Source organism: Diabrotica virgifera, chromosome 5, assembly GCF_917563875.1.
Source record: "Diabrotica virgifera virgifera chromosome 5, PGI_DIABVI_V3a".
Lineage (NCBI taxonomy): Eukaryota > Metazoa > Arthropoda > Insecta > Coleoptera > Chrysomelidae > Diabrotica > Diabrotica virgifera.
The window spans coordinates 184,132,796-185,286,228 of record NC_065447.1 but is presented as its reverse complement, the minus strand read 5'-3'; the positions used below and the strand labels follow the sequence as shown (position 1 = coordinate 185,286,228).

The following is a 1,153,433-nucleotide window of genomic DNA, read 5'->3' as shown; positions in this document are numbered from 1 at the left end:
CCAACGAAACAGGGTGCATGGCACGAATAATCGGTCCTAGAGGCTCTCTATGAGTTCAGCTAAAAATAACTTTAGGGCATGCTTCGTAAAGAAAGCTCTTTTCGACTCACGTTCTTGATTAATATAATGTAAATCGATATAATTACAACTAGCATTTAATAAAGTTAAAAGTCGTTCATGAAATACATACGGAGATTCATTAGGTTTTTGTTTAATATTCACTAAGCCTTGATTCAAGCAATTTTCATCACGATGATCACCAAAATTCTGAATCGAAGCATTCTTTATATCTGGCCAAGTTTTAGCACCGCTTATAGCTACTATTTCCTTGGCTTTACCTTCTAATTGATTAAAAATTCCATTTAATAGCAAAGTATTTTGAAAACTAGCTAAATTATTTCTATCAAAATAATGATTCAGTATAAATTCCGTTGCATCAATAAAACGGTGAAGTTTGTTAAGATTACCATCAAAACTTGGAATTATTGAAAAAGTTTTAATATCTAAATTAGGTGTAGCCATTTTATCTTTCAATTATAATTTGCAAAAAAATATCAACTAAGCCCAACTCTTCGTCAGAATCAATGTCGCTAAAGGATTTGATTTGATTAGAAGAGGAATATCTGACATAAACAAAAATTACTTACCACATACAGTCGAACCCGCTTATTGGAATAGCCGTCGTGCCAAGAAAAAGTATTCCTATAACAGGGATATTCTAATAACCGATCATAAAAGCCTAGTAAAAACGTTTTGGGACCTCAAATTTCTATTCCTTAAACCGGGATATTCCTTTAACCGGTATTCTAATAAGCGGGTTCGACTGTATATCCGTCTGCACACTGTCTTCCTCAATGGAATTCACTGGCTAAACTGGGATACCGGTTCTTTATTTTCGTAAAGAGTTGAAACCCAAGAACTTTCCACGATAGATTTTCCCGAAAATCCTACTGACTGCGCCACTTATAAGTTTCCGACAGGAACACTTATTAAAAAAAAAGATTATTTACTTTGGAAAATACAAAATACGTAATTAAAAGTACAATTATGAATTTAAAGAGCAATGTTTCTACTACGAAGTCTATGAACAGAATGAATGTATGAATTAAACAAAACGTAATTATTGAAAATAAAACCTGCAATTACGAAAATGCAAACTAATTAATACCATAGTTCAATAAACCATAATGCAAAATCAGCACACTATAGATCTTTGCACATATACAGGGGCGGCTTCCATAACTCGCGTTAGCCTTTTTGTTTTTCGTTCACCGGGCTTTGGATTAAACTTGCATTCGTCACAGCGAAGTGATGTGCGGCCAACCGCTCATTCCGCTCGACTATTTAGTCGATCAGTTTATATTTGTAAGTTTGTATATATATTTTCAAGTCTCTCGCACAAGGGGTGTAACTTCAGGGGAGTTTTTATGTTTATTTAGTACTCATTATGCTTTTTATTTTTTTGTAAATCTTTATTGTTATTCCTAAATAAACATTATTATTATTATTTGTCATATGATTTGAAATACCATTTGAGAGTGAACACTGGAGAAAAACCTTAGAAGTGAAATTCGTTTTAAGCAATTTATTCAAGCGAGCAATCTAAAAACGCATTTGTGAGTACAGACTACTGAAGAAAAGCCTTAAATGTATGAAATTGGTTTCAAGCAATTTATTCGAGTAAGTAATTTGAAAACACATCTGATAATACACACTGAAGAACACATAAGTGTGAAATTTGTTTTAAGCAATTTAGTCGATCATATGATTTGAAAACACATCTGAGAATACACACTGGAGAAAAACCCCATAAATATGAAATTTGTTTTAAGTAATTCATTCAAGCAAGTTCTTTAAAAAAACATTTGAGAGTACACACTGAAGAAAACAAGTGTGAAATTTGTTTTAAGCAATTTAGTCAAAAGGAACATTTAAAATCACATTTGAGAATACACACTGGAGAAAAACCCCACAAGTGTGTTTGTTTTTTTATTTATTTATTATTCATGTACGGACCGAAGTCCATTAGTACATGATACAATTAAAATTTTTTACAATTAAAATGTCACACAAATTAGAAAAATAAGATCTAGTAGATACAAAATTGGTAAATACATAACAAACAATAATAAAGAATAAACTTACTTGCTCTCATTCAACAATTGAGAGCTAGAACATTTTGAAATTGACAAATACAACTTATCCTAGAACAAAGACAATAACAGTAGTTGACAAATCAGTCTTGAAATTAGAACATTAAGTTAAGTATAAATATAATTGTGTGGAAAACGCAGTAAAGTCGTTCACAAAGAAATCAATTTGCGGAGATAATGTGTTTGCTAATTTAAGAGTTTTAGAGAGATAGGAACTTGAACTATAATTTGTGCGGTTAATGACCTCGTGGAAGGTGGTCACAGAACGGGTGGTTCTTGAAGGTACATGTAGACCAATTTTATTTAAAAGTGGGATACAGAATTTATGACCATGAATTAAGTTATATAAGAAGCAAAGATCTTTATGTTGACGACGACTCTGTAATGAGTCAAGTCGAATAATTTGCAGTAAAGACTCATAACTTTGACCAGTGAGATGCATCTTATAAGCATAATAACGTAAGAATTTACGCTGAACTTGTTCGATTTTATTAATATGACAGTTATATTGAGGTGACCAAACACATGATGCATAATCTAAATGTGGTCTAACCAAAGAACAATAAAGAAATTTTAAAGAACGACCAGTCGTAAAGTCATAGCTGCATCTTTTAACAAAGCCAAGCATCTTTAATGACTTAGAAACCATGCTATTAATGTGTAGGTTGAAATTTAAGTTAGTATCAAGAATAACACCCAGATCTATAACTGAGTCAACTAATTGTAACCTAGTGTCCCGTATAAAGTAAGAATTATTCTCAAAGTGTCTTAGTCGAGTAAAAGTTATAGCATGGCATTTGTTTGCATTTAAGTCCATACCATTAAGTGAGCACCATTCCACAAGACCATTAAGATCTGATTGCAAATTGTAGTGATCCAAATCAGAGGTAATTATGTGAAATAATTTAAGGTCATCAGCAAATAGAAGAAATTGAGCAAAATTGAAGCTTTTATTTATGTCATTTATAAATAAATTAAAAAGGATAGGTCCTAAGTGGGAGCCTTGAGGTACACCCGATGTAACTATAATTTCATTAGAGAAATAATTCTTAATACGAACTATCTGCCTTCTATCTAATAGATAATTTCGAATCCAACTAAGCAGAGGATCAGAGAAACCCAACTGTTCGATCTTATGTAACAATAACGTATGGTTGACTCTATCGAATGCCTTGGAAAAATCTGTATAAATCGCATCTACCTGTTGTTTACTTTCCAATGCTTCATTTAAGAAGGAGGTATAATTTAACAAGTTCATTTCAGTTGATCTCCCCATAACAAAACCATACTGTTGTTCAATGATTACATTTTGTATAGTAGGCTTAATTTTGTCACATATTAAACTCTCGAATAGTTTAGGTATAGTATTAAGGATACTAATAGGTCTGTAGCTCTGTACCCCGCTTCTATCTCCATTCTTGAATATCGGTGATATAAAACTAACTTTCCAAACGGGAGGGAATTCACTCGTTTGTAATGATTTTTGAAAAATAAAGAATAAGGGACGAGCAAGATTAAAACTACAGTATTTCAGTAACTTAGGTGGGATTCCATCAGGCCCTGGACCCTTATGTATGTTTAGCTGGGATAATTTGGTATATACCTCTGAAATAGATAAGTCACAACCAGTAATGTTGAAACTAGTGTTAGCCCTTGCACTATTTGGAATAGGACATTCGTCCTCACTATATACTGCAGCAAAGTACTGAGCAAACATCTTGGCTATGGTAGGACCATCGGAACTGGTTTGGCCATTATGGTTTAAAGTGTTCGGAATGCTATTATTGTTCCTTTTAGAATTTACGAACCTCCAGAAGCTTTTAATGTTACTAGGAAGTGTATGTTCAACGTTTGCTACAAACTGATTGTATGCTTGACCTGATAAGGACTTGCATATCGACCTCAATCTAGAAAATTCATTATAGTCTTGAGGTAACCTGGTCACTTTAAATTTCTTATGAGCTTTCTTTTTAGCAATGATGCAGTTTCTTAACTCTCGGGTATACCATTTAGGAAAATTGCCGGTATAAAACTTTTTCATTGGTACATAAACATCGATAGCGCCATATAAGACATCATAAAGTATATTGACCATATCATCTAAACTTTTGTCTCTGAAAATTTCATCCCAGTATATTGTGTCTAAGTAATCAGAAATACCTTGAAAATTTGCTGATAAGTCGTAGAAAAAGCCTTCAGCTTTCATTTCATCAGTTAAAACATCTCCGCGGTTTAAATTAAAGCATAAAGGAGGGTGGAAACTATCGGGGTCAACTAATCCCTCATCAGCTTCTGCGACAATGCAATTTTCATCATGAACCAAAACTAGATCAAGTAATGAGTTTACATTATTATAGATGTTATTGCGTTGGAAAAGATTTTGATAGGAACATATATGATTCATAATATTTATAGCATCTTCTTCGATTAAAGGAATGTCTGGAGCAGAAATTGCCGTAGAACAAAAATTATCATGAGACCAAGTACAGTGTAGGTTGAAGTCCCCTGCAATACAGAAATGAGAGGTGGGAAATGTATTTGAAAGATTATCGATGCTGTTATTGAAAGAGTTTTAAGCAATTTATTGAAGCAAGTCATTTGAAAAGACATTTGAGAGTGCATACTGGGGAGAAACCATACAAATGTGAAATTTGTCTCAAACGATTTACTACATCAGGTTCTTTGAAAAGACATTAGTAATTTAAAAACACATTTGTGAGTACACACTGAAGAAAAACCTTACGTGTAGTATTTCAAATACTTATTGTATCTTAGATTTTAAGTTTCTTGTATATATATTTTTTAGTTATTAATCTGAAGACGGAACGAGGTCTCACGCATATGGACATAAGTCGGCCCAGATGGGTGGAACAAATTGGGATTACTACGGTAGCGCAGCCGGTGCGAGCTACTTTTAACTTGGAATCATTAAGACATAAGTAAAAATAACATTCGCCAGTGTCAATCAATTTTTATTGCTAATAGGGAGCGAAATTTACTGCAGTAGAGTTTTAAAAGTTTCGGATTTAAGCATGAAGAGGGGACAAATGAGACGGTTTTGGTTAGTGTGGCAATCAATACAGACAGGTAGTCGATTTTCAGATTAAGACGAGAAAGGTTGTGTCGTTTAGGATAATTGCAATGATGACGTGACGATGCCTTAAGACGTACGTATACAGAGAGAGTCTGTAAAGTGGAATAAATTCAATATCTCAAATACTAATTGTTTTTTTGGAAAATGCTCAGACCCGTCGATTAGTATTTCAAATTGTCCTTTTTGACATTCAATAATAATGTATACAGGGTGTCCCAATTTAGAGATATGACGTCATCGTCGATTTTCTTAAATGGCAACACTGTCATTTTGATAGCTAATTTGATAGGGTTTGTAAAGTTATACATAACTGCAAAATATCAAATTTTTATTCTCTACCATTTACAAGATAATAGAAAATAACAAAGTTATATCTGTAATTTGGAATATATTCAATAATTAAAATACTAACTGTTTTTTTGAAAAATGCTCAGACCCGTCGATTAGTATATCAAATTGTCCTTTTTGACATATAATAATAATGTATACAGGGTGTCCCAATTTAGAGATATGACGTCATCGTTGATTTTCTTAAATGGCAACACTGTCATTTTGATAGCTATTTTGATAGGGTGTGTAAAGTTATACACAACTGCAAAATTTCAAATTTGTATTCTCTACCATTTAGATGACAATAAAAAATAACAAAGTTATGAAAAAGAAGTAATCAACTAATAATTGAATTTAATTATTTCAATAAATTAAGCAAAAACTCATAATGTTGCCCTCAATTATTGTCAAATTGTCAATGGGCAACGTTATGAGCATTTGCCTAATTGAAATAAATAAATTCAATTATTATTTGATTACTTCTTGTTCTTCATAACTTTGTTATTTTTTATTATCTTGTAAATGGTAGGGAATAAAATTTTGAAATTTTTCAGATGTGTATAACTTTACACACGCTATCAAAATAGCTATCAAAATGATAGTGTTGCCATTTAAGAAAATCAACGATGACGTCATATCTCTAAATTGGGACACCCTGTATACATTATTATTATATGTCAAAAATGACAATTTGATATACTAATCGACGGGTCTGAGCATTTTTCAAAAAAACAGTTAGTACCTATTTTAATTATTGAATATATTCCAAATTACAGATATAACTTTGTTATTTTCTATTATCTTGTAAATGGTAGAGAATAAAAATTTGATATTTTGCAGTTATGTATAACTTTACAAACCCTATCAAATTAGCTATCAAAATGACAGTGTTGCCATTTAAGAAAATCGACGATGACGTCATATCTCTAAATTGGGACACCCTGTATACATTATTATTGAATGTCAAAAAGGACAATTTGAAATACTAATCGACGGGTCTGAGCATTTTCCAAAAAAACAATTAGTATTTGAGATATTGAATTTATTCCACTTTACAGACTCTCTCTGTATATTGACAAGCCGGTTATATAGGGCTTTTCATCGATTGTCATTTGTTTCGAGCTTCTGTCATGTGTCACATAATATTAATATATCTACATCATACGTCTTTGGTTTGTATCAGGTACATACCAATAACGTACGACGTAGATAAATTAATATTATGTGACACATGACAGAAGCTCGAAACAAATGACTGTGAATGAAAAGCCCTATTGAGTGAACGCGATTATTTCAAATACATTTCCTTTGAAAGAACGAGTGAACTGTGGCCGCTTTAATTTTGCATAATCACTTTTACATTTCGTCAACTTATCAGTAATCTATAAATTAGTTGTCTATTTTATTAATTAAAACTGTTAAGGATAATACAGGCTTTTATTACGAGTGTCTTTAACGAATCCCACATAAGTGTGAAATTTGTTTTAAGCAATTTAGCCGATCATATACAGGGTGTACTTTACCGACAAACGAAGACAAGAGATTCCTCAAGACAATTTAACCCAATTCATTTAGTCCGAAAATGCTTCCTAAAGGAACTAGAGCTATTTGAAGATGGCGTCTGGTAATTAGTTTTTCTTAAATATCTCCAGAATGCTCCTATTTAGAAAAACGAAAATTGGTACACGTATTTATTTTCCAGAGATAAATCGATTCCATTCATTGCAAATTTCTAGTACTAGTCATAGACGTCCGTTTTGGGTAGGGTAACAGTTATATTATCGCATAACTTTTTGTTTTTAATTTTTAAGCATTTTTGAGCGTGGATTATTAAAATGTAAGGTATTATAGTACTAAAAGGTACTCCTACCTTAATTCGATAGGATACACCGTTTTCTAGAAAAATCGATTTGAAAATTTTTCGTTTTTTGAATATTAAAAAAAACTGTTTAGAAAAAAGAAAACTGGTACGTTTATTTATATTCCAGAGATGAATTGATTTCATCAATTGTGAATTTCTAGTACTGGTCATATGCGTCCGTTTTGGGTAGGTAAACGGTTATTTTATCGCATAGATAACTTTTTTGTCTGTAATTTTTGAAGAATTTTTGACGCTAGATTATTAAATTATGAGCTATTCTAATACTAAAAGTTACTCTTGTTTTAATTTGGTCAAATACACCGTTTTTTTTAAATTTTTTTTCACTTTTTGAAGTTATACTTCTTTAGGCGCGATGAGGGTGAATTTTAATATTCGCGTATACATTAAAAACCTTCATACTGGGCGCAGGAGCGTTATTCCTTTGATCTGATTGGATGTTCAAATGACATTTCAAAAATGATCCGATATGGCGACTGTGGCGCAGCTGTGTTTATGGTTGTTGCGTTTTAAAATTTGTGAGAAGAGAAACAACTAACAAAAGTTAGTTAATAGTTATACTGCCTTTTTAAATAGTTTTCATATATATTTTTGGACTTATTAACATAGAAGAGATGCCTGTTACATGCCTTGTAGTACATTGTGGAAGCCCATCAAACTGTGACTGCGGTTTTCAATCGCAAAATTACTGATAAAAACCTATTAGCTCGAAGACGTAGAGAACTGTGGATAACATCAATCAACCAGGACGAACTCACTTATTCAAAACTAATGAATCAGAGAGTCTAGTACTTAAGTGTTTATTACTGGTAAGTGTTTTAAAAATAGCTGATCAAATTTTGTTATGCCATTTAAACATAGCCCTCATACATTCACATAATAATATTTTACATAAATCTATCAATTTTAGACGAACCTGCTTATTGAAGTTATACTTTTTTACAATCGAGAGTGAAATTTTATAATGCCTGGTGCATGCGCACACAGACAGTATGTACTTAGTTGCAATAAATTGTTCAGAATTAAAAAACGGCTCCGAACTCTTGGGAGGAAACAGATAAGAGGTAGAGCATTAGACTGGAGATCGAGAGGTCGCGGGTTCAAATCCCGGACGATTCTTTTTCAAATCCCGGACGATTAAAAACTTTTTTTTTAAGTGAAAACGTCATCGCTTATGCTATATATTATGTGTATGTATATATAAATTGTGTAGAGGTATTTAAATTTAAAATAAATGTAAAACCTATTTTAGGATGGGGAAAAGGATTGATTTCGCGACCGTCATCACTTCGGCGAAATAAATTTTGTACATATTTAGGTGTATTGTGTGTATGTATATATAAATTGTATAGAAGTATTTAAGTTTAAAACAAATGTAAAACCTATTTTAGGATGGGGAAAAAGGATTTATTTCGCGACCGTCATCGCGACCCTCATCTCCTCGGCGAAATAAATTTTCTCCGTAGGTATCTATATTTTGTGTATGCAGAGGTGTAACCAGGATGATACTAAGGGGGGGTTACATCTACTTGAAGGTCTCTAGGGGGTATGGAATAATAATGGTGTTAAGCGGACAGAGCTCAAAGTACATCCAAAAGGGGGGGTTATAACCCCCAAAACCACCCCTTGGTTACGCCTATGTGTGTATATATACATAAATTGTATTTAAATTTAAAATAAACGTAAAACCTATTTTTGGATGGGGAAAAAGGATTTATTTCGCGACCGTCAACTCTTCGGCGTAATAAATTTTGTACGTATATTTATTATGTGTATGTAGGTATATATTTATAAATTGTGTAGGAGTACTTCAATTTAAAATAAATGTAAAATCTAATTTGAAATTGGGAAAAAGGATTTATTTCGCTACCATCATCGCTACCGTCATCGCTTCGACGAAATAAATTTGTGAAGTGAACACTTCTTTAAGGACATTGTGCACTCTTTAGATGAGGAAAAGTATTGAATTAGCGACCGTCATCGCTTGGGCGAAATAAATTTTCGTCTGTAAATTTTGAAGAATTTTTGACGCTAGATTATTAAATTATGAGGTATTCTAATACTAAAAGTTACTCTTGTTTTAATTTGGTCAAATACACCGTTTTTTTAAACATTTTTTTTTAATTTTTGAAGTTATACTTCTTTAGGCGCGATGAGGGTGAATTTTAATATGCGCGAATACATTAAAAACCTTTATACTGGGCGCAGGACCGTTATGCCTTTGATCTGATTGGATGTTCAAATGACATTTCAAAAATGATCCGATATGGCGACTGTGGCGCAGCTGTGTTTATGGTTGTTGCGTTTTAAAATTTGTGAGAAGAGAAACAACTAACAAAAGTTACTGGAGACCAATATATTATCTTCTTATTTATAGTAGCATGTGTATGTATACATAAGTACCATAGAACGTACGAAACGCGTATATAATATAGGTATAGCACTTCTTTTTGGATAGGGAAAAAGCATTGAGCTCGTAATTTATATACTATAAGAAGTTTTCACTTCTGTCGGCACTCCCATGAGTGCTTTAATTTTTTTTAAATTTTTGGTAGTTTTAATAAAAAATTTTTGGAAGTGGTAGGTAAGAAAGTTAGTTTAATATTTAAATAAAATGCAAATATAAACAGTTAAGTATATTTATTTCGTTGAAATTATATAATAGAAGTATAACTTCTTACGTGCGTACAAAGTACACACACATTCTTTTTTTTTTTCAAATTCAGGGAACGAAAATTTTTCAAATCGATTTTTCTAAAAAACGGTGTGTCCTACCGACTTAAGCAATAGTACCTTTTAATACTAGAATACCTCACAATTTAACAATCTAGTATCAAGAATACTTAAAAGTTAAAGACAAAAAAGTTATGCGATAAAATAACCGTTGCCCCAACCAAAACGGACGCCTATGACTGGTACTAGAAATTTACAATGGATGGAATCGATTTATATCTGGAAGATAAATAGGTGTATCAATTTTAGTTTTTCTAACTAGAAGCGTTCTGGAGGTATTTAAGAAAAACTAATTACAAGACGCCATCTTCAAAGAGCTCTAGCTCCCTTAGGAAGCATTTTCGGACTAGGTGAATTTGGGTAAATTGTCTTAAAATTATTTGAGGAATCTCCTGTCTTCGTTTGTCGGTAGAGTTTCTGGACAACCTGTATATAGGGTGAGGCAGATAAAGGGCCTATTAGAAATATCTCGAGAACTAAAGGTAAAAGAATCATGAACATTGGAATACATAGGTTTTGAGGTATGAACTGTTTAACGAAAGTATTTTGGCCTCTTTGCTATTTCCGGTTATACAGGAAGGTGATTGTAACTTCGTTTTTTTTTAATGGGACACGGGACACCCTGTATATTTTTACATTTTTGGATTGTGATCGATGTCTTTTTTCTTAAAATATGAGGTTTTGTAATATTATATAGGGTAGTTTAAAAGATAATTACAGTTTTTATAAATTTTGTAGCAAACTTCACACCCTGTAGAATTGTACTGATTTGATATCAAAAACTCCGTTTATGTTCAAGTGATTTTTAATATAGTCTATTATTATTAAAAATTATTAGTATAGCGAAATTTTTAATTTTAGTATACAGGTTTGGTCGAAACGCGGAATGAGTATTTTAAGAGTTTTCTTAAATGGAACACCCTGTATTTTAGTATTGTAATGAAATGATATTTTATAGTACTTTTTTATTTCTTAAGCATTCCCTATACCTAACTGCTTTAATTTGTAAGTTATTCGTAGTTCTTTAAACTAAGAGATAAAGAACCTAATAAAGATATGTTTGAACCACTGTCCAGAAGTGCTAAACAAGATTGACCTAATAATTCGATAGGAAGATACGGACGATTATCGTTATGTTTCCTAAGCCAAGCCGCACACCAAAGAAACATGAAACGAAAAACATGAAACATGAAACGAAAAACATGTTTCATGAAAAGAAAACACTGCTAAACAAATCTCAAAGTCCGCCTACCAATGAAACGAGTATGATTCATGCTCATGACACATTTTTATTTTCGGAGAGTTTCATAAATGGCCGGATATATATTTGTTTAGCAGTGGTTTATTTCCATGAAACGTAATTTACGTTTCATGTTTCTTTGATGTGCCTTACTAACAGAGAATTTAAATCTAAGGTTGTTTTATCAATCACTATGGTGTTGACAGAAAATTGAGATATAGGTAGACAGGTATCTCCTTCCTTAATTTTTCTGGAAGAAGGTAAAGGTAACGGAATCAACGAAGAGTTTCTTGTACGGGACAAGGAGATGGGAGATTTGGTGAAGATACTGAGGAAGACACACTAATTATCTGATTCGATATTAAAAGATGACTGCTTCAGAGAAGTTAATCTTGAGATTGTTGTTGGAAGTTGTATTTTTGGACGAAATACCTTTTCCTTTTCGACTGGTAGAAGGTACGGGAGGGCTTGACGTGTTGAGTCTTGTATTGCTTATGGAAGTTACGGAATTCCCTGATGGAGAGACTGTCAGAGAAGGGCTCAGGGTACAATCCTCTAAACGACCGTTTCCCTGACAATTCCTACAACTGGGTTTAGTGGTATTTTCAAGGGTCCACGTTGGGCGCCACTTTGTAACCATTATACTAGGGTTATATATTTTTTCAATACTCAGATTTGATTGATGAAAAAAAAAAAAAGGAGAAGTGAGAAACTGACTGAACATTAAGACCAGAAGGAAGATAAAACTAATGAATTAGGAGGATGAGGATGAGACGTAAAAGCTCGGGAGGTAGAGATCGGCTTGATTTTCGTGCTGTTGTTTAGGGGAGACAGAGATAGCGATAATGGAAGAAACCAAAAAATAAATGAAAAGTAATGAAACACTGAAGAGAAAAGAACTGACCAATGATGGGCGCCAGAAGTAAATGCCTTTAAGAGCCTTTGCTTCGTTGATAGAAGAGTGTGGGAGAGAGAGAGAGAGAGAGAGAGAGAGAGAGAGAGAGAGAGAGAGAGAGAGAGAGAGAGAGAGAGAGAGAGAGAGAGAGAGAGAGAGAGAGAAACATACAAATAACTTAATTCTGAAATAAAATATTATATAATCACATATAATTATTATTACATGTACTTGCGCTGGGCAATTTTCTTAGTGACACGGTGACAGGAGAATACAGCGTGTTTTATATGTTCGTTCATGGGTATTCTTTCATTTTTCCGACTGTAGTTGAGAGATATCAGGTGCAAGTGAAATAGTGAAATGATACAAACCATACAAACCCACTCACACGACATGGCAAGTATACAGGTTTGTTCCAACACGACCGAGAACCGTCACGAAACGGTAACGCTTCTGCGCAGTAAACAAAATCCGTTCCAACAAAAATATGATCGTCATCGGATCGTCCTTCCCACTGTTCCAACAAGAATTGTGATCTTTCGGTGACGGTTTCGTGATGATCATTTCAGTAATCGGGCAAATGCATAATGTGCTGGTTGGACTGACTTGCGCACTAGGATTTAATTCTTTAAAGTTTTTGAGCCTTTGATCGACTAAAAGCACACAAGCTGTCACCAACAAAAATGACAAATATATGAGGTTTGTTCCAACACGACCGAGAACCGTCACGAAACGGTAACGCTTCTGCGCAGTAAACAAAATCCGTTCCAACAAAAATATGATCGTCATCGGATCGTCCTTCCCACTGTTCCAACAAGAATTGTGATCTTTCGGTGACAATTTCGTGATGATCATTTCAGTAATCGGGCAAATGCATAATGTGCTGGTTGGACTGACTTGCGCACTAGGATTTAATTCTTTTAAAGTTTTTGAGCCTTTGATCGACTAAAAGCACACAAGCTGTCACCAACAAAAATAACAAATATATGATTACCGTCATGGGACGATAACTGGGCGATACAATTACGAACATGCGCACAACAAACGGTACAAGTAGTTTCGTGACGGTTTCTGGACCGTCCAAAAGTTCATGTTGGAACAAACCTATGATTACCGTCATGGGACGATAACTGGGCGATACAATTACGAACATGCGCACAACAAACGGTACAAGTAGTTTCGTGACGGTTTCTGGACCGTCCAAAAGTTCATGTTGGAACGTGACGATTATTTGCCAAGTACACGAGACGTTTGAGTCCGGCTTTAAACAGTTGACAGAGTTGTTTGACTTAGACATGACACATGACAATTAATTGGAACTGTCAAAATAGTCAAAGTCAAAACAGAAAAATGTCTTCTGATAATAATATAATATAGAAGAATAATAAATAATATAGACGCTCTAAATTCGAAGGTCTACAGTCTACGGATCTTAGTTATGTAATTATAAAATTGTTCAAATTATAAATGGAGTGCAAAAGTTTTAAAGATTATGAAAACCAACCAGCATTAATATGCAGCAAAGATGACAAGGATTCCCTTAAAGAACATGTTAAAGTAGAAATACAGGAATGTACTTTTGAAAGCACACATACAAAAGAACCTGTATTGACGGAGTCTTGCTCAGAGAATGTTACATTAAAAAGCTGTTTGGTAAAAGATGAACCTAGTGAATCATACTATATTGATGAATTGCATGATGTTAAGGTTGAAATAAAGGAAGAACCAGAGGAATGGCAGCTAATAGTAAATCACAGCGAAAATCACTTTGAAATTTCGAATAGCAACAACTTAGACTCAAATAGTTCAAACGAAATTAGCAGAAACAGTAAGTTTTAGTTTATTTTGAATTACTAAAATTCAAAGTCTTATTAATACAGTAAAACCTCAATTAACTGAATCATTTTTAAATGAAATGGCTGAGTTTTAACAATTTCTTCAAAAAGTAAATTTTTATCACATAACAGAAACAATTCGATGTTATATTATAGAATAATTCATATTCAGAGAGCACCATAAACGCCCTAACGTATGTTTCACTCTCATTAGAGATCTTCAGAGGGGTATATAAGAATACAAAAAACAGTGTTATTTTTAATCGAAATTCTTATTATCTGAAACGGCATCTCCCCTATCAATTATTTTAGTTAACGGAAGTTTTACTGTATGTATAAGTAAATCTTTAGATGCCATATAAATATGTACCTATTGTTGATTATATAATTGAGAAAATACCTAGTAAATGTACATATGATTGACAACCAAAAACAGATATTGGAGATACAGTTGAACCCGCTTATTGGAATAGCCTTCTTGCCTAGCAAAAGTATTGCTATAACCGGGATTTTCTAAGAACCGATCACTGGTGGCTAGTAGAAACTTTTCCAGGCCTCCAATTTATATTTGTTAAACCGTGAAGTTCCTATAACTGGTATTCTAATAAGCTGATTCGACTATACATAACATTTCACCTTGGAATGAATACATGGATATTTAAATATCGCCTTCCGGCAAAGATACCAGGACGCATATTTACAAATGCTCCTATACCACGGCACCAGAGTGCCGAAATCGGTTAGCCTTTGAAATACACTATTACGCTACAAACCCTCATTGATTTCGGCACCTAGTAAATTATAATACTTCTATTAAATTTTGGTGTCTAAGTTTTTATTGCAAATAATATTATTGTAAGTATTGTATATTTATATTTCAATTTATTGCTTGAAAAATAGGAATAGAAATGTCTTTTCTTTTCTGAAAAATGTTAGACAGAGCCAATTAGCCAGACTTGTTTGTGATTGATTGCATATTCATAGTCATAAATTTCTTAATTCATACATAACTACTACAATGTTATTTTTATAGATACATAGGTACATTTTGTTGCTTTACTTTTATTTTTTTTTATAGAAATGTCTAAACTGCAATAAACCTAGCATATTTAAGAATGTGATTTTTAACCCTAACCCGAGAAACAAATAAAACAAAAATTATAAAAGAAATAAATAAATATTTTTTATTTTTATTTATTTATAGTTACAGATATAATTACTCGTATACAGTGCGTCCATAAAGTATCACATAAATTTATTATTAACTAAATAAACAACATTATTAGAAATTACCGAAATAGGTCGACTTTTGATTTTAATTTATGATATTTGGCATATATATCATACTAGTGACGTCATCCGTCTGGACGTGATAATGTAATCGATGATATTTAAAGGAGAATAGAGGTTGTGTGCTAGCTCATTTGAAAGGCAATTCAATTCTCTGTTCAATAATATAAACACGTGACCCGTCAAAATGGCCCAGTCAAAACAGCCCCGTCAAAAAAGCCACGTCAAAATAGCCCGCATACAAAATAGCCTCGACAAAATGGCCCGTAAACAAAATAGCCCCGACAAAATAGATCGCACACAAAATAGCCCCGGTCAAGACAGCCCCGGCTAAAACAGTCCCGGCTAAAACAGTCCCGGCTAAAACACCTCCAATAAAAAGTTTTACCTTTTAACAGAGTAGTATTTATTTTAAATTACTATTCTAATTGGAAAATAATCCATAATTTAACTTAAAAAAAATATTTTATTAACGTTTCGACTTCCACTTCGGACGTCGTTGTCAAAATACTAAGTATTAATAAATTATACAAAATGTTGTTGCTTGGTAAAAAAATTCTTCTAATAATTTAATTTAATCTGACTCATTCATATAGGCAATTCAGACATACAGTATGGTGCAAACGAAAGGAATAAATTCAATATTTTGTAAACCCCCGATGTTAAGGAAAAATCCTGAAACTGGTCGATTTTTATTTTTAAATTACGATATTTTGGTATACATATATGTCATACTAGTGACGTCATCCATTTGGGCGTGATGACGTAATCAATGATTTTTTTTAAATGAGAATAGGGGTCGTGTTCTAGCTCATTTGAAAAGTTATTTAATTCTCTATTCAGTAATATAAACATTTACATAATTATTTATACAAGGTGTATACATTTTTTTTTTAATTTAAATTATTTGACAAAAAAAGAAGAATGTATGTAATTTATTTAATTTAAAATACAGTTTACTGCTGTCAGAAATCAGACAAAAATGTTTATATCACAAATAAACATTGATTTTCGCTTAAATTAAAAGTTCAAATTTGCAAGTGTCAGGCGGCTGGCGGGAGCTGGCTAGATGAATTTAATCGAAAAGCAGAACACATTTAATTGCACCAGAAGACAGGGTTTGAGTTCCCTGAAAAGACCATTTTTATTTAATGTGGTTAAGATAAACATCTGAATAGAGGATAATTGCCATTTCTGAAAAAATGTATTTTTAATGGATTATTTCATGATGAATTCTGAAGGGAGCTTTTTTGTCGGGACTATTTTGTCGGGGGTATTTTGTGGGCACGCTATTATTCCGTGGCTATTTTGTCTGCAGGCTATTTTGTCGGAGCTATTTTGTGTGCGGGATATTATGTCGGAGCTATTTTGTCAGAACTTTTTTGACGGGGCTATTTTGACTGGGTACCGTATAGACATTAACATAATTTTTTATACAGGGTGTTCTATTTTTTATATTAAATTAATTGACATAAAAAGACGAATGTGCGTAATTTATTTAATTAAAAATATATTTTACTGCTGTCATAAAACAGAAATGATTTTTTTTATTTGGCAAATAAACATTGCCTTTTGCTTAAATTAAATGTTCAAATTGTCAAGAGGCAGGTGGGTGGCAGCTTAAACATTAAAATTAAGCAAAAAGTAATGTTTATATGTATTTGAAATAAACATTTTATTTCTGTTTTCTGACAGCAGTAAAATGTATTTTGAATTAAATAAACTACGCAAAGTCTTCTTTTTGTGTTAATCAATTTAATTAAAAAACATGTTTTTGAATACCCTGTATAAATAATTATGTTAATGTTTATATTACTGAATAGAGAATTGAATTGCCTTTCAAATGAGCTATCACACGATCCCTATTCTTATTGAAAAAATCATCGATTACGTCATCACGTCCGGACGGATGACGTCACTAGTATGATATATATGCCAAAAAATCATAAATTAGAATAAAAAATCTACCTGTTTTGGTAATTTTTAATAATCTTGTTTATTTAGTTAATAATGAATTTATGCGTTACTTTATAGACACACTTTATTCGAGTAACTATCTGTACTTATAAATAAATAAAAATAAAAAATATTTATTTGTTTTTTATTCATTGGCGTTTTTTTTTAATTTTTGTTTTATTTGTTTCTCAGGTTAGGGTGAAAAACACATTCTTAAGTATGCTAGGTTTATTGCAATTTTGACATTTCTATTTGAATACAATAAATTGAAATACACAATACTTACAATAATATTAATTGCAATAAAAACTTAGGCACCATAATTTAATAGATGTCTTATAATTTAATAGGTGCCTAAATCAATGGGGGTTTGTAGCGTAATAGTGTATTACAAAGGCTAACCGATTTCAGCACTCTGGTCCCGTAGTATAGGAGCATTTGTAAATATGCTACCGGGACAACTCAAAAAAACGTGTTTCGAGAAAATCGAGTTTTTAAGTTTTTGGAATTTTGCACAACCATTTTATGCTTTGAGTTATATGCGTTTTTAACTAAAACTATGTTCTTTCTTTCAGTTGATGTCAAAGATTGCTTTTCAGTTCATTTTAGCAATCTTGTGCTATCACTCGATTTAATAATTAGCAATTAATTGAAAAAATTTTGAGTTGTCCCAGTATTGTTCGAAGAATCATTTCATTATTATGAATATTTTTGTGATCATTGTGGCATGCACACTGAGACAATTTAAAAGGTTTACTACGGATTTTAGCGTTAGCCCACTACTCGCGCCGCATTTACCTCCTATCAGTCTGAATGTAATAGTGGATCTAGCGCCCTCACTCAGAGAGTATTGCACTTAAAAATGTCCCAGTCATCGCGGATTATAGAGCTTAAAATCCTCTATATTTTAGTGTAGACATCTCAAAAACGACCAATTTTGAATTGTCCCGGTATTGTTGCCGGAAGGCGATATGTGATTGTACCTGAAAGTTCTTTTCCTTGTTGGTTTCATGCTTTGATACATCGAATATTTCAGTTAGTTTTCATAAATCTCCTAGGAGTGGGGTTTATTACTGAATAGTGACATCAAATTTTTGTGAATTCTGTGAAAGATCAATAATAGTGGCACTTCTAAAAATATTTTAAATTTTGATTTTTAACCTCTTTGCTACCATGTATCCAACAGTGGATACATGAGAGTATGTAACAAAAATAAGAAAACTTCTGTTGGAGTGAAAGTAAAAAGAAAGATATACTCCAACAGAAGTAAGGAAAAAAAAAGAAGAAGAAAAGACTAAGGTAACTAGTTGGGGCCTCTTATGAAAATAAAATGAAGGGGCTTCAGCGGTTGAGCCGAAGTAGGAAAAATAAAAAATACTACTTTGCAGTAGTACTGAAGAAAGGGGAATTAGAAGGGATAGAAGTAGAAGTGGGAAGAGACAGAGGCAAACTGAATAGAGTTGGCTAGCTATAGATGCAAGAGAGCAACTTGACACTCAAGGATGGATACGGCTCGTTTGCATGCCTGTCGAAGAACAGTAGCTCTAAGTAGATAGTAATGATGACTAAAAGGTGAAATAATAAAATAAGAATAATATACTGAAAATGAATGGAGATGAATAATGACTAAAAACGAACAAAATAAATAAAACTAACTAATCATGGGCGCCATGAAAATGATCTTCGATCATTCTCCCAGGTATCTTACACTGCTGTCAAATATTAAATATATTAAACCTGTAATAATGAACATAAAGGAGTAATAAAAATAAATGATATACAAAATAAATAAACATTTATTAAAATGAACTACCAGATTTTTAACAATCTCTGAGTTAAACAAGTTCATATTATGCTGTGACTCTAAAATGACATAAGTTATACAAGAAGATATATATATTTTAAAGATAACAACAATAATGTTATCTGTTACAAACTTAAATATAAGTACCTCTTACTAACATATAGGGTACAAAATTACATAAGTCTTCTACCAAATGGTTATAGTACGCCTGCTACGTACAACTAAAGGAAACCGACGAAGATGAAAATAATACAAATAAATAGGCCCAAGCCTCACTAAGAGAAAATACAATACTGAATAAAGCAAAATTAAATATACAAATGAATAAACATTATAGAAGTGAAGTTAAGAAAAATACCGACAAAATGACCTAAATTAACCGAGCAAATGCAATGAAATAAAGTAACGACGAAGTAACCGAACAAACGAAATAAAGCGAATAAATACAATATTTGGGAAACAAGCAAGTAATGTTACAAAATAAATTTACCCGAATTACATAAACCAATATCAAAGCAATAATAAAGTATTAAAAACCTAATTTTCTCTAGGCTTATTCTTGTGCACAAGAAGTTACCGTAGATACAAAGTTTGGGAACCAAATAATCTAATATACAAATACATATGTCAAAAAAAAACAGAGGTAACCTAAATCTGAAAAAAAACATAGTGTATTTAACAGATAGTCTGAAATATAAAAAAAAACCAATAGTTACTAAAACTCCTCACTAAATGTTCCCAAACGAGGTTGCGGTTGCATCCTAGAAAATGAGCATCACTATGATGCACCTCCATGCACCCCCGTAGGCCCAGGTGGCAGGACGAAAAGGAGCTGGAATGTCCCCCAAAAAGCTTGTTCCCAAAACATACTCCCAGTTTGACTTGGCGGTAGCTGCAATAAGGTCAAGGTGGCTTCCCTAGGTAGTCAAGGTGGGTACGACATCACATGAGGGTTAGTTTTCTTCCAAACGGCGGTTAATTTTTTTATTCCTCTTCCACTGATGGTACTCCCATCCTTACTCCAGGAAACCCGTACTCCAGGAAACAAGTGGTGGTAACTTTTTACTATACTTCCAAACTTAGTTGAAATAAAAATTAATTTCGAAGAAATTAACCGCCATTTACGGTACTAACCACCAACACCAACCTGTCAACCTCGCAGCCACCGGCCAAGTGCCTCTCATTCCTCCCACAGTCAGCGAGGAAAACGTCAAACTCTCACGGAACACGAATTAAACGACAAGGAACGGTTCAACAACTATGTTCCGTACAGTGTGACGTCACATGAGAAGTCCTTTACGATAAATTAAAGAATTTAAATGGGAGGTCAAGAGAAAATAATTATTTTTTTAAAAATAATTACAGCGCTAAAAATGATAATATAACGGGTGGACCGTTACAATCCCCTCCTACTCGGGAAAAAAAAATTTTTTTAACCAAAAAAAATTTTTTTTTAAACTTCAAAATATTAACAACTAAATTTACAATAGTCTAACAATCCACGTTGATTCGCAAGATTACTTCTAAATATAAACTAATGGTCAAGGAAAAATAAATCAATACATGACTCAAACTCATACTAAAATGTTACTATGTTACTCTCTGCTACCAAATATTAACATATATTGCTCAAAAGTCAAAACAAAACTAAATATTGTACTTAAGTTCATAATAATAACTGAGTGTCGAATTGGGCACTAAAACCAAAATTGAACTATCCATGGACATCAGATTTATAAAGGGTATATCCAAGAACGGAACAACCAGGAAAAGGTGTGAGCCAATTCGAACCATATCAAAAGTAAATGTACCAAAGTGAATAAAAAAAATCAGTAACTAAAATAGGTAAAGAATTGAACACTTTATCCAAAACTGAACTAACAATGGACACCAGATTCATAATAGTATATCCAGAGAAGAACAATCAGGAAGATTTATGGAACAATTCTCACTAATGTCAAATAATACCAATAATAAACATACCAAAGGAATCCAAAACTCAATAACCAAAATAAATGTGGAATCGGACACTTAATCCAAAGTCGAACTATCAGTGGACACCAGATTCATAAAAGGAATATCCAAAGAAGAACGACCAGGCAAATTTATGGACCAATTCACACCAATACTAATCCACATAAACAGATCAGGTCTACGTACACCCACATCCGGTAATACGAACCTATCCAACCAAATACACAAAATAAATGAAGAATCGGACACTTATCCAGAATCGGACTATCAATGGACACCAGATTTATATAGGAGTATATCCAAAGAAGAACGATCAGGCAAATTTATGGACCAATTCTTACTAATACTAAATAAACTAAATTATTGGATCCAATGGTAACTAATACTGAACAAAATAAATAAATTAGGTCTACATACACCCTCATCCGGTAATATGAACCTATCTGAACTAAGTAATCCAAAATAAGTCAGAAAAAAATTACTAACAGACTAAGTAACAGAGATGTAACCAAACTAAATCAAAGGTAAGATAAATACCTAAAGTGTATTGACTAAAGTATTCTAGAAAATACATAACTTAATTCATGCTGGTATTCGCGAACTATAGCATGTTGCTACAACAGATGTATGAGAATAACCAGACACAGATAAAGTACTAAGAACGTAAGAATAAGTAAGAAAGAAAAAGAATACATGATGAACTCATAAGTTCTATGACACTATGATAGGTGATAGGAAAAAAAATAGGATAAGTGATAAGAAAAAAAATTGACGAGAACGAGCAACAAGTTTTAAATAAAACTGCAGATTCATGCGTTCTCACATACATGGAATTATTCAGGAAATATTCCAGAATCTGAATAGCAAGACTAATGCCTAAGGAAAGAAGTGGGAATATACTCAAATGAACAACTCATCTGTCTAAACACTCCAAATACTGACTTAACGAACCTACTATGTATAGGGATGGCCTAAGCATTGATTTATAAACAAGTGCGCAAGATATTTATCCATGTTTACTCATCAACTCAAAGTACAAACATACTATGAAGTAAAAGGCCTAATATGAACTAAATACTTCCCTATTAAATTGTAAAAAAAACTGGTATAAGTAAACTAATTACAGAAAAATGGTTAGGAAATGTAATGATGAAAAGACATCTGCCTACTCTACCATGAGGACATAGATTACGAAACCGGATAGCAGTGATCAGTTGCTGAATTTCGAACCCACGTACTCACTCACTAGCGTTAACAGAGTAACGACAGACTAGTCCACAAGAAGAAATCAATAAAAGACTTAAGAAACCATACATACTCACATCAACATTCCAAACTCATTCCAGAATCATAGTGTGTAGGATAGAAGGATATAAATTATTATGAAGTGTTTAACATATTTTAGACAAATGTTAATAGAGTAACCCAATAACAAATTAAAAACCACATCTTTCCAATATGGCAAATTCAATAACAAGATATCAAAAATAATAAAAAATTAGTAAGTAATCAAATATTCAAAATAATATAACACATAACCTGAGATATGGTAGTGTAACATAGTTCCATCATAATATCCATATTAAACAAGAGTACTTGCATGAGTTCACCTATCCAAATATATAAATATATAATAAGTTAACAACCCTATTAACTTAGGGGTTAGGTGTGCAAACCTAAACAAAAATACAAGTGAAGTTATTATTAATTGTGTAATCCTACTGACAGGATCAGCAATCAATAATATTGACTCATACTAATAATTAAAATGCATCATGTATAATACAAAAAAAAAAAATAAACTCATACATAAAGTACTACTAATAATTAAACCAATAAGTAATAAATTCATAAATAAAGTCATCAACAACAAAGCCAAAGATGAAATCAAGCAATGTATGTAGGTACCTGCATTATCAGATGGAAAAAAAAATTAGACTAAAATTTCTAACCATACTAAAGATTGAGCTAAGCTAAAGACAAACAGAAGAAGAGATTAGCTTGAACAACACTGTTAAGGTAATCTTCTTCTGAAGACTGTTCTATAACTTAGTAGGAAAATAGTATCAATGTTTCCTAACTAATAAAGAATTTATATTTAAATCTCAACCTAAAGTATCTGATTTCTATGAGCATTATATTATGGTACCCACATTGATATAATATTATTATCAACAATAATAAAACTAGAAACTGAGGTGGATAATGGAACTACTTTACTATACAATAATTATAATTGTTATGTTTAACACTACCAATTAAAGAAAAATAATTTGGATGACCATCTGTAATCATCCGAACCATGCGAATTCAACGTATCATGTGTAGAAGCTAATGTTGTGGACTGATTGTGCTTTGTGGTGTGTGCCTGTCTTACCAAACAACCCAAATATCAAAAATAACAAATATAAAATATAATCTAAAGTTTGTAAGACAAAGATACATATGGAGAAAATATTAGCGACACACCAACAAATCAAAATGCCAGCAAAATATATAAATAATCAAATCAATAAAGTAAATAAAATACCTAAATACTGAAAATAATTTCTAGTTAGGTGTAAAATATAACCACACTAGAAAAAAAAAATATATGCATATAGTCAATAATTAATTGTACGTGCAAACATACTACCATTGGTAGAAGGACTAAAAATCCATAATAATAGAACATAATGTCAGTCATGTATACTCATTCTAAATACACAAATAAGTTTCCAATAAAAATACAAAATTCAAACTAAAATATGAGCTGTACCACTAAAACTAAAAATGAGGTATCAAAAATAAACTAATCAAAACCAAGAGCAGTATAAGTCTACCTGTTTAGTATTCATAAAGTTTTAAAGACCAAAAATAAATCAGAAGTAACATGTATACAAAGATATCAAAAAGGTAAAAATACAGAAAATTCCAATAAAAGAAAAATGAACTAAAAGAACTACTGTCTTAGAACCATAAAACGGTTGGCACCACGCATTGGGCAGCCAGTGTAACAAAAAGAAGAAAACTTCTGTTGGAGTGAAAGTAAAAAGAAAGATATACTCCAACAGAAGTAAGGAAAAAAAAAGAAGAAGAAAAGACTAAGGTAACTAGTTGGGGCCTCTTATGAAAATAAAATGAAGGGGCTTCAGCGGTTGAGCCGAAGTAGGAAAAATAAAAAATACTACTTTGCAGTAGTACTGAAGAAAGGGGAATTAGAAGGGATAGAAGTAGAAGTGGGAAGAGACAGAGGCAAACTGAATAGAGTTGGCTAGCTATAGATGCAAGAGAGCAACTTGACACTCAAGGATGGATACGGCTCGTTTGCATGCCTGTCGAAGAACAGTAGCTCTAAGTAGATAGTAATGATGACTAAAAGGTGAAATAATAAAATAAGAATAATATACTGAAAATGAATGGAGATGAATAATGACTAAAAACGAACAAAATAAATAAAACTAACTAATCATGGGCGCCATGAAAATGATCTTCGATCATTCTCCCAGGTATCTTACACTGCTGTCAAATATTAAATATATTAAACCTGTAATAATGAACATAAAGGAGTAATAAAAATAAATGATATACAAAATAAATAAACATTTATTAAAATGAACTACCAGATTTTTAACAATCTCTGAGTTAAACAAGTTCATATTATGCTGTGACTCTAAAATGACATAAGTTATACAAGAAGATATATATATTTTAAAGATAACAACAATAATGTTATCTGTTACAAACTTAAATATAAGTACCTCTTACTAACATATAGGGTACAAAATTACATAAGTCTTCTACCAAATGGTTATAGTACGCCTGCTACGTACAACTAAAGGAAACCGACGAAGATGAAAATAATACAAATAAATAGGCCCAAGCCTCACTAAGAGAAAATACAATACTGAATAAAGCAAAATTAAATATACAAATGAATAAACGTTATAGAAGTGAAGTTAAGAAAAATACCGACAAAATGACCTAAATTAACCGAGCAAATGCAATGAAATAAAGTAACGACGAAGTAACCGAACAAACGAAATAAAGCGAATAAATACAATATTTGGGAAACAAGCAAGTAATGTTACAAAATAAATTTACCCGAATTACATAAACCAATATCAAAGCAATAATAAAGTATTAAAAACCTAATTTTCTCTAGGCTTATTCTTGTGCACAAGAAGTTACCGTAGATACAAAGTTTGGGAACCAAATAATCTAATATACAAATACATATGTCAAAAAAAAACAGAGGTAACCTAAATCTGAAAAAAAACATAGTGTATTTAACAGATAGTCTGAAATATAAAAAAAAACCAATAGTTACTAAAACTCCTCACTAAATGTTCCCAAACGAGGTTGCGGTTGCATCCTAGAAAATGAGCATCACTATGATGCACCTCCATGCACCCCCGTAGGCCCAGGTGGCAGGACGAAAAGGAGCTGGAATGTCCCCCAAAAAGCTTGTTCCCAAAACATACTCCCAGTTTGACTTGGCGGTAGCTGCAATAAGGTCAAGGTGGCTTCCCTAGGTAGTCAAGGTGGGTACGACATCACATGAGGGTTAGTTTTCTTCCAAACGGCGGTTAATTTTTTTATTCCTCTTCCACTGATGGTACTCCCATCCTTACTCCAGGAAACCCGTACTCCAGGAAACAAGTGGTGGTAACTTTTTACTATACTTCCAAACTTAGTTGAAATAAAAATTAATTTCGAAGAAATTAACCGCCATTTACGGTACTAACCACCAACACCAACCTGTCAACCTCGCAGCCACCGGCCAAGTGCCTCTCATTCCTCCCACAGTCAGCGAGGAAAACGTCAAACTCTCACGGAACACGAATTAAACGACAAGGAACGGTTCAACAACTATGTTCCGTACAGTGTGACGTCACATGAGAAGTCCTTTACGATAAATTAAAGAATTTAAATGGGAGGTCAAGAGAAAATAATTATTTTTTTAAAAATAATTACAGCGCTAAAAATGATAATATAACGGGTGGACCGTTACAAGTAGCTCTCCCACATATACCAGTGTATCCATAGGTGGATAAAAAATTCATTTTATGTTGGGAATCTGGTATTACGTTCTAACTGATATTTTATTATCTGGTAAGCATGGTTCAAAAAGTATGCAAAAGCTAACATAGTCCCCCCGCTTTCATAAATTTCTGGAGTCACCTAACAAACGATCGAAACAAGTGAAGCCAGTTCACGATCGAAAACAGTTTTAATGAAAGGCAGCCATTGTTTTATTTATTTATAAATTTTGTTTTTATATATGTTGACCTTTAGTGAGAAGCCTATGGCAAATTAACACTTTTCTTAATAATAAAACATGCTCTCCAAGGCACCAAAAATTCAAATAGACCATGAACAATGTTTCAAAAAACTTGTATTTTTCGATAAATCTGGTATAATAATATGGCGCAACTCATCTTTAAGCCTGGTAGCGAAGGGGTTAATCTACATTGGTTGCTAAGCGGATCTTACCTATTATTTTAAACAATATTCTTTTTGAGGTGTGTATTGTGGTTGAATTAAAAAACCTTTTTTTTGTTCAATAATGATATTTTTGTGATTGTGACAAGTCTAGACGAAAATATACTGCAACATTTACCCAGCAAGAAAGATGTTTTAAGGTTAGCTCAAATTCGTGATATTTTGTTTGTGTTTAAACTTATTTGGTAAGTTAAAATCTGATTTTAAAATTATTTTATAGGTACTTACTTACCTAATTTTTAGTTTTTACATGTATGTACAAAAACATAAAAAATATTAGATGCCTACTTCATATAGTTTCATACAAAAAATCATGTGTAATTTTAAACGAACGTAAAAAAAAATGCTCTGGGATCAAGAGAAAACAGTTTTACGACAGTTTGTGTTAAACCCCTGATGTTCTCAGCCTCCCGAGCCCCTAGGAATTAGTAGCCTTCATTTTACTATCAATTAATACAAATTTTCTTTGGCTAAACTAAGAAAACTTTTTAAGTACATCCATCACCCCTGTTGTGTTGTGCACTTGTACTTTATATAAATTTTAACATCAGCCAACTTTTCCAATAAATTCGATAACTAAGAAATTTACACCTAGATAAAATATTTTACAAGTCCCAGGTGTTGCCAAACACAGAAGCATTTATTATACCCTATTCCACGAATATACGACTATTTTGGATTATCTGAACAACGAAAATTTTACTGTGCAAAATATGAAGAACGAAAGTAAATTTCAAATTACATTGTTGCTTATTGGAATAATTATTAGAGCCATTTACTTTCGTACTTCTTATGTTGCACACTAAAATATTCGTTGTTAAAAACAGTCATATATTCGTGGAATGGCCTATATTATTTTTCTTACCTTATTGATTCTAAAATTCATAAGAACATTACTTTTTGCCACATAGTGGTGTAAGACGACTAGGCGACAATACATTACATTATGCTACATTATAATACAATACAAAAACAACTTAAACTACTAACTGCTATACATTTATAATATGTACAAATTTGACCCATTCCTTCTTATTTCTAGCCAGCGTCCTCGCTCCTTTCCACGTTGTTCCCCTTTTCTCGATTATTTTGCCTAGTGTTCTATCCCATGTTTGTCGTGGTCTTCCTTTCTTCTTTCTTCTTTGCGTTTTTGCCTGAAAAATTTCATTCACCGGTTTTGTCTGCTGCATTCTCTGAAGATGATCCCACCAACTGAGTTGCCTTCTCTCTATAAATTCTAACGTTGACTCGATTTCCAAATCTTCTCTTATTTGAGTGTTCCATAGTCTATCTCTTTTGGTAACTCCTCGAACTCATCTAAGGTATTTCATTTCTACTGCCTGTATTTTACTCTTTTGTCGTTCTGTTAGTACCCATGACTCGCAACCAAAGGTTAATACAGGTCTATATATTGACTTGACCACATTAATTTTTGTTTTTCGTGTTATTTCTTTTTTATTTATGAATTTATTGCTCATTGCATGGTGTAGGTTCATTGTTTTTTGAATTCTATTATTAATTTCTGTTTCCTGTCTTCCGTTGTCTTCTAATTCTACTCCTAAGAATTGGTACATCCTATGTTCGTGCTTGTTCTATATTTACTTCTTCTATTTTTATGTTTTCTTTTCTTCTTCTTCCTTTTCCCCCATGACCATAACTTTTGTTTTATTTTTTTAAATTGTCATTCCATATTCTTTTAGTGTTTCATTCCATATTTCTATATTTCTTTGTAGTTGTTTCTCATTTTCGGCCAACATGACGACGTCATCGGCGAATGTTCCTTCTGAAATGTCTACTCTTCTTAAGTTTCTATAAACTACATGCATTTTTTTCACTTTTAGTTTACATTCTTTAATTATCTCATCCATGTAAATTATAAACAGTGTTGGACTTAGGCCTCCTCCTTGTCTCAGTCCCTTGTTCGTAGTAAATGGTTTTGATGTTCTGTTTTGGCTGATGATATAATTCACATCATTGTTGTAAATGTTCTTAATTACCCTTATCATTTTGTTACTTATACCTCTCTTCTCTAATATTTCCCATAATTTTTGCCTTGGTACCGTGTCAAAAGCATTTTCAAGATCTATGTAAGCCATATACATTTTTTTCTCCTGTTGTGGGTGCTTCTGGGTGTCCTGGGTGCTTCTGCCTTTTCTGAAACTGCTTTGTGATTCATCTAGTGTGCTGTCAATTTTTCCGATTATTTTTTTGTTCAGTATTTTTTTGTATATTTTCATGGCAGTGCTTAACAGTGTTATTCCTCTGTAATTGTTGCAATCTGTTCTATCGCCCTTTTTATAAATCGGCACTATCTGTGCCTTCTGCCAGTCCATCGGTATCTGTTCTTCTCTCCAAACTGCAGGGTTGGCAAAAACCAAGGTTTTTTCCAAAAAACAAAAAACCAGGGTTTTTGGTTTAAACCAGGTTTATTTGGTTTAAACCAGATTTATTTGATACAAAATATAAGTAAATGAATAAATTATTTTATAAAATATTAGTAATAAACAATGAAAAAAAAAAAAAATGATTTTGACAACTTTTATTTTTATTTGCACACACATGCTCGAACTTAAAAATATGATCAAACAATTGGTAGAACAAATGAGCACAATGTTAAACCTCTTAACCGCTCTCATTGCTAAAAAACCCTAAGATGGAGGCGTTTCTAAAACTAGCTTCATGGAACGCCAATGGCTTATCACAACATACACAGGAAATCAAATACTTTCTACACCTTCATAAAATAGATATACTGCTAGTATTCGAAACTCACTTTACACAAAAAAGTTACCTTAAAATTCCAAACTATACTATACAGGGTGGTTCATCTTATTCGCCTCGGTCTCTGTACAGAAAACCACTTGATACTTTAAAAAAATTTCTTCACAGAAATATACAGGGCCTTTAATACTACAACCTAAAAATAATGTGAATTATACAGGGTGTTCCAAAAAAGAGTGGTATATCAAAGTTATATTTTTTCTTATGGAATGCCCTATATCTGATGACATTATTGAATTGACCTTAAAAAATAAGCTATACTTTCATAAGGGTTCCCTATACCTAAATACAGGGTGTTTTGATTTATTTCGATTTTTATAAAAATGTAAGGTTTTAGAAAAAAATAAATATCTGCGAATCTAAGGAGCAGTAACAAATTCTTTCTTGGATCTTAATAATAGACTATTTAGCATACTTAAACAGATGCTTATTGTAACAAAATTTCTTACAGGGTGGTCAAAATATGAGATGGTTCTATTAACAAATTCAAGCTGTAATAACTTACTTATTTTAAATGGAACACCCTGTATCTTACTAGTCTATCGCGTAGAAAATTTACTTAGCTTTCAATTTGTACTAGAGTTTCTTATACCTATCTTTTTACAGGGCGGTCAAAATATTAGATTTTTCTATTAACAAATTCAAGCTGTAATAACTTACTTATTTTAAATGGAACACCCTGTATCTTACTAGTCTATCGAGTAGAAAATTTACTTAGCTTTCAATTCTTATTAGGGTTTCCTATACCTATCTCCCTTCATTTCTTAAATATTTAAAGATTTCCTAATTTGTAAGCTTTAAAAATTAGAATTAAGTACCTATGTCGTGGTTATGTACAACACATCACCAACACCGGCAATATACTTAAATATCTTAGTCAAGATAGTTTCATTAAAAAAATTCACATTTTTATCATTTAATCACACAGAGTGTTCTTATTTTAAATGACATACTCGATATTCTATTCTTTATAATGGAAGATATTTAAAATCTCTTCAATTCCATGTTAACATTCTCAATACACATGTTATTCTGTAGATATAAATTCCCATGTTATTCTGTAAATACCCATTTTTACATATTTTTGTACAATAGGCTCGTTTTCGTCAAAGTAGCCATTGCATTTAATTGTTTGTAATTGCGATTTAAAGATTCAAACAAAAAGTGGCGTTCTTAAATTTACTTAATAACCGTTGGGTTAAGATATGGAAAATGCTTATACGGAATGAAATATAATTTAAATATCTTCCAGAATACGGCATCTAATATAGGGTATGCAGTTTAAAATAAACGTATTATTCAATTTCACATGCAGGCCAAAATCAACTAAAATAATACAACACTCTGTGTGACTACATGATAACACTGAAAATTTCATTAATGACAGTATCTTGTCTAAGTATATTGCCGGTGTTGGTGATGTGTTGTACATAAACACGACATAGGTACTTATGTAGTTCTAATTTTTAAAGCTTACAAATTAGGAAATCTTTAAATATTTAAAAAATGAAGGGAGATAGGTATAGGAAACCCTAATAAGAATTGAAAGCTAAGTAAATTTTCTACTCGATAGACTAGTAAGATACAGGGTGTTCCATTTAAAATAAGTAAGTTATTACAGCTTGAATTTGTTAATAGAACAATCTAATATTTTGACCGCCCTGTAAAAAGATAGGTATAGGAAACCCTAGTACAAATTGAAAGCTAAGTAAATTTTCTACGCAATAGACTAGTAAGATACAGGGTGTTCTATTTAAAATAAGTAAGTTATTACAGCTTGAATTTGTGAATAGAACAATCTCATATTTTGACCACCCTGTAAGAAATTTTGTTGCGATAAGCATCTGTTTAAGTATGCTAAATGGTCTTTTATTAAGATCCAAGAAAGAATTTGTTACTGCTTCTTAGATTGGTAGATATTTATTTTTTTCTAAAACCTTACATTTTTATAAAAATCGAAATAAATCAAAACACCCTGTATTTAGGTATAGGGAACCCTTATGAAAGTGTAGCTTATTTTTTAAGGTCAATTCAATAATGTCATCAGATATAGGGCATTCCATAAGAAAAAATATAACTTTGATATACCACTCTTTTTTGGAACACCCTGTATAATTCACATTATTTTTAGGTTGTAGTATTAAAGGCCCTGTATATTTCTGTGAAGAAATTTTTTTAAAATATCAAGTGGTTTTCCGTACAGAGACCGAGGCGAATAAGATGAACCACCCTGTATATACTACTAATTATCCAGATGGATCAGCACATGGAGGCTCTGCTATTATAGTTAGAAATACAATAAAACATCATAATGCTGGCGAGTACCAAACAAATCATATTCAAGCGACCAATATTGTGGTTGAAGACTGGGATGGACCACTTACAGTATCTGCGCTGTATTGCCCCCCACGACACTCTATCACAAACGAACAATTTAAAGATTATTACAATTCACTTGGGAGCCGCTTCATAGCAGCAGGGGACTATAATGCCAAACATACCAGGTGGGGATCAAGGCTAATCACTCCGAGAGGTAGAGTTCTCTTAAATATCAGAGAGTCAAATAATATGGATTATTCATCAACCGGCGAACCAACATACTGGCCCTCGGACAGAAATAAAATCCCCGATTTGGTTGATTTTGCTGTAGTTAAGAACATCCCTAGGTCTAATATAAAAGCTACATCATGCTACGAATTATCTTCTGATCACTCGCCTATACTATTCACAGTTGGAACCCAGGTACTTATTAAAGAAATATCCCCCTCACTTTATAACAGACGCACACACTGGCCAAAATTCAGATCTATCCTGGAGAACAAGGTGTCTCTAGACATTCCACTAAAAACCAAAGAGGACATTTTTCTTGCTGTGGAACAACTAACTACAAATATCCAATCAGCTGCCTGGCAAGCAACACCAACAATACAAAATAAATGCATAATAAATGACTGCCCACAAGTTGTCAAAGAAAAAATTTTGCTAAAGAGAAGACTGAGGAAAAGATGGCAACAGACCAGAGATCCTGCTGATAAGCGTAGATTCAATAGTGCATCAAGGGAATTAAAAAAGCTCTTCGAAGATCTCAAAAACAAATCACTTCAGTACTACTTGGAAAACTTAGATTCCACTAAAGATACCGATTATTCGCTATGGAAAGCCACGAGAAAACTGAAACAACCCCAGAAACCGTCACCTCCAATTAGAAAATCGGACAGAGAATGGGCTCGTAGTGCACAAGAGAAAGCAAGTTGTTTTGCAGAGTATTTTTCCGAAGTATTTACTCCCAATCAAGTGAATTCACCTGTGGAAGTAGACGTATTCTCATTTCTTCAAAGTCCATATCAAATGAGTTTGCCTATTCCGAAATTTAAATCGTCCGAAGTCATCTTGGCTATTAATAATTTAAACGATAAAAAATCTCCAGGGTACGATTTGATCAGTGGAAAAGTATTGAAAGAATTACCTATCAAATGCATAAAACTTATAACGTTTATATTCAATGCCATATTAAACTTAGGTTACTTTCCTGATCAATGGAAAGTGTCTCAGATAATAACCATTCTAAAACCAGAGAAACCTCAAGAAGAAACTACATCGTACAGGCCAATCAGCCTCTTGCCAATCACGTCTAAAGTTTTCGAAAAACTATTAGTAAAAAAACTCGAACCCTGGATCAAAAATCTAATTCCAGACCTCCATTTTGGATTTCGATCCCATCACTCAACAATCCAACAAGTTCACAGAGTGGTAAAACATATAAATGCTGATTTTGAGGCCAAAAGGTACTGTTCAGCGGCATAAAGACATTACCGCACAGCTTTTACATTCTTCTTGAGTCATATTTGTCAGGTAGGTGTTACTTTATTAAATACCAAGATGCAATTTCCAAACTCTATTCTATCAAAGCTGGCGTGCCACAGGGTAGCGTGCTGTGACCTACCTTGTATCTCTTGTTTACCGCAGATATACCTCCACCTCTTCAGGAACCACTAGAGGAGAGACCACTTACAGAAGAAATGATGCTAGGAACATTTGCCGATGATACTGCAATCCTAGCCTCACACACAGACCCTATTTATGCCTCGCATATCCTTCAAGCGTATCTAGACAGAGTACAAATTTGGTTTTTGGAATGGAAAATTAAAGTGAATGAAGGAAAATCTATTCAAGTTACATTTACAACACGAAGAGGAACTTGTTCTCCTGTAACTTTAAACAATCACCAATTACCATCAGCCAACGAGGTAAAATATCTTGGTATTCATTTGGACAGAAGTCTCACATGGAGGAAACATATCTGGACCAAGAGAAAGCAACTAGGTCTCCAATTCAGAAATATGTATTGGTTAATGGGCCGTTCATCAAGACTATCTCTGGATAATAAATTGCTGCTCTATAAGGCAACACTTATGCCAATCTAGACATATGGGTTGGAACTAAGGGGAACAGCCAGTCACTCCAACATCGAAATCATCCAACGCTTCCAATCAAAAACCCTCAGAACCATCACTAATGCACCTTGGTACATCAACAACAGAATTATTCATCGAGACCTTAAAACTGATACGGTACAAGAAGTCATCACAAAACGTAGCGCTGCTTACATTGCCAAGTTGGAGGATCATAAAAACCAGTTTGCACTTAACCTCCTAGACAATTCCCAAGAACAGCGTAGGTTAAAGAGGTTCAAACCATTGGACTTACCATTTAGAGTAAACTTTTAAACTAATGAGTTAGTAGTTATGAAATGTAATTATTTTGTACACAACTTTATAAAAATTGTACTTTGATTTTGCCAGTGGGTAAAATCTTTCTTGTCCTTAGTCAATGTAATTACTTTTGTTTATTGTTGACACTCAACAGATTGCAAAATAATTTTAAATAAAAAAAAAAATAAATTGCACACACAAAAAATTAATATAACAAAAAAAAACATCTTCAAACGTAATAATATTCAAAATAACTAAATTCGAAAGTAAAAAAAATTAATTAATTTATCTTAACCCATTAACGCCGAGAAAAAAAATTTGTTTTCAACAGAATTTATTAACAATCTTTAAATGTAACAGTACTCTGTACAAAACGTCAGAAGAAAATTGTTTGTAAATGAAATAATTATTGAAAAAAGAACTGCTCCCATATGGGATCACTAGGCGGGAACCCGATAGATGTTCGTTAAGAGTTACTTGGTATGAAAATTGCGAAAACAGTCAATACAAAGGACCACATCATATTTGCAGCACACTGTTCTCCCTCGGCTTAAAAATCTAATCCGTGCTCATTTTCTTCTTTTGTTTTCTGGTACAGAAACTACAAAATTATTTAATCCCTCGTACCAAAATATCTCCAATTCGAGAGTCATTTCTTGCAGCTGCGGACACTCTTCCTGGTGCTTTCGGTGGGATTTTATATCTTATTAAACACATTTGGATAATAGCCCGTGTAAATTCCAATTGGCTAATGTTACGGCCAGATTTTCTATACAACTTCCACGCATTTTTAATATTCGCGTCCACTATAGTTTATTTTTTAACCAGGAGGAGTAACCTAAAAAGACAGATTCACACCCAAGAAAGTCACTAGAATAATAACCAAATACATCTTCTTTTTTGGTTGATCTAGTCGGCCCTCAACGGTAATCCATAAATATTATATTAAATTAATACGACGCTAAAGAGTTCCAAAAACAACTGCTTTTTATATAAAAGCAGACTAACAATCTAAAAATTAAAGGAATCACACAGAAAACACAAAAACTGCCGATATAACTTATTTAACCTATGAAATGTCACTAGTGTCAAAATTTGATAAATGTCATTAGTGTCAAAATTTTATAGCAATGGAGTAAACTTGCCTGCGGTTGGACCAATTACAAACAAGCAATACAGCGCGGTAAATTTGAATCACTCCTCTTGGTTAAAAAACAAACCATAGGTATGTAAAAATAGGCCAATACCATTTTCTTGGGACGGATTCCAATTCGATAGCAGATAATCTAAAAAGTTATGAAGAGCTTGAACCAGCATACCAGCATACTTTGAGTAATCAGACTCTGGAAAATCATATACTACAGGAACCAAATCACTTTCTTCGCAAAAATCTGCATTTTGATGCTGTGTGAACATAATTAGGCCTCTATCAGTTGGCGCAGATGGAATTGCTCTGCTAGTACGAGGTGGATCTTTTTTTTTTTTGGACTGAGGGGAACGCTCATAGCAGACTAGGGAAGGTGTCCCTAGTACTGTTGGACTCGGACAGGAGAGGAGAACACGCTAGGATGCTTCAACCACACGTAGTCAATGCATCCCGCGTGCCCCCCATAACCAGCCGCCTACCAACTAAAACCACCCCTTCTTCCGACCCGGAATGTCCCTGGACGTGTTCTATAGAGAACGATACATGGGGACATTCCGCGCTGTCTAAGTAAAGTGTTCTTGAACATGGCCTATATCCTCCCCCCTACCTAGAAGCGGTAGGGGGCGAGTTGGAGTGTCTGTCCCTACAAGGAGGGGGATTCCTAGGCTCCTATCGGAAACGATAGGGCCGTAATTGAGGTACTTGATCCCTATGTGGGATCGAAAACACGATTGGGACAATTCATGGGACTGGGGGGCGGCCCTCAACGGGAGGGTCGTTCTACCTTTGTCTTTACTTACCTATCTACGTATATACCTACATACCTAAATTCAATAGAGTAATATAATGTACCGCCAAAAACGTAGAGTTTTTTTTATTTATTTATTTTTTTTTTCCTACATTTGTCCTTGCTTACCTGCATACCTAATTATACCAAAATTCAAAGAGTTGATGCAATTTTCTACCTTTGTCTACCTACCTACGCATATACCTACATACCTAAATTCAGTAGAGTAAGTATAATGTACCACCAAAAAACTTAGAATTTTTTATTTATTATTTTTTTTTATTTATTTATTTTTTTTTTATTATTATTTTTTTTTGTTTTTTAACCGGCCTGCTCTGCCCTTTCTCGCGCTGCTCTCTCTTTTATTATACCTGTGATTACATCGATGATGAATTCGAAATCGTCCCTGCTACCCAATGCTAGATTGATTATATTCTCGGGGCCGACGTCTCCGAAACGATTCCTGAGCCTGGTCTGCCCGCGAGCGAACACGCCACACCAGAACACGCAGTGTTCCGCGTCCTCCCTCACGTGGCAGGCCAGGCACAGGTCATCGTTTGTCTTACCGATGCCGTGCGTGAACGCCCGGAAAGAGCCGTGTCCCGTCAGGAACTGCGTGAAAAAGTAATTTGTTCTCCGGAACTTACAAGCGTACCACGCCCCTATGTTCGGGACCAGTCTCTTGGTCCACTGTACCTTGGTTGTCTCTGCCTCCGATTCCGCTTGCCAGTCAGCCAGAAGCCGTTCTCTAGCGGCCGCTCTAACCGCAGGTAGGTGACCGTTTTCTGACTCGTATAGTGTTGTGCGCTCTCTGGCAAGCAGGTGTATAGGAGGGGCACCCGCGATGACCTGTAGGGCCGTGGTTGATGCAGTACGATATGCACTGCATACGTTCGACAGAGGCTTCCTCTGCGCTTTAATCAAGACTTCCTTATACTTCTTGTGCCTTAGAACCTCGATCCAGACCGTGGCCCCGTAGAGAAGGGTAGACTGTACGGTATGTAGGTACAGTCTCCGTTTGGCGCTACCAGGCCCTCCGATATTTGGTGTTAGTCTTCGGAGGGCTGCGGTTTGCGCCTCGGCCTTCTCTACCACCCTTGCGAGGTGCTTGGAGAACCCCAGTCCCCGTTCGAGGTCTATGCCCAGGTATCTTGCGTAAGAGGACGATTTCACCTCGCTGGCTCCGAAGCGGAAAACCAGGTCAGGCCCCGCTCGCGGTGCCTTGAGGATCACCACCTCTGTCTTAGCGCTTGCAAGCTCCAGATCTTTTCCCGACATTCAGGCGTTCACGCGACGAAAACACCTCTCAGCCTTATGCACCACCTCCCAGTAGGAATCGTAGGTGATAAGGATCGCGAGATCGTCGGCGTACGCGACCGCGTTACACATGCGACCGAAATTTACACGTAGCAACCCGTCGTATAAGATATTCCATAGGGTCGGTCCGAGGACCGATCCCTGGGGGACGCCCGCAGAGAGTTTCACGTTCTCGCCCTTGTTTACCGTTAAGTGTCTCTCAGTCACATAGCTCTTAATTATATTAGTGAGATATGTGGGCAGTCTGAGGGCCTCCATCGTGTTGATGATATGCCCCCATCCCGCAGTGTTAAAGGCGTTCTTAACATCGAACATGACCAGCACTGCCCATTTTTTCCTGCAGTCCTTCACGCTCCTCGTGACGTACCTGACAGCGTCCACCGCCGATCTAGCCTTCCTAAAGCCGTATTGCCTATCGGAGATGGCGTTTGCGGCATCTAATCCCGCTTCCAAGCGGTTCTTAACTATATTTTCATATAGTTTGCCTAGGCAATCTAGGAGGCAGATGGGTCGGTAGGAGCTGGCCTCTTCCGGGTTCTTACCCGGTTTGAGTATCAACGTGAGGCGAGTACGAGGTGAGTACGAGGTGGATCTAAGTGATTTCTTCTATGATCGTATCGTCATCGGTGCCTTCGATTCTTATATTATTAGAAAATACAATTTCCGCTCCTGAAGATAGCTGGTTACAATTTCAATTATCAATAAAACTCACGTCATCTTCATCTGCTAAATTTTCGTCTGTGAAAATTTTAGTATATGAAGATTCTCTGTAAACGGTAGAAACGTCGTTATTAATTTCGTTTTCCTCCAAAGCTATATCGAGATATTCTTTCAAAGAAATTCCTCTAAAAATAAGAAAAGTAAAAAAGAATAGTGAAAACAACATATCCAGCAAACCGCCTAGCGGTTCCATTTGGGAACAACCATATTTTTGGCCTAATTACGAAAAAACCAAAAGACGGAATATTACGAAAATCCGTACAAGTTGTTTATTAAAGTTTTTAGAAAATCTTTTAAAAACAAAAACGGGGATCCTAGTACAAAATGTAATAAATGAAACACTTACACGAGATAAATGTCCATATTTTGGTACAAACAAAACCAACCGTAAATTTAAAAATTTATTACACTGGAAAATAGGAATTAAACTAAATTTGCGTTGTTCACTCAAGAAGAGGTAACCTTGAACTACAAATAGGCCAAATCTCTCTGCGAAATTTCACCTAATAATATGGTAAATAGACTAGGATGCACACACAATTTGTTGGCTCCATGTGGTACCCGTAGGCGTTAATGGGTTAATTGTCTTAGAGGCTCAATAAAAAAAACAATTTTTTTTTCTGAAAAAACCAGTTGGTTTAAACCTTGGTTTAAACCAAGGTTTTAAGCATGCTAGTTTAAACCTGCCAACCCTGCCAAACTGCATTAAATATTTTTAATAATAGCTCTGTTGCATTTTGTTCCATTTTTTTTTATCATTTTACTGGTTATTCTGTCATACCCAGGCGCTTTTCCGTTTTTCATTTCTGCAATAGCTTCTTGCAGTTCATTTATAGTTATAGGGTCTACATTGTCTACTTCTATTCTTTGGTTCGCTACATTGTTTTCTTCTTGATAGCAGTGAGTTTGTAGCATCTCTTGGAAATATTCTCTCCATCTGTTCATTACAAAATCTTACAACCTTTTAAGGTTCCACCTTTAATATTCAAGGGTAATTTTATTTTAAGTTTTTACCACAACATAGTGATGTTTGTCACTGATGTTTTAAGTTCATCAAGTCTCATATTGTTGGCTAGAGAAACAATAGGTTCACATTGGTACTTCCGGTTGCACTGGCAGTTGAGTCCTGACTTCTTTTAAAATGTTCATTAACATTCAGTTGTTATCGACCGTCTAATACAGTGACACTCAACCTGCGGCCCGCGGGCCACATGCGGCCCTCTTGCGTTTTTTATGAGGCCCGAAGGCTAACCGAAGGCTTAAAACTAAAAGGCGGTTTTTTCAAATTATTTGATAGTGTGCCGATGTGTTTGAGGCGTGTTTGGGAGTGAGGCAGACAATTTAATATTATAAATTTTAAATTATACTGAAATTTTTAAGAACTCTGATTAAAAAGCAAGGTATTATTAACTTTTAATAATAAATTAAAGTTAATGAATGGACAATTCGACGTAGATCTCAGGATCGAATTGCTTTGTGATGCCCCTTTTTCCGCTTCTTCTCGATCGACGATGGTAAATAAATGTTTGAGTGTGGAGTAAAAATATGGTTTTATTGACAGCTATGTAATTACACTATAGATGATGTTCAGGTAACTTTCTATGATAGACTGCCTTTAATGACAGCTACTGATAATAATTACACTCGGCGTAACTTCTAATAACGACTTACGCACTTGTTAACGAGGTAACTATTTCAATTAGACTGCAACCCAAAATAGTCCCCTTGGTAAATTTATAATCTCGTCAAAATATGCAATTCATCAATAAGTTGCATGACAACCGAACTACGGACCTTGCGTTTTGAAAGGTTGCAACTACAGTTTAAAGGAAGCTATTGCAAAACTTAAAGTTCAATTGGAAAATACATTATTTGGCAATTTACTAAGTTTGCAGGTTGAATGGACTCTAATTATTAAAATATTACTCGATGTTTCCCAATGTTTCAATTATACATGGTGAAACTATAAAAGTTTAGGAAGTTAAGAAAAAATGTGAGATTACAAATTAAGGGATTACTTTGAGATTGAACATATTGGCCACTTAAAAGAAAGAGACGACCAATAGAAAATGTTTAAACACATTATAATATAAAATAATAAGAATATAACAATAATCCTAACACTTATTCACTCGGTTTTTGAATTATTATCTCACCCGAGCAGTGCTACCTATAAATTAAATATTTAGAATTAGTTGATTCAGCTAAACTGTCTAATTCAAACCTAAGCTCATTAAGTGAAACTGATCTAGGTGAAACGGTTTTAAAGTGTTAATTAAATTTGGTTGTGATGCTGTGTTTTTTCAAACTCTCATCGAGGAACTCATCTCCCCGAATAGTTACATTATGATCGGATATGTTGATCGGCTTTTATGAAATCTGCTGCAAGCAGATTCCTTGGGACCAACAACGAGAAAGCAACGCCATCTTTTACCGACAATGGAAGAGCTGTGGCAAATTTTAAAAATTTTCTGACTATATGCATACTTATATGTACACTTTTTCCTCCTTTTCAGGTCTGCATTTGACCGTTTTTAAAATGTTAAAAATATTAAATATATTATACTTATAACGAATAATTTTTTCCCACCTAATACATGCTCTATTGTTTGTATTTTGTGCGTTTGGCTCTCTAACTATTTGTTTTAACTTGTATATCAGGCTTTTACTTATTTTTCCGTTTATATTTCGAAGTGTTTTTATGACTCCGCTAAACGATTCTATTACATTCAAAGTCTTAGAAAATATTCCTTCCTCAGCAAGTTCAACATCCATGGGTTTCATTTTTATAATTTTATTTTTAGATTCCGTAAAATCCTCAGCTGATTGTATATGAAACCTTCCTGATTTATGTAATGTAATGTATGACATAGGTAAAATATCTTCGGTTTTCTTTCGAATATTAGCACATTTATTAAAAAATGCATTTGGAATTATTGTATTTATTTGTTGTTCTGCCAATTTAACCGTGTTAGTTTTATGTTTCTCGGTAAATTCCGTATCCTTAACTGTTACAATAGTTATTCTCTGAAAAGTTTCAGTGTGTAAGACATTTTGTTGTGCACTAACAACTGTATTTAACTTTTCAAAATTTAAATTTTCCTCCATACCATTACTGGACATGTGGACATTTACTTTTATCTGTTTCACATCACTTTCTTCGATACTGTTTATATCAATTTTTCCATCTTCTATATTATTATTAACTTGTTCTAACTGTAATACATGATTCTTGGCATCTTTATTTTCAACAGCTCTCGCACACTCTGTATTTTCTATACTTTTATTAAGCTGTTCTATTTCTTTTGAGTCCATTTTAATACTTTCTGTCTCTTGTACAACCATTCTAGTTTTATTTTGGTCTGTACCCTCGATATCAGAAATTTTTTAAACATCTTTATGGGATTGAGTCATTAAATCATCAACCCTTTCATTTATTGTCTTGGGATTTTCTTCCTCAAGTATACACGGATCCATGGAATCCATAGGTCGCTGGTTCAGATCCGGCTCGAAGGACCACTGGACAATTCGACGTAGATCTCAGGATCGAATTGTTTTGTAATGCCCCTTTGTCCGCTTCTTCTCGATCGACGATGGTAAATAAATGTTTGAGTGTGGAGTAAAAATATGGTTTTATTGACAGCTACGTAATTACACTATAGATGATGTTCAGGTAACTTTCTATGATAGACTGCCTTTAATGACAGCTACTGATAATAATTACACTCGGCGTAACTTCTAATAACGACTTACGCACTTGTTAACGAGGTAACTATTTCAATTAGACTGCAACCCAAAATATTCCCTTTGGTTAATTTATAATCTCGTCAAAATATACAATTCATCAATAAGTTGCATGACAACCGAACTACGGACTTTGCATGTTGAAAGATTGCAACTATAGTTTAACGGAAGCTATTGCAAAACTTATAAAGTTCAATTGGAAAATATATTATTTGGCAATTTACTAAGTTTGCAGGTTTAATGGACTCTAATTATTAAAATATTACTCGATGTTTCCCAATGTTTCAATTATACATGGTGAAACTATAAAAGTTTAGGAAGTTAAGAAAAAATGTGAGATTACAAATTAAGGGACTAATTTGAGATTGAACAATGAACAAATACTCATTTTAAAAATAATTAATACTTATTTACTACATTGCAACGACCCATTTAGTAATCACAAGAAAAATTCAGGTCCGGATTAAAAAAAAAAAAAATTTAAAATAATTGTGACCTTGAAACAACACCCTGTATATTAAAATTTTCAAAATTCGTCTGCACATTTTGAAAAGTTTAATTGTTCGGTTCAATTTTTTGCGCAGACAATTTAATGACATTAATTTTGAAATTACTTAGGTACCTACATATATCGAAATTTTTGTTTTGAAAATTCGAGTTCTTAAAAATTTCAACATAATTTCAAAAGTCATTGAATTGTCTGCTCAAAAAATGGAAGCTCCCTTAAAGCTCTTTTCAAATGTGCAAACGGGTTTTGAAAATTTCAATATACAGGATGTTTCAAGGTCACAATGGATTTACAATTTTGTTTAATCCGGACCTAAATTTTTCTTCTGATTAGTAATTGGGTGGTTTGGGTTCTAAATGTGACATATGTGTACCAAATATCAAAAATATATACAAGGTGGTTCTAAAGTTATGGGCTCAGAAAGAAATGGGCAAAATCGATAAAAACACCCTGCAACTCGGTTATAATGGAGCAATAAATTTAGTATGTCTAGAACCGCCTCATTTACCTCTATTCACCATTCAAGTATTTCCGTTTCCCAATGAAACACACTGTATACTACTTCATCTTGATTGCGGCCCGCAAGCTGTGGCAATAGCTACTATGTGGCCCAGGAAAGAAAAAGGTTGAGTATCGCTGGTCTAATATGTGAGGACGCTGAACCTCAGAACGTGTCCAACTTAAGTATGTGATCAACTTTTTTGAATGGGAAATTAAGTATGTGAGGGGCCAAATGGTGCCCTGTGCTAAATCTAGTGATGTTAGAAGAGAATATTCTCAAGAGAATATTCTCGAGAACGAGAATATTGTCGAGAATATTCTCGGCCACAAAATTCTCTCGAGAATATTCTCGGCAAAAATTTTCTGTATTTTCAAAAACCGAAACAAAAATATAAACTAGATACGCCACAGTGGTCCAAAGGGACAAAAAAGCTGGCCAAAACTAAATAATTTTTTTTATTTTTTTAATTTTACCTTGTTTTATTTTAAAGGGGGATATTCTACGTATTATCCTGAAAGAATAGGCAGGTAGCTTTAAAACTCGATATTGTGTGTTAGTCAGAATCGGGCTCCGCCGGAGTGCATCTCGTATGCGCTTCATTTGTCTATCTTTCTTTACGCGACAGTGTCGGTGGGAGCAAAATTCAACGGTGTGTCGGATTGTAAATCCGTAAAATGGAGGGGAATTCTGAAGGTATGTTTAAAAATTTCAATCTTTAATAATCTGAAGAATATTTTTTTTTCATTTATGAAAGTAGCGTTAAAAAGCACCTGCAATAAATTGACATTTATTTATTTATCTTCACAAAATCATCAAAATAGTTATGAACCCGCGAGATCACACGCTGTAGTTATGTTTTTAGTAAAAGTAATGCTATTTGAAATCAAAATCATCCGAAATTTCTTGCTACTTTTTGCTACTTTGGCTGTAGCGTGAAATTGTTTCGCGCCGCACGCGTTTATCCAATCGTCGAGCGACGACCACCGCGACATTCAGGCGCGCCTGGGCGGCGCGGCGCCTGTACTTGTATACCTGGCGTTCTCTCAAAAAAAGGCGCTAGACATTCTAAAGGGTATTCTTTTTAACGCACTAAATTTCCATAATTGTGATTTTTAGGATAATATATAATGGGATTTTTCTTTTACTTTCCAGTACCCTGCTCTGTGACTTATACTCGCAGGGAAATTTTTGAAGTAGTGAAAAACGATCTGCCAAATGAATTAAACGAGCAGATAATACTTTCGGAAAAACATTTCAATAAAAAACTCCCCGCATCCTGCACGATACATTTGGATGCCATCAACGACGTAAAAAAGTTGCTGTCCAAATTCAAAGAGAAGTGGAAGAAATCGTGCAGAATAAAAGAAAAATATTTCTTTTAAAAACTATCTTGATATGTATGTAATACACAATAAAAACTTGTTAAGTATTAAGTAGCGACTGTAATATTATATATTAATTAATGAATAAATATTTTTTTTGCACAGTCATTTCGTTATTTGCAACTCTAAACATTGTGCTTTTCAAAATCCCACCAACCGAAATATGAAACTTATCAACTATTTTTATGGTTAAGACAACTATACATTCGGTTTTAAACTGTAACTTAGTTGAATTTTAATTGATAATACAATGAAAATTTCTGAAACCTAGTGAAACATGATATATTATCAAATTTCACAAACATAACCTCTAATTTTTTATCCGCCATTTTGTATTTCGAAAATTTGACTCTACTTTCGTGATGAGCGACCCTTCAAACCCTACTACCTAAAATTTCATCGAAATCAAACTACAACTTCATTTTTGGCCAACTTTTTCATCGTTTTGGACCACTGTCAAATTATTATAATTTAAAAACTATGTAAGTATATTGTTTTTGTCAATCCCATGAACCACTGCAAGGGTGTTTACAGTGTCAATATTTATTGTTTTGGTGCAATATTAACGTGCAAATATTTAGAATGGTGTTCATTTAAGCAGAGAAGAACAAGTTAAGGAAACTGAGTTTGTAGATAATTTAGCAACTTTAAAATATGGTGATGAGTCGGCTGAAATAATGGCAGATTTGGCACTTTATCGGTCTAAGGAGGGATTTTTGGAAAACCATAGGTTGTAAAATCAATTGAAAAACTAGACTTAATCATATGGTGAAAAGGTACATGTTTCGGAACAAAATTAACTAAAATAGTAGTTGATATATTAAGCATGCCTTCATCCAGTGCAGCAACTAAAAGAAGTTTCAGTACTTATGGTTTTTTATCCACTCGTCTAAAAGAAACCGGCTCATTGCTGAACGGGCTCGTAAGGTAACTTTTATTGCTCACAATTTAAAATTGTTAGACGTAGACCAATTCATGACTGAGCTGGCCACTAGTGAAAAACAAAATCCCACAACTCAGTACATTGAAATGCAGATTGTAGATGGCTAGGATGAGCTTATGATAGAAATAGATTCTGAATCTGAGGTCTCATCTTTTATCATACCACAACGATTATTTGCTGTTAAGAATAGAGTTGCACAAGTTTGACTTGAATGTTTGAACTTGACTTGAGTTTGACTTAATTTCAAGTCAAACTCAAGTCAATCCTTCTGACAAATATTTCAAGTCAAGTCAAACTGCTCAATCGTACAGGTTTGAAAATTCAAACTGTTTGTCAGACTAGTTTGAAAGAGTTTGAAAAATAATTTATTTAGTAGATATACTTTTTTGTCGAGATTGGCATGTTAGTTGCCAATTAAGATAAGAAAATTAATAATACAGTGAGTGCCACATAAAAGGAACTTAATACGGGAAGCGATTATAATCAAAATAGGGTCGTAAATTTAAATTTCTTGAAAATGATTCCTGAATGCTTAGAACTGCTTGCTGGCAAGTTTCGTTTTATCCATATAACTTTTTTATATCTTGAGTGTTACTAGATTAAAACAAAGAATTCGTTGGATAGTTTTTTTTATCATACAAAGTGTAATTTAATCTACTTTGGGAGCGTTCAGGTTCAAGTATTACGTAACGCAAGTTGGGGGGGGGGGGTCATGTAAAACGTTACGGCGCGTTACACGGGGAGGGCGTAGGATGGTTCGAACAGCGCATTACGTAATAGTGATGTAACGAATGTCATTTTTTGAACATTCGCGAATACGAATGCGAATATCTAATAACGACATTCGCGAATGCGGATGCGAATGCTCAGTTTTTTTTAAATTTGTTTTTATTTTTGAAATGTTTTCTAAATTTGTAATGAGAAGTTAATTGATATTTAGTGTAAATCAGTCTGAATCTTAAGCTTTATTACATTATGCCAAATAATAAAACAACATGAAGGCTGATAATCTGATTATAAGAGGTTAAGTTACCTTTTTTTAATAAAAAAGATGAGAAAGAGAATAAATTTTGATTTTATTAATCTAACTTTATTTTCAAATTATTATTTCTCTGATATTCATATTCGCAAAACATTCGCACAAATTTTGTGAATGCGAACGCGAATGCGAATATGCAAAAAGATGCGGATATTCCCGAATGCGAATACGAATATTCGTTACATCACTATTACGTAACATTGTTTTTTTAACTTAAATAAAAAAAAAAACTACCGAATCACAATCTTCCACCTTTTCAACTTTCGTTCATATTTTACATAGAAGCCCTTGATTGTATTATATTGCCCCCTCACCTCCGCTGGTGTTACAATAGGACAAAATAGTATTCAAGTGAAAAAATCTTAAAATTTGTATTTAGCAGATCAAGCACAGTAACATGTGTCTCAATGGACAGCTCAAAATAAAATGATTTGGAATTTTTATGACTTTCTTTTATTAAAAAAGGCATTTAAGGGCCAGTTAGAAAAAACATCTGGTACCAATCTGCTAGTTCACTCGAAAATACAATACAAACGTATTGCTGTATATTTGTTGGTATTTCTTTAAAATTCAAAACTAACCATTGGGTTATTAGACCTGGATCCTGCGTACCAAAAAAAGTTGATTAATAGCAAGCCGAAAATTTGTTAATAGCTTAACGGTGCCTAGTCGGACAAACTTAAATGTACGGGAACACTGGAACGGTGGAAGTTTTAATTGTGGAACAGTTTAAAAATTTGGAACGTCAGATTACGAAAACGTCCCATGTATTTTGTCGGACATAACATCCAATTGATTTGTTACCCTTTCATTAAACTCTCATGCAAAAATCAGACTGCTATTACTAACCAACATGATTCCTGTCATTTGACATGTTCTTCATGTTCCACTCATTAAAATGCCCAGTTGGTGATAAACACCAGTCTGATTTTTGCATGAGAGTTTAATGAAATAGTAACAAATCAATTGGAAGTTCTGTCCGACAAAATACATGGAACGGTTACGTAGTCTGACGTTCCAAATTTTTAACCTGTTCCACAATTGAAACTTCCCCTGTTCCAGTGTTCCCATACATCAAAGTTTGTCTGACTAGACACCGTTAAGCTTTAACAAATTTTCAGCTTACTATTAATCAACTTTTTTTTGGTACGCGGGATCCAGGTCTATATGGTTTTACCTACATTTATCTACAATTTAAATTTCTTTCGGATACAGGCTACAAATGTTTGGTTTAAATTTTTAAAAAATTAATGTATAAATATGCATTAATAGTATGGTATAACTAGACCCACACCCAGAGATCCAAAGTGAAAGTTATCCTCCAACACCAAATTGTTCTATATGGTCCACATAATGTTAAGAAAAAAGTCACACCATTTTGAGCGTCGGGTTTGGGGGGAGAGGGGGAAGAAATCGGTAAATTCGGAGATTTTTACGTTTTTCGTCAATATTTCTAAAACTATGCGGTTTCTAAAGGATTCTACATAAAATTTAAAACAAAAAGGTCCTATACATATTTGTTATAAAATCAACGGTTCCAGAGTTACGGAGGGTGAAAAGTGGAAGTTTTCGATACTTTTTATATTTTTTGGGAAATTTATAATATTATTACTGATAAAAGAAATTTTCTTTAACAGGATTGTGTTTTGTAAATAAAATTTGCTATTTCAGTGGCATGTTAGTGATAAGCCCTCTAAGAAACGTCAACCTCACCACCCAAAATCATCATCAATTGCCCAAAAAATATAAAAAATATCGAAAACCTCCACTTTTCACTCTCCGTAACTCTGGAAGCGTTGATTTTATAACAATTATATATAGGACCTTTTTTTGTTTTAAATTTTATGTAGAACAATTTTGTATAGAACATTGTTTACGCTAAAGTATAGTTTTAGAAATATTGACGAAAAACGTAAAAAAATACTAATTTATTCAAGTTCAAACATTCAAGTCAAACTTGTGCAACTCTATTCTTAACAGCAAATAATCGTTGTTGTATGATAAAAGATGAGACCTCAGATTCAGAATCTATTTCTATCGTAAGCTCATCCTAGCCATCTACAATCTGCATTTCAATGTACTGAGTTGTGAGAATGTGAGAGCGGAGAAATATTGAAACTTTCTTAAATAATTCATATTGTCAATTGAAATTGTCAAATTGACGTACATTTCATATCTACTGTCATTGGAGAAGAAAAATTATATGTTGCTCCACAATATTGATATGATATGCAATTATTATATAAAGGTAAAAATTAATTGTATTTTGCTTGCAGTACTGCATTTTAATAACTAATTTTATTTACTACATACAATAATTTACGATTTAATAACATAACCTGAATCTTATTTTTTCTTATTATTTTTTTGGGCTATGACCTTGACACTTATCCAGTAACCAGGACTAATATAATTGGCCAATATAATTAAAAATTCGGATAAAGTTGCAGAGCGTAGAAATAGGTGTCGCTTTGCCGACCTTGCACGGTCCCAATATTTATAATGAGGCAAGTTCAAGAGACATCGTTAGAATACAACAAACCGGCATATTTATGTTTCGTGGATTTTTAGAAGGCATTTGACAGCGTCAAATTAAAGGATGTTATCCATTAATTGTCTGCAAGAGAGGCACCTTTAGGAATAATTAAAACGATCGAAAATATCTACCAGAACAACACAATAAAAGTAAAAGTAGATGAAGAACTAACTGGCTAAATTGAAGCTGGCAATAGGATAAGAGAGGGGAATTCCCTAAGTCATCTATTGTTCAACTGCTTAACTAATTGTACGACAAAATTAAGAACTACAAAAAAAATACCAAATGGGAGAAAAACAATAGTCTGCTGTCTGCTATGCAGACGATGCAATACTAATCTCTCAAAGTGAAAATGATTTACAACGTATGCTGCACCAATTTATAATTACCCCAAAAAAAGACAAAATGCATGATTATAACAGCAACTCTAGTAAGATGTAAATTAGAGCTGGAGGGTCAGATAATACAACAAGTGATGGAGTTTACATATTTCGGCATCACACTATCTAGCTATGGAAAGCTTGAAACAGACTGGAAGATCAAGTGAATGAAACAATATGGAGAAATAACAATATCGGAAAAGAAATGAAAGGCAGAATTTACAAAACAGTCATCAGACCAATTACCAGAGAACGGCAGTTCTCGCCAGTGGCGCACAACACCCCTACATGCGACACTATATATATACACGAAATTTTTGATTTTCTAAACCTGACTGAATTGAAAATTGGGCCAAATCCCATCTTAAAGTTTAGGAAAAGACTCGTCCATCCATATGTTACCTCTCCATTTTAGTCCAAGGGTGTGGATTTTACTGCCCTTCCCATTTAGGGTCAGTTTTTCGTTCTCGTCCCCAAAACTCCCAAAAATTTCAAAAACATAAGTTCGACCTTTGCAGCTTCTGATAGTACAGATGGTACCTTTCCAACGCATGTTTAATTTTGAAAAATGGTTATACCATTCAAAAGTTACCGAGCTTAGAAATATAACTCAATTTTTATTTAAAAATTGGAAAATGTTTGTGGATATGTATGTATGTATGTATGTATGTATGTATGTATGTATGTATGTATGTATGTATGTGTGTGGAAAAGTTACACCGATCTGAATTTATTTTCTGTGTTTCAAGAGGGTGTGAGTGCCGATTCAGAACCGGTGTAATTTTTGGCTTCTGACTACCCGTAAGCCAGCTATAGGGCTAGGTAGATACAAAATGGCATCATTTTTGGGCGTATATATCTTAGGTTCAAGGAGAGACAAGAAAACCGAAAATACACCAAATCAATAGGACTGAGTTAAGCTTTCTAATGGTGCCTAAGCGATCAAGCTCAGACATACACACGGCTCAGTATAGCCAAAAAACTGAAAAACTAAACTTAAAAATTTTGGTTTTTCGACAGTTACTCAAAATTTCAACCTACGAAATGCGCCAATAACTGAGCGTTTGATGTTCGCCCAATACGAAATCTTGATAAAAAAATGCAGAATTAATTATAATGTATTACTTACCTATAAAATTAAATTGTATCATGATTCATAGCCCTCTGTTACTAGACGAGATGTTTGTGTTATTATTACCTGCATTGGTGTACATTTATTTACTTTTTATTATCCTATGATGTATATCCGATCGAAAGTATTGTTTTCTTTTCTCATTTACCCATTTCTCGTTTCCCATATGTGTATACCTCATATCCGGGAAAATTTTAATTTTTAAGTTATAGGCTTCATAAGTATGATCAAATCTATTTCCTATGGGAAAAACGGTTTTCAAGCTCAATAATTCCTGTAATAGCTTCAGTTACCATACTTGACCGTGGATGCATCAGATACTACTTGTGTGTGTGTGCTATCGGATTTCTTGACTGTGGACTTAATCCATTAGCCGAACCAAATTTGTTTACTAACTAAAATCTTATGAGATATCTGTTATACTCTCATTATATTTTTGAATATGAATGACCTATTTGATAATAATGATTTACAAATATAAGTACTTATTATTTTAATGATAGCTTCTTTCATTTTTTTTTATTTTATATATATACACACATATTTTTTTTTATTATTATTTTTTTTTCTTTTTTTTCTTTTTTTCTTTTTTTTATTTTAATTATTTTTTTTTATTTATTTATATATATTTTTTTATTTTTTTATTTATTTATTATGTGTTTTTTTTTTCTTTTTTTCCTAACCTAAGGATTATTAACTGGGATACATAAGTGCTCAGGGGTCTTTCAGAGCAAAATCAAACAAGACCAGACCACGGAAAGGAGGGTCAACAAATGGGGTAAACAAAGGTAACTTATATATATAATTTCACAATTTTAGTTTTATATTATTAATGTGTTTAATTAGGATCTCGTAGATACTTTTATCTTTTGTAGCAATCAGTGTTTGTAAACTAAAAGGTTTTCTTATGTGTTGTTTAGTATGAATTTGATTTATAAAATGTTCTACTTCTTTTTCTTTTAGTTTGCATTCTAATATCATATGTTCTGCGGATCCTAATTCTCCACATTCACAACAGTTTGTGTCAGACAATCCTATTTTATATTTATGTTCTGGAACTAAGGAGTGACCAAACCTAAGTCTACATATATATGATATGAGGACCTTGTTGCCTTGATAATCACTAAACCAGCCTTTAGATGGAATATCTGTTTGAATACTTTTATAATACAGTCCCTTTTTGGAGTTGGTATACCATTCTTTCCAGTTATTCATTTTGTTGTTATTAATATAAGCATATGCGTCATTTAGTGTTAGCTTATATTCACAGTTAGTTTCTAGTTCTGTAGCACTCTTTGCTAGTTTGTCTACAATTTCATTGTGTTTTAAATTGCAATGAGCTTTTATCCAGCAGAAAGATATTTCTTTGCCTTTGGCTTTGAGTTCAATAAAGTTTCTTATTATTTCTATAATAATATGATTGTTATGTCCTGTCCACTTTTCCAATTTACTTAGAGCACTTTTGCTATCTGACAGTATTACGAATCTATTGTTGTTATTGTTGATCGTGGCTATGTATTGCATTGCTTTCAATATTGCTATTAGTTCGCCTGTAAATACCGTCGTATCTTCATCCAGTCCTATTCCTTCTTTGTACTGTGTTTTAGGGTCCCATATGGCAGCAGCAACTTTAGAGTTAATCTTTGAGGCATATGTATAAATTTGGTAATACTGTGGGCATAGTGTTTCTATATCTGCATTAAACATAGAGTTCCTTAAATTCGCTGGAAAGTTCGAATAATCTTTCATGTAAATTGGCTGTATATTAGGAGTGCTATTTAGATATATTTGAAATGTGGGTGATATTTTTGATGTGTATAATTTATTTTTAAATTGGCGCAAGTTGTTATATGTTTCAGCAAGTAGTAAAGAAGGTTTTTTCTTCCAGTATTCACTCGTTAGGTCATGTATAAAAAGTTTTTGACACTTATCCCCTATTAAACTCTCTTTAGCAATACTTTTAAGTATAAACTTTTCGCATAGAGTTTTTCTTCTTAGGTATAGTGGTGGTTCATTACACTCTATACTTAAATTTGACAATGGGGTGCTTATGAGAGCTCCGATAGATAATCGAAGGCATTTATTTGATAACACGTCTACTTTTTTAAGATGAGTTTTGGCTGCCTGATTATAAAATATGCATCCATAATCTAAAATAGATCTTATGTATGATCTGTACATTATTAATGAAATATTGGCATCTGCTCCCCAAGTTATGTGACTTACTGCTCGTAATGCATTATAACCTTTTTCAGCTCTTGTCACAATGTATTCAATATGGTCTTTCCAGCTCAGTTTTCTATCTAATATCATCCCCAAATACTTAATTTTAGGTTGAACTTTGAACTGGACGTTTTGTATTTTTACTAGTTCGGGAAGTTTTTGCTTTCTGGAGAATATGTAAATTTGTGTTTTATTTAAAGATATTGTTAAATTTAAGTGATACAAGTCTTCAAGTAAACAACTGTATACTTCATTTATTATTTTGCAGCCCTTTTCTATCTCGTTTTGGTCTACGTAAATACATATGTCATCTGCAAACTGTAATATTTTACCTTGGGTACTATTTGATATGCTTTTACCTATATCCGAAGTATAAATAGCATATAATATTGGGCTTAGAATACTTCCTTGAGGTATCCCAATGTTTGATATTCTGGGACCTAATAGTTTATTCCCAATTTGGATATACAAGATTCTATTACTGTAAAGTTTATAAATTCTCCAGCATAGTATATCTGGGATTCCCATTTTCTTCATTTGGTGATACAGGCTTACCAGATTAACATTGTCATATGCATTTTCGACGTCTATAAATGTATCTACAACTGACTTATTAGTAGAAAATGAGTTGAACATCTAGTACCAAGTGTGATAAGTTTTCCATTGTTGAACATGATTTTCGGAATCCAAATTGTGTTGGAGAGAGTCGAGAATTTTTCTCCAGCCAAAATTCTAATCTTTGTTTAATCATTCTCTCCAATGTTTTCAAGATACGTGACGATAGCGAAATGCCTCTGTATGAATCAGGACAATTTGCGGGTTTGTATTGCTTGAGAATTGGGACTATAATATATTCTTTCCATGAGTTTGGAACTTCCATGCTGGTCTATATGCGGTTTATTATATTTAGTAGTTGTATTTTTCTTTGGATAGGCAAATTATATAGCATACTATAGTGAATACTGTCCTTTCCTGGAGCTGAGTTGTTATTGTTTTTTAAACAATTTTTAAGCTCTTCCAAATTAAATAATTCTGTTAGAAATTTACTGTCTTCAGTGATTGTACTGTTCGTTGTACATGTAATTTCTTCCTCTAGGACCCAAGGTCTGGCAATTTTGTTAAAGAATAGTTCGATCCATTCATTTTCAACTATTGGATTTTTAGGTGGATTATAGGCGTTTTTAATTTTCTAATCTCACTCCATATTTTACCTATCGGTGTATTTTTGTTCAAACTATTACATACATTTTTCCATGAGGCTCTTTTACTATTTAAAATAATTCTTTTTTTATATGCTTCTGCTTGCTGATATTTTAAGTAATTTTCGTGATTAGATATTCTTTTAAATTGTAAAAAGGCCTCTTTTTGTAGTCTAATAGCCTCCCTACATTCATTATTCCACCATGGTTTATTAAATTTTGCATTGGTCACTTTTCTCTTCTCTGGAATGCTAATTTTACTAGCATCATTTATAGAATCATAAAACATTTGATATTCTTGTTCTGTATTTTGTCCTATATTGTCTTTTTGTTTATTGCTTAACAAGTAAGAGAAAACTGTCCAATCCGATTTTTTAATATCCCATTTAATTCTATTTCTAATTATATCATTATTATCAAAACAGGTATTTACATTACTATCATGTGCAAATTTGATAACTACTGGATAGTGGTCTGAACCCAGACTCATATTTTCTGTGTGCCAAGAGCATTTATAATAGATATCTCCTGAGCAAATTGTTAGATCTATAGCTGACTTATTTTTATTCATGGACCTCCGAATTAATGTTTCCGAACCGTCATTTAAGAAATTAAGTCCACATTCTTCCATAGCTTCAAAAAGATTTATCCCTTCGCGATCAGTTTCATCACATCCCCATATTTTATTATGGCAATTGAAGTCTCCCCCCACTAAAAATGGTTTGTTTAAACTATTAAAGAACCTGACCCACTCATTTTTCGATATACCTAGTTTAGGTTTTGCATATAGAGAATATAGATTTAAAATATTTTGATTTAAAATGACTTGTACTGCAACACACATTACATTATTTATTTTATAAAAATCTAAGTTATTCTGAAAATTTATGTTTTTATTTAATAATATTGCTACCCCTCCAAAACCTTGCGGTCTATCTTCGCGAAATATATTATATCGAGAATAATTATATGTTTGTGTTTGGTTTCAACCAAGTTTCACTCAATAATATAGCCAAAAATTTATTTTCAAATATATATTTTTCGAAATGTCCCTTATTGTGTATTATCGATCGTGAATTCCACTGTAAGATTTTTTTACTTGTTAGATCCATTTAAAATTTTTTCTAGACTATCTTTAAATTCTTCCATTATTTGTTTATTTTCTGTCGGCAAAAGTTTTTTACCTAATATATTTTTAAATATTGTTAATATATTTTCACTAAGGTTTTTGTTTGTTGTTTGGTTATTTTGTGTTACCTGTTTGTGATACATTGGAATATTCTTAGGAATTGGTAGAGGCGGGTACGCAGAGGTGCTAGGATTGTTTAAAATATTTTCATGTTCTTCCGAATATGGGTAAACCGATTTATTTTGAGTGGCTTCGCTCCATTTTCTTTTTGTTGTTATTGTATATCTATTTCCTGCATTTGATGTTTTTAATGAAAGAAGTGAAAGAAGTATATTAAAGTGTGTAAATGTTTTTTAATTTCCTTAGCTAAGCGCTTTCGACATAAAAGTCATCTTCAGAGCTAATGGTCAATATATAAAAAGTACCGGCTACTTAGGAATGTATTTTCTTGCATCTCATTAAGAAATTTGTAATTCAGGTCCACCGTACAACTCCGGCTGATGAAAGCTAGTTTTAATTTTTAGTTTTTCTATGGTAAAACAATGAAATGATGTTTTTAAGGCTGAGGTATAACTATTACTGTATTTTAATTTTGCTTCTTCAAATGCCATATTTTCGTTTACCATAAGATATTTGATAGCCTTTTGTTTCTCAAACTCAGGACATTTTGCTCGGTCCAGTGCTGAGTGTTTTCCAAAACAGAATAAACAAGTAGGCTCTGTTAACTCACATGCTTCAGATTCATGCTCCTGTCCACATTGTCCGCATCTTTTTTCCCTCTACATTGACCCGTGACGTGGCCATACCTTAAACAATTTAGGCATTGTATTACTCTCGGTATATAGGTTTCGACTTGATATATCATTCTCTCAATGATAACTTCTTTTGGTATCATTTATCCTCTAAAAGTCACCACTATCGTACCCGTCTCTATCAGCTCGTTGTTTGATTTTCTTTTCATTCTTTTTACACTTAATACCTTAAAATTACCATATTTACAAACAATAATGTCCTTTAATTCGTTTTCTGAGATACCTTTATCGACCCCTTTAATTACTCCACTTTTTTGTACCATAAAATTAGGAATGTATATGTCATAATCTTTTTCTAATAAATTTTTACTATCAATTAAAATATTTGCGCTTTTATATGAATTACATTCAATTCTAACTTTATTTCTACCAATAACGCTGATGTGAACTATATTATCTCTTACCGTAGGTTCTGCAGAAAGCACAAGACGCGCGGTGGCGATTCGATGTAGACGGCCAATGTGCCCGTTTCGGTTTTGTAAATAGACAAAATACGGTCCTTGGTCTCCTTGTGTATATTTATTTTTAATAGGTTTAATTAACAACTGGTTTTCATTAGAATTATTGTTATCGCTTACCTGATAAACTGGAAAAAAGTTATTTGATTGTGTTTTTGCTACCTTTTGTACCTGTGAACTTGCATTTTGACTTATTTGTGTTTGTTTTTCCTCCTGATCCAGTTCCATATTATTAATATTTATCGTCCCTCCCCGATCGGGTGGATGTCCTTTGCCAATGGTATTGACTTCCATTTTATTAATTACCGACTCACCAAAACTAATTTTCACCGATCACACACGCAAAAACGAACTGTTCGCTTCGAATGCTAAATCGATACTGCAGATACTACTTGTGAATACGTTTTAAACTCATGTTTAGTGATCAAAATCGGTTAAGCCGTTTAGAAGTTATTAAGCTACAAAAGTATAACCAATTATCGGTTATTCCCGAAATGGTTTATGTAGTTGTAGTGGTTACGACGCTAAATTTGACCTGGCAACGGGCAATCTGAGTTCATTTACCGGCTATCCCAATATATTTTTTAATCTATTTCGAATAGAAAAAAAATCTAGTATACATTCAATGGACACTAGATCATTTGGGAGATAATGCGACAACGGCGACCATTTATAAAGCTTAACGTTTAATCGAGAAACATTACATTCAACTTCATACATTTAATTTATAAATAACTTTGAAAAACTCCTGATACAAGAATACAAAAACCGCTAAACGCCGTAAAAATGAGTGGCGCATACAATATTCCAGCTACAAAAGATCTGATATAAATATTACGTGGCGCTAAAATGTATTTTCATTTTGATGCAAAACAAAATGCTAGTTTTATTTTAAAATATTTTTCCATAGCATTTGCTAAATTTGAAGTAAACGCGCCACAAAAGAGTAACTTTGATGCAGTTTGAAATTTGAAACTCTTTTGTGGCGCGTTTACTTCAAATTTAGCAAATGTTATGGAAAAATATTTTAAAATAAAACTAGAATTTTGGATTGCATCAAAATGAAAATACATTTTAGCGCCACGTAATATTCATATCAGATCTTTTGTAGCTGGAATATTGTATGCGCCACTCATTTTTACGGCGTTAAGCGGTTTTTTATTATTGTAATGACATATACGGCAGAAACACAACCTGCTAGAGAAACGGTAAAAAAGTGCTAAAAACAGCAGAGATCAAAACCCTTCGAAAAATCAATGGTAAGAAACTATGGGACAGAGCTAGAAGTACAGATGTATGACGGAGATGTAAGATGAAAACATCAAGGATTGGGTAAGAAATAGAAAAGTATAATTGAACGATCATATAAGCCGCATGGGAACAAATGGAGTAGTAAAGACAGCGAGACACGGTTCCCCAATAGGAAGACGATCAGTGGGAAGACCACGAAAACGCTGGAACGACAACTTACTGGAGGGACATTGAAAAAATAGACACAAGACAGATGTCTACACAAAAAGAAGAATAAGAAGAACTTTTTATACAAAAATATTCTAATTGGGTTAAAACAGATAAATCAAGGTTCAATTCTCATTATTTCTTAAATAAACCGATTGTTTCATGCATTTTGTGACATATTGGGTTTGCTGGTTGAAGCTACTCATGTGAACAGAGTGGGGATTTCTCAAAAACGCGGGAGAACAACGCATTTGCATGCATGTAGATAAACTAGCTCAAACACCCAACGAATTTGCTGTTTTGCTTGTAAGGAAAAAAGGGCGAGCGTCAGTTGCACCATAATTCTAAAGGTTGCGTTTCGCAACATTATGAACAGACTACTCAAATCAAGGTCCAAAAAATCCATTGACTGTAATAGTGTGAATGATGTAAAAACTCGAATGTTTATGTTTATGTTTTTATTTTAGGTCTTTCTCAGACAGAGGATGAAATTCAGGAAACATTACCTGAAGATTTTTCTAATAATGAAAAACAAATCCATCAGGATTCTACAGAAAAACCACTGAAATGTGAGATTTGTTCTAAGTCTTTTTCCCATAAAAGTCGTTTAAAAAATCATTTGGCAATGCAGAGTTGTAACAAATCTTTTAAATGTGAAATTTGTTTGAAGCAATTTACTCAAAAAGGAAATTTGACAACCCATTTGAAAAGTCATACTGGTGAAAAGCCCTTTGAATGTAAACTTTGTTTTAAGCAATTTACTGTAAAATGTACTTTACAAAGTCATTTAAAAATTCATGCTGGTGAAAGGCCCTTTGAATGTGAAATTTGTTTAAAGCGATTTACCCAAAAAGGTCATTTGAAAACCCATTTGGAAATACATACTGGTAACAGACAGACAAGACCTACTGGTGAAGAGCTTTTTGAATGTGAAATTTGTTTGAAGCGATATGCAGGACGACATATTTTAAAACGTCATTTGAGAAGACATGCTATTGGAAAACCTTTTGAATGTGAAATTTGTTTCAAGCAGTTTCTTCTAGCAAATGGTTTGAAACATCATTTAAGAGTACATACTGGTGAAAAACCATTTGAATGTGAAATTTGTTTGAAGCAATTTACTCAAAAAGTTCATTTGAAATCCCATTCGAAAATACACACTGGTGAAAAGCCCTTTGAATGTGAAATTTGCTTCAAGAAATTTACTCATAACTGTAATTTGAAAAGCCACTTGAAAATGCATACTGGTAAAAAACCATTTGAATGTAAAATTTGTTTTAAGGACTTCTTTCGAGCAAGTGATTTGAAAAAACATTTGAGGACACACACTGCTGAAAAACCCTTTAAATGTGAAATTTGTTTTAAGCAATTTACTCAAAAAGGTCATTTGAAAGACCATTTGATATTACATACGGATGAAAAGCCCTTTGAATGTGAAATTTGTTTTAAAAAATTTAGTCGAAAATGTAATTTGAAAAGTCATTTGGAAATACATACTAGAGCCCGAAAGCCCATTTAGCCCATTTGTTCCCATGTTATATTTTTTTTCTAAATACATAATATTGATAGACTTTAGAAACTTGCATCAGACCTGTTATGACCCATAGTATCGAATCAAGAGAAGACACCAGTAAAACCAAAATCATGCTACGAACAGCCGAAATGAAGACACTAAGAGCAATTGCAGGGAAGACAAGAAGGGATAGAATACGAAACAACATCATCAGGGAACAATGTGGCGTGAAAGATGTAGTAAGATGGGGTAGGCAAAGACGAAGAGAATGAGAAGACCACCAAAAAATAAAGAGATAGCTGGCAGTCTATCTGTCAAGAAATGCTCAACTACGGAATTAACCGATTGACAGATCTACAACAAGTATAAGAAGAGAAGAAGACTTTAGAATGACTTTAGAATATGTACTCATATGGGTATGGGTACAACGGGAACATAATGACGTTTAAAAATTTGACACATCTTTTAACTAAATATTTATTTATTGTGTATATTACAATACAGCTTATTCAGTATGGTACTTTATAAAACACTCTCTTTGCAAACATAATGTGGGTTTGCATTTGATGCAAATCCAGCTTGCACGAAGATGATATATGCTTCATCATAGTTGTTTATCAATTTTCTGCGGATAATAACCACCTGTATCTTTACGAATATTAAATGGCACGGCTGCTAGATGTCTGGAATGCGGAGCTTTATCAAATACTCGCATATAACGTCTATAGAAGATGTTAACAAAATTTAGCATGTCGATTTTGTTAGCTGCAAGTAAATACAACCCCAGGTATTCACCACTAAAACATTGATCATATGTGTAAATAGAGACCAATTGTAATTTTACTTTCTCTTGATGAACTAAATATTCATCTTCCTCAGTCATTATAATATCAACTACTGTATCTATCCATTGTGTAGTAGGGCCTTCGATTTTGTCCTATTTTCGTTGAATTGCAATCTAGTAATTAAAGGAACATCATAAACTATTTTAAATGGGAAATAAGCCACGATTTTACAAAAAAAAAAAAAATTTATTAACGTTTCGACGCCCAAGTCGGGTGTCGTTGTCAAAATACAAAATAATACTAAATGAACAAAAATGTTGTTGCTTAATAAAAAATTCTTCTAATAATTTATTTAATCTGACTCATTCATATCGGCAATTCAGGCATGTATTATACATTTTAAAGTAGAAGACTTTAAAATGATATTGCCAATATTGATGAGTTGCGTTCCTGGGACGACTTTACTAAAAGATAGTTCATTCGATTACATGAAATCAACCCCAACTCAAGAATATTCGACACAAAAAAATCATAGCATGTGATCTGTCTTTAAAAAGACAACCAAATGCAACGATGGCAGTAAAATTCTCGCGCTAGAGATTCCATAGTAAATCACGAGGGAAAACCAGGAAAAAACCTCGTGATACTATCCCGACATCGTAAGTATTTGGGCTTACATTTAGTTTACTCTCAAAACTAATACCAAATTCTGACTTTAATGTATATATGCTATTTTAAATTATAAATAATATTAATAATACATAGATATTATATAAATAATACTAAAATATAAAATATGTACTAACTCGATATGTTAATGACTTACTAATCGTGGCATTTTCTTTCTATTGACTTCCTCTTTTAGTATGGGTAACCACATCCTACTGTATTCTACCGAGGAATTTGCGACACAATTGTTTTCATTTAGCATAATAATTATTAGAGCCGCTTCTTTGATTTTTCTCTTTTTACTATCTGTTTCTTTCAGGACTATACTTGAATCTCTCCACTGAACTCTATGTTCATTATCCCATGCGTGTTGACATACTTGAGATCTATCAAATTCTCTATTTTTAATATAAGACTGATGTTGTTCTGAAGCTATTTCCTTGTGGCATTTTTATAATTACGTATTTTTTATGGGAAATAAGCCACAATTTTACTAAAAAATGAATTTATTAACGTTTCGATCTATTCTATCTAAAACTAAACCTAACTATGAACAAGAAAGAACAAAGAATTGCATTTATAGAATACCTTGTGAATGCGAACAATTTTATTTAGGTGAAATATCAAGATCATTAAACGTTAGAATAAGTGAACATCAGTCTTATATTAAAAATAGAGAATTTGATAGATCTCAAATATGTCAACACGCATGGGATAATGAACATAGAGTTCAGTGGAGAGATTCAAGTATAGTCCTGAAAGAATCAGATAGTAAAAAGAGAAAAATCAAAGAAGCGGCTCTAATTATGCTAAATGAAACCAATTGTGTCGCAAATTCCTCGGTAGAATGCAGTAGGATGTGGTTACCCATACTGAAAGAGGAAGTCAATAGAAAGAAAATACCACGATTAGTAAGTCAATAACATATCGAGTTAGTACAAATTTTATATTTTAGTATTACTTATTGTATATCTATGTAATATTCATAATATTTATAATTTAAACATATTAAAGTCAGAATTTGGTATTAGTTTTTTGAAGGTATATTAAATGTAAGACCAAATACTTACGATGTCGGGATAGTATCACGAGGTTTTTTCCTGGTTTTCCCTCGTGATTTACTATGGAATCTCTAACGCGATAATTTTACTGTCATCGTTGCATTTGGTTGTCTTTTTAAAGACAGATCACATGCTATGATTTTTTTGCGACGGATATTCTTGAGTTGGGATTGATTTCATGTAATCGAATGAACTATCTTTTAGTAAAGTCGTCCCATGAACGCAACTCATAAATATTGGCGATATCATTTTAAAGTCTTCTACTTTAAAATGTATAATATACGTCTGAATTGCCAATATAAATGAGTCAGATTAAATAAATTATTAGAAGAATTTTTTTACTTAGCAACAACATGTTTGTTTATTCTAATAGTATTTTGTATTTTGACAACGAAACCCGATTTGGGCTTCGAAACGTTAATAAATTCATTTTTTAGTAAAATTGTGGCTTATTTCCCATAAAAAATACGTAATTATAAGACTGATGTTCACTTATTCTAACTTCTAATAGTCTTGATATTTCACCTAAATAAAATTGTTCGCATTCACAAGGTATTTTATAAATACTATTTTTTTTCTTTCTTGTTCATTGTTAGGTTTAGTTTTAGATAGAATAGATCTCAATGTGTTTGTTGTTTTGAATGTTGTTGAAATGTTGAATTTATTTCCTATTGTTTTAAGTTTCTCGGATAGTCCTTTTATATATGGTATTGATATTTTCCTCGTATTATTTCTTGTGGATGTTATAGGATCCCGTTCTACGTTGTTCGGTTCCATTCGATCCAATCTTGACAATTCCTTATTTATAAACGATAAAGGATAATTATTTTTTTTTAAATAAAACAGATGTTAACAAATGTTTTTCTTCTAAAAATGAATTTTCGTTAGGACAAGTAGTTTTGGCTCTATCATATAAGGATTTAATGATTCCTTTTTTAACGTTGATGTTGTGATTTGATTAGTAATTGAGTATCTGTTGGAGTGTGTTGGTTTCCTATACACTGGAGTCTCATATCCAGCATCCTTCTTTGAGACTAAAACATCGAGGAAAGGCAGAGTGTTATTATATTCCTTTTCAATCTATCCAACAATTCTGATCTATGAGGCCATATTGAAAACACATCATCTACATATCTCCACGATACTGTGGGTTTTAAATTTTGTTTAGAAATTATATTAGTTTCGAAATCCTCCATAAATATATTAGCCAATAATGGAGATAAAGAAGAGCCCATTGCTGGACCAAAATTTTGTTTATAGAATTCATTATTTAGTTGAAAATAGGTATTATTAGTACATAATGTCAATATCTCCATTATAGCTGATACATTTAGTCTTGTCCTAGTTGTCAATGTATTATCATTATCTAATTTAGTTTTGATTATGTTTAAAGTTTTATCTAATGGCACATTTGTAAATAAACTGTTTATGTCAAAACTTACTAAAATATTATTTGGATTAAATTCAATATTTGATAATTTGTTTAAAAAATGTGTATTTTTTTATAAATGTGTCATTATTATTTGCAAATGGTTTTATAATATTTAATAAAAATTTTGATAGTTCACTACAAGGAGAATTGATGGTACTACAAATGGGTCTAAGTGGAATATTCGCTTTATGAATTTTCGGTACTCCATAAAAATGTGGTGTCTTACTGTAATGAGGTGTCATTAATTTTCTTTGATAGTACGTTAGATCATTTTTAAATTTGAATAGAGTTCTATAGATTTTGTTTTCCAGTGTCTTCGTTGGATCCTTCGTTAATTTGGTATAAGGTCCATCTGTAATTAGATCTGTAATTTTGTCCTCATATTGCATTTTGTCCATTATTACAGTTGCATTTCCTTTATCCGCTGGTAGGATTGTTATGGAGTCATCATTTTTTAAAGTTTTTAAAGCTTTCATTTTCTCTCTGCTGATGTTCTGTTCAATTTTACTAGACTTTTCTAATTCAAGTTTACATAGTACCCTATATTGTTATTATTATTATATCGACTTGGGCGTCAAAACGTTAATAAATTCATTTTTTTGGTAAAATTGTGGCTTATGTCCCATTTAAAATAGTTCATTATAAAACTGCCACAAGGAAATAGCTTCAGAACAACATTAAGGAACATCATCATCTGAATCGCTGTCGATATCGAGACTATCTTGTAAAAATACTGCTAGTATTCCGGGTACATCTAACGGCAGTGTGTCACATTGAATGTCATCGTCATCGATGTCCTTTTTATCGGTTTGATAGTCCCTCACAGGCGGTATTATAATAATGTCAATATCATTGTCGTCATCATGAATGTCAGCCAATGCCTGTTTGCAGATTTTCTGTAACATGTTCCTGCACAAATAATCATTAAAAATGCTGCACTTTTAATTAATCCTGTACTAATAATAATTAGCAAATCCATATTGTAGCTATCGAAAAAAAATTTTGTAACACCTTGCAGATTTTCCGTAATATGTTCCTGCACAAATAATCATTAATAATACTGCATTTTTAATTAATCCTGCACTAATAATGATTAGCAAATCCATATTGCAGCTATCGAAAAATTTTTTGTAACACCTTGCAGATTTTCCGTAAAATGTTCCTGCACAAATAATCATTAATAATGCTGCACTTTTAATTATAATAATAATTTAACGTCGCCTTATTCCCAGTGTACTCATTTGAGTACATCAACATTTACTTGCCAAAAAATATTGATTTCGGATATTTGTCAGAAAACTTTTCATATTACTTGTAAAATGTACTTACTTTATAAAATAAATTCAACAGATTTATCAAATCAATGCATAAATTGCACACAAGAAGTCATAAAAATGTAATGCTCTACCACGGGTGTAAATATAACCAAAAATTTTAGATTAGGTTTCACGCAAACACATACAGTTATTTTCCCGGAAATTTACAGGGACACTCTTTGTTGTTCATTCTACCACATGTCATTTAAACAATATTTTATCCAACACCGACAGACAAAAAAAATGTTTTTGTGGTGTGTACCCAAATGAGTACACTGGGAACAAATGGGTTAATGTGAAATTTGTTTCTCCTTTTATATTAGGAAACTCTTCATACGTCTGACCTTTAGTTTTAGTGTCAGTTATCCGATTCTAGTACAAACCGGCTGTTAACCTAATGTCCCATCCATCCAGACCTATCTAAACTGTGTCGAATACTTTCTCATAGTCGACAAAGCAGAATTAACATTTACATTTCGATATCTCGGATGAGAACCGAGATACTAATTAACACCTCTCTTGTTTATATTTTCTGCACTTTATCAACTGTTTGAGCTTGGTACTTACTGGAACCATTTTCGAATTTTTTATCTGTCTTTGTATAAAATTCCTCTAAGTTTATTTTTATTATTTCCGAAAATTCGTTTAAGTTCCTCTCGGTGTTTTCAGAAATTTCTTTTAGTTTCATATCGGTGTTTCGAGAAACTTCTTCCACTTTTTACATACACTTTTCCAAGAAATTAACGTACCACCTTAAAAATGGGTAATTTTTGATGTCTCGAATTTTCTGATGTCTCGATTCTTTAATAATATCGCTGTAATAATATTGTTGCTAAACAGGTAAATTGTCATTGTATACCGGGTGTACCAATCAAACTGTGATTTTTTCTGTCGGCCATAATTGAATTCAGAAGAAAGTAATTATCTAAATATTTGTCTGTTATTTTCAGAACTTATATCAGTTACACATTTTAAAAAAATTAGACAAAAATTCTTCAATAATTACAGCTTTATGTACAGTACCTACAAACTTTGATTTGGAAAATTGCTCATCAAATACAATAATTATTGCAGCCAATTGATTATTGTTCATTTAGTTATGAAAATGTTAATATCATACAAAACAAACGACTAAGCCGTCTTTGCCAGAGTCATTAATTGCACGTTGTAAATGTGTGGCTTGTAAATTGTCGAACAATCTCGTGCACTTGTAAAAAATCACCATCATTTTTACGTATTAATAATGATTGTAAAAATAAAAATTAGTAACTATTTGTCTTGCTTAAACTATTGCTAGTTAAATCCTTTTTCTTCTATTGTGTATTTTATAATTAATAAAAACTGATCTTTATTATATATTTTTTTTTGTATTTTGAGACCATTAAGCAACCCAATCACTTTTATGATTAGAACAAACTATAAATTTTTACATAATCATCATAAAAATGACTTCATTCCGAATATACCATTGATTTTCTTAATAGGCTATTGATTATATTCAAAATAAGATAGCTAAAAGGAACTACAACGTTAACGGGGTTTTATTATTTCGTATGGTCAATGGACATCTATATATGTATGAAAAAACCGTGGAGTGCTACCATTTAAAGGGGTGCGTCTTTGAGAAATGGGTGAATTAGTCCCTGGGCACAGGTTACATTAGGGTGAGTTCTATGCCCTTTTGGTACAAACATATCTACATAAAAATTGTTCCTGGTTAAATTTCCTATCTAAATACCACTTTTTAAAGTCAATGATACTTTTTTTTACAAAAGTATATTCAAAAGAAAAAGCCCATGAAACCCAAAAGAAAAAAATTTTGATTTTTGTCCAATAACTTTTGTCCACGAGCATATAGGTATAGACATTGCTTTACAGAAAAAAAACCTACATATTTCTTCTTTAAAATTTTGTTTAGTAGAGGTAATTAGGATTTATAGTTTTCGAAATATGGTTTTTCAAATTTCGCCACTCAGAATTTTGGGCAATTTTCCTTGTGATTTCGCAAATATTGTTCTGTAACTTATGTAACTTTAGGTATATGCAATGGTACACGTAATAGGAATAGAAATCAATTACCTTTAAAATGGTCTACTGTATAACGTTGTACGACTTTCTTTTATAGAGATGATGGTTTTTCAAAGTTTTATACTTTTAACAATTTTTTATAATATAATATAAAAATAAAATAATAATATATAATATATTACATATTATATACTATTATATATAGTATATATAATATAATATTATATTATATCTTATATAATATCTAATATAAAAAAAATATTTTTTGTATTTTTTACGATTATTTTTGAAACTTCTCATTATAACTGTTTTTCTGCTACATTTAGGTATATATTTATTATAATAAAAAAGCTTATTTTGTTTACTTTAAAATGGTGTATTACAAAAAATTCTAGGATTATTTTTGAATAAGATTACATTTTTCAACATGTAATAAGTACTTGCAACGATTTTTGATTTTAGGATTATTTTTTAAATTTCTCATTATGATTTTTTTGTCTTGTACATGAATATACTATACAGTGCTAGTCAAAAGTCCGTACCCCCCCTAGTATCTTTTGAACGGTTATAGCTATAATAGTGAAATTTGGAAGGAGGAAATACACGGACGTAAGCTTCTTAACTAGTCATGACAGGTGACGTAACAGTGACAGATGACTTTACAGCGCCACTGTGACACATAATTTTAAATGGGACCTTATGGCAAGTGATACCTCGTTTGAAAGGTAATGAAAATACCTATTCAGTCATACTAATTTTGTTTGAGTTTAAGCTAATTTTGATGAATAAATGAAATAAATAAAAAATTGTAGTTTCGCATTTAATTAAAAAAATTCAAAATTCCGCCTATGATTACTTGTCAAAAAGGTTGACGTTGACGTAAAAACTACTAGAGAATTGAAAAACGTCATCTTTTTGACAAAAAAACTCATAGGCGGACATTTGAATTTTTATTAATTAAATGCGAAAGTACAATATTATATTTATTTAATTTTTTCACCAAAATCAAAATCAACTTAAACCCAAAAAAATAGTATAACTGAATAGGTATTTTGAATACCTTTCAAATGAGGTATCACTTGCCATAAAGTCCCATTTAAAATTATCGGTCACAGTGGCTCTGTAACGTCATTTGTCACTATTACGCCACCTGTCATGACTAGTTAAGAAGCTTACCTCCGTTTATTTCCTCCCTCCAAATTTCACTATTATAGGTATAACCGATCAAAAGATACGAGGGGGTGTACGGACTTTTGACTAGCACTGTATATTGCTCAATAAAGAGGGCTTACTCTCTGTTCTTTAAAATGGTGTATCATCTATATTTAAATAATGGAAACCGAGTGATTCTTTGATATTTTTTCACCTGTATTATTTAAAATTATTTCTTTTACAAAAATTACATAAACATTAGTCTTAGAAAACAGAATTCCTTTGCAGAATATTGAACAACTAATTCCTGTCTTCCTACAACACAGTTTTTTGTACTTCCTTTGGTACATTTACATGCTATTTTTTTCAAGCAAAGCTTGTGGTGCAGGAGCTTTGACAGTAAATATTGGAATTAATCCATATTTTGAAGTTTGCCCGGCCGCCGGCCGAGTTAAGTGGATCCAAACACACTATCACAAAAAAAGTTATGAGAAATTTAAAAAATTATCCTAAAATCAAAAATCGTTGCAAGTACTTATAGTATGGTATAGTTAGACCCAAACCCAGACATCCAAAGTGAAAGTTATCCTCCAACACCAAATTGTTCTATATGGTCCACATAATGTTCAGATAAAAGTCACACCATTTTGAGCGTCGGGTTTGGGGGGGGGGGGGAGAGGGGGGAGAATTCTGCAAATTCGTAGCTTTTAAGTTTTTCGTCAATATTTCTAAAACTAAGCGGTTTAGCATGAACAACCCTCTACACAAAATTGTTCTACATTAAATTTGAAATAAAAAAGGCCGTATGCATAACCCTTCTAAAATGAACGGTTCCAAAGTTACGGAGGTAGTATAGTATAATTGGTCCAAAAAAGGCCTAACCCAGACATCCACAGTAAAAGTTTTCCTTCAAAACCAAATTGTTCTATATGGTCCACATATTGTTCAGTAAAAAGTTACACCATTTTAAGCGTCCGGTTTGGGGGGGACATGGGGGAGAAGTCGGTAAATTAGTAGTTTTTTTTAAAGTTTTTCGTCAATATTTCTAAAACTATGCTTTAGCGTAAGGAATGTTCTATAGAAAAATGTTCTACATGAAATTTAAAACAAAAAAGGTTCTATCCATAATTGTTATAAAATCAACGGTTCCAAAGTTACGGAGGGTGAAAAGTGGAGGTTTTCGATACCTTTTTTATTTACCGATTTCTCCCCTCTTTACCCACCAAACCCGACGCTTAAAATGGTGTGACTTTTTTCTGAACATTATGTGGACCATATAGAACAATTTGGTGTTGGAGGATAACTTTCAGTTTGGATGTCTGGGTTTTTGGTATAGTTATATCATAAATATTGCCCAAAAAATATAAAAAGTATCGAAAACCTCGACATTTCACCCTCCGTAACTCTGGAACCGTTGATTTTATAGCAATTATGTATCGAACATTTTTTGTTTTAAATTTCATGTAGAACAGTTTTGTATATAACATTGTTTACGTTAAAGCATAGTTTTAGAAATATTGACGAAAAACGTAAAAAATCTACTTATTTACCGGCTTCTCTCCCATCTCCCTCCCAAACCGGACGCTCAAAATGGTGTAACTTTTTACTGAACAATATGTGGACCATATAGAACATTTTGGTGTTGGAGGAAAACTTTTACTTTGGATGTTTGGGTTAGGCCTTTTTTGGACCAGTTATACTATACTACCTCCGTAACTTTGGAAACATTCATTGTAGAAAAATTATGCATAGGGACTTTTTTATTTCAAATTTAATGTAGAACAATTTTGTATAAAAGGTTTTTTATGCTAAATTGCATAGTTTTAGAAATATTGTCGAAAAACTTAAAAAACTACGAATTTACCGATTTCTCCCCCCTCTTCCACCCAAACCCGACGCTCAAAATGGTGTGACTTTTTCTGGACATTTTGTGGACCATATAGAACAATTTGGTGTTGAAGGATAACTTTCACTTTGGATGTCTGGGTTATGCCATCTTTTGGATCAACTATACTATACTATTATTACATTTTGAGGAAGCATATCTTATTCAAAAATAATGCTAGAATTTTTTATAATACACCATTTTAAAGTAAACAGAACAAACTTTCTTTTTTATTATATAATATATACCTAAATGTAGAAAAAAAAGTTATAATGGGAAATTTAAAAAATAATCATAAAAAATATAAAAACTCATTAAAAGTACCTATAAAATCTTGAAAAAGATAGCATCTTTAAAGGAAGTCGTACAACAATATACAGTAGAAAATTTTAAAGGTAATTGATTTCTATTCCTCTTACATGTACCATTATATATGCCTAAAGTTGCGCAGAAAAAAGTTACAGAACAATATTTGCGAAATAACAAGGAAAATTACCCAAAATTGCTGTGAGTGGCGAACTTTGAAAAATCATATTTCGAAAACTGTAAATCCTAATGACCTCTACCAAACATCATTTTAAAGAGAAAATATGTAAGTTTTTTTACTGTAAAGCAATGGCTATACCTATATCCCCGCGGACAAAAGTTATGGGACAAAAAAGAAAATTTCTTTCTTTTGGGTTTCTTTGTGCTTTTTCTTTCGAATATATTTTTGCAAAAAAAAAGTATCTTTGACTTTAAAAAGTTATATTTAGATAGGAAATTTAACCAGGAACAATTTTTATGTAGACGTGTTTGTACCAAAAGTGCATAGAACTCACCCTAATGTAACCTGTGCCCAGGGACTAATTTACCCATTTCTCCAAATCGCACCCCTTTAAATGGTAGCACTCCGCAGTTTTTTCATCTATAGAGATTCATTGACCATATGAAATAATAAAACCCCATTAACGTTGTAGTTCCTTTCTATAGTACATAATCAATAGCCTATAATGAGTATGAGGAGACGGGATAAAAAAATTGTACAAAAAAATTATCCGGTAAGATTCGGATTCTTAATCTATAAGCGATCCTTAACTTAAATCCATTGGTGGAATGCGGTCCTCAGGTTTTACATACTCAAATACTTCCAGGGCCTACACTACATGTAAAAACTATTCAAATCAAGATCTAAAAGATCCATTGTAATATTGTGGACGATGTAAAACATTCGAATGTTTATGTTTGTGTTTTTATTTTAGGTCTTTCACGGAAAGAGGATGAAATTCAGAATACATTACCTAAAGATTTTTCTAATAATGACAAACATATCCTTCAGGACTCTTCAGAAAAACTAATCAAAAGTGAGATTTGCTCAAATTCTTTTTCCCAAACAAGTGATTTAAAAAATCATTTAACAATGAACAGTTGTGACCAAACTTTTAAATGTGAAATCTGTTGTAAAGGATTTGCACGTGCAAGTGCTTTGAAAACACATTTTAGAACACACACTGGTGAAAAACCTTTTAAATGTGAAATTTGTTTTAAGCAATTTAATCAAAAAGATCATTTGAAAAGCCATTTGAAAATACATACTGGTGAAAAGCCCTTTGAATGTGAAATTTGTTTTATGCAATTTGCACATGGACATACTTTAAAAAGTCATTTGAAAATGCATACTGGTGAAAAACCTTTTGAATGCGAAATTTGCTTTAAGCATTTTCTTCAAGCAAGTGATTTGAAAAAACACTTAAGGACACACACCGGTGATAAACCTTTTCATTGTGAAATTTGTTTTAAGCAATTTTCTCATAATTGTCAGTTGAAAACCCATTTGAAAATGCATACTGGTGAAAAACCTTTTGAATGCGAAATTTGTTTTAAGCACTTCCTTCAAGCGAGTGATTTGAAAAAACACTTAAGGACACACACCGGTGATAAACCTTTTCATTGTGAAATTTGTTTTAAGCAATTTGCTCAAAAATGTCATTTGAAAACCCATTTGAAATTACATACTGGTGAAAAGCCCTTTGAATGTGAAATTTGTTTTAAGCAATTTACTCAAAAATGTCATTTGAAAACCCATTTAAAAATACATACTGGTGAAAAGCCCTTTGAATGTGAAATTTGTTTTAAGCAATTTACTCAAAAATGTAATTTGAAAAGTCATTTGGAAATACACGCTGGTGCCCTAAAAGCTCCTTTAATGTGAAATTTGTTTTAAGCAATTTTACTCAAAAATCTTCTTCCTGCTTCCTTAATATAGGCTCGCGCCTGTTCCATCTTCGGATGCCTCCTCATCAGGTATCCAGGTTTTCACTCCATCTCTTCTTTGGCCTTTCTATAACCTTGGCCGTTTGGTAATCTGTCTTGTGCTATATTTACCAGTCCTCCTTGTCCCATTCTGCTTGTATGGCTATACCATTCTTTTTTTCTTTTCAGTGTTCAGTCATTTATATTCTCTATATTACAGCTTTGCCTGAGGTCTGTGCTACGTTGTCGGTCCCATAATGATTTTCCTGTGATATCTCGGACCAGGTCCGGATTTACGATTTTGCCGCCTACGGGCTATCTTGATTTTGCCGCCTTTTTAACGTAAACATAGAAAACGCTAAATAATGCAAAATTATACTCTCTTCATCCCGGAGGAATTGGACTTCCAGGAAGTCCTCATTCATGATTTTCTAGCATTAATACGTAGCGCAATATCAGCTTTATAATCCTGGAGTACATCTAAAAGTGTCAATATTGAATCTACCTATTTATTTTGATTCATAATGTAATGTACGGTATGATATACTTAATAGAAAATACGTTATTTTGCTAATTCATAATTCAATTAAAGTAATAACTTTAGGTATATGAGCATGTACAACAGAAACAGATGATGCATAATTTTAGTGAATCTCATAGCATAGTTCTTACTTACTTACAAAACAACAAAGTACCTATACATTTTAAAATTAAATTAAACAATTCATTTGGTTGAAAACATTCAGCTGCGTGCTTACCAACCAAATTCAGGGAATGAGCAGAACATGGTGTGTATATGGCCTCAGGCCAAACTTCTCTGATACGAGCCTGAAGACCACTGTATGCCCCAGATATATTCGAAGCGTTGTCGTAGGATTGACCTCTACAGTTCTGGATGTCTATCTCGTACTTTGATAGTACGTCCATGACTGCTTTGAAAAGTGCCTCTGACCCATATGCCCATGTCCAACATTAGAGATAAAGCACAGAAATCTCTCAATTGGAATTCCATTTTCTTTGACGTACCTTATGCTGATAGCCAACTCATCCACATGAGATATATCTGGTGTTGAATCTACTATGATTGAGTAGTATTTTGCAGTCTTGATCTCTTGGAGAATGGTATTTGTCACTTTATGTGCCATCAATTGTACAAACTGTTGATAAGTAGTAGAAGATAGATAAGACGTGCGCCCTTGTCCAGGATTCCCATACTTGGCAATATGTTCAGACAGGAAAGGGTCAAACTTTGCTAATAGCTCCAGACCCATTATAAAATTGCCACTGTTGTTCGATCCGAAATGCTCAACATCGCCCCTGAAAGATAATCCAGCGGACGTCAGTGATTGGATCACTGCAACAATTCTCTTTAACACGTTTCGCCAATATAGTTTTTCATCTTCTATTTGCGAAATCAGAAGTGAAGATACGTTTGCGAACGAGCTCGCTCTATTCTTCATTGCCAGCATACAAGATTTATGCTCTGCTGAGTGATCATGTTTTTTAGACTATCCATGCTTCCAGTCGTCAAATCCTTGAGTAGCTGTTTTTGTGGTTCCCCCAAAAAGTTGACAGGGAACACAAAAAGCTTTCCCGTACTTTCAGAGTACATCAAATAAGATCTTCTTATTTCTTTTCCATTGACCAATTGAGTTTTGAAAAAGCCAGTGGAAAGAAAACGAAATTGTTCCCCAATAAGCCGTTTTGAAGCCTCGAAATTAAGTTTATTCAAGTCTTGTTCAAAGCCATGCTTACAAACATAGTCTCGTGTTGAATCATCAATCTTCCACAAAGCAGGATCTTCAATAGTGTTAAAACTTTTTAATGTTGGATTGGCAATGTCGGTTTCATTAGATTCATTCAGATTAGGATTTGTTACGGTGACTTCTTCACAAGAAGGCCTATCTTCTGTAGTCCGCTTGGTGTCTTCAGATTCGGATTCGATTTCTATTTCAGTTTCGTTGGGGATTCATCTTCTACGTTGGATGTGCTAGTAGAAGTGGTAGTACTTAAAGTACAATTTGGATTAGGCTTTTTAAAAAACGATGAAAAATTGTGAGTCTGCTCTATGACCTTTTGTTCTCTTTTAGCTTTCAAATCCGCCAACATTTTGTACTCAGCTCCATTCAGCCGTTTTCTTCCATCGCTCATTGTTCTAAAATAAAAAAATTAAATTAAGTTGACACGAACACAGAGGGTTAAGAAAGTTGAAATCGTAAGATCGTTTGGTATTAAAAACAACCTACAATAAATGGTAGTAGACTATGCTATAATCACTTGAAAATAATATTTTATAAGTATAGACAAACTCAAGAGAATGTCCAGTGTCCTTACTCCTTAACACAACTGGTATAAATTAATAAAAGCGTTGTTCCGAAAACATTTCTGAGAACTGAAGATAACGATGAGCTCGGCCGGCGCGGTGCGACGTTGTTATTTCGAACAAAGCTAGATGAAAATGCAAACTATACACTTCATACAGTTCATAATCATACTAGCGTGTTATTTTGTTTGCTAATTCAGATCAAAATACGAGACAGATACCTAAACAAAGTCAAGTAAGACAGTGAAAAAGTAAATACATTTTGGACTTACCTTCTTACTTTTGAACGTTCTAATCTAATAAAATATATTCTGAACCTTTACTTTTCACAAGGGTACACTGCACTGGTACAGAATACAACAACAGTAAAAACAAAAACACACATAACCTCCTGTGAGTGTGAAGTGGGACTGTTCAGGTTCAGGTTTAGGTTCAGTTTAGTTTTGATTTGCCTGACAGTGACAGAAGCGCTAGTGGCAACACCCATACGCGATACGCATTGCATAGACATTCATGATTCATCTTTTAAACTCGAATTTTGCCGCGGACGGGACAGACGATGTACCCATTAAAGGAGGGAAATAAATGTTAGTAAATCTTTAAAATTCGCAATTTTTTGAGATCGCCGTCGCCGCCAAAAAGTTCGTGCTAAAAATTGCCGCCTTTTAAAATCTGCCGCTTCGGGCTATAGCCCCTCAAGCCCCCCTGTAAATACGGCCCTGTCTCGGACTATTTTCAGTTCACACGTTTCCATCAGTCTTTTTGTCCTTGTGACAGATAGTGTGTTTAAGACATCCTGCTGTCCTGTTGGCTTTGTTTATTTGTTGGGCAACTTCCGCTTCTGTATCTCCATAATTGTGCATTAGTACTCCCATGTATCTGATACTTCTTTCTTTCTGGATGATTTTGCTGTCCACTTCCAGCTTGCACCTTATCGGATCTTTAGATATTACCATACTTTTTGTTTTATTTGGTGATATTATCATGTTGAACTTTCTTGCTGTTACATTAAATTGATATTCGCGGTGTGCAAGTACTCCGAAGGGATACGCGAAACGATCGTGCGCGAATAGCGGAGAAATATTACAACTTTCTTAAATAATTCATATTGTCAATTGAAATTGTCGAATTGACGTACATTTCATACCTATTGTCATTTAAGAAGAAACATTATATATTCACAATATTGATATTATATATTATATAAAGGTAAATTTAATTAATTGTATTTTGCTTGCAGTACTGCATTTTAATAACTAATTTTATTTACTACATACAATTGTTTACGTTTTAAAAACAACCTAACTCTTATTTTTTCTTCTTATTATTTTTTTGGACTATAGCCTTGACAATTATCCAGTAACCAGGACCATATGATTGGCCAATATAATTAAAAGTGCGAATAAAAGTGCAGAGCGAAGAAACCAGGTGTCGCTTTTCCGAACTTGCACGGTCCCAATAAAAGTCTCTGAACGTCATCTTCACTCTCTGCACGGGGGCTTAGGATCACACAAACGTAACTACATTTTGTTTTATTTTCTTTATTTTTGTAAATAGACATATCGGGGGTTAAATGTTATATGGACGGTCAGAATACATGTGAACCAAGTCCACTTTAGCTAAATTTGATCTTCAGAGGCTGTAGAAAGCTTCGTCATAAAATCACTGGTTAACATTTTTAAAAGTATTTATATTTAACCCTGCTGTCCCGTTCGAGTCAACTATACCTCGTCCAATTTACTTACCGTTGCACGTCATCCGCGCCATAGCCTGTGACACGATACCAACACGAAATATCTAGGCGGTAGGTGTGTTCCCCTTTAGAATCATTTTGATTCTAAAAAAGAACACACCCACCGCCTAAATATTTCGTGTTGGTATCGTGTCACAGGCTATGGCGCGGATGACGTGCAACGGTAAGTAAATTGGACGAGGTATACACAAATGTACTGTTCGGGTCAATATGACCCAACTATGGTTTACGCTCCTTAATCGAAAATAAATCGCTCCTTAATCGAAATAAAATAAAGCTAATGGTGATAAATAAAACTTTATTAACAAGAAGTTATGGTTGATTAAACAAAAATTATGTTGTTAATGTAAATTAAACCTTATTAACAAAAATAAAAGGTATTTTTTCTTTAAAAAAAGCCTAGTAAAAAATATATACAACAATTTAATTCAGTTTACAACTGGGACAGTAATAAAAAGAATGGATTTTACAAATATGTATGTTTATGTTTATGATATATACAACATAATAATTAGTCTTGTTATTGTTTTCATTGCAAAAGCATGCAGAGTACTCATAAGAACAACATTTTTATTATTTTTAGGAATATTGTCAACAACATTGGTATTTTGCGTGAATCAAAAAAGACGAGCTATGAACTTCTTTATTCGCGATTTTTGCTGAAAGCTCCGGTTTATTAAACGCTTTTATTTAGTTCAATAGTTTGCGTCAAATCTTTAGACGTTAATTTGACTGCCTTTTCTTCAATGCAAATGAATTAAAATTTGCAGACATATGCATTCGCGGGAACAATACACGAATAGTCAATAAAACAATTTTTTTCATGTTTATTAATTGTTTAAATAAAAAAAAACGATTTTAATTGAAAACGCTTAAATTCTCTTGTTTTTTGCAATGTAAAAACTTGAAACTTTTACGGAGTGTTTAGCTAATGATATGAACAATACATAATTTCACTTTTTACGTTAATTGTTTACGTAATGCTTCATTAATAAACAATAAAGTTTCAAATTTTTTGCCGATTCCGACTACTTTTCATGTTAGTACATCATATGTTTTATACATATTTTAATAAACATGACGATATATTTTAATGTTTGAAAAGTGTAAGACTAAAAAGTAAAAAATAAAAAAATATGAAAAAAAAAATTTAAGAAACGCTTTTCTTTAGTTACGAGTGACTAAAATTAAAAATATTATAAAAAAATTAACTAAAAAGCAAAAAATTTAAAAAAATTGAAAAAATCTAACACATTCGTCAAAGAAAAGCGTGGGGCGAAAACCGTTTATTCGATGAACACGCGCCACGCTTTTCTTTGACGGATGTGTTAGATTTTTTCAATTTTTTTAAATTTTTTGCTTTTTTGTTAATTTTTTTATAATATTTTTAATTTTAGTCACTCGTAACTAAAGAAAAGCGTTTCTTAATTTTTTTTTTTCATATTTTTTATTTTACTTATAGTCTCCGGCATTGTATCTAATTTGTTTTAGAAGAAATTGTCCTAAATTTTACGATGTAAAAAAGTTATTACACGTAATATTGTGGCCTTCAAAATCACTACTCAAGTCACACATCACACGCATTCCTGTAGAGATCTGCAATTTTAGAGCATAAGAAGTTTTATTGTTTATTTTTTTTATAAAACCCAAACTTTTGTGCCATATTTCGCTGGCTTATTTGGAATGTACCATTTCAAGGGTGAGCGGCCTCTAAAGACAACTAGTTGCTTATCGACGCGACGGCAACATTTTCATCAAGGTTAAAAAATTTTGGTACATTTTTTACCTATGTTTCCTAAATTTTACGTATTGCAGCAAGTTTATCAATTTGTCTCCTATCCTGCCTAGTAGTTTTGTTATCAAAACGTATTACTTGCAAACTTTTTGTAAATATATCAAGGGACATTGTTGATTCAAATATACTACGACCCGTTTCTTCTTTCCACAAACTTTTAGTTGATTCACCATCGGACTTATAAACTCGAGCTAAAAATAAAAGACCAATATATGTATGCTTGGAAACCAACTTTTTATCCATGTCTTTCCAGTTGGTTCCAAAGACCGTCCGTCCATGTTGGCCATATTTATAATTTGGTTTGCAACATCGCCCAGCTATACTACAGTTTATTTTACAAGTTCTAGCTTGCAGAAACCTATTTATATTTACAGACGTATCCGGCTGACAAACACACAGGTAATGCCAATATAGAATACTGCCAATTAAACACACAGAGGTAAATTTTAACGGTTTAAATACGAGGGTCATATTGACCCGAACGTACCCTAGGTAACAATTTCATTTTTTCTAACAATAAAACACTGAAAACGTTTGTTTTCTATGTTTTATTGTTAGATAAAATGAACTTCCATCAAGTAACGGTCGAATCCATCAATTAATTTCATTTTTATCAAAAAAATCAGGAAGTTGATTGTTTATCTCATATTCAATTGAAAGACCTCATATTAGGTAATAAAGTCACGAAACACCAAATCGTTACGCCGCGTACTAATTTGTAAAATAAGAAATAAATTATTTTTTGGGTCAAATAGACCCGAACAGGACAGCAGGGTTAATTTAAGAAGATCAACGAGTAACTAAGACATTTATATTGCTTTTATTGTTGCATGTTACCTAGTTGGTGAAGGTTATAGTGTTATTTACTCGTAAATGACAACAATGGTCTTGGTTCACTTGTATTCTGACCCCTCGATATATTGATATGCATGTGCAAATCAGAACTAAAGTAGGTGGATATACGTTCATGTGAATCTTTAATCCGTTGAAGTTTGATATGTTTGTTCACAAAAATACCGAAAATATTAAAAATGTAGTTACTTTTGTGTGACCCTAAGAGCAATAATAAGTGCATTCATCTGCATAGCATTCTACAGGGTGATTGATTAATGGGGTAAAGCTCAATAGATCCGCTATAGTATACGCTCTGAGCTTCGCTGGTGTCGCTCCTAGCGGTTACTAATTCAACTTTTACCGGTAATTTTTAAATTTATTATTTAATTGTTATCGCTTAATATTTACAACGCAAAAAAGTAATTAAATTTTAATCGATTTTTTTAAGATTTTTCTAATCATTTTGACGTTCTATTGATAAAATATCAATTTCTTACTTCGGATACTTTGACAATAATCGTGTAGATGGCGCTAAGATTATAATAGATTATTTATAATTAGATATTACCGAACATTAAAAATAATTAAATTCAGTATTTAAAACGTAAATATATTTAAGGTAAAAATATATACCACAGCTTTGAGCAACTAATATTGTTTATAATTAATGTTTTTAATTTTAATTTTAAATTAATCACTTTGACATTTATGTCAAATTTCCGGTAAACGTTTACAAACTTGTCACTACTGGCGTTCGCGAATTTGTAAATATCCCCTCTACGTACGAGCTCACAGCGTATAGTCCTTTTCATGGTCATTTTTCAGTGCGTAACAAATGATAGGAAAATGGGTAAGTCCGTGATAATATACATTTATGACATTTATTCTAACATGACATTTTAGTTAAATCTGAGAGTTGTCACATTTTATTTTCAATTTGGAATAAAAACAAATCAAATGTGTTTCTTGCATTTATAAAATGGTATTTTCTTTGATTTGTATAGTCTTATAAATTATACAGATTATATTTGTAATATTATTATCTAATTAAAAAAAATATTTTTTTATTATGGCGCCATCTATCGACAACTAGAATAACTAGAATAAATGTTATAAAAATGTCACCGACGAAATGTAATCACCGACGTGCCTTTTTTTCTGTCACATACAATTTAATGCGTTAGAAAGAAATCGAAAAACTGTGACGCACTGAAAGATGATCATGATAAATACATTAACAGATAGCAATAAAAGTTAATAACAAAAATTTTAGCCACCTTTAAGCTTCACATTACAAAATTGGTTAGAATGTTACAGGGTGTTCGATAACACAGTGGCAGACCAAACTTATGTTTTTTTTTAAATTCGAAATTCTGTTAACTTATTCATAACAAAAATATAAAGGTTTGTTATGTTATACAAGGTATTTACAAAGTTATAACCAATTTTATATGAAAATCGTAACAAGTTCAACTCCCTGTATAAATAAAAATAAGCAAAACACCAATGGTTTATTCATGCCATATTTTTTTACGTATTGTCAAAATTTTCAAGAATTATTGATATTGCTAATTTTCTTTATATCAAATACAGGGTGAGTCAAAACGCAAGTTCATTATTTTCTCAGTAATTTTAAATGGAACACCCTGTATTTTATATCACTATTGAAAAGTACCATTACCGTACTTTAATTTTTAGATAACATCCCCTATGTCTAAATTTATTAGTTTTCGAGATATTTTCATTTTTCAATGGACCAGGAACATAGCCACCCAAATCACCAGAATTTAATAAATTGGACTGATTTTTTTGGGATTACGTTAATAATAAAGTTTATAAAATACCTCCAACAACAAGGAATGAGAAAAATAGAATATAAAGTGTATTTCGATGTGTTCATTTACAAATGCTTCGTAGAGTAAGTAGCTCATTCAATGATCGTTTTTAGGCGTGCATAAATGTGTTAGGAGGTAATTTTGAACACCTTATGTAATTAAATATTTTATTAAAGGTAGCTTCTAATTTTTTCAAACATGTTTTTTTGCAAAATGTATTACTGATAAATTATTTTTCGTTCTTTATTTGTTACATTGTTACATTTACATACAAAAGTAGTGTTTAATTGTCTTCACAAAATATTATATTTTGTGTTTGTGATTTTTTTTTGTAAAATTGATTACTAATTTTCTTTCTTTATTTGTTAAATTTACATAAAAAAGTAGTTTTTAATTGTTTCAAAAATGTTGCATGTTGTGGTTGTGTTTTTGTTTTGTAAATGTATTACTAATAAATTATTTGTATTTCTTTATTTGCTACATTGTTACATTGATTACCGGATTGATAATCAGTAATCGTCAATTGTCAATTCAGTCATGGCTTACTTAAAATTTAGATAAATTTAGACACCTGAAATAATTTTCTCTGAAAAATAAAAATATCTCGAATACTAATAAATTTGGACATAGGGAATGTTATATAAAAATTAAAGTACGGTAATGTTACTTTTCAATAATGATATAAAATATAGGGTGTTCCATTTAACATTACTGAGAAAATAATGTACTTGCGTTTTGACTCACCCTGTATTTGATATAAAGAAAATTAGCAATGTCAATAATTCTTGAAAATTTTAACAACAAATAAAAAAATATGGCATTAATAAACCATTGCTGTTGTGCTTATTTTTATTTATACAGGGAGTTGAACTTGTTACGATTTTCATACCAAATTGGTTATAACTTTGTAAATACCCTGTATAACATAACAAACCTTTATATTTTTGTGATGTTTTTGTGATGGAGAAGTTAACAGTATTTCGAATATAAAATCAAATATAGGGTGTTCCATTTAAAAAAAACATAAGTTTGGTCTGCCACTGTGCTATCGAACTCCCTGTAACATTCTAACTAATTTTGTAAAGTGAAGCTAAAAGTTGGCTACAATTTTTGTTATTAACTTTTATTGCTATCTATTAATATAGCGGATCTATTGAGCTTTACCCCATTAATCAATCGCCCTGTATAGAGATAATTTCTTCACCCATTCTCTACCCTATACTCAGGTTTTTGACTTTATGAATATTTTCATCCATGATGAGGTTAAACAGCAGCGGGCTCAATGAGTTTCCCTGACGTATGCCTCTTTCCACTGGTATCGGCTGTGGTATTTTGTTATTTATTTTTGGCCGGTATATTATTTCTGCTGTATATGTTTTCGATAGTCTGATAATATCTGATTGTATGTATCGTTTATATAATAGATGAATGAAGTCAATCATACTCAAAAATGTAACTTGCAAAGTCATTTGAAAATGCATACTGGTGAAAAGCCCTTTGAATGTGAAATTTGTTTTAAGCAATTTACTCAAAAATGTAATTTGATAGTCATTTGGAAATACACACTGCTGCCCTGAAAGCCCATATAATGTGATATTGCGTTTTATCTCATCAAACCAGACCTATGTAAACTGTGGCAAGTGCTTTCTCGTACTAGACAAAGCCGAATTATTATTTTCATCTCGACATCTCCAATGAGAACCGGGATACTATGAATTTAACGCCTCTTTTGTCTACATTTTTCGGTACTTTATCAACTGTTTGAGAAACCTCTTCGCACTACTGAAAACATTTTCTAATTTTTCATCGGTCTTTGTATTTACAAGACAGGGTTTCGCCACAATCAGGTCTATAGGGCTTTTCATTCACAGTCATTTGTTTCGAGCTTCTGTCATTTGCTTATTCTTTACGAACTCCTCTCACAATAGAAAAATCTTCGTATGTCTGACCTTTAGTTCTAATGTCAGCTATACTATTCCATAACAAACCGGCTATTAACTTAGACCTAATATCTCATCAATCCAGACCTATGTAAACTGTGGCAAGTGCTTTCTCGTACTAGACAAAGCCGAATTACCATTTGCATCTCGACATCTTCAATGAGAACCGGGATACTATGTAATTAACGCCTCTTTTGTCTACATTTTTCGGTACTTTATCAACTGTTTGAGAAACCTCTTCGCACTACTGCAAAAATTTTCTAATTTTTCATCGGTCTTTGTATAAACTTCGTCTAACTTTATAAGCTATTGATTATCTCAAAAAAAAAAGATGGCTTCAAAGAACTACAACGTGAAAGATGTTTTATGATTTCATATGTTCAATAAACTTCAAATATGAAACAGCCGCGGAATGCTACCATTTAAAAGGGTGCGGTTTTGAGAAAGGGTGAATTAGTCACTATGCACTAGAGTGCATTAGGGTGAATTCTATTCACTGTTCGTACATATAAAGCTATAAAAAAGTTGTTTAAAATTAAGTTTGGTATCGAAATGTCACTTTTTAAAGCCAAATTTTTTTATTTCAGATACGTGCATTTATTGTCAGCACATATTTATCCCTTCTTATTGCTACAATCCACTTTTTTCTCATCAGAATATCTTTGGGAAACCTGTGTCCTGATGTTCTCGATGAGCAAAAATGCACAGCACAACATTGAGGGATTTTATGATCTTTGTTTTAATTCACACAGCCAAACAAATATGCAATATTTACTTAGAAATAGATTGATTTGAAGTGTTGACGTAAGTTGAGGTGACCTCCAACTACACGAGCGCCACCTACGTTGAGCTTTCCAGATTAGCTGCCATTGCAACTGTAGAATGACGAATGCCTGAATGAATCGGTGCTAATAAGGTTCACTAGATGGGAAGCGGGAATGCAGGGGATTCAGCGGTGAATAATTTAAGATTTGACTGTAAATTGTCAAAATATATTCACAGTTGGCTTCACTGCTGTCGAGAATTCTTTAAACGCCCGCCAGTAGGTACAAGACAGGGTTTCGCCACAATCAGGTCATAGGGCTTTTCATTCACAGTCATTTGTTTCGAGCTTCTGTCATATGTCGTATAATCCGTGTATAATATTAACAAGAATAAAAAACCGCTAAATGCCGTAAAAATGAGTGGCGCATACAATATTCCAGCTACAAAAGATCTGATATGAATATTACGTGGCGCGAAAATGTATTTTCATTTTGATGCAAAACAAAATTCTAGTTTTATTTTAAAATATTTTTCCATAATGTTTACTAAATTTGAAGTACACGCGCCACAAAAGAGTTTCAAAATTCAAACTGTATCAAAGTTACTCTTTTGTGGCGCGTTTTACTTCAAATGTAGCAAATATTATGGAAAAATATTTTAAAATAAAACTAGAATTTTGTTTTGCATCAAAATGAAAATACATTTTCGCGCCACGTAATATTCATATCAGATAACTAACAAAATTCTAGTTTTATTTTAAAATATTTTTCCATAATATTTGCTCAATTTGAAGTAAAACGCACCACAAAAGAGTAACTTTGATACTGTTTGAATTTTGAAACTCTTTTGTGGCGCGTTTACTTCAAATTTAGCAAATATTATGGAAAAATCTTTTAAAATAAACTAGAATTTTTTTTTCCAAAATGAAATTACATTTTCGCGCCACGTTATATTCATATCAGATCTTTTGTAGCTGCAATATTGTATGCGCCACTCATTTTTACGGCATTTAGCGGTTTTTTTATTCTTGTATCAGGAGTTTTTCAAAGTTATTTATAAATTAAATGTATGAAGTTAAATGCAATGTTTCTCGATTACACGTTAAGCTTTATAAATAGTCGTCTTTTTCGCATTATTTCCCAAATGATCTAGTGTCCATCGAATGTACACTAGATTTTTTTTTCTATTCGAAATAGATTTAAAAAAATATTGGGATGGCCGGTAAACGAACTCGAATTGCCCGTTGCCAGATCAAATTTAGCGTCGTAACCACTACAACTACATAAACCATTTAGGGAATAATCGTTAATTGGATTATACTTTTGTAGCTTAATAACTTCTAAACGGCTTAACCGATTTTGATCTCTAAACATGAGTTTGAAACGTATTGACAAATAGTAGCTGATGAATCTAAGGTCAAGTATGATAAATGAAGCTATTACAGGAATTATTGAGCTTGAAAAACCGTTTTTCCCATAAGAAATAGATTTGATCATACTTATGAAGCCTATAACTGAAAAATTCGAATTTTCCCGGATATGAGGTATACACCGTTAGATTCGCCTAGAGTCCTTCTACAAACGCTTAGTTATTGGCGCAATTCGTAGGTTGAAATTTTGAGTAATTGTCGAAAAAACAAAATTTTCAAAGTTTAGTTTTTCAGTTTTTCAGCTATACTGAGCCGTGTGTATGTCTGATCTTAGCGGCTTAAACGCCATTTGAAAGCTTAACTCAATACTATTGATTTGGTGTATTTGCAGTTCTCCTGTCTCTTCTCGAACCGAAGATATATACCCCCAAAAAATATGCCGTTTTGTACTTACCAAGTCCTATAGCTGGCTTATGGGTAGTCAAAAGTCACAAACTACATCGGTTCTGAATCGGCCCTGAATATATAAAAATGAATCTTTGTCTGTAGTATGTCCCTTATAGAATCGTAAACTATGCATTTAATCATAATATCATAATATTATGATGACCTCAAGCAAAGTTGTTGTACATGAACCCGGGAAGTTTTCTGAGTTAATACGACCAACCTAAGTAATCATTATTTACGCAGACACCACAAAAACAATATTGTTTATTAGAAAAAAGTATACGCAATATTTTTGAGTATTTTTTGGCTTTCTGGTAATTTTTAGGTTTAAACATTATTTAGTTCTAAGGCTGTACGAAGTTTGCCTGGTCAGCTAGTTAATAATAAAAAAATATTCTTGGACTAGTTTGGCAAAGATTAAAAAGTATAAATCATTAATTTATGAATTTTAGATTGTAAGAAAAAAGCGTCAGCTGAATATTTTTTTACTATTAACTAGCTGACCCGGCAAACTTCGTACCGCCTTAGAACTAAATAATGTTTAAAAGTTAAATACCTAAAAATTACCAGAAAGCCAAATACTCAAAAATATTGCGTATACTTTTTTCTACCAAATGCATAGTTTACGATTCTATAAGGGACATAGGTACAGCCAAACATTCATTTTTATTTATTATAGAGAATAGGGAAATATTTAGATTGCTATTCAAAAATGGTGGTTGGTGATAGAAAAGTGAACTTTTCGCCTCCCTTTTCACTTAGATTGTTGTTCGTACCAACTCAGGAACCTTCAGGGGTCCTACAACAAATTGCTTATTAAGATCAATTATAATATATGATGAAATACATAGTTTGCGATTCTATAAAAGACATACAGATTTTTTTATATTGTCTCGTATAAATAATACAAATGTGGTATTATAAAAATAATTATTTTTAAAATAAAATGTCAATTTTAAAAACAAAAAAAAATATTCAACGCCAGGATTTGAACCCGGATTGCCTGAGTGAAAGCTAGGAGCGAAGTCAGCAATGCTATTAATAGTTGTGAGTCAGGTAGATAAATATTTGACATAAGTTGTAGCGTTTTTCCATCAAGTTTCATATTTTACCTTTTCTTGTCTAAAATCCCCGGTTTTGGGCCAGCTGACACATCATTTGTTAATAAGCTTTGGAACACCTAACTAAATAAAAAGAAAGCAGTTATGCTAAAATGCTCCGGTCAAGACACTACCTCCCTGGCTACACGTTTTTAGACGGTTTTTCGCAAATAACTCAAAACGGAAGCATTTTGTCGAAAAAAATATTCTTAGAAAAACTATAGCCTATAAAAAAGTGAAAAAAACAGTGTATATATTTGATCTCTATACCTAGCAAAAGCAGAGTTATAGCTAATGAAAAATAGGTTCATATTCGAAAAATTCCAAATAGAATAATTCAATGTGAAATATCTAAATAATGAAGCATTCTTGGGAAAAACACATTACAAATTTTTTAAAGTTTTTAAAAACAGCTTTATTTCTGTTTTAAAAAAAATTCTAGTATCAAATGTAAAGAAGTTACGCTCAAAATAAAGTTGGTCCCTTTTGTTTTGGCAAAAAAAAATCAGGTAGATCATCCCCCAATTAGCAACTTAAATGAAATTAATCGTTACCGCTTCACAAGTTACTTTACGTGTGTTGTGTTTACATGATCTGTAAGTATCATCGATTCAAAGTGCTTCTTTTTGAAAAAAAAATTGGTTTTAAAGTAAAATTTTTAAAAATTTTAATTTTGAAAAAATGCTTTTTTTCAAAATAACTTAAAATTGTTAGAGACACCAAAAATCTTAAACAATAAAAAAGTCGGCTTTACTTTTCTAAATATGTTTTATTTTTCTGTTTTTCTGTAAGACAAAAATTGGTCAAGATTCGGTGTTTCTAAATTAGCATACACTTGTGATAAGTGACTCGTTCAAGCCCTTTTAACTACAGCTCTTTCAAAACTAAGGACTTTGAACCGATGAAACTTACAGATCATATGATCAATACATACGCGAGTAAAAAACTTGTGAAGTGGTAACAATTAAGTTCATTTGAAATGCTAATTAGGGGGAGATTTTCCCGATTTCGTACCAAAAAAGGGACCAACTTTATTTTGAGCGTTACTTGTTTACTTTTGATGCTATTTTTTTTTAAACAAAAATAAGCATTTTTTAAACACTAAAAAAGGTAAAATGAGTTTTCCCAAAAAAAGTGCTTCGTTTCTTGGTTATGGCACGTTAAAATATTCGATTTGGAATTTGACGAACATGAACCTATTTTTCATTAGCTATAACTCTGCTTCTACTAGGTGTAGTGACCTAATATATACACCATTTTTTTCACTTTTTTACGTGCTATATTATTGATAAAAATTTTTTTTCGACCAAATACTTACTTTTTGAGTTATTTGCGAAAAACCGTCTGAAAACGTGGTTATTTTGTAGAAAAATTAACATATTCACTCGCAAAAAACTCGAAAAGTATTATTAACTTGGTGAAAAACTTTATAGAAGACAAGTTGTTTAGAATTCGTCATTTTATCCATTTCGAACATATATTTTTCACCCTAAAAAAGGGGGTGCAACTCACCCCTAGGGCAAAAGCACACATCGGCATAATATCACTTTTTTTCTTTGACTTGCTAGCTATGGGTATGCCAAATTTCATGTCAATTCAAGCGATTCTTTAAAATTTGAGGTTTTGCAATATTTTACCTTTAAAGAACGTACTATATCTCCCAAAAATTTTAGTACACATCTGGCCGTTGCGAGTAGTACAGCTTTCTGCATGGTCTGCATTTATATTATTATTGTTGTTTTGACGTTTATTTGTTAAATTAATTAGCGATTTTAGTCTGTGTTGTTATTTATTTAGATATGTAATTGTATATTTAATCATTATAGTGTAGCGGTTATTTACTGTAATAACTTATAATTACAAAGAAACAAGCAGCTCGTATTTATATAGGATTTTATTTATATAACTGTACAGACGAATTTATTTTTACACACTAACTACTCCTAAAAAAATCCATCCTTATTTATATTGAATACAAAAATACAAGTCATGTTCTTGAACGTTCCAGAAAAACGGAACCGCCCAACTTTAGTAGTGCGTAGGCGATCATTCTCGAGAAATCTTTTTCTCGCTCGTCTGATGAGTCATCCTTCCAGATGTCTGCTTACGTGACGCGCTGTCGAGACGGAACCTGTTATTTACGGTCGGTAATTCGTCACAATAGGTACAGCATCAATGTTAATAGAAATCATTAAACATTTTAATAATTGCTACTTTAATTAATTTACTGGTAGAATGTGTAGCCTTGAACGTATCTAGTGTGTTTCAAATGAAAATCAAAAAATTTTCTCAGGGAAAAAACTTTTTTACCATGGAATATTATTTTATTTTTAGAGATAAAGTCTACTATGTAATTTAAATGCTCATCAGATGTTTTTTCTTTGGTGTTCGTGTTCCCAATCGGTGTTCCACTTGCCATTTTTTATTCTTGTGTTGAATTTGTCAAACTTAATCAAAACAAACCAAAGTTCTTCTTTTTTTGACGAATTCTTCGCACAGAACACTCCTCCTCCGGAGATGTTGCCACCTCCTCCTGAGCGCGTCAAATAGAAGGGGGCGTTTTCGATTTACACTGATGACGATGTGATTTACCGAATGTCAATCCCAACACGAAAAAGATGCGATAGATATCCAACATTCCGATTTCGGGTAATTACGATTCGATCATCGATACGGTAATTTCTATTGGATTTGTTAAAAGTTACAGAATATAGCTGAATGTGTTAATACACAATCGTGAAAACATCTTACTTGAGCATGTTATAATATCCCCTTTGTAAGGAGAATTTTTGTTACTCTTAATTCTGTACATATTTTTAGAGATATAGAATTTTAAAATGAAATATAACCGTCATATATTTGATAATTAAAATCAAAATTGCTCTATATATTTTGACAGCTATATTCGATTATTGGATATAACTTTTTAAGTTTTAACAAAAAATCATTCTAAGTGTCCTAAAACAGATAAATTAAAGTTTAATTCTCAAAAAGCTGGCTTAAATTGTGGTGAGTACAAGTCAACAGTTTAAAATCCACACAAATAACATTTACTCTAAAAAAAGGTGTCGCGCCTCCGGTTTCTATAAATAACACTCCACTACCAGTCAATACCGCCGTAAAATACCTGGGAATTCATTTAGATAGTAAACTTAATTGGGGCACCCACATCTGGAAGAAACGTCTTCAACTCGGCTTAATCTACAGGAAAATGTATTGGTACATGAGTAGGAAATCAAATCTTAACCTGGAGAACAAAATTATGATTTATAAATGTATTTTAAAACCGGTGTGGCTATATGCAGCACAAATATGGGGAACAGCAAGTAATACCAACATTCAAAAACTTCAACGGTTCCAATCAAAAGTGTTGCGCCAGATCTGCAATGCCCCTTGGTATGTTACGAACCAGAGATTGCACCACGACCTACAGCTACCAACTGTTAGCGAAGCAATCTGCTGTAAATTCTAGATACAAGACCAGACTATCCTGCCATCCAAATCCGCTCGCCACGGACCTGCTCAACATTTCTCATGAAAGACGATTAAAAAGACCTGACCCTTTGGACCTCTAGTACATCTGGACATCAGAGCAACAACAGAGTGCAGTGTCATATATATATATATATATATATATATATATATATAGACCGGTCACTCTAGTATAGAGTATAGGTCGCTCAGGTTCATGAGCTCTTTTAATCCATTTCATGCGGTGGATTGGTCCGCATAATTCCTCTTCATTATCCTTTATAGATTTTCGTGCTTTTTTGCTTTTTCTGTAATCTGTTTCCATTCTTTCCTATTCTGTATTTTTTCTCTCCAGCCTGTAATTTCCATATTGGATATATCCTCTCGCAGTTGGTCTTCCCATCTTATTTTCGGTCTTCCTCTAGGTCTGTTTATTACTGGCGTCCAATTTGTTATCTGCCTAATTAGTGCATCTGCTTCTCTTCGTTGGATGTGGCCAAACCATTTTAACCTTTGTGCTTTAATGAATCTCACTATATCTTCTCCTTCCATTAGATTTCTTATTTCGTGATTCATCAGAATTCGTATTTCTCCTTGATCTGTTTTGATTGGGCCATGTATTCTTCTAATAATTTTTCTTTCTATTATTCTCAATTTTTCTTCATCTTTTTTTGTAAGGCACATTGCTTCTGCTCCATAAGTGATGACTGGTCTAATTGCCGCTCTATATATCTTTGTCTTTGTTTTCTTGCTTAGGTTTTTATCTTTAAGTAACTTGTGGTATTTCCAGAATGCCCTATTCCCTGCTTTAACTCTTTCATTTATCTCTATGCTTCTTCTGTTTTGACCATCTACTATCACTCCTAAGTATTTAAAGCAGTCAACCCTTTGGAATACATTATCACTTATTCTTATCTCTTTTATTCTATTTACTTGGTCTTGATTTCTCGTACTTATTAAGTATTTTGTTTTTTTCTGATTAATTATTAACCCCCTGATTTTTGCCTCTCTTGTCAATGTTAGCAGTGCATCTTCTAGACTTCTCTTGTCACGGGCTATCAACCCTAGGTCGTCTGCATACCCTATTATTTGTGTAGAACTTTGGATTATTGTCTTTTTTGTTAGTCCTGTGTTTCTAATTACTCCCTCCAAGGCTATATTAAAGAGCGTTGTCGATAGGCTGTCACCTTGTCTTACCCCGTGTTCTATGTTGATATTCTTCGTTTCACCATCCACTGTTTTGACCTTTGCTGTTGTGTCCATCATTGTCATTCTGGTCAATCTTATTAATTTTGCAGGTATATTCATATTTTTCATTTCTTTTAATAGCTGTTTTCTGTAGATGCTGTCGAAAGCCTGCTGGAAATCAATAAACAATATGTGCAATTCTATGCCATGTTCGTAACTTTTTTCGATTGTTTGCGTTAAAACGTGGATTGCATCAATTGTTGATCTCCCTTTTCTAAACCCCTGTTGATATGGTCCTAAGTTTTTTTCTGTGTATCTGGTTAGCCGATTTCTTATAATTGTTGTCATGATCTTATATGTTGTATTTAATAGCGTAATTGCTCTATAATTGCTGCAAAGCGTTGGGTCTCCTTTTTTAAAAACTGGTATAATGAGTCCTTTCTTCCATTCTTCAGGCATGTATTCCTTTTCCCATATACTGACCATTAATTTATATATACGGTTTAGAAGGTCATCTCCTCCATTTGCAATAAGTTCATTGTTAATCTCATCTGGTCCTGGAGTTTTTTCAGATTTTAGTTGTTTTACTACTTCTATAAATTCTTGGTAGGTAGGTGCATCTTCTTCTTCATCTCGGTTATCTGTTATATCTTCTTCTTCTGTGTCGATTGCTTGGTTGCTTGTATTTATATCTTTAAAGTGATTTTCCCAATCTTTTTTGCTTATTTTGCTGGTCACTTTGTTACCATTGTATTGTTGTTTTATATATTCAAACAATTTTTTGTTGTCTCTATTATTTGTTTCAATCTCTTGCATCTGATCTGAGATCCATGTCTCTTTCTTTCTTTTATAAAGTTTGGCCGCTTCTCTCTTTTCTTTCTGGTATTGTTCTCTTTCCTCTTGTCCGCTATTTTCAAGCCATTTGTTTCGTGCCAGCGTTTTCAGTTGACTTTGGTATCGACATTCTTCGTCAAACCATTCTTTAGTTTTTTTATTTTCTTGAGGTCCTATGGTTTGCTCCGCAGCCTCTATGATGCTCATTTTTATATTTTTCCATTCCTCTTCTACGTTCGTGCCATTGTACCTCTTTAGTTTTTGTACTAATTCCTCTGAATACTCTTGTTTTGTTTGTTGCACTTTTAATTTGGTTAAGTTCCACTTCCTTCTTTTTCCTACTTTATTATTAGCTTTGATAATTTTCATCTTCATTTTGGCTATTAAGAGTATGTGGTCAGTGTCAGCGTTTGCTCCTCTAAAGGATCTCACATCTTGTATTATCTTTGTCCATTTTTTCGAAATCAAAACATGATCTATTTGGTTGCCATCTGATCTCCCTGGTAACATCCAGGTTATCTTGTGTTCCCTTTTATGAATAAATTTCGTACTGACGATGTAGGTATTTGTTGCTGCTGCCAGATTGCAAACTTTTGCCCCGTTATCGTTTGTGACATTGTGGATCGTTTCTTTACCTGCTACATTTTGGTTGTAGCTCTCTTTTCCCACTTGCGCGTTAAAATCTCCCAGTATTATTAAGATATCGTTCCTAGGAATATTTTCGCAGGTTTCTTCTAAAAGTTCATAGAATTCCATTTTATCTTGTTGGTCTGCTTCCTCGGTAGGTGCGTAGCAGTTAACTAAAGATATATTGGCTTGTTTATTTTCGATTATGATGTAGGAGATTCTTCCATTAATAGCTTTGAAATGTATAACTTTTTCTCTCATTCTTTTGCTCACCATAAAAGCTGTTCCATTTTTCCCCTGTTTGTCTTCTCCTGAGTAATACATAGTAAAGTTTTTCTTCTTAACTGTTCCTTCATTTTTCCATCGTATCTCCTGTAGTGCTAGTATTTCTAGTTCGTATTTTTCCATTTCTAAAGCAATTTCCTGCATTTTCCCTACTTTTAGCATTGTCTGGATATTCCATGATCCAATTTTAATGGGTTTAGCTCTTTTATTCATGTTAATTTTATTCCTCTTTTTTTTGTACATTGTTTTATTATTATCATTATCCATTTCCTTAGCCGGGTCTGTTTCCACTATCCTTCGGTTTGATTCTTTCAGTTTTTTGGATTTTCTCTGTTGTTTCCAGTACACTTCAGTTTTAAGTCTTTTATAATGTTATTCCATTCCCAAAGTTGATCTTCTATCCATAATTTTTTGAAGCCCATCTTCACTTTCTTCCCTGCTTCCTTTTCCACCTCTGCTCTTTTCTTTACTTGCCTGTGTATTCTTCGTTCTTCATAGGTTCTTTGTTCGTCGATAAATATTTTTGTACCTTTGAGGATTTTCTTTTGTTCCATTATTTTCTTTTTATCTTGTATATTTTCCAATTTTGCTATTATGAACGGCTGTGAATTTCTTGGTCTAATTATCTCTGTTTGTTCTATTTTAGCTTCAACGTTGAGTTTTATTTTTAGTAAATTTTCTAGATCTTCTTTTACATTTTCTTCTCCTATTTTAATTCCCCTGACTATTACGTTTTTCTCAATTTTCTTTTTCTCCTCTCTTTCCGTTCTATCCTCTAGGTCGCTTAGTCTTTTTGGCACTGCCTCATTAAATTTTAGTTTGCTTAGCGTTTCCATTTCTTCTCGCACTTCTTTAATTTCAGCTTTCATTTGTTTATTTTCTGCTCTTATTTCACTCATTTCTTGCTTTAGTAGCATATTTTCTCTTTTCAGCTCCTGGTTTTGATTTCTTAATTCTTTAAGCTCTTCTTGGATTCCATCCAATTTTTGCTCTATCCTCGTATCTCTTGTTTCCATTCTGTCCAATTTTTCTCGCAAATCTTTTATGAATTCTTCCATGTTGTTACTATTCGATTGTTACTATTTGATTGTTACTATTTGATATACTAAATATATTTTTTACACACGTATAATTTGGCTGTCTGCGGTAAGTGCAAAAATCCGATTCAACCTCGCGGAGATTTTTGCCCTTCTTAGACTGGCCTATTTAAAAGGGTATTTATTTCTTTCTTCCCTATTTCTCAGTGCTTTTTTCAGATTTGGCAACACCGCCAAAAATTGTTTAGCAGTTACCTTCTTATGGAATGCAATAATTGATTGTTTTGTTTATTTATAGCTAACCTTGTTTTTTTGACCAGCACTGGCTCTGCAGGTTTTATTTACTTAAAAATGTTTGTTTCACTCCGAATTTTGATCGTACACTTCGCTGTTGTCCTTAGATACGAATTGGTGTGTTGTTTAAATTTTATTTTCACCTCAGTTTTAAGAATTTTCGCGATTTATTCACAGTTAATTTCCGAACTTGTTTATCTAGCCAAGCAACGTTGCCAACCCCTCAGTGGGTTGTCATAGTGCAGTGAAATAATCATGTTTTAGTTTTAGTGATTTTTTAAACTTCTTTCGTATTTTTATTCATGTTCCTTAGACTTTTAATAATCATATTTTTATTGTCTGAACTGTCCACTATACTAAATTTTATCTATGTATTATGTTCCAAGTAATTGTTATTTTAAAATTATAATGTTATATGTCTTACTGGGTGCTCGCCACTGGGCGGCTTCCATCTGTGTTATTTTTCAATAATTATATGTATTGCTTATTGTTTATGATCAGACAGATTGCAATAAACGTTGGATGTTATAAAAAAAATTCTCAAACTCAAAATGAAAAAAAGTTGTTCTTGCCAAATATATATGTACACATCGGTAATTAGGCTCCAACGCCCTTACGGTACGGATCTATGGAGTATCACTGAGCCGCAAGCCCTTATCCCTTGCCGTACTGCTCCCCCATAGGCCGATCAGACGCCCACATATTCCAGTCTAATCCTAAGATTTCTACGAATTTTAAACTGCTGCGTTGGCTTTTTCGTTCTCCGTTCACCGGGCCAGGAATTAAACTCGCATTCATCACAGCGAAGTGACGTGCGGGTCACCTGCCGTCCCTCTATCCTATTCGATCGACTCTCACCAAATTATTCCCTAAATAAACCGATTAGGGCATGAATTTTCTGAAATATTCGGTTTGCTTGTTAAAACTACTTAATAAGTATCGTCCTATTAGAGGCAAAACTCACTAAATCCACTTTTCAGAAAGTTGAGTAAAATCGACTTAAAGGAACACATTGTTTTTTTAAATTCACGTGATATGAATATAAGAATTTTTTTAATGCAAATTTAAAGAGTAAATAAAAACAGATATCAAAAATAAATAACCATTTTCAATTTCGTTGCAACACGAAACCACAGCCGCATCATTATTCCAGTGCAATCAGAGAGTACAGCAAGCACCTCTACCGGTTTCGAAACTTATTAGTCTCTCATCAGGAGGAACATATGCTGCTCTCTCTGACCCAACTAGGACAAACCCCGGCGTGCAGTCACAGATTGCAACGAATGAAATGGCATGGATAGCGGCAACTGCTATCAAAAAACTAAGTTTTCCATCTAATAGCACGTAAAACAAAATCCAAAAATGTTATTCCACATCCTACCAGACTGAAAACAGTGGGAACCTTCTCTGGTATCACCTCCGAGGCTTCTACAATTTGTAAGCCATAACGGATGCTGAGACTAAGGAAGATGAGGGAATTTTACAATTTATAATTCACGTCCCATCTGCTCAGCGCGGTAAAGTTCCAACGAGAATAGTTCCATTCGTACTCCAATCGGAGTAAATGTAAATAAAAAATGAATAAACATTTTCAATTTCGTTGCAACACGAAACCACAGCCGCATCATTATTCCAGTCCAATCAGAGAGTGCAGCAAGCACCTCTACCGGTCTCGAAACTTATTAGTCTCTCATCAGGAGGCACATATGCTACTCTCTCTGACCCAACTAGGACAAACCCCAGCGTGCAGTCACGGATTGCAACGAACGAAATGGCATGGATGCCCTAGCGGCAACTGATATCAAAAAACTAAGTTTTCAATCTATTAGCACGTAAAACAACATCCAAAAATGTTATTCCACATCCTACCAGACTGAAAACAATGGGAACCCTCTTCTGATAACACCTCCGAGGCTTCTACAATTTGCAAGCCATAACGGATGCTGAGACTAAGATGAGGGAATTTTACAATTTATAATTCACGTCCCATCTGCTCAGAGTTCCAACGAGAATGGTTCCCTTCGTACTCCAATCGGAGTAAATGTAAATCAAAAATGAATAACCATTTTCATTTTCGTTGCAACACGAAACCACAGCCGCATTATTATTCCAGTCCAATCAGAGAGTGCAGCAAGTACCTCTACCGGTTTCGAAACTTATTAGTCTCTCATCAGGAGGCACATATGCTGCTCTCTCTGACCCAACTAGGACAAACCCCAGCGTGCAGTCACGGATTGAAACGAACGAAATGGCATGGATGCCCTAGCAGCAACTGCTATCAAAAAACTAAGTTTTCCATCTAATAGCACGTAAAACAAAATCCAAAAATGTTATTCCACATCCTACCAGACTGAAAACAATGGGAACCTTCTCTGGTAACACCTCCGAGGCTTCTACAATTTGCAAGCCATAACGGATGCTGAGACTAAGGAAGATGAGGGAATTTTACAATTTATAATTCACGTCCCATCTGCTCAGCGCGGTAAAGTTATAACGAGAATGGTTCCCTTCGTACTCCAATCGGAGTAAATGTAAATAAAAAATGAATAACCATTTTCAATTTCAGTCTGGTAGGATGTGGAATAACATTTTTGGATGTTCTTTTACATGCTATTAGATTGAAAACTTAGTTTTTTGATAGCAGTTGGCGCTAGGGTATCCATGCCATTTCGTTCGTTGCAATCCGTGACTGCACGCCGGGGTTTGTCCTAGTGGGGTCAGAGAGAGCAGCATATGTGCCTCCTGATGAGAGACTAATAAGTTTCGAAACCGCTAGAGGTGCTTGCTGCACTCTCTGATTGGACTGGAATAATGATGCGGCTGTGGTTTCGTGTTGCAACGAAATCGAAAATGGTTATTCATGTTTGATTTACATTTACTCCGATTTGAGTACGAAGACGCATTTCCTGGCTTCAAAATTTACGTAAGTGATATAACACCACTACCACTGAACTGTTCCGCGCTGCGGTAAACAAAGTCAAGATAGTCATGATGATCGCCAACATCCGGAACGGATAGGCACTTTAAGAAGAAGAAGAGGAGTACGAAGGGAACCAGGGAACCATTCTCGTTGGAACTTTACCACGCTGATCAGATGGGACGTGAATTATAAATTCTAAATATTGAAAAGTAACCCTACCCTACATAAATAATAAATTGTAAAATTCCCTCATCTTCCTTAGTCTCAGCATCCGTTATGGCTTGCAAATTGTATAATCCTCGGAGGTGTTACCAGAGAAGGTTCCCATTGTTTTCAATCTGGTAGGAGATAGAGTAACATTTTTGGATGTTGTTTTACGTGCTATTAGATTGAAAACTTAGTTTTTTTTAACAGATATTTTATGCCATGTTTCGACACAGAAAATATGATTTAATAAATATTAGATTATTTTTTGTACTTAATGGGTTTTTCCATGAACACAATGCTTAATTGGATATTATGAAGTTAATGAATTTGTCTCCATAAAGTATCCAGATGTCGGGATTCAAAATAAAATAGATAAGTGACAGAAAATGCATTCTAGTACAAAATGTTAAAATTAAAACAGATTATCTAACTTCTAAGGGATTAAAACTGCGAATCTACACATTAAGTTGAAAAAAAATCTTCTAAATGCACTTTTAATTTCACTCATTTTCTTCGTTCTCGCTATCAGATATTGATAACTCTGTAACTCGATCTATGTTAATATTTACTAACGTACCTATTGTTTGAAAAATTACTAAGTACCGATTCGGCGCTCCAGATTGTAAAGAAGAATTCACTAAGTACAAGTTTTTTAATGAGTTTTACATTGCAATCAAAATTCACAATAATGCGCTTAGTGAATTATACCATAAATTATCGGGGGTAATTATCGATAGTGCATCAAAAGTGCATCAAAATTATCGATAATTTCTCTTGAAAGCGTATTGCCTAAAAACTATTCATTTTCATTTCCTTCGGAGTCAGGCTTTTTCACCAAAATGTGATAATTAGGGAGCGGATTTTATGCTAATTGCATATTGCATGCATATTTCGCATATTTGAGAACTTTACTAAATTTTGCATATTTTTAAAGAAACATGCATATTTTGTGTCTATTAAAAACATTTAAGTTCAAAAAAAATTTTAAATTTCTTAATTTGACACAAAATATTTCCCCGCACAGGCTGTCGTATCCATTAATTCGAGAACTACCTGAAGAGGACGGCTCATTCACTGCCTTTCATTTTTTCTTAGAAAATACCCGATCTTTACACAAAGTAATACCTACTTATAGTAACCCGTAATAAAATGATTGTAGGATGTTAAAGTGATGAAGGATGGTACCCGGAAATCCGAATTTTATTTACTTTTGTTATATTTAGTAGGTACCTATAATTCTGGTGATTCTTTTAAATCCTCTATTGTTAAGAGAATTTACACCTTTAACCATAATTTTACGATTTTCTAACGGAAATTAACAAGTTATTTTAAATACGCCCCAATTACTTCTATTGATGTTGAAAGGAGTTTTTCAAGTTATAAAAATATTTTATCTAATCAAAGAATATGTTTCCCCGTAAAGAATTTGGAAAAACACATTGTAGTGAATTATAATCGAAGATAGTAATATATTTATAGTGATATTGTTGTTTTATTTTAAATAGGTAACTATTGGTAGCCGTTTTTGTAAAAACTGTGAATAAATTGCATATATTATAAAAAAATGATTTTAGAACCCCCCCCCTATAAAAGAACCCCTTAGAATATAATAGAAGAGAAAATTTGTGGTATCTCGAAATGCGCATTTTTTGAATTTTTGTGCATATCTTGCGCATATTTCGTAATTTTTTACCGCATATATATGCGCATATTTCATCAAAATTAATCGCATATAAATCCGCTCCCTAGTGATAATGAACGAGAGTAGTGTTTAAGAGAATACACTTGAAAGCTAAATTACCTGATTATTTTGATGCATGAGTGTAATTTAGGAAGAAAATTACTCGAAGAAAGTGAAACTATCAAATAAAATGAAGAAATAATAATTTTCTAAACAGTTTATTTAACGATACAACAAAACCCAATCTTAAAAAAACTAATAATTATTAAAGACAGTTATAGTAATTGTTTAGATTATTTCCCGATTCCTTTGGATGTGGGTTTCACCAAGGTTGTTACCAATTTGGGTTTCTTCGTTAAAAGTGTAGTTTCTCTCAACACAAAACTAAGTAAATTGACGCCAAACGTACTGTTTGTTGACTCTACAGATTCAATGCCAAAACGAGACATTTTTATAGAAAAATGTTTGCAAATATATGAAATGCCAAACTGACACATTAAATAAACAAAGCTGTCGTTAGTATGCGGTTGCCAAGTTCAACAATTAAAAACATGATAGTGCAATAATTTTCGATTTCTACTATGCAATTATCAGTAGTAATTGCACAAGAGCTCTAAAATTCTATATTAATTTTAGAGATCGAGTGCAATTTGTTGCGATTATTTCATGAATAAAACTGTTCAAAACCAAAATTTTATTGTAATTTATTTATGTAAGTACAAATTAGTACAATTAAACACACAGTTGTTATAAATATGTGACGGTTGAAAATCATTACTTTTATATTTTTTTCCGTCGACCGTCCATTTATGATCAATTTTAACACCCTCAAAATCATTGATTAATGACCTTTATTAATGAATGATTTTCTATTAATGAACGATTTTATTATAGGCAACACAACATACATTGCTTGCATACATTTTTATTTACTTAACGGTAAACAACAATTTTTTCAGCTTTTATTAACTTTATTCAAAGTTTAATTTTCCTTAGTGGTAGTTTTATTATTGTAAACATTAATATTCGAAATAGTACAATTACTGAAATTAAAGGAAGTTATTGATAAATGATTATCTGCTGTATAGCATTTTGACAAATTTATTATTTAAGTCTTCTTAACACATTCTCTAATAACAGCGACTACTTGATTTTAAATTTTTTAGTGGGAATGTAAATAGGTATAGATATGTTTGGTTGCCTACACCACAGGTCACTGCCAATCACAGAGCGTTTAATTAATTTAAACTAAGATATATTTATTTCTCAAAAATTACGGTCGACGGAAAAGTTTTGTAACCAACTCGTGAATTAAAATGGCGATTAACAATCTCGAACATTAACGCGTTCGCTCCGCTCACGCGTTAAAATATCTCAATTGTTAATCGCCCTTATTAATACACTTGTTGGTTAAATAATTATTAAAACATTCATTGTCATTAATGTCACTGAATGTATTTTTTCATAGCAACGAAGGGCATCTGACGTAATATACTTGACGACGGGAAATTATCAAAAATTGTCAGTTTAATTTGTATTTCTGTAGCTTTCTATTGGTCAGAATCTCCTATGAATGAAATAATCTCAGCAATTAGAAGGCTTTAAGCACTTGACGACTTTTTCACGACTGGGCGGTACCGTATTGAGTACATGATGAAAATGTCAAAATCTCAAAAAAGCGCACTTAGTGAGCTTTATCTCTAATAGGACGTTATAGTCCGTCCGCTATAACTTTTCCCATGCGGTACGATTCATTTTCAATCAAATTAAGTCGAAACATAAATTGAAACGAACGTCGATGTGTACATACAGGGTGAGTCATGAGGAACTGTACATACTCCTACCTCGTATAGAGGCTCCTAAGGGGAGTAACAAATGACCATTTAAAAGTGGCTGCTACCATTGTTTAATAATATACAGGGCGAGTTTCGCATTTTGACAGAAATTTATATTCGTCATAATTTTTGAACGGTCAGATCGATGTGTTTCTTATTTTGGTCAATCGTTACACTATTACCACCTAATTAAACTGATTTATTCAAACTAGAAAAAAATCAGGTCCGGCTTTAAAAAATTAGTTCATTTGGGTCTTAGAAAAAATTTCACCATGTATACGCTTTTTGAAACTTCTAATATGAATTTTACAAATTAGACAAATAGGCAATTAAAACGGCATATTTATTTCTTTCCCCACACGATTACTTAATTTTTATAAAAAAATCAAATTTGACTATGAATTAAAAGTTTGGTAAAGTAAACCATAGATTTAAAAAAATTAACTTTTATTACAACAATTAATTTTTTTTAAACAAATATTTGATTTCTGTTACCACCCAATCAACTAATTTATTCAAACTAGAAAAAAATCAGGTCCGGCTTTAAAAAATTAGTTCGTTTGGGTCTTCGAAAAAATTTCACCCTGTATACCCTTTTTGAAAACTCTAATATGAATTTTACAAATTAGACAAATAGGTAATTAAAATGGCATATTTATTTTTTCCCCACATGATAACTTAATTTTTTATAAAAAAATCAAATTTGACTATGAATGATAATTAAAAGTTTATTAAAGTGAACCATAGATTTAAAAAATTTACTTTTATTAAAAAAAATAATTTTTTTTAACAAATATTTAATTTATGTTACCACCCAATCAACTGATTTATTCAAACTAGAAAAAAATCTGGCCCGGATTTAAAAAATTAGTTCGTTTTGGTCTTAGAAAAAATTTCACCCTGTATACGCTTTTTGAAAACTCTAATATGAATTTTACAAATAAGACAAATAGGCAATTAAAACGGCATATTTATTTTTTCCCCACACGATTACTTAATTTTTTATTAAAAAATCAAATTTGTCAAAATCGGAATTCTAACCTAAAAATGAAAAAAAAAAAATGAAATCATGGTTTAACTCGCTACAACGTTCCATTTTAATTTTTTTTTCTGAAATTTTTACAGCACATATCTTTTACCATTGTGAAGACTATGAAAATTGTTGTAGATTTTCAATCTTCTTCTCGTAAAAGTTATGAATTTTTAAAAATAAAAGGTGCAGATTCGTGAATTGCAAAGTTAAATCGCAAAAATTAAGTGAAAAAATTTTAAATTTATCTATTTCATTACGTCTATGTTAAACTATAGAGTCCAAAGAGAAGTGTTATGGGGAGTTTTAGATCTAGACGTGTTATAGAAAAAAAAATGGTGAAACTTTTAATTTTAAGAAAAACGTTGTTAGTTTTTTATATTTTATGGTAAAATTGCGATTTTGACAAATTAAATTTTTTAATAAAAAATTAAATAATCGTGTGGGGAAAAAATAAATATGCCATTTTAATTGCCTATTTGTCTAATTTGTAAAATTATTATTAGATTTTTCAAAAAGCGTATACAGGGTGAAATTTTTTCTAAGACCCAAACGAACTAATTTTTTAAAGCCGCACCTGATTTTTTTCTAGTTTGAATAAATCAGTTGATTAGGTGGTAATAGTGTAACGATTGACCAAAATAAGAGACACATCGATCCGAAATTACCGTTCAAAAATTATGACGAATACAAATTTCTGTCAAAATGCGAAACTCGCCCTGTATATTATTAAACATTGGGATCAGACACTTTTTAATGGTCATTTGTTATTCCCCATAGGAGCCTCTATACGAGGTAGGAGTATGTACAGTTCCTCATGACTCACCCTGTATATACATTTTGTATACTGTATACTATATACTACACACATCGGCGTACGTTTCACTTTCTCTTTTGACTTAATTTGATGGACAAAGAATCGTACCGCATGGGAAAAGTTATAGCGGACGGACTATATGTAAAAACTGTTCAAAAAATCCATTGACTGAAATATTTATGTTTACGTTTGTGTTTTTATTTTAGGTCTTTCACGGATAGGGGATGAAATTCAGAACACATTACCTGACGATTTTTCTAATAATGAAAAACATATCCATCAGGACTCTTCAGAACAACTAGGCAAATGTGAGATTTGCTCCAATTCTTTTTCCCAAACAAGTGATTTAGAAAATCATTTAACAAATCACAGTTGTGAAAAATCTTATAAATGTGAAATTTGCTCCAAATTGTTTTCACTCAAATGGCATTTAAATCAGCATATGAAAATCCACATAGGAGATAAACCTTTTGCATGCGAAATTTGCTCCAAAATGTTTTCACAAAAGTTCGATTTAAAAATAGATCTTAGAACACACACTGGCGAAAAACCTTTTAAATGTGAAATTTGTTTTAAGCAATTTAATCAAAAAAGTCATTTGAAAAGCCATTTGAAAATACATACTAGTGAAAAGCCCTTTGAATGTGAAATTTGCTTTAAGCAATTTACTCATAACTGTAATTTGAAAAATCATTTGAGGACGCACACAGGTGAAAAACCTTTTAAATGTGAAATTTGTTTTAAGCAATTTAATCAAAAAGGTCATTTGAAAAGCCATTTGAAAGTACATACCGGTGAAAAATCTTATAAATGTGAAATTTGTTCGAAGCACTTTTCTTATGCAAATGATTTGAAAAATCATTTGAGGACGCACACAGGTGAAAAACCTTTTAAATGTGAAATTTGTTTTAAGAAATTTACTCAAAAATGTAATTTTAAAAGCCATTTGAAAGTACATACCGGTGAAAAATCTTATAAATGTGAAATTTGCTATAAATTGTTTTCACTAAAATGGCATTTAAATCAACATATGAAAATCCACATAGGAGAGAAACCTTTTGCATGTGAAATTTGCTCCAAAATGTTTTCACAAAAGTTCGATTTAAAAATTCATCTTAGAACACACACTGGCGAAAAACCTTTTAAATGTGAAATTTGTTTTAAGCAATTTAATCAAAAAAGTCATTTGAAAAGCCATTTGAAAATACATACTAGTGAAAAGCCCTTTGAATGTGAAATTTGCTTTAAGCAATTTACTCATAACTGTAATTTGAAAAGTCATTCGAAATTGCATACTGGTGAAAAACCTTTTAAATGTGAAATTTGTTGTAAACAACTTTCAAGTGCAAGCAGTTTTAAAAGGCATTGGAATACACACATGGGTGAAAATCGTTTCGAATGTGAATTTTGTTCGAAGCACTTTTCTGATGCAAATAGTTTGAAAAATCATTTGAGGACGCACACCGGTGAAAAACCTTTTAAATGTGAAATTTGTTTTAAGCAATTTACTCAAAAATGTAATTGGAAAAGCCATTTGAAAGTACATACCGGTGAAAAACCCTTTGAATGTGAAATTTGTTTTAGGCAATTTGCACATGAAAATAATTTGAAAAGACATTTGAAAACCCACGCCGAAGAAAATTTTACGAGTTCAAATCGATCCTCGCAACAAAAACTATAAAAACTTATTTTTATTTTTCATTTTTTAGTGATTACTTTTAAAACATTTCATAATACCGAAATTTCGTCCAGAGAATGCTACTCATATCGTAATGTAGGCAATATAATGTGCATTAATGTAAATATAGCGGGAAACTGGCTACAAGCGGCCCAGTGTAGAGAACACTGAAAATAACTGAGGGAGGTCTATGTCCAGCAGTGTGGACGCAATTTGCTGATTGATGATCATGAATGTAAATATCGTATGTATCTCAATCTCCTCTGCACGTTGCCGCGAAGGAAGTAGACTTTTCTGATGCAAATGGCGTGAAAAATCATTAATTGAAAAATGTTGAAAAGCCTTTTCAATGTGGAATTTGTTTTAAGCAGTTTAATCAAAAATGTAATTTGAAAATTCATTTGGAATTACACATTGGCGCCCTGAAAGTCCCTTTAATGTGAAATTTGTTTTAAATAATGTACTTATTACTCACTAACTCCTCTCATAATAGGAAATTCTTCATACGTCTGACTTTTACTTCTAGTGTCAGAACAAACCGGCTATTAATCTAATATCTCGTCCATCTAGACATGTGTAAACTGTGTCAAATGCTTTCTCGTAGTCGACAAAGCAGAATTGACATTTACATCTCGACATCTCCGATGAGAACCGGGATACCAATTAACGCTTCTCTTGTCTACATTTTTCTGTACTTTATCAACTGTTTGAGAAACTTCTTCGCACTTACTGGAAACATTTTTCATCGGTCTTTGTATAAATTTGCTCTATCTTTATAAACTGTTGATTATTTCCAACATAAGGTGGTTAAAAGGAACTACAACGTTAATGTTTTATGGTTTCATATGTTCAATGGACCTCAAATTTAATATGAAACGCGGTTTTGAGTCGCTATGCACTATGGTGCATTAGGTATATCCAGTGGCGGCTCTAGCCAATGTAGCGCCCGTGTGCAGTCGATGCACTGGCGCCCTTTGGTCGACGCGCAGTCAAAATGGAATAGTCGAATAAGTACCTATAATACCTAGTACCTGTACTAATAGTACAGAGAGTATTAGAGGGTATTATGTACGCTTATAATGTAAACAAAAATCCAGATGGAAATAGTGCAATATTAAATTATGTGAGGAATGAATAGGTACTCACGGCGTCAGAAGAACCTACCCAAATCTGTTCAAAATATTTAATTAAAAATGAACTTTTCTATCTATGAGGTATAAAGGAAAGTTGGTTGAGGAAATTTGACAGGTGTGAGTACACGAGTAAATAGTACTTTTAGGAAGGAATTTTTTAGATGAATAAAAAAGAACAACTTTGTGATTATTTAAAAAAATAATAATTTATTAAAGAATTATTAACAGACGCACAGAGGCACTTACTACAATATATAATTATAAAAAAGATACTTTTCGTGCTTTTGCATTAGCAAAATCTTGAAATAATATCACTTACTTCAATTTTTATTTCATATTTAATACTTACTAGTGAGAAATTTGTCAATCGACTTTGCGACAATGTTGACCTTGGATAATTTTTAATTTTTCACTGTGCGCTACTGTCACTGGTAATTTGAGGTAAATTCTAAGAGCAGTAAACAAATTTGGGAACACTGAATGTAATTTATTTGTATACAAGTAATTCAAAATGAAGCTAGAACTTGAATGCTGCATCAATGAAAAACTAGAATCAGTCGAGCTGTGGGTGTATAGAAGAATTCTGAAAATATCGTGGACAGAACACGTTTCAAATAAAGAGGTTCTGAGAAAGATGAATAAAGAAATGGAAATCTTAAATACCATCAAAACAAGAAAATTGGAATATCTCGGACATATTACACGTGGAGAGGGATACAACTTGCTCCAATTGATTATGAAAGAAAAGATTCAAGGAAAAATAAGCATAGGGAAACTCAGAATATCGTGGCGGCGCAATATGAGAGAATGGTACGGATGTACATCAAATGGACTTTTCAGAGCAGCCGTCTCTAAAATCCGAATAGCTGTGACGCTTGCCGACCTCCGTCGCGGAGATGGCACTTAAAGAAGAATTTAAAATATCCAAAGGTGTAGTAGAATCATCGATAAATAATGGTAATAATTCTATTTCATTAAAGAGTTCAAACCTATCTACGTCTGAAGAGCCAACATGACACAATTTATTTTCTAAATTAGAACAATATGCTCTTTTTGTATCTAACTCTAAATCCTTCCAGTGTTTTAATTTTTGAAGGAACGAAAAAGTGTCATTATTTTGCTTTAAAAGTTCGAAGCGTTCGTCAAACTTAGTAATTGAGGTATCTAATAGGTAATAGTAAAAGTTTACTTTAAAATGTATTTTCGCGTCAGTTACTGATTCATCTTACGCCTCATAATAAAAAAAAATTATATTTTATGTTGAAACAAAGTAAAGGACCCGCTCTTTGGCGCTTGGCGCCCCCCGACATCCCGGCGCCCGTGTGCACCGCACACCCTGCACAATAGGTAAAGCCGCCTCTGGGTATATCCTATACATATACACATATAGAAAAGTTGTTCAAAATTAAATTTCCTATCGAAATGCCAGTTTCTAAAGTAAAAAATAATTTTTTGATAAAAATATATTTAAAAAACAAACCAAAAAGCACGAAAAAACGGGATTATTCTTTTGCCCCATAACTTTTTTCCAGGGGTGTATAAATATAAGTCTTGCTTAACAATATAAAGATTCAACACTTCTTCTTTAAAATGACGTTCGGTAGAAATCATTGGCATTCATAGTATCCTAGATACGATTTTTCGCAAACATTGTTCTGTAACTGTTTTCTACGTCGTTTTAATAGGTATATGCAATTGTACATATAATTTTCAACAAATGGTTGCCAGAGTGGCAGAAGTCAGCGAAGACAACTGACTGTCCCTAAAGACAAAAATACATAATATATAGTAATAACAAAATCCCAACAGCACCAGAAAAGCATAACAATACATGAAAAACAAATTAAAAAAGTTAAAAAATGTAAATATCTGGGTACAACAATTATTGAAAATAATGAACACACAGAAGATATTAAAACAAGAATAGGACAGGCAAGAAATGCTTTGAACAAACTGAAAAAAGTATTCTGTAGTAGGGATATTACAATTTGTTTAAAGATGACTTCTGAGATGCTACGTGTTCTCCGTATTATTTTATGGGTTGGAGGCTTGGACATTGAAGAAATATGTTTCGTACAGATTAGAAGCCTTCGAGTTATAGGCCTACAGAAGAATATTAAGAATAAGTTTGGTGGATAGAGTTACGACTGTCGAGATGTTGAGAAGAATGGGAACATAAAGAGAGGTTTTAAATACAGTAATTAAAGTTAGAAAACTGCAATATCTGGGACATGTCATGAGGGGCGAGCGTTATAACGCAGTGAATAATACAAGGAATATTACAGGGTAGAAGGAGTCGTGGAAGAAGACGTATCTCCTGGTTAAACAATTTGAAAGCTTGGTTTACCTGCACTTTTGATCTATTTAGAGCAGCGATATCGAAAGTACGAATAGCCATGATGATTGACGACCTTCTTAGAGGAGATGGCACATAAAGAAGAATGGTACATTTAATAGAAATAAAAATCAATTACCTTTAAAGTGGTCTATAGTAGTAGATTCTAGGACTACATAATTTTAAGCAAGATACGGTTCTTCAAAGTGTACGATTTTTAACGATTTTTGCTAAATTTTATGAAGCTATTCTTTAAATTTATCGTTTTAATTTCGTTTCTTGTACATCTAGGTATACACATTGCTAAATGAGAAAGGAAGCTTATTTTCTGTACTTTAAAATGATCTGCAAAAGATTCTAGGGCTGACGTTAACCAAGATATGGTTCATCAAAGAGTAATTTTAATTTTTGGTTAAACTGCTTTCCTAATATATTTAGGTATTTCCATTGCTGGTTAGTGACGTAACAAACTCCGTTGGGGCCCCCCGCAATATTGGAAATGAGGCCCCCTTTAAAAAATGAAAAATGTGACTTATGTAACACCCCTAACAACACAAAACATTCCAGGAATGTTCCTAGAAGGTACACACAGGACATTGAAAACATTCCTGGAATGTCCCCAAAAGCACACGAACGTCTCTGGAAAGTCCCAGGAAAGTGCTGTGTCAGCATTTTAAACATTCCTTGAATGTCTTGTTGGAACATTCCATGAATGTTTACGAATGTTCTTTGAACATTCACAGTATATTGTTTAGACTGAATGTCTTGTTGAAACATTCCATGAATGTTCTTAGGACATTCAAAGTATATTTTTTAGACATTCTCTGAAATATATCGTCAGTGATGTGACAATACCTCCTATATGTTTTTTCATGAGTTTTGCAGGAGACGAAAAACATTTTTTACGGTCACCTCCTGTTTTCATACGTAAGTTTTGACTTGTTTTGTAGTAAATAGATAGTTGAATTTACTACAAAACAAATCAAAAAATATATGAAAACACGAGGTGGCCCAAACAAGTTTTTCATCTCCTACAAAATTCATGAAAAAGCAGATAGGAGGTATTGTCACATCACCGACGATATACCAGAAGTACAGTAGGAAAAATGAAAGAATACCCATGAACGAACATATAAAACACGCTGTATTTTCCTGTCACCGTGTCACACAAAAAACTGGTCAGCACAAGTACATGTAATAATTATTGTTACTTGCACAGGATAATTTCCTTTGTGACACGGTGACAGGAAAATACAGCGTGTTTTATATGTTCATTCATGGGTATTCTTTCATTTTTCCGACTGTATATGTAGCCATACCAAATAATACATCCTTGATAAATATAAACATTTTTATTGCACAAAATCTTGTCATATATTTTTTTCCATAATCATCACTACGATGACGATTCATTGTATTGAATTGTTCATTAGAATTACAATCTGGTCATAACTCTGACCAATGAGCAATTTTAATTTAACCTAAATTACTACTGTTCCTTAAAATGAAGAGCTTACCCATAGCGTCTCTTATCTAATCTAACAGGCACACAAGCACTATGCTCTGCTTTTCTAACCGCACTATTCTAACATACACATGCACACAAGCATTATGCTCTGCTTTTCACTATCACTCAAACTAGTTCAAAAGGCTTTGTCCTCTTCAATCTTCTAGTTTGCCCAGTTGTATCCAGGAGCTGGATTTCCTCAATATTCTTGTAGGTACTTACGAAGTTGTTGCTTGTGACTTCCAACTTTACTCCAACTTTAAAAACAAATCCAGCTGTAAAATATTTATGTGCCTGAAGGCTTTTGTATGCTTTCATCTATAATATCTATAATAGTAATTTGGTGGAATGCACTTTATGGTAAAATCCAATTCTGACTGAATTGTATATGGATCTAAATCCCCAATTATTTTCAGCTTCAATAAATATCTAAAACAATAAAAGAAATCTAATAATAAAACACTGAAAACGTTTGTTTTCTATACTTCCACAGAATTTATTATAACTAAGTGACTACAGCTGTTTCGGCAGAGTGCCTTTCTCAAGTGATATGGTTTACAATGTGTTTGCCTTTTTTAAGTCTTCAACTGAAGAGGTTGAGGAGTGGGGAGCTGTTTGTCTCGAGTTGGTCATTCAGAATTATATCTGTATTTTTCAGTTTATTAATTTCCATAGATTCTAAAAAAGATAGCTTAAGGCCTTTATTTTGAATATGCAGAATTTGAAACTCTTCATTGAAAGAATGATTATGATCTAGAAGGTGAAGTGCGTATGTAGAAGTGTCTGTTTTTCTATTGTTGAATGCCCTTTTGTGTTCTGCTATCCGTTTGTCAAAAGTTCTGCCAGTTTGACCGATGTACGTTTTCGGACAGTCACCACACGTTAGTTTGTACACACCACTCTGTAGTTGCTTTCTCTTTCGGCTTTTATTGTTCTTAATAAAAGAACGAGAATATATTGTTCTTAATAAAAGAAAGAGAAAGCAACTACAGAGTGGTGTGTACAAACTAACGTGTGGTGACTGTCCGAAAACGTACATCGGTCAAACTGGCAGAACTTTTGACAAACGGATAGCAGAACACAAAAGGGCATTCAACAATAGAAAAACAGACACTTCTACATACGCACTTCACCTTCTAGATCATAATCATTCTTTCAATGAAGAGTTTCAAATTCTGCATATTCAAAATAAAGTCCTTAAGCTATCTTTTTTAGAATCTATGGAAATTAATAAACTGAAAAATACAGATATAATTCTGAATGACCAACTCGAGACAAACAGCTCCCCACTCCTCAACCTCTTCAGTTGAAGACTTAAAAAGGCAAACACATTGTAAACTATATCACTTGAGAAAGGCACTCTGCCGAAACAGCTGTAGTCACTTAGTTATAATAAATTCTGTGGAAGTATAGAAAACAAACGTTTTCAGTGTTTTATTATTAGATAAAATTAACTTCCATCAAGTGACGGTCGAATCCATCAATTATTTAATTAAAGAAATAATGTTATTGCTTGCAAAATTCATCAATATTGATAAATATCAGAGAAAAATGAACATTGCCCTACCTTTCTCCAAACATCTGGTGTCTCCAATAATAATTTCCTTAAATAATCACTTTGCAGTGTGGTAAAGTTTATAAAGTTCACAAAATACAGCAAACGAAATCCAAATGAATCCAAAATATGACGATAAACAGTGAAATGATGAAATGAAATGGTCACATTGATATTACAAACATAACCTCTGTAACCTGTATGCCATGCCAACCAGAACCAGAAGTCACGTGGTTTTGATTGCCTAAATACATATACACGCGCAGCAAATTTGAAAATGAATGCAAATTGAATAGTAAATGGCCTCTCTTAAAATATAGGACATTGGTAGTATGTTCATAGAATGTCTTGTGGTAACATTCCACGAATAACTTAATCAGATATTCACCGAATGTTCCTTGAATGTCCAGTACATTCAAACATTAATAGAACTTTGATAGTACATTCCTGGAATGTTTTGTGTTGTTAGGGACCAACTTATATGTATGCTTCTTTTCATGAGCATTTTTCAGTGCGTCACAAATGATAGAAAAAAGGTAAGTCCGTGATAATATACATTTGTAACATTTATTCTAACATGACATTCTAGTTAAATCTGACAGTTGTCAAATTTTATTTGCAGTTTGGCATAAAAACAAATCAATTTTGTCTATTGCATTTATAAAATGGTATTTTCTTTTATTTCTATAGTCTTATAAATTGTACAGATTATATTCGTAGATATATTATATAATTGGTAAATAATTTTTTTCGATTATAGCGCCATCTATTGAGAACTAGAATAAATGTTATAAATGTCACCGACGAAATGTAATCACCGACGTGCGTTTTTTTCTGTCACATACAATTTAATGCGTTAGAAAGAAATCGAAAAACTGTGACGCACTGAAAGAACCTCATGAGAAAAAGCATGTATGTCCAGTAAATGAACGTCAAATACAGCGATACCGTGTAATTTTCAGTGTAACCACCGAAGTGGTTAATACCTTTCGAGTTGTTTGCGAGTGAAAATATTTATTGTTCAACAAAAAAACCATGTTTTCCTGCGGGCTTTCGCAAACAACTCAAACAGTAAGTATTTGATCGAAAAAAATATTCTTAGCAAAAATGTAGTTTAAAAAAAATGAAAAAAATGAAGTCTATCGACCCAGAAAAGGCAAAGCTGTAGTTCATGAAAAATTGTTCCTATTCGTCAAATTCCAGATCGAATATTTCAACGTTAAATAACCAAAAAATTACGCACTTTTCGGGAAAAGCTTTTTTGTTAACATTAAAAAAAAGGTTTGAATTTAAGAGTTTAAGTTTTCTCCGAAAAGTGCTTCATTTTTTGGTTATTTCACGTTGAAATATTCGATTTGGAATTGGACGAATAACAATTTTTCATGAGCTATAACTTTGCTTTTACTGTGATGATAGACTTTATGTATTCACCATTTTTTTTGGTTTTCCTTTATAGCTACATTTTTGCTAAAAATATTTTTTCGATAAAATACTTATTTTTGAGTTATTTGTGAAAGCCAGCATGAAAACATGGTTTTTTTTGTTGAAAAATAAACGTTTTTACTCGCAAATAACTCATTGGCGTAGATAAAGCAACTCTATGGGACAACAGTTGCTTATAATTAGTCAATTTATCCATTTCCGGACTTATTTTAATCATATGTTTTTCACCCCCGAGAAGGGGTGACTTTCACCCCTAAACTAAAAGCAACGAACGGTATTAGTCCAACTTTGAAGAGGAGGGTAATTAGAACCGAAATCCAAATTGTCAAGCAAATCTGTTGTGCCGCTGATAATTACACTCCAAAACGGTTATTTACTGGGGCAAGTATTACTGTATTCATGCACTGTTTATGACAACTTTTTGCATCTTTATTGGTATACAATAAAATAGAACAAAAATTAATAAATGATAACATTATTATAGGTACATAGTATTATTCTGATGAGATGAACAACTTTTTTCGAGTACTACTATCAGCGAATAAATCTACAATAATTTTATTAATACATATGATCTATCTGATGGGCAACTTCATTTTCACTACTACACTGCTTAACAAACGTTGCGTATATTTGCGTAAAATAATACAACAATAACACATTTTTACATATATTAACGACAAGATTAGGCCCCCGCAAGCTTCAAGCTGCGGGGGCCTCTGTTACGCCTATGGCTTTAACACAAAAATATTCGTAAAAGTTAGTAAAAATCGTTGCAAGCATCACACTTTGATGAACCATATCTTGGTTGTCGTTAGTCCTAGAATCTCTTGCAGATCCTTTGAAAGTACAGAAAATAAAGCTTTCTTTTTATTTAGAAATGTATATACCTAAATGTACAAGAACGAAGTTAAACCGAGAAATTTAAAAATATAGGTGTAAAAGTTAGCAAAAATCATTAAAAATAGAACATTTTGAAGCATCTGGCTTAAAATTAGTCCTAGAACCTTTTACAATATCAATTTATAGGCAATTGATTTTTCTTTATTTTAAATGTACCGTTGTATTTACATAGGACTGTGTTTAATCTTAATCTCAAATATTCAATTTTCATATCCGAATGTATTTATATATATTTATCGCCCTGTATAGTATATGACGAAATCTTATTGCTGAATACTGCCATGTGCGGTCTACTAATTTAGTTGATTATTGCAAATTGTAAATAATATTTTGGTTATTATAAAGCAGTGCTGATGTTAATTAAAAACATTTCTTTGTTCTTTTATATTAATAATAAATGAAGACGTGTACGACTTGACCGAGAAACTCGTTTTATAAAACATATTGCCCCTAAGAAAGAGCATTAATTCATTCTTATTCATTCAACACGTAGCTTCACTATACAGTCTCATTATTATTATACAGCCAAGAGAGTAGGTTCTTTATAAACTACAGTCGGAAAAATGAAAGAATACCCATGAACGAACATATAAAACATGCTGTATGTTCCTGTCACAGGGTCACAAAGAAAATTGCTCAGCGCAAGTACATGTAGTAATAATTATTACATGTACTTGCGCTGGCCAATTTTTTATGTGACACGGTGACAGAAAAATACAGCGTGTTTTATATGTTCGTTCATGGGTATTCTTTCATTTTTCCTACTGTATATTGTATTGAATATGGAAACAAATGTACAAAAAGTGCATAGAATTCATCCTAATGCACCGTAGTTCAAAGGGATTAATTCTCCCCTTTCTCAAAAACGCAGCCAGTTAAATGGTAGCACTCTGCGGTTTTTTCTTATTTGGGTGTACGTTGACCATAATATGAAACAATAAAACATCTTTAAGGTTGTAGTTCCTTTCTAAAGTACATAATAGTCTATTGGTTTATCATTTTAGAAGTTTCGTTGAATTTACTTTCGTTTTTTTTTAGAAATTTCTTCTAGTTTTTCATTAGTCTTTCGAGAAACTTCTGAGCATCATCGCCTAATCAACACATATGAATTTGTTTAAATAAATAATGTTTGAATTTGCATTTTCAAAGTCCTTTAATAGTTTTTACTGAATACCGAACAATTAACGCGCTAATAATTGTTTGCAAATGTTTATACAGTCTGGAATAAACTTTAGAAGTACTATGCCTTTTTTTATTTATATTTTTGGGACTATTTATTATTGGCTTATAAATTATTATCTAAAAAAGATCACTTCACGCCTGAAACCACTCGTAACGGGAAATTAAGCTTTCGATTCTATTATTTATTGTATACATTACTCTTACTATATTAATTAATTCATTACTAAATCCTACTTAACATTCGATTGCAATATAAAATATATCAAACGATATCATTTATTACGATAAACAATATACAGACTGTTAGGCGTAGATATAGTCCAGTGAAGGAAGCGTTAAAATTGGCAACATTGCTTATGAGAATGAGTTGCATTGCTACTGTAGAATGACTGAATGAATCGGCACAGGGAATCATTAGATGGGACGCGGGGAAGCAGTGTTGCCACGTATAGGGTGTATATCTAATTTAAAACTAAACAGTCTGTATGAATGATTTCTAGAAAGATTAAATGCCACTGACTAAGCAAAATCATATTCTAGATGCTTATAGATTCAGCGGTGAATAATTGAAAATTTTGACTGTAAATTGTCAAAATACATTTACAGTTAGCGTCACTGCTGTCGAGAATTCTCCGAAAGCCATCACATGACAGGGTTTCACCACCTTATATATATACACTATCGTGAAACATCTTACTTGAGCATGTTATAATACCCATTTTGTGAGCAGAATTTGTTAACTATTATAATTTAGAGAGAGATCTAGAATTTTAAAATGAAATATAACAGTCATATATTTGATAATTGATATCAAATTTGCTCTATATATTTTGCCAGCTATATTGTTTCGATTATTGGTTATAACTTTTTATACAAAAATCGTTCTAATTGGGTTAAAAGAGATAAATCAAGCTTTAATTTTCAAATTCAAAATGAGAAAATATGTTCTTACCAAATATATTATACACCGGTACTTAGGCGCCAATGCCCTTCTGGTACCGATCTACGGAGGAGTATCACTGAGACGCAAGCCCTTACTCCTTGCCGTACTGTTGCCCCATAGGCCGATCAGACGCGCGCATATTCCAGTCTACTAAGCCTCAGATTTATATGAATTTTAAACTGCTGCGTTAGTCTTTTTGTTTTCCGTTCACCGGGCCAGGAATTGAACTTACATTTATCCCGACGAAGTGATGTGTCCCCTGTCGTCCCGCGAGGCTATCCGATCGACTCTCACCAAATTATTCCCTAAATAAACCGATTGTGGCAAGCATTTTCTGAAATATTTGGTTTGCTTGTTGAAACAACTTAATAAGTATCGTCCTATTAGAGGTAAAACTCACTAACTCCACTTTTCAAAAAGTTGAGTAAAATCGATTTAAAGGAACACATTGTTTTTTTTTTAAATTCACCTGATTTGAATATCAGAATTTCTTAATGCTTTAAAGAGTAATATTAAAAACAGATACTTTATGCTATGTTTTGTCACAGAAAATATGATTTAATAAATATTAGATTAATAGTCCAGGAACCGAAGCTTTTCACCTCGCAATTTTTACAGAATGGATCAATTTGCTTGAAAATTTGACAATAAGTAGTGGATAGGAGCTTTTACCATGGGGGTGGTTGCCACCCCATTTCAAGGGTGGAAATTTTTTATTATATTTTGACCGCAAAAGTTGGTAAAAACATTCATTCTTAGCAAAAAACGTTCTATACATTTTTTTTGATAAAATTAATAGCTTTCGACTTCTTCGCTATCGAAAGTGTTAGTTTTGTATCGAAAAAATCAATGTTTTTAATTATTTTTCTGCTAATAACTCCAAAAGTTTTCGTTTTATCAAAACAACTTTACTTAACAAAAATGTACCTTTTGAAAAAATAAACAAAACCGTTTTTCTTAATTTTCTTTAAGACCAATAGTAATCGAGCTATAGTTTATTATACGCTAGCTCTTCTTCGTCAACTGCTAAATATTGTAGAGTCAAAGTCAAAAGACGGGAAAACTATGCATTTTTCGAGGATAACTTATTCAAACTAATTTAAAGTATGTATTTAAAAATCTCTATCGCTAGAAATAAAACAAAGGTCTCTAGCTCAAAAATTAAGTGACATAATGAAAAGAATGTCAGTCCCTATTTTTTTCAGCGAAAAAGTGATCCGAAGCAACTCCCTAATCACCACCCTAATAATTCGTCATTGACCTTATTTGGTCTTCTTTATTTATGTATTATTAATAGGCTCTAGAAGTTTGACCGGCTTACAATGATTAGTTTTAAAATAAATGGAGTTAAAAGCGAATAACGAATTTTTGTAGTTTGGAAAAAATGGCTTTTTCTTCAGAATAGAAAAATTAGAATCAGAGATACAAAAAAAATGTTTAAATATAAAATTGTAGCTTATTTAATTCCCAAGAAAATGGTTTGCAAAAATTTTTTCTACGGCAAAAATTGAGTGAGCTATTGACAATTAAAACTTGTAACAACATGCAAAAACTACCTTTACCAACCCTTTCAAAGTCACCTCTTTTTGCGACTGAGGATTTTAGAAAGATTTAATATCAATAGGCTTAAAGACCATGCAAAAACCTACAAAATTTTTTTTACCAAACTTTCTAAGATAAAAAATAAAAAAGTTACGGTTAAAAAATCAATATATTTTTTTGAAAAAAAAAGGAGTTATCCAATTGGAAGCATAATAATGTCAGTTAACGGTGTTTTCAGTCATTGGCCTTATTTATCCTTCTTTGTTTATGTATTATTAATAGATCATAGAAGTTTGACTGGCTTAGAATGATTAGTTTTTATAAAACTGGAGTTAAAAGCGAATAACGAATTTTTGTAATTTGGTAAAAAATTCCATTTTCTTCAGAATAGAAAGATTAGCATCAGAGATACGAAAAAATGTTTAAATAATATGAAACTGTAGGTTATTTCATTTCCAAGAAGCTGGTTTAAATTTTTTTTTTGCGGCAAAAATTGAGTGCATTGTAAATGAGCCTATATCAAAAAACATTGATTTTTTCGATATAAAACTAACACTTTCGATAGCGAATAAATCGAAAACTATTAATTTTATCATAAAAATGTATAGAAAAATATTTGCTTAGAATGAATGTTTTTATGAACTTTTGCAGTCAAAATATAATATAAAATTTCCACCCCCCAGATGGGGTGGCAACCACCCCCATGGTAAAGGCGCCTTTCGGCATCATATAGATTATGATCCTTGTACTATCCACTACTTATTCTCAAATTTTCAAGCAAATCGATCCATTCTGTAAAAATTGCGAGGTTTTGTCCTATATTAAGCTTCATTATTTGGACTATAATTTTTATAATTTAATATTATGAAGTTAATGAATTTGTCTCCATAAAGTATCAAGACTTCGGGATTCAAAATGAAAGAAATAAGTGACAAAAAATGCATTCTAGTACAAAATGTTGAAATTAAAACAGATTATCTAAGGAATTAAAACTGCGAATCTACACAATAAGTTGAAAAAAAAAATTCTTGTGAATGCACTTTTTCAATTTGAATTCATAATTTCACTCGTCTTCTTTATTCCCCGTATCAGATATTGTAAACTCTGTAACTCGATTTATGTTTATATTTACTAACGTACCTATTGTTTGAAAAATCACTAAGTACCGATTCGTCGCTCCAGATTGTAAAGAAAAATTCACTAAGTATAAGTTTTTTAACGAGTTTTAACTTGAAAACAAAATTCACAATAATGCGCTTGGTGAATTGTATCATAAATTATCTCAGCAATTAGAAGGCTTTAAGCACTTGGCGACTTTTCCATGGCTGTGTGGTACCGTATTGAGTACAAATGGATCATCACTATCATCTCACTAGAACTCGTATGTGAGTCTTGGCCGTGTTTACTATTTCCCTCCATTGTTGTCGGTCCTGAGCAGCTATTTCCCATTGCTGTACTCCCATTTTACGTAGATCACTGGCTACTGCGTCGTTCCATCTCTTTCTTGGGCGACCAACTGACCTTTTGCCATCGGGCCTTTCCCAAAATGTGGCGTTCAGAAGTCTTTCGTTACTCGATCTTAGCACGTGGCCCGCCCATCTTATTCGGTTTGCTTTAATGTAGCGTACTATATTTTCATCTCCATATACTGTCCGGAATTCATCATTGTGTCTTCGTCTCCATTATCCTGTTGTCTCTTCTCTGCAAGGCTCATATATAGTCCGCAGTATCTTTCTTTCAAGTACCAGTAATTTTGTCGTTTCCCGCTGGTTCAGAGTCCATGTCTCGCTTCCATACACGTTATTGTGGGACGAATTATTGTCTTATATACTCTTATCTTTGCTGGTCTTGAGAGTATTTTTGATTTAAGTATGGTCATTAATGAGTAATATGCCCTGTTTCCTGCAATGATCCTGGCTGCAAGTACTTGAATTCTTTGACGATTTTAAAGTTGTATTCATTAATTGCTACGTTTTGTCTAACCCTTGGTCTTGGGTTCTTCGTAACCACCATGTACTTGGTCTTGTCCTCGTTAACCTTAAGACCAACTTCCTTGGTCCCGTTCTCGTATAGGGTGAAAACTTCTTTTGCATCTCTGGTGGACTGTGCAATTGTGTCCACGTCATCTGCAAAGGCCAATAGTATTTTTGATCCTTGGGTGGCAAATCCGTTTGTCAGTTGTGGCTCAGCTTTCCTTACTGCATGTTCCAGTGCTAAGTTAAACAGCAGGGGGCGAGAGGATTTCCTTGTCTAAGCCCGGTGTCAATGAGGAATTCCTCCGACGTGGTGCTGCCAATTCTGATCCGTGCGGAAGCGTTCTCCGTGCTCACCTGTGCTAATCGTACCAGCTTTCCAGGTATTCTCATTTCTACCTAGGTCTCTCACAATGATTCTCTGCTAACAGAATCGTAAGCTTGTTTAAAGTCCACGAAGATTTGGTGTATATCGCGGTTGAATTCCCAGTTTTTTTCCAACACCTAGCGTATGACGAAGATCTGGTCTACGGTCGACCTTCCCGGTCTGAATCCGCTTTGGTAGTCGCCTATCATTTCCTCTGCTTATGGAGTTAGTCTTCTAAACAGTATTATGGATATAATTTTGTATGTTATATTGACTAACGATACTCCTATATAGTTCCGACATATTTGTTTGTCTCCCTTCTTCTGGGTAGATACTATATGGCTTTCATGCCAGTGTTTCGGTATTTCTTCTCTTTCCCAGACTTCTCTTATGAGATGATATATCTCAAGGTGGAGTACAAATGGATGAAAATGTCAAAATCTCAAAAAAGCGCACTTAGTGAGTTTTATCTCTAATAGGACGTTATGTAAAAACTATTCAAAAAATTCATTGACTGTAATATTGTGGACGATATAAAAAATTCGAATGTTTATGTTTGTGTTTTTGTTCTAGGTCTTTCACAGAGAGAGGATGAAATACAGAACACATTACTAGAAGATTATTCTAATAATGACAAACATATCCATCAGGACTCTTCAGAAAAACTAGCCAAATGTGAGATTTGCTCCAATTCTTTTTCTCAAACAAGTGATTTAAAAAATCATTTAATAATGCACAATTGTGACCAAACTTTTAAATGTGAAATTTGTTGTAAGCCATTTGCACGTGCAACTGCTTTAAAAACACATTTTAGAACACACACTGGTGAAAAACCTTTTAAATGTGAAATTTGTCTTAAGCAATTTAGTCAGAAAGGTCATTTGAAAGCCCATTTGCAAATGCATACTGGTGAAAAGCCCTTTGAATGTGAAATTTGTTTGAGGCAATTTGCACAAGGACATCTTTTAAAAAGTCATTTGAGAATACATGGTATTGGAAAACCTTTTGAATGCGAAGTTTGTTTTAAAAAATTTACTCATAAATGCAATTTGAAAGGTCATTTGAAAATACATACTGGTGAAAAACCTTTTCAATGTAAAATTTGTTTTAAGCAATTTACTCATAACTGTAATTTGAAAAGTCATTTGAAAATGCATACTGGTGAAACGCCCTTTGAATGTGAAATTTGTTTTATGCGATTTGCTCATGGACATATTTTAAAAAGTCATTTGAGGGTACATAATATTGGAAAACCTTTTGAATGCGAAATTTGTTTTAAGCACTTCCCTCAAGCAAGTCATTTGAAAAAACATTTTAAGACACACACTGGTGAAAAACCTTTTAAATGTGAAATTTGTTTTAAGCATTTTGCTCAAAAATGTCATTTGAAAACCCATTTAAAAATACATACTGGTGAAAAGCCTTTTGAATGTGAAATTTGTTTTAGGCAGTTTGCACGTAGACATATTTTAAAGTGTCATTTGAAAACACATTCTACTGAAATTTATTTAAAAAAATAAATAAATGAAGTAAGAGACAGACGTACTCTTTATCATTTATCGTCTTCCGATGACCGGTTTCGCTCTTCACAGTATGCAGAGCATTTACAGGTCAACGGTTCTTCGTCTTCTTCTTCACGTGCTACTCCTACCGGAAATTGGAAATCATCATGGCAACTGCGACTTTGTTAGCAGCGCGCCTAAAAAGTTCAATAGAACTACACCCGAACCATCACGTAGATTGCGAAGTAGCGATATTTTTCGTCTTCCCACACTTCTTTGCCCTTAATTTTGCCCTGCATGATATTTCTTAAAAGTTCGCACTTTTCAACCCTCATAATGTGCACCAAGTATTCAACGGTCTACGGTTAAAAGTCACTAACTGCTACAAATAAAAACCAGACTTAAAACAATGTCTGGTTCTAAAAGATGCTAAAAAGATTCATAAGATCAAGCCAATATTGAATAACATACATAAAAGGTTATTAAGACAGCAGACAAATACATATGCACGTACACATAACGGCAGCAACAAACGCCCTCATGTCTACAAACACATGCAAATGTATGCAGTCTGTAATTATGCAATGATAATGTGTTGTACTTACATTCCGCTACAAGGGGCTCCTTCTTGAGTATTCAATAACATGATTTATTGCTCAAATTATGCCAATAGGATATGGTGGAATAGACGAAAATGTAAACGTTAACAAGTGTATGGCAAAGTTCTTGAGGGTGGTCAGATAAGTGGCGAGAGACAGGCAACAAATCTATGTTTGTTATTTTGTTTGCTAAGTAGATCAAAAGTAAATGTCATATATACAATTTTGATATATGTAACGGTTTTAAAATTTTTTATCTATATTTATTAAAAGATTTCTATTTAATTATGTGTTGGTGAAAGTAAGGCTGACAACGTTTGGATAAAAAAAAGGTTAATATCTAATATTGATGTTAGCTCTGGTTGTGCAATTGTAATCCAATTGTTAAGGTCAATGCTCCTTGATGTTCAAATGTCAGGAGCAGTGGTCGTACAAAGGAAGAAACAGTTGAAAAGGTCAGAATTGTAACTAAATAATTGTATTAGCAGTCATATGATAAAAATAATAAAATGTGACTTGGTAAACATTGTAGGTACCTGAAACTGAGATATAAAACAGAGGGGAGAGAAAAGATAGAAAACAAACGGTTGTTTGTTGTGGTTGGATAGCAGGCGCGGATCCAAGGGGGGGTCAATGGGGTCAATTGCCCCCTCCTTGAGACTTCGCGTGGTGTCGCCTTTTTTTAAGAAATATATAATTAGGATTGAAAATAAATAGTGAGCTTTGTGTCCTGTTGACAACTGAATAACGGAATAAAACATAAAACATAATTTCTTCTCCAAAGTACGTGTTCTCGGTCTTACTGCATGGTGTCGAGTCTTGGACTGTGAATAAAATCGATCTACTCGCCTAAATCGCCTTGAGGCTTTCGAAATGTGGTTCTATAGAAGAATTTTAAAAGTATCTTGGGTGAAGAAGATTCTAAACTCCACAATACTAGAACGTCTCAGCAAGACTACTGAGATTATAGAAGGCATCAAGAAGAGAAAAGTGGAGTATTTTGGACATGTAATAAGAAGTTTCAAATATAGGCTGCTACAAAATATTATGCAAGTAAAAATAAAAGGCAAACGCAGTCCAGGACGAAAAAGCACTTCGTGGTTAATTTATTGTGGCAGTGAATAAAATTAAGATAGCTATGATAGTAACCAACGTTCTGAAAGGACATGGTACATGAAGAAAAATAAAGTAACAGTCCATACCGAAAAAGAATCCTGAGTACGCGAGTGGCGAGAAAGTTTTATTTCATTGCCCCCTCCTTGCAAGGTTGCTGGATCCGCCGTTGTTGGATAGAGATAATCTAAATGTAATATTCAGTTGAAAGTTAATTGAAAGTAAAGTGAGAATATGTTTTATTGATTTAAGCAGAGAAGAAATTTTAATAAACTGTTGAATCAAATAAAAGAAAAAGAAAATAAATAGGGGTACCTACATTGTGTTATGTTAATAAAAAATAAATAAGTAAATAAATAATAATTCTGTTGTAAAACGAAAACTAACAGACGTCTTATTAGACGAGCGGCACACCAAAAAAAAACCGTTCTTTCTCGAAATACTGACCACTAAATTATTTATTATAAAAACTAAATATTAAACATTGATTTATTACAAAAACAGTGCTTTCACATGACACATGGCAGTAGTGTTTAGTATTCTGAAAACAAATTGGAATATTTGAAGTTTTCAGTAAAAGATGTCAAAAATTATAGTTTTTTCAGAAAAAACTATGATTTTTATTTATATTGGTATTTCAGCCCAGATTACAACATTACATACTATGAACAGAACTTGAAACTTTAATATTTTTTATGTATATGGAACTTTTAAGGTAGTTTTAAGTTATAGTATTACTGAATAAAACTTTGAATTGCCTTTCTGTTGTTTTGATTTCCTGTGAAATTTCATCAAAAATCACACAATATTTATAGTTTGAAATTCCCGCTTAACTATAATTTGTCAATTCAGTTCCCTTCCAATCAAGAGATGGCGTTAATTCGATCCGAAAGATTAGTATGGTTTGTGATTACACCCGTTGCGAAGAAATTATATTGCTTTTCGTATGTCTTTGATTTTTATGGCAACAAAAAAGTCAAAGTCATCGCTTTTGCAACACTTGATTTCAGGAGGTGTACTTGGGATATCACTATCACTATTTTCCATAATTTTCGTTAAGTATCTAACTGAATGCGCAAATCATGAAACTATTATTTCAATTTTAAGCAAACTTTTATATCTGTCAGTTTGAATGTTCAATTTGTTTGTATAAGTAGGGGAGGAAAGTATGCTAAATTCGCAGTTACTCGAGCGCTATGGGGACCTATTGGGTTGTGAAGATTAGGTCCTAAAACCAAAAAAGTTAAGGCTATGGGTACATAATTCGCAAATATTTTACGTGTATCCCTACTTTGTCTGTCTTTACACGGCAAATTACGTGTAGTAAAATTTACACTGGTATGGATATGTAAACATTACTAGAATGTCATTCTACTTGAAAATGTCATAATTAATTTAAAGAGATGGCTTTTGAATGTTCTTGGATAACTGTTATTTTTATAATTGCCAATTATTAATTCAGTTAATAAATGTGATAATTTTTTCACTAACTATGTTTTCAGTGATTGTAATAATTTATTTGTACAACAAAAACTAATAATCAATCGAGAAAAGAGGAAAAGTGTTAAAGTGATTTTTTAATAATATGTTGTTATTTTGGAACGCTTACAATTTTGAACATCTCTAACAACAAAATACTTGGATCACAGGATATATCTGATGTATTCTCTGCTTGGATCTTCCACAAATAATACACAATAAATAACTTTTTATTAAGTTCACGTCTTAAATCAATTATTTATCAAATACACTATATATCAATAATATTTAATCAATTTCTCAAAATATTCCCGATGCAATGTCAAATATTTAAAATTGTCACTGATTGTCAGTGTCTGACTGACAATATATGCTGACAATATTATATTCGGTTGAGTGCGTTGTAAGACAAAGACAGATTTGGAAAATATTACCACGGCATTGTGTTCATTTTTTTCAAATCCTGAAAAAACCAATAAATATTTTTGAAAAATTTAAACGCAGAATGAAAGACTAAATTATTACCGAGGGCCGAAAGTCCCTTAGAATAAATAAAAAGTTTATTTTGAATGAGATATTTGAAATTAAAAATCACACTAAATTTTCTCTTAGTTTTTTCACCCCTGTAACTTATTAAAATAAACATTATAGAAGTTCTCAGGGACTTTCGGCCCTCGCTAATAACGTAATCTTTCATTCTGCGTTTAAATTTTTCAAAAATACTTATTAGTTTTCTCAGGATTCGAAAAAAATGAATCCCCGTTTGAATAGCATTGCAGCCGAAAATACGTACCGATCCTCTTAAGTACAATTTTCCATTTAAGCGGGGACTTTCCATTTCCAACAATCGTTTTTTCAGATTATAGCCCATAGGTCTGGATCCCGGGTATGAAAAAAAAGTTGATTAATAGCAAGCTGAAAATTTGTTAATAGCTTAAGGGTGTCTAGTAGGATAAACTTTGATATATGGGAACACTGGAACAGGGGCAGTTTTAATTGTGGAACAGGTTAAAAATTTGGAACGGTCACACCACGAAAACGGCACATTTATTTTGTCCGACAGAACAGACTTAAACTCTCCGAACAGAGATTTAACTCTCATGCAAAAATCAGACTGCTATTTATCACCTGTCATAATTCCTGTCATTTGACATATTCTACATGTTCCACTCATTAAAACGCCCATTTGGTGATAAATAGCAGTCTGATTTTTGCATGAGAGTTTAATCTCTGTTCGAAGAGTTTAAGTCTGTTCTGTCGGACAAAATAAATATGCCGTTTTCGTGGTGTGACCGTTCCAAATTTTTAACCTGTTCCACAATTAAAACTGCCCCTGTTCCAGTGTTCCCATATATCAAAGTTTATCCGACTAGACACCCTTAAGGTATTAAAAAATTTTCAGCTTGCTATTAATCAACTTTTTTTTCATACGCGGGATCCGGACCTACCATCTATCCATAATTCGAAAAATTGTCTCAAATAAAAGTTACTTATTTTCACGCAAGAAATCCAAATCTGTAATAAAAATGGGGGCTCCCATTTAAGATTTTAAAGTAACCCCCCACCCCACCTCCGTGGGGGGTCGTGTTTGGTGTCATTCGATAGATTTTTCAAAAATATTGAATACGTGTATTTTGCAATTTTTTGATCTGATGTTCATTTCGCGAAATATCGCGGGGTTCTTATTTAAAATTTTAAATTGACCCGCACCCCTCTCCGTGGGGGCGGTGTTTGGTATCATTCGATAAATTTTTGAAAAATATTGAACACGTATTTTTTAGTTTTTCGATCTGATATTCATTTCGCGCAATATTCGCTTTTTTCTTGTGAAATTTTATGACTCGCCCATTTCCATACGCCCCGCTTAAATCGTCACATTTTTGAAATAAACACTGCTCCGTACAAACTTACGTTATCGTAATTTAAAGATTTCGACTTTTTCTAAGGATAATTTTTTTTGTCGATCAGATTAGCCAAGCGGACTGAGGCGCACGATTGACAAATCTATAGTGGATATGCGATCGAGGTTCGAGCCCCAGCCCGGTGAATAGAAAAAAAAAGGCTGACGTCGTAGTCTAAAATTCTAAAAATAATCTACGACTTAGTCTGGAATAAGCTGGTGTCTGATCGGCCTATGGAGGAGCGGTACGGCAAGGGATAAGGGCTTGCAGCTCGGTGACACTCCTCCATAGATCCCTATCGGAAGGGCGTTGACGCCGAAAAACGGTATATATATATATATATATATATATATATAAATTTTTTTCGGACCCCCCTTAACGAATTCCCCTGTATTAAGATCCAATATATGGTAGGAGTACATTTACAGGGTACAAGGTTTCTCCCCATGTGATAATCTGACGCGCTCGAGTAGCTGCAAAAATCCCCGCTTGGTTGTATGGTTGTTGCGGTTATCAAACTTTAACGCGCTAGTGCTATAAAGTGACGGTACTCAGTAAATGTCAACTTTTCGTTGCCATTGGGTGACGGTTCATATAAGTGCCATATCTTGGATTCAAGGAGAGACAGGAAAACCGCAAATACACCAAATCAATAGGGGTGAGTTAAGCTTTCAAATGGTGCCTAAGAGATCAAGCTTAGACATACACACGGATCACCATAGCCGAAAAACTGAAAAATTAAACTTTGAAAATTTTGGATTTTCGACAATTACTCAAAATTTCAACCTTCGAATTGTGCCAATAACTGAGCATTTGTAGGAGGACTCTAGACGCGTCTAACGGTGTATATCTTATATCTTAGATTCGAATTTTTAACTTATAGGCTTCATAAGTATGACCAAATCTATTTCTTATGGGAAAAACGGTTTTTCAAGCTCAATAATTCCTGTAATACGTTCAGTTATCATACTTGATCTTGGATGCATCAGATACTACTTGTTAATACGTTTCAAACTCGTGTTCTGTGATCAAGATCGGTTAAGCCGTTCAGAAGTTACAGAGCTCCAAAAGTATAATTAGTCCAGGAACCGAACCTTTTCACCTCGCAATTTTTACAGAATGGATCGATTTGCTTGAAAATTTGACAATAAGTAGTGGATAGTCCAAGGATCAAAATATATATGATGCCGAAAGACGCTTTTACCATGGGGTGGTTGCCACCCCATCTCGGGGGTGGACATTTTTTATTATATTTTGACCGCAAATGTTGGTAAAAACATTAATTGTGAGCAAAAACTGTTTTATACATTTTTTTGATAAAATTAATAGTTTTCGATTTATTCGTTATCTAGGTCTGGATCCCGCGTATGAAAAAAAAGTTGATTAATAGCAAGCTGAAAATTTGTTAATAGCTTAAGGGTGTCTAGTCGGATAAGCTTTGATATATGGGAACACTGTAACAGGGGCAGTTTTAATTGTGGAACAGGTTAAAAATTTGGAACGGTCAGACCACGAAAACGGCACATTTATTTTGTCCGACAGAACAGACTTAAACTCTCCGAACAGAGATTTAACTCTAATGCAAAAATCAGACTGCTATTAACCACCTGTCATAATTCCTGTCATATGACATATTCTACATGTTCCACTCATTAAAACGCCCATTTGGTGATAAATAGCAGTCTGATTTTTGCATGAGAGTTTTATCTCAGTTCGGAGAGGTTAAGTCTGTTCTGTCGGACAAAATACATGTGCCGTTTTCGTGGTCTGACCGTTCCAAATTTTTAACCTGTTCCACAATTAAGACTTCTCCTGTTCCAGTGTTCCCATATATCAAAGTTTGTCCGACTAGACACCCTTAAGCTTTTAACAAATTTTCAGCTTGCTATTAATCAACATTTTTTTCATACGCGGGATCCAGACCTATTAGTTTTATATATCTTTTAAAAAAGAAACAAAATGGATTTTTCTTTAATTTTCTTTAAGACCAATAGTAATCGAGCTGTACTTTAATATGTGTTAGCTCTTCTTCGTCTCTAAATATTATAGTTTCAAAGTCGAAAGACGGAAAAACTATGCATTTTTCGGGGATAACTTATAGAAACTAATTTTAAATGTTTAAAAAGATCTATCTTCAAAAATAAAAAATAAAGTCTGTAGGTCAAAAATTAAGTGACTTATAATGCAAAAAATGTCAGTGCCTATTTTTTTAGTCAAAAAGTTATCGGAAACAACCCCCTAATTACCACCCTAATTAAAATTAGTCATCGATCTTATTCCGTCTTCTTTATTTATGTATTTTTCTTTATGTATTTATCTCATTATGTATTTTTAATAGATTCCATAAGTTTGACCGGCTTAAAACAATCAGTTTTTAAAAAACTGGAAAAGCGCATAACGAATTTTTGTATTTTGGTAAAGCATGCCCTTTTCTTCAGAATAGAAAGATTAGCATCAGAGATACGAAAAAATGTTTCCATATGAAAACGTAGCTTGTTTAATTCTTAAAAACTTGGTTTACGAAAAGTTTTTCTACGACAAAAATTGAGCGAGCTACAGACAATTATTAGAACTTGTAATAACATGCAAAAACCACCTTTACCAACCCTTTCAAAGTCATTTTGTTTGCGACTGAGGATTTTAAAAGGATTTAATATTAATAGCCCTATAGATCTTATAAAAATCTACAAAAAAATTTTTTAACAAACTTTCTAAGATAAAAAAGAAAAAAGGTACGGTTAAAAAACTAATAAATTTTTTAGAAAAAAAAAAAAAATGAAAAATCCAATTGCAAGCATAATAATATAAGTTAGCGGTGCTTTTTTGTATGGTGTACGTTAAAAACTTATTACCAGAGAACGGCAGTTCTCGCCAGTGGCGCACAATATCGGATTTTACGGCCTTTCCCATTTAGGGTCTGTTTTTCGTTATCGTCCCCAAAACTCCCAAAAATTTAAAAAATAAGAGTCCGACCTTTGCGGTTTCTGATAGCACTAATCATTATCTTTCCAACGGATGTCTAATTTCGAAAATCGGTTATACCATTCAAAAGTTACCGAGCTCAGAAGCATGACTCAATTTTTATTTAAAAAGGGGAAAATATTTGTGGATATGTTTGTATGTATGTATGTATGTATGTATGTATGTATGTATGTATGTATGTATGTATGTATGTATGTATGTATGTATGTATGTATGTATGTATGTATGTATGTATGTATGTATGTATGTATGTATGTATGTATGTATGTATGTATGTATGTTATGTATGTATGTGTGTGGAAAAGTTAAACCGATCTGAATTTTTTTTCTGTATTTCAAGAGGGGGTCAGGGCCGATTCAGAACCGGTGTAGTTTGTGACATTTGACTACCCATAAGCCAGCTATAGGACTAGGTAGATACAAATTGGCATATTTGATATATATGACATTGATCTCGTTGGAGACTCCATCCCATCCACAAAAGCCATTTTCAACAAGGTGGAAGGAGCAACAAGCGAAGTAGGGCTGAGGATTAATGAAGAGAAGACGAAATATATGTGTATAAATAGAACGACACGAAGAGACAGGATAGGACAAAATGTGACGGTCAACACCTTCAATTTCGAAAGAGTACAACGTTTTAAGTATCTGGGGGCCGTAATCACAGGTGACAACGATGTTACTGAAGAAATAAAAGGCAGAATCCAATTACAAAATCGCTGTCTATTCGCACTGGATAAGCTTATAAAATCAAAAAATCTTACAAGAAGTTTCAAGATCAAAATTTATAAATCCATCATCAGACCAGTACGAACATATGGATGCGAAACGTGGACCATGACCAAATCAAACGAAGGAAAGCTCAGACGTTTTGAACGAAAAATACTTAGAAAAATTTTCGGACTTCACCACGACGTTAACACAAACCAGTATAGGATCAGAACCAACATCGAATTAAAAGCACTTTACAATGACACCGATATTGTCCAAGAAATTAAATCACAGCGACTAAGATGGGCAGGCCACGTGCACAGACTTCATAACGGAAGACTTGTAAAACTGGTATGGGAGAAGATTCATTCCTACAGACAAAAGACCACTTGGACGTCCCAGAATGCGATGGAGAGATAACATCCAAGCAGATCTCCGGAAAATGAACATTCCATTTGACCCTAGGTTGATGGAAGACCGAAGAAATTGGAAGAAAGTTGTACAGTCAGCCAGGACCCACCCAGGGTTTACACACATTTGTGGTTAAAACCACAAATACACCAAATTAAAAGCATTGAGTTAAGCTTTCAAATAGTGCCTAAGCGGTCAAGATCATACCTACACACGGCTCAGTATAGCCGAAAAACTGAAAAATCAAACTTTGCAAATTTTGGTTTTTCGACAATTACTCAAAATTTCCTCCTACGAATTGCGCCTATAACTGAGCGTTTGTAGGAGGACTCTAGACGCGTATAACGGTGTATATAGTCTAAGAGCTAGTGAACCCTCCGACTAACGGTCGTCCTGTAAGGCTAGAAATTTGTCTAGTGATAATTCATAGCACACCAAGGCTAAAAACCATGACCTGGCAGGCATCAGCCGTGCACGTGTATCTATCAGGTGAATCGAAAAGTGCATAGTTTAAGGGTAAAATAAACTTTCTCCTGTAAGGTTTAAATTTAAGTATGTGTTAGAGTAAGTCATTTAGAAGAAATGTGTACAATGACAGGCGATTCTGAAGAGCATAAGACCTTGCCAGGCGAGGGGAAAGATTAGGGGTTTTTCCTAAATTTTTTTTTTGCACCGAACAAATTTTTTTTAGGTTTTTTGAATCATTCCAAACAGAAAAGGTCTTTGGTGATTTTTCTCTTAAGTTAATAGTTTTTGTTATATAAGCGATTGACAATTTTGAAAATTGCGAAATCGCCCATTTTTAACCCTAAAACGGACATTTATCTAAAAATTTCAAAGTTGCCAAGGTAGGTAGATATTCTTTAAACATTGATTGATGAAATCCCAAAGAGTTTTTTGCAATACAATATCGGAAAATGTTTTTTAATTGCTAATCAATCGGGCGCGATACTAGTATAAGTGAGGACGTTTGAGTTGGCATAAATTCGTTATCTCGAGAATGGGCAAATTTCAAGAGAAATGCTCAGACAGGTCGATTTTTATTTTTAAATTAGGACTTTTTGGCATATATATATAATACTAGTGACGTCATCCATCTGAGCGTGATGACGTAATCGATGATTTTTTTAAATGAGAGTAGGGGTTGTGTGATAGTTCATTTGAAAGGTTATTTAATTCTCTATTCACTAATATAAACATTACCATAATTATTTATACAGGGTGTACAAAAATGTTTTTTTATTAAAATAACTTTGATTAAATTTGACAAATAGAAGAAAAATTTTTTTTGTACACCCTGTATAAATAATTATGTTAGTGTTTATATTACTGAATAGAGAATTAAATAACCTTTCAAGCGAGCTATCACACAACCCCTACTCTTATTTAAAAAATCATCGATTACGTCATCACGCCCAGATGGATGACGTCACTAGTATTATATATATACCAAAAAGTCCTAATTCAAAAATAAAAATCGACCTGTATGAGGATTTCTCTTGAAATTTGCCCATTCCCGAGATAATGAATTTATGCAAACTCAAACGTCCCCACTTATACTACAGTGTCGCGCCCGCTTGATTAGCAATTAAAAAAACAAAGGGGTTTTCGATATTTTATTGCAAAAACTCTTCGGGATTTCATCAATCAATGTTTAAAGAATATCTACGTACCTTGGCAACATTGAAATTTTTAGATAAATGTCCGATTCAGTGTTAAAAATGGCCGATTTCACAATTTTCAAAATTTTCAATCGCTTATAACAAAAACTATTAACTTAAGAGAAAAATCACTAAAGACCTTTTCTGTTTGGAATGATTCAAAAAACCTAAAAAAAGTTATTTGTTCGATGCAAAAAAAATAATTTTAGGAAAAACCCCTAATCTTTCCCCTCGCCTGGCAAGGTCTTATGCTCTTCAGAATCGCCTGTCATTGTACACATTTCTTCTAAATGACTTACTCAAACACATACTTAAATTTAAACTTTACAGGAGAAAGTTTATTTTACCCCCTAAATTTGCACTTTTCGATTCACCCGGTAGATACACGTGCACGGCTGATGCCTGCCAGGTCATGGTTTTTTGCCTTGGTGTGATATGAATTATCACTAGACAAATTTCTAGCCTTACAGGACGACCGTTAGTCGGAGGGTTCACTAGCTCTTAGACTAATAACACATATCTGTAAAAATTCGAATTTTTAAGTTACAAGCTTCATAAATATGACCAAATCTATTTCTTAGGGGAAAACGGTTTTTCAAGCTCAATAATTCCTGTAATACTTTTAGATATCATACCTGACCTTGGATGCATCAGGTATTACTTGTCAATACGTTTCAAACTCATGTTTAATGTTCAAAATCGGTTAAGCTGTTCAGAAGTTATCGAGCTCCAAAAGTATAATCCATTTAATCATTATCGGCAAATGGTTTTTGTAGTTTGTAGCCTCAAAATGCAAACTGTATCAAAGTTACTCTTTTGTGGCGCGTTTTAATTCAAATTTAGCAAATATTATGGAAAAAATCTTTCAAAATAAAACTAAAATTTTATTTTCCATCAAAATGAAAATACAATTTCGCGCCACGTAATATTCATATCCGCTATTTTGTAGCTGGAATATTGTATGCGCCGGTAAAATAGCGCAAAAGATGGAAAACATATTAAATTGTGAGGTAAAAAGAAATAAATCTAGTAGAGTTGTTAAATTTAACGATAGTAACATATAAATTGACATTATTATATTGATTGTTTCCCACCTTTAGACGTATCAGAGGAGTATGTCAACTAAAACTGTCACGGTGACAGTGGCATTTCTCAAATTCGTTCGATACGTCTAAAAGTGGGAAACAATGAATATAATGTCAATCTATAAGTTACTACCGCTAAATTTAACACCTCCACTAGGTTCATCTCTTTTTATCTCACAACTTAATATGTTTTCCATCTTTTGCGTTATTTTTCCGGTTATTAGTGCGCTCATCACTGTATACATACACATAATATATAGTATGAGCGATGACGATCGCAATAATGGTCGCGATGACGGTCGCGAATTCAATGATTTTTCCCCTATCCAAAAAGTGCACAACGTCCCTAAAGAAGTTTTCACTTCAAAAACGATGAAGATCAGCAAGCTCATGGAATGCAGATATTGGGAAGGCTTTCGCAAAAAGAAATAATTGAATGGAGCAGGACAGAGAGACTAGCTATATACTGACCGAAAGGCATGTAGACGTCTGTAAGGTATAAGAGGACGGCTTAAGGAAGTAAGTATTGTTTTAACTTCGACCTTCGACTTGAACTTTTTGATATCTTCTTCTTCTTCTTCCTGCTTCCTTAATAGACTCGCGTCTGTTCCATCTTCTGATGCCTCCTCATCAGATATCCAGGTTGGCACTCCATGTCTTCCTTGGCCTTCCTATACTTCTTCGGCCGTTTGGTGATCTGTCTCGTTTTATCTTTATCAGTCTTCCTTCTCCCATTCTGCCGCCTATATGGCTATACCATTCTTTCTTCTTTTCAGTGTCGTCATTTATATTCTCTATATTACAGCTTTGCCTGAGGCCTGTGCTACGTTGTCTATCCCAGGGGTGGGCAAACTTTTCTTAGTAAGGGCCACAAAATGTTTTTGGTCTATTACCGAGGGCCGCAATATTTTTTGTTAACTTAACATGTTCGAATTTTTAACTCTTTACTAATTTTGTTTAAAGGGGGGAGGGGGAGAGGATATGGTTTGAAATCAACATTTCAAGCACATTTTTGTGAATTTTGTTTGATACTATGGTAGAATTATTTTATTTTTAAATTAAAAAAAACATATTCGGTACAATTCAAAGAATATTCAAAAAAATTTCAAGACCAAATATTGAAAAATAAGTTAACGGTGGCAAATTTTTACAGACACCTCAAAAAAAAAGAATTTTGCAGTAGACATCAACAAAAAATTAAAAAATATTAGCTTATGAGTTTATTGAGGTAACGCTGTCAAGTTTTTTTAGTTTGAATGATTTTTGAGTTTTTGATATCACTCAGAAATCAAAATAAGAAATTTTTTTGTAAAAAAGGGGTGCAAAACAAACTTATTTATTATTGTTAAAGAAAAAATATCTTAACAGCATTACCTCACGAAATGTCTAAAGAAATCTATAAAAATTTCAGGTGGATCTATCAAGTAGCTATTGAGTTATAATGTCCACCGCCTTCGAAAAAAGCAGTTTTAACAAAATAAGAAAATCTACGGTTTCGTTTTGATTAGCAGTTGAAAAGCAGTTTTGAGAAAAACGCGTTTAAAGTTTTGACAATTTTTATTTTTAATTTCTTTTTTGTCTGTCAAATCGTAAAGTGATGAACACCTAAATATGTTTTTGAATCGTTTTGAAGGTTTTGTTTTTATAACGATTTCCGAAGTGAAAATCGAAACGTCAAATAAATTTAATTTCAAACTTAATTGTGGTTTATTTTCTGGTTGAATGTAGACTGGTACCGAATCAATTTGAATTGAAAAATGATTTCTTAGAAGTGGTAATGAAAAATATATCTTCAAAATCCTTGAAACAATTTTCAAATTCCGTCAGCAAATTAAAAAGCTTTTCTTCATAAATTTTAAACTTATTTTATGGTACATTATTTTTTAATGATTTTAATGAGGGAAATAATTGAACGAATTCTTGCGTTTTTGTATGATCAATGAATAGTTTGAGTTTCATTTTAAAAGTTTCATTTTGCGTTCAAAACTTATAAATTTAGCAAATTTGTCGTAGGTTTTCATTTATAAAAATAAAGCAATTTCTTCCCCTAATTCACAGCATATTTTAAGAACCTTTTCTAAACTTAAACGTCGAATATGATTGTAGTATATTACATCGGTATGTTCTGTTTCTATAACTCTTCCAAAATGCTACGAATGCACGATGATTTATTCCTCTTGAACGAACAAATCCAAAAATATTAGCTATAATTGAAATGACGATGTCTACTTGCAAAACATTTTTGCACAATACCTGCTGATGGATTTTGCAGTGACAAAATAATAAATCATGTTCTGAAGATTGTTCATTAACGTAATCTTTAAGTTTACAATATTTGCTTCTCTTTTTGGTGCTCAATCAGGTGTTACACTTACTAGGTGGTTACGAATTAGTTTAAAAATTTCCAAACAGTTTCGGACTACTTCAAAAATATCGTTTCTATTTGTTGAAATTTCATGGATTTCATTGAGAGAGCCGACAAAACTGTGCCGGAAACCCAAATAATTGCCGGCGTTATTTTGAAAATTTGCGCAAAAATCACCCGCTGCGAAAGTGTTAATAGCTGTATTATTATTAATAATAATTAAAAAAAAATATTTAAATGAAAATAATTTACTTTTTTTCGCGGGCCGCAAAAAAATGTCTAAAGGGCCGCACTTTGCCCACCTATGGTCTATCCCATTATGATTTTATAAGTAACTATTTAGATGAGAAATAAGCCACAATTAAATTGAAAAAAATAATTTTATTAATAATTGGCAATATCATTTTAAAGTCTTCTACTTTAAAATGTATAATTTATATGTCTGAATTGCCGATATAAAGTATATTGCTCTCCACTAGTTTCATCTCTTTTTGTTTCGCAATATATTATGTTTTCCATCTTTTGAGCTATTTTGCCGGTTATTAGCGTGCTCATCACTGTATACTGCTAGAGATTTACGCCCCTGGAAACGAAATCATCCACGTACCGGACACATCTCCATTTTGCAGCGGAGTAAACACAACCGCCTCTCTAATTAATAGCGGCGAGAGTCCGCCAAGAGTAAATTAAAATTTAATTCATTCTCATAAATTTAGCACCGCTCCAGGAATTAAGATTCACTGTATGGCATTGCTTCATCATCATCAATGGTGCTACAGCCCTATAAAAGAGCCTCGATCTTCCCAAGTCACCAGTCAGTCCTATCCATTTTTCTCCCATCCCATCTACACCATCCTTCCATCTGAGTTTTGGCCTACCCCTATTTCTACTTCCCACAGGTTGTGGCATAAGGATTCATCTAGGAGGGTTGTTCTGCTGTGATCTTGCTAGATGCCCTGCCCATCTTAGTTTTCCTATTCTTATAAGCCTTTACCACCAAATATATGTTTATATCTGTGGTATTTTTACCTCCTCCTCCAAACACCATTTTCACAGATGCCACCGAATATTCCTCTCAGGATCCTACTTTCAAATATAAGCAGAAGGTTTTCATCTGCCTTGGAGATGGTCCATGTCTCCGATCCATATGTCAACACTGGTTGTATACGGGTTTTGTACATGGTTATTTTTGTTTTTTGGCTTAAGTTGTCTCATATGTCTACTCAGTCCAAAATAGCATGTGTTTGCTAGGATTTCCTTCGCTTTATTTCTTCCGTCGTGATGTTCGCCTTGGTGATTAGGGAGCCTAAGTATGTGAATTTCTCCACCACTCCAAAGTAGAGTTATCAACCGTGAATTGGTGACCGATGTTTCTGGCTCTATTGTTGGATGTTGCGTCATCATCTTAGTTTTCTCTTCGTTTACTTGCAGGCTCATATTTTTTGAGGCATTTGAGAACATGGTATACATTTCTTCTAGCTTGCCTGTTATGCGGGCAACTAGGTCCTCGTCATCTGCATATGCCAAAATTTGGGATCATTTATTAAAAATATTTCCTCTGTTGTCTATTCGGGCATCTCTGACCGCCTTTTCCAGAGCTATGTTGAAGAGGAGAGACTCCAGCGCATCTCCCTGTCGAAGGGAATTTCGACTTTGCAAACAACTTTACGCAATGTAGCCTTAAGCAATCTTATCAGTTTATCATGGATGTGGAATTTATCCACGGCTTCATACAATTTATTTCTTAGGACACTGTCATAGGCCGATTTAAAATCTACGAAAAGATGGTATGTGTCAATATGGAATTCATTGGTTTTTTCCAGTATTTGCCTTAGCACAAAGATCTGGTCTGTTATTGATCGATCAGGCCTAAAACCACTTTGATATTCTCCAAGAAGCTCCTCTAAATGTGCACTTAGACGACCATATAATATACTTGAAAATATTTTGTAAGCTGTATTAAGGACGACTATTCCACTATAGTTTCTACATTCCAATTGATCACCCTTTTTGTGTAGCGGGGAAACGATTCCAATACACCATCCTTCCGGGATTTGTTCCTCATTCCAGGCTCTCAATATTATTTTATATATTGGATTATTCAAAGTACCACCTCCATATTTAATAACTTCCGCGGGTATACCATCACTTCTAGTATGGTATAGTTAGACCCAAACCCAGACATCCAAAGTGAAAGTTATCCTCCAACACCAAATTGTTCTATATTATGGTCCACATAATGTTCAGAAAAAAGTCACACCATTTTGAGCGTCGGGTTTGGGGGGGGGGGAGAGGGAGGAGAAATCTGCAAATTCGTAGTTTTTTAGGTTTTTCGTCAATATTTCTAAAACTAAGCGGTTTAGCATGAACAACCTTCTACACAAAATTGTTCTACATTAAATTTGAAATAAAAAAGGCCCTATGCATAACCCTTCTAAAATGAACGGTTCCAAAGTTACGGAGGTAGTATAGTATAATTGGTCCAAAAAAGGCCTAACCCAGACATCCAAAGCAAAAGTTTTCCTTAAACACCAAATTGTTCTACATGGTCCACATATTGTTCAGTAAAAAGTTACACCATTTTGAGCGTCCGGTTTGGGGGGGAGATGGGGGAGAAGTCGGTAAATTAGTATGTAGTTTTTTTACGTTTTTCGTCAATATTTCTAAAACTGTGCTTTAGCGTAAGGAATGTTCTATAGAAAAATGTTCTACATAAAATTTAAAATAAAAAAGGTTCTATATAGTCTAGGCGCCAAATAGAGGTCACCGTGTCATTTTCAATTCTGATGGACAAACTCAACGATTTCTTATGGATTTTTGGCTGCTGATTACGAATTTCGAGGGGGGATTTCGATCCGAGTGGTCAAAAAATTGTTATAAACAATTTAATTGTTTATAAATTGTTTATAAGGCTCTGGCTCATAAACTAAAAAAGATATAAAAAAATGTTTCAAATAAAATTTGTTTCTTAGTAAAAAACGAAGAAAAAACCGTTTACTAAACTTAAATCCGACAATTAGAACTCAAGATATTGTAAAATTAGTGCACAATGCAAATTGCAAATTGCAAAATAAGTATTTTTCGAAGCTTGATCCATCGTAACTCGACTTCTATGCATGCAAATGAGCCTTGTAAGGTGTCCTTTTAAAGCTTAATTAAGAGGCTTCCAAACAAAGTTTGTTAAATTATTTGATTTTCATTTGTTTTAAAGTTATACCCGTTTGAAGTTATAATTTTCTTAAAAATATTGTACATTCACTTGTTTCTAAGGGTTTCAAGCAAATTTGAGCTATAAACATTTATACTTTAATTAACAATAATGATAGAAAAACTCAAAAGGAACAATTTGAGCTTACGAAACTGTTCGTAAGTTTATTTTTGGCTAAGATGTCGATATTTTAATGGCGCGCTATGAGGCGCAAGATTGGCTCACAGCGTAAAGGTTCACGCGGTATTTTCTCGATGCAAATTATAATTTCTATGTATATATACGTTATCTTAATTTTTCATTTTTGAAGATCCTAATAAAATTTTATCATATACTTCTTATAATTAAATCATCATACTGTATCTCGTATCACCTTTCATTCTACTTAATTTGTCTTCTATTTTTTGTACTAAATGAGAAAAAAAACACATTAAAAATTAATATTTCAGAAATATAACTAAAAAGTGGGTTGATATTATTTATTATTACTATTTTTACAAACATTTTCTTTCATACATCTGCATCGAGATATACAGGGAATCTCAGCTTTTTTACATCTGCATAAATTCTTCGAGCAATTTTTACAGACACATGGTGGTACTAAATCTGATTTTGAAGGCATTAAAATTAAAACTTTTTGGGGGTTCAGAGTTTCATTATCTATAAGATATCCATATACAAGTGGATCAAGTTCTTTTGCAGAATCTTTGAGGCACGTTAATTGTGTGTACACCATATAAAATGCTCGTTTTATATATTAGTGGATTGAGTTTGATGTTGGTGGCATATCTTTAACAAGAGAAATGCCTCCTTCAACAAGAGAAATAAGAGAAAAATCTTTACGAATATTTGCTGTTTCAATTATACGTGCACAACCGTTCTCAGTAGAAGACATTTTGATGTTGATATTTTTTTGACATATAATACATAATTTATTATTAACTAAATTTTTATATCTGTGGCAAAAAGTTCATCTAATGCCATCCCCTCTTTGTGAACACACACACACAACTAAATTTTTCATTATTGCAACGAATCAATATCACATTACACTATTAAGAGACAATGACTTTGTTGTAACAAATAGACAGAATTGACAGTAGTAGGTATATTATATTATTGTAGACATTGATAGACATAATTAAGAATAGTCAAGGCTTCCTGAGCAAAATAGTGTAACACGAGAGCAGTCGATCGGTATATTTACCATGATATTTATTACTTGACTGTGAGTTGATCTTGAGCCTCACAGCGTGCTATTATATTATCAATATCTTGGCCAAAAATAAACCTACGAACACTTTCCTAAACTCAAAATACACCTTCTTAGTTTTTCTGTTATTAGTTTTAATTAAAGTACAAATGTTTATTGCTCAAATTTACTAAAAAGCCTTATACAAAAATTAATGTACAAATTATTTAAGAAAATTATAACTTCAAACGAGTATAACTTTAGAACAAATGAAGATAAAGTAATTTGACAACTTTGTTTGGAAGTATATTAATTAAGCTTTAAAATGAGACCATGAAAAGCTCATTTTACTGCGTAGAAGCCGAGTTACGATCGATAAAGCGTCGAAAAATACTTAATTAACTGTAAGCCGATCTTCCGCCTCATAGCGCGCCATTAAAATATCGACATCTTGGCCAAAAATAAACTTATGAACATTTTCATAACCTCAAATTGTTCCTTTTAAGTTTTTCTATCATTATTGTTCATTAAAGTATAAATGTTTATAGCTCAAATTTGCTTGAAACCCTTATAAACAAATGAATGTACAATATTTTTAAGAAAATTGTAAATTCAAACGGGTATAACTTTAAAACAAATGAAGATCAAGTAATTTAACAACCTTTGTTTGGAAGTCTGTTAATTAAGCTTTAAAACAACACCTTCTAAGGCTCATTTGCATGCGTAGAAGCCGAGTTACGATCGATAAAGCTTCGAAAAATACTTATTTTGCAATTTGCAATTTGCATTGTGCACTAATTTTACAATATCTTAAGTTCTAATTGTTAGATTTAAGTTTAGTAAACGGTTGCTTCTTCGTTTTTTATTAAGGAACAAATTTTATTTGAAACGTTTTTTTTATCTCTTTTAGTTTATGAGCCAGAGCCTTATAAACAATTAAATTGTTTATAACAATTTTTTGACCACTCGGATCGAAATCCCACCTCGAAATTCGTAATCAGCAGCCAAAAATACATAAGAAACCGTTGAGTTTGTCCATCAGAATTGAATATGACACGGTGACCCCTCTGGCGCCTAGACTAATACATAATTGTTATAAAATCAATGGTTCCAGAGTTACGGAGGGTGAAAAGTGGAGGTTTTCGATAGTTTTTATATTTATCGATTTCTCCCCCCTCTCCCCCCAAACCCGTCGCTCAAAATGGTGTGACTTTTTTCTGAACATTATGTGGACCATATAGAACAATTTGGTGTTGGAGGATAACTTTCACTTTGGATGTCTGGGTTTTTGGTATAGTTATATCATAAATATTGCCTACAAAATATAAAAAGTATCGAAAACCTCGACCTTTCACCCTCCGTAACTCTGGAACCGTTGATTTTATAACAATTATGTATAGAATATTTTTTGTTTTGAATTTCATGTAGAATATTTTTGTATATAACATTGTTTACGCTAAAGCATAGTTTTAGAAATATTGACGAAAAACTTAAAAAAACTACTAATTTACCGGCTTCTCTCCCATCTCCCTCCCAAACCGGACGCTCAAAATGGTGTAACTTTTTAGTGAACAATATGTGGACCATATAGAACATTTTGATGTTGGAGGAAAACTTTTACTTTTGATGTTTGGGTTAGGCCTTTTTTTGGACCAGTTATACTATACTACCTCCGTAACTTTGGAACCATTCATTTTAGAAAGATTATGCATAGAGCCTTTTTTATTTCAAATTTAATGTAGAACAATTTTGTATGAAGGGTTGTTCATGCTAAACCGCATAGTTTTAGAAATATTAGCGAAAAACTTAAAAAACTACGAATTTACCGATTTCTCCCCCCTCTCCCCTCAAACCCGACGCTCAAAATGGTGTGACTTTTTTCTGGACATTGTGTGGACCATATAGAACAATTTGGTGTTGAAGGATAACTTTCACTTTGGATGTCTGGGTTATGCCATCTTTTGGATCAACTATACTAAACTATTCCTGTAGATTTATTATTTTTTATGTGTTTTATTGCATACCGTACCACTTGAATTTATGAAGGCTCTAATAGTGTATTGTTGCTTGCTCCTGGGGGGAGGGGTTGATTTGGATGTTCTACTTTGATAGTAAGTTCTTTGGTGTCGCGAAAAAAGGTCGCCAACAATTGGTCGAGCGAAAAAATGTCGCGCACATTTGAGCGCGTATCAAAAGGTCGCCGGCGAAAAAACAGCGCCGACGAAATAAGGTCGCGTGCAATTGATCGCGCGAAAAAAGATCGCGTCATGTTTTACATTATTAAAACCATTCAATTGGTTTTCAAAAAGGTTCTAAAGAAATTCTATTTGCATACTTTAACTTTATGCATTATGAGCCGATTAGTCTTGGAATTCCATCTAATTACTTTTTAATGTATTTTGGATGTATAAGAAGATGGGAAAAATAACGTATATCTAAATACTTTTTAATGTATTTTGGATGTGTAGGAAGATGGGAAATATAGGAGAATGGGAAATTATTTCATATGGTATTTTCAGGTTATTCAAGTGAATATACTTGAAAATTGAACAATTTTTAACATGAAGAAAGTATTTTTTTTGTTCTACGTGAATAATTTTAATATATGGATCTAAATTCAGAAAGGTACTTTCCTTCACACTTTTTACAGGCTTAGGACTGTCAGCAAAAAACTGGCGTGTTTAAAAGTGTTTGCTCTTCCTAATCGGATATCGTTAAAAATGTACAGTAATAATAGTTCTATTTACAGTATATATTACATACAAACGAATACCAGGTACCAGTTTACCTATTTTTGGTATTTTCAGAGACCGGTAATTAGCATAATTGGTTCTTAGTAGAAAGTCGTTATGCAGATTAGTGAAGAATAAGTAGTTTAGATAAGGGCACCTTATTGTGTAGGTATTTATTAGGAATTCCATGAAGTCATTACGATAAGACATTATTGGAAATGCTAAAATAAATATTGTACAAAAGTTCTTTGTCTAATTGTGCGTTATTCACTAATGTGGTAATTATTATTCCATATTCGTGAAACGTACTTTTATTACTTTTTAATGTATTTTGGATGTATAAGAAGATGGGAAAAATATCGTATATCTCATTATTCATTAGCTTGTCGATTTGTCAAGATGGTCTTAACTTACGTAAAGAGTCAAAAAGGTGCCAATATGTTGGTGTATAATGGATATATCCATAGAAAGGAAAAAACGATTGATCAAAAGACAATTTGGAAGTGCGCTCAGTACAATAAGCATAAATGTACCGGGAGAGTTCACACAGTGGGAAATGAAGTAGTGAAAAGTACAAGTCACAACCACGTTGCCGATGCGTCAATATTAGAAGCAAAAAAGGCTTGTAACAGAATGAAAGAACTGGCTCATCAAGTTGAACTAACAACACAAGGAATCATAGCTACCGTTTCACAAGAAGTGTCTGTGGGTGCAACTGGGCAGCTACCTTCTATTTCATCCCTAAAGCGAACTATTCAGAACACACGCCAAAGAGTGGAAGCTATTCCGGCAAATCCAAGAAGCTTAACAGAGCTTATTATTCCGGAAGAATACACCAGAAACAATAACGGCGAACCGTTTCTTTTATTTGACAGTGGTCCAAACGAACAGAGAATTTTAATATTTTCCACTGAAAGAAATTTAACTTTGATGGCGAGCTGTGAACACTGGTATGCCGATGGAACATTCACATGTACTCCTCTATTGTTTGGTCAGCTGTATACAATACATGGCGTACAGTATAGCAACGTTATTCCAACTGTTTTTGCTCTACTTCCTAATAAAACTCAGGCAACATACACTCGACTCTTCCATGAATTAAAAACGTTACGACCAGGTTTACGTCCTACAACAATAATGGTGGATTATGAAAAAGCAGCAATTAATGCTTTACAACAAGAGTTTCCTGAAGTCAGAATCCGTGGATGTTTCTTTCATTTCACACAATGTTTGTGGAGAAACATGCAAGGTACAGGACTGCAACAAGTTTATACAGAAGACGCGAATTTTGCTCTACATCTGCGACAATTGGCAGCCCTAGCCTTCGTACCTGAAGTAGATGTTGTTGCAACATTCGGAGAGCTACTGGACAGCGAGTTTTACACTCAAAATGAAAATTTACTAACACCTTTAATAAACTACTTTGAGGATGTATGGATAGGCAGATTGGATCGACGACAACAAAGAAGACCGCCAATGTTTCCAAGGAATCTTTGGAATTGCTTCGAATTTATAGAGGAAGATCTACCGCGTACTAATAATGCTGTCGAAGGTTGGCACAACAGCTTCTCCTCGATATTAAATGCAGCACACCCAAATCTATGGAAGTTTATTACGGGGCTAAAGAAAGAAGAGAGTTTAAATCGATTAAAAGTGGAGCAATACATAGCTGGAAACCAACAACCTCAAAAAAAAATTTATAAAGATACAGCGCGGCGAATAAAAACGATTTGTTTGCAATACGGGAACCGGCCAAATCTAGAATATTTAAGAGGAATTGCCCAAAATTTTCAACTGCAAGTATAAAAAACTAAAAAACAATTAAAAAAAAAATTTTAAAAAAACAAAAAAAAATAAAAATTAAAAAAACACAAAAAAATAAAAATAAAAAAAAAAAATAAAAATTAGAAAAAAATAAAAAAATTAAAATTAAAAAAACTTTTAAACACGCCAGTTACTAACTGCCAGTCCTAAGCCTGGATAAAGTGTGAAGGAAAGTTAAAGTATGCAAATCTGTTATTAATATAAATGTATTCTTTAACTATGATATCTTCAATAAGTACTCACCAGTGACAATGTATTAATGAAATTGTGCCTGTTATATAATTTTTAACCACAATATCATTATTTTATTTGGGAAATTTTATTTTAATAAAGATGGTAGCCCTTAACCTACCCTATCTATATGTAGTATATACCCTGTAAAATATATTAAGCTTATATTAAAACTTACTCTTAAATAACCAAGGGTAAATTTTGCGACACTGCCAAGTCGTGAAATAATACCTCTAGGTACTTTCCCTACAACATTTACAGTTAAAATTACCTTAATTCGACCATTAAATTGGTCGAACATTTTACATGATCAATTTCAAATAGGATTATTTACTTCCAATTATTTTCCTATTATTTAAAGTGGAAAATAAAACTAAAGTCATTTAGAAGTCAATATTGGGTTGACGAAATATTTTTTACCAATATAGGTTAAAATGACTAATAAGAAAATATTTAACTGTTTGGGTCATTATTTAACAGCAATCCTTTAGTTCTATTGCATCATCTAAATCTGACCTAAGCCTGGATTAAGTGTGAAGGAAAGTTAAAGTATGCAAATGAAAACATATTTTCTGACGCGATCTTTTTTCGCGCGATCAATTGCACGCGACCTTATTTCGTCGGCGCTGTTTTTTCGCCGGCGACCTTTTGATACGCGCTCAAATGTGCGCGACATTTTTTCGCTCGACCAATTGTTGGCGACCTTTTTTCGTAGATCCAAGTTCTTTATCGTTGTTCCACCCACCTTTTCAACATTTCTTCTTTTGTATTGAGTATGTGCCCCTCCTTATCCTTATACAGGGTGTCCAGAAACTCTACCGACAAACGAAGACAGGAGATTCTTCAGATAATTTTAAGATAATTTAACCCAATTTACTTAGTCCGAAAATGCTTCCTAAGGGAGCTAGAGCTCTTTGAAGATGGCGTCTTGTAATTAGTTTTTCTTAAATACCCCCAGAACGCTTCTATTTAAAAAAACAAAAATTTGTACGCGTGTTTATCTTCAAGATATAAATCTAATCCATCCATTGCAAATTTTTAGTACCGATCATAGACGTCCGTTTTGGGTAGGGCAACGGTTATTTTATCTCATAACTTTTTTATCTTTAACTTTTATGCATTTCTCATACTGGAAGATAAAATTGGGAAGTATTTTAGTACTAAAAGGTACTCTTGTTTTAAATCGGTAGGACACACCGTTTTCTAGAAAAATCGATTTGAAAACTTTTCGCTTTTTGAATTAAAAAAAAAATTTCAAAAAAAAACTATTTAGAAAGACGAAAACTGGTACATTTATTTATATTCCAGAAATAAATCGATTTCATTATTTGCGAATTTCTAGTACTGGTCATAGGCGTCCGTTTTGGGTAGGTCAACAGTTATTTTATAGCATACCTTTTTTGTCTTGAATTTTTGAGCATTTTTGACATTAGATTATGAAATTATGAGGTATTCGAGTACTAAAAGTTACTCTTACTTTATGTTGGTAAAATACTTCGTTTTTTGTTGAAAAGTCCTTTCAATTTTTTTTCAAATTCCAAACACGAGAAACTTTCAAATCGATTTTTCTAGAAAACGATGTGTCCTACCGACTTAAATCAAGAGTACCTTTTAGTACTAAAATATCTCACGATTTAATAATCCGGTATGAAAAATGCATAAAAGTTAAGGACAAAAAAGTTATGCCATAAAATACCCGTTTCTCTACCCAAAACGCACGCTTATGACCGGTACTAGAAATTTTCAATGAATGGAATCGATTCGTCTCTGAAAAGTAAATACGTATACCAATTTTAGTTTTTCTAAATAGAAGCGTTCTGGAGGTATTTAAGAAAAACTAATTTCATGACGCCATTTTCAAAGAGCTCTAGCTCCCTTAAGAAGCATTTTCGGACTAGGTGAATTGGGTTAAATTGTCTTAAAATTATCTGAGGAATCACCTGTCTTCGTTTGTCGGTAGAGTTTCTGGACACCCTGTATAGTCTTAGCCTTAGTTTGAATTCCTTTCTTGCATTATTCAGAGTTTTATAGAATTTTCTTGTTTGGTTTTCCTTTTTTAATGCCTCAAGTCCTTCCAGTATTCTATTTTCATAAATTCGCTTTTTTTCCTTCTCTGAATGCACTTTTTTTTTCTTCTTGATTTTTTTTTTGTTTTTTTTTTGATTTTTTAATTTTCCTTCTTCCAAGGTCTTGATATATTTGTTGTTTTTCTCGGGTTCTTCTTTGCTGCATCAGTTTATATGCATCGTTCTTTCTTCTTGTAATACCTTCACCCTCAGCATCGAACCAGTCATTGCGTGATGGTGGTTTTGCCGAACCAGTCATTGCGCTTGAACTCTGTAAACGGTGACTCTTATCCTTCGATGGAAACCGTCAAAAATTGATTTAACAAGTTTCAACGTGGTGGCACGTCGGTTTTTGATAAGTCACTCCCAGGTACCCCGAAAACCGCTACCACTGCGGATAACGTGAAAGCAATTCACGATCTCGTATTGGTAGACCGCCCACTGAACGTGCGTGAGATAGCTCAGATATTAAATATCTCAGAAGATCTCATTGGCTATATCCTGCATGAAATTTTGGGCATAGAAAAGCTACAGGCGCGATGGCTGCCGCATTTTCTAACTGTGAACAATAGATGCAACCATGAGACCCCTTCAGAACAGTGTCTTGTGCTGTGTAAGCGTAATCTAAATGAGTTTCTTTGTTGTTTCATAACCGTCAACGAAACATGGTTTCACTGGTATACACCAGATACCAAGGAACATTCGATACAGTGGACGTTACCCCACGAACATGCTTCGAGGAGGGCGAAGACTGTCTAATCGGCCGGAAAGGTGATGACCACTATTTTCTGAGATACACAAGGTGTCATCTATATCCACTTACTGGAAAAGGGTAAAACGATCACAGGGCGTTACTATTTGGCCCGATTCGACGATAAACAGAAAAACCAGCCTCAACTGGGGAAGAGAAAAGTACTCTTCCACCATGACAACGGTCCGGCTTACACCTCCGTCATCGCCATAGCCAAATTGGTCGAACTGGAATACAAACTGTTGTTTCATCCAACGCATTCTGCAGATTTGGGCCTGCACGACTTCTTTTTAGAAACGGAAATCTACTTTGCAGACGTCCAGAAAAGGTATTTTTCAAATAGGTTAAAGAAGCGGTGGAAAATCGTTGTATCAAGTGTATCGAGCAAAAAGGAGACTACGTTCAAAAATAGATCGCCACTTTAACAAAATTTTCGTTTATCTTTTGAAGGCTAAGTACTTATCAGACTGCCCTAGTATTTATAATTCGGTCAACTTAGACATCAAAATAGTTGGCCAATAACAAAAATTGCCGGAGAGCCAAATTTTGGTGGAGAGCTAGAGTTTATCATAACAAATAAAGTTTTAGAAGTCCCCATCGATCCCATGTGTGCAACAAAAGTTATTCGGGGTCAAAGGTCAAAATTTGAGAATTTTTGGATTAATCTCGAAAACGGTAAGTTTTATCAAAAAAAAAAACATCAAACCAAAGTTGTAGATTTTAACATTCTCTACAAAAATAGTCCTTACAATTTTTTTCCTAAGAGTTACCATTCCTGAGATATCGCGATTTTAAAAGTTATTTTAAACATATATTATGTACATGCACATATGCGTAATGTGGCACTTAAGACAAGTATAAATGCCTATTTGTGTCTCTTTTATATAATATATTATACTATTCTGAAAATATTTCTTCAAAAGATAATCAGTCCCAAACTGAATTTCTTCTATCCACGTGGCCTTGACATTTGGCTATACCATTGTTTAAAAAAGAACAGATTGTCTATTGTAAACAATGTCTACAGTATTGTCCGTAGGTCTTGTTCATATTATCTGTTTCTTTTAGGGCTAAAGGTTCAGTTCAAGTGCATATAAGTACTTATTACAAGCGTCTACCATTTAGCAGGCATTACGGGCTTACGGCTTACAGTGACAGTGGTATTTGACGGCTACAGTGACTCGACAAAGAATATTAAAGCTGCAGTCGTCGAACTACAAATACATACATCATCGGGTTCCGAGATTATCTTTAATGAAAATATAACAGTTCCAGCGAATCAACAACAATTTTTCGCTAAGATTAATAATTTTAAAAATCTCGTTTCATTTCCACGTTAACTGACAAATTAACAGCTGCGAATATTGAAGCGAAACAAGCTAAAAATGACGCAGATGTCCGTATAATTGAGACAGCTCAGAGAGAAAACTCCTTAACACTATTTTTTGCAATTGCAAAAAGGTTGTAGTGTCAAATGTGGATGTAAAAAAGTCGGGTTACTGTGTTCTCTAGCGTGTACCAACAGGGCCGCCCAGAGCCAGGCCGGGCCCCGGGGATGAGACCCGGCCGCCCCCCCCAAACCCAGTTGAACGAAAATTCCCAAAAATCTGATAACTCATAAACTGGGATATGTAATAGTGAACACTCATGCTATTGACACAGGAAGGAAGAAAATTAAAACAGTTTCAACAATTAAACTTTGTTTTTAATTATTTACAATAGAACTGTTAGTTACAACATAACTTTTCTTGCTTTCATATCCGCAAAGTTTTGGATCACGTGGTCGAAATCAAGAGTTTTTGCAAGTTTTGACTCTATTCTTAACAGTCCCAAATCAGATAATCGTTGTTGATCCATAGTAGATCTTAAACAATTCTTAATTCGGCTCAAAACACTAAATGATCTCTCGGCCTGAGCAACGGATACCTACTGGTAGGCAACAGAATATGCGAAGAGCAATGCACACATTGGGGAAAAGATTTGTCACATTAAGGGACACGAGCTTGTTCAAAAGTTTTGCTGGTTTCAGCGACGTATCTGAGATGTTTGATTTACTAACAGTTTTCAAGTAAATCATTTCATCAACTAGATCCCTGCTTACATCTGAATTGTACTCTTCGGCGAATCTTACACAACTTTCAACACCAAAGCTGTGTTCAACGTCCTATTTAAACTCGAACTGCCGAAAATTGCAATTGAAACCTGTGACGAAGGGGGTATATGGGAATGGTAGTGAGTCAGGACGTAAACTCGTAAACAAACAGACGTCGCGCCAAGGTCAGCGCTTCTGCGAATCGTGTGGCAGTGGCCGATAGAGCGAGCTTCCGATCAGGGGCTCCCACGCGCAATGTATTCCCGATATATTTTTATTAATTGTAACTTATGCAAAGAAATAATTTCTTGCGTATTGCCATTTCCAAATGCATAATATTCCTTATAATAATTTCATAATTAAAACCGCAAGCAAATTCAATCTGTTGTAAAATATTTTAATAAAAGGAATTTTTTTAAATTTGCTAACGGCCGGGCCCGGGCCCCCTTGGGCCCCGGGCCCCGGGGATTTTGCCCCCCTGCCCCCCCTCTGGTCTGGCCTGTGTACCAACTGCCAAGGCCAGTCTTGCTCAAATGTCCAGTTTAGTACAACCGAGGAAGACTCCTGTGATTTTAATGAAGAGACCAATGACTCAGTCACATTTGAACAATTTTTGAACATCCAGCAAGATAAAGAGGAAGAAGATGAAATCGAAGAAGACTTGACTGTTGAAGTAGACTTTCAAGAATATGAATCTGATTAAAATATCTAAAGAAATCAAAACAATAGTTAACCTAATAATCAACAGCAATCTCATTAATCAATATCAATAATAAGGTAATATCTAGAACTTAACCGGTATTGTTTCCTTAAATTATCCTAAAATTGTCAAAACAGTTAGTGGAGTAGGCCTACAGGGGATACAACGGCAAAAAACGCGCCGAATACACTACCTCACTACCTCACAGGTGGTGTGGAAACGTGTGCATATCATGTACAGGGTGTAACAAAAATACAGGTCATAAATTAAACCACATATTCTGGAACCACAAATAGTTCGAATGAACCTAACTTACCTTAGTACAAATATGCACACAAAAGAAGTTACAGCCCTTTGAAGTTACAAAATGAAAATCGATTTTTTTGAATATATCGAAAACCATTAGAGATTTTTTGTTGAAAATGGACATGTGGCATTCTTATGGAAAGAACATGTTAAAGAAAAATTATAGTGAAATTTGTGCACCCCATAAAAATTTTATGGGGATTTTGTTCCCTTAAACCTCCCCAAACTTTTGTGTTCGTTCCAAATAAATTATTATTGTGGTGCTATTACTTAAATTCAATATTTTTAAAACTTTTTTGCCTCTTAGTATTTTTTCGATAAGGCAGTTTTTATGAGTTGCGGCTTTTTTTTTAATATGTTTACATAAAAATATTATAAGGGTTTTGTTCCTTTAAACCCCCCAAATGTTTGTGTACGTTCCAATTAAACTATTACTGCGGTACCATTATTTAAACACAGTGTTTTTAAAACTTTTTTGTCTCTTTGTATTTTTTTGATAAAGCATCTTTTATCAAGATGTGGCTTCTTTTTTAATATGGTTCAAAATATACTTAAAAATGTAAATCATAAATAAAATAAATTTTCATATTATTACCAAGTCTCCATAATCGTACTTTACAATATACAAATATGTGGTGTATTTGACAAATATTCAAATATCTCGATAAAAACTGACTTTTGGAAAAAGTACTAAGAGACAAAAAAGTTTTTAAAAACATGTGTTTAACTAATGGCGCTACAGTAATAATTAAATTAGAACGTACACAAAAGTTTGGGGGGGTTTAAAGGAACCAAACCCCCATAAAATTTTTATGGGGTGTCCAAATTTCATTATTATTTTTTCTTAAAATACTACTGCCATAAGAATGCCACATGTCCATTTTCAATAAAAAATCTCTAATAGTTTTCGATATATTGGAAAAAATCGATTTTCATTTTGTAACTTCAAAGGGCTGTAACTTTTTTCCGTGCACATTTGTACTAAGGTAAGTTAGGTTCAATCGAACTATTTTTGGTCCCAGAATATGCAATTAAATTTATGACCTGTATTTTTGTTACACCCTGTATAATGTGACTCTTAGAATCGCGATATCCCAGGAATGGCAACTCTTAGGAAAACAATAGTAAGGACTATTTTTGTAGAGAATTTTAAGATCTACAACTTTGGTTTAAGAGGAAACAGTAGCGATCAACAGGTAGCGAAAACGCGTTCCAAGATTGCGGCTGTAATTTTGAATATTTTTTCGAGATATTTGGCACACGTATTCGTAATATATTAAAGAATGGCGGTACAGAGCCCAATTTGAAAAATATATTAATATGTGGAAATTACTCTGTAATTAAATACAATATTAAAAAACGAGCCTGTACCGCCATTAAGAAGAACAAAAAAATACACTTTCTTCAAATAAACTTTTTTATCCGATGCCTAGATTTTGTGTCATTTTGGAACTACTAATGAAATAAAAAATTTTAGTAGTTTTTTATTCTTCTTAATGGCGGCACAGGCTCGTTTTTTAATATTGTATTTAATTACAGAGTAATTTCCACATATTAATATATTTTTCAAAGTGGGCTCTGTACCGCCATTCTTTATTATATTACGAATACGTGTGCCAAATATCTCGAAAAAATATTCAAAATTACAGCCGCAATCTTGGAACGCGTTTTTGCTACCTGTTGATCGCTACTGTATCACCTTAAGTTTAAGGTTATTTTTGATAAAACTTACGGTTTTCGAAAAAAATCCAAAAAATCTCAAATTTTGACCTTTGACCCCGAATAACTTTTGTTGCACACATGGGATCGATGGGGACTTTTAAAACTTTATTTGTTATGGTATACCCTTGCTCTCCACCAAAATTTGCCTCTCCGGCAATTTTTGTTATTTCAAATGTCTATATAGACCTGGTTATTAGTAGGAATCTCAGAATATTAGTGAATTTGTACTACATGTAGGTATCTATGTATTGCTAGAGATTTACGCCCCTGGAAATGAGATCATCCACGTATTGGACACATCTCTACTTTGCAGCGGAGTAAACACGACCGCCTCTCTAATAGCGGCGAGAGTCCGCCAAGAGTAGAAAATTAAAATTTAATTAATTCTCATAAATTTAGCACCGCTCCAGGAATTAAGATTCACTGTATGACATTGCTTGGACTTTTAAAATTAAGTGTTGCTCAGAATTAATTAGTAGTGAGAAAGTATATTTATTGCTTCTTTATTTTCAATTAGACCCCTGCAGGTAGAATTTTTAAGGACCAAGTTATGACCGTTTTCTTAAATGGAACTTTTGTGTTTCCTTTTATTTCATTACTTCCATTTTAATTTTTCTCTTATTTATTTTTAATTATTTAAATGAGGTATTTTGCAAGAGCGGTGCGTTATATTTAGAGAAAATATTTGGAAAATCAGTCATGGAAGGTAAATGGTAAATTCTACGCAGCCAAATCGAAATTTTACTTAAGTACATAATTTCACCTATTTGTGACTATTTTGAATTATGGATGAAGCTTTGATGCTACGCTGCGCTGAGCGAATTCTCCCAATATTTGAAATTGAAGCACTGTCGAAAAGAAAGCAGTGTGCCATCAACATCTAAGGTACAAGAACTATTTCCTTCCCTACCGAATAAGGGCAGGGAAGAGACAATGGAAACAAGCGAAATTGATAATATCCTAATGACTGAACAAAACAATGAAGAAAGCACTATAAAAAGGTCCAAACCAAAACCACCCGTCATAAAACTACAAACAGTAAACGAAACAGGAACAATATTGAAAATTGCTGAAACTCAAAAGATATACACAGACAATAAAATCTCCAAAAACGGAAGAGAAACACTCATTCAAACAAAATGCCCTGAAGATTATAGAAAATTTACCCATATCTTGGAAGATTATAACAAAGAAATCAAAATTCAGTGGATCGCCTTCCCATTAGACGAAGATATCAAGCCCAAAATGGTTATTAGAGGACTTCCCTCAAATACAAAACCTTTAGACATACAAACGGAACTAACAAATAAACATGAAATAAATACAATTAACGTAACAAACATGAAGTCTAGAAAGGCAGACACAAAATCTCTGCCAATGTTTATAATTACAGTGGAAAAAGAAGACGTACCCAAAGCCAAGAAAATTACCAACCTTATGTACATGAGAGTAGTAATAGAAGATCTAAGAAAGAGCAACGGACCAACTCAATGTTTTAATTGCCAGGGCTTCCACAACGCCCAAAATGCATGCTTCAAAGACGCTAGGTGCGTAAAGTGCGGAGAAAATCACAAAAGTAAATTCTGCCAAATTCCAGCAGAACAAAAAGCAAAATGTGCTAATTGCCAAGGACAACACCCGGCAAGTTCTAGAGGATGCCCAAAGATACCTGCCTGGGGAAGAGCCAGACAAATAACAACAGAAAACAGAACACAACAACCTAAAAGAAACAATGGTCAATCGTACGCCCAAATCACCAAACCAACACAAAACCCAACAACAGATTCGACCATATTAATTTCAAAAGAACAACAAAAGGGGTTGGCCACGATGATAGAAGAGCTAGTCATAAAAACGGTAAGTGAAGCGATTAAAAATGTAAAAATAGCACTGAACTAAGGCACGAAACTAGGGGATACCTGAAGATAGGCTCCTGGAATTCAGGCGGCATAAGAACTAATACAAACGTGCTGGACGAACTAATAAACAGATATGAAATGGATGTCGTAGCATTGCAAGAAACTAAACTAACTCATACCATCAATATCAAGTTTCCAGGATACGACATCTACAGGAACGACCATAGAGCAAATTCAGGAGGAACTGCTATCCTAGTGAGAAAAGGAATAAATCATACATTCCAACATACGCCACCACTAAACACTATGGAGGCAACAACAATAAAAGTCCAGATGAGACAAGGTGAAATAAGGATCACTTCAGCATATGTAAGGCCAACAGATCCTTTAAACGACGACGATCTGAATGCGTTCCTGAACGCCGAAGAACCGTCCATAATAATAGGAGACCTAAACGCCCGATCTCCTAACTGGAACGATAGAGCTACAAACAGAAACGGTAGAATACTGAATAATTATCTAGTGAACAACGAAGACACCATGGTGATTGGGCCCATCGAACCAACATACTTTCCTGGAAATGCTCTACCAACCCATTTAGATATAGTAGTGGCCAAAAGCCTAGGACTACAAACAGACATCCGAACCTTAAACGAAGGATCAGCAGACCACAACCCCATACTCATAGAAATAGGTACATGGGAAGAAGATAACAAAACAACAAAGAAAAGAAAGAAAACCAAGTGGTCTAACTTCAAACGCCTAGTGAGCATAGGAATTGGAAACATTCCTACAATTGACAATCCACAAGAAATAGAGGAAAAAGTCCTAGAGCTCGAAAACATCATAAAAGAAGCACTAAGAAATAGCACTACTGAAGAATAATATGAAATTCATATGGAAAGATTTAGAGACATAAATCAGGAAATAAAAGAAATGATAAGGGAAAAGAACAGAGCCAAAAAGAGAGCCAGAAGAACAAGAGACCAGGAAGATAAAAATAGGGCAAATCGACTGAATCGACAAGTCAAACAGGCACTAATAGACCATAGAAGCCAAAAGTGGGAAAACTACATAAAAGAAATGGAGGAAAGGAGCCAAAATATGCAAGAAATATGGAGGCTCCAAAGAACTTTAAGAAACGATAGAAAACCCATTCCCCCACTACATGGAGAAAACTGGATCGTCTACACAGAAGAAGATAAAGCCGAGGTGATGAGAAGGACACTTGAAAGAGAGTACACACTGAATTATCACCAAGACGAAGATATAGACTTTATCGAAGAAGTCGAAGAAACAGAACTAGAAACGCCCGAAGAACAAGAAGAAATAAATCCCATATCACCAAGAGAAATAAGTGAACTGATTCGAAAAAGTTCACCAAAGAAAGCATCTGGTCCAGACGAAATCACTAACAGAGCTCTGAAGTATCTTCCCTCGAAAGCAGTTGTGTATTTGACAAATATAACAAACGCAATACTAAGATACAGGCTCTTCCCAAATCGATGGAAGGAAGCCCATGTAATTATGATACCCAAGCCAGGAAAGAACCACATATTTCCGCAAAATTACAGGCCGATTAGCTTACTTCCAGCAGTCAGTAAGATAGTGGAGCGAGTCATCCAAACCAGGCTCCAATCAGAGACAGACAGGCTAGGCATAATCCCAGAAGCACAATTTGGATTCAGAGCTCAACATTCCAGCGAACATCAAATATTAAGACTTACCGAATATATAGTAGATGGATTCAATGACCAACAATATACGGGAGCAGCCTTTCTGGATGTAAGCAAAGCCTTTGATAGAGCGTGGCATGAAGGACTGACATACAAAATGAGAGATTATGGATACAGCGGGGCCATGACGAAACTCATCTCCTCGTACTTAAGCGACCGGAAGTTCAGGGTCCGGATAGGACCAGTTCTGGCAGAACACGGAATGCCGGAAGCTGGAGTACCACAGGGGGCAGTTTTATCACCCCTTCTGTATAGCATATATACAGCAGATGTTCCAAGAACACCCGGAACATTGATCAGCCTTTATGCAGACGACACTGCAATTGCTGCAAAACACATGAACCTAGATATAGCTGTAAGAAATCTACAGACGGCATTGGATACAATAGAAGAATGGAGTATCCAATGGAAAATAGCAATAAATCCAGATAAGACCCAAGCGGTTATCTTCAAAAAGAGAAGAGATAACCCAGAACAACAGCTAACATTGCAAGACAGACCCATCGAATGGCAAAACAAAGCTAAATATTTAGGAGTCACAATGGACCAAGGTCTAACATTCACATCACATGTCAACGCAACAGTCCAGAAAACAGCAGCGGCCAGAGCGGCAATAAGAGGACTCACAGGAAGAAGAAGCAAATTAGCTATGAAAACAAAATTAAGACTTATAAATAGCATTATACTGCCAATAATTACATACGCATCTCTTGCATGGGGTCACATGAGTCAAAGTAACAAAAAGAAGATACAAGCGGCACACAACAACTGCCTCAGAGAAGCTGCAAACGTGCCCAGATATGTCGCCAAACGGTTCTTATTTAGAGACGTAAAACAAATAAGAGTACTGGATATTATGGAGGAAAAAGCCAGAACAAAATTTGCTGAGCTAGAAGACCACCCAAACCGGATCCTGCGAGAGATATTAAGGTATGATGTGTACCATAGATGAAAACACAGGAGACCCAAACAGCAAATATTAGTTAATATATAATAAAGGCTAGATAATCGCAGCTCTATCAAAAGAAAACAACTTGCTCACCTTTGGCATCTCATTATATACAGGGTGTCCCGAAAAGAATGGTCATAAATTATACCACACATTCTGGGGTCAAAAATAGTTCGATTGAACCTAACTTACCTTAGTACAAATGTGCTCATAAAAAAAGTTACAGCCCTTTGAAGTTACAAAATGAAAATCGATTTTTTTCAATATATCGAAAACTCTCAAAGATTTTTTTATTGAAAACGGGCATGTATAATTCTTATGACAGGTCCACCTTAAAACCAAATTATAGTAAAATTTGTCCACCCCATAAAAAATTTATGGGGATTTTGTTCCCTTGAACCCCTCCAAACTTTTGTGTACGTTTCAATTAATTCATTATTGTGGTACCATTAGTTGAAAACAACGTTTTTAAAACTGTTTTGCCTCTTAGTATTTTTTCGATAAGCCAGTTTTTATCGAGATGCGGCTACTTTTTTACTATATTTACATAAAAAATTTATGGGGGTTTTGTTCCTTTAAACCCCCCAAATGTTTGTGTACGTTCCAATTAAACTATTATTGTGGTACCATTAGTTAAACACAGTGTTTTTAAAACTTTTTTGTCTCTTAGTCTTTTTTTGATAAGTCAACTGTTATCGAGATGTGGCTTCTTTTTCAAAATATACCAAAAAATTTAAGTTATAAATAAATTTTCAGATTATTAACAGGTGTCTATAATCATACTTAACCATATACAAATAGGTGGTGGATTCGAAAAATATTCAAAATATCTCGATAAAAACTGGCTTATCAAAAAAGTACTAAGAGGCAAAAAAGTTTTAAAAATATTGTGTTTAACTAATGGTGCCACAATAATAATTTAATTGGAACGTACATAAAAGTTTGGGGGGTTTAAAGGAACAAAACCCCCATAAAATTTTTATGGGGTACACAAATTTCACTATAATTTTTTTATAAGATGTTGCTACGATAAACATTCCTCATGTCCATTTTCAATAAAAAACCTCTAGGAGTTTTCGATATATTAAAAAAAATCGATTTTCATTTTGTAACTTCAAAGGGCTGTAACTTTTTTTGTGAGCGCTATTGTATATAGGTAAGTGAGGTTTAATCAACCTATTTTTGACCCCAGAATCTGTGGTATAATTTATGACCAAGCTTTTCGGGACACCCTGTATATTAATGTTGATTTTTATACGTTTCAGACATCCCTCAAAAAAATATACAAAAACCTCAAAACGGCTTCAGCCACTAAACAAATCAATAAAATATTAACAATAGGCGAAAGCCACAAAAAAATATTAGTAACAAAACCCAAAAAACGGGCATGAGAGGCCCACATCCTCGAGCGCCGAGTCACCGAACTGGACATAGCCCAGAGCGGGGACTCGGCGCCCGAGCAAGCAAAACAGATCGAAGATAAGTCACTAGAGATAGCGGGAATAGAGCGCCTCACGCTGGCCTGCATTGATCGGGGTAGGATTTCATATAGGAGTCCGTGTACCCAAGACTCCCAATGATAAGCACTTTGCTGATTGAGAGCCCCTATAGCGCATCAGAGTGCTATCGGGGGGTAAGTGGATGGTCTGGAGCATTGAAGCTGGGTGGAGTAATTCCTGCTTACGGGAGTTAATCCTCCTCGCCCCAATGAATTGTATCACCCGAATGTCATTCTCTAGGGGTGAGCAAGTCTCTCAGGCTGGGTTAAATCACTATGCTTGCTTGCTTGCACTGTCGAACACAAGCAAAAATATGGATTGACCTAATGGTAGGGGAGCAAAGTATGCTAAATGTGCAGTCACTCGAGCGCTTTGGGGACCTATTGGGTTGTGAAGAGTAGGTCCTAAAACCAAAAACTGTTAAGTAAAGTTTTCCATTTTAGTGGGGACTTTCCATTTTTAACTTAATTTTCATTCCCAATAATCGTTTTTTAGATTATAGCGCCATCTATCCATAATTCGAAAAAATGTCTCGAATAAAAGTAACTTATTTTACCCAAGGAATTCAAATCTACAATAAAAAATGGGGGATCCCATTTAAGATTTTAAAGTAACCCCCACCCCACCTCCGTGAGGGGTCGTGTTTGGTTCCATTCGATAGATTTTTTAAAAATATTGAATAAGTGTATTTTTCAGTTTTTCAATCTGATGTTCATTTCGCTTAATATCGCCGGATTCGTATTTAAAATATTAAATTTACTTTCCACTTATCTCCGTGAGAAGTCGGTCGTGTTTGGTATCATTCGATAGATTTTTGAAAAATGTTGAGTACGTATTTTTTAGTTTTTCGATGTCTCATTCATTTCGCGAAATATTCGCCTTTTGTTTGTGAAACTTTGGGACTCACCGATTTCCTTACGTCCCGCTCAAGTCGTTAGATTTTTGAAATATACACTGTTTTGCATGTACTTAACTTCATCATCATCATGGCATCCACACTCCTAGCGGAGTGATTGCCGCGCTCTTTGTTTGGGCTTTTCCGATTCGTTTGTTGCGGTGAATCAATCCGCATTAACATTTTGGTTTTACAATTGGTTGTGTGACTTGGCATCTTCTACAATTTTACTCCATTCGTTCCTGTTTTTGCTTATGGTTACCCATTCTCTGACTCCCATCTTGTTAAGGTCCTCGACTATCTGGTTCTCCCATCTAGTTTTGGGTCTTCCTCGTGGTCGGCCTGATACAGGTCTCCATTTGGAAATTTTCTTGATGACGGCTCCTGGATTTCTCCTTTCTATATGTTCCATCCATATGAGTCTCTGTGCCTTGATACACCTGACGATGTCTTCTCCTTTCAGAAGTCCTCTTACTTCGTGGTTCATGAGTTTTCTAAATTCATTATTACGTAAGTTTAGTGGGCCTGCTATCCTCCGAATTATTTTCCTTTCTAGGATCCTCAATCTTTCTTCCTCTTTCTGGGTCAGACACATTACTTCAGCACCATATGTGATTACTGGTCTAATTGCTGCATGTACTTAACTTACCTTATCTTAATCTGACGATTTCGAGTTTTTCTAAGAATATATTTTTTTTTCGGCCCCCCCAACGAACTCCCCTGCATTAAGAGTCAATATACGGTAGAGGTACATTTTCAAAGCACAAGGTTTCTCCCCATGTAATAATCTGACGCGCTCGAGTAACTTCAAAAATCCCAGCTTGGGCTCCCCTACCATAATATTGTATTTTATCATTTAGAGATAGAGGTATAGGTACAATAATTATTATTAGTCCATTCATTAACGGTAAAATATTGCAAAACCTTTAAATTTTAAAGAACCGCTTGGATTGACATGAAATTTGGCATACACACAGCTAACAAGTCAAAGAAAAAAAGTGATATTGTGCCGATATGTGCTTTTGCCCTGGGGGTGGTTTTTACCCCCTCTTGGGGGTTAAAAAATATTCGTCCAAACAAAGTCAGGAAATGGGTAAACTGGCTAATTTAAAGTAACTTTTGTTCTATAGAGTTTTTTCACTAAGTCAATACTTTTCGAGTTATTTGGCAGTGAATATGTTCATTTTTTCAACAAAATAACCACGCTTTTAGACGGTTTTTCGCAAATAACTCAAATTGTAAGTATTTTGTCGAAAAAGCATTCTTAGCAAAAATATAGCCTATATAAAATTTAAAAAAATAGTGAATATGTCACGTTTTTTTATTTAGTAGAAGCAGAGTTATAGCTAATGAAATATAGGTTCATATTCGTCAAATTCCAAGTGGAATACTTTAACGTGAAATAACCAAAAATAAAGCACATTTCGGGGAAAACTCATTTAAACTTATTCAAAGTGTTTAAAAAAAGTTTCATTTTTGTTTTATAAAAAAAATTTCTAGCATCAAAATTAAACAAGTTACGCTCAAAATAAAGTTAGTCCCTTTTGGTTTTGGTAAAAAAATCGAGAAAATCACCCCCTAATCAGTATCTTAAATGAACTTAATCGTAACGACTTCACAAGTTTCTTGACTCGTGTATACATTGTTTATATGATCTGTAAGTTTCATCGGTTCAAAGTCCTTATTATTGAAACGGCTGTAGTTAAAACGGGTTGAACGAGTCACTGATCACGGATGTATGCAAATTTAGAAACACCAAATCTTGATCAATTTTTGTCTAACAGAAAAACAAAAAAATACATGATATTCAGAAAAGCAAATCTGACTTTTTTTGTATTTCGAGACTTTTGATATCTCTAACAATTTTTAAGTTATTTTGAAAAAAAGCATATTTTTCAAAATTTAAATTTTTAAAAATTTTACTTTGAAACCAAATTTTTTCAAAAATAAACACTTTGAATCGATGAAACTTACAGATCATATAAACACAATAAACACAATATAAGTAAAATAATTTATGAAGCGGCAACGATTAATTTCATTTAAGTTGCTAATTAGGGGGTGGTCTTCCCGATTTTTTTTTGCAAAAACAAAAGGGACCAACTTTATTTTGAGCGTAACTTGCTTAAATTTAATGCTAGAAACTTTTCGTAAAAACAGAAATAAAGCTTTTTTTAAACACTTTAAAAAAGTTAAAATGGGTTTTCCCCAAAAAGTGCTTAATTTTTTGGATATTTCACGTCGAAATATTCTATTTAAAATTTGGTGAATATGAATCTATATTTCATTGGCTATAACTCTGGTTTTACGAGATCCAGAGACCTAACGCGTACACCATTTCTTTTACTTTTTTATAGGCTATATTTTTGCTAAGAACGGCTTTTTCGACAAAATACTTACTTTTTGAGTTATTTGCGAAAAACCGTCTAAAAATGTGGATATTTTGTTGAAAAATGAACATATTCACTCGCAAATAACTCGAAAAGTGTTGACTTGGCGAAAAAGCTCTATAGAACAAAAGTTACTTAAAATTAGTCAGTTTACCCGTTTCCGGAGTTGTTTTGGACATATATTTTTTCACCCCCAAGAGAGGGTGAAAGTCACCCCCAGGGCAAAAGCACACGTCGGCACAATATCACTTTTTTTCTTTGACATGTAAGCTATGCGTATGCCAAATTTCATGTCAATCCAAGCGGTTCTTTAAAATTTAGAGCAAAAACCGTGAAAGAATGGACTATATAATATGCAAAAATGAAAGAAACCTACAAAAACTATAATTAATTGTTTCTTAATTATTGTAGTGTAAGTATTTACTGATAAAATAATAACAATAATAGTACTCAAAAGTTTTCTTAATGAGAAAAAGAATAAATTACCTTAGAGTGTAAGCAAGTGATAACTGAATTAATTGCATCCAACATTCTTCCATTAAATTTTCACATTTAAGAAATACAGGCATAACTATGTTAGTATAAGAGCTGTGAGACATTTTTGAGTAGGTATTTTAGGCAACCTGAAAATTTTTCAGGTGACTCTACTATGATAGCCTAATACAAAAATGCCGGTCTGGCTGGAGGGTAGCGGTTATTTTCCCCAAAAATCCCCCCAAAGTTGAAAAAGGGTAAAAATTGTTATAACAAAAAATATCATTGATATGACTTGAAAGTAAATTTAAATATTCAAATATACAGAAAATAAACAAGCCAGGCAATTTGAGGGCGATTTTAACTCTGCAAGATACTTGCATGGGCGCCCCAGGATTATTTTCAGGGGGTGCATCTGAACTTCAGAAGATTTCATCTGAATCTGTACATACTATTAACGAGCATAAAATTTACAACTATACATGCATAGCTATGTACATTTCCTTCCTGACAGGGAGGTGCAATTGTTATTTTGACAGGGTATTTTTTAATTTTAAAAATAAATATTCTACAAAAGGCAGGTTTTTTTGTGAAATTTTCCAATTGCCATGTGATCAAACAAATTACGCGTGCATATAAATGAAAACCGCTATAAGTAAGCAGCAGTGTGAGAAAGAGCGTATGATAGCTATTTGCGTCCTCTGTTGTAGTTGAGTGAGTCCGTTCGCTCGAGAAAATCACGTGACCTGGCGATATCTATGTTGATGTGCCTCGAAACATTAGAGTAATTATTATATATATTATAGTTTTTTTTAAGTAATTTTTCTTAATTAAATGAAAATAACACGTACTATACAATAGATTTTGCAAATATGATAGAAAAAGACTTATTTATTATTATAAATATATAGGTAGAAAATATAAAACTATAAACTAAATTAATTCGGTGTCCGAATCTTGCACTTCTTCTTCAAACTCCTCATCTGAGCTTAAATGTTCATTCTGTTCTTCTTCGTCAGACTCCCCTCGAGACTCAGATTCCTCTTCTACATGATCTGTAAATAGTTGTAATATGTATTTAGAATTAATTAAAAATTAATCAGTGATTAATTAATTGAGTTGCTACGTATTCTCTGTCCTTTTATATGGAGTCGAAGCCTGGACAATCACGGGCGCATTTGAAGAAAGACTTACCATTGTAGAGATGTGGTGTTATCGAATAATGTAAAAAATATCATGGACACAACACTTAACAAACACGGAAACATTAAGAAAGATGAAAAATGCAAAAGAAATACTCAACACTATGAAGGAAAGAAAAATGAGCTAAAATAAATATTCATTCTCTTTTCCTTCGTCAGACTCCCTCGAGACTCAGATTCTTCTACCTGATCTGTAAATAGCTGTAATATGTATTTAGAATTAATGAAAAATTACCAATGCTTAATACTTTTCCTTATATAACTAATCAAATTAAGTTTTTTATTTCTTGTTGTAGGTATGACCAAAGTAGCTCATGTTTCTTTCCTTCATAGTGTTGAGTATTTCTTTTGCATTTTTCATCTTTATTAATGTTTCCGTGTTTGTTACGTGTGTCCATGATATATTTAACATTATTCGATAACTCCACATCTTAACAACGGCAAGTTTTTCTTCAGGTACGCCCGTGATTGTCCAGGCTTCGACTCCATATAAAAGGACGGAGAATACGTAGCAACTCAACTAGTTAATCACTAATTAATTTTTAATTAATTCTAAATACATATTACAACTATTTACAGATCATGTAGAAGAGGAATCTGAGTCTCGAAAGGAGTCTGACGAGGAAGAAGAGAATGAATATTTAAGCTCAGCTGAGGAGTTTGAAGAAGAAGTACAAGATTCGGACACAGAATTAATTTAGTTTATAGTTTTATACTTTTCTACCTATATATTTATAATAATAAATTTGTCTTTTTCTATCATATTTGCAAAATCTATTGTATAGTACGTAATATTTTTCTTTAATTAAGAAAAAGTTACTTAAAAAACTATAATATTGTGACGAATTTCTAACTGAGGCCGGCCCTGCCCCTAGTAGTCAACAAACAACAGCGACACGTCATCGACGAGTATTGTCTCCGCTAATCCAGAAGTTTCCCCGATGATAGGCGTGGACCCGCCTCAGGCCTTCCTGACTGTTCTCGAAGCAGAGCCGTATCTATATAAATGGATGATTTTTAAGCAGCAGGCAGTCAGTTAATATATTCGACGCGATATATTGTTTTATTGTTTGATCGGGTTGCTGAAATGTATGTATTTTTAAAGTAGATAAGTCGTATTTGTAAATAAATTAAATGTTAGAAAGTGTAAAATAAATTAGATATTGTTGTTAAATAAGTGTTAATTGTAAGTGTTATAAATAAACAATTTCAAGTAAGTCTTTTATTTATTTAATAATAATTAAAAGTCAATTCGCGTAATATTTCCTAAAAAAAAACGTAACAAAATGGTGCAGAAGTGAGGATACTTGAAATACATAAATTTAACGTAAATTTTCGGTTTAAATAGAGTGTGGAACTTTTAAAAATAAATAAAATATAAATCGTAATAAATAAAGTGTGTGACAATGTCTTCACAACAAAAGAAAATCACTGAATTGATCGTTAAGGAGCTCCGCAACCAGTTAGAAGAGAGAGACATGGACACTACTGGGAAAAAGGCTGATCTAGTCGAACGTCTAAAGAACGCTCTTCAGGAAGAGGGTAAAGATCCAGAAACCTATTTGTTTGAAGACAAGCATGCTGCTGTGATCTCGTCGATTTCGAGGGTTTCGACAGACATTACATCGTTACAGAGCAAAGTTTCTAGTGAAATCTCCCAAGTTTCCTCCGATGTTTCTAAAGTTTCGACAGACATTACATCGTTAGAGAACAAAGTTTCTAGTGAAATCTCCCAAGTTTCCTCGGATGTTTTGAAAGTATCGACAGACATTACATCGCTAGAGAACAAAGTCTCGACAGACATTACATCGTTAGAACATAGAGTTTCTAATGATATTTTGAAAGTTTCGGGTGATATTTCATCCCTTGAAAGCAAGATGACTGACAAGATCTCTAAAGTCACTTTGGATTTTGACGACAAGATATCGTCCATAAAATCTACTTTTGAGGAAAAGATCAAGGAATTAGAAAAGAAAATGGAGGAAACGGAAAAAGCAGACAAAGGGATGGAACCCATCTTAACAGACATTAAAGATGATGAAACCAAATACAAATTGGAGCCACGGTCGATAGTTGAAGGAAGTGTAGGTCATGCTCGTGTTAAGGTGCCAAATTTCGACGGAAAGTCATCATGGAACAACTACATGAAACAGTTCGAATCTGCGGCCAGAGCGAACGGATGGTCCGAAAAAGAAAAAGCTGTAAACCTCACTATTGCTCTTCGAAGCGACGCTTTGGATGTCCTCCAGACCATAGCCGTAGAGGAGACAGATGACTTCGAGCAGCTTAAAAAGAGACTGAATATGCGATACGGGCACGAACATTTAGAGCATGTCTATCAGTCGCAGTTTAAAAATCGAAGACAAAAGAAAGATGAAGCTCTTCAAGAATACGAGGTCGATATTGCCAGGTTGGTACGATATGCATATCCAACAGCTCCCGAAGACATGATGGAAAAGTTGGCTGTTCAAACATTTATTGATGGCCTTCGTGATCATGAAATGCAAAGAACACTGCGATTAGCTCGTCACAAGACGCTGGTCGATGTCTTGTCTGCCGCCCTCGAATACGAATCAGCTACCCAGGCCTCTGGTGGGTACAGTAAAGTGAGGACTGTGAAAGAGGAACAGGATGAGGACAAACTTGACCAGCTTGTTAATATGATGAAAGACATTGCATCCAGGAAAACGAAGACCATAAGGTGCTGGAACTGTGGTGAAATGGGACACGTACGGGGTTCATGTAAGTACCCTAGGTACAATAACAATCAAGAGACTCACCAGCAGGAAAACTAGAACGGGTCGGCCTTAGGGGGGCAGCTTCGACCCGCAACTTTTCCAAAGACCCTCTCATACTAATAGCTTCTTTGAAATGTCGTGAAGATAGTGTATATGTGGATGGAGAAATAAATGGTAAAAAGTATACATTGTTGGTGGATACCGGAGCGACCAGGACCATTATACGACCGTCAGTTTTAAACAGCCGTAAAAAACTCTTACCAACGAGGTTGCGACTGCGGACTGCCACAGGTGAAAACGCCAACACCCATGGAGAAATCCAGATACAATTAGGAATTGGAGCAGAAAAGTTCGTCCATACTGTCATAGTTGCAGACATCGAAGAAGATGTTATATTAGGAATGGACGTAATGAATTTGCATGGATTTCAATTGGATTTTAAGAACAGGGTAATCAAAGTTGGCAACGAGGAGGTATTTCTTCATCCACATGATGACAGCACTGTGCTAGCAGCTATTAAAGAAGATACAGTTGTGCCTGCGAGGAGTGAAACGATCATCGTAGCGCGGCTACAGGGAATTGTGGGAGAAGGAACACCTGTTATGATGGAGCCATGGAACCACGACGAGGAGGTTGGCCGAGGAATCATAATTGGAAAGGAATTGGTTACTTCTGCTAAAGAAATTCCCGTGAGATTGATTAATGTTAATGACTACCCAGTGACCATCAAGAAGGAGACAAAAGTAGGAACTTGTGTACCCGTGACGTCCATAATCCGTCAGACGACAACATCAGATAATTCCAACGACAAGTTCGACCAAATGGTTGCAGTTGCAGGCCAGTCTCTAAATCAAATGGAAAAAAGAAAATTAAGGGGATTTCTTAGGCAATATCGTGACATATTCGTACCGAAAGGAGGAAAGACAGGAAGAACGACAGTTGTCAAACATAAAATTGACACTGGTACCGCTAGGCCAATTCGTCAAACAGCTCGACGATTACCACAGGCAAAGAGAGAGGAAGCTGAAAGGATTGTTCAAGAAATGAAGAAAGACGGGGTGATAGAATCTTCTACGAGCCCATGGGTCTCTCCGGTGGTCCTGGTCAAGAAGAAAGATGGAACTACGAGGTTCTGTGTGGACTACCGTTTGTTGAACAATGTTACTAAGAAAGATAGTTATCCTCTGCCTCGGATCGACGACACGTTGGACACATTGGCTGGAAGTAAATTGTTTTCTACGTTGGACTTGAAGTCTGGATATTGGCAGGTAGAAATGGATCCAGTGGACAAGGAGAAGACGGCCTTTACGACAGGATCTGGATTATGGGAATTCAACGTTATGCCGTTCGGACTCTGTAATGCTCCTGCGACATTTGAGAGGCTTATGGAAAATGTGTTGAGAGGGTTATCTTGGAAGACGTGCCTGGTGTATTTAGACGACATAATCGTTTTGGGGGAGACGTTTGAAGACCACCTGAAGAATTTAGAAGACGTTTTTAATCGACTTAAAGCTGCCCAGTTAATGTTAAATCCCAAGAAATGCCAGCTATTTCAAGTCAATTATTTAGGCCATATAGTCAGCAAAGAAGGAGTGGCCGTGGAGAAAGGAAAAATCGATTCCATTAAGGAATGGCCTGAACCAACTGATAAACATCAAGTGAGAAGTTTTCTGGGACTATGTACTTACTACCGGAGGTTCATTAAGAAGTTTGCAGATATCGCTAAGCCATTAACGCGACTTACAGAGGAAGCAAGAGATTATTGCTGGGATGGAGACTGCCAAACGGCCTTTGAAACTTTGAAGAGGCATTTAATTACAGCGCCAATATTAGGGTATCCACTGCCAGAAGGAGAGTTCATCTTAGATACGGATGCAAGTAATGTGGGAATTGGAGGAGTGCTGTCGCAGATCCAAGGAGGACAGGAACGAGTCCTTGGATATTTTAGTAAAGTGCTTTCAAAACCTGAACGAAATTATTGCGTCACGAGAAGAGAACTTCTAGCAGTAGTAAAATCAGTGGAACACTTCTATCAATACCTCTACGGAAGGAAGTTTCTAATCCGAACCGACCATGCCGCCCTTAAATGGTTAATGCAGTTTAAGAATCCAGAGGGTCAGATAGCCAGATGGATTGAACGACTTCAAGAATATGATTTCAAGATCGAGCATCGGGCCGGAGTTAGCCACAGAAACGCTGATTCTCTATCTATAAGACCGTGTCCAGCAGAATGTTTCCATTGCAACAAAACAGAGTCGAAGGAAGCAGCAGTACTAAGAACAACAGTGGTCAACGACGAGTGGACGCCTACCAAGATCAAGGAAGAACAAGAAAAAGATCCAGTTTTACAGAAGATTCGAAAATGGAAAGAAGAAAATCGTCGACCATCTTGGCAAGAAATATCAAGCCTAGGCTCAGTAGTTAAGACGTATTGGGCCCAGTGGGACTCATTTATTTTGGAAGACAGTTTGCTTAAACGAGTAATAGAAAATGATGATGGTTCAGTGAGGAGAACACAGTTGGTGATTCCAAAGAGCAGAGTAGCCGAAGTACTTCGTCAGTTACACGACAGTCCATCAGGAGGGCATTTTGGTGTAAAGAAGACCCTTCAGAGAATTCGGGAACGATTTTATTGGATGAATAGTTCCGACGATGTGAAGGACTGGTGTAAGAAATGTACTACCTGTGCTACAAGTAACGGACCCTACCGGAAAAGAAAGGCTCCTATGAGACAATACAATGTTGGAAGTCCGTATGAAAGAATAGCTTTGGATATTGCCGGGCCATTTCCAGAAAGTGACAATGGATGCAAATACATGTTGGTGGTAATGGATTACTTCACGAAATGGGTTGAGATCTACGCAATTCCAGACCAGAAGGCCGCCACTATTGCAGATGTGCTAATCAGAGACTGTATCAGCCGATTCGGAGTACCTCTGGAGATCCATAGTGACCAAGGAAGAAACTTTGAGAGCGATCTATTTCAAGGAATCTGTGATAAACTAGGCATGAAGAAGACAAGAACCACGGCCTATCACCCGCAATCGGATGGAATGGTGGAGCGTATGAATAGGACAGTCGGCAAGTATTTGACAAAGATGGTGTCCAATCATCAACGAGACTGGGACCAGTACCTTCCGTTCTTCGCAATGGCCTATAGATCTGCTGTTAACGAATCAACTGGCCAAACACCAGCAAAAGTCCTATTTGGACGTGAGATGCGTCTACCCTGTGATCTAGAGTTTGGATGTCGACCTGGAGAAGATGTTGCTGGTGAGGATTACGTGAATGAATTACGAAGAAGAATGGACGATATACATGAGTTGGTCCGTTCTAATCTTCAGATCGCTAGCGACCGAATGAAGAAACGATACGATACCCAAGTTGAGAAGGGATGTTTCAAGGAGAACGACAAAGTCTGGCTTTATAATCCAAAGAAGCGAACAGGTTGTTCTCCCAAGTTGCAGCAGTTCTGGGAAGGTCCGTACCTCATTGTCAAGAAAATCAATGACGTTATCTACCGAATAAGCAAGATTCCTAGGGGAAAGCCGATGATAGTCCACCATAATCGGTTGGCGCCGTACGAGGGAGACCACGACGGAGATGAGGAAGTGGAAGTCAACCAAGTTCGAGAAATACCTGACCTTACCTTTGAAGAGTTCATGGGTGCCTACGGAGGTACCGGTAAAGCAAGACATGGTGTTACCACTGAAGAAAAGCGAGATCTTCTCGCACTTCCCGATGACTATTCGCTGGCCCATACCATCCCGGCCAGTATCAAAGACGCACGAGGGTTGGCATCCGCCTTCCGAAGGAAGTTTGGTCGAGTTGCAGAACTTCAATGCCAACTGCCAGCTCCTGGCAAAGCATTGAAACTCCAAGATGCATCACGTTACCTATTCTATCTGGTAACAAAAGACACTGTCCGTGACCAACCTACCTACCAAGATGTATGGGATGCATTAATTCAATTGAGAGAGCACGTGTTGGAGTCCGACGTGCAAAAGTTAGCCATACCAAAGTTAGAATGCAGCCAATTAGACTGGAGAGTTATCCGAAATATGGTAGAAGAAATTTTCCAAGACACCGAGGTCCAGGTGTTAGTCTGTTGCAATCCGCATAGTTACTGGTGCGGAAAGAAGACCGTCCCCTGTCACTTTTATACAACTGGGAGTTGTAAAAGAGGGTCCAGTTGCCGATACCAGCATCCAGTTCCAGTCCTGACAAGGTTCCAGGAGGAACCATCTTTTAAGGAGGGGGCAATGTGACGAATTTCTAACTGAGGCCGGCCCTGCCCCTAGTAGTCAACAAACAACAGCGACACGTCATCGACGAGTATTGTCTCCGCTAATCCAGAAGTTTCCCCGATGATAGGCGTGGACCCGCCTCAGGCCTTCCTGACTGTTCTCGAAGCAGAGCCGTATCTATATAAGCGGATGATTTTTAAGCAGCAGGCAGTCAGTTAATATATTCGACGCGATATATTGTTTTATTGTTTGATCGGGTTGCTGAAATGTATGTATTTTTAAAGTAGATAAGTCGTATTTGTAAATAAATTAAATGTTAGAAAGTGTAAAATAAATTAGATATTGTTGTTAAATAAGTGTTAATTGTAAGTGTTATAAATAAACAATTTCAAGTAAGTCTTTTATTTATTTAATAATAATTAAAAGTCAATTCGCGTAATATTTCCTAAAAAAAACGTAACAATATATTATAATAAACACTCTAACGTTTCGAGGAACAACAACATGGATATCGCTAGGTCACGTGGTTTTTCTGGAGCGAACGGACTCGCTCAGCTACAACAGAGGACGCAAACAGCTATCGGTATACGCTCTTTCTCACACTGCTGCTTACCTATAGCGCTTTTCATTTATACGCAAGCGTAATTTGTTTGATCACCTGGCAGTTGGAAAATTTCACCAAAAAAAAACTGTGTTTTTCAGAATCTGTTTATTTTTAATATTAAAAAATACCCTGTCAAAATAACAATTGCACCTCCCTGTCAGGAAGGAATGTACATAGTTATGCATGTATAGTTGTGTATTTCATACTCGTTAATAGTACGTACAGATTCAGATGAAATCTTCTGAAGTTCAGATGCACCCCCTGAAAATAATCCTGGGGCGCCCATGCAAGTATCTTGCAGAGTTAAAATCGCCCTCAAATCGCCTGGCCTGTTTATTTTCTTTATATTTGAATATTTCAATTTACTTTAAAGTCACGTCAATGATATTTTTTGTAATAACAATTTTTACCCTTTTGTTTAACTTTGGGGGGGATTTTTGGGGAAAATAACCGCTGCCCCCAGCCAGACCGGCATTTTTGTATTAGGCTATCATGGAAGAGTCACGTGTAAAATTTTCAGGTTGCCTAAAATACCTACTCAAAAATGTCTCACAGCTCTTGGACCATGTGGTTTCCCAAAATACCTGCCTAGCATTTACTTTTTCTGGAAATCAAATACGTTTTTCACGAAACGCATGAGGATTTGTGTCACTCCAATACCTCACATTCCCATTGAGGCAAAAAGTACTTTCGTCACTAAAACAAACTGTTTTTATGTTATCTGGCTGTTGGTTAATTTGATTGGATACATTTTCATAGAATTCTAGTTTTCGGTCGGGGTCATTATCTGAAAGTTGGTGCACAATTTTTAATTTATATGGGTAAAGTTTATTTTTAGCCACCAATCAGTGTAGTGTCCTTTGGCTGATTTCGCAGATAGACGCAACTTAAGCTGTAGAAGAAGCAGGGTTCACTATAATTTCTGCAATTATGTCCTTTTTTGTCATCACTAGTGTTGGTCGACCAGATCGTTTAATCTTGAACACTACCTGTTTCTTCCTTTTTTTGTTACACGGATGACCAAGAGGGGGAAAAATGACCCCAAGTCAAAAATGTCACAAATGACAATTAACAAAAAAATGAAGTTTTTTTTTTATTTTTTTATGGCATGGACTTTATGTCATTCAGCCAGTCACAACATGAGTATTAGTGTCATGTGTAGTATGTATGTTGAGTAAGTGTCTTGTTACTTTGCAAAGTCGACGTCATTAGCGTAAAACTACTTGGAATTACACATAATAGACGGTATTTTACTAAACATCAACTTCAGAATATATCTTTTATTCGTAAAATATAGGGAATTTTTTTTATTTCATAATATGAGGATATCTAGAATGATATTAAAGTCAAATAAAAAAATAATCAATTAAAAATTGAAAATAGTTTTGAATTTATTAAAGAAAAACCTACGCTGGGGTCACAATTTCCCCCGCTTGGTCATCCGAAGGTTAAACTTGCCAATAATCTCCTTCAAATAACTCCTCGATATAGGGCGATCCAGCTACCTCTCATCAAAAAAACGTTCCGCTGCATGGAAATTGTTTCTACATTCACCAATTCTAATTTACTTTGTATAACACAGCCCAACAAAAAAAAAATTTTGTCTTGCTGCCGAAAAAAAATCAACTGATTTTAGTTAATTCATCTGTGCTGATTCCAAAAATAAAAACCGTTTCTTTGTATCAGCTCTAGTTTTCGAGATAGGTATAACATACTTATCAAATACTTAAATATTCTTACATTTCTGTATATTCCACCACTATAATTGCAATATGTTTATAAACAAACTTAACAAATTCTAAGACAAATGGGCAAATGAACAAAAGGCCTATTTTGGTGGTAATTTAGAGATCAAGATAAATCCTGAGCTCCACATGTAGTGTGCAAAACTTGTATTGAAAACTTGCGACAGTGAGTGGACGAAAGGACAACGAAAATGTTTAAATTTGGTTTTCCAATGGTATGGAGGGAACCAAAAATCATTTTGACGATTGGTATTTCTGTCTTGTGAATATAAAGGGCATTAATCGTCACAATCGATATACGTGAACATATCCTAACCTGGATTCAGCAATAAGACCAATTCCACATCAGCTTGAGCAGATACCCATTTCAATATTTAGCAGCCTACCTATGTTACCAGAGGATAATGCCGAAACATTATTTGACAAACTTCTTCTTCTTCAGGTGCCATCTCCGCTACGGAGGTTGGCAATCATCATAGCTATTTTAATTTTTGAGGCAGTAGCTCTAAATAGTTGTTTCGAGCTGCATCCAAACCACTCTCTCAGGTTCTTCAACCATGAAATTCGTCTTCTTCCGATGCTTCTTCTGCCATCTATCTTTCCCTGCATTATGAGTCGTAGGATACCATACTTCTCGCCCCGCATCACATGTCCGAGATACTGTAGCTTCTTTTCTTTAATTGTAAGTTCAACTTCCTTTTCTTTACCTATTCTTCTCAGTACTTCATTGTTTGTAACTCTATCTACCCAGGAAACCCTCATAATTTTTCTATAGGTCCACATTTCAAAGGCGTTAAGTCGTCTCATTGTCTCTACATTTAACGTCCATGATTCCACTCCATAGTATAGAACACTGTAGACGTAACGACACGTAGACAAACTGCAGACTAATAGATTTGAGGAAGACGACAGTGATTTTGAAGGGGATTCAACACGTCCTGAGCGCTTTACTCAGGAAGAGCTAAGTGATCTTATCAGAAATTTGAGCCTTCCCAAGGATTCTTCCGAGTTGCTTACCTCCAGACTAAAAGAAAAGAATGTTCGTCACTCCGACACCAAAATTACATACTACGGTAATAGAGATAAAAAATCTTTTGCCTTTTTTTCTCAGCGGTTTTTTAAAGGACTGTTAGAAAAAATGGGTGTATCGGAGTATACACCAGATCACTGGTCTTTTTATCGACAGTTCCAAACGAAGTTTAAAGTGTGTCCTTCTACATAATGGCAACAAATATGGAAGTATACCAATTGAGCATTATTAAAGTGGAATAAATGCTCAACAATTTTAACAAACACGGTTGTCATATGAGTATTAAAATTCATTACTTCCACAGCCACTTAGACCGTTTCCCAGAAAATCTTCACCAAGATATCAAAACGATGAAAGAGAGATATCAGGAAGATGGGGCTATCACATGATGGCGGATTACTGCTGGAGTCTTCAAAGGGACCGTCCTTTTAAAGCCTTTGCAAGAAAATCATATAAAAGGAAGTTTTTAGGTGCCGCCGAATAACACATTTTTGATGCGACGCTGCCGGTTAGGTTAGAGTTAAAGTTAAGTTTTTTTGGCAGATATGTGTGATGATTTTTGTAAGTACATTATAGTACAATTAATATCTTACTTTTTATTCGTATTTGCTTTATTTCATGGGTAGTAGCACTACATATGTAGGTGGTGCTGCGTTAAATTACCCTATATGCTAGAAATGTGATCTGTTATCGTATTTTCTGAAAACGATCTGATGGAACAAATCTGGTGGCATTTTTGGATTCAGCAGACCCAAATTACCTAGAAACAGTAAAAAATTTCCGGCAGCAAACTGTGTGTTTACCAGTGTAATATGTATTGTATTTTATATTAATTTAGAGACATATAGGCGAGCGGCAGGCACTCCTAAAATGACCAGGTACTGACCACGGTGAGGTGAATGGCTAATTTTAGTTTTACTTTATGTTTTTGATGGTGTCATAAATAAGTGTGTTGTTAATGCCTTCTGGTTCAAATCAATTAAAACTCAGTTGTTCAGATAACATTATATTTAAATCGAACAATCAGTGATTCAACCATAAGTTGTTTACAATAATAACGCGACCTATCCTAAACGTGAATACTTCCTAATTACAATAATAATAATATCTTTCTTGCCCGAGTTAATGTTTATATATGTTACAATTCAAGTTGATTATCCAGTTGGAGTTGACTTTTCCTAGTTCGAGTCGACTTAAACGGCTGGTTTTAGTAAAAGTTGATTATAAATATAAAATGAAGAGTTTTATTCAACATTTACTAGTAAAAGTAGACTCCAACTAGTTAAAGTATACTCTTCCCAATGCCATTTAGTAAAAGTTGATTCACACAAACAACCGATTCTAGAAATTAAATGTTACTGTATATTATGTTCAAATCGTGATATTTATAGTCCAGGCTGTATCGTCGCCCCCGTTAGGTAAATTATTCCAGTTCAATTTTTTTGCACAAACTTACTCAAAAAGAGGTCCTTATAACGAATCCACAGGGTGTCAGGTGGTACCGTAATCGAAAAATTGTTTAAACAATTTTTTTTAACAAATTCACAAAAAAATTCACTTCGGACATTTTTTTTACATCATTAATTTGGGTCATTCGGAGCAAAAGAGGTCTTTTGTGATTTTTGTGTAAAATTTATTGTTCTCGAGTTATACGCCATTTAAAATTTGAAAAATGCGAAAATGACCATTTTCAAGGCTTAATAACTCAGTTAAAAATTATTATTATGAAAGCCAGAAAGCCACCAAATCAAATTTTAACGACCCCCCTACAAGGTACTGAAGAAATATTTGTCATTATTGTATTACTAAGCTGTTATTTTTAATTATTAACAATGAGCGCTAGGAGCGTATTGAGGCGGCTGTCAATGTGAGTACGACTGAGATGCACCATTGGACGGTCGGAATGAAGGATCTTACTCGCACTCACATTGACGGCCGCCTCAATACGCTTTTAGCGCTCATTGTTGATAATTAAAAATAACAGCTTAGTAATAAAATAATGACAAACATTTCTTCAGGGTTTTGTAGGGAGGCTTTAAACTTTGATTAGGTGACTTTCTGACTTTCATAATAATAGTTTTTAATCGAGCTATTAAGCCTTAAACATGGTCATTTCGCATTTTTTAAATTTTAAATCGCGTATAACTCGAAAACTATCAATTTTAGAGAAAAATCACAAGAAAAAATTTTTACTCCGAATGACCAAAATAATCGAAAAAAAATTTGTCCGGAGTGAAATAATTAGTTATTTATAAAACAGTTCGTGAAGTATGCTTTTTTGCGCACGCACGCGATGTTTAGAACACGAGCGGGCCGAGTGCTATACATCGCCTAAGTGCGCAAAAAGTACTTCACGCACAGTTTCATACAATATTTTATCTATGCTGAACAAATAAAAAACCTGTAACTTTTCGTCACTGGAATACATTACTATTTTACAATTTTTTAGAACTTTGACGTTTAAAAATTCAAACTTCTGTCAAACCACAAAACTGTCAAAACTTTTTTTGTAATTTATTGCTCACATGTGATCACCATGACAAGGCGAAAGTTAAGGATATTTGATTATATGAAAGTGTGCTAAAAAACAGTGCGAAAAAGTAAATCCCATTTAAAATACATTATTACTTCAGGCACACTTTAAACCCTTCATTTACTGCTATCTATATTTACAATTTTCACACAATAAAAACTTATACATAATATGAGGTAGAGTAGATAAGAATTATTTTTGTGAATTTGGTTAACAAAAATTGGTTAAACAATTTTTCGACCGCGGTACCGCCTGACACTGTGTATTTGTTATAAGGATGTATTTGTTTGAGTAAGTTTGTGTAAAAAAATCGAATCAGAATAATTTACCTAACGGGGGCGACGTTACAGCCTGGACTAATAAGTAGTTGAAACGGTCAAAGCAAAGAGACGCACACTCATCAAAAAAGCACGTGAGATTATACTCGTATAAATTGTATAATCTACTTTTACTAACAAGAGTTAGGAAGAGTCAACTTCAACTAGTAAAAGTAGATTTAAATTTTTCAAATCAACTTTTACTGCTCGTTTCAGTTGGAGTTGACTCGAACTAGGAAAAGTCAACTCTAACTGAGAATCAACTTGAACTGTAACATATACACCTTTAAATAATAACAAACATGACAATTCAATGTTACTCGCGGTTATTGAATCCAAGAACATACTACATCGATTAATGACTTTGAATGAGATTTAAACATATTTTATACAGAATGTCCTATTTATATTACAATGGTACTGAAAACGAAAGTAAGGTTCATTTTAAATTTTATATGGGGCACTATTGTCAAAATCACAGTTTTACCCTAAAAAAAATCACGTTTTTTGCGTTTACCTCGTTCCATTTTAATATGTTTTCATTTTACTATGTTCCATTTTAATATTTTTTTCTGAAATTTACAGTATATAGTTAACACCTTTCTGAAGACAATGGTACCTGCTTCAAGCTTTCAGTCTTATTCTAATAAAGGTTATGAATTTTTAAAGTAAAATGTGCAGATTTGTGAATTACAAAGTTTAATCGCAAAAGTTGAGTGACGAAGTTTAAAATTTAGCATTTTAATCACGTTTTTGTTAAAATATAAAATACAAAGAAGTTTTCTGGAAAGTTTTAGATCAAAATGTTTTATAGACAAAAAATGGTGCAACTTTTAATATCGACATTATAAATCCCCAAAATAACGCTTATTTTTTTAGATACTGACAATGGGTGGTGAATGGCTAATTTTTATCTTACTTTATGTTTTTGATGGTGCTGAAAACGAAAATGAAATTTATTTTTAATTTTAGGTGGGGGAATATTGCCAAAATCGCAATTTTACCATAAAAATAAAAAAAATGAAATCACTTTTTTTTGCGTTTAAGGGGGAAGTCTACTGTGACAAGGGAAAAACAGGCCGATTTTCCGGATTTTTTTGTAACAAAATATGACTCGTACATTAAATTAAATTAAACCGTCAGCTTTATTATATATTCAAGTATTTGTAAAAAAAATTTCAAGTCGAAATATTTAAAATTGCCGTCGTGGCACTCCTTCAAGCGCAGGTCCGTTTTTTTTAGGTGCCCAAACGGTGAACATGAAATCTCACGTCTGGGTGATCTGAAACAAAAAACAAAATATGGTTATTATCTACATAGTATTGACTCTCGTCTGACGGAGGATTTTTCCGATTAAAAATTTTGACGCCGAAAAAAAAAATTCTTGAAATTTTTTTCTATTTTTTTGCCCAAATTTTATGTTATTATTGTATATAACAATTAAACAAAAAACAATATCAAAAAAATTCTCCGTCAGACGAGAGTCAATACAATGTAGATGATAACCATATTTTGTTTATTATTTCAGATCACCCAGACGTGAGATTTCATGTACACCGTTTGGGCACCTAAAAAAACGGACCTGCGCTTGAAGGAGTGCCACGTCGGCAATTTAGAATATTTCGACTTGAAATTTTTTAATGTACGAGTCATATTTTGTTAGAAAAAAAACCCGGAAAATCGGCCTGTTTTTCCCTTGTCACAGTAGACTTCCCCCTTGCTACAACTCTGTTCCATTTTAATATCTTTTTCTAATAGTAGGGGAGCAAAGTATGCTAAATGTGCAGTCACTCGAGCGTTATGGGAACCTACTGGGTTGTGAAGAGTAGGTCCTAAAACCAAAAAATTTAAGTAAAGTTATCCATTTTAGTGGGTGCTTGCCATTTTTAATTTAACTTTCCATTTCCAATAATCGTTTTTTTCCGATTATAACGCCATCTATCCATAATTCGAAAAATTGTTTCAAATAAAAGTTACTTATTTTTACGTAAGGAATCGAAATTTGCAATAAAAATGGGGGCTCCTATTTAAGATTTTAAAGTATCCCTCCACCCCAACTTCATGGGGGGTCGTGTTTGGTGCCATTCGATAGATTTTTCAAAAATATTGAATAAGTGTATTTTACAGTTTTTCGATCTGATGTTCATTTCGCGAAATATCGTGGGATTCGTATTTAAAATATTAAATTTACCCCCCCAACCCTCTCCGTGGGAAGACGTGTTTGTTATCATTCGATAGATTTTAAAAAAATATTAAGCACGTATTTTTTAGTTTTTCGATCTGTTATTCATTTCTCGAAATATTCGCTTTTTTCTTGTGAAACTTTGGGACTCACCCATTTCCTTACGCCCGGCTCAAATCGTCAGATTTTCGAAATATACACTCTTTTGCATGTACTTAACTTACCTTATCTTAATCTGACAATTTCGAGTTTTTTTAAGGATAGATTTTTTTTCTGGCCCCCCTTAACAAAGTCCCCTGTGTTAAGAGCCAATATATGGTAGAGGTACATCTGCAGGGTACCAGGTTCCTCCCCATATGATAATATGACGCGCTCGAGTAACTGCAAAAATTCCCGCTTGGGCTCCCCTACCATAAAGTTTGTACAGTATATATTATATACCCTATTCCACGAATATACGACTGTGTTGGATTATTTCCACAACGAATATTTTATTGTGCAAAATATGAAGAATGAAAATGAATTGCAAAATACATTGCTGTTTATTGTAATAATTATTAGAGCCATTTACTTTCGTACTTCTTATGTTGCACAATGAAATATTTTGTTGTCGTGATAATCCAAAACAGTCGTATGTTGGTGGAATGAACCATAGTATAGTAAGATGATTATTTAATTCCTTTGGAACCAAATGTGTACTATGTTTTATACCAATAACGTCGTTTTTTTTTGTTTTCGGTCAGTAATAAAAGAGTTGCCACGATAGCAACGATCTCGTCATCATCACTTTCCTTTGTTGACTATACAAATTTTATTTTTGTTTTCTTGATTTATATGATAATATGAAACGGTTTCGTTTTTTACAATTTATTTGTTTCATGTTTCACGTTTCATGTTCCTTTGATGTGCGGCCTCCTTTTTTAGAAACGTGTTTCAGGAAATAGGCCGTGTTCTATTTTCGGTTTCAGTTTCATTGTTTTGGATAATTAATTACGTGGTGTAATTAATTTCGTTTTTCACAATTTGTTTGTTTTATGTTTTACGTTTCATGTTTCGTGTTTCATGTTTCATGTTTCGTGTTTCACGTTTCATGTTTCTTTGAAGTGCCTTAGGCAAGCCGCACACCAACGAAACATGAAACGAAAAACATGAAACATGAAACGTAAAACACGTTTCATGAAAATTAAATACGGCTAAACAAATCTCAAAGTCCGCCTACCAATGAAACGAGTGTGATTCATGCTCATAACACATTTTTATTTTCGGAAAGTTTCATAAATGGCCGGACGTCTATTTGTTTAGCAGTGTTTTATTTCCATGAAACGTGATTTATGTTTCATGTTTCTTTGATGTGCGGCCTGCCTTAGACAGCCATAAGAGAGTTGCCACTACAGCAACAACCTCGTCATCAATTTCCATTGTCGACTATACAAATTTTATTTTTGTTTCTTCAATTAGTATATCACAGAAAGGGTTACTTTTTTCACAATTTATTTGTTTCATGTTTAACGTTTCACGTTTCATGTATCACGTTTCATGTCTCATGTTTTACGTTTCATGTTTTTTTTATGTATCTAAGATACATACCCCCCAAAAATATGCAGTGTTGTACCTACTAGTCTTATAGCTGGCTTATGGGTGGTCAAAAGTCACAAACCCCTCTTGAAACATAAAAAAATTCAGATGGGTCTAATTTTTCCACACACATACAAACATAGGTACATACATACATTAGTTAAACAATGTCAATACTGTGAGAAGCCGCAGAGGCCGGACTAAAAGTTTTGAAATTTTTGGGAGTTTTGGGGTCGAGAACGAAAAACAGACCCCAAATGGGGAGGGCCGTAAAACCCATAACATTCTACCAAAATGGATGGTTGACATAGCGACTGGCTGGTCGAAACTTTAAGATGGGATTTGGCCAATTTTTCAATTCAGTCACGTTGACAGAATCGAAAACTTCGCGTATTTATAGTGTTGCATTTATGGGGGTGTCCGCTACTGGCGAGAACTACCGTTCTCTGCAGGGCCCCCGCAAGGCTGATTGGCACCCGCGTGCGCGACATATTTTACCGCCCTTTAAATCTACTATACAGGGTGAGTGGGGAGGAACGCACCAAACTTTAAGACTGTATAATATACGTAAAAATAATCAAAAATAACTCATATTATGTTATTCGATTTTCATTTGATTCCGAGATACGGGGTGTTAAAATTTTTCTTACAAACTGACGATTTATTTATTGCTCTAAAACCGGTTGAGGGTTTTAACATAGTTGGTGCACGTGTTTTGACACACAATTAAGAATTTTATATTCACCATTGGCGCGCGTACGGGTAATAGTCTAAAATTTTTGAAAAAAAATAGTATGCCACTGAGATATTTCAAATTAGAAATTATTTTTTAATTCCCTGTGCAATTTCTGACAAACAATCTATCTTCATGTTTGTTCATACATACTATATACTTCGTTTTCATGCAAACAATAAAATATCTTAACGCTTACAAAGTATTCGAAATAAGTGTCTACACATTCATATAGAAACTTCGTCGAAAACTTTGTAAGCGTTAAGATGTTTTATTTTTTGCATGAAAACGAAGCGCCGTATGAAAAAAGAGAAAATAGATTTTTTGTCACAAATTGAAGGAGGAATTCAAGAAAGATTTTTAATTTGAAATATATCAGTGGCGTACCATTTTTATCTTTAAAAAATTTCAGACTATTACCCGTACGCGCGCCAATGGTGAATATAAAATTCTTCAATGTATGTTAAAACATGCGCAATAACTATGTCTTAAAACCCACTAAATTTCATTTGCACAGCTCAACCCGTTTTAGAGCAATAAATAAATCGTCAGTTTGTAAGAAAAATTTTAACACCCCGTATCTCGGAAACAAATGAAAATCGAATAACAACATTTGAGTTATTTTTGATTATTTTTACGTATATTATATAGTCTTAAAGTTTGGTGCGTTCCTCCCCACTCACCCTGTATAAAACTAATAAATATTTTGAAAAATTTAAACCCAGAATGAAAGACTACATTAGTACTGATGCCGAAAGTCCCTGAAAACTTTTATAATGTTTATTTTAATAAGTTACAGAGGTGAAAATAAAAGAGAAAATTTAGTGTGATTTTTAATAATTGCAAACATTTAATTCAAAAGAAACTTTTTATTTATTTTAAGGGACTGTCGGCCCTCAGCAATAACGTTATCGTTCATTCTGCGTTTAAATTCTTTAAAAATACTTATTAGTTTTCTCAGGATTCGATAAAAATGAATACATTTAAAACACACTGAAAATTTTGACAGACGACATTTTGCGCCTTTCCCCTTAAATTTTTTGCAACATTAATGAAGCACCCTGCATATTAAATTAAAAATATACATTTAAGTAAATAAACAATAATATTTTGTCATTTCAAAGTTTTCAAACAAATTTTATACACGGTGTCTACATAACTAGGAACCATATGGGAAACTGTTTTATGATTAATTTTACGAGAAAAAGTTATTCTTCACAAAAAGTTCTGCATGGTCTAGAACTCAGAATGCAACCATCAAATACCAAATTTTATGAATCTTATACCAGGTATGTCAAAAAACATGAATTTCGGTCAAGAGAAAAGTACGTTTAGTTTTCACAATATTGAAAAGTCGTTCAGCATCAAAAACTATATTTCTATATGCAATTACATCTTCTAATTGAAATATATTGTGATCTAAAAGGCACTTTTCTTTTGATCGGAACTCATATTTTTTACATAATATATCTCATATAAAATTGAAAAAAATTGACAGGATTTGATGGTTGCATCTTAGATTTTAGACCATGCAAAACTTTTATAAAGAACATTTTATCGTACATTAATTGTACCTTTTAACAACGCCCTTTTCATTTATTAGAAATAATGTGATAACTCTTTTATTATTATTAATTAATTAATGTGTGTGTGTGTTTATGTTTTATTGGCACTGGTTTAAGCAACCAACTGGCCAGTCAATGTGTTTTGAATTCTCTCTTTTACACAATATATGCTTAGTATCTAAATTTAAAACTATTAGTATTACTGTTTTTTTTTACTGTTTTTTTTTTATTATTTTTTTTATTATATTTTTTAACATTTTTTTTATTACATTTTTTATTTTTTTTTTAGTTTTTTTTTTTTTTTTTTTTGTATATTTTTTTATCGCGCTAAGACCTAAACCCGATTCAACCTCGCGGAGGTTTAGATCTTAGTAACTTTTTTTTTTTTTTTTTTTTTTTTTTTATTTTTTTTTATTTTTTTTTATTTTTTTTTTCTTTTTTTCTCAGAGCTTTAATTTTAAACAATTAACATGGTTGTACAAAATTTTATAAACATCTAGATTGTTTGATTGTAAAAGGTATATAAGATTAAAAGGAAATTGTACATTAACTTGAACTAGATTGGCAAAAAAGTTTGATATTTCAATAAAATCTAAAGGACATTCTAACAGCATATGTTGTAGATCAGCTAGCTCTCCACATAAACATTCATCATTATCTACAAGTCCTATTTCTCTTTTGTAGACTGGAGTCAGACAGTGATTACTTCTTATTCGACAAATAGTTTTGATAAAGCCTTTGTTGGAAACTTGATTAAACCATGTCTTGATGGGAAGTGTAGGCTGTATTAATTAATTAATCAATAACAATAAAAGAGTTCGCATTATTCGTAATAAATGAAAAGGGCGTTGGGTATCTGTAATTTGAGAAAAAAAATTCAATGAAAAGGATGTAATTGCATATTAAAACATAGTTTTCAATTAATTCCAAACAACTTTTCATAATAATAATTTTCGATATTGTGAAATATAAGGTACTCTTTATCGAAATTCATATTTTTGATACACATAAGATTGACACAATTTTATATTTGGTTGCATTTTAGTTTTTAGACTATGCAAAGCATTTTATGAAGAACAATTTTTTTCCGTAAAATTAATAATAAAAATGTTTCCCATATGGTTCCAAGTTACGCAGACACAATATCTTAATTATTTTCTTTTTTTTTTCAAATAAATTGTAAATTGTGGATTTTATTAGAGGAATCCTGATTATAACTATTTAAAATGAATTATTATTATTCTATGCAATGATTATGATACTTACTATTTTCACAATTAATTTAATTTCCACACCACTTAAAATAACAACAAATGAAAAAGATTGTTCAATATTTTACACGAAAACAAAAGTTTAAAATCAGGGCAGAACAAACTCAACGGATATTGCAATAATAGTCGTAGGTAATTATTAACACCAATATAAAATAAAATTTTAAACCTTTCACTGCAGGAAACCACCAGTAACAGTAAAATTAATGTTTGTGCCTAATAAACGCATAGACGAGAAGGGAAAAGATACTCAAGTCATATACATAATCATAATTCATAGAGTATCTGTTTACTTAAGGATAATTATCATAAATTCGAGTAATGCGAGCTCCACACTCTCGCCGAAGTCAATCGAGGTTCAACAAGTACGAGAGTGTAGATGGCCACCTTGTGTAACTTTGCCTCACTTCGTTCTACTTACATTCTCTGTCGGTCTGGCGCGTCCGAGTCAAAGGGATCTTTGTCGGTATCGCACTTCCTCGCGAGGTAGAACGAGTGTGTAGAGAGAGTACTTCGGACTTCGGTCAACTTTGGCGAAGTAACTTCGCCGAGAGTGTGGACCCCGCTAAAAAGATTCACTTTATACGAGTAAAACTGCTTGATCTAGCAAGTTGTGTTTTTATTGGAGTAAAACTGCTAAGTTGCGTTTTATGGGTGTTAATTTATGTTTCTACTCGTCAAGGAGTGTGACTTGATCTTTAGTTCACTATTTTGAGTGTCGCTTTAGTTTACAACAAAAAATCGATTGAATGGTATGCCAAGCGTAATTCAATCTACATCAAAGAAAAAAATTAGAAAGGAACAACAAAATGTAATATATTTTTGACGGAGTAAGTTCAACATTTCAGGACGGGAATAATTATTTTTTCAGTAATAACACGATATTTGATTTTTGAGATTTCTCTAGCTGTTTATGAAATAATTAAAATTGTATATAAAAAAATTATTATCTCATTTAAAATAAATCTTTCTTGTTTACCAAACCTTCGGTTTGGCGCCCCTTTGGGGTAACGCCCGCGTGCGCCGCACGCGTTGCACGCCCGGTTACGGGGACCCTGGTTCTCTGGGACATGACAGTTATTTGCCTGTTTTGTTTTTATGTTGCCTATATGTTAAGATTTGTGCCTTTCTTAATAAAAATCATTGCCTACAAATTAATAAAAAATAATTTTTTTTGCCTGGAAATCCGGGCTCTGCTTCTCACTTATCAGAATTACTATTAGTTTAAATTCAAATGTTGGAGTATTCAAATGTTGGTATTTTAGTAATACTTTCCCAATTTATATTCCAACCTGTATACTCAGTTTATAATGACTGGATGTTAGCTGTAATTACAGTTCCTTTTTAAAATTGGCTAAAAAGAAACAATTTCCTCCATTCGTGATTATTTCATCGATAAGAAGGCGGACTGATGAGCACATTTTAAAACCTAAATACTTTTCCGATTAATTTCCAAGTAAATAAGGCCGAAATGTCGTTAATGTGCACAAATTTGGTTCAATAAGAGAGCCATTTGACTTTATTCGAATCAAATGAGTAGATATATACTGTGGGTTTATCTGCTTACAAAGTATTGAAAAATTAAAATTTTTAAACAGAGTAGTAAAATAATAGGTTATACATGGTGAGCCACACTCCCCGGAGCTTACCGGGGAAACGGCTAAAGATATTAAAAATTCCTTCCGTAGGAATATGTAGGTCAGTACCGGCTACAAATTAAAATTTGTGAAATATACACAGGGTGTCCCAATTTAGCGTAATGATATAAAGTTATATATTTTGAAATGGAACAATCTATATTTCACTTTATTTTGAGTTCTACTAAACAAAATAATGTTATTTTATTCAACATTCCCTATACCTATTTTTGACAGGTTTCGATTTATTTGGGTTTTCTGAAAATAATGATATTATTTTCAGAATGAATAATAATAAATTATATATGATATATAATAATAATAAATGATATTTATTCTGATGTAAAGCATGGATAGTTGACAATTAACTGACAAAAATACGTTAATAAAAATTCATGTGATAATGTGTAATTAATTAATTTCGCGAATAGTACATTTTCAGAAAAACCCAAATAAATCGAAACCTGTCAAAAATAGGTATAGGGAATGTTGAATAAAATAACATTATTTTGTTCAGTAGAATTCAAAATTAAAGTGAAATATAGGTTGTTCCATTTAAAAATATATAACTTTATATCATTACGCTAAATTGGGACACCCTGTATATATTTCACAAATTTTAATTTGTAGCCGGTACTGACTTACGTATTCCTACGGAAGGAATTTTTAATATCTTTAGCCGTTTCCCCGGTAGGCTCCGTCCCGTTGAGCGTGGCTCACCCTGTATATAGGGTGTCCTAAAAGTAACTGAAAATACGTTTTTAACAGTTTTGAAGAATCTATCGAATTAATTAGAATTAGAGTGAATCTCACCAGGGTCATGAATTTTTCGTTTATTATAAATTAATAAATGAAAATAGTTTCTGTCTTTGTGGGATCGGTACTCACCGGAGGGACCGCAGACGTTCGGATACAATTCTCGTCTCTTTGCAAAGAAAATGACGTCGAATTTGCAAAGTAACAAAACACTTACTCAACACACACACTACACATTACTCCCCTGAGTTAGTGATAAGTTATAGTATAAAAAATCATTATGAAATTGACTGGCCAGTTGACAAATAAAACACAACACACACACAATTAGAATTAGAATTAGAAATATGCTTTATTATATTGTCATGCAGAATTGTACAATTTTATCGACAAAGCTCATGAAAAGTAACGAAAACAAAATAATAACAATACAATTATTTTACTAAAATTACATAAATCGTCAATTAAATTAAAAAAATAATAATGAAGTAAACAGAAACAATCAATTGCAAAATTTAAAAATTTAAATAAATTGCAACGTATTGCATAGTCTACCTTAGTAACTAATAAGTTTAAGAGTTAGGCTGCTGCATATGACATCTAAATATAGATAAAAAACTAGTTGTAATTTCTTAATTGTTATTGATAAAGGAATTCTTCTACTGAATAATATGGTCTTTCAGATAAGTAGGCTTTTGTCATTTTACGGATTTTGGAGAAAGATGTTGCAGATGCTCCATGGCCTTGAGTCAGGCCATGGAGTTGGGGTGTTTACATTGTAAAATGGCGTGCACTCTATCCTCCATGCTATGGCATGCTGGACGAGCCATACAGCCTGTAGTCAACACCCCGAAGTATGAGCGGGGCGGACCCTAAACCTGGCGGATCATAAGGGCCTTCACATTTTACTCTTTTTCAACTAGTCTTGAGTGAAATGTTTTTAATCTTTCCTATCGGCCTCTCTTGGCTACCTCTTGTTCTTCCGATCCCGAATGGCTATTAGGTTTCCAAGGCAGGCGGGTCACTATATTTCTTTCTACTACATACCTACTCTTCACCGAATGATTGCCGGTATAAGCAATCCCCCACTTACTGACTAACGGCTTCGGGCGGATGAGTTGGTAAGTGGCAGGGCACTCTTTTGTCCTGAGACTGAGAAATCGGTCTCGAAGGCGGATGAACCCTACAGAATGGTCAACGATATAAGGATGCAGAAGGCAACGGGAAACCACTGCATTAAAGACTCATGGAGTATCCCTAGAAATCGTCATGGCTCACAGAAATGACAATCAACAACCTACTAATCATGGTTCTCGGATGCCAAGATTCGGCAGGGGAAGAAACAACAGTAACGACAGGGCTTCCCAGGCCGTTAGTCAGCGAAATCCCTGTTCACTAAATATATACAAATCCACCTACAAAATCGCTACATGGAATGTAAGAAGTATGTATAAACCTGGGAAACTGAAGAATATACAGCAAGAGATGATGCGACTAGATATCGATGTATTAGGAATAAGCGATAAAAGATGGGTCAGCTTAGGCGAACTCAATACAGACAATGGACGAATCTATTACTCTGGAAGCAGCGACACCCAACATAGATATGGAGTTGCTATGATCCTCAGCGAAAAAGTAACGAGATCAGTAACAGGCTTCGTTCCGATGTCCGAAAGAATAATAATGTTGCAGTTATTGACAACCCATGGAAAAATGAACCTAATCCAGATTTATGCGCCAACTGCTGACAAAAATGAAGAAGAAATAGAAAACTTTTATAGCGAACTTCAGAAAACATTACATCTCACAGCATCTAGAGACGTAACAGTGATCATGGGTGATTTCAACGCAAAAATTGGCGAAGGAAAATGCTACCCTAATGTAGGACTATATGGGCTTGGCGAACGAAACGACAGAGGGGATCTTATAATAGAATTTTGCCAGGAGCATAATGTTATAGCCGCAAATACATTCTTTAAATTACCTAAGCGACGCCTGTATACAGGGAAATCACCAGCTGACAAAGAGCACAAAATTGTCAGAAATCAAATTGACTACATCCTAATAAAGCACAGATATCGAAACACAATTCAGGCAGTAAAGACATATCCAGGAGCAGACGTATCTTCTGATCACAGTCTTATTATTACTAGGTTTCAACTTCAACTAAAAAAGACGCAAAAAAGCCGCAACAACAATAAACTTAACATACAGAAACTAAAGTCAGAAGAAACAAAAGAAAATCTGAAACACGAAATCAACACAAATCTAGACAGAAACCCAGAAAATAATTGCAACGTAGAACAGCAGTGGCAATTTTTCAAAACCTCTGTATTAGAACCAAGTGAGAAAGTACTTACTACAACCAAATGTAAGAAAGAAGAATGGATGACGGAGGAAATTCTAGAGTTGATGAATGAAAGAAGAAAAAACAAAACCATTAATAAGACCCGCTATAAACACCTTCAAAACCAAATAAGAAGAAAAAGTAGGGAGGCTAAAGAAACCTACTTCTCTGAAAAATGTAAAGAAATAAAACTGCAAAACACATAAATCTGACAACTTCAATCTACATAAAAAAAGTCAAAGAACTAGCCGGAATAGGAAATAGAAGAACCTCAAATATATTGCTCGACAAAAATGGAAATATTATAATGGAGACAAAACGAAAACTACGACGATGGAAAGAGTATATCGAGGAACTATTTCGTGACCAGAGAGAAGCTAGTACATCCGTAGATAGCCAAACGGGAGATGTAGGCCCAGAGATAACCAAATCAGAGGTTAGTCAGGCAATAAACCCTATGAAAACCAATAAATCTGCTGGTCCAGATGAATTGCCTAGCGAGCTGATAAAGTTGGTCAACGAGAAAAACCTGGACATAATAGTAGAACTGTTCAACGATATCTATACTACAGGAATCATCCCTAGAGAAATGTTGACATCAGCCTTTGTGTGTTTGCCAAAGAAGGTGAATGCAAAATAATGCAGTGACTACCGAACCATAAGCTTAATGTCACATACCTTGAAAATTCTATTGAAAATTATCCACGCCAGAATACACTCTAAACTGGAGCTGGATATTAGTGACACTCAGTCACTGGCGAAGCGTCCGTGTAACCACTGTTACCATTGGTAACAGTTAAAAATCTTGCAATAAATATTTTATGACTGTTATGAAATAATTCAATTTATATTTTTTACCAACAGAAATATTTGTTAATAGTACCTAATTCAGTAAATAGCCAACTAGACGCACGAAAATATTGGCGAGATAAATGAACCCATTGCACTTTATTATATGCTGTTACCAATACTGGCAGTGGTAACGCAGGAGAAACCTCGCTATCGCTCGGGACTAGCTCGTTTCTGAAAATTTTGAAGGAGCGACGCGACGGCTCTGTTCGAGCGACGAGAGACGGCGCGCGGGCACGCTGTGTATATCAGTATTGTCACCATTTTGAGGATTGGTAACATTAGTTTAGTACCTATTACAGATTACAGTGTGCGTGCATGCATTTAAACTTGGAAGAGTGTTGCTACGTATTGCGTAATTGATCAACTACTTGAAAAGTTATTCTCCTTGTATATTTTTTTTTATATATAATTTTGAAGAAAAAAATGATATTATTGAAAATGGAAGAATTAAAATATGAACAATAGTTTTCAAAATCTATTCTTTTTCCTACTTGTTAATTTTTTTATGTTAATTTTATGGTAGAATAATACAGCGTGTGTCAGCCAAATGGAATAAATTCAATAGTTCAAATACTAATTGTTTTTTTGAAAAATGCTCAGATCTGTCGATTAGTATTTTAAATCTAAATTTTTTACATACAATAATAATGTATACAGGGTGTCTCAATTTAGAAATATGACGTCATCGTTAATTTTCTTAAATGGCAACACTGTTATTTTAATGGCTATTTAGATAGAGCGTGTAAAGCTATACATAACTGCAAAATATCAAATTTTTATTTTTTAACATTTCCAAGATAATAAAAAATAAAGTTATGTCTGTACTGTGGAATAAACTTAATAGTTCAAATAATAATTGTTTTTTTTTTTGAAAAATGCTTAGACCTGTCGATTAGTATTTGAAATCGAAATTTTTTACATACAATAATAATGTATACAGGGTGTCCCAATTTAGAGATTTAATGTTATTTTTTATTATCTTGTAAATGGTAAGGAATAAAAATTTCATATTTTGTAGTTATGTATAACGTATAACTTTACACACCCTATCAAAATAGCTATCAAAATAACAGTATTGCCATTTAAGAAAATCAATGATGACGCCATATCTCTAAATTGGGACACCCTGTATACATTATTATTGTATGAAAAAATTTCCATTTGAAATACTAATCGACAGATTTAGTCATTTAAAAAAAAACAATTATTATTTAAACTATTGAATTTATTCCAAATTACAGACACGACTTTGTTATTTTTTATTATCTTGTAAATGGTAAGGAATAAAAATTTGATATTTTGCAGTTATGTATAACTTTACACACCCTATCCAAATAGCTATCAAAATGACAGTATTGCCATTTAAGAAAATCAATGATGACGCCATATATCTAAATTGGGACACCCTGTATACAAAATTGGAAAGAAATCCTTTGTAAAAGGTATAAAATTTTTTTATTAAAAATCCCTTAAAAGGGCTACATCACAACAAAACGTTTTCGATTTTTATAAAAAATCATCATCAGTGTTCGATAAACTGGATGCTAGCTGAGCCACAAAAGAAAAATATCTGGGTAAAAACCCTTTACATAAAATATAGATGCCTTAAAAGTGCATACTTCAAGAAAAAGGCCTGTGATGGTCACATGGCAAACAGGATAATGCCCTAAGGTAAGGTATACAGGTTTCCCAACACGTGGGATCCAAATTGAGTTGATCACATTGCAATGACTTAATGGCAACTGATGATTTTTTATAAAAATCGAAAACGTTTTGTTGTGATGTAGCCCTTTTAAGGGATTTTTAATAAAAAAATTTTATACCTTTTACAAAGGATTTCTTTCCAATTTTGTGATTGATGGTATACAGCCAACTACAGGAAAACTTTTTCTTTTCCTTGTGGACCCTGTATACATTATTATTGTATGAAAAAAATTTCCATTTGAAATACTAATCGACAGATTTAGTCATTTTTCAAAAAAACAATTAGTATTTTGAACTATTGAATTTATTCCATTTGGCTGACACACAGTGTATGTTTAGTTTGTTTATTATTTATTGTTATACCTGTTACATATACATAATTACATACATATAATTTGGGAATAGTGATTTGTTTAATTTTATCCCACAGGATTGAAAACAAAAACTTATATTTGGGAGGTTCAAAATAATTTTTTTTATATAAGATTTTTTTACATCTGGTTTGGTAACACTTTAGAAAAAGTCACGCGTCGCCACTGCACTCAATATGGATTCCGCAATGGTATGGGTACTAGAGAGGCATTATTCTCCTTCAACGTGCTGACACAGAGATGTTTGGATGTTAACCATCCTCTTTACGTCTGTTTTATAGACTACAATAAAGCGTTTGATAAAGTAAAACATTATCGACTCATGGAAATCCTAAAAAATAAAAACCTAGATAAAAGCGATTTAAGACTAATAACTAAATACAATCAGCGAGCAATAGTAAAAATTGAAAAAGAAACATCTATTCTTCTTCTTTAAGTACTGTGCCCAAATTTTTAGGCGTGGGTAGCCTCCATAACAATTTGCCGATATCGTTCTCGATCTTGTGCGGCATGTAACAATTGATCTGCTGATAAGCCAGTCCATTGACGAAGGTTTCGGAGCCATGAATATTTCTTTCGACCAATTCCTCTTTTTCCGTCGATCTTTCCATTGAGTATTAACTGCAGCATCCTGTATCTGCTACCTCTCATTATATGCCCCAGATATTCAAGTTTTCTCTTTTTTATCATCTTCATTAAGTCACCTTCGCCTTGACCTACTCTGTTTAATACTTCTCTGTTAGAAATGCGTTGAACCCAAGATATTCTGAGCATTCTACGATATGACCACATCTCAAAGGCTTCTAATTTGTTCATCATGTTAACCTTCATGATCCAGGTTTCACATCCATATAGTAATACAGGATACACATAACATTTTAGGAACTTGATTCTTAGTTGTAAGTTCAGCTGAGAGTTGCTCAGAATAGATCTAAGTTTCATAAATGCTCCTCTCGCAATTTCTATACGAGTTTTAATTTCTTCATCCGGATTTAGTGTCTCGTTTATCCAACATCCTAGGTATTTAAAATGGTTAACTTTTGTTATTGATTCATCACTGACAATTAGTTGCATAGGTTGCATCACCTCTATTATTGAACGCTTATTCTGAAGAGGTAATGCGAGAAACTCTGGAGGATGAAACAGTCGGAGTAAGAGTAAATGGAGTCTTAGTTAACAACATCAGATATGCAGATAATACAGTAATAATAGCCGATAGTTTACAAGATCTGCAAAGACTCATGAATAAAATAGTAAGGTGTAGTAGGGAGTACGGACTCTCTCTCAATATCAAAAAGACGAAGTTTATGAAAATTAGTAAAAACAACCATAATACTAACGAAATCTTGATAGTAGAGGGCCAGCAGATCGAAAGAGTAAAAAAGTACACTTACCTAGGAACACTTATAACAGAAAATAATAACTACACTGCAGAAATAAAAGTCAGAATCGAAAAAGCACGTTCTAATTTTATAAAAATGAAAAAGGTCCTATGTAGCAAAGATTTAACATTAGCTCTTAAAGTACGCCTAACAAAATGTTACGTCTACAGTGTTCTATATTATGGAGTGGAATCATGGACGTTAAATGTAGAGACAATGAGACGACTTAACGCCTTTGAAATGTGGACCCATAGAAGAATTATGAGGGTTTCCTGGGTAGATAGAGTTACAGACAATGAAGTACTGAGAAGAATAGGCAAAGAGAAGGAAGTTGAACTTACAATTAAAGAAAAGAAGGTACAGTATCTCGGACATGTGATGCGGGGCGAGAAGTATGGCATCCTACGACTCATAATGCAGGGAAAGATAGATGGCAGAAGAAGCATCGGAAGAAGACGAATTTCATGGTTGAAGAACCTGAGAGAATGGTTTGAATGCAGCTCAAAACAACTATTTAGAGCTACTGCCTCAAAAATTAAAATAGCTATGATGATTGCCAACCTCCGTAGCGGAGATGGCACCTGAAGAAGAAGAAGTTGCAGATTTAAGTTGTAGAGGGAGATGGTTGTACAGTTTTTTTGCGAAATATGATATAGATTTCTTTACTAATTCAGAGGACGGCGCGCGGCGTCGGTAAATAGACGTCAAAGGAAGAATTTCTCGTGAAATAATCGTTATTCGGTCTTGCTGGAAAGACATGTAGATGTTTACGAATTAAGCAAACACTTTCTAAAGTATATAAAGAAGGAAGTGATCTTTGAAGTAGCTTCTGCAATGTGTTATTCTTCTGAATCCAAACAGATATCGTATTGCTCTTTTTTGTAATTTGAAAATAACATCGGATTGGGCAACTGTACCAGAACCCCAAAAAGGAAGTATATTGAAGATGCGACTCGATCAAAAATATAACGATTAGGATACCTTGGCTCCTACATAACGGAAAATGGGACAGCAGATCCAGAAATTTCCCACAGGATACAGGCTGGTCGGAAGCCAAAAGCAAAATTGTGGTACGACTGGGAAAGAACGTAATAGGAAAAACATTGTTTGGTGGAATGATGAAGCGAACAGAAAGTTAAAGAGAAGAAAGAGGCTAGAAAAAGGTATGACAGGAATGGAACTGGAAGCGAATGAGCGGGGTACCCTGTAATCAAAAAATTAGGGAATGATTGAAAGGAAAGTAATACAACAGTGTTGAGACCTGCGGCGATACCCGGTGGTAAGCGGTGACCTATAAAGAAGATTCAGGAAAAAAGATGGAGGTAGCAGAAATTAAAATCTTACGGCGCATGCTGGGTATGACTAGAAGGAACAGTGTAGAAAGAGCCGGGGTGACTATCATCATCATTTTCTTTGCCTTATCCCTATGCGGGGTCGGCTTCCCTAATTGCATTTCTCCACACAATTCTATCTTGGGTCTTATCAATGTTAATCCCCTTTAGCAACATGTCCTGCCTTATCGTCTCCCTCCAGGTCTTCTTTGGTCTTTCTCTCCTACTCCTTACAGGAATCTGCACTTCAGCTATTCTTCGTATTGGGTGATTAACGTCTCGACGTTGAACATGACCAAACCATCTTAACCTATGCTATCTCATTTTGGCATCAATTGGTGCCACACCTAGACTTCCCCTAATATACTCATTCCTAATTTTATCCTTCTTTGTCACTCCACTCATTCATCTAAGCATTCTCATTTCCGTCACATGCATTCGTTGTTCCTCTATTTTTTCACTGCTTAACATTCAGTTCCGTACATCATAGCCGGTCTTATGGCTGTTTTATAGAATTTTCCCTTCAGCTTCATTGGAATTTTTCTGTCACACAACGCACCACTCGCTTCTTTTCTGTCACACAACGCACCACTCGCTTCTTTCCACTTCATCCATCCAGCCCTAATTCTACTGCATGCATCTCCATCTATTTCTCCATTACTCTGTAATACCGATCCTAGGTACTTAAAACTATTGCTTTTCACAATCATTTCACCATCCAAAGATACCATTTTATTTGTAGTAACTCCATCTTTAAATGAACATTCCAAATACTCTGTTTTTGTCCTACTAAATTTTAAACCTTTTTTCTCCAGAGCTTGTCTCCACTGTTCCAGCTTTTGTTCCAAGTCTCTTTAACTATTTCCTACTAACACTACATCATCAGCATACATTAGGCACCATGGAATGCTCTGTAGTTTCGCTGTTATCTGGTCCAAAATTAATGAGAATAAATAAGGACTAAGCACCGAGCCTTGGTGCAATCCTACTTTCATCTGAAATTTATCAGTCTCTCCCACACCTGTCCTGACACTAGTCGTTACTCCCTCATACATATCTCTCACAATCTTTACATATTCGCCAGGGACTCCTTTCTTATTGAGTGCCCACCACAGAATCTCTCGAGGAACTCTATCATATGCTTTCTCAAGATCAATGAATACCATATGAGCGTTGGTCTCTTTATTCCTGTGTTTTTCCATCAGTTGCCTTACAATGAAAATTGCATCTGTTGTTGATCTGCCCTGCATAAAGCCAAATTGATTATCGGATATTTCGGTTTCTTTACGTATCCGTCTATCAATTACTCCCTCCCATATTTTCATGGTGTGGCTAAGTAGTTTTATAGCCCTCTAGTTTGTACATTATTGTATGTCTCTCTTGTTTTTGTAGACAGGTACTAATATACTGCTTCTCCATTCGTCTGGCATTTGTCCAACTTCCATAATTCTATTAAATAGACCTGCTAGCCAACTTATTCCTGTCTCTCCCAATGCTCTCCATACTTCCCCAGGAATATCATCTAGTCCGACTGCTTTTCCTTTCTTTATTTTTTGAAGCGCTTGAGCCACTTCATCGTTTGTTATTCTGGTAACCATTGCTGTTACTGTCTCCGTTAACTCCACAGGCTGTCCGTCAAATTCTTCATTTAATAAACTGTCAAAATACTTTCTCCATCTCTTTTTGACATGCTTTTCGTGAATTAGTATTTTGTTATTTTCATCTCGGATACATCTAATCTGATTAAAATCTCTTGCTTTCTTTGCTCTCTGTTTGGCTATTTTATATATCTTTGCTTCTCCTTCCCTGGTATCAAGTTGGTCGTATAGGTTTGAATACGCTTCTGCTTTAGCTTTTGCTACTGCTACTTTCGCTTCCTTTTTGGCGACCTTATAGTTTTGAAGATCTATGTCCGATCTGGTTTCTTGACACTTTTTATATAATTTTCCCTTCTCTTTTATTTTTCCTTGTACTTCATTTGACCACCACCAAGTCTCTTTATCCTCAAACTTCTTTCCTGACGTTTTCTCAAGTATTTAAATAGCCGTCTCTCTTATAATATTGGTCATATTTCTCAAAATTGTATTAGGGCTTCCTTTCATGTTCCAACTTTTTTTTTCTACTATTCTTTCCCTAAGTAGACCTTCTTTCTAATATTTTAGCATCAACCACTTGATTTTTTGTGGTCCTCTCCGATATTTTTGTTTAGTTTCGCTTTTTACTTCGATGTCCAGAACACGCAGCTTATGTTGTTGGCTTACTGTCTCACTCACTAGTACCTTGCAGTCCTTGCATTCTTCTTTCCTTATCATGAAGTAGTCTATTTGGGATTGATGTTGTCCACTTTTGTAGGTAATAAGCTGAGTTTCTCTATTTTTAAAGAATGTGTTAACAATCGCCATATCCAATGCTGTTGCTAATTCAAGCATGTCATCTCCAGCTTCATTTCTAGTTCCAAAGCCTAATCCTCCATGTATTGTTTCATATCCTGTCTTGGCTTGGCCCACATGTGCGTTGAAATCACCTCCTATTATAACTTTCTCCTCTGCTGGAATATCACTCAGTACGTCTCCTAATTGGTCATATCATAGAAAGCACTTCTTTCATTCTCACCCAGACCTGTTTGAGGAGCATACACACACACACACACACACACACACACACACACACACACACACACACACACACACACACACACACACACACACACACACACACACACACACACACACACACACACACACACACACACACACACACACACACACACACACACACACACACACACACACACACACACACACACACACACACACACACACACACACACACACACACACACACACACACACACACACACACACACACACACACACACACACACACACACACACACACACACACACACACACACACACACACACACACACACACACACACACACACACACACACACACACACACACACACACACACACACACACACACACACACACACACACACACACACACACACACACACACACACACACACACACACACACACACACACACACACACACACACACACACACACACACACACACACACACACACACACACACACACACACACACACACACACACACACACACACACACACACACACACACACACACACACACACACACACACACACACACACACACACACACACACACACACACACACACACACACACACACACACACACACACACACACACACACACACACACACACACACACACACACACACACACACACACACACACACACACACACACACACACACACACACACACACACACACACACACACACACACACACACACACACACACACACACACACACACACACACACACACACACACACACACACACACACACACACACACACACACACACACACACACACACACACACACACACACACACACACACACACACACACACACACACACACACACACACACACACACACACACACACACACACACACACACACACACACACACACACACACACACACACACACACACACACACACACACACACACACACACACACACACACACACACACACACACACACACACACACACACACACACACACACACACACACACACACACACACACACACACACACACACACACACACACACACACACACACACACACACACACACACACACACACACACACACACACACACACACACACACACACACACACACACACACACACACACACACACACACACACACACACACACACACACACACACACACACACACACACACACACACACACACACACACACACACACACACACACACACACACACACACACACACACACACACACACACACACACACACACACACACACACACACACACACACACACACACACACACACACACACACACACACACACACACACACACACACACACACACACACACACACACACACACACACACACACACACACACACACACACACACACACACACACACACACACACACACACACACACTATATTCAATACCTCTTTATCAATTACTAATTTCACTGACATCATTCTATCACTCGTTCTTACAACTTCTACTACGTTACCTTTCATTTCACTATCAGCAATTATACCAACTCCATTTCTAGTGTTACTACTCCATACATACCACAATTTGTATCCTTCAACTAGTTCTTTCGCCCTTTGTCCTTTCCACCTAGTTTCTTGAATAGATAAGTTCTTTCGCCCTTTGTCCTTTCCACCTAGTTTCTTGAATAGATAAAGTTTTTTTTCTTTGAGGATATTGTCTCAAATACTATATTCTCAAAAAAAAAAAAATTAAGGAACACAGATTGCAATAGTTTTGGCACGGTAAACGTAGGAATAAAAACTATGTGAAACGAAGGATAGAACTTTTAGAAGTTAATGGAAGGAGACATAGAGGGAAACCTAGGAGAAGATGGAAGGACTGTGTGGCGGAAGACTTGAGAGAGGAAGGCTTAGGTGAAGAAGACACAATGGACAGAAATGGGAGATAATGGTAAGGACCTTTAATATAGTGATTTCTCAGTGTATGCTAAATATGAATGCTCTTGACTTATTTAGTTCTTCCGCTTTTGAAGCCAATTTTTTAACAAGTGAAGAATTATTTATTCCGGTAATCAGTTGTTTCATCATCATCATCACGTAGCGCTACATCTTGACTGTACAACTTTTTTCCAATTTGTTCGGTCTACCATTAGCCTAGGGTCAAATGCAATGTTGATTTTCCGGAGATCTGCTTCGATGTTATCTCTCCATCGCATTCTGGGACGTCCGAGTGGTATTTTTCTTGTAGGGATCTCCTCCCATACTAGTCTTACAAGTCTCTGTGCACGTGGGCTGCCCATCTTAGTCGCTGTGATTTAATTTATTGGACAATATCGGTGTCATTGTAGGGTACTTTTAATTCGATATTGGTTCTGATCCTATTCTGGAGTGTGTTTATCGTCGTGAGGTCCAAAAATGTTTCTAAGTATTTTTCGTTCAAAACATCTGAGCTTTTCTTCGTTTGCTTTGGTCATGGTCCACGTTTCGCATCCATATATTAGTACAGGTCTGACGATGGATTTATAGATTTTGATCTTGGAGCTTCTTGTAAGATTTTTTGATTTTATAAGCTTATCCAGTGCGAATAGACAGCGATTTGCCGATTGGATTCTGTCTTTTATTTCTTCAGTACCATCGTTGTCAGCTGTGATTACGGCCTCCAGATACTTAAAACGTTGTATTTTTTCGAAATTGAAGGTGCTGACCGTAACATTTTGTCCTATCCTGTCTTCTCGTGTCGTTCTACTTATACACATATATTTCGTCTTCTCTTCATTAATCTTCAGCCCTACTTCACTTGTTGCTTCTTCCACCTTGTTGAAAATGTCTTTTATGGATAGGATAGAGTGTCCAACGAGATCAATGTCATCTGCGTATGCTACTAACAGCTTGGGACCTTGAACCGATAGCAGTTTTGTTTTTATTTCGGCCGACCTCATGGCTTTCTCTAATACAAGGTTAAAAAGTAGTGGAGATAACCCATCACCTTGTTTGAGTCCACTGTGGATTTCAAAGCTGCCAGACAGTTTATTTTTTACACGTACTTTAGATATTCCACCCTCCATACAGACTTTAGTCATCCGAATGAGTTTCTTTGGTATTGGGAACTCCGCCATGGCATTCCATACTTGGCTTCTTTCTACGCTATCATATGCGTATCGAAAGTCTATAAAGAGATTGTGTATGGGCCTGTTATACTCCCAACCCTTTTTTAAAGTCTTTGCTTCATCAGTCGCTTGAAAGCAATCAGTTGCTTGAAAGTCGTGAAATGCGAAGAACCGCTGACTTACAAGTTTCTAGAAGGAGTAAGAAAAAAATTTAAGTGGGAACTCAAAAGACATGTTTGTGGATGGAACTAATATTAGTATGGCCTAGGACAAGAGTTCCCAACCTTCTAGCAATTGAGTACCACCTGAAATATTTTGAAGATTTTGGCGTACCATCAAACACACCGGGGGGAGGCATGGAATGGAAGGAAGCCCCCCAAGATCCTAATTTTTTTAAAACAATTAAAATAAAACAATTGTGCACATTACAGTTTATTAGTCATAGTCATAGCTATACAAAAACATAGTGCAATGTTATACCATTGGTATAAACGATCAACCGAAAAAAAGGTACAAATCAACAAAAATCAACATTAGCCATTGTGTATCGAGATTGATGCGAAGCTTGTTGCAATTTGTCTGTGATTAAAGTGTTAATTGCAGGAGTAATTAAACTTAATTTTATTCTTATGTCCTATTTAATACTTATTACTCTGTTTCTATATTTATGTTTTATATACAACAGTTCAGAAAAATCAGTCTCACATAAGTAACTAGTGACAAATGGCATCAAAAACAGCTTAGCTTGCCGAAAGAGCATTGGATAAGTACTCGGATTTACACCAGATCTAGACATCAATTAAAGATTTCTCTTTAACTGTCTTTCATAGAACTGTCTTCTGTTAGATCGATGAACGTTTTCTGTAATTCCAACTCATTATGGCGACGTTCCTGCAAAAGAATTTCTGATCCAGTCAAGTTTGGAATAATGTTTCGGAACAAGTAACACATTGAGGAATAATATTGTCACTATTTTCTGTGCCTATCCTCACTATAAAACCGTACTGTAAGTAGCTTTCGTGGTAATTCCGATTGGTCTGCGGTTTAGCTTTGAAGTCTCTATCCTTTGAAGTCTCAGGGTTCACCAAAAACCGTGACCCGTCAAAATGGCCCGGTCAAAACGGTTTACTGTAAAGAGACCGAAATCATTAGACCGAAAGCAGTAGACCGAACTCATTAGACCAAAAAGCACTTTACCGAAACCTCACTAGACCGAACAGAAGAAGACCGAAAAGCAGTTCTTTTTACTTGTCGCAGTAAAAGAGATAAGACTAATGTAATTACAACTAAATGTTATTTGGATGGTTATTATAAACAGTTAAAATGGTGTTAACGTCACTCTACCCTTAATTTATTTTTATCGTCACTAATTTGTTTAACGGATGAAAATTATTTCATATCAGAATTTACAGAGTAACAATTTACACAGTCTATATAAAAGGTGTCCCAAAAGCAGTGGAACGGTCGAATATTTCGCGAACTAAACATCGGATCGAAAAACTGAAAAATACGTTTTCAATCATTTTCAAAAATCTATCCAATGACGCCAAACACCTACCCCCACTACACCCCCAGGGGGTGGGGTGGGGGTAACTTTAAAATGTTAAATGGAAACCCCCAGTTTTTCTTGCAGATTGTAATTCGTTACGTAAAAGTAAATAGCTTTTATTCAAGACATTTTTTCGAACTGTGGATAGATGGCGCTATAATTGGGAAAAACGATTTATCCTGATACCATAGGTAAATTATAGAAACGATCTAGTATGTCACGAAATGCACTTCCAAATGAGAAACTAAAAAACAGATTTTTAATCTTTTTTGAAAACCTTTCGAATAACACCAAACGTGACCCTCCAACCCACCCCCTGGAGATGGGGTGGGGGTAATTTTAAAATTTTAAATAGCAACCCCCACTTTTTATCACAGATTCGGATCCGCCATGAAAAATTAAGCAACATTTATTCGAAACATTTTTTAGAATTGTTAATAGATGGCGCTTTAATTGGAAAAATACGATTTATTAGCGCCATCTATCAAAAATCCGAATCTGCAATAAAAAGTGGGGGTTGCTGTTTAATATTTTAAAGTTACCCCCCACCCCACCTCCAGGGGATGGGTTGGAGGGTCATGTTTGGTGTTATTCGATAGGTTTTCGAAAAAGATTAAAAATCTGTTTTTGGGTTTCTCATTTGGAAGTGTATTTCGTGAGATATTAGACCGTTTCTATAATTTACCTATGGTATCAGGATAAATCGTTTTTCCCAATTATAGCGCCATCTATCCACAGTTCGAAAAAATGTCTTAAATAAAAGTTGCCTACTTTTACGTAACGAATCCCAATTTGCAAGAAAAACTGGGGGTTTCTATTTGAGATTTTTTAAAGTTACCCCCCCCCCCCACTTCCAGGGGGTGTAGTGGGGATTGGTGTTTGGTGTCATTGGATAGATTTTTGAAAATGATTGAACACGTATTTTTCAGTTTTTTGATCCGATGTTTATTTCGGGAAATATTCGACCATTCCGCTACTTTTGGGACACCCTATATAAAATATTACAAAAAAAATACAATAAACAAAAAGACAGATATACAAAATCTTAACATACTTTACTGCAAACTTTTTAAATTTATTTACCATTTCGGTCTAATGCTGTTCGGTCTAGTGAGGTTTCGGCAAAGTGCTTTTCGGTCTAATGAGTTCGGTCTACTGCTTTCGGTCTAATGATTTCGGTCTAATTGTCGTGTACCGGTCAAAACAGCCCCGTCAAAAAAGCCCCGTCAAAACAGCCCGGATACAAAATAGCCTCGACAAAATAGCCCGCAAACAGAATAGCCCCGACAAAATAGATCGCACACAAAATAGCCCCAGTCAAAACAGCCCCGGCTAAATCAGCTCCTTAGAAAACACCTCCAATAAAAATTTTTACCTTTTAACGGAGTACCATTTATTTTAAATTACTATTCTAATTGGGAAATAAGCCACATTTTAACTTAAAAAAAAATATTTTATTAACGTTTCGACTCCCACTTCGGACGTCGTTGTCAAAATACAAAATATTAATAAATTAAACAAAAATGTTGTTGCTCAGTAAAAAAATTCTTCTAATAATTTAATTTAATCTGACTCATTCATATCGGCAATTCAGACGTACAGTATGGTGCACATGGAAGGAATAAATTCGTTATTTCGTAAACCCGCGACTTTAAGAAAAATCCTGAAATAGGTCGATTTTATTATTAAATTACGATATTCTGTTATATATGTCATACTAGTGGCGTCATCCATCTGGGCGTGATGACGTAATCGATGATTTTTTTAAATGAGAATAGGGGTCGTGTGCTAGCTCATTTGAAAGGATATTTAATTCTCTATTTAGTAATATAACCAATTACATAATTATTTATACAAGGTGTCCAAAAACGTTTTTTTAATTTAAATTATTTGACAAAAAAAAAAGAGAAGAATGTATGTAATTTATTTAATTTAAAATGCATTTTACTGTTACCCGAAAACAGAAAAAAATGTTTATATCACAAATACACATTGATTTTCGCTTAAATTAAATGTTTAAATTTCCAAGAGGCAGAGAAGGCAGGACTCGAGTTCTCTGAAAAGACCATTTTTATTTAATGTGGTTAAGATAAACATCTGAATAGAGGATAACTACCATTTCCAAAAAAATGTATTTTTAAGGGATTATTTCATGTTGAATTCTGAAGGGAGCTTTTTTGTCGGGACTATTTTGTCGGGGCTATTTTGTCGGCGGGCTATTATTCCGCGGCTATTTTGTCTGCAGGCTATTTTGTCGGAGCTATTTTGTGTGCGGGATATTATGTCGGGGCTATTTTGTCGGAGCTTTTTCGACGGGGCTATTTTGACGGAGAACCACCAAAAACGACCCGACAGACTGCACTGACACTTCCGCAGACAGAGGCCCAGCGTAATCGCTTGCTTCACCCACGCGACGCGTACCACCTGAAATCTTCCCGCGTACTACCAGTGCAGTGGTACGCGTACCACCGGTTGGGAACCCCTGGCCTAGGATATAAACCTATCAGCAAACAAAGTTAGGAACGCCGATTCCGCATAAATAAAGTCAAAGAGAATATTGGTAATGACTTTACTGAATAGTCCAATATTAGGAAATATGTGAAAATCAATATTTTTGCACCAACATCCATAATTTATTCTCTGTTCGCCGGTGTAAAATTAAAAATAACAGACTTTTTCAATTGGCTCTCGAAAAGGAGAGATTAGTTCCTAAAAAGTTAATTAAATCGCATATCAGCTACCTGTATCGCTTTAAAATTACGATGCCGTTGTGTGGAGAGAGAGCAGCCAGCCGGCGTTGGGACGCTCGACGTCGGTTTGTGCGCATCCGACGTCGACGGTCTAAAAGTTCTTCATTGGCGAAGTGACCGACGCACTGACAAGTCTTCGGCACCAAAGAACGAACAGTCAGTTTATCGCGAGCTTGTTCAGAGTGTAGTTGTGATACTGTGATTAATATTGAGAGGACAACGTGTTCGTTGGTCGCAGGAGAATGTTTAATTTCCTCTGTTAAAATGTGAATGGCCTTTCTCAAGGGTAAGTTTTTACACATTGGTATGAGATATTGTCACGTAATACTACTGAAACGAGTTTTACTGCCTTACTTGTTTGTAAATATAAGAAAGACCGTCTTGGCCAAAACATTGCCAACTTGTAACAACATAATTGAGTAAAAAATGCAATTTTCTTCTTTAAACATCACATTGACGTTTTTAAACAACAAAAAGCTTTTATTTTTAAGATAATACCGGAATTTTTTTATATAGTAAACATGTTTCAGTGAATTACTTGTAGAAGTAGTTTTTGACTTTTTCGAGTAAAACTTCTGAAAATGTAATTAATTTTTTCTGTAAAGGATTGTACGAATAGAATAGGAGATAATATCTCCTTATAAAGGAGATTTGTAAGAAATTGAAAAAGCACAAATAAAAAATTGATTGTATTTTTCATTGAAATCACTAAATACAATGTAGCATATGAAATAAAAGTTTCAAAGATATCTTGAGAAAAAAGAGTAAATAAAATTTAGTTTTTTGAGGGCAGGGGCGTCATTTGACAGGGTCAGGGGGCATTTGCTCCCCCCTGACCTGAACATGACTCAAATTTACAAAAAATACATTAATTTTATTATTATAATAATAATGCTTGTCCTCTCCCCAATCAAAATTTCAAATGACGCCCCTGTTTAGGGGGAATAAAGCACAAGTGTACTTCAATATTAAGTTTATTTGACGTCTCGATTTCCACTTCGGAAATGTTTTGAGAACGATTTCCAAAGTGGAAATCGAAACGTCAAAGTAAAAGTGCAGCTTATTCCCACCAAAACTACTAAATTGCATTAAAATGCCACAAGAAAATAGCTTCAGAGCGAGAGTAAATATAATAATTATTTTGATAAAAAATTTATAAGTTATGAATAAAATCTCAAATAGCACAACATAAGCAGAAACAAGATACCGAAAAATTGATTTTGAAAACTTAACTATTTTTTCTTCAGGTGCTATTTCCCAATCGGAGGTTGTTATCATCATCACTATGTTTACTCTATCTACCGCTGCTTTGAAGAGTTTTATTGAACTGCATTTAAACCAGCCCCTTAAATTTTTCAATCATTACATTCTCCTTCCTATACTCATTCATCCTATCTTTCCCTGTATTATCGATTTCAGCATTTCATATCTCTGTCGCCTCATTACGTGTCTCAAATATTCTAGCTCTCTTAATTTTATTGTGTTTATTATTTCGCATTCTTTGCCCATTTCTTGCAATGCTTCCGTGTTCGTTTTCCTCTGTGTCCATGCTTTCCTGTAACACCAAATTTCAAATGGCTGTAGCTTATTTATGTGTTCTGGCTTCAGTGGCCACCTTTCAAGTCCATGCCCGTAGTATCGAAAGCACGTAACATATCAGAGCTCGTTCATCATCATTCTCTTTGCCTTATCCCTATACGGGATCGGCTTCCCTAATTGCATTTCTCCACACAATTCTATCTTGAGTCATATCAATGTTAATCCCCTTTACCAACATGTCCTGCCTTATCGTCTCCCCCAGGTCTTCTTTGGTCTTCCTCTCCTACTCCTTTCAGGAATCTGCACTTCAGCTATTCTTCGTATTGGGTGATTAACGTATCGACGTTGAACATGACCAAACCATCTTAACCTATGCTCTCTCATTTTGGCATCAATTGGTGCCACACCTAGACTTCCCCTAATATACTCATTTCTAATTTTATCCTTCTTTGTCACTCCACTCATCCATCTAAGCATTCTCATTTCCGCCACATGCATTCGTTGTTCCTCTTTCTTTTTCACTGCCCAACATTCAGTTCCTTACATCATAGCCGGTCTTATGGCTGTTTTATAGAATTTTCCCTTCAGCTTCATTGGAATTTTTCTGTCACACAACACACCACTCGCTTCTTTCCACATCATCCATCTAGCCCTAATTCTACTGCATGCATCTCCATCTATTTCTCCAATACTCTGTAATACCGATGCTAGGTACTTAAAACTATTGCTTTTCACATTCATTTCACCTTCCAAAGATACCATTTTATTTGTAGTAACTCCATCTTTAAATGAACATTCCAAATACTCTGTTTTTGTCCTACTAAGTTTTAAACCTTTTTCCTCCAGAGTTTGTCTCCACTGTTCCAGTTTTTGTTCTAAGTCTCTTTTACTATTTCCTACTAACACGATATCAGCAGCATACATTAAGCACCATGGAATGTTACCCTGTAGTTTCGCTGTTATCTGGTCCAAAACTAATGAGAATAAATACGGACTAAGCAATTGCCTTGGTGCAATCCTACTTTCACATGAAATTTATCAGTCTCTCCCACACCTGTTCTAACACTAGTCGTTACTCCCTCGTACATATCCCTCACAATCTTTACATATTCACCAGGGACTCCTTTCTTATTGAGTGCCCACCACAGAATCTCTCGAGGAACTCTATCATATGCTTTCTCAAGATCAATGAATACCATATGAGCGCTTGTTTCTTTACTCCTGTATTTTTCCATCAACTGCCTTATAATGAAAATTGCATCTGTTGATCTACCCTGCATAAAGCCAAATTGTTTCTCGGATATTTCGGTCTCTTCACGTATCCGTCTATCAATTACTCTTTCCCATCTTTTCATGGTGTGGCTAAGCAGTTTTATAGCCCTGTAGTTTGTACATTGTTGTATATCTCCCTTGTTTTTGTAAACAGATACCAGTATACTGCTTCTCCATTCGTCTGGCATTTGTCCAACTTCCATAATTCGATTAAATAGACCTGCTAGCCACCTTGTTCCTGTCTCTCCCAATGTTCTCCATACTTCCCCAGGAATATCATCTGGTCCTACCGCTTTTCCTTTCTGTACTTTTTGAAGCGCTTGAGCCACTTCCTCGTTTGTTATTTTGGTGACTACTGTCTCCGTTGACTCTACAGGCTGTCTGTCAAATTCTTCATTTAATAAGCTGTCAAAGTATTTTCTCCATCTCTTTTTGACATCCTTTTCGTGAACTAGTATTTTATTATTTTCATCTCTGATACATCTAATCTGATTAAAATCTTTTGCTTTCTTTGCTCTCTGTTTGGCTATTTTATATATCTCCGTTTCGCCTTCCCTGGTATCAAGTTGATCGTATAGGTTTGAATACGCTTCTGCTTTGGCTTTTGCTACTGCTTTTGCTACTGCTACATATCAGAGCTCGTTCACTCTGTTCTAATATAAGACCTTTATTGCAGAAATTGGTTTTTATTTTTACAAAGGCATTCCTTGCTATTTCTATCTTGGACCCTTATTTCTGTTGTTTGATCATAACTTTTTGAAATACAGGTTCCCAGGTATTTGTATTTATCAACCGTTGGAGTTGTTCAACAGAGTTTGTCATAATCATTGTGTCATTTCTGTATACATATATATTATGTTTTTAATAGTTCTTTCGTCAATTATTATTCCTTCATTTCAGATAGTAATGATTCCTTAAAAATGGATTTACGATATAATAGTAAAGAAGACATAATACATCCCTGCCTAACTCCTCTCCTGATCTCAATATCAAACTGGGTTAGTTATCTATTACAATTTGTGCTCTTTGATTCCAGTAAAGGTTTGTTATTATTCGAAAGTCTCTTTTGTCTATGTTTTTTGTCTTTAGAATTTGGACTAATTTTTCATGTAAAAATCAACGTACCAAACACGCACATCCACATTCATATCCGTGCATCTTTGAGCTAACACATTAAAAAAAGCAAATATCGCTTCTCTGGTTCCCAGTCCGTTTCTGAATCCAAACTGACTATCATATATTCCTTCTTCCAGTTTTTTTATTTATACGATCATGTATTATTTTCAAGAATAATTTGAGAAGGTGACTTATTAATGATATTGTTTCGTATAAATTGTAGTCTTTATCGTTTATATTTCTAGAAATAGCGTCTTGTTTTGTATATTGCGTTAAAAAAGTCTACTATATTGTCTAAGGTTTCATCATTTATGAATTTTGAGCTTTCTCTTGGGATTTGGTTTGTACTGTTTGCCATTTTTACTGTTTTTAAATTCCTCTTTTAAAATTCTAAAACCACACCATTTTCCTCCTGTACTTTTATATGTTTTTTTCTATTGTCGTTGAACAGCTTATTGGGGTATGCTGTGCATCTCTTTAATCTCTTTTTTTTGTTTATCATGTGATTATCTCTTTGTTTTTATGTTGATGTCTTTCTTACTTTAAATCATTCATTTAAATCATAATTTACTGCGTCATTCATTGTTTCTTTTTCTATCTGGTTAGGTTAGTATCTGGTTTTCATTTGATTTTGATCTATTTATCTCTTTATTAATAATCACTTTGTATTCGTTTCAGTATTTTCCTAGCCCTATAATAGAAATTGCATCCATTGTTTATATGCCTTTCATAAATCCAAATACATTTTCAATAGGTATATATTCAGATATTTATGTAAGTAGGTACTATACATTGTTTTTCCATTTGTATATATTGTTTTTCCATTTATCTGACATTTGTCCCACTTCCATTATTCTAATAAATCAAATTGTTAACTACTTTATTCCTATATCTCCTAACGCGGTTCATACTCATTAAGGATATAGTCTGGTCTAACTACTTCATCTCTCTTTACTTTTCGCTTATTCTTTTGGTGACCATTGCTGTTACTATCGGCATTAATTTAACTGGGTTCTGTCAAATTCTTTGTTCAATAAATTTTAAAAGTATTTTTTTCATCTCTTTTTAAATCTCAAATTTTTTTTCTGAGGCTTTTACAAGTAATGCAATGATTTCAATATAACTTCAATTTCCAGAAGAAATGGTATCTCTGATAACACTAGCCATATTCGCCCAAATTGTATTAGAACTCCCTTTCATGCTCCAGTCCATTTTTTCTACTATTTTTGCCCTGAATTAACCTTTTTTCTCATCTTTTGATACCCATTATTTAATTTTTTGTGGTATTCTCCGATATATTTGCTCACAGAATCACTGACAGTAATATTGCAATCTTGCAAGAAATACTCATTCCAACTTTCGAACAAACCTGTATAACAAAATTAAATATTTCTATATGTAATAATAATAATTTTGGACAATAGCAGACGATATTGGAAATCGTTTAAATATGAATAGATTTTTGATGTCAAATCTCTACAATTTTACAGGGTGTTAATATTTCTCAGAACTTAATAAAAAAAAACGTAATTACCCTTACTACCTCGTATAACATTGCAAAACCTTATATTAGAAAACCAGAACACCGAGAAGAGTTCAAACATGTAAAAATATACAAGAGGTTCTATTAAAAAAAAGATAAGTGTGGTCCACCCTGTCAATATTGGTGACCCCGTATATTTGAAAATATGTTTAAAGTACGGCCCTAATGCCTAAACTTTTACCTTAACAATTTTTTTTGTATTTCTTACGACGAATGAGTAATTGGACTTTCCCGCAGTAATGCCGTACTCCATATATACAGGGTGTAAACCCCTTATGGAATAAAATTATTTCTGTCCCTGTTTTAAAAAATTATAAAAAACCCTGATACCCGTCGATTTTAATATACAGTGAGCACGTAAAGATTGGAATACATTCATTTTTTCATGAATGAGCAATTTTGGAAACAAATTCCGGAATAGGTCGTTTTTTTTAATTACGATTTTTTGTCATATATATCATACTAGTGACGTCATCCATTTGGGCGTGATGACGTAATCGATGATTTTTTAAATGAGAATAGGAGTCGTGCCATAGCTCGTTTAAAAGCTTATTAAATTCTCTATTCAGTAATATAAACATTAACACAAAATCCAAAAAAAGTTCTTGAAATAAATAATAATTGAAACAAGAGGAAGAATGTTTGTAATTTATTTAATTCAAAATACATTTTACTGCTGTCAGAAAACATAAAAAAATATGTGTATTTGACAAATAAATAGGTACTGTTCTACTCTTAAATTCAGTGTTAAAGTTGCCACCAACCTGACTATTGGCAGTTGAACATTTAATTGAAGTTGAATTGGCAGTTGAAGGGAAACGGGCAAAATGCAAAATTTTGACGCATGTCAAAATTTTCAATGTGATTTAAAGGTAGTCATTTTTTTCGAATCCTGAGAAAACTAATATAGTTATTTTCCTAACAAGTGCAGAAAATCATTCTTTTCCGCACGCGACTGCAGTTTGCCGAACGACGCGAAGCGGGAGTTCGGCAAGCAGTCGAGTGCGGAAAAGACACTTTCTGCAAGAGTTAGGAACAATATTTTTTCTAAGAGTCTTTAAAAAATTATCAAATCTTAATCAATTAATTTAATTACTATGAAAATTCCACACCTGTAATTTTGAACCAATCAAAATACGTTATTTTGACAGATCACCATGGCAACGGAGGTATTTTATCGGAAATTTTTTGCTCGTGGGGTACCCAACAGCGAATTATAGTGGACATTTTTTGACGTTTACAATAACAGAACATTTTTGACAGACTGGTTTTTATTTGTTTACATAATTTAGTTTTGATTCATTTTCTATCACTTGTAGTTACTCAAAACTTATGTAAAATTGAAGAATATACTATTTTCTATCTTAAAATGGTATTCCCATGCAACTACAATGAGTAGAAATTACGAATTTGAAAGCCTAAATAATTGCTGACAAAGCTATGGCGCGCTATTAATCTGTTCATGCAGCTTTGGATTTTCAAATGCAAATTTGGTGTGGAATTTTCTTACCGAATACCACGCGAAGTCAAATTAATATCCGGAAATTTTTTTTTGATCATGAATATTTTTAGAAAATTTCCCTCGTCTGCGACTCGGGAAATTTTCAAAATATTCATGATCTCAAAAAAATTTCCGGAAATAATTTGACCTCTTGTGGTATTACTAGTGAAAATACATACACAAATTAATTCTTTGACAAGGTTGTCAAAACCAAACTTTCAATATAATTAGTCAGCATGACGACGATCTTGGTTTCCATGACGATGATTCAAAACGACTGTTATTGTCTACCGATTTGACTTTCGAATGTTATGTCAAAATAATTTTATTTCATCGAATTGTCGCGTTAATTTCATTAAAACAGAAACACAATAAGATATATTTTAAATAAATTAGTAAATAATATCTAAATATTAGTTTATTGCATGTATTATAATTACTTTAAGGCCATACTAACATATCTAAATTAACACGCGTGCGGAAAAGTAAAAACCGCGTGCGGAAAAGTAACACGCGTGCGGAAAAGTGAAACTTTCTAAACTAAAATGCGTGCGCGAAAGTAAACATTTTTGCACGCTCGTATAAAAAGTATTTTTTAAAAATTTAAATGCAGAATGAAAGACTACTTTATTCCCGAGGGCCGAAAGTTCCTTATAATAAATAATAGTATATTACTTTATGAGGCGGAGAAGCATGACTTTTCTTGACGCGCCCGATATTACGCGCCGAACGAAATGAGGCGCGTAATAGAGGGCAAGTCAAGAAAAGTCGCTTCTTTGCCGAATAAAGTATACTATTTTTTCTTCAAACGTAGCAATTTTCAACCATAAATAGTACAATTCATACGCTATTTTTACTCGAAATTAACTGTGACAACTATCAAAGTCGTCTAGATGTTAGAAATTAAAATAATTAAGTCGTCGGTGGGATAAACCCTCATGATTCGCCAACATCGGGAATGATTGCTGAAAGTTGTGCTCGACCATCAGTATCATCAACAATTACCAATGCGTATCAAGAGTCGGGAACATTTTTGCACGGTTTCAATTTTGAAAATGCCTCATTAACTAATTGTACTTTTAATATTACTATAAATAAAAATGATGTTTAATTGTTGTTAATGACATTTGTATTGTTGCTTTGTGACATGTTTCATATTGTTGCCATGACAACATTTTTCCCTCCGCCGTAAAGAAATGGGAAAAAAAATTGCTGCCGGCGGAGACATCAAACTTTGACAGGATCAAGTTAGATAAGTAATGTCATCATTATTTGACGTTTGAAGAAAAAAAGTTTTTTTTGAATGAAATATTTGCAATTAAAAATCACACTAAATTTTATCTTTTATTTTCACCCCTGTAACTTATTAAAATAAACATTATAAAAGTTTTCAGGGACTTTTAACCCTCGGTAATAATGTAATCTTTCATTCTTCGTTTAAATTTTTCAAAAATATTTATTAGTTTTACCAGGATTCGAAAAAAAAAGAATACATTTAAAACACATTGAAAATTTTGACATGCGTCAAAATTTTGCATTTTGCTTCGTTCCCCTTAAGCGAAAAGCAATGTTTATTTTCCAAATAAACATTTTTTGCTGTTTTTTGATAGCACTAAAATGTTATTTAGAATTAAATAAATTACATACATTTTTCTTTTTTAATATTTAATTAATATTGAAATTAATATTAAATTTCAAATTAATATTTAATTCAAAATTTTTTTGAAGACCATATATAAATAAATATGTTATTGTTTATATTACTGAATAGAAAATTGAATAACCTTTCAAATGAGCTATCGCACGATCCCTATTCTCATTTAAAAATATCATCGATTACATCATTACGCCCAGACGGATGACATCACTATATGATATATATGCCAAAAAATTATAATTTAAAAATAAAAATCGACCTGTTTCGGGATGTATTTCCAAAATCGCCCATTCATGAAAAAATTAATTTATTTCAACCTTTACGTGCTCACTGTATAAAGTATTAACATTTATTTTTTAAAAAATACTAGATTTGTTGTAAATGGTATATTAAAAATACCCTAAATAAGGGTCACAATAAGACAACATGTTTTCGGATTAAGAAATCCATCATCAGTGTTCTAAAAGCCCTAAAATTAAGTATAACCTAATTAATTGAGAAAAAGTTAAAAAAATTGACAGAAGTTTTAAAAAACAAGAGGCCATACTTACAAAAAATAGCATGCCTGAGCCTTTTTTCTAAGTATGGCCTCTTGTTTGTTAAAACCTCTGTCAATTTTTTTTTAACTTTTTCTCAATTAATTAGGTTATATTTAATTTTAGGGCTTTTAGAACACTGATGATGAACTTCTTAATCCGAAAACGTTATGTCTTATTGTGACCCTTATTTAGTGTATTTTTAATATACCTTTTACAACAAATCTAGTATTTTTTTTTGATTTATGGTATACAGCCAGCTACAGGAAGTTTATTTTCCTCGTGAATTTATTTTTTAAATACATATTTAAATTTACAGGGTGATACATGCAAGCCTAGCTTAGTCCATAAGCTTTATTATTAATGGAACGCCCTGTATATTTTTATATTTTTAAAAACTGCTTAACAACCTGATCTCAATGAACTGTATCATGTATGGTCTATTATGAATAATACAGAGACTTTGAAATTATAAAATGTGGAAACTACGTTTGTGTCCTTGTTTTAGAAAATCATAAAAAACGCTGTGACACGTCAACTTTTAAAAGCAAATTTGCGCTTCTTAATCATAAATTTACATGTATAGGGTGATTCACGCAAAAATAATAACATTTTTAATAAGCTAAACACATACCTCAATTTTCTAAATTAATTGTCAATATATGGGTTTTTGTATTTAATTTCTTGACAATATTTATCCATAATATCAAAATTTCACCTTGCACAATATTATTGTATAATACCATTCATCCCACATAATACTTTTTGAGATAAGGTGTTCCATTAAAAATAAAGGTGATGACAAAAACAATTTTATTCCATACGTGTTTTTCACCAGTGATTTCCATACATGTTTATATTACTGAATTGAGTAACCTTTTAAATGAGCTATAACAAGACCCCTATTCTCATTTAAAAAAATTATCAATTACGTCATCACGCCCAGATGGATGACGTCACTGGTATGATATATACGCCAAAAAGTCACAATTTAAAAATAAAAATCGACATGTCTCGGGATTTTTCTCCAAAGCGGCATATTCTCGAAAAAATGAATTCATTCCATAATTTTTAACCTCTCTATATGTAAATGCTTATTGTTGAGACGATAAACAGAGACTCCTACGGCCTATATCCGTTTTGATAATCCCATTGATTTAAAAGATTATAAGGGTTCACTACATAATTTATTCCTTCATAAGTCGATTCAATTAGTGGTAACAAATAAGTTAATTACACAAATCTAATATTGCATAGACACCTTACTAGTGTAAGACTATAATTTTATTTAATTTATTTTTAAACCTGTTGTAATAATAGCCCGGGAGGTAGTGTCAAATTTGACCGGAGCATTTTAGCATGGCTGTTTTCTTTTTATTTAGTTAGGTGTCCCAAACCTTATTAACAAATGATGTGTCGGCTGGCCCAAAACCGGGGATTTTAGGCAAGAAAAGGTAAAATATGAAACTTGATGGAAAAACGCTACACTTATATGTCAAATATTTATCTCCGTGGCTTACATCTATTAAGGGCCTAGAATACTTGGCTCCTAGCTTTTACCCAGGCGACCTGGGTTCGATTCCTGGCGTTGGATTTTTTTTTGTTTTTAAAATTGACATTTTTATTTGAAAAATAATTATTTTTATAATACCACGTTTTTATTATTTATACGAGACAATATAAAAAAGACCTTAATAAGCAAATTTGTTGTACATGAACCCCTGAGTTCCTGACTTGGTACGACCAATCTAAGTGAAAAGGGGGGTTGCCTGAAAAGGGGGTTGCTCTCTCGACATTCTTTTTTTTTGGACAAACTGTTTTTTCTTAATCTTATTAAATTTATATACCTAGGTAATAAAAACGTGGTATTATCAAAAAATAATTATTTTTCAATTCCAACTGTCAATTTTAAAAACACAAAAAAATTCCAACGCTAGGAATCGACTCCGAGTCGCCTGGGTGAAAGTCAGTAGCTAGGTATTCTAGGCCATTATACACGTAAGTCATGGAGATAAATATTTGACATATAAGTGGTAGCGTTTTTCCATCAAGTTTCATATTTTACATTTTCTTGCCTAAAATCCCCGGTTTTGGGCCAGCTGACACATCATTAATTTGTTAATAAGCTTTGGAACACCTAACTAAATAAAAAGAAAACAGCCATGCTAAAATGCTCCGGTCAAATTTCACACTATCTCCCGAGCTATAAGAATCTTATAAAAATTTCATCGTGTATATTATTAAGTCATGTTTTATGAACCATATAAATTAATATTTTTAAATAGCTTGTTAACAGTTTATACCAAATATTATTCTTTAGTTGATTTTATGCACCATATTTTAGATTCGAAAGATTATAAATAAGTAAACTTATTACTATGTAGTTTAAAGAAAAATTGATAAAAAAGGTGGTAAATACAGTAGGCGGTACTGTAGAATAGGCATTTTTAAAATTTGAATAATATTTTTAAAATGGAGTACAGTAATTTTATTATTGATCTGAAGCTGTTTATTTGTGGCATCTTATGCAGTTTACTATTTTATTGGGATTTATGCCACAATTTAAGGTAAATATAAAATTTATTGACGTTTCGACTTCCACTTCGGAAGCCGTTATCGAAATGCAAAATAATAATAAATTAAACAAATTTCGTGTATGTTGTTTAGTAAAAAAAATCTTTTACTAATTTAATTTAATCTACCTTATTCATATCGGCAATTTAGATATATATTATACATTTTAAAGTAGACGACTTTAAAATGATATTGCCAATATCTATGAGTTGCGTTCCTAAGAATATCCGCCACAAAAATCATCTAATCGAATCAACTATCTTTCAAGTCGTCCCAGTAACTTATAAATATTGGCAATATCATTTTAAAGTCTTCTTCTTCTTTAGGTACCGTGTCTGTATTCAGACGTTGGCCGTCATCATGTTTACAATTTCATGAAACCTCTCTCTATCGGCTGCTGCGCGAAATAATTCTTCTACTGTGCAGCCACACAATTGTCTAATATTACGCAGCCATGAAAGTTTCTTTCGACCAATCCATCTCTTTCCCTCCGCTTTTCCTTGTATTATAAGGCGAAGCAGGTGGTATTTAGGTCCTCGAATTATATGGCCGAAGTATTCTGTTTTTCTCCTCTTTATGATGCTTATGAGTAGACGTTCTGAATTCATCATTTGAAGAACATCTTCATTGGAAGTGTGTGAAAGCCACGATATCTTTAGGATTCGTCGATAGTACCACAATTCGAATGCTTCTATTTTGTTTATCATTGTGGTTTTTAACGTCCATGTCTCACAACCATACAATAGGATAGACCACACATAACATTTCAGGACCTTCTTTCGAATATCCATCGGCAGGTTTCTGTTACATAAAACTGGTTTCCAGGTCATAAAAGCCTTCCGTGATATTTCGATCCTAGTTATTATCTCTTCATCAGTCACAATTTACATTTAACCAGCTGCCAAGGTAATTGAAATGATTCACCCGTTCTAACTCCTCTCCATCAAGAGAAAGCTGACCTTGATCTATATTAATCTTTCCAACTACCATCCACTTTGTGTTTGAAATGTTGATTTTAAGGCCTTTCCGATAACTTCCGTCACTGACTAGATTTAGTAGTGTCTGAAGATCTTGTAAATCTTCAGCAAGAATGGCTGTATCGGCAGCGTATCTAATATTGTTGATTACTTCTCCGTCTAGCCTTACTCCCTCTTGTCTGTCATCCAAAGGCTCCCTAAAGATTTCTTCAGAGTACAGATTAAAAAGGTTGGGTGATAAAACACAACCTTGTCGTACTCTACGTTTTATCGGTAGTTTTTCAGTACGACTGTCTCCAATTTGGATAGAGGCTACTTGGTTGTAGTATAAGCATTTCAGTGGTATTTCATTTTAAAGTGGTCTACTTTAAAATGTATAATATAATATCTTTGAATTGCCGATATGAATGAGTCGGATTAAATTAAATTATTAGAAAATTTTTTACCAAGCAACTAAAATAAAATTTAGTTAATTTATTAATATTTTGTATTTAGATAACGACTTCCAAGTGGAAGTCGAAACGTCAATAACTTTCATTTTTAACTTAAATTGTGGCTTTTTTACCAATAAAATAGTATCTATCTTGGCTAATTAGCAATGTCCGCAGATAGTGTGCTACTTTTTTTATAAACAAAATGGAGCCGACAAATCGTATTTTTTTCAATTATTGCTCTATAATTCCGAAGATTTTAAGTTTACAACAAAAACACCTAAATAAAAATTCACCGCAATTAAATTATGCATAGAGATATGTTTTCCCGATTTATTCCGACGAAAATTTTCCCCGGAAAATGCGGGTTTTCCCAACAAAATCTCTAATATTCAAATAAAGTTTTAGGTAAGTAATTATTAATCAATAATTAAATAACTTAGCGACACTTCACTTTTTAAAACTTCCACTTTATAAAAAATAAAATTTTCAAATACATATCAGTAAAGGTTTATCGCGATTACATTCTATTAAACATGCCATTTTGTCAAAATTCCAATTGTGACTAAAAATAAAATACTATAATTATTAATTAATTAATTTATTAATTATAATAGGTACCTACTGTAATTTTGTAGTAGGTAGATAAATAATTCCCTTGCATGCCTTTTAGTAAAATCTACCTGAAATAACCACTTCGATTTTGGTGAGGAAAATACCTGTGGGATTATGACATACCCTTCCAAATATAGGCAAAGGATTATTTAGCCGGGGAATAATGGCACATGACAGACAAAAGTGGAAGACAATAATAAATACGACCAAAAGTCAGGAAGAGTAGTTGTAAGTCCATTCATGATGTTGATGATGATGAACTGTTACTCTATAATCTATACAATATATAATACATATTTTGATTTAAATGCTACCAATATAAAAGTATCAAAGTTTTACGTTGAATGAGCAAATCTTTTTGTTGCATCCGGAAAATACAAAAAGGAGTAATTTTTCCATCATTTCGTTCTGATGCACAGTAAAGCACCCAGCTGTACTTGAATTTATAATATTCTTTACACACTGCACTGGTTGAGAGTGAATCCTTGAGTTAATCAAGTACTTGTTAACATTAACGAAGTGAGTATTGTCACGACTACGTCACTAAAAATGTCATTCATAGCGATAACGAACCTTTTCAGATAGCTTTGTGGCCCGTATTATTCAGCAATCAAGAGCTCTCTGCGTGCGTACGTATTCGGAAAACTTTTCCACCGCTCGCTCCTTGTTTGCCCGCTATTTCATGCTTGAATTTCGAACAATTTAGACTCATCAGTACCGGATTTGCAAAACGAGAAGCAGTCTGTATGAAATTTTTAAAGTTACTCTTTGCCTCACACATCTAATGTATTTTTAAAATGGAGATGGTGAAAATCTATAATATTCCATAGACCAGGGAACGAACGATTTTCTCATAACATCTGTTGACAACAATACGTAATAAACAAACTATGTGAAATATTAAACGTCATTTTTTAAACCGCCGCGCGTCCCTCTATATGGTGCGTCTCTGTCGCACTATATGATTGGCGTATTTAATTAGCACATTGGCAATAATTAATTGAATAAATAAACAAGAATAAAAAATCGCTAAACGCCGTAAAACTGAGTGGTTCACACAATATTTCAACTACAAAAGAGCTGTTATGAATATTAGGTACAAGGCGCAAAAATGTAATTTCATTTTGATGGAAAATAAAATTATAGTTTTATTGTGAAAAATTTTTCCATAGTATTTATTAAATTTGAAGTAAAACGCGTCACAGTTTTTTAAGTAATTCAATACTTTTTGAAATATTTTCGATTAATAATATGTATTTAATTTTCGCCAAAAAATACACATTTTCAGGCGGTTATTCGCAAATATGTAACTCAAAAAGTAAATATTTGATCGAAAAAAATATTTGTAGCAAAAATGTTGCTTATAAGAGAACGAAAAAATGGTGTAATAATTCTATAAACCCAGGAAAAGCAAAGTTGTAGGTTTATGAAAAGTACGTTCTTATTCGTCAAATTCCAAATCAAATGTTTTAACGTGAAATAACCAAAAAATTAAGCAATTTTCGGGAAAAACTTATTTTAAAATATTTTAGAATGTTTAAAAAAATCTTTATTTTAATTTTTTCTAAAAGTTTCTAGCATCAAAACTAAACGAGTTACGCTCAAAATAAAGTTGGCCCCTTTAATTTTGGTAAAAAAAATCATGAAAATCTCCCTCTATTTAGCACCCTAAAGAAAATTAATCGTTACCGTTTTACCATTTACTTTATATGTATGTGTATTGTTTATACAATCTTTTAGTTTGACCGCTTCGAAATCCTTATTTTTGAAAAAAAAATTGGTTTTAACCTAAAAAAATTTTTGTAAAAATTTTGGACAAGTACCATTTTTTAAAATAACTTAAAAAATATTCGTGATACGAAAAATGTCGACAGATTAAAACAAAGTAGGTATGTACTACATTTATAAATGCGCTAGTTTCATTTTATTCTTCTGTAATAAAAAAAAATGGTTAAGATATGGCTGTTCGTTTATATACAGTCGTGATTAGTGACTCGTTCAAGCCTTTTCAACTGTAACCCTCTCAAAAATAAGCACAAGAGCTCTCTGCGTGCGTACGTATTCGGAAAACTTTTCCACCGCTCGCTCCTTGTTTGCCCGCTATTTCATGCTTGAATTTCGAACAATTTAGACTCATCAGTACCGTATTTGCAAAACGAGAAGCAGTCTGTATGAAATTTTTAAAGTTAGTCTTTGCCTCACACATCTAATGTATTTTTAAAAAGGAGATGGTGGAAATCTATAATACTCCATAGACCTGGGCATGAACGATTTTCTCATGACATCTGTTGACAACAATACGTAATAAACAAACTATGTAAATTATTAAACGTCATTTTTTAAACCACCACGCGTCTCTCTATATGGTGCGTCTCTGTCGCACTATATGATTGGCGTATTTAATTAGCACATTGGCAATAATCAATTGAATAAATAAACAAGAATAAAAAACCGCTTAACGCCGTAAAACTGAGTGGCGCACACAATATTCCAGCTCAAAAGAGCTGTTATGAATATTACATGGCGCAAAAATGTATTTTTTCTACAACCGTGTTAAAAATGCAATTTTTATCACTCCACAGGAGCGTTAAAAATGCTACTTTAAAGCACTAGTGCTTTAAAAATTTTAAAGCACTGCAGTTAAAAGTGAATTGTCAAATTGTGAAACGTCAAAATATTTATATTTAATTTATTAACATTAATATTTTTTATTGACAGTATAGGCAGTTTTGATGTAATGTCAAGAAAAATATAAAAATGGAATGTCAATCAAGTTCAAGTAAAAGTTTTTGTAGATATTGTCCTCTAATTGAGAATGAATAAATTATAATTGTTGATATATAAGACGTTGGTAGAAAAAAATATTGTATGATATACGTGTTAAAAAGTACATTTTTAAGGCACTCATGTGAATTGCAGAATTCGCTTCGCTCATTCTGCAAACTTTCACATGCGTGTTTTAAACGTGTACTTTTAACACTTATATCATAAATAACTATTAATTTTGATGGAACATAAAATTATAGTTTTATTTTGAAAGATTTTTCTATAGATAGCATTTTTTATTAACTTTGAAGTAAAACGCGCCACAGGTTTTTAAGTAAGTCAATACTTTTTGAATTATTTTCGATTAATAATATCTAATTTTCGCCAAAAAAGAAAATACGTTTCAGGCGGTTATTCGCAAATATGTAACTCAAAAAGTAAATATTTGATCGACAAAAATACACACATCAAAATAATCTAGGGGACACCTATATTAACAGTTTTAAATCAATGTTAGCTGCAAATACAAAAATAAATTTATGATTTTAATATTTTTTGTGGTTTTTTTGATTAATGTACCAACTTGGACGGTAATGCTGACAAGAATGGCTATAAAAAACAAAACAAAACTATAAGATTAGAAGTAATACTTCTTTACTTGGTACTTGATTTTCGATGTCTATGTGGATTTTTATTTAGTTTTGCAATTGCCAATAATGAAGAGAGACCTTTTAAATCGCTAAATGAAGTGGCGTGCTATCGGGATGTTTAGACCTGGCAGAAGTCAAAGAGACGTTGCTGAGGTCGTCCATACGAACAGTAATGTCATTAATTTTTTGTGGTTAAGGTTTCATGAAACTGGTGACGTTGCTCAATGTCGTACAAGAATAACCATCCAGATTGAAGACCGTTTTCTTAGGTTGCAGTCTTAGCTAGATCTCACTATAACTGCATCACAATTACAAATGAGGCTGCAAGAGACCCATCAGGTGTTTGTAAGTTGCCAAACTATTAGAAATAAACTGCATGAAGTAGATTTAGATGCTAGTAGACGTGTGAGAGTGCCTGTGTTATCCAGAGGAAATCGCGCTCATCGACTTCAGTGGACACAAGAACATGCAAATTGGGTTAGACGTGAGTGGGCCTCTACTTTATTCACAGATGAGTCTCTGGATTTGCACCAGATACGAGATGGACAAGAATTTGGAAACGATCTGACAATGCTGAACGATTGGTCGCTGTGCAGGTGGTTCATATTCAGCAAGGCAACAGAATAATGGTATGGGGTGGCATCACTCTTGGTGGAATAACCAATCTAGTTTGTCTGGAACGGTTTATAAATGCAACAGACTACAGAGATATTATTCTCGAAAATATTGTTGTACCCTTTGCACAACAAGCTGGTTGCCAATTTCAATTATTGCACGACAATGCGCGTCCATATAATTCCAGGGTCTTGCAAACATTCCTCGAAGATAGCGAAATTGAGGTTTTATCATGGCCTGCAGAATCGCTAGATTTAAACCCAATTGAGCATGTATGGGACATATGGGGAAGATGCATTTTACAGAAAAATATTGCAGTAGATAGACAACGTTACTTCTGGACCAACCCCTAAATCGCAACCCTTAAATAGCAACCCCCGTTCGTAAATGCCAAACGGCTTAACGTAGGATGACGTGTGACGTATCGTTGGAAAGGGGATGAAAAATGGGGATGAACGCAGTATGTGGCGTGCGCATCGGAATATGCCAAAAGGGCATTACGTCATATCTTCGTTTCTATTGATCCGATCGTGGCGTAAGAGGGCTCGTTGGAACAGGGAGAGGGTAACGTACATGTTAACACAAAAAAAGATGGCGGCAGTGCCAAAACAGAATCACAGCATATCTTCGTTGCTATTGGTCCGATTTTGACGTATGGTGTGTCAAATGAAAGCGGTAGCGACACAGAAGCCAACTGTCAATTCTTCTTCTGCCAACGTTCAATATTAACTGTCAATTCTTCTTCTTTTCCGTATAGTGCCTAACAGAAGGTGACATTTGACGTATGGCGTGACATTCGACGTAGGACGTGAAAAGCGCTGACATTCGACGCAGAACGTGACATGTGACGTAGATATGTGACATTGTTCAGTTTTCCGTCCGACATTTGACGCGTAAGGTGATATTTACGTGATATTCGACGCAAAACGTGAATGACGTGACGTGAATGACGTTATATTCGACGCAGAACGTGACATTTGGCGTAGGACGTAAATGACGTGAAATTCGACGCAGAACGTGACATTTGGCGTGAAATATAACGTGAATGACGTGACATGCGACGCAGTTCGTGTCGGTTGACGCAGGACGTGACATTTGACGTGAAATATAACGTGACCTGTTATCGGTTCGATTGTGACGTATGAGGTGTCAAATACGCAAGCCCACCATCAACTGCTCGACACCATCCTACTTATTATTGTTCTTTCAAATAAACTAGTCAAATGTCACGTCCTGCGTCAACCGACACGTCCTGTGTCGCATGTCACGTCATTCACGTCACGTCATTCACGTCCTACGTCAAATGTCACGTTCTGCGTCTAATGTAACGTCATTCACGTCACGTCATTTACGTTTTGCGTCAAATATTACGTAAATGTCACGTTGCGCGTCAAATGTCGGACGGAAAACTGAACAATGTCACATATCTACGTTACATATCACGTTCTGCGACGAATGTCAGCGCTTTACACGTTCTACTCACGTCCTTGGCGAAACGAACGAACGAAACACGTTATTTATTCCCCGTTTAGGCTTAAGCCTCTTCAGAATAATTAAGTGAATAAATAAATCATTTAAAAAAAACTATTAGTCCTGTCGCCAGGGGGGGTACAACGGCCTCGTTAATTCAGATGGACTTACCCAAGTTTTTTTTATGTATTTTGACCCGTAGAACCCGAATTTTTTGGGTAACAGTTGATCCGGATGTCGATAAGATTGTTATAGACCAAGAACTTGAGGAATCAAATAACAGCGATTTTTGGCAAAACAAAACAATATTTTGTATTTTTTGGGTCATTTTAAGCAAAAAATATTTCTACAAGTTTTTTAGTAGGATGCACAGTTTTCGAGATAAACGCGGTTGAACTTTCAAAAAATCGAAAAACTGCAATTTTTAAACCCGAATAACTTTTGATTAAAAAATAAAATAGCAATTCTGCTTAGCGCCTTTGAAAGTTCAAGTCAAATTATGTCGGTTTTGATTATTTGCATTGCTAAAAATTTATTGTGTTATTGTTAAACAAAGCTACAAACAACTAGTGCGTGAGTGATGTTTCTATGATTTCTCATTTAAAATCGAACGAGTAGGTAGAATAGGTACTAGTGCAATCAAGACTATTTCTACGTTACATGCGTTAAAACGCATGTAAAAGCACGGGAAACCCTACGTGTTTATAGCTTTGTTAAACAATAAAAAAATAAATTTTTACCAACGCAAATAATCAAAACCGATATAATTTGACTTAAACTTTCAAATGCGGTAAGCAGACTTGCTATTTTATTTTTTAATCAAAAGTTATTCGGGTTCAAAAATTGCAATTTTTCGATTTTTTTAAAGTTCAACCGCGTTTATCTCGAAAACTGTGCATCCTACGAAAAAACTTGTAGAAATATTTTTTACTTAAAATGGCCCAAAAAATACAAAATATTGTTTTGTTTTGCCAAAAATCGCTGTTATTTGATTCCTCAAGTTCTTGGTCTATAACAATCTTATCGACATCCGGATCAACTGTTACCCAAAAAATTCGTGTTCTACGGGTCAAAATACATAAAAAAAACTTGAGTAAGTCCATCTGAATTAACGAGGCCGTTGTACCCCCCCTGGCGACAGGACTATATATTGATAACAAATTATAAAATTTTATTAAATGTCAAGTATTTGCTGGGAATTTTTCACATAAGTAGGTAAGTATATAATATAACATGTATAAGTACGATAGAGACATCATAATAGTACGCATGGTGGCTTAAAAGTCAAGAGGACACTCATCATTATTAACAATTACAAAACAACGATCTACACTGCCGAGAAAAGAAATTGGGTCACTCGATGAATTATACACGTTTGATGTCTCGAAGTTCCTAAACGTGTTGTCCGATTCGAGTGATTTTTTTAGTATGTTATAGCCTAATTATTTAAGAATATCAATGTAATAACATTGTTGCTTGACAGATAAATGTCATTTTATACCGGGTGTACCACCAGTCATACTGTGTTTTTTCCTTAAAGTTCGGAACACTCTGTGGAATATTATATCATAGATAAAATATTGAAAATAAAATTCAATTGTAGCCTTAGGCGTTTCTAACATTTTCGTTTTTGATTCATTTGCTTATGTTGGATAATAAAAAATAAAAAAGTTAAAGTATGTACCTACTTTAACAACTAGCCATGTTCTTCATCAATACAGGGTATTTCTAAATAAGTGCGACAAACTTTAAGAAGTAATTCTCCATGAAAAAATATTGACCGTTTGCTTTATACATATGTCCACAAATGCTTCGGTTCCGAGATACGGGATGTTGAATTTTTTTTGACAAAATTTTTTCTGACAATAAAACTGACGGTTCATTTGTTGCTCTAAAACCGGTTGAGATATGCAAATGAAATTTGGTAGGTTTTAAGAGGTATTTATTGCATATTTTTTGACGTACAATTAAGAATTTTATATATAAAAAAAGTCTCAGCATCCGTTATGGCTTGCAAATTGTACAGAGGTGTCAGAGGTGAATTGTATTGTCGGAGGTGTTACCAGAGAAGGTTCCCATTGTTTTCAATCTGGTAGGATATAGAGTAACATTTTTGGATGTTGTTTTATGTGCTATTAGATTGAAAGCTTAGTTTTTTGCTAGCATTTGCCGCTAGGGTATCCCTGCCATTTAGTTCGTTGCGATCCGTAGTTGGGTCAGAGAGAGCAGGATATGTGCCTCCTGATGAGAGACTAATAAGTTTCGAAACCGGTAGAGGTGCTTGCTGCACTCTCTGATTGAACTGGAATAATGATGCGGCTGTAGTTTCGTGTTGCAACGAAATTGAAAATGGTTATTCATTTTTGATAAGAATTTTATATTGACCATTGGCATGCATACGGGTCATATTACCCTGTCATACACTATAGAAAGTAAAGAACGTGGGGTAATTTTAACAATTTATAACAGATGAAACTAAATCGAGTTTGAACACAGGAATTTTATGTTTTTAAATCTTTTCTTTCCATTAGACCTTTCTGTACCTGTAATTACAGAAACGTAGATTCTATATCATTAAATGTGTGTGTATTTTAACTACTGATGTTTTCTTATATGTTCGTAAAATATGTCTTTGTAAAGTGTTATTTTTATATCTCAGATATTTTTATGTATCAGAAATGTATCGCAAAGGATTTTCATCAGTGGATGGATTTCCCCTATGTTAATGTGACAAACCTATTGATTATTGTTTTTTACTTGTAGAAACAGATTGTAATAAATAAAGGATGTTTTAAAAAAAATCTTTTCTGGAATTTTGTTGACTGTGAGCTGCTTTTTTTTAAGGTGCCGTCTTCTTTCGAAGGTTCGCGGTCATCATGACTATTTGTATTGTGTTTACAACTGCTCTAAAAAGCTGGTTAGATGAGCAATAGACAAGCAATAAACCACTCCCTGAGATACCACTCGCCTTGACATTTGTCAACTTCCAATCCTAAGATTTCCCAAAAAACTTGCCCTGCATGATATTCTGCAGAAGCTGGTATTTTGTTCCTCTCATCACGTGATCACAGTATTGCAGTTTTCGTATCTTTCATTCATTATTTAGTTCTGTTACTTTTGAAAGGCTTTGCACGACTTTTTAATTCGTAGACTCTGTCTACGTAAGATATTCTCAGGAATCTTCTGTAAAGCCACTTCCCGAAAACTTTTCTCATCATTGATTTTTGCTGTCGTCATTGCTGTCATCCAGTCTTTTTAACCTTTTCAGGACCTCGATTTTTGACCCTTCGCTTCGTTATCGATCATTAGCTATATGTACACTAAACAGATACGAAGCGAATACGTTCGATAACGAAGCGAAGGGCCAAAAATCGAGGACCTGGCACTTTGTATTTGTATTCAACTATTCTATAAGTTCAATTTCTTCTCATCAGTATCCGAGCTAAAATGTGTAGCTCTGTTTTCTGTTCTGTTTTCAGTAGAAGAAGGACGAGTTCTGACGCTCACATTTCTGGCGATTGTGGTGATTCATACTTCATGTTGCACCTATTTACCAGTACCCATGTAAAATTTTGGAACAAACCCTGGGAGGAATAATTACCGACGTGTTTCAAGTCATAGTACACTGAAGAATTCTGTGGTCCAGTTATGTTAGTTTTGTTTTTAATTTTTGCTTATTCCCTCCCTTATGAACTTTTGTGACATTACACTTTCGTCCGACAATCCTCTTTTGTCATTTTCGTAAGGATGAAAATTGGCTCCTAGGAATCTCCTTTTTGAAATTGTTGAAATAAAATTTATGTTTTGAATTTCAAAGCATTTCAAATCTCCTCAAATGGCCGATAAGTTGAAGACCATTATTGTCTAGTGATATTTACACATTTTTTTATCACAATAAATCTATCTAATACAGAAAATAAAAAGAGATAGTTTAGAGTAGTAAGGTGATGGCTGTTCAGTCTCTAGATTTTTCCCAGTACTCACCGAGCATGAAACAGACAACAAGGGCTCGGGCTGAGTGGTGTGGATTGGTGCGACTCACCCCATACTCATGTGAGCAAAAAAGGCGGACAAATGCTTTTTCGAATTGGATGGTCAAATGTGTTGGCTGCTTAATATTGCGATGAATGATGTTCATTATATTCAAACTTGTATATAACTGTCTATCTGAATCTCTAAAATAGTCTAAACAAATATCTATGAATAGACCAGGGCGGATCTGTAAAAATATTAGTACATTTGGACGTTGAGAGGTGACTCAAATTTTTTTCCAGAAATTGCTTGAAAATAACTCAAATAATAATATTTGAGTTATCCTCGCTCTCAAAAAGGTCCGGAACATTGTTTAAATAATCAAAATGTCAAAAAATGAAGGAAAAATTCAATTTTTTTCTTCGTTTTTTGATTATAACTTTAAAAGTATTCATTTTCGAGAAAAGTTGTATTGACATAAAAGTTGCATAATTAAATTTTCTACAATATAAAACTGGTTAAAAATTTAAAAAATAGTCACCCTTGTTGCAAAATAGCAATAATTGCGAAAAAACTATACAAAAACAAGTATTCGCATTTTACGTTTTTTCAACCATTTATGCTACACTTAGGACCTTCATATTTCACCCAAAAAAACTGTATGATACAGTAAAACAATACTGTAAATTTCATTAAGATATTTAGATCGGTTCAATAGATTTTGCAAAATAAATTTTGCAATCCAGCATTCTCAAAAAAAATTCGTTTTTTAAATTGTTACAGGACTGAAAATAAAGCAGATAGCAAGTTGAAATTTTTTTTGCATATAGAAGTGTACTGTACCTTTTATTTGCAATTTGCAAAATTAAAATCGATTAACTGCCACGGCGTCAGGAATTTTTTTAAATAAACATTAATTATTGGTGCTACGCGCAGGACAGCGGATAGTTGGCTCTGATTGGGCATTTCAATGACCTTTGATAATGATTGATACATTTTAATTTTTATTACATTTCGATATAAATAAATAAATTTGTTTATTGCAAAATAAGAACACATACTCTATCTTTTGAAATAACACTTTTTTTAGCAAAAACTTTCTTTGTTCATATATTTTAACTTAGAGAATAAAAGTTTATTATTTTTAAACATATGCAATTGTTTAAACAATATTTCACAAACAATAATAATTTTTGTGGAATTAAAATATTAAAATACAACAAAATATAGAGTAAGAAAATAATATATTAAATAAAGATTAGAAGAAATTTTGATGGAAATCAACTTGTGTGAATCGAACACCGCTGTCCTGCACGCAGCACCAAAAATTAATGTTTATTTAAAAAATTTCCTGACGCCGTGGTAATTATTCGATTTTAATTTTGCAAATTGCAAATGAAAGGTACAGTACACTTCTATAAGCAAAAAAAATTCAACTTACTAACTGCTTTATTTTCAGTCCTGCAACATTTTAAAAAAATGAATTTTTTTTGCGAAAGCTGGATTTCAAAATTTATTTTGCAAAATCTATTAAACCGATCTTAATGAAATTTACAGTATTGTTTTACTGTATCATACAGTTTTTCTGGGTGAAATATGAAGGTCCTAAGTGTAGCATAAATGGTTGAAAAACGTAAAATGCGAATACTTGTTTTTGTATGGTTTTTTTCGCAAGTATTGCTATTTTGCAACAAGGGTGACTATTTTTTAAATTTTTAATCAATCCTATATTATAGTAAATTTAATTACGCAACTTTTATGTCAGTAAAACTTTTCTCAGAAATTAACAGTTTTAAAGTTATATTCAAAAAACCAATAAAAAATCGATTTTTTCCTTCACATTTTGACATTTTGATTATTTAAACAATGTTCCGGACCATTTTGAGTGGGAGGATAACTCAAATATTATTATTTGAGTTATTTTTAAGCAATATCTGCAAAAAAATTTGAGTCACCTTTCAACGTCCATCTCAAAACAGATGAGCCCTGGACTAGAAGTTAACATGAAATTTATGTTAACAATTGCACAATTTTTCGACAAGAACTAGGTATAGTTTCAAAAGAAGGAATAATGTACAGTAAAACCTCCGTTAACCGAAATAATTGGGTAATTGAGGGAGGGGGGCGTTTCGGATAAGACGAATTTCTGTTAAAAATAACATTGATTTTTGTATTTTTCTTATATCAAATTACATAGTATTCTTGGGCACAGTTGGTATTATAAAATACTATGAGGTGATTTCGCAATGTGTTGTATATTTAATTTTCTTTATTAGTTGTATGGAAGCAATGTCGAAGATGTTGATAAATTACTTAACAACGAATTGTTTCCGTTTTGCGATAAAAATTTACTTTCTATTGACGAAATTCGCCGTTTCGGTTACCCGATGTTTCGGTTAAACCATGTTTCGGTTAACGGAGGTTTTACTGTACCTATTAAAAAAACAAAACACTCAAAAGAAATCAACTTAGCATTAGTAGGCGATTAAGTGACCGTAGGTATTTGATTTACTAATTGGTGTGAGTTTTTTATGTTATATTTTGACATAAAACTACAATAGTTCTTTTATAAAATCAAACCTGGAAAGTTTTACTGATGAGGTTGTGTCAAACGAAACTACTGGTCTAAGTGAATAATTGCCTTTGTGCAATTTAATTAAGCAATAAAGTTTTGGAGGAATTGGGTTCACCATTAAGTATTTAAATTTTTGGGATGGTTTAATTATATTTTCGTGATTATTAAGTGCTGATTTTATAGGCTAATTACATTTTTCTGTGTGATTTTTAGAATCTATTTTATATTCATGTGGTTTTAAAATATTAAGGGTTTTGTTTTTTTCATTTACTTGATTTAAAGCAATATTCTTGTCGTTTCTTATTTTTGTTGCATATATGTATAATGTTTTCATTGTTATATAGAATTTGCGCTTTTTAGAACTCGATATTAAAAAGTAGACTTTGGATATTAAAGAAACATAATTGCGACTGATATTATGTGGAATAAAATAAAAATGTATGTAATTAAACAAAATCGTAACTGACGAAATATTAGAAATCATGGAAGGTCGTAGAAAGCAGAGAAAGAAAGATAAAGACGTCACAAAGATATAAACATAAACATTCACAAATAGATCAAAGAAGCAAAAGAGTTAAGGCTTCAGGGCCAACACATTGAAATATATCTCTGAGACAGAAATAAAACACTTCTTAATCTAAATAAAAAATCAAGAGATCGTAACAGGAAGAAATAAGTTGGTAAACACAACAAACTGATTTGGGAAAATAGAAGAATACTTGAAAGATGGAGGGAGTATATGCAACAATTATTCGAAAAGTATCAATAGCCAAAACTATTTATGTTCTTGAATGCCAGGACAGAAATAACTTTCAGCGAGGTAACACATGCAATAAAACGACTTAAGGATAATAAAGTACCTACAGGTACCAGACAACATACCGAAATACTAAAAATATTTGAAGATGACCAACTCAATTAAAACTGGCCATGGGATAAGACAGACTGATTCCCTGAACACTCTATTTTCCAACCTGATCATGGATGAAGTAATAATAAAAGTATAGTAAGTAATAAGTAACTCAAAAGAGAAAAAGTTATACAAAATAGTGCTTGCTATGTTCTCCAATTTTATTAAGAAGGTTTTGGAGTTCTTCTATATTGTCCGCTATTAAGACGGAGTCATCCGCATATCGTATATTATTGACCCAGATACCATTTACTTTGATGCTTCTGTCGCATTCATCAAGAGCTTCCTAAAAGATACTTTTTGAATATAATTTGAACAATAGTGGGGAGAGTATACATCCCTGTCTCAAACCTCTGAGAATTTTTTGAGCATGTGTTGTTTCGTTATCCACCTTGACGACATCACTTTGATTCCAGTAAAGAGCTTCTATGCAACGAATGTCTTTTTGATCTATGTCGAGTTGTTTTAGTATATATGTACGAGTCTCGAACGCTTTTTTATAATTTATAAAGCACATCATTAATCTTTCCTTTGATCGTAGCAGTTCTGGACTAGCACCTGGGTTGCAACTACTGCTTCCCTCGTACCCAACCCTTTCCTAAATCCAAATTGTGAGCAACCAATAACCTTATCATATTTTGTGGAGATTCTGTAGAGAAGAACTTTGAGGAATAATTTTAAGGAATGGCTCATCAGACTTATCAGTTGGCGGTCTTTGCACTTTGTTGCGTTGTTCTTTTTTAGCAAACTGATAAAGGTAGATACAAGCCATCTACAGGGAATTTTCCTTTTTTATAGATCTGGTTGAAATTTGGTGAAAACGATGGTGCTCGAAAGAGTACCATCGTGTATTCAAGATAAGAAATTGAAATTATTATTGTTACGTTGTTTTATTTTTATGGTTTTATTGCTTCTATAATTCGAAATATTTTTATATTTTCATATGCATTTATAAAATTTGCGTACTGTGGCAATTAGTCTGCATAATTTTTAATGAATAAACAAATGCTGTCAAAAATGTCGTCATATAGAGAACGTACGTGATTTTTTTGTGTACGTAGTAGTTACATCAAACCGTAATATAAAAAATGAGAAAAGTTTTCGGTAAAGTACGTGACACACACAAATGCCCTGGAATTTAGCCGAATTAAAATTCAGCTGATAACAGCGGTTTTTAAATCCCCATAATAAATCACCTGATGTTTTTTAACAAGGATCATCCAACCCACTGCTTCCAAATTGTCATTATCTTCTCGTTACAGTGTATGTTGGATACATTTTTTGGACGTTTTACAAATGTAGGTAGCTAATGGTCCAGCTCTGAAAATTAGCATATATCTTCCCGACAAGATAAGCCAACTAATCTTTTAACGCCACCTATTCACTCCTGCTTCCAGTACAGCGTTAGTCGCTTTATCAACGAATGTTTTCATAACTCTTTCAACGTTGAAAATTATCCATGTATAGTTGGAGATAAAACTTTTACATTCATTTTTATGGAGAAATGGTTGAACGGAAAAACAGTGACAAGATTAGTGATAACTTCGTTCATAAAAAAAGTAAAGTGATTCAAAATAATTAAAAATGAAAGTAAGATATTTTAGGCAGTAGTAAATTCAATATTTGTGAAGAAACATTAAAGAATAACAATGGTAAAAAATAAATATTAATTACGAAAATTATTGACAATATAACACTTTATGAAAAAAAAAGTGCACACAAAGGATCAGAAGAACAAGAAAAAATACCAATATTAAGACCGGTAAAACAACTAAAACTGGAAGAGTAATCTAGTTGATAAAAACATCACCCTTCTTCTGCTTCTTATGGTGCTTATCCATTCTAGATGTTAGCGATCTGAATGGCTATCCTATTTTTGCTTGCTGCTATTCGGAATAATCCGGATAGATGTATTGAACCAGTTTATCAGATTTTAAAGCCAATATCTTCTCCTTGGTTCTCTCTTTCCAAAGACTGAAGGATAAGTTTCCCTGAAGAATAAGTTTCAAAAAGCTATATCTCTGTTTATTCCTCATAACATGGCCAAGATATGCTAGTTTGCACTCATTGATTCTGTTAACAATATCGCATTCCTTGCCAACTCTTGGTAGGACCTCAACATAGTCACACGATCCACCTATGAAATTCTAAAAATATGTCTGTAGTACATACTACATCTCGAAGGCCTCGGGAAGAAGCTCCAGAAGTGTCCACACCTCTACTCCGCATAATAACGTAGAAAATACATAACATCTGATGATAGATATTTTGATACCAAGAGGTAAATCGTAACTTCTGAAAAAATACCTCATTTTTAAGAACTCTGATCTTGTTTTTCCTACGCGTTTTTGTTTTACTTTAGTAGAAACTGCCAATTAGCAGTTCCTTTGATTTTTCTATTCTTAAACAAAAATACAGATTTTTTAAACAATTTAACCCTTAAGAGCAAACAGTAGCGCATCATCAGTATAACTTCGGGAGATAGTGTCATACCTTTTTTCTTAAGGTCTGCGAAACTTTGGCAACAGTGGTAATCGTTGACAAGATCAATATTTTGTCAGTTTAACTCATAGGCTTGCTAAATGGAAGTATTAGAAAACAATTTTGTTATTAGTAAATAAATATTTATAAAAATAAACCAAAATGGGTGAAAATTTTATGTTAACATAGGTATTTGCACGAAATAATAATAAATAATCATTTCGTTGTGAAGCGAAACAAGAGCTGCTTTATTTAGTTTATAATTTCCATGTTCGCATAATTTGGGCATGGTTTTTAATGGAGTTTTTCTTGGAAGGTTTCACTTTATTTTTCGTTTGATTAACTTTTCCCATTTTGTTAAACTATTGATAATATTTTTAGAATAAAAGATCGTCCTAAAACTTTATATAGTCTAGGCCTAGGCGCTAGAGGGGCCACCATGTCCTTTTTAATTCTGATGGACAAACTCAACGGTTTCTTATGCATTTTTGGCTGCTGATTACGGATTTCGAGGGTGGATTTCGATCCGAGTGGTCAAAAAATTGTTATAAATAATTTAATTGTTTATAAATTGTTTATATGGCTCTGGCTCATAAACTAAAAGAGATAAAATATAATGTTTCAAATAAAATTTGTTCGCTAATAAAAAACGAGGAAAAATACGTTTACTAAACTTAAATCCAACAGTTACAACTCAAGATATTGTAAAATTAGTGCAAAATGCAAATTTTTATCGATCGTAACTCAGCTTCTACGCAAGCAAATGAGCCCTAAAAGATATCATTTTAAAACTTTATTAATAGGCTTTCAAACAGAGTTTGCTAAATTACTTTATATTCATTTGTTTTCAAGTTACACTCGTTTGAAGTTATAATTTTCTTAAAATAATTGTACATTAATTTGTTTATAAGGGATTCAAGTAAATTTCATCTGTAAATATTTATACTTTAATGAACAATAATGATAGAAAAACTCAAAAGGAACATTTTGAGCTTTTTAAAATGTTCGTAAGTTTATTTTTGGTCAAGATATCGATATTTTAATGACGCGCTATGAGGCGCAAAATCGGCTCACAGTCAAGTATGTAAGTATTTTTCGACGCTTTATCGATCGTAACTCGGCTTCTACGCATGCAAATGAGCCAATATGTGATATCCATATAAAAATGAATCGAGTTCTTTTACAGCATCATCGTTGCATATACACAATTGACGTGCCTTGATGATGTTTGCAAAAGAACTATATCCACTTTATATGGATATCATATAGATAATTAGACTCTGAAGCCCCAGAAAGTTTTAGTTTTACTGCCTACAAGAACAGACTTAGTACCACCATGTAACTGTAAAAATTGCTTTAAGAACTTATGCAGATGTAAAAAAGCTGAGATTCTCTGTATATCTCGATGCAGATGCATGAAAGATAATGTTTGTAAAAATAGTATTAATAAATAATATCAACTTACTTTTTAGTTATATTTCTGAAATATTAGTTTTTAATGTTTTTTTCTCATTTAGTACAAAAAATAGAAGACAAAGCAAATAGAATGAAAGGTGATAAGAGGTACAGTATGATGATTTAATTATAAGAATTATATGATAAAATTTTATTAGGATCTTCAAAAATGAAAAATGAAGATAACGTATATAATATACATAGAAATTATAATTTGCATCGAGAAGTTAGCGCGTGAACCTTTACGCGGTGAGCCAATCTCGCGCCTCAGAGCGCGCTATTGAAATATTGATATCTTGGCCAAAAATAAACATTCGAACATTTTCCTAAGCTCAAAATGTTCCTTTTGAGTTTTTCTATCATTATTGTTAATTAAAGTATAAACGTTTATAGCTCAAATTTGCTTGAAACCCTTATAAACAAATTAATGTACATTTTTTTAAGAAAATTTTAACTTCAAACGGATATAACTTTAAAACAAATAAAGACAAAGTAATTTAGCAAACTTTGTTTGGAAGCATATTCATTAAGCTTTAAAATCAGATCTACTAAGGCTCAATTGCATGCGCAGAAGCTGAGTTACGATCGATAAAGCTTCGAAAAATACTTATTCTGCAATTTTCAATTTGCATTGTGCACTAATTTTACAATATCTTGAGTTATTATTGATGGATTTAAGTTTAGTAAACGATTTTTTCTTCGTCTTTTATTAACGAAAAATTTTATTTGAAACATTATTTTCTATCTCTTTTAGTTTATGAGCCAGAGCCTTATAAACAATTTATAAACAATTAAATTGTTTATAACAATTTTTGACCACTTGGATCGAATTTCACCCTCGAAATTCGTAATCAGCAGCCAAAAATCCATAAGAAACCGTTGAGTTTTGTCTATCAGAATTGAAAAGGACACGGTGACCTCTATTTGGCGCCTAGACTAATATACTCGCATTAGAATTCGAAATATTTTTACGTAAAATATACTTACCTGCCTACATATAACTAAATCTCACAGTAAACAATAATCTATTTTTTCAAATAGGCAAACAACTTAGTTCTATTTCACAAAAATATAATAAATTAACTATAAATAAACACTACTTTCCTATGAAACAACAATAACGAATTCTTAAAATAACACACTACTGCACTGAACAGATATCGACAAATATAACAGAACAGATAAGAGAAAATCTGATGCAGGCTTGTCAAAATGACAGTGACAATTTCTCTATGTTGCCTAATTAGTTATTAGTTATAATATGTTCGATTTCTTGTTAGAAATAAAAAATTTTAGTAGGTCCAAAATGACACAAAATCTAGCCATGGGATAAAAAAGTTTATTTGAAAAAAGTTTATTATTTTTTCTTCTTAATGAAGGTACAAGCTTGTTTTTTTAATATTGTATTTAATTACAGAGTAATTTCCACATACTAATATATTTCTCAAATTGGGCTCTGTACTGCCAGTTTTTATTATATTACGAATATGTGTGCCAAATATCTCGACAAAATATTTAAAATTACAGCTGCAATCTTGGACCGCGTTTGTTGCTACCTGTTGATCGCTACTGTAGCCTCTTAACTACTGCCATGGATGTTTCTGACATCCGGAATGCATACCGTTGCCCAGCCATTCTCCTGTGATTTTAATATAATTTTTTTTCATATCAATGTATTTTATTTTTTACATCAACTACGGAATGATTCTTCACACTGCTGTAAAATAAAATACTGCTCTAAATAAAATGATATGAACGCATGCATAATATTAAAAAAATGGCGGAGGTTCTTACAAAATTCTTCATATCCTGAATTACAAAATGCGTGAGTATTTTTGTAACTCAAAAATAATAAAATAGTGCTTTCCAATTAAAGGTAGAACAACTGGATGAACATGCTGCCATACTAATAGCGAAAGAATACTGAATGGACTGCTTTTAACTATAGAAACGTAAACACTGACATGGGGTATGTAATACCGCCAGAAAACTTTAAGTCAACGTAGCTCAAAGACTAAACCACACTAAAACTGCAGCAGTTGGGAGCAGATACAATTATACACCACTTGAATGTACACAGATGGTGTTCTAGAATTCTTTTATAAAACACGCTTTACAATACAATATATTTTCATGAAGGCATGACATACCGCATGTCAGTAGTTAAAGGTTAGAAAAGTTGTAATGAGTTTTCTCCAAAAAGTGCTCAATTGTTTGATTATTTTACTTTGAAATATTCGATTTAGAATTTGATGAATATGAACTCTTTTCATTAGTTACAACTCTGCTTCTACTGGGTCTAGAGACACATATATATATACCATCTTTTTCACTTTTTTATAAGCTGTATTTTTGCTAAAACGGTTTTTTTTTGATAAAATACTTACTTTTTAAGCTATTTGCGAAAATAAACGTATTGACTCGCAAATAACTCGAAAAGTAAATATTAACTTAGTGAAAAAACGCTATAGAACAAAAGTTGCTTAGAATTAGTCAGTTTATCCATTTCCGGACTTATTTTGAACGTATTTTTTTTATCCCGAGAAGGGGTGAAATTCACTCCAATTGTAAAAGCACACATCGGCACAATATCTCTTTTTTTCTTTGAAATGTTAGCTATGTGTATGCCAAATTTCATGTCAATCCAAGCGGTTCTTTAAAATTGGGAGGTTTTGAAGTACTTTACCCTGAGTGAATAGACTATTAGTGTAAATAAGGAGATACAGCGAAATCCTCAAATCGTCTAAAAAATAAATACCTACAAATTACTCGCAGTGGTAGGGGAGCCCAAGCGGGGATTTTTGCAGTTACTCGAGCGCGTCAAATTATCATATGGGGAGAAACCTGGTACACTGCAGATGTACCTCTACCATATATTGGCTCTTAACACAGGGGAGTTCGTTAAGGGGGGCCCGAAAAAAAATCTATCCTTAAAAAAACTTGAAATTCTCAGATTAAGATAAGGTAAGTTAAGTACATGCAAAAGAGTATATATTTCAAAAATCTGACGATTTGAGCCGGGCGTAAGGAAATGGGCGAGCCCCAAAATTTCACAAGAAAAAAGCGAATATTTCGCGCAATTAATGACAGATCGAAAAACTAAAAAATATATGCTCAATATTTTTTAAAGATCTATCGAATGATACCAAACACGACTCCCCACGGAGAGGGGTGGGGGGTAAATTTAATATTTTAAATACGAATCCCGCGATATTTCGCGAAATGAACATCAGATCGAAAAACTGTAAAATACACTTATTCAATATTTTTGAAAAATCTATCGGATGGTACCAAACACAACCCCCCACGGGATTGGGGTGGGGGGTTACTTTAAAATCTTAAATAGGAGCTCCCATTTTTTATTGCAGATTTAGATTCCTTACGTAAAAATAAGTAACTTTTATTCGAAACATTTTTTCGAATTACGGATAGATGGCGTTATAATCGGAAAAAACGATTGTTGGAAATGAAAAATTAAATTAAAAAATGGCAAGCGCCCACTAAAATGGAAAACTTAACTTTTTTTGGTTTTAGGACCTACTCTTCACAACCCAATAGGTCCCCAAAGCGCTCGAGTGACTGCACATTTAGCATACTTTGCTCTCCTATCACAGGGCATTGTTGCAATTATCCAGAATCCCTAAGTGAACCTTTTGAACCACAAAGTGCAAATTATAAAGCGGATCGAACCTTCAACAACTGACTAAGAAACGGCAGTGCAAAAAGAAAGAGCCAAAAGAAAATGCACTTATACAGTGGTGTAATCTTACATGTGGATTGACCCAAAACTTACATAAGTCAAATTGGTACAACCTTTAACAAACATATAGTAGAACACAAAAGGGCTTTCAATAATATAAAAACAGATTCTACGTACCCACTTCACCTTCTAGATAAGTGGTGGGCAAACTTTTTTAATGGGGGGCCACAAAGTTCAAGAAATTCTATAGGAGGGCCAGGATTATAGAAAAAATGAATTTTGTGTTAGTGCTATATGTATATCCTCTACTCATGTCGATGGACCCTCGGCGGGCAGGATTAAATGCTTTCGCGGGCCAGAGTTGGCCCGCGGGTCGTACTTTTCCCATCACTGTTCTAGATCATAATCATAAAATTTTTCGTTTTTTGAATTTGCAAAAAATTTTCAAAAAAAAACTATTTAGAAAAACCAAAATTGGTACGTTTATTTATCTGAGTCTGAGTTTATTTATCAGAGAATGAATCGATTTCATCAATTGCGAATTTCTAATACCGGTTATAGTCGTCCGGTTTGGGTAGAACAACGGTTATTTTATAGCATAACTTTTTTGTCTTTAACTCCTAAGCATTTTTGACACTAAATTAATAAATCATGGGGTATTATAATAGTACTAACAGTTACTCAGTTTTTTGAGTTAATCTAGAGTACTAGAATATCCCAAGAATTTAATAACCCACGATCAAAAATGCTTAAAAGTTAAATATAAAAGTTATGGGATAAAATAACCGTTGCCCTGCCCAAAACGGACGCCTATGACCGGTACTAGAAATTCGCAATTGATGGAATCGATTTATCTCTGGAAGATTAAAAGGCGTACCAGTTTTAGTTTTTTTAAATAGGAGCGCTCTGGAGGTATTTAAAAAAACTAATCATAAAACGCCATCTTCAAAGAGCTTTAGCTCCCTTAGGATTTTTGGACTAGTACCCCAGGCTGTGGGTGAAAAAACGTGATATAATTCAGGAATTTTTGAAACCTATCAGGTGTTGTGAAGGACGATGCCAGGAATAACTTCTACTAAAATGTAACCAAAAATATTGTGCGCTTTTTTTTATATGGCGATTTTCATTTGTTAAATTTGCAATTTTTAAAGATTTTTAATTTTGCAGCTTAGGATATTCATTTTAGAGAAAAACTTTTTAATAGAAAGTTGTAGTGAATTAAAAAACCTACAATTTGAGCTATGGTAAGTTTAATTTCGTTTATTGGTTATTGCAAAACAGCCTGCGAAAGGTCCAAAATGGCCGTTTTTACAATTGCATTATTTATTGTACAAATCATGTTTTTATATTTTTAAAGCTTTAAAATGAAGTTCTTTCAATTCCAAACATAAAAAAAGTTGTAAAACCAGATTAACGACTTTGTTGCTTAGATATTATAAATTGTTTATCCCAAGAGGTCAAATGTCGAAGGCTACAACTTTTTGAAAAAAAAATTGTAGAGAGTTGGTGAAACATTCAATCTCCTTCTAAAGAGATATATTTTCATATTCTGACGTAAATAAATGCGTAAAACATTTTTAAATCTCTAATTTTTGGGTTGGAAAATAAGGGGGCAAATTTCGTTATAAATATTTAGAGCTGAAGCGGCCCTGTACATCCTATGACTTTTTAACTTACAGATTATTGTTGCTGAAGACGAAACGCAGATTTATAAGAAAATAAAAAAATTCTACGACTAACTGAAGCCGAGATAATTTTTGGGTTTGGAAATAAGGGGGCATATTTCGTTATAAACATTTAGAGCTGAAGCGGCCCTGTACATCCTATGAGTTTCTAACTTACAGATTAAAGTTGCTGAAGACAAAACGAAGATTTATAAAAAAATAAAAATTTTCTACAACCAACCGAAGCCGAGATAATTGTTTTTTTTTCTTAAATCGTAGTGCCTTTATTTATAACAATTAAGAATTATTTTAAATTATTATATTATTATTATATATACTAAATTATTTTACAGTCATTGACTAAAGAAGGACTTATGTTATCTTAAAATAAAAATTATTATAAAATATAATTACATTTAATTATTAAAAATTATTTTTAAAATCGGTGCTTTTGCGAGCGGCCGAATTTTGCAAAGGAAAGTCCTCAGAATGATATTTGGTCCTCAAAGAGATGAATTGACAGGAGAGTGGAGAAGGCGCCGCAATTCTGAATTGGTGACTCTATATGGTACTGAAAACATCGTCAGATATATAAAAGCTAATCGGATAAGATGGGCAGGTCATGTAGTAAGATCAGAGGAAGACAGAGTGCTAAAGACAGTGTTCTTCGAGAGACCAGACGGTAGAAGATCAGTGGGCCGTCCCAGGAAAAGATGGAAGGATGATGTTGAAACCGATCTATCTAGGATTGGGGTACAACAATGGCAAATCGAAGCGCAAGATCGCAGACGATGGAGGGCCATAGTGGATGCGGCGAAGACTCACCCCGAGTTGTAAAGCCAGTCAAGAAGAAGAATTTTGCAAATCGCCCGGCTCGCTTCAAATCCGCGCGCTCAGAAAATTTTTACGTAACTTGTATTAAATTTTGACAGAAAACAATTTAATAATATTACCATTATAATATACAGTCTGTTTAACACTGTATTTATTTTTCTTGATAAACTTTTATATGTGAAATCTCATTTCTGAACAAATAATATTACAAAAATGATACATATTTATATATGAAATATATAACTATATTTTTAATTTTCTCATTGGTATATAAATATAAAAATAATAATGTTACTTCTTATTATACAATATAAAACTTTTTCTTCTTGTAGTGACTATCCGTTTTGGATGTTCGCCAATGGATAGTCACTACAAGAAGAAAAATTTTGTATTGTATAATATTCTTATTATACAATATAAAACTTTTTCTCCTTGTAGTGACTATCCGTTTTGGATGTTGGCGAACATCCAAAACGGATAGTCACTACAAGAAGAAAAAGTTTTATATTGTATAATAAGAAGTAACATTATTATTATATTTATATAACAATGAAAAAATTAAAAATATAGTTATATATTTCATATATTATTATATCTATCATTTTTGTAATATTATTTCTTCAGAAATGAGATTTCACATATAAAAGTTTATCAAGAAAAACAAATACAGTGGTAAACAGACTGTATATTATAATGGTAATATTATTAAATTGTTTTCTGTCAAAATTTAATAGAAGTTACTTAAAAATTTTACGAGCGCGCGGATTTGAAGCGAATTGGGCGATTTGCAAAATTCGGCCGTTCGCAAAAGCACCGATTTTAAAAATAATTTTTAATAATTAAATGTAATTATACTTTATAATAATTTTTACTTTAACTTAATATAAGTCTTTCTTTAGTCAATGACTGTAAAATAATTTCTTAATTGTTATAAATAAATGCAGTACGATTCAAGAAAAAAAAAAAAAAAACAATTATCTCGGCTTCAGTTGGTTGTAGAAAATTTTTATTTTTTTATAAATCTTCGTTTCGTCCTCAGCAACTTTAATCTGTAAGTTAGAAACTCATAGGATGTACAGGGCCGCCTCAGCTCTAAATGATTGTAACGAAATTTGCCCCCCTATTTTCAAACCCAAAAATTATCTCGGCTTCAGTTAGTCGTAGATTTTTTTTTATTTTTTTATAAATCTTCGTTTCGTCTTCAGCAACAATAATCTGTAAGTTAAAAACTCCTAGGATGTACAGGGCTGCTTCAGCTCTAAATGTTTATAACGAAATTTGCCCCCTTATTTTCAAACCCAAAAATTAGAGGTTTAAAAATGATTTACGCATTTATTTACATCCGAATATGAAAATATAACTCTTTAGAAGGAGATTGGATGTTTCACAACTCTCTAAGATTTTTTTTCAAAAAGTTATAGCCTTCGACATTTGACCTCTTGGGATAAACAATTTATAATATCTAAGCAACAAATTCGTTACTCTGGCTTTACAACTTTTTTTATGTTTGGAATTGAAAGATATTTATTTTAAAGCTTTAAAAATTTATTTTTACAATAAATAATGCAATTTTAAAAAACGACCATTTTGGACCTTTCGCAGGCTGTTTTGCAATAACCAATCAACGAAATTAAACTTACCATAGCTCAAATTGTAGGTTTTTTAATTTACTACAACTTTCTATTAAAAAGTTTTTCTCTAAAATCAATATCCTAAGCTGCAAAATTAAAAATCTTTAAAAATTGCAAATTTAACAAATGAAAATCGCAATATAAAAAAAAGCGCACAATATTTTTGGTTACATTTTAGTAGAAGTTATTCCTGGCATCGTCCTTTACAACACCTGATAGGTTTCAAAAATTCCTGAATTATATCCTGAAATCGACCTATTTTTCACCCACAGCCTGGGGTATAGGTGATTTGGGTTACACCTTAATATTTTGAGCTAAAATATTTCCAATTATTAATGAAACACCCTCTATATGCCTATTTGTCTAGTTTAAAAATTCTTATGAGTTTTCAAAAACCGTATACAGGGCGATATTTTTTCTATCGACCAAACGAACTAATTTTTAGACGTCTGGCCAAAATACGAGACACATCGCACTCACCGTTGAAAAGTTACGACTGATAGAAATTTCAGTCAAAATTCACAACTCACCCTGTCTATTATTAAACAATAGAAACATACAGTTTTTAAAGGTCATTTGTTATTTCCTATTTAGGCCCCATACGAGATAGGACTATGTACACTTCCTTATGACTCACCCTGTATTACGTTACGTGTTATGGTTTAGAAAGATATTGGGGAAGGCAGAGCATTGTTGCAATTATCCAGAATACCTAAGTGAACTTCCCCTTTGAACCACAAAGTGCAAATTATCAAGCGGACCGAACATTCAACAACTGACTAAGAAACGGCGAAGCAAATAATATATTAATTAACAACAGCAAGAGGCAAAAGAAAAATCATTTACACAGTGGTGTATACAAACTTACATGTGGACTAACCAAAACCTTTCATCAGTCAAATTGGTACAACCTTTAACAAACGTAAAGAAAAACACAAAAGGGCTTTCAATAACATAAAAACGGATTCTACCTACGCACTTCACCTTCTAGATCATAATCATAAAATTTTTCGTTTTTGGAATTTGAAAAAAATTTTCCAAAATGAAACTATTTAGAAAAACGAAAATTGGTACGGTTATCTATTTTCCAGAGATGAATTGATTTCATCAATTGCGAATTTCTAATACCGGTCATAGTCGTCCGTTTTGGGTACGTCGTCGGTTATTTTATCGCATAAAATTTTTGTCTTTAACTTATAAGCATTTTGACACTAAATTAATAAATCATGTAGTATTTTAGTACTAACAGTTACTGTTGCTTTAAGTCGGTAAATACACCGTTTTATTTTGAAAATTTTATTTCAAATTAAAAAAACGAAAAATTTTCAAATCGATTTTTCTAGAAAGCGATACATTCTACCGACTTAAAGCAAGAGTACCTTTTAGTACTGGAATACCTCATAATTAAATAATCTAGTGTCAAAGATGCTTAAAAAATTAAAGACAAAAAAGTTACGCGATAAAATAGCCGTTGCCCTACCCAAAAAGACCACCTATAACCGGTACTAGAAATTCGCAATTTATTGAATCGATTTTTCTCTGGAATATAAATAGGTGGACCAGTTTTCGTTTTTCTAAATAAAAGCGTTCTGGGGGTATTAAAAAAAAAACTAATTACAAAACGTCTTCAAAGAGCTCTAGCTCCGTTAGGATTTTCGGACTAGGTCATTTGGGTTAAACCTTAATATTTTGAGCTAAAACATTTCCAATTATTAATGAAACAACCTGTATATGCCTATTTGTATAGTTTAAAAATTCTTATACGGTTTTCAAAAACCGTATACAGGGTGAAATTTTTTCTATCAACCAAACTAACGAATTTTTAAACGTCTGACCAAAATACGAGACACATCGAACACGCCGTTGAAAAGTTATAACGAATAGAAATTTCAGTCAAACTTCACAACTCACCCTGTATATTATTAAACAACAGGAGCAGACACTTTTTAATGGTCATTTGTTATTCCCTATTCGCTCCGTGTATGACTGACGCGACACCTAACGTAGTCGCCTGAAATTTTTGGTGAATACAATTTGACGTTAAACATATGATACACATATGACATATTTGACATTAATGTAATAATGTATTTACCATTTTTGATAAAATTTATTGTACAAACAATAAGTTCGAGTGTCAAATAAACGTCAAATTAAAAAGCGGATATTGGAAAGTTCTCTGCAGAAAATATCAATTTTAAGGGGTTTTCTTCACTTTTCCGTCATAATTTAGATGTCAGTGTTAACATTAATTAAGTGTAGGTACATCTAAAGCAATTAGGCAGTGTGAATTATTAGTACCAGATTTTAATATTAGCTGGGTCTATTGAACTATTAATTTTGTGGTGTGTGTGTGTAACACAAAATGGAAATAGATGACGGTAGTAATATAGCACCAGATCGGGGAAGAAAAGAAATTCAGTATGAAAATATAAAAATAAATAATAAAAAATATAAAAAAAATTTAAGAAACGCTTTTCTTTAGAGTTATGAGTGACTAAAATTTAAAATATTATAAAAAAAAGAATGTGTGTGTACTTTGTACGCACGTAAGAAGTTATACTTCTATATAAGTATTATGTTTTCAGCAAAATCAATATACACTCTGGGCCAAAATTAACGGGCCACCTTAAAAATGGGTCATTTTTCATGTCTTATATCTCCTAAACCTGTTGTCCGATTTAAGTGATTTTTTTAATATGTTATAGCCTTGTTCCTTGACAATATCGTTATAATAATATTGTTGTTAAAGAGGTACATTTTCATTGTATACCGGGTGTACGAATCAAACTGTGTTTTTTTCTTAAAGTTTGCATCACCCTGTGGAATATTCTAGTATTTTTAGAACACTTAAACTAAAACCTAACTATAGCCTCACACTTTCTCAACATTTTGTTGTTTGATTGATTCTCTTATGTTGGATAATAAAAAAGTTAGGTGCTTTAACAACTAGACATGTTTTTTATCAATAGAGGGTGTTTTTAAAAATTTTTGGAAAAGTTTAAGGGGTAATTCTGCATGAAAAAATAATGACAGTTTACTTTATAAACTTATGTCCGCAAATGCTTCGTTTCCGAGATAGGGGGTGTTGAAATTTTTCTGACAAACTGATGATTTATTTATTGCTTTAAAACCGGTTGAGATACACAAATTAAATTTGGTTGGTTTTATGACGTAGTTATTGCATATTTTTTTATATACAATTAAGAATTTAATATTCACCATTGGCGCGCATGCGGGTAATATGAGACATCATATTACCGTTATGCGCGCCAATGGTGAATATTAAATGCTTAATTGTATGCCAAAAAATGTGCAATAACTAAGTACTAAAACCCACCAAATTTCATGTGCATGTCTCAATTGGTTTTAAAGTAATAAATAAATCGTCAGTTTGTCAGAAAAATTTCAAGACCCCCCATCTCGGAAACGAAGCATTTGCGGACATAAGTTTATAAAGCAAACTGTCATTATTTTTACATGCAGAATTACCCCTTAAACTTTGCCAAATTTATTATGTATCTACTTTAAACAGTTTTTTGTATTGTATTTAAATATTAAATTAATTTTAAAAAATTTAAAACCTCTTTTTTTAAAAGAAATAAAAGAATACCAAAAAAAATAATATGCATTGTCCGGGATTCGAACGTGGGACTTTTCGGTCTCTAGGCGAATGCTCTATCGACGAGCTATCGAGTTTACCCTTACGTACGATTATTTCTCGGTCATAATAATGACAATCGCGGTGACAAATAGATAATTGAATAAACATTTTCAATAATATTTATTACCTTACTCCCAAAGATACAACAATTATAATAAATATATTTACTAAAAACACTAATAAATTCTTTTCACGTACACCTTAGTTGCGCTACATAATTTAAAAGATTTAGCGACTAACACCATACTGTCGTTGTGCACATGCGCCGGGAATGTTAAAATTTCACCCTCAATCGCGGCTAAAGAAGTATAACTTCAAAAATTAAAATAAAAGGGAAAAAATAAAAAAATCAAACTCGAAGGATTATTCGAAAAAAAACGTTCGTTAAAAAATAAAAAAATCTAACACATTTGTTAAAGAAAAGCGTGGGGCGCTATCCTCAAACCGTTTATTCGATGAAGACGCGCCCCCCGCTTTTCTTTAGCGAATATGTTAGATTTTTTTATTTTCTTAACGAAAGTTTTTTTTCGAATAATCCTTCGAATTTGATTTTTTTCCCTTTTATTTTAATTTTTTTATAATATTTTAAATTTTAGTCACTCATAACTCTAAAGAAAAGCGTTTCTTAATTTTTTTTATATTTTTTTTACTTTTTAGTCTTACACTTTTCAAACATTAAAATATATCCTCATGTTTAGAAAAGGATGTAAGTATATGACAGATACATTTTTCGCATTTATTTCAACTTTTGATACATACATTGTACATTTTCTGTAATTTCTTCATACATTTCTTGAATAAAAATCATTACTTACACCTATTACAGTTTTCGCAGTCTTTCCATCTCTTCTAATACTTTACTATTGCACGGTGTAGACCAGGGGTGGGCAAATACTTTTAAGCCCGGGCCAAAAAGAAATTTTAAAAATATCTCCCTGACCGGAGGACTAAGAAATTTTTTTGACAAAAATACTATATGTAAGTGTAATTTTTAAGCATTTGGACAAAGAAATTTGACTGTTCATAATAAATAATAGTAATAATAAATGGCTTGCAGGATTTCTCAACGGGCCGGATAAAGTAACCAAAAGGGCTGGATCCGGCCCGCGGGCCGGCTTTTGCCCACCCCCTGGTGTAGACCCCGTTAATTTCTCGCAATGCAGTTCTTCGATGTGCAAGCCGTCTAAAGGTACGTATCCATACAAGGGTAAACCTCGCTCGGTGTAGTAGCTCCACATAGTGGATACATCGGTGATCGCAGGTCGGCGCTTACCCTCTTCGATTCAACCGGTTTGCGGTTTATATGTAGGGGAGCGCATGCCGTATTTATTTGAGCAGCTACACCGAGCGGGGTTCACTCTTGTATGGATACGTATCTTAATGATCGCACTCGTCTCAATGCAACGTAAGCTTTTCAGGCTCAATGTAGGCTTTTAAGCCTGTCCTTACGCAAACACTTTCGGGCGCAAGTTCACGACAGCGTAGTCAACAGTCGAACCTTGCGTTTTATGGACAGTTGAAGCCCACGACAATACTAAGGGCAGCATTCGTCTCTCTGCGGTGCCATAACTTTTTTTCGCTAAAAATTGGATAGAAATCGGACAGAACTGGATAAATTTTAAATTTTATTGTTTATGTATGAAGCATAACGTAAACAATTATCGTAAAAAGTGAAATTATGTAGAGTTCATACAATTAGCTACAATCTGTAAAAGTTTCAAGTTTCTGCATTGTAAAAAACACGAGAATTTAAGCTTTTTCCATTAAAATAGTTTTTTTTGCTTAAACAATTCATAAACACAAAAAATTTTTTGATCGACTATTCGTGTATTGTTCCCGCGAATGCATTTGTCTGCAAAATTTTATGCATTTGCATTGAAGAAAAGGCAGTCAAATTAACGTCTAAAGATTTGACGCAAACGATTGAACTAAATAAAAGCGTTTAACAATCAAAACAGCAATAGTAAGGTAAGCGAAATATCTATTGAAAAAAATATAATTCAATCATTATTCGTCAAAGTTGTCATATTTCGCCGGTACGGGCGCTGGCATAGTTTCGTGTATCCACATCATGGTCACGCACGAAGCGAATAGGTAGGAGTATGTACAGTTCCTCATGACTCACCCTGTATTAAGTTAAGTTTATAGTTCAGAAAAATATTGGGGAAGGCAGACTTTATTCAGGCACTGTATAATAAAATTTCATCAACTGTCATAGTAGACCAGTAAGGATCTGTTTTTAGGTGGATGTGAGAGGTGGCATTCAGATTTTTGCGGATCAAGTTAGGTGATAACTTCGTTATTAATAATTGATTTATGCTCTTTCTCAAATATACCCGGAAAATTAATAAAAAAAAATAAAATATTTAAAAATTTCAAAAAATTTCGTTTTTTTTTCTACTTTTTTTGCTTATAACTTAAACTATTCATTTCAGAACAAAGCCGTATAGGAATAAAACAAAGATAATTAAATTTTCTATCAGATGCGATTGGTTAAAAATGTCTTAATTTATCACCCTTGCTTCAAAATAGCAGTCAATATAAAATAAGGGGGCAAAACAAGCCTGTCCTTATTCAATGATTTTCCATCACTTAGGTTACACTTGGAACTTTCCTAATTCGCATAGAAAATTTTTGTAATGTGCTAAAACCGTACATCAAATTTCATTAAAATTGACTCACTAGATTTTGCATAATAATTTTGCAATTTAAACTTTTTTTAAAAAATCAAAATTTTTTAAAATCTTGCACAACAAAAACTAGATCATACAAAGATTTGTCTATTTTTTTACATATAAACAAGTACTCCACCTATCTAATGCATTTTACAGAATTGAAATCGGATTATTTAAGCAGCTCCAGCCATGTTTTAAATTTATAAACAATTGTTTTAAACAAATTAGTGCTGTGGCCAGGAGGGGGTGCTATGGGCTCCTTTATTTAGATGGACTTACCCAAGTTTTTTATGTATTTTGACCCGTAGAACACGAATTTTTTGGGTAACAGTTGATCCGGATGTCGATAAGATGGTTATAAACAAAGAACTTGAGGAATTACATAACATCGATTTTTCGCAAAATAATTTTTTTTGTATTTCTTAGGTAATTCTAAGCAAAAAATGTTTTTACAAGTTTTTTCGTAGGATGCATAGTTTTCGAGATAAACGCGGTGGAACTTTCAAAAAATCGAGAAATTGCAATTTTTGAACGTGAATAACGTTTGATTAAAAAATAAAATAGCAATTCTGCTGACAGCATTTGAAAGTTTAACTCAGATTATACCGGTTTTAATTATTTGCATTGCTAAAAATTATTTTTTTTTATTATTAAACAAAGCTATTTGTTTATAAGCCAAAAAATTGTTTAAAAATTTAAAACATTGCTGAGGTCCCTTAAATAATCCGATTTTAATTCTGTAAAGTGTATTAGATAGGTAGAGAACTTCTTTATATGAAAAAAAATTAGCCAACTTCTAAATGGTCTACTTTTTGTTCAGAAAGATTTTAAAAAATTTGAGTTTTTTTAAAAACATTTAGATTGCAAATTTATTATGCAAAATTTATTAAGTCGATTTTAATGAAATTTGGTACACGATTTAAGTATGTTACAAAGAATTTCCTAACCGAATTACTAAGGTTCTAAGTGCCACCAAAGTGGTTAAAAAAAATTGAATAACAAAAGACTTATTTTGCCCCCTTATTTTGTATTTATTGCTATATTGCAGAAAAGGTAATACCTTAAGACATTTTTGACCAGCCGTATATCATACAAAATTCAATTATCTTTATTTTATTTCTCTACGACTTTGTTCCAAAACGAATAGTTTTAAAGTTATAAGCAAAGAAAGCAGAAAAAAATCGATGTTTTTCGAAATTTTTAAATATTTTAATTTTTTATTAATGTTCCGGGCAAACTTGAGAAGGAGCATAAGTCAATTATTATTACTGAAGGTATCACCTAACTTTATCTGCAAAAATCCGAATGCCACCTCTCACATCCAAAAATAGACATTTTTTCGCAGATCCTTACTGGTCTATAGGGAGATACAGTGAATTATAATACCTCAGATATTATGAATACCTCAAATTTAAAAAAGTAAATACCTACAAATGAATTGCAGGGCATTGTTGCAATTATCCAGAATCCCTAAGTGAACTTCCCCTTTGAACCACAAAGTGCAAATTATCAAGCGGACCGAACCTTCAACAACTGACTAAGAAACAGCAGAGTGTGAGTGGCTAGTGTCCAGTGGAATGCTTGTTAGCGCTAATGAAATGGCATGCGGTTGCCTCTGTCTATGTCGGCTAACGAGCCAACTGGGCTGTTACCCTAATGAGAAAAGCCCGACGTGAAAAGCCTTTTACCTTTAAAATGTTGCCGACAGTCGATCAAAGATGGATAAAGTGCTGTAATAGGAAAGGCCTAGTGTTAGACCGGATGCTTCTGTTTGGTATGGGTCAATAACGGAAAGTTACGAGATCTTAATAAGGGCCTGCTACTTAAATCGACATACTTTCTTCTTGGAGCCTAACGATTATTAAAAATTAAATACTAACACAAAAATATTCACGTGCATTATTTTCTAGTAATTTTAGGAATTAACTTTACATTTTTAATATATACTATATACTCATAAAAATATATACAGTTTAAGAGGAAACAGTAGCGATCAACAGGTAGCCAAAACGCGTTCCAAGATTGCGGCTGTATTTTTGAATATTTTTTCGAGATATTTGGCACACGTATTCGTAATATAATAAAGAATGGCGGTACAGAGCCCAATTTGAAAAATATATTATTATGTAGAAATTACTCTGTAATTAAATACAATATTAAAAAAACGAGCCTGTACCGCCATTAAGAAGAACAAAAAAATACACTTTCTTCAAATAAACTTTTTTATCCGATGCCTAGATTTTGTGTCATTTTGGAACTACTAGAATTTTTTATTTCATTAGTAGTTCCAAAATGACACAAAATCTAGGCATCGGATAAAAAAGTTTATTTGAAGAAAGTGTATTTTTTTGTTCTTCTTAATGGCGGTACAGGCTCGTTTTTTTAATATTGTATTTAATTACAGAGTAATTTCTACATAATAATATATTTTTCAAATTGGGCTCTGTACCGCCATTCTTTATTATATTACGAATACGTGTGCCAAATATCTCGAAAAAATATTCAAAATTACAGCCGCAATCTTTGAACGCGTTTTTGCTACCTGTTGATCGCTACTGTATCACCTTAATATCTTGGAAAGGAGATTTTTGATATTATGCATAAATTATTGATAAACCCTTCGAGCAACATTCCACAGAATCGGATCTAGTGAAAATCGGCCAATAATATTAATAATTGCTTACGCTAAAGCAGGTAGATTACAAATTAGAATAAAACTTAGTTACTTATGGTAATAGTTATTCAGGGTAGCCCTACTTAAAGAAAAACCTGCAATATTATGGCAAAAGGTCCACCTCCGGCCATTTTCAGTGAATTGTGAGAAAGTTGTCATAATATCAATCATGGGTCAAAAGGAATTAACAATCCATGTTAATTTAAGCTACTTATAATAACTGTCTAATTGATGCTTATCACTCTTTCATATTGCTCTTTTTCCTCCACCCTTATTCTTCTTCTTTTAGTGCCTATCCGTTTCGAATATTGGCGATCATTCTGGCTATAATTATTTTATTAACTGATGCTTTAAATGGATTAGTTGTTGTTGTGAAGAACCATTTCCTCGGTTTCTTTAACCATGATATTCTTCTTCTCCCAATTCCTCGCTTTCCGAATACTTTACCTTGAAGGATTACCTTCAGTAATCTGTATTTAGTGCCGTTTCTCATGATGTGTCCGAGATATTCTAACTTTCTCCTTTTAATGGTATACATCACCTATCTTTCTTTGCCCACTCTTCGTAATACGGTCTCGTTGGTTATCTTGTCCGTCCATAATATCCTTAGGATTCGCCTGTATCGCCACATCTCAAAGGCTTCAAGTTTTTTCTCCATTACTTCAGTGAGTGTCCAGGATTCAACTCGGTAATACAATATTGAGAAGATATAACATCGTAGGAGCCTTAGTTTTATCTCCAGATTAAGGTTGTGGCTTTTAAAGAGTTTGGCCATGTTATTGAATGCACTCCTAGCCTTCTCTATTCTACATTTTATTTCTTGTGAGTGATCCCATTGTTCGTTTACTATTGTTCCAAGATAGTTATACTGTTTTACTCGGTCCACTGGTGTATTATTGATAAGTAGTTGGGCGTCTCTAATTTTATTTTTGCTGATGATCATAAATTTAGTTTTTGATATATTTACTTGAAGTCCAAATCTTTCACTTACTTCATTTACTTTATTTATTAGTTGCTGTAAACTGTTCAAACTGTCTGCAAAAATAACGGTGTCGTCTGCATAGCGTATGCTGTTTAGGCGTTCTCCATTTAGAAGTATTCCATGTTCGCAATTTTCCAAGGCTTCACTAAATATTTCCTCTGAATATAGGTTAAATAATATAGGTGAAAGTATACAACCTTGTCCAACTCCTCGTAGAATCTTGATCGCTTCCGTTGGTTCACCTCCAAGATTCGTTCTTATTGTGGCTGATTAGTTCCAGTATAAATTTTGTATTATACGTCGGTCTTTATCATCCATTTGGGCTTTTGTTAGAACATCCATCATTTTTCGGTGTTGAACTGTATCAAATGCTTTTTGGTAGTCCACAAAGCAGGTGTAAATATCGCAAGTCATATCTCTGCATCTTTGAAATAAATCCTGTAGACTAAACAGTGCATCTCTTGTATAGTCCGTCCGCTATAACTTTTCCCATGGGGTACGATTCATTTTCAATCAAATTAAGTCAAAACATAAATTGAAACGAACGTCGATGTGTATATACATTTTGTATACTGCATACTATATACTACACACATCGGTGTACGTTTAACTTTCTATTTTGACTTAATTTGATGGAAAATGAATCGTACCGCATGGAAAAAGTTATAGCGGACGGACTATACCTACGCCTTTCATGAATCCAAACTGTGTGTCTTGTATTCTCTCTTCGCATAGCTTGTATATTCTACGATGTATAATTTTAAGAAAAAATTTTAATGCATGGCTCATTAGACTTAGCCTATATTCTCCGCACTTTTTTGTTCCCTGTTTCTTTGGTAAGGTAATAAATTCTGAAACTAGCCAATCTTTTGGGATATTGCCTGTGTCATAGATATTATTGAAGATTTTACATAGTATTCGTAAAGATTTATCATCAAGAAGTTTAAGAAATTCAGATTGTACTCCGTCTGGTCCTGGAGTTCTACTTTCTTTTAGTGATATTATGGCTGCTCTTATTTCTGCCACTAGTATAGGTGGTCCTGTTTCCGTAGGTATTGGGGACTGGTTCTCTCTCTCATCAAAAAATAAATTTCGTATGTAATTTTTCCAGGTATTATTGATACTCTCTTTGTCCACGATTATCTCTCCATTGTCATTAACAAGTTTACTTATTCTTCTGTTTTTATATTTGCCTGTAATTTCTCTTACCTTCTTATTATGCACGTTGAAGTCGTCGTATATACTTTGCAGAATTTCGATTTCTTGTCATTTTTTCTCCAGTTCTTTCTGTTTGGCTTCTCTGATCTTTCTCTGTATCTCTGTTTTATACATGGACTTATCGTTCTTGTTTTTCCTTCTTTCTTCCATTAGTTGCAGAATCTCTGTCGTCATCCATGTCTTATTCTTACCTTCTTCGTTCTTCATAAAATTGTCTTTAATATCGTCTATCGTTTTATTAAGGGATTCTATCTTATCTTCTTTGCTTTTTCGTTTGTATTATTGATTTATTTGAATTTTCTATTCTATTTTCTATTTTCTATTATCTATTATCTATTACCCTTATTAGGTTGATACATTATGGACTATATGTTTAGTCTTCCTTTTCTTCTTCAAGTGCACTATCTGCTGACGCTGACGTTGGCCATTAACATGGCAATTTTGATCTTGTTTACAGTCTTCTGAATAGTCCGAAGGTTGTGTGCCCGATCTTCTGCAGATTGTGGAGCCACGAGTGTCTTTTTGTTTTTCCTTCTTTCTTCCATTAGTTGCAGAATCTCTGTCGTCATCCATGTCTTATTCTTACCTTCTTCGTTCTTCATAAAATTGTCTTTAATATCGTCTATCGTTTTATTAAGGGATTCTATCTTATCTTCTGTGCTTCTTCGTTTGTATTATTGATTTATTTGAATTTTCTATTCTATTTTCTATTTTCTGCTATTATCTATTACCCTTATTAGGTTGACACATTATGGACTATATTTTAGTCTTCCTTTTCTTCTTCAAGTGTACTATCTGCTGACGCTGAATTTGGCCATTAACATGGCAATTTTGATCTTGTTTACAGTCTTCTGAATAGTCCGAAGGTTGTGTGCCCGATCTTCTGCAGATTGTGGAGCCACGAGTGTCTTCTCCTGCCTGATTTCCACCTGCTGTCGATTTTTCCCTGGATAATCAATTGAAGTAGATGATACTTATCGTGGCTTAATATGTGGCCTAGATATTCAAGTTTTCTTTGTTGAATCGTGCTCACGATTTCTTTCTCTTTTCTAATTCTGTGGACTACCTCTATGTTGGCGACATATTCGGTCTAGGATATATGAAGAATTTGTCGGTCGACTCACATTTCGAAGGCTTCTAGTTTCTTCATCAGCATGTCTGTCAGCGTCCAGGCTTCCGTACTATATAGTAGGATCGAAAAAAATATAGCACTTAACTAGTCTTAGTTTTAAAGGAAGTGACAAATGCTTGCATGTAACTACCAATGGGGAAACCGGGGCAGTGCCAAGGGGGCCTCCGCAGGGGCCCCCGTTTGGTTGCCCGTGCATAGATTGTAACGAGGTCAAATAAACTTTTTAAAGTACTTTCAGTCAAGTTCTACTTCGAGTTGTCAGATTGTAATAGGTACATGGCATATTGATTCTAACAACTTCAATGGTCGATTTTAACCTGTTTCACCTGCACCATTACAAAAAATTTTTCCCAAAATCTCTCCATGAAGTCACCTCATTTGCTTTCCAACCACAAAGCAGCTCTGTCTTTTAGATGGCTTCTTATAATTTCTTTGCAGTCTTCGAAGTTCTGCATATATTGGAATTTGTTTTTTAAGATTTTAGCCAAATTAGGTTCTGCTCTCATTAGAGCTGTTTTCAATTACTTCTCGACGGTCGAATCCTTTTTGACATTTTCTTATTTCCTTCATCTTTTCTTTTACTTTTCCATATCGAATTTTAACGCATTATCGAATTTCTCTTACACCTTTTCAATTTTCTGTATCTTCTCAGCAATCTGGTTTACCTCTTTCTGCATTTTCTTTAAATAAACCTTCATATCATCATATTTTTTCAACTCCCAACAAACAGTATCGTTCGTTGGGAGGCACTGAAGTTCTCATACCAATCTGAAAGATGTTACTCGAAAGTGACTCTAAAACCTCTCCATCCAACACGCTGGGCTGGAAGATTTGATGCAGTCAATACATTGAAACACATATTTTGCGATGTTTTGAAGTGCCTTTCAAGTCTAGTTCTGACAAGTAACAAAAGAAATGAAAGAGGCGAAACAACACAACTGAAAAAAGAAACTAGAATCATTCAAATTAGTTTTGTTACCAGTTGTGCAAAATAAACTCCTTGAAATCCTCAACATAGTCTCGAAAACACTGCAATTAAAATCTTTGGACCTTGTTAACAGCTTACAGTTTACTTGAAGAGTAAACTCTTAAAACTAACTGAAATGAGAGGACAATTTGAAAACTTCTTTGAAGAGTTTTTAAATATGTGTCAACGTTGGGGAATACCAGTAGGGTTCGGTCCAAAAATAATGCAGAAGATGAAAAAACATTTCGATGAACTGTGCGAAGATGAAAGACTTCAAGATTCCAAGTCATGCTTTAGACTTTAGAGTAACCGTACTTTACTCCATGATCGACACATTATGTCATCAGCTAGACACTCGCTTTCAAGGAATGAAAGCAGTGTTAGATACGTACAGAATTGTTCAACCTTATTTTATTTTGAATGCAAACGATTGCTTCAAAACAAAGCAATCAACTTCGTAAAACGTTTTCCAGATGAATCCAGATGAGAGATGGGGTTTTTCCCCGTTCCGCTGGGGGTCAACTCCCCGGTAGGGGGCCCCCAGATCACGTTTGCTCCGGGGTCCCCATCATCGTACTTACGGCCCTGATATGAGGAGCTTTTTCATATTGTTAAATGCGGCTCTAGCTCGTTCTATTTTCGCCTAGTTTCTGTGGCCATTTCTGTAACTATTTTGCATTTACGTTGGTACCAAGGTACCTATACATAAGATTCTACATGGTCGATTAGTATGTTGTTTATCCATAACTGTCGAGCAGGTTGTTGTTTTTTTGCTAATCAGCATAAATTTTGTGTTCTTGAAGTTGAGGCTTAGGCCGTGGTTCTCACTGATTATTATTATATCTTATGTTATTCGTTAACTCACTGTTTAAGTTTATGCTTCTTGCTTTTTCCATACATTTTTTTCAGTATGTCCTCGGAATAAATATCGAAGGGGAGTGGGGATAAGATACATCCCTGTCGGACACCTCTTCTGATCTCCACACTTGTTGGACACCTCTTTTGATCTCCACACATTGGTTTAGTACAATATCCAGTTTTATCAGCCTGGTTTTCACTTGTATCCTTATTACTGTTGTTATTTATTGTTTTTTCTATTAATATATACTCTACTTTATTATTATTACTTTCTTCTTATGCTTTAAGTGCCATATCCTAATCGGGGGTTGGATAAAATTACCACTATATTTACTATATCTAGTGCTGCTTTGATAAGTTCTATTGAAAATTAAACCATTCTTTTGAATTATTAAATTATTGAAAATTATTTAAGTCTACATTAAACCAGTCCCTTAAATGTTTCAAGCATGACACTCTCCTTCTTCCTATACTCCTTGCTCCTCGTATCTTTTTCTATTAATCTTACTATTTCATATCGCAGTCCCCTCATTACGTATTCCGTGAAGAATAAAGGCATCCTAAGAAAATGTCGAAGGTAAAATGAAGAGGAAAGTTATGAAGAAGAAGAAGTGGAGTTTCTACTCGGGGGACGAGTGATTTACGTCTTCTAGAATACCCCAAAGGAAACGGACGATGCGCTACTCGCTGAAAAACTGATGTGTAAAGTCTAATATAGGCTTAAGAAACACATTTCCGAAACAAAGAAGCAAAAATAAATAACAAATTACTTTCAAAAAGTATAAAAAATGTAATAGTTGGAGAGAATGGGATGCTAAATTATCAGTTACTAAAGTGCCATTGGGACCAATTGGGTTGTGAAGATTAGGTCCTAAAACCAAAAGAAGTTAAGTTAAGTTTTCCTTTTTAGCGAGGGGGGTGTTTTTCCGATTATAGCGCCATATAATCAAAATTCGAAAAATGTCTCGAATAAAAGTTACTTATTTTTACGTCAGGAATCCAAATCTTCAATTAAAAATGGTGCTTCCTATTTAAGATTTCAAAGTTACCCCCACCAACCACGACACCCCCAGAGTGGGGGGGGGGTCGTGTTTGATGTCATTCGATAGATTTTTGAAAAATATTGATCACGTATTTTTCAGTTTTTCAGAGGACGTTTTTTTTACAATTTTGTGACTTACCCATTTCCTTACGTCCCAAACAAATCGTCAGATTCTTGAATAATTATCCTGTTTTTCATGTAGTTACGTATAGACTACAGGCCCATGTCAAAAATGGATGGGTCATATGAACCACGAGGAGACGTATATAGGACGATATAAGAGCATAAAATAATAATTAAGGGAAAATGAAAATGTAGTATGTCAAAGTGTGTAAATAATTTATTTACTTAGCTGAGCGCTTTCGACATAAACGTCATCATCGGAGCTAATGGTCAAATACTAAAAAAGTACCGCTACATAGAGGTGTAAACAAGTGCATCTTAGGAATCTAAATTTGATTTTTAAATTGTGAATGCTAACTTAGTCCTCCGTACAACAGCAAACAGCAAAAAAACAGAAAGAAACGGCCACATACACGTTGCACAAAAACATATAAACTTTTTTCATGGTCCGGGTGTCGATATCACCCGTCCATCCTTGGCCTAGTAACAACAGCTGACTGACCAAGTCAGTCTGTTTGCTGTTGTACGGAGGACTAAGTTAGCATTCACAATTTAAAAATCAAATTTACATTCCTAAGATGCACTTGTTTACACCTCTATGTAGCGGTACTTTTTTAGTATTTGACCATTAGCTCCGATGATGACGTTTATGTCGAAAGCGCTCAGCTAAGGAAATAAATTATTTACACACTTTGACATACTACATTTTCATTTTCCCTTATTCATTCAAGTGTGTACAAACTTATCAGTCTTTCAACTATATTTATAAAATAATAAGATTCAGCACTATGCCGTCACTTGTAAGCAGTCCAACTGAGTGCTGATGAGAATTCAAAAGTGCAGGTAGAGTGGGTACGTTTTGGTCATAATTTTTGTACGGCATTTTTACCATCGATAGATCCATGAAAAATATTAAGAAAGCGCCCAGTGCCGTAAAAAAATGGTGATCCACAAAGTTGGTAAATTTTTTTATTTCCTGAAAATTTCCAGGGTAAAGGACATCGCACACATCTTATGGAAAATATAATGTCACTCAAATTCAATAAAATGTATACGATTAGATTCGTTTTAATATAACGATCAATTCTTATCATTGCGCCAACTCTTAATTATGATTAATTACGGCGCAAATTGCAATTAAAGTTTATCGAAATCACATTTTTGGAGTCCATAAAATGTTAGTTTACAATCATTATTGCTCTGAGTGCTATTCATAACAGCTTAAATCCCGCTGGGTCTAAGCGGATTAGTGAAACTAATCCACTGATTTATGGAGTACCGAAAATCTGGGTATTTTAAAATATTTTTTCTCTCTCTAACTTATGTACCTACCCATTTGATTTCAGATTTATTTATATCAATTTCTGCTCTTATTTTTGAAAATAGAGAGTTGGCGCAATGATAAGATTTGATCGTTAATTTAAAACGAATCTATTGGTATAAATTTTATTGAATTTGAGTGACATTATATTTTCCAATAATATGTGTGCGATGTCCTTTGGTCATTTCATTCTGTACGGCATCAATTTCATACTGTTTCAATACAACTTCTAATCCGTTATTCCGCAACGCCGTAAAAAAATCATGCGACAAGGGGAAAAATCGAGGGTTGCAATCCCCTCTCTTTCCGTGGTCCGGGGGGTGATTTGAAAAAGTACGGCTTCGGTTCCAAAACATTATCTAGCACTCAAAAGTACTATTAAAAATAATGCCGTCAAAAAAGTATTATTCATTTGAATGTATATATTAATAATTATGTTAATTTCATGGTATACTTGATTTATAAAGCTTAAAAAATCATTTGACTCTGTACGGCAACTTTTTTTTAACATGATATTGTAAAATAAAATTGTTATATAGTATTGCCGTTTAAAAGAAACTGTTCTAAAAAAAATTATAGAGAAATAAAAAACAGAAATTTTTTAAATTATTGGAAAAGTTTAAATGTTCATAGATTAATAAAATATAGCAATTTTCTACATTTATCCTTTGTTTTAAATAGTATTAAGATAAATAAATTAGGAAAAAATGGTGCCGTACATTTTAATGCAGACCATATCTTTTAGGCTGATGAAAATGACGCTACCATTTTAAAGGTGTAGTACTTTAGGGTCATTTGATACTGTACGGTATTAACATATTTTTGAAGAGAACAATTATTGATAATATGATAAAATCATTATGACGTCTAACTGAAGTTAAAGGGTGTGTAGGTATATAATATCCAAGAATTGAAACTGTAAATCCCAGTATCAACAGTTTTGTAAACTTTTTGGTTTAATATATACTTCAAACATTATTGATACATGTATATAATTGATTTGTTTCATTGTAATGATGTGGAATAAATAAAAGAACTATTTTTTAGAAAAATTACTACTAGAAAACGACTACTTAGACTTAGCACACAGTACAGTACTATAGGCAGGTGTAGATAATATGCCTACAAATGCTAAACGTCGTAACAGAACGTTGCTCGTTAAGCGATATAAATATAATATAAATTATATTTATTTAATATTTTTATTACTTTTTATCAATATGAATTTTCAGAGTTGTACGGGGTTTTATAAATTATTGCATTAAGTACAAATGAACTATCTAAATGCCGTATAAAAAAATATCGTCATAATTTCATCTTACATTTCGTTATATGGATTTTTCTTACATTTCATTCTGTGGATTTTTCCTTGACCTTTTTGATCCCTACAAACCTTTGGACCAACGAAAATGTACGGCATGTAAAATAATGTTACCTGTGCATAAAATACTTTCAAAATAAATTAATTTTATGTTGTTCCAAATCACCCCCCGGACCAGGGAAAGAGAGGGGATTGCAACCCTCGATTTTTCCCCTTGTCGCATGATTTTTATACAGCGTTGCGGAATAATGGATTAGAAGTTGTATTGAAACAGTTTGAAACTGATGCCGTACAGAATGAAATGACCAGATTTACCCTGGAAATTGTCAGAAAATCAAAACAATTTACCAACTTTGTGGCTCACCATTTTTTTACGGCACTGCGCGCTTTCTTATTATTTTTCATGGATCTATCGATGGTAAAAATGCCGTACAAAAATATATGACCAAGATATACCCACTCTACCTGCACTTTTGAATTCTCACCAGCACTCAGTTGGACTGCTTACAAGCGGCGGCATAGTGCTGAATCTTATTATTTTATGCTCTTATATCGTCCTATATACGTCACCTGGTGGTTCATATGACCCATCCATTTTTGACATGGCCTGTAGTCTAGTACCTTCTCTTAATGTGACGCGCTCGACTTTTTCTGCGGATAGTTTTTTTTACGGATTGCCCTCAATGCACGCTCCTGTATTAAGATTTGATTTTTTGACGCGCTCGAGTAACGCTCTAAATCTCCGTTTGGCTCTCCTACCATAAGTATATATTGAACATTGTAAATTAAAGCTTTAGGTGAAACTAAAGTCTATAGCGGGATAAGATGATAAATCTGTATTTGGCTGGATTCTTATTTGAGATTGAATACATATGTACTTATATTATTTAGGTGTCTTTTATGGCAAAAATGTGTTTTTTCGAAGGTCATTTTTCCCAACTCTTATACAAATTATATCATCGTTTCTTCTTCTTCTTCTTCTTCTTCTTCTACTTCTTCTTCTTCTTCTTCTTCTTCTTCTTCTTCTTCTTCTTCTTCTTCTTCTTCTTCTTCTTCTTCTTCTTCTTCTTCTTCTTCTTCTTCTTCTTCATGCGACTAGGATTACTCCTGTTTGTCTGCGTCTTATTCTGTTCCAATTGTTGTTGACTGTACATTGTCTTTCCATCTTTTCGGCGGCCTTCCAACGGGTCTTCTGCTATACGGCATGTTGTTTTTACAGATGTTCGCTAATCTATCTGGTTCCATTCGGTTTACATGTTCGTTCCAGTTTTTCTTTCTTGTTTTTATCCACCTGTTAATATTTTGAATTTTGCATCGTTCTCGTATACTTCTGTTCCTTTGTCTGTCTCTTAGTGATATGCCCGCTATTGATTTTAATACATTCATTTTGATATTGTTGATTTGTTATTTCGTCTTTCTTGTATCGGTCCTCGTCTCCGCTGCATAGTTAGGATAGGTCTTACTGTTGTCTTGTATACTTTTATTTTGCTTGCTGTGGTCAGATATTTGTTTCTCCATATGGTTTTTTGGAGGCAACTACTTACTCTTGCCGCTTTTGTTGCTTCTGATGTGGTTTGTGTTCTTATATTCCTGTCACTAGTGATCTCTACTCCTAGGTAATTGAATTTCATTACTTGTTCTACAATTTTGCCGTCTATTTCTAACTTGCATCTACGCGGCTCTTTACTTATCACAATACATTTGGTTTTTTCTACTGATATTCTCATATTAAGTTTATTTGCTGTGATATTGAAAGTGTGGAGCTGCCTTTGTAGGTCATCTTCGTTATCAGCAATTAGTACTGCATCATCGACATAGCATAGTATCGTGATTTTATGCGCTCCCATGTGGTATCCATGTCGTTTTCTTACTTCGTGAATTATTTGATTCATGACCATATTGAATAACAATGGGCTGAGCGTCTTCTTGGCGGATTCCTCCTTTAGGTTCTATGCGTTCTGTTTCTCCTGTTGACATTATAACTCTGGTTTTGTTGTTCTTGTTAATTTCATTAATTAGCCTTATCATCTGGTGGTCTATTTGTTCAGCTTGTAATAAATTTAAGATGTCATTTCGCCTCACCCTGTCAAAAGCACTTTTTAAATCTACAAATCACATGTATGCTGGTTTTCCATATTCAATAAACTTTTCTACTATTTGTCTGATAATAAAAATTGCATCTATTGTGCTGCGGTTCTTTCGGAAGTCTTGTTGTTCATCTGCCATATTCGCTTTTTCCTCGATTTTATCGTTTATGACTTCCGTCAACAATTTTAATGTGCTGTTCATCAAACTAATGCCTCTATAATTTTCAGGATTTTTTGAGCCTCCCTTTTTGAGTATCGGTAGCAGGAGACTTTCCTTCTATTCCGCTGGTACTACCCCGATATTTATTATATCGACGAATAATTTTAGAAGCCATTTGAGTAGTGTTCCTCCTCCATATTTTAGCAGTTTATTATTTATCTTATCAGGACCAGGTACTTTTCTATTTTTTAATTTTTTTATTCGTTCTTGTAGTTCAGTTATTAAATTTAGTGATGAGACTGAGTAGTAAAAACAGAACTAGAACTTATTTTCTGATAGCCGTCAGTTATAAAGATGCGACTGTGAAAACGACGGAACAACATTCTGGAGGCGCATTAAAAATCAAATAGTGTTCTTATAAAATCAAAGAACAAGAACATATTGAGGAGCTGAGTATCAAAGACGGACTACTCAATTTTGTACTTTTTTCAGGAGAGCTGAAAAACTGCAGCGATTTATATTTTCTACATCCAGTTGTGATTTTATTTATGAACATACTTCTAGCCTTCCATAATACTTTTGAATAATGAAAATGTAAATATATTTATGTTTTATTCCCTAAAATCAATAAAGAAAATGGAGTTGGCCGATATTGCAACCAAGCTCTGGAGCTGTCCGCTTTTGAACCCAATGTCGACCATTTTTGTCGACTAATCTCTTCCTGGCTTTATTTTTAATTGCTGCAACTACGTCCCCTTCCATTTTTAGGGAAAATAACGCGAATAATATTAAAAAAAACATGAAGACGGTTTAAATAACCTCGTAAACTCTTGTAAACTTGAAACGCAATGGCCACTCTCAGGAGGTTTGTTCTAGTGCGCATGGCAACTTGTCGGAAATACTACCGTTCGATTGGCTGTAGTGGAGTAGTCCGATTCTGCTACAAAATCAAGTTGGAGCTGTCCGTTTCTGAAACTGATGCTCGTTTTAAAATGCAATTTCTTGCATGTTCTAGCCGCTTTTGAAACTAAACCAATTCAGATTTGAATTCCTTGTGAAAAATCCTATAAGACAGTAGCATTATCTTAATTTTGAAAAAAAAAATGGAGTTGTCCGTCTTTGATACCAAGCTTTGATATACGGTAATATTTTAATTGAGCCTAATTCTTTGTCACTCATCATTTATTGACAATCGAATTTTTTGCCTGGGCGCGAAAATAACTCCATATATGACGTATTAAAAGTTGAAATTTTTCGGATGGTTCAAATACAAAACTGAATTTTATTTGGAGATTGCATTCAATCAAGTCGATGCGTTTGTTCGACATTTTGAATTGCTTGGCGCTCGCCGAGACGGAGCCGATCTGTTCATTAATTTGTTGCAGTGACGTGCACAGAGGGTGGTTGTGGAACGCCGCCATGAATGATTGCACTGAAACCAGCACGTTACTACAAATGATATTCTTCTGGTCAAGAAATCACTTCTTTTCGTTAAATTTATGCGAATTATCAACTGACGATAGTGGATCGATCTGTATTCATACTGTTGGAAGCTGGAGTAACTAAAACTTTCGGAAAAATTTATTATATAAAGTCACGAGAGCTGTTTTAGTTGTAAGATATCGTCAATATAATGTCTTCTGTGTACAGGTTGCTAATGAAAATGTTTAGGAAGCAGATGAATGTACCTGAAATAAACTGCGCGCCAAAGAAAACGGGCCACCCATAAAATTCAAGAAATTTTTTATGGTTCTATTTTTTTCTTATTTATATCGACTTAAATCTATTGTGTATGACAAACAGGTCAAACATTATCATTAGTAACAAATGAAAAACAAGGAAAAATTTGAGCAAATTATAAATTTATTGAAAGTTTCGATGTACCATTACAGTTACAGTTATAACAATAATTGAATTATAGAGTTAAGAAAAGGCAAGTATTATATCACTCGTTCCAATAATGTTTGTTACCAGCACGGTTCTGAATGACACTCATCATTCGATTTGGCATATAAATGATCACCTTTTGGATGTTTCTTTGGGGAAAATTGGTCCATTTCTAAATAAGAGCCATTTGAAGCTCTTTACATATTGTAGAAGCAGGTATACAAGGTCTTACACATCCTTTGAAAAGACTTCATATATGCTCAATAGGATTAAGGTCTGGACTTTGAGAAGGTCAGTCCATTTTTGAATTTTGTTCAAAATATTCAAACAGGAGTAGGCCTCTTAATGCGCAATAAATATAGCAGCAGCATTCAAGAAATAAGATACATCAACGAACACAAGATGCTGGTTTGCCTTAAACTTCACCACACGACACTTAATATTATCCCTGTATATGCCCCAGATAACAACAAAAACAAGTAAGAAAAGATGCTTTTTATGGACAGCTCCAAGATCTACTGGACACCACAATAGCCGGTAGTAAAACAATAATTCTCGGCGACTTAAACGCCAGAGTCGGCAACATACCTGTGGCTGGAGTTACATAAAGATTTAACGAAGAAACGCTCAACGACAACGGAGAAAGACTCCTAGAACTTTGTTTATTGAATAACCTCCGAATTAACAACACATACTTTGACCATCCAATACAGCATAAAATCACCTGGTCAGATACAAGAGGACGTAACTCTATGATTGACTAGTAGAATGGTCCGAAGAGCAAAACACATACCTAGTTTTTTGATGCCAAAGACAGAGGAACATTTAAATCAGCTGCATGGAGAAAAGAATATAACCCAGACCTATGTTTTGTCTCAAAAGATACCAATGACAGACCACTAACAACTGCGAGAAGTGTCCTTGCAGACTTCCCACATACTCAACATCGTCCGGTGCTTATCACCATCGGAATATCAATTCCAATAATTAGATCATATCCTCGACCCAGGTGGAATCTTAGAAAAGCAAACTGGAAGAAGTTCTCTGAACAACTAGACCGGACCTTGAGCTGGGTCCCTCCAACCAGCAAACATTATGAGAGGTTTGTGGGCGCAGTAATAAGCACTGCCAAGAAAACCATCCCTAGGGGGTATCGCAAAGAATATGTGCCTGGATGGACTGAAACATGTGAAGACTTATACACGAAGTTTCTCGAAAGTGGTGACCGAGAAATAGCCGATGAGCTTTTACACAACATCGATACAGCTAGACGCCAAAAATGGATAAAGACTGTCGAAAACCTTGACTTCAAAAAATCAAGCCGGCAGGCATGGTCCTTGTTGCGGAAAATTGGAGGAGCTAACCAGCTGGAATCCAGAGAGTCTAAAATGTCTCCTAACAAGGTTGCCTCCCATATAGTATCTCTATCCAGAGCTCCACGAGATCGAACACATACTACCAACGTGAAAAGAGACTTAAGGGCATTAAAACAAATGAACAGAACGAACTCCGAATATTCAGCAAGAATACTTATTTCTGAAATCACACATGCGCTGAAAGAAATGAAATCAGGTAAAGCACCTGGGTTTGATGGTATCCATCCAGAGTTCTTGATACACAGTGGTGCATACACGAAACAGTGGCTTGCAATGTTCTTTAATGATATACTTCAGTCAGGTAACATTCCTTTCTCACTTAAGCGAACAAAGATAATTGCAATTCCGAAACCGGGCAAATCAAACGATAAGCCAGAAAACTACCGCCCCATAGCTCTACTCAGCATGGTATATAAACTATTAGAAAAGCTTCTCCTCAACAGAATTAGTCACAGGATACTAGAAAATGTCCCCATTGAACAAGCTGGCTTCCGCCCTCATCGAAGCTGTACGGACCAAGTGCTGTCATTAACAACTTTTACAGAAGCTAGTTTTCAAAAGAAACAAAAGACAGCAACAGTATTTATAGATCTAACAGCAGCATATGATACTGTTTGGAGACAGGGATTAATATATAAACTGGCCCGCATTATCCCCTGCAGAAAGATAATTAACCTCATTGACAACATGCTGACCAACAGAGCCTTCCAGGTTATAATGGGAAAGGAGACGAGTAGACAGATGAAACTTAACAATGGTCTTCCACAGGGTTCTGTCCTTGCCCCTTTACTTTTCAGCCTCTATATTGCTGACATGCCTGAAACCGAATCTCGGAAGTTTGGATATGCTGACGACTGGACCCTTGCAACAAGCCACCAATCTTTAGAAACTACAGAAATCACTCTCACGAATGACTTATCCATCCTCAGCGAATACCTTAAGAAATGGAGACTACAGCCAAGTACTACAAAAACTGAAGTATCAGCTTTTCATCTAAACAACAAGTTGGCAAACAGAGAATTGCGAGTGTATTTTAATAACAAGCTGTTAAAACACAATAAATACCCGAAATACCTTGGGGTTACTCTAGACAGAACGCTCACATTCAGAGAACACCTGACGAAAACAGCAGCAAAATTGAAAACACGCAACAATATAATACAGAAACTCTGCGGCACTACATGGGGGTCCACAGCATCAACATTAAGATCCTCTGCTCTTGGCCTGATATATCCGGTGGCAGAATACTGTGCTGCAGTGTGGCTAAATAGCAGGCATACCCACCTGGTCGACACCCAACTAAACCGTACTATGCGTATGATAACAGGCACAATTAAGCCCACCCCTACAATCTGGCTACCTACCCTTAGTAATATAGCACCACCCAACCTACGCCGCGAACATGCATTGGTTAAAGAATATAACAAAATAATGGACAGTCGCCAGCTTCTAGTCCACAACGACATCCCCGATATTCTTGGAAACCGTCTACGATCCAGGTTACCCCCTCTACAATCTGCTCAAGCGCTGCAGCAATCCAACTTTGACTTAAATACCCGATGGAGAGAAGATTGGGAAAGTAGGACAGATCCGCATTACCATAGTCTACCGGACATCATAGGGAAACCTGGCGAATTTGAACGTCCCCGTAAGATTTGGGCAGCCCTTAATCGAATTCGAACAAACTGTGGAAGATGCGCCGACTCCCTCCACAGATGGGGTAAACTCCCCTCGCCTTCTTGTGACTGCGGCGCTGCAAGACAGACGATCAGTCACATTGTTCAGGACTGCCCACGCAGAGCATACACAGGCGACCCTATAGACTTTGTAATGGCAACCGAAGGGTCAATCGAATATATAAAAAAATTGGACATCTGTTTGTGATGCATTGTATAATGCATAAATCTAAATATATTCTGTGATATACTTAAGCCATACGCTAAATAAAAAATCTATGATTGACTACATTATAACAAACAGACAAATACACCCCAGGGATATAATAGATGTGCGCACTCTATCGTTCCGCCAATAGAGGTTCCGACCATGGCCTGGTACTAGGGAAAATATATATAGAAATCAACACACAACGCAAGCGAAATACAAAAGTCGAAGAAAAGTTAAACATAGAAAGCTTAGAAGACGAAGGGACACAAAACTTGTATAGAAACAGACTAACAGAAAAGCTAAACAGCCATAACCTAGAGACTAAAAAGGATATAGAAGAAACCTGTAAAATTATTAGAAAAAGTATCCTGCAAGCAGCAGAAGAAGCTTTAGGTAAAAGAAAAGTCAACAGAAATAAACGGGAATACAAAACTCCATGGTACGACGAAAGGGTGAAAGCACTAGCAAATCAAAAGAAACAAGCTTTCCTAACATACAAAAGAGTGAAGACACCGGAGGCACGAGACGACTACGTGACAATCAGGAATAGAGTAAACCAAGAAATAGATAACATTAAAAAAGAACACTGGGAGAAATTTACCAAAGATATGGAATACGACCTCTATGGATCCCAGAAAAAGGTGTGGAAGATGATAAGGAGACAAAAAACAGAAATGAATGAATATGTACGGATAGATAACATTAAGGAGACACAATGGACTAAGCATTTCACGAAATTATATGGAGAAGAAAAGGACAGAGAAATAAACATTAATGAAAACCACGATAGAGTACTAATATCAGAAGAAGAGCTACAAGAACGAATAAAAAAATTAAAAAATAGAAAAGCACCTGGTCCTGATAAGATAAATAATGAACTGCTAAAATATGTAGGAGGAACACTGCTGAAATGGCTCCTAAAATTATTTGTCGATATAATAAATATCGGAGTAGTACCAGCGGAATGGAAGGAAAGTCTCCTGCTACCGATACTCAAAAAGAGAGACTCGAAAAATCCTGAAAATTATAGAGGCATTAGTCTGATAAATAGCACATTAAAATTGTTGACGGCAGTCATAAAAGATAAAATCGAGGAAAAATCGAACATGGCAGATGAACAACAAGGCTTCCGGAAAAACCGCAGCAAAATAGATGCAATTTTTATTATCAGACAAATAGTAGAACAGCCTATTGCATATGGAAAACCAGCATACATGTGCTTTGTAGATTTAAAAAGTGCTTTTGACAGGGTGAGGCGAAATGATATCTAAAATTTATTACATGCTGAACAAATAGACCACCAGATAATAAGGTTAATTAATGAAATTAACAAGAACAACAAGACCAAAGTTATAATGTCAACAGGAGAAACAGAACGCATAGAACTGAAAGGAGGAATCCGCCAAGGAGACTCGCTCAGTCCATTGTTATTCAATATGGTGATGAATCAAATAATTCACGAAGTAAGAAAACGACATGGATACCACATCACGATACTATGCTACATCACTGAAAATCACATCACGGAAAATCACGATACTATGCTATGCCGATGATGCACTGTTAATTGCTGATAACGAGGATGGCCTACAAAGGCAGCTGCACACTTTCAATATCACAGCAAATAAACTTAATATGAGAATATCAGTAGAAAAAAACGAAATGTATAGTGATGTGATAAGTAAAGAGCCTCGTAGATTCAAGTTAGAAATAGACGGCAAAATTGTAGAGCAAGTAATAAAATTCAATTACCTAGGAGTAGAGATCACTAGTGACAGGAATATAAGAACAGAGACTACAACACAAGCAACAAAAGCGGCAAGAGTAAGTGGTTGCCTCCGAGAAACCATATAGAGAAACAAATATTTGACCACGGAAAGCAAAATAAAAGTATACAAGACAACAGTAAGACATATCCTAACATATGCAGTGGAGACAAGGACCGATACAAGAAAGACGAAACAACAAATCAACAATATCGAAATGAAAGTATTAAGATCAATAGCGCGCATACCATTAAGAGACAGACAAAGCAACAGTAGTATACGAGAACGATGCAAAATTCAAAATATTAACAGGTGTATAAAAACAAGAAAGAAAAACTGGAACGAACATGTAAACCGAATGGAACCAGATAGATTAGCGAACATCTGTAAAAACAACAAGCCGTATAGCAGAAAACCCGTTGGAAGGCCGCCGAAAAGGTGGAAAGACAATGTACAGTCAACAACAACTGAAACAGAATAAGAGGCAGACAAACAGGAGTAATCTTAGTCGCGCGAAGAAGAGGAACAAGAAGATATTCAAACTATTGTGTTAAAATACTTACCGTGTGTTGTCTCGCATTATCTTGCATTAGCAGAATACCAATGCGAATAAATCTAGCATATGGCATCACACGATGTTGTAGGATCTCGGTTATGTATTTGTGTGCTGTTAATGGTCCCGTCTCAATGAAGACGAGTTATGTGTGTGCCTTAAAAAAATCCCTGCCCAAAACATTACTGAACCACCACCAAAAGCAACCCAGTATGACCGAGTGTAGGCAGTATAACGTTCTCCGTCCCTTGTGTAGACCTTGTGTTGACTATCTGTACCATTTTTTTTTTGAAAAATGGCTTTGGCAGAGCCAATTAGCCAGACTTGTTTGTGATTGATTGCAGATTCATAGTCATAAATTTCTTATAAACATAAGTACATTCTACAATATTATTTTTATAGATACATTGGTACATTGTGTAGCTTTTAAAACATTTTAAATCTTTTAATTCCTTATAAAGGTCGTTTATGTTATTTATGTTTAAATGACATTCTAATATGACATGTGTTAGATCTCCGATTTTGCCACAAGTACAATTGGGAGTATCTGACAAGCCGATTCTATGCATGTAATATGGCGTAAGAGCATGATTGGCTCTCAGCCGATTAATGGTCTTTATAAAATGTCTGTTATATTCTGTGTAATTATCTGTACCATAAATTGATATTCGATACTTATTCGTAAACAGTACATTTGCCCAATCGTCTATTGTCCAATTTATGTATTCACGGGCAAATGCAAGTCTGCGTCTTTTATGAGCTACTGTAAGTAATGGCCCCGTTGTTGGATTGCAAGCTATCAAACTCTGTTCTCTTAATATTCGCCGAATAGTAGAAACGCTAATTACTGGTCCTTGGGCTTGCTGAATATTGCTTTGGAGCATTAAATCAGTTTGCGTCTGGTCTCACAATGCAGCAATATTGAAAACGCGATCTTCCCTGATTGTTTTTTTCCTTTCGGCACCAGTACCGGGTCACTGTTGTTGAGATGGGATCTCAAGAAATTGTTGGTAAGTTCTCTGCACAGTTCAATGACTAACATTCAATTGTCTTGCCACATCCCTTTGGCTCGATCCATTTTTAAACAATGTAACAATCTGAGCAGACTTTGTATATTTTCCATCGTTATTAAGAAATACACTTCACTAAGATATCTCAGAAACTCTTTAGAACACTACAATAGTTCACAAAGTTCTCAAAACCATCATTTACGGAAAGCTTCGTTAATTCGTAAAAAATAGTTCTGAGAATTTTTTGGTTTAATAGGTTTATTTTCTTCACAGGCTCAGTCTAGCTTCTCAGTATACATGATAATTCACTTAATTAAATTAACAAAAAATGAATTAAAAGAAAGTGGAGAAATATCTAAAAAATATAAAATTTCATGAATTTTATGGGTGGTCGCCCATTTTTTCTGACGCGCAGTGTATAGTCCTAGATCCTGCGTACCAAAAAAAAGTTGATTAATAGCAAGCTGACAATTTGTTAATAGCTTAACGGTGTCTAGTCGCACAAACTTTGATGTACGGGAACACTGGAACAGTGGAAGTTTTAATTGTGGAACAGTTTAAAAATTTGGAACGTCATATTACGAAAACGTCCCATGTATTTTGTCGGACAGAACATCCAATTGATTTGTTACCCTTTCATATTACTCTCATGCCAAAATCAGACTGCTATTACTAACCAACATGATTCATATCATTTGACATATTCTTCGTGTTCCACTCATTAAAATACCCAGTTGGTGATAAACACCAGTCTGATTTTTGCATGAGAGTTTAATGAAATGGTAACAAATCAATTGGAAGTTCTGTCGGACAAAATACATGGAACGTTTTCGTAGTATTACGTTCCAAATTTTTAACCTGTTCCATAATTAAAACTTCCCCTGTTCCAGGGTTCCCGTACATCAAAGTTTGTCCGAATAAGACACCGTTAAGCTATAAACAAATTTTCAGCTTGCTATTAATCAATTTTTTTGGTACGCGGGATCCAGGTCTAGTAGTTTGTGAGTATAGACTAGGAGCCGGTATAGTTAAAATTTGTTAATAATTTTAAGCACGCACCTATTATCGAACCTAACCATCGAACCTAATTATGATATTGCCTCAGATCATACACCAATAATAGCTACAATTCATACAAATTTTCGAGAAAAACCAAAACCACTGATTCTCCATAATCAAGCTACCAACTGGAATCTATTTATAGAAATATTAGAAAATGAAGTAAACCTCAATATATCCTTAAAAACACACCAAGAATTGGAAAACAAAGTACAACAATTTACAGAATTAATACAGTATGCCTCGTGGGAATCAACTCCACCATTGGTCAGAACCCAAAACAGAAGTCAGTGTCCTCCTAGTATAAGGGAGAAGATTAAAGAAAAGCGCCACTTAAGAAATATCTGGCAAAACACAAGACATCCTGCAGATAAAACCAACTATAACAGGGCAGCGAAACGTTTAAAAGACTACCTATCACTAATTAAAAATGAGAGCTTCCAAAACTATGTCGAAAACCTAACGTCAACAAAAGATACAAATTACAGCTTATGGAAAGCAACTAAAAAATTAAAGCAACCCAAAGAACATATTCCACCGATAAGAAAACATGATGGAAGTTGGGCAAAAACAAATAAAGAGAAAGCAGAAATTTTCGCTACACATCTTGAAACAGTTTTCAAACCTCTCTCAACAAGAGAAGACACAGATGATGAAATTATAGCGTTTCTTGATGTACTTACAAATACCATCAGATGAGCCACTGCCAATACAACATATTACACCAAATGAGGTACGGTGCATTATAAAAACAGAGCTAGACCCTTAAAAAGCTCCAGGACACGACTTAATCACTGGAAAAATTATGAAAGAACTACCGCGAAAAGGAATACTTATGTTAACCTACCTTACTAATGCCGTCATAAGACTCAAATATTGTCCTGTACAATGGAAGGTAGCGCAAATAATACTAATCCCTAAACCTGGTAAATCACAACACGGAACAACTTCATACCGACCAATAAGTCTACTGCCTGTCATGTCGAAAATTATGGAAAAATTACTAGCTAAGAGACTAATGAAAATTATTGCAGAAAAACAACTTCTACCGATACACCAATTTGGATTTAGAGTCAAAAATTCAACAATTGAACAGATCCACCGACTGGTAAAATTATTCCAAGACTCTTTTGAAAGTAAGCAATATTGCTCAACTGCATTCATCGATGTGAGTCAAACTTTTGACAAGGTGTGGCATCAGGGACTACTATATAAACTAAAAAGGGACCTACACCAGAACATGTATGACATAGTATACTCATACCTAAAAGAAAGATATTTCCAGGTAAAATATGAAGACGATATAACCGGTCTACATCTCATAAAGGCAGGCGTTCCTCAAGGTAGTGTTCTTGGGCCGATCCTGTATCTACTATTTACCTCCGCTTTGCCTACGGACAATAAAGTACATACAGCCACATTTGCAGACGATACCGCAATAATGGCGGTACATTCAGATCCCGTTGTTGCAGCAAACCAACTCCAAGAAAACCTAAATAAAGTCCAGAAGTGGACTAAGAAATGGAAGATAAAACTTAACAAATCCAAATCAAGTCACATAGTATTCACTAAATGTCATAGCCATACTCAAGCCAATTTGGACGTACGGGATACACTGCTTCAAAATCCAATCTAGCAATCATGGACCGGTTTCAAAACAAGGTGTTACGAGCAATAACTGATGCGCCGTGGTTTGTAAGCAACAAAGACATCCTACAAGACCTTCAAGTGCCAACTGTGAGTGAAGTGGTAATGTTACACAGTGATAAATATTTATAGTCCAGAGAAATAAGATTTTTCTCGTGACACATCCCCCTCCAGGCCGAAACTAAATTTTTTGAGTAGTATGGACATCTATATTATTAACCTATATGTTTCCTGCAGCCGATTTTGATGATATACATAGTTATAAACAAATGAAGATCAAAAAACGCAAAATTTTCCCTTTTTTCGTCTGTTGCCAAGAAGTTAAGCACTTTAAACAAATTTGAGTGTAAGAAACTCATAAATCGTATAAAAAACTTCAATATGGCGTTCGCTGAATATGTCCATCCTTATTGGTTGCTTAGAAAATTGCAAAATAAACAATAAATTTTGAGTTTTTAAAAATATTCATAACTTATGTAAAAATTAACTTAGAACCTTCTTATTACACGGAATGCTGATAATTCTTATACTTAAATTATATTTTAAATTTCAAAGCAATTGATCAAATAGTTTAAAAGTTATTTAATTTGTTTATCCCAAATTCATTTTTTTGCAACACTACAAGTCAGAAAACTATGAGGCTACAATCATACTTCGGATAGTTTATGAAAGAAGAACATTTATACTATTACCATTATTAAAAATAAATGACAAAAAATAATTTTAAACAGTGTAAAATTATTTTGAAAAAACATGTCAATTTTTTGCTTACTTATAAACAATTAGAATAACTTTTTAACCGTTACCTTTAGAAAAATTATTTTTTCATATTTAGAAAGCCTGAATCTTTATACACATTTAGAAAGAAAAACAACTGGCCTAGGACAATTAGGGACAAAGTTAGCCCCCCCATTTATTTAATTCACATGTTTTTAAAAAATAATTTTGCAATATTTATAATTATTTTTTGTAATTTTTTTTAATTAAATTAATACTGTAAATTTCCTTCTTCCATAAACTATCCAAAGTATTACTGTAGCTTCATCATTTTCTGACTTACAGTGTTGCAAAAAAAAATAAATTTGGGATAAACAAATTAAATAACTTTTAAACTATTTGACCAATTTCTTCGAAATTTAGGGTATAAATTAAGCACCATAAGTCTCAGCATTCCGTGTAATAAGAAGGTTTGAAGTTAATTTTTACATTAGTTATAAATATTTATAAAAACTCAAAATTTATGACTTACTTTGCAATTTTCTAAGCAACCAATAAGGATAGACATATTAAGCAAACGCCATATTGAAGTTTTTTATACCGTTTATGAGTTTCTTACTCTCAAATTTGTTTAAAATGCTATTTTCTTAGTAATAGACGAAAAAAGCGAAAATTTACCGTTTTTCGATCTTCATTTGTTTATAACTATGTATATCATCAAAATCGGCTGCAGGAAATATATAGGTTATTATTACAGATGTCCATATTACTCAAAAAAATTGGTTTTGGCCTGGAGGGGATTGTGTCACCAACAGGCTATTTTTTTTCCTTATTTCTCTGAACTATTACAGCGACTAGAAAACCACCCAAATGTGTTAGCGCTAAATTTATTGGACAATAGTCAACAAATTAGACGCCTTAAGCAAAAATTTCCATTAGATTTACCATTCTTAATTTAAGAAACACTAATTGTAAACGTAATTGTAATACTCATGTAGAGTAAATATTTATTGAAATATTTCTCTTCGCGCCATTGTAAATTTCAACAAATGTGTTTATGGTCTGTTTTTTTTTTGACTGATTGCACAGTAAACAAACAATAAAAACAAAAAAAAAATTAAGCAAGATAAGAGCCTATAACTTAAATAGTAGAACCTAAAGGAAAACGTATGAACACTGTGTCATTACTTTTTAGTGGAACATGCATCGACAGAGGCGCATCAAACTTTCCACTTATAGACGGGATAAATAAATTAAAAGCTACCCTCCCTTACTTCCAGAATTCAATTTTTTTAATTTTTTTTAAGTTCTAAGCGATTAAAAAATAAGACTCAGCGTAATTTTAACCCACCACCCCTTTCCCCTTCCCCGCCATCAAAAACTTCATTTTTAGTTTCTATCTTTTTTAGGTGGGATGCAATCAATTTTAGAATTTCAAAAAATTCACAGGCCTAGTTGAGGTTTTACAAAACATGTCTTTTTTTTTATAGATACGTAGGTTGAGTGTACATAACTTAATTTTTTTAGTTTTGTGTATTTTATTAAACACTTTATTTCTAATTTTTTTCAGATTTCTCCGTGAAATTCGCCACTTTCAAAAATCCAAAAAAACTGTTTTTTTAGGGGGTTTTGGGGGTTGGAACGTGTTTCTCTTATTTTTAAATATTCTGAAGAACTCAGTTACTTTAATTTACATCTATCCTATAAAAAACATTGATTTGACCAATTTTGAAGTCTATAAACTAGGGAAAATTCCCAAAAACCCCATAAAAACAGTTTTTTGGATTTTTGAAGGTGGAGAACCTTACGGATAAATCTGAAAAAACATTAAAAATATAGTGTTTGATAAAAACACAACATGGAAAAAAAAATTAGACCTTCAGCCATCTCAAAAAAAAAGTTATACGCTTTTTTCCAAAAGTATTTTTTTAAGGTTATGTACACTCAACCTACAGATCTATAAATAGACATGTTTTGTAAAAGCCTCAACTATGCCTGTGAATTTTTTGGAATTAAAAAATTCATTGCATCCCACCTAAAAAAAGATTAAAACGAAAATACAGTTTTTAATTATGTAGGTGTAAGGGGTGGTGGCGAGTCTTATTTTTTAATAACATAGAACTTAAAAAAAATGAAAAAAATTGAATTCTGGGAGTGACGGAGGGTAGCTTTTAATTTATTTACCCCGTCTATAATTGGAAAGTTTGATGCGCCACTGTTGTCGCATATCCCACTCATACGTTTTCTTTTAGTTTCTACTATTTAAGTTATAGGCTCTTATCGTGCTTAAAATGGATGGCAAATTTCACCTATACCGGCTTCTTGTCTATAATATCTTACATAATGTTTAGGCAACGTCCTTTAATACAGTACCTATATTTCATGGAGAAAGAATCCAAGATGAACTACCTAATGTTGTTATCCAGTATTTAGTTAAAAAAAAATATATTTTACTGATCTATTTCTCTGTACTTAGCAATATTTAAGGCAGGTTAAGAATGTAAGAATGCAGTACTCTGCGAGTCCATCATGAAGTATCAAGCAGCTTAATGATTTATTAGGTATTATCTTTATTTGTCCACTTTTCAATCCGACGCCCTGAAGGGCACTAAGGATTATGAGAAAGAAGAAGAAGGGTCACTTTTTAGCTTTAAACATACAGCGATGTTAACTGGATGATCTGAAGCAGTGGTAACAGTATATATTAGTATGCATTGGAACACGATATGACGAGATGTGACCGAACTCCACACTATACAATGCCATGACTATAAAGCCACAATAGTTCAAGAAAGTTCACGACTCGGAATACGACGAGATCGAGCTATTCAGTAATTTGTAGAAAAAATTGAATTGTCTATTCAATGATGGTTAGCGGTAACACAAAATCGGTTATTGACCTGCGTTTAGTTGTGAAAAGTATTGGATTGGAGAAGAGGTAGGATCGGAAGGCCTGCTGGGTCACCAAATTTGTCTCCTCCGGATTTATTTTTGTGGGAACACAACACCTATAAAGTGAAACTTACAAAACACCACCCGCATCTTTACGTCAATGAATAATAATTGTTAATGAATGCTGACGAATCACTCTGAAAATGCTTCGAAGTGTGAGAGAAGTTTTCGAACAAAACCTTTATCATTGTATGGACGTCGGAGGTCACCAGTTTCAATATTTGGTCAACTAAGAAATAAGTAAACAGCTAAGACATAAGTAACCAGAAAACTGTGTCTCTCTTTAATCAAAAACCGGCGTGTCGCTGTGTTTTTCAAAAATATTGTAGCAATTCCTGATAATGCCTCTATTTCGTTTTCGTCCGACTACATATTTATTGACTTTAATAATAGTCAAGTGTGAAGAAACATTTATAAACAATAGGAAATATTAATGAGGCTTATATTGGAAGGTAAAAAAAAACAAATTTCTGTAAATAACCAATGAGAAATGGAATCGAAATGAATAGAAACGAGGTATTGAAAGCGTTTCTTCTCCTCCTCCTTATGGAAACATCCAATTGTGGAATAAAACCAAGCAGAAAAAATGGATTGGTCGTACGTTAAGGAAGGATCAAATACGTTAAGGAAGAATCAAAATAATGTAGCTAGACAGTCAATGGTGTATCAGCTAAAAAGAAGAAGGAAAGGGACAAGACCTGAAGTAAAAATACAACAGAGCATAAAGGGATAGCTTTGCGATGGGAGAAGTAAAGAAGAGAGAAGATTGGAAAGTAAAAGTAAAACGAATTACAGACGAATAAACAAAGGACGTGCTGACTCTTTATCCTTTATTGGGATGTGGTTACGTTATGGTATTCGACGTATGGTTGCTTTCCATTTTTCTCTCTAATGGGTGTGGTGTGTTGCCTCAGATAGAGTAAACCGATGGTGCTCAGATACGTGGAAACGTTAATATACCTGGAAAAACGCTGGACGGAAGGGCCGCCCGAGAACTTTATCGTACCGATCTATTATCGTTATCGTACTAGATACTGCCATTCTATAAAAATAACAAAGTTACTCGTTATTTTGATATTTTAGAAACACCTTGTATACTTGAAAATATTTTATGGTTCTACGCATCATTAATTCCCGCATTTGAGAAAATGTTCGGGGACACACTATAGATTATTGCATAAATCAATAGAATATTAGTCATACTTTCATTTCAAATTAGTCCATTTTTCTGAGAAATTAATAGTTTACAATATTTGCATTTTACTGCATGGATTGTAATGAAATTTTGGGAGTAGCACAAAGCCCAATCACCTAATTCAAAGTCTATCCTATATACTATGGCGCTTTTATCGTGGGGGCGGTTCTCACCACTTATCGGGGATAGAACATTTTTATTTGCGAATTGCATGGAGCAAAAGGAAGAATTTTAAGAAAATTTAAAAATGCGCCCTATAATTTGATCTTATTTTTTTCACCCGTCCAACTTTTTGAAAGTAGAAATAACACTATATTAAGAGGTATTGCAAAAGAAAAACAATGCATTTAAATTCTGGTGAATGAGGGGTTAAATGTATGTACTTCTCATTTTTCCTTAAAGTACATTAGTCATATATTTTTTTGCACCATATCTCGCTTAGTTTGAATGTAACCGACATTTAACAGTGCTCGTTTTAAAGGCCTTTTCAAACACTACAAAAGTATGAGCATTTTGAGCATGCACCAAAAACCAAACTCTTTTTACCTACCATATCTCTTTTTGTATTATATATAGAAAATTTACGAAGGAACGAATCTCTTTGTTATTTATAATTAAAAAAAAATTTATATAGTGTTTTTAGTTTGATGCATAGTTTTTAAGGTATTCACAAAAAACCGTCCTAAAACGTGTCATTTTTAAATGAAAATGGCCAATTTTCAACTGCGCATAACTCAAAAAGTATTGAGTTCTCAAAAAAAAGTATAGATCAGTTTTTGCTTAAAAACAGGTTCTCTAGCCACTTCCATGCTTATTTTGACCAATAAATTTTCCACCCCCTTGAAGGGGTGGGAATTGCCCCAAGATAAAAGCGCCATAGTATATAGGGTAGATTTTGTTTCTTGAGCTATTCCCTACTTACTGTGAAAATATCAAGTACATCGATGTAGTAGGATGGAATTCGGAGCCAAATACCCTCATTGACTGCCCTATAATAATGCTCTGCTATGATCGCGTGAGAGGACACACACAAGATTCTAGCAAAATTTCAATTTTCTGTAACTTTTCGAGTTTTTGAGTTACAGCAACGAGTTTTATGTCATTGGAAAGATAATTTTACATTCTTTCAAAATATGTAAAAATATACAGGGCGTATGTAAAAAATTAAGATTTATTTTTCATTTCCGGTTAAACCGGAAGCCATATTGTGGGTAAAATTTATTGTGCTAATAGATAATAAAGTACTATATATGTTTGCCAAATTTCAAATTTTAGTTTCTATTACAGAGGTAGTTACGGGCACTCGAATATTTTTTTATAAAAAATTCATAACTCCCCTCCTATGAGGAGTTAAGAAACCTGACTAATGTTATTCAATTTACCGATAGGATATCAAAAACATATCAAAAAATAAACAAATTCCTTGGAGTCATTTTTGAGAAAATTTAGTTCAAATTTATGTCAAATTTTGACCCCTTAAATATAGGCAACCCATAACTTTTTCTGAAAAACGATAATATTCTTGTTATAGCCCCATCTTTAGGCTATATAAATGTTTTTTCAAATTAAATTTATCTTAAACAAATTTTTAGATTGGTAGGGAAATGTGTCGGGTGGGCGGTCGGCCATGCTGGCCGCCATTTTGGATTTGGAAATGTCAAATTCCGTATTTCTATTTATCTATCGATGAGCTAACTTTAAGTTAAATTTCATTCGTTTCGGTCAAAATTTGCAAAAATGGGCCCCAAATAACCCCCCTATTTCGGCCCCCCTTTGAGAGGTTTTTTTCAAAAGCTTAGTTTCTCGACAAAATTCTCTTAAACTTACTCATACCGAATTTCATCGAAATCGGTCCAGTAGTTTTTGCTGGGCGGTGGCGACATACGTACGTACATACGTACGTACATACGTACGTACATACTTCCGACATGTTTTTTTTATTTGCTTTTTAGACTCAGGGGGACTCAAAACGTCGAAAAAAAGTGAAATCTGAAAAAAATTTTTTTGCACGATCCTATAACTTTATCTATTATACTCATACTGCGTATGTAGTACGATAAAGTAAAAAAATTGTGGTTTCACTGCTCTATGAAGTCGAAACGCGGAAAAATAACTTTACTATAAGAAAATTACAAATATTCATAAAAATATTTCCTAGAAAAAAATTAAGTACTTCCCAAAGAAAATATTAAACATCCAATTGTGGAATAAAACCAAGCAGAAAAAATGGATTGGTCGTAAGTTAAGGAAGGATCAAATACGTTAAGGAAGGATCAAAATAATGTAGCTAGACAGTCAATGGTGTATCAGCTAAAAAGAAGAAGGAAAGGGAAAAGACCTGAAAAAAAATACAACAGAGCGTAAAGGGATACCTTTGCGATGGGAGAAGTAAAGAACAAAGAAGATTGGAGAATAATAGTAAAACGAATTACAGACGAGTAAACAAAGGACGTGCTGACTCTTTATCCTTTATTGGGGTGTGGTTACGTTATGGTATTCGACGTATGGTTGCTATCCATTTTTCTCTCTAATGGGTGTGGTGTGTTGCCTCAGACAGAGTAAACCGATGGTGCTCAGATACGTGGAAACGTTAATATACCTGGAAAAAAAATTGTGGTTTCACTGCTCTATGAAGACGAAACACGGAAGAATAACTTTACTATAAGAAAATTACAAACCTTCATAAAAAAATTTTCTAGAAAAAAAATTAAGTACTTCCCAAAGAAAATATTAAACATCCAATTGTGGAATAAAACCAAGCAGAAAAATGGATTGGTCATACGTTCCGAAAGGATCAAATACGTTAAGGAAGGATCAAAATAATGTAGCTAGACAGTCAATGGTGTAATCAGCCAAAAAGAAGAAGGAAAGGGACAAGACCTGAAGAAAAAATACAACAGAGCGTAAAGGGATAGCTTTGCGATGGGAGAAGTAAAGAACAGAGAAGATTGGAAAGTAACAGTAAAACGAATTACAGACGAATAAACAAAGGTGCTGACTCCAACAATCAATAATCGCGAATTTATTGTTTGAGAAATGTTATGCGCCCCAATCCCCAAAATGAGGAAACAGTGAAGGAAGTATGGAGGAATTTTAAAAATGTTATGTTAAAAACTACAAACGAAACGATTGGGATGAAAAAAGAGAAAACAGAAAATTGATAACACGAGACACATTACAACTAATCATCATCATTCTCTTTGCCTTGTCCCTATGCGGGGTCGGCTTCCCTAATTGCATTTCTCCACATAATTCTATCTTGGGTCATATCAATGTTAATCCCCTTTAGCAACATGTCCTGCCTTATCGTCTCCCCCCAGGTCTTCTGGTGGTCTTCCTCTCCTACTCCTTCCAGGAATCTGCACTTCAGCTATTCTTCGTATTGAGTGATTAACGTCTCGACGTTGAACATGACCAAACCATCTTAACCTATGCTCTCTCATTTTGGCATCAATTGGTGCCACACCTAGACTTCTCCTAATATACTCATTCCTAATTTTATCCTTCTTTGCCACTTCACTCATCCATCTAAACATTCTCATTTCCGCCACATGTATTCGCTGTTCCTCTTTCTTTTTCACTGCCCAACATTCAGTTCCGTACATCATAGCCGGTCTTATGGCTGTTTTATACAATTTTCCCTTCAGCTTCATTGGAATTTTTCTGTCACACAACGCACCACTCGCTTCTTTCCACTTCATCCATCCAGCCCTAATTCTACTGCATGCATATCCATCTATTTATCCATTACTCTGTAATACCGATCCTAGGTACTTAAAACTATTGCTTTTCACAATCATTTCACCATCCAAAGATACCATTTTATTTTTGTAGTAACTCCATCTTTAAATGAACATTCCAAATACTCTGTTTTTGTCCTACTAAATTTTAAACCTTGTTCCTCCAGAGCTTGTCTCCACTGTTCCAGCTTTTGTTCTAAGTCTGTTTCACTATTTCCTACTAACACTACATCATCAGCATACATTAGGCACCATGGAATGCTACCCTGTAGTTTCGCTGTTATCTGGTCCAAAACTAATGAGAATAAATAAGGACGACTAAGCCTCGAGCCTTGGTGCAATCCTACCTTCACCTGAAATTTATCAGTCTCTCCCACACCTGTCCTAACACTAGTCGTTACTTCCTCATACATATCTCTCACAATCTTTACATATTCGCCAGGGACTTCTTTCTTATTGAATGCCCACCACAGAATCTCTCGAGGAACTCTATCATATGCTTTCTCAAGATCAATGAATACCATATGAGCGTTGGTCTCTTTATTCCTGTATTTTTCCATCAGTTGCCTTACAATGAAAATTGCATCTATTGTTGATCTGCCCTGCATAAAGCCAAATTGATTATCGGATATTTTGGTTTCTTCACGTATCCGTCTATCAATTACTCTTTCCCATATTTTCATGGTGTGGCTAAGTAGTTTTATAGCCCTGTCGTTTTTACATTGTTGTATGCCTCCTTTTTTTTTGTAGACAGATACTAATATACTGCTTCTCCATTCGTCTGGCATTTTTCCAACTTCCATAATTCTATTAAATAGACCTGCTAGCCAACTTATTCCTGTCTCTCCCAATGCTCTCCATACTTCCCCAGGAATATCATCTGGTCCGACTGCTTTTCCTTTCTTTATTTTTTGAAGCGCTTGAGCCACTTCCTCGTTTGTTATTCTGGTAACCATTGCTGTTACTTTCTCCGCAGGCTGTTAACTCCACAGGCTGTCTGTCAAATTCTTCATTTAATAAACTGTCAAAATACTTTCTCCATCTCTTTTTGACATCCTTTTCGTGAATTAGTATTTTGTTATTTTCATCTCGGATACATCTAATCTGATTAAAATCTCTTGCTTTCTTTGCTCTCTGTTTGGCTATTTTATATATCTCTGCTACGCCTTCCCTGGTATCAAGTTGATCGTATAGGTTTGAATACGCTTCTGCTTTAGCTTTTGCTACTGCTACTTTCGCTTCCTTTTTGGCGACCATATAGTTTTGAAGATGTATGTCCGACCTGGTTTCTTACCACTTTTTAAATAATTTTCCCTTCTCTTTTATTTTTTCTTGTTCTTCATTTGACCACCACCAAGTCTCTTTATCCTCAAACTTCTTTCCTGACGTTTTCCCAAGTATTTTAATAGCCGTCTCTCTAATAATATTGGCCATTTTTCTCCAAATTGTGTTAGGGCTTCCTTTCATGTTCCAACATATTTTTTCTACTATTCTTTCCCTGACACATTACAACTAATAGAAGAAAGAAAGAAAGTCAAAGAGAAAATGTTACAAAAAGTTGCAACCAAAACAGGAAAAGCTCTAGAAAAAAATACAAATAAAAAATACAGCAGTTAAAATGCAAGCAAGAAAAGACAAAAGGAATTACGTATTTGATATGCTGAAATTGCCAGAAAGAGTTACACCAGAAAACGAATTGAGAATATATTCACACGAAATTTGACAGGAAAAACACTGAAAAGTAGTAAGTAAATTAAATATAAATAAGAGAAAATAATTAAAGCAGAACTTGAAATAATACAAAGAGAGAAAGAACACTTCGTAAAAATATACTCCAAACAGGAGGAAATACCAGAAATATACTTCTTTAATTGTCTTCTTCTTCTTCTTCTTCTTATATTAGGCCTTTTGGCCTGTTCTTAACCGATTTTGAGCTTGTATTCGTAGCTGTGATGTTACAGAGATCTCTTTCTGAACGATAGAATAAGAGATCTCAGGAATAGACTAAGAAAATTAAATACATGAGTTAAACGTTAGCACAGATGAAAAAATGAAAGAAGAAATACAAAACACACTGAAACAACTAAAAAATAGTAAAGCCTCTGGAAGTGACAACCTACCGATAGATTTAATAAAGGCCGATGAAAACGAATCAATAGAAATGTTATACAAACTCTTTAATAAGGCTGAACGCCATATCCAAAGTAATAGCCAAGATCATATTCAGCAGACTGAACCCAGAGCTAGACAAGAAACTAAGAAGCATCCAAGCAGCCTTTGGCGCTACACGCTTCATTGTCGACCATATTTGTACTCTAAGAATTATTTTGGAAGAAGCTAGCGAACGGCAAAGAAATATAAACACAATCTTAATTGACTTTGAAAAGGTCTTTGATTGTATAAACAGAGAGCAAATATGGAAGATTCTGAAGCTATATGGACCGATGGTAGTTAATTAACATAGAGGTACATACAGCTGAAATAGAAAACCAATACCCGACATACGAAGAAGTAATACAGGCAATTAAAAACTTAGAAATAATAAGACACCAGGTAGCGATGGTATACCCGCAGAGTGCTTAAAACATGGAGGAGAAGCGTTGTACAGTTCTATATACAAGCTAATTCAAAACATTTGAATTCATAACACTCCTAAACACCACCTACAAAATCCTTGCAAACATCCTGCTAGAAAGAACCAAAACATACACCGAAGAAATCGTTGGAGATTATCAATGCGGATTTAGACCGGGGCGCTCTACTATTGACCAGATATTCCCAATAAAACAGATAATGGAAAAATGCTGGGAGTTTGATCGTGAGCTTCATCAAATGTTCATAGATTTTAAACAAGCATTTGATAGAGTATGCCGGGCTAGACTGTGGACAGCGATAGACAACTTGGCTTTCCCCAAAAACTAGTCAGGTTGATGCGGATGTGTATAGAACGGTTACGATGTAAGGTGAGAGTTGGACAACAATACTCGGAGACATTTGAAATAAACAATGGACTAAAATAGGGAGATGAACTTTCACCACAACTCTTCAACTTAGCTCTGGAGCACATAATCAGAAGTGCAAGAATCGAAAAACCGAATACAGTATTCCATCGAGAAGGACCAAACTTACTACTGGCATTTGCAGACGGTATCGATCTAATAGGAAACACACGATTAAGGATGAAGGAGACTTTCGTGAGGTTCGAGAAGGAAGCAGAGAAGATGGGGCTCCAAATCAACGAAAACAAGACGAAATATATGTATATGAGCCGCAATAACAAAGCAGAGACATAATCGGTCAGAATATCACCATCGATGACTTTAACTTTGAGCGCGTTAGAGAATTCAAGTATCTTGGAACAATAAATAACTGAAGACAATAACGGATCACAAGAAATAAACAACAGGATTCAGGCCGTCAACAGATGTATTTTTGCCCTCCAAAACCTTATAAAATCGAAACAACTAACAAGACGTACGAAGATACACGTCTATAAAACAATCATACGACCCGTTGTGATTTATGGAAGCGAAACGTGGACGATAACAAAGGCAAACGAAGAGAGACTATGTGTTTGGGAAAGAAAAATCCTAAGGAAGATCTTTGGTCCTGTGCTGGATAAAGCATCAGGACAATATAGGATAAGAACTAACAAAGAGCTCGAAGAACTTTACCCAGACGCCAACATCATGAAAGAAATAAAGTCCAGAAGACTCCAATGGGCAGGAAACCTCAGAAGACATTCTGACCAAAGAACAGTAAGACTGGTGTGGGAGGAAGTCCCAACTGGAAGGAGACCACGCGGACGCCCTCGACTACGGTGGCGAGATAATCTAGCAGGAGACCTAAGCACTATGAGCGTGGAGAATTGGATGGAGTCGGCTAATACCCACGAAGGTTTGTAACGCCACGGAGTAAGTAAGTAAGTAAGTAGTTAATTAAAATACATTAACCTGATCAGATTATTCTACAAGAAATACAGAGCCAGACTGCAACACGCGGGAAAAATAATAGAAGATATAGCTATACAAAGCAGAGTTAAACAAGGATGTGTTCTGTCCCTGACACCATTACTAATCATAACGGATAACTCCTTGAAGAATATCTGGAACACACGCGATAATCAGAATTAACAAAAATCAAAATATTTAACAGCTGTGTTAAGGAGGGGGTATGGTTTGAAATCAACATATCAAGCACATATTTGTGAATTTTTTTCGAAGCTATGGTAGAATTATTTTATTTTTAAATTAAATAAGCATATTAAGTACAATTCAAAGAATATGTTAGAAAAAAATTCACTCCAAAATATTGAAAAATAAGCCATTGGTGACAAATTTTGACAGGCAGCTCACAAAAAAATGGATTTTGCGGTGGACATCAGAACTCGACACTCGATCATACGAAACAACAAATTCAAAAAGATTTAATTAGCTTATAAGTTTCACGAGGTCACAACGTCGAGCTTTTTATTTTTAATGATTTTTGAATTTTTGGTATCAGTCAGAATTCAAAAAAATGAAATTTTTGGTAAACATTTTGTGAAAATTAACAGATTTATTATTGTTGAACAAAAAATAAGCTAAAAAAGAAAAATATTTCGACGTTGTTACCTCATGAAATGTCTAAAGAAAATGTGTGCAAAATATCAGGTAGATCGGCCTGGTAGTTTTTCAGTTACAATGTCCACCGCATTTGAAAAAGCAGTTTTGAGGAAAATGCGTTTAAAGTTTTAACAACTGCATCTTCATCTTCTTATTTGTCTGCCAAATCGTAAAGTGATGCACATTGGAATATGTTTTTTGAATCGATGAATAATCTACAAAAGAGAAGGCGAACAGTTGTTTAACGTTTCTCACTACGCTCAAGCGTGCTGGCGCGAAGTCGCGGCAAAGCGAGTCGAAGGTAGGGATATTCAACACCCTGTATCTCTGGTAATTTTACTCCGATTATTTTGAAATTTTCAGAGTGTATTCTTGAAAGTATGCACTTTTATTTGAAATAATAAAAAAAAATTAAATATTCCAAACCATACCCCCCCTTAAGAGTATATTAATGTATCATAGACCAGGACTAATCTGTAAAAAAATGTGTATTTTTCGATGTGAGAGGTGGCATTCGGATTTTTGCAGATAGAGTTAGGTGACACCTTCAGTAATAATAATTGACTTATGCTCCTTCTCAAATTTGCCCGGAACATTAATAAAAAAATTAAAATATTTAAAAATTTCGAATAACGTCGATTTTTTTCTGCTTTCTTTGCTTATAACTTTAAAACGGTTCGTTTTGGAACAAAGTCGTAGAAAAAATAAAATAAAGATAATTGAATTTTGTATGATATACGACTGGTCAAAAATGTCTTAAGTTATTACCTTTTCTGCAATATAGCAATAAATACAAAATAAGGGTGCAAAATACGCCTGTTGTTAATCAATGTTTCTTAACCACTTTGGTGGCACTTAGAACCTTAGTAATTCGCTTAGAAAATTTTTATAACACTTAAATGGTCTACCAAATTTCATTAAAATCGAACTAATAGATTTTGCGTAATAAATTTGCAATGTAAAGGTTTTTAAAAAAGTTCAAATTTTTTAAAATCTTTCTGAACAGAAAGTAGACCATTTAGAAATTGGCTAATTTTTTTCATAAAGAGGTGCTCTACCTATCTAATACACTTTACATAATTAAAATCGGATTTTTTAAGAGCCTCGGCAATGTTTTAAAATTATAAACAATTTTTTGGCTTATAAACAAATAGCTTTGTTTAAAAATAAAAAAATTAATTTTTAGCAATGCAAGTAATTAAAACCGGTATAATTCGACTTAAACTTTCAAATGCTGTCAGCAGAATTGCTATTTTATTTTTTAATCAAAAGTTATTCTCGTTCAAAAATGGCAATTTTTTGAATTTCTTGAATGTTCCACCGCGTTTATCTCGAAAACTGTGCATCCTACGAAAAAACTTGTATTTTTCGATGTGAGAGGTGGCACTCGGATTTTTGCAGATAAACTTAGGTGACACCTTCAGTAATAATAATTGACTTATGCTCCTCCTCAAATTTGCCCGAAACATTAATAAAAAAATTAAAATATTTAAAAATTTCGAATAACGTCGATTTTTTTCTGCTTTCTTTGCTGATAACTTTAAAACGGTTCGTTTTGGAACAAAGTCGTAGAAAAAATAAAATAAAGATAATTGAATTTTGTATGATATACGACTGGTCAAAAATGTCTTAAGGTATTACCTTTTCTGCAATATAGCAATAAATACAAAATAAGGGTGCAAAATACGCCTGTTGTTAATCAATGTTTCTTAACCACTTTGGTAGCACTTAGAACCTTAGTAATTCGCTTAGAAAATTTTTATAACACTTAAATGGTCTACCAAATTTCATTAAAATCGAACTAATAGATTTTGCGTAATAAATTTGCAATGTAAAGGTTTTTAAAAAAGTTCAAATTTTTTAAAATCTTTCTGAACAGAAAGTAGACCATTTAGAAATTGGCTAATTTTTTTCATATAAAGAGGTGCTCTACCTATCTAATACACTTTACATAATTAAAATCGGATTTTTTAAGAGCCTCGGCAATGTTTTAAAATTATAAACAATTTTTTGGCTTATAAACAAATAGCTTTGTTTAAAAATAAAAAAATTAATTTTTAGCAATGCAAGTAATTAAAACCGGTATAATTCGACTTAAACTTTCAAATGCTGTCAGCAGAATTGCTATTTTATTTTTTAGTCAAAAGTTATTCTCGTTCAAAAATTGCAATTTTTTGAATTTTTTGAATGTTCCACCGCGTTTATCTCGAAAACTGTGCATCCTACGAAAAAACTTGTATTTTTCGATGTGAGAGGTGGCACTCGGATTTTTGCAGATAAAGTTAGGTGACACCTTCAGTAATAATAATTAACTTATGCTCCTTCTCAAATTTGTCCGGAACATTAATAAAAAAATTAAAATATTTAAAAATTTCGAATAACATCGATTTTTTCTGCTTTCTTTGCTTATAACTTTAAAACGGTTCGTTTTGGAACAAAGTCGTAGAAAAAATAAAATAAAGATAATTGAATTTTGTATGATATACGACTGGTCAAAAATGTCTTAAGGTAATACCTTTTCTGCAATTTTTCGAATTTTTTGAATGTTCCACCGCGTTTATCTCGAAAACTGTGCATCCTACGAAAAAACTTGTAAGAACATTTTTTGCTTAGAATTACCCAAGAAATACAAAAAATGTTTTATTTTGCGAAAAATCAATGCTATGTAATTCCTCAAGTTTTTTGTTTATAACAATCTTATCGACATCCGGATCAACTGTTACACAAAAAATTCGTGTTCTACAGGTCAAAATACATAAAAAAAACTTGGGTAAGTCCATCTAAATAAAGGAGCCTAGCACCCCCTCCTGGACACAGCACTAATTTGTTTACAAGCCAAAAAATTGTTTATAACTTTAAAATATTGCTGAGGCTGTTAAAATAATCCAATTTCAATTCTGTAAATTGCATTAGATAGGTGGAGAACTTTTTTATATGTAAAAAAATTGACAAAGCTTTTTATGTTCTAGTTTTTGTTGTGGAAGATTTTAAAAAATTTTAATTGTTTAAAAAAAAGTTTAGATTGCAAAATTATTATGCAAAATCTAGTAAGTCAATTTTAATGAAATTTGGTGGACGGTTTTAGCACATTACAAAAATTTTCTTAGCGAATTAGGAAGGTTCCAAGTGTAACCTAAGTGATGGAAAAACATTGAATAAGGACAGGCTTGTTTTGCCCCCTTTTTTTATATTTATTGCTATTTTGCGGCAAGGGTGTTAAATTAAGACATTATTAACCAACCGTATCTGATATAAAATTTAATTATCTTTGTTTTATTCTTATACGACTTTGTTCCAAAATGAATCGTTTTAAAGTTATAAGCAAAGAAAGTAGAAAAAAAAAAACGAATTTTTTTGAAATTTTTAAATATTTTATTTTTTTTTTATTAATGTTCGGGGCATATTTGAGAAGGGGCATAAGTCAATTATTATTAACGAAGTTATAACCTAACTTTATCAGCAAAAATCCGAATGCCACCTCTCACATCCACCTAAAAACAGTTTCTTTCTGATATATGACGCGAAATCTTGGAGACAGGCCGAAACAACTACCAAAAAATAATAAACCGTTATGAATAAGTGTTTGAGAAATAGACTAAAAATATACAGACCTGATAAAATAACTAATGCAGAACTATGGAGAAGAACAAAACAAGAGGAACTAACGGTCACAATTAAAAAAAGGAAATAGAAATGGATGGGACATACATTAAGGAAAGACCAAAATAATAAAACCAGAGATGCACTCGAATATAAAACAGACGGAGAAAGAACGGATATTAGCAGGAGAAGAACGGTAACAAGAGATCATGAAAGAGTTGGACTGAAATGGAGAGAGATCAGAGAGCGAGAAATACAGAGGAATGGAAAAGACTTGTAGAGAAAATTTGGAAGGAAGAAAACAGAAGATGGTGCGCTGATTCAGCCAATCAGTCATCTTTCACTTTTGGCCAAGAAACGCAAAAGCGTCCAATATTCCATAAGGACGGAAGACAGAAGGCAGTAAAGAGAGATACCGCCCAATACATTTTTATTAAGAAGCATATACCTAAATAAAGAAACTTTATAAATTAATAAATTAAAAGAACAACTACGTAAATTACAAAAAATGTGTAATATCCAAAATATTATTTACATCCTAATTTCATAATCCAATATAAATTCTAATCCATTAAAAATGTCACACACAACGTTATTTACAGTTATGGTGTTTCGTTTATTTTTCCTCTGCAATTTATCTGTGACACTTCGAAGATAATAGTAGCGAACCGTGAAGCAGAAGTAAGTCTTGAAATCCCTTGGCTTCATGATAATTTGAAAATTAATCTCATAAAAATATAAAGTGAAGCCAATCGATATTTTTAATTTAGTTAAGATATTTAATCCCTTTTCTTGGGTAGACGACTAACATCCGTGAAATTACATTATAGGGTTATAGAGTTGGGGTGATGGGAGCTTTCGATATTTTATTTTGTTACGTAATTATTCCATTTTTTATTATTATAAAAAAGATTAAATTTTCTAATATGTATCAAAAAGTCATTATATAAATTGATGGGAATTTATCATTGTGGGATTTTTTTCTTCTTCTGGTTCATGCTGGATGGATTATGCGTAAAGATTCTTCTTCTGCTGTTATTTATTGTATTGATATTAGGTATGTCGCACCAGTTTCTTATGTATATTAACCATGAGTGTCGTTTTCAACCTGGTATTGTACGACCTTCTAGTTTGCCCATTAAAATGATATTTTCAAAAATTTTATTTGTCTCTTCTCAAAATACGACCTAGATATGACACCTTTCGATGTTTAACGATGTTTAGAAGCTATATTTGGGCATTAGTTCTTCTTAAGACTTGTTTATTTTTTTAATTATGGTACACTGGAATTTTATGCAAGCTTCTGTGACACCACTTTTGAAAGCTTCAATACTATTTCAGTCACCAGGTCTCGCTAAAGTACATTATAATTGGCCATAGGTAGCACTTAAGACACCAAGGAGTAGTTATAACTCACTCGCTAATGATAACTGATGATTAACTCGTCATATCTTACATTGCCAAAACTTTTTTGTTAATCGGTAAAGCAAACAAAGACATCCATCCTCAGGTCTTAACATTTTTTCACCAATACCTACGTTGAAACGAAACAAGCGAAGACGCGACAAGCGAAGAGTGAAACAAAAGACGATGAAGTACCCCAGCTAATTGAAATACCATTCGAAAATTATATTACAACCAACTAAGATAGCTATCGTTCACCCTGGCCTAGCTCAGTCTCTCAATGTGTGTTTGTCTTGTAGACCAGGGCGCATCTGTAAAAATATTAGTACATTTGGACGTTGAGAGGTGACTCAAATTTTTTTGCAGAAATTGCTTCAAAATAAATCAAATAATAATATTTGAGTTATCCTCCCTCTCAAAAAGGTCCGGAACATTGTTTAAATAATCAAAATGTCAAAAGATTAAGGAAAAATTCGATTTTTTTCTTGGTTTTTTGATTATAACTTTAAAAATATTCATTTCCGAGAAAAGTTTTACTGACATAAAAGTTGCATAATTAAATTTCCTATAATACAGAATTGGTTAAACATTTAAAAAATAGTCACCCTTGTTGCAAAATAGCAATAATTGTGAAAAAAACATACAAAAACAAGTATTCGCATTTTACGTTTTTCAACCATTTATGCTACACTTAGGACCTTCATATTTCACCCTGAAAAACTTTATGATACAGTAAAAGAACACTGTAAATTTCATTAAGATCGGTTTAATAGATTTTGCAAAATAAATTTTGCAATCCAGTTATCGTAAAAAAAATTCATTTTTTCAAAATGTTACAGGATTGAAAATAAAGCAGATAGCAAGTTGAAAATTTTTTTGCTTATAGAAGTGTACGGTACCTTTCATTTGCAATTTTGCAAAATTAAAATCGATTAACACCACGGCGTCAGAAATTTTTTTAAATAAACATTAATTATTGGTGCTACGCGCAGGACAGCGGATAGTTTGCTCTGATTAGGCATTCCAATGACCTTTGATAATGATTGATACATTTTAATTTTTATTATATTTCGATATAAATAAATAAATTTGTTTATTGCAAAATAAAAACACATACTCTATCCTTTGAAATAACACTTTTATTAGCAAAAACTTTCTTTGTTCATATATTTTAACTTAAATAATAAAAATTTATTATTTTTAAACATATGCAATTGTTTAAACAATATTTCACAAACAATAATAAAATTAGTTTGACTTTTGTGGAATTAAAATATTAAAATACAACAAAATATAGAGTAAGAAAATAATATATTAGATAAAGATTGGAAGAAATTTTGGTCGAAATCAACTTGTGTAAATCAAACACCGCTGTCCTGCGCGTAGCACCAAAAATTATTGTTTATTTCAAAAATTTTCTGACGCCGTGGTAATTACTCGATTTTAATTTTGAAAATTGCAAATGAAAGGTACAGTACACTTCTATAAGCAAAAAATTTCAACTTGTTATCTGCTTTATTTTCAGTCCTGTAACATTTTGAAAAAATGAATTTTTTTTGCGAAAGCTGGATTGCAAAATTTATTGTGCAAAATCTATTAAACCGATCTTAATGAAATTTACAGTATTGTTTTACTGTATCATATAGCTTTTCTGGGTGAAATATGAAGGTCCTAAGTGTAGCATAAATGGTTGAAAAACGTAAAATGCGAATACTTGTTTTTGTATGGTTTTTTCGCAATTATTGCTATTTTGCAACTAGTGTGACTATTTTTTAAATTTTTAACTAATTCTATATTGTCGTAAATTTAATTATGCAACTTTTATGTCAGTACAACTTTTCTAGAAAATGAATACTTTTAAAGTTATAATCAAAAAACGAAGAAAAAAATCGAATTTTTCCTTAAATTTTTGATATTTTGATTATTTAAACAATGTTCCGGACCTTTTTGAGAGGGAGGATAACTCAAATATTATTATTTGATTTATTTTCAAGCAATTTCTGCAAAAAAATTTGCGTCACCTCTCAACGTCCATCTCAAAACAGATGCGCCCTGGACTATTGTTCTAATCTTAGATATGAACTATGAAAATTCAGAATAGAAGCCAACAAAACAATATTTTAACCAATCATGTTTATTGTTCAATAAAGATATAATAAAAATGTGACTTATTAAATGCATCAACCAATTATATTCAAATTCTTGCCAAAAACTATCAATTTCTAGAATATACTTATGGCTTTTGGTATTCGATGGTGACTTCTTGATGTCGAATGGTACTGCTGTTGGTTCTGGCGACGTGGATGTTCTGGGCCACCAGGCCTACAGATGTTGGTTAGTTGCAGTCTAGATGAAAATTCATTGCAGTCTGGATGATTTTGTCCTTGTTGTTGTATCGCCGTCGACTGAAGACTCTGGTGGGAAATCCCTACATGAAGCTTTTCATCTGGCACAGTATCGCTGCCAATGGTGACAGCCAGCTAACAATGTTTAGGGTATCACAACGCCTTGAGAAGGGCTCAAGGAATGAGGGAGATAAATTACCATGAACTTACTTTGCTTCAGATCTACGCTCACGGACACGGACAAAAATATTGCATATTACAGTGAAGTGAAATTTGTTGTGTTGCAATCCTTAGTCCCCCCAGTGCATTAGAACGAATCTATCATATCCAATATGGCTGTTTTAATGTTTTAATGTAAATAGTCTGGGCAGATTATCAGAGGATAGGCCATTTTTGGGAAAAGTTATTTATCAGCAATTTTATTGTTGGAATCGAATCTTATAATTGTATATTACAGTAAAACCTGTCATATCCGGATCAATGTGGCGACAGACCGATCCGGATATGAAAAAATCCGGATATCAAGACCATTATTTCTTTTATAGTCTCTGAAATGTCTTCTCCTTCATACATTCCAGTAATCAACGCCGTCAATAACTTTCGTCGATAGACACGTTTTATAGATTCTATAATACATTATTTCGCCATCTTTTAGTCCTTTTGAGTCGGGATGAGAGGGTGCGTTGTCCAACAGTAGGACTGCCTTTCTCGGTAGATTTCGGTAGATTCAGACGGCGCAGAACCGTCCGGATATGGACAGGTCCGGATATGACAGGTCCGGATATGGCAGGTTGTACTGTATTAATATATGTATGCAAAGTCCGCAGACAGTGGGCTACTTTTTTTTTATAAACAAAATTGCGCCCGAAAATCGTGTTTTTTCAATATTTGCTCTATAACTCCAAAGATTTTAACTTTACACCAAAAACGCTCAAATAAATATTCACCGTAATTAAATTCTGCATAGAGACGTGTTTTTCCTGATTTACTTCGACGAACATTTTCCCCGAAGACTGCCGGTTTTTCCAACAAAATCTTTAATTTTCAACTAAAATTTTAGATAAGTAATTGTTTATCAATAATTAAATAACTTAATAATATTAAAGCTCTTTTTGTATAAATTATAATTCCAGAAGCCGATGGAAATTGAATGAACAGTTTAGCAACAATTGTATTGTTAATTAAAAATTTACTACCTTCACCATCACCTTTTTATTTCGGTACCCTTTCTCCATACCAATTTTCATATCTTTAAAATACTCATAATATATATTATTAAAATAAAAACTATCGATATTACGAGTAAAAATTGCCAAAAATATAAAAATTCCAATCAAAAATTAGGTTGGAGAAAATGTAATCTTAAAGTTCAAAGTCGGTATACGTTAAAAAAAATGCATTTTCTCGGCTTCCCATGGAGCAATTTTCTTCATTCTTTTTTTGTTCCCAAGTAACTCGAATAGAGCCATCTAACTAACGCATTATTAAATGTGAAACTTGCTTTTGTTTTGTTATAATACATTAATTTATTTATTATAATAAATTTTTTTTATTTGTTTAAATAAAGATTGGTTAAATAATTATACAGCTTTCAAATGAGAATATTTGTGTTTTTAACGTTAAAAGGTACACTTGAAGTAAGTTTATCTAAAAAAAGTATACAACTGGAAAAAATATGTAGTTTTATTTTCTTATAAATAAATTAATCTATTATAACAAAACAAAAGCAACTTTGACATTTAATAATGCGTTAGTTAGATGGCTCTACTCGAGTTACTTGGGAACAAAAAAAGAATGAAGAAAATTGCTCCATGGGAAGCCGAGTATACCGATTTTGAACTTTTAGATTATATTTTCTCCAACTTAATTTTTGATTTGAATTTTGCTATTTTTGGCAATTTTCACCCGTAATATCGATAGTTTTTATTATAATAATATAGGAAGGGTACAGGGAAAAAAGGAGGTATGTCATACGACTGGCGAAAATGAGATAATTAGACGATATAGTGGCACAAACTGGATACTATGTATTTCATGTAAAAAATTCACATTGATGAAAGAGGTTAGTCAGGATGTAACATATATTTTTATTTTGTTATAAAGAGTAAAAAAGGAGGCATATCCGAGCGCTACAGGGAAAAAAGGAGGGATGTCAATGTTACCGACGCAGACGAAGCGGTTAATTTCTGAAATAACATGCCTTTTTGTATCAACGTTGTTAATACTTTTCTTGACATACCTCCTTTTTTACTTTAATATTTTGAATTAATGTGTAAAATTTCTAAGTGTTTGGCAAAATAAAAAAAGTAGAATAATTAATGTTTTTGCAATTCAACTTATTCAACCTTATATTTAACATCTGGTAGGTAATACCGTGATCAATGTAAATGACAAGACTATAATCTTTGTGCCGTTTTGAAGTATTAAAATCGCCTTATTTCAGAATGTGTTATTTCTGACATACCTGTTTTTTTCCCTGTACCCTTCATATGTTATGAGTATTTTAAAGATATGAAAATTGGTGTGGAGAAAGAGGACAAAAATAAAAAGCTGATGGTTAGAAAATTATGATCCTATTGTTTATATCTTTGCCGTAAATGCCGGTCAACTTTGACCGGTTGTATCTCAGGAGCCACTCATCACAATTAAACGTTCTTTCTTTTAAAAGAAGCATCCTGCTGCTTTTTTTTAATACCGTTTTCATGATTTAATTTAATTTAATATTTCCTGAGATATTATATTTTTGTTTGTAAGCCAAAAAAATTGTTTATAATTTTAAAATATTACTGAGGCCACTTAAATAGTCCAATTTCAATTCTGTAAAGTACATAAGATATGTACCGGGTGTACCAATAAGAATGGCTCTCGGCCATATATCAGGAACAGTTTATAGTACAGCTTTGAGAAAAAAAATTTATAACAAAAGTTGTCTCGGGAAAAGCCTGGAAATTATTTTCATAATTGTAGGTCCACCGCTAGAGGGCGTCATTGAATATCAAAAATTAAAAAATCTAAATTTTACAAAATCTACCTAATGAAAGGGCACAATCAAATCATCGTATTCTTCATAAAATTCTGCGCATATTTGATTTCACAAGTTTAAGTCTACCTTTGCAAATAAGAGGTGGGGTGAGTGGGAATCTTCTTATGAAAAAATGGCTGTAAGTCCGGTTCTGCTAAATCGAATTTTGCATACTTGGTCTTGTTAAAAACAGCTCTTTTTCGTCAATGTAAGTGTCTTCTTTTCGAAACAGCCTAATATGTAATATGCAAGCTAGGAAGCACTATTTAATTATTTTCAGAAATCTAGTATTCTTTGGAAAATATTAAATACAAGTATGCACTTTTAATCATGTATTACAAAATTAGACCAAATTAGCAACATAATACCGAAAACCGCATGTCGATACCTTTTTTCTATCTCGAGATATCTTAATAAATGTGGAAATTTTAAACATAACTGTTACTGTCACCGGTAAACGAGGTTAAGGAAAAATAATGTGCTATCGAAAAAACAAATAAACATTTTTCAGATGTAAATGTATATAATTAATTAAAACGACAATAAGACAAACAACAGTATAAAATATAACAAAGAAATAAAAGCAACTACTTACTTAGTCTTAGTGACGGTCCAAATGTTCAAATTGTTGCCCATCATTTTCGATGCAAGCATTTACTCTTGCAAGAGTAGATTGAATAGCAACATATTTAACTATTTTAGACTTTTATTTATGAGGACGAATTAAATACCTTGTTTTAGCCGCTAGGCCCACTACTCTAGAAAACATGATCTAGAGTCTAGAGAATACGAAACGCCATTCAAAGCATTGAGAAAGCAGAAATTGAGACTGCTGTTCGACCTACTCTTGAAAGAGTAAATGCTTGCATCGAAAATAATGGGTAACAATTTGAAAATTTAGGTCGTCATTAAGTAAGTAGTTGTTTTTATTTCTTTGTTTTATTTTTAGTGTTGTTTGTCTTATTGTTGTTTTAATTAATTATATACGTTTACATCTGGAAAATGTTTCTTTGTTTTTTTCATAGCACACTACTTTTACTTAACTTGGTTTACCGGTGACATTAACAGTTGTTTAAAATTTACACGTTTCTTAAGATATCTCGAGATAGAAAAAAGGTTTAGACATGCGGTTTTCGGTATTATGTTGCTAATTTGGTCTTATTTTGTAATACAGGATTAAAAATGCATACTTGTATTTAATATTCTCCAAAGAAAACTAGACTTCCAAAAATAATTAAATAACGCCTCCTAGCTTGCATATTATTACTTATTAGGCTATTTCGAAAATAAGACACTTACATTGACGAAAAAGAACTGTTTTCAACAAGACCAAGTATGCAATATTCGATTTAGCAGAACCGGACTTACATCCATTTTTTCATAAGAAGGTTCCCACTCACACCCACCTCTTATTTGCAAAGGTAGACTTAAACTTGTGAAACCAAATATGCGCAGAATTTTATGAGGAATACGATGATTGATTTTCCAGTGCCCTTTCTATGGTAAATTTTGTTAAATTTTGACTTTTTAATTTTTGATATTCAATTACGCCCTCTAGCGGTGGACCCACAATTATGAAAATAATTTCCAGGCTTTTCTCGGGGCAACTTTTGTTATAAATATTTTTTTCTCAAAGCTGTACTATAAACGGTTCCTGAGATATGGTCAAGAGCCATTCTTATTGGGACACCCGGTACAGTGTATATTTATACAAAAATCATAGTTATTCTAATGTATCATAATTTTTGTGGTTATTATAGCGACCGTAATTTTTTAATTAACAACACAATTGTTGCTAAACTGTTCATTAAATTTCCATCGGCTTCTGGAATTATAATCTATACGAAAAGAGCTTTTATATTACCAAGTTATTTAATTATTAATTAACAATTACTTATCTAAAATTTTAGTTGAAAATTAAAGATTTTGTTTAAAAAACCCGCATTTTCCTTGGAAAATTTTCTAAAAGTAAATCGGGAAAAACAGGTCTCTATGCAGAATTTAATTACGGTGAATTTTTATTTGGGTGTTTTTGATGTAAAGTTAAAATTTTGGGTGTTATAGAGAAAAAATTGAAAAAAAAAACACGATTTTCGGGCGCCATTTTGTTTATAAAAAAAGTAGCACACTATCTGCGGACTTTCCACACCTATATTATTAATATATACAATCGTAAGATTCGATTCCAGCAATAAAATTGCTGGTAAATAACTTTTCCTTGTATTTTCCTAATTAGCTCAGAGTAAAATGTCAACTGACATTTACCCAATCACCTCCACAAGTTCGGTATGTCCTTTTCAAGAAATACCACTCCATAGCACTATGCCGCCACCAGCAAAACTATCGCTCTGTATGAGGTTACAACTGACATACCGTTGGCCAACACTTCTGTAGACGAAGATTTGCCAATCTCGCTTCCGTATGGTTAGTGGTATGGCAGATGTAATCTCGTACAGAGCGTTAATTTTGGTGGTGGCGGCGTAGTGCTATGGAGTGATATTTCTTGGAAAGGACATACCGAATTTGTGGAGTTGATTGAGTGAATGACAGCTGGCATGTACATTAAAAACATTTTAGAAGATCATGTTTAGGCATTCGCCAGCCATATTGGATATAATAGATTCGTTCTAATGCACGATAATACCCGTCTTCACGTCGCGCGTCGCTAGAATAGTAAGTACTTACCTTGATGAGGTTCCATTTAAAAATTATATGGCTACCATATAGTCAATATCAGAATTAAATCTGATAGAGGATTTATATGACACTATAAAACATCGCATTCGTCATATTCCTATGACAATGGGGGGGGGGTAAGAATAACACCACAAATAAATTTCACTTTACGTGTTATATGCAATATTTTTGTCCGTGAGTATATATAATTTAATCCATAATTGTTGCAACGTATATTGAGTTATTGTGCACGAGTATACACTATAATATTGACACATTATACTGACTTTGAATTAGCACAAAATCAATTACATACGATCAAGATAAAAATAATGAACTAAGGTTCAAATAATTAAACATGTTTTTTAAAAAATGTAAAAATATTATACAAAATAGTATGTTAAATGAAATTGTTTAATATGTCTTTATATTAAGCTCAGTTCGTTGAGTTTAATTTAATTTTGCTTGAAGGGGTACTGTCAATTAAGTACTTCAAAAGCCAAGTCATACAATTAAAAAAGCAGGAAATCAAAACAAGGGTTTTTAATTACATCATACCAACAATTAGAAGTTGGCAAAAAATAAAAAAGTACCAGTTTGAGGCTAGAGTGAATAAATTGAAACACAACCAGATTGATTAAAGTTTTTAATAACCAACTGCGCTTACAATATACGTAGAATATAAATAAATCGATTCGTTTGTATTACTGGATAATCGGGTTAATCCTTCCCAATACCGGACCAAACCAACTCAGAACCAACACTGATATTGAGGTTCGAAAATACACAATAACCTCGAAATATAATTTCCCAAACCAGTCCTTTATATTTTTAACCACACCTAACTTCCAATCATAACCCAATCAGCTTAGACTGGGAGACTTCACAGTCACAGACAGTCACAGTTTACTCTTGGACTGCGCAGATTCGGACGCAAACGGGGCCGCAATAGAAGCATGGGCTGTGTGGGGGCCTCTAAAAATCTACCCGATCTTAACAAACCCCCGAGATTCGAAATTAAATAAAAGACTTTGTACTTCTATTTTCTATAATCAGCTTCAATTAAAGAGTTAACAGCTTGCAAAATTATTAAACGGCGAAAAATAAACAGTGTATCTTTAAAATGAATAATTATGACACACCGCGTATAATTAAAATGTTTGTATAATGTTTTACTGTAAACCGGAATGGTCAAACGTACATTACAGTATCTCTTGTGAAAATATTACCACTACACGGTATCTTAAAAGGTTCTTTTTTACCGGCGACGCGAGAACCACACACATCCAACCGATATCCCACTCAGTAATATTCTGAATACAAAATCCATTTTCGCTATCTGGCCGAAATTCTCTTTAAAGCGAAACATTCCCAAGGTTTTGCCGACTCAACAAAACGATATGAGCTGATATGTCTCTGACGTAATTATTATCAAAACAAACGGATAAGTGGAAGAAGGTTGCTGTGCCTATACTACAAAAATATTCACTACCCAGCGCTTTTAACAATTCTCAATAACTAACGGTTTTGCATAAAGGGGCACACAAAACAAGCAACAATTAATATGATATTTAAAATGGCTCGAACAGACTGAATCGAGTGGTCTTACTTAAATCCATGATACAAAACTTCCACCATCCTTTCAGAGGAAAGTTAGGAAAAGAGAATATAATCTGGATATATGTTTCTTAAGTACTAACCTCGGAGATCGATATACCAAAGTGTATGTACGTCTCAACACGCAGAAATGTAGGCATATAGAGAAAACACCCATGAAGCCACCTAGCAGAGCACATAGAGAAAATTAAACAAGTCTCTCACGAGAAGCATGCTATATACACAGCTCAAACACCACGAGAGCGACTAAAATCCAGGAAAAACTTCCCTGGAAAAATGCAGGATGAACTACCTTAATATTTTTCTCTTCCCCAAGTTCAATGGACTGGCCAATCTCTAGGCCTTAAAACGTGGAAAACTATGAATAAAATAAGAACGGGGGTTGCTCCAGTAAAATCAAATATGGCAAAATGGGAGAAAATAGACCAAGATCAAGTAAACTGTGACTGTGAAGAAATACAAACAATGGAACATCTTACAAGCAGATACCGTCTTCATCGATGTAACCCCGAGGATTTGTGTCCTGCTAACAAAAATCGAACTGACCTAGCCCGACGCTGGGACGAAATTATACAGGGTGTCCAGAAACTCTACCAACAAACGAAGACAGGAGATTCCTCATATAATTTTAAGACATTTTAACCCAATTCATCTATTTCGAAAATGCTTCCTAAGGGAGCTAGAGCTCTTTGAAGATGGCATTTTGTAATAAGTTTTACTTAAATATCTCCAGAACGAGAAAAGAATTTCTATTTAGAAAAACGAAAATGAATACACATATTTATCTTTCAGAGATAAATCGATTCCATCCATTGCAAATTTCTAGTACCGGTCATAGGTATCCGTTTTAGGTAGAGCAACAGTTATTATATCATCGCATAACTTTTTTGTTTTTAATTTTTAAACATTTTTGAGTCTGGATTATTAAAATGTAAGGTTTTGTAGTACTAAAAGGTAGCCTTACTTTAAGTCGATAGGATTTTCTAGAAAAATCGATTTGAAAATTTGTCGTTTTTTGAATATCAAAAAAAAATTAAAAAAAAAACTAGTTAGAGAAACGAAAACTGGTACCTTTATTTATATTTCAGAGATGAATCGATTTCATTAATTGCGAATTTATAGTGCCGGTCATGTGCGCCCTTTTGGGTAGGTCAACGGTTATTTTATCGCATAACTTTTTTGTCTTATTTTTTAAGAATTTTAAGAATTTTAGTACTAAAAGTTACTCTTACTTTAAGTTGGTAAAATACACCGTTTTTTTTTAAATTGTTTTTCAATTTTTTTCAAATTCAGAAAACGAAAAATTTTCAAATCAATTTTTCTAGAAAACGGTGTGTCCAACCGACTTAAAGCAAGAGTACCTTTTAGTAATAAAATACCTCACAATTTAATAATCCAGTATCAAAAATGCTTAAAAGTTAAAGACAAAAAAGTTATGCGATAAAATAACCTTTGTCGTACTCAAAACGGACGCCTATGACTGGTACTAAAAATTCACAATGGATGGAATCGATTTATCTCTGGTAGATAAATATGTGTACCAATTTTCGTTTTTTTAACTAGAAGCTTTCTGGAGGTATTTAAGAGGAGTACGGTCCTGACAATGATAATATACATCACGTTGTAAACCGCTGCGAAATTTATCAATTTTTAAATGATAAAAACACAGTTTAAAATTATTTTGTTAGTTCCTCCACATTGTTATAGTGGAAACACCATGTAAACCTCGCAAACCTGACGTGAGTACCAAAAACCACATCATATTATATTTATATTAATAATAATATAACCTATAAAATATCCAAGAAATATAAATAGGACCAGTTTTGGGCCAAGATCCACACCGGTTTTTGAACCGGCGACAGGGCCGGCCTTGCAACGTCTCCAAAATTAATCTAACATGACTTCGAATAACACCATGAACACTACCCAAACTACATCTCACATCTCATATTCCAGTGTTGTTAACACGTTTAAACAACCAACAAAAGACGAAGCCATAGTTCTTTCTATTATTGAACGAACCAAAGTTCAAGAGTACATCATAGCCGTCGGTTCAATAGTTGGCCCACGTAACGTATCTTTCGCTTCCAGAATAGCCAATAATAGAATATGTATATATCTCTCTTCTAAAAATATGGTTGATTCATTGCTGCATTCCCACAAATACGTCAATATAAAAGAAACTCAAGTAGAAATAAGAAGACTTATCACTCCAGCTCAAAGACTGATAATATCAAACGCTGGTCCTTCTGTTCCAACCACGTTAATTGAACAAGAACTACGTAAAATGGGTATAAACGCCGTCTCTAAAATGACTTTTCTTAGGGTAGGAATGCCTGAAAGCGAATACAGCCATGTCTTGAGTTTTAGAAGGCAAACATTTATCACACCTTTAGAAAATATGTCCATTCCCGATTCTTTCATGATCTCTCATGATAATACCACTTACAGACTATACCTTTCTATAGAAGGATTCAACTGTTCAAAATGCAAGACTGTTGGTCACCAGGAAACAGAATGTCCTGACAATGCTAATACAATCACTTCTAATGCAACCACTTCTAATACAACAAATCCTGACCCAACCAATTCTAATCCAACCACTTCTAAAGCTCTTCCAGAAACCTCCCAAAACACACAATATATAACAAATCTACCTTATAACCAAACAGAACAAAAACCTTCTGACAGAGCCTTAATATCAACCTCTAACGATCACCCAGCATCTTCCCAAAACATATTAGATCAGATCCCAGACGTACAGGTCTCTAATAACCAATTAGAATCTACCATAGAAACTGACGACATGTCAAGACCTACAAATAATACAAATGAAACAAACACTTTAAAAATCCCAACATCATCAACTTCCAACAAGATCAGCAATCTTACTCCATTAGAAATAACACAACCTAAAATTATTCCAAACGTCACAAAACATCTAAAAAGGCTCATCTCATCGTCTCCAGAAATCAACGAAAATACCACACAGACCGATTCTCATATCTTCACTTCTCCAGTAATAAGGAAATCAAAGAAAAAAACAAAAACGTCTAAAAGAAATTCTCGAGATGAACTTTTACTTTCCCTAGAGACAATTAAAGACAAAATCGCAAACAGATCACCACCATTTGTCCTTAACTTCGACGAAATATGTGACTTTCTCGAAAACACATTAAACGCAAAACATCCCGAAATAACCTCAAAAAACTATTCGAACGAAACAGCCGAATTAATTCAGATCCTTAATTTTGTTCACGTTTATACCCACAATTCAAAATTAAAAAATAATATAACTCGATTAAGAAAAAAACTAAGCCCCAATAATTTCTCTTCCACAGAAGAGACCGATGAAACACATTCTCAGTCAGAACTCGAAAATGTCTAACCCCTATATATTACAGTGGAATATCAATGGGTTCTACACCCATTTAGAACAATTAAAACTTCTAATAAATGAAACATGCCCTAAGATCTTATGTCTTCAAGAAACTCATTTTAAGCAATCCAATATTAATCTTCAAAACTACCAATGTTTTCCAAAAAACAGAACAGCACAACAGGCAAGTGGCGGAGTAGCCATCTTTGTAAGAACAGACCTAGAAGCTAAGCCAATCACATTAAGAGTGTCCTCAATTTCAAAAAGAAAGAAGATCCCATAGAATCACAGACGATGACCTCAAGACAATCCTCACCAAAAAGTTTCATCAGTGTTAACATATTTAAAAGACATCAAATTGTATAACTCTACTTAATGTAATACTTTGTATTGTTATATCCACTAATAACCCTGCGCGGTTGATGTGGTTTTGTGTTTTAAATAAAAAAAAAGGTATTTAAGAAAAAATAATTACAAGACGCAATCTTCAAAAAGCTCTAGCTCCCTTAGGAAGCATTATTGGACTAGATGAATTTGATTAAATTGTCTTAAAATTATCGGTGGAATCTCCTGTCTTCGTTTGTCGGTAGAATTTCTGGACACCCTGTATACATGTCCGGACACAATAAAATAAAAGTAAGACATTATACTGAATTTGAATTAGCATAAAATCAATTAAAAACGATCATGGTAAAAATAATGAATTACTATTCATTATTAATAATTTACATGGCTTTCAAATAATGTAAAAATATTATACACAATAGTATATGAAATGAAGTTGTCTTTATATTAAGCCCAGTTGGTTGGGTTTAATTTAATTTTGCTTGAAGGGGTAACTGTCAATTAAGTATCTCAAAAGCCGGCACATACACCTAACGAAACGATGCCAATTAAAAAAGCAGGAAATCAAAACAAGGACTTTTTAATTTCATCATACCAACAATTGGAAGTTGGCAAAAATAAAAAAGTACGAGTTTGAGGCTAGAGTGAATACGTCATGGTGCTAAACCAATTGAAACACAACCAGATTAATTAAAGTTTTTAATAACCAACCGCGCTCACAATATACGTAGGATATAAACAAATCAATTCGTTTGTATTAATTTAATTAAAAGCAAAACTGCCGCTTTCATATTGACATTGGATATTCCTGTTCAATTTTTACATTGTAAGAATGCATCAAATAAAAACACTCGATTGAAATTTAAATATTGTTAATTAAAGCTGCATTTCAAATAAACAGCTCGTATCTATTATTCAGTAGGCGTCATAAAACAAACATTTCGATTGTTTTTTATGCGAGTTATTCAGAGAGTATTTGTTTTAATATGCATCAATGTTCACATTTCAATAGTATCTGTTCCAAAGCAAACATATGTAACTGATTTTTGATATTCATATATTTCGTTATAATTAAATTTTAATGTTCTAATAGCAAAAACATTATAGTTAAATTAATATAAGTATTTCATTATGTGATCAACAACGTTTATATTGTTTAATATTGTTTAATTCTGTTGAGACTTAAATCAAGTGCTGAACGAATATTAGGAGAATACCAGAACGAGTTCAGACTGGGGAGATCAAGAATTAATTCCATACATACAGCGGAGCAAATAATACAAAGTCGAGAGAATACAACAGAGATATCAAAAGTGTTTTTAAAAATGATGTAAGAGCTAGAGCATCTTGGCTTGGAATCCCAGAGAAGTTAAGACATATGCTAAGAGTGAGTCTAAAAAACTCCACAGCAATGTTCGATTTCATCGGAACAACTTCTGTAGGGGAGCAAAGTATGCTAAATGTGCAGTCACTCGAGCGTTATGGTGACCTATTGAGTTGTGAAGAGTAGGTCCTAAAACCAAAAAAAGTTAAGTAAAATTTTTCATTTTAGTGGGGACTTTCCATTTTTAATTTAATTTTCCATTTCCAACAATCGTTTTTTTTAGATTCTAGCGCCATCTATCCATAATTCGAAAAATGTTTCGAATAAAAGTTACTTATTTTTACATAAAGGATCCAAATCTGAAATAAAAATGGTGGCTCCCATTTAAGATTTTAAAGTAACCCCGCACCCCAGCTCCGTGGGGGGTCGTGTTTGGTGCCATTCGATAGATTTTTCAAAAATATTGAATACATGTATTTTTCAGTTTTTCGATCTGATGTTCATTTCGCGAAATATCGCGGGATTCGTATTTAACACATTCACGGACACGCTGTCATTGTATATTGTATACACGTATTCTTATGGAGTAGATGACTTCATATGCAGTCATGACCCAGAATGTGTTAAAATATTAAATTTACCCCCCACCCTCTCCGTGGGAAGTGGTGTTTGGTATCATTCGATAGATTTAAAAAAAATATTAATCACGTATTTTTTAGTTTTTCGATCTGTCATTCATTTTGTGAAATATTCGCTTTTTTCTTGTGAAACTTTAGGACTCACCCATTTTCTTACGCCTGCTTAAATCGTCAGATTTTTGAAATATACACTGTTTTGCATGTACTTACTTAACTTACCTTATCTTAATCTGACGATTTCGAGTTTTTCTAGGGATAAATTTTTTTTTTCGGTCTCCCTTAACGAACTCCCCTGCATTAAAAGCCAATATATGGTAGAGGTACATTTTCGGGGTACAAGGTTTCTTCCCATGTAATAATCTGACGCGCTCGAGTAACTGCAAAAATCCCCGCTTGGGCTCCCCTACCATAAGGAGATCAAAGTAAACAAAGGCGTGACACAAAGTGACTCCATATTGGAAGCAATAATAAGGAGGACAAACTTTGCAAACAAAACTTTATTACATGTCAACTTCAAGTAATAGCATAACCTCTTCAGCCCCAAGAAAAGAGTTTTTAAAAAGTTTAGAGGACCCCTAACGTGTTCAGTTGTAATTATTTTCAAATATATATTTACCACAAATACTTCCAAATATCAAGTAACATACATTAAAAACAATCAATAACTTTAAAGTACAGAGAAACACTACAACTTACTGTATTTTTGTGGAGCCACCATCATAACTTAAAAAGTTATGATAAATAGGAAGTCCAATATGTTGCAATATAGGACGCAGCGATGCCCAACCCGAATAGTCACCGTGTAATAAATTATTAAACATTGTCCAGCTAGTTGGACCTATGGATTTAGGAGGATAAACAGATGATCTAGTCATCATAGCGAAGACGAAGATGACACTTATCAAAACAGTTGAAAAATTAGATAAAGAAGCAAAGAGAATAGGGCTAGAGATAAATTAGTACAAAACAAAATACATGACGATAGGGAAGAAGGGCATAACAACTCAGAAATATCTAATAACACAGATCCATAAGTTTGAAACTGTATCCACCTCTAACTACTTGGAAGTAACAATATGAAAAAGAGAACAGAGGAAAGAATTCTGAAAGGCAAAAAAACATATGGAATCAATAAAAATTTGCTGAGAAGGAAGACTATAAGAACAAAGATGAACCTTTATAGGACCTTAATAAAATCTGTTGTTACATATGGGATGGGAACAACGACGAATAACAAGAAAAAGGAAGAGAGCCTTCTGAAATTTTAAAGAAAAATAATGAATGTAACAAGAGAGGAAGAAATGAGAATGAAAACAAATGCTGAAATTGAAGAAGAATTAAAGGAAGAAAATATAGTCAGATACACAAAATCTCTTCAGTTAGAATGTATAGGACATATGTATACAGAGATGCCCACACTAAGATATGATGAGAAGGATAAATAACTGGATAACACTAGGGTCCGGTTGTAGAGGAAGGCCTAGAAGAAGATGCCTGGATGATGTAGAAGAAGATATAAGAGAAATAAACGTTAAAGACTGGAAAATTCAGTGAAAGGACAGGAAGAAATGAGAAAGAGTCACGACAGCAGCAAAAACACACAACAGCCTATAAATGACAAAGAGGAGTAATCCACCTCCCCCCAAATTATGATTTTGAACGCCATGGCCTTAGCTATAATCCCTAGGGATTTTAATGTTTGATGATGATGATGATCTATTATTTAGTAGGCGCGATAAAACAAACATTTCCGTTGTTTTTTATGCTAAGTTATTCAGAGAGTATTTGTTTTAGTATGCATCAATGTTCACATTTCAATAGTATCTGTTCCAAAGCAAACATAATATGTAACTGATTTTTGATATTCATATATTTCGTTATAATTAAATTTTAATGTTCTAATAGCAAAAAACATTATAGCTGAATTAATATAAGTATTTCATTATGTGATCAACAACGTTCATTTTGTTTAATATTGTTTAATCCTGTTGATACTTAAATTAAGTGCTGAACGAATATTAGGAGAATACGAAAATGGGTTCAGACCGGGATGATCGACAATTAACTCCATACATACAGTGGAGCAAATAATTCAAAAATCGAGACAATACAACTAGGCTATTGATTATGTTCAAAATAAGAGAGCTAAAAGGAACTACAACGTTAACGGGATTTTATTGTCTCATATAGTCAATGGACCTTTAAATTTGAAAAAACCGCAGAGTGCTACCATTTAAATGGGTGCGTTTTTGAGAAATGGGTGAATTAGTTCCTAGGCACAGGGTGAGTGCTATGCAATTTTGATACAAAGACGTCTACAGGAAAATTGTTCCAGGTTAAATTTACTATCGAAATATTAAATTTTAAAGTCAAAAATATTTTTATTTACAAAAATATATTTAAAAGAAAAGCAAAAAAACAACACGAAAAAAAGCAATTTTGTTTTTGACCCCATAACTTTTTTCCAAGGGGATATAGGTATAGACATTGCTTCAACAGAAATTAACTTACATTCTTTCTCTTTAAAATGACGTTTAGTAGAAGTCTGTAGGATTGATATTTTCCAAAAAAAGATTTTTTAAAATTCGCCGCTCACAGCATTTTTGGACCATTTTCCCCATTGTTTCGCAAACATTGTTCTGTAACTTTTTTTTACGCATTTCTAGGTATATGCAATGGTACATTTTTTAGAAAGAGAAAAGTCAATTACCTTTAAAATGGTCTATTGTATCAGGTTGCTTGACTATTTTGAAGCAAGTTCTGCTTTTTCAAGTTTTCATACTTTTAATGATTTTTGATATTTTTTATGATTGTTTTTTAAATTTCACATTATGACTTTTTTTCTTGTACATTTAGGGATATAGATTGTATAATAGAAAACAGCATATTTTCTTTACTTTAAAATGGTGTCTTACAAAAAATCTAGGACTATTTTTAAACAATATATCCTTAGGATATCCCAGAGTATCCGTAATTTGAAAAAAATTTAAAATTTAAAATTTTTTATTATTTTGTATTTAGAAGAAAATAATTGCATATTATAATATAATTTTTAATTCCAAATAATTTTTCTTAATAACACTTTTCGATATTGTGAAATATAAAGGTACTTTACTCCTGAGCAAATTAATATTTTTTAACATACCTCGTACACTATTAATAAAATTTTATATCTGATGATTGAATTTTAGGTTTCACACTAGGCAGAGCATTTTATAAAGAATAACTTTTTTTCATAAAATTAATACTAAAAAAGTTTTCCATATGGTTCCAACTATTGCATGTGTATATGTCACACTTTGAAAAAGCATATATTGTTTAAAAATAGTCGTAGATTTTTTTACAGTACACCATTTTAAAGTAAAGAAAATGAGCTTTCTTTTTATTACACAATACTTATACCCAAATATACAATAAAAAAGTTATAATGAGAAATTTAAAAATATTCGTGAAATATATCAAAAGTCATTAAAAGTATACAATTTTGAAAAACCATATCTTGCTTAAATATAGCCATCCGGCCTTTCGCGATAGAATATTTTAAAGGTAATTGACTTATCTTTCTACCGTGAAAGAGTAATTGATGCGACTGTACCATTGCGTATACCTAGAAATGCGTAGAAAAAAGTTACAGAACAATGTTTTCTAAGTAACAAGGAAAATATCCTAAAATTGCTGTAAGTGGCGAAATTTGAAAAATCATATTTTGAAAATTGTAAATCATAGATACTTCTACTAAACCCCATTTTAAAGAGGAAGGATGGAAGTTTTTTTTCTGTGAAGCAATGCCTATACCTATATCCCCGTGGAAAAAAGTTATGGGGCAAAAAACAAAATTGCTATCTTGCATGTTTTTTTTGCTTTTCTTTCGTATATTTTTGTAAAAAAACATGTTTTTGACTTTAAAATGTGATATTTCGATAGTAAAGTTAACCTGGAATAATTTTCCTATAGACGTGTTTGCATTAAATGTGCATAGAACTCACCCTAATTCGCCTTGTGCCTAGGGACTAATTCACCCCTTTCTCAAAAACGCACCAATTTTAATGGTAGCACTCCGCGGTTTTTTCAAATATAGAGGTCCACTAACTATATGAAACAATAAAACCCTGTTAACGTTGTAGTTCCTTACTAAAATAATAATCAATAGCCTATGATACTATCTCCCAGACACTGTTTAACCTGATATTGGAAGCAATAACAAGGAGGATAAACTTTGCAAACAAAAACATTATAATTGATCAACTTCAAGTAATAGCATATGCAAATGGTCTAGTCATCATAGCGAAGACGAATATGACACTTATAAAAGCATTTGAAAAGTTTGCTAACGAAGCAAAGATAATAGGGCTAGAGATAAATCAACATAAACAAGATAGATAGCGATAGGGAAGGACGACATAACGACTCAGAAATACCTAATAACACAGAACCATAAATTTGAAACTGTATCCATCTTAAGCTACTTGGGAGTAACAATAGGGAATACGAGAAAAGAGAAAACAGAGGAAAGAATTCTGAAAGGCAAACAACCATATGGAATCAATAGAAATCTGCTGAGAAGCAAGACTCTAAGTAAGAGAACAAAGATAAGTCTATATAGGATTTTAGTAAGACCTGTTGTTACATATGAGATGGGAATAACGACGATTAACAAAATAGAGGAAGATAGCCTTCTGAAAGAAAGAAAAATAATTAGACCGATACTGGGTCACAATGTGGTGATACACGAGTACCCTCAAGGAATTGAGACAATTCGACAATTCCTTTGTCTTAATAATATTATAATTGCATTTGTACAACTAACTACGACAGTAACAAGTTCAAAGTACCAAAAGAATGCAATTAAAGCAAAGGCACTTTTACTAAACTTTGATTGTACTTCACTACCATATATGGTAATATATTTATATTACCATATAGTATACAGTTGTTTAAATAATATCTAGCTATCCTGGATAAACACACTGAATAATTCTTTGGTCCAAAAAAAACCAAATTATTTGGTCGATCTAGACCAAATAGACCAAGTAGAGTGTGGTATGTATGATCTTCTCAAATTTATCCATACATTTATATCAAAAAGCGATAATTGAAACTAACATAAACACAGTCGATTTAAGATTTAGTTTCGATACGGAGAACACCACCATTCGCTTATGTACATTTCATAATCTTGGACTCGTCAGAGCGACTCTTGGTGTGCTCTCCGAATCGAAATCAAGTCTTTCTGTCAGATAACAGACGCAACAGCGATATCTAGTATAAACAAAACGGGACAGCTTGTATATTAGTGCCTCCCATGCAACCTACATCTGAATCTTATGTTTGTGCGTCACAGTGTTGCCATACTTTTTTGGTTATTTCTTTCATAGTTTCAATCAATGTTAAATGTACTTAGAAGAATAATATAATAATTTTATAAGAACGTTTAAATTGAACCCAATTTTGAAAAAAATATGAAAACTTTGAATTATCCACGTCCGTCTGTCCGTCTGTCCGTCTGTCCGTCTGTCCGTCCGTCCGTCCGTCTGTCTGTCTGTCCGTAAACACAACTCCTCCGTCATTATACCAGGTAGAATGACAAATGAGGTGTCGAATGAAAGCTGATAATCCAAGGATGGTACTAAAGGTGATAAATTTGACTGTCTATCCGTCCGACCGCGAATATAACTCCTCCGTCATAACGTTAAATGAGGTGTCAAATGAAAGCTTATAATCCAAGGATGGTACTAAAGGTGATAAAGACCTAGGCTCTCTGTCCGTCTGTCAGTCCGTTCAGGCAGCATAGGTCAAATTTCTCACCTTTAGTACCATCTTTATATTTATTATAAGATTTCATTTGACACCTCAATTGTCATTCTACCTGGTATAGTGACGGAGGAGTTATATTCGCGGTCGGACGGACAGACAGCCTATGTCAAATTTCTCACCTTTAGTACCATCCTTGGATTATAAGCTTTCATTTGACATCTCATTTGTCATTCTACCCGGTATACCTAATGACGGAGGAGTTGAGTTTACAGACAGACAGACAGAAGGACGTGGACAATTCAACGTTTTCACATTTTTTCAAAATTGGTGAAAACAGCAACAAAAAAAACTTCACATAATTGATGTTTCAAAACTACTTTTAGAATAGTTCATATATTTCAAATTATATAAATCGTCAATATTTTTACAATAATAATAATAATGAAGTTAAACAGAAATAATCAATTACAAAATTTAAATAAATTGCAAATGCATAGTCTGCGTAGTAATTAATAAGTTTAAAAGTTAAGCTGCTGCATGTGACATCCAAATATAGACAAAAAAAAAAATAATAAAAATACTATTTGTGAAAAGGGTACTGTAATTTATTAATTATTGATTAAGAAAATGTTCTACTGAATACTGTCTTTCAGATAGGTAGGCTTTTGTCAGTTTACGGAATTTGGGGAAATATGCTGCAGATTTAATTTGTAGAGGGAGTTAGTTGTAAAGTTTGTTTACGGAATATAATATAGATTTCTTTACTAACTCAGAGGACGGGGTCGGCAAATAGACGTCAAACGTGGAATTTCTCGTGAAGTAGTCATGATTAGGTCTTGGTGGAAAGACATGTATATGTTTACGAGTTAAGCAAACAGTTTCTAAGATATACAAAGATGAAAGGGTTAAAATTCCGTGATCTTTGAAGTAACTTCTGCAATGGGTTATTCTTCTGAGGCCAATCAGATATCTTATTGCTCTTTTTTGTAATTTGAAAATAACATCGAATTGGGCAGCTGTACCAGAACCCCAAAAAGGAAGACCATAACGAAGATGTGACTCGAACAAAGAAAAATATGTTATTTTGGAAGATGCTAAATTGAGTTCATTCGAAATAGATCTTATAGCATAGCAAGCTGAGGATAGTTTCTTCCTTAACAAATCGATATGGTAGGACCATTTAAGGTTGCTGTCTAAAAAAATACCAAGAAATTTTACAGAATCAACGGTACTGATCTGGCTGTTATTGAAAGGTAAGAGTTGAAGAGCTCCTTTATAAGACAATGCTACTGTTTTATCTACGTTAAACGAGAGTAAATTAGAGTCAGACCAGGTTTTATTGTAAGTAGATCAGAAGTTATAGTAGCATGAAGAGTTGCAATATTTAAGTTTCTCCAAGTGATACTGGAAGATTTTTCCATCGATTTTTAAACTAGTGATGTCATTAATAAAGATAAGGAAAAGTAGAGGACCCATACTGAACCTTGAGGTACCTCTCATACAATGTTTTTGAGACTAGAGTCTGTATCATTTGCACTAACCAGTTGTTTCCTATCATCCAAGTAAGATTGGAACCAATCTAAAGAAATACCTCGAATTCCGTAGAAATTTAGTTTTTTTATCAAAATGTTGTGATTTACACAATCAAAAGCTTTGGCATAGTCACAAAAAACGGTGGCAGTGTAAAGATTATTGTTCAGTGCTTGATAAACCTCATGTAGTACAGAAAACATGGCATCAGTGATGCATTTATTATTTAAAAAGCCGAACTGATTTTGTGATAAAATGTTGTTTTCAACTAGAAAGGACATAAGTCGGGCTTTTATGAGTCTCTCAATAATTTTGGAGAGTACCGGTAGTAGTGCAATAGGTCTATAATTGCAGGTATTATATATTTCGCCACCCTTATGAAGAGGAATAATGATGGCTGTCTTCAGGCACTCTGGAAATTTACCTTTCTCAAAATAATCATTTTTAAATGCAACTTTATGTAATGAGATAGTATGAAAAAATAGAGGATATGGCAACGGTGTTACATGTCAAGCTCGAATCCAGTGCCAAAATACGCACATATTATATTAGTTTAATAATTAGCTTTTAGAAAATTTAATAATTATATTCATTTATCGTCCGTTTGCTTTGCAAAGTATAGAAAACTCGGATTTAAGCTGCGACCAGAATTTATTTTCCAACGTAAGAAATCTTAAGATCTACCGCTCTTTGGGTTTCGTTTTGTGGACAGCTTGTTTATTAGCAGCACCCTACGGCTCCACGGGCTAGAAATTGACGTTAGCAGTAGCCGTAAAACGAACTTAAGGTTCCACGGAACGGAATAGGAATAGCCGAACTGAACCGACTACGCACAAGTCCTGTAGTCGGTACAGTTCGGCTATTCCTATTCCGTTCCGCGGAACCTTAAGTTCGTTTTACGGCAACTGCTAGCGTCAATTTCTCGCCCGTGGAGCCGTAGTAATAAACAAGCTGTCCACAAAACGAAACCCAAAGTGCGGTAGATCTAAAGATTTCTTACGTTGGAAAATAAATTCTGGTCGCAGCTTAAATCCGAGTTTTCTATACTTTGCAAAGCAAACGGACGATAAATGAATATAATTATTAAATTTTCTAAAATCTAATTATTAAACTAATATAATTTTTAAATCTTCTAAAAATTTCATTAAAAGTATCTTAAAAGCGGAATAATTTTATTTAAAATGACACTTTTAGTATTTGTCCAAATGATGAGACTAGTAGAACGAAATTAGAAGCGAAATTAAACCCAAAGTAGATTAAAGTTTTAGTGACATAAGAAAGTCCCGTAATAAAACTATTTCCTTAAATTTGAAAACTTTACGTTGGTTTGCTTTAATTGAATGAGAGAAGTAGTCCTGTGTGTACCAAGAAAAGTTTTCAGTCCGTTATAAAAGAGTTTGGATGGAAAGCTTTTTGGTTGTAATAGGTATGATACTTGCTTCAAATACCTACAGGGCGAAAATAAGTGGATTTAATAAATATGAGGAAAATCAACGGAATCTTTTACTATTATTTTGGCTGTATTTTAAATGAGCACCATATAAAATAATTATTGAGCACCAACATTATGGCAGGGGAGCAAAATATGCTTAATGTGCAGTCACTCGAGCGCTTTGGAGACCTATTGGGTTGTGAAGAGTAGGTCCTAAAACCAAAAAAAGTTAAGTAAAGTTTTCCATTTTAAACTAAATAGGGGTAGTTCCCTGGATTGGCTGTATACTATATAGTTAAACAAACTGTAACATGAAGTAAAAACCACTTGTATGTAATAGGTATATTTACTAAAATTTTAAAAAATCCCAATGGATTGAATAAAATATGTCCAATTTAAAACGTTTTCGGACCTATCAGTCCATCATCAGTGAATTCAAATACTTGCTAAATAGCCCCTGAACCAAACAATGGTTGTCATTATAATTCAATCTACACTATGTTGTTGTATTAATCAAAAGGCTAAACGCCGATATTAATAGATGTAACATCCGGGAACATTGTGAAACTCTAATCGAGAAACTTAGTCAACCATCTTAGACCAACGTTGACTACCATACCAAGTCCACTTGTGTGACCGTAGTCTCCATTCAAGCAATTTTTTTGTCCACCTGTTGTCTTTCATTCTTGCAACATATCCTGCCCATCTCCATTTTTGTCTTGTAATAAGTTCGATTAGCTTGCCAACAGACTAGGAAGTAAGTTGGATTTCCGTCAGCCAAAAGAGCAAGCAGGTTTTAGAGCAGGATATGGCACGAATGATCATTTACAAGTAATTAAGAACTTAATAGAAAAGAGTGTTGAATATAACAAGCCATTAGTCCTGATATTTGTTGACTACGAAAAAGCTTTTGACACCATAAGTCATCAAAAAATGCTAAAAGCCTTAACAGAGTGTCGTATAGATCATCGCTATATACAGTCGGAAAAATGAAAGAATACCCATGAACGGTCACATCAATCACCTATTTTGTATTTGCTATCTTTTTCTATAACAAACGTTTGTTATTTATAGAAAAAGACAGCAAATACAAAATAAGTGATTGATGTGATTGTTTATGGGTATTCTTTCATTTTTCCGACTGTAAACATAATTAAATACATCTATCAAAATACGACAGCAAGCGTGAAACTGGCAGATGAAAAGACAAACGCATTTAAAATAAAACGGGGAGTGCGACAGGGAGACACAATAGGGATTTTACAACATTATTTGAGCATAATATGCTCTAATAATGTTGTAAACAATTTATTATGTTTAAGAACGCAAATCTGAGTGAAAAAAGAATTAATATCAACGGAGAAATACTTAGTCATTTGAGATACGCTGACGATATTGTTCTTTTTGCTGACAGCATCGATGATGCAGTATCGCAACTGGAGAAACTATACCTAGCCTCCTTACCATACAAAAACACAAATCATGACAAATCTTGTGTTAAGCGAAAATATTTCAGTAAATGACATGGCTATTAAAGAAACCACCTCTTATAAGTATTTAGGACATGAGATACGCATAAGAAGAGATAATCAAACGTGCGAACTAAGCCGCCGCATAGGACTCACTTGGGTGGCATTCGGCAAGCTGAGCTATGTCCTTAACTCAGAACTGCCTATGTGTCTCAAAAGAAAAGCCTTTGATCAGTGTGTGTTTCCAGTACTTACCTATGGTGCAGAAACTTTAACAATAACCAAGAAAGTAAGAAATAAAATTTGTGTTACCCAAAGAGCTATGGAACGCTCAATGTTAGGCATTTCTCGTCGGGATCGAATTACGAACACGGAGATAAAACGTTGAACAGGAGTGACGGATGCCATAGAAAGAATTATGACCCTAAAGTGGAACTGGACTGGACACATAGCTAGAATATCGGACAACAGATGGACATAGCGAATAATACACTGGAGACCAAGACAAGAAGCATATCGAAGTAGAGGTCGTCCGCCAACCAGATGGTCTGATGACATAAAACGGATCGATAAAAAATGGATGCAAACAGCACAAAACAAAAATGCATGGAAAATACTGAGGGAGACCTATATCCAGCAGTGGATAGATCCGGGTTGAATGATGATAATGACGTTCGATAATACCTTCCACTCCTATTCGTCTACGAACTTGCTCGTTTCTTAATGTACTTATTAAGCTTATTCCAAGCATTGATGTATCCATTTTATGTTGTGCCCTTCTCAATTTTTTCGCTGATGTTTTTGTGAGAGTTAAGATTTCTGCTCCGTATATGTGAGATCTGGTAGATCAAACTGGTTAAAAACTTTTCTTTTTAAATGTATTGGGTCATTTGTTTAAGCACATCTCTCATTTTCCCAAACTCAGGCCAACCTAAACTTATTGTTCTGAATAATTCACATGTTTAGTTATCTCGCTTTAATCTTATTTCGTGACCCAAATAATAGCTATTTGTATAACAAGGGAGGAAAGTGCTACTTTTCCTCCCGAGAATGAAGTTTACTGCCCGACGCGTAGCGGAGGGCAGTAATCATTCAAGGGAGGAAAAGGCACTTTACTCCCATGTTATACATATGGTTTTTCCACCTTCCTCAAATAACAAGTCATTTTTTCGTTTTTACTTAATTTATTTATGTAACTAACCAACAAAATTTATTAGAACTAAAACTAACAAGTATGTGGAATATAACTGTCAACTGTCAAATATAAGTCAAAAATATTAATGTAAACATTGTTAAATCAAAATAACAATTTACTGTTTTTTACCATTGTGCAAAATACAGGGTGTTTTATAAATAAACGTTAAAATGTATAGATACTTACGTAATAAAAATAGATATTGTACAGGGCGTCAATAAGTTGTATTTCATGAATGAAATATCATGACGTCACTTTTACTTTTCCTCCCTAGGGAGGAAAAATATTTTCCTCCCTAGGGAGGAAAAGTACAACTTTGCTCCCTACAATCAGGTCCGGAAAACTATACTTTCGGTAGAGGTAGGTGGAAAACATATTTTTCCACAAGCTCTGTGGCCAATTTCTTGATTACTATTAGCTCATTGAAGACGAGATTGGTGATCATTTTTGTTTTCCATAGTTGTCCATAGTTATCTTTAAATCGACTCTGTGTGTTACTTGTTATAGTTGTAGCATAACTCTGGTTTCTCCTAAGTCGTCTGTTATAAGAACAATGTAATGTTCTTTTCTTTTTAAATGTATTGGGGCATTTGTTTAAGCACATCTCTCATTTTCCCAAACTCAGGCCAACCTAAACTTATTCTTCTGAATAATTCACATGTTTAGTTATCTCGCTTTAATCTTATTTCGTGACCCAAATAAACATATTTTTCCACAAGCTCTGTGGCCAATTTCTTGATTACTATTAGCTCATTGAAGACGAGATTGGTGATCATTTTTGTTTTCCATAGTTGTCCATAGTTATATTTAAATCGACTATCTGTGTTACTTGTTATAGTTGTAGCATAACTCTGGTTTCTCCTAAATCGTCTGTTATAAGAAAAATGACATCGGCTTACCGGAGATGATTAATACCTATCTTTTCGTGATGTTAATACCCTTTAAAGCTTACTCTTACACTCACTGAAACAATGGAGAAAAAACTTGAAGCCTTCGAGATGTGGCTATACAGGCGAACCCTAAGGATATCATGGACGGACAAGATACGAGACCGTATTACGAAGAGTGGGCAAATAAAGAGAGGTGATGTATACCATTAAAAGGAGAAAGTTGAATTTCTCGGACACATAATGAGAAACGGAACTAAATACAGATTACTGAAGGTAATCCTTCAAGGTATAGTATTCGGAAAGCGAGGAATCGGGAGAAGAAGAATATCATGGTTAAAGAACCTGAGGAAATGGTTCTCCACAACAACAACTAATCTATTTAAAGTATCAGTTAATAAAATAATTATAGCCAGAATGATCGCCAATATTCGAAACGAATAGGCACTAAAAGAAGAAGAATACCCTTTGAGTCCCACTCTAATCGTTTAATTGCGTACTATATAACTGTTATGAATAGTATTGGCGACAAAGTATCTCATTGCCGCACCTCTTTGCCAATTTTTATGTCCTTAGTCATGCAATGAAGGTATACTGTAGTTGTCGCATTATCAGTAGTAATTGCACGAGAGCTCTAAAATTATAGATTTGTTTCCCGAGTGACACTTTGACAGTATTAATTTCACGACTCGAAGGGGAGTGAAATTATGTCAAAGTGGCACGAGGGCAACAAGTCGATAATAATTTTAGAGATCCAGGGTAATTCGTTGAGATTATTTCATGGATAAAACTGCCCTTTTAAATAATTTTAAATAATATTTTATTGATATCTTCACCTGAATATTTGCTAATCGTGTTTCTTGGAGTTCTCTGTGACAAGTTGTAAAATATTAATTGTCATTAATGTCACTGAATGTTCATTTTTGCGCAGTAACGAAGGGCATCTGATGTAATGCTTGAGGACGGGATATTATTAAAAATTATCACTTTAATTTTTATTTTTGTGTAGCTTTCTATTGGTCAGAATCTCCTATGAATAAAATAATCACTTTAATTTTTACTTCTGTAGCTTTCTATTGGTCAGAATCTCCTATAAATGAAATAATCGTATATATTTTGAGTAATATTCACATAACTGTGGTCTATTCTGCATTCTGACAGTACTTTTAAGCTCTAGCGACTGTTTCCACTATGTCAAATATTTTGTTAAAGTCAACAAAAATATGAACAAATGGTCTATATTATATTCGATAGACTTTCGATCTTCTTCATGTCTATCCTTTATGGATGTTCTTATAGAAGAAGCTATTTATTAAATATAAATTGTTTTCGAAGAGGATATTTATTAAGAGTATATCGCTCCTTTCGTTTCTATCCGTATTAGCCCAGTCGGGATAGCATTTGACCTTGCATTAGGAGCTGCCCCAAATTTTATTCTTCTAATCTTTAGGGAGGATTAATATTAGTATAAATTTAAAATATCGACTGGATTCCACCGTTGCGTTAGCCGCCATCTTGATTTTAAACGAGAACCGTTTTTGCTCAATATCTCCGCCATTTTCAATTTTTTGACAAAAAGTGTATAAACTGAAATTGTTGAAAATACGATTTTCTATAATTTCATTTATTATAATTTTTTTTGTGCGGTCGATATTTTCCGAGTTATGAGGGGAAAATAGTGACAGTTGTAGCATAATTATTTAATTATTGAATTGTCTCGTTTTTTATTAGTTTTACAACAAATATATACCTATACAGAAATGAAGAGAATTAAATTTTGTACAATTTTGATGCCATTCATTTTTTTCATAAAATCAATATTTAAGGTAGTGCGTATGTGGTAAAGGTGCGAGCGTAAGACCTGATTGATTTTGTAGCAATTGTTTTTGTTCAATATCTCCGCCATTTTCAACTTTTCGACTAAAAGTGTAAGAACTGAAATTGTTGCAATTACGATTTACTACAATTTTTCGAGAGAACCAGTGGCGGATCTACAAGGGGGGGGGGAAATGGGAAAATTCCCCCCAACAGGGTTTAAAATTAAAAAAAATGTTGAAACATCACGATATATTAGCTGACATAAAACTTAAAATATCGACCGACAAATTCAACCAATAAAACCCGCTAGTTAATAAAATTAAGTGAACTTAATGCATATAATCTCTTTTTATGTCTTTTATATACTTAGTTTGGTTGACGTTTCATTGGAAGTTTCAAAAATTGTATAAAATATAATTCTCTTTATTTTTGTTTATGTACAATTATGTCGTAAAGTTAATAATAAATGAGACAATTAAATAATTATGCTTCCCCTCCGCTTCCATTATTCTCCCCCTTAAATCGGAGAATATTGATCGTATAAAAAAAATTGTGCCAAAGAAATTATAGAAAATTGCATTTCCAACAATTTTCTTTCCCACCATTATGTCGAAAAGTTGAAAATGGCGGAGATATTAAGCAACAACAGTTCTCATTTAAAATCAATATGGCGGCTAATGCAACCGCGGAATTCAGTCGAGATTTTAAATTTACACTACTATTGATCTCTCCTAAAGGATATAATTATAAAATTTGGGGCAGCTCGGAAACAAAATTCAATTCACTAATTATGCTCCCCCACAACTTTTTACTATTTTCCCATGTAACTTGGAAAATATCAACCGCATGAAAAAAAAAAGAAATTGTAGGAAATTATATTTTGAACAATTTTAGTTGAAAATGGCGTAGATATTGAACAAAAACAATTGCTATAAAATCAATCCGGTCTTACGCTCGCGCCATTACCGCATACGTACTACCTTAAATATTAATTTTAGCAAAAAAATGAAACATCAAAATTGTGTAGAATTTAATTATCTTCATTTTTGTATAGGTGCATATTTGTTGTAGAACTAATAATAAACGAGATAATTCAATAATTCAATAATTATGCTCCAACTGTCACTATTTTCCCCTCATAACTCGGAAAATATCAACCGCACGGAAAAAATTATAATAAATGAAATTATAGAAAATCGCATTTTCAACAATTTCAGTTTGTACACTTTTTGCCAAAAAATTGAAAATGGCGGAGATATTGAGCAAAAACCGTTCTCGTTTAAAATCAAGATGGCGGCTAACGCAACGGTGGAATTCAGTCGAGATTTTAAATTTATACTAATATTAACCCTCCCTAAAGATTAGAAAAATAAAATTTGGGGCAGCTCCTAATGCAAGGTTAGGCCTGTTATTCGTCTAACCCGACTGGACTATATAGGGTGAGGCAGATAACTGGCCTATTAGAAATATCTCGAGAACTAAAGGCAACAGAATCATGAAAATTGGAATAAAGGTTTTTTGAAGGACGATCTATTAAATGAAAATATTTTCATCTCTTTGCAACTTCCGGTTATACCGGAAGTTGCTTATAACTTGGTTTTTTTAAATGGGACACCCTATATATTTTTACATTTTTGGATTCTCTTCGATGTCTTCTTTTTTAAAATATAAGGTTTTGTAATATTATACAGGGTATTTTAAAAGATAATTACGTTTTTTTATTAATTTCGTAGCAAAATTCACACCCTGTAGAATTGTAGTAGTTTGACATCTAAAACTCTACTTACGTTCAAATGATTTTTAATATACTCTACTATTGTTAAGAATCATTAGTATAGCTAAATTTTTAATTTTAGTATACAGGGTTGGTCGAAACTCGGAATGAGTATTTTCTGAGTTTTCTTAAATGGAACACCCTGTATTTTTGTATTGTAGTGAAATGATATTTTATAGTACTTTTTTATTTCTTAAGCATTCCCTATACCTAACTGCTTTAATTTGTGAGTTATTGGTGATTCAAGCTAAACATTAATTGCAACAAAAAATACGTAAAATTTTATTAGGTTGGCCGTGAAAATACTCAATCCCAAATAATTTTTCCGAAATAAATACATATTAATCCAGACTGGTCCTTAAAATTACCAATAATGGTTTAGCTATCGAAATACCTTCTTAGTTAAGATTGTTGGCGCGATTAACAATTAAGCACAAATTAAAGCAGTTAGGTATAGGGAATGCTTAAGAAATAAAAAATTACCATAAAATATCATTTCATTACAATACTAAAATACAGGGTGTTCCATTTAAGAAAACTCAGAAAATACTCATTCCGAGTTTCGACCAACCCTGTATACTAAAATTAAAAATTTAGCTATACTAATGATTCTTAACAATAGTAGAGTATATTAAAAATCATTTGAACGTAAGTAGAGTTTTAGATGTCAAACTACTACAATTCTACAGGGTGTGAATGTTGCTACGAAATTAATAAAAAAACGTAATTATCTTTTAAAATACCCTGTATAATATTACAAAACCTTATATTTTAAGAAAGAAGACATCGAAGAGAATCCAAAAATGTAAAAATATACAGGGTGTCCCATTTAAAAAAACGAAGTTATAAGCAACTTCCGGTATAACCGGAAGTTGCAAAGAGATGAAAATATTTTCATTTAATAGATCATCCTTCAAAACCCCCTAATTCCAATTTTCATGATTCTGTTGCCTTTAGTTCTCGAGATATTTCTAATAGGCCAGTTATCTGCCTCACCCTGTATATATTATTATCGTGAAATATTTGTGGTCTTTTGTAACAGCTGTCATCATCCAACCAATTTACGTCCACTGCTGGACATAGGTCTCCCCAATTGTTTCCACACTTCACGGTTTTGTGCTGATTGTTGCCAGTTTTTACTAATCCGCCTGATATCATCTGTCCATCGTGTAGGCGGCCTTCCTCTACTGCGTTTATCTTCTCTTGGTCTCCATTCCATCAGCTTTCGTGTCCATCTTGAATCTTTCAGCCTGGCGACGTGTCCTACCCAGTTCCATTTGAGCCTGGTGATACGTTCTATAACATCTGCGACACTGGTTCTTTGTCTGAGATCTTCATTTCTTATTTTATCCCGTAGGGTTACACCTAGCATGGATCTTTCCATACGCCTTTGAGCAACCCGCATTTTCGACGCTGTTGCCTTGGTTAGAGTCAGTGTCTGTGCTCCATATGTCATTACCGGCAGCATACATTGATCAAACACTTGTCTTTTTAAACCGATCGGTATACTTCTCCTAAATATGTTTCTCAGAGCTCCGTAGGCTGCCCAAGCAAGAGTTAGTCTTCTTTTTATTTCGCATGTTTGGTTATCTCTGCCAATTCTAATTTCATGACCCAAGTAAATGTACTTTTCCACTAGTTCTACTTCTGGTTCACGTATAATCATCTGTCCGCTAGGAATCAGATTAGTCATAATTTAGTTTTAGAAAAGTTCATTTTCAGCCATATTTTCCAGCAGATAGCGTCTAACTCATTTAGCATTTCCTTTACTTCTCCTAGGTCATCAGTTATAAGGACTATGTCACTGCAAAACGAAGAAATTAACTTTTCTCCATCTATTGTGATCCCTTTATTGTCCAAGTTGAGCATCTTAGAGGCATATTCCAGAACAGTTATGAATAGTTTTGGCGAGAGTGTGTCACCTTGTCTTACGCCACGTTCTATGCTTATTTGTTAGGTTTTATCACAGCTTTTAACAGCTGTGTATAAGTCATCATAAAACTGTTTTATTTCTTCCTCGATATGATCTGATGTTGTTACATATTAAGGATGTTATCTATATTTTGAGCTTAAGAATGAAAAACGTAGTTTATGACTAAAAAAGAGATTACCATGTTTAAAAATATTTTCTTTTATGACGTTCCACTTTGAGATGCCTATGAACTCCAATGCAACATGAGAGCCAGACCTCTAAGAAATTGATGCTTTGACCTGAATTTGTAAACTTACTGTAAACAACTATAGAAGCTTCGTTTCTCCAAAGTTTTCTATGGCGAGCGGTATGCACTTATGAACTTTATGTATAAATTAATCGACTAGGAAATTAACAAAGGGTGACATAAAAATGAGAAACTCTTGAATAAAATTGATGCTTCTCAAGAGTGAAAAAGAAAATTCATTCAACTTACCAGTATATTTATTAAGCTCCAAAGTTTATTACATTGCTAAATTATTATACATATACCTAATCCAGTGCTCAAAATTACCTCTGTTGTTAATTTGATGGTATCCTCAACAATGGTAGAATGCGTCTCTTATATTTCTTGATGTTTCTCTAGAAATTAGTATGGATTCATTGCTAATTCTTGGCCTTAGCTTTGCAACACTTGTTGGTTTAGCTTTATAAATTCTACTTTTCAAGTATCTTCATTAAAAATAATTATAAGGATTCAAATCGGGTGAACAAAGAGGTCATTCAATACTACCTAATTTATCAATCCATAGTCCGGGAAATGTCTAAGTAACGCCGATCATTTACACCAAAATGAGCTGGAGCTATGTATATTTGAATCTATATCTCATTAAAATTGGCCTCAAACAGTTTTAACATCAAACAAAGCATGAAAAAAGCTCAAAAATCTTAACTTTTTGGCGACAGTGTTTAGTTAAGAATATAATATGGTATTTCTTGTTACGCACAAAATATGGTAATCTGGTATTTCGTGTTAAGCACAAAATCATTATTGGCCACTTTTCATTTATAATATTTTTCTTTCCTTTTATCGAGTCCAGTTTTGGTGAACTATACCTCAATTATTTTTTAACCTAATAAACATTTGAAAAAATCAAAATACAGCATATTTTTCCTTTAAAATTCTCTTTAGAGGGAATAATTTACGGACATGTCCATATTAGTCCATATTAGGATAAACTAAACCAGTTCAGTGCAGTTCTTGTCAATCCGTATAACATAACATAATATACAGGGTGTAACAAAAATGCAGGTCATAAATTAAATCATATATTCTGGGACCAAAAACAGTTCAATTGAACCTAACTTACCTTAGTACAAATGTACACATAAAAAAAGTTACAGCCTTTGAAGTTATAAAATGAAAATCGATTTTTTTCAATATATCGAAAACTATTAGAGATTTTTTATCGAGAATGGACATGTGGAATTCTTAAGGCAGGAATATCTTAAAAAACGTTATAGTGAAATTTGTGCACCCCATGAAAATTTTTATGGTGGTTTTGTTCCCTTAAGCCCCCCCCCCCCAAACGGTTGTGTACGTTCCAATTAAATCATCATTGTACTACCATTAGTTAAACACATTATTTTTAAAAAAATGTTGCTTTTTAGTACTTTTTCGATAAGCCAGTGTTTATCGAGATATTTTGAATATTTGCCGAATCCACCACATATTTGTATATGGTAAAATACGATTAGTAGTATGGTATAGTTAGACCCAAACCCAGACATCCAAAGTGAAAGTTATCCTCCAACACCAAATTGTTCTATATGGTCCACATAATGTTCAGAAAAAAGTCACACCATTTTGAGCGTCGGGTTTGGGGGGAGAGGGGGGAGAAATATGTAATTTCGTAGTTTTTTAAGTTTTTCGTCAATATTTCTAAAACTATGCGGTTTAGCATGAAGAACCCTCTATACAAAATTGTTCTACATTAAATTTTAAATAAAAAAGGCCCGATGCATAACCCTTCTAAAATGAACGGTTCCAAAGTTACGGATGTAATATAGTATAATTGGTCCAAAAAAAGGCCTAACCCAGACATCCAAAGTAAAAGTTTTCCTTCAACACCAAATTGTTCTGTATGGTCCACATATTATTCAGTAAAAAGTTACACCATTTTGAGCGTCCCGTTTGGGGGGAAGATGGAGGAAAAATCGGTAAATTAGTTGTTTTTTTGCGTTTTTCGTCAATATTTCTAAAACTATGCTTTGGCGTAAAGAATGTTCTATAGAAGAATGTTCTACATAAAATTTAAAACAAAAAAGGTTTATACATAATTGTCATAAAATCAACGGTTCCAGAGTTACAGAGGGTGAAAAGTGGAGGTTTTCGATATTTTTTATATTTATCGATTTCTCCCCCTCTCCCCTCCAAACCCGGCGCTCAAAATGGTGTGACTTTTTTCTGAACATTATGGGGACCATATAGAACAAGTTGGTGTTGGAGGATAACTTTCACTTTGGATGTCTGGGTTTTTGGTATAGTTATACCATACATTGCCCAAAAAATATAAAAAGTATCAAAAACCTCGAATTTTCACCCTCCGTAACTCTGGAACCATTGATTTTATAACAATTATGTATACAACATTTTTTGTTTTAAATTTCATGTAGGACATTTTTTTATATAACATTGTTTACGCTAAAGCATAGTTTTAGAAATATTGACGAAAAACGTAAAAAAACTACTAATTTACCGACTTCTCCCCCGTCTGCCCTCCAAACCGGACGCTCAAAATGGTGTAACTTTTTACTGAACAATATGTGGACCATGCAGAACAATTTGGTGTTGGAGGAAAACTTTTACTTTGGATGTTTGGGTTAGGCCTTTTTTTGGACCAGTTATAATATACTACCTCCGTAACTTTGGAACCATTCATTTTAGAAAGATTATGAATAGTACCTTTTTTATTTCAAATTGAATGTAGAACAATTTTGTATAGAGGGTTGTTCATGCTAAACCTCATAGTTTTAGAAATATTGACGAAAAACGTAAAAAACTACGAATTTACTGACTTCTCCCCCCTCTCCACCCCAAACCCGACGCTCAAAATGGTGTGACTTTTTTCTGGACATTGTGTGGACCATATAGAACAATTTGGTGTTGAAGGATAACTTTCACTTTGGATGTCTGGGTTATGCCATCTTTTGGATCAACTATACTATACTATAGGGCTTTTCATCGACTGTCATTTGTTTCGAGCTTCTGTCATGTGTCACATAATATTAATATATCTACGCCATACGTCTTTGGTTTGTATCATTCCAGATACCAATAACGTATGACGTAGATATATTAATATTATGTGACACATGACAGAAGCTCGAAACAAATGACTGTGAATGAAAAGCCCTATTCGCGGTGTGCAAGTACTTGGAAGGGAAACGAGAAACGACCGTGCGCGAGTCGCGGAGAAATATTGCAACTATCTTAAATAATTTATATTGTCACTTGAAATTGTCAAATTGACGTATATTTCATACCTTCTGTCATTGAAGCAGAAAAATTATATATTACTCCACAATATTGATATGATATGCAAATATTATATAAAGGTAAATTTAATTAATTGTATTTTGCTTGCAGTACTGCATTTTAATAACTAATTTTATTTACTACATACAATTGTTTACGTTTTGATAACATAACCTAAATCTTATTTTTTCTTCTTATTATTTTTTTGGGCTATGGCCTTGACAATTATCCAGTAACCAGGACTAATATAATTGGACAATATAATTAAAAGTGCGAATAAAGTTGCAGAGCGTAGAAATAGGGGTCGCTTTGCCGAACTTTCACGGTCCCAATAGATAGAGAGACCTGTTAATATGTACCTATCTGAAAATTTATTTATAATTTACATTTTTAGGTACATTTTAAAACGTATTAAAAGAGAAGCCACATCTCGATAAAAGGTCGCTTATCTAAAAAATACTAAAAGTCAAAAAAGTTTTAAAAATAATGTGTTTAACTAATGGTACTACAATAATAGTTTAATGGTAACGCACACAAACATTTGGGGGGTTTAACGGAACAAAACCCCCATACAATTTGTATGTAAACATATTAAAAAGAAGCCGCATCTCGATAAAAACTGGCTTAACGAAAAAATACTAAGAGGCAAAAAAGTTTTAAAAACATTCTGTTTAACTAATTGTATCACAATAATAATTTAATTGGAACGTACACAAAAGTTTGGGGGGGTTTAAGGGAACAAAACCTAATAAAATTTTTATGGGGTTTACAAATTTCACTGGTATTTTTTTATAAGACGCTCCTGCCATAAGAATGCCACGTATGTTCAGTTTCAGTAAAAAATCTTTAATAGTTTTCGATATATTGAAAAACATCGTTTTTCATTTTGTAACTTCAAAGGGCTGTAACTTTTTTTAGGTGCACATTTGGACTAAGGTAAGTTGGGTTTAATCGAACTATTTTTAGTCCCAAAATATGTATTTTATTTTATTACCTGTATTTTTGTTACCACTGTATAATTAACGCAACTCCTATTTGGTTGGTCTTGTAGATAAATACCTATATAAATCGGCATTTACATACACAATTTGAAAATAATCCTCCCCTTCGTATGTTATTTACACAAACATATCTTTCAAAATCCTATTATTTCTGCAAAAAATACAGGACTAGTTAACAATGCACCATTGAAATTGATGTAAACTTAGGAGTGTTTGTATAGGTAGACAAACATACGTACATATATATCGGCAGACAGGGTTGTAATGGAATATAAAGCAATGATAAGACCTGTCACAACATATGCAGCGGAAACAGCAGGAGCATAAATGGAACAACACACTTGATAAGAGCACCAGAAATGAAAACTCTTAGAACAATGCTCGATAAAACAATAAGGGATGAAATTAGAACTTGCGATAAGAGATGTGTGTATTCGACTTCAAATTGAAATGGAACACAATTGACCAGTTTTGTAAGTTTTTAACAATTGTAAAAACGAATCAATTCAATAGGATTTTCTAGCTGTTATTCATTAAAATATTTCTATTGCTAGATTTGTTGATTTCGACAACTTGATTATTGATATCGGTTCAAATTTGTTAATAAGAGCTCCGATATATAGAATGTTTATTGGATTTGAGTGGCACTTGAAGAAAATTAATTTCATAACGTATTATGTAGCTCCAAAATGTTTTGTGAAGGAAATATATTTAATAAATACGGCAGGAATGCAATGCTGATGCATTATTTCGTTTTTAAGTGGATTGCAAATATGTAAATATCTGGTAAATTTTTATAAGTTTGGAGATTAAAAATGTATATTTAGTTTGAGTTTTAAATATCGTTAATTCATCTTTTTGTAACAGAGAAAGTTTGGACATCTTGGCTATTAGTGCATCCTATGTAACGCACAGCTGAATCTTATGTTTGTGCGTCACAGTGTTGCCATGCCATTTCTTTAATAATTTCAAACAATGTTAAATGTACCTACAAGAACAATAGATTAAGAACGTTTACTTCTCCGTCATTATACTAGGTAGAATGACAAATGAGGTGTCAAATGAAAGCTTATAATCCAAGGATAGTACTAAAGGTGAAAAATTAGACCTAGATTGTCTGTCCCTCAAAAAATAAGCGTTACATTGTGGATTTCTAATGTCGACATTAAAAGTTGCATTATTTTTTTTCTATAAAACGTTTTGATCTAAAACTTACCAGAAAACTTCTCTGTACTCTCTACTTTCAAATAAACGTAATTAAGAAGCTAAATTTTAAACTTCGTCACACAACTTTTGCGATTAAACTTTGCAATGCACAAATCCGCACCTTTTTCTTTGAAAAATTCATAACCTTTATCGTGGATAAGAATAAAAACTTGAAGCAAGTACCTTTGTCTTCAGAAATGTTAGAGCTATATACTGTAAAAATTTCAGAAAAAAATATTAAAATGGAACAGAGTTGCGGTGAGGTAAACGCAAAAAACGTGATTTCATTTTTTTTATATATAGGTTAAAATTGCGATTTTGACAATTTTCCCCCACATAAAATTCAAAATAAACCTCATTTTCGTTTTCAGCACCCTCGAAAATATAAAGTATGAATAAAATTAGCCATTCACCCCTCCGTGGTCAGTATCTAAAAAACTAAGCGCTTTTTTGAAGGTGTCCCGCTCGTGTATAATATCACAAAAAATTGTAACGTGATAGTATGAAAAAATAGAGGATACGGCAACGGTGTTACAAGTGATGGTCGGATTCAATGCCAAAATCTACACAGACATATTATGGTGCACTAATATCCAAGATGTCCGAAAGTTTGATGAAACAGTGTCTCATGTGCTATTATTCATCACATCTAATTACCGTGTAATAATAATAAGGAATCAGATGGCGTGTGTAATCAACACCTCGAGTGAAGATAACAATCTTCTTCTTCTTCTTCTTCTTCTTTCTTTCTTCTTCTTCTTTTTCTTCTTCTTCTTCTTCTTCGTCTTCTTTTCTTCTTCTTCTTCTTCTTGATGTGCCTATCCGTGACGAATGTTATAAAAATTATAAAAATGCCACAGGGAAATAGCTTCAGAACAACGTAGAGTTGACCTTCTGTTATCTTTTTCTTGCTAATAATAATAAGCTTTGTCTTCTTTACGCTTATATTGAGTCCATATTGTGGACCGTAATACATGATTTTGTTCATAAGTATTTGTAGCTCTTCTAGATTGGTCGCAAATAATATGGTATCATCTGCATATTATCTGATATTAAGCACCAGAAATGAAAACTCTTAGAACAATGCTCGATAAAACAATAAGGGATGAAATTAGAACTTGCGATAAAAGATGTGTGTATACGACTTCGAAATGAAATGGAACACAATTGACCAGTTTTGTAAGTTTTTAACAATTGCAAAATTTTAAACTACGAATCAATTTAATAGAATTTCCCAGCGGTTTTTCATTAAGATATTATTATTGTTTAGATTTATATGCTTCGACAACTTTTATTATTGATATCGGTTCAAATTTGTTTATAAGAGCTTCGATATACTATACGATGTTTATTGGATTTTATTGGCACTTGATGAAAATTATTATCAATGTAGCACCGAAAAATATATTGCTTTAAACGTGAATTAAATATATTAAAATAATTTTTTTCGTTTCTAAGTGCATGGCAAATAGATATAATATGGTATATTTTTATGAATTTGAATATTAAGTGTAAATATCCCATGAAATTAATGGGTATACATCAAAATCCCGACAGCCAAAATCCCGACGGTCAAAATACCGACACGCCAGAATCCCGACAAGCCAAAATCCCGACAGGCCAAAATCCCGACACGCCAGAATCCCGACGGGTTTGATAAGTTCCTTTTTAACATATAATTACATTTATTTTTGGTTTTTTGTTTATGGCTATCTGGTTTTTATTTTTTGTTACTACACAAAAGTATTTACCATTTAATATAAACTAATTTTCTAATGGGTATATGAATTAAATCATTATTTTTGCCATTATATATAGTCCAATAATATATGTATAATCAAATCCTGAATTCAAGTTTACTTTCATATAATAGATATTATCATGTCACTTACAACCTTCCATTTCAGTAAGTATAGCTTTTATATTATAAAATGAAGTGTTTAAAATTTTTTTCTTTTAAAATACTTAATAATTAATACCCGTACTTATTAGTAAGTAATTAATTTTTTAATTTCAATACTCTATAATATGATTATTGCATTTGAAAAGGACACAATAAATATTTAAAATGTAGTGGCCGGGATTTTTGCTTATGCGAGAATTGTTGCATGTCGGGATTTTGGTGTGTCGGGATTCTGGCGTGTCGGTGTTTTGGCCGTCGGGATTTTGGCTGTCGGGATTTTGGCTGTCGGGATTTTGGCTATCGGGATTTTGGGCGCCCCGGAAAGTTTGATGAACTTTCTGAAGAAATCAGGGGTAGTGTGTAATCAACACCTCGAGTGTAGCTAACTAATCTTCTTCTTGTTCTTAATTTGCCTATCCGTGACGAATGTTGGCGATCATCATGGAATCTTTATCTTATCTGCAGCAGCGCGAAAAAGTTGTATACATGTTGTTTCTGCGTTCTGAGATTCTTTAACCAGGATGTTCTTCTTGATGGACTTCGCTTTCCAAATATTTTTCCTTGCAGGATAGCATATCTAGATTCATTTCGTATGATGTGTCTGACGTATTGTAATTTTCTAGATTTGATAGTGGTTAGTACCTCTCGGTTCTCCTTCATCTTTCTGAGGACCTTATCATTTGTGACTTGGTCTGTCCACGGGATTTTAAGTATTCTCCGATATAGCCACATGTCAAATGCTTCTAATTTTATGCACATATCTGTGTTCAAGGTCCATAATTCAACACCATAAAAAATGACAGAGAGGGCGCAGCATCGTAGCATTCTTACTTTGATTCCGTGAGTGAGGTTGTTACTCTTGAACAAAGCCCTCATCCTGTTGAAGATAAATCTTATCTCTTGGTTGTTGGTCACTTATAGTGCACCACTCTTTCTATAGCATTTTAGTTGACGTAGAGTTGATCTTCTGTTATCTTTTTCTTGCTAATGATCATAAGCTTTGTCTGCTTTAAGTTTATATTGAGTACATATTGTTGACTGTCACACGTGATTTTGATCATAAGGACTTACAGCTCTTCTAGGTTGGCTGCAAATACTATGGTGTCATCTGCATATCTAATGCTGTTAAGCACCAGAAATGAAAACTCTTAAAACAGCGATAAAACAATAAGGGGTGAGATTACAACTTACGATCAGAGATGTGTGTATTCGACTTCAAATTGAAATGGAACACAATTGACCAGTTTTGTAATTTTTTAAACAATAATTGTAAAATTTAAAACCACAAATCAATTCAATAGGATTTTCATTATCTCTATTATTTTCCGGTTATTCATTAAAATATTATTTTATTATTATTCATTTATTTATTTCGAACATTTTGATTGTTAATATCAGTTCAAATTTGTTTATAAGATGTCCGATATATACGATGTTTATTGAATTCAATTGGCAATTGATGAAAATTAATATCATACATTTTTCTGCCTTCTTCTTCGTTCTTGAATGTAGGCTTTAAAGCCTGTTTCTTCTTCAATATTAGCCTCCTAAACTGTTTAAATTATCACACCACCTTTTTATTGGTCTGCCAAAACTTCTTAGTCCATTTGGTGACTTATGTCGTACTATTCGTACTATCCTATCCTCTGCCATTCTACTAATATAATGTGTTCGTTCCACTCCTGTTTCCGTTTATACAGTGCATTCGTAAAATGTGAATTGTCGGTCTATTATGTCATGACTTCATTATTTTCAGAGTTAATGCTCTGACAGGTTGATTTTTATTTTTAAATTATGATTTTTTGACGTATATTCCATAATAGTGACGTTATTGATTTGGGCGTGATGACGTCATCGATGATTTTTTTAAATGGGAATAGGGGTCGTGTAGTAGCTCATTTGAAAGATGATTCAATTATCTATTCAGTAATATAAACATTAACATCATTATTTATACCGGGTTATATTATTACGGGGTTAAAAAAATAATTTTTGAATTAAATTATTTGCCGCAAAAAAAGAATTCATCTAATTTATTTAACTCAAAATACATTTTACTGCTGTCAGAAACGAAAAGCAATGTTTATTTATGAAATAAACATTTTTTTATTATATGTGGCATCAGTAAAATATATTTTGAGTTAAATAAATTACATACATTCTTCGTTTTGCGTCAATTATTTTAATTCAAAAATTATTTTTTGGCCACCCTGTATAAATAATGATGTTAATGTTAATGAGCCTTAACTCTAAAAATAATTAAGTCATGAGATAATAGACCGTTTCCACACTTTACGAATGCACTGTATAATACAGTAGCACCAAAAATATATTTTTTTAAAATTAAATTAAATATATTTAATAAATTACTGCAGGAATGCAATGCTAATGCAATTTTGTTCGTTTCTACGTGGATGGCAATTATTAGATATGTATATTTTTTTGAGTTTGAATATTAAAAATGTATATTGTTTAGATTGATTTATTTCGAAAACTTTGATTGTTGATATCGGTTCAAATTTGTTTATAATAGCTCCGATTATACCATGTTTATTGGATTTGACTGGCACTTGATGAAAATTAATTTCATACATGTAGCACCAAAAATAGGAATGCAATGCTAATGAAATTTTTTTCATTTTTAAGTGGATGGCAAATATATATAGAATATATATGATATAATATGATATATTTTTATGCGTTTGGACATTAAAAGTGTATATTTAGTAGATAAGTTTAAAATAACATATGAAATTAATTCAGCTCAGAATCCGTTAAGAGGCTACAGTAGCGATCAACAGGTAGCAAAAAACGCGTTCCAAGATTGCGGCTCTAATTTTGAATATTTTGTCGAGATATTTGGCACACATATTCGTAATATAATAAAGAATGGCGGTACAGAGCCCAATTTCAGAAATATGTTAGTACGTGTAAATTACTCTATAACTAAATAAAATATTAAAAAAAGGAGCCGGTACCGCCATAAGAAAAAAAAAACTTTCTTCAAATAAACTTTTTTATCCCATGCCTAGATTTTGTGTAATCTTGGAAGTACTAAAACTTTTTATTTCTAACAAGAAATCGAATAACTAAATAACTAATTAGGCAACATAGAGAAATTATCACTGTCATTTTGACAAACCTGCGTCAGATTTTCTCTAATCTGTTCTGTCATATTTATCGATATCTGTTCAGTGCAGTAGTGTGTTAATTTAAGAATTCGTTTTTGTTGTTTCATAGGAAAGTAGTGTTTATTGATAGTTAATTTATTATATATTTGTTGTTGTTGTATAAGTTGTTGGCCTCTTGGAAAGAATATATTGTTATTAATTGTGAGTTTTAGTTATATGTAGGTAGGTAAGTATATTTTACTTAAAAATATTTCGAATTCTAATGCGAATATATAAAGTTTTAGGAGGATTTTTTATTCTAAAAATATTATCAATAGTTTAACAAAATGGAAAAAGTAAAACAAACGAAAAATAAAGTGAAACCTTCCAAGAAAAAGTCTATTAAAAACCGTGCCAAAATTATGCGAAAATCGAAATTTGTTTCGCTTCACAACATAAAATGATTATTTATTATTGTTTTATTATTAGATATTTCATGCAAATACCTTTCTGAATACCTAACTTAACATAAAATTTTCACCCATTTTGGTTTATTTTTATAAATATCTATTTATTAATAATAAAATCGTTTTCTATTACTTCCATTTAGCGCGACTATAATATTGTCAAAATATTAATCTTAGATAATGTCAAAGATTACCACTGTTGCCAAAGGTTATGATACTATCTCCAGAAGTTTTATTTTGTTGCTACCTGTTGATCGCTACTGTTTCCTCTTAATTATTTCCATATCGCAATATGCGGGAACTGTAACTAATAACTATCTGATTTTTAAACATTCCAGAATTAATGATTTTTTGGTTTTGCAGATAGCTCCATCCATTTGCCGCATTGACAAAAGTACTGGTATAATTGGGTAAGTAAGAATTTTTTGTATATCAGGATTTTCGAAAACATAGATGGCAAGTAGACATCCAAAAAGATCGTTTTGAAGTCGCACTTCTTGAACTTTATTAATTATTACAATTTTTTCCACCACACCAGTTTGGGTTTCGAGAAAGTCATCTAACTATCGACCAAGTCTATAGAGGGGTCACTAGAAGAAAAGAAAGTTTGCTCCGCTCTCTTCCTCGATGTGGCACAAGCTTTTGATAAAATATGGCACGAAGCTAAGCTGAAGATTCCATGTTAAAAAGAAAAGAGAACCGCTTAACATCATGTATAAAAAAATGTATGGGCCACTCTGTCAATATATGACAAAAATCTTTTGTTTAAACAGATTCTAAAACCTATATGAACAATGAACATACAGTCATTCAGCTATGGGGTTGTACTAGTAAGAGTAATTTAGACATCATCCAGCGATTCCAAAACAAAGTGCTAAGCAGCATTGTTTACTCTCCTTGGTACTACAGTAAGCAGTCCCAAGTAGCACCGTACGGGTTTATTAAGTCTTTTAAGGATGCTTTAAAACTGTAGAATAAAACTAAAATTAAAACCATTTGCTTTTTAAGTAAACCTTAAGGTTGCAATAAAACCTCTTTCAGCATAAAAGGGCCCACTCTGACAGAGGTCAATAAAACCAAAAATTAAAACCTTCTTAAAACTTTGTTTTCTTAAGCAACTGGTTGTAAACCTGCTGTGAAGGTGCTTTTAAAACCATGTTAAAAGAAACTTTAAGTGCAGGCAGTTTTATAGCAAACTTAAAAAGGTTTCTTAAATGCAGACTTTTAAAGACAATTTACCATATTAAATGATTATTTAAACCCTATACTCCATTTGGGCTAACAAATTTGTACGTGTTATGAGAGGTAGATAGGTATTTGTAACTATAAAATAATAAAAAGTACTTAGTTATTTCGAACTGTCAAGGTAGAAAAACACCTGCACACCCAACTTTATTGATAATGTTAACAAAAATAGGTGTAAATAACTCAGGCACCCTAAAATTTCTGACTTTTGGTGATTAAAAAATAAAAATAATAAAAAAAATTAAATCCGAAAAACATTAATTTGAAATAAAAATAATTTTATCTACAATTTTAATGCTTTAATGTTAAAATAAATCGAATTTATGTCTTTAGGATGGTTATTTATAGTTTTTGTGTAAGCCTTATATTGTAATCTATCATGGCTTTCAGCATATCCGGAAAGCAATATGGCAAAAACCCAAATAAAACTATTTGGTCTATCGACAGAGAATTGTTAAGATCAAATGGTTTTATTTTATACCTTTCCAAGGGCATATATCCCACATAAAAGCAAGGTTGCCTTGGAATTAAAACCATTTAGTGTTAATGCTGCTGTCAATAATGCCACTCGGTTTTAATGTGAATCTAACCTAAAATCGAGGCGTCGTAGTGCTGGTGTGTTGTATTTTTCTTTTAAAATGACCTGTTCGTTTATATTTTAAGTACTTGCTACTGATATCTTCCATACTATGGGCCATTCCACGAACATACGCCTGTTTTGGATTACTTCGACAACGAATATTTTACTGTGCAACATAAGAAGTACGAAAGTAAATGGCGCTAATAATTATTCCAATAAACAACAATGTAATTTGCAATTTACTTTCGTTCTTCTTATTTTGCACAGTAAAATATTCGTTGTCGAAGTAATCCAAAACAGGCGTATGCTCGTGGAATAGGGTATAACTGTACTTTTACTTTTACAACACACTACACCACTGTTTCGCTCTAAAACAAATGGCCGACCATTTTGGACATGAAAGAAGAGGGGATGAGTTTAGTTTTATTGTTTCTAACAAGAAAAATAGTTAGTCTTTACTATAACCAAATTGATTCAGTTAAGAGGCTTTGGTTTTAATATAGCCTACTAATTGCTTTTAAGAAAGCAACTTTAAAGAAAACTAAAACTACAACTAAAAAATAGTTTTAAGGCATATATTTTAATACTTACTTACTTTCCGTGTCCGGAACACCAACAACTTCAAATTTTGTATTTCCAATGGTTGGCCACATAGACGGCCCTGTCGTTTGCTATAATTAAGTCTTCTTCTGTGCAGGTCTCTCTCATCTCTGTGCATGATAGTAGATGTCGGTTGGTCTGAACCGCGCCACAGTCGCAGGTATCGTCCTCCTGGTATCCCCATTTTTTCAGGTTTCTAGCACAACGTGAAACGCCGGTTCTTCGTCTGTTTAGCGCTTTCCAAGTCGGATACGGTAAATTGTGTCCAGCAGCCATTTCCTCCGAGGGAGGAAAATGTGTCGCGGTAGCTGACGCTTGTCATAGGTGTATTCGGCGCGTCTCTGGCGCTTCAACACCGGTGCACTAACAACACAGATGCAATCAGAATCAAAACGGTCTTTATCAAGGCCATTTTTGATGACGACCTCAATTAATATATTTTAATAATAGGTCAAGTAGATTGAGGTCAAGTAGTTTTAATAATCGGTTTTATTAGTGTATTAGGAGAATCTTTAAAACTGCAATAAAATCAAAAGGTAACAACCTAGAATCTAATAAAACCAAAGAGTCCGGAAGTTCTTCATAAAACTGATTAGTTTTAAAGCGAACTGAGAATAAACCATTTAAAAACTACAATAAGACAAATTATCAAAAGATTAATTAGTCTTATTTGATACCCTTATTAGCTACTTTAACACTAGTGACAAATTCTTAACAGTTTTAAAGTTCTGGCAGTATATCTACAAGGTAACTTTAAACCCATTATCTTCTTATTTACCACAATAAAACCTTTATAAACCTTAAATAAAACTAAAATATTTTTATTGTGCTACTTGGGGTAACCTACACAGGGACCTAGAAATAGATAATGCTAACAAGACCATTGAAACGTTCGCCAGAGTCACGAACAACTACTTCTTCAGCACATCAATGCGCAACACAGATCTGGCTACACAACTCAAGAGAAAAAAAACACTTTGAATTAGTCAGCTAAAAGCAGAGTATGGTGCAAGTGATGGTATAGGTTAATATTTGTGCAATAAATTGACAAAACATAAGGGATACCAGTGAGTGTGTCCTTAGTTTTAAGTTTTTAGTAGTAATTTCTTAAACATCTTCTTGGTGTTTATTAAATAAACAAAATTACCATTTTTTTTAGTATTTATTCACACAAAGCTTAGGATTTTGTTTTGTTTAATAGGCCCTTCGAATTGAGTTTCTGATTGGGAAAACATGGGTTTACTTGTAGCTTTATTGTATAAATCTTTTTCTATTTTTTCATTATTTACAAAGGAATTCATACTTTGATTTATTATTATCGATGAAAGCTTTTATTAATTTGTTTTTTTATATGTCTATTTTGTTTTTTCTAAATCTGCTATTTTCTTAATTAAATCGTTGACCCAAATTGTGTTTGTAAAGTGAGTCACACCTATCAATTGACGAGTATTAACGGTTTGTTCCAAAATTATATCTATTGAAATTCTCGAAAATGGATTAGTTGTTCTTTTGATTCGAAACATCCATTCTTCAAATCCTTCAGCAAGCTGTGGACGAGCCTCACAAACTTTTAATAAATTACTATAATATCAACAAAGTCTTAATTAAATGTTGTGTTTATACGGTAGTATTTGAAAATGTGTTATGTGTTGAATAAGTGTATAACCGTCAATGTGTTGAGGAGGTTAGGTCTTTTCAAAATTGAGGTTGACATACTTGGCCATGGTGTTGTAGGCAACAGCCCTGCTTTGGTGGGAAATCTCTGGGTGGATTTTTTGTGCCCTATGGTATGGTCCTTTTCATAGGCATTTTTCATTGCGTCACAAATAATAATACACATTTATAACATTTATTCTAACATGACATTTTAGTTAAATCTGACAGTTGTCACATTTTATTTGCAATTTGGTATAAAATCAAATAAATTGTGTTTATTGCATTTATAAAATGGTATTTTCTTTGATTTGTATAGTCTTATAAATTGTGCAAATTATATTCGTAGATATATTATATAATTCGTAAATAATTTTTTTCGATTAGGTATAGCGCCATCTATCGACAACTAGAATAAATGTATAAATGTCTGTAATCACGGACGTGCCTTTTTTTTCTGTCTCATACAATTTAATGCGTTAGAAAGAAATTGAAAAACTGTGACGCACTGAAAGATACCTATGAGAAAAAGAATACATCAAATATTCATAATATAAGAATACATCAAATATCGGTGCACGAAAATATTCAAGGTAAAAATTTAGCAGACGCTCTAGAAAATCCCAATTTTATTGTTTTAAATGATGGTAGACCTACAAAAATTACTAGACCAAATGAAAATCCTTCTCCAGTAGATCTAACACTTATTTCACCAAGCTTGATCGGTTACATAGGATGGAATCCTGTAGATGATACGCTAGGCTCAGACCACTTTCCCATAAGTACAATCTTAACAAGGAGATATAATAACAGCATAATACAACCAAGTAGAAAATGGATAGAATCTTCGGCCAACTGGGAACACTATCAAAATATTTTAACACACAGCATGGTAAATGAAAGTTTCACTTCCGCTGAAGACAATTTTGAACAGTTAGTCTCTAATATTAATAAAGCAGCTGGTGAGGCAATGAAATGTCGCACAGCCTCTAGTAAGAAAACAAACCACAAAAGCAGTGTGGTGGGATAGAGATTGCGACGAGAAAGTGAGAGATAGAAAAGACGATTTAAAGAAGTATAATAGAGTATCAAATTTTCAAAATTATATAGATCTACGCAACATACAAGCACAGTGTAAACTACTATTTAAACAAAAACAAAAAAATGTTGGGTAGAATTTATCAATCAACTAAATAAAAACACACCTATATCAAAAATTTGGAATTTTATTTAAAACATATCAAATAAGAATAACACTTACAAAAACCTCCACTAACGCAATCAATTATTGAGGAATTATTAGATACATATGCACCCACTTATGCACCAAATATATTAAAGACAATAGATAATAACATGCATGTAATAGATTGCAATGAGTTTCAAACTCCATTTGATCTTGAAGATTTGGAGGTTGCAATGAAAACAACGAAGAATACTACTCCTGGCTATGATTTTATTACCTATGAATTAATTTATAATTTACCCATAATAGCTAAGGAGCAATTACTTAAAGTTTTCAATAGTTGGTGGGTAGGAGAGCAATACATAGATCACTTTAAAAAATATATCATACAACCATTATTAAAAGCTAATAAAGACAAAAATTTATCTAAGTCATATCGACCAATTTCATTAATGTCTTGTATAAGTAAAACCTTCGAAAGATTAAGGCGGGTTGACATTACTAGTGAACAACGAACGTGGCTCACGCTTACGTATTTTGCCCGTGCTATTGTTAGATATTTTATTATCTATTTTCAAACTCGAGCAGTACATTTGTATCTAGGCATTGCATAAATACAAATGTACTGCTCGAGTTTGAAAATAGATAATAAAGTATCTAACAATAGCACGGGCAAAATACGTAAGCGTGAGCCACGTTCGTTATTCACTAGTAATGTCAACTCGCCTTTAATCAAAGCTCGACTAGAATGGTTTTTAGAATCAAATTGTATTTTACCTAGTACACAGTATGGATTTCGCCGAGGCCTTGGATCATTGGATGTAGTAACGAAGCTAGGTTACAGATATACAAATTGCGCTGTCTAAAAATGAGTACCTGGTTTGTTTGTTTCTGGATATAAAAGGAGCTTATGATTCAGTAGATCTTAATATACTAAAATATAAAATGTGTTCACTTGGTTTCAATAATGAAATCTGTAATAATATATTAAATCTATATACTAATAGAACAGTATGGTTAAAAGATCATAGAAATATACTACACGGACCAAGAGTTGTAAATCAAGGTCTGCCACAGGGTTCAGTATTAAGTCCAACATTATTCAACTTATATTCTGCTAATTCATAGTTTGTTTGACGAAAACATTAAATGTTTACAATATGCAGATGATATTATGTATATACTCCACCCAAAAAACCTACGACGACTGTCTACGGTCATTGAGGCATATAGTTGAAATTATTATACAATGGACAAATGAAAATAATATGACAATGTCCACAGAAAAATCCAATATTATATTTTTCACCAGCCATAGGTTGCGCGCACCGGGAAACGTACCTAACCTCGAGTGGGCGTACTATACCAGTGGTGAATCAATATAAGTATCTAGGGATAGTACTAGATAATAAACTTCTGTGGACTAAACATATTCAATACATCAAAGGTAAGTGTGAAAAAAAATAAATATACTAAGGTGTATTACCAACAGAAAATGGGGTGCAGACCCCAAAACAGCTTTATTGTTCTACAATGCTTGTATTCGGTCAGTCGTGGACTATGGGTGTTGGATATATGGATCAGCAAGCAATACGAATTTAAAAATATTAGATCAAATACAATACAGATGCTTGAGAATATGTTTAAGTGCAATGGTATCCACTCCAACAAACGTTATGCTAGTAGAGTGTAATGAAATCCCATTAAATTTACGTAGACAATTTTTAGCTCAAAAATACTGCATAAAGCTAAGAAACACTGAGTCAGACCTTTTAACAAATCTGGCTTTATTAAACATGGAAAACTTAACTAGCAAATATTGAAGAATAAAAAATTCACCACCACTAACAGATGCATTCATTGAAACCAGGAATTATACAGATTTACACAACAGTAAATTATTACAAATTTATAAATTTCCGTATAAAACTTTGATTAAAAAGCCAAGAATCGTAATTCCTAGATATACAGAATCAAATCATTTAAATAATATTTTAGTAAAATCTATACTGAGCGACTTTGTGGATTACACAGTAATTTACACAGACGGTTCTAAAAATCAAACATGAGTAGGATGTGCTATGTATGTGCAAAATACCCATCATAATAATTACAAATTATCTAGTATTAGTAGTATTTTTACAGCTGAGATTATAGCCATCGAAAAAGCTCTAGAATGGATCAAAGAGACTAATATTGAAAAAGCTGTGATAATAACAGACTCCAGATCTGCAATATATGCAATTGAAAACACTGATTTTAGTTCATACAAGTCAAAAATTTTATGTAATATAAAAAATAATTTGTCTAAAGTGGAAGTAGTATTTATATGGGGAAAAGGGCATGCCGGTATACTGGGTAATGGGAAAGTGGATGAGTTGGCCAAAGAAGCAATAAAAAATGGTGAGATTCTAACTCAGATCTTATCGACAGATGCAATAAATGACGTCAAAGCTAGAATGAATAAAATATGGAAAAAACAATGGAAAAATATTTCAAGCATATCAAAAAATTTATATTTCTCTTTACATCAAGAACTTCCTCCGCCACCTGAATACATATTTAAGTATAACCTGCCAAAGCAAGATATTTCTACTATCGTCAGATTAAAAACTCGACACGGAAAATATGAGGCATATCTGCACAAATTAGGAATAGTTAATTCATCAGTCTGTTTTTGTGATAATGTTTCGATTAGAGATTTGAACCATATTTTCTTTGAATGCAAAATTAACGAGAGATATATAAATCAATTATATTACAATTTACGACAAATACAAGCTCATTTTCCAATTAGTATAGAATATCAAATAAGTTGTCATAAAATGGAAATATTTAAATTACTCATTAACTACTTGAGAGAAACAAATATAGTCATTTAAGTGAAATAGGTATAAATATAACAAAACTAATAAATTGAGGTAAAAATAAAATAAAAATCTGTGGCTAACGGACCCGCATCCAAGCCATTTTTTCTCTCTCTCACACACACACAATACATCAAATAATTTTATACATCAGTATTTACAAGTGCTTGTATCGTGTTTGTGTACGGGAGTCTTTGTATTGTGTTTGTGTATTGTGTGTTGCGATGTTTGTCGCACTTTTTCTTGCCCGTTATTGTTGGTATATTCTTGGTGTTCACTCCTTTGGCAACCATAGGTTGCTGCATTCTTCTGATTGGTTTGCTAGACATTTTTCTTCATTTAGTAGGATGAGGGCTGCTTTTTTGATTTTTTTCTTTTTTATGTATGTTTCGTTCATGATTGTTGATGCAAGTTTCCATTGTACTCTGTGTTCATTGTCCTAGACATGTTTGCATATCTGTGATTTTTCGAAATCCCTGTTTTTGATATCAGGGCCCCCGCAAGGCTGATTGGCGCCCGTGTGCGGGACATATTTTAGCGCCCTTTAAATCTATTATAAAAACTAATAAATATTTTTGAAAATTTTAAACCCGGAATAAAAGATTACATTATTACTGAGGCCGAAAGTCCCTGAAAACTTCTAAAATGTTTATTTTAATAAGTTACAGGGGTGAAAATATAAGAGAAAATTTAGTGTGATTTTTAATAATTGCAAATATTTAATTCAAAAGTAACTTTTTATTTATTTTAAGGGACTGTCGGCCCTCGGCAATAACGTTATTTTTCATTCTGCGTTTAAATTTTTTAAAAATACTTATTAGTTTTCTCAGGATTCGAAAAAAATGGATACATTTAAAACACATTGAAAATTTTGACAGGCGACATTTTGCGGCTTTCCCCTTAAGTTTTTTGCAACATTAATGAAGCTCCCTGCATATTAAATTAAAAATATACATTTAAGTAAATAAACAATAATATTTTGTCATTTCAATGTTTTCAAACAAATTTTATACAGGGTGTCTACATAACTAGGAACCATGTGGGAAACTGTTTTATTATTAATTTTACGATAAAAAGTTATTCTTCATAAAAAGTTCTGCATTGTCTAGAACTCAGAATGCAACCATCAAATCTGTGGTGTCAGGGTAAAAGTTCTTAAGTCAGAAATCATCGTATTGAGATTCGTTTCAAAAATCGCAAGATTTGACTTATATTATTATTTCCGCCGTATATTCTGTATGCTTTAATCGTTGTATATGACTTTTTTTTATACCCAAAAATTTTTTTTTAGGATTTTTGAAGATATTCTTCTTTAGCGGCGAATCGATTGAGGGTAAAATTTGATTGATCCGCGCGCATGCGCACACCGACAGTATGGTATTAGCCGTTATACGGGCTCTGATTGGGTGTTGAAATTTTGAAGTGATCTGTCAATAATTGTTCAATATGGAGGTTATCGGTAAACAAAAATATTGTATTATATTAGTTTTTATTGATGTGTGGACAGAAATAAAATCAAATTTATAATTATAGTGACTTTTTAAATAGTTTTGAAAAGCCGCAGGTACGTAATTCTAAATGTTTCAGTTGGAAATACCTAATAGTTTCAATACCTATCTATTTGGAAAATGTAAACAAAATAATGTAGTTACCTATTAGTAGGCAATGCTTTAATTTACATAATCTGATTACGAACAAACTTTCTACAAATCTTCATTTCATATATCGTTTTCTTACTGTATATTTTGTTGTATTTTATTTCGACAAAAATCAAACTAATAATTTTATTAAATTCATATAAATTTATGGTGTAAACGTTTATTTTGTTATATTCCCACATGACGTATACGCGAATGTGGTGCAGTTTGAAATGCCGTCAATTTTCGTACGGCGCGGTAGACGTGAAGTGGGTTCAAGCCCCAAGCAAGTTATTATTTTTTAATTTTTTTTTATAGATTTTATGATTGTAAGTATATTATTATATAATTTTTGATATTCTTCTTTTTTGAAAGTGGTAGATAAGAAAGTTAGTTTGATTTTTAAATAAAATAAGTACAGATAACCTTTTAAGTATATTTACTTCGTTTAAATTACCTATTATATAATAGAAGAATATCTTCTTACGTGCGTACAAAGTACACACACATTCTTTTTTTACCCACAAGTTTAGAACGTTATCTATCCGTTTGTCCACTTAACTCAAAATGACCAAAACTTGACTTAAGAATTTTTACCCTGACACCACAGAAATAACAAATTTTATTGTTAATGTGGTTAATTATACGAGGTATGTAAAAAAATATGAATTTCACAATATTGAAAAGTTATTATGAAAAGTTGTTTAGCATTAAAAATTATGTTTCTATATGCAATTACATCCTTAGTACGTTCTTTAAAGGTAAAATATTGCAAAACCTCTAAATTTTAAAGAACCGCTTGGATTGACATGAAAATTGGCAAACACATAGCTAACAAGTCAAAGAAAAAAAGTGATATTGTGCCGATGTGTGCTTTTGCCCCAGGGGTGACTTTCACCCCCTTTTGATGGTGAAAAATATATGTTCGAAATAAGTCCAGAAATGGATAAAACGACTAATTCTAAGCAACTTTTGTTCTATAAAGTTTTTTCACCAAGTTAATACTTTTCGAGTTATTTGCGAGTGAATATGTTAATTTTTCTATAAAATAACCACGTTTTCAGACGGTTTTTCGCAAATAACTCAATAATTAAGTATTTGGTCGAAAAAAAGTTTTTATCAAAAATGTAGCACGTAAAAAGTAGAAAACATGGTGTACATATTAGGTCACTATACCTAGTAGGAGCAGAGTTATAGCTAATGAAAAATAGGTTCATATTCGTCAAATTCCAAATCGAATATTTTAACGTGCCATAACCAAAAAACAAAGCACTTTTTTGGGAAAAACTCATTTTAACTTTTTTAAAGTTTTTAAAAAATGCTTATTTTTGTTTTCTAAAAAGTTTTTTAGCATCAAAAGTAAACAAGTTACGCTCAAAATAAAGTTGGTCCCTTTTTTTGGTAAGAAATCGGGAAAATCACCCCATAATTAGCATTTCAAATAAACTTAATTGTTACCACTTCACAAGTTTTTTACTCGCGTATGTATTGATCATATCATCTGTAACTCTCATCGGTTCAAAGTCCTTATTTTTGAAAGAGCTGTAGTTAAAAGGGCCTGAACGAGTCACGTATCACGAGTGTATGCAAAATTAGAAACACCGAATCTTAACCAAATTTTGTCTTACAGAAAAACAAAAAAATACAAAATATTCAGAAAAGTAAAGCCAACTTTTTTATTGTATAAGATTTTTGGTATCTCTAAGAATTTTTAAAGTATTTTGAAAAAAATATTTTTTTCAAAATTAAAATTTAAAAAAATTTTATTTAAAACCAATTTTTTTCAAAAATAAGCACTTTGAATCGATGAAACTTACAGATCATATAAACACAACATAAGCAAAGTAACTTGTGAAGCAGTAACGATTAAGTTCATTTAAGTTGCTAATTTGGGGGTGATCTTCCTGATTTTTTTTGCCAAAACAAAAGGGACCAACTTTATTTTGAGCGTAACTTGCTTACATTTGACGCTAGAAATTTTTTTTATAAAAACAGAAATAAAGCTTTTTTTAAACACTTTTAAAAAGTTGTAATGTGTTTTCCCCAAGAATTCTTCATTATTTGGATATTTCACATTGAATTATTCTATTTGGAATTTTTCGAATATGAACCTATTTTTCATTAGCTATAACTCTGCTTTTGCTAGGTATAGAAAAACAATATATACACCGTTTTTTTCATTTTTTTATAGACTATAGTTTTGCTAAGAATATTTTTCGACAAAATGCTTGCGTTTTGAGTTATTTGCGAAAAACCGTCTAAAAACGTGGTTATTTTGTTGAAAAAATGAACATATTCACTTGCAAATAACTCGAAAAGTGTTGATTTTGTGAAAAAACTCTATAGAACCAAAGTTGCTTAAAATTAGTCAGTTTATTCATTTCGGGACTTATCTCGGACATATATTTTTCACCCCCGAGATGGGGTGAAACTCACCCCCAGGGCAAAAGCACACATCGGCACCATATCACTTTTTTCTTTGACATGTTAGCTATTCGTATGCCAAATTTCATGTCAATCCAAGCGGTTCTTTAAAATTTACAGCAAAAACCGTGAAATAATGTACTACCTTCTAATTGAAATATATTGTGATCTAGAAACGCACTTTACTTTTGTATTGATCGAAACTTATATTTTTTACATATTTTATATCTCATTTAAAATTGAAAAAATTTGATATGATTTGATGGTTGCATCTTTTAGAAAGAACTTTTTATCGTACATTAATTGTACGTTTCAACAACGCCCTTTTCATTTATTAGAAATAATGTGATAAGAGTTATCGCATTTTTCATTTATTCGTAATAAATGAAAAAGGCGTTGGGTATCTGTAATTTGAGAAACAAAAATTTCAATTAAAAGGATGTAATTGCATATTAAAACATAGTTTTTAATTAATTCCAAACAACTTTTCATAATAATAATTTTCGATATTGTGAAATGTAAGGTACTCTTGATCGAAATTCATATTTTTGATACTCATATGGCGCTCCTTGGGGGTTACGCCCGCGTGCGCCGCACGCGTTTCACGCCCGGTTACGGGGGCCCTGTTTAATATATATTTAATATTGGTTTAACCGGGAGAAATTGTTGCATTTACAGAGTATTATGTAGATACAGTTCTTTGACCTCTCTTGCGTGTTGCTGGGTCTGAACGTGTTGGTTGATTTAAATATCGTGATCCTTTTTTTTCCTGAAAATTTTTCATTTTTACTCCTTATTGCTACTTTCTGTATCCACTTGGGTGTCAGCCTGCTCAGGATTATAATTATCAATGAACAATGAACGTATTATACATTACGGGACAAAATCCATATTACTGATGAAGATGATTTTTTCGGCCCCAGCTCCTGGACTATAAGATGTGAAATTTTTTCTGGCTTGTTTATGAAAATATCTTGTACTTGTCGACGAACATGTCCACGAGTGATTCTTCTAATACGTCTACAAAAGTGTTGTTTGGTAAATGAGCTTTTATTAAATTTTGAATAATTTTGATTATTTTAACATTAAAAAGTCTGAAAGTGATTAATATAAACTTGTATAAACATATTAAAAATAACCGATGTTGTACCTCTGCTTTGAATTCTCTTGCTTTAATATTAAAAGTGTATAGGGGATTTATAAGTGATTTATCTCCCCGTAACAAATATTGTTATAGGAACTATACGTTTTCAATTTTAGGATGTAAATTAGCAAAAATTAAATAAAAAATATGGATTCGTTTCATTCTGTTAGCGATCTAATTTAGATAAGACATGACGCTATAATAGAATTGGACGTCGAACCCTCACCCCATCAAGAAATTCGATATTTATTCGAATTATTTTCTTGATAGATTCGGCCCGAGCGTCGTGAAAAATTGCCCTGATTGAGCCACCGATAAAAAATATAAAGATGGAAAGAAAGGTGAATTGAAAATCAACCGGATATGAAAAACTGAAATCTCAGTGGAAAACGATATTTTTATGGATTGGCTTAACTTATACCAGGTATATCTAAACTCTATTTAAATGTAAATTATTATTTTTTTTTTCAAGTGAAAGCTCTAGGCTGTTACGCCAGGGTCAGATTTAGGCCAGGGTAATAAGACAAAAATTTATCCTGTTCGTGACACTTCAACAGCCAGGGTACTGAAGCGTTTTTTCGACAGGTAATACCTATAGGAACAAATTGTAACTATTTCTTGCTTAGGATCTGGCGGCCATTTTTATTTATAAACAATTTAGTGGCAAAAAACGGCATTTTTTTCCATTTTTTTTTCAAATCAATAGAAATCATTAAGACTTATGGTTTTCTTAGTACAAACATTTTCGAGAAAATGGAAAAGCTTTAAAATGGAGTATTACAAAGTTTGATATACTCATTTATTATGAGTATATATAATATATTTATTGTATATATAATATAATTGCAAAAGAAGGTCGCAATGGCAAAAAAATTAATTTCGCAATAACTATTGTAAAAATAAGTGTATAGCTTTGAAATTGTTGTCAAATAAGGGTTCTTTGGTCCTTAATATGTAATGAAAATTTCAAATCGATTCATTCAATTGTTTAACTTTTATTCAAATTGTTTATCCCAGAGAGCTTTTTTTTGCAATAACATAAGTCAGAAAAAAATGATTTTAGAACCATTCTACAGATGTCAAATGAAAGAGCATGAGTTAAAATTTCAAATTGGTTTAAAAAAAGTAAATAAAAAATGCTTTTATTAGTAATAAATAATTATGCAAAGTATCGTCAATTTTTCTTTATAAACTTTTTGAATAACGTTTTTCAAAAAAATCTAGTTTTTTACCGTGTTTTAAGTGCACAACTACCAAGTAATGTTATGTATATGATAATAGATGAACAATTGTAATAAATATATATAATTTATTATATATACAGGGTGATTGATTAGTAGGGTAAAGCTCAATAGCTCCGCTATAGTAATAGATAGCAATAAAAGTTAATAACAAAAATTTTAGCCACCCTTGAGCTTAACATTACAAAATTAGTTAGAATGTTACAGGGTGTTCGATAACACAGTGGCAGACCAAACTTATGTTTTTTTTAATGGAACACCCTATATTTTATTTTAAATTCGAAATCCTGTTAACTTCTCCATCACAAAAATATAAAGGTTTGTTATGTTATATAGGGTATTTACAAAGGTATAACCGATTTTATATGAAAATCGTAACAAGTTCAACTCCCTGTATAAATAAAAATAAGCAAAAGAACAATGGTTTATTAATGCCATATTTTTTAAAGTATTGTCGAAATTTTCAAGATTTATCGATATTGCTAATTTTTTTTATATCAAATACAGGGTGAGTCAAAACGCAAGTACATTATTTTCTCAGTAATTTTAAAAGGAACACCCTATATTTTATATCACTATTGAAAAGTACCATTACCGTAGTTTAATTTTTAGATAACATTCCCTATGTCTAAATTTATTAGTTTTCGAGATATTTTCATTTTTCAATGGACCATACTAGTAGCGTGGCCACCCAAATCACCAGAATTTAATAAACTGGACTGATTTTTTTGGGGTTACGTTAATAATGAAGTTTATAAAATACCTCCAACAACAAGGGATGAGATGAAAAAGAGAATACAAAGTGTATTTCGAAATGCTCCGTAGAGTAAGTAACTCATTCAATGATCGTTTTTAGGCGTACATAAATGTGTTAGGAGGTAATTTTGAACACCTTATGTAATTAAATATTAAAAATATTTTATTAAAAGTAGCTTCTAATTTTTTCAAACATGTTTTTTTTGCAAAATGTATTACTGATAAATCATGTTTCGTTCTTTATTTGTTACATAGTTACATTTACATACAAAAGTAGTGTTTAATTGTCTTCACAAAATGTTGTATTTTGTGTTTGTGTGTTTTTTTTTTAAATTTATTACTAATTTTCTTTGTTTATTTGTTGCATTTACATAAAAAGATAGTTTTTAATTGTTTCAAAAATGTTGCATGTAGTGGTTGTGTTTTTGTTTGTAAAATGTATTACTAATAAATTATTTTTATTTCTTTATTTGCTACAGTGTTACATTGATTACCGGATTGATAATCGGTAATATTCAATTGTCAATTCAGTCATGGATTACTTAAAATTAAATAATATATAATATAATAATAAAAACTAAAATAATTTGCTCTGAAAAATGAAAATATCTCGAAAACTAATAAATTTGGGCATAGGAAATGTTATATAAAAATTAAAGTACGTTAATGTTACTTTTCAATAGTGATATAAAATACAGGGTGTATCATTTAACATTACTGAGAAAATAATGTACTTGCGTTTTGACTCAACCTGTATTTGATATAAAGAAAATTAGCAATATCAATAATTCTTAAAAATTTTGATAATAAATAAAAAATATGGCATTAATAAACCATTGCTGTTGTGCTTATTTTTATTTATACAGGGCGTTGAACTTGTTACGATTTTCATACAAAATTGGTTATAAGTTTGTAAATACCCTGTATAACATTACAAACCTTTATATTTTTGTGATGGAGAAGTTAACAGAATTTCGAATATAAAATAAAATATAGGGTGCTCCATTAAAAAAAACATAAGTTAGGTCTGCCACTGTGTTATAGAACACCCTGTAACATTCTTACTAATTTTGTAATGTGGAGCTCAAAGGTGGCTAAAATTTTTGTTATTAACTTTTATTGCTATCTATTACTATAGCGGAGCTATTGAGCTTTAACCTACTAATCTATCACCCTGTATATAAATAAAAAGTTTATAAGGAAAAATTGATCATACTTTTACATAATTATTTATTACTAATAAATGCATTTTTTATTCACTTTTTTTAAACCAATTTGAAAGTTTAACTTATGCTCTCTCATTTGACACCTGTAGAATGGTTCTAAAATCATTTTTTTCTGACTTATGTTATTGCAAAAAAAAGCTCTCTTTGATAAACAATTTGAATAAAATTGAAACAATTGAATGAATCGCTTTGAAATTTTTGTCACATATTAAGCACCAAAGAATCCTTATTTGACAAAAATTTCAAAGCTGTACACTTATTTTTAAAATAGTTATTGCAAAATTATTTTTTTTGGAATTTAGATTTTTTTGCAATTATATTAACAAAAAATGAGTATATTAAACTTTGTAATACGCCATTTTAAAGCTTTTTCAATTCTCTCGAAGATGTTTGAAGTAAGAAAACCACAAATCTTTCTGTTTTCTATTAATTTAAAAGAAAAAGAAAAAGGCCGTTTTTTGACACTAAATTGTTTATAAATAAAAATTGCCGCCAGATCCTACGCAGGAAATAGTTACAATCTATTCTTATAGGTACTACCTGTCGAAAAAACGCTTCTGTACCCTGGCCGTTGAAGTGTCATGGAAAAAACCTTATTACCCTGAACGTAATTTTTCTTTTTCTTCTTCCTCTTTATAAGCAATTCTGCTTGTTCATTGGTGGATTTATACCTCTGTGGAAGGTTGCCACTCCATCTTTTATGCTGTCGTCTTTTATTTTGTTAATGCTGCGCATACGTTGGACAGTTCATCGGACAAACGTTTCCATTATTAACGAATTAGACATATCTCCGCTGCCGTCATTTAGATCTTGGAGGGACTTCGGCTCCACGTAGCCTCTGCTGGTTGGAGATGTTCAGATGCAGGCCCTTAGGCTACGACTCCACGGGCTGGAAATTGACGCTAGCAGTAGCCGCAAAACGAACTTAAGGTTCCGCAGAACGGAATAGGAATAGCCGAACTGTACCGACTACAGGACTTGTGCGTAGTCGGTTCAGTTCGGCTATTCCTATTCCGTTCCGTGGAACCTTAAGTTCGTTTTGCGGCTACTGCTAGCGTCAATTTCCAGCCCGTGGAGCCGTAGCCTTAGCGTGATATCGTAGGCACCGGTGTGGAACGGGGCGGCTAGATTAGTCTTGTTAAGTGATAGATAGATCTTGTTAAGTCTTGTGATAATACGGGCATAGCATAGGAATAGGACTACAGTTGTTAGGAGGCTCTCCCCAGCGACTAAAAAAAAACAGCCCAGTCGGGATAGCATTTGACCTTGCATTAGGAGCTGCCCCAAATTTTATTTTTCTAATCTTTAGGGAGGGTCAATATTAGTATAAATTTAAAATCTTGACTGAATTCCACCGTTGCGTTAGCCGCCATCTTGATTTTAAGCGAGAACCGTTTTTGCTCAATATCTCCGCCATTTTCAATTTTTTGACAAAAAGTATAGAAACTGAAGTTGTTGAAAATGCGATTTTCTATAATTTCATTTATTATAATTATTTTCGTGCGGTCGATATTTTCCGAGTTATGAGGGGAAAATAGTGACAGTTGTAGCATAATTATTGAATTATTGAATTATCTCGTTTATTAACAGTTTTACAACAAATATTTACCTATACAAAAATGAAGAGAAATAAATTTTGTACAATTTTGGTGCCATTCATTTTTTTGATAAAATCAATATTTAAGGTAGTACGTATGTGGTAAAAGTGCGAGCGTAAGACCTGATTGATTTTGTAGCAATTGTTTTTGTTCAATATCTCCGCCATTTTCAACTTTTCGACAAAAAGTGTAAGAACTGAAATTGTTGCAATTACGATTTACTACAATTTTTCGAGAGAACCAGTGGCGGCTCTACAAGGGGGGGGGGATGGGAAAATTCCCCCAACAGGGTCCAAAATTAAAAAAAAAATTGTTGGAACATCACGATATATTAGCTGACATAAAACTTAAAATATCGACAGACAAATTCAACCAATAAAACCCGCTAGTTAATAAAATTAAGTGAACTTAATGTATATAATGTCTTTTTATGTCTTTTATATACTTAATTTGGTTGATGTTTCATTGGAAGTTTCAAAAATTGTATAAAATATAATTCTCTTTATTTTTGTTTATGTACAGTTATGTCGTAAAGTTAATAATAAATGAGACAATTCAATAATTATGCTTCCCCTCCGCTTCCATTATTTTCCCCTTTAACTCGTAGAATATTGATCGTATAAAAAAATTGTGCCAAAGAAATTGTAGGAAATTGCATTTCCAACAATTTTCTTTCCCACCATTTATGTCGAAAAATTGAAAATGGCGGAGATATTAAGCAACAACAGTTCTCATTTAAAATCAATATGGCGACTAATGCAACCGCGGAATTCAGTCGAGATTTTAAATTTACACTACTATTGATCTCTCCTAAAGGATATAATTATAAAATTTGGGGCAGCTCTGATACAAAATTCAATTCAATAATTATGCTCCCCCCACCACTTTTTACTATTTTCCCATGTAACTCGGAAAATATCAACCGCATGAAAAAAATTGTTAAAAAGAAATTGTAGGAAATAATATTTTGAACAATTTTAGTTGAAAATGGCGTAGATATTGAACAAAAACAATTGCTATAAAATCAATCCGGTCTTACGCTCGCGCCATTACCGCATACGTACTACCTTAAATATTAATTTTAGCAAAAAAATCAAAGAGATCAAAATTGTGTAGAATTTAATTCTCTTCATTTTGTACAGGTACATATTTGTTGTAAAACTAATAATAAACGAGATAATTCAATAATTCTATAATTTTGCTCCAACTGTCACTATTTTCCCCTCATAACTCGGAAAATATCGACCGCACGAAAAAAATTATAATAAATAAAATTATAGAAAATCGTATTTTCAAAAATTTCAGTTTCTACACTTTTTGTCAAAAAATTGAAAATGGCGGAGATATTGAGCAAAAACGGTTCTCGTTTAAAATCAAGATGGCGGCTAACGCAACGGTGGAATTCAGTCGAGATTTTAAATTTATACTAATATTGACCCTCCCTAAAGATTAGAAAAATAAAATTTGGGGCAGCTCCTAATGCAAGGTTAGGCCTGTTATTCGTCTAACCCGACTGGACTAACAGTGCGTATTACTATGAGCATACGAACACATGAGATCCACGTTTGGCAAGGAGACCCAATTCGCGTATAAGTACTTAGACCGTCTTACTAAAGTCAAACGGTCGGAACTAATACGACTGAACAGAATTTCCTTGCCCAACGAAGATACACAAAAGTAAAATTTTTAGTTGAAAACTGAAGAGAAATGATTGATATCAATAAGCGTAAACAAATAAAGATAAAAAAATCTCAAGCGTTTCTAATGATCGCTCACTAAAAATATTAACCGAAAAGCACAAGGTAAATTTATTATAATTAAGAAAATACTCACCCCAAATACGTTGGGAAAAACTGCTTGTTGTACATAATACAGGGTGTTTCATTGGGAAAATAACATACGTAACTGTAGAAAGAGGACATTTAGGCGATCTCAAAAATACCATACTTAATGGGTCTTACTTCATTAATAACAAAGATACTGGGTGTTTTATCTATTTTGCCATTTTCTTATTTGCTTCGTAACTTTTGAACCACACTGTATATTTATTTTATATTTGTCACGTAAATATTATTTAAGATGTACAATCAATTAATTTATTTACAATGGTAAAAAATCCAGGGCCGCATTAAAAAATATTGGAAAAATATTCCGACCCAAAAACAACACCCTGTACATTAATTTTTTTAAAATGGATTTTGCATTTGAAAAGAGGATGAAAAACGTAATTTAGTGGTATACTTTAAATTTTTGGCAAAATGATTTTTCTGGTAAAATTTTGAATTCGAATACTGAAATTATGCGAATTGCGAGAGCTCAAAGTAGAAAAAAATTGAAATACGACTTACAACTTGTTAAACACAATGTATATTTCTCTTATATTTAACACCAAATATTATTTAAGGTGCCCAATCAATTAATTTATTTACAATTGTAAAAATCCAGGACCGGAATAAAAAGTATTGGAAAAATATTCCGACCCAAAAAAACACCCTGTACATTATTTTTTTTGAATTGATTTTGCATTTCAAAAGAGGATGAAAAACTAAATTTAGTGGTATACTTTGAATTTTCGGCAAAACAATTTTTCTGGTAAAATTTTGAATTTGAATTTTGAAATTATGTGAATTGAGAGAGCTCGAAGTAAAAAAAAATTAAAATGTGACTTAATTTTAATTAATACCATTATTTAATCTAAATTGGTGAAATGTTAACATTTCAGTGTTTTTCTATTATGGGGATAAATAATTCATAACAAATATTCACCTTTAATTAATGAATAAATAATAGAGTCCACAAAAAATACATAACTTTAATCAACGAACTGTCTTAAGAATTAAAAAAAAGGCAGAAAATTTTTTCCAAAAAATAACATCAAAACTATGGTAATTGTTCAAAATGGCCACCACCTTGTTAAAGACAAAGTTTTGCTCTCTTTATTATTTTGTCTGACTGACCTCCTAATCTCGTCAGGGTTATTCTTCATTTCTTGGAAGGCGTCTCGAACCCGGTCAAAAAGTTCTTCCCTACTATTTATTTTCTCGTAATAAACTTTGGATTTTAGATATCCAAAAGTTATTTTTCAGCAATTTATTTCTGTTTTTTTACTTTTTAAGATAGTTCGTTGATTAAAGTTATGTATTTTTTGTGGACTCTTTATCATTTATTCATTAATCAAGGGTGAATATTTGTTATGAATTATTTGTCGTCATAATAAAAAAAATACTAAAATGTCAACCTTTTACCAATTTAGAATAAATAATGGTATTAATTAAAATTAAGTCACATTTTATTTTTTTTACTTCGAGCTCTCGTAATTCACATAATTTCAAAATTCAAATTTAAAAGTTTACCCGAAAAATCATTTTGCCGAAAATTCAAACTATACCACTAAATTTAATTTTTCATCCTCTTTTCAAATGCAAAATCTAAAATTGGAAAATATTTTCCAATATTTTCTAATCCGGCCCTGGTTTTTTTATAATTGTAAATAAATTAATGATTGGACACCTTAAAGAATATTCAGTGTTAAATATAAAATAAATATAAAGTGTGGTTAACAAGTTGTAAGTCGTATTTCAACTCTTTTCTACTTCGAGCTTTCGCAATTCACATATTTGCAGAACTCAAATTCAAAATTTGACCAGAAAAATCATTTTGCCGAAAATTCAAAGTATACCACTAAATTTAGTTTTTCATCCTCTTTTCAAATGCAGAATCTATTTTTAAAAAAATTAATATACAGGGTGTTGTTTTTGGGTCGGAACATTTTTCCAATATTTTTTAATCCGGACCTGGATTTTTTACATTTTTAAATAAATTAATTGATTGTACACCTTAATAGTTATTTATGATATAAGTGTTGAAAGTACACGTTTAAGGCACGCATGTGAAAGTTTGCAGAATGAGCGATAGCGAGTTCTGCAATTCACATGAGTGCCTTAAAAATGTACTTTTTAACACGCATATCATACAATATTTTTTCTACAAACGTAATTACAGGACAATATCTACACAAACTTTTACTTGAACTTGACTGACATTCCAGTTTTATATTTTTTTGACATTACATAAAAATTGCATATACGGTCAATACGAACTGCAGTGCCTTAAAATTTTTTTAAAGCACTAGTGCCTTAAAGTATCATTTTTAACGCACGCATGGAGTGCTAAAAATTGCATTTTTAACACGGTTGTGGAAAAATAATATTTGGGTGCCAAATATAAAATAAAAATACAGTGTATAAAGAAGTAAAGATTTTGTTAGAACAACCCGCATTTTCCGAGGAAAGTTTTCGTCGAAGTAAATCGGGAAAAACATATTTCTATGCAGAATTTAATTAAGGTGAATTTTTATTTGGGTGTTTTTGGTGTAAAGTTAAAATCTTTGGAGTTATAGAGCAATAATTGAAAAAAAAAAACGATTTGGGGGCGCCGTTTTGCATACCTATATTATTAATATAATATAGAATCATAAGATTCAATTCCAGCAATAAAATTGCTGGTAAATAACTTTTCCCAAAAATGGCTTATTCTCAGTTAATCTGACCAGACTACGGCAAATACAACCAAATTGTTTCAAGAAACAGGTTTTATTTCTCGGAGAATTTGAATGAACAATTTCAAGAAAGTATCGACACATTCAGGAAATATTGGCATTATACATTTTTTTTTATAAAAATATGCAGATATATGCAATTTCTTGTAAAAAATATAAAATTTTCGCAAAATATGCCAGATATGCAAAACATGCATTTTGCATATTCTGGTCTCTACTGATAGGGCCAGGACAATAAGTCCAAGACCTGCGTTCAGCCACTAAAGGACAGCCCTTAGAAAAACAAATATTATGTACTAATTATTTTACAAAATGTACTGTTCATTCTTCTGGTATCTATATAAAACTAGTTGCGAAGAAAGGTAGTTTACAATTTAAAAGGTTTCTGAGTAGAAAAATAAAACGCAATTTTAACGGTTTACTAAGTTAATATCATTAGAAGATCTGGAATTTACGCCGTCTTACCTTCGAAGCAAAAAGTGTTTTAACAAGGGTGTTTGACCCTTCGCGTGACATTATCTCAATAAACGCAACGCAAGGAAATAACATTGAATCTGCGATACACAATACTTTGTAACTGTTGTATCTATTTCGGAAAAACCTAATGGTAATTTTATTAAAATATCACTCACAGGGAAAGATTTGGAGAAATGATTAAGTATTTATATAGGCCAACTCTATTTTAATAAAAAGAAACGAAATAGCTTGAAAGATTTTTTAATATCAAAGGAGTATTAATTATTATGACAAAATAACAAATCTTTACTTTCATTTTTTTGTATTCACTTTTGTGAGTATAAATGGAACTAGTTCGCTACAGATTGTTATCACGGTGATCGACAGGTCGTGGATGCAATTATAGATCCCTTTGTGGACTAATTCATCACTCTGTATTGCTTTATAGTCACATCTTAAAAGGCATTAGAGGATAACAATTCGAATTTTAGTTCTTGACTCATTTGACTTACAATTATGTTAATGTTTATATTACTGAATAGAGAATTGAATAACCTTTTAAATGAGCTAGCACACGACTCATATTCTCATTTAAAATATCATCGATTACGTCATCACTCCAAGATGGATGATGTCACTAGTATGATATTATACCCTAATAACACCAAACATTCCATGTATGTTCCTAGAATGTACACACAGGACATTGAAAACATTCCTGTAATGTCCTCAAAAGCACAAGAACGTCCCCTAAATGTCCCAGAAAAGTCCTGTGTCAGCAGTTTAAATATTCCTTGAATGTCTTGTTGGAACATTCCATGAATGTCTACGAATGTTCTTTGGACATTCACAGTATATTTTTTAGACATTCCCTGGATATAGTCGCTGATGTGACATAATACCTCCGATTTGTTTTTTTATGAGTTTTGTAAGAGAGACTAAAAACTTTTTTTACAGTCACTTTCTGTTTTCATGTGATACTTTTTGACATGTTTTGTAGTAAATTCAACTATATATTTAGTACAAAACATGTCAAAATTTACATGTGAAAACAGGAGAGAATGGTTTTTCGTCTTCTACAAAATTAATGAAAAAGCAGATAGGAGGTATTGTCACATCACCGACGATATACCAGATGTATATGTGGCCATACCAAATAATACATCGTTGATAAATATAAACATTTTTATTGCACAAAATCTTGTCTCATCTATTTTTTTCGATAATCATCACTACGATGATGAAACATTGTATCAACAAGATCTATTTTAACATACACAAGCACACAAGCACTATGCTCTGCTTTTCACTATCACCTATCACTAAAACTAGTTCAAAAGGTTTTGTCCTCTTCAATCTCCTAGTTAGCCCAGTAGTATCGAGGAGCTGGATTTTCTCAATATTCCCGTACTTATCAAGTTGTTGCTCGTGACTTCCTGCCATCTTCTTGATATAGGTCCTTATAGAGATCACTGTTTGTCACATACCGAGGAGCATCTACAATATTTCTCAGTATTTTGTTCGGAATCTTTGTATAATTTTTATATTACTTGGTCCAATAAGTACACTCCCATAGTGGGCATCCATAAGTCCATACAGGTCTTAATATTTGTTTATAAAGTAATAACTTATTATTTTATTATGCATCGACAATGTGGAGTTTCTTCCAACTAGCCAATACACTTTTTACATATATCTTTCTTTTGCCTTTCATAGCCACAAGGCTACGTTTCCTTCCTGGTTTGTTTGTAGAACACTTTCAGCTGATTCTAAAAAAAATTCAAATGAATGGTAATTTTTCTATTCTTCACAATTAAAAATCAAAAGAAATAGATACTATTTACAGGTTATAATATGCATAATAATAATTCGTTTCATTAAGAACAAAGTAAAAATTATAAATTATAAAAAAATACTTACATAATTGTTTAAACAAAAGAGATCCAGCCAGAGCAAAACTAACATACAGAACAGCAAAAAAAGCCACTACATAATGCTCATTCTAATTTCCATTTTACATCCAATCATAAATTTTTAGGTTATCATGAAATGTGAAAATGTGATGACCATGCGGCACGCGACCCTACTTACATAGAACACTTGAACAGTTGAATAGTAAATGGCCTCACTTAAAATATAGGACATTGGTAGTATGTTCATAGAATGTCTTGTGGTAACATTCCACCAATAATTTCATCAGATGTTCACAGAATGTTCCTTGAATGTCCAGAACATTCAAACATTAATAGAACTTTGATAGTACATTCCTGGAATGTTTTATGTTGTTAGGGTATATGTAGAATGCCAATAAATCATAATTTAAAAATAAAAGTCGACTTTCTTCGGAATTTTTCCTTAAAGTCGCCGGTTTAAGAAACAATTAATTTATTTCATTTGGCTTTGCCACACTGTATATGAAATGCGCGAAAAAAATATGTTTCTGTATAGACATTGTTAAAAAAGTAAGACCTAAATACACTTTATATAAATAAAACACTCAAGAACTGAACAAAAAAATAAAGACAATAACTCGACAATTACACTCGATTATAAGGAGGGCGCTATTACAAGCAGAATAAATGCACTGGGAATGATGTTTTGGCGAAGAAGCTGAAAATTAACACTAATGGACAAAGTAATAAATTAACGAAATAGAGAACTAATGAATGTTCTTATGGTGTGGTCCCCTTTTTTGGAGGTTAGCGAGTACACTGGCAAATCTGTTTCTGCCAATGCGACTCTAAACAAAGATATTGAATCAAGGCCGGTCCAGTCTCTGATATTTTTAAGCCATGAAATGTGGCGCCGAGACTCCGTTTTCCTTCAATCTTCCCCTGGATGATCAGATGCGCTAGGCAGTACTTTTCGTTTCTCATTGTGTGTCCGAGGTTTTGATGATCTTTAGCGGCTCCGTATATATGTATCTATTCTACTTAGGATATTTTCGTTGGTGTTGTGAGTTGTCCAAGGTATTTTCAAGATCCTTCTATAAATCCAGAGTTCAAAGGCTTCTAACTTGTTCATCAGCGTTATGTTGAGCGTCCAGGCCTTCGTTCCATACAATAGTATTGACCTTACATAGCAGACCATACATACCATATAGCAAAAAAGAACAAGTAAGCCTGATGTTAAGGATACTGTTACAAAATAAGCTTTTTATTTTGATAAAGCCTAATTCTATTCTCGCTCTTACTTCTTGTTTATAATCAAGTATATGATTGTTGAAACAGCAGTCAATATATTTTTGTCTACGTATTGAATCTGTTGGTGGTTCACATGTATTGGTAAGGATAAATTTTACTATGATACTTTCATAACTCTGGTTTTTGCAGTTTTGAACTTCATCCCCAATTTTTCACAACTCTCAGTGACCCTATTCAACAATATCTGGAGGCTATGGTCCGAATCAGTTCTTAAAACAGTGCATATGCATAGCGGATGATATTTACTCTTTGGCCGTTTATCCTGATACCAAGAAGAGACTAAATGATGAAATAGAAAAACGAAAGTTAATCTGCTAGGGACACATGCGAAGAATAGACGAGAAAAGTACCGCTAAGAATTTCGAAATGGAATTCAGGAATGAAATTACAGTGGAATGAACAGATAAAAGTAGCAATGGAAAAATTACCTTACACGAAGATATATACGACAAGAAGAAATGGCGAATGGGATGTGCTAAAGGGCAAACAGAATATGCTGTGTAAAGCCACGGATCATCATCATTACGTAGCGCTACAACCCTGGGTGGGTCTTGCTGACTGTACAACTTTTTTCCAATTTGTTCAGTCTTCCATCAACCTAGGGCCAAATAGAATGTTCATTTTCCGGAGATCTGCTTGGATGTTATAATCTCTCCATCGCATTTTGGGACGTCCGAGTGGTCTTTGCCTGTAGGAATCTCCTCCCATACCAGTCTTACAAGTCTCTCGTTATGAAGTCTGTGCACGTGGCCTGCCCATCTTAATCACTGTGATTTAATTCCTTGGACAATATCGGCGTCATTGTAGAGTGCTTTTAATTCGATATTGGTTCTGATCCTATGTAGTCTAGGCGCCAGAGGGGTCACCGTGTCATATTCAATTCTGATGGACAAACTCAACGGTTTCTTATGGATTTTTGGCTGCTGATTACGAATTTCGAGGGGGGATTTCGATCCGAGTGGTCAAAAAATTGTTTAAATTGTTTATAAGGCTCTGGCTTATAAACTAAAAGAGATAAAAAAAATGTTTCAAATAAAATTTGTTCCTTAATAAAAAACTAAGAAAAAACCGTTTACTAAACTTAAATCTAAGAATTATAACTCAAGATATTGTAAAATTAGTGCACAATGCAAATTGCAAATTGCAAAATAAGTATTTTTAGAAGCTTTATCGATCGTAACTCGGCTTCTACGCATGCAAATAAGTCTTAGAAGGTGTCGTTTTAAAGCTTAATTAACAGGATTCCAAACAAAGTTTGTTAAATTATTTTATCTTCATTTGTTTTAAAGTTATACCCGTTTGAAGTTACAATTTTCTTAAAAATATTGTACATTCATTTGTTTATAAGGGTTTCAAGCAAATTTGAGCTATAAACATTTATACTTTAATGAACAATAATGATAGAAAAACTCAAAAGGAATAATTTGAGGTTACGAAAATGTTCATAAGTTTATTTTTGGCCAAGATGTCGATATTTTACTGGCGCGCGCTATGAGGCGCAAGATCGGCTCACCGCGTAAAGGTTCACGCTCTAACTTCTCGATGCAAATTATAATTTCTATGTATACATACGTTATCTTCATTTTTCATTTTTGAAGATCCTAATAAAATTTTATCATATAATTCTTATAATTAAATCATCATACTGTACCTCGTATCACCTTTCATTCTATTTACATTGTCTTCTATTTTTGGTACTAAATGAGAAAAAAACATTAAAAACTAATATTTCAGAAGTATAACTAAAAAGTAAGTTGATATTATTTATTAATACTATTTTTACAAACATTATTCAGGGAATATACAGGGAATATCAGCTTTTTTACATCTGCATAAGTTCTTAGCGAAATTTTAACAGTTACATGGTGGTACAAGTCTGTTCTTGTAGGCAGTAAAACTAAAACTTTTTGACGCTTTAGAGTCTAATTATCTATATATATATGATATCCATATAAAGTGGATCTAGTTCTTTTGCAGCATCATCAAGGCCCGTCAATTGTGTGTATGCCGCCACACCATAAATGCTCGTTTTATATGCAATGATGATGCTGCAAAAGAACTCGATCCATTTTTATATGGATATCACATATTGGCTCATTTTCATGCGTAGAAGCCGAGTTACGATCGATAAAGCGTCGAAGAATACATACTTACTTGACTGTGAGCCAATCTTGCGCCTCATAGCGCGCCATTAAAATATCGACATCTTAGCCAAAAATAAACTTACGAACATTTTCGTAAGCTCAAACTGTTCCTTTTGAGTTGTTTTATCATTATTATTAATTAAAGTATAAATGTTTATAGCTCAAGTTTGCTTGAAACCTTTATAAATAAATTAATGTACAATTTTTTTAAGAAAATTATAACTTCAAACGGGTATAACTTTAAAACAAATGAAGATAAAATAATTTAACAAACTTTGTTTGGAAGCCTCTTAATTGAGCTTTAAAAGGACATCTTATAAGGCTCATTTGAATGCGCAGAAGCCGAATTACGATCGGTAAAGCTTCGAAAAATACTTATTTTGCAATTTGCAATTTGCATTGTGCACTAATTTTACAATATCTTGAGTTCTAATTCTAGGATTTAAGTTTAGTAAACGTTTGTTTACTAATTTTTTATTAGGGAACAAATTTTATTTGAAACATTTTTTTATCTGTTTTAGTTTATGAGCCATAGCCTTATAAACAATTTATATACAATTAAATTGTTTATAACAATTTTTTGACCACTCGGATCAAAATCCCCCCTCGAAATTCGTAATCAGCAGTCCAAAATCCATAAGAAACGGTTGAGTTTGTCCATCAGAATTGAAAATGACACGGTGACCTCTATTTGGCGCCTAGACTATATACTGGTTTGTATATGTTTGGAAGTATTTTTCGTTCAAAACGTCTGAGCTTTTCTTCGTTTGCTTTAGTCATGGTCCACGTTTCGCATCCATTTGTTAGTAGAGGTCTGACGATGGATTTATTGATTTTGATCTTTGAACTTGTAAGATTTTTAGTCCGAAAATATAATGAGAAGAGTTTATTAATGCAGCAATTAGTGGGGATTCATTAAAGCTTATTAATGTTGCGGACAAATATGTAAAAGAGATTTGCAGTGGACACTTACTAAGCATAATGGATAAGAATTTCCACTTCTTGAAAATTATCGTACGTCAAATATGTCGCATGAATCCACAAACAAATCGATTCATGATTCGAGATAATTGGTCCATTTTGTTGAGCCAATGTTCAGTTACTATCAACGACGGGCGGTACAGACATACATATACATCAGATGTATAGTGTTTGTGATAGATTTAAATAACACACAACGTATCATACACCCGAACTATTCAGTGAATTCCTCCGTGAACATTTTAGTAGCAGAATAATTTCAAGCAGAGCAGGTTTCAAGTATCAACTATTTAAGGCCACGTAATGCTTGCGTTTGGGTATGGGTATGATAAAGGATTAAATATTTCCTACAGAAAATATTAGAAAACTGCTTAGTCTTATTATTTTGCAACTGATTTTTATAAATAAGTATAGTATATTTAAAGATTTAAAACTTGAACGGAGGTAAAGGAACTAATAGAACCAAAACACATAAAAATGGATACAAGGATTGATTTTCCAAAAAATCTTTATACAGAGGAAGAACAAATGACGTTAGAACCGGAAACGCCAAAAAATACCACAAAATGAAGAAGATAATATAAGTAAACAGGAAGCTCTAAAAAAACTTAAAAAGCTGAAGAACAGAAAAACTGCAGGTACAGACGGAATACCAAATGAGTTACTGAAATATTCTCGAGCAGCAATGCAAAACTATAAAACACAATAACATACCGGAAGAATGGAGAACGGGCGAACTAATTCTACTATTAAATAAAAAACGCTGGACGGAACGGCCGCCCGAGAACTTTATCGTACCGATCTATTATCGTTATGGTAGGTACTAGATACTGGCATTCTATAAAAATAACAAAGTTACTCGTTATTTTGATATTTTAGAAACACCTACTGTACTTAAAAGTATTTTATGGTTCTACGCATCATTAATTCCTGCATTTGAGAAAATGTTCGATGCCATATTTCGGGGACACAATATAGATGTGTAGATTATTGCATAAATCAATAGAATATTATAGTCATACTTTCATTTCAAATAAGTTCATTTTTCTGAGAAATTAATAGTTTACAATATTTGAATTTCATTCTATTTCGATTAGGCCAGTCAATGCGCGAGATTAAGAACAAGATATTATCTCCAAATTCTATCCTACTGCATGAATTTTAATGAAATTTTGGGAGTAGCCCAATCTCCTAATTCAAAGTTTATCCTATATACTATGGCGCTTTTATCATGGGGGAAGTTCCCACCACTTCTCAGGGGTGAAATATTTTTATTTTCGAAATACATGGAGAAAAAGGAAGATTTTTAAGAAAATTTAAAAATTCATTCTATAATTTGATCACATTTTTAATAAAAAACCATTCATTTTAAACCCGTTTAACTTTTTGAAAGTAGAAATAACACTATATTAAAAGGTATTGAGAAGAAAAACAATGCATTTAAATTATGGTGGATGGGGAGTTAAATGTATATACTTTTCATTTTTCCTTAAAGTACATTAGTCATTATATTTTTTACACCATATCTCGCTTAGTTTGTAAGTAACCGACATTTAACGGTGCTCGTTTTAAAGGCCTTTTCAAACACTACAAAAGGTGTTGGTAGCATTATACACCTAAAACCTACCGTTCCTCTGTTATTTCAAGTTGAATACACCAATTTGAGCATGCACCAAAAAACAAACTATTTTCACCTACCATATCTCTTTTTGTATTATAAATAGAACATTTACGAAGGAACGAATCTCTTTATTATTTATAATCTAAAAAATGTTTTATATAGAGTTTTTAGTTCGATGCATAGTTTTTAAGGTATTCACAAAAAATCCGTCCGAAAAGGTGTCATTTTTCAATGAAAATGGCCAATTTTCAACTACGCATAACTCAAAAAGTATTGAGTTCTCAAAAAAAAGTATCGACCAGTTTTTGCTTAGAAATAGGTTCTTCAGCCACTTCCGTGCTTATTTTGACCAACAAATTTTCCACCCCCTTGAAGAAGTGGGAACCGCCCCAAGATAAAAGCGCCATAGTATATAGGGTAGATTTTGTTTCTTGAGCTATTCCCTACTTACTGTGAAAATATCAAGTACATCAATGTAGTAGGATGGAATTCGGAGCCAAATACCATCATTGACTGCTCTACAATAATGCTCTGCTATGAACGCGTGAGAGAGGACACACATAAGATTATAGCAAAATTTCTATTTACCGTAACTTTTCGAGTTTTTGAGCTACAGCAATAAATTTTATGTCATTGGAAAGGTAATTTTGCATTCTTTCAAAATGTGTTAAAATATACAGGGCGTATCAAAAAAATTAAGATTTTTTATTCATTTCCAGTTCAACCGGAAGCCATGTTTTTGGTAAAATTTATTGTGATAATAGATAATAAAATACCATATATGTCTGCAAAATTTCAAATTTTAGTTTCTATTAAGAAGGAAGTTACGGGCACTCGAATATTTTTTTATAAAAAATTCATAACTCTCCTCCTATGGGGAGTTAAGATATATGACTAATGTCATTCAATTTACTGATAGGATATCAAAAATATATCAAAAAATAAAAAATTCCTTGGAGCCATTTTTGAGAAAATCTAGTTCAAATTTATGTCAAAATTTGACCCCTTAAATATAGGCAACCCGTAACTTTTTCTGAAAAACGATAACATCTTTCTTATAGCCCCATCTTTAGGCTATATAACGACTTTTTCAAATTAAACTTATCTTCAAAAACTTTTTAGATAGATAGGGAAATGTGTCGGGGGGGGGGGGGGGCGGTCGGCCATGTTGGCCGCCATTTTGAATTTGGAAATGTCAAATTCCGTACTTTTATTTACCTATGGATGAGCTTACTTTGAGTTGAATTTCATTTATTTCTGTCAAAATTTGCAAAAATGGGCCATAAATAACCCCCCTATTTCGGCCCACCTTTGAGAGATTTTTTTAAAAGCTTAGTTTCTCGACAAAATTCTCTTAAACTTACTCATACCGAATTTCATCAAAATCGGTCCAGTAGTTTTTGCCGGGCGGTGGCGACATACGTACGTACATACGTACGTACGTACGTACGTACGTACGTACGTACATACTTCCGACATGTTTTTTTTATTTGCTTTTTAGACTCAGGGGGACTCAAAACGTCGAAAAAAAGTGAAATCTGAAAAAATTTTTTTTGCACGATCCTATAACTTTATCTATTATACTATACTACGTATATAGTACGATAAAGTAAAAAGGAGATAAACAACAGCCAAAAATCTACAGAGATATCAATTTATTAAATATTGCCATAAACTTACAACTAAAATAAAAAAAAAAAACTAATGAATCAGGGGATAAGTTTAGAAGCTGAACAACAGGGCTATCGTACTGGAAGATCGTGTACAGATGCAATCTTCGTCATAAAGCAAATTACTCAGATATCCCTAGAGTATAATATACCAGCGTTCCTACGTCTGATTGATTTGAAGAAAGCATTTGCCAGAGTAAGACTCAACGATGCAATCCAGCATCTATACAATTGATAAATTCCCCTAGATATCATAAAAGCTATTAAAACATCTACCAAAATAACAAAATTGGAAGTCAGAATAGATGAACAACTTATAGGAGAGTGCAATTAGAACGAAAATATGCATTATTTAGGAAAAATTCAAACAAGCTTATATTTTTCTAAAACTTTTTTGTTAGTTTATATACATGTTAAAGTAAAAATTTCTACTCGCAGATTTGGCCGCTAATTGTTTATTAATTGTTTAAATAATAACAATTGGTTTGTATAAATAATTTTAAAAATATCGTTAAATTCATAATTATATTTTTATCAAATATGTTTCTATTTTGTTTTAGATTATGCTGAATCCGAATATGGCATTGCAATTTGAAAATTCTTATACAGAAGCTCTTATACAGTATGTCTGAGTAGCTAGGAACCACATGGAAAACTTTTTTATTATGAATTTTACGAAAAAAAGTTATTCTTCATAAAATGCTCTGGATAGTCAAAAATCTAAAACTCTAAAAATCTAAAACGAGTTATGTCAAAAATATAAAGTTCGTTAAAGAGTAAAGTACCTTTATATTCCAGAATATCAAAAAATGCTATTATAAAAAGTTGTTTGAAATTAAAAAATATGTTTAAATATACAATTACATCATTCTAATCAAAAATAAATTTTTAAATTTTTTCTCAAATTACGGATACTCATCATCATTTTATTTCAATTATGGTAACTATTTTATTATCACTTTTACGAAAGAAAGTTATTCTTCATAAAATGCTCTCCCTGGTCTAAAATCTAAGATACAACCATCAGATATCAAGCTTTTTTAATTTTATACGAGGAATGTAAAAAATATGAATTTTTCTTAAGAGTTAAGTGCCTTTATTATTCACAATATTTTAATTAGAAGGATGTAATTAAACACTAAAACAAATTTTTTAATTCCAAACAACTTTTTTTAATAACAATTTTCGATATTTTGAAATGTAACGGTACTTTACTCTTGAGTGAAATTCATTTTTTTGGACATACCTCTTATAAAATTAATTAAATTTGATATTTGGTGATTGCATCTTAGATTATATATGATGCAGAGTATTTTATAAAGAATAACTTTTTTTCGTGAAACTGATAATAAAAAAGTTATCAATAGGTTTCAAGTTACGCAGACATACTGTATAAGAGCCAAATAATTTTTTTGCTGAACATTTATTATTGTTGAAGCTTATTATTAAATGTATGTTAGGTAAGTTTTACAGAAAAAAGTTTTGATCACTTTGTATAAACATTTTTTTAGTTGGTAATTTTCGATTTTTAAAAAAGCACTTATAAAACTGTAATAGATCTGTTCAAACTTAAGTAATATCGTCTTAAAATGGTGGTAATTCTATAAAGTTACGAAGATTTCAAAAAGTACATTTTTTGAGACGTCATATCATTTGAATTAAATTTTTGAGATTTTTTTTAATAAAACATCATTTAGTAAGATACTTGAAAGGTAAGTTGTGCAAAATTGAGGGTTCTAAAAAAAATTATTAGTTACACATTGTTAAATCATTTTTAAACAAAATTCATGTAAGGCTCACTTTACGTCCCCACCGTACTTATGCCCATATATTTTATGTGTTTTTATTATAACCATAAGATAGCTTAATCATTCTTCTTTTGAGTTCAATTTGTAAAATTTGATTCGATCCATTAGTTAAAGCATTACATTAAAATAACTCAACCGTGCACTTCGTCGTACGCTAGTTTACAGTGCGCCAATGTTTGCGAGAATGGTGACTTTAACGTTATGAATAAAAAATTATAGAAGATACAGATTTAATTTTAGAAAATTCTTTATAAAAGGTTTTTTTTGTAAAATTTTCTGAATTTTTCAATGGTCAATCAAGTCAGTTTTTTTCTAAAATTTATATTTTCGGAGTTATTTAACAAAAACATCTAATTTCGTAGTTCACTTGTTTAATAAAAAATGAAGCACCCACTTCTCTAGTAGAACTTTTTGATATGTTGTTTATTAAACATTTTTTAATGAAATTACAAAAAGTTCTATCTTGTTTGATTTTTTCCGAAGTGAAAATCTATATGCATTCCCCTATTACAGAACCTATAGACATAGGCAGCAGAATAAGGCAGGGCAATATTCTCTTCAAATTATTCATGGATAAAATCATCAAAAGCATTAACAAAGAGAGAGGATACAGAATGGGAAACTAAGAAGTAAAAATATTCTGTTACGCAGAAGATGCAATCTTAATAGCCCAAGATGAAGATAGTCTGAAATTTAACATAAGAGCAAAAGAGAATTCAATATGACAATCTAATCTCATAAAACTAAAACAATGGTAATCAGCAAAGAACCAATCAGATGTAAAATAAAAAATGGTGGCATCAGTATTATAAAAGTAATGGAAAAAAATACCTTGAAATTCCACTGTCCAGTTACGGAAACCTGGACAAATAAGTGAGAGATCAATTACAAAAAGCAAATGGACTGGCAATATGCCTTAATAACACTATATGGCGAAACCGACATCTTAACACTGAGATGTAGTAAAGAATTTATAAAGTCAGTGTAATACCAATAATGGCATATGCATCAGAAACAAGACTCGGCACAGCCACACACAAAGACTACTGGGAAACAGAGACGAGAAGAATAATTACTGGAAATACGCTGAGAGATCGAAAGAGGAGTGAAGACATTAGAAGAATGTAATGTACAGTGTATAAAGGAGTGGACACTAAATAGAAAAAAATGACATAACCACATAAGCAGAGATATAAGCAGAGATAAATCACCAATTGGTAAAAGAAGTATCGGCCAACCATGCAAAAGATGAAGTGACAACCTTCTCTAGAGGTATCAATCCGCCAATGAACAGGAAGAATTGTTTATAAAAGGGAAGAAGAAGAAGAAGAAGAAAAATATTTGAAACTTCTTTATTTTTATTTACTTTCTTGCTTGTTATATTTGTTATCGGTGTTTTGTGGAAAATAGTAAGTTAAAAATATTGGGTTTATCCTATGTTGACGGAATGTTTTTTAGGACTGCTCTGTTATATTGATACGATACCGTGAATCTCAATAAAACCAATGTCCCTTGCTCACACGCGGACCGAAGTAAAGTATTCAATTATTCTCTGTGTAACTCCCAAAAACGCGCTACTGTTCATCCACGTTCCTCTAAGATATTGGACAGAGACCATCGAAAACATACCCTTATGATAAAACTTGTATAAATTCGAAGTAGAGATAGCTATAAATCTCCCTTAAAGGATATTGTTTGAAGCACGTGACACTTTGGAACGCTGTTTTTGATATTAAGGGTTCTCGAAATGTTTCACGATCATCTCCCTAGACGATTTGCGATGGAATATGACTTCAGCAGAAATACTACCATTTACACATAGGTACTTTACGTGTGTCACGAACAAATACAATTAAAATAAGCAACAACGAAATAAATATGACACATTTCACGACAAGAATTGTAATTTTTAGTTATATCAAAACTTTATTAACGTCTCTAAAGAAATGTTATTTTTATTATGTTTCGCTAAATATGATGAATCGGTGATTATGCGAATTAGATATCGGTTGTTATATATACATATTATCATATTACATAGCATCTATTATTATTTTCATCTATTATCTATTACAAATATATCTATTACATATTATTTAATCTCAAATATTCATAATTCATATCCGAGAATTAAACAATATTTTTAACACTCCGTATATCAAATTGACTTCATTTTGTTATTGTATATGTTACAGTTCTTGATTCTCAGTTAGAGTTGACTCCAACTAGTTGGAGTCAACTCCAACTGAAACGCGCAGTAAAAGTTGATTTTAAAAATTTAAATCAACTTTTACTAGTTGAAGTTGACTCTTCCTGGATCGATTCAGTAAATGCTGATTATACGAGAATCTCAAGTGCATTTTTGATGAGTGTGCGTTTCTTTGTTTTGACCGTTTTAACTACTTATTAGTATAGTCTGTAACGTCGCCCTCGTGAGGTAAATTATTCTGATTTGATTTTTTGCACAAACTTACTCGAAAGAAATACATCCGTATAACAATCCTTATAACAAATACATAGGGTGTCACGCGGTACCGCGGTCGAAAAATTGTTTAATAGTTATTTATGTACCAAGTCAGTAAAGTGGCTCTTTATCGAACGAGTCTGATATTACGAGCAGCGGAAGCGAAGCGAGCAACAGACGCGTTCGATAAAGAGTATTGAGATGGTGCGTACAAAATTGTATCGTCAATCATAAAAAACATTAACACTTACTTACAACTTTGAGGAAATTTTTTTAATTTTAGACGAAATAAAAAATTCGTATGACAGTAATGACAGATGACTTTTGCATGATGGCCGGTTTTGATGTTTAATCGATAGTTATCAATATTGTATACCTACCTAATTACTAAATCTGTAAAGTTTTGATTTATTTTGTATGAATATAATTGCGAAACACTACAGAATTTTACTTTTTGACATAGGGGAAGTGCGGGTATTGCCGCCCACTTAAGCAATTTACTGAATTATTCAAAAACTACAGGTCTTGATAAAAACTGTCAACTGTCAAAATACAGTCATTTTATCTACTTCTAATTATTTAAGCCTTAAAGTATTCATTTATTTTATTTTGCGGAGTATGACATTTATTTTCACAAACCTACACTTGGGCGGAATTATCAGACTATGCGGGTAATGGCGCCCACTGATGGTATAATACCGCCCAGGGTTTACATTGTATAAAAATCAAACACAAAATAATTATTTACGCACAAACAACATCTATATATTTTTTATATAAAAAAACATTCAAAAAAAATACTTAAGTAAAAAAACATTTCAAACTACACTCTATTTGCAATAATCGCATATAAAACTTTTGTGATTATCGTAACCACTACATTCTTTATGCGCCCATTTATGGCAAACTCCGCATCTGTACCACATTTCCGATTTTCCATATTCGCCACAATAGATGCACTCTTCTTCTACGTCGCTGCTGGGATCATCGGAACTGTGGTCATTGCAAATCTCCATTTCATCGTGTAGGGATGAACCGCTTGAAGAACTATCATCGAAGACTTTCCTCGTAACACGTTTAATTTTTTTATTAACGTGTTTTACATTTTTTGAAAGTTTTTGCTTTTCTTTCTTTTGTATTTTTCTATTTTCTTTTTGCTCCAGTTCTATTTTTTCTGGAGTTGCCGTCAAAATCTTTGAAATGCCTAATTTTCTACCCCTCTTTTTTAATTTATTTTCAGTTATGACACACAACGGTGTCATTTCTTCAATCGATATATCTCCTTGTCTTTCATTTGTAATTCCTGATTTTGATGTTGAAGGAGTGACATCTGCATGAGCTTCGTTGGCTTTTGATGTACTTGGAATAACATTAGGTTCATTTGTTTCCAAGACTGCATCTTTTGAAGGCACTCGATTTGTTTCAGAGGTACAGGGAGTAAGTTCAGTTTCAGGAAGTTGTAGTTCAACAGCGGGAATATTAGAAAGGGTAGAAGGCAAAAAATCTTCGTCCGTGAAAATATTTGGTCTATATGGAACAATACCGCTTATTTCAAAGCCTTTTTGAGCTTTTTCCATGGTAGCTACACGAACGAATGCTCGATTCAAAATTTCAGATACATCAAATGGTGTTATTTTTTTGTGAACATTTCGTCTCATATAGAGTGAACATTCATTTGAATAGGCAGATTTTAGCGGCCCAAAAAATGTCAAATCTAGTGGCTGTAGCTTATTGGACGTTTGGGGCGGAAACGATAACATAATGATCCCATTTTCACCGCAAAATTCATAAGCAGCTAAAGAACAATGACTGCTGTGATTATCTAGCAACAGCAATGCTGGGTTGTCGTTCGAAGTAGATGCGTGTTTATTAAAATGTTTAAGCCAAATCAAGAATAATTCTACAGTCATCCAGCCTTTAGCCGAGCAATCATATATGGCACCTACCGGTCCATTGCGTTTAAGCTGTTCCGACATTCGGATTCTAGGATAAATAAACATCGGAGGTATATATATCCCTGATGCACTTACTGAGCAGCACAGAGTTATATTTCGACCTCTCTCCCAACTTACAGCTTTTCCCAGTTGTTTGACACCTTTTGGAGCTACAATTTTGGATGGAACCTGCACCGTGGTAATGCCTGTCTCGTCAACATTAAATATGCGGCAGGCTTGAAAGTTATATTTTGTTAAAACTATATTTAAATTTTTGAAAAAAAGGCCTACACTTTCAGCATTAAAATCCGAAATTCTCCCTAAACTGGTTGCCTCGGGTTTCCTCAAACTAAGATTTGGATGCCGTTTTAAGAAAGCTTGAAGCCAGTCTTTACCGGCCATTTTTTTGTCATCGTTGAAGCAGTGTTTGATATTATTTTTAACCGCAAACTCGTAGACGATTTTTCGTAAATCAGTGGCCGTTAGACCATAGAACATCTTTGCCAAATAGATGCAGCGATCAGCCACTCGCTTTTCTTGTTCAGTGGAAAATATAGGATGACGACCTAGTTGTGCTGCACAAGCATTGTTTGTATTTAACCTATCTTTTAATGTAGAATATGGGATACCTGAAAAAAGAACATTAGAAAATGGATTAAAAAATAAAGATCATATATTACCAAACTCTCTTGCACTTTGCCTTTTCCCCTTTCCGCTTCTAACTGCATTTATAGCTTCCTGAAGCTGTTCTGCGCTCCATGTTGCCTTTTTCCGCGAATTCATCATTGTCTTTGGCATTCTTTATCCTAAATTAAAAATGTATAAATCAATGTATAATACCGCCCACTGGAGGGTAATGCCGCCCAAGTTGGGCGAAATTACCCGCCATCGCCATATTTCAAACAAAACAATTGTTAATCGTTATTTCTCAAAATATTGAAAGAAACTGTTTCGATTCATATATATAAGAGGACCGGTTACTAATTAATAAAAAAATCAATAAATTAAGTATAAAAATAAGTTACTCACAAATTATTTTCGAGCTCCTAAAAATTATAGTGGCACCACACAAAACACGTTGACTTCTCTGAAACAACTAAATATGCTTATGGCCGGCGACCTTGTTGCACGGTTCTCTCAGTAGTATCGTGGCGTCATTTCGATGTTGCCAAAGTTACTATTTCTCTATATTTAAGATATTTTATAGAGTGGGCGGTATTTGCCGCTGGGCGGTAATACCCGCAGTTCCCCTAAATTTTATTAATAATAAGATAAATTTTGTACAATGTTTTTAATAATTCAAGTAAATAAACTTTAATTTCACTCAAATAAATAATCGATTGCTGCCATTGACCACTTACATTCAATCTCGGTTAATTTGATTAATAATCGCGGCAGGTAAAGTAACATTCTTCTTTAAATACATCAAGGTGTTATTTTACTGCCGAAAATGAGGGCAAATGAGTACAATAATGAATGATTTTAATGACGTTTGGCGATTGTTTTAAACAAATTCGCAAAAATATTTTTTTCACTTCGTACAAATTTCTTTTAGATCCTTTGGGCCGTTTTTTCTCTAAAATTGACTGTTGTCGAGTTATTAGCGACTTAAAATTTGAAAAACGCCAAAATAACCATTTTCAAGGTTTATAATAACTCGGTTAAAGATAATTATTGTGAAAGTCGAGGGAGCGGCCGTGGAGTAACGGCATACTCGCTGGCCTCATACGCCAGTGCACGTGGGTTCGAGTCCTGCCAAAGACAAATAATTTTCATTTCCAATAATGACACGAGCCGTCTCACCGTGTCTCGGAGAGCACGTTAAGCCGTCGGTCCCCCTGGGCTAGTGTACATCGACACTAGTTACTTGAAACAGGGTTAAAGATGTAATTGGCGTCGGAACTGTCCGGAAGGCAAAAATGCCATACGATATTATATATTATGAAAGTCAGAAACTAAAAAAAATCAAAGATTAAAGCTACTTCTATAAGACCCTGAAGAAATTTTTGTCATTATTTCATTAATAAGATATTATTTTTAATTATCAACAATGAGCGCTAAGCGCGTATTGAGGCGGCCGTCAATGTGAGTGCGAGTGAGATTCACCATTGGATGGCCGGAATGGTGCATCTCTTTAGCACTCACCATTGACGGCCGCCTAATACGCACTTAGCGCTCATTGTTGATAATTAAAGATAACAGCTTAGTAATAAAATAGTGACAAAAATTTCTGCTGGATCTTGTAGAGGGGGCTATAAACTTTAATTTGGTCACTTTCTGACATTCATATTAATGGATTTTAACCGAGTTATTAAGCCTTGAAAATGGCTATTTTCGCATTTTTCAAATTTTAAATCGCGTATAACTCGACAACAATCAACTTTAGAGAAAAATCACAAAATACCTTTTTTTGCTCAGAATAATGATCTAAAAAAAAATTATTCGAAGTGAAAAAATTATTTTTGTGAATTTGTCTAAAAAAAATTGTTTAAACAATTTATCGATCAAAGTACTGCCTGGCACCCAGTAGATTTGTTAAAGGACCTCTTTTTGAGTAAGTTTGTACAAAAAATTCGAATCGGAGTAATTTACGTAACGGGGGCGACAATACAGCCTAGACTAATTTGAACATGTTCAGTAACATTTAATTTCTAGAATCGGCTGTTTGTGTGAATCAGAATCAAGTTTTACTAAATGGCATTGGGAAGAGTATACTTTTTCTAGTTGGAGTCTACTTTTACTAGTAAATGTTGAATATAAATCTTCATTTTATATTTATAATCAACTTTTACTGAAACCAGCCGTTAGAGTTAACTCGAACTAGTAAAAGTCAACTCCAACTGGATAATCAACTTGAACTGTAACATATATAACAGGTGCGACCTGCTAATTTAGTTAACTATTACAAATCATAAACAATAAATTTGGACAATTGCACATACATTTTGATGATTTAATATAATTTCTTTATTCTTTAATATTTTGTAATAATATTCGGCGAGTGGGGTTGACCCAGAAAAATATTGCCACTAAGAAAAGCGTAAATTAATATTCGTTCGAAGTAGTTTTCAATCCTAATAGTAAATTATTAATATTGAAAATATTAAAAATATTACTAAAAGATTTTTAAATTGAAAACTTATTGGTACACTTTCCTGGTGACACCTCCAAGACTTCTACAATTTGCAAGTCAAATGGATGCTGCAGTGAAGACGAGAGGGAAGGAATTCTACACTATGCAATTCACATCCCCCGTCTGCAGCTGGTAAAGTTCCAACGGAAAAATGCACCTAGTTACTCTACGGAGTAATACGACTATAAAATAAAATAAATAAATATAGGTACATTCATTCAAATCACTTCATAGAGACAATATGTAGTCTCGATCATTTATCATTCATTATTATTAACAGTTAGATTTTGTTACTGTCATATTTAACCGTTGTATGTTTCCCGGGTCAAAAGTGTCGAATTAAATAACATACTATCATTTTAAATTTGGTTTTGCACTAACTACCCGGCGATAGAAGTTTCACTGATCCGATCTCATTCATGATCCATCGAGCAAAAGAAAACAGCATTGTGGCAGTACCTCTAACAAGAAGAGACAAAACCACAGAGCGACCTATATCTACAGTCCACACCTAACAACACCTTTAAACACACTCCTTGTCCAGAACCAGGAAGGCGAACGAGCTTCCGTATACCACAGCCAACAGTCCGATCTACTAATACATACAAACTGTAAGTTTTTGAACACTCTATGTCAATTGTCAAAGGTGCCACCAATTTTAACATAAATAAGTATATTTTTTAATAATTTTACTAAACATTCTTACTAAGCATCCTCATGAATATTTTAAAGTAAGTACGTATATTTTACTTAACATTTTTAAATAATTAGAGTGAATTTGATGTAAATAGCCACTTGAATTAAAATCAAAATCTTCGTACGCTAAATATTTTATTGAATCAATACGAACATATCATTATCTCTAGATTTCATTTCAAAATTAATTAAAGCATTAATTCGCTTCCTAAATAGTATTAATGAATAAAAATTTACCTACTTACGGCCTACAGTAACATTCCACATAAATAGATCAAAATCACTACTGTGATTTTGACGTATTTATAGTAGTATAACACAGGTACTATACGATTACAAAACCCATGTAATTAATTGTCGTATTTACATTATATTTATAAACAAATATTAAATTAATTATAACACAATACAAATTAACAAAGTTGCAAATTGATAATATGATACTAATAATAATAATAATATCGTATGGCATTTTTGCCGGGGAGATCCTTTCGGACAGTTTTGGCGCCATTTACTGCTTTAACCCTGTTTCAAGTAACTAGTGCCGATGTACACTAGCCCAGGGGGACCGACGGCTTAACGTGCTCTCTGAGGCACGGTGAGACGGCTCGTGTCATTATTGGAAATAAAAATGGTTTGTCTTTGGCAGGGCTCGAACCCACGTGCACTGGCGTATGAGGCCAGCGGTATTGCCGTTACTCCACGGCCGCTCACAAAATATATGATACTAAAAATCCAGAAATAAGTAAAATGGAGAAGTTGTATACTTTACAGGTATACAACATTGGGCGAAGTTTCAAAGTAATCACGAAAAATTACTAGAAGGCGGGTCGACAAATATTTTGAATCAAAATACCACAAACAGATTTATAAAGTTTACATTAAGGGTAAAACTCTGCTCGAAGAATAAGGAAGAGTGCTAAAGAGAATAAAATCCCCGAAAATAAAGGAGATAAAAAATTAAAAAACAAAAAATTGAGGAAATTCTACAAGAAAATGCACAAGAATTGCAGGAGGACGAAGAACTGCAGTCGGCGTTAAAAGAACATAATATGGAGAAAATAAATACACTAATAATTGAAGCAACAATAAATGAGGAGCTAGACTCGTTGGAGAATGAAGAACTGGAGAGAATAACATACAAAAAACAATCAAGGAAACGTTGAAGAAGATACGGCCAGGAACCGAACGCCCAGAAATTACACAGAGGAGAGACGTCATAACGCTCCTTCAGGTAAAAAGCCGTCCGGTATTCGAAGGGAGGTATGAAACATGGATAACTGTCCACGACTTATTCACAACATTGATACATGAAAATAACCAATTATCAAACGCAGTTAGAATGCAGTTCCTCAAAACACAATTAAAAGATGAAGCAAGCAGAATGATACAGCATTTACACATAGCAAAGGCCAACTATGAAGTGGCCTGTGCTATACTAAGGGAAAGTTCATAGCATATCAAGCATATAACATTGTATAACCGGACGCTCTCAATTATATCTTTGTTATTTTCCTTTTATATTTTCCAGCGTTATGCCAGATTCTTTATTAGGCACTAAATCTGATGTGTCAGATTTTTCCTTTCTTTCTCCCCTTCCTTTTACCCTCTCTGGGAATTTTCATTCACCCAGCTCTTCCATTCATTTATATTTCCTGCCATTATTTTCAATTTCTCGAGGGTTTTTTGTTTAGCTTTTTCCGCCTCTACTACTTGCTATATCCATTTTTTTTCTTGGACTGCCTCTTTTTCTTTTTACAATGTTCTTTGGTTCGTGGAACTTTCTTGTAATTCGATTGGTTTGTCTCCTCATCAAATACCCACACCAGTTTATTTGTCTCTCTGCTATTTTATTCATTATTGGTTCTTGGCTGGCCATTCTCCTAATAGTATCGTTGCTTAGTATATCCCTTTTGTCTTTCTATCCATCTTAAGTGTCACCTTTCCATTGCATTTATTCTGCTCTTATGTTTTTCCAGAATTGTCCAGTTTTCACGTGCATAGAACACAGTCGGTATCACTATTCTATTAAATATTTATATCCTTCTGTCTCTTGTAATTTGGGGCTAACGTATAGTATAACTTGTTTGATTTCTTTGCTCTTTGTTATTTCTCAGTCTATTTTTCCGTCGTTAGTATTTCCAGTCCTGATGTTTTACATTTTATCTTTATTTCATTATCTTCTTTGCCGTTGATTGTCATTATCTTACTTTTTTCTTTGTTTATTTCCATTTTTAGTTCTTCTGTTTGTTCTACCTATATATCCATGAGTTTCTGCATTTTATTCTCGGAATCTGCTACTAGCGGAGCACACTAGCTCGCTCCCAAGGTCAAAAAACCCTCTTAATTACATACTAGTTCGCTCCGAAAACCATAACCTAGTTCGCTCCCATGGTTAAGCGGATTAAGTATTTATTTATTAAGTTCTAGGAAAATTAATATCGGCAAAATTGGTACCTACTGTGACTTTTGTATTTTATATAGAAATTACATATATAAAATATTGGTTGATATATATTCATATACATATTATGAGACAGTGGAATTAGATTATTTAGATTTAGCCGAATAAATGACCGTTTTGGAGTGTAATTTTCCACGTTACGACGGATTTGTTTGAAAATTTGGTTTAAGGTTCTACTTACCCTCCACTTCAATGTTGGACTTCTGCCGTTGGTTGCTTTTACGAGAGGGTGAAAGACAACCTTTCTCATCATCATCATCATCGGTGACCGCTGACAGCCCATGGAGGGCCATGGTCGCCCGTTGGGGTTTCTAGGCTCTAAAGTTTTACATGGTGTGGAGGCCAGCCACACGCATAACTCCTCAAAAGTTCTAAACGATATTTATCTAAAATATTACTTTCTTGTTTCTTTTTTTGAGGAGGTCTTTTCGGCGTTATGTGTGTTTTGCTTGTTTGACTATAGCTGCCCATGTTTTTCTTTCCTTTGCTTGTTTTTCCCATTCTCGTATTCCTAGGTCTTTCAAATCCTGATTAATACCATCAATCCATCTCTTTCTAGGCCTAGCTCTCGGTCTCTTCCCATTTAATTCTTTCCTAAGTACTTTTTTTGCATTTCTCTTATCATCCATCCTTTCTACGTGCCCTAACCAACTCAGTCGTTTACTTCGCATTTCTTTTATGATAGTCGGTCTGTTAAACATTCTATTTATTTCGTGGTTCATTCTTATACGCCATTCTCCAACCTTTCTCGGGGGGTGAAAAAACATACGTTTGGAATAAGAAATGGATAAAATGAACTATTTAGCCATTTACCACCCATGGTCAGTACCTCGAAAAATAAGCGTTATTTTGGTAATTTATAACGTCGATATCAAAAGTTTCCAGAAAATTTCTATGTACTGTATATTTTATATATTCTGACATAAAGGTGATTAAAAAGCTAAATTTCAAAGTTCGTCACTCAACTTTGCAATTCAAGAATTTTCACCTTTTACTTTAAAAAATTCATAACTTTTATTAGAATAATATAGTTAATATTAATAATAGAATATGAGCTCTAAAATTTTAATGCTTTAGTGATAATAAGATAATGTTGTTATAATTTTAATATAATTTTAAGTAAGAAATAGTTTTATATTTAGGTAAATACAAAGTTTGAGAAATATTTTGAAAATTTTTATTAATAACAAAGTACCTGCTTTATGAGGGAAACATTGTCGCTGACCATGGCTATCCATCATTATTCATTAGTTACCCAGTAAAAGCATTTTAAAACTATCTTTTCTAAGAAATATATGGCCGGAGCGAATTTACCTATGCCCCTTTTGTGTAGGGTATTAAAATCTGGCCGCCGGAGCGAACTAGTATATGCCCGCTACTAGTACTATGTCGACCTCATACATTAAGGACTCTATTGTTACCGTTTGTAATCTTCGGTAAGGTATCATAATACTGTCTGTAGTTAGTAGGTTCTTACTCAAGTGTTTCTTAGCAATTCGTTCATTATTATTATGAGTAGCAAAGGACTGAGACTATCTCCTTGTTTAATACCTCCCTTCCAATTAAATTCTTCCGATCTTTCCCTGTTATTTGTAGACTTTCTTTTACCTCTTTGTAAGTACCGTAAAATGGGGTGACCGATTTTGTACTTTAATCCTATAAAAATCATATTTTAAATGTTGCTACATTTTTGTATATGCAAATATGTTATGGGTTTAGGCGTCTACTTTCAGTAGCTTAGATTATAATTACAAGAAAATAATCATGACTTAGAAAAAAAATGCCTGTGGTCAAGTTCACCCATTTGGGGGGAAGTTGACCGTATATGGTTTTTATCTGTTAAACTTATTTTTCTTTTAGGTGGGGTTAATTTGACCGCTTTTTAAACCATTTTTGCTTAATTGCTTATATCGGTGGATTTAACAACCCTTGGAATATTCATTCTTTTTTTATTTAAAAATGAATTCTTAGATATTTATGAATCATTAAAAATAATTTTAAAAATTATATAGGGTGGCGGAAGTATATCACAATCGATCTTTTTCTATGTTTTTGGTCAAATTCACCCCAGCGGTCAAAGTAACTCCATTTTACGGTACTTTCTATAATATTATCAATGTACTTGGTACATTTACTTTCCTTAAGCATTTGGTGTCAGAGTCGTTTATGTTAGCTCAAGTATTCCTCAAAGAGACTTTCAATGAGGAATGTTTAGGTAAGTCATTCACAAAATATCTAAATGCATCATGTCTAGTCAAGTATATCTCGCGCCAAGCTCGAATCGGGGAAAGGAGAAATCCCGCAAGAGGGCCATTTATCAGCGGCCATTAGCAGCACTTTGCAAGAGACCGCTATGTGACACCCTAACAAGCGGATAACTGAAATAAAGAGCTCACCTAGTCTCATAGGAATTATCTTCGCGTTCCTTCTATCGCCCTATGTCGCCATTAATACTGATTTTTGTTAGTAACGAAAAGCGTTCTGTCTTTTTGATTTACATTTCTATTTTTCCGACTTTTTTAATATATCACATTTATATTAAGATATACCTGCTTATGTTATAATTTAATAAATATTTAATGACAATTTATCTCACATAAGTTTTTAAGTCTTTTTAACCTTCATAAACCAATGGTCAAAAACTTCCATTATATATTGAGTGACATGCAAATGTACCCCAATAGTGTTGGCTTACATTTTTCTATATATGTATAGGCAATATCAAAAAGGATTACCTACATTCTGATTCAGTGTGATCAGTGGCGTAACAAACTCCGTCGGGGCCCCCCCGCAGAACTTGAAATTGGGCCCCTTTTAACCCGAGAGCAGTCGCGCCGTTAGAAAAAATCCAACTTTTTATCATTTTCCGTGAAAACTTAATGAACAATTTTGCAACATAACTTTCCACTTGTAAGTGCCTCGAAGAAGATTGTAGTAATGCGTAGGATTTTTTTAATTTCATTTTTATTTTTTTTGTGGAATTTGTGGCTTTGGTGGGAACCAATTAGTTTTAAAATTGTTAGAAATAGATATTTTCAACATAACAAGCAAACAAAAATATTATAAAATTGAAATTTGTTTTAAATTCGTATTGTTAGATTTTGTTCTACGCGCGACTGCTTACGTGACAGAAGTGAGCGCGACTGCTCCCGCGTTAAACAATTATAGGTCTGGATCCCGCGTATGAAAAAAAAGTTGATTAATAGCGAGCTGAAAATTTGTTAATAGCTTAAGTGTGTCTAGTCGGATAAACTTTGATATATGGGAATACTGTAATAGGGGCAGTTTTAATTGTGGAACAGGTTAAAAATTTGGAACCATCAGACCACGAAAACGGCACATTTATTTTGTCCGACAGAACAGACTTACACTCTCCGAACAGAGATTAAGATTAAACTCTCATGCAAATATCAGACTGCTATTTATCACCTGTCATAATTCCTGTCGTTTGACATATTCTACATGTTCCACTCATTAAAACGCCCATTTGGTGATAAATAGCAGTCTGATTTTTGCATGAGAGTTTAATCTCTGTTCGGAGAGTTTAAGTCTGTTGTGTCGGACAAAATATATGTGCCGTTTTCGTGGTCTGATCGTTCCAAATTTTTAACCTGTTCCACAATTAAAACTTCCCCTGTTCCAGTGTTCCCATATATCAAAGTTTGTCCGACTAGACACCCTTAAGCTATTAACAAATTTTCAGCTTGCTATTAATTAACTTTTTTTTCATACGCGGGATCCAGACCTATTAGTAAATACGACTTATTTAACAAAAACTTTTTTGTGTTAGCGTTATCATTCACTGTTCATAACAACTTACATTTCTCATCTTTATTGGTATACAGACCCATTCCAAATAAACAACTTCTTTTGTTGTTTTCTATACAACTTACCTACAATACATTAATAACCAGCTTTAAAATAGTAAATGTTAAAACAATTATTCTTTCTTGATTTCTTATACAGTGTGTTTGCGTATCTTGGAACCTATGGGAAATTTTTTTATTACATATCTATATTACGAAAAAAAGTTATTCTTCATAAAATGCTCTACATGGTATAAAACCTAAGTTGCAATACTCATATTAAATTTTATTGATTTTATACGAGGTATATCAAAAAATATTAATTTCGCTCAATAGTACCTATACACCTTTATATTTTACAATATTGAAAAATTTTATTATAAAAAGTTGTTCGCTATTAAAAACTATGTTTAAATATGCAATTATATCATTCCAGTTGAAATATTGTGAATTATAAAGGTACTTAACTCTTAGAGAGAAATTCATATTTTTCGACATAACTCGTATAAAGTTGGTAAAATGTGATATATTACTATTGAATCTTCGTTTTGAGAGAATGCAGAGCTTTTTATAAAGAATCTGATAAGAATTTTATAAATAATTTTTTCGTAAAATTAAAAAATTAATAATAAAATAGTTATTATAATTGTAATAAAATGATATGTTGGTTATCGGTAATTTGAGAAATATTTGGAAAAATTAATTTTTTATTTGTAAGGATGTAATTTCATATTAAAATTAAAATCGTATATTGTTAAATATAAAAGTGCTTTATCCTTGAGTTAAATTCCCATTTTTTTACTTACCTCGTATAAAATTGATAAGCTTTGATATCTGATGGTTTATCTGGCTTATTTTGTATCTCAGATTTAAGACCATTCAGAGCATTTCATGAAGAATAACTTTTTTCGTAAAATTGATAATAAAAATGTTTCCCATATGGTTCGAAGCCACGCACACGCAGACATACTGTACAAGTGCTCAAAAAAATTTATTTTGAATTTTCAAATTGTAATGTCTGACAGGGCCGTAACTACCATTGGGGCAACCGGGGCAGTGCCTCGGGGCCCCCGGCGTAGGGGGCCCCGCGATTGTAATCGCGTTATATTGCCTGTAGGCAATATAACGCGATTAAAAAGCTACATTATAGCCGAAGAATGTAAGTAACATTATATGTAGTATATTTTTTATGAAAACAGAAAGTATGTTATATTGATGGTAAATATTTAGCTTAAAATGATGTGATTTCAAATTTTTTTTGTGTTGGTCAACTAAAATAGGAATATGTAGGTAGGTACAGGAAACTTAAGTCATGAAGTACATTAAAATGCGTTTTCAAGTGGTTAAATATCAATTTTCCCGGACTCCTTCTGCTGGGTGATTAACCCCAGACGGTAGGGGGCCCCCAGATCACGTTTGCCCCGGGGCCCCCAACATCGTACTTATGGCCCCGATTTAATGACATATTCGAATTCAGCATAATCAAAAAGCAAATAGAAACATTTTTGAACAAAGTAAAATGATGAATTCACCGATATCTTTTACATTATTTAATATAAAACAGTTTTATTGTTTAAAGAATTAATAAACAATTAGAGGCATCTGTGAGTAGAACTTTTCGCTTTAAGATAAGATATATAATCTAACAAAAATTGTTTTAGAAAAATATAAGCTTGTTTGATTTTTTCCGAAACCGAAACTATGCCAGTTTTTCTACATTGACTCCTCTTTATAATTTCCTTATCTTACCGTTTATCTGTTAAGAGATTGTCCAATGATTACACAAGAAAAGTCGTCAATAATTGTTAAATAAATGCGTACCAAACTGATGCAACTACAACCGTAAAACAACATAAACATAAATAACATTCAATGCAAACAACCAATATGAAATTACTGGCGATAATATTGTATCGAAATACTAAAAGTAGGTAAAGAACAGAGAGAAAGAAAACCCATTTTTAGATTTAAAAATATTGTTCTTAAATTCGGCAAATTGCAATTCTAATATCTTTCAATAGTCACGTACAAAGCATTATATATTTTATTGTCGCTGCCATAAAATTTCGGTAGGCCGGAAGGGATTAATTTTCTAGATATTATGAGATGATTCACTTGGCAAATACGTCTACATAGTTAACATTTTTTACGTTTTTAAATTTAAACAGACAACGTAAAAATAATATAAGAATAACAGATTTTTACATAATATCAGATGACAAGATGGGGCCCTTAAGCGATTGGGGCCCCCCCGCAAGCTTCATGCTGCGGGGCCCTCTGTTACGCCCCTGAGTGTGATTCACCTAAAATGTTCCTCTAGGGGGCTGGCTTGGGTAAGCAGGCTTCAAATAAGGTAAGCAAGACAACTCGTTCATCTGTATCTGTTACCTTTTGCTCTTCCATCCATTTACTTGTCATATTCTTTTTTATAAGCGTCTTCCGATTTTCGCGGTATTAACCACGATTCTGCTTTACTATTTAAGTAATTAATGTTAAGATTGCCACGTACGGGGAACTATATATTATAGTATAGCTCCCCGTACTGCAAAATTGCAGTTTTTCGAATATATCAGCGAAATAAAAACAAAATATTATACAGGTGGTCTTTTTATGACGGATATTTTTAAGTTAAAGTTGACTTCATGTAATCGAATGAACTACGTTCCAAATAAGTCGTCCCAGGAACGCAACTTATAAGTATTAGTGAAAGGCAATTTATGTTTTATTCCGATTCAGAGGCAAGGCATAATCTGCAAACAGCGCTGTTTCTGGTATAACCTTCATCAGTACAGATGCTTGCCCGCCTCTGAATCAACACAAAACCAAATTGCCTATTTAAGGGAAATTTCAAAGATAGATTAAAATCCCCTTTTAGGACGCTGCAGCGACATCTATTAAAGAAAGTAGGAAGGTCTCAGATACAGAATACATTATTAAAAATAATATATACTAATTTAAATTTAGAAACCTCCCTTATTAGAACCATTCTCTGTTAACATCCTGCATCTCTGCCTTCTACCATTTCGTCGTCTCCATGCCTTGTAAATATTTATTTGATTAATAATGATAGTATGATTAAAACAATAGATTTTGGGAAAACATTTTTTTTTTCAAAAATTGTTTAAACAAATTAGACTTTTTATTAATTAACAAATGTCTAGACAAATTTCATATTTGTAATGTACACAAAAAGTACATACAAATTAAAAATAAAGAAAGATCAAAATCCATTAAGTAGATCCCGATATATAGAAAATTATAGTAGTTTTAAGTTGATTATGTAGTTTTTGAACTCGTGCATTTGCCGGCTCTACTACTAGTCACCGAAAATACCAAATTTTCGAATATGTAAAAAGATTTTTCCTACGGACAATATTTTTAAAGTTATTTTGAACGTTTATAAAGTTCAAAATTTCAAAAATTTGGCATTAGGATTTTTGACTATATTAAATAATTTTTTTACCTTTTTATGATACATTTTGATGATATCCCTCTTCTATTTTCATTTGGCATACGCATAATTGCCATATTTTCATTACTTTCTGTTTTATGTTATTGCAAAACAAGGGTCTTTGGGATAAACAAATATAATAACGTTTAAACTAATTAGTGCATCAGTCTCCAATTTGGATGGTTTATTAAGTATTCCAATACCCAACTTTGGGTAAAACACTAAAGTTCTAAGTTAGTTTTAGTAAAAATAACGATTTTCGCTTATTTTGCGGTTTGCGAAGTAACAAATTGACTTTTTAACTTTCACACATGGACATTTTGAAGCTTTTTCAATGTTCTAAACAATTTAAACAATCAAATTTTGTAATTTTATGTCCACTGTTTAGCTTTTTAATGGAGTGCAAAAAATCGAAAAAATCGCGTTTTTTGCACTAAATTGTTAATAACTGAAACACGGCTCCGAACTTTAGTCAGGAAACAGGTAGGTTTTCATCATATAGGTCTACAATACCTAAAAAAGTTGTCAGCTACCTGGATATTTCAGTGTCCCGAACATGGCTTTTTCTTGCTTATTTCCTTGGAGTAGTGAGGATGTGAAGATTATAATGCCGCCCCCATTGGTAAATTTTTTGTGCGTACCAGCTGTTCGTCGCAAATATTTGCGTGCTTGAAGTAAATTGTGCTAGTGTGGACGTGTTCGTCGCATAAATCGGACGCAAGAATTTTCGATGCACACGCTACATCAGGTATCGTTTTCGAGCGAAGATCAAGTGATCTGAGCACCGCGTCCTCACTGGTAAAAATTTGCGACGCAAATTCTTGCTACGAACCTTTAGATCAATGCGCACGAAAAATTTACCAACTCGGACGCGCCGGACTCCACTTGCGATTTTATAGTCGCGCGATTGTTTTGTAGCGAAGATTGAACACATTGTTTAAAATACAAGTCAATCCACGATTAATTAGTCTCAAATAGATTGACTTGTGTTTGAAACAATGTGTTCAATTTTCGCGACAAAACAATCGCGCGACTACAAATCGCATGTGGAGTCCGGTGCTAAGAGACATGTGTGAGGGAATATCAACTAGTATAAGGACAGCTATGAGAGACTAATAAAGTCCATGTGAAAATAGAATTTTAGTTTATTCTCATTATTGTTGGATCAAATAATCGGGAAACTACAGGGTTACATTCCCTGGTGCATTCCGTAATGTATGCTGATTTTCTGAAAAAAGTTTAAAACTTAGCAAAACAAAACCAGATAAGAGTATTGAGAATGTTCATTTACATAGAGGGTTAAATTGGATCATGAAATTATTGTGATTATTTCATTCATAGGAGATTCTGACCAATAGAAAGCTACAGAAATCTAAATTAAATTAATTATTTTTTGATGATTTTAACTTCCAATCGTGTAGTAAGATATTTGATCACGTGTTTAATTCTGTCCAATTAGATTAAAATTATACTGGGAATTATCTACTGTAGAAAATTACCGATATAATTTTTTTAAGTAGATTGTTTCTGTTTAATGGCCACCAGTTTCCTAGTTTTGACAACTGTCACATTTAAGAAAATATCCATAATATACGTATTAAAAAATAATCTTACGAATATCACACGACAGTAAGAATAAATAAGAAAATAATGCTTAATTTTTACTCAAATTGTGTCTATTGCCAGACAACAAATTTTCGAAAAACTGTCGCATTATTTTCAATTTATTTTCACTCTCTTGTGATATTATACCCGATAATTTTTGATAATTTCCCGTCGTCAAATATATTACGTCAGATGCCCTTCGTTGCTACGAAAAAATACATTCAGTGACATTAATGACAATTAATGTTTTAAAAATTATAAAAGTGATGACTTTCAACCGTGAAATATTTATAACAACTGTATGTTTAATTGTACTAATTTTGTACTTACATAAATAAATTACAATATAATTTTGGTTTTGAACAGTTTTATTCATGAAATAATCGCAACAAATTGCACTCGATCTCTAAAATTAATATAGAGTTTTAGAGCTCTTGTGCAATTACTACTGAAAAGTAATAGTACTAGTACTTTAGGATCGGTATTACAGAATAATAGGGCAACTGATGGAGGTTAATTGGAGTGGGATAGATGAAGTGTGACTTGTTGTTCCGTATCAATTTTATTTTGATTTCATATTTGCAAATTTTAACATCTAGAACATACACTGATTTTAGATTGCAATAGGCTGTATCGATGAATATTTCTTGATCTATTTGGGTTAATAAAATCGATTCAAAATGAGAGGAATGTTTTGTTCAAATAATGTTGAAATTAATCCATTACACAAAACTTCTTAATACACTATGGGCCTAAATTAACCGCAAACTTTAAAAATAAGTCATTTTTGATGTCTCGAATTTCCTAAAGCTGTTGTCCGATTTAAGTGATTCTTTAATATGTTATAGCCTTATTCTTTAACAATATCGCTATAATAATATTGTTGCTAAACGGGTAAATTTTTATTATATACCGAGTACACGAATCCAACTGTGTTTTTTTCTCAAAGCTCGCATTACCCTGTGGAATATTCTAGCATTTATAAAATACTGAAATTAGAACCCAACTATAGCCTCATGTTTTCTCAACATTCTGTTGTTTGATTCATTCGCTTATGTTGGATCATAAAAAAGTTAGGTCCTTTAACAACTAGCCATGTTTTTCATCAATACAGGGTGTTATTAAATAAGTATGGCAAACTTTAAGGGGTAATTCTGCATGAAGAAATAATGACAGTTTTTGTTATAAACTTACGTCCGCAAATGCTTCGTTTCCGATATAAAGGGGTGTTGAAATTTTTCTTACAAACTGACGATTTATTTATTGCTTTAAAACCTCTTAAGATGTGCAAATAAAATTTGGTGGGTATTAAGAGGTAGTTATTTCACATCTTTTGACATACAATTAAGAATTTAATATTCACCATTGGCGCGCATACGGGTAATACGATCCGTCATATTACCGGTATGAATAAAATATAATCAAAGTTGCACTCTCTGGTGATATCCTAACAAGGATTGAAACCGGTCAGGGTGCTTTTGACGCTCTCTAAATTAACTAAAATAAGACGGCTCTTGTTTCGTTTCACAACGAAATGATTATTTATTTATATTCGTTTTACTCCTATTCTGAGTATGTGGGACTAATCTTCGTTGGACTTTTACCACACTGGACAGGCGGGAAGTGAGATACAATTGGTAGATCTCCCTCGGCCTTTTTGCTCCGGCAATTCGTTGGTTTACAAATTTTAGAAACCACGAAGGTGTTACCAGAAGATTAGTCCCAATAACGTTTTATTTTTGATATTATTTTTAATTTTACTAAAGGTAAAATTTTCACTTTTCTTAATATTAAATAATCTAAAGATTACGTTAACATTACCTCTATTTACACACAACGTAATTTAATTGTTTGATTTTCTTAATTTCTTGAACTACGCTTAAGGCTGCATTTAGGCCCCATTAAAGAAAAAAAAATCCTTAATTAAAAACTCTGACAAAGCAAAAACTTGTGTAGTAAACCAAGACACCCCGAAAACAACCTTAATCTCTCTTTGAAAATTTAATTTAAATATTAAAAATTCAAAGTCTCGCATGTTAATTAAATTGGGTAGAGAAAGAAGGGCTAATGAAACGTCAGGACCCAGGAGTGAGTGATTAATTGCTGGATTTTAAAAAGCTGCCGGTGGGTAAGACAAAGACTCTGGTTTGGCAAAGGGGAACATCATGAAGACAAAAACAATGCAATTGGGAACAATTCAAAATTTCAAAACATTTTTTTAGAAACTTAATCCTTGTTGCGTATCTTCTTGAAAGCTCGATTATTTGAACGTTAAATACATTATTTTTGGATAGAATGGTATAACTTAAGTAAAAAATGTTGGCATTTTTTATATTAACGTATAACGTATAGTTTGGTAAATGATTCTTTCTTTTCTGATTCTTTTGAAACGAAATAAGAGGCGATAGACTACCCCAGCTAATTGAAATACCATTTGAAAATAATAACATAATAATACCATAAGGAATATCTTCTTAAATGCCTCAATAAATATGGGCCTGCAAGTAAACGAGGAGAAAACTAAGATAAAGGCTTCAACACCCAACAATAGAGCCAGAAACATCGGTTACCAATTCACAGTTGATAACTCTACCTTTGAAGTGGTGGACAAATTCACATACTTAGGCTCCCTGATCATCAAGGAGAACGTCATGACGGAAGAAATCAAGCGAAGGATAATCCTAGCAAACAAATGCTATTTTGGACTGAGTAGACATATGAGAAGCAGAAACTTAAGCCAAAAAGCAATATTAACCATATTCAAAACCCTTATACAACCAGTGTTGACATATGGATCAGAGGCCTGGACCATTTCCAAAGCAGATGAAAACCTTCTGCTTATATTTGAGCCAAGGATCTTGAGAGGAATATTCGGTGGCATCTGTAAAAATGGTGTTTGGAGGAGGAGGTACAACTACGACAGATATAAACAAAAATTTGGTGGTAAAGACGTAGTATCTCTTATAAGAATAGGAAGATTAAGATGGGCAGGACATCTAGCAAAATCACAGCAGAACAATCCTCCTAGAGGAATACTTATGTCACAACCTGTGGGAAGTAGAAATAGGGGTAGGCCAAAACTCAGATAGAAGGATGGTGTGGATGAGGATGGGAGAAAAAAAGATGCAGCAAACTGTCGACGGTTGGCAATGGATATGACTGACTGGCTTAATAGACTTGGGAAGGTCGAGGCTCTTTCATAGGAATGTAGCACCATTGATGATGATGATGATGATGATATTGATGATTTGAAAATAATATTTCAACCAACTAAGATAGATATCGTTCACCCCAGCCTAGCTCAGTCTCTCAGGGTGTCTGTTCGTCTTGTCCTAATCTTAGATATGAACTCTGAAAATTTAGAATGAAAGCAAACAAAACAGTATTCTTAACTAATCATGTTTATTGTTCAATAAAAATATAATAAAAATGTGACTTATTAAGTGCATTAACAAATATATTCAAATTATTGCTAAAAACTAACAATTCTGGATTATACTTATGGCTTGTGGTGTTTGATGGTAGATCTTCTTGATATCGAATGGTACAGCTGTTGACTTCCCTTGACCTGGGCTAGATGGACGGCCTCAGGTCAGTGCAGCTCTAGTTTACTGGTGGTGTTGGTCGCTGCAGTCTAGTTGCGATGCATCCTGTCGTCTTTGCCTGGAGAGTAGCATCACCGTTGATCAAGGCAGGTGGCTCCCGAAGGGAGAAAAGTGATTTCTATCCAAAAACTAGAAGAATAATGCGTATAAGTGACAATCAAGAAGAAAAACCAAAAACGAGCCTTTGCTAAATAGTATTCAAAAACTAGTAGATGGCAAGGGTAAATTAAATGGAATTAAGATTGATACTACTAGTTAAAATTTGATTTACACGTGCATATATGAAAATTAGAAAGAAATAGGTATTTAAAACTGACCATGTGGTCGTAGACATGGGAGGTTAGGTATAGGAAAAAATATTAGAAAAACTGTTAGATGTAGAAATGTAATTAAAATATGATAATATGTATTCTTACCCCAAGAGAATCTGGTCTGATGAAATAGATGGGGCCTTATGGGCTCATCTCTTTAAATAAATTAATTTTGCCCCTCCATTACTAATTGTCACTCTCATTGACATGACAGCGCAAAGTATGAGTAGATGGGCAACCATGTTCCGTATTGAAAAACAGATATCTACAGAGTAAGAATATATGAAGTACGTTCCGTATGATGATTTAGATTTTAGATCAAATAGAGATAGGAAATAGAGGATAATAAAAGAGGGTAATAAAAGAGGATAATAAAAGAGGGTGCCAAACAAGTTTTTAACGAAAAAGCAAGTTAAAACGAATAGAAGATAATTATTAATGAAATATTACAGAAAATAAAGTAAAATAATTATTTAAAAATAAAATATCAAAGATGTGACGTATGTAACGTTACACTTTTTTATTTAATACCATATGACCTAGTTTTTTGTCGCAGATGCAGCTTATGATTAGTTAAGGAAAAACGTGAACACCCTATGGATGGAATGCTTTTGTTGGTTCTGCTTCAGTATAACCAAAATTATAAAAAATTGGGAAAAGTGTTGACTTTTTCTGTTTCTGTTTTATTAAAAAAAATCCTTTATTAAAAACTATTTCATTGACTCATTGAAAAAAAAAAAGATTTCACATTAAATCTTAAAAATTTCTTATTTTAATTGAGATTTAATAGCCATATATTACTTCTTATTTACTCCTGTATACCAAATGGTCTGGATTTGGTCCGTGCCAATCGAACTGACAAGAACCGTGTGTTTTATTTGAGTAAGGAAACGATGGTGCTCTTTAGGTATATAATATGAATATATTATCATCAACCTAAGGTCGCTTTACTTATTTCAAAGGTAATTATAAAATCATATTTTGACGTCAGAATTACAACTACTGTGGTAGTTTCATTTACTACACGGAATGCACCGAGGATGATCTGAATTAGATCGAAAACGTTCTGTTTAACTCCATTTCGACTACTTTATTTAAAAGTTTTAATAACATTTTTATTCCATTATACAAATTGAAGTTTTTACTTCTATGTAAGATGTAACTTTTAAAAAATAAGACTCGGGGGCAATTTTAAACCATATTAGCTATTGAGGTGCTAAATGTCGGTGATGAGAACCTCTCTGACTAATTCGAAGTTTTGGATGGAGTTCTGGGGAGCTCTTATTCAGGCCTGAGCTCTCCCACCCATGGCGGCGTGGAACCCTGACCCAAAATATTCTGAACTGTCTTCAATCGGGTATCAGAAGCTCTTTGGCCTTAAATGTGTTAACAGAACGATACAGGGACATGAATGTAGATGTATATGTAAGTTTTATCGATTATCGAAAACAATTTGACTGCGTTAACGATCAAAAACTGATAGAAATTCTGAGAACAACTGAAGTTGACGAACAGGAATTATCTCACAACGATATTGGTACCAAACGGCAACAATCGAAATAGAGCACACATCATCCGAAGATATACAAATCAGACAAAGAGTGCGAGATGTTATGTCTGATCACCGCTCTATTTAATCTGTATTCGGAGTTTATATTCAGAGAAGCATTAGATAAGGTCCAAGGTGGCATAAAGATCAAAGGAATTAGCATAAACAACATCAGGTACGCTAATCTAATCAATTTTTTTATGTAAAAAATAATCATTTTAGGTCAAAATTGATGAGCAAAGACTATGAATAAAAATATATTTCCTATACTTGACTCTCCGTCTTCACGTTGTATCATCCATTCTTTGACACATTTAAAAGTATAACAAATATAAAAAAAAATTATTCTACATAAAACACTTGTACGAAAATTTACAAACAAACATCGAAATTTATTGGAATTTATCGACTCTGGCGTTACAATTAGGAAATCTTAGGCCGTCCGCACATGGGTCGTCGCTCGAAATAGTCGACTCGATTCCAGTCGCGTAGATCTCTCTTCGCCACTCAAGCTCCTTCGTTGTGGCAATGAGCTCCGTAGATGGGGCGTTTAGGATTGCAAATCTCGTCTTGTGCGACTCTCGTCCCTTGCGATCGGTAGCGCACGAGAAAGTTCGAGTGAGACGCACGTTTCCAGTCATGGAGAAGTTCTTTTTATTTGTTTCCTTCGTTTTTTGTTGATTTTGCGCTAAATTAAATTTTAGTTTTTTTTAAGATCGGTGAATGTTATGTTCGTTGATTGTAGTGCTAGTAGCTTTGTGGAAATATATTGTTTTTAATATAAAATTCTGAAAACATTGAACTTCTGTTTTTAAGTGTTTATTATAAAATTCGTTGGGGAAGTAGAAAAATACTGTCAACTGTATAATGCTCATTGTATACAAATTATACTAAAAATGTAACAATACCGTACTTTTTACAGATCGAAATAGTCGTTTTGGCTGATATATAAAAAATACGTTCTTCGTGGTTCGAAGATGTGAGCAAACTGAATCAACTAGTGTGCGGAGAGCAATCGTTTGTGCCGCAGGGTTCGTACAAAACGAGCAAGACGCGCGAACTTCGAGACATGCCTTCGATCGACCCATGTAAGGCCGGCCTTAGAGATTGCCTTTATAAAATCATTCTGTTGTGTTTAATGGTGTGTACCTTACCGTAGCTGCATAATAATTATGCTAGTTGTTCAATTTGTTTAATATATGTGCATATCGATTGTGTTGAGATGTGTTTGAGTACACCAATTGACGTGTGATGGCGAAATGTAGTTTAGCACTGCAAGTCAGCTGTTAGAGTGGATTTAAAGCATCCAAAAATCAACTAGATAGGTATCAACTTTTTGTAAATGAGCAGTATTACGCCAGACTGATACGCATTGCTCAACAACGGAGAAAACCTACGGATTGAAGACCTAAGTGAGAATGATGATGCTTCCCATGTCGAACCACACGCGTCCCTCGTCGTTAGTTTCCCAGCAACTTTGATTAACTGCTCCTTAAAACTTATTGTTCTATCCAAAGTCAGACTTAAGTATTATGTCTATGTATTATCATATTGCATGTCTTCAAAGCAAAGGTTAAGTGTGTTTTGAGCCAATTTGTTATTTAAATGAAAACAGGTTACTTCGATTTTAAAGGCGTTAGGTTAAAATCTTCGCTTTTGAAAATCTTCTCGTACTCTATGACATTTGTTTAAGTTGATAGATCATGGTTCTAGACGCAGCCAAACTTTGTTGATGTTGTTTCTGGCATGATTGCCATATAAAGGTTATAAATGCATGAAGGATGTACCTACCTACTGATATTTGCGCCAGACAATTCTTGACTTTTCTGGGAATTCTAATTTCTGAGTCAATTAGTTCCTACGTAAAATACTTTCCCATAAAAATATTTTCTATTAATCTGGCTGTAAATTTGATATAATTTCTTCTCCCCATACTATGTCAAATACTGCTGACAGATCTATGAAATCTTCAATTTCCTTTGAAAACCAGCTTTTATATAGAGAGTGGGCCAAAGAAAACTAACAGTCCTCCTCGATATTTGGCAGTATTCATTAGATTTTAAGAAAATGAAGAAACAGATCGATTTTTGATCTAAGGGGGACACATTTTTACGGTACATACATCTGTCATTTGTCAATCCCCTCCCTTCCATTTCCCTCACACCTTATTTTTAAATAGGAAATAGGTGTGGTGTGCTAGCTCATTTAAAAGGTTATTCAATTCTCTATTCAGTAATATTAACATTGGCATAATTATTTATACAGGGTGTCCAAGAAAAATTATTTTGAATTAAATTAATTGACATAAAAAGAAAAATGTATGCAATTTATTTAACTTAAAATACATTCTACTACTGACAGAAAACAGAGAAAAATGTTTATTTGACAAATTGTATTGTTTTTCGCTTAAATTCAATATTCAACCTACCAAGAGGCAGATGAGTAGCAGCTTGCATATTGAAATTAAGCGAAAAGCAATGTTTATTTATTAAAAAACATTTTTTTCTGTTTTGTGAGAGCATTGTTCTTTTTGTGTCAATTAATTTAATTAAAATATTTTTTTCTTGTACGCCCTGTATAAATAATTATGTTAATGTTTATATTACTGAATAGAGAATTGAATAACCTTGTAAATGAGCTAGCACACCACCCCTATTCCCTATTTAAAAATAAGGGGTGGGGAAGTGGAAGGGAGGGGGTTGACAAATGACAGATGTATGTACCGTAAAAATGTGTCCCCCTTAGAACAAAAATCGACCTGTTTCGTTATTTCCTTAAAATCTAATAAATACTGCCAAATATTGAGGTGGACTGTTTTCTTTGGCCCACTCTGTATTCGCAGAGTGATAAGACTTTCTCAGTAAAATTTCCTCTTATAGATTAAAATCTGATTGTTTTCGATTGGAGTAGCTTTAAGTATTTTTGTTATTACCTATAGAAAACCTATTGATAGCCTAATTATTACGGTTTCATTAATAATTGGAAATATTTTAACTATACATTCCAGGCCCAAAATATTAAGTTTTAACCGAAATAACCTAGTCCGAAAATGCTTCCTAAGGGAACTAGAGCTCTTTGAAGATGTCATCTTTTAATTAGTTTTTTTTAATTACCTCTAGAAGCACTAGAAATACCAGAAATTATCACAAATGAAGAAGTTAATATAAATACACACAAATTTTTAAAAAACACTTGAAAATCTGAAGTACAGGAAAGCACATCAAGTACAAAAAGCAAATAGTCTGGCAGGATGCCTTAACACTATACGGCCATACCGACATTAACACAGATGAAATCAAGAATTTATAAAGCCAGTCGAAGACCAATAATTACATATGCATCAGAAACAAGACCCGACAGAGCCACAACACAAAGAGTAGTAGAAATGGCAGAGATGAGACTACTGAGAAGATTTAGATGAAATACACTGGGAGGTTGAAAGAAGAGAGAAGACATTAGAAAAAAAGGTAACGTACGCAGAAGAAGTATCGGACGACCGTGCAAAAGTTGGTATCAACCCGCCAATCAACAAGCAGAATTGCTTATACAGAGGAAGAAGAAGAAGCATTATTTTATTGAATACCATTTTAACTTAGTTTCCCCAAACATATTTGTTAAAGAAATATAAACCTAACCAAACTTTACATTGTCCATCAAGAAATGTCGCCTTATGCAGTATAACTACGCTACTGACGAGCCGATTAAATAATTAGACAAGGCGAAAACGGCGGGTTCGCTGGAAAAAATATTCCCATAAGATTTTTTTGCATAATCACATTCGTGAGACACCCCAGAATAAGGTTCAAGAAGTCGCCCACGCGAAAAGTGGTTCAATTTTGTTCAACAATTTTTTTTATCAAATTGCAAAAATCAATATTTTCGGCCCGAAATTTTTTTTTTTTTTAGATTTTTCGGACCATTCCGGACAGAAAAGGTCTCATAATTTTTCTCTAAAGTTGATTGTGTTCGAGTTATAAGCAATTTAAAATTTGAAAAACGCGAAAATGGCCATTTTTAAGACCTAATAACTCGGTTAAAAATGATTATTATGAAAGTCAGAAAGTGACTAAATCAAATTTAAAGCCCCCCTTCATGATCGTGAAGAAATTTGTGTCATTAATTTATTACTAAGCTGTTATTTTTAATAATTATTTATAATGAGTGGTAAGGTCGTATTGACGCGGCTGTAAATGTGAGTGCGAGTGAGATTCGCAATTGGACTGCCTGAATGGCATCTCTTTCGCACTCATCATGGACGGCCGCCTAATACGTGCATGGCCCTCATTATTTTTGCTTAAAAATAACAGCTTAGTAATCAAATAATGACAAAAATTTCTTCAGGATCTTGTAGGAGGGCCTTTAAACTTTGATTTAGTTACTTTCTGACTTTCATAGTAATAACTTTTAGCCGAGTTATTAAGCCTTGAAAATCGCCATTTTTCGTTTTTTTTTTCAATTTTAAAATGCTTTTACCTCGAAACCGATTAACTTTGAAAAATTATAAGAGACCTTTTTTATCCAGAATGGTCCAAAAATCTTTTAAAAAATTGTTCCAGCCAAAAATATTGATTTTTGCAATTTGATTAAAAAAAATTGTTAAAAAAAATTTGGACCACTTTTCGCGTGGGTGACTTCTTGAATCTTATTCTGGAATGTTTCACGAATGTGAATATGCAAAAAAATCTCATGTGAATATTTTCTCCAAAGAACCCGCCGTTTTCTCCTTGTGTAAATTGATTTAATCGCCATCTTAAATTACGCTTTTTTTCGATGACTTTAACTACCAATATAACTTTTTGGATTATAGCGCAGGGAGTTTATAGCTTTATGGTAAATAGTTTTAAAAAGAATTTTCAATATCATGGGACCCTATGTAATTACTAAAATACATATACCACTAAAATTTAGCCACTGACCCAAGAATGTTAACGACGTGTATGTAGTGGTAGTGCATTAATTACTGACACACTTAGAATTCTTGGTGCGATTTAATATAACGTCGGATAATACGAGCCTGAATCCGGTAATGAATGACGTTACTTAGGTGCCTGTGGTATCTGTACTGTCAACATCCCTCTGGCTCTAATTATAATTACACTTATACAACGATATTACGGGCCTTTCCCCATGGAACTCACACATTTACATCAACATTAATATCGCAAACAAAACGTAATTCAACCCAATTACAAACAACCATTATCCGAAGTTGCATGTTTGGAAATTTACATTGGAACGCGAAAACACATTAGTTAGGACCGGCTGGCTGCTTGATTTAATGACATCTAGGCGTAATACCTCAAGGATCTCATCCCAATACCATAAACAGCCCTTCAAGTTGATTTAGCTAATTAAAATTTAATACAATATCCGCGCTAATTTTGAAAAAAAAAGATATAATTATTTTACAAAAAAGTTTATATGTATCTCCCACTTTAGTCATTGTATAGTACGCATAGGCTCTTTAACGGTAAAATTGCAAATACCTCTAAATTTTAAAGAACCGCTTGGATTGACATGAAATTTGGCATACGTATTTGCCATATGTCAAAGAAAAAAAGTGATATTGTGCCGATATGTGCTTTTGTCCTGAGAATGAGTTTCACACCCTCTCGGGGGTGAAAAAATATATGTCCAAAATAAGTCCGGAAATGGATAAACTGACTAATTTTAAGCAACTTCTGTTCTATAAAGTTTTTTCACCAAGTTAATACTTTTCGAGTTTTTTGCGAGTGAATAGTTCATTTTTCAACAACTACGTTTTTAGACGGTTTTTCGCAAATAACTCAAAAAGTACGTATTTTGTTGAAAAAAACATGCTTAGCCAAAATGTAGCCTATAAAAAAGTGAAAAAAACGGTTTATAGATTAGGTCTCTATACCTAGTAAAAGCAGAATTACAACTAATGAGAAATAGGTTCATATTCGTCAAATTTCAACTGGAATATTCCAACGTGAAATAATCAAAAAATGAAGCACTTTTTGGGGAAACTCATTACAACTTTTTTAAGGTGTTTAAAAAAGCTAAATTTTTGTTTATAGAAAAAGTTCTAACTTCAAAAGTAAACAAGTTACGCTCAAAATAAAGTTGGTCCATTTTTTTTTGTAAAAATATCGGGGAAATCACCCCCAAATTAGTATCTCAAATGAACATAATCGTTATCACTTCACAAGTTTCTTTACTTGTGTATGTATTGTTTATATCATCTGTAAGTTTCATCGGTTCAAAGTCCTTATTTTTGAAAGGGCTGTAGTTAAAATGACTTGAACGAATCACTAATCACGAGTGTATGCAAATTTAGAAACAACAAATCTTAACCAATATTTGTCTTACAGAAAAACAAAAAAATATAAAATATTCAGAAAAGCAAAGCCGAATTTTTTTGTTGTTTGAGATTTTTGGTATCTCTAACAATTTTTAAGTTATTTTGAAAAAAGCAGTTTTTTCAAAATTAAAAATTTTACTTTAAAACCAAATTTATCCAAAAATAAGTAAAAGCTTTAAAAAAGTGAGTTTTTCCCAAAAAGTGCTTCATTTTTTGGTTATTCTACGTTAAAATATTCCATTTGGAATTTGACGAATATGAAAAAACCGTCTAAAAACGTGGTTATTTTGTTGAAAAATTAACATATTCACTCGCAAATAACTTTAAAAGTGTTGACGTGGCGAAAAAACTCTATAGAACAAAAATTGCTTAAAATTAGTCAGTTTATCCATTTCCGGACTTACTTTGGACATATATTTTTTCACCCCCGATAGGGGATGAAACGCACCCCCAGGGCAAAAGCACACATCGGCACAATATCGCTTTTTTTCTTTAACATGTTAGCTATGCCTATACCACATTTAATATCAATTCAAGCGGTTCTTTAAAATTTGGAGCAAAAACCGTGAAATAATGTACTAGTAAGGCAGTTTTTTAATCAACGAAACGTATTTTAGTATTAGTTTATTAGTTATTATTATTTAGTACATAATTGTTACTAACGACCAGCCCCTGGTCCATCCATACTAATACACTGTTTTCCTGCCACTGCTCTTATGTCATCTACCCATCTCTTTTGAGGTCTTCCCATGCTTTTCTTCCCATCTCTTTTCGTCCTCCTTGGTGTCCATTCTAGGATTATCCGTTTCAACCTGCCGTCATCATATCTGGCTATGTGACTTACCGATTAACCCCTTAATGTACACATTAATTTTGAAGTTTCGGTCAACAAATGATCGATTTTTATTTAAGTGAAAATGTTGTGTTTATATATTTTTAATTAAATTGAAGCCCCCTTGTGGCTCAGTGGTAAGAGCGCCTACCTTTGGATCGAAAAGTCCGAATGGTCGTGAGTTCGAATCTCACCAGGAGGGTCAGAAATTTTTCGTTTATTATAAATTAATAAATGAAAATAGTTTCTGTCCTTGTGGGATCGGTACTCACCGGAGGGACCGCAGACGTTCGGATACAATTAGCGTCTCTTTGTAAAGACAATGACGTCCACTTTGCAAAGTAACAAGACACTTACTCAACACACACACACTAACATGACACTAATTAGGTAACTAACTGCTAAAATTCACCGTACCTACCATGCCAATGGCCACTAGTTGTCGAGGCATTAGCTAAATAAATAAATTAAATTAAATTGAAAAAAATATATTTTCCGTGGCGTGGCAACTTCACTTTATCTGGGGGGTTATTATTCACTTTATTATATATAGTTTATTCACTTTACCTGGGGGGTGACAGTAAAAATTAAAATAATATAATAATATACACATATAATCCATTTAAAAATTACGGTGGTAATTAGTATTATTATGGTTTATATGAAAAGCCAAAGCAATTAAAATAATTTTGCATAAAAAAGGATTGATTGTCAAAATAACCCTAAATACTAACGAAAAGCCCTAGATACAAAGTTTACTACTTTTTAAACAATTAGAATAATTGAAATAAAAATATAATAAACAATATTTTAAATCCAAGACTTTTCGTTAATAAACTGCTTTCTGGCTGCATCCCGTATCTCCGGATTTTACAATATATAATCACAGAGACGACGAAAATAGGAGAAAGCAAATAGGACACTTAGGCCACGCATTTACCTTCTCTCCGTCTAGGAAAAGGACCGAAAGACAGTTTCTAAATACTCAGAACTGAGTAAAAATGGAAAAGATAAGTGCAGATTTTTGTTTATATTCGATTCAGAGTTGGACCACCATCTCCATATAGCTATTTCAGCATCCTCATGCCTCCTCAGTGAAGCTATGCAGTCACAACTTTGAAAGGACCATAAACAATCTGACTATTTAAGGGAAACCATCTCTGTCTTTCTATTTGCTTTCTCCTATTTTCGTCGTCTCTGTGATTATATATTGTAAAATCCGGAGATACGGGATGCAGCCAGAAAACAGTTTATTAACGAAAAGTCTTGGATTTAAAATATTGTTTATTATATTTTTATTTCAATTATTCTAATTGTTTAAAAAGTAGTAAAATTTGTATCTAGGGCTTTTCGTTGTTTTCCTCGTAATACGAGAGATGTCGCTAGATTGCGTCTCAAAAGGTGGAATCATTGTATCGCGATGGTTTCCCTTAAATATTCAGATTGTTTATGTTCCTTTCAGAGTTGTGACTGCATAGCTTCACTGATGAGGCATGAGGATGCTGAAATAGCTATATGGAGATGGTGGTCCAACTCTGAATCGAATATAAACAAAAATCTGCATTTATCCTTTCCTAAATACTAAATTTGTGTAAAAAATAAAATTCTAAGAATAAAGTTCTAAGACTAAAGAAAAAACGCGACTCACTTCAAACTGCTTCAAATGCAATAACACTTTGTATAAAAACAAAATTCTGACAATTCAACAAAATTCAATTTCTGTCAATTCTCAATGGATCCGACTGCAAGGTTTTAGATAATCTTCTTCTTCTTTACTTGCCATCTCCACGACGGAGGTTGGCAATCATCATGGCTATTCTGATCTTAGATGCTGCTGCTCTGAATAGTTCGATTGATGTGCATCCGTACCATTCCCTCAAGTTACGCAACCATGAGATTCTTCTCCTTCCTACACTTCTCTTGCCCTGGATTTTCCCCTATACACCAGGCTGTGGGTGAAAAAACGTGATATAATTCAGGAATTTTTGAAACCTATCAGGTGTTGTAAAGGAAGATGCCAGGAATAACTTATACTAAAATGTAACCAAAAATTTTGTGCGGTTTTTTATTTATGACGATTTTCATTTGTTAAATTTACAATTTTTAAAGATTTTTAATTTTGCAGCTTAGGATATTCATTTTAGAGAAAAACATTTAAATAGAAAATTGTAGTAATTTAAGAAACCTACAATTTGATCTATGGCAAGTTTAATTTCGTTAATATATTATTGCAAAACAGCCTACGAAAGGTCCAAAATGGCCGTTTTTTGCAATTGCCTTATTTATTGTTAAAATAACTTTTATGTATTTTTTAAGGCTTTAAAATGAGGATCATTCAATACTAAACTTAAAAAAAATCAGTAATGCCCGATTGGTGAACTTGTTGTTTAGATATTATAATTTGTTTATCCCAAGAGGTCAAATGTCCAAGGCTATAAATTTTTGAAAAAAAATCGTACAGTGTTAATCCAAGATCCACTCTCCTTCTAAAGACTTATATTTTCATATTCTGATATAAATAAATGCGTATAACATTTTTCAATCTCTTATTTCGGGTTTGAAAATAAGGGGGCAAATTTCGTTATACACATTTAGAACTGAAGCCGCCCCTGTACATCCTATGAGTTTTTAACTTACATATTATTGTTGCTGAAGATGAAACGAAGGTTTATAAAAGAATAAAAAATTTCTACGACCAACAGAAGCTGAGATAATTTTTGGGTTTTGAAAATAAGGGGGCAAATTTCGTTATAAACATTTAGAGGTTATTGTTGCTGAAGACAAAATAAAGATTCAAAACTAAATAAAAATTTTCTACGACCACCTGAAGTCGAGATAATTGTTTTTGTTTTCTTAAATCGTAGTGAATTTATTTATAACAATTAAGAAATTATTTCACAGTCATTGACTAAAGAAAGACTTACATTATTTTAAAATAAAAATTATTTTAACCGAAAATTACATTTAATTATTAAAAATGATTTTTAAAGTGTAATGGAAATTTATTTTTCGTTACGACTATGATTTATTGTGTCGGTTGCCCTTAGCAACGGCTAGCAACTTATAATACATTGTATCACGGTTTTTACTTTAAATTTTAAAGCACCGCTTGGATTGACATGAAATTTGGCAAACACAGATAACATGTTAAAGAATAAAAATGATATTAGGCCTCTGTGTGCTTTTGTCCTGGGGGTGAGTTTCACCCCTTATGAGGGGTGAAAAAATGTATGTTCAAATAAGTTCGGAAATGGATAAAACATCTAATTCTAAGCACTTTTCGTTCTATAGCATTTTTTCACCAAGTTAATACCTTTCGAGTTATTTTCGAGTAAATACCTTAATTTTTCAACAACAAAAAAAACACGTTCTTAGGCGGTTTTTGACAAATAACTCAAAAAATAAGTGTTTTATTGAAAAAATGGGTTTTAACAAAAATATATAAAATTAAAAATTGAAAAAAATTATGTATGCATGAAATCTCTAGACCCAGTATAAACCAAGTTCTAGCTAATGAAAAATAGGTTCATATCCGTTAAATTTCAAAGTGAATTATTTCAACGTGGAATAATAAAAAAATCATGCACTTTTTGGAAAAAAATCATTTTTTAAAGAATTAAAAAAAATATGTATATCTGTTTTTAAAAAATGTTTCTAGCATCAAAAGTAAGCAAGTTACTCTGAAAATAAAGTTGATCTCTTTTTTTTTGGCCAAAAAACCCGAAAGTCAACCCCCAATTAGCATCTTAAATCAAATTAATCATTACCGCTTCACAAGTTACTTTGCTCATGTATTATTTATATGATCTGTAAGTATCATCGGTTCAAAGGGCTTATTTAAAAAAAATTGGTTTTAAAGTAAATCTGTTTTTATTTTTAATTAAAAAAAATGTTTTTTTCTAAATAACTTAAAATTTATTAATGAGACCAAAAATCACAAAGAGTAAAAAAATTAGTTTTTGCTGTTACGAATATTTTGGATTTTTTGCTTTTTTTGAAAGGCAAAAATTTGTTAAGATACGGCTGTTCTAAATTTTCATTCACTCGTGATTATTGTATATTCAAGTCCTTTTAACTACTGCCCCTTCAAAAATAAGCACTTTGAATCGATGAAACTTACAGACATAAACGACACATACACGAGTAACACAACATTGAAGTAAAATTGATTAATTTCATTTTTGATGCTAATTAGGGGTTGACTTTCCCGAGTTTTTGACCAAAAAAAAAGAGATCAACTTTATTTTCAGCGTAACTTGCTTACTTTTGATGCTATAAACTTTTTTTTAAAACAGATATACATATTTTTTAAACACTTTAAAAAAGTTGTAATGATTTTTCTCCAAAAAGTGCATGATTTTTCGGTTATTTCACGTAGAAATAATTCACTTTGAAATTTGACGGATATGAACCTCTTTTTCATTAGCTAGAACTTTGTTTTTATTGGGTCTAGAGACTTCACGCGTACACCGTTTTTTTCAATTTTTAATTTGCTATATTTTTGTTTAACTTCTTTTTTTCAATAAAATACTTACTTTTAGAATTATTTGTCAAAAATCGCCTAAAAACATGTATTTTTTGTTGTTGAAAAATGAAGGTATTTACTCGAAAATAACTCGGAATGTATTAACTTGGTGAAAAAATGCTATAGAACAAAAGGTTCTTAGAATTAGACATTTTATCCATTTCCGAACTTATTTTGAAAATATATTTTTGAAGTTATACTTCTTTACCGGCGATATGAGGGTGAATTTTTATATGTTAAAACCTATGATCCCGGCGCATGCGCATTATAACTTTGTTCTGATTGGATGTTCAAATGACATGTCAAAAATTATTCAATATGGCGGCTGTGGTACAGCTGTAGTTTGATTATTTATGGTTGTTGCGTTTTAAAATTTATGTGAAAAGAAACAACAAACAAAAGTTAGTTAATAGTTATACTGCCTTTTTAAATAGTTTTCATGTACCTATATTTTTGGACTTTTGGACTATTTTGGACAAGGAAAACTCATTCTAATTTGGTAAAAAGTTTTTATTATAATCATATTGTAATTATACATTTGGATTAGGTTGAAATACAGTAGATCGTCGATTATCCGAACTAATTGGGGGACATAGGTGTTCGGAAAACCGATTTGTTTAGATAATCGAACTACAATATATTGATACATATTTATAGTCATACATATTTATCCACAAGTGAATAAAAGCCATATTTATATACCTACATATTTATTTATATCTTGATAATGACAACTAGCAACTAAACAAAAAAGTGCAGTCTTTGCAACAACATAATTATTTTTGGATACAATATTGAAGAAAATTGAAGGTATTTTAAGCGTCAATTACTAACGCTTGCTCGGTATTCGAGTGCGGGACGCGGGAGTCGATAGTTCGAATAAGCGGTCGTTCGGTTGATTGACGTTCGGATAATCGACGCTCTACTGTACATTTATTTTCTCAAGAATGGGGATTTTCGAGAGAAATCCCAAGTTAGCTCCGATATTTATTTTTAAATTATGATTTTTTGGCGAAGATTTATTTATCTAGTAGGTATGTAATGCTGTGATTTACATACTTAATTTGATTACCAACAAAAGTTCTACCAATCTTCATCTAATATATTGTTTTCTTACTGGTTTGTTATATTTTAAATATTTTCTTCCACAAAATTTAAACTATATAATTTAATTATATTCAAAACAACTGTCAAACAGTAAAACGTTCAGTTACCCTATTTTTCCATATGACAAATAATGTGGAATTGGACGAGTGAGTCTAGGCTTCGATTACGAATCAAAGCGCCCCGAAAGTCACGGGTTCGATTCCCGATGCAAGTTTTTATTTTTTTATTTTTTTTATGCATTTTATGATTGTAAGTATATTTGTTATATTACTTTTTTTTCAAAAAATGCGTATTTAAAATTTTTGCCAACAATTATTATCGTTCAGAAATCATTTTTTCTTTGTGGCATATTTCAATGTGTTTGTGTGCGTTTTATTCTTTTATTTTTTTAAATTTTTGGTATTGCCTTAAAAATCACATAATATGTAGTAGAAGTATAACTTCTTACGTGCGTACAAAGTACACACACATTTTTGTTTTTCACACCTTATAAGGGGTGAAATTCAAAAGCACGAAGAGGCCCAACATCATTTTTATTCTTTAACATATTATCTATGTGTTTGCCAAATTTCATGTCAATCCAAGCGGTGCTTTAAAATTTAAAACGAAAACCGTGATATAAACCGTATTATAAGTTGCTAGCCGTTGCTAAGGCAACCGACACAATAAATCACAGTCGAAACGAAAAATAAACCTCCACTACATTTTAAAAATCATTTTTAATAATTAAATGTAACTTTCGGTCACAATAATTTCTATTTTAAGATAATATCAGTTTTTCTTTAGCCAATGAATGTGAAATAATTTCTTAATTGTTATAAATAAAGTGACTACGATTTAAGAAAACAAAAATAATTATCTCGGCTTCAGTTGGTCGTAGAATATTTTTTTTGTTTTTTAATCTTTATTTTGGCTTCAGCAACAATAATCTGCAAGTTAGATACTCATAGGATGTACAGGGGCGGCTTTAGTTCTAAATGTTTATAACGAAATTTGCCCCCTTATTTTCAAACCCGAAATAAGAGATTGAAAAATGTTATACGCATTTATTTATATCAGAATATGAAAATATAAGTCTTTAGAAGGAGAGTGGATCTTGGATTAACTCTGTACGATTTTTTTTCAAAAAGTTATAGCCTTGGATATTTGACCTCTTGGGATAAACAAATTATAATATCTAAGCAACAAGTTCACAAATCGGGCACTACAAATTTTTTTTATGTTTAGTATTGAAATATCTTCATTTTAAAGCCATAAAAAATATTTTTACCATAAATAACGCAATTGCAAAAAACGGCCATTTTGGACTTTCGCAGGCTGTTTTGCAATAACATATTAACAAAATTAAACTTTCAATAGCTCAAATTGTAGATTTTTTAATTTACTACAATTTTCTATTTAAAACTTTTTCTCTAAAATGAATATCCTAAGCTGCAAAATTAAAAATCTTTAAAAATTGCAAATTTAACAAATGAAAATCGTCATAAATAAAAAACCGCACAAAATTTTTGGTTACATTTTAGTATAAGTTATTCCTGACATCTTCCTTTACAACACCTGATAGGTTTCAAAAATTCCTGAATTATATCCTGAAATCGACTTATTTTTCACCCACAGTTTGGACTACTGTATAATTAACTGAAATAAGTTGCATCTCTCATTACGCATAACATGCCCCAGGTATTGCAGCTTTCGTGTCTTGATGGTTTCCAATATTTCCAGTCTTTTGTTGACTCTTCTCATGACTTCATTGTTTGTTATATGCTCGGTCCATGATATCTTTAGGATTCTTCTATACACCCACAGTTTAAATGCTTCCAACTTTTTAGTTTTTAGCTTTTTATTTAGATAATAATAAATATCATTTTACAATGATTTAACTCTGACTAGGCGATAAAAAAAGGTATTTCTGTACCACTATTTAGGTATTTATATATTTTTATACAAATACCAGCTTTAATGGTCCCTCGTGTCTCAGTCAACATGACCCCCACCTCTGTGGGAGGTCGTGTTTGGTGTCATTCGATACATTTTTCAAAAATATTGAATACGTGTATTTTTCAGCTTTTAGATCTGATGATCATTTCGCGAAATATCGTGGGGTTACTAGTTAAAATTTTAAATTTACCCCTCTCCGTGGGGGTCGTGTTTGGTATCATTCGATAGATTTTTGAAAAATATTCAACACGTATTTTTTAGTTTTTCGATCTAACGTTCATTTCGCGAAATAGCTTATTAAACTGAGACCACTTCTGAATTGTAGCAAAATCTGTTTTTTGATTTAAATTATTCCACGTATTTGCATCATAGCTGTGTCATCTGCAAAACTTATTATCTTACCTCTGATATTCAGTCTGAATAGGACATTGAAGTAGATATCGATGAGAATTGGTCCCAAAACTGTTGTTCGCGAAACTTCTTAGGATATAATTCTTTCTTTACTAATTTCTCCATTTATAGAAATGGTCCAAGTAATGAAGCTTAAAATAGGACAAAACCTCGCAATTTTTACAGAATTGATAGATTTACTTAAAAATTTGAGAATAAGCAGTGCATAGTCCAAGGATCAAAATCTATATGATGCTGAAAGGCGCTTTTACCATGGGGGTGGTTGCCTACCCATCTGGGGGTGGAAAATTTTGACCGCAAAAGTTGGTAAAAACATTCATTATAAGCAAAAAACTTTCTATACATTTTTTTGATAAAATTAATAGTTTTCGATTTATTCGCTATCGAAAGTGTTAGTTTTATATCGAAAAAATCTTTGTTTTAATAAGTTTTCTGCTAATAACTCCAAAAGTTTTCGTTTTATTAAAACAACTTTACTTAATAAAAACGTGCCTTTTGAAAAAATAAACAAAACCGTTTTTTCTTTAAATTTTCTTTAAGACTAATAGTAATCGAGCTATACTTTATTATATGTTAGCTCTTCTTCGTCAAATGCTAAATATTGTAGTTTTTAAGTCAAAAGACGGGTAAACTATGCATTTTTCGAGGATAACTTGCTGAAACTAATTTAAAGTATTTAAAAATATCTATATTCAGAAATAAAAAATCTCTAACTCAAAAATTAAGTGACTTATAATGAAAAGAATGTCAGTCCCTATTTTTTCAGCGAAAAGTGACCGGAAACAACCCCCTAATCACCACCCTAATTAAAATTAGTCATTGACCTTATTTAGTCTGTTTTATTTATGTATTATTAATATGTTCTAGAAGTTTGACCGGCTTAGAATAATTAGTTTATAAAAGAATTTTGAGTTAAAACCGAATAACGAATTTTTGTAGTTTAGAAAAAAATGGCTTTTCTTCAGAATAGAAGGATTAGCATCAGAGATACGAAAAAATGTTTAAATATAAAATTGTAGCTTCTTTAATTTCCAAGAACATGGTTCGCAAAAATTTATTCTACGGCAAAAATTGAGTGAGCTATTGACAATTAAAACTTGTAATAACATGCAAAAACCACCTTTACCAACCCTTTCAAAGTCACCTACGGTTAAACCTACAGTTACCTACCTTACAAAGTTACGGTTAAAAAATCAATATATTTTTTTTAAGAAGAAATACAATTGGAAGCATAATAATATAAGTTTTTAGCGGTGTTTTAGTTATTGGCCTTACTAATTATTTGTTTATGTATTATTAATAGATTATAGAATGGTTTGGAATGATTAGTTTTTAAAAAACTGGAGTCAAAACGAATAACGATTTTTTTTAGTTTGGTAAAAAATGCCATTTTCTTCAGGATAGAAAGATTAGCATCACAGACACGAAAATATGTTTAAATACCAAATTGTAGGTTATTTAATTCCCAAGAAGTTGGTTAGAAAAAATTTTTTCTACGGCAAAAATTGAGTGGATCGTAAATGAGTATATATCGAGAAACATGGATTTTTTCGATATAAAACTAACACTTTCGATAGCGAATAAATCGAAAACTATTAATTTTATCAAAAAAATGTATAGAACATTTTTTAATTAGAATGAATGTTTTTATTAACATTTGCGGTCAAGATACAATAAAAATTTCTACACCCGAGATGGGGTGGCAACCACATCCATGATAAAAGCACCTTTCGGCATCATATAGATTTTGATCCTTGGATTATCCACTACTTATTTTCAAGTTTTCAAGCAAATCGATCCGTTCTGTAAAAATTGCGAGGTGAAAAGCTTCGGTTCCTGGATTAAAACATATGGTTGTCAATTAACGTTAATTTCATAAATTCAAGCAATACTTAAATTTTATTTATAATAAGTTATATTTTATTATTAATTTAGTATTTAGTCAAATCTTGCGCTATTTATGTGAAAGACTCCAAACTACAAAGAAGGAAACTGATACGTAACTTACGGAAGATTTAGCAACTAATTGAGTCGTCTAGTTTCAAAATCCGACAAATCCACTTTTTATGAATTTTGAGGTATACATGTCAAAAGATTTGTAATCTTGCCCTCTACAAGTTTATAGTAAATTTCCGATGCAAAACCCTCCTAATGTAATCTTAATTTGAATTTGAAATATTGGGTTGATTTCAAAATCCAGCAAATCCAAGCACATGCTAAAATCAAATGCCAGCAAATCCGAGGCAACCAAATCACAGTCAGGTAAGAAAGTGACGTCAGTGAAAATGTTTGTTAGTGTTGTTAAAACCGCTAAAACGTTTGGTTGTAATAGAAGTTTGCCTTGCAAAATTTGTGTTTGAATAAAATCTAAATAGTTTTATAGCTAAAATTAGTTGTTATAACGTTTTAAAATCAAAATAGTTATGGAAAATTTCATGGGGCAGAGTCCAAAACCAGTAACTCTGGATAGGAGTCGAAACGTGTTTCACAGCCAGCTACTTGGAAAAGAACGGCTAAAAAAAATGAAAGGTAAACCAGAAGACTTCATTAAAATTTTTAAAGACCATGGAACTCTATATCTTGGGTCAAGATGTGACAGTGTACGATTGGAAAAAGGATTGCCAAACTGCACTTAAACCTCCTGCACAGTGGCACTTTCGCTATTAGAGGGGAACAGTCTTATAAATGTGATCTAGGGGAATATAAGTCTGTATTTAAAAAAGGAAAATCCGTTAAAAGTATGTTCCAATCTACAGTTACAGGTGGTGTACGTCCTAAAAAAGAAAAACTTGAGGACGTAAAGAGCTTATTGGAAAAACATTGGGGAGAAAATTGGCAACAACTTGAAACTCTAAAATACTTTGATGATATTTACAAAAAATATGATAATATTAAAAACAACGAAATTCCAGAGATAACCAACAATGACCATGATTTAATAGTTTAATTTAATGTTTTTTGTCAAAATAAAACCAAATTCTATAATTAAACAACAATGTTTGTTTTTGTGTTTCACTAGACAACGAGACAAGACAACGAGATTCCAGAGATAACCAACAATTACCATTTGTGTGAATCAGTTGATGAAGTTCCGGACTTAATAGTTTAATTTAATGTTTTTTGTCAAAATAAAACCAAATTCTATAATTAAACAACAATGTTTGTTTTTGTGTTTCACTAGATATAATTCAAACTTTTGTTTTTTAAATTTTATTTAAAATTACGTATTTCCAGAATAATTACAAATGGTTTTTAATTCAGAAACATATCTTTTAACTAACAAAAAAATATGAATACCCATAAGCTTAACTTCCATACCAAAACCGTTTTTTTTTTAATTTCCCAATATTTGACCTCAGTGGATTTGTCGGGTTTTGATACTAGACGACTCAACTTGAGACTGTTGCTTTTTTCTGTCAGTGTGCGCGCTCATCATAAAAATTCACTCTCAACAGTTTTCCCAATCGCGCCTAAAGGAGTATAACTTCAAAAAGTATTTGTGCTTATCAGTAACCAGCTGTAGATGGCTTTCTCCCCCTCTGTTTTAATCATAACATTTTATCCACTATGTCATGCCGACTTAATATATCGCGCTTGACTACGAGAACGGCTTACGGCTCACCCCTTTAATAAATAAATCTTCAGCGTCGACACTGGCTAGAAAATGCGGATATCGTCTACGAGGAAATTGGGTACCGCGTTTATTGGAAATCTTTCAACTGTCCGAGCCGTTGAAAAGGTGAGAGGATGGCGGAGAGAGAAACGAATGTGCGAGGAATTGCATTTTCCAGTCGCGACGAAGAAATGAAAGAAAAAGAGGGATATACTTTATATAGCATATCGCAGTAATGTAATACCTACCTGCTAATCAATTTCATTTTCAATTTACCTCGATAGTAATGACATTTTTAACAGCAAAAATATATAATTCCTTAGGCATCACTGACTGCATCTTCTCCATTTCTAGACTTATATTTAAAAAAGTTTTATTGATATTTATTTTCTTTTAATACAATGATTACATTGCAATTGGATACAATGCAATCTAATTTTTAATACATACATAACTAACATGAATATACCAGCAAATCTGATTAGACAATGGACAACTCTGAAGCAGAAGCTATAACATAGGGGAGAGTTGGATAAAACCGGGTACCAGTCCAAAAACCGTCTGTATCTTGTGCTATGTTAGAGTAGCAAACGTTTGCTGCAGATTGAAATATTCTCAAATGACTTATATTTAATATACCCAATTTTTATAAATATTCTTAAATTTTCAATTTTTTTATTTTTATGGAAATATTGCAGAATACCAATTTTACCCAACCGGTATGATAAAACCGGGTAGTAACTTAATTACCATGTAAAAAGACTAATGGATAAAAAATAAAATATTTATTGAAAGTATATGAACACAAATCGAAAATCTATGAACAGAAGTCCCAAATAAAAACTTAATCTAAATTATCATAGGCACTTCAGGCTTCATGAGCCCATTTAGTGCAAGACACACATTTTATCCAACCTTCCTTCGCCTTCGAATTTGAAAATAATTCATTGTATTATAGACATGCATCGTCATTGTTACCTTCTTCCTACAAACACTCAGAATCTGCAATCGGTAATTTCGGAACCAATTTTGTTTTTGGTGCAGCCTTTTTTATCATGTTTTTCCTTTTTTGTCCAGTTCATTAAGTTTTAATTTTTTTACGACTGGAGATTTTTTTCCTACTAGCTTTCTTACTAGCTTCTTCAACAGAGTTACCATTTCTTCCTTTTTTCTTACTTCTAAAGTGGATTGCGGAACATTGAAACTTTGAGAGGCTTTTTTGCATACTATTCTATGTTCTAGCGCTTCAACTATTGCATTTTGCATGCTTCCTTGATTCCACGACTGACGAGTAGTTTTTCTTTTATAATGCCACATGTTTTAGTTTAACTAAAATCAAAAGAACCACTGCAGAAATTGGAAGTAACAATAATAGGTCTTATAAAATCGGGTACCCGGTTTTGTCGATTTTCGGACTACCCGGTTTTGTCAAACTCGTAATCGAGACATTAAAATTTAATAATATTAAATATTATTTAAATTTTTAAGTTTTGAAATAATATTAATAGCCCAGTAAATGAACGGGACATTCGGCGATACCGTGTATTTTTCAGGGCCAACTCCGAATTGCATGAAAATTTGGATTTAGGTTCTACTTACCCTCCACTTCAAAGTTGAAATTGTGCCGTTGGTTGCTTTTACTTGGGGGGTGCCAGTCACTCCTTCTCGGGGGTGAAAAAACATACGTTCAAGATAAGACCGGAAATGGATAAATTGACTGATTTTAAGCAACTTTTGTTCTAGAGAGTTTTTTACGTAAGTCAATACTTCTCGAGTTATTTGCCATTGAAAATGTTGATTTTTCGACAAAAAAATACGTTTTCAGACGGTTTTTCGCAATTAACTCAAAAATAAATATTTTATCGAAAAAAATATCGTTAGTAAAAGTGTAGCTTATAAAAAACCCAAAAAATGGTGTATCAGTAAAGTCTATCAATCAAATAAAAACAAAGTTGTAGCTTATGAAAAATACGTTATTATTCGTCTAATTCCAAATCGAATATTTCAAGGTGAAATCACCGAAAAATTAAGCACTTTTCGGGAAAAACCCATTTAAACTTTTTTAAAGTGTTTATAAAAAGCTTTGTTTTAATTGTTAAAAACAGTTTTAGCATTAAAAATAAGCGAGTTATGCTCAAAATAAAGTTGGCCCTCTTTTTTTTGTAAAAAATCATTAAAATCTAGCCGTGTTTAGCTCCCCAAATGAAATTAATCGCTACCACTTTACAAACAATTTATTTACCTATATATTTTTTATATGATCTCTCAGTCTCACCGGTTTAAAGTGTTTATTTTTGAAAGCGTTTGTGAAAGCTTGAATGGGTCACTAATCACGAGTGTATGCAAATTTTGAACAGCCATATCTTAACCAATTTTTGTCTAACGGAGAAACAAAATGAAACTGGCATATTTATAATAGCAAAACCTACATTTTTTTTTACTTTTTTAGTTATTTTATCTTTTAAGTTATTATGAAAAAACAAAATTTTTCAAAAATTTTTAGAAACTTTTTTTTACTATAAAACCAAATGTTTTCAAAAATAAGCACTTCAAACCAATCAAACTTACAGATCATATAAACAATACACATACAGTTAAAATAGATGGTAAAGCCAAACGATTATTTTCATTTAGGGTGCTAAATAGAGGGAGGTTTTCACGATTTTTTTCATCAAAAAAAGGGGCCAACTTTTTTTTTTCAGTGTAACTCGTTTATTTTTGATGCTGTAAACTTTTGTAAAAAACAAATAATAAGCTTTTTTTTCGATACTTTAAAAATGTTAATAAGGTTTTCCCGAAAAACGCTTCTTTCTTCGGTGATTTCGCGTTGAATTATTCTATTTGCAATTAGACGAATAAGAACGTATTTTTCATGAGCTACAACTTTGCTTCTACTCAATTTGTAGACTTTACTTGTACACCATTTTTTTCGTTTTTTTTTATAGGCTACACTTTGCTAAAAATATTTTTTTCGATAAAATATTTACTGGTTGAGTTATTTGGGAAAAACTGTCTGAAAACGTAGTTTTTTTGTCGAAAAATCAACATTTTAAATCGCGAATAACTCGAAAAGTATTGACTTACGTAAAAAACTTTATAGAACAAAAGGTGCTTAAAATAAGTCAATTTATCCATTTCCGGCCGTATTTTAAACACGCGTTTTTCACCCCCCGAGAAGGGGTAAATGTCACCCCCAAGTAAAAGCAACCAACGGCACAAATGCAACTTTGAAGTGGAGGGTAAGTAGAACCTAAATCCAAATTTTCATGCAATTCGGAGTTGCCCCTGGAAATTACACTCCAAAACGGTCATTTATTGGGCTATAAAAATTTTTGGCCAAATTAAAGGTAATATACATACATACCTACATGTATTAAATTTTGAAATGACTATTAGTTATTCAGTAGAGAAAAAAACAACAACAAACTTACGTTAAAAATCGAGTTTGCTGCATCGAAAAACAGGTGAGGTCTTACTATTCCGGCACAGATTACTCAAATGAAGTAGAAATGAATACACACGACTGTTGGTGGTAAGGAGACACTAGTTTTAACATTGTCTGATATTTAACATTGTCTGATAGATAGCAGCAGACAGTTAGAATAATTAAGGGGTACCTGGTTTTATCAACCTACCCGGTTTTGTCCAACTCTTCCCTACATACATAACGAATGTACATCCCGAAGTCGCGAAATCTTTCTAGATCCTATTTCTTGGGAAGATGAGTCCCTTTTGCTAATGTCATCCTCTTAACGATTTCTCTCCATTTTTCCTGTCTCTAGTTTTTCCTCTCGGGACAGGCCTTTTGGTTGAAGAATATCAAGAAGTGGACAGGAATAAAGAAGCCAGAGCAACTATTAAGAATAACTCGACACAGAGACAGTTTCGTCATGTTATACGCCAACGTCAAGGGGACTTGATATGGCACGTTAAGAGGAAGAATGTTTTCCTGCTATTCTCTGGCTCCTGCGTGTTTTAAGTCTCCTTCAACTTCTTGCAGCCACTTTGTTCTTGGCCTTCCTATTTTCTTTCTCCCTCCTGGATTCCATTCTGTACGGGCGGAAAGTGAGACTTACATGAATTTTGTTTAAACTCTCTTTGCACCACTTACCTTTTAAAGATCTTGCTAAACGATGTTTTATTCAAAAAAAAAATCTAAAAAATTTAATTCAAATGATACGACGTCTCAAAAAATGTAATTTTTGAAAACTTCTTAGTTTTACAGAATTACTAACACTTTAAGACGGTATTACTCAAGTATGAACAGATTTATTACAATTTTATAGGTGTTTTTAAACCTTAGGATGTAATCTTTAAAATACACTAAATTTTACTTTAGAAATGAAATAAACAATTTCTTTTTGAGAAAATTAAGAAAGATAAAAAAATGTAATACAAAAACCGAAAAATATCAGTAAAAAAATGTTTGTAAAAAGTCTTCAAAACTTTTTTCTGTACAAATTACCTAAAATACATTTAATAACAAGCTTTAAAAAAGATGTAACGAAAAATTTTTTTTGAGCTCTTATACAGTAAATATGTCTCCGTAACTTGGAACCTATTGATAACTTTTTTATTATCAGTTGTAGATTAAATTTTATTAATTTTATACGAGGTATGTCAAAAAATATAAATTTCGCTCAAGAGTAAAGTACCTTTAAATTTCACAATATTGAAAATTGTTATTAAGAAAAGTTGTTTGGAATTAAAAACTATGTTTCAGTATTTTACATCCTTCTAATTGAAATATTGTGAACTATAAAGGTACTTAACTGCTAATCGAAATTCATATTTTTTACATGCCTCGTAAAAAATTGAAAAAGTTTGATATCTGATGGTTGCATCTTAGATTTTAGACTAGGTAGAGCGTTTTATGAACAATTACTTTTTTCGTAAAATTCATAATAAAATGATACTGAGTATCCGTAATTTGAAAAAAAATTGCAATATTTTTTTTTCCAATAGAAGGATGTAATTGAATATTAAAGCATAGTTTTTAATTCCAAACAAGTTTTCATAATAACAATTTTTTGATATTCTGAAATATAAAGATACTTTAGTCTTTAACGAAATTCATATTTTTGACATATGTGGTATAAAATTGATAAAATTTGATATCTGATGGTTGAGTTTTAGATTTTAGACTATATAGAGCATTTTATAAAGAATAACTTTTTTTCGTAAAATTGATAATAAAAAAGTTTCCCATATGGTTCCTAGTTACGCAGACATACTGTATAAGAGCTCAAAATTTTTTGAATTTTCAAATTGTGACGCTACACATATGTCCAAAAGTTTGGAATATTGGAATATTTCGTCTTTTTATTGATTTTCATATATAAACTTTTCTGAATAGTTAAACATCATTTTGTTTCAATTCTACTAAATAAATCTCAAAACCAGATAAACGATATGCAAAAAAATTATTTATTCTTTTGGAGTGAACAACTTAGAAAGTACAACTTACATTTAAAAATAAATTAGTAAGGAAAAAAATAATTTTTAATAAAACTAATAATTAGTATTTCCTCCATTGGCCTGTATGCATGCCTGTAGGCGATTTGGCATGCTGCCGATTAACTGGTCGAGCTGGGCTTGCGGAATTCTCTACCATTCTTCACGAGCAGTATCTTTTAGTTCGCGAAGTGTAATAGGGGCATTGTTTCGCTTTTTGATGCGTGTCTTGAGAATGTCCCAAGCATGTTCAATAACGTTCATATCGGGGAATTCGAGGGCCACTGTAATGTAGATATTCCTTCTTCTTCCAGAAAATTTTGTACTGCTGCTGTTCGATGAGGAGGTGCGCTGTCATGCACAAACACAAATTCATCATCTACTGCCCCTCGGAATAGACGTACGACAAGATTTAAAACTTCCTCGATGTACACAGCACCAGTGACACTTCTCTCCAGAACCAGCAGTGGCGTCCGTGTACCACTCATAATACCACCCCAAACCATAATATTGCCACCTTCAAACGGGACACGCGGTTGGGCTGATTCTAGTCGGGCTTGTCGTCCAGGGGCCCTCCAAACTAGTGTTCTTCGCGAATCAGATACCAAGCCAATTTTTGACTCATCAGAGAACATCACGCTATTCCAGTTAGGACCATGTTGCACCATTTCTGTAGCCCATTGCAACCTTACTATTTTGAGTTGGTACGTTAGTTTAGGAACATGTAAGGGCTTTCTACGATACAAATTTACCGCATTTAGTCGGCGTGTTATTGTTTGCCGTGAAATATTCAGTCTTTCCAGCCTAGAAATTTCTCTGGAAATACCACTTGTGGATTCCAGACGATATCTTCGAGCTATCAATGTTATCTGCCGATCTTGTGCTGCTGTTGTACATCGACTTCTACCACTTCTGGGACGATCCTTGACGTCATTTGTCTCTTGGATTTTTTTTTTAATTTTAGATACGGCACTCTAAGTAACATCAACAATATTCGCGATATCACTTTGGCTAAAGCCATGTTGGAAGAAATCAATTACTCTAGATCTGTCAAAGTGAGATATCACGTTTCTAGGCATTTTTAAACGGCTCAATTCAAATTTAAACACAGACTGAAATAATTTGTAAATACGCTAATCAGTTGAATGTGACCAAAATGGGCAAAATGATACAAAAACGAATCAAAGTTTTTATCATTTTCATGTAAAAACGCTATAAAATGATTATCAACAACAGTTTTGAAACCACCATAGGCGTAGATATATTATTTGTACGTATTCCAAACTTTTGGTCCTGTGTGTATATTCGGATTCAGCATAATCGAATACAAAATGAAAACATATTTTATCAAAGTAAAATGATGAATTCAACGATATTTTAAAATTAGTTATACAAAACAATTGTTATTGTTTAAACAGTTACATAATATACAATTAGCGACTAATAAATATGTGAGTAGAACTTTTTACTTTGTGTAACATGTATATAAACTAACAAAAAAAAGTTTTAGAAAAATATAAGCTTGTTTCAATTTTTCTGAAATAATGCATGTTTTCGTTCTATATTGACTCCCCTAAGAACGATCCAATCAATTATTGAAATCCAGAAATCAACCTTAAGAAGTGCCATTTATCTTACCAAAACACTTCTATATCCAATTCCAGCTACCACTCCTTGGAAAAGATCAATCCTATATTGAAATACTTCTCTGTTGGTCTACAACAAACACGAAACACCGAGCATTCTAATAAGACAACGCTTTGAAGAAATCCTAGAGAAGAACCAATTTCAAAAAATTGTATATACACAGATGCTTCCAAACGTGAAATAGGAACTGGATGGGCTGTGACCACAGTTGATAAGACAATAAAATCATTTTTATTACTAGATGTATGCAGCGTATATATACTGGAGAATTATATGCGATATTTAGAAGATAGTAAGAAACAAGCAATATGCACAGATTCCTCATCGTCACTCTTTTCCATAAAAAGTTTATATGTTCAACATCCTTCAGTTCACTTGCTTCTCAAGGCGTAGTTGTTACTATCATCTGGATACCATCGCATATCGCATCCCCGGTAATGAAAAATCAGATCACGCCGCCAAACTAGCCTCTACCCTAAATGGTCAACACTCAAAAGTACAAGTTCAAATCCGTAGTGATTTGAAGCAGATGTTTAAGCAGCAACAACATATCTCTTGGCAAATCCACTGGAACCCAATCAAAAGCACATTACACGAGATCCGGCAGACTGTCAATATATTTGAAGTAACAACTATGCCTAAAAAAGAAAAAGCAGTCATTCGAAGGTTGAGAATTGGACATACCCGATATACACACGAATACTTAATTAAGTCTGAGCCGAAGCCTAATTTCCAAACCAGCTTTTGTGTTTTAAGCGTGAAATACATCCTTATTGAGTGTCCTCAGTAGTTGACGCAAAGAAATCAACATAAACTTAAGCCAAATATTAAAGATATTTTAAAGTCGTCCGATCAACTTCATAACCTCATAGTTTCTTGAAAGACATTCAATTATTTAACAGAATCTGATCTTTTGTCTTTATAATCTCTACCTGGTATATAAAACTCAGTGATTAATTATAATAATTAGTTGTAAGTCTCTATAGTAATGATTGTAAATCCAATATTTTTGTCATCATTTTTACCTATTATTTAAGATTTAGAAATTAACTGTAATAATAATTAGTTATAAGTCCTCATTGTAATTAATTACTGTACAACCAATATTGTTTGTGTCAATGGCCATTGCAGCCGAGATACGTAAATTTAAATAAAAAAAAATAATATTTTCGGTTTTTTCTCTCTTCTGTTTTAATAGGTTTCGTGATTATAATGAATAATTTATGAGGGTTTTGATACTGCTCTTTCATAAATGTATATTTATGCTTCTTCCTAATATGTATACAAATACCGCAGTGACATTTTAAAAAACAAACAAATTAGTTTAGATCATTAATTACAATACATACACATTACAAACTACGCGATTTTTCCTATAATATTATATTATAACCTATATGTATAATTTAGAGACTCGTAGCACGACACACAAATTTTACATATTTCAAAAATATATGGATAATATTAAACGAATACAATTTGGGCCGGGGATTTCCATAACATACACATTCATTCGAGTATTAGCCTGATTCGAAATAAATCCCGTCGTATGACAGCTAAAAAAATGTAAACTTCGTATTCTGTATTTCGTTCTACTCGTATAATCTCACATAAAACCAACGAAAATGGATTTCTACTTACGATGGTTATTTTTCATGTGTTTTTAACTTAACTTCAAGTCACATTAAATAGTAATCTCTTGTTTATGCAAGGCTTCGATGTTGAGCCTTTTGGATGAGGTCACTACATTCTGCGCCAAGGAGTATAAATGAAGTGGATTCACGCTGTGCAGACAACGTTGGTAAATTAGTTTAATAAAATACAAGAATTGTTAAGTAAAAAAGAAGTTTCTATATTTATTTTACTTTTTTTCCAATTTTATTTTCACAATAAAGTTGGTTATCTTAATATCAACCAATCAATAAATCAATAATGCCTATTTATTTCTCATTTTCAAAAAACAAAAATACAATATTTCTTCTAGTGACATTTGTTCTCTTTGGCACATATATTTCCAATAGATAAAGTATGTTTACTCTTTCTTCCTGCAGTTCTTTGTAGTATCCACAAAAATTTGATTCGAACACCCTATTCTCAACTTGGCACTGCATCTCTTCATTCTTTTTATCTATCATGCTCTCAATCATACTAGAACTTTCTCTCCATTTCCATTGACACCTAACCTCAATACCAATTTTTTGTCCCATGCTCAACCAATCTTTCCAGCAGCCACACTTTGCTCTCATCTAGAGCTCCATTTTCCCGGCCCCTTTTGATTTCCCGGGAATCGAGAGTTGGTAATTTGGATTTCCCGGGAGTTCCCGGGAATCGGGAAATTTAAAAATCAAAAGAAGAAATTGTTTTTGTTCTAATTTTTCAATGCAATTAGTATAAAAAATTTGATTACAAATTAATAATGTTTAGAAAAATTCAAAAATTTAAAAGAAAATTAAAAATTTTAAAGAAAATTTTAAAAATAAAAAAATTAAAATTTGTGTTATTTGAATTTTCGTTGTTTTTATTATTGAAATATGTTTAAAAAAAACATAAATTGTTGAGTGTTTGATCTTTCAGGCTGGCTCTTTTATTGTATAGAAATTTGCTGAAGTTGAAAACGCACTTTCTGTTGATGTAGGTCTGATGCTTTTTAGTGAAGTGAGTAATTTTTTAAACTTGAGGTCAGCTGATTTGCACTAATTTAATACCGTACTAAATTTCCTATGTACTAATTCTTCATAAACATAATTTTAATTCAAAATAAATATTTATGTTATAATTTTGGATGCTTCAAAATGAATCGGATCGTCGCATAAACAAAAGAATGTTTATGCTGACGGATGTGATAAATTCTGATTTTACCCCAAAATTGGAAGGTTTAACCCGGGAGCAGTCGCGCCAAAAAATCTAACATTTTATCCTCTTCCGTGATAACTTGAAGAAAAATTTTGTAAAATAACTTTTCACTCGTAAGTGCCTCGAGGAAGATTGTAGTATTGCGTGGGAATTTTTTTAAAACATTTTTAAGTTTTTTTTATTTTTTTGTGAAATTTGCGGCTTTGGTGAGAACCAATTAGCTTTAAAGTTGTTAGAAATAGATATTTTTAACGTAACAAGTCAATAAAAATATTATACAATAAAAATTTCTTTTAAATTCGCATTTAAATCCGTATTCTGAGATTTTTTTCTCTACGTGACAGAAGTGAGCGCGACTGCTCCCGGGTTAAAATATAATTGAAAAATAAATATTTTAAGTGTAATGATTTAAAATGATTATTAAGCAGAGATAATAATTGTATCAGAATCATTTATTCATTGTGAGTTGGTAATATCTCCGCTCATAATTTAAAATAAAATATTTTAAAATCGCAAGAAATCTGTAAAAATTCCCGGGAATCGGGATTTTCATTTTTTTCTGATTTCCCGAGAAATGTGCCCGGGAATTTCCCGGGAATGTAGCTCGACTCTTCTTTTAAAAGAACTTTTGGCAATATATCATTCGAATACCCTCGAATTCTTTCAATATATAAGTATTTATATTTTTTATGTAAATTCATTGTATAAAGGCTAACTCTAGTACTCCTGATCTAATATAAAGTTAGGAAAATGTCTTGTACAAGAAAACTTTTGTATATATATATTCCCCTGATTGTTTCCACCTCATTGTACTCAAATAGACCCCATATTTGAGCCCCAAAATCAAAATTTATCTTACGAACGACTCATATACTGTTACTTTAGGTATGTTATGTTACTCATATACTGTTACCGAAAAGGGCATGTCAGCTTTAGGCACTAAACTATTCCAACTGTGTGAATAATCACTTCTGCCAAACTCTGACTCTCGTTTAGATGAGCTTTAATAGACAACTTAGGTGTTACTTCTTCTTTCTTCTTTAGCCCATTTCTATCCAACGTTCGACATAGGCCTTGCCCAAATCTTTCCATTTCCGTCTGTCCTTGGCTGCGCTTTTCCAGTTAGTTCCTGCAGCTTTTACAATATCGTCCTTCCATCGCATCTGAGGTCTTCCTCTTCCTCTTCTTCCTGTCCACGGTCTCCAGTTTTGTATTTCAGTATTCCATCTTTTATCTTCCTGTCTCGCATTGTAGCCCGCAAATCTCCATTTTAACCCTGTTATATGTTCAGCTACATTTTTTATTTTGTTTTCTCTCTTATCCATTTGTTTGTTTTTCTGTGTTATAGTTTTATTCCCAACATGGATCTTTCCATTTTTCTCTGAGTTATTTCAATTTTGTTTATGTTGGCCTTTGTTAATGTTCGTGTTTCTGAGCCATATGTCAGAACAGGAAAGATGCACTGGTCAAATACACGGGTTTTTAGGTACTGTTGTATCTTTGTGCTTTTTAGTATCCATCTTAACTTTCCAAATGCTGCCCCCAGTCGGATTCTTCTCTGTACTTCAATTGTTTGATTCTCTAGGTGTTACTAAGATTCCCAAATCATTATAGTTATTTACTACATCTAAAAGTCGATCATTCAGTTTCCAAGAATCACTGCTCACAGGATCTTAATTTACTCTTCTGCATTATTATTAACATTAACATTACAGCACTTTTAATCAGCCTTAAATACCCATTCCAGGGCATAGGCCTCCCCTGTTAATCTCCATTGGTTTCTATTCTGGGCGATCTGCATCCAGTATTTTCCTGCCGTTCTCTTAAGGTCGTCCGTCCATCTCATCTGTGGTCATCCTCTTTTTCTTTTCTGTTCCCATGGTCGCCAGTGTAGAATTCGCTTATTCCATCTTTCAGATTTTTGGCGCAGAGTGTGGCCGGCGAAGTTCAATAAGTTTTGCAACCTTTTTTGATACATCGTTTATCATTGTTTTTTCTCTGATCAATGAGTTTCATTTCCTGTCTTTAAGACGGATACCCAGCATCTGTCTTTCCATTACTCTTTGTGTTTTGGATATCCTGTCGATGTTCTCCTTTGTGAAAGTCCATGGTTGTGAGCCATATAAGGGGTCTAGATTCAAAACCGGTCATTTCCACTTTATGTCATTCCGAGTAAACTAAAAAAACAATTTACAACTTTACTGTTCCCCATCTCAAATTGTAGGTAAAGTCTATTGGAGGTAAAGTCTACTATTGCATCTGAACCAATTCTTTCACACTGAATTACTACTAGGAACTGTCCAATGTTGCTCTTTATCAAATTGTTAATATATGGATCTTTAATCACAGATTTCAGAGGTATATTCAACTAATTTTGACCAAAAAGTGGAAATGTCCGGTTTTGCATCTGGACCCCTCATATGTGATAACTGGCTGAACACTTTCCTTCACATACATTGAGGGCACTTTTTATTTTTTTTTTAAATATATATGAAAGTTTATCAAATGATGCCCATGCTAATCTAGTTATTTTTATTTCTTGTGTTTGGTTGTCCCTTTTCAGCTTTATTATCTCTCCTAGGTATATGTATTCTGCCACCTGCTCAAGTTTATTCTACTTGACTATTTCTAATTTGTCTTCTTGGTTTGTCATAGTCTTGGTTTTACTATAGTTCATCTCTAGATCTACCTCTCTCGCTTTTCTGTCTAGTTCCTCAACCACCTTCTGTAACCCTTCCTTCTTTTTTGTTATCAGGACTATATCGTCTGCATATCTCAAGTGGTTCAATAGCTCTCCATTTATTTTTATTCCATAGGTTTCCCATCCTAATTTTTTAAATATGTCATCCATAGCCTGATTGAACAATTTTGGTGATATTGTGTCTCCTTGCCTGACTCCTCTGTCCAATTTTATTGGTTCTGTAGCGTGTTCGTCCTTCAATTTTATTGTGGTACTCGCGTTTCCGTATATGTTTGTTATTAAGTCCGTGTACCTGTAATCAATTCTGCTGTTCTGTATTTTTGATGGCCCAATGTTCTATATACTGTCAAACGCCTTTTGGAAGTCTATGAATGCCATGGAGAATGAGATTTGATATTCGTTCGACTTTTCAATCAGTATTTGTACTGTTAGCAGATGGTCGCTAGTGCTAAAACCATTTCTAAACCCCGCTTGTTCTCTTGCCTGTTATCCATCAAGCTTAGTTGTGATTAAAGCACTCATCATATCGTAATACCAAGTTTAAATCTCATCCTTAGGAAAGTATGTCACATGATTTGATAGCTACTGTAACTCGGTCTTTTTGACCTAATCATTATCTTCGGGGCGCTGACCGGGTCTTCAAATTTAGAAAAAGGTGGTAGTCGATGCTGATGCAGAATTGTATGGCAATCTCAATTTTGATGGGCTTCATCATAGTAGCAGAACGTTTTCGATATGAAAAGATCGTCATCAGTGCTGATGATCATCGTTCTGATGATGATGAAAAAGTTCTGCTATTGTGATATAGCACTTTAGGGGCCTTACTTAATAAATTATAATGTAATTGACACCCAAGGTATATTATAACTACCCTAGAAAGCGTTGGTCAGGGAGTCTCGTGAATGATCTAAGGCCTAAGGATTAGGGGAGTTCGGAATTGGAGAAGAGTCTCCAATGGCAGAAGGGAATGAAATGCAATTATTAAACAGGACAAAATCCACGGAGAGTTTTTGAGTAGAGAAAGATAAAAAAGAAGAAGAAGAAGAAAAACCTGTGAAAGAGCAATAAGATCCCTTAAAGACCATTCATAATTACAACACGTTATAATGAGATATAGAACTTTGTTGAGTCGTAAAATATCTTTAAATATAATATTAATTAGATACATCATCATCATCTTTGGCTTTTTCAATTCTTCGTGAGTCTTTGCCGCGTTTTCTATTGTCTTCCATTGGTTCCAATCCTGTGCCACTATTTTGATATCTCCCTGTCCGAGGATAATTTCTAATTCATTGTTGTATCTGCTCCTCCATTCATTTGTCACACTGTCCCTGCAAGGACCATATATTATAACTCGCAGAATTTTGCGTTCCAATACTAAGAGTTTATTGATTTCTTTCTTTCTCAATGTCCATGTTTCACTTCCGTATGTCACTGCTGGTCGTATTATGGTTTTATACATTTGGATTTTGGCACGTCTTGAGAGAAGCTTTGACCACATTAGATGTTAAACGGCAAAGAAAAATTTATTCCCCGCCAGTATTCGTACTTCAATCTCCCGTTCTCCTGTGTTGTCACTGATAATTGGTGCTCCTAGGTATTTGAATTCTTTGATCACCTCAAAATTATGATCGTTTATGGTATGTTTTGTCTTATTCGCTGTCGTTCCTTTCTTGACACGACCATGTATTTCGTGTTTTCTTCGTTTATTTTCAGGCCGACGTTTAGTGTTGCTTCTTCAAAGTTCGAAACTATATCCTTAACTTCCAGTGTTGCCTGTGCTTAATTAGTTAGAGTGCGTGTTAATTAGATACACATCACTGCTAAAATATAGACCAAAAACTACTCGTTTTGATGCAAAAATTTACTGAACAGTTTGTTCAATTGAATTTTAAAAATAATATAAAATGCAATGAATATTGTACAGTGTATCTAGATTATATTTTTGCACAGTCTAGCTAAAACGAACTAAAATGAACCGAATTACCAGGGAACGGCAGTTCTCGCCAGTGGCGCACACCTACAACCCCTACACGCGACACTATATATACACGACATTTTTGATTTTCTAAATCTGACTGAATTGAAAATTGGGCCAACTCCCATCTTAAAGTTCAGAATAAAGTCTCACCCATTCATATGTCAACCATCCATTTTGGTCCAAGGGTGTGGATTTTACGGCCCTTCCTACTTATGGTTTGTTTTTCGTTCCCGTCCCCAAAACTCCCAAAAACTTTGAAGATGTAACTCCGACCTTTGCGGCTTCTAATAGAAGCGATCCTTACCTTTCCAGCGCGTGTCTAATTTTGAAAATCGGTTATACCGTTCAAAAGTTACCGAGCTCAGAAATATGAGTCAATTTTTATTTAAAAAAGGGAAATGTTTGTGGATATGTATGTATGTATGTATGTATGTATGTGTGTGGAAAAGTTAAACATATTTGAATTTTTTTCTGTGTTTGAAGAGGGGGTGAGGGCCGATTCAGAACCGGTGTAGTTTATGAATTTTGACTACCCATAAGCCAGCTATAGGACTTGGGAGGTACAAAACGGCATATTTTTTGGCGGTATATATCTTCGGTTCAAGAAGAGACAGGAGAACAGTAAATACACCAAATGAATAGCGTTGAGTTAAGATTTCAAATAGTGTCTAAGTTGTCAGGATCAGACATACACACGGCTCAGTATAGCCGAAAAACTGAAAAACTAAACTTTGAAAATTTTGGTTTTTCGACAATTACTCAAAATTTCAACCTACGAATTACGCCAATAACTGAGCGTTTGTAGAAGGACTCTAGAAGAATTTAACGGTGTATACCTTATTTCCGGAAAAATTTGAATTTTTAAGTTATAGGCTTCATAAGTATGATGATTAGTCATCAGTATGACATTATCGTTAACCCAGGCCACAGCAACGAAACTTAGAGTGGCCCAAAGAAGAATGGAACGGTCACTACTTGGACTGACTCTCAGAGACAGGGTCAGAAGCGAAGAAATCAGAAGAAGGACAGGCGTCACATATGTCATAGAGCGAGTAGCATGGCTGAAGTGGAATTGGACGGGCCCTGTAGCCAGAATGAAGGACGGGAGGTGGGCCCAAAAAATTACAGTGTGGAGACCAAGAGAAGACAGAAGAAGTAGAGGTAGACCACCTTCACGATGGACAGACGACGTCAAAAGGATTGCTGGGAATTGGTTGCAGAAAGCCCAAGACCGACAAAATTGGAAGAAATTAGGGGAGGCCTATGTTCAACTTTGGATGCAGAAGGCTGGATGATGATGATGATGAAGTATGATCAAATCTATTTCTTATGGGAAAAACGGGTTTTCAAGCTCAATAATTCCTGTAATACCTTCAGTTATCATACTTGACCTTAGATGCATAAGATACTACTTGTCAATACGTTTCAAACTCATGTTTAGTGAACAAAATCGGTTGAGCCGTTTAGAAGTTATTAAGCTACAAAGGTATAATCCAATTAACGATTATTACCTAAATGGTTTATGTAGTTGTAGTGGTTACGACGCTAATTTGATCTGGCAACGGGTAATCCAAGTTCATTTACCGGCCATCCCAATATTTTTTTCAATCTATTTCGGATAGAAAAAAAAATCTAGTGTACATTCGATGGACACTAGATCATTTGGGAGATAATGCGACAAAGGCGACCATGTATAAAGCTTAACGTGTAATCGAGAAACATTATATTCAACTTTATACATTTAATTTATAAATAACTTTGAAAAACTCCTGATACAAGAATAAAAAACCGCTAAACGCCGTAAAAATGAGTGGCGCATACAATATTCCAGCTACAAAAGATCTGATATGAATATTACGTGGCGCGAAAATGTATTTTCATTTTGATGCAAAACAAAATTCTAGTTTTATTTTAAAAGATTTTTTCATAATATTTGCTAAATTTGAAGTAAACGCGCTACAAAAGAGTTTCAAAATTCAAACTGTATCAAAGTTACTCTTTTGTGGCGCGTTTTACTTCAAATTGGACAAATATTATGAAAAAATCTTTTCAAAATAAAACTAGAATTTTGTTTTGCATCAAAATGAAAATACATTTTCGCGCCAGGTAATATTCATATCAGATCTTTTCTAGCTGGAATATTGTATGCGCCACTCATTTTTACGGCGTTTAGCGGTTTTTTATTCTTGTAATTATTTGTAAAATAAATATAAAATGTGCTCTATAATTTTATATTACGTGGTAAAATTTTAGATCGATCTTTGATATAATCTATTTTCGAATTTGATCATTTATTTGAAATTGGTCGAACTCAAGTATTTGCAATATACAAACATGGAATTTTAAAATTTATATTGAGATCTAAAAGGGCAATCCCGTTTGTATATATTCTTTTAAGTTTAAGAAAGAATACGGCATTGCGCAGTGACTAGAGGGTATCATATATATCTGCAAAAGCCATGTCAGTCCCCTTGGGCCTCCACAATCTTAATTGAACTGGACTCAGATCCTATAGCGAGTCTGACCAAGCATAGGCAAGTCCGGCTAGATCGGATGGAGACGGCATGAAAAATGATCGGCCTAAAGAGATGAAAAAGAAAAATATATAAAAGATTTTTCCTCAATTTCCTCCTTCAAATTATTCCTACACAAAAAAGCCATTTATGTTACACGTATACCTCTTTTACTCTATTTGTTTATGGATACACTGCTAAATATATAGATTTAACTCTCTAACACTTTAAAGAAAACCACTAAGTATAGGAAATGAAATTTCATTCTAGTTTATATTCTGTTTAGAGGAGTAAAAATTATCTTGGCTTTAGCCAAGTACCTTCAATTACCTTTAAACCAGTAATGTAGCATACGGGGGAAATTCTTTATATAGGGTGTCCCAAAAGTAGCGGAACGGTCGAATATTTCGCGAACTAAACATCGGATCGAAAAACTGAAAAATACGTTTTCAATCATTTTCAAAAATCTATCGAATGACACCAAACACCAATCCCCACTACACCCCCTAGAGGTAGGGTGGGGGGTAAAATCTCAAATGGAAACCCCCAGTTTTTCTTGCAAATTTGAATTCGTTACGTAAAAGTAGGCTACTTTTATTCAAGACATTTTTTCGAACTGTGGATAGATGGCGCTATAATTGGGAAAAACGATTTATCCTGATACCATAGGTAAATTATAGAAACGGTCTAATATCTCACGAAATACACTTATAAATGAGACACCAAAAAAACATATTTTTAATCTTTTTCGGAAACCTATCGAATAACACCAAACATGACCCTCCAATCCACCCCTTGGAGGTGGGGTGGGAGGTAACTTTAAAATCTTAAATAGCAACCCCACTTTTTATTGCAGACTCGGATTCGTCATAAAAAATTAAGCAACATTTATTCGAATCATTTTTTAAAATTGCTGATAGATGGCGCTAATAAATCGTATTTTTCCAATTAAAGCGCCATCTATTAACAATCCTAAAAAATGTTTCGAATAAATGTTGCTTAATTTTTCGTGACGGATCCGAATCTGTAATAAAAAGTGGGAGTTGCTATTTAAGATTTTAAAGTTACCCCCCACCCCACCTCCATGGGGTGGGTTGGAGGGTCACGTTTGGTGTTATTCGATAGCATTTCAAAAAAGATTAAAAATTTGTTTTTTAGTTTCTTATTTGGAAGTGTATTTCTCGATATATTAGACCGTATCTATAATTTACCTATGGTATCAGGATAAATCGTTTTTCCCAATGATAGCGCCATCTACCCACAGTTCGAAAAAAAGTCTTGAATAAAAGTTGCTTACTTTTACGTAACGAATTAGAATCCGCAAGAAAACTGGGGGTTTCCATTTGAGATTTTAAGGTTACCCCCCACCCCACTTCCAGGGGGTGTAGTGGGGGTTGGTGTTTGGTGTCATTGGATAGATTTTTGAAAATGATTGAACAAGCATTTTTCAGTTTTTCGATCCGATGTTTAGTTCGGGAAGTATTCGATCGTTCCACTACTTTTGGGACACCTTGTATTATGAGCTAATAGATAACGAAAAAAACAGTAATTTGTCATTGATAATTACTATGATTTTTCAAAACGTCCTCTTTTATGATCTGTACGAGTACTCTTTTTTACGTGATCTAACCGCTTATCCAAGGTTTTTGTCTACTCCTCTTCCAAAATGTGATTAGAGCAGGGGGTACGCCATAGTAAATATTGTAGTTCTTATCTTATAGGATTTCTGAGCAAGTCCACCTCAACTCCTTTAAAGCAATGCTATCTGCTTTGGCTTAGGCATTTTAAACTTCCTTTCCGGGGGACCATTTTACCCTCTCTTGTCAGTCCCTGACCTAACGTTCCACCTGGATGCAATACCGGATCTCCAGTTGGGTTGCTCGATTTAACAGGGGGTTGCAGCATGAAGGTGAGAGTCACATTTGACTAGAAGAGGTTTTTTTAAGAGTTGATGTTCATGTTTATCCTGGCGCCTGTTCTTTCGCTCTAGGGTAGTGTAGCAAACAGTGCGGCTACGTTGGGGAGGGTGATACCCAACATGGGAGGACCCAAATCCGAAAGGAGGAGGGCCTTGCACGGTGTTGTGCAATCGATCGTTCTCTACCGGGCACCAGTCTGGAGTGAGGCGGTAAAGATACAGGCCTACAGGGGGCTCATTACACGAGTGGACAGAACAAGTCTGCTGCGAGTGGCATGCGCCTACAGAACTGTGTCTGCCGCATCCTTGTGGGCCATCACTGAATGTGTTCCGCTGCCTGTGTTGGTAGTAGAAGGAAAAGAACTATATGAGAGATGAGACATTGAGCTCACTAAGGCCGAGGGAAGACGGGAAGAGAGAGGTCAATTGAAAGATGGCAGGAAGAATGGAACAACAAGGAGCATATGGCACAGTGGACTCCTGAACCTAAAAGATTGGATGGACTATGGTCACAGGTGACTGGATTATTTCCTAACGCAGGTGCTCACAGGACACGGGTATTTTAGAGCCTACCACTCTAGGTTTGGAAAGGCTGACACTGATAAATGTCTATACTGCAGACACCCGGACGCTGTTACACATACGATGCTAGAGTGCAACATATGGATAGTAGAAAGGAACAGAATAGAAAGACAGGTGTGAATTTTGTGACAGTGCGAGAAATGATTGGAAGAATGATTGAAAATAAATCTGGTTTGACTAGTATACACAACTATATCCGTGTAGTGATCAAGAAGAAAGAAAAGGAGGAAAAACAGCTGTACCAACGCTAGGGGTGAGAGGGAAATATATTGTAAGTAGAAGGTAAAGGGGATAAATTCTGATGAGAGGTGAATAGGTGAATTAGATTGTCTGAGACAGACTGTGGGAAAGAAGCTCTAATAAAAAAACATACAAACAAAAAAACCCAATTTTGGGACCAAAAAAAGAGGAAAACTGGGAAAAGGGAAGGGCCTACTTGTTGACAGTCTGTGGATAAATGAAGGTAAAGTGCTTTGGAAGCGATGTCGACCTTGCAGCGGCCATTCCGCTTTCGGAGCGCTGGATGGCAGACGACGGGATGGTTTAGCAGGTAGGCATTCGGCGTAGCCTCGGCGACGAGAGAGCGTTTAAAGTACCTCGAGAATTATCGCTGGGGCTACGAAGAATGAATCCTGGACTAAGGTCAGTCAGACGGCGTTCTGGATTTGAAGATTCCAGATCCCCCCTCTTTAAAAATGAAAAAAAAGTTTAGTGTGGGACTTCAGGTCTGAAAAATCTGACCTTATCCACTAAACACCTCTATCTTCTACAGCATACTCGGGATTACGCTTATCAAGTGTAACGTCGAGTTTGTTTCTATCCTATTTATTCTGTTCTTTTTATTCGTTTAGCTTTTCCCAGTAGGTAACATCCTCTCATATTCTAATTTCTTTTTTTACAATTTCCGTGATAGGCTGTACCGTTATGTTAAAGTATTATTTGCTAGCTACGGCTTTTTTGTGAAAAATAATTGGTATGATTAGGTATGCTTAGGTTAGGTTAGTTGATCCAGGGCTCTAGGTTGGCGATGAGTGTTCTCGTCGAATTTGTTTGCTTTAGTTTTTTCTTCTGACCACTCTCTCTGCTTCTGTCTCACACTATTTTTTCTGCTTTCCTCCCTGGTCCTCTGTATATCCCCCTTCTCCCACTTGTACAGAAGTTGTTGAAGTTGCATATATAGGTGTCCTTACCACTGTTAGTAGTGGTTTTCTTTGCGCCCTTGTTATCATTTCCATGTACTTTTTTCTTTAATACTTCCTTCCAGACTGAGACCTCATATAGAACTATAGAGTGCACTATTTCTAAGTATATCTTCCTTCTGTATGAACTATACCTTCTTATTTTTTTATTTCTTATTTATATATTATTTCTTTTTAGTATGACCCTCTGTCTTCTCCGCCGCTAATATTAATTTATTTTTTAACACATTTGGATAAGTACTTTGTTCACAGCCTTGTTTCCCTTTTCTATCATCCTCAATGTCAGTTCCTTATGTATTTTATGATATTTGTGGTAAGTATGTTCAATTTGCAATTTATATAAATTTTGCAATCCATTGTTTTTGTCTTGGCTTTTATATCTTATATTATACTGTACATATATTGACGAGTTATCTTATTTTAGTAAATTGTACTTGTTGTTATTTGTTATTGATATTATGTTTCTTTTGACTGTATGTAAGCTTTGTCCATAAAATTGTAAAAATTTTCAGTGGCAATAAAGCATATTTCTATTCTATTCTATTCTATTCAAGTTGTATTCCATTATGATAAATGTGAAGAAGACCAGGATGAAACACAATTTGGCTTCAGAAATGGACTGGGAACATGGGACGCACTCTTTGCACTAAATGTATTATTGCAGAAATACCGAGATCAAAGGAAAGATATCTTTGCTGTATTTATTGACTATGAGAAGGCCTTTGATCGAGTACAACATCACAAATTAATTAAAATATTAAAGGATAACGGAGTTAATAGTCAAGATGTACGAATCATAGAAAAATTATACTGGCGTCAAACAACGACAGCTTGCATAAATGGAAAATCAACAGAAATATGCAAAATACAAAGAGGTGTCAGACAGTGTTGTATACTGTCCCCACTGTTATTCAATTTATATTCAGAGAGAATATTTAAGGAAGCGCTGCATAATTTGGAATGGGGTGTGAAAGTTAATGGAATTCTGATAAATACAATCAGATATGCAGACGATACAGTTATTTTAAGTGATGATATGAATGGATTAAAACACCTTTTAAATGCCATTGACACAGTGGGACGAGAGTTTGGCCTAAACATTAACTGTTCAAAAACAAAATACATGGTATTTAGCCGTTTGGCCCATCTAGATTCACGGTTATATGTTGATGGTCATATAATTCAAACAGTACCCAGTTTTAAATATCTTGGTTGCCATATTACTGAACAACTAGATCCAGATAAAGAGATAAAATGTAGAATCAAGATAGCCCGCACGACATTTTTAAAAATGAGGTCATTCTTCTGTAATGATAACTTGCAACTTCAACTTCGAAAGCGCATGATTAAATGTTACATTTGGTTAGTCCTCTTCTATGGTGTCGAAGCATGGACATTAAAAATATCCACCATTAATCGTTTGGAGGCCTTTGAAATGTAGCTGCACACACGTACACTGAAAATACCATGGACGGCGATGCTGACAAATGTGGCAGTCCTTAAGAGAGCAAATGCTGCCCGCGAGTTGCTTCATAACGTCAAATATAGAAAGATGGCCTATTTCGAACACGTAGTAAGGGGAGACCGGTACAATATTCTTCAACTTATTATGATGGGTAAAATCGAAGGATGCAGAGGAATTGGTAGAAAGCAGGCTTCTTGTTTGAAGAATATCCGGGAGTGGACAGGAATAAAGAAAGCAGAACAACTATTTAGAATAGCTCGAGACAGAGACAGTTTCGCCATGTTAATCGCCAACGTCAAGGGGACTTGATAGGGCACGTTTCTTTTTTTTTTTATTTAATGGCATAGACATTTTTTTTTGATAGGGCACGTTAAGGAGAAGAATTCTAATATGGTGGATAGATCACCTGAAAAAGCGACTGTTTTCACTCAATCCCCACAGTTGATGATTAAAGAAAAGATGTATTTGCATGCTTCGTGGTCTTCGAAAAGCATTCGATAAAGTACAGTCTAGTACATTAAAAATTTGTACTGGAATCAAACTGCTATCGTAAAAATAGGAGATAATCCTTCCGTCGAAATCTCCATACAATGAGAAGTCATACAAGGTTGTATTTTGTTCCTAATGTTGTTTAATGTTTACTCGGACCAGTTATTTAAGAATGCATTTGAGAAACAGCCATATGGAATAAAAATCAAAGGAGAACACTGTGTCAGAAACTATTGAAAGTCTCCAAATTCTGCTTGATCGTATTCACGAAGCAGGAGAGGAAATGGGCATTAAAAATAAAGTCAAATAATATAGCCCAATAAATGACCGTTATGGAGTGTAATTTCCAGGGGCAACTCCGAATTGCATGAAAATTAGGATTTAGGTTCTACTTACCCTCCACTTCAAAGTTGAATTTGTGCCGTTGGTTGCTTTTACTTGGGGGGTGACATTTACCCCTTCTCGGGGGGTGAAAGACACATGTTTAAAATAAGGCCGGAAATGGATTAATTGACTTATTTTAAGCACCTTTTGTTCTATAAAGTTTTTTACGTAAGTCAATACTTTTCGAGTTATTCGCGATTTAAAATGTTGATTTTTCGACAAAAAAACTACGTTTTCAGACCGTTTTTCCCAAATAACTCAAAAAGTACATATTTTATCGAAAAAAATATTTTTAGTAAAAGTGTAGCCTATAAAAAAACGAAAAAAATGGTGTACCAGTAAAGTCTACAAATTAAGTACAAGCAAAGTTGTAGCTCATGAAAAATACGTTCTTATTCGTCTAATTCCAAATAGAATAATTCAACGCGAAATCACTGAAGAAAGAAGCGTTTTCCGGGAAAACCTTATTAATATTTTTAAAGTATTGAAAAAAGCTTATTATTTGCTTTGCACAGAAGTTTACAGCATCAAAAATAAACGAGTTAGACTGAAAAAAAAGTAAGCCTCTTTTTTTGGTAAAAAAAAAATCGTGAAAACCTCCCTCTATTTAGCACCCTAAATGAAATTAATCGTTTGGCTTTACCATCTATTTTAACTATGTGTGTATTGTTTATGTGATCTGTAAGTTTTATTGGTTTGAAGTGCTTATTTTTGACAAAATTTGGTTTTATATAGTAAAAAAAAATTTCTAAAAATTTTTGAAAAATTTTATTTTTTCAAAATAACTTAAAAAGTATTAGTGATAAGAAAAATCTTAAAGAGTAAAAAAATGTAGATTTTGCTATTATAAATATGCTAGTTTTATTTTGTTTCTCCGTAAGACAAAAATTGGTTAAAATATGGCTGTTCAAAATTGGCATACACCCGTGATTACTGACCCATTCAAGCTTTCTCAATTATAACCCTTTCAAAAATAGACACTTTAAATCGGTGAGACTGACAGATCATATAAAAAATAGATAGGTACGTTAATTGTTTGTAAAGCGGTAGCGATTAATTTCATTTGAGGAGCTAAACACGGCGAGATTTTCATGATTTTTTACAAAAAAAAAAGAGGGCCAACTTTATTTTGAGCGTAACTCGGTTATTTTTAATGCTAAAACTTTTGTTAACAATTAAAACAAAGCTTTTATAAATACTTTAAAAAAAGTTAAAATGGGTTTTTCCCAAAAAGTGCTTAATTTTTCGGTGATTTCACCTTGAAATATTCGATTTGGAATTAGACGAATAAGAACATATTTTTCATGAGTTACAACTTTGTTTTTATTTGATTGATAGACTTCACTGATACACCATTTTTTTGGGTTTTTTATAAGCTACACTTTTGCTAAGAATATTTTTTTCGATAAAATATTTACTTTTTGAGTTATTTGCGAAAGATCGTTTGAAAACGTAGTTTTTTTGTCGAAAAATCAACATTTTCAATGGCAAATAACTCGAAAAGTGTTGACTTCCGTAAAAAACTCTATAGAACAGAAATTGCTTAAAATCAGTCAATTTATCCATTTCCGGTCTTATCTTGAACGTATGTTTTTTCACCCCCGAGAAGGGGTGACTGTCACCCCCCAAGTAAAAGCAACCAACGGCACAATTTCAACTTTGAAGTGGAGGGTAAGTAGAACCTAAATCCAAATTTTCATGCAATTCGGAGTTGCCTCTGAAAATTACACGATATCGCCGAATTTCCCGTTCATTTACTGGGCTAATACCAAATTTTTAATTTTTAATCGTAACATACATTCAGACGCGGAGCTTCAATTAAACGTAGTCCAAGTTAAAAAAAGTGCATAAAATGAGATAGACTAAAACCAGCTAGACTAAAACTACTTTTATGAAAAGCATTGTCATCAGTGAAAGTTTAGAACTAAGACAAAGCATGGTTAAGTGCTATGTTTGGTCTGTACTTTTGTATGGTGCAGAACTTTGGGCACTAAAAGTATCGACTATGAATAGAACTGAACCATTGGAAATGTGGATTTATAGATGAATGCTGAAGATGCCTTTCACAGCAAAAAAACTAATGAGGAAATGCTAACGATGTTCACAACAAACATCATCATCATCGATGACCGCTGACAGCCCATGGAGGGCCATGCTCGCCCGTTGGGGTTTCTGGGCTCTAAAGTTTTACATGGTGTGGAGGCCAGCCACACGCATAAGTCCTCAGAAGTTCTAAACGATATTTATCTAAAATATTACTTTCTTGTTTCTTTTTTAAGGAGGTCTTTTCGGCGTTATATATTCCGCTCGTAGAATTTTTTCAGCGTTTGCCTTACTGTAAATATTTGGTCTATAGTTGACCTGCCGCCTTTCCTGAATCCTCCTTGATAATCACCTGTTGTTTGTTCCATTATATTATTTAGTCTTCCTTCCAATATTTTGCTAAATATTTTGTATCCAACGTTTAGTAGTGATATTCCCCGGTGATTATTGCAATCTAACTTATCTCCCTTCTTGTGTATAGGGCATATCACTGCCATTTTCCATTGTTCCGGCATTATTTCTGTGGTCCATATTTCTAGTATTAACTTTGATATTTCTCTCTGAATTCTATGTCCTCCATATTTTAATATTTCTGCAGTTATTGTATCGCATCCTGGGGCCTTGTTATTTTTCATTTTTTTATTACGTGTTTTATTTCTGCTTCTGTTGGTGCATATTGGTCTACTTCAGCCTCTCCTACTAATATTAGCTCTTCTATTTCGTAACGTTGATTTTGTTTATTCAACAGTTCTATAAAATGTTCTCTCCACCGTTTTAGCATTCCTTTTTCGTCTGCTATTAGGTCCTCATTTTTGTCTTTGCATAATTTTTTTCTTGGTTGGAAATCTTTTTTTTTCAAGATTTATTTCCTTATAGGATAGTTTTATTTCATGTTTTTGTTCATGTTCTTCTAGCCTTTCAATCTTTTCTTTATTGTGTTTCCTCTTTTTAAATCTCAGATATTTTTTTAATTGTGGTCTTCTTGTAGTATATTCCTCTTTGGATTCTTTTGTACTGTTATTCAGCATTTTAAGCCTAGCTTGGTTTTTTTTGTTCCATTGGTCTCTGACAGTCTTTGTATACCATCTCTTTTGGCTAGGTTTTGTGCTTTCCCCCACTACTTCTTTTGCAACTGTTATCACTGCTTCTTTTAAAACCCTCCATTTATCTTCGATATTTCTGACCTGATTTTCATTTACTTGATTACATCACAACAAACATAGAAAACTGTTAAACACTGTTAAACACCGAAAAATGTCTTATTTTTGACATATATTGAGGGGAAATCCATACAGAATACTTCAACCTGCCCTTAAAGGCAAAATAGAGGACCGTAGAAATATAGGAAGAAAAAAAGATTTTTGATTAAAAAAACATTCGTGAGTGGACAGATATCAAATGCAGAACAATTATTATTCCAAGATAAAATTTTTTTCCTAATTTATACCTCATATATTTTTAACAAAAAAAAAATACTATGTTTGCGCTGTATTTTAATCTACCCACCATTTAATTATTTAAAAACCCAACTAATTTCATATTTGAGTGAAAATATTCGTCCATGTCCCTCTACAATAAAACAACATACATTACGGAAATTAATAGCAGTCATCCAAACAAAAACAGCGTTCTGGATAAATCTTCCCGAAAGTTAATTAATATCAAAATTAGCATATATATTAATATAATGAAACAAAATACGAGAGTTATAAATAGTAGAATCCGCGGCATGCTAATTTCATAACATAATTAATAATTGTAGCATATGGTTTTCATTTATACGAAGTGCTAAAATATTTATTAAGCAGTCTGCGTTACATTCTCTTAATTACTGTACGTCTGCTCCTCCTGTCTCAGACTGTTACATTTATATGTTACATCCACTGACGTTACTAACAAACTAATTAATTAGTTAATTAGTCTAATTGTCGTTATTAAATTCACCTGCGTCTGGCGTTCCAGTAATATTGTACTGTGTAAGCGAATGATTTATTTAAAAATGTTTATTTTATTATCATTGTATAATATTTAATTTGCAGAAAACCAGTCAATTTAATTATGTAAATTAAAAAGTTAAACGTCAAACGAAAATTAGAGAATTTTTTATTACTTGATGGATTGGACCGATTCTTAATTGAAATCTCATTTTATACAGGGTAACTAGTAAAGAAGACTGAGGCAAGTTTTTAGACCAGAGCGACGAATCAGACATTCAAATAAGTCGATTTTGAGCCTTTTGTCGATTTCAAAAAAGCGTTTGATACAGTTGAGAAGATAAAACTATATAAAAGCCTGATTCTCATGGGTATACCGAAAAAAACTAGCCATTACTATGATTCTTAAACCTCACAAGCCACCACACGAAGTCCCATCTTATACACCTATCTCTTTATTATTAACGATTTCAATATTATACTACTCAAAGTAATAAAACCTATTAGAGAGGAAAGGAAATTGACAGCAATTCGCTAGTTTGGGTTTAGAGACAACCACTCGCCTATCGAGAAGATCCATCGAAGAATTGACTTAATAGAAAAACCAATAGAAGGGAAAAAGTATGCTATACAATCTTCCTGGATGTTGCGCAAGGTTTGACAGGGATTAAATTGTCTGAAGATCATGTTATGCACAAATTAAAATTAATGATACCAAAATCAAGTTTCTCCCAGAAAGTATATTCTACCATTAAATTGTACATTCACCTCATAACACATTCAAATCAAAATTTCAGTAAACACTCTATATTCTTTTTCTCATGATCATCTTTCAGTGCGTCACAGTTTTTCGATTTCTTTCTAACGCATTAAATTGTATATGACAGAAAAAAAGGCACGTCGGTGATTACTTTGGTAATTATTCTAGTTCGGTGATTATTCTAGTTGTCGATAGATGGCGCCATAATAAAAAAAATAATTTTTTTTTAATTAGATAATAATATTACAAATATAATCTGTATAATTTATAAGACTATACAGATCAAAGAAACTACCATTTTATAAATGCAAGAAACACATTTGATTTGTTTTTATTCCAAATTGAAAGTAAAATGTGACAACTGTCAGATTTAACTAAAATGTCATGTTAGAATAAATGTCATAAATGTGTATTATCACGGACTTACCCTTTTTCCTATCATTTGTTACGCACTGAAAAATGCTCATGAAAAGGACAATACCTATAATTACAACATGAAAAACTGAGCGTTCGCGTATACTCTTTAATAGCCGACTAACAGAACACAGGATAGGGGGAAAGTAGATTTTTGTGGTTTTCTACTTTCATTGCACAATGATACCTATTCCTAGGTGAGGATCTAGCCACAGCTAATCTCCACGCATTTGCGAAAAAAGATAATCCCAAAATCTCAAAGGGACCGTTTGTTCTCAAGACTTGTTTTCTTCGCAGGCTTGGTAATTAATCTAAAAGAAAAGAAAAACAAAGAAGAGGAGCTCGTCTGGACGGTAGCGTGGACGCGGGCTAACGTTTGGTATTTAAATGTCTATCCTTATTCCCCAAAATAAGAACCTCACCGTGAAGAGGTGATAGAGCCTAAATGCGGTATAGATAACGTGTCGACTCGTGGCACGTCAAAATGGCCCGGTCAAAACAGCCCCGTCAAAAAAGACCTGTCACAATAGCCCGGATATAAAATAGCCTCAACAAAATAGCCCACAAACAAAATAGCCCCGACAAAATAGATCGCACACAAAATAGCCCCAGTCAAAACAGACCCGTCTAAAATAGCCCTGGCTAAAACATGCCCTTAGAAAACACCTCCAATAAAAAGTTTTACCTTTTAAAGGAATACCATTTATTTTAAATTACTATTCTAATTGGGAAAAAAGCCACAATTTAACTTAAAAAATTATTTTATTAAAGTTTCGACTTCCACTTCGGACGTCGTTGTCAAAATAAAAAATATTAATAAATTAAACACAAATGTTGTTGCTCAGTAAAAAAATTCTTCTAATAATTTCATTTAATTTAACTCATTCATATCGGCAACTCAGACGTGCAGTATGGTGCAAATGGATGGAATAAATTCGTTTTTTAATTATTTATTTAGTAATATAAACAATTACATAATTATTTATTCAAGGTGTCCAAAAACTTTTTTTTAATTTAAATTATTTGACAAAAAAAAGAAGAATATATGTAATTTATTTAATTTAAAATGCATTTTACTGTTGCCCGAAAACAGAAAAAAATATTTATATCACAAATAAACATTGATTTTCGCTTAAATGAAATGTTCAAACTTCCAAGAGGCAGAGAAGACAGGACTCGAGTTCTCTGAAAAGACCAATTTTATTTAATGTGGTTAAGATAAACATCTGAATAGAGGAAATTACCATTTCCGAAAAAATGTATTTTTAAGGGATTATTTCATGATTAATTCTGAACGGAGCTTTTTTGTCGGGACTATTTTGTCGGGACTATTTTGTCGGCGGGCTATTATTCCGCGGCTATTTTGTCTGCAGGCTATTTTGTCGGAGCTATTTTGTGTGCGGGATATTATGTCGGGGCTATTTTGTCGGAGCTTTTTCGACGGGGCTATTTTGACAGGGTACCGTGTCGACTTGACTTGAGTAAATTGTTGTTAATACAAAATCCTATGATATTCTACATATTTTGTTCTACATTTTGGTATGACACTATCTCCGCATTTTAATGTAATGTTTCGATTTATTTTTGGATCTTTTCCTATTCTTGCATTCCAACCTCCCATTATTATTCTTTGTGTGTATCTTTGGCTCTATCTAAATCTGATTATAGTTCTTCGTAAAATTCAATATCTATTTGTTTTTCTATAAATACAAGATTGCATTTTTTACCTCCTACTATTCAACATTATACCTACTGGTCTCAGTACTAACAATGGTAAATTTTAATAGAGGAATTTAATGGGGATTAACAAGCAAACTAGAAGATCTAGATTATGCCGATGATATAAGCTTTCAATAGCTTCAATATCTATACCTTCAAGTAAAAATATTATAAGAAAAAGAAATGAAGGTTGGTCTAACATTAACAAAACCAATAAAATGCGATTTAAGTACCAGAAACAACCAACCTATTCTGATCAAGAACCAGTAAATTGACAACAACCAATTGACCGTAACGGTGGTGCAGAACGTAATGTACAGCAAATGTCTAGAATATCTTAAATATCATATTGGAAATCTATAATTTACCCATCTAGAACTAATGGTAGGGGAGCACAAGCGGGGATTTTTGCAGTAACTCAAGCGCGTCAGATTATCATACGGGGAGCAACCTGGTACCCTGTAGATGTACCTCTACCATATATTGGCTCTAAACACAGGGGAGTTCGTTAAGGGGGGCCGAAAAAATCTATTTTTAGTAAAACTCGAAATCGTCAGATTAAGATAAGGTAAGTTAAGTACATGCAAAACAGTGTATATTTCAAAAATCTAACGATTTGAGCGGAGCGTAAGGAAATGGGTGAGTCACAAAGTTTTACAAGAAAAAAGCGAATATGTCGCGAAATGAACGATAGATCTAAAAACTAAAAAATACGTGCTCAATATATGTCAAAAATCTATCGAATGATACCAAACACGGCTCACCACGGAGAGGGGTGGCGGTAAAAACTGAAAAACACACTTATTCAACATGTTTGAAAAATCTATCGAATGGAACCAAACACGACCCCCCACGGATGTGGGATGGGGGATACTTTAAAATTTTAAATAGGAACCCCCATTTTTTATTGCTGATTCGGATTCCTTACGTAAAAATAAGTAACTTTTATTTGAAATATTTTTTCGAATTATGGATAAATGGCGTTATAATCGGAAAAAATGATTGTTGGAAATGGAAAATTAAATTAAAAATGGAAAGTCCCCACTAAAATGGAAAACTTTACTTAACTTTTTTTGGTTTTAGAACCTACTCTTCACGACCGAAGCGCTCGAGTGACTGTACATTTAGCATACTTTCCTCCCCTACTATAAATTGAACTTCAAAAGCTTCAAAAAAATTTAAACGTTATATTACCTATTGTGAAAGATATCAACACCCATAGTACACCAACTGTTTCGTTTTGTTTATTTAAATTTAAAATATAATACTTACGTGGTATTGGTATCTATTATTTTTTAGTTTTCCAATTTTGATATTCCGCCAACAGGAGTTATTTGATTCTGAAACTATATTAGAACGATTTCCAAAATCAAAACTTAAAAATCAATGTATTTTCAATAAAAATTATGGGTAATTCCCATTAAATAGAGTAATAAAAATGTTTATATATTTTATTATATCTGTATTTTTGCTGCTGCTTCTTAATGTTTTTTGTTTATTTCTCTCACCGTTACTAAATTATTGAAGTTATACTTCTTTACCGGCGATATGAGGGTGAATTTTTATATGTTAAAACCTATGATCCCGGCGCATGCGCATTATAACTTTGTTCTGATTGGATGTTCAAATGACATGTCAAAAATTATTCAATATGGCGGCTGTGGTACAGCTGTAGTTTGATTATTTATGGTTGTTGCGTTTTAAAATTTATGTGAAAAGAAACAACAAACAAAAGTTAGTTAATAGTTATACTGCCTTTTTAAATAGTTTTCATGTACCTATATTTTTGGACTTTTGGACTATTTTGGACAAGGAAAACTCATTCTAATTTGGTAAGTAGTTTTTATCATAATCATATTGTAATTATACATTTGGATTAGGTTGAAATACAGTAGAGCGTCGGTTATCCGAACTAATTGGGGGACATAGGTGTTCGGAAAACAAATTTGTTCGGATAATCGAACTACAATATATTGATACATATTTATAGTCATACATATTTATCCACAAGTAAATAAAAGCCATATTTATATACCTACATATTTATTTTATATCTTGATAATGACAACTAGCAACTAAACAAAAAAGTGCAGTCTTTGCAACAACATAATTATTTTTGGATACAATATTGAAGAAAATTGAAGATATTTTAAGCGTCAATTACTAACGCTTGCTCGGTATTCGAGTGCGGGACGCGTGAGTCGATAGTTCGAATAAGCGGTCGTTCGGTTGATCGACGTTCGGATAATCGACGCTCTACTGTACATTTATTTTCTCAAGAATGGGGATTTTAGAGAGAAATCCGAAATTAGGTCCGATTTTTATTTTTAAATTATGATTTTTTGGCGTAGATTTATTTATCTAGTAGGTGTGTAATGCTTTGATTTACATACTTAATTTGATTACCAACAAAAGTTCTACCAATCTTCATCTAATATATTGTTTTCTTACTGTTTTGTTATATTTTAATATTTTCTTCCACAAAATTTAAACTACATAATTTAATTATATTCAAAACAACTGTCAAACAGTAAAACGTTCAGTTACCCTATTTTTCCACATGACAAATAATGTAGAATTGGACGAGTGAGTCTAGGCTTCGATTACGAATCAAAGCGCCCCGAAAGTCACGGGTTCGATTCCCGATGCAAGTTTTTATTTTTTTATTTTTTTATGCATTTCATGATTGTAAGTATATTTGTTATATAATTTTTTTTTCAGAAAATGCCTATTTAAAATTTTTGCCAACAATTATTATCGTTCAGAAATCATTTTTTCTTTGTGGCATTTTTCAATGTGTTTGTGTGCGTTTTATTCTTTTATTTTTTTAAATTTTTGGTATTGTCTTAAAAATCACATAATATGTAGTAGAAGTATAACTTCTTACGTGCGTACAAAGTACACACACATTCTTTTTTTTTTATATACTAGCTGACCCGGCAGACTTCGTACTGCCTCAATAGATAAAAACAAACTTTTGCTCGAAAAATGCTCGATGTGAATGAGTTTTTATTATTATTTTTAATGAATTACACATGATGTTTGAAGTAATAAAGTTTAGTTAGAAGTAAAAAAATAAAATTGGCAGTGCAACAGTTGCAATCTTAAATTTGTTTATCTTATAATGAATATAACAGCTTTATTTTATTTACATTCAAAACAACCCTGTATTTATAATTGGGCTCGGGGTTGTTCAACTATATAGGTGTTGATTAATCAAAATAAAATAAAATTAAAATTAAATATCATTAAATAAAATGAAACAAAATTTCATAAAATTGAATAAGAAGTTAATAAAAATAAATAAAACTGATAAAACTTAAATAAAAATAATAAATAAATTTTAAAAAATAATAAAACTAAAAAAACAATAAATAGAATCTAATAAAAATAATTAAAATTTAATAAAATGAAATAAAATAAAATAAACGAAAATAAATAAAATACTTAAATTAAATAAAATTAAATAAAATGAAACAAAATTAATTAATATTAAATAAAATTTTATAATTTGCTGCTTGTTCTTTTCGTGTGCTCAGAACTTTTCTCCTGCTTGCCGTTCGTCAGAAAAGTTCAGTAGAGATATTTTTTGAAAGTTTCGAAAAATTAAGAAATTCATATTTTGCCCAATTTAAGTCCAAAAGTTAAACAGTTGGACTTTTCTTCGATGAAATTTGTTGCTCGTTCTTCTTCTGTCCTCAGAATATTTTTACGGATTAAGATATTGTATTTTGGACACCGATTGAGCTAGAGAAAAAATTTTAGTACGGTTCTATTCGGGTACACCTACTTAATTTCGTATTTTTCACGTCATTATTGTGAGAGTTGTGACGTCATACGCAACCCCCTTATGACGTAGAGGTATAAAATATAGATATAAACCTACTCCGAGTCCGGTCGAACATACCTGCCAAATTTCATAAAAATCGGGAAAGTCGTTTCGGAGGAGTATTGCAAAAAACACTGTAAAAAGAGCATTTTATACATATAGCTGTAAAAATTTTGGTGGCTACTAAAATGACAATATAAAACCGTATAAACCTTCCCTGAACTTCCACAAATAATTCAACATCAAAATTAGCCAAATCGGTCCAGCCATTCTCGAGTTTTAGCGAGACTAACGCACAGCAATTGATTTTTATATATAAGATGCAAAACTTTAGATTTTAGATGGTTATTAAAAAATAACGGTCGAAGATACAAAAGTGAAAATTTAGCGTTGTATTTACCTTTGCCTTCCACATCACACAAAATTAAGAAAAAACAGTTTGACCAAAAAAATAAAAAAATATATTAGGGAGGCAGCCCCCGTTACGACGTACGGATATGAAAAATACATAACAACCTATTCTCGGTCCGGTCGAATATACGTGGAAAATTTCATAAAAATCTATTTAGTTGTTCTCGAGTTATGTGTTGGTAACTCTCACGACTTTCTTTTGTTTATATAGATGTAAAATATTTAAATGGCCATTAAAAAATAACGGTTAGTGATAGAAAAGTGAAAAATTTAGGGTTGTATGTATCTTTACGTTCCACATGATATGAAATTAAAAAAAAAGTTTGTCCGAAAAAATAGAAATAAATATCAGGGGGGCAACCCCCTTAACACGCATGGGTATGAAATATAGATAACAACCTACTCCCCGTCCGGTCGAGTATACTTGCAAAATTTCATAAAAATCGGTCAAGTCGTTTCGGAGGAGTATTGCAACACACACTTTAAAAAGAGCATTTTATACATACAGTGCTAGTCAAAAGTCCGTACCCCCCCTCGTATCTTTTGAACGGTTATACATATAATAGTGAAATTTGGAGGGAGGAAATAAACAGACATAAGCTTCTTAACTAGTCATGACAGGTGACGTAATAGTGACAGATGGCTTTACAGCGCCACTGTGACAGATAATTTTAAATGGGACCTTATGGCAAGTGACACCTCATTTGAAAGGTATTGAAAATATTTATTCAATCGTACTAATTTTTTTGGGTTTAAGTTAATTTTGATTTTGGTGAATAAATGAAATAAATATAACTTTGTAATTTCGCATTTAATTATTAAAAATTCAAATGTCCGCCCATGGTTATTTTGTCAAAAAAGTTGACATTTTTCAGCTCTCTAGTAGTTTTTACGTCATCGTCAACCTTTTTGACAAGTAACCATAGGCGGAGGTTTGAATTTTTATTAATTAAATGCGAAACTACAATTTTTTATTATTTCATTTATTCATCCAAATGAGCTTAAACTCAAACAAAATTAGTATAGCTGAATGGGTATTTTCAATACCTATCAAACGAGGTATCGCTTACCATGGGGTACCGTTTAAAATTATCTGTCACAGTGGCGCTGTAAAGTCATCTGTCACTTTTACGTCACCTGGCATGCCTAGTTAAGAAGCCTACGTCCGTTCATTTCCTTCCTCCAAATTTCACTATTATAAGTATAACCGGTCAAAAGTTACGAGGGGGGGTACGGACTTTTGACTAGCACTGTATAGCTATAAAAATTTTGGTGGCTCCTAAAATGACAATATAAAACCGTATAAACCTTCCCTGAACTTCTACAAATAATTCAACATCAAAATTAGCCAAATGGTACAGCGATTCTCGAGTTTTAGCGAGACTAACGCACAGCAATTGATTTTTATATATAAGATTTTCTTGAATTATCGTATTCAATCAATTATCACTCTTTTTATTTTTTTTTCTAATAATATCGAAGCACCATAACATCCTGTATAACTACTGCACAAAAGATAGGGATATATTGATATTTTATGTTCAAAAAATATTAAACCAATCATATTTGTAGGATTACTCAATTGGCAATCCATCTACTTCGAAAAATCCATAAATTTTTATTAAAGCGTTCTTGGCATATCACTCTTCCATTCCATACTTATTAGGAATTACTGGTGGAGTAATGAGTTTTTCCAATATAATGTCAATCTTGTTCGAAAAGTTTGTGATAGCCCATAAATATTTAACTCTTGATTAAGTTGGTAATTGATTGGCTTCCTACTGCATTACATAAAACGATAATACAAGAGCCTATACAGTCTTCTAAATGATTAACAAATTTTTTATACTGATTGGTTCTGGTCCTTTTGTTCAAATTAATGTGCTAGTCATAGTTTCAAATTTATGAAAATATTTAAGGTAATATTAACGTATATAAAATCTTTTTTTTATTGAATGTTCAGGGTTGTTAAGATTAAACTTTATGTTATTTGGATAAGACAAAATAAATAGTTCCACATCTTAGTGTATACTGTGTGTAACAGGTACAACGTATCGTCCTTATCTCTAGAAGGTAGAGCCTGGTATAACTGCGGTCAAGCTCTTGCACCTTCCCCCTTCACTCCCACACCACTGAAATCATGACACACAATGTGCAGCTACATAAAAGGAACATATTTATCTCAAAAGAACCAGTTAGTCATCTAAATAATTCCGATATATAAAAAGTCAAGAAGATGCTAACACCATGGAAAATTCAAGAATAATCAATACCGACCTTCGGTCGAAATCTAGCATCAATGATATTCCTTACGGTGCCGGTTTATCCACTGGGCGCTTGGGGCGGGCGCCCATGGGCCCGTTCCTTTTAATTATAAAAAAAATAAAGTCGCTAAATAATTTATATATTCTCCGAAAAAAATCACATACGCAGATACGCCAATACACTGCAAACGCCTTTGTTCTATTGTTACATTTTTTCACGCCTATACACAGTGCGTAGCCTAGCCCCACAGGGGCTAGGTGTTTGTGGCGAGGCCCTTTTCCAAAAACTACAGAAAGTTGTCAGATTTCGCCATGTCATTGATTAAAAACTACCCAGGTAGTGGGTAAAAACTGTGTAGGTTATTAATCAATGGCCATGTCTCGAATTGTATCCAAAATAATCGTACAAACGGAGTTTTTTAGTTTCTAATAATTTCATTTTGAATTGTGGGGCTTAAATAATAATTTATCCCACTTTTCGGCTTTAAAATAAGTTCATTTAAAGTAGGAACAAAATAAGTCATTTTAAAATAGAAAAGGCAGGTTTACATGTATCCAGTAACTGACGCCAGTCGCACTGGAACGACAGTGCTGGCATGGTAGTGGCATCATGTAAACGCTTTTTTGCTCCAGTCCAGCGCTGTTTGCCAGCGCTGTCTCGAATAGAAAGCTGGTCTATTTTTCATGCCAGTGGCCCTCGTCCGCGTCCTCTTTAACCCCGTGCTAGTGGTTGTCTTCTTCTTCTTCTTATGCAATCCACTAATGGATGTTCGCGATCACGTTTGACCATTTTTCTCTATCCCTTGCAATATGTATAAGGTCTCCTATGTTTTTTAGTCCTGTCCATTGTTTGACATTACGGAGCCATGACATTTTCTTCCTGCCCACTCCTCTTCTTCCTTCGATCTTTCCTTCAATTAAGGTTTGCAGAAACTGATATCTTTCATTTCTAATTATGTGTCCCAGGTATGCCGCTTTTCTCTGTTTAATTGTGCACATCAGTTGTCGTTCTGTACCAATTCTTCTCAGGATTTCTTCATTTGTTATTCTTGCGGTCCAGGGAACTTTAAGGATTCGTCGATAGATCCACATCTCAAATGCCTCTAGCTTATTCATTGTGTTTATTTTTAAAGTCCATCCTTCCATGCCATATAGGAGCACCGACCATATATAGCATTTTGTGAATCTAAGTCTTAGGTTTAGGTCAAAGTCAGAGTTCGTATAGACGTTTCTGAATTTCATGAATGCGCTTCTGGCTCTTTCTATCCGACATTTAATTTCCATATCCGACATCCAGTCTTCACATAGCCAGGTTCCCAGGTACTTAAACTTTCTTACGCGTTCTACATCTTGGTTGTTATATGCTAGTCTTGCATTTTGATGTTGACATAATTGACGGCTGATTATAAGGAACTTCGTCTTTTTTATGTTGATGCTAAGTCCCATGTTCTCTCTATGCTCTCCAATTTTATGAAGAAGGTTTTGGAGGTCTTCTATATTGTCTGCTATTAAGACCGAGTCATCCGCATATCGTATATTATTGACCCAGGTACCATTTACTTTGATGCCGCTTTCGCATTCCTCAAGAGCTTCCTGGAAGATACTTTATGAATATAGATTGAACAGTAGTGGGGAGAGAATGCATCCCTGTCTTACACCTCGGAGAATTTTTTGAGCTTGCGTTGTTTCATTATCCACCTTGACGACAGCTGTTTGATTCCAGTAAAGAGCCTCTATGCAACGAATGTCTTTTTGATCTATGTCGAGTTGTTTTAGTATATGTACGAGTTTATGATGTTGTACTCGATCGAAGGCTTTTTCATAATATATAAAGCACATCATTACATCTTTCCTTCGATCGTAGCAGTTCTGAGCTAGCACTTGGGCTGCAACTAGTGCTTCCCTGGTACCTAGGCCTTATCGAAATCCAAATTGTGAGCAACCAATAACCTTATCGCATTTTGTGGAGATTCTGTAGTGAAGAACTTTGAGGAATATTTTTAAAGAATGGCTCATCAGACTTATCAGTCGGTGCTCTTGACACTTTGTTGCGTTGTTCTTTTTTGGCAAAGGGATAAAGGTAGATACAAGCCATTGGACAGGGAATTTTCCTTTTTTATAGATTTGGTTGAAAAATCTTTGGAGTATCATAATTCCCTCTTCATCTAACAATCTGAGTAACTCAACAGGAATTTTATCAGGTCCAACTGCTTTCCCGTCTTTCGAGGTATTTATTGCTCTAGTAATTTCTTCAATTGTGATCTCAGGACCAGATAGGTTGTTAATATCTATCACTTGTTCCTTAACGACTTCTATCTCAGGCCTCTCGTCTGCAAAGAGATTTTTGATGTATTTTTCCCATACGAGTTTCCTCTCTCTATCATCTTGTGCCATTTTTCCTTGTTCATTTTCTAAGTTAGAAAACTTATTTTTTCTGTATATTCCAGCTACCTCCTTTAGTTTTTTATGTAGATTGTGCTCATCATGTTGTTTTTGTAACTGTTCCATTTCCTCACACTGTTTCTTTAGCCACTTATTTCTTGCCGTTCTTATCTCTCTTCTTATGCGTTGTTGTTGTTCTCGATATTTGTTCGATTCCCTTGGTTTTTATGTTTTCTTCTTTCTTCGAACATTGTCAGGATTTCGTCAGTCATCCAACTTTTCTTTTGTATTTTTTGTTTATAACCTAATTCTTTTTTAACTGTATCCGTCATTGTTTCCTCTATGGCTCTCCATGTGTTATCCAAATTAACTTCTCTTTCTAGTTCTACTTTTGTATTCTTTGTTAGTTCTTTGTTTAATTTCATACTTAATTCTCTTCTGGTATTCTCATCTTTAAGTTTAGCATAGTCTATTGTTGGTTCTGGTTTAGGTCTCCTCATATTAGTGATTTTTATTTTTATTTCTGCTAAGAGAAGGACATGGTCTGATGGAACATCGGCGCCAGGGTATGTACAAGTTCTAGTTATTGATGATCCAAATCTTTTGTTAACCATTATGTAATCGATCTGGTTTCGAACTATACTCTCGGGGCGGTCCGCTGGAGCTTTCCATGTATATAAGCGTCTAGGTGGTAGCTTGAACCAAGTATTAGATATTTTCATGTCTTCCTCTTGGCAAAATTGATATAGTCGTTCGCTTCGGTCATTTCTCTCTCCCAGGCCGTGCGGGCCTATTAAATCGTCGTCTCTACCTAGTCCTATCTTGGCATTAAAGTCGCCCATTATGAAGTGTACTTCATGTCTCTTCACGTTACTAAGCAGTTATTTAAGTTCTGCGTAGAACATTTCTATATCTTCTTCTGTTGAGTCCGATGTTGGGGCATACACCTGAATTATGTTGATATTGACTGGACTGGCTTTCAGTTTGAGTAAGGCCATACGGTCTGAGAGTGGGAATAACTGTATTACCGCTGCAGATAATTTGCTCGTGATTATTATACCTACTCCCTTTCTACCCAGTGGTTGTAGACACGTGTAAACACAGCGTTCCAGTCGCTGGCGCTGTCGTAATTGTGGTTTCAGTGGCAGTATTAGGATTTTTAATATGAGTGCCAGTGAGATTAGCGCCAGTTACTGGATACGTGTAAACGAACCTATCCAGCGCTGTCTTAGTCAAGCACTCGCATTCCAGTGAGACTGGCGCCAGTTACTGGATACGTGTAAGCGTTACTTTAAACGAAAGACAAAAATAGATATACATAAATCTAATTTATAAATAAAGAATAGATTATTCTCGAAAATGCCAATACCCAAACAATAGGTACACACTCTTTCAAACATTCAAAAGTAAAGCGATTACAAAAATTGCAATTTGGCATTATACAGTGGCCTCTAAGGCTAGCCCACCACTTGCGATTTGTAGTCGCAGCAACAAAAAAATCGCTGTCGCAGAAAATCAAGAGTCTAGAAAATTAGTCGCTGTTTTCAGAATCGCGAATTGAATGCTACAAGGATGTAACATCAGCTTTTAGATGTTTTTTTAATCTAGAGATAAAGAAGAAGTCAAGACGTCAATTAATACTTTATGCGAGAAACATAAAAACGATGTTGATGAAACCAAAGAGAACTTGCATAATGAAATTACCCATTTTGTAACGTTATGTCAAAATTTGAATAAACATCATACAATTTATGAAAAATTTGATTCTTCCAGGATGTAAAAGCAACTTTTCCCAATATTTTAACTTTACTGCAAAATTTGACGAAACCAATTTCTAATGCGTCAGGTGAGCTGTCTTTTTCGGCTTTAAAAAGAATAAAAACGTATTTAAGATCAAATTTGGGCCAAGAAAACCTAGACGCATTATCACTATTGTATATAGGGTGAGGCAGATAACTGGCCTATTAGAAATATCTCTAGAACTAAAGACAACAGAATCACGAAAATTGGAATAAAGGGGTTTTGAAGGATGATCTATTAAATAAAAATATTTTCATCTCTTTGCAACTTCCGGTTATACCGGAAGTTGCTTATAACTTCGTTTTTTTTTTTAAATGGGACACCCTGTATATTTTTACATTTTTGGATTCTCTTCGATGTCTTCCTTCTTAAAATATGAGGTATTTTAATATTATACAGGGTATTTTAAGAGATAATTACGTTTTTTTTATTAATTTCCTAGCAAAATTCACACCCTGTAGAATTAAAAGTATTATTAAAGTATTAAAAGTAGTTTGACATCTGAAACTCTACTTACGTTTAAATTATTTTTAATATACTCTACTATTGTTAAGAATCATTAGTATAGGTAAATTTTTAATTTTAGTAGACAGGGTTGGTCGAAACTCGGAATGAGTATTTTCTGAGTTTTCTTAAATAGAACACCCTGTATTTTTGTATTGTTGTGAAATGATATTTTATAGTACTTTTTTATTTCTTAAGCATTCCCTATACCTAACTGCTTTAATTTGTGAGTTATTGGTGATTCAATCTAAACATTAATTGCAACAAAAAATACGTAAAATTTTATTAGGCTGGCCGTGAAAATACTCAATCCCAAATAATTTTTCAGAAATAAATACATATTAATCCAGACTGGTCCTTAAAATTACCAATAATGGTTTAGCTATCAAAATACCTAGGTAAGTTAAGATTGTTGGTGCGATTAACAATTAAGCACAAATTAAAGCAGTTAGGTATAGGGAATGCTTAAGAAATAAAAAAGTACCATAAAATATCATTTCATTACAATACTAAAATACAGGGTGTTCCATTTAAGAAAACTCGGAAAATACTCATTCCGAGTTTCGACCAACCCTGTATATTAAATAAGAAATTTAGCTATACTAATGATTCTTATCAATAGTAGAGTATATTAAAAATCATTTGAACGTAAGTAGAGTTGTAGATGTCAAACTACTACAATTCTACAGGGTGTTAATTTTGCTACGAAAAAAAAAACGTTATTATCTTTTAAAATACCCTGTATAATATTAGAAAACCTCATATTTTAAGAAAGAAGACACCGAATAGAATCCCAAAATGTAAAAATATACAGGGTGTCCCATTTAAAAAAACGAAGTTATAAGCAACTTCCGGTATAACCGGAAGTTGCAAAGAGATGAAAATATTTTCATTTAATAGATCATCCTTTAAAACCCCTTTATTCCAATTTTCATGATTCTGTTGCATTTAGTTCTCGAGATATTTCTAATAGGCCCTTTAATTGCCTCACCCTGTATAGAGAATAAATAAATGGAGAAACTGAATTTTGATAATATTATATGGCAGTTTGCGAACTGCCATATAATAACGAACGAACGATGTTATATATTTCCTATACTGTTGTACGGAGTTGAGTCGTGGACTCTCACAGACGCCACCTGCATGAAAATTGAGGCTTTTGAGATGTGGCTTTATCGTCGAATCCTGAAGATATCTTATACCGACCACATTACTAATGAGGGTGTTTTGCTGAGAATGAAAAAAGAAAAAGAGCTGTTAATCAAAATAAAAACAGCCAAAATCGAATACCTCGGTCACATCATGAGGAACAGTGAGAGATATGGACTGCTGCAACTGGTCTTGCAGGGAAAAGTAGAGGGAAAGCGAGGACTAGGAAGGCGAAGGATTTCCTGGCTGAAAAATCTACGAACGTGGTTCAACACAACCACTACAAATCTTTTCAGAGCAGCAGTGTGCAAAGTGCAGATTGCCATGATGGTCGCCAACATCCGAAACGGATAGGCACTACAAGAAGAAGAAGTTTGCGAATGCCAAGTCAAGAAAAAAAGTGATCTAATTTTTGTCTTTATGTATTTTTTAGAATATGTTTTTGTCATGTGTTGTTTTGTGGAACTTTCTGTTTTTTATTTATGTTTTTAAATGTATTTTTTGGATTATTTTTTACATTTGCTATTCTTCTTGCTTGTTTAAAAAAATATTTTATGGATTTTACAAGAAACCTTTATAGTTAATGCATATGTTTTCTTGTTAAAAAACTGACAACGAATAGCAATGAAGGGGGCCCCTAAACCTCCAGCGCCCAGGGCCCGAAGTTAGGTTAAACCGGCACTGTGTTCCTCAGCTACTTTCTTATCGAATATAATATATATATACCGTCACCAATTTGGGAAGTTTAAGCACACTGATCATAGAAAAAAACTTATAGAAAAGGTATTGCTGTACCTGCAAAATGTATCTGCAATTTTAAATTGTAATTGATGAATAGATCGGGTCGGCCGATGGATGAGTAGTACGAAAATTTACATTTATGCAAGCTGTCGCTATTTGACGCCAGTATAATTTTTCTATGATTCGTACGTCTTGACTATCAACTCCTTTATCCTTTAATGTTTTAATTAATTTGTGATGCTGGACTCAATTAAAGGCCTTTTCATAGTCAATAAATACAGCAAAGACGTATTTTCTTTGATTTCGGCATTTATGTAATAATACATTTAGTGTAAAGAGTGCGTGCCGGGTTCCCAGTCCATTTCTGAAGCCAGATTGTGTTTCATCCTGGTCTTCTTCACATTTATCTCTGATTCTACTGTGGATTATACGTAGAAATATTTTGAAAGTGTGGCTCATAAGGCTTATCATTCTATAATCGCTACAGTTTTTCGGATGTTTGTTTTTTTGGTAGGGTTATGAATTCGGAGTTTAACCAATCTTCAGGGATATCACCAGTCGAATCATCATCGAACATCATTGAAAAGTTTGACCAGTATTCCAAAGTGAATGAGTATTTATTGTAATTCCATTTTGCTTAACTAAGTACATACTTTTGGTTAACCTTCTGGAAATACATATTCGAATAATACATGATATAAAAATACATGAGGTGTTCCTTGACACCGGTTTGTATTTAAAAAAATCTTCGATTACGTCATTCGGCCAACACTGATGACATAATTTCCAACACATATAGGTATAGCAATTGGTTTCCAAGTGTCCCGTGACATCGATTTGTATTTATCGATTTGTATTTAAAAACATCGTTGATTACGTCAATGAACAATAACAACACGACAAAAATTAAAACTAACGACACCACTACGGCCAACATACCAACACCAGGGGGAATCAGGCAAGGAGACAGCCTCACCTCATTTCTATTCAATATGTTAATGGATTAAACAATATAAGATGTGGAAGCGCTACAACTAGGATACAGACTCGGTAACAGTAGAATCAGTATAGTGTGCTACGAAGATGATGCAGCCTTGATTGCAGAGAATGAGGATGCCATACAACGCATGTCGACGACTCAACATGAACACATCCACGCAGAAAACAAAATGCATTACCATTGCGAAAGATCCAATTAGATGCAAGATTGTGGTAGAGGGGAAACCCATAGAACAGCTAAACCAATTCAAATATGTAGGTGTACATTTATGAAGTTATCATGACCCAGCCAAAGATCTAAGAGGACAAATAAACAAGGCCGCAGTCATGTCCGGATGTTTGAGAGATGTGGTCATATATGGAATAACCCATATATGAGAATGGACAGCACAGTTAGAATTTATAAAACCTAAAAAGAATCAGACCTCTTATGACCTATGGTATTGAATCAAGAGAAGACACCAATAAAACCAAAAGCATGCTATGAACAGCTGCAATGAAGACACTAACAGCAATAGCAGGGAAGACAAGAAGGTATAGAATACGAAACAAAATTATCAGGGAACAATGTGACGTGCAAGATGTAGTAAGATGGGGTAGCCCAAGATGAAGAGAATGGTTCAGTCATGTAAAAAGAATTGAGGAGCATAGACTACTAAGAATTGCGCTAGAAGGAAAACCAGCTGGCAAGCGTCCACCGCAGAGACCACCAAGAAGATGGAGAGATAGCTGGCAGTCTTCCTCTCAAGAAATACTTCAACGTCGGAACTAACAGATCGACAGATCTACAATAAGTATAAGAAGAAGAAGATTACGTCATTATGCCAACACTAGTGACTTAATTTCCAACAAATATATAGCGATTGATGGCCATTCAAAAATTAAAATCGACATGTTTTAAGATTTTTTTTAATCGCTTGTTTCTGAAACAACAAATTTATTCCATAGGTACTTTTGCATCATACTGTACTTTATTGTACTTATATTATTGAAAACATCTAACTTTATCCAATGTTACAAAATTTATGGCGATAAATAAAATTTTTCTTGTATACAATATAATATTAAAATAATTTAATAACAGAAAAAGGCCTAAAAATCGTATTGTCATCTTCTCGGAAGTTGGAATACCAAAAGGAGCCGAGTGAAATTACAAAGTGGGCCACAAAAGTAATCATAAACTTTTATCTAACATCAGTTCGCAATAGACGTTCAAATCAATTTCATTTCTTTAATATTATATTGAGCTCGTGACCGTCGAGATGGAGCCCAAATGGAATAGCGGAAAAACGGGAAAATGCGCCACTGCCAAGACCTGACGTTATTAAATCCCAAATGAAAAATTGGATAGTTTAAAATTGAATGGCTGCATATCACCCGCCCATAGCATTGTGTACCGAAATCATTTAAAGCATCTGCTTGTGTTTCAGAAACGTTTTCAGCATATATCCTGCTCAATATATGACGTTATATTGCTCCCTATATTTCTTTATTGAAATCTTGGGAATCGCGTACAAGTGAATTGCCTCAGATTCAATATAACTAGAAAATTAGCTTTTATTCATTACTACAATGTCCAGATTGAAATATTGATGGTACAGTGTGTTTCAATGGGAAATGAGAATATTATTTTTATTGATGTAATGCGATCCTTTTTTTTAATATTTTCTTGAAAATAAATAAAAATAAAATAGAAGTTAAAGACATTTTTTGTAAAAAATAGTTTATTATTTACAATTTATTCTCTAAACGGATGCAATTTTGGGTTATGGAAGAAAATGTTGGTTTACTCATTTTTGCTTATAATTTTATTCACGAAAATCTCAAATAAAACCTTTCACGAAAATAACAAAAACAGCATTTTAACTTTGACGTAATTTTCTGGGTCATTGCTACTTCCCTGGGTTTTTTGTTCAAGCTTCTTTTGTGACTTTTTGTTCTCCAAACCCATATCGACGTCAAAGTCAATGGAAGCGCCAAAACCATCTACATCTTAAAAATCTGCTGTGTTTGACAATAATATACCTTTGTAAAATTGTTGAACATCTTAAGGAACTAATTTATATATTTCCTTCAAAAGTGGATATGGGTCTTTATTTTTCAGTGAATATGGGTCTTCTATGTGGCCATAAAATAGGCAAATCCAGATGTTTAATGGATGGTTTTCGGCCCTTCCCTTGTTTCTCGAACTGTTGTTCTTTAGTAAACTTAGATCTCATGAATACGATAGTTGGTTGGTCTTTGTTCTGTAGTATCTCATGGCAACTTAACCAAGACGCTTTGTTTTTTGCTACATCAACTTTTTTATTGTTAATAGCTTTGATCAAATTCTCAACCCAATCGAAATCACTGTTTCCAAGACGGGTTGTTAAGAATTTATGCTTTCTGTGACATTTTGCAATAAGAGCCATATAGTCATTATGAGTGTATAATCTTTCTGGAACTCTCAACGCTGACTCAACGTCACTGAACTCATTAGGTAAGAAGCTGTGTACGGATAGTGAAAATCTGATGATGATTTTTTCGATTGTCGGATGGTTCTGCAGAGCATTGGTTAATAGTAAAACGAGTTTGATCTGCGATTCACCTACGCACTTCACCTTCTAGATCATCACCATTCTTTTAATGAACGGTAGCAAACTCTTTATATTCAAAATAAAGACCTTCTTCTTCTTCTTCTTTTTCTTTTTATTTTTCTTCTTCTCCTTCATCTTTTTCTTATATAAGGCCACTTGACCTATTCTTAACAGATTTTGAGCTTGTATTCGTAGCTCTGATATTGACTGCCAGCTATCTCGTCACCTTTTAAATGGCCTTCCTATTGGTCTCTTGCCTGTTGGCTTTGAGTCTCTAGCTATACGAGCTATTTTCTCGCTGTCCATTCTCGTCACATGGTGATTCCACTCTCGTCTTCTCTGTCTTCCCCACCGTACTATGTCTTGGTATGTTACAGAGATCTACTATGTCTTGTATGTTACAGAGATCTCTTATTTTGTCGTTCGGTATTCTGTCTCTCAGTGTTTTCCCCAGTTATTGACCTCAACGTTCTAATTTCTGATGTTCTCAGTATCCTCTTGCTTTCTGCTGTGACATATCGTGTTTCTGTCGAGTACGTCATGATCGGTCTTATACATGATTTGTATATGCGTACTTTCCCTTCCAGCCTCATATTTTTCTTTCTCCAGATGACATCCCTTAGACATCCTGACACGTAATTGGCTTTATTTGCTTGCTTTCGCAGGCTCTCTTTAACATCTCCATAATCTTTCACTTTATTTATACAACTTGAGACTTGTTCAATTAGTTGTTAATTACTATTTTGCATCTTATGGGTTCCCTTGATACTACCAGGGATTTGGTCTTAGTTGTTGATATTTTCAACTGTAGTTCTTAGCCACTGTATTGAAAGTCTATGCCATTCGCTGTAGGTTATCCTCGTTATCGGAGATTAGGATTATGTCGCGTCGTCAGCATAACACAGGATTTTTATTTGTTTTACTGCCATCTTATATCCTTGTAGGATCCCCGAGTTGATTTCTACTTCCGATGTTAGTTTATTCACGACTTTTATTCTGGTTGTATTCTTCGTATTAATATCTTTAATTATACTTATTATTTTGTTGGGCTGATAAAGGCCCTAAGCCATTTTTATTAAAATCTATGGAAAATAATGAATTAAAAAATACAGATATAATTCTGAATGACCAACTTGAGACAAACAGCTCCCCACTTCTCAACCTATTCAATCTAAGTAGGGATGGCGTTGACAAAACACCGGTTTTCGGTTAAACCGGTTTCTTTAACTTAAGGTTTAACCTGGCGGTTATAACCGGCCAAAAAACCGGTTATTCCAAAAACCGGTTTTAAGTTTTTTGAATCAATATTCAATACCCAATAAGTTACAACGTCACATTTACATTGCACTTTAGTTTGTAATACTCGACAATGTCCATTTTCAATATAAAATCTCACAGTTTTCGACATATTGGAAAAAATCAATTTTCATTTGGTAACTTCAAAGAGCTGTAATTTTTTAGGTGCACATTTGTACTAAGGTAAATTAGGTTAATTCGATCTATTTTTGGTCCCAGAATATGTGATTTAATTTATAACCTACCTTTCTGTTACACACTTTATAATAATAAACTAACCCAATGAAATTTTCGGGTCCAAATAATTCCAAATAAATGAAAAATAAAAAGTAGTGAAATCAGGTACTAATTTATAAGACTATAAACGTAATAATGAAGTAAATAAGACTATAACAGACTATAAGACTATAACATGTATATGAATTATAAAAACAAAAATGTAACATCAAAAATAGTAGTAAAACTAGTAAAAACAAATAATGAATCATTGTTAAAATTCTGAACTGGATGTATTATTCTCCTGAATATTATGCAAATTTGTTGTATATCCGAAAAAAAAATCACATTTTATACAAGATACACAAAACTATTTAATTTTTTAAGTGATTCCACTGACTCCTTTGTGTATGTATAGCATTTATTATAAATCATACAACTATTTATGACTGAACATTCTGCGCAGCACAGAGCTGATTGATATTGATACTAATATCTTTTAATACCTGTTTTTAATAGGATCCCCAGTTCAGCAAACATGACCTGCTTATTCTCAAGTTCATCAAAGTAGCCAGTTCAGCTTATCACATTTCTTAAAACATATTTCAGTGAGCGTGAGAGTCATTAACGAATATAAACATTTAACAAATCAAGAAATATTGATGAATTTAAACAAACAGTATTTTTTCTTCGAATTCATTATTTTTTTATTATCCGGTGACTGTTATGGTATTATTATCTAAGGTAATTATCCGGTTTTTTCATCGGTTATTACATTAAAAATAAAAACCGGTTGTAACCGTGCCAAAAACAACCGGCAAAACCGGTTATTGCGAAATAAAAAAACCGGTTTTCGGTTATAACCGGTAGGTTTTTCCCATCCCTAGTCTAGAGACTTTAGTGTGGACGCATAGTAAAAATACGCCTATTGAGAAAGTCACCAGTGGCGGCCGGTCAGGGTCGGCAGGGTCGGCAGTGCCGACACACACATATAGATATAGATTTTTTAAATATTTGTATCTGTGAAATAAAAAAAAATCTATCAGATAATTCAGACTAAATTTTATTCATGGTTTTTTAAAGGGATTTGATCAATCCAAGCGTTAAGTGATCCATGTGTATAACAGACTTCTCAAAAAATGAATGATCCGAGCCATTCATCTGACTTTTCGGCTAGCCGTCCCCAACCCCGTAGCTTGATGATTTACACGTAAAACTCAACGAAATAACAGGTCGATGAGCAAGCGAACATTACATTCTCTCCGTGGGCAATAGCAGATACGGTATGGCAGGTTAAGCGGCAGGTACGGCACATTTCGGTCTGCCGGTTGGTGTTTCATTTGGAAGCATGCATCGGCAGAAATTGTCAAAAATAATCACGCCCTTTTACGTCGTTTAATTGATATTGTAATTTTTTTAAGTTGTCAGGAATTATCATTTAGTGGACATGATGGATCGAAGCATTTGTTAAAAATCAAAGTAATTATAGAGAATTAATAAAATTGTTTTAGAAATATGTACCTATTTACTTTCTGATTCGAAGTGTATTCGTAATACAGAATGAACTAATACATATAATCAAATAGTTACATTTTGAATAACGTTGTTGAATCTAAGATTTAGAAAACCATTTGCTTTTCACTGGAAGTAGATGAAACTTCTGATTATCATGTCATTCACAATTATCAATTATTGTTGTTCGATACGCGTTACCTGGTAATATTTATGAGAGGTTTTTAGGTTTTAGAGATGTGAGTAAAAGCAATAAGGCAGAATATATTTTTGGTGTTTTAAAGAACAGATTAAAATTTTTTTTATATCAAAAATAAATTGGTAGGGCAAACTGGGGCAATCTTATGACGGCGTTGCTGTGATGAGTGGTGAATTGAATGGTCTCCAGGCAAAAGTTAAAACTATTGCATCACAAGCTTTATTTACTCACTATTGTGCGCATATAATGAATTAGGTTTACATGATACGTGTAAAAAATAAAGGATATCGTCTTTTATTGCCAGTTTAGCTTACCTAAACGGAATACTGCTTTAGAAGAAATTGGTTTCGAAAAAAAAGCGAACAGTTTGTCAGACGCGATGAAATTTTAAATCTCAGTTAGTTTTATCTAAGCAGATTATCTCTGGTAGTTTTAGTATCTGTAGCAGATTTTCGTGAACAGCTTTTGGAAGTTTTTGATTTTATTATCGAAGGCGATGATTTTGAAAGTGGCGATACCTCGATCCGTGAAGCAATCGGTTTGAGAACTTTATTAAATAATAATTACTCTTTTAATATTCTTTTAAATATTTTTAAGACAGAGTTTGCCCAAGATATTCCTTGTTGTTCAAAATCAGTCCAATGACATTATTTATTCCAAAAATAGAATACGAAAGCTGGTGCAAAATCTCAGAGATTTTCGTAATGATAGTAGTTTCCAATATATACGCAGTGACGTTTTGGATTCGCTTGATATTTCCGAACCATCCCAAAAAAGACATCGACATGATACATATCTCGAAAAACGAGTAAGTATATCTTGAAATTTTGGATACCTACTATTATATGCAAATAGATACTCGTTTTTCGAATTTTGAAGATTTGCAAATTTTTGACCTCTTTGACGATTCAAAATTTAAAAGTTACCTTCGCCAAAGAATTTCCAAGATATTTATTATTACAAGTTAGGTACTTAAAAATTATGCCGATCCAAATATTTTCAGAAAGTGGGATAAGACAAAATATGTATGTATAATTCTATGTAGTAAGTACTGCAATTCATTACAACAAGCTGTTCATCAATTTTCTTATTACCACTAATTTGTGCCTCAAATAAACGGGATTTACCTTGTCTCAAAAGAATCAACACGTATTGTCGAAACATCATGAAATAAGAGAAACAAGAAAAAATACATCAATTAAAAAAAAGCAAAAACCAACAAAATCTCCTATGATGATTTAAGCCTTTTAGTTTGATGGTATACCTATATGAGGAGACAAAAAAACCTTGCCGACCCTGTCTCCAAGGCCACGAGCCGCCACTGAAAGTCACTCTACCGAAACAGCTGTAGTGACATTAATTTATAATAAATTTTGTGAAAATATTAGAAACAAAAGTTTTTAGTCTTTTATTGTTAGATAAAATGAATTTCCATCATATCAAGTAACTGTTGAGTCCATCAAATATTTTATTTACTAATTTCTCTGGTCTATGTAGATATTTAAAGAACTTGAAATTGCACTACGAAAGTGCGTCCCTTCTAAGCCGGGTGAAGAACGGAATGCGTGAGAAATATAATGATCCATTAAAATCCGTTCTCCAATATAGTCTCTGGTGAGTCGACTGTACTTTCCAATAACCATCAGTTACGTAATATTGCTCTGAACGAGACCACAAAATAGGCAAGACCAGAGTTCTGGCATTTTTAATATGCCTGTATTTTTCACTTCATGTTCAATAAATTTACTCCATATCCTTAGTTATTTGTTAATGGCTTTGCTTGTCCTAGTAGACGATAGAAGGGGAATTACGTACTTCCGTAGCTATTTATTGCCCTTCCCGTTTTTATTACGTTTGAATTAAGTAAAAAATCTTCGGCCTATATACATACGAATAACACGTCTGATTTTATGATTTTGGCAGAAAAATAAAATAATACATATTTTCTTTATAAAATAATCACAAATTATACCAGGGCCAAAGCATTTGAAAATAGCAAAAAGTGAAAAAAGGTAAAAAAATAAATAAAATTCCTTTATGTAAAAGGTATATTTAAAATTCCTAGAAACAGGTTACATCATAACGAACAGAACGTTTTTGGAATTAGTATTCCATCATCAGTGTTATCACAGGTTACATGTTTTAAGCCACCAAGATATACGGGTAAAAGTCCTTAAGTTGTTTTAAAGTTGTAAAGAGTTTATATTATATTATGAAAATTTAAAGAATATTAAATATATTCCTAGATTAACTACCGGCATCACATGACTTTAACCATGCTGGTTGTAATGTTCAGAGGTTAGACCTCACATAGCGGAGTTTTGGTGACAAATGTTGACAACAGGTTGAGGAACACCTGCACCAGGAGAGGAGCAAATGCGAATTTTGACCACTACAAAATCTAAAGTTAGGTAGAGGCCAGAATTTCATACATCGAAAAGGAAAGAGGTTTTAAATATGAACGATACAGTGTATAGTCCAGAGAAATAAGATTTTTCTCGTGACACATCCCCCTCCAGGCCGAAACTAAATTGTTTAAGTAGTATGGACATCTATAATAATAACCTATATGTTTCCTTCAGCCGATTTTGATGATATACATAGTTATAAATAAATGAAGATCAAAAAACGCTAAATTTTCGCTTTTTTCATCTATTACCAAAAAGTTAAGCATTTTAAACAAATTTGGGATTAAGAATCTCATAAATCATATAAAAAGCTTTAAAATGGCGTTCGCTGAATATGTCTATCCTTATTTGTTGCTTAGAAAATGGCAAAATAAGTCATAATTTTTGAGTTTTTATAAAAATTCATAACTTAGGACCTTCTTATTACACGGATTGCTGAGACTTCCGGTGCTTCAAAAGTTATACCCTAAGTTTCAAAGCAATTTGTCAAATAGTTTAAAAGTTATTGAATTTTTTTATCCCAAATTAATTTTTTCTGCAACACTATAAGTCAGGAAATGATGAGGTTACAGTAATACTTCGTACAGTTTATGAAAGAAGAAAATTTATACTATTAACTTAATTAAAAAAATGACAAATAATACTTTTAAATAGTGTAAAATTATTTTGCAAGAACATGTCGATTTTTTGCTTATAAACAATTAGAATAACTTTTTAACCGTTACCCGTAGAAAAATATTTTTTTCATATTTAGAAAGAATGAATTTTTATACACATTTAGAAAGAAAGACAAATGTCCTAGGACAATAAGGGACGAAGTTAGCCCCTTCTTCTTTTTAATTCACATCAGCTTTGTTTATAACAATTAAGAAATAAAATTGGACACATTGGAAAGAACGTACTTCATAGTTTTAATGTACCATATATAAAAAAGATTTTTTTCAAGGAAATCGTTCCACAACGCTTAAAAATGTGGCCCTTAAAATCTGCCGGCTTTGAAACTTGGGATAGGGATGAGAAGGGGGAAGGAGCTGTTAACTGTATTTCTGGTTCTCGATTATTTATTTCGACGTTTATTGCATTATTTAAATAAATTAATTGGTTTTATACGCCATGAAAGTTAAAACAATTTTTTTTTCAATTTTTTAAATCATATTAGATGTAACTTTTATTGTAAAACGTACATATTATTTATAATTAATAGGCTTAGGCAAATATGCAAATTGCATATTATCCATAAAAAATGCAAAAATCTCACATTCTGCATATTTTTATATAAATGGGCATAAAGTGCATATAATTTGAAATTTTGGTTGTATACATGTATGTATTATTATATTCATGTAACCAATAGCTTGGAAATCTCAATATTTATTTTGTTTTATAATCTCTTGGTATTCAATTTTTGAAGTTATACTTCTTTACCGGCTATAGAGGGTGATTTTTTTATATGTTAAAACCTATCAGCCCGGCGCATGCGCATTATAACTTTGTTCTGATTGGATGTTCAAATGACATGTCAAAAATTATCCGATATGGCAGCTGTGGTTTGGAGGTAAAGGTAAAGGTAAACAAATGTATAATATATTAGTTTTATTGTTGTGAGGACAGAAACAAAAAAGTTTATAATATTGTAGTGACTTCTAAATAGTTTTTAAAAGCAACAGGTACGTAATAATTGTTAATGTATCATGGGTATAAACCTACCTATTTGATCTGCCAAAATACATAGTATGTAATACTTTTATTTATATAATTTGATTACCATCAAAATTTCTATCAATATTCACCTAATATATTGTTTTTTTACTCTATGTTTTGTTGTATTTTTTCAATTCTAAATCATTTCAATTCAAAATTAAAATAATTTGATCAATTTTCAAAATATCAAAATATCACAAGTTTAATCCGTTTAGTTAGTCGATCTTCGTAAGTAATGACACATAGTGTCCGTGGCTAAGCGGAGAAGGCGAATGAATTCCAATACCAACCGCTCTTATCAGCGCTGGTTCGAGTCCCAATAGAAACTTTCTTTTTTGTTTTTTTTAATACATTTTATGATTGTAAGTATATTTATTATATAATTGTATTTTCAGAAAATACGTATTTAGTTAAAAAATTTTTCGACAATTAATGTTCAGACATCATTTGTGGCTTGTTTAATGTGTTTGTGTGTGTTTTATTCTTTTATTATTTTAATTTTTGGCACTGTTCTAATAAAAATGTTTGAGAAGTAGTAAGTATAAATTAGTTTAATATTTAAACAAAATATAAATAAAAAGTATATTAATTTCGTTTAAATCATATAATAGAAGTATAACTTCTTACGTGCGTACAAAGTACACACACACACATTCTTTTTTTGGTATCGGAACTAATAAAAGACAGTTCCAAAATCTGCCAGTTTATATCTCTAGATAAACATTTTTATTTTGACGGTCCTTTTAACTTTTGTTGTAAAATAAGCCGTGAACACGTATAATTGTTGTGCTTTGAAAATGCCGAAAATAAACAGTTCAGTGTCATTCATAAAATCAAACTACAGTTTTTCTCAGAAAACTATTACCCAATTGGATTCCTCCAAATTATCATTGTTAGACAGTACATTTTTAGTAAAAAAATTTGAATCATTGTGTCAAAACGTTAAAGTAATACATGTTGGAAAGTAAACTTTCCAAAAATTTAAACAACCATGGAAAAAATAGGAGTGGTTCAAATACTAGCTGGGACATTTTTGGTGCAAGTACTAGCCAACTATTATGGTGAATTTGAAAAATGCCCCAGTTACATCTCTTGATGTGGAAAGAAGTTTTTCTATGTACTCAGATAAAAGCCAGATTTGTTTTTGTTCGAAAATTTTTTTGTATCACAATTCGAAATAATATCGTTTTTTGTAAATTAAAAAATATTGTAAATATTTTTTTATTACATGCATATTTTCTAGATTAACTTGCATATTTTTGAGTAAAACACTGCATGTTTATGCGCATATTTAATACCTTTTTATTTGCAAAGTTGCCTAAGTCTAATAATTAATAATCCTATTCAATTATTCCTAAAACTAACATTGGTTAATAATATTGCATTGAAAATAAAAATCTCAAATAAACAATGTTTTATTTCTTGATAAACATGCTACTAGATAAATCAAAAATGAAATGTAACAAAATTAGAGAGAGGACAAAAAGAAAAAAATTATTTGCAGACATTTTCTACAATATAATAATAATTGTATCTTACAACATTAAAAGTTATAATTTTAAGATTGTAAAAAAAACAAAAATTAATATATTTCATACATTTTAGTATGATAACAATACTATTAAAATAAAATAAAAGGAGATTTATCTAGGATTACTTGTATTTTCATGAAAAACGGAACAATTATCAGTTCAAGAGCAGGTAATTTATCTGAATAAAATATCTAGTATAAAAAAGATATGTTGATCGAATCGGTACTAACTGTTCTTGCTGAATTTCCAACCCCAATCAATTACGTTTATCTTTTGTTTGGTGGTTCTGTAACTTCAGTTTTTCATTCATCTAATAGCATATTTAGCAAAAAAAATAAAACTTAGTTCGTTTGAGATTTTTTGATTTCCATAGACCAATACTATTTTTAGAAACAATTGAATATGATAATTTGTTTTTTCATGTTTTAAATTATTACTAATTTTAATGAAAGACTATGTATTATTATATTATTCACAAATATTTATGTTTTGTGATTAAAATTACTTCAAATATTATTAAAGAGATTGAAAAAAAAATTAAACAAATTTGATGGTGTATATAAAAATTAATTTATTTAAACAATGCATATTCGTACTGTACGCAAAAATTACACACAAATTAAAAAAGAAACGTCGAAATTCATAGGCGAGAACAAGAGATACAGCTAACATTTCCTTCCCCGAGTACTACAATTTAACGTAGTAGTTGCTTTCTAAAGTACATAATCAATATCAGTAGACTATAAGGGTAACATAACCTGCCGTAACAAAAAATACTCTGAAAGACAAGTAGATGATAAAAATAACTATTTCGAAACGAAAGAATTAAAAAAGTAGACAGAAAATTTCAGAACAGAGCAAAAATTAAATATCGAGCAAAAATTAAACAAATAAAGAAACAAGCGGATTGAAACAAATAAAATAATTAAATCTAATTAAATGTCATAGAAAAGATAACATTCCAAGCAAGCAGAAAAAGAAACAGTGTAGAAGTTATAAAAAAAGGTTTTTTGTATCAAAATAGGAATCATTTTTTCAAGAAAATTGTTAATTCTAAATTAAAGATTGTCTTTGTTTAACACATTTAATTCTTTGAGAGCTGGAGTGTAATTTTACACGAAACATTTTGTATTGTGCTAAGAAGGGTATTAGTGGGTACACATAAGGAAATTGCATTCTACAGTATTAATGTCCTTTATCCCCAAACATAAAGTACAAAATAATCGTTATAACGTAAGATTAGTCAGGTTCCAGATTGGTAAACACTAAAAGTTTTGTTATCCTCTGTAAACTTCTTGGATGAAATCTTAAGTAGCCTCAACATAGATACAGTGCATGATATCAAATTATTAAAGTATAATATAACAAGACCAACACGAACTTTATTATCCTTTGCGTAATTGATTCCATGTAATTACTTTTGGTCTAATTTCATAAATATAAATATTGGTTACTTTTAAAATTTTATACATTTTTAATAAAAATATAACGTAAAAGGGCAAAGTTTAGTATACACTGCCTTTTATTCATGTAACTTGTCAAAATAGCTCAGAAAACTATATATTATGTAGGTATTAACTAAATTCATATCCGAGATAATCCTTTATTTATTTTTTCTATTGGTTGATAAGTTAATTCGACATGAACGCAAAAATCTATGCTTTATAATTTTATTTATTATAAAGAATATTTTACATATACAGTGTGTCTGCGTAACTTGGAACCATATGGGAAACTTTTTTATTATCAATTTTACAAAAAAAGTTATTCTTCATAAAATTCTCTGCATGGTCTAAAACCTGCAATCATATATGATCGGTCATATTACCCGTATGCGCGCCAATGGTGAATATTAAATTCGTAATTGTATTTCAAAAAATGTACAATAACTACGTCTTAAAATCCACCAAATTTCATTTGCATGTCTCAACCGGTTTTAAAGCAATAAACAAATCGTCAGTTTGTAAAAAAAATTGCAACACCCCCTATCTCGGAAACAAAGCATTTGCGGACATATGATTATCAAGCAAACTGTCATTATTTTTTCTTGCAGAATTACTCCTTAAAGTTTGCCATACTTATTTAAAAACACCCTGTATTGATGAAACATATAACTAGTTGTTAAAGTATATAACTTTTTTATTATCCCACATAAGCGGATTAATCAATAAACAGAATGTTAAGAAAACCTGAGGCTATAGTTGGGTTTTAATTTCAGTATTTTATAAATGCTAGAATATTCCACAGGGTGATGCGAAAAAAAAACCGGCAGTTTTATTCGTACACCCGGTATACAATGGAAATTTACCTGTTTAGCAACAATATTATTACAGCAGTATTGTTAACGAATAATGTTGTTTCCGAATCGGACAACCGGTTTCGGAAATGCGAGACATCAAAAATTACCAAATTTTTGAGTGGGCCGATTTCTATGCACGCAAATTTATACAAATTGGTGTTTTTTATACCGAATTTTGTAATGACGTGTTCTATACATTTTTAATATCTTAAAGGATTAATAAAGTATGACTATGACTATATTATATAAATTATATTTCTTTTTTTTTTTCTCCGATTCTGGCCTTGGTATAGAACTAGAACCTTTAGCCACGTAATTGTATAACTTATCACTAACTCAGGTGTAATGTGAAGTGTGTGTGTGTGTGTGTGTGTGTGTGTGTGTGTGTGTGTGTGTGTGTGTGTGTGTGTGTGTGTGTGTGTGTGTGTGTGTGTGTGTGTGTGTGTGTGTGTGTGTGTGTGTGTGTGTGTGTGTGTGTGTGTGTGTGTGTGTGTGTGTGTGTTGGATAAGTGTCTTGTTACTTTGCAAAGTCGACGTCATTGTCTTTGCAAAGAGACGCTAATTGTATCCGAACGTCTGCGGTCCCTCCGGTGAGTACCGATCCCACAAGGACAGAAAATATTTTCATTTATTAATTTATAATAAATGAAAAAATTCCCGACCCTGGTGGGATTCGAACTCACTACCATTCGGAACTTTCGATCCAAAGGTTAGGCGCTCTTACCACTGAGCCACAGAGGGGGTTAATTATATTTCTATTATTTCTAAATATTGAACTTTGATCTGATCAAGATATTCGAAACTTAAGTGCAAGATTTGCAGAGACTAAATCTGTAATGAAACTTTCCCATTCAGCATTGATCTCTGTATAAAAATAGCTGTTTGTATAACAAGCGAGCAAAGTGCTACTTTTCCTCCCGAAAATGAAGCGGAGGGCAGTAATCATTCAAAGGGGGAAAAGGCATTTTACTCCCATGTTATACATATGATTTTTCCACATTCCTCAAATAACAAAATTTTTTTCATTTTTAAATAATTTAATTATGTAACTAACAAAATTCATTAGAGAACTAAAACTAACAAGCAGGTAGAGTATACGCTGTGAGCTCGTACATAGAGGGGATATTTATAAATTCGTTGAGCGCCAGTAGTGACAAGTCTGTAAACGTTTACCGGAAATTTGACATAAATGTCAAAGTGATTAATTTTAAATTAAAATTAAAAATATTAATTATAAAAAATATTTGTTGATCAAAGCTGTGGTTTATATTTTTACCTTAAATATACTTACGTTTTAGATGCTGAATTTGCGTTTTTAATGTTCTGTAATATGTAATTATAAATTAATCTTGGCGCCATCTACATGATAATTGTGAAAGTATCCGAAGTAAGAAATTAATATTTCATCAATATAACGTCAAAATGATTAGCAAAACCTTAAAAAAATTTATTACAATTGAATTACTTTTTAGCGTTGTAAATATTAAGCGATAACAATTAAATAATAAATTTAAAAATTACCAGTAAAAGTTGAATTAGTAACCGCTAGGAGCGACACCAGCGAAGCTCAGAGCATATACCTGTCAACGTCAACTGTCAAATATAAGTCAAATTATTAAATCAAAATAAAAATTTACTGTTTTTTACCATTCTGCAAAATACATTCTGTTCTATAAATAAACTTTAAAATGTATAGAAATACTTACGTAATAGAAAATAGAATATTGTATACGCCGTTAATAAAGTTATTTCATTAATGACATGCCATGACGTCACTTTTACTTTTACTCCCTAGGGAGTATCCAGTATTTTCCAGGAAGGATGTTATATCTCTCATTACGTATATTACATGCCCCAGGTATTGCAGCTTTCGCGTCTTGATGGTTTCCAATATTTTGATTCTTTTGTTGACTCTTCTCATGACCTCGTTGTTTGTTACATGCTCGGTCCATGATATCCTCAGGATTATTCTCTAAACCCACAGTTCAAATGCTTTCAACTTTTTAGTATCGACGTGTTAAGTGTCCATGCTTCTATCCCGTAAAGTAGAGTCGATAGCCTAACTCTAAAGTATAATTTCAGTTCTCTTGCACAAAGTAAATACCTTTCTCATTTTATTGAAATTTGTTCGTGCTTTCTATATTCGAACTTTGATTTCTTTGGAGTAATCGTTTGTGTGATTACTCCAAAGATAGTTGTAGTTTTCAAATTGTTATAAAGTTTTACCGTTAATTGTCAGGCATTCATCATTATTTTGGGTTTTTGATATCTTCATAAATTTAGTTTTCTTGACGTTTATTGATAATCCATATTCTCCTCCATACTCAACTCTCTTGTGCATTAGCTCTTGGAGGTCTTGGAGGTTGTCGGCTATTATGATAGTATCGTCCGCATATCTGATATGTTAATTGGCGTTCCATTGACCTTTATTCCTGCTGTTTCTCCCTCAAGAACTCTTTTCATTATTTCTTGTAGTATGCATTGAATAGTAGTGGTGACAATACATACTCCTGTCGCACTCCTCTTTTAATTTCGAACTCTTCTGATGTGTGTTCGTTAATGCATATGTGTGCCTGATGTTTATAATATAGATTTGTTATAATTCGAAGATGATTGTATTGTAATTGTTTTGCTTTGAGGACGTCCATTAGCTCTGTATGGCAGGCTTTATCGGACTCTCACCTCACAATTTACAATTAAAAGTTGGATCAGTTGTCATATAAAATATTAATAATTTGTTTTTATTTTTAGATTTTCAACTTGTACTAGATTTCATGTTTTAGGTAAGTTTATACTTGTTTATATTACTAAACCCTAATAATAATAATTTTTTATATTTAAAATATATCGCATTAAATCAGCATCATTCTCTTTACCTATATGGGAGGTCGGATCCCCTAGTTATATTTCTTCATAAGTTTTTATTTTGGTTCATACTTATATCGAACCCCTTCATAGACATTTAGACTTGTCCTACCTAAGTGTATCCCACCAACTCTTCTTCGATCTTTCTTCTTTTCTACTTCTTACAGAAACTTGCAACTCAGCAATAATTATTCATATTATGGATCTAACATGTTGAAAATATTTTAAACTATGCTCTTTTTTTGGCATCAATTTGTGTCACCCCTAGACTTCCTCTTATATTATATTCTTAGTTGTATCCTTTGCTCACTCTACTCATCCGTATAGATATGAATTTCTACATTCAGATGTATTCGTTGTTCTTCGAGTTATAAGCAACCTCAAAACTAAAGAAGAAAACCTAAATACAATAAACTAAATATAATACAGTAGTCAAATTACAGAGTCAATTCGTGGAGTGAGGAAATATTAAAAATAAAAATAGAGGTGAATATAAATAAAACATAGACGGTGATAGTTAATAAAAAAAGAGACCAAAAAAATAAAGAGACTATGTGTTGGACCAATATTAGAAAATAACAACACGATTATATTACACAATTAATAGAACAATACCAGGACACAAGGATGTAAACATGGAAGTCAAGAGAAAAATGCAAAATACGATAACAGTCTCAGTAATAACATAGGCAAGAGAAAACTAGACAAATTCTAGACATAGAGAAATGAAACATTTGAGAAAAATGTGCGGAAAAACAAAATGGGACAGGATAACAAATGAAGATATCAGACAAATACCACAGTACCACAGATTAACCCAACACAGATGCGAAATCCTGGCGATAACTCTGGTACCGAGTTTTGGTAAACTCCTCCTACTTTGAGTTACCAAAAGGGTAGTCGCTTAGTATCTCGCTTAGTATGTAGGCTTAAGCTTATTGTCAGTTCCTGAATAACCTCGACAGTACATGCGCTTATTGTAGTGTTAAATTGACGGGCTTATTATTGGGAATTTTTTCTATTTATCAAGTGTGTTTAAATAGTTTTGTTATATTTTTAAAAATGGTTAGATATACGTGTATTTGTGAAGGGTGTTCATCTAAGACGGGTCAAGGAATATCATTTTTTAGATTGCCAAAGGATAAAATAAGGTATGTAGTGTCATTAATAAATTGATTTAGTTTCTAAATACTGATTAAGCGGCATATTACTTATATCATATTAATTATATTAATCTCGAAACACACATAAAATGGTTACTCAAGCTATGTGTGTTAGAAATAGTTCCAATAGTATTTTTTCAAGAAATATTTTGATAAGTCTGAAAAAAATCCTGTCTTGAAAACAGTAAATTTTAGTTACTAGTAAGAATGAATAACGCCCTGTTATTGAAGATAGTCAAAATAATCTTAAAAAATAAAAGAAATATTAACAAGACATTAAATTTTTATTAAAAAACATCTTATGTTATAGGAGTGAGCTATGGTTAAAAGCTACTAAAAGACAAGATTTGTTAGAGGAGGATTTAACTAGATACAGAATTTGCGAAAAGTATTTTGAAAATAAATTTTTATGCACATCTTCACGACGAAAACTCTTGTATGACAATGCTTTGCCGTCAATTTTTACCGAATCTGAAGATATCTGCGCGAATACGTCTGAGGAGCCGCCGAAAAAAGTTCAAATATTGTCAGGTAAAAATTAGGTAAATATCAATAATTTCAATAATAAAAAGATATGATTTTTCAGATAATAGAATAACGCCTGCGGCGGAAAATTTACAGTTAATATCCTCTAAACAAGTTTCTATCATCCCCAATAAAAAAAAAGAGATGAACACATTACTACAAGAATTACAAAAGATGTTTCCCAGTTATCACCTTCATTATTATTACAAACACTAGCATCTTTTATGTATAACTTGCCACGTGAATCTAAACTGAAATATAAAATCAGGTTTTTAAAAAGAAAACTTTTGAATAGAAAAATATGTAAAAAACAAAACGGTACAAAACAAGAGAGAGTAGTTTAAAAAATTATGTGACAAATTTCTTAATAAATCATTGGCCGAAATTGTAAAAACTCAGGCACTATTGCAGAAAAAAGTCCCAAAGGCCAGAAGATATTCTTAGGAATACAAACAATTTACTCATTATACTTTTTTGGACCCAAAACTTATCACTTTTTGAAAAAAAAATATTTATTTACCAACTAAGCGTTGTTTATATAAGTAAATTTGATTATATAATTAAATAACCTGGAACTTGAAAATTATTATATTAACAACAATTTATCTGGTTTTTTTCTGGAAGGTCATACGTGGAATTCACAAATTACTGTCACCAAAAGACTGTCACTTCTTTTCTAATACCTAGTTTACTTTCTCTTGTTTTATTAAGGAAAAACTTTGTTTTGTTTTGTTTTGTAGCTAGTTTACTTTCTCTTGTTTTGTACCTACCTAGAATTCCCAAATTACCCTATTATATTTATATCGTATTCACTTCCAAGCAACTTTTTATTATTTTTGAATATACACAGAAATTTAATAAATGACCATTTATATATAAATCTTTAACGATTGCCATTTTTCTAACAATTAGTTAACTTTCTCTTGTTTTGTTAAGGACATATGTACCTAGAATTCCCAAATTACCTATTGTATTTTATTTCCTTTTTCGTTTAACACATAAATTTATTAAATGGCCAATGTTTTGTTAAGTTTTGTTTGTCTTAATTTTTAGTGTAAATATAGTAAACATCAAATCAGGTGTAAAAGTAAGTATTATAGACCAAATGAACTATTTTGTAAGTTATCAATTGTATTGGTGCAAACACCGGCACAACAACTGTGCTCCTTAGTTTCAAGGTTACCAATTTTTGTACCGGCATCATAGCATAGCTTTCGCATCTGTGTTGGGTTAATCTGTGACAGTACCAACCTATTCCTGAGTAGGTACATTAAACAGAAACAAATGTCATGGTTTGGACATACACACACCCAAACTTATATGGAATCATCTGATATTTCTTACTATTTCTTGCGAATTTAGAAAAACGAACACACGAAGTCAAACAATATTTATTTTAAAGCAATTTAATAGCAAATACGTAACAATTAAATAAAACAATAAAGTATTTAACAAACAAATTGAAAGTAGTTGTTTTAAAGTCAATAGCATACAAAATTTCAATGTAAAACGAATAATGTTTAAATTGTTTTTAATAATTTTTTGTATTTTATGATAGTCAGTGTTATTACCTCTAGTCTTTATGCAAGCTTCAGTTTGCGTGGGCACGCTCCTAATCAAATTATAAACATTTTGTTGTGTTAGGTTGCTCCACCCTTCAAGAGGGGCTTGTACTAGCTGTGCGGTGTTTTGTGGATTATCCCGGCGAGCTCTAATTTTTCTTTTAAGCTTATTCCACAAATACTCGATAGGGTTAAGCTCGGGTGAGCAAGCAGGCCATTCCAATATATTAAGGAGCTGAAAGAAAAAAACGAAAAATTGGAAGAAGGTTTAAAAATGGCAAACATTAGAATAGAACAATTGGAAAAAGATAGACGGAGAAATAATATAGTATTAAAAGGCCTAACACTGGATGCTACCGACGGAAAGCCTGTAAAGGAGTCAGTAGAACACTTCATAGGAAGACATCTGAAATTAGAGGTCAAACTGAGAGGAGCGGTGAAGATCGGCGACCAAATCTTTGTAGCAGAAATGGAAAACCTAACGGATAAGCTGAGTGTACTAAAAAACAAAGGAAAACAGAAAAATCTACAGGGACAAAAGGTGTATATAGAACCAGATTTAACAAGAAAGGAAAGGGAAATACAAGCAAAAATTAGGAAAATGGCAAAAGAAGAAAAAGACAAAGGTAATACTACGAAGATAGGATATATGAAACTGGAGATTAATGGAAAGGTGTGGAAATGGGACCATAATAAAGAGAAACTTATACAAACTCACAGAAATATCGGGGAAGGGACTCCAAAAAAACTAAAAGAAAATAATGAGATCGGACCCACAACAATGATGACCAAGGCAATGAATGGGAAAAGCGATAGGGAAAAAGATGATGCAAAGGTAAACAAGGATGAAAATAGGAAGAAGGGGAAAGCTAGATTACAGAAAAAAGGAGAGATAAAAATGGGAACATGGAATGTGAGAAGCATCAATGGAAAAGAGGAAGAACTGGTAGAAGATATGATAAGACAAAAAATAGAAATACTAGGAATAACAGAAACGAAGATGAAAGGAAAAGGTCTTAAGAAAATACACAAAGGATATTGGTTACTTTGGGTAGGAGCGGATACAAAACAGAGAGCAAAAGAATGCCGAATAGACTACAACACGTTATAGAAGAAACATATGTTAACCAGAGAATATTATCGGTGAAAATTAAACTGATGGACGAAAAAATATGGACAATAATAACAGCCTACGGAGTAAATGAAGATGCAAGAAAGGAAGAGAAAGATAAATTTTTCGAGGAGCTCCAAATGCAAATTGATAATGGGGAAGAAAACATAATTGTAATGGGAGATCTAAACGGTAGAGTCGGAAACAACAACAGCGGAATAGAGCAGTGCATGGGAAAAGAAGGAGAAGAAATGCTAAACAGAAATGGTGAAAGAATAATAGAAATATGTATGGAGAACAAACTAGTTATTCCAAATACAAAATTTAAACATAAAGAAGTACACAAATACACGAGAGTACAAGACAGCAGAAACGAAAAATCAATCATAGATTACTTTTTGGTAAGCAGCAACAAATGGAAAAGAGTACAGGATACGAAAGTGAAAAGAGGCTCAGAGATTGGCAGTGACCACCATCTAGTAATAATCAGAATGAGAACAACAGAGGAGAAGAAGAAAAGAGAAGAAAGGTAGTAAACGAAAAAATAAAAAGTTACAAATTAAAAGAGGAAAGATATAAGAAGAAATTCCAAGAAAAATTAGATAATACTTTGAAAGGTAGGGCAAAAAATACAAATATAGAAAAAAAATGGGAATATCTAAAAAACAGCATAATCAAAGCAGCTGAGGAAACTTGCGGGAAAGCAAAAATAGCAAATACTAAAATACAAATACAAAAACATGAGGAGAACAGAATGGTGGACGGAAGAAATACGAGAGAAAATAAAGAACAAAAAAGACAAATGGAAGAGATACCTAAGCACAAAACACCCGGAAGATTACGAAACATATAAAGGAAAAAGGAAAGAGGTTAAACTAGCGGTGAAAGCAGGAAAGGAAAGGTCATGGGAGAGATTTGGACAAAAAATGACAAAAAATTATAGGGAAAACCAAAAACTCTTCTACGGTGCATTAAAACAACTCAGACAAAAGAAAGAGCAAATTATGCCGAATATAAAAGACAAGAATGGAAACGTAATAACAGAAGAAAAACAAATAATGGAAAGATGGAGAGAACATTTCAAAGAGCTAACTCATGTAGACAAGGACAACATAGGTGAGATACAAGAAAGGAATGTAGAACAACAAGTGGAATCTGTAACAAGAGAGGAATTAGATAAAGCAATAGAAAGAGTAAAACTGGGCAAAGAACCAGGCAAGGATCATATCACCCCGGAAATGATAAAATTCATGGGGACAGAGGGAATGGATAGCATGATAGAACTAATTAATCATATCATAAATAGAGCAGAATTACCAAAGGACTGGAAGAAAGGCATTATATTACCAATACACAAAAAGGGAGACAAGAGAAGCTGTAATAATTACCGAGGTATCACCATATCAAGTATCCCTGGGAAGGTATTCGCAAGAATAATAGAGGCAAGAATAAAAACCCAAATAGAAACAACTATGGAAGACACACAGTGTGGATTCAGGAAGGACAGAAGCACGCAAGACCTAATATTCACATTAAGACAAGTAAGTGAGAAGGTAATCAAGAAGAATAGAGAGATACATATGTGCTTTATTGACCTGGAAAAGGCGTTTGACAGAATCCGAAGAAAGGACGTTTGGAAGACACTAAAAGAAAGGGGAGTCGACAGACACATAATAGAAGTAATAAAGGATATGTACAAAAATAATACAAATACAGTAAGAACCAATAACGAGGAATTCAGAGAATTTGCTACAAGTCAACGCGTCAAACAGGGATGCGTGCTGAGTCCACTGCTATTCTCAGTGGTACTGGATGAAGCGATAAAGAAAGCCAAGAGAAGAATGAGAAAACTAACATTAGGATACTGGCAAATGAAACAGACTCAACTATCGGAGCTACTATTTGCAGACGACATGGTATTGATAGCAGAAAACAGAGAAGACTTACAGAACAATCTTGAAATCCTAGAAGAAGAACTATCAAACATAAATATGAAAATTAATACAGAGAAAACAAAAACAATGATAATTTCAAATACGAGGAAGACACACGCAATAAAATTAGACGGGAAACAACTAGAGCAAGTGGAATATTTTAAATACCTAGGAGTAATAATCGAATCAAATGGTAAACAAGACATGGAAATAAACGAGAGAATGGGACGAACAGGAAGCTTATTTAACACTATGAAAACAACATTTTTTGGGAAAAAAGAGACACCGGAAAAAGTAAAAACGGCAGTCGTTAAATCAGTAGTTAGACCAACAATCATGTATAGCAGCGAGACATGGACATTGACGGGGAGACAAAAATCCAGAGTCAATGCTATGGAAATGAGGTTCCTGAGGAAAATAGCAAACAGAAAGAGGACAGACAAAATACGAAACGAAACAATTAGACAAAACCTAAAACTAGAACCAATCAATGAAAAAATAGTAGAAGGACAACTTAGATGGTTCGGGCACGTGTGTAGAATGTCGAACGAGAGGCTAACAAAACGAGTGTTCGAAACGAGAGTGCAGGGGAAAAACAAAAGAGGGAGACCAAGAGTTATGTGGGTAGATGAAATCAGGAAAGAAATCGAGAAGAAGGGATTGACATTGGAAAGTGCAAGAAACCTAACGCAAGATCGGAAAGCATGAAGACTACAATGCCAAACTCAACTCCACCAGCCTTACACCTAAAGGTAGAAAGGCTTAGACTAAGTAAGTAAGTAAGTTGTTGTGGTAGGTTGCTCCATCCTTCAAGAGGAGCTTGTACTATCTGTTCGGTGTTTTGTGGATTATCCCGGCGAGCTGTAGTTTTTCTTTTAAGCCTATCCCACAAATACTCGATAGGGTTAAGCTCGGGTGAGCAAGCAGGCCATTCCAACAAGGGATACCTTCTGCTTCAATGATGTCTGTAGTCACTCTAATGGTATGTAGAGGTCCATTATCATGCAGTAAAATTAAATTTTCTCGTGTTGCACCTCTCCAGAGCCTGACTACAGGTTATCAACATACTTGTGAGCAGTTAAAATTGATTGGATGAAAATTAAAGGAGTTTTTTTACGGATCACAATTCCTCTCCAGAACATTACACTTTCCCTTGTACATTTGTGAACAGATCTGACAGTTTTCCTTCTTGCTTGTCTTCCTCGACCTTTAAGTACACGATTTCGTGGGTCATCCGATTTTGCACAAATCCTGACGTTTTTTGAAAATATTTTGTCAATTTCCAATGTTCCAGTTTTGGTGGTGATGACACCAATTGAGGCGATCAATCTTGTGCTGCCTGGATAACTCGGGAACCCATAACTGTCTCCTGCTGTATACTTCTTGGTACGAACTCTTCTTCTTATCGTTTCAACTGAAACAGTTACACCTGTAGCTTCCAAAAGCTGCTTTTGGAGCTGTAGGTGAGAAATGGTTGGGTGTCTTCCAGCTGATTGGACTTTTAATCGATCGTGGAGAGCCGTTATTACTTTTGGCGACTTTCCCTTGCTTATATTTGAGATTTCCTAGTTCCTGTTACCTAGTATAGGTTGTGGACAGAACGCCCTGTACTCCGCCTAGCTCTACAGCTAAGTCCCTCTGGGAACATTACTTTCCCCACAAGACCAATAATCTTTCCTCGTTGTAAGTTCTATAACCCCACATGAGTCATATTTTCGTTTTTGGACGCAAATGTTAGCTTATTTATTTTCGTTCAATTTGCAACTTAAGCAAATAACCTATACCGTACCAAGCTGTACTATCTGATTGTCTTATATATTTGTTTATTTTCAATAAAAACCTTTATTCTTCGCAACAATAACAAGTTTTTTCAAAATAAATAAATATCACTTTAAATTACTTGGTGATTCCATATAAGTTTGGGTGTGTGTATTAATAAAATTAAATCCGAAAGAATTGCAAGGCAAATGTTAAAATTGGGCAGTACAAGAAAAATTAGAAGGGAAGAACCAGAAGAAAATGGATAGATCAGATCGGAGAAATAGGAAGGAATAAAGAGAAATCTATTGAAGAATTAAAGACGTCCAAAAATTTAATGCATGGAAAATGGGTAAAGAAAGAACAGAAATTCTTAGATAACAAAAGTATATGTAGTCCTGTCGCCAGGGGGGGTACAACGGCCTCCTGTATTCAGATGGACTTACCCAAGTTTTTATTATGTATTTTGGCCCGTAGAACACGAATTTTTTGGGTAACAGTTGATCCGGATGTCGATAAGATTGTTATAAACAAAGAAGTTGAGGAATTACATAACAGTGTTTTGTCGCAAAACAAAACATGTTTTTGTATTTTTTGGGCCATTCTAACCAAAAAATGTTCCTACAAGTTTTTTCGTAGGATGCACAGTTTTCGAGATAAACGCGGTTGAACTTTCAAAAAATCGAAAAATTGCAATTTTTGAACCCGAATAACTTTTGAGTAAAAAATAAAATAACAATTCGGCTTACCGAATTTGAAAGTTCAAGTCAAATTCTATCGGTTTCGAATATATACATTGCTAAAAATTTATGTGTTTATGGCTAAAAAAAGCTATAAACACATAGTGTTTCCAGTGCCTAATACATGCGTTTACATGCATGCTACGTAGAAATAGCCTCGCTTGCGCAAGTTGAGGAATTACATAACAGCGATTTCTCGCAAAACAAAACATGTTTTTGTATTTTTTGGGCCATTCTAACCAAAAAGTGTTCCTACAAATTTTTTCGTAGGATGCATAGTTTTCGAGATAAACGCGGTGGAACTTTCAAAAAATCGAAAAATTGCAATTTTTGTACCCGAATAACTTTTGATTAAAAAATAAAATAGCAATTCTGCTTACCGCATTTGAAAGTTCAAGTCAAAGTATATCGGTTTTAGTTATTTGAATAACTAATAACTAAAACCGATATACTTTGACTTGAACTTTCAAATGCGGTAAGCAGAATTGCTATTTTATTTTTTAATCAAAAGTTATTCGGGTACAAAAATTGCAATTTTTCGATTTTTTGAAAGTTCCACCGCGTTTATCTCGAAAACTATGCATCCTACGAAAAAATTTGTAGGAACACTTTTTGGTTAGAATGGCCCAAAAAATACAAAAACATGTTTTGTTTTGCGAGAAATCGTTGTTATGTAATTCCTCAACTTCTTTGTTTTTAACAGTCTTATCGACATCCGGATCAACTGTTACCCAAAAAATTCGTATTCTACCGGTCAAAATACATAGAAAAAACTTGGGTAAGTCCATCTGAATACAGGAGGCCGTTGTACCCCCCCTGGCGACAGGACTAATGAGAGGAAGAAGAAGAAAAGAAGAATTTAATTAATAAGTATTGTCGAAGCGAAGATCGGTGGAATATGCGCGTTTTATCAATGAAATTCGATATTTTTAAGATATTCCAGAAGCCGCTAGAGATAAAATGTTTTAATGACCTATTAATCATTCATAAATACTCAACGTATATTAGTACAGTTAAAATAATTAAGACGATAACCGGACAACATTGATTTAATGAGTAAAATTTAGTTTTTTTTACTTTAATGACAAAAAAGCAAGCCCATTCGCAGAACCCAATTAAAAATTATTTTGCACATCATATTTGAAACATTATTTGGTTGAAAAATCTCATTTTTGTTGGCAAAAAAAATATATTAATTTGTTTGGACTAAATTACAGTTGTGCTTATCTTAAAAAGGATATGTTACTATCAACATTCGCACAGTGTTGCCAAACTGAATTTTGTTATTTTGGGTGTAAATTTTTTCCACGGATCTCCGAGGGTACAATACCTTCTTTTACTTCCAAATTACCTTCACCACTTTAATATTTTTTACTCATATCTTGAGTTACTTATGGGTGTTAGTAAATAAGTATGAAAAGCTTTAAGGGGTAATTCTACATGAAAAAATAATGACAGTGATCTTCGTTTCCGAGATATGGGGTGTTGAAATTTTTATTTCAAACTACCAATTTATTTATTGCTCTATGACCAGTTGAGCTATGAAAATTAAATTTGGTGAGTTTTAAGCGGTAGTTATTGCGCATTTTTGACATACAAATAAACATTTTGTAGTCAACATTGGCGAGCATGCAGGTAATTGTCTGAATTTTTTTAAAGAAAAAATAGTCAATAGCAACTGAAATAAATATGTCAAATTAAAAATGATTTTTTAATTCCAAGGTAAATTGATGATAAAATAAGATTTTAACTAGGTGCAAAATGACCTCCTTCACTGATGACAGAAAAAATTTATATTCATCATTGGCGCGCGTAAGGGGTAATACATAGTCTGAATTATTTTAAGAAAAAAAATAGTACGCCACTAAGATATGTTAAATTAAAAATTATTTTTGAATTCCTCGTACAATTTGTGACAAAAAATAATATACTCTAAAACGGAAGTTCCCTAGGTTGGCTGTATACCATATAGTTAAAAAAACTCTAACATGAAGTAAAAAACCACTTCTATGTAATTGGTATATTTATTAAAATCTTCTTCTTCTTCTTGTGCCACTCCTATCGGAGATTGGAAATCATCAAGGCTACCCTGACTTTGTTTACAGCTGACCTAAAAAGTTCATTAGTGGTGCAGCCAAACCACTCTCTCAAATTCCGCATCCACGACATTCTTCTACGGCCTGGATTCCGTTTTCCTTCTATTTTTCCTTGCATTATATTTTGAAGTAATGCGTATTTATGACCTCTCATCAGGTGACCCAAATACTCGAGTTTTCTTCGTTTTATCGTTAATAAAATTTCTGGGTCTCTTCCTATCCTTCGTATTACTTCAAGATTTGTGATTCTTTCAACCCAACTTATCTTCAGCATTCGACGGTAGCACCACATCTCGAAACTTTCAATATTTTTTATGTTGTTGTGTTTGAGAGTCCAGGCCTCTACACCGTATAATAGCGTGTTAAATACGTAGCCACTTAGCATTCTTAATCGTAGAGGGATGCTTATATCTTATTAAAATCTAAAAAATCCCAATGGATTAAATAAAATGTGTCCAATTCAGAACGTTTTCAGACCTATGGGTCCACCATCAGTGAATCTACAATAAAATAAGTAATCCCACTATTAAAATTGAAAGATGGTTGAAATTTTGAAAGTTAGAAAAGTGTGGTTAAGATTACTTACTTGAATACTTGCTAAATAGCCCCAGAACCAAACAATGGTTGAATTTATAATTCGATTTACATTATTTAAAAGTAGTATTAAACAGGCTAAACGCCGATGTTACAAGATATAACCTCCGGGAACATGGTGAAACGCTACCAGAAACTTAATCAACCATCTTAGGCCAACGCTGACTACCAAGTGTCAAAAGTGTGTAAGGAACTGTTTGTAGTGACATTGACAATAGAGAAAAGGGTAGTCGATTTTCAATGGTTATAAGCAAAAGGTCATGATCCAAAACAATGATAATATGATAATGATTTTAATATCTGAAAATGTCTAACATTTCAAATCTATTGTTTTTTGAAAATAAAATTGTGATTTACAAAATTTATTTAGAATATAAGATTATTTTAAGTTGACTGTATACTATAACAATAAATTGATCAAATTGATAAAAAGGAAGTATGGGCTGCTATTAGTAATGATAAACAAAAGATAAAAACAAATGATGGCGAGAGAGAAAAAGAATAAATATTAGTTGGAATATTGTTGTACAAAAGAATTAATAGGTAGGCAAGTTATATAAATCTAAATTGTATTGGTGGTTGTATATGTAAAAGGAAAATTATTGTTATTTAAATGTAAATGGAAATTGTTAATAATGGATTTAAGTTAGGATACAGTCAAGATACTTATGTAATAGTATGCAATATGTAAATGAAGAGGATTGTAATTATTATGAGATGTTTTTTAAAAAATTTGAGAGAATTCTTGTGACAAAGAGAGGGTATGTGAAATGGAAGATAAAGAAATGTATGATTATAGCTGAGTCCAGTTGATACAAGAATGAAATTAAAATGAAATTAATAATGAAAATGTACTGAATAAAATAAAATTAGTAAAACCAAAGTAAGAAAAAAGAATATTGATATAATTTGAATGTAATAAAAATGGGTCTGAATGTGAGAACTGAAATTAAGTGATGAAATGTTAATTGGAGAAATAAAAAATAAAAAATATATTTGGAAACAGTCAAAGACAAAAAGTAGAGGGCTGTGGTGTAAGGTAGAAAGACAAGTGTACTAAGGGAAAGAGAGGGATTGAGAAAAGATGGGGTGTGGAATTTAAACTGAATGAAGCAATGAAATGAAAGAGAAGTGAGAAGATAGTAGGGTGAATTAATTAGGTTAAGGTTAATAGGGGTTCATGTAGTTAGTAATTATTAGTTGTGTACAGGAGTTTGGAAGCAGTGAAGGAAAGAGGAAAATTTGAAAGGGGGGGGTTGACTAAGTTAAAGAAGAGAGAGAATAGGATAGAAAAAGGTGAAAAAGAAAGAGGAAGTTGTAGGGGGACAAAATGGGGACAAAATTGCGGTTAAGGGATGTTTGTCTATTGACACAGTTGGGATTCTTCTTTAGGTCCTTGACAATCTCCAAATTTTCGTATAAGTCTAAACGGAGTGTATTTTTTTGTTGAATATTGTGTATCAACTGGACACCTTCAGGAATCTTAAGTTCATGTTTATTGACTTTTAAATGGTGTGAAAAGGCTGAAGTGGTATCTCTCTTGCTGTGTTCTGCAGATCGGGTAGACAGGGATCTGTAAGTTCTGCCGATGTAGGTGGCATCACAATCTGAACAAGAGAGTCTGTATACCCAACTCCGGTTCATATAATGGATAGGATCTTTGGTATTAGTTAAACTTTTGCTGAGAGTATTATTGACTTTAAATGAGATTTTGATGTTGTCACAAGAATTGGAAATGATATGTTTGACTCTTTCAGATAATTTGGAGTTATTGAATGGTAAGGAGGCATAAATTGGGGTAGTTGTGGATGATGTAGAGAAAGCGGATTGTTGGAGTAACTTAAGTTCTCTCTAAGTGGTTTTTACTTCATGTTAGAGTTTTTAAAAAAATAATATATATCTTGCTTTCTTTTTTCATATGAGGCGCCGTTTTTACACAAAAATAAAACATCGGAACGGTTACAAAGTATTCGAGGTAGTTTCCATATGCATAGAGACTTATTTCAAATATGGTGTATTCCATGAATATACGACTGTTTTGGATTATCGCGACAACGAATATTTTAGTGTGTAACATAAGAAGTACGAAAGTGTTTTGCTGTAATAATTACATACTCCAATAAACAACAATATAATTTGCAATTTACTTTCGTTCTTCATATTTTGCACAGTAAAATATTCGTTGTCGCGATAATCCAAGAGGGTCGTATATTCGTGGAATGGGGTATATGTACTTTGTAAACGTTAATGTTTTTTTTCATCAAAACGGCGCCTCCTATGAAAAAAAGGCAATAAAGATTTTTTGTCGTAAAGTGAATGAAGAATTCAAAAATGATGTGACATATCTCAGTGGCGTACTAATTTTATCTTTAAAAAAATTCAACCATTACCGTGCGCGCGCCAATGATGAATATAAAATTATGCTGCCACATCTAACAGAGGCCCTTTTGAAAATTTCTTGTAGCTTTGCACTTACTTAAAATCTTATTAGTGATATTTTCTGTTATTGTTCTAGTTTAGTATTATGTATTGTATTGGATAGTTCTTGATAATGTATTAAGAAATGAAAAATACGAGTCAAGATGTTTTATTTTTTTTTATATAAAAATGGTGCATCATATGAAAAAATGACTAAAAAGAATTTTTATCATAAAATAAACATGGAATATAAAAATAATTTTTAATCTGAAATATCTCAGTGGCGTACTATGTTTATATTTAAAAAAAACTCAGACGATTACCCGTATGCGCGCCAATGATGAATACAAAATTCTTAGTTGTATATCAAAAATGCGTAATAACAACCTCTAAACATACACCAAATTTCAGTTTCATAGCTCAAGCAATCTTGGAGCAATAAATAAATTGGCAGTTTGAAATAAAAATTTCAACACCTCGTATCTCGTAAACGAAGCATTTGCGGACATATGTTTATAGGGCAAACTGTCATTATTTTTTCATGTAGAATTACCCCTCAAAGTTTGTCATACTTAGTTACTAACACCCTGTATATAAAATTGGTGGCAGAAAATACACCTGTACATATGGAAATGGAATAAAAGTTAAAACTAGTAGATTATATATGTTCTAAATAGTTACAAAACATGCGATTACAACGTCATCGGAAAAAAAAATGTTTCCTTATATTCATTGCTCGCATTGTCCAGATTCGCCTAAAATATCCGTATACTAATACAATACCATGTAACGTCCAGTGCACAGGCAATATAAAAGGGAACGATGAAACACAATATAGTCCGTTATTTTTTACTTTATCCAATTTCAATGTGACATTTTGAATTAAATTTGACTGCAGAGGGATGTTCATAAAAGAAGCAATAAAGGACATTTATGCTGAAGAGATAGCCCCGAACACATCTTAAAACGTCCGGTTTTGATTATTTTTTCTCAAAAAGGTTCAGACTTCCCCCTGATCTTGAAAAAATATGAAAGTAGCTGATATCTATATGTGTAACTCGAAATTTGTTTGAATATATTATGGAAAATATGCTGATTAAGCAGTCTGAATTTTTTGTTTAGACAAGGCAAACTCTCAACAAAAGTTTATCTAATAACTGGTAGAATAGGATAGAATAGCTTGTGCTTTTCACCATTTTTAATACGGTAGCTGCATTTATAAATTATAGATCTAAAGAATCATCCGAAAATATCAATGAGAATTATCAAGTTTTCACTGATATTAATTCAAAGGGTGTATTAATCATACAAAGGGTGTCGGGTGTCCCAAAATTTACAAAAGATTTTAATAGAATAGAAAACAATTTTTTTTCTCTTTAGATTGTAACTTTTCTATTGAATAACAAAGTACATCGAGAAATAAATTAAGCTAAAAAGGGGTAGTTCCCTGGATTGGCTGTATACCTTATAGTTAAACAAACTGGAACATGAAGTAAAAACCACTTCTATGTAAAAGGTATATTTACTAAAAATTTTTAGAATCCCAATGGATTCAATAAAATGAGTTCATCAGAACGTTTTCAAACCTATCGGTCCATCATCAGTGAATCTAAAATCAAATAAGTAATCCCACTATTAAAATTGAAAAGATGGTTGAAATTGTGAAATAAATTTGAAAGGAAGATTGAAAGAAAGGATTTGGAAATTGTCAAAGACCTAAAGAAAAGTCCCAATTGTGTTAACCGACAAACATCCCTTAACCGCAATTTTGTCCCCATTCACCGTCAATTATTTGCATAATTCCTATTACTTTGTTATACCTTCCCTTTTCCTATCCTATCTGCTATCTTCTTTATCCTATTTACCCACTGTCAACTATCTTCTTCGTTCCCTTACTGGCTCCAAACTCCTTTACACATACTAATCATTACTAACCACATGAACCCTTCTTAATCAAAACCTAATTAATTTACCATACCCCTTTTCTCACTTCTTTCATTTCTTTTCTTCATTCAGTTCAACCCTCATACCCAACTTCTCCAATCTTTCTCTTTCACTCATTTCACCTATGCTTTGACCCTACATCACACTCCTTTGCTTTTTGTCTTTGACCTTTTCCAAATATATTTTATCTCCACATTTAACATTTCATCACTTTATTTCAGTTATCACAGTTAAACTCAGTCATTCTTTAATCAAATTATAACAATATTCATTCTAAAGACTAAGTTTTCACTCTAATGGCATATAACATATCCCACCAGAATGAAAACAATGGGAACCTTCTCTGGTTACACCTCCGAGGCTTCTACAATTTGCAAGCCATACGGATGCTGAGACTAAGGAAGATGAGGGAATTCTACAATTTACAATTCACGTCACATCTGCTCAGCGCGGTAAAGTTCCAACGAGACTGGTTCCCTTCATACTCCACACAGAGTAAATGTAAATCAAAAATGAATAACCATTTTCAATTTTGTTGCAAAACGAAAATACAGCCGAACGATATTCCAGTCCAATCAGAGAGTGCTGCAAGCACCTCTACCGGTTTCGAAACTTATTAGTCTCTCATCAGGAGGCACATATGCTGCTCTCCCTGATCCAACCAAAACAAACCCCAGCGTGCAGTCCCGAATTGCAACGAACGAAATGGCATAGATGCCCTAGCGGCAACTGCTAGCAAAAGACTAAGTTTTCACTCTAATGGCATATAACATATCCCACCAGAATGAAAACAATGGGAACCTTCTCTGGTTACACCTCCGAGGCTTCTACAATTTGCAAGCCATACGGATGCTGAGACTAAGGAAGATGAGGGAATTCTACAATTTACAATTCACGTCACATCTGCTCAGCGCGGTAAAGTTCCAACGAGACTGGTTCCCTTCATACTCCACACAGAGTAAATGTAAATCAAAAATGAATAACCATTTTCAATTTTGTTGCAAAACGAAAATACAGCCGAACGATATTCCAGTCCAATCAGAGAGTGCTGCAAGCACCTCTACCGGTTTCGAAACTTATTAGTCTCTCATCAGGAGGCACATATGCTGCTCTCCCTGATCCAACCAAAACAAACCCCAGCGTGCAGTCCCGAATTGCAACGAACGAAATGGCATAGATGCCCTAGCGGCAACTGCTAGCAAAAGACTAAGTTTTCACTCTAATGGCATATAACATATCCCACCAGAATGAAAACAATGGGAACCTTCTCTGGTTACACCTCGGAACAAAATTGAAAATGGTTATTCATTTTTGATTTACATTTACTCTGTGTGGAGTATGAAGGGAACCAGTCTCGTTGGAACTTTACCGCGCTGAGCAGATGTGACGTGAATTGTAAATTGTAGAATTCCCTCATCTTCCTTAGTCTCAGCATCCGTATGGCTTGCAAATTGTAGAAGCCTCGGAGGTGTAACCAGAGAAGGTTTCCATTGTTTTCATTCTGGTGGGATATGTTATATGCCATTAGAGTGAAAACTTAGTCTTTTGCTAGCAGTTGCCGCTAGGGCATCTATGCCATTTCGTTCGTTGCAATTCGGGACTGCACGCTGGGGTTTGTTTTGGTTGGATCAGGGAGAGCAGCATATGTGCCTCCTGATGAGAGACTAATAAGTTTCGAAACCGGTAGAGGTGCTTGCAGCACTCTCTGATTGGACTGGAATATCGTTCGGCTGTATTTTCGTTTTGCAACAAAATTGAAAATGGTTATTCATTTTTGATTTACATTTACTCTGTGTGGAGTATGAAGGGAACCAGTCTCGTTGGAACTTTACCGCGCTGAGCAGATGTGACGTGAATTGTAAATTGTAGAATTCCCTCATCTTCCTTAGTCTCAGCATCCGTATGGCTTGCAAATTGTAGAAGCCTCGGAGGTGTAACCAGAGAAGGTTCCCATTGTTTTCATTCTGGTGGGATATGTTATATGCCATTAGAGTGAAAACTTAGTCTTTTGCTAGCAGTTGCCGCTAGGGCATCTATGCCATTTCGTTCGTTGCAATTCGGGACTGCACGCTGGGGTTTGTTTTGGTTGGATCAGGGAGAGCAGCATATGTGCCTCCTGATGAGAGACTAATAAGTTTCGAAACCGGTAGAGGTGCTTGCAGCACTCTCTGATTGGACTGGAATATCGTTCGGCTGTATTTTCGTTTTGCAACAAAATTGAAAATGGTTATTCATTTTTAATATTCATTCTCTTAATTTTGTTTTATTAATTCTATTTTATTCATTACACCTATTGTTTTCTATACTAATTAAATTTTAGTTTGTATCAACTGGGCAACCTATTATCCTACAATGATTTATTATCAATTTTACATATTCACCAGTTTGTCACAAGAATTTTCTCAATTTCATAAAAATTGTTCCATAATAATTGCATTCCTGAATCATACTTTCTACTATCAGATTGACTATATCTTAACTCTAATCTATTTAAGTTTTTTAATTTTCACCTACATCCAAATAAAAATTTCCCTTCTACCTATACAACCATCAATACACATACTGTGGACATATAAATTTCTTGATATAATAATATTCCTTTTCAAAATTTAAAACTTCTTCTATATCACCACTTATTTCATTTTATTTCTGTCATTACTACTAATCAGCTCACTTTATCATATTGAAATTTTTGGATCAGGTTTATTTTATTTGATACAGTCAATTTGTAGTTACCTACAGTTAAAATAATTTTTATTTTGTAAAACACATTTTCTTTTAATTTTAAAAAACAATAGATTTAATTAACAGACATTTTCAGATATTAAAATCTTTACCATATCTTCGTCTTGGATCATGAATTTGTTTTTAAATTTCCTTGAAAATCGACTACCTTCTTCCTCAACTGTCAATGTCACATCAAGCATTTCCTTACATAGCTTTGACACTTAGTAGTCATCGTTGACCGAAGATGGTTGATTGGGTCCTCGGGTAGAGTTTCACCATGTTCCCAGAGGTTTAATCCCTGAACATCGGTGTTTAGCCATTTTAAATTTATTTCAACATAATGTAGATTTATTTATAATCACAACCATTGTTTGGTTCTGGGGCTATTTTGCAAGTATTCAAGTAAGTAATCATAACCACATTTTTTAACTTTCACAATTTCAACCATCTTTTCAATTTTAATAGTGGGATTACTTATTTGATTTTAGATTCACTGATGATGGACCGATAGGTTTGAAAACGTTCTGATGAACTCATTTTATTGAATCCATTGGGATTCTAAAAATTTTTAGTAAATATACCTTTTACATAGAAGTGGTTTTTACTTCATGTTCCAGTTTGCTTAAATAAATTAAGCTTGGTGCATATACATTTGAAAGAGTACACTGTTTCAAATACTTGGGAGTGATGGTGAAGGGCAGAAATGATAGAATGGATGAAATAAACGAACGCATCCTACTGGGTAATAAAACCTACTGGAACTACCAAAAATTCTTGAAAGAAAAGCACATTAGTAAGACAACCAAATTAAAAATTTACAAGACTGCAATCAGGCCAGTGATCACCTACATATGGTGCAGAGACGATGTGCCTAACACAAAAAGATGAAATGAGGTTAAAAATCTTAGGGAGAAAGATAATTCGACGAATAATGGGACCGGTGAGGATAAGTGTAGGCGAATTTAGAAGATTAACAAATGAAGAAATTAAAGAAGTCATCCAGGGTGAAGACATAATCAAGTTCGTGAAGGCGTAAGGCTCAGGTGGCTGGGACACACAGAAAGAGCTAACCCAGACTCTACGCTAAAGCGAATAACTGGCTGGAGAGCAACAACAAAGAGACCAAAAGGAAGACCCAAAACAAGATGGAGAGATCCAGAGCCGGATTTAAGGCAGTGGGAGCCCCTGGGCAGAATGGTTGTGGGGCCCAGGGCCCTACATCCTACCATTAAAAACATTGTTTTTATGACTACAGGTTTTCAGTATACAGCCAACTACAGGGGTTTCCCTTTTAGAAATTAAAAAAAATATTGCCGCTAGGGCATCTATGCCATTTCGTTCGTTGCGATTCGTGACTGCACGCCGGGGTTTGTTTTTGTTGGATCGGGGAGAGCAGCATATGTGCCTCCTGATGAGGAGACTAATAAGTTTCGAAACCGGTAGAGGCGCTTGCGGCACTCTCTGATTGGACTAGAATATCGCGCGGCTGTAGTTTCATGTTGCAACGACATTGAAAATTGTTATTCATTTTTTTATTAAAAAAAAAATATCTTGATCTACTTTTATAAATACATTTTTAAATAATAAAAAATCAAGAGCTGTATCTTGTTATAGTAAAATATTAAAAATAAACATAGTAAGATGTATGGTTAAAGTTCGGATACTTTTCGAGATCTTTTAATTGAAAATTCCTTGATTATGTGGGACATGTCTAGTTGCTTTAAGATATCGTGTTCAATGCTAATTAAAGAGAGATGATTCAAACGCTCTTGGCCCATATTGGGACCGTGCAAGTTCGGCAAAGCGACCTCTTTTTCTACGCTCTGTACTTTTATTCGCACTTTTAAATATATTGGCCAATTATATTAGTCCTGGTTGCTGGATAATTGTCAAGGCCATAGTCCAAAAAAATAATAAGCAGAAAAAATCAGATGCAGGTTATGTTATGCAAACGTAAACAATTGTATGTAGTAAATAAAATTAGTTATTAAAATGCAGTACTGCAAGCAAAATACAATTAATTAAATTTACCTTTATATAATAATTGCATATCATATCAATATTGTGGAGCAATATATAATTTTTCTGCTTCAATGACAGAAGGTATGAAATATACGTCAATTTGACAATTTCAATTGACAGTATGAATTATTTAAGATAGCTGCAATATTTCTCCGCGACTCGCGCACGGTCGTTTCTCGTTTCCCTTCCAAGTACTTGCACACCGCGAATATGCTATTGATTATGTACTATAGAAAGGAACTACAACGTTAACGGGGTTTTATTATTTCATATGGTCAATGAATCTCTTTGTATGAAAAAACCGCGGAGTGCTAGCTACCATTTAGAGGGGTGCGTTTTTGAGAAATGGGTAAATTAGTCCCTGGGCACAGGTTACATTAGGGTGAGTTCTATGAACTTTTGGTACAAACACGTCTATATAAAAATTGTTCCTGGTTAAATTTCCTATCTAAATATAACTTTTTAAAGTCAAAGATACTTTTTTTACAAAAATATATTCAAAAGAAAAAGCACAAAGAAACCCAAAAGGAAGAAATTTTGTTTTTTGTCCCATAACTTTTGTCCACGGAGATATAGGTATAGACATTGCTTCACAGAAAAAAAACTAACATATTTTCTCTTTAAAATAATGTTTAGTACAGGTCATTAGGATTTACAGTTTTCGCAATATGATTTTTCAAAGTTCGCCACTCACAGCAATTTTGTGCAATTTTCCTTGTTATTTCGCAAATATTTTTCGGTAACTTTTTTCTACACAACTTTAGGCATATGCAATGGTACATGTAAGAGGAATAGAAATTAATTACCTTTAAAATGTTCTACTGTATAATGTTGTACGACTTCTTTTAAAGAGGATATCTTTTTCAAGATTTTATACTTTAACCGAGTTTTTATATTTTTTACGATTATTTTTTAAATTTCCCATTATAACTTTTTTTCTTCTACATTTAGGTATATATTATATAATAAAAAATAAAGCTTATTCTGTTTACTTTAAAATGGTGTATCATAAAAATTCTAGGATTATTTTTGAATAAGATATGCTTTTTCAAAATGTAATAAGTACATACTTGCAACGATTTTTGATTTTAGGATTATTTTTTAAATTTCTTATTATAACTTTTTTATGTGATTGTGTGTTATGATTGAATCTTATTTTTTATAGGTAATACTTTGGATCCACTTGACTCGGCCGGGCAAACTTCAAAATATGGATTAATTCCAATATTTACTGTCATCAAAGGATGTACAAAAAACTGCGGTTGTAGGAAGATAGGAATTAGTTTTTCAATATTCTGAAAAGGGTGCATGTGCATGGGTACTAATTGTGGGATTCTAAGATAACTGAGGTGCCAGAGGAAGATATTGAAGCTAATGCTAATGAAGAGATGGACTTTGATTTTGAAATTTTTTAAATGTCAACGTTTAAATAATTTTAACTAAAGTGATGTTTTCTAAGACTAATGTTTATGTAATTTTTGTAAAAGAAATAATTTTAAATAATACAAGTAAAAAAATATCAAAGAATCACTCGGTTTCCATTATTTAAATATAGATGATACACCATTTTAAAGAACAGAAGGTAAGCCCTCTTTATTGAGCAATATATAGTATATTCATGTACAAGAAAAAAAAGTTATAATGAGAAATTTAAAAAATATTCCTAAAATCAAAAATCGTTGCAAGTACTTATTACATTTTGAAAAATAATAATATCTTATTCAAAAATAATCCTGGAATTTTTTGTAATACACCATTTTAAAGTAAACAAAATAAGTTTTTTTTTGCATGCAGTAGAATTAGGGCTGGATGGATGAAGTGGAAAGAAGCGAGTGGTGTGTTGTGTGACAGAAAAATTCCAATGAAGCTGAAGGGAAAATTCTATAAAACAGCCATAAGACCAGCTATGATGTACGGAACTGAATGTTGGGCAGTGAAAAAGAAAGAGGAACAGCGAATGCATGTGGCGGAAATGAGAATGCTTAGATGGATGAGTGGAGTGACAAAGAAGGATAAAATTAGAAATGAGTATATTAGGGGAAGTCTAGGTGTGGCACCAATTGATGCCAAAATGAGAGAGCATAGGTTAAGATGGTTTGGTCATGTTCAACGTCGAGACGTTAACCACCCAATACGAAGAATAGCTGAAGTGCAGATTCCTGGAAGGAGTAGGAGAAGAAGACCAAAGAAGAGCTGGGGGGGAGACGATAAGGCAGGACATGTTGGTAAAGGGGATTAACATTGATATGGCCCAAGATAGAATTGTGTGGAGAAATGCAATTAGGGAAGCCGACCCCGCATAGGGATAAGGCAAAGAGAATGATGATGATGATGAAAATAAGCTTTTTTTATTATTTAATATAATATACACTTTGTAGAAGAAAAAAAGTTATATTGAGAAATTTCAAAAATAATCGTAAAAAAATGTAAAAAATAATATTTTTTTATATTAGGTATTATATAATATATAATATAATATTATATTATATATACTATATATAATATATCATATAATAATATAATTTTATTTTTATATTATATTATAAAAAATCGTTAAAAGTATCAAATTTTGAAAAACCATAATCTCTTTAAAGAAAGTCGTACAACGTTATACAGTAGACCATTTTAAAACTAATTAATTTCTATTTCTATTACGTGTACATTTCGTATACCTAAATTTACGTGGAAAAAAGTTACAGAACAATATTTGCGAAATAACAAGGACAATTGCCCAAAATTGCTGTGAGCGGCGAACTTTGAAAAATCATATTTTGGAAACTGTAAATCCTAATTACCTCTACTAAATAACATTTTAAAGAAGAAATATGTAGATTTTTTTTCTGTAAAGCAATGTCTATACCTATATCCTCGTGGACAAAAGTTATGGGACAAAAAACAAAATTTCATTCTTTTGGGTTTCTTTGTGTTTCTTCCTTTGAATATATTTTTGTACAAAAAAGTATCATTGACTTTAAAAAGTGATATTTAGATAGAAAATTTAACCAGGAACAATTTTTATGTAGGTATGTTTATACCAAAAGTGCATAGAACTCACCCTAATGTAACCTGTGCCCAGGGACTAATTCACCCATTTTTTAAAAACGCACCCCTTTAAATGGTAGCACTCCACGGTTTTTTCATATATAGATATCCATTGACCATATGAAATAATAAAAGCCCGTTAACGTTGTAGTTCCTTTTAGCTATCTTATTTTGAATATAATTAATAGCCTAATAATAGAACCAAGTCGATTTTTAATTGAACTTAAGTTTTGAGAATGATATCTACCCAATGCTTAGAATTAAATATAGACGAAGTGTCACCTCAACGTTTGGAAACTCATTATTCACATTTCGGTACATTTCAAGTTCTTTACTTATATTTGATGAGCGGATGAGCCGATTTCCTTTTTTTGTTAAATGAATTGAAAAGTTCTACAAATTTGGACCAAATCGACACCTAGGTTTTCATCTAAATCATTGCTATAAATGTCGGTATTAATGATGTAAAAATCCAAAATTGGAATGAATGGATTCATACGCCGAAATCCTCTGACTTAAAAGAGGAAATGAAGTGATCTATATTGGCGACAAAATTTTTGAGTCCTAATTTTCTCTGATTTCAGTCTATGGAGATGTTCCACAATCAAGTGGAGTCAGTCGAATATTGATTAAAAGAATATAAATTCTTTTAGTCTCACCACTTCTGAATTAAGGCCAATATTTGGATCTTGGAGAATACGACATGTGCTGTTTGTCCTCTCTAAGATTTCATTCTATAATAGTGCAAATATTCCTCTTTCCAGTAAACACATTCGATTATAAAAATCGTTTGCATCACTACGGGGTTTAAATTGTTGCTCATCGTCGTCTGAAATTTTGGATAATGCCCCTTTAATCTGATTATAACCTTAACTAGTGCTTTTGCGGTATCACTTCTAGATGATCATCTAAGTAGTATTTACTCTTTTAGGAAGAATAATATTTCTGCCAAGGTCGGCGTTGCTCTCGCTTAAAAACGCAGCTTTTAAACATTCGATTAACAAGTTGTATCTATATGTAGAGGAAGTGAAAAATGGATTTATGTAGTTCATGTAGTTCTTTTAAGAAATCAAAGACTGCTATGGCAGCAGGACAACACTCAGCTGAAGCTTTTGCAACTAAATTTAGAGAGTGGGCAACACGCGGAATCCACAATGCCAAAATATTAGTCGTTCTCTAATTTTAGCTTGAACACCATTGTATTTTCCACTCATAACTGATGCGTTGTCGTAGGACTGTCCCCTGGAGGTTTTCAAATCGATATCATGTTCTTGCAAGAATTTCATTAGAGAATTAAATATACAGTCCCTGGCCATATTATTATGACCACCTATGAATTTTTTACAAAAAATCAACTATTCCACTAGGTAAGTTCTGTTTAAAATATTATTTTTAAATTTAGTTTTGTTATGCAATGTTAATGTTATGCATTAACTATAATATATTTAATAATAAACAACAATAAAATATTTGAAAATATTACATATTTATATTTTTTTAATATTTTGTTGAACTTCTGACCTTAATCAGATGGAATATACTTGGGAGCTTTTAAAACGAGAAATTTCCTATGGAAAGGTCACTAGCGAAATCGTTTTGATTAAAGAACTAATATTTCATTGAAACCACAATGACAAATTAAAGCAAAAAAAAATTAACTGCATTCAAAGTATGCCAAGACGGGTACTAGCGGTAATCAAAGTTAGAGGGGGCTCAGCAAAATATTTTAAAAAATGCAATTATGCGATATTTTCAAATGGTTAATTGCTGTTTATTATTAAATGTATTATATTTGATAATACACACCAATAAAACATTTAAAAATATCACATATTTTTATTTTTTCAATATTTTGTTGAGCCCCTTTAAATTTGATTAGCGCTTGTATCCGTCTTGACATACTCTGAATGCAGCTAAATTTTTTTTGCTTTAATTTGTCATTGTGGTTTCAATGATATATTAGTTCTTTAATCAAAACATTTTCGTTAGTGACCTTTTCATAGGAAAATACTCGTTTTAAAAGCTCCCAAATATTTTCCATCTGATTAATGTCCGAAGTTCAACAAAATATTAAAAAGTATATAAATATGTAATATTTTCAAATGTTTTATTGGTGTTTATTATTAAATATAATATAGTTAATGTATGACACTAACATTACATCACAAAATTTAATTTAAAAATCATATTTTAAACAAAACGTACCTAGTGGAATAGTTGATTTTTATAAAATTCATAGGTGGTCATAATAATATGGCCAGGGACTGTATCTTCTGCTTTATGACCGTGATTTGGCAAGAATATGAAAAACCTTTCAACGGGAGTGAAACCTTCCATGTGACGAAATATCACAGTTAATGAATTAACAAAAATTATTCTATGTAAATAATGTGCTGATTTTTTTACATTTGGGGCTTTGTGGGGGCCCCTGAAATGTGGGGGCCGGTCAGCTGCCCAGCCTGCCACCCGTTAAATCCGGCCCTGGAGAGATCAAGTCTTAGGAGACATAAAGAAGCTGAGAATCTACAATTGGAAGGAGCGCTGTAAGGACCGGAAAGAATGGAGGAAAATTGTAGACAGGGCCAAGTCACACACGCTGCTATAATAATAAAAGACAACAGCGGACTGACTCTCCGCAATAAATGAATCAGAGAGCCCAAAAGGGCGGCAAACACTCCGCCAGGAGTGAATAAGCCATGATGATGATGAATAAAGTAGATGGGATAGGAATATGTATGGACTAGCACATATGGCAAATGGTCTTCACGGCTTTGCTAACACATCTTTTGTCGAAATTTTCCTATGATAATTTTGCATAAATGTGACTGAATTTCGTTGACCCCTCATTGAATTACCTCCTTCAGTGCACAGGTGGTTGTATGCTTGTTAGTGTAGATATCTTGACTTCAAATATCCCCATAAAAGAAATCCAATGGTGTTAAATCACACGATCTAGGCAGCTAATTCTGATCACTGAAACCAGAGATTACAGGGCCAGCAAATGTCTTATACAATAATTGAATTGTTTCTCGGGCTATATGATACGTGACATCGTCTTGTAGAAACCGCATGTGGTCCACATCAATCTAGGCAGCAATAAATCTCATCATGTTGCGATATACAGCACCAAGCACCAGTAACAGTTACTGCTTGACCAGTCTCATTTTCAAAGAAGTATAGTCCAATCACGCCACAGCCCAAAATTCGTACTAATACTCGAGCGGCAGCAACCACTAAAATTACATTATACCGACCACGAAAATCAACTTTAAAGTGAACGACCAATTTTGGTGGTTCTTTATGTTTTTGAGGTCGGTGAATCTGAATATGAAGTTTACTTTTATCTAGAGTTGGTGGAACATGTTCAAAAATCAAATTATATGCAAAAATGCGAAAAATCAATTTTGATGATTTTTCAAATTTACTTCGCTATATCTTTTGTCGCTGTAAATATTTTCTGTTAAAAATTTTACTGTGTCATCTCTAAAGTATTTAGATAATAACGAGCTTTGCACAAAATGTTTGTACGAATTAAAAGAGGACTTGTTAATTTTTAATCATTTTGTCGCCAGATTTCGTTAGTTTCATGTTTACTTAAAAAAGTTAAGGGACAAACTTTTTAGCTTACAATTTTAATCAACAAAGGGATAAAACGTAATTCATTAGGAAGTTTTCTGGAAAATTTTAAGTCAAAATATCTAATAGGAAAAAAGTTATGTGACTTTATAGACGAGCAGCACACCACAAGAAACGCTTATTTTTCGAGATACTGCGTGGTGTGCTAACCACGGTGTGGTGAATGGCTAATTTTGGTCATACTTTATGTTTTTGATGGTACTGAAAACGAAAGTTAGGTTTATTTTGAGTTTTACGTGGAGAAACATGGACAAAATCGCAATTTTACCCTAAAAATAAAACAAAAATGAAATCACACTTTTTGCGTTTAATAACTCTGTTCCGTTTTAATATTTTCTTCTGAAATTTTTATAGTATGTATTTCTTACCTTTCTGAAGACAACGGTAGACAAAAACAATGTTTCAATGTTTCCGTCTCATTAAAATAAAAGTTACGAATTGTTTAAAGTGAAAGGTGCAGATTCCTGAATTTCAAAGTTTAATTGCAAAAGTTGTGACAAAATTTAAAATTTAGCTTTTTAATCAAGTGTGTGTTAAAACATAGGGTACACAGAGTAAATGTTTTATACAGTGATTTAATTTTTTTTTATTTTTAGGGTAAAATTGCGATTTTGACAATATTCCTCTATCTAAATTTCAAAATAAACCTCATTTTCGTTTTCAGCACCATCAAAAACATAAAGTAAGACCAAAATTAGCCATTCACCATATCGTGGTTAGTATCTTGAGAAATACGCGTTTTTTTTTGGAAGAGTGCAACTCGTCTATAAAGTCACATTAATTTTTTCTTATTCCATATTTTGACTTGAAATTTTCCAGAAAACTTCTTGAATCATGTTTTGTTCTTGTGTTGGTTAAAATTATAAACTAAAAAGTTTGTCACTCAACTTTTTTAAGTAAACATGAAACTAACGAAATCTGACGATAAAATATTTAAAAATTAACAACCCCTGTTTTAATTTGTTTAAACATTTTGGATAAATTCCTTTGTCATCTAAATACTCGAAACATGATGCAGTAAAATTTTCAAAAAGAAATATTTACAGAGACCAAAGATACAGCGAGGTAAATATGAAAAATCATCAAAATTGATTTTTCGCATTTTTGCATAAAATTTTGATTTTTGAACCGGTTCCTCCAATTATAAATAAAAATAAACTTCATATTCGGATCCGCCGACCTCGAAAATATAAAGAATGATCAAAATGTTCCATTCACCTATCACGGTCGCTTTTCCGATTTCTAAGCCTCAAATTAGGGGTGTGCCGCTCGCCTATAAACAGTAACACGTTGTAGATGCATTTTTTTTTCGATAGTCACATGAGGAATCTAAGGGTAAGAACATAACAAGTAAGTCGAGGTGGAGGTGGATGTGTAGGTCGCGGTAGATGCCACTAGTTAAGTCGCGGTCGATGTCGACAGCACATAGCAAGGAGGTCACCTGCGCTGTCAGTCGAGCTAGAATCACTATCAAGTGAAGTAGTTTAATGAAATTTGAATGACAAAAAGGCTGTGCTTTTGCGATGTTGTGTCAGTCAAGTGATGATAGTGATGAAATGTCAGCTGTAAATAATCAGATCCTCCTTCATATTTCAAAAATTTACTGAATTTAATTACTTTAGAAATTCAAAAATGAACTGAATACAAAAAAGGGATTATATTATAAAAAGTATCAACACAGATAGCGCAGTTAATGACAACTTGGCTTCGAACGGACCAATCACAGAAAAGCATCCTTGTAGGCCGCGCAGTAGAGTCCATGTAAAACAAACTCATTTTATTTTAAAAAGCATCGATGTACACCTCCTGAATGGCATCGCGCTAAACCTCCACCGCGACTTACTTGCTCTGTTCTCTTTCATTCAGTACAATGTGTTTGTTTTACATGGATGTCGACATCGACCACGACCTCAACATCCACCTCCACCTCGACTTACTTGTTATGTTCTTACCCTTAGGTAAAAAAAGTCATAAAAAATGTGATTTTTCTTGAAAAACCAGCATCCACTTGTTCAAGTTTAATAATCAATTCAATGGTCTCTCTTCGCTGTGCGTGGTCATTAGGCTTCAGTTCTTATATCAATTGAACTTTATATGCATGGAGATGCAGATCTTTAGTGAGTATACGTTGTATAGAGAGTGTTGAAATTTGTAATGCTTGTGCAAGTCGTCGAGTTCACGTTCCTGGACTTCCACTAACACTCTCAGGCTATTAAGGCTAAGGCCACACACGCGATAATTTACGGCGCTGTAAGAGCCGTAAAAATAAGCGCGAAAATGGGTCCCACGGTGAGAATAATAGATGGCCAGACTGCGCTGTAAAATATCGCGCAGCAACATCGAACGGGCCCATCTTTGGCGTCGTGTCGCAAACGAAGGGAACAATTTATTTTATTAGCCGTCGCGTAGTGCATTAAACAAAAAATAAACACCAAGATACCTAGTATGCAGTGTACTGAACGAAATTTGTAGTTTATTTAGCCACAACAACGACCAAAATCCTGTATTTTCATATCGCGACACGCCGTAATTTACATCCCCGTGTGGCCATGCTTTTTACAGCGCTTACTGCCGCTTAATTTTACAGCGCTTACTCTAAGGCCACACGGGCGGTAATTTACGGCGCCGAAAGAGCAGTAAACCTGACGAGACTAACTCCTATTTCATCTACAATTCGTGGAGGAGTTAGTCAATCAATGGGTTTACTGCTCTTACGACGCCGTAAATTATCGCCCGTGTGGCCTTAGCCTTTTACTGCTTTTACGGAACCGTAAATTACCGCCCGTGTGGTCTTTCGCTAAGGCCACAGGGAGATAATTTACGGGGCCGTAAGAGCAGTAAACCTGACGAGGCATTGGTTGACTAACTCCTATTTCATCTACAATTGGTGGAGGAGTTAGTCAACCAATGGGTTTACTGCTCTTAAGGCGCCGTAAATTATCGTCCGTGTGGCCTTTAGCTCACGCTCTGCTTCGACATTCACATTTGAGCGGCTTGTTCTTGGATGACCAGTGTGCTTAGCGTCAACAATTGATCCAGATTCTCAGAATTTTTAATTATTCCCTTCACAGCTGCCGAAATTAAATCAATATTCCGACCATATTTTGTACGAAGATTTCGAAGTATGACCGCCAAACTTTTATTGTTGTTAAAATATGGTTCAAAAATGAAAACTCGCTGTTCCCTCATGTAAGGTTCCTTTTTTACTATCCCTGAAATATCAGCTTTCAAACTGTTTTTGTTTAAAAAAAAAAGACTAAGTTTTCAATATAATAGCACATAATAGTTATTTATGATATAAGTGTTAAAAGTACAATTTTAAGGCACGCATGTGAAAGTTTGCAGAATGAGCGAAGCGAATTCTGCAATTCACATGAGTGCCTTAAAAATGTACTTTTTAACACGTATATTATGCAATAGTTTTTCTACAAACGTCTTATATATCAACAATTATAATTTATTCATTCTCAATTACAGGACAATATCTACAAAAACCTTTACTTGAACTTGACTGACATTTTATTTTTATATTTTTCTTGACATTACATCAAAACTGCCTATACTGTCAATAAGTACATCATAACAACTATAGAATAACATCTTACTTTTATTGTTGTATATTCTAACAAATTTTAATAGATTTTTCTATAAACGTGTTAAACATGCAATAATACAGTTTAAATTAAATTTTCAAAAACCTTTTACACCACCTTTTTCAAATTGCGCAAGTTGTACTATTAATATTAATGTTTTTCTTTTTGAAAAATGGCTTTGGCACAGCCAATTAGCCAGACTTGTTTGTGATTGATTGCAGATTCATAGTCATAACTTTCTTATAAACATAAGTACATTCTACAATATTATTTTTATAGATACATTGGTACATTGAGTAGCTTTTTTTTTATTTTGTTTTTTTTTTAATTATTTTACTGTTTTTTAAATATATATTTTAATTTGTGCGAAACACTTTTTTTTACTTCTTTTTTTTTTCTATTCTTTTTTTATTTTTGTTTCTATTTTAATATTAATGTTAATAAATGAAATATAAATATTTTGACGTTTCACAATTTGACAATTCACTTTTAACTGCACTGCCTTAAAAATTTTAAAGCACTAGTGCTTTAAAGTAGCATTTTTAACACGGTTGTAGAAAATATTTAGTATATTATGCAACGAGCATTTAATGATGGTCATTATGAAACGAGTATGAGGGATACGAAACGAGCCGTATGCGGCGTTTCGTATAGAGTACCAGCTTCATAATGATAATTAAATGCAAGTTGTATATACTATTTTTTCTATGATCATTCACAACAAAAAATATATTGAAATTTATTAATTTTGTGACACAAACAAATTAAGTAGTTTGTCAGTTTGACAGTTTGTTTACATATTTAGAACTGTGAAAGCGTATGTATTTGACGCGCTATTGGTCACTGCGCCTGTACCACCTTTATCGCGAATTTCGTATCGCGATTATATTGGTTAAAAATCTGTATCTTAATGAAAATCTGTATCATAATGATGATACAGGTAGTGACATCATAATTTATATATTATAGTATCAGAATAGAAAAAACAACATTAGAATATTACTCTACATCCCACCAGATTGAAAGCAATGGGAACCTTCTCTGGTTACACCTCCGAGGCTTCTAAAATTTGCAAGCCATAACGGATGCTGAGACTAAAGAAGATGAGGGAATTTTACAATTTATAATTCACGTTTTTGTTTTGTTATTAACACTTACAGCACAACTGGCGGCAAATTCAAATCTGTCGTGAATTTTGCGACACCTCTTCTTATTATACAAAATATATTGACTATATAAAGTAAGGAAGAAGAATCACTAACAGTAAAAAAATTCAGAGCATGGACTATCACAATAAATAACACGGGAACAATTCAAAAAAATTCCGCTGAGTTTGATTTTTGAGCTATTTTATAGTTATTCATGAATGCTGGTTTAAGTATGATATTTTACATAGCTCTTGTTTTGCCTTTATTTGTTAATCATCCTGTTTAATTTTGTTGTTTTGTTCAGTCTAAATAGGAAAATTTATTTTACAAATTGCGAGATAGTGGTCCTTGGTTCTTTTTTTTTTCTAAATCTGGTATTAACTATTTTTAATTATAACTGTTGTCTAACATTATGTTCCGTAAATTTTCGATTAAAATTCATATCGCATGTCGGTGATTGATGGTGTTAAATGATTTTTGAACCAGGCTTATTCCACCAATTGATAAAAATCGTGTTAGACGATTTGTTATCATTTAGCTGAATAGCTTATATATGTGAAATACCTAAACCTGATACAGGATTGTAATACTGATTTTTAAATAATAATATTTTTGTTATTAAAAGTATAGTATGACTAACCAGCATTTTATATTTAGGTAATCTAAATTGCCACTTTACAAGTGCCCCCAAGTTGGGAAGTATTCCCAATCATTCACCTTAGAATCTCATCATTATCTATGGGTGTTTTCATCGATTGTCATTTGTTTCGAGATTCTGTCATGTGTCACATAATATTAATATATCTACGTCATACGTCTTTGGTTTGTATCATTGGTTATATCAATAACGTATGACGTAGATATATTAATATTATGTGACACATGACAGAATCTCGAAACAAATGACTGTGAATGAAAAGCCCTATTGTTGCACACTTCACCATTGTGGCTAGGATCACTGCCCCAATTAAAAATGACATTTATTTTGTTACTAGCACACAAGTTCAAAATGTTTGGTGGATTTGAGCATGCGCACTAGGTATAAATTATCTAGCAGTTCTAACACTTCCCTCTTTATACAGTGCTAGTCAAAAGTCCGTCCCCCCTCGTATCTTTTGCACGGTTATACTTATAATAGTGAAATTTAGAAGGAGGAAATAAACGGACGTCGGCTTCCTAACTTGTCATGACAGGTGACGTAATAGTGACAGATGACTTTACAGCGCCACTGTGACAGATAATTTTAAATGGTACCCTATGACAAGTGATACCTCGTTTGAAAGGTATTCAAAATACCTATTCAGTCATACTAATTTTTTTGGGTTTAAGTTGATTTTGATTTTGGAGAATAAATTAAATAAATATAATATTGTAGTTTCGCATTTAATTAATAAAAATTCAAATGTCCGCCTATGGTTTTTTATGTCAAAAAAGTTGACGTTTTTCAATTCTCTAGTAGTTTTTACGTCAATGTCAATCTTTTTGATAAGTAACCATAGGCGGAATTTTCAATTTTTATTAATTAAATGCGAAACTACAATTTTATATTTATTTCATTTATTCATCAAAATCAGCATAAACTCAAACAAAATTAGTATGACTGAATAGGCATTTTGAATATCTTTCAAACGAGGTATAACTTGCCATAAGGTACCATTTAAAATTATCTGTCACAGTGGCGCTGTAAAGTCATCTGTCACTATTACGTCACCTGTCATGACTAGTTAAGAAGCCTACGTCCGTTTATTTCTTCCCTCCAAATTTCACTATTATAAGTATAACCGTTCAAAAGATACGAGGGGGGGTGACTCTTGACAATGTTATTTATTTCTTCTTTAATTGTTACTATACGGAGTTCGTGGCGTAGGTCTGTGTTGAGGATATACCACGGAGCGTTGACTAGGTTCCTTAGTATTCGGTTTTGGACTCTTGAAGGCAAGCATAGTTACTCTCACTAGTACATCCTTACATCCATACACCATAGGATCATAGTAGTTTGGGCATTTAATTGTAAACTAATGCCTTGTTTTAACAGGCACAACTATAGGTACTGGTCAAATACCAATACTCATTACATGACGGAGACTCATATTCAGTATCCTGAAAAACTAAATATTTGGGCAGGAATTGTTGGCAATAACATTGTGGGTCCAATTTTTCTTATATCCAGATAACCAAAGGCCAAAAGTGCCTAGTAATTTAATATGGTTTCAACAAGACGGCGCACTACCACATTATGCGCGGGAAGTGCGTGATTATTACTCCCAAGAAGAATATATGAAGATAATATTTTCCCCAACAGATCGATAGGTGGGAGAGGATTTATAGAGTGGCCAACAAGATCTCTTGATCTAACATCCCTTGATTTTTTACTTTTGGGGTTATCTTAAATCTAAAGTATACTTCAGTAGCCCTAACAATGTTGAACATTAAAAAAAACAGAAGAATTCTCAAAGAGGTAAGACTAATTCGCCCATTAACATTACCTGGAGTGTCGGAGGAATTTAAAAGTCGCCTTGGTTATTGCCAGGAAGTCAACGGCATGCACTTTTGGCAATATTTGATTAAATTTTTAAATGTGTTGTATTAATTATTTCATCTAATAAAAATGAATTAGTCCAGTATTTCAATACAATTTTAGATTTAAAATTTCTTATACAGTGAGCACGTAAAGGTTGGAATAAATTCATTTTCTCGAGAATGGACGATTCTGGAAAAAAATCCTGAAACAGATCAATTTTTATTTTTAAATTACGACTTTTTGACATATATATTATACTAGTGACGTCATCCATCTGGGCGTGATGACGTCATAGATAATTTTTTAAATGAAAATATGGATCGTGTGATAGCTCATTTGAAAGGTAATGAAATTCTCTATTCAGTAATATAAACATTAACATACTTATTTATACAGGGCGTCCAAAAAATTTTTTTTTGAATTAAATTTATTGACATAAAAAATAGAATGTGTGTAATTTATTTAATTCCAAATTCATTTTCCTGCTATCAGAAAACAGAAAAAAATGTTTATTGGGCAGATAAATATTGTTTTTTGCTTAAATTCAATATTAAAGCAGCCACCCACCAGCCTCGTGACAGTCTAAACATTTAATTTAAGCGAAAAGCCATGATTATTTTTAAAATAAATATTTTTTCTGTTTTCTGAGAGCAGTAAAATGTATTTTGAATTAAATAAATTACATACATTCTTCTTTTTATATCAATAAATTTAATCCAAAAAAAATTTTTTTTAGACACCCTGTATAAATAATTATGTTAATGTTTATATTATTGAATAGAGAATTAATAGCTATCACACGATCCCTATTCTCATTTAAAAAAATCATCGATGACGTCATCACGCGCAGATGGGTGACGTCACTGGTATGATATATATGCCAAAAAGTCGTGATTTAAATATAAAAATTGACCTGTTTTGGTATTTTTTTCCAAAATTGTCCACTCTCGAGAAAATGAATTTATTCCAACCTTTACGTGCTCACTGTATAAAATTTGACTGTAATCCACAAAAAAATATTATTTTAGACTATAAGTATTATACATTTTCGTATTCGTCTATTGTTGTGAAATGTAAAAATTAAGAGTAAAGTATGTTGTTCCATTTAAAAAAACCGATGACATCATTTACACGAAAGTAGTGACGTCATTAGTATGTTAAATTGTAATGTAACGTAAGATGTGCATTTGAAATAAAAAATTGTAGTGTGAAAACATTTTATTAAAATACTGTTAGACACAAAAATATCGAATTTATTCCAACATAAACGTTCTCAATGTATACTTAAATTGTTCAAGTTGTTTCCTAGGAGCTAGATAATTAAGGTTCATAATTTAAAACTCACTCTGTATAGAGTTTACGCCCTAAAATAGTAGGTAAAAAAAAATCGATCAAACGAAGTGAAAAATGAGGACGTACAAAAAATAAATAAAATACAGAATTAGAAAATACACAGATTAAAACAAAAACATCAAAGTACAACAATTTAAAGTTTTTTTCGATACTTTAGGAATATCATAGAAAATAATAATAATTTGTATACAAAAATTAGTATCCTTGTATCTAGCTCTAGTATTAGCTGTTTTAAAATATTGTTATCTTATATTAGCTGTTTTAAAATATATCCGACTGAACAATTTGAAAACATTTTTCCTTTGTTTTTATGTAAAATGTGTCGTACTCGTCACACTGCGACTTATTCCCGATATAATATGATTCTGAAAGTTTAGAGAAGTGCGAATCTACAAAGATACAGGCGACACTGTATAGCTGTATGCTAGTAGAGCCAATTTAGCCTAGTTAGTCCATATTGTGAGGCTTTTCCCGTTTAGACCAATATTTTTAAAGGCATTAGATTGAGAGGAGAGGCAGAATCGAATGGCCTCCTCAGACGCCAGATTTATCTCTCCTGGACTGTTTGGAGGACAAATAAAAAGGAAAAACTATAGAATACCACCCGTATCTTTAGAAGATTTACCTCACCGAATTGTCAACGAATACCTACGAATCACCCCGCAAATGCTTCGAAATGTGGAAGAACGTTTCCAACAAACCTTTATCATTGTAGCGACGCCGAAGGTAATCTGTTTCACCATACGGTCCATACGGTCAACTAAGAAATAAGTAGCTTTCTAAAAATATTAATTTTAAAATGTATTTTTTTATAAATCAAATAGAGTACTGAACCGAATTTAAAAGTTTAAAGACTAATGTATATTAAATTCCAGGGCTTTCAAACGATATCTTATTTGACCTCCATTGCCATTAAAAATTTGTAGGAATGATTCTTAACCTGGCTTACGGATGAAAGTAAAATAATCGAAAATACCGGAAAAGTGTGTCCCTCTTTAATCCGGCACCTTTGAGTTCACTCCCGTCTTGAGCAGGTAGTTATGTTATTAGTCAAGTTCACTCCCGACACTATTCGAATTCACTCTCGAGCAATTTTACAATAAATAATGATTAAATGATATTATTTTTTTGAAATTTAAACATTGTTGCCAAATATAACTAAATATCTTACTTATGTGTTTGCTTTACCATTTTTCAAAGCAAATGACGTTGGTGATTGCTTTGCCATAGATCTTGTTGCAATTCAACCAGAAAATTATACAGTGGTTAAGTTTAGTGACTATTTAGTTGAAACCTATATTAAAGAAACATCAACATTTCCTCCTCACATTTGGGCTGACATTTCTTCGTCTTTACAAAAGACAACAAATGCCTGTGAGCCTTTTCACTCTCGCTATAATGCTTCATTTTACAGTACACATCCAAATTTTAACCAGTTTATTCATGTTCAATTTCATCTTGAATCTATGTATTCGATGAAACTTAGTGACCAAATATTAACAAGAACATAGCAATGAAAGCAATTTTCCCTTGAATTATCACAAAGTTGCATTTTTAAAAATCATGCCAATTATATGTAGATCTGCAAGAACATCCAATAACAAATACACTTTTAAACGAATAATTTGTCAACAGTGTCCAGATTTTAAGGTATAATAATTAACAAAGTAAGTTATCAATCGAAGTAGCACAGAAATCGACAATAATTATCGTTCCCATACCACCAGATTGTCAACAGGTGGAATACTTTCTTTGGTTACACCTCCTGAGATTTTCAAAATTTATAAATCAAACAGGATGCCGAGAAAATTAAGATGAGGGAATTTTAAATAATTCACAACTCATCTGCTAAGCGTGGTAAAAGTTCCAACAAGAAAGATTCAATACTCCTATAAAAGAGTAAATGAATTAAAAATGTATAAACATTTTCAATTTCTTTGCAACACGAAAATGCAGCAGCTGCATAATACTCTGGTTATCGGAGAGTGCAGGAAGAGTCTATACCGGTTTCAGAGGTCTTTTCCCCCTCATCATTAGTCCCATATCCTTTTCTCTCCGATTTCTCCACGTATCATACTTTAGGCCTTTCCGAATTGCAAAGAAAGAAATGTCACGGATGAACTAGAGCCATCTACCGAAAAACAAAGTAAGTTATCGATCGAAGTAGTAGAGAAAACGATAATAAATATTGTTTCCATACCACCAGATTGACAGCAGGTGGAATACTTTCTTTGGTTACACCTCCTGAGATTTTCAAAATTAATAAATCAAACAGGATGCCGAGGAAATTTTAAATAATTCACAACTCATCTGCTCAGCGTGGTAAAAGTTCCAACAAGAAAGATTCCTTAATACTCCTGCAAAAGAGTGAATGAATTAAAAATGTATAAACATTTTCAATTTCTTTGCAACACGAAAATGCAGCATCTGCATAATACTCTGGTTACACCATATCCTCTTCTCTCCGATTTCTCTACGTATCATACTTTGGGCCTTTCCTTTCATAGAGAAATCGGAGAAAATAGGATATGGGTCTACTAATGAGGAGGAAAAGACCTCCGAAACCGGTATAGACTCTTTCTGCCCTCTCCGATTTAACCAGAGTATTATGCAGATGCTGCATTTTCATGTTGCAAAGAAATTGAAAATGTTTACACATTTTTAATTCATTTACTCTTTTGTAGGAGTATTAAGGAATCTTTCTTGTTAGAACATCTGCTGAGCAGATGAGTTGTGAATTATTTAAAATTCTCTCATCTTGATTTCCTCGGCATCCTGTTTGATTTATAAATTTTGAAAATCTCAGGCAGTGCAACCAAAGAAACTATTCCACCTGTTGTCAATCTGGTGGTATGGAAACGATATTTATTGTCGTTTTCTGTGCTACTTCGATTGATAACTTACTTTGTTTTTCGCTAGACGGCTCTAGTTCATCTGTGACATTTCTTTCTTTGCAATTCGGAAAGGCCCAAAGTATGATACGTGGAGAAATCGGAGAGAAGAGGATATGGGACTACTGATGAGGGGGAAAAGACCTCTGAAACCGGTATAGACTCTTCCTGCACTCTCCTATAACTAGTGTTGCCCAAATGCAAGACCAAGACGAGACTTAGACAGTCTTGGTCTTGGTCTTGCGCCAGTACACCTGGTCTTGGTCTTGGTCTTGGTATTGCGCTCCCGGTCTTGGTCTTGGTCTTGGTCTTGCAGCAAGAGTCTTGCAAGTCTCGCAGTTGCCCATTAATAATTGCATATCTTAGAACAACGTAACAAAGAGGTACATTTTAAGCTTGAATATCATAGCCATAGTAAAGACTAGCCAAATTAATATATATCGAAACAATTGACACCGGGTGGGGTTTGAACTCACGATCTAAGTGATCTCTGCCTATGTTCTAACTAACTAAAGTTAAAATTACCTCTTAAAATCCACAAAATTTCATTTGCATATCTCAACCGGTTTTAGAGCAATAAATAAATCGTCAGTTTGTAAGACAAATTTCAACCCCCTCTATTTGGTAAACAAAGCATTTATAAAGTAAACGTTTATGAAGCAAACTGTCATTACATTTTCGTGCAGAATTACCCATTAAATTTTGCCATACTTATTTAAAAACATTCTGTATTGATGAAGAACATGGCTAGTTAAAAAAGAAAAAAATACCTAACTTTTGTATTATCCAATATATGTGAAGGAATAAAAAACATACTGTTAAGAAAATATGAGGCTATAGTTGGGCTTTAATTTCAGTATGCTATTGCATGCTAGAATAATAAGTGAACATGATGCTACAATATTCCACAGAGTGAGAAAAACACAGTTTAATTGGTACACCCGGTATATACTGACAATAATTAATTGACGTGTCTAGCAACAATATATGTATTACTGCAATATTTATAAAGAATAAGACAAAATATTAAAAAAAATCACTTAAATTGGACAACAGGTTTAGAAAATTTGAGCCATTAAAAATGACCTGTTTTTTAAGGTGGTGCGTTATCTATACTTTTGTCTGGTTATGATACTTACAAATAATAGCCGCGCTGTTTCAGCAAAAATTTTGTTTAGCCGAGTGACCTCATAACACGGGACACATCAGTATACATTATAATAGTCTTACTATAATAATGTATACTGATAAAATTTCTGGTTAGATTCCTAGAAAACTAATAATGAAAAAAATTAGTTATGTAAATTTATATAAGTGCTAAGGTGACATATTTTTAAAAAGTTTGGATACGATATTCGATATTACTAGGTCTGGATCCCGCGTATGAAAAAAAAGTTGATTAATAGCAAGTTGAAAATTTGTTAATAGCAAGGGTGTCTAGTCGGACAAACTTTGATATATGGGAACACTGGAACAGGGGAAGTTTTAATTGTGGAACAGGTTAAAAATTTGGAACGGTCAGACCACGAAAACGTCACATGTATTTTGTCCGACAGAACTTCCAATTGATTTGTTACCCTTTCATTAAACTCTCATGCAAAAATGAGACTGCTATTTATCACCTGTCATAATTCCTGTCATTTGACATATTCTACGTGTTCCACTCATTATAATTCCCATTTGGTGATAAATAGCAGCCTGATTTTTGCATGAGAGTTTAATGAAAGGGTAAAAAATCAAGTTGGAAGTTCTGTCGGACAAAATGCATGTGACGTTTTCGTGGTCTGACCGTTTCAAATTTTTAGCCTGTTCCACAATTAAAACTTCCCTGTTCCAGTGTTCCTATATATCAAAGTTTGTCCAACTAGACACCCTTAAGCTATTAACAAATTTTCAGCTTGCTATTAATCAACTTTTTTTCATACGCGGGATCCAGACCTAGTAGGCGTCGCAACGCAGGAATGTTGTGTTATATGAATATGATTAGAACACGACTATTCTCAAAACCAGAACATTAATTTCAGAGCAAAGAAGTCAGCTGCTGAGAAAGTGTATTAAATTTTTTTATTTTTTAATGACCTCTGAGTACATGTCAAATGTGTCGAGTGTTCTTTTAGTAGATATTTTGATTCGCTATGTATGTTTATGGTATTGTTCGTAAAGTCCAATTTTCAAAATTGTTGTTACAATTTTTTTTGTTTCTCATAGAGTATCTAAGAATATAGCCGAACTTATATACTCCCTAAAACGACCCTCAGTTCTAACTGCAAGACGCAAGAGTCTCGCAGACTGTCTTGTTCTTGCTCAAGTCTTGCACGGTAAGTCTTGGTCTTGGTCTTGCTAAAATTAGGCGGTCTTGGTCTTGGCCTTGGTCTTGCGAAAACGCAAGAACAAGACCAAGACTGCAAGACCAAGACCGATTTTGGGCAACACTACCTATAACCAGAGTATTATGCAGCTGCTGCATTTTCGTGTTGCAAAGAAATTGAAAAGGTTTATACATTTTTTGTATAATAATTACTTACACTAATCACTTACACTGTATATACATCGTGCAAGCTCTTTATTTGATAATTGAGGCGTTCCATGCATAAAACTTACTCTGAACACCAAAAAAAATCGATCAATAGGAAGGAAAATTGAAGAGGTAAAAAAATAAATAAAATTCAAAAATAAATAAATAATTAAATAAATAAATAATCATTTCGTTGTAAAACGAAACAAGAGCCGTCTTATATTTTAGTTTGTTCAGATAGCATCAAAAGCACCCTAACTGGTTTCAATCCTTATTAGGATATAATCAGAGAGTGCATATTTGATTCTCTCTGAACACACTAAAATTCGGTAATACAAAAATATTTTTATACAATAATTATTAATAATATTGTATAATTCTAGTTGTAGTATTAGCTGTTTTAAAATGTAGTTATATTTCGAAAAAATACACTACTCAATTGAAAACATATCTGACTGAACAATTTGAAACCATTTCCTTTGTTTTTATGTAAAATGTGTCACTCGTGTACTCGTCACACTGCTGACTTATTCCGATATATACGATTCTGAAAGTTTAGGGAAGTGCGAATCTACAACGATACAGGCGACACTGACTAAACTAATGCAATAAGTAGAGCCATTTATGTAAGAGCAAACCGAGATCTTCGGTGATTCCAAATGGAAAGCCTTTTATGTTGAAACCAGGCGAGGCACTCTCGTCGTGTGTACGCTTTTTCCCCTTCGTAATCCATATAAGCTTTTACCATTATCGTTTTCATTCTTTTGATACCCTTTTTTCTTCTAATGTACTTGTATTCAATTACTCTGACTTCGAACTGGGTGCCTCTGTGGTTGGAGCATAGCGCCACCAGCCACAAATCGCCGAAACAACGGTTTCATCTTTATTAAAATGGGACTTTATTACATTATCGTAAAATTTCTTAATAAAATTGATTGGAACTCGTATACAGGGGGATATAAATATAGTAGAAATTATGTCAACAAAAAATATTTAAAACTGTTGATATATATATATTATGCTATGAATCAACTGCATATTAAAGACAACAATTTTTTACAACAATTAAAATTAAAACAAACACAAATACAACAAATTAGCAGTTACTCTTTTTTTAATTATTAGCTATTTAGTTATTGATTTAAGTAATGATATATTCTTTTCCTTGTTTTCTAGACCTGTAATTATTTCTTTCTATTTACTTAATTCTATATGGCTTTACACAGTATATTCGGTTTGCTGTTTCTTCTTCTTCCTTTTTCTTGCTCAGCTTTTCCCTTTTCATGGGTCGCTGTTCCTGACTCTTCTTCGCCACTCATTTCTGTCTCTCGTGTCTTCCTTCATCTAAACCTTTCTCTCTTAAACCTTTAGACGAGCCTGTATTTTATGGGCGATTTATTAATCCAGTGTGCCATTTTCCACTATGTAGGAGCCAAGATATTTAAATTCTCCTACTCGTCCTAGCTTTCTCCAAGCAATTCTATATCTCCAACCATCCCTGTTCTAGGCTATCGAATATGTATTTTAGAAAGGAACTACAACGTTAACGGGTTTTTATTGTTTCATATAGTCAATGGACCTCTAAATATGAAAAACCGCGGTAGAAAAAAATCTACCGAAAAAATGGTAGAGTGCTACCATTTAAAGGGGTGCGTTTTTGAGAAAGGGGTGAATTAGTCCCTAAACACAGGGCGAATTAGGGTGAGTTCTATGCACGTTTGTTAAAAACACGTCTATAGGAAAAATTTTTCAGGTTAAATTTACTATCAAAATGTCACATTTTAAAGTCAAATATATTTTTTTTTACAAAACTATAGTCAAAAGAAAAGCAAGAAAAAAAACACAAAAGGTAGCATTTTTGTTTCTCGTCCCATACCTTTTTTCACATGAATATAGGGATAGGCATTGCTTCAAAGAAAAAAAAACTTTTATCCTTACTCTTTAAAATGACGTTTGGTGTAAGTCTTTATGATTTATAGTTTCCAAAATATGATTTTTCAAATCTCGCCACTCACAGCGATTTTGGGCCATTTTTCTTGTTACTTCGTAAACATTGTACTGTAACTTTTTTTACGAAGCTTTAGGTATATGCAATGTTCCATTTAATAGGAAGAAAAGTCAATTACCTTTAAAACGGTCTATCGTAGAAGGCTGTATGACTATTTTTAAGCAAGATATGGTTTTTCAAAATTTTATGTGTCATTCCATTTCAAATCACTCAATTTTGGAGCAAAAAAATTTTGGACCTCCGATTTGTCTGAAAATTGGTATATAGCTTCTGCGGGACGTAAAAATAAGATATTTAGGTCAAAAAATCTTCTTCTTTTTTTCTCAAAATGCTATTTTATGCGATTTTACAGTGATTTGGTGTTTATTTATACAAATTTGCATTTTCTGTCGTAAAGTATCAATGGAAAACATAATATTTTAATAGAAGGGACTCAAAAATGTCCTTATATGGCCTTATAACAAGTTACTTTGATTTAAAACAAGCTTTTGATCAAATTTTAGAGTGTAGAAAACGTTAAAATACCGTTTTTTTACATTTTTCTCCATTCCCAAAATACATCATAATCGATTTGGCTGAAAATTTGCCCACGTATAGACAAAACATAGGACTTTAAGTGGTGAGAAGGATTTGAATTATATTACAATACCAAAAAAAATACATGCAATATTATAGTCAAAAATATAGGCGTCTACTGTAAGTACAATTAACTCGAAAATATCGACCTCACGACAAAAATTGTTAAAAAGAAATTGTAATAATTGTAAATACGATTTATTTGGAACAATTTCAGTTCCTACCATTTTTGTCGAAAAGTTAAAAATGGCGGAGATATTGAGCAAAACAGGTTCTCCTTTAAAATCAAGATGGCGGCTAACGTAACGGAGGAATTCATTCGTGATTTTAAATTTAGGCTACTATTAACTCCCCTAAAGATCATAAAAATAAAATTTTGGGCAGCTCGGCATTCAAGGTCAAATGCTATCCCGACTGGACTAATATATACTTTTGAGTCTGATATTACTGCATGTAACTTTTTTGGTATTGTAATATAATTCAAATCCTTCTAACCACTTAAAGTCCTATCTTTTGGCTATCTGTGGGCAAATTTTCAGCCAAATCGATGATGATGTATTTTGGGAATGGAGGAAAATGTAAAAAACGGTATTTTAACGTTTTTTACACTATAAAATTTGATCAAAAACTTGTTTTGATTCAAAATAACTTGTTATAATGCCATATAATAACATTTTTGAGTCCTTTCTATTAAAATATTATGTTTTTCATTGATACTTTACGACAGAAAATGCAAATTTGTTTAAATAAATACCAAGTCACTGTAAAATCGCATAAAATAACATTTTGAGAAAAAAAGAAGATTTTTTGACCTTAAATATCTTATTTTTACGTCCCGCAGAAGCTATATACCAATTTTCAGACAAATCGGAGATCCAAAATTTTTTGCCTGAGTGATTTGACATGGAATGTACCTATAATTTCATGATTTTTGATATATTTTACGATTAGTTTTAAATTTCTCATTCTAACTTTTTTATTGTATATTCAGGTATATACATTGTGCAATAAAAAAGAAAGCTTTTTTTATTTACTTTAAAATGGTGTATTGTAAAAAAATCTACGTCTATTTTTAAACAAGATTACGCTTTTTCAAAGTTTGACATATACACATGCAATAGGTCCCACTAAGTTGGAACCATAGGAAACTTTTTATAATTAACTTTATGAAAAAAATTATTCTTTAAAAAATGCTCTGCATAGTCTAAAACCTAAGATGTAATCATCAGGTATAAAATTTTATCAATAGTGTACGAGGTATGTTAAAAATATGAATTTCGCTCAAGAGTAAAGTACCTTTATATTTCACAATATCGAAAAGTGTTATTAGGAAAAGTTATTTAAAATTAAAAATTATGTTACAATATGCAATTATGTTCTTCTAATTAAAAAAAAATAAAATTTTTCAAATTACGGATACTCTTGTACCTTCGAAGGTCCACGAATACAATGAGCAATTCGGCGTTAAATGCTATTGTTTTTCTATGAGCTGTTTTATAGAAAATATGTGAGGCGCTCAGAGCAACAGTGCTCTAACCCACAACCCACAGTTTTACCAAAACGCTTTTATTACATTAAAGTTATCCCTTATTTAAATATTATTATTATATAATCTATATTATTATTATTATTAATCTATATTATTAATATGTAATAAAAGATATCCATTATTCAGATGCAGAGTGGCCCAAGCAATGGTTGCTTATACAACACAAAATGAAACATAAAGCAATAATAGTAGTAATTGTTTTTCTTTACAAATTTTTGTGAAAACTTAAATGGTATTTAGGAAAACATTGCGTTTCTCTATTAATACGCCAGTCAATTGGAGCTAGAAAAGGATATTACCTCCGAATTCTATCCTACTGCATGGATTTTAATGAAATTTTGGCAATAGCCTCTACTTATCTTCTAATTCAAAGTCTACCCCATGCCGATGTGTGCTTTTTTATGGGGTGGTTCCCACCCCTTCTCGGGGGTGGAAAATTTTTTGGTTAAAATAACCACGGAAGTCGCTAGAGAACCTAATTCTAAGCAAAAACTGTTCTATAATTTTTTTTGAAAACTTAAGAGCAAACAGTAGCTATCAACAGGTAGCAACAAATGCGTTCCAAGATTGCGGCTCTAATTTTGAATATTTTGTCGAGATATTTGGCACACATATTCGTAATATAATAAAGAATGGCGGTACAGAGCCCAATTTTAGAAATATGTTAGTATGTGGAAATTACTCTATAACTAAATAAAATATTGAAAAAAGGAGCCTGTACCGCAATTAAGAAAGATAAAAAAATACACTTTCTTCAAATAAACTTTTTTATCCCGTGCCTAGATTTTTTGTCACATTGGAACTACTAAAAATCGATTTTTTTATAACAAGAAATCGAACGTCACTGACTTGGCAACATTTCGCGACTATTTGTATAAAAATTATTGTTTTTGATAGTATAAACAACGTCACTGTCAGTGTCGAATTACTGACGCACTGTTGCCTAACTTTTGAAAGTTCGCAGAACTTTCGCAATCTTGGACCGCGTTTGTTGTTACCTGTTGATCGCTATTGTATGCTCTTAATAGTTTTTGAGTTATTCGTGGTTGAAAATTGGCCATTTTCATTGAAAAATTACACATTTTCGGACGGTTTTTTGCGAATAACTTAAAAACTATGCATCTAACGAAAAAAACTATATAAAATATTTTTGTAGCTTATAAAAAACAAAGAGACTCGTTCCTTCATAAATCTTCTAGTTATAATACAAAAAGAAATATGGTAGGTGAGAAGAGTTTGTTTTTTTGTGCATGCTTAAATCGGTATATTCAACTTGAAATAACAGAGAAACAGTCGATTGAAGGTGTATAATTAATTCTACCAATACCTTTTAGAGTGCTTGAAAAGACCTTTAAAATGAGTAATATTAAATGTCGATTACACTCAAACTAAGCGAGATATGCTGCAAAATATTGATGGCTAATGCATTTTAAGAAAAAATTGGAAGTATATTTTTCACCCCTCATCCTTCAGAATTTAAATACATCGTTTTCCTTCTTATACAATACTTCTTATTATAGTGTTATTTCTATGTTCACAAAGTTGGACGGGTTTAAAATGAATGGTTTTTGAAATAAAATAAAATCAAATTATAGAGCGCATTTTAAAATTTTCTTAAAAAGCTTCCTTTTTCTCCCTGTAACTTGAAAACAATAAGAAATACAGTAATAAACAGCAAAAACAAAATGTTTAACTAAAAAAACCCTACCTTTATGTTTGGTATCTTTTTTTCGTATCTCTTATCATTTTCGAGTTACATGGAGAAAAAGGAAAATTTTTTAAGAAAACTTGAAAATGCTCTCTATAATTTGAGCTTATTTTTTTAAAATCATTCATTTTAAACCTGTCCAACTCTTTAAACATAGAAATAAAACTATAATAAAAAGTATTGTAGAAGGAAAACGATGTATTTAAACTCTGAAGGATGAGGGTGAAAAATATACTTCCCATTTTTTTTTTCTTAAAATACATTAGCCATCAGTATTTTGCAGCATATCTCGCTTAGGTTGAATGTAATCGACATTTAATATTACTCATTTTAAAGGTCTTTTAAGCACTCTAAAAGGTATTAGTATTATTATACACCTAAAATCGACCGTTTCTCTGTTATTTCAAGTTGAATACACCGATTTGAGCATGCACCAAAAAAACAAACTTTTCTCACCTACGATATCTCTTTTTCTATTACATCTAGAAGATTTATGAAGGAACGAGTATCTTTGTTTTTTTATAAGCTACAAAAACATTTTATACAGTTTTTTTCGTTAGATGCATAGTTTTTAAGGTATTCGCAAAAAACCGTCCGAAAAGGTGTCATTTTTCAATGAAAATGGCCAATTTTCAACCACGAATAACTCAAAAACTGGAGTTTTGAAAAAATATATAGAACAGTTTTTGCTTAGAATTAGGTTCTCTAGCCACTTCCGTGGTTATTTTAACCAACAAATTTTCCACCCCCAAGAAGGGTGGGAACCACCCCCAAGATAAAAGCACACATCGGCATGGGGTAGACTTTATTTCCTGATCTAGTAGGAGGGAATTCGGAGCCAAATATCCTCATTGGCTGCCCTATAAAGACAACAAGCATTTATTGTTAAATTAAATTATTCCTTAAATAATACTACAGTTTAATTTATAATAATTTACCCAATGCAAAAAAATTCACATAGTTAGGTATAACAAAATAATTTTGAAGAATAAGGTTACATTTCACAAAACTACTTTTTACGCACATTATATTGCTTCTTTTTTATGATGAATTATCAAAAAAAAAAGTTACAACTAAGAAAGTATCCTTCTATCAGAACATACTGTTCATTTTTAGTGTTATAATTTTTAAGAAAAATGGTTATATCTTTACTTATAACTCTATATCTCAAAAATTAACCACCCTTTTAATTAAATTAACTTATTTTTGTCTATTATATTCCAAGATATAACTGTATTCTCTAAAGCGAATAACGTTTTGTAGAGAAAGTTAGGGGAAAACCAAAGAGTTACATCTGCCATCTGTCGGAGACTAGTGTACTTACACATGTAACTATTTTTTCCATAGTAGAAGTCATTATTTGGAAGGTATTGATGCAATAAAAAAAACTTTAACATTTTGAGATGTAACCCTCTTCTTCCAAATGAACGAATATGAGCATCCGAGACGGAAACCACTGTGTTCTGAAGTTCGTAACTGTTCGTCCATCCTTTATTTAATGATTTTGCCCTACAACCTACTCACAAAAGGTGTAACGCATATTCCCTTATAATTATTATTGGGGACTTTTTTGTTTTCCTTTCTATGGATGGGTCTTAAGTAGCCCATTTTTCATATCTTCGGTGATTTTCCATCAAATAAACATTTGTTAAATATTTGTCTTAATTCTTGTATTAAGGCCAAATATGCTTCCAGGGCTAGTTGCTCTGCTATTTTTCATCCTTTTTAGCGTATTTCTGATTTCATTTTCAGATCTGTAACTTGTGTTTGTCTGTATTTTATTTCGTTAGTTGGGGGGTATATACCCTCATTACATTTTATTTTTATTAGACTTTTGTAATCGTTATTTATTATTATATTCTTTATCTCTATATATGGTGGTCTGATCCACAGGTGGTTCTTTCATATACTCTCGTTTTTCGACCTTGATCATTGACCCTTGTCTAACAATTACATAGTCGATTATTGATTTTTCGTTGAAAGCTGGCTTTGAATATTGTATATTTGTGTATCTCTGTATATCTAAAGAAACTATTACATATTCTTAACGAATACTGTTCTTGTATTAAGGTCTCCCCATATCATCTGTGATCTTCTTCTTCTTCTTCTTGGTCGTCTACCTTTGTAAAGTCTCCAATGTTGTGTTGGGGCATTTCAACGTTGGTCTCTTTGTGTGACAACTATAGAGGTACCTATAGCCTTACTAGATACTGTATACAAAATATTGGCAAGAATATTGAGAAATAGACTAACTTTCTGTACGGAAAGAATCCTACATGAGTATCAGACCGGTTTTAGAAAGGATAGATCTACTATAGACCAAATCTTCTCCTTGAAGGAGATACAAACAACTTATTATAAAGGTAAAGTTCCTCTGCATGCTTTGTTTGTGGATTTTAGACAAGAAAATGATAGAGTCGATAGACTCAAAATGTATAAAATCTATCGAGCAATGGAACATTTGGGTATACCAAATTAATTAATCAGCCTTGTAAAAATGGCACTAATTAACTCTACTTGTGAAATTGCTTGGCACGGTCACATTTCAGATCAATTTACGGTAACAAAAGGCTTGAGACAAGGAGATCCTTTATCAACTTTATTATTCAACTTAGCGTTAGAAACTATAATCAGAATATACAGCATGAAGGTGGAAGAAACAATTATAAAAAATGAGCACCAGTGTTTCGCATTTGCTGATGATCCTAGCAAGAACTGCGAAAGAATTAAGAGTTTTGAAGAAAATTATTAAAAAAGCACAGAAATTCAGATTGGAGCTAAATGAAGACAAAACCAAATATGATCATGGGAGAGACAGAAGAAAAAAAGAAGAAGAACACTTTAGGATGAGGTCTTTAAGTGGTAAAAGCTATAGTTTTAAAATGGTGAACGATTTTAAATACCTGGATGTAGTATTCGATGAAACTGGAAAAGTAAAAGTTTCTGGACAAGACAAACTCCGAAAATATAAAACAGTAATTAGTCCCACAGTAACAAATGCCTGAGAAGCATAGACATTAAATAAGGAGGAAGAGGATACTCTGGAAAGATGGGAAAGGAAAATATTGAGACAAGTATTCGGAGGAAGAAAGGCATGAGACAGGTGGAGAGAAGAATTAACAACGCATTAATGGCTTTGTACAAAAAACCTATCATCGCCAGGTTTGTCAAGTTACAAAGAATCAGATGGTTGGGATATATAGAAATAATATAAACATTCAGTATGTGAATGGCAGTGAACAGAATGCCTAAAATAAAAGCAGTGAACAGAATGCCTAAATTAGTTATGACTACAAAACTAATCGGTAATTAGTTATGACCAAAAGAAAAGGTAGACGCTGAATGAGGTAGAAAAGTGGAGGAAGTCCTTAAACACTTGAAGGTAAGCGACTGAAAAAGAAAAGCACAAAATAGATGTGAATGGAGAAACATTGTTCATCAGCTCCTAGTTAAGAATTTTGTATATACAGAGAGGGGCAAAATTAAGGAATAAACTAATTTTTTCAAGAATGGGAGATTTTGGAGAGAAATCTCGAAACAGGTCGATTTTTATTTTTATGATTTTTTTTCATATGTATCATACTAGTGACGTCATTCATCTGAGCGTGATGACGTAGTCGATAATTTTTTTAAATGAGAATAGAGGTCGTGTGACAGTTGATTTGAAAGGTAGGCAATCCAATTATTTTTTCAGTCATATAAACATTACCATAATTATTTATACAGTGTGTCCAACAAAATTATTTTAAAATTAAATTAATTAACGCAAAAAGAAGAATGTATGTAATTTATTTAATTCAAAATACAACATTGCTTTTTGCTTTAATTAAATGTTTAAGCTACCGCACACCTGCCTCTTGGCAGTTTGAACATCTAATTTAAGCGAAAAGCAATGTTTATTTGTCATATAAATATTTTTTTCTCTTTTCTGATAGCAGTAAAACGTATTTTGAATTAAATAACTTACATACATTTTTCTTTTAGTGTGAATTAATTTAATTAGAAGAATTATTGAAATGTGAAGAATTATTTTTTTTGCCACCCTGTACAGATAATTATGGTATTGTTTATATTACTGAAAAGAGAATTGAATAACCTTTCAAATGAACTATCACACGACCCCTATTCTTATTTAAAAAATCGATTACGTCATCATTTCAGATGGATGACGTCACTAGTATGATATTTATGCCAAAACATCATAATTTAAAATTAAAATTCTACTTATTCGGGGATTTCTCTCCAAAATTCTCGAGGAAATGAATTTATTCCATAATTTTGCCCCTCACTATATGTACTTAATTTTGAGTTTTGTTTAAAATAATTGTACCTAATTAGTTAATCTTATGATTATGTTTTATAAAAATGCCCTAGTAGCCCGATCAAAGAACAATCTGACCTCAAAAAAAATAAAGGAAGGATGAAAATTTGGGAATAGATAGTTGAAATTGTCTATTATTATATAAGAAAAAGTTTACAATTCTACATCCCCTCCATTTTACAAAAATGGGGGGGGGGAATATCCCCTCCCGAAGGTGAAAAATATACATTCAAAATAAGACCGGAATTGGATAAAATGACTAATTCTAAATAACTTTTGTTCTTTAGAGTTTTTTCGTTAAGTCAATACTTTTCGAGTTATTTGTGAGTGAATATGTTCATTTTTAACAAAAAAATACATGTTTTTGGACGGTTTTTCGGAGATAACTTAAAAAGTAAGTATTTTATTGAAAAAGATATTCTTAGCAAAAATGTAGCATATAAAAATTGAAAAAAATGGTGTATGCATGAGGTTTGTAGACCCAGTAAAAGCAGAGTTGTAGCTAATGAAAAGTAGGTTCTTCTTCGTCAAATTCCAAATGGAATATTTCAATGTGAAATAACCCAAAAAGGGAGCACTTTTCGGGGGAAATTCATTTTAACTTTTTTAAAGTGTGTAAAAAAAGAAAAATAGGTTTATTTTTGTTTTTTAAAAAAACTTCTAACATTAAAAGTAAGTGAGTTACGATCAAAATATTGTTGGTCCCTTTTATTTTTGGTAAAAAAAATCATATTATCATTAGCACTTGACAAGTTTCTTTGTAAGTTTCATCGGTTCAAAGTGCTTATTTTTGAAAAAGCTGTAGTTAAAATGGCTTGAAAGAGTAACTAATCACGAATTTAGGCAAATTTTGAAACAGCCATAGCATAACCAATTTTTGTCAACAAGAAAACAAAAAATCAAAAATATTCAGAAAAGCAAAACGAACATTTTATTACTCTTTGAGATTTTTGGTATTACTAATAATTTTTAAGTTAATTCCATAAAAAATTACATTTTTTTTTCAAAATTAAAAAAATGTTTAATTTTAAACTCAATTTTTTTCAAAAATGAGCATTTTGAACCAATGAAACTTATAGATAATATAAATAATACAAAAGTAACTTGTGAAGCGATAACGATTAATTTTATTTGGGAGGCTAATTAGGGGTGATTTTCGCGATTTTTTAGCAAAAAATAAAAAAGATCAGCAATATTTTGAGCGTAACTCACTTACTTTTAATGGTAGAAGTTTTTTTAAAAAACAAAAATAAACATTTTTTAAACAGTTTAAAAAGTTGTAATTAATTTTCCACGAAAAGAGCTCCGTTTTGGGTTATTTCAAATTGAAATATTCGATTTGGAATTTGACGAAGAAGAACATACTTTCATTAGCTATAACTCTGCTTCTACTGGGTCTACAGACCTCATGCATACATCATTTTTTTTTAGTTTTTTATAAGCTATGTTTTTGCTGAGAATATTTTTTTGCTAAAATACTTACTTTTTGAGTTATCTGTGAAAAACCGTCCAAAAACATGTTTTTTTTTGTCAAAAATGAACAAATTCACTCGCAAATAACTCGAAAAATATTAACTTAGTGAAAAAACTCTATAGAACAAAAGTTACTTAGAATTAGTCATTTTATATAATTTCGGACTTATTTTGAACGTATATTTTTTCACACCCGAGAAAATATTTTTCACCCCGTATTTCCCAATTTTTGTAAAATGGAGGGGATGTAGAATTGTAAACTTTTTCTTAAATAATAATAGACAATTTTAACTACCTATTTCCAAATTTTCATCCTTCTTTTATTTTTTTGGAGGTTTTTGTAAAATTTTCTGTTCCTGATCGGGCTATAGGTCTTAATGACGTATTGTGCGTATAAATAAATTTCTAAAATAAGTAGATATCATTGCACAAAGTGACCTAGAAAGAAAAGACTGCAAGAAATACGGGTGCTGCCTACACACCCTACTGCCTTTGATACGTTTTGTTTCACTTTCGCTGAACCACTGTTTGAAATATTCGGCGGCTAAACGGCCGGGGTGTACGGATAAGGCGGCTGTATTTGTCAGCAAGTTGATCCCGAAAGTGATCGGGCCGCTGGCTGGCTTCTGGCTTGCTGTCTCCTTCGATGTGAAACGCAGACACGAATCCAAACATTACCCGAAACAAGGATCACGGCACTCCTGTTCATTATGGGATTACTATACTTTGACATTTAATTATTTAAAGTGAGACTATGGCGAAAAGCCGCAACCAATTTATGTGAAAAGCGAAGTTCGAGTTGGTGCAGCGAAGGTTTCAACAGGGGCGGATCCGGCATTTGTATCAATTCGGTTTCTTCTACTCTATTTGATTTGTCAATATTTTTTGTACTAATTTATTGTCACCAATCGTACCCAACCTAATAAAGAAAAAACCTACATCGGAAGACAACATAACAACGCAGTAATCGAATACTAATTTCTTCTTCTTCTTCTTGTCTATACATGACTCTATCTGTTTTTTCAATGTTACGTCCAGTAAGTTGACGTTCCATAGTTTTCGTGGTCGTTCCACTGACCTTCTTCGTATTGGGGAACCGTCTCTCGCCATACTTACTACTCTATTTATTGTCATTCGGCTTATATTATGATGGTTCCATTTTATTTTCCTGTTTCTTAACCAGTTGTTAATGTACTCCACCTTACATATCTGTCATATATCTGTATTTCTACATCACTACTCATCACTACTATTTCTAGCATTCTTTTTGACCTCTCTGTGTCAGGTCTGATGACTGTTTTGTAAATTCTGCCTTTTATTTCTTTTTCGATATCTGTATTTCTCCAGAATACTAATTTCAAGGTGGAATTCCTTTAAAAAAGTGCTTTGATGCTGATTAAAGTTTTGCGGGCTTTCACGATTCGTCCTTTGATGTACCTGGCTATGCTTTATTGGTTTTAAGCAAGTATTTCAGATATAGCAACCGCTCTATACATTTCTCACGTATCAGAAGATTATGTGCGATGTTTAACAGTATTGCAAGCTCCAGTACGTTACTGGCTATTATTGCGGTATCATCAAAATTCTTCTTAAGTTCCATCTTCTATCGAAGGTTGGAAATCATCATGGCAGTGCAGACCCTATTGACAGCCGCTCTAAACAGCTCTGCACTACTGAATTCGACCATTCCCTTAAGTTGAAACCATTCCTTTAAGTTCTTAAGCCAGGATATTCTTCCCACATTTCACCTTCCTCAGATTTTGCCTTGCATAATAAGTTGTAATAATGAGTAATTTTGCCCTCTCATCATATGTCCCAAGTACTCAAGTTTTCGTCTTTTGATAGGTAATATTATTTCCGCTTTATTTCCTATCGTTCTAGTTACTTCCACGTTTGGCATTGTTTGAATTCATGATGTTCGTAGGATTCTTCTGTAAAACCAAAATTCAAAGGCGGCCAACTTATTCAGATGGACTTGTTTAATGTCCACGCTTACAAGCCATAAAGCAGAGTAGAGAACACGTAACACCGAAGCATCCTTAGGTGTAGTTCTAACCTTATATCCCGACAACAAACAAACTTTTTAAGTTTAATGAATGATGCACGTGCTATTTCAATGCGTGTCTTAATTTCTTTGGTTTGGTCTGCATTTGATGTTATCTATGTTCCTAAGTATTTGTAGCTATCCACACTCTCAATTACAATATCTTCAATAGTCAATTGGATGTTTGCGTGTGCTGATTTAGTCGTGATCATGCATTTAGTTTCCTTTAAATTCATCTTCAGTCGGTATTCATGATAGCGTTCATTAAGGCGTTGCATTACGTTCTGTAAATCATTGTTGTTATCCGTCATTATCGTCTATTATTATGTTACCGTATCGTCTGCAGAACGTAAGTTGTTAAAAATTTCTCCATTGACAGGTATACCTTCTATTGAATCTGAGAGCGCTTCTTGAAATACCGCTTTACTGTAGACATTGAAGAGTAGAGGGGACAGCACGCAACCCTGATGGACTTCTCTCTGTATTTTGATATCTTGGGTGTCCTGGTTGTCAACTCTTACCTTGGCAGTTTGATTCCAATAAATATGAGATATAATTTTCATATCACGACTGTCAATATGTTTGCTTTTTAATATATATACAAGCTTTTCATGCTGAACTTTATCAAATGCCTTTTCAAAGTCTACAAAACATAAGTACATATCCTGATTCATATCCATGCATCTCTGGGCCAGCACATTCAAGTCAAACAAAGCATTTCTTGTGCTCATACCATTTCTAAAACCAATTTGTGTGTCACTAATTTTATATTCAAGAGTTTTAACAATTCTGCTGTGTATTATTTTTAAAAATGTTCTAAGTGTGTGACTCATTAAAGATATTGTTTTGTGATCTGAGCAGGTTGTTGCACTTGACTTTTTGGGAATTGCTACAAAGGTCGATTGCAGCCATTGTCTGGGGATTGTGGCAGTTTGATATATTAGATTAAAGAGTTCAACCATTACATCAATAACAGCTTCATCAATAAGTTTTAATAATTCGATTGGCACATCATTAATTTGGTCCAGTAGCTTTACCCTCTTTTGTGTTTTTAATGGCATAGATGACTTCTTCTCTTAATATTGGTGGTCCGGTATCCTCTGTGATTTCTAATGACAATTCTTCTCTTTCATCGTTAAATATTTGTTAGATGTAATCATCAGCATACGGAATATAATTATGCTAATTATTAGTTTTTTCCCTTTTATTGCCAGCAGCAGTAGTCCCCAATAGGTCGCGACTCCTTGGGTAGAGATGGGGGATTGTTAAATATCTAAGAAGAAAAAAACTACCTGGTAAAACATAAATAATAATTAAACACTTTGTTTTAAATAAAATACCTTAAACCTGAGCTCTGCATTCGGTACACAAACAATGATGTCATTTTTGGGTCCTAAGCGATGTCTCACTTTAGTTTTAAATCGGTGATTAATGAGAAACTCGCACAAATAAGATGTTGCAAACGGAACCAAATAATTGACGGCTTCACTCTCCAATTCGAGATATTTGGTCTAGAATAATGTCTAGTTTTAAAATACCATCAATAAATATTTCAATGAGTTTTTCTTTCATTTCTCTTGGATTATCAGCTTGTTCAAAAGAATTGTACAAAAAAGGCTTCGGTACCTTTCAGTACTTGTCATGGCTGGTTTGGATTTCTTTGGGAAAATATTCACAGAGTTGTTGTTTTATATTGTCCAAAGTTGCTTGCATATATGTAAAAACTTGCGCTAAAATGCTATTAGTGTACTTTTTTAATTATTCCATGAGTTCTTGCACTGGATTCACGGGAATGAATAAAAAAATCTTTTTTCAATTGAAATCTGCCGTAATTCAATTTTTTATAAATCCAGAATATTTGGGTGTTCAAATAAATCAGCAAGAAAAACTAGCCTGAGAAGTCAAAGGGAGTTTGAAAACAAATCTTCATATTCCAAATTAATCATATTTAAAATACATCAAGTTCTGCTCTTAACTGATCAACTATTTTCAAGACATTACTCCTTGAAAGCCATCTTACTTGAGAGCTATTTCTTCATTAATTGATACGATAAACTTATATTTATTGTGTCCTGCACAATGATCAGTGTCCAAAGATATTTTTTACCAGTTACATGGTAGTGACGAGCTGAAGGAAGAGTAGCAAACAGCTGTAGATGTCGTTAGCTTCTCTTTTTTCTTGGCCCTAATGCCATACATAAGAACAACCTTATTGTTTCTCGCAAATTGTGTAGTTAGTGAAATTGTCACTAGAGAAGGATCTCTTATAAAGAAATGCACTAATGTCTCCACAAGAAAGGGACATTATAGTCTGTAAATCAAAATCTGAAGACAGCCTTAAATCAAGAATATGGAGCTTATTTTCTTCTCGGTATATTTCTTTTTCTTTGATGTGCATCTGACGTTGTTTTTCTTTTAACAATTTTTCTTGTTCTGTTGAGATTTTAGACAATTCACATTGCATGCACTAATCTTTTTTTTTTTGTAAAATACCCATCTTTAATTTGTTAAATCTATCATCTCACGTCATTAGATGCCTTATTTTCATTTTGAGATGAACGTAACATAAATAGAACGTAACATAAAATTTACAAGGTAGTTGGGACTGGGATTATCGAACCAAGTATACCAGGGATCCATGCCGCACTAATAGAACATCCGTCAAGAATCTGCTTGTCTAGAAATTATTTGTCTTGTTATCAATTCACAGGTTAAACCACAGTTGCAGAAAGAGCTTTATCTAACTTTAGAGTGTCTCCTGGGAGAAAATTAGTAGAACTAGCACAAGCTATGCTTGATTTGTGATTCAGATAGTTTTGATGATGTTTCAGATAATTTGCGTTTAGACAGAAATGTGCTCTTCTCAGAGCCATCTCATTATCTAGTCATATATGACCAATTCAGAAGTATCTACGGAAAAAAATAATGGTTTGGCAAATAAGAGGAATAAAGTGTAACCTTGGTTATTGATAAAACGAGTACCACTGAATGGTAAGAAATAATTCAAACAATAAATCAATGATTTTTAATGCTTGGAAAGAATAAAAAGCTTAAAGAATTTGGGGTGCAGTGAGACAAAAGAGAAAAAGTTTACCAAGAGTCTTCATTCAAACTCAGGCGAGGTGAAGTCATGGTAAGACAACTGGGATCTATTAAAGTGTTAAATGCGTTGACAAAAGACCAGTTTTAGTGCTTACAACATTTGAACCGAAAGTGACAGTGGAATTAATATTTAACACCATAGTAGTCAAGGCTTTGTTACTAAATAATAGAAAACGTGAAAAAAGTTACCCATCCTGGACTTTAGACTGCAACTTACACAGGCATTAGCAAACAGAGAAAATTTGGAACCCTCCCCATCACTTACATACTTTATATTCATTTTAGAAGTTATGTTAATTTTACTAGATAATTAAAATATTTGATCAGTTTTTAAATAATAAATGTTGAAACATTATTCTTCTTCTTTTTCTTCCTTCTTGTATGTAGGCTATAAAGCCTATCTTCTTCAATATTAGCCTCCTAAATTGTTTAAATTATCACACCATCTTTTTCTTGGTCTACCAATACTTCTTCGTCCATTTGGTGACTTTTCTCGTGCTATTCGTAATATCATATTATCCTCTGCCATTCTACTAATGTGTTCGTTCCACTCCTGTTTCCGTTTTGTCACCCATCCATTTTGTCTTCTACATTGCACGATCTTCGTATGTTTTCACTTCTCTCCCTATCCAACAGTATTTTCGACGTATTTTCATCTCTGTTGTTTCTAGTAGTTGTCTCGTTTTAGATGTGTCAGGTCTTGTGTCCTCCGTGTATGTCAATATAATATGTCTCATTGCTGCTTTATAGATTTTTGCTTTGTATCTTGTCTTAGGTGTTTGTTCTTCCAGATTGTCTCATTAAGAGATCCCGCCGGTTTACTTGCTTTTAAGCTTTGTTGTCGTACTTCCTCTTCAACATCTCCGTAACTGGTTATATCTATTCCCAGATATCTAAACCTTGCTTTCTGCTTTATTATTTCCCCATCAATTTCGATTTTACATCGTAATGGGTATTTAGATGTTGTCATACATTTGTTTTTTTCTGCTGGTATTATCATTCTTGGCTGTTGTATTGAAGATGTGTGTTAATCTTTGGAGATTGTCTTCTGTCTCGGCGATTAATGCGACGTGCGTCGTCTGCATAACATAATATTTGGATTTCTTTGTTCCCCATTCTGTAATCATGCTTCTGTAACCATACGTACTGCTTCTATTATTTCGTCCATTATTATATTAAACAGCAGTGGGATTAACGAGTCACCTTGTCTGACTCCGCTTTGTACTGGTATAAACTTTGTTATTTTTCCATTTATCTTTGCCTGTATTTGATTATAGAAGTAGATGTTTTCGATGGTTTGTATAATATTGATATGTATGTTTCTTCTATACAGTAAGTGTAAGACGTCTACGACTTGGATGCGATCGAAAGCCCTATAGTCAGGTCTATAAAACACAGATATGCTGGTTTATTATACTCGATGGCCTTTTCTGTGATTTGTCTTAGTACAAATACGGCGTCTACGCAGGATCTTCCGGATCTGAATCATTGTTGTTCATCTGATAAAGATGTTAGTTTATTGATTTTGTTGGTTAGGTCTTTTGTGGTTAGCTTAAGTGCGGTATTCAGTAGATTTATACTCTATAATTGTTGGGGTCTTCTTTGTCTCCTTTCTTGAACATTGGTATCATTATGCTGTTTCTCCATGCGTCTGGTATTTTGCAGTGCAATATTGATAAGTTTTGTCATCTTTAGGGTTAAACTTTCTCCTCCGTATCTTAGAAGCTCGTTGGTTATTCCGTCTGGTCCTGGTGACTTTCTATTTTTGAGTCAATTTATGGCTAAGTCTACTTCCTGAAAACTGATTTCAATTCCGTGTTTCAGGTACGTTATTGTGTTGAGTATTATTTTCTTTTCCTTTAAACAGTTCCGTCAAGTATCTTCCCCATTCGTTTACTGGAATGTTATTGTATTCCTTTAATTCTGCCATTTCTTTCCGTAGGTTTCTTATGAATCTCCATATTTGTTTTTGTGTACTGTAGAAGTCGCTTTCCGTCCCTTTTGTAAACTGTTGGTATGGCTTCTTCGTACCAACTGCTTTGTTTCATTTCGTATTCTTCTATAGGTGTGGATTTTGGAGTATTTGATGATTTATACTTCGTGCAGGACTCTCGTTTCTCTTTTATTTCTTTTCTGAACCATGGTGTATTGTTGTTGTTTCTTTTGTTCAGTATGACTTTGCGTTTTCATAGAACTTCTGTTACTGCCTCTTCAATGTTTGTTTCAGTTGTATCTTCTGTGCTAGCCTCCTTTGGTACATTTCTCTTATAGAGTTGTTCCACAGTGATTCTACATTGAATTTTTCCTCGGCGATTTCCTGTAGAAAATGTTTTGGTGTTATTTTCATTCTTATTTTTGCTAGGACTAATTTGTGTTCACTCCCTGCGTCTGCTGAGTTTAAAGTTCGAATATTTAGAATCTGATTTGGGTGGATTTTTCTATTAGTGACTATAAAATCAATCATAGGTTTGTGCCCCCTGGAGTTTTCAAACGTATATTTTGACTGAAGCTTATGGTCGAAAAATGTATTATTGATTCTCAGTTCGTTAAAAGCACAGAGATTAGCCATGAGTTCTCCATTTGCGTTGACATGGTTTTCATTGAATCTTTGTTTTACTCCTGGAACTATTTCATTTCCGATTCGTGTATTAAAGTCACCCATAAGAATTAAGGGTTCTTCATGGGGTATTTCATCCAGAATGGTTTGAAACTGTTCGTAGAATGCCTCTCGTTCCTCCTTAGGTTTGCAGTCTTCGGGGCTATAGATAGATATAACATTTAGGGCCGGTTGCTCGAACGCTAATCAACAATGATCACTATCAAATATTTAATTACTGTCACCAACTGTAAATGTCAACTTTGATTGGGTTGCTGAAAACATAATTGATTATAATTATGAGATTAGTTAATCTATTAACATAACAATTATTAACATAATTGATTAACTAATTTCATAATTGTAATCAATAATTATGTTTTCAGCAACTCAATCAAAGTTGACATTGACAGTTGGCGACAGTAATTAAATATTTGATAATGATCATTTTTGATTAGCGTTCGAACAACCGGCCCTAAATTTTTGGTTGTTGATTGTGATGTTCATATTATGTATTATTCTTTCGGAGATATAACGGCAGTTACTTATAGGTCTGGATCCCGCGTATGAAAAAAAAGTTGATTAATAGCAAGCTGAAAATTTGTTAATAGCTTAAGGGTGTCTAGTCGGACAAACTTTGATATATGGGAACACTGCAACAGGGGAAGTTTTAATTTTGGAACAGGTTAACAATTTGGAACGGTCGGGCCACGAAAACGGCACATGTATTTTGTCCGACAGAACAGACTTAAACTCTCCGAACAGAGATTAAACTCTCATGTAAAAATCAGACTGCTATTTATCACCAAATGGGCGTTTTAATGAGTGGAACATGTAGAATATGTCAAATGACAGGAATTATGACAGGTGATAAATAGCAGTCTGATTTTTTCATGAGAGTTTAATATCTGTTCGGAAAGTTTAAGTCTATTCTGTCGGACAAAATAAATGTGCCGTTTTCGTGGTCTGACCGTTCCAAATTTTTAACCTGTTCCACAATTAAAACTGCCCCTATTCCAGTGTTCCCATATATCAAAGTTTATCCGACTAGACACCCTTAAGCTATTAACAAATTTTCAGCTTGCTATTAATCAACTTTTTTTCATACGCGGGATCCAGACCTATTATGTTGTCTTTTTGGAACATTATCGACTTATACAAATCAGTTGCTTCCTGTGATGTTGAAATAAAGATTTTCTTTCTATAAACTTATGTTTAAGTAACTTTAAGCAAAGTTTCATATTGGAAAATAAAAAAATTGTTTAGTAACATACTGTTAATGTAAACAAAAAAATGTAAAAAAATATAAACTATGAAATAAAATGAAAATAAATAAAATTAAAAGAGAGACCTACTCAGATCATTTTTGTATTACTCCGACGACCGGTTTCGCTGTCTATAATTTGCACAGCATCATCAGGCCCCGGTAAAATAATTTTTTTTACCATTTATTTTAATATTCTTTGCTGTATCTGAAACGTCAAAAACAATAATTGTTAAGTATAAAAACATATATGTAATCATATAGAGGTGCCTATACAGGGTGTCCAGAAACTCTACCGACAAACGAAGACAGGAGATTCCTCAGATAATTTTAAGACAATTTAACCCAATTCACCTAGTCCGAAAATGCTTCTTAAGGGAGCTAGAGCTGTTTGAAGGTGGCGTCATGGAATTAGTTTTTCTTAAATACCTCCAGAACGCTTCTATTTAGAAAAACGAAAATTGGTATGCATATTTACTTTTTAGAGATGAATCGATTCCATTGATTGCAAATTTCTAGTACCGGTCATAGGCGTCCGTTTTGGGTAGAGCAACGGATATTTTATCGCATAACTTTTTTGTCCTTAACTTTTATGCCTTTTTGACACCGGATTATTAAATGGTGAGGTATTCTAGTACTAAAAGGTACTCTTGCTTTAAGTCGGTAGGACACACCGTTTTCTAGAAAAATCGATTTAAAAGTTTTTCGTTTTTGGAATTTGGAAAAAAATTGAAAGAACTTTTCAACAAAATACGAAGTATTTTACCAACATAAAGTAAGAGTAACTTTTAGTACTCGAATACCTCATAATTTAATAATCTAGTGTCAAAAATGCTCAAAAATTCAAGACAAAAAGTTATGCTATAAAATAACTGTTGACCTACCCAAAACGGACGCCTATGACCAGTACTAGAAATTCGCAATTAATGAAATCGATATTACCTCTAAAATATAAATAAATGTACCGGTTTTCGTCTTTCTAAACAGTTTTTTATTTGAATTTTTTTTTTTATTTTAAAAGCGAAAAATTTTCAAATCGATTTTTCTAGAAAACGGTGTATCCTACCGATTTAAAACAAGAGTATCTTTTAGTACTAGAATACTTCAAAATTTTATAATCCACTCTAAGAAATGCATAAAAGTTAAAGATAAAAAAGTTATGCGATAAAATAACCGTTGCCCTACCCAAAACGGACGCCTATGATCGGTACTAGCAATTTGCAATGGATGGATTAGATTTATATCTTGTAGATAAATACGCGTACCAATTTTTGTTTTTCTAAATAGAAGCGTTCTGGATGTATTTAAGAAAAACTAATTACAAGACGCCATCTTCAAAGAGCTCTAGCTCCATTATTAAGCATTTTAGGACTAAGTGAATTGGGTTAAATTATCTTAAAATTATCTGAAGAATCTCCTGTCTTCGTTTGTCGGTAGAGTTTCTGGACACCCTGTATAATAATTTTTATTGCCTTCTTGCATGCCAATTTTGGATGTAGTGCATACTTTTCAAGCTCTTAAACTACAAAAATCCAAGAAAACTAACTAACGTAAACAAGTTTATTTCTAACGTATTTTCCGTAGTATTTCTTAGAGCATGGCACATTCGCAAGTTAACTCCGTCTCTGACCCATCTATTCGTTCAGAACTGAACTCATTTCAGCTAAAGCTCATACGTCACTCCGAGTAAATTAAATAAAGTCTGGCCAGCACTACACCATGGTGTATCTGATCTTCGGCCATCCAATTTTCAAGATCGATCACATCGGACTGTATCTCTGTCTCTCCGGCTCGGGAATGAAATATTTAGAGGATGTACAGCAATCTGCGGAAGAGCACTTAGTTGGCATTAGCTGCCATAAGTGTCCTGTGGGAAATGAGAACAGAAAACTCTCATATATTACGCGAGATGAGTTCGGGCTTTTCTGTCTGTTGCTTTTCTTTTCTGCAATCAACTGAATGAGCTTTAGTAATCATAGGGTAATTATGTGTTAAAGTTATTCCTGGTTAATTATTAGTATATATATTGGGGAAAAATGTTTTTATTCTATATTGTATTAAAAATTTTAAGATTATTTGTGAAAGGAAAACTATATGATACATTGTTTACCACAAAAGACACAATAAATATACAATACAATACAATACTTATACTGCTTGGGGTACAAAGGGTGGTAGTTCAATAATACCGCTTAAAAAGGTGACTAATAATAATAGTACGGGATCCGAATATAGGTGGATCTGTACCCATCTGCTTGCCGGGCGAAACATTTTTGAAGTTATACTTCTTTACCGGCGATATGAGGGTGAATTTTTATATGTTAAAACCTATGATCCCGGCGCATGCGCATTATAACTTTGTTCTGATTGGATGTTCAAATGACATGTCAAAAATTATTCAATATGGCGGCTGTGGCACAGCTGTAGTTAGATTATTTATGGTTGTTGCGTTTTTAAATTTGTGTGAAAAGAAACAACAAACAAAAGTTAGTTAATAGTTATACTGCCTTTTTAAATAGTTTTTATATACCTATATTTTTGGACTTTTGGACTATTGTGGACAAGGAAAACTCATTCTAATTTGGTAAGTAGTTTTTATTATAATCATATTGTAATTATACATTTGGATTAGGTTGAAATACAGTAGACCGTCGATTATCCGAACTAATTGGGGGACATAGGTGTTCGGAAAACCGATTTGTTCGGATAATCGAACTAGAATATATTGATACATATTTATAGTCATACATATTTATCCACAAGTGAATAAAAGCCATATTTATATACCTACATATTTATTTATATCTTGATAATGACAACTAGCAACTAAACAAAAAAGTGCAGTCTTTGCAACAACATAATTATTTTTGGATACAATATTGAAGAAAATTGAAGATATTTTAAGCGTCAATTACTAACGCTTGCTCCGTATTCGAGTGCGGGACGCGGGAGTCTATAGTTCGAATAAGCGGTCGTTCGGTTGATCGACGTTCGGATAATCGACGCTCTACTGTACATTTATTTTCTCAAGAATGGGGATTTTAGAGAGAAATCCCAAATTAGGTCCGATTTTTATTTTTAATTATGATTTTTTGGCGTAGATTTATTTATCTGGTAGGTATGTAATGCTTTGATTTACATACTTAATTTGATTATCAACAAAAGTTCTACCAATCTTCATCTAATATATTGTTTTCTTACTGTTTTGTTATATTTTAATATTTTCTTCCACAAAATTTAAACTACATAATTTAATTATATTCAAAACAACTGTCAAACAGTAAAACGTTCAGTTACCCTATTTTTCCACATGACAAATAATGTGGAATTGGACGAGTGAGTCTAGGCTTCGATTACGAATCAAAGCGCCACGAAATTCACGGGTTCGATTCCCGATGCAAGTTTTTATTTTTTATTTTTTTATGCATTTTATGATTGTAAGTATATTTGTTATATAATTTTTTTCAGAAAATGCGTATTTAAAATTTTTGCCAACAATTATTATCGTTCAGAAATCATTTTTTCTTTGTGGCATTTTTCAATGTGCTTGTGTGCGTTTTATTGTTTTTTTTTAATTTTTGGTATTGTCTTTAAAATCACATAATATGTAGTAGAAGTATAACTTCTTACGTGCGTACAAAGTACACACACATTCTTTATATTTTTATGAAATGTCATACATAGACAAATATTTCTAGCATGGGTTGCCTATCAAAAAAATCACATTTTTTTTTAAGTATGGTAGAATTGTTTTTTAACTAAATAGGCATATTCAGTACAATTCATATACTCCGGTCAACTTACACATCCGAGGCTACAAAAATTTCCATCAAGCTGAAAATTGGCAGGATTGTTTAAAATACCATCCATAAATGAAATCTAAAAAGTCCTCATAAATACGACCCGAGCTAAAAAATTTACGCGTGGTCAAAGTCACCAAATATAGTTTTTAGCGATTTTCAGCGAAACGGTAAGTTTTATCATAAAATTAGTTCTAACAAAAAATGTAGACTAGATAATTATCTATAAAAAAGCCATATTGCTTTTTTTCCTGAGAGCCACCGTTTTTAAGGTATAACGATTCAAAAAGTGGTAAACGTCATAATATGCGCACACGTTTCCACACCACCTTTGAGGCAGTGTACTTAGCGCGTTTTTTTAACATGGTTTCCCCAGTAGGCCTATTCCACGGATCTGTTATGATTCTGTTTAATTTGAAGCTATTGAATTATTGAATAATTGATATTGGCAAGGGTTAAAAATGATAAAAGTTATATAAAGCGGTATAAATTTAAAAAAAGGGAAATTTATCAAACCGGTTCATAATTTTCTAATAGTTCTGCTTCCCTTGTTCTTCTTCTCCTTGTTCTTCTTCATCTTCTTTACCTTCTAGTTCTTTTTCTTCTTCTTCTTTTTTTCTTCTTGTTCATCCTGGGTGAGAGTAAATTGCCCCAATAATGACATCGTATGGCTCCTCGATAGAATCAAATGAATCCTCAATTGTTGGTGATTCAACATTGGAGCAAGGCCTGTTTTGACAATTAGTGTATGCTACCGAACAAAACAGTCCAACTTTTTTGCAACCACATTTAGCGCTACATCCCTTTGTACAGTTGCAAAAAATTGTGTTCAGGAGTTTTTCTGGCGCAGGTGGGAGTACAGTTTGACTTGGTTCTAATGAACTGTCGACTAATTTCCATCCCCAGTCTTTTGGATCTATCTGATAACCAAGCCACACTGGGACTTGGTAATATAACCGAAAAAGATGTTAATGAGCAGCCGCTGAGGTTGGAGGAAGACAAGATAACTGCACTTGTTTTTTTTTCGAGTAGTTTTAAAGAAACATGCATACCGAAACTTATCTAAGCACGTAGTTTTCTTAGGCGCTCCATACATAGAGAGAAGAAAGCTAATTCCGTTGGAAATAACTTCTTGTGGAGTTAAATTTTTTTTTAAACTTAGCACATTCAAGTAAATCTTGTTTTTCAAACATTTTAAAAACAGTCGTTTTAGCCCTCCTAAAAAATGCAGATGTCGTATCACAGCCAGTTATTACATGTAAAAATAGTATATGATTTTGACACTTTGCAAGAGTAGATAAACTTTTCGATGAATATATTTCCGATTGGTGTTGACATAAACAAACTAAACTTGCATAAAGTTTATTGTATATTGAAATATTTATTAGTACTTAGCAATAAACATTTTGCCTAGAAAGTTGTCTTTCATTATTATGTTCAAACCCTTCTGAGAAAAGAATAGGTAGGGTGATTAGATTAGCCAACGAACGTGTTTATTCCGACAAAATCATCTTTACAAATTGAATTAAGGCGCATAAATAAAAAGAATTATTATAAGTTATTACTTTGTCATATCAATGTACTATTTTTGTTGGGACTAAGCCGTAAAATTCAAATAATTCTTATTATTTTCGCGTTAAATTCACTTTGTAAAGATTTTTTTGTTGGCACTGTAATATATAGTATAGTAGAAACATCATATTTATAATCTTAGATTATTATGTATAATATAAGTTAATTTGACCGGTAGAATATTATGTTTATTTGTATTACAGCTTCAGTGATGTATATACCTGGTGTACTAACACATATTTATATTATGACGATTAGAAGTCTTTCAACTCTTTGAATCGTTGTATCTCAAAAACGGTGGCTCTTAGGAAAAAGAGTATTAAGATATTTTTTATAGATAATTATCTAATCTACATTTTTTGTTAGTACTAATTTTACGATAAAACTTACCGTTTCGCTGAAAATCGCTAAAAACCATATTTGGTGACCTTTGACCCCGCGTAAATTTTTTAGCTCGGGTCGGATTTATGAGGACTTTTTAGATTTCATTTATTTTGAACAATCCTGCCAATTCTGAACAATTTTCAGCTTGATGGTAATTAATGTAGCCTCACTCCTATTTTTGAATCTAACTAGACCGGTGTAATATTATATTATTCAAGAAAAAATTCAAGGAAAAATATTGAAAAATAAGCCAAGGGTGGCAAATTTTTAAAGATACCTAAAAAACAATGGGTTTTACCGTGGACTTATCAGAACTCATCATTGGATCATGGTAAACAAAAAATTCCAAAATATTTTATTAGCTTATGAGTTTCCCTAGGTTACGCTGTTGAGTTTTTTTTAGTTTTATAGAATTTTGGCATTTTGGTATAGCTCGGAAATCAAAATAACGAATTTTTTTTGAAAAAATTGAAAAAAAAAGGGTGAAAATCAACCTATTTATTATTGTTAAACAAAAAATAAGCATTAAACAAAAAATATCTCAACTGCATTACCTCAAGGAATGTCTAAAGAAAATATATACAAAATTCCAGGTGGGTCGGTCAAGTAGTCTTTGAGTTACAAGGTCTACAGCTTTTGATAAACGCACTTTTGAGGAAAAAGCGTTTAAAGTATTGTCAACTTTTATGTTCAATTTCTTTTTTGTCTGTCAAATCGTAAAATGATGCACACCGGAATATATTTTTGAATCGCGGAGTAATTTACAAAAGAAAATAAGAACAGCTGTTGACCGTTGTTCACTACGTTCAAACGTACTTGCGAGAACCTGCTGCAAAGCGAGTAGAAGGGATATTCAACACTATCTCCCTACCTCCCTACCTTCGACTCACTTTGCAGCAAGTTCGCGCCAGCACGTTTGAGCGTAGTGAGAAACGGTCCACAGCTGTTCTCATTTTCTTTTGTAAATTACTCCGCGATTCAAGAACATATTCCGGTGTGCATCACTTTACGATTTGACAGACAAAAGAGAAATTGAAAATAAAAGTTGATAATACTTTCAACGCGTTTTTCCCAAAACTGCTTTTTCAAAGGCTGTAGACATTGTAAGTCAAAAACTACTTAACCAACCCACCTGGAATTTTGAATACATTTCCTTTAGACGTTCCTTGAGGTAACACCGTGGAGATGTGCCGATATAACACGTCGACGGATCTAGTCTTCGCACCCTCCACTGTTAGTGATGAATGAGCCAATTAAACCCATAAAAAGTATGCCCTTACTTTTTGTGGCCAGTGTATTATAATTAGAAATCGTAATCCGTAGAGCGTTTAACAATTATTATTGATTTCGTAGAAATATTAGGAGTCCACTCTGATATGGTAAAATTACCTTCTATATACCTATCTAAAATGAAATCTTATTTATATCTCATATCACAATTATTATGATGTTGCTCATCACCACTACAAATGACTTACGATCTTCCGACATATGGAAGTTAATCTGCTTATATCATTTCGCTACAATCCCGAATGTTTCTCAGCCAAGAAATTTGTTTTCTCCCCATACACCTTCGACTTTTTTGCTTAAGGAAATATATTTTTATCATAATACTTTTAGCGTTCATGCTTCTACTCCATATACAACCCATCTCTGAATGAAGTTGGTCCATTATAGTTCCGAAACATAAATATTTAAACTTTTTAATTTGTGCACGATTAAGGCCCGGTATTTCACCACAGGATAACTAAATATCGGAAAGTTTATCTAACAGATTACATGCTAATCTGCCATATAAACTTCTCGATAACTATAGATCGTCCCAAACCCTTTTTTTAGTGCGTCACAGATTATCGAATCGCATTATCTCTAACGCATTACAGTTGGAAGTGACAGAAAAAACGTACCTCTGTGATTTTTTTTATTTAGCTAATGCCTCGACAACTAATGGCCATTGGCATGGTAGGTACGGTGAATTTTTGCAGTTAGATAACTAGTGTCATGTGTAGTATGTGTGTTGAGTAAGTGTCTTGTTACTTTGCAAAGTCGACGTCATTGTCTTTGCAAAGAGACGCTAATTGTATCCGAACGTCTGCGGTCCCTCCGGTGAGTACCGATCCCACAAATGATAAAATAACAATTGTAATTTCTAGGTTAGTATTTTTCAGCAACATATTCTGACACCTGTCAGATTTAACTAAAATGTCATGTAATGATTTGCGACATTCTTAAAATCCTATATGACGTCAAAATTAATGACGCACGAAAAAAAGGGTTTGGGATCCACTAGTTATCCGGAGGGGAAAAGACCGGGCCTAAATCAAGTTGTTTATTTGAATGTGGGCTACCGACACAGAAAATATTTGGTTTTATTTTTGTTTTTATTTTGTAGAGTTTGGTGGCATTTTGGTGGCAAGTTGGAATCAAATAGAATTACAAAAAAACTGAGTATCGAATGAAAGGTGCGGTTACAAAGGCAACAAAAATTGATCAACTGTCAAGCAATTTACAGCAACCTCAACAAGCATCGTTTTGGCAAAATGTTTAGCAACTACAGTGAGTAATCAATTCATACTGCACTCTGAAAGCTGCGATCGTCATGGATGACATTTTTCTTGCAGCGGCGGCTTGTAGCGCTTTTATTCTCCTTGGTCAAAATAAAAACAAAGAAGTAAACGTATCTGGTTTCAAACGTTTTTAACATGACGGAAGCAAACTTCATTGTGTTAGCTAGAATAAAGTTAGCCTACTAATTTACAAGACAGACTACCAATATGTGAGAACCAATTCCTTCATTAACAAAGCTTGCCTTAACCTTTCGATTCCTAGACATACAAAAGTTTAACGTATCTGTTTAAAATAGTCTGATAGTTGCATTGCATTATTGCAATAAAAAATCGTTTTGAATTTCTATACCCACTGTATAGTCGGCAATTGCCGCAATATTTTGCCGATTAATCCATTTGTGTCGTCGAGCAATTAATGCTAAAAAAATTGCCCGTATAAGCGCACCGTTATACATAACCCAAAGATAATATTAAAGGTGAACAATTTTACCCCGGACTTCCGGTTTCAGAGTTGCAACAGGAAGTATTGTTGTAAAGTCGCCGAAATAGTGCAAGTGATATATTATTCGACGCGCCCCAGCAAGACGAGAACAAATATATCCTTCTGGTTTTTATACCACTTCTGGTTAGAAATTTATAATCGGAAGTGCCACATTATAGTTGCAGAACTAGTACATGTGATATGTCAATTGACGCGTATTGAAAGGTTGAGCTCGTATATTTAGTTCCGGTTTTGATTTTATTTCCGGTTAAAAAGTTGTGATCGGAAGTTTGGCAAAAATTACTCAAAATTAATGAACTCGTATATCAATCGCCGCAAAGTTACACGAAGAATTCAAAATATCGACTTCTGGTTCTACTTCCAGTTACTAGCATTTGCGAGGTCCAATTGATTCTTTAAAAATGCAAATTGTCATCAATTATTCTCAATTTCTATATTTTTTTATTTCGGTTTATTAATTTAATAATATATAATATGTAAGTTCCATTTTAGTATACATTAATTGAGAGCTATAACTATGTTGATATTGTTCTGAAGCTATTTCTTGGTATAACTTATGTAATTTACTATTCTAATTGGGAAATAAGCCACAATTTAACTTAAAAATGATTTTATTGACGTTTCGACTCCCACTTTTTAGAAATATATATATATAATCTGGTTCTCTTCTACCGTGAGGAGTCGAGAAATCTGCTTTTACTTCCTAATCATCTCTCTCCAAAGTTTTCTGTTGGATGTCCTTCTCTTGGCTTCCTCCCATGTGAGGTTTCTGCTTTGTAATGATTTTCCCACAGCATCGTTCCATTGTTGACACGGTCTTCCTTTTCTCCTTGTACCAATTCCCTTTGCTTCCCAAACTACCTTGACTTGTCTATGTGGATCTAACATATTTAAATGACCGAACCATCTTAGTTGCGATCTTTCTATTGCTTTGTTGGCACTCTCAACATCTAAGTTGTTTCTTATCGTTTCATTTTTTACTTTGTCCATTAGCGTAACTCCTACTCTTCTTAAATACTTCATTTCATAAGATTGTATCTTGCTCTTCTCCCGTTCAGTTAGTGTCCATGTTTCACTTCCATATACCAAAGTAGGGAGGTATATTGTCTTATATACTGACACTTTTGTCTTCTTGCTAATTTCTCTTTTGCTAATGAAACCTGAATTCAGGGAGTGATATAGTCGTGATGTTTTAGCAATTCTGTTGTTCAGCTCTTTTTACATTTTTCCTTTTCCATCTATTATAGTTCCTAAATATTCAAAATCCTCCACTCGTTCTACTAAATTTCCGTCTAGGTTTATATGGATTTCTCTGGGTGTCTTGGATATAAGTAGACTTTTGGTCTTTGCTAAATTTATTTTCATTCCTTTGTCTGTAAGTTCTCTCGTCCATAAATTTAGGTTGTTTTGCAAAGATTTCTCTGAACTTGCTATTAATTCAATGTCATCTGCAAATACACATTCACTTATCGTTATACTTTTTAATCGATAGTACCCTAAATCTAATTTTCGGGACTCTCTACTGCATTTTTCTATTACTTCATTCACATATACAGGGTGCTTCATTAATAATTGTCCATATAGTAACTGGAGAAACCTTAGTACAAAATACGAAGATTTAACCTAAAACACTTAAATAAAATGTAGTTCCTTACTGAGTTACAGGGTGTTTTATCTAAAAATTTAAAAAATATTTTTGCTCAGCATTTTAAAACTATTCGACGTATCCTTTTCATACTGAGCAGAAAGTATAGGTACTGTATAAACTACTAAATTACGTTAAACAAACGTTTCTGGCTATTACCAGAGGCGTACGACGGGGGAAAGTGAATGGTTGACCCTTTCCAAATTCTACGCCACTGGCGGAATTGCTATTTTAGTTCAATTTTTGGATTCTCCAATACTTTCTATGAAAATAATATACTCTTCATTCGTAACGATAAAGTCATTAGTTTTCGAGATATTTGAATTTAAAAATGAAACGACACGGTTATTTTGATTAATGTACTGTGTCGCTTCATTTTTAATTTCAAATATTTCGAAAACTAATCATTTTATCGTTGCCAATGAAGAGTATATTATTTACATAAAAAGTATTGGAAAATCAAAAAATTACACTAAAATAGCAATTTCGTCAGTTGCGTAGAATTTGGGAAGGGTCAACCAGCCACTATCCCCTGTCGTACGCCTCTGGTAGTAGCTAGAAACGTTTATTTATCTTAATTTAGTAGGGTGTACAGTGCCTACACTTTCTGCCAAGTATGATAAGGATACGCCAAACAGTTATAAAGTACTGGGTACAAATCATTTTTATATTTTAATCATATGAATCATATCATAAATTAATCAAAATAACTGTGCCGTTTCATATTTAACTTCAAATATCTCGAAAACTAATACCTTTATCGTTACCAATGAAGAGTATATTATTTACGTAGAAAGTATTGGAGAATCCAAAAATGGTACTAAAATAGTAATTCCTCCAGTGGCGTAGAATTTGAGAAGGGTCAACCATTTACTATCCCCTGTCGTACGCCTCTGGTAGTAGATAGAAACGTTTGTTTATCATAATTTAGTAGGGTGTATAGTAGTCGCACTTTCTGCCAAGTATGAAAAGGATACGTAGAACAGTTTTAAAATGCTGAGCAAAAATAGTTTTTAAATTTTTAGATAAAGCACCCTGTAACTCAGTAAGGAACCACATTTTATTTAAGTGTTTTAGGTTAAATCTTCGTATTTTGTGCAAAGGTTTCTCCAGTTATTACATGGACAATTATTAATGAAACACCCTGTATAATGAATAACAGTGAGCTTAAAACTCCACCTTGCCTTACTCCTTGTGTAGTAGCAAATGTGTTTGATTCACAGTTTGATGCTCGGACAATATTCCAACTCTTCCAGTACATAGATTTTACTGCATCAATTATTTTAAAAATAAAAAGAAATTAAAATAATTTTTCAAGTTAAATTGTAGCTTATTTCCCAATTGGAATAGTAAAGTAACTATTTTAGTTGTATATTTTCTTCTTCTTCTTCACGTTCCTTCTTTGTTACAGAGGTTGGCAACCATCATTGCTATTCTTTATTTTTGAGATCTTTATTAAATTTCAATAACAGCCATGACTATATAAAATATATCATAGTTATTATAATCACTATTTTCAATTTAAATAATTATTACAGCTTATATCATAAACAAAGGTATAACACTAAAGAATTTACCATAATTAACATCTAATTATCTTGTTAATAGGTTTGTTTATATAGATCATCTGCCAAGCAAAAAACTTTTTCATTAACTGATTAAGTGATTTTTCACTAATTGAACATAAATACTATCCTATAAAGAAACAACTCATAAAAAAGAAGGAATGAATTTTCTAATAAAAAATGCAATTAAATTGATGGGATATTCGGATATCCGGTCAACAGCCTGAAAACCGTAAACACACTAAAATCAAATAGAATTGAATTAACAGTAGATTTACACAACATGAAAAATGACAAATGTGTAATCAAAATTTAAAATGTAGTAAATACAGGGTGTCCAGAAACTCTACCGACAAATGAATACAAGAGATTCCTCAGGTAAATTTAAGACAATTTAACCCAATTTCTAGCCTGAAAATGCTTCTTAAAGGAACTAGAGCTATTTGAAGATGGCGTCTGGTAATTGGTTTTCTTAAAAATATCCAGAACGGTTATATCTAGAAAAACGAAAATTGGTACACATACTTATCTTTAAGAGATAAATCGATTGCATCCATTGTAAATTTCTAGTACCGGTCGCAGACGTCCGTTTTGGGTAGGAGAACAGTTATATTATCGCATAACTTTTTGTTTTTAATTGTCAAGCATTTTTGAGTCTCGATTATTAAAATGTAAGGTATTATACTACTAAAAGTTACTCTTAGTTTAACTCGATAAGATACATCGTTTTCTAGAAAAATCGATTTTAAAATTTTTCGTCTTTTTAATATCAATAAAAAAATAAAAAAAAAAACTATTTAGAAAAAAGAAAACTGGTAATTTTATTTAAATTCTACAGATGAATCGATTTCATTAAAATTGCGAATTGCTTGTACCGGTCATATGCGGCCGTTCTCGGTAAGTCAACCGTTATTTTATCGCATAACTTTTTTGTCTTCCATTTTTAAGAATTTTTGACACTACATTATTAAATTATGAGGTATTCTAGTACTAAAAGTTTATCTCGTTTTAAGTTGGTAAAATACACCGTTTTTTTTTTGAAAATTTTTTTCATTTTTTTTTTAAATTCAGGGAACGAAAAATTTTCAAATCGATTTTTCTAGAAAACGGTGTGTCCTATCGACTTAAAGCAGGAATACCTTTTAGTACTAGAATACCTCACAATTTAATAATCTAGTATCAAAAATTCTTCAAAAATAAAGACAAAAAAGTTATGCGATAAAATAACCGTTGCCCCACCCAAAACGGACGCCTATGACTGGTACTAGAAATTCACAATGGATGGAATCGATTTATCTCTGGAAGATAAATATGTTTACCAATTTTAGTTTTTCTAACTGGAAGCGTTCTGGAGGTATTTAAGAAAAACTAATGACAAGACGCCATCTTGAAAGAGCTCTAGCTCCCTTAGGAAGCATTTTCGGACAAGGTGAATTTGGTTAAATTGTTTTAAAATTATATGAGGAATCTCCTGTCTTCGTTTGTCGGTAGAGTTTCTGGACACCCTGTATATACTTTTAAAAATATTTCTTACATTACATTAATAAATTCATTTAATTTATTATTGAGCAGTTTAATAGTATATTGTGCAACAAGTTCAGAAAGGTACTAATTTCTCACGAGTATGAAAAGTTGCGGTACGAGCGCAAGTGAGTGCCGCAATTCAAACGAGTGATAAATTACCTTTCTGCACGTGTTACACACTATACTTTTTCTACAACGACAGTTTTTGCTAAAAATAAAAATCACAATTTCAAAAATGTAGATTTATTATAATAATAAATTATAAACTTTTTAACTATGTATTTTAAATAATTATTACAAAATAATGTCTTATTTGACGTTATATTTATGCAGTCACGGAGTTCCACTAAACCTACTTCATTCGACGTATCTTGTTGAGGTTCTTCTTCTTCTTCTACGGCACTACAGCCAAAATTGAGCCTTGGTCTCCTTTATTTTTTGCCTCCACCTTTGCCTGTCTGTGGCTGCTCTTCTCCATACACGGACTCCTAAAAGGGCTTGTGCGTCGCTGTTTACTGTTTCTTCCCAGCGCTTTCGTGGCTTCCCAGCCGGTCTCTTTCCTTGCATTCTAGCATTCAGTGCTCGTTTTGGTAGCCTATCCTCTCCCATTCTTATCACATGTCCGACCCATTGCAATCTTTGTATTCTAATGAAGTCTGACAGGGCCGTTTCCTTATAAAGTTGATAAAGCTCGTTGTTGTATCGACTTCTGAAGATTCCGTTTTCCCTCACAGGTCCTAGTATTCTCCTAAGTACTTTGCTTTCGAATGTGTCGAGTTTGTTTTTGAATGTTTCTTTCAGGACCCAGGCTTCACTGCCATAACATGTTATTGGTCGAAATAAGGTTTTATAGATTCTCATCTTTGTATTTCGGTGGACAGTTTTAGACCGAAATATGTGGGAGAGGGCAAAATAAGCTCTGTTTGCCTGCGGTATTCTCTTCCGTATTTTTCCATCTTCTGATCCGTCGGCATATATTTCTACTCCCAGGTATATAAACTTTTCAACTGTTTCAATGTCATCTTGATGTAATTGTTTTCTGGGACTATATTTCTTCTCGTCTGAGTCATTATTTTTGTTTTTTCTGTGTTAATTTGCAGACCTAGCATTTTTGTTTGTGTTTTTAACTCTGCATATGTTTCCTGTGCTCCTGTTGATGTTCTACTCATAATATTAATATCATCAGCATAAGCGGCCAGTTGAACCGTTCGGTTGGTCAGTAGATTTCCCCGTCCAGTTTGCATTTGCCTAACCGCATACTCCAGTGCCAGGTTAAACAATGTTAGGGCCAGCCCATCTCCCTGCTTTAGTCCCTGCGAAATGTTGAAAAAGTCTGTCTGGTGGTTTTGTATTCGTACACATGCATGAGTTTCATCCATTGTGGCTTTAATGAGTCTTATTAGCTTGTGTGGTATTGCCAATTCAGCCAATATATAGTAATAGTTTGTTCCTTTCGACTGAGTCGTATGCCTGTTTGAAGTCTACCAACACGTTGTGAACATTAACATCGTGTTCCCATGCTTTGCTCAAGATCTGTTTGACTGTAAATATTTGATCCAGTGTCGATCTTCCCCGTCGGAAGCCCGTCTGATACTCTCCAATAATATTTTCTGCTAGTGGTTGGAGCCGCTGGTTTATAATATACGTGAGGACTTTTTATGCTGTACATAGTAGAAAGATTCCACGGCAGTTTTGCACTGGAGTTTGTCTCCTTTCCAAAAAAAAGGAGATCTTGTTGAGGTTGCTAAATCCTTATTGGTTAATTGATAATTATAAAATGTTTATTAAGAATAACATTGTAAAATAAAACAGTTGTAACGTCCATAATTTAATTTCTATTCTATAGTTAAATATAATAATTGTCTTATAGGTTATATATTTGTCTAAACTTTAACCACGGATGTAAACAGAATATGACGTTACTCAGAACGAGGTAGTCAAATGTGCAGAAAAAAACTTTCCGGTACAGAAACGTCACTTTTCTGCACACTTATGTCAAATATCTTATACTGTGATAAAATATCAAGTTTTCTAACATAAAACTGTGCAGAAAAGTGCATTTTGAATAGTGGTTGTAGAAAAAGAAATTAAAACTAACAATTACCAAGTAGAAAAAATATTAACAAATTAAATAAAACTTTATAGTCCAGGTGGGACCTGATCGAATTAGACATTTTCCATATGAGCCTATTTTTTGATAAAATCACTTCAGGATGTAACTTGTATCAATAATCACAATATGCACCAGTCGCACATCTTGTGGTTAATTTTTTATGTAGCAATATCTACAAAAAAAATCAAAAATTTCTGCTTTTTGCACCCATATTTTTGCCTATAATAACTTGAGATTTTATATATATATAATCGGTTTAAAACGTCCTCCGACGTCTTCCGATGCCCAATCTCCATGCATCTCTATCTTCCCAAAGGTCTTCGTCTAAACCTCTCTCTCGGATCTCTCTGTCTATTCCTTCTCTCCAGCTCTTTCTGGGTCGGCCTCTTTTTCTCTTACCATGTGGTGACCAATCTAGAATCTGTTTTGGCAGACGGTGTTCTGGCATTCTCTTATATCTTCGACAATCGTATGTGTGACTCCCATAATCTCTCGTATACGTTCGTTATTAATTCTTTCGAGTTTTGATTTTCCTGCGGCACGTCTCCAGTAGTCCATCTCCGTGGCTTGTAGTGTTCTTTTCAGTAGTTGTCTTTAACTGCCACACGTCACTTCCATACATTACTATGCTCTTTATAATAGTGTTGTATATTGGATGTTTATTTTTTTTGGATATATGTTGATCCCAAATAATACTATTTAGTTGAGATATGGCCCTTCTACCTTGAGTGTTTCGTTTTTTTTATAGCCTGATCTGATTTGCCGTCGTCCGTGATTTCTACTCCTAAATAAGAATATTTATTGTTGTACTTAATGTGTTGTCCGTCGTTTAAAACTAGATTCTGTTCGTTGCCACCGATGTTCATGTACATTGTTTTCTCTATGTTAACTTCTAATCCCCATTTTTTGTACTCTTCGATTAATTTCCGAGTCATGTATTCCAGATCGTCATAATCGTTGGCAATCATAATTTGATCATCAGCAAAACATAGAGTGTACAGGTTGTTATTATTTAATTGTATACCCATGCCGCTGCACTTCCGCTTCCAAAGTTTTAATGCTTGTTCCAGATATATTTTGAAAAGTGTCGGCGATAGGCAGCATCCCTGCTTCAGTCCTTTGTCTACTACAAAACCTTTGGAAACATTCGTTCCTATTTTAACTTTGGCGTTGGCGTTATCATATAGTTTTTCCACTGCTGTTATGAGATTTGAGTTGATGTTCGTTTGTCTTAGAGTGTTCCATAACTTGTTTTGGGGGATGCTATCGTAGGCCTTTTTTAGATCAACAAACAAAAAGTGGACTTCTTGATCTACAGCAACCTTTTTTTCTATAAGTTGAGTGATACAAAAAAGGTGGTCTATGGTCGATCTACCAGCTCTAAAACCCGCCTGTTCTTCTGCCTCCATATCAGTGTATTCTCTTTCTATTCTATGTTTGATCATTTTCCCATAGATTTTACTAATGGTACTAGTAACTGCTATTCCACGGTAATTGTCGCAGTTTTGTTTGTTTCCTTTTTTATGTAAAGTTGAAATGGTAGAGGTTTTAAATTCAGCTGGAACCTCTACTTTGTTTATGCAGTTTTGAAAGAGTATTGTCAGGTGTTCATATAGTTTTTCAGTTCCATATTTTATTAGTTCTGAGGGTATATTGCCAGGTCCGGGTGCTTTTTTGTTTTTGAGTGAAGTACAGATATCCTTTACTTCCTTTTTCGTGATTCTTATAGGAGGGAGATGCTTCGACGCGTATGTTTTGGTTATTTTCTTTTATTTTGAATTCTCTTCGATCTTCTTGCAACAGTTTACTGAAGTACATGTCCCATGTTTCTAACGAAATTGGTGAGATTAAATCTTTTTTCTTGTCGTTGGTCCTAAGAGATTTAATAAGTTTTCAGCTTTCTGTACTTCTGGTTCCTCCTATATACGTATTTATTTTTTGACAGTTTTGATCCCAGGATTCATTTTTTTTCTGTCTTATCATTTGTCTTACCTTTGCTTGATGGTTTTTGTAATTAGACCAATTGGTATCTGTTTTTGCACTTAAATAGTGTTCATACTTTTGTTTCTTTTGTTTTATCGCTGTGTCTATTTCTTCATCCCACCAGTATGGAGTATTTTTGTTTTTCTTTTCGTAATATCCAAGGGCTTCTTTTGCTGCAGAGTGAATACTTTCTTTAATGTAATTGTAGTGGTCTTCGATGTTATTGAAATTTATGTTTTCAATCTTCTCGTTCAGTCTGTTTTGATACAATATTTTTACACTATCTTGTTCGAGGCTTATAAGATTATATCTTAGATCTTCTGCCATCTCTGAGCGAACTACTGGTTGTTCCTTCTGGCATCTTCTTAAAAACATTATTTTTGCTTTTAAGAAATGGTGATCGCTTCCACAAACTGCACCTCTATAAGCTCTTACGTCGTAGATTTTAAGATTTGATCTTTGGCGTACAATCAAGTAATCTATTATAGATTTTAGATTCCTTGTTCTCTGTCCCCAGGTGTATTTATGTACTTCTCGATGTTGATAGAATCCATTTGTAATACGGAGCTGGTTCTGTTCGCATATTGTGATGAGTCTGGTCCCATTGTCATTTGTTATGTTTTCTCCGTAAGGACCAACTATTTTACAGTGTTGTTTGTTTCCGACCCTGCCATTAAAATCTCCAAGCAAGATTAATTCCCTCGTATATCCTATCGATGTTATTTCTCGGTTTAGTTTCTCGTAGAATTCTTCTTTCTTGTTAACCAGTGCATCGTCGTTAACTGCATATACACCTATTATTGTTAGTTTATGACCATGTATATTCAGGTTTATTTTAATTAGTCTTTCATCTATGGCTTCCCAAGTGGTGATATATCTTCTTAAGCTTGTACGAATAATTATTGAGACTCCTTGTTGTGCTCTTTTTTCTTTTGATATGCCGCTATAGAAATGGTCGTAATGTCCTAAGTTTTCTGACCCTGTACCTTTTTTCTTGGTTTCTGTTAACACCACTATGTCCATATTGAGCTTCTTTGTTTCATGCATTACTTCATTGATTTTTGTAGAGAGACCCTGTACGTTCCATGTTCCTATATTCTTGATCCATTTTCGTAGCTTAAGTCGTCGTGTTTTATTCCATCCGTTCCGAGGCTGTAGATTTGGCGTTTTAACATTTCTACATTTTTCTGAGTATTGAGGAGTTAGCCCAATGCCTCAACCCCCAACCTGGAGGACAGGGTGATTTGTTGTCAAGGTTTTCTTCCTCTAGCCTTTGATGGTTCAGCATCTAACTACAAGGCAGCAGCTTCGCCTGTACCCTAGGCAGGGGCCCCTACAGGGTGCTATCATCCGGGCCAGATGAACCCTGGTTTTTTAACGAGGTTGTTACTCCTCCCCCTTCCTTCTTTATCCGGGCTTGGGACCGGCAACATAACAGCTAAACTACTCAATTCGCCTAGCCGTCATGCAGGCGGAGTTTTAACTTGAGATTTTGCTCCTACAAAAAAAATTATACATAATAAAAGTTTCGTGTTTCCATTTTACATATTACCTGACGAACTAGAAATTGTTTATTGTTTATAGTTTAAAAAATAGCCATAATTGGGAAAAAGTCCAGAAAAGTGGAGTTTGTCCTTTAATTTTTTTCGATACATTAAATATAACTTACATCCTTATAACACGACTTATATATAACTTACAGCATAATGTCAGAAAAACTTTATAACACGACTGAAACTTTTACTAAATTTTATTAATATCGATGTAAAAGATTTTCCAGAATAATTTTCCAATGCAATCTGTTATCAGGACTATATCGTCCGCGAACCTGAGGTGACTAAGTTGAATGTTGTCGAGTCTGAAGCATGCCGTAGCATTATTGTAGATATTTTTTATGGCAGTGGTGTAGCGGTGATCTATTCGGCATTCTTTTAAAGCTTCCAGCATTTTCTGATGGTTACTGTGTCAAATGCTTTCTTATAATCCACAAATATTAAGACGAGTGGTTTGTTGTACTTTACACATTTTTAGATGAGGCTTTTAATAACTTGTAGATGGTCATTTGTGCCGAAGCCTGACCTGAATCCTGCCTGCTTGCATGATTGGTAAATGTCTATTTTGTTCGAAAGTCTGTTGGTTATGACTCTTGTAAAAAGCTTATATATGTGTGACATGAGGCTAATTGGCCTACAGTTTACGAGATTTGTTAAATCTCCTTTCTTAAATATTAGAATGATCAGGGCCGCGCCGTGCACGTGTGCAATGTGTGCGGCGCACACAGGCGCCAGCAATTAAGGGGCGCCACTAGAGTTGGTACAAAACTTTTACGCAGGTCAAAACAACACTTACCCATTTACCGACCTTGCCACCCCGTATATCTCAACTTCAAAGGTAGGTAGGCCTTTGAAATTTGCCTACATTACGTATTGATTTATACAATCTGCATAAACAAGAAAAATCCTGTAAAGACATGCCACCACCGGTCCAGCAGAATTTATTATTCAAAGCCATTGTACAAAAATTTGATAGAAATTATGATGCTTTAACTTCATGTGATATAACACATTCGGATAAATTTGATCTTGATTCAAAATATCAAGCTAGATGTTTAGGAGATAAAATATCAACATTTACATTTATATGCTCAGTCCACATTTATGGTATGAAGTTCTGATGAAAGTTAATTTCGTCAGCAAAAGTTTACAATCAAAAACAATGAATATGCTAAATGCTTTACAAGAGTTAAGCTTAAATAAATTCTAAATTCATACTGCTAAATTCATTAATTTTTTTCAAATCCTGAGAAAACTAATAGGTATTTTTGAAAAATTTAAACCCAAAATGAAAGATTGCATTATTGCCGAGGGCCGAAAGCCCCTAAAACTTCTATAATGTTTATTTTAATAAGTTACAGAGGTGAAAAGAAAAAAGAAGAGAACATTTAGTGTGACTTTTAGTTTTAAATATCTCATTCAAATGGAACTTTTCGGTTATTCTGAGGTACTTTGGGCCCTCGGTAATAATGTAATCTTTCATTCTGCGTTTAAATTTTTCAAAAATACTTATTAGTTTTCTCAGGATTCGAAAAAAATTAATTCATTTAAAACACATTGAAGCGAAATTTTACGTCTACACCCTTAAAACAATTCTTGCTCTAGTTTCGGATAGATAGCAAATTTAATGATGTTATTACTACAGCAAATAAAACTGCAGAGAAACTGGATGTGGAGCCCAGTTTTCAACCAGCCACACAGTTACGGCGTCGGAATAAAAGCAGGCAGTTCGATTACGAACATAAAGACGAACAGATTTTGGATCCTTAAATGTCATACAAAGTTCCTTTCTTTTATTGTGTTCTCGACCAAGCATTAATTTCAGTAAATGAAAGATTTTCCATATTGGAGAATCATGTTGATTCTTTCAAATTTTTATATAATTTGAACGACAGTACAGAAAACTCACAATTAAAACTTTTGTGTAGAAATTTATAAAAAAAATGAGATTTATTGATCATCTAGATATAGAGGGAGACGATTTGTTTGAAGAAATTATACAGCTTCAGCCTTTGTTAAAAGAATTAAATAATGATGATTGTAAAATTTTAAAATTTATATTTTTAAACGAATTTACTACAGTTTACCCAAATTTAACAATAGCTCTTCGCATTTTGCCCACTCTGCCCATATCTGATGCCACTAGTGAACCATCTTTTCTAAACTGAAACTTATAAAAAATTATTTAAGATTTGCCGTCAGTCAGGAACGGTTGACAAATTAATCTACCATCCCTATAGAGTCGTCAGTATTAAATCAAATTGATATTCATCATATTACAAAAAGATTTTTCGAACTGAAGACGCGAAAGACGCGAAACATAATTTTTTATAAAATAGCTATATTTTCACATATATTTTTTATAAAGTATTTCATGTTTACCTACTATACCTATAATATTTAGTTTTTTATGCTGTTACGCCAAATATTTATTTTTATTTAATTATTTTAACTTACTTTATTTTTCTGTTGGATGTGTAAGAATTCTTAGTTAATTTTTTTTAGTGACAATAAATAATTGTTCTTTTTAGGCGCCATTAAATGTTTTGCACACAGGCGCTACCACGTGCTGGCGCGGCACTGAGAATGATCACTGCACTGTTCCATTGGGATGGTGCTGTTTCTCGTTCAAGGCATTATGTGAAAAGTTGAAATGAAAAAAAAGGCGATAGACTACCCCAGCTAATTGAAATAGCATTCGAAAATAATATCTCAACCAACTAAAATAGCTATCGTTCACCCTAGCTTAGCTCAGTCTCTCAGGGTGTGTGTTCGTCTTGTCCTAATCTTAGATATGAACTCTGAAAATTTAGAATTAAAGCAAACAAAACAGTATTTTTAACCGATCATGTTTATTGTTCAATAAAGATATAAAAAAATGTGACATTAAATGCATTAACAAATATATTCAAATTCTTGTCAAAAACTAACAATTTGTAGATTATACTTATGCATGGCTTGTGGTATTTGATGGTAGATCTTCTTGATGTCGGATGGTACAGCTGTAGACTTGTAGACCTGGGCAAATGTTGTATCCCTAGGTCGTTGCAACTAGAGATGTCGGGTGCTGCTGTCTGTTCGATGCATCTTATTGTCTTGTCTTTGCCTGATGAGTAGCATCACCGGTGATGAAGGCAGATGGCACTTGAATAGAGAAAAGTATTGTATTCCCAAAAACTAGAATACAAAACGTGTATAAGTTTTGACATCAAGAAAAAAGGTAGGTACCTTGCCAAAAAGTATTCAAAAAGTATCAGATGGCAAGGGGTAAATTAAATGGAATTAATTACTAATAGTTAAACTATCTGATTACTAAAAGCATATCAATAGATAAAATGAAATATTCAAAATTAAGATATCAAGACACGTGGAGAGTCGAGGTTAGGTATAGAAACAAAAAAGGTTATGAATAACTCACCCCAAGAGAATATCAAAGTCTGGAAATAGATAGCTATTATCAGCCCTGTAATTGGCTTTATACCAAAATTAATTTTCCACCACCATTTTGAGAACTGAGAGACGAAGTGTCACTGTCATGACAGTAGGACGTAGGAGGTGGCAGGCATGTTCTGTATTAAAAGACAGATATCTAGAGAGTAAGGATATACGGGGTACGTTCAGTATGTTCAGTGGATGATTTAAATGAAAAGAGATATAGTAAATAGAGGATAATAAAAGAGGGCGCCAACGAGTTTTTTAACGAAGAAAACAGGTAAAATAAATAGAAGAAAACTATTAATGAAATATTAAAGAAAATAGATTAAAATAATTATTTAAAAATAAAATAGCAAAGATGTGACGTTTGTAACGTTACAAAGTAAGACAAGCATTTGTATATCAGTTTCCCGCCTTCTAATTTTATGGCTTCAGCAACGACCCCATCATCGCCATGTGACTTAATGCTTTTTATTTGTAGGAGAACTTTTTTAATTTCCTCTACAGTAACATCTGCCATGTGTTCAGAGCCCTGGTTTAGAACCTTTGGCATGTTGTCATATATGAAATTTTCTTCTGTTTTGTTGTAGAGTTAGCTGTAAAATTGTCCGACAGTTTGTAGAATTTCCTGTTTAGCTGTTATTATTTCGCCCTTTGTGTTTTTCAGTTTGTAAATATTTTTCTTTCCTGCTGGCTGTTTCTATCTGAAGACTTTTAAACGTTTGTTCTCTTCTATGACTTTTGATATCTCCCTGGTGTTGTAGTCTCTTATGTCTTTTCTGATGTTCTTTGTGATTTGTTTGTTTAGTTCTCTTATCTTTGTTAGATTAGTTCCGTATTTATCTGCTAATAGTTGTCTTCTTTCCTATAATAAAATTTTCGTGCTTAGGCTTAGTTTTTCTTTACCTTTTTGGTTTTTTGGGCAACATTTTCCTTGTGCTTGTTTTAGAGCTTTAACTATTTTGTAGTTTTTTGTTCGATATGTATGGTTTCTGGTTCTTTCTTCATTTTGTAATTTTTCTTCGACCGTACGTTCAAACAGTTTTGCATTTTCAGGTGGTACCCATCTTCTAAAATTTGGTTTAGGAACAAGCTTCATTCTTTCTTTTTTAACGTTAAGAATTACTTTTGTTCTTATCATCCTATGGTCGCTGCCAGCAGAGAACTTGTTGAGCTCTTGATGATGTAGAAAGATTAGAAGCATGTCCCCTCTTGCGTTTCTTATCCCGTAGCCGTATTTTCATAACGCAATCTCTGCTTAGTCTTGTTTGAATCCGAGTTTTACGTTGAAGTCGCTCATGAGAACAATATAATGTGTTCTTCTTCATTTATGTGTCCAGTTGTCGGGGCGTAGACCTGTATAACTTTTAAACTGTAACGAGAGTTGAGTAGTAATATCAATAGGATGACTCTCGTACATATGGTCTCGATTTTATTTATTTTGGCTATGTGTTTTGTATGTACAATGATCCCAATTCCACCGCTGGATAAATGTTCCTTTTCTCTGTAGTGAAACAGGTGTCCTGATTTCAATATTTGTTGTTCTTCTCCTCTCTTACTGATTTCACCAGGTACTATGACATCCAATTTTATTGTTTTTAATTAATTTGCCAGTTCTGTTAGTTTATGATCAGTAGAGAGGGTTCTTATATTATAGAATGCTAGATGCAACATTATTGTGCAGTTTGGTCGTCTTGAATGGTAGCTTGGTATATCCCGGATATTCTTAGCACTCTCTGCTCTTAATCTTTTCTGTTCGCCACCTTGGTCAGAGATTTTTAAGCTGCCGGGAACTGAGGGACGTGTTTGGTTTTTGTTTTGCGTATTTACGGGGGCCTTAAAACGCCACGCTGGCCAGACGTGTTGGCGAGTTCTGTGAGAGAGATATAGGGAAGGATTTTGGGGTTTGGGAAGGATAATACTGGGATTTGGGCCTGGTTTCCCCTAAGCGGGGAGTGGAGGAAAAATCAGGAGCTCGCCATATGACAACAGAGAAGTAGAGACGGCGAGCTACGGTCCCCCAATAGGAATAAAATCAGTGGAAAGGCCACAAAAACGATTGAACGACAACTTACTGGAAGCACATTGAAAAACAGACAGTCATGTCTACACAAAAAGAAAATGAAGTAGGTTGCATAAGGATTATCTTGCACACCTATTAGCATGTTTACTTGTAGATAATAGACGGATACGTGAAGAGACCGAAATATCCGAGAATCAATTTGGCTTTATGCAGAGCAGATCAACAACAGATGCAATTTTCATTATAAGGCAGTTAATGGAAAAATACAGAGGTCAAGAAACAAACGCTCATATGGGATTCATTGATCTTGAGAACGCATATGATAGAGTTCCTCGAGAGATTCTGTGGTGGGCACTCAATAAGAAAGGAGTCCCTGGTGAATATGTAAAGATTGTGAGGGATATGTATGAGGGAGTAACGACTAGTGTTAGGACAGGTGTGGGAGAGACTGATTTTCATGTGAAAGTAGGATTGCACCAAGGCTCTGTGCTTAGTCCGTATTTATTCTCGTTAGTTTTGGACCAGATAACAGCGAAACTACAGGGTAACATTCCATGGTGCTTAATGTATGCTGATGATGTCGTGTTAGTAGGAAATAGTGAAAGAGACTTAGAACAAAAACTGGAACAGTGGAGGCAAGCTCTGGAGGAAAAAGGTTTAAAACTTAGTAGGACAAAAACAGAGTATTTGGAATGTTCATTTAAAGATGGAGTTACTACAAATAAAATGGTATCTTTGGATGGTGAACTGATTGTAAAAAGCAATAGTTTTAAGTACCTGGGATCGGTATTACAGAATAATGGAGAAATAGATGGAGATGCATGCAGTAGAATTAGGGCTGCATGGATGAAGTGGAAAGAAGCGAGTGGTGTGTTGTGTGACAGAAAAATTCAAATGAAGCTGAAGGGAAAATTCTATAAAACAGCCATAAAACCGACTATGATGTACGGAACTGAATGTTGGGCAGTGAAGAAGAAAGAGGAACAACGAATGCATGTGGCGGAAATGAAAATGCTTAGATGGATGAGTGGAGTGACAAAGAAGGATAAAATTAGAAATGAGTATATTAGGGAAAGTCTAGGTGTGGCACCAATTGATGCCAAAATGAGAGAGCATAGGTTAGGATGGTTTGGTCATGTTCAACGTCGAGACGTTAATCACCCAATACGAAGAATAGCTAAAGTGCAGATTCCTGGAAGGAGTAGGAGAGGAAGACCAAAGAAGACCTGGAGGGAGACGATAAGGCAGGATATGTTGGTAAAGGTGATTGACATTGATATGACCCAAGATAGAATTGTGTGGAGAAATGCAATTTGGGAAGCCGACCCCGCATAGGGATAAGGCAAAGAGAATGATGGTGATGATGATGATGACTTGTAGATAATAGAGAAGAGAAGAAATACAGTGAAAACTGTGGAATACCAGTAGATCAGTAGAGTCACTTTCCACAAAATAGACTTTTTTACCGAATAAGAATAATTTTGCATCGATCTATACTATATTAAGAGCGTAGGCGCATATATTTTTCGGCTATCAATTAGTTGACAATGATATTGTCATTATTAACTTAGAGATGGTTTTTGAATGGTCTTCGATAACCGTTACTTGTTTAATCGCTTAAATTATAGTTAATTCAGCTAATTAATATGATTATTTTTCACTAACTGTATGTATTCAATGATTACAATAATTTATATACTATACAATAAAACTAATACTCTAAAAAAGAGAAAAAGTTATTTTTTTAATAAAATATTGTTACTATGGAATGCTTAGATAAATTTTGAGAACATATTTACCTAACAACAAAACACTTAGATCACAGAATATATCCTGGTGTATTATCTGCTTGTATGTTCCATGAATATTAAACAATAAATAACGTTTTAATAATTTCATGTCTTAAATAAATTATTTATCAAATAAACTACCAATATTATTTAATAAACAGCTCAAAATATTCCTGTAGTCGTGTCAAATATTTAGTAGCCTTGTTTGTCACTGTCCTGTTACCATATTCTGTTCGACTGAGTGCATTATATGGCAAAGATAGCGAATATTCGATTTGGAAAATATCACCACGGACATGGTGTTAATTTTTTTCGAATCCTAAAAAAACTAATGAATCTTTTTGAAAAAAACGCAGAATGACGTTATTACCGAGGGTATAAAGTCCCTTAGAATAAACAAAAAGTTTCTTTTGAGTGATATATTAAAAATTAAAAATCACACTAAATTTTCTCTTCTTTTTCACCCCTGTAACTTATTAAAATAAACATAAAAGTTTTCAGGGTCTTACTACCCTCGGTAATAACGCAATCTTTCATTATGCTTTTAAATTTTTCAAAAATACTTTTTAGTTTTCTTAGGATTAGAAAAAATATGAATGCATTTAAATAGTATTGGACAAAGATTATGCGCCTATCCCCTTAATAGAATGTAATAAAATAAATTAGCCTTTAGTCATTTTAAGTTTATTAAGCTGTAATATTTATAATATAAATCGATGTCAAAAACTTATATGTAACTTATTACATATACATAAGTATAACAACTGTAGTATAAGTAACTTATAAAGTTTGAAATTGCTTTTTGTAAAGAAAGTTTGCGGACATACTGTACCATACGCATACATGCATTTCCTAACTGACTAGACGCTACAAAATAATAAAAAAATCCGGAAAAGGAATTCAATTTACCTTGATACTTAAAATAAATTGCTTTTTAAGATTCTTTCAGTTACTTTCAAGGTTTCTGATTAGATTGCAATTGGTTCAAAAGTATTAAAAGTATCCCTTTGCTGATTGTTCGAAGGGTTTTGAACGGTGAATCAGACTAAAGCATCCCCCAAAAACAGCTTATTTTACGCCTCATTTAGGAAGCTATTTTATCGGACAGAACATACAATACAGAGAATTTTCTTTTTTCGGTACAGCTGTTAAGGACAAGGCCAATTCTGCACTTGTTTATTTAGGACAATAAGTATTTGTAGTTCTTCTGCTGGAGTAAATTTAGATTTATAAAAAAATACTTATTGTACGCAAATTGCTTCAAGGAAAGAGTTTGGTAGAAGACCGTCGAATTTCTGAAATAACCTATTTCTGTATGTCCATGATAATTCTTAATTAATTAAGAGTTAAGTAGAAAAGTGAAGAAACAATGGGAAACAAACAATTCGGTTTCAAAGAAGGTTTGTGAATAAGGGAAGCTTTGTTATCAATGCTAACATTACTTCAATGATCATGGAAAGTACAGAAACCAATTTACTTTATAGATGATAGGCTACCATGATGTCCAACATGATAGGCTATTTGAGTATCTAGAAATGGTTGTAATAGATGATAAAGATCTGAGACTTTCACAATATCTATATTGGAATAAAGACGCTTTTATTCTGGTAGACGGCTAAGAAATAGACCCAATTCTCATTCAAATACGTGTCACACAAGATTGTGTGTTATTCCCAACTTTGTTTAACGTGTACTTAACGAAGCCTTAGAAGGGCAATGTGGAGTTCGAATTGGGAGAGAAACTATTAACATCAGATATGCAGATGACAGATGATACAGCGATCATGGCTGAAAGTATTGAAGATCTTTAATTTCTTAGAGATCGAGTCACCAGAGAATGCTCTGGTGGCCAGCCACCTCTGGTGGTCAATAACGGACTTGACATCAATACGTCAAAGAGAAAGTTACTTGAGGTTATTAAACAAGACCTTGGCCCTATGCAACTAATTGTCAATAATGAGCCGATTACAAAAAAAGTCAACTATTTTAAATACCTAAGAGGTTAGATGAACAAGATACTAAATCTTGATGAAGAAATTAATACTTGTATAGAAATTTAAGGAGGGGCATTTATGAAACTTAAATCTATACGCAATTTTCAGCTGAACTTACAACTAAAATCAAGTTCCTAATAGTCCAGGAACCGAAGCTTTTGACCTCACAATTTTTACAGAATGGATCGATTTGCTTGAAAATTTGAGAGTAGATAGTCCAAGGATCAAAATCTATATGATGCCGAAAGGCGCTTTTACCATGGGGTGGTTGTCACCCCATCTCGGGGGTGGACATTTTTTATTATATTTTGACCACAAAAGTTGATAAAAATGTTCATTCTAAGCAAAAAATGTTCTATACATTTTTTTGATGAAATTAATAGTTTTCGATTTATTCGCTATCGAAAGTGTTAGTTTTACATATCGAAATAACCAATGTTTTTCGATATACATACTCGTTTACGATTCTCTCAATTTTTGCAGTAGATTTTTTTTCAAACCAATGTCTTGGGAATTAAATAACCTTCAGTTTCGTATTTAAACATTTTTTCGTATCTCTGCTGCTAATCTTTCTATTCTGAAGGAAATGGCATTTTTTACCAAACTACAGTAATTCGTTATTCGCTTTTAACTCCAGTTTTTTAAAACTAATCATTCTAAGCCAGTCAATGTTCTAGAATCTATTAATAATACGTAAATAAAGAAGAATGAATAAGGCCAATGACTGAAAACACCGCTCACTTGCATTATTCTGCTTCCAATTGGATGTCTCCTTTTTTTTTCAAAAAAATATATTGATTTTTTAACCGTAACTTTTTTACTTTTTCTCTTAGAATGTTTGCTAAAAAAGAATTTTGTAGGTTTTTACAAGATCTACAAGACTGAACATTAAATCTTTTTAAAATCCTCAGTCGTAAAAAAGGGTGACTTTGAAAGGGTTGGTAAAGGTGGTTTTTGCATGTTATTACAAGTTTTAATTGTCAATAGCTCACTCAGTTGTTGCTGTAGAAAAAATTTATGGAAACCAGTTTCTTGGAAATTAAATAAGCTACAATTTCATATTTAAACATTGTTTCGTATCTCTGATGCTAATCTTTATATTCTGAAGAAAATGCGGTTTTTTTCCAAACTACAAAAATTCGTTATTCGCTTTTAACTCCATTTTTTTAAAAACTAATTATTCTGAGCCGGTCAAACTTCTAAACCCTATTAATAATACATAAATAAAGAAGACCAAATAAGATCAATGACTAATTTTAATTAGGGTGGTGAATAGGGGGCAATGGCGGATCCAGGGGAGGGCGATGGGGGGATCGGCCCCCCCTCTCAAACCAAGTTATATATAAAGATAATAAAAACATTCATTTCTCATTTATTTTTCATAAAAATTTAGCCAATCGGCCCCCCCCCCCTCTTGAGGATGCTGGATCCGCCACTGATAAGGGGTTGCTTCCGATAACGTTTTCGTTGAAGAAAATAGAGACTGACATTCTTTTCATTATAAGTCACTTAATTTTTGAGATAGAACTTTTTTGTATTTCTGGAGATATATATTTTTAAATACTTTAAATTAATTTGAACAAGTTATCCTCGAAAAATGCCCAGTTTCCCCGTCTTTTGACTTTAAAACTACAATATTTAGCATTTGACGAAGAAGAGCTAACATATAATAAAGTATAGCTCGATTACTATTGGTCAAAAAAGAAAATTAATAAAAACGGTTTTGTTTATTTTTTCAAAAGCTACATTTTTGTTAAGTAAAGTTGTTTTGATAAAACCAAAACTTTTGGAGCTATTAGCAGAAAACTGATTAAAAACATTGTTTTTTTCGATATAAAACTAACATTTTCGATAGCGAATAAATCGAAAACTATTAATTTTATCAAAAAAATGTATAGAACGTTTTTTTCCTGAGAATGAACGTTTTTACCAAGCTTTGCGGTCAAAATATAATAAAAAATTTCCACCCCCGGGATGGGGTGGCAACCACCCCCCTGGTAAAAGCGCCTTTCGGTATCATATAGATTTTTATCCTTGGACTATTCACTACTAATTCTAAAATTTTCAAGTAAATCGATCCATTCTGTAAAAATTGCGAGGTTTTGTCCTATTTTAAGCTTCATCACTTGGACTATAAAACGTCATATGTATCCTGTATTACTACATAGATGTGAAACTTGGATCATGAAGGTTAATATGATAAACAAATTAAAAGCCTTCGAGATGTGGTCATATCGTAGGATGCTCAAAATATCATGAATTTAACGCATTTCAAACATACTAGTCTTAAACAGAATAGATCAAGGCGAAGGTGACTTGACGAGCATGATAAAAGAGGAAAAAAACTGGAATATATGTGGCTTATAATGAGAGGTAGTTGAAACTGGATACTGCAATTAATAATCAACAAAAGAACGAGGGAAAAAGGGGAATTGGTAGGAAGAAATATTCATGACTCCGAAACATTTGTCTTCGTCAGTAGACTGGCTTATCAGCAGACGAATTGTTACACGCCGCTCAAGATCGAGAACAATATCGGCAAATTGTCATGGAATCTACCCAGGCCTAAAATTTTGGAGTGGTACTCAAAGAAAAAGAAGGTAAAGTACCCAAAATCCGTCCCCTGCTCTAAATTCGTCCCCTAATGTAACTTCTACTGACAGTACTGCAACCTTGCCAGAAAGTAAGGAAATTCTTCAAAACGATTCAGTTTACTAGTGACAGTGGCGTAGATTCTTTGTTCTGTTCATTTACTCTTTAATTTTTCATAAATAGTTGTGTAGTAGCTTGCTACAGTGGGTACTAAATTTTAAATACTTATATTGACTCTTCAAGGTAAGTTCGGACTTATTTAGCGATTGATAATAGTAGAATGCTGTCTGAATATTATACAGGGTGTTTCATTGGGAAAGTAACATACGTTAACTGTAGAAAGAGGACACTTAGGCAGTCTCAAAAATACCATACTTAATGCGTCTTACACCATTAATAACAAAGTTACTGGGTGTTTTATCTATTTTGCCATTTTTTTCTTTGGTTCATAACTTTTTAACCACACTCTATATTTATTTTATATTTGGCAGGCAAATAACCTTTAAGGTGTACAATAAATTAATTTATATTTAATTGTAAAAAATCCAGGTCCGGATTAAAAAATATTGGAAAAATATTCCGACCCAAAAACAACACACTGTATATTAAATTTTTTTAAAATGAATTTTTCAGTTGAAAAGAGAACTAAAAACTAAATTTAGAGGTATACTTTGATTTTCGGCAAAATGATTTTTCTCGTCAAATTTTTAATTTGATTTCTGAAATTATGTGAATTGCGAGAGCTCTAAGTAGAAAAAAATTTAAATACAACTTACAACTTGTTAACCGCGCTGAAAATTTATTTTATATATAACACGCGAATATTCTTTTAGGTGTCCAATCAATTAATTTATTTACAATTATAAAAAATATAGGTCCGGATTAAAAAATATTTTAAAAATATTCAAACCCAAAAAACACCCTGTATATTATTTTTTTAAATGGGTTTTGCATTTGAAAAGGGGATGAAAAACTAAATTTAGTGGTGTGCTTTGAATTTTCGGCAAAAAGACTTTTCTGGTAAAATTTTGAATTTGAATTCTGAAGTCAATTGCGAGAGCTCTAAGTAGAAAAAATTAAAATGCGACTTAATTTTAGTTAATACCATTATTTAATCTAAATTGGTAAAATGTTGACATTTCAGTGTTTTTTTATATGTGTGAAAAATAGTTTATGGCGAATATTCATCTTTAAATAATGAATAAATAATAGAGGGTCAATAAAGAATACATCACTTTAATCAACAACGTATCTAAAAATTATAACAAAACAGAAAATTTGCAGCATAATAACTATTCAAAACTAAAGTACCTACTTATTCAAAATTACCACCATCAAGAATTATTGTTATGTGTGCAAATGTTAATATTTCATTAATTTAGATTAAATAATGGTATTAATTAATAAGTCATATTTTATTTTTTTTTACTTTGACCTTCGCAATTCACATAATTTCAGAATTCAAATTTAAAATTTTACCAGAAAAACAATTTTGCCAAAAATTCAAAGTATACCACTAAATTTAGTTTTTCATCGTCTTTTCAGATGCAAAATCAATTTTAGAAAAAAAATAATATACAGGGTGTTTTTTTGGATCGGAACATTTATACAATATTTTTTAATCCGGACCTGGGATTTTTTATAATTGTAAATAAATTAATTTATTGGACACCTAAAATAATATTCGCCTGTTAAATATAAAATAAATATACAGTTGACAAGTTGTAAGCTGTATTATATAGAGCTTTCGCAATTCACATAATTTCAGAATTCAAATTCAAAATTTGACCAGAAAAATCATTTTGCCGAAAATTCAAAGTATACCACTAATTTTAACTATTTATAATGGGAAATAAGCCACAATATTATTAAAAATGATTTTTATTAACGTTTCGACGTCCAAATCGGGTGCCGTTGTCAAAATACAAAATACTACTAACATAAACAAAAATGTTGTTGCTTAGTAAAAAAATTCTTCTAATAATTTATTTAATTTGACTCATTTATATCGGCAATTCAGATACATATGATACATTTTAAAGTAGAAGACTTTAAAATGATATTGCCAATATGTATTTATGAGTTGCATTCCTGGGACGACTTTACTGAAAGATAGTTCATTCGATTACATGAAATCAACCCCAACTCAAGAATATCCGTCACAAAAAAATCATAGCATGTGATATGTCTTTAAAAAGACAACCATATGCAACGGTGACATTAAAATTCTCGTGTTAGAGATCTCATAGTAAATCACGAGGGAAAACCAGGAAAAAACTTCATATGGTTATCTTTTTAAAGACATAAGCCGTATTTCAATTTTTTTTTACTTAGAGCTCTCGCAATTCACATAATTTCAGAATTCAAATTCAAAATTTGACCAGAAAAATCATTTTGCCGAAAATTCAAAGTATACCACTAATTTTAACTATTTATAATGGGAAATAAGCCACAATATTATTAAAAAATGATTTTTATTAACGTTTCGACGCCCAAATCGGGTGCCGTTGTCAAAATACAAAATACTACTAACATAAACAAAAATGTTGTTGCTTAGTAAAAAAATTCTTCTAATAATTTATTTAATTTGACTCATTTATATCGGCAATTCAGATACATATGATACATTTTAAAGTAGAAGACTTTAAAATGATATTGCCAATATTTATGAGTTGCGTTCCTGGGACGACTTTACTAAAAGATAGTTCATTCGATTACATGAAATCAACCCCAACTCAAGAATATCCGTCACAAAAAAATCATAGCATATGATATGTCTTTAAAAAGACAACCATATGCAACGGTGACATTAGAATTCTCGCGTTAGAGATCTCATAGTAAATCACGAGGGAAAACCAGGAAAAAACTGCATATGGTTGTCTTTTTAAAGACATATCATATGCTATGATTTTCTGTGACGGATATTCTTGAGTTGGGGTTGATTTCATGTAATCGAATGAACTATCTTTCAGTAAAGTCGTCCCAGGAACGCAACTCATAAATATTGGCAATATCATTTTAAAGCCTTCTACTTTAAAATGTATCATATGTATCTGAATTGCCGATATAAATGAGTCAAATTAAATAAATTATTAGAAGAATTTTTTTACTAAGCAACAACATTTTTGTTGATGTTAGTAGTATTTTGTATTTTGACAACGGCACCCGATTTGGGCGTCAAAACGTTAATAAAAATAATTTTTTAATAATATTGTGGCTTATTTCCCATTATAAATAGTTAAAATTGTAAAAATGCCACATGAAAATAGCTTCAGAACAACATTATACCACTAAATTTAGTTTTTCATCCTCTTTTCAACTGAAAAATCCATTTAAAAAAAAAAATAATTTACAGGGTGTTGTTTTTGGGTCGGAACATTTTTCCAATACTGTTTAATCCGGATCTGCATTTGTTACAATTGTAAATAACTTAATCTATTTTACACCTGTGGTTAAAAAGTACAGTGTGGTTAAAAAGTTATGAACCAATTAAGAAAATGGCAAAATCGATAAAACACCCAGTATCTTTGTTATTAATGGAGTAAGGTCCATTAAGTATGGTATTTTTGAGACCGCCTAAGTGTCCTCTTTCTACAGTTAACGTATGTTACTTTCACAATGAAACACTCTGTATGTGTTGTTACAGCCATGTAGTTCTACTCGTTTCGTAACGAGCAGCAGCCATGTTTTATATTACGAAATTCCTAAATCCGTCCCCTTCGATGTCCACTGGTGTCAACCGATCATAAGGATAGTTCTAGTGTTGAAGATGCACCGTGTGCTGTGAAAAGCGTCTTTGACAAGAAAAGTAAAGAGAAAAATGGATCAAGTGTTCGTGGTGTCCTGAGATGGTTTATCTTCAATCAAACTCAAAAATTTTATTTATGATTTATGTCTGGATGTGTAAATAGATATAACTTATTAAGGCGGAGATACATATGCGCTCTGCTCGGTGTGCGAGCCGCTCGCGCGCAGCGTATTCGTCAGATTAGTATGTGTTTTCAAGTGACGCACAAACGGCACGCACACGGCGCACCACGATCTAAATTCTGTCGGTTTTTCAACAAACGCTTTGATGGTTCGCAATACGTATTTGGACGGGTTTGCGAGTGGTTTGTTGGTTTTGGCGCGCATGAGTTGAATATTTGTTAGTAATGGAATGGTCGGAACTGTCGGAAGGAAATTGATGTTTACCGTGGAAAATCATTATTGTGGGATCCTCAATAAAGAACCATTTAATTTAAAGAAACAACTTAAATCCGATCTGAACGGAAATAGAAGCTGAAAATAAAAAAATGTACATGCGGACCTTTTTAAAAAATGTTAGTTCATTGTTGTACTAAAAATAACATGTATTAAAAATAAGATTTATTATTTTATTTGGGCATAAGCCACAATTCGAGTTTGAAATCAAGTTTACTTGACCTTTCGACTTTCACTTCGGAAATAGTTATCAATATCAAAAAAACATTCATAAGCAGATATATATATTATGTGTCACCGGAAAGCGAAATAGGTAACGCACGACTTGGAGAACCTATAGTTTTCTAACTTCGTGTTTGGTGAAGCAACGCAGTTGAAACAAGCGGATATATTATAATTGTGTCACCGGAAAGCGAAAAAGGTAAGGCACAACTTGGAAGACCCAATAGTTTTCTAACTCCGCTTCTGGTAAAGCAACAGAGTTGGAACAAGCAGATATATTATAATTGGGTCACCGGAAAGCCAAAAAGGTAACGCACAACTTGGAAGACCCAATAGTTTTCTAACTTCGCTTCTGGTGAAGCAACGGAGTTGGAACAAGCAGATATATTATAATTGGGTCACCGGAAAACGAAAGAGGTAATGCACAACTTGGAAGACCCAATAGTTTTCTAATTTCGCTTCTGGTGAAGCAACAGAGTTGGAACAAGCAGATATATTATAATTGGGTCACCGGAAAGCCAAAAAGGTAACGCACAACTTGGAAGACCCAGTAGTTTTCTAACTTCGCTTCTGGTGAAGCAACGGAGTTGGAACAAGCAGATATATTATAATTGGGTCACCGGAAAGCCAAAAAGGTAACGCACAACTTGGAAGACCCCATAGTTTTCTAACTTCGCTTCTGGTGAAGCAACGGAGTTGGAACAAGCAGATATATTATAATTGGGTCACCGGAAAGCCAAAAAGGTAAGGCACAACTTGGAAGAGCCTATAGTTTCCTAACTTCGCTTCTGGTGAAGCAACAGAGTTGGAACAAGCAGATATATTATAATTGGGTCACCGGAAAGCCAAAAAGGTAACGCACAACTTGGAAGAGCCTATAGTTTCCTAACTTCGCTTCTGGTGAAGCAACGGAGTTGGAACAAGTAGATATGTTATAATTGTGTCGTCGGAAAGCGAAAAAGGTAACGCACATCTTGGAAGAGCTTATAGTTTCCTAACTTCGCTTCTGGTGAAGCAACTGAGTTGGAACAAGCAGATATATTATAATTGGGTCACCGGAAAGCCAAAAAGCCGCACAACTTGGAAGACCCAATAGTTTTCTAACTTCGCTTCTGGTGAAGCAACCTAGTTGGAACAAGCATATATATTACAATTGGGTCACCGGAAAACGAAAAAGGTAACGCACAACTTGGAAGAGCCTATAGTTTCCTAACTTCGCTTCTGGTGAAGCAACGGAGTTGGAACAAGTAGATATGTTATAATTGTGTCGTCGGAAAGCGAAAAAGGTAACGCACATCTTGGAAGAGCCTATAGTTTCCTAACTTCGCTTCTGGTGAAGCAACTGAGTTGGAACAAGCAGATATATTATAATTGGGTCACCGGAAAGCCAAAAAGGTAACGCACAACTTGGAAGACCCAATAGTTTTCTAACTTCGCTTCTGGTGAAGCAACTGAGTTGGAACAAGCAGATATATTATAATTGGGTCACCGGAAAGCGAAAAACCTATTGGGTTGTGATTATTAGGTCCTAAAACCAAAAAAGTTAAGTAAAATTTTCCATTTTAGTGGGGACTTCCCATTTTCTAATTTAATTTTCCATTTCCAACAATCTTTTTTCCGATTATAGCGCCATCTATCCATAATTCAAAAAAATGTTTCGAATAAAAGTTGTTTATTTTTATACAAACAATCCAAATCTGCAATAAAAAATGGGGTCTACCATTTAAGATTTTAAAGTAACCCCCCACCTCACCTCCGTGGGGGGTCGTGCTTGGAACCATTCGATAGATTTTTCAATAACATTGATAAAGTGTATTTTGCAGTTTTTCGATATGATGTTTATTTTGCGAAAGATCGCGGGATTTGTATTTAAAATTTTAAATTTACCCCCCACCCCTCTCCGTGGGGGGTCAAGTTTGGTATTTTTCGATAGATTTTTGAAAAATATTGAACACGTAGTTTTTAGTTTTTCAGTCTGACGTTCATTTCGCGAAATATTCGCTTTTTTTTGTGAAACTTTTTGACTCACCCATTTCCGCTCAAATCGTCATATTTTTGAAATATAGACTCTTTTGCATGTACTTAACTTACCTTATCTTAATCTGACAATTTCGAATATTTTAAGGATAGATTTTTTTTCGGGCCCCCCTGAACGAACTCCCCTGTGTTAAGAGCCAATATATGGTGGAGGTACATCTGCAGGGTACCACGTTTCTCCCCATATGATAATCTGACGCGCTCGAGTAACTGCAAAAGTCCCCGCTTGGGCTCCCCTACCATTATATTTGTGTTGCCAGGAAGCGAAAAAGGTAGTTTCCGAAATGTTCCCAAACTGTGGCTTATTCCACATGTAAATTGCATAGGATGACACAAGAAAATAGTTTCAGAACAATACCAAAATAAGATGTAGTAGAAGTACAGGACAGAGACATGATTATCTACAATTACTAAACGTTCGTAAGTTTCCTCTGGATCGTCAAAATGAAAAATTTTAACGAACAATAATCGCGCCACGAACGCGCGGCGCACACACGGCGCGGAGTTCGCGGCGCGGATATGTATTTCCGCCTTTATGTATACAATGTATAAACATGTTCCTATCTCAATAAATTTAATAAAATAAGTATTTTTTTTATTTAGCTAATGCCTCGACAACTAATGGCCATTGGCATGGTAGGTACGGTAATTTTGAACAGTTAGGTACCTAGTGTCATATGTAGTGTGTGTGTTGAGTAAGTGTCTTGTTACTTTGCAAAGTCGACGTCATTGTCTTTGCAAAGAGACGCTAATTGTATCCGAACGTCTGCGGTCCCTCCGGTGAGTACCGATCCCACAAGGACAGAAACTATATTCATTTATTAATTTGTAATAAATGAAAAATTTCTGACCCTGGTGAGATTCTAACCCAAAAATAAGTATGAATACTGTTTAATTCATGTTTTACAAAAAAAAAAATCATAGATTTTATCTGGGAATGGGTGGGGGACGGAATTGGGATACCATTTTTTTCTACGAACGTGCAAAAATGTCTACTTTCGCGCACGCATTTTAGTTTAGAAAGTTTCACTTTTCCGCACGCGTGTTAATATGGCCTTAAATTAATTATAATAGATGCAATAAACTAATATTTAGATATTATTTACTAATTTATTTCACATATATCTTCTTGTGTTCATGTTTTAATGAAATTAACTCGAGAATTCGATGAAATAAAATAATTTTGAAATAATATTCGAAAGTCAAATCAGTAGACAATAGCAGTGGTTTTGAATCATCGTCATGGAAACCAAGATCGTCGTCATGCTAACCAATTATGCTGAAACTTGGGTTTTGACAACCTTGTCAAAGAATTAATTTGTGTATATACTTTCAGTAGTAATTGCAAAAGAGCTCTGAAATTATTGAATTTTTCCCGAGTGACACTTTGACAGTTTTAATTTCACGAGCCGAAGGCGAGTGAAATTATGTTAAAGTGTCACGAGAGCAAAAATTCTATATTAATTTCAGAGTTCGAGTGTAATTTGTTGCGATTATTTCATGAATAAAACTGTTCAAAACCATAATTTTATTGCAATTTATTTATGTAAGTACAAATTTTTTTTTATTTTATTTTATTCTGGCCTTGGTGGCCTTGGTTCAGAACCTTTAGCCACATAACTACATATAAAATTATTATTCTTCGTTCATAAGTATAAAATTGTCCAGTATACACTTAAAAATAAAAAATAAAAAAATAAAGCTTACAAATAACAATGCCTACGTACTATGTTAATAAATACAACTATATTAATTTTTTTTTCACTACGGTAAGAACTAAAACATACATAGGTTACAAAATAATATAATTAATTACAGTAAATATCTCATTCATACATTACATAATACAAAAGAAATACTTATTCATTCAAACGATTAGTTTTACATTCACACTTTTAATTTAATTTTTTGAAGAAATGTCATAATTAGTTTAAAAATTTTAATGTTATCCACACTTAATAGCACATTTAAGTCTAGGGGAGTACTTAAACCTACTTTCAGCAATTCTTGTAGCAGCCACATACTTGCATTGAGATTTAAGTATTTAAGTACAAATTAATACCATTAAACACACAGTTTTTATAAATATTTGACGATTGAAAGTCATCACTTTTATAATTTTTAAAACATTAATTGTCATTAATGTCACTGAATGTATTTTTTCGTAGCAACGAAGGGCATCTGACGTAATATACTTAACGACGGGAGATTATCAAAAATTATCGATTTAATTCAGATTTCTGTAGCTTTCTATTGGTCAGAATCTCCTATGAATGAAATAATCAGTAGTAATTGCACAAGAGCTCTGAAATTATTGAATTTTTCCCGAGTGGCACTTTGATAGTTTTAATTTCACGAGCCGAAGGCGAGTGAAATTATGTCAAAGTGTCACGAGAGCAAAAATTCTATATTAATTTCAGAGGTCGAGTGCAATTTGTTGCGATTATTTCATGAATAAAACTGTTCAAAACCAAAATTTTATTGAAATCTATTTATGTAAGTACCATTAAACACACAGTTTTTATAAATATTTGACGATTGAAAGTCATCACTTTTATAATTTTTAATAAAACATTAATTGTCATTAATGTCACTGAATGTATTTTTTCGTAGCAACGAAGGGCATCTGACGTAATGTAGTAAACGACTCGTGATTATCAAAAATTATCGATTTAATTCAGATTTCTGTAGCTTTCTATTGGTCAGAATCTCCTATGAATGAAATAATCATATTAATTAAATTAACTGATTAAAATTTGGTCATTTTTTAAAGACTCTTAGAAAAAATAATTGTTCCTAACGCTTGCAGAAAGTCTCTTTTCCGCACTTGACTGCTTGTCGAACTCCCGCTTCGCGTCGTTCGGCAAACTGCAGTCGCGTGCGGAAAAGTATGACTTTCTGCACTTGTTAAGAAAATATCTATTAAATAATCTAAATTTTCCTTATTTCGATTATTTATTTATTTTTGATTAAAGAAAATTTATTTAGTAGAATCGTACTAGCAAAACTCTTAGATACAGAGTTGAGTTGTTTAAATAAATTGTTTCCATTATTCTAACTCTAAATAAAATTTCAGAATTTAAGATTTTGCTTAGGGGGATGGTATTTGGGCACCTTACCTTAATAGAAACATTCCTTTTCAGTTCAGAGGTAAATAATACGTGTTTCTGAAGAAAATTGAACTAAATGGGTTAGAAGTATGTGAAGAAGTCAATCCCGTATAATATAATCATCATCCAGCCTCGAACATGCACTACTGAACATACATAGATCTCCTACCTTTGTTTCCAATCCCATCTATAATGAGCTCTTTCATCCAGTGTTTATTAATTTGCTATATAAATTGGTGATATCCAGAAGCCTCGTTTGTCCTCACCTGGTCTCCATTCCAATTGCCTATTTGTCAATCGACCATCTGCCATTCTCGCTATGTGCCCTGTCCAACTCCATTGTAGAATAACTATTCGTTCGAATGTCAGTTACCTTAGCTCTTTTTCATATATCCTTGTTTTTAATTCTGTCTTGTAAAATTACTCCTAGCATGGTCCGTTCCGTTTTCCTCTGTGTCACTTTCATTTTACTGGCTGAAGCTTTTGTTACTTCTGCTCCGTACGTTAGTAATGATTTTGCTACTACAATAGACTCTCTCTACAACGAACACGGTTATTACGAGGTTTGGCTTATAACGAGGTACACTAGATGTCCCATGAAATTTCTATTGAACTGTAAAACCTCTATAACGAGGCACATTTGGTTATAACGAGGAAAAATGAAATCGTAAATATTATGTACCTTTACCTGTTTTTAGCGCTGTAATGGCTATAAATACCCCAACTGACTGTTTAGACACATCTGTGTCGTTATCGAGGATAGTGCTGTAATAAAATCCACCGCCTAATAAACCTGTTCCTGTTCTGTTTATCTGTCGACCGATGAAACTAAATTAAAGGTCGGAGATTCAAACAGAAACTTATTCCTAAAAGCTTCACTACACTTCCGCTTCTATTGGGTTTCGGGAAAACTCATCTCACTAAAAGTGTTTATGTATATTTCATTTTGTTTGCATATTGGTATATATTATGTAAAATGTGGCACAGTCATATTTATATGACTCGCGAAGCTTTACAAAAGAACGATAAAATGAAAAACAGTCATATGCTGTAGATTTTAACTTTTCAACCATTAAAATACAATTAATAACTTCCACCGTAAAATTCTGATACACGGTAATGTGATCCGGACGATTTTCTTTCCTTCTTTTTATATTAGAAGACAACGAAGATAGAACCGAACATAAGTTTTTTCTGTTATATAGAAATCGTGCAGATGTTTCCAAGTCTCATTAAAGAATCCTGAAAAGTAATTTGAAGTTATAATTGAAATGGTGAGAGTGTAATAATTGCGATCTTGTACACCGCCCTAATAAAAGATCTCTCAGTGCCGTAGAATGTTAAATAAAATAGCTGCATTGAGAAAATGGCTTTGCTAGTTCTGTAAAACACATGGGAGAAGAAGGGATAAACTGGCTATGGAAAATATACAAAGAGGCACGAAAAAACCAACAAATGCTAATATACCAAAAGGAAGAACACGTCAACTGAAATTATAGAGCAATAAGTTTGTCATCGGTATGTTTTAAAATTAAAATATACACGAAAATAGTAGAGAAGAGGCTAAAACAAGGGGAAGAAAAACAACTGAGAGAACAAGCATCGTTTAGACCAGAAAGACAAAGAAACGATAATATTTACGTCATTAGAAATATAATAGAAAGAAGTATTGACTCGGGGGAAAGCTCATTCTGGTATTCGTAAATCTGCAACGTTCGAATCTATAGAAAGAAAAATTATGTGGCAATGCTTGCAGAAAATGAAAGTAGGTACACATTAAACTGATAAAAATAATTGAAAGTATTTACAGAGTGGTAAAAGAACGTGTACATATGTATAGCAGGAGAAAGTTCTGAAGAATTCAATTGGGAAAGAGGTATCAAACAAGGAGACAGTCTTAGCCCGCTACTATTCATAATAATAGTCGTAAAACGAATTGATTAGAAATACTGGAGAAAGAAGCAACCAAATACGGACAATAATAGGATACCAAAGATTACAGCCAGTAAAAATAGAAACCTTATTTTATGTGGATGACGTAGTATGACGTATTTTTGCATATTTTTAGATTTTCTATAGGCACCGAATTATAGTGGGAGCCAACTTTTCAAATTTACACACTGTATACTAAAATAAATTAGTGTAGAAGAAATACGTTTAATTCCAAGTCTGATAAAAGTAGCGTTACTTTTCTGCTCTTTTTTTCCAACATTAGAGGAATCCAACTCCTTTCCATTATATTCCGTTTTATTTTTTTTTCGAATTGAGTTTTTACTGAAAAATATTTATTTTTTATATCTGATGCTAAATACATCGAGTACCTATAGTACCCCAAAATAAAAAGCCATCTTCAAACAATTATAACTCGCTTGTTATTGTACTTAGACAACTCTAATACAAGACCAATCTCTTTGTTTTTTAAAAGCTTTATTTTTTTACTGGACATTTCTCAAAAAAACGTTTTTTATGAGTTATTCGTAAATCATTGGAAGGCATATATTTTTTTTGCGAAAAATTCGTTTTTAAGTGCGGATAACTCAAAAAGTCTTGATCTGGTGAAAAATTATATTTATGACATTTCTTTAAAGTTTGATTCTCTATCAATTCTCGGGGTTATTTCGAGTATAAAAAATTCATCCTACGAGATGTACAAGGTGCCAACTACCCCAGGAATAGACGTACACATCGATACCATATAATTTATGTTTTTTGAGTAATTTCCTACCAACTGTAAAAATTTAAACCAAATCGGTGCAGCTATAAAAAATGTTGAGGGAAAATCCTACAGTAACTTAACTATATCTTTGCGACTAAGTTTGAACCAATCTAAATCACATGCTTAAAAATCCAACAAGGAAATCGAATCTGTTTACCGGCAATTTCTTTGGTTGCGCTTTAAAATATGCATTGGTAATTAAATAAATACAAACAACTTCAGTTTTGGGACCGTGCAAGTTCGGAAGAGCGACACCTGGTTTCATAGCTCAGCAACATTTTTTAGCACTTTTAATGATATTGGCCAATTTTATTAGTCCTGGTTACTGGATAATTGTCAAGGCCATAGCCCAAAAAAAGAATAAGAAGAAAAAGTAAGATTGAGGTTATGTTATTAAAAGGTAAACCTTGTAGGTATGTAGTAAATAAAATTAATTATTAGAATGCAGTACTACAAGCAAAATACAATTAATTATTCTTCTTCTTCTTTCTCATAATCCTTAGTGCCCTTCAGGGCGTCGGATAAATACAATTAATTAAAAATAAAATCAAATAAAATAAAAATTCCATTTTTATTCAGTTGCAATGCGAAGGCAAAACCGTATTAGTTTTCACTTAGAACAGGGAGTGCAGACCCGCACTCTAAATCGACGATTTTCGACTCTATTTGGAGTCATCATCAGAGAGGCGTAGGTCTGCTGCTCTCTGCCCGAAGTGACAAAATTACGAAAGATTATCCCCGAATTGCAACTGACGTTTATGGAGTAGGTGACTAGCGTCATCTGGCAACTGAAAGACAAGTAAGTTTTCAATCTAAGAGAACCATTAATAATATTGAAAAATATTAAAGATATTACTAAAAGATTTTTAATTGAAAACTTATTGGTCCATTTCCCTGGTAACACCTCCATGGCTTGTAAAAATTGCAAGCCAATTCAATTTCAATTTCACTTGGAACCCGTGTTCTAAGTGAAAAATAAGACGGTTTTGCCTTCGCATTGCAAATGAATAAAAATGGAATTTTTATTTTATTTTATTTTTATATTGGTCTTTACTCCTTTGAGTAACTAGGTCCATTTTCCGTTGGAATTTACCAGCTGAATAGACGGGGTCGTGAATTGTAAGTTTTTGAATTCCCTCTTGTCTTCTTCGCTTCAGCATCCATTTGGCTTGCAATTTTTCGAAGCCATCGAGGTGTTACCAAGGAAATGGAGCAATAAGATTTCAATTAAAAATCTTTTAGTAATATTTTTAATATTTTTCAATATTATTAATGTTTCTATTAGGTTGAAAACTTACTTTGCCTTACAATTAATTAAATTCACTTTTAATTGCATATCATATCCATATTGTGGAGCAACATATAATTTTTACACAGCATTTGCGAAATCTCATTTTCTTCAATGACAGAAATATAAGTCAATGTGACAATATGAATTATTTAAGAAATATGTTAAGAAAGTTGCAAGATTTCTCCGTTACTCGCGCACGATCGTTTTTCTTATCCCCTCCAAGTACATGCACACAGCGAATACTATATACAGATAGACCCTATCTGCGTATCAGTTTAAGCCGGTGATAAATCCAATTAAGAGCACACAGTAGCGATCAACAGGTAGCAACAAACGCGGTCCAAGATTGCGACAGTTCTGTGAACTTTCAAAAGTGAGGCAATAGTGCGTCGGTAATTCGACACTGACAGTGACGTTAATATTATCAGAAACAATAATTTTTATACACATAGGCGCGAAATGTTGCCAAGTCAGTGACGTTCGATTTCTTGTTATAAAAAAATCGATTTTTAGTAGTTCCAATGTGACACAAAATCTAGGCACCATATAAAAAAGTTTATTTGAAGAAAGTGTATTTTTTTGTCTTTCTTAATGGCGGTAGAGGATCCTTTTTTCAATATTTTATTTATAGATAGTGATGTAAAAATGGAAGATTCAGAAAACAAAATAGGAAATTATGGACGTGGATCAAGGTATATTAAGGGTGAAAGACTACTAGAATATTTGAAACAACAAAACCTTCATGCAATAAATACATACTTTAATAAGAAGCCAAACCGAAAATGGACATGGGTCACCCCAAATGGGGTGACAAAAAATGAAATATACTAGTTCCTCTGCCAAAATAAACAAATCTTAAAAGACGTAACTGCACTTAATAAATTCTCAACTGGCAGCGATCACCGCATACTATGAGCCAAAATAGAAATAAGCAAACTAGAGACGCAGAAATCTAGAAGAAAACCAACGGCTATTGACCATAGCAGAATAAGACAAAACGCAGAAGAATATAGACAGACTTTAAGGGAAAGCTATAAACAACAAGTAGCAAAGGAAGAGTCAGAAATTAATAAGATTAATGAAGAAATGAAAGAAAAACTCTTGGAAGCGGGAATGAAAATTGCCAAAAAACTAAGAACAAAATGAAATTAGATTAAGTAGCCGGACAGTTAAGTTAACGGAAATTAGACGAAAACTAATAAGCGAAAACAAAAGAAACACAGTAGAATACGTTGAACTAAACAAACTTCTTCTTCTTCTTCTTCTTGTAATAGGACTATGTCCTGTTTCTTCTGTTACAGTCTTTGCTGCGATCCGGAGCTCCAACTCTCGTACCATCGTTTTTTGGGTCTTCCTATGGGTCGCTTGGTGTTGGGTTTCTGTGTTTTCGCCCAATGCGCCATACGTTCAGGGTCCATCCGATCTACGTGGTCCCTCCACATGCGTCGTCGCGCTCTTGTCCATCTCACTACGTCCTGAACGCCTAGCTCTCTCAATGTGTCTTCGTTTCGTACTCTATCTCTGAGTGTGATACATCTTATGGATCTTAGGGTTTTCATCTCTGTTGTTCTCATTATCTGTTTGGTCTTTGTTTTCTCGGCCCTTGTCTCAGCTGCGTATGTCAGTACGGGTCTAACACATATCTTATAAATGCGGACTTTGCTTTCGGTGCTCATATATTTATTCCGCCAGATTATATCCCTCAGGAAACCAGATATTCTCGCTGCTTTCATTGATTGCTGTTTTGATTCTTGCCACAGATGCCTGTCGCTAGATTAACTTATTAACTAAACAAACTTATTAGGAGAAAAACCAGAGAGGATCTAAGAAAACACACTTAAAATGAAATCGAGAAAGTAATTGAGAGAAATAAGGGCCTAAAATGCTTACGACCAAATTTAGGGAAACCACTACACATTTCAATAAAGGATGAAACAGACGGGAAGAGAGGAGAAAAGATAAGATATCAGAAGAAGTAGAAAGGTTTTATAAAGAACTATACACCTCAAAGAAAGACGCAAACTTCAACACTTAGGAATATATCAAGAAAACAATCACGAATGTAAACTCAGAAACATTACCAAAAATAGAAAATTATGAAACAGAAGCAGAACTATCACAATTAAAGAACAACAAGGCACCAGGACCAGATGGAATCCTTGCTGAAATGTTGAAAGAAGGGAAAGAAGAAATCTTACAAACATTAAGAAATCTATTTAATCAGTGTCCACATAAAGGAGAAATACCCGACGAATGGAACGAAAGTCTTACAATCCTGCTATTTAAGAAAGGCGACAGAAAGGACATAAAAAATTACAGACCCATCTCACTGCTATCGCAAACGTATAAACTATTCATGAGGATTGTCAACAACAGGTTAACACACAAATTGGACTCGTATCAACCAGTAGAGCAGGCAGGATTCCGAAAGGGATATAGCACCACTGACCATTTTCTAACAATTAGTACACTAATAGAAAAAGCTAACTAATACCATATAGATCTGCACTTAGCGTTCGTTGACTACGAAAAAGCATTTGACAGCGAGGAAATGTGGGCAATAGAAAAAGCTATAAACAACTGTAGAATAGATTCCAGATACAGAATGCTAATACATAATATATTAAGAAAGCAACAATGAGAGTACAATTGGAAGAAACCACAAAACCCATACCAATTAACAGAGGAGTGCGACAGGGAGATGTTATTTCTCCTAAACTATTTACATTAGCACTGGAAGATGTTTTCAAAACAATGGAATGGACAAACATGGGAATAAACATAAATGGAAAGGAACTAAACCACCTAAGATATGCAGACGATGTAGTAGTCATAGCATCAAGTTTTGAAGAACTACAAACCATGCTAACCAAACTAGCAAATGAATCCGAACAAATAGGTCTAAAAATGAATTTTGCCAAAACAAAAACAATGACAAACACACAAGATAATAGAAACGTTATACTAAACGACACCACAATAGAAGCGGTTAATGATTATATATATTTGGGACAGATGATAAAGATATACAAGGAAAACCAAACAGCGGAGGTAAAAAGAAGGGTCAGATTAGCCTGGGCAGGATTTGGAAAATTAAAATGGGTCCTAAAGAATAAAAAAATACAATAATACTTAAAAACAAGAGTGTTTGACCAGTGCATACTCCCAATTCTCACATACGCATGCCAAACATGGACCTTGACCAAGGAAAACATGGATAAAATAATGAAGACACAAAGAGCCATGTAGAGAGCAATGTTAGGAGTAAAATTGACAGACAAAAAGCAAAACAACTGGGTAAGAAATAAAACAAAAGTCAAAGACGCAGGACAACATATAGCCAGGCTAAAATGGAGCTTCGCGGTCATAACGCTAGACAAACGGACAATAGGTGGAATAGCACGATACAACAATGGAGACCATGGACAGGAAAGAGAGCAAGAGGACGACCCCAGATGAGATGGGGAGACGACATTAAAAATATAGGATGAACGCACTGGAAACAGAAAGCACTAAACAGAAGCGAATGGAGGAAACTGGGGAAGCCTATGTTGAAAATTGGACGAATTAAAGGGCAAAAGAAGAAGAAGGAAAAGTGATGTAAAATTTCCGGCAAGATTCGAAGGCCGGAAAGTTTCCGGAAACTTTCCGGGAATATTGGAAACTTTCGGAAACTTATGGAAATATTTCATTTTTATTAAAATTATTACTATAAATTATACAAATCAGTAGTTAGCTTTACTTTTTGTTGTGGTATTACGACTACACAAAAAATCTGTTAAAACTTAAATGTCCAAAAATACTTTTAAAATTTATTTAACTTTATTAAAAAAAATACTCTGAATATTTGTTATTACCCATTGTAATTAAAACTAAAAAAGGATATTTTATTTAAAAAAATATTAAAATAAAAAAGATAACATACAATAAATAACCCAATATTGATTATATGGGAACTTACTTCAGGTAATCTGTATTCCTACATATATACCTAGTATTAATGCAGGAACTTTTTTCTTAACTAATAATATCAAAAAACACTCCAAAATTCTTAGGAATTATAAAATATATAAATAACTAAGAGTCTTTTCTTATGAGCCAGAGAAATATTCTTCACACAAGCCGGACTCTGTATTATGAAGAGAATGTAATGAAGAGTCTCTCCGTCTCGCTTAATCTTTCATTTTCTGATATGGATTTATATTCTTGCCCTGGTTCCAACAGATGAGTTATAGAAAGACTCTCATTACATACCATTTTTCAATGTTTATGATCTTTTAGGAGTTTTTCATTATGAGCTGTAATGCATTAACTTCCCTGCTCTATCTATAGTAAGTCTATTTCTCCTATTATTATATCTATACATTATATCTATCTATCCAATAAACTTGAGATGATTGGTTAATATTCTGTCTATACACTAAATAGCTAACATACGCTCTTCACTCTCAAAATAACTCCCAAATCATGATTTACAATGTATGTACATTGTAGATCTCAAATCATGAGTTGCAAAGTGTCTACATTGTAAATCATGATTCGGGAATACTCGTCACATTCAACGTGTATTGGTTTGTTTATTTCAAGTGCATCTTTATTGTGATTTTAGTATAGCTTTAGGCATTTTTAGTATAAAAATAATGAAGGTAATTTTCATAACAATGTTCCTTTTGTACTTAGCAGTGGCGTAGGATCGCCGGCCATATCTGAATTAAATAGCGCTACTTCCATGTTAATTCAAATTACGTCACTGACTCTTAGCCTCTGGGAAATATTCTCAAAAGTTCTCGGACATATTATGGAAAGTTCTCGGAAACATTCTTGAAAGTTCTCGGAAATATTCTTGAGAATTTTCCATTGAAAGTTTTCGGGAATATTCGCGGTCAGGAGAGTATTTCCATTTTTTATAGGCGAATATTCTCAGAAACTTTCCAATCCTCGCGAATATTCGCTTGGAAATATTCTCGACTCACATCACTAGTTATAGAGTAATTTTCACATACTAACATATTTCTGAAATCGGGCTCTGTACCGCTATTCTTTATTATATTACGAATATGTGTGCCAAATATCTCGACAAAATATTCAAAATTAGAGCCGCAATCTTGGAACGCATTTGTTGCTACCTGTTAATCGCTACTACTTGTTCTTAAAAGTTTCCTATACGTATTGCCACTAACATGGATTCTTAATTAAAAATTTAATTTACTTATTGCAACCAAAAAAGTTTAATTTTAATAGGTTTAACAATAATTAGCGCCGAGCCTAGCAGGCCCATGGCATGATTGACCATTCTCCTCTACCAGTTTTTGTCCACTGCTTGATCATCCAATTTTTGACGTTGAGTCTTTTTAGATCATCTTCTACATCCATTTTCCACCTTGTTCGGGATAGATATCTTCTCTGACGTCCTCCAATTGGCATCCTCTGTATGTGTCATAGCCATCTTAGTTCCCTTTCAGACTAAGACACTGGTGTCTAACACCGGTGTCCAATTGCAGCAAAGCATTGGTGAGCTACTAAAATCAGCCAGACACTCGATAGTGGCTCGTCTGTAGTTGTTAATTTAAAACAATGCTTTGCTGCCGGTTGCGAATACCGGTGGCTTGGTCTGAAAGGGTACTTAGTCGATGTTGACGGCCGTAGATCAGCGGCAAGATACTGGCTTTGTCAGCTAGAGCGCACGATTTCGAATCTCGGCACCAACTACGACATTTTCATTTTAAAAAATGATACGCATCTTTCACCGTGCTTCGGAGGGTAAGTTAAACCGTCGGTCCCCTGGGCTAGCATGAACATCGACACTAACTACTTTAAACATCGTTAAAGATGCAAGTGGCACCGGAACCTGACCGAAAGGATCTCCATGGAAAAAATGCCATACGATATTATTATTTTTTGGTCTTAGGCTTCTTATTACCCCTAGTATGCTGGGCTCCCCATATGATCTTTCAGATCTTCATTGGTCCTTCTGATCCAATAGTCCGTTCTTTAACGGTAAAATATTGCAAAACCTTTAAATTTTAAAGAACCGCTTGGATTGACATCAAATTTGGCATACACATAGCTAACAAGTCAAAGAAAAAAAGTGATATTGTGCCGATATGTGCTTTTGCCCTGGGGGTGCTTTTCACCCCCTCTTGAGGGTGAAAAAATATTCGTCCAAAGAAAGTCAGGAAGTGGATAAACTGGCTAATTTTAAGTAACTTTTGTTCTATAGAGTTTTTTCACTAAGTCAATACTTTTCGAGTTATTTGGCAGTGAATATGTTCATTTTTTTAACAAAATAACCACGCTTTTAGACGGTTTCTCGCAAATAACTCAAATAGTATGTATTTTGTCGAAAAAATATTCTTAGCAAAAATATAGCCTCTAAAAAATTTAAAAAAATGGTGTATATATCACGTCTCTACACCTAGCAGAAGCAGAGTTATAGCTAATGAAAAATAGGTTCATATTCGTCAAATTCCAAATGGAATACTTTATCGTGAAATAACCAAAAATGAAGCACATTTCGGGTAAAACTCTTTACAACTTATTTAAATTATTTAAAAAAAGCTTCATTTTTGTTTTATAAAAAAAATTTCTAGCATCAAAATTAAACAAGTTACGCTCAAAATAAAGTTAGTCCCTTTTGGTTTTGGTAAAAAAATCGAGAAAATCACCCCCTAATTAATATCTTAAATAAACTTAATCGTTACGACTTCACAAGTTTCTTGACTCGTGTATATATTGTTTATATGATCTGTAAGTTTCATCGGTTCAAAGTTCTTATTATTGAAAGGGCTGTAGTTAAAATGGGTTGAACGAGTCACTGATCACGAATGTATGCAAATTTCGAAACATCAAATCTTAATCAATTTTTGTCTAACAGAAAAACAAAAAAATACATAATATTCAGAAAAGCAAATCTGACTTTTTTTGTTTTTTGAGATTTTTGGTATCTCCAACAATTTTTAAGTTATTTTGAAAAAAAGCATATTTTTCAAAATTTAAATTTTCAAAAATTTTACTTTGAAACCAAATTTTTTCAAAAATACAACAATTCAACAACATAAGTAAAATAATTTGTGGAGCAGTAACTATTAATTTAATTTAAGTTGCTAATTAGGGAGTGATTTTCCCGATTTTTTTTTTTGCAAAAACAAAAGGGACCAACTTTATTTTGAGCGTAACTTGCTTAAATTTAATGCTAGAAACTTTTTGTAAATACAGAAATAAAGCTTTTTTTAAACACTTTAAAAAAGATAAAATAGGTTGTCCCCAAAAAGGTCTTTATTTTTTTGGATATTTCACGTTGGAATATTCTATTTGAAATTTGGTGAATATGAATCTATATTTCATTGGCTATAACTCTGGTTCTACGAGATCCAGAGACCTGAAGCGTACACCATTTTTTTTTACTTTTTTATTGGCTATATTTTTGCTAAGGACATTTTTTTCGACAAAGTACTTACTTTTTGAGTTATTTGCGAAAAACCGTCTAAAAATGTGGTTATTTTGTTGAAAAATGAACATATTCACTTGCAAATAACTCGAAAAGTGTTGACTTGGCGAAAAAGCTTTATAAAACAAAAGTTACTTAAAATTAGTCAGTTTACCCATTTCCGGACTTAGATTGGACATATATTTTTTCACCCACAAGAGAGGGTGAAAGTCACCCCCAGGACAAAAGCACACATCGGCACAATATCACTTTTTTTCTTTGACATGTAAGGTACATGTATGCCAAATTTCATGTCAATCCAAGCGGTTCTTAAAATTTAGAGCAAAAACCGTGAAAGAATGGACTACAAAAGACATTCTCCATTTTTCCTCCAGATATTTTCCTTAGTACTTTTCCTTTCCATATCTGCACCATTTCTTGTTGCTTTTTATTTAATGTTCATGTCTCTGATGCATAAGTTACTATAGGCCTAATAAACGTTCTGAATATTCTTAATTGATATAGATTTATTTCTTAATAACCTATTTAGTGCATAAACACTTGTTTACTTTCATTAGTCTATTTTGTATTTCTTCTTCTATATTAATTGATGTTCGTGTTATAATTCTTCTTCCTAGATATTAGAACCTGTTAACTTCAACTTCCTCGAATCTGTATGTATTATTATTTGTTTGTACTGTTAAATCTTCTTGTTCTTCTTCAGCCTGTTTGCATCCACTCCTGGACAAAGGCCTCTCCATTCTTCTCTATTTTCTGCTATTTGGTGCCAGTTTCTCCCCATTTTTGATTTGATGTCGTCTGGCCATCGTTGTACATCTCTCCAGTGTACAATGTTTTTCATCCAACTTTCGATGTTTTGTCGTGCCACGTGTCCTACCCAGTTCCATTTCATTTGCACAGTTCTTTCAATTACAGTTTCCAATTAATGTTAAATATGTTCCTCGTAAATATTCTTGGTCTATGCATTATGCATTCCATTTATTTCGTATATACAGACAAGGCTATAAAGGAATTGAATCGGTTTCGCGGTAATTTCTTTGGTTGAGCTTTAAAATATTCATTAGTAATTAAATAAATACAAACAACTTCAGTATACTTATATACAGACAGACCCTATCTGTGTATCAACTTAAGCCGGTGATAAACTCAATTAAAAATTTTCCTATACGTATTGCCACTAACATGGACTCTTAATTAAAAATTTAATTGACTTATTGCAACTAAAAGAAGTTCAACTCTAATAGGTTTAGTACGCTTAAATAACAATTTCCTTAATTGCATCTTTTTTCCAGAAGCAATTTACTTTATTAATTTCCTTTCCCTCTACTTTGTACCAGCCGTAGCAAATGAATAGCTTTTTGTGACTAAATGCATAATAAATATTTGTTTTAATTATGTTGACAGAAAACGTAAAAGTGGACTGTATAATTTATTTCACTTAATTACCGTCTACTTCTGAAGTTCTTGAAGTTTTCCCGAATATTATACAACTTTTAGTATTTATTTCGTTTCTTATAGAGCACCTGGAAATAGAACTCCTCAAATAAAAAAAATCTGACAATTACTAAACAATGCTTAATACACGAGCGGCACACCCTTAAAAAAGCGCTTAGTTTTCGAGATACTGACCACGGAGGGGTGAATGGCTAATTTTATTCATACTTTATATTTTCGAGGGTGCTGAAAACGAAAATGAGGTTTATTTGAATTTTATGTGGGAGAACATTGTCAAAATCGCAATTTTAACCTAAAAATAAAAAAAATGAAATCACGTTTTTTTTGGCGTTTACCTCGCTACAACTCTGTTCTCTTTTAATATTTTTTTCTGAAATTTTTACAGTATATATTTCTCACCTTTCTAAACACAATGGTACTTATTCCAAGCTTTTAGTCTTATTCTAATAAAAGTTATGAATTTTTTAAAGTGAAAGGTGTAGATTTCTGAATTTGTAAAGTTCAATCGCAAAAGTTAAGTGACGAAGTTTGAAATTTAGCTTTTTAATCAAGTTTATGTTAAAATATAGAGCACAAAGAAATTTTCTGGAAAGTTTTAGATTATAATGTTTTATATAAAAAAATGGTGCCACTTTTAATATCGACGTTATAAATCCCCAAAATAACGAATGTTTTTTGAGATACTGGCCCTGGGCGGTGAATGGCTAATTTCAGTCTTACTTTATGTTTTTGATGGTGCTGAAAACGAGAATGAGGTTTATTTTGAATTTTAAGTTGGGGAACATTATCAAAATCTCAATTTAACCCTAATAATTAAAAAAATATGAAATCACGGTTTTCTAAGTTTACCTCGCTACAACATAGCATTAAACTTACAAGTAGCCCTTGTTGTATTCATTTATTTTTTATTTAGCGTATGGCATAAAATAATAATACATAATTAGAAACAACAGAAAACGTTAAATGGAAGATTACAAAAACGAACATCTAATGTCCCAACTTATTTTAAAACGTTTTCGGTCCAATTCAGGAACTCATCAAAAACTCCGAAGACGGAAAGTCTTTGGGAGCATTCTTCAAAAATGTAACGGACAATCTGTTGTTGCGTATCAGAGTCACAATCAGGAGGAAGGGGTTTTCCCTATCTATCTAAGCTGTCAGCACATCTAGCGCTACTTGTTCTCATTCTGTTCGGCGTAGTTCAGCGGGGCAGTTCAAAGCCTGGCGGTTTCTGATCGATAAAGACCATTTCGTGTTCTTCCTGTGGTGAGTCGCTGTCCCATTGTCTTCTCCAGACGTGAGAATATCTGGAGTACAGTCTGGATTGCAATAGTTTGGTGTTGGTCTAATTATACCTGATATCATTCTCATTTTCTTGTTTAATTTTGTGTCAAAAATTTTCGTGTGTGCGGTATTGAGCCATACCGGGGAAGAATACCCAGCTGCCGAGTATACAGTTCCGAGAGCGGATGATCTAAGTGCGGTAGTTGAGGAACCCCATATGGTGCCACAGTGCTTTTGGATTATATATTTGGCGTTATTTTTTGTTATGGTTCTTTGTACGTGTTCTTTAAAAGTTATAGTTCCGTCAAGAGCTATTCCAAGATATTTTTGGTATTTAGACAAATGTCTGCAATGATTGACCTAGGCAGGTCCGCAATATATAAATTAAGCAATAGGGTTCTCAAAACCAATCCCTACGTCATCGTCAGTCCACAGCTGAGCTTCATTTGGACACTTTTAGTTTAAGTTGGCCATTGTGACCTAAAGGTGAGCATGCTATCAATGGCACAGAATGGCAAGGAATAGTTTGCAGATTAGGTCTGAAACCTGCTTACTCAAATGATATCAATTCAAATATTATGTTTCTGTAGGGTGGCCGGAAAATCCTTTTACACTAATGAATTGTTTTTGTTATACTGCAGAGGGAAAATAATTTTGTTGCTAAGTTATTTATTAATTATTTATTTATGTAAAACATCGGTGTGCATACCACCATTGTCACAACACAACTTGGTACGACGCCATGTTCGTATGCTCATCCGTCTCTGCGTGACCGAAGTAAAATCTTGCAAAACTCCGTTTCGCATGTCTTCATTCGAAACATATCTGCATTTTCTAACCTCTTCTTTAATGAAATCCCTCAGTCCATTATCCAGCGTTGTGAAATCTGGACTTCTTGGAGGCCAATGAATTGGGGAACCTCTCCCAATCCATCGGTTCGGGAAGATTTCACTCAGGCATTTGCGAACAACGACAGCAAAATGGGGTTAAGTGCCATCTTCTTAAAAACAAACGGTGTCAGCAGTGTCCTGAGCTGTCAATTTCGGTAGTCACCACTCGTTCATTATCTGCAGATAGGTATGTTAAGTTAAGGATCCTTCAAAAAACATGGCCGTAGAAGATAAGTTGAAGTAATTCCAGCCCATATCATAACATAAGGGGGGTTTTTTTACTTCGAGATAGAATGTTTGCCGGTATTACTTAGAGCTCTCTGATTCACTTATTACGGTGAATCACTCCGCATTTTTCTTGTGTTGTGTGCTTTCGTTACAATTTTCTTCTTCTTATTTCGATATGTGCAGAGTTCCGTCCAATTTCTCACTATCAGGATTTTGATGTCCCTCATTACCGGGTCCTCCCATCCCTCTCTGGGCCTTCCTTTTGGTCTTTTAGTTTTTGGGTTTCATCTGGTGACCTTTTTAATCAGTAGGTCGTTTTCCCTTCACCCTATGTCCTAGCCGTCTCAGTCTCTACGCTTTAATAAATCTAGCTATATCTTCTGCAATCATTATATCTCTTAGTTCATGGTTCCTTCTTCTTCTCATTTCTCCGATTTTCATTTTTAAAGGAGCCATAATTCTTCTGAGGTTTTTTCTTTCGACTATTCTTAATTTTTCTTAATCTTTATCTGTGGCGCACATTGTCTCAGCTGCGTGTGTAACTACTGGTCTGATTTCAACTCTGTATATTTTCAGTTTTGTATTTCTGGATAAGTTATGGTCCTTCATTAGCCTATGATATCTCTAGTATTTGCTCTGTTACTTCTTAACTTCTCTAATTTTTGCCATTTACAATTACTCCCAAATATTTAAATTGCCGAACTCTTTCAAAAGCGTACTCTCGTCTTATTATCTTCTTTTTTTTTTCGTTAATTTCCAGACGTCTTTTTGGTGCGTCATTTGCCAGGGTTGCTACTGCTTCATTTAATATTTCCTTGTCTCTTCCCAGAACTATGTAATCTGTATATGTATTTCTGTTAACGAATGGGCTATGGTTCCCTTAATTCCGCTGGCCTTGACTATTCCTTCTGCTGCTATGTTGAATAGTGAGGATGACTGGCAATCACCTTGTCGCACTCTTTTTTTATTGCTGTTGATTTTGTGTTACCTTCTTCTGTTGTTACTTCAGCTCAAGATCCATCAGTCATTTTTGTTAATCTGATTAGCTTTTCCGGTATATCTTTATTTTTCATTTCGATAAATAATTTATTTCTTTCAATACAGTTAAAGGCTTGTCTGAAGTATACGAAGAGAGTGTGTAGTTCTATATTGTGTTCGTGTTGTATCGTTGTATTATTAATTTTTGGGGCAGTCAATGAGGGTATTTGGCTCCGAATTCCATCCTACGACATCGATTTGCATGATATTTTCACAGTAAGTAGGGAATAGATCTAGAAACAAAGTCTACCCTATGCCGATGTGTGCTTTTATCGTGAGGGTTGTTCTCACCCCTTTTTAGGGGTGGAAAATTTATTGGTTAAAATAGCCACGGAAATAGCTAGAGAACGTAATTATGAGCATAAACTGTTCTATAATTTTTTTTTTGAAACTCAATACTTTTTGAGTTATGCGTCGTTGAAAATTTACCATTTTCATTGAAAAATGACACCTTTGCGGACAGTTTTTTGCGAATATCCTAAAAACTATGCATCTAACAAAAAAACTATATAAAATATTTTTGTACCTTATAAAAAAGCAAAGAGAGTTGTTCGTACATAAAGCTTCTAGTTATAATACAAAAAGAGATATATGGTAGGTGAGAAGAGTTTGTTTTTTTGGTGCATGCTTAAATCGGTGTATTTAACTTGAAATAACAGAGAAACGGTCGATTTTAGGTGTATAATGATACTAATGCCTTTTGTAGTTCTTGAAAAGGCCTTTAAAACGAGCAATATTAGATGTCGATTACATTAAAACTAAGCGAGATATGCTGCAAAAAAGTTAATGACTAATGTATTTTAAGAAAAAAAGGAGAAGTATTTATTTAATCCCTCATCCGTCAGAATTTAAATACATCGTTTTCCTTCTAGAGCACTTTTTATTATAGTGTTATTTCTATGTTTAAAAAGTTGAAGGGGTTTAAAATGAATGGTTTTTGAAAAAAAATAAGATCAAATTATAGAGGGCATTTTTAAATTTTCTTAAAAATCTTCCTTTTTCTCCATGTAACTCGAAAATGATAAGAGATACGAACAAAAGATACTACACAAAAAGTAGGTTATTTTTAGATAAAAAATTTGTTTTTATTTTTCTTTACTCTATCGCTTATCATTTTCAAGTTACATGGAGAAAAATGAAGATTTTCAAGCAAATTTAATAATGCGCTCTATAATTTGATCTTATTTTTTTTCAATAACCATCCATTTAAAACCTGTCCAACTTTTTGAACATAGAAATAACACTATAATAAAAAGTATTGTTGAAGGAAATGATGCATTTAACTTCTGACGGATGGGGGGTTAAATATACTTCTCATTTTTTGTTAAGATTCATTAGTCATCAAATTATTTGCAGCAAATCTCGGTTAGTTTTAATGTAATCGACATTTAATATTGCTCGTTTTAAAGGTATATTCAAGCATTACAAAAGTTATTAGTATCATTATACACCTAAAATCGACCGTTTCTCTGTTATTTCAAGTTAAATAGAACGATTTGAGCATACACCAAAAGAACAAACTCTTTTTCCCTACCATGTCCCTTTTTGTGTGGTAACTAGAAGATTCATGAAGGATCGAATCTCTTTGTTGTTTTATAAGCTACAAAAATATTTGATATAGCTTTTCCTTTAGATGCATAGTTTTTAGGGTATTCGCAAAAAACCGTCCGCAAAGGTGTCATTTTTCAATGAAAATGGCCAATTTTCAACCGCGAATATCTAAAAAATATTGAGTTTTCAAAAAAAAGTTATAGAACAGTTTTTGCTTAAAATTAGGTTCTTTAGCTACTTCCGTGGTTATTTTAACCAAAAATTTTCCGCCCCCGAGAAGGGGTAAGAGCCACCCTCAAGATAAAAGCGCACATCGGCATAGGGTAGATTTAAGACAAGACAATTAAGAGATAAGTAGGGGGTATTCCCAAAATTTCAATAAAATCTATACAGTAGGACAGAATTCGGAGGTAATATCCTCTTCTTGTTGCCATTGACTGGCGTATTTATTATGTTCATTATTTTATTATTTTGACTGTTTCAACCTTTAGTTATAAGCTACTTAAAGAGCAGTGTGAGAAATACGGAAATTCTTGATGATTGCTAACCTTTTAAACTAAGATGGCTCTTGAATAATATCGTATTATTACCACTATAAATACGAACCAAAGAAAAACCAAAAAATGGATTTATTTAGAATGAGCTAAAGTCATGTGTCTCTACAAACGAAACATATTAAAGCAATAGTGTGGATAAAAGGCATCAAAATTATTTGTAAACTTCAACCGGAATGATACCGAACACGTAATATGCAATTTCTCGAATGATTGACACAAGTGAGCAGCTCCATTGTAGACTCGAAACGTAAAGAATGCATTCTATTTTATTTTGGAAATGGGCTTCTTTAGTCGCCTGGCAGGTATTCTGTACCGAAAAATCCTACATAATATCTAGAAATTTTTCAATCCGCTTTGCAAAACGTATAACTACAAGCTCGACTGGATATCTAAATGTAAATCTAAATAAGAAGCAAATAACATGTTGAAAATGGTTAAATTTAAAATAACACCGTCAATAAGTCTTTATTTCGTTATCCGCGACTTTCCCGACTGAAACCTATTTTCCGTGCCAAGCCCTCTATTTTCCGTGAGAGAGAGGGCTAAACCGCCTGGAAAATTGTCAATTCGGTTTTCCTTCGATGTGGCATCAGACAAGAAAATAATAACACAAACTAAAAGGTATCGGGTGTAAATTTCATTCTTCATTCATTGTCACAATACACTTTCCAGAAATACTAATGCATCATTAGATTGTTACAACAGCTTATATAAAAACTGGTGGCGTAATTTTTACTTGACTGTTAATTATTATGGTAGGGGAGCAAAGTATGCTAAATGTGCAGTCACTCGAGCGCTTTGGGGACATATTGGGTTGTGAAGAGTAGGTCCTAAAACCAAAAAAAGTTAAGTGAAGTTTTCCATTTTAGTGGGCGCTTGCCATTTTTTAATTTAATTTTCCATTTCCAACAATCGTTTTTTCCGATTATAACGCCATCTATCCATTATTCGAAAAAATGTTTCGAATAAAAGTTACTTATTTTTACGTAAGGAATCCAAATCTGCAATAAAAAAATGAGGGCTCCTATTTAAGATTTTAAAGTAACCCCCACCCCACATCCATGGGGGGTCGTGTTTAGTACCATTCGATAGATTTTTCAAAAATACTGAATAAGTGTATTTTACAGTTTTTCGATCTGATGTTCATTTCGCGAAATATCGCGGGATTCGTAATTAAAATATTAAATTTACCCCCCACCCCTCTCCTTGGGAAGTCGTGTTTGGTATCATTCGATAGATTTTTAAAAAATATTAGGCACATATTTTTTAGTTTTTCGATCTGTCATTCATTTCGCGAAATATTCGCTTTTTTCTTGTGAAACTTTGGGACTCGCCCATTTCCTTACGCCCGGCTCAAATCGTCAGATTTTTGAAATATACACTCTTTTGCATGTACTTAACTTACCTTATTTTAATCTGACAATTTCGAGTTTTTTTAAGGATATATTTTTTTTTTCGGGCCCCCCTTAACGAACTCCCCTGTGTTAAGAGCCAATATATGGTAGAGGTACATCTGCAGGGTACCAGGTTTCCCCCATATGCTAATCTGACGCGCTCGAGTAACTGCAAAAATCCCCTCTTGGGCTCCTCTACCATTATAATTTTAATAAATGGACAATTTTCAAAATTTAATATAGTGTATTTATAGATGCATTTTTGCAATACCTGTGGCAATTATATATTTGTATTACACACGGTGACCTAAGGAAAACGAAACAGAGGCATTATCAGTAACCACGACATTTTTGAATAACTCAGCAACAAGTCAATTTTTGAAAAAAGGGGGACACATTTTTGTGGTACTTTCGATTATTTTACTTTCACCCCTAAGCCAGGGTAAGAATCACTCCAACATGTTTATAAAATCATACAAATAACGAACGTAAAATTAGACGATTCTCTTGTGAATATAAGTTGTAAGCATTAATTTGTAGTTTAAAAAAATTTATTACCATGGTTTATTCCATTCAGGAAAAGAATGGAAAATTGTCAATTCGGTTTTCCTCCGATGTGGCATCAGACAAGAAATTAATAAAACAAACTAAAAGGTATCGGATGTAAATTTCATTCTTCACTCATTGTCACAGTCACAATACACTTTCCAGAATGATTGCATCATTAGAATGTGACAATAACTTGGATAAAAAGTAATAATTTTAAAGGTAGCGTAATTTTTACTTAACCGGTCTTTTAATTATAATTTTAATGAATAGACAATTATTTTAAAAATTTAATGTAGGAGATTTATAGTGGTAGGTTTATTTAGATAAGTACACGTGGCAATTATACAGTGATGAGTGCGCTAATAACCGGCAAAATAATTCAATAGATGGAAAACATATTAAGCTGTGAGATAAAAAGACGTGAAACTAGTGGAGGTGGAAAATTTAGCGATAAAAATCCTCCTTTAGACGTATCAGAGAAGTTTGTCAACTAAAAATGTCACTGTCACAGTGGTAGTTGCCAAAATCGTCAGATATATCTAAAGGTGGGAAAAAATCAATAGAATGTAAATTTATGGGTTTTTATTGCTAAATTTCCCACCTCTTCTTGTTTCGTCTCTTTTTATCTCAGAACTTAATATGTTTTCTATCTTTTGCGTTATTTTGCCGGTTATTAGAATGCTCATAACCGTATATTATTTGTCTTATATGGGCCATTCCACGAACATACGCCTGTTTTGGATTACTTCGACAACGAATATTTTACTGTGCAACATAAGAAGTACGAACGTAAATGGCGCTAATAATTATTCCAATAAACAACAATGTAATTTGCAATTTACTTTCGTTCTTCTTATTTTGCACAGTAAAATATTCGTTGTCGAAGTAATCCAAAACAGGCGTATGTTCGTGGAATAGGGTATATACAGTATTCATTAATAATTGTGAATATTTTAACTGTAGATTCCTGGGCTCAAAATATTAAGGTTTATCCCAAATCACCTAGTCCGAAAATGCTTCCTAAGAGAGCAAGAGATCTTTGAAGATGACACTTTTAATTAGTTTTTGTAGATACCTCCAGAACGCTTCTATTTAAAAAAAAACGGAAACTGGTACGCCTATTTATCTTCCAGAAATAAATCGATTTCATAAATTGCAAATTTCTAGTACCGGTCATATGCGTCCCTTTTTGGTAGGGCAACGGTTATTTTATCTCATAACTTTTTGTCTTTAACTTTTAAGAATTTTTGGCACTAGATAATTAAATTGTGAGGTATTCTTGTACTCAAAGCTACTCTTGTTTTAAGTCGCTAGGTTACACCATTTTCTAGAAAAATTGATTTGAAAATTTTTCTTTTTTTGAATTTATTGTTATTGAGTTATTTGCGAGTGAAAATGTTTATTTTTTAACAAGAAATCCAGGTTTTAAGGCGAAATTATGGAAATAACTCAAAAAGTAAGTATTTTATCCCAAAAATACTCCTAACAAAATATATCAAATAAAAAAAAACGAAACAAATGGTGTATTCATAAAGTCTATAGCCTCAGTAAAAACAAATTTGTAGCTCATGAAAAATACGTTCTTATTCGTCAAATTTCAGATCAAATATTTCAACGTCAAATAACCAAAAGCACTTTTCATGGAAAACTCGTTAAAACTTTTTAAAGTGTTTAAAAAAAGATTTATTTTTATTTTTTATACAAGTTTCTACCATCAAACCTCTGGGAGTTGCGTTCAAAATAAAGTTGGACCCCTTTTTTGGACAAAAAATTGCAAAATTTCCTCCTATTTATCACCTCTAATGAAATTAATCGTTACCGCTTTACCATTTACTTTACTTACAGTCGGAAAAATGAAAGAATACCTACCCATGAAAGATCACATCAATCACTTATTTTGTATTTGCTGTCTTTTTCTATAAATAACAAAGGTTTTTTATTGAAAAAGACAGCAAATACAAAATAAGTGATTGATGTGATCGTTCATGGGTATTCTTTAATTTTTCCGACTGTATGTATGTTTTATACAGTGATGAGCGCGCTAGTAGTCAGCAAAATAACGCATAAGATGGAAAACATAATACATTGCGCAACAAAAAGAGAAAAACTAGTGGAGGTGGAAATTATCGTTATGAATATGACAACTGTCACTGTGAGAGTATGTAGAATTTTAAAAAATACTTCTGTCACAGACGTCTAAAGATGGGAAACTATGTAATGTAATGTTCATTTATACGTTTAAAACGATAATTTCCACCTCCACTAGTTTCATCTCTTTTTGTTTCGCAATGTATTATGTTTTCCATCTTTTGCGTTATTTTATCCCCGGTTATTAGCATGCTCATCACTGTATATTATAATCTGTAAGTTTCACAACTTATTTCTAAAAGAGTTGTGGTTGAAAGGGCTTGAACGAGTCCCAAATCACACGAGTGTATGCAAACTTTGAAAAGCCATATCTAACCAATTTTAGTCAAGGCAAAAAATCAAGATAAAACCCAAAACTGTATAAAACCTACAATATTTTACTCTTTGAGATTTTTCGTATCACTAATAACTATTAAGTTATTTTTAAATAAGGACATTTTTTCCAAAATGAAAAAAAAATTAGTTTACTACAAAACTAATTCTTTCAAAAATAAGCACTTCAAACAGGTCAAACTTCCAGATCATGATATAAACAATAGATACAGTTCGTCCGCTATAACTTTTCCCATGCGTCACGATCCATTTTCAAACAAATTAAGTCAAAACATAAAGTGAAACGTAGGCCGATGTGTGTAGTATACAGGGTGAGTCATGAGGAACTGTACATACTCCTACCTCGTATAGAGGCTCCTATGGGGAATAACAAATGACCATTAAAAAGTGTCTGCTCCCATTGTTTAATAATATAGAGGGCGAGTTTCGCATTTTGACAGAAATTTGTATTCGTCATAATTTTTGAACGGGGAGATCGATGTGTCTCTTATTTTGGCCAATCGTTACACTATTACCACCTAATCATCTAATTTATTCAAACTAGAAAAAAATCAGGTCCGGCTTTAAAAAAATTAGTTCGTTTGGGTCTTAGAAAAAATTTCACCCTGTATACGCTTTTTGAAAACTCTAATATGAATTTTACAAATTAGACAAATAGGCAATTAAAATGGCATATTTATTTTTTTCCGCACACGATTACTTAATTTTTTATAAAAAAATCAAAATTTACTATGAATTAAAAGTTTGGTAAAGTGAACCATAGATTTAAAAAAAAAAAAATTTTATTACAAAAATTAATTTTTTTTTCACAAATAAGTAATTTATGTTACCATCCAATCAACTGATTTATTCAAACTAGAGAAAAATCAGGTCCGGATTTAAAAAATTAGTTCGTTTTGGTCTTAGAAAAAATTTCACCCTGTATACGCTTTTTGAAAACTCTAATATGAATTTTACAAATAAGACAAATAGGCAATTAAAATGGCATATTTATTTTTTTCCCACACGATTACTTAATTTTTTATTAACAAATCAATTTTGTCAAAATCGGAATTTTAACCTAAAAATGAAAAAAAAAAGGACTCACGGTTTAACTCGCTACAACTCTGTTCCATTTTAATATTTTTTTTCTGAAATTTTTACAGCACATACCTCTTACCATTGTGAAGACTATGAAAATTGCTGTAGACTTTCAGTCTTCTTCTTGTAAAAGTTGCAAACTTGTAAATCGCAAAAATTAGGAGGAAAAATTTAAAATTTATCAATTTGATCACGTCTATGGTAAACTATAGAGTCCAAAAGAAGTGTTATGGGTAGTTTTAGATCTAGACGTGTTATAGAAACAAAATTGGTAAAACTGTTAATTTTAAGAAAAACGTTGTTTTTGTAAATTAATTTTTGTAAAAAAAGTTAATTTTTTTAAATCTATCCAAAACCTTTGCCAAACATTTTATGCATAGTCAAATTTGATTTTTTAATAAAAAAATAAGTAATCGTGTGGGGAAAAAATAAATACGCCATTTTAATTGCCTATTTGTCTTATTTGTAAAATTCATATTAGAGTTTCCAAAAAAACTTATACAAGGTGAAATTTTTTCTAAGACCCAAACAAACTAATTTTTTAAATCCGGGCCTGATTTTTTTCTAGTTTGAATAAATCAGTCGATTGGGTGATAACATAAATTAAATATTTGTTCAAAAAAAATTCATTTTTGTAATAAAAGTTATTTTTTTTAATCTATGGTTCACTTTACCAAACTTTTAATTATTCATAGTCAAATTTGATTTTTTTATAAAAAAATTAAGTTATCGTGTGGGGAAAAAAATAGATAAGCCATTTTAATTGCCTATTTGTCTAATTTGTAAAACTTATATTAGAGTTTTCAAAAAGCGTATACAGGGTGAAATTTTTTCTAAGACCAAAACGAACTTATTTTTTAAATCTGGGCCTGATTTTTTTCTTGTTTGAATAAATCAGTTGATTGGTGCTAACATAAATTAAATATTTGTTCAAAAAAAATTAATTTTGGTAATAAAAGTTAATTTTGTTAAATCTATGGTTCACTTTACCAAACTTTTAATTCATAATCAAATTTGATTTTTTTATAAAAAATTAAGCAATCGTGTGCGGAAAAAAATAAATATGCTATTTTAATTGCATATTTGTCTAATTTGTAAAATTCATATTAGAGTTTTCAAAAAGCTTATACAGGGTGAAATTTTTTCTAAGACCCAAACGAACTAATTTTTTTAAAGCCGGACATGATTTTTTTCTAGTTTGAATAAATGAGTTGATTAGGTGGCAATAGTGTAACTATTGACCAAAATAAGAGACACATCGATCTGACCGTTCAAAAATTATGACGAATACAAATTTCTGTCAAAATGCGAAACTCGCCCTGTATATTATTAAACAATGGGAGCAGACACTTTTTAATGGTCATTTGTTATTCCCCATAGGGGCCTCTATACGAGGTAGGAGTATGTACAGTTCCTCATGACTCACCCTGTATAGTATACAGTATACAAAATGTATATACACATCGACGTTCGTTTCACTTTATGTTTTGACTTAATTTGTTTGAAAATGAATCGTGACGCATGGGAAAAGTTATAGCGGACGAACTAATATATAAGTAAATGGTATATAGAGCGGTTACGTTTAATTTCATTTGAGCTGCTAAATAAGGGGATATTTTCCCGATTTTTTACCAACTTTATTTTGAGCGTAACTCGCTTAGTATTAATGCTAGAAAATTTTATAAATAAATAAAAATAAAGCTTTTTTTATTAAAAAAGCCTTTATAAGTTTTCACCGACAAGTCCTTCATTTTTTGGTTATTTGACGTCGAAGTATTCGATTTAGAATTTGACGAATAAGAACGTATTTTTCTTGAGCTACACTTTGCTTTTACTGGGCCTATAGACTTCATGATACACCATTTTTTCATTTTTATTATAACATTTTTACCACGAATATTTTTTCGATAAATTACTTACTTTTTGAGTTATCTGCCAAAAACCGCCTGAAAACGTGTTTTTTTTTTGTTGAAAATAGATATTTTTCACTCGTAAATAACTCGAAAAGTATTGACTTGATTAAAAAACTTTCTAGAACAAAAGTTGCATAGAATTAGTCAATTTATTTGTTGTCGGACTTATTTTAAATAAGGGCATTTATACTGCAACAAATAATTAGGATTTTAGTATAAAAATGTAATCAATTTTTTAACATAAAATACATTTTATACGAATTTATAAAATAACTTTTTAATGTTATTATTGACTATAAAGTGTATATAATAATCGGCAATTACTTGAATTAAATATTTTTAACCTCCCAGTGAAAAAGTAAACATCGATTTTTGATTACTGTCAAAAACCTTTTAAAAAGAATCATATATAATTCGTTATATAAAAATATATATCAACCCTTCCATTAGACTTATTTCACTAATCTAAAGTTTCCGATTCATCCCGTTTGAATTATTGACCAAACCCTCTATATCATTTCTGCCAATCCAAACAATACTAATAGCGCTTACAGCACTTCGCACTTAGCGTTAATATGTAAACTCGGCCTAATGTGTACTTCGCCAGAACATTGATCTAAAATCTCGGTTCCTTCAACGTCCATGAATCACTACCACTTTTAATGAAATTAACTTTAAAAGCATCGTGAAAACCTTTCAATGGACAAGTCTGTGAATAAGGTGGTGCGCGGCCAGAGGCGCAGGCGAGCCTTTTAAGAGGTCAGGAGACGAAGGCACCATTTTAAGAAAATTATTTATGTAAATATTTTGAAACCCTTTCTAGACGCAGTAAATTTTTAAAATGTAATTGAGGGGATTAGAAGCTAGGGAGTGATAAAATGGTTTAATTGAGAAAAACAAAGTAAAACATAATTTTAAATAATATATTTTACAGCAAATTAATCCCTTGGCCCTTAGGGACTTATTTTGGATTATTTTTGTACATTATAGTTTTCTAATAGTAATTTTTTTTTACTATTAATTCCTAGGAAGATCTGCAATCTGCCTATTAGGCAATAAGCGTTTTTTATGACAATGAAGCTGATGAGATGTAGATTATCATTCCAATGAATAATATCTTTTAATAGTCCAGAAAGCCACTGCGCATCCGCTAGGAAAAATGTTCTAATTCGGATTTTTTGCACAATCTTACTCAAAAAGGACCCCTTTTAACAAATTTACATGTTGCCAGGACCAAAAGTTGGTCAAAAATTTTTTAAACGTTTTTTTTTATTTTTTCCTAAAATTATTTTTTTTTGCACGGAACAAATTTTTTTTAGGTTTTTTGGATCATTCCAAACAGAAAAGGTCTTTAGTGACTTTCCTTTAAAGTTGATAGTTTTTGACATATATGCGATTAAAAATTGAAAAATTGCGAAATCGGTCATTTTTAACCCTCAAAAACTATGTGAAAAACTGAAAATTTGAATGTTGACAAGGTAGATAGATATTCTTTTAACATTGATTGATGAAATCCCGAAGAGTTTTTTGCAATACAATATCAAAAACCCCCTTGTTTTTTAATTGCCAATCAAGCGTGCGCGACACTATTTTCCACCGTTGCATGTGTATGAAGTATGGTGCAAATGAAAGGAATAAATTCGTTATTTCGTAAACAGGCGACTTTAAGGAAAAATCCCGAAACAGGTCGATTTTTATATTTAAGTTATGATATTGTGACATATATGGTATACTAGTGACGTCATCCATCTGGGCGTGATGACGTAATTGATGATTTTTTAAATGAGAATAGGGGTCGTGTGCTAGCTCATTTGAAAGGTTCTTCAATTCTCCATTCAGTAATATAAACATTTAAATAATTATTTATACAGGGTGTCGAATAATTTAATTTTTTTGTCAATTTGTCAAATGATTTAATTTAATAAAAATTTTTTGGACACCCTGTGTAAACAATTATGTACATGTTTATATTACTGAATAGAGAATTGAAGAACCTTTTAAATGAGCCAGCACACGACCCATATTCTCATTTAAAAAAATCATCGATTACGTCATCACGCCCAGATGGATGACGTTACTAGTATACCATATATGTCACAATATCATAACTTAAAAATAAAAATCGACTTGTTTCGGGATTTTTCCTTAAAGTCGCCATTTACGAAATAACGAATTTATTCCTTTCATTTGCACCATACTGCATACACATGCAACGGTGGAAAATAGTGTCACGCACGCTTGATTGGCAATTAGAAAACAAAGGGGTTTTTGATATTGTATTGCAAAAAACTCTTCGGGATTTCATCAATCGATGGTTAAAGAATATCTACCTACCTTGGCAACATTCAAATTTTCAGTTTTTCACATAGTTTTTGAGGGTTAAAAATGGTCGATTTCGCAATTTTTCAATTTTTAATCGCTTATATGTCAAAAACTATCAACTTTAGAGAAAAGTCACTAAAGACCTTTTCTGTTTGGAATGATCCAAAAAACTTAAAAAAATTTTGTTCCATGCAAAAAAAATAATTTTAGGAAAAAAACAAAAAAAAAACGTTTTAAAAATTTTTGACCAACTTTTGGTCCTGGCAACATGCAAATTTGTTAAAAGGGGTCCTTTTTGAGTAAGATTGTGCAAAAAATCCGAATTAGAACATTTTTCCTAGCGGATGCGCAGTGGCTTTCTGGACTATAAATATATTATCTAAACCTAAGTTAAACATTGTTTGTATGAATTTATAAACATTTTCCTTAAAAACTAAACCAAAGTCTGTGTGATGTAGATAGGTCGGATGGTTTTAGAGGTTTTAGTCTGCGGGTTTCATTGGCATCGCGCACATTTAGTTGGACGGCTAACCGATTTGGGTGCACTGACACTCTGCGCTGTTTCACATTATAAGAATTTAAACGTGCGAGGGTTAGAACGCACGACGACATTCCAATGGTGGCTCATGTAATCATATGGAGCCTTTCTCACTAGACGGTGGTTGGAACGTTCGGTGAAGTCGCCGTGTTTATGCCGTCCTACGCTTACAACAACAGACGGCAGCCGTGCCGTACCCAGTAATATAGCGGACTTAATGCATCCTTTCATATGATACTGTCGTTCAATCGCACGAAGGTAGTTTATTATTATACAATAAATTTGAGCAGGGGTCGCGAAACCCATATGCCCATTAGACTACAATATTATTATATAGTATGCATGAAATGTTAAATTAAATAGTTACATTAAAATAGATACATATTATGCAAACTAACTAAGTAAATAAATATAACTAAATATACAAAAACATAGCACATAGGGAGCAAGTGTTTGGTACAAATTAAATGTTCAATTTTGGAACAAGTGGTCATCCAGTTTCTTTTTAAAAACATTGACAGATGGAGCATCTATAATCTCAGCCGGAAGGCTGTTCCATGTCGAGAACACTCGATTGCAAAGAAAAAATTGCCTTGTTGTTGTAAAAAAAGTTTCCTTTTTAAGCTTAAGTTTGTGGCCACGAAGACGATTGTCATTGTCTAGTATAAACATATCTCTCATATTTCCGAAGTTGTATTTTAATATTCGAAATGTAATAATTAAATCCACTCGAACCAGTTTCATTGGTTGTTTGGTACATTATTTTCATTTACACTTCGTGGCTGTTTGAAGTAGGTGCATATATTTTATATTATGATGTCTCAGATTGATAGTGAAATATTAATAACATTAATTGAAGCGAGACCTGTTCTTTGGGACAAAACAATAGAAATATATAAAGATAGAAACTTGACGAGAAATGCTTGGAATGGTGTGGCCCGTGCACTTAACAGTGAATTTGATGAATTAGGTGATACGGAAAAAACACATTTGGTAAGTGCAGTAAAATTATTTATTTGTTACTGATAACAACAATAATTAAAACTGCTAAGTATATTATAATAAACTTTATTTTACATAGTTGCAATTAATTTTGAGTATAGAGGGTGTTCCATCAAAATATGTGAATATAAAAATATATAAATCGTATCTTTTTGCGTTAATAGGATGAACCCAATGAATTCGGTTCCTCTTATTTCTCTTTCTTCGACGATAAAGTAACCACAACGCTATAATTTGATTTCGTTCCATATAATATAACTATACCTTTTATTCTACGAAATTATATTTAGTTTTATAGGGTAAACGGCTCTGTGAAGACTGGAGTAGGGCGGCGGTCACGTCTTGTGTGAAATTATCTAAAAACAACATTTAAAACGAGGGGAACAACATTTAAAAATGAGTGGATGACAGAGGGTCTTTTAAATTCTGTACATGAAAAACATAGATTGTAATGTTGTTCTGAAGCTGTTTCCTTGTGGAATTTTTGTAATAAACTATTCTAAATGGGAAATAAGGCACAATTTAACTAAAAAAATAATTTTAATAACGTTTCGACGCCCAAATCTAATGTCGAAACGTTAATAAAATCATTTTTTTTAGTTTATAAACAATAAAATACTTGATTGACATAAAAATGATGGCGTTCAACAAATACTGAATATCGATTCCATCATCCATAAAAACTAAACGAATATAGGACAAAATGGGAACAACATCTGAAAAGAATGGATAAAGTTCTCTAACTAAGCAAATACTATACTATAGACAGATAGGAAGAAGAGTATATCGCCCCATAAAAAGGTGGAGTGAAGTTTGATACCGAAAGAAGATGTTTGTATTTTAGTAACTTTACAGATACCCCCGTATGTTTAATACGAAAATGTTAGTAAAATGCACCACTAATATTTATCACTTAGTTCTTCATACGGAGTTTTTCTCCTGCTACCATCAGGCATGACACCGCCTATGATATAAGAGCATCTTAGGAGGCTGATGCAAAGTGTATTGTCAGAAACGGTCAGCCTACTTAAAATCGAAAGCGTGTCAAAAGTCGGGCCTTGTAAATTTCCCGAGAGTTTTCTCGGGTTTTCTCTTAGATTTTAGTGTACACAGCTAGCTGTCACTTAAAAGTTCAGCTAGACGGAGTTGGAGTCAGCAAAGATGAAAGCCGTTCCATGTCTCGAAAGTGTCCGCTTCGGTCAAGATGTCAGAAAAGCTTTTAAAACACACTTAGGTGAAGTTGCGATTCCACGCCAAGCTTTAATGCAGAGATGGGTTTAGGGGTAGGAGTAAAAGCTTATAGAGTAATCCTTATATGTGTGTACATTATTTATTTCGTTTGACGCACTATTTTCAGGGTAGAGATTTGGCGGATTGCTAAACACTGACAAAAATTTCTTTAACGTTGATAAAACATTTAAACCGTGTATAGGCGTAATACTTAAGTGACTATAATATTATTTATCTACTCTATGTCATATTATGTATAAGTTTTTAGTTTGTGAAAACTGTCATTATAGATAGCAGTGCGTGAAGGGTTTAAAGTGTGCGTGAAGCAAGGGCGGATTCAGGAAGGGTGTCATGGGGGCCATGGCCCCCTCCGAGAATTTAAGAAAATTTAAATTTAAATATTTGCAGTTTAAATGTTTTTGTTTCAAACACATATATATGTAAAAACATGAGATAAATATGTTATTTGGACTAGAATTGAACAAAAGCAGTAACGAAAGCTTCAAGAAGGACATAGGATGTTTTGCATATCAAAATGTTGATAATTTTACAAAGTGCCAATTGTTAGAACGACCTTGGCATCCATCAAAATCGTATCAATTTTCATATTCTGTACACACAACACACAAAGAATAGAAAAGAACTGAAGCATTATTTGGGTCACCAGCACTTATAACAAAGGAGTTAGTTGGTACTTTCGCACAGTCAAAAGGGATTGTTTATCAAGTATTGCGTTTTATTTTTCTAACGAAAAATATGGTCACAATAAAGGCATGATAGCCCAAAGTCTTGTCACAAAACCTTTAACATCTTTCGCTGACTCATAGTCGAAGACGGAGCCATACAAACCCATATCATAACACAAGCGTGCGTTCACGTTGGGCTTGATTTTCGACAAAGTTATCGCAACCCGGAAAAGTCAGTCATTAACCAGATATACTCTCAGACAGAGGTCTAAATAGCTACAAGAAAATAGAGAAAGACTACGACTAATAGTAGAGTCTATAATGTTCTTAAGTCGATAAAATATTCCTCTAATAGGCCATCGTGCGTGATGTTAGCCTTCTGCTTCTGGACGAAGATGCTGGACCTAAAAATGAGGGGAATTATTAAGGTGTAAAATCGCATCAGGAGATAAGACTTTTAAACAACACCTATCCACAGCATCTTACCGATCAACATACATTAGTAGCATCAGTCAAAATAAATTAATAACATATTGTGGTGAAGAAATAAGTGAACAATTAATGAATCAGGTTCAAAGTCAAATTATTACTCTGTTATATTTCACGAAATGACCGACGTATCCCACGTGGGACAGCTTTCTCTAAATTTGAGATACATAGACAATAACAACATTCGTGAAGACTTTGTCACGTTCATTGACGCTTATGAGAACATAAAAATAGTTAGTGAAAATCAGAAAAAGGGGAAGAATTGTTGAAAGAGGGAAAGAGAAGAAGACTTGTTGAAAGAATTGCACTTGGATCCGAAAAATGTGTAGGAATCTTTACTGACTTTAATAATGATCAGTTTTGAATGTCTTTATGGCACTCAAAAGTATGTGAAAAGTGCCTTCTTAAAACTCACCATTGTGACCCAAATTTTTAAAAATTATTCCCAGAGCCACCAGTACCCCTCTTCAAAAAAAGTGCATGGCCCCTCCCGAAAATCGGTCCTGGATCCGCCCTTGGCGTGAAGTAACAATGTATTTTAAATGAGATTTACTTTTTCGCACTCTTTCAATGGGTTTTTTGGCACACTTTCATATAATCAAATATCCTTAACTTTCGCGTTGTCATGGTGATGACAATATGAGCAATGACTTACAACAAAATTTTTTACAGTTTTGTGGTTTGAAAGTAGTTAGGATTTTTAAATGTCAAAGTTCTAAAAATTGTAGAATAGAAATGAATTCCAGTGACGAAGAGTTACAGTTTTTTTATTTGTTTATCGTAGATAAAATATTGTATGAAACTGTGCGTGAAGTACTTTTTGCGAACTTAAGCGATTTATAGCACTCGCCCCGTGGTCGCTCGTGCTCTAAAAATCGCGTGCGTTCGCAAAAAGCATACTTCACCAACTCTTTCATAAATAACTATAATATATAGGGTGGAAACCACTTGTGGAATAAAATTATTTCTGTCCTTGTTTTAAAAAAGTATAAAAATTGCTGAGAGTCGACGATTTTTAAATTTAACTGTGCGCATTTTAAAGATAAACTTAAATGTACAGGGTGATTCACGCAAGCCCAGCATAGTCCATAAGCTTTATTTGTAATGCAAAACCCTGTACATTTTTATATTTTTAAAAGTTCTTTAACAACCTGATCTCCACGAACTTTTTCATGTAGATGTAGGGTCTAATATGAATATTACAGGGTGAAATTTTTAAATTGTTTGTGTCTGATTTTAAAAAATATTAAAAAGCAATGATACACGTCAACTTTTAAATTTAAATGCTTTTTAAACATAACTGTAAATGTACAGGGTGATTCATGCAAGTCTAACATAGTCCATGATATTTATTTTTAATGCAACAGCATATACAGTGAGGACGTTTGAGTTGGAATAAATTCTATCTCGAGAATGGATGAATTTGGAAAAAAATCCTGAGACAGGTCGATTTTTATTTTTAAATTAGGACTTTTTGGCTTATATATCATACAAGTGACGTCATCCATCTGGGCGTAATGACGTAATCGATGATTTTTTTAACAATAACCTAATTATTTCTACGGGGGGGCAAAAATATTTTTTTATTAAATTATTTGACACAAAAAGAAGAATGAAAGCAATTATTTATTTATTCAAAATACATTTTACTGCTGTCAGAAAACAGGTAAAAATATTTATTTCACAAATAAACATTGCTTTTCGCTTAAATTCAATGTTCAAACTGGTAAGAGACAGGTGGGTGGCAGCTTTAACATTGAATTTAAGAGAAAAGCAATGTTTATTTGTGAAATCAACATTTCTTTCTGTTTTCTGACAGCACTAAAATGTATTTTAAATTAAATGAATTACATTCTTACCTTCTTACCTTCTTCTTTTTGTCTCAATTAATTTAATTCAAAATTAATTTTTTTTAACACCCTGTAAAAAGAATTATACTAACGTTTATATTACTGAATAGAGAATTAAATAATCTTTACAATGAGCTATCACATAACCCCTACTCTCATTTTAAAAAGTCATCGATTACGTCTTCACGCCCAGATGGATGACGTCACTATTATGAGATATATGCCAAAAAGTCAAAATTTAAAAATAAAAATCGACCTGTCTCAGGATTTCTCTCTAGATTCACCCATTCTCGAGATAATGAATTTATTCCAACTCAAACGTCCTCACTGTATATCTTTATGTTTTTAAAAGCTACTGAATAATCTGATCTTAAAAAATTATATTATGAATAATATTATGAACAATCCAAGGTAAAATTTTTGCGAAGAAATTAAATAAAAAACCTAATACATACATACAGTCCGTCTAATTTACTTATCGTTGCACGTCATTATCTACGTTTGAGATCTAAGTTGACATTGTTGCCCAATTGCAAAAAATTCTTGAATTCATTTTAAATCAAATACATCACACACTTTTTGCGGAAGTGGATTATACAGCAAAACAAATTAATATTCAATGCAAATAAATAAAAACTTTAGAAATAGAAAACTAGAATTAAGTTATAATCTTACGTTAAAGTACATAATAAAAACAGTAAATATAATGAAACAAATACTTATAGTAAAGAATATAAACAAATATGAAATGTCATCGCCGCAACTGTCAAATAAATGTTACCAATTTATGCCAAAATATCACTTTCGTTCGATTATAGTTACAGTGCATTTAGTCCAGAAAGCCACTGCGTATCCGCTAGGAAATATATTCTGATTCGGATTTTTTGCACAATCTTACTCAAAAAGGACTCTTTTTAACAAATTTGCATGTTGCCAGGACCAAAAAGTGGTCAAAAATTTTTTAAACGTTTTTTTTTTTGTTCTTTTCGTAAAATAATTTTTTTTGCATGGAAAAAGGTTTTTAGGTTTTTTGGATCATTCCAAACAGAAAAGGTCTTTAGTGACTTTTCTCTAAAAATGATAGTTTTGACATATAAGCGATTAAAAATTGAAAAATTGCGAAATCGGCCATTTTTAACCCTCAAAAACTATGTGAAAAACTGAAAATTTGAATGTTGCCAAGGTAGGTAGATATTCTTTAAACATCGATTAATGAAATCCCGAAGAGTTTTTTGCAATACAATATTCAAAACTCCTTTGTTTTTTAATTGCTAATCAAGCGTGCGCGACACTATTTTCCACCGACAGTATGGTGCAAATGAAAGGAATAAATTCGTTATTTCGTAAACCGGCGACTTTAAGGAAAAATCCCGAAACAGGTCGATTTTTATTTTTAAGTTGTGATATTGTGGTATATATGGTATACTAGTGACGTCATCCATCTGGGCGTGATGACGTAATCGATGATTTTTTTAAATAAGAATACCGGTCGTGTGCTGGCTCATTTGAAAGGTTCTTCAATTCTCTATTCAGTAATATAAACATTTACATAAATATTTATACAGGATGTCCAAAAAATTTTTATTAAATCAAATTATTTGACAAAAAAAGAAGTAGAAGGACACCCTGTATAAATAATTATGTAAATGTTTACATTACTGAATAGAGAATTGAACAACCTTTCAAATGAGCTACCACACGACCCCTATTCTCATTTAAAAAAATCATCGATTACGTCATCACGCCCAGACGGATGACGTCACTAGTATATCATATATGCATAGTATCATAACTTAAAAATAAAAATCGACCTGTTTCGGGATTTTCCTTAAAGTCACCGGTTTACGAAATAACGAATTTATTCCTTTCATTTGCACCATACTCTCGGTGGAAAATAGTGTCGCGCACGCTTGATTAGCAATTAAAAAACAAAGGAGTTTTGAATATTGTATTGCAAAAAACTCTTCGGGATTTCATCAGTCGATGTTTAAAGAATATCTACTTACCTTGGCAACATTCAAATTTTCAGTTTTTCACATAGTTTTTGAGGGTTAAAAATGGCCGATTTCGCAATTTTTCAATTTTTAATCGCTTATATGTCAAAAATTATCATTTTTAGGGAAAAGTCACTAAAGACCTTTTCTGTTTGGAATGATCCAGAAAAACCTAAAAAAAACCTTTTTCCATGCAAAAAATTATTTTAGGAAAAAAACAAAAAAAACGTTTAAAAAATTTTTGATCACCTTTTGGTCCTGGCAACATGCAAATTTGTTAAAAGGAGTCCTTTTTGAGTAAGATTGTGCAAAAAATCCGAATTAGAATATTTTTCCTAGCGGATGCGCAGTGGCTTTCTGGACTAATTCCGAACAAATGTGCTTCATAAAAACGCTTTATAATCCATTTATAAAAATTAAATGAAACATATTAGTTATTGTCTATTTCTTTTTACCATTAATAGAAATCTTTAAATCTTATTTCTACGCGTATATTATATAATATCCAGTGTACTCGGCAAAGTGATTCTTAAAAAAGAACACAGCTACCGCTTAAATATTTGGTGTTGGTATCATGTGACGTCACAGGATATGACGCGGATGACGTGCAACGGTAAGTAAATTAGATGGAGTATATACTGATATTTTGTTTAGAAAAAAGATATCTGTAATTAACTATAAAATTAGCTACAGTTGAGTCCGCGAATCTTTACCCGTGCGTCATCATTTGAAGCATACGAAATAAGTGGTTGATAAGTCGGAAATTGAAATTTACTAAACGCAACAACAAGTCACTTACTGTCACTTGATGTTGCGTTTAGTAAATTTCAATTTCCGACTTATCATCGACTTATTTCGTGTGCTTTAAATGATGACGCACGGGTAAAGATTAGCGGACTCAACTGTATATGAGATATACAACATCGTTCTAAATATTTGGATAATTTAGATTGGATGAGAAGCTAAAAATTCCCGCCCCTAAAAATATCGACCAGTTATAGGAACATATAAAAAACTGTTTACACGAAGCAGCATTTGAAGCAATGGTACATAAAAACAAAGGTAAACAAACCATACTGGTGGGATAGCGAAATAGAGGAAGAAATAAAATATAAAAGACAACTAACTATACCAACAATATTTAAGCTCCAAATCGTTACAAGACAAAATAAAATATAAAGAAAAATAAGCTGAAGTACAAAGAAAAATCTCTAAGAAGAAGGAGTCTTGGGAAAGAAACTGCCAACGAATAAATACTTATCTAGGAGGAACTAGAAGCTCAGAAAGCTGAAAATTGATAAAAAAAATTGAGAAAAGAAACGAATAAAGAAATAATACAAACGCAAAACTTGAAGACTGGGAAGAGTATTTCAAAGAACTTTTGGTAGAGAATATAGTCGAATTTCAAGAACATAGAAATCAAAACCAAGATAGAATTTCAATAGTCGGCTCGCCAATAAGATTAACAACATATGAAATTAAAAATGTGTGTAAACAGCTGAAGAGGAACAAAGTACCCTGACCAGTACTCCGGTCAACTTACGCATCCGAGGCTACAAAAATTACCATCAAGCTGAAAATTGGAAATACCATCATAAATGAAATCTAAAAAGTCCTCATAAATCCGACTCCTGCTAAACATTTTACGCGGGGTCAAAGGTCATTAAATATGGTTTTTAGCGATTTTCAGCGAAACGGTAAGTTTTATGGTAAAACTAGTGCTAACAAAAAAAGTAGACTAGATAATTATCTATAAAAAATGCCTTATTACTTTTCTTCCTGGGAGCCACCGTTTTTGAGATATAACGATTCAAAAAGTGGTAATCGTCATAATATGCGCACACGTTTCCACACCACCTTTGAGGTAGTGTACTTAGCGCGTTTTTTAACGTGGTTTCCCCAGTAGGCCTATTCCACAGATCTGTTATGATTTTGTTTAATTTAAAGCTATTTAATAATTGATATTGGCAAGGGTTAAAAATGATTAAACTTTATATAAAGCGGTATAAATTAAAAAAAAGGGAGATTTATCAAACTGGTTCATAATTTTCTAATACTTCTGCTTCCCTTGTTCTTCTTCTCATTGTTCTTCTTCCTCTTCTTCATCTTCTAGTTCTTCTTCTTCTTCTTGTTCTTCTTCTTCTTCTTCTTCTTGTTCATCCTGGATGCAAGTAAATTGTCCCAATAATGACACATCGCATGGCTCCTCAATATAATCAAATGAATTCTCAATTGTTGGTGATTCAACATTGGAGCACGACCGGTTTTGACAATTAGTGCATGCTACCGAACAAAACAGTCAAACTTTTTTGCAACCACATTTAGCGCTACATCCCTTTTTACAGTTGCAAAAAATTGTGTTCAGGAGTTTTTCCGGCGCAGGGGGGAGTAAAGTTTGAATTGGTTCTAATGAACTGTCGACTAATTTCCATCCCCAGTCTTTTGGATCTAGCTGATAACCAAGCCACACTTGAACTTGGTAATATACCCGAAAAAGTTGTTGATGAGCAGCCGTTGAGGTTGGAGGAAGACAAGATAACTGCACTTGTTTTTTGTTTCGAGTACTTTTAAAAAAACCTGCATATCGAAACTTATCTAAGCACGTAGTTTCCTTAGGCGCTCCATACATAGAGAGAAGAAAGCTAATTCCGTTGGAAATAACTTCTTGTGGAGTTGAATTAGTTTTTTTTAAAACTTCAGCACATTCAAGTAAATCTTGTTTTTCAAACATTTTAAAAACAGTCGTTTTACTTCTCCTGAAAAATGCAGATGTCGTATCACAGCCAGTTATTGCGTGTAACAATAGTATATGATTTTGACGTTTTGCAAAAGTAGATAAACTTTTCGATGAATATATTTCCAATTGGTGTTGAGCTTTTCCAGGTTTAAGAAAAGATAGCACGAAATACACGATAAAAAAAATATAGGTTTAACACGTATTTTCACTCCGGAGTAGTACTCAAGACTAATTAATACCTCGAGGGTGTCATCTACCTGAAGGATTTCGCCACCCAGGAAGATTACGGTGTAATTTGCATAAGTATTTATTAGTACTTAGCAATAAACATTTTGCCTAGAAAGTTGTCTTTCATTATTATGTTCAAACCCTTCGGAGAAGAGAATAGGTAGGGTGATTAGATTAGCTGACGAACGTGTTTATTCCGACAAAACCCATCTTTGCAAATTGAACTAAGGCGCATAAATAAAAAGAATTATTATAAGTTAATACTTTGTCATTTGTTGTATTTTGTTGTGTATTTTTGTTGGGATTAAGCCGTAAAATTCGAATAATTCTTATTATTTTCGCGTTACATTCACTTTGTAAAGATTTTTTTGTTGGCACTGTAATATAATACAGCTTATGGATTGAATCCCTCGGTAGACCGCAAGCTGTATAGTAGAAACATTATCATATTTATAATCTTATATTATTATGTGTAATATAAGTTAAGTTGACCGTAGAATATTATGTTTACTTGTATTACAGCTTCAGTCATGTATACAGGGTGAGGCAGATAACTGGCCTATTAGAAATATCTCGAGAACTAAAGGCAACAGAATCATGAAATTTGGAATACAGGGGTTTTGAAGGATGATCTATTAAATGAAAATATTTTTATCTCTTTGCAACTTCCGGTTATACCGGAAGTTGCTTATAACTTCGTTTTTTCAAATGGGACACCCTGTATATTTTTACATTTTTGGATTCTCTTCGATGTCTTCTTTCTTAAAATATGAGGATTTGTAATGTTATACAGGGTATTTTAAAAGATAATTACGTTTGTTTATTAATTTCGTAACAATATTCACACCCTGTAGAATTGTAGTAGTTTGACAACTAAAACTACTTACGTTCAAATGATTTTTAATATAGTCTACTATTGTTAAGAATCATTATTATAGCTAAATTTTTAATTTTAGTATACAGGGTTGGTCGAAACTCGGAATGAGTATTTTCTGAGTTTTCTTAAATGGAACACCCTGTATTTTAGTATTCTAATGAAATGATATTTTATGGTACTTTTTTATTTCTTAAGCATTCCCTATACCTAACTGCTTTAATTTGTGCTTAATTGTTAGTCGCACCAACAATCTTAACTACGTAGCTATTTTGATAGCTAAACCATTATTGGTAATTTTAAGGATAGGTCTGGATTAATATGTATTTATTTCTGAAAAATTGTTTGTGATTGCATATTTTCATTGCCAACCTAATAAAATTTTACGTATTTTTTGTTGCAATTATTGTTTAGCTTGAATCACCAATAACTCACAAATTAAAGCAGTTAGGTATAGGGAATACTTATAAAATAAAAAAGTACTATGAAATATCATTTCATTACAACACTAAAATACAGGGTGTTCTATTTAAGAAAACTCAGAAAATATTCATTCCGAGTTTCGACCAACCCTGTATACTAATATTTTAAAATTAGCTGTACTAATGATTCTTAACGATAATAGACTATATTAAAATCACTTGAACGTAAGCAGAGTTTTTAATGTCAAACTATTACAATTCTACAGGGTGTGAATATTGCTACGAAATTAATAAAAAAACGTAAATATCTTTTAAAATACCCTGTATAATATTACAAAATCATATTTTAAGAAAGAATATATTGAGGAGAATCCAAAAATGTAAAAATATACAGGATGTCCCATTTAAAAAAAAACAAGTTATAAGCAACTTCCGGTATAACCGGAAGTTGCAAAGAGATGAAAATATTTTCATTTAATAGATCATCCCTCAAAACCCCTTTATTCCAATTTTCATGATTCTGTTGCCTTTAGTTCTCGAGATATTTCTAATAGGCCAGTTATCTGCCTCACCCTATATACCTGGTATACTAATACATATATTATGACGATTAGAAGTCTTTCAACTCTTTGAATCGTTGTATCTCAAAAACAGGGCCTCTTAAGAAAAAAACTATTAAGATATTTTTTATAGATAATTATCTAATCTACATTTTTTGTTAGAACTAATTTTACGATAAAACTTACCGTTTCGCTGAAAACCGCTAAAAACCATATTTTGTGACCTTTGACACCGCGTAAATTTTTTAGCAGGGGTCGGATTTATGAGGACTTTTTAGATTTCATTTATGATGTTATTTTGAACAATCCTGCCAATTTTCAGCTTGATGGTAATTATTGTAGCCTCACTCCTATTTTTGAGTCTAACTAGACCGGTCTACAGCGGATATACCCGGAGAATTGTTTAAGTACGGAACGAACAAATTGTACAAATGTCTTCGACAACTATTTCAAGAATACATAAGCACAAGCGAAATCCCTATGGAATGGAAAATAATTGTAATATAAGGGGTGATAAAAATAATTGTGAAAATTACCGAGGAATAGCTGCAACCGCATCTAAGAGTAGAATATGTGGTAAGGTTTTAAAGAACCGAATAGAGAGAGAATACTTAGATTCTGAAGCAGAGGAACAAGCAGGATTTCGTACAGGTCGATCCACTATTGACCACATTTTCTCCTTAATCCAGATAATAGAAAAAAAGATGGCACGGAATCAAGAAATTCATATGTTGTTTGTAGACCTACGGAAAGCCTTCCACTGAAGAAGCTGAGACAATCAATGGAAACCACGAATATTATTATAGAATTAACAAAAGCCGTCAAAGTGCTATACAATCAACCAATAACAAAAATAAAAACAGGGACACAAATAACAACAGGATTTATAACATCAAAAGGATTGAAGCAAGGATGTTGTCTGTCCCCCACTTTATTTAAAATATACCTCGAAAGTGCTTTAAAAAGGTGGAAACAAAAATGTAGAACAATGGGGATGCCACTCACCAACACTATGGTATATCTATATACACTCAACTTTGCAGACGATTAAGTAATAATGGCTTAAGATTATGACGATTTAAACTGTGTATATTGCAAGAAAATTAATTGAAGAGTATGATATATGGGGTGTAGAAGTAAGTAAAAAGAAAACCGAATACTTGGCATTGGAGGAGGACAAAAAGATCTCATATTAGACGATAACACCACGATAAAGCACTGCTGTGACTATAAGTATCTAGGTATCACTATTTACATTATACATAAGTACCAGGGACATTAGAGAAAACCATAAGAGAGAGAAATACGCCAGTGAGAAAAGCCAGCACACTATTAAACAGCATCTTATGGGACCAATCCATCAGTAAAGAAAGTAAAAAGACGATATATCAGACTATAGTAAAAAGTATCACTTTATACAGCCGTGAGGTATGGCCACTGAAAGAAAAAACACTAGCAACGTTGAGAGCAACGGAAATGGATTTTTGGAGAAGAGGCGCAGGAAGATCTAGAAGAGAAAGGATTACCAATGAACGCATTAAAGAAATAATGAGAATCAAACGAACAATCACGGATGACCTAACAACAAAACAACTTATGTGGTTCGGACATATACAAAGAATGGATGAACAACTAATACCAAAGGAAATATTAAAATGGCAACCAGAAGGAAAGAGGAAATGAGGTAGACCGAGAAAAAGTTGGAGCGAAGGAATAAATAAAGAGCTGAGAGAGAGGGCCATAGAAGAGGACCTTGATTATCAGTAGCTCGACAATCCTTTTTGGGTCCTGGCTTGTTCTAGGATTTTCCGCCATTCTGTTCTGTTCCTTGCTTTGTTCTTCCAGTGGGTAATCTCAAGTGTTTTCAGATCATGTTCCATGTATCTAAGTTTGGGTCTTCCCTTTGACCTTCTCCCTACTGGTGTTTGCCTTAGTATATGTTTTTCGGTCTCCAACATCCGTTCAACATGGCCCATCCAGCGCAGACGTCCGAGCTTTATGGATGTTTGAAAGAACATAATACGAACTGCAAAATAAATTTTGCAAATGTGATAGAAAAAGATAAATTAAAATATAAAATATAAATTAAATTAATTCTGTGTCCGAATCTTTTATTTCTTCTTCAATCTCTTCATCTGAGCTAAAATACTTATTTTCTTTTTCATTTTCTTCCTCGTGTGCCTCATCCTTTCAAGACAATGGTCATCATTATGGCCCGTTTTATTCTGTCGGCAACGGTTCTAAAGAGTTCGATTTTTGTCAAACTGTCATAAGGTGTAGTTGACAGTAGGGGGAGGAGAGGATGGGATATAAGATGTCTGTGAGGAAATTAATGAAAATGGAACACGAATGGGACCCAGAAAGAAAAATAAGACTTGTTGGTTTGGTTTTAATATAGATGAGTGTTATATGCTATTGTAATGGAAGATTGAATAGATGGGGTAAAAATAGTCATATGTATAATTAGCCAGCCATGACAGTCTTTGACTTTTCACAAATCTTACGATATCACACCCTTCATTCAGGTAATTAACCTCGTCGTTCCTCCTGATTCTCCATGTGCCGTATTCCTCTTGCAGTTTGCACCAGGCCATATACTTTCCTCAGTATCTTTCTCTCGAATTTCCTGAGTTAAGTTTCATCTTTTTTGTCATTATCCAGGTTTCACAACCATATGTTACCAGGGGTCTAATCAATGTTCTGTAGATAGACAATTTGGTTCTTCTGTCTTAAAAAAGAAAAGTTATTTTAGTACTGATTTAGTACAATAACAAATACCCAAACAGTGGAAAGACGAAACGTATTGTTAAAGAATGAAGAAATATAGCATTGGTATTCCCCCAAGAACCATAAAGCTAATTCTTAAAGCTATAGGGTTCTTAGCTATTGTATATTTATGAATGTGCATCCATTTCGTCTCTATAATGAAGAATAAAAGCGCGTTAAAAAAGTCCACAAAAATTATATGCCAGAAGGAAACCAAATACTTAACAAATAAATAAAAATAAATGCGAAATAAATGCTAAAAAAAGGAATTACTATTATAGTAGAGTATAGTTGATCCAAAAGATGGCATAACCCAGACATCCAAAGTGAAAGTTATCCTTCAACACCAAATTGTTCTATATGGTTCACACAATGTCCAGAAAAAAGTCACACCATTTTGAGCGTCGGGTTTGGGGGGGAGACGGGGGAGAAATCGGTAAATTCGTAGTTTTTTAAGTTTTTCGTCAATATTTCTAAAACTATACGGTTTAGCGTGAACAACCTTCTATACAAAATTGTTTTACATTAAATTTGAAATAAAAAAGGCCCTATGCATAATCTTTCTAAAATGAATGGTTCCAAAGTTACGGAGGTAGTAAAGTATAACTGGTCCAAAAAAAGGCCTAACCCAAACATCCAAAGTAAAAGTTTTCCTCCAACACCAAAATGTTCTATATGGTCCACATATTGTTCAGTAAAAAGTTACACCATTTTGAGCGTTCAGTTTGGGAGGGAGATGGGAGAGAAACCGGTAAATTAGTAGTTTTTTATGTTTTTCGTCAATATTTCTAAAACTATGCTTTAGCGTAAACAATGTTATATACAGAAATGTTCTACGTGAAATTTAAAACAAAGAATGTTGGATACATAATTGTTATAAAATTAACGGTTCCAGAGTTACGGAGGGTGAAAAGTCGAGGTTTTCGATACTTTTTATATTTTTTGGGCAATATTTATGATATATCTATACCAAAAACCCAGACATCCAAAGTGAAAGTTATCCTCCAACACCAGATTGTTCTATATGGTCCACATAATGTTCAGAAAAAAGTCACACCATTTTAAGCGTCGGGTTTGGGGGGGAGAGGAGGGGAGAAATCGGTAAATATAAAAAGTATCGAAAACCTCCACTTTTCACCCTCCGTAACTCTGGAATCGTTGATTTTATAACAATTATGTATAGAACATTTTTTGTTTTAAATTTTATGTAGAACATTTTTCTATAGAACATTACTTAACGCTAAAGCATAGTTTTAGAAATATTGACGAAAAACTTTAAAAAAATACTAATTTACCGACTTCTCCCCCATCTCCCCCCAAACCTGACGCTCAAAATGGTTTAACTTTTTACTGAACAATATGTGGATCATATAGAACAATTTGGTGTTGAAGGAAAACTTTTACTTTGGATGTCTGGGTTAGGCCTTTTTTTGGAGCAATTATACTATACTACTTCCGTAACTTTGAAACCGTTCATTTTAGAAGGGTTATGCATAGGGCCTTTTTTATTTCAAATTTAATGTAGAACAATTTTGTTTAGAGGGTTGTTCATGCTAAACCGCTTAGTTTTAGAAATATTGACGAAAAACTTAAAAAACTACGAATTTGCAGATATTTCCCCCCTCTCCTCCTCAAATCCGACGCTCAAAATTGTGTGACTTTTTTCTGAACATTATGTGGACCATATAGAACAATTTGGTGTTGGTGGATAACTTTCTCTTTGGATGTCTGGGTTTGAGTCTAACTATACCATACTATTAACCATCAAAAAACGTAAGCTTTTTGTCAATGTCAAACATCTTAGACATGTCATGACAAGGCAAAAATATCAACTTCGACAGAATATCATCCAAATGCTATTGTAGAGAAAAAGAGTACAGGAAGAATAAATATCTCATGGCTCCAACCAACTATTTCGTATTAGTGGTGTCCAGAAAATAGCTATGATGATAGATAAACTTCGAAACAGAGAAGGCATGTGTGATGAAAAATGAGGACATGTAGTACCAGTGGCGTAACAAAATCCGTCGCCCCCCCCCCCCCCGCAGAGTTACAAAGGGGGCCCCGTTTAAAAAATTACTAAATGCGACATGTGTAACAAAAAGTTGGGGTTATAGCCCAGTAAATGAACGTGAAATACGGCGATACTGTGGTGTGATTTTTAATGTCACCACCGAAGTGGTCCAGTCAACACTTTTCGAGTTATTTACGAGTCAAAATGTTCAACATTGTTAAAAAAAAACATGTTTTCAGGCGGTTTTTCGCAAATACAGAACTCAAAAAGTATGTATTCGTAAGTAAGTAGCAAAAATGTAGCTTATACAAAAATGAAGTCTATCGACAATGCATATTTGTAGCTCATGAAAAATTGTTCTTATTCGTCAAATTCCACATCGAATATTTCAACATGAAATATCCAAAAAATGAAGCACTTTTCGGAGAACACACATTAAAACTTTTTTAAAGTGTTAAAAAAAGTTTTAGGTATTTTTACTTTTTATAAAAATTTCTCTCGTCAAAACTAAGCGAGTTACGCTCAAAATACAGTTAAAGCCTTCTTTGGTAAAAAAAATTGTGAAAATCTCCATCCATTTAGTACCCCAAAAGAAACTAACCATTACCGCTTTACAAATTACTTAAATTCTTTTTATATGAGCTGTAAGTTTGACCGGTTTAAAGTGCTAATTTTTGAACGGGTTTTATTTGAAAGGGCTCTAACTAATTACGAATGTATGAAAATTTTTAACAGCCATATCTTAACCAATTTTTGTCTTAAAAAAAAAAATAAAACCAAAATATTTATAAAAGCAAAACCTACATTTCGTTTTGGATTTTCGGGGGGGGGGGGGCACATGAACTATTTTTATGATAAATGTATAGCTTAGGTTACCTCACACTTTACCTCGTTTAACACAACCTTTACTACCGTTCAGCACAAAGCTAAAAACATTTTTCTTGTAGCAAGCGGGATATGTGTTTAAAACTAAAACTAAAAACATTTAAACTGCAAATATATAAATTTATATTATTTTAAATTCTCAAAGGGGCTCTCTGGATCCGCCCTTGCTAGTCATTTTTAAGTTATTCTGAAAAACGGGCATTTTTCTAAATAAAGAAACTTCTTTTATTATAAAACGATTTTTTTTCAAAAATAATAAATTCGAACCGATCCAACTTAGTGGAAGATTTTCATCTTTTTTTAGCAAAAAAAGGGGCCAATTTTATGTTGAGCGTAACTTGCTTAGTTTTGATGCTAGAAGCTTGCTTGAAATGCTATAAAAAATAAAAAATAAAGCTCGTTTTAAAACATTAAAAAAAAGTTTCAATGAGTTTTCCCCGAAAAGTGCTTCGTTTGTTGGTTATTTCACGTTGAAATAATCGAATTGAAATTGAACGAATAAGAACAATTTTTCGTGAGCTACAACTTTCCTTTTATTGTGTCGATAGACTTCATGAATAGGTACACCATTTTTTTTTTGTTTTTTATAAGCTACATTTTTGCTAAACATATTTTTTCGATAATATTTAATTCGAAAAAATACTTATTTTTTGAGTTATTTGCGAAAAAACCGTCTGAATACGTGGTTTTTTTGTTGAAAAATAAACATTTTCACTCGCAAATCAATTGAAAAGTATTGACTTAGATAGAGAAGCTCTATAGAACAAAAGTTGCTTATAATTAGTCAATTTATACATTTCCGGACTTATTTTAAACGTATATTTTTCACCCCATAAACATCTTGCATCATAATCTCGACAATTACATACTAAGCGCGAATAATCTAACAACAGAAGAGGTTTATAATATATACAGCATAAAAGCAGCTGCAAAGGAAGCCCTTGTTATCAGAGAAATTAGAAAAAGTAACAAATACTGGTGGAATTCAGAGACAGAGAGACTAGTCAAGGAAAAAAAGATACTATACCAAAAATGGCTTAACACAAAAAATGAAGAAGACTACAACAGATATAGAGAAAAGAAAAGAGAATCAAGACATAAAATCATTCAAAGTAAGAGAGAGACCTGGGATCGAAAGTGCCAAGAAATCGAAGCACACATAGGAGGACGAACATGCAGTGAATCATGGAAATTTCTGAACAAGATCAAGAATAACGAAACACGCAACGACAAACTACAATTAATACCAACAGATAATGGGTTCAACATTATAAGGACTTATTAACTGAACACAGGCCCGAATACTCACAACCAACAGAGACGGAAACACAAATTGTAGGGGAAGAAATAAACATAAACACTGTAGCAGTTAAAAATGCAATTAAACAACTAAAAAATGGAAGATCTCCTGGTCCAGGTGGAATCAATGCCGAACTACTGAAAAATGGAACTAAAAAACTTTTCGAATCTCTGGCATATGTATTTACAAAGTACATCAATGGCGAAAATGTACCCAGTGACTGGAAAATAGCTTATATATCATCGATTCATAAAAAGGGCAATAAGCTAAAATGTAGCAATTATCGCGGAATATCAGTAACAAATACAATAAGCAGAGTATATACAAAAATTTTAAGAGAACTGATTGAACAAGAATACTCAGAATACGAAGAAGAAAAACAATGCGGGTTTGGAGCTGGAAGGTCCTGTACGGATAATGTATTTTCGTTAAAGCAAATCATCGAAAAAAAATTAGAACGGAATAGGCCAATACACCTAGTTTTTATAGATTTACAAAAAGCGTATGACAATATACCGATACCGAAACTATATATTTACTCTCATAAAAGCTGTCCAAAATTTATACAGTGACATGAAATATGCAGTAAAATTAGGAAACAAAATAACAGATTTGTTTACAGTCAACAAAGGTCTACGACAAGGATGTTGCATATCACCGAGTCTGTTTAAGATTTATATCGCCAAAGCCCTTGCAATATGGAAAAGAAAATGCAGTGGAATGGGCATCCAAATCGACGACAACACCTGCCTGTACACCCTTCAGTTTGCAGACAATCAGATAATATGTGCAAACGATAAAGAAGATTTGGAATATATGACTCGCAAATTGAAGGAAGAATACGAAAAATGGGGATTGCAGATGAATGTAGAAAAAACACAATATTTATGCCTAGGTGAGGATTCAACTGATATGATATTGGACAATAATCAGAAAATAACTAGCTGTGATAAATATAAGTATTTGGGCATTAATTTCAACAAGGAAGGTACTGACGATGCAGAAATTAAGAGCAGAATAAATAAAGCAAGAACGATAATTAAATCATTGAACGGAGTTTTATGGAGTACCGAGATAGGGAAACAGAGAAAAATGCGAATATACAACACCATGATTAAGAGCACATTGGTATACGGATCCGAAACATGGAGAATAAAGGAACACCTAAAACGAAAATTAGAAGCTACTGAGATGGATGCCCTAAGAAGAGCAAGTAGAACATCGAGATTGGACCGGGTTAGAAATGAGGAAGTAAAGCGAAGAATGAATTTACAAGAAACGGTTGTAGAATGCATTGAGAAGAAACAATTAACATGGTACGGACATGTTCAGAGAATGGGGGAGGAAAGACTGCCAAAGAAAATTATGAAATGGATACCCACAGAAAACAGAAAAAGAGGAAGGCCAAGAACGACATGGATACAAGGAGTAAGACGATCAATGAGTGTACGAGGATTAGAAGATGAAAACTGCAATGATAGAAGATATTGGCAACAAGGCATCAACTCTCAACATTGGCACAACTCTCCAACTTTGAAGTGGAGGATAAGTAGGATCTAAATCCAAATTGCCAAGCAAATTTGTCGTGACGCTGCTAATTACACTCCCAAACGATCATTTACTGGGCTATTAATATATTCATGCACTGTTTATGAATACGGCCGGTTTGCGCTCGACCGTTTTGCGCCCTTACCTGAAATCGACTGGTTTGCGCTTTGCAATTTTCATAATAGAAATATCTAACTGCTATAGTTTCCTTAATCGGCCGATTTGCGCTCTCTTGCAATATAATTTTAATTTCATTCTACAATAATAGTCTGGTGAACCTACCTGACTCAAAATCTGTGGGGAAAGAGGAAGACCCAACCCTTCGGTCCTAATTTAACTTTCGGGTATTTCCGTCTTTAGACATTAATTTTCGTAATATTATCAAGAACCACATACTTCAGTGAGATATTAAATTGACAGTGAGACATACATAAGATTTTTTTATGTTTCCACCTTCGAATTGCTGTGCACATCATCTAGACTATATCCATTTTGTTTATAGTTTTATGATTTTTTAAAACTAATTTTACTAGCCTAACCGTTACCTGATCGTTATGATAGAATAAAATTAAACGTCGATTACAAGAGAGCGCAAACCGGTCGATATAAGAAAATAATTAGCTATACATCTCCGTTAAGAAAGTGTTAGAGCGCAAACCGGCCGATTTCAGGTAAGGGCGGAAAACGGTCGAGCGCATACCGGCCGACACCCTGTTTATGACAACTTACATTTTTCATCTTTATTGGTATAGAATAAAATAGAAAGAATATTAATAAACGACTACATTATTACATAGTATTATTCTATGAGATGAACAACTTTCTTCGTGCACTACTATCAGCGAATACAATATCTACAAATCTACAACTTTATTAATACTTGCAATACATTACATACGATACATTGTCTCTGTCTGATGGGCAACTTTATTTTTAATATTACATTGCTTAACAAATGTTGCGTATGTGTGTGCAAAATAATATAACGATGACACATTTTTAGATATATGTATTAGACGACAAGATGGGGCCCCTGACATATTGGGGCCCCCGCAAGCTTGATGTTGCAGGGGCCTGTGTTACGCCCCTGTGTAGTACCTATATGTTATGCGTTTCTCTAATTTTTTTGTATGTTTACCAAAAATCTACTTGAATAAAACCAGTAGATACCACTCGGATAAACTGTTGTTAAAAATTTGTTTTCGTATGAAAATCTGTTCGATCTAAATAAGTCATAAAAAATTATACTAGCCATAATGAAGAGTTAGCTCCAATATTACATTTAGGAGCATTATCCAAACGAGGCCCATCTTGTTAAAATTTCCAATTTCTACCTTCGAACGTTTCTTGGAAAAGTGTTCTCCTCTATTGACCGATTAATTAACGGCTAATTAATCTGAATAATAATTAACAGTAGAAATTAATTACAAACGTACTCTTAAAGACAGTGGAGACGGGTAGGTGTGCTCCGGGATATTTGTCCTCGCTAATTAGCTTCTACCTTCGTTAAATCCATAACGGCCTTTGTAACATAGTCGGAGGTATCGCTGCTACTGTTAAATTATAAATCGTATCTTTTATTCAGATTATATTCAAGACCAGCTGCACAGTAGACGTGGAGAAGTGGTGTATTCATACATATTTAAACACATTTTAGAAAAGAACTTTATATTAGCGTCACTAAGCGTAGATTTTATAGCGATTATTAAAACAGAATAAACGTACGTATATATAATTTAGCTCTTCAGACCTAAAAGGCCCATGGCTTGGTTTACTATCCGTTCCCATTTTTTTCCTGTTTGCTGCTTCATTTTTTCAATCGTAGATTTAATGTTCTTGTATGTATTTTTCAACATCCTTCTTCCATCTGGTTTTCGGCCTACTGTTCTTCTTGTTTCGTTTTCTATTCCTTCTGTTTATATTATTTTGAGTAGTCTAGTGTTTGGCATCCATTGGATATATCCCAATCATCTCAGTCTTTGTGATTTTATGTTCACTATGATATTCGATTCTTCATACAAATTCTCTAGTTCTATCTTTGATATTTTTATCCATATTCTATTCCATAGTTTTCTTGAAGATTTTTCTGTTTCACACTCTTAACATAACTCTTTAGCATATGTCTTATAAAACGTTCGGAACTGTCTTTATATATTCTGATCTTAGCACTTCTAGATATTTTTTATTAAACACCTACGCTGTGTTTAAACTATTTGATCACAGTTGACCAATTATCAGTTCTTCTTTGACTCCTTCTTCTTAGGTTGACTTTATTTGGTTGCTATACGGAATAGTTGTGTTGAGGTCTTTCTATATCATATTTCAGGTTAACAAGCCAGGATATTCTTCTTCGTCCTGAAGCCCTTTTTCCTTCAATTTTACCTTGTAAAATGTATTGAAGTAGCTCGTATCTACCTTGATTTCTCATTATATGTCCCAAGTACTGCAGCTTATGACCCTTCACGATGTTGACTAAATCTGCGGTTGTGTTCAACCTCCGTAGTTCTTCTTTATTGGTGATTTTGTCTGTCCATGGTATCTTCAGGATCCCTCTGTACAACCATAGCTCAAAAGCCTGAAGTTTCGATAGAGTTTCTGCCTTGAATATCCAATGTCCTTCAATATTCTTTGACTTAAATTACTAAAATATACATAAGTTCTAAAAGCTTAACCCTATGCTGTCCTCTCATTTTATTTAATAAGTATGCACTATAGCTAACATACAACAGCGCACTATGCTCTGCTTTGACACTAATTACCACTTTACACTAACTCAAATGGTTTTCTTCATTTGAATGTTCTTTCTAACCCAATATTATAGAGAAGCTGGGTTGCCTCGATGTTTACGTGACTATGGAGAGGGTTATTCGTGACTACCTGCCATAGTCTTGATAACTTTATTTACATCTTCTATCTCAAGGTCTTTGTGGCATTTATGATATACCAAGGAGCATCAACGATGTTTATTAACACTTTATTCTAAAATCTCTAGATGATCTGGATATCAACTGAATTGACACAGCCGCAGCGTAGGTAACCATAGGTTCATACTGGTCTCAATATTTGGTTGTATAGCAGTTGCTTGTTATGTACGGACAATTTCTTCCCATCAGCCAATACATTTTTTTGTAACGGATATCCAATTCGTCCCCATTCTATTTAATATATAATATTTTCCAGCGAAGTCTTGCATCACGTGTGATGTCTAAGTATTTTACGACAGGTGCATACGGTATTAACTTGGGTATCACTTACTGTAATTGAAATATTTTGGATTTTTTATTTGTAAAATTAATGTGAATTAATTTAGATTCAGTTTGATTTTCCACTTTTTAGTCCAATAATGGATTTTATTTATTGACAACTGTAATTGTTCTACTACTTCTTCGCTGGAATCATCTACCGATAGGAGAGCAGTATCATCTGCAAATGTGGCTGTAGTATTATTTTCTAGTTCATGTATGTCGTATGTGTATTATAATATTAAGAGGACCGGACCTAATACGCTTCCTTGTGGGACTCATGCTTTAATTTCTTTTAGATCTGTGTACACGTCTTCTTGATTAATTCTGAAATATCTACTTCAAGATATGTTTAACTTTTTAATAACTTATTTAGAGCAATGATACAATGATTAGCAGCTATAATCCTCGCCTGGATTTATTCATTCACATTTGGTCTCTTGGTGAATGTCGCTCATAGGTATAATCTTTCTACTTCTTCGAATTTATATATTTTTGTATCTCATTCCTTGTATGTATTATTGTTCTGTCCATTTCATATATTTCGTCTTATCTTCGTTTAAGTATATCCCTTTCATTCTCGCTTTCGCTTCTAGTCTTTTTAATATTTCTTTTATTTCTTATTTTCTTCTTGTTATCAGCCCTATTTCATCTAGGTCTGGATGCCGCGTACCAAAAAAAAGTTGATTAATAGCAAGCTGAAAATTTGTTAATAGCTTAAGGGTGTCTAGTCGGATAAACTTTGATATATTGGAACACTGCAACAGGGGAAGTTTTAATTGTGGAACAGGTAAAAAATTTGTAACGTCAGACTACGAAAACGTCAGAGGTTTTTTTTTTCGACAGAACTTCCAATTTATTTGTTACCCTTTCATTAAACTCTCATGCAAAAATCAGACTGCTAATACTAACCAACATGATTCTGTCATTTGACATGTTCTTCGTGTTCCACTCATTAAAATGCCCAGTTGGTGATACACACCCGTCTGACTTTTGCATGAGAGTTTAATGAAAGGGCAACAAATCAATTGGAAGTTCTGTCGGACAAAATACATCTGACGTTTTCGTTGTCTGACGTTCCAAATTTTTAACCTGTTCCACCATTAAAATTTTCCCTGTTCCAGTGTTCCCATACATCAAAGTTTGTCCGACTAGACACCGTTAAGCTATTAACAATTTTTCAGCTTGTTATTAATCAACTTTTTTTTCTTATGCGGGATCCAGACCTAAACAGAGAATTGGTGTTTTCGTTTATATACAAGTCTTGTTCTGATGAGTCCGGCTTATTTGACGACAAATTCAAGAAAGATGCTGAACAAGAGTGATGAGAGTGGGTTCCCTTGTCGCACTACCTGATTGACTTCAAACTTATCTGTTTCTTTTCCATTTATTGCATCCCTATTTTCTGTTTTCCTGAGTGACATTATTCAGTCTTATTAATTTTTTAATGAATTTCCATTTCATGTAATGCCTTGTATATTTCTGTCCGTTTTACTCTGACTAAAGATTGTTTAAAGTCGATTAATAGGACCCCGGTAAACTACTATTTGTACTCCTATTGTAAAATCTACAACGAAAAAGATAAAGGTATTAGAATATCCAACCTATAGTACCGATTTATCGCCTTGTGATTTTCACATCTTGCAGCCACTAAAAAAGGCGCTAAAAGTAATTATTTTCAGTCGGATGAAGAAGTACAAAATACCGTAAAAGAGTCTTCACGCAACAGCCACATGACTTCTTTAAGCTGGGTATTGGGTATACCTTGGATGATAAAATAATAGGATATGTGCCTTCATTGCATGTAGTTGTAATTAGGTATTTGTAGATATATTTACCAATAATTTGTTTCTAGATCAAAGATAAGTTTCAATTGAAGAAGCCTTGTACATATAGATAGATAATTTGAAGAGAAATATAGTTCACAGAAACATGAAGAGGCAAAGGAAATCGTTGCAGAAAAGCTCTATAAGATGGTATGTTTATAATTAGATAAAACTTTTGGAGTTTAAGTTTAGTTAAGAAAATGGACAAAATGTTAATCCAGTAGAGTCCTGAAGAAATTAAAACGTGTCAAATAAAAAAATAATACACATAATAATAAGATAAGGCTACCAAAAATGGAATTTAATAACACAAGGAAGAAAAAATAAACCGCTCGTCAAAAGTGAGGGATATGGAATATTATGCTCATTGTCATAGTTGATTTTTTTGTGAACAGATTAACGGATTCCGCTAATTGTTTTTTATTATTTTAAATATTTATTTAGTATTTATACAGTTGCACAGAGGTTTACTCAAACTTCTCTTTTGTACTTATACTGGGTGGAAAAAAAGAAATGTTTTTCTTATGTTAAGTTTGTGCCACACTGTAGGGAGGACGAGGTACAAATGTTAGCATACATCGAAATCGTATTGTAGGCTTATGTTTTGTGAACATTTTCTTTTTTGAATGTTCTTGATATCTTTAGAATCAAAGAAGATAGGTGGTTTTACTCTTTAACAGGTGTTTTAACTGAAACAAAACTAAATTAACAATAAAAAGTAACAGTTAACAAAACTTTAACAACAAAAAGGCACATAAGGTAAACAAAGATATATTTGTCGACCAGGTTAGCGGTATGCATAGCGTAATATAAGAGAGACGAGATTGTTTAAATGAATGCCCTGTGATGTTTTGTGGCTGAATTTTCTTGAGAATAAGTACGGATTTGGTGTCTCCATGGAGGCTCTTTAAATAGCGAGAGGTACATTACACAGATTTTTTTCTTGACACTCTGTTCCTTTCGCACTATATGTAGAAAATAATTTCATCGTAGTGGTATGACAAGACATGGCCTCTTCACGTATCGCATGTCTAGTTTCTTTGTTATTAAAGATATCAGAAAGATTAAAAAACAAAATATTCGCAAGATATGAGACTACAACATAATATTGACGTATACCCATCTTTGTGTCTTTTCCTCCCTACAAGGCGTCTCAAACTGTTGTTTCGGTTAAAACACATGTTAAACTACAAAACACTATATTTTCTTTGTGTCTAAAGATATCGCAAGATATGAGACTACAACATAATATCGATGTATACCCACCCACCTTTGTGTCTTTTCCTCTCTACAAGGCGTCTCAAACTGTTGTTTCGGTTAAAACACATGTTAAACTACAAAACAATATATTTTCTTTGTTTCTAAAGATATCAGGGACAATCAAAAACCAAATGTTCACAAAACATAAGGCTACAATACGATTCTGATGTATACTCAAATTTGTACCTCGTCATCCCTACAGGGCGTCTCAAACTTAACATAAGAAAAACATTTCTTTTCTTCCACCCGGTATAAGTACAAAAAAGAAGTTTGATTAAACCTTTGCACAACTGTGTAAATACTAAAGAAAAATCTTAAATAATAAAAAAAATTAGCGGAATCCGTTAATTTGTTCTCGAAAAAATCAGCTATGAAAATGAGCATAATTTTCTATATCCGTAACTTTTGAAGAGCAGTTTAGTTGCCGGCAATACTTTTTATGTCATCGCCTCTTTGGCTAATGGTCGTCCTCGATGTTTTTAATAAAGTATTTTTTTGTTTATTCTATTATTCTTCCAATTTACTATTTCGCGTTCTCAGAAGTAGCCTAACCAATTTTATTTCAGATAGGTGATTCTATCGATTTTGTGCTAGATTTATGTTATTTCTTTATGTGTAGGAAATACTAAAGATAAATTAGAACGTAGACTGATACAGTCAATTGAATTAAAAGATTTTAACATTAATAAACAAAATAGAGTAATTATAATACCGGGTGTCCACTTAAATTTTCCCCCATTTTAACTGCCTATAATTTCTAAACGGTTCAAGATAGAAATATGCGGTTTTCGCTGAAATGTTTTATTTTAGTAAAAGTTTTGTCTGAATGGATTGAATTTTGTATATCGCTTTCAAATACGAAATAAAAAATAGCGGATTTTTGAAAAAAACTTTGTTGACTTTTGTTTAATGGAACACCCAGTATATTTTTTTTGTAAATTAAAAGAAAGGTCATTCACCTATCCAGCGATATAAAGTTTTTCAAAATTGGTTGACAAATTACTGGAGTTATTAATTTTTAAAATGAGGGGTGCAACGTCGATATCACATACCTAAATAACATAACTGAGCAAAATGATATAATGTATGTGATTTCCACATTGCATCTCTCATTTTAAAAATTAATTGCTCAGTCATTTGGCAACCGATTTTAAAAAATTTTATATCGCTGGATAGGTAAATGACCGTTTTTTCTAGACACAAAAAAATATACTGGGTGTTTTAATAAAAAAAGTCAACAACGTTTTTTTTTTTCAAAAATCCGCCATTTTTTATTTAAAAGCGATATAAAAAATGGTCATTTATCTAAAAACTTGAAAAAACGGTCATTTATCTATCCAGCGATATAAAATTTTTTAAAATCGGTTGTCAAATGACTGAGCAATTAATTTTTAAAATGAGAGATGCAATGTGGAAATCACATAACTTAGTTATGTTATTTAGGTATGTGGTATCCACGTTGCACCTCTCATTTTAAAAATTAATTACTCAGTGATTTGACAACCGATTTTGAAAAACTTTATATCGCTAGATAGGTGAATGACCTTTCTTTCAATTTACAAAAGAATATACTGGGTGTTACATTAAAAAAATGTCAACAAAGTTTTTTTCAAAAATCCGCCATTTTTTATTTCGTATTTAAAAGCGATATAAAAAATTCCATCCATTCAGACAAAACTTTTACTAAAATAAAACATTTCAGTGAAAACCGCATATTTCTATCTTAAGCCGTTTAGAAGTTATAGGCAGTTAACATGGGGGAAAATATAAGTGGACACCCGGTATAATATACAGTGCTAGTCAAAAGCCCGTACCCCCCTCGTAACTTTTGAACGGTTATACCTATAGTAGTGAAATTTGGAGGGAGGAAATAAACGGACGTAGGCTTCTTAACTAGTCATGACAGGTGACGTAATAGTGACAGATGACATTAAAGAGCCACTGTGACCAATAATTTTAAATGGGACTTTATGGCAAGTGATACCACGTGTAAAAGGTATTCAAAATACCTATTCAGTCATACTAATTTTTTTGGGTTTAAGTTGATTTTGATTTTAGTGAATAAATTAAATAAATATAATATTGTATTTTCGCATTTAATTAATAAATGTCCGTCTATGGTTTTTTTGTCAAAAAAGTTGACGTTTTTCAATTCTCTAGTAGTTTTTACGTCAACGTCCCTTTTTGATAAGGAACCATAGGCGAAATTTTGAATTTTTATTAATTAAATGCGAAACTACAATTTTATATTTATTTCATTTATTCATCAAAATGAGCTTAAAGTCAAACAAAATTAGTATAGCTGAATAGGTATTTTGAATACCTTTTAAACGAGATATCTTTTGCCATAAGATCCCATTTAAAATTATTGGTCACAGTGGCTCTGTAATGTCATCTGTCACTATTACGTCACCTGTCATGACTAGTTAAGAAGCCTACGTCCGTTTATTTCCTCCCTCCAAATTTCACTACTATAGGTATAACCGTTCAAAAGTTACGAGGGGGGGTACGGACTTTTGACTAGCACTGTATGTATTTGAAGATGGAGTTACTAATATAAACTTCATAGTCACTTTTAAAGGCAAAATCATTTTAGAAAATAATAGGTAGATACATCTCGTCAGATCACTGTATTTGATATACTATATTTAAAAGGGTTTAGCATCATCTTTTTTGTATTATTTTGGAACATTATGGTCTTATAATACATGCCTTGGAGCCGAAAATTCTCTACTTTTGGTTATTTTACCAAAAGTATACCAGACTGGAGAGAAAAGAATACTCTCTAAAAATCAGATTGATTGGGTGGAGCAAAATTTTTTAAAATACAGCATGTTAAATAATATCCCTAACTTCTACTGGCCTTTTAACATCAGCACCAGCGCACTTGAGCGTAGTAAGAAATGTTCAACAGCTGTTCCCATTCTCTTTTGTAAATTACTCCTCAATTCAAAAACATATCCCAGTGTGCATCACTTCACGATTTGAAAGACAAAATAGAAATTAAAAATAAATGTTGACAATACTAGTTTTTCTCAATACTGCTTTTTTCAAAGGTGATGAACAATGTAACTCAAAAACTACTTCACCTATCCACCTGAAATTTTGTATACTTACAGTGAGGACGTTTGAGTTTGCATAAATTCATTATCTCGAGAATGGGCATATTGGAAGAGAAATTCTCAGACAGGTCGTTGTTTATTTTAAATTTGGACTTTTTGGCATATATATAATACTAGTGACGTCATCCATCTGGGCGTGATGACGTAATAGACGATTTTTTTAAATGAGAGTAGGGGTTGTATGATAGCTCATTTGAAAGGTAATTCAATTCTCTATTCAGCAATATAAACAATACCATAATTATTTATACAGGGTGGTCAAAAAAATAATTTTTGAAATATATTAATTCACACAAAAACAAGAATGTGTGTAATTTATTTAATTCAAAATACATTTTACTGTGATTAATTATTTATATGGGAAATAAGCCACAATTAAAATGAAAAAAATAATTTTATTATTTTTTAATAAAATTATTTTTTTCATTTTAATTGTGGCTTATTTCCCATATAAATAATTAATCATAAAAATGCCACAAGGAAATAGCTTCAGAACAACATTTTACTGTTGTCAGAAAACAAGAAAAAAGGTTTATTTGTTAAATAAATATTGTTTTTCGCTTAAATTCAATATTAAAGCTGCCACCAACCTGCCCCTTAGCAGTTTGAACATTTAATTTAAGCGAAAAGCAATGTTTATTTTTCAAATTAACATTTTTTTCTGTTTTATGGCAGCAGTAAAATGTATTTTGAATTAAATTAATTACATACATTCCCCTTTTTGTGTGAATTAATATAATTCAAAAATAATTTTTTTGACCACCCTGTATAAATAATTATGGTATTGTTTAAACTGCTGAATAGAGAATTGAATTACCTTTCAAATGACCTATCACACAACCCCTACTCTCATTTAAAAAAATCATCGATTACGTCATCACGCCCAGGTGGCTGACGTCACTAATATGATATATATGCCAATAAGTTATAATTTAAAAATAAAAATCGACCTGTCTCAGTATTTCTCTACAAATTTTCCCCTTATCGAGATAATGAATTTATACAAACTCAAACGTACTCACTGTATACCTTCTTTACACATTTCGTGAGGTAACGCTTCACCGTTACCATATTTTTTATATTTTTGTTCACCAAAGCGTTCACCAAAATGAAGAGTAGGATACTAAGCTCTAGGCTAGGATACGATGCGATGGTCTCCGTAGTGAACGCACCACGGAGACCATCGCATCGTATCCTAGCCTAGAGCTTAGTATCCTACTCTTCATTTTGGTGAACGCTCGCATTTAAAATAATGCATCCTGCGATCGATAATATGGTACGAGCAGTACGAGGGATACCAGGGAGCGAGGGTCGGCGCCTCGTCGTGAGCACAACTTTAGGTTACGTTCACTACGAAGACCATCGCATGGTATCCTAGCCTAGAGCATAGTATCCTACTCTTCATATTCGTGAATTCTCGCATATAAAATAATGCATTTATTTTACCTGGCGATCCAAACTATATTATCGATCGCTATGTAAAATAAATGCATTATTTTGAATAAAAGAATTGACGAATATGAAGAGTAGGATACCATGCTCTAGGCTAGGATACCATCCTTTGGTCTCCGTAGTGAGCACACACTTAGCATATTGCACACTTCACTGTGATGGCTAGGTTCATTGACCGAATTTAATATGGCATTTATACATGTATCACTATCACACAAGTTCAAAAGGTTTGGTGGGTTTGGGTGGGCCTGCGGACTAAGTTCTGAATATCTAAAATTTCTAACACTTCCCTGTTTGTATGGTTGTGGAGTCGGTTTCCGTAACTCTTGGTTTCCTTATTTTTTTTTTTAAATGTTGCTATTGGAAGTTCCCTATGTAGGCCTTTGTTGCGTATATACAATGGAGCGATGAATATGTTTCTTAGTATTCGGTTTTGGACTCTGTGAATACAAGCATAATTACTTTCACTAGTACAGCCCCATAACTATAAACCGTAGGACCAAGCTGTTTGGTACATTTGTTTGTAAACTAATACCTTGTTATTGATTGTAAGTTGTGAGCTTCTAATATAACTTATTGTATATCAGTTTCAGTCCTTTGGTTTTCTTTCTTATATGTTCCAGCAACTTAAATTGCTATCCAAAGGTAGCCCTAGGTATTTAACTGTTTTCTTTTACAGAATGATTTCATTATTTATTTATTTTAACTAGGTGATTATTCTTTTTTTTTTGTAAGTGAAATCGATATGAACAGATTTCGCTTCATTAATTTTTATGCGCTATTTATTATTCTTCACTAAAGCGTGTGATACACAGGCAAACTTTAAGTACGCGGGTTTAAAGATCGCGGACTTACTCGGCTCGCCGTCGGTGATACACGGCAGACTTAAAGTACGCGGTTTTAAAGATCGCGGTCGCCGTCGGTTTGACACACGGCAGACTTACTCATAACTCATTGCAATGTCGTCGAGTGAAGATGCTTTGTGCTATTTAGGAATTTTATAATGATATCAAATGTGGAGTAAATGTTGTACATAAAATGGCGTCACATTATAATTTGTCTAGAAATATTAAACGATGGCCACTTTTAATTTTTTTATGAAGTTCTAAATATCGCCAGTATAAACATTTACCTAATAACCCTAAGCCCGGCCGCACATCAAAGAAACATGAAACGTAAATTACGTTTCATGGAAATAAACCACTGCTAAACAAATATATATCCGGCCATTTATGAGACTCTCCGAAAATAAAAATGTGTCATGAGCATGAATCACACTCGTTTCATTAGTAGGCGGACTTTGAGATTTTTTTAGCAGTGTTTTCTTTTCATGAAACATGTTTTTCGTTTCATGTTTCATGTTTTTCGTTTCATGTTTCTTTGGTGTGCGGCTTGGCTTATAGGGAATATACTAAACAACGAAGACAATTATTTATTAAAAGAATTATAATAGACCTAGTAGAAACTTATTTTCAAATTAGGACTGCACCCTCAGAATGACTTTCTCATATTCGATAAGCTGTTATGAAATACATACTCTGGAATGCCTACACAAAACCGACCTAATCCAACCACCAGGTAAAAAAGCATTTCAAACACTGTACGAAAAGGAAAACCAGATATTTTGCACACTTTGCAAATGTTGCTTATGCATGGATCCTATTGTAGCCTGCTGTGAGAAGTGTGTTTAGCAAAAAATTTAGAAACTGTCCTCTTGGTTAAATTTTTTATTTTCTGTGTACCTAATTTTGCTGAAATCTTATGTTTTTTAGTAGAGTTTGATTATTTTTTTGATCAGGTTTTGTTAAATAGAAGAATAATTTGATTTTTTATAAGTGTGGTAAGCTGTCAAAATCATGATGTATATCAGTAATGATGAAGTATAGCACTTGTTTTTGATCTATTTTAATTTAATACAAGGTAGGCATAAACAAACAAAATATCATAGATAAGAGGGTAATATTTTCATCAGGAGGATAAAACAGCCTATAAATAATTAGGTTTACTCAAAAACAAATAATCAAAAATAATTTATTATAGCTTACAATAGTGTTTTAAGGTTTTCTCAAAACATATAAAATGTAACTTGTCTCCTTTCAACAATAAACGATTAAATTATTTCTAGGCAATTTGCTTAATAAGTGAAAATATAAGTGTGACTTTAAACGCAATAACATGATGGCTCGAGGCTCGCGGCTCGTGGCAGTGATACACGTACGGGTTACGAGTAAGATTTCAAACTTGTTGGATCGACGGCGTACTTACTCGGCGGACTTAAAGTACGCGTACTTGCTGTGATACACGCGCGAAAAAGGTCGTCGAGCCATAAGTTCGCGTATTTACTCGCTTGTGTATCACCCCTTTTAGTGTTTATTTTCTTCACTGCATTTTGGAGGTATTTAGCTGTTTATTCGAATGTTTCACCGACTGCTAGTATGACAGTGTCGTCTGCAAATCTGGCCAGTTTAATATTTTCTATAACAGGGATGTCACAAGTATATAATCAAATATAGTGTGGGTCCCAGAAGATTGCTCTGAGGGACTCCTGTTTTGATTGATCGTAGTTCTGAATATTCGTCTTAACTCTAAAAGTTCTGTCTTCCAAATATGATTGTATTACATGGACATATTGGATGGGAAGATATCTTTTTAGTTTTAGTAATAAGCCTTTGTCCCACACTTTATCAGATATTTTTGCTATGTGTAGGAAAATAGCCTGTGCATATTTTCTAGTGATCTCTCTATAAAATAATGATTTAAATATTAATGAATAAACCTGTGACGTTTATAACGTTATATAGTGATGTTCTTAGTAGTGTCCATTTTGGTTTATAAACGTTTCGTTGTGCGCCTATGGTAGTTAGATTTTCGCTTGTTTGGTAATCGACACTAGCAACTCAGGCGGGCTAATTAGTAGCATGATAAATGAATAGCATCGCAACACAGCACACTGTTGTATTTTCAAACAAAAGCTGGTCTGGCTGGTGTAATTGTTAAAACCAGAGCCGTTCCAGCAAATTGCCGGATTTTATTCAATTAATTCGTTGCGGATTCCATCCAATAGCTTGTAATGCATCATTTAATTTTGCTTTATTTTCCCTAATCCATTTCAGATTAATTGGATGTGATGAATCGCTATATTCAAGTTCATTAGTTTGTTTTTAAAATTAACGAATAACTGGATCAATTATTATTGTTAAGTTGATTGTTGCCATCCAATTGACTTTGTGTAGCATACATAGGTATCATTATATTTTATGTATACCCAAATATATTATATTACAACAAATTGAACATGTAGGTACTTATAACTCGATCATCATCATTATCATCATTGATTTAGTTACATTTCATTTTCGACGTAAGCCAATCACTATTTTTTAAAGGTCAGAAATTGTCCGCTGCTTGTAATAAGTTTTAGTGTTATTCGTTATTTATTCCAATCCTTTTACATTAATTTATTTATTTTATTTAATATGCTTTAGAGAACTTGTAGGCCAAGGGCTTTACAATTTTACAATTACATATGTACAATTTTACATATTACACATGACAGTATATACTAATGTTTAAACATAATTTTATTGTCTATGTAATAATTGCGGCACTTTTTATTTATTTATTTTTATTTTTTTATTTATTTATTGTTTATACATATGACCTGGCCTCTAGTGACTAATCCAGGTCGTTTTTCCTGATGGGATTACAGATATTTTTTTAAATTTTTACATTTTTTACTAAACTACTAAATCTATTTTTACAATTAATAATTTGCCATAATCTATTAATTCCATTTAACAAATACATTTAACAAATTTAAATAAACAATATACATTTGTTAAAATATTTTTGGTACTATCAACTCCCTTCTAAGTTATAAAGACAGTCCCTCTATTTTCAGAAGAGAGTTGGTTTGTTTTTTAATTTAATGAATTATTTATTGAATTATTATTTTTATTTATTTATTTTATATTGAATTATTATTATTATAATTGTAAATATCTATTTTTGAATTTATATTTTATTTTATTTATTTTAACTTTATCTTACTCAACTTCATCAGGGTTGGATTATTTGTTGTCTTCTTCTATTATTATAGATTTCTTGTTGTTTTTTAGATATTATTTCTGTTAGATTGTTTAATATTCCAAAATATTCTTCATTTTGTAATATATCTCTTATTTCAATTCTTTCTAATCTTCTTCTCATTTCTCTATGTTCTTCATTTTCTATAGTATTTTCACAATATAACACTATATGTTCTGGTGTACCTAGTTCTCCACATTCACAATATGCATCATCTTTTAAGTTAAATCTTTCCAAATATGTTTGTACGGTCCATGTCCTGTTAAAAAGTGTACTAAACCTTGTTTTGGATTAAAATAATTTGGAATATTTTCTAATATCGGTATAAAATTGTATAAACGTGTAGATTTTGTTGAATTTTCCCATTCATTTTGTCTTTTTCTATTTATTATTTATTTTAATTCTCTTTTATTTCTTATATCTAATCCTACTATTTGTATTATTTTTTCATATTTTTCTTTTTTTAGCCAATAATTACATGCTCTTTTTTGTGTTTCTAAATGCATTGGCATTACTCCAGTTAAAACTGTGAGTGCTTTTGTTGCAGTTGTTCCAAATGCTCCCGTCATTCTTACAAGAAATCCTCTCTGAGCTCTATTTAATTTTTCTGCATTTTTTTATTTATTAATCTATGTGCCCATACACTTGAACCGTACCCTACAATTGATGCAAGTATTGTACTTAGGTATATTCTCATCTGTCGGAACGAAATTCTATATTCCTTCTGTACTAGACTAGCAATGCTATGCATGATTTTTGTTGCGGCACTATGGTTCTCCACCGCATCCTATTTTTCGCCGTCTCTTTCCAGTCTGTAATTTCCATAGATCCTGTATCTTGCTGAAACTTTTCGTGCCATTGTTTCTTGGTGTACCTCGTCTCCTTGTCCCTACTGGTCTTCTTAGCAGTACCTTCTTTGGCATTCTTGTCCTGTCCATTCTCTCGACATGACGTACCCACCTGATTCTTTGTTTCTTTATGTATCTTGTTATACTTGGTTCCTTGTAAAGCAACCTTAATTCTTGATTGCTTCTTCTTTGCCAACCGTCTTCCGTGTTTTTACCCCCCGAAAATAGATCTCAGTACCTTCCGTTCCCACATCTCTATAATTTCTTCTTGTGTTTTATTTAGCATCCAGGTCTCACATCTACAGGTGACGGTTGCTCTTATTACGGTTTGGTATATTCTGGTTTTCGCCTTTCTCGATACGTACATTGACTTTAGTAATTTTCTTAAACTGCCGAACTTTTGGTTTCCTTTTGCTTCTTCTTCTTACGGTTCCGTATTCTTAAGGACGTTGGCCAGTACATTTGACCATTTAATCCTATTTGTAGCCGCCCTGACTAGTTCTATGGAGGTCATATTCGTCCATTGTCGTAGGTTTTTAAGGCCAAGAGTTCGTCTTCTTCAAAGTCCCCTTTTGCTATTGATTTTGCCTTCGATTATAAGTTGGAACAATTCATAATTTTGATTTCTTACGATGTGACCAAAATATTGTGTTTTCCGTTCTTTTCCTTCTCTGTCATCCTCCGCAAGACTTCCGCATTTGTTGTATGGCTCAAGTAGGCTATTCTGAGCATTTTACGGAAGCACCAGAGTTCGAATGCATGGATTCTTTTTTGTGTGGCTTTTGTCATTGTCCAGGCTTCAACACCACAGAGCAAGATGGAGAAAACATAACACTTAAGTATTCTAGTTCTCAATGAGATATCGAGCTGGCGGTTGCATATAACTTTTTGCATTTTGTAAAACACTGTACGTGCGTTTTCCAGACGTGTTCTGATCTCTAGTGAATGGTTCCAAGTTTTATCAAGGTTACTTCCGAGGTACGTTATTCTTGTTACCCTTTCCAGTTCTGTTCCGTCAACATTGACCTTCACCCTTAGGCGTTGCAGTGCTTCAGCATTATCTGCCAGAATGACCGTGTCATCAGCTTATCGCAGGTTCTTTATACATTGCCCGTTTATAATTATACCATCCGCGGTGCCTTCCAAAGCTTTCTTAAATATCTTCTCAGAGTAAACGTTGAACAGCAAAGGTGCCATAACAGATCCCTGTCTTACTCCCTTCTCGATATTGATTTCTCCAGATGTTTCGCTTTTTATTCGGATTTTAGCCTTTTGTGCTTGGTAGAGGTTTAAAATGATCTTTAAGTCTTTATCGTCGATATTACAAAACCTTAAAATATCTATTAGTTTGTCATGTTTCACCAGGTCAAAAGCTTTCTGAAAGTCTATAAAACACAAGTATAGGCACATCAGAATCGACATCTCTACATCTTTCAACTAGCACACGTATTCCTTTAGCTATTCTGTGCTTTAGTTCCTTTTGATCGTGTCCATTTTCGTTTATTTTACTCAGAGGTGTAAACAGGATGGTCCTAAGGGGGGAGGTTACGGGGTTACGTCTACTTGAAGGTCTCTGGGGTATGGAATAATAATGGTGTTAAGCTTATAGACCTCAAAGTACATCCAAAAGGGGGGGGGTTATAACCTCCAAAACCAAACCTTTTTGTTTGTGTTTTTAACTCTGCATATGTTTCCTGTGCTCCTGTTGATGTTCTACTCATAATATTAATATCATTAGCATAAGCGGCCTGTTGAACCGTTCGGTTGGTCAGTAGATTTCCTCGTCTAGTTTGCATTTGAATAACCGCATACTCCAGTGCCAGGTTAAGCAATGTTGGGGCCAGCGCATCTCCCTGCTTTAGTCCCTGCGAAATGTTGAAAAAGTCTGTCCGGTGGTTTTGTATTCGTACACATGCCTGAGTTTCATATATTGTGGCTTTATTGAGTCTTATTAGTTTGTGTGGTATTGCCAATTCAGCCAATATATAGTATAGTTTGTTCCTTTTGACTGAGTCGTATGCCTGTTTGAAGTCTACAAACACGTTGTGAACATCAACATCGTGCTCCCATGCTTTGCTCAAGGTCTGTTTGACTGTAAATATTTGATCCAGTGTCGATCTTCCCCGTCGGAAGCCCGTCTGATATTCTCCAATACTATTTTCTGCTAGTGGTTGGAGCTGCTGGTTTATAATATACGTGAGGACTTTATATGCTGTACATAGTAGAGAGATTCCGCGGTAGTTTTTGCATTGGAGTTTGTCTCCTTTTTTTTAGATCGGGCATACTATACTTTTCTTCCAGTCGTAGGGTATTTTCTCTTCTTGCCATGCGTCTTTGATGAGCGAGTGGATGTGACTTGCTAGGTGGTCGCCTAGTTCCATGTCTACTTGAGTTCCAGTAGTGTCTGAAAATAATGCTTTCAGGTTTCTGTGACTTTCTGTTGGTCACTGATTATTTGCACACTTTCATCTTTACATAGACTTGTTTGAGGTTTATACCCACTTTTTATCTTTTTTAGGTATTCGTAAGCCCCTCTAATTTCGTTGTTTTTGAAATTTTCTCCCATTTTTTCTATATGTCCATTTTCATAGGCTCTCTTTTTATTTCTACGTGTCTTGTCTGCTTTCCGTCTTGCGACTTCAAATAATGTAATTTTTTTTGCAGCATATCTCGCTTATTTTTAATGCAGTGGACCTTTAATATAGCTCATTTTAAAGGTCTTTTTAAGCACTAAAAAAGGTATTAGTAGCATTATACAGTAGAACCCCGTAAATCCGAACCCCGCGAATCCGAACTTTCGACAAATGCGAACCAACGGAAAGTGAAAAAAATTTTAAAATTCAAGACAAAAACCTAAAAACATGTTTATTATACAGAGTAAAGCCCGAAAATTGGACAATGTAGGATTACTAGAACTTTGACATTTAAAATTTCTTAAAAATAAATATTATACTTTAATATATAGGTTTATAAAGTGTTTATAAAGGTTAAACACAAACTTACTTTGGTTCTCTCGTAGTCAACTTGAGTCCAAAAATATTGTCCACACTCTTGCGAGAACGTTTGGCTACTCAAAATCACAATGAAAGCTTTGAACTACTAGTTAAGGCTAACTTTTGGATAATCCGAACAGGCTGTCCCAACAATTAGTTCGGATTTGCGGGGTTCTACTGTACAACTAAAATCGACCGTTTCTCTGTTATTTCAACCTCTCTGTTTGAATACACCAATTTGAGAATGTACCAAAAAACAAACTATTTTCACCTACCACATCTCTTTTTGTATTATAACTAGAAGATTTATGAAGGCAAGTGTCTCTTTCTTTTTTTTATAACCTGCAAAAATGTTTAATATAGTTTTTTAGTTAGATGCATGGTTTTTAAGGTATTCGCAAAAAACCGTTCGAAAAAGTATTGTTTCAATGAAAATGGCCAATTTTCAACCACGAATATCTCAAAAAGTATTGAGATTTCAAAAAAAAAATATAGAACAGTTTTTGCTTAGAATTAGGTTCTCTAGCGAATTCCGTGGTAATTTTAACCAAAAAATGTTCCACCCCTAAGAAGGGGTGGGAACCACACATCGGCATAGGGTAGACTTTGAATTAGGAGATAAGTAGAGGCTTGCTCCAAAATTTCATTAAAATCAATGCAGTAGGATAGAATTCGGAGGTAATATCCTATTCTTGTTCCCATTGACTGGCGTAGATTATTTTTTATAATATCATTGTTTGTACATATTATCAATTATTGTCCATTAGTTTGAACAACGAATCATTATCGTATTAATAAAGATAATACTTTTCCAATTACAGGGTATTTTATTCAGTTTATCTATTTATTTTGGCTTTGTAGGTATAATATAATGTTTACCCTAGGCCGTACTACTAGTTTATCCTACAGTGTCCGTATTAATATAAGAATAAACGAGTTTGGCCTAGGCTAAACCAGTTTATCCTATCGCGGTCAGGACAGTTTATCCTGAAATCGAGATTGCCCGGTAACATATACATCAAAAACATAACTAGGTTACATACATATGTACAGGGTTATTCCCTATATTTTGACCCACCCCCTGTAAACTGCTTTATTTACAGAATTAGAAAAAAAATATTAAATGAAAAAGTTATTCGATTTTTAAATTATGATTTTTTGACATATATCCTCGTCCAATTTACTTACCGTTGCACGTCATCCGCGCCATAGCCTGTGACACGATACCAACACGAAATATCTAGGCGGTAGGTGTGTTCCCCTTTAGAATCATTTTGATTCTAAAAAAGAACACACCCACCGCCTAAATATTTCGTGTTGGTATCGTGTCACAGGCTATGGCGCGGATGACGTGCAACGGTAAGTAAATTGGACGAGGTATATATCATACTAGCGACGTCATCCATCTTAGCGTGATGACGTAATCGACTATTTTTTAAATGAGAATAGGGGTCGTGTGATAGCTCATTTGAAAGGGTATTCAATTCTCTATTCAGTAATATAAACATTAAGATAATTTTTATACAGGGTGTCAAGAAAAATTTTTAATTTAATTAATTGACACAAAAAGAAGAATGCATTTAATTTATTTACTTCAAAATATCTTCTACTGCTGTTAGAAAACACAAATAAAAGTTTATTGCACAAATAAACATTGCTTTTTACTTAAATTCAATGTTTAAACTGCCAAGAGGACAAGAGGCAGATGGGTGGCAGCTTGAACATTGAATTTAAGTGAAAAGTAATGTTTATTTGTTCAATTAACATTTATTTCTGTTTACTGACAGCAGTAGAATGTATTTTGAATTAAATAAATGACATACACTCTTCTTTTTGTGTTAATTAATTTAATTAAAAAAATTTTTTTGGACACCCTGTATAAATAATTATCTTAATGTTTATATTACTGAATAGAGAATTGAATAACCTTTCAAATGAGCTAGCACACGACCCCTATTCTTATTTAAAAAAATAGTCGATTACGTCATCACGCTCAGATGGATGACGTCACTAGTATGATGTATATGTATATATATAATCTTTAGACCTTCTACCCTCTCGGGTGTAGGTATCTGATGTATATGTCAAAAAATAATAATTTAAAAATCGAATAACTTTTGTATTTAACATTTTTTTCTAATTCTGTAAATGAAGCAGTTTACAGGGGGGTCAAAATATAGTGAACAACCCTGTACATCAAATCAATACTAAATTTACAATCAAGATGCAGTAGAAATAAACAAACCAAGACACGTTAAATGCTACTAGGAGCACTCCCGAATTATAATTTACAATGTATAAACTTTGGAAATCATGATTTGGGATTTACAATGTATATACATTGTAAATTATGATTCGGGAGTGCTCCTAGTAGCATTTAACGTGTCTTGGTTTGTTTATTTCAACTGCATCTTGATTGTAAATTTAGTATAGGTTATACAATTTTCCCTCAATTTTTAGAATAATCCTTTTGAGAACGATTTCCGAAGTGGACATCGAATCCTCAACCATTAGTTAATTAAAAATACAGTGATGAGTGCGCTAATAACCGGTTATATCAAGGAAAAGACGGAAAACATAATACGTTGTGCAATAAAACGAGATGAAACTAGAAGAGGTGGAAATTATCAATAGAAACCTATAAATTTACATTATTTTGATAGTTTCCCACATTAAGACGTATATTAATTGATAGCCATTTAAAAATGAAAATTGACGTGTTTTAAGATTTTTTAAAACCGTCTCTTTCTAAAATATAATCAATTAATTCCATATTTTTTATCATATTTAACTAAGTACATATTGATTAACCCTGTGGAAATAAATATTCGAATAGAACATCGTTGCAAATACGATTGTATTTAAAAAAAACATCGATTACGTCAATACGCCTATACTGATGACGTACTGTCCAACACATATAAACATGGCAATTAATGGCCTTTCTTTATTTTTTTTCTATCTTTGAACCTGCTAAGTAAGTAGGCTAATAAAAAGTATAAAAAATGGCTTAATGTATCCAGAGTATGTTGAACAATACAATTTATCTTAAAAAATAAAAATTAAGCCGTCGTGTTACGAGAAAATTCAAGCTAAATTAAGCGACAAAAATGTTGCAATCAGAGTGTAGCAAAATTACAGAAAATAAATTGTGAAGTTGTTAGCAAATATTCTTTCGAAGTTGCAGCTCGCGGCTTTAACAGCTAACGAATCGTGCTAAAGACTAACAAGCTCATCCCTGGTTTTAAATGTATATTCTAGCCGGTATCCTTATATCCTTATGCCCTTTTTTCCGCCTTTCATCTACTCGAATTTATTTAGACTGGAAAAATTTTCAACAGGGCCGACAACGTTCTGTTGTGCTTCTAGTTACACTTTTAGTAAACAGAATTTTATTAGATTTTTTCTAAAGATACACCTCGTTAGATAAAAGCTCTAAGTGCTATTTTCTGATTATGCAGTACTTAGTACAATTAGTGCTATAGGTGGCTCGCTAAATGTCAAAGCGAAAACTCACTTTTTAAAATCAAAATATTTTGTTTTAACTGAAATTATTTTTTAAACCAATATTTGTGCCTGAAATATTTTGTATTAGTATTGTGTAAAATGGGGCAGCTGATGAAAAATCCGTGAAGACGTACTACGCCAGTCAAAGGAAGCAAGAATAGGATTACCTCCGAATTCTATCCTACTGCATGGATTTTAATGAAATTTTGGACCTGGCCTCTACTTATCTCCTAATTCAAAGTCTACCCTATGCCGATGTGTGCTTTTATCTTGGGGGTGGTTCCCATCCCTTTTAGGGGTGGAAAAATTTTTGGTTAAAATTACCACGAAATTCGCTAGAGAATCTAATTCTAAGCAAAAACTGTTCTATATTTTTTTTGAAAACTCAATACTTTTTGAGATATTCGTGGTTGAAAATTGGTCATTTTCATTGAAACAAAATACCTTTTCGAACGGTTTTTTGCGAATACCTTAAAAACTATGCATCTAACTAAAAAAACTATATTATACATTTTTATAGGTTATAAAAAACAAAGAGACACTTGCCTTCATAAATCTTCTAGTTATAATACAAAAACAGATATGGTAGGTGAAAATAGTTTGTTTTTTGATACATTCTCAAATTGGTGTATTCAACTTGAAATAACAGAGAAACGGTCAACTTTAGGAGTATAATATACTTTTTGTAGTGCGTGAAGAGACCTTTAAAATTGGAAGTCCATTATATTAAAACTAAGCGAGATATGCTGCAAACAAAATTGATAACTAATGTATTTTAAGAAAAAATGAGAAGTAATTTTAACCCCCATCCACCAAAATGTAAATGCATCGTTTTTCTTCTACAATACCTTATATTATAGTGTTATTTCTATGTCCAAAAAGATGGACGGCTTTAAAATGAATGGTTTTTGAAGAAAAAAATTAAATTATAGTGCGCATTTTTAAATTTTCTTAAAAATCTTCCTTTTTCTCCATGTAACTTGAAAATGATAAGAGATACAGTAATGAAAAGAAAATTTATATCTGAAAAACCCCTAAATTTTTGAGTAATCTCTTGTTTTCGTATCTCTTATTTTTTTTTTCGAGTTAAATGGAGGAAAAGGAAGATTTTTAAGAAAATTTAAAAATGCGCTCTATAATTTAATCTTATTTTTTTCAAAAACCGTTCATTTTAATCCTGTCCAACTTTTTGAACATAGAAATATCACTATAGTAAAATGTATTGTAGAAACACAACGATGTATTTAAGTGCTGATGGATGAGGGGTTAAATATACTTCTCATTTCTTCTTAAAATACATTAGTCATCAACTTTTTTGCAGAATATCTCGCTTAGTTTGAGTGTGATCGACATTTAGTATTGCTCATTTTAAAGGTCTTTTTAAGCCGTACAAAAAGTTATAAGTATCATTATACACTTAAAATCGACAGTTTCTCTGTTATTTCAAGTTGAATAAACCGATTTTAGCATGCAGCAAAAAAACAAACCCATCTTTACCTACCATACCCCTCTTTGTATTTTAACTAGAAGATTTATGAAGGAACAAATGTCTTTGTTTTTTTGTAACCTACAGAAATATTTTACATAGTTTTTTTGTTAGATGCATAGTTTTTAAGGTATTCGCAAAAATCCGTCCGAAAAGGTGTAATTTTTCAAGGAAAATATCCCATTTTCAACCACGAATAACCCAAAAAGTATTCAGTTTTCAAAAAATAATTATAGAACAGTTTAGGCTTAATATTAGGTTCTCTAGCCTCTTCCGTGGCTATTTTAACCAAAACATTTTTCACCCCCGAGAAGGGGTGGGAACCACCCCCAAGATAAAAGCGCACATCGGCATAGGGTAGACTTTGTTTCTTGAGCTATTCCCTACTTACTGTGAAAATATCAAGTAAATCAATGTAGTAGGATGGAATTCATAGCCAAATACCCTCATTGACTGCCCTATACCGTTTTTGGGTAACAGTTGATCCGGATGTTGATAAGATTGTTATAAACAAAAAACTAGCAAAATGTTTTTGTATCTTTGTATCTTTTGTGTCATTCTAAGCAAGAAATGTCCGTACAAGGTTTTTCGTAAGGTGCATATTTTTGGAGATAAACGCAGTTCAACTTTGCGAAAAATTGCAATTTTTGAACCCGAATAACTTTTGATTAAAAAATAAAATAGCATTTCTGCTTGCAGCATTTGAAAGTTCAAGTCAAATTAAGTATATCGGTTTTGATTATTTGCATTGCTAAAAATTAATATTTTATTGTTAAACAAAGCTATAAACAAATAGTATTTGAGCGTTTTGGTGCGTGCCCGCTATGCATGATACGAAGAAATTGCCTATTTGCAGGACATTGCACTTGTACTCACTTTAATTGTCGAGTAATTACTTTCTTGTTAATATTATACAATAATAATTATTGTTCATTTTTGTCATGAAAGCACAAAAGGTGCAACAAAGTATTTTCAACCTGCGGCAGTTACATGTTGGACCGCAAACTGAACAATTACAAGCAGCTGGTAACTTTTCAGGTGGAGGAATCAAAATATTAATTTTCTGTGGCATTAATAAATTATCTCATATAACAAATCCATATGATGTCGGATCTAATTTATCCATATATGAATTCAAAACATTTGTCTGAATGTAAACAACATAAAAAGCTCTCAAAATATGAATTTTCATTGAATTAGAAGTGGGTGGCAAATTTTCTATTAATGAATTTTTGTGTTTATAAATCCAAACTCTCAATTCATCGAATGAATTAAAATCGCAGTCAACAGTCTTAGCAATATTAACTAAAATTCTTCTGCATTCTTCGTGTATTCTTCTATATTAAATGGAGAACAGTCTGTAAAATAAGTGATAATTAATTATATGAAAGAACCATTTGTAACAATTTACTCAATAATATACTTTCATTTAAAATCTATAAACCTCAAACAAATAATTCAGATTATAGATTTTTGCAGATTCAATTGAAACTAAAAAGTACTTACCCGACAATTGAATTCACTGATGTTTTCACTGTTTTCAGTGCATTCCTCGTTTAAAATCGAACGGTGCGCGACCGCGTACAGTACACGGGCAAGCGCCTGCAAACAGGCAATTTCTTCGTAGCTTGCATGGCGGGCACGCGTCAAAACGCTTAAACACTATTTTTTATAGCTTTGTTTAACAATCAAAAAATTAATTTTTAGCAATCCAAATAATCAAACCATATAATAGGTATAATTTGACTTGAACTTTGAAATGTTGCAGGCAGAATTGCTATTTAATTTTTTAATCAAAAGTTATACGGGATCAAAAATTGCAATTTTTCGATTTTTTGAAAGTTCAACCGCATTTATCTCAAAATCTATGCATTCTACGAAAAAAACTTGTAAGACCATGTTTTGCTTAGGACCAAAAACATACAAAAAAATGTTTTGTTTTGCGAAAAATCACTTTTTTCACATAAAAAAAACTTGGGTAAGTCCACCTAAATAAAGGAGTCCGTTGTACCCCCCCCCCCTGGCGACAGCACTATAAAGAGAAATGGTTTAAATAAAAGTTATAGATTAAAAAAGTTCTTTGGTGTTGTATTAAAGTACATAAACAATAATTGACCGAGTATTTTTTCAGTAATTTATAAATGTTTTTTTTTTCTCAAAATCATATTTTTATTGTTTACTAATATTAGGAACTGAAAATTTAACGGGCTCCAAATGAAGATCTAAATGTTATGTTATGATCCAACTTTAAAATGGTAATAATTATATAGGGGAGTGCATATATATTTTCACTTCGGAAAAAATCAAACAAGATAGAACTTTTTGTAATTTCATTAAGAAATTAATGTTTAATAAAAAACATATCAAAAAGTTCTACTCGAGAAGTGGGTGCTTCATTTTTTATTAAACAAATGAACTACGAAATTTGATGTTTTTTTAAATAACTCCGAAAATATAAATTTTAGGACAAAACTGACTTGACCATTGAAAAATTCAGAAACGTTTACAAAAAAAAAACTTATATAAAGATTTTTCTAAAATTAAATCTATAGCTTCTATAATTTTTTATTTATAACGCTAAAGTCACCCTTCTCACAAACATTGGCGCACTGTAAACTAGCGTACGGCGAAGTGCACGGTTGAGTTATTTTAATGTAGTTCTTAACTAATGGATCAGTTGAAATTTTACAAATTGAACCTAAAAGAAGAATAATTAAGCTATCTTATGATTATAATAAAAATAAATAAAATGTATGGACATAAGTACGGTGGGGGCGGAAAGTGAGCCTTACATGAATTTTGTTTAAAAATATGTAACCAATACAATTTTTCTTACAAAACCCTCAATTTTGCACAAATTACGTTTCAAGCATCGTACTAAATTATGTTTCATTCAAAAAAAATCTCAAAAATGTAAATGTACTAAATTATGTTTCATTCAAAAAAAAATCTCAAAAAAATGTAATTTGTGAAATCTTCATAGTTTTAAAGAATTACCACCAATTTAAGACGGTATTACTCAAGTTTGAACAGATCTATTACAGTTTTATAAGTGCTTTTTTAAAGCTTAGGAATGCACTAAATTATTATACTTTAGAGATAAAATAGACTATTTCTTTTTGAGAAAATTAAGAAAGATAACAAAAATGTAATACAAAAACCGAAAATTACCAGCTAAAAAAATAATTGATGGATTCGACCGTTACTTGATGGAAGTTCATTTTATCTCACAATAAAACACTGAAAACTTTTGTTTTCTATACTTCCACAAAATTTATTATTTACAACTATGTGACTACAGCTGTTTCGGTAGAGTGACTTTCTCAAGTGATATAATTTACAACGTGTTTGCCTTTTTAAGTCTCTAACTGAAGAGGTTGAGGAGTGGGGAGCTGTTTGTCTCGAGTTGGTCATTCAGAATTATATCTGTATTTTTCAGTTTATTATTATCACAAAAATAGCCAGATACATAAAAAAGAAAGGAATAATACCAGCTTTCAGAACTAACAACAACTTAAGCAAATATATTAAGAACAATAAAAGCCGAAAGAGAAAGCAACTACAGATGGTATGTACAAACTAACTTGTGGTGACTGTCCGAAAACGTACATCGGTGAAACTGGCAGAACTTTTGACAAACGGATAGCAGAACACAAAAGGGCTTTCAACAATAGAAAAACAGACACCTCTACATACGCACTTCACCTTCTAGATCATAATCATTCTTTCAATGAAGAGTTTCAAATTCTGCATATCCAAAATAAAGGCCTTAAGCTATATTTTTTAGAATTTATGGAAATTAATAAACTGAAAAATACAGATATAATTCTGAATGACCAACTCGAGACAAACAGCTCCCCACTCCTCAACCTCTTCAGTTAGAGACTTAAAAAGGCAAACACATTGTAAATTATATCACTTGAGAAAGGCACTCTGCCGAAACTGCTGTAGTCACATAGTTGTAAATAATAAATTGTGTGGAAATAGAAAACAAAAGTTTTCAGTGTTTTATTGTGAGCTAAAAAAATGTTTATATAAAGTGATCAAAATTTTTTTCTGTAAAAATTACCTAAAATACATTTAATAATAAACTTTAACAATAATAAATCTTCAGCAAAAAAAAATTTTTTAGCTCTTATACAGTATGTCTGCGTAACTTGGAACCTATTGATAACTTTTTTATTACCAGTTTTACGAAAAAAAGTTATTCTTTATAAAATACTCTGCATCGTATATAATCTAAGATGCAATCATCAAATATCAAATTTAATGAATTTTATACGAGGTATGTCAAAAAATATGAATTTCACTCAAGAGTAAAGTATCGTTAAATTTCACAATATCGAAAATTGTTATTAATAAAAGTTGTTTGGAATTAAAAATTTGTTTTAGTGTTCAAGTACATCCTCCTAATTAAAATATTGTGAATAATAAAGGCACTTAACTCTTAAGAAAAATTCATATATTTTACATACCTCGTATAAAATTAAAAAAGTTTAATATCTGATGGTTGTATCTTAAGCTCGTGATACACACGCAATCTTTAAGTACGCGGGTTTAAAGATCGCGGACTTACTCGGCTCGCCGTCGGTGATACACGGCAGACTTAAAGTACGCGGTTTTAAAGATCGCGGTCGCCGTCGGTAGCAAAAAATTTAGAAACTGTCCTCGTGGTTAAATTTTTTATTTTCTGTGTACCTAATTTTGCTGAAATCTTATGTTTTTTAGTAGAGTTTGATTATTTTTTTGATCAGGTTTTGTTAAATAGAAGAATAATTTGATTTTTTATAAGTGTGGTAAGCTGTCAAAATCATGATGTGAAGTATAGCACTTGTTTTTGATCTATTTTAATTTAATACAAGGTAGGCATAAACAAACAAAATATCATAGATAAGATGGTAATATTTTCATCAGGAGGATAAAGCAGCCTATAAATAATTAGGTTTACTCAAAAACAAATAATCAAAATAATTTAGTATAGCTTAAAATAGTGTTTTACGGTTTTCTCAAAACTTATAAAATGTAACTTGTCTCCTTTCAATAATAAACGATTGAATTATTTCTAGGCAATTTGCTTAATTAGTGAAAATATAAGTGTAACTTTAAACGCAATAACATGATGGCTCGAGGCTCGTGGCAGTGATACACGTACGGGTTACGAGTAAGATTTCAAACTTGTTGGATCGACGGCGTACTTACTCGGCGGACTTAAAGTACGCGTACTTGCGGTGATACACGCGCGAAAACGGTCGCGAGCCGTAAGTTCGCGTACTTACTCGCGTGTGTATCACCCCTTTTAGATTTTAATGAAAATAGTTTCTGTCCTTGTGGAATCGGTACTCACCGGAGGGACCGCAGACGTTCGGATACAATTAGCGTCTCTTTGTAAAGACAATGACGTCGACTTTGCAAAGTAACAAGACACTTACTCAACACACACACTACACATTACACCTGAGTTAGTGATAAGTTATACAATTACGTGGCTAAAGGTTCTAGTTCTAAACCAAGGCCAGAATCAGAGAAAAAGAATCCTAGATTTTAGACCAGGGAGAGCATTATATGAAGAATAACTTTTTTTCGTAAAAGTGATAATAAAATAGTTATCATAATTGTAATAAAATGATGATGAGTATCCGTAATTTGAGAAAAAATTGAAAAATTTTTTCGATTAGAATAATGAAATTGTATATTTAAACATAGTTTTTAATTTCAAACAACTTTTCATAATGCATTTTTTGATATTCTGAAATATAAAGTACATTACTCTTTAACGAGATTTATATTTTTGACATAACTCGTATAAAATTGATAAAATTTGATATTTGATGGTTGAGTTTTAGATTTTTGACTATCCAGAGCATTTTATGAAGAATAACTTTTTTTCGTAAAATTGATAAATAAAAAAGTTTTCCATGTGGTTCCTAGCTACGCAGACATACTGTATAAGAGCTTCTGTATAAGAATTTTCAAGTTGCAATGCCATATTCGGATTCAGTATAATCAAAAACAAAATAAAAACATATTTGATCAAAGTAAAATGATGAATTTAACGATATTTTTAAAATCATTAATACAAAACAATTGTTATTGTTTAAACAATTAGCGGCCAAATCCGCGAGTAGAACTTTTTACTTTGACATGTATATAAACTAACAAAAAAAGTTTTAGAAAAATATAAGCTTGTTTGAATTTTTCCGAAACAATGCATGTTTTCGTTCTAATTGCACTCCCCTAATACAGTAGATGATTAAACCGAAGTGATGGTATCTACTCGTAAAATAGCGCAACAGAAAAATGGATGGGAGAACAGTACGCTGCAATACTCTAATCTACTCAAATGTTTCTGACTTCCTCCTATTTTATCGTATCTCCCTCCAATTTTATTTAATTGTATTTAATTTTATTTATTTTTATATAATTTTGTTTAATTTTATTTAATTTTATTTAACTTTATTTTATTTTATTTTATTGTCGATTCTCAAGTTGTTATAAAAAATATATTATAAAAAAAATGTATATGTATATTTTTCGAATGACGCTAAATAGGTTTTTTATGCAAAACGGTAAATAGGCTTTGCATACAATTTTATTAAACATTTTAAAAACAATAATTTTATTCAAACTAGATCGCTTCCGTGTTAGATAAAAGTGTACTTTAAATACTACTTCGGATTATACAATAGTACAATCACTGCTATTAGGTCTGGATCCCGCGTATGAAAAAAAAGTTGATTAATAGCAAGCTGAAAATTTGTTAATAGCTTAAGGGTGTCTAGTCGGATAAACTTTGATATATGGGGACACTGAAACAGGGGCAGTTTTAATTGTGGAACAGGTTAAAAATTTGGAACGGCCAGACCACGAAAACGGCACATTTATTTTGTCCGACAGAATAGACTTAAACTCTCCGAACAGAGATTAAACTCACATGCAAAAATTAGACTGCTATTTATCACCTGTCATAATTCCTGTCATTTGACATATTCTACATGTTCCACTCATTAAAACGCCCATTTGGTGATAAACAGCAATCTGATTTTTGCATGAGAGTTTAATCTCTGTTCGGAGAGTTTAAGTCTATTCTGTCGGACAAAATACATGTGCCGTTTTCGTGGTATGACCGTTCCAAATTTTTAACCTGTTCCACAATTAAAACTGCCCCTGTTCCAGTGTTTCCATATACCAAAGTTTGTCCGACTAGACACCCTTAAGCTATTAACAAATTTTCAGCTTGCTATTAATCAACTTTTTTTTCATACGCGGGATCCAGACCTATATATTAGTATGATAGAATTGATTAAAAAAATGACATATCCCAGACATCCAAAGTGAAAGTTATCCTCCAAGACTAAATTGTTCTATAAATATGGTCCATATAATGTTCAGAAAAAAGTCACATCTTTTTGAACGTCGGGTTTGGGGGGGAGATGGGGGACAAGTCGGTAAATTCGTAGTTTTTTGCGATTTTCGGCAATATTTCTAAAACTATGAGGTTTAGCATGAACAACCTTCTATACAAAAATATTCTACATTATATTTAAAGTAAAAAAGGTCCTATACATAATCCTTCTAAAATGAACGGTTCCAAGGTTACGGAGGTAGTATAGTATAATTGGTTCAAAAAAAGGCCTAACCCAGACATCCAAAGTTAAACTTTTCCTCCAACACCAAATTGTTCTATATGGTCCACATATTGTTCAGTAAAAAGTTACACCATTCTGAGCGTCCGGTTTGGGGGGGAGATGGGGGAGAAGTCGGTAAATTAGTAGTTTCTTTACGTTTTTCGTCAATATTTCTAAAACTATGTTTAAGCGTAAACAATGTGCTATACAAACACGTTCTACATAAAATTTAAAACAAAAATAGTTCTATCCATAATTGTTACAAAATCAACGGTTCCAGAGTTACGGAGGGTGAAATGTGGAGGTTTCGACACTTTTTATATTCTTTGGGCAATTGATGATGATTTTGGGTGGTGAGGTTGACGTTTCTTCAAGTGCTTATCACTAACATACCATCGGCCATTGAAATAGCAAATCCTATTAAAGAAAATTTCCTTCAATCAGTAAAAATATTATAAATTGCCCAAAAAATATAAAAAGTATCGAAAACCTCCACTTTTAACCCTCCGTAACTCTGGAATCGTTGATTTTATAACAATTATGTATAGGACCTTTTTGTTTTAAATTTGATGTAGAACATTTTTATATAGAACATTGTTTACGCTAAAACATATTTTTAGAAATATTGACGAAAAACGTAAAAAAACTACTAATTTTCTCCCTCATGTCTCCCCCAAAACGGACGCTCAAAATGGTGTAACTTTTTACTGAACAATATCTGGACCATATAAAACAATTTGGTGTTGGAGAAAACTTTTACTTTTAATGTCTGGGTTAGGCCTTTTTTGGACCAATTATACTATACGACCTCCGTAACTTTGGAATCATTAATTTTAAAGGATTATGCATAGGGCCTTTTTTGTTTCAAATTTAATGTAGAACATTTTTGTATAGAAGGTTGTTCATGCTAAACTGCATAGTTTTAGAAATATTGACGAAAAACTTAAAAAACTACGAATTTACCTATTTATCCCCCTCTCCCCCCCCCCTACTCCGATGCTCAAAATGGTGTGACTTTTTTCTGAACATTATGTGGACCATATAGAACAATTTGGTGTTGGAGGATAACTTTCACTTTGGATGTGTGGGTTTGGATCTAGTTATACCATACTATATATGTTTCGCTAAAATTCAAAGAGGAAACTCAAATTCAAAAATCAAAATACATATTTTGTTGTAACGGAAATTATTTTTTAAGCCATAATTTTATGCCTGAAATTTAAATTCGGTCTTGACGGTCCAGTTAGCTGGGGCTCAGTCGATCGACAAGTTTAGTGGATTTGCGATTTGCGGTCGCTGGTTCGAGCCTCAGCTAGGTCATGAAATTTATAAAAGGCCAACGCCGTAGTATAAAACTCAATAGAGTCTACGGCTTGGTCTGGAATAAACTGGCGTCTGATCGACCTATGGAGGAGCGGTACGGGAAGGGATAAGGGCTTCCGGCTTGGTGATACTCCTCCATAGATCCCTACCGAAGGGCGTTGACGCCTAAGAACGGTGTATACATACATTTAAATATTTTGGATTAACGTTTATATATAAAAAATCAAATCTTGCCTAAGCTTGACAAGAAGAAATAAAAATGTAAAAAGATACTTATTTAGATTGCTATATCTGCAATTATAGCATATAGTCCGTTCGCTGACGGTAAAATATTGCAAAACCTCTAAATGTTAAAGAACCGCTTGGATTGACATGAAATTTGGCATACACAAAACTTACAAGTCAAAGAAACAAGTGATATTGTGCCGATGTGTGCTTTTGCCCTGGGGTGAGTTTCACCCCTTCCGGGGGTGAAAAAATATACTTCCAAAATAAGTCCGGAAGTGGATAAACTGACAAATTTTAAGCAACTTTTGTCCTATAGAGTTTTTTCACTAAGTCAATACTTTTCGAGTTATTCCAGAGTGAATATTTTCATTTTTGAACAAAAGAACCACGTTTTTAGACGGTCTTCGCAAATAACTCAAAAAATTGGGGGTTTGGTGGAAAAAACATTATTACCAAAAATATAGCCTGTTAAAAAAGTGAAAAAATGGTGTATGTATTAGGTCTCTAGACCTAGCAGAAGCAGAGTTATTGCTAATGAATAATAGGTTCATATTCGTCAAATTCCAAATCGAAGCCTTGTAATCAATAAACAGTACTTGTGCTGGAATACTGTATTCATAGCAATTGATCAGGATTTGTTTCATCATAAAAATGTTACCGGTTGTTAATATTCCCCTATGAAATCCTTCATGGTATTCTTCTAGATCCTTCTCCACATATTTTTCTAGTCGATTTTTGATTAATATAGCGAACACCTTGTATATTACCTCTAACAATATATGGGCATTATAATGGACTTGTTCCAATCTTGTGGCATGTCTTCAGCGCTCCATACTTCTACTATTAACTTACTAATTTGGTTTCGTAAGGCCTCTTCTCCGTGTTGTAAGTTCTCTGCCAGAGTGCCACTCTCATCGGGGTTTTTGTGACTTTTCGTTTCTTTTTTATTACTTTTTCAATTTCTTCTTTTGTGGGATTTGAGATTTCCTCTCCTACTATTTGGTGTTCTTTCCATCTTTCATGTAACTGTTCTTCGTACACACCAGGCTTTCTTGCTTATCTTTTGCACTCATAGTTCTTCCCTGGTACTCAGTTTTAATGTATTTTACCTCTTTGTAGAAATTTTTTCGGTGCCACCCAAAAAGCCCGACAGCCAAAATCCCGACGGCCAAAACACCGACACGCCAGAATCCCGACACTCCAGAATCCCGACAGGCCAAAATCCGACATGCAACAATCCTCGCATAAGTAAAAATTCCGACTTTTGTTTAATACTTTTAATACAAAATACTTTTGTTTAGTAACAAAAAATAAAAACAGATGGCCATAAACAAAAAACAAGAAATAAATGTAATTATATGTTAAAAAGAAACTTATCAAACCTGTCGGGATTCTGGCCTGTCGGGATTTTGGCCTGTCGGGATTCTGGCGTGTCGGGATTTTGGCCGTCGGGATTGTGGCTGTCGGGATTTTGGCTGTCGAGATTTTGGGGTAGACCCAAATTTTTTATATCATTTTTGTTATAGTTGTCTTCAATACGTTTTACTTTATCCTCGATATACTTCCTTTCCCGTGCTCTTAGAATTTTCTTTACTTTCCTTCGTTTCTCCCCATACTTTACTAGGTCGCTTTGTTTTTGTGGTTGCAGACTTTTTAAGATTAAAAAAGATGATAAAAGTATTAGTAATTTCATCAGAGACAAAGACATAACGGGACAAAGGCACTAAGTAACTGCACTTCAGATATACAGAAAAAATTAATTAAATGATCTCATTAAGATCATATGAAAAGCTTAACCAGAAAACTCTAATTAAGTTAATTAGACCATAAACTTTCCTAGTATAAATGGATATTAAAAGTTGCCGTAGCGGTTATAAAAAGTTTGAAGATTTTTTAAGCAAATTTTAACAAAATTATGTGCAAGTGAAATGAACTTAACTAAAAATACAATTTTCAAATACCACAAGCAACTCCGACTAATTGGAAAAAATAAACCAGAATTGCCTTAATGGCACAAACTTCGGCAGTAACTATTACCGGTAAATAATTTGCTTTATGTGGCATAATAAAGTTTAATTAGTTGGCTGAAGTGAGAGTATAATAAAGCTTTCGTGAAAATTGATGCTTTTTTAAAATATAATACTAGGGTAGTTTTAATGAGGGGTCGTTAGAGAGCTTCTCGAGCACTGGCGTTTTTCATCCACCATCTATTAGAACAAATTGACACCTAGGTAGAGCAAGCGCTGAAGGCAGAACTAATGGTGGATGATTACAGTGAAGGAGGAGAAATATTTCGATTCACAAGTAAGTGCGGAGTGCTGTACTCTGATTTGAAATGTAAATAAGGCATCCAGTTGTGTTTATTAACATAACCTAAAAAATAAATTCAAGACGAAAAATTTCCTGTGAAGGTCCCGGGCGAAGTGATATTGTAATCTTATATCATATAAACTATTTAAATCTCATATTCTCCTCGCTTTTCGTTTTTTTTATTAGACATTATTAGTATCATAATGGCAATTAATATATCTTTGTAGTGTACACTTATAGAAATAGGCTAGCGGCAGACACCCCAAAAATTACCAGGTACTGACCAAGGAGATGTGAATGGCCAATTTTAGACATACTGTATGTTTTTGGCAGTGCTGAAAACGAAAATGAGATTTATTTTGAATTTCATGTGGGGGAACATTGTCAAAATTGCAATTTTACCCTAAAAATAAATAAAAAAATCATATTTTTTGCGTTTACCTCGCTACAATTCTGTTCCATTTTAATATTTTTTTCTGAAATACAGTATATATCTCTAATATTTCTGAAGCTGAAGACAACGGTACATATTTCAAGCTTTAATTCTTATTCTGATAAAGGTTATGAATTTTTCAAAGGAGAATGTGCGGATTTGTGCATTGCAAAGTTTAATCGCAAAAGTTGAGTCGCGAAATTTAAAATTTAGCCTTTTAATCACGTTTATGTTAAAATAGAGAGTACAAAGAAGTTTTCTGGAAAATTTTAGATCAAAGTGCAGCTTTTATTATCTATATTAGAAATCGCCAATTTAACGCTTATTTTTCGAGATATTGACCATGGGTGGTGAATGGCTAATTTTGATCGTGCTGAAAACGAAAATGAAATTTATTTTAAATTTTAGGTGGGGGAATATTGTCAAAATCGCAATTTTACCATAAAAATAAAAAAAAGTGAAATCACGTTTTTTGCGTTTAACTTGCTACAACTCTGGTCCATTTCAATATTTTTTTCTTAGGTTTCTACACTATATGTTGCACACATTTTTGAAGAGAATGGCATCTGTTTTAAGATTGTAGTCTTATTCTAGTAAAAGTTATGATTTTTTTAGTACAAGGTTCAGATTCGTGAATTGCAAAGTTTAATCGCAAAAGTTGAGTGGAAAAATTTAAAATTTATCTTATTAATCACATTTATGTTAAAACATAGAGTACAAAGAAGTTTTCTGGAAAGTTTTAGTTACAAATGTTTAACAAAAAACATCCCCAAATTAACGCTTATTTTTCGATATACTGACCATGGACGGCGATTGGCTAATTTTGGTCTTATTTTATGTTTTCGATGGTGCTGACAATGAAAAAGAGGTTTATTTTGAATTTTATGTGAGGGAACATTGTCAAAATCGCAATTTTAACACATTCACGGTCATGACTGCATATGAAGTCTTCTTACTCCATAAGAATACGTGTATACAATGACAGCGTGTCCGTGAATATGTTAACCTAGAAATGAAAAAAAAAAGTGGTCACGAATTTTACTCGCTACAACTCTGCTCCATTTTATTATTTTTTCTAAAATTTCTACAGCATATATATCTCATCTTTGTGAAGACTATGAAAGCATCTGTAGTCTTTCAGTCTTTTCTTCATAAAAGTTATAAATTTTTAAAAATCAAAGATACAGATTCGTGAATTGCAAAGTTAAATCGCAAAAATTAAGTGACAAAATTTAAAATTTATCTATTTTATTAGTTTATGTTAAACCATAGAGTTCAAAGAAGTTTTATGGGGAGTTTTAGGTCTAGATGTGTTATAGAAAAAATATGGTGCAACTTTTAATTTTAAGAAAAACGTGGTTTAATTGCTTTTTATTTTTAGGGCAAAATTGCGATTTTGACAATGTTCTCCCACCTAAAATTCAAAAAAACTTGATTTTCGTTTTCAGCACCATCAAAAACATAAAGTAAGAGCAAAATTAGCCATTCACCAGCCATGATCAGAATCTCGAAATATTAACGTTATTTTGGGGATTTATAACGTAGATGTTAAAATTTGTACCATTTGTTTTCTATAAAACATTTTAATCCAAAACTTTCCAGAAAACTTCTTTGAACTCATGTTTTATTTTTGAATTTGATTTAAAATCTATATTTCAAATTTTGTCAGTCAAATTTTGCAATTAAACTTTGCAATTCACGAATCTGCGCCTTGTACTTTAAAAGATTCATAACTTTTACTAGAATAAGACTAAAAGCTTAAAGCAGAAACCAAGGCGGATATAAAAGGTTTGTTCCAACCCGTCACAAAAACCGTTCTTGAACGGTTATGAGTATGCGCAGTAAAGAAAAATGTGTTACTGCGCATAATTATTCGTTACTGCGCATGCGCGTACGATTCAAGAACTGTTTTGTATCGAGTTGAAACAAACCTATTGTGTACAAACTTTAGAAAAAAAATATTAAAATGGACCAGAGTTGTAGCGAGCTAAACGCAAAAAAAACGTGATTTTATTTTTTATTTTATTTTTAGGGTACAATTGCAATTTTGAGAATATTCCCCCACCTAAAATTTCAAATGAAATTCATTTTTGTTTTCATCGCGGTCAAAAACACAATCTAAAACCAAAATTAGCCATTCACTACCCGAGGTCAATATCTCGAAAAATAAGCGTTATATTGGGGATTTCTAATATCGACATTAAAAGTTCTATAAACATTTTGATCTGAAACTTACCAAAAAACTTTTTTGTACTCTCTATTTTAACATAAATGTGATTAAGAAGCTAAATTTTAAACTTCGTCACACAACTTTTGCGATTAAACTTTGCAATGCACAAATCCGCACCTTTTCCTTTGAAAAATTCATAACCTTTATGAGGATAAAAATAAAAGCTTGAAACAGGTACCGCTGTCTTCAGAAATGTTCAGAGCTATATACTGTAAAAATTTCAAAACAAAATATTAAAATGGAACAGAGTTGTAGCGAGGTAAAAGCAAAAAAACGTGATTTTATTTTTTTATTATTTTTGGTGTAAAATTGCGATTTTGACAATGTTTCCCCTCATGAAATTCAAAATAAACTTCATTTTCGTTTTCAGCACCATCAAAAACATACAGTATGACTAAAATTAGCCATTCACCTCTCCATGGTCAGTATCTCGAGAAACAAGCGTTTTTTGGGGGTGTTCCGCTCGTCTAAAATACAATATGGGAGGTTCTAAGTAATACCGTCATCATCAATTAACCAATCGCGTCCACTGCTGGACATGGGCCTCCTTCAGTTCTTTCCAGTGTTCTCTAAATTGTGCCGCTTGTAGCAAGTTTTCCGCTACTCTTTTTACGTCGTCACCGTCGGTCCGTCTAGTCGGTGGTCGTCCTCGGCATCTTTTATAGGTTCTGGGCCTCGATTCCTTAATTCGCTTTGCCCACCGTCCATCTTGCGTTCTAGCTAAGTGACCTGTCCAATTTCAATAAAGCATCGTACTTTGTTCGATGACGTCTTGAACTCCTAATATTTGCCTGATTTGTTGGTTTGTTATGTGGTCTCGAAGGCTCACGTCCAGCATTGCACATTTTATGACTCGCTGTGTAACTGTGGGTTTATTTGCGGATTTTTGCGTCAGTGTTACTAAGTAATATCTTCCCTTCCTCTTCTTTAGGTGCCGTCTTCTTAGCGAAGGTTGTCGATGACTTCTGCAAAGTCTTCCCCATTTTGGGCTCTTCTTATTAAACTTTGAAAGTCTAATCCTGCCCATTCTTTGATGTTGCGTAGCCCGTGCCGGATAGACGATAATTTTATGACAATTTCTGTGAGTTCACGTTCTCTATTCATGCCCCTTAAAACTTCTTCTTTTCTAACGTGGTCGGTCCATGGAGTTTTCAGCATACGACGAAATACTCACATCTTAAAGCTCTGTAACCGTCGTAACGAGCTGACTGCTAACGTCCAAGCTTCCAAGCTGTGTAATAGTACACTATATAAATAACACTAAGTAATATCATCATCATCAACCCGTACTCGTCCACTCCTGGACATAGGTCTCCCACAGCTCTTTCCATCTTTCTCTGTTTTGTGCGGCTTGCATCCAGTTGCCGACAATACGCTTCAGATCGTGAGCCCATCTGGTTGGTGGTCGTCCTCTGCTCCGTAGTGCTTCTTCTCGTGGCCTCCACTCGACAATCTTCTTCTTCTTCACGTGCCATCTCCGCGACGGAGGTTGGCAATCATTATGGCTATTCTGATCTTAGATGCTGCTGCTCTGAATAGGTCGGTTGATGTGCATCCGTACCATTCCTTCAAGTTACGCAACCACGAGATTCGTCTCCCTCCTACACTTTTTTGCCCTGGATTTTCCCCTGTATAATCAACTGAAGTATGTTGTATCTCTCATTACGCATAACATGCCCCAGGTACTGCAGCTTTCGTGTCTTGATGGTTTCCAATATTTCCAGTCTTTTGTTGACTCTTCTCATGACTTCGTTGTTTGTTATATGCTCGGTTCATGATATTGTCAGGATTCTTCTATACACCCACAGTTCAAATGTTCCCAACTTTTTAGTAGTCGATGCATTAAGTGTCCATGCTTCTATCCCGTAAAGCAGAGTCGAGAAAATATAGCACCTTGCCAGCCTAACTCTCAAGTCTAATTTCAGTTCTCTTGCACAAAGTACCTTTCTCATTTTATTGAAGTTTTTCTTGCTTTCTCTATTCGAACTTTGATTTCTTTGGAATAATCGTTTTTGTGATTAATTGTTGTGCCAAGATAGTTGTAGTTTTCTACTTGTTCTAAAGTTTTACCTTTAATTGTCAGGCTTTCATCATTATTTTGGGTTTTTGATATCCTCATAAATTTAGTTTTCTTGATGTTTATTGATAATCCATATTATTCGCCATACTCAACTATCTTGTTCATTAGCTTTTGGAGGTCTTTAAGGTTGTCTGCTATTATGATAGTATCGTCCGCATATCTAATGTTGTTAATTGGCGTTCCATTTACCTTTATTCCTGCTGTTTCTCCCTCAAGAGCTCTTTTCATAATTTCTTCAGAGTATGCATTGAATAGTAGTGGTGATAATACACACCCCACCCCTGTCGCACTCCTCTTTTAATTTCGAACTCTTCTGATGTGTGTCCGTTAATCCTTATATGCGCCTGCTGTTTATAATATAGATTTGTTATAATTCGAAGGTCATTGTATTGTAATTGTTTTGCTTTGAGGACGTCCATTAGCTGTTTGTGGCGGACTTTATCGAAAGCCTTGTTGTAATCTATGAAACATATCCTGGTTCACGTCCAAGCATCTCTGGATTAGTACGTTGAATGCAAAGAGAGCTTCACAGGTACCTACGCCTCTACGGAATCCAAATTGGGTTTCTTCAATATCCATATCAAGTGTTTGGTAAATGCGTTTATATCGACAATACGTTTAAGTAATATACTAATATACTAAGTAATATACTGGAGAGTAATACAAAGGACTGTCTCGGTACACAATGTTCACGGCAATAACTTATCGAGTTCTCGATCAGCAAAGGCTGAGTTACACAATGCTAGTAAAGCAGCGTTTAGACACAGCGATAAATCGCAGCAACTTATCGATATCAATCGAGTTGCTTCAATTTATCCTTGTGTGTAAGCGGTACATCGCAGCGATTTATCGGAATTGGAACTGGATTGGAGTTGGTATCGGATTGCATCGATTTATTGTAACGATCGAGTTGTTTCAGTTCATAATCAATCGCAACAATTTATCACAGCGTCTAAACAGCTTTAAAAGAATCAGTAAATTGCAGCAATTTATCGTCACAATAAATTGCTGCGATTTATCGCGGCGTCTAAACACCACTTAACTCGTACGAGTTACTGGTGCGACTACTGGAGACGAGTGTTTGACAGAGATAGTGGCATCTACATCCTAAAATCGTTTTAATACAGAGTGAGTTTTATGTATGGAAACCCTCAATTATCTCGGAAAGGGCTTTACGATTTTTATAAATTTTGGTGGGTAAGGGTTTTCTAACGCGGCCGACAGTATAGTGCTAATTACATTGTTGTCAGATTTTCCGTTTTTCTGGAAATTCAATGAACTTTCTTATTTCAAATGGAACACCCTGTATATTTTTTGCTTTTTGAAGTCCTTAAGAAATAATAATTATTTTTCTAGACTTCCAATGTAATACTGCCTATACCTAAATGCCATAACTTCGGAGTTTTTGCTATATTTATTTAAAAAAAAAATTAAACAAATTATAAAAATAAATGTTTTCGGCCCGGCTATATAGTTTTAGGTTCTTTGTATCATTGGGAACAAAAAAGTTTTTTGTAATTTTTCTCTAAAATAATCGTTTCCGAGTTATAAACAATTTAAACTGAAAAAAATCGAATAATAACGATTTTCAAGGTTCAAAAACACAAATAAAATGTATTATTTTTGAAACTTAGAAGTAACTAAATTCAAGTTCAAGCCTTATTTTATCAGTTACCAATAAGTAATTTGAGCTTGTTTCATTTTAGAACATTGTTTTTTAGTTGTTAATGCAGCCCGATTTCCCGTGCCCGTCCTCTCATATTATGCACTTCATTAACAATTAAAAAGCAATGTTTTAGAATAAAACGACCAAAAAATCTTATGGCAAGATATTACAAGAAGAGTTGACCTTGAATTTAGGTACTTCGTAATTTCAAAAATTATATTATTTACTTGTGTTTTTGAACCTTGAAAATCGTCAAAATTCGATTCTTTTCAGTTTTAAATTGTTTATTACTCGAAAACGATTAAATTAAGAGAAAAATTACAAACAACATTTTTTGTTCCCAATGATCCAAAGAACGTAAAATAATGTCTACCAACCCGGGCCAATAAAATTGATTTTTATAATTTGTTTAATTTTTTTTTTAATAAATGTAGCAATAACTCCGAAATTATGGAATTTAGGTATAGGGAATATAACATGAAAAATAATCAGTATTTCTTTAGTACTTCAAAACGCAAAAATATACAGGGTATTCCATTTGAAATAAGAAAGTTCATTAGATTTTCAGAAAAACGAAACATCTGACAATAATGTAATTAGCACTATAATATCGGTCGCATTAGAAAACCCCCTACGTACCAAATAAAAATCTTGCAAGCCGTTTTCGAGATAATTGAGTGTTTCCATACATAAAACTCACTCTGTATGTATGCAGATGCCCCTAAGGAGACTTCTTGACACCTCAACTAATCACTGGTGTCAGCTACGAGATTTCAGTTTCTCCAAGACTTGTGTTATGGGAAAATTTGGACCAGTCACGAGTCAGAGATTTTCGATTTGGCACTTGAACAGCTGGTCATCATTCTTTATCAATTTATTAGACAAATAATAAATAATTTGGGTAAAATAATAATTTAGAATGGTACTTATGTGTTTATTTCATTTTAGGCTTTTTCTGACCATTTGTTAAATATGTGTACGTTTGATGGGTAATATTGATGATACATACTGGCATGAACACTTGCAAGCAGGGCTGCTTCATCTATTAGGCAATATAGGCAGTTGCCTAGGGCGGCACATTATGAGAGGGCGGCAAAAATACTATACAAAAAATATTTGTATATAAAAATTATGAATCTAGGTTCTGTCATTAAAGAGTATCTCTTTCAAATTACTTTACCGCAAGGAAGCCAAAAAATTGTGCCCAAATAAAACATATAAGGAAATAAGAAAGAGAAATTCAATTTGACGAGGAGACCGATGATGAACTAAACTTTTCAGCTAGGGATGAGATGAAAATCCACATATTCTATGTTATAATCGACACTCTGATAAGAGACCTGAATAGACGTCTGGAATCTTATCAACTAATTTATTAACGTTTTTGTATTATTAACAGATTTGCCAAAATTAAGCAATGAAGAAATTATTAAAGACGCTGAAAATCTGCGTGAAAATACAAAATAAAGACGACGAAGATACATCATTCATACATGAATGTGTTCACCTAAAGGGTCATTGGGATACCACAATAAAATCACCAATTGATATATGCTAATATTTAAAGAAGAGTTAGTGCAGTCACTGAAGGTGGATATGAGCTATTACCTCCGATTTCGTTGAACCTCCATCGATTTGCATGAAAATTGGTGAGTGGTTAGAGGATATCTCAAGGAACAAAGGTTATATGGTGTCAACTTGCGCTTTTACCCTGGGGGTGGATGCCACCCCTTCTCGGGACTGAAGACTATTTTATTAGAAATATCCCCTGAAAATTATAAATTTTATTAGAAATTCGATAGAGGGACAAATTCTAAGCAAAATTTGTTAGATAAAGTTATTAAAATAAATCAATACTTTTTGAGTCATTAAAGATCAAAGATTTTAATTTTTGTGAGAAAAATGCATGTTGTTGCCGATTTTTCATAAATAACTCAAAAACTATAAGATTTTACAAAATAGTTATTACTACCAAAATTAAAGCTAATAGAAAACGAAATAAACTCCGTACTGGAAAAACCTTTTAATGTTAACTAAAAGTGAATTATAGGTAACTGAATGTATATTTTTTCGGCGAGTACCCAAATCTATGTATTCAAGTTTATATAACGGGAAAATGATGCATTTTATAACACAACCTTATAAAACATTTGTCAAAGTACTTAGAAATATCTATCAAATGAGTCCTCGAGCAAGTTGATAGCATTAAAATTTATGCACCAAATATTTTTCAAAATTTATCTTTAAAAATTTTTTCCAAAAAGCTATTGTTTTTTTTTTAATAACTCCGTTAATTTTTACGATATCAGGTTTGCCTAAAAACCATTTGAAAGTTAATTTTAATGGCTATTAAACCCCGTTGAATTTAATCTTTTAAACCCCTTACTTTTTTTGAAATAAAAGGTTAAATGGCCCCGGTTACATGGTTCTCGCAGCAAAATTTAAGTTTTAAACGTTTCTATCCCGGTTATTTTTTACCCTACAGAAGTAGTAAAAAGGTAAAATATTTGATTCAGAAAAAACTAAAATTTGGTTATACATATATCACTTTTTACGTATATTGAGTATTTTTGGAGTTAAGTATTATTAAAAGAAAATGAAAACTACGATAATTTTAAAAATTCTGTTTTTTAAATTACATCTTTTTTTTCAAAAATATGCAGTCTAAACCGCTAAAAATTGTTGAAATCATTACTTATGCTAATATAAAGAAATTCTATGGATTACTATAAATTTTGATTTTTGTGGAAATGGCGTATGTTTTATTTTTCACGTTTTCCTAAAAAGTTCTAAAGGGTTCTCTTATTTTCATCATAACTTGCTTAATTGTGATGCTATTAACTTCTACTAGAGCTCATTTGATAGGTACTCCGAAGTACTTTGACAAGTTCTTAACAGGTATATTTTATAAAATGCATGCTTTTACCGTTATTTAAGCTTGAATACTTAGATTTGAGTACTTGTCGAAAAAATATTCAATTACCCATAACTAACTTTGAATTAACATTAGTTTAGTTTTTTAAGTGCGGAGTGTAGGTATTCAGCTTTTTATTATCTTCAATTTTGGTAAAAATAACTTTTTTGTAAAAGCTTACAGTTTTCGAGTAATACGCGAAAAACAGCTTTAAAACATGCATTTTTACGAAAAAATAAAATCTTTGATCTTTAATAACTCAACAAGTATTGATTTATATTAATAACTTTATATAACAAATTTGGCTTAGAATTTGTCTCTCTATCGATCTATGGTATTATTTCTTTCACCCCCACTTAAAGTGTTAGTTTTCACCACCACGGTAAAAGCGCAAGTTGGCTTCGTGTCATCTTTGTTCCTTGAGGTATCCTCTCACTACTCACCAATTTTCATGAAAATCGATGGAGGTTCAACGAAATCGGAGGTGAAAACCTTTAGTGACTGCACTAAGTGGATTGAAAGATATTTTCCCTAATTTTGACATTGCTTTGCACATTTATTTGTGCTTCCCAGTTACCAACGTGTCCGCTGAAAGGTCATTTTCGAAAATATCAAGAATTAAAATTATTTTCCCATTCAGTATGACGCAAGACCGTGTTAACAATTTGTCGATTTTGTCAAGAACAAAATTTTTTTAAGTCTTTTTTTAAAGATGTATTTTCAATGAAGAATGACAATTTTTTCTATTATAGGTATATAAATATCGTAGTTTAAATCCATTTTTAGTGTATTCTTATTTAAATAAAAATTTCTGCAATTTTGAAGGGCGGCTACTAGAGAATTGCCTAGGGCGTCAATTGACCTAAACGCGGCCCTGCTTGCAATAAGTATGCTACGGGAATATAAAACACCAATTTATACAAAGAGAGTACTGAAAGTCAGTACTCGGTTTTAGTGACCCATACGAGTTCTGAGCCTTGAGTCGCAAGTTCGAGTCTGACTTATCACATCCCTTCCATTTATCTCTGTCCTGGGCTAGTTGTTCTGCTTCGTGTAGTCCTCGGTTAATCAGTATTTTTGTTTGATCAAAATATTTTTGTTTTGATTTTGCTATCGTTCTGATGTATAACTTTGATTCTTCTTCTCTTTTCAATATTTTGCAGCGTTAAGTCTGCCATCCAATGCTTTTTCTCCACTTGATTTTTTTTGCTATTCCAATTATTTCTATAGAGGTTTTTGTGTCAATTTTGAATACTTTCCACATTTCTTCTGGGCTGTCCTGTGTCAGTTTACTAAAATGCTAAATGTTAAAAGTTTACTAAATGCTAATGTTTCCTGATCGGAGTACAAATTTTTGCTGTTATTTTTTCTGTTTCTTTTTCAATCGGCTACGGCTCCACGGGCGAGAAATTGACGCTAGCAGTAGCAGTAAAATGAACTTAAGGTTCCGCGGAACGGAATGGGAATAGCCGAACTGTACCAACTACAGGACTTGTGCGTAGTCGGTTCAGTTCGGCCACTCCCATTCCGTTCCGCGGAACCTTAAGTTCATTTTACTGCTACTGCTAGCGTCAATTTCTCGCCCGTGGAGCCGTAGCCTAAGGTTTTTGGGAACCCAAAATTGGGTGGAAGGTGTTAAATTTTTGTCATTTAATATTATGTATCTCTTTTCAGTTTAACACGATCTCTCATTCTTAATAGAAGCAATTTTTTAATACATGCAAACAATAAAAAGAAATAAGCATTTTCTGATTTTATCGATATTTTCATAAAATAATTTTTTTTCAGGGACGGATCGAGAATGAGGTGTTCAACATTTGTTCGACACATTTGAATCTGGTCAGAATTTTGACGACTATGCATAGTACGGAAAATGATACTGGTAAGTACAATATACGTTTAAAAGTTTATATACGTATAGCAAATACCAATTTAATGATTTTCGATACAAAGATTTTAAAACGATTCTTTATAACGGTATTGGTTAAGGAATTCGTCACAGTCAAATAATGATTAGATAAGTTGGCTGAATAGCAGGTAAGGCTTAAAACACGTAATCGTTTCGGCTAAGCATCTCATCTTCAGGTTGTTTGTTTATTTATTTCGTGTACGGACTACATTGCCCACAAATTTTACAATTGAAGTTAAAACAACTTAAAATAAAAATAAAATACAACACAGTAAAATTTTATAAATAAAATACATTCAAATCACTGTTAAGCAGGCCGCGCACTGAATCGGCATAGAGCGATCGGCTCGGCTAAGAGCAATCGGCAGATTTTGCTATACATGGAAATAAATGAGCCACCGCGCACCGCCTAAGAACGTTCGATAGTCGAACGTTCTTAGGCGGTGCGCGGTGGCTTATTTATTTCCATGTATAGCAAAATCTGCCGATTGTTCTTAGCCGAGCCGATCACTCTATGCCGATTCAGTGCGTGGCCTGCTTTAGTCGATTTCATGGAATAAGTTTTTGACAGTTAATGCTACATCGTATCATTGCCAGTCAGTCTGCATCACAGCTCTCTTTCTGACAGTTTACGAGACTACACTGCAGTAGGTGTCTCCTTGATTGGATCAAATCGCATGAACAGCTATCATCTCCCTCAATGTATCCCCAGGATACCATATTTTGGTTGGATCTTCCGACACATGTACGTAGTCTATTCAGTGTTTTCCATCTTTGCCGGTCAAATAGTGCACCTGGCGGGAGTGCTTCCGAAGTATTTGTGATATTTCCTATTTGCTGTTCTTCCTATATGATAGGTCAAGTAAGTTTTTACGTTATGAGATAATGTCTCGAATGTATCAATGGATGATCTTCTAGATTTAAGTCATTTATATGTAGGAATAAAAATTAAGACATATTGTAAGAAACGAGAAAGTTCATAGACGAACCGGAGTGGAAGATATTATCGAACGTATTCATTCATTCATTCATTAAGCATTACAATCCCTAGGAATTATAGCTAACGCCATGGCGTTTAAAATCCTATTTTTGGCTGAGGTGGATTACTCCTCTGTCATTAACGTTGATGACATATGTAGTTTGATGCCTAAAATGTAGTTTTGACAGTGTCTTCTAGAGCTAGATTAAACAGCTTTGGTGATATTAAATCACCTTGCCCAACTAATGGGTATGGGATTTGTATTTTTGTCTTTAAAAAAGCTTTATTTGAATTTATTTAAGAGATAATTGCATAGTAGAAAGCAAAAATTGCACTGTAGTGTTTTTAATTGTTGAATTTGGCAACACTGATGTGATATTCTCCTCCCAATTGGCTGCACTTTGAATATTTGTAATAGTATAAAGACTACTTTATTCTGTCAGTGTTTGACATTAGTCAGTGTCACTGCCAAGTTTATTCTCTTGTTAATATTGTTTAATTAGGTACAATTTTATGTTGATTAAAACCTTACATCACAGGTTTTACTTAAGCATTTCAATTTAATCAACATAATGGAGAAGTATCTAAGAACCGAAAGGTTCGATGGGGATCCATCTCTGAAATCAACAGCAAAGGAACGGGACCATTGGAAAAAAACTTTTATGAACTTTTTGGCTGCCCAGGTTGTTACCCCCGCTGTTTCTGCTGATGGTTCTGCTGGACCACTCCTTGATATTAATAATATTTAGCTACAACTGTTAATAAATCATATTTCGCCACGAGTATATACCTTGACAAGCGATTGTAAAACTTACAACGAATCCATTCAAACGCTTGATAAAATATACATCAAACCAAATAATATTATTCATGCTCGCCACATGCTAACCACTAGACGACAACAAACAGATGAGACTATCGATTCTTATATACAATCTTGCTGTAGATGCTGATACTAATAAAAATGATACGATCCGTGGAGCTTTTATCGCTGAAATGACGTCCACAAAGATACGATCAAGATTATTAGAGAGTCTGACATTAACTTTGGAAGAGACTTATAATATAGCTATTTCAATGGAAATGGCAGAACTCATCTCTCACGTTTATGCAAGTCAAAATCCAACACTCAGTGCTCTACCTGGTAACTATCAATTTGAGTCACAGAGGTCTCCAACGAATTCTCGGGCAAGAACTGTCCTGCTCGGAAATCCATCTGTAAATCCTGTAATAAAAAGGGGCACTTTGCAAAGATTTGCCGCTCCAAGAGCACTAGTGTATCTACCAATGTATCTGAAGGTTACGATAACTGTACAGCCTGCATTATTGCTGCTACTCCTGCTTCATTGAAGAAAGCTATCGTGCCTGCTTTTATAAAAGGCCTTCGTGCTGACGCCCTTATAGATACGGGTAGCTCTGTCAGTTTTGTTAATGAAGACTTCGCTAACATATGCAAACTCCCTAGGAAGCCATGTACGCAGACTGTTTCTATGGCCTCATTATCGCATTCTTCTCAATTTAAAGGTGTAACTTGTGAAAATATTAAAATTGGTGACCACTCCTATGACAATATTAACTTACTTATAGTTAAAATCTCTGTGCTGATATAATAATTGGTCATGATGTTCTATCTAACGACTCGAGTCTAGAGTTTGAATTTGGAGGACCTAAAGAAGTATTCAAAGTGTGTAGTGTCGTTGAAGCCTCAGTTCCTGCAGTTCCTTTATTTTGTAACCTGACTTCAAATTGTAAACCAGTCGCAGTAAAATCACGCAGGTACAGTGCTGAAGATCAGATTTTTATTAAAAATGAGGTGAAGAAGCTTTTAAACGATGACATTATTGAAGAAAGTCAATCTCCTTGGAGAGCGCAAGTCCTTATCACCAAAAACGAAACTCACAAGAAGCGCCTTGTCATTGATTATTCTCAGACAGTTAATCGATTCACACAACTTGATGCCTATCCACTACCAAATATCGAGGAAATGGTTTTCAAAGTGTCACAATTCACTGTCTTTAGTGCACTAGATTTTCAAAGTGCATACCATCAGGTCCCAATCCTTCCACATAAAAAGCTGTACACAGCTTTTGATGCCGCTGGTAAACTGTACCAATTTCGACGTATTCCGTTTGGTGTTACCAATGGTGTAGCCAGTTTCCAAAGAACAATCGACTGACTCATACGCACAGAAAATCTTGAAGGGACATATGCCTACATTGATGACATAACTTTGTGGCAAGACGAAAGTAGAACATGACAAAAATCTTGAGAACTTTCTGAAAGCCACAAACAAATAAGGCTTGACTCTAAACAAAACGAAGAGCAAATTTAATGAAACAGTAATTAACTTACTTGGTTATACTATAGGCCCAAACCATATCATAAAGCCAGATGGTAGCAGACTAAAATCCTTATTAAAAATGCCTCCACCGAATGACACTGTATCTCTCAGAAGGGTATTGGGTATGTTTTCTCATTATTCAAAATTGATTCCCAACTTTTCCAAAAAGGTCCACACATTAGCTCATGTCAAGAATTTTCCTTTAAACGAAAATGCTTTTTATCATGTTTTGAAAATCTAAAATCTATAGTTGCAAAGTCGTCTGTTCATGCAATCGATGAAAACATGCCATTTGTTGTTGAAACTGATGCTTCAGAACACTCAATTGCTGCTACCTTGAGTCAGGATTCCAGACCCGTTGCTTTCTTTTCAAGATCACTTAACTCTAGTGAGCTGAACCATTCTGCTGTAGAAAAAGAAGCGTACGCTATCGTCGAATCTCTAAAGGAGTGGCGTCATTTTCTTATAGGAAAGCCTTTCACAGTCATCACTGATCAAAGGTCTGTAACATTTATGTTCAACACGAAGCATTCCAGCAAGATTAAAAATGAAAAAAAATACAAAGATGGCAACTTGAATTGGCACCTTATAAATATGATATTGTGTATCGACAAGGGAAAGACAACCAAGCAGCGGATGCTTTATCGCGCATCTGCTCTTGCACTACTACCACGACAGCAGGTGCATCAAAACTCAAGTCACTTCACACAACACTTTGTCATCCAGGGGTAACACGTATGTTTCATTGGATAAAATCAAAGAATTTACCGTTCTCTCTCGATGAAGTCAAGACTATGACTCGTGACTGTCATGTATGTGCTAAAATCAAACCCAGGTATTTTAAAAACGAAGGGCTTTTTCCGGAGCTTATAAAAGCCACATCTCCCTTCGAACGCCTTAGTATCGACTTTAAAGGACCATTGCCTTCGAATACCAATAATCGTTATATTCTTACGGTAATAGATGAGTATTCCAGATTCCCATTTGCTTTTCCATGTAGCGACATTAGTGCCAAAACTGTAGCCAAGAATTTAAATAACTTATTCATGATGTTTGGAATGCCTGCATACATCCATTCCGATAGAGGGACTCAATTTCTATCAGCTGAAGTCAAAGAGTTTCTCAACTCCAGAGGAATTGCAACAAGTAGAACTACTGCCTATAATCCTCAAGAAAATTGTCAAGTGGAAAAGTTGAATTCTACTGTATGGAAAGCTATTCAACTGACCTGTGAATCTCATGAAGCACCCATTGAGACTTGGGAACATATCTACCAAATGTGCTGCATTCCATTCGTTCATTGTTATGTACCGCAACTAACTGTACTCCACATGAAAGAATGTTCGTGCACACACGTAGATCTCCAAATGGGAATACAGTACCGTCATGGCTAACAGAATCAGGACTTGTCTTGATGAAAAGTTTCGATCGGAAAAATAAGTACCAACCTATCGTAGAAGAAGTAGAGGTTATGGAGGCAAATCCTAATTACTCCTTTGTTAAATTGAAAGACGGACGGGAGACCACTGTGTCTAATCGTCATCTGGTTCCAATTGGACGAGGTGAAGGAGAAATACTAGATATACCAGGTCAAGAATCAATATTAGTAGAGGACCCACTTGAATCACATTCAAGTCTCAATGATTCCTCATCCAATGATACAACTACACAAAACATACCGCCCCAGGCAGATACGACTATATCTCCCTCTCCACCGAATTAATTACCCCTTAAAGTACAACCAATGTGCTCTCAGCGAAGCTCATTACCTCCTTAAGAAGCGCCTAGAAGATCTGAAAGAGTTTGTCATTTACCACGGTATATGGAAGACTATAGTGTGGGATAATGATGTGATATTCTCCTCCCAGTTAGCTGCACTTTGAATATTTGTAATAGTATAAAGACTACTTTATTCTGTCAGTGTTTGACATTAGTCAGTGTCACTGCCAAGTTTATTCTCTTGTTAATATTGTTTAATTTAGGTACAATTTTATGTTGATTAAAACCTTACATCACAGGTTTTACTTAATCATTTCACACATACTAACAGCTTTGTTTATTTAATATGTCAGTTTGGCATTTCATATATTTTCTAAATGCCCAATGAACAATGCCCAGTTCTGTTTAAAAACTGGTGAAGGAAGGAGTTGAAGAACAGCAACTCATAAAAATAACCGAGCATTCCAACACAAAATCTATATCTTCCTACCTGCAGATGGACCAGGAACACTATGAGATGATTATTCAACAAATGAGAACCAATACAACGGAGCCTCAACCTAGTTGTTCCAGAAATTTAAATCCACATCCAAAGAAATCGGGAAATAATGTAAACAATTATTATAACTGTGTCCTTAATAATTATTAGTTTTTTAAGATTGGGTTTTGTTGTATTGTTAAGGTGAAACAGTAGCGATCAACAAGTAGCGAAAACGCGTTCCAAGATTGCGGCTGTAATTTTGAATATTTTTTCGAGATATTTGGCACACGTATTCGTAATATAATAAAGAATGGCAGTACAGAGCCCAATTTGAAAAATATATTAATATGTGGAAATTACTCTGTAATTAAATACAATATTAAAAAAACGAGCCTGTACCGCCATTAAGAAGAACAAAAAAATACACTTTCTTCAAATAAACTTTTTTATCCGATGCCTAGATTTTGTGTCATTTTGGAACTACTAATGAAATAAAAAATTTTAGTAGTTCCAAAATGACACAAAATCTAGGCATCGGATAAAAAAGTTTATTTGAAGAAAGTGTATTTTTTTGTTCTTCTTAATGGCGGTACAGGCTCATTTTTTTAATAATGTATTTAATTACAGAGTAAGTTCCACATATTAGTATATTTTTCAAATTGCTCCGCCGGCTCTGTACCGCCATTCTTTATTATATTACGAATACGTGTGCCAAATATCTCGAAAAAATATTCAAAATTACAGCCGCAATCTTAGAACACGTTTTTGCTACCTGTTGATCGCTACTGTTTCCTCTTAAGTAAATTGTTTAGAAAATTATTATTTCTTTATTTGAGAGTTTTACTTTCTTCGAGTAATTTTTTCCCTAAATTACACTCGTGTATCAAAATAATCAGATAATTTAGGTTTCAAGTGTATTGCCTTTTAAAAACTACTCTCGTTCATTTTCACATTTTCAGGCAAAAGTATCGATTATTTTGATTCACTTGTGTAATTACACCCGATAATTGCATATCTATACTTTATATTATGGACCAAAGTTACTATTATGTCGTATATTTTGTTTTCTGTTCTTTTATGATTTATTAATTGAATGCATTATACATTTGAGCAATCTACATATATTTACTAGAATTTAATACGCCGCTTTCAATATAACGTAGTCATATTGTGTTACCTTCTAGCGCTGCTTTCCGAACAACTGACTAACTGTAACGATCTTCCTAAAAAGCCCACTCTGTTTTTTACCTCCCCTTTTCTGTGCGATCTAAACTCGCACCACTCAAAACCATTAAATCTCCGGAGTTAATACAAAATGCATTTGTTGTTGTTCCATTATGTAAATGAAAACTCAAACCACTCTGGCTCGGAAAGCGTGTTCTATCAGCGCTATAATGCATTTCCGGAAATCATAAAAATACTCTGCGATTTAGGTACCTATCATTAATGTTTTCAATAGTATGCGCAAAATGGGAATGACATTGAAAAATTGAGGTAATTATTTATTATTTGTAGAACTCTAATGTATATATTTTTATTAATATTTCATCCATTGTTTTCCCATTCGATAATATATTCACTGAAAAAGCAAAATAATGCTGCCATTAGTTCAATATAATAATTATTCTCGTCATTCATTATATCAATACCAAATTACATGACGTAGGAGACTATTAAAACAGTGATAGGAATTAAAAACATAAAGGGAAAGAGCTTGGGTTTGACGAAGAATGCAAACAAGCCACAGACAAAAATAATGAACTATACGTGCAATACACTTAAAGCATAACACGAGAAAGGCGCGACAAATTTGAAGAAGTGCGAAGAAAGGCAGACAAAATATGCAGAATAAAAAAGAGAAGATACGAAAACGATAAAAGACTAAGAATGGAGGAAGATTTGAATCAGGGTGATACTAGAGGAGCATATAAATTCCTTAATCATCCCAGAGAGGGATGTATACCACGCATTAATCTTTTTAGAAATAGTGAAAAACAAATTATCAGTGACGACGCAGCAATAAAAGTAGGATGAAGCTATTTCGAGGGTCTACTCACAGAACAGATACAAACAAATACAACCCATGTACCTTATTTCAAGATAACAAATGATCAGACCCAGAATAATGAATTAACATACCCACCCACAAGACAGGAATTAATGGAAGCCATTAAAGAACTGAAGAATAATAAAGCTTTAGGGATTGACAACATACTAGCTGAAATTCTCAAAATTGGAGGACACATACTGATAGATAGACTCCGTAACCTAATAACAGAAGTATGGAACGCAGAAAAATTCCAGGAGACAAACTCAGTTACAAAAACTATATAGGCATATCCTTACTCTTTGTGAGTTTTAAGATGTTTACGTGGATCATAACCCAGAAATTAAGTTACTTCCTATTTAGAACAAATCATAGAAGAATACCAGGACGGTCTACTATTGACCAGCTATTCAACGTAAAACAAATATTAGCTAAAGCCTGGAAGCACGACATATATATCTACCAAACCTTTGTAGATTTTCGATAGGCCTATGATAACATAAATAGAGATAAAATATATTTAATTATTCAAGAATTTGGTATACCAAGGAAATTCGTAAAGTTAGTTCAAGCCACGATGACTCACACAGAAGCTCAAGTATGAGTTCAAAATCAATTGACAAATTCTTTCCAAATAACACAGGTGGATGGACTCCGACTGTTTATGTATGAAATATGTTTTATGTTCTTAAACCTAGTAAAGCTGAAAATATGAATTTTAAAATTTATTTTTCTACGGCCTTGCTAAAAGAGCCACTTTTTCGCACGCATTTCGTTTCCGCAAGTTGCACCTTCCCGCACGGCGTGCGTGAAAGTAAATTTTCCCGCACGGCGTGCGGGAAAGTAAAATACCTTGTAATATGGCATTATAATATATTATAACACATGCAATAAACTAATCTTTAGATATTATTTACTAATTTATTTCAAATTTATCTTATTGTGTTCATGTTTTAATGAAATTAGCTCGATAATTCGATGAAATAAAATTATTTTGACATAATATTTAAAAGTCATATCAGTAGACAATTACAATGATTTTGACTCGTCGTCATGGAAACCAATATCGTCGTCGTGGTAACCCATTATATTGAAAGTTTGGTTTTGACAACCTTGTCAAAGAATTAATTTGTGTATTTTCACTTCTTTAATAAAAATTGGTTTAACTCTATTTTTTGTGGCTTTTTTCCAAACGTACGGCCCTATAAAAAATATTGTTCCTAACTCATGCGGAAAGTGTCTTCCCCGCACTCGACTACTTGCCCGAACTCCGCTATCGCGTCGTTCGGGTCAACGTCAGTCTCGTGCGTGAAAGTATCGCTTTCCGTACTAGTTATGAAAATAACTATTTCTACGGCCGTGCTAAAAGAGCCACTTTCCCGCACGCATTTCGTTTCCGAAAGGTGCACTTTCCCACACGGCGCGCGTGAAAGTAAATTTTCCCGCACTAAGTGTGGGAAAGTAACATACCTTTCAATATGGCATTATAATATATTATAACACATGCAATTAACTAATCTTTAGTTATTATTTACTAATTTATTTCAAATTTATCTTATTGTGTTCATGTTTTAATGAAATTAGCTCGATAATTCGATGAAATAAAATTATTTTGATATAATATTTAAAAGTCAGATCAGTAGACAATTACAATGGTTTTGAATCGTCGTCATGGAAACTAATATCGTTATCGTGGTAACCCATTATACTGAAAGTTTGGTTTTGACAACCTTGTCAAAGAATTAATTTGTGTATTTTCAATCCTAAATAAAAATTGATATAACTCTATTTTTTGTGACTTTTTTCCAAACGTGAGGCCCTAGAAAAAATATTGTTCCTAACTCATGCGGAAAGTGTCTTCCCCGCACTCGACTGCTTTCCCGAAATCGGCTATCGCGTCGTTCGGGTCAACAGCAGTCTCGTGCGTGAAAGTATCACTTTCCGCACTAGTTAGGAAAATAACCATTTTTTTTCTAATAAATCAAATAAAGTACTGTACTGAATTTAAAAAATAGAAGACTAATGTATAGGGTATTACTAGGGTTTTCAAACGATATCTTATGTGACACCTTTTGGAATTAAAACATGTTGGAATGATTTTTTTCTACGGCCGTGCTAAAAGAGCCACTTTTACGCACGCATTTCGTTTCCGAAAGTTGCAGTTTCCCGCATGGCGTGCGTGAAAGTAAATTTTCCGCACGGCGTGCGGGAAAGTAAAATACCTTGTAATATGGCCTTATAATATATTATAATACATGCAATATACTAATTTTTAGATATTATTTACTAATTTATATCAAACTTATCTTATTGCGTTCATGTTTTAACGAAATAGCGCAATAATTCGATGAAATATAGTTATTTTCCTAACTAGTGCGGAAAGTGATACTTTTACGCACGAGACTGCCTTTGACCCGAACGACGCGATAGCGGAGTTCGGGCAAGCAGTCGAGTGCGGGGAAGACACTTTCCGCATGAGTTAGGAACAATATTTTTTCTAAGGCCGTACGTTTGGACAGAAGCCACAAAAAATAGAGTTAAACCAATTTTTATTAAAGAAGTGAAAATACACAATTTAATTCTTTGACAAGGTTGTAAAAACCAAACTTTCAATATAATGGGTTACCACGACGACGATATTGGTTGCCGTAACCACGATTCAAAACCACTGTCAGTGTCTACTGATCTGACTTTTAAATATTATGTAAAAATAATTTTATTTCATCGAATTATCAGTAGTAATTGCACAAGAGCTCTGAAATTATTGAATTTTTCCCGAGTGACACTTTGACAGTTTTAATTTCACGAGCCTTCGGCTCGTGAAATTATGTCAAAGTGTCACGAGAGCAAAAATTCTATATTAATTTCAGAGATCAAGTGCAATTTGTTGCGATTATTTTATGAATAAAACTGTTCAAAACCAAAATTTTATTGTAATTTATTTATGTAAGTACCATTAAACACACAGTTTTTATAAACATTTGGCGATTGAAAGTCATCACTTTCATAATTTTTAAAACTTTAATTGTCATTAATGTCACTGAATGTATTTTTTCGTAGCAACGAAGGGCATCTGACGTAATATACTTAACGACGGGAGATTATCAAAAATTATCGATTTAATTCAGATTTCTGTAGCTTTCTATTGGTCAGAATCTCCTATGAATGAAATAATCGCGCTAATTTAATTAAAACATGAACACAATAAGATAATCAAAAATGAATAAGCATTTTCAATTTCGTTGCAACACCAAGCTACAGCCGCGTCATTATTCCAGTTCAATCAAAAAGTGCAGCAAGCACCTCTACCGGTTCGAAACTTGTTAGTCTCTCATCAGGAGGCACATACTCTGCTCTCTCTAACCCAACTAGTACAAACTCCGGCGTGCAGTCACGGATTGCAACGAACGAAATGGCAGGGATGCCCTAGCGGCAACTGCTATCAAAAGAACTAAGTTTTCAATCTAATAGCACATAAAACAACATCCAAAAATGTTATTCTACATCCTACCAGACTACTGACCAGAAAACTTAGTTTTTTTTACAATAAGATAAATTTGAAATAAATTAGTAAATAATATCTAAATATTAGTTTATTGCATGTATTATGATACAGTCGAACCCGCTTATTGGAATAGTCTTCGTGCCAAGCAAAAGTATTCCTATAACAGGGATATTCTAATAACCGATCATATGTGCCCAGTAAAAACGTTTTATAAGCTCAAATTTCTATTCCTTAAACCGGGATATTCCTTTAACCGGTATTCTAATAAGCGGGTTCGACTGTATATTATAATGCCACATTACAAGGGATTTTACTTTCCCACACACCGTGCGGGAAAATTTACTTTCACGCACGCCGTGCGGGAAAGTGCAACTTTCGGAAATGAAATGCGTGCGTGAAAGTGGCTCTTTTAGCACGGCCGTAGAAAAAAATTATTTTGACATAATATTTAAAAGTCAGATCAGTAGACAATTACAATGGTTTTGAATCGTCGTCATGGAAACAAATATCGTCGTCGTGGTAACCCATTATATTGAAAGTTTGGTTTTGACAACCTTGTCAAAAAATTAATTTGTGTATTTTCACTTCTAAATAAAAATTGATATAACTCTATTACGCCAGTCAATGGGAGCAAGAATAGGATATTACCCCGAATTCTATCCTACTTCATGGATTTTAATGAAATTTTAGGCCTAGCCTCTACTTATCTCCTAATTAAAAGTCTACCCTATGCCGATGTGTGCTTTTATCTTGGGGGTGGTTCCCCACCCTTCTTAGGGGTGAAAAATTTTTTGGTTAAAATTACCATTTGCTAAAGAACCTAATTCTAAGCAAACACTGTTCTATAATTTTTTTTAAAAACTCAACACTTTTTGAGATATTCGTGCTTGAAAATTGGCCATTTTCATTGAAACATAATACCTTTTCGAACGGTTTTTTGCGAATACCTTAAAAACTATGCATCTACCTAAAAAAACTATATTAAACATTTTTGTAGGTTATAAAAAAACAAAGATATTTGCCTTCATAAATCTTCTAGTTATAATACAAAAAGAGATAGGCTAGGAGAAAATAGTTTGTTTTTTGGTACATTCTCAAATTGGTGTATTCAACTTAAAATAACAGAGAAACGGTCGATTTTGTTTGTATAATGCTACTAATACCTTTTGCAGTGCTTGAAAAGACGTTTAAAATGAGCTATATTAAAGGTCCATTACATTAAAACTAAGCGATATATGCTGCAAATAAAATTGGTAACTAATGTATTTTAAGAAAAAAATGAGAAATAATTTTAACACCCATCCACCAAAATGTAAATGCATCGTTTTCCTTCCACAATACCTTTTATTATAGTGTTATTTCTATGTTCAAAAAGTTGGATGGGTTTAAAATGAATGGTTTTTGAAAAAAAAAAAGATCAAATTATAGAGAGCATTTTTAAATTTTCTTAAAAATCTTCTTTTTCTCCATGTAACTTGAAAATGATAAGAGATACAGTAATGAAAAATAAAATGAAAATTTTTATCTGAAAAAGCCCTACATTTCTGTTTGGTATCTTTTTTTCGTATCTCTTATCTTTTTCGAGTTACATGGAGGAAAAGGAAAATTTTTAGAAAATTTAAAAATGCGCTCTATAATTTGATCTTATTTTTTTCAAAAACCATTCATTTTAGTCCATTCCAACTTTTCGAACATAGAAATAACACTATAAAAAAAAGTATTGTAGAAGCAAAACGATGTATTTAAGTTCTGATGGATGAGGGGTTAAATATACTTAGTTCTCATTTCTACTTAAAATACATTAGTCATCAACTTTTTTGCAGAATATCTCGCTTAGTTTGAATGTAATCGACATTTAGTATTACTCATTTTAAAGGTCTTTTCAAGTACTACAAAAGTTATTAGTGTCATTATACACCTAAAATCTACAGTTTCTCTGTTATTTCAAGTTGAATACACCGATTGGAGCATGCAGCAAAAAAAACAAACTCTTTTTACCTACCATATCCCTCTTTGTATTTTAACTAGAAGATTTATAAAGGAACGAATCTCTTTGTTTTTTTTTATAACCTACAGAAATATTTTATATAGTTTTTTTGGTAGATCCATAGTTTTTAAGGTATTCGCAAAAATCCGTTTGAAAAGGTGAAATTTTTCAATGAAAATGGTCAATTTTCAATCAGGAATAACTCAAAAAGTATCGAGTTTTCAAAAAATAATCATAGAACAGTTTTTGCTTAAAATTAGGTTTTATAGCCTCTTCCGTTGCTATTTTAACCAAAACATTTTCACCCCCGAGAGGGGTGGGAACCACCCCTAAGATAAAAGCGCACATCGGCATAGGATAGACTTTGTTTCTTGAGCTATTCCCTACTTACTGTGAAAATATCAAGTAAATCGATGTAGTAGGATGGAATTCGGAGCCAAATACCCTCATTGACTGCCCTATATTTTTGTGGCTTTTTTCCAAACGTACGGAACTAGAAAAAATATTGTTCCTAACTCATGCGGAAAGTGTCTTCCCCGTACTCGACTGCTTGCCCGAACTCCGCTATCGCGTCGTTCGGGTCAACGGCAGTCTCGTGCGTGAAAGTATCACTTTCCGCACTAGTTAGGAAAATAACTATTACCCTGGCTTGGAGATGAAAATAAAATAATTGAAAATACTTCCTGGTAGTTCCTGATAATGCTCCGGTTTCTTTCGGCCACCCTGTATATTAAAAATTAAATTATTATTGTCATAAGTTGTTTCATGCCTTTTTAGTTTCGTGTTAACACTAAACAATTGCAGAGTTTTCCAGTATTTCCAATTAAGTAAGTTCCTCCACTTTCCAAGTATTTTCAATTCAATTTATTTTAAAGGGTTTCAAATGAAACAGCTTTATTTAAAGAAATAGTAGGTATTTATAATTAAAACCGCATATGTATAGCAGCAATCACGCTAATAGGAAGATTCAAGGAACGTGATAATAGTCACAACCGCTTGATGGAAACGATTCCTCAGATAAGTTGACAAGTACATGAAAATGTGAAAGTGCGCTTCTTTTGAATTAATAATACTTTACTAGTTATGCCAATCGATTTTTCATTTCATGGTTTAGGAGTTTAGTAAGTTAACCAGCTATTTCTATATTTCCTACATATCAAAGAATTCTCTGGAGATCGAATTCTTCTAAACACGTACAACTACTTACGGCGTTTCTTCTTCACCTTATCGCGCTTTAGAAACTTTACATAGGAGTTAGACAATTCGGTTTTGGCAGATTCACGCTCCCTTAAAGCGTCACTAATGCCTGGATGATGTAGATCATTGGATATTTCAATAGGAAGGTGTCCCTACCCATTATGCGTTGTTCGTCGGTATTTAGACCAAAATTTTCCACGGCATTGAATTGGCAGGAGAGACAGCATCAAATGGCCTCCTGGGTTACCACATTTATCTCTCTTGGATTTTTTTGTGGGGACACCTAAAAAATTAGATCTATAGAACATCATTCGTACTTTTACAAATACTTACAATGGTCAACGAATACCAACGAATCCCTTCGCAATGCTTCGGAATGTACAAAAACGTTTCGAACAAACCTTTATCCTTGCATGGACGCCAGAGGTCATCAGTTTCATCATTTGATCAAATAATAAATAAGTAACTGGCTAAAAATATTGATTTTAAAATTTATTTTTTTCTTCTTTTTCTTCTTCTTCTTCTTCTTCTTTCTAGCATGATCGGTCATGCTAGTAGGCTATTGCCTGTTCATTTCCATCAAGTCTTCCCCGGACGATGAGGTCCAGCATTGTCGCCATCGTTTTGGTGGTCTCTCTTGTGGTCTTTTACCTACTGGGTTATTCGTTTTTGCGCTTTTAACGAGTCTGCTGCCCTCCATTCTCTTTATATGTTTGTTCCAAAATCTTGGTCTCTGTCTGACCCACCTTCCTATGTCCTGTATTCCGCAGTTTTGTCTGATGTCTTCACTCCTTATTCTGTCACTAAGAGTTTTTCCTTGTATATTTCGTCTTCTTCTTCTTTTATAGACATGACTCTGTCTGTTTTTTCAATGTACCTCTAGTAAGTTGTCGTTCCATCGTTTTCGTGGTCTTCCCACTGATCGTCTTCCTATTGGGGAACCGTCTCTCGCTGTCCTTACTACTCTATTTGTTGTCATTGTATACTTCGTAGTGTTCTCATTTCAACTGTTCTCATCATTTGTAACGTTCTGTTTGTGTCTGGTCTTGTCCGCATATGTTATAATAAGTCTTATTGCTGTTTTATCTATTTTGACTTTGCTCTCAGTATTTAGATATTTGTTCTTCCATACGATTTCTTTCAGGCATCCCGAGATTCTAGCTGGCTTTCATGGTTTGTTCTCTGGCCTCTTTTGAGAGATTTCCATAGCTTGTTTTTTCCGCTCCAAGATATTTGAAGTGAGTCAATTTCCAATTTTCATCTTATTGATTCTTTGGAAATTACTAGGCACTTATTCTTCTCGGTATTTTACACGCATAATAAATGTTTTCTAAGGAATCAAATAAAGTACAGGACTGAATTTAAAAAATTAATGGCTAATGTATAGAAAATTACTGGCTTTCAAACGATATCTTATTATTTTACCCCCATCGTTATTGAATAATGTTGGGCTGATTCTTGCACTGGCTTATAGTCTGGGCTGATTATCGGAGAATAGGCCATTTTTGGGAAAAGTTATTTACCAGCAATTTTATTGCTGGAATCGAAGCTTATGATTATATATATATATATATATATATATATATATATATATATATATATATATATATATTAATAATATAGGTATGCAAAGTCCGCAGATAGTGTGCTACTTTTTTTATAAACAAAATGGCTCCCGAAAATCGTGTTTTTTTCAATTATTGCTCTATAACTCCGAAGATTTTAACTTTACAACAAAAACACTCAAATAAAAATTCACCGCAATTAAATTCTACATAGAGATATGTTTTTTCCGATCTGCTCCGACGAAAATTTTCCTCGGAAAATCCGGGTTTTCCCAACAAAATCTTTAATTTTCAAATAAAGTTTTAGATAAGTAATTATCTACCAATAATTAAATAATTTGGTGACTTAAAAGCCTTCTTGGTTTGGATTATAGTTCCAGAAGCTGGTGAAAATTGAACAAATATTTTAGCAACAATTCAATTGTTAATTAATAATTTACGGTCGCAATAATAACCAAAATAATTATGATACACTGATCAAACTTTGAAATCTTATAAAGGTGAAATGCCTATTTAACATTTTGTCGACAAAATATATTTTTTTTATTTTTTTGCATAATCTTTAAATGTTTAAAAAATAGTTATAAACAAATTAACGTTTATCAGAAAGTTTTTATTATATTCTAATTTTAAAAAATAGTTAAAATGCGTATTTCAAATATCTTGAAAATAAATGTTTTAAAAATTTTCTACAACCATTTGAAAAAAAGTTATAAAACAGCAAAATAAACATACGATTACTGCGTTGTTTATAATATTTTTTAATTCTTTCAAAGCGTAAAAGTGAGTTTAAAGTACAAGCTAATTATTTACAAAAAAATATCGATTATTAGTTTAATGGTTATATTTTAATTAAAGATTATAAATATTCTTTTTTGTAATTTACACGCGCGAAAGTAGACTAATACAGTACCGTGGCTATGTATTATGTATTATACCCGTCCACATACACAACTCGCGCGAGTTTAAAGCGTGTCAGTCGCTTCGAGTGAACATCTCCGTCTCTGTATCAAGCCTACTTTTGCGCTAACAATTACAAAAAAAAAGTATTTTCAATCTTTGATTAAAATATAACCATTGAACTAATATTTGATTTTCTTTGTGAGTGATTAGATTGTACCACAGACTCACTTTTAAACTTTGAAACAATTAAAACAAATTATAAACAACGGAGCAATCGTATATTTACTTTGCTGTTTCATAACTTTTTTGCAAATGGTTGGAAAAATTTTTTGAAGCATTCATTTTCAAGACCTTTGAAATACGCATTTTAAGTATTTTTTAAAATTAGAATATAATAAACAATTTCTGAGAAATGGTAATTTGTTTATAACTATTTTTTTAAACATTTAAAGATTATGCAAAAAAATAAAAAATTTATGTTTTGTCGACAAAATATTAAATAGGCATCACATCTTTATAATCTTTCTAAGTTTGATCAATGTCTCATGATTATTTTGGTTTCTATTGCGACTGTAAATTGTTAATTAACAATTGAATTGTTGCTAAAATATTCGTTTAATTTTCACCGGCTTCTGCAGTTATAATCTATACTAATAAAGCTTTTATTTCACCAAGTTATTTAATTATTGATAAATAATTACTTGCCCAAAAAATTTATTTGAAAATTCGAGATTTTGTTGGAAAAACCCACATTTTCCGAGGAAAATTTTCGTCGGAGCAAATCGGGAAAAGCATGACTACATGTAGAACTAAATTGGGGTGAATTTTTGCGTGTTTTTGGTGTAAAGTTAAAATCTTCTGAGTTATAGACCAATAATTGAAAAAAACACGATTTGGGGGCGCCATTTTGTAAATAAAAAAAGTAGCACACTATCTTCGGACTTTGCATACCTATATTATTAATATATAGGATCATAATATTGGATTCCAGCAATGAAATTGCTGGTAAATAACCTTTCTTTGTACTTTACTAATTAGACCAGCGTATTATAACTATTTTTTTTATTTAATAATTATGCAAAAAAAACGAAAAATTTATATTTTGTCGATAAAATATTAAATAAGCATCTCATCTTTATAATCTTTATAAGTTTTATCAATGTCTCATGATTATTTTGGTTATTATTGCGATCGTAAATTGTTAATTAACAATTGAATTGTTGCTAAAATATTCGTTTAATTTTCCCCGGCTTCTGGAATTACAATCTATACCAAGAAATATTTTATGTTACTAAGTTATTTAATTATTGATTAATAATTACTTACCTAAAACTTTATTTGAATATTAGAGTTTTTGTTGGGAAAACCCGCTGAGGAAATTTTTCGTCGGAGCAAATCGGGAAAAACATATTTCTATGCAGAATTTAATTGCAGTGAATTTTTATTTGGGTGTTTTTGTTGTAATGTTAAAATCTTTGGAGTTATAGAGCAATAATTGAAAAAAATACGATTTGTCGGCGCCATTTTGTTTATAAAAAAAGTAGCACACTATCTGCGGACTTTGCATACCTATATTATTAATATATAGAATCTTCTAATTCGATTATAACTTCTAATTCGGTAAATAACTTTTCCATGAATTTTGCTAATTAGCCCAGAGTATTATTGTTGAAAGTAAAATAATCGAAAATACCGTAAAATGATTCCTGAAAAAAATTTAAAGTGAAAAAAATCCCTTTAGTCAAAAATTGACTTGTCGCTGGATTTGTCAAAAATGTTGTGGTAGTTCCAGATAATATACCACCCTGTATATGCCACCCTCTATATTAAAAATTAAATTATTGTCATAAGTTGTTTCATGCATTTTTTAGTTTCGTGTTAACACTAAACAATTGCAGAGTTTTTCAAATTCAGTATTTTCAATTCAATTTACTTTAAAGGGTTTCAAATAAAACAGCTTTATCTAAAGAAATAGTGGGTATTTATAAATAAAACCGCATATGTATAGCAGCAATCACGCTAATAGGAAGATTCAAGGAACGTGATAATAGTCACAACCGCTTGATGGAAACGATTCCTCTTATAATTGAATAATGTTGGGCTGATTCTTGCACTGGCTTATTGTTGAAAGTAAAATAATCGAAAATACCGTAAAATGACTCCTGAAAAAAAAAATTAAAATGAAAAAAATCCCTTTAGTCAAAAATTGTACTTGTAGCTGTATTTGTCAAAAATGTTGTGGTAGCTCCAGATAATATACCACCCTATATATGCCACCCTCTATATTAAAAATTAAATTATTGTCATAAGTTGTTTCATGCATTTTTTAGTTTCGTGTTAACACTAAACAATTGCAGAGTTTTTCAATTCAATTTATTTTAAAGGGTTTCAAATGAAACAGCTTTACCTAAAGAAATAGTATTTATAATTAAAACCGCATATGTATAGCAGCAATCACGCTAATAGGAAGATTCAAGGAACGTGATAATAGTCACAACCGCTTGATGGAAACGATTCCTCAGATAAGTTGACAAGTACATGAAAATGTGAACAGGCGCATTGTCGGCGGTTTGGTGGCATGCCTCCACCACTCAGCATGATTGAGGAAACTTTCACAATGTTTCGCGTTATCAAGTTTTATAAATTGCCTTTGAAAGTCAACCTGGGTCCTCCACTTTGCATAAACCACCGCATCGATTACGCTGGTGCCACGCCACAACGTATTTTCAGATTGTATCCGGCCCGTTTATATTAGAATTTTATATTACTCGCCGACTTTTATAGCGAACGAGGCACACACTTGCATGACTCACATACTCGTGCTCGTTTATTACTCGCCAAACGCTACAATGGTAGTTTTTCTGAGACCCAGCAGTAGCTGCGGGACCGACCGGCGGATTCCCGATGGACCCTTCTAACAGATAAGAAAATTTTATATGCCTAAATTTTTATTTTAAAGTAAATTCCAACTATGGTTTTAGTTATATGGCACATTACTGATATGATTATCATATAAATCTTTAAAGTACCTTTGATAAAGTTTGTAGTTTGAGGCTCTTTTGTGGTGCGTCTTACTTCAAATTTTGCACAGATTATTGAAAAATCTTTCAAAATAAAACTTTAATATGAAGAGCTCAGGGCTAAACGGCTAAAAGGATGAGGGTCTAAAAAAACAATTTTTGAGAAATTGGGGTTTTAAGTTTTACAACTGGATGTTGTTCTGAAGCTATTTCCTTGTGGGATTTTTATAATCAACTATTTTCAATGGGAAATAAGCCACAATTTAACCAAAAAAATTATTTTATTAACGTTTCGACGCCCAAGTCGGGCGTCGTTGTCAAAATACAAAATAATACTCTAAGTATTATTTGCCATGCCATGACGATGATGATGATGATATCTTATTGAACAGTGCCGTTATGAAGTCAAGGCTATTACTTTCGTTGTCTGCAATTAATTTAAGTATTTCGTTATTAATATTGTCTGGACTAGTGGCTTTTCCGTCTTTCTGAGCTTTTACTACATGAATAACCTCTTCTTTGGTTATTTTTGGACTTTTTTATTTATTTGATAATCTGCAGATGGTTAAAACAAAGTCTATCGTCGTCAAACAGTGTCTAAATGTATTCTTTCCATCTCTTCAGTTTTTCTTCAGTATCTACAATGTATCAATTTCTTCCTTTTTTATTCATATAAGTAATTTCGACATCCCGGACCGTATGTGCACCTTTCTCTTTTTTACGATAGTTCCTATTAAACAAATCCGCTGTACTATAATAATTTTCTTGGATATATTAGCGATTTAGTGAAACTGTTTTACATGCCACTTAAGCATCTGCTGTAAAGTTATTAAATCAGCATAGAGATCTCTATTGCACCACTGCAATTAACAAAACATTAACAATCTCATATGCTAATACCTGATACAAAAGAACCAAAGCTCAAAACGTGTAATTACGAGTCTTCGTGGAAACGGAAAATCTAAACTGACGCAAGATTAAACTTAATCTCTAATTCCGGCTATCCTCTTTTCTTTCCAGGATGCGTTCGTTTGGTAATTGTACTAATTATTTGAAGTCCCTTTTCTGGCTAACCAATCGAAAGATAGAGATAGCAGCCACCATTGCCCAACCATTTTTTGACAATTGGTTGAAGTAAATCTTCTAAAGATACAGGAGGTATTCTATAGATTTTACTTTTTAGATGTCCCCCCAAAAAAATCCAGGGAGACGAATCTGGTGACCAAGGAGGCGCGAAAATGTATTTTCATTTTGATGGAAAATAAAATTCTAGTTTTATTTTGAAAGATTTTTTCCATAATATTTGCTAAAGTTAAAATAAAACGCGCCACAAAAGAGTAACTTTGATACAGTTTTGCATTTTGAGGCTCTTTTGTGGTACGTTTTACTTCAAATTTAGCAAATATTATGGAAAAAATCTTTCAAAATAAAACTACAATTTTATTTTATATCAAAATAAAAATACATTTTCACGCCACGCAATACTCATATCATATCTTTTGTAGCTGGAATATTGTATGCGCCTCTCATTTTTACGGCGTTTAGCGGTTATTTATTCTTGTATCAGGAGTTTTTCAAAGTTTTTTATAAATTAAATATATGAAGTTAAATGTAATGTTTGTCGATTACACGTTAAGCGTTATAAATGGTCGCCTTTGTCGCATTCTCTCCCAAATGATCTAGTAGTTACGACACCAGACTTGTGATAAGACAATCCGAGTTCATATCCCACCCATTCTAATAATTATGGCCGGCAATTGAACTCGTATAGCACGATCAATCTTAGCGTCGTAACCACTACAACTACATAAACCATTTTGGCGATAATGATTAAATGGAATATACTTTTGGAGCTCGATTACTTCTGAACGGCTTAACCGATTTGATCATTAAACATGAGTTTGAAACGTATTGACAAGTAGTATCTAATGCATCCAAGGTCAAGTATGATAACTGAGGGTATTATAGGAATTATTGAACTTAAAAAACCGTTTTTCCCCTAAGAAATAGATTTCATCATACTTATGAAGCCTATAACTTAAAAATTCGGATTTTCCCAGATATGAGGTATACACTGTTAGACGTATCTAGAGACTTCCTACAAACGCTCAGTTATAGGCGTATTTCGTAAGTTGAAATTTTGAGTAATTGTCAAAAAACTAAAATTTTTAAAGTTTAATTTTTCAGTTTTTCGGCTATACTGAGCCGTGTGTATGTCTGATCCAACTGCTTAGGTACCATTTGAAAGCCTAACTCAACGCTATTGATTTGGTGTATTTGCGGTTTTCCTGTCTCTCCTTGAACCCAAGATATATACCTATGCCCAAAAAATATGCAATTTTGTATCTACCAAGACCTATAGCTGGCTTATGGGTCGTCAAAAGTCACAAACTGTACCGGTTCTGAATCGGCCCTGACCCCGTCTTGAAACACAGAAAAAAATATTCAGATCGGTTTAACTTTTCCACACACATACATACATATCCACAAACATTTTCCCCTTTGTAAATATAAATTGAGTCATATTTCTGAGCTCGGTAACTTTCAAAATTAGACATGCGTTGGAAAGGTAATGATCAGTACTATCAGAAGCCGCCCAGGCTGGATTTAAATTATTTAAATTTTTGGGAGTTTTGGGGACGAGAATGAAAAACAGACCCTAAATGGGAAGGGCCGTAAAATCCACACCCTTGGACCAAAATCGAGATTTGGCATATGGATGGGCGAGTCTTTTTCTAAACTTTAAGATGGGATTTGGTTCGATTTTCAATTCAGTCAGATTTAGAAAATCGAAAATTTCTGTATATATGTACATATATTATAGTTGCGCATGTAGGGGTATTGTGCGCCACTGACGAGAACTGCCGTTCTCACACAAGTCACACAACCAATTGTAAAACCAAAATGTTAATGAGGGCTGATTCACCGCGACAAATGAATCCGAAGAGCCAAACACGGAGGCAATCACTCCGCTAGGAGTGTAGATGCCATGATGATGATGATGATACCTTATTGAACAGTGCCGTTATGAAGTCGAGGCTATTGCTTTCGTTGTCTGCAATTAATTTAAGTAATTCGATATTAATAGTGTCTGGACTGGTGGCTTTTTCGTCTTTCTGAGCTTTTACTGCACTCTTCTTTGGTTATTTTTGGACTTTTTTTATTTATTTGATAATCTGTAGATGGTTAAAACAAGGTCTATGGTCGCCAAACAGTGTCTAAATGTATTCTTTCCATCTCTTCAATTTTTCTTCAGTCTCTACAATGTACCAATTTCTCTCTTTTTTTTATTAGTATAAGTAATTTCGACATCCCAGACCGTATGTGCACCTTTTCTTTTTTACGTTAGTTCCTATTAAACAAATCCGCTGTACTATAATGATTTTCTTGGATATATTAGCGATTTAGTGAAACTGTTTTACATGCCACTTAAGCATCTGCTGTAAAGTTATTAAATCAGCATAGAGGTCTCTATTGCACCACTGCAATTAACAAAACATTAACAATCTCATATGCTAATACCTGATATAAAAGAACCAAAGCTCAAAACGTGTAATTACTAGTCTTCGTGGAAACGGAAAATCTAAACTGACGCAAGATTAAACTTAATCTCTAATTCCGGCTATCCTCTTTTCTTTCCAGGATGCGTTCGTTTGGTAATTGTACTAATTATTTGAAGTCCCTTTTCTGGCTAACCAATCGGAAGATAGAGATAGCAGCCACCATCGTCCCAGCGCAATTAGCAGAGTTCCTTATTAATTAATACGACCGCTTTCACGAACAGTGGCGTGCAGGAAGCTACGCAAATTATAATAAGAGGAAGTTAATTAATCTCATTACTTATTTTGTTAAAATATCCAACGCCGTTTTGATAGAGAATGGAATTTAAATGGTGGCAGTATCAAAGGAGGCTTTAGTAGACATAATCGCAGGATGATTATAGCATATATAATCAACCATTCGCCTAATGTATTAACAAACTAATACTAAAGTAGGATTAAAGTTTTATTTTTTATTGGGTAACGTACTGACTTAAGAGTGTAGGCGCAAAATTTCGTTCCAACGCTTTTTAAATGCATTAATTTTTTTTCGAATCCTGAGAAAACTAATAAGTATTTTTGAAAAATTGAAACCCAGTATGAAAGATTATATCATTACTGAGGGTATAAAGTCCGTAAAAACTTCTATAATGTTTATTTTAATCAGGTACAGGGGTGAAAAAGAAGAGAAAATTAAGTGTGATTTTTAATTTCAAAAATCTCATTCAAAAGAAACTTTTTGTTTATTCTAAGGGACTGTCTAGCCTCGGTAATGATGCAAACTTTCATTCTACGTTTAAATTTTTCAAAAATATTTATTAGTTCTTTCAGGATTTAAAAGACAGTGACAAACAAGGCTTCTAAATATTTGACACGGCTTCAGGAATATTTTGAGTTGTTTATTAAATAATATTGATAGTGTATTTCAAATTGAAAGACGTGAAATTTATAAAAAGTTAAAAATAAAATAAAAATTCCATTTTTATTCATTTGCAATGCGAAGGCAAAACAATCTTATTTTTCACTTAAAATACGGAGCGCAGTCCAGCACTCTTAATCGACGATTTTCGACTCTTATTGGAGTCTCATCGGAGAGACTTAGGCCTGCTACTCCATACTCGAAGTGACCAACCATGAAAGCTTACCCCCACATTGCAACTGACGTGTATGGATTAGGTGACTTATTCTCGACGGGGTCGTGAATTGTAAGTTTTTGAATTCCCTCTTGTCTTCTTCGCTTCAGCACCCATCTTTGCAATTTTTAAAAGCTATGGAGGTGTCACCAGGGAAATGGACCGATAAGTTTTCAATTTAAAAATCTTTTTGTAATATTTTTAATATTTTTCAATATTATAAATGTTGCTATTAGGATTGAAAACTTCACCTCTTAGTAAAAAGTTATTTATTGTCTATTATTTATGGAAGATCCAAGCATAGAATACACCAGGGTATATTCTGTGATCCAAGTATTTTGTTGTTAAAGATGTTCAAAATTTATCTAAGCGTTCCATAGTAAAAATATAATATTATTAAAATCACTTCTTCTCTTTTCTCGATTAGTAGTTTTTATTGTAGGTATAGTATATAAATAATTATTGTAATCACTGAATACATAGTTAGTGAAAAAATAATCCTATTAATTAACGGAATTAGTAACGGTTATCCAAGAACATTTAAAAACTGAACGAAATAGCCATATGCATGTTAATGATGGCAATATCATTGTCAACTAATGTTTACATCTCCATATCAGTGAGAATTTTACTACACGTAATTTGCTGTGTAAAGAATGAAAAAGCAGGGAGAGCCGTTAAACATTTGCGCCTACGCTCTAAACAAATATCTATAATATATCCCCCAACTTGCGAAATAAAAGACAAACACAAGTTGCAGATTATCTGAAAACGAAATAAAACGTAAAATATTGCAAAACCTCCGAATTTTAATAAACCGCTTGGATTGACATGAAATTTGGCATACACATAGGTAACATGTCAAAGAAAAAAACCGATATTGTGCAGATGTGTGCTTTTGTCCTGGGGATCCTGTACTACCCCTTCTCGGGGTGAAAAAAGAATAAATTCAAAATAAGTCCGGAAGTGGATAAACTGAGTAATTCTACTTTTGTTCTATAGATTTTTTAACTAAGTCAATAATTTTCGAGTTATTTGCGAGTGAATATGTTCATTTTCCAACAAAAAAAAACGTTTTTAGACGGTTTTTCGTAAATAACTAAATACATAACTCCAAAAATTTTATCGAAAAAAATATATTCTTAATATTAAAATATAGCTTGAAAAAGTGAAAAAATGGTGAATATTTCAACGTGAAATAACCAAAAATAAAGCACTTTTCTGGGAAAAATTCGCTCAAAATAAAGTTATTCCCTTTTTTTGGTAAAAAAATCGTGAAAATTACCCCCTAATTAGCATCCCAAATGAAATTAATCATTAGCGTTTCACAAGTTACCTCACTTATTAGTCCTGTCGCCAGGGGGGGTACAACGGCCTCCTTAATTCAGACGGACTTACCCAAGTTTTTTTTATATATTTTGACCCGTAGAATACGAATTTTTTGGGTAACAGTTGATCCGGATGTCGATAAGATTGTTATAGACAAAGAACTTGAGGAATTACATAACAGCGATTTCTCGCAAAACAAAATATCTTTTTGTATTTTTTGGGTCATTCTAGGCAAAAAATGCTCTGACAAGTTTTTTCGGAGGATGCATAGTTTTCGAGATAACCGCGGTTGAACTTTCAAAAAATCGAAAAATTGCAATTTTTGAACCCGAATAACTTTTGATTAAAAAATAAAGTAGCAATTCTGCTTACCGCATTTGAAAGTTTAAGTCAAATTATTTCGGTTTTGATTATTTGCATTGCTAAAACTTTATTATTTTATTGTTAAACAAAGCTATAAAAATCTAGTGCGCGAGTGATGTTTTCAATGATTTCTCATTTAAAATCAAACGAGTAGGTAGAGTAGCTACAAGTGCAAGCGAGGCAATTTCTACGTAGCATGCGTTAAAACGCATGTATTAGGCAAGGGAAACACTATGTGTTTATAGCTTTGTTAACCAATAAAAAAATTAATTTTTAGCAATGCAAATAATCAAAACCGATATAATTTGACTTAAACTTTCAAATGCGGTAAGCAGAATTGCTACTTTATTTTTTAATCAAAAGTTATTCGGGTTCAAAAATTGCAATTTTTAGATTTTTTGAAAGTTCAACCGCGGTTATCTCGAAAACTATGCATTCTACGAAAAAAACTTGTAGAAATATTTTTTGCTTAAAATGACCCAAAAAATACAAAAAGATATTTTGTTTTGCGAGAAATCGCTGTTATGTAATTCCTCAAGTTCTTTGTCTATAACAATCTTATCGACATCCGGATCAACTGTTACCCAAAAAATTCGTATTCTACGGGTCAAAATATATAAAAAAAACTTGGGTAAGTCCATCTGAATTAAGGAGGCCGTTGTACCCCCCCTGGCGACAGGACTATATGTAAGTTTCATCGGTACAAAGTGCTTATTTTTGAAAGGGCTTGAATGAGTCACTTATCACGAGTGTATGCAAATTTTGAAGAGCCAGTTTTTGAAAACGAATTTGAGATCGCTAGCTAGTTTAATTGTGGTTATTCCAGTAGTATTGTTGGTAGCTTCTTAAAAAAAATTACTTTAAAACCAAATTATAAATAGTCACCAGTAATCCAAGGTATGTGAAGGTGTCAACATGTGCAATGATATGACTTCCAAAGTCTGTTTTTCGTTTCTCGTTTGTTATAGGATCCTTAGTAACCATAATATATCTGGCTTGACTTCATTGATGATTAGACCCACCTCTTTGGCCGCTCTTTCCAATTCTAGTAAATATTGCTCAACATCTCGCATGCTACGCTCTGTTATGTCAACTTCATTAGGCTATGCTAAGATTTGTATCGATCTGTTGTAAAAAGTACCGCCGCGCCGTACTATTTTCCTCCAAACATAGAAGATAACAAAAGAAGACATTAAGGGGTATTTGATGAATAATTATACTTTATTTGTGGAGCCGATAATGATTTAGACAGCTTACAATACACACTTACAATAAAGTGTAAAATAATAAGTATTTAATTATTTTTATAAAAATTCAAAAAAAAATTCAGAATGTTTTCGGTCTTATCAGACCATTATCAATAAAATCATCGTTAGCATTTGAAATTAGCAATTAGTAATAAATGTTAAAATAGATGCGATAAGAGCTCGAGGTTAGATTTCATTTTAAGGGAAGATACTGGTCCCTACTCGAAACAAGGACCAAAGTTTTTTCCTTGTCCTTGTTTCTAGTAGGGATCAGTAAAAGTCTTTTAACCCGTATGCTCCGTACTGTTCCCTAAAAGTAAAGTCTTTTAACGTTGACCACGCGTGGCATCAATTTTAAAACATTTAATAAATTTAATATTTAATCTAAGGGTTATTACACGTTACTAAGTGGCTAGTTTCAAATGCAGCAGATATTTTCATTGATGATGGTCTGATAAGACCGAAAATGTTTATTTAAGTACCTGTTAAAATATTTCCTCAACCTCCAAAAGGCTGGACAATAGACGCTTAAGCTTATCCGAGAACCAAAAATATAGATCACAAAAGATGTTTTATGTGGTAGTGTGACGAAAATAAATGATGTATTTATCTACAACCTAAATTTTACATGTATGACCTGTATTAGCCTTTTCTCACTCCGCGGATGATTTTCACATATTCGGTGTGCTCAACTCCAAGATTTGCGGTCTGATTCCATCAGATTTCTAATTATTTTCAGATCTTGGTTGTTAATTCTTGTTTCTTTTAGTATTTGCATGATCTTGGCGTGCTGTACTTCAAACGCTTTCGTGTAATCAAGTAGACGTGCGTATATGTCGCAATTGAGGTTTCTACATCTCTGGAATATGACTTGTATTTCAAATAAAGCCTCTCTTGTACTCACAGCATTTATGAACCCAAGCTGGTTGGCTAAAATTTGACTTTCACACAGCTTGTAAATTCTGTTACGATGACTAATAAGGCTTATCATATGGTATTATTCGCATTTTTTGGCTTCTGGTTTTTTTGGAAGTGCAATAAACTCAGACTTCAGCCATTCTCTTAGTATTTCTCCAGAGTTGTATATGTTGTTGAGTATCTTTGTGAACATTTTTATTGATTCGTTGTCCATTAGTTTGAGTAGTTCTGCTTGTATATTATCAAGGCCTGCTGCTTTTCCATCCTGTAGCTGTGTAAACAAATAAACTTCCTGCTGTAATATTCTTGGTCTATGATTTACCTCTTTTTCTAGCTCAAATGTGTTATCTCTGGTCTTCAAATAGCTTCTCCAGGTATTCTTTTGCAAGTTTTTATTTTACTGTGCTTGTCCAAGTTGATGTTTCCATCAGAATCCGTTAAATTTCCTTTCTGCATCCGTCTTAGTCCACCTGGAAGTATGGCTCACTATTTGGAAATGTATGTACATAAAAGTTTGATACTCTGTAAATTGACTTAGCACTTAGACAAATGCAAAATTAAATTTGATGCATTGCTCACAAATAATATATAACATTAAACTCTACACTTTAGTCTTGGATATTGGATCAAATATGCGCTTACAAAGTGCTTAGATTAAACAACTACTATAGCTATTCTCACAACAAAATAACTAACTGCACTAACCGACGGCAACGTATCCGTTTCCGCAAAGCGTCAAAGTCTGCGATTCGCAATTTTAACCCGTCTAATTGGATTCGGATTAATTCCGAATATTATCTGAAAGCCGTTGTGTGTGCGTTACAACAAGAGAGGTCTGCAGGTCGGATTAAGATTAGAAGGATTGACAGTAATTGAATTTGCAGGCCTCGAAGTCAAAGTTTACATTATGATAAATGACAATTTACAGCTTGATATTGAATTATTAGATCTCTATAACTCGTACTCAGACCCATTAAACTATTAATTAGATTTGTTATTCACACAAACTTTGCATCATAGGCGGGTAGATTACGGGATTTTAGTATTGATTATCATTGGTGCATTTATCATAAATTACACACAAAGAAAAGAAGTGAAATACGGGATATTTAAAATGGAATTTAAAATCATTCAGGAAATACGGGTGATTTTTGAAACACTATAGAACGGGTTGGTTGTGTAGTGAGAAGTCCAAAATTAAACTTTGAATTTTTATATTAGTCCAAGTAATGAAGCTTTAAATAGGACAAAACCTCGCAATTTTTACAGAATGGATCGATTTGCTTTAAAATTTGAGAATAAGTAGTGGATAGTCCAAGGATCAAAATCTATATGATGCCGAAAGGCGCTTTTACCATGGGGGTGGTTGACACCCCATCACGGGGGTGGAAATTTTTTATTATATTTTGACCGCAAAAGTTAGTAAAAACATTAATTCTAAGCAAGAAACGTTCTATACATTTTTTTGATAAAATTAATAGTTTTCAATTTATTCGCTATCGAAAGTGTTAGTTTTATATCGAAAAAATCAATGTTTTTAATAAGTTTTCTGCTAATAACTCCAAAAGTTTCGTTTTAAAAAAACAACTTTACGTAACAAAAATGTACCTTTTAAAAAAATTAACAAAACCGTTTTTTTTTTATTTTCTTAAATAATCGAGCTATACTTTATTATATGTTAGCTCTTCTTCGTCAAATGCTAAATATTGTAGTTTCAAAGGCAAAAGACGGTAAAACTGTGCATTTTTCGAGGATACCTTGTTCACACTAATTTAAAGTATTTAAAAATATCTATCTCCAGAAATAAAAAATAGTCCCTAGCTAAAAAATTAAGTGACTTATAATGAAAAGAATGCCAGTCCCTATTTTTTCAGCGAAAAAGTGATCAGAAGCAACCTCCTAATCACCACCCTAATTAAAATTAGTCATTGAACTTATTTGGTCTTCTTTATTTGTCTATTATTAATAGGTTCTAGAAGTTTCACCGGCTTAGAATGATTAGTTTTAAAAAAAAATGGAGCTAAAAGCGAATAACGAATTTTTGTAGTTTGGAAAAAAATGGCTTTTTCTTCAGAATAGAAAGATTAGGATCAGAGATACGAAAAAATATTTTAATATGAAACTGTAGCTTATTTAATTCCCAAGGACTTTGAGTTCATTGAAGTTTGCAAAACATTATTCTACGGCAACAATTGAGTGAGCTATTGACAATTAAAACTTGTAATAACAAGCAAAAACCACCTTTACCAACCCTTTCAAAGTCACCTCTTTTTGCGACTCAGGATTTTAAAAAGATTTAATATTAATAGCCTTATAGATCTTGTAAAAACCTACAAAATGCTTTTTTACCAAACTTTCTAAGTTAAAAAATAAAAAAGTTACGGTTGAAAAATCAATATATTTTTTAGAAAAAAAAAGGAGAAATCCAATTGGAAGCATAATAATATAAGTTGGCGGTGTTTTTAGTTATTGGCCTTTCCAATTCTTCTTTATTTATGTATTATTAATAGATTCTAGAAGTTTGACTGGCTTAAGATAATTAGCTTTTAAAAATCTGGTGTTGCGAATAACGAATTTTTGTAATTTGGTAAAAATGCTTTCTCTTCAGAATAGAAAGATTACCATCGGAGATACAAAAAAATGTTTAAATATGAAATTGTAGGTTATTTAATTCTCAATAACTTGGGTTGAAACAATTTTTGCTACGGCGAAAATTGAGTGAATCGTAAATGAGTATACCATCGAGAAACATTGATTTTTTAGATATAAAGCTAACACTTTCGATAGCGAATAAATCGAAAACTATTAATTTTATCAAAGAAAGTATAGAACATTTCTTGCTTAGAATGAATGTTTTTATCAGCTTTTGCAGTCAAAATATAATAAAAAATTTCCACCGCCGAGATGGGGTGGTAACCACCCCCATGGTAAAAGCGCCTTTTGGCATCATATAGATTTTGATCCATGGAGTATCCACTACTTATTCTCAAATTTTTAAGCAAATCGATCCATTCTGTAAAAATTGCGAGGTAAAAAGCTTCGGTTCCTGGAGTATATCAGATTTTAAAGCTACTACAGGTTATAAAACTACTATAAAACTATAGGTATGTGTATACTACTTCCCAATTTATAACGTTCTCTACCGTTTTTCGACGTTCAATCGTCACTTCATATTCGTAGGTCCTCTTCTATGTTTCTTTCTCTAAGATCTTTGTCTATTCCTTCCATCCAACTTTTTGGTCTACATCGTTTTCTCTTGTCTTCTGATTGCCATTTTAGTATTTTGTTTGGTATTCTTCTTCTTCTTGCAGTACCGTCTCCTATCGGAGGTTGTATAATAACCGGTATTTAACCGTAAGTTAAATACTGTAAATTTGCTAGGTTATCTGTTACTGTTAGCGTGTGATCAGCGTATCGTATATTGTTAATTAACTCCCCGTTAATGTTCATACCAATGTTTTGCTCTAGGAGCGCTTCCTGACATATTGTTTCGCTATATATATTGAATAGTAGTGGAGAAAGCACACAACCCTGACGCACACCTCGACGAATCTCAATTCCTTCGGTTAACTCATTATCAACCTTGATTTTTGCTGTTTGTCCCCAGTACAACCTGGATATGATGTTAATGTCGCGACTGTCGATGTTTTTGCTTTTTAGGATTTCATACAGCTTTTGGTGCCTGACTATCGAAGGCCTTCTCAAAATCTATGAACCTACGTAGAGATCTTGGTTTACAACCAAATATCTTTGCATTAACACACCCAGACCAAACAAAGCTTCCCGTGTTCCCAGTCCACTTCTGAATCCAACCTGTGTGGCGCTTATGTCCTCTTCTAATTTATTAAATATTTTTTTGTGAATTATTTTTAAAAATACTTTTAGTGTGTGGCTCATCAATGCTATAGCTCGGTGGTCTGAACACTCTCTGACGTTATTCGTCTTCGGGATTGTGACAAAAGTAGAGGAGAGCCATTTCTTTGGTATGATGTTCTATAAATTGTGTTAAAGTTATTTCAAGTGTGTTATTTCAAGTGTGTCGTCGTCTATAAGTTTCAACAATTCTACAGGAATTTCATCTGGTCCTGCAGCTTTACCCCCTTTAGTGTTCCTTATAGCATATTCTATCTCGCTTTTTAGGATTTCAGGCCCTGTTGTGTCGTCTGTAGGTTCTGCCACTGCTATTTCTGGTTTTTCGTCTGCAAAAAGTTCTTCAATGTATTCTGTCTTCATCTTGTCAGTTTTTCATTTAAATCTGTAATTATTTTACCTTTTTTATCTTTTACGATGGATGCTTATTTGACTTTTTTACCTCTTATTTCCTTGATCTTTTTATGCATGTTAAAGCTATCGTACTTTCTTTCATATTCTTCTATTTGCTTGCAGTTTTCCAGAACCACTTTTCTTTGGCTTCTCTAATTTTTCTCTTAATCTCACGGTTCACTTTTTTGTATTTTGTCTTGTTGGTTTTATTTCTTCGCCTTTCCTCCATGAGGTACAAAAGTTCGTTTGTCATCCATTCCTTTTTCTTAATTTTGCTTGGAACTAAGGAGCCTTCACCAGCTGTCATAAGGGCCTTTTCTATGTTCATCCATTTGTCCTCTACATTGCCTGTGTTCCTATTTTTTGCAGCGAGGTTTCTAAGATTGTTGTTTTCCTGTTCTCTTGCCCTTTCCAGTATAGTTGCGTCTTTCAGTTGCTTAACGTCTATCTTTTGTTTAGCTGCATTTTTCTGTAGTTTCTTGAATCTTTTATTTACTACATCCACCACCGGATTGTGATCCGATTGTATATCAGTGCCTGGATAGGTTTTTGTAGACGTGATGGAGTTTTTAAACCGAATTCTGATTAGTATATAATCGATTTGATTTCTGACGATGTTGTCTGCATGTTTGGTATTCGTTGTTCATCAATTCTTTTTATATGTCCGAACAAGATTAGTTGTTTTATTGATAAGTTGCCTGTGACCGTTCATTTGATTCTCATTATTATTGTAATACGTTCGTTGTTAACCTTTTCTCTTCTAGATCTTACTGTCGCTCTTCTCCAAAAATTTATTTCCGTTACTGGTAACTATCTATGCTGGTGAGTATCTAGTTCGTCTCATATATCCTCCACCTGCCGCATTTCGTTCTCTTGTGGCTTTATAATGTACATCGTTCAAAATATTGACATCTAGTTTGATCTGAGGTCTGTTTGTTGCCCTCTAATGCGTAAGTACTTATTCGGTTTTCGTCGTATTAACTTCTACACTCCATATTTCGTACTCTTCAGTTCATTTTCGGGTCATAGTGTAATCGTCATAATCTTAAACCACTATTACTTGATCGTCTGCAAAGTTGAGTGTATTTATCAGCATACTGGTGAATGGTATTCCCATTGTTCTATATTTTTGTTTACTACTTATCTACTATTTCTATCTCTTTAAAGTACTTTCGAGGTATATTTTAAATAAAGTGGGGAAAAAGCAACATTCTTGCTTCACTCCCTTCGATGTTATAAACCCTGTTTTTATTAATTCAACATTAATATTCGTACTTTCCATTGATTTCCATAGGTTATTCAATGGAATACTATCATAGGTTTGCCGTAATTCGACAAGCAATTCTTGAATCCGTGTCACCTTTTTTTATTATTTGGGTTAATGAAAAAATGGAGTCACTAGTGGATTGCCCAATATAAAATATTCTTTTTCGAGTTGGTATTCTTTAAACCATCCCCGCCCTCCATATATTCTACTAATAGATCCCCCATATATTCCTCGACAATTTTCACAATGGTTCTTGTCACTCTTTTCTTATTAGTCGAAGTAATAAAGCACTGAACCTCCGAAAAAAAAAACGACAGGATGGATCTCAATAATTCTTTTTGCATTCGATTCGTGAATGCGCCAGGAAACTTTGTGAACCGGAGCTCTTAAAATGAATAGAAAACTTTTACAAAACAAAATAGTTTGCTTATGTCATTGATTATAAACTTACCCGTGTTTATTAATCAATGCTTATGTTAAAATCGTACGGTATGCGGCAAAATAAACAGTACTGAAATTCGTATGCCTCAAAATATGTGTGATGTGCCGAAACGTATTGAGTGGTTTCTGAACGTTGTTATAACGTTCGTCAATATCATGTTAATGTTAGATACTTCAGGATGGTTTTCAGTTTTGCAGAAAATTTTTTTATAATGGAGTACTATTTTCGGCCATACGGAAAAGGTCACGAAAATGGTCCAAGCTTAAAATCAACAGTGATTTCAGCAGGACAAGATAACCTGTCACACTGCCAGAGAGTCTCTTCGAATACTGTGCGATCATTTTTGGAACTTCCACTCACCAGAACTAACGCCACCAGATGCGTACATATGGGGAATGCTGAATCTAAAATTAAAGATTTTTTTCGTGCCAGAGGCCGTGGCTGATCTAGAAATTTGCCTTGGGAGGGGAAATTTCCTTTAGGGGGGAACTTCCAATTAAAATCCAACCAAAAGACATAAAAAAGATATACTCAGATTACATAAAAGACATAAATAATAACTTATAGGCATTAAGTTCCCTTAATTTTCCTAACTAGCGTGTTTGTTGGGTTGAATTTGTCTTTCTGTGGTTTCGGTTTCATGTGAGCTAATATATTTTTATGTTTGAACAATTTTTTTCTTTAATTTTGGACCTTATTAGGGTGGACATTTCCTCATTGTCCCTCCATTTCCCTTCGTAGATCCGCCACTGGCCAGAGGGGATCTTTAACATCTGTTTTATCGGGAACGTGCTTCGTCGTGAATGATGTTTGCAAGGCTTTATCATGTATTATAGACAAGAATAAAAAACCGCTAAACGCCGTAAAAATGAGTGGCGCATAAAATATTCCAGCTACAAAAGATCTGATATGAATGTTACGTGGCGCGAAAATAGATTTTCATTTGATGCAAAACAAAATTCTAGTTTTATTTTAAAAGATTTTTCCATAATATTTGCTAAATTTGAAGTAAACGCGCCACAAAAGAGTAACTTTGATACAGTTTGAATTTTGAAACTCTTTTGTGGCGCGTTTACTTCAAATTTAGCAAATATTATGGAAAAATCTTTTAAAATAAAACTAGAATTTTGTTTTGCATCAAATGAAAATCCATTTTCGCGCCACGTAACATTCATATCAGGTCTTTTGTAGCTGGAATATTTTATGCGCCACTCATTTTTACGGCGTTTAGCGGTTTTTTATTCTTGTATCAGGAGTTTTTCAAAGTTATTTATAAATTAAATGTATGAAGTTGAATGCAATGTTCCTCTATTGCACGTCAAGCTTTATAAATGGTCACCTTTGTTGCATTATCTCCCAAATCATCTAGTGTCCATCGAATGTACACTAGATTTTTTTCTATTCGAAATAGATTGAAAAAAAAAATATATTGAGATGGCCGGTAAATGAAGTCGGATTGCCCGTTGCCAGATCAAATTTAGCTTCGTAACCACTACAACTCATAAACCATTTGGGGAATAATCGTTAATTGGATTATACTTTTGTATCTTAATAACTTCTCTAAACGGTTTAACCGATTTTGATCAGTAAACATGAGTTTGAAACGTATTGACCAGTAGTATCTGATGGATCTAAGGTCAAGTATGATAACTGAAGCTATTACGTACAGGAATTATTTAGCTTTCGAAACCGTTTTTCCCACAGAAAATAGATTTTATCATATTTATGAAGCCTATAACCTAAAAATTTGAATTTTCCTGGATATGAGGTATACATCGTTAGATTCGTCTTGAGTCCTTATACAAACGCTAAGTTATTGGCACAATTCGTACGTTGAAATGTTGAGTAATTGTCAAAAAACCAAAATTTTCAAAGTTTAGTTTTTCAGTTTTTCGGCTATACTGAGCCGTGTGTATGTCTGATCCTGACGGCTTGGACACCATTTGAAAGCTTAAGTCAACACTATTGATTTGATGTATTTGCGGTTCTCATGCCTCTTCTTGATCCGAATATATATACCCCCAAAAAATATGCCGTTTTGTACCTACAAAGTCCTATAGCTGGCTTATGGGTGGTCAAAAGTCACAAACTACACCGGTTCTAAATCGGCCCTGACCCCCTCTTTAAATACAGAGAAAAAATATCAAATCGGTTTAACTTTCAAACACACATACATACATATCCACAAACATTTTCCCTTTTTTAAATAAAAATTGAGTCACATTTCTAAGCTCTATAACTTTTGAATGGTATAACCGATTTTCAAAATTAGACATGCGTTGGAAAGGTAATGATCAGTTCTATTAGAAACCGCAAAGGTTGGACTTAAATTTTCGAAGTTTTTGGGAGTTTTGGGGACCAGAACGAAAAACAGACCCTAAATAGGAAGGGCCGTAAAATCGACACCCTTGGACCAAAATGGATGGTTGACATATGAATGTGAGTCTTTTTCTGAACTTGAAGATGGGAGTTGGCACAATTTTCAATTCAGTCAGATTTAGAAAATTGAAAATTTCGTGTATATAATAGTGTCGCGTGTAGGGGGGTGTATTTCTGCGCCACTGGCGAGAACTGCCGTTAACTGGTAATCTTTCCGATATAAAACTAACAGCTTCGATAACTAATAAATCGAAAACTATTAATTTTATCAAAAAAATGTATAATGAACATTTTTTGTTTATAATTAATATTTTTACCAGCATTTGCGGTCAAAATATAAAAAAAAATTTCCACCCTCGAGATGAGGTGGCAACTACCCCCTTGGTAAAAGCGTCTTTCGGCATCATATAGATTTTGATCCTTGGACTATCCACTACTTATTGTCAAATTTTTAAACAAATCTATCCATTCTGTAAAAATTGCGAAGTGAAAAATTTCAGTTCCTGGACTAATTATACCTTTGAAGCTCTATAATTTCTGAACGGCTTACCTGATGTTGATCACTAAACATGAATTTGAAACGTATTGACAAGTAGTATCTGATGCATCCAAGATCGAGTATGATAACTGAACGTATTACAGGAATTATTGAGCTTGAAAAACCGTTTTTCCCATAAGAAAAAGATTTGATCATACTTATGAACACTATAACTTAAAAATTCGAATTTTCCCAGATATAAGGTATACACCGTTAGACGCGTCCTGAGTCCTTCTACAAACGCTCAGTTATTGGCGCAATTCGTAGGTTGAAATTTTGAGTAATTGTCGAAAAACCAAAATTTTCAAAGTTTAATTTTTCAGTTTTTTGGCTATGGTGAGCAGTGCGTATGTCTCAGCTTGATCGCTTAAGGGCCATTTGAAAGCTTAACTCAACCCTATTAATTTGGTGTATTTGCGGTTTTCCTGTCTTTTCTTGAACCTAAGATATATACGCCCAAAAAATATGCTATTTTGTATCTATTAGTCCTCTAGCTAACTTACGGGTAGTCAGAAGTCAAAAATTAGACCGGTTCTGAATCGGCCCTCACACCCTCTTGAAACACAGAAAGAAAATTCAGATCAGTTTAACTTTTCCACATACATACATACATACATACAAACATACATATCCACAAACATTTTCCATTTTTTAAATAAAAATTGAGTCATATTTCTGAGCTCGATAACTTTTGGATGGTACAACCGATTTTCAAAATTAAACATGCGTTGGAAAGGTAATGATATATGCTATCAGAAGCCGCAAAGGTCGGGCTTAAATTTTTGAAATTTTTGGGAGTTTTGGGGACGAGAACGAAAAACAGGCTTTAAATGGGAAGGGCCGTAAATTCCACACCCTTGGACCAAAATGGAGAAGTAACATATGGATGGACGAGTCTTTTCGTAAACTTTAAGATGGGATGTGGCCCAATTTTCCATTCAGTCAGGTTTAGAAAATCGAAAATTTCGTGTATATATAGTGTCGCTTGTAGGGGTGTTGTGCGCCACTGGTGAGAACTGCCGTTCTCTGTGGATATATAAATAATCATAAACATTTCAATATTCATTTCAGTACTGTTTATTTTGCCGCATATTGAAAAACTGCATACAAAAAATGCATTCTTAAAGTGCATCTCAAACAGACAATAAAACAAATTCAGAACTCGTCAATTATCGGCGGAAATGAGTTCAATTTTGTTACTCGGGGGTTTTTGGGATCGCTGAAAACGAATTATGACGTCAAAAGTAATCTCCGGAGTATCTGGTGCCCAGGGTACCTACTGTGTAACTCGTCTTGTGGAGTTTTCGGCAAATTCATTAAAAATTAGTCAAAAATCATTACTTGGGGGTTTTTGGGGCCGCTAACGACGAATATGACATCGGAAGTAATTTCCGGAGTACCTGGTGCACAGGGTACCTACTGTTTACCTCGTCTTGTGGAGTTTTCGGCAAAAAATGTATTAAAAAGTTAGCCAAAAATAATTACTCGGGTGTTTTTGGGGTCGCTAATGACGAATATGACATCATCGGAAGCGATCTCCGAAATACCTGGTGCCCAGGGTACCTACTTCTTATGGAGTTTTCGGCAAATTCATTAAAAAATTAGCCAAAAATCATTACTCGGGGTTTTTTTGGTCGCTGACGACGAATATAACGTCGGAAGTGCTCTACGGAGCACTTGGTACCCAGGGTACCTACTATTTACCTCGTTTTCGGGAGTTTTTGGCAAATTCATTAAAAAATTTGTTAAAATTTATTACTTAGGGGTTTTTGGGGCCTCTGACGACGAATATGACATCGGAAGTGATCTCCGGTGTACCTGGTGCCCAGTGTACCTACTGTTTATCTCGTAACTAATAATGTTTGACCGATTTTTTAATGAATTTGCCGAAAACTCCAGAAAACGAGGTAAACAGTAGGTACCCTGGGTACCAGGTACTCCGTAGATCACTTCCGATATCATATTCGTCGTCAGCGACCCAAAAACCCCCGAGTAATAGTTTTTACTAATTTTTTTAATGAATTTTAATGACGAGGTAAACAGTAGGTACGTTTGTCGTAACTTCAGGTGTTGGTGGTTCATTATCGTCGCCTTTAGCAAATAGAGATCGGAAGTAGTCTACCCATGTTTCCTTCTGAATGTGTTTCGCTTTTATTAATTCGTTCATCTCCTTTCTTTGCCTTCTGATCATTCTCCATACTTCTTTTTGTGTTCCGTAGAAGTCGTGTTCCATCTGTTTTGAGAAACTCTGCCAGTGCTCCCTTTTTATTTGTCTCACTAAAGTATTCGTTTCGTTTCTGATTCGTTTGTAGTGGTTGTATGCCTGTTGTGTTTGTTTTGTTCTATATTGTAAAAAGGCTTTCTTCTTTTCTTCGTATTTTATCTTAACTTACTCTCTAAACCACGGGGTTTTCTTCTTTAATATGTGAGTATTCGTTACTTTTCTCTCTCCGAGTGATTCTGTTGCAGCGTCGATTATGTTATTTTTGAGTTTTTGCCAGCTTTCATCGATGTTATCGTTTTAAAATAATTTTAATAAAAATAGTTTTAATAAGTCATTAAAAGGATATATTAGTGTTTTTAGTAAATGTATTATTTATTATAATTTTTGTGTCTTTGGATTTGTCTTCCTCGGGAATAAGATATATTATAATAATAGTAAGTATATTCAAAGTATTTTTGTATACTTCACTTGGTCTATTAAATTTGTCAGTATGTATGAGAAATTTTGTAACCTGTCAAAGCGAAGGGAATATAGCTCAGTGGGAGAGCGTGTGACCGGAGATCGAGAGGTCCCGGGTTCAAATCGTTTTTGGTATCGTTTTAATAAAAAAATTTTAAATGTGGTAGGTAAGAAAGTTAGTTTAATATTTAAATAAAATACAAATAACCTGTTAAGTATATTAATTTCTTTGAAATTATGTAATAGAAGTATAACTTCTTACGTGCGTACAAAGTATACACACATTCTTTTTTTATCAATTTCCACCTTTCTGTACCACTGGTTTCTCCTATATTATATTTAAGTATAAGTGTAATAGTCCATTCTTTCACGGTTTTTGCTCTAAATTTTAAGGAACCGCTTGGATTGACATGAAATTTGGCATGCGCATAGCTTACATATCAAATAAAAAAGTGATATTATGCCGATGTGTGCTTTTGCCCTGGGGGTGACTTTCACCCCCTCTTGGGGGTGAAAAAATATATGTCCGAAATAAGTCCGGAAATGAGTAAACTGACTAATTTTAAGTAACTTTTGTTCTATAGAGCTTTTTCGCCAAGTCAACACTTTTCGAGTTATTTGCGAGTGAATATGTTCATTTTTCAACAAAATAACCACATTTTTAGACGATTTTTCGCAAATAACTCAAAAAGTAAGTATTTTGTCGAAAAAAACGTTCTTAGCAAAAATATAGCTTATAAAAAAGTAAAAAAAATGGTGTACGCGTTAGGTCTCTGGATCTCGTAGAACCAGAGTTATAGCCAATGAAAAATAGATCCATATTCACCAAATTTCAAATCGAATATTTCGACGTGAAATATCCAAAAAATTAAGCACTTTTTGGGGAAAACCCAAAGTGTTTAAAGTGTTAAAAAAAAAGGTTTATTTCTGTTTTTACAAAAAGTTTCTAGCATTAAATTTAAGCAAGTTACGCTCAAAATAAAGTAGGTCCCTTTTGTTTTTGCAAAAAAAAAATTGGGAAGACCAACCCCTAATTAGCAACTTAAATGAAATTAATCGTTACCGCTCCACAAATTATGTTGTATTTATATGATCTGTAAGTTTCATCGATTCAAAGTGCTTATTTTTGAAAAAATTTGGTTTCAAAGTAAAATTTTTTAAAATTTAAATTTTGAAAAATATGTTTTTTTCAAAATAACTTAAAAATTGTTAGAGATATCAAAAATCTCGAAAAACAAAAAAAATCAGATTTGCTTTTCTGAATATCATGTATTTTTTTGTTTTTCTGTTAGACAAAAATTGATTAAGATTTGGTGTTTCTAAATTTGCATACATTCGTGATCAGTGACTCTTTCAACCCTTTTTAACTACAGCCCTTTCAATAATAAGGACTTTGAACCGATGAAACTTACAGATAATATAAACAATATATACACGAGTCAAGGTGAAGTCGTAACGATTAAGTTCATTTAAGATACTAATTAGGGGGTGATTTTCTTGATTTTTTTACCAAAACCAAAAGGGAGTTTACTTGTTTAATTTTGATGCTAGAAGTTTTTTTTATAAAACAAAAATGAAGCTTTTTTTTTTAAACACTTTAAATAAGTTGTAATGAGTTTTCCCCGAAATGTGCTTCATTTTTGGTTATTTCACGTTAAAGTATTCCATTTGGAATTTTACGAATATGAACCTATTTTTCATTAGCTATATCTCTACTTCTACTAGGTGTAGAGACGTGATGTATATATACACCATTTTTTTTTAAATTTTACAGGCTATATTTTTGCTAAGAATATTTTTTTGACAAAATACTTACTATTTGAGTTATTTGCGAAAAACCTTCTAAAAGCGTGGTTATTTTGTTGAAAAAATGAACATATTCACTGCCAAATAACTCGAAAAGTATTGACTTAGTGAAAAACTCTATAGAACAAAAGTTACTTAAAATTAGCCAGTTTATCCATTTCCTGACTTGCTTTGGACGAATATTTTTTCACCCTCAAGAGGGGGTGAAAAGCACCCCCAGGACAAAAGCACATATCGGCACAATATCACTTTTTCTCTTTGACTTATTAGCTATGTGTATGGCAAATTTCATGTCAATCCAAGCGGTTCTTTAAAATTTAGAGGTTTTGCAATATTTTACCGTTAAAGAACGGACTATAAGTATTTATTCGTGGGTAGCTTATTTCCCAAGACTCGTTCTTCTTCTTAGATTTTTTCTGTCAGCGTGATGATTTTTCTGGAACAAAATGTAGACAATATCATAAACACCTCTCTTTAACACGATCTTGAAGTGAATGAAGCTACTATTAAGTATAAAAGGGAATTCAAATGATAACGTATGGAAATATATTATGTTTTGGCGTTATGAAGACGGAAGTATGTAGGTCTGTAGGTAAACAAAAAATGAGAACAACAAAAATCTAGGTTAAAAAGACAATCATGACATATAATGCATAAACTAAATCAAAAACACTAAAAATATTCATCACTTGGTATTAAAAAGTCTAGGAGAAGGAAAATGGAAAAGTAGGAAAAGGGAAAGATGGTGGGAATCGCTCGAGATAACTCATCACTAGGACACCAGAGGTAGATCTTTACTGAAACAGGTAGTGTGATAATCTAAAACAAAGGATGCATGTGTATGAAGATAAAATAGAAAAATTTATAAATAAAAATAAAAAATATGATCATCAATATCACTTTTCTTGTATATGGGGACCAACCCGGTAGCAAAATGTTTCCCATTCACATGAAAGACTCAAATAAAAGACGTATTATACTACATATTTGAATTAATATGTTAACGATAAACAAGCATAATTTACCATGATGTATCATTACATTCTAAAATACATACTGTGAAAATGTCTCATTTTCTTTATTGACTTTGCAAAAATTTATTTAAAAAAAATTAAGATATATATTTTTAAAGCATATTGTACCGCCCTTGTATACTTGTCCATTTAAGTTTTTTTACCATTAACAACACAGCCTCCAGATTGATCCATTACCATTAGCGCCGACGTAAATGTGACAACAAGCCAGTGGTGAATATTTCATTGATGTCACTCTAATTGCATCTTATAGACCGCATAATCTTTCCCTCTGCATTTCATTCTTATACTGCTAATGGACTCTAATGCACTCTCCAGGCAAAGTTTTTGTAATATGGCTTAACACAAGAAGTCTTAGGACCATTTAATCGATTTTTTGTCAAATTTCGGAGTGACTATTAGAAATTTTAGCCTGAGAAGTAATTCTGAAAGTTCTAGATTATTTTAGTGAGAAATTATAACGTTTATAACGTTATAATTATAATGTTAAATAATAATATGGTACATAAAATATACAGGGTGTAACAAAAATACAGGTCATAAATTTAATCGCATATTCTGGAACCAAAAATAGTTTGATTGATGCTAACTTACCTTAGTACAAATGTGCATATAAAAAAAGTTATAACCCTTTGAAGTTACAAAATGAAAATCGATTTATTCCAATATATCGAAAACTATTAGATATTTTTTATTGAAAATAGACATGTGGTATTCTCTTATGGCACTAGCATCTTAAGAAAAAATTATAGTGAAATTTGGACACCCCATAAAAATTTTATGGGGATTTTGTTCCTTTAAACGCCCCAAACTTTTGTGTACGTTCAAATTAAATTATTATTATTAAAATTTAATAAAAAATTTTGGTCTTGGTAAAAGTCTTGGTAAAATATTATTTTAAAAAGCCCTATAGGGCTACAAACGTCGAACAAAACGTTTTCGCTCTAAAAAGAGCATCATCAGTGTTGCCTAAAATAAGTATAACCATATTAATTATCAAAATGTTAAACTTAAAATGATGACCAAGGTAGAAGCAAAGTTTGGTTATACTTACAAGAACATGGTGAGCCAACCAAAAAATACGAAGGTCAAAGCCTTTCAAAAATGGACTAAAAGTCACATCAAAATGCTAACGTAGCAAATTCCAAAGGATGGATATAATTCCTAAGGATACGGCCCTAGGATAACATATGACTCCCACACGTGGTAAGTGGGTCAAAGGTAACAAATTAGGTCATTATGTTACAAGAGGTGACAGGCAACTAAGATGTGAGATTTCAAAAGCGAATCTGTCTGATGTCAAGACAACAATTGTCAATGGAACTTGAAGTATCATGAAAAGTTGGTTACACAGCTACTAAATTTATAGTTGTTTATAGTACAAGCAATGATAACAGAACATCAGTGAGTTGAAAATCGTAAAATGCGAATACTTGGTTTTTTATGTTTTTTTTCGCAATTATTGCTATTTTGCAACCAGGATAACAATTTTAAAAATTGTTAACCAACCTTATGTTGTAGGAAATTTAATTACGCAACTTTTATTTTTGTACAACTTTTCTTGGAAGTAAATGCTTTTAAAGTTATAATCAAAAAACGAAGAAAATAATCGAATTTTTCCTTTATTTTTTGACATTTTGATTATTTAAACAATGTTCCGGACCTTTTTGAGTGGGAGGATAACTCAATTATTATTATATGGGTTAATTGTAAGCAATTTCCGCAAAAAAATAGAGTCATCTCTCAACGTCCATCTCAAAACAGATCCGCCCTGGACTAATTATACAGTGGCCTCTAAGGCTAGCACTGCACTTGCAATTTGTAGTCGCAGCGACAAAAAAATCGCTGTCGCAGAAAATGTAGAGTCTAGAAAATTAGTCGCTGTTTTCAGCAAGGATGTAACATCAGCTTTTAGATGTTTTTTTAATCTAGAGATAAAGAAGAAGTCAAGACGTCAATTAATACTTTATGCGAGAAACATAAAAATGATGTTGATGAAACCAAAGAAAACTTGCATAATGAAATTACCCATTTTGTAACGTTATGCCAAAATTTTAATAAACATCATACAATTTATGAAAAATTTGATTCTTTTTTTTTTTATTTACAATTTGCTTCAACCACAAGGGTTATTAGCAATGAACTGTATTTACATCAAATTACAAAATTTAGGTATATTAAATTTGGTTAATGAGTCCTATAGTACGTAAAAAATTAAGAGTCTTACATGAATTACTTTCACTTAAACAATCTTTAATTGTAGTTGGTAACTGTTGATGTTGCCGTTCTATAACGTAGAGGGGACAGTCTATTATTATATGTTGCACTGTTAGTTCACTATCACACACATAACACATCGGAGGGGCTTCCTTCTTTAATAAAAAGTCGTGGGTGATCTTCGTATGACCAAGTCGCAATCTGGACATGAGCACTTGGTCTCTTCTCTTTGTAGGATGTTTCGACGGTGATATACTTTGTTTGATTGTTCTTAATGTAGAGTTTGATTCGTTCCAATTTGTTTGCCATTTTGTCATGATCTTGTTTTTAAAATATTGCTTTAGATCAGTATGAACGCAAGTAGTTATGATGTCTGTTAAGGGATTCTCACTCGCATTTTTTGCTAATGTGTCAGCTTTATCATTTCCACTTATCTCGCAATGTGATGGTACCCAGAGGAACTGAACTAATCTTTGATTTTGTTGGCATATCAAGAGTTCCGCCTTAATTAAGAGGAGGATAGGATGTTTGGGGTATACCCGCCTCAAGGCCGTTAATGCACTTAGGGAATCGCTAATGATTATTGAGAATTTGATGTCATGTGTGTTAACAAACTTTAATGACTGGAGGATAGCAAAGAGTTCAGCTGAGAATATGGAGGTTTGGGGAGGGAGCTGGTAGGAACTGTTATAGTTATCTGTTGTGAAAGCCGCTCCTACTCCATTTGCAGATCTGGATGCATCGGTATAAATATGGATGTGATCATTAAAACCATTTAATATCTCTAATAATCTCTGATTGAAGATTTTTGCTGGTGTGTCACCTTTCTTGAATGCAGATAGGTTTGTATTACAAGCAGGGAGAGCAATTGTCCATGGTAATATGTGTTGGCTGACTTTAAAAGTATTGTAAGTGTGTGGAATTATTGTGTCTAAGCTCTGTAACGTTGCTCTCACTCGATGATAAAACGGAGGATCCAATCTTTTCCCACAATTAAATGTCGATGGAAATCTATCTGTAAATGTGTTTTTATAAACAGGTAAATGTGGGTTAGTTGATACTCTTAAGGCATACATGAGGCTAAGGTATTCTCTCCTGAGTTGAAGGGATGGTTCGCCTGATTCAACATACATACACTCAACTGAGCTTGTGTAGTGTGCTCCCAGTGCAATTCTAATTGCTGAATTATGAACTGTGTCTAGCACTTTCAATAGTGAACCTTTGGCTGAGTTGTAGGCAACAGCAGCATAATCTAGTTTTGAACGAATTAGGGTTTTGTATACAGTCATAAGAGTTTGGAAATCGGCACCCCATTGTTTATGAGAGATACTTTTCATTAAGTTAAGGCCGTTTTGAACTGACAGACGGAGAGAGTGGATGTGGTCTTGCCAAGATAGTCGGCTATCCAGTTTTACTCCCAAGAAGTTGATCGATTCTGAATACTTTATTGGTAAATTTTTTAGGAAGAGTTTCGGTGGATTTACTTGTTTCTTTGGAGTTTTACTGAAGATCATTGCTTTCGTTTTAGTGGGTGAAAATTCTAGGCCAGTAGTATTCGACCAATTCTCTAGTTTGTGAATGGCTTGCTGTATATGGGTCGTCATTGTTGATATATTTTTACCACGACAGAATATAACAAGATCATCAGCAAATAGACGGGCTTTGACTAATGGGCTAAGTGACTTAGCGATGTCATTGATGGCAATAAGGAAAAGTGCAACACTAAGAGTAGACCCTTGAGGAATACCGTTTAATTGGATTTTAGAGTCTGAAAGAAAGTTGTCTATTCGAACTTTGAAGTTTCGCCTATATAAAAAATTATTAATAAACTTGATAATATTTCCTTTAATCGACCAACTTGACAGGATTCTTATGATATCTGATCTCCAGATTGTATCATATGCACGCGTTATATCAAAAAATACAGCCAGACATTCTTGACCACATCCAAATGACTCATGAATTACAGATTCAATATCCACTATGTTGTCTAATGTAGATCTGGACTTTCTAAATCCACTTTGTATAGGGCTAAGTAGCTGTCGATCTTCTAGGTACCACATTAGTCGGTTGCTTGCCATTTTTTCAAGTACTTTGCACATATTAGATGTTAGGGAGATTGGTCGGTAAGACTCTGGGTCCGATTTATTCTTGCCCTGTTTAAGAACTGGTACAATAATGGAATCGTACCAATCAATGGGGAAAACATTATTTGTCCAAATGAAATTATAAAGATCCAAAAGATATTGTTTTCCTTCCGTTGGCATAGCTTTTAAAAATGTCGTAGGGATGTTGTCAGGCCCTGGGCTAGTGTCTTTAACTTTGTTTAAAGTTTCTAACAGTTCATCCATCGTAAATATGGCATTTAGAGGTAAATTATTGTGGTCATCAAGATTTATACATGCATTATTAAATTTATTTTTATGGGCTAGGAAACTTGTAGATAGATTTTCGTCACTGCTTTGTTGTTGGTATACGTTTGCTAGTACGGAGGCTATTTCTTGCTTAGTTGAATAAATATGGTTATGATGTTCTAGGTAATGAATGGTGTTAAATGATTTTTTCCCGTACATTCTGCTTATCATTTGCCAAACCTCAGAAGTCGGGGTAGATGAATTTAAAGATGATACATAATTTTTCCAGGCTTCTCTCTTACTCTTCTTTAAGGTGTATCTACAATACGCCCTTAATCTTTTGAATTCTAGCTGGTTATTTAAAGTTGGGTGCCTTCTTAATTTATAAAACGCCTTTTTTGACTCTTTAATTGCTGCTTCGCAGTGGGAATTCCACCACGGGACTGGAGCACGTTTTTTTGGAAATTTTGAATAACCTATGGACTCGTGAGCTATTGACGTTAAAAATTGTACGAGATGGAGTACTTTGGAGTTAATATCAATGTCTGTATCAAAGGGCTGAACCAACTGAGAAATTTTTTGTGAAATTAAAGAGGAATATAGAGACCAATCTGCATTTTTCAGACACCATTTATTGGATGGAATTGATGAGGAGATATGGTTATTGTTCGTAATTAGGATAGGAAAATGATCGCTTCCATGCAAATGGGATGTCACATCCCACGACAGAGTTGGTTGTAAGACAGGGTCACAGAGGGATAAATCTATTGGGGATCCATTGCCGGTGGAAATATTGAACCTTGTGATTCTTCCATCGTTAAGGATATTCATATTAGAATCTGTAACAATTTGTTCGATTTTACGTCCCAAGGAATCTGTGTTTTTACCTCCCCAAAGTATATTGTGGGCATTAAAATCGCCTAATATAATACGCGGTTCTGGAATTTGATTGAAGAGTTCAGTTATTTCTTTTATGGACGGGTCTAAGTTCGGAGGAAAATAAATATTACATATATTGACTTTGTGGGGGCCTTTTATAGATACTGCTGTTGCCTCCAACTCAGTTCTTAAACGTATTACTTCGGTATTAAATGAGTTATGGACATATATTACTACTCCCCCACTAGCGTGGCTAGCAGTTATTCTGTTCTTATAATACGGAGTATAGTTTCTTAAATTATGACAGTTATCTTCTTTGAAGTGGGTTTCTTGTAGGCATATTACAGATGGTTTAAACTTAGCTATAATTAATTTAAGTTCTTCTAAATGGGTGTAATACCCATTTAGGTTCCATTGCAGTATACAGTTGAATGTTGTATTAAATTTCAGCAGAGGCGTCGCTGCTGTATTCACTGTGATCAGTAGAGAAAGCGGATAATAATAGCTGTTTATTAATCTTAGTTTTTAATCTTGTACAGCGACTTTTCAGATACTTGGGAGTTAATGCTGGATGGATTTTTGTTAAAAAATTGAGTAGTCCTTCGATATCTTCTGTATACGTTTTTGCAATGCTGAGAGGATCTGCAGAGCCGTATGCATTTCCAAAGAAATCAATTAGTTCTTCCTGGGTTAAATATCCGTTGTCAGAATTATCTTGGAAAAAAGAACTAGTGCATTTAATAAGATCTTCTGCTAAAGTCTTATTATCTTCAGGAATAGTTTTTGCTTTCTTAGATTTACGCAGAGGTTCTTTAAATGGGTTCTGGTCTACTGATGTTGAAGGAGACGTTATTTCTGACACCGCTCGTTTAGACGATTGAGTGTCAGAGGGTGTAAGAGGTTGATTTTGGCTGTGATTATTTATTTCAACATTATCTGGCTGGATAGGTGTTTGAATGGGATTTGAATCAAATAGAGAAGTATTGGTTGTTTCTTTTGATTGTGGACTGGTGGATTGTTGCGAAGATTGTGAAGGATGGATAGTTGGCTGAGCATCTGTTATGATAGGGTGGCAATTTTGGATATAATTTGGTTGAGCAGTAGGTGATGAATTTTCGATAGATGTTTGAGTGTTTGTATTTTTTTTGCACTGAGAGGCTAGATGACCTTGTTCTTTACAAATGTAACAAGACTGTTTTTCAAGTGAAAAATAAATTCGATAATTGATTTGTTCGTAGTTAATTAATATAGACTCAGGAATATTTTCCAGATTTTTAGGAGAAATGTAAGTATAGCGTCGGAAACTCAAGATATGCTTAAATAAAGAGTTAGTTGTACCTATTCTTAGAAAATCCAATGGAGTTATTTGATGAATTGCAAAATTTTGTAGTTGAGTCTCTATAATACTGTGAGGTATTGATGGGGGGACATTAGAAATTATTAGTTTTTCGCTTGGTGTGACTAACTTCCTGGCTTGGATACGTTCCTGATTAATTACTATTGTTCCATTATCTGTTCTTAAAAATTCGGTGACTGTTTCTTCAGTAGTAAAATATACGCAAATACGATCATTTACAATCCTGGAAATGGCGAGAATTTTATTGGGATCGACTTTAGTTGCTATGGCATTTAAATAATCTTCAATTTTTGTATTTGGAAGTGAATTGAATAAAATGGCTTGGTTTTTGCTTGCGAATTTTTTGTTAGGTTGAGTCAGAGCGGTTGAATATAATTTTGATTGATTGGATGGATTAATGACATCTTGAGAATTTTGAAGTTCAGAAGATCTCTCCTCTGAAATTTCCTGCATATTGGGCCTATGTTGCCTGATTACGGCCCTTGTGCTTGGACAGGTTCATTAGTAATTAAGCTACTTAATTACCTCGTTACTGGTATTTATAACCGTTGTTTACTGTTTGTTGATTAAAAAATAGTAATAAAGATGATCTAACTTACAGTTTGATCCCAAAATCGGATTAAGCACTATATAATACACTATTATACCAACTTTGATAATTTTCTAACAAGTAAAACCACCTTAATTTTGATAAAAACTAAGAGCTAATCGGAAACACTGTTTACTAGTTAAGAAACCAGTTTCGAATCCAAATTTGATTCTTCCAGGATGTAAAAGCAACGTTTCCCAATATTTTAACTTTACTGCAAATTTATTTGACGATACCAATTTCTAATGTGTCAGGCGAGCGGTCTTTTTTTCGGTTTTAAAACGAATAAAAACATATTTAAGACCAAATTTGGATCAAGAAAATATATATTCAACTATTTTTAATGGGAATAAGCCACAATTTTACCAAAAAAAATGATTCTATTAACGTTTCAACTATATTGGCGATATCATTTTAAAGTCTTCTACTTTAAAATGTATAATATACGTCTGAATTGCCAATATAAATGAGTCAGATTAAATAAATTATTAGAAGAATTTTTTTTTACTTAGCAACAACATTTTTGTTTATTTTAGTAGTATTTTGTATTTTGACAACGAAACCCGATTTGGGCTTCGAAACGTTAATAAAATCATTTTTTTTTTTGGTAAAATTGTGGCTTATTCCCATTAAAAATAGTTGATTATAAAAAATGCCACAAGGAAATAGCTTCAGAACAACAGCAAGAAAACCTAGACGCATTATCACTATTGCATATAGAGAATAAAGAACTGGAGAAACTGAATTGTGATAATATTATATGGCAGTTTGCGAATGCCAAGTCAAGAAAAAAGTGATCTAATTTTTGCCTTTGTGTGATTTTTAGAATATGTTTTTTTGCTTGTCATGTGTTGTTTTGTGGAACTTTCTGTTTTTTATTTATGTTTTAAATGTATTTTTTGGATTATTTTTTACGTTTGCTATTCTTCTTGCTTGTTTAAAAAAATATTTTATGGATTTTACAATAAACATGTATAGTTAATGCATGTGTTTTCTTGTTAAAAAACTGACAACGAATAGCAATGAAGGGCCTAGGGCCCTTCAAAGGGAATAAACCTCCAGCGCCTAGGGCCCAAAGTTAGGTTAAACCGGCACTGATTTCCCCCTAACGAAGTGAGTTTTTGCATCTTTTTTGGGGTCACAAAATTGACATTATCAGCAAAATTCACCCTGTTCGTATGATTTTTAGAGATTTTATAGAGATTTTGTAGATTTTATCTACAGTGACAACTGTATATGTGAAATATAAAACCTATTTCATTTAAACATTAATTTGCCATACGAAAACCGGAAAACTCCAAATGAGCTAAGCAAATATATTCTAATTAACCTTCATAACATCTCCAGTAGAATTATTCAAACAATGACCATTATCTAAATTCAAATTAGTATAATAGGCAAAGTTGCAGACATATCAAGTTAAGCAATGGATATTGGCAGATGTCCCGCTTAATAATACCGAAGACCAGTTCCGATTATACGAAACCTTAACAATGTAAATGGCATAATCAGCGTAGCCAGCTATTATCATCATAATAGACTTGATAGAGATTAATTTTGAAGCTTTGTGTCCTCTCTTCTGTATCTGACAGAATCGTTTAAATACAAACCCAATGTAGATGCTCCATGGTACGATGTCTCGGTGCACAATTGCAGAATTATTCAACCTGCATTACTGTTTTGTTTAATATATATTATGTTAGTATATATTTTTTCCAATACTTAGTGCCGTATGCAATTAAATTCACAGTGTGAGTAACATACAGTATGATGCAAAATTATGGAATACATTCATTATTTCAGCAACTTAAAAAAAATCTTAAAACGAGTCAACTGAAAGGTTTCCTAATCGGCTTTGCAACGATGTATTATTCGAATATTTATTTCTACAGGGTTAACCAAAATTATGTACTTCGTTAAGTAAACTGGAATTTCAATAAAGGCTCATTCACTAAACTAAATTACGTTGAGAAAGTATTTACCATGATACTACGACAACCAGAGATAAAGCCACGCGCATGAATAAGACTGTCTCTCTCTCTCTTCTACGCCTACGTCACTGACCGACAAACGCCAGGCCAAATGTTCGATTTTTAACTTGGGTTTTTTATTTTTATGCAGTTTGCGAAAGTTTTCGGAAAGCATAAAGCTATATTTTCGGAATAAAATTCTTAAATATAATTAGAAATAGTCATTACTGCCCTTTCAGCATGATATTATTGCTAGTATTAAATCTTTACGACTACTCTTTCTAGATTTAAAAAAAGATTTCAACATTAATTAGATAACAACATATAATTTAAATCAAGATTGCTTAGAAGGACTATTCTCATTAATAAGTGCGATTGGAGCTTTACATGATCATCCGTCTCCTTTGCAATTTAAATACCGTCGTCGTAATTTTATTATGGGTCGGAACGATGAAGTTATTTCACTCTCAGCTAATGTAAGTAACCTACCAGAAACAACAAACATGTCGCTTCAAAACATGAAAGCAGGAAGCTCTTTGATCTTGATTGTTACAACAATGACGTAGTAGATTCAGTGATGATAACCGAACCACTGTTTAGACAAGTAAATCTTCCAGTAACTTCAGAAAATTAAAACCATCAAACAGATTTTGAAATGGAAGAGTTGTATTATGATGGACTAGAAAATTTAGCTGGTTTCATAGCTTTCAAGCTACGACATGAAGAGAGTTTGGGCAGTTCTACAAATAGTAACACTTCTTCCTCGTGGGTAAATCATCTCTCAAAAGGGGGTTTGGTGAAGCCTTCAGAAATATTACTTACGAACTGTCGTGAACTAGAAAATATTTTTTGCCAATTCAATGGGGACACTGTTAAAGTTGGCATCAAAAATTATCAAAAATCTTTATTGGAAAGATCAGTTCATGTTAAAATATCTGGTGATGTGAAAAACTATTTTTTAGATGTCGGATGTGTTTTCGAATGCGAGTTTTGAACCAAAAGTTGAAAGAAAAGTCTAAAATACAGAAAAAAATTGCAAAAATCGTTAAGTAAAATGAATCAAATGTAATACTGTTTTTTTTTGTTTTTGTTTTGTTTTTTTTTTGGGCCGAGGGAAGTGTTCTTTTTCTAGTCGGCGTAAAGCTGAGCGGGAAAAGAACTAATCTCAGGGGATGAGAGTTTTGCGTGGAGAGTCTTAGGACTTTGCACCTTCTTAAACCATCCCAAGACCGCTGGGTACTCCCAACATTGATTGGGGGTGTGTAATCTTTGATTGCACCCTTCTCGTGGTGGCCGTGTTGAAACTAAACTTAGCGGATCTAGACTACATAGATAGTCGATAAACAATCCCTGCAGTAATATACAGATAGATAAGATTATACCTGGAGAATAGGATAGTAATATCAACTCTAGTTAAAGCAAACATCAAAGCAAGAGTAGTTGGAGGCTGTCCACAAGGAGGAGCTCTGTCACCTCTACTTTGAGCAACCTTGGTAGATGATCTCAAAAATCTCTCCACAGAAGACTTTTTTGTCCAGGATACACTGACGATATATCAATCATCATCAGGGGCAGGTTTGCCCAGCTGGTGTCTGGGAGAATGTAAGCAGCCCCAAATATAGTTGACGACCGGTGTAAATAAGAGAGACTGATAGTCAATGCTCAGAAAACAAATCGCCAACTGCACCCAAAGGACAGCACTAGAAGGCTTAAAACTACCGGTGCTGGGAGGAACAGAGATTTCATTTGCCAAAAAAACAAAATACCTTGGGGTTTATACTGATCAAAGGCTGAAATGGAATACATACTTAAATCCTGAAAACCACACAGAAAGCTACTATGTCCTTGGGCAAATGTAGAAGAATGTGCGGTGAGAATTGGGGCTTATTGGACCTTTTAAAAAAGGCCAGACTAAAGAATGTAATCTAGAATTAGAGGACCACAATAGATCTGAAAAGATAGCAGTGAAATAGGCTAAACGGCCACCTCTTTAAATCCATCTAAATCTATCTACTTAATTTTGTTTTTGTAATTTTAATACTTTTTTGAAATTTTAGTTTTTTTATTATTTGTTAATAAACCATCTTTTATTTGACGCGGTTTATTTAAGTTTTCTGCATGTCAAGAAACCTCTTAAATTTTTGCAGTGAAAAAACTATTACGTTTCTTAGTACAGTACCTACATAATATATTGTATTATTTTACTGGTATGATTATAATAATTCATCAAAATATAAATTAAACAGTGTAACAGAACAGACGAACGGCAATTTCAGTTATTTAATAACAAGAGAATGTATAAAACCGTATAAAACTCTATGCTTTCCCATAAGTCTCCGTACAAGTTTGTCGGGCGCTGACGTCACGCGCGCACCTGGTAAAAGTTGTTCTAGAAGTAGCTTTATCTCTGGTTGTCGTAGTATCATGGTATTTACTACCCGTCTTTCTCATTACATCATTGCTGAAGCTCGTCAATTTAATTATTTTTTATAATTCACTTTACTTACTTCGTCCTTTTATACCTTACGGTGTCCAGGTAAGTGGAAAAATCAGACGTCTCCATGCCTTTCGGTCAGTAGCTAGTCTCTCTGCCTCTCTCCACTCAATATTTCTTTTTCCTCAAACTTTTCCAATATCCGCTTTCCATGTTATTGCTGCCCTGCCTCTTCGTTCCTTTTTTACCTGATGGAGCTTTCAATATCCTCTTTACAGTTCAATATCCTCTTTACAGACCTTCACTCATTCTCGTCATATGTCCGAACCACGAGAACTGTTTCGTTTCAAGTATGTCTAAGGTCATTCCAATACTGCACCTTTCACGTATGTCTTCGTTTCTTAGACGATCACGTCTGGTCACCCCAGTTTTCACTCGCAAATATCGCATTTCGCATGCTTGAATTTTACTAAAAATTTTATCGTTCACTATCTACGTTTCACTACCGTATATTAGCACTGGCTCGTATACAATTTTAAATAATACTTTCCTTTTTGTTTTCAGGCTTACTTCCGTCTTCGTAATAAAACTCTTATTTAGTGCATAGTATAATTTTGTTGCACTCATTACCCTGCTATTTGTTTCTGGTTCTATATTTCCTTGTCCATTTATTGTTGACCCTAGATACTTGAATTCCTCTACTTGTGTACCTAATGGTCTCAATATTTAGCTTAACATTTATATTTTCTTGAGTTTTCAATATTACTAAAGCTTCGGTTTTTTCAGTATTTATTTTCATCCTCAATTTTTTAAAAGCTTTATCCCAAATATTCACATTCACTTTTACCAGGACCACAGTTACCAGGTCATCAGCATATATCAACTCTGACACGCATACTTGTTAAAGTTTATACACCAAAACCTAATTTTGTTTACCTTACCCCTGCATTCTTTTGCAATTTCGTCCATTAGAGTGATGAATATCAAATAACTTAGGACATCACCTTGTCTTACACCTGTCCTTGTGTAGAATTCTAGAGATGAACGGTTGTTTGTTCTTACATTATTAAGTGTACATTTATATTATATACTCTTTATTGCTTGAAGTACCTTCAGTTTCACATTTCTACGGTTTAATATTTCCCAGATCTTGTTAAGTGGAGCACGATCAAAGGCTTTTTTCAAGTCCACAAAACAGAGACATAAACGTACTGTTATGCTCTAGCGTAGCCAGCTATTATCATCATAATAGACTTGATAGAGATTAATTTTGAAGCTTGTTGTGTCCTCTCTTCTGTATCTGACAGAATCGTTTAAATACAAACCCAATGTAGATGCTCCATGGTACAATGTCTCGGTGTACAATTATTGCAGAATTATTCAACCTGCATTACCGTTTTGTTTGATATATTATGTTTAGTGTATATTTTTCCATTACTTAGTGTTATATGTAATTAAATACACAGGGTGGATAACATACAGTGTGATGCAAGAGTATGGAATAAATTAATTATTTCAGAAACAGATGACTTTAAAAAAAACTTAAATCACGTATTAAATTACTATATATGTAAAAGTGTGTAAAATAATCAATTGCTATATATGTATTGGACATTACATTATTTTTAAATACAAACTGAGGACACGGGATACCTCATTTGAAAGGTTTCCTAATCAGCTGTGCAGCGATGATCATCATTGGCTCTGGCTCTACAACCCATGGTGGGTCTTGGTCTGTTCTAGAATCAGCTTCCATTTCTTCCTACCCTTCGCCTTGGTTTTACAATTTTGTACCCATAAATCGTTCTCTGGGCCTGCCTCTTCTCCTCATTCCATCCGGTTTTTGTTTATAAATTACAGCCTACACAGTGACATCTGTGTATAAACCACCCTGGAGAGACTTTGTTTTCTCTCCTCCAAAAAATGTCGCTTCTCAAAAAACCAGATTCATTCTCGGGGATTTTAATAGTCATAATGTTCATTGGGGCTACACTTCAACTGATAAAAATGGAGATCTTCTGGAATCGTGGGCTGAAAAAAACAGCCTGGCACTCCTGAATGACCCAAAACTGCCCTATTCGTCCCAAAGCAAAATATTGAAGAAAGGTATCAACCCTGATCTCACCTTCATCAGCATGTCTTTAGAGGATCGTTGCGTTAGAAAGGTATGTAAGCCTGTACCAAAGACACAACATAGACTCGTGGGAATAACCGTATACAGACAGCTCTATAAAAGCTCCCAAAATCCCTTTCAAACGAAGGTTTAATTTCAAATAAGGGAACTGGGAAAAATATACTGATGAATTGGAAACACAAGTGAAAAACATAGTGCTGATCCCCAAAAACTATGATGCGTTCATCAAACTTGTAAAACGAACCTCATGTAAACACATACCAAGAGGATGTCGACAACATTACATATCTGGTCTAAACGACGAAGCAAAAGACGTTATGACAAAGTACACCGAAGAATATAATAAAGACCCATTTAGCGAAGTTGCGGCAGAGCTAGGGGAGAGACTGCAGCAGATACTAAGCGCCTCCAAACAAGAACGGTGGAGCGAGATATTAAGTAAAATTGATATGACGCACAGTAGTAAGCAGGCTTGGAATATGATCAACAAACTTAACGGTGATCCCACAGAGATGAAAGAGCCATGTAGAATAACGCCAAATCAGATAGCCCACTAACTGCTTCTGAATGGCAAAGCAAACCATCGTTGCAAAACACCAAAGATTATAAGAACTCAAGACCAGGAAACGACTCTCTTGCGAAACCCATTTACCATCGAAGAGCTCAAAAATGGTATTGACTATATAAAAAATGGAAAATCACCTGGGGTGGACGAAATCCTAACAGAGCAGATAAAACACTTCGGACAAAAATCGAGACAATGGGTGCTCGATATATTTAACATCTGTCGCTCTACCTACCAGATTCCAAAACTGTGGCGTAAATCAAAAGTAGTAGTCCTTCTGAAACCTGGGAAAGATCCTGAACTACCGAGTAGCTACCGTCCGATATGTCTGCTATGCCATTTGTATAAATTGTATGAACGCCTCATTTTGAACCGCATCCAGGAAAAATTAGATGCAAAACTAATCCCACAACAAGCAGGCTTCAGACCAGGTAAATCATGCACAGTGCTGAATCTAACACAGTACATAGAGGGGGGATTTGAGCATAAAGAGATAGTGTGAGTAGCCTTAATAGACCTCACAGCGGCCTATGATACCATAAACCACAGAACCTTGCTAACTAAGATCTATAACACTGTGCTTGACTATGACCTGGTAAATATCATTAGATCACTATTGTGTAATAGACGCTTCTACGTTGTGCTAAATGGAAAGAACAGCAGATGGAGAACCCAAAAAATGGCCTACCTCAAGGAAGCGTTCTGGCGCCGTCCCTATTTAACATCTACACCAACGACCAACCAATGCACCCTCAGACTGAGAGTTTTGTTTACGCTGACGAGCTTGGTATCTCCGTAAAGGGGAAACGCTCACACAAGTTGAGTCGACAATAGAAGAGGCTTTAAACATGATCAACTTACTACAAACAAAACTCATTAAAGCCAAACCCTACTAAAACCCAAGTATGTGCATTCCATTTCAACAACTATCTGACGCATGTAAAACTGAATATTTCTTGGGAGGGACAACGCTTGGAACATACTGATAGGCCCAAATATCTTGGAGTGATACTTGACCGGCCACTAACGTATAAATTTCACTGTCATAGCACAAGACAAAAGGTTTATACGAGAAACAACCATCTCCGGAAACTTGTAGGGAGCAAGTGGGGTGCAAACGCCCATGTCTTAAAATTAACAGCTGTGGTCTTATGTTTCTCAACAGGGGAATATTCTTGTCCCGTCTGGGTAGATATAGATATACCCAACAAGTCACCACGGCGTTAAATGAAACATGTAGAATAATTACCGGATGTATGAAGCCTACCCTTCTACCCCTACTCTACCGGTCAGCTGTATTCGCATCCCCAGACGACCATAGATGTACCTCACAATATGTGGAGAAGTTCAGGCAAACTTTTGATGAAAGGCACCAATTATACGGGTTTGACGAACCGCCAGGAACCAGCCGACTTAAATCAAGGAAAAGGTTTATGAGAAATGTCAGAGTCGAACCACCCGAACTGTTCCCCCTACATCCAGAACGACCTAATGGAATGAACCTGTACTGGTAAACCTGGCGGACACTCAACCGCATACGCACAGCTGTTGCCCCTGTAAAACAGAACCTTATTAAATGGGGCATCAAGACAGATAACGACGCACTTTGTGAATGTGGGGAAATACAGAACGTGGAGCACCTGAGAGTATGCAGACTTTGCCCATCACAGTGCACCCTCGGTGATTTATGGCTCGCAAATACAAAGGGTGTAGACGTAGCCCGAATCTGGGCAGAAAAACTGTAGTAATTTCCAGATACGAAAAAGTAAAAGTAAGTTTGGTTATAGATGTATTTCGACTGCTCCATCTCGTTCATTATCTCTAAGAGGTCTAGCCACCGCAGCCTGTTTACCTTGATGAACCTACCAGTACTAGGCTCACTATAAAGACGGTAAAGCTCAAAATTATAAATTTTCCGCCTTTAAATATTTCTGAGTATTTTACGTTCAAAGCAGCCTAAACGTTATTTCACTCAGCCTCAGTTCAGCCTCACTTTTTGTCATCGTCCACGTTTCTGACGTGTAAGTGAATAAGGACTTGATTAGAGTTCTGTATATCAATATTTTCGATATTTTTGTGACTATTTTTGATGTTAAAGTTTCTTGAATCCATAGTACGCTCTATTTGCTAGATATATACGTCTGTTAATTTCTGAAGTTACTATAATATAGTAACTATAATATATATTATTATCATTGTTAAACACCACCGTGTATTTTATCAAACTTACAGGCTCAAATTCTCTGCGTATTCGACTTTACACGTTAACTCATCGGAACGCAAATTGATCAAGTGGAGAGTGTCTGGAGTGGAAGCGCGCGATCTCAATATGAGATAATTCCGGTTGGCGAATTACAATTGCCGATTTAATTAAACTAGTGTGTACCTATGCAGAGGCGATATAATTGCTAAACGCCACTCAGCAAGATGACTTCCAGACTTATTTAACATTCAACCACTTGTCTCTGCGAATACAGAATTTGTAGTACACGGAAATTATATCGTATCTTTGAAAAAACACGAAAAATGGGAAAAATCTTCCTACAGAACAATAACCTCATACTTTTGTTAGGTTATAAGTTGCTAATATTGTTATAGTTATAAGTTGCTAAGAAAGTTGTTTACAAATAAATTTCAGACATAGACGGATCGAAAACTGGACCAGAAAATAACTGGTTTAGTGTGAGCCACGATTTATTGTTGTACTGTTTCCACTCCCATGAGCGACTATATGAGCCAATACAAAGAATAATAATTGAATGACAGACAATTGAAGACAATTATTTTTAATTTTTAAAGAAAACAACCAAATTCTTTAAAAGTAAATATGTGGTGGTCTGATAAATAACCTTCTTTGCCGATTGGGGCACTGCGATCTCACAAAAAACATTACTTATAGAAATTCTTAGCCTTTCTAGGCACACATGTCAAATTTTAGGGCGATGCAGCTATTCGTATATTTTTGACAGCTGCATAAAGTTGACGTGTCTGGAAAAATGACGCATATGGAGAAAAACGATTTTCGGTCTCTCATTAAACATTATTATTTGAGAAATAAAACGACGAAGAAAACAAAATAAAAGCTGGATAAATATTATAGGATTAATGCTCCTTTAGACTCCACTATCAAATTTTGGTTCTGTGAATTTCGTAACGGCCGTATTAGTCTAGTAAAATAAAATTACACTACATGTAAATCAAAATGTAAATTCGTACAGGTTCAAACAAATTTTATATCAAAGTTTAGGTGGGTACAAAAGATATTTTCAAGAAAGTATCCAAATCATGTAAGGGGATCATTGTTTAAATAATTAAAAAGGGGTCATTTTTGAAAAAAAATTTCTTTTTTAACTGCTGAGGTCATTCAATTACTAATGAAGATATATAGGATTGTTTTCTGCAAAGTTAAAGGGTAAATCTTTCACATAAGACTTACTAAATTAAATTTGACCCCCTATTTATTTAAATAATTATACATAAAACTTTAAAAACAAATTTGCAAAAAATTATTTTTAGCGTTTTAAGTAAGCACTATAAAATATCTTATTTTACAGGAGAAGTTGCACTATGTTATCAGTATTAAATAAAAAAAATTGGTCCAAAAATATTTAATACTTTTTGGGATATTGAATTTGTTTATTAAATGTTACTCTATTTCCAATTGCAAAAACGCGGTTGTGGCCAAAGAAATATTCACCTTTATTAAATTTTATTATTTTTATTTGTATGTATATTTTCGATAAATGTATTGATAAATTCAAATTTAAATTAAACTTCCCCCTAAAATGGCATTTGAAAATTATTCAAATTTGTTTATAATTTGTTTTTTTAATAACGTCGCGGGGATTAACTATTTTGAAATGCCGTTTCGATAATTGGGTTCCTGGGAATTTTTCACTAATTAACAAATTTTTTTGTCTTTTTCTCCTCTTCTTTTTTTTTCTTGGAGTTATATTACTACGGGCCCTTTTAGGGTTAAGTTTCATTAAGAATGCCGAATCTCTAAGTTGTAGATTCTAGACCTAAAAATATTAAGATTGGTCTAAATTCACTTATATAAAATGTGGCTACTTACTGAGTTACAGGGTGTTTTATTTAAAAATTTAAAAATTATTTTTACCAAGTACTTTTAAACTATTTGACGTATCCTTATCATACTTGGCAAAAAGTGTGGGTACTATACAGTCTACTAAATTGTGATAAATAAAAGTTTCTAGCTACTACCAGAGGCGTACAACAGGGGATGGTTAATGGTTGACCCTTCCAAAATTCTACGCCACTGAGGGAATTACTATTTTAGCGAAATTTTTCGATTCTCCAATACTTTCTATATAAATGATATACTCTTTACTGGTAACGATTAAGTCATTAGTTTTCGAAATATTGGACGTTAAAAATGAAACGGCATAGTTATTTTGATTCATCCATTCATTAATTTTAAACTTCCAATATCTCTCAAACTTATGACTTTATCGATACCACTAAAGTTATTTACATACAAAGTATTGAAAAATCTAAAAATTTCGCTAAAATAGTAATTCACTCAGTGGCGTAGAATTTGGGAAGGTTCAATCATTCAATATACCCTGTCGTACGCCTCTGGTACTAGCTAGAAACGTTTATTAATCACAATTTAGTAGGGTGTATAAAAGCCACACTTTATGCCAATTATGATAAGGATACGTCAGATAGTTTTAAAGTACTTGGTAACAATAATTTTTAAATTTTTAAATATAACACCCTGTAACTCAGTAAGTAGCCACATTTTATTTAATAAATTTTAGTTAAATCCTAATATTTTTAGGTCTAGAATTTACAACGCAGAGATTCGACATTCTTAATAAAATTTAACCCTAAAAGGGCCCGTAGTAATATAACTCCAAGAAAAAAATAGAAGAAGAAAAAAGACAAACAAATTTTGTTAATTAGTAAAAAATTCCCAGGAACCCAATTATCGAAACGACATTTCAAAATACTTAATCCCCGCGACGGTATTAATAAAACAAATTATAAACAAATTTGAATAATTTTCAAATGCCATTTTAGGGGGAGTTTAATGAAAATTTGAATTTATCAATACATTTGTCGAAAATATACATAAAAATAAAAATAATGAGATGTTAAGCAGGTGAATATTTCTTTGGCAACAACCGCGTTTTTGCAATTGAAAATATAGTAACATTTAATAAACAAATTCAATATCTCAAAAAATATTAAATATTTTTCGACCAATTTTTTTTACTTAATACTGGTAACATAGCGCAACTTACTATGTAAAATAAGATATTTTATAGTGCTTATATAAAACGCTAAAAATAATTTTTTGCAGATTTATTTTTAAAGTTTTATATACAATTATTTAAATAAATAGGGGGTCAAATTTAATTTAGTAAGTCTTATGTGAAAGATTTACCCTTCAACTCTGCAGAAAAAATCCCATAGGCCTTTATTAATAAGTGAATTACCTCAGCAGTTAAAAAAGTATTTTTTTTTGCAAAAATGACCCCTTTTTAATTATTTAAACAATGATCCCCTTGTATGATTTGGATACTTTCTTGAAAATATCTTTTGTACCCACCTAAAATTTGATATAAAATTTGTTTTAACCTGTACGAATTTACATTTTGACTTTTTTTTACTTTATTAGGCTATATATCCATATCGGATAAACCACGTACTGGACGGCCCACCGATGCAGTTACACCGGAAAATGTGAAGAAAGTCCACGAAATTGTTCTAGATGATCGTCCAGCTAGAATCCACAAGAGTCCGCAAGAATTAGTAAAGAGCGCACAAGTCATATTCTGAACGAAGCTTTGGATATGAAAAAATTTTCCTGCCGATGGGCGCCGCATTTGATGACCATTGATCAAAAACATGATCGTGAGACCACTTCTCAGCAGTTGTTGGACCTTATGAAGCGCAATCCGTCGGACTTTTTGGAGTCGATTGGTAACCGTTGATAAAACTTGGATCCACTACTATACACCAGAGAACAGAATTTGCAAAGGCATAATTTTAATTGAACAGCTTGAAAAAGGTAAAACTATCAATAGCCAGTTTTATTATGCATTATTGAACAAACTGAAGCAGGAACTCGGTGAGAAATGGCCCCATATGCAGAGGAAAAAAGTATTGTTTCTCCAAGACAATGCACCCACTAACAGGAACGTTATGACTATAGCAAAAATTTATGAGTCAAGGTCCGAATTGATTTCTCAGGCGGTTTATTCTCCTGATTTGGCCCTCTCCGATTATTATGTGTTCCCAAATCTGAAGAGACGCATAGTGGTCCAAAAACCCGAAAAGATGGCCAAAATATGAAAAAGTTTTTTGATTTGCATGAATTTAGGCATCCAGGGGTTTTTGAGGTTGCTGATTACAAATCTGAAATCGAAATTTCAAAAAACAAAATGGCGGATGCAATCCGCAATTTTTTATTCCAACGTTATATTCGATTATTAATCATATGAAAGTCAAAACTAATTTTTATTTTATTTTTCAACAATACTGTACCTAACCATTTTCTCTACGATTTTACCCTACGATACTGAAATAACTAAAGATCTACAGTCATAACAACTAGCTGAATGCTGCGGCATGATCTGTTTATTCTGCGTTGTTAACAATTCATATTGAAACTCATAGCGCAGAGCGCTTGTACAAAAAATTCTCGCAAAACCAAAGAGTCAGATAGTGGCAGCTAATTTTTTTTTAATCTTAAAGAGAGAAACATAAGCTAAATGATGATTGTAGTAACATCTTGGACCTCGATGGAATACATAACTATTTGGCTATCTGAAAATTTAATTTTTTCAAAATATATACTTTCTTATTACTTAACTTCAACTTAAAATCTACTAAATATAACACATATACAAATATTTTGATATTACGGCTTTTATTAAAGATGGTTCCACGAATATCCTCCATTTTGCAGAATTGAATTTGGGCACTTCGTTTTCGAGATACACGCATAAGACTGTGTGTATAAAATATTCGTTATTCTTAACTGCGCTTCTGTTCCGTATGAAGGTCAACTTTGAACTGAACTAGAAATTCAGATATAGGAGATACAGCTCTAGGTTTGCCAACACTGAATAGGGAATTTAATTCTCTTTTAGAAAATGTAATAATATTATCGAAACGTTGAATTTTTTTTTTTTTGACTTTTGGCCAGCTTTTCGGGATTTTGGACCACTGTGAGACGGCTCGTAAATAAAAAATTTATCTCGAACGAAGAGATAATTGAAGAAACAAACGGCTATTTTGCAGAGCTTCCAGAATCGTATAATTCGCACGGCATAAAAAAGTTCCAAAGTCGTTGAAATCATGTATATTGCTAGAATAGTCATTTCATAAGGGAGCCATGAGACTTACCCCATATTTTTTGCTATTTAATTGCTAATTTATTACGCAAACTAAAAATTTATTGCTTCATCCCCTTCAGAGAAACAGGTGGCTATTCCAGCTTAATATTAAGCTAGAATAGCCAACATTCATATACCCGGAACGAAAGTAGATAGAGAGTCGCTTCCGGCGGCCTTTTTTTGCTAATTAATTGCTAATTTATTACGTAAAATAAAAATTTATTGCTTCAACCCCTTCAAAGAAACTATTCCAGCTTAATATTAAGCTATAATAGCCAACATTCATATTTCAGGAACGAAAGTAGATTGAGGGTAGCTTCCGGCGGCATATTTTATTGCTAATTAATTACTGAAATACCATAAATATAAATACTTAGGGCATGAAATCCAAATTGCCAGGGACAATCAAACTGCTGAATTACAGAGAACGATTACCTTAGCATGGGCCCCATATGGAGCTCTATCAGACATCTTCAAGAGCAACTTGCCAAATTATTTGAAAAGGAAGACGTTCAACCAATGTGTGCTTCCAGTCATGACTTACGGCGCTGAAACATTATCGTTAACCCAGGCCACAGCAACGAAACTTAGAGTGGCCCAAAGAAGAATGGAACGGTCACTACTTGGACTGACTCTCAGAGACAGGGTCAGAAACGAAGAAATCAGAAGAAGGACAGGCGTCACAGATGTCATAGAGCGAGTAGCATGGCTGAAGTGGAATTGGGCGGGCCATGTAGCCAGAATGAAGGACGGGAGGTGGACCCAAAAAATTACAGTGTGGAGACCAAGAGAGGACAGAAGAAGTAGAGGTAGACCACCTACACGATGGACAGACGACGTCAAAAGGATTGCTGGGAATTTGTTACAGAAAGCCCAAGACCGACAAAATTGGAAGAAATTAGGGGAGGCCTATGTTCAACTTTGGATGCAGAAGGCTGGATGATGATGATGATGAATTACTGAAAGATTGGGTATACAAGAATTTACAAACTCACCCCCTTCAACCCCTACCGTTATCATCATTCCCCGGAATCCACAAAAAGTGAAAATAACCAGTTTAAAGACCTAAAACCAAGTGGGTATTTTTTGCTTATTAATTGCTACAGGTATAAGCCAAAAATGAATGTTTTGCTTCATCCCCTAACGAGCAACAATGGCTACTGCGGTTTAATACTTAAGCTACAATACCCAACACTCCTATTTCAGGAAAGAAAGCAGATAGAGGGTCGCTTCCGGCGTCATATTTTATTTCTAATTAATTGCTGAAAGATGGGGTATACCAGAATTTACAAACTCACCCCCTCCAACCCCTACCGTTATCATCGTTCCCCGGATTTCACAAAGAGTGAAAATAACCAGTTTAAAGTCTTAAATCAAGTGGGTATTTTTTGCTAATTAATTGCTGCAGGTCTACGCCAAAAACGAATTTTTTGCTTCATCCCCTAACGAGAAATAATGGCTATTGCGGTTTAATTTAATTGCTGCAGGTCTACGCCAAAAACGATTTTTTTGCTTTTTCCCCTAACGAGAAACAATGGCTACTGCAGTTTAATACTTAAGCTACAATACCCAACACTCCTATTTCAGGAACGAAAGCAGATAGAGTGTCGCTTCCAGCGGCATATTTTATTGCTAGTTAATTGCTGAAAGATAGGGTATACAACAATTTACAAACTTACCACCTCCAACTATTACCGTTATAATCATTCCTCGGATTTCACAGAAAGTGAAAATAACCAGTTAAAAACCTAACACCAAGTGGGTATTTTCTTGCTAAGTAATTGCTGCTAGAGCTCCATTCCCGGGAAACTCCCGGGACAAATTTCCCGAGAAATCAGTAAAAAATGAAAATTCCGATTCCCGGGAATTCTTACAGATTTCCCGGGACTTTTTTAATATTCTATTTTAAATTATGAGCGGATATATTACTAACTCGAGTGTCATGATAAAGTTTGGACGAGAGTTGTGCAAGCTTCATCAACAGTGTTTCCATCACGCTATTCATCTTGTGGTTTTAGCTGTTTTATTAAAAAAAATGATAGTGATCGTTATGACAGTGACTGTGACTCTCCCACGAAAATAAAGATAAAACCGAATGAAGTTTTAATCATTCAGAAGTTAAAACAGTGGGACAGTGGGACTCGCCAGTAAGCAACACAATTCTTCAAAATTAACACTATCAAATCGTATACACCATATACAGCGTATTAATCAACGCAGACAAACTGATGTGATTACATTGATGCGATATGTTCAAAACAAGGACTTTACTGAAAACAAACATTTGCCACTATCTATTAAAAGAACAATAAATCAATTAGTCAGTGATTTAACAAAATTTTTGTTTTCAAAGTGATACGGATTCATCAGTTTCATCGGATACCAATACTGATGATTTAAAAAAAAAAGTTATCGTCTGCAATTGAGTTTGCCATAGCTGTGCGTACTCAAAAGAATCCAAATGATGACGATCTTGATCTTGAACACGTCATTAAACAAGAGCTCGCGCTGTATTACAATTCAAATCAGTTGACCGGACATTTAAAAAATTACTTACTGCACTAAAAAGCATCAGACTTATGTACATCAACAGAAAGCGAACGTGCGTTTTCAACTTCAGCAAATTTCTGTACAAAAAAAGAGCCAGCTGAAAGATCAAATACTGAAGCAGTTATGTTTTCTTAAAACATATTTCAATAATAAAAACAAGGAAAATTTAGATTAAACACAAAATAATTTTGACATTTTTAAAATTTCTTTTAAAATTTTGAATTTTTTTTTAATTTTTGAATTTTTCTAAAAAATTTTAAAATCAAATTTATACGTTTTTATATTACTTAATTGCGTTTAATTTTGACTGAAAATTTAAAAAAACAATGTATTCTTTTTATTTTAAATTTCTCAATACCCGGAAATTCCCGGGAAATCCAAATTACCGACTCCCGATTCCCGGGAAATCAAAAGGGGCCGGGAAAATGGAGCTCTAATTGCTGCATGTCTACGCCAAAAATGAATATTTTGCTTCATCCCTTAACCACCAACAATGGCTATTGCAGTTGAATACTTAAGCTACAATACCCAACGCTCCTATTTCAGGAACGAAAGCAGATAGAGGGTCGCTTCCAGCATCATATTTTATTACCCTTTTTAGGTCTTTAAACTGGTTATTTTCACTTTTTTGTGAAATGTAGGAAATGATGATAACGGTTGGGGTTGGAGGGGGTGAGTTTGTAAATTCTTGTATACACCATATTTCAGCAATTAATTACCAATAAAACATACCTCCAGAAGCGACCCTTTATCTATTTTCCTTCCTGAAATATGAGTCTTGGGTATTGTAGCTTAAGCATTAAAACGTAGTAGACATTGTTGCTCGTTAGGGGATGAAGCAAAAAATTCATTTTTGGCGTAGACCTGCTGCAATTTTCTTCGTCTATATCTGGTGTTTTCTCATGTTTGGAGTATATTCCCTCGAAATATTCTTTCCATCTTTGTAATATTTCATGTTCTGATTTAATTATATTCCCATGTTTATCTTGGATTTGTTTATTACTGTTTAGTGTTTTCCTTGTCAAATTTCGGATAATAGTGTATTGTGTTTTTAGGTCGTTTTCTTGCTCAGCTTTTTCCGACATTTTTAACATATCATTTACATAGTTCCTTTTCTCTTTTCTGGCTGGCTTTTTAACTGCTATATTTTTTTCTTTGTATTTTCTCTCTAGCGCTTTTCCTTCTTCGGTTGCTTCCTTTTGTAACATTTCTTCTTTACGATTCTTTATTTCTTCTATTAGTTGTAATGTGCCTCTGGTTATCCATTTCTTGTTTTCTCTTTTTTTTTTCATCCCTATCGTTTCGTTTGTAGTTTTTGACATTATGTCCCTGAAGTTCTTCCATATTTCTTCCACTGATTCCTCGTTTTGGGACACTGTTGTTCGGTTTAGTTTCAGTCTTTTTGTGAATTCGATTCTTGTTTTCTTGTGTTTTCTTGTTTAAGAGCTTCGACATTGTATCTTCTTCTTCTTCTGTTTACCTTCCGGTTCTTGACTTTGCCTAATTTCGTCTTTATTTTGGCCCTTACTAGCATGTTGGCTGATCCCAGATCTGCTCCTAGTAAACCCCTAGCATCTTGTAGTCAACTTTTCTATTTTTACTGAATCAGTATATGGTCTATCTGATTTCTGTATCTTCCACCTGGAGACCTCCACGTTTCTTTGCATAGAAATAACCAGGTGGTGGTTTTGGGGGATATAACCCCCCTTTTGGATGTACTTTGAACTCTATTCGCTTAACACCGTTATTATTCCATACCCCCAGAGACCTTCAAGTAGATGTAACCCCCCTTACGATGATACTGGTTACACCTCTGTTTCTTTGTGTATCTTTTTGTGCTTTAAACATATTTCCATCCATTATAATCTCGTTTTGTTCAGAAAACTGTATTAGTCGACTTCCATTATTATTTCTTTCTCCTAATCCTTTCTTTCCCCTAACTGATTTATGTCCTGTGTTATCATTCCCTACTTTGACGTTCATATAATATATCTCTTTCAATGACTATCTCTTTTGTATTTATTATTTACATTGTCGTATGATGCTTGAAGCTGTTCATAAAACTCATTTTTCTCTTCCTCACCGCATTCGTTGGTGGGTATACGTTAACTTTGATTACTAATATGTTGTAGTATTTTGCCTTGAATCTCGCCCATATAATTCTTTCAGATGTTGCTTCCCATTGTAGTAGAGCATTTTTTCCTTTTTCTAACATCGTTATTGCAACATCTTTTTCATGTTTATCGTTTTTATTTATATTTCCTGAGTATATCTTTGCCTGTCGGTCTCCTACTCGGATTTCTCCGCTGCCATTCCAACGTGTTTCGCTTAATACCATAATTTCTACGTTATATTTGTTCATTGACCTTAATAAGACCGGTTTTGATATATGAAGGTGAAACGTGGACCCTATCTCAAAGTGATGAAAGATTTCTTGGTATTTTTGAGAGAAAAATTCTTAGAAAGATTTTTGGGGCAGTAAATGAAAATGGGCTATGGCGTCGAAGATACAACTTTGAACTGTATCAGTTATACACCGATCCAGGTATTGTGAAATTCGTTAAAGTGCAGAGACTTAGATGGGCTGGACACATTGTTAGGATTTCATACCACGAATACACTAAGAGATTAACATTTTCAAAACCAGAGGGCACAAGAAGTAGAGGACGACCACGAAGAAGATGGATTGATGAAGTAGAGGAAGACCTAAAAATTCTAGGGGTCAGAAGATGGAGGGAAGTTAACAGGAATCGACAGGAGTGGCGACTTCTTTGTAAGCAGGCCAAGATCCACAACGGATTGTCGAGCCACTTATGATGATGATGATTTGTTCATTTCTTGATGCACTTGCTCCAACTTGCTTATTTCGTATAATGTTGTTACATTCCATGTACCAATAAGTGTGGTATTTCCCGTGTCTATTTCTGTATTGTTTTCCTTTTATTCTCGCACATTTTCCGTTTTCTTTGCCAAGTCCGTCATCTCTTTTTTATCCGTGTCCATTTTATTGCTTATCAGTTTTTTAAATTGCTGGGTAATAAGCTTTCTTCTACTTGGTTTCTATCTCTATTCCATTTCCTCACTTTTGCATCTATTATTAGCTTGTTAAACATGATTTTAACGTTTTTTCCCCTTTGTTATTTCTTCTTTAGCTATTTGTCTTAAGTTTCCCTGTATTTGTAGTTCCTCTTTTGTTAAATCATGATTTATGTAAATCCTATGATCCTTTGTCTGCTTCAGTTTACTTTTATTCTGCATGATCATTGACTAGGGACGGGAAAAACCGACCGGTTTTAACCTAAAACCGGTTTTTTTACTTTGCAATAACCGGTTTTACCGGTTGTTTTTTTATCCCAGTTATAACCGGTTTTTTCTTTTTAAAGTAAAAACCGGTTATTAAGTTTTTACGGTGATTAGGATTAGGTTAGGTATTATTTTGAATCCCAATCATAATTATTATTCTCAAGTAATTATTCCAAACAAAACCATAATTCAAATTTTATTTTATAAATACAGAAGCAAACTGAAAGTGCAAACTCACATCAGCCAGAAACAACTAAGTTTTATTATAATATTTCGTTGAAAAGATATTTCTAATCATAATATTTACATAAGAAGTGATCTGGTTGAAGTAGACGCAAACATCATCTATTTTTCACATTTGACTCTTGACATTCAAAGTGGGTGAATGACTTTTTCTGATTACCAAAAATAATGTTCTGACTATGAATGTCGAATTGCCTATTACGAGTACGAATCTCCAAGGATTTCCCTATGTTTTCAAAAGGATACACCCATACAGGAAGTATTAAATGAGTTAAAATGTACCTATTATACAAATATACAAACGTGTTAAAAGAAATACATGATACATTTTTTTGGTGGTAGTAAAAATAAAAGATAAATTGCATTATCCAATTTATTTTTAAGTAAAATATTTATGTTGATATTATTTTTTTTAAATCCAATTTAAAAGAGTCTGTGAAATTTTTTATAAGTTGAAATGGTTGGGTTAAATTATACAGGGTGTTCCGAAAAGATTGTTCATAAATTATACCATACATTCTGGGGACAAAAATAGTTCGATTGAACCTAACTTACCTTTGTACAAATGTGCTCATAAAAAAAAATTACAGCCCTTTGAAGTTACAAAATGAAAATCGATTTTTTTCAATATACCGAAAACTATTAAAGATTTTTTATTGAAAATGGACATGGGGCATTCTTATGGCAGGAACATCTTAAAACAAAATTATAGTGAAATTTTTCAATCCCATAAAGTTGTTATGGGGGTTTTGGTCCCTTAAACTCCCCCAAACTTTTGTGTGCGTTCCAATTAATTCATTATTGTGGTACCATTAGTTAAACACAACGTTTCTGAAACTATTTTACCTCTTAGTATTTTTTAGATAAGCCAGTTTTTATCGGGATGCGGCTTCTTTTTTAATATGTTTACATAAAAATTTTATGGGGGTTTTGTTCCTTTTAACCCCCAAATGTTTGTGTACGTTCCAATTAAACTATTATTGTGGTACCATTAGGTAAACACAGTGTTTTTAAAATTTTTGTCTCTTAGTCTTTTTTGATAAGTCACCTTCTATCGAGATGTGGCTTCTTTTTCAAAATATACCTAACAATGTAAATTATAAATAAATTTTCAGATTATTAACAGCTCTCTATAATCGTACGTAACCATATACAAATATATGGTGGATTCGACAAATATTCAAAATATCTCGATTAACACTGGCTTATCAAAAAAGTACTAGGAGACAAAAAAGTTTTAAAAATATTGGGTTAACCTAATAGTGCAACAATAATAATTTAATTGAAATGTATACAAAAGTTTGGGGGGGTTTAAGGGAACAAAACCCCCACAAATTTTTTATGGGGTGCACAAATTTCACTTTAATTCTTTTTTTAAGATGTTGCTACTATATGAATGCCACATGTCCATTTTCAATAAAAAATCTCTAAGAGTTTTCGATATATGAAAAAAAAATCGATTTTCAGTTTGTAACTTAAAGGGCTGTAACTTTTTTTTTGTGCACTATTGTATATAGGTAAGTAAGGTTCAATCAACCTGTGGTATAATTTATGACCAATCTTTTCGGGACACCCTGTATATTATTGCAATATGTATACAGTGCTAGTCAAAAGTCCGTACCCCCCCCTCGTATCTTTTGAACGGTTATACCTATAATAGTGAAATTTGGAGGGAGGAAATAAACGGACGTAAGCTTCTTAACTAGTCATGACAGGTGACATAATAGTGACAGATGACGTTACAGAGCCACTGTGACCGAAAATTTTAAATAGGACCTTATGGCAAGTGGTACCTCGTTTGAAAGGTATTGAAAATACCTATTCAGTCATACTAATTTTGTTTGAGTTTAAGCTAATTTTGATGTACAAATGAAATAAATATAAAATTGTAGTTTCGCATTTAATTAATAAAAATTCAAAATTCCGCCTATGATTACTTGTCAAACAGGTTGACGTTGACGTAAAAACTACTAGAGAATTAAAAAACGTCAACTTTTTTGACAAAAAATTCATAGGCAGACATTTGAATTTTTATTAATTAAATTCGAAACTACAATATTATATTTATTTAATTTATTCACCAAAATCAAAATCAACTTAAGCCCAAAAAAATTAGTATAACTGAATAGGTATTTTAAATACCGTTCAAACGAGGTATCACTTGCCATAAGGGCCCATTTAAAATTATCGGTCACAGTGGCTCTGTAACGTCACCTGTCACTATTAAGTCACCTGGCATAACTAGTTAAGAAGCTTACGTCCGTTTATTTCCTCCCTCCAAATTTCACTATTATAGGTATTACCGTTCAAAAGATACGAGGGGGGGTACGGACTTTTGACTAGCACTGTATATTAATCTTACGCTATATTATATTTAATAATAATCAATAAATATATAATAATAATAAAATAATAAATAAATATAATAATTGATAGAATAAAATGGTTTTATTAAAAATTGTGTTTTATTTATATTGATATTGATGTTCTTTGGATAGTACTAATTTTGATCATATTGATATCGAGTATCGAATCAAGTGGAATATCGCAAACTAAAGTGCATTGTAAATGTAACATTGCAACCTATTGGATTAAAAAAACCAAAAACCGGTTTTTGGAAAAACCGGTTTTTTTGGCCGGTTATAACCGCCAGGTTAAACCATAAGCAAAAAAACCGGTATAACCGGTGTTTTGTCAAAAACCGCCACCCCTACCATTTTCTCCAATTTAACCAAGCAGGTTTTGCTACCTAGTTTTATTACTTCTTCTATTACTACCTCCACATAAAGATAAAGGGCTTAAATTTAGATAATAATAATAGTCTCCACTTACTTGGAACCTTTGGATAGTTCTTTATTAAGAATGAATAATAAAATAACCTAATATTTATTAATCCTGACAGGATATTGTGCTTGAGAGTAATTATTTTATAATTACATGAAACGAATATTGTAAAACCAATTTTACATCGAATCCCAATCTGAGAAATGATGATAACATTTGATATCATATGGCTTATTTACAAAAACTGAAACAGCACAGAAGCAGAACAAAAATTTTATTTTTTAGGTACTAAAACCGTTTATTAAGCTTTATTTATAATTTCAGTCGATTTCTATTGGTCTATTTCTACCTTCCTCTCGTTTGCCAATTAATATACAGAGATTAAATCTAATTTCTGAATTGGAGGATGTTATTAAAAGTTTCTCTCAAAAGTAGTGAGATGGTTTTAATTAGCTATATTTTATACGCTATTTATTTTTGTGGTACTTCGGATATTAAGCCAATTACTTGCTTATTTTAAAGCAAAATAGCAGAAAGTAAATATTTGAGAGATATTTATCTATTACGTCTTCTTTGCGTTTTATAGGAATAATCAACAATGTATACAAGGTTGTTTAAAACATATACATAGCGGCAAAATTACCGAAACACCTTAAAAATGGGACATGTTAGATGTCTTGAATTTCCTAAACCTGTTGTCGGATTTAAGTGACTTTTTTAGTACGTTATAGCCTTATTATTTAAGAAAATCGATGTAACGATATTGTTGCTAGACAGGTAAGTGTCATTTTATACCGGGTGTAACAATCATGATGTGTGGTTTACTTACACTTTGGAACACACTGTAGAATATTCTAGCATATGTATATAAAATATTGAAATTAAAACTCAATTGTAGCCTTAGGCTTTCTTAACGTTTTGTTTTTTAATTAATTCGCTTATGATCGATAATAAAAGAGTAATTAAAAACCGTCAGTAAATGTACTGACATCAGCAAATTATTAAACAATTTAACAGAAGACTTTGTAATTCCAAGGTAGGTAGTAAGAAGTTCGCCGGGTTAGCTAGTTATTATCTAAATAAGTAATGTTCTATTTTATTATTATACACTCGCGAGCAAAAAAATCGGGTCGCTCTATGAATTATACAGGTTTGACCTCTCGAATTTCCTAAACCTGTTGTCCGATTTGAGTGATTTTTTTAGTATATTATAGCCTTATTATTTAAGAATATCAATGTAATAATATTGTTGCTAGACAGGTAAATGTCATTTTATACCGGGTTTAACAATCATACTGTTTTTTCCTTAAAGTTCCGAACACTGTGTGGAATATTATAGCATAGATAAAATAAATGCAATACTGGACGATGCAATACTAATCTCTCAAAGTGAAGATGATTTACAACGTATGCTGCACCAATTCAACATAAATCGCCATAATAACCAGAAATTTTAACATGTTAATTTCCTCAAAAAAGACAAAATGCATGGTTACCTATAACAGCAGATCCAATAAGATGTAAATTGGAGCTGGAAGATCAGATAATAGAACAAGTGATGGAGTTTAAATATCTAGGCATCACACTATCTAGCTACGGAAGGCTCGAAACAGAAGTGGAAGATCAAGTGAATAGAGCAAACAGAGTCGCAGGTTGCCTGAATGACACAATATGGAGAAATAAAAATATCGGAAAAGAAATGAAAGGCAGAATTTACAAAACAGTCATCAGACCAATAATGACATACGCGGCAGAAACACGACCCGACACAGAGAGGACAAAAATATTGCTCGAAACAGCGGAGATGAAAACCCTTCGAAAAATCGATGGTAAGACCCGTGTTGAGCTGCCCCCCCCCCCACTTGCAAAAATTAAAAAAACAAATAGCCCTGATTTATGAGCTGTTTATGAGCTCTCATATTCCGCAAATTAAAAATTTTGAGCTCGTTCCACTGAGCAGGAATTTAATATTTTAGTGGGGGGACCGAGTCAGCCCCCCAAACTACTTAAAAATAGGAATATTGAATCGATTTTTGCGGCAGAATTACGAGCTATTTATGAGCTCTTGAAATGATATAGTTCATAGAAATGATATAAGTCATCCTCTTCGCCCCCAAACAACCCTTTAATTGATTGAAACAACCCTTTCAAGTTTAACGACCCTTGAAGAGAAAAATGCTGAGAAATCTTAAAATATATCGTATTGCGGATATAATTACATAGCTTATATATTCTAAGAATAAACTATTAAATCACGTGCACTTCGATTATTGAGCTACAACCCCTTCGCAAGAAAACTACCCCATCTTCCCGGCTTTAAAGAGAGTTGTACTTAAAATGCATTAAATAAATTATTTGGCGACTACAAATCATTTAATAATTTATGAGATCACAAATTACGCGCATTTAGATCAGTAAATTGCAATTTATTTTGTATAGTGCAGTCACTGAAGGTAAAAATCAACGATTACCTTCAATTTCGGTGAACCTTCATCGATTTTCACGAAAATTGGTCAGTGGTTAGAGGATACCTCAAAAAACAAAGGTGACATGGTGCCACCTTTCGCCTTTACCCTGAGGGTGGATACCGCCCCTTCTCGGGGGTGAAAATTCTTTTATAAAAAATAACTGTACAAATCAATAAAAGGACAAATTATAAGCAACATTTGTTATATAAAGTTATTAAAGTAAGTCAATGCTTTTTAAGTTATTAAAGATCAAAAATTTTAATTATTCGTGAAAAAATGCATGTTTTGAAGCGGTTTTTCGTAAATCACTGAAAAACTGTAAGTTTCTATAAAAAAGTTAATAGTAGTTTAATTCGTATAGCTTATATTCTAAGAATAAACTCTTAAATCACGCGCATTTCGACTATTGAGCTACAACCCCTTCGCAAGAAAACCATTCCATAATCCCGGTTTAAGAGAGAGTTGTACTTAAAATAATTTAAATTAATTATTTGGCGACTACACATCGTTTAATAATTTATGAGCTCGCAAAATATACGCATCTCAGTTATTGAATTGTAATTTTCTTTCTATAATAGTGCAGTCACTGAAGGTAAAACTCAACTATGACCTTCGATTTCGGTAAATCTCCATTTATTTTCAGGAATATTGGTGAGCGGATAGAGGATACCTCAAGAAACAAAATTAACAATAACAACTTGCCGTTTTAGCCTGGGGTATATGTCACCCCTTTTCGGGGGTTAAAATTACTTCATTAAAGGCCCCTTCATTAAAGATAACCCCACAAATAGAGAGAGGGACAAATTCTAAGCAAAATTTGTTATATAATGTTATTAAAATAAATCAATACTTTTTGAGTTATTAAAGATCAAATATTTTAATTTTTGTGAAAGAAAATGCATGCTTTAAAGCGATTTTTCATAAATAACTCAAAAACTGTAAGTTTTTACAAAAAAGTTTTCATCACTAAAATTGAAGCTAATAAAAAATATAATAAATTGCTTACTTAGCAATAATGTTAATTTAAAGTAAGTTATAGGTAATTAAATGTATATTTTTTCTGCGACTATTCAAATCTAAGGATTCAACCTTAAATAACGGGAAAGAGATGCATTGTATGTAACACTTACTAAATACTTGTCAAAGTACTTAGAAATATGTACCTATCAAATGAGCTCCAGAAAAAGTTGATAGCATCAAAATTTATACTCCAAAAATTTTTCCAAAAAAATGAATTTTTTTTGAATAACTCTGTTAATTTTTATGATATCCGGCAAAGGTAATTTCAAGAGCTATAAAACTGTATTACATTTAATCTTTCAAATACTTTATTTTTTTATAATAAGAGTAAAGACCTCCTGTTACATTGTTCTCGTAGTAAAATTTAGGCTTAAACCTTTCTATTTTCGTTATTTTGATTCATACAGAAATCAAAAGACAAGTAAAATCTTTGCTAATAAAAAAAAACTCAAATTTCGTTATCTATCATTTTTTAGGTGTATCGAGTAGTGTTGGAGTTTTATCAAAAGCAAATAATTTACGAAAATTTGAAAAATTTTGATTTTTTTTTTAAATCATATTTAAAATAATAACTCCAACAATACTCGATACACGTAAAAAATGATAGATAACGAAATTGGAGTTTTTTTTTATTAGCAAAGATTTTACTTGTCTTTTGATTTCTGTATGAATCAAAATAACGAAGATAGAAACGTTTAAGCCTAAATTTAACTACGAGAACAATGTAACAGGGAGCCCTTTATTATTATCCTAAAAAAATAAAGTATTTGAAAGATTAAATGTAATACAGTTTTATAGCTCTTGAAATTACCTTTCGAATAGTTGGATGTGCCTGATATCATAAAAATTAACAAAGTTATTAAAAAAAATTAATTTTTTTGGAAACATTTTTGGATTATAAATTTTGATGCTATCAACTTTTTCTGGAGCTCATTTGATAGGTATTTCTAAGTACTTTGACAAGTATTTAGTAAGTGTTACATAAAATACATCTCTTTCCCGTTATTTAAGCTTGAATCCTTAGATTTGAATAGTCGCAGAAAAATATACATTTAATTACCTATAACTTACTTTAGATTAACATTATTTTTAAGTAAGCAATTTATTATATTTTTTATTAGCTTCAATTTTAGCGATGAAAACTCTTTTGTAAAAACTTACAGTTTTTGAGTTATTTATGAAAAATCGCTTTAAAGTATGCATTTTGTTTCACAAATATTAAAATATTTGATCTTTAATAACTCAAAAAGTATTGATTTATTTTAATAACATTATATAACAAATTCTGCTTAGAATTTGTCCCTCTCTCGATTTGTGGGGTTATTTTTAATCAAGTAATTTTAACCCCCGAGAAGGGGTGACATATACCCCAGGCTAAAACCGCAAGTTGTTATTGTTAATTTTGTTTCTTGAGGTATCCTTTATCCGCTCACCAATTTTCGTGAAAATGAATGGAGATTTACCGAAATCGAAGGTCATAGTTGATTTTTACCTTCAGTGACTGCACTATAGAAAGAAAATTGCAATTCAATAATTGAGATGCGTATATTTTGCGAGCTCATAAATTATTAAACGATATGTAGTCGCCAAATAATTAATTTAAATTATTTTAAGTACAACTCTCTCTTAAGCCGGGAATACGGGATGGTTTTCTTGCGCAGGGGTTGTAACTCAATAGTCGAAATGCGCGTGATTTAAGAGTTTATTCTTAGAATATAAGCTCTACGAATTAAACTACTATTAACTTTTTTGTAAAAACTTACAGTTTTTCAGTGATTTACGAAAAACCGCTTCAAAACATGCGTTTTTTTCACGAATAATTAAAATCTTTGATCTTTAATAACTTAAAAAATATTGAGTTATTTTAATAACTTTATATAACAAAAATGTTGCTTCTAATTTGTCGTTTTATTGATTTGTGCAGTTATTTTTTATAAAATAATTTTCACCCCCAAAAAGGGTCGGTATCCACCCTCAGGGTAAAGGCGCAAGGTGGCACCATGTCACCTTTGTTTCTTGAGGTATCCTCTAAACACTGACCAATTTTCGTGAAAATCGATGAAGGTTCACCGAAATTGAAGGTAATAGTTGATTTTTACCTTCAGTGATTGCACTATACAAAATAAATTGCAATTTACTGATCTAAATGCGCGTAATTTGTGATCTCATAAATTATTAAATGATATGTAGTCGCCAAGCTAGTCGCAGCTGGAAACTCATTCTGCGAAGCTCTTAGAGCAGCTGAAGATAGAGACCAATGGAGAAACATTGTTAGGAATATTGGAAGAAATCACGATCCTCAGTAATGGGGAAACGACAGGAGAGAGAGTCGCCAAATAATTAATTTAATGCATTTTAAGTACAACTCTCTCTTAAGCCGGGAAGATGGGGTAGTTTTCTTGCGAAGGGGTTGTCGCTCAATAATCGAAATGTACGTGATTTAATAGTGTATTCTTAGAATATATAAGCTATAGGAATTATATCAGCAATACGATATATTTTAAGTTTTCTCAGCATTTTTCTCTTAAGTTAAATCAATTAAAGGGTTGTTTGGGGGTGAAGGGGATGAGCTCAAACTCATAAATAGCTCGTAATTCTGCCGCAAAAATCGATTCAGTATTCCTATTTTCAAGTAGTGCCCCCGCCCCCCCCCCCCCCACTAAAATATTAAATTCCTGCTCAGTGGAACGAGCTCAAAATTTTGAATTTGCGGAATATGAGAGCTCATAAATAGCTCATAAATCAGGACTATTTGTTTTTTAATTTTTGCAAGTGGGGGGGGGCAGCTCAACACGGGTGATGGTAAGACTCTATGGGACAGAGCTAGAAGTACAGATATAGGACGGAGATGCAAGGTGGATAACATTAATAACTGGGTAAGAAACAGAAGAATAGAATGGAATGACCATATAAGCCGAATGAAAATCAATAGGGTAGTCAGGACAGCGAGAGACGGTTCCCCAATAGGAAGACGAAGACGATCAGTGGGAAGACCACGAAAACGATGGAACGACAACAAGAAGATAAAATAAACATTGAAATCAACATTTACTTATGTTGTATAATAAAAAAGTTAGGTACTTTAACAACTAGCCATGTTTTTCATCAATAAAAGGTGTTTCTAAATAAGTGCGACAAACTTTAAGGGGTAATCCTGCATAAAAAAGAATGACCGTTTGTTTTATAAAGATATGCCCGCAAATGCTTCGTTTTCGAGATACGGGACGTTGAATTTTTTCTTACAAACTGACGATTTATTTAAACCTGACTGGCTCTTAAACCGGTTGAGATATGCAAATGAAATTTGGTAAGTTTTAAGAGGTAGTTATTGCGCAATTTTTGACATACAACAAAGAATTTTATATTCACCATTGGCGTGCATACGGGTATAAACATTTTAGATACATCCCGTATGCACGCCAATGGTGAATATAAAATTCTTATTTGTATGTCAAAAAATGAGCAATAACTACTTCTTAAGACCTACCAAATTTCATTTGCATATCTCAACCGGTTTTACAGCAACAAATAAATCATCAGTTTGTAAGAAAAAATTCAACATCCCGTATCTCGGAAATGAAGCATTTGCGGGCATATTAGCAAACGGTTATTATTTTTTCATGCAGAATTACCCCTTAAAGTTTGTCGCACTTATTTAGTAACACCCTGTATTGATGAAGAACATGGCTAGTTGTTAAATTACGCAACTTTTTTATTATCCAACATAAGCAAATGAATTAAAAAAGAAAATGTTAAGAAGTCCTAAGGCTACAATTGAGTTTTAATTTCAATATTTTATCCATGCTATAATATTCCACAGAATGTTCCGAACTTTAAGGTGAAACAGTAGCGATCAACAGATAGCAAAAACGCGTTCCAAGATTGCGGCTGTAATTTTGAATATTTTTTCGAGATATTTGGCACACGTATTCGTAATATAATAAAGAATGGCGGTACAGAGCCCAATTTGAAAAATATATTAATATGTGGAAATTACTCTGTAATTAAATACAATATTAAAAAAACGAGCCTGTACCGCCATTAAGAAGAACAAAAAAATACACTTTCTTCAAATAAACTTTTTTATCCGATGCCTAGATTTTGTGTCATTTTGGAACTACTAATGAAATAAAAAATTTTAGTAGTTCCAAAATGACACAAAATCTAGGCATCGGATAAAAAAGTTTATTTGAAGAAAGTGTATTTTTTTGTTCTTCTTAATGGCGGTACAGGCTCGTTTTTTTAATATTGTATTTAATTACAGAGTAATTTCCACATATTAATATATTTTTCAAATTGGGCTCTGTACCGCCATTCTTTATTATATTACGAATACGTGTGCCAAATATCTCGAAAAAATATTCAAAATTACAGCCGCAATCTTGGAATGCCTTTTTGCTACCTGTTGATCGCTGCTGTTTCCTCTTAAGGAAAAAACACAGTATTATTGTTACACCCGGTATAAAATGACATTTACCTGTCTAGCAACAATATTGTTACATTGATATTCTTAAATAATAAGGCTATAACATACTAAAAAAATGACTCAATCGGACAACAAACAGGTTTAGGAAATTCGAGACATCAAACGTGTATAATTCATCGAGTGACCCGATTTTTTTGCTCGCGAGTGTATTTAGGTAGCTGAAGAAATATCATAAAGGAAAATAACTTACATAAAACGTGTTTATAAAAGGTTTTAAATTTTCAAAGCTTAGACCCTTTGAAAATATAAATAATCATTTTGGTTTTTAAGAAAATATGGAAAACCCTGTCTAATGGTATGACGTTGTTGTGTAATATACATTTACCCTTAATACACGATTGCGTCTAAAAGCAAACATCAAGAAAATTAAAGGCATCATATTTCAGCAGACTTCTACAGTAGGTATAGTCTGGTAATTAAATTACAGTGGTATTGTATAATGTATTTTAAAATAAAGCTTTTCTAATTATACAGCTAAGAAACCCGCATCTGAGAAAGCGAAAATGTAATCATCAGAAGGGAATAAGGCAGCAGCTATTATGCACCAACAATAACCGTGGGGTAGATGGGTTGAAGACGAAAACGCTGCCTCTTTTCTGTTTTGAGATTTGTCTAGTTAAATTAGCCGTTGCTTTGGTTTAATTAAAATAGTTTAAGCTTTAATGACAAAAGTATTAAAAGCAAACGAGTGTGTTAAATATATTTATAAAACGAAATTAAAGTGTTAATTGACTTTAAATTAACTCTGTCTGAAATAGCTTTAAATAGTGTATGCATTTTATCCGGTCATGTGGATCGTTGTCTTTAACATCTGCTGTCATTTTGATTCATACTACATAGAATCACATACTTTGATTCTACACATCATTAACATGGAAAATCTTAGTATAGTCGATTCGCTAATAACCTCAGACATAACTGTCTACACTACAATCACAATAAAGATGCAATAGAAATAAACAAGCACAAGGCGCACTCCCAAATCATGATTTGGGATTGCTCCTCGAACATTCAACGTATCTTGGTTTGTTTATTTCTATATAGTGCATTTTTATTGTGATTGTAGTGTAGACAGTTGTGTCTCAGATTAGCGAATCGACATATATACAATATACATACATACGTTTAACAAAAGAGAAGAGTATTTTGCAAAATCGTTAGCCTGAAGATTTAAGTATGTATTATGTTTATATGGGATTGAACCACAATTATATTGGTGTAATGAAAATTTTATTACTGTTTTATGTGTTATTTTGTGTTGATTTGTTTGTGAAATCTGTATCTTAAAAGTGATTATGTAAAATAAGTTTTTAAATTTTGAACATACGCTCACCGGCACGAAAAACGGACACCCCATAAAATGGGCCATTTTTGATGTCTCGAATTTCCTAAACCTGTTGTCCGATTTGAATGATATGTTTAGTATGTTTATATGCCTTATGATATGTTTATATGCCTTATTTTGAATGATATGTTTATATGGGCCATTCCACGAACATACGCCTGTTTTGGATTACTTCGACAACGAATATTTTACTGTACAATATAAGAAGTACGAAAGTAAATGGCGCTAATAATTATTCCAATAAACAACAATGTAATTTGCAATTTACTTTCGTTCTTCTTATTTTGCACAGTAAAATATTCGTTGTCGAAGTAATACAAAACAGGCGTATGTTCGTGGAATAGGGTATATGCCTTATTATTTAAGAATATCAATGTAATAATATTGTTGTTTGACAGATAAATGTCATTTTATACCGGCTGTAACAATCATATTTACTGTGTTTTTTCCTTAAGGCCATCGGTACATAATTCGCAAATATTTTACGGATATCCCTATTTTTTCTGTCTTTACACGGCAAAATACGTGTAGTAAAATTCACACTGGTATGGATATGTAAACATTACTAGAATGTCATTCTACTTGAAAATGTCATCATTAATTTTAGTCCAGTCGCCAGGGGGGGTACAACGGCCTCCTGTATTCAGATGGACTTACCCAAGTTTTTTTATGTATTTTGACCTGTAGAACACGAATTTTTTGGGTAACAGTTGATCCGGATGTCGATAAGATTGTTATAAACCAAGAAGTTGAGGAATCACATAACAGCGATTTCTCGCAAAACAAAACATTTTTTTATATTTTTTGGGCCATTCTAACAAAAAAATGTTCCTACAAATTTTTTCGTAGGATGCACAGTTTTCGAGATAAACGCGGTTGAACTTTAAAAAAATCGAAAAATTGCAACTTTTGAACCCGAATAACTTTTGATTAAAAAATAAAATAGCAATTCTGCTTACCGCATTTGAAAGTTCAAGTCAAATTATATCGGTTTTAATTATTTGTATTGCTAAAAATTTATTATTTTATTGTTAAAAAAAGCTATAAACACCTAGTGCTTGAGTGATGTTTTTAATGATTTCTCATTTAAAATCGAACGAGTAGGTAGAAGAGGTAAAAGTGCAAGCGAGGCTATTTCTACGTAGCATGCATTAAAACGCATGTATTAGGCACGGGAAACACTATGTGCTTATAGCATTTTTTAACAATCAAAAAATAAATTTTTAGCAATGCAAATATTCAAAACAGATATAATTTGACTCAAACTTTTAAAGGCGGCAAGCAGAATTGCTATTTTATTTCTTATTCAAAGGTTATTCGGGTTCAAAAATTGCAATTTTTCGATTTTTTGAAAGTGTAACCGCGTTTATCTCGAAAACTATGCATCCTACGAAAAAACTTGTAGGACCATTTTTTGGTTAGAATGACCCAAAAAATACAAAAAAATGTTTTGTTTTGCGAGAAATTGCTGTTATGTAATTCCTCAACTTCTTTGTTTATAACAATCTTATCGACATCCGGATCAACTGTTACCCAAAAAATTCGTGTTCTACGGGCCAAAATACATAAAAAAAACTTGGGTAAGTCCATCTGAATTAAGAAGGCCGTTGTACCCCCCCTGGCGACAGGACTATTTAAAGAGATGGCTTTTGAATGTTCTTGGATAACTGTTATTTTTATAATTGCAAATTATTAATTCAGTTAATAAATGTGATAATTTTTTCACTAACTATGTATTCAGTGATTGTAATAATTTATATGTACAACAAAAACTAATACTCAATCGAGAAAAGAGGAAAAGTGTTAAAGTGATTTTTTAATAATACATTGTTACTATGGAACGCTTACAATTTTGAACATCTTTAACAACAAAATACTTGGATCACAGAATATATTATCCTAATGTATTCTCTGCTTGGATCTTCCACAAATAATATACAATAAATAACTTTTTATTAAGTTCACGTCTTAAATCAATCATTTATCAAATACACTATATATCAATATTATTTAACCAGCAACTCAAAATATTCCCGATGCCATGTCAAATATTTAAAATGGTCACTGATTGGCACTGTCTGACTGACAGTATGCTGACAATATTCTATTTGACTGAGTGCGTTGTATGACAAAGATAGATTTGGAAATATTACCACAGACATTGTGTTCATTTTTTTCGAATCTTGAAAAAACCAATAAATATTTTTGAAAAATTTAAACGCAGAATAAAAGACTATATTATTACCGATGGCCGAAAGTTCCTTAGAATAAATAAAAGGTTTATTTTGAATGAGCTAATTTAAATTAAATATCACACTAAATTTTCTCTTGGTTTTTCACTCTTGTAACTTAGTAAAATAAACATTATAGAAGTTCTCAGGGACTTTCGGCCCTCGCCAATAACGTAATCTTTCATTCTGCGTTTAAATTTTTTAAAAATACTCATTAGTTTTCTCAGGATTCGAAAAAAATGAATCCCCATTTGAATAGCATTGCAGTCGAAAATACGTACCCATCCTCTTAAAGTTCGGAACACTCTGTGGGATATTATAGCATTTATAAAATACTGAAATTAAAACCCAACAATAGTCTCAGGTTTTCTTAACATTCTGTTTTTTGATTCATTCGCTTATATTGGATAATAAAAAAGTTAGGTACTTTAACAACTATCCATGCTTTTCCTCAATACAGGGTGTTTCTAAATAAGTGTGACAAACTTTAAGGGGTAATTCTGCATGAAAAATATTGACAGTTTGCGTTATAAACATATCTCCGCAAATGATTCGTTTCCGAGATACGGGATGTTGAATTTTTTCTTACAAACTGACGATTTATTGATTGCTCTAAAACCGGTTGAGATATACAAATAGGTTTTAAGAAACAGTTATTGCGCATTTTTTGACATGCAAGTAAGAATTTTATATTCTCCATTGACGTGCATACGGGTAATATGATAGGTAATATTACCCGTATGCGCGCCAATGGTGAATATAAAATTCTTAATTGCATGTCAAAAAAATACGCAATAACTGTCTCCTAAAACCTACCAAATTTCATTTGCATATCTCAACCGGTTTTAGTGCAATCAACAAATCGTCAGTTTGTAAGAAAAAATTCAACATCCCGTATCTCGGAAACGAAAAATTTGCGGACATATGTTTATAAAGCAAACGGTCATTAATTTTTCGTGCAGAATTATCCCTTAAAGTTTGTCAAACTTATTTAGAAACACCCTGTATTGATGAAGAACATGACTAGTTGTTAAAGTACCTAACTTTTTTATTATCCAACATAAGCGAAGAATCAAAAATCAGAATGTTAAGAAAACCTGAGGCTATAGTCGGGTTTTAGTTTGAGTATTTTATAAATGCTAGAATATTCCACAGGGTGTGTTGAACTTTGAGCAAAAAACACAGTTTGATTGGTACACCCGGTATACAATGACAATTTACCTTTCTAGCAACAATATTATTACAGCGATATTGTTAAAAAATAAGGCTATAACATATTAAAAAAATTACTTAAATCGGACAACAGGTTTAGTAAATTCGAGACATCAAAAATTACCCATTTTGTTTTGCCCGTTTTTCGTGGCGGTGAGTGTAGATGTGTGTTCTTGTATTGTTTGTTGCATATACAGGGTGTTCAGAAACTCTACCGACAAACGAATACAGGAGATTCCTCAGATAATTCTAAGACAATTTAACCCAATTCACTTAGTCCGAAAACGCTTCCTAAGGGAGCTAGAGCTATTTGAAGATTGCTTCTGTAATTAGTTTTTCTTAGATACCTCCGGAACGCTTCTATTTAGAAAAACAAAAATTGGTATGCGTATTTATCTTAAAGAGATAAATCGATTCCACCTATTGCAAATTTCTAGTATTCTTCTCTAGGTATTCTTGTACTAAAAGGTACTCTTGTTTTAAGTCGATAGGATACCTACACCGTTTTCTAGAAAAATCGATTTGAAAAGTTTTCGTTTTTTAAATTATAAAAAACTATTTAGAAAAACGAAAACTTGTACGTTTAATTATATTCCAGAGATGAATCGATTTCATTTATTGCAAATTTTTCTAGTATCGGTCATATACGTACATCAGTTTTGGGTAGGTCAACGGTTATTTTAATCGATTTCATTTATTGCAAATTTTTCTAGTATCGGTCATGTACGTCGGTTTTGGGTAGGTCAACGGTTATTTTATCGCATAACTTTTTTGTCTTTAATTTTTAAGCATTTTTGACACTAGATTATTAAATTATGAGGTTTTCTAGTAGTAAAAGTAACTCTTGCTTTAAGTTGGTAAAATACACCGTTTTTTTTTTATTTTTTCCATTTTTTTTGTCATTTTTAAAAGACGAAAAATTTTCAAATCGATTTTTCTAGAAAACGGTGTGTCCTACCGACTTAAATCAAGAGTACCTTTTAGTACTAGCATATCTCACAATTTAATAATACAAAGTGAAAAATGCTTAAAATTTAAAGACAAAAAAGTTACGCGATAAAATAACCGTTACCCTACCCAAAACGGATGCCTATGACCGGTACTTTAAATTCGCAATGGATGGAATCGATTTATCTCTGAGAGATAAATCAATTTTTGTTTTTCTAACTAGAAGTGTTCTGGAGGTATTTATGAAAAACTAATTACAAGACGCCATTTTCAAAGAGCTCTAGCTCCATTAGGAAGCATTTTCGGACTAGGTGAATTTGGTTAAATTGTTTAAAAATTACCTGAGAAATCTCCCGTCTTCGTTTGTCGGTAGAGTTTCTGGACACCCTGTATAGGCCTATATTGTGTATGAGATTGTTCGGTGATTTGTTCTTCAAATTCCTCTACTCCTCTATTCAGTGGCGTAGCTGAAGATTGCTGGGCCCCCCCGCGACAATTTTTGTGGGCCCCCGTATTATAAACATAACGACAACTAATAACAGTATAATTACTAAAATATGTGTAAATGACAATATTTGGCCTTTCTTTAATAAGTCTTCATTAGTTAGTGTTAATAGATTTTTTGGGAATAGACATGAAAACCTATTATACATGTATCTTAATCCGACAAACCTATTAGTAAGTTGTTGCAATATTATATCTAAATTTACATTAAAAACATTAACTACAAAACTTTTTTTTGCTTAAAGTTATTCTTTTGTCGCAGCTGAGCTCATCGTAACATTGTTTTATGCGTTTATCCGTTTATTTTTAAATTCCGGTATAATACCCCACTATTCTGCTATTCCTGCTGCTTTTGCTAAAGTTTCGAAAAACGAATTTCTCATTTCTGGAAGATTATCAAGAGTTTTTTCAAAAAGTTGAAGGGCGACCGTTAACTCTGCCGTTTCAGATTTCAAAAGTGTTGATGTTAGATTAATAAAGTTATCAAGAGGAAAGGAACATTTTGACGCCTGTCAAAATTTTCAATGTATTTTAAATGTAATATTTTTTTTCAAATCTTGAGAAAACTAATAAGTATTATTGAAAAATTTAAACGCAGAATGAAAGATTATTTTATTACCGAGGGCAGAAAGTCCCATAGAATGAATAAAATGTTTCTTTTGAATGAGATATTTGAAATTAAAAATCACACTCTCTTATTTTTTCACCCCTGTAACTTATTAAAATAAACAATATAGAAGTTTTCACGGACTACCGGCTCTCGGTAATAATGTAATCTTTCATTCTGCGTTTAAATTTTTCAAAAATACCTCGAAAAAAATGAATCCCATTTAAATAGCATTGAAGACGAAAGTTCGTACCCATCCCCTTAACGACAAATTCAAAATTATTCATATGCTCTAATAATGCATTAACTTATAATTTTTCATCGTTTTTTAGATAGCAATGAAATTTTCGTTAAAGATTTCATTACTTGTCGGAACGCTCAACGCAAAGCCATAACAGCATCATGTCTGGATGATCACCGGGTTTCACATAACGTTTTAAGTGTTGGGAAACGCGATGGATCCAAAGTCATAATACTAGATAGTAATAGTGCATGCTATCTTTTAATACTTGCACTAAAAAGCATAATCTTTTAATTATATCCTAAAAAAACCAACTCCTGTACACCAGCAACGGCATCATTCAACACTAGGTTCAGGTTGTGTGCGGAAAGGTGCTTTGGTTGTATAAATTTTAAAATTCCATTTACAAGACCTTCTGCACTTTGGTCTAACATACGAATAAATCCCAAAAAACTTTCAACAACTTCTGCTTTAGAAGATATAGTTATTTTCCTAACAAGTGCAGAAAGTCATTCTTTTCCGCACGCGACTGCAGTTTGCCGAACGACGCGAAGCGGGAGTTCGGCAAGCAGTCGAGTGCCGAAAAGAGACTTTCTGCAAGAGTTAGGAACAATATTTTTCTAAGAGTCTTAAAAAAATTACCAAATCTTAATCAATTAATTTTATTAATATGAAAATACATACACAAATTAATTCTTTGACAAGGTTGTCAAAACCAAACTTTCAATATAATTAGTTAGCATGACGACGATCTTGGTTTCCATGACGATGATTCAAAACGACTGTTATTGTCTACCGATTTGACTTTCGAATATTATGTCAAAATAATTTTATTTCATCGAATTGTCGCGTTAATTTCATTCAAACAGGAACACAATAAGATATATTTGAAATAAATTAATAAATAATATCTAAATATTAGTTTATTGCATGTATTATAATTACTTTAAGGCCATATTAATATATCTAAATTAACACGCGTGCGGAAAAGTAAAAACCGCGTGCGGAAAAGTAATACGCGTGCGGAAAAGTAACACGCGTGCGGAAAAGTAACACGCGTGCGGAAAAGTAACACGCGTGCGGAAAAGTGAAACTTTCTAAACTAAAATGCGTGCGCGAAAGTACACATTTTTGCACGCTCGTAGAAAATAGTATATTGTGCAACAAGTGCAGAAAGATACTAATTTCTCACGAGTTTGAAAAGTTGCGGTACGAGCGCAAGCGAGTGCCGCAATTCAAACGAGTGAGAAATTATCTTTCTGCACGTGTTTCACACTATACTTTTTCTACAAGCACAGTTTTTCCTAAAAATAAAAATCACAATTTCCAAACGACGATTAATTATAATAGGTACCTATATGATAAATTTTAAACTGTATTTAATTAATACCTACTAATCAATTTAAATTCCTTATACCTAAATAAATTACACAGAAATCAGTTAAAAAATTAATGCACTGCCTTAATTTGTTTAAATTTAAACAATTATTACACATTATTGACATTATATTTTTATGCAGTCACGGATTTACACAAAACCTACTTCATTCGACATCTCTTGCACAGGTTGCTAAATCCTTATTGGTTATTTGATAATTATAAAATGTTTAATAAGAATAAAATTGTAAAATAAAACAGTTGTAACATCCATAATTTAGTTTCTATGCTATAGTTAAATATAATAATTGTCTTATAGGTTATATATTTGTCTAAAGTTTAACCACGGATGTAAACAGAATATAACGTTACTCAGAATGCGGTAGTCCACGGATGTAAACAGAATATAACGTTACTCAGAATGAGGTAGTCAACTGTGCAGAAAAGAACTTTGCGGCACAGAAACGTCACTTTGCGGCACAGAAACGTCACTTTTCTGCACACTAATGTCAAATATCTTATACTGTGAGAAAATATCAAGTTTGCTAACATAAAACCGTGCAGAAAAGTGCACTTTGAATAGTGGTTGTAGAAAAAATTATTTTCATCGCAAGTTACATAACGGAAAATAAAATTAAGCTGATCGTGTTTCGAAATATCTTGAGTGGTACCAAGAATTATTGAATAAAAACATTTTTTTTTTAAATTAATCAATTTGTTTTCAGTTTCTTGAGCCAGCAAATTTACAACTTCGTTTTGTATTTGGGGGCCCAAGTAATTTGTTTTTTTTTTAAGTTATTGTTTTTATCGATTAATTTAGCTAAAACAGGATCATACTTAGCTACTAAAAGAACGACCGACAAAAATTACCTTTTTGGAATTCACTTTCATCTAAACTACCAACATGTCCACGAAAGTACGAAACGCTAAATTGCACCCGAAAACAGTAAGAGTTACGTCAATTACCCGCTTCGTTATTTCCTTATTCAAATTCAAATTCCCTATCTTGATGCTTATTAGGAAATTTTGTTTTGGTCCCCAATTTAAAGATATTAGAAATATTAAGCTTGAAGGCTTTAAGGGGCCCCTCCTAACGTCGGGCCCCCCCTACTTGCGGGCCTGTCAGCTACGCCACTGCCTCTATTGTTCATATTTTCTTATTGTTGACTTCCATTGTGCTCTGTGCTCGTTCTACCAGGCATGTTTGCATATATCTGAGATTTCTCGAAGTCTCTTTCTTGATGTATGTCTCATGCTCGTGTACACTTGGTGGTCTTGGAATTTCTTCCACTTACAAAAATTGTTGCATCCACAATCCCAATGGTATTTTATAGATGCAGTTTTTGGACCTTTCTTGTGTGTTGATTGATTTGGTTTTAGACGGAATAGATCTCAGAGTGTTGATTATTTTAAATGTTGTGATGTTGTACTTATTTCCGATCATTCTCAATTTTTCTAATAAGCCCTTTAATTAGATCTCTGAAATGCATGTGGTTCTTTTTTTTAAATCTTATGGAATTCCTTATTTATAAATGAAAATGAGTAGTAATTTTTAGTCAAAATCTTTGTTAGCAGATTTTTTTCTTCCTGAAAGCATTTTCATTGGAGCAGGTGCTTCGGGCTCTGTCATATAGGGATTTGATAATTCCATTGTTGAAGTTTTATTTTGAATATTTTTGTTATGAACTAACTCTACATAATGCCCAGTGATGTTTATATGTACATGGTACATATAATATTTTACAGTTTTTGATACTAAAACGCGTCACATACTTTCTTGTAAATAATAACAAGAATAAAAAACCGCTAAACGCCGTAAAAATGAGTGGCGCATAAAATATTCCAGCTACAAAAGATCTGATATGAATATTACGTGGCGCGAAAATGGATTTTCATTTGATGCAAAACAAAATTCTAGTTTTATTTTAAAAGATTTTTCCATAATATTTGCTAAATTTGAAGTAAACGCGCCACAAAAGAGTAACTTTGATACAGTTTGAATTTTAAAACTCTTTTGTGGCGCGTTTACTTCAAATTTAGGAAATATTATGGAAAAATATTTTAAAACAAAACTAGAATTTTGTTTTGCATCAAATGAAAATCCATTTTCGCGCCACGTAATATTCATATCAGATCTTTTGTAGCTGGAATATTTTATGCGCCACTCATTTTTACGGCGTTTAGCGGTTTTTTATTCTTGTATCAGGAGTTTTTCAAAGTTATTTATAAATTAAATGTATGAAGTTAAATGCAATGTTCCCCTATTACACGTCAGGCTTTATAAATGGTCACCTTTGTTGCATTATATCCCAAATGATCTAGTGTCCATCGAATGTACACTAGATTTTTTTCTATTCGAAATAGATTGAAACAAAAATATTGAGATGGCCAGTAAATGAAGTCGGATTGCCCGTTGCCAGATCAAATTTAGTGTCGTAACCACAACAACTACATAAACCATTTCGGGAATAATCGTTAATTGGATTATACTTTTGTAGCTTAATAACTTCTAAACGGCTTAACCAATTTTGATCAGTAAACATGAGTTTGAAACGTATTGACCAGTAGTATCTGATGGATCTAAGGTCAAGTATGATAACTGAAGCTATTACAGGAATTATTGAGCGTGAGAAACCGTTTTTCCCACAGGAAATAGATTTTATCATACTTATGAAGCCTATAACCTAAAAATTCGAATTTTCCCGGATATAACATATACACCGTTAGATTCGTCTTGAGTCCTTCTACAAACGCTAAGTTATTGTCGCAATTGGTAGGTTGAAATGTTGAGTACTTGTCGAAAAACCAAAATTTTTAAAGTTTAGTTTTTCAGTTTTTCGGCTATACTGAGCCGTGTGTATGTCTGATCCTGACTGCTTAGACACCATTTGAAAGCTTCAGTCAACACTATTGATTTGATGTACTTGCGGTTCTCCTGCCTCTTCTTGATCCGAATATATATACCCCCAAAAAGTATGCCGTTTTGTACCTACCAAGTCCTATAGCTGGCTTATGAGTGGTCAAAAGTCACAAACTACACCGGTTCTAAATCGGCCCTGACCCCCTCTTCACACAGAGAAAAAATATTAAATCGGTTTAACTTTCAAACACACATACATACATATCCACAAACATTTTCCCTTTTTTAAATAAAAATTGAGTCACATTTCTAAGCTCTATAACTTTTGAAAGGTATAACCGATTTTCAAAATTAGACATGCGTTGGAAAGGTAATGATCAGTTCTATTAGAAGCCGCAAAGGTTGGACTTAATTTTTAAATTTTTTGGGAGTTTTGGGGACGAGAACGAAAAACAGACCCTAAATAGGAAGGGCAGTAAAATCTACACCCTTGGACCAAAATCGATGGTTGACATATAAATCGGTGAGTCTTTTTCTAAACTTTAAGATGGGAGTTGGCCCAATTTTCAATGCAGTCAGATTTAGAAAATCGAAAATTTCGTGTATGTATATATAGTGTCGCGTGTAGGGGGGTGTGGGTGTGCGCCACTGGCGAGAACTGCCGTTCTCTGGTAATGTTCAACATTAGACATGCTTTGGAAAGGTAAAGATCGGTACTGTTAGAAGCCGCAAAGCTCGGACTTAAATTTTCGAAGTTTTTGGGAGTTTTGGGGACCAGAACGAAAAACAGACCCTAAATAGGAAGGGCCGTAAAATCGACATCCTTGGACCAAAATGGATGGTTGACGTATGAATGGTTGAGCCTTTTTCTGAACTTGAAGATGGGAGTTGGCACAATTTTCAATTCAGTCAGATTTAGAAAATTGAAAATTTCGTGTACATAATAGTGTCGCGTGTAGGGGGGTGTATTTCTGAGCCACTGGCGAGAACTGCCGTTCTCTGGTAATTTTTTCGATATAAAACTAACAGCTTCGATAACCACTAAATATAAAACTAATTTTATCAAAAAAGTGTATAATGAACATTTTTTGCTTATAATTAATATTTTTACCAGCATTTGCGGTCAAAATATAATAAAAAATTTCCACCCTCGAGATGAAGTGGCAACCACCCCATGGTAAAAGCGTCTTTCTGCATCATATAGATTTTAATCCTTGGACTATCCACTACTTATTGTCAAATTTTCAAGCAAATCTATCCATTCTGTAAAAATTGCGAAGTGAAAAATTTCAGTTCCTGGACTAATTATACATTTGGAGCTCTATAACTTCTGAACGGCTTACCTGATGTTGATCACTAAACATGAATTTGAAACGTATTGACAAGTAGTATCTGATGCATCCAAGATCGAGTATGATAATTGAACGCATTATAGGAATTATTTAGCTTGAAAAACCGTTTTTCCCAGATAAGAAATAGATTTGATCATACTTATGAAGCCTATAACTTAAAAATTCGAATTTTCCCAGATATGAGGTATACACCGTTAGACGCGCCCTGAGTCCTTCTACAAACGCTCAGTTATTGGCGGAATTCGTAGGTTGAAATTTTGAGTAATTGTCGAAAAACCAAAATTTTCAAAGTTTAATTTTTCAGTTTTTTGGCTATGGTGAGCAGTGTCTATGTTTCAGCTTGATCGCTTAGGCGCCATTTGAAAGCTAAACTCAACCCTATTGATTTGGTGTATTTGCGGTTTTCCTGTCTTTCCTTGAACCTAAGATATATACGCCCAAAAAATATGCTTTTTTGTATCTACCTAGCACTCTAGCTGGCTTAAGGGTAGTCAGAAGTCAAAAATTAGACCGGTTCTGAATCGGCCCTCACACCTTCTTAAAACACAGAAAAAAAAATTCAGATCGGTGTAACTTTTCCACACACATACATACATACATACATACATACATACATACATATCCACAAACATTTTCCATTTTTTAAATAAAAATTGAGTCATATTTCTGAGCTCGATAACTTTTGAATGGTATAACCGATTTTCAAAATTAAACATGCGTTGGAAATAGTCCTGTCGCCAGGGGGGGTACAACGGCCTCGTTAATTCAGATGGACTTACCCAAGTTTTTTTTATGTATTTTGACCCGTAGAACACGAATTTTTTGGGTAACAGTTGATCCGGATGTCGATAAGATTGTTATAGACCAAGAACTTGAGGAATCAAATAACAGCGATTTTTGGCAAAACAAAACAATATTTTGTATTTTTTGGGTCATTTTAAGCAAAAAATATTTTTACAAGTTTTTTAGTAGGATGCACAGTTTTCGAGATAAACGCGGTTGAACTTTGAAAAAATCGAAAAACTGCAATTTTTAAACCCGAATAACTTTTGATTAAAAAATAAAATAGCAATTCTGCTTAGCGCCTTTGAAAGTTCAAGTCAAATTATGTCGGTTTTGATTATTTGCATTTCTAAAAATTTATTGTGTTATTGTTAAACAAAGCTACAAACAACTAGTGCGTGAGTGATGTTTCTATGATTTCTCATTTAAAATCGAACGAGTAGGTAGAATAGGTACTAGTGCAATCAAGACTATTTCTACGTTACATGCGTTAAAACGCATGTAAAAGCACGGGAAACCCTACGTGTTTATAGCTTTGTTAAACAATAAAAAAATAAATTTTTACCAATGCAAATAATCAAAACCGATATAATTTGACTTAAACTTTCAAATGCGGTAAGCAGACTTGCTATTTTATTTTTTAATCAAAAGTTATTCGGGTTCAAAAATTGCAATTTTTCGATTTTTTTTAAAGTTCAACCGCGTTTATCTCGAAAACTGTGCATCCTACGAAAAAACTTGTAGAAATATTTTTTACTTAAAATGGCCCAAAAAATACAAAATATTGTTTTGTTTTGCCAAAAATCGCTGTTATTTGATTCCTCAAGTTCTTGGTCTATAACAATCTTATCGACATTCGGATCAACTGTTACCCAAAAAATTCGTGTTCTACGGGTCAAAATACATAAAAAAACTTGAGTAAGTCCATCTGAATTAACGAGGCCGTTGTACCCCCCCTGGCGACAGGACTAAAAGGTAATTATCTGTGCTATCAGAAGCCGTAAAGGTCGGGCTTAAATTTTTGAAATTTTTGGGAGTTTTGGGGACGAGAACGAAAAACAGGCTTTAAATGGGAAGGGCCGTAAAATCCACACCCTTGGACCAAAATTGATAGTTGACATATGAATGGACGAGTCTTTTCCTAAACTTTAAGACGGGATTTGGCCCAATTTTCACTTCACTCAGGTTTAGAAAATCGAAAATTTCGTGTATATATAGTGTCGCATGTAGGGTGTTGTGCGCCACTGGTGAGAACTGCCGTTCTCTGTGGATAATAATAATATCGTATGGCATTTTTGCCGTGGAGATTCTTTCGGATTGTTCCGGCGCCAATTACATCTTTGACCCTGTTTCAAGTAACTAGTGTCAATGTACACTAGCCCAGGGGGACCGACGGCTTAACGTGCTCTCCGAGGCACGGTGAAACGGCTCGTATCATTTTTAGAAATGAAAATGGATTGTCGTTACCGGGGCTCCAACCCGTGCGCTCTGGCTTACGAGGCCAGTATCATGCAGCTGAGCTACGGCCGTTCACTTTCTTATAAAGTACAGTAGTGCGTCGATAATCCGAACCCTGGTAATCCGAACGTTCGCTAATCCGAACGCAAAAAAAATTATAAAATTAAAAATTATGATCGCGGACCGATTTTTTGGATTTAATATGACAATATGGGCAAAATATGACCGCGGATTTTTGTTTTGTTTATGTAGAAATACATACAATATATTTGTTTATTATGCAGGTGTTTTATTCCTTGTAACTAAAACGTATGTACATATGTTTATGAGATTTGTATGTATTTTGAACATATGTTCGATAATCCGAACAATTTGATAATCCGAACTACCCCTGTACCAATTAGTTTGGATTATTTACGCTCTACTGTATATATAGTATAAACAGAGCTCTAGCATGTTCTAACTGAAAAGTGACCTTCTGGTGTCCATGCCTTTTTGAATCTGTTGCGAACAGAACCAAGTCAATGGCGAAAGTATACAATCTTGTCTAACTCCTCTTTGGATAGTTATCAGATAGTCGTTCCGATAACTGAATCTGACGACCAGCTTTTACCAGTCTTGGTACTATTTACTATGGTGTCTGATTGCCTACCAAGTGACCAAAAAAAAGGTTAGATTAAGTTTATCTACCGTAAAGTGTGGCTACTTTGTGACACATGTGGTTACAGGTACGATTAATTACAGGGACCCGATCCGTCAACTGTCAGTGTCAGTTAAATGCACACGTGGTATTTGTGACATTTAATAGACGTCAAGTTTTATTTTTGTTTGTAGAAATGGAATACTTATATTGCTTGTACGTTATTATTATTTAATTTCTATAAAATGGTAATGTGTTGGGTACCCCAATGGTTATTATTGATATTGTAAGTACTAAAATATCTAAAATTGTAAATTTAGGGTATAATGACACCATATTTTTAGGAAATCTGCAGAAGAGAGTAAAAGTAAAACTACTCATTATATTATGTTCCTGCTACTTTTATAAAGAAGATAAAGAAACTCTTCTCACCATATTTTCAAATAGGACTGGTGAAGATGCTGAAGAAATGCAGTAGTAGGGGAAAGGTAGGTAAAGTGGAATAATTACCGATTCAAGCTTGTATCCCGGTAGAAGTATTCGTCTTAAAAGTTTGAGTTTATGGAAGAAGCCACTTACGTTATAGCCCTACGTAGTACTGTTAAGAAATTAAACTAATATATCACCACTTCGGAGAAAAACGTCAAAAGTAAAAGTGGTGTAATATTCCACTTTACCCGCCATATTGGAGGTAAAGCGGAATACAAAAACTTAAAATGAATTAATATTATTTATTCAACTAAGCATATAAACAGAGCTCAGGAACATTGAAAAACCCTCGTCTTAACTGTTTTGGTTCATTAATAATCATTTTAATGTCCTTAATGTTGTAATCTAATACATCATCTTTATTAGGCCATTTGAAATATTTTTGCGTCCTTTCCATACACTTTACAGACGCTGATTCACCTGATTTTGAAATTACTAAACCGGGAAATGTTTGTCCGTTGTACTCTACAGCTACATATATCCCTTCCTTAATATCTTCTGTTTTTATGGTAGGAATTTGAACTGGTAGGTCCAACTCTGAACCGCTGTCGGTGTCACTATAAATGCTGATGTTTGCATCATCTTCTTCTTCGCTGTCGCTTTGAAATAGTTGCTTCGTAACTTTCTTGGTTGGATTTTTTGGGGTCGGAGCCTTCAAATTCTTTAACTCTTCAATAAAAGGGGTAGAAGTTGCTACTACAGTTTTTCCTGATCGAGCCCTTTTCTTCGTTGGATTTTCGATATTTGAAGCGACCCGTGGGATAGGTAAAATATCCGCAGGACTAACAATAGTCTTATGGAGGAGAATGTCATTTGACACTGGAGTGGACGCTGATGGCAGGTTAAATGTAGCGAGTAGAGGCCCAGGACGATCAGTTGTATCTGCAGCCACGAAAACGTTTGGATCAGGTCTCTCAAACGGCCAAATACCCGTCTTCTTAAATCCTGAGATAGCTGTTGCCATACTAGCTGCCTTCAAGTAAGCTTCTCCGAAGAGAGGACCGACATCATGAATCGTACTTTCCCCGGGTGGGTTCGCAGCCAAACTCGCACTGCCTGTTCATAGAAGGTCGACATGGGATACATAAATGATACGTCCAGTGGCTGAAGTCGATGTGTGCAATGTGGTGGTAGCACCAGGATGTCTACAAAGTTTTTCTTAGCAAGCTCTAAGACTTCAATGTTTTTTATGTGGGTTGAATGGCCATCTAAAATTAGTAAAACCCTGTCCTCGGAGGTAGGCTTCGCAAATTTAATAAAATGGTGAAACCAAGCCGTAAAGATTTCGGTCTGCATCCATCCAGAAGCATGCGTGAAAATTTTGGTATTCAGAGGAACTCCAATGTCGAATGTCAAGTGATGTCTCACCCGTGGAAAAATAAGAGCAGGAGGGATGTATTCCCCTGCAGCGTTGAAGCAAATTTCTGCAGTTGTAAGCGTACCTCTTTCAGCTGATGATAAAACTCCTACTTGCTTTTTCCCCTTTTTTGAAATAATCTTTGAAGGCTTATTTGGCACGGTAGAGATTCCGGTTTCGTCACAATTATAGATGCGGTTAGGTTTGTAGTTGTGTTTTTGGTATAAGTCTTCCAATAAATCAAAGAACTTTCCGACACTAACTGCGTTAAATGCTGACGCTCGCGCTGTTGACGTTTTTTCTGGAAGTCGAAGTGAAAGAACTGGGTGCCGTTTCATGAAACCAAGCAACCATACTTTACCAGCTTCTTTCTTCTCATTATTGAATCTATGTTCAATGTTATTTCGTATGGCAAACTCGTAGGTAAGATATTTTAAGTCAGAAATAGTTAGCCCAAACAGGCGTTCTTCCATTTTAAGAATATAGTTTACCAACATCCTCTCTTGATCTACCGTGAACACGCAACGGAATCGTCCAAGTTGCTTCACTAAACGTTCTTCCGGTGGTCGCTTTAATCTTCTAAAAAGAGTTGTCGATGGAATGTTATATTGTTTTGCAGAAGAATGAATTGATAAACCACCTTGACATGCAGTTAGAGCCTCAGCCATTGCCTTCTCGTCCCAACTCTGCTGCGAAGTCTTTCGTTTGTAAAAATTAGGCATGCTAAAAAAATGTTGTCACTTAATAACATTGTTAAACTTTTAGGAGGTAAAGTGGAACTTCATTCCGCTTTACCCGCATACGTTTCATTCCACTTTACCCGCATCAACATTTTTTCTGTACAAACACGATAGCTACTAACCAAACGTGCTAATAAGTTAAAGAAAGAGTATTTATATCCACAAATAACCATTTTATACAATAGATAATAAATACGGTTAGAAAAACTTACCTGTTGCTGATAAGAAATTTCGTCTTAGTCACCAAATATTACAACTTTTTGTTAAAAAACAATGATCTTGTTTAACTCACATGAACATATCAATGAAAGTGCGCCATATTGAAGTAAATATTGCCAAATGTCAAAAGGTATATTGTGGTAGGAGTTACAACAAAAACCGCCAATTTTGAAATTAAATTTTAAGCTTATTCCGCTTTACCCACCCATTCCACTTTACCTACCTTTCCCCTACTATCTTGTGTGTAAATCCTTGATTTTGTGTAATTTATAAAATTGAAAGCAATATGATATGACTAACAAGGATTGTGTCTATAAAAAAATATATCACAGGTACAATAATAATGTATTATTGTTTTTTTTTTTGATAACTATAAAATATTATTTGTTTTGTTTTAGTATGCAAACTACAAGTACGAGCATTAAATCTCAGAAATGTTTACCACTGTTTTTTTTTATTTTATTTAATGGATTGTAGATGTAGATGTACATCTTCATTACCACTTGAAAGTCAACCAGAATCATCTCATTCAAGTGGTATCACATCAAGTAGTGCACAACAAGACAGAAATGTATTTTCTTGAATAAGAGAATACTCAGCTGAAACTAAAATTAGATAATTTGTCAAATAAATGCTATGCTGGAACAACGTTTGTAAACGCCAAATCAGATTTTGTGGACACATTGAACAAAGCATGTTGTAATTGATCATTTTGAAAAAAGGTATCTTTATGAGCGTAATATGATAGACTATAGGATGTCGGCAGTACATTATTTTGCGCATACAGGACGTTTTTTCATGGAAAACCCACATATGAAACTATTGGCGATTACAACGTTGTTCCATCATAACATTCAAATATAGATTTCCATTTCAGCATACCAATAATGATCACAATTTAGTGAAAGTGTACATGGGAATAACAACTACTGTCTATTGAAATATTGTTTAATATTTAATATGCTAAGTAATATTCAGTTAGAATATTATCATGGATCATGGATGGGTGAAATATCACAGTTTTAACAAAAAAAAAGAATGTGTTGTATTTTGTACGCACCTAAGAAGTTATACTTCGATTATATGATTTCAATGAAATAAACATATTTTAAACAGTTTATTTGTATTTTATTTAAATATTAAACTAATTTTAATACGTATTTCTTACCAAATTTTTTTATTAATAAAATACCAAAAATTAAAAAAAAAAGTAAGGCAAAGCAACAACATAAGACGTTCCTAAGCGGTCACCTATCCAAATTATAACAGTGGCCAACATTGCTTGACTATAGTTATCAATCATGACCACCGTGTAAGTCAGTGTGTTATGGCTGTAAAATTGATTAGAAAATGAATTATTTTGACAGATTTTACAAATAATATTAAGATTGTTTTTAATCTTTTTTTCATCATATTTTAATACTTATTTTCATATTTCCGAAGAAGACAAATCCAAAGACCAAAAATTATCAAGAAATATATTTACTAAAAACACTGATATATCTTTTTCACACTTTATTTGTATTATACGTAACTTGAAAGATTAAGCAACTAACTTTATACTGTTCGTGAGTGCATGTACTTCATACTGTCGTTTTTATAAAAATTCATCCTCAACATTTTCCCCAATCGTGTCTAAAGAAGTATGTATAACTTTAAATAAGATCAATAAAATTATTCATGACATTGATGCAATTACGTTTAAATTTGTTGCAGACAAACCTGGCTGCAGTAGAGGGACTATTGCAAATATATATACATTGTTAATCGTTATGCATGAAACTTTGTTCATCCAGCTAATAAAAAATATACCATCACAACTTAAAAATAAATTATGTTCACCTATAGTTTACAGCACTTTTACATATTATTGTGGATTGTACAGAAGTGACATACCAAAAACCAACATTAATGGTTTATCAAAAACCAACTTATAGGTTTATAAACACATAAACAGTTTCAAAGGTTTGTTTGCTCCTAATTAGTAATTTTTACATTAGACAAAAAATGTCCAGGATGGTGGTATTGTGCATCAAATGAGACCTGGTGATTTAATTCTTGCAGGTAAGGGTAGTACCACAGTTTATACTAAAGAACAAGTAACTTCTTGTATTAGGGCAGTGACCAGAGGAATAATTCATGTAGAACAAGCAATCGGAAGAATTAAATGTTTTTCAATTCATGGTAATATTCTAACTTCGCTTTATTTTTCAAGTTTGTGCAGCACTTACAAATTTGCAGTACCTACCCTCTAATAGCAGAGGGGAATTAATGGTAGATGAATGAAATATCCTGGTAGTTATATTAGTGAATAATCACAATACTTTTTTTAATTAGGGGTACCTATATGAATAAAATATCTTTGTAGTTAAATTTGTAAATAATCACAATACATATTTTAAATTTTTTATTAATAAACTACTATATTGTGATTTTTAAAGACATACAAACACAACAATATCAAAGATTAAAGTACAATAATAAACCTTCGACTACAAGACAAGATCCCCCTTAAATGCACCTTAATTAATTAAAAATTTCAGTTGAAGTGTTGAACCACAGTATTAACACAGAATACATTGGGTGATGTATTCTGTAAAATTTGTTATCCCTTATCTATGATACTGTGGTTTGACCAGGGCCCGGATTACGTACACTCGATACGCATCGTATCCGCCATGTTTTCCCATAGCGCCTTACGGGAAAACATGGCGGATACGATGCGTATCGAGTGTACGTAATCCCTATGCTGGGTTTGACACATTCACACACCGTCGCCTCGCACATGCGCAGTTTACGGACATTTGACGGATCGGGTCCCTGTAATTAATCGTACCTTGTGGTTACTTTTTGACAGTGGCCTCTACAGTTAAACTTATTAACTTGGCCGAGCCATTAGAAATGTTGGAATAATTAAAATGTTTTATTTCAATAGTAGACTATGTGCGCTATCTAGGGGACAATAAATAAAGTTCTTAGTGCAGCTTCGCTCGTTCGTAATGCCACAGCTGATTTGATCATCGTCAAAACAGGTGATTTTAGTTTGGCGCGTAAACTTTGACTTGCCTTGAAGATTTTTAGTTTCTCCCAAAGTTAATTTATATTTTAACACAATATGTTGCCTCCATTTAATATTAAAATGTTGTCTGTACAAAATGTACGGGTATTTCTTTGTGCCACAGTTAGAATTCCATGTATATATCGCAGAAAAATTTACGTGTCACAAAGAAACCCCCACCCATGGGGCGACTTCGTGACAACTTTTTTTGAAATTTTCTTGATTTCTATAACATATAGCGCATTATAGTTTTCACTGAACATGGAGGAAAGATTGAGTTTTCAGGTGGTATTTTAATTATAATTATAATAATAAAATTATAATAAACCGAAAGTGTATGTACTATATCATCACAAAACCTAAAAAAGTGTCACAAAGTAGCCTCATTTTACGGTAATGTTGAGACATAATCTTTAATATTTAAGTATGTACTCCACAAGTATTTTTCTTTATCTTATCAAAATGACAACAAACTTACTATTTACTTTTACTTTCAGAATCTGGAGAAAACCAAGTGTCAACTACACGATCGTCTATATCCCTGCCTACCGGTGTTACCCCTGTGTCCGTGTCTAGTGCTCCCAATACGTTATCTACGACTGGTATCAATGTACGCGAGTGCGCGGGGTGCGGAAAACGAATTCACGATAGATTCCTTCTTAAGGCGTTGGACCTTTTTTGGCACGAAGACTGTCTCAAGTGCGGTTGCTGTGATTGCCGTTTAGGCGAAGTAGGATCTACTCTATATACCAAAGCAAATTTAATACTATGTAAAAGAGACTACCTTAGGTAAGAAAATTGTGTGTTCTCCACTTCGACAGCATTTACCCTGTCGAGATGAGATTTCGATTATCGGAATTGTGGTTGACGCAAGCGCATTTTGTTTTGTTTTGACGTTTATATTTTATACAAGGTGTCCCAAAAGTAGTGGAACGGTCGAATATTTCGCGAACTAAACATCGGATCGAAAAACTGAAAAATATATGTTCAATCATTTTCAAAAATCTATCCAATGACACCAAACACCAACCCCCACTATACCCCCTGGAGGTGGGGTGGGGGGTAACTTTAAAATCTCAAATGGAAACCCCCAGTTTTTCTTACAGATTTTAATTCGTTACGTAAAAGTAAGCAACTTTTATTTAAGACATTTTTTCGAACTGTGGATAGATGGCGCTATAATTGGGAAAAACGATTTATCCTGATACCATAGGTAAATTATAGAAACGGTCTAATATCTCACGAAATACACCTCCAAATGAGAAACTATAAAACAGATTTTTAATCTTTTTCGAAAACCTTTCGAATAACACCAAACGTGACCCTCCAACCCATCCCCTGGAGGTGGGGTGGGGGGTAACTTTAAAATCTTAAATAGCAACCCCCACTTTTTATTACAGATTCGGATCCGTCATGAAAAATTAAGCAACATTTATTTGAAACATTTTTTAGAATTGTTAATAGATGGCGCTTTAATTGGAAAAATACGATTTATTAGCGCCATCTATCAGAAATTTTAAAAAAAGTTTCGAATAAATGTTGCTTAATTTTTTATGACGAATCCGAATCTGCAATAAAAAGTCGGAGTTGCTATTTAAGATTTTAAAGTTACCCCTCACCCCACCTCCAGGGGGTGGGTTAGATGGTCATGTTTGGTGTTATTCGATAGGTTTTCGAAAAAGATTAAAATCTGCTTATTGGTTTCTCATTTTTGAAGTGTATTTCGTGAGATATTAGACCGTTTCTATAATTTATCTATGGTATCAGGATAAATCGTTTTTCCCAATTATAGCGCCATCTATCCACAGTTCAAAAAAATGTCTTGAATAAAAGTTGCCTACTTTTACGTAACGAATCCAAATTTGCAAGAAAAACTGGGGGTTTCTATTTGAGATTTTAAAGTTACCCCCCACCCCACCTTCAGGGGGTGTAGTGGGGGTTGGTGTTTGGTGTCATTGGATAGATTTTTGAAAATGTTTGAACAAGTATTTTTCAGTTTTTTGATCCGATGTTCAGTTCGCGAAATATTCAACCGTTCCGCTACTTTTGGGACACCCTATATATAAAAATAATTGATTACTACTTATTCATAATTATTTATAGTATTTCTACCTTTTTTTTAGCTGCTTCATTTTTAGTCTGTGATTTTATTTGTTTAGATAATTATATATTTAATTTAGACATGTTGTACGCTGTTGTACGAGTATGAATTGGACCTAACCTAACCTTATTTATTTGCTATGTGACATCTGAATGTTTGCCGCTCGCAGTGTTGCCATACTTTTTTGCTTTTATTTCTTGTACAATTTCAATCAGGTATAATGTACGAGAATAGCATACAATAGACTTCCTATGCGTTGATTGATAAATATATAGGTACCTACTTGTATATTTATCAGTCAACGCTCATAGTCTGAACAAATTATAAAAAAGATGCCATTTTTGAGAAAAGTTGTTTAGCAGTTATTTCAGCTGGAGTCGAATCTAGAAGATTGCATATTATTAGTAATATCAATTTTAAATAATTTATTAATAATTATGAATTAATAACATCAATTTAAATATCTTTGATTTAAAACGCCCGGTTTCATAATCAACTTAAAGTGAACATTAACTAAAATTCACTTTAAAGTTGACATTTACCCGTATGAATTGCATTGCTAAAGGTACCAACTTAAAATTTAAAGTCCACTTTAACTGATTATGAAACCGAGCGTTAAAAGCATTTATACTTCTTATATACACTTTCACTTATCTTTTTATTTATCAGTTTATCTTCTGTTTTATATCAATTTTAATTAACCCTAATTTAAAACCATTTATCCTCTTTTGAGCTTTTTGCATCCAGTATTTACACTAATATTTTATTTAGATACTTTTCAAAACTTGAGGTTAGTATGAAGAAAGTATGAAAACATTGAGGATAAGGCAACGGTGTCATATTTCGAGTAACAAACAGGTCACAGAACACTGGTTAATGCGCGGTTGCCGCCTCCTCAGAACAGCGTGAAATAGAAGTCAGAGATTTCGATTACGATATGAGTTACAGAATACCAATCCAAACATAAAAATGACGCGATAGATATCAAACATTCCGATTTTGGGTAATTACGATTCGACTTGGTCATTTCTATTCGATTTGTTAAAAGTTACAGAATAGGGCTGAATGTTAAATGTACCTACAAGAATAATAGAATAATTTTATAAGAACGTGAAAAAATGTGAAAACTTTGAATTATCCACGTCCGTCCTTCTGTCTGTCTGTCCGTAAACACAACTCCTCCCTCATTATACCAGGTAGAATGACAAATGAGGTGTCGAATGAAAGCTTTAGATATCTGGTTTAGCAAGGTTTAGATATCTGGGAATAAATATAACCAGTTACGGAGATGTTGAAGACGAAGTACGACAACAAAGCTTAAAAGCAAGTAAAGCGGCGGGATCCCTTAATTACACAATCTGGAAGAACAAACACCTAAGACAAGATACAAAAGCAAGAATCGATAAAGCAGCAATTAGACCTATATTGACATACACGGCGGAGACAAGACCTGACACTTCTAAAACGAGACGACTACTAGAAACAACAGAGATGAAAATACTCCGACGAATATCAGGGAAAAGTCTGTTGGATAGGGAGAGAAGCGAAAACATAAGATCATACAATGTAGAAGACATAAATGGATGGGTGACAAAACGGAAACAGGAGTGGAACGAACACATTACTAGAATGGCAGAGGATAGGATAGTACGAATAGCACGAGATGTCTCCAAATGGACGAAGAAGTATTGGCAGACCAAGAAAGAGATGGTGCGATAACTTAAATAATTTAGGAGGCTAATATTGAAGAAGAAACAGGCTTTAAAGCCTACATACAAGAATGAAGAAGAAGAAGAAGAAGAATAAAAGCTTTTAATCCAAGGATGGTACTAAAGGTGAGAAATTTGACCTAGGCTGTGTGTCCGTATATCCGTCCGAACGCGAATATAACTCCTCCGTCATTATGCCAGGTAGAATGACAAATATGGTGTCAAATGAAAGCTTATAATCCAAGGATGGTACTACCTGGTATAGTGACGGAGGATTTATATTCGCGGTCGGACGGACAGACGGACAGACAGCCTAGGTCAAATTTCTCACCTTTAGTACCATCCTTGGATTATAAGCTTTCATTTGACACCTCATTTGTCATTCTACCTGGTGTAATGTTACAGACAGACAGAAAGACGGACGGACGGACGGACAGACTGACGTGGATAATTCAACGTTTTGAAAAGTATGAAAAAATAGAGGATATGGCAACAGTGTTACGGGTCATTCCATTTCAAATCACTCAATTTTGGAGCAAAAAAAAATTTGGACCTCCGATTTGTCTGAAAATTGGTATATAGCTTCTGCGGGACGTAAAAATAAGATATTTAAGGTCAAAAAATCTTCTTTTTTCTCAAAATGTTATTTTATGCGATTTTACAGTGATTTGGTGTTTATTTATACAAATTTGTATTTTCTATCGTAAAGTATCAATGGAAAACATAATATTTAATAGAAGGGACTCAAAAATGTCATTATATGGCATTATAACAAGTTACTTTGACTCAAAACAACCTTTTGATCAAATTTTATAGTGTAGAAAACGTTAAAATACCGTTTTTTACATTTTTCTCCATTCCCAAAATACATCATAATCGATTTGGCTGAAAATTTGCCCACAGATAGACAAAACATAGGACTTTAAGTGGTGAGAAGGATTTGAATTATATTACAATACCAAAAAAGTTACATGCAATATTATAGTCAAAAATATAGGCGTCTACTGTAAGTACAATTAACTCGAAAATATCGATTTCACGACAAAAATTGTTAAAAAGAAATTGTAATAATTGTAAATACGATTTATTTGGAACAATTTCAGTTCCTACCATTTTTGTCGAAAAGTTAAAAATGGCGGAGATATTGAGCAAAACAGGTTCTCCTTTAAAATCAAGATGGCGGCTAACGTAACGGAGGAATTCATTCGTGATTTTAAATTTAGGCTACTATTGACTTCCCTAAAGATCAGAAAAATAAAATTTTGGGCAGCTCGGCATTCAAGGTCAAATGCTATCCCGACTGGACTAATATATACTTTTGAGTCTGATATTACTGCATGTAACTTTTTTGGTATTGTAATATAGGTAATTCAAATCCTTCTAAACACTTAAAGTCCTATCTTTTGGCTATCTGTGGGCAAATTTTCAGCCAAATCGATGATGATGTCTTTTGGGAATGGAGGAAAATGTAAAAAACGGTATTTTAACGTTTTTTACACTATAAAATTTGGTCAAAAACTTGTTTTGATTCAAAATAACTTGTTATAATGCCATATAATGACATTTTTGAGTCCTTTCTATTAAAATATTATGTTTTTCATTGATACTTTACGACAGAAAATGCAAATTTTTTTAAATAAACACCAAATCACTGTAAAATCGCATAAAACAACATTTTGAGAAAAAAAGAAGAAGAAGATTTTTGACCTTAAATATCTTATTTTTACGTCTCGCAGAAGCTATATTTTCAGACAAATCGGAGATCCAAAATTTTTTGCCTGAGTGATTTGACATGGAATGTACCTTACATGTTAAGCTCGGAGCCAATGCCAAAATACGCATATAAGCTAATAGGGTGCATTAATATACAAGCTGTCCCAATTTAGAAGTATACTCGGAGTTTACTCCAGTCGTCAGAGACAAAAGTGTCACCGAATCTTTAAAAAATATAAGAGTAAGCTGAACTTAGCTAAAAATATAAATTTTGCTACCCTCAAAAAGATACAAAGAATTTTGCCACTCCTACCACCAGGCTTCCCCAAACCCCAAATTTACTAAGAATCTGTAGGCCGTAAAAAAATGTTTTAAACAACAAATTTTAAATAATTTTGAACAAATATGTTTATTAGCACTTTTTATGTAGAATGAACCGTTCTCTCAGAAATAACAGATTAAATAACAGATAAAATAATAAGATTGATAATAGTATATTGTACAACAAGTGGGAAAAAAGACACATTTCTCACGAGCGCAGAAGTTTGTTGGCACGAGCCAAGGCACGAGGCGAGTGCCGCAAATCAAGCGAGGGAGAAATATGTAATTTTCTCATGTGTTGTACACTGTACTTTTTCTATGGATACGGTTTTGTCAAGAGTTCAGACTTCAAAATTAAATAATTTAGGTGCTTTTAGGTATATTATATGCATTAATTGAAATAAAATACATATACATGTACATAGGTATTTAATATTCTAAAAATGTATATATCTACGTTATTTATTTAAAATTCAATTAACAGTTATTTTTGAACAGTTTTGAAAGGTAATTCCTGGTAGGTCTTGCTTCAGCACATTTCGTTTGACAACATTAATAAATTGTGTTTGTATTGTGCTGTTACCATAGAAACGGCTATCATATGTATGTAAAACTAGCGGAGAACCAGTGAGAAAAAATATTTCTCACTGCATTGGTCAACTTTTCTCGCTGCGTGAGAAATTGTTCAATTTTAATGTATGTATGTGGTGAGAGAAGTTGTACATTGTATAGCATCCATAGAAAATAGTAATTTACGTAACAAGTAGGAAGTTTCCAGGGCGAGCCGTAGGCGAGTCCTGGAATCCTGTGAGTCTCGTAAAATCACTTTTGGATCGGGTTACGTACAATATTTTTTCTGCAGCCGTTTTGTATGTTAAAAAGAATATATGGATAAACTTTACTTATGAACTTTTATTAAACACTTTTTTTCTGCAGGCGTCCCGAAAATAAAACTTTCGGTATGATTTATTTTTTACCCAACTCGTATCGAAAGTACTTACTTTCGGGACTAATTTTTTCACTTTCCGGACGATTTTGTTACTTTCGGGACGATTTTGGGTAGCTAGGTAACGGCTTTGACAAAAACATCAACTTTTTATTTTATTATGACAACGCTTGTCATAATTAAAGTGTTTAATAAAAGTTCATAAGTAAAGTTTATAGATTATATTCTTTTTAACGTACAAAACGCCTGCAGAAAAAATGTTGTACGTAATACGATCCAAAAGTGATTTTACGAGGCTCGCCCTGGAGTTTTCCTACTCGTCTCGTAAAATATCACTTTCAGAACTTGTTACGTAAATTACTATAAAGTTACTCTCGTGAGTTCAACATTAGAAAAATCTACTTATGAATATTAATAACACAATTATAACAATTATTCATAAATAGCGGCTTTATCAGTTTCCCTAATCCCATCTGGAAGCATTTCGGCTTCACTATCACTGCTGATTTCCATTTCTTGGAATTGAATAACGAAAACACACACGAATATTAAATGACAAGAGTGTTCATAATAGAATACAAAGTTGATGTTACAAATATTACTGTATTGCCAAAGCCGTTACCTAGCTACCCAAAATCGTCCCGAAAGTAAAAAAAGCGTCCCGAAAGTGAAAAAATTAGTCCCGAAAGTCTACTTTCGGTACGAGTTGTGTAAAATGGCACTTTCGATTTAATAAATCATACCGAAAGTTTTATTTTCAGGACGGCTGCAGTCTGCAGAAAAAAATTATTACTTTCATTGACAGCACACTACGAAGTTTCCAATATTTTAACTTAATTTTCAAAACCAATAACATGTAATTTTGATTTTTAGTTTTATCAACAAATGCGAAACATTTGAATTATACGTAAAAAACTATTAATTTAAACATTCACGCTACAAGTGATCTCACGTCACAGAAAATGCTTCCATGAAAAAAGTATTAGGTGTAATTTGTAGCTGACGCTGTTTAATTTCGAAAATCGTGTTTTTCTAATCGAAAAGAAGCAGTTTTAAACATTTTAGATCGTTTGGAATGTGATAGAGCGTTTTTTAGCCATATTTCAAATGCTTCATATTTGTTGCCAAAATTCAAAATCGAAATTTCAAGCTTTAGGTTTTGAAGATTCGGCTCTAACACTGAACATTCCATAGTAACCGGTCAATGGAACTAATAAATGTTATTGATCTCATGAGAATCGTAAAAAATGGCAAAAATCGCGCAACGTTTAAACAGCTTTATAGACACTGACTTTATTTACGGCAAAATGCAAAAATTCTATACGAAATCTGCACTCTTCACCTTTAAAATGCATTTTGATTGTTACTCCAGGGTAACAAGCTAGAAATAGACCATGTTCGGGACACTCAAAGATCCAGGTAGCTGACTACTTTTTTAGTTATTGTATACCTATAAGATGAAAACCTACCTGTTTCCTGCCTAGAGTTCGCGTCCGTTTTTAATTATTAACAATTTAGTGCAAAAATCGCGATTTTTTAGATTTTTTGCACCCCATTCAAAAGCTAAATAGTTGACATAAAATTACAAAATTGAATTTTTTAAAACATTAAAAAACCTTCAAAATGCCGATTTTTGACAGTTAAAAAGTTAATTTGTTGCTACGCAAACTGCCAAATAAATGGAAATCGTTATTTGTTAATAACTTTTACTAAAACTACCTTAGAACTTTAGTGTTTCACCCAAAGTTGGGTATTGGTGTACTTAACAAACACTCAAAATTTGAAACCGATCCATTAATAAGTTTAAGAGTTATTCTAATTGTTTTTCCCAGAGACCTTTATTTTGCAATAACGTAAGACAGAAAATAATGAAGATAGGGCAATTCTGCGTATGCTAAATGAAAGTACAAAACTGATACTATCAAAATGTAGTAAAAAACGATAAAAAAATTATCTAATATAGTCAAAAATCCTAATGCCAAATTTGTGAAATTTTGTAGTTTAAAAACATTTAGAATAACTTTAAAAATATTGTCCGTAGAAAAAATCATTTTACATATTTAGGGGAGTGCATATAGATTTTCACTTCGGAAAAATCAAACAAGATAAAACTTTTTGTAATTTCATTAAGAAATGTTTAATAAACAACATATCAAAAAGTTCGACTCGAGAAGTGGGTGCTTCATTTTTTATTAAAGAAATGAACTACGAAATTAGATGTTTTTTTAAATAACTCCGAAAATATAAATTCTAGAAAAAAACTGACTTGACCATTGAAAAATTCAGAAAATTTTACAAAAAACCTTATATAAAGAATTTTCTAAAATTAAATCTGTATCTTCTATAATTTTTTATTTATAACGCTAAAGTCACCCTTCTCACAAACATTGGCGCACTGTAAACTAGCGTACGGCGAAATGCACGGTTGTGTTATTTTAATGTAATTCTTTAACTAATGGATCAAATGAAATTTTACAAATTAAACATGAAAGAAGAAGAATTAAGCTATATTATGGTTATAATAAAAATAAATCAAATGTATGGGCATAAGTACGGTGTGGGCGATAAGTGAGCCTTACATGAATTTTATTTAAAAATGATTTAAACATTTGTAACTAATACAATTTTTCTTATAAAACTCTCAATTTTGCAATGATATGACGTCTCAAAAAATGTAATTTTTGAAATCTTCCTAGTTTTATAGAATTACCACCATTTTAAGACGGTATTACTCAAGTTTGAACAGATCTATTACAGTTTTATACTTGCTTTTTTAAAGCTTAGGATGTAATCTTTAAAATGCACTAAATTATTTTACTTTAGAAATGAAATAAACTATTTCTTTTTGAGAAAATTAAGAAGGATAACAAAAATGTAATACAAAAACCGAAAATTACCTGCTAAAGAAATATGTGTATATTAAGTGATCAACACTTTTTTCTGTAAAACTTATCTCAAATACATTTAATAATAAGCTTCAACAATAATAAATGTTCAGCAAAAAAATATTTTTTTAGCTCTTATACAGTATGTCTGCGTAACTTGGAACCTATTGATAACTTTTTTATTATCAGTTCTACGAAAAAAAGTTATTATTTATAAAATACTCTGCATAGTATATAATCTAAAAAGCAATCATCAAATATCAAATTTAATTAATTTTATACGAGGTATGTCAAAAAATATGAATTTCACTCAAGAGTAAAGTACCTTTCCATTTCACAATATCGAAAAATGTTATTAAGAAACAACTCAAGGAGTTAGACAAGGGGGAAGTCTCAGCCCAGTGCTATTCATAAATGTAATAGATGAGATAGTGAAAGAATGTAAGAAAACTTTCAAAAAATACTGCATCGGTTGGAACAGAATGCAAATGATAAACGCTGAGATGTGTATATTTTCAGACGACATAGTGTTAATTGCGGAAACCGCAGAAAAACTGAAATACAACTTAGAGAAATGGAACCTAGAAGCCAGCAAATACAACTTAAACGTAAACAAAGAGAAGACTCAGATAATGAAAATATCAAGGAGACAAGGGACGGAAGATCAACTAGAAGTAATGATAGATCAAAAAAAAATAATAAAGACAAATTCATAGAAATACTTAGGAACAGTAATCAACAACAAAGGAGACATTGAGGACGATCTTAACAACAGAATGGAAAACACAGGAAAACTATTTCAAGCACTAAACAGAGGATCCCTTAATAAAGAAATATCAACAAAGACCAAGATGACAATATACAAAACAATATATAGACCTACGGTGACATATGGAGCAGAAAATTGGATATTAAACAAAAGACAGCAGAGCAGAATTTAGGCAGCAGAGATGAAATACCTCAGAAGAACGATCGGAGTAAAAAGAATTGATAGAATCAGAAATGAAGAAATAAGAGAAAGGCTCAAAATCTAACCGATACTCGACTTAATCAAGGAGAAAAAATTGGCAATCGGACATCTAACCCGGATGGACAATAATAGACAAGTAAAAAGAGTATGGGAAGCAAAACCAATAGGGAAGAACAGAAGAGGACGACCCATTAAAGAATGGAATAGTGACGTCTCGCAGATACTACAGAGTAAGGGTAAGACTTGGCAGGAAGCTACACAGATGGCATCCAATAGGAAGAAATGGAGAGAGTTCATTAAGAGCTAGGACACCTTAGAAGATTGTAAATTACTGTAATTTAATAAATTGTGTTATAAACGGCCCAACACCGAAAGGTACAAATGGGTCTACTGATTAAGCAAGTAAGTAAGTAAGTTATTAAGAAAAGTTGTTTGGAATTAAAAAATTTGTTTTAGTGTTCAATTACATCCTTCTAATTAAAATATTGTGAATAATAAAGGCACTTAACTCTCAACAAAAATTCATATTTTTTACATACCTGGTATAAAATTAAAAAAGTTTGTTATCTGATGGTTGTATCTTAGATTTTAGACCAGGGAGAGCATTTTATGAAGAATAACTTTTTTTCCTAAAAGTGATAATAAAACAGTTATCATAATTGTAATAAAATGATGATGAGTATCCGTAATTTGAGAAAAAAGTGAAATTTTTTTTTTCGATTAGAATGATGTAATTGTATATTTAAACATAGTTTTTAATTTCAAACAACTTTTCATAATATCATTTTTTGATAGTCTGGAATATAAAGGTACTTTACTCTTTAATGAAATTCATATTTTTGACATAACTCGTATAAAATTGATAAAATTTGATATCTGATGGTTGAGTTTTAGATTTTTGTCTATCCTGAGCATTTTATAAAGAATAACTTTTTTTCGTAAAATTGATAATAAAAATGTTTTCCATGTGGTTCCTAGCTACGCAGACATACTATATAAGAGCTTCTATATAAGAATTTTCAACTTGCAATGCCATATTCGGATTCATCATAATCAAAAACAAAATAGAAACATATTTGATCAAAGTAAAATGATGAATTAAACAATATTTTTAAAATTATTTATACAAAACAATTGTTATTGTTTAAACAATTAATAAACAATTAGCGGCCAAATCTGCGAGTAGAAATTTTTACTTTAACATGTATATAAACTAACAAAAACAGTTTTAGAAAAATATAAGCTTGTTTGAATTTTTCCGAAACAATGCATGTTTTCGTTCTAATTGCGCTCACCTAATTAGAAAAGCTGGTATTTTACACGAATTTTTAAAAATGTAGTTCAGTTGGTAAATAGTCGTGGTAAGTGAAGGGGGAGTTGGGAGCCAACAAATGTACGAGTAAAAAAACTAAAAAAATTAACTTAAAACTACTATCATTTTCTATATCTCGGGATCTACTGAATATATTTTGATCGTTCTTTTTTTAATTTGTATGTAATTTTTATTTACATTACAAATATGCAATTTGTCTAGACATTTATTAATTAATAAACAGTCTAATTTGTTTAAACAATTTTTGAAAAAATAAATTTTTCACAAAAATCCATGATTTTAATCATACTATCCCTATTAATCATAGAAAAAGTTAAGGTATACTTTAATAAATAAATTATCTTCAGTAAATAATTATCTAATAAAAATTATTTATTTATTAAAGTGTACTTTAACTTTTTCTGTGATCATTAATGATACTATGATTAAAAAAATAGATTTTTGTAAAAAAAATATTTTTTCAAGAATTGTTTAAACAAATTAGTTTGTTTATTAATTAATAAATTTATAAACAAATTGCATATTTGTAATTTACGTAAAAATTACATACCAATTAAAAAAAGAAAGATCAAAATCCATTGAGTTGATCCGGAGATGCAGCAAATTATATTCGTTTGAAATTGCTTTTTCGCTATTTTAACTCGCTGGATTTGTAGGTTCCCCCTAGTAATCGTTTGCACTACATTTTTGAAAAATCGTAGAGGGTGCTGTAAAGGTATAATGTTTGTGCAAATTTTTTAAGGAAAAATACAAATCCCATTCTTTAAAATGAGATTCCTTAATTATTATAAACAAATTAGCTGTGAATTAAAAAAACATATGGCTAACTTTGTCCCAAATGAGCCCAGGCTAAATTTTTTATTTGAAAATTCGTGTTAAAATACTATCTTTTCGAATATATAAAAAGATTGTTTCTACGGACAACATTTTTAAAGTTATTCTAAATGTTTATAAACTACAAAATTTAAAAAATTTGGCATTAGGATTTTTGACTATGTTAATTATTTTTTACCTTTTTTAATACATTTTGATACTATCACTCTTCTACTTTCTTTTGGCATACTCAGAATTGCTCTATCTTCATTATTTTCTGTTTTATCTTATTGCAAAATAAAGGTCTCTGGGATAAACAAATAGAATAACTCTTAAAGTAATTAATGGATCGATCTCAAATTTTGAGGGTTTGTTAAGTACCCCAATATCCAACTTTGGGTGAGACATTAAAGTTCTAAGGTAGTTTTAGTAAAAGTTATTAACAAATAACGATTTACATTTATTTTGCAGTTTGCGTAGCAACAAATTATCTTTTTAACTTTCAAAAATCGGCATTTTGAAGGTTTTTCAATGTTCTAAAAAACTGAATTTTGTAATTATATGTCAACTATTTAGTTTTTGAATGGAATGCAAAAAATCGAAAAAATCGCGATTTTTGCACTAAATTGTTAATAATTAAAAAACGGACACGAACTCTAGGCAGGAAACAGGTAGGTTTTCTTCCTATAGGTCTACAATAACTAAAAAAGTAGTCAGCTACCTGGATCTTTGAGTGTCCCGAGAAAATCCTTATTACCCTGGACTATGTTGTCAATAGGATACTCTGATCAAAAGATATCGAATGTTTACCGTCGAGTTGATACAAACTTTCTTTAAAAAAATAATTTCAAGCACATTAAAAATCGTTGGTCGCTTCAAGCGTTGTTTCTGAAAGAACAAGACAATAAGTGTAAAGAAAGTTTTGGTTCACAATTATCTCAGCTACATTTCTTGTTTGAAACATTTTTTGGGGGGAAATCCCCCCTACGAGTGAATTTTAGGGGGCAGCCCGAGGTTATGGGGTCACATGGCAAATTGTTATTCTTAGCAAAATTCAGCTTGTTCGTTTAATTTTAAGAGATCAAATATCCGACGACTGCACTAGTTTAAAAAATTATATTATGTTCTTCAAAGGAAAAGCCACCGTTAACAGCAAAACAAAAACAAACCAAGCTCATGTGGGCAAAATCTAAACTTTCTTGGTCGGTAGAAGATTGGTCATGAGTAATTTTTAGTGACGAATCAAAATTCAAGGTGTGTGTTGGTGATTAAAGTAAACAAGTTATTCGTACTAAGCATGAGGCTTTTCATTAGGACTGTTTTAAACGAACTGTAAAATTTTCTAAAAGATTGATTATTTGGGAAACTGCTTTCTGGCTGCATCCTGTATCTCCGGCTTTTACAATATATAAGCAGAAGAGACGACGAATATAGAAGAAAGCAAATAAAAGCCACTTTGGCTACGTATTTACCTTCATTTCGTCTAGGAAAAGACCGAAAGACAGTTTCAGGTACTCAAATATGAGTAAAGATAAAAAAGATAAAGGCAGTTTTTGTTTTCATTTGATTCAGAGTTGGACCACCATCTCCATGGGCCTGATTCTAAATCAAATTTCGACACTAAACAAGTCGCTTTCAATATGGCGACGGTTGAAATGCGATTGTGCGAGCCTTGTGGATTTTAGTTGAACTAACGAAGTGACGTCATGAAATAGCGACTATCGAAATTAATAGCGACTTTAAAAAGGGTGTTGATATTATAATTTCGACTGTCGAAATTATATGACACGGAGATGAATGAATGGCCAAAAGCGAGGTTAGGTTTAGTTTAGATGTGTTTTGTTTATTTCTTGCAAGGAAAACTAAAGCAAAAGGTATTATAATATAGCTGGGTTTAATTGAAATTTGCTTGTTTTGAGGAATTAGATAGAATAGTATTAAATTAGAAATATAATAATTGAGAATGTCCACAACATGAATCATCAACTCAATGAAAGATGTAAGGTAATAATCTGGGAAAATTAGTAAAAAACAAGAAAAATTAATTACCAGCTATTTTATTGCTGGACATGCTGAAATCAAATCTTAAGATTTCCTATATTAGTAATATCCCAGCAAACAGACCGACGTGTTAATTACGTGAATTTTGGGTACATTTGTCACCAATATACGTAAATTGTTTACGTGAATTTCACGTGAAAATTTGGTAGGAATGTCACATTGAAAATACGTCTTTAAATTACGTGAATAACTCGTCTTCAATAGACGTGTTATTTACCTTAAATAGCAATAAAATCTTTCGGGAAATTCACGTTGCAAATACGTGTTGATTAACGTATCTTTTAGGGAATGTATATATTAGTATTCACGTGAAAGATACGTCCTCGGTTCACGTAAATAATTCGACCTTAATTAACTTATGAATCACGTAATTATTATCCTCATAATATGATATAAATAAAACAAGCATATAAAGTATTAACAATGTATTTATTTAGTAGAATTTAGAGACTTTAAAACATTTGTCCTGTATAATTATTATACAAGATAATGAACCAAAAATGGTACCGACCTAAAGACACATTAAAAAATTTGCCAACATAAAACACAACACAGGTCACTTTTTATTTCGAGGAGGACACTTCGACACTTTCTTGTTTTTTCTAATTGCATCATGGCACTTCAACCCTCGAGCATTGAGGTAAACGTTAATACGAAAGACATTATTATAAATAAACCCGCCTAAAATAAAACGAGGGAAATAAAGCTCTTCACGTTTTACTTTTTGTTGTGAGAAATGTGAGAAGCCAAGCCAGAGAAGCTGATCTGATATTAGAGGATATGATCATCGATTATAAAAATCGATTATTTTTAAATTACAGTTAAACTATTCTACTTATTTTAAGTTAGTATTACGAATTTTCTTTTTGTTTTTAAATTTCTTCTACTGTTAACTAATTGGTCTTACTAAAAATCTATTTCAATACCAGAATAATATAAAAAAATAATCCTATCGAAACGTACCTATTATTCGATAAATCGATTAATTTAGTTTTCGAACCAACTATGTTAGTCACGTGATGGTTTTAAAGGAGGAGAAAGGCTTGGTAGTACTTAATCATCGCGCGCGATTTGAAAATAAGACATCATTTTAGCTCCTGTGATATTAAAAAAAAAATAGCTTCAAATTAAGGTTGGATTGAAATAGTTATGCTAAATGATCTTAAAAGCGAAATCATAAACTTTTTGTTTAAATATTGGTATTATTTACATTACTTTTACGTGAAATACATCTAATTTTTCGACGTCCATAAAATACAGTGAGTAAAATTCAAGCGGTACGTATTTAACCAACACCGTTGTAAAAATTTTTTTCCAAAATATTTCTCAAAATTTAACCAAAGGAAGTTATTTCTGTTTCGTGATTATTACGTGAAATAAACGTACATTTACGATGTAACCGAAATTCACAAATATTATAAAAAACGTACTGTATTCGTCATTATGATTTTATATTATTCTAATGTCAAACATGTATAAAGAAAGCACTAATATATAGGTGAATGATTTGGCACTGAAATACGTTTTTTTCCCGTCATAAATCACCGAGTTACGTATTCGTTGAAATTTGCCGTAAATTTAACGTAATTATCACGTAATTGGGCTCAAGTCTGTTTGCTGGGATAGCTGTGCAAAGTCCACAGAAAGTGTGCTATTTTGTTTATAAACAAATTAGCGCTCCGAATCTTTTTTTATTATTGCTCTATAACTCCGAAAATTTTAACTTTAAACCAAAACACTCACATAAAAATTGACAGTAATTTAATTCTGCACATTGATAATTTATTCCAATTTCCTTCGACGGAAATTTTCCTCGGAAAATTCGGGTTTTCCAAACAAAATCTTTAATTTTCAACTAAAATTTGAGGGAAGTAATTATTTATCAATAATTAAATAATTTGGTGACAGTGACATAAATCTTTTTTGTTATAAGTGTCTTGAAGATATGAAAATTTGTATGTACAAAGAGGACCGGAATTAAAAGGTATCTAATGGTTCAAAGATTAAAATCCTGTTGTTTATAACTCTGTCGCAAATGGCGGTCAAATTTGACCGGTTATACCTGGAATCACTCCTCGCAATTCAATTTGTTTTTCTTCGAAAAGGACACAGAAGCCGTGCCCTTTTCAACAGCGTTAACTTAATTTAATTAAATCTAATATTTTCTGAGGGGTTCTATTTGTTTATAAGCCAAAAAATTGTTTCTTTATAACATTCCTGAGACCGCTCAAATGGTCCAATTTCAATCCTGTAAGGTACGTTGAATAGGTATAGTGCTTTTTTTATACGAAAATCATAGTTATTCTGGTGTATCATAATCTTTCTGGTTATTATTTCGACCGAAATTTTTTAATTAACATTTTAATTATTGCTAAACTATTGGTTAGATTGTCGCCGGTCTCCTGATATACAGAGAGGGGCTAAATTATGGAATAAATTCATTTTCTCTAAAATGGACGATTTTAGAGAAAAATCCCGAAACAGGTCGATTTTTATTTTTAAATTAAATTTCTTGGCATATATTTCAAACTAGTGACGTCATCCATCCGAGCGTGATAACGTAATCGATTATTTTTTTAAATAGGAATAGGGGTTCGTGTTGTAGCTCATTTACAAAGGCGTTCAATTCTCTATTCAGTATTATAAACATTAATATCATTATTTATACAGGGAGGCCAAAAAAATTTTTGAATTAAATTAATTGACGCAAGAAGAAGAATGCATGTAATTTATTTAACTCAAAATACATTCTATTGCTGTCAGAAAATAGAAAAAAATGTTTATTTTGCAAATAAACATTGCTTTTAGCTTAAATTAAATGTTCAAACTGCCAATAGGTAGGAGGGAGGCTGTTTGTGATTTAATTTAAGCGAAAAGAAATGCTTATTTGTGAAATAAACCTTTTCTTCTATTTTCTGACAGCAGTACAATGTATTTTGAGTTAAATAAATTACATACATTCTTCTTTTTGCGCCAATTAATTTAATTCAAAAATTTTTTTTGGCAACCCTGTATAAATACCTAATGATAATAATGTTTATATTACTGAATAGAGAATTGAACGCCCTTTCAAATGACCTACCACACGACCCCTATTCCCATTAACAAAATTATCGATTACGTCATCACGCTCAGATGGATGACGTCACTAGTAAGAAATATATGCCAAAAAATTGTAATTTAAAAATAAAAATCGACCTTTTTCGGGATTTTGCTCCAAAATCGTCCGTTTTAAAGAAATGAATTTATTCCATAATTTAGCCCCTCTGTATATACTATAATAAATCTTTCATGTCATCAATTATTTAATTATCGATAAATAATTAGGTACTTCCCTGAAATTTTAATTGAAAATTGCAGATTTTTTGGGAAAACTCGGATTTTCTGAGTAAAATTTTTGTTGAAGGAAATCGGAAAAAAAATAACTTTGTGCAGAACTAAATTACGGTGAATTTTTATTTGAGTGTTTTTGGCTCAAAGGAAAAATTTTAGGAGTTACAGACCACTAATTGAAAAATAAAGAAGATTTAGAAGTGCTAATTTCTTTATAAATAAAATAACACACTTTCTGCGGACTTGTCATACCCCAAATTACTAATAAAATAACGCATAAATTCGTTATTTCGTAAACTGGTTACTTTAAGGAAAATTCCCGAAACACGTCGATTTTTATTTTTAAATTACGGTTTTTTGGCATATATATCATACTAGTGAAGTCATCCATCTGGGCGTGATGACGTAATCGATGATTTTTTTAAATGAGAATAGGGGTCATATGATAGCTCATTTAAAAGGGTATTCAATTCTCTATCCAAGAATATAAACATTAACATAATTATTTATACAGTGTGTTCAAAAAACATTTTTTAATTAAAATAAGTGAGACAAAAAGAAGAATATAATGTAATTATTTAATTCAAAATACATTTTACTACTGTCAGTAAACAGAAAAAAATTTTATTTGACAAATAAACATTGATTTTCGCTTAAACGAAATGTTCAAACTGCCAAGCGACAGGTGGGTGGCAGCTTTAACATTGAATTTAAGCAAAAAACAATATTTATTTCTCAAATAAACATTTTTTTCCTGTTTTCTGACAACAGTAAAACGTATTTTGAATTAAATAAATTACGTACATTCTTCTTTTTGGTTCAATTATTTTAATTAAAAAAATGTTTTTTGAACACCTTGTATAAATAATTAGGTAAATGTTTATATTAGTGAATAGAGAATTGAATACCCTTTCAAATGAGCTATCACATGACCATTCTCATTTAAAAAAATCATCGATTACGTCATCGCGCCCAGATGGATGACGTCACTAGTATGATATATATGCCAAAAAATCTGAATCTAAAAATAAAAATCGACCCGTTTCAGGATTTTTCATTAATGTCGCTGGTTTACGAAATAATGAATTTATGCGTTACTTTATGGACGCACTGTATATGCAATCTTAAGATTCGATTTTAGCAATAAAATAGCTGGTAAATAATTTTTCCCAAAAATGGCATTTTTTCGATAATTTTCCCAGACTATCAACAAGTTCCAATAAACGGGAGCGCCAACCCAAATTCTGAGCAGTCTCAACATGATAAGGTTAATATCCCCAGTTGTAACTAATATCGAAATGAATAAGAATCGCTATATTCTGCGGCTGTCATGGCGGTGTCGAAATGAAATTGCGACTGTCGAAATGAATTAGAATCAGGGCCCATATAGCTATTTCAGCATCTATGCATCCTCAGTGAAGCTATGCAGTCACAACTCTGAAACAAATATCAAAGGTTTGTTCGTAGTACGATCCAAACGATCAGCAACCGTTGCCAACCATCAGACGCATGCGCAGTTAACCGTTGGCGCTGCGCAGTTAACAGTTAGAGTTTGTAGATTAGGAACGCGCATGCCTCTGATGGTTGGCAACGGTTGCTGATCGTTCTACGAACAAACCTAATAATCCAATCCTGCCTATTTCAGGGAAAACATCGAGATGCAATGTTTCCACCTTTTAAGACGCAAAACAGCGACATCTCTCGTAATACGAGGAAGACGAAAAGCCCTAGATACAAAGTTTGCTACTTTTATACAATTAGAATAATTGAAATAAAAATAATAAACAATATTTTAAATCCAAGACTGTGAACTAGTTGTTTATGGTTTGTAGGACCATTTGATAGTATAGTATATAATATCATAAAATTGATTTTATCATTGTTAATTTCAAGTTTCATTTGGATGCATTCGTTATTTACTGCATCTAGTAAAGCTTGTATAGCTCTTCCTTACTCTCCAGCGCCGGATTAACCATTAGACGGACTAGGCGGCCGCCTAGGACCCGCGCACTTGATGGGGCCCGCATCCCGCTCAAATGCATTAATTAATATTGAATTATTTAAGCAGTAATTTAGAAAAAATGTAAAATGTTAAATAAATCAAATAGGGCTAACTGAGACAAAAAAAAAGAGAATGGTTAATTTATGATTTCCAATCAAACTCAGTTTTTTGTTTTGTCTTCTATCAAAAATCAGGAAAATACAACCGACTTCAAGGCAACTTAAGCAGTTATCTTCAAAGTCATGTTTATATTCCATGTTCTAATCATTTCGTCAATTTGGTAATCAATTTTGCAAGCAAATATTGTTTAAAAGCTGGTAATTCTTTTGGTAGGGTACGTTTTTTTTTTTCAATTTGTACCTATCGATGGGCCTTAAAGTCCATTCACTCACGGTAAAATATTGCGAAACCTCCGGATTTTAAAGAACTTTTGCATTTGAAAAAATCGCTTGGATTGACATGAAATTTGACATACGCATAGCTAACATGTCAAAGAAAAAAGTAATATTGTGCCGATGTGTTTTTGCTTTAAGGCTGAGTCCACGCCTTCTTCCGGAAGGTGGAAAGTGGATAAGCACACTAATTCTAAGCAACTTTTGTTCAATAGAGTTTTTCATCAAGTCAATACACTTCGAGTTATTTGCAGGTGAATATGTTCATTTTTCAACAAAAAAAACACGTTTTTAGACGACTTTTCGCAAATAACTCAAAAAGTATCTAAGTAAGTATTTTATCGAAAAAAATATTCTTAGCAAAAATATTGCTTTTAAAAAATTGAAAAAAGGGTGTATGTGTGCAGTCTGTAGACCCAGTAGAAGCAGAGTTGTACCTAGCTTATGACAAGTAGGTTCTTATTCGTCAAGTTCCAAATCGAGTATTTCAACGTTAAATAATCAAAAAATGAAGCACTTTCCATGGAAAACTCATCATAACTTTTTTAAATGTTTAAAAAAGCATTATTCTTGTTTTTTTTTTAGTTTCTAGCATAAAATGTAAGCAAGATACACTCAGAATAAAATTGGTCCCTTTTTTGGGTAAAAAAACTGGTAAAAATAACCCCCTAATTAGCATCCCAAATGAAATTAATCCTTACCGCTTCACAAGCTACTTTACTTATGTATTGTTTATATGATCTTTAAGTTTTATCGGTATAAAGTGCTTATTTATAAAAGGGCTGTAGTAGAAAGGCCTTGAACAACTCACTAATCACGAGTATATGCAGTTTTTTTTATTTAGCTTAATGCCTCGACAACTAATGGCCATTGGCATGGTATAGTGGATTTTTCCAATCAGGTACCTAGTGTAATGTGTAGTATGTGTGTGTTGAGTAAATGTGTTGTTACTTAGCAAAGTCGACATCATTGTTTTTACAAAGAGACGCTAATTGTATCCGAACGTCTGCGGTCCTTCCGGTGAGTACCGATCCCACAAGGATAGAAACTATTTTCATTTATTAATTTTTAACAAATGAAAAATTCTCTACCCAGGGTATGCAAATTTTGAACAGTCATATCTTAACCAATTTTTATCTTCCAAAAAAAATCTGAAATATTCAGAAAAGCAAAACCTAAATTTTTTTATTCTTTAAGATTGTTGGTATCATTAATTTTTTTTTAAGTTATTTTGAAAAGAAAGACATTTTTTTTTCAAAAATTTCAAAAAATTTGTTTTACTTTAAATCCCAGTATTTTGAAATATAAATATGTACCTACTGTGAACCGGTGAAAGTTACAGATCTTATAAATAATATATGTATAAGTACAAACTAGTGGGTGATTTTCAAGATTTTTTTGCCAAAAAAAAGGAATCAACATTATTTTGAGCTTTACTTGTTTAATTTTGATACTAGAAAGTTGTTTAAAAAAACAAAAATAAAGCTTTTTTAACACTTTAAAAAAGTTCTGATGAGTTTTCACCGAAAAGTGCTTCAATTTTTGGTTATTTACATTGAAATATTTGATTTGGAATTTGTCGAATAAGAATCTACTTTTCATTAACTCCAGCTCTGCTTATACTGGGTCTACATATTTCATACATACACCATTAATTTACTTTAATATACGCTATATTTTTCCTACGAATATTTTTTCGATAAAATACTTAATTTTAGAGTTATTATTTGCGAAAAACCGCCTAAAAACGTGTTTTTTTTTTCTTGAAAAAGGAACATAATATTCACTCGCAAATAACTCAAAAAGTATTGATTTAGTAAAAAAAACTCTATAGAACAAAAGTTACGTAGAGTCAATCAGTTTATCCATTTCCAAACTTATTTTGAATGTATATTTTTTCACCCCCGAAGGGGTGGCACTCATACCCAGGACAAAATCACATATCGGCACAATATCAACAAATCAACAATATCCCTTTTTTTCTTTGGCATATTAGCTATGGACTATTAGTGAAGTGAGAAGTTGTTGCGAAATGTCGGTTAAAAGACTTGTATACTAGATGGTCAGCTAGATTTGATGCTGTTAAAGCAGTACAAATGTTATAATATAGGAAAATGAATAAGTTAAATAGCTGTTTTAATCATTATGTGGTTTAAACATTATAGAACGTTTGAGTGCTGCTAGTAAACATTAAATGATCCGACTACAACTTTATCAGATACAGTTATTTTACTTCAATCCTTGGCAAAGTAATAGAAGTAAAAAAAGAAAGATGATCTTTTTTACATTGTCGTAATTTATTTTTGGAGTAACTTCTTCCAAAACAACATAAATATCTGTAAGTTTTAAGTAAATGGTCGCTATAAAGGGGCCTAGTTTTTATGGCCGGCTAGGGCCCCATGATGCCTTAAACCGTCACTGTTACTCTCAGTTATAGTTAGCATGTCATGTTCAAATCTAATGGTGTTTATTATTTCGCTACCAATTATGATTCCCTCTTTTCGTTCCCATAACGCTTTTTTGAAGAGGTCCTGTGAATCAGGCTACTAATAAAAAATTTAACGATATTGATAGTTATTTATTAACGATATTAACGATATTAACGATATTGAAAATTTAAACAGTATAATCCATTAAATAAATTATATATAATTTTTAATTAATTATAGCAATAATCATTCGTTACACATGATCTTTGTTTTTTGTAGATTATTCGGTACAACAGGATATTGTGCAGCGTGTAATAAAATTATACCAGCATTTGAAATGGTCATGAGGGCAAAAAATAATGTGTATCATTTAGAGTGCTTCGCATGCCAGCAGTGTAATCATAGGTAAGTAATCGTAAAAGAATAAACAATACTTTATTAACTGCTTAACTGCTAGTTTTAACATAGAAAATATCAGTTTGATTGTGTAAGTGTATATTTAAAATCTAGTTTTACTCCACTCGATATTAAGTGATAATAATCGTCCAAAATATTTCTTAATCTGTACGATCGTCTAAAATGTCTTACCCCCTCTGTGGCTCAGTGGACCTAAAGGTCGTGAGTTTGAATGTCACCTGGGTGAAGAATTTTTTATTTATTAAAAATTAATAAATGAAACTACACTAAGCAGCAAAATTAACGTACCACCTTAAAAATGGGACATTTTTTAAATCTCGAATTTCCTAAACCTGTTGTCCGATTTAAGTGATTTTTTAATATATTATAGCCTTATTCTTTAACAATATCGCTGTAATAATATTGTTGCTAGACAGGTATATTGTCATTGTATACCGGGTGTATCAATCAAACTATATTTTTTTCTCAAATTTCGCCACATCATCATCATCACTTATCGCTACAACCCTGGGTGGGTCTTGACTGACTGTACAACTTTCTTCCAATTTGTTCGGTCTTTCGTCAATCTAGGGTCAAATGGAATGTTCATTTTTCGGTGATCTGCTTGGATGTTATCTCTCCATCGCATTCTACGACGTCCGAGAGGTCTTTTGCCTGTAGGAATCTCCTCCATACCAGTCTTACAAGTCTCTCGTTATGAAGTCTGTGCACGTGGCCTGTCCATCTTAGTCGCTGTGATTTAATTTCTTGGACAATATCGGTGTAATTGTAGAGAGCTTTTAATTCGATGTTGGTTCTAATCCTATACTGGTTTCTTTAATGTCGTAGTGAGGTCCAAAAATTTTTCTAAGCATTTTTCATTCAAAACGTCTGAGCGTTTGAGCTTTTCTTCGTTTTATTTGGCCATGGTCCACGTTTCGCATCCATATGTTAGTACAGGTCTGACGATAGATTTATAGATTTTGATAATTTCGCCACACCCGGTGGAATATTCTAGCATATATAAAATACTGAAATTAAAACCCAACTATAGCCTCAGGTATTCTTAACATTCTGTTTTTTTATTCTTTCGCTTATGTTGGATAATAAAAAAGTTAGGTACTTTAACAGCTAATCATGTTTTTCATCAATGCAGGGTGCTTTTAAATAAGTATGACAAACTTTAAAGGGTAAATAATTCTGCATAAAAAAAATAATGGTAGTTTGCTTTATAAACGAATGTTCGCAAATGCTTCGTTTCCGAGATACGGGGTGTTGAAATTGTTCTTACAAACTGACGATTTATGTATTGCTCCAAAATCGGTTGAAATATGCAAATAAAATTTGGTGGGTTTTAAGAGATAGTTATTGCGCATTTTTTTACATACAACTAAGAATTTTATATTCACCATTGGCGCGCATACGGGTAATATGACCCGTACGGGTAATGGTCTGAATTTTTTATAGAAAAAATTAGTACGCCAATGAGATATTTCAAATTAAAAATGATTTTTGAATTTCTCGTTCAATTTACAACAAATCTTTCTTGCCTTTTTTCATAAGAGGCGCCGTTTTTGTGAAAAAAAAAATTAAACATCTTAACGTTTACAAAGTACCTATGTATTTGAAATAAGTTTCTATCCATATGGAAACTACCTCGAATACTTTGTAAGCGTTAAGATCTTTTATTTCTTTTTTCACAAAAACGGCGCCTCATATAAAAAAAGGTTAAAAAGGTTTTTTGTTGTAAATTAAACGAGGAATTCAAAAATTATTTTTAATTTGAAATATCTCAGTGGCGTACTTTTTTTTCTTTAAAAAATCCAGGCCATTATCCGTACGGGTGATATTACCCGTATGTGCGCCGATTGTGAATATAAAATTCATAATTATATGTCTAAAAATGCGAAATAACTACCTCTTAAAATCCACCAAAGTTTATTTGCATATCTCAACCTCAAATAATGCAAATTTCAACTCCTGTATCTAGGAAACGAAGCATTTGCAAATATATCTACGTTTATAAAGCAAACTATCATTATTTTTTCATGAAGAATTACCCCTTAAAGTTTGTTGTACTTATTTAGAAACACCTTGTATTGATGAAGAACATGGCTAGTCGTTAAAGTACCTAACTTTTTGGTTGTTCTGAAGCTATTTCCTTGTGGCATTTTTATAATCAATTATTTTCAATGGGAAATAAGCCACAATTTTACCAAAAAAAATGATTTTATTAACGTTTCGACGCCCATGCTGGGTGTCGTTGTCAAAATACAAAATAATACTGATAATAATAACTTTTTTATTATCCAACATAAGCGAATGAATCAAAAGACAGAATGTTAATAAAACCTGAGGCTATAGTTGGATTTTAATTTCAGTATTTTAATACACCCGGTATACAATGACAATTTACCTGTCTAGCAACAATATTATTACAACGATATTTTTAAAAAATAAGGCTATAATATATTAAAAAAATCACTTAAATCGGACAACAGGTTTAGGAAATTCGAGATATCAAATGACCCATTTTAAATGTGTCCGGATTTTTTTGACCAGGAGTGTAGTTTTACTTTACTCTATATTAAGTGATAATCGTCCAAAATATTTCTTAATTACGATCGTCTAAAATAACTTACCCCCTCTGTGGCTCAGGGGTAAAAGCGCCTACCTTTGGACCTAAAGGTCGTGAGTTCGAATCTCACCTGGGTGAGGAATTTTTCATTTATTAAAAATTAATAAATGCAAATAGTTTCTATCCTTGTGGGATCGGTACTCACCGGAGCAGGGACCGCAGACGTTCGAATACAATAATTAGCGTCTTTGCAAAAACAATGATGTCGACTTTGCTAAGTAACAAGACATTTACTCAACACACACACTACACATTACACTAGGTACCCGATTGCATAAATCCACTGTACCATGCCAATGGCTATAAGTTGTCGAGGCATTAAGCTAAATAAAAAAAAAATAAAATAAAATATTTTGATTGTTTATTAAAACAATGTCAATTAAACCAATACACGTTTAGATATTATATTTGATGCAATTTTCGAAGCACTTTCTCTTTTAGTCTAGTCGGGTTAGACGAAAATAAAAAAATATGAAAAAAAATTTTTTAAGAAACGCTTTTCTTTAGTTACGAGTGACTAAAATTAAAAATATTATAAAAAAATCCACAAAAAAGAAAAAAATAAAAAAAAATTGAAAAAATCTAACACATACGTCAAAGAAAAGCGTGGCGCGTGTTCATCGAATAAACGGTTTTCGCCCCACGCTTTTCTTTAACGAATGTGTTAGATTTTTTCAATTTTTTTTTTATTTTTTTCTTTTTTGTGGATTTTTTTATAATATTTTTAATTTTAGTCACTCGTAGCTAAAGAAAAGCGTTTCTTAAAAAATTTTTTTTTCATATTTTTTTATTTTTTACTTTTTAGTCTTACACTTTTCAAACATTAAAATATATCGTCAAGTTTATTAAAATATGTATAAAACATATGATGTACTAACATGAAAAGTAGTCGGAATTGGCAAAAAATTTGAAACTTTATTGTTTATTAATGAAGCATAACGTAAACCATTAACGTAAAAAGTGAAATTATATATCGTTCATATCATTAGCTATTCGCGATGTGCAAGTACTTGGAGGGGATACGAGAAACGATCGTGCGAGAATAGCGGAGAAATATTGCAATTTTCTTAAATAATTAATTGTCAATTGAAATTGTCAAATTGACGTATATTTCATATCTACTGTCAATGAAGAAGAAAAATGATATATTGCTCCACAATATTGATATGATATGCAATTATTATGTAAAGGTAAATTTAATTAATTGTATTTTGGTTGCAGTACTGCATTTTAATAACTAATTTTATTTACTACATACAATTGTTTACGTTTTAATAACATAACCTGAATCTTATTTTTTCTTCTTATTATTTTTTTGGACTATGGCCTTGACAATTATCCAGTAACCAGGACTAATATAATTGGCCAATATAATTAAAAGTGCGAATAATGTTGCTGAGCGTAGAAACCAGGTGTTGCTTTGCCGAACTTGCACGGTCCCAATACAATCCGTAAAAGTTTCAAGTTTTTACATTGTAAAAAACAAGAGAATATAAGCGTTTTCCATAAAAATCGTTTTTTTTATTTAAACAATTAATAAACATGAAAAAAAATGTTTATTGATTATTCGTGTATTGTTCCCGCGAATGCAAATGTCTGCAAATTTTCATTCATTTGCATTGAAGAAAAGGCAGTCAAATTAACGTCTAAAGATTTGACGCAAACTATTGAACTAAATAAAAGCGTTTAAAAAAGCCTAACCTTGCATGGCCACCTACCCCAAATTTTATTATTCTAACCTTTAGGGGGGTCAACAGTAATGTAAATTTAAAATCGCGACTGAATTCCGCCGTTGAGTTAGCCGCCATCTTGATTTTAAAGGAGAACCGTTTTTACTCAATAGGTCGTTGTGCTCTTGTCCATCTCACTACGTCTTGAACGCCTAGCTCTCTCAATGTGTCTTCGTTTCGTATTCTATTTATGAGTGTGATACCTCTTATGGATCTTAGGGTTTTCATCTCTGTTGTTCTCATTATTTGTTTGGTCTTTGTTGTCTCGGCCCTTGTCTCAGCTGCGTATGTCAGTACGGGTCTAACACATGTCTTATAAATGCGGACTTTGCTTTCGGTGCTCATATATTTATTCCGCCAGATTATATCCCTCAGGAAACCAGATATTCTCGCTGCTTTCGTTGCCTGCTGTTTTGATTCTTGCCACAGATATTTAATACCGAAATATCAAAATAATACCCAAGATCCAGCAAAATACCGCCTAATTACTTGTCCTCCAACTTTGTATAAATTGGTCACATCCAGTGTAGTCCGGCGTATCTACCAACACTGTGCTCTAAACAATAGCATAGAGCCTCAATAGAAAGGATTTGCTAAGGATTCCATTTGTTGCAAAGAAAAACTTATCATCGACTCAATAATTTCTAATCAGGCATATTCCAAAAAAGGAAACTTTTTACTGCCTTCATTGATTACAAGAAGGCCTTTGATATAGTGCCGCATTAATGGCTTATAGATATATTGAGAATATATAATGTCGATGATAATCTTCTTCTTCTTCATGTGCCGTGTTCGATTATCGAGCGTTGGCTATCAAATTGGCTATAGTAATTTTGTTGACGGCCGCTCGGAAAAGGGATGCAGAGGATCTGTTAAACCATTCTCTCAGGTTTTTAAGCCATGACGTTCTTCTTCGACCTGGCCCTCTTCTTCCGTCTACCTTGCCTTGTATTATTAAATGGAGTATATTATATCTCTATGGGTGTCGCATAGCATGGCCAAAATATTCAAGTTTTCGATTTTTAACTATTCTGACGACTTCCGTGACTTTTCCCATCCGGTGCAAAACAACTTCGTTACGAACTCTATCCACCCAACTTATTCGTAGGATTGTCCGGTATACCCCGATTTCAAAGGCTTCCAATTTCTTGAGAAGTGTATCTGTTGTTAAAGTTCAACCTTCGACACCGTACAAAAGAGTAGAGAACACATAACATCTCACTAATCTAATTTTAAGATTCAAAGTAATGTTGTTTCCACATAAAAGTTTCTTTATCTTAAATAATGCAGCTCTGGTCTTCTCTGTACGTATTCTAATTTCTTTGCTCATGTCCCATGTCCTCATTTAGATTACAACCAAGGTAAGTGATACTGTTAGTTCTCTCTAATTGTTCACCATAAGCTGTTACTACTTCCGGTTGTATTGGCGTTTTACTGACAACCATCACCTTGGTCTTTTCGGTGTTTAGCTTGAGTCCATATTCATCACACGTTGTGGTAATCCTATTAATCAGATGTTGAAGTTCTTCATAAATCGGGTCACTCGGTGAATTATACACGTTTGATGTCTCGAATATCCTAAACCTCTTGTCCGATTTAAGTGATTTTTTAATATGTTATAGTCTTATTCTTTAACAATATCGCTGTAATAATATTGTTGCTAAACAGATAAATTTTCATTGTATACCTGTGTTTTTTTCTCAAAGGTCGCAACACCCTGTGGAATATTCTAGCATTTATAAAACACTGAAATTAAAACCCAACTATAGCCTCAGGTTTTCTTAACTTTCTGTTTTTTTTGATTCATTCGCTTGTGTTGGATAATAAAAAAGTTAAGTACTTTAACAACTAGTCATGTTCTTCATCAGTACAGGGTGTTTCTAAATAAGTGCGACAAACTTTAAGGGATAATTCTGCATTACAAAATAATGACCGTTTGCTTTATAAACATATGTCCGCAAATGCTTCGTTTCCGAGATACGGGATGTTCAATTTGTTATTACAAAATGACGATTTATTTATTGCTCTAAAACCGGTTGAGATATGCAAATGAAATTTGGTAGGTTTTAAGAGGTAGTTATTGCGCATTTTTTGACATACAATTAAGAATTTTATATTCACCATTGACGTGCATACGGGTGATATGAGTCATTGTAATGTATAAAGTAAATTAATTTTATACATTGGAAACTTTTAAATGTCATAAACTTATATGTTTTATTAATGTACTTACGTTAACCTTATGTGTATTTCTTTTAGGTTTTGCGTGGGAGATCGATTTTATTTATGTGAAAATAAAATACTATGTGAATACGATTACGAGGAAAGACTAGTTTTTGCAAATATGGCGTATAATCCAAGCAGTTTGGCTCATATCAGGCGACAAGTTAATAACTTACAGGTATGAATAATTTAATATATAGATTAAGTTAAGAGATCACGCAAACATTTTACACTGTTTGAGTTTTAGTATTTGACATAATTCTTAGTGACCATAGGGGAATGGGAAAACAATTAAAACAACGACAATCTGAGTCAGGCGAGAACGCATTGCATAACTAATTAGAATAATAAAGGCTAATAAAAATAACAAACCATAATGTTGATATCGCTGGTGTTATACCCAAGTCTGTTTTCGAAATTAAATAATAATAAAACACGAAGACGAAGTAGTTTTCAATCCTAATATTAAATTATTAATATTGAAAATATTAAAAATATTACTAAAAGATTTTTAAATTACTTATTGGTACACTTTCCTGGTGACACCTCAAAGACTTCTACAATTTGCAAGTCAAATGGATGCTGCAGTGAAGACGAGAGGGAAGGAATTCTACACTATGCAATTCACATCCCCCGTCTGCAGCTGGTAAAGTTCCAACGGAAAAATGCACCTAGTTACTCTACGGAGTAATACGACTATAAAATAAAAATGTATACCATTTTTATTCAGTTGCAATGCGAAGGCAAAACAATCTTACTTTTCAATTAGAATACGGAGTGCAGTCCAGTCCCTTGAATCGCGATTTTCGGCTCTTATTGGAGCCTTCATCGGAAGGAACGTAGGCACTGTTCTCCATAATAATACAATAATAATAAAACAATTTTGCGTGTGTACATAGTACATAAGCAATAAATATAGGTAGATATTATTAATATAATAAATATACACAACCAAACTTAAATGAAATTACCCTGTATTTGAAACCTGCAACTTTTGGAAGCTACAGGTGTAAGTATTTCAGTTAAAACGATCAGTAGAAGAGTTGGTGTACCCAAAGACTATATAGGAGGAGAAAGTTACGGGATCCCGAGTTAACCAGGCAGCACAACATTGATCACGTACATTGGTGTCTTCAACACCAAAACTGGAACATTGGAAGTTGGCAAAGTGTGCCATTTTCAAACGAAAGTAGAATATGTAAAATCAGATTATTAACGAATTTGTGTACTTAGAAGGCGAAGAAGACAAGCAAGAACGGAGACTGCCAGATCTGTTCACAAATATAAAAGAGGAAGTGTCATGTTCTGGGCAGGCATTATGATCGGTAAAAAAATCCTTTAATTTTCATCCAACCAACTTTAATACCTTGCAGGTATGTTAATTTGGTTCTATAACCTGTAGTTAGGCTCCGGAGAGGTGCAATGGAAGAAAATTAAATTTAGCTTTAATTCCCTTAAAATAATAAAAAGTATCAGATGTTGCCATAAAAGTTTGGTGGTGAGTATATTATTGCTCATGCACACTGTGCTCTGTTATGGAGTTAGCGTATCAATTGTTTTCCTGCTGTAGTTCGGATATCATCTACCCATCTTTCCTGAAGTTTGCCCCAATTTCTTTCAGTTCGTCTTGGTCTCCAATATGTTACTTTGTGAGCTCATCTGTTCTTTTTTTTTTTAACAAAATCGCATCAACCAAATTGGCTATTAGCGAAACAATAGTAGCGAAGAATAATTTTTGTTGCATTTGTATGTTTAGATATTGTACAAAATGTTAATTAAACTTAGGAATCTCTTTAAATTTGACATATTGCACTGTAGACCTAAAATATCACTTAGTTTGTTTGGTATATTGTACAACATGCGCTTTGGCGTTAATGCTGCGCATTTCTCTAATAAATGTTTGATTGTTAACTTTTCTTCACAGTTGTCACATCTTGGTTCTTGTTTGTCGGAAAACACATGACTATTAGTTAATCGCCTATGACCCAGTCGGAATCGCGTTAATATTACCTGGTATCTCCCATCTCCGACTTGTTGGTAATGTTGGCCAGGGTTTTATCGATTTTTTAATTTCGCGTAGCTTGGCCGATGACACTTTCCACTTTTCTTCCCACATATACCGCACTTTACGTTTGACCGCCGCTTTCACATCCGCACTCGTAAATGTTTCCGTACACTCCGCACTATCACTAGTTGCAGCTTCTTTTGCAGCGTTGTCTGCCTCTTCATTTCCTTGAATTCCAATATGGGATGGTATCCAGAGGAATATGATAATTTTTCCATTCAGTTGTGCGGTATGAACTTCTTGTTTTATTTTGATGACCAAAGGATTAGATGGGTAGACATGTTGGATTGACTGTACGGAACTTAGAGAGTCTGTAAGTATGATATATTTGGTATTACTGGATGCGTTGACAGTGAAGGTGGCCTGGTATAGAGCGTATAATTCAGCAGAGTAAATGGAGTACTCTGAAGGGAGTTTGTATTTATTTGTTGCTGTTGGAGTTATGACTGCAGCACCAGTACCTTCATTTGATTTAGATGCATCACTGTATACATGTGTATGTGTATAATCCTTGTAGTTGTGAAGTATATCATTGAAGGCGGATTTGATTAACTGTGGGTTTGTTGAATGTTTATCGAAAGAAATGAGGTGTGTTAGGCACTGAGGTTTCTTTATTTGCCACGGAGGAATTGAGGACAATTGGGAAGGAAAGCATTCTGGGAACGTGTAGTTTAATTGATTTAATTTTTTAATTCTTGCGTAGAAGGGTTTGGCCGTTCTTGGTATATTTATGAACTATGGGAACTTTTCTGTAAAACAATTTTGTATAGTAGGGTTTTTTGAGTTACACCTGATTTTTCATCATCTCATTTTTCATCATCTGTTCTGTATCCATGATAATCTTATTGTACGATTATTTGTTTCTTTCTCACCTTGAGCATCAAGCTGAATTTCGCCAGAAATCCATTTCGATTATGTTAAATATTTTCTTTGTTGTATTCTTTATTTGCCACACTTCCGAATGATAAGTTTCTAACCTTTTAATTATGGTATTACATATAAATTATTTTTTGGTCATTCTTGGATATCCTTTGGTCCCATAGAGTACTAGAGGTAAAGGTGGTAATATGAGCCCCATTTTGTTTTTTTTTTTATAATAAAATATTTATAAACCCATATAAAGCCATTACATTAATGGCTTCCAATAGTGTAATAAGTTACTTAATTAATTTAATAAGATTTTGTTAAAAAAAATTGAGTTTGTCAATAAATGATTAAAAAATTTGAATTAGTAGGGGAGAGTTGGATAAAACGGGATAGTCGGATTAAACGGGATACCTAGCTTAAAGACCCAACTAGTGCTGCTATCAATCGGACAACGACTAAAACTTGTTCTCAGTCGTCATTTTAACATTCTCAGTTCGTTTTACCTCGATGCCATTATTTGATGAAAAGTTGTGTTTAGAATTGTTTGACTCTATTTTTTTGGTACTTTGTACTTTTAAGTGCGTTGTTTTCTACATTATATTGCCTACATATCTAAACATATAATTCCGGTGACTATTAGATTTAATTAAGCATTCATTAACGAATATTATCATGTGTAGTCTATCTAATTTTACTTTCACGTTTAATCAGGAACCATTTTTGTTTTGAAAAATGTCTGAGTTGGACAAAACGGGACACTTATAAGTTGGATAAAATGGGATACAGTTTTTTATGTCCCGTTTTATCCACCTATTTATTTTTTGGCTTATTAATGTTTTAAATAGCGATAAAGCGTGTTCTCATATTGCAGAAAAGAACAACATATTTTTATGTGACTTTTTCTAAAGGTCTTATGTGACTTTTTTTTTACTAAAAGTCTTATTTCCCATTTTGCAATACAACATAAAAAAGGCATATTTTTAAGTTTCTGACTACTGAAGATATTGTTTTTTCAAAGGTAAATTTTGCTTTGCAGTCTTATATCTACTTAAATATACTTTTTAGATAATCTTATGTAAAAAATTAAATATTGTGAACCTATCCACCGTGGTATGCTAAAACGGGATGTGCAGGACTTTAATAAATATTTTTTTTACTATTTTCCAGTCATTAAAATAGCTAAAAATATGTTTTTTGTGTGTTTCAATAAATGTTATACCTATAAAAAATATTAATATGATAATTTCTTTAACATTTTTTCCGTAATAAAAATAAACAAGAATGGTATCCCGTTTTGTCCAACTCTCCCCTACACTTTTTACAAAAGTCCAGTTGTGTTGGTAATATGAGCCCCACAGTAATAAAACAAAAACATTTGCATAATACTGAAATCTACATTTAAAATTCAAATATAATTAAATATTTATTTTATCAAAACAGTTTGAACTTTGAATTATTTACAAAAGTCACACACGCAAGAGTCTTTTTCACACCCTGTGCATTCGTTAGGTGCCCACATTTCGCACTTGAGACATTGCACCCATAGCTCCCCTTGATTATCTTCAGAGTACAGCGTTTCGCAGAATAAGCAGACAGCGTCATCTTCTCCAGGGTTTTACACACCAATTTCTGTTTCCAATACTGATTCGCCAGAGTCAATAGATAAGACATCTAAATCGGAGTCGGATGGTCCAAAATCATCTAGTTTTAGTTTCTTTTTGCATGTTCGTTTTTTGGAAAATTTACATTTGTTTTAGTTCCATTTTCCTTCTGCATCTTTAACTCTTCTTTTTTCTTCATTTTATTTTCTTTTAGTTCTTGTTCCTCTTGTTTTTTTACTAAAGTATTTTTGTACGGTGAAGAGGTTATTAGCGAAGCCTTGCAAGGTTTTGGTCCCTTATTTTCCTGGTTTTCCACACCAATTTCTGTTTCCAATACTGATTCGCCAGAGTCAATAGACAAGACATCTAAATCGGAGTCGGATGGTCCAAAATCATCTAGTTTTAGTTTCCTTTTGCATGTTCGTTTTTTTGGAAAATTTTCATTTGTTTTAGTTCCATTTTCCTTCTGCATCTTTAACTCTTATTTTTTCTTCTTTTTATTTTCCTTTAGTTCTTGTTCCTCTTGTTTTTTACTAAAGTATTTTTGTCCTGTGAAGAGGTTATTAGCGCAGCCTTGCAAGGTTTTGGTCCCTTATTGGTCATTTTCTTCTTGGGTTTAGGTACAGGCCTAATATCTTTTGGAGAAACAAGTGTTCCTTTCGGTTTACTTTCCGTAGAAGCCAATCCACACAAACCAGAGGGCCCTGCCTCTGCTAAATTCCTCGCACTAATTTGGTTTTCTGTAGCTTGGATGTTGGTGGGATCTAGTTCCTCACGATTTGTAGCAGAATTACCTACAATAAAAGTGGAGTTTGAATCTATTTCAGAAGACTTGTCCTTTTTTTAGTAGACTTAGAATCAGGACTGGCAAATTCCTTGAACATTCACTTTTTACCCTCAGTTTTCTTTAATGTTTCTAAGTCTAGACCATATTCAAGTGATGGTGCAAAATCTGCATCAGAAAATACATTCCGATTACAGGGGAAGATGGCCGTAATACCAAATCCCCTAACAGCTATTGTGCCAATGTGACACATCAAAAATATGCTTTCCCAAACAGCTCACTGATGTCATATGGTCCAACTAGCCTTTCACTGTGGAGCATCCACTGGCGGATTTCTTCACTAAAGTGACTTTTTAAGGCACCAATAAATGTTTTGTCGAGGGGCTGAAGTTTGTGTGATGTATGTGGGGGTAAGCTTAAGGGGATGTATGTGTCCGTCGTATTTTTTCGGGGGAAAATCAATAATGGAGGAATAAATGTCCCCCCAGCACTCGTACAACATATTACAGTCACTAAGAAGCCTCTTTCAGCAGAACTTAATGCCCCTATCTGTCTTTTCCGTTTCAGCCCAACAACTCGGGGAATTTTTGATTGTACCACTGATATTCCCGTTTGGTCTACGTTGAACACCCGATCTGCAGGATATTTATGTTTTCGTAGTTCAGCTTCCAAAAGATAAAAAAAAAAAGCCGTTGACTGCTTCTCTGTTGAAACCATTAGCTCTGGAAAATGTTGTGGCTGTGGGTTTCAGTAGAGACAAAACATTCTTATGGCGGCTCATGAAGTGATCAAACCACGCTCTACACGCTATGGTAGGGGAGCAAAGTATGCTAAATGTGCAGTCACTCGAGCGCTTTGGGGACCTATTGGGTTGTGAAGAGTAGGTCCTAAAACCAAAAAAAGTTAAGTAAAGTTTTCCATTTTAGTGGGCGCTTGTCATTTTTTAATTTAATTTTCCATTTTCAATAATCGTTTTTTCCGATTATAACGCCATCTATCCATAATTCGAAAAAATGATTCGAATAAAAGTTACTTATTTTTACGTAAGGAATCCAAATTTGCAATAAAAAATGAGGGCTCCTATTTAAGATTTTAAAGTAATCCCCCACCCCACATCCAAGGGGGGACGTGTTTGGTGCCATTCGATAGACTTTTCAAAAATATTGGATAAGTGTATTTTATAGTTTTTCGATCTGATGTTCATTTTGCGAAATATCGCGGGATTAGTATTTACAATATTAAATTTACCCCCCACCCCTCTCCGTGGGAAGTCGTGTTTGGTATCATTCGATAGATTTTTAAAAAATATTGGGCACATATTTTTTAGTTTTTCGATCTGTCATTCATTTCGCGAAATATTCCCTTTTTTCTTGTGAAACTTTGGGACTCACCCATTTCCTTACGCCCGGCTCAAATTGTCAGATTTTTGAAATATACACTCTTTTCCAGGTACTTAACTTACCTTATCTTAATCTGACAATTTCGAGTTTTTTTAAGGATAATTTTTTTTTCGGGCCCCCCTTAACGAACTCCCCTGTGTTAAGAGCCAATATATGGTAGAGGTACATCTGCAGGGTACCAGGTTTCTCCCCATATGCTAATCTGACGCGCTCGAGTAACTGCAAAAATCCCCGCTTGGGCTCCCCTACCACTAGTCCTCCAGTAAATGGGTGCTTTATTCAATTTAGAACACATAGTTCGTAGGATATTCGACGGACATCGTATCTTATGAGTTCATAAAACTTACTCTCCATGGTAACCAGGTATTCTACTAATTCCTTTTCCAGCTTTTCATCAATAATAAATTTCCGGCCCAATGTAGTCACCGCAGCCTTGCTCGGCGAAGCATCAATTCTAGAAAGCCTCTGCGGTGAGGGGCTAGGTACATTAAATTGTTTTGACCAGAGGCGTGCGGTCCATGGAAGCGGGGGAAGCGCCGCTTCCCTATTATATACTTCGATATAACAAAATACATTATTAACTAATATTTAATTATTAAAAATTTTCCCCAATCCCAGTAATCTACATATTATTACCTAGGCAATAGGCATTGAAAAATATTAAAAATTAATCGCATAGGAAGGAACTCAATATGCACTATTCACACAATTCAACTACTCGGTCCACCCCTGACAGAAGCGCATCTCAAAATCGCCGCTTGTCATGCAGTTGTCCCGTATAAAAATTGGTCAGGGTTCAATGACGGCACCCACTAGTCGCGCGAATTTTGGTACCCTGCAGAAGCGATCGTTCGATCGCCTTCCAAGAGTGGGATGCTCTGACTGTTACTGCTTCTAAGGGGTGCTTAGGTACATACATTCGCTTAAAGAATATTTCGATTTAAATTTTTTGCAGAGATTTTTCCTTTTACTGATCTTTTATTTGACATTTTACAGATTAAGTCAATTGACATTGCATTTTGTATAAGACAAATTGATGACTTTATTAATACGATAATTAAAAAACGAGAGCAGTTTAAAAATATTTGGGATAAAACTGAAAATATGGGGTTTGAACATGAAAGAAAAAGAATGAAGATTGATAGTATCGACAACAGAGAGACCTTTTGATAACATTCTACAAAAAATGAATTTTCGCTTTCAAAATTTTAACGAATTAAAATTTGTAGAATTATATAATATATTCTTATTTAATATTTCTAATTATAATTCATCAAAATTTCCCACAGAGGAATTTATTTCACTACGATTAAATAATGAAAATATTTTGATATGCCAGCTTTGCATTATAAGTTAAGTGTTGTTTATGAAACAACTGACATTAGTGATAAAGATATACTCAGAAATCTGGGTATTTCTTATAACTACTGGTTTAAAAAAGTCCCTGTGTGAAGTGTCCAAGTTGTGTGAATTACTACAAACTATCCCAGTCACAAGTGCATCAGTTGAACGAAGTTTTTCAGTATTAAAATGCATTAAAAGTTTTACAAGAAATTCAACAAGCGAAGACAGACTTTACTAAGTCCATTGAAAAAGACCGAATTCAACAATTATCAGAAGTTGATAGGAGAATAGAGCTCAAGTATAAATAAGTGTCATATTGTTGAAAGTTGTGTGTTGTGGAAAATGCCTCGGAATTAAAAAAAAACATTTAAATAGATCTCTTCTTTAGGAAACGAAGCCCGGAGCGAGGACTTAAGGCCCGAGCAAGCAATACAGATCAATGATAGGTCACTATAGTCACTAGAAATAGCGGCAATAGAGTGCCTCGCGCATTGATCGGGGTAGCATTTAGTGTGTGACTCCTTGTACCCAGGACGTCTCACATAAGCACTTTGCTGATAGAGAGCCCCTATAGCGCATCAGAGTGTTATCAGGTGGGAAGTGGCTCGACCCTCGACCCTTAAGTAAATATTTTTATATCCTTATTGAATCGCTTCCCCTTTAGAAAAAGTCACCACAGGTTTCTTGGGATTTAGAACTTTTCTTGACATCTTCAACAACCAATAAAGAGCAACATGTAGTGTATATAATATGAGTTATAATATGAGCTTCGGGGGCTCATATACCAAACATACATGGCTCATAATACAACCCTCGCCATGTTTAGAAACAATTTGTAAAACCTCATCGTTCGTTGAACTAAAATAAAACTAACTTTACCGTTTTGTAATTCTTAAACCATATCTATAAGCAAGCCTTAATCGTAAAACAAATACGTGAAGAGATAGATATAGATCTAATAGAGATGATATACATACCTTACAAACTTTTTATCAACATGAGAAACCAGAAACACTTTATGCAACTGACAGCCATACTAGAACTGAGTCAGACCACTCTAGCGGCGCGTCCCGAACTATTGCTATAGATTTCAGCAGTTTCCACTCTATAGAGTGCCATCTTTTAGACGGAAGAGAGACTTTTTCATACGGTATAGAGGCATCCACTCTGACTCTATCATGAGAAAAGTGGAAGTTTTCGAGATGTGGCTTTACAGAAGAATTCTGAAAATATCTTACGTACCTAAGTAGGTAAACGGAGTCACGAATGAAGAAATCCCTCTTCATTCAATGAATGAAGAAAATTTTCAAAAGAAACAGAACTGAATAATGAAATCAAGATATGAGACCTACTATACTTTGTCCATGTGATAAGAGGAACAAAATACCAGCTTCTACATCATGCAGGGAACTATTTTAGAAAAACATAGCGTCGAAAGGCGACGAATACCATGACGGCACCTTCATGAAAGAAGAAGATTTTCGAAAGAAACAAACTGAATAATGAAATCAAGATACGAGACCTACTATACTTTGTCCATGTGATAAGAGGAACAAAATACCAGCTTCTGCAGAATATCATGCAGGAAAATATTTTAGGAAAGCATTGCGTCGGAGGGCGACGAATGTCATGACGGCACCTTAAGAAGAAGGATTGCATATAGTAATTTTCCCCGCCCACAATAATTCATTAAATAGAGCATAAAGATCTACTAACATTAAATTCAACGTGGAATGAAGTAAACACTTCTGTTGTATGTAGGCATATGAATTTATTAAAATTCTTAAATATTATCCACAAGGGAGTGGAACTACAAAACGTTTTCGGTCAAACTGTCCATCATTAGTGTAAACGTCCAGTGTACAAGTAATTGTAACTAGCCACTTCAATAGGTGTAAAAACCTCTAAATTACATTATTGTTACATTCTATATTAAAAAGTGGTCGACATTAAGTCGATGTCTTAAGATTTTAAAGATCACATGAAGAGTACATGGGAAAAACAAGGAATGTCACTTTTTCATGAATTTTGGCCATTCTCGCCATGTGGTAGCAAAAATTAGTACTATCGACTAGACTATCGACTCAGAACAATAACCAGAAAGATCAGTCTATCCTGGGTTGGGATAAAGTATGGAACCAAGCAAATAACGTTGAAACGAAAAGAGCAATATTTATGAAACTTTGCATGCAAGTACAGTGACGCAAAAGTCATCTGTTGCCATATTTTTTGTTACTACTTCATTTCCGGTTTCACCGGAAATACCCTTAACTTATTTAATTTAAATGGGACACCCTGAAAATTTTTGCGGATTTTAAAAGAACTGGTTATTTTTAATTCATACATACCAAATTTAATAGAAAAAATTTGTTAAAAAGTGTCTGTAGATAATTTTTTGTATTAATACAACGAAGTAGGAAATAAACGAGTACCATCTATAATAATAATACTGTAGACTAAAATTGTTGTTTACATGCACTGCATGACTTATTTGAATTTAGTACTTATAGTAGGTAAAACTGTTACTGAACCAATTGACAAAAATAAGTTGTATTAAAAATGGTTCATTTAAGTGAAAAAGATCTTATTGAAACATTAATGATAATCGGTTATGGTGAATTTTCATTTTTTGGAAGTGAATTTTCCAAATCGATGGATTGGACGTAGAGGATTCATAGAGTGGCCTGCTCGTTCTCCGAACCTCAACCCGTTAGATCTTTTTCTTTAGGGTTATCTAAAATCACGTGTTTACGTTAGGCGACCAACATGCCTGCAGGATTTGAGACAAAGAATAATTTATGAATGTGAACTAATACGTGGAGAAATCTTGCAAAAAGTTACTCACGAATTTATTTATAGGCTTGCACGTTGTCAGGAGGTGAACAGCAAACATTTTCAACATTTGAAATTATTTTTTAAAAGCTTTTATTTAGTTCAATAGATTGCGTCAAATCTTTGGATGTTAATTTGACTACCTTTTCTTCCATGCAAATGAATGAAAATTTGCAGACGTATGCATTCGCGGGAACAATACACGAATAGACAACAAAAAATTTTTGTTTAGGTTTATTAATTGTTTAAATAAAAAAACGATTTTAATGGAAAAAGGCCTAAATTCACTTGTTTTTTACTATGCAGAAACTTGAAACTTTTACGGATTGTAGCTAATGATATAACCTATACATAATTTCACTTTTTACGTTAATTGTTTACCTACGTTATGCGTCATAAATAAACAATAAAGTTTTAAATTTTGAACACTCATATATTTGTTTATACAGTACGATGCAAATGAAAGGAATAAATTCGTTATTTCGTAAAAAGGCGACTTTAAGGAAAAATCCCGAAAGAGGTCGATTTTTATTTTTAAATTACGATATTTTGGCATATATGTCATACTAGTGACGTCATCCACCTGGGCGCGATGACGTAATCGCTGATTTTTTTAAATGAGAATAGGGGACATGCGATAGCTCATTTGAAAGGTCATTCAATTCTTTATTCAGTAACATAAAAATTTATATAAATATTTGTACAGGGTGTCCAAAAATAATTTTTTAATTAAATTATTTGACAAAAAAGAAGAATGTATGTAATTTATTATTAAACACTTTTCTTTAGTTTAATCGTTTGTGTCAAATATTTAGACGTTAATTTGACTGCCTTTTCTTCAATGAAAATGAATGAAAATTTGCAGACATATGCATTCGCAGGAACAATACACGAATAGTCAATTAAAAAGTTTTATGTTTATTAATTGTTTAAATAAAAGAACACGATTTTAATGGAAAATGCTTGTTTTTTACAGTGAAGAAACTTGAAAGTTTTAGAGATTGTAGTTAGTTATATGAACTATACATAATTTCACTTTTTACGTTAATTGTTTACATTATGCTTCATAAATAAACAATAGAGATTAAATTTTTTTGCCGATTCCGACTAATTTTCACGTATTTTAATCATGTTATGTTTTATACATATATTTTAATAAACATGATATTTATATTTTAATGTTTGAAAACTGTTAGACTAAAAAGTAAAAAATAAAAAAATATAAAAAAAAAATTTTTAGGAAACGCTTTTCTTTAGTTACTAGTGACTAAAATTAAAAACATTATAAAAAAATCAACTAAAAAGCAAAAAATAAAAAAAATTCAAACACATTCGTTAAAGAAAAGCGTGGGGCGCATTTTCATCGAATAAACGGTTTTCGCCCCACGCTTTTCTTTAACGAATGTGTTTGAATTTTTTTTATTTTTAGCTTTTTAGTTGATTTTTTTATAATGTTTTTAATTTTAGTCACTAGTAACTAAAGAAAAGCGTTTCCTAAAAAAATTTTTTTATATTTTTTTATTTTTATTTTTGATATAATTGGTCTAACATAAATAAAGTAACCTATTTTTTAACTGCAAAGAGATTTATTTGTTGTTTTTATAGTTTTTTCTCCAAACTTGGTATGTATGAATTAAAAATAACAAGTTCTTTTAAAATCTGCAAAAATATACAGGGTGTCCCATTTAAAGTAAATAAGTTAAGGGTATTTTCGGTGAAACCGGAAGTGGAGTAGTAACAAAAAATATGGCATCAGATGCCTTTTGCGTCACTGTACTTGCATGCAAAGTTTCATAAATATTGTTCTTTTCGTTTCAAAGATATTTGCTTGGTTCCATACTTTATCCCAACTCTATATAAATTTTTTAAGAATTTGTATCTAGGCGAAGGACCAGGATTGTCCGCACGCCACTGGGCAAAAATAAGGAATGTTAGAAATTTTTTGGTGCCTTATTAAATTAATAACTTAATATAGATTATTATTATATTAAGATTATAGACCAATAATTGCTATAATTCTGCTAAGAATCTCCTAAGTAGTTTTTAAATATCATAAGAATTAAACCTTTATTGGTGTTTATCTCAATATGTATAAAATGTGACATTCCTTGTTTTTTCCCTGTACTCTTCACATGTGAATGTATTTCATCCTTGCTCGTAAATTGACCAATTTACGAGCAAGGATGAAATACATTCACATGTGAGCTTTAAAATCTTAAGACATCGACTTACTGTCGACCACTTTTTAATGTAGAATGTAACAATAATGTAATTTAGAGGTTTTTACACCTATTGAAGTGGCTAGTTAAAATTACTTGTACACTAGACGTTTACACTGATGATGGTCAGTTTGACCGAAAACGGTTTGTACTTCCACTCCCTTGTGGATAAATTTTAAGAGTTTTAATAAATTCATATGCCTACATACAACAGAAGTGTTTACTTCATTCCACGTTATTATATTGAAGGTATACAGCCAACTACAGGGTTTACCCCTTTTTAAAGTTTTAACATTAAATTCCTCTTATATTTATGGTCTGTCAGATTGTTAAGATTGTTTTTCCAGTTCCACGTCCTGTGGCGCAACATTTGCCTATTGCTATATTTGTTTTTAACAGACTGATTAAGATTCTCTTATGGTATAATGTTTAGCTATATAATAAATAACTATACGACAGATTAAACTGTAAGCGATGTTATATTTTACTAAATATTGATAATTTATAGTTTCCTCTGTCGTGAAACATTTCATAATATCCTAAATTGAGGTTGGTTGGTATCTTTCAGCCACCGGCGGGAGGCAACCCAACCACACTCAATGATGGTAAAAGAGTGATCAACAGCCCGTCCTGTTACAGCGAGAAGAATTCGGACACGGTTCTGCAGCCCCACGGCCAACTGCGACAGCCCATTAGCCTCGGTGAACTACCGACCGCACTACACCATATTCAGCAGACCATCCCTCAGCAATTCCATACAGCATCGCACCACCTTCGTGGCGATGACGTTTCTAGCGGTTACGGCAGTCCAGATTCAGACACTTTCGAGACCCAGTGACAGCAGCTGCACGGCGCCATACGTGGGGCGCCCCTTGTGAACGGAGGACGCCCTTTGAACACCAAGGGCAAGCACCGGAGGAAAGCTAACCATACCTAATATCATTGTTTTGTTTTGTTTTTTGTATAAATTAAATTGTAAATAAATTATTTAAATTTATGTTATTACTTCAATGAATGAGAAATTAAACATATATACTTGATATTGTTCTTTCCCCTATAATATTTTAAGTGGAGATTTAAAAGTTACATAATTTCAAAAAAATTACATGTTTCGTCATGGACGTGACGAAAACAAAACAAAGCCAATAGAATACAATCGAATCAATAATATCATTAGAAAAAAGTGCAGGGAAGCTAAAGAAAACTGGCTGTCAACAAAATGCCTAGAGATCGAACAACTTCAGGAAAGATACTACAACTTTAATGGACATTTTCTTCTGAACGTACCCTCTCAAGTCCCCTTGACGTTGGTGATTAACATGGCGAAACTGTCTCTGTCTCGAGCTACTCTAAATAGTTGCTCTGCTTTCTTTATTCCTGTCCACTCCCTGATATTATTCAACCAAGAGACCTGTTTTTTCTACCAGTTCCTCTGGGTCCTTCGATTTTACCCATCATAATAAGTTGCAGAATGGACATTAAAAACTGAAAGAAATGGCAACTAGAAACAGAAAGAGACAAGAAAAAATACAAAGAAATAATAATAACGAAATAATTATAGATACAGATGACAAACTGGAGAGATGGAAAGAATACATTCAGACACTTTTTGGCGATAATAGACCTTTTTCTCCACTACTTACTTTCCGTATCCGGAACACCAACAACTTTAAATTCTCTATTTCCAATGGCTGGCCACATAGATGGCCCTGTCATTTGCTATAATTAAGTCTTCTTATGTGCAGGTCTCTCTCATCTCTGTGCATGATAGTAGATGCCGGCTGGTCTGAACCGCGCCACAGTCGCAGGTATCGTCCTCCTGGTATACCCATTTTTTCAGGTTGCTAGCACAACGTGAAACGCCGGTTCTTAGTCTGTTTAGCGCTTTCCAAGTCGGATACGGTAAATTGTGTCCAGCAGCCATTTCCTCTGAGGAAGAAAAATGTGTCGCGGTAGCTGACGCTTGCCATATTAGCCTCTGGAGGATGTTAGTCGGAAATCCTTTGTAGTTTCGTAGAGTTTTGCAAGTAGCCGTTGATGGCTAACTGTATCATAGGTGGCAGTTAGGTCTATGAACGCTACTCCTGTTATTTCCTTCCGTTCAAAACCATCTTCAATATATTGGGTGAGATTAAGAATTTTACTGCAGCAGCACTTTCCGGGCCTGAATCCTGCTTGTTCTGGAATAATTTTAGTCTCCACATATTCTGCGATCCGGTTCAGTATCATTCTTTCAAAGGCCTTGAAAAGGTGGCACAAGAGAGATACAGGTCTAAAACTCTTTGTATTCGCCGATCCTTCCCTGATTTTAAGAGGGCTACTACTCTAGCTTTCCTCCAGATTTTGGGGATTTGTAATGTACAGGATGCAGTAATTCATCATTTTTACGAGCCACTCTACGGTTTTTAGTCCAAAGTTCTTTATTTGCTATGTTCGTATGTCGTCCAGGCCAGCCGCTTTATTATCTTTCATTTGGTGGATCGCGCCTCTCATCTCCTCTAGACAAAAAGAGGTACATAGAACATCTCTTTCTTCGTCGATATTCCGTTGAGCTCTCACCTTGTTCTTAACCTCACCGTTTCTCCACTATCCACAGATTATCGAATAAAGGAAAAAGGTCCAGAAATATCCAAAGAAGAAGTTATTGATTCAGTATAAGCTCAGTAAAACGGAAAAGCTACAGGTCTAGATAATATAAATGTCGAAGTACTTATCAGACAACGAAAGTAAAATCCTAGATTTGCACTTGCCTGGCACTAATAGGTAAAATGCCATCAAACTAGCTAAAATCAAGATTCGTAACATTACCAAATATATCCAATTCCTCACAATGCGATAATTATTGAATAATAATCTTGATATCTCGTGTCTTTAAAACTTTTCTCAGAATCATTCATACACGAATTTGCAAAAATGAGTTCCAGATGAGTGGCACAAAATTCGGATTTCGAAACGGATTGCAAATACGAGAAGTTATTTTTGTCTTAAATGTGTTAACACACGGATGCAGAAACATGAATGTAGACGTATAACACAGACCTACAGAAAAAAAATTTTGTTTTGGTGCCGTGAATCTTTAAGCTGATTTTTACTATATTAGGGGCGATAAATGGAAATATGGATTCCGTTTTTTTGTATCAGCTCTACTTTTATGGATATGCACATTCCGAAATTAGTAGTTTTAATATTTGAGATAATGAAGAATATACTATTCAAAGGAATATACATTGTTAATTAAACTTCTTCCTCAGTATATTTGTTGTTCTCACTGTATTATGCCTTATTTATGCAAAAAATAATACTTTAATGTCGTTACATTACTATTTTATAAGGAAATAAAACAGCTTGAAAAGTATTTTTAAACTTTTAAAACTCCTCCTTATTAAGCTAGGCCTAATGAAGCAATTCGTTAAGGCACTTGATTCTAATGCTTTGCCTACATAGGAAGCAAACTGCCCCAGATAAGTACGGAAAAACTCAAAGCTGGAATCTTTGATATACCACAGATCAGACTTCTTACAAATGATCCGGCTTTTGTGGGGTCAATGAATGAGGTAGAGAAAAAAGCTTGGCTTTCATTTGTGGACATTATTAAAAATCACAAAAGTAAAACTATGCTGAGCTGGTAAACCGTTTGCTGAATAACTTCCAATCACTTGGATGTAATATGAGCATCAAAGTCCACTATCTTCACAGCTACCTGGACCGTTTCCCTGAAAACTTAAGTGACACAAGTGAGAAACAAGGTGAGAGATTTCGCCAAGACATAAAAACCATGGAGGACCGCTACCAAGGAAGATGAGACACCCATATTATGATGGCAGATTTTTGCTGGAGTTTGAAGAGAGACTGTTTAAAAGTTCATTCCAGGAAATCACACAAGCTAAGCTTTCTTACGTCAAGTTTTTTTTTTCTATTTTGTTAGTTTTTTCTCAAAATTAATTGTATATCTGTTTCATTGTACAAAGAGATTTATTGTACCTAGTTAAATGGCTTAAAATATACGTATTTTCTAATTGTGTGATTTTTATTTCAATTTAGTATATCCATATCAGCATATTCTTATTTTAATGCATAAAAGCTGGCATGACCTACGTTATCTTAAAAACTAGAGCTGATATGGCAAAACTAAAGCCATATTCGGAATCAGCACCCCAAATATACCTAAAATCAGCTCTAAAGGCTAGGGCACCAAAAACACTGTAGGCCTGTGTAATTATCGAAAATCATTTGATTAAGTTAACCATCAAAAGATAATCTAAATTTTGAGAGCAACTGGAATTGACGAGTCAGACTTGGGGAATTATCTTAGAACTAACATTGGCACCAAACGGCAACAATTGAAATAGAGCATACAACATCCGTGGGGCGCCCCTTGTGAACGGAGGACGCCCTTTGAACACCAAGGGCAAGCACCGGAGGAAAGCTAACCATACCTAATATCATTGTTTTGTTTTTTTGTATAAATTAAATTGTAAATAAATTATTTAAATTTATGTTATTACTTCAATGAATGAGAAATTAAACATATATTACATACAATATTTTAAGTAGAGATTTAAAAGTTACATGAATTTGTCATGGACGTAAGGCGAAAACATAAAATAAACTCAATAAAATACAAACGAATCAATAAATCATTAGAAAAAAGTGAGGTGAAGCCAGGGGCGTCATTTGGACGTCCAGGGGGGACATTTGCCCCCCCCCCTGGCCCTAAAAAATGACTGAAATTTACAAAAAATACATCAATATTCATCATAACATCATATATAATGTATTGTATATATAGTGCTTGCCCCCCCCCAAACAAAATTTCCCGCACGGCGTGCGTGAAAGTAAATTTTCCCGCACGCTGTGCGGGAAAGTGAAATACCTTGTAATATGGCATTATAGTATATTATAATACATGCAATAAACTAATATTTAGATATTATTTACGAATTTATTTCAAATTTATCTTATTGTGTTCATGTTTTAATGAAATTAGCGCGATTATTTCATTCATAGGAGATTCTGACCAATAGAAAGCTACAGACATGCAAATTAAGGTGATAATTTTTGATAATCTCCCGTCGTTAAGCATATTACGTCAGATGCCCTTCGTTGCTACGAAAAAATACATTCAGTGACATTAATGACAAATGTTTTAAAAATTATAAAAGTGATGACTTTCAACCGTCAAATACATATTTATAACAACTGTGTGTTTAATTTCACTAATTGATACTTACATATAAATTACAATAAAATTTTGGTTTTGAACAGTTTTGTTCATGAAATAATCGCAACAAATTGCACTCGAACTCTAAAATTAATATAGAATTTTAGAGCTCTTGTGCAATTACTACTGATAATTCGATGAAATTATTTTGACATATTATTTAAAAGTCAGATCAGTAGAAAATTACAATGGTTTTGAATCGTCGTCATGGAAACCAATCTCGTTGTCGTGGTAACCCAATATATTGAAAATTTGGTTTTGACAACCTTGCCAAAGAATTAATTTATCAATAAATATATTATACAATAAATGTATTTTCACTTCTAAATAAAAATTGATACTTATAACTCTATTTTTTGTGGCTTTTTTCCAAACGTACGGCTCTAGAAAAATATTGTTCCTAACTCATGCGGAAAGTGTCTTCCCCGCACTCGACTGTCGAAGAGTCAGTCGAGTGCGGAAAAGAGACTTTCCGCAAGAGTTAGGAAATCTTAATCAATTAATTGAATTAATTAATAATAATATAATAATAATAATTGAGTTTATTTGTAGCAACTAAGAACATAATAAATAAACCCAGTTTCTCACTGAAGTTGTTAGTCATATAGACTACAACTTGTTCGTGAGGGTTAAATTTTGATTAAGCATATTAAATAACATTAATTTATCTTATAGGTTAACAAAAATGAATAAAATATAGTCTTTTTCGATCATCTGACTTCAAATTTGGGCTCCTCTTCTCACTTAATCCAGTTACTGTTAATTTTTATTTATGGGACCTCCGAAAATCTCTCATAATATTCAAGAAAGGATTGCAAACAATTTCTGATGGGATTCTCCTGACGAACTTCGTTTTCTATGATAATTATAATGATTTTTTGAAGGTGTTTTATCTATTTTTACCATAATTTTCACAATTTAAACATTTATAAGTGACATTTGTAATAAATCATTTTTGACATGTTATTAAATATGAAAATACACAAATTATTTCTTTGACAAGGTTGTCAAAATCAAACTTTCAATATAATTGGTTAGCATGACGACGAACTTGGTTTCCATGACGACGATTCAAAACCACTGTTATTGTCTACTAATTTGGCTTTCGAATATTATGTCAAAATAATTTTATTTCATCGAATTGTCGCGTTAATTTCATTAAAACAGGAACACAATAAGATACATTTGAAATAAATTAGTAAATAATATCTAAATATTAAAATAAAAATGTATACCATTTTTATTCAGTTGCAATGCGAAGGCAAAACAATCTTACTTTTCAATTAGAATACGGAGTGCAGTCCAGTCCCTTGAATCGCGATTCAACAAGAGCTCCAATAAGAGCCGAAAATCGCGATTCAAGGGACTGGACTGCACTCCGTATTCTAATTGAAAAGTAAGATTGTTTTGCCTTCGCATTGCAACTGAATAAAAATTGAGTATACCGTAGAACTAGGTGCATTTTTCCGTTGGAACTTTACCAGCTGCAGACGGGGGATGTGAATTGCATAGTGTAGAATTCCTTCCCTCTCGTCTTCACTGCAGCATCCATTTGACTTGCAAATTGTAGAAGTCCTGGAGGTGTCACCAGGAAAGTGTACCAATAAGTTTTCAATTTAAAAATCTTTTAGTAATATTTTTAATATTTTCAATATTAATAATTTACTGTTAGGATTGAAAACTACTTCGTCATCTAAATATTAGTTGATTGCATGTATTATAATAATTATTTTAATGCCATATTAAAATATCTAAATTCAGTGAGGGAAAGTAAAACTTTCCAAACTAAAACGCGTGCGGAAAAGTAGACTTTTTTGCACGCTCATAGAAAAAAGCACTATTCAATCAGAAATACGACACAGGTAAAATACCATCAGACTGGCTAAAATCGACATTCGTAACATTCCCAAAAAAATTCAATTCTCTGAATGCGATGATTATGGAATATTAAGCTTGATTTTAACGAAACGAAACGAACGGAACTTGCAGAATATAACAATAAACGACGTTAATATAGAAATAGGAGAACAGCTCACATACCTACTTGAGTGTACAGATAACTGAGAATGGCAGAGAGGAGGAAGAAATACGGAAACGGATAATGCTTGCTAACAAAACATACTTCTCTCTGTCTCAGGTGTTTGAAATCATGACTTCTTCTTTCAGTACCATCTCCTATCGGAGGTTGCTACCATCACTGCAATCTTAACTTTGTTGGCTGCAGCTCTGAACAACTGTATTGAACTGCACCCATACCATTCCCTTAAATTTCGCAACCAGGAAATCCTCCTACGTCCCACATTTCTCTTTCCCGAGATTTTTCCTTGGATTATGAGTCTTAGCAGAGAGTACTTTTCTCCTCTCATTATGTGGCCTAGATACCCCAGTTTTTTCGTTTGTATGGTTATTATGACTTCGCATTCCTTCCCCATCTTCAGCAAAACATCTTGATTTGTTACTCTTTCTGTCCATGGTATTTTCCACATTCTCCTGTAACACCACATCTCGAATGCCTCAATGTTTTTGATGTTTATCTTTTTCAGTGTCCAAGCTTCCATGCCGTACAGCAGAACGGAGAAAACATAGCACCTTAACATTCTCGTTCTTAAGTTTATATTTATGTCCCGGCTGCATAGGAACTTTTTCATTTTGACAAACAATTGTCTCGCTATCTCAATTCGCCTCTTGATTTCTCTGGTCTGGTCATTAGTATCAGTGAAGCAAACACCTAAATATTTGTAGGACGTAACTCTTTCAACAGGCTGATTATTTATGGTTAAATTCACATTGGTTAAATTCGCATCATGACCAAAAAGACAATAAACTTTATTAATACGTACTTTTGAAAGAAAGATATTAAGGACGATTTTGGAACCCATTTCCGACAATGGTATATGGAGAATAAGGTTCAACCACGAGTTATACCTACCAATAATACAAAGAAACCTCTATAGAAAGTATGCAAAAATACAAAGATTGTGCTAGGCAGGTCACCTTATAAAAATGGATAACGACAGAACACCAAGTAGAACGCTTAGCAAAACTATGGTGGGACGTCGGCTAGTATAGGAAGACCAAGGAAGATGTGGATGGACGAAATGAGAACCGATGCTAAAGAGATATTGAGGGTGGACAACTGGAGGAGAGCAGCCATAGACAAAGATACATGGAGGCAAATGCTGGGGCAGGCCAGGGCTCGACTTGGGCTCTAGCGCCATAGGAGAGAGAAGCTTGATATCTCAAGTCCTTAAAAATTTTCTCAGAATCATCCATACACGAATTTACAAGAAGTGTGAGTTCCAGATGAGTTCCACTCACTTCGGATATTGAACCGGATTGATAACACGAGAAGTTCTTTTTGCCCTAATTGTGTTAACACAAGAGGATGCAGAGACATGAATGTAAATGAATATGCATGTTTTTTTATTATCAAAAATCACTTGAGTACATTAATCGTCAAAATATAATCGAAATTCTGATAACAACTGAAATTGGCGAGCAAGACTTGCGAATTATCTCAGATTTATATTGGCACCAAACGCCAACAATTGAAATACTTATATCACACGACATCCGAAGGTATACAAATCCGATGAGGAGTACGGAAGGGTTGTGTGTTATCGCCGCTGTTAATTAACCTGTATTCCGAATCTATATTCAGAGGAACATTAAAGGATATCCAAAATGAAATCAGAATATATTAATGAAAGAATAACCGAATCAGTACAGGTAACATCAGGTACGCTGATGGTACCGTCCTAATAGCAAGCAACGCACAAAAACTACAGAATACAGTAAATGCGGTAGTTCGTCATAGCGAAATGTTTGGTCAACATCTAAACGTTGCCAAAACTAAAATTCTAGTATTTTCAAAGACACCAATAAACGTACATTTGTATGCCAAGGAACAAAATATAATAGAACAAGTAGGTACCTTGGTGATATCCCTGAAGATTGGTTAAAGTCCGAATTCATAACCCTACCAAAAAAACAACGTCCAAAAAACTGTAGCGATTATAGAATGATAAGCCTTATGAGCCACACTTTGAAAATCTTTCTAAGTATCATTCACAGTAGAATCAGAGATAAATGTGAAGAAGACCAGGATGAAACACAATTTGGCTTCAGAAATGGACTGGGAACCCGGGACGCACTCTTTGCACTAAATGTGTTATTGCAGAAATGCCGAATCAAAGGAAAGATGTCTTTGCTTTATTTATTGACTATGAGAAGGCCTTTGATCGAGTACAACATCACAAATTAATTAAAATATTAAAGGATAAAGGAGTTGATAGTCAAGATGTACGAATCATAGAAAAATTATACTGGCGTCAAACAGCGACAGCTTGCATAAATGGAAAATCAACAGAAATATGCAAAATACAAAGAGGTGTCAGACAGGGTTGTATACTGTCCCCACTTTTATTCAATTTATATTCAGATAGAATATTTAAGGAAGCGCTGCATAATTTGGAATGGGGTGTGAAAGTTAATGGAATTCTGATAAATACAATCAGATATACAGACGACACAGTTATTTTAAGTGATGATATAAATGGATTACAACACCTTTTAAATGCCATTGACACAGTGGGAAGAGAGTTTCGCCTAAATATAAACTGTTCAAAAACAAAATACATGGTATTTAGCCGTTTGGCCCATCAAGATTCACGGTTATATGTTGATGGTCATATAATTCAAAGAGTACCCAGTTTTAAATATCTTGGTTGCCATATTACTGAACAACTAGATCCAAATAAAGAGATAAAATGTAGAATCGAGATAGCCCGCACGACATTTTTAAAAATGAGGTCATTCTTCTATAATGATACCTTGCAACTTCAACTTCGAAAGCGCATTATTAAATGCTACATTTGGTCAGTCCTCTTGTATGGTGTCGAAGCATGGACATTAAAAATATCCACCATTAACCGTTTGGAGGCCTTTGAAATGTGGCTGCACAGACGTATACTGAAAATACCATGGACGGCTATGCTGACAAATGTGGCAATCCTTAAGAGAGCAAATGCTACCCGCGAGCTGCTTGATAATATCAAATATAGAAAGATGGCCTATTTTGGACACGTAGTAAGGGGAGACCAGTATAATATTCTTCAACTTATTATGATGGGTAAATTCGAAGGACGCAGAGGAATTGGTAGAAAGCAGGCATCTTGGTTGAAGAATATCCGGAAGTGGACAGGAATAAAGAAAGCAGAACAACTATTTAGAATAGCTCGAGACAGAGACAGTTTCGCCATGTTAATCGCCAACGTCAAGGGGACTTGATAGGGCACGTTAAGAAGAAGAAGGTACCTTCCATAAAATATTTTTGGGAACAAACATCAACAGCCAGTGTAACCCAAAAAAGAAATACACACTATCAAGAATCGAACTAGCGATAAAAACGGTAATGAACATGACAGCATGCATGGTTTACAAAATCAGACCTTAGTCTTGAGCTCAAAATCCGAATGATCAGATGTAACGTTTTTTCTGTCTTGCTGTATGGCTGTGAAAGTTGGACAATACTCTCTTAAACAGAAAAAAGAATAGATCCTTTTGAGATGTATTTATACAGGATTCTGAAAATTTTATGGGTACAAAAAGCTACCAACCATGAGGTTCTTCAGCGCAGGAGTAAATAAAAGAAGTACTAAGAATAAATCAAAGAGAGAAAAATATAATACTTCGGTCATTTGTTGAGAGGTAAAAAATATGAATTATTCCAAATCATATTGGAAGGTAAGGTACAGGGCAGAAGATCAGTAGGAAGACGTCAGGACTCGTGCCTAAAAGGCATGAGAAATCTTTTATGCAGCAGTTTTTAATGCTACAATTGCCATATGGATTGCTAACCTAAGAAAGAAGACGGCGGAATAAGAAGATGTTTCGTCACCTGCCATCTTCATTTTTTTGGTTTTTAACAGAAATGGTTTGGTTTTAATTTATATGTCACAGCACAAAATACATAAAATGCATTATAATCCACGTGATTTCACCTCTTACACTAGCTCAGGTTTCAGAAAACGTCTGTCCTAGAATGAGGTAAATACTTACAAATAAAAATATAGGAAACCAATCAGAATCAGAATTATAGAATCAAAAACCAGATCAAAAATTATAGAATCAGAATTATAGAATCAGAAACCAGATCAAAAATTTTTTAAAATACTACACAAGATAATGCCTTGCCTATACATTATAATAAAAACTGAAAGCTAAAAAAACGTCTTCGAAGATTTTCAATAAAAGCTCTTCTTAATGAATATTTCAAATACTATGTTTTTGCCCTACTAAGTTTATACCCATGTCCTCAACAGCTTGTATCCACTGTTCCAGTTTTGTTCCTAATCTCTTTTATTATTTCCTACTAAATCATCATAGTCATCAGCATACATTAAGCACCATGAAATTATACACTGTATTTTTGCTCTTATCTGATCCAACATTATTAACAGGCGCTGAGCCCTGGTGGAATTAATTAATACTGAAATTTGTCAATATCTTCCAAACCTGTCCTAACACTAGTTATGACTTCCTTATACATGCCTCTTACAATCTTCACACATTTACCAGGTAGGTACACCTTTCGTATTGAGCAATTACCACAGAATCTATCGAGGAATTCTATCATAATATGAAAATATTAATGGGAAGATCCCATTGCATGGTTGCGACCGTGCAAGTTCGGCAAAGCGACCTCTATTTCTACGCTCTGTACTTTTATTCGCACTTTTAATTATATTGGCCAATTATATTAGTCCTGGTTGCTGGATAATTGTCAAGGATAAGATATGCTGGATAAGATGCAGGTTATGTTTAGCAAACGTAAACAATTGTATGTAGTAAATAAAATCAGTTATTAAAATGCAGTACTGCAAGCAAAATACAATTAATTAAATTTACCTTTATATAATAATTGCATATCATATCAATATTGTGGAGCAATATATAATTTTTCTGCGTCAATGACAGAAGGTATGAAATATACGTCAGTTTGACAATTTCAATTGACAATATGAATTATTTAAGATAGTTGCAATATTTCTCCGCGACTCGCGCACGGTCGTTTCTCGTTTCCCTTTCCAAGTACTTGCACAATACCACAGCTTGAATAAATTTACAGTGAAGTAGAAAACTTCTGGTGTAAAATGACATAAATATATTTAAATTATTTATTAAAAACAAAATTTTACAATCGAATTACAATTCCATCAGAACGTTTTCCAATAACCTTTGAATTACAAAGGTTATTACCCCATTTTGAATGACTTGTATCTATTGCTAACTATGTTTCGCTGATGATGGTCTAATAAAACCGAAGACGTTCTGATGAAATTGTAATTTTTGTTTATAACGCTTTTTAAGATATACCATTTTACATCAGAAGTTTTTTACTACTGTAGCTTTATTATATCATATGCTTTCTCAAGATCAATTAATACTGTATGAGCATTTGAGTGTTAAAGTTAAAGAAGCCTTGAAGATATCCAATCTTTGATAGTAGTGGCATCACAAGAAGACGAATAAAAAATACAGATATTACAAAGTAGAGACAGAAAGAGAGGTGAATGAATTTAAGGGTTGCTAATGTGAGAGATTGAGGAACATTAGAAAACAGTGGCGAATCTACGGGGGGGAAACAGGGGAAATTCACACCCCCTCCCCCCAACAAGGTCCAGGATCCAAAGTCCATGTATTAGCTGATGACGATATTTAAACAACATACAAATAAAACCCAATAAGCCTGCTAGTTAGGACAATTGAGGCGTTCTTTGCAAAAACCCCAGTAGTCCTTTTTTTCCGAAAATGGACTTATGCCATCTATGGATTGAAGGACTAATTACCTACGTTCCTTGCGTAAGAAACTTCCATTAAAGTTACAGTAGTCCAAAATATAAGCGACAAAATTATAGGCGATTCCGCATAAACCCCATATGTCAAACGCAATTCCCTTTGTTAATGACTATTGGTGTTTTTGCGGGAAACTTTATCGCTTGGCTGTCAGTAGGTTTTTATAGGTTAAAGTTCCTTCGAATAGTTGTGTTGTGTGATTTTATAAGTAAACACCATTTTTCGTTCATTTTTTATTTTGGTTTATTACTATAAATATCGTTTTTCCTATAAATAAATGAAAAATTCCTGCAAAAACCCCATATGTCAAATGAATAAATGTCCTTCATAAATAAACAAAAGGAAAAATAATGTTATTTATATTGTAAACTGTGTGTAATCATCAAAATAATAAATCACTAATTTGAGAATTTCCGTAAACTTAATAGGGTTCAATTAAATAACTTTTTTTTAAATATCTCCGATGTTGTAAAAAGTGACATATGGGGTTTTTGCAAAGAACGCCTCAATTAAGAAAACTTAATGCATCTACATTTCAAAATAAAATTGTGGAAATAAAATAAAAATTTTATTTTTAATTCAGTTGCAATGCCAAGGCAAAACAATCTTACTTTTCAATTAGAATACGGAGCGCAGCCTAGTCCCTTGAATAGCGATTTTCGGCTCTTATTGGAGCCTCATCGGAAAGAACGTAGGCTTGTTCTCCATTTAAAATTGTGGCTTATTCCCACCAGAAAAGTAAATTGCATTAAGTTGCAATAAAAATAGCTTCAGAACAATATTAACATATTAATAGCAACATAGTTTGTTATTGTAAAATACATAATAATATAAAACCACCCTCAAAAACAAAACAAAACAAAATTCAAATGAATACCCCCAAATACTGCTCTGTTCAAAACGAGAATTGAAACAACAAACACATACGTACTGACAGCTAATCATATGAGAGGCTGACAGATTGACTTTGACATTTGTTATCATGTGAAACCAAAATAAAAGTAATGACATCAACAAAATAAATAATAAAGAGAAAGAGTTCTAATTTGTATACAGTTTTATGGACATAACAATATTTGTGTCTCGATAACGCCTATAAGAAGTAATGGACGAATCAGTTGGTGCTCAATATGCGATTCAAATAGCAGTTCATACACTAAGGGACAGATGCAAAAGCTTGCAACAAAGACTGCAACATCTAGAGGAAGAAAATGTAATACTTCGAACCAGATCTCTCCGAAAAGAGGACACCGAAATCTCAATATCAGAATTAGATAAAGTTAGAGTGCAGTTAACTGAAGTAACAGAACAAAAGGACCAATTAAATGAACGTGTAAAAATGGTGACAACCGAGAATCAAGAGCTGTGGAATAAACTAGGAAAGTTAATAAAAGTAAATAAAAATTTAAACGAACAATTTAACAAAATAAATGAAACTCTTAACCAACATACCAGTCCTCCAACATTATTAAGGTAAGACCATTTTATAGAGTATATTTATGGGATTCCCCTATTATATATTTTTATATAGATTATCTTATCACTCAGTAGATATGTAAACAACATACATCTAAACACCAAGAAATGAATAACCAAACACTTTCTTTTATACAATACATAAATTTCTTCAATAATAGTTAAAATATTACAATTGGCATGCTTTTAACGATTATGAATATTGTTTCACTTCACTATGAACAGCTGTTGTCATTATAATTTTTGATACTTGAGGTGTTTTAATATTTTTTAATAAGTGACAACTGTTTTTTCTGTTGTCCAAATACCACTTAATTTGCCTTAATACAACCTGCTTTCATCCATTCAATCACAGTTATTCATAATACGAGGCTTGCTGAATTGAAACACATCTATGATCCAGAAAAAATTGATTGGCAAACATCACTAAAGTACAGTGGAACCCCGATAAGTCGGCCCCCGATAACCCGGAAGTCTGGCTAACCCGGACCGATTTTCATCAGATAAACATTTTGATTTTCAATATTTTGTATTTTTCAATTTAATTGTGGCTTATTTCCCATCAAAATAGTTAATTATCAGACAAACCTTTCAACAATAAAAATGTATGTAATATAATATTTGAGAGATAATGTGTATGTGTGTAATTTGAACTATACGATATTAAAAATGACTCATAGCACACGCCGCAGAAACAACAGCCACCTGTCTAGTATTACCTATTCCTTTTTATTTCAAACTGTCTTAGCATTGTTTAAGAAAGACTATTTAAAAAATTCTTTTATAAACAATGGTCTTTAGTTTTCACTGTTCTTAAATAACATTACATCGTTGTGACTGTATTGTGTGTCTTGTATTGTTCGCTTCCGTTTGCTTACGTTTGTGTTTGGTGTTTTTTTTAGTAATTTTAATGAGTAGGTATTGTGCATATTTATAAATATATTTCATGTTATTTCAATTCTAACGGAGTTTATCTGTAAGTATACCATATTTTATTAATTTTTACCATATTCTCCGGCTATCTCGGATTTTCGATAACCCGGATCGGCCGCGGTCCCGATTAATCCGAGTTATCGAGATTCCACTGTATTAATATTTTGTATTTCGATAACAGTTTCCGAAGTGGAAGTCAAAACGTCAATCAATTTCATCTTTAACTTAAATTGTGGCTTATTTCCCAATAAAATAGTAAATCACTACAAATAATTACCACTATATTTGAGGCATATGTTCCATTGTTTAACCAACTGATGCATACCCTCTTAAAATAATTCTTGTGGCTGTAGCTCAAAGAATCCTTTTATGACATTTTGTATTTGTTTGTCCAACTGAAAACGATCCACTTTTAAAGCCATTTTTATTGGCCCAAAGATGGGAAAATTGCAGAGTTATACAGCGGAACTGTAAGATGGATGCTCTAATATCTTCCATTTCATGCATTGTAGATTTTCTTTCACTACTTTAAAGCAGAGCATTGTTGTGCAAAATAAAGACATCTCGTAAGAGCTTCTCTGGACGTTTTCGTCATATTGTTTTATGAAGCTTGTTCAAAGTTTCATTACACAGGTTTTAGTTGATATGCACTCTCTAGGGTTTGTAAACTCGACTAGCAAGTATCTGTCAGGTTTAAAAAAATATTAACATAACTTTGCCTGCAGAAGGTTGAATTTTATACAGCGTGTCTACTTGAGTTGGAAACATATGGGAAACTTTTTTATTATTAATTTTACGAAAAAAAGTTATTCTTTATAAAAAGTTCTGCATGCCCCAAAACCTAAGATACAATTATCAGATATCAAATTTTCTCAATATTATACGAGGTATGTAAAAAAATATGAATTTCGGCTAAGGGTAAAGTACCTACCTTTATTTCTCTCAATATCAAAAATTTTTATGATAAAAAGTTGTTTGGAATTAAAAACTAAGATGAAATATGCAATTACATGCTTCTTATTGAAAAAAAAATATTTTTCTCAAATTTATGGATACCCAACATCGTTTTTAATTATTACAAATATCATAACTCGTTTATTATTCATTTTACGAAAAAAAGTTATTCTTCATAAAAAACTTTGCATGGTCTAAAATCTAAGACACAACCATGATATATCAACTTTTATTAATTTTATACGAGGTGTGTCAAAAAATATGAAATTCGCTCAATATTATAGCACCTTTATATTTCACAGTATTTCAATTAGAAGGATGTAATTGCATATTGACACATAGTTTTTAATTCTAAACAACTTTTTTAATAGCCGTTTTCAATATTGTGAAAAATAAAGGTACTTTACTCTTGAGTGAAATTCATATTTTTTGACATAACTCGTATAAAATTAATAAAATGCCATATCTGTTGGTTGAATCTTCGGTCTTAGGACATACAGAGATTTTTATAAAGAATACCTTTTTTTCGTAAAAGTAATAATAAAAGAGTTATTGTATGTGTAATGAATAAAAACGAAGTTAGTATCAATAAATTTGAGAAAAATTTGGAAAATATTTTTTTCCAATTAGAAGCATGTAATTACATATTTGAGCTTGGTTTTTATTTCCAAACAACTTTTCATAATAAGAATTTTCGATATTGAGAGAAATAAAGGTACTTTACCCTTAGCCGAAATTCATATTTTTTGACATACCTCGTATAATATTGAGAAAATTTGATATCTGATAATTGAATCTTAGGTTTTGGGGCATGCAGAACTTTTTATAAAGAATAACTTTTTTTCGTAAAATTAGTAATAAAAAAGTTTCCCATATGTTTCCAACTCAAGTAGACATGCTGTATATGACCTCACGCTGATTATGTTTGGATAAATTGTTAACAACAAACGCCATTGTTTAATCACAATACTTAAATCACAGTTTAATACAATTATTGATATGAACTGATCAGTGTGATGTTTACAAATATAACTAATTACGTAATTACTTTATACTACATAACTAATAAGTTTCAATTGAACAAGCTCATAGTATAAGATCCCACTGTAGAATTATACATTTCTAAGTTAGTTAATTCAAATCAGATTTTTATATAAATTAAGAATAGTAGAATACATTGATCACAGGTTGCCAGTCAAAATGTAGGGCAAATAATTTTAATTACTTAAATTAATAGTAATTCATTTTTCAAATAAAATTTTGTTCATGGCCTAGGTGCATGTTTTTTTATATCAAAGTAAACCTATTTTTTCTTCTAATATGATGATATAAGGTTGGCTATGAGAAAATGGCAACAAATTAGGGTTGCCAGCTCAAAAATGCTAGGTATCAGAGATAAAGCGAAAGAAAGTTAGCATGCAATGCCACTGGAGAAAACCAAAATATTTGCTTTTATCTCAAATAACAGATACTGAACAGTTTTTTAGGTTTTAAGGGAACAATTTTTATGGGGTGCACAAATTTCACTTTTATTTATTTTTTTTATGTTCCTGTCATAAAAATGCCACATATCATCAGTGATGTGACAATACCTCCTATCTGCTTTTGAGTTTTGTAGGAGAGACGAAAAACCTTTTTTTTGTCACCTCCTGTTTTCATGTGTAAGTTTTGACTTGTTTTGTAGTAAATAAATAGTTGAATTTACTACAAAACAAGTAAAAAAATATCATATGAAAACAGGAGGTGATCCTAAAAAAAGTTTTAAGCCTCTCTTACAAAACTCATGAAAAAGCAGATAGGAGATATTGTCACATCACCGACGATATCCATTTTCAACAAAAAATCTGTAATAGTTGATATATTGGAAAAAATTGATTTTTATTTTGTAACTTCAAAGGACTATAACAATAATTGTAAGAATAAACGCCATACCGATGCTTCTGGACGGTTACTCTTTATTTAATCACTATTTAAATATTTAAAAAAAATTTAGATGAATAATGAGGCAACTGTAGATAGGGTTGAAAATGGGGCGATTAAATTAAGATAATGAAATTCGAACCAATAGGGATGAAACTAAAAGCCATCATTGTAAGAATAAACGTCATACCGATGCTTCTGGACGGTTACTTGTCTGATGAATGAAGTTTTGACGTCTTTTTAAATTTTTTATAATCTTGTATTTTACTATTGTAATTTAATTACATTTTTAGCTATTATTAAATATGTTTATTTATCTGAATGTTTAGATCCAAAACCTTCACACAAAGTACACCATTAGTAAAGCACTCTCCACACAAAACATTGGAAATCGACGATAATATTAGTATGGAACTAGAAAACATATCTTTAAAACTAACAGACAGCTTTTCCAAACAAAAAATGGAACTTGAAAAAATGTGTATAGACATCAATGATATGCAATGCACAGAAAATGAGATTATTACAGATGAGTTTGGTTTTAATTTTGAAGAAAATATGGATGAGGGTATATGTGATGAAATGAACTTAGTATTAGATTCGTTAAAACAGCTAAAAGAAGAAGTTTTAATGCAGAAAGATGCTTTACTGAAAAGTGTCAAACAAATGGAAATGTTAAGGAAACGTAAGTTATTATTCATTTATCTAAAGTACATGTATTAATAATAAAGTATTATAAGTATTTAAAGTAATATAAATATTTAAAGGTTACTTGCTGTTTGTTTAACTTTTGAGATATTGGACAAGATTGCATCTTTAGATACGAAATTCTAATCTAAAATAAATTATAATCCTCATTAGAATATCTATTGTGTAGTTTATGAATCATTTTATTTTTGAAAACTTCTGTTTAATCATTTATTTACATATTATATTATATATGTACATATTATATTGAAGTAAAAGTTAGGGTATAGAAAGGGCCGTACTTAAAAAATATTTTCAAATATACAGGACTACCCATATTGACAGGTTGGAATATGCTGATATGTTTTTTAATGGAATCTAATATGTTTTACTGTATAAATTTTACATTTTTGAACTCTCCCTGATGTTCTCGTTTTTTTTTACAAAATGTTTTGTAATGTTACACGAGGTAGTTTAAAAAATAATTACTTGAGGCCTTCGAGATGCATTTTAAGAATTTCATGGATAGATCATATGACTAATGTTGAGGTCCTACGTGGAACGGGCAAGGAATGGCTGATTATTAAAACAATCGAAGAGCGCAAATTTAAAATAACCGCTGAAAAGTATAACCTGACGCTATCAACAGATAAAACCTAATTAATGGTAATATCCAAGAACCTAATTAGATGTAAATTAGTAGTGGACGACCATATAATCGAACAAGTAATGGATTGTAGATATTTGGGTGTGGAAATATCTAGCGACAGGCATCTGTGGCAAGAAACAAAACAGCAGCCAACGAAAGCAGCGAGAATGTCTGGTTTCCTGAGAGATATAATCTGGCGTAATAAATATATGAGCACCAAAGGCAAAGTCCGCATTTATAAGACATGTGTTAGACCCTTACTGACATACGCAGCTGAGACAATGGCAGAGGCAATAAAAACCAAACAAATAATGAGAACAACAGAGATGAAAACCCTAAGAACAATAAGAGGTATCACACTCAGAAATAGAATATGAAACGAAGACACATTGAGAGAGCTAGGCGTTCAAGACGTAGTGAGATGGAGAAGAGCACAACGACGCATGTGGAAAGACCATGTAGATCGGATGGACCCTGAAATTATGGCGAAATGGGCAAAGACACCGAAGCCCAACACCAAGCGACCCATAAGAAGACCCAAAAACGATGGTACGAGAGCTGGAGCTCCGGGTCACAGCAGAGACTGTAACAAGAAACAGGACATAGTTATATTAAAAAAAGAAGAGCGCAAATTAGAATATCTTGACCATGTTATGAAGAATAAACAGAATGATTTCTTGCAAATCATTCTTTAGGGCAAGGTAGGTATTTGGAAAGAGGGACCAGGGAGAAGAGGAATATATTGGCTTCAAACGTGAGAAAGTGGTTTAATACATCTACAACCGGACTATTCCGAGCATCAGCAAGAAGTTAGGATAGTCATGCTGATTGACAACATCCAGAACGTATAGGCACAGTAAGAACAAGTTTATTCCAGCCTGTGAATATGGGTGGCCCTGTATATTTAAAAATTTTAATTTCTTGCTCACTATGATATAAGTAAGTACGATAATTATTGATATTATAAAACACGATAAGTTGAATAACGGCATAGGATTTTCTGACTTCGATGAAATGGCAACGTTGCTCTTACAGAACCACTTATTTATTAAATGACTTCGTTTGGTGGCCCCGCCTACTAACACTGCTTTATTATTTTAGATACCTCTCTCTCATATACTACCGTTGCGTTGTAAGCGCATACCCATCAAGCTAATTTGTTTTTTTTTTTAATATTTTTTTAGAAAAGTTTTCCTGCAAGAACTGTGATAAAAGAAAAAACACTAATGTCGAACAGGCAACGTCCACTGACGACATCCCTAGACTAAGTGTTGATACTCAGACTCAAACAACCGTCAAAGAAGAACGCTCACCACCACCGAGGCAACCAAATAAAATCGAGAAAATTTGCCCTGTTTGTAGGCAACAGTTTGAGGACGAAGTGAAATTTGAAATTTTTGAAGACCATGTCAATAGCCATTTTCATCTTGACGTTAGTTCTTTTGAATTAATTTAAAGTAGGCATGTGTTTTCGTTGGCTTTCGTGTGCCTTAAGGGGAAGCAGGGGTAAAGAGCTCCATAAAATATGTTTACACTAACAGATCTAGTATTGTTTTCAGTCCTGGACTATTAACCCGGGAACAGCCGTGCTCTTTTCTGCCACGTAAGCAGTCGCGCGATTAGATTAAATCTAACAATATGAATTTAAAACAAATTTCTATTTTGTAATATTTTTATTTACTTGTTATGTTACAAATATCTATTTCTAACAATTTTAAAGCTAATTGGTTCTCACCAAAGCCTTAAATTCCACAAAAAAAAATAAAAATTAAAAAAAATACCTAGGCATTACTACAATTTTCCTCGAGGCATTTACGAGTGGAAAGTTACGTTGCAAAATATTTTTCATCAAGTTATCACGGAAAAGGATAAAATGTTAGATTTTTTCTAACGGCGCGACTGTTCCCGGGTTAATTAAATTTAAGTCTATTGAGGCAGATCTGTGAGGAACTGATAGATTCGACCGTTACTTGATGGTAGTTCATTTTATTTAACAATAAAAAAACATTTGGTTCCAATATTTTCACAAAATAGATTACAGATTAATGTCACTACAGCTGTTTGAGCAGAGTGCCTTTCTCAAGTGATGAAGTTTTACTATGCGTCTACACTTTATACTCTTTAAACGAATAAGCTAAGGAGGAGAGAGCTGATTGTCTCAAGTTGGTCATTCAGAATTATATCTGTATTTTCTACTTTATTAGGTTCCATAGATTCTAATAAAGATAGCTTAAGACATTTATTTTGAATATGGAGAATTTGAAATTGATCATTACAAGAATGATTATGATCTAGATTCTACATGGTGAAGTGCGTACGTGGAATCTGTTTTTCTATTATTCAAAGCCATTTGTGTTCTTCTAGGCGTTTGTTAAAGGTCCTACCAGTTCGACCGATGTGAGTTTTTGGGCAGTCACCACATATAAGTTTGTATACCCCTCTGTGTGTATACCCCTCTAAGTGTTTTTGAAGTTATACTTCTTTACCGGCGATAGAGGGTGATTTTTTTATATGTTAAAACCTATCAGCCCGGCGCATGCGCATTATAACTTTGTTCTAATTGGATGTTCAAATGACATGTCAAAAATTATCCGATATGGCAGCTGTGGTTTGGAGGTAAAGGTAAAGGTAAACAAATGTATAATATATTAGTTTTATTGTTGTGAGGACAGAAACAAAAAAGTTTATAATATTGTAGTGACTTTTAAATAGTTTTTAAAAGCAACAGGTACGTAATAATTGTTAATGTATCATGGGTATAAACCTACCTATTTGATCTGCCAAAATACATAGTATGTAATACTTTTATTTATATAATTTGATTACCATCAAAATTCCTATCAATATTCACCTAATATATTGTTTTTTTACTCTATGTTTTGTTGTATTTTTTCAATTCTAAATCATTTCAATTCAAAATTAAAATAATTGATCAATTTTCAAAATATCAAAATATCACAAGTTTAATCCGTTTAGTTAGTCGATCTTCGTAAATAATGATACATAGTGTCCGTGGCTAAGCGGAGAAGGCGAATGAATTCCAATACCAACCGCTCTTATCAGCGCTGGTTCGAGTTCCAATAGAAACTTTCTTTTTTGTTTTTTTTTTTAATACATTTTATGATTGTAAGTATATTTATTATATAATTGTATTTTCAGAAAATACGTATTTAGTTAAAAAAAATTTCGACAATTAATGTTCAGACATCATTTGTGGCTTGTTTAATGTGTTTGTGTGTGTTTTATTCTTTTATTATTTTAATTTTTGGCATTGTTCTAATAAAAATGTTTGAGAAGTAGTAAGTATAAATTAGTTTAATATTTAAACAAAATATAAATAAAAAGTATATTAATTTCGTTTAAATCATATAATAGAAGTATAACTTCTTACGTGCGTACAAAGTACACACACATTCTTTTTCTTTTGGCTCGTTTTATTCTTAATATATTTGCTTAAATTGTTGTTCGTTCTGAAAATTGGTGTTTTTCCTTTTTTATATGTTTGGCTATTTTAGTCGATAATGTATTCGAACTAAATGTATGTACTGGGTTTTTTCTCTGGTGGTGGAAAGACTAATTTCAGGGCTTTCTTATTCAGGAAGTTCTGTTAGTCTATATTACATGCTGCCATAGTCCTAAAATAGTAATGAAATAAAAAGCTAGGGTAGCATGTTACATAGATTAACCGAATTTCCCATGTCAAAAAATAACTTAAGACTATGATACACACGCAAACTTTAAGTACGCGGGTTTAAAGATCGCGGACTTACTCGGCTCGCCGTCGGTGATACACGGCAGACTTACTCATAACTCATTGCGATGTCGTCGAGAGAAGATGCTTTGTGCTATTTAGGAATTTTATCGTATTATATACTTCGTATCGTATCCTATCGTATTATATATTTTTATTACTAATAAAAAAAGACGAAATCGAAAAGTGTGGGTAACAAACAAAATATCAGATAAGAGGGTAATATTTTCATCAGGGGGATAAAACAGCCTATAAATAATTAGGTTTACTCAAAAACAAATAATCAAAAAAGCTTAAAATAGTGTTTTACGGTTTTCTCAAAACTTATAATAGTCCAGAAAGCCGCTGCGCATTCGCTAGGAAAAATATTCCGATTCGGATTTTTTGCACAATCTTACTCAAAAAGGACCCCTTTTAACAAATTTGCATGTTGCCAGGACCAAAAGTGGGTCAAAAATTCTTTAAACGTTTTTTTTTGTTTTTTTCCTAAAATTATTTTTTTTTGCATGGAACAAAGTTTTTTTTAGGTTTTTTGGATCATTCCAAACAGAAAAGGTCTTTAGTGACTTTTCTCTAAAGTTGATAATGTTGTACATATAAGCGATTAAAAATTGAAAAATTGCGAAATTTGCCATTTCTAACCCTTAAAAACTATGTGAAAAACTGAAATTTTGAATGTTGCCAAGGTAGGTAGATATTTTTTAAACATCGATTGATGAAATTCCGAAGAGTTTTTTGCAATACAATATTCAAAACTTCTTTGTTTTTTAATTGCTAATCAAGCGTGCGCGACACTATTTTCCACCGACAGTATGGTGCAAATGAAAGGAATAAATTCGTTATTTCGTAAACCGGCGACTTTAAGGAAAAATCCCGAAACAGGTCGATTTTTATTTTTAAGTTGTGATATTGTGGCATATATGGTATACTAGTGACGTCATCATCTGGGCGTGATGACGTAATCGATGATTTTTTTTAAATGAGAATAGGGGTCGTGTGTTAGCTCATTTGAAAGGTTCTTAAATTCGCTATTCAGTAATATAAACATTTATATAATTATTTATACAGGGTGTCCTTCTACTTCTGTTTTTGTCAAATAATTTAATTTAATAAAAAAATTTTTGGACACCTTGTATAAATAATTATGTAAATGTTTACATTACTGAATAGAGAATTTGAAGAACCTTTCAATGAGCTACCACACAACCCCTATTCGCATTTACAAAAATCATCGATTACGTCATCACGCCCAGACGGATGACGTCACTAGTGTACCATGTATGCCACAATATCATAACCTAAAAATAAAAATCGACCTGTTCCGGGTTTTTTCCTTAAAGTTCCTGTATTGCAAAAAACTCTTCGGGATTTCGTCAATCGATGTTTAAAGAATATCTACCTACCTTGGCAACATTCAAATTTTAAGTTTTTCACATAGTTTTTGAAGGTTAAAAATGGCCGATTTCGCAATTTTTCAATTTTTAATCGCTTGTATGTCAAAAACTATCAACTTGAGAGAAAAGTCACTAAAGACCTTTTCTGTTTGGAATGATCCAAAAAACCTAAAAAAACTTTGTTCCATGCAAAAAAAATAATTTTAGAAAAAAAACAAAAAAAACTTTTAAAAAATGTTTGACCCACTTTTGGTCCTGGCAACATGCAAATTTGTTAAAAGGGGTCCTTTTTGAGTAAGATTGTGCAAAAAATCCGAACCGGAATATTTTTCCTAGCGGATGCGCAGTGGCTTTCTGGACTATAAAATGTAAGTTGTCTCCTTTCAACAATAAACGATTGAATTATTTCTAGGCAATTTGTTTAATTAGTGAAAATATAAGTGTAACTTTAAACGCAATAACATGATTGCTCGAGACTCGCGGCTCGTGTCAGTGATACACGTACGGGTTACGAGTAAGATTTCAAACTTGTTGGATCGACGGCGTACTTACTCGGCGGACTTAAAGTACGCGTACTTGCTGTGATACACGCGCGAAAAAGGTCGTTGAGCCATAAGTTCGCGTACTTACTCGCGTGTGTATCACACGCTTTAGAGATAGAATTGAATATCATTAAGAAAATAGCAGCAAACAATATACTTGGAGTAGCGAACAAACAACAAAATTTTAAACCAAAAACTGCTTAACAAAGCCCTGAAAGTAGTATTTCCACCACCAGAGAAAAAAACCCAGTACCTTCTGCTCAATTACATATACAGGAAAGATGTTAATTAACTAGCCAAACACATAAACAAGAAAGGAATAACACCAGCTTTCAGAACAAATAACAACTTAAGCAAATAAATTAAGAACTACAAGAGCCAAAAGAAAAAGCACTTAATAGTGGTGTGTACAAAATTATATGTGATGACTGCACAAAAACTTACATCAGTAAAACTGGTACATAATGTCTTTAACAAACGTATAGCAGAACACAAACACAAAGGAGCTGTCAATAAAAGAAAAGCAGATTTTACGTACTTAATTCACCTCATATATCATAATCATTGTTTTAATGACTAATTTCAAATTCTCCGTACACAAAATAAAGGTCTTAAGCTATCTTTATAAGAATGGAAAGAAAGAAATTAATAAATTAAAAAAATACAGATATAATAATTCTGAATGAGCAACTTGAGACAAACAGCTCTTCTCTCTTCAAATTATTCAGTTAAAAACTATAAAGTGTAGACGCATTAAAAACCGCTGTATAGTGACATTAATTTGTAATAAATTTTGTGGAACTATTGAAAACGAAAATTGGTATTGTTAGATAAATGTGTGTTTAAAAAATTGCTGGCTACTTAATGAAAATTTATGTTTATATAAGATAAAATACACCACTGATTTTAATTTCCAGAGAATAGAGTTAACTTGACCTCTAAGGGCCAGTTGTTCGAACGCTAATCAAAAATGGAATCCACTGATCATTATCAAATATTCAGCCGTGTGATGGATGACCGAAGTTATCTTTAACGTTTGAGTTAAAGTTAAGATAACTTTCAGGGATAACGTGCCCCATAACTATTTACGTAAATTCGGTGTGATGTATCTGTCGCCGTTATGAGATAGTTATTTCTTCAACGTTAAAAAAGAGAAATAAAATTTGACTAACAAAGTGTGAAGTAACAAAGAGAACCTTATGTAGAAATAGTACAAGTTGGAGTGAGCGCGAGAGATTGATCGGAACATGCCCCAGGCTTGACAGGATGGGACGATACCCATAAAAGCAGCGTTGTCAGAGTTGGTACAATTGTACCAATTTGATACAATTAACAACCAAACTTTTGATACTAAGGTATCTTACAGTAAAAACCTCCAATTTTGTGATATAAGAAATTTGCTTCAAATAACATTAAACGACGTTTTTTTTAAGTTTTTGTACAAAATGTGTTGGTTTAGTACATTTTGTGTCACTATTTCAGTCATTCCAGTGCATTTACAAAAATTTCTCTGGCAACACTGCATATGTTTATAAATTTCAACTTATATTCAACAATTATATCTCAAGTTCGAGTTGATTTTTGTATGATTTTTAAAATTGTATTACCTTTCTATTCTTAAATTATTAGCTTTACTTTTTATTGTTAATTATTATTTTAATCGTATTATTACATACGGGCTTTTAATTGTTATTTGAAGACTATTTTTTTGATATTTTTAATTTTGCACTGCTTTATATTTGATAATAAATTAATAACATGCCGCACAAAATCCTAGTACAACATGATGCAGCGTTCTTCGTTGAATATTCATTTGATTTCGCGTTTAACGTCGCGTTATAAAGTGACAGTTGATATACCAGATAACTCAAGAACTGTCAAGAAATAACGCAAGTAGTTAAGTTAAGTATGATACATCACACCAATTCGAGGTCTATAACATAACTACAGGATAACTTTACGTTAACGATAACTTCGGTCGTCCATCACACGGCTGATTGAATTACAATTATATTTGATTAAGCGTACTTCTGACAGATGTCACATTTTGAGGTTATGTTGACATTGTTGACTGATCTATTTTATTATTTTGGCTTTAATCTAAAATAAACCATAATTAAAGTATTTCTGATGTTAATTTCTTGTTTTTACTTACAAATCAATAATAATAATAAGCAATTTTTAATAATTTAACAGCTGCGGCTATATTTTAATTACTGCTTTAACTACAATCAATGAATGATTAGTGTTTTACATGTATTTTTGATGTCTCAATTTGAATCACATCAAGAAAATTGATTACAATAAACTGATTGATTATAATTAACTTCTTGATTAGCGTTCGAACAACCGACCCTTAGAGTATCCAGCTCCTTAGTTTAACCGAAGCTGAGCTATTCCTTTCTCTTGTGTATTTGATTCTTCCTGTCCATTCTTGTCCTACGTGTAGCTAGGAAATAGATAGTCACTTCCGGTAGAACTCTGCATACAAAAGAAGGCTAATAGAACCTGCGCGTTTGGAGTTAACGCAGAGATCGAACAACCTAGAGCCTTCTTTAGTACAATAAACTGAAACATGGACTCTGACTGGTTCTATGTGTAAGAAGTTGAAGGCGTTTGAAATGTAGTGCTCTCATGGGATTCTTGGAAAATATCAGGCGTGCAAAGTACAAAACGAGAGTGACTTCTTAGAATGTATAAAAAAAATGAAATTTTAGCTACCAAAGAAAGCACAAGAGAATATTTTGAACATGTTACTCGGGAGTCTAAATTTTATAAGAAGAAAGCTGCATCCAAAGCAACGTTGTTAGCAAAAATTAATAAAATAAACTGTTTATGTTGTATCGTCTATAGAAGGTGTATTCGATTCCTAATTCCAAAACCAAGATTCCAATAGTAATACAAATTTTACCAAAGCGTAATGTGTGAATTCCTTTTAGGTTTTTTGTTTCGTCTTATACTACAGTTCACATTTTTACTCATAATATCTATAAATATATATAACACAAAGTGCATATATATGTAATTGTGTGATTATCTTTATATCGAATCTATTTTGCACAAGGGAATCAGTTTTAATATATTTGTTTATTTTAATTTCCCCATGAAGATACATATTAGTTCATCGTTGCTGTTATCAATGGACTTTGATAACAAAAATAATTATGGTTATAATATGATAACAATTACAAATAAAAGTTTATTTTTATTAATCAATTTAATGAAAAATAAACTTTATACTTAATGTGAACCAGTCGTGCGAATAGGAAAAAATTGTTATTATTCGTAGCTCACACACAAATTTGTTATTAGTCGTGCGAAGGGATTGTGGCTATCAGAAAAAGGTGCGCAGATATAGAAAGATTAGAAAAACATGACAATGAGGAAAACTAGCGCAGCAACTGGCATATGCAAAAAAAGATATGTACTGGAAAATAATGAACAAAAATAATAATTGGAAGCGTAGAAAAAAAAAATATATAGATGGGAAGAATATATAAAACACCTGCTTGAAGAACACGAAAAAATAAAAAAAATTAAATCAAGAGCAAGAAATGGACCTGCAATTACCCTGCATAGATAAATCCATGGGACTGGATGAAATACCTGCAGAAACAGAACCACATCAATATCATCATCATCGGTGACCGCTGACAGCCCATGGAGGGCCATGGTCGCCCGTTGGGGTTTCTAGGCTCTAAAGTTTTACATGGTGTGGAGGCCAGCCACACGCATAACTCCTCAAAAGTTCTAAACGATATTTCTCTAAAATATTACTTTCTTGTTTCTTTTTTGAGGAGGTCTTTTCGGCGTTATGTGTGTTTTGCTTGTTTGACTATAGCTACCCATGTTTTTCTTTCCTTTGCTTGTTTTTCCCATTCTCGTATTCCTAGGTCTTTCAAATCCTGATTAATACCATCAATCCATCTCTTTCTAGGCCTACCTCTCGGTCTCTTCCCATTTAATTCTTTTCTAAGTACTTTTTTTGTATTTCTCTTATCATCCATCCTTTCTACGTGTCCTAACCAACTCAGTCGTTTACTTCGTATTTCTTTTATAATAGTCGGTCTGTTAAACATTCTATTTATTTCGTGGTTCATTCTTATACGCCATTCTCCATTCTCCTGTATAGGTCCATCTATTTTCCTTAAGATTTTTCTTTCCAATCTAAGAAGTTGTTCCTCTTGTTCTCTAGTCAAGGTCCATGTTTCTGATGCATACATTACTACAGGTCTCATTACTGTTGTGTATATTTTTACTTTTGAATTAATAGATACTGATTTTGACTTAATGATACTTTGTAGGCCGTAGAAGCATTATTTGTTCCCAAGTGAAATTCTTACTGTTACCTCATCACTGTTTTTATTTCCTTCTGTTATTGTTGATCCTAAATATTTGAAACGGTCTATTCTTTCAAATATTTGCCCGCTCAGAGATATGTTGCCTTTCGTTTGTACTTTTTCCCGAGTTGTTATCATGTACTTTGTCTTTGAGACATTAACTTCTAGACCCATAGTCTGTGCCGCTTCTTTAAAATATGTATAAATTTTTTCTAGGTCTTTTAATGTCCAGCTGGTTATGTCTATATCATCTGCGTAGGCAACGACCTCATTGAGCTTTGTAAATATTGTACCCTCCCTATCTATAGGAGTTTTCCTGATTACTTGTTCCAACGCAAGGTTAAAAAGTGTTGTTGACAGTGCATCCCCTTGTGTTAGACCTTCATTAATGTTAAATTCATCGGATAGTTGATTTTGGATCCTTACTTTTGCTTTGGTGTTGGTTATGCATAGTTTTACTAATCTGATTAGTTTTTTTTGGCACATTTAACTCTTGCATTGTGCTATATAATTCCTTCCTAATTATTGAGTCATACGCTTGTTTGAAATCTACAAATAAATGATACACTATATCCATACACTAAAATCCACCGTAGTAAAGATATGGAACAGAAAATTGATGCGATCCTTGAAAAACTATTAAAGTTAGACCTACTGGAAAAACAAAACATGAGAATGGAAGACAAAATCGACACAATTACTAAAGAATTGGCAGAACTAACAGAAGAAAACTCAGAGTTAAAAGAAAAGAGTCAAGAACTTCAAACAATATTGCAAATTCAAGAAAGAAGGGTAGAAGTATTAGAAGGAGAAGTAAGGAAAAAGGATCTGATCATCCAAGGAATAGAAGAATCGAAAATGAAGACGAAACGCAAATCAAGCATAAGATTTCAGAAATATCAAGAAAATTGCAAGTAGAACTAAATACAGATCAGGATATTATAGAGATACCACATCAGTATACCAATAGAATTATTCAATGAAATCTACGATACTGGGTGAATTCCGAAAGAATGGCTAATATCTGTATTTATCCCAATACCTAAAAAACCCAACGCAATGAAATGTGAAATGTAATATAGAATCGATAAACCATGTTTTAAAAGTCTTCTTGCGAATAATACCCGAACGTGTCTACAAAACACTGGACAACAGAATAAAAGGAAACCAACAGAGATTTAGAAAAGGATTTGCCACTGGAGTGGCGTTATTTACTATAACTATACAAACACTCGTAGAACAGTGTCGAGACAACAAGAAAACTATTTTTTAATGCTGAATTATAGAAAAAACATTGCAACAATTTTCTTATTTACACCGTTTTGTACTTGAATATAAAACTTCATTAGAGTAAGTCTTTTTAACAAGAGGCTTGAGTGTCACAAGTGCTACACATCATATGGAAAATTTAATGTCACTTAAATTACAATCATTTCATAGCATTGCGCCAAAACTGAATTTTGTTTAATAACGGCGTAAATTGTAATTAAAATTTATGAAAGTCGCATTTTTGAAGTACATAAAACTGTCCCATTCATAAATACTATTAATCTAAAATATATTATCGCTATTGAGAACAGCTTAACCCAGCGTGAGGCTGACCCTTATTTAGCGTCACCGGAAGTGCATTATAATTTATTATAATAAGAGACCTTAATACCTGCATAAAGATTTATGAACTGCCTTTTCACAAAATATATTTTCTCGCTCTTCCTTATGTAGGTACACAGCCATTTGATTTAAGATTTATTTATATCAATTTATGCCTTTATTAAGTTCAGATTTGGCGCTATGATGTGAAATGATGTTAATTGCGAGAAGAATCTATTCATGTAAATTTTATTGAATTTGAGTGACATTACATTTTGTATAAGATGTGTGCGGTGTCCTTTTTGAATTCAGAAAATTATTGAAAATAACATACATTGTTAGCAAATAGCATTACGAACATTTTTTCATTGATATAATTTCCACCGAGAAACTGATTGAAACATTAGCATTCATTTGGTACTGTTTCATTGCCACGATTTATTTAAAAAATACCGCCAAAATGCACCCTTCTAAAATTTGCGCAACGAAATTCCATTATTAGTATTATTCCAGTATTATTGTTTTTTGACACGATTAGTTTATGATACACTTCTGCTTCCTCTTTATCTATGAATGGTTGGTTAAAGCTACTTTATATTTTGACAATGCAAAGCAGTTATTCTTGTTTAATATTTATAGTCCAGGGCGCATCTCTTTGAGATGGACGTTGAGAGGTGACTCAAATTTTTTTGCAGAAATTGCTTGAAAATAAATCAAATAATAATATTTGAGTTATCCTCCCTCTCAAAAAGGTCCGGAACATTGTTTAAATAATCAAAATGTCAAAAAATTAAGGAAAAATTCGATTTTTTTCTTGGTTTTTTGATTATAACTTTAAAAGTATTAATTTTCGAGAAAAGTTGTACTGACATAAAAGTTGCGTAATTAAATTTCCTACAATATAGATTTGGTTAAAAAGTTAAAAAATAGTCACCCTTGTTGCAAAATAGCAATAATTGTGAAAAAAACATACAAAAACAAGTATTTGCATTATACGTTTTTCAACCATTTATACTACACATAGGACCTTCATATTTCACCCAGAAAAACTTTATGATACAGGAAAACAATACTGTAAATTTCATTAAGATCGGTTCAATAGATTTTGCAAAATAAATTTTGCAATCCAGCTTTCGCAAAAAAAATTCATTTTTTCAAAATGTTACAGGACTGAAAATAAAGCAGATAGCAAGTTGAATTTTTTTTTGCTTATAGAAGTGTACTGTACATTTCATTTGCAATTTTCAAAATTAAAATCGATTAATTACCACGGCGTCAGAAAATTTTTGAAATAAACAATAATTTTTGGTGCTACGCGCAGGACAGCGGTGTTCGATTCACACAAGTTGATTTCCACCAAAATTTCTTCCAATCTTTATCTAATATATTATTTTCTTACTTTATATTTTGTTGTATTTTAATATTTTAATTCCACAAAAATCAAACTAATTTTATTATTGTTTGTGAAATATTGTTTAAACAATTGCATATGTTTAAAAATTATAAACTTTTATTATTTAAGTTAAAATATATTAACAAAGAAAGTTTTTGCTAATAAAAGTGTTATTTCAAAGGATAGAGTATGTGTTTTTATTTTGCAATAAACAATTTATTTATTTATGTCAAAATGTAATAAAAATTAAAATGTATCAATCATTATCAAAGGTCATTGGAATGCCCAATCAGAGCAAACTATCCGCTGTCCTGCGCGTAGCACCAATAATTTATGTTTATTTAAAAAAATTCTTGACGCCCTGGTAGTTAATCGATTTTAGTTTTGCAAATTGCAAATGAAAGGTACAGTACACTTCTATAATCCAAAAAAAATTCAACTTGCTATCTGCTTTATTTTCAGTCCTGTAACATTTTGAAAAAATGATTTTTTTGCGAAAGCTGGATTGCAAAATTTATTTTGCAAAATCTATTGAACCGATCTTAATGAAATATACAGTATTGTTTTACTGTATCATATAGTTTTTCAGGGTAAAATATGAAGGTCCTATGTATAGCATAAATGGTTGAAAAACGTATAATGCGAATACTTGTTTTTGTATGTTTTTTTCACAATTATTGCTATTTTGCAACAAGGGTGACTATTTTTTAAATTTTTAACCAATTCTATATTGTAGGAAATTTAATTACGCAACTTTTATGTCAGTACAACTTTTCTCGAAAATGAATACTTTTAAAGTTATAATCAAAAAACCAAGAAAAAAATCGAATTTTTCCTTAATTTTTTGACATTTTGATTATTTAAACAATGTTCCGGACCTTTTTGAGAGGGAGGATAACTCAAATATTATTATTTGATTTATTTTCAAGCAATTTCTGCAAACAAATTTGAGTCACCTCTCAACGTCCAAATGTACTAATATTTTTACAGATGCGCCCTGGTCTTTTATTGTTGTTTGACTAATTAATAATTTGGTTGCTAGGCACTACTATTGTACATGCTAATCCTCTTCCTATGATATGTTATTTTTACCGCTATCTGGAAATATTAAGAAATAGAACAAATTTGACCGAATACTTACCTATTAACCTGTCATTTCCGATCATCCACTTTTTATACTTGTAAAAAAATTGAACATATATTAGGCCTGGATCCCGCGTACCAAAAAAAGTTGATTAATAGCAAGCTGAAAATTTGTTAATAGCTTAACGGTGTCTAGTCGGACAAACTTTGATGTACGGGAACACTGGAACAGGGGAAGTTTTAATTGTGGAACAGTTTAAAAATTTGGAACGTCAGATTACGAAAACGCCCCATTTATTTTGTCGGACAGAACTTCCCATCGATTTGTTACCGCTTCATTAAACTCTCATGCAAAAATCAGACTGCTATTTATCACCAATATAATTCCTGTCATTTAAAAATTGTCCACTTATGAAAATGCCCAGTTGGTGATAAATACTAGTCAATCAGTAACAAATGTCATGGTAACAAATCAATTGGAAGTTCTGTCCGACAAAATATATGGAATGTTTTCGTAGTCTGACGTTCCAAATTTTTAAGCTGTCCCACAATAATTGTAAGTTTTAATTATTAAAACTTCCTCTATTTCAGTGTCCCATACATCAAAGTGTGTCCGACTAGACACCGTTAAGCTATTAAAAAATTTTCAGCTTGCTATTAATCAACTTTTTTTTAGTACGCGGATCCAGGCCTATATGATTTAACATAGTATTGAATAATACTTTGTTTTCAATTGGAATTGAGATAGAGAGAGAGATATCTGTCAACAACTTGCTGGGATAAAATATTTATAATAATAATTGCTGGGATAATAAAAAATACAGTGTAACAAATTGAAATGTAGAAAATTTTTGTCGCTATACATTTTTTTTTGAGTATTTTATCAAACTAAGTTTCGTCCGGTCGTAATATTTCAGTGCCAAAAATCTTCGATTTCAGTTTGGTACATTACTTACGGACCGCCCTGTAGATATGGTCATTTCATGCTTTGAAGGACTTCGAAAAGGCTAATGTATTGCTCCTACTCCTACACTCTTTAAGATTTATTTGGAGTGGATATTGGATATCTGGAAAACAAAATGTGAACCTATGTGAGTATTCTAATTGGAGATCATAAATTGTACAGCTTGTATTTTATATATTACCAAGTAATACTGATAAAAGATCAAGATAATATCAACTACATGCTACGACAAATAGATGATGACTATACTGACTGGGATTTATCAATTAATCCATCAAATACAAAAAGTATGGTTCAGAGCATTAGATAGTAAATAAGAGGCACACCCAGACACCTGAGGAACTTAGAGAAAGATATCCGGAAATCAAATAGCGGAAGATACAGGCATTACTTCGTGGTTAGTAACATGTTAAAAAACACGAATATTATTGTCGTTATTAGTTATTATCCAGATTTAGCCATACGGCTCACACTCCCTCTAAGGGGAAAATTGACTCATCCCAGATACATACGGTATCAAAAGGATTGAGCTCTGGTGGAACTCTTTCCGTGTTATCGAGCCCTAGGTGACTTGGTATGCAGGTGTATCTCCCAAAAATGTTCGTACACATCTGGCCGTTGCGAGTAGTACAGCTTTCTGCATGGTCTTATAAATATGTTCATTTAGACCCAGCCTTTTTATGCTTTCGAGGAGGTTCTTCGGAATGACTCCAGTAGTAGACATAACAATAGGTATCGTCTGGGTACTTTGCATTCTCCATTGTCTTCGTATTTGAATTTCCAGATCTCTGTACTTGGCGATCTTTTCAGTAAATTTACTGCGTAGATTATTGTTGTTAGGTATCGCCACATCAATTAGTGTTGTTTGTCTGGTTAATTTATTAACTAGTACGAGATCTGGTCTATTATGTGCCACTGTTTGGTCTGTGAACACAGTGCGGTCCCAGTATAGCTTGTAGTTACCGTCCTCAAGCATACTGTCAGGGACGTATTGATAATATGGGAGATGGTCCGTTTGGAGAAGTCCCAGCTTGATAGCTATCTCCTGATGAAGTATTTTTCCCACTGCGTCATGCCGTTCCTTGTATTCAGTTGCAGCAAATGCCTGACAGCCCCCTGTAATATGTTGGATGGTTTCTTGGGCTTGACATCCATATCGGCATCTGTCGTTTTGAACCTGAGGGTCTTTGACGATGTATTTCAGATAATTTCTGGTTGGTATAACCTGTTCCTGAATGGCCAGTAATGAACCCTCCGTTTCAGGGAACATCTTTCCTGATGTCAACCAATAGTTCGACGCTGTATTGTCGACATAGTCTTGGTTGACCTCATTGGGATGTCGCCCGTGCAGAGGTTGTCGTTATTACTACTATCATACTCAGCATACGGAACTAAATTTTAATACTTAACTTGGTTCCAACAGAATTGTAGTCTTGCGTATAATTCTACCTGTCTGTCTAATTCTTCTTTTCCTCTTTATAAGCAATTTTGCTTGTTCATTTGCGGATTGATACCTCTGTGAAAGGTTGTCACTCCAGCTTTTGCGCGGTCGGCCAATACCTCTTCTACCGAGTAGTGATTTATCTCTTGCTATTTTGACCACACATGTCTCCATCATTCTGCTTATGTAGTAATTCCATTCATTTTTCTATTTAGTGACCATTCGTTTATACACTGTACTGTACGTTACATTATCTTCTAATGTCTTCACTCCTCTTTCGATTTCTCAGCGTATTTCCTGTAATTCTCGTCAGTAGTCTCATCTCTGTCATTTCCAGTAGTATTTATTTGTGTTGTGGCTATATCGGGTCTTGTTTCTGATGCAAATGTCATTATTGGTCGTACACTGGCTTTATAAATTCTTGACTTCATCTCAGAGTTAATATGTCGGTTTAGCCTTAAGCTCGCAACATATTATCATGCACGTAGAGTTTCCAGCACGTAGCCTAGTCTCCGAAAAACCTGATTTTACTAAAAGGTGTCTGATACGATACGTTCCAGACAGTGTGAATTGTTCATATTTAAAACCATTAAAATCAATATTTTTCGGAAACTAAACGCTACGTGCTGGATTAGCTACCTGCATGATACTTACTTTCCTTGTCCGAAACACCAACAACTTTAAATTCTGTATTTCCAATGGTTGGCCACATAGATGGCCCTGTCATTTGCTAAAATTAAGTCTTCTTCTGTGCAGGTCTCTCTCATCTCTGTGAATGATAGTGGATGCCGGCTGGTCCGAACCGCGCCACAGTCGTAGGTATCGTCCTCCTGGTATCCCCATTTTTTCAGGTTACTAGCACAACGTGAAACGCCGTTTCTTAATCTGTTTAGCGCTTTCCAAGTCGGATACGGTAAATTGTGTCCAGCAGCCATTTCCTCTGAGGGAGGAAAATATGTCGCGGTAGCTGACGCTTGCCATAGGTGTATTCGGCGCGTTTCTGGCGTTTCGTAGATGGATCTTGATGTTTTCAGGAAGCTTTTCCGAGCTCTTAGTCTGCTTGACCGAGTTTAGTGGTCATATAAGGGGTGTCTTCGGTCCGTCTCCTGCTTTTTTCGTTCTAACTCTGACGTGACCTTCCTCCTGATAGGTGGTGGAGCAATCCCAGCTATGGGGTATACTTCTTCGATAGGTGTCGGTTTCAGGCAACCCGATATTATACGAACCGTTTCATTTAGAGCCACGTCGACGTTCTTTGCGTGAGCAGAGTTTGCCCATACTGGTGCTCCAAACTCCGCGGCCGAAAAACATAATGCTAAGGCAGAAGTGCGAAGAGTGTGTGGTTGTGCTCCCCATTTTGTATTAGTTAGCTTGCGGATGATATTATTTCTGGCACTTACTTTCTTCTTGACATCTTGACAGTGGTATCGGTAAGACAGAGTTCTATCCAGGCGTACGCCAAAGGTATTTTGGCGTCTCGTTGTGTTCCAGCATCTAACCACGCCATTCCACCTCCAGCGGCCTTCGGGCATGCTTGTTTCTAAGGTGGAAAGCACATACCTGGGTTTTTGTAGGATTGGGTTTCGGATGGTTTTCATCGTAGTATAGAGCTAAGTCTCCCAGGGCATCTGTCAGTTTCACTTCGACTTCATTGAAGGTTCTTCCCTGAGCTGCCACAGCTGTATCATCAGCGTAAATAAATTGCCTTGTTTGTTGGTGTATGGGTTGGTCGTTGGTGTATGTGTTGTAAAGAATGGGCGCGAGAACACTTCCCTGTGGTAGCCCATTTTTTTGGCCCCTCCACCGACTGTTCTTGGACTGGAGCGTTACGTAGAAGCGTCTATTCTGGAGGAGACATTTCACTAACCTTGTTAGTCGGAAATCCTTTGTGGTTTCATAGAGTTTTGCGAGTAGCCGTTGATGGTTAACTGTGTTATAGGCGGCAGTTAGGTCTATGAACGCTACTCCTGTTATTTCTTTCCGTTCAAAACCATCTTCAATATGTTGGGTGAGATTAAGAATTTGACTGCAGCAGCACTTTCCCGGTCTGAATCCTGCTTGTTCTGGAATAATTTTAGTCTCCACATATTCAGCGATCCGGTTCAGTATCATTCTTTCAAATGCCTTGAAAAGGTGGCACAAAAGAGAGATAGGTCTAAAACTCTTTGTATCCGCCGGATCCTTCCCTGGTTTTAAGAGGGCTACCACTCTAGCTTTCCTCCAGATTTTAGGGATTTGTAATGTACGGATGCAGCAATTCATCATTTTTACGAGCCACTCTACGGTTTTTAGCCCAAAGTTCTTTATTTGTTCCGTTCGGATATCGTCCAGGCCAGCCGCTTTATTATCTTTCATTTGGTGGATCGCGCCTCTCATCTCCTCTAGACAAAAAGAAGCAACTAGAACATCTCTTTCCGTTGAGCTCTCACCTTGTTCTTTCTTGATGTCGTCTTACCGTTCATTAGAAGACGATGGACTATCTGATCGGGTGTGACTGCTGTCATGTTGACTGCCGGAGCAGCGGGATCGTTGCCAAGATTCCGAATCAGCTTCCAGGCACGTCTGCTGTTTTGTTTCATGTCCAGACTCGTGACCAGCTTGCACCACCTTTCCGTTCAATTGGCGGATATCGCATGTAACATTTCCTCCCCAGCCTGTATTGTTTCTTCCGAGAAAGGGTCTTCTTCATATAGCTGTTCATATCTTTTAAGTAGGGGTTTAGATTCTTCATTGAGCCCCGCTATGTACTCAGTTCGACAACCTCTAGGGATATATTTCCGTGATACTTGCTTTACGATTTCTACAAATTTATCGTATGAATCAGGGCAAGGTTCTAGCTGGGAAACTTCTTGATCCAATGCTTCAGAGAATTTTTCCCATTTTGCTTTAGTAAAGTTGAACCTTGTCTTGAAAGGAACAATTTCGTATCTGATTGCCGCGTTGATCGTTACCTGTATGGTAATATGCTGCGACCTTTATAGTGTTATTAACACATCCTGCCAGTCTATTTGTTTTTTGTACTTGATTTCTCGCTTCTTTGTCCAGGTCTCCGTAGCTTGACAATGTAATTCCAAGGTATTTTATTTCCATTACTTGTTCAATACTGGTACCATCAATTTCTGTTTTTATGATATCTAGGGTGACTTTTCTATTATACAGAAAATGAATTACATATTTAAGTTTTTCTCTGTCAAATGCATTCTTCAAGTCATTCAGACATGGTAATGCTGGTCTATTATACTCTAGTGATTTCTCAGTAATTTGCTTTATGACGAATATTGCGTCTATACACGATCTTCCAGTATGAACACCCTATTGTTCATCTGCTAAACTTATCCTCTGATTCATTAGTTCTGGTAGAATTTTAGTTGTGAGTTTTAGAGTAGTATTTAACAAGTTGATACCTCTGTAGTTTTCTTTCTGCTTTTTATCTCTTTTGAATAGTACAATTAGTTCGCTCGTTCTCCAGTTTTCCGGTATTTTATTGTTTTTTATGATTTTGTTACGTATTTCTCCTAATTCTTGTCGGTGAAAATTTTTCACCCGATGAAAACCGACGAAACTGAACACTTTAGTATCCACCTCGTTCTTCCCAATTTGGACCTAAGTGATGTTTGTCTTTGGGGATGTACGATAGCAAAATTTATGGTGATCTGAGTCTTGGACTAACACTGAAGGTTACCGAAGTTTTCCCAATTTGGAAACATTTTGAACCATTCTTAAATTACGCAGTCGAAGTCAATATTTAAAATCAGAGATTCTTTTTGTTTCTTGTTGGAATTATTTTTTATTTGAATTTGAAAATTTTTTTATCTAGAACTGAAAAACTGAATGTTTATTTCTTGTATTTCTGGCCCAGTATAAGATATGTAAAAGACAATTACAGAATAAAAAACCAGTGATTATATGGATTTTCAACATAATTAGAATATTTTTTTATACGGATGTGCACTTAAACATTTAGTATTGCAATGCATTGTCATAATATAAAATATCGTTTAATAATGTTCTTTGCATCTGTGTCCTGCAATGAATGCTGTTTTCTTTTTAATTCGAATTTTAATTTCGATCAAAAGCAAAAATTAGCTTCATTTAAATTAGACATGATTATATAATTTCTATTTAGGTGATGTGTACCTAAGAACGCGAGATATAAGTCACACATTTAGTGGAATACTGAGAATATATAGGTTTTAGGAAGAATGTTTTATTTTTATAATAGTAAAAATATTTTATATCATAAGAACAATGAATTATTCGAATTTCCCTATATCCATCCATGCTTTTGTTTTACTTAGACCAGGGAATCTTCACCTTTTTCATTTAATGGCGCACTTAAAGGCTTGGTATTTTGTCACAGCGCCCTATAGAGCGTTTCACGTTAAGAAAAGAACGTTGCGTAGATAGGGCTAGATATTTCTTATGGACGGTAGAAGCGCGCTGATGCCGCTTCTTTCTTATCGAGAATGAATCGTATATCGGCAACTAGTAGCAACACGTGCCTGAGAGTTTTGGCAACACTGATCTGCATAAGCCAAACGTTTCGTTCTGTACGTGGAATATAGTATACTGACAGCTCTCAACACTGTGTTATACAAGGTGTGTGCTTCTCAACTTTCGTAGTAGTATGGTATAACTAGACCCAAACCCAGACATCCAAAGTGAAAGTTATCCTCCAATACCAAATTGTTCTATATGGTCCACATAATGTTCAGAAAAAAGTCACACCATTATGAGCGTTGGGTTTGGGAGGGAGAGGGGAGAGAAAGCGGTAAATTCGTAGTTTTTTACGTTTTTCGTCAATATTTCTAAAACTGCAGTTTAACATGAACAACCTTTTATACAAGTAGTATATTATAATTGGTCCAAAAAAGGCCTCACCCAGACATCCAAAGTAAAAGTTTTCCTCCAACACAAAATTGTTCTATATGGTCCACATATTGTTCAGTAAAAAGTTACAGCAATTTGAGCGTCCGGTTTGGGGGGGGAGATGGGGGAGAAGTCGGTAAATCAGTAGTTGTTTTACGTTTTTCGTCAATATTTCTAAAACTATGCTGTAGCGTAAATTATGTTCTATACTCAAATTTTCTACATCAAATTTAAAACAAAAAAAGGTCCAATACATAATTGTTATAAAATCAACGGTTCCAGAGTTACGGAGGGTGAAAAGTGGAGGTTTTTCGATACTTTATATATTTTCTGGGCAATTTATAATATTATTACTGATGAAAGAAATTTTTTTGTAAATAAAATTTGCTATTTCAGTGGTCGATGGTATGTTAGTGATAAGCCCTTGAAGAAACGTGAACCTCACCACCCAAAATCATCATCAATTGTCCAAATAATATAAAAAGTATCGAAAACCTCCACTTTTCACCCCCCGTAACTCTGGAACCGTTGATTTTATAACAAGTATGTATAGGACCTTTTTTGTTTTAAATTTTATGTAGAACATTTTTGTATAGAACATTGTTTACGCTGAAGCATAGTTTTAGAACTATTGACGAAAAACGTAAAAAAACTACTAATTTACCGACTTCTCTCCCATCTCCTCCCCCAAACCGGACGCTCAAAATGATGTAACTTTTTACTGAACAATATGTGGACCATATAGAACAATTTGGTGTTGGAGGAAAACTTTTACTTTGGATGTCTGGGTTAGACGTTATTTTGGACCAATTACACTATACTGCACCCGTAATTTTTGAACCGTTCATTTTAGAAGGATTATGCATAGGACCTTTTTTATTTCAAATTTAATGTAGAACATTTTTGTGTAGAGGGTTGTTCATGCTAAACCGCTTAGTTTTAGAAATATTGACAAAAAATGTAAAAAACTAGGAATTTGCAGATTTCTCCCCCCTCTCCCCCCCCAAACCCGACGCTCAAAATGGTGTGACTTTTTTCTGAACATTATGTGGACCATATAGAACAATTTGGTGTTGGAGGATAACTTGCACTTTGGATGTCTGGGTTATGCCATTATTTGGATCAATTTTATCATACTATAGTACATAGTATCAAATTACGACCATTGATTGAACGCGACTGTATATTGACACTCACCGGTGATCATGCACACAATTGAAAATAATCAAATTTGAGGCTCGTAGGTAGAGAATATATTATTGTTAAAAAAAAGGAAACAATATAATATGATGGGTGAGCTTGATGATATCCATACATTTTTTTTTCACAACGAGAATGGTTTCACTCTACCACTTTCGTTTCTTGCTCCACGTTGATATTTGAGTGATACTTATTGCTCTTTATTACTGCTACTGCTGAAAATCCAGAAATACAATGTTGCAAAGGGAATCAGAATCTTTTTAAAGATTTTAGCTTAAGTTAAATGTTAAATATTCCTCATACAGAATTATGCTGAGTATAACCTAAACCGTGGGTAAACAAGAAAGGTAATAGGGCCAGTGGTGTGCTTCAACCGCCTTTTATTATCCCTGGTTTTACGCAAAGCACCGATTTATTCAGGCGGTCTACCTGGAGCCTTTTAATATTTTTAAACATATCTAGTTGTTTTCAAGCCTTTGAACTTTGGCTTTACAGAAGGATCTTGACAAAACAAAAACCTTGGACAAAGCACACAACCAAATAAAATGTCCTTAGGAGAATAGATACAGATAGGAAGCTGCTAAAGATTATCAAAGTTAGGTACCTAGGACACATAATGAGAAACGAAATTACCACCTCAGGCAACTGATCATCCAGAGGAAAATTAAAGGAAATAGCGGTTTCAGTAGTCGCCAGATTTCATGGCTTAAAAATATCAGAGACTGAACCGGCCTTGAATCAACATCTTTGTTTAGAGCCGCATTGGACAGAGACAAATTTGCCAGTGTAGTTGCTAACCTCCACTAAAGGAGACGAACCCAGCCATTCTGCGTGATAGTCAGCATAGGATGCTGGATACAAATATGGGAACCCTTACCTGTAATTTAGGAATATCTAGAAACACTAATGATTCAAAAAGCTATTACGAAGAGTTTATTAAAGATATAAATACAAATACCATCAAACAAACTAGAACATAAAAATAAACAAAATCCTAGAACTACAATATTACTTACTAGTTAATGCAAGTCCTTTGAATAACAACTGTGTATCTACTACTATCATGCAGATCCTAAATGTAGAGGTGAGGGGATGTGACAACCCTGGGGCCAGTTGCAAGAACTTCTCAGACTTACTGGTTTACACAAAAAGGGCACTAGAAAACTTATAATTAATTGCTTTTATACTTACTAAATAGGGGGACACATTTTTCACAGATTAGGTATATAAATGTCTGTGGAGTAAATCCTTGACAGATTGTTGAGAACAACTTCTGTCAACAGATATGTTGCTTCGTTCCCGTCTTGATCTGATTTAGGCGGTAACCTGGTGTTCGGAGAGTCATTTTTGAAACTAGATACAGGGTGGGGCATTAGTGTGACAAAGTCCAATTACTCGTTTGTCGTAAGAGATATGAAAAAAAGTTATTCACATAAAAGTTGGGGAACGGATAGGACCATAATTTAAAAATATTTTCAGATATACAGGGTCACCCATATTGACAGGGTGATACAAACTTATGTTTTTTTAAATGGAACGCCCTGTATATTTTTACAGTTTTGGATTCTCCTCGACGTCTTCTTTCTCAAAATATAGAATTTTGTAATATTATACGAGGTAGTTTACAAGATAATTACGTTTTATTGTTAATTTCGTAGCAACATTCACACCCTGTAGAATTGTGCTGATTTGACATCAACTTTCTGTTTATGGTCAAACGATTTTTAATCTAGTCTACTGTTGTTAAACACTTATAATATAGCGGAAAGATTAATATTAATATACAGGGTTGGTCAAAACTCGGAATGAGTATTTTCTGAGTTTTCTTAAATGGAACACCCTGTATTTTAGTATTCTAATGAAATGATATTTCATGGTACTTTTTTATTTCTTAAGCATTCCCTATACCTAAGTGCTTTAATTTTTGAGTTATTCGTGATTCTTTAATCTAAACATTAATTGCAACAAAAATTACGTGAAATTTTATTAGGTGGCTGTGCAAATATCCAATCGAAAATAATTTTTCGAAAAAAAAGTAAATATTAACCTAGACTGATCCTCAATTTTTTAATTTTGAATGAGATATCCAAATACCTACGTAGTTAAGATTGTTGGTGCGTAAAATATAAATAAAATGATACAAGATTCTACCTAGCTGGCTATGACAATAAATTTGCTCTAAAACATTTGACATTATACTATCTTTATAGTTCCAGTTGCTTTGTTACCATTACTAATATGAATTTTTCTAATGAGTAACTGATCAAAATAATTTTTGTACTAGGAGAGTATAACAAAAATGTGTTACTAGCAATAAGAATTTTTCATCAGCAATTCCCTGATAGACGAAAACCAAGAAGAGAAACTTTTGAAAGTACACTAAAACGATTTAACAGTCTAGGTCTAGATAGTTAGAATATAAGAACGTTCTTCCTAATATGCAGATCCTCAGTTACACTATGGATTGCATTTAATTCATTTTATTCATTTACAATCGTTTTTATTCGATCAGGTTTCTGGTAATTTAAATATCCAGTCCGTTGAAACCGTTTTAGTAATATTTCAAAAGATTCTCTGCTTGGGTTTCGTTTGTCAGGGAATTGTTGATGAAAAATTCTTATTGCTACTAGCACATTTTTGGTATTCTCTCCTAGCACAAAAACCATTTAAATCAGTTACTCATCAATTAATTATTAAAAAAATTAATATTAGTAATGATAACGAAGCAACTGGAACTATAAAAATAGTATAATGTCTAATGTTTTAGCAAAGTTATTGTCATAGCCAACTAGGTAGAATCTTGTATGTTTTTATTCATATTTTACGCACCAACAATTTTAACTACGTAGGTATTTGGATATCTCATCCAATATTAATAAATTAAGGATCAGTCTAGATTAATAACTACTTTTTTTTGAAAAATTATTTTTGATTGAATATTTGCACAGCCACCTAATAAAATTTCACGTAATTTTTTTTTAAATTAATGTTTGGCTTAAAGAATCACGAATAACTCAAAAATTAAAGCACTTAGGTATAGGGAATGCTTAAGAAATAAGAAAGTACCATGAAATATCATTTCATTAGAATACTAAAATACAGGGTGTTCCATTTAAGAAAACTCAGAAAATACTCATTCTGAGTTTTGACCAACCCTGTATATTAATATTATACTTTTCGCTCTATTATTAATGTTTAACAATAGTAGCCTATATTAAAAATCGTTTGACCATAAATAGAAACTTTGATGTGAAATCACTACAATTCTACAGAGTGTGAATATTGCTACGAAATTAACAATAAAACGTAATTATCTTTTAAACTACCTCGTATAATATTACAAAACTCTATATTTTGAGAAAGAAGACATCGAGGAGAATCCAAAAATGTAAAAATATACAGGGTGTTCCATTTAAAAAAACATAAGTTTGTGTCACCCTGTTAATATGGGTGACCCTGTATATCTGAAAATATTTTTAAATTATGGTCCTATCCGTGCCCCAACTTTTATGTAAATAACTTTTTTTTGTATCTCTTACGACAAGCGGGTAATTGGACTTTGTCACACTAATGCCCCACCCTGTATGTCTTTTTGTCACACAATAACACACTAAATACTGTTATTGTCTGAAGTAGAGTTAAGTACTAAATTAAAAATATTTTTAAATAGTTCTCTATGTTCGAATGGATTTATTTGAACCATTGAAGTACCAGCATACGTATTATGTGAAGAATACTTTTACATTCTCAAATTTACCTTGAGAAGAGCCAACGCCAACACTAAGGGCACAGGAAATTGAACAAAACAATATTTTCATCACAGTCTGTTTCATAATCTTTAAACTGCTTAAGATTTTCGCAAGCTGCGCACTTCATTGTCTTTGTATTAAAAGATACCTAAAATTACCAGAACTTCTTTTTTAATGGTTTTTCCTTTTTAGAATGTGTTTATTTCTTCGCCACATCCAACTTTTTGTGACTAAAGAAGAACTTGCCTTAATATCCAAAAATTTTATATGTTTATACTGAGATATATATGGGAGATATGAAATAAGTTAAAGGAGCATGTATATAGTTAAAAGTATAGCAATAAATATAGTTGTACCTATTAAAAGTGTTTCATTAATGGTTTCTTGCTTTCACTTATGTAGAAAACTTTTGCCGAGTTATTTTTTTCTGCTTTGTTGTTGATTTCTGGATTGCTACGCTTTTTATATCATATAGATTGTGGGGTTGTTTCTTTGGTAACATTGAAATAGTTGTAAAACCATCAAGAAAGAAGTTTGACAGAAAAGAAGAGATCTAGTGCAAAATTCAGGCCAAAATAGGAAAAGAGAAAATTATTGAGGGGCACAGATCTTCCAAACTTGATCGCCGAAAAGGAAACGAAAGTGCCCTAGGGTAGAATTTCTCGAGAAAGGTCTGTAGTGGACGCTCAATAAGAAAAAAGTTCCCGGTGGGCCTGTAAATATTGTGAGAGACATGTATAATAGAGTAACAACTAGTGGTAAGACAGGTGTGGAAGAGACTGATAAATTTCATGTGAAAGTAGGATTGCATCATGGCTTAGTGCTTAGTTCTTATTCTCATTAGTGTTACATCAGGGAACAGGAAAATGACAGAATAATATTCTCTGATGCTTATTCGATGTAATGTAGTCTTAGTAGGAAATACTATTAGTACGTTCTTTAAAGGTAAAATATTGCAAAACCTCAATTTTAAAGAACCGCTTGGATTCACATGAAATTTGACATACACATAGCTAACAAGTCAAAGAAAAAAAGTGATATTGTGCCGATGTGTGCTTTTCCCTATGGGTGACTTTCACCCCCTTTTGGGGGTGAAAAATATATGTTCGAAATAAGTCCGGAAATGGATAAAATGGCTAATTCTAAGCAACTTTTGTTCTATAAAGTTTTTTCACCGTCAAGTTAATACTTTTCGAGTTATTTGCCAGTGAATATGTTATTTTTCTACAAAATAACCACGTTTTCAGACGGTTTTTCGCAAATAACTCAAAAAGTGTTTGACCGAAAAAAAAAAGTCTTATCAAAAATGTAGCACGTAAAAAACATAGCGTATATAATAGGTCACTATACCTAGTAGAAGCAGAGTTATAGCTAATGAAAAATAGGTTCATATTCCGTCAAGTTCCAAATCGAATATTTTAACGTGCCATAACCAAAAAACGAAGCACTTTTTTGGGGAAAACTAATTTTAACTTTTTTAAAGTGTTTAAAAAATGCTTATTTTTGTTTTTTTAAAAAACTTTTTGAAGTTATACTTCTTTAGGCGCGATTGAGATTGAGGGTGAATTTATATTGATCTGCGCGCATGCGCACACCGACAGTTTGGTATTAGTCTTTATACGGGCTCTGATTGGGTGTTGAAATGATCTGTCAATAATTGTTCAATATGGAGGTTATCGGTAAACAAAAATGTTGTATAATATATTAGTTTTTATTGTTGTGAGGACAGAAATAAAATCAAATTTATAATTATAGTGACTTTTTAAATAGTTTTGAAAAGCCACAGGTACGTAATTCTAAATGTTTCAGTTGTATTCCAATAAAAAATTATCTTCATACCTATTTGGAAAATGTAAAAAAAAATAATGTACATACTTACCTAGTACTTGCTATGCTATACCCCTAGTAGGCAATGCTTTAATTTACATAATCTGGTTACGAGCAAACTTTCTACAAATTTTCATCTAATGTATCGTTTTCTTACTCTATATATTGTTCTATTTTAATTCGACAAAAATCAAACTAATAAAAATTCATATAAACAAAATGTCAAAAAGTTGTTCAGTTTGTGTATATTCCCACATGACGTATACGCGAAGGTGGTGCAGTTTGAAATCGCTTCGACTCTCGTACGGCGGGATACACGGGAAGTAGGTTCAAACCCAATGCAAGTTATATCATTTTTTTATTTTTTTTTTATAGATTTTATGATTGTAAGTATATTAATGTATAATTTTTTTCAGAAAATACGTATTTAATTAAAATTTTTGGCAACAATTATTGTTCAGAAATCATTTGTGGCATTTTTCAATGTGTTTGTGTGTGTTTTATTCTTTTATTTTTTTAATTTTTGGTATTGTTTTAATAAAAATTTTTGAAAAGTAGTAGAGAAACTGTTTAAAGTATATTGATTTCGTTGAAATCATATAATAGAAGTATAACTTCTTACGTGCGTACAAAAGTACACACACATTCTTTTTTAGCATCAAAAGTAAACAAGTTACGCTCAAAATAAAGTTGGTCCCTTTTTTTGGTAAGAAATCGGGAAAATCACCCCCTATAATTAGCATTTCAAATGAACTTAACGACGTTCTACACCTTCGTTGCGGGGTATGCCTCTCAGAGGAAAGGGGGGAAACTTATATGCAAGCGAAAGTTGGTAACAATGCATTTATAGCAGAATACTCTAATCATATTATGTTTCAGTATTGAATACTTTATAAAAATAAATTATAATAAATTACGGAATTAATTATAATAAATAAATTAAAAATAAATGGTACGGTAAACAATCCTCATTTTTTAATATGTTATTCCTTACAAAAAAACCTTTAATTTAAGCACAAATAATTAAAAATCGTAAATTTGGGTCAAAAGTTATTAACTTTTTAAGAATTCCCATAAGAGCCCATGTTAAAACTTAACTTTGACCCTTAATAGTAATTAAACGGCACGGTAAAACAATTTTTTAAAAATCAAGTCTTAGTTTTTTTAAGTAAACTATAAAATATTAAAATTTTATGCAAATCCTTAATTCTTTGCCGAAGGTGTAGAACGTCGTTAATTGTTACCACTTCACAAGTTTTTTACTCGCGTATGTATTGATCATATTATGATCTGTAAGTTTCATCGGTTCAAAGTCCTTATTTTTGAAAGAGATGTAGTTAAAAGGGCTTGAACGAGTCACTTATCACGAGTGTATGCAAATTTAGAAACACCGATGAATCTTAACCAATTTTTGTCTTACAGAAAAACAAAAATACAAAATATTCAGAAAGATAAAGCCGACTTTTTTTATTGTTTAAGATTTTTGGTATCTCTAACAATTTTTAAGTTATTTAAAAAAAAGAATTTTTTTTCAAAATTAAAATTTTTAAAAATTGTACTTTAAAACCAAATTTTTTCAAAAATAAGCACTTTGAATCGATGAAACTTACAGATCATATAAACACAACATAAGTAAAGTAACTTGTGAAGCGGTAACGATTAATTTTATTTAAGTGGCTAATTGGGGGGTGATCTTCCTGATTTTTTTTTGCCAAAACAAAAGGGACCAACTTTATTTTGAGCGTAACTTGCTTACATTTGATGCTAGAAATGTAATGTGTTTTCCCCAAGAATGCTTCAGTATTTGGATATTTCACATTGAATTATTCTATTTGGAATTTTTCGAATATGAACCTATTTTTCATTAGCTATAACTCTGCTTTTGCTAGGTATAGAGACCTAATATATACACCGTTTTTTCACTTTTTTATAGGCTATAGTTTTGCTAAGAATATTTTTTCGACAAAATGCTTACGTTTCGAGTTATTTACGAAAAACCGTCTAAAAACATGGTTATTTTGTTGAAAATTGAACATATTCACTTGCAAATAACTCGAAAAGTATTGATTTGGTGAAAAAACTCTATAGAACAAAAGTTGCTTAAAATTAGTCAGTTTATCCATTTGGGGACTTATCTTGGATATATATTTTTTCACCCCCGAGATGGGGTGAAACTCACCCCCAGGGCAAAAGCACACATCGGCACCATATCACTTTTTTTCTTTGACATGTTAGCTATGCGTATGCCAAATTTCATATGAATCCAGGTGGTTCTTTAAAATTTACAGCAAAAAACGTGAAAGCATGTACTATATAGCGGCCGTAGCTCAGTGATCAAGATACTGGCCTTTAAAGACAGAACGCCCCAGTTGGATTCCCAGCACCAACAACGGCATTTCCATTTCTAAAAATGATAACCGAGCAACCACCGTACTTAAAACCGTCGCTCCCCTGGGCTAGTGTGTAGTGTGCATCAATATTAGTGTTGCCTTACTTAAAGATGCAATTGGTGTCGAAACAATCCAAAAGGACCCCCCGACAAAAATGCCTTTAACAACGGAGAATAAGAATAATAGAAGAACTTTTGCTCTAGTGCAGGGGTTTTCAATCTGTGGTACATGCATCACTGGTGGTACATATCATTATTTGCGATAGTACACAAAACATAAAAACACAGCCAAAATCCAGCATATTTGTAGTTAATTAGATTACATACTTAGCTGGATAGGTATTCAGTTAAGTGATACCAAAAATAATTACAAGAATTTTGTGGTACAGGACTCAAAAAGATTGAGAAACACTGCTCTAATGTAAATAATAGGCGAGAAAATAGTATTACCCTCATAGCGCGACACTGATTCAATTGTTTAAAAATTAGTTGATATTATAAAATCATTACTTTCCTAATAAATATATTATATTGTTCGCCAACATTTACAAATAATATTTATAAGAGTTTTTGACTACAACAAACTTTCAATAATTATTAATATATAAAGACTAAGATTTTTATAAAAGTAGAATTATTTGCATCTTACCAGAAGTATAACCAAAAAGAAATCATAGCCTGGCCCTATTACCTAGACTTAGCTTACTTTCTTCAACTCAAGAGACAGGCTCTCTGTCTAGTCTATCCAATCGTTTTATTTTGATACATACTATCTATGATGTTTCAAATTTTATTAAAAATGAAGAATTTGACAGAAAACCTGTTAAGCTAACAGTGACAGTAACAGCAACGATCACCAAATGACAAACAGGTTCAAACAGTTGTTCAAGAAATATAATATGATAAAGCAAAATATTATGCATGTAGGACAAATGCCAAATGAATGAAGAAGCAGTATATTAGCACCTGCTTGCAAAATCAAGGGAGATATATAACAATGCACAAACTACAGGGCCATAAAAAATAGCCACAAACTACATACTTGACAGATGTGAAAGACAGTTTGTTTCCTTTTTTTGAGTACTTTTCACTTTTACCTTTACTCAGATTTTTGAGTACTAGGAACTAACTTTCTGATCTTTTCCTTGAGGGATGAAGCAAAATGTGAGTGCATATTGTAGTCCTTTTTGTCTTCTTTATTCGTCGTCTCTTGTCTTATAAATTATTAGAGTCAGAAATTAGTCAGAATAGTATGTTACCAGAAAGTAGTTCCACAAAAAGTTCAGCCGAAATAGCCGATAATCAGTTTGGTTTTATACAAGGCAGATCAACAGATGCAATTTTCATTATAAGCAGCTGATAAAAAGATACCGGAATAAAGAAACAAACACTTCCATGGTATTCAATAGGGATGTTCACTAATTTTTAAATATAGTTAAATTCAATAGATTACAAGGTATATAAAAACGTAACAAACATAAAACTGTTTAAAAATGTATATTTTTTAAGATAAATGAGTTCATAATGTTGATTTTCTTGGAGGCTAGAAAAACGGTACCCTGCAGCGAGGCTACGGTCTGTGACGTCAGCAGTCGTAACGTCTTTGATCGATGACTAGTTTTGTATATGTACTTATTTACTCAGTGTATTTGAATGTGCGCAGTTTTTTACGTATTTAATTATTAAAAATAAAGCCAAATAAGTGGTGTTTTATTCCTGGGTGTGTAAATACATTAAAAAACAGTTCTGACAAGATTTTTATTACCGTTCCAGCCAATTTAAAACAGAAAAAGAAATGGTTTGTTGCAGCTGGAACTTAAAATAACTAACTTAAAGAACTAACTTAATAATATAAACATTATAGAAGTTTTCCAGAGACTTTCGGCCCTTGGTAATAATGTAATTGTTCTTTCTGCATTTACATTTTTCAAAAATACTTATTAGTATTCTCAGGATTCGAAAAAAATTAATGAATTTAAATAGCATTGGACCAAGATTTTGCACCTACCCCCTTAAAGAGTAAATGAAAAAGTTTCGGGACCTCAAATTTGTATTCCTTAAACTGGGATATTCCTAAAAACGGGATTCTAATAATACATACAGTAAAAGTAAACCTTGAAATAACTACATGTGGATGTAGGTATGACTTTATATTATATTAAAATCATTAATAATTTAGTGAAAAGATTGGTTGAAATGAAAATGTATAATACCCAAGTTCAAAAATATTTTTTACCTTGGAACTCCCCATTGCGACATAATATCTCTCCCACTAAAAATGCGGCTGCTAAAATGTTATTATTTCCGGTCTTGCTATATGGCGCAGAGGCCTGGACAATATTGGAAACATTAATGAAAAAGCTAGAGGCATTCGAGTTGAGGGTGTACCCACGTATCCTCAAAATATCCTGGGCGACCCACACCAACGTACAGGTATTGCGTCGAATGGGAAAACAAAAAGAAATCTCTTTTACAATTAAGAAACGAAATCTTAAATATTTCGGTCATATCATGAGGCATGATAAATATCGTATACTCCAACTGATAACGCAAGGTAAAATAGAGAGCAAACGCGGACCCGGAAGAAAAGACACTCATGACTTAAAAACTTACGCCAATGATTTGGACAAAAATCGATCGAGTTATTCAGAAACGCCTCAAATGAAATTAAAATTGCCATGATGATAGCCAACGTCCGCAACGGACAAGGCACATGAAGAAGAATAAAAATATTTTTAATACACCTAACCAAGGTAAAGTAATAACCAGCCAATGTATGTATACAATATGCATGCGTACAATGCATTCATACAACTTTCTCTATTTTTTTTGTGGAGTATTAAGCATTTATTTTTTTAGCAGACATGGCAAATTAGAAGACATGGCAAATTATATGGAATATACACTCAGTAAAGCTGTGGTAGATTTATTTTTTTACAAGATGCCAATAAAGCATACACCATTGTTACATCTACACTACAGTCGGTAGTTTATACCAATCGGCTTTCTGAAAACCTTCTTCCATTTTATTTGTTTATTTTTGTAAAACCCAAAATATGTCCTTACAAACAGTCTATCCACTTTAAACTAAACAAATTCACTATAAAACTCCACTGTAACCCTGATAAAACAAGAAGAGAACAAAATAAAATGACCTGAAACGTCAAACAGGTAAACAATAACACTATGAGAATGGCGCGCGCTTGGGGTATGCAACTAGTGACGTCAGGCCAATAGAGAAGCGTTCTTGAAATTTAAAATAATGCTAGATTTCTAATAAAGATTTTTTATAGAAAGGCTTTTTTAATTTTGTTGAAATTTTGGACAATTATTCCTAGGGTGTTTCTTAATCGTTTTACATGTTTGAAATGACTTTTTAATTTTTTGTGAACATCCCTATTGATCTTGACAAACATATGATTCAAGAGATTTGTGGTGAGTGCTCAATAAGAAAGGAGTTCCCATTGAGCGTGTGAAGATTGTGAGAGGCATGTATGAGCGAGTAACAACTAGTTTTAGTGCAGGTGTGGAAATACTACTGATAAGCTTCACGTGAAAATAGGATTGCATTAGCATCAGAGCTCCGTACTTATTAGTCCTTATTTATTCTTATTAGTGTTGTATCAGATAACAGGAAAACTACAGTGTAACATTCCCTGGTGCTTAATGAATACTGATAATGTACTATAAGAAGGAAATTCTGAAGGGGATTTAGAACAAAAACTGGAACAGTGGCGGTTTAAGCAAAAGATTAACCTTAAAAAAAAACAAAAACAACATATCTTGAATGTTCATTTAAAGACAGAGTTGCTTATCACTAAATAAATTGATTTTTTGGATGATGAAATGATTGTGAAAAGTCATAGTTTTAAGTACCTAGAATCGGTATTATAGAGTAAACAGGAAATAAATGGAGGTGATAAATAAATATTCCTTTAAGAAAGGATTTTAAATAAATTTTTGTGATTTATGGTATACAGCTGACTACAGAAAATTCTTTTCATTTTGGATTTTATAATCTCTTACTTTAAATAAAATGATTCCCATAATTTAGAGATATTATGGAAAAAATTACAAAAATCAAATGGCACCAGGGCTGGATTCATATCGTCGCCTTAATACTATAACTTGATAACTCGAAATTAGTAGTTCTGAGATAAACGGTCTAAAGATTTTAAAGATACTTGTGCTGCTACCATGATGTTGGTAAATACGGAATTTACTCTGCAGCTCTAAAATACTGTTCCTTAACTTTTTGGCTACTGATCTATTTAGGAATACGATGCAAATTGTTTTCCAATATGGAAAATAACATGAAAAAGTAAAGTTGTCAACTTTTAGCACTACCATAATGTTAACATTTGGTAATGTTGCATGTCGTGCCAAGTTGCATCTAAGTGAACTTTTTAACAAAACTAATATTTTAAGCATTATTTTGGTGAAAATTAGCCCTCTGCCATGGAGGTTGCCAGAACTGCTAACAATTCTCGAATTTTTGCATTAACATGAACTGAATCAACAGATAGCAATTACATGGTAGGCTCAATGGTTTCAGAAAAACACGTGATACAACTAGATAACTAGAGTTAGCTAGTTGTAGCATTCAGTGTATGTCGCATTCATGATTATTTCGATTAAACAATACCTTGATAACTCAACTTGTCAAGTTTTAGCACTAAATATTAGGGCATTAGAGTTTTATCAACTTTCGTCAATCATAAATAAATACTTAACCCATTTGGAGTGAGTTATCAAGTTTTTACACAATATGGAGGCAAATAAAATACATCTTGTGAACTAGTTATCTCAAAAACGTCAATTATGGAGTTATCAAGTCATAGTACTAAGGCGACGACGTTGTTTATATAGGGATAGTTGGTCAACCGAATAGGAAAATTTGTTTGATTCAAATTGAGACAGTCACCAGATGTCCCCACAATTTCTGTCATGGTCGCAACGTCAAAATGCATAGACACCAAGTTGGATACGATCCTATTCATAACACCCCAACTCGCATACATATTAAGAAAAATAAATATATATTTGGAAGAGTATATTTAGAAATTGAATTAATGAATTTCTAAATATACTCTTCTATATACATACATATTTATTTTTTTTAATATGTATGCGAGTTGGGGTGTTATGAATAGGATTGTATCCAACTTGGTGTCTATGCATTTTGAGGTTTCTACCCTGACAGATATTGTTGGGACATCTGGTGACTGTCTCAATTTGAATCAAACATATTTACCTATTGGGCTGGCCAACTATCTCCCTATACAAACAATGGCGACGATATGGGGTGAGTGGGCTATAGCCCAGGACAGCGAATTTAGGTAAAAAATGGCGGGGGACGGTGGCAAATTGTGGATAGCCCAGAGGTGGCAAATTGTGGATAGCCCAGAGGCGGCAAATCTTCAAATCCGCCTCTGAATGGCACTGGGCCACAGATATGATGATACAATGTGAACATGTAGAATCCTAGAATGGAGACCAAGTCAGATAACAAACAGCATGGAAGGCCTCAAAGAGATAGGTAGATGAGATAAGAGTAGAGCAGTGGTAGGCAAACAGTGGCATATTGGCCCAATGATGGAAGTAATAGGGAGAGACCTACATAATGGTTGACGAAGAAGATACAAAACAACCATTTAAACAAGTCAATGACTAGTAAAATCATTGCCAAATCAAGACACAGATTTATTATTAAGATATTATATTAATAATTTGGAAATGCTAAAGATGTGTGGTGCTGGTTCCTTCTAACTGAAGATTAGTTTGTCTAATTTAATCAGTCGTTTGGGAAACCTGACATGTCCCCAAAAGCAAAGTTGTGGAAAAGTACAAAAAACATCTCGGTGTTGCTGGGTTTCTGTTGATTCAGAACAATTTCTCAGCTCTACATATCCATACTTTGGTGCTCCGTGTAGCTGCTCAAATGGATACGCATGTGCTCCCCTACATATAAACCACAAACTGGTATCCAGTAGCACCAACGTATCCACTATGTGGAGCTGCTACACCAAGCAAGGAGCACCAACACATATGGATGCATACCTTAAAATTAGTAAAAATGCAAAGAATCGATTTTTTGGACATGTCGGGTTTCTCAAATGACTGATTCAATTATCATAATTGTGTTTTTAACAAACGTAGTTTTGTATAATTGAATGTCATTTTGAAAAGAACACAAGTCTGAATGCAAAGAATACATAAAAACGTGTAAAACCCTTTGAGAAACAAAATAGCACAAAAAGTGATGTTTAAAAAAATAGTGACTGATGCTCTTTTCGAAATGAAAAGTTCAATTGTTTTGTGTGTAATAAAGTGTGTTGAAATATGACCCTTTGCACTATTGTAATTGATTCTTCTTTTAGGATGCCAGTCATAATGGAGATCAGAATAAAGTGAGTTGTGTGTTACAATAACATAAGGAAACTGTAGAAAATGAAAATGTTATACATTTAATTGTAAAATAGTGATTATTTATAATAAAGCCTATTTTTTATTAGTATATTTATTTATAAACAGAAAACTTAACCACTTATATTCTAGTTAAAATGCTCTCAAAGTTTAACATAGCTTCTTTCAATTGATTTATGTCTTCTTCACTTTTTAAACTTACACAATACTCATTGAACTTTTTTTGCTGATAGTTCCTTAAAAAATAAAATGATTTCCTAATAGTAGCACCCACATAAAGAATATTAATAAGTATGCGTTTGTCTTCCATTTCTCGAATAAGGGGGATTACAGAGGTAACAAATTTATGTGGTCCTCTCCTACTTCGAATAATCCCTATTCTAGTGTGTTCATTTAAATATTTACATACAAAGCCTGCTCTTATAGCAGCCTCGCCAAAATCACCGTATAATCTTCGAACTTGTTTTAGAATAGATACATAGAGAGACGGTTCTTTTAGTTTTAAGTATGAGGAAGGCCCTGCTTCATTTTCATTAATTTCAATAACTATATACCTAAAAAAATTGTTTATAATAAGTAGTAGATTATACATACATAATTTTTACCTGTTTTTGTGACGAACCATTGTTCAAATTTCAGTTCAGATTAATTTATTTTTGTTATCTATTTTGTAAGGTTAAGTTTTGTAAGAATTTTAAATCTTTGTTGATGTCAGATAGCTGTCAAGATCCTACAAACCGGAAAATGAATAGACCACTGACAGCAACATACCAGCAGTGTTCCCAACATAGGAGAGTGGGATTATCGCTGTGTCTAGGTACACGCTAACGTGTACGTAAATAAAAAAGTTAGGTACACGCGAATTAAATGGACCGTGACGTCAAAACGTCAAAAAAAGTTTTCCAAACACGTTGTGTCTAGGTACACGCTAAAATGTACGCAAATAAAAAAGTTAAACTTCATCAAGCTAGTGACTATTTAGCGTGGGCAGTGACTGTATATTTTGATACACGCTATTTTTATATGTTTAGTGTTTGTTTGATAGAAAAATATTTGTTATGACGTTTAATTCTACCTAACTTTTTTATTTGCCTACACGGTAGCGTATACCCTAGACACAACGTGTTTGGAAAAATTTTAACGTTTTGATGTCACACTATCATGGTCCATTTCATCAAACCAGTGACGTCATTATTTAGCGTGCGCAATGACTGTATATTTTGGTACACGCCATGATACTATAAATAACAAGATAATATATTGCACATCCGGAAGTCGTGACGTAACTGGAGACCGACAAGTTCGTAATCATTCGTAATATCCGATTACTTTGAATTGTTCGCGGTTGTATTTTATATTTTATTTTAGACAGTTATTTTGACTGGAATCTCGACACTAAATGTTTTTCGAATACATTGAAGTTTAATGTTATTTTTCTAATTGAATAATTTCATCACATAATGCATACAAATCCCATTTAACTTTAACAAGAATTCAAATCCAACTTCCGGTCTCCAGTTACGTCATCAATGCGCAAACTCGGACGTATTTGCGCTACGGGAAAATACCATCTCTTTATTTATAGTATCATGGTACACGCTATTTTGATATGTTTAGTGTTTGTTGTTTTGTAGAAAAATATTTGTTATTAGGGGAAGGGGAAGGAAAGCAGAACTATTCAGATGTTTCAAGCTTAATTATTGTAATAAATCAATGTGTATATAAAAGTATATTATACTTCAGGTGGGCAAAATAAATATTTAGTTGACATGACATGTACAAAACACTGTTATTAATTTTTGTAAGTAAGTTAATTATCGCTGTGTCTAGGTACACGCTAACGTGTACGCAAATAAAAAAGTTAGGTACACGCGAAACGTCATCAAGTCAGTGACGTCACTATTTAGTGTGCACTGTATAGTTCGCTCCGAGCGTTAACAAAGTGTCAAAGCATAATCGACCGACCTGCTCATGGTGGCGGTTTTTTGAAATTTTATAAGGACGCTTTGTGTATGTTTAAATAAGATATTTAAAAAAAATGCCGTGTCACGCTAGTGATACTATGTATTAACATAAACAGAAAATAAAAACGCACTTAATCTGATATAAATTCTTCACTTTCCAATATTGATTATCAGTTTGATTTTGTATACATAACCTCACTATCGCAGTTTATGTCAATAAATCTTTATTAACGAAAAAGAAAATATTTTTGTTGCACTATAAATTACTGTATAAATTAATAACTAATGAATTCTAACAATTGTATTCGGTTATTATCACTACAAAATAAAATATTCAAGTTTAACAAAATAATCCCATAAGACTCAATGTTAAAACGTCCTTACAAAATCTGACAGCGTGTCACGTGACTGTAAGTAGAGGGGAGACGCACGGAGCCAATAGTCGGTTCGCTAAACGCAGACACAACTGGCTAGTGATTTTAGTAGGTAATTTTTTTGTTTTTGCCCAATTTTGCCAAAATTTTCAAAATTACTTACTATTTAGTAATTATTAACTATTTAGTAATTTTTTTTTGCCAATTTTACTAAATTGGCAAAATTACTTACTAAAATCAGTAGCCAGTTGTGTCTGAGTTTAGCGAACCGACTATACTGGTTTTTTGCATACACGCTAACTTAAGCCGCGTGTATTGCTGTATTTTTACTACAAAAGCGATATTACGTAGGTCAAAATTAAATAAGAGAACTGTCAAAACATTAGATTGTGACTTTTCATTATTTCCATGTATATTGTACAGTGAGAAGCTAGGTATCATTACTTGTCAGATATATTTTTCTCTGTTATTGTTTATTGAACAAATAATATCCATAATTCTTTATTTTAATTATTGATGTCAGTTGGATTTCTATACTTGCCGAGATATATATTAATTAACAACAATATTATCCTAATGTATAATCAATAAAATTGACAATTAACTATGTGTTCACAGGTACATTGTTATTTTTATTTATATTACTAACTTCACATAAAAAATACTAGGGGCCGGTTGTTCGAACGGTAATCAACAATGATCATTATCAAATAATTAATTACTGTCAATGTCAACTTTGTTTGGGTTGTTAAAAAGTCTGTGGAGTCTATAATCAATTAATATAACAATAATTATTAACATAATTAATAATAAATCTCATAATTGTAATTAATTATGTTTTCAGCAACCCAAACAAAGTTGACATTGACAGTTTTGGTGACAGTAATTAAATATTTGATAATGATCATTGTTGATTAGCGTTCGAACAACCGGCCCTAGGTCTAAATATAGTTATTGAAATAAAAATACTTTTTATTCGTATATTTTATATTTAATTCGTATTAAATCTACTCAGAACATCCATCTGTCATTTTTAGCCTTAAAATATATTATTAAATGATCTCTTTTATTGATTATATACACTAAGTATAAATGTTGTTGTTTTTTTACCTACTACAAAAACACCCTGTAATCATTTAAGAATTTGACCTCAGAACCCCACAGCATTACCAAAAGCTTAGAATAGTAAATAAGTGTGAATAATTTTTCAAATGTTTAGGTATTATTTAAAAATACACTACAACTACTCAATTGGATTTTTAAAATGAAGAAAATAATCACATTTTCAAAATTTCTTTTTTCACTTTTCAATATATGTAAAACGTGATACCTTGTTTAGTCCATAATATTATGAAAGATATCACAGAAATGTAAACGTTTAAAAACATTTTAAAACTTAAATAATGAGGTACTGTCAATAAATCAATAATTTTTATTATGTGATATTCCATCTAAATTTAAGTTTTATTTCATAAAAAAAACAGTGTGACACTTATAAAACTCACAACATAACATAATTGACCTCAACCAGCAACACAGAACTGTCATTTTCGTTTGAATGTATCAGTAGCGTAGGAATGTGTAAAATATTTAACTAAAATTATTATTTTTTTGGGATATTGAACTTAAATAATTGGTTTAGAGAATTTATATTATTGATAATAATAAATGTTTTTGGTTATTTAATTAATATAATTCTAAAATTCTCAATGCAATCGCGATTACTTTTTTCTTATTAAAATACCATGTGGACGCTTATACAAGATTGGGTAGTTCCGTGTTGGTGTGGTATATTTTAGCTGTGCTAGAGAAATTCAATTCTAGAGTTGATGTTATGGAATATTATTATTATATTATGTATTTTCGTTAACGCAATTGATGAAATCCGATTGACATCATTAATTAGAATAAAAAACTAGAGATATTATTTGTACAGTAAATAAAAACAAAGAAAACTGTCTGACAAGTAATGACATTAACGTGGCCATGATGAAAAGTCACATTCTAATGTTTTGACAGTGCTTTTACGTCAAAAATTGTGACCTACGTAATATCGCTTTTGTAGTAAAAATACTATATTTAAGTATATAGGGTGAGGCAGATAAAGGGCCTATTAGAAATATCTCGAGAACTAAAGGTAAGAAAATCATGAAAATTGGAATACAGGGGTTTTGAGGTGTGAACTATTTAATGAAAATATTTTGGTCTCTTTACTACTTCCGGTTATACCGGAAGTTGATTTTAACTTCGTTTTTTTAAATGGGAAACCCTGTATATTTTTACATTTTTGGATTCTCCTCGATTTCTTCTTTCTTAAAATATAAGGTTTTGTAATATTATACAGGGTAGGTTAAAAGACAATTACGTTTTCTTATTAATTTCGTAGCAACATTCGCACTCTGTAGGATTGTAGCAGTTTGACATAATAAACTATATTTATCTTCAAATGATTTTTAATATAGTCTACTATTGTTAGGAATTATTGGTATAGATGAATTTTTCATTTTAGTATACCGGGTTGGTCGAAACTCGGAATGAGTATTTTCTGAGTTTTCTTAATTGGAACACCCTGTATTTTAATATTGTAATGAAATGTAATTTTATGACACTTTTTAATTTCTTAAGCATTCCCTATACCTAACTGCTTTAATTTGTGAGTTATTGATGATTCAAACCAAACATTAATTCCAACACAAAATATGTTAAATTGTATTAGGTTGGCCGTGAAAATATTCAATCACAAATAATTTTTTGGAAATAAATACATATTAATCTAGACTGATACTTAAAATTGCCAATAATGGTTGAGCTATCAAAATACCATCGAAGTTAAGATTGTTGGTGCGATTAACAATTAAGGACAAATTAAAGCAGTTAGCTACTGGGAATGCTTAAGAAGTAAAAAATTACCATGAAATATCATTTCATTACAATACTAAAATATAGGGTGTTCCATTTAAGAAAACTCAGAAAATACTCATTCCGAGTTTCGACCCACCCTCAGTGGCGGCTCGTGATTTTTACAATAGGGGAGGCTATACCTAACTCTAAAATATCTAGACAAATTTGCACTAGCAAAAAAATGCGCCAAAAAATGTAATTTAAGACCCCATCTTTTGACCATTTTTTATTTACATTTCATAATATCATCCTAATTCATAATTTCATGATATCATCATTTTAAAAATAGTTAGTCTAATAGTAAAAGTTTAATACCAAAATTTGTGTCGTTTATTTGTTAACAATTCCATCTATTTGTAAATAGATACCTACGCATATCAAAATAAATACAGGTTTGAAGTTTTGCAGTCCATACATAATGAAGCTTCAAATTTTTTAAGATACTCAACTGAATTTTTTTAATTCTAAACGCGGCCTACTGCGAATTCAAAAACACGATAAATTACCGATATTTTGCTTTGAGTTAGAGATATCGGAAAAAGTTATTTGAGCAAGTTGTTCCAAATATTATTATAACCCCACATACCAAATTTCATAACAAAATTCGCACTTTTAGATTTTTCATTATTTTTAGTCAGGACCCTAAAATTCATTGTCCCGAGACGCACCCAACCACCCAACGGAGCTGAGAAGCTACACTGCCTCCCTTGGTATATCTCCGGGCAGCGTGTGATGGTGCCGTAGATGCCACTGTTAGGAGACCGAGTCTCCTTAAACGCCTGCTGCGCTGCACGGAGCATTAGCAACGGAGAAAGCTGGGCTTCTCGGCTCCGTTCGTGCATCTCGGGATAACCCAGGGGCTGCCTACAATAATATGTAATAAAACTGAGACGCGACCATGCGTTCTGATGCTAATGCTCCGTACGTATGGATAATTAGTGATAATATGGAATTTACACGTTGTATAATAGTGAGAGTAATTGTTGTTTTCGCGATTCATGATAAACAAAACAGTATAGAGTGTGTAAAAAATTTATGGGGAGGCTGAGCCTCCCTTGCCTCCTCTGACGAGCCGCCACTGCCCACCCTTATTCGCGGTGTGCAAGTACTTGGAAAGGGAAACGAGAAACGACCGTGCGCGAGTCGCGGAGAAATATTGCAACTATCTTAAATAATTCATATTGTCAATTGAAATTGTCAAATTGACGTATATTTCATACCTTCTGTCATTGACTCAGAAAAATTATATATTGCTCCACAATATTGATATGATATGCAATTATTATATAAAGGTAAATTTAATTAATTGTATTTTGCTTGCAGTACTGCATTTTAATAACGGATTTTATTTACTACATACAATTGTTTACGTTTGCTAAACATAACCTGCATCTTATTTTTTTCTTCTTATTATTTTTTTGGACTATGGTCTTGACAATTATCCAGCAACCAGGACTAATATAATTGGCCAATATAATTAAAAGTGCGAATAAAAGTACAGAGCGTAGAAATAGAGGTCGCTTTGCCGAACTTGCACGGTCCCAATACTAATAATTGTTAACAATAGTAGACTATATTAGAAATCATTTGAACATAGAGTTTATTATGTCAAACTACTACAATCCTACAGGGTGTGAATATTGCTACGAAATTAATAAAAAAACGAAATTATCTTTTAACCTACCCTGTATAATGTTACAAAACCTGATGATCGGAATGATGATCGGAATCGGTAATTTAGGAAAATTTCAGAATTTTTTTTTTCAAGTAGAAAGCTGTTAATTGCATATTTGAATATGGTTTTTAATTACAAATAACTTTTCATAATAAAATTTTTTGATATTTTGAAATATAAAGGTAGTTTGCTCTTGAGCGAAATTCATATTTTTTGACATACCTCGTATACTGTTGACAAAATTTGATATCTGATGATTGTAACTTAGGTTTTAGACTATGCAGAGCACTTTATAAAGAATGACTTTTTTTCATAAAATTGATATTAAAAAAGTTTCCCATATGGTTCCAAGTTACGCAGACACCCTGTATAAGACTTTTAGTCTATTTTTAAAAGGTTTTTACCTTTGTATTTTTGGGTGGCTCACCATGTTCTTGTAACACTGGTGATGCTCTTGTTACAGAGCGAAAACGTTTTGTTTATATTAATATACCTTTTACCAGGACAAAATTTTTTTTTATTAAATTTTACTAAACACATAACAAATAAAAAACTCTTTACTAATCAATATTAAAGTTTAAACACAACCCAATTAAACAAATTCTAACCACACTCTGACACTCGCGATACTTACCATAGCATACACGCGGCTCAAATTAGCGTGTACCAAAAAACCCATGATACTATAAATAAAGAGATAGTATTTTCCCGTAGCGCAAATACGTCCGAGTTCGCGCATTGATGACGTAACTGGAGACCGGAAGTTGGATTTGAATTCTTGTTAAAGTTAAATGGGATTTATATGCATTATGTGATGAAATTATTCAATTAGAAAAATAACATTAAACTTCAATGTACTCGAAAAACATAAGTGTCGAGATTCCAGTCAAAACTGTCAAAAATAAAATATAAAATACAACCGCGAACAATTCAAAGTAATCGGACATTACGAATGATTACGAACCATTACGAAGTTGTCGGTCTCCAGTTACGTCACGACTTCCGGATGTGCAATATATTATCTTGTTATTTATAGTATCATGAAAAAACCCACTCAAGGCCGCGTCTCACCATCAAATAATTTGATCAAACTGGTTTGAGCAAACTGAAAGTGACAGTTAGTGACGTCACATCCTGAGTGTTCATTGTGGATAATAATGAAAAATTTTAATTTTAAATAAAGTGCAAACAAGTTAAGGCCGCGTCTCACCATCAGATAATTTGATCAAACAGTTTGAGCAAACTTGACGTACTTGAGGAAGTACGTCAAAGTGACGTCACAATTGCAGTTTTTTTGAAATTCTAAAAATCTGTGCTCTCACTATCAGTCTAGTTTGATCAAATTTTTTGTATTGAGTTGTCTAACTTGTTTGTACTTTATTTAAAATTAAAATTTTTCATTATTATCCACAATGAACACTCAGGATGTGACGTCACTAACTGTCACTTTCAGTTTGCTCAAACCAGTTTGATCAAATTATTTGATGGTGGGACGCGGCCTTTAGACAACTCAATACAAAAAATTTGATCAAACTAAACTGATAGTGAGAGCACAGATTTTTAGAATTTCAAAAAAACTGCAATTGTGACGTCACTTTGACGTACTTCCGGAGTTTGCTCAAACTCTTTGATCAAATTATTTGATGGTGAGACGCGGCCTTGAGAGTGCACGCTAAATAGTGACGTCACTGACTTGATGACGTTTAAGCGTATACCCATGATACTATAAATAACAAGATAATATATTGCACATCCGGAAGTCGTGACGTAACTGGAGACCGGCAATTTCGTAATGGTTCGTAATCATTCGTAATGTCCGATTACTTTGAATTGTTCGCGGTTGTATTTTATATTTTATCTTTGACAGTTATTTTGACTGGAATCTCGACACTAAATTCTTTTCGAAAACATTGAAGTTTAATGTTATTTTGCTATTGAATAATTTCATCACATAATGCATACAAATCCCATTTAACTTTAACAAGAATTCAAATTCAACTTCCGGTCTCCAGTTACGTAATCAATGCGCGAACTCGGACGTATTTAAGCTACGGGAAAATACCATCTCTTTATTTATAGTATCATGGTACACGCTATTTTGATATGTTTAGTGTTTGTTGTTTTGACTCTGTCTCTTTATTTATGACCTTGCCTTAACTTTTTTATTTGCGTACACGTTAGCGTGTACCTAGACACAGCGTTTATCGTTGTATAATTACTTAAATGATATTTCATTAATATTTTCGCCTACATGTTATCTGACATATTATTATATTACACAGATTGACCACTGCTTTCAAGCTACAGCAACAAATAAAATTACAAAATAATTAAATGCTTTTAATAATGTAATGAAAATGAATTAAAAAATTTTTAATTTACTAAAGACGAAATTTTAAATTATATTGTATGACGTCACCACAGCTTAAAATTCAAATTTTAGATAGCTTTATACTATTGAAATAAATATTACGTTAAGAAATAATGTCAACTGTTTTTATGTATTTAAATATTTTTATTCTTGTAATAAAATATCTGCATAATATTTTTTAAATATTTGATATAGTTATAGGTGGCGCTGCAGACTGACTTCCTTCCAGGTCGATAATGACATATGACATTTTCTGAAATATCCTTTTTGAAACATGGCAGTTCCATGTGCACACTAACGAGAAGTTTTTCCCGTATTTAGTGTAATTTGCCAAAAATAAAGTGTGAAATAGTAGTTTTCGAGTGCAAAATAAGTCAATATGAAGTTGAACGTATCGTACCCGGCCACGGGTTGCCAAAAACTTTTCGAAGTTGTTGACGAACACAAAATTCGTATCTTTTACGAAAAACGCATGGGTCAAGAAGTTGAGGCTGATGCTCTTGGTGACGAATGGAAGGGCTACATCTTGAAAATATCTGGAGGTAACGACAAACAAGGATTCCCCATGAAACAAGGTGTTCTTACAAACGGTAGAGTAAGACTTTTACTTTCAAAAGGTCACTCCTGCTACAGACCCAGACGTACCGGTGAACGTAAAAGGAAATCAGTTCGTGGGTGCATTGTTGATGGGAACCTCAGCGTGTTGGCCCTAGTCATTGTAAGAAAAGGAGAACAAGAAATTCCCGGACTTACTGACACCACCATCCCACGTCGCCTGGGACCCAAGAGAGCATCCAGAATCCGTAAGCTCTTCAACCTTAGCAAAGAAGACGATGTACGTCAATATGTAGTAAAGAGACCTTTGGCCCAAAAAGAAGGTAAGAAGTTAAGAACCAAGGCCCCCAAAATCCAACGTCTTATTACACCCGTTGTTTTGCAAAGAAAACGTCATCGTCTTGCTTTGAAGAAGAAGAGGTGCCTTAAACGTAAAGAACAAGAAGATGCATATGCTAAACTATTGGCTCAACGTAAGAAGGAATCCAAGGCTCGTCGTGAGATGTTGAAGAGGCGTAGGTCTGCCAGTATGCGTGATAGTAAATCCAGCACGCAGAGTGGTCAGAAGTAAATTGTAATTTTTTATATTTTAAGACAATGTATGAAATAAACGTTGTTGCTTAATAACGTGTTAATTTTTAGTTTGATATCCCTTTTCCTCCAATTGATAGCAGATATTTGAAGGATATCAAACTAGACTTTAATATACTAGATGTTATTGACTATAAAAATATTGCTTTAATTTTTTCAGATAACCTTCAAAGATCTTAAATTTTCATTTCTCCCACAGGTACAAACATTTCTTAACAAGTTCACTGTCACAATGGAGACATATACCTAGAGTCTACCACATCAAAGCTTTTTTAAAATATCGGGAACAGCAACCCTTGATTGATGGATGTATGTATTAAATACACATTTAATTTTTTTACTCAAACATGATCCATTGGACAGTGAAATTGGTAATAGTGTTGGAACATTTCAGTTTTTTAGCATTTGAATGGGTCCGCCGAATAAAGTGCCAGATTATTTGTTTTTAAAAAATTGAACAAAAAGTGGCAAATTATAATGTAAATTTATACATTTTAAGGGTTAGTAATACAGTTTGTAACTAACTACAGTGTACTGTGTTGCTAACCATAAATTTACCATTATTAATATTATAACACTTGTTCGATTTCTTAAAAACGAATAATGTGGCACTTACGATGTTATTTGGCAGACCCATTCATTTATAAATCATACAGATGAGCATTTACTTTTACTGCAGGACTGCAAAGATTTTAATTTTGAGTAAATGTTTGATAAGTTTTTAGGACTGAACTACGTTTGTTGCAGTCAAAAGTTTTAATTGAGTGTTATCAATCATCTCAATATGTTACAGCATATTTTCTAGCATCTCTTGTATACATGTGTAATTGCATCGCTTTTAATATTTACTTAGTGTTTGGTTCTATTAACTTTCATTTTACAGCATCTTCATTTGTTTTCACTATTCTTGGGAATTAAATAGAATCATCTTTATTATCTTGTAGATAATTTAAATCTAGCTCTCCAAATGTATCTGCGCTATAACACTAAATTTATTGGCTTTGTTCTGTTCCATCCTTGTGCTCTTAAATCTTTTGGTCTTTTTCTATGTAGATCTAATATTTCTTATTAGATATTTACAATTGAAGGGTACAGGGGAAGAACAGCAATAGTCCATTTGGATTTATCTCGAGAACACTGAAAATTAAGATTTATTAACTTATTACAAAGTCAATATAATATAATATACAGTCTAAGTAATTATTATTCTTTAAATTTGACTGATTATTTTTTTTTTAATTTGACTCTATAATAAGTTATTCAATTTTAACTTTCAACTTGCTCGAAAAAAATACAAATGAACTATTGCCGTTCTTCCCCTGTACCCTTCAATTTGTTTTTAAGTAATGTTTAGGAAATTTCCATCTATCTTTCAAAATGTGGCTGTATTGTAATAAAGTTTTTTTTATTTTTCTGTTCATTTCAACATTTTCAAGTCCGCAGACACGGCTCCCATGTTCACAATGTTATCAATTGGGTGTCACTGATATGCTACCATGATTACATTTCAACAATTTTCCAATGAATATATAGATGGGTACGTTAGTCAAATATCTGATATTGGCCTGGAGCTGAAAGTGTTTCTGTATGTTCTTTTCCATCTTGATCATTATTCTCTTGGCTTCTTTTACTATGTAGAGTTGGCTTCCATAATTACATTTCCCTAGAAGTTTATTACAGTATCAATACCCTTCATAGACATATTCTACCTTAAGGCCTCCCACCAGGTATTCCTCTACTGCTCCGATTTGAGGAGCATACACACAGAATTCATTTATTTATTTACGGCATCCATTTACAAGTTTTATACACAACAAGACTTTTACAAGTTACACCTCAACAATAATAAATTATTAAAATAATAAACACATCAGAATAATACAAACAAACATATTGTAAGAACAATACAGAACTACAACAAACTTATTGTAAGATACCCCTTAGTTGTTTTTTGAACAAACCAATTTTGGAGTCAAAAATATCCATTTGTCTTGGCAGGCTATTAGCACTCCGAACCAATCGTGTAGTCGGTTCATTTATACCAAAATTAGTGTGGTGAAATGGCACTGAAAAGATTTCTGATTGTCTGTTGCCTCTACTAGGAACTTTAAGACTAAAAAGTGATATCAATTGAGGACAATCTATGAAAACATTAATAACTTTGTGTAGGAAGCATAAATCTAACAATGTCCTCCTTGACTCAAGTGTTGGTAAATTTAGACTATCTCTTACCCACTGATAGTCATTATTCCTCTCTCCTGTATCCACTCTTATAAGCTGCTACTCTCAAAAATTTATTTTGGACTCTTTCAATATGTTCAATGTAACAGTTGTATGATGGGGACCATACAACTGATCCAAACTCTAGAATGGGCCTAACGAGACCACAATAAAGTTTTCTAAATGTGAACAAAGACAGGTCTGCAGATGTGCATTGGATAAATCCCAGTACTTTCATCGCCCTGTTTGTTACTTGATTGATGTGGCATGAGAATGACAGTTTGGTGTCTAACCAGATTCCCAAATCTGATACTTCATTTTTAGAGGCTAATGGCAAGATATTAATATAATAAACGAATGTAATTGGATTTCTTTTCCCCGAGAACGTCATTTTATGACATTTGTTTATATTAAGTGACATTCTGTTTAAACTGCACCAATCATAAAAAGATTTAAGATCTTCCTGTAGTATAACAGCATCAACACTTCTTTGTTGTATAAGTACAAATTCCATTGTCATTATTCTATCACTCGTTCTTACAACTTCTACTATGTTATCTTTCATTTGTACTATCATCAATTATACCATTTTCCTATAATTACTTTTCCTTCTTCTTTTGGCATCATAATTCTGGATGGGTCTTTGCCCGTCTGGCTACGTCCTTCCATTCAGACCTCTCTTTTGCCCTTCTTCTCCATTCTTACATTCATAGTATTCAGGTCATTTTTAATATCATCCAACCATCTCATTCTGGTCCTTCCTTTTTTTCGTCTTCCTATCTGCTTCCATTATAATATTTTCTTTCATATCTTCTTGTCTCTGTACATGTCCCAGCCATGACAGTCTTCGAATTTTCCCAAATCTTACAATATTTACTCTTCATTTACTTGTTAGTTTATTCGTTTCTTCGGATTCTACATGTGTTATCCTCTTGCACTGGGCAATGTAACTTTCTAAGTATCTTTTTCTCCAATGGGTGCGTTCGGACGACCATAGCGGCTGAACAGCTGAGCCAGCGGTAGAGTTTAGACGACACCGCTGGAAGTCAGCCCCTGAGATATTTACTAAGCTTTCCCTATCAGCGCTGGATACAACCACTCCACCGATTTCTGCTGACAGTCAGGTCGCTGTGGTCGTCCGAATGCAACCATCGTCTTGAGTTGGGTTCCTTTGTCATTACCCAGGTTTCACAACCATACATCACTATGGGTCTAATTAATGTTCTGTAGATAGTCATTTTGATTCTTTTGTCTAATAATTTAGATGTCATCAAAGTTTTATTAACATGGCATGTGTGTTTCTAATTTCACTTGTGTGTGTTTGTGATATCCAGGCGCCTTTCCCTTTTTTAATTGATCCTTGCTGTTGCTTTTTTCCTTCTGTCACTACTAGTACTTTTCTGTTATCATAAGTCTTCATTTTCATTGCTAATATCTCAAATTTTATTTTTATTGCATGGCAAGTTTTGAAAATAATTTGTTCTATTTTTTTGCTGTTGCAGTTCTGTCTTCCTTTCTAATTTCAGTACTCTTAATTTCTTGTTTACTGTCTTATATTGTTTAGTTAAAAAAGAGTTTCTAATTGCCTGTACTATCTCGTTCTAATTTTGCTGAATTCTTTGTATGTTTTTACTTCTGCTTGGGAACAGTTTCTTTGACTAGTTTTCTTTGCTTCTTGTATTCTTCATAGGTTTTTCTGTACTTTTTTCTTCATAGGTACTTTGCAGATTTTTTCTTAATTTTAACTTTCTTTGGTAATTAATTTAAATCACCAAACATTTTCTTATTATTTGTTGTTTTACATATTCCACATCCTTTTTAGTATTAGTAATTATTTTTTGTTACCCATATATGTAGATAATGGCCACTACTGATTTGTGGTCCTCTTCCAATTCCAGTATCTCGGGACTGTTTTTCTGGATTAAAATATAATCAATTATTGATTTCCCCCATCTGATAGGTTCGTTCAACTCTGGTATATTTATTTACCTATGCATCTCATTTACCAACTCACTTCAAATAAATTTTTTTAGGCCCATCTCATCGAAAAAACACTTTTTCTCTCTTGCTTTCTTTTTAAGTTATTAATAATATGTAAAAATTATTTTATATATTATTATACAAAAAAATGCTTTCTTTTTGAGTTTTTTGCAAATTTTTGTTGAAAAAATGCGTTAGTGGTTCTTAGAATTTTTTTTATACAAAAGATTACGAAATGAATTGCAATTCTACAGAATGCTTATAATCTTTAAACCCTTTGAAGTATAAGTAAGAATATTTCTACATGCCTGTATCGTCGCAACTGCTGAACACAGCGGTAGGCTTTTCAAAAGACATATTCGAAAAAGGTGGGTCCATATTATCAGCGAGATAGACACTATTTATCCTTGTCAAAATATTCTTACGTATACTTGATAATATTTTAAAGATTATAAAGATTTTTGTAGAATTATAATTCATTTAGTAGATTTTTTTAACTAAAAGTTGCAAATAACTCAAAAAGGAACCATTTTTTGAAAACTTCTACGAGAGAAACAGTATTTATTTTGATGAGATACGTCTAGAAACAATTTTTTGAAGCGATTCAGGAAAAAGATAATTTAACCCAATTCACCTACATAGTCCGAAAATGCTTCCTAAGGTAGCTACACGCTGCACAGTGGTCCAAAAACCCGAAAAGATGGCCAAAATATGAAAGCGTTTTTTGATTTGCATGAAATTAGGCATCCAGGGGTTTTTGAGCTCGCTAATTACGAATCCGAAGTCTAAATTGCAAAAAACAAAATGGCGGATGTAAGATGGCGGGTTTATGTATTTTAAATATATGTAATACCGTCGAAATTTGATATTTGGGGTGTTTTTGAGGTTGCTGATTACGAATCCGAAATCTAAATTTCAAAAAACAAAATGGCGGATGCAATCCGCCAATTTTTTATTCCAACGTTAAATTCGATTATTAATCATATAAAAGCCACAACTAATTTTTACTTTATTTTCCAACAATACTGTACCTGACCCTTTTATCTACGATTTTACCCTACAATCCTGAAATAACTAAAGATCTACAGTTATAACAACTACCTGCATGCTGCGGCATGATCTTTTTATTCTGCGTTGTTAATGATTCATATTGAAACTCATAGCTCAGAGCGCCTGAACAAAAAATTCTCGCAAAACCAAAGGGGCAGATAGTGGCAGCTAATTTTTTTTGAATCTTAAAGAGAGAAATATAAGCTACAAGAAGATTGTAGTAACATCTTGGAATTCGATGGAATATATAACTATTTCGCTAGCTGAAAATTTAATTTTTTCAAAATATATACTTTCTTATTACTTAACTTCAACTTAAAATCTACTAAATGTAACAAATATACAAATATTTTTATATTATCGGCTTTTATTAAGGATGGCTCCACGAATATCCTCCATTTTGCAGAATTGAATTTGCGCACTTCGTTTTCGAGATACACGCACAAGACTGTGCGTATAAAATATTCATTACTCTTAACTGCGCTTCTGTTCCGTACGAAGGTCAACTTTGAACTGAACTGGAAATTCAGATATATGAGATATAGCTCTAGGGTTGCCAACACTGAATAGGGAATTTAATTCTCTTTTAGAAAATGTAATAATATTCTCGAAACGTTGAATTTTTTTTTTGACTTTTGGCCAGCTTTTCTGGATTTTGGACCACTGTGCGCTGTTTCAAATGTTAGAATCAGTACAATTGTATATTGCAAGCGGGTTTGCCATTCTGTGAATTATCATAAATAAATCCTCCTTCAGTAATCCACAGCAGTTAACAGCGATAATCCTCTACAATTACGTGCCTATTAGTACTACTTTTCACGGCCGATGCCGTGAAGAGCGGAAACGTTCTCAAGAGGATTCTCATTTAATTTGTATTGGGGGTATCCTTCATACACTGAATCTTATGTCTGAAATACACTGTAGAGGTCTTTGAAGATGGCGCCTTATAAATTAATGTTTTTTTAGGTACCCTCAGAATGCTTCGATTTAGAAGAACGAAAACTTATTTATGTTCTAGAGATGTTATTTTAACACATAACTAGCTTGTCTTTAACTTTTAAGCATTTGTGACACTATGTTATTACATTGTGAGGTATTCTAGAATTAAAAGATAGTCTTGTTTTAAGTCGGTAGAATACACCATTTTCTAGAAAAATCGATTTGAAAATTTTTCGTTTTTCCCTCATGAAAGTTAAATTATTAGGTAGGTATCTACCTATTTTTACCGTCGAATTTGGCTGGGACTATCAAGGCATGGACAATCGAAAATGATGCATATTATAAATTATCTTTTGTTTCAATAAATGCAGTACAAAATTTCTTAAAACAGTTTGGGAAACAAAGCAAAAAATCAAATTAACCTTGATGACCTTTAGTCTGTATGCATAAATTTGCCCTTTTGCTTAGAAAACGCTGCATTCTTGCAACGAATCCAAAATTATTTCTAAATTTGCTGCAAACATCTCGTAATCCTTATCCATAGTTGTGTATGATTTTGTATCGGGACGGAATAAACAAAGGCTTGTATGTATACCCAAACACAATGATTGCAAGGATTCAAATCTGGCGACTTTGCTGGCCAAGCAACTGGACCGCCTCTTCCAATCCAATGGTCTTTGTAGGTATTAACAAGAAAGTCTGGTACATTCTTACTAAAGTGGGCTGGACATCCGTGATGTAGAAACCATAAGTTTTGCCGAATATTTAAATGCACCTCATCTAAGAAGTCGGGTAAAATAATTTGCAGGAAATGTAAGGAAACTCAGCACCATACGAGCAGGCAATTCCACAGGTCAAAGTAGATAATCGTTAACTACTCCTATCCAGACGTCTATGCTAAACCTATGCTGATGCTTAAATTCCTGAACAACGTGGGGATTGGCTAAAGTACGAATAATAATGGGCATTATAAATTAAAAATTTATATAATCAATCAGTATCATTTTTAGAAGTGAATCTTCACTTTCCATTTGCATCTTCAGATGCAAATCCACTAATGGATGTTAGCGATCACATTTTCCAATAACTGTCTGTTTCTTGCAATATGTATCAGAGATTGTATGTCGTTAATACATGTCCATTGCCTTATGTTTCGGAGCCAGGACAATTTTTTGCGTCCCATTCCTCCCTTACCTTAAATTTTACCCTCGATTATAAGTTGGAGTAACTGGTATTTTTCATTCCGCATGATGTGACCCAGATACGCTGTTTTCGATCCTATTCTTGATGGTTTCAAAAAGTTGGCATTCTTGGTCGATTCTTTTAAGGACGTCTACATTTTACTTTCGCCGTCCATGGTGGTATCTTTAGCATATGGCGATAAAGCCCCATTTCGAAAGCTTCTAATCTGTTTATATCCCTCGTTGTGAGTGTCTAGCCCTCTACGCCATAGCACAGCACTAGAGATTGCAATTGCTGGATCCAGCAATCCAGCTGGATCCAGCGCTTTTTTTACATGATGGATCCAACAAACTTGCTGGATCCAGCAGCGCGGATCCGCAAACGTGTCAAATTCAAAATAAGTTATTTAATGTCTTCATTAGTCTCTTTATTAAAACCGTAAGTCGGCAACTACTAGCAGTAGCTCAGTATGCTGGAAAGTTTCTACAGCTTAAAAGTTTATATCGATAAAGCGTTGATAAACATTGATTCTGCGATAATATTCTCTGCCGGTGAGTGGTCAATAATCAATGAGTTAATCGCCACTTTTTAACCTGTGAAACTGGCTGTAAAAGCTCTTTGCAGAAGAGAGTCCACTTTGATAACGACCGACACAACCATGAAATTTGTTTTAGACAAACTAAGTAGCCAGGACTCTAGCCTTAGTGCCGATCCATCGGAAGTGTACATTATACATACATTAGTGTACTTAAACAAAATCCAAAAAAGTATGACGAAGGATTAAACAATACTGGTTATTTCCCCATGCCGAAAAAGAATGCAATGCGACAAAATATGAAAAATTTGTTGAGTCGTATAAATAAACGAGTGATTGTAGAACCAGTTCAAGAGGAAATAATGGAAGGAGATGGGCCAACTAATTCGGAGCCCGTGAATTTTAATTTGGAACAAGAACTTGAGATTGAATTGAATCAAGAAAAAGAAAACTTTTATAACAAAAAAAACTGGTTCTCTAAAAGATTACGAAAAGCTTTTAGAAAAGAAAATGGTCGTTTATAATGAGACAGAAGGAGTGAAAGGCGATCATTTGTGCATGGTCTATGACTATTTGATGTCCCTAAAACCGACCAACATAGAGGCCGAAAGGGCTTTCTCCGCAACCGGCTATATGTGTAATTCTGTGCGAAGTACAGATATTCTGCAATAATTGATTCATGTTTCTGTTGTTTAGAAATTTAGAATACAGACAAGAAAAAAAAAACATTAAAATCGTGTTTTTATTTTGATTCCACATTTTGCTGGATCCAGCTGGATTCAGGCCAATCTTGCAAAAATCCAGCTGGATTGAAAATGCTGCTGTCCCTACACAGCACCGACCATACGTACAGAGCCGGATTTAAGGCAGTGGGATCCCTGGGCAAAATTGGTGTGGGAGCCCTACATCCTACCATTAAAAAAAATGTTGATCTACTTTTATATATATAAATAATAAAAAGTACAAGAGCTGTAACTTGTTAGAGTAAAATATTAAAAATGATAGTAAGATGTATTGTTTTAAAGTCCGGGAACTTTTCGAGATATTTTAGTTGAAAATTTCTTGATTATGTGGGACATATTTATCTAGCTGCATTAAGACATCGTGGCCAATGCTAATTGTAGAGAGATCATTCAAACACTCTTGGCCCATGATAGACGGAAGTCGATTTTTAATTAACTTAAATTTTGAGAATGATCTCTAACCACTGCAGTTAGTTAGCATCACAACTAAATATAAACAAAGTGTCACCTCAACATTTGGAAAAGCATCATTCATATTCTTTTCTTTTAGCAGTTGGTACATTTGAAGTTCTTTGCTTATATTTGATGAGCTGATTTCCTCTTTAAATGAATTGAAAAATATTACAAACTGTACCAGATGGACACATAAGTTTTCATCTATCATTCCTATACATGTTGGTAAGTTGATGATAATGTTGGTGAGTGAACTTCAATTTCATTGAGAGTTAAATTTTCCAATTTTCCTAAATGATGTAAAAATCCAAAATTGGAATGAATATTTGGATCTTGAAGAATACTAGTTGTGCTGTTTGTCCTCCCTAATATACTCTGTTTCAAGTAAACATATTCGATTATAGGTTACAAACCATTTGCAATGCTACGAGTTTTAAATTGTTGCTCATAGTCTTCCGAAATTTTGGATAATGCTCCTTTAATCTGATTATAACCTTTAACTAGTCATTCTGCGGCATTACCGCCATGACCATGTAGTATTTGCTCTTTTAGAAACAATAATATTTTTGCCACGGTCTACGTTGCTGTCGCAAAGACGCAGCTTTTAAACATTCTGTTAAGTTGTATCTGTATGTAGAGGAAGTGAAAAATACAAGAAATTCTAAGAAATTGATTGTTAATTGATTGATATGAACTCAATAATATTTTGACTTCTTGATCCTTGAAACTATTTAATTTAATACGTTTTGACCCATTGGATGTACAATTTCCTCACATATAGTTGATGAAAGATAGTTGACACGTCCGCTTCCAGGATTTGAATATTTATTAATAGGGTACTTCAAAAATTAATCATATTCAGCTAATAACAGTATTCCCAAATAATTTTCATTTTGTGATGAATTCGACAACTCATTTTCTCTGCGAAATGCTAAATCTTGTTCACAAATAAACTTTATCAACACTAAAATTAGTCTTTGAGATACCATTTTCCAATAATTCTTTATTTCAGCAATGAATAACCATTTTCAATTTCGTTGCAACACAAAACTACAGCCGCATCATTATTCTAGTTCAATCAGAGAGTGCCAGGCACCTCTACCGGTTTCGAAACTTATTAGTCTCTCATCAGGAGGCACATATGTTGCTCTCTCTGACCAACTAGGACAAACCCCGGCGTGCAGTCACGGATCGCAACGAACGAAATGGCAGGGATGCCCTAGCGGCAACTGCTAGCAAAAGACTAAGTTTTCAATCTAATAGCACATAAAACAACATCAAAAAATGTTACTCTACATACTACCAGATTGAAAACAATGGGAACCTTCTCTGGTTACACCTCCGAGGCTTCTACAATTTGGAAGCCATACGGATGCTGAGACTAAAGAAGATGAGGGAATTTTACAATTTATAATTTACGTCCTATTTGCTCAGCGCGGTAAAGTTCCAACAAGAATGGTTCCCTTCTTTTTAATTCTTTATTTCTTCGGCCTCTTTTGCTATTTCAGTATCAATACACCCAATTCTTTCGTCTGCTTTAGACATTTCGTGATCTATAAGCCTACTATCTGCATGTTTCCAATCACAAAATCCTCTGTGGCTAAAATGTGTACGAACACTAGATAAGAATTTACAAACGAAGCAATACACTCAACCGGTGGAAGGTGAAAAACATAACCATGAACAATGTAATATATTATCACTCCTACGCTCCTTCATTTTATACTTGTCATACATTGTTGAGTTCCTGTATCTCCTGCCAATATCTGTTTAAATGAACCTCTTATGTTTGGGCCTTTGTGGGGGCCCCGAGCAGCTGCCCAGCCTTCCACCCCTTAAATCCGGCCCTGCATACGTAGCACTTAGTAAACTTTAGTCTCAGTTAAAGATCGAACTCTGACCAGGTCAGTACCTTCCTGAATTTTGTGACAGCTTGTCGAGCTTGCTCAACGCGACATTTTACTTCCCTGTCCGATGCCCAGTCTTCAAAAAGTCACATTCCCAGATACATATTTAAATTTGCTCACTCTTTCGATGGACTTGGTTGGTATTCAGTATTATGGTCGTGTTTTCAAGTGCATCCAAGTTTCTGGAGATGATCATGCATTTGGTCTTTTTGATATTAATCTCTAATCCCATTTGCTTACTGTTTTCTCCGATTATAGTAACAAGTTGTTGAAGATCGACTATGGTGTCACAAATTAAGACACCATCATCAGCATATCGTATATTTTTGATCCATACTCTATTCACTTTGATTTCGATCTCTGCATATTCCAAATACTCTTTTTTTATTTATAATTGGCTTTGACATAAACCAATTAGCCAGACTTATTTTTTATTTACAAATATAAAAAGAGCATTTTTTATGATCCAATATAAATAAATTGATTGTTCAAATTCTCACACCCTAGGATAAATGTTATTATGTTAGTAAAATTTGTGTTTCTGTGTAGTGCATTTTTTTATATGTATATTTTTTTATTTTTTTTAATTATATTTTTTGTTTTTTTAATGCTTTATTTATGTAGTCTTTTGTTTAGTTTTAATTCCTTTTTTTCATTGTTTTTTTTATTTGTTTATCTGTATTTTACTTTTTTAATAAATTTTTTTTAACATATTTGTTTTAAACTTTCTTTTTTATTTTTTAAAATGTTAATTTTTTCGTGAACACACAATAATATTTTGTATCGCAGAATTGCTTCCAATGGTGTTAGTTTTTTACAATTTCATTTTGCAACGAATTAAATACTCTTGAAATGTGAATATATTGTACTTTTAATAAAAAACCAGCCCAAATACGATTTCCTCCTTTTCATGTATCAGGTAGTTGTATAAAACCATATACTTACTGCTTCTTAATATTGTAGTTAAAAAATAAAACACCTACATATGCTACAAATAAATATATTACTCTTTTATACAAAAACAATTCGAATAAATAGTTACAAGGTATGATACATATTAAAATAACTTCAAAATCAAAATGAAAAATTCATAAAATCAAATATATGGTATAAAAAATCAACTTAAAATGTATGGCAAGCTGTAAATTGTAACATAAAAATCTTAGATTAAAATAATAATTAAATATTCTAAGTGCTTACTTAATGTGTATATACTTTTTAAATGCGGTTTTAAGAGACCCACTAAAATTCTTATTCTTTTGTTTAGATGTTCAAATAATTATTACAATATTAAATCACAGACACATCTACCTATCTATATTTCTTTTTAATTTTTTTAAATAAAATACATTAAATCAAGGTATAGGAGAAATATTATTTTCAATTTTAATCTTAGTCCTTTTAAGTGTTATACTAATGCAGTCTGATAAGTTCCTGACCTTGCCTAAGATCGCACCACTATTAGCGTATTTTGTTCTGTTTGCATTAGTACACGTGTTAATAGACATCATGTAAAATTACAAATCGAGCATGGTGCATTGAAAAAAACTAGGCGTTTATAAATTTGCTTGACGACTCTTTAATTTTCACCGTGAAGAAATTGCAATTGCAAAAAAACAATTTAACATGTTAATTTTCCCACAAAAGACAAAATGCATGGTTATAACAGCTTAAGAAAAACAAAAGAGACTTTTTGTATCAATACGTTAAAATGGTTACATTAAGTACAATGTACAAAGTAATGGCTACAAACAGTAGTACAAGCAGTGAACATACAGTTCTACAATTCCAAAGAAGGCGAGGATGGAGCCGTCGACAGCAAAAGGGTACTTTGGGATGATCAAGAAATTGTTCTGATACATTGTATTATCCAGCCTACAAACTTATCCACTCTATTCACTAGATTTGGGTCTCTCGAATTCCTATCTATTCTAAAAGCTGAATAGCTTCTGCACTTGTTAGCGCTTTTCATCCGTAATGGCACTAGAACACTAGTGGATAGAATTAATTGATATTACAGCTATTGAAAAATAAATTCGTCCAACTATAGTTATTACAATCAGGCCAAGAACTTCTCAGACTACCGTGTAAGTTCAGAATGTGGTATTTAAGTTCCATTTTATTCCTACTACAAAGGAATGAATCCTCTATTATAGCTGTATTAAAATTATGTTTATTGTACAGACGCAAATATTTTAAGTGGGGTCATAAAATCTCAACTATCAATCAGCTTAGTTTTGCGGTTATAAAAAATTTCAGTTAGTCTCTTACAAAATGTCAGTCGCCAGTTTTATAGCACTTTTTTTAGCGGAATACGTTACTAAACATAATATATTGAACTATAGATAAGATGTTTTATTTGGAATTGATAAATGTATCACAAAACATATTTTACCGTATCTAGTAACTCGATGTATGTCAGAGAATCTTGTTTTATATATAATTTTGATCCAGTAATGGATTACGAAAATTCGGAAAATTGACAATAGCAATATTTTAGTAATACCGTTGATTGATAAATATAGGAGGAAGATACGAAACCATGTGCATTATTTTGTTCCCTTTAAAATCTGCCTGTATAGTGGCGCGCCTAGCGTAAATTTGTTGAAGCTAGCCAAGAACAAGCACTTATTCTACGTGGTCCGTATTCAAAATTTTAACGCACAGTCGCTATCATATTAATCTGTATTAATACCTGTATTAATTTTTTTTCTGCAAAAACGTTGAAAATATAAATTGACTATAGAGTTTTTTTCACTAGTCTTGACCTCACAAGTAAATACTTTTCGAGTTATTTGCGCGTGAATATATTCATGTTTCAAAAAAAGTATATTTCATGAGGAAATGAGGAAGTATTTAGTCAAAAAAATATTCTTAGCAAAAATACAGCTTATAAAAAAATGAAAAAAATGTTTTATATATGACATATGAAGTCGTAGTCTCAGTAAGAGCAGAGTTGTAGCTAATAAAAAGTAGGTTCTTATTCGTCAAATTCCAAATTGAATATTTCTACGTGAAATAACCAAAAAATTAAGAACTTTTCGGGGAAAACTCATCATAATTTTTTTAAATTGTTTAAAAACAGCTTTATTTTTTTAAGTTCCTAGTATCAGAAGTAAAAGTTGCGCACAAAATAAAGTTGATCCCTTTTTTTGTAAACAAAATCTTAAATATCACCTCTTAATTAGCATCCCAGATGAAATTAATCAGACCTATGAATATGACCTTTACACTTTGGGATATTTCGTATCACTGATAATTATAAAGTTATTTTGAAAAAAATGCATTTTTCTTTCAAAACAAAAAAAATTACTGTAAAACTAAATTTACGATAAAACTTACAGATCATGACAAGGCGAAAACGGCGGGTCCTTTGGGAAAAATATTCCCATGAGATTTTTTTGCATAATCACATTCGTGAGACATCCCAGAATAAGGCTCAAGAAGTCGCCCACGTGAAAAGTGGTTCAATTTTTTTTAACAATTTTTTTTAATCAAATTGCAAAAATCAATATTTTTGGCTCGGACATTTTTTTTTGTAGGTTTTTTGGACCATTCTGGATAAAAAAGGTCTCTTATTATTTTTCTCTAAAGTTGATCGTTTTCGAGTTATAAGCAATTTAAAATTGAAAAAAACGAAAAATAGCGATTTTCAAGGCTTAATAACTCGTTTAAAAGTTATTATTATACAAGTCAGAAAGTGACTAAATCAAAGTTTAATGCCCTCCCTACAAGATCCTGAAGAAATTTTTGTCATTATTTTATTACTAAGCTGTTATTTTTAAGTAATAATAATGAGCGCCATGCACGAGGTAGGCGGCCGAAAATGTGAGTGCAAGTAAGATGCACAATTGGACTGCCGGAGTGGCATCTCTCTCGCACTCAGCATTTACGGCCGGCAACCACGTTCATGACGCTCAATATTATTACTTAAAAATAACAGCTTAGTAATAAAATAATGACAAAAATTTCTTCAGGATCTTGTAGGGGGGGCATTAAACTTTAATTTAGTCACTTTTTGATTTTCATAATAATAAATTTTAACCGAGTAATCCGAGTAACCCTTGAAAATCGTTTTTTAATTTTTTTCAATTTTAAATTGCTTATAACTCGAAAACGATCAAATTTAGAGACCTTTTTTATCCAGAATGGTCCAAAAAACCTACAAAAAAATTGTCCGTGCCAAAAGTATAGATTTTTGCAATTTGATTAAAAAAAATTGTTAAAAAAAATTTGGCCCACTTTTCACGTGGGCGACTTCTTGAACCTTATTCTGGGATGTCTCACGAATGTAATTATACAAAAAAATCTAATGGGAATATTTTTCCCAACGTACCCGCCATTTTCGCCTTGTTCTAAGTAAAGTAACTTGTGAAGCGGTAACGATAATTTGATTTTATTCGTCTTGAGGCGCCAAACGAAAAACACAAACGACTTTTTTCTTTGATACATTTTAAATTGTGTTTTGATGTGATTTATAGCATCTCTTTCGAATTAAAAATTTTACGCAAGTTCCCCTTCAGAGGGTGATTTTCACGATTCTTTAAAACTAGGTTTTACAAAAAAAGGACCAACTTTATTTTCAGCGTAACTTGCTTACTTTTAATGCTAGAAACTTTTTTAAAAACAAAAATAAAGCTTTTTAAACACTTTAAAAAAGCTGCGATGAGTTTTCCCCGAAATGTACTTTATTTTTTTTGTTAGTTCACGTTGAAACATTCGATTTGGAATTTGACGAATAAGAACTTACTTTTAATTAGCTACAACTCTGCTTATACTGAGTATAAAGATTTCATACAAACGCCATTTTTTTAAGTGAAAAAACTCTAGAACAAAACTTGCTTAGAATTAGTCAGTTTATCCACTTGATAGCTACTAGATAGTATTAGACTTATTGTTAGCTACCTAGCCCTATACAAAGTGACTTTAGAAAGTCCACATCTACATTAGAAAACCTAGTGGATATTGAGTCATTCATGGGTTATTTGGATGTGATCATGTATGTTTGGCTTATGGCTATCTTTTATTATATAACGCGTACCATTTGGGGATTAGATATTATAAGAATTCTCTTAAGTTGTTCAATTCAAGGAAATATAAAATTTATTAATAATTTTCTATATAGACGAAACTTATTCGAATAAATAACGTTCTTTTAGACTCAAAAATCCAATTAAGAGGATTCGAAACTGGTTTCTTAACTAGTAAACAGTGTTTCCGATTAGCTCTTAGTTTTTATCAAAATTAAGGTGGTTTTACTTGTTAGAAAATTATCAAAGTTGGTATAATAGTGTATTATATAGTGCTTAATCCGATTTTGGGATCAAACTGTAAGTTAGATCATCTTTATTACTATTTTTTAATCAACAAACAGTAAACAACGGTTATAAATACCAGTAACGAGGTAATTAAGTAGCTTAATTACTAATGAACCTGTCCAAGCACAAGGGCCGTAATCAGGCAACATAGGCCCAATATGCAGGAAATTTCAGAGGAGAGATCTTCTGAACTTCAAAATTCTCAAGATGTCATTAATCCATCCAATCAATCAAAATTATATTCAACCGCTCTGACTCAACCTAACAAAAAATTCGCAAGCAAAAACCAAGCCATTTTATTCAATTCACTTCCAAATACAAAAATTGAAGATTATTTAAATGCCATAGCAACTAAAGTCGATCCCAATAAAATTCTCGCCATTTCCAGGATTGTAAATGATCGTATTTGCGTATATTTTACTACTGAAGAAACAGTCACCGAATTTTTAAGAACAGATAATGGAACAATAGTAATCAACCAGGAACGTATCCAAGCCAGGAAGTTAGTCACACCAAGCGAAAAACTGATAATTTCTAATGTCCCCCCATCAATACCTCACAGTATTATAGAGACTCAACTACAAAATTTTGCAATTCATCAAATAACTCCATTGGATTTTCTAAGAATAGGTACAACTAACTCTTTATTTAAGCATATCTTGAGTTTCCGACGCTATACTTACATTTCTCCTAAAAATCTGGAAAATATTCCTGAGTCTATATTAATTAACTATGAACAAATCAATTATCGAATTTATTTTTCACTTGAAAAACAGTCTTGTTACATTTGTAAAGAACAAGGTCATCTAGCCTCTCAGTGCAAAAAAAATACAAACACTCAAACATCTATCGAAAATTCATCACCTACTGCTCAACCAAATTATATCCAAAATTGCCACCCTATCATAACAGATGCTCAGCCAACTATCCATCCTTCACAATCTTCGCAACAATCCACCAGTCCACAATCAAAAGAAACAACCAATATTTCTCTAATTGATTCAAATCCCATTCAAACACCTATCCAGCCAGATAATGTTGAAATGAATAATCACAGCCAAAATCAACCTCCTACACCCTCTGACACTCAATCGTCTAAACGAGCGGTGTCAGAAATAACGTCTCTTTCAACATCAGTAGACCAGAACCCATTTAAAGAACCTCTGCGTAAATCTAAGAAAGCAAAAACTATTCCTGAAGATAATAAGACTTTAGCAGAAGATCTTATTAAATGCACTAGTTCTTTTTTCCAAGATAATTCTGACAACGGATATTTAACCCAGGAAGAACTAATTGACTTCTTTGAAAATGCATACGGCTCTGCAGATCCTCTCAGCATTGCAAAAACGTATACAGAAGATATCGAAGGACTACTCAATTTTTTAACTAAAATCCATCCAGCATTAACTCCCAAGTATCTGAAAAGTCGCTGTACAAGATTAAAAACTAAGATTAATAAACAGCTATTATTATCCGCTTTCTCTACTGATCACAGTGAATACAGCAGCGACGCCTCTGCTGAAATTTAAAACAACATTCAACTGTATACTGCAATGGAACCTAAATGGGTATTACACCCATTTAGAAGAACTTAAATTAATTATAGCTAAGTTTAAACCATCTGTAATATGCCTACAAGAAACCCACTTCAAAGAAGATAACTGTCATAATTTAAGAAACTATACTCCGTACTATAAGAACAGAATAACTGCTAGCCATGCTAGTGGGGGAGTAGTAATATATGTCCATAACTCATTTAATACCGAAGTAATACGTTTAAGAACTGAGTTGGAGGCAACAGCAGTATCTATAAAAGGCCCCCACAAAGTCAATATATGTAATATTTATTTTCCTCCGAACTTAGACCCGTCCATAAAAGAAATAACTGAACTCTTCAATCAAATTCCAGAACCGCGTATTATATTAGGCGATTTTAATGCCCACAATATACTTTGGGGAGGTAAAAAAACAGATTCCTTGGGACGTAAAATCGAACAAATTGTTACAGATTCTAATATGAATATCCTTAACGATGGAAGAATCACAAGGTTCAATATTTCCACCGGCAATGGATCCCCAATAGATTTATCCCTCTGTGACCCTGTCTTACAACCAACTCTGTCGTGGGATGTGACATCCCATTTGCATGGAAGCGATCATTTTCCTATCCTAATTACGAACAATAACCATATCTCCTCATCAATTCCATCCAATAAATGGTGTCTGAAAAATGCAGATTGGTCTCTATATTCCTCTTTAATTTCACAAAAAATTTCTCAGTTGGTTAAGCCCTTTGATACAGACATTGATATTAACTCCAAAGTACTCCATCTCGTACAGTTTTTAACGTCAATAGCTCACGAGTCCATAGGTTATTCAAAATTTCCAAAAAAACGTGCTCCAGTCCCGTGGTGGAATTCCCACTGCGAAGCAGCAATTAAAGAGTCAAAAAAGGCGTTTTATAAATTAAGAAGGCACCCAACTTTAAATAACCAGCTAGAATTCAAAAGATTAAGGGCGTATTGTAGATACACCTTAAAGAAGAGTAAGAGAGAAGCCTGGAAAAATTATGTATCATCTTTAAATTCATCTACCCCGACTTCTGAGGTTTGGCAAATGATAAGCAGAATGTACGGGAAAAAATCATTTAACACCATTCATTACCTAGAACATCATAACCATATTTATTCAACTAAGCAAGAAATAGCCTCCGTACTAGCAAACGTATACCAACAACATAGCAGTGACGAAAATCTATCTACAAGTTTCCTAGCCCATAAAAATAAATTTAATAATGCATGTATAAATCTTGATGACCACAATAATTTACCTCTAAATGCCATATTTACGATGGATGAACTGTTAGAAACTTTAAACAAAGTTAAAGACACTAGCCCAGGGCCTGACAACATCCCTACGACATTTTTAAAAGCTATGCCAACGGAAGGAAAACAATATCTTTTGGATCTTTATAATTTCATTTGGACAAATAATGTTTTCCCCATTGATTGGTACGATTCCATTATTGTACCAGTTCTTAAACAGGGCAAGAATAAATCGGACCCAGAGTCTTACCGACCAATCTCCCTAACATCTAATATGTGCAAAGTACTTGAAAAAATGGCAAGCAACCGACTAATGTGGTACCTAGAAGATCGACAGCTACTTAGCCCTATACAAAGTGGATTTAGAAAGTCCAGATCTACATTAGACAACATAGTGGATATTGAATCTGTAATTCATGAGTCATTTGGATGTGGTCAAGAATGTCTGGCTGTATTTTTTGATATAACGTGTGCATATGATACAATCTGGAGATCAGATATCATAAGAATCCTGTCAAGTTGGTCGATTAAAGGAAATATTATCAAGTTTATTAATAATTTTTTATATAGGCGAAACTTCAAAGTTCGAATAGACAACTTTCTTTCAGACTCTAAAATCCAATTAAACGGTATTCCTCAAGGGTCTACTCTTAGTGTTGCACTTTTCCTTATTGCCATCAATGACATCGCTAAGTCACTTAGCCCATTAGTCAAAGCCCGTCTATTTGCTGATGATCTTGTTATATTCTGTCGTAGTAAAAATATATCAACAATGACGACCCATATACAGCAAGCCATTTACAAACTAGAGAATTGGTCGAATACTACTGGCCTAGAATTTTCACCCACTAAAACGAAAGCAATGATCTTCAGTAAAACTCCAAAGAAACAAGTAAATCCACCGAAACTCTTCCTAAAAAATTTACCAATAAAGTATTCAGAATCGATCAACTTCTTGGGAGTAAAACTGGATAGCCGACTATCTTGGCAAGACCACATCCACTCTCTCCGTCTGTCAGTTCAAAACGGCCTTAACTTAATGAAAAGTATCTCTCATAAACAATGGGGTGCCGATTTCCAAACTCTTATGACTGTATACAAAACCCTAATTCGTTCAAAACTAGATTATGCTGCTGTTGCCTACAACTCAGCCAAAGGTTCACTATTGAAAGTGCTAGACACAGTTCATAATTCAGCAATTAGAATTGCACTGGGAGCACACTACACAAGCTCAGTTGAGTGTATGTATGTTGAATCAGGCGAACCATCCCTTCAACTCAGGAGAGAATACCTTAGCCTCATGTATGCCTTAAGAGTATCAACTAACCCACATGTACCTGTTTATAAAAACACATTTACAGATAGATTTCCATCGACATTTAATTGTGGGAAAAGATTGGATCCTCCGTTTTATCATCGAGTGAGAGCAACGTTACAGAGCTTAGACACAATAATTCCACACACTTACAATACTTTTAAAGTCAGCCAACACATATTACCATGGACAATTGCTCTCCCTGCTTGTAATACAAAGCTATCTGCATTCAAGAAAGGTGACACACCAGCAAAAATCTTCAATCAGAGATTATTAGAGATATTAAATGGTTTTAATGATCACATCCATATTTATACCGATGCATCCAGATCTGCAAATGGAGTAGGAGCGGCTTTCACAACAGATAACTATAACAGTTCCTACCAGCTCCCTCCCCAAACCTCCATATTCTCAGCTGAACTCTTTGCTATCCTCCAGTCATTAAAGTTTGTTAACACACATGACATCAAATTCTCAATAATCATTAGCGATTCCCTAAGTGCATTAACGGCCTTGAGGCGGGTATACCCCAAACATCCTATCCTCCTCTTAATTAAGGCGGAACTCTTGATATGCCAACAAAATCAAAGATTAGTTCAGTTCCTCTGGGTACCATCACATTGCGAGATAAGTGGAAATGATAAAGCTGACACATTAGCAAAAAATGCGAGTGAGAATCCCTTAACAGACATCATAACTACTTGCGTTCATACTGATCTAAAGCAATATTTTAAAAACAAGATCATGACAAAATGGCAAACAAATTGGAACGAATCAAACTCTACATTAAGAACAATCAAACAAAGTATATCACCGTCGAAACATCCTACAAAGAGAAGAGACCAAGTGCTCATGTCCAGATTGCGACTTGGTCATACGAAGATCACCCACGACTTTTTATTAAAGAAGGAAGCCCCTCCGATGTGTTATGTGTGTGATAGTGAACTAACAGTGCAACATATAATAATAGACTGTCCCCTCTACGTTATAGAACGGCAACATCAACAGTTACCAACTACAATTAAAGATTGTTTAAGTGAAAGTAATTCATGTAAGACTCTTAATTTTTTACGTACTATAGGACTCATTAACCAAATTTAATATACCTAAATTTTGTAATTTGATGTAAATACAGTTCATTGCTAATAACCCTTGTGGTTGAAGCAAATTGTAAATAAAAAAAAAAAAAAAAAAAATCCAATTAAACGACATTCCTCAATGGTCTACTCTTAGTGTTGCACTTTTCCTTATTGCAATCAATCACATCGCTAAATCACTTAATCCACTACTCATTTAAAAATTTAAGAATTGTTCGAACACTACTGGCTTAGAATTTTCTCCCACTAAAACGAAAACAGTAATCATCAGTAAAACTCCAAAGAAGCACATTATACTACCGAAAATCTACCTAAAGAATTTGTTCTTCTTCTTTTTCTTTTATATAGGCAGTACTGCCCGTTTTTCTTCAACGGTGCCTTTCATTCTGTCCCTAAATTTTCATTCCATATTTTCCTTGGGCGTCCTATACTTCTTCTGGCTATTCTTACTATCCTTGATTCAGACATCCGGCTTAAGCGTTGATTCCACTCTTCTTTTATATTCTTTACCCAGGCATTTATATTGTCTATCCCACATATGCATTTGATTTCCTCACTTACTACCCTGTCCCGTAGTCCTTTTCCAGCAATCCTTCTTAAGATCTTCATTTCGTTGGTCTCCAGATGTCTTTGTGTTTTGCTTGTATCTGGTCTTGTTTCGGCAGTGTAAGTCATAACTGGTCTAATAACTGACTCATATTATATTCTGGCCTTTGTTTCCACTCTTAGGTGTTTGTTTTTCCACATTGTGTCGTTTAGGCATCCGGCCGTTCTACTGGCTTTAATTATTTGGTCTTTAACCTCTTCTTCGATATTGTTGTCGGCTGATAGATTAATTTATTATTAATCCAAGGTATTTGAAAGTCATTAATTGTTGTATAATTTGATTGTCCAATTTGCATCTTATTGATTCTGTGGATATTACTAAGATTTTTGTTTTTTCAGGCTGATATTTTCATATTCATTTCTTTTATGTTAATGTTGAACTCATGCAGTATTCTTTGTAGGTCGACTTTGCACTCTGCTACTAACACGGTGTCATCAGGGCAACAGAGTTTTTTTATCTCTTTATCGCCCATTTTGTACCCTCTTTTTTCTTCACTTGTTTTATTATTGCATCCAACTTTATTTTAAACAGTATGGAGGGTTTAGTGAATCTCCTTGCTTGATTCCTGTGTTTGCTTCTATGGGTTCTGTTATTCATTGACTTTCATTTCTATTTTATTTCTTACATGTATGTTTATGAGAACGATATACGGCAACTGGTAATCAAAGGAAAAATAGAGGGTAAGAGAGGTCTAGGAAAAGATGTCATGGCTGCGTAATATTCGCCGAATGATAATAATGAAATTACTCTGAATAGAATAATGTAGGTAATCCTGACTATCTAATATCTCACCTGACAATACAATCCACGGTGGACGCCTACGCAGAAATACAAGGCACCTTTAAGAAGTAAAGTTAATAATAAATAATTCAATAAGTATACTTAGTCACGATTTTCCCCCTAACTCGGAAAATATCGACCGCATGAAAAAACTTGGAAGAAATTGTAGGAAATCGCAACAACTTAAATCCTTACCATTTTTTCGAAGAGTTTAAAGTGGCCGAGCGGTTTACTTAGTCAATTTTATATTAAGTAAATACCGTTGCAATATCTCCAAACAAAATATACAATCATCAGAAGAGACTGTAATTTACGAAAATACCTACCTAATTTTTTATCGAGATTATGAGGCAAATAAGATAAATGTACAATATATAAAATCACCCAGTGAGTATTTTTCTCGTTAAATAATTTTTTTATTTGGAATATTCAATTATTTCTTTCAAGAATTAAAATTAAAAGACAAATTACAACTACAATTCTTGTTAATTTAAAAACGAGTTTAGAAAGTAATAGGTGCTAACTTCAATAATTATTTTAAAGATTGTCTGGATCATGCCACTATTATCGTTGAATAGTTGAATGATAACTCAAATATAAATGAATGAAAAGAAATAAATACGTTCTATTATAATCCAGTCGGCCGACCCCAAATTCCGATAACCAAAGCTACCTGAATACGTCTCATCGTTGTCTCAGGTAAATTCAATCTCGTACCTAGAAAGCTGCTAACGCCATCTATTTCTAAAACCACTGGTGTCGTACATAAACGCTCGTTTAGTTTCGTATCTTCTCCCCTATATTTATTAATCAATGGTGATACAACTAAAGGTTAAGTCTAGCCCACAGCGGATTAGCTAGCACAGAAGTTCGGAAATATGAGTTCAACACAAAGGAAAAAAAACTGATTCAATCAAACAAACCAGGTAACTGTATAAACTGTTTTCGTCAACTAAAAAGTACATGAAAACATTAAAATTTGTCGGATTAGCTGCATGTACATGGTTCCTAAAAAAACTGATACGACTCTTAGTAAGATTTGATCATTTTGAGCAGTGTATTTGATTGGTCTGACATTATATTATATTTATTATGACAGAGAAATAATAAAATAAACAAACAAGCAACAAACAACTAATAATTAAATAATAAATTGTAAATTGTTAATTCATAAATTGTAATAATTATTAAGGTCTAAATAGAATATTGAGAAATAATATTAATAGAAATATTAAGCTTGTTTTTTTTTTGCTGCAGAATAGACCGCGGGCGGACAAACTAAGCAGAGGTCGACCACCAACGTGCTGGAGTGACGTAAAGAGAACTGCTGGGAACTCGATGGTAGCTCAAGACATGGAGGCCTATGTTCAGCAGTGGACGATAAAGGCTAGATGATGATAATATCGGAACAGTATGAACTAAACTACCTTTGTATTGCTGTTATAGTATTAAATATAGTTATAATTATTGTACCGGGTGTCCCAATAAGAATGGCTCTCGGCCATATCTCAGGAACCGTTTATAGTAGAGCTTTGAGAAAAAAATATTTATAACAAATGTTGCCTCGGGAAAAGCCTGGAAATTATTTTCATAAGTGTAGGTCCACCGCTAGAGGGCGTAATTGAATATCAAAAATTAAAAAATCAAAAGTTTACAAAATTTACCTAATGAAAGGGCACTGGAAATCCAATCATCGTATTCTTCATAAAATTCTGCGCATATTTGATTTCACAAGTTAAGTCTACCTTTGTAAATAACAGGTGGGGGTGAGTGGGAACCTTCTTATAAAAAAAATGGCTGTAAGTCCGGTTCTGCTAAATCGAATTTTGCATATTTGGTCTTGTTTAAAACAGCTCTTTTTCGTCAATGTACCTAAGAGTCTTCTTTTCGAAAAAGCGCAATAAGTAATATGCCAGCTAGTAGGCGTTACTTAATTATTTTCGGAAATCTAGTTTTCTTTGGAGAATATTAAATACAAGTATGAATTTTTAATCCTGTATTACAAAATGAGACCAAATTAGCAACATAATACCGAAAACTGCATCTTGATACCTTTTTTAGATCAAGAAACGTGTAAATTTCAAACAACTGTTAATGTCACCGGTAAACGAAGTTAAGGAAAAGTAGTGTGCTATGGAAAAAACAAAGAAACATTTTCCAGATGTAAACGTAAATAATTAATTAAAACAACAATAAGACAAACAACACTACAAAATTTAACAAAAAATAACAGCAACTACTTACTTAGTGACGACTTAAATGTTCAAATTGTTGCCTATCATTTTCGATGCAAGCATTTACTCTTTCAAGAGTAGATTGAACAGCAGTCTCAATTTCTGCTTTCGCAATGCTTTGAATGGCGTTTCGTATTCTCTAGATTCTAGATAATGTTTTCTCGAGTAGTGAGCCTAGCTGCAAAAACAAGGTCTTTAATCTTTCCCACAAATAAAAGTCTAAAACAGTTAAATCTGTTGCTATTTGAACTAATCAGTTTAATCTATATAAACGATTTGAACATTTAGGCAGTCACTAAGACTAAGTAAGTAGTTGCTTTTATTTCTTTGTTATATTTTATAGTGTGGTTTGTCTTATTGTTGTTTTAATTAATTATATACGTTTACATCTGGAAAATGTTTATTTGTTTTTTCCACAGCACACAACTTTTCCTTAACCTCGTTTACCGGTGACAGTAACAGTTATGTTTAAAATTTACACATTTCTTAAGACATCTCGAGATAGAAAAAGATATCGACATGCGGTTTTCGGTAGTATGTTACTAATTTGGTCTAATTTTGTAATACAGGATAAAAATGCATACTTGTATTTAATATTTTCCAAAGAAAACTAGATTTCTGAAAATAATTAAATAACGCCTCCTAGCTTGCATATTACTGGTTAGGCTATTTCGAAAATAAGACACTTACATTGACGAAAAAGAGCTGTTTTCAACAAGACCAAGTATGCAAAATTCGATTTAGCAGAACCGGACTTACAGCCATTTTTTCATAAGAAGGTTCCCACTCACCCCCAACTCTTATTTGCAAAGGTAGACTTAAACTTGTGAAATTAAATATGCGCAGAATTTTATGAAGAATACGATGATTGGATTTCCAGTGCCCTTTCATTAGGTAAATTTTGTAAAATTTAGATTTTTTAATTTTTGATATTCAATTACGCTCTCTAGCGGTGGACCTACAATTATGAAAATAATATCCAGACTTTTCCCGGGGCAACTTTTGTTATAAATATTTTTTTCTCAAAGCTGTACTATAAACGGTTCCTGAGATATGGCCGAGCCATTCTTATTGGGACACCCGGTACAATAAACACGCATTAGAATCCGACCATGGGCATCTATAGAAATGTTGAAATTCGCCATATACTGCGTCTTATACTTGCTTTATACTTACAAATGGGGGCTGTGTTTTCCAGGTAAGGAAATTGTGAATCTGTAAAACAAATTGCACGAGTCTCGGTTGACCAGATTTGACGTAAAACATCTTATCCAATAAAATAAAACAATTAAATTAAAACTGAAACAAAACATTTACCGTTTACAGTCTTGATTAAAAAGATACATTCGCATTCTTAAATCACTAAGTCTTGGTAACTTTCGTAAAATTTAGAATCTGTAAAACACTTCATTTTTTTAATATATGCTTGTTCTTATTTATCTTCTACGTATTGAGTGATATATCTAAAACTTAGAGCTATTTTTTAGTAGTGTATAATTATTTTATAAGATGAGCAATTTTAACTATTAGATGTTAGGGTGAAACTTTACGTTAGGAAAAATTTAATAATATACTCTTGCTTGGTTACGAAATAAGTAAAAGCAATCGTTTACACTTTAGCTCTGGAACGTATGACCATCTACATTTAATAAAGATCTTAATAGAGAAAGTTATAGAACACAACAAGCCATCGATGTTAATATTTGTACAATTTGAGAAAGCATTCGACTCAGTCCAGCACAGCTATTTATTAAAAGTGCTTGCTTGATGCATCTTCGGAATACAGTAAGCGCCACCCTACTAGATACATGGGTAGGTACCTAACTGCTATGCAGATGTGACTTTCATCCCTGTCACGTTACTGTCAAGAAACTATTCAGTAGCAATTGCACGAAAGTTCTAAAATTATCGATTTGTTTCCCGAGTGACACTTTGACACTTCACGACCCGAATGATATTCGCTGAGATTATTTTATGAATATGTACAACTGTCTTTTTAAATCATTTTAACTAAAATTTTATTGATATCTTCAGCTGAATATTTGCTAAACCTGTTTCTTGGTGTTCTCTGTGACAAGTTGTAAAACATTAATTGTCATTAATGTCACTGAATGTTCATTTTTGCGTAGTAACGAAGGGCATCTGACGTAATGCTTAACGACGGGATATTATCAAAAATTATCGCTGTAATTGTTATTTCTGTTGCTCTCCACTGTTCAGAATCTCCTATGAATGAAGTAATCAAAATAAATGTTTATATCGCCAACCGTCACTAAAGTCATTCATTATTGTACTCACTTGCGGCAGGAAAGTAACACTTTATTGTACTGAAAGAAGAATTTTACTTTATCTGCCGCGATTAATCGAGATTGAATGTAAGTGGTCGATGGCAGTAATCGATTATTTATTTGAGTAACTTAAAATATATTTACTTTAGTTATTTAAAAATATTGTACACAATTTGCAATATTATCAATTAAATTTATGCCAAAAAGTGAAATTATGTAGTATTTTGCAATTATATTCATATAAAATAAATTAAAACTTTACCGATTTAGTAATTATTCAATTTTGATAACTATTGATTAAAAATCGAAAGCAGCCATCTTGCAAAGTGATCTGTCATCACTGTCATGAAATTATTATGACGTTTAAAATTTTAAAAGTTCTTAAATTGTAAGTAAGTGTTAAAACCAATATCAAATGCGATAAAAATGTGAAGGGTCCAGAACTGTAATAGTTCAATGTCCCTATGTATCTAGTAGGGCGGCGCTTACTGTATATATTTTATTATAATAGCCCAACAGCTGCAGTAAGAATGAGCTATGGCGACACAAACACATTTCCCTTAGAGAAGAGTACTACGCAAGGAGACATTTCTCTCAAACTATTCACATATTTGTTGCTGAGCACGGAAAAATAATTGGAACAACATATTAGTCAATATAAATGGGGAGTTTCTGAACAACTTGAGGAATTTCTTCATAGTGACAATGACAGTCGCGTGGTATTACACTATAGCAACTAAAGTTGTAGGTATGTGTGTGCGATTGGGATATTGACTGCCAAACTCATGGTTCAATTCGTCTATGGTATAAGGTGATTAAAAATCGGATTATCACCCCTACTACCAGATAAACTACAGACATTTTAAGGTTTTAAAAAGTAAAAAAAAAATAAAAGTTTCACCCTACTTTAAGCCATGTATAAAATCTTCCAAATAAGTAAAATTTAGAGCATCTTATCACTGGATAGGTACTCACGTACCCTGTAAAAATTATTTTTTAAATTTAGCTTATTTAATCTACAATAAAAATGACAATTTAGTGTACAGCGATTTGTAAAATGCACCGTCATTTGAGATTTTTTCAGTCAAAACTAACTCCTTATTTAAAAAATGATATATGTACTCACAAAAGAGTTATGAGTAAAAGTTATATAATTTTAACTGAATCCTAGAATACTAAACTAACAAGGCACAGAATCCAAAAAAAGACAATGGACTGATAAACGTTCAGTCTGTAGATATATAACAATTTTACTATTACCCTAACATATTTTGAACTGCTTGAACGATAAAACTTGGTTCATGGCCTCACCCAATTCATCCCTCCATGATCTTCGGGGTCTGCCTCCTTTTCTCTTTCCTTTTGGGATCCTATCCGAAATCTTTGACATCTACCTGATACGATCTGCTCTTTTCACGTGTCCATACGTTATTAAACGTTTTTTTTTTTTCAATGTAGCTTAGTACATCTTGTTTTAGTGCCCATTCGTCTTTTTATCTCTCCATTTCTAATACGTGCAGTCTTTTTACTTTACAGCAGTTTTCTCATAAATTCCATTTCAGTTGCTATTATTTTGGACCAGTTTCGTTTGTCTATTACCCAATTCTCTACTCAGAGAGTCATTACACCACATACCAAGGTGTCATATATTCTATTCTCTTCTTTGTATTTCTGATAATATGTCTACCCGATAGTACCTACCCCGTTCATTTGTTTGATATATGTTCTAGTCTGTGCTAAGCTGCTGGTTATTTCTTGCTCAGTGATTCCATCTTTTCAAATTATGAATCACAGGTATTTGAATTTTTCAGTGCCGTGTATTTCCCTACCTTGCCTTGGTCCATTTTAAGGTTCTTACTAGTTCTTGTTATATTGTTGAGTATTCTGTCTTTTCTAGATTTATTTCGAGTCTTTTTTGTGTATTTGTCTTCTAATTTTTGGAGTATATAAAGCAGATCTTTATCTTGAGCCGTTACCACTTGGTCATCTACAAAACTTAATGTGTATTGTACCCTCGGAGATCGGTGGAAAAAATTTACACCCAAAATAACAAAATTCAGTTTGGCAACACTGTGTGAATGTTGATAGTAACATATCCCTTTTAAGATAACCAGAACTGTAATTTAGTCCAGACAAATTAATATATTTTTGTGCCAACAAAAATGAGATTTTTATGCAAATAATGTTTTACATATGATGTGCAAAATAATTTTGAATTGGTTTCTGCTAATGAGCTTGCTTTTTTGTCATTAAAGTAGAAAAAACTTTAAAATTTATTCTTTATAATCATTATCGTCCAGTTCTCGTCTATTATTTTCACTGTACTAATATCTGTCGACTAATTTACAATGATTAATGCGATGTTAAAACATTTTATCGTTAGCGGCTTCTGGAGTGTCTGAGACATATCTAATTCCATTAATAAAATGCATAGTCCCACTGATTTCCAAACATTACAAGATTATGTATCTTATTGGTATTCCCATACCTTCACATTTCCTTTTCTATGGCTTTAGTATCTGTTCTAGGAATATCTTGGGGGCGTCTTATTGTATAGGTTTTTTACGGCTTCTATTGATCTCCGAGATTTCCGTCATCGATTTTCATGGTTGTGATGATGAAGTTAATAATTATTTCTTTGAATCCTGTTCATATTTTTTGATGGGATTCGGAACGCAAACATCAAAAATAGCTCAGGGCACCATTTTGTAAGATAATTTTAAATCCTCTTCTTCTTTCTTGGCTCTACAACTCTAAGTGAGTTTTGACCACGTTTACTATTTTCCTCCACTCTTGCCTGTCTTGTGGAATAATCTCCCATCTTGTACACCATCTTACGCACATCATTCGTTACAGCATGCTTCTATCTTTTGTTTTGGGCGACCAACTGACCTGCCATGGGACCTTTTCTAGAAGGTTATATTTAATAGTCATTCACCATTAAAATCCACAAGGAAAAAATTTCCTGTAGCTGGCTGTATACCATTAATTACAAAAATTGAAGAAAAAAATTTTCTGTGTAAAAGGTATATTTATTTGACAACCCCAATGAAGGGCTACATTAAAAAACAGAACGTTTTCGCTCTAAAGAAAGCATCATCAGTGTTCTTTGCCTAAAATAAGTATAACCATAATTAGTGAAGACAAAAGTAAAAAATTTAAAGGTTGACCAAGATAAAAAAATTAGGTGATACTCACAAGCTCAACATGCTAAGCCACCAAAAATACATGGGTTAAAACCCTTAATCTACATTTATCCTACATTTACGTTTTTATCCATATACATATACCATTTTATCCTTTATCTACATTTACCCTTACTCGACATTTTAAGGGTTTTAACCCATGTATTTTTGGTGGATTAGCATATAGAGAATAACCTAATTTTTTATCTTGGACAACCTTTAAATTTTTTACTTTTGTCTTCACTAATTATGGTTATACTTATTTTAGGCAAAGAATACTGATGATGCGAAAACGTTTTAGAGCGAAAACGTTCTGTTTTTTAATGTAGCCCTTTATTGGGGTTTTCAAATAAATATACCTTTTACACAGAAGATTTTTTTTCTTCAATTTTTATTCACCATTAGGTTTCAATACATGAAACATTTCACGTAAGATTTCGAATGAGGTATCACTTGCCATATGAATCCACTAGAGGTTTTCGGATAGTCTAATGAGTCTTAGCAGACAGAAAGTGAAGACGGTTATTTAAATGATTGGTCAGTGTCAACTAAGGAATCCCCTCTAGAACCAGAGAAGAGTGAATGAACCACAGTGAAATGGACGAAGAACCCGTCGTCTATGTTCTTTGTGAATATGAAATATTTAGTAACATGAAGCGGGTATACATTGACAAAACAAGTATTGAATCAGGAGAAATCCCTAGAAGGAGAGTAGTGTCTAGCATGATTTCAAAAGAAGAATAAGAAGCTTTTCATAACTATTTTTATTTTTTTAAGCTTGCCGATATTTTTCTTTGTTATGATCCACATTTCTGCACCATATAAGCACCGTAAAAATATATTAAATTGAACATGTTAGTGTCATAAAATAGAGCTGACAAGTTAAAAGGCATTAAACAGTGACCCCATAGCATAGTTACTCGATATTGAAAGATATTATTTCTAACTATCACTGTACACTAAACAATCAAATATAGATATATGTAATAATGGCAGTTAGTATTCTATCGTCATTGTTATTCTAAAATATTCATTGTGCCCACGCTATTTTTTTTCGGTAATTTTTTAGACTTTTTTCGTTGACTTTGTTACTTATGCTACGCTATATATTAACTACGTTAATTTTCATTTAGAGATCGTGAACAACTAGATAAATTACAATAGGTAACATCAACGATTTTATTGTTATTAGACTACTTAATCGATAAATGAAGATGTGTTTATTATAAAAAATACAAATAAAGGAATATAGTATATAAACAAAAGAGGACTCTTAGATTTATTTTTTATATTGTAAACGCCAATTATGGTGAAATGGACCAAATAACGTATTTTCGACCCGAGTTACCTACCAACGCACTGTGGTTCCAAATGCCGAAAACGTGGTCATGAACCTTTAAAAACGTATATTGTTTATACACTTTGACATGACCACGTTTTCGCCATTTGGAAACACTGTGCGACGGAGCGATCGGAAGAGCATTAATTCAATGGAATATGTGCGAGCAATTAGTTATACCACGTTCATTCTCAAGATAAGCTTGATGTCACAGTTTCAAAATTAATTTCTAGCCAATGACAAGACACCCACTGATCACGTGTCTGAAACTGTGACGTCGAGCATATTTTGGGATTGAACCAACTACACTGTATTCTGCTATTCAAAGAGACTTGCTCCCGCCCTGTTTCATTGCCTAACTTTACTTTAACAATGTCGCTAAAATGGGTTCTTAAATATGGGCAAAGAAACTTCACAATAATTGGCGTTTCCTATATCTCACTAGTAATATTAGTATTTTCTTTTCATAGTGTCTGTCGTATGTGAATATCACTATCAACAAATAAAAAATTAGAAAAAAATTACAATCAAAAATAGAATAGTCGTTTTTGACAGTCTTAGAGATTTTGTAACTTACATCAAAATTCGTTTCTATGTAATTTAAAATATATTAATTCTACAGAATGCTAATGTCAGACGACCTGGCACAGAAATAATGTAACAGAATATTCTATGCCAGAAGTAGAGTAGTATTACAAATCGACTTAAATGTGGCATTATCTCAAGAGAAATCTACTATCCGGGTCTACCCCAAAATTCCGACAGCCACAATCCCGACGGCCAAAATCCCGACACGCCAGAATCCTGACAGGCCAGAATCCCGGCAGGCCAGAATCCCGACAGGTTTGATAAGTTTCTTTTTAACATAATATAATTACATTTATTTCTTGTTTTTTGTTTATGGTGAATTCATTTAATATGAACTAATTTTCTAAATAATATTTCTTACATGGGTATATGAATTAAATTATTTTTTTTGTCAATATATAGTCCAATAATAATATATGTATAATCAAATCCTGAATTCAAGTTTACTTTCATATAATATATATTATCATGTCACTTACAACCTTCCATTTCAGTAAGTATAGCTTTTATATTATAAAATGAAGTGTTTAAATAATTTTTTCTATTAAAATACATAATAATTAGTACAAGCACTTATTAGTAAGTAATAATTTTTCAATTTCAATACTCTATAATATGATTTGGTATTGCATTTGAAAAGGAAACAATAAATATTCAAAATGTAGTGGTCGGAATTTTTACTTATGCGAGGATTTTTGCATTTCGGGATTTTGGCCTGTCGGGATTCTGGCGTGTCGGTGTTTTGGCCGTCGGGATTTTGGCTGTCGGGATTTTGGGCGCCACCGCTACTATCCTGTAATAGATTGTTGTAGACGAATAATCTGAAAATTCCAGCCGAATAGGACTCACAGTTTTGTTTTGACCGCCTGGGGAAGCGGGCGTGTCCACCGATTTTAGAAAAATGCAAAAAGAGCAATGTCGGTCGGTGATTCGATTCTTGTTTTTGTCGAAACAGTGGACGTCACCCGATGAACGTACTCCTGAGAAGACGAAGACTGTCCTATTGGAAGGAAAGGTGACCACCATCTCCTGGGATTCACAAGGTGTGATCTACATCCACTACCTGGAGCAGTGCAAAACGGTAAAAGGGCTTTACTATACTGAATTATTGGGCTGATTAGACGCCGAATTGTAAAAAACGACTCTATTTGAGAAGAAAAAAGGGCTGTTCCACCGTGACAACGCACCGGCTCACACCATCGCTATCATTATGGCGAAATTGGTAAAATTGGGTTACAAACTGTTGCCCCATTCACAGCATTCTCCAGATTTGGCTCCGTTTCTTTTTGTTTCCAAAAATTTCTTGTTTTTTCACTTGAAAAGGGCACTCGCCGGGCAGAAATTTAACTCAAATGAGGAGATCATCGCTGATACGGAAGCCTATTTTGCAGACCACAAAAAAGGTATTTTTCAGGTGGCTTAACCCATTAACGGCTACGGGTGCCATGTGGAGTCTATTTACCATATTATTCGGTAAAATTTAGCAGAGAGATTCGGCCTATTTGTAGTTCAAGGTTACCTCTTCTTGAATGAACAACTCAAATTAAGTTTTTTACCTTATTTTGCAGTGCAATAAATTTTTGAATTTACGGTTGGTTTTGTTTGTGCCTAAATATGAACATTCGTTTCCTATAAGTGTTTTTTTTATTACTTTTTGCACTAGGAACCTCGTTTTTGTTTTTAAAAGATTTTCTAAAAACTTTAATAAACAAGTTGTACGGATTTTCGTAATATTTCATCTTTCGGTTTTTGCGTAATTAGGCCAAAAATATGAGTGTTCCCAAATGGAACCGCTAGACGGTTTGAAGGATTTATTGTTTTCACTATTCTTTTTTACTTTTCTTATTTTTAGAGGAATTTCTTTGAAAGGAGATCTCGATATAGCTTTGGAGAAAAACGAAAGTAATAACGAAGTTTTTGACGTTTACATAGAATCTTCATATACTAACATTTTGACAGACGAAAATGCGGCAGATGAAGATGACGTGGGTTTGATTGATAATTGAAATCGTAACCAGAAGTCTTTAGGCGCGGAAATTGTATTTTCGAATAATACGATGGCCAAAGAAAGCTTTAAATTACATACCACACCAAAGAAGAAGAAGGGGAAGACCTTCAGTTGCCTGGGAAGAAAATGTACGGCACATCATGAAAGATAGAGCCATCAAAGAAGACGAATGAATGGGCAGAAAACGATGGCGGTCGAAATGCGAGAAGCAGCAGAGGCTGTAGGAACCTCGCTGATAGATAGATAGAATAATACGAGAATCGAAAGCACCGATAACGACACGATCGTAGATGAAACCACTTAGATCCACCCCGTACTAGCAGAGCAATTCCATCTGCGCCAACTGATGGAGGTCTAATTATGTTCACTCGGCAGCAACATGCAGGTTTTTGCGAAGAAAGGGATTTTGTTCCTTCATTGTATGATTTTCCAAAGTTTCATTACTCAAAGTATGCTGGTGTGCTGGTTCAAGCTCCTCAGAACTTTTTAGATTACACCAACTAGACCTGTTTAGAGGTTTTCGAGAAAAGAAAAAAAACATTGTTGTTCCGAGGCCAAAAATATTGCGTCAAAATACAATAATAATATGGGTGGCACTGATTTGATGGATAGCGATGTATCTTCCTATCGAATTGGAATCTGTTCCAATACAATGGTATTGGCCTATTTTTACATACCTAGTGGTCGCGAACATTCTAAATGCGTGGGAGTTTTATAGAAAATCTGGTCGTAACATTAGCCAATTGGAATTTACACGGGGAAGATATAAAATCCGAACGAAAGCACCAGGAAGAGTGTCTGTAGCTGCAAGGAATGACTCTCGAATTGGAGATATTCTGTACCAGAAAACAAAAGAAGAAGATGCGTACGGATTGGATTTTTAAGTCGAAGGCGAACAGTGTGCTGCAAATATGGTCCTTTGTATTGACTGTTTTCAAAATTTTCATACGAAGTAACTCTTAAGGAACAACTATCGGGTTGGCGCCTCGTGGTCCCATATGGGAACAGTTTTTTTTCTCAATAATTATTTCATTTACAAACAATTTTCTTCTTAAGTTTTGTGCAGAATACTGTTACATTTAAAAACTTAATAAATTCTGTCGAAAACAAAAAATTGTTTTTCTCGGCGTTAATGGGTTAAAGAAGCTTCAATCACTTGGTCAAGTGTACCGAGCTAAAAGGAGACTATGCTGAGAAATAAATCGCCACTTTTCCAAAATTTTGGTTTTTATTTTGTAGGCTACTTATCGGACCAAAAGAAATTATAAATGCGGATTTGAGAAGATAAACAAAATACTTAATGTAATAACAGAAAAAAAAACGATAAAACTTAGTAAAGATGCATATATGGTTGAAAGAGGAGACACATTAATATCCACTCACAATGATGGCACGGTAATCTTAAAGAATTTAATGCGAGCACCACAAATTTGACAAGAACGAAAAATCTTAGATGAGGCCCATGGTGTATGTCCAAAATAATAGTGGAAGGGCGACGGATGATGATAATTGAATATACGTGCCAAATGATGGGTTTTAGTGTCTATGTCTATAATAATAAAAACATAATAAGAAAATTAAAATTACCATTAAAATTAAAATCTTTAGGAAATATATTAATTTGTTTTTAAAATAACCTGCTCTTTGATCATTACAATAAATAACAAAATATCCCTTAGGCGAAATAAGAACCTATTACGACTAATTCTCCATTCCACAGACGATAGCTTTCATAACGCTGGCAGCTGCCAATGAAGCGTAGGGCTGCCATTCTTTCCTTCTAGTGCCGTCTTTGTAATCGGATATTCCTCTTATGATGCAGAAGCTGTCCTTGCAGTTGCCCAAAATCGATTCTATCACTGTATCGAACTCGCAATCGAACGCCAGAGCACCGACTTGGTTAGCGAATTGTTGTCGTAGTCGGTCGTCTTTCACCACTTGACGACCAGATGCTATCGTTGAAAGATGAATGCGAGGGCAGCCATCAAGTCTAAAATAAACAAGAATTGTTAGTAATCATCTGAAATATTTTATTTTTAATTGTAAGTAAATAAATCTACTGACAATGACAACATATAATTTTTGTATTGAATTTTTCTTGTATCTAAATTATTTATATTTAAAATGTTCGGAAACTGTTTTTTTGTGGCATTTTTAAATTAAATATTGCGTTTTCATTAAATCAATTGTGTTTTAATCTCGAATAAACAGAATATTTAATTTATTTATTTTTTCTCTTTTTAAGTTAACCATGAACGAGCAAGGTAGCAGTTTTGTCAGTACTGTCAGACCTCGGTGGTTAGGTGAACAAGATTCTAACTTGGCGTGCACTACCCGCGTTTAAATTCCACTAGTGTGAAAATGTTTAGTTGAAGACAAAATTCAGATTAATTAGTCTAAAAGTCTTAGTCAGAATCACACATCTACGCAACAAAAAAAGCAACGAAATATATCAAACCTGAATGATCTCACATTAATCCATCTTTTCAGAGCCGAGTTTGCAAAAAAAAGATATAAGCCGGATATCTGTTTTTCAAGTACAAACCTCGAAGATCAAAGTACCAAGGTAGTACAAAAAGCGTGACACAGCAGCAAAATAGCATGGAACATTGTTAAAAAACTTAGCGGTGATCTTGCGAAGCACTTTTCTATTCTATGCTGACAATCTTATAATATATGGTCAAGAAAAAAGTTAAATATAACAGTTAAAAAGTTAACATATAATTAAAAGTAATAAATAAGTTTGAAGAATTAGAAGAGGAACTCGAAACTTCCTAATAAAATGACTGCGTGCTACATTAATGATTCATGCTAGTGTCTCGCTATATGCGTTGAATTTTGACAAAGGCAAGGGTTACTTGCCGAAACGCTGATTTAAATAAAATAATAAAACCTAGTTCCAAATTTAACATTACTTATTGAACCCAAGAAATACTGATTTTATATAACATATGGGTGTATTTAAACTTTTGTAACATATTACTATTCAAAGTGTTAAGCATCGCTTACTATCGAACAAGCGAGACGTGGCACGTGACCTTGTCGTATTGTGCATTTATCGCTGTGTATTTTCGGGCAAGGTCAGCCGCCAGGACTCGTTTGTCAGATAGTACGTATTTTGATCGCTCTGTAGTCTATATAAATTATTCTAACACCATTCCTATTATTAATGATGAAAAATTAAACATGATTATACACAAGTTCAGATAAAAATGCAGTCAGTAGATTTATTTTTAAGTACTCGTTTTGTTATGCTTTACTTTTTTTGTGGAATAAAAAGCGTGCTCATTGTTCTTCCACACGGTAAGTTGTTGGTGCTTCCGTAATCACACAGTGTAAAACTAAAAAATTTAATGAAAAAGCTTAAACACCAAGAGGTACGTTATATTAAGGGAATTAAATTATTTGTAACTAAGGACCCGTTCACATGGCCATGTACTGAATGTTTTTTGCTGTATTCGATTTGAGATGTTTAAAAATAAATGCTGCAATTAATTTTGCACTTTGTTAGAGGTATCGAAAACGCTGTTGGCGTTACTGTAAATATGTAGAACAAAAGATTTAAAAAAACGATGAAAATAGGTTTACTATTTTTGTTGTGAATGAGTCATCATTTTATTTTAAAATTACATTTATTTGACGTTTCGATTTCCACTTCGGAAACCGTGTATTTTGAGAACGATATCCAAAGTGGAATGCGAAACGTCAAGTAAACTTAAGTTTAAAGTAAAATTGAGGCTTACTCTTAACAAAAATAGTAAATTGCATTAAGATGCCACAATAAAATAGCTTCACAACAATATGAAAACAAGTATTTTGTACATTTCCATAGTTTTGCCACACAAAACGGGGCAGATGCATACCGAATTAGATGTCAGTCATCAATATGATGGACGTTATCAGAAAAACTAGATGCAAGAGGCACAAAATCGAAATAGATGAAATATTATGGGAGAGATATATCGTCAGCAGTTAAAGAAGGAAGATTCAATGAGAAATCTTGTTACGCACGGGGAGCTATACTATAATATTATAGTAGGATAGCTCTCCTTGCGTGGCAAGCTTAATGATTATAGTGAAAAAAAATATATGTTAACAATAGCTTAGTAATCATAAATATTAATGCGATTCCGTCTTTCTTAAACTTGACTTCAAGTTATCCACTATGTCATTTGTAATACTTTGCTTAAACGTCATAGGATCGTTGATTTTAAATAATAACGTACCTCCATTGTAAATAAAATAAAAGTAATACAAACACTTTCAAAAGATATTTATTATTAAAACCTGTTAATTTGGTATCTTCTAAAATAGACACTTCATTTTTTATATTTTTGACAACTCGATTTCTTTTGTAACATTTTACAACGTTTACATAATTTTGTAACATTCATCACAAGTTCAGTATATTTTACACAATTATATAATTTTCGTTTAAACTGCAACTTTACACTATAAGTTAGCTTTTTTTGAAGATACTTAAAATACAATACATATATTAACAGGCTTTAACAACTTACAAACATAAAAATAAAATGTGCAAGTACACTTTAATAATTCATTACGTCACACCTTATAAACGTTCTCCTTCTCAATATAGTTCTAGGTGTGGTAAAAGATACAGTCTTTAGTGGTTTTCTAAAACTATTTACAACAGGTCTTACAGTATGGTATCTTCGGATTTCCACCTTTTTTGTTGATCTTTTATTCGAAAGCAAAAAAGAAACACAGAAAAAGTAGTAAAATGTTCTAAGCTATGTTTAAGATTTTAAATCATACTTTGTTTAGCGGATTTAAAATATATACAAAATATACAAAAAAATTTTTATATTTAAGATGAAATTATGAGGTAACTATGCCTACTTTGTGGCATTTGGGTCAGGTTGGCCCGGTCAGCACAAAGATTAGAGTCACTGACCCCAGTGGCGTAACAAAATCTGTCGGGCCCCCCGCAGAATTGGAAATGGGGCCCCCTTGAAAAATTACTAAATGCGACATGTGTCACAAAAACTTATATGTGCTATAGCCCAGTAAATGAACGTGAAATACGGCGATATCGTGTAATTTTCAATGTCACCACCGAAGTGGTCCAGTCATTACTACTTTTCGAGTTATTTACGAGTGAAAATGTTCAACATTGTTCAACAAAAAACCACGTTTTCAGGCGGGTTTTCGCATATAACTCAAAAAGTAAGTACCTATTCGTAAGTAAGTAGCAAAAATGTAGCTTATACAAAAATGAAGTCTATCGACCAAGTAAATGCAAATTTGTAGCTCATGAAGAATTGTTCTTATTTGTCAAATTCCAACTCGAATATTTCAACATGAAATAACAAAAAAAATGGGGCACATTTCGGGGAAAACTCATTAAAATTTTTTAGTGTTTAAAATAAGTTTTAGGTATTTTTACTTTTTATAAAAATTTCTATCATTAAAACTAAGCGAGTTAGGTACGCTAAAATACAGTTAAAGTCTTTTTTGGTAAACAAAAATTGTGAAAATCTCCCCCTATTTAACACCTCAAAAATGAAACTAATCATTACCGCTTTAAAAATTACTTAACTTTTTTTTAAATGACACTGTAAGTTTCACCGGTTCAAAGTGCCTATTTTTGAATGAGTTTTATTTTAAAGGGGTCTAACGAATCACTAATTACGAGTGTATGCAAATTGTGAACAGCCATATCTTAAACAATTTTTGTTTTTCAGAAAAACAAAATAAAACTAAAATATTTATAAAAGAGCAAAACCTACATTTCTTTACCCTTTGAGATTTTTCGTATCACTAATACAGGGCGGATCCAAGACCGATTTTCGGGGGGTGGGGGGGGGAGCATGAACTTCTTTTTTTTTTTATGATATATGCATAGCTTAGGTTAGGTACCTCACACTTTACCTCGTTCAGCACAACCTTCACTACCGTTCAGCACAAAGATAAAAACATTTTTTCTCGTAGGAAGCGAGATATGTGTTTGAAACAAAAACATTACTGCACATTTAAATTTATATTATTGTAAATTCTCGAGGGGGGCCTCTCTGAGCCCCCTCGAACTTTGAGCGTAACTAGCTTAGTTTTGATGCTAGAAGCTTGCTATAAAATGCGATGAAAATGCTATAAAAATAGAAATAAAGCTCATTTTTAAACATTAAAAAAAGTTTCAATGAGTTTTCCCCGAAAAGTGATTCGTTTGTTGGTTATTTCACGTTGAAATATTCGATTTGAAATTGAACGAATATTTTCATGAGCTACAACTTTCCTTTTACTGTGTCGATAGACTTCATGAATAGGTACACCATTTTTTTTTTGTTTTTTATAAGTTACATTTTTGCTAAAAATATTTTTTCGATAATTTTAATCCGATGAAATACTTATTTTTTTGAGTTATTTGCGAAAAACCGCCTGAAGTGAATACGTGGTTTTTTGTTGAAAAATAAAAATTTGCACTCGCAAGTCACTTAAAAAGAATTGACTTAGATAAAGAAGCTCTATAGAACAAAAGCTGCTCATAATTAGTCAATTTATTCATTTCCGGACTTATTTTAAACGTATATTTTTCACCCGCGAGCGCAGGGTGACTTTCACGCCCCAAGTAAAAGCAACCAACGGCACAACTCCAACTTTGAAGTGGAGGATAAGTATGAATCTAAATCCAAATTGCCTGGAAAATACGTCGTGACGCTGATAATTACACTCCAAAACAGTCATTTACTGGGCTATTAGTGTATTCATGCACTGTTTAGGACAACTTACATTTTTCATTTTTATTGGTAGAATAAAACAGAAAGAACATTAATAAACGACTACATTATTCTATGAGATGAACAATTTTCTTCGTGCACTCAGCGAATATATATCTACAATTTTATTAATACATACAATACATCATACGATACATTGTACATATCTATCTGATGGGCAACTTCATTTTCAATACTGTAGTTGATTCATTATACATTTTCAATAATATAACAATAACACATTTTTACATATATATTTATTAGACGACAAGATGGGGCCCCTGACATATTGGGACCCCCCGCAAGCTTCATGCTGCGAGGGCCTCTGTTACGCCCCTGACTGACCCGTCTCAAACTAAAGCAGATTTCGGGATTTGCAAGAAATTATATAGCGCATGTCATTCAGCAATTTGATTTAATCACGAATATCGAAAGTGGATTCAGTCTTCAGTCTGTTATCTTCTGCTTCTTGATGTCACTATCCGTGACGAATGTTGGCGATCATCATGGCAATCTTTATTTTATCTGCAGCAGCGCGGAAAAGCTGTACAAATGTTGAGTTGAGCCAGGCTCTTAGGTTCTTTAACCAGGATGTTCTTCTTCATCCTGTACCTCGCTTTCCACATTTTTGTCCTTGCAAGATGGTTTGCAGGAGGGCATATCTGGATTCAGTTCGCATAATGTGTCCAAAGTATTCAAACTTTCTAGATCCGATGGTGGTCAGTACCTCTCGGTTCTTCTTCATTCTTCTGAGGACCTCCTCATTTGTGACCCGGTCAGTCCACGGGATTTTAATAATTCTCCGATATAGCCACATCGCAAATGCTTCCAATTTTCTGCACATACCTTCATTCAAGGTACACGACTTAACACAATAAAAAATGACAGAGAAGACGTAGCATCGCAGCATTCTTACTTTTATACCAAGAGAGAGGTTGTGGCTCTTGAAAAAGGCCCCCATGCGGTGGAAGGTGGATCTAGCTTTTCCGATGCGCGCTCTTGTCTCTTGGTTGTTGGTTCATTCTTCATTTATTATGGTGCCGAGATAGATGGAGTGCGTCACACTTTCTACAGGGGTTTGGTTGATGTAGAGTTGACCTTCTGTTATCTTTTCATGCTAATTATCATAAGCTGTGTCGTCTTTACACCCTTACATCCTTACATCCTTAAAAACAAAATATATCCACAACATCTTATGACCAAGGTACACAATCAATGCGTACTCCCTGTTCTCACCCACGGTTCCCAAACGTGGACGTTTACAAAAGCAAACATGAACAAGATCATAAAAGCGCAAAGAACAATAGAAAGGCAAATGTTGCACATAAGACTATTGGATAAAAAGAGAAACGAGTGGATAAGCGAGAAAACCAAAGTTAAGGATGTTAGACAAGAAGTTGCAAAGTTGAAATGGAGATTTGCTGGACACACTATAAGACAAAAAGAAGACCGATGGAACAAAATTCTCATAAATTGGAGACCGTGGGAATATAAACGAAGCAGAGGAAGGCCACAAATGAGATTGGCAGATGATGTCAAGAAGCACGTGGGCTCTAGGTGGCCTATGTCCAAAGATGAACCGAAGAAGGCTAATTAGATAGAGATAGATTGTTGACTGTAATACGTGATTTTGTTCATAAGGACTTATAGGTCTTCTTGGTTGTCTGCAAATACTATGGTGTCATCTGCATACCTACCTGATATTATTTAGCCGGTAGCCGTTTAGTAGAATATCTTAAGAGTGGACAAAATACAGTTTTGCCTCCTCCACGAAGGATTTTCACATATTAGGTGTGTTCACCTTCAACTCTGAGGTTTGCAGTCTCATTCTAGTAAAGACTTCTAATTATTTTCAGATCTTGATTGTTAATTCCTGCTTCTTTTAGTATTTTTGCATCATTTTGGCGTGATGCACTCGATCAAATCAAACTCTTTCTCGTAATCAACCAGACATGCGTATACGTCGCAATTGACGTCTCTGCATCTCTGGAATAAGACTTGTATTGAAAACGGCCTCTCTCGTACTCATCATCATTCTCTTTGCCTTATCCCTATGCGGGGTCGGCTTCCCAAATTGCATTTCTCCACACAATTCTATCTTGGGTCGTATCAATGTTAATCCCCTTTACCAACATGTCCTGCCTTATCGTCTCCCCCCAGGTCTTCTTTGGTCTTCCTCTCCTACTCCTTCCAGGAATCTGCACTTCAGCTATTCTTCGTATTGGGTGACTAACGTCTCGACGTTGAACATGACCAAACCATCTTAATCTATGCTCTCTCATTTTGGCATCAATTGGTGAGAGGCATCAACGGCCTCTCTCGTACTAACAGCATTTATGAATCCGAACTGGTTGGCGAAAATTCGATTTTCACATAGCTTGTAAATTCTCCTATGGATTATCTTTAGGAACAATTTTAGGAGATAACTTTTTGGCTCCTGGTTTTTTTGGAAGTGCAATAAACTCACGACTTCAGCCATTCTGCTGATATTTCTTTGGAGTTGTATATGTTGTTGAGTATCTTTGTGATTATTGCTATTGATTCGTGTTCATTAGTTTGAGTCTGTTATACTTGGTGAAAAAGCTGATACTTTTTACCTCACTATGTTGTTGAGGTATAAACCTATTAAATAACTTGTTTAGCAGAAGGTGGAAAGAAGAAGTGATTTCCAAGAAATCCATTAAATTATTTGTACGGGGTAATTTAGACGACACAAAACAAAGCCCGCCAATATTCAAAATTAAAAGACAGAATAACCGTAAGGCTAAGAGGAATGGGCAGACATATGTTTCACAATGTTTTACGTGGATTTAAAGATCAATCGACAACATTTTGGAAATCTATTGTAAATTTAAATAAAAACATTTTGGATTGGTTCATTCAAGATATCGGTGGTACAAAAGGATAATTTTAATATTAACTTTTCGGATGAATTTAATTTGGAAACTTACACTTAAAACACTTTGATTGCCAGGCTAAATTAGAAGAGGTTAGAATACACAATTCGTGTGCGTCCATATGACGCACATAGCAGTTAAAGCGTTAAGCACAGATAGCGTTGCATGAACAACAGTCAAAATGGCTTGGGTAATCAAAGTCAAATAATATACAGGATGATCCATTAAAAAAACGAAGTTCCTTTACTGAGAAAAGAAACCATATTATGAAGATCGGCCACATTCTACTACTATACTCTTATAAAACAAATTTCATAAATATTTTATTAGCAGCTTCTGAAACAATTGAATCTCCGTACATTTTTCTCAAATTGTAAAACGACATGTTATTTCTAAAATATGTTATGAAATTTACTCACCTTTTCTTAAAATGATCTTGAGGCATGGGATGCGCAACCTCTATCAAGTCCTTCTCTCCTATACTCATATACAACTTATCAGTCTCACTGTCGGGCATTTTGAAGTCCGGTTCCGTTTGATTACTCAAAATATTTAAGCCGTCTCTCAAGTAATTTAACCAAGGTGGAGTTAGCCCACTGTCTGCGTCGGTCGACAGTTTCAATTGTGTAGCTATTTCCTGGAGTTTGACGTTCGATGGACTGTAGGGTTTAATTTCAAATTCGTTGCCTTTGTCCGTCGATTTCGCTGATTCGCAATAGAAATATATGTTCCTAAAACAGGTATATTACAATGATTATTCTCAAGCAATAAAATATACACTTCTGGCCAAAAAAATTCGGACAACTTAAAAATAGGTAATTTTTTATGTCTCGAATCTCCTAAATCTGTTGTCCGATTTTAGTGATTTTTTAGTATGTTATAGGCTTATTCTTTAAGAATCTGGAGGTATTAGTAATATTTTTGCTGAACAGGTAAATGTCATTGTATACTGGGTGTAACAATAATACTGTGTTTTTTCCTTAAATTTCGTAACACCCTGTGGAATATTCTAGCATTTAAAAAATATTGAAATTAAAACTCAATTGTAGCCTTAGGCTTTCTTAACATTTTGTTGTTTGACTCATTCACTTATGTTGGATAATATTAGGTAGTATTAGGTAATGTTAGGTACTTTAACAACTAGCCATGTTCTTCATCAATACAGGGTGTTTCTAAATAAGTGCGACAAACTTTAAGGGTTAATTCTGCATGAAAAAATAATGACAGTTTGCTTTATAAACATATGTACGCAAATGCTTCGTTTTCGAAATACAAATGAATTTTTTCTTACAAACTTACGATATATTTATTGTTCTAAAACCGGTTGAGCTATGCAAATGAAATTTGGTAGGTTTTAAGAGGTAGTTATTTTACATTTTTTGACATACAACTAAAAATTTTATATTCACCATTGGCGTGCATACAGGGTATACGATCGGGTTATATGACTAATACAAAGTTTGTCGCACTTATTTAGAAACACCCTGTATAGATGAAGAACATGGCTAGTTATCAAAGTACTTAACCTTTTCATTATCCAACATAAGTGAATGAGTCACAAAGCAGAATGTTAAGAAAGGCCACAATTGAGTTTTACTTTCAATATTTTTTAAATGCTAGAATATTCCACGGGGTGTTCTAAACTCTGAGGAACAAACACAGTATTATTGTTACACCTGGTATACAATAACATTTAACTCTTCAGCAACACTGTTACTACATCGATATTCTTAGAGAATAAGGCTATAACATATTAAAAAAATCACTAAAATCGGACAACAGGTTAAGGAGATTTGAGACATGAAAAACGACCCATTTTTAAGGAGTCCGGATTTTTTGGCCAGGAGTGTATTTAATTTAGATGAAAACGGTAAATCTCATTCTTAGGAAATAAATTACAGCATTGTTTAAGTTTGAGTAAATAAGTTAAGAAACTATGTAGTTAGCTAATCTTTAAGATTTAATATTGTATTAATTTTATTTACTTGGCAATTTACTTTTTGTAGTTGGTAATACATATTCGTTAAATACATTTTAATATATTTTTTAAAACCAGTTAAAAGTAGAGAAGAAAAATCGATAATTGATTACATTTTAGTAGAAAAAATAACGGAAAAATATGATAGACACAAAAGTTAGAAGGAGTCCAGAAATAGGAAGTGACCAATATTTTGTAGTAATGAAAATAAAACAGAATTAGTCAGATATTAACAACATTAACAGAGTGCAAGAAAAGAAACAAGAATATGAAATTATTGGGCCATATAAATTGAGACATAAAAAAATACTGAGAAGTACCAGATGCCCATAAATCAAAAGCTAAGAAATACTAAAGAAAAGACAGAGGGTTGAAACGTAGAACTACACAGAAACAACTATAATATAACTTCAAAGAGGTTATAATAAATAAAACGACAGAAGTGTGTAGAACAATTAAGAGGAGCAATAAAATAAAAGAAGATTGCTTGGAAAATATACGAACAAAATAAACCACCGGAAAACTTTTAAGAATATAAACAATACAGAAGAGTAGTAAAAGAATTTGTTACAAAAGCGAAAAATGCAAATGGACAGAATTTGGAGAAAAGAAAAATTTCAAGACATAAAAACATAAAGAAAAAAAAAACTGGCGAAATTCTCACAAAAGAAAATGAAATAATGAACAGATCGAGAGCATATTTTCAAGAGATGCTACAAACTCACTGCAATCAGGAAGAAAACAACCTCTTGGCCCAGAGAATAGAAGATGATGATGATCCTATAACCATAAATAAGGTGCAAGAAGCTATTGAAGAAACGAAAAAACGTTAAAGCACCAAGGTATGACAGAATAACAAGTGAAATTTATAAATAAGAATGAAACAAGCAATAATTGAACTTCGTAGGTTTTCACTCAACGTGTGCCGGAACTAGAACTGGACGTCGATATTTGACTCTTCGTGCAACTTTGCGTCGATTCATATAAGTACGACTTCATCAATTTTGAGTAATTTTTGCCAAGCTTCCGGTCATAACTTTGTAACCGGAAATGACATCAAAACTGGAACTAAATATTCAAGCTCGACTGGAACCGGAAGTCTGATGTTAAGTTTCTCACCATTAATACCATCCTTAAGTTATAAGCTCTCACTCGACGCCTCATTTGTCATTCCATTGGTTCTTATAATGTAGGAGTTATATTCGCAGACATACAGACGGATGGACAGACATGAAACCGGACGTATATATTTGTTTTCGTCTTGATAAGACGCATCGAATAATATATCGCTTGTACTATTTCGACGACTCTGGTATAATGACGGAGGAGTTGTGTTTACAAATTCCTCGGGATAAACGGACATGAATAATTCAACGTTTTCACATTTTTTCAAAATGGGCGAAAACAATAACAAGAACAAAACTTTATGTGTTCAAGTCAATATATAGGCCTGTATTAACCTTTGGTTACTAGTTCTGGGTTCTAACAGAACGACAAATAAGTAAAATATAGGCAGTAGAAATGAAATATCTGAGACGAGTTCGAGGTGTCACCAAAAGATATAGACTACGGAACACTCAAATAAGAAAATACTTGAAAATAGAATCAACATTAGAATATATAAAAAGACGGCTAACTCAGTTGGTAGTGTTATCCTGACACATATGTTAACTGATTATTAACTGATTATTATTATCAACTTTAAATATTAATCAACTTACCAACTTTATCAACTTTAACTATCAACTAACTATCAACTCAATATTATCAACTAAGATGATATATCATCTTAAATTACTTATAACAATAGGGCTTTTCATCGATTGTCATTTGTTTTGAGCTTCTGTCATATGTTGTATAATCTGTGTATAATATTAATAGACACGGATTATACGACATATGACAGAAGCTCGAAACAAATGACTGTTGTTGAAAAGCCCTATACTGAAGAGTATCATACGTACTTGTTTTTCACAGGAGACGATATAACAACATCGCCCAGCCTAACGTGTCTATTGTAATCCGTATAATGTGGCACTCCACCTCCAACACCCACTAAAAATACATAATCCACTTTTTGGAAGGTTCCTAAGAGCCTTGTAGTTGTATTACCGGCAGCTGTCATTGCTTCTCTAGTGTGACCGACAGATGGTAACTTGGTGCACACGATTCTGTGTGCTCCTATATTGCCGAGAGTGTAAACGTTGGATTCGCCTGAAAGAATAAATATTAAGAAAAATGATACTTAATTGTATATTTTAATTATTGTTATTAGTTCCCCCTTTGCATGAAGATGATTTCAGAAGAAGATCAACACAGAAAATATATTTTTAAATAATATATTTACACTCATAAATATGTTTCATTTAACACCTTATGTATAATACTGAATAAATTGTTGTTTTGAATATACACTACTCACATATCTGCTAAATTATTATAACAACTAATATACATTTGATCAAATCCTCAATTGCCTTTGCAGCGACCATGTGGTGAACTAAGACACTTCAAACAATTGAAAAAGCTAAACTAAGCATTAACGTATATAAACTTAAAGATATATAAGCCATTACGGCCTAGGAGAGATAGCCGACTGACAAACTTGGATATTTAAATCTGTTTTTATGTCCCGTGTTGACGTTTGACAGCTGACATTAAAAATGAAAATTTTAAACATTTTAACAAAGAGAATTGAAAATTGACAAAGAAATTTGATAAGGAAATGTACCTTAGCTGTCCGTACTAATCAACTAATAATATCTTTGTCTAAAAAAAGTGATTTGAAGACTAAATGGCCCAAAATATACCTATATACACTGTGTTAGGCTAAGAAATAATAAAAATAGATGTGAATGGTGTTGTTTTTTTTCCTGCTATCCTCTTAAAAAAGAGCAGATTATTATACCGTCAGAGAGCCAAGAGGCACTGAAGACATTGGCATGTCAGGAAGCGATGTTCAGACTAGTATGGGACTGCATCGGAGAATTGAATGAACTGTAAGACCGGAACAAGGTTGAGCTTGTCTGGGTACAAGGCATCAGAGCATCGAAGGCAACAAAAAAAAAACAGACCAACTTACTAAAAGTGGGTTGAACGAAGCAAACAGACCAGTTGTGACCCTGGGAGCACCAAAGGGTACAGCCTGAAGGGCTGTAGAGGATTGGATCCGAGAAAGTTATGAGCGATATTGGAAGAGAATATCAAAATAAACACATCGAAAAATCTTCATTTGTGGACCATGTACAAAAGTAATAGAGAAACAACTCTATGTGGACAGGAATAAACAGAACAGTAACAAGAATGTTAAACGAGCACGTACACTTCGCGTCAAAAAAAACTGGTACACTTTTTTTTCCCAATGTAAACCTGTTTTCAGACTGGACACAATAGCTCGTGAATCACGGCGTTGTTGCCAGCACAGATAATGGAATTGCACTAAATCTAAATACAAAAAATAACGTTCAAAAATCATGGTGGTGAATTGTCAAACGGGCTATAGGTAACTCAATGTAAAATTCTAAACTGTTAAAGTCCTGTTTCCCTAATCATTTTACAACAAAAGTCATGAGAAGCTATTTGTAAAGGATTAAAATCTGTATTAAAAACAAAAGCTAAAATTGTTCTAGGATTTAAACACATTCCAACATTTTGAAAAATACCTACATTTGCCACAGTAGGTATGTGTGTAAAAGTTAGGCCCACGTTATTATTTACCTGATTGTTCGCACACTATTGACTGAATAAAACATCTATATTATTATTACTTTCTCCTCAACTGAGGCTATTTTATCAATTTTATAATTTTTTAAACAAGAAATGATAAAATAAAAATTTTGACAGTTCAAATTGTCAATATTTATAACTTCACTGTGACCGAATGCAACCGATACACATTGTGGTAATGTGTGTGGCCTAACTTTGGTGTATTTCTGTGAAAAATTATTATATTTTTACAAAATTTTGGAATATGTTTAATTATATTTTGAATATAACTACAATGTAACATTTCAATGTACTAAAATGTCTTCATTTTTTTCGAATACCTACTTAAAAAACTAATAAGTATTTTTGAAAAATTTAAACGCAAAATGAAATATATTATATTACCGAGGGCCGAAAGTCCCTTAGAATAAATAAAAAAAAATTTTTGAATGAAATATTTGCAATTAAACAACACTAAATTTTCTCTTTATTTTCCCCCTGTAACTTATTAAAATAAACATAGAAGTTTTCAGGGACTTTCGGCCCTCAGTAATAATGTAGTCTTTCATTCTGCGTTTAAATTTTTCTAAAATATTCATTATATTTCTCAAGATTCGAAAAAAATGAATACATTTAATAAAACACAACTATGTCCCTAATATTTCAGCAGTTTCGAATTTTATTGTAATACAGTGAAACTTGGATAATTCGAATCTCAGGGGACCGTTAAAAAAATTCGAATTATCCGAAAATTCGAATTAAAAAATAAATCTACAAAAACAAGGATTACCTACAAAAACATCTGCAAATGATAAATATCAGTAGTTGATTAGCAAAAAAACAGTAGTTGATCATTTTTATCGCTTGGAGAGGTTTTTGTTCCTATTCTTGCCCGAGTTTTGTCAACCTAAAAAAATTGGCTAACAAAATTCGGCCAAAAATACCAATTAAAACATTTGCAAGCTATAAAAAGGACCGACTTTATTTTTTCCAAAGAGATTCGAAATTTTTAGCTACTTTTTAGAATTTAGCTTCTCAGTAATGACAAAAGATTCTAAGATATTCAGAAAAGGTAGCAGAAAAGTTCGAACTATCCAAAATATAATTCGAATTACTCACGACTTTTTACCATTACTTATATAGGAAATGCTAGGGACCAGAATAAAAATTTGAATTAAAGAAGATTTCGAATTATGGAAGTTCGAATTAAGCAGGTTCCACTGTACATAATAAGTTCCACACTTGTTCACTGTAAAAGTTATTCATTTTGTATTAATTTCAAATTTTAATTTTTCCAGTGTGTTTTATTTATTAGTATCCCACAACTCTAAAAGAGTTTTGTACTACACTTTACGAGAAACCCTTCACACTTCTCGATTTTAAATTAAACATAATAATTTAATGTCAAGTCTAGGGTTGTTATCTGTCATTCATGTCATATGTGTCATAAATTATAATAGAATACGAATTAATTTATGGGTACTTAATTGAGATGATGGAACATTACAAAATTACTAAAAGAATTTTTTAGGATGCATGTTTAAATAAATGTGACTGACTAATCGAGAATGCTCGATGTTGTTTTAATTTTTAGTAAACTACTAAAAACTTGCGGTCTGCCGCCCAGCCCTGCTTTTAGCTGGTTTGATATAATATTTTAGTTGAACTGGCAACGTTGCCTAGAAAATATGTTATAAGACACAACTAGAAAAACACGATTTTCGGTTATAAGACTTGTACCAGTTTTTTTTGACGCGAAGTGTACCAGTAATATAGTTCCTGAATAAAATAGGTATTCACAATGGAGACGTTAACTGTAGACTCTGTGATAACGAACAATTCAGATAGTGTCTCTGTAAAATGGGTAAAAAAATTTGTACCAATTTAATTTCAATGAAAACTAAAAATATAGATTACAATTGTGGTTTTATACGGCCATAAAATGCATCGAAGGCTTATTTAACTATCTCGACAAAAAAATTCGAAAGCATTGTGAACGTATGGTGGTTTAAATTAACAACAATGACTAAAAAGCAGTATGTTATAATAACCCAGTACCAATCATTCACGTCCACGTTTTGCTTCCAAACTTTTTCAAGTTTTGTAGAATATTGTCAGTTTTAACATAGTAACTAATGCTATATTTTTAAAGAAAGTTAAGTGCCTTTTAAATTTATAAGATAAAGAGTATCAATCAGAAATGTTAGAGCAATATTTTCTGTGTTAACCTTTCAGTCTGTATACAGATGTGAGAAAACCCAGTTATTAATTTACATAGTTTATTGTATACCGCAATGTTGACAAACAATTTTTGCTTCATTGCCTTTGTCCCATATTGCAATCATATCCAGGATTCTTGATCTAAATTTATTTTTCTAAATGTTAAAATATACATATTATACATAAATATACAGGGTGTAACAAAAATACAGGTCATAAATTAAATCACATATTCTGGGAACAAAAATAGTTCGAATGAACCTAACTTACCTTAGTACTAATATGCACATAAGAAAAGTTACAGCCCTTTGAAGTTACAAAATGAAAATCGATTTTTTCAAATATATCAAAAACTATTGGAGATTTTTTAACGAAAATGGACATGTGGCAATCTTATGGCAGGAAAATCTTAAAGAAAAATTATAGTGAAATTTGTGCACCCCATAAAAATTTTATGGGGGTTTTGTTCCCTTAAACCCCCCCAAACTTTTGTGTACGTTCCAATTAAATTATTATTGTGGTACCATTAGTTAAATTCAATATTTTTAAAACTTTTTTGGCTTTTAGTATTTTTTCGATCAGGCAGTTTTTATCGAGTTGCGGCTTCTTTTTTAATATGTTTACATAAAAATTTGATGGGGGTTTTGTTCCTTTAAACCTCCCAAATGTTTGTGTACGTTCCAATTAAACTATTACTGCGATACCATTAGTTAAACACTGTGTTTTTAAAACTTTTTTGCCTCTTTGTATTTTTACGACAAGGCACCTTTTATCGAGATGTGGCTTCTTTTTTAATATGGTTCGAAATATACCTAAAAATGTAAATCATAAATAAATTTTCATATTATTACTAAGTCTCCATATAATAATCGTACTTAACCATATACAAATATGTGGTGGATTTGACAAATATTCAAAATATCTCGATAAAAACTCGACTTTTCGAAAAAGTACTAAGAGGCAAAAAAGTTTTTAAAATATTGTGTTTAACTAATGGTACTACAATAATAATTAAATTGGAACGTACACAAAAGTTTGGCGGGTTTAAAGGAACAAAACCCCCATAAAACTTTTATGGGGTGTCTAAAATGCACTATAATTTTTTCTTAAGATACTACTGCCATAATAATGCCACATGTCCATTTTCAATAAAATATCTCAAATATTTTTCGATATACATATTGGAAAAAATCGATTTTTATTTTGTAACTTCAAAGGGCTGTAACTTTTTTTATGTGCACATTTGTACTAAGGTAAGTTAAGTTCAATCGAACTATTTTTGGTCCCAGAATATGTGAATAAATTTATGACCTGTATTTTTGTTACACCCTGTATACACAGTCAGAAATTTAATCTTTAATACATGGGCGCAATATTCACATTTATGTATACGCTAAAACTTACATTATTAAAAAGTGTACAAATGTACAAATAAAAAAACATGTACAAATACTCTTACTTTAACCCTCTAGTACTGGCGCTAAACAAGATTTAAAGACATGAAGGAGACAATTATTATACCTACTACAAAAACGGGATATGCCACTCCGGGAGTGACCGAGGAAGGGAAGTATATCTTTCTTGTTTATTTTATTTTAATTTCTTTTATTTTGTTTTAATTCATTTTATTTTATTTTATTTTAATTTATTTGATTTTAATTTATTATTACTTTATTATATTTTAATTTATTTTAGTTGAATTGAATTTATTTTATTTTATGAAGAAACACACATTGGAATACGTTTACAACTCCACGTAGTGTGTGGTCGGGCGATCTGTTGTTACAGTGGTTACATCACGTTTCTTTTGTTTTTATTTTTCACTCTGCGCGATCCATTGTACCGATCAATGCATTCCATGCGTAGCCCGCGATAAGAATGCTTCCAATTATATACCTCTTACTTAAACTTCTTACACATTAATCAATAAACAACTAATTAATAAAACACGTAATTGGACTTCGTAAGTCCTAGGTTTTCAACAAAAGTAATCGAAAGTAGAACTAGAAGTCGATATTTTAACTCTTCGTGTAACTTTGTGTCGATTGATATACGATTTTACTAATTTTGAGTCATCTTTATTTACATTTATATAATATTTTGAGTGACTTTAAAACAGCACTTGGGGTTGCAACTCTAAAACCGAAATCGGATGTCAAATTTCTCATCTTTAATACCATCCTTGGGTTATAAGCTTTCATTCGACACCTCATTTGTCATTCTATCTGTATTAATAACGGAGGAGTTGTATTCGCGGATGGACGGACAGACGGACAGAATCATTAAGCCGGAAGTATATATTTGTTCTCGTCTTGCGAAGGCGCGTCGAATAATACATCACTTGTACTATTCCGGTGACTTTAAAAGAGTACTTCCGGTCGCATTTCTAAAATCGGAAGTCCTAGATCAAATTTCTCACTTTTGTACCATCCTTGGATTATAAGCTTTCATTTGACATCTCATTTGTCATTATACCTGGTATAGTGGCGGAGGAGTTACATTCGCGGTCGAATGGACAGACAGAAATTTCTCAACTTTAGTACCATCCTTGGATTATAAGCCTTCATTTGACACCTCATTTTCATTCTACCTGGTATAGTGACGGAGGAGTTACATTCGCGGTCGGACGGACAGACAGCTTAGGTCAAATTTCTCACCTTCAGTACAATCCTTGGATTATACGCTTTCATTCGACACCTCATTTGACGGACAGACAGCCTAGGTCAAATTTCTCACCTTTAGTACCATCCTTGGATTATAAGCTTTCATTCAATACCTCATTTGTCATTCTACCTGGTATAGTGACGGAGGACTTATATTCGCGGTCGGACGGACAGACCGACAGACAGCCTATGTCAAATTTCTCACCTTTAGTACCATCCTTGGATTATAAGCTTTCATTTGACACCTCATTTGTCATTCTACCTGATATAATGACGGACGAGTTGTGTTTACGGACAGACAGACGGACGGACAGACAGACGGACGGACAGACGGGGGTGGATAATTCAACATTTTCATTTTTTCAAAATTGGTAAAAACAACAAAAAAAAAAGGATGGACTTATGGAGTACACGCACAACCAACTTTTTAGAATCCCTGGCGCTACTCAAGGGTTAATTATATTTACAACGCAGAAAACACTAATAAAATTGATACATCTAATAAGTAAAATATTGATTTAAATTTTAAACAGAATATTTATATTCTTTGAACAGTAGCTTAAGCAGTACATTTACAAATGGTAAACATTTAGAAGCAATAATAACAAGTACACAAAACAGTTTATAAGACGTAAGTACAACAAATTTGCAAAATATTGCATATTTTAGTTCATATTATAGTTGTTTCAAATACAGCTGTATAATGTATTTTAAAAAGATGCAATAGAATTTATTTGTATAATAGTAAGAAGCCTGATAATTTTTAAATTACCCTATTCACTCAAAAACTAAAATAAAATATGCAATATTATTGCCACCTAGTGAAGAAAGCATCCCTATATTTTACAAAGTGTGAAAGTGAATAGTAATAAAACAAGTGAAACATTTTTGCAGTTTACTGTATGATTAAAAACGTGATTTAGTGAACGAAAAACAATAACAAATGTGCACAAAAACACCTCTTTGTTGTAGTGAAATGGTGATACACCATTATTTTTATCTTACCAAATCTAGGCCTTCCTTCTCCCACAGGACTCGTCGGACCTATATGATTACATGTTCATTTAAAATTAATTCAATAAAAATTTTAAACTTAGCTATCTACTCCACTGTCTACTCCTTATAAAAGACCAGTGGCTGTTTAACTACAGTGTTCAGACCAGTTAACTTTGACTTGACATTGACGTTTGTGACATTTGAAATATATTTGTTTATTTGCACGTTTTTATATTAATTTTACAATTTTACAAAGAAATTCAATATATTTGATGTTTGATCAAAATGATTACACCTAGGTTCCAGCTAACGCAAGATGATAAATCCCTGACGATACAAATCAGAGCCCCTTATTGTTCCTTACGAGAATTACAAGTGGAAATAGAAGACAATTTATTTTTATTTTTCTGCAAACCTTACTTCTTAAGATTATTCCTGCCAGGTAAATTATTGGATAACGACAATTACAAAAGCTCTTTCGAATGTGATTCAGGCGAATTTTCGTTTACATATGACAAGGCTGTGCAAGGAGAGCATTTCGAAGACCTCGACTTTATAACAAAGTTTCTTGTGAGTAAAGTAGAAACTAGTTACGAAAATAACAAAAAGATACTGGTTATCGATAATGAAGCAAAATTAGATAACGATGAAGAATTATCCCAAGGATTTGGTTTTGCTTTGATGGGACATAAAAATTTTGTAGTGGTTAGTTCTGAGTTCAGTGATGTTTTTGAAATAGATCCTAATGAAGTCAATTTGAAAGACAGGCGGAAGCTGAGGTTACAATTTGAACAAGGTAAATTTGACATGGGTCATTACTTAGCAGATTTTATAGAAAACGAAGAAATTCTAAGCCTAATCGAATTAAAGTCTCCTTGGAATGCGCTAGAAGACAGTGATATTACTTTTGATACTAAAGAATTGGATTTTTTAAAAGATTTGCCAAACATAGAATATAAATTAACTGATTTGCAAATAAAGTATGTTTACCATGGACTAATAGATATTTTATATGCATTTTGTTATGATGGAAGAACTACAGATTACGATATTAATTCAGAGTCTGGTTGGACAATCGTCAAGCTGGCTGCAACTTTATGTTGGTTAGATGTGTTTGAGCAACCCAAAGAAGCCCTAATATCAGCATTTAGGAGAAGTATTACCTATCCGTTATTTAGAAACTTTGACCTTAGTTTAACAGTATTCAATGACCTAAAACAGCTGCTAGCATCAAACGAAAAGTATATCATTAAATGTCTTATTCAAATTTATTATATCTTCCTTGGAGGTGACTGTTGTAGGTATATTTTAAATAATTTGTTTATAAAAGACTATATTATTTACATTATGAATTGGGATAGAAACAAGTGGAGAGATTTTGTGAAAGAAATAAACTCTATCGAAATAAAAAAAGAAGATTTGGGGCTGAATCTAAGTGAAATAGAGCAAGGTTTTACGTTAGAAAGTAAACTAGAAAATCTGAAGATTTCGGTTGCAAGTGATGATAGTGACGATTCTTCAGATTCAAGTGATGATGACAGTAGTAGTGAGGAAACAGAATCAAGTAGCGAGGATAATTGTGAAGTTGAAAAATCTCCAGTGATAATTGAAACTGTTTTATAAATGATTGTTTTTAAGATTGAAAGATATATTTTTAAAAATGTAATTTAAGTTAAAATTGTTACTACTAAGTAACTGGTTTACTCAGATGTGATGTAGTCAATTATTATTTTAATCAATAAAACAATAACTATAGGTGAATACAGGCACATTCACATGACATGAGTTTTGATAACGCATATTAAATGGTTGTCATGTGAAAGTGGTTTAAGCGATTATTAGTTTATTTTCTAATTTTTACAAAGTTCAATGTGTTGTATGGTTCCTTTTCTTGTTGTAAATATTGTAATATAGTCCTTTTACTCGGAAATATTTTGACAGATTCATTGTCAGAAACATACAACACAGAAATTCCTACCTGTCACTATTAATAGCTGAAATAAACTTAATAGTAGTTTTCTTTCATTGAAAAAAACAAGAATAATGAGAATGTACACTCATTAATTTTTATTAAAATTTTCCCTTTTTAAATACTAATCTATATAAATTTCGAAAATAAACTTTTGTATTAATTGATGCTGTTTTATTTTGTTAATAAACTGTATATGCATATTTTTTGTTTAAATATTCTATTGTATAACAAATGGTCTAAAGTAAGCTTGTTATTCGCCAAAATTATTGTCTACTTTGATTTTAATTATATTTCTAATTCTTGATATGACCCACACTTTATCCACAACTATATAATATATCGTTGGTGATGTGACAATACCTCCTATCTGCTTTTTCATGAATTTTGTAAGAGAGACTTCAAACTTTGTTTAGGGTCACCTCCTATTTTCATATATTTTTTGACTTGTTTTGTAGTAAATTCAAAATTTTTATTTACTAAAAAACATTTAAAACTTACATTATGAAAACAGGAAATGACCTTAAAAAAAGTTTGAAGTCTCTCTTACAAAATTCATAAAAAAGCAGATAGAAGGTATTGTCATATCGTCGACATTCCGGCAAAAGTCCACTTTTGCCAAAATTGAGTTGTGCCTTGATCGATTTACAATATCAATTTTCATAGTCTGGCAGAAATAACGAAGTCCTAGAAAGTACGTAGGGTTGGTTGTCTAAGTCGCTGAATATGCATAAGTCCAAAATTACTATTTTGTTGTCAGGCAGAAGTCACTAAATGTTCATTTTCTCAAATCTGTTATTTTGGCTTGGTGACTTTTGCTGGAACATCGACGATATATTGTATATTATATTCCCACAAGTTGTGGGAATTCTGAAACATTTTGTGTATTGGACATAAGATAATTTTTTTCCACTCGTTGAATATTTTTTGTTCTTTGACTTCAAAAACCAACTCTGTTATTTCTTTTTATATAGCTATTCCCCGCAGTCCTTCAGAATGTTGGCAATTATACCATTCGCCTTATTATTTTATTATGTGTATGTCTACTTTTTGGTATGTATCTTTTTACTGTCACTATTTTTTATTTTTTCTTAATCTGATGGTGGCATTCATGATGTCCTCCTGTGTTTAATACATTTTAAAGTGTGTAGCCCACCTTTGGTCTACTTTTGTATGTTTTATTAGTATTCTAGACTTTACCGGATTTTTTTGCAGTAATGCACTGTTACATCTTTTAGACGACCCAAAAATTTGAGCCATATATAGAATCCAGCCTGTAGAAAAATGTCCTGAATGATAAACTTAAGAGTCGTTTGGCTGCACCACAACAGACTGTTTGTGTTTTAAACAAAATTAGAATAGCCTTAACGATGTCTAATCTCCAGTAGGAGAGGAATATAAAGAACACAGTTATAAGTTATGTTCTTGTTTGAATTTCTGAATGTAGTTCTAGATGTAGAAGTTCTTTTATCTATTTATATTTGACTTTGACCAAGAATTGATCCGAATTTGCATCCACCTGTATTTGGTGTACAATAAACATTGAAAGAATAATCTGTGCATGGTCTAAACCTCAAGATGCAACCATCAGTTATCCACGTTTGTTAATTTTATACGAGGTGTGTCAAATAATATGAATTTAGAAAGAATTCTTTCTAAATTCATATTATTTGACACACCTCGTATAAAATTAACAAACTTGGATAACTGATGATTGCATCTTGAGGTTTAGACCATGCACAGATTTTTATGAAGAATAACTTTTTTCCCTAAAATTATTAATAAAAGAGTTATTACATGTCTAATAAATAAAAATGATGATCAGAATCAGTAATTTAGGAAAATTTCAGATTTTTTTTTCGAGTAGAAGGCTGTTATTGCATATTTGAATATAGTTTTTAATTACAAATAACTTTTCATAATAAAATTTTTTGATATTTTGAAATATAAAGGTAGTTTGCTCTTGAGCGAAATTCATGTTTTTTGACATACCTCGTATACTGTTGACAAAATTTGATATCTGATGATTGCATCTTAGGTTTTAGACTATGCAGAGCACTTTATAAAGAATGACTTTTTTTCGTAAAATTTATATTAAAAAAGTTTCCCATATGGTTCCAAGTTACGCAGATACGCAGACACCCTGTATAAGTATGGATGTACAACTAGTTTATACAAAACTCATAAATGGTACAAAGAGACTGGAAATATATATGATATAGACAATACAACATCCAACTCAGATCAAACAACTCTTAAGCACAATAAAAGTACACTATGGATGTAAACAAAAAAAATATACAAGCAAAATCAAAGCTTTATGCTCGTTTAAGTCAATAATCTTAAATGTTACAGAAAAACAAAACATAATGAGCAGAACAACTTACCCACTGTGGTATACCTAACGAAAGTCTCCTTATTTTCGATCATGGCATCTACTGCTAATTTCTCGCAATATTGGGCAGTAATTATGGCGATCGTGGGTTGTTTCGAGCTGGCGACAGTTGGCATTTGTTTGACGATGGTAACTTGATGGGTATCGTGAGATTGTTGACGGGTGAAAGCACCATGTTCCATAGCTTTGACCACTTGACGGGACTGGAGTTGGGATATACACTGTGCAACTTCCTCTTCATCCCAGCCATTGTCTCTATCAGATTTTACAGTAGGATTAGTTTGATTGGAAAAAATTTAACAAAAGTAACATATGCATCAAATTTTAAACATCAAAAGCAGATATTGGTTAAGGTTAAAGTTCTATAGACCTAATACATAGACTGAGACAAGTAACAGAGAAATCACATGAATACAACAAATGGAAATGATGAATTTTTATATGATGTAAACACGCATGTTAAAGAGAAGCCATATTTTAAGAATTAACAACATATACAAGTGCGCCTTATAAAAATTTTTTGAAAAAAAATATAACTATAAGACAAAAATTAATTTAAATATCAAAACTAGTTATAAACAAAAAATCGGACATTTTATCATTGTCAATTCTAGCAATTCCCAGTATCAACCACCATCATTCAACATAGTGTTGTCCTTCCATGGATAAAGAGAGTGATGGTATCATTGTATAAAAATATAAAAGGGCTATTCAGGACTGTTAGTCCAGAGAAATAAGATTTTTCTCGTGACACATCCCCCTCCAGGCCGAAACCAAATTTTTTGAGTAGTATGGACATCTATATTAATAACCTTTATGTTTCCTGCAGCTGATTTTGATGATATACATAGTTATAAACAAATGAGATCAAAAAACGGTAAATTTTCACTTTTTCGTCTATAACCAAAAAGTTAAGCATTTTAAACAAATTTGAGAGTAAGAAACTCATAAATCGTCTAAAAAATTTCAGTATGGCGTTCACTGAATATGTCTATTCTCATTGGTTGCTTAGAAAATTGCAAAATAAATCATAAATTTTGAGTTTTCATAAATATTCATAACTTATCTAAAAATTAACTTAGAACCTTCTTATTACACGAATTGCTGAGACTTCTGGTGCTTAAATTATATTTTAAATTTCAAAGCAATTGGTCAAATGTTTAAAAGTTTTTTAATTTGTTTATCCCAAATTCATTTTTTTGCAACACTATAAGTCAGAGAATTATGAGGTTACAGTAAGACTTCTAAGAGTTTATGGAAGAACATTTAGATAGATAGATATTTATTTATTTATCATAATAGATAATACACAAAACAGAAACATTGCACTCCACACCTGTACAAATTACATAAGAATTGTTAAGGCAAGGAGCGCTGTATAATTATCATAAAGTATTACAAAAATTAAAAACATGAGACTAAACAAATAAAGAAATAAGCATTGTCAAATTAAATTAATCAGAAACATTCAATATATAAATAAAAAAAGAAAAAAACAAAATAAAAATAAAAACACTGGAAGTACAACAAACATTGCCAATTGGTTTCTAGGTCTTAGTTTTAATATAATGGACTAATAATCTCTTAAAGATAGTTGCATTATGGCTATTTTTAATATGATAAGGTATATTATTGAACTGTACAATGCCTTTATGAAACAAACTTTGACTATTTATACTATTGACTCAATTAAAAAAAAATGACAAAAAGTAATTTTAAACAGTGTAAAATTATTTTGCAAAAACACGTCGATTTTTTGCTTACTTATAAACAATTAGAATAACTTTTTAACCGTTCCCGTAGAAAAATTATTTTTTCATATTTGGAAAGACTGAATTTTTATTCGCGGTGTGCAAGTACTTGGAAGGGAAACGAGAAACGACCGTGCGCGAGTCGCGGAGAAATATTGCAACTATCTTAAATAATTCATATTGTCAATTGAAATTGTCAAATTGACATATATTTCATACCTTCTGTCATTGAAGCAGAAAAATTATATATTGCTCCACAATATTGATATGATATGCAATTATTATATAAAGGTAAATTTAATTAATTGTATTTTGCTTGCAGTAGTGCATTTTAATAACTAATTTTATTTACTACATACAATTGTTTACGTTTGCGTAACATAACCTGCATCTTATTTTTTCTTATTATTTTTTTGGACTATGGCCTTGGCAATTATCCAGCAACCAGGACTAATATAATTGGCCAATATAATTAAAAGTGCGAATAAAAGTACAGAGCGTAGAAATAGAGGTCGCTTTGCCGAACTTGCACGGTCCCAATACACATTTAGAAAGAAAAACAATTGTCCTAGGACAATTAGGGACGAAGTTAGCCCCCCCCCTTTTTTAATTCACATGTTTTTGCAAAATAATTTTGCAGTATTTAGAATTTTTTTGTCATTTTTTTTTAATTAAATTAATAGTATAAATCTTCTTCTTTCATAAACTATCCAAAGTATTAGTGTAACTTCATAATTTTCAGACTTATAGCGTTGCAGAAAAAATTAATTTGGGATAAACAAATTAAATACCTTTTAAACTATTTGACCAATTGCTTTGAAAATTAGGGTATAATTTAAGCACCAGAAGTCTCAGCATTCCGTGTAATAAGAACGTTCTAAGTTAATTTTTACATAAGTTATGAATATTTATAAAAACTCAAAATTTATTATTTATTTTGCAATTTGCTAAGCAACCAATAAGGATAGACATATTCAGCTAACGCCATATTGAAGTTTTTTATACGATTTATGAGTTTCTCACTCTCAAATTTGTTTAAAATACATACTTAACTTTTTGGTTATAGACAAAAAAAGCGATAATTTACCGTTTTTGATCTTCATTTGTTTATAACTATGTATATCATCAAAATCGGCTGCAGGAAACATATAGGTTATTAATATAGATGTCCATACTACTCAAAAAATTTGGTTTCGGCCTGCAGGGAGTTGTGTCACCAACAGGATATTTTCTTTCCTTATTTCTCCGAACTATGTGAGAACTATAGAGGGACAAAGTTAATGTCGCAAACAATGAAAATTTGTGAGAGAACTATAGGGCGATGGTTAAGGAGAGAGACATCGATATGAGAAGAACAGTTTGGGTTTTGGGTTGAGTGGTTTCGGATTAACCGAAAGTTTTCCAGTGACAGTTGGTTTGCATCAAGACTCCTCACCGTGTCCCTACCTGTTTAATCTTATTATGGATGTACTGACAGAGAAGGTAAGAGAGAAGTCTCCTTGGTCTCCTATTTGCTGATCATATTGTGTTAGTAGATGAGGGTAAAGAAATGTTGGATGGTTGGAGAAAGGCTATTGAAGGGGGTTGGAAAAGGGCTATCTCGAAGAGGGAGGACTTAATGTTAGAAGGTCGAAAACAAAATATATAGGACGAGTACGAAACATCAAAAACAAATATTAAATGTAATTTTCATGACAACTAATCAGCACTGAATCCCATATAAACATAATATTCAATCTATATATTTGAAAGAGCAATTTACAATTTTCTACGAAATACCAAGGAGATTTAGGGAAGATATTAGAGCAAACTAATTTTATGCTATAACAAATACTAGTAGGATAGAATATTGAGATATTATGAGCGATTCGTATATATGGGCAATGTAATTATGAGGTTTGATTGAATGGCCAGCAAGATCCCTCGATTAACTCCCTCTTATATAATATATGTTTTGAATTATAAAATTATTAATTTAAATTTTTTTCTATATTTATTACTAGTCCAGAAACCGAAGCTTTTCACCTCGCAATTTTCACACAATGGATCGATTTGCTTGAAAATTTGAGAATAAGTAGTGGATAGTCCAAGGATCAAAATCTACATGATGCCGAAAGGCGCTTTGGGGGTGGCTGCCACACCATCTCGATTGTGGAATTTTTTTTATATTTTGACAGCTAAAAATGATAAAAATATTCATTCTAAGCAAACAATGTTCTATACATTTTTTTGATAAATTTAATAGTTTTCGATTTATTCGCTATCCAAAGTGTTAGTTTTATATCGAAAACATCAATGTTTTCGATAATACTCATTTACGATTCACTCAATTTTTGCCGTAGAAAACGATTTTTCAAACCAAATTCTTTAGAATGAAATAACCTACAATTTCATATTTAAACATTATTTCGTATCTCTGATGTTAATCTTTCTATTCTGAAGAAAATGCCATTTTTTACCAAACTAGAAAAATTCGTTATTCGCTTTTAACTCCAGTTTTTTAAAAGTAATCATTCTAAGCGAATCAAACTTCTAGAATTTATTAATAATATATAAATACCGAAGAATGAATAAGGCCAATGACTAAAACATCGCTAACTTACATTATTATGCTTCCAATTGGATTTCTCCTTTTTTTTTTTCAAAAAAATGTATTGATTTTTTAACTGTAAATTTTTTATTTTTTATCTTAGAATGTTTGGTAGAAAAAAATTTTGTAGGTTTTTACAAGATCTATAAGTCTGTTAATATTAAATCTTTTTAAAATTCTCAGTTGCAAAAAGAGGTGACTGTAAAAGGGTTGGTAAAGGTGGTTTTTGCATTTTTATTACAAGTTTTAATTGTCAATAGCTCACCCAATTTTTGCCGTAGAAAAAATGTTTGCAAACCTGGTTCTTGGGAATTAAATAGGTTACAATTTCATATTTAAACATTTTTTCGTATCTCTGATGCTTAATCTTTCTGTTCTGAAGAAAATGCCATTTTTTTTCAAACTACAAAAATTCGTTATTCGCTTTTAACTCCGTTTTTTAACTAATCATTCTAAGCCGGCCAAACTTCTAGAACCTATTAATAATACATAATTAAAGAAGACCAAATTAGGGTGGTGATTAGGAGGTTGCTTCCGATCACTTTTTCGCTGAAAAAAATAGGGACTGACATTCTTTTCATTATAAGTCACTTAATTTTTGAGCAAGAGACTTTTTTTTATTTTTGGAGATAGATCTTTTTAAACATTTAATGATGTTTTTAAATACTTTAAATTAGTTTAACCAGTTATCCTCGAAAAATGCATAGTTTTCCCGTCTTTTGACTTTGAAACTACAATATTTAGCATTTGACGAAGAAAAGCTAAATATAATAAAGTGTAGCTCGACTACTATTTTAGTCTTACAGAAAATTAAAAAAAAACGGTTGTGTTTATTTTTTTAAAAGGTACATTTTTGTTAAGTAAAGTTGTTTTGATAAAAAGAAAACTTTTGGAGTTATTAGCAGAAAACTTATTAAAAACATTGATTTTTTCGATATAAAACTAACACTTTCGATAGCGAATAAATCGAAAACTATTAATTTTATCAAAAAAATGTATAGAATGTTTTTTGCTTAGAATGAATTTTTTTACCAACTTTTGCCGTCAAAATATAATAAAAATTTCCACACCCCGAGATGGGGTGGCAACCACCCCCATGGTAAAAGCGACTTTCTGAATCATATAGATTTTGATCCTTGGACTATCCATTTCTTATTTTTAAATTTTCAAGCAAATTGATCCATTCTGTAAAAATTGCGAGGTTTTGTCCTATTTTAAGCTTCATGGACTATACAGCTAATTTATAATCTACTCCGTAGTACAGGAGTATTTAGTAAAGATGACGAGTGATACGTGGCTTGTAGTGGGTACCGCCCATTAACGGTACTCCAAGTCTTCACCTAATCTCCAAGGTCTTCAGGCCAGGTTCTGTTTAGACGTCAAGTAGGTAATGGTGTTTATTTTATTTACGTTACATTTAATAAAGTTTCCTATGAATGTTTTTGACTTGACGGGAAAAATTTGAATTTGACACTAGTATTTGAATTTAATCAACCATCTTATCTTGGCAACACCGCTCATACCTCTTTCCCCTAGGAGCGCCACTACTTGACCTGTTTGGTCAACTTTGCATCTACGAGACCCCTGCACACCTAAAACTAGACCTAATATAATTTCAACCGCCGACCGAGAAGGTCGATCTCAGAGCACACACGATTTTAAAATTGTAAGTTATACGTTTTCATTACGATTCAGAGCAAATAAATGATTTCAACCATTTGTTAACATCGACATGTACCATTCGATAATGTTTTTGTAGTAACATAATACATTCATATTGAAGTACTAGCAGTTTTTTAATCATTACATAATAAAATTGAACCTCTACCTATGGAAATATACCACTATCGAAGGAACCCACAAAAATTCATCTGAGAAAACAGCTGTACTGGTTGTTTTCTGTACCCTGACTCAAGAAGTATAGCCACACTTGGACGATTAGAAGCCCTAATCCGTTCAACTAGCAAAACACAAGCGTTACGTCTATGTTTTAAGAGGGTAGCACTTTCAATAATCTGATACTTTTTCATAAAAATAGAGTAATATGGAAAAAATCATGGATGACTCGTAATGTTCTAGCATTTTCACAGACTCCCATGTATATTGCGAAATATCAGGGTGGGCTGTTTTGAATGGCCAAGCCTGTATATCCTTACATTAGATAATTATACACGGAGATATGTAGAAATGCTTTATACATTTTATTTTATCTTAATTGAAATAACTAATCAAAAATATACAGAACACTCCTTACCTAGCAATATCTTTTATTGTAATTGGATTAGGATATGACGATTCTATTATTTCTAAAACTTTTTCTACGGTTAGTACCACAATATGGCCCAAGGAATTTTCTTCCGCTGAAACTAAAATGAAAAATTGTAAAATAAGTATACAAATTTTGCAATGTTGATACGATTATACGCTGTGAGCTCGTACGTAGAGGGGATATTTACAAATTCGCGAGCGCCAGTAGTGGCAAGTCTGTAAACGTTTACCGGAAATTTGACATAAATGTCAAAGTGATTAAATTATAATTAAAAACATTAATTATAAAAAATATTAGTTGGTCAAAGCTGTGGTATATATTTTTACCTTAAATATACTTCCGTTTTAAATACTGAATTTAAGTTTTTTTAATGTTCCGTAATATGTTATTATAAATTAATCTATTAATCTTGGCGCCATCTACATGATAATTGTGAAAGTATCCGAAGTAAGAAATTCATATTTTATCAATAGAACGTCAAAATGATTAGCAAAATCTTAAAAAAATCCATTACAATTTAATTACTTTTTTGCGTTGTAAATATTAAGCGATAACAATTAAATAATAAATTTAAAAATTACCGGTGAAAGTTGAATTAGTAATCCGCCAGGAGCGACACCAGCGAAGGTCAGAGCGTATAAAGGCAACAAACTGGGACTAAACTATATAAGTATCAAGTAAATGTGCCAACTAAAAACAAACATGGTTGTTTATTTATATTAGGTTTGTTCTAGCATCAGTTTCAAACGGTTTGAAACCATCAGCGAATAGTCGACCAGCGCGAGTAGAGGGGATAGCACTGGTGACTGTATTATGTTCTCTCACTGACCAACTATTTGCTGACGGTTTCTGACTAGTTTGACTGTTTGCTAGAACAAACCTAATATTACTAAAAAAATTAATTTAATAAATATGTTTCTAAATAAAAATTGTGGTCTCGCTTCATTTAATTGGAACTTCTTCTTCTTCATGTGTCATCTCCTATAAGAACGTGGATAATCATCATGGCAATTCGCATTTTCGATACCGCTGCTCTAAAAGAATCAGCAGAAGTGTAGTTAAACCAAGTTTTCAAATTGTTTAACCAGGCTCCTTTTTCCACGTTTGCTCCTACCCTGTATTCTTCCTTGTATTATTAATTGCAGCAAGTTATAACGCTCGCCTCTTAGGGTATGTCCCAGATATTGAAACATTATTGCTGTTTTTTAAAAAACACTCTGGTGATATTTTTGGTAACAGTTTGGGTGTAACTAAAGTTTTTAAATCTGCCTTATTTAGATTTTTGGAACAATCCATAAAAATGGCATTTTTCTTTTTCTTCTACTTTCATAGCGAATTGTCCTTTTAAATGAACGACGTTGAAGTAAGCAAAGTGTCGGAATATGTCTTGCAGTAGTTGCATTATTAACTTCATATTTTAGCCCAACTACTGGTTTGTTCCTCTTAATTTTCTCGTACAGAAAATACACATATACAGTGCTCTTCAGATAAAACTATCCACCTTAAATAACTTTTGAACGACTGATTTTTAGAAAAAAACGCAGAAACACGTCAAATAATACTTGAAGGGGGAGGCATTATGCCATATTTAAGCTTGACGGGAAAGGCAGCCTCTCACCCCCCGTATCATCCCTTATTTTTTTTAATTACTACCCCTTTTTTATTTTAGATTTGGCTTCTCCTCTTTGTACTAATTCCAAAAATGTATAACACTCGATCCTTAAAGTGATTAGTTTATGAGAAAAATAAATACAAAAGCAACAAAACTGGATTGAAAAAAATTATTTTTTTAACAATTTTATTAACATACAAACATTTAAAATGATTTTTGAAATCTTGAATAATTATTATTATTAAAATTTTTTAATAATTATTGTTAAAATTTTTGGTAGTGAAATGTTCACTCTAAATTTTATAAAATTGTTAAAAAATCATTTATCTACTCTATCTCATATTATGTATGTTTTTAGTTTGTGAAAACTGTCATTATAGATAGCAGTGCGTGAAGTAACAATGTATTTTAAATGGGATTTACTTTTTCGCACTGTTTTTTGGCACACTTTCATATAATCAAAATATCCTTAACTTTCGCGTTGTCATGATGATGACATCATCATCATCATCATCATCAATGGCCATGCCGCTACAACTCTTCGTGAGTCTTTGCCGCATTTACTATTGCCTTCCATGTTTGTCGGTCCTGTGCCACAAATTCCCATTGTCGCACTCCCATTTTCTCTAGATCTTCTTGGTGATGACATGTGAGCAATAAATTACAACAAAAGATTTGACAGTTTTGTGGTTTAAAAGAAGTTAGAATTTTTAAATATCAAAGTTCTAAAAATTGTAGAATAGAAATGAATTCCAGTGACGATGTGACGAAGACACGAAGAATTACAGTTTTTTTATTTGTTTTATCGTAGATTAAATATTGTATGAAACTGTGCGTGAAGTACTTTTTGCGAACTTACGCGATGTATAGCACTCGCTCCGCTGTCGCTCGTGCTCTAAACATCGCGTGCGTTCGCAAAAAGCATACTTCACGAACTGTTTCATAAATAACTATTTTATTCAATCCAGTTTTCTTGCATTTGTATTTATTTTTCTCATAAACTAATCACTTTAAGCATCAAGTCATACACATTTTTGAAATCAGGACAAAGAGTAGAATCCAAATATGAAATAAAAAAGGGGTAGTAATTAAAAAAAAAGTAAGGGATGATACGGGGGGGACATCATCATGCTTTTCCCGTCAAGCTTAAATATGGCATAATGTCTCCCCCTTCAAATATTATTTGACCTGTTTTTGCGTTTTTTCTAAAAATCAGTGGTTCAAAAGTTATTTAAGGTGGGTAGTTTTATCTGAAGAGCACTGTATATTTGCAACAACTGTATTACGAGGACTACAGGTCAGATTTGATCATTTTCATAACAGTTTTGATGTTTTACTTGATACTTTACTAATATTATTTATTAAAAGCAACCGTGCTATATTGTTAGATCAATTACATCTACTTAGAAATAAAAGTAACCAAAAACTTAAACATTAGTGAAAATAATAAAAAAAACTTAAGAAAATTTAAAAATAAATCACACCAATGTTTACCCATAAACGAGGAATCTAGATCAATTCTACTATACCCAGGAGCTATAAGAAAGTTGAACAATATAAATATGTACAGATATTTAGACAAGTATGGTACTTACGTGGTCGTGAAGGAACTTCTACTGTTTCTTCTAATTGCCTTAATTCTACTTCTAATTTTACTATACTTTTGAAACTATGTTGCATCAATTTCATTATTTTCTTTATAAAACCAACGTAGTCTAAAATAAAATATATTTAAAATAATATTGTTAAGAGTAAAATCTTTGAAATACTTATAACAGAAAGATGAAATTACACAATCATCGAAACATTGATGTTTTTATTAATTCTGGACGAGTTGGCAAAAAACTATTTTACAATGCATTACTTCCTACAATTTGATGTTTAGTTGAAATGGCATGTTGTGCAAAGACGCAAGAGCGTTACGTTTGGAAACCCTAATGTCGCTTTGTGAGAAGTTAAACGACCTTGAAGAGACCGGCTGGTCTGGCCAATGTAGTAGGTATTCTAAAGGGATCAATGGAGTTTTGGTGTTTGAAAACAACTTTTCCACAGTCGTGGTGTTTTTAGTGCTATTTTAATGGCTAAATTTTTGAAGAATTTAGTAAGCTTATTTAACTTGTGGGAAATAATCATATTTTGTGGATCGTCCTAGGATGAACTGGAAATTTTTTTAACTGTATGTTATTAGAAATGGACGCTAATTTAACACCATTGGGTGGTTCTGAAATAGAATGACCATAGCTATTGTAAAATAAATATTTATTGATGATAGAGATGGGATAGGAGTTGTCATCGATGAGAATGGACTTGGATAGATTCAGAGATTCATCTTTGCACGGCGCACGTAAAAAAGTATATACTCTAAGACTAAGGGCTTGTACAAAGTTATGTTTGTATCTGGTTGGGTGTGCAGAGTGGTAATTTGAAACGGTTGCTAGCCATTTCTTTTCTGTAGCATTAAATCAGTCATTTGCCGATGACATATACTCATAAGCAACAATACATAGGAACTAATCTACATGCTAGAGGAGCTTAAACAAAAATCTAAGAAAATCTGTTTAAAAATGAATTTAAATAAAACAAAAGTCAAAATATCACAATCGAGTTTGATGGAAGTGAGATTGAAAGTATCGAAGATTATATGTATATACCTAGGTCACACGATTAAACAAGGCAAATAAAATCAAACGGCAGAGATAACTAAAAGAATCCGAATTACTTATGCATCAGTAGAAAGACTTAGCGTTGTGTTGAAAAACAAAAAGAGACCAATAAATCTAAAGGAAAGGGTATTCAACAGTTGTATTTTATAAGTTATGACCTATGGATTGGAGACGGTGACACTTACAGAGTTATTGGCCAATAGATTAAGAACAGCACAGATGGGCCATCGATCGAGCTATGTTAAGAGTATCTCTGAGAGAATATATACGAAATGTGTACGTGCGAAGCAGGACGAAAGTGAAAGATATATAATAATTGGAAGAATTGCGCAAATGAAATGGGACTGAGTAGGACACGTTGCACGACAAAACAACGAAAGAGGACGAGAAACATTGTACATTGGAGCCCACGCGAGTACAGTCATAGTAGCTGAAGACCACGAAAATTATGACTAGACGACATCAAAGCAAAAGTGGGGAGAAACTGGAACCAAATAGCACAAAATAGAGAAGAAGTTGATGGTCTTGACGACCACCCTTATATGCTGTTTGAAGATTTGCATTTTTAATGGGCTGCCAATAGCAAACAACTAGATTATAACAAAAAGTTTTGCTATCATGAGCGATATGATAGAATGATGGGTGCTAATAAACACCAATTAAGTAACCTCCAACAATTGCTTCTTCGTCAGAGACAGTTTCTCTATGAATAACGATGTATATTGACTTACCTCTAGGGAATTCTTGGGGGCTGACCAATTCTCTGAAAAAATCTTGGGCAACTCCTGCTTGGCCTCCATCGGTCTCATCTTGGGTATTTGGAGTATCTCTGAACCAAAACCTTATCGTTCGAGATTCTTGAGTGTGTTTACCTGTTTCTTTATTTACTAGAAATACTCTGAATTCTAGAGAGAGCTGCGCTGGCGGTGACACTCCATTTTCTAAAAATAAAAAAGTGTAATTCTGATATTACTCTACAAAAACATCGTTATAATAAGTATTTCCATGTGAACATAAAATCTGCAAAATATAAATGAACATGATTTGATAAATTTAGCTACATGGGATTGGAAGAACAAAGTACAAAAACGAAATAGGAGAGATATTTCAAATATGTCATTAGAAAATTAAAGTAAGAAAAATACGATAAGAAAATATAGAAAAGAACTGACTTAAAAGCAATCAAGAAGATAAGAAAAAGTAGAAAGAAGCTGAAAACATTTAATTTTTACACTTCCACAAAATTTATTATGTACAATTTATTTTCACTACAGCTCTTTTTATACCATGGGCCTACACTTTATAACCGTTAACTGAAGAAGTTGAGGAGGGGAGAGGTGTTTGTCTTAAGAAGTTGCGTCATTCAGAATTATATCTTCTTCTTCTTCGCGCGACTAGGATTACTCCTGTTTGTCTGCCTCTTATTCTGTTTCAGTTGTTGTTGACTGTACATTGTCTTTCCACCTTTTCGGCGGCCTTTCAACGGGTCTTATGCTATACGGTTTGCTGTTTTCACAGATGTTCGCTAATCTATCTGGTTCCATTCGGTTTACATGTTCGTTTCAGTTTTTCTTTCTTATTTTTATCCACCTGTTAATATTTTGAATTTTGCATCTTCTCGTATACTTCTGTTGCTTTGTCTGTCTCTTAATAATATGCCCGCTATTGATCTTAATACTTTCATGTCGATATTGTTGATTTGTTGTTTCGTCTTTCTTGTATCGGTCCTTGTCTCCGCTGCATATGTTAGGATAGGTCTTACTGTTGTCTTGTATACTTTTATTTTGCTTTCCGTGGTCATATATTTGTTTCTCCATATGGTTTCTCGGAGGCAACCACTTACTCTTGCCGCTTTTGTTGCTTGTGTTGTAGTCTCTGTTCTTATATTCCTGTCACTAGTGATCTCTACTCCTAGGTAATTGAATTTCATTACTTGTTCTACAATTTTGCCGTCTCTTTCTAACTTGCATCTAGGCGGCTCTTTACTTATCACTATACATTTAGTTTTTTCCACTGATATTCTCATATTAAGTTTATTTGAATTATATCTGTATTTTTTAATTTATTAATTTCCATAGATTCTAATAAAGATAGCTAAGGCCTTTATTTTGAATATAAAGAATATGAAACTCCTCATTAAAAGAATGATTATGATCTAGAAGGTGAAGTGGGTACGTAGAATCTGTTTTTCTATTATTGAAAGAGCTTTTATGTTCTGCTATACGTTTGTTAAAGGTTTTACCCGTTTGGCCGATGTAAGTTTTTGGGCAGTCATCACATGTAAGTTTGTACACACCACCAAGTATTTTTTCTTTTGACCATTGTTGTTCTTAATTTTGGTTTGTTCCGAAAGCTGGTGTTACTCCTTACTTTTTTATGTGCTTGGCTATTTTAGTTGATATTTTGCTTCTATATGTAATCGATCAAAAGGTACTGAGTTTTTTCTCTGGGGGTGAAAAGACTACGTTTAGGGCATTCTTATAATTTACATAATAAAGGGTAGACCAGGCAACGTATGGGCCGCTCTGTGCATCGAGGTGTAACGCCAATATCAATGGACAATATTCACTTTAAGAGTGGTCTAGCCATCTTTGTCTGTCACATGCGCGGGATCGCTTTGTAAAAAGAGATAGACCACCGATCGACTGGCCGCGCGTTACGCTATTTTGTTCAGTATGCGTTGTCTACCCTTATTATGTATATGATTCTTATGCAGTTTTTGGTTTAAAATTTTGTTTGTTCGTTGTACTCATTGATTACTGCTATTTGCTTAATGATATTCAATTGTATCGTGTGAACTTATTTTTGACATGGGATTCTCTGTTAATCTACGTACGGTTTTATGATAGGCTGCTAATTTATGTTGTGTAGGATGGAATTATGTGTCACTGTATCAGTATGGGTAGGTTTATGAAATTCTAGTTTATGAAATTATATTTCTAATCTAAATTCAATATGGCTGTGGAGTGATTTAATGTAAGATAAGAATTGGTGAAGTTGATTGTTAGTTCCTGTAAAGCATACCAGTATATCCTGAAACGCATACTACAAATAGATAAGTAGGAACAATATTCATTAGCAATATGCATAACATTGAACGTAAGTAGGTACTACACCTGCGGAAGAATCACACGAATATATGTATATAGAAAAAAAAAAGAGAACCATACCTGATGCTGTTTCTTTATTGATAATAATTCCTGTATGTTCACCTCCAGCAACGTGCATTTTGTCATTCGCTTTATTTATTTTTCGTCTTTCTATTATTAGGGTAGTAGAATTGTGGGTTTTGCATTTTGGAGTCATCACGACCTGTTCCTGATCCATGGTTTCAGTCATTTAAATCTAAAAAAAAAAAAGAAATAAACTTAAGTTTTGAAATTATACATTGAGTTCGTTTTTTATTAATCATACGGTATAATCACAGTATAATATACAAATGGTAACTATAGTAGGGGAGCAAAGTATGCTAAATATGCAGTCACTCGAGCGCTTTGGGGACCTATTGGGTTGTGATTATTAGGTCCTAAAACCAAAAAAAGTTAAGTAAAATTTTCCATTTTAGTGGGGACTTTCCACTTTTTGATTAAATTTTCCATTTCCAACAATTGTTTCTTCCGATTATAGCGCCATATATCCATAATTCAAAAAAATGTTTCGAATAAAGCTTTCCTATTTTTACGCAAAGAATCCAAATCTGCAATAAAAAATGGGGGCTCCCATTTAAGATTTTAAAGTAACCCCCACCCCACCTCCGAGGAGGGTCGTGTTTGGTACCATCCGATAGATTTTTTAAAAATATTGAATAAGTGTATTATGGAGTTTTTCGATCTGATGTTTAGTTTGCGAAATATCGCGGGATTTGTATTTAAAATTTTAAATTTACAACCCAACCCTCTCCGTGGGGAGTCATGTCTGGTATCTTTCGATAGATTTTTGAAAAATATTGAACACGTAGTTTTTCGTTTTTCGATCTGACGTTCATTTCGCGAAATATTCGCTTTTTTGTGAAACTTTTTGACTCACCCATTTCCGTACGCCCCGCTCAAATCGTCAGATTTTTGCAATATACAAATATACACTCTTTTGCATGTACCTACTTATAGTATTTTTACTACAAAAGCGATATTACGTAGGTCAAAATTTTTGACGTAAGAGAACTGTCAAAACATTAGAATGTGACTTTTCATTATTGCCATGCTTATTATATACATGGCAATAATGAAAAGTCACATTCTAATGTTTTGACAGTTCTCTTACGTCAAAAATTTTGACCTACGTAATATCGCTTTTGTAGTAAAAATACTATAACTTACCTTATCTGACAATTTCGAGTATTTTTAAGGATAGATTTTTTTTTCGGGCCCCCCTGAACGAACTACCCTGTGTTAAGAAGCCAATCTATGGTAGAGGTCCATCTGCAAGGTACCACGTTTCTCCCCATATAATAATCTGACGCCCTCGAGTAACTGCAAAAATCCCCGCTTGGGCTCTCCTACCACTACGGCAATATTGATAAGATCTACACTTTCAGTGCTTCAATATGTAGTCGTCTGACTCAGATGCATTAATTATGATTTATTTGTATGTACAACTAATTAGTATATGGAAAAATTTATTTGATCTTAATTTTGCTGTTTAGAAACTATTTATTGCAACTATTGCAACTATAAGAATGACGAAAGCAAATCTTGCTTTCAAAAAGCATATTAAGTATCTTTTTTTTTTAATAAAATTCTCCTATAAAATAGCAATGCTTTAACATTTTGTTTAATGGCTGACAGATGATCAAACATATACATATTTCACAAAACACTTATGAGATGGTTGAAAACACATCCTCCTCCTCTATCTTTTCTCCTTCGTAAGGATGTAGTTGGCGTCATGTAATTTGTTTGACTATTTCTGTGTAAGTATCTCTCTCCTGTGCGTGTTGTTTTTCGGAGGATGAGTAACCAGTCATGTACTTTATTTGGTCCGATCATCGTACTGGAGATCTTCCTCTGGATCTTTTGCCCTCTACGTTGCCTCAATTATTATTCGTTTCATACCTTCTCTTCTTCTAGTTATATGTCCAAAATATCTCAGTATTTTTGGTTGATGTGGTGAGTCTAGTTTTTATGTTAAGTTCTGCTAGTATTGAATTATTTGTGCTATGTCCCGTCCATGGTATGCGCAACCTTCTACGGTAGACCCACATTTCAAATGCTATTATACGCTTCAAATCTGCTTTTTTGATGGTCCAAGTCTCTGAAGCGTAAGCGGCGATAGGAAATATTGATGCTCGAACTAGGCGTTTGTGTTTTTTGTAATGTCAGTGTCCTTCCATATATTGGAAGAACACTTCCAAAACTTTGGACAAAATATGGAGAAATAGCCAAAATCGGTCAAAATGAGCTTTTTTCCGCTGCCGTTATACAAAATACTAATTAAAAAAACCGAAGGGCACCTATTATAGTTTTGCAGGACACCTTATACTCTAGCGCCGGGTAAGACCATGTTTTACTCTTAATCCGATAATGGTCTTTATAAAGTATCGATTGGGCTTGTCTTTAGTGATGAATCTAGATTCCTTTAGGGATGGATGAGAACAAGAACACAATGTTGTGAAAGATGAAATCCAGTTTTTTTTATCGAACGGCACTGCACCGTACTTCTGGGGTTATAACGTGGAGTACCATCGTTTATGGTATAAAGTCATCTGTAATCGCCTATCCTACCTTCAGACGCTCCAACATCCAATACCAGGATAATGCAAGGCTATACATTGCCACAGTCACCATGGACTTCCTTGAAGAGGTTTTTGCCCTGTTCTCCAAGATCCACGGATTTATCCCCAATTGAACACATGTGGAACATGATGGGTAGAATTTTTTTAATTTCGAGCATATCCTCCTCAAACTTTGGGACCAATTCGAAAGGGGTCAATTAGGCCGTGGAACGAGATATCCAGGAGGATATTAATCATCTAATCAAAAGCGAGCCCAAGACTGTGTTGCATCCTAGACTGTGTTGCCACCGAGGTGCATCAACATGTTATTAACTGATTTACCTACACCTGTAAGCGTAATTGCACAGACACCGATTTTGGACGGTCGATTTTATACCGGCCGTCCAAATTCCAATAGTGAACCACATGTGAGAAAAGGACATTGCATACACTGATGATGCAGGTAAAATGCCGTTAAGCAGCCGTCCACTGCCAGTGTATCGCTGGCACCACGGGAAAGTATTGGCGTATGTGAGTAAATACAGTTGTTCTGAAGCTATTTCCTTGTGGCATTTTTATAATTACGTATTTTTTATGGGAAATAAGCCACAATTTTACTAAAAAATTAAATTTATTAAATGTAAGACCAAATACTTACGATGTCGGGATAGTATCACGAGGTTTTTTCCTGGTTTTCCCTCGTGATTTACTATGGAATCTCTAACGCGAGAATTTTACTGTCATCGTTGCATTTGGTTGTCTTTTTAAAGACAGATCACATGCTATGATTTTTTTGCGACGGATATTCTTGAGTTGGGATTGATTTCATGTAATCGAATGAACTATCTTTTAGTAAAGTCGTCCCAGGAACGCAACTCATAAATATTAGCGATATCATTTTAAAGTCTTCTACTTTAAAATGTATAATATACGTCTGAATTGCCAATATAAATGAGTCAGATTAAATAAATTATTAGAAGAATTTTTTTACTTAGCAACAACATGTTTGTTTTATTTTAATAGTATTTTGTATTTTGACAACGAAACCCGATTTGGGCTTCGAAACGTTAATAAATTCATTTTTTAGTAAAATTGTGGCTTATTTCCCATAAAAAATACGTAATTAGTAAATACAGTATTGCACACACATCGATATTTTATCTTCTTCTTCTTCTTCTTTTTGTATAGACATGAATGTCTGTTTTTTCAATGTGCCTCTAGTAAGTTGTCGTTCAATCGTTGTCGTGGTCTTCCCACTGATCGTCTTCCTATTGGGGAACCGTCTCTCACTGTCCTGACTATCCTATTTGTTGTCATTCGACTTATGTGGTCATTCCATTATATTCTTCTGTTTCTTACCCAGTTATTAATGTTATACACCTTGCATCTCCGTCGTATATCTGTACTTCTAGCTCTATCCCATAGAGTCTTACCATCGATTTTTCGAAGGGTTTTCATCTCCGCTGTTTCGAGCAATCTTTTTGTCGATATTTTATTCGATATTTTATCGGTGCTACCAATTCCAGTCGACTCATCGGTGAAATTTTCGGTACTACGTACTACGCTTTAATCCTCCGGTGGTCACACTGCGGCACTCCGTGCCGCGTTTTAAATTTTTAACCAGTTTTACCAATTTTCTTTCGTACACACCACTATTGATTTAGATTTGTGCGAGTGACTATCTTTAAAATACTACCTGCGGCTATTGCATTTTCTAAGTGTTTTATCAGTTTGATATTGAGCGTTGAAGTGAGAGTTCTTCAATATTTTTTTTGCAAAAATCAAAGTGAGAAAAAAGTTCAGTGCCATGTGTGTTTATAAGACTATTTCAATTATTTTGCATTTAGGTACATATTTTACTTTTGGGATGTTTGTGAAATTTTTTTGTAGTACACGTTTTCTTTGTTCAGATTAGTATTGGGTCCTACTTTTCCTGATCTTCATAAATGACATCACTAAATTAAAAATCGTGGAAACATTTTTCTTTTTGCTGATGATGCCAGTATTACTTGGAGCAACTTAACTATTGCAACTCTTCATGCAACTATAACTTCGGATCTACTGACGATAAAGGCCTGGTTTGACTCTAATTTACTCTCTTTTAATGTGGATAAGACAGTAGCATTATTCTATAAAGGAGCTGTTCAACCTTTGCCTCTTAATAACAGCCAGGTTTGAGTAAAAAAAAGTGATCTTTTGTATTTGTTTAAAAAATTGTTTAAACAATTTCTGCCCAAAAATTCCGCCCGGTACCCTTCAGATTTGGTTAAAGGGAACATCTTTGAATAGGAATCCTCAAATAAACCGAATCAGAAATTTTTTCGGACGGGAGCGGCCTCACCACATGGACTATGCTGGCCTTCCAAAATCGGTGTGTGTGCTATTAGCTTAAGTTGTCTCATTCATATTGAAATTTTGATCGTTTGTTTATTTTGCTACACTGTATAATTGTATAAACTATTTTCAAAATATAATAATTTATAATGGCTGTTTTTTATGCCACTTAGTCTATTATTATCGGATAAAGAGACTCAATTCAAACAGAAAGAATTTAAATAGGTTGTAAAACAACAAAAATAAAAATACCTCCTCGTGTTGAAGTGTTTAAATGTAACGATATCTTTCATTATTCCCATAAAACTGCTATTAAATTAAAGTAAACCGTGAAACTGAATAACAAACTGGTTGAAGAAACTTTCGAAGTTTTTTCTTAACAAATATCTACATGTACAGAAATAGATAATTACGCTTGCGGTTATTCTTTATTATTTCGAGGTAAAAGTAATGGATAATTTACAGTATGTCCCAAAAAAGTGTAAACAAATAAATATACAAATAGTTTACCTAATGTTAGAAAAAAAAGTGGTGCAGTAAGCGCATAGTGTTGACTAGCGAAAGTTTATACAGTTTCCCAAACCCTTTTTTTCAGTGCGTCATAGTTTGTCGAATTCGCTCTAACGCATTACGCCCGAAGTAACAGAAAAAAACGTACATCCTTGATTATTTTACATACAATTTCGAAAAATATGTACTCGTTGGTATTTCCATATTAAAGCGACTTATAGATAAAAAAGATCAAGGCAGGTTTTGTTTATATTTGATTCAGAGTTGGACCACCATCTCCATATAGCTATTTCAGCATCTTTATGCATCATCAGTGAAGTTTATGCAGTCACAACTCTGAAGGAAATATAAACATTCTGCCTATTTTAAGGCAAACCATCGCAATGCAATGAACCCACCTTTTGAGACGCAATTTAGCGACATCTCTCGTATTACGGGGAAAACAACGAAAAGCCCCAGACGCCCCCAGATACAAAGTTTACTACCTTTTAAACAATTAGAATAATTGAAATAAAAAGGTTTTGTTTATATTTGATTCAGAGTTGGACCACCATCTCCATATAGCTATTTCAGCATCCTTATGCATCATCAGTGAAGTTTATGCAGTCACAACTCTGAAGGAAATATAAACATTCTGCCTATTTTAAGGCAAACCATCGCAATGCAATGAACCCACCTTTTGAGACGCAATTTAGCGACATCTCTCGTATTACGAGGAAAACAACGAAAAGCCCCAGATACAAAGTTTACTACCTTTTAAACAATTAGAATAATTGAAATAAAAATATAATAAACAATATTTTAAATCTAAGAACTTTTCGTTAATAAACTGCTTTCTGGCTGCATCCCGTATCTCCGGATTTTACAATATATAATCACAGAGACGACGAAAATAGGAGAAAGCAAATAGAGGACACTAAGGCCACGCATTTACCTTCTCTTCGTCTAGGAAAAGGACCGAAAGACAGTTGCTAAATACTCAAAACTGAGTAAAAATGAAAAAGATAAAAAAGATCAAGGCAGGATTTGTTTATATTTGATTCAGAGTTGGACCACCATCTCCATATAGCTATTTCAGCATCCTTATGCATCATCAGTGAAGTTTATGCAGTCACAACTCTGAAGGAAATATAAACATTCTGTCTATTTTAAGGCAAACCATCACAATGCAATGAACCCACCTTTTGATTTACACTTATAGATGTATAATTGGTTGACTGGGTTGACAATTACAATACTCTAAAAAGATAAATAATCCACGATTATAATAGGGTTAATAATAGGGTTTCAGTTGGTATTCAGCGCAGTCACCTGGTTCAAGTTGGGTAACGCGAGCCATATGTGGTCTTAATTATTACGACAAAATCGGTGCCTTCTTCTTTTTCGGTGCTATATTAGGTCCCCCTAACATTGACAATTACGTTGGCCAGTTGTTCATGGTCTTCAGCTAATCGGAATAGTTGTTCTGTACTGCGTATTCCTGTCCAATCGAGAATGTTCTTGAGCTATGACATCTACTTCCTTCCATTTCCTCTGCGGCCCTTGATTTTACCTTTGATGATAAACCGAAGGATTCTGCACTAGTCTCCTCAAAGAATATTCCCTACGTATGAATTTTTTCTTATTTTAATAGTTTTTAGTGACTCACGAACGGCATTTGCTCTACTTAACACAACTTCGTTGGTTACTTTTCATCGCTGTCCAAGGTATTCGAAGCATTTTTCATGTAACTACATCTCAAACGCCTCTAGGCGATTGATCGTATCAGCATTCAGAGTCGTCTCAGTGTCATGTAACAATACTTCTCTGGCGTAATTTTAGGTGTTAGCTGTGGATACAGCTAAAACCTATCAGATTTTTAGCAAATTTGTGCGAGCAGCTTCAATTCTGCATTTGATCTCTTTACTTGGGTCTAGTTGGCCTGTAATATAGCATCCCAGATATTTAAAATGAATAACTCTCTCAATGTTTTGTTGAACTATCTGCAGGAAAGCATGGTTGCGAGGTTGGCGACTAAACAGACGTTTCGATTTTTTTGACAGTTACTACCAACGGCACTTTTATGTCTGCCTTATTTTTTCGGTCATAACTTTTTAAAATAAGCTAAAAGCGTTGTTTTTTCATAACGATCCTTTAGAGCAGTGGTTCCCAACCTTTTATGTCTGGCGACCCACCTTCTGATATGCTTTCATATTCGCGACCCATCCCTCACCCATGATGGCTATTATGATACGCTACTCAGCTACTGTAGAGCTACGTCGCGACCCACCTGAAATCCGTCTGCGACCCACTAGTGGGTCGCGACCCACCGGTTGGGAAATGCTGCTTTAGAGTACCTACAAATCTTATTGTGTATTTAACACGAAATCGTTTGAATGACATTCTAAGTATTAAACATGAGTTACTAATAAATGATATTTAACAAAACATTCTCAAATTAGATCTACTTCAATACTTGGGATATAAGGCTACCAGAATTTGGTGGTACCTACTTAAAAGTACAGTGGGGAGACTAAGGGTTAAAAGCATTTATGTGAATAACAGTGACATCAGCGGATTTAAGATTATTGATCAGCTCACCATTGATTTGAACTCATAAATAATTTGAAAACAGAAACCAACAAATTTTGAACGTCGAGAAAGACGAAAATACTGGTTAGATAACCTGGAGTGGAAGGATGGGGAAACAGGAGTGAAATCACCTAGTGAACAGGATGAACATTCTAAACTGAAAGTCTTCCAATAAATGTACAAAAACAGGTTTCTGCAACTGATGATTCAGGGAAATATAAGGACCAATACGAATAGGATGACAGACTGGTTTGACTATATCTAGACTAGATCATTCCCATAAGAAAACATATTATATACAAACATACATTCGGGAAATGTACCGATAGAAACAAGCAGCAATAACGAAGAACTTCAACATCTGATTAATAGGATTACCACAACGTGTGATAAATATGGACTCAAGCTAAACACCGCAAAGACAAAGATGATGAACCAACAGTACCTATCACCTATCTTGGTTGTAATCTAAATGAGAACTGTGACATGAGCAAAGAAATCATAATACATATAGAGAAGGCCAGAGCTGCATTCTTTTAGACGAAGAAACTGTTATGTATAAACAATATTACTTTGAGTCTGAAAATTTAGATTAGTGAGATATTAATGTGTTCTCTACTCTTTTGTATGGTATCAAACATGGATTTCAGAAAATAATGATCCACCAATCGAAATAAAACGCAGGACAGAAATAGCAAATGTGTTTGTAAAAATGAAAACAATTATCTGCAATAAAGACCTTAGATTAGAACTGAGAATAAAAGCTCTTAAATGCTACGCGTTTTCAATACAACAACATAGACTTGAAAGCTGGATGGACACTGACGCAAGAACACATAAATAAGCTAGTCATTTGAAATGTGGTGAGTTACAAAAGGATGCTTAGAATAGCATAGAAACAGAAGAAAACGAACACGGAAGTATTGCGAGAAATGGACAAATAATAATCGGAATAAATATAAGAAAGATAAAACATTTGGGACACGTTATAAGGGGACACCGATAGGAAGAAGGAGAGTGTCATGGTTGAAGAATTTAAGGGACTGGTGTAAATGCAGTTCCACAGAACTTTTCAGAGCAGCGGTAGATAGAGTGAAGATAGTAATAATGATATCCCACCTCCGATTAGAGATCATTGGAGATCCTCCGAAGAAGAAGATCATTCCCAGCAACTGAGGATACGATAAGAATTCGAAAACTTCAAAAGAAGCCATCATGGAAAAAAATTGTCAACTCGTTAAATATACAATGAACTAATAACTTTGTTCACTAAGACTGTATTAGCTCGATATCAATCGGAGATAATAACAGTTTATTGGATTATTACACCAATTAATGTATGGAATACTCGTATAATAAGGAAATTACATATTTAGCGTGTTCAATTGAGTATATTTTTAGAAAAAAAATTCAAGGTTTCATTACGTATTACAATTCTGGAGACAATTAATATCCTTTACATGACATAGTTCCTCCTTGGTGTTAATTGCTTTTATAAAAGTTACGGAGACAATGTCAACTGCTATATAATTTTATGATAAAACTTAATAAAACAGATGGTTTATATTCACATTTTAATAATAGTATATATTATATTAAACAATAAAAACATCTTAATCAATATTTTAATGCTTTTTTATCTAGATGCTAATAGTTTTAGTAGTGCATAGCCTCTCGAACAATAAATTGATTTTTAATGGAATATCAATATTTAATTTAAAAATCATTATTAAACATTTTTTAACATTGTTAGAAAGTGTGTTTCTGCCATAACTCTGACACTTTTTACCGATAGGAAGATACATATTTTTAAACATAATGGCATTTACACTGAAAAATAAAGAACAAAAAAGAACAGACAAAATACGAACTGAGGACATTTGTACGAGTATGTTGTATTAATGGGTTTAACTCGAAGCTGAAGAAATATTCCAATATATGAAAAACAAAAATATGACCTATAGACCAGGGCATTTAGCAAGAAATAGGTCGATTTTTAAATACAGCACCTGGAGATTTGCAACTTTTTGCATTGTGTTTGGGATGACGCATAGTGGTCCAAAATCCCGAAAAGATGGCCAAAATATGAAAGCATTTTGTGATTTGCATGCAATTAGGCATCAACGGGTTTTTGAGGTCGCTAATTACGAATCCGAAGTCTAAACTTAAAAAAAAACAAAATGGCAAATATAATATGGCAGGTTTATGTATTTATTACCGTCGAAATTTAATATCTGTGAGTTTTTAAGGTTGCTGATTACTAATCCGAAATCAAAATATCAAAAAACAAAATGGCGGATGGAATCCGCCAATTTTTTATTCCAACGTTAAATTCGATTATTAATCATATGAAAGTCAAAACTAATTTTTACTTTATTGTTGAACAATACTGTACCTAACCCTTTTATAGTATGGTATAACTAGACCCAAACCCAGACATCCAAAGTGAAAGTTATCCTCCAAAACCAAATTGTTCTATACCACATATTGTTCAGTAAAAAGTTACACCATTTTGAGCGTCGGGTTTGGGGGGAGGTGGGGGAGAAATCAGTAAATTAGTAGTTTTTTACGTTTTTCGTCAATATTTCTAAAACTATGCGGTTTAGCGTGAACAATGTTCTACACAAAAATGTTCTACATTAATTTTAAACACAAAAGGTCCTATGCATAGTCCTTCTAAAACGAACTGTTCCAAAGTTACGGAGGTAGAATAGTATAATTGTCCAAAAGAAGGCCCAACCCCGTCATCCAAAATAAAATTTTCCTCCAACACCAAATTGTTCTGTATGGTCCACATATTCTTTCTTTCTTTCTTTCTTTCTTTCTCCCCTTCCTTTTACCCTATTAGGGTGTCGGATTTGGGACCGCTATTTTAATTTACATTCACCCATCTCTTCCATTCTTTTCTGTTTTCCGCCATTATTTTTAATTTCTCGAGTGATTTTCCTTTAACTTTTCCCGCCTCTGCTATTTGCTGTATCCATTTTTTTCTTGGTCTGCCTCTTTTTCATTTTGCAATGTTCCTTGCTTCGTGGACTCTTCTCATAATTCTGTTGGGTTGCATCCTCACCAAATGACCATACCAATTCATTTGTCTCTTTTTTAGTTTATTCATTATTGGTTCTTGGTTGGCCATTTTCCTAATAGTCTCGTTGCTTAATCTATCCCATTTTGTCTTTCCAACTATCCTTCTTAAATGTCTCATCTCCATTGCATTTATTCTGCTCTTATGTTTTTCCAGAATTGTCCAGTTTTCACTTGCGTAGAGCACAGTCGGTATCACTATTGTGTTATATATTATGTTTATTTTTGTCTCTCTTGCAAGTTCTCTTTTCCCCAGTATTGGGGCTAAGGCATAGTATAACTTGTTTCATTTCTTTGCTCTATTTGTTATTTCCCAGTTTATTTTTCCGACGTTAGTAATGATACTTCCCAGGTATTCGTAAGTTGTAACTATTTCCAGTTCTGAGTTTTTGCATTTCATCTTTATTTCATTATCTTCTTTGCCGTTGATTATCATTATCTTACTTTTTCCTCGTTTATTTCCATTTTTAGCTCTTCTATTTCCTCTACCCATATATCCATTAGTTTCTGCATTTTGTTCTCGGAATCTGCTATTAGTACTATGTTGTCCGCATACATTAAGGACTCTATTGTTACCGGTTGTAATCTATGGTATCCTATTATTGTCTGTAGTTGGTTAGTTCTTGCTCTAGTTTTTCTCATTATTTCATTCCATATGGTCCACATATTGTTCAGTAATAAGTTACACCATTTTGAGAGTCGGGTTTGGGGGGAGGAGGAGGGAAGAATTCGGTAAATTAGTAGTTTTTACGATTTTCGTCAATATTTCTAAACCTAAGCGGTTTAGCGTGAACAATGTTCTAGCCAAAAATGTTCTACATTAAATTTGAAACGAAAAAGGTCCTATGCATAATTCTTCTAAAACGGAGGGTGTACATGTAGACATTACAGGAGGGTGTACATGTAAGATTGACGTTCCTTCAAGGGCTTATCAGTAACATACCACCGGCCACTGGAATAGCAAATTATATTACAGTAGAGCGTCGATTATCCGAACGTCGATCAACCGAACGACCGCTTATCCGAACTCCAAACTGGATTGAAAATGCCTAAACCTAAGACTGTTGTTCTTTCTATGAAAGATAAACACGAGATTAATAAATGGTTAGAGGGAGGTGAATCTGCAACCAATTTATACAATGAATAAAAACAAAAGACTTTCTATTACCGGCTTAATTTTTCTGACATATCCACAAATCGTAATACGATAAAACTTGCCTTAAACACGCATTTATAATAATATATGCGGTATAGGTATAAGCGGTATACATACTCAAAAAAGATCCCGGGGAGAATCTATTTCTGCTCTCTAGATCCCAGGGAGTTTTAGTTTTGTTGCATACAGTTTGTGATACCAAAGTGACACCGAAAATCAAACTTCATATTTTTTAATCCATTCTGAAATATTGTGCCAGACACATGGTTAAAAAACACCTAACCCAACCGCTCGTAAAGGGTAGGCTTGCTTCGGTAGAAGAAAACTGAATATTTTTAATGCTTAAAAAATCTTCATGTTGTTGCAAATACAGTAGAACCCCGCAAATCCGAACTAATTGGGGGGACAGCCTGTTCGGATTCCGAAAAGTTCGGATTATCCGAAAGTTAGCCTTAACTAGTAGTTCAAAGCTTTCATTGTGATTTTGAGTAGCCAAACGTTCTCGCAAGAGTGTGGACAATATTTTTGGACTCAAGTTGACTACGAGAGAATCAAAGTAAGTTTGTGTTTAACCTTTATAAACACTTTATAAACCTATATATTAAAGTATAATATTTATTTTTAAGAAATTTTAAATGTCAAAGTCCTAGTAATCCTACATTGTCCAATTTTCTGGCTTTACTCTGTATAATAAACATGTTTTTAAGTTTTTGTCTTGAATTTTTAAATTTTTTTCACTTTCCGTTGGTTCGGATTTGCCGAAAGTTCGAATTTGCGGGGTTCGGATTTACGGGGTTCTACTGTACAGCACATTTTTGTTTAATTTTTATCCTATTTGTCACTAAATATATTATGTAAGTATGTAAAGATGTATGTAAATACTGCTTTCATTCGCATATGGATAAATAGTATTGCTATATCAATACAGTTCGATTATCCGAATAAATCGATTTTCCGAACACCCCTGTCCCCCAATTAGTTCGGATAATTGACGCTCTACTGTAATTAGAAAACACAATCCTGTGTGTGACGTCAGGAAAAAAGTCTAATATAGAAAAATGGGTGGAAATGCATAATTGCATTTACAGTGCATAAAATGTATCCTTCTTCTTCTTCTTCTTCTTGTGCCACTCCTATCGGAGATTGGAAATCATCAAGGCTACCCTGACTTTGTTTACAGCTGACCTAAAAAGTTCATTAGTGGTGCAGCCAAACCACTCTCTCAAATTCCGCATCCACGACATTCTTCTACGGCCTGGATTCCGTTTTCCTTCTATTTTTCCTTGCATTATATTTTGAAGTAATGCGTATTTATGACCTCTCATCAGGTGACCCAAATACTCGAGTTTTCTTCGTTTTATCGTTAATAAAATTTCTGGGTCTCTTCCTATCCTTCGTATTACTTCAAGATTTGTGATTCTTTCAACCCAACTTATCTTCAGCATTCGACGGTAGCACCACATCTCGAAACTTTCAATATTTTTTATGTTGTTCTGTTTGAAAGTCCACGCCTCTACACCGTATAATAGCGTGTTAAATACGTAGCCACTTAGCATTCTTAATCGTAGAGGGATGCTTATATCTCTGTTGCAGAAGAATTTTCTCATCTTTATGAAGGTGGCCCTGGCAATTTCGATACGTCTTTTTATTTCATTGTTTTGGTCTCCAGTTTCGTTTATTAAAGTTCCCAAGTATTTATAACTTGATACTTTTTCAATTTGAATGCCGTTTATACTAATATGTGCTGGTTGTGTCATGATTTTACTGAAGACCATATACTTGGTTTTTTTGATATTAATGTTTATGCCATAATTGTTGCAAGCAATATTTATGTTTGTAAGTAATCGTTGTAATTCTTCTACTGTTCTTGCAACTAGTACAGTGTCGTCTGCGTATCTAATATTATTTACAACCTCTCCATTGATTACGATTCCTTCATTTGCTTGCAAAAGGGCTTCCTGACAGATGCTTTCACTATATACATTAAATAGCAGTGGTGACAAAATGCATCCCTGTCTTACTCCTCTACGTACTTCTATTGCTTTTGATATCTCGTTTTCTATTTTGATGTTAGCTTTCTGATTCCAATATAAGTTGAGAATTATTCGCAGATCTTTATTATCTATGTCTTTTCTTTCAAGAATGTCTCTTAGCCTATCGTGGCGTACTCTGTCAAACGCTTTTTCAAAATCGATAAAACATGCATGTACTTCTTGATTAACGTCTAGGCATCTTTGTGTAAGAACATTCAAACCGAAGAGAGCTTCTCGAGTACCTAGTCCTTTTCTGAGCCCCATCTGTGTATTACTAATATCTGACTCCAACTTTTGATAAACTCGGTTGTGGATGATTTTTAGAAATATCTTTAGTAGATGGCTCATTAAAGATATTGTTCAATGTTCTGAACATTCTTTTGCATTGGATTTCTTTGGCAGTGTAACGAATGTAGACAGCAGCCACTCTTGAGGTATAATACCAGTATTGTATACTGTGTTAAATAAGTGCAATATTATACCTATTGATTCATCATTCAAGAGCTTTAGTAATTCAGTAGGAACCTCATCGGGTCCATTTGCCTTTCCAGTTTTGGAATTTCTAAGTGCCATTTCTACTTCACATTTTAGGATTTCAGGTCCCGTTTCACCATTTACCTTGTCAATGTTATTTCTGTTGTCCTCAAACAATTCTCTTATGTATTCACTCCATCTATTAATTTTTTCTGTTAAGTCTACAATAATATTTCCGTCTTTGTCCTTAAGCAAACTTATTTGATGTCTTCTTTGGGTTCCTGTAAGTTCTTTTACTTTTTTATGTATATTGAATGTGTCATACTTTCTTTCATAGTCTTCCATTTCTACACATTGTTCTTTAATCCATGATTCTTTGGCCTTCTTTATTATTTGCTTTATGTTCTTATCAACCTCTCTGTATTTTTCGGAATTATTCTTCAATTTGCGTCTTTCATCCATTAGTTCTAGTATGTCTGGTGTCATCCACACCTTATGTTTCTTTGGAGATTTGGTTAGGTGTTTCTTTCCCGTAGTTCTTATTATAGTGTTTCCAAATGTATCCAAAAGTGCATAAACTTCTCAAAATCAGTATATTACGGGCAGATTTTATTATTCGGTATTCTGTCGTTGTTGGGGTCACTGAACATGAATACGACCTTCAGAACCGACCCTCAGAACACCTGATGCCCAGAGTTATTGCTAAATGGGCGCTCACAAGGAGGCGCCGACCCTCGCTCCATAGTATCGCTCGTACCATAGTATCGATCGCCAGGTAAAATAAATGCATTATTTTAAACGCGAGCGTTCACGAACATGAAGAGTACAATACTAACTATGCTCTAGACAAGGGTAGGATGCGATGGTCTCCGTTATGAGCGTACCCAAAGGCACGTCATCTAAAGTTTAAAACGTTTTCGGCACTAAATCGATGTAAACACATTACTCGGGGGTTTTGGGATCGCTAAACACGAATACATCATCAGAACCGACCCCCCGGAGCACCTGCCCATGGTCACTGCTGAGCAGTGGCGGCTCGTGGTAATTTAAAAAGGGTGTTCAATTAAGGAATATAATTATAGAAACGGTGAATAAAAACCGCGGGCAATTGCGGCACAGGTGAAAAAATTTTTGGGGAAAAAAACCCAGCGGGACTTAAGCGGATTATTGAAACTATTATACTTTCCTGCTTCTCACCAAATTATATTTTTACTTATTGCATAGGCGTTCGTTAATAAATTATCAATAGTGAGTGCTTCTCCTGTTTACTTAAATGTTGTGGAATATTAATCATTTTTTATTATTTATGTATGGTAGGTATACATAAAATCTGTAACTAATTTCGATTAAATAATGCATTCATTTCCACACCAACATTGAGGTAAAATGCAAGACGCGTTTTTTTCCTATTCCCAGAATCTAATAATTGGCGAACATCAATATTGCCAATATCTGAGAGTTGAAATTCATTTTTTAAACGAATTTGGGAAGTTTTTTAAATTTTGTTGATAAATGAGCTAAATCACGAACGTCCGTTTTTGTCCACTCTGAAGAAATAGTTTCATTCTTTGAAAATACTAAACATGGAAAACAAGACAAAGAATGTAGTTTATCACACCCGCACAACCACGAAATTTTTTTATATTGTTCAACTTTGAAGCAATGTTTAAACTTTTTGTTTTTTATAGCACATTCTTGTATCTCCGGCCGAGGTGGACCACTCTTTTTTATAAGAAGTCGATTTTCCAAACTATTTGCATTTTCTTTTAAAAATTCCACTAAATAAGGCTCCATCATAAAACTATTAATATTGTATTTAAGATTTAACCGTATTTAACTAAATCCCACAACAGAAAATTCCAAACTGTGAACCGAAACGTTCCACTACTTCCACTGGTCTCTGGGTGCACTGCACAGATCCTCACTGTGTTAGATAGGCGAAAATGCTTTTTCACCGATTTTAAGATTTCTCTTTCTAACTACGGGGTAGGTTAGGACTGGCATCCAGCGGCGTAGAGCAAGTAAATATGATTAATAAATAAAGTTATATTTTAATGATTCTGTGAGATTAAAAAATATTTTATTAATATTATAATATTTATGAGATTTAAAAAAAACTGTATTTTAATGAACTTTTATTGGGTGTTCACTGCACAAGTGAACCAATGGAGAAACCGCCCCTGCTGCTGAGACACGTCATCTTCTGGAGTTTCGGGGATTTACTTTAAAGGCCTTTAAATGGATCGATCGCGTCGAGCATTGCGGCGACATGATTGGCGAGCAGCGCGTCGAACATCCTGGCGCGCAGCGAGACTTCACTATAGGGCTTTTCATCGATTGTCATTTTTGTTTCGAGCTTCTGTCATGCGTCGTCTAATATTAATATATCTACGTCATACGTTATTGGTATTACCAATGATACAAACCAAAGACGTATGACGTAGATATCTTAATATTATACGACACATGACAGAAGCTCGAAACGAATGACTGTGAATGAAAAGCCCTATATTCGAGTACTAAGGCGTTGCGTTGGGGAGATTAATATTATTAATCACGATTTTCTGAATCCGTTCGAAAAGTCGTGAAATACTCTGTGGATCTCTCTAACAAATATCGATATACGACAGAGTGATAGACATTAAATTACATTACCATTGTTTTTCAATTTAATACAAATTTGTAAAATATGTTGAATTAAAATGAGTTTATTTTCTACCAAGTATTTAATTTTATTTATTAAGTGTCATTATACAAAGAGCTTATACACAGAGAAATAATATTTGTATATTCCCCAGTTTTTTAAATATTTCTTAACGTATAAATCCCTTGATAGTTGTAAAAAAACTCCAGCAACACATCACAAACATCGAGGGAATAACTGAGGGAACGGATATCAAGTCTCTAAGGGCTTTTCAATTTAACAATTGGTCAATTTGTAGCAATCAAACTGTGAATTAACAATAAAGGTACATGGTCAATGACCAATCCAAATCAGGGAGTGGATTTTATCAAACTTTTATAAGTGCACTTTGTAAGCTAAGTTTATTTAGGATAATAATGCGATAGAATAAATCTATAAAAAAATATCTTATTTAGTTAAGTTTTCATGCCTTACATTCTCACATAAAGAAAGATATTCAAGATTTAAAACAAATACTTTTCTTTGGTTTGGACATTGGAATCTTTGAAAACAATAATATCTTAGAGATGTACAAGGCTAAAAATTAATAAATTGAAGAAACCAAAAACGATGATATTTTATAACTAGATAAATTTATAAAACAGCAACTATGGCAGTCGAATGAGAAAATAAAACAAACAAAACTAATCCCATGGCAATCCGTAGAGGCGTAAGACAAGGAGATGTAATATCCCCAAAACTTTTCACCTTAGCTCTGGAAGACGTCTTTAAAGAACTGGAATGGGAAGACATGGGTATCAACACAAACGGAAAGAAACTCAATCACCTCAGATATTGCGATGATATTGTTCTTATTACAACCAACCAAGAAGAACTAGCCACAATGCTGACTCAACTAGCACAAGCATCAGAGAAGATAAGATTAGAAATGAACATGAGTAAAACAAAAATCATGACAAATACAAATATAAATAATTCATACAGAAATAAAAACTTCAGTTGTATACTGGTATAAAATCGTTTATTAAAAAACTTCATAAAATGTCGTGCAAAACGTTGTCGTTCTAATTCAGAACGGGTCTAGGACGTTTCATCGCCGCCAGTTCATCGCCGCCGTTTCGATGCCGCCAGTTCATCGCCGGCCGTTTCGATGCCGCCGGTTCATCGCCAGTCAGTTAATCGCTAACTGATATATTTCCGAATTTTCGACCAATTTTCGACAGTTACATTTATTATTTATTTTTAGTATTAATTAGGAATTCTAGGAAATGCGAGATATGGATATGACCATTCCCGATGCCATACTTAATCTTTTAATAGACTTTTAAACTTTTATAATATAAAATATAATTTAACGCTACAAATTTGATACTGTTTAGTATCAAATTTGGGGGAAGTAGAAATAGAACAGTAAATTAATATAATAATATTTTTTATCTATTTATTTGTCATACGTTTTTAACTGAATTTAACGTCGTGCCGTGTCATCTCCCATAATACAAGATCAACTGACTAACTGGCGATGAAACGACCGGCGATGAAACGGCCGGCGATGAACCGGCGGCATCGAAACGGCGGCGATGAAACGTCCCATTCCGTTCAGAACATCTTCAGTGCATTTTGCTAAGTAATTGTAACTAGCACACTATTCAAAGTGGTAACTTCATAATATATGGTCTACATGTTAAATTTTATGAAAATATGGTGACTACCAGTCGATGTTATAAGATTAAATTAAGTACATGCTTAAAGGGCAACATGCTTCCCTGCTCGAAAAAACTAGGTACTTGCCAGTGGTCCAAACAGTTGGTCTGTGCCCATTGAACTGGCAAGTACCTAGTTTTTCGAGCAGGGAAGCATGTTGCCCTTTAAGCATGTACTTAATTTAATCTTATAACATCGACTGGCAGTCACCATATTTTCATAAAATTTAACATGTAAACCATATATTATGAAGTTACCACTTTGAATAGTGTGCTAGTTACAATTACTTAGCAGAATGCACTGAAGATGTTCTGAATTAGAACGAAAACGTTTTGCACGACATTTTATGAAGTTTTTTAATAAACGATTTTATACCAGTATACAACTTGAAGTTTTTACTTCTGTAAACTATGGTATACAACAACTATTGGGATTTTCCCATTGATTTTATAAATATAAATAACGTAAATATTGAGGGTGTTGACGAATATGTATATACCTGGGTCAAATAATCAAAGCTAATAAAGAGAACCAAACAATTGAAGCACATAGAAGGATCAGATTTTCGGGAGCAGCGTTTGGAAAGTTAAAATGGATACTAAAAAGCACAAAGATACAACAGTACCTAAAAACTCGTGTATTTGGTCAGTGCATCCTTCCTGTTCTGACGTATCGCTCAGAAACATGGACAAACAAAGGTCAACATAAACAGAATAGAAATAATTCAAAGAAATATGGAAAAATCCATGTTAGGAATAAAACTGCCAGAGAGAAAATCAAACAAATGGATAAGAGAGAAAACAAAGTAAAAAGTGTAACAGAAAATATAACATGGTTGAAGTGGAGATTTGCGGGCACAATGCGACACAGGAAGATAGAAAATGGAATGCTGAAATACAAAATCGTGGACAGGGAGAAGAGGAAGACCTCAGATGCGATGGAAGGACGATATAAAAGCTGCAGTAACTCACCGGAAAAGCGCAGACAAGGACAGACAGATATGGAAAGATTTGGGGAAGACCTATATCCAAAGTTGTATAGAAATGGGCTAAAAAGGAAGAATATACATTTAACAAACTAAATAAATTAATTTAGATATTATGTATGTTTATAGAATTAAGCCAGAGGTATTGGTTATAATAAAAATTGCACTTTTAACTAATGTTTGACGTTTCGATTTCCGCTACGGAAATCGAAAGGTTAAACTAGTTCACTGTCGATTTTTTTTTCTCAACATCTAGCGGTCTATATCACTATCGCTTGTAGCTCTATATGTCAAGAATATCACTATTTCATGCCAATTGCAATGTGGTCAATCTGATATCTTGTAACTTCTTCTTTTGTGTGCCATATATAAATAATTAATTATTGTCGTACATACGCCGGATTTGCGTGAGGTCACATCATTTTTTTGAGACTATCTTTATATCTAAACACCGAATTTCTACACCGATTTATTTTAAGCTCTTCGAAGAAGAGTTTAGATTATTTAATAATTTACGTTTTCTAGTCATAAATGATCATATAAATAATGAGACTATAAAAAGTAAAACTAAAAGCTTTCTGATATTCATATTTTCAGAAATTCATATTTACGATGGACAGCTGTACAAAAGTGCTCAATAACTTCCACAATAAAGTGGCCTACTGGAAATCATAAAATAAGAAAAGAAACGATTTTATGAGTTTTTGTAGAATTTAATGAGTCTTGTAATTTAACTTCGTCCAAAATGATATGCAATGATTGGCGAATAAAAAGTCTATTTAAGACTATAATACACTTACCGGCAAAATTAATTGCCCACCTTGTAACTACCTTCGAGGATAAGAAAATAATAAAATTATTGAAAAAAAAGTCGTTTATCAAGGGATGCTTAGCAAAAATCCAATGTTTAAAAATCTTCCAGGAAAATTCAAACAAACAAAATTTCGAAAATCATAGTCTAGTTAAAAAAGTTATTAATAATGGGTGTTGTCGCCTCAGGCCCTTAAGACTTCTTTGAATCGGTACGGCAATCCATTCATGATATCCTGGATATCCGATTGGGGGTTATTGTGCTACTCCTCTACCGCAGCCGTCTTGCGCTCTCCGAACGATGTAGGGGCTGGTACTCTTGCTCTTATCCATATTTTGATGTTGTCCCAAATGTGTTCAATTGGGTTAAGATGCGGACAGCGTGCCGGCCATGGTAAAACTTGAATCCCGACCTAATTAAGGTTCTCACGGGTGAATCTTGCGATATGACAACGTGCATTATCATGCTTTAATCTAAAGTTTTCACCAATACCAATGGACGGTATGAAAGGCATAGCATGGTCTTGGAGAACTTCTTCCACGTGTCTTTGAACATTCACACTGCCTTTATGGAACACAACAATATCGGTACGAGCTTTGTAAGAGATACCTCCACATATCATTATTGACCCTCTTCGGTAAGCCACTGTTTCGGTTATAGTTCAGGGAGCAAACCTTTCATTTTGACATCTGTAGACACGCTGATGTCCATCTGGACCTCTTGGGGCTATTCTGCTCTCACCTATGAGCAGTATGTTCTTACATTCCGCCACAGTCCAGTCAGCATATTCTCTTACAAAACCAAGTAAGCCTTGGTTTCCTCGAAAGCGGCACCGACAAACTGCGACCGTAACACTGCGATGAACGACGTCAGATTACGGTGAAAAATTCAAGGTTCTTCACTGCTGCAATGAAATGTGTAAACTCAGCAAGCGGTGGCTTCCAACGCATCCTTGGAAACCACTGCTATTATTTTGCGTGGTACAGTTTTTTATGACGTCATTCATCGCAGTGTTACGGTCGCAGTTTGTCGGTGCCGCTTTCGAGGAAACCAAGGCTTAATTCTATAGTGTGGGAGCAGTTGTACGGCGCGAGCTGGACGGAAAGCCCTCAAATTTCTTTCTGTCAGCCTTCTTCTAATGGTACGTTCACTCACACTAACATTTCTTACCTCAAAAAGACTCGTATGAGTTTTCAGGAGTGATGCAAAAACGATTTCTCAACACGTTGCTGACAATGAAGCGGACATCTCGAATTGTATGGACCAGGTGTATGGTCAGGTGTATGAACCTGACTCCCGAAGTGGTCGTATAGCATCCCGTAACGTAGTTCAGCCCCTACATCCTTCGGAGAGCTCAAGATGGCTGCGGTAGATGAGTGGCACAACCTTAGAATATAAAATAACAGGAAGGAGATATGCCAAATAACTATTGTTTTTTTCCTCAAAGATACTTTTTGAAAATTTCTGCAAATTGAAAGAAACAAGGTGGGCGGTTAATTTTGCCGGAGAGTGTACATAAAACGTCATAATATTTAGTTTATGTCGTTTATCCATATGGAAAACCATCACTTCAAATAACTTAGACTTTAGACAGACCATAACACGAATGGCATAATTATGTATACTAACACAGCAATTTACACTGATAGTATTGCCATTATTTCGGTTTATGTGTTTCGTCTAAGGATTGACCATATGGAAGCAATTCATTAATGTCGCTATAATAAATCTTATAGCCGCCTAACTCGTATATAATCACAATAACACACCATACTTCGCAAAATATACACATCTGCCAAACACTGAAAGTATTCCAGGGTTGGGTTCTAAGGCATTATAAGAATTCTTTTTAAAAACATGAAGACTTTTCAAAAGAAACTATAACATATTTTATATATACACATGTTTTGTATCTCACGACATGGACTATATGAAGCAATGAGATCACTAGGAATACCAGAGAAACTGATACGATTAGTTAAAATGACGCTAACCAATACAGTCAACAAAGTCATGATCGAAGGTAGTCTTTCAAATCAGTTTAACTTCAATAGAGGATTAAAACAAGAAGATCCCATGTCAACAGATTTTTTCAACCTAGTACTGGAAAAGATAATTAGAGGAGCCAATATCCAGACAAGCAGTACGATTCTCAACAAAAGACAACAATGCATAGGTTTTGCAGATGACTTGGTGTTTCTGACACGTTCAAGAATAGAACTTCGAAAAATGTTCAAACAATTTGAAGAAGAAGCTAGAAAATATGGCCTGACTATAAACCAAGAAAAAACCAAGTATATGGAAATGAGAGGGAAAAATACAGAAGAAAATAAATGGATCACTCTAACGACGAATGACAGAGAGTATAAATTTGAGAAGGTAACTGAATTTGAGTACCTTGAAGTAACCGTTACAAATAGAAGAGATGAAGAGAGAGAAATTGATAAACGGTTATTGAAAGCTAGCAAAGCAGTAGGATCATTAAACGCACTGTTGAAGGCCAAAAACGTGTCCAGGGCAGCCAAGATTCGAACTTACGAGACAATAGTGAGACCAACCGTGATGTATGCATGTGAAACTTGGACCATGAATCAGAAACAAGAAAAAAAGCTAGAGATTTGGGAGAGGAAAATCTTGAGAAAAGTTTCTGGTGGTATCAAGGAAGCTAACGGGGAATGGCGCAGAAGAACAAACCAGGAGCTAACGCAGATATATAAGAGACCCAAAATAACACAGAAAATCAGGGCGCAGAGAGTTAGATGGTTGGGACATGTTTCACAAAATGCCACAAGAAAGAAACGCCCTAAGAGTTTTGTTAGCAGGAAAACGAGGGAAGAAAAGTAGAGGGATACCACGAAGGAAGTGGTTGGATGCCGTCCGTACTGACATAGAAGAAATGGGTACAAGAGACTGGAGAGAACAAGTGAAGGACCGGAAAAAGTGGAAGAATTTAGTCAAGACTTTAGAAGCCAAGGGCCTCTAAGGCCTGTAGCACTGTTATATATATATATATATATATATATATATATATATATATATATATATATATATATATATATATATATATATATATATATATATAAAAATAAAATAGATGAAATAGAGAATGTGGAAAAATCCCCTTACGAACAATTCACACATCCACCATTTCGGGCTGGGAAAAATTTTTCGAATAGAATCAAAGATCCAAACACCAGTTCTTAGAAATGTGTTTCGCCCTCTTCAACCTCTCTGGGCTCGTCGGTAAAGACAAGAGGTTGAATATCTTTAGACACATTCTAATCAAAAAACAACATTCGAGACCTAGACATAGAAGGTGCGTAAGTCTACGGCAAATCCGACAATGACAGTCTCAAGTTTTAATTCCCTAATTACTTAAAGTAAGTAAAATATATGTTTAAAAACATAAGATGTAGATCTTTGAAACACACTCAGTGAACCAAAGATCCAAGGTTATTGGTTTAACGACCACTCGTACGAAATCAAATAGATGAAATAGAGAATGTGGAAAAATCCCCTTACGAACAATTCACACATCCACCATTTCGGGCTGGGAAAAATTTTTTTCGAATAGAATCAAAGATCCAAACACCAGTTCTTAGAAATGTGTTTCGCCCTCTTCAACCTCTCTGGGCTCGTGGGCTCGTCGGTAAAGACAAGAGGTTGAATATCTTTAGACACATTCTAATCAAAAAACAACATTCGAGACCTAGACATAGAAGGTGCGTAAGTCTACGGCAAATCCGACAATGACAGTCTCAAGTTTTAATTCCCTAATTACTTAAAGTAAGTAAAATATATGTTTAAAAACATAAGATGTAGATCTTTGAAACACACTCAGTGAACCAAAGATCCAAGGTTATTGGTTTAACGACCACTCGTACGAAATCAAATAGATGAAATAGAGAATGTGGAAAAATCCCCTTACGAACAATTCACACATCCACCATTTCGGGCTGGGAAAAATTTTTCGAATAGAATCAAAGATCCAAACACCAGTTCTTAGAAATGTGTTTCGCCCTCTTCAACCTCTCTGGGCTCGTCGGTAAAGACAAGAGGTTGAATATCTTTAGACACATTCTAATCAAAAAACAACATTCGAGACCTAGACATAGAAGGTGCGTAAGTCTACGGCAAATCCGACAATGACAGTCTCAAGTTTTAATTCCCTAATTCGTAAGGGGATTTTTCCACATTCTCTATTTCATCTATTTGATTTCGTACGAGTGGTCGTTAAACCAATAACCTTGGATCTTTGGTTCACTGAGTGTGTTTCAAAGATCTACATCTTATGTTTTTAAATACATATATATATATATATATATATATATATATATATATATATATATATATATATATATACACATGTTTTAGAGTGTGGTTCTTCTTCTTCTTTTTGTGTAGACATAACTCTGTGTGCTTTTTTCCATGTGCCTCCAGTAAGCTGTCGTTCCATTGTTTTCGTGGTCTTCCCACTGATCGTCTTCCTATTGGGGCACAGTATATCGCTGTCCTTACTACTCTATTTGTTGTCATTCGGCTTATGTGTTCATTCCATTCTACTCTTCTGTTTCTTACCCAATTATTAATGTTCTTCACCTTGCATCTCAGTCATATATCTGTACTTCTAGCTCTGCCTCATAGTGTCTTATCGATTTTTCGAAGGGTTTTCATATCTGCTGTGTCTAGCATTATTTTTGTCCTCTCTGTGTCAGGTCGTGTTTGTGCCGCGTATGTCGTTATTGATCTGATCGTTGAACCTCCATAAAAGAAAGTGAAATTTACAAAAATTTTAAAAATTCTGATTTTTTCAATCATATGTTTGTTTAAAAAATCTGTTAAGGTCATTACTTATATTAAAATAAACAAACTTTTATAGGGATTGCTATAAATTTTAATTTTTGTGGAAATGACGTAGGTATGCTTTATTTTTAACTTTTTTCTAAAAAAATAGAAAGAGTCCACTTATGTACATCATAATTTAGGTATTACTTAATTTTGATGCTATCGACTTCTTCGATAGCTTTTTGATAGGTACCTTTGATGGCTTTTTTGAATATTTTGAAAAATATTTAGTAAGCATTTTTAATAAAATGCGTCGTTTTCCTGTTATTTAAGCTTGAATACTTATATTTGAGTACCTATTCGCGAAAAAAATATTCATTAAATTAAGTACCTATAATTCACTTTCAGTTAATATTAAAAGGTGCTTCACATAATGAGTTAATTTGACTTTTTATTAGCTTCATTTTTGGTAATGACAACTTTTTTGAAAAACTTTTATATTTAATAACTCAAAAACTATTGATTTATTTGAATGATTTTATATAACAAATTTTACTTAGAATTGGTCCTTCTATTGATTTCTGTAGATATTTTTAGTAAAATAATTTCCACCCCAGACGGGGTGACATCCACTCCCAGAGTAAAAGCGCAAGTTGGCACCATATCACTTTTCTTTCCTGAGGTATCTTCTAAAGACTCACCAATTTTCATGAAAATAGATTGAGTTTCGACGAAATCGGAGGTGAAAACCTTCATTGACTGCACTAATTTTAAAAACAATGAATTTATTTTGGACGAGTTGTACTTTTAATGCCTGTTTCAAAACAAAAATAGCAACCTACATGGATGGGCATTTGCCACCAAGGTATAAATAAACAAATCGCACCTTTAAACAGAAAGTTACACCCTCGCCCGAAACGTCTCTGGATAAGTGAATACCTTCTGCATTCTAAAAATATCCAAGAGCTGTTAAAGAGTGAAAAGCTTTGAAAATCTTTTATATAAACTCACAAAATCCCGAAAATACTTATCAAGCAGCTAAGACTTCATTTAAACCCAGACTGTATGTACTTATATTCGTCGTTTTTTCTTCATTGTCTGAACATAGACTTGATGGAACAAATAGACTAAAATTTTGTGTATTATTCAACAAAAGTACAGAAGATACTTGGCTGTGACAACCCAATTAATATTTTTTTAAGGGAAAATTAAAAATGGATTTTGATTTACTCTTTACACATTTTACGACATCCGCCAGCACTACTGTTGGGTGGACTGAGTGTTCAGTCGAAGCTAGGACAAATAATCCCGGACAAAAAATCCCCACAAATTATCCCTGGACAAAAAATCCCGAACAAGTAATCCTCACAAATTTTTTTGGACAAAATATCCCCACAAAAATCCGGACAAAAATCCCCACGAAATATTTGCTGCCGAATAGTTCTCTAAAAGTTTTCCCGAAATTTTACCAAATTTCGAATTCCAATTCCATGCTGAAAACTTCAAAATTTACATGACAAAGGAGTGTGAATTTTTTCGAAAATCGTGGAAAATATGGGGAATGAGCTAAGGTCCCGTTTTCATGACAGGGGCTTAACGCGCGTTTTGATAACGCGAGATTACAACTACAACTACATACATTTTACTTGAGACCGTACGCGCGTTAAGCGCCTGTCATGAGAACGGGGCCTTAGCTCATTCCCCATATTTTCCACGATTTTTGAAAAAATTCACACTCCTTTGTCATGTAAATTTTGAAGTTTTCAGCATGGAATTGGAATTAAAAATTTGGTAAAATTTCGGAAACACTTTTAGAGAACTATTCATTCGGCAGCAAATATTTCTTGGGGATTTTTTGTCCGGGTTTTTTTGTGGGGACATTTTGTCCAAAACAATTTGTGGGGATACCTTGTCCAAAAAAATTTGTGGGGATTATTTGTCCGGGATTTTTTGTCCGGGGATAATTTGGCCGGGGATTATTTGTCCGAGGATTTTTTGTCCGGGGATTTTTTGTCCGGGGATTATTTGTCCGGGGATTATTTATCCGAGGATTTTTGTCCGGGGATTTTTTGTCCGGGGATTATTTGTCCGGGGATTATTTGTCCGGGGATTATTTGTCCGAGGATTTTTTGTCCGGGGATATTTTGTCCGGGGATTATTTTTCCGGACCCCGTTCAGTCAGCTGAAAAACTGCTCAGCAGAAATGTTGCCAGTCCCAAGCCCGGATAGGAGGAGGGTTTGATCGGCTAGCGACCTGTCCTCGGTAAAAAAAGTGAATACGTAAACATTCGAAGATGATCTTAGCAAACAATAGGACTACGAAAAAGGATAACGAATTACTAAAACATGCTAGAACAAATTAAGTCATGGACAAAGAGATACCAAGAGATACTAATAGAAACGAAACGAAAAGGAACTTTAAATACTAAGATTTCCTATTTATATACAGCGGAAAGAGGAACTAATAGAACCCGCACACATAGAAAATGATACATGGATTGGCTATCTAAAAAAGAACAAATGACACTAGAACCGGAAACCCAAAAATTACCACAAATGAAGAAGTTAATATAAATACACAGACAGTTCGAACAACAGTCGAAAAGCTGAAGAACAGAAAAGCTACAGGAAAAGACAAAATACCAAATAGACCAGGGCGCATCTGTAAAAATATTAGTACATTTGGACGTTGCGAGGTGACTCAAATTTTTTTGCAGGAATTGCTTGAAAATAACTTAAATAACAATATTTGAGTTATCCTCCCTCTCAAAAAGGTCCGGAACATTGTTTAAATAATCAAAATGCTAAAAAATAAAGGAAAAATTCGATTTTTTTCTTCGTTTTTTGATTATAACTTTAAAAGTATTCATTTCCGAGAAATGTTGAACTGACGTAAAAGTTGTGTAATTAAATTTCCTAAAATACAGAATTGGTTAAAAATTTAAAAAATAGTCACCCTTGTTGCAAAATAGCAATAATTGCGAAAAAACCATACAAAAACAAGTATTCGCATTTTAGGTTTTTCAACCATTTATGCTACACTTAGAACCTTCATATTTCACCCAGAAAAACATTATGATACAGTAAAACAGTACTGTAAATTTCATTAAGATCGGTTTAACAGATTTTGCAAAATAAATTTTGCAATCCAGCTTACGCAAAAAAAATTCATTTTTTCAAAATGATACAGAACTGAAAATAAAGCAAAGAGCAAGTTGATTTTTTTGCGAATAGAAGTGTACTGTACCTTTCATTTGCAATTTGCAAAATTAAAATATATTAACTACCACGGCGTCAGGAATTTTTTTAAATAAACATTAATTTCTGGTGCTACGCGCAGGACAGCGGATAGTTTGCTCTGATTGGGCATTCCAATGACCTTTGATAATGATTGATACATTTTAATTTTTATTACATTTCGATATAAATAAATAAATTTGTTTATTTCAAAATAAAAACACATACTCTATCCTTTGAACTAACACTTTTTTAGCAAAAACTTTCTTTGTTCATATATTTTAACTTAGAGAATAAAAGTTTATTATTTTTAAACATATGCAATTGTTTAAACAATATTTCACAAACAATAATACAATTAGTTTGATTTTTGTGGAATTAAAATATTAAAATACAACAAAATATAGAGTAAGAAAATAAAATAGATAAAGATTCGAAGAAATTTTGGTGGAAATCAACTTGTGTGAATCGAACACCGCTGTCCTGCGCGTAGCACCAAAAATTAATGTTTATTAAAAAAATTTCCTGACGCCGTGTTAATTAATCGATTTTAATTTTGCAAATTACAAATGAAAGGTACAGTACACTTCTATAAGCAAAAACAAATTCCATGTGCTATCTGCTTTATTTTCAGTCCTGCAACATTAAAAAAAATGAATTTTTTTTGTGAAAGCTAGATTGCAAAATTTATTTTGCAAAATCTATTAAACCGATCTTAATGAAATTTACAGTGTTGTTTTACTATATCATAAAGTTTTTCTGGGTAAAATATGAAGGTCCTAAGTGTAGCAAAAATGGTTGAAAAACGTAAAATGCAAATACTTGTTTTTGTATGGTTTTTTTCGAAATTATTGTTATTTTGCAACAAGGATGACTATTTTTTTAATTTTTAACCAATTTTATATTGTAGGAAATTTAATTACGCAACTTTTATGTCAGTACAACTTTTTTTAGAAATGAATAGTTTTAAAGTTATAATCAAAAAACCAATAAAAAAATCGAATTTTTCCTTCATATTTTGACATTTTGATTATTTAAACAATGTTCCGGACCATTTTGAGTGGGAGGATAACTTAAATTATATTGTTTGGGGTATTTTCAAGCAATTTCTGCAAAAAAATTTGAGTCACCTCTCAACGTCCATCTCAAAACAGATGCGCCCTGGACTAAAACGAATTACTGAAATATTGTGTAGCAGCAATGACAGAACAATTAACAATTTAACAAAATTATAAAATACCGGAAGAATAAAGAATTAGAGAACGAATCCTACTAATCAAAAACGGAGATAAAAACAGTCAGAAAACTAAAGAGATATAACACTTGTTAAATACTAATTTTACAAAATTTTACAAGAATTAATGAATCAGAGGATAAGTTTAGCAGATGAACAACAGGGATTTCGTACTGGAAGATCATGTACAGATGCAATATTCGTCATAAAGCAAATAACTGAGAAATCACTAGAGTATAATAGACCAGCATTTCTATGTCTGATTGACTTGAAGAAAGCATTTGACAAAGTAAAACTCAAATATGTAATCCATCTTCTGTATAATAGAGGAGAAGTTCCTCTAAATATCATAAAAACTATTGAAAACATTTACCAAAATAACAAAATGGAATACCTATTAGTATTAGTTTTAGAATAAGATACGAAAAAATGACTATATAATAAAGTAAAAAATTGAAAAATTCGCGAATGGATTTAGGGCTAGTTGTTCGAACGCTAATCAAAAATGATCATTATCAAATATTTAATTACAATTATGTTTGATTAAGCTTACTTCTGACAGATGTCACATTTTGAGGTTATGTTGACATTGTTGACTGATTTATTTTATTATTTTGGTTCTGATCTAAAATAAACCATAATTAAACTCTTTCTGATGTTGATTTCTTGTTTTTAGTTACAAATCAATAATAATAATAGCAATTTTTAATAATTTAACAGCTGCGGCTATATTTTAATTACTGCTTTACATACAATCAATGAATGATTAGTGTTTTACATGTATTTTTGATATCTCGATTTGATTTCCATTAAGAAAATTGATTACAATAAACTGATTGATTATAATCAACTTCTTGATTAGCGTTCGAACAACCGGCCCCTGGTGTCCGCAGTCATATACATAAACCCAAACAAACAACAACAAACAAAATGGAAGTCAGAATACAACTTACAGAACCTGTAGACATAGGCAGCGGATTAAGACAGGGGAACTCATTGAGCCCTTTGCTCTTGAATTTAATCATGGATGAAATCATCAAAAGTGTCAACCAATGAAGAGGATACAGAATGGTAAGATCTGAGAAATGAAATGAACATCTCAGAAAACTAAAACAATAGTTAAAGTAATCAGCAAAGAACCAATCAGATGTAAAATAGAAATTGATGGCATCAGTATTGAACAAGGAATAAAAATAAAATACCTTCGAGTTACACTGTTCAGCTACGGAAACCTGGATAAAGAAGTGAGAGACAAAGTACGAAAAGTGAAAGGATGCCTTAATAACACTAATTATATGGCGAAACCGACATATTAACACTGAGATGAAGAATGTGTAACGCCATTATAAGACCAATAATGACATATGCATCAGAGACAAGACCACAAGACCCGACACAGCCGCAACATAAAAACTACTGGGAACAGCAGAGTTGACAGTGCTGAAAATAATTACAGGAAATACGCCGAGATCGAAAGGGAAGTGAAGATATTATAATAAAATGTAACGTACAGTGTATAAAGGAATGTACACTAAATATAAAAAAATGGAATAACCACATTGGCAGTATGGGACAGACCCGTTTGATCAAAATAGCAAGGGATAAATCACCAATTAGCAGAAGTATCGGATGATCGAGCAAAAAATAGAAGTGACAACATTGTTTATAAATAGGAAGAAGATATACAGCAGAAAAGACAGAAATGTTGCTTCATGTATTGCCAACTTGTCAGCTCTAACAGTTTCATCTATCTGGAGCTATCCGTATGTATATCGAATGAATTCATCCCCAGAGGAGATAATTCCCCAAAAATATCCCACAAGCTCTTCTATAATAGTGATTCGAAAAACCAAACACACTTGCGAGTGTATGTATATCATAACTAATATACCATCAAACTATGTCAATACTACCAAAAACACAAAAATCATTCAATCATTGAAAGAAATTAGAATAAGTATATCGCTCATCGGGAAGAAATGTGTCATAACTCAAAAAACAATATTTTTCAGGAGAGACAAAAATAGATTTTTTAAATCTTAATATAGCTGTCAGTTTTAAACGGTATCTGCTAAAATCTAATTTAAATTAAAAACGAAGAATATTAGGCTATTGATTATGTATTTTAGAAAGGAACTACAACGTTAACGGGGGTTTTATTGTTTCACATAGTCAATGGACCTCTAAATATGAAAAACCCGTGGAGTGCTACCATTTAAAGGGGTGCGTTTTTGAGAAAGGGGTGGATTAGTCCCTAGACACAGGGCGAATTAGGATGAGTTCTATGCACTTTTGGTACAAACAGATCTACAGGAAAATTATTATTCCAGGTTAAATTTACTATCGAAGCATCACATTTTAAAGTCAAAAATATTTTTTTTTACAAAAATATATTCGAAAGAAAAGCAAGAAAAAAACACAAAAGATAGCAATTTTGTTTGTTGGCCCATAAATTTTTCTACAGAAATATAGGTATAGGCATTGCTTCACAGAAAAAAAAACCTCCATCCTTACTATTTAAAATGGCGTTTAGTAGAAGTCTCTATGATTCACAGTTTCCAAAATATCATTTTTCAAATTTCGCCACTCTCAGCGATTTTGGCCCATTTTCCTTGTTACTTCTCAAACATTGTTCTGTAACTTATTTCTACCTATCTTTAGGTAAATGTAATGTTTCATTTATTAGGAAGAATAGTTAATTACCTTTAAAATGGTCTATTGTAGAAGGCTGTATGACTATTTGTAAGGAAGATATGGTTGTTAACTATTTTACACTTTTAATGATTTTTGATATATTTTAGGATTATTTTTAAATTTCTCATTATAATTTTTTTATTGTTAAATTAGGTATATACATTGTACAATAAAAAAGAAAGCTTATTTTCTTTACTTTAAAATGGTGTATTGTAAAAAGTTCTAGGACTATTTTTAAACAAGATATGCTTTTTAAAAATGTGACATATACACATACAATAGGTCCCACTAAGTTGGAACCATATGAAAAACTTTTTTATTATTAACTTTATGAAAAAAATATTCCTTATAAAATGATCTGCATAGCCTAAAACCTAAGATGCAATCAGATATAAAATTTTATCAATAGTGTACGAGGTATGTTAAAAAATATGGATTTCGCTCAAGGGTAAAGTATGATATTTCACAATATCGAAAAGTGTTATTAAGAAAAGTTATTTAGAATTAAAAATTATGTTATAATATGCAATTATATTCTTCTAATAAAAAAAAATAAAAAAATTTAAAATGTTTCTCAAATTACGGATACCATTGGATATCTTACGGATATCTTGTTTAAAAATAGTCCTAGAGTTTTTTACAATACAGCATTTTAAAGTAAAGAAAATAAGCTTTTTTAATTCCACAATGTATATACCTAAATGTACAAGAAAAAAAATGTGAGTAATCTAAAAAATAATCATTAAAAATATCAAAAATCAATAAAAAGTATAAAACCTTGAAAAAGCATAACTTGCTTAGAAAGAGCCGTATAACCTTATACAGTAGACCATTTTAAAGGTAATTGACTTCCATTAATCTTGTACCATTACATGAAAAAAATTGCCCAAAAATGTTGTGAGCGGTGAACTTTGAAAAATCCTATTTCGGAAACTATAAATTCTAGAGACTTTTACCGAACTTCATTTTAAAGAGGAAGGCTGGAGGTTATTTTTCACTGAAGCAATGCCTATACCTATATCCCTGTGGAAAAAAGTTATGGGACAAAAAACAAAATTGCTTTCTTTAGTGTTTTTTTCTTGTTTTTCTTTTGAATATATTTTTGTAACAAAAAAATATTTTTGACTTTAAAATGTGATGTTTCGATAGTAAATTTAACCTGGAACAATTTTCCTGTAGACCTGTTTGTACCAAAAGTGCATAGAATTCGCCCTAATTCACACTGTACCTAGGGACTAATTCACCACTTTCTCAAAAACGCACCCATTTAAATGGTAGCACTTCGCGGTTTTTTTCAAATTTGGAGGTCCATTGACCATATGAAACAATAAAATCCCGTTAACGTTGTAGTTCCTTTTAGCTCTCTTATTTTGAACATAATCAATAGCCTATATGAATAAATATATGTTTCTAATTGTGTAAGAAACAAAACCAAAAAATCTATGATATCTGATTTACCAAAGAAAAAAGATAAAATTTTAAGTTATGTCACTTTTTAAACAGTAATTAAAGACATCTACTCGTATTAGAACACTTCTCGAAATAAACCACTATATCACAGACTATAACCTCAAAAGTGTCATTGTTCTGGAATAAAAGTATTAATTTTCAACGGTGTAACCGGGATGGTCCTAGGGGGGTTACAACTACTGGAGGGCCTCTGGGGTTATGGAATGAGCTCAAAGTACATCCCAATGGGGGGGGGGGTATAACCCCCAAAAACCTCCCTAGTTACGCCACTGTTCCTTTTACCGCCAAAGGAAAATAACGACACTACTGCCATCTTACGAAGTTGGAAGTAAACATCTATGCGACAGTTTTCTTGGTAAAAGTGGAGTCGATTTAACAAGATAACTGTATTTATGCATTTTTGAGTTGGGCCACTTTACTACCTTACGAGCGATATGTAGAATTTTGTGGCGTTATGGTAAAAGTTGATATGTCCAAATTACTATTTGTTGGCAAATGATAAAAACAACTTGTCCTGTTAATATTAAATCGTTGGTATACGTGAATACAAATGGTATTGGACAAAAATATATGGACAGCATTATATAAAGTTTATACTTTCAAGAAAAATATATTACATAGGAGGGGGAAAATCGGAGGGGGAAAAACATATCAACTTTTGGTATTAATTATGTAAAACATATTTTGGTAAAACATATCAAATTGTATTGGACAAAAATATATGGACAGCCTTATATAAAGTGTATATGTGCTTTAAAAAAAATGTATTACATAGGAGGGGGAAAAACATATGAACTTGTGTCATCTTTTTTTTTTATTTGAAAAAACAACTTGTCCTGTTAATATAAAATCGTTGCACTCGAATATGTGAACCAAATGGTATTAGACAAAAATATATGGACAGCCTTATGTACATTTTTTACTTTCAAATACAATTTATTACATAGGAGGGGGAAAATCGGAGGGGGAAAACATATCAACTTTTGCCATCTTTTTTTTAATTTTGGTAGGACATATCAAAATAAGGAGATTGATAACAATTACCAAATTATTTACAAACTTAAGAAAATAAATACGTAGGTATTGTATTGGTACATAGTAAGTAAATAGTATAAAAGATAAATTAGTATCAATATTTACAAATTATTCATTTTACTATCACTTGATATGTAGCATATCATGTTCTGGCTACTTAAACTTTTCTTAATTTTGATATATCAACTTATGCCACTGCATATAACACCTTCATTTTTCACGTAGGCACATATCTTCTTATGCCACCTTGTTAAACATCCTTTTTAGAGTAATCAATTGAAAACCAAAAACACGATTTTTTGGACATATCAACTTCTGCTATAACACCACAGAATTAATAAGTAATTAAAAGAGAATATAGCACATAGCTTATAAAAGTTTATATTCACTACAAAGGCCACATTCTTTTTTCCGAAAACTATAAATTATCAACAAGTAAAATTTTTTAATAACTTTTATCAATTGAAATATTAATTACAAATGACAGCTGGTGTGTTGTTTGTGAAAATGCAATAAAAAATATAGTGTTTATTCATACTTTATAGTGTATCTGTTTATGTTGAACTTAAGATAAGATGCTATTTTAAGAACAGTTCTTTGTGTGCAATATCTCTGAAACGGCCCGGCGATCTCTGGCAGTTGAGAAACTGTAACATTTCCCATAGTACTTGTTTGTTAATTGCAGTTGTAATTTTTTTACACTAAAATTTCTCGGCCAGAAAACCATTGTTTTTGAAGATTAATGTATTACAAAGCTATGTTAATATCAGCAGATTCGTTTCACGAATTCTCTGTGTACCGAGTGAAGTATGAAAGAAAAGAGATATTTAAATGAGCACTAGTAGCAGTGGGTTTTTTTCATATTTGAAAGTCCATTGCCCATATGAAACAATAAAATACACATACAATACAAATAAAATACTTCTTAAAGTACATAAGTAATCAATAGCCTATTAAGCAAAATATTCATTCAATCAAGAATATTCAATCAATCATATCAAGAATAGATCAATACGTCAAAAAGATAAAATGAAAAAAAATATTAAACAATTATTTGTATTCTTATTACACTTAGGATAGAGGATAGAATAAGAGAGGTAGAACATGAAACTGAAAAAAAGAAAGGCGTAAATACCAGAGAATATTTTTAAATATAAGGCTGCAGACAGTTGAAGAATTGTGGAGTGACTTTGCGGAACAAAATAATGAAATTGTAGAAAAGGGTTAAAAAGATGATAAATATTTTACATCTAACTATTACGAACAAGTACAGAAAAAATATTTAGAAACGAAAAAGACTTTAGAGGAATTTATTAAAAATTCATACAAGTCTTCGACAAAAATTAGAGAAGTAGAAATTAGAATGGGAAAACTTCATTATTTATTGGAAGACGACGAAAACAGTGTAGATATACATATATTCTCCTTTTCATGAACATTTTTCAGTGCGTCACAAATTATAGAAAAAAAGGTAAGTCCGTGATAATACACATTTATGACATTTATTCTAACGTGACATTTTAGTTAAATCTGACAGTTGTCAAATTTTATTTTCAATTTGGAATAAAACCAAATCAATTGTGTCTATTGCATTTATAAAATGGTATTTTCTTCCATTTGTATAGTCTTATAAATTGTACAGATTATATTGATAATATTATTATTTTATTTAATAAATAATTCTTTTTTAATTATGGTGCCATCTATCGACAACTAGAATAATCACCGAACTAGAATAATTACCAAAGTATTCACAGACGTGCCTTTTTTTCTGTCACATACAATTTAATGCGTTAGAGAGAAATCGAAAAACTGTGACGCACTGAAAGATGATCATGAGAAAAAGAATACAAGAGTATTTAAGAGAAGAGGAACAAAAAATAGATGCTTTAATAATGGAAATAACTGTGGAAAATTAACAGGATGCACTAGAAGAAGGTGAAATAGAAAGATTTTATATGATGAAAAGAAGGGTGCGGTCGATTATACATAAAAGAAAATAAGAGATTGGAGACGGAAGGATGCAAGAAAGAAAAAATAATACTACCTCATGCGATGTTACCCTGTTTTGAGGGAAGATACTAGACCTGGGGAACATTCTATGATATTTTTAAACATTTGATACGTGAGAACAATCAACTATCAAATGTGAAAAAAATGCAGTATCTGAAGACAAGCCTCCAAGGAGAAGCGAGTAGAATAATATAACATTTAAACACAACAGAAGCAAACTACAGTGCTGCCTGAAAAATGTTGCAAGATCGGTACGATAATCCGAGGATGAATCTATTTATATTAATAACCAAGCTACTTCAGGCTGCGGAGATAAAAGAAGCGTCAGCAAAGGCGCTGAAAAAATTACATGATACTATCCACGAATGCTTAGAAGCGATTAGTGGACTAGGTATAATGACAGAGTCCTGGAGTCCTCTTATAGCAAGGATAAGCATGTTAAAGTGGGACACAGAAACCAGGAGATTATATGAAACGTCAATTCAAGACAGTAGGGACATTGCGACATATAAGTCAACACAGGAATTCCTACAAAGAAGATTCCAGACATTGAAGATGTTGGAAACAGAAAGGAAAGGAACAGATCACAAACAACAGGCAAAGAAGAAGATAACCTGTGTGGTATGTCATGAAGAACATAAACTGTTCAAATGTACAAAGTTTCTAAGTCTACACTGCTACATAAAAAGGAAGTACCATGTTATTCCTCTTATAGATGTGCAGAATGTAATGGACAGCATAATTCATTACTACACATGTCAGAAGGTCAGTATGAAAACAGAAGGAATTCTGAAAACAGAAGGCCAAAAAATAAACCAAATTCTAGTGGGTCAGAAGGTCAGGATGACAACAGAAGGAATTCTGAAAACAGAAGGCCAAAAAATAGACCCAATTCTAGTGGGACCAGAGATGACAACAGTTACGACGGATCGTCAAGGAGACAAGAGAATACTGTGAGCTGTTTAAGTCATCAGAATGAAGAAGTGCTACTTGCATCGGCATTAGTACGAGTAAGAGACTCAAAAGGAAGTTCAAAATTGATGAGAGCATTGATTGACCAAGGCTCGCAGTCATCATTCATTACGGAGCAGGCCGCTACAAGTCTCGGAATAAAAAGAAAGGCTGTCCACGCTCAGATATCTGGAATTGGCAATGAAGACTAAGACTCATTTAGCACTAAAACACAGGAATAAATTGATTTTTAAATACAGCATCTAGAGACTTGCAACGAGTCTGCTATAGAAAAATAGGTGCATAAAATTTATCCAAAAGTGCACGAACATGTCAAAATAAGTGTATTAAGGGCCAGGTTTTGTTACCCGAGGGGTCGCTGAACACGACTACGCCATTATAACCGATACCTGGAGCACCTGGGTCTAGGGTCACATCATCTTCTGGAGTTTCGAGGAATTTCGGCACTAAATTCATGCAAATAGATTACACCAGACGTTTACTGGGGTTTGTTGGGGTTACTTAACACGAGTACGCCATCAGAACTGACCTCCGGAACACCTGGTACCCACAGTCACTGCTAAGAAACGTCATCTTCTAGAGTTTCGAAGGTTTTCGGCCTTGAATGCATGCAAACAGATTACTAGGCGGTTTTGGGGTCGCTGAATACGAATACGCCATCAGACCGACTCACAGACCAGCTGGTCCCCAAGGTCACTGCTAAGGCATGTTATCTTCTTGAGTTTGGAGGGTTTTTGGGTATCAGGTGCGCCGGGGGGTCGGTTCTCAAGACGTATTATTGTTCAGCGACCCCAAAAAACCCCAATTAATCTTTTTACATCAATTTAGTGCCGAAAACCAAACGAAACTTCAAATAACGTGCCTTTGCAGTGAACCTGGGCACTAAGTAGGGCTTCCAATCCCGGAATACCGAGATCTCGGTATTGCGGGATCCAGCGTCATTTTCCAACCCGCGTGATGCGGGATTACAGCCGCGGAATCCGCGGGATTTCCACCGAAAAGTTTACTTTGAACAGAAATTAATAATTTTGTAACGAGAATGAGCTTCAGCCTTTTAATTTCATCTGAGAGCAATGATGACGAGGAAGCTGATCAAGCAAGAAACGTCAGCGTAGACGTTCTATCATCGGGTTCCGATCTTACATTGCAACAGGCGTTAGATTTAACTAGGTATATCGTCAGCATGTATTAATAACTTAAGTCTATCAACTAATACACTTAAGTCCATTATAAAAAAAGAAATGACTCAATTAATATTAGGGGTCAATGAGAAAATATCTTATATTTAATATTAAAACCTTAGGAATACCGCCGACAAGTGTGGAAGCCGAAAGACCCATTTTCTGCTGCTGGCTATATTCCCTCTAAAATATGCAGTGCTTTGGATGTGTAGTAGTTACCTGTAAGTAATATAGCAAATAAATAATTAAAGAAAACTATATCAATTTTCAGTTGAAAATGTTATTTTGGTTGATTTTTAAAATTTTGTTGGTGTATTTTTTGAAGAAAATAGATTTTTGTTTTTTCGGTATTTGTTACTTTGTTAATTCATTGTTTTATTTAATACTAATAGTCTCCCATTTTATACCGCTAACGCGGCTTTGGGATTAAAACAGGGTAGTCTGCCATATCTAGGGCCTACGGTATACAAGGAAGGTAACAGGAACAGTGCTACGCTTCAACCGCCTATTATTACCCCTGGTTTTACCTACCTACTCATTTTTTTTTCAGGCTGAGTCGACCTGGGGCCTATAGACATTTTAAAAATGTCTAGGTGTTCTCGCCGGCGCTGGGTTTCGAATCCTGGACTACCTGCGTGGAAGTCAGGCATGCTACCACCTGAGCTATCCGGGCCCTTTATTGTTTTATTTGCCTTATATAAATATGATTATTTTCAATACGCGGGATCCCGCAAATACCGAGATTCCGCGGGATTGAAAATTCGTAGTCTCGCAAATACCGAGATTGAACTCAGGCTGCGGGATTGGAAGCCCTAGCACCAAGTGCTTCGGTGGTCGGTTCTGATGGCGTAGCCGTCTTGAGCGACCCCAAAAACTCCCGAGTAACCAAAATCTGTCCCTTAATACACTTATTTTGACATGGTTACGCACATTTGGATGCATTTTATGCACTTTAAAATGCAGCTATGCATTTCCACCGATTTTTATATAGTCTACTTTTTTCCTGACATCATCCTGAACACAATGCAAAAAGTTGCAAGTCTCTAGGTGCTGTATTTAAAAATTGATTTATTTTCTGCTAAATGCCTGGTCTATTACAAAAGGTATGATTTAACATATTTTAAAATCGTTTTGTAAACAGTATTTTCCAATTTACATAAAAAATATATTTGGGAATTTGAAACAACTGATGATTCATGGTATTTAAGAAAGTGGAGAATGCGTTTTTGTTAATGTTAGCATAATGGTATTTACCTGTTACATTGTTTTATTACATCGCCAACAAAATGTTCTGACTAGCAGCTATTGAGAGATCTTTCACCTTAAATTTTATAACCAGACTTGTGTTATAAAAATAAATTGAATAATAATATTGATAATGTAAAGCATATTTTATGTCGTGACCGGTAAGGTGAGAGGAGTCGTTCTATTTTAGAAACAATTAATACATAAAGTATACCCAAGGTTATTAAATAGTACAAATCCAAGACTATTGGTAAAGAAGTTAGTATAAAATATAAAACCTTTACAGAAAATAGGAAACAAAATTAACAAGTACAAACCACCTGAAGAACAAGCTGGTGAAGAAGCAAGCTGAAGAACAAGCTGGTTTTCGTGCGGGACGTTCAACCGTAGACAATCTCTTCACTTTAAAAATAGCACTAGAAAAAAGAATACAGAGAAACCAGGAAACCCACTTCGCTCTTATCGACTAAGAAAAAGCCTATGATAGTGTCCCCATAGAACTATGGAAGTCAATGAAAGATATCGGTATCGATGGAAAACTCATACAAGCAACTAAAATGTTATATGAGACCACTATACTAACACCAGAATCAAAAACGGCAAAAATTTCACTGAGGCATTTAATACTTCAAAAGGCCTCCGACAAAGATGTTGTCTTTCTCCCACTCTCTTTAAAATATACCTTGACAAATCCCTACAGAGGTGGACAAAAGCAGTAAAACCGATGGGACTGAAAGTGGGAGACGACTCCCTATTTACATTATACTTTGCGGGCGACCACGTTGTTATAGCCCAAGATCAAGATGACTTAAGCTATATGATACGGAAGCTAAATGAACATTACCAACAGGCAGGATTAGTAATAAATATGGACAAGTCAGAATACTTCATAGTGGGAAACGAAGACATTGAAAACCTACCATTGGAACAAGGACATATTGTTGGTGTGAAACATTTTGGGAGCTATATTTAACAAACGAGGAAATAGTGAAGATGAAATACAACATAGGATCAATAAAGGTAGAAGCATCACTAGATCCCTCAATTCAATTTTATTGGACAAAGATATCAGGAAGGAAACAAAGAGAACAATATATGAAAGTATAATGAAGAGCTCTACAATCTACGGTGCAGAAGTTTGGGACATAAGTGCAAGAAATAAAAAGAAGCTACTTAGTACAGAAATGGACTTTTTGAGGAGAGGTTGTCAGGTTTCGAGATTAGAACATGTAAGAAATGAAACAATAATTAGAGAACATATTATGAAGGTGGAAAAAACTATAATAGACCATATTGAAAAGAGACAGCTGACATGGTTCGGTCACGTTAAAAGAACGAATGAGACTCGCTGGCCGTGAAAAATATTAGAGTGGGTCCCACCGCAGAGAAGAAAAAGACGACGACCACAGAGAAGCTGGAGGGACAATATTCAGGAGGCAATGGATTCGAGGCAATCAGATAAAAATATATGTTACGATAGAAAAAATTGGAAGCTGGTTATGGAGAGGCGGCGACAGCAGTAGAAATCCATTATACTATTTATACAAACAGATGACAGATAACAGATGGACAAAGCAGATACTAGAATGGAGACCAAGAGATAATGCCTACCGAAACAGAGGTCGTCCACCAACACGTTGGACTGATGATCTAACGTTGTCGTAGGAAGTGGATGCAAGAGGCACGGCACAAGATCGAAATAGATGGAAAATTATGACGGAGACCCATGTCCAGCAGTGAACAAGCAAAGAATGATGATGACATAAAAATATGCTGATATTTTCCAATATTTCTTCCATCAACTCTTTGAATGCTGATGACGCTTAAAAACGTCAAAAACGTTACCACTGTCGAGTGCGCATGACGTCTTCAGGCGTCATATATGCAGATATACACAACACTCGTTTAGAGGTTAGTATTATAGTATTTGTTCCTTGTTTGACATTTACTGAAACAAGTACGTAGATATAGAAAGTCAAACAGTAGAGGTTACACGTAAATTTCCCCTTGTTGCCATATTCTAAATTTGAAAAAAAATATAGGGAATAATCATTTATTCCAAACATTTCCACCATACTGTATAGTATCTTCTTCTTCTTAAAGTGCCTATCCGTTCTGGATGTTGGCGATCATCATGGATATCTTGACTTCAGTGGTAGTCGTGTTATACCACTTTCGTAAATTTTGAAGCCAGGAAATGCGTCTTCTTCCCGGTCCTCTTTTACCATTTACCTTCCCTTGGAGAATGAGTTGGAGAAGGCCGTAACGTTCTTGATTTCTCATTACATGTCCTAGATATTCTAATTTTTTGTTTTGATGGTTATGAGAATTTCACACTCTTTCCCCATTCTACGCAGGACTCCGACATTAGTAATTCGGTCAACCCAGGATATACGTAAGATGCGCCTATAACACCACATTTCGAAAGCTTCGAGCCGATTCATAGATGCAACAGTTAATGTCCACGCTTCCATTCCGTAGAGCAGAACTGTGAATATGTAGCATTTCAACAGACGGTATTTTGTTTTTAATGATATGTCTCGACTGTTGGGTCCCATTCTAACGTATGCTGCTTTCGCTTTTATTATTCGCTGTTTAATTTCTGTTGAGTGGTCCCATTGGCTAATTAAATTCGTGCCCAGATATGTATATTGCTCAACTCTTTCGATATTCTGTTGGTTGATTGTAAGTTGAGCATTTAGTATTGGTTTTTTACTAATTGTCATAAATTTGGTCTTCTTTATGTTTAGAGCTAGTCCGTATCTGTTGCTGACTTCTGTTATACGATTTGTTAATATGTATAGTATTTTTACTACAAAAGCAAGATTACGTAGGTCAAAATTTTTGACGTATGAGCACTGTCAAAACATTAGAATGTGACTTTTCATCATGGCCACGTTTATGTCATTACTTGTCAGAGATATTTTTTCTTTGTTTTTGTTTACTATAAAAATAATATCTATAATTATTTATTCTAATTAATGATGTCAATTGGTTTTCATTACTTGCCGAAATATATTAATTAGCAACAATATTATCATAAGGTTTGTTCCAACTCGATACAAAACCGTTCTTGAACGGTTACGAGTATGCGCAGTAACGAAAAATGCGTTACTGCGCATAATTATTCGTTATTGCGCATGCGCGTAACGATTCAAGAACGGTTTTGTATCGAGTTGGAACAAACCTATAGTGTAGGTATAATCATTAAAATAGATTCTTTCACAGCTCACAGCATAATTGACCGCAACCAGCAACACTGAACTGTCATATTGCGTTTGAATGTATGAGTAGTGTACGAATGTCTAAAATATTTAACTAAAATTATTATTTTTTGGAATATTGAACTTAATTAATTGTTTTAGAAAATTTATATTATTGATAATAATAAATGTTTTTGGTTATTTAATTAATATAATTCTAAAATTCTCAGTAGTAATTGCACAAGAGCTCTAAAATTCTATATTAATTTTAGAGATCGAGTGCAATTTGTTGCGATTATTTCATGAATAAAACTGTTCACAACCAAAATTGTATTGTAATTTATTTATGTAAGTACAAATTAGTACAATTAAACACACAGTTGTTGTTATAAATATTTTACGGTTGAAAGTCATCACTTTTATAATTTTTAAAACATTAATTGTCATTAATGTCACTGAATGTATTTTTTCATAGCAACGAAGGGCATCTGACGTAATATACTTGACGACGGGAAATTATCAAAAATTATCAATTTAATTTAGATTTCTGTAGCTTTCTATTGGCCAGAATCTCCTATGAATGAAATAATCAATGTAATCGCGATTACGTTTTTTTTATTAAAATACCATGTGAACGCTTATACAAGATCGGGCAGTTCCGTGTTGGTGTCGTATTTTAGCTGTGCTACACAAATTTCAATTCTAGAGTTGATGTTACGGAATATCATTATTTTCGTTAACATTAACAAATATTTTGGCATATAATTAATATATTTCGGCAATTGATGAAATCCGATTGACATCATTAATTAGAATAAAGAATTGTAGATATTATTTTTATAGTAAACAAAAACAAAGAAAAATATCTGACAAGTAATGACATTAACGTGGCCATGATGAAAAGTCACAATCTAATGTTTTGACAGTGCTTTTACGTCAGAAATTTTGACCTACGTAATCTTGCCTTTGTAGTAAAAATACTATATCTGTAAATCATTCAGATTATATTGGCAAAAACTATGGTGTCGGCTGCATATCTAATGTTATTCAACTATTCACCATATATGTATTAATACTCCCTTCGCACAACCGTCTAAAGCCTCCTTAAATACCCATTCAGAGTAAATATTGAATAGTAGTGGAAATAAAATACAGCCCTGTCGTACTCCTCATTCTATTGCAATTTTATCAGTCAACTGATCTTCTATTTTGATTTTGGCCGTTTGATTGTAATAAATGTTTCTGATAATTCTCAGATCTTTGTTGTCAATTCCAATTTCTTGCATTGGAGTTATTAATTTGTCATGTTTTACTGTATAGTATACAGTGCATATAAACAAATGTTAAAAGGGTAAGTTATCAAATATATCACCGTGCACACGTTATAACACGTGATGGACCACGTATCAATCAATACAAGACTACACTCCCATGGGAACTGTAAAGGATTTCACTTGAAAATAATAGTTTCTATATCAGGATCAATTTTCACGATAGTTGTTTTTTTACACGAGAAAGCGGTACGTGGAAAAATCTATAATCAATGATTTGAGTTAGTGAGTTTATTTGCGTCTTTAAGAATCATACATTCTAAGGCTAGGCAGAAGTCATAGGAATGTGTCCTGAATTTTCTGTAGTCTAATTTTCTTTACTTTTTTTTTTCTAATTTAAAAGCAAACTTATCTTTAAATTTTTGTCTTCTAGCACAGGCGACTCTAGTATATTGGACCATTGTTTTAATGTTTTCTAAATGAAAATTGAGAGTATCGGTAAATTTTTTTTCTTGCTCTACTATCTCATAATGATGGTTTTATTATAAATTTTGTGAGTAAAAATATTTATTTATATGTAATTCAATTATCGAGCAGATGTGTACATTAAGTTTATAGCCATATTAATTTACTTGATAAGAATGTATTTTTGTAATTTTAATATAACCATTTTCTTAATTAACCAATCATCATCTATCTTACTGCATTTTAGGCAAAAGATTTATCATGACAACCTGTTGCAAACCGTAGGAAACGACGGAGGTCTTACCAAAAAGGAGAAAAACTGAAAAACCTAAACGACGAAGGTCACTATACAGAACAAAATGGAAAAATTATTCCCGAATTCCAACATCTAATAATTTAACTCATGGATTATATAAAGTTCCCCAGTTATTTTAGATTCCTAAATGTAAATATGTACATACTATTATACAAGCAGAAGCAACATTATTCCGAAAATAGAATATTTTGTTATACTTAAATTATTTAAAACTAAAATTCAATTGAAATATTCGTGAACCTATTATATTCTAACCGAAAATCTTCATACTGACGAAGGTGTAACTGTGTATTTAAAAGTTTTCCTTAACAATCATCACTATCTTCACCTCCAAGTTGGTAAACACCGGTAATTAAACCCAACGGTGTAACCAGAATGATTCTAAGGGGAGGTTACAACTACTGGAGGATCTCTGTGGGTATGGAATACCGCCAATTTAAGCTCAAAGTACATACCAATGGGTGGGGGAGGGGGATTATAACCTCCAAAATGACTCCTGGTTACGCCAGTGATTAAACCTGAGAACCTCACAGGAGATTGTCAAAACGTCAGAATCCATCAACAAGACCCGCAGATATAGTTTAAAGTACCTACTTCCTCCACTACTCAAGTTGAAACAATTGGATCTCCGCATTTTGAAGCTTTGTAGTCAACTCTGTTCAAGTCAATCTTTTCAAACTTTGTACAATAAAACTTCAGTCCTTGTGGTTGAAAGCAGCCTTCAAAGAGACTAACTTCGTACCTAATAGTAGTAAGACAATTTTCTTTTTAATTTTTGAAAAACTGTTTTTCCAATATGTTAAAAATATTGTCTAAAAAAATATTATAAATTTATATGAGCAAAAAATTGGATGTTATTATAATTTCGGGAAGCTTTGCAATGTTGGTCACGTTTCTTTCTAACTTTTTTGAAACCATTTTAATAGAAAATTCTATCTCTCTCTTTCTTATGCTATCCGTAGAATTAATGTAAGCTCATTTTTTCTGACTTACGTTATTGCAAAAAAAATTGTTTGGGATAAACAAATTGAATAACTTTTAAACTAATTGATGAATCACTCAGAAATTCAACCACATTTTTATCACTATAGAAACAACAACTTCACAAGCAATATCAAGTTTGGAATATTGGAATATTTCATTTTTTTATTGATTTTTATAAATATAAACTCTTCTGAATAGTTAAACATCATTTTGCTTCAATTCTCATCAATACTAAATAAATCTCAAAACCAGATAAACGGTATGCAAAAAAATGATTTAATCTCTTGTAGTGAAAAACTTACAAGGTACAACTTACACTTAAAAATAAATTAGTATAGATAAAAATAATTTTTAATAAAACTAATAATTAGTATTTCCTCCATTGGCCTGTATGCATGACTAGGCGATTTGGCATGCTGCCGATTAACTGGTCGAGCTAGGCTTGCGGAATTCTCTCCCATTCTTCACGAGCAGCATCTTTTAGTTCGCGAAGTGTAATAGGGGGATTGTTTCGCTTCTTGATGCATGTTTTGAGAATGTCCCAAGCATGTTCAATAACGTTTATGTCGTTCAAATTCGAGAGCCAGAGCCACTCTAATGTAGATATTCCTTCTTCTTCCAGAAAATTTTGCGCTGCTGCTGTTCGATGAGGAGGTGCGTTGTCATGCATAAACACAAATTCATCACCTACTTCCCCTTTGGAATAGACGTACGACAGGATTTAAAACTTACTCGATGTACACAGCACCAGTGACTCTTCTCTCCAGAACCAGCAGTGGCGTCCGTGTACCACTCATAATACCACCCAAACCATAATACTGCCACCTTCAAATGGGACACGCGGTTGGGCTGTTTCTAGTCGGGCTTGTAGTCATGGGGCCCACCAAACCAGTGTTCTTCGCGAATCAGATACCAAGCCAATTTTTGACTCATCAGAGAACATCACGTTATTCCAGTTAGGACCATGATGCACCATTTCTCTAGCCTATTGCAACCTTACTATTTTGTGTTGGTAGGTTAGTTTAGGAACACGTAGGGGTCTTCTACAATACAAATTTGCCGCATTTAGTCTGCGTGTTATTGTTTGCCGCGAAATATTCAGTCCTTGAAACCTCGAAATTTCTCTGGATATACCACTTATAGGTTCCAGACGATTTAATCGAGCTATCAATGTTATCTGCCGGTCTTGTGCTGCTGTTGTACATCGACTTCTACCACTTCTGGGACGATGCTTGACGTCATTTTTGTATCTTGGAATTATTTTAAATTTTCGATACAGCACTCTGAGTAACATCAACAATATTCGCGATATCACTTTGACTAAAGCCCTGTTGGAACAAAGTAATTATGTAGTCTAGATCTGTCAAAATGTGATATCTCGTTTCTAGGCATTTTTAAACGGCTCAATTCAAATTTAAACAAAGACTGAAATAATGTGTAAATAAGCTAATCAGTTGAATGTGACCAAAATGATAAAAAAACGATTAAAATTTTTTATCATTTTCATTTAAAAACGATCTAGAATGAATGCCAACAACACAGTGGCGGCTCGTGGCTTTAGGGACAGGGTCGGCAAGGTTTTGTCTCCTCAGATAGGTATGTCATCTAATTAAAAGTTTTTTGTAGGGATTTTTTGTCCGGGGATTATTTGTGGGGGGATTTTTTGTCTGGGGAATTTTTGTCTAGGGATAATTTGTGGTGATTTTTTGTCCGGGATTATTTGTCTGGGGATTATTTGTCCTAGCTTCTGCAGGATACACAGAGGTTTGGGTTATCGAGTTCAACAAAAGAAATTAGCAGACACCTGGTGGGTTCAAAGTTACGGGAAAATCCTATTTTTCTGGACTAGATGGGTTACTTTATATTAATACTGTTAATTCCACAAAGTATATGCTACTTAAAAATTAGGAACATGTTCAATAATACACAATGGGTTTTAGAAACGTAGTTTAGAAAAAATCGGAAAACAATTTCCGGTGTTTTACTGAAAAATTGTTATTCCGTTTCTACCAGCAGAAACACCGTTGACATTTAAAAGCTAATATCTAGTCAGAATGTAGAGGAAACGTGAACAGACTCAATAATCACAACGTTTTGTTAGCTTAGGTATATAATTAATTATTATTGCGAAGTGAGATCGATAGAAAGCATTGAGTTCAACGTGCAGACCTCTTAATTTAAATAGACATCTAGTCTAACAAATGACACACTACTTGAAAAAAATCCACACTCGAATTACGGCAAAGAAATAATCAATAGTTGTGCCATCTTGTGCCTCGCATGTTGATATCATTTATTAGATAATCTATTTCTCACAGGTACCTCGCTATACATTGGGTGGAATGCATAAAACGTAGTATCTGCTAATGCTTCAAGTATGTACTACATTTTTGAAGATTTTACTACACTTACAAATGATTAAATGCTTTGTAAGTGTAGTACAACACTTACAAACCATTTGTAAGTGTAGTAACGCTTTGTAAGTGTAGTAAAATCTTCAAAAATGTAGTACATACTTGAAGCATTAGCAGGTACTACGTTTTATGCATTCCACCCATTGTATAAAACAAAAAGCAATCGGAAAACTGCCGTTTTGCTATCTGAGACTAAAATTATTATACGATAAAAGCAAAATGATCACCGTTGCACGTCACAAATTTAGTGACTTCTTTATATTTAAAAATATGTTTCATCTAGGCATATTCTAACTTTTATAACCCTGTTTTTAAACAAGGGGTAATTTCAAAAGGCAGATTCACACCCAATAATGTCACTAGAAAAATCACCAAATACATCTTCTTTTTTGGTTGATCATGTCGACATTCAACGGTAATCCATAAATATTATATTATACTGATACGTCGCTAAAGAGTTCTAAAAACAACTGTTTTTTTTTTATATAAAAACAGACTGAAATCTAAAGGAATAACGCAGAGAACACAAGAAATCGCCGATACTTAATAATTATTAACCTATGAAATAACAATAGTGTCAAAATTTCATAAATGTCAATAGTGTCAAAATTTCATAAATGTCAATAGTGTCAAAATTTCGTAACAGTGGAGTGAACTTGTCTGACGTTGGACCAATAACAAACAATTATTTAAAAATATTTAAAAATATTTTTTTCTATTCTCATACTATAATATATTAATTATGAAAGGCAAAGTTTTCAACCTAACAGAAATATTAATAATATTGAAAAATATTAAAAATATTACTAAAAGATTTTTAATTGAAAACCTATTTATTTTTATATTTTTTTATTATTAATTATGATTTCACTACCTGTAGCATAATGACCTTCATTATGATACAGATTTTCATTAAGATACAGATTTTTAGCCGATAAAATCGCCATACGGCATTCGCGATAAAGGTGGCACACGCGCAGTGACCAATGGCGAGTCAAATACATACGCTTTGACAGTTCTCAATATGTAAATAAAGTGTCAAACTGACAAACTACTTAATTTGTTTACGTTACAAAATTAATAAATTTGAATATATTTTTTTGTGAATGATCATAGAAAAAATCGTGTATACAACTTTCATTTAATTATCATTATGAAGCTCGTACTCTATACGAAACTCGCCGCTAGGCGGCTCGTTTCGTATCCCTCATACTCGCTTCATAATGATCATCAAAACTTATTGGACCATTTTCCTGGTAACTAAAAATTGCAAGCCAGATGGATGCTGAAGCGAAGAAGACAAGAGGGAATTCTAAAACTTGCAATTCACGACTTGCAATATTATTATAATAATAATAATAATAATAATAATAATAAGGATGGGTATTGCGTGTGAAAAATACTAAAAAAACGAGATTGCAGAAAATTTAATTTCAATGTTCGATATCGGTATACGTAATAAAAATGTATTTTCTCAGTTTAAATTAAGACAATTTTCTAGACTATCGCGCAACTCGTTGTTTTCCTGCTGTGTATTGTCAGGTTGAGTTTCTGGTATGGGAATCTCAGGAATTTGCTCATCAAGGATTTCATTAGGGACTTGATCTAAAACTAGCTCTTGGTTATTAATCTCCCGTTCGACTTCGCTTTTGATCGTATTGCGTCTAGTCTCTGGGATAAGGTTGTTTCTTACGATTACCCGGTATTGATCTGATACTCTTTGCTCCGATACTTGAATATCTGGGCACTCCCTGCAAAATTCGGCATACAGCTGTTGTCTGTAGCCGATCGTTTCTTGACCGAGGTTTGTCACCTTATAATAGAAGCGCAAAATGCTTTCGTTAATGGACACAGTCCATTTCATGCGCTGCCTCGGTCGTCCCGCTTGAGTGAGCGCCGGCTGATGTTCCGGCGCAGCACCTTCAGCGAGTGGAGCTCTTGCTGTTGTTTGGCTCGCTTGTGGTTGTTGTTCTTGTTGTTGGGCTGTAGCTGTTTGTGTGACAGGGGCCCGCCTCCTCAACACCCTGCCACCGACGTCCCGCATGCTGTCACGTCCAGCGTCGGCTCCAGACGTGCCCTGGCGATCCCCAGGCAGCGGCCCTAAACATAAACTATTAGTCTCCATTCTCATGGGTGTGCATTTTATACCTACTGCCAGGTGTCAGTTTTTGTTCCACGGCAAGTATTCCTGCTACTCTCTGGGTATTGGCGCTACGAATACCCAGAAAGAATCCCCCATTCGCAGGGGGCCGCGCCTGATAGAAGAACTGACATAAAACTCCCACAGGTAATAAGGATGGGTATTGCGTGTGAAAAATACTAAAAAAACGAGATTGCAGAAAATTTAATTTCAATGTTCGATATCGGTATACGTAATAAAAATGTATTTTCTCAGTTTAAATTAAGACAATTTTCTCCATTTTTTTTAAATCAGAATTAACTCGAATAGGGATATCTAAATAATGCATTGCCAAATCCCAAATATGCTTTAGTTTTGTTATATTAAATTAATTTAATTTATAACAAAATAAAAGCACATATTTTTCTTTCGTTGTAGATTTTTTTGGTTCAATATTTCCTTAAACGTTGGTAAAAAATTACGATGGAAGCTTTTAAGGTTATTTTTAAAGCATTTACCCTCCAGATACCAAAAAGTAAAATCATACAAAAATAGTGCATTATAATAATTTTTTCTTTGTTCGTTAATTTTAATTATTTGTTTTTTACTATATGAACATAATAGGGCTTTTCATCGCTTGTCATTTGTTTCGAGCTTCTGTCATGTGTCACATAATATTAATATATCTACGTCATACGTCTTTGGTTTGTATTATTGTATATACCAATAACGTATGTCGTAGATATATTAATATTATGTGACACATGACAGAAGCTCGAAACAAATGACTGTGAATGAAAAGCGCTATATATGCGCCATAGCACCATAAAGTTAAAACACAGAAATTTCATCGTTTGTCGACCTTCTGGGAAACAATTTACTAAGAAATTAAGACATTCTTAATGAAAATTACGTGGAAATGGGACTGACTGTTGATGGTTTTCAATTTTTCAACTGCAAACAAGATTATTCAGCAAACCACACACTGACTGACTCATCAATAAAAAATACGCTGAGACAGTTATCAGAAAGCCGGAAACTCTGCCTACACTACAACATTGCCTTTGATATTTTTAAATTCAATACTTACTGTTTTATCATTTTATGCATTGACAGTCTGCGAGAGTTTACTGGTGACACCGATTCAACTTATTGAAAGAATTAATCTTAAAAAAGACACGATTAGACCTCGATCCTTATTAAAAAGAATGAGTCATCAGATTTTCACTATGTTTATGTATTATGTATTATGTACTTAAATATTACTAATAATATCTTTAATAAGATACTTTTGTTTTGCTAAATAAATTTCTGTGAAAGCAGACAACTAACGATTTGTCACAAAAATTATGAGTAGGTATTCTTTCCAACTGTTTCCGTTGTACATAATAACATAATGTGGGCAACATTGCAATTTTTTATAACATAATGCTTATTTTTGTATAACTCCTAATTATTTGAACTTAAGACAGGAATCTTTCTCAGCTCTATTTTAGTGATCTCAGAACCGCTGCAATTTAGGTGGAAGGTGGAATCGATACTTTAATCACTACCCTTAATTTTTAAACCCATCACAGGATCTTCAAACAAAAATAGACCCGGACATTTAGCACAAAATAAATCGATTTTTAAATACAGCGCCTAGAAACTTGTAACTTTTTGCATTGTGTTCAGTATGATGTCAGGAAAAAAGTCTACAATGGGGGAAATGCATAGTGCATTTTAAAGGGCATATAATGCATCCAGAAGTGCATAAACATGTCAAAATAAGTGTATTAAGGGCCAGATTTTGTGACTCGGGTGGTTTTTGGGGTAGCTGAAGACGAATATTTCATCAGAACCGACCACCGCAGCACCTGGAGTTTCACTGGTAACTTAAGTCATCTGGAGTTTCGAGCAATTTCGGCACTAAATTGATACAAACAGACTACAGACTACTCGGAAATTTTTGGGGTTGCTGAACAAGAATACGCCAGAACCGACCCTCGGTGCACCTGGTGTCCAAAAACCCTCCAAACTGTAGAATCTAGAATTTAACATACCTTAGCTTAGCAGTGACTCTGGGCACTAGGTGGTCCAGAGGTCGGTTCTGATCTCGCACTGGTTCTATTATCTGACCATCCAGCTCTAATTTATATCTTAGATAAACACTGCTAGAAGGATTTACAGGGTGGATCGAGAAGCTCTGCAGTTAGTTACCATAGCCCGTCCCAAGCCTGGATAAAACGTGGAGGGCGATTAGCCAGGCAAGCAACCCACCAATCGTAAAAAACGAATACGGCTCAAAAGAAACAATGTGAAGCCTCGGAACGGGATTGATAATATGAAGACGACCAGGGCAAGAAATAAGAAACCATTTCCTCCTGTACATACAAGAGGAATAAGTAAGAGAATAAGGAACAGAAATATACAAGCTTCATAAAATCGTTTCAGCCGGAAATAACCTGTTCCTTATAGGAAAGGAAGTAAAGAGTTTACACTCCTCATAAAATGGCACTTAGGAAAAGATTTACCGCGGCTAACAATGGACTAACTGGTGAAGATTCTGCATAAGGAGATCATAAGGCAAGACAATAGTTTGTAGCAATTGACAGCAACCAATGACATAGTTTAGGACATATATTTAATGCTGGCCGATACCAACTAATGGAAAAGATCTAAGGCTGTACAATTGTTGCCATGGGAGAACTTCTTGGCCAAACGAATTAACGTAAATGAACAGGCATCGTTAGTGCTGCTCGACATTTTCACTTAGGAGGAGAAATGGAGGAGAATTAACGTCAGATGACCTGACAAGTCCTTAAAACAAAAAAGGATAAAATGCATAAGAAGACTCACAGACAAAATTTATTTTCTAAATTTTTGTTAGCAACAATATGGCCTGTATCCGTTTAAATCACTTTGATCCACTCTGTATAAAACATTTTACTTTATTTGACAGCGAATAATAAAGATTTACTTAGAGTGCAGCAGTATCTACAATATATACTTTATTTTAATAATTATCGACTATACTTTTTCCTTAGATGTTTATCATGCATTGTAATATCTAACAAAAAAATCTGTTTTCAAAGAACACGTATAAACAAAAGTAAATTAGAGTTCTGTTTATATTTGCTTTTCCCCTTCGACCTTCTATAATATTCCATAAATATCTTACATGCCTTTTCATGAAAGGAATGTAGACTGTAGGTAAACACTACGACACTAGTTTCCAATTGTCTTGCATGGAAAAAGGTTTCCACATAAAACTACACACATCGAAAAACTTTAGGGATATTTTTAAAAAGAGACGTAATTTCTTCTTTAATTGTTTTGAATAAATTAATTTATCGATTTGTAGTGTTTAGTAGTACCTATTGGTACTATTCTTTTTCTCATGATCATCTTTTGCATTTATTCTAGTTATTCTAGTTGTCGATAGATGGCGCCATAATAAAAAAATATATTTTTTTTAATTAGATAATAATATTACAAATATAATCTGTATAATTTATAAGACTATACAAATCAAAGAAAATACCATTTTATAAATGCAAGAAACACATTCGATTTGTTTTTATTCCAAATTGAAAATAAAATGTGACAACTGTCAGATTTAACTAAAATGTCATGTTAGAATAGATGTCATAAATGTGTATTATCACGGACTTACCCTTTTTCCTATCATTTGTTACGCACTGAAAAATGCTCATGAAAAGGACAACAGTACACTTTAAAAGACCAAAAATAAGCATTTTTTCAAGATTTTTTTTCTCAGAAACTTGATTAAAAATGAACATAAAACTTTTTACATATTAGTATCTAACTCTTATAGGATACAAAGAATATCTTTTTTCATTTACGCACGTATAGGTCTGGATCCCGCGTATGAAAAAAAAGTTGATTAGTAGCAAGCTGAAAATTTGTTAATAGCTTAAGGGTGTTTAGTCGGACAAGCTTTGATATATGGGAACACTGTAACAGGGGCAGTTTTAATTGTGGACCAGGTTAAAAATTTGGAACGGTCAGCCACGAAAACGGCACATGTATTTTGTCCGACAGAACAGACTTAAACTCTCCGAACAGAGATTAAACTCTCATGCAAAAATCAGACTGCTATTTATTACCTGTCATAATTCCTGTCATTTGACATGTTCTACATGTTCCACTCATTAAAACGCCCATTTGGTGATAAATAGCAGTCTGATTTTTGCATGAGAGTTTAATCTCTGTTCGGAGAGTTTAAGTCTGTTCTGTCGGACAAACTACATGTGCCGTTTTCGTGGTCTGACAGTTACAAATTTTTAACCTGTTCCACAATTAAAACTTCCCCTGTTCCAGTAATCCCATGTATCAAAGTTTGTCCGACTAGACACCCTTTAGCTATTAACAAATTTTTAGCTTGCTATTAATCAACTTTTTTTTCATACGCGGGATCCAGACCTAGTACACTAATATTGTAAAGGGCGCCAAAGTCGAGACCTGGAAAAAAAGTAGTTCCGATGGCGGAAAGTTAATCTCAGGATTGGGATCTCTGACACAAAAAAATCGTACGGCATTTGAAAAAGGAAGGTTTCTTACGTGACAATTTACCACCGTTAGTGAAAAATTCTGCAAAAAAAAAGATTTTACGGAAATTTGAAAAAATTTTGTGAAAAAATCGCCCGTTCTTTTTTCAGTTTTTCATTTTTAAAAAATTTTCATTTTTTATTTTTTGATCAAATTGTGGTAAATTGTCACGTAAGAAACCTTCCTTTTTCAAATGCAGTACGATTTTTTTGTTTCAGATATCCCAATCCTGAGATTAACTGTCCGCCATCATTTTTCGAAGCCTCGACTTTTGCGCCGTCTACCTACAATATTAGTGTACGTGCATAAATGAAAATAGATATATTTTTTGTATTCTTTAAGAGTTAGATATTAATATGTAAAAAGTTTTATATTCATTTTTAATAAAGATTCTGAGAAAAAAATTCTTGAAAAAAACGAATATTTTTGGTCTTCTAAAGTGTACTAGTACCTTAAATATACAACAAAATTTGTTGAAATGTCAAAAATAACGAGAATGCCTCTCAGAAATACCAATATCGAGAAGTACAATTAAAACAAAAGATAGATCATCACAAAATATAGTCGTAATAAGAAAAAACAGAATGAATATATTCAGTATGCTGATGATACCAATATTCTCATGTCTCACAGTGAACCCATACAACTGGTGGAAAATACCAATGTTGCGTCTGCTGAATTTAGCACATACTGTAAAAATAATGGACTTCAAGCTCAACGTAACAAAAACACATTTTATGCGTTTCTTACCAAAAAACTTAACTCCAAATTCTGACTTTTATTTACATGTGGATGACAAATCAGTAGAAAGTTATACTAGAACGAAATTTTTGGGGGTAACCCTAGATCATAAACTTACATAGGAAATTCACGTAAATCATGTATCAGCAAAGTTAAGTACATGTAGCTATATAATGCGTAATTTAAGAGAAGCTGTCTCATTTGATAATATTGCGAATGATTTACTTTAGTTTAGTCCAGTCTGTACTTCAGTATGGCTTAATATTTTGGGGTTGCTCATCTCATTTTGAACGGGCATTTATAGCTCAAAAGAAAGTTTTAAGAAGTATGTATGGCGTTCCATTTTCGGATAGTTGCAAGCCATTATTTAAGAAGTCTAATATAGTCTAATGATGACATTCACTCACGTCATGATACTAGAGGTAAATCAAATTTTCGACAACCTTTCTCTAGATTAGGTGTATCCCAACATGCACCTGAATATATTGGAATAAAATGTTACAATAAAATAGTCAATATATTAACCCTCAGTAATTCTTCACATAAAGGTTTTCGCCAAACTGTGTATTCATTTTTAATGGACAACACATTCTACAGTATTGATGGATTTTTAAATTTTTAACATTTTTGCAACAATACTTAGTTCTAAAATTTTTATTTGTAACTTTTATTTATTTCTTATTTATTTTATTGTAATCACTGTTTTATTTTAATCATGTGTACTTTTGCTATATATTGCACTCTATTGTACTAAAATTTTGACTAGTCCGATAAGATTTATACATTTTTTTTGTAAGAATTGTGTAAACTTTGTGGATGAATAAATTCTATCTATCTAATACAAAGTATCGCGTCCACCCTGGTTTAGGCTCTACATCTGTTGTTCTTAGACAAAATGAGATTGCTGATACAATGTTGAGGTACATTTGCCCATTCTTCTATCAGACGTTCTCAAAAACGAAACGGCGTGTATGTTATCCATAAAATATGTGGAGTAATTCTTCGTTGAAGCATATCCCATACATGCTCGATGGGATCCAGGTCGGAGGATTATGCTGACCAAGGCAACATATCAATACCTTCGTTGGTAAGCCATTATGTCACGTGCGGCATGCGAACCAGCATTATCATGCATGAGGTGGAAGTTTTGATCAACCGCATCATCAAACAGATGAACGACAGGTTGCAGAATGGTGTCGAGGTACTGCTGAACTGTAAGGAAGCGGTTTTGAAAAACGAGGTTCATTTTCTGCTACAGTCTATTATTCCACTCCATATCTTCCTGCACCACCTCTGTATGTGTAAACGTCCTAAATGTGCTTTAAGCGTTCTATATTTTCAGATCGTTTCCACACTCTTACTCGACGAGAACCTGGATGAAATCCAAATCTAGATTCGTCGGAGAATAAAACTGTAGCCCAATCATTTGCATTCCAGTTTTGATATTCTTGACACCACTCTAATCTTGCAGCGCGATTGCCTCTGGAGATAGGTGGACATCTCGATGGCCTTCGATGGTGGAGATTGGCTTCATGGAGACGATTTCCTACAGTATCACAACCTACCGTTACCTGGTGTGCCCTCTAACAAGTCGCTAACCAATTCAGGCGCTGTAATTGTTGGTTGTCTTCTAGCGGTTAAAACTAAACATCAGTGTTGAGCTTAAATTATAGCGTGCTCACCTCCTAGGTGACGTTCGCCTAGACTTCCAGTGTCACAAAAACGCTGCCACAATTGACTTGGGAGACTCTCATGCTCTCAACTGCATTAATTGGATGCATGCCATATTGAAAAAGGCCTGCATCCCTATTTATCTCATCCAATGTTAAATGGCATCTTTTCATGATAAAAAACAATATTTCCAATGCACTAAGTAAACAAGAACTTTAAAGCATGAACAAAATCGAAACTACCAGCATATTTACTGCAGTGTAAAATATATAATTTGTTCCTCTCCTGTAAAAAGCATTGTCAAATATTCGTTATCACTTTTACCGTTATGTTTTACTCACAAAAATCTACAGGATGAGCCACTGTATAAATTCAATTATTGAAATCAAAAATGATCACGTGAATTTATTTTTATTAATCTTATTGTTATAACAATATCCCTAGACTTTTCCGATGTATATATTAGTGGAGTCACTGAAGGTGGATAAGCTATTACCTCCGATTTCGTTGAACCTCCATAGATTTGCATGAAAATTGGTGAGTAGTTAGAGGATATCTCAAGGAACATAGGTGACATTGTGCCAACTTGCGCTTTTACCCTGGGGTGGATGCCACCCCTTCTCGGGGGTGAAAATTATTTTATTAAAAATAACCCCATAATTCGATAGGGGGACAAATTTCAAGAAAAATTTGTTATATAAAGTTATTAAAATAAATCAAAACTTTTTAAGTTATTAAAGATCAAAGATTTTAATTTATCCTAAGAAAAATGCATGTTTTTAACCAATTTTTCATCAATAACTCAAAAAGTGTAAGTTTTTACAAAAAAGTTATTATTATCAAAATTGAATCTAATAAAAAATAAAAGAAACCCCTTACTAGAAAAACCTTTTGTTAACTAAAAGTGAGTTATAGGTAATTGAATGTATATTTTTGTCGGCGAGTAAAAAACTAAGTATTCAAGCCGAAATAACGGGAAATTGATGCATTTTATAACATAAACTTATTAAACATTTGTCAAAGTACTTAAAAAATATCTATTAAATGAGCCCCCCAACATGTTAATAGCGTTAAAATTTATGCTACAAATTTTTTCAAAATTTATCTTTTAAAAATTTTTCCAAAAAATGTTATTGTTTTTTTTTTAATAACTCCGTTCATGTTTACGATATCAAGTCTATCTAAAAACTGTTTGAAAGTTAATTCCAAGTGCTATTTAAGCACGTTGAACCTAACCTTATAAACACCTTACTTTTTTTAAAATAAAAGGTTAAATGACCCCGGTTGCATGGTTCCCGCAGCAAAATTTAAGATTTAAACGTTTCTATCTCGGTTATTTTTTACCCTATAGAAATAGTAAAACAGGTAAAATATTTGGCACAGAAAAAACTAAAATTTGGTTATATATAATTTTTACGTATATTGAGTATTTTTGGAGTTATTATCAAAAGAATATGAGAATTACAATAATTTTAAAAATTATGATTTTTTAAAATTATATCCTTCTTTCAAAAATATGCATTCTAAACCGGTAAAAATTATCAAAAACATTACTTATGTTAATATAAAGAAGTTCTTGTAACGATTACTATAAATTTTAATTTTTGTGGAAATGGCGTATGTTTTATTTTTTACTTTTTCCTAAAAAATTCGAAACGGTTCTTTGATTTTCATTATAACTTGCTTAATTTTGACGCTATTACCTTGTGTTGAAGCTCATTTGATAGGCATTCCGAAGTACTTTGACAAATGTTTAACAGGAATATTTTATACATTGCATCGTTTTCCCGTTATTTAAGCTTGAATACTTAGATTTGAGTACTCGTCGAAAAAAATACACATTCAATTGCCAATAACTCACTTTGAACTAACATTAGTTTAGGTCTTTATGCGAGGAATGTATTCAGTTTTTATTATCTTCAATTTCAGTAATAATAACTTTTTTGTAAAGGCTTATAGTTTTTGATTTATACGTGAAAAACCGACTTAAAACATGCATTTTTTTACGAAAAAATAAAATCTTTGGTCTTTAATAACTCAAAAAGTGTTTATTTATTTTAATAACTTTATATAACAAATTTTGCTTATAATTTGTCCCTCTATCGACTTATGGGATTATTTTTAATAAAATAATTTTCACCCCCGAGAAGGGGTGGCATCCACCCCCAGGGTAAAAGCGCAAGTTGGCATTATGTCATCTTTGTTCCTTGAGGTATCCTCAAATTCCTCACCAATTTTCATGAAAATCGATGGAGGTTCAACGAAATCGGAGGTAAAAACCTTCAGTGACTGCACTATATTATCTACTTATTTCTATGAGTGGTTACTAGAAGTTTTTGATATCGTTGACTAACAGGGTGGTGAATCGTAAAGCGGGCCATAGGAAACTCAATGTAAAATTCTAAACTGTTAAATTCCTGCTTCCCTAATTATTTTACATCAAAAGTTAAAATTGTTCTATGATTTAAACACATTCCAAAATTTTGAAAAATATGATACATTTGCCACAGTAGGTATGTGTGTAAAATTTAGGCCCACGTTACTATTTAACTGACAGTGCGCACACTATTGATTAAATAAATCATCTTTATTATTATTAATTTCTCCACAAGTGAGGGTATCTTATCAACTGTATTATTTTGTAAACAATAAAGGATGAAATAAAAATTTTGTCAGTTCAAATATTGTTAATATTAATAACTTTATTGTGACCGAACGCAACCGTTACACATTATGACATTGTGTGTGGCCTAACTTTGGCGTGATAGTCCAAAAATTTATTATATTTTTACAAAATGTTGGAATATGTTTAATTCATAGAACAATTTTAACAGTTGTTTTCAATACAGATTTAAATCCTCTACAAATAGTTTCTCACATGTTTTGATGTAAAATAGTTAGGGAAGCAGGAATTCAACAGTTTAGAATTTTACATTGAATTTCCTATGGCCCATTTTCCAATTCACCACCCGGTATAAATTTTCAACCTATCAGGATTGACACTTAATTATAATTAATTAAGTGTGCTACATTTGTTTATATCAGTTTATCAACAGAACTGGTTCAATTACAAAAAAGTTTTTAATGTTTATGTTTCAAATGTCCTTCTTCCTAGTTTATACATAGGCTCAATGCTTGTTTCACTTCGGTTTTTAGCCTCAATTGACATTGTCTGACTATCTTTTCCTTGGTCGTCCCAATGATCTTCCATTTGGCGATTTGTCTCTTGCTATTCGTACTATTCTATTTTCTGTCATTCTTTCTATGTGTCCACATGTTTATTTCTTCTATACCACATCTCGCTCGTATTTCCTCACTTCTTACTATGTCTCTTAGAGTTTGGTTTGTTATATTTCGTAAGACTTTCATTTGTGCTGTTACTTGAAATACTAGACTAATAGATTTACCATTTACCTATATAGTCTTGGAATTGCCACAAGAATTTTTCATTAATCAAATCTAAAAATAGATCCATGAATGTTTAAATAATGTAGGGTTACATCATTTTATTATAAAAATAAGACCATTAAGAGAAAAATTCGTCTAGCCTGTTAAACACATTATTTTTTTGATCATACTTTAACTAAAACAAAAAAGTTAATCTAGATCAAGGTTTTGGAATTATAATTATTCATTTAAAATACAGAATTACATCAACAATATAGCAACAATTAAGAATTGTGTCATTAAAACATTTAATTTGTAAGATAACTGCAATCAATTGTGCAAAATACCTATTATTATGTCCTAGATAGACAGGATGCCCTAAAAAGAAGGGGGTGAGCTCAAAGTTACCCGCCCTCACAAGGCAAAAATGTCTAGATCTGCCACTAAGTGTAACAATTGGATTGCTATTAAATATTATTATTAGCAGGGTTGGCAAAAACCAAGGTTTTTTCGAAAAAACCAAAAAAACCGGGTTTTTTGGTTTAAACCAGGTTTATTTGGTTTAAACCAGGTTTATTTGATACAAAGTAGGCATAATATGTCTAAATACTTTAAAAATGAATAAATTATTTTATAAAATAATAGTAATAAATAATGAAAAAAAAAAGGATTAAGACAACTTTTAGTTTTATTTACACACACAAAAAATTAATACATATACTTAACAAAAAAACATATTCAAACGTAATAATATTCAAAATAACTAAGTTAGAAAGTAAAAAAATAGAATTTATATCTTAATTTTCTTTATTTGCGGCAGCTGTAGTAAAACTTTATAAAAACACCAGTTTTTAGGCTAAATAAAAAAAAATAAAAATAAAAAAGCCAAATTTAAACCAACTGGTTTTTTTAAGAAAAAAAAAACAGTTGGTTTAAACCTTGGTTTAAACTAGGGTTTTAACCATGTTGGTTTAAACCTGCCAACCCTGATTAATAGATTATATTTTTGGTCTATATTTAATATTTATTTCAAAAGAATCAATCATGAGATAGATACATTGAAGAAACACATCTTAAATAATGAGGTATAATTAGTGTAACCAACTAGTTCGAAAAATTCGGGACATGGCCCGAGTTACGAAGTTGTGTTCCAGTGTCCCAGACAAGGCTTACATTTTGGTAAAATTCCATTTTGAAATTTTGAATTGGTTAGCCACAAAAAAAGTCGACAATTTCTAGAGTGTAATACTAATACCACATCCAAAATGCATGCATTTTATATTGTGGTAATATTTCCAGAGAATGATTTCCGGATTGGAAGTCGAAATATCAAAAAAAACTAACAAAAATGTAATTATCAAATATACTTAATAATTTACAACCTAGAATTAAATTTCTTATAATTACGTATTTAAAAGCAGCCAAAGTCAAAAATTGAATTTTTAAGTTTTTTTGGGTTATGATTTAAAATTACTCTCTGAAATCTTTTCGTTCCAACAATATATCCAACGATATATTCCAACAATCATATTATAAAGTCATTAGTCAAGTTAAACAGTGTTTTTTGATCTCTGCTCGAATTATTGGATTTAAAGTGGTTTAAACTTATCCAAAATTTTCGTTCTTTTTGTGTATTGTTCTTCAAATGTATCTACGTTCATTGAAGAGATTAATTTTCTTGTTTTTGTTTGCAAGTCCAATCAATATTTGATAATATTATTTCATCTATTGTGTATACTCCTTATAAAAAGCTACTAATTAAGCCAAAAAAAGTGCCAACTGATAAGAACTTAATTGAGGTGATAGGTTTATTAGTCCAGAAATATTAGAACTGATATACTCACATTATATTAGCCCAGTGAAATTGGCATTATGGCTGCAAATAAGTGTTCAAAGTGCAATGAAGATATCAGTGATAAATCAGTGGCTTGTGACAGCTGTCATATTATTCTTCATCCGACCGAAGGATGTACTGGCTTAAGTGCTTCTGAACTTCGAGCTGTTGTAATCCAGAAGAGAACGTTGTTCTACTTTTGTTCTGATTGCCGACTGTCATTCAAAAGTGTGCCCAAAATTCTAAGAGAAGTTGAAAACCTGAAGTGCGAAGTCACCTTACTCAAAGCTGAAATCCAGATGCTAAAAGATAACAAGAGTAACTTTCCAATAACCGATGACATCATAAATGAGCTACACGAACGCCAAAAAAGGTCAAATAATTTACTTATCTTCAATCTCCCAGAACCATCAACTTCAACTGAGGATATTAATCAAATAAAAACACTTTTATCTGGAGCGAGTGAAGGTGCGATAAGTGTCAACAGTAAACATATCTTTCGTTTTGGGAAGAAGAATAAAAACGGTCATAGACCAATTAAAGTCGTTCTTTCCTCGGCTCGCGAAGTGCATCAAATCTTAAGAAACAAAGTTAAATTAGGCCAGGCAAATAAAATATTTTTCCCTCGATTTTTCCTATCTGATCAAACTCCCTGTCAGAAAAAGCAACTCGATTCAGTGAAAAACGAACTTAGAGTGCGTCAACAGGCTGGTGAGCAAAATTTAACTATTAAATACTTCAACAATACACCGAAAATCTGTAAAAAAAACTAAAACCGGGCAGCCCTATACTTTATTACCAAAATGTTAGAGGACTAAGAACTAAACTGTCTGACCTCAGCTTGAATGTCAGCAACTGTTCCTATGATATCATTATCTTAACTGAAACCTGGCTCACACCTGAAATTACGGATGCTGAACTTGGACTTCTCAACTACAACATCTACAGAACTGACTGCTCTAAGGACTCCAGTGTCTTCAGTAGAGGTGGGGGAGTGTTGATTGCCATTAAGAACTCAATTCCTTCTTATCAAATTCAGTCTGATCCTTCGATTGAACAGTTGTTTGTTCTCTTTAATAACAAATCTATAATCGGTACAGTATATTTTCCACCTAAATCTATAGCTACTTTATACCAATCGTACTTTGAACAGCTTATCACTATAAGCGAGCAATATGATAGAGCAAACCTTTTTCTATTGGGTGATTTTAATCTTCCATCTGCAGTTTGGGATGTCGATGATTATTGTTCCGTTGCTTCTCCTCAGCCTACAGCTACACAATCTGAAGCTGATTCTATTGAAACTATATCCAATATCTGTGCTTTTTTCAATCTCTTCCAGACCAACGAAATAACCAACGATAGAGGAGTTACGCTTGATCTCATTTTATCTCCATTGGGTATTGATGTATTGAAGGCTATCGACACTTTAATTCCAGTGGACACACATCATCCTCCGCTTGAATGCAGTTTGCCACTCAAAATCACAAATGATCATTTATCTGGTGAAGAGTATTATTATGACTTTATTCATGCTGACTATGCAGCAATTCGTTCATCCCTTCAAGCAATTAATTGGGATGGTGCACTTCAAGGAAAAGTACTCTCTGACATGGTTTCTGTATTTTACGACATTTTTTATTCCATCATTGATTGTTTTGTTCCGCTAAAAAAAATCTGTGATAAGAAATATCCATGCTGGTACTCCTCTGAGCTGAAGAAGTTGCTTCACGAGAAGAAATCAGTGCACAAGATATATAAGAGCACAAGGTGTCCAGAAAGTTATGCAGCATTTAGTAACTTAAGAACTAGATGTAAATTTTTATCAAGACAGTGTTATGCTGATTACATTCAACGTACCGAACATTCTATTGTTAATAACGTTAAATCCTTTTGGAAATTTGTAAGTAGTAAAAGGGAAAATAACGCTATACCTAATACAATGACTCTTGGAGATCGTACTGCCTTCAATGGAACTGATATTGCTAATCTTTTTGCTAACCAATTCTCTTCCGTCTATACTAACCAATCCTTACATCCGCATGTAACCCAGATTTCACCTTTGGTTAATGTGTCTAATTATCACATTGAAATTTCAAAAATCTACGAAAAACTGTCTGAACTCAATACCAACAAAGGTCCTGGTCCTGATGGAATTCCCCCCACTTTCCTTAAAACATTCAGCTTCATTCTATCGCGCCCACTTTTTTATATATTTAATAAGTCTTTATCAACAGGGGAATTTCCAGACTACTGGAAAAACTCTTATGTCACTCCAATATATAAATCAGGTCGAAAATCGGATATAGGTAACTATCGTCCCATTTGTATTCTTAGTGCTATTCCTAAAGTTTTTGAGAGCATTATTTCCGATTATTTAAGTTATGACTTCTCGCCAATTATAGGGGCCCAACAATTTGGATTTACATCCAAAAAATCAGCAGAATTGGGTCTCATAACATATGTTGATTTTTTGACAGATGCTCTTGAGAGGGGTTTACAAGTTGACTCTGTGTATACTGACTTTTCCAAAGCTTTCGACAAAGTTAATCATGAGCTCTTGATTCATAAACTTTATTTATACGGAGTTGATGGCCTTATATTGAAGTGGCTCAAGAGCTATCTTACGCAAAGATCGCAAATTGTCAGGGTTAATCATCACTATTCTCATACCATCTCTGTTAACTCAGGTGTACCACAGGGATCACACTTGGGACCTCTGTTGTTTAATATATTTATCAATGATCTAATACCCTGTTTCCAAGTAAGTGAAACTTTGTTATTCGCTGATGATTTAAAATGTTTTAAAATAATCACATCTGAGGCTGATTCACTTAGTCTACAAGGTGATATTGATCGCCTATCTAACTGGTGTATGCAAAATGGTATGTGTTTGAATGCATCCAAATGCCATATTCTTCGTTTCCACCGAACTCATCATCCAATCATCTTCGAATATAGTATAAATAATCTGACCTTACATTCTGCCTCTGAAACTAGGGATCTAGGTGTGATCCTTGACTCCGCCCTTAGCTATAAATCACACATTTACAGTACAATACAGAAGTCTATGAAGATGCTTGGCTTTATAAAAAGAACCACTAGAGACTTTACAAACATCTCAGCTATTAAATCTCTTTATTTCTCCCTGGTTAGATCTCATTTCGATTACTGTTCCACAATTTGTTCCCCCTATTACTTTACTCATAAACTGAAGATTGAGGCTGTCCAACACAATTTTCTGAGATATACTGCCAGTAAGTTGCATGTATACTATGACTATTCTGTATTAGAGCGCATACTGAACTTACCTCCTCTTGATTACCTCCTCTTGAGGTACGCAGAAAACAAAGAGACTTAATTATTTTATTTAAAATTATCAACGGGCTGTGTAACTGCCCCGAACTTCTCTCCAAAATATCTCTATTTGTCCCCAGTCGTTCGACTAGGCAGGTGCAAACCTTTTATGTCTCTTTTCATAGATTCAATTATTCTTACAACACATTTATTCCTAGAACTCTTCGATTAGCTAACTCATTAAATAACCTCGAAATTTTTAATATATCAGTTTCCCGCTTTAAAAACCTAATTTCTTCCCTAACTTTTTAACTTTTTAATATTTTCGGCCAGAGCTTTTGTATTGTGATTAGTGTTACATGACCTGTATGTATTAGATAACTTAAAACCGTTATACCTTACAACATTTCCGAATTGATTTAGGTGATATCTTTTGTTTGTAATTGTACTGACCTAATGTTATCTTATTCTTTTTTTCTTTCTTTTTTGTAACTGTATTACTCATACGAGTTATTTTTTCTCAAACCACTTGGTTATATGTTATATTACGATAGTTTATGTTATATAATTGGTTAACATTAATGTTATATAATTGTATAATTATGTTATATAATTTAGGACACTGTAAAATTTATATCGGAATAGGGCTTGCCCGTGAATAAATAAATAAATAAATAAATATATAACATATTATAGTAGAAAATATCCATGACTACAAAATTATTTGTTTTTTGAACGTCTGAACTCAACTTTTGATAGTTTTGATGGCAGGTTCTGCTTGCACACATGAAATGTTTTTTAACTTTCGATGCCAAATATCTCTGGATCCTTAGATGATACCTAGACGGTCCAAATATAATATCAAATTCCTGGTAAAGTTTTATTGAGAAATGTACAAAAACAAGTAAAATAAAAAATAAAATCTAAACATTTTTGGGTTTTTTGTAAAAGTATTTTAAAAATTTATAAAAGACATACTTAAATGTTTTTTTCACTCTAAAAAATCTATGCAGAACTAAACAATACATCTAGTTTTCAAATAAAAAAAAATAGGTCTCTAAGTGCTTTGGTTACAGAAATATGTGACATAATGTTAACATTGTTGTTAAATGGGACTTCGGGTGCCCTTAAACAATTTTCATGTGCACCATTTAATAGTAATGCCTATTTTGAATTTTCGTTTTTGTTGATTTTCTTAATACAAATCTTTTGAGGCATTATTCTTTGAATTATGTAAAAGGCTTAAGTGGGTAGGCGCAAAATTTGTTTGCAATGCTTTTTAAATGCATTTATTTTTTCGAATCCTGAGAAAACCAAGTATTATTTTTGAAAAATTTAAATGCAGAATAAAATATTACATTATTACCGAGGACCGAAAGTTCCCAAAAACCTCTATAATGTTTCAGGGGTGAAGAAAAAAGAAAAAATTGAGAGTAATTTTTAATTTCAAATAGCTTATTCAAAAGAAACCTTTTGTTTATTCTAATAAGGGACTTTCAGTCCTCGGTAATAATGTAATCTTTCAATCTGCGTTTAAATTTTTCAAAAATATTTATTAGTTTTTTCAGGATTCAAAAAGCATTAATGCATTTTAGCATTGCAAGTATATTTTGGGCCTATGCTCTTAATACTTTTTATTCATGAATGATATTATTTATAAAAGGTCAAGCCAATTAGACTAATAGATTTACCTATATAGTGTCGGTATTACCACAAGAATTTTTAATTAATCAAATCTAAAAATAGATCCATGAATGTTTAAATAATTTAGCCTTACATCATTTTATTATAAAAATAGGACCATTAAGAGAAAAATTCGTCTATGCTGTTCAACACATTACTGATTTTTTTGATTACACCTGAAGAAATAATACATAAAAAGTTAATCTAGATCAAGGTTTTGGAATTATAATTATTCATTTAAAAAACAGCATTACATCAACAATATGAATGAATAAAGCAACAATAATTGTGCCATTAAAAAAATTAATTTGTAACTTAACTGCAATCAATTGTGTAATTAGTAACTTCTGCAGTCAATTGTAAAATACCTATTATTATTCCCTAGATAGGCAGGATGCCCTAAAAAGAAGGGTGTGCGCTCAATTGCCGGAACGCCCCTCGTTAATTTAAATTCGTATTGTAAATTTAGAAAGGTATTAATACCTTAACGACCAATTATCCTGTTCATGTAATTGAGTTAAAGTTAAACAACCGAAAAAACATATTTAACAATTACGGTAGAGGTTAGAATAAGTAATAAATAATTTTTAAAAATAATAACTAAGAAAACAAACCTGTTTTGATCTATTTAAGAAATTTTTATGCTGTACACAACACTTCGATCGAGAAAATCACTCACTTTTTATACAATTCACTTCTACTTTCCACAAAACACGATTGTGATTTCTAGTAAATAAAAAATCAAACTCTCAGCAAATTGGATACTGGATTTGATATATCAACAAACGGCGCAAGACAGCTGTAATAAACAACGCGCAGCACTCGAATGCGAAGCGAGATAGCGAGAAGCGAGGAATCGCCTGATAGGCCTTTCCAACGACAGCTGGGTTTAAAATTATCAATGACTGGATGGATGATGATGGTAGGGTGACTCATTGGACCATAAATTCCAAGAATTAAAGGATTTAAAATATGTAACCCGAAGATAGGCAACCAATACATCCCTTAATTTGATATACATATTTTAACAAACTACACACAACCAAACTTATATGGCATCATCTGATATTTTTTATTATTTCAAGCGAATTAAAAAAAAACAACATATGAAGTCAAACAATATTTTTTATTTTAAAGCAATTTAATCCACAATACAAACAAATTAAAGAAAACAATCATTATATTTGCCTTATCCCTATGCGGGATCGGCTTCCTTAACTGCATTTCTCCACACAATTCTATCTTGGGACATATCAATGTTAATCCCCTTTACCAACATGTCCTGCCTTATCGTCTCCCCCCAGGTCTTCTTTGGTCGTCCTCACCAGTGCCGGATTAAGAATCTTGAGGCCCCTAGGCAACCAAAGCTATGAGGCCCCATAAGAAAAAGTTACTTTTTTATGGTTTGAGATTTTTGGTATCTCTAATAATTTTTAAGTTATTTTGAAAAAAAAACATTTTTTTAAAGTTATTTTGAAAAAGATAAAAGATTTTAATTTTTTGTGAAAAAAATACATGTTTTAAATCGGTTTTAAAGTTATTATTACCAAAATTGAAGCTAATAAAAAATACAATAAATTCCTTAAATAAAAACAGTAAAATCCTGTATAAAAGGTATATTTAAAAAACCCTCAAAAGGGCCACATCAAAATCACATAACTAGTTTTTGACTGGTTTACCAGTCATCAGTGCTTACGTGCAATGTACATGCTAACCACCAAGATATTCTTTAACAAAAATATATGGGTCAAAGCCCAGTAAAAGAAGTCCGTCAAGGAAACATTGGTTTAAAATGCTTTTAAGTATTAAAATGCTTATAATATAATATAAAATTATTTTTTCAATTTAATTGTGGCTTATTTCCCATCTACATAGTTAATAATTGTTAATATAATTGCGAGAAAATTCGATATTGCAAAAAAATTAATTTCACAGTAACTATTATAAAAATTAGTGTACAGTTTTAAAATTTTTGTCAAATGAGGGTTCTTTTTTGCTTAATAGGTGATAAAAATTTTACAGGTGTCAAATGAAAGAGCATGAGCTAAACTTTCAAATTGGTTTAAAAACGGTAAATAAAAAATGCATTTATTAGTAATAAATAATTATGCAAAAGTATCGTCAATTTTTCCTTATAAACTTTTTGAATAACTTTTTTAAAAATATATATTTTTTACTCTGTTTTAGATGCACAACTAATAAGTAATAATATTTATATATAATTGATAAAAAATTTTCATAAATATATATAATTTATTCTATAAAAAAATAATGTTTATAAGGAAAGATTGATGATACTTTTGCATAATTATTTATTACTAATAAATGCATTTTTTATTTACTTTTTTTAAACCAAGTTGGATTTTCATTGTGGATTGGTTCTAACATAATTTTTTTTTCTGACATGTTATTGCAAAAAAATGCTCTCTGGGATAAACAATTTGAATAAAATTTAAACAACTGAATGAATCGCTTTGAAATTTTTGTCACATATATTAAGCACCAAAGAACCCTCATTTGACAATAATTTCAAAGCTGTACATTCATTTTTACAATAGTTATGCGAAATTATTTTTTTTGCAATTTTGACCTTTTTCGCAATTATATTAACCTTTGTAATAATCCATTAGTATATCAAACTTTGAGTATCAATTGAGTGTATCAAACTTTGTAATAATTCATTTTAAAGCTTTTTCCATACTCTCGAAGATGTTTGTACTAAAAACCCATAAGTTTCACTGTTTTCAATTGATTAAAAAAAAAAAGGAAAAATGCCGTTTTTTGACACTAAATTGTTTATAAATAAAAATGGCCGCCAGATCCTACGCAGGAAATAGTTACAATTTGCTCTTATAGGCATTACTTGTCGAAAAAACGCTTCTAGTGTCCTTGCTCTTGAAGTGTCATGGAAAAAACCTTAGGTATTACCCTGGACTTATACATTTTATTGAAAATAACTTAACTGGTTTAAATATTATACCAAGCACAACAGATAAATACCTACACTAAGTCAAAAATCAAGGTGTCTGGCGATCACTTAAAAGTGCCCTGGCACTGCTTTAAAATGAAGAGTTATTAGAATAAAATATTAATCAATCTGATGTGCAAATTCATAAAATCAAATATTGCACCTAACTACACGATAACAATTATTCTCTTCCAAAGAACAAAACCAAACTAAGAAAAGATGACTTCGATATAAATATTAGATTGAAAGAACCATCGATGTTTAAATAAAACCACCAAACGCCAATAATATTAAGTTTTAGTATATACAATAGAATTATAAAACTTTATAGAATGTAGGTGACAAATGTCAAAATTCAAATAAATTTATTATGGTTGATATAACCTTAACCCATTGTAGGTACTTATATTGCTAAAATCTTGTATTTACTAGGTTACCTGAAATGTTTTTTAACAGTTTAGGGCGGTTTAGGTATAAAAATATTTTAGTAGGTATTACTCAAAACAGATACAACTCGTAGAAACATATTGTTTAGATTATATTGTCAGTTGGGTAAAGGTAAAAATTTGGCAAATTTTTATATTTTAACAATTTTATAGTTTTCGTTTTGGGCCCTCCGAGGGCTGCGAGGCCTCCTTTGGGGTCGAGGCCCCTATATAGGCAACTGCCTACTTTGCCTAATGGTTAATCCGGCACTGGTCCTCACGTACTCCTTCCAGGAATCTGCACTTCAGCTATTCTTCGTATTGGGTGGTTAACGTCTCGACGTTGAACATGACCAAACCATCTTAACCTATGCTCTCTCATTTTGGCATCAATTGGTGCCACGCCTTCTTCTTCTTCATGTGCCATCTCCTCTAAGAAGGTTGGCAACCATCACGGCAATTCGCACTTTCGATACCGCTGCTCTAAAGAGATCAGCAGAAGTGCAATTAAACCAAGCTCTCAAATTGTTTAACCAGGAGATGCGTCTTCTTCCGCGACTCCTTCTACCCTGTATTCTTCCTTGCATTATCAATTGTAACAAGTTATAACGCTCGCCCCTCATAACACGCCTAGACGTCCCCTAATACATATACTCATTTCTCATTTTATCTTTTTTTGTCACTCCACTCATCCATCTAAGCATTCTCATTTCCGCCACATGCATTCGTTCTTTTTCACTGCCGAACATTCAGTTCCGTACATCATAGCCGGTCTTATGGCTATTTTATAGAATTTTCCCTTCAGCTTCATTGGAATTTTTCTGTCACACAACACACCACTCGCTTTCTTCCACTTCATGCATCCAGCCCTAATTCTACTGCATGTTGTTTGTTTGGGTTTATATGACTGCGGACACTAAATCCATTCGCCAAAATATTCTACTGCATGCATCTCCATCTATTTCTCCATTATTCTGTAATACCGATCCTAGGTACCTAAAACTATTGCGTTTCATAACAGTGGCGGCTCGTACCACTTTAAGAAGGTAGTGCCAGAACTCGGGCAGCCGCCAAAATTTTTAGTGACGGATTCACGATATTGTCAAAAAAGGTATACTGACACCAAAAACTAAAAAAAAAATATGCGCGGATACTTTTATCTTATGTATCTTAAGTTTATTGATCTGAGGTGCCAAGCAATTGTCCAACATTGATCAAAACAGTTCCGTAAATCAATTAATAATAAAAACCTCTTAACGTACCACCAGCATTTACTGCTGATAGTGCTTGAAAATTGTTATTACGATTTAGTCTCTATTTACCAATTTATAAAAATAATACTATTACATTATTCACACACATGCACAAATTTTTGTAATGTCACTTTTAAAGTTTACGATATATGAAGTTCATTCTTCTATTTTTTGGTTGCAAAGTTTTCAATGACTTTATAATTAAAATTATCAATACAATTTACAAAATGCTTTTCTGCAGATAGCATACCTAAAGCACTATGTTTTAACATCGATAAACAGCGTTCTGCTTCAGATGTTGATATAGGAATGGTAACTAAAATACTTAAAAGTTTAATAGTTTCTTCAAATGTACTTTTTAAACCTTCCCTCTACAATAAAACCTATAGCGAAACAGCCCCAGAGGTAGTACTTAATTCGTCTCGCTAATACACAGTACCTACTTCTAATTCAGTTTTAAACTGAGTTTTGCTTAAAAATTAAAATTGTCTCCATGTTTCATTAAGAAATGATTCGGAGAACTGATACTTATAAGCAGAAAACTTCTCCGACATAAATAAATTAGGAGCAACTAAATGTCCTTAGAAGGTAGACCTTTGAAAGATCTGGTACTTTGAATAATATGAACCTTTAAGTCGTTGTCTAATTCGGCGCTAAAATTGACCAGCTCCTTAAATATGCCTCTATTTTCTGAATTTTCTTTTTCGTCGTGACCTCCTAAAGCTAACTCGAAAGCTCCACAACACCTTATAACATTTGTAAATTTTTTCTAGCAAAAACCACCAAAAAATTTTTTAATATACTAATCTTCATTGTCAATTAATAAATTAAACTTAATCAAATAGAAGAAATAATCAAAAAATTATCAATATACCTACGATCATGATGCACTAAAAGTTTAATTATAAATACAAAAACTTTTTAACAGAAAATATACATAATAAAAACGACAAACCAGCACGTAAAGAAACTCAAAATAAATAGACCTGGCATCATACCCTCGTACCTGACACAGAGATTCTAATTTTAAGGTATACTAATAGTATAGCTCTTTCTCTGTCACTTACATAGAATGCTCGTAAAATCTTTCTCTCTTTAGTTGTGCCAGTACTGACTTCGGCACGAAGGAGATTCTCCTGTTGAATACTCTCCGCTATCGGCAGGGATTGTATTACGCCCATAGTTGCCATATTTTATATAATTTATGAAGATCAAAAGAAATACGCACAAAAAATTAACAGGAATTAAAAAGTTTTGAAGATAAAAATATGTTTCTGCATAGTTAGCAAGGTAGTGCCATGGCTCTATGGCACTACCTCACGGGCCGCCACTGTTTCACAACCATTTCACCATACAAAGATACCATTTTATTTGTAGTAACTCCAAGTACTCTGTCTTTGTCCTACTAAGTTTTAAACCTTTTTTCTCCAGAGCTTGTCTCCACTGTTCCAGTTTTTGTTCTAAGTCTCTTTCACAAATTAAAGAAAACAATAAAGTCTGGAAATGACAAATTGAACCTATTTGTTTGAAAGTCAATAGCATAAAAATTTTCAGTGTTAAACGATAACAAAAAATACTGTTTAAATTGTTTTTATTTAGTTATGCTTTTTTAGTAGTCAGTGTTACCATCCCCAGGCAACCAAGTGACGTCAATACGTCAGTGACGTCAGTTTTTGGTTGAATATATACACGTGTTTGAACATTAGGTCGTATAAACGTCTTTTGTAGGTGATTTTAAATACGTAAGATAAATGACGTTAAAATACGTTTAAAAACACGTTTTCATTTCAGACAGCCCATGTCTGATGTCACAAAAATGGGAGGATCTTAAAGAGTTAATGCTTATAATGTGTGGACATGATTCCAAAACTCCAAACTTCATTTATTGTTTACGTGCTTTGTGTGGTAAAATAAGACTTTTGGTGTTTATTTTATGTTAATGAACTAATTATTATGTGTTGTTCACGATTCTTTTTGATTTAATGGACAACGTTACGTTAAATTAAGATATTATGCTGGATAATTTGTTAATATAAATTATTTATTAATTTATATGTTGTTTCAGTTTTGACACAGTAATTATACCTATATAAAAAGTGAAAATTCTATAATGCTGGATTGAGGGTATTTGTAATTTTATTGTAATTCTATGCATTTTTTTATAAACTCTTCCATTTAGTTTTACTTTTAGCCTATAAGCTAAATTTAAAACAGTTGAATGAAAAATTACAATAGCAACAATACCCATACGAATAATTATTACTGTGTATTTTTAAAACCATAAAATGAAAAATAATCTAAAAAACGACATAAAAGCTACGTTTTTGATAGCACGTATCTAAAACGTGATAAAAATGACGTCACTTATGGCGGGACATATTCACGTGACTTTCGACGTCGACAAAACGTGATAAACTGATGTGATTTGGTGATAATTATGACGTCTTTTCAACGTTTTGTAAACGTTATTTGGGTGCCTAGGCCTGAGACTTGTGCAACCTTCAATTTGCGTGGGCATGCTCCTAATCAAGTTGGCAACATTTTGTTTTACTAGGTTATTCCATTCTTTAAGAGCAGCTTGTATTGGCCGTGCGGTATTTTGCGGATTATCCCGGCAAGCTCTAATTTTTCTTTTGAGCATATCCCACAAATCCTCTACAGGGTTAAGGCTCAGTGAGCAAGCAGGCCATGCCAAAAGAGTGATATCTTCTGCTTCAAGAAAGTCTGTAGTCACTTTGTTGGTAATATGAAGGTGCATTATCACGCAACAAAATTAAATTTTCTCCCATTGCTTCTCTCCAGAACCTAACTATAGGTTCTAGAATCAAATCAGCACACCAGCAAGCTGTTAACTTTGGTTGGATGAAAATCATGTTTTTTTTTGCAGATCATAATGCCTCCCCAGAACATGACACTTCCTATTTATATCTGTGATGTGAACAGATATGCAGCGGGATTACGAACACTCGATGCGAGATCGCAAAACGAACCGTAGGCAAACTCGATGCGAATACGCATCGAAGCCAAAAAGTGATTACGAACTGGGTTCGAGTAGACTGTCAGAAAATCATCGGCAATTTTCGTATTTTTGAACCTACGGGATAATATTTCGAACAAATGGAATGATGTGCACGTTATATGTCAAGTGTCAAGGAATTTCTCTCATTAACCTCAATCATTATTACAATAGAATATAAAATAAAGTTTCTATTACATATTTAATTGTTATAAACGTTTATTTTATATTCTAAGGATGATACAGTGAACGTGTACCTAGATATATAAATATATGATTTTCGAACTTGAGTAGAATTTGAGATTAATTATGATTGTTTACCGTTAAAGATTAAATGGCCAGGGAAAGATGGGAGACGTTATATAAAAATATTACTAAAGGTCGTAATGGTCACTGCTAACTTCTTCTTCTTAGGGTGCCTGTCCGTTCCGAACGTTGGCGATCATTCTGGCTATGATGACTTTGTTAGTTGCTATACGGAATAGTTGAGTTGAGGTCTTTCTATACCATGCTCTCAGGTTAGCAAGCCAGGATATTCTTCTTCGTCCTGGGGTCCTTTTTCCTTCAATTTTACCTTGTAAAACTGCTAACTACCTATTCATTTCATCGAATTCTGTCTCAGAGCTTTCCTTCACATATTTTTAAAATAGGAAAGTATGTATTAGAGAACTTCTGTCCGTGTAATGAGTGTAATAACACCTCACTGGGAGATTTAAACAATATATTTTTTTAATGTTCAAAACATGAGAATTATTATCAAAACCGTGTATAATCTAAATATCGTTTGATTAACGATTTACATTATTTTTAAATTGAAAAAATCAAAGTATGAAGTAAGTAGGTTATGTCATTATGTATTCACTTTTCTTAATTTTTATACTTGGACCGGCAAGAGAGAAAGCGTTATAGGAGATCAGCGATCTATCAGAGAGAGATAGATAGTTCGAGTTGGCAACACGACAGGGTCGTAGGTATCGAGCAGTGCCTTCGAGTTGACTCGCATCGACAACGTAGGGAAAGAGGTTTTGTAATCACTGGGTGCATTCAGCAGACACAATCGCTAACTAATCGATTAGTGATTTTCTGCTGAATGCCACATAAATTGTGACATTCAGCATGTAAATCACAAATCGATTACTAATCGATTAGTTAGCGATTGCGTCTGCTGAATGCACCCACTCCCTACGGTAAACATGGCGGATACGATGCGTATCGAGTGTACGTAATCCGGGCCCTGGTGTAGTTTCCGTTACCTATTTCTGGTTTTCCTCTCCCTCGTCGGTTATCTGATTTTATAAAAATCCTGGATTCGACTAAGAATACTTAGTAAATTTTGCCAGTTTCCAATGTACTAGTTTTGGTGTTGAAGATACAAATTTCTTCTTCTTCTTCTTCCTCTTTATAAGCAATTCTGCTTGTTCATTGGCGGATTGATACCTCTATGGAAGGTTGTCACTCCATCTTTTGCGCGGTCGGCCGATACTTCTTCTGCCGATTGGTGATTTATCTCGTGCTATTTTGACCACACGTGTCTCCCCCATTCTGGTTATGTGGTTGTTCCATTCTTTTTTTCTATTTAGTGTCCATTCGTTTATACACTGTACGTTACATTGTCTTCTAATATCTTCGCTCCTCTTTCGATCTCTCAGTGTATTTCCTGTAATTCTTCTCAGTACTCTCATCTCTGCCGTTTCCAGTAGTCTTTGTGTTGTGGCTGTATCGGGTCTTGTTTCTGATGCATATGTCATTATTGTTCTTACACTGGCTTTATAAATGCTTGACTTCATCTCAGTGTTAATATGTCGGTTTCGCCATATATAGTGTTATTAAGGCATCCTGCCTATCTATTTGCTTTTTGTACTTGATTTCTCACTTCTTTGTCTAGGTCTCCGTAACTTGACAATGTAATTCCAAGGTATTTTACTTCCATTACTTGTTCAATCTGATACCATCAATTTCAAATACAAGATACAAATTTAGATGATCAATTTTGTACTTCCTGGAAAACTCGGGAGCCCTTGACTCTTATAATCTGCTCTATAGTCCTTGGGCGCAAACTCTTTTTTTTATTGTTTTCACTGGAACACTTAAGTATTACACCTACGTAGTTTCCAAAAGTTATTTTTGGAGCTATAGATGAGAAATTGTTGGGTTTTTTCTAGCTGCTTGAACAGTGAAACGATTGTGGCGAGGCGTTGTTACTTTTTGACTATTTTGTTTTGGTCTATTTGTAAGTTTTCCTAATTCCTGATACCTAGCATAGATTTTTATACCTAGCATAAACCTCTGTTGTGTTGTTCTAGCTGCCTATCACAGCAACTATGCCCCTCTGAGATATTTTTTGCTCTACATCACTAATAATATTTCCCCTTTCCACATCCGTTAACCCCACATAAGGCATATTTTCGTTTTTGAACGCAAAAGTTAGTTTATTTATTTTCGATCAATTTACGACTACAGCAAATTAATCTCTAACGTACAGAGCCAGAGCTGTGTTATCTCATTGTTTTATCGGTTTGTTTATTTTCAATAAACCTTTATTCTTCGCAACAATAACAAGTTTTTCCAAAAAAATAAATATTAAAGTTGTGATGCACTTGCCAGAAGACCAGCAGCTACAAAATAGGTCCAGAGCTGACCGTGAGAGTGCCCAAAAGGATCGTCCGCAACCGGAAGAAGCCTAAATCCGAAGGCAACAGAACTGTTAATGGCAAAATGTATGCTGGACAGACATATACAGTATGGTGCAAATGATGAAAGGAATAAATTCGTTATTTCGTAAACCGGCGCATTTAAGGAGAAATTCGAAAAAAAAAAGATTCGTTAAGTTCCGTTATATATCATGGTATAGTATAATGTTAATTTAGATCTGTATAAATAACTATATTAATGTTTATATTGCTATATAGAGAACTGAATAATCTTTCAAATGAGCTAGTAGGTACACGACCCCTATTCTCATTTAACAAAATTATTGATTACATCATCACGCCCAGATGGATGGATGAAGTCACTAGGGTGTCACTAGTATCATGATACTATAAATAAAGAGGTAGTATTTTCCCGTAGCGCATTGATGACGTAACTGGAGACCGGAAGTTGAATTTGAATTCTTGTTAAAGTTAAGTGGGATTTGTATGCATTATGTGATGAAATTATTCAATTAGCAAAATAACATTAAACTTCAATGTATTCGAAAAATATTTAGTGTCGAGATTCCAGTCAAAATAACTGTCAAAAATAAAATATAAAATACAACCGCGAACAATTCAAAGTAATCGGACATTACGAATGATTACGAACTTGTCGGTCTCCAGTTACGTCACGACTTCCGGTTTTATCTTTTGTTATTTATAGTATCATGACTATGATATATATGCCAAAAAAGCATAATTGAAAAATATTAATCGGTCTATTTCAGGATTTCCAAAATCGCCCATTCATGAAAAAATGAATTTATTCTAATCCAACCTTTACGTGCTCACTGTATATTAAAGAATACCACCCCGTGACTCGTGACTATAACAAGTTTTAGAGTACGAGATTTTAAGCTATGGAAAATTCGAATTCCTGGAAGAAGAAGCCAGTTTCATTTTTAAGATTTTTACACTGACCACGTGACCACTGACAGATTGACACTGACAGACGTGACAGTAACATATTGTAGGTTAGAAGTAAGATGTGTGGTTTGTTTTGTTGATTTAAAAAAATAGTTAAATCATGATTTCTTTAACAACAAAATACATATGCTCACTAACTTCTACACTTAGTAGAAGGTATTCCCGAGCTCATAGAGCCACTAGAGCTAAAACTGACCCGGGTATTCACAAAAGAAAAGCTATATTGGGGGTTCAGGAGTTTCAGCAGGAATTTCAAGACATGGAATTAGATGATCTGGAGACTGATTTCATGGATGTACATAAAAGCTATAAACAACATAGGGAAGAAGTAGAAGTTAGAAATGAACAGCTTAAATATATAACGGTTAAAAACAAGTATTTTAAAGAAAAATTTCCGAATTTTCTCACTTGGACTGATAAAGAACAAATGAGGCTACTTCATAGTACAGATCCTGAAGAGTGGACGATAGAAAAGTTATCAGAGAGTTTTCCAGCATTGCCTGAAGTTATTAAAGTAAGATTGTAGATACAAAATCATTATTTACCAAATTATTGCTGCAATGCATTCAGTGGCAGATCTAGACATTTGCATTGGGGGAACTTCCAACAAAACACCAACCAAGAGACAAATTAAGTTCCCTTAGTTTTTCTAACTAACTGGTTTATTCTGTTGAATTTGTCTGTGATTTAAATTTAATGTCAACTAGTATATTTTTATGTTTACGTTTTTTTTAAATGTCGAATCTTGTTGGAGGGAGGGACTTTCCCTATTTTCCTCCCAGTCTATGTGCCACTAAATACATTACATAAGTATTGAGATTTCCACAAAAGTTAAAATCTGCTGCAAATCTTTCAATTGTCATATTAATCATATCATATCAAAGATCTTTTTGTATACCATCTTAAAATAATGAATATTATGCGCTCCGTGAATGACAATGCTAGGGGTACCCTTAAACGATGGCAGCATGAGTAGTGACAAAATATGACAATATTGGAGGTATCTTTGTAATGTGATAGCCCTAGATACCCACATACCAAAAAAAGATTAGTACAGTGAAACCTCGATATAAGGGACTAATTGGGGGATTGGAGAGGGGGATGTCCATTAAAGCCAACAGTCTGTTATATAAAAATAGGTTTACAATCAAAGTTTTTTTTTTCGAAAATATCTACTGTATTTATATACAGTGTACAAATCTGTAATTTAAAAAAGGAATCAAGTTTTGTTTGATACTTTTTTACTTTTCTACTTTATCTATAAACTTTCTGCAATATGAATTGTCATCTTTTGAAAGTGGAATATTTTCAAAGGGATAAGCAGGAGCGTTGTCTAAAATCAGTAAATATTTCACCTCTTTCGGCAATATTTCCAGTTTCTCACTGCAGGTTCAAATTCTTTAAAAAATCAATTTTTGAAAATATCTGTGATAAACCATATCTTATTAGAGCTATAATATAAAACGGGTAGATGATACATTATATCTTTGAGAACTCTAAGTTTACGAGATTTGCTAACAATTATAGCAGCAGTCAATCCAAGCAATTCATTGACGTTAGCAGAAAGCAGTGCGATATCCTGTCCTTGCTGACTTTTCTTCCAGAATTCATTTTTTCATTTCATTTAATTTTTTTTTAAATTTATTTTTTTTACAAGTGATCGGATTTTTTGTCCGTTATATCAGAAGTCCGTTAAATAGAGGTCCATTCTATCAAGGTTTTACTGTAATAGCAAGCTGAAAATTTGTTAATAGCTTAACTTTTTCAGTGTGGCATTAAATAGTAGGAAATTGTGGCCCTGCTCTGCTTAATTAAAAGTTAATGGGATGAGAGCGCACCGGATTTTATCAACAATTAACACATTGACAGAGTGCGTCAAATGTATAAGCAAGTGTTGTGACACTATATGTATTTTGCAAAGTAGAATAGGGAAAAATGCAACGTCTACAGATGTTGTGTCACATTGCATCAATGGAAATTAGACATCTGTCAACGTGTTAACAAAGAGCACCGGTTTGCTTTCTGCATTGAAAGGGTTGCCTAGTAGGACAAACTTTGATGTATGGGAACACTGGAACAGGGAAGTTTTAATTGTGGAACGTAATTTTAATTGTGGAACGTTTATGAAAAGACAGATTCCCACCAAATAATGTCACTATAGAAATCACCTGTAATGAGTATTGGACAACTTATAAGGAAGCGTTCAAGTATTACGTAACGCGATTTTTGAAGATTTTTGACCCCCCTCCCCCCTACGTAACGCACTGTAATGGGCGTTTAACTATTACGTAACGCAATTTTTGAAGATTTTTGACCCCCCCCCCCAACCTGCGTTATGTAATACTTGAACGGTCCCTAAGACTAATAACAATTCGCTAAAGAGTTCTAATAACTATTACTAACTATAATTTATTGGAACTTAAATAAATACACACTCTAAGATCTAGACATTTGCCTTGGGCAGGGGGAACTTACAATGTAACACCAAATGACATAAACGACATAATTCAAGCCTAGCAAACTACATTAAGCGCCAAAATTAATGCACCACCTTAAAAATGGGACATTTTTAATGTCTCATATTTCCTAAACCTGTTATCCGATTTTAGTGATTTTTTAATATGTTATAGCATTATTCTTCAAGAATGTCGATGTAATAATATTGTTGCTAAACAGATAAGTGTCAGGCAACGTTGGTATAGAAGAGTAAGAATGTGTTATAATTTCTGTCTGTAATAATCTCGATTTACGCGACTTACAACAGAAAATATTTCAAGAAATTTGAACAGTATATAAACTTTAGCAGACTCTATAAGTGTAGTGATAAAAAATTTCTCTTTCAAATGGATTTAGTGAGTGAACAATACATAAACGCCAACAGTGAAAAACTAATGTAAATATACCTAAGTAATTAAACTAATTAGGGACAGCTGATAACAGCGATAGGTGAAGACGGGTTACGACAAAATAAATTGCCACGTTGCCGGTTTTCAAATAAAGTGTATCCAATTAGGAAATCGAAATAGAAAGAAAGTAGAAATAAAGTGGTAATTGTAGTCCTGATAGTGACTGGAGATCCGCCGGGTCGACTGATCAATAGTCACTTGCGCGGGGCTACAAGTACTACAAGACCTATAGAATCGCAACCTTCTGTCCTGAAGCTTTAGCACGAGGAAAAAAAATGGATAGTGACAATGAATATGATACGGAGACCAATCAAAACAAAAGGCGGAGGGGCGAAGGGGGAGAAAAATTGGAGGAAGATAAAATTGATTGAGTATTAGAAATGTTAGCAAAACTAACCACTGACATTCAGGAAATGAAAGAGGAACAGAAGCAGTATAGACAGGAGATTAAGGAACTAAGGGAAGAAAATGATCATATAAAAAAGGAAAATAATGATATGAAGCAAAAAATGGACAAAATGGAGGAGAGGATGGATAGAATGGAAAAAGAAAAGAGAAGAAACAATGTAATCATACAAGGAATGGACATAAATACATACGATCAGAATATATTAAAGAAAATGATAGAGGATTTCTGCGCTAAAACACTGCAGGTGGAAATAAATATTAAGGGGGCAACAAAGTTAGGAAATAAAACCTGTCTGGTGGAACTGAAGAACGCAACTGATAAAGAAAAGATAATGGTAAATAAAAACAAATTACAAAAGGTTGGCCAGGAAAAGATATACATTAATGAGGATATGAATAAAATAGAAAGGGAAATACAAGGAAGAATAAGAAAACGAGCAAAGAAAGAGAAAGAAGAAGGCAAGAATGTAAAAATTGGTTTCCAGAAACTGACAGTAAACGACGAAGTCTGGAAGTGGAACGCCAAGGTGAACTGCTTTGAGGTGCAGCAAAGTTCAAAAAACTAAAAACGGTATGTAACAGTAAAATGACCGAGGCAACGATTAACCCTTAAACGCCCAAGGGTGGGTAAAAAATGTCCACCTAATGCGTATTCCCTTGTAACATATTTATTACGTGTTTAAAAATTTTTCAAAAATTATTTATTGTTAAAAATACAGCCCTTTATCGAATGTTAATTTGGTTTCACCGATGTTTTTGAAAATAAAAGTAATATCTTGAGTTAAATATGGACGGGCATGAAAAGTACACCCTTGGTAAAACTTGTTACTAAAGGTTTCTTTATATATTTTCGTTATTAGGAACATAATCCATATAACTATCGACGTATAATTACATTATCGACATAATTATCCGCCAATGAGGAGGCTGAAAGGAAGAATGTGGAGAAAATCGACAAATCTGAATTAATGGCTTTTACTGGTATGTTAATTTGGATGTACATTGTAATTTTGTTGTAAGGTTTGCAAATTGTTTATATTAATATTTTAAAAGATGCTGTGTTTATTAAGCATAAGAATCTTAAGTTTAATCCATTTCTAACAACTCTCAATAAATATAGTAGCTATTTTCGAGGTGGACATTTTTTACCCACCCTTGGGCGTACATGGAACCTATAAAAGGTTGGGCGTTTAAGGGTTAAGGCAAATGAGAAAGATATACGAAAAATAAACTTTGGAACTTGGAATATGAGAGAGACGCAGGCAATCTGAAAGAACTAGTAAGAGAAGTCAAGAAATATAAATTGGACTTGCTTGCAGTACAAGAAACCAAACAATTAGGAACTGAAATAGTGGATGTAGAGGGCACAACCTTTTTTAAAAGTGGTGGAAAAGACAGAACCAGAGGAACAGGTTTCATACTACAGGAAAACTTGAAATCAAGGGTAATAGCTTTTAAGCCTATATCTGACAGACTGTGTTCTTTAAGAATGAAAGGGGAAAGAAGAAATATAAGTATTATAAATGTGCATGCTCCCATAGAGGATGCGGATGAAGATGAGAAAGACATGTTCTATGAGCAACTAGAGGAGGAATACGAAAAAACACCGAAATACGATATGAAAATAATAATGGGTGATTTCAACTCAAAGATTGGAAAAGAAAATATATATGAGAACATAGTAGGGAAACATAGCAAACATGATATAACAAATAATAACGGGCACCGAGCAGTATGTTTTGCAATGGAGAGAAATATGGTAATAAGAAGTACACAACTCCGCCGGAAGGAAATTCACAAAGGGACATGGAAGTCGCCCGACGGAAAAACAATTAACCAAATAGATCATGTAGTAATAGAAAAAATGGACATGAATTTTATATCAAAAATAAAAAGCATGAGAGGAGCAGAATGCAATTCAGACCATTACCTAGTAAGAGTGACATGCATGAGAAACTAAGGTGCGACCGGGAAGGGAAAAAGGAAAAGAACAGAAGGTAAGAGAAAATACAATTCGACCCTATTGAAAAGTGAAGAAGTAAAAGATAAATATAAAGAGAAAATAGAAATAGAACTGGCAACATGCGCACAAGAAATGGAAATCTAAGAAAGATGGGAGAAAGTATAAGCATCAGTAATGAAGACACATGAGGCAGTTCTAAACAGTACAGTGAGAAAAGGAAAAGTAAATGACTGGTATGATGAAGAATGTGAAAAAGCAGCTGAAGCAGTTAGGAGAGCTAGACAAATAATGCTATTAAAAGAAAATGAGAATAACAGAAATGTGTATAGGGACGCAAGAAGGGAAATGAAAAGACAATGTAGGAGAAAGAAGAGAATATCCAAAGAAGATAAGCTAAAGGAAATTGAAGAAAAATTTCAAACTAAAGAAATAAGGTCATTTTACCAAGAGGTTAAAAGAATGGACAAAGGATATCAGAGCCGAAGCATCTATATTAAGAATGAAGAAGGATTACTAATAAGTGAAACAGCGCAGGTGCTAGAAAGATGGAAAAATTATTTCGAAGAGCTATTAAATAATGTTGAAGAGGACGAGATGGACATAACACAGAACATGGAAGAAAACGATACGATAGTGGGGACGCCAACAAAACAAGAGGTAATGAATATAATCAGCCAACTTAAAAACAACAAAAGTCCAGGAGCGACAGAAATAACAGCTGAAATGTTAAACTATATTGGCTGGTGAAAAAGATATGAGAAGAGGAAAAAATGCCAAATGACTGGATGCTGGCTAGAATCTGCCCCATACATAAAAAAGGAGATAAACAAACATGTGAAAATTATAGGGGAATAGCACTCCTAGAGACAGGGTATAAGATAATAGCACAATGCATACGTGGAAGACTTAACGAATACATGGAGGATACTGTGGGAGAGTACCAGGCAGGCTTTCGATCCAACCGTTCGGTAACAGACCAGATTTTCACGCTAAAAGAATTACAAGCAAATTGCTATGAGTACAAAACGACCCTGTATGCGCTGTTCGTAGATTTCAAACAGGCATATGATCGTATAAATAGAAAAGAAATGTACCGTGCTCTGAAACAACTACAAATCCCCAAAAAATTGATTAGCTTGATTGAAATGACGTTGGCAAAAACGAAAAGCGAAGTAGTGTGGAAAGACATCTCAGAGGACTTCGAAATCAAACAAGGACTCAGGCAGGGTGACCCGATGTCAACCACGTTGTTCAATCTTGTTCTTGAAGTAATAATGAGGAATTGCAGCATAAAAATGGAAGAAACCATATTTAAAAACGAACATCAATGTATTGCTTTTGCGGATGATCTAACAATATTAGCAAAATCAAAGAAAGAATTGAAAAGAATTGTGAAAAAGATAGAAAAAGAAGCAAATAGGTTTGGTCTAAAGATAAATGAAAAGAAAACTAAATACATGATAATGGGTGATACACAGCAAGACAATGAAGAGTTTATAAAAATACAAGGGGAGAAAGATTACATATACAGTTTTGACAGAGTGGAAGAGTTTACTTACCTTGGTGTGAAAGTAAAGGAAAATGGACATGAAGATAAAGTAGTAGAATCCAGAATTACAAAAGGCAACCAGAAATACGGAATGCTGAGATCCTTAATGAAGTCGAAGTTTGTTTCAAGAAAAACAAAAGAAAGAATTTACAAGACAGTGATTAGAGCTACGGTTGTATATCGACGCTTGAAAGGTAAAATGTATAATACGCCACTTTTTGTAAAATAGACTTTATATACCATTGGATTCAGTGAATTTTTCTACGTATGTATAAAGGGGATTTAGGCTGTTTGAACTACTTTTTTGGCGTATTAAACATTTTATTTTTGGGATGGTTTTGAAAGCAGCTATGTCTTATGCGCCAAATTTTAATACAAAAATATGTTATCAGTCGTATAATACACCCACCATGTTTGATTCTAGCAAATAAGTCAATTTTACTTTCAGGTATTAGAGCCTTAAAGCCGTGTTAGTCATTTCATATGGCAGAATATTTTTGCATAGTGGTGTTTAAAACAGTTTTGTTTACATCAGTTACGGGTACAGGTGGCGTATTATACATTTTATCTGTTTATAATAATATCAAGCGTGGTACATAATCCACTTCGAAGACGGTCTGTCCAAAGATAGAAACTATTTCCAAACAAAATTTCAAACATATCAACACATAAGTAAAGACATGGTTTATTATTATTTGGCGAAAAACACTTATAAAAATATAAATTATTTAAGCCTGATAAGTAAATAACAATATTTTTTAAATCTGACTTCACCTACATAGTCCAGAAAGCCACTGCGCATCCGCTAGGAAAAATATTCTTATTCGGATTTTTTGCACAATCTTACTCAAAAAGGACTCCTTTTAACAAATTTGCATGTTGCCAGGACCAAAAGGTGGTCAAAAATTATTTAAACGTTTTTTTTTTGTTTTTATCCTAAAATTATTTTTTTTACACGGAAAAAAGTTTTTTTAGGTTTTTTAGATCATTCCAAACAGAAAAGGTCTTTAGTGACTTTTCTCTAAAAATGATAGTTTTTGACATATAAGCGATTAAAAATTGAAAAATTGCGAAATCGGCCATTTTTAACCCTCAAAAATTATGTGAAAAACTGAAAATTTGAATGTTGCCAAGGTAGGTAGATATTCTTTAAACATCGATTGATGAAATCCCGAAGAGTTTTTTGCAATACAGTATTCAAAACTCCTTTGTTTTTTAATTGCTAATCAATTGTGCGCGACACTATTTTCCACCGACAGTATGGTGCAAATGAAAGGAATAAATTCGTTATTTCGTAAACTGGCGACTTTAAGAAAAAATCCCGAAATAGGTCCATTTTTATTTTTAAGTTATGATATTGTGGCATATATGGTATACTAGTGACGTCATCCATCTGGACGTGATGACGTAATCGATGATTTTTTTAAATGAGAATAAGGGTCATATGCTAGTTCATTTGAAAGGTTCTTCAATTCTCTATTCAGTAATATAAACATTTACATAATTATTTATACAGGGTGTCCAAAAATTTTTTATTAAATTAAATTATTTGACAAAAAAAAGAAGTAGAAGGACACCCTGTATAAATAATTATGTAAATGTTTACATTACTGACTAGAGAATTGAAGAACCTTTCAAATGAGCTACCACACGACCCCTATTCTCATTTAAAAAAATCATCGATTACGTCATCACGCCCAGACGGATGACGTCACTAGTATACCATATATGCCACAATATCATAACTTAAAAATAAAAATCGACCTGTTTCGGGATTTTTCCTTAAATTCGCCAGTTTACGAAATAACGAATTTATTCCTTTCATTTGCACCATACTGTCGGTGGAAAATAGTGTCGCACACGCTTGATAAGCAATTAAAAAACAAAGGAGATTTGAATACTGTATTGCAAAAAACTCTTCGGGATTTCATCAATCGATCTTTGAAGAATATCTACCTACCTTGACAACATTCAAATTTTCAGTTTTTCACATAGTTTTTGAGGGTTAAAAATGGCCGATTTCGCAATTTTTCAATTTTTAATCGCTTATATGTCAAAAACTATCATTTTTAGAGAAAAGTGACTAAAGACCTTTTCTGTTTGGAATGATCCAAAAATCCTAAAAAAACTTTTTTCCATGCAAAAATAATAATTTTAGAAAAAAAACAAAAAAAAAACGTTTAAAAAATTTTTGACCACCTTTTGGTCCTGGCAACATGCAAATTTGTTAAAAGGAGTCCTTTTTGAGTAAGATTGTGCAAAAAATCCGAATTAGAATATTTTTCCTAGCGGATGCGCAGTGGCTTTCTGGACTAACAGAAACTCGATTTTATGGTAGGTACATGTACAGTGTGAGCCAAAATATTCGCGGCAAATGAGAAATGTTTTCTTATAAATCTCTTAGAAACATTTCTTCCTGATAAAAGTTGGTGCTTAAGAGAATTTCAGTTTTGGCAATAAAACATTTAATTTTTAAACACATAGTATTCTCATAATAAACTCAAAGTTTAAAATATTGAAAGATTTACAATACAAAAATTAGAGCGTGTCATAACAGTATATTATGCAACGAGCATTTAATGATGGTCATTATGAAGCGAGTATGAGGGATACGAAACGAGCCGCCTAGCGGCGAGTTTTGTATAGAGTACGAGCTTCATAATGATATAATTAAATACAAGATGTATACAAGATTTTTTCTATGATCATTCACAACAAAAAATATATTCAAATTTATTAATTTTGTAACGCGAACAAATTAAGTAATTTGTCAGTTTGTTTACATATTGAGAATTGTCAAAGCCATCAAAGTATGTATTTGACTCGCCATTGGTCACTTCGCGAGTGCCACTTTCATCGCGAATGCCATCTTCTTCTTTAAGTACCGTGCCCAAATTTTTAGGCGTGGGTAGCTTCCATAACAATTTGCCGATATCGTTCTCGATCTTGTGCGGCATGTAACAATTGATCTGCTGATAAGCCAGTCCATTGACGAAGGTTTCGGAGCCATGAATATTTCTTTAGACCAATTCCCCTTTTTCCGTCGATCTTTCCATTGAGTATTAACTGCAGCATCCTGTATCTGCTACCTCTCATTATGTGCCCCAGATATTCAAGTTTTCTCTTTTTTATCATCTTCATTAAGTCACCTTCGCCTTGACCTACTCTGTTTAAGACTTCTCTGTTTGAAATGCGTTGAACCCAAGATATTCTGAGCATTCTACGATACGACCACATCTCAAAGGCTTCTAATTTGTTCATCATGTTAACCTTCATGATCCAGGTTTCACATCCATATAGTAATATAGGATACACATAACATTTTAGGAACTTGATTCTTAGTTGTAAGTTCAGCTGAGAGTTGCTCAGAATAGATCTAAGTTTCATAAATGCTCCTCTTGCAATTTCTATACGAGTTTTAATTTCTTCATCCGGATTTAGTGCCTCGTTTATCCAACATCCTAGGTATTTAAAATGGTTAACTTTTGTTATTGATTCATCATTGACAATTAGTTGCATAGGGCCGACGTCTTGTTTACTAACCACAAGTAACTTTGTCTTTGTTGCATTTATGTTAAGTCCGTTATTGGAGCATTCTCTAGTGACTCGATCTATAAGGAATTGAAGATCTTCGATATTTTCAGCCATGATCGCGGTGTCGTCTGCATATCTGATGTTGTTAATAGTTTCTCCCCCGATTCGAACTCCACATTGTCCTTCCAAGGCTTCATTAAAAATTATTTCTGAGTATACGTTAAACAAAGTTGGGGATAACACACAACCCTGTCTGACACCTCTTTGAATGCAAATTTTGTCTGTTTCTTTGCCGTCTACCAGAATAGAAGCTTCTTGATTCCAATATAGATGTTGTAAAAGTCTCAGATCTTTATCGTCTATTCCAATCATTTCTAGATATTCAAACAACCTATCATGTTGAACTCTATCAAACGCCTTCTCAAAATCTATAAAGCAGACGTAAATTGGTTTCTGTACTTCCCATGATCGTTGAAGTAATGTTAGCATTGAGAAAAAAGCTTCCCTTGTTCCCAATCCTTCTCTGAAACCGAATTGTTTGTTTCCCATTGTCTCTTCACATTTCTGCTTGATTCTATTAAGAATTATCTTAAGAAGTAGCTTGAGAGAGTGGCTCATGAGACTAATTAGTCTAAAGTCTTTACATGATAATGTATTAGGCTTTTTTGGGAGTGGAATAAATGTAGACTCTAACCATATCTGTGGCATCATGCCAGTCTCGTATATATGGTTATAAATGTTTGTTAGTTGTGAGACATTGTCGTCATCCAGAAGTTTGAGCCAGTCTGATGGTATTTGGTCAGGGCCTGGAGATTTCCCATTTTTGCTCTGTTTGATGGCTTTCTCTACTTCCGCTTTTAAAATACTAGGACCAGTATTCGTATACTTTGTGGTGTTAAGTGGTGGCCTCGTATCCAGGAAGAGCTCTTTTATATAGTTAGTCCATTCTTCTTTTTTTTCATCCAAGTCGAGAATTATTTTACCTTTGGAGTTTCTCATAAAGTGAGGAGTTCTTTTTCTCTGAGTGTAGGTAATTTCTTTAAGCTTTTTATGTATATTAAACTCGTCATGTTTTCTTTGTAGTTCTTCCATTTCACGACATCTTTGTTCCATCCAGTCCTCTTTTGCTCGCTTAACCTCGTATCTTATTTGTCGATATATCTCTCTATACCGAATCTCGTCTTTGTTTTTCTAATTTCTTCTTTGTTGAATAAGGTCTAGTATTTTATGCCATATCGCGATTATATTGGTTACAAATTTGTATCGTAATGAAAATCTGTATCATGGTAGTGAAATAGTAATTGATATACCAGGTGTCCACTTATATTTTCCCCTATTTTTAGTGCCTATAACTTTTAAACGGCTCAAGATAGAAATATGCGGTTTTCGCTGAAATGTTTTATTTTAGTAAAAGTTTTGTTTGAATGTACCTTTGCAATATCATAATGAATATTCAAATCCACCTAGAGGTAATAGTGTAAATTATGTCCTTCCAGAGACTGACGAAGAAGATTGAGTTCAACTTTAATATTGCTGGTGTGTTTTTTATTGTTTTTGTCATAAACCTCACTTGTTTTTTTTTTCGTAGAAATAAAGTATTTTCTAGTTACTTGAACTATTTCTTTTTGTTTGTTAATGTAAAATGTCGAGACTATCTAATAATTATGCAATAAATATAATAAAATAATATTAGAATTTAAACCGAGAATGACTTATATTCTTGTAAATTTCACAAAAGACACTTCTAATAGCTTGCATTCATAAGATAAATATATTATAAAACATTTCACCTTCTCATATAATTACTCATATTTGGTAAATTAGCCGTTTTCAGTTACCTGGTTATATACCGTATTATGCTGATAATACATTTCTCCTGATTGCATTCAAGAATCACTTTGTATAATGTGCCATTAATTTTAAAACTAGATAATATTTCTTTTAGAAATTCATACCATGAAAGCATTCTAGTATAAAACATTTATTTTCCTAAGATTGGTCAAGATAGTAAGCTTACAACAAAAATTATAATTTTTTTTATAAAATTTCAAACTTTAAACGGTTCTCCTGTAAAATTCGTAATTGGCGTATTAGCCGTTTTACCTTTCAAGCGTCGATATGGAGCTGAATTATGGGTTTTAAGAAAGGCAGATGAAGAAAGATTAGAAAGATGGGAGAGGAAAATTCTCCGATCAATTTACGGCGGCATAAATACACAAATGGGATGGAGAAGAAGGACAAATAAAGAGTTGGAAGAGCTGTATACGGAACCAAAAATCACCGCAATAATAAAGGCGCATAGAATAAGATGGCTGGGACATGTGCAAAGATTGGAGAACCATAGAATGACCAGGATGATATTGAACAGGAAACCAGTAGGGAAAAAAGGAAAGGAAGACCCCGTAAAAGATGGTTTGACAGCGTCCAAGCAGATTTACGAGAATTAAAAATAGATAACTGGAGAAACAAGGTATTAGACCGAAAAGAATGGAGAGGAGTGGTAAGAAGAGCGCAAGAGAAATTGTAACAGAAGAATGTGCCATGAATTGTAAAATGAGAGCTATATATATGTATATATTTATATGATGTATTTTTTAAATAGACAAATTAATATTGTATATTTTAGATATGTATAGTAAAAAAAAATGTAATTGTGTTTTTCACGCCCAGGGCCTACATGGCCTGTTGAGCAAAATAAATAATAATAGCATTATTCTTCAAGAATATCGATGTAATAATATTGTTGCTAAACAGATAAGTGTCATTGTATACCGGGTGTAACAATGATAGTGTGTTTTTTCCTCAAAGTTTGGAACACCCTGTGGAATATTCTAGCGTATATAAAATATTGAAATTACAACTCAACTGTAACCTTGGGCTATTTTAACATTTTGCTTTTTGATTCATTCGCTTATGGGTCAATCCAAGCAAAGTGGTGCAAAGGTGGTTGCTTGACTATTTTGAATATTTTTTATTTTTCTACCTTTTAAACTTCAGTCTATAGAGAGTACAAAATTGCATTCACTTTATTTTTAAAAAATTTAGTTTGCTGATGACGGCCATTTTTGTTAAAGCGTGTCGATCATTTTCACGGAAAACATTATTTAATTTTAAACTACCCTTAAGGCCTTAAATGAACCTTAAAGTTTGAAAAGGTAAACTGATAAAATTCCATTTTCAGCATTTTTTTTAAGCTGCATAAGGCAAGCCGATAATGGTTTGTATTTTTTTTTCTGGAAAAGACGTACGCACATACTTTAAATAAAACAAAGTTTGAGCTTTGAGACTTAAGTAAATTTTTTCCAAAAAAATCTCAAAAATGTAATTTTTTGAAAAATCTCAAAGTTTGACCCCTTATATCCCTGATGGGCACGGATGAAAAAATTTGAAATTTGGCTGAATATTATGGCTGTATGACACTATGCATTTTCTTGTATCATTTCTAATATCGTTTCTGATATGTCAAAAAAATGTATAGTGTCATACACAGATACAAGAAACGATATCAGAAACGATACAAGAATTTGTGTCAGGCACAGATTCTTGTACAATAACTGCGCCAATTTCTGCGCAAAGAGCAAAAACGTAAAACCTGCTGGTAAAACTTCTAAATGTCATAATGGCGGCTGAAAATGAGATCATATGATTTATGTCTTGATGAATTTATTTGTGTTTTGTAGGTATTATTTATAAATATTTTATTGATACTTAATATACCGTTTGGTATGGACTACTGTTCTACTAATAACCATATATTTAGAATAACTTTGCGTTTCATATTGCATAATTTTTTAATAGAGGAAAATACAATAGTTCCAATTTGGATCAAACTGAAGATAATTATAATGCAAATATTTTAGCACAAATATCAAAACAAAATAAAAAACACAAATAATCAACAGTCAACGTAAAAATTCTAGTTATTATAACATTAAAATATTTGTTTTTAAAAGTTTATAAATTTTATAAAATCCTTAAAATCAGCTGTAGACGCAGTACTACCCTACTACCATACCAATGTAACGTGACAGGGTGACAAACAAAATTTCGACCAATCACGTGCCGAATTTCATACAGTTTTCGATACAAGAACTTGCATGATACAAGAACGCTTGAAATGATACAAAAAATGTATACAAGAAACGATATCAGAAACGATATTAGAAATGATACAAGAAAATGCATAGTGTCATACAGCCTTTAGCCCCTAGCAAGTAGAATAAGAAGTAAAAATTTGGAGTTGCAGACTTACGTCATATAAGAGTTAAAGGCCTGAAAAAATAGTCAAAAATCAAAATGGTCAAAATTTGAGCGTTTGCGGGCAGGGTAATTAAAATTCAAATAAACTTTCTAATGAAATAAAAATTAATGTATTTTCACCAGATTTCACAATGAATACAAATTTATACAGGGTGGGCCAAAGAAAAGAGTCCACCTCTATATTTGGCAATACATAGTTACCTATTAGATTTTAAGGAAATGCCGAAATAGGTCCATTTTTATTTTTGAAGATATTCTTCTTTAGCGGCGAATCGATTGAGGGTAAAATTTGATTGATCCGCGCGCATGCGCACACCGACAGTATGGTATTAGTCGTTATACGGGCTCTGATTGGGTGTTGAAATTTTGAAATGATCTGTCAATAATTGTTCAATATGGAGGTTATCGGTAAACAAAAATATTGTATAATATTAGTTTTTATTGATGTGTGGACAGAAATAAAATCAAATTTATAATTATAGTGACTTTTTAAATAGTTTTGAAAAGCCGCAGGTACGTAATTCTAAATGTTTCAGTTGGAAATACCTAATAGTTTCAATACCTATCTATTTGGAAAATGTAAACAAAATAATGTAGTTACCTATTATTAGGCAATGCTTTAATTTAGATAATCTGATTACGAACAAACTTTCTACAAATCTTCATCTCATATATCGTTTTCTTACTCTATATTTTGTTGTATTTTATTTCGACAAAAATCAAACTAATAATTTTATTAAATTCATATAAATTTATGGTGAAAACGTTTAGTTTGTGTATATTCCCACATGACGTATACGCGAATGTGGTGCAGTTTGAAATGCCGTCAACTTTCGTACGGCGCGGTAGATGTGAAGTGGGTTCAAGCCCCAAGCAAGTTATTATTTTTTTATTTTTTTTTATAGATTTTATGATTGTAAGTATATTATTATATAATTTTTGAAGTTATTCTTCTTTTTTGAAAGTGGTAGATAAGAAAGTTAGTTTGATTTTTAAATAAAATAAGTACAAATAACCTTTTAAGTATATTTACTTCGTTTAAATTACCTATTATATAATAGAAGAATATCTTCTTACATGCGTACAAAGTACACACACACACATTCTTTTTTGAAGTTATGCTTCTTTAGGCGCGATTGAGAGTAAAATTTCATAATACTGCGCGCATGCGCACACAGACAGTATGGCGTTTAGTTGCTAATCTTACAAATTATGTATCAGCGCAAATAAGCCATTAAAATAATATTTTAGTGTTTTTTAGTAAATGTATTATTTATTATAATTTTTGTGTCTTTGGATTTGTCTTCCTTGGGTGTAAAATAATAAAATATCTATTTTTATATTTCAATTGTCACCATGATGTGTAATTATGTATATCCTAAACGTCAATAACAGGCGCCTTGATAGCCTGGTTGGTAGAGCATTGGACCAGAGATCGCGAGATCGCTGGTTCAAATCCCGGACGATTCATATTTTTTTTTTAAATTCTTGGCATTGTTAAGTTTTGGTTAATTTTTGGTAATTATTGTTAATTTTTTGTATTGTAACTGTTAAGTATATTTATATCGTTGAAATTATATAATAGAAGTATAACTTCTTACGTGCGTACAAAGTACACACACATTCTTTTATTATGTTGCAACTTTTTGGGACAGTATTTCATACTACGTGACGTCATCCATCAGAGCGTGATGACGTAATCGATGATTTTTTTAAATGGGAATAGGGGTCTTGTGACAACAAAAAATACATTGCACTGCTGTCAGAAAATCGAAAAAATGTTTATTTCACAAATAAACATTTCTTGTCGCTTAAATTAAATCACAAACAGCGTCCCACCTACCTCTTGACAGTTTGAACATTTAATTTAAGCGAAAAGCAATGTTTATTTGCCAAATAATAAATTTTTTTCTATTTTATGACAGCAATAAAATGTATTTTGAGTTAAATAAATTACATATATTCTTCTTTTTGTGTCAATTAATTTAATTCAAAAATTATTTTTTGGCCACCCTGTATAAATAATTATATTATTGTTTATACTACCGAACAGAAAATTGAACACTCTTTCAAATGAGATAACATTCGACCTGTATTCCCATTAAAAAAATCATCGATTACGTCATCACGCCCAGATGGATGACGTCACTGACGATGACACGTCATGGAGACGTATGAAATATATATAGAAAAATTGTAATTTAAAAATAAAAATCGACCTGTTTCGGCATTCCCTTAAAATCTAATAACTGCCAAATATCAAGGTGAACTCTTTTCTTTGGCCCACCCTGTATAAATTTGTATTCATTGTGAAATCTGGTGAAAATAGATTAATTTTTATTTCATTAGACAGTTTATTTGAATTTTAATTACCCTTCCCGCAAACGCTCAAATTTTGACCATTTTGATTTTTGACCATTTTTTCAGGCCTGTAACTCCTAAATGAGGTAAGTCTGCAACTCCAAATTTTTACTCCTTATTCTACTTGCTAGGGGCTAACATTCAGCCAAATTTCAAATTTTTTCATCCGTGCCCATCAGAGATATAAGGTGTGAAACTTTGAGATTTTTCAAAAAATTACATTTTTGAGTTTTTTTTGAAAAAATTTACTCAAGTCTCAAAGTTCAAATTTTTTTTATTTAAAGTATGTACGTATGTCTTTTGCAGAAAAAAATTACAAACCATTATCGGCTTGCCTTATGCTGTTAAAAAAATGCTGAAAATGGAATTTTATCAGTTTACCTTTTCAAACTTTGAGGATCATTTAAGACTATGGGTACATAACTCGCAAATATTTTACGTGTATCCCTACTTTTTCTGTCTTTACACGGCAAATTACGTGTAGTAAAATTCACACTGGTATTGATATGTAAACATTACTAGAATGTCATTCTACTTGAAAATATCATCATTAATTTAAAGAGATGGGTTTTGAATGTTCTTGGATAACTGTTATTTTTATAATTGGAAATTATTAATTCAGTTAATAAATGTGATAATTTTTTCACTAACTATGTATTCAGTGACTGTAATAATTTATTTGTACAACAAAGACTAATACTCAATCGAGAAAAGAAGAAAAGTGTTAAAGTGATTTTTTAATAATATATTGTTATGGAACGCTTACAATTTTGAACATCTTTAACAACAAAATACTTGGATCACAGAATATATTATCCTGATGTATTCTCTGCTTGGATCTTCCACAAATAATACACAATAAATAACTTTTTATTAAGTTCACGTCTTAAATCAATTATTTATCAAATACATTGTATTTCAATAATATTTAATCAATAACTCAACATATTTAAAATTGTCACTGATTGTCAGTGTCTGACTGACAATATATGCTGACAATATTATATTCGGCTGAGTGCGTTGTAAGACAAAGATAGATTTGGAAAATATTACCACGGCATTGTGTTTATTTTTTTCGAATCCTGAAAAAACCAATAAATATTTTTGAAAAATTTAAACGCAGAATGAAATACTAAATTATTACCGAGGGCCGAAAGTCCCTTAGAATAAATAAAAAGTTTATTTTGAATGATATATTTGAAATTAAAAATCACACTAAATTTTCTCTTAGTTTTTCACCCCTGTAACTTATTAAAATAAACATTATAGAAGTTCTCAGGGACTTTCGGCCCTCGCTAATAACGTGATCTTTCATTCTGCGTTTAAATTTTTCAAAAATACTTATTAGTTTTCTCAGGATTCGAAAAAAATGAATCCCCATTTGAATAGCATTGCAGCCGAAAATACGTACCGATCCTCTTAAGGCCTTAAGGGTAGTTTGAAATTAAATAATGCTATAGGCCGTTTTTTTAGAGTGTACTTTTCTAAAAAGTTTGGTTTTTGATTTATTGTTCTCAGGACAAACCTCAGTGAAAATATTGGCTAAAGAGCGGAGCCATCTTTTCCGTGAAAATGATCGACACGCTTTAACAAAAATGGCCGTCATCCGCAAACTAAATTTAAAAAAAATAAAATAAATGAAATTCTGTAGCCCCTATAGACTAAAGTTTAAAAGGTAGAAAAATAAAATATATTAAAAATAGTCAAGCAACCACATTAATTTATATTGGACCACTTGGCATGGATTGACCCTTTAGCCCGATCAGGGAACGCAAAATTTTACGAAAACCTCCAAAAAAATAAAGTAAGGATGAAAATTTGAGGATACGTAGTTGAAATTGTCTATTATTATTTAAGAAAAAGTTTACAATTCTACACCCTCTCCATTTTACAAAAATTGGAAAATTCGGGGTAAAAAATTTTTTCTCGGGGGTGAAAAACTATACGTTTAAAATAAGTCCGAAATTGGACAAAATGACTAATTCTAAGTAACTTTTGTTCTATAGAGTTTTTTTACTAAGTCAATACTTTTCGAGTTATTTGCGAGTGAATGTGTTCATTTTTAACCAAAAAGAAAATGTTTTTGGGCGGTTTTTCGGAGATATCTCAAAAAGTAAGTATTTTAGCGAAAAAAATATTCTTAGTAAAAATATAGCTTATAAAAAATTGAAAAAAATGGTGTATGCGTGAGGTCTGCAGACCCAGTAGAAGCAGAGTTGCAGCTAATGAAATGTAAGTTCTTCTTCGTCAAATTCCAAATCGAATATTTCAATGTGAAATAACCAAAAAACGGAGCCATATTCGGGGAAAATTCATTTTAACTTTTTTAAAGTGTTTAAAAAAAGGTTTATTTTTGTTTTTTAAAAAAACTTCTAACATTAAAAGTAAGTGAGTTACGCTCAAAATATTGTTGGTCCCTTTTATTTTTTGATAAAAAAAATGGCGAAAATTACCCCCTAATTAGCTTCTCAAATAAAATTAATCGTGACCGCTTTACAAGTTACTTTACTTATATATTGTTTATATTTTCTATAAGTTTCAGTGGTTCAAAGTGCTCAGTTTTGAAAAAAATTGGGTTTAAAATCAAACATTTCTTTAATTTTGAAAAAAAATGTAATTGTTTATGGAATTAACTTTTAATTAAACAATTAGGAATACCAAAAATCTCAAAGAGTAGTAAAATGTACGTTTTGCTTTTCTGAATATTTTTGATTTTTTGTTTTCTTGTTACACGAAAATTGGTTATGCTATGGCTGTTCAAAATTTGCCTAAACTCGTGATTAGTTACTCGTTAAGCCATTTTAACTACAGCTTTTTCAAAACGAAGCACTTTGAACCGATGAAACTTACAGATCATATAAATAATACATAGACAAAGTAACTTGTGAAGTGGTAATGTTAAAATGTATATGTGATGCTAATTAGGGGGTGATTTTCGCGATTTTTTTACCAAAAAATAAAAGGGACCAACAATATTTTGAGCGTAATTCACTTACTTTTAATATTACAAGTTTTTTTAAAAACAAAGATAAACCTTTTTTTAAACACTTTAAAAAAGTTATAATGAATTTTCCCCGAAAAGTGCTCCGTTTTTGGGTTATTTCAAACTGAAATATTCGATTTGGAATTTGACGAAGAAGAACCTACTTTTCATTAGCTGCAACTCTGCTTATACTGGGTCTACAGACCTCATGTATAACACCATTTTTTTCAATTTTTTATGGGCTATATCTCCGAAAAACCGTCCAAAAACATGTTTTATTTTGTTAAACACGAACATATTCACTCAATCAAACATATTCACCATCAATTCAGGGTGTTTCTAAATAAGTGCGACAAACTTTAAGGGGTAATTCTGCATGAAAAAATAATGACCGTTTGCTTTATAAACATATGTCCGCAAATGCTTCGTTTCCGAGATACCGGATGTTGAATTTTTTCTTACAAACTGACGATTTATTTATTGCTCTAAAACCGGTTGAGATATGCAAATGAAATTTGGTAGGTTTTAAGAGGTAGTTATTGCGCATTTTTTTTCACACAATTAAGAATTTTATATTCACCATTGGCGTGCATACGGGTAATATGACCCGTATGCACGCCAATGGTGAATATAAAATTCTTAATTGTATGCCAAAAATGCGCAATAACTACCTCTTAAAACCTACCAAATTTCATTTGCATATCTCAACAGGTTTTAGAGCAATAAATCAATCGTCAGTTTGTAAGAAAAAATTCAACATCCCTTATCTCGGAAACGAAGCATTTGCGGACATATGTTTATAAAGCAAACAGTTATTATTTTTTCATGCAGAATTATCCCTTAAAGTTTGTCGCACTTATTTAGAAACATCCTGTATTGATGAAGAACGTTGCTAGTTATTAAAGTACCTCACTTTTTTATTATCCAACATAAGCTTAGAATCAAAAAGCAAAATGTTCTTCTTCTTCTTCTTCTTCTTAACTCAGGCGAGACTCGTTAGTCTCTGGCACTTGGTCATAAGACCTTTGTACCAAACCCTGTTCTTCTCCTTAAACTTTAATAAGTCCTGTGGCCTCAACGAAGGCCAACAGTTTTCTTATTGGTAGTTTTAAGATCTCTTCTGGTTCAAACCTCATTTGACCAGTGAAGTTCTGCCTTACATCACCTAGCACACTGCAATAGCATAGTATGTGTATGGCAGTTTCTTCTTCCATTTCGCACTTTCTGCACCATGGTTCATTCACCTTACCTAGTTTGTATAGGTGATTTCTTAAACGACAATGTCCAGTCACCATTTCAGTGACCGTTTTGATCTCTCGTTTATTGAGGTTCATCAAACTGTTCGAGAGTTTTTTATCAATACATATTCTTGATTATTTTTTTAGTCTGGATTTGCCCTTGAGTGGTTCTCCATTTATTTTGATGATTCTTTATCAGCCATTTCTGAACCTCGTTTTTCATAGCATCTTTAGTGATGCCACGGGCCTTCAAAAGTTTTTCTCGAGCCTTGTTTCGCTAACATATCTGCTCGTTCGTTCCCGTGCACCCCTTCATGACCCGGCACCCATATTAAAGACACTTTGTTGTCTTTTGCCAGGTTATTGAGGAGATCTTTGCAGTTTCTCACCAGTTTTGATTTGGTGAGAGGGTTCTTTACAGCCAGAACAGCCGATTGGCTATCTGTGTAAATGTTGATTCTCTTAGCTTTAGGGTCCTCATCAATTATTTCATCAATGCATGCCACCAAAGCAAAAACTTCAGCCTGGAACACCGTTGTATGTTGACCTAGGCTGTAAGATTTATTATAGTTACATGTTTGCCCAAAGACTCCTGATCCAGTACCATGGGCAGTTTTAGATCCATCAGTGAACCATATTAAGTCTCCATTAATGTTTGGGACTTTTTGTTCTCTAGATGGTATAATTGTGTTAATCTTCTCAGTGAAGATTAGTTCTGGTGTCATCATATCTAAGTTCATCATAAAGATGTATTCCTCAAGTATAGTCCCAGTAATGTTTGTGTGGCTATTCAATACATAATTTGGCCTCCAAGTATTGTTTGCTTTGAGCCTCAGGATGTTCATAAAGGCTACCGCCGAAATATACAATTCCAGCGGAGGGAGACCTGTGATAGCCTCTAATGAAGCCGTTCCTGTACTATTCAAGGCTCCTGTTATATTTAGAAGCGCTTGTCTTTGTAGGGTGGTGAGAGTGGTCACACAAGATTGCAAAGCTGTCTTTCTCCACCAGAGTACTGACCCATAAGTAACTGTCGGTCGTATCACTGATGTGTACAACCAACATATCACCTTTGGTTTCAATCCCCAGGTTTTACCTACAACTCGTCTGCAGTTCCAGAAGAGTCGCTTAGCCCTATTGGTTATATTGGTAATATGAGTATTCCAATTGAGTTTCGAATCCAGGGTTACCCCTAGATACTTAACCTCATTGGTTCTTTCCAGTACCTCTCCAAATAATTTCAGCTCACTCAGTCCAGTAAGCTTCCTCTTATTTGTAAAGGCTACCAGTTTAGTTTTAGAAGGGTTCACGGAGAGGTTCTCTTTCAGACACCAGTTCTCTATGTAGTGAAGGGCATATCGCATCTGATACGCAACAGTGCTGGGAAATTTTCCCCTAGTTACTATCACGATATCATCTGCGAAACCCTGGACCCAGATTCCTTGGGCGCTTAGCCCATGAATCAGATCATCGACAACTATGTTCCATAATGACGGTGACAATACACCGCCTTGAGGGCATCCCTTAGTTGCCCTCAGATTTATGGTATCTTCATGCGTATCTGTGGATATTATTCTGCTCTGAAGCATCTGAATAATCCACTTGCATGTTGTGTTGTTGATTTTCTTCCTCACCAGTGCGCTTTGTATAGACTCGATTGAGGTATTATCAAATGCACCTTCTATGTCTAAAAATGCAGCAAGGGCGACTTCTTTCTGATGCAGACTCCTTTCGAGTTCCGACACTAGATTGTGCAGGGCGGCTTCACCTGATTTCCCTGCCTGATACGCCCATTGCCGTTGGTGCAGTGGATTTTCATTTAAATTGTTTTTCTTGATGTGTTCGTTCAAGATTTTTTCCATGGTTTTTAACATGAATGAGGTCAGACTTATAGGCCTGTAGGATTTTGCTAAGGTGTAATCTGTTTTTCCTGGTTTGGGAATAAACGCCACCCTTGCCCTTCTCCAAGCTTTGGGAATGTATCCCAGAGCATGGCTAGCTCTAAATATTGTGATCAGGGGACCCATGATTATTTACAGACCCTCCTGGAGAAGCTTAGGAAATATACCATCCGGTCCCGCAGTTTTATAAGGTTCAAAAGTTTCAATAGCCCATCTGACCTTGTGAGAACCAAAGATCTCGTCAGAGGTCAGCCAGTCCCTTTTGGTTGGGCTATTGTTTGCTTGATGATTGTTATTAGCAGTCAATTGCGTCGACCCTGGAAAGTGAACACTTAAAAGATGCTCTACAGCCTCCTTCTCTGTGTCCGTATACTTCCCATTGGGCAATTTCATTGACTTGGGTTTGTTAATGTTATCTCTTTTGAGGATTCTGTTAACCCTGGCGCTTTCAGGTACACTTTCAATGTTTTCACAGAATTATCTCCAGGATCTTTCCTTAGCGGATTGGATTTTCTTATTATAGGTTTTCAGTTTAGCCTTATATGCTTCCCAATCACCTGATTTCTTCGCCCTATTGAAGAGCCGTCTTGTTTCTCTTTTGAGATCAGACAGCTCCTTATTCCACCAAGTTACTTGCCTGGGAGGGTGACTTTCTTTTAACGGGCAGTTTTCATCATATGAGACGACTATTGCATGCTGCAACCAGTCTACTGCCATCTCAACCTCAACATTGTTTTTTGGCCTTTTAGGATAATTCCGTACCCTTGTTCCAAGATCCCTCTTAAAGGATTCCCAATCGGTCACCTTAGGGTCTCTATAGAACCTTGGTTCCGGTTTGACTGAGTTTATCTCAAAGCATATGTATGCATGATCCGTTAAGGATAACGCATCCGACACATGCCAGTCAGATATTATGTTCCCAATCCCCATAGAGCATAGGCTTAGGTCGATTAGTGATTCTGCTCTTGATGTCCTGAAGGTGGGCTTATTACCCCTGTTCAGAAGATCAAGTTCAGTAGTGCAAAGGTACTCAAAAAGTAACTTACCTCTATTGTTTGTATCTCTGCTTCCCCAAATGATGTGGTGGGCGTTGGAGTCGACTCCAATGATAAGTTCTGTATGCTTATCATTGGTGTATTCTAGAAGGTTCTCTAGGTTAGTCCCTGGAAGTTGTTCTTTACTGTCAATAGGAAGGTAAAGAGACGCAACAATCAACTCTGTAACCAACCCATTGCAATTCAGTTTAATTCTGGCAGCTGTCATGTCTCCCGTACAGAGCTCCATAACTGGTACCAGGTTAAGGTCAGATCTACAAAATATACAAGTTCTGATTTTATTGTCAGGTACTCCCAAAATTAGTTCCCATCCCTTAACATTTAATCCCCGTATCTTACCTTCATTTATCCACGGTTCTTGAATAAGCACCATATCAATGTTTTTCTCAGGTACTTCCTGGCACAAAAGTGCCGAAGCTGTTTTTTTGTGCTGCAAATTGATCTGTATGATCTTAATTTTGCAGTTTATTCATTTTTGGGGTCTCTAACAGGCCCTCTTGTAATTTCTTCCACCTGCATAGATTCCCCTTCGGCCTCCTGCAGTTCGGAAGTAATCGTTGCAGGTTTTGGTTCCCCAATGTTCCCAGCCTGTCCTGCTTTACCCTCTTCCAACGGTATAATACTTGCTCGCTGTAGAAGGTAATAAGGCTTCCATTGAAGCCTTCCGAGCTGTGCCTCTGACTCCTTATCAATTCGGAGACTCACATGCAGTCCTCCGTCAGTTGCTGGTTTGGAACTCAGAATTGCCCAACGACTGGTCCTTAGTTCAGGATTTTGTTTTTCAATTCGTGCCAGTGGCACTTTCAGATCCTCATTTTTAGTCTCTGGAAGGTACATCAGTACACGCTTCGATTTTGGGAGTTCCTCAGCCTTAACGACCTTCCACTCCGTATTTTCTTCCAAGAAATCCTTTGTGATCTTAAAGGACTCCTCGTCAGCACATATCAACCCATAGTATCCATCCATGAGCCGATTACCTTCGTAACGAGGTGCGCAAGGAACCTCATCGATAAGTTTAATTAGGGCCTCTTTTATTGCCCCAACGTCTTTTTCCGTTACAGATATGTCTGGGTATTCTTTGGGAATTATTGCCGTCTTTATTCCCGTAAGAGCTGCTTTGTAGTTGCTGCTGAGCTTTTTGAAAGAGGCAGCAGCAGTTCTGCTCTTTTTTGTTAATTTCTCCTCAGGAGTGCTTCTATCAGGCACAGTCCGCTTGACAGCTTGTGTGATTTCGGCATTTCCAGGAGTTTTATTTTGAGGTCTAGGAGGTAATTTGACCTTAGAAGTATCAATTCCCTGTTCTCTCATTTTTCGAAGCTTTCTTCTCTGTGCCCCAGATATTTTTGGCCGAGAAACCTCATCCTCAGCATCTTTTAAAGGAGTCCGCATTGCGTCCTCAGTATTTTTATTACCCGATGTGATGGGATTATTTTCTTCCAGATTCTGCCGAACAGTCTCAGTGGAAGTTTGATTGTTTGTTGGGTTCTCCTGCGAGACCCCTAGGGTTAAATCTTTTAAATTTTTGCATGGTTCCATATTGATCCCACGAGTATGGGAGAAATAAACTGTCCATACCAGCAGCGCTCCCTGTGCCGGTACAAGGCCTTAAATGAAAGGGGGTGTGGCCTGGTTCCCCCAGTCGACCGTTTGAGACAGTTCAATTTAGACACACAACTGCCATGCAGGCCTGGGCACGGTACAATTACACCTTTACCTTGTGTGTTGGGGGTGTAGGTTTAGCGGGAAAAAGGATGAAGGAGGGATAGCATTTTCTGGTTGTACTCGGAGTGTAGGATAGATACAGCTGGTAGATAATATCGGGTCGGTTGACTATATATTGGCGATGTGAACAGTGCCGTAGAATGGAGATGTGGCAGTGAAGACCAGAGGGTCTTCTACTTAAATTTACGCCAGGGGAGTGGTACAACCAGATATGGGTGGGTTAACTTAAAAGTAAGTAAGTATTTTAGCGAAAAAAATATTCTTAGTAAAAATATAGCTTATAAAAAATTGAAAAAAATGGTGTATGCGTGAGGTCTGCAGACCCAGTAGAAGCAGAGTTGCAGCTAATGAAATGTAAGTTCTTCTTCGTCAAATTCCAAATCGAATATTTCAATGTGAAATAACCAAAAAACGGAGCCATATTCGGGGAAAATTCATTTTAACTTTTTTAAAGTGTTTAAAAAAAGGTTTATTTTTGTTTTTTAAAAAACTTCTAACATTAAAAGTAAGTGAGTTACGCTCAAAATATTGTTGGTCCCTTTTATTTTTTGATAAAAAAATGGCGAAAATTACCCCCTAATTAGCTTCTCAAATAAAATTAATCGTGACCGCTTTACAAGTTACTTTACTTATGTATTGTTTATATTTTCTATAAGTTTCATTGGTTCAAAGTGCTCAGTTTTGAAAAAAATTGGGTTTAAAATCAAACATTTCTTTAATTTTGAAAAAAAATGTAATTGTTTATGGAATTAACTTTTAATTAAACAATTAGGAATACCAAAAATCTCCAAAGAGTAGTAAAATGTACGTTTTGCTTTTCTGAATATTTTTGATTTTTTGTTTTCTTGTTACACAAAAATTGGTTATGCTATGGCTGTTCAAAATTTGCCTAAACTCGTGATTAGTTACTCGTTAAGCCATTTTAACTACAGCTTTTTCAAAACGAAGCACTTTGAACCGATGAAACTTGTAACTTGAAGATAAAGTAACTTGTGAAGTGGTAATGTTAAAATGTATATGTGATGCTAATTAGGGGGTGATTTTCGCGATTTTTTTACCAAAAAATAAAAGGGACCAACAATATTTTGAGCGTAATTCACTTACTTTTAATATTACAAGTTTTTTCAAAAACAAAGATAAACCTTTTTTTTTAAACACTTTAAAAAAGTTACAATTAATTTTTCCCGAAACGTGCTCCGTTTTTGGGTTATTTCAAACTGAAATATTCGATTTGGAATTTGACGAAGAAGAACCTACTTTTCATTAGCTGCAACTCTGCTTATACTGGGTCTACAGACCTCATGTATAACACCATTTTTTTTCAATTTTTTATGGGCTATATTTTTGCTAAGAATATTTTTTTCGCTAAAATACTTACTTTTTGAGTTATCTCCGAAAAACCGTCCAAAAACATGTTTTATTTTGTTAAACATGAACATATTCACTCAATCAAACATATTCACCATCAATTCAGGGTGTTTCTAAATAAGTGCGACAAACTTTAAGGGGTAATTCTGCATGAAAAAATAATCACCGTTTGCCTCATAAACGTATGTCCGCAAATGCTTCGTTTCCGAGATACCGGATGTTGAATTTTTTCTTACAAACTGACGATTTATTTATTGCTCTAAAACCGGTTGAGATATGCAAATGAAATTTGGTAGGTTTTAAGAGGTAGTTATTGCGCATTTTTTTTCACACAATTAAGAATTTTATATTCACCATTGGCGTGCATACGGGTAATATGACCGGGTAATATGACCCGTATGCACGCCAATGGTGAATATAAAATTCTTAATTGTATGCCAAAAAATGCGCAATAACTACCTCTTAAAACCTACCAAATTTCATTTGCATATCTCAACCGGTTTTAGAGCAATAAATCAATCGTCAGTTTGTAAGAAAAAATTCAACATCCCTTATCTCGGAAACGAAGCATTTGCGGACATATGTTTATAAAGCAAACAGTTATTATTTTTTCATGCAGAATTATCCCTTAAAGTTTGTCGCACTTATTTAGAAACATCCTGTATTGATGAAGAACGTTGCTAGTTATTAAAGTACCTAACTTTTTTATTATCCAACATAAGCTTAGAATCAAAAAGCAAAATGTTAAAATAGCCTAAGGTTACAGTTGAGTTGTAATTTCAATATTTTATATACGCTAGAATATTCCACAGGGTGTTTCAAACTTTGAGGAAAAAACACACTATCATTGTTACACCCGGTATACAATGACACTTATCTGTTTAGCAACAATATTATTACATCGATATTCTTGAAGAATAAAGCTATAACATATTAAAAAAATCACTAAAATCGGACAACAGGTTTAGGAAATATGAGACATTATAAATGTCCCATTTTTAAGGTGGTGCGTTAATTTTGGCGCTTAGTGTATTTAAGAGAGTCATAATTATTCAGCTGAGCGGGGTGCTGTTGTCCAAATTGAGGCCTATAGAATCAAAACTTGCTAGATCCATAATTTAAAATTTTGTCAGGAGACTAAAAAAACATTAAAAATGTCAATTTTCCAAAAAGTATCCGGCATTTCTCAATCAAAGGGTCGTCAATAAAGTCATAAAATTTGTCATATTTCTGTATACCCCTTACATCTTCAGAAATTTGTACTTTAATTTGTATTTGGCAGAACGAAAAATTTAGGATTTAGCAGGTTTTGATTCTGATGTCATTAGTATTCAGCTCAGCCGGGTACTATTCTTCAAGGTGTGAAATTGTATCAGCAGTGGATCTACCTGTTTTACGGAATAATCCCTTGTTCATTTAAGTACACATTTTGTTAGTTTGTTTGCACAACCATAAGTTTGCACTCTTTTAGTTTGTTTGCACAACTATAATAACTTATATGCATTAAGTTCCCTTAATTTTCCTAACTCGCAGGTTTATTGGTTTTGATTTTGTCTTTCAGTCTGTGTTTTACATTTCATGTCAGATGATATATTTTTGTTTCCCCAATTTTTTCTTTAATTTTGAGCCTTATAGGGGACAATTTCTCAATTTTTCCTACCCATCTACTACCTACTGTCCGACTACCACTGGTATGTCTGTAGTGTCTGATAAATCATGACACCATTTTCTATATTACTATCAGAAATATCTAATTTAATTTTTTTTGTTTCAGAAAGTTCTAAAAGCAAAGTTTTCAAAGGGAGACTCAAAAATGAAAAATCATGATGCTACAGTGGAAAAAAATTGGCAGAAATTTAGAAAAGGCAAATTAACAGATTTGCCTCCAGATTTAGTAGAACATTTAAATAAATTTACAAATAGGAAAGTTAATGTTCAATTAGAAAACAAGAAAAAAGAAATTGTGAACAAACCAAAAATTCAGTCAGAATTTTCTGAAATAATTACTGGCTACCAAAGGTTAAAAAACAAAGTAGATACTGAAAAAGACGAAGTCGTTGAAGTAAATCTTAGTAAAAATTTCAAATCAAGAGAAAGTCTTGAAAAGAACACTTACCTACCTATTAAAAAAGAAGACATTAAAGACAAAAGACCAATTACTCTAACCCAATTAAAAGATAATATTGAAAGAAAAGCAAGCAGAGGATTAGGTTTAAGTGCGGAAGAGGAAAATATTTATGTTAATACACACCAACAGGAAGAAGATGTGGTAGTATTAAATAAGGAAGATGTGTCAGTTATTCCAGAAAACAAATATACAAATAATGCAGGATGTTCTTTGACTGTAAAAACTGAAAAGGACTATTCACATTTGATTTATCCAGAGAAGATAGTAATTCCCAAGAAGTTAATAAAGAAGGGTTATACCTATAGATTAAATGATTGTTATTACGATTATGATGGAGAATTTTTATATAGAGTGCCTGGCATGGGATAAATAAAACTTTTAATTGATTTGACTTTTTTTACCAATGGTCTATCTTAAAAATTTATTTCGTTACCAAGTTGTATAATGATTTAAGTTGTTTCAATTTTAAAATCCCTTGGTCATAAATTTTTTACCATTGTGTAAAATTATATTTTATAAATAAAAGCTGACCCAGGACATGAAAGTTTCAAAATAAAACTGCAATTTATAAAGTTGAAAATTGAAAAGGTCGTACCAAAAATTGTTTAAATTAGAATTTACAAAAAAGCAAAAAATCTTCAAGACCTACTCTTCTAGGCATGTTCTGAACCATTGACCAAAAGCTTGTTACTAGTCTTTTAACACATCAGAAAGTTTTCTAATACATATTCATAAAAATTCCATATCACATCCGAAAATTTCAGAAAATGCGAGTCTTTTCTAACTTTCCATTTCCATTATAGTGAACATATAATTATGTATGTTTTGATTTATGAAACAATCCCTCATCAATACTATTGGGATTTATATTCCATAATTTCCAATAATCTTTTTTTATACATATGTTCATAAATTGTTCTGAAAATATTCAGCAAACTCTTCTATGGTGTTCTCATTTACCCATTCTGTGTATTAATATGGTTTCGCATTACAACAATAGGGCTTTTCATTCACAGTCATTTGTTTCGAGCTGCTGTCATGTGTCACGTAATATTATATATCTACGTCATACGTTATTAGTATCTACAATAATACAAACCAAAGACGTATGTCGTAGATATCTTAATATTATGTGACACAATGCAGAAGCTCGAAACAATTGACAGTCGATGAAAAGCCCTATGCTCTCGTTATCGTTAGGTACATACATTGTAACTACCCGATGCATTGCAAATCTAGAGTAAGTAATTTTATCGTCTAGTCCAGGGGCTCTCAAACTTTTTGAGTCATGTACCACCTACAGTTCTTTTTATTATTTTTGGTACCACCTATATTTTTAGATTGTATTATCAAGACTTACTAAGCACTACTATTTTAATTTTTTTTGTGGCTTGTGTACCACCGCAAATAATGAGATGTGCCACCAGTGGTACATGTAAAACAGATTGAGAACCGCTGGTCTAGTCTATGCAATCAGATAATCTATTTTGTTTTTTTCCATTCGTCTTTTTAAATTAAGTTTCTGTGCTCAGAAACTTAATTTCAAGTTTACCCATTTCAGCGCCCTTTTTCATTTCTTTCGTTTCATTTCATCTACATCAAATCCTAACGAATTTGTTATCTGATTGATTTGCTGGTATCGGATTCTTCTAAATATTACGAAAATCTAATAACTGATTGATTATTTTAAATTCTAACAATAAAACACTGAAAACGTTTGTTTTCTATACTTCCACAAAATTTATTATATAGTCTGTTCGCTAAACTCAGACGCACCTTTCTAGATATTTTAGTCGGTAATTTTACCAATTTTAGTAAAATTGGCAAAAAATAATTACTAAATAGTTAATAATCACTAAATAGTTAGTAATTTTGCCAATTTTTCCAAAAATGGCAAAAAACAAAAAAAATATCGACTAAAATATCTAGCCAGTTGCGTCTGAGTTTAGCGAACCGACTATAACTATGTGACTACAGCTGTTTCGGCAGATTGCCTTTCTCAAGTGATTTAGTTTACTATGTGTTTGAGGTTGAGGAGTGGGGAGCTGTTTGTCTCGAGTTGGTCATTCAGAATTATATCTGTATTTTTCAATTTATTAATTTCCATAGATTCTAATAAAGATAGCTTACGGCATTTATCTTGAATATGCAGGATTTGAAACTCTTCATTAAAAGAATGATTATGATCTAGAAGGTGAAATGCATATGTAGACGTGTCTGCTTTTCTATTGTTGAAAGCCCTTTTCTGTTCTGCTATCCGTTTGTCAAAGGTTCTGCCAGTTTGATCGATGTAAGTTTTCGAACAGTCACCACAAGTTAGTTTGTAAACACCACTCTGTAGTTGCTTTCTCTTTCGGCTCTTATTGTTCTTAATATATTTGCTTAAGTTGTTGTTAGTTCTGAAAGCTGGTGTCATTCCTTTCTTTTTTATGCACCTGGCTATTTTTGTTGTTATCTTGTCATAAAAAGAAAGGAATAACATCAGCTTTCAGAACTAACAACAACTTAAGCAAATATATTAAGAAAAATAAGGGCCGAAAGAGAAAACAACTACAGAGTGGTGTTTACAAACTAACTTGTGGTGACTGTCCGAAAACTTACATCGGTCAAACTGGCAGAACCTTTGACAAACGGATAGCAGAACACAAAAGAGCTTTCAACAATAGAAAAACAGACACGTCTACATATGCATTTCACCTTCTAGATCATAATCATTCTTTTAATGAAGAGTACAGCAATGTGTAAGAGGGTTTTCGGAGATCGGTTCTGATGGCGTATTCGTGTTCAGCAGCTCCAAAAATCCCCGAGTAATATATTTGCATCAATGCAGTGTCGGAAAGCCTCGAAATTCCAGAAAATGACGTGCATATCAGTCGTCCTGGGCACTAGGTGCTCCGACTGTTGGTTTTGATGTCATGTTCATCTTCAACAATCCCAAAACCTCCCGAGTAATTTAATTGTATGAATTTAGTGCCAAAAACCATCGAAACTACAGAAGATGATGTGTCCTGCGCACCAGGTGCTCCAGGGGTCGGTGCTGATGACGTTTTCGTGTTCAGCGATCCCAAAAATTCCTGAGTAATATGTTTGCATCAATTTAGTGCCGAAATCCCTCGAACCTCAGGAGTGGTTGCGTGCCTTAGCAGTAACCCTGGGCACCAAGTGCTTTGAGAGTCCGTTCTGATTGCGTATTCGTGTTCAGTGACCCCAAACCCCCCGAATAATAAAATCTGGCCCTTAATATGCTGATTTTGAGATGTTTTGGCACTTTTGGATGCATTTTATTCACTTTAAAATGTTATTACCCATTGCTCTAATGTAGTAGACATTTTTCCTAACAATCCTGAACACAATGCAAAAAGTTGTAAGTCTCTAGGTGCTGTATTTAAAAATCGATTTATTTTTTCCTAAATGCCCCAGTCTAAAGACTAAGCTACAAGCTATGATTTTTAATTGCTTATTCCGAATATTGATGACATTTTTTCTTTGCGCACGCCATAATCTAAAACCGGTAGCAAATTTCAGCGCCTAAGGCCGGATTTATGTTAGGACGGCGCGTGCACGATACGTGCCGTAGAACAATAGAAAGCGCACGTCCTCGGTGTCGCCCCGTTACGTTGTATGATAAACAAACCAATGATTTTCATATCAGACGATTCTTTAACGTGTCCCGCAAGACAGTCGTGTCGTCAACTCCCGTCCTAACATAAATCAGCCTTATTTATTTATTTAGCGTATGGCTTCAGTACATCACAAAATATATTTAGATTTATGCATTATACAATGCATCACAAACAGATGTCCATTTTTTTATATATTCGATTGACCCTTCGGTTGCCATTACAAAGTCTATAGGGTCGCCTGTGTATGCTCTTGAGTGTGCAGCCCTGAACAATGTGACTGATCGTCTGTCTTGCAGCGCCGCAGTCACAAGAAGGCGAGAGAAGTTCACCCCATCTGTAGAGGGAGTCGGCGCATCTTCCACAGTTTGTTCGAATTCGATTTGCGGCTGCCCAAATCTTACGGGGACGTTCAAATTCGCTAGGTTTTCCTATGATGTCCGGTAGACTATGGTAATGCGGATCTGTCTTACTTTCCCAATCTTCTCTCCATCGGGTATTTAAGTCAAAGTTGGATTGCTGCAGCGCTTGAGCAGATTGTAGAGGGGGTATCCTGGATCGGAGACGGTTTCCAAGAATATCGGGGATGTCGTTGTGGACTAGAAGCTGGCAACTGTCCATTATTTTGTTATATTATTTAACCAATGCATGTTCGCGGCGTAGGTTGGGTGGTGCTATATTACTAAGGGTAGGTAGCCACATTGTAGGGGTGGGCTTAATTGTGTCTGTTATCATACGCATAGCACGGTTTAGCTGGGTGTCGACCAGGTGGGTGTGCCTGCTATTTAGCCTCACTGGTGCACAGTATTCTGCCACCGGATATATCAGGTCAAGAGCAGAGGATCTTAAAATTGATGTTGTGAACCCCCATGTAGTTCCGCAGAGTTTCTGTATTATATTGTTGCGTGTTTTCAATTTTGCTGCCGTTTTCGTCAGGTGTTCTCTGAATGTGAGCGTTCTGTCTAGAGTAACCCCAAGGTATTTCGGGTATTTATTGTGTTTCAACAGCTTGTTATTAAAATACACTCGCAATTCTCTGATTGCCAGCTTGTTGTTGAGATGAAAAGCTGATACTTCAGTTTTTGTAGTATGTACTTGGTTGTAGTCTCCATTTCTTAAGGTATTCGCTGAGGATGGGTAAGTCATTTGTGAGAGTGAGTTCTGTAGTTTCTAAAGATTGGTGGCTTGTTGCAAGGGTCCAGTCGTCAGCATATCCAAAATTTCGAGATTCGGTTTTAGGCATGTCAGCAATATAGAGGCTGAAAAGTAAAGGGGCAAGGACAGAACCTTGTGGAAGGCCATTGTTAAGTTTCATCTGTCTACTCGTCTCCTTTCCCATTATAACCTGGAAGGCTTTGTTTGTCAGCATGTTGTCAATGAGGTTAATTATATTTCTGCAGGGGATAATACGGGCCAGTTTATATATTAATCCCTGTCTCCAAACAGTATCATATCCTACTGTTAGATCTATAAATACAACCGTATTAGTAGGATGTGGATGAGTCTTTAGCACTTCTGGCCAATCACCCTTAATAGTGGTACACATCGGTCCAAACCACATAATGGTATTTTACATAAAAAGCTGACCAAAAATGTTTTTTTTTCTTCTCCAGATCAACATCATAAGCTAATGCAAATACATACTTCTAATCGTGAGTCACAGCTTTCTGAAATGTAAACTGCGCGAATTTTGTTGTCTGGTCTCACAACTACAAAACTCTTCCGACATCAGAAAACCTGTTAAGAGTTTGGGTATTATTATAATTTACTGTTTCACTCGTGTTTGGTATATTTTTTTCTCCTGTATTTTGTCGTTTAGATAATGCATCGAAGGTTTCCCTTGCACTTCTTTATTAGCAATTTACACCAACTGGTTTCTTTCTTTATTTTAAAGTAAGAAAGACAAAACATTTAATAAAACAAAAAGAAAAGATGGTTTAGATTTGATTACAGTACACAGCCTCTACTATGTGCTTATACGTATTTCGGAATAACCGTTTCCTCATCGGAGCACCTCGGTAGAGGCACTGAATTGCAATCAAATCCTTTCTTTTTTTTTTTCGGGTAATTATCAGTAGTAATTGCACAAGAGCTCTGAAATTATTGAATTTTTCCCACGGTTATTAGACTTTATTACGGATGTCTTGTCCGACGGTGGTGGGGAGACTTATATTTTTGACTTTACGTCACAAGGGTTTACATTCCCATATTTTTAAATGATTTTCGATCATTGAATGTGTGTTATTGTGTATATATGTGTATTATTTGCGTTATTATGAAATAATAAGACAAATAGTACACATTTTATCTTATACCGGGTGGTGAATCGTAAAAAGGGCCATAGGAAACTCAATGTAAAATTCTAAATTGTTGAATTCCTGCTTTTCTAATTATTTTACATCAAAAGTCATGAGAGAATACTTGTAGAGAATTAAAATCTGTATTAAAATCAAAAGTTAAAATTGTTCTACGATTTAAATGCATTCCAAAATTTTGAAAAATACCTGTGGTACATTTGCCACAATAGGTATATGCGTGTAAAAGTAAGGCCACACGTTACTATTTAACTGACAGTGCTCACACCATTGACTGAATAAAAAATCTTTATTATTAATCCTTTCTCCGTAACTGAGGGTATCTTATCAACTGTATTGTTTTTAAACAATAGATGATAAAATAAAAATATTGACAGTTCAAAAATGTGAATATTATTGCATTGTGTGTGCCCTAAGTTTGGGCTGAAAACTAAAATGTATTACATTTTTACAAAATTTTGGAATATGTTTAATTACGTAGACCAATTTTAACAGTTATTTCCAATACAGATTTCAATCCTCTACAAATAGTTTCTAATGTCTTTTGATGTACAATAATTATTAGGGAAGCTGGAATTCAACAGTTCAGAATTTTACATTGAGTTAATGCAAAATTTTGACGCATGTCAAAATTCTCAATGTGTTTTAATTGTATTCATTTTTTTCGAATCTTGAGAAAACTAATAAATATTCTTGAAAAATTTAAACTCAGAATGAAAGACTACATCACAAACCATACATACTCATAGACGTTTCACGTCCATGTTAATCTTTCGGATCGAATTAACGCCATCTCTTGATTGGAATGGGAACTAAATTGACAAATTTTAGTTACCTGCTAATTTCAAATTATAAATTTTGCGGGATTTTTGATGAAATTTCGCAGGAAATTAAAACAGAAAGACAATTCAATGTTTTATTCCATATTTTATTGAAAACTTCAAATATTTCAATTTGTTTTCAAAATGCTAAACACTACTGCTATGTGTCACGTGAAAGTACTGATGTGTATGGAGTTGAATGAAAATTTTTGAAAGAATCTTGTAGGATGATTGTTTAGATAAATATTACCTTATAATCTTTTACAAACTTCCAAAATAGGTCCGAAATGTTGATGACACACTTGTATATTTAATAATAATTGGAATTTAACACTAATTGGAATAAACTGTTTCAGGATCTATTATATTGTTTTTGTTTTAATGTGGAGAAACCAATGAACTGTCAATACGGATGGAATAGGCACGAAGAAAATTAATGCGGCCACGATACAAGAGAGAGGTCCTAGAGAGAGACAGAGAAGGTGCTGGAAAATTTGACAGGCCGTGTAATTTCAGTTGCCTACATCAACTTAAATCGGGGAAATATACCTCGTATTTTTTTAACTTTATTAACTTAACTTAATTTTTAAATACTGCCTATCAGCCCTGATACCAAGTTAAAAAAATATTATGTCCATAGCACCGAACAACCCGAAGGCACAGTCGACTCGGTGGGAAGAGTTCGCGCATCTGGTTTGCGCACGGCTGGCGGCCATTTTTTCGGTCCACAGGTCCGCTGCTGACACGATCAATTTGTGATTGTTGTTGTCAGATCACGCTTGTTTCGGGGTTACTTTGATTTTGTGTTCTGTTCGGTGATTTTGTTTTTGTGCATTGTGCAATAATAATTATGGATATGGACAAAAAGAAAGGCAGTTCGAATTTAATCTGTGCAGCGATCAACTGTAAAAACACGGTATCAAATTTCAGCTATAGTTTCTTCCGTTTTCCAAAAGACGAATCTAAGCATTTTTAAATTCATAATGTTTTTATAAATGTTTATGTACTTAAATGGGTAGGTACTTGAAAATTTGGTATTAACTATGAAACTTTACCTAATCAATTATTTTCAATGGGAAATAAGCCACAATTTTACCAAAAAAATGATTTTATTAACGTTTCGACGCCCAAGTCAGGTGTTGTCAAAATACAAAATAATTCTTGTATTCAATCATTGAAAATAGTTGATTATAAAAATGCCACAAGGAAATAGCTTCAGAACAAAACTTTACCTATATTATGTATACAGGGTGTCCAGAAACTCTACCGACAAACGAAGACAGGAGACTCCTCATATAATTTTAAGACATTTAAACCCAATTCATCTAGTCCGAAAATGCTTCCTAAGGGAGCTAGAGCTCTTTGAAGATGGCGTCTTGTAATTAGTTTTTCTTAGATACCTCCAGAACCCTTGTATTTAGAAAAACAAAAATTGGTACACACATTTATCTTCCAAAGATGCATCGATTTCATTAATCGTGAATTTCTAGTACCGCTCATAGGCGTCCGTTATGGGTAGGGCAACGGTTATTTTATCGCATAACTTTTTTATCTTTAACTTTTAAGCATTTTTGATATTGGATTATTATGCTGTGTGATATTCTAGTACTAAAAGGTGCTCTTGATTTAAGTCCGTAGGACACACCGTTTTCTAGAAAAATCGATTTGAAAATTTTTCGTCTTTTAAATTTGAAAAAAAAACTGCAAAAAAGTTTTCAAAAAAACAGTGTATTTTACTAACTTATACCAAGAGTAACTTTTAGTACTAGAATCATGGCCCCCACATTCCATTGCGGGCCCTGTAACCAGGATCAGGCTCGGGCCCCCCTATGTTCGCGTGCTATGCTATGTTTCAACAATTTACATGGTAATTTTTTAGTTTACAAATTTTATTTAAACTGATGATTATTGATATTAAGGAATAATTAAGGCTATTATTTTAAGCTAAAAACCAAACTTTATTGACAAAATTGTTGCAAACATAAAGTAAATCATTTATATTTTACTGAAAGTACAGTACATTTCCATTTTGAGATTGATTTCCCTTACTGACCAAGAATAAAATTCAAGTTGACAAAATACTAAGAATGAGATTATAAGAAAGTTAGGAGCTAAACAATTAAAATGTTTTTTAAGTGTTTAATACACTGACAAGAAAACGCTTACTTTGATGTTTGATAGTCTATTTAATCATAGATTTCCTAGCTTTCTTTTCACTAAAATCATTTATAACATCAGAAAAGTCAACAGTTTTGGCCAATTCATTCTCAATTGCCAACATTGCCAGATGGTTCAGACGAGTTTGGCCAGTTGTGCTTCGTTGCCAAGTTTTAAGTGAATTAGACAACCTACTAAAAGACCTTTCAGCCGTTGAAACTGTCACTGGGATTGTACAGAAAAGTCGTATAGCTGTGCACAGGTTCAAGAAAATGGGCTGGAGGTTTTTCTCATATATTGAGTTTAGAAGCTTCAATGGGTCCTTTTCTGACTGGAACACTGTTACAAATACATTCTTCATATGAAGAGTTTCTTCAAATAGGGCTTCTGGATCAGCAAAGTCTGAAGGGTAATATGCAACGAGATTGGCAGTTTTAAGTTTCAGTTCCTCGTTGTCTAGATCCATGAAACCTAACACTGGAGCAAACAGGTTACAAATTTCTTCACAGCTTGCAAATCTGGTTTTCAAATCAGTCATGATGAAATCCAAAACAGGAAAGACCACAGAAGATTTGAAGTCCTGTGAAGCTTGTTGCTGAAGTTGCTCGGGCGTATTTTCAACACTAGATTTTCTTTTGAGAGAGAATTCTGGTATAATGCCAACTGCACCGGCGACGTGTTTTGCTTCGTTAAGAATGGTTTCCCATGAATCTCTTAGGGTCTGCAATTCAGTTAACAAATCTTTAATCAGTTGAGTTTCTGTGTTTAAGGAAATTCCTTTCCTTTGTATGATCTCATTTCTTTGATCAATGGAGGCCAAGATTTTGTGCCAAAACAATGATGTCAAGAGGCCTTTAAAAGATCCAAAGTACCTCTTCAGCGCGAAAACTGTGTTTCTGGCAGCTGGAGTCAAAGTAGGCAAATGATTTTCTTCCAGGAGCAGGTCCAAAACCTTGAGGATCGAAGGATAATGTTTGACAATTGGTCGTACAGCTTGAATTCTTTCACTCCAACGAGTCTCGGAAAGGCTTTGTAAAGACAAAGGGACGTGTTGCTTTAATAATTCCCAACGACCAGGGCTGCTGGAGAACAAAGAATAGAAACTATCAATGTTACCAAAAAATGTCACTACGTCGTGGTTCAGTTTTGCAGCATTGACACCAACTCTGTTGAGCGAGTGTGCTCCACAGGGAGAGAATATAGCAGACTGGTTTTTTTCAAGTATTCTTGATTGTACACCTTTAGTGTCCCCCCGCATGTTAGAGCCGTTGTCATATCCCTGAGCTCGACAGTCAGAAAGTGGTACTCCAATATTGTCTAAAGCGGACAGAATTTCATCAGTTATAACCTCACCTGTTTTCCCGCTAAAGTTCAGGAATTCAATAAATCTTTCACATACTTCGAATGTATTTTTTTCTTCATTTTGAAAAACATACCGTAGAATTAGTACATTCTGCTCCTGATGGGAAATGTCAGGGGTGGCATCAGCAATAATCCCATAGAATACAGACTCTTCTCGTTGGTGCAAAATAGTATTCAGTAGTTTTTTACCACAGAGAGAAATAAATTCATTCTGCGAGTACCATGAGAGATAGTGAGCTTGACCTATCATACTTTTTTTATTCAACTGGTTTTCTTTTACTTTGGCTAAATGTTCACGAGTTACTTCGTCATATTTTCCTATTAATTCCAATACTCCTAAAAAGTTTCCATTGTAAACATCACCGATCTGGGTATTTTCCCCTTGGAAAGCTAAACCTCTACTACTCAAGAATATTGTTGTGTCCAAAGAAGAATATTCGTTGAAGAATGCTTTCCATCTTGTTGCTTCACAGTTAATAATCTGTTGCAGATTGCTGTCGACACCATGTCCTTTCAATGATATCTGAAGACTTTTCCATTCTAGGTAGTGTTTTCTGTGCTCAGAGCTTCTTTCATGCATCGAAAATAACCTGTATAATCGTTTGTATTGTTTTTTTTCAGGGAAAAAACCTTCTTTTGCAAGTTTACTTTTGTTTTGGTTTGAATGGAAAATGCTACAGGGTAAACAATGAATGCTGTTTTTTGTTTCACTCCACATTAACCATTCACGTGGAATTGCTTTACATGTTCTGTTGTCTGTTTTCATGTACAACAATGTTTCATGGAAATGTTTTCCTGAGGGGTCAGCTGGAAATGATTTTGATCTGGCCTGAAAAGCTTGAAAACCACCGTAGCACAATACTATTTCCTGCCGTATTTTATCACTCATCACCGCAGGCCACGTATTAGGATCGTCAAAATTAAAAGTTTTATTGTCATCGACAGTATCCTTACTAAGATTTGGATCAGCACTAGCACATTCGTCATTACTTCCCTCACATACAGTAGACGTAGAAGCATTTTGGATTGAAGCTGAAGAAGGTTGGGTCTGTGAGGCTAATGTAGGTTCTGGATTGAAATCCGGTTGAAATTCTTGCAACTCTTCTTTTTCATTACTCTTAAAAAACTTCTTAATATCCTGGCGACCTTTAGCAGATTGTTCTAATTTTTCTTTCTGGAGCTTTCTTTTCAAAGCTCCAGACTTATGTTTATAGCTTGACATCTTAACCTGAAACAAAACACGACGGATAAAATCATAATAAGATCAATGGTTTTCGATCCTAAGCATAAGCATATAAATATTTGGATCTTTTACCGTTACCTAAAGTAAAGTTATGTGCTTTCCCATTGTATACAAACAAAACAATTGAGTAGGTTACATGTTTAAGTTGAAAAAGATACAACTATTGTTTTCCTTTAAATTTGCTTTTTTACACTATTGTGACGATCGGCTTTCTCAAAATGTATTAAAATTAATTATTATTTTTGTTTCGGGACGGCAAGAAAGCCAGATTACAGTACATATACAGTATGTCTAAACACTAATCTCTTGAATACCGTAACAAAAAACCAAGACGGCTTTAATTGTAAACAAACACAATTTTACTGTTTAAGAACATTTTAAACAAAGATACATTCAACTATATAATTACCTGTCAATAGTAATAGTAGAGCAGAGCACAACAATTAAACAATTCCGTCCATATCAAACGGAGTCAACAGACGAACTGACGAACTGATGAGAAGTGTTTATTTTTAGAACAAAGCGGAGAGACAAAGATGGACTGGCCGCGGAAGTGGGGCGGGGCAGCTAGGCGCCTGGGGGAAGGGGAAGGTAGAGAGAGTGTGTGGGGCCCGAGCAGGCTGTTGTACACTAATATACAAACAACAGTAACTAGCATGTACGGTACGCACCTAATTCCTAATTATATCGTAAATAACCAATAACCTAGAATTAATAATTATTTCACAACACTCTGACTTTGTAATAATTATATAGGCCTATTTGAGTTTTTAATCTATGATCCCCTGTAAATATTCTGCAATTAAAAAAAAACAGGGCTAGGCCTGGGCCCCCCAGGAGCCCGGGCCCTGTGACCAGAGTTGCACCAGCCCCACCCTTGTGGGGGCCATGACTAGAATAGCTCATAATTTAATAATCTAAAGTCACAAATTCTTAAAAATTAAAGGCAAAAAAGTTATGCGATAAAATAACTCTTGACCTACCCAAAACGGACGCGTATGACCGGTACTACAAATTCGCAATTAATGAAATCGATTCTTCTCTGGAATATAAATAAACGTACCAATTTTCGTTTTTCTAACTGTTTTTTTTTAATTTTTTTTGGAAATTCAAGAAACGAAAAATTTTGAAATCGATTTTTTTAGAAAACCGTGTGTTCTACCGACTTAAAGGAAGAGTACCTTTTAGTACTAGGATACCTCATAATTTAATAATCCAGTGTCAAAAATGCTTAAAAGTTAAAGACATAAAAGTTATCCGATAAAATAACCGTTGCCCTACCCAAAACGGACGCCTATGATCGGTACTAAAAGTTCACAATAAATGTAATCGATTTATCTCTGAAAGATAAATATGCGTACCAATTCTCATGATTCTAAATGAGAGCGTTCTGGAGTTATTTAAGAAAAACTAATTACAAGACGCCATATTTAAAGAGCTCTAGCCCTCTTAGGAAGCATTTTCGGACTAGAAGAATTAGGTTAAAATGTCTTAAATTTATCTGAGGAATCTCCTGTCTTCGTTTGTCGGTAGAGTTTTTGGACACCCTGTATATAAAATATAGTTGAAAACGTACTTATACATACTTTTGTTATTGTAGAGCTTGGAACTCCTATTTTTTGTACAAAAAAATTACAGAAATAGAGATAAAATACATAGAATACAGAGAAGCTCTTATTAGATCGCTATTAGGTCTCGATATATTTTTTAATTAAAATTATATGTTAAATAAGTTTAAAGTAAATAAATTTTATTTGATACACTTATTTGAAAAATCAACACCGGTGCTGCAACATCTATTTAAGCAAAGCCGGATCTGACCACTTGGACCGATAAAATGGCGCAAGGTCACAGAATCTGTCTGACAGCTAAACAATGAAATTTATTGAAGTGCACCTTCGGGTTGTTCGGTGACCACCGGTGACCATAGGTTGTATGGTAACTTTGACATTGACAAATGAAATATTGTCATCGTGACGTCACCCAGACGATCAATTTTACGAATTGTTTGTAAACATAATAGGATACCTGGTTTGGAGGCTATATTTTGTTATTAAATATCGTTAGTGTTTATATCTTGAGATTTAATGTATCTATAGATATCATTGTGTTTTTAGTATAATAACTTGAACCCAAAACTCTTTTACAAGTGTTAAGATACATTTTAATGTGGTTGTATTCGCTCCGAGCGTTAACAAAGTGTCAAAGCAAAATCGACCGACCTGCTCATGGTGGCGGTTTTTTGAAATTTTATAAGGACGCTTTGTGTATGTTTAAATGAGACATTTAAAAAAATATCGTGTCACGCTAGTGATATTATGTATTAATATAAACAGAAAATAAAAACGCACTATAAATTCTTCACTTTCCAATATTGATTATCAGTTTGATTTTGTATGCATAACCTCACTATCGCAGTTTATGTCAATAAATATTTATTAACGAAAAAGAAAATATTTTGTTGCACTATAAATTACAGTATAAATTAATAACTAATGAATTCTAACAATTGTATTCGGTTATTATCACTACAAAATAAAATATTCAAGTTTAACAAAATAATCCCATAAGACTCAATGTTAAAACGTCCTTACAAAATCTGACAGCGTATCACGTGACTGTACGTAGAGGGGAGACGCACGGAGCCAATAAGTACCTACTTACTTACTGGATTTTCTTTCTGCTGTATTGTATAATAAAGGACATTCTTCATTCTTGTATAGAGACATTACACTTCTGTAATGTCTCTGGCGGTTCTTCACATTAAGTTTACATCATCTGTGTAGGTTACAATCTGCTTAGACTTATTGAACAATATATCTAATTAATTCTATAGATAATATATCTATTATATGTAATTGTTTCATATAAAATTATAACCAATATTGCAGCCATCTGAAGATCGTTTGAATAAACAATTATAAACTAAATGAATATATAAAATGGGGAAAATTCCCTTTATTGCACTGAAATTGTATTTTTTTATAATGTACTGTTAAGGCCCCGTCTCACCATCAAATAATTGACAGTTATTTGATCAAACTTGACTAGTGACACAAACTATACATACTAACTGTCACTTTGTGTCACTGTCAAGTTTGATCAAATAACTGTCAATTATTTGATGGTGAGACGGGGCCTTTAATGTAAAACTTCACAGGTACCTATTGAATGGAATCATAATGTTTTAATAGTTTTAGATGGTTTTAGATATTATGATCCAGTACCTAACGTAATCAGATGCTCTTATGTTAAACTTAAGGGAAAACTACTAATTTTGATACATAAATCTTTAGTTGAATTTCTTTTTCACCATGGTTTACATGTTATACTACATTCGCTCTCGCGAGATTTTTTTTGACACTGACGTTAGTAATTTCTTTTTTGAAAAATTCAGTTGTCAGAAGTGACTGGAAATTACTACAAAACCAACGCACCTACTCATATCCAATATTATTAATAGTAAACAGACATAAAAATAACATAAACCTTACGCCAATCAATATTTATTTATTTAAACCATTATAATGTATTGATAGCAAATGAGAAAATTATTTATTGTACAAAATAAAAATATTTTGTAGAAATAAACTTCACAAAATTTTATGAGATTAGTAGACACTCCCACTATTTCTAATAATTCTTCTTTTTTTAATGAAAGATTAAGTTGATTTGAGTTGATTTTAGCAGTTAATAGTGTGAGGTAGGAATTTTCGTGTTGTACGTTTCCTATTCCGAATGTCTCAAAAAAAATCTCGCGAGAGCGAATGTAGTATAGGAGGAATTTATAATAATGTACTATAGTATTTTTACTACAAAAACGTTATTACGTAGGTCAAAATTTTTGACGTAAGAGAACTGTCAAAACATTAGAATGTGACTTTTCATTATTGCTATGTTTATTATAAACACGGCAATAATGAAAAGTCACATTCTAATGTTTTGACAGTTCTCTTACGTCAAAAATTTTGACCTACGTAATAACGTTTTTGTAGTAAAAATACTATACATGCATTATCCGAAATTTAAAATTATTATATACCTACTCAAAATCATTTAAAAAAGTAAATTGTATTCAACCCATTATTACTATACCTAGGATATTTGAATGATTTACTCCCATATATACACAAGAAAGAATCTCCTTCTGCTTTAATTAAGTAGTAATGCTATTCTACTGCATATATTTAATTGCAATTATATTCTATGATTTTTGTAACTTTACAGGTATTTACCACATTTTTTAAAGAATATATGAAATAAATAGTCATTAAAAATCCAAACATATTTTTTTAAATATACAAATTTTCAATACATTCCTACTTTCCGAGTTCATTTCAATGAGTGAAGTGAATGAATTTAAATGCAGCATTCTGGGTGACGTCACTCCCGCCATTAGATTCTTGATGCTGATTGGCGGAAAGTTACCATGCAACCTGTCTATTTATGAACCTTGCATTTCCCGTATTTAAGTTGTTATAGGCAACTGAAATTACACGGCCTGTCAAATTTTCCAGCACCTTCTCTGTCTCTCTCTAGGACCTCTCTCTTGTATGTTGGTGGCAATCTCGCTTCACTATTTGAATGGGGCAGGGCCATTCCATCCGTATTGACAGTTCATTGGGAGAAACACAACACGGGATGATCAATGTAAACTAAAAATTCTACTCATAAAAACGAAGAGGAGGTTAATACATTTGATTAAAATTGTGATTAAATCTAATTAAAAACGTAACACCACTATAATAAAATAATTAAGCCACAAACTGTAAAATAAAATGTAAATAACAAATTAATTTAATTGTCAACTGTCAGTTGTTAAATATGACAAGAGAATTGATTGACAGCGACATCTCTGGATTGGAATGGTAACTAATTTGCTGTCTTGACCTTGACAATTTACGTGAAACGTCTATGAGTATGTATGGTTTGTGGACTACATTATTACCGAGGGCTGAAAGTCCCTGAAAACTTCTATGTTTATTTTAATAAGTTACAGGGCTGAAAATAAAAGAGAAGTGTGATATTTAATTTCAAATATTTCATTCAATAGAATCTGCTTGTTTATTCTAAGGGGCTTTCCGCCCTCCGTAATAATGTAATTTTGCACCCTGCGTTTAAATTTTTCTAAAATACTTGGTTTTCTCAGGATTCGAAAAAAATCATATTACGATTCAAATGACAGTAAACTCTCGTGACGTAATCTCACCCTTAATGTTCATTGGTTAGTCGATTTAGGCAACCGTAGTAATGTCTAAGAACCGTGAATTTTTCCCGAGTGACACTTTGACAGTTTTAATTTCACGAGCCGAAGGCGAGTGAAATTATGTCAAAGTGTCACGAGAGCAAAAATTCTATATTAATTTCAGAGGTCGAGTGCAATTTGTTGCGATTATTTCATGAATAAAATTGTTCAAAACCAATATTTTATTGTAATTTATTTATGTAAGTACCATTAAACACACAGTTTTTATAAATATTTGACGATTGAAAGTCATCACTTTTATAATTTTTAAAACATTAATTCTCATTAATGTCACTGAATGTATTTTTTCGTAGCAACGAAGGGCATCTGACGAAATATACTTAACGACGGGAAATTATCAAAAATTATCGATTTAATTCAGATTTCTGTAGCTTTCTATTGGTCAGAATCTCCTATGAATGAAATAATCAAAATAATTACCGAAGATGCTACTAGCACCATCTATGGATCGAAAGTCAAATAAGTCAGGAAATAAGATCCGAAATTATTTATCCCCTGAGCTTTTTAAGTTGGAAAAATAAAGCATAATAAAGTGGCGAAATACTCGACAAAGGAAATCTAAAATTGCATTTCACGTCCTGTCATTCACCGTGATAATAATTTTAGCAAATTATTTCCTTTAATATCCACAAAAGTGAATAAAGTATAAAATAAAACAAAAAGAAAAGATGGTTTAGATTTGATTACAGTACAGAGCCTTTACTATGTGCTTATACGTATTTCGGAATAACCTTTCCTCATCGGAGCACCTGAGTAGAGGCACTGAACTGCAATCAAATCCTTTCATCCTTTCATTTTTTTTCGGGGTAATTAACAAAATAATTACCAAAGATGCTACTAGCACCTAGCTCACAGGATAAATAATTTCGAATTTTATTTCCTGACTTATTTGACTTTCGATTCATAGATGGTGCTAGTAGCATCTTTGGTAATTATTTTGATAATTACCCCGAAAGGATGAAAGGATTTGATTGCAGTTCAGTGCCTCTACCCAGGTGCTTCGATGAGGAAACGGTTATTCCGAAATACGTATAAGCACATAATAGAGGCTCTGTACTGTAATCAAATCTAAACCATCTTTTCTTTTTGTCTTAGTTTATACTTTATTTACTTTTGTGGATATTAAAGGAAATAATTCGCTAAAATTATTATCACGGTGAATGACAGAACGTGAAATGCAATTTTAGATTTCCCTTGTCGAGTATTTCGCCAATCTATTATGCTTTATTTTTCCAACTTAAAAAGCTCAGAGGATAAATAATTTCGAATTATATTTCCTGACTTATTTGACTTTCGACAAAACATTTAGTCCCTTGGTTTAATATTAAACACATTTAGTTTTTTGACAATTTATTATAAACAATATTATTATAAATGACTAGCATAAGCGATATAACTAAACCATTTCATGTAAAAAATGTGATGATTAGCAGTTTTATAAATTTTTCATTAAGTAAAGTTGCCGTTTGAACAAAACAAATAATACAAAAGAAAAGAATAACTTAAATTTCACTTAATATATGGAGTGTAATTAAACACATTAGATGTCGTCTAGTGATCCATCTTAAGAATGATATTGATAAAATAGAAACTGTAATTATAAAACTATGTTTGAAAAATTGAAAGGAAATATGCATTGGGTAGATACTGACGAAAATTTATGGAAAGATAAAGCAAAGTAATATGTGTGTTTGAAACTTATAAAATATTAAATTTCTACAAATACTTTCGGCATTAGATTATCATCGCAGATATTATCAATTTTTAGTAAGTACTCCATGGCCCATGGTAAGCCCGGGTCTTACCAACTATCTGTCTCCAAGCAAATCGACCTTGAGCGACTCTTCGCCAACTTCAGACTCAGCTTCATTAAATCTTCGAATCCGCCGATTATATACGAGATCTTCCTCAACGTCTTTTGCCTCCCGGTGTTCCTCGGTAGAGTTTATTAACTGGTCGCACTTCTGGCATTAATTAAATGTGACCTGCTCATCCTAGCTTGGTTGATTTGACCTCTGTTGGCAGGCCAGGTTCTCAAAATATCATGACTACTCATTGTCCTTCCGTTATCTTCGAATATACTCTTTAATTTTTTTCCCTATATACCTAGCTGATCTTCATACTTCCTTGTAAGGGTTCAAGTTTCTGTCCCATACTATACAACGAATTTTACTTCTTGGAAAAATCCCCGAAACTAATTCTATTATATTATTCACAAAATGTTTTTTTAAGAATTTCTGACTAGGAGTCAATAAATCTGTTGTAATATGGCCTCTACACCAATGTCAGAAATAAAGACTATTTAAGCGAAATTGTTCTTGTTTTGTGACATTTTAATTTTTGGGTCCTTTAAATTTATCCATAAGCCATTGAGAGCTTAAGACCGAAAGTGTTGAGCTAGGAAAAAAATTCACAAAAATCTTCAATTTTCAAATTGGACATTTTAAAATAATTTTAATATATTTTTGCAAACGGTTTTTAGGCGTTAATCTACACTTGAGTCTAGGGTTCTTTACCCATGCGTCATCAGTTAAAGCATATGAAATAAGTCGGTTTACTAAACGCAAAAGCAAGTGACAGAAAGTTGCTACTGCTCCGATCACGGGTTATACATATTATAAAATTTGACGTTATCAAATAAATAGAATGTCAAAAACTGTAAGATTTGCTTTTAAATTTTGGTGTAGAATTAAAGCTACATTTGAAGTGGCTTAATAAATTCTTTTAATATCATTAGCGATTAATAAATAAATAAATAATTTATAAGAAAATTCAATAACATATTTTCTTTTTGTAATTTTATTCACTTTGGCGAAAGCGTAAACACAGCCATTCCTTAAATGTGTGAATGAGGTTAGTTTTATGTTGTAAAAATTAATAATAAATTCACTTACATAAAATTTCAAACTCCAATATAAAATTAGTTGTGAAATCAACTGTTTGTGTAATAAAAAAGCGTCAAAATGCAAAAATTCGATAAAAACAGCAAAAATTCAACAGACTGACAGTCACAAAAGTAAACAAACCAAAACGTCACAAATTATTGTACTTATAATCCGAAAACATGCCCAAACGTCTTTTTTTGTACCCATCTTTTTTCAACGTACTGAGTCTAGAGCGTTCACAAAATGAAGACATATGTTTTTACTTAATAACAGGCGGTAGCTGGTTTGTCTTTAGTTTCATGCGTGGAAGAGAATCTCTCTCTCTCTCTCTTGTCGTTTCCCCATTAGTGAGGATCGTGATTTCTTCCAATATTCCTAACAATGTTTCTCCATTGGAAGATGCTAAGTGGAAGAGAATGCTCCATTGGAAAGAAGTGGAAGAGAATGATGCTAGATAAAAAGTATGTGTTTTATCTCGCCAGGTACTAATGACGCAGGGGTAAAGAATCCTGGACTAAAGTGTAATTCCGTATTCTCCGGAATATATATGAACACCTCCTATCACTTTAGTGACGTTTCTTTTCTCAGTTTGATGCATTTATCAGGGAAACTGGCCGACTCAGTAAACATTAAAAGTGAAATTTTCCTTCATGGAATACTATGTAAGAAAATTAATATCATTGAAAGAACTTTTCATTCCGACTTAAGAAATATTTCGTAAGGAATACAAATTAAATGGTATCAAAATGATGCAAACAAGGAAAATTTTAATTCGTCTATTTAATTTTCAGTCCTCTTTACCTACCTATCCGAATTATCGACCAAATTTCTTTTTCGTTACATTTATGAAAAAGCTAGGTATAAGTGAATCTAACTTTGATCGGAACTAACAAATGAGTCACGTAAAAACGACATTTTAGTAATTTATTACAGAAATCATCCGTTGCAGAAACTCAGGAATATAATCCAATAGTGAACTTTATAAATTCTATAATTTGTTACTTCAAATCCAAATACACTTCTCCAAGAAATTAACGCAACACCTTAAAAATTGGTCATATTTGATGTCTCGAATTTCCTAAACCTGTTGTCCGATTTGTGATTTTTTTAATATTCTATAACCTTATTCTTTAACAATATCGGTATAATAAAATTGTTGCTAGACAGGTTAGTTGTCATTGTATACCGGGTATACTAATCAAACTGTGTTTGTTTTTAAAGTTCGCAACACCCTGTGGAATATTCTAGAATTTATAAAATACTGAAATGAAAACTCAACTATAGCCTCAGATTTTCTTAACATTATGTTTTATCATTCATTCGCTTATGTTGGATAATAAAAAAGTTAGCTACTTTAACAACTAGCCATGCTTTTCATCAATATATCTTCAAGACTAAGTTTTCACTCTAATGGCATATAAAACAACATAATGCTATTCTACACCCCACCAGAATGAAAACAATGGGAACCTTCTCTGGTTACACCTCCGAGGCTTCTACAATATTCAAGCCATACGGATGCTGAGACTAAGGAAGATAAGGGAATTCTACAATTTACAATTCACGTCCCATCTGCTCAGCGCGGTAAAGTTCCAACGGGAATGGTTCCCTTCATACTCCAATCAGAGTAAATGTAAATGAAAAATGAATAACCATTTTCAAATTCGTTGCAAAACGAAAATACAGCCGAACCATATTCTAGTCCAATCAGAGAGTGCAGCAAGCACCTCTACCGGTTTCGAAACTTATTAGTCTCTCATCAGGAGGCACATATGCTGCTCTCCCTGATCCAACCAAAACAAACCCCAGCGTGCAGTCCCGGATTGCAACGAACGAAATGGCATAGATGCCCTATACATTTACTCTGATTGGAGTATGAAGGGAACCATTCCCGTTGGAACTTTACCGCGCTGAGCAGATGGGACGTGAATTGTAAATTGTAGAATTCCCTCATGTTCCTTAGTCTCAGCATCCGTATGGCTTGAATATTGTAGAAGCCTCGGAGGTGTAACCAGAGAAGGTTCCCATTGTTTTCATTCTGGTGGGGTGTAGAATAGCATTATGTTGTTTTATATGCCATTAGAGTGAAAACTTAGTCTTGTTGTAGCAGTTGCCGCTAGGGCATCTATGCCATTTCGTTCGTTGCAATCCGGGACTGCACGCTGGGGTTTGTTTTGGTTGGATCAGGGAGAGCAGCATATGTGCCTCCTGATGAGAGACTAATAAGTTTCGAAACCGGTAGAGGTGCTTGCTGCACTCTCTGATTGGACTAGAATATGGTTCGGCTGTATTTTCGTTTTGCAACGAAATTGAAAATGGTTATTCATTTTTAATATATCTTCATTTTCTGCTTAGTTTAATATACAAGCCTAAAGCAAGCTATGAAAAATTAATAATTTGATAAATGTCAATTTGTTAACAGTCAAAAAGTGTCTGATTTGTTGTGAAAATTAGTAGATTTATTATTTAAAGTTTTAATTAAGTCCGTAATTTTTTTTGGTGTTTGGTGGAAATGGAACGCGCTACAAGGAATTTGACCAGCAATGAGTGTGTTCAACCAGTGACCTTACATGACGAAGGACTTAGCTACCATGCTATCGGCTCCTTATATTGGTAACATTTTTTTTTGCGAATCCACGATAATGCAATACCTCACGTTGCACGAACTGTAACCAAATATTTACAACAGGTAAATCTTCGGACTTTGAATTGGCCACCGCATAGTCCAGATTTGAACCCGATCGAACATTTGTAGGACATAATTGGCAGAAGATTACGACAGCGTTTGTCACCTCCTAGAATTAGAACCTTACAAGAGGTAGAAACAGTAGCTTTCGAGATTTGGAATGATATTTATCAATACCAAAATAACAAACATCATTTGTAATATCTCTAAGTACATATCTCTTTTATTATCGAACATAAGCGAATGAATTAAAAATCAAAATGTTAAGAAAGCCTAAGGCTACAATTGAGTTTTTAAAATGCTAGAACATTCCACAGGGTATTCCGAACTTAAAAAAACACAGTATGATTGTTACATCCGATATACAATGACATTTACCTGTCTAGCAACAACATTATTACAGCGATATTATTAAATAATATTAAAAAAATCAGGACAACAGGTTTAGGAAATTAAAGACATCAAAAATGTTAAAATTTAAGATGATGCGTTAATTTATTGGAGTAGTGTAAATCAAGAATATCTTCGATATGCAAAATAATTTTAGGCAATCACTGGAAGATTTATAATATTAAAAATTACAAAACTGCTTCATAAAGCACATTTGGCAACACCGAATTACATGATACAATGATAACAAAGTATAGAAAATCTACAATTGTGTGGTTATTAACGATGGTGAAATTAATTGAATGTAGCTACTGATGATAGCGATAAATTACAAAACGATTCAAATGGTGTAATACATAAAAAGCAGATATTTCGATAGAGCACGTCACAATCATCGATAGCATTTTCTTAAAATGAAAAATAGTTATAATAGTTTTATTTAACGTTTTTCGTTAGTTCTGACAGTGTGATGAAGGGCCTTACGTGATAACGGATTGCTTTCAATTTTAATATTTGAGTTCCAACATACGACATCTGTTACATATTTACAGCAACAACAATAATTAATGTAATTATAGTACCTGTCGAAAGCAAGATACTTTTGTTGTTTGAGATTTAAAAAAAGTCAAATATCGTTTAGTAGTTTAGTTAACTACTTTCAGAAAGCATCATCGTTCCAGAAATTATTAACCAAGTCAAAGTCATCTCTACTTCGCAAGCCACGTTGTTGTACATTTGGCAACGTTGTAGGTAGACCAGTTTTTGTATCCTTCATTTTGTTTACATCATAGTTGATATTTTTCTAGCGAATGAAGACAATTAGAAGGGTAAAACATATATTCATGATGTTTCTTTAAAGTGAATCCTTTAACATCGACCTCGTGTTAATATAATTTTAAATTTTGTCTCAGTTATCATGTAATTTAAAGATATGTATAACTTAAAATGTGTCTAGTTTCAACTACCATCAAGATGTTTCATTGATGATGGCTCGACTGGATCGAAAACGTTTTGAAGATTTACAATCCTTCTGGATGATTTTTAAATTTTTCTTTAAATAAAAAAATATACCATAATATATTGTTTTTTCATTTTTTATCTTGAAGATATTGATATTCCAAAAATGGACTGGATTGCTCAAAGTGCAGACCTGAATGCTATTGAGCATATATGAAACCTTGTTAAAAGGCATATAAGACGTCATATACTTGGTCCAACAACATGTGAAGAGGTTCGAATTGCTCTTACTGAGGAACTTACAATTTTCCTCAAAGGGACATATAAAACGTGGTCAGTTCTTTGCCAAATCGAATGATGAGTGACATCCAGAACCGTAGTGGTGCCTTGAAATGAGTGATACATGCCTCTTCTTGACTGTATAATTCAATTATTGTTATAACTGTAACTGTAATGGTACATCGAAATTTTCAATACATTTATTTTCTCAAATTTTGCATTGTTTTCCATTTGTTACTTAAGCAATATACAGTGATGAGCACGCTATTAACCGTCAAAATAATGAAAAAGATAGACAACATAATGCGTTGTGAAATATAAAAAGATATGAAATTAGTTATCGGTATAAACCTGTAAAACATGACCACTTACCATGGTTTCCGGCCTTTAGACGTTAGCTTTTTTTTCGTTTCGACTGACACAACTAAACGTTAAAATATGACAAGGTAGTAGCTGAATATTTTTTGCCTGAGGGAATGGGAAAACTGTGTCTGTTTAATTTTTAAATTAGTTTTTAAATAAAAATATTTTAAAAATTAAAGTAAAATGATTAACTCATTAATTATAATCTTTGATTTCAATTTATTTCTGGACAGCCTTGCTTAAAAACTCCTCATTCTATTCGTTCTAAAAGCTCCGTCGAAATTATTTAAAAAAAAAAAAATTATGTCACGTTAACGTCATACTTATGACTAAAGTCAACTAGCTCTTATCTAACGTCTAAAGGTGCGAAACTATCGTAAGTAGTAATGTTATATAGGTTAATACCGATAATTTCCCACCTCTACTATTTTCATTTCTTTTTATCTCACAACTTAATACGTTTTCCATCTTTTGCGTTATATTACCGGTTATTAGCGCGCACATCACTGTAAATGTACTATCGATGATTTTTGCGTTTTAAGATAACATTTAAGATTAATTTTTGTACTTACAGATCTTTAATATTAACAAATATATTATTTTGATGTTTAACAGTATGAGAATTATATTTTTTATTATTAAAAGATTATAATATTTAAAAATCGACGATTCTTTAGAGTTTATTCAACACATTTTTATACTTATATTACTTACAAGTTTACATCATTAAAATAAATAGTTAAAATTACTTTTAAATTTGATTTGTGCATTTTTATAACATTACATGTCAGATAGTAAATAAAAATAAAATAAATATTGCACACACGCTTGTTCAATTGAAACCCATCTTTGGCCTGGTTAGGCTTGGAAACAGTTATAATCATTCAACTCATGTTCTACAATGTTAGTTATGTTTATGATCATCACACTGATCAGTTCCTTTCATATGTAATTGACTGCGATTAACTTATGTATTGTCACTTAAAAATGGTTTTGTTGTTAACTTAAAGAAAGCTCCTTTAATTAACACGACGAAAACGCCCAGGGAAGCTCTCACGTAGTGGCATTCTTCTGCACGATAATGCGTAATAGACGGAGAGGCAGCGCTGAAAAATCTCTTTGAATTTACTAAAGTTAGATTTTTCACAGTTGATTACTGTCATTGTGTAGATAAACATACTGCGGTCGGTCAAGCGAAACGTAGAACAGGGGTTACTGAGAGGGTATCAAAGTTGCTTTCCTAGGAAGGTAGTTAAATCCATTTACTAAAGCTGAAAATCAGTACACACATTCTAAATTGAATATAAATAAAAGTTATTATAGTCGGTCAGCTGAATGACGGGGCAGAGCCGGTCGGTCGGCCTCAATGAATGTACAGGGTTATTCACTATATTTTGACCCCCTTGTAAACTGCTTTATTTACAGAATTAGAAAAAAATGTAAAATACAAAAGTTATTCGATTTTTTAATTATGATTTTTTGACATATATACCGTACTAGTGACGTCATCCATCTGGGCGTGATGACGTAATCGACTATTTTTTTAAATGAGCATAGGGGTCGTGTGCTAGCTCATTTGAAAGGTTATTCAATTCTCTATACAGTACTATAAACATTAAGATCATTATTAATACAGGGGGTCCAAAAAAATTTTGAATTATCAATTAAACAATTAATTTAATTAAAAAAATTTTTTTTGGACACCCTGTATAATTAATCATGTTAATGTTTATATTACTGAATAGGGAATTGAATAACCGTTCAAATGAGCTAGTACTCGACCCTTATTCCCATTTACAAAAATAGTCGATTAGATCATCACGCCCAAATGGATGACGTCACTAGTACGATATATATGTCAAAAAATCATAATTTAAAAATCGAATAACTTTTGTATTTTACATTTTTTTCTAATTCTGTAAATAAAGCAGTTTACAACGGGGTCAAAATATAGTGAAAAACCCTGCACATTCACTGGGGCTGACCGACCGGCTCTGTCCCGTCATACGGCTGACCGACTATAATAATTTTTATTTATATTTAATTTAGAATGTGTGTACTGGAATTACCTTCGTAGGAAAGCAACTTTGATACCCTCTCAGTAACCCCTGTTCTATGTTTCGCTTGACCGACCGCAGTATGTTTCTCTACACAATCACAGTAATCAACCGTGAAAAATCTAGCTTTAGTAAATTCAAAGAGATTTTTCAGTCCTGCCTCTTGGACTATAGGTGCTGTATTTAAAAATTGATTTATTTTGTGCTAAATGTCTGGTCTATTATAAAAGGTATGATTTACATCTTTAGTACTGTATAGATGACTTTTCAAATGAGCTAGCACACGACCCCTATTCTCATTTTAAAAAAATAGTCGATTACGTCATCACGCCAAGATGGATGACGTTACTAGTACGATATATAGGTAAAAAAATCATAATTAAAAAATCGAATAACTTTTGTATTTTACATTTTTTTCTAATTCTGTAAATAAAGCAGTTTACAAGGGGGTCAAAATATAGTGAATAACCCAGAACATTCATTGGGGTCGACCGACCGGCTCTGTCCCGTCATACAGCTGACCGACTATAATAACTTTTATTTATTACAATTTAGAACGTGTGTACTGATTTTCAGCCTTAGTAAATGTATTTAATTACCTTCGTAGGAAAGCAACTTTAATACCCTCTCAGTAACCCCTGTTCTACGTTTCGCTTGACCGACCGGAGTATGTTTCTCTACACAATCACAGTAATCAACTGTGAAAAATGTAGCTTTAGTAAATTCAAAGAGATTTTTCAGCGCTGCCTCTTGGACTATAACCTCATGATGCCAAATTAGTGAAGTTCTAATATGAAAAAAAAAATCTTCAAAGAAAGAAATAGAGGATATTAGAGTATCCACGCAATAGTCCTGATTTATTGCCTTGAGATTTTCACAACTTTCGGCCACTGAAGAAGGCGTTAAAAGGTAATCGTTTTCAGTCGGACGCAGAAGTAAAAAATGCCGTAAAAGAATTCTTCTAAAAACAGCGACAAGAATGCTGTAAACAAGGTATACATGGGTTCGTGAAACAATGGGATATGTCCCTTAATTGTAATGATAAAAGCATTTTTAGATATCTTTGCCAATAAATTTTGGACCAGATGGGTTTCAATTGAACAAGCCTCGTAAATATAAGAATACGATTCTAATAATCTAAAAAAATGTCTGCCAGATATTTTGGTTAATCACACAATTTTCATAAATGCTATAATACATTAACAAAGACAGCAACGTGAAAAGTGATTGTTTAAACTTATCTTAGTTTTTAATAGGTTAGAAAGGCAATCCTTCGTTGCAACAAATACCTAATGCATGCAAAACCGATGACTAAAGGTTTCGCAAATATAACATAATCAAAAGTAGGTCAATCTTTGTTTAAACTTGACTTTTGGATATTTAAAATGGGCAACAATGTTAAGCTAGGTCGTTATTACTATAATTATGTATTAGGTTTTCTCATTGATATATTGTAAATAAAGTTGGTGTTTAACGAAAGTGGTTTTTTAACTCTGCCTATCTTGTGTGATACATCTGCTATAAACCACTTGTCGATAAGTTTATAAATAGAGAACGACTGAACAACATAAGATACTGATGACACTGTCATTTTTGCAGAGTCTAGAAGGTCTGCAGATGCTTGTCTTGGGGGTAGCAGAAGTAGGCTTGAGCTTAAGTTAAACATAAAAAAAACAAAATTCATCGTTATAAACAAAAATATGATAATACCGGAACAATTATTATTTAATCAAGCCAGAGGCGTGCGGTCCATGGAAGCGGGGGAAGCGCCGCTTCCCTATTTATTCGTCGATATAAGAAAATATATTAGTAATTAATATTTAATAATAAAATTTTTTCCCTAATCCAAATAATCTACATATTACCTAGCCAATAGGCATTGAAAAATATTAAAAATTAATCGCGTACGAACGAACTCAATATGCACACAATTCAACTATTTGGTCCACTCCTGGCAGAAGCGCATCTCAAAATCGCCGCTTGTCATGCAGTTGTCCCTTTTAAAATTGGTCAGGGTTCAATGACCGCAGCCACTAGTCGCGCGAATTTTGGTATGCCATGGAAGCGCTCGTCGTATCGCCTTCCCGAAAGTGAGATGCTCCGACTGTTACTGCTGCTAAGGGGTGCTTAGTTATTACATACATTCGCTTAAAGAATATTTCGATTTAAATTTTTTTGCAGAGATATTTCCTTTTACTGATCTTTTATTTGACATTTTACAGAAATCAAATGGTATTGCATTTTGTATAACACAAATTGATGACTTTATTAATACGATAATTAAAAAAACGAGAGCAGTTTAAAAATATTTGGGATAAAACTGAACATATGGGGTTTGAACATGAAAGAAAAATAATGAAGATTGATAATTTCGGAGACAGAGAGACAGAGAAAACAGAGGAAACAAAGAGACCTTTTGACAATATTCTACAACAAATGCATTCTAGCTTTCAAAATTTTAACGATTTAAAATTTGTAGAATTATATATAATCTTAATATTTCTAATTATAATTCATCAAAATTTCCCACAGAGGAATTTATGTCATTACGATTAAATAATGAAAATTTTTTGATATCCCAGCTTTGCATTCTCAGTTAAGTATCATGTATGAAACAACTGGCATGAATGATAAAGAAATACCCAGAAATCTGGGATTTCTTTATAACTACTGGTTTAAACAAGTCGCTGTGTGAAGTGGTCAAGTTGTGTGAATTAGTACTACTAACTATCCCAGCCACAAGTGCATCAGTTGAACGAAGTTTTGCAGTATTAAGATGCATTAAAAGGTTCAAATTAAGAGTTTAAAAGAAATTCAACAAGCGAAGACAGACTTTGAAAGTTAGCCCTATTATCCATTAAAAAAGACTGCATTCAACAATTATCAGAAGTTGATAGGAGAATAGACCTCGAGTATAAATAAGTGTCATTTTAGTGAAAGTTGTGTGTTGTGGAAAATACCTCGGAGTATATTTTTTTTTTAAATATGATTCTTCTTTAGAAAACCAAGCCCGGCGCGAGGACTCAAGGCCCGAGCTAGCAATACAGATCAATGATAGGTCACTAGTCACTAGAAATAGCGGGAATAGAGTGCCTCACGCATTCACGCGTCACGGATTTAGTGTGTGAGTCCTTGTACGCAGGACGTCTCACATAATTAAGTACTTTGCCGATAGAGAGCCCCTGCGCATCAGAGTGTTATCAGGTGGAAAGTTGCTCGACCCTCGACACTTAAGAAAATATTTTTATATCCTTATTGAATGGCTTCCCCTTTCGAAAAAGTCACCGCACGCCACTGAATCAAGCTGTATCAAAAATCACCAACTTTTGCTATTTGAGTGCAAATTAAAAAGAACAGTGGAAACACTCGACGGAAATTAAGATATTAAGATGAGGATCGAAAAGGAAAGATCAGCTTTCTTCAAAATGAAAAAAAAATCGTGAACTAGTCATAAGAATAAAACGTCAATCCGAAGCTCAATACAAATAGAGATAGTAGACAAATATGTATATGGAACACGAGAAAAAAATAGTAGAGATAAGATAAGAGGGCACACTTAAAAATGTATCAGATGGGGTTTAATGACTTGCAAAGTCTATCGAACTCGTTCGCATACAAAAGGACAGAACGGTTATTTTCGGGGAAAGCCTATAACCAACAGAGGATGCATCCTTCTGAATAATAATGATAATGAATCCAATGATACTTAAAAGTATATTTATTAAAAATGTCAAGAATTTATTTAATTAATGGCCGGTTTCACCAACAACAAATAAATCAATGAATAGTTATTTGTAGAATAAAATTTATTAGTCGATTTTTATTGTGTGTCAATATAATTTTGATAATTTACGGTTCAATGACGAATTTTCTTTGTGAAATATTTAAAGTAAGATTAACTTGTGAATTTATTCGAAGAGTAAATATTTATTTGATAAATAAAAAAAAGAATGTGTGTGTACTTTGTACGCACGTAAGAAGTTATACTTCTATTATTATGATTTAAACGAAATTAATATACTTAACAGGTTATTTGTATTTTATTTAAATATTAAACTAACTTTCTTTACCTACCACTTTTAATTTTTTTTTATTAAAACGATACCAAAAATATAAAATAAAAAGAATGTGTGTGTGTGTGTGTACTTTGTACGCACGTAAGAAGTTATACTTCTGTTATACGATTTCAACGAAATTAATATACTTTAAGCAGTTTATTTATATTGTATTGAAATATTAAACTAAGTTTAATACTTACTACTTCTCAAAAATTTTTATTAAAACAGTGCCAAAAATTAAAATAATAAAAGAATAAAACACACACAAACAAACACATTGGAAATTGCCACAAATGATTTCTGAACAATGTAGGAAAAATTTTTAACTAAATACGTATTTTCTGAAAAAAAAAAAATTATATAATAAATAAACTTACAATCATAAAATGTATAAAAAAAATAAAAAAATAAAAGTTTCCATTGGGGTTCGAACCCGCTTATCAGCGCAGTTAGTATTGAAATTGATTCACCTTAAACTTTTACCCACGGAGACCATGTGTCATTATGTGCGAAGATCAACTAACTAAACGGATTAAACTTTTGACGGTTCTGAATTTAACCAAATTCTTTTGATTTTAAATTGAAATTATTTAGAATTGAAAGAAATATTAAAATACAACAAAACATAGAGTAAGAAAACAATATATTAGGTGAATATTGATAGAAATTTTGATGGTAATCAAATTATGTAAATCAAAGCATTACATACTATTTTGGTAGGTTCTTTTTAAATTTTCCAAATAGGTAGGTATCTACCTATGAAATTTTTTATTAGGATACTGAAACATTTACAATTATTACGTACCTGTCGCTTTTAAAAAACTATTTAAAAAGTCACTACAATAATATAAACTTGCTTTTTTCTCTGCCATCACAACAATAAAAACTAATATTCTTCTTCTTCATGTGCATCTCCTCTAAGAAGGTTGGCAACCATCACGGCAATTCGCACTTTTGATACCGCTGCTCTAAAGAGATCAGCAGAAGTGCAATTAAACCAAGTTCTCAAATTGTTTAACCAGGAGATGCGTCTTCTTCCGCGACTCCTTCTAATATACACAACATTAACTTGTTTATCCAAAATCTCCATATTGAACAATTATTGACAGATGATTTTAACACCCAATCAGATCCCGTATAACGTTTATACCATACTGTCGGTGTGCGCATGCGCCCAGTAAAACAAAAAATTTACCCTCGTGCCTAAAGAAGTATAACTTAAAAAAAAAGGAATATGAATCGTCCGGGATTTGAACCCGGGACCTCTTGATCTCCGGTCACACGCTCTACCACTGAGCTATATACCTTTTGCTTTGACAGGTTACAAGATTTCTCATACATACTGACAAATTTAATAGACCAAGTGAAGTGTACAAAAATACTTTAAATGAGGACCCTAGAGGAAAAGGGGTATAAGTGACAAAAAGTAAATTTCGAGTAAACGCTGTTCAAAGTTCAGCTTTCACTTTAATTGCCACGATTTCTTAATGGTAGATTTTCTTAACCGGTTTAGTAACTGTAGGCATTATTATTCTTAATTATAACAAAAAATCATGATTTTATTAACATTACTCATTTTGGAGCCATTTTTATGTTACTAAGTAGCACTTGTACCCCTTTACTTCTAAGAATTGTAACATAAAGGCAAAACATTTAAAAAGATTATAAAGTTTTTGTACAAATTTATTCTTTACCATAACACTAATACATAATTGATTTATGATTCATCGGCATCAGTGTCGTAATGATGTTCCAACTCGTCATTTTCGACTTCCGCTTCTTCTGAGTTTATAAGTTCTTTAGCTTGTTGACCATCATGTCGCAGATTTGTGAAAAACTCATGGTAAATTGGAGGTATGTAGTTAAGCAGCTGTTGCAGATTTGAATATTTGGCCTGCTTAATGAGAGGCCTTCTGTCAATCGGTACTGGTAAGAGATCTGGCAGAAGGACAGTGTTTTTGCCAACTCGAGTGGGTTTCATAGATAGCTCACTAAACTCTTCCATGCTACCTCCAGCTGATTTCTTGTAAAACAGGGTTAAAGGTTTGTCCTACTGAAAATGTAACCATTGCATACTCTGTATTCCACTTACGTTTTTCTAGAAGTATGGCGCAAGTGTTTGAAAATCTAAAAAATCGCCATTTTCCATCTGTACTGTAAAGAACTTTCTACTTGTAGAAGTTACCAGCTCCATCCAATGTTGTGGTACATACAGGTCCTTTTTGGTTCCTTTCTTTTTTAACTCTATTAAACCAAAATTTTCGTCACACTCATTATAAGAATGGCCACTTTTAAAAAATCGATGATCCACTGTTTGAATATTAGTGTTTCTGACAATGTAGAGCCAAAATTTGACTGTCAGATGACTATTGTTTTGGCCTCCACAATTGTCTCTAAATGTAGTTATGTGTTTTATAGATGGGGAAAGGCTTCCGATATATTTTAGGAGACAAGATGATATTTCCTGACATCCACGTGACGCCTGACCTTCGTGCCACATAATGAAGTGGGTCGTTCCATTCTATAGGTTATGGACCCCTAAGTTATACGTCCACAGTTGCCTTAGATAGTATGCTTTAGACGTTGACACATTGGGAGTTGGCATAGTTTTTTGTAAGTCGAAGATGAACGCAACTTTGCTAGATCCTTTAGGTCATGACACTCTTCTTTTGCTATTCTGGCGGCTTCCGCCTTACGCAAGTGTAAGTCTTTTTCTCTCTGAGCTAAATCTTTTTCTTCTGCCGAACAGTGATTTATTTTTATCTGAAATTTGTCACATTTGTCACAGGTGTCTGTACTTGGCCTTTTGAAACTAAGGTTGAAATGAGTATTAAAAATATTTCTGTAAAAGCTTTCCTTTACAGGTTCTTCTTGTTTTTCCTCCTTACAGAAATCACAATAAAGTTTATACATTATTTTCAAATTACACTCCTGAGGAAGATACCTCCTATTCGGAGTCTTATTTCTAGTGTAGTGGCTTGTGTACTTAGGGAACTTATTAATATGTTCTTTTATGATTTCAATTGCCCTTTCAGAAATTTTGTTTGAGGGTGAATTTTTTCCTCTTTTATTTATGCATGTCTCGCCCGAGGAGACTATTTTTGCTTTCAACTACATTTTATAAACGTTTGTTGGAGACATCAAGAGTTTTAATTATAAACTCTTTACATACTCTAAATCCTCCCAGATTAAAAACACATGACACCTCTTTGTTGCTAACTGCATTTAGATTTTTTTTACAGGCTCAATTTGTATGGATTCATTTAGAAAAGCTGTTTGGAGATTCCAGTTACCCAATGACCAATACTCTTTACAAATTGAAAGTCTTTGTTCTTGTGAAATAATATTGGTACATTTATACCTACAATGATGATTTTGAAGTTCTCGTAACTTTTTAGCTCCATGAATATTGTGCTTTTGGTCCATGTAAGCTTTTTTTCCATACATCTGGCCTCCGAATCCTTTTCTTGCCAGCCTGCTTTGGTGGTGGAAACGCATTAGCAGGTAAATGCTCTATCACTGGCTCTGCATTCCCATCTTCTTCTTCCGGATCATCTGCTGGATCTACAAAAAAATGAAAACATTACATTCATTGCTATTTTCAAATTTCTTAAATATTTTACTTTCAATAAAAAAGTTGCAAATTTACTTAAATAGCGATCTTAATAACAAGTGTACACTCAGCCAATAACAAGTGTGTTACATTTTTTACTTGCAGAGCTAAATAAAAACACTTACGTATGAAAAGGTGCTCACTTATTTATTGTCAACTATTTTAAACAGTAGGAGCAAACAGTATTCCTTAACTTACCTTCAATTTTTAGGATACGTACATCCATCTCGTTCAAAGCTTCAAACAAACAGCACGAACTCTTCTTAAAAGCACTGTAGTTAATAATAACGTAAAACACTGCAGTTTACAATAAAGTAATACTTTAATGACAAAGTAAAATTGCTTTAGAAGAGCTATTCCACAACCCATCCGAAATAATAACAAACTCAACTAACAGTCTGACACAGTGGAACAGGGGTACAAGCGCACTCGTATCTCTTCTCCTCCAAGCCCTACTCATAGTTGGCTTGGAGGTTAAGTAACTTGTCGCTAGAAAGCAGCACCTGTTACGATTTATCGCTTAGATCTCTTTACCTCCAAATAGAATGAAATATTTCCAGTTCAGAAGTGCATTTATCTCAATATTTACAAAAATGTCACTTATACACCTTTTCCTCTAGGGTCGTCAAATATACTTACTATTATTATAAAATATCTTATTCCCGAGGAAGACAAATACAAAGACACAAAAATTATAATAAATAATAAATTTACTAAGAACACTAATATATCCTTTTATATGATATAATATGACATTTGCGCTGATACATACATATCTTGAAAGATTAGCAACGAAATACATACTGTCTGTGTGCGCATGCGCCCGGCATTATAAAATTTCACTCTCGATCGTAAAGAAGTACAACTTCAATAAAATATGTCTTTTTTGCCGTTGGTGAAATGCAGAGCTGTCAGATTTATTGATCAAATAACTTTATTAAACTACTAATCGGCCATTAGTTGTTGAGGCATTAATCTAAAAAAATCAACTGAATTTTTTTTCTGATTTTGCTGACAATTTCTGATTTGAATACCTAAATATAGGTAAAGTATTTATTTTTCTTCAACTATGTTAATTTATCTATTATTTTAACAAAGTATATCAATTTCTCTAGAAGCCTATACGCATAATCCAAAAACTCGGTTATGTTATATGAAACAAGATATCCAGCAGCATTTTCAAGATTATTAATAATTTAGTTGAAAAAAATTACTATACAAAAAATAGTACAGGGGATAATCAAATAAAACCCTTAAAAGTATATGCCTGGCTGCCTTTTTCAATAAGTCAAAGCAAAAGAAAAAATTATTCTGAAAAGGACTATGACTGCCTTTATTAAACCGAAGATAATTATATCCATAATTTTCGGATATACAAAAATCATAATTGTGGAAGACTAGCCAGACTTACTTTAAAAATTGAATTTACTATTTTTTTTTAATTACTTGTAGGACACCGTAAGTATGTAATTATTATATATCTGTACCACTTTCCTGTATATATGAAAAGTGTTTTATTAGAGGTGATTTAAATGGGCATATTGGTAGAACAAGAGAGGGAATAGAAAGTGTAAGTTGAGGGATGGGAATAAGAAATGATGAGGAAAACATTGTGATTGACTCTGCAGTGGCAGGGAAAATTAGATCGATTCTGTTATATGTAGAAGAAACCACCTAAAAGAGATCACCAACTGTAAAGTAATAAAGTGAGTGTCTAGCTATTCAGGAAGGATAGAAAAATAGGATATGAAGCGGAAATAATATTAACTATTAAAAGACAACAACTTGAGTACTTTACTTATGTGATGCAAGGCAAAATTCGAGGAAAGAGAAGTGTGGGAAGACGAAGAATATCCCAGTTTAAGAACTTGAGGAAATGGTTTGAATACTACTGCAATAACAGCGACATTAACAAGAAGTGTTACAAATTGTTTGCACATGTAAATAGATAATTTAAAATTTCTCTCATGAGGAAGATTTTGTAAGGTGAAATATGTGAAGTTAACAATGCTTGTGAAGCTGAAAAAGTTTTAAGAACGTAATTTACTGTAGAACAACATCTGCAACAACCTACTGCCGTCCATTTATATTATATTAGTATATAAATATACCAATCAAAATATTCCTGCAGTTAGCAGATAGATACTGAGACACTAACTACTAATAAGTTCTGAGAGAAGCGAGGATTCTTTCATTTAACGAAGAACCTGCTTATGGTAGCTTTTGGCATTTAACTTTTCAAGGCTTTCGTTTGACTATACCGCTTAATACAAATCGTTGTTTATCAGTAGCTCTACTTTCAAATCAAAAAATCTACCAAAATTACTTGAATCTTACGCTTCAGTACCACTCGGCTTTCCTACAGAACAACCGTTTCAAAATAAACAATTACGAAATGTTTTAAGGCAATTTCACTCTAGGCAAATCCCTTGCACCCACGAACTCAAGTCCGTGGCGTCTCCACAATCGACGACGATTTCTTCTGAATTGTCAGTTGTCATAAGGATTTGTGCAACAGTTCTGCCGCTTAAGTAGGCCCCGTGAACAGTCGAATAGAAGCTGCTGTGCGTGTGTTCACCGGCAAACAAAAGCACAGGCTGAAACAAAACATAAATGTTATACGCTGCTAAATAAAAACTGTGTAAAATTGATTTTTTTTATCTTCATGCAAAAAACAGAACTCTATTTCATTTTTGGGAAAAGTTATTTACTATATAATCGAATCTTATGATTCTATGTAATAATAATAGAGGTATGCAAAGTCTGCAGATAGTGTGCTACTTTCTTTATAAACAAAATGACGCCCGAAAATCGTGTTTTTTTCAATGTTTGCTCTATAACTCCAAAGATTTTAACTTTACACCAAAAAAACCCAAATAAAAATTCATCATAATTAAATTTTGCATAGAGACGTGTTTTTCCCGATTTACTTCGATGAAAATTTTCCCCGGAAAATGCGGGGTTTTCCAACAAAATCTTTAATTTTCAACTAAAATTTTAGGGAAGTAATTGTTTATCAATAATTAAATAAATTGGTAATATAAAAGCCCTTTTCTTATAGATTATAATTGCAGAAGCCGATGGAAATTGAATGAACAGTTTAGCAACAATTGAATTGTTAATTACAAATTTACGGTCGCTATAATAACCACAATAATTATGATACACAAGAATAATGATTTTTGTATAAAAAGATACTGTACCTATGTAATGTACTTTACAGAATTGAAATTGGACTATATAGGCGGCCCCAGGAATATTTTAAATTTATAAACAATATTTTGGCTTATAAACAAATAGAATATCTCGGGAAATATTAAATTAAATTAAATAATGGAAACTGTATTGGAAAAAAAGCGTCAGGAATCTTCTTTTAAAAGAAAAATCGTTTAATTGTGATAAGTGATAAGGTATACCGATCTATATATGTATATATCTATATTCTATTCAAAAAATTTTCCCAACCCAAAATGGTGGATGTGTGAAATATTCGTAAGGGGATTTCTCCACATTTTCTATTTCATTTGATTGATTTCGTACTAGTGGTCGTTGAACCAATAACTTCTACATCTTTTGTTTTTTTTTCTGATTCTGGCTTTGATTTAGAACTAGAACCTTTAGCCACGTAATTGTATAACTTATCACTAAGTCAGAGGAGTAATGTGTAGTGTGTAGTGTGTGTATTGAGTAAGTGTCTTGTTACTTTGCAAAGTCGACGTCATTGTCTTTGCAGAGACGCTAATTGTTTCCGAACGTCTGCGGTCCCTCTGGTGAGTACCAATCCATCTTTTGTTTTAAACATATATTTTACTTTAAGTAATTAGGGAATTAAAACTTGAGACTGTCATTGTCAGATTTGGCGTAGATCTACGCTTCTGCTATGTCTAGGTCTCGAATGTTGTTTTTGAGTGGAATGTGTCTAAAGATATTCAACCTCTCATCTTTATTGGTGAGCCCAGAGAGGTTGAAGAGGGCGAAACACATTTCTAAGAACTAGTGTTTGGATCTTTAATTCTATTCAAAAAATTTTCCCAACCCAAAATGGTGGATGTGTGAAATACTCGTAAGGGGATTTCTCCACATTCCCTATTTCATTTGATTGATATCTATATATTCGATCCATCACCTTTTAATTTCGGTCCTCTTTCTCCACTCCAATTTTCATATCTCTAAAATACTCATAATATATATTATTATAATTAAAACTATCGACATTACTAGTGAAAGTTGCCAAAAATAGCAAAATTCCAATCAAAAATTAGGTTGGAGAAAATGTAATGTCAAAGTTCAAAATCGGTATACGTTAAAAAAATGCATTTTCTCGGCTTCCCATGTAGCAATTTTCTTCATTTTTTTTTGTTCCTAAGTAACTCGAGTAGAGCCATCTAACTAACGTATTATTAAATGTCAAAGTTGCTTTTGTTTTGTTATGATAAATTAATTTATTTATTATAACAAAATTTTTTATTTTTTTAAATAAAGTTTGTTTAAATAAATATACAGCTTTCACATGAAAATATTTGTGTTTTTAACGTTAAAAGGTACACTTGAAGTAAGTTTACCTAAAAAAAGTCTATAACTGAAAAAATATGTAATTTTCTTTTTTTATAAATAAATTAATCTGTTATAACAAAATAAAAGCAAGTTTGACATTTAATAATGCGTTAGTTAGATGGCTCTACTCGAGTTACTTGGGACCAAAAAAATGAAAAAAATTGCTCCGTAGAAAGCCGAGAAAAATGCATTTATTTAACGTATACCGATCTTGAACTTAGGGATTAAATTTTCTACAACCTAATTTTTGATTCGAATTTTGCCAGTTTTGGCAAATTTCATTCGTAATATCGATAATTTTTATTATAATAATATATGTTATGAGTATTTTAAAGATATGAAAATTGGTGTGGAGAAAGAGGACCGAAATTACAAGGTGATGGATCGAAAATTATGATCCTATTGTTTATATGTTTGCCGTAAATGCCGCTCAACTTTCACTGGTTGTATCTCAGGAACCACTTACCACACTTAAACGTTTTTTCTTTTAAAAGAAGCGTCCTGACGCTTTTTTACAATACCGTTCTCATTATTTAATTTAATTTAATATTTCCCGAGATATTCTATTTGTTTATAAGCCAAAAATTGTTTATAATTTTAAAATATTCCTGAGACCGCTTAAATAGTCCAATTTCAATTCTGTAAAGTACGTTAGATAGTTACAGTGTCGTTTTATACAAAAATCGTTGTTATTCTTATGTATTATAATTATTGTGGTTATAGAGACCGTAAATTTTTAAATAACAATTCAATTGTTGCTAAACTGTTCATTCAATTTCCATCGGCTTCTGGAATTATAATCTATACGAAAAGAGCTTTTACATTACCAAGTTATTTAATTATTGATGAACAATTACTTATCTAAAATTTTAGTTGAAAATTAAAGATTTTGCTGGAAAAACCCGCATTTTCCGGGGAAAATTTTCGTCGAAGTAAATCGTGAAAAACACGTCTCTATGCAGAATTTAATTACGGTGAATTTTTATTTGGGTGTTTTTGGTGTAAAGTTAAAATCTTTGGAGTTAAAGAGCAAAAATTGAAAAAAACACGATTTTCGGGCGCCATTTTGTTTATAAAAAAGTAGCACAATATCTGCGGACTTTTCATACCTATATTACTAATATATACAATCATAAGATTCGATTCAAACAATAAAATTGATGATAAATAACTTTTCCTTGTATTTTGCTAATTAGCCCATAGTATTAACTACATATACTAGGCTGTTCGATAAGTTTTGTGGTTCGATAAGAAATACACAATTTTATCGTTTGAAATACATTTTATTATTCAGTATAGTCTCTCTTAACATCAATATACTTATTCCAACGAGATTCTAATTTGTAAATTCCATCCCTGAAGGGAGAATAAGGAAGGGCTGCAAAAGATGCTTCCACAGCCGTTTTGACCTCATCCTTTGATGAAAAACGCTTTCCACACATAAATTCTTCTAGGTATTGAAACAAATGGAAGTCGCTACGGGCCAAATCTGTTGAATACGGTGGATACTCCAACAATTCGAACTTTAATTCATTGATTTTAGCCAGTGTTAAAATGCTCATACGACATGGTGCATTGTCCTGATTAAAGAGGATTTTTTTCTTCTGCAAACCGGGTCTTTAGTTCACGATTTTTTTTCTTCAGCTGGTCTAAAATGTTACAATAATATCCAGAATTTTCTTTTTACCAGTTTTCAAGTAATCTACAAACAAAATTTCTCTCGCATCCCAAAAACTGATGCTAACACCTTCTTTCGAAGCCGAAGCACCAGGTTCACACCACCCTTTTGACACTTGTTTTGATACAGAATCATGGTGATAGACCCAAGCCTCATCCATAGTGATAAGTCGACGCACAAAATCTACTTTACCCTCTAGAAAACGCTCTAAATGTTGCTGCGAAAATCGAATTCGAATGTGTTTTTGTTCCCTTGTTAGTGAATGCGGCACCCATTATGAACACAGCTTTCTGAAACCCAATACTAGTCAAAATATTGCTTACCCTGTCCAATGAGATGCCTACTACGGCTTCTACTAAATCTCTATCAGTCACTCGACGATTTTCCAATACCATATCCTGTATATTTTCTACGATTTCTGGTGTTGTTGCTGTTTTTGGACGTTCTTGACGTGGATCGTCTTCAAGGCTTGTACGACCACGTTTAAATTCAGTAACCCATCTTTTGGCAGTACTAATTGAAGGCGAAGAGTCCTTATACACTTTTACCGTTCGTCCATTTTCCTTTACTTTTAAACTTTCCAAAAAAATTAATCACTATACGATACTTGATTGTTTCCATTGTAAAAAAATATTGTGACTAAATGGCTTGTAAACAAAAAAAGAATTGACAGATTGAAATGAAACTTCATACACGTTCATATGAAGAGTGTACCAACATAACAAAATAAAAAAGGCTAATAGCAACGCCCTCTCTTATCGAACCGCAAAACTTATTTAGTGAAAGAACAAATTCTTTAATGCACTATGCAATGTTTTGTGATAGTGACAAAACTATCTTCTGTGAGATTATTTTAAGCTATACACAGGTATTTTATATTATTTTAATCCCAGATTTAGCCATACGGCTCACACTCCCTCTAAGGGGAAAATTGACTCATCCCAGATACCTACGGTATCAAACGGATTGAGCTCTGGTGGGATTCTTTCCATGTTATCGAGCCCTAGGTGACTTAGTATGCAGGTGTATCTCCCAAAAATTTTCGTACACATCTGACCGTTGCGAGTAGTACAGCTTTCTGCATGGTCTTGTAAAGATGTTCATTTAGGGTTCCATGACATTTCGTAACGCGACAGTTCGTAACCGGACAACTGGTAACGGACAATTCGTAACAGCGACAGTTGGTAACGGCGACAGTTCGTAACTATACAAATTCGTAACGGACAATTCGTAACGTCCAAATTGAATTATTCTGTTTATTTTTGTTAACGTCATTTAGACCCAGCTTTTTTATGCTTTCGAGGAGGTTCTTCGGAATGACTCCAGTAGTAGACATAATAATAGGTATCGTCTGGGTACTTTGCATTCTCCATTGTCTTCGTATTTGAATTTCCAGATCTCTGTACTTAGCGATCTTTTCCGTAAATTTACTACGTAGATTATTTTTGTTAGGTATCGCCACATCAATTAATTTTGTTTGTCTTGTTAATTTAGCATTAACTAGTACGAGATCTGGTCTATTATGTGCCACTGTTTGGTCTGTGAGCACAGTGCTGTCCCAGTATAGCTTGTAGTTACCATCCTCAAGCATACTCTCAGGGACGTATTGATAATATGGGAGATGGACCGTTTGGAGAAGTCCCAGCTTGATCGCTATCTCTTGATGAATGATTTTTCCCACTGCGTCATGCCGTTCCTTGTATTCAGTTGCAGAAAATGCCTGGCAGCCCCCTGTAAGATGTTGGATGGTTTCTTGGTCTTGACATCCATATCGGCATCTGTCGTTTTGAACACGAGGGTCTTTGACGATATATTTCAGGTAATTTCTGGTTGGTATAACCTGAACCTGATCCTGAATGGCCAGTAATGAACCCTCCGTTTCAGGGAACATCTTTCCTGATGTCAACCAATAGTTCGACGCTGTATTGTCGACATAGTCTTGGCTGACCTCATTGGGATGTCGCCCGTGCAGAGGTTTACCCATCCAGTTGCGCATTTTTTCACCCTTAGTGAGGTGGTTTATGCGCATTTCTGGTTCCCTCAGTTTGATCGGTGATGTCGTGTCATCTACTGCGCAGATAGTGCGATGTAGAGTAGATGTTTCAGCTTGCATCTGAAAATAAGTTCTTAAATTATAAAGTCCTCTTCCTCCTAAATACCGCGGTAATGTCGTTAGCTCTACTGCACTTTTAGGGTGGTATTTTTGTGCTTTCGTGAGGTGTGTTCGTACTTTTCGCTGAAGATTTTCTATATCCGTTTTGCCCACTTAACAATACCAAATGAATAGCTAAGCGCGGAACAAGCGTAGGTGTTTAGAGCCTTACACAAATTTTTACTGTTAAGCTGTGAACGAAGCAGCTGTTTTACCCTTCGTATAAACTCAGTAGTTATCTCTGTTTTCATTTGTTTATGGTCAATTTTCCGCGCTTGCTTTACTCCAAGATATTTATACATATCGTTTTCACCCATGGCCTCGATGTTCTGGCCATTTTGCATATCGAATCCACCGGGCTGTACCTTTTCTCTAACTATATTCAAAACACGGCACTTGTCTAGGCTGAACTGCATACTAATATCATTAGATAATGTTTCTACAGTTTTTAGCATCTGTTGTAGATGTTCTCGAGTGGAAGCCATTAATTAATTACTATGATTCCAAATTATGAACAAAACTGTAAATAAGTGATGGATTTGACAATTACTTGATGGAAGTTCTTTTTATCTAACAATGAAACATTAAAAATTGTCGTTTTCAACACTTCCACAACACTTATTACAATTTATTGTCACTACAGCTATTTCGGAAGAGTGCCTTTCTCAAGTGATGCATTTTTACTATGCGTCTACATCTGATGGTCTTTTAACTGAATAGGTTGAAGAAGGGAGAGCTGTTAAGTTGGTCATTCAGAATTATATCTGTATTGTTTAATTTATTAATTTCCATAGATTCTAGTATACATATCTTAAGGCATTTACTTTAAATATGAAGAATTGGTCATTAACAAAATGATTATGATATAGAAGGTGAAGTGCATCCGTAGAATCTGTTTCTATTATTGAAAGCCCTTTTGTGTTCTGCTATACGTTTGCTAAAAATTCTATCAGTTTGACCCATGTAAGTTTGTAGGTAGTCACCATACACAAACTTAGATTAATAAATCTAGCAAAGGTACAAAAAAGCTAAAAGTACAATAATATCAAACTCTGTTTTCGGTTCAGCTTACCTCTTTGTCATTTTCGTCATAAATGGGTTGTGCTAGATATTCTATATCTATTTGTGATGCTCCTACGCCTATTGATGTGTAAGAACCCCTCGTGTAGGGTTGACTGTGCCAACTGGTACTAAAATACATTAATTATTTATACATGTAAAAAATAAAATCTAAAATATACAAAGAAAATATAATATAACCCTGTATTATATTCCAAAACAATTATCTGTTATGGTTGCTCTTGAGAATAATAGACGAAGAACTAAGATTGTGTAGTAATAAACAATCCAGTTGCTGATGCGATAAAAGGCTTTTGTCAAAAACGGTTTGAACTCAACATATCACAGACCAGGAGATGTTCTTTTTTACTTTATCGTACTATATACGTAGTATAGTAAAATAGATAAAGTTAGAGGATCGTGCAAATTTTTTTTCAGATTTCACTTTTTTTCGACGTTTTGAGTCCCCCTGAGTCTAAAAAGCAAATAAAAAAAACATGTCGGAAGTATGTATGTACAGTTACGGTCACTGAATAGTTTACACTTTAATTTTTATATTGTAATACTGTAAAAATGCAGTGTCGTACGGATTTGATAAATGTCAAAGTCAAAAAATCTCAAAAAGTCAATGCTTGTCAAAAATTTCGTGAGTGTTGAAAAATAAAATAAGAAACTAAACCATATTAAGACCATAATCCATTTTATTCAAAAAAACTTCTTTCTATATTCTCCATTTTGATAATTGAATTGAATTTTTTAAAATTTATTTTTATTCTTTTGATTTTTTAAATTTAATCAACCTATTCTAGGTACACCACTGGCAACGTCACTTTGACGCAAGTGGTGCGTTTAAACGAGGTAAAAATTTAAAAAAATCGGCTCCTAGATAAGCCAGCCTGTAAACTATTTACTGGCCGTAACTGTACATACGTACGTATGTACGTACATACGTATGTCGCCACCGCCCAGCAAAAACTACCGGACCGATTTTGATGAAATTCGGTATGAGTAAGTTTAAGAGAATTTTGTCGAGAAACTAAGCTTTTAAAAAAACCTATCAAAGGGGGGCCGAAATAGGGGGCTTATTTAGGGCCCATTTTTGCAAATTTTGACCGAAATGAATGAAATTCAACTCAAAGTAAGCTCATCGATAAGTAAATAAAAATACGGAATTTGACATTTCCAAATTCAAAATGGCGGCCAACATGGCCGACCGCCCACCCGACACATTTCCCTACCTATCTAAAAACTTGTTTAAGTTAAGTTTAATTTGAAAAAGTCGTTATATAGCCTAAAAGTGAAGCTATTAGAAGAATATTATCGTTTTTCAGAAAAAGTTACGGGTTGCCTATATTTAAGGGGTCAAAATTTGAACCAGATTTTCTCAAAAACGGCTCCAAGGAATTTTTTTATTTTTTGATATATTTTTGATATCCTATCGGTAAATTTAATGACATTAGCCAGATTTCTTAACTCCCCATAGGAGGGGAGTTATGACTTTTTTATAAAAAAATATTCGAGTGCCCGTAACTTACTTCTTAATAGAAACTAAAATTTGAAATTTTGCTGACATATATGGTACTTTATTATCTATTATCACAATAAATTTTACCAAAAATATGGCTGCCGGTTGAACCGGAAATGAATAAAAAATCTTAATTTATTTAGATATATAGGTATATTTTTACATATTTTGAAAGAATGCAAAATTACCTTTCCAATGACATAAAATTCATTGCTGTAGCTCAAAAACTCGAAAAGTTACGGTAAATAGAAATTTTGCTATAATCTTATGTGTGTCCTCTTTCACGCGATCATAGCAGAGCATTATTGTAGGGCAGTCACTGAGGGTATTTGGCTCCGAATTCCATCCTACTACATTGTTGTACTTGATATTTTCACAGTAAGTAGGGAGTAGCTCAAGAAATAAAATCTACCCTATATACTATGGCGCTTTTATCTTGGGGCGGTTCCCACTTCTTCAAGGGGGTGGAAAATTTGTTGGTCAAGATAAGCACGGAAGTGGCTAAAGAACCTATTTCTAAGCAAAAACTGGTCTATACTTTTTTTTGAGAACTCAATACTTTTTGAAATATGCGTAGTTGAAAATTGGCCATTTTCATTGAAAAATGACACCTTTTCGGACGGATTTTTTGTGAATACCTTAAAAACTATGCATCGAACTAAAAACACTATATAAAACTTTTTTAGATTATAAATAATAAAGAGATTCGTTCCTTCGTACATGTTCTATTTATAATACAAAAAGAGATATGGTAGGTGAAAATAGTTTCTTTTTGGTGCATGCTCAAATTGGTGTATTCAACTTGAAATAACAGAGGAACGGTAGGTTTTAGGTGTATAATGCTACCAACACCTTTTGTAGTGTTTGAAAAGGCCTTTAAAACGAGCACCGTTAAATGTCGGTTACATACAAACTAAGCGAGATATGGTGCAAAAAAATATATGACTAATGTACTTTAAGGAAAAATGAAAAGTATGTACATTTAACTCCCCATCCACCATAATTTAAATGCATTGTTTTTCTTTTGCAATACCTTTTAATAAAGTGTTATTTATACTTTCAAAAAGTTGAACGGGTTTAAAATGAATGGTTTTTGTAAAAAATGTGATCAAATTATAGAATGAATTTTTAAATTTTCTTAAAAATCTTCCTTTTTCTCCATGTAATTCGAAAATAAAAATATTTCACCCCCGAGAAGTGGTGGGAACCGCCTCCATGATAAAAGCGCCATAGTATATACGATAGACTTTGAATTAAGAACAATCTCTTTGAATAAGGAGATTGGGCTACTCCCAAAATTTCATTAAAATCCATGCAGTAGGATAGAATTCTGAGATATCTTGTTCTTAATCTCGCGCATTGACTGGCGTAATCGAAATAGAATGAAATGCAAATATTGTAAACTATTAATTTCTCAGAAAAATGAACTAATTTGAAATGAAAGTATGACTATAATATATTGATTTATGCAATAATCTATACATCTATAGTGTGTCCCCGAAATATGGCATCGAACATTTTCTTAAATGCAGGAATTAATGATGCGTAGAACCATAAAATACTTTCAAGTACAGAAGGTGTTTCTAAAATATCAAAATAACGAGTAATTTTGTTATTTTTATAGAATGCCAGTATCTAGTACCATAACGATAATAGATCGGTACGAGAAAGTTCTCGGGCGGCCATTCCATCCAGCGTTTTTAATAATCATCCAGATGTATGCTCCCAAATCTCCTCAAATCAGATCTTCATGATCTTCATGATTCCAGGTGGAATTGTAGTCATTTCCCGGTTGCATAATATTAAATTAAACTTTATATCATCTGGCTTTGTATCAAATGGCTTCTTCATTTCCAGTTGTTTTAACTGTTACTCACGACTCCTTTTACATGATCTGTTCTGTTTGCTTGGTAATCAAAAGTAAAGGTAGTCTTAATTTAATACCATCTTGGTTTCTGCCGTTACAAGATATGTTTGCTCCGAAATAATCAAAACCACTGGATGTGATACGTGACCATTTTCTTTTTACCTTTGGCCGCTTTGTAGAACTCTATTACCTTTCTGTATTCTATCTATTTTTTTTTAGTTTCTGATAGGGTGGTGTTTCTCGATAAAAAATCAAAGGTTTAAAAAAACATACGCATATTATAAATGTAGTAGAAATGTCAAGGCTCCACAAAGAGGGCCTCTAAGGGCCCTCACATAAGTATACATCACTATAAAAGGAATCAAGTGAAGAGATCATGAAAAATACTTTTAGAGCGCATTTTCCAGTGTCTGAAACTAAACCGATGCCACTAGATACAGGCAGCATATTGGACTGGAGACCATAACTTATGGCTCTACAGGAAAATTGCATGTGGCAAAAGAAGTGATAGATCAGGACAAATTCAAATGCGCAATAAAGTGCAATTAACTCGTTTGAACCATTTAAATTACCGGTCCCGGACGGGACTTATCCAATACTTCTACAAAAAGGAAATAACCTGTATGATAACTACATTATGTATGATACTACAAGCTAGCTAAGGACTGCATCAGTACATCTCAAGAGCATGAAAGCTCAAAAGGGTAGCTTTTATGTCCAAATCTAGCAAAAAAGGACAAGAATAAGCTAAATCACTGAGACAAATAAATCCGATGTATTTTGTACTAAAGAGTAGAAAAACTGCTCGATAGGTACGGTAGGTATATTGGTTACAATCGATACAATGGTTGGTATCGGATACATCACGAACAGTGTGCGTGTACTGTTTGCATCAGGAACAGTATGCGTGAACTCTTTCCAAGTAGTCAACGGAAGATACTAACAGGATCACTAACCTACTCAGTAGTGATGTAAAAAAAGTGCCTACCCGTTACAAAGTAACGGGTATTTGTCCAATATCCAAAGTACTGATACCTCGTTGTTAGAAATACTCATTACTTTCGGTACAGGTAAACAAGCGAAATATCCAGATGTCGGTAACACCAAACCAAACAAAGACTTTGTCGATTGGTATGTCGGTGTCTGTATTCGGTACATTAGCATTTCAAAAGATAAATTGAGGCAGTGACGGGGTAAAATGTAAACACTGAAGAGGCCTGCCAAAGAAGGATACCAGTTTACGGTTTCTTTGATTACACTATTTATTACAACTGTAATAAAAAGAAACCTACTAGTTTTTAATATAAAATAAAAGTACCAACAGTAACGAGTATAAAGTACCGGGTATTGATAGAGTTAAAGAAACGAAAGTTTACATCACTGATACTCAGTCCCCAATAAGATCCAATAAAAAGTAAATTATAATATAAATTGTATTGTTGCAACAAGATAAAAACACGTACTAGTCCCAAGACTAGTCCCTAGACTAACTAGACCCAAACCCAGATATCCAAAGTGAAAGTTATCCTCCAACACCAAATTGTTCTATATGGTCCACATATTGTTCAGTAAAAAGTCACACCATTTTGAGCGTCGGGTTTGGGGGGAGGTGGGGAGAAGTTCGTAAATTAGGAATTGTTTAGGCTTTTCGTCAATATTTCTAAAACTATGCGGTTTGGCGTGAACAATGTTCTATACAAAAATGTTCTACATTTAATTTTAAACAAAAAAGGTCCTATGCATAATCCTTCTAAAATGAACGGTTCCAAAGTTACGGAGGTAGTATAGTATAATTGGTCCAAAAAAAGGCCTAACCCAGACATCCAAAGTAAAAGTTTTCCTCCAACACCAAATTGTTCTATATGGTCCACATATTGTTCAGTAAAAAGTTACACCATTTTGAGCGTCCGGTTTGGGGGGAGATGGGGGAGAAGTCGGTAAATTAGTAGTTTTTTTACGTTATTCGTCAATATTTCTAAAACTATGCTTTAGCGTAAACAATATTCTATACAAAAATCTTCTACATAAAATTTAAAACAAAAAGGTCCTATACATAATTGTTATAAAATCAACGGTTCCAGAGTTACGGAGGGTGAAAAGTGGAGGTTTTCGATACTTTTTATATTTTTTGGGCAATTTATAATATTATTACTGATGAAAGACATTTTTTTAACAGGATTGTGTTTTGTAAATAAAATTTGCTATTTCAGTGGCCGATGGTATGTTAGTGATAAGCCCTTGAAGAATCGCCAACCTCACCACCCAAAATCATCATCAATTGCCCAAAAAATATAAAAAGTATCGAAAACCTCCACTTTCACCCTCCGTAACTCTGGAACCGTTGATTTTATAACAATTATGTATAGGACTTTTTTGTTTTAAATTTTATGTAGAACATTTTTGTATAGAGCATTGTTTATTCGAAAACATAGTTTTAGAAATATTGACGAAAAACGTAACAAAACTACTAATTTACCGACTTCTCCCCAATCTCCCCCCAAACCGGACGCTCAAAATGGTGTAACTTTTTACTGAACAATATGTGGACCATATAGAACAATTTGGTGTTAGAGGAAAATTTTTACTTTGGATGTCTGGGTTATGCCTATTTTTGGACCAATTATACTATACTACCTCCGTAACTTTGGAACCGTTCATTTTTGAAGGATTATGCATAGGACCTTTCTTATTTCAAATTTAATGTAGAACATTTTTGTATAGAAACAAGATTGTGTTTTGTAAATAAAATTTGCTATTTCAGTGGCCGATGGTATGTTAGTGATAAGCCCTTGAAGAAACGTCAACCTCACCACCCAAAATCATCGGAAAAAGATCACTATTTTCAACTGAGTTAACACATTCTTCTATGTAAGATTGGGAATAGTTTTTGAGATGGAAATCAATCACAATGCTACTTAATAGTTTGAGATGCTTTTATAAAAACGTATTATGTACTAGAAAAGCCAACTTGTCATTTAACTATCGAGCAAAAGTAGTAAGAAAAATAAGTGAAAAAACCAAAACTTACCATAAACAACTTTTTGGTTTGGGTATAAAAGGATCGTTAAGAAATTTTCTTAATACTTTTGTACAAGTTTCTATAATAACATCATTTGGTAAAGTTTCCATGTATTCAGCCTCTTTTCCAGAAATCCATCCTAAAATTACGGTTTCTGATATTTTCATAAACGAGTATATTTTCTTATACCAATCTTCCTGAATGTCACTATTCTTTTCTGGTTCTGCTTCCCACAGTAGTAATACTTCAGTGATGCTGGGATGAAGAAACGGCCTATCATATTCTAGTATTATTTTATCTACAGTTCCAAAAAGTAACCTGAAAAGTATCAAAGTTGAGAAAATATACAGGTTTTTATTCAGTGTTCTCTATCTTTTATTATTTACTGGCTAACCCGACAGACGTTTTCCCGTCTTAGCTATATGAGTCAGAAAATGAATACAATCTGGCCACTTTCCCGGAACAATATTTGCTTTTGTTTATTTTTGAAAAACTCTTCTCAAAAAACACCTGAAGAAAAAATTAAAACTGGATAAACGTTCCGATTGAATGGATAGTGCACTGCTAACTAATAAATTCGACTGATCAGTGATGTCCTTCATACATAAAAATTCTTAAAACCAGGTACAAGGCAATACTCAGAGTACAGCTGATCCTGAGTCTTCTTGTTTGGCAATGATTCTCCCTCCTTTGTTTTAGCTGCTCGTGTTCTTACCTCCGTCAGTAGTAATATTCATCAACTTCTCAGCTTAATTGTCATAGCTTCCAGGCTTGTGCCAAATAACGGAATAAATCTTCCCCCTGTCCCTGGGGATGGCGGTTTTTGACATAAAAACCGGTTTTCGGTTGTACCGGTTTTATTACTTACGGTTTAACCTGGAGGTTATAACCGGTTATTTTAAAAACCGGTATTCGGTTTTTTTAATCAATAGCAAATACTCAATAGGTTAAAATGTTACATTTATATTGCACTTTATTTTGCTCAATTTCCTCCCGAAAAATTCCCCAACCAGTTCAACTTAAAAATTTTCCCAGTCTCTTTCAAATTATCCTAAAATTGGGCGAAAGTACCCCAAATCTGGCAACTATGATTCGTCGCTCTGTGTAGACGGGGTCGGCGTGTATTGTGTTGTCAATAATTGGGATATTCCCAAAAGTGATGATCCTACCGATCTACCGAAATGTCCCTTGGATCTACCGAGTTAAAAAAATATCCAAATGCACTTATATTTTACTTAAAAATAAATTTGATAACCCAATTCATCTTTTATTTCTATTACCACCAAAAAAATTTCAGTAATATTTTTAATACGTTTGTATAGGACATCTTGGATATTAGTGCACCCTATGTAACGCACAGCTGAATTTTATGTTTGTGCGTCACAGTCTTGCCATGCCATTTCTTTCATAATTTCAATCAATGTTAAATATACCTACCTGAATAATAGAATAAGAACGTTTACTTCTCCGTCATTATACTAGGTAGAATGACAAATGAGGTGTCAAATGAAAGCTTATAATCCAAGGATAGTACTAAAGGTGAGAGATTGGACCCAGATTGTCTGTCCCTCAAAAAATAAGCGTTATATTGGGGATTTCTAATCTCGACATTAAAAGTTGCACTATTTTTTTTCTATAAAACATTTTGATCTAAAACTTACCAGAAAACTTCTTTGTACTCTCTACTTTCAAATAAACGTGATTAAGAAGCTAAATTTTAAACTTCGTCACACAACTTTTGCGATTAAACTTTGCAATGCACAAATCCGCACCTTTTTCTTTGAAAAATTCATAACCTTTATCATGATAAGAATAGACAGGTACCTTTGTCTTCAGAAATGTTAGAGCTATATACTGTAAAAATTTGAGAAAAAAATATTAAAATGAAACAGAGTTGTAGCGAGGTAAATGCAAAAAACGTGATTTCATTTTTTTTATTTTTAGGTTAAAATTGCGATTTTGACAATGTTCCCCCAAATAAAATTCAAAATAAACCTTATTTTCGTTTTCAGCACCCTCGAAAATATAAAGTATGAATAAAATTAGCCATTCACCCCTCCATGGTCAGTATCTCGAAAACTAAGCGCTTTTTTAAGGGTGTCCCACTCGTGTATAATATGTATCACAAAAAATTGTAACGTGATAGTATGAAAAAATAGAGGATACGGCAACGGTGTTACAAGTGATGGTCGGATCCAATGCCAAAATCTACACAGACATATTAGGGTGCACTAATATCCAAGATGTCCGTTTGTATAATACCTTTTAATTCCTAAGAATTATCTATGGTTTAAAAATTACATAATGGAGATTCCTAATCGTATTTCGCTATTCACATTCACAATCATAACATACAAGAGTCTCAAGTACTTAAGTATAAAAACAATTATAAGATGATGGTTAGAATATCGATTTCAAGCAGATCACTTACAGTTTTATGTAACAGTACGAGAGTGTAGACAGGCACCTTATGCGACTTCGCTGTGCATCGGCCTACTTCCATTCGGTAGCGGTTTTTGCGATCAAGTCAAAGGAAGCTTGCTTAAATGTTATCATCTAAATAACTATTTCCAAACTATCATTAAAACTTAATTGTTTCATAAAAGCTGATGTGGCAGTTTCGTCCAGTTCTTTGTTAGTAAAAAATGAAATACATATGTGAATTATGTTTGTTTGGGTTAATTACTTTGCAGATTATTAAATAATCTGCGAAAATATAAATTTTATAATACATATGATTGGGATCGAAAAACGATAGAAATCTTTTTCTCTGAATTAATTATTTTTTCCAGAGGTTGTAACCTGTTAGAAGAAGATTTTCTGTTGGAGTGAATGCACAGAGAGTGATAAACTCCAACAGAAGTAGGAAAAAGAAGATCTACTTAATGTAGCCAAAGGAACAAAAATGTGTGGCTTCTACGTTGGAAGAAGCTGAAGTAACTAAAATACTACTTCGCAGTAGTACTTGTATGGGAAGATGTAAAGACAAAGAGTATAGACTTGATATAGGACTGGAGATGGAAAATTATGAATAGATAGATGTAACTTGAATAGCTAGCTCAATATGCAAGAGAATGGCCACTTGACACTCAAGGAAGGATTCGGCCAATTTGCACGGCTATTTCTGGCTGGACAATAAATTAAAGGAAATGACAATGATGGCTAGAAAAGAAGATATTAAGACACTGTTCACAAAGTAGATAAGGTAAATATAATAATATAATGAAAATAGAATAAATTTTTGGGCGCCAGAAGAAGGATAACTGGGTTAACCCTCTTCCAGGTATTCTACGCTGCTATAGAGTATATTAAATTTGTAGTACAAGTAGGTTAAATGTTATTAAAGATTATTAAGTTATAAAATATATTATCAAGATAAAGGAGTAATAAGAAAAAAAATCACAATAAATGTATATTTATTGAATGTAACTACCAGATTTTCACAATCTCCGAGTTAAGACAAGTAACTAGTATGTAACTCTAACATGACAAAAAAAAAATACTAGTGAAAGTCATTTACAGAATTACCTTACAAATATAATCTAAGAATAATCTTAATAAGGTTAGAAAATCTGAATAAGGGTACCTCTAATACAGAAAGTACAACTTACACTTGGTTAGCAGTAACTACCCTCACCCAATAACAATGGTACGAATATCATACGTACACTTAATTCAATACTACCTGATAATATGAACAAGATATTTAATATATGTATGTACAACTCAATGAGTTGACGGGTACCAAGTCCCTAAGTGAACCAACGGAGTTCTGGATACCAAAGATCCTTTTACCGACTCGTGGTTCTTAATAATAATGGCAAGTAAAACTAGTACCTTCCTGAGGGGATGGGTACTAGGGATTTATTCGAATTTAATATAAAAATTAATAGTTAAAGTTAAATAATTTGAATAATAGAAATTTTTAATGATATTTGAAGTTAATTTGAAAAATTTAATTTAAAATATACTAAAATAATTAAAGGAGTTTAAATAGTTATATAAAAGGGAAACAAGCCAAAGAATAATAAAAAAAATATAAGAGTACCAACACTATTGTATGGGAAAGTATCTGAGCTCAGAGATTCTCACCATGGAGGTTACGCAGCTTTGGGGAACGCTATCAATTATTATACTGTTCTGTAATACTATAAAAATCTTGAAAAGGGAAAGGTTATGTGCAATAAATTTATAAAGTACCTATATGAATAAACTAAGTATCCTGAAAATCACAAAAAACAGTCTAAATTTTTACTTAGAGCAAACCGAATGTTCATCAACACAAACCCCTTTTCACAATCTTCCAATGTTCCTTGCGGTGCGTTCCTTGCTGTGTATTCCCCAAATTGACCGGGATGCAATGAGCACAAGGGGGTGCTAACTCCCTCTTGCAACTGTCCTGCTGGAGGTACAAGAAAACAGGTGGAAAAAAAACCAGTTGAAGGTACAGGCGAAAAAGATAGATATGGAGATCTTCCAGGCTGGTCTCCTAGTGACCGTCTCTCTAGAAGTGGTCTACCTTGGTGGTCTTAGGTTTTCTTTTTTTTTTATGATTTCATAGTGGTGGCTAAAAAAAACACATATGGTATTACTACCAATCCACCAATGTGTCAAAAAGAAGCAAGAGAAACGAGGAGGTGTTTTTATTCCTATGGGAATAAGAAGAAATAGGTCATTAAGCCCAAAAACTTGAATGACTAGACAGCTCGACTCTTTATTAAGTTGTTATCAGATGACCTTGTTCAAATAACACATGTGATTTTCAATTTGGCTACAAGATATAATTACTGTGAAAAAATATTTCATTATAATATATACACAGGTATATAGATATATTATACAAGGATGAAATATAGTATGATTAGGCAATGGATACTTGTTTGATCATGGTTCAAAAGATAGGAGATCTGTAGACTTGAAAGGAATATAAAAAAAATTGAGTTTAAATTAGCTCTATTTTCCAACAGAAAGCACAAATTAGCAAAGAATATTCAATTATCTCTCGATGATTTTGATCCATGAAAATAAACCATAGAAACCATGAACATAGACGACATGAAACTTAATTAGCAAGTTAGTCAAGAAAATTTCAATATGGCGGAAAATAAATTAATAAAATTTTTTATTTACCAGGCCGGAACTCATTTTAAATCTGCATTCAAATTCTTCAACTTCGTATTCACTAATAACTTTATATTCCCTAATGCTGGATGGATTCAATCTTTAATTATAATTTGGATCTTGAAATTGTGGGTAAAATATCAAGCTACCGACCTGCCACTCCGACACACTTCTAGAAAGCCAATGCCCTCTCGTTAGCTGGCTGACGATCTCCGCGGGCAATTCAATTCCCCTCTCCCATCGATACGCTGTCAAACGCAAGCAAACCAATGTTGCCACACTTAAAATGTGACGTCACAAGCATTTAAAATTCTGTGATGGTGTTATGTTATATTTTAATAACCATTGAAAGAAAATAATTCTAAAAATAATGAAATAATATCTTCCCATCAATAATGGATTCTATAAGGGGCGGAACGTCACATTCCCTTTTGACCACGAGAAAAAAAAATTTTAATTAAAAATTTTTTTTTTTTTTCACATATTAAACTAAAGTAGTAGTACTTAGTGTATCATTCCCCGTTGATTCGCAAGATTACAAATAATCACAACTAATAATCAAGGGAAAGCAGGATGGTCACTGCAGCAACTAACAGGAATTGCAAAAGATGACCCGAAGTCCTAGTAAACGTGACTGGTTTTTTTTTTTTTTTTTTTTTTAAAAGCCAAACAACCTACAGATGAGATTTAATTTATAATGACAAATAAGTGTCGAATTGGCAGCAAATCCAAAGTTGTACTATCCCTGGACATCAGATTTATAAAGGGTATATCCAAGGACGAACAACCAGGCAAAGGTGTGAGCCAATTCATACCCTAACGCAAGTAAATATACTAAAGTCACCAAATAAATCAATAACTAAAATTAGTGAAGAATAATCGAACACTCAATCCAAAATTGGAATAACAATGGACACCAGATTTGTAATGGCATATCCAGAGAAGAACAATCAGGAAGATTTATGGAACAATTCTCACCAATACCGAATAATACAAATAGTAAACATACCAAACGAATCCAAACACATTAACCAAACTAAATGTGGAATTGGACACTCAATCCAAAATCGGACTATCAATGGACACCAGATTTATAAGAGCATATCCAAAGAAGAACGATCAGGAAAATTTATGGACCAATTCCCACTAATACTAAATAAATAACTAAATTAGCTCTACATCTTCCCTCATTCGGTAATATGAGCCTATCTAAACTAAATAATAAAAATGAAGGGTAACTTATAAGTACTATGACTCTATGGTAAATACAAAATATGACGGGAACGAGCTCCCAATTTTTTTTTTAAGACTGTATATTCATTTGAACATACATAGGATTATCCAGGAGATATTCCTGAATCTAAGCAACAACTAATGCCTGAGGATAGAAGAGGGAATCTACTAAAAAGAAAATCAATAATTTGTCCCGACGGGTTGATCACTAACATTACGACTCTACGTATATGGATAATCAAAGCATCAATATACTATGAACTAAGAGACATAAAATAAGCAAACTAAACTTCCCTATTATCGTGTGAAAACGTGCCTGGAATATCTGGACTAATTACACAAGAATGGTTAGGAAATGTTGCGCACCGTTTCCCGACCGGAAATATTATCATGCATAAACATCCGCATACTCAACCATGAAAGACATGGATTACGAAATCGGATAGCAGTGATCAGTTGCTGAATTTCGAACCCACGTATTCACCAACTTTGAGCATTAACAGACTAGTTCATAAGAAGAAATATGAAAGACTCAAGAATTCATCTATAAACCAAAATTCCAAACTCATTCCAGAATTATACTGTGGAGAAAATAAGGATCTGAATTATTGTAAAGTATCTAACATGTCCGTGACAAATGTCAATAGCGTAACCCAATAACAAATTAAAAACCCCATCTTTCCAATATGGCAAATCCAATACTTACATGATATAAAAATAATATAAAAAAATAATAATAAGTAGGTAATCAAATATCCAAAATATAACACATAATCTAAGATATGGTAGTGTAACATAGTTCCATTTCTATTCAGCAAGAATACTTGTATGAGCCGACATATCCAAATATCTAATAATCAACAGCCCTTTTATTATAAGAGGTTGAGTACACAAACTAAAAGTACAAGTGGGGATTATCAACTTGGTAATACTATTGGCTGGATTAGTACTTGAGAATATTTGTCCATGAATTAAAATGCAATTCATAATACAGAAAAAATGATAAACTCATACAAGCGGTATTACACAAGAATTCGGTACCTAATAAGTAACTAATAAGTGAGAAGTCATCAAACCATGCCGAAGGTTAAAAATTATGCTATGGTCCTGCACTCTCTGGTGATTAAAAATTTAGACTAAAATACTATACCATAATAAAACGAGCTAAAGGCAAACACAGGAAGATATTAGCTTAAACAACCCTAAGTTAATCTTCTTCCGATGAAGTTGAAGAATCAACATCGTCCATGGTATTGTCAGGCAGTAAATCCTTTACATGAAATTGACCAATTCGCTTATTAGTCAAATTGTCCTTTAATTCATAAATCAAAGGAGATATTACCCTTAAGACAGTACATGGGACATACTTCTGGCAAAACTTTGCAGAAATGGCATCACCCTTACTGGATTTGACAAAATTGCGCTTTAATACTCGATCACCAACAAAGAATCGCAGATCTCGTTTCCTCAAATTATAGTGCTGCTGGTTCCTTAGGTAAGAAGTTTTTAACTTCTTCCTAATGTCTGCGAAAATATGAGGTAACGTCTGGAGATCATCTAAGCGATGAAGTTTCTCAGATATTTGAGGAAGATTTTCGGAATTGTCTGAAATTACACCAAAATAATCACCTGATAAAGCAACATTCCTACCAAAATTCAGATATGCTGGAGAGCACTGGGTAACTTCATGGACAGAAGTCCTTATGGCTTGAGCTATGGAATGAATATATTGATCCCAAGCTCTGTGATCTGGGTATGTATAGGACCTTAGAGCTGTGACAATACTGCGATTTACTCTCTCAGTATGGTTTGCTTGTGGATGGTAGGCAGCATTATAAAAGGTCTTCTGAACCTTATATTTAGCTAAAAGATCTTTAAAGGCCTTTGATACAAACTGAGGACCATTGTCACATGACACAATTTGGGGAACACCGTACACCAAAAAGACTTGTTCCTCCAAATATTTCAAAATTGCTGGAGTTGTGGCCTGACGAAGAGGACAAACTAAAGGAAATTTAGTGAAATAATCCACAACTACCAGGCAATAGGTATTACCCTTGTAGCTCCGAGGATACGGTCCAATGAGATCCATTGAGATCATCTGCCAAGGAAAATTGATGTTTCTGAAGGAACCCATAAGTCCAGCTTGTGGTAGGTTACTTGGTTTGCAAGTAGCACAAACCATGCATTTAGAAATGTACCTTTTAATAGACTTCCGCATGCCAGGCCAATAATATAATTCAGCAATGCGGTGATATGTCTTATAAAACCCAAAATGACCAGCTGTAACTTCATCATGAAACATATGCAGAATATTTTCCCTATTTGGCGTAGGCACAACTATTTTCCACTCCGACATGTTGGATAAGGACTCTATCGGACTAAAGGTGTGTTTGTACAGAACATTATTCTCTACCTTAAAATCAGGATATTTTTGTGGGTCTTGAGTAACCCTATCAATCATATTCTGATACCACACATCAGGGGTTAAAGAAGACAGATCTAGGACATTAATATCGTGGACACGTGAAAGAGCATCTGCAACCACGACCCCGTTTGCCTTTCTATGGACAATCTTATATGAATAGGCAGCCAGTTTACATATCCATCGAGAAAGTCTCTGAGAAGGGTTTTTCATACTATGAAGCCATACCAAGGAACTATGGTCCGTAATTATAGTGAAATTACGACCTTCCAAATAATAACGAAACGCTTCTAACCCATGGATGATAGCTAAGAGTTCTTTCTCTGTGGTTGAATAGTTTTTCTGGGCCTTATTCAACTTCTTACTAGTGTAAGCTATTGGGTGTTCAGAGCCATCCTTCAACTGAAATAATACGCCACCAGAAGCAGTATTAGAGCAATCTGTCATTAGATAAAAATGCTCATCAAAATTAGGTGACATCATGACCGGAGCGCTCGTTAAAGCATCTTTAACGCGCCGAAAAGCTTCATCGGCCTCAGGAGTCCAAGTAATGGTCTGTCCCTTTTTCCTGTTCTTCAAAAGATCAGTAAGAGGAGACAACAAGGTAGAGTATGACGGTACAAACCGACGATAATAGCCACACATTCCCAATATCCTACGGACTTGGGTGGTGGTCTTAGGTATGGGAAAATTTTTAATAGCTACTATTTTCTCAGGATCAGTCCTTAGCCCCTGGTTATCAACAACATAACCCAAGAACTTAAGACTAGGACGACAAAACTGACATTTATCCAAATTGATCGTCAGATTAGCTTCCTTAAGACGTAAAAATAACTTATCTAAAATTTCCATATGAAGGGAAAAATCGGGAGTGACAACCAAAATATCGTCCAAATAATAGAAAACATAGGGCTCTAACTGTGGACCAATGACTAAATCCATCAGACGACACATTGTCTGAGGAGCAGAAACAAGACCGAAAGGCATGGTGACAAACTGGAATAATCCTTTACCACTGACAGCAAAAGCAGTATACTTCTTGCTCTCTTCACTCAGTGGGATCTGTAAGAAGGCCTTAGACAAATCAATAGAAGAGATGTATTTGGCATTCTGAAGTTTGCTCAAAATCACATCTATTCTGGGGATAGGATAAGCATCCCTGTTCGTTGTGATACTGTTTAGTTTTCGACCGTCAAAGCAGATCCTGAAGGATCCATCCTTCTTCTTCGTTAACCAGAGTGGGGAACAATAGGACGACGTTGAATGTTCTATGATATTTAAAGCAAGCATCGAATCTACTTCTTTTTCTAAATCTGCCTGCCAGGCTTGAGGTATGGGATACTGATACAACCTAAAAGGAGTGGGATTTCCCACTTCGATAGTGTGAGATATTAACGACGTACGACCTAGTTTGTCTTTTGAAGAAAGAGTAGTGAATTTAGAGATCATACTCTCTAATTGCCTTTGTTCGGAGCTTGATAAACTAGCAAAATCATGAATAGCACTAAGGGTAGATAAATTAAATTCAGATATGGAAAAAGAAAAATCAGAACAACTTAAGGTGCTATTGAAAGCATTGAAAAAGTCCATACCTAGAATTATAGAATTCTGCACGGAAGGAATAACATAGAATGTAATTTCTCTACATAAATCGGCCACTGTGATTTCAATTTGGAGTTTGCCTGTAATGGACTGAACTGTACCATCTGCAGTAGATACTTGCAAAGATGAAATGGGCATAATGGGAATACTAGAATTTTTCAATAAATTTAATGAATGTGCCCCTATCAAGGAAATATTAGAGCCACTATCTAACAAAGCTAAACACGATTGTCCTAGAATTTGAATAGGGAGATATGGCCTATTATCATTTTGTTTCCTAACTAATAAAGAATTAATATCTAGATATAAAGTATTTGGTTGTCTAGAACCGTTATAGGGAACTAACCTAGACGTATCATCATCATTAACAAAACTAGAATCTAATATAGATAATGGAACTACATCACTATCACAATTATTATTGTTACGTTGAACACTACCAATCAAAGAAGAATTTGTAAATGAACATCTGTGATCATTTGAATCAAGCGAATCTAACGTATCATCTATAGAAATTAATTTCTGGTTTAATTTTGTTTTGTGGTGTGTGCTGTTTTCTTGAACGACACCCCTTTCCCTTTTCGTGAAGATGGGTTTGGGTTGCTGGATGTGCTTGGTCCAGCAGTTTCGTTTGACGATGGGGTTGGATTCCCTGATTGGGTGTTGGACGGAGAAACGTTCAGGGGACGGACCTCCGACGTCTCGTTTCCCGAACACTTAGAACAATTCCTTTTAAGGGTGTTCTCTCGGCCACAACCATGGCAGAAAATACGACTTTGAGGAATTGCACAATTGTAAAACGGATGACCTGGCTGATCACAATTCCAACAGACAAGAGAACTAACAACCGAAACATTATGATCATGGCCCTTATTTGGCCAAGAACGTTGCCTAAAGGAAGTTGGCTGAGAAGAAGAGTTAGAATAGGATCGAGATGTGGATGGAGGTTGCGAAGACCAGGATAAAGTTTCCTCCAAACGTTTGCACTTTATAGTAAGGTCATCAATGTTCTGAATGTCCATAAGAGCTAATTGTTGATGATAAAAGGGTAATAGACATTTAAGGATGATTTTAATTTTAGCTAAATCTGACAAAGGAGTGTCTAAACGACTACACATACCTAATATAGTATTAATAAACATAGTAACAGATTCCCCAGGTTTCTGCTTATGATTCTTAATTTGATCTAGTAGGTCGTCCTGGAACGAGTACGGAAGAAAATCTGACTTCAACTTTTTAATCAGATCAGACCAACAAGAAAAATTACCCCTATTATTCCTAAACCAGGTAAAAGCTGTCCCGGTGAACAGTTCAGCAGATGCAGCAAACAAATCCTCTTCAGAAACACCTCTAGATACTCGAAGACATTCAACCCTTTCCAAAAATGACATCACATCAGTGTGCTGTTTTTCACCTGAAAATGAAATACCCCATTTGTGTACTTGCACAGGTTTGGAGTAAGTGAAACTAGATACATTGACTGGAGCATTAGGAGTAGAGGTAGCTATGGGGTTAACTCTAGAATCAAGTTCACCCTCTAGTGTTAATATTCTAAGAGAAACAGATTTCTTGAAAGGTTCCTGTTCTTCGGTAGGACAGTGTAACAAGTGTACACGGGCAGAAATATGGCCTAGACGAGATGTTAATCGCGCATACTCTGTATCCTTTACAGTTCCCCTAAATTTTTCGATTTTTTTAGACAAGCTGTCCAATGTTTCAGAGATTCCTTTCTGTTGTTCCTCAAAAGGGATGGATACAGCTGATATTTGGAGAAAACTCCTATTGCCAGCTTCTTGTTTCAAAGCACCTCTCAGAAGATTGCGTTTTTTACCGACAGTTGTCGACTCCTCTGGCATTATGTCCCTAATCTTTAATTCATAATCCAGTTCATCCACCAGAAGATGTTCAGCTTTAAAAGCACACATGATGAGAGCAAAATTATTGACAAGTAGTCCAAAGAACAGAAGTATGAAAGATACCTAAGTTTGCACGCAAAATATATATACCGAGAAAATATTCGCAACACACCAACAAAATCAAAATGGCCAGCAAAAAATATATATATATATATAATGAAGTATATAATCAAATAAATAAGATCAAATAAATATATAAGATCAAATAAATGGATAAATAATCCAATAAATAATGTATACTCAAGTAAACCTACTACCTAAATACTGGAAGTAAATTTTTATTTATATGTAACTTACCACCACTTTGGAAAAAATATATATAATAATAATCAATGCTTAGTTGTACCTCCAACTATACCACTATTGGCTGAAGGAATAAAAATTACCTTATATGAATTATATTATTAATAGCAATATTAAATATAAGTTCCCAATAAAAAATTCAAATTTAACCCAGAATGTAAGTTGCACAAACCTATACTATAATGAGGTCCCAAAATATAAACAAAAATCAAAACAGCGTATAAGAATACCTGATATGTATCAGAAATTAAAAATAAAATAAATAAGTAACAAGATGTGTATAGAGATACCAAACGGAAATAACAAAGAAACTTGAGATAAAAAGAGAAGAATTGACCTAAATAAATACTGTCTCAGACCAAAAATAAGGCCACCACGTTGGGAAGCCGATGTAACCTGTTAGAAGAAGATTTTCTGTTGGAGTGAATGCACAGAGAGTGATAAACTCCAACAGAAGTAGGAAAAAGAAGATCTACTTAATGTAGCCAAAGGAACAAAAATGTGTGGCTTCTACGTTGGAAGAAGCTGAAGTAACTAAAATACTACTTCGCAGTAGTACTTGTATGGGAAGATGTAAAGACAAAGAGTATAGACTTGATATAGGACTGGAGATGGAAAATTATGAATAGATAGATGTAACTTGAATAGCTAGCTCAATATGCAAGAGAATGGCCACTTGACACTCAAGGAAGGATTCGGCCAATTTGCACGGCTATTTCTGGCTGGACAATAAATTAAAGGAAATGACAATGATGGCTAGAAAAGAAGATATTAAGACACTGTTCACAAAGTAGATAAGGTAAATATAATAATATAATGAAAATAGAATAAATTTTTGGGCGCCAGAAGAAGGATAACTGGGTTAACCCTCTTCCAGGTATTCTACGCTGCTATAGAGTATATTAAATTTGTAGTACAAGTAGGTTAAATGTTATTAAAGATTATTAAGTTATAAAATATATTATCAAGATAAAGGAGTAATAAGAAAAAAAAATCACAATAAATGTATATTTATTGAATGTAACTACCAGATTTTCACAATCTCCGAGTTAAGACAAGTAACTAGTATGTAACTCTAACATGACAAAAAAAAATACTAGTGAAAGTCATTTACAGAATTACCTTACAAATATAATCTAAGAATAATCTTAATAAGGTTAGAAAATCTGAATAAGGGTACCTCTAATACAGAAAGTACAACTTACACTTGGTTAGCAGTAACTACCCTCACCCAATAACAATGGTACGAATATCATACGTACACTTAATTCAATACTACCTGATAATATGAACAAGATATTTAATATATGTATGTACAACTCAATGAGTTGACGGGTACCAAGTCCCTAAGTGAACCAACGGAGTTCTGGATACCAAAGATCCTTTTACCGACTTGTGGTTCTTAATAATAATGGCAAGTAAAACTAGTACCTTCCTGAGGGGATGGGTACTAGGGATTTATTCGAATTTAATATAAAAATTAATAGTTAAAGTTAAATAATTTGAATAATAGAAATTTTTAATGATATTTGAAGTTAATTTGAAAAATTTAATTTAAAATATACTAAAATAATTAAAGGAGTTTAAATAGTTATATAAAAGGGAAACAAGCCAAAGAATAATAAAAAAAATATAAGAGTACCAACACTATTGTATGGGAAAGTATCTGAGCTCAGAGATTCTCACCATGGAGATTACGCAGCTTTGGGGAACGCTATCAATTATTATACTGTTCTGTAATACTATAAAAATCTTGAAAAGGGAAAGGTTATGTGCAATAAATTTATAAAGTACCTATATGAATAAACTAAGTATCCTGAAAATCACAAAAAACAGTCTAAATTTTTACTTAGAGCAAACCGAATGTTCATCAACACAAACCCCTTTTCACAATCTTCCAATGTTCCTTGCGGTGCGTTCCTTGCTGTGTATTCCCCAAATTGACCGGGATGCAATGAGCACAAGGGGGTGCTAACTCCCTCTTGCAACTGTCCTGCTGGAGGTACAAGAAAACAGGTGGAAAAAAAACCAGTTGAAGGTACAGGCGAAAAAGATAGATATGGAGATCTTCCAGGCTGGTCTCCTAGTGACCGTCTCTCTAGAAGTGGTCTACCTTGGTGGTCTTAGGTTTTCTTTTTTTTTTATGATTTCATAGTGGTGGCTAAAAAAAACACATATGGTATTACTACCAATCCACCAATGTGTCAAAAAGAAGCAAGAGAAACGAGGAGGTGTTTTTATTCCTATGGGAATAAGAAGAAATAGGTCATTAAGCCCAAAAACTTGAATGACTAGACAGCTCGACTCTTTATTAAGTTGTTATCAGATGACCTTGTTCAAATAACACATGTGATTTTCAATTTGGCTACAAGATATAATTACTGTGAAAAAATATTTCATTATAATATATACACAGGTATATAGATATATTATACAAGGATGAAATATAGTATGATTAGGCAATGGATACTTGTTTGATCATGGTTCAAAAGATAGGAGATCTGTAGACTTGAAAGGAATAATATAAAAAAAATTGAGTTTAAATTAGCTCTATTTTCCAACAGAAAGCACAAATTAGCAAAGAATATTCAATTATCTCTCGATGATTTTGATCCATGAAAATAAACCATAGAAACCATGAACATAGACGACATGAAACTGAATTAGCAAGTTAGTCAAGAAAATTTCAATATGGCGGAAAATAAATTAATAAAATTTTTTATTTACCAGGCCGGAACTCATTTTAAATCTGCATTCAAATTCTTCAACTTCGTATTCACTAATAACTTTATATTCCCTAATGCTGGATGGATTCAATCTTTAATTATAATTTGGATCTTGAAATTGTGGGTAAAATATCAAGCTACCGACCTGCCACTCCGACACACTTCTAGAAAGCCAATGCCCTCTCGTTAGCTGGCTGACGATCTCCGCGGGCAATTCAATTCCCCTCTCCCATCGATACGCTGTCAAACGCAAGCAAACCAATGTTGCCACACTTAAAATGTGACGTCACAAGCATTTAAAATTCTGTGATGGTGTTATGTTATATTTTAATAACCATTGAAAGAAAATAATTCTAAAAATAATGAAATAATATCTTCCCATCAATAATGGATTCTATAAGGGGCGGAACGTCACAAGGTAACTTATTTTTCACTCAGGAAAACTGGAAGAAATTACATCAGTTCTGATACAGTATAAGGTGGAAATAGCAGCACTGCAGGAAATTAGATGGAAAGGGAAAGGACAAATAGATCAACAGAATAGTACCTTCATATACTCAGGGGAAGAAAAGCAAGGACAACATGGGGTAGGATTCATATTAATTGGAAATATGAGAGACAAAATAATGGAAATCAGACTATTAAACAAAAGAATAGCCTACCTAAGGATTGAAGCTAAACCGGCAAACATATCCCTCCTAAATGTTTATGCACCGACAGAAAATGCGAAAGAGGAGGAAAAAGATCATTTCTACGACACTATGGAAGAAAAGCTAGAAAAAATACCAAAAGAAGATGTGATATTAATATTGGGCGATTTTAATGCACAAATAGGAAAGGAGGATTATATACAGCAAATAGCAGGCAAACATACAATACATGAGAAAACGAATGACAACGGGCACAGAACAACATGGCGACAGGAAATAATATGTCTATCAGCAGTACAATGTTCAAGCATCAAAGAAAACACAAAGTCACATGGGTTTCTCCAGACCAAAAAACAGAGTTACAAATAGATCACATATTAATATCGAAAAGAAGACAATCAAGTATAATGGATGTGAGAAGCTACAGAGGTGCATGCGGAGATTCAGATCATTTCCTGGTGATAGCAAAGCTGAGACAAAAGATGAAAGTAATGAGAAGGCAGAAAGAGGTGGAATATCGAAAAATTGAAGGAAGCAAAAGAGATACAAAAGTATGAAGATGAAATAGGTAAAAGAATTGCCGCACTGAATAAGGAAAGAGAGGATGTCGAAGAAATATGGGGTGATATTAAAAAAGCAATTAACCACACGGCTGAGACTACATTAGGGACGAAGCAAATTACAAGAAAGAAGGACTGGTTCAATACAGAATGTAAAGAAGCAGTTGAAGAAAAAGTAAAAGCACGAAATCAGTGGATGCGGACTCATAAAACTGAACATAGAGACATGTACGAACAAAAAAGAAAGGAAAGCAACAAAGTAATAAGACAACATAAGAGAAAATTCATGGAAAGTCAGTTGGAGGAAATTGAGACTGAAAGTAAGACTCACAACACCAAGAAATTCTACACAAAAATCAGAGAACAGAACAGAGGTTTCAAACCAAAAGTAAATGGAGTTAAAAATAAACAAGGGCAAATAGTAACACAAGATCAACCATATATGGAAGTCTGGATGGAACACTTCAAGGAGTTACTGGCAGAAAATCAAACAGAAGAGATCACAGAAATGGAGGAAGAGTGGGAAAATCATGGAACGAATGAGCCAACACTTGAAGAAGTAATCGAAATAATTAAAAATAACAAAAACGGAAGAGCACCTGGGAAAGATAACATAAACAGCGAACTCATAAAACTAGGAGGGAAACCGTTGCATAGGGAAATACACAAACTGATAGTAAACATCTGGAAAGAAGAAAAAATGCCAAAAGAATGGCAAACAGGCCAAATAATAACGATACATAAAAAAGGAAACCAACAAGAATGTCAAAACTACAGGGGAATAACATTACTGAGTACAGTATATAAGGTATTGTCAACCATAATACAAAGAAGATTACAGGAAGCAGCGGACAATAAGATAGGTCAATATAAATGTGGATTCAGGAAAGGAAAATCCACAATAGATGCGATATACATACTAAAACAAATAATGGAGAAGGCGAACGAAGCTAACATAAACCTAGAAATACTTTTCGTAGATTTTAGACAAGCTTTTGATTCCATCAAACGAAACCAACTATTGGAAATATTAAAAACGCTACAGGTACCGCTTAAATTAAGAAAACTTATAAAAATGACGATGAGCCATACCAGAGCGAGTCTAAAAACGCAAATAGGGGAAACAGAGGAGTTCGAAACAAATAAAGGAGTGAGGCAGGGCGATAGTTTATCCACAACACTATTCAACATGGCAATAGAATATATTACCAGAAAAATGAACAAAGGTACACTCAGAAATAGAGGAGGTCAAATTGTAGCATATGCCGATGACGTTGTGATAATGGCAAAGAGAAGAGATATATTAACGCAAATGGTAGAGGAACTCATTCAAGAAGGAAAAACAGTGGGTCTGAGTATTAACGAAAACAAAACAAAAATGTTAAGATTAGGAAAAAATCCTACTAATAGAGAGGTCAAAGTGGGAAGATACAAATTTGAAGAAGTAAGTAAATATAAGTACCTAGGAGTCATGCTGTCAAGTGATGGAACAAGAGAAAACGAAATAAAAGAGAAAACATTGGCAATCAATAGAGCAATCCAAGCCAACAAAAAAATGATAAAAGCAAAATATTAACAAAAACAACTAAAAACTCCATGAAACGTTAATTAGACCGACATTAATGTATGGAGCAGAAGTGATGACAATAACCAAGACAGACGAAGAAAATTTGAGAAGAACTGAGAGAAAAATAATTCGGGCAATATTAGGACCAATACAAACAGCAGAGGGTGAATACAGGAGTCGAAGAAATAACGAAATAAATGAGGAATTGAAGGGGCAAGATATAGTCAGGAGAATAAAGAGACAAAGACTGAGATGGCTTGGGCATGTATGGAGAGCAGGAGAAGAAGCGATAATAAACATAGTGACAAAGTGGTCCCCGGCCGGAAGGAGACGAAGAGGAAGACCGAGGTCCAAATGGCTGGAAGAGGTGAAGCGAGATCTAGAGGGCATGGGAATTATAAATGCAGAAGAAAAAACAAGAGACAGAAGAAGCTGGAACCGGATATGTAATGCAGTTTAAAAAAGAGAAGAATGGAGGACTGATCCACCTCGAAAACCTGGATCTAGAGAGTCTGTAAAGGCGGCGCTACCCCCACGGGGGTGTTTTAGCCACTATATATAACTTATTTTTCACCGGTTATTACATTAAAAAGAAAAAAACCGGTTATAACCGGGCCAAAAAAGCAACCGGTAAAACCGGTTGTTGCGAATTAAAAAAACCGGTTTTAGGTTATAACCGGTAGGTTTTTCCCATCCCTACAGTGTAGCAGTATCTTACAGACTGCACATTTTTATAAGCTCTTCATAAACATTAAGTAAAAATAAGAGGAACTGTCAAAAATTAAGGGACACAGGTACTAATGTAACTTCTAATATTTTTTCAGAGAAACGCATTAGGTTGTCTTTTTCGCACAGATTTGATCATAGTCTATTAAATATTAGTACATTTTAGGTCACAAGATAAGTAGTGGGGGGCCAAAAAACAAGATGTCTCTGAGACAGTGTGATAGTGTAAACATAATTAACCCGTTCACTGCCGGTGTAAAATTTGAATCGAACCTCAGGTGCTGACTACTTAAAAACATCGTTGTTGTTCTGAAGCTATTTTCTTGTGGCATTTTTATAATCAAGTATATTCAAATGGGAAATAAGCCACAATTTTACCTAAAAATGATTTTATTAACGTTTCGACGCCCAAGTCGGGTGTCGTTGTCAAAATACAAAATAATACTAAATAAATAAAAATGTTGTTGCTTAGTAAAAAATTCTTCTAATAATTTATTTAATCTGACTCATTTATATCGGCAATTCAGACACGTATTATACATTTTAAAGTAGACGACTTTAAAATGATATTGCCAATATTGATGAGTTGCGTCGAAACGTTAATAAAATCATTTTTAGGTAAAATTGTGGCTTATTTCCCATTTGAATATACTTGATTATAAAAACATCGTTGTCCACAAACCTGTACACCGTACAGTCGGCAGTGAATGCGTTAATTTAATCCGAAGTTTTATTTCCGGAGAAAATAAAACCTCCAATGAGACCATCTTTCTGGTTACGCCTTCGTGGTTTCTATTACTTGCCAACCGAAATGAATGCTAAATAAAGAAGACACTGGGAGGTCTATAATTTGCACTTCACTTCCTCTCTGTTCAGCGTGGCAAAATTCCAACGAAAAGTTGGTCTCAATACTCAGTTAGGATTTATTTATTTATCGTATGGCATAGATACAATAAGAACACATAATTTAAAAAAAGTATATAAAACATTACATGAAGTATCACAAACGAACATCTAATGTATTAATATAATGTAAAACATTTTCGGTCGCATTCAGGAACTCATCGAAAACTCCAGGGTACCGCCTTCGGGGGCATTCCTCTATAATGTGGCGGACGGTCTGCCGTTGCGCACCACAGTCACACTCAGGAGTAAGGGCCTTTCCCCATCTATGCAAGCTGTCAGCACATCTACCGGTACCTGTTCTTATTCTGTTCAGCGCCGTCCATGTATTGCGGGGCAGTTCAAAGCCTGGCGGTTTCTGATCGATACAGGCCATTTGGTGTGATTCCTGTGGTGAGTCGCTCTCCCATTGTCTTCTCCAAGCGTTGGTGAGGTCGAAATGTTCCTGATGTAGGGAGGTGGCCCTTAACAATGGGGGATATCTGGAGCGCAGTCTGTTCATTTCGATATGAAGTTTATTATGGTGGATGGGTAGTTGATGGTTAGCCTCGATTTTTCGATATTCTCTGAGAAGAGAATGACTTCTTCTTAGTTTCGGCGGTGGAATGTGACTCAGAATGGGAAGCCAATAGTTCGGTGTTGGTCGAATTGTACCCGAGATCATTCGCATTGTCTGGTTTAATTGGGTGTCAATGATCTTCGGGTGTTTGCTGTTGAGCCATACCGGCGAAGCATATTCAGCCGCCAAGTATACGAGTCCGAGAGCGGATGATCTGAGTACGGAGACTGAGGACCCCCATGTGGTGCCACATAGCTTTTGGATTATATTATTTCGCGTCTTCAGTTTTTCTGCCGTTCTTTGTAGATGTTCTTTAAAACTTAAGGTTCTGTCAAGAGTCACTCCAAGATATTTTGGTGTTGTGTTATGAGTGAGTAGTCTGTTTTCAAAGTGAACGGAGAGTTTTTTGTTGGCTTGGGCATTATTCAGATGGAAACAGCATACTTCAGTTTTCGTTGCATTGGGCCGTAGCCTCCATTTGCGAAAATATTCACCCATAACAGCAAGGTCATCCGTCAGTATTGTTTCTGTAACATTCATGTTATTATGTCTTGCTGCAATGGCCCAATCGTCAGTGTAGCCAAATTTCTGCGAAGTTGTCCTAGGTAGGTCCGCGTTGTATAAATTAAAGAGTAAGGGTGCCAAAACAGATCCCTGTGGCAGTCCATTGCTGAGCTTCATTTGGACACTTCTTAAGTTGCCCATTGTGACGTGAAAAGGTCTGTCGGTGAGCATGCTATCAATGAGTTTGGTTACCTTTTGGCATGGGATGGCATGGATCAGTTTGCAGATTAGTCCTTGTCTCCAGACGGTGTCGTATGCAGCTGATAGGTCAATGAAAGCAACTGATGTTTTTTGCTTTCTTTAAAAACCTGCTTCAATATGTGTTGTTAGGGATAGGATCTGATCTGTGCAGCTGCGATAGGTCTGAACCCTGCTTGCTCAATAGGTATCACCCCAAATATGTTGTTACTAATTCTGTTGTGGATTAAGCGTTCCAACAGTTTATAGACACAGCTCAGCAGTGCAATCGGTCGGTAGTTTTGGGGTTGATCATTTGCTTTCCCTGGTTTCAATATGGCTATAATGGAGGCTTTTTTAAGAGAATGGGGGATTCTCCTGATTTTAATATATCTGTGTAGAAATCAGCCAGCCATTTCCTAGCATATTTGCCACAATGGAGTAAAAATTCTGGATGTATTTTATCGTAGCCGGGTGCCTTTCCAGACTTAATTTCTGATATTGCTGAGGTAATTTCTTCTGGAGTAAACTCGTCAGAGTATTCAGAAGTAGGCGGGCATGCAGACTTTAGTATTTTTAGTTCTTTTTTTACTTTGGTGGTGTGGTCACGATCTCTAGGTGCCCTTGAGTTTGCTACAATGTGGGAGGCCACTCTGTTGGGAACTATTGGTACTTTGTTTCTAGTTGAGTGTCTGCTACTACCGAGTTTTCTAAGTAAGGACCATGCTTTTCTGCTTGAATTACTAAAGTCTAGTTTTTCCACAGTTTCCATCCATTTTTGCCGTCTGGCTGCATCCAAACTGTGCAGCAGTTCGTCCGCAATTTCTCGGTCTTGGCTTTCGTTGTATTCTTGATACAATTTTTCGCATGTTTCATCCCATCCTGGGACATAATCTCTACGATATCCTCTGGGTATAGTTTTCTTCGCTGTAGATATAACCGCGCCAACAAATCTCATATAGTTTGTACGTGTTGGGGTTATCCATCCGAGACATTTGTCCAATCTCGTAGTAAAAGTCGCCCAATCTGCTTTTTTAAAGTTCCACCTAGGTCGAGGGAAAGATGTTATTATTGGTATTTTGATGCCAACTTCTATTACAACTGGTCTATGTTGGCTATGTGGAAAATCTGGGAGCACTGTACGTGAAGCTGCCAGGGGTTGATTGTTTTCGTTTGTGGAGACAAAGCATAGGTCTGGGTTGTATTCTCGCCTCCAGATCGAAAAGTTAGGAGTAAAACTAATATAAAAAAATTCACCGCCAAACGAACTCAAGAGACGTATTATATTTCAGTTTGTTGAGAGAGCGCCATAAACACCCTTACTAGTTTCACTCTCATTAGCATTAGATATCATCGGAGAGTGTAATATATGGTTATCTCCAAACCATATCTATATAAAAATATTATATAGACTTGTATGTTCGAGAGAATAACATGTAACCACATGTCTGTGATAGACCCGAAAGCACTATGGTGAGTCTTGTCTGCACATTGTTGCCGAAAGAAAATTTATCTTTTAGTATGATTAAATCAATAGCTTTTTTAATCTCAATTCATAAAAAATAACATAATAAATTCTTAATAAAACAATTTGTTCTAAAAAATATCAATTTTATAATTTTAGTTACAACTATTTTAAAAATTTTCAAAAAGTCCACCACGTTCGGCCAAGCAGTAGCCCAATCCAGGTATTGTATGATTGTCTTCGGGTGTTCGACAACATTTCGGGCGTTTTTCGTTTGGAAAGTTTTTTTTTCAATTTTAGCAATGGTACTTGTTTCTTTTTAAAATATTTCCTACAGTTTTAGCACTAAAACAAGTTTTTCTTGAAATTAGGGTGCTGTTAAAAAGGAAAACTGATTTGAGCTAGACTACACACGGCAGTTTCACGCTGCGCTGTTACAGTTTTTCATTGATTGCAGGAGCTTTCGGCACTATCTCCAGAATAATATCATTTAATAATTTGAACTTAATGTTCAGTTATAAAGGTTACCATTTTCCTAACTTGAAATATCAATTATTTCTTTATTCTGTTTTTTTTTGCAAATAAAACCAGAATTATTATTAAGGGGATGGGTACGTATTTTCGGCTGAAATGGCTATTCAAATGGGGATTCATTTTTTTCGAATCCTGAGAAAACTATTAAGTATTTTTGAAAAATTTAAACGCAGAATGAAAGATTACGTTATTACCGAGGGCCGAAAGTCCCTGAGAACTTCTATAATGTTTATTTTAATAAGTTACAGGAGTGAAAAACTAAGAGAAAATTGAGTGTGATTTTTAATTTCAAATATCTCATTCGAAATAAACTTTCGGCCCTCGGTAAGAACGTAATCTTTCATTCTGAGTTTAAATTTTTTTAAAATATTTATTGGTTTTTTAGGATTTGAAAAAAATTAACACAATGTCCGTATGGGCCATTCCACGAACATACGCCTGTTTTGGATTTCTTCAACAACGAATATTTCACCGTGCAATATAAGAAGTACGAAAGTAAATGGCGCTAATAATTATTCCAATAAACAACAATGTAATTTGCAATTTACTTTCGTTCTTCTTATTTTGCACAGTAAAATATTCGTTGTCGAAGTAATCCAAAACAGGCGTATGTTCGTGGAATAGGGTATAGTAATATTTTCCAAATCTACCTTTGTCTTACAATGAACCCAGTCGAGTAGAATATTGTCAGCATATTGTCAGTCAGACAATGACAATCAGTGACAATTTTAAATATTTGACATGGCATCGGGAATATATTGAGTTGTTGATTAAATAATATTGATATATAGTGTATTTGATAAATAATTGATTTAAGACGTGAACTTAATAAAAAGTTATTTATTGTGTATTATTTGTGGAAGATCCAAGCAGAGAATACATCAGGATAATATATTCTGTTATCCAAGTATTTTGTTGTTACAGATGTTCAAAATTGTAAGCGTTTCATAGTAACAATATATATTAAAAAATCACTTTAACACTTTTCCTCTTTTCTCGATTCAGTAGTAGTTTTTGTTGTACGTATAAATTTACAATCACTGAATTCATAGTTAGTGAAAAAATGATCACATTTATTAACTGAATTATTAATTTGCAATTATACAAATAACAGTTATTCAAGAACATTCAAAAGCCATCTCTTTAAGTTAACGATGACATTTTCAAGTAGAATGACATTCTAGTAATGTTTATATATCCATACCAGTGTCAATTTTACTACACGTAATTTGCCGTGTAAAGACAGAAAAAGTCGGGATAGCCATAAATTATTTGCGAATTATGTACCGATGGCCTTAATGAAAAATAAACGTTTACTTGACGCTTTCGTTATCAAAACTGAATGTCACTTTGACAAAACTGGAATTCAATCTAATGGGTGTTAAAAACAAGCTCGTATGTCGATAATCATTTCATGCAATATTCGGTCTTTCTCTGTTAGCAGAAAAATCTCACACTGTTCTTTTCGCACTAATTATGCGTGCTATATGCAGTTTTCAGATTACCACCCCTATATATGTACACTCTCCGATGATCTCTAATGGAAGTGAATGAATGAATAATTTATTTGACAATTGGTGGTTTGTTACTAATAACAATCAAAATAAAAAAATTTAGATACCATAAAGACATGATTTATGCCAATCTTCAATCATGTTTATGTTAGAATAAAAATGCGACTAACATTTCACAACATTGAAATGCAAAGTTGTGCACTGAAATGCAATTTAACCAAAAATTACCAGCATAAACAAAACAAATATCAGCACCACTATTTTTTGTAGAGTGCCGTTTTCAAAAACCCCAACATTTTTAAAAAAGTATTTCTCTTATTATTAAAATTTGTATTAAGGGGGTATGGTTTGATATATTTAATTTTTCTTTATTATTTCAAATAAAAGTGCATAATTTCAAGAATATTCTCTGAAAATTTCAAAATAATCGGAGTAAAATTACCAGAGATACAGCGTGTTGAATATCCCTACATTCGACTCGCTTTTCCGCGACTTCGCGCCAGCACGCTTGAGCGTAGTGAGAAACGTTAAACAACTGTTCGCTTTCTCTTTTGTAGATTACTCCTCGATTCAAAAAACATATTCCAATGTGCATCACTTTACTATTTGGCACACAAATAAGAAGATGAAGATGCAGTTGTCAAAACTTTAAACGCATTTTTCTCAAAACTACTCTGCCGATCTACCTGATATTTTGCACAGATTTTCTTAAGACCTTTCATGAGGTAACAACGTCGAGATATTTTTCTTTTTTTGCTTATTTTTTTGTTCAACAATAATAAATTTGTTGATTTTCACAAAATTTTTACCAAAAATTTCATTTTTTTGATTTCTGAGTGATACCAAAAATTCAAAAATCATTAAAAATAAAAAACTCGACGTTGTGACCTCGCGAAACTCATAAGCTAATTAAATCTTTTTTTTAATTTTTTGTTTCGTATGATCTAGTGACGAGTTTTGATGTCCACCGCAAAATCCATTTTTTTGTGAGCTGTCTGTCAAAATTTGTCACCAATGGCTTACTTTTCAATATTTTGGATTGAATTTTTTTCTAAATATTCTTTGAATTGTACTTTATGATTATTTAATTTAAAAATAAAATAATTGTACCATAGTTTCGAAAAAAATTCACAAAAATTTGCTTGATATGTTGATTTCAAACCATACCCCCCTTAACCCTTTCACTGCGCATGGTACGGAAGCTTGCCAGGCTGAGTATTCAGAAAGTGTGTGTGGGCATGGATCCGTGTTACATGCACATTCAAACTTCCATTGCCAGTAGAGAGTGAACACCTGGGCATGTCTTCCAAAAAAAAGTAGCAGTGAAAGGCTTAAAACAGTATCATAATAAATTACTAAAAAGGCTAACTTACCTATCTATTGCTTCTAGCTTATATTCAGGCAAAGGTGGTTGAAACAAAGTCGTAGCAGTATGCTTAAGAACTCCTAACGGTATTGTACAAATGAGATGCTCACCTAAGAATTTCTTGCCATTATCACAGATTACCTCTACTTTAGATTTGGGGCCTAAAGATTTTTCACAACTTGATTCACGACTAGAGTCATTAGAATTTGGTAAGGATTCAATAACAGTTCTGTCTGAATCATCCGAATCACTGTCTTCAGTGTTTGAGGTAGATTTGGAACTCTGCAAGATCAAAATAATTTCAGAATAAAATTAAAATTTAATATGCTATATACTCATAAAACAGTAAGTTAAATGTTATGTTTATATAGGATTAAGATACAATTGATTGTCATGAACATTACATTTTATAATTGATGTTTGACATTTCGATTTCCACTCTGGAAATAGTTTTCAAAAAAACACTATTTTAAAAATTAGTGTTATAACTGCCAGTTATAATAATAGTACTATGTACTATTAGTATTATTATAGTACTAAGTGTTATAACAGCTCACTATTTTTTAAAATACTCTTTTTTAAAAACAATTTCCTAAGTGGAAATTGAAATTTTGTTGGCATAATCTGTTATGAACATACAAACATGCCACACGAAAACAGTTTCAGAACTAGAACAGTATTTAAACAAATCATAACAAGAATAATTATTCCAAACTTAAAAAATATATAATCCTGCATAGTTTGGAATATTCACCTTATTGAATGATGATTAAAGTGATTGAACCACTTTTTATTAGTGCCTGTAAAATTTTCAACATCTCGATCTACTTTGTCTGCTATTTGCACATATTTTGTTGATGTTCATGTTGGTAAAGCCATTTGTTAGTAAAATTTACTAGTAAATAAATTAATTCTTATTTTGTTTTATATCCAACTAATCTTTTCTCTATTTCTTCCTTCCTTTTCCTTTTTTTTGTAAATTTTTGTAGACATATTTATACCTGAGTTCACATGATTCTATCATTTTGTAGATAAAGGTGGTAAAGTAAGCGGTATACAGTACTGTAAGGGTGCATCTAATGTTAGGCGTTTGACACAAAGATGTACAAAATAAATGTTACCTTATTGTAACGAAGCAATTGGAGAAAACCAACCATAACACATTTTTTTTTTAAGATGGGTTGTTCCATTTTTTTTCTACTAGAAAGTATACCATGGGATACACTCGGATACAGCCTATCAACCACAATCTGATGGAATGGTAGACTGAGTGAAAAAGACAGTTGGCAAAATAGTGTCCAATCACCAGCACGTACCATGCTTTGTAGTGACCTACACATCTGCTGTTAATGAATCAACAGGCAACCAGCAAAAGTCCTATTTGGACTATACTAAATTTACAATAAAGATGCAGTAGAAATAAACAAACGAAGACACGTTAAGTGCTACTAGGAGCACTCCCGAATCACAATTTACAATGTATAAACTTTGGAAATCATGATTTGGGATTTACAATTTATATACATTGTAAATTATGATTCAGGAGTGCTCTTAGTACCATTTAACATATCTTGGATTGTTTATTTCTACTGCAAATTTATTGTAAATTTAGTATAGATGTGACTACCTTGTCATCTAGAGTTTGGATGTTGACCTGGAGAAGATGTAGCTGGTGAGGATTATGTCCTCAACTTATGAAGAAGAATGGATGGTATACATGAGTTGGTCCGTTACCATCTTCAAACTGCTTGCCATACAAAAATGAAGAAATGGTACAATATATAAGTCAAAAAAGGATATTTTAAGAAGAATGACAAGTCTGGCTCCATGATACAAGCAAAGGGGTTGTTCTCCCAAGTTACAGCAGTTCTAGGTGGGTTATTAAAGAGAAGATTAACAATGTGATCTATATAATAAGCAATATCCTGGTGGGTTATTAAAGATTAACAATGTGATCTATATAATAAGCAACATACTGAGGGGAAAACTCATTAAAGTACACTATAACCTGCTGGCATTATTGGAAAGGGAACATGACATAGATGAAGAAGTGAAAGTAAAACTAAACCAAGCCTAAGAAGTACCTGACCTCATATTTGAGGAATTCATGAGGGTATATGGAGGTACCAGTAAAGCAAGACGTGGTATTACCACTGAAGAAAGGCAAGATCTACTTGCACTTCCAGATGACTACTCACTGGCCTATACCATTCCAAAAGTATTAAAGACACACAAGGATTGGCATCAATCTTTTGAAGGTAGTTTCAACAAGTTGCAGAACTTCAATGTCAACTACCAGCTCCTGGAAACGCTCTCAAGATGCATTAAATTACCTTTTCTAAAAGACACCCTCCATGATCAAACCACCTACCAGGATGTATGGGAAATAGTACTTCAATAATTGAGGGAGCTACTGGAGTCCAACATACAAAAATTAGTTGTGCCAAAGCTAGAATTGGATTGGAAGGCTGTCCAATAATATCTTCTTCTTCTTCTACGGCACTATAGCCCAAATTGAGCCTTGGCCACCTTTATTTTTTGCCTCCACCCTTGCTTCTCTGTGGCTGCTCTTCTCTATACACGGACTTCTAAAAGGGCTTGTGCGTCGCTGTTTACTGTGTCTTCCCAGCATTCTCTTGGCTTTCCAACTGGTCTCTTTCCCTGCATTCTAGCATTCAGTACTCTTTTTGGTAGCCTATCCTCTCCCATTCTTATCACATGTCCGGCCCATTGCAATCTTTGTATCCTAATGAAGTCTGATCAGGGTGCTTCCTTTCCAATAATATAATAGTTTATAAACATATAATATATAATAGTTTTTTTTATTGATTTTTTTTATTAAGCATTGTATTGATTGATTTTCTTTTCTTTCATTTACAATACAACCCCAATTATCCGTGCTCCATGGGACCGAAAGTGGGCATGGATAATTGAAAAGCACGGATAATCCGAACATTTATTTCTCATATATAATACATATGTACGTTTATTACATAATATATGTACCTACCATAAAAAAATAACAGAAAAAATAAATCTTTCATTATGACTCTCCCTCTTAGCATATAGTTTCCATCGAGTGATTTACGGTGACACGATTTTGATAAAACCTCAAAAATTCAATTTGAGTAATAGAAAATCATAGCACAAATAATCTGCAGCCCGGATAATCCGCACACAGATAATCGGGGTTCTACTGTATATGTAAAAAAAATGTATTTAAGTTAATTTCTTTTTTGTATATTAGCTTACCTATTTGGAAATAAAAATAAAGATAAAGAAAGGTAGTTTATAAACATATTGATATTAATTTCATATCTTTTATATAATAATAGTCTCCAGTTTTACACCGCTAACGAGGCTGTGGGATTATAGCAGGGTAGTCTGCTATCTCTAGGACCTACGGTATACAAGGAAGGTAACAGGGCAGGTGCTACTCTTGAACCATCTAATCTATTATTACCCATAGTTTTACCCCCGGTACTCATTTTATTCAGGCTGAGTTGACCTGGGACCTATAGACATTTTTAAAAATGTCTAGATGTTCTAGCCAGTGCTGGGATTGGATCCCCAGCCTACCTGCGTAGGAAGTTAGACATTCAGCCCTCATATCTTTTGATTCAAAATAGAATTTGAAATTATAGATAAATGTTATTAAGAATACCTGGTAACAGCATTAAAATTATTGTATAACTGCATCGTTTCTAAGATTACTATTTATAATACTATAAAAGCTTAAAGCAACAATGCAAAACAACACATGCTAAAGAAAGCAGCAATAAAGCTGTTGTGTTCTAAGTATCAGAGTAGCTAATGCAATATTAGTAAAAATAAAATCTTGTTTATTTACCCTTTTCCCTAACCACTTTATAGTTTTCACAGGATGCCTCACCAACAGGTTGTCTTCTGGTATAGCATTCTTTAACGGCTCTAAAATTGAGCTGTATCCATTTGGTAACACAATATTGCCTCCTTGTAACTCTTCATAACTCCCCAATTCTAACAAATCAACTTCATTCATATCATCACAGCCTGAAATACAAGTCTCTCTCTTCAACAAACATTCAAAAATCAATTCTCGTAAATGTCTTTCTTGATCATCCTTAATTTTATCTAAATACAAACTTATTTCTAATCTTAAGTGGTCACCCACACTATCGATACCCTCAGGAGGTGAATACTGAGAAATAAAATACTCTTCGCAACGTTTTAAAAAGCATAGATAAGCTTCATAAACTTCACATAGTAAGGAAAATGGTATCTGTTTTCCCTGCTCAGTGGCTGCCACTAACTTGTGGGGCTTTGGATATGCCATAATGTCTACCAAACCATTTTGCATGGCCAATTCATAGACAGGGTTACCTAGAAACACAGTTTTAAATTGCCAATATCTTTCAGCACTTAAAGTTTAACCTACCTAAAACTCCATGTATCCAGTTAGCTCCAAGTTCCACTTTTTCAGTGCCAACAGGAATTTGCACAATTCTTCCACCTACCCTACCGCGAGCTTCCAAAATTTTAAAATCAGTAAAATTATTTTTGGTTAAATGGTAAGCTGCCGACAGACCAGCCATGCCGGCGCCAATTATAATAATTTTATTGTTATAAACATTGTTATCTGATTTCGGGGCCCCATTCTGTTCCATTTTATTTATAATTTTTAACAGTGGTTACATTAGAGGGGCCCATCAGCTGTTAAGTGTCACAATAACTACTTGTCAGAAGTCACATGTCAAACATGATCCTAAGTCTAAAGGCTAGTTCATACTGGTTTGTACCATATGCACTTGCTTGATGCTTTTAAACGCAATAACGCAAGCAAACGTCGGCATCGCAAACGCAATGGACGTTCTCTACTCTCTATACACATGGATATCGTTGTTTAAATTATTTTCCAGTTCTAGTGAAATTTACGGATGACGACTCCTCATAGGGATAAAGGTAAAAACATAGTGATGAGGTATTGACTAAGAGAGGCCAGCACTTACTTTTAGGTAGGCCTCTGTACAGGACATTTAGGGGTCGTACCCAACTTATCGAAAGCCAACTAATTGAGTATCAACTCCCATACACCGAAAACGCATACGCACATAATTGTCAACGACCTTATTCATATACATACTAACTTACAAATTTAGGAAAATAAATAAAATAGGGTAACTGACCCAGTAATGGACACTAATTTGATAAATTATCAGAAAATAAGGAAAATGTCTGATGTAACCTCCACATCGGGCTGCATGATTTGAGTTATAGTATTTTTACTACAAAAACGTTATTACGTAGGTCAAAATTTTTGACGTAAGAGAACTGTCAAAACATTAGAATGTGACTTTTCATTATTGTGTGTTTATTATAAACATGGCAATAATGAAAAGTCACAATCTAATGTTTTGACAGTTCTCTTACGTCAAAAATTTTGACCTACGTAATAACGTTTTTGTAGTAAAAATAGGGAGTTTTTGTTGCTACGTAACGTACGCATCTCCGTATACGTAAAGCCACTAACGTGTCGTAGAGGATGAACGTTAAAATAGGTAGTTTTTGTGACTGCCTTAACGTAACGTAAAGCAAATCGTAAAGTAATTTTTAAATTCCGTTGACATTAAAAAAATAAAACAATGTTCACACAATATACAATTAATATACAAATGTAAAAAAAGATAAATGAATGATGAAATTGTATGGTTTTTATTGCTTCTATTTAAATATAAAAATATTATTTTTCCTTAGGTTAAAATTTTTTAATTTTTGTTTATACCTACTTTTTAGTTGTAAATTATTGTACCTACATCAGAATTCCAGTATAATGTAAATAGTTTGTTCATATTTATTTGAAAATTTTACAGAAATTAGGTCATTTATTTATCAAGTTATTAATTGTGGTGATCACAGTATTTCTTAAATTAATACAAGATTTGTTTGTTTTGCTTTATTAATAGACAACTTGAAAACAATAAAATTTTAAATCTATTATGAAGTTCCAATTTCCAATTACAAACACAGAATAATTTTACTCAATTAGACTAAACCAATAACCAATATAACCTTAAATATTTATAAACGGGTAGTACGCTGATGAAATGTTCATTTGGTAGCCATTGGTAGGTAATCGCCAATCGGGCAAGATCCTCGTGTGCATTCGGTGACTTTCGTCTCGATAGGGATGCGTTCTCACGTACGTATCAGAGCGCTACTTTAGGTAATACGCATCGAGATACGGGAGTTCAACCATTAATGCGCAAGCGTATATGTCAAAAAGATGCGTTACGTTTACGTATTTGTGTGCACAAAAACTCCCTAATACTATACGTAGTTGAGGAGGGGAGCGCCGGGGTCTTTATACCTGGATTTCGTTTCAAGCACAACATTGTTAATTGTTTATGAGTGTAGAAAGTTACAGCCACTTCGCATTTTTTTTGTTTTTTTATTTGATGATTTACGGCTTAATTTGCCTGTATTATTACCCAAATTCAGTAAGCTTTTCATCGATATTGTCATTTGTTTGGAGCTTCTGTCAGATGTATAATCTGTGTAGGTACTTATAATATTACCCCAGGCACCACTATAGGTACACGGATTATAGGACACATGACAGAAGCTCGAAACAAATGACTGAATGAAAAGCCCTATACAATGTTTGCACATCTTTTGGTGCAAGAATCAGCCATCTCCAATAAACATTAAGGAAAATATACGGGCCAAGGAGTTGGCTGCATCAATAAATACGGGTAAATACTTAGGTCAACTCCAGGAGATGACTGTTTCTTGCCACTAATGGCAGGGGACATGAAAGGAGCCTCCACGTAGATTGTGATCACTTGTGAATACAATCGGGCGTCCCCTGGAAACGAGTAATGTCGGCTAATCCTTTCAACACCGGTGCACCAACAACACAGATGCAATCAAAATCAAAACGGTCTTTATCAAGGCCATTTTTGATGACGACCTCAATTAATATTGAAGGACTATCAGCAGATAAAGAAGACCTATTGTCTAATATGTGCAGAGAACATGGTGTCGATGTTCTACTGGTTCAAGAAACCCATAGAGGTACTGCAAGCCGCAGACCAAGGATTCGGGGTATGAAGCTCATACTGGAGAGACCACACGACCAATATGGTAGCGCAGTCTTCGTCAGACCAGATATCGACGTAGCATCCACATCTCTAACAGATCAAAATGACATCGAGATCCTCACAGTGGAGATAAACTCCTGTACAGTAACGTCAATCTACAAACCACCAAACGCTGACTTTGCTTTTGAGGAACCGAATAACTTTCAATCACAGCAAATCAAATTCGTACTGGGTGACTTCAACTGTCACAGTGTCGCGTGGGGTTACAACGAAACAGATTCCAATGGCGAAGAACTAGAAAAATGGGCTGAAAGCATGAACCCGAAACTTATTCACGATCCAAAGCAGCCTGCGTCGTTCAACAGCGGAAGATGGCGCAGAGGTTACAACCCAGACAATATATTTGTCAGCGACAGAATTGGAGACCAGGTGACAAAAATCGTTGGAAGCGCCCTCCCAAAGACACAGCACAGACCAATAATTTGTCTTTCCAACGCGGCAATCAGATACGAAATTGTTCCTTTCAAGAGAAGGTTCAACTTTACTAAAGCAAAATGGGAAAAATTCTCTGAAACATTGGATCAAGAAGTTTCCCAGCTAGAACCTTGCCCTAATTCATACGATAAATTTGTAGAAATCGTAAAGCAAGTATCACGGAAATTTATCCCTAGAGGTTGTCGAACTGAGTACATAGCGGGGCTCAATGAAGAATCTAAACCCCTACTTAAAAGATACGAACAGCTATATGGAGAAGACCCTTTCTCGGAAGCGACAATACAGGCTGGGGAGGAACTGTTACATGCGATATCCGCCAACAGAACAGAAAGGTGGTGCA

The 1,153,433-nt window shown here is 33.2% G+C and overlaps 11 protein-coding genes across 24 annotated transcripts; 6 read left to right on the top strand and 5 right to left on the bottom strand.

Moving 5' to 3' along the window:
* Window positions 1–13,651: 13,651 nt before the first annotated feature.
* LOC114328568 (oocyte zinc finger protein XlCOF6.1) lies at window positions 13,652–122,570 on the top strand. 4 transcript variants are annotated; one of them, XM_028277450.2, is made up of 5 exons: window positions 13,652–14,152; window positions 58,044–58,145; window positions 70,659–70,760; window positions 102,243–102,344; window positions 119,171–122,570. In XM_028277450.2, the coding sequence occupies exons 1-5, from the start codon at window positions 13,792–13,794 to the stop codon at window positions 120,115–120,117; spliced, it is 1,614 nt and encodes a 537-aa protein (XP_028133251.1). In that variant the 5' UTR covers window positions 13,652–13,791; the 3' UTR covers window positions 120,118–122,570. The 4 variants fall into 4 exon arrangements, with proteins under 4 accessions (XP_028133251.1, XP_028133252.1, XP_028133254.1 ...); XM_028277451.2 differs by lacking the exon at window positions 58,044–58,145; XM_028277453.2 differs by lacking the exons at window positions 58,044–58,145; window positions 70,659–70,760.
* An 80,660-nt stretch (window positions 122,571–203,230) lies between these two features.
* On the top strand, window positions 203,231–820,122 carry LOC114327855 (LIM domain only protein 3). 4 transcript variants are annotated; one of them, XM_050651702.1, is made up of 9 exons: window positions 203,231–203,469; window positions 335,997–336,043; window positions 474,626–474,657; window positions 544,822–544,985; window positions 673,026–673,119; window positions 776,473–776,764; window positions 799,263–799,388; window positions 806,007–806,148; window positions 819,651–820,122. In XM_050651702.1, exons 5-9 carry the CDS (start codon window positions 673,095–673,097, stop codon window positions 819,918–819,920), a joined length of 855 nt encoding a protein of 284 aa, XP_050507659.1. In that variant the 5' UTR covers window positions 203,231–203,469; window positions 335,997–336,043; window positions 474,626–474,657; window positions 544,822–544,985; window positions 673,026–673,094; the 3' UTR covers window positions 819,921–820,122. The 4 variants fall into 4 exon arrangements, with proteins under 4 accessions (XP_050507659.1, XP_050507660.1, XP_028132370.1 ...); XM_050651703.1 differs by lacking the exon at window positions 544,822–544,985 and having other exon boundaries at window positions 819,722–820,122; XM_028276569.2 differs by lacking the exon at window positions 544,822–544,985.
* Window positions 820,123–833,127: 13,005 nt separating this feature from the next.
* On the top strand, window positions 833,128–875,828 carry LOC114327853 (protein spindle-F). 2 transcript variants are annotated; one of them, XM_028276565.2, is made up of 4 exons: window positions 833,128–833,633; window positions 837,773–838,128; window positions 839,964–840,211; window positions 875,692–875,828. In XM_028276565.2, exons 1-4 carry the CDS (start codon window positions 833,266–833,268, stop codon window positions 875,740–875,742), a joined length of 1,023 nt encoding a protein of 340 aa, XP_028132366.1. In that variant the 5' UTR covers window positions 833,128–833,265; the 3' UTR covers window positions 875,743–875,828. The 2 variants fall into 2 exon arrangements, with proteins under 2 accessions (XP_028132366.1, XP_028132367.1); XM_028276566.2 differs by lacking the exon at window positions 875,692–875,828 and adding an exon at window positions 865,288–865,460.
* Window positions 875,763–876,497, bottom strand: LOC114327854 (ribonuclease P/MRP protein subunit POP5). The gene is made up of 2 exons (XM_028276568.2): window positions 876,343–876,497; window positions 875,763–876,291 (listed from the first exon to the last, which is right to left on the bottom strand). The coding sequence occupies exons 1-2, from the start codon at window positions 876,360–876,362 to the stop codon at window positions 875,859–875,861; spliced, it is 453 nt and encodes a 150-aa protein (XP_028132369.1). The 5' UTR covers window positions 876,363–876,497; the 3' UTR covers window positions 875,763–875,858.
* Window positions 876,498–885,277: 8,780 nt separating this feature from the next.
* On the top strand, window positions 885,278–886,204 carry LOC114327852 (40S ribosomal protein S6). Its single transcript, XM_028276564.2, has one exon. It carries the CDS (start codon window positions 885,402–885,404, stop codon window positions 886,146–886,148), a length of 747 nt encoding a protein of 248 aa, XP_028132365.1. The 5' UTR covers window positions 885,278–885,401; the 3' UTR covers window positions 886,149–886,204.
* A 36,146-nt stretch (window positions 886,205–922,350) lies between these two features.
* LOC114327849 (uncharacterized) lies at window positions 922,351–1,029,943 on the bottom strand. Of its 6 annotated transcripts, XM_028276558.2 has the most exons (12): window positions 1,029,639–1,029,936; window positions 999,961–1,000,062; window positions 960,377–960,551; window positions 957,938–958,147; window positions 956,139–956,258; window positions 956,038–956,079; window positions 952,917–953,028; window positions 946,314–946,576; window positions 941,967–942,005; window positions 934,338–934,587; window positions 930,815–931,126; window positions 922,351–922,751 (listed from the first exon to the last, which is right to left on the bottom strand). In XM_028276558.2, exons 3-12 carry the CDS (start codon window positions 960,543–960,545, stop codon window positions 922,463–922,465), a joined length of 1,806 nt encoding a protein of 601 aa, XP_028132359.1. In that variant the 5' UTR covers window positions 960,546–960,551; window positions 999,961–1,000,062; window positions 1,029,639–1,029,936; the 3' UTR covers window positions 922,351–922,462. The 6 variants fall into 6 exon arrangements, with proteins under 6 accessions (XP_028132359.1, XP_028132358.1, XP_028132360.1 ...); XM_028276557.2 differs by lacking the exon at window positions 999,961–1,000,062 and having other exon boundaries at window positions 1,029,639–1,029,943; XM_028276559.2 differs by lacking the exons at window positions 999,961–1,000,062; window positions 1,029,639–1,029,936 and adding an exon at window positions 1,012,951–1,012,968.
* On the top strand, window positions 942,162–944,091 carry LOC114327850 (protein SHQ1 homolog). Its single transcript, XM_028276563.2, has one exon. The coding sequence runs from the start codon at window positions 942,243–942,245 to the stop codon at window positions 943,578–943,580; it is 1,338 nt and encodes a 445-aa protein (XP_028132364.1). The 5' UTR covers window positions 942,162–942,242; the 3' UTR covers window positions 943,581–944,091.
* A 10,372-nt stretch (window positions 1,029,944–1,040,315) lies between the features above and the next one.
* Window positions 1,040,316–1,070,068, top strand: LOC114327848 (uncharacterized). Its single transcript, XM_028276556.2, has 2 exons — window positions 1,040,316–1,040,820; window positions 1,069,329–1,070,068. The coding sequence occupies exons 1-2, from the start codon at window positions 1,040,407–1,040,409 to the stop codon at window positions 1,070,049–1,070,051; spliced, it is 1,137 nt and encodes a 378-aa protein (XP_028132357.2). The 5' UTR covers window positions 1,040,316–1,040,406; the 3' UTR covers window positions 1,070,052–1,070,068.
* Window positions 1,070,069–1,072,551: 2,483 nt separating this feature from the next.
* On the bottom strand, window positions 1,072,552–1,081,179 carry LOC126885543 (zinc finger MYM-type protein 5-like). Its single transcript, XM_050652128.1, has 2 exons — window positions 1,080,238–1,081,179; window positions 1,072,552–1,072,623 (listed from the first exon to the last, which is right to left on the bottom strand). Exons 1-2 carry the CDS (start codon window positions 1,081,177–1,081,179, stop codon window positions 1,072,552–1,072,554), a joined length of 1,014 nt encoding a protein of 337 aa, XP_050508085.1.
* A 6,620-nt stretch (window positions 1,081,180–1,087,799) lies between these two features.
* On the bottom strand, window positions 1,087,800–1,150,238 carry LOC114327847 (peroxisomal N(1)-acetyl-spermine/spermidine oxidase). The gene is made up of 6 exons (XM_028276552.2): window positions 1,149,937–1,150,238; window positions 1,149,370–1,149,881; window positions 1,145,527–1,145,801; window positions 1,119,618–1,119,926; window positions 1,113,211–1,113,328; window positions 1,087,800–1,106,351 (listed from the first exon to the last, which is right to left on the bottom strand). Exons 1-6 carry the CDS (start codon window positions 1,150,163–1,150,165, stop codon window positions 1,106,166–1,106,168), a joined length of 1,629 nt encoding a protein of 542 aa, XP_028132353.2. The 5' UTR covers window positions 1,150,166–1,150,238; the 3' UTR covers window positions 1,087,800–1,106,165.
* LOC126885236 (uncharacterized) lies at window positions 1,123,008–1,135,338 on the bottom strand. 2 transcript variants are annotated; one of them, XR_007698345.1, is made up of 2 exons: window positions 1,134,936–1,135,338; window positions 1,123,008–1,124,175 (listed from the first exon to the last, which is right to left on the bottom strand). XR_007698345.1 is itself a non-coding variant. In XM_050651700.1 (2 exons), exon 2 carries the CDS (start codon window positions 1,131,912–1,131,914, stop codon window positions 1,130,517–1,130,519), a length of 1,398 nt encoding a protein of 465 aa, XP_050507657.1. In that variant the 5' UTR covers window positions 1,131,915–1,134,369; window positions 1,134,936–1,135,313; the 3' UTR covers window positions 1,130,169–1,130,516. The 2 variants fall into 2 exon arrangements, 1 of the variants encoding a protein (XP_050507657.1); XM_050651700.1 differs by lacking the exon at window positions 1,123,008–1,124,175 and adding an exon at window positions 1,130,169–1,134,369 and having other exon boundaries at window positions 1,134,936–1,135,313.
* Window positions 1,150,239–1,153,433: the final 3,195 nt, after the last annotated feature.

Bases quoted from the DNA above. Each gene is read 5' to 3' on its own strand.
- LOC114328568 (XM_028277450.2), top strand. From the start codon at position 13,792: ATGGAGTGCAAAAGTTTTAAAGATTATGAAAACCAACCAGCATTAATA. The intron at 58,146-70,658 runs GTGAGATTTGTT...TTTTTATTTTAG, and splicing joins TACAGAAAAACCACTGAAAT to GTCTTTCACGGAAAGAGGAT. The intron at 70,761-102,242 runs GTGAGATTTGCT...TTTTTATTTTAG, and splicing joins TTCAGAAAAACTAATCAAAA to GTCTTTCACGGATAGGGGAT.
- LOC114327855 (XM_028276570.2), top strand. From the start codon at position 673,095: ATGCATAGTACGGAAAATGATACTG. The intron at 673,120-776,472 runs GTAAGTACAATA...TTTTACTTTCAG, and splicing joins TAGTACGGAAAATGATACTG to AATCTGGAGAAAACCAAGTG. The intron at 806,149-819,650 runs GTATGAATAATT...GGTATCTTTCAG, and splicing joins GACAAGTTAATAACTTACAG to CCACCGGCGGGAGGCAACCC.
- LOC114327853 (XM_028276565.2), top strand. From the start codon at position 833,266: ATGGACGAATCAGTTGGTGCTCAATATGCGATTCAAATAGCAGTTCAT. The intron at 833,634-837,772 runs GTAAGACCATTT...CTGAATGTTTAG, and splicing joins AGTCCTCCAACATTATTAAG to ATCCAAAACCTTCACACAAA. The intron at 840,212-875,691 runs GTTAGTTCTTTT...TTCTTCTTTTAG, and splicing joins ATAGCCATTTTCATCTTGAC to GATGCCAGTCATAATGGAGA.
- LOC114327854 (XM_028276568.2), bottom strand. From the start codon at position 876,362: ATGGTTCGTCACAAAAACAG. The intron at 876,292-876,342 runs GTAAAAATTATG...CAATTTTTTTAG, and splicing joins ATGGTTCGTCACAAAAACAG to GTATATAGTTATTGAAATTA.
- LOC114327852 (XM_028276564.2), top strand. From the start codon at position 885,402: ATGAAGTTGAACGTATCGTACCCGGCCACGGGTTGCCAAAAACTTTTC.
- LOC114327850 (XM_028276563.2), top strand. From the start codon at position 942,243: ATGATTACACCTAGGTTCCAGCTAACGCAAGATGATAAATCCCTGACG.
- LOC114327849 (XM_028276557.2), bottom strand. From the start codon at position 960,545: ATGACTGAAACCATGGATCAGGAACAGGTCGTGATGACTCCAAAATGC. The intron at 953,029-956,037 runs GTAAACATTGGT...TTTTCATTTTAG, and splicing joins TCTAGATTCCTCGTTTATGG to TTTCAGCGGAAGAAAATTCC. The intron at 942,006-946,313 runs GTAAGTTGTTCT...GTAATCATATAG, and splicing joins CGTTAGGTATACCACAGTGG to GTCCGACGAGTCCTGTGGGA.
- LOC114327848 (XM_028276556.2), top strand. From the start codon at position 1,040,407: ATGATTTCTTTAACAACAAAATACATATGCTCACTAACTTCTACACTT. The intron at 1,040,821-1,069,328 runs GTAAGATTGTAG...TTTTTGTTTCAG, and splicing joins CATTGCCTGAAGTTATTAAA to AAAGTTCTAAAAGCAAAGTT.
- LOC126885543 (XM_050652128.1), bottom strand. From the start codon at position 1,081,179: ATGTCAAGCTATAAACATAAGTCTGGAGCTTTGAAAAGAAAGCTCCAG. The intron at 1,072,624-1,080,237 runs GTAAAAGAAAAC...ATTACTCGGGAG, and splicing joins CTCGTGAACATTTAGCCAAA to GTTTTGGGATTGTTGAAGAT.
- LOC126885236 (XM_050651700.1), bottom strand. From the start codon at position 1,131,914: ATGTGTGCTTTTAAAGCTGAACATCTTCTGGTGGATGAACTGGATTAT.
- LOC114327847 (XM_028276552.2), bottom strand. From the start codon at position 1,150,165: ATGGAACAGAATGGGGCCCCGAAATCAGATAACAATGTTTATAACAAT. The intron at 1,149,882-1,149,936 runs GTAGGTTAAACT...CTGTGTTTCTAG, and splicing joins CTGGATACATGGAGTTTTAG to GTAACCCTGTCTATGAATTG. The intron at 1,119,927-1,145,526 runs GTAAGTTAGCCT...GATACTTTTCAG, and splicing joins AAGCTAGAAGCAATAGATAG to GTTACTTTTTGGAACTGTAG.